The following is a 1,153,433-nucleotide window of genomic DNA, read 5'->3' on the forward strand; positions in this document are numbered from 1 at the left end:
GTCAAACCTTAAAATCACTAAGACCAATGTCAAAAAGCTTATTCTCTGTGTCTTCTTCTAGGGGTTTTATGGTTTCAAGTCTTACATTCAAGTCTTTAATCCATTTGGAGTTAATTTTTGTGAATGGTGTAAAATAGAGGTCCAGAAACTCCCAAGACTATTTCTTGGCAGCACTGCAAAGAGATTTGCAAGGACTGATCAAAGTTTTCCAGGAAGAGCGGTTCAGACTAGCATGTAAGAGCTTGGGAATTTTACTTGAGAAGTAACGCCTGGTGGTCCCAAGCCCCCTCTGTTAGACCTTAACATAATGTTGCAGATGAATCTAAGGTACCTTGAGCAGTCACAATGACTAAGTTCTTTGCTGACAAGTATTGGTGGTCTCTGCTTGTTAGATCTCCCCATACTCATTCCTGAGAACATTTGGTACAATGAAGCAAGCCTCAGATTGAATTCTCTCACATATACTTCTTCTTTTTGAATTGTTTATTGATTTTAAAGAGAGAGAAACATTGATTTACTATTCCACTTATTTATGCATTTGTATGGCCAATAGTCAGGGCCATTGCCATGATAGCCATTCACAGACAGGTTCTCATTAGATTCAGGCCAATGGTAAAGAAACAATGAGCCAAAAGATGGTGTGCCATTCCTTTATTCAAGACTCACTCCGGCTGATGAGCAAACACACAGGGCTCCCAAAGCCACTGACACGTTCTCCGTTTCCACAACCAGGAGAATCTTCTCCGGTTTCTCCTAGAATCAAAGGCCTCACCAGTCTCAGAGGAGCTCACAAAGCCCCTCACCTCTGGTTCCCATCTCCTTCTCTCTTTTCTCTCAAAACTTTTCTGGCACAAAACCCCTCTCCAGCAAACATTAGCAAGATAATGGCACTTCCCAAGCAGGAAGGTAATTTGCATTTTCACTGATCACGTACCTGGCGCTGCCCAGTGCCACTTTTTTTAATTTTATTGATTTTTTTTTTTTTAGAGAGAGAGGAGTGAGAGAGAGAGACAGAGAGAGAGAGAAGGGGGAGGAGCAGGAAGCATCAACTCCCATATGTGCCTTGACCAGGCAAGCCCAAGGTTTCGAACCGGCGACCTCAGTGTTCCAGGTCAACGCTTTATCCCACTGTGCCACCACAGGTCAGGCGCAGTGCCACTTTTTAACAGTAAAAGTGAGCAAACTCAAATAATACAAATCTTACCAACTCATTTGCCCAACAGCATTCATTAGCTGATTCTTTTATTTGCCTTTACTGGGATTGAACTCACAACCTTGGCTTGCTGGGATGATGCTCTAACCAACTGAGCTACCAGGCCAAGGCCTGCCACACATACTTCTATTAGTAAGCATAGAATAGTCATACGTCTGTTGTAGGGTTTGATGAAGTCTCAGCAGTTTTTCCTTTCGGTCTCCAAGGAGCATCTCACGTGCAGGTAGAGGATGGTGTCTGGCAGTAGCCTTCAACTCACCTTCTAGTGGCAGACAATCCCCTCGAAAGGACTCAACACAGGATGGATTCTTTAGGCCCCAACTGCCTCTTCAAAGCATAAAGGCTGCTGGGTTCACCTGCTCATGTTGGAAGGTAGCTGTACAACTGTCCTAGTTAACTCACATGTCTACTGTGTTCACTTCACCAGTGAAACATCTATACTAATATTCCTTATGACAGGCAGCAACCCTCTGCTGCTGACTAGAGAAGAGTAAGGTTTTGGCTTGCCTGAAACCTGTGGTAACAGCACCTCAAGAGTGGGAGTTTCTGATTAATTATTCAAATGCTAAGTAACCACCTACAGAGTTCTTCAAACATTAAACCACCACCCCTGCTGTGTAGCATATAATTATCCTGCAGACCACATGTTCCAACCAAATATTCCATATGAAGTCTTTGGGCCCGGTCTTTCCTGAAAGGCCATACTACCCAGCCCAGCCTCCCCATCCACTTTTCAGAAACCCTACTTCCTTCCCGGTAGTAGCTTGCCCCTCAGTCAAGGGTCAGTGCCGGAGCAACTTTTGGGCCGTCATTGAAGCCCCCTCTCGGGTGGTAGCTTGCTGCAGCCCACAGTTCCCTCTGTTCCAGCAGATGCTGGCTGCAGAGCTGGCTCAACTGTCTCAGACCCAAAAGGAAGCAGCGTGGCTCCCAGAGTTCTGTGTACCCCTGTGTCTGTCTTATTCCAGGGCTCTGCATAGCTTCCTGTCTGGTCAGCTGCAAATCTGACCAATTCGGGGGCGCTGCGGCTCCCAACCTACTCCCTGGGGCAGCTTGAGCCTATCTGGGCTGACAATACATCACTCACAGGGCCCAGCCACTCTGCAATCCAGGATGTAGTGGGTAGCCCTTGATCCTGCAGACTCACTGCGGACACCCTGCTTACCTCATGTGACTGAGGCCAGGAGGATGAGGAGCCACTTATTCCTTCATTCATTCGTTTGTTCCCTCTTTTACCAGACATTCAGTGGTAACAAGTGTGGCTGAGCTGGGTTGAACACTTAGTCCTGCCCGCCAGATGTCTGTCTAGAGGAAACAGACAGTGACTAGGAAATTGTATAATGATATGAGAACCGCTGCAGGGGCTATGGAAAGATGTAAAAGGGGTAATGACAAAGCCTGAGAACACTTCTTAGAAATACTGACCTCTAGGAAAAGCATGTTCAAAGGCCCAAAGGGGCGCCAGGCCTAGGGAGGCAGTATGGCCAGGCTGCAGGTTGGGACTGTCAAGAATGGGCAGGTCTTTGAAGGGTCTTGGTGTCAAGGTAGACAGTCTGGACTTGGTGATGAGCAGTGAGGAGCCATGAAGTACTCAGGGGAATGCTCTTCCTCTGAGTGGGCGGTCTAGGCTCTGAGCTGTCTCAGAAACTTTGCTTGGGCCCTAATGCAAAGAGAACACTATGATAGACCAAACCTGATATTTTAATTTGCTGCCAAGTGGTCAGGGTACCCTCTCTCACTTCCATTAGGACCGAGAGGGCCTGGTGCGGGCATCCCTATCCCTGGCATGGAAATAAATGAGCAATGTTCTATCGGACAGAGATAATCCCTTCCTGGAGTAGAAACTCAATTTAAATTTTAAAATTACTTTATTGTCATTTGTCTAAATACAATTGATTTCTTCTTGTTCTATTAAATCCAGGCCCAGACACTGGAAACAGAAACCCAAGCTGCCATTGCCTGTTCATATAAACAATTAGTGTTTTGGCCTTGGATGGAGACACACCAGCTCATGTTTACAGAGCTGTTTGCATTTGATGATGACAACATAACACAACTGAGAAAAGTCACCCTATGGAAAAATCTGTTTTCCTTCTGTTCCGAAAAGAAAACTCACACGACATTAGACAGAGGAAGCGTGTCCAGCATTCACATGTAGCGCAGTAGACTAATATCCTTAAGGAAAAAATTTGTTCCCCTCCTCCGTTTACCTATAGGCCACCTGGGGGTTGGAAATATTTCCAGACAAGAACTTTATACCTTACTCACTTACATTCCTGTTTCCCATAATTAGGCAAGTCCTAATTATTCCCTGTATTGTCTCTGCCACATTAGTTTTGTGAGACAATGGTGTGTAAGACAATGGTGCATAACTCAAATACAGGGCCAATCTAAATGAGAAACTGGCAGAGGGCTCACGGGACGATTGCATTATTCATGAAAAGACATCAGAACAATTGGATGATAACATTAGATTTTAAATCACAGTGGCAATTACAAGACAATTATCCAAAATGGTGTAATTGCCACAGCTACAGTGTGCGTGGCAGAACCCACAGAGTGTCTGTGCCACTTTCTCCTACTGCCACAAGGGAAGCAGGTCTGTATATTGTAAGAGGAAATTCTACAGAAGAAAACATTGGCATTTTTCTCCCCTTACCCCACACAGCTAGCAACAGAGCTGAAGTGGAAAATGGAGCCCGAGGCCATGCTTACGTCTTTCCTTGCCTTCATTATTCCAAACTGTGCTGCTCTCACATAGTTATTCCACCCTATCTTTGTGTGGATTTCAACCAGGCATAGAATCAGAATCACACCTTTTCTAGATGGTGGGATTCTTAGCCAAGGGTACCTCATAGGGTGCAATGGGGGGGGGGGCGCTTGTTTTGGAGGTAGCAAATTTGGGTTTGTGAACTGTTCTAATGCTGATAGTATAATTTAGTATTTGCTATTCCAACAGCAGCTACCCTGCCCCGAGTGCATATAACATGCAGGATACTTTTCATACCTTATCTTATTTAACTTCACCTCAATGAGTAGCGATTTTCATACTTTCATTTATTCAATAAATACCTATCCAATATCTCCTCTGTATCAGGCTCTGTTCTAAGAGCTGGCATTGCATCAGTGACCAAGCAGAGCACTGTCTTCCTGGAGCTTGCCCCATGGGAGTCATTTCGCACAACTCCAATGGGTACAATGGGCTGTCGATAGCACTGGCAGAGCCAAGTGCAAATTGGAAGCAAAACATTCTCCACTGCTTTCCTAATCTCTCTTTTCTGTTCCCTTTCTCTCTCCTTCTCTTCTGCCCTTGCTTTAGAACTCTGAGTATTTTCAAATCAATTCAACAAACACGACTTAAACAGCTATTGATATAACAATATCCAGCAATATTTAAACTGGGTATATCCTTGGATCAAACATTTTCAGTATTAAATCTTTACTATACAACATACTTGCACATCATGGCTTAGATATGCTCAATGATATACATTGCAGTGTTGCTTGTGACAGACCCAAACTGAAAACAATGCAAAATGTCCACCAGAAAGGGGACTAATAAATAAATCAGGGTGCATTCACAAGCAGAATACTATGTCAAAAAAATATGCTGGCTAAGGGAAATGTCCAGACACTCCCTTGAAGTGAAAAAAGGCAAGCCTCAGAACCGTGTGCACCCTTGGAGCCCATATTTGTAAATTTCACACACGCACAGAAGAAAGACTAGAAGGATATGCATCAAACTGTCGCCTTTGGGAGACTCTGGGAAGTAAATTGGGAATAGTGGTGACCAACTTTTTACAATGAAAAGGAGGACAAAAATAAATTGAAGAGAAAAATATCATAAATAAAAGAAACATTTTATTCATTGCAACAATAATATACTATAATATGATAAATGCATAATAAAAACATTTATAATATTTTATATTGTAATTATGTTTACGTGCCTATTAATTTTTAAATGATAATTATAAGAAAAAAGTACTCATTTAGATAATATTATCTAAATGAATGAATATTTCCATTGAATGAATATTTTTTGTCAATGTATCATCCTATAACAATATATTGGAAATATCTGAACAAGAAATATCCTTCATATTAAATTTTACTGCAATGCTGCGTCTCATAATCATGTCTCACTGCACTGTACTGATCCTTGACGAATTGTCATGTCAAATACAAATATGTCACATCACACGCAGTGGATCGACTCTGCATCGATCGAATATGGGCATTTACAGATTAATTTTTCAATATCAAAAAGGAGGACATGTAGGAGGACACTTTTCGAGGGAGGACAAAACTTACAAAAGAAGGACTGTCCTCCCTAAAGGAGGACAATTGGTCACCTTAGGAATAAGGAAGACTTTAGTTTTCTTCATTACTTATCTTCTGATTTAAATTGTGTACAGATTCCTTTTATAGTTAAAAATGTACAAAGAACATGGATCATCTCCCCCATCCCTGGGTGCTGGACGTTCAGAGATGACTAAGAGGGCATGACTTTCTGCCCTGGAGGAGGGGGATGGTTAACATTATGTGTCAACATGGCAGGGCTGTGGTCCCTAGATATTGGATCAAATGTTATTTTGGTCAAAAATTATTTTGTGAAAATGTCCTTTTGGTGAGATCAACACTGAAATTAGTGGAGCTAGAGAAAAAACAGTTTATCCTCTGTAATATAGATGAATCTAGTCAGTCAAAGGCTTCAGTAGAACAAAGACTAATTTTCCCAGAGCAAGAAGGAATTCTGTTACCAGACCATCTTTAGAGTTGAACTACAATTCTTCCTTGAATCTCAAGACTGCTGGCCTATCCCATCAAATGAAAACAATTTTTTTTTTAATTTATTTTTTTAGTGGGAGAGGAAGGGAAAGAGAGAGAAACATCAATCTGCCGTTCCACTTATTTATGCATTTATTGGTCGATTCTTGTATATGCCCTGACCGGGGATCAAACAGGCAACCTTGGTGTATAGGGACCATGCTCTAACCAACTAAGCTATCTAGCCAGGGCCCCCATCAGAGTTTAGTTCCACAAAGCCTCCACAATCAAGTGAGTCAATTCCTTAAAATAAATCCCTCTCTGTGGATATAGATATAGATATACATGATATAGATATAGGTATACACATAGATACAGACATAGATTTAGATATAGAGAGATGTCTTGTTGGTTCTGTTTCTCGGAATAACCCTGACTAATCTAAGAAGCATGTGGATTAGTGGTCTGCTGACGCTCTTAGGGGAGGGTGTTTCTCTGGAGCAGGCCCTCAGGTTAAACGTGTGATCACACCAAGTGGGCACACAAGCGGTGACATTGGGAGGCTTTGGAGCTCCATAATCTCCTTCAGATACCCCAAATTAACTTAAAATTTAAGAATACACTTGCCCTGAAAAAACAACATCAGGGAAATCCCGGTAGGACCTCCGGGAGCTTTCCTGTGGAGAACAAGGTATGGAGTTTGGAAAACACCCATTCCTGTGACTGGCAGGGCACTGGGCCAGGTCTCAAGGTCTCCCAAGGCCTCTGGGAGGCAGCCATGTCTTCAAGGGCTCTCATTCTTGAAACCAGACACTTGCCTCCCCACTGCTGTGGACAGGCCCATGATCCCGCCTGAAGGTTGAGGGTTCTTCTACGTCCTCCCTTCAGCTCTCCCAGCTTGGAAGCTCCATTTTCCATGGATTCTTCCATATCTCTCTAATATATGGAAGACAAATCATTAAAACTTATGTATGATGACTTCGTAAAAATAAGAAAAATATTATTTAAACAGAGTGAACAAATAGAATATAAAGTGATAATACTATTGTGATTACAACTGTGGAAAATTATGCAAATGAATAAAAGACTATAAAGTAACAATAGAGTAAAAACAGAAATTGTTAGGGTGGTAGAAGTGCGGTGAGTTCTCCCCTCCAGTGAAATCTGACTTAGTTCCGAGGGGCTGTGTGCAGCTGCCTACATTCTCTTGTGAGAGGAGCGTCCCTTAGAGTTTACTTAGGAGGAGTTAATTGTGGGTGTTAACTGAGTGCTTTTTTTAGTCTTCTTTTCGTGGGGCAAAGAGCAATAGAATTCTTAGACTCAACAAATAAAGAATAAAGAAGCTTAGAGAGGTTTTGCTTTTTAAAACAGAAAAAGAAAAAGCTTATTTAGTATTGCTATTGTTCCTTGTCAATCAAAATGAAAAACTGGATGAGGTTTTTTGCCTGAGGAGCACAGGTTTGGCTATTTCTACAGGGCTTATTTTTTCTCTCAGGGTCTCCTTGAATTAGAAACTAGAATCTTCACATGTACCAGAAACCTACAGTGTTCGCAGCTGTCGCAGCGTCTCATTTAACCACCACCCCAATTATGTGAGCTAGGTATGGTTTGTCAGCACCAGTTCTTGAAATCCAGGTGTCGGGAGGGTGGCTGAGGGAGCATCTGTTCCATGACTCTCTCCTAGTTTCTACTGTTTGGTAACAATCCTTGGTGCTCCTTGGCTTATTTCAATAAAGTGACTTCAAGACAAGTCACTTCGACCTCTGTCTCCATCTTCACATGGCATTCTCCTTTGTGTGTGCATGTTGTGTCTCTTCTCCTTTCCTTTTAAGGAAAACAGTCATGTTGGATTAGAGGCTACCTCTAATCTAGTGTGACCTCTTTTTAACTTGCTTATAATGGCTATGACTGCATTTCCAAATAAGGTCACTTTAACAGGCACTAGGGGCTAAGGTTTCAATATATCTTCTCAGGGAACACAACTGAAACCACAACAGAGGGAATCAAATCCAGGCTTCTCTGACACCTAGACTTGGTGTCAGAGTGATAGAGCATCAGCCTGGCATATGGAAGTTCCAGGTTGGATTCCCGGTCAGGGCACACAGGAGAAGCAACCATCTGCTTCTCCACCATTCTCTCTATCTCTGTCCCCCTCCCACAACCATGGCTCATTTGAGCAAGTTGGCCCTAGGTGCTGAGGATGGCACCATGGCACCATGGCCTCATCTCAGGCACTGAAATAGCTCAGTTGCTGAGCAATGGAGAAATGGCCTCAGATGGGCAGAGCATTGCCCCCTAGTGGGCTCGCCGGGTGAATCCCAGTCGGGGCACTTGTGGGAGTCTGTCTCTCTGCCTCCCTGCCTCTCACTTAATCATAAAAATAAAGAAGTTTATGCTCTTGGGTGGGGCCCTGGGAAATCTTGATAGCACAATGAAAATAGGGATTTTATAGGTACAAAATGAGGCAACAGTTACAATGGGATCATTCTAACAGTCTTGAAAATGTATGCTGAATAACTGATGCCATAATAAAAAGCTGTACAAGTACACCGGGAAATATTTAAATGATCACTGTTGAAATAATGTGAAAAACTCAAGCACAGTAGATTTCATCACACCTTCTGTGAATGCTGGGTCCATCAGAAAGTAAATTTAGTTCTTAATTTTTAATTCTATGAGTACTAATTGGAAACTAAAAAGTGTTGATAACCTCTTCCTACCCAAGAGAGTGTAATTCCTTGGTAACTTGAGTTTGCCTTCATTATATATAAGAATAATTTATTCATTCCCCTGACCCCAGTACATAACATCAGATAATGAAATAGATCAGCACACACACACACACACACACATTCACACATACACACAATAACAAAGGGAGCAAACACGGCAGCTTATTCTTAAGGAAAAGACAAGATTCACCTGCAATCTGCACATTTTTCTCTCAAGTATTTTTCAACTTTGACAATCATCTCCACGATTTAAATTCAATCATTTGATCCTGATTTTTATTAGAAAATCAAAATCAAAATAAATAATTTAATTTGCTGACTGTACTGTATGAACCTTGCTCTTCACATTATTCAAATTTAAAATCTATTCCAGAAGATGGGAAAATTAAACATTCTCATTGTTAAAAGTGATTGAAATAATTTAGTTGCATGCCTCCAGGTTACGGTTTCTCTAATTACCTTGCATCCTGAATTCTTAATTAATTGTATTCTGAAACATGAAAAAGTCTCTTTGTGCTCAGAGCCCGCCCTAAGCCTTTTCCTGTGCTCGGTGAATTATTTACCCAGTCAATCCTATCACTGCGTTTCAGTTCTGTCCTTGAAGTTGCTGCTCTTTTGGTCATTTTCATCTCATTCCTCTCAGAGTCAATTTCTTACCATTTGGAATAAGCATCTAGACCGTTAGCCTTCCCACACACCTAGATCTTGTCACCTGTCACTGACTCCTCTGTGACCTAGTTAAATGCCATTTCTTTCTGGGTCGCAGAAGTGATATAGCCTTAAAGTCTCCACCTCAGGAAGGAGCTCCTGAGATTGACCAGGGACAGCTTCATTAGAGGATGCCTAGATAACAGTGATGATGAGCCTCAATACGAATGTGCAATGGCATCAAAGCCCTGAACCTCCTATCTGTACAAAACACGTTTATTTTAATAAGATGCTTGCCAGTGCTCCAAAGAGTCTTCTCAACCACCTGACTCCAGAGACCACCTGAGCTTTACTTCAAAGGATTTTTTTCTATCTACTGAACTGTTTCTCCAGCAGCCCCACTTGATGGGAGCCCTGGACTTGATTAAATCTCCCTTTACACAGTGGGACTTAGCTGAAAATTAAGAAACTATATATGACTACCATCTGAATGCTTATTTGTCAGGTTCTGTACTAAGCTCTCTGCCTGCACAGCATCATTGTCTTCTTGAAACTGACCTGTATTGTAGATGAAGCAACCAAAGTACACAGTAACTCAGTAAGTCACCCAAGTTCACATGGCTGGTATGTCTTAGAGCCCAAGTCAAAAGCCCAGAGTGCTTCCCAAACATTCATGGGCATATGAATAACCTGGGGAACTTGTTAACAGGCTGGGTCTGACTCAGTGGGTCTGGGATTCTGTCTTTCTAGCAAGCTCCTGGTGAGGTCAATGCTGATGGTCCGTGGACCACAGTTTAAGGAGCAAAGCATAGCCTCTAAAGCAATATATTATGCTTCCTTTTCAGGTTCCCTTTTCCTTTTCAACAGACAAAGGCTCATATGGAAATTCATGGTTTTTGTCTGTTTCTTTGTGGTTTAGAGAGAAAGAGAGAAAGAGAGAGACAGGAAGGGAGAGAGATGAGAAGGATCAACTCATAATGGCATCACTTTATTTGTTCATTAATTGCTTTCCATATATACCTTGAACAGGGGACTCCAGCCAAGCCAGTTACCCCTTCCTCAAGCCAGAAACCTTGGGCTCAAGCCAGCCACCATGTGATCATGTCAGTGATCCCATGCTCAAGCCAGACACCCTGTGCTCAAGCTGGCAAGCCCACACTCAAGCCGGTGACTTCAGGATTTTGAACCTGGGACCTCAGTGTCCTAGGTCAATGCTCTATCCACTGCTCAACCACTAGTCAGGATAGAAATTCATGTTTTAAGGACTCCTTTGTGTTTTTCTACATTGCAGAGATGGACATTCTTAAGGTTAGAGGTTGTGTAATAATGATCATTAAGACACGCTTGATGTTATAAGAACCTCAGCATTTAATCTCTGTAGAATCTTTTTTGTTTTTCCTTGGTAAAATCCATCTTGCCTGGACCCTCCTGTCTAAATGTACGATCTGAGAGCCAGGCATTTAGTGTTTCAGAAAGAACAAGTTCTTGGTGGTTCTGCCAGCCAGCCATCTGGCCCTCTTCTGTGAGTGCTGCCCTGGACAGGCAGAGAAGAGTACTACAGGTGACCATGTTTATAGTAGTGGAGACTTAAAGTGGAAGTTCCCATGGTGAAGGTAACTTGCAATTGCACTTCCCAACTTAAGGTCTCTTGTGAATCTATACAGTATGGCTTCTGGAACATGGGGCCAGTTCCATGCACTTGGTAGAGTGAGCTGTATAGTTGCTACATACTGGGTAGAACTGTTGGTGGGGTTATTCTTTGATGAAGCCATTTTGAAGGCAGTTAACATGGGAGAAATGCTCTGATTTAAAAATGGACATATTCTTTGATCTAAAAATTCGGCTTCCAGAAATCTATTCTTCAGAAATCCTAAAACATATGCTCAACTGTTCATGGGAACATTGTCTATAATGTCCAAACATAAATACAGACCATCATTAAGAGCACAATTAAATAATTATGAAATGACCATAATATGGAAAGCAATGCAGTCATTAAGAAGATTACTTTGCCTAGCGTGTAGATGTCCCAGGTTCTAGTCCCAGTCAGGGCACACAGGAGAAGCCATCATCTGCCTCTCTCTCTCTTCCCCTCCTGCAGCCATGGCTTGATTGGTTTGAATGCATTGGCCCCAGGAACTGTGGAGTCTTCACCTCAGGTGTTAAAAATAGCTCGGTTGCCGGTAGAGCGTCAGCCTAGTGTGCGGAGGACCCGGGTTCAATTCCCGGCCAGGGCACACAGGAGAAGCGCCCATTTGCTTCTCCACCCCTCCGCCGCGCTTTCCTCTCTGTCTCTCTCTTCCCCTCCCGCAGCCAAGGCTCCATTGGAGCAAAGATGGCCTGGGTGCTGGGGATGGCTCTGTGGCCTCTGCCTCAGGTGCTAGAGTGGCTCTGGTCGCAACATGGCGACGCCCAGGATGGGCAGAGCATCGCCCCCTGGTGGGCAGAGCGTCGCCCCCTGGTGGGCGTGCCGGGTGGATCCCGGTCGGGCGCATGCGGGAGTCTGTCTGACTGTCTCTCCCTGTTTCCAGCTTCAGAAAAATGAAAAAAAAAAAAAAAACTAAAAAAAAAAATAATATCTCGGTTGCAGCATAGGCCCCAGGGTAGAGCATCAGTCCCAGATGGGGTTGGTGGGTGGGTCCTAGTCGGGGCACAAATGGGAGTCTGTCTATCTCCCTTCCTCTCACTTTGAAAAGAAGAAAAAAAATAAAAATAAAGAAGAAGGTTACAGCACTTGAAAAGATGTTTGAGATAGATTGTTAAGGAAACACAGAAAGTTTTAGGATGATATATGATGGGATTCGATTATATAACTCCCTCCCATCTGCATAGGTGTCTAGGCACATACACAGGTCAAGATGTTATCCAAACTCCTCATCATTAGGAGGTTGAATGAGGAAGCAAAGGTAGTCACACTTAGAAAATATTCACCAATGCACTGAAAACCTGTAAAATACTAATCTCTATTCCAGCACCTCTCCCTGCTTAGCACTGCAAACAAAGTCTGTGATGCTGAAGCTCTCGTTGATTATGAGCTCTGAAACAGCACATCTGGAAGAGGAAGTAGGATTTCTGATGCCAGAGAAAGCTACATGGGGGAGCTGTGGGAGTCTTGTGAAATTTTGTTGGCCAATGAGGGCTGATAGGTCAGAAAACATGTCAAAAAGGAAATCGTCACAGAAAATCACAAAAAGACACTTGATAGAAAATAAATTGATTATAAAAGGTTTAAAATTACCACCTATATTTCCATAAAGATTTTAGTTATTGATTTTAGAGAGCGGATAGAGAGAGAAAGGGAGAGGGAGGGATGGGAAGCATTACCTCATAGTAGTTGCTTATCGTATGTGCCTTGACCCAGCAAGCCCAGGGTTTCAAACTGGCGACCTCTCAGCATTCTAGGTTGACGCTCTATTCACTGTGCCACCACAGGTCAGACAAGCTCTTAAATTCTAAAAGAGATAATCCTGTTCATTTTAGAGGGAGGAGGTTGGCCTGGCACGTGGATGTCCCAGGTTTGATTCCTGGTCTGGGCACACAGGAGAAGTACTCATCTGCTTTTTCATCCCTTCCCCTCTTGCATCTCTCTCTTTCTTTCCTTCCCTTTTGCAGCCATGATTTGACTGGAGTGACTTGGCCCCGAGTGCTGAGGATGGCTCCATGGCCTCCACTTCAGGTGCTAAGAGTTTGGTTGCTGAACAACAGAGCAAGCCCCAGATAGGCAGAGCATTGCCCCCTGGTGGGCTTGCTGGGTGGATCTCAGTTGAGGCGCCTGTCAGAGTCCGTCTCTGCCTCCCCTCTTATCACTGAATTAAAAAAAAAAATTCAGAGGGACTGTGCAGGACTGTATAGCCTGATTACGGGGTTGGCCCTGGCTGGTGTCTGGGAACGTGAATTTTGAAAGTGTTCCTACCATTTTGATATGATTTATTCTGAACACCTGCATTCTTTCTGGAAGCCTGGGATTTTGGTACACCCCAGGCAAAGGGGTCTCATCCACAGATGAGACCAGACTCTAATAAAACCCTAGGTGCTGAAAGGCTAATGAGTGTCCCAGGTGAGCAACGGCCACGAACACAGCTACATGCTGGGTCTTGAACCCTCTTAGGGAATTGAACCTGAGATGCTCTCGGAGACCCCTCACCCAGGGCAGAAAAAGAAAGTGACTTTTCCACAGACACTTATTTTCCAAGCTTGGAAGAACCAGCCCTTTTATCTCAAAGAACCAGCAGAGAATGAAGATTGACATAAAAGATTTTTCCCCCCTTTCCCCAACATACTAATGCTAATTCTTTTTTTTTTTTTCCTTCATTTTTTCTGAAGCTGGAAACAGGGAGAGACAGTCAGACAGACTCTCGCATGCGCCCGACCGGGATCCACCCGGCACGCCCACCAGGGGGCGACGCTCTGCCCACCAGGGGGCGATGCTCTGCCCATCCTGGGCGTCGCCATGTTGCGACCAGAGCCACTGTAGCGCCTGAGGCAGAGGCCACAGAGCCATCCCCAGCACCCGGGCCATCTTTGCTCCAATGGAGCCTTGGCTGCGGGAGGGGAAGAGAGGAAAGCGCGGCGGAGGGGTGGAGAAGCAAATGGGCGCTTCTCCTGTGTGCCCTGGCCAGGAATCGAACCCGGGTCCTCCGCACGCTAGGCCGATGCTCTACCACTGAGCCAACCGGCCAGGGCCCTAATGCTAATTCTTAATTGACATCTGTGGGTTGCTCTGCCGTTTTTTTAAAAGTATCAATGAAGAGTTAAACAAATTCTCTCTCTGCTAAGGGTGGCCACAGAAAAGACACGGCATAAATATTTTCCTGGTGCTCTCTTCATGACCACAGCACGGTAGTGTTGGGCTGAAAGGCAGGAGACTTCCAGCATTTTCAATTCTTGCCTCTCTTGCAATCCTTCTCCCAGAAGTTAATAAATGCACCAAAATGAGGAAAGATTTGTGATGTCAAGGGGATTTAGCTGGAGATATCATCGATTAATTTTTCAATCAAAAACATTTAATGAGGGCCAGTACTGTACTGGGAACCTGGGAAACAAAGATAGTGAAGACACGACTCGGGATCTTGGTGGGGCGGGCAGTGGTACGCTGAAAATGGGTCAGACTGCCCTGTAAGAGCCCATTGTCAAACTCAGAAATTTTGTGAGCTGGGTCACATTACTTCGATAGCTTGAAATCAGCCATGATAGGAGTACTTACATCACAGAAATTGGCAAGTACAACAAATTGGTGCTCCCCCTTTTATATCTGCTCCTTAAGTGTTTACCTGCATACCACACGGGGAGGGACAGATGATCAGAGGAGTTCAGCACAGCGAGGAGTTCAAGGAAGGAGAAATCAAGTGCCTACCTACCCCAGGGGCCAGTCTTGCGGTAGTGGCTCCAGGATCCTGGTCAGGGTAGGGCAGGGGGGCGTTTTGCTGCCAGCGCTGATGGGGCTTCCCCTGGTGGCAGCTAGCGGGTTGATGTCACTTCCTCTTCAAAAGATCAATTTGTCCCTCCCCCAACTTCTCCTGTAATTATACTGCTCACAAAAATTAGAGGATATTTCAAAACAAATATGAAGTGATAGAATATAGAATATCCCCTATTTTTTGTGAGCAGTATATTTTGATTTCCACTCCATGTAGAAAGTTTTCTGGGGCTCTTTGGAGGAAAACTCTAGCGTTAACTGTTAGGTTATATTTCTATAACCCTGCCGGCACGAGTTTCATTTCAGGGCTTGCGGCAGGTGACCAACCACAAAGGAATGTCCGATGTCACAATTCCAATGAAGTCGTGGACAGTTAAAACTGCTGATAATTGAAAATGCACCAACATACATAACTGATGAAAAGCTGCCCCAGCGATAGCGACAGCCAATCAGCAAATGCCCCACTACCCTTCCTACTCCCCTAAACCTAGCCCTTAAAACATGGTCTGAGTCTGTAGCCGGGGCTGCTCTCCCTTACGAGACAGCCTGGCAGATTTCCTTTCATTAAAGCCTGTTACACTGGTCTTTTGGACTCTGATTGATTCTATCATTTGGTGCCGAAACCTGGGACAGGGTACTAACTGCCTGGACGATCCCTCTTTATCGTCCAAACTTAAAACCAGAGAAGCAGTGGGCAGCGGCAGCTCATCCCAGGCTTACTCCCTGATTCTGTTTGAACGTGTAATTGTAGGTTGATTGGCCGGCGATCTGACCCTGTCCCAAACCCCTGCCAGACCAGAGGTAGGAGATTTTTTGAGGCTTTCCCAATCTCTGGTAGGCTCCTCCCCTTCCCTCACCCTCACTCTACTCTCTGAGGTTCACAGTTTGGGAGGCTTCTATTCTGAGCGGCCTGCCTCTACGGACTTCCTCGAAAGTCTAGGCGCCTAGCCAGGTTGCTTTCTTCTTCTCTGGAACTGAGGTCTCCGGTGACGATCGGTTTCCTCACGTCCCACACACTCTACTCTACTCAGAATAATTGAAAGAGTTTGAGAATGCTCTTCTCTTTCTTTATTCTCAGCCTAACATGGGCTCCTCCCAATCTCAAGCCTCAGAGACTACTCCTTTGGGACGCTCCACCTTCCTCCCCAACTCCCGTCTACTTCCTTTACCTATTGTGGGGACCTACCGCGTGGCCCCAATATAAATTACTTTCAATTACAGTACACTCAAAGATCTCAATAATTTTTTCCAGAGAAGGCCTCAGAAATTCCCCATGTACAGGCTTTTCTTTTTCTCTAATCTCTATTCTCCCTCTGTTCCTCTTGCACGACCTACCAAAAACGTTTAGCAAAAACCCCTTCTCCCCCGTCCTCTCCAACTCTCCTCTAAGCTCTGATCTTTTTGACTCCTCTAACCACGTGGTGCCACCACCAGCACCTCAACCTCCTCCTCCTCCTCCTCCTCTTCCTCCTGCAGATTCTGACCCCCCTTCTTTCCATCCAGCTGTTCATGCTGTCCGTCCGTCTGCTTCCTCTCTTCCTCCCCTCTATGCTGACAACTCTCTACCATCTCAAGAAGCTTAAAAAGGCAGAGTTGTCTATTAAGCTGTGTGAGTAAGTAATCTGTTTTGTCTCTTTGTTTGTCAGAAAATATCTCTAATATAATTTTAAGTAAAACAAGTAAAGCGTGCTCATCTAAATTTTTTAATTTATAATTTATATGTGAAGTCTTTGTTTAATGTGTAACTGTGTCTGTTTCTAAGGCCTTAAACCAATAATTACCTCTTAAATCAAGGCTTACTCATCCCCATGGACTCTCCCTGCAATACCCCCATCCTTTCTGTTCAAAAACCTTCAGGGGCTTATTGCCTCGTACAAGACTTATGCCTAATCAATGAGGTGGTAATTACCCTCCATCCAGTAGTCCCTAATCTCTACACATTACTGCTACACATTCCCTCAAACACCACTCACTTCATGGTCCTAGACCTCAAGAATGCCTTCTTTACCATTCCTCTACACCAGGGGTCCCCAAACTACAGCCTGCGGGCCACATGCGGCCCCCTGAGGCCATCTATCCGGCCCCCACCGCACTTCTGGAAGGGGCACCTCTTTCATTGGTAGTCAGTGAGAGGAGCCTAGTTCCTATTGAAATACTGGTCAGTTTGTTGATTTAAATTTACTTGGTCTTTATTTTAAATATTGTATTTGTTCCCATTTTGTTTTTGCTTGTTTTTTTTTTTTTTACTTTAAAATAAGATATGTGCAGTGTGCATAGGGATTTATTTATAGTTTTTTTTATAGTCCGGCCCTCCAACGGTCTGAGGGACAGTGAACTGGCCCCCTGTGTAAAAAGTTTGGGGACCCCTGCTCTACACCCTGACTCTTACTTTCTGTTTGCCTTTACTTGGACTGACCCAGACATAATGTAGCCCAGCAACTTACGTGGATTGTCTTACCCCAGAGGTTCAGAGACAGCCCACACCTGTTTGAGCAGGCACTAGCTCAGGATTTAGCAATATGCAATCTCAAAACTAGTACTCTCTTACAATATGTAGATGACCTACTCCTCTGCAGCCCCTCCCTGCTTGCCTCAAGGAGACACAACACCACCCTTCTTAACTTCCTTGCCATGAAGGGATATCATGTCTTCTCTGCTAAGGCTCAACTTTACTCTCAGTCTATAATCTATCTGGGCATCGCCTTAACTCCCACCACCCAAGGTCTTACCCTAGATCAAACTCAGACCCTCTGCAGTCTCCAACCATCTACCACCGCAGATCAAATCCTTTCTTTCTTTGGCCTAATAGACTTCTTTAAACACTGAATTTCCAATTTTTCTCTCTTAGCCAAACCCCTCAATGAGATCTCCTGAGCATGGCTTTTAAGTTCTATACAGCCCAATAGAGATTAGGCAAAATACCAGCTCTTGGTAGCCACTCTTAAAGGCTCCAATGCCCCTAAGGGGCCTTGTCAGACTCCATTGGGGCCCAGCTTCAAATGTAAAAAGGAAAGTCATTGGGCAAAAGCTTTAAATGTAGAAAGGAAAGTCATTGGGCAAAAGCCTGTCCAGCTCCTCAGCCTCCACCAAGGCCTTGTCCTCACTATGGGAAAAAGGGACACTGGAAGGTAGATTGCCCCCTTGCTCCTCTAAGGGAGGGTTCAGTCTCTTCTAGCCCTACCCCAGCCACCTGTGACCTAACCCTGCCCAGCCTGCTGGCACTTGAAGGTACCCAGGGCTGTCGGCCCCATCTCACATCAGCATCAAAGAGCCTAGGGTGGCCATCCAAGTAACAGGTAAGCCGATCTCATTTGCCACTTACTCTGCTTTGCCCAAATATTCGGGTCCTGCTCATCCCTTAAAGATCTCTGTTGTGGGTGTGGATGGTCTTATTTCCTTCCTCTTGGCCACGGATCCACTGCCTTGTCTAATACATGGTGTCTTCTTTACACACTCTTTTTTTCCTCCTGTCTCAATGCCCTATACCTATTTTAGGCCAGGACCTACTCTCCAAATTTAGAGCCTCTCTCTTTCCTTTCACCTCCTGTCCTCAGAGTTGGCTCTGTTGCTGCTTCTCGGCCAGCTAGATTTGCCCAATTCTGTTATAAATTTACCTCTACCACCCAGCATAGTGAATCCCAAGGTTCTCCTCACTGCTCTCATGGCGGCAAAACTCCAGGGAAAGGCCCCCTAGTTTCATGTCTCCAGGTTAAAGAAAACGGAAGCTCTATCCCCAGACATGCCTACGAATGACCCTTCCAGTCAACCTGAATCATCACCTAGATACACCTGCTCCCCCTTAGGGCCCACCAAGGTCAGTCTGACTAAAATTCCAGAAGAAGAAAAATAGCCTGAACCATGAGTGACTATGATTATCCCCTGATAACAGACAGGATGGAGATTCCAGCTTGCTTTATTCTCTCTTATCTCCTTACCCTTAAGGCAATACTCTGCCCCCATACCCTCCCTCTTAGAATCCTCTCATCTAGAAAGCTCTCTTAATCTTATTTAAAATCTCATAATCAAGACTAACTCCTCCTATGCAGCCAACTGCTGGATATGTCTGTCCATGTCATCTTCAGCTTACTCGGCTCTCCCTATTCCTCTTAATAATACTCATCTCCTTCACACCACTCTCAAGTACAAGATTCAGGAAGGGGCCACCTTCTTTGAGAGAGGTAGCACTCTCATAGGAGATTACTCCACCTCAGCTGCAAACTGAGCAAACAAGCTATACTAAACCTACTGTTCCCAGTTTGACAAGCTCCTTCCACAGCCCTTTCCAACCACAGACTCACACCTATCAATCCTCCCTGGGACCAGGTCTACAAGAGGACATGGGGAAGAACCCCTCTCCAGCCTACCTGGACAGGGCCCCATACTGTTATCCTGTCCACCCCCACTGCCATCAAAGTGGAAGGAGACTCACTGGACTCACCTCTCCCACATTACGCCTTATCCCACCAATACCCCTAAAACTTACATCTCCACCCCCACAGGTCCTCTGTCTCTCAAAATCTCCACATGTTCCCCTATCCAGAAGAACCAGTTCAGTCCATCTCATAATGCTCCTCCAAGAGGCCATATCCCACCATCCTGCCCAGTCCAGCAGGCACTCACAACAGCCAACTGCCAATTACCACCTTGCCAGATTCTTCTACTTCCTTCTTTAGGCCTCTGAGGACCTCTCCTGGTTTAGGCCTCACTCCAGTGAAATTGATGGACTCCTCAATTGGATGCAGGACTTGGCCTGGCAAGGTTCTCTACTTGAATTTTCTCCAGAAGAATCAGCGGCTTTTCAATTTCTTCTTCTCTTCCTCTTAATCGCCCCTAAGCCCAACCACCATGCCCCCAGTTCTTGACCTCCTAACACCAGTTCTACTTTCTCTCTTACTGAGCGCCACATATGCCGCCCCATCTCCTCTCTCCTAGAGGCCACGTATACAGAACGCTCTCTTAACCTCACTCGAAGACTTTTAATTGAAGCTAATTCTTCCTATGCAGTTAATTGCTGGATGTGTACGTCTATGTCCTCCTCAGCCTACTCTGCCCTCCCTATCCCAAAAATAATACCCACCTTCTACGGACAGTTCTCATATACCAAACCCAAAAAGGGGCTTCCTTCTTTGAGAGAGCCGACACTCTTGTAGAAAATTATCCCACTTCAGCCGCCAACCAAGCAAATAGGCTCTATCAAACCTATTATTCCCAGCTCAAAAAATTAAAACCCCAAATCCCCCCTGCTTGGGGACCAGTCACCCTAAATACCCCTCTCCTTTCACCTGCTTCCCTATGCTTCAAGGCTCAGGGTAACATCCCAGCTGGTCACCTCCCCTCTAACCTCTGCAACATCACAATAACTATTCAATTTCCCAAAGACCATCAGAACCATCGAGTTAACTAGCAAGTCTCTCCAGAAGCAAACGTGTTATTTTCTAACCCCGTTTGATTCACAAGACCCCCTACCCTTACAGCTCAATCTCATAAATACTCCTATCCCATGAACCAACTCTATACCTGGCTTTCCTCAACAGCTTCGAACTACCTTAAAATGCTCAAAACAATACTCTACTCATATCTCTCCACTTATTGGGGTGGCTCTTTCCTCCACCCTGACCATCTGGAGTTCAGAAACAAAGAAATGACAACCACTTCTTGTCCATCTATTCTCTATTCACCTCTCAGCCTGCCTCACCCAATCAGGGGCTTTCTACTCATGTGGGACCAACACCTATATGTGTCTCCCTACTAACTGGATAGGAACCTGTATCCTAGTCTATCTCACCTCAAATATCAACCTAATCCCATCCCATGAGCCTCTTCCAGTTCCTAGTATACTACCCGTCAATCTAAGGACCGAACGAGCTATACAGGTAATCCCTCTTCTTGTTGCTTTAGGAATCTACAGGAGTGGGTCTAGGGGAAGGGGGGGGCAGGCCACTGCCCTGTCTTATTACCACTCTCTCTCTCTGAAGACCTCCAAAACTCCCGGAAGAAATTGCCTCCACCCTAGTACAGCTCCAGAATCCCTAGCCACTGTCACGCTACAAAATTGCCAAGGACTTGATCTCTTACTGGCAGACAAAGGAGGTATTTGTGTCTTTCTAGGAGAAGAGTGTTGCTTTTACCTTAATCAATCAGGACTAGTTAGAGACACGGCAATCAAATTAAAAGAACGAGCCCAGCGAATTTGTGAAAAACAAACCGAGTCATGGAATCAGTGGTTTTGCACAAACTGCCTTTCTTGGCTATTGCCTTTCATTGGTCTACTCACTTTCCTATTTATTATTCTAGCTTTTGGACCCTGCCTCTTACGTCTGTTCACTAGTTTCTTACAGAACCGCATGCAGACCCTTCGCCAATCAGAAAATTGGAGAAATCTACATAGCCCTACACACCAACCCTGAAACCTGCCTTCACGAAACAGAAAAATCTGAACCCCTGTAAATACACCCCTACCCAGCAGGAAGCCATCACTGCACCTCTGTACCCCTCACTGAGAGTAATCCTTAGGCCATAACCCCTCACCACCCCTACTCAGCAGGAAGAAGTTACAGAAGATGATGACCTCCGTCCCCTTTCCCTTGAGCCTCTCTAGGAATCATTCTCTTTCCTTTTTATATAAATATAATATATATCGAATAGTCGGGAATCTCAGGTTTCATTTCTTTAACCTGCCGGCAGAGTTTCGTTTCAGGGCTTGCGGCAGGTGACCACCCACAAAGGAATGTCCGATGTCACAATTCCAATGGAGTCATGGGCGGTTAAAACTGCTGACGATTGAAAATGCACCAACATCCATAATTGGTATAAAGCACCCCTGCGTCCAGCGATAGCAACAGCCAATCAGCAAATGCCCCGCTACCCTTCCTACTTCCCTAAACCTAGCCCTTAAAACATGGTCTGAGTCTGTAGCCGGGGCTGCTCTCCCTTACGAGACAGCCTGGCAGGTTTCCTTCCATTAAAGAAGGGGTCCCCAAACTACGGCCATTTATCCGGCCCCCGCCGCACACCCGGAAGGGGCACCTCTTTCATTGGTGGTCAGTGAGAGGAGCACAGTTCCCATTGAAATACTGGTCAGTTTGTTGATTTAAATTTACTTGTTCTCTATTTTAAATATTGTATTAGTTCCCGTTTTGTTTTTTTACTTTAAAATAAAATATGTGTAGTGTGCATAGGGATTTGTTCATAGTTTTTTTATAGTCCAGCCCTCCAACGGTCTGAGGGACAGTGAACTGGCCCCCTGTGTAAAATGTTTGGGGACCCCTGCATTAAAGCCTGTTACGCTGGTCTTTTGGACTCTGCTTGATTCTATCATTAACCATGTCCTGAACTTCGGATTTTTTTTTTTTTTTTTTTTTTTTTTTGAGGGGGAGGAGTAGTGGAGAGGCTGCGTTGAAAGTGTGGGGTTGTATTTAGGAGAGATGTCTGCAGAGGAGGAACTCAATGACCCTCATTTGCCCTCGTCCCCAGCACTGTTTTCATTTTCACCAGGGAAGACCCCCACAGCGCATGTGCCGCCCGCGATTCCAGCGCACACGCCCCAGCAGCAGCGGAAGTCTTTCTAGCGGTCACAGGTCTCTGAGAGAAACCACCGTGCCCTGCAGAGGACGACTGCCCAGGTGAGCAATGAACTGCGGACAAACGAAAGAAAACACTTAAGAAGAGTCAACACAATGACTAGTTTCATTTTTCCTTTTTACTTGAAAATTTGTTTTAACCATCAAATTTTGTAAGTTATAAACCTGTACACTGTTGGTTTTTTGTTTTTTGGCTGTCTTTTTATTTTTTTTCTTTCTATCTTTTTATTTCTTTATTTAAAAAAAAGAACACCAGACTAATACTGCCAACAGCAATATATGCAGAAACAACCCATTTCCATAAGGGACAAGGTTCACTTTTAGTGCTAGCTTTCCCCTTTGCATAAGGTTTGGAGTGTGATGTGTGTGCAAGTTCAGGTGATCCTGCGTGTGCGTGAGGAAAGGATGTATTTCATTTGGAACCTGAAATAGCGTAAGATATCAGGTACTTAGTAACTGGGCAAAACACACTCATTTAAAAAATGTCGATAAAACATTTTCTTGGAAACAGAGAAGGTTAAATGAAAACAGTAGAACCAAAGAAAGGTTACAGTACATTTTGAAATGATTTTTAAAAAACCCCACCATTTTCAAATCTAAAATCCCTTTTGGGTCTGGGTGTAGTTATCTCAAAAGTTTGCAGACCGACGGCATGGATGACTTAGAATTGTATTCGACCCCCCAAATTAAAGCATCCTGATCGGCATCAAATACAGTATCTACAAAAGCTTGGAAAATTGAGACCATTATATACAATTTTATAAACATTTTAAACACCAAAACATACATCTTTTACAAACAGCCTATTTGCAACAGGTAAATTTACAAGACAATCTCTCTGATACAGTGCTTAAAAAGAACTGCTCCATGTCCCTACACATTTGTCACTTTCCGAAATGCAGTAGTACGGGCTCATAAAATTGTTAAATAGTAACAATTCAGGTACTTGTTCGCTGGAAGGGTACTACGGTACATACTAGTGGGTCCAAACACACTCCAAATATGATTCTCTAGTGCATCCTAGAAATTGGAAGAGACTTATTATGGCCTTTGTGTAATATTACATACTTGTAATTATTGCTTTTCATTATTATATAAGAAACTCTTACTCTTTTCCTATCTCTTAGCCAGCTGGCTCCATATTAGCTGATGCCAAACCCACGAATGGTCACTTTAAACCTTAGAATATACAACCAGAAGCTTAAAGGCATTGTGGATTTTCACCAGAATGATGTGCAGTTGAATGTGGCAGGACAAAAACCAGGAAACACATAACCCCCTTCTCACAGACCACACAAAATAATGATGTTGAAGGAGCTCTTTTTCCAACCCCCGTGTCCCATTGAAGCTAAAAACATAAAACAGAAAAAAAGCCTGATCACTTTGTAAATATTTGTGCACTGCCAGGGCAGCAGAGTCAAGGGAACGGACAGTTACCTGTGCAGCCCCTGCAAAGTGAACACTAGACCTTCCTGAGTTCCCACATGATCATGCTTTCCAGCTGATGGGAAATATATATATGATATTATATATATACATACACATATATAATATATATATATAATATGTATGTGTGTGTTTGTGTGTGTAAACTTGTTTATTTCCAGGCCGTGCTAGTGATTCCTAAGGGACATCTCGGGGAAGTTCCAGGAAGGCGGCAGAAATTCCCTTTCCAGGCCTTCACACTGATTCTCCAGTCGGGCAAACCTCCAAGGCATGGACTTGACTCAGTCACATGACTAAGTCTTCTACAGCGTCGTTTCATGAAAGGTCAGGACAGGAGTGCATGGGAAGCTGGCATGGAATGGAACTCAGCAGCGAAGCACTTGTAAAAGAAACTGAATGAACACCTGTTTCATTCATCCTTTACAGGCCCAGAGCTTCTGCTCACTACACGACAAACAACAGCCCAGCCACGACCAACTGAACCAGCATGTGTGCAATACAAGTAAAGTGCCTACATCAGGCTGTGGAAATGGCTTCCAGGAGGTGGCACATATGTGTTAGAAAAAAAAAGGGAAAACACTAATTGGCTTAAATATTTTCCATCACAGTGGAAGGGTTAGGAACAAACACCAGAACTGGCAAGGGGCAGCAGAAGGGAAAATAAAAATGTAACCAGTCGGTAACATTATAAACAAAGTTTAACTGTAATTGATGACTAGTCTAGGTTCCATTCTGTAATTAGCATTCCATCCTCATTTTAGAAAACATTCATTAGGTAAAAGCAGCATTTTGATAAAGGTCCAAAGAAGTGTGTGAATTCTGTAATTGCACCCTTCCTAGCGGGGCTGCTAAGGAAATATGAGATCGTGAGGTTTCCAAGGAAATAAGCTCCATGATATGTAGCATACCCTAAAGCAAGGATGGAGGGAAGTCAGAAGGGCCAGCAGATAGCATCCCCCAGGCGATTAGTCCTGAATAGTGCCAGATAAGGAATATTGGCTGAATGGATGTTCAGCTACTTAACTTCCTGTGTGAGTTTGGGCAAGTGCTTCCCCCTCTCTGGGCATGTTTCCTCTTTTATAAAATAAGAGGGCTGGACAAACAGCCTTTAAGGGCCCCTTCAGATCTTCAAATCAGCAGACATTCCACCTAGTTCCATGTTGGACTGGCTGAAAACCATTCCATAATTGTCAAGGAAGTCTAGTTTTCAAAAGATGGCAACACATGCTTGTCTGATATGTATTTACTGGCAGAGCTATTCTGCAGAAAGTCTGGGAAGATATCTTGATGAAAGAGGTGTTTTAGATAGGTCAGAGCAAAGGGGGGGCACAATTTCCTTGGGTGACTTCACAACTGCATTAGGGTCTATTTATTCCTTCATTATGGGGTCAGTCAAGTATTCTCCCCGGAGGAGATGCTGTGTAAGCAATAGTGACTCACTGGCATTAATCTCATTCTAATATTTCCTGGGGGCAAGAAATGAATTGTTGGTTTTACTTTGATGGTTTTTATGACATCGCGTTATTAGAAGTGTGGCAGTGATTCTACTCTAGACCATTAGTTTATCATTTTCTCCATGAGTCTTGCAAATGTGCCTCTTACATAAGAAAAATACCAAAGGTTTTTATCTTCAAAAGCAGCCTTAGTGAAATTCATTTATTTCAAGACCACAGTGCAGATAATACTTCCATGATGAGGAAGAGGAGACAGGAAGAGGAGAAAAGCTGAAAAATCAGTGAAGTGTATCCGTGTACTTAAGAAGCTTGACAATGAAAATGAATTCTTTTACAATAAACTTCAGAAACACTGACTCCTACAGAGAAGTGGATTAAACACAACGGAAACAATTAAAAATATGTCTGAGTGGATGAGACACAGGACAGTACAATTACACACCAATGCCATATATCATCAGAAACTGTGGACACAGATTTGCTCATTAAGCAGATAGTGCAAATATGCATTTATTTACCATGGCCACTGCACACGTGGCCATAATCTGACTGAAGCAAAGGAGGAAAAGTCACTCAACTTGTCAACTTTAAGCTTCGAGTACTGAGTAATTGTGTTTCCAGTGGAATGATTCCCCTGTCAATTGTGGAAACTCATGGCCAAAGTCCACGTGTCAGACAGAGGAAAACCCCAGGGTGTAATTAAACATTATACATTTTGCAAATATGAGTTTTGTTCTGAAAAATTATAACAAAATACTGTTGTTGTTTTTTAAAAAGCACAGTTTTGCTTTAAGTTAATATAAATGGCAGTACCAAAATAAAATGAACTGAACCAGAGTAAAATATGGCATTTGGTGTTTCTCTAATGTCACAGAGATTAGAGAAATCGGAAGGTCTGCCTCGCAGGCAGGATTTTCAGCATAGTCCAGCGCCTCAAACTTTCACGTTCACGTTCCTCAAGAGCAGCCTTATTGAGTGCAAGCATATATTTGTACATAAGCCCAGACACACACTGGTATAATTTATACACAAGAACTAATCTACTTTCTTCTCTTTGAAAAAAATGTAATTGCATTTATAGTGATGATGCTACCAATTTAGAACAACACTCAAATTTTACTGGCATTATCAAGAATTGTGATTATCTGACCGAAAACCTTGCAAGTGTTCTATTTTATGTTTTTTAATTTATAAATTATTCTTGAACCTCTAAATCTCTCTCATTCTAGAAAACAAAATACCAAAATATTACCTTTTTGTTCTTTTTATTTCTTGATTCTCAGAACAAAGGCCAATTTCTTAGTAGTGTTAAAATTGTAGTTATAGCTGGAAATGTTTATTGGAAAACAGATAATCACATTCTTTCTAATGTCTGAACAACATTAATGCCCCAACCCACAAAATGTAACCCAAATATCCTCTTACTCTTCTTCATTATACCTTCCTCCAAGATCATAAAACCCAACGATATTGTATTGGATGCTTAACACAAACAAACAAAAATAACTAAGCATACTAAACATGTTACCTACACCTAATTTTATAGCTGAAAATTGGGCAGCTTATAAAAAAAAATAAAGTTGACTTTGAAAGGCTTCAGCCCATTTTCTTGTTTGTTTAATAATACTTGTTTTGCTTTCCTTTTGTCTACATGACTAACTTATCCAATAACGATAACTAGTATTTTCACTTCCCCTCACTGGCTCAAAATCACATGCCTCTTCGCCGGTCGCCAGTTATTAATACTGCAAGGACTGATGCCGTAACACTGCCCAGGGCACAGCACTGCACAGAGCCATACAAGACCGACAGTGTAACCGAGGAGGTGGCATTTGTGTCTCCTTTAAAATCCCAGTGAACGTTCTTGGTCATGGACACAGGTCCACACTGCAAGGGCTACCAGGCACCTGTCAGAGACAGTTTCTGAGGCTTTCCTTTCCCCAGCTGGAGTCACGCTGGCCTGACAAAGCTTGGCTTGTGAAGGAGTTCCTGGGGGAAACGCCTCTGTGCCTCCATGCTCAGCACGCCCCTCTCTGCCGGGCCGCGAGCCCCGCCAGTCTCCTTCTGGAAGCAGCAGTGCAAAGCCCCGGGCGCCCCTTAAACCTGGGTCTGGTGCTGAGTCTCCACAAAGGGGATGTGAAGGCTGGCGAGGCTGAGCTCACCCACGCTCTCGTAGTCATTCGTGGCCACTTCCACCTCGTCACAGCCGCAGCTGGCCGACACATCAGAGGACGAGGTGCCTCTGGAGTTCTGCAAGGATAGAGACACACTGTGTGCAGGCCCTGCTGTCTCTGTTCCCTGGGTCAAGTTCACGGCAAAAGTACTAAATTCACAGCTGGCAGGCGGGCCTACCAGCTCGGCTTCGTTGGGGAATGGGTGCGGGGGGAGGTACTGGCTGGGATGGAACTGTGGCCTTCTCCTGCAGTCTGGGCTCAGGGTGCTGGCCAGCGACACAGGCTGGGACGGCGGCATGGACTCGTACTGGTCCGGGAAGTCCTCTGGCAGGGGCGGGGGCAGCTGGTCCTGACTCAGGAACTCCTCTTCGTGAGGGGGCGGGTACTCGCTGTCAATGTCATAGCCGCCCAGGTAGTAATCGCTCTCCAGCTCCCGGGTGCTGCCCTGGTGCGCAGACCCTCCCTCCTGGTTCTCAAAGTGGGGCACCTCCTCTATATCCGACAGGCGGGCTGGTGGCATCCAGTCCGAGGTGTCCCAGTGGTAGGCTGTGAGTGAAAAAGCCATGGCAGTTAATTTCCTCCAGGCTGGAGTTGGGGCAGGGTTTGGAATGCAGATAAGGGACCTGGCATGCAATTAACATCCAAGAGACCCTAAGAAGCCAAGCCCTGTGCATGCTCCTTACAAGGGTCGATCAGGGGCCAGCCATGCTCTGGCCCTGGGAGAACAAGGCGACAGCAGCTCTGAGACATGGTGCCTGGGTGCTGTTGAGCCTTACACACGGCCATTCCATAAGGGCTGGCCAGCGAGGGCATGCTGAGGTCACGCTGAGGAAACGGTTCTAGGACCCCTCCCCCACTCTCCCTTCCTCTCCCTATGCTAAGTGCAGAGTCAGGCTGGCAACATGCTAGCGGGGAGAGAGATGCATCAGCTGCACTGTGGACCACAGGAGGCAGGGGGAGTGCATGAGAATGCTTGAGCTGCACCGCAGGGGAGTGGCTGGGGGGAGGGACGTGGGCGGGGCTTTCACCTCCAATACCAAGCTCACGAGACACCTGGAACATGCAAAATTCAGATCAAAGAAATGCAGAACAAATGGAGGGAGGACAGGGTAAGAAGCAACTCAGCAATTCAAAACATAGGTAAAACATTATGCCGGGGTCATGGCAGAGTCACCTCGGTTGTAATTCTGTCCTTGATCCATGACAGACACTGTTTAAATACAAAGTGAGAGTTAAAACTGACAGTCCAAGAGGGAAAAAGAGAACATTATAGATGACTTCAAAAACATGCTACTATTTCTCCCCATTGTTAGAAAATAAAAAAGTACATCCCATCTACACCATGAACTAATTGTATTATGTAACTAATTTAAGTTATCTGACTGAAATCTATTCCCACTATAGTATGTATAGCTTTGAACAGTTTCTTAAGCAGTCTCAGGTCATAATAGATGCTCGATAAATACATGTTGAATGTAAGAATGAATTTAGTACCAATCAAAATTCCTAGTAATTGGGTACTCTTCTCTTGGGATAAATTTCATAAAAAGAGCATTTCACATATCTAAAAAAAATTATGAACTAGATTTTTTTTTCCCCAAATTTTTAAATTCATCCCAATACCTACAGAAATTTCCAGGGTCTCCTTTGAAACCACCTATTTACTGCCCCTCTGTTGCCGGCTGATTAAAATCACCCCTAGTTTAAAGTACCAAGGAAGCAATATTTCCAAAAGGATAACTACCCAAAGAAATTCTATGGAAGAAAAAAGTAAATACCTTCATTCTCTATAGTGTCAACTACATTGTTGACAAGCTGAATGACAGTCACTATGGATGCTTGTGGTCAGGAAAAGAAGACAGGGGGGAAGGGAAGGACAGCCTCAGGTTAGTTATGTATTTAAAACATATGTTAATGTTTCTTAACAACAACAATGGCAACAACACAGGTGCAGCATGCATACCCCCAGAGCCTCCCCACAGTCTGTCCAGGGGGCAGTGCTCCCGTGAACACTCTTCCTAGGGACCCGGGACTCTGGGATCAGAAGGGGAATGACAGCAAATCCAGGGCCAGTTCTCCTGATAGGTGTGATCAACAGGGATTGTTAGGTCATAAATTCACGTTTCACAGCTCAGTGAAATCAATCTGGAAGGCAGTGGGTCGTCAAGTCCATGCCAATTCCTCATTAGTAAATCCCAAAGGCTCTACAGGAAGACCTCACTATTCCTGAAGAGAATTTTTTGTGGGCCAGCCATGCTCCTCCTAACCAAGTGCCATGATGGAGGGTTAACTTTGCAGAACCAATGGCTTCACACTCACATGACACCACCCATAGCCTAGAATAACCCAAGGCCCAGCTTTCATCAGTAAAGTGAAGATAGACATCCGCATTTGGCCTCTGAAATGGTTACTATAATCTGGGAAGGCGATTTCTTTTAGGCTTTATATGAGTTGACTTAGTACCTGATACCACCAGCAGCTTGTAGAGAGGTGATCAGTTTAAAACTAATTTGCTGAAAATTCCTAATACTGCCTGCTTTTGTCAAGACCAATCCAGAATGGTAAGCATGAGGCCGAGTGTGTGACTTTAGGGTGCACAGTGAAGAACCCATGAGAATGGTCAACCAGGCGTTGTTGCCAGAGAGGCTGCCTGGAGTTTGGAAACTATCTGTTCTCAGTTGCTTCTCTACAAAACACAAACCAGTGGCAATTTTTCTTCCAGTTGGGGATGAGAAAAGGAGGGAGCACCAGGCAAATGGATCTGGAGGTGTGCCCTGACCCTCTGAAAATGGTTCTAGAAATCCACTGTTACGCGGTCTGTCACGCCCACAGTCAGATACATCGTGGCTTCTGCTCCTCTTAAGAGCAATTCTGATACCAAATGTCCACCATGGGGTTCAGCACACAGAAAAAATGTGACAAGGCTTTATGGGTTGAATGATTACACAAATTAATAAATATTCAATTTTTGCCAATTGCTTATCAACAGGCAAATAGCATTATTAAGGCTATCTTTGTGGATGACTAGTTGAAATTATACTTGGGGGCACTGGTCAGTTGGCTCAGTGATAGAGCATTGACCCAGTGTGTGGAAGTCCCAGATTCTATTCCAGGTCAGGGCACACAGGAGAAATGATCATCTGCTTCTCTACCCCTTCTCTTTCCCTTTCTCTATCTTTCCTTTCTCTTCTCACAGCCATGGTGCAAATGTTTTGAGCAAGTTGGCTCCATGGCTTCATATGCTGAGGTGGCTCAGTTGCTGAGCAATGGAGCAGCTGCCCCAGAGCATCGTCCTATAGGGCGCTTGCTGGGTGGATCCCAGTCAGGGCACATGTGGCAGTTTGTCTCTCTGCCTCCCTGCCTCCCAGCCTCTCACTAAATAAATAAATAAATAAATAAATAGAAATTATTCTCGGGGCCCTGGCTGGTTGGCTCAGTGGCAGAGCATAGGCCTGGCTGTGGACGTTCCAGGTTTGATTCTCAGTCAGGGCACACAGGAGAAGTGACCATCTGCTTCTTCACCCCTTGCCCCCTCTCTTTCTTTCTCTCTCTTCCACTCCCACAGCCATGGCTGGATTGGTTTGAGCGTATCAGCCCTGGGTGCTGAGGATGGCTCCATGGAGCCTCTGCCTCTGGTGCTAAAAAATAGCTTCCAAGCATGATCCCAGATGGGCAGAGCAGCATCCCGACAGGGGTTGCCAGGTGGATCCCAGTCGGGGTTCATGTGGGAGTCTGTCTCTCTATCTCCCCTCTTTTCTCTTGGAAAAGAAAAAGAAAAAAAAAAGGAGATTATTTTTGGTTCACCACTCCTGCTATCTTATAACCAGTTCTGCTATCCTCTCTGATCCTGAGGAGAACCACCCACCCTCCAAAGCTGGTGCCTCAGTTCTGGGAACCCAGTCCAGCAACCTCTTTATTAATTTCACAAGAGGTAGAGGTAGCTGCTTTTGAGTGTAGCAAGGTCCACGAACCATGTGGAATCAAATGCACCACTGTGGGCGTGTGTGCATTTTTCTAAGAGCCGCCCATATTCAATAGTATTCAATAGTATTCAATAGATTCTCCAGAAGCCCATGACCCCAAATGATCATAAAGGGGATTCAACTGAATGAAGATGTCACTTCTTTGGGAAGTGTTCTATGGGGAGGAGGTCTTGCCTCTGAACTAACTTCTAATGATATGGATATTGGGTGTGTGGTGAAGAGATAATCATTAGTTTAAAAATTAAAAAGAAAATAGCCCTGGCCGGTTGGCTCAGTGGTAGAGCGTCGGCCTGCCGTGCAGAAGTCCCGGGTTCGATTCCCGGCCAGGGCACACAGGAGAAGCGCCCATCTGCTTCTCCACCCCTCCCCCTCTCCTTCCTCTCTGTCTCTCTCTTCCCCTCCCGCAGCCGAGGCTCCATTGGAGCAAAGATGGCCCGGGCGCTGGGGATGGCTCCTTGGCCTCTGCCTCAGGCACTAGAGTGGCTCTGGTCGCAACAGAGGGATGCCCCGGAGGGGCAGAGCATCGCCCCCTGGTGGGCAGAGCATCGCCCCCTGGTGGGTGTGCCGGGTGGATCCCAGTTGGGTGCATGCGGGAGTCTGTCTGACTGTCTCTCCCCAGTTTCCAGCTTCAGAAAAATACAAAAAAAAAAAAAAAAATTAAAAAGAAAATAAAGAAAAGAAGCTATACTGTTTGCTAGAGAGTATCATCTGGGATGAGGCTGTTCCGTCATGAACCATATCAAAGAAGACACATTATGGAGGTCTGTGGAGACCTTGTCCACCTCCGACATGGATCCCTGGGCTTGCTCACAACTGCAGCTTGATCGATGCTCCTGTAGCCACGACACCCAACAATGGAGCCAACCCAAAGCCTGGTGAATATGCCCAAAAGCCTATGATCAGGTCAAGAAACATAAGTGGTCATGTCATCTTTCTCTCCACCACTGACTGGCAGCACAGGAAGCAGAAGCCACCCCAGGGGACACACCCGTGACTTCTTACCGTTGTCATCACCAGAATCTGACTGGAAGGAGCTCAGGGACTGAACCTCCGAGTTGCTGCCTTTATTGCTGCCTGCGAAGCAGGTCAAGTCTCCCGGGTCATCAGCTCCTTTGTCTTCGTGGACAGCCAGAGAACAAGCACAAACGACACTGGTTACCTTGTGCGGATTTCCAGCTCGGCCACCCCCAAAGTTCACTTCTCGGAGCTCTTTCATTTGCTCAGAGAAAATAATTTAACTCTACAACAGAGAATTGATTGTGCCATCGGGGCAAAGGTCCGTCTGTCAATCAAGTGATTTACATTATGGATTCAAAACCCTTAACCCGTGGTAAATGAGCTTCCAAATAGCTGACAGCTGAAAGTAGTTGTGCCCTCCTCAAAGTGAAGCCTAAGTGAGGAGTGGAACGAGGATGAAGTGTCTGGGTCGCTCCTTGCCATTCAGAGTTAATTTAAATCATTTACATGAACCTATGTGGTGTCAACACCAGGTTAAATGAGATTACTTTTAAAAAAGGGGTATAAATATTTTATAGGCAAGAATGCCATTACATTTATCCTAACTCCCTTCTCTGGGGAATGGGTGCAGTTCCCCACCCTTCTGGCTAGAGGGCAGTGTCACATCATTTTTGGGAATGACAGTGTTCTGCACTCAGGTAAGTGACGGCAATCAGCAGTGCAGACGTGCTCTTATCCACACACCTCCTCCCTCTTTGCTGTATACAAAGACAGACTGAACCTCTCTCTCTCTCTCTCTCCCTCTCTCGGGCTACCTTCTTATTTGATGGACTAAAGGAAGCAATAAAAACAACCCACGTCTTGAAACTGTCTAGTGAAAAAGGAATTAGCCACCTAGAGATTGTCTCACCGGCTAACTGCCTTGCTTAACAGAGAAGGAAAAGTATTCAATAAAAACTCAATAAGACTTTGTGGGGGAATGACAGGTTTGGCCTGAGGTGGATTCTGGAACTAAAGCTGTCACACTACGAAGTAGGTGGAGGGAAAGGATCACTAGGAAAAGCTTCGAATCATCATGTCACGTGACGGTACAACAAAGACAGTGACTTGTGATTAAGGGAAAAGTTGTTCCTGCTCGCAGCTGGAGAAGCCCATTTCTCCCACAGAGGGTGATGTTGGTAGCAGGCACCGTGACTCTGCATCTGCTGTCAGACGATGAGGACACAGCGAAATGATGAGTTGGATAAACAACTGATATAAGTGGAGAGAGGTGCCACAGAGGAATTCACCTCCCAGAAGCCGCATCATGGAAAATATGAAGAAGTGCTGCAGAAAAGCATAAAGCGGCCACCAGGCTTAGCCCTGAACAGAAGGGGGGGGAGGTGACAAACGATCCACGCTGGTGAATAGAATGTTGTGCATAAGACTGCTTCCTCCACTCCTCCATTTATTCAAACCCTGTTTCTTTCATTGTTAAATTAGAAAAAATAATAATAAACAAAACAAAAGAAAAAAAAAGAGCCTTCCCTTTAGCTATGGGATTGGCAAGGTTTTAGTAAAGTCTAACGTTACAGATGATTTGAGACAGAATATATTCATGAGAAAAGTCCAAAGGATTCTACTTAAATGTGTCTCCAGAAAAACAGTCAGCAGGCAGGGCATTTGGGGTGGAACTGGACTAGAAGAGAGCCTTCTCCATCAAGAGATGCTCTCCCCCTGATATCCCTTTCCCTCCTTCCTGCTAAAGCTTCCAAGGGACGTGTTGCAAGAGCACAGGCTCTGAACTCTGGGGTATCAGGTTGGAATCTTCACCCCGTTCTTACCAGTTACTTTCCCCTAGGTAAGTAATCTAAAGTTAAGATTCCCCACACTGCAGTGATGGCCTTTTGTGTTTATCTCGTGTCTCTGTTTCCTCAGAAAATCTCTTTGCCCTGAACTCTTGCATTCTGGATTCTGTCTTGGGAACTCCCTGAGACACTCTTGAGACCATTAACAACCTTTGCCAAGTGCAATACAGATCTTAGCCTGTGTCCTCCTTGGCAGTTTCACAGGGCTCAATCCTGCCGGCCTTGCTGATACTGTTGGCTTCTGCACAGCTGCCCTTTCCTCCTTCTCTGCACTCCTTGTTGGCAGCTGTTTGTCTTCCTCTATCCATTTCCTACATGGAGGTATCACCAAGGTTCTTTTGGAAGCCCAGTTTGACCATCCTCTCTGCTCCTGCTCCCTCGGGGAGCTCACTCTCCTAGAGAGTCACCCATCCTGCATGCAGGTGTCCTCACTTTCACCTCTAGCCTCACCTGTCTCCTAAACCACAGAGCCAGACACCCTTCCTGTGTCCCCTCCACTGATCCAGATGCTTTTTGCTTCTCAAAGGCCCTCTCCAATAGCTTGTCACCCAAATCTTACTCATGCTTAAAGACACCAGCAGGGATGCCCCTTTCCTCCTGGAAGGCACCCATGATCTCTTCAGGGTATGTTCTCTAGATTCATTTGAAACCTGCCTCTCCCCCTACCCTGTACCCCAACATATGTTATAGTATACTCAGGGCGTCCCTGCTACTCAAACAGAAGGCTCTTTGGCCTGATGAAAAGCCATAGGTTATAGCAGAGCTCGTCTATAGTTTCATCCTGACTGATGTTAGGGCAGGGGAAACAGTCACCATCTCTCACCTAGATGTTCATAGATACCAGCTAATTAGTCTCTCTGTTTTCTTCTTTCCTTAGTCCTGTTTAGTCTCTTCTCCAAGGAACAGAGCCATTTTAAATATATATATATATAAATTAGGTTATAACACTCACTTGCTTAAAAACCTATCCTAGTCTTGCTGTTAAGATGCCCCCAATCTCCCCTGATACTTATCAAGTTCCAACTACATTGATATCCTCCACATTCTCCAACATGCAAAGGCCTTCCCCACCACAGGGCCTTTGCACCTGTGGCTCTTCCCTTCGTCTAGAATACAGCTGCATGAGGCCAAGGGAGTGGGAAACACCACCATCTGGTCCAGACCCTTTTCTCTCCTGTGGTTCACCCTCTTGTTTCATGGACCCTGCATTGTAGCCAAACAGAATGACTTGCTTTTCTTCTGATCATGTCGGTCCCTCTACGCCGAAAGCCCTCCTTTCCCCAGGTCTATAATCCACCATGACCCAACTCAAATGTCCTTCTATTCTCAAGGCTTCACTCCAGAAAACTGGAAGTACTCTCTTCCTGACCTGCCCCGAGCAGTTTCTGCGTATAACTCATGTAGCTACCGCTTGCTTCACGGCCAATGGTGTGCTATTGTGAAAGAGTGTGGGTTTTAGGGTTTGGAAGCCCTGGATTGGGGTATTGCTTATTAGCTTCTACTGCAGACTCTTTGTGACCATGGCACCTTACGCTCTTGGAGCCTCATTTTCCCCATCTGTAAGTGGAGATAAGAAACAGAGCAAATTTTCATGGCTGACGTGAACACCCAATGCCAGATGGTATCATAATGAACGCTCTGTCCCTGCGGGTTCTCTCTCCCTTCCCCGGACTCCCTTCTCAAGTGCGCACACAGGGGCGGCTTCTCCATGAACGCTGGTGGAACAGAGAAGGACGCATCTCCTCCTACTCACTCTCGGTTCCCGCATCCCAGCCGTTCTTCCGGATGGAGTCGCAGTCGGAGCGGCAAGGGGACACGGCGGGGAGGTTGGGGGCCACACTGCACACGACCACACCCCGCCTGGCTGTCAGGATGCGTGGGGACTCCGGGTGGAAGGTGGTCATCTCCTGGTGCTCGCCCCCCAGCCCGTCCACGATCTTGTCCAGGTTGCTCCGGGAGTCGCTCTGGAAGCACGGGGTGTAGGCCATGGGGCGCACGGGGACCTGCGGGGGCCCCACCTCCTGGTAGACGTTGCGGCCGTCCCCGCCGCCCCGCAGGTTCCGGAAGGGGATGCCGTTGCTCTTATTGAGCAGGGCGGCCGTGGCGGGGTCCTGCACCAGCGTGATGTTGTTGCGGGAGTAGTTCTTGCGGAAGACCTTTTTGCGGAAGACGATGAAGATGACCACTAAGAGGAAGATGATGAAGAGGACGACGGCGATGCCGATGAGCTCCTCCTTCCCCACGTAGGAGTGGCCGGCCTGGATGTTGGGCACCACCACGGGCCGCAGCCCGCAGTACTGGCCCACGAAGCCCGGCGTGCAGTTACACAGGAAGGAGCCGAACACGTTGACGCAGGAGCCCCCGTTCTCACACTCCTCCCGCTCGCACTCGTTGATGTCCTCTTCACACCTGCAGGATCCAACACACACGAGCCCCCTCTCAAACGTCAGACCTGGCTATGGAGTCTGGGATGCTCCAGCTCGGTTCAAAACTGACTTCTTTAAAAGAGAACAATGCACCTAAAGGGTACGTGAAGCACCCCGAAAATGGTGATGGTGTGTGTGCGTGGGGGCGGGAGGGGGTGCTGAGCTGAGTCAAGAGCATGCATTAGGTATTTCTCCCATCCAGCCTCTCTCAGAGAATCTGACACCCCCCCCCCCCCCCCCCCCCCCGGGCAGGGCTAGGAAAAGGCTGTCTTGGGACAGAAGAAAGGCGTAGAGAAAGAAAGAACAGATGCTGCTGAAGAGGTATGGGTTTCCAAATCCTTAGGGCCAGACACATTTCAGAATTTAAAATATTGCAATTTTGGAAATGACTTAGACTACTATCTTTTTCTTTTCTTCTTCTTTTCCAAGTGAGAGAAGGGGAGATAAAGAGACAGACTCCCACATGCACTCTGACCGGGATCCACCTGGCAACCCTGTCTGGGGTTGATGCTTGGCCCATCTGGGGTCATGCATGCAACAGAGCTATTTTTAGCATCTGAGGTGGAGGCTCCATGGAGCCATCCTCAGTGCCCCAGCCCATGCACTCGAACCAATCAAGCCATGGCTGCTGGAGGGGAAGAGAGAAAGAGGGAGAGAAGGGGGACTAGGAGGGGTGGAGAAGCAGATGGTTGCTTTTCCTGTGGGCCCTGATCAGGAATCGAACCTGGGACATTCATGTGCCAGGCCAACCAGCCTAGGCCTACTAGCTTTCATATTATGTAAAATATTCACTCCATCCCACCCTAGGAACTGGTGCTGGCATAGGACCATAATCAACTACACCAGTGTTCTGGCAGTAAAGCATATGGATGTTCACACTAAATGAGAGAGATAAAGAGTAAAAATTGCCTCAGAGTGGTTTTGGTTGTTTTGGGCACCAATTCATTTTGCCACCAATTTATCCTCAATCCAGTCAGTCCTCGAAGCTTCCGGTTTTATACAATTGCAGATAAACATCTGTGGTTTTATATACCCTATATAGAGTTTCCCCAGAGGAGGAAGTCTTTAGTTTTGACATTTTCCTGTAATGGTTATAGTAATAACCAGTAAAAACCAGGTTTGGCCTTTCTGGGAAATTTGGGGTAACAGGGTACATAGGGGTGGGCAGGTGCAGGGAGGACTACATATCTATGTATCTTCCAGAGTCTGTACTTACTTTAAAAGCTTATCTTCCAAATTCTGTGCTTATTTTAAAAGCTAATGCTAATAAAGATTACTAGGGAAAAAATGACTGAAACATTTGAGTGAAATGTAATCAAATTAATTTTGTTCTTATTAAAGCAATCCATGACTTGCTTTGGGTATAATTATAAGGCAAATATTTAAGTCTTACTATTTCTTAGTTTAAAATTATTTGAGAACACAGACTGTTTTTCCTTCACTTATCTCTACTTCGGCAATTGTTCCTCTATGTTCATTTAAAAGGCCCCATCACCTATATTTTTGGTAATCTACTTCTCTAAATGTAGTCAAATGTTCCTAATTTGAACAGACTGAAGCCAGGTCAACTGGAAATTAGTCAGAATCGCAGAGTATTTAAAAACAAATGCAGCTTTATTACTTTAAATTGCATCCAACGATTCAAAGTCGGTTAAGTATTTCCTGGTAAAGTCCTCAGGAGATTTGCTTTAACGAATACATAAGTCTGATCTGTAATTAGAATATCACTTGCTTGTGATTACACATATATATATATATACATACATACATACATACATACATACACACATATACTTTTAAAGCCATCAAGGATGGATGAAAGTGGCATTTTACTAAAAACTTAAAATATTCCGTTTCTATTTGGCTAACACTTTAACTTCCCTACTTCTTGGTGAGGGAGGGTGAAGGTTTGCAAAGGGAAGGTGATTTTTGGTTTCTCAGAATGATCATAAAATGTTACACAGTAGAGTCCAGTTAATGAGTTCTGGGGAAATGGATATTATGTCTGCCTCAGAATTACACTGGAAAAATTAGGGGTCAGAGATGACCTTCTTTAAAAGAATTGTTTTAAAGAAACTCAATAAATATATAAAATTTATATATTTCATATAATATTTTTTATTTTATAAAAATATGATTTATATATATTTAATATAAAGTTATATAAATACACATAGTAAATATATAAAAATTTGAAACTGTAAAGGAGTAAAAAGTAAAATATATAAATTACCCATAACCTCATTACCCAGAGATAAACCCTGTTAAGATTTTACGCACTCTATATAAAGATATTACCCCTTTGCCTGTCCTATCACTGGTAAATATTTTACCCCAGTTAGTTTTTTATTCAGCAGAAATAAGGAGCATAAAGACTTGAACAATCTCACTTACGTAACTCCAGTGAGCCCAGCTTTGCAACTGCAGATGAAAGTGTTTCCTATTGGGTCACAGGAACCCCCATTCCGGCAAGGGTTTGGGAAGCAGGCTGTGATCTCGGATTCACAGTTCCTCCCGGTGAACTGTGAGAGACAGGTACACTGATAGCCTGGGGAAACAGAGGCCCTCATGAGCTGAATGCACGGACTCAGTTACAACGTGTCCTCCTAATTCCCTCTGAACGGAATCGAAGGCAGATTCCAGGTTCCAAAGATGAATAGTGAATTGGTTATTTTGAACTTAGAACATAGGTTTTCACAAAAATGCCAATTAATGGTTTGAATTTCCCACTAGTCCACAAAAATTCACCTTATGAATTACATACATGAATGCTAGTGAGAATGCTAAGAGATAGCCAATGAACATCTAAGATTCTAAGAGCAAAGCCCAGGACAGGGAGGGGGATGCTTTTCCTACCACAGCACTGTTGTAAAAGACAGGATGCTTTCAGATAGAAGTTTACATGAGTACCATGCTCATGTCATTAGAACACATTCAACAGCAGCTTTCTGAGCAGAGGTTTATAAAAGTTAAATGTTGTGAGACCTTGCATTGCTGAACATATCTTTATCTACCTTTACACTTCTTGGATAGTTAGGTTTGTATGGAATTCTAAGCAGTTCCCTTCAGGCCACTTCTGAGAAATCCAAGGTTGTTTTCGTTCCTCAAGTTTATGTGACCTGTCCCCCACCCCCACCCCCGCCGCCGACCCCCAACAGCTTGGAGTAGCTTCTCTTGTCCCCAGTTTTCTAAGATTTCACACTGATGTACTTTAGTTTGGGTTTATTTCCATCTGTACTGGGTACTCAGTGGGCCACTGCAATCTGGAAATTCTTCTCTTTTAACTTTGGGAAAACATAACTATTTCATTGGTGGTTTTATTTTGTTGTTTTTTTTTTTTATTCTGTCTTATGGGACTTTTATGGTTTGGATCTCAGAGCTTTTGGATCTTCCTTGAATTTTGTCTTTCTTTTATTACAAGTCTGTGGGGTTTTGCTTTACTTTCTGAAAGTTTTTTGACTTTTAAAACCTTTGTGAGATATTCACTTATGTTGTCATTTTCCAAGGTTTCATTTGATGAGTTGTTTATTTTTAAATAATTACACCTTGCTCCTGTTTTGTGGCTGCAATATTTTCTCTTATCTGTCTGAAGTTATTAATAATATTTTAATGAAGTTTCCTCCCTGCATCATTTCCTCCAAGTTGCTTCTGTGTGTTGATCTCTGTGATGGTAAATTTTATGTCTCAGACTTACTAGGCTGTGGTTCCCGGTTGTTTGTCAAACACTATTGTTGCTGTGACAGTATCTGTGCATGTGATTAACATTTATATCAGTTGATTTTAAGTAAAGCAAGTTACCCCCCATAATGTGGCTGGGTCTTGTCCATTCACTTGAAGGTTTTAAGAAGGAATTCTTTTTCAAAAGTGCAGCATAGATACTTTGCCTGAGTTTTCAGCTGAGAATTTCAAATTCAAGACTGCAGAATCAATTCTTACATAAATTTGTGGCCTGCTGACCTGCCCTAAATGTTTCAGAAGTGTCAGCCCTTACAATCCTATGAGCCACTTTCTTAAAAATCCATCCATGCATCCATCCATCCATCCATCTAATTGGTTTTGTTCCTCTGGAGAACCTTATATATTCTCTGTCTTCCAAATTAGAGGATTTCTTTCCTTGTCTGGTTATCCTGGCTTATCGGCTCATGTTAAAGAGTAGGGTGTTAAAAAGTAGAAATCTGATGGGAAGTTCTAAGCCTTTGAGTGGGGCTTGTTAACTATGATACTGTGTTAGTACCTCTGAGTAGGTCAGCTTCTCCCGTAATTACTTTTATTCTCTTCCAAGGGGGAGTGCAAAGGCCTAGTTTCTAACATTCAGGGGACTGGGTGGTGAAAGAGGAAAGGTGGTGTGGGTCTCAGCATCCAGTAAGCACGTCATAGTCATACATACTTACTCCATAGACACTGTAAACAACCGTCCTCACTCTTACTTGAAAGGCCCTTGGGCTAATCTCTGCTCCCCAAGTGGTTAGTGACTGATGTTGGGATTTTGTAGATTGACCTCTACAGGTATAAGATAGTTAACAATCTATAGACTGAAATAGCGTGTGCTTTCACAAACATGTTACTGAGTCCATACAACAGGGAACTCTCCTGTACAGAAGGATACTATGATTGTGGGGAAGTGTTCCTGGGCTCAGAGAGAAAAGGACTTATCTTCAGGAGGCAGGTGCAATTGGCAGGACAGAACTCAACATTCTTAAAAGGAGGGAACTGTGTCGTCTCAGCCCCTCTGGCACCAAGAAACACAGAGGGCCAGAGACAGAGGCTGACAGGGACACTCTTCAATGCAACACCAATGAAATTTGAGAGAGCTATCTTATGAGGAAAGACATTAGCCCTGGCCCAGGAGTTCAGTTGGTCAGAGTGTTGTCTTGACACACCAGGGTTGCGGGTTCGATCCTCAGTCAGGGCACATACAAGAATCAAGCAATGAATGCATAAATAAGTAGAACAACAAATCAGTGTTGTTCCTTTCCTCTCTCTCTAAAATCAATCAACAAATAAAACTTTTTAAAAAAGGAAAGACCATAATTAATGCAAACTGTGTCCAGCGATGGCCAGCCTGAAGTGTGTAGGCAGGTGCAGTGGTCTGAGATTTGCTTGCTTCAAATTAGGCTGATTTGGGATTCTTTTCTAATTTGGAAAGTTGTTCACTTAAATAGTATTGAGGGTTTCTGAAAATGGATGGGATTGGGAAGAATGCTTCTTAGTGTCACCAGGCTACTCCTTAGCCGGATAGCATGCCATTTAGAGGTAGAGTAACTTGTGAGAATGAATCAAATTCCTTTTCTGGACTGACAGGAAGGGTGGGACAGCTGCAATACAGGACTCTGGAAAGCACGTCAGTGACGAGGAAGGGAAGTCGGGGAGGGGGAACCTAAGGCAAGGCGGGTCAGCTCAGGTACAGCTCCTACCTCTCTAGCTCTTGTTTGGCACGATTCTTGCAACTGCTCAAATACAACTACAGCAGAATTAGAAAGGGGCGAGGCAGGGGCATGCAGGGACTGTCTGGGAATAAAGGACATTTGAAGCTCTATCATGGAAACTGGCTCCTAGCAAGGGTCGGGGTTTGATTTCTCTGATTTGATGCCTCTTGTGTCCTGGAAAATCAGAATTTCAAACAGGGTGCTACCTCGAGTGCACTATTTTATGCCTACACATATCTTTCTGCGTTTTGTCATTTTCATTCTATTTTGTGGGATATCTAGTCCTACCTGGTGCGGCTGCCAGCCTGACTGATTCACCCTATTCAACGACGGAGGGCCTGAGCAAGAGGCAGTGGTGTGCTGAGCCAGCTCAGGCAGGGCGCGGGAGCGGGCTAACATTCGGGAGTTTGGCAGGCCAGTTACCAAACCACTGGGAGCCTGACCTCAGCCATGGTGGGAGTATTTACACCACAGAAATCAGTAAATGCTACTTTTTAGAAAGCTGGCTTACCAACACACCTTTGGAATAGGGACTATGGCAGGCACTGGGCATGCAAAGACAGAAAAAACACCGAGACAATGAGCACAAAGATAGCGGGTACAGGGCACAGTGGGAGCACTGAATGTGGACACCGGCCCCATGCTAAATAAAACCATGCATGACTGCAGAGCTCTGTTCTACATCTTTTTATTTTTAGAGAGAGTTGGGGGAAGGACAGACAGACAGGAAGGGAGAAAGATGAGAAGCATCAATTCTTCGTTGCAGCTCCTTAGTTGTTCATTGATTGCTTTCTCATATATGCCTTAATCATGGGGCTCCAGCAGAGCTAATGATCTTTTGCTCAAGCCAGTGACCTTGGGCTTCAAGCCAGTGGCCTTTGGGTTCAAGACAATGACCTTGGGGCTACGTCTACGATCCTACCCTCAAGGCAGTGAGCCGTGCTCAAGCCAGATGAGCCTGCACTCAATCCAGTGACCTTGGGGTTTTGAACTTGAGTCCTCAGCTTCCCAGGCCAATGCTCTATTCACTGCCCTACCACCTGGTCAGGCTGTTCTACATCTGAGAAAACTTGCTGTCTATTTTGAAGATAATGATGATGACGATAATTAACATTTATATGATGTTTATTATGTGCTAAACAGTTCTAAGCACTTTGCATATATTAGCTCATTTAATTCTCCAAAAAAGTCTATGACAAAATAATTATTATCATCCCCATTTTATAGATGAGGAAACTGGGCCCTGAGCAGTTGATTACTTATTCACAGCCATGAACCTAGTGTAGAATCAAACAGCAGCCGTCTGACACCAGAGTCCTGAGCGGTTCAGTATTACCTTGAACTGTATTTGCAACAACCACACTTCATTACACTCACTGTCTGGATTTTTCTGTTTGTCTTAAAGCAAACTGTGTAGATCTCCTCTCTTGATCTCGAACTCATGGCACAAAGGAAGTAGAGAGAGACCCCTTTGGAAGAAATCTTGCTTTTTAGAATCTTAAATTTGGAGTTTTTATGTGAACATGATGAGAAAAAAAAAGCAATTGAAAAAATTTTAAAATAATCAGTTTTTGTTGTTTTTTTTGAGAGAGAGAGAGGTAGGAACATAAGCTGCTTCTGTATGTGCTCTGACCGGGGAATCCAAGTGACAACCTCTGCACTCCAGACAGCACTCCAACCAACTGAGCTATCTGGCCAGAGCTTAATTTTTATTGATTTTTAAAGAGACAGATAGAGTGGAGGGGGAAGGGAAGCATTTGTTGTCCCACTCAGTTGTGCATTTTTTTTGGTTGCTTCCCGTGTATGCCCTGATCAGGGATTGAGCCTGTAGCCTTGTTGTTTTGGGACGATGCTCTTAATTGACTGCGCTAACTGGCCAGGGCCGATTTATTTATTTATTAATGAAAGAAGAGTGATATCTATTGTTTGGCTCTGTGGAAAAGGCTTGTTGATCAGAATTAACCTGTTTTCACAAACTATTATTTATGATCTTATTATTCCAACTTGGGCCCTATTATTAATAATTTTTATAATATCAGTAATTCCCCCATAGTGATACTAAGTGATCTAATGCTTTAGTGGTTTAAAATCACTTTTCATCATTCTGTGGAGGATGATAAAATCCTAGGAAGGAAATAAGAGGCCCATTAACGTCCCAACTCCGTGGAGTGTTAGAGAGGTTAGTGGCTTATTCAAGGACATACAGCTAGGAAATGATTGAATTTGAACTTGAATCCAGGCTTTCAGATTCTCAAATCTTTCTACAAGAGTGCATTGGCATTGGAACTTGTCAGTGAGCCAGAACTCATTACTTGCTAGAATAAGGAGGGGCTTGTAGTCACTACCCACAACTCTCCAGGGAGCTGATGAGACACGCTGAGATGAACAGTATCAGACACCCTTTCTGAGAGCCAAATAATCATTAAATAATAAAGATAATAGCATAATAAAGTTTATCCTCTTCCCAAGCATTACCATATGTTGACATCAAACACAAATAAGAGGAACAGAATTTCAAGAGCTATCCAGGCATTATTTGATCACACGTAACTCTAGTTTTTGTACATGTAAAAGAAAAATAAAATTCAGTGGATAATCTCAAAATCTTATTAAAAAGAGTAGTTGTTTTTTTTCTCAGTTGGGGAATAATGTCAAATAAGGAAATCATTAGCAAGAACAACAGCTTATTAGGTGCTAGGAAAAATGCTAAGAACTTCCTATGCATTAGTCTCATTTAATCCTTGATAACAACCTTATGGTGTGAGTACTATTATTAGAGTTAGTTTACAGATGAGGGAACTACAGCTTAAGTAAATTGGTTTTCCCAAAGTTACATAGCCAATAAGTGGCTGGTGCTACTTACTTTATACCAGCTCCTAGGTTTAAAAAAGACAGTCGTCCCACATGTATTCAGATATGAGTTAAAAAACAAAACATAACAAACCAAAAAAAAAACCCCACCAAAACAAATCCAAAACAATGTCATAGCTTCTCTCCTCTCAAATCTGGCAGAATGAGAAGTGTATTTTTAAGCCTTGCCTCAAAGCTGTGCTCTTGTTTACCATCTTTCTTGTTACAGTGGGCGCAGATGGTTTTGAAATCTGCACCCAGACAAATGTAAAATGCTCCCTCCATTCCTTTGTCAAAGAAGAACAGGGCAAAACCTATTAAATGCAAAAATAGAAGTGGTTTGAGCGATTACAGGGTGAATTTGGGCTGGATAGGCACATCATCAAGATAATTTCTAACTTACTTCTTTGACTTGTTAGTCGTTTTCCGACCTGATTCATTGAGGTAATGGCCTCCACCCTTAGCCCCGCTCCCAGCTTAGGTGAACATCGCTCTGACGGGGTTTGGTTGCCTTGATAAGGAAACATCTGCCTGCTGCACAAAGGTGGAAATAATGACAAATGTGCAACTAGCACTTGGGGTCTGAAGTCAGCATCAACTGCCGTGCTTGCTGAATTACGAATTTCATTTAGAAACTCCAAGAACTGAGATGATTTGGGGAGGCAGCTGTGATTGGGTGGTGAGTCCCCGGATGCAAGTGTACATACATTCTGGCTGTTACTCAGCCGCTGGGCAGGATCACTGCCGAGCAGTCTGACCTCTAGGGACCCCCTTATTTTTTATCTGATAATTGAACCTCACTATTACCCATTTCATAGAGGATAATAAGGTTTCTGGATTCATGGACCACAATGCAGCACACGAACATTAGATACTTTATTGTTGTAGCAATTATAATCACTATGGATTCTAAAATTTCTCTGTTGCTCATAAACCAAACAATTGAAAGCTATGGGAGTTTTTAGTCTTTCAGGCTGAACTCTGGAAGATATGGAAACCTCTAGTCTGCGTGAATCTCAGTATGAGAAAACCAGCCATGCATTTTATCACATGAGATGCTAAGGGCGTGAGCTCTGCTACAGACCATGGCCTCTGCCACGCCTGCACCACTGCCACATGCAGTCACCCAACTTTTCCCTTTCTCCAAGCACAGCACACACATGTTGAGATCCTGTAAAATGAAGACCTCTGAAGACTGACTTGCAACTTTCCCTAGGAAAGCTGGCTTACATTTCATACAGCGTATCATTGATTGAGATAACAACACTAGGCACATGGTAAATCTTCACCTTCTAGCATGTTCTTTTGTGTCTGCATATAACCTGGCTGCTTTAGGGTCTTGAGTTTCTCTATTAGTATTGATATTATATATATTATTAATGCTGTTGCTGTGAAAAGTTTAACTCTATTTAAAAGGCAGCCAGAAAAAAGAACCTGCACCCCTGCATAAGCTGCCAAGCTCAGTGAAATTATGTCCACCATAGATTCACCGGGAGCTTGGGTCTTCTTCCTCTGCCTCTGCGCTCAGGGGCCAGTGGACTGAGCACACACAAAGGAACACCATTCAAACCCCTTAAGTCAGCTGCAAGGGCAGGAGGACATATGTCAAATCCATTGGTCACAGAAACAGCAACAGGTCTCCAGAATTTAACACAGAGCTCAGCACAAATCAGCACTTCATTCAAGTTTGATGGACTGAATTTACCTAGACCCTTACAAGTTAGGGGCACAGAATACTCAGTAAAACATCACCCAAAGTAGCATGGTTAGCTTTGTTTGTTGAAAACACTTCTATGCCCAACTTTTCGTAACATCTAAGAACTTGTTTTGTTCACTTAGAGACAGTAGGTAGATACTATTACTTTTATCTTTGAAAGGAGGCTCAGAGTGACCCCAGCCTCTTGACTGGGGAACAAAGTTCAATCTTTTTTTTTTTTTTTTTTTTTTGTTTAAGCTGGAAACAGGGAGAAACAGTCAGACAGACTCCCGCATGCGCCCGACCGGGATCCACCTGGCACGCCCACGAGGGGCGACGCTCTGCCCACCAGGGGGCGATGCTCTGCCCCTCCGGGGGGAGGGGGTCGCTCTGCCGCGACCAGAGCCACTCTAGCGCCTGGGGCAAAGGCCAAAGAGCCATCCCCAGCGCCCGGGCCATCTTTGCTCCAATGGAGCCTTGGCTGTGGGAGGGGAAGAGAGAGACAGAGAGGAAGGAGGGGGGGTGGAGAAGCAGATGGGCGCCTCTCCTGTGTGCCCTGGCTGGGAATCGAACCCGGGTCCCCCATATGCCAGGCCGACACTCTACCGCTGAGCCAACCGGCCAGGGCCACAAAGTTCAATCTTAAGACAAAAACATGAGCCCTGGCTGGTTGGCTCAGTGGTAGAGCGTCGGCCTGGCGTGCAGAGGTCCCGGGTTCGATTCCCAGCCAGGGGGAGAAGCGCCCATCTGCTTCTCCACCCCTTCCCCTCTCCTTCCTCTCTGTCTCTCTCTTCCCCTCCCGCAGCCGAGGCTCCATTGGAGCAAAGATGGCCTGGGCACTGGGGATGGCTCCTTGGCCTCTGCCTCAGGCCCTAGAGTGGCTCTGGTCACAGCAAAGCAATGCCTCAGAGGGGCAGAGCATCGCCCCCTGGTGGGCAGAGTGTCGCCCCCTGGTAGGTGTGCCGGTGGATCCCGGTCGGGCGCATGCGGGAGTCTATCTGACTGTCTCTCCCCGTTTCCGGCTTCAGAAAGATACAAAAAAAACACACAAAAAAAACATGGCCCTGGCCGGTTGGCTCAGTGGTAGAGCATCGGCCCAGCATATGGAAGTCTTGGGTTCAATTCCCAGCCAGGGCACACAGAAGAAGTGTGCATCTGCTTCTCTACTCTTCCCCCTCTCCTTTCTTTCTATCTCTCTCTTCCTCTCCTGCAGCCAAGGCTCCATTGGAGCAAAGTTGGCCTGGGTGCTGAGGATGGCTCCATGGCCTCTGCCTCAGGCACTAGAATGGCTCTGTTGCAATGGAGCAACTCCCCAGATGGGCAGAGCATCGCCCCCTAGTGAGCATGTTGGGTGGATCCCAGTCGGGCGCATATGGGAGTCTCTCTTTCTCCCTGCTTCTTACTTCAGAAAAATACAAAAACAAAACAAAAAACAGTTATCAAAATGCAGGATGAGCTCCTGACATTCAATTCCTAAATGTCCTATGATTATTTAGCTCTTCTGGAATCCACTGATTCTCGTTCTCAGAAATACAGAGTATACTGAGATTTCTAAACATCAGTGGTTCTCAAACTCAGGTGTGCATCGTATCTTGTTAAAAACAGAGATGCCTGGATTCCACCTGTACAGATTCTGAGATTCAGCCTTGAACGCTGAGTCCCCCTCCCCCTGCTTTTCACTGAGAAATTGTTCTCGGTAGGAAGTCCAGGAATTTGCAAATACAATTCAGAGACCTAGCAGAAGGTCCTCTGTTGTGGACAGTAAATGAAATGCTAGAGGCAAGGAAACAGATTTCCCCTTAATGATCAAGAGACTCTTCTGTAACAAAATCTTATTTTAATAGGGTCCTCAGGTGACGAAGATGCACCTCGGAGTTTGAGAACCTCTGTGTGCAATATGTATACACGACAACAGCAAAAAGCACCTAGTTTTCTTAGGTTTCAGGTCAGTTAAGAGAGAAATCAGTATATCCCCTAGAGATCTTGTTAAAATTCAGATTTTGACTCAGGTGGTCTGGGGCGTGTCTGAGAAGCCGCATTTCTAACATTCCCAGTGGTGGCGCTGCTGCTGGTCCCTAGAATACACTTTGAGAAACGGGTTAAGAGCATAGGTGGGGAGGTTCCACACACTCGGATCCACTTGACTGGCTGTGTGTTGCTGGGATAGTTACTTAACCTCTCTGGCCTGTTTCTTTATCTAAAGTGGGGGTGGGGGAGTATAGTCTTGAACCCAGAGTTTTGCTGCGAGAATTTTGTCACCATGCCTCTGTGCTTGCAAGGTAAGCACCCAGCACAGGACCAAGCTCATGGAAAGAGACTAGCAAGCAGTGGCTCTTACCATTTCAAAACTTAGCAACTTTTCATGTTAGGATTTAAACTTCTAGTCTCATGCAAAGCTGTCGAAGTGACTATTTTGTTTTGCCAAATTATAGTTTAGCCTCAACTAGGTCTTCTAGTTAGGGGCGTAGGCTGAGCAGGAGAAGGCACAGGGGACTGAGGACGCCTCATTCAGATGGTGGGTGCTCACTGGGCTGCTCTCCGCCCACTGGGTCTGGAAATGGAGGGGTAAGGATGGGACCAGAACATTTCTTCTCCACAGGGGTTGCTATTTCCAGTTCATGGTTATGAAATACATATAATTTGAAAGCTTTACCAAAAGAGAGCTTTCTTCTGTGGTTGATTTACAGAGTAATCATTGCACTCTTATTAAAAGTCAAATGTTCTGGGCTCTGAAGCCCTTGGGGTCCCCATGGCTTGCTCCTGGGACAGGCAGAGTCACAGCACTGGTCAACCTGCTGACCGTGTCATCCCGAGCTAACAGCCGTGGCTCCCTTGCCTTTCATGCCATGAGTTTGATTGTGTTTGGAGGTGGTTAGAGCAGAATCCTTTTTTTCTCTGAAAGAAAATGCTTCTTGCTTTGGGTTGCCTGCTTTAAAAACTCTGAGTGTTCTTGAATGCTGTGCTAGGATAGCCACAGTTTGAGAGCAGGCCTGCCACCAGGAGAGTCAATGAGCAATAATACTCCAGCATTCTTCAGTGGCTAAGGGAATGATTATGTTAAGTATGTGTCCTGGAATGTCAGAGTACCACACAGCACAGGGTTCTAGCAACAGATGTTCAAACAATTAACTTCTGCTATCAAAGTCCTCATGTGCGTGAAGTCACATTTTAAGTACTTCACTCTCTATATAGCTCCTTTCTGCTTTGAATCTGTTTGCATTCTAGCCTTTGATCTGGGGAAGCAAGACTCCCTGCGATTAGATAACCCTGGTAGCCAGAGGGAATTCTTCAAGGTATGAATAATTTTTCATTAATAACTCGGTCTTATTGTTCTTTTTAAACTGTCACTCATAACTAAGATGATTCTTATTTTAAATAACTTTATTATGAGCTACATAGTCTCAGAGATGTGAATTAAAAGCCAGATTGTTGGTTCTTTCTTTTCTTGTCCCTGCCTCCTACTGTTTGGCACCAACTGAGGGAGTTTGCAGATAGGATACAGGGACGTATAAAAAAATACTCTAACAGGAACAGATAATGGGGGCAAGAAAATATTCTTTCTCCTCTTTCCTTAGAAGCCAAGGCCTTACCCGGAAAGCCAAGAAGCAAGGGGAGCAGGTAGGTCCTTCCTCATTCATCAGAAGAGGACGCTTGTGCCTTTAGTTCCCCAGGGTAACAACAGAAGCTCTCTTCCTGGATTTCCTGTTGGGCATCAGGGAGTGTGCCTGCTCTGGGCTCATGCTGCACATGAAAGACCCAGATTGCCTAATCTGGACCAGGCCCTGGGGGCTGCTGAGATAGGAACCACCGGGCTCCCTCAATTAAACAGAGATAGAGGTTTGAGAGAAGTAGGTTGGGATGATGGAGGTGAGGAAAGATGCTTTCTTTGCTTTAGGAAAATGTAAGTCCCCAGGTACAAAGGAGAGACTTGAACAGGTATGAGGCTCTATCACTTTGGAAGAAAAAGCACCTGTTGTGGATCCCAATCCCAGTCATTGGTGGAAGCAGAGAGAGGGCGAGGGGGACAAAAAGGAGGATGAGAGAGCATGCAGGCTAGGTCGACTTGACTACTCTAGACAAGGCTGGGCCCCTGGGGAGGAGAAAGCAAGTTCTTTAGGCCACATGTGAAGTGTACGACTGGCAGGGCCTCAGGGCTGGAATCTAGTTAGACCAAAGGGGGCTTTAAAAAACATAAAGGAAATTTGCTGTTTCTGATGTGAGCTACAGTCATTTCATTAACAAACCTGCACTAAATACTTAGCTCCAGGATTCCATAGCAATTAAAAATAATTTTAAATGCACTCTGAAAAGCAAGATTCCGTAGTCTTTCCTCTTAATACAGTGATTATTATTCTTAAAGATAAACCATTGTGGAAGCCCATAGCTTCGCCAAAAGAAACAATGTCCTGCCATCGTTAAAAGTATGTTACAATTTGTGGCTGTGTACCTAGCATTTGATATGGAGTGGTGTTCTATTTCAACGCAATTTAATTATATGCTCCTTTTATATATTGTAGATGGCTCACACTAGCAGAATTGTTTTGCCTGGTGAAAAACTGGCCATGACTTGTCATAATGAGCTGGTTTATAGAACCACTGAAGTATAGTTACTGCCCATCACTGGGGAATTATGGCACCATAACAACCCTTTATTTACATATACTGCTGAGATAGTAAAAACAGCAAATAGATTTCTTAAATCGAGACGGCAGAAATTTCCCCCCAGGGCTCTCGGCCCTCACTGTGGCAGTAACATATGTAAGTCTAAATAACTTTGGTGTCTGTATTTCAGCAGTGCATCATCCTGTGGACAGTTTATAACATTCTAATAATAAAATGGACTCTAAATTTGGAGTTGGGCTTCACGAACATTAGATGGTAATGTGCACAGCAGAATCTCTAAGTGATTTGTGAGGAAGGTTTAAATTCGCTAATCACACTGCTTCTGAGAGTCTCTGAGAAGGGGCTGGAGCGGAAGCAGTGGCTGGGTCCCCGGGAGGAGGCAGAGCTTCGACCAGGAGCGGGCCTGGCCCAGTTCGCATTAACACACACAGCGTCTGGGTGAAGCCAGGATTCTTTCATCTTCAGACTCCTAGGACTTCAGTATGGTTGACATTTTCCTCAAACTATAGAGACCCTCTATAAACCCTCCCATGCCTTTGGGGGGGGCACCTGATTGGTTCTCTCTTTCATCTTCATGATGTACCTTTGGGGAAAAAATTTATTGGGGTAAAGCATCAAACCCTCATTGACTGGTTGGAGATTTCCTGTCAATTGCCTTCTCCTTATTCTTGACTTTCCATTCCTTTATAGTGTGGTCATTAGACTTATTATTATTATTATTATTATTTTAATATACATTTTAAAAGCATGCTTCAAAACATGTCAACTGTATTTCTATCCCTGGGGTAGTGAGTTCACTGCCCATCCCACCCCTCTAGCTTCTAGTAAAGTTATATGTCCACATGTGAAAGGCTTCATAACTTGAACTGCTACCAATCATTCTGCAGTGATATGTAGGTGACTCAAGAGGGCAAAAACTTAAAAGTGGGTCCTATTCCTCCAAGCTGCTGAGGCCTGGAAGAGTGTGGAGGGGGAAGGGAGTGGGCAGCTGTGATAGCATCTCTGGGGTCCTGTGGTCCTGGGCCTTGGGCCTGTGGGATGTTGGGCCTATGGGATGTTGGGCCTATGGGATGTTGGGCCTGTGGGATGTTGGGCCTGTGGGATGTTGGGCCTATGGGATGTTGGGCCTATGGGATGTTGGGCCTGTGGGATGTTGGGCCTATGGGATGTTGGGCCTATGGGATGTTGGGCCTATGGGATGTTGCAAATGGACTGGCTAAACTGGACACTCCTGCAATTGCCAAGTTCTCAATTCTCTCAAGGGGACTAAGAAGCTTTGCTAGCATCTTGGATGAATACCAGTCTCTGGGAGAGATCTTGGGTTGGTATGAATGTGAGCTCAAGGTCCCCTGCAGGTCTGTGCCCCCACCCCTGCCCATGCAGGGTGCCCAGGGCCCAGCGCACTCACCCCCGGAGGGCAGGCCGGCACAGCTGCCCCCGTGCTGGCAGGGGCTGCGCTCACAGGCGTCGGGGTAGAGCACGCAGCCCAGCTTCAGCTCGGTCAGGCCCACCACCTCGGCGAAGCTGCTGCGCTTGTTCTGCAGGGGCAGCTCATTGTCGTTCAGCACCACCGAGTCCAGGCAGCCCTGGAAGCCGCTCAGCACCTGCGTGACCCGCGTGTCGGTCAGGCTGCGGATGTTATCCGCCTGCACCAGGGCCCCGAAGTAGATGGTGCTCTCCGTGCTCAGCGTCTGGAAGTAGAGGGGCGCCCGGCGCCGCTCCACGTAGCTGTCGTCCAGGGACAGGCTGGTGAAATTGCGGTTGAGCTCCAGGAAGACCGAGTGCCAGCTCCCATCGCTGACCGCGCGGCCGGAGATGCCCAAGAGTCCGGGGCCACTGCCGCAGTCCAGCTGGAACCACAGCTTGCTGTCCACAATCTGTGCGGGCAATGACACCAAAGGGCTTTTTAGCATGCATCGGCAATCCATTCCTGTATACCCTGTTCCCAGACAATGAAGGGGAAGCAGACAGACCTTCCAGCTCACTAAGAGCTAAGGAAGCCTATCTATCTATCTATCTATCTATCTATCTATCTATCTATCTATCTATCATCTATCTATCTATCATCTATCTATCTATCATCTATCTATCTATCTATCATCTATCATCTATCTATCTATCTGTCATCTATCTGTCATCTATCTATCTACCTACCTATCACATGAATTCATAGAAACAGACTGAACCAGTCTTTCCAAAATACTCCACTCACAAAACACCCACAGGGATTATCACAGCATCACTTATTCTCAAGATAAGACAATATTTCTACTTATGCTTCAGTATGTTCCACAGATACGCCATTCTTAGGGACTCTCACTTCTGCTGCTAGGGCTCCATGGACTCCCTGACGCCCTCCCTTTCTGCATAAAGTTCATGGGCTCACGCCACACAAACACGCATGCTGTATGGAAGGTAGGAGGCCTTGTGAAGCAGGCAGAGCCTTGGGAGTTCAGGATTGAGGAATCTAATTGGGGTTTTGTCCTTTGTCACCCAGGTCACCTGAAGAGAGTCACCTGGTTGGCTTCTCTGGGTTTGGGACCCCGTATCTCTAGAGCAGAGATAGCTGCTGTGTCTTGTTTTACCATGTCCACTGCAGGTTAGCCACATGCACAGCACACACACACACACACACACACACACAGCACACACACACACACAGCACACACACACACACACAGCACACACACACACACAGCACACACACACACAGCACACACACACACACACAGCACACACACACACACACACACACACACTCTCTGTTCTGTAATGTACAAAGACTGGAGACAAATAGTTATTTTCTTTTCAGAGAGCTTTCACAAGTAATCTATGCTGTTGCCTTTGTCATTTTTTTTTTTTTGGTCCAACAAAATGGACTGAATGAATATTGTAAATCATATCAAAATTCTTGCTCAGTGACAACTCCTGGATAAATATCTATATTTTTATTTGAATGTGAGTAATAAAATGATCAAATGTGACTTTGGGGACTACCTTCTTCTGCACAGTCCATCTGCTGCTATGCTCTATGGCTACAAAGTGGTGTCCCTCATCTATCATGGAAAATCTGGTGCTGAGGGTGCAGTTCATACAAGGTTTTGTAAAAGGAAGTATTCAATTAATATATTTACTTAATCCATTCCCCTCCCAACCTGACGTTCTAACTACTGGGATAATAACCAAGTTACAAATTTACCCCAGAGAACGGATGTGGCCCTGATGTACTCACATGCACTGACTGAAGCTGTATAACTAAGACACATGAAATTACCCCATACTAATGCTGAGCACTGTGAAGTTTACCCTTTCTTTTTCCTGTTGAAAATAAAACAACAGTAGCAACATCACTGAATGAAGAGGAAGCCAGAGGCCTACATGATCCTCAGCATGTTTTGAAAATAAAAACTAGGAGTTTTGAATTATAAGCCTTGTTAAGATGACTAACGAGAATGCTGGTGCCAAAAGCTGCCTTACAAAAAGTTAATCTTTTGCTATTTCATGAGTATATGATGCCAGGGAGAGAAAAGGACATTTTCTCATGTTCTCATACCGGAAAATCATATTCTGATCATATTTAGTTTTTCTCTGTCTTCAGAATAGTGTTTACCCAGTTTTAAAGGATCTCTCTTTTAAGAGAACAAAGCTTTCTCAAATCAGAGGGCAAACTATTTCAATAGACACTGTGATGTGCATGAAACTTCAAGAAAAAACTATAGCAATGATCTGAAATGCTGTGCCCGGTGGGGGGAAGGAGGCAATATCTTCGGTGAAATGCATAATTCAGAAAGTGCGGCCCTAATATTACAAAGTACGTGGGTCCTTGGGGTAGTTTCAAATCAGTGAAGTGCTTTAACTCAGATCTTCAGTGGGCTGGGATTTGGGAGGCAATATATCAGAACTGTAAGAAGTCTTATTATAAGAAAGTAAGATTTTGAGTAAAAATGTTTAAGTTATGCTACTGAGTTTTACTCCTTCAGATCCTCAATGTGTGGCTCGAGGAAATGCACCTTTATCATAAAACTTGTAAGACAATCACATATTCTTTGAAAAAGGGGCCTTTATGTATTTTTTTATTTTTAAATCTTTTTATTTTTCAATTACAGTTGACATACATTACTATAATAGTTTCAGGTGTACACCCCAGTGATTGGACATTATATAACTTACTAAGTGATTAGCCTGATAAATCTTGCACCATCTGACACCACACATAGTTATTAAAATATTACTGACTATATTCCCTCTGCTGTACTTACATCCCTGAAACTATTCTGGAACAACCAATGTGTACTGCCCAATCCCTTCACCTTTTTCACCCATCCACAAACCCCTTCCCATCTAACAACTATCAAAATGTTCTCTGGGTCCTGGCCAGATGGCTAAGTGGTAGAGCGTAACCAGGGTACAGAGGTCGTGGGTTCAGTCCCTGGTCAGGGCACATACAAGAGGCTATCAACGAGTGCCACAACTAAATGGAACAACTAAGTGGAGCAATGAGTTGGTGCTTCTCTCTCTGTCTCTCTTTCCCTTCCCTTCTTTCCTTCTCTCTCAAATCAATAAGAAAAAATTTTAAATGTTCTATGAGTCTGTTTCTGTTCTGCTTGTTTATTTTGCTTGTTAGATTTGATTGTTGATAGATATGTATTTACCGGCATTTTATTGTTCATATCTCTTTCTTCTTCTTCCTCCTTCTTCCTCTTCTTTCTTCTCCTCCTCCTCCTCCTCCTCTACTTCATCTTCCTCCTCTTCCTCTTCCTCCTCCTCTTTCTTTTCCCCTTCTTCTCCTCCTCCTCCTCCTCTTCCTTCTTCTTCTTCTTCTTCTTCTTCTTCTTCTTCTTCTTCTTCTTCTTCTTCTTCTTCTTCTTCTTCTTTTTCTTCTTCTTCTTCCACTTTAATATTTCATTTAAACTGATTTGGTGGTCATGAACTCCTTTAGCTTTTTTTTTTTTGTCTTAGAAGTTCTTTACCCATCTTTTGATTCTAAATTATATCTTTGCTGAGTAATCTTGGTTATAGATTCCTTCTTTTCATCACTTTGACTATTGCTTGTCAATCCCTTTTGGCCTGGAATGTTTCTGTTGAGAAATCAGCTGACAGTCTTATGGGGGCTTCCTTGAAGGTAACTGCTTTTCTCTTGCTGCTTTTAAGACTCTCACTTTGTCTTTAACCTTTTGCATATTTTAATTATGATGTACCATGTTGAGGGCCTATTTGGGTTCATCCTGTTTGGGACTTTTAGTGCTTCCTGGATTTGTATGTCTATTTCCTTCACCAGGTTAGGGAAGTTTTCTGTTATTATTTTTTTCAAATAGGATTTTAATTTCTTGCTCTCTCTTTTCTCCTTCTGGCATGGCTATGTGAATATTGGTGCTCTTGAGTTGTCCCAGAGGCTCCTTACAGTATCCTCATTTTTGGGGATTCTTTTCTATTTCTGCTGTTGTGATTGGATGTGTTTTGCTTCCTTATATTCCAAATCACTGATTTGATTCTCCACTTGACCTACTGTACTGTTGATTCCTTATATATTATTCTTCATTTCAGTTAATGTATCCTTCATTTATGACTGGTCCTTTTAAATGCTGTTGAGGTTCTCACTAAGTTCCTTGAGCATCCTTATAACCAGTGGTTTGAACTCTGCATCTAGCAGTTTGTCTCCATTTCGTTTAGTTCTTTTTCTGAAGACTGTCCTTTCATTTGGGACATGTTTCTTAGTTCCTTATTTTGGCCACTTCCCTGTGTTTGTTTTTATGTATTCGAAACTCCCTGTGGGCCCTTGCCAGTTGGCTCAGTGGATAGGGCATTGGCCTGGCATGCGGATGTCCTGAGTTTAATCCTCAGTCAGGGTACACATGAGAAGTGACTATCTGCTTCTCTTTCCCTCCCTCTTCCCCTTCTTTCTTTCTTCCCCTCTCTCAGCCAGTGGCTCGATTAGTTTGACCATCAGCCTCAGGCATTGAGGATAGCTCAGTTGATTTCAGCATCAGCCCCAGACAGGGGTTGCCAGGTGGATCCTGGTCAGGATGCATATGGGTGTCTGTCTCTCTATCTACCCTCCTCTCACTTATGAAAAAAAAAAAAAGAACAAAAGAACTGTTTGTGCTTCCTGGGCTTATATGTCTATTTCCTTCACAAAGTTAGGGAAGTTTTCTGTCATTATTTTTTCAAATAGGTTTTTAATTTCTTGCTCTCTCTCTTCTCCTTCTGCTACCATCATGATGTAAATGTTGATAGAATATTTATGTCTCTCAGGCTTGGTAGAGTAGCCTAATAGAGTAGCTGTCCTGTAGGGTCTAGTGGCATAGCCTCCCTGATGGCCCAAGCTCGGTACTTGGAGTATGCCCTCTGTGTGGGCTGTGTACACCCTCTTCTTGTAGTTGAGACTTGAATGCTATTGGCATGTTAATGAGAGGTATTTATGTCCTGGCTGATCAACTGCAAGGGCTGGCTTGGCAGTGACCACTGACCACGGTGGAGGATCAGCTGTGAAGGTCTCACAACATAGAGCAAGAATTACTTCAGTGGGGTTCTGGTGCTGGCTGAGTTAGCTGAAAAGGGGACTTTTAATGAACCTATTTTCAAGGCTGCCATTAATAGCTATCTGACACTCAGTAAGTACTCAAAAATATGTTTTGAATAAATAAATGAATAAATAATCATCCCAGCCCTCCAAAACCTTCTTTTTTATAGAGACTTGTAGTGTTCTCAACCTGTTTGCCTTTCAGAGGCCCAGATCTACTCCTGATTAGCTACTACTTTGGCCAAATCATCGACTTTCCTTGAGCCTCAGTTTCCTCACAGACAAAAAAAGTGTCATCATATCTATGCACAAGTGAGTGAGCATAATATACACACACACACATATACACACACATACTCTATTAACTTTTAGGTATGTTATTATGATAACATGTTAACTTACTTCTCAGTAATACTCTTATACAGACCCTTGAAACTCTGGAATCTTGTGGGGAGCTAACTTGTTATTCTGCTGATCTATATTGGAAAGATCTGGACACTCCAAGTGGCCAAATGAACTTTCCTTATCTTACCTTCAGCCCTGGGGTGTTAAGCTAGCAATGTTTGAGAATCGTGAAAATGAACCAATGTATCATCTATAAATTCTCCAAAAGATAAACATAGAAGACTGGCACAGGGGAAAAGCTATAGTGGTACCTTGAGAAACAAATTTAATTCGTTCTGTAACTGAGCTCGTAAGTCAGTCAACTCATATATCAAACTGCCGATACTGGACCCGTGCGCCAATGTGCCAACTAGCAGCAGCTTCCCAAATCACGACTCGTATCTTGGAATTTCACTTGGATCTTGAACAAAAATACGGACCAAGTCGCAGCTCCTATCTTAAAAAATTCATATGTTGGTCTGTTTGTATCTCAAGGTACCACTGTACTTGTGTCTGGCAAATCTCTTCTGGAGATCTGACATGTTTTTATCATAGCTTCGAGGAGAGCCACAGAACCTATCCCATGATTCTCACTCTGGCTCTGGCTGCCAGGAAACTCAGTTATGGTATGTGTTCAACTGAAGTAGCAACCCTTGATCTAGAGTTTTTTAATGGTGATATTCTGCTCTTCCCCACTTCATTGGCTGGCTCTTAATCTTTTGTTTTTATCTTAATGGTGCTTTGATTTTGATTGCATTTGGGTGTTATGGTAAGCCTGGAATCACTTTTGGAAGTCAACAGGTTGCCCATGGCCAACAGATGAATGAGCAACTTTACTGCTGCCTAGAGATAGCAGTGCCCCCTGTCCATGAGCATTTCCACTTCTTGGGGTCTCCATGCAATTCTTTAGCTGTGTTCAAGGGGGTGCCCTCCAACCCACTGATTGTCTTAAGCACTTTTTAGAGAATGTGCTCTAACTGGGAAAATATAAACAACCAAGAGTGCAATTTAAACAAAGCATTTCAATGTAGTCATTGAACCAAAGTACAAGCCACACACTGTACCTAAAGCCAATGAAATTAAATCTTGCATGAGGCTGAAAAATGTTAAGCAAACAGATTAAAATCCCTTAAGTGGATATTCCTGGAGACTGCAGGAGAATATCTGCAATAGTTCAGTACAGCTGTGTCCTGCTGTGGGCAAACCCACCATCTGAAAAGCAAACTTGGAGAACAGACAGATTGAGGGTGATTATTCACATCACAAAGGGATTAATGGGAGAGTCCCTTCAAACAGCAACCGTCCCGAGTTTATTAGAATTCCATTTATAGAGATTCAATTTACACAACTTTCAGAAACACGCTTGTTTCATGAAATACAATCCATCTTTGGAGCTAAAGCTGCTTAAAATGTTTAATTATTCTCCTTTTCCATCTCCAGGGACCTGCACATTTTAGACATTTGCCAGTGAAGTGTCAAATGACAAGCTCCACTTTTGGGTCAAGCCTTCCAGGTCCAATGTATTTTTTCTTCTTAAATTTAAAGTGATAGAAAAGGTTTGCTCATGGAAAACAGCGTAAGGATGCTCAGCATCTGCCAGCCTTTCTGAAAGAGGAACGAGGAAGGTCAGCAGCACCTACCTAAGCAGAACCCCTAGGAGCTAGTTCCTCTGACGGGGCAGAGACTTTCCAAGCAGTGAGACCACCCCACCACTCGGCTGTTTAGGAAGTGATCTGACTGAAGGCAGATGATTTGGGGCCATCAAAGAATAAAGACAGGACTTAAGTCTTTGAATTTTTCTTCTCCTACCATGAATATCTGATCTGAATTCATTGTTCTCTAAAACTGCATATCAAGAATGGATCTTTAAAAAACACTGCTTTCCTTTCCAGAGCTGAAATTCCCTTGAGTTGAGTGAGTAAGGATAGTGGGAGATTCCCCACCAAAATAGCCAACATTTAAACTCCAAGTTCCTGATCACTCACTCTTGGCCACCAATTAAAACCTGGCAATACCAAAGGTAGGTAAGTAAAAGTCTATGTGATAGGGAAGCCACTGGCATCCAATTCTCTCCCTCTAGAATTAAAGTCTGGGCTACCTAATTGACTTGGATGTGACCTATGAACGATCAAAGGATAGAAGCTAGAAAGGTCCAGCATGATTCCAGCTTGATGTAGTGATAGAATTCTAAGAAGGAAACACTGTCAGCCATTTTTACTTGGATGGACCTTTCCTGCTGGACAGCTTCTCTATGAACACACTTACAATGGGCGGGTATAGCATCCTGGAAAGAGCAGCATTAGATTAAGCACGTCTCTCTCCTCATTTCTTCTCCTCCCAATGCGGAGGACTGAATCCATCCTGCAATACTCAGAATGTGATTCTTGATAAAAATGGGTTCTAGTGGCCACTCTGAGAGCTGGGAGAGCATGGATGTTGAGTCTGGAGTGAGAGAGACTGGAGTGCAGGTCCAGGCTTTGTCACCTACCAGTGGTACCACCTTAGGTAACTCACTGAACCTCTCTCTGTCTCTGTCTGCTGCTTGGAGCCTTTGTCTGCTCCATCAAGTGGGGAGGATCATGTATACCAAATTTATCTAAATTTTACATTAAAAATCAAATGATGTAAGTAGAGCTTTTAGTATTAATGCTGCTGTCATTTTCATGAAGGCACCAGAAGCTCTGAATGGAATACAAATGCCAGACCTGCTCTCAAGGAAATCTGGCTGCCTTTGGAGGATTTCTCAGGCTGGGAATTATTTAAAAAAACTAGGCTACTTATATCATGATGGGACATATGGAACCTCCTATGCCCCAGATCTCCGACTTCTCCCTGAGCAAGAACAGAAGTTGCTTTTAGAGGTCAGTGGGGCTGCAAGAGTATTCAGCCAATCTTTCTGAAGGACTACCCCTGGCATGGAATTGATTAGGAGATACATTCTAATGAACTGTTGAGTGATTACAGCTCAAAGGAGGCCGGCCCTTGAACCCACTCTAGAGGGAGATGCCCCACTCTGCCAAGAGCCAGTGTGGAAGCTGACTGTACAAAAGGAAACAGGGTGTTGGCACGCTTCCCAGTCAGGCTGCTGCCGCGTCTGCCCTGAAGTCTGCTGCCGGTCTTCTGAATTTAAAAGACAAAATGATTTCAGCCGTCCCTAACCCAAGAGCCAAAATACTACCACGAGAACTGACTGCAGGAAAAGATAACCCATTTTAATTACCTTCAGAATTATGCAAGGATTGGCTCTGGTGTACATGATAATCCCGTTGCTCTGTAGCGTTCGCAGACGGAGAGCGAGTTTAAAGTCCTCTTCTTTGCTATTTTCAGAAAGCCGGTATTTGATGTAACTGTTTCCAGCAAAGCTGAGAGAAGTGTGCCCTGAAAAGACCATAATGACAAGACACATATGCTTTTAACTTCCAGAAATGAGCAGGGACACATGAAATCGCCCAACAGCTACCAAGCAAGTTCATTAAAGACCATGGGAAGTTAATAAAGGCATGGAGGAGAAACCATTTTTGATTAAAAACTGGTTCTCCATTTCAAGTCACTCTGTAATTTCAAAGTGAAAAAAAAAAGATTAACTAGTCAGATGCCAAAAAAAGTCTTAGTTGGCTAATAATGACAAGGGCAACTTGATAAATTTATGAGCTGAATTTTCTTAGTGTCACTAGATTCCCAATTCTGATGTTCTAAAATTAGCTCTATTAATGGATACCCCATCATGCCCACGGCCAGTACTTAGGCACTTAGGAACTTTCAATTCCATGTAACAAAGAAAAGACACAACCATTTTCAAAGAATATCTATATTTCCCACATATCCTAACGCCAAATAGCCGACTTATGACACTTACACTACTGTTAAAATAAAAGGAAACTGATATAAAGGAAGTTCATGTCATGTAAAGTCACAATTCTACCTTCTGACCATTGATTCCAAGGCCCTCCTTCCCAAAATTTTCAGCCCTACTCACATTGCCCAATTCGGAACGCGTCCTCTTTTCTTTATTTTTTTTTAAACTGCCTCCAACTTGATGCTTTAATAAGCAAGGTAACAGTTGAAAAGCTGTCTTGTTGAGTGAAAGGTACAAAGTGTAGAAATATATCAAATGGACAGTAATTACAGATAACCAAGGTTTTCTATATAAAGAAGTAGAAGGGAGATGGGCAGAAAGTGACCTCTGAAGTTAGGAGGCTTGACTTGATTGTCACCCTACATTCCCGCCTGCTATGTGCACAGTGTGTGTGGGGGTGAGGACAGCATAAATATCTTTTAAGTGTAAGCCTTAGATGACTTCAAAAGCAAGTATTTCTGGTGACCCCTTCACTGCACAGGCAGCTCCGTTCTTGAAATCAACTATAAAAGAGCGCTGGCTTCTGTTTTTAAGAACAGTGCTTCCTTTTGCAAAGGCTGAATTTCTATAACCCAAGGCTTAACTAAGTGCCTTGTACACACTAGTCATAATCATTTTTTCTTCCCACTATAATTACTATTATAATCATTATTCAATAAACAACTCTTTGATTCCAAAATTGGTTTCAACGCACCTATATTTTAAATATATCCTCTACCAAAGAGAGGGTTCTATTGATACCAGAAATCAATAATACTCTTTAAAATAAAAGAGTGGTAGAAAACACACAAATCAAATGAAGTATTGAAATTGAATGAAGATCAGAAATGGAGGATCATTTAGATGGAAATAACAAATACTGATTTTTTTCTTTCTTTCTTTAAGACACAGAGGGGAGCACATGCAGTTTGGGGGCATGCAGTTAGTCGGCACTTCCGGTGGAGAGTCTGCTTACTTGGTGCTCTAGGCTGGATGTACCCCATGGACGGTCAGCTGGCCTGGCTCAGCCCTATCTTCTGTTGGTGTCTGGTTTGGGGCTATGGGTGTGTGCAGCCCTCTGGACATCAAAGGCATTGCCACAGATCCTCTGACTCCTCTGTCTAATGAGCAGCCTTCTGTGTTCCCTCATTTTACACCCTCACCATCCATGCAGCATGACTAAAAACACATGTTGTGGTCTCCTCATTATCTCAGGGTCCCCAGTCACTGCAGGGGTCCTCAGCACAGGCTGCAGCTGCAATAAATGCCAAGTACACTTGAGGGTGGATGTTAACCACGGTCCACTCTGACAGATAATGTTGCATGCAGAGAGAAAGGCCTTGTGGAAGGGCTAAGGCAGTGTGATTCACTCAAGGGCAAGTGCTGTAGGAATATGGATTTAGACCTTTGTCGTTCCAGCCCACTCCGCACCTGAGCACTCTCCGAGCTTCCCCGGTGGACACTGGCAGAGGAACGGTCTCCTGCTGGCTTCATAACCAACACACTGCATGTCCCCTGGACACGGCTTCTCCACGCAAGGATCACTGGACCCTGGGCACAGTCCTCCTGCGACAGAGGGGGAACACGCATGATCAGTACAAAGGGAATCACTCTATACTCCAGGAAGCAAAGGAATGGTTCAAGAGCAGGACTCTCTAGGCTCAGAGCTGAGAGACAAGGAGGCTGCCCAGAAGCAGGAGCACCTGAATGGGCTTCCCCTGGTGTGGGTGCCCTGTCCAATGTCCCTGTATCTGCCAAAGGCTCGCTGCCAGACTCAAGCCAGTTCGGTGCAAAGAGTAAATGGGGTTCCTTCTCCGAGGCTAAAAGATGCTAAGGTGGTGACCGGACCAGCTTCAGCAGAAAGAAAATCACACTGCATGGGTTCTGGTAGCAGTTCCTGGAGTGGGGTTCCGGCATACTAGTGGCCAAGTAAGGCCTCACGTGAGTTTAGATTTCTTCTACATCCCTCTCCTGCCCTGGAAAACTAGTGGTAGACATCAGATGTCAGTTATTGTTCTCAGCGGGGGGGTCAGGGGAGGAAACTTTTCTAAAGAAAAGTATAAATTGTGAAAGCACAACTCCCATTGTTTCCTAATCCTTTCTGCTACATGCTATTGTATTGATTAACTGTAAATGTGCCCTACCAGCTATCAAAAATAGTAGAATTATCCTTGGCAAAGGAAGGCTTCCTCTCTGCTGGTGCGATGTTCACAGCACAGTAAGATGAAAGGTTAATGCCCCACAGGGGAAATCCCAGAAAGCAGATTAACTGATTAGGGCAGAATCCGGGACCCAGGTGAGTCATTTCAGAACCGCAGTAAAGGCAAACGCAATTCCACTGAAGGAAGTGCTCTTTTCAAAGGCCTTGGATTCTTCAGATGTAATTAGGCCACTTTCAAGCTGGTGAGGGTTGGAGAGGTGAAATGGCTATAGAAAAGGAGGCATTAAAAATAACCCACAACTAGGTTAGCAGTGGCCTAAAGGAGCGCCCCTCGTCTGTGAGCGGAGAAGAGGCGGATGCCAGCAGCTTCCTTCCTCAGCGCGATGGGGCCCCTCCATCACCACACTCCTTTTCATCCAAGCTCTTCCCTCAGCGTTCAGCATGTTGTCCCACAGTGCCGTTATTTCTTTGTCCAGGAGGAAGCAAAAAAAAATGTAATGCTAACTACATATCAACATTTTCAAAACTGTAATCCTTGAGAGGAGCAATATAAGTAGCACCAGCAAACTCAGAATCCATAAATCCGATTTTCCACTGGTTTAGAGCTCGGCCAAAAATGATACTCTTGGCAACGGTCCAGCTTACAAAGTCTTAGAAGATGAAGGGATTTTTAAACTGAAAATTTAGAATGATCTCTACGAATGGTTCTAAAGAGACATAATTGCTCTGAAATGCATCTTCTTGTTTTTGTTCCGAGAAATCTTTATTCCTGCCACGTATTTATCAATATTTACGGAATGTAAAAAAAAAAAAAAAAAAAAAAAGGCTGTTCAACCACCTTATGATCTGTTTCAAGAGGATTTTGATAACCAGTTTTTAAATAACTTCTGGTGCATTCATTCAAACAAATAATTTTTTGTGGCCAGTGAGCTGATAGGCCTGGATATGTAAAGAGGAAAGGAAGCGATCCTGCCTCTTCCTCTCCCAGGTAACAAGGTGCAAGCACATGGTTACAGCACGACGGGAACCTGCCTTCCCGGAGAGACGTGAGTGCAGTGGAAGTGCCACAGAGAGAAGAGCTGTGTTTCCTGGGAGAATGTCAGGAGCCACACCTAGGAAGGGGCATTTTAAACTTGGGCTTCAGGGATGAGATCCTCTGAGTAACAAGGAACGGTGTTTCGTGGGAGTGAACCAGCCACAGTCAGTGGCTTCACTGCATTCCCGTGTCTCAGTTTACTCGTGGTGAGTTCACAACTCTGCCAGGTGACTCTTGGCTGTATCCATGCGCGGCTTCCTTTCCGTTTCTGACAGCCTCCACACTTCCATGTTGCTCCTAAATGTTGACGAGTTAGTAGGTGCTCAAAAGGTACAAAGAGCCCAGTGCTAACCTCTGCCACATAGAGGTGGCCATGTGCATAAATACATTAAAAAATGCATCTCATGAAAGAGTTGTAACTCTGGATTACTTAGACATCGCCTTCCAATTAGACACAGAAAGAGTAATGTCGGTAGTTAAGAAATCTGTTATGTCCCATGCCATGGGCATACCCCTTTCCATGCCAGCCAAAGGATATCCTCTCTATCAAATTACATCTGTGAGATCTGAGCTATATCTATTACATTCGTAATATTTTTTGCTCTAACTCAATGGCTATGTTGCTAAGAAACTTTACCTGATCAAAAATTCAGTTTAAAAGTCACTGTTTCAAAGGGGAAGAGAGGGCTAGATAATTTCAGACCCATGATAGCAAAGCTATTATCTCCTATAGGAGCAATTTTCAATTTTTTTCATCTCATGGCATGCATAAACTAATTAGTTAAATTCCTTAGTACACCAAAAAATATACTTTTTGCTGATCTGACCAAAAAAGAGGTATAATTTTGATTCGGTCACACTGGAAGGCTGTTGTTGTGTTGGCTGTTGTCATTTCTTTTAATTTGACAATCTAAAGGAAAAGAGGTCAGTGCCCTAACTAAATAGTCAAGTATTGCATATTTTAAAAATTCTGCTACACACCAGTTGAATGAAAATCACTGTCCTATAGGACTATAGTAACATTTTTTTAAAAAAAGTTATAAATGTATAAAATAAAAACTAGACACTTTTTCAGAATGATTATAGCATTTGAGCACTTCTCCCTTTTATTTACGTGCTTGACCTTTTCTTTGACCATCAGTGTAGCCCTGGTAATTAGCACAGGGCTTTCCACTTTATCACCCATGTCTCTTACAATGGGTTAAAGCACAAAGCCACTTAGGCCCATGACTGAAGTTCAAACTCACAGCTCTTTTTCTTCTTTTTTCCTTATGTCAGAACCATAGAACCCATATAATTGAATCCAGTAAATTAATGGGTTACATTAGAGCCAATCCCTATTATGAAAATTCTAGCTGGAGGATATATAAAAATATATGAATAGAAATATTAGGACACATGCATTTGAAAATTAATAATATATTAGATATATAACAATGTGTACCTCTATTTATTCCAGCAATTGACTGTGTTATTTTTCTTTTCTTTCTCTCTTTTTATTTTTTTCAAATAGGATTTTTTAAGGTAAAGGGGGACAGTTCTTGGCAAGGGTTCTGTCTCTTGATGCTTTAAAAATCCCCCAGGCCTCGTCCCCAGTCCCGGCTGAGATGGGAGGAGCCGTGAACATTGGGTCTCCAGCTGCAGCTGTCAATTTGCTCGAGAGTGAACCAGTCCACTCTCGTGTGGTTCAAGGAAGTATGAGGGCAGGTTAGAGCCCGGAGGTCTAACTGCAACAGCCCTCTTAGATGGGGGCAATGTAAGCTGCACATAAAATGCAGTCTATTCCGAGTAGAGCAATACTTCCAGTTACTGAAAAACAGGTTTCCCAAAACTAAAGACTCCCCATAGGCAATGTTGTAGTTCTTCCCTCTCTTTGGACTGTGATAACAAATAAGGTTCTTTCTGAAATACATATGGTCAAGGGACTTGATCTTTCTATGCCAACCCTGAACAATGTCACATGTCCTTCAGCCTCAGATGTGCCAAGGTCTGGTTCCGGGGGATAACAACCATCTTTCTGGTCAAAGACGTAATTCCTTGGCAAACATAAAATCCAATATACTTTTTTCCCCCTCTTATTCTGGTCGTTATTTTCTCTTTTTTTAAACTGAATTTATTGGGGTACAGGTTTCCAGTGTTCAGCTCAATAAAACATCATCTGCACACTGCCTTGTGCTCCCACCACTCCAAGCAAAGCCTCTTTCATTTGCATCTCCACCACTTTTAATTGTTGCTGAGCGAGTAACTTGTTATTTAGAAATCATGTTTATGTCACGTTTTCCAGGAAGTTGTGTCTACCTACCATTGCAAAGAGCCTTACAGACCCTCTCTTTGGTGTCAGAAAGTGCCTCATCAACTTTTGAGTCCCGGGGAAGAGACAACAGTATCAGCTCCTGTTGGCTTCTGAGAGGAAGTTATCTTATTAACTATCATTAAATAATCCAGGTTTAATTAATTTGTGCTCTGATCAGTGACAGCTTGGAGGGTGGGAGATTTACGTGCTCTGCATCTCCAGGCACCCATCAATTTGTTGCCAGAGTGAGCATGAAGGGAGAAGGGTCCCACTTTATCAAACCAACAGACACCAGTTGTTGTATATCAGGGCAGAACAGAAGGAGCAGACATTTTTAGCAACTGTCAGAACATAAAGCAGGCAGAGAGAGCTCTGTTCCCCATTCCCAGGGCCCCTCAGGAAGGCAAGGCAGTGTAATTGAAAATGGTGCTGGGTTGACAAGCAGCAGACCTGGATTTTGGCTCTGACTAGTATTCAATTCATTTACTCTATGACTCTGAACCAGTCACTGGATGTTTTTGAGTCTCAATTAATTTTTCTGAAAAATAAGGATAATGATTCTTTTTTAAATTTATTTTTTATTTTATTTATTTTATTAATTTGAGAGAGAAAGGAAGGAAGGGGGAGAGAGAGAGAGAGAGAGAGAGAGAGAGAGAGAGAGAGAGAAATATAGATCTGTTCCTGTATGTGCTCTGACCAGCAACCTCTGCACTTTGGGACAATGCTCTAACCAGCTGAGCTATCCGGCCAGGGAAGATAATGATTCTTCATAATAGTGGTAAGAATGAAATGTGCTGTTAGTGAAAGTAATTTGCAAAGAAAAAATTACTACAAGGTCCCCAAACTGAGAACACTAGCTTGACTCAGCAACATGGCAGAGAAGCATTATCTTTTTCTTGCTGTCCTTTTTTTTGGGTCCAATTCATGATTTGTATATTGATAGATCATATAAAGTGCTATGTGCATGGGAACACAGAATCAGACCTAGAGCTGTGCATTAATCAGGGTCCCGGGCCACGTGCAGGTGTGGGGGCTTCTTCACCACCTTGTAGGCAGTCTTCCTACAGTCTCTCCATGAGCAGAAACATGTATACATGTAGCCATTCTCCGAAAGGAGGTTTTCCACCTTCTGAAGTTTGGCTCAGAAGGAAATTTAGTTCATTCTCTACCGAGTTAACAACATACAGTTCACTTGAGCAGATGCTTCAGAGCTCTGGAAACTGTAGGGTAATCCTCCAGAGGTTTTAGAAGGTTCTCGCTGCCATAGTTAATGACTCTCCTGTCCATCTCCCCAGCATTCCTGCAGCCCCTTGGATTAAGTCAATGCCTTTAGCTAACACATCAGTATCTAGCTGTGATTATTATTGCTGCCACTCTGAGCTGATTCAACCTCTTGATTTATGTCTCTGCCTCATTATACCCAGAATCCAATAACTAATGGTTAACAATATACTGAGAATCCAATAACTAAATGGTAAACACCTTGAATTCATGTGCTTTGCCAAGATGTCATGTATTGGCTAATGCCACAGAAGTCAGTGATCTTCCCTTTGGGGGAGGGGGAATGTGGGGGGTGAAGGGGGGTATGGGGAGATAAATGGTGATGCAAGGAGACTTGACTTGGGGTGGTGAACACACAGTACAGAGTACAGAGATGTGTTGTAGAATTGTGCACCTGAAACCTGTATAATTTTATTAACCAATGTCACCCCAATAAATTCAATTAAAAAAATCTTTCCTCTTAACCCCCAGCCTGAATGAAATTTTTAAACACCTTCTCCTAAGGTTTCTTGGCTTTAAAATGGTTTCTCGTGGTTCTCCCAGGAACACAGAGTCATCTGTGATGGCATTTTCTTGGCTCAGCCATATTTTCTGAATGATTCTGTGAAAGGCTAAGTGTCGTTTCATTAAAGACAACCTCTCTGGGGCAGTTGTGTGTGATCCGAACACGAGGGAATATGTACATACTAAGAAGCTGGGGTCAACACCAGGGTGGACACCTCCAATCCTCTCCTGGCAATCTGGGACTCATGTGTGCTGGAGATGAGGGCTCTCAGAGACCTATCTGTTATGAATGAAAAATGGAAAACTTCTAGTTTGCAGGAGGTTAAGACTCAGAGACAATACTGAAGGTTATTCAAAACGCTGAGATGGGGACTGTTAGCTCTCCTCCAAGAATTAGCGTTGACAATCCACAGCTCAAGTGCAAAATCAATTTCAGATTTTTCTGCTTTTTTTTTTTTTTGTTTTTTAAATCAAAGCTAACCTTTAAGTGTCTCACTGCCTCAAAGAAGCCTTTGTCATTTTATTTCATTGTGCTTCTTAGAAGCATATTACTATGGCTTCCCATCACACATTCCACTTACTTGTCCTATCGTATTCCTTCCCGCCTGTCCTGACTCCCCACCATCCAGTCTGACTGAGCTCCTTATCGCCTGCTCACTGCAGGTGCATGTCCAGTGAGGATGGGGAACATGTTAGTCTCCCTCACCATTGTATCTCACCAGTACCCTGATCGAAGGAATGAGCAAATGAAAGGATGCCCAGATTCCTGGACCTTTCTCTTTACTGCTCCCTGTGCTTAAACTGCATTCCCTACCTGGCAAAACCCCAACAAGACTAGTTGCATTTCTTCCAATACCTTTTGTAAACTCCCCCAAGTAGGGTGAGGACACCCTCTTTGTGCTGCCCGTGTGCCCACCTACAACTCTTCATAGTGCCTTTTTGTTTATCAGACAGGTTAGGTTCTGAGTGGCTCTAAAGCGATGGTCCCCAACCCCCGGACCGCAGACTGGTACCAGTCCATGGGCCATTTGGTACTGGTCCACAGAGAAAGAAGAAGTAACTTACGTTATTTCTGTTTTATTTATATTTAAGTCTGAACAATGTTTTATTTTTAAAAAATGACCAGATTCCCTCTGTTACATCCATCTAAGACTCACTCTTGACGCTTATCTCGGTCACGTGATGCATTTATCCGTTCCCCCCTAAAGGCTGGTCCATGAAAATATTTTCTGACATTAAACCGGTCCGTGGCCCAAAAAAGGTTGGGACCACTTCTCTAAAGGACGGAGTTGGGTGACATTACAAAGAGGCGGACTTCGGCGCTCTGTATGGGAGAAGGCTGTCTCAGGTCCATTCTGTGAGGTGGTGAGCACCTGGCACTGGTGTTTGGACTCGGGCTGAGTTACTGTGGCAGGAGTATAGGAAACAGGATGCCGAGAGTAGGTGGCAGTTTGCATTCGGTGACTTTCAAGTTCTTTCTAAATCTGTGCAGAGGTAGTAGGGTAGAGTGGTTAAGACTGCCAGGTGGGAAGCCTGGCTTGGCCATTCACTAGCTCTGTGAGCAGGTCAATTGATCTTTCTGAGTCTTAGTTTCCTTAACTTCTGAAGAAAGTTAACGATACATACCCTTTAGAGCTTTTGTAAGGGTGAAATGCAATTCTATATATTTATAAAAACAGGACGGTAACTGGTCATGGCTCAATAAGTGTTAGTTGTCATGCCTGTCTCAGCCTTCATCTGCACTGAATCACACTGCTTCTCATCTCCATTCTTTTGCTCTGCTGCTCCTTGGCCAGGAACCTCCTTCTCCATCACCTGCTTACATCTCGGCATCCTTGCAGATCTAGCTCAGGTGGCATCACCGTCAGTGCTGCACTTCGGGGCTCCTTCTTCCTCCCCGAGCAAACCTTTGTGGCAACGCCATACCCATGGTTGAAGGCGTGACTGCTGCCATGTCACCTCTGCCTGGGACAGTGCTTCACCCAGACACTCCATTCATTTTGTTTAGAGCTCTGGGTTCCATTCTGGGTTCCATATCCGAACTAGGACTTGACAAATGAGGCTTCTACTTCCACTATCAGTCATAAACACATTGGTCTTAAGCTCCGATCGTCTTTCCATTCTTCTGGACAAATGTCTCCTTTTTTATTTATTTCTATATCAGACTTTTGAAAAATCTGTGAACACGTTTCAATACAGACAGTCAGCCCAGCCCCATGGACTGCCCTGTTGTGGTGTCTGCTTCCCCTCAGGGGCCTCAAGGGCCTGTCGTACTGTATTTACTTGTGTTGGAGTCTGGCTTTCTCAGTGTAGTGCCAGTGTTCATTGAACATCTAAAGTTTACCAGGCACAATCTCATGATGTCAGAACTTTGTATCTCTTGAACTTCTGTTCAAATGTGATGCTTGACGGTGGCTGGAATTTAATAAACCTATTTGGCACTAAATTCAAGTTTGCTCTCATGTTTTTCAAACCAACACAGCACTTTGGTTCAAGATGCTAATGGCGTTAATTGAACCCAAAAAAACTGCATGAGAAAAAAGAGTTAGGAGAGGGATAGTGAGGCTAAATCTGTAGAAATATTACTATACAGCCCTTATCATCTTAATTATTCCACCATGTGGTGGGTAAGTCCATTGATCAAATCTGCCAATTTTTCAGGGTAAACCAATACTAGTTGTGTGTGTGTGTGTGTTTTGTGGGGACACATTTAAGGAATTCAATTATGTCTCCTTTCCAATAAATAAGAAGATGTCTAAAATGCCTAATGCTTTCCTTAATAGTTCTTCACTGTATTTTCCTTTAAGAGGACACTTTACAAGTAGTGAGAGAGCTATTACTATTATAACTAAAAGCTTGCCCCTGAACCTGGAGGAAATTTTTCAACTTTACTTGCTATGAGATGTCTCAAAGTTTGATTTTCTGACCACTAGCACCAGAATCATCCAGGCTACATATACAGATCCTAGGCTCCACCAGGCACCTCCAGTTATACCTAAGAGTGGGGCCCAGCCATGGGCATTTCTAGTAAGCCCCATACACACCGCAGTCAAAGACCCTCTGCCACCCTGAGATGTGTTGAGAGTCTGGAGATTAGTCTGCTGGGAAAAATGGGCTTGTTTGAGTATTTCTACAGAGTACACAGCACTGGGGTTATGACTCACATAAAAAATGGAAGAGACTGTTTTTAAGATGCAGATAATAACATAAGGGCCCTAGATGAGCCTTGATCTAATCAGCCATACCACTCTCACCGGCCCTACGGCCCTGGGCAATCCACAGAGCTATCACATTTATAAAGCAAAATTTATATATCACCTGCTGAGACAAGACTGGGCCAGATGACCTTTTGGGGTCCTTTTACTATTAAAATCCAGTCTTCTATTTTATGGCTTAATTAAAGAGTGACTTGAAGGTGAGAGGAGGCTCTGAGGTGGACCAGAGTCTGCACAGAGCTCCCGCTGAGGAAATGTTTGCGTTTCAAACCAATGGCTCCTCATAGGATGTCTGGGGGCCAAATCACAAAACATTCCAGTGCTCTGCATTTCCTGGGAGTGAAAAGGTTTACAGGGACTAGAGGACAGGAGCCCTGGGCAAGGACACCACCTTGAAAAGTACTGCATTTAACATTTGTGTCTCATGCAAAACGCAGAGCAAGGTTCCCCTCTCTCCAGCAAAAGTCAACCTCTAAATCCCTCTTTTAAAGCAATTCTGACACGTCTGCCCTAACCCTGTCTCTTCTTGATGAACTCATACTCATCCCTCAAAGCCCAGTATCTGGGTGACCTCTGGTATACAAATGTCACAGAAAGCTTTCCTCTGGCCACAACAGGGACTCTGTCTTTTCTACTCCCTAGCATTTATTGTAACATTTTTACTGCAAACAGGTACCTGCAAGCTGACTTCATAGTAGCCAGATCCTGAGGGCAGGGCTGTGCCTCTCACTTTGAATCTTCAGTGCCTAGGACATGGCTGCCTTCTTAGATGCTGAATGATACAAGTTCTCAGAGTGCAAGGATTAAGTTGCTCGTTTAGTGTCTCCTGGAGGGTCAGCCCTATCCTGTGGTGAATGCCTCTGAAGCCCTGCTGTGAGTCACTGTATCAAGACCCTTGCAGAGCTTTGGCACATAAATCAGACTGCCTACAGAGGAACCCCAGGTGAGGCCGGACAGCTGACGTTCATAAATTCTACACGTGGGTGGCATCTGCCAGAAAGGCATTGCACTCAGCGTTGAGTGCTCTGAGTTATTTTGGAGTTGATTTACATATTCAACAGGTCAGATATCACTCCATCTACCTGTTGGAGACAAACAGAATCCACTGGGTGCTGCCGAGGAAGTGACTGGGACTCCTCCCAGCTGCGCGAATGCTGTCACATGCCTCTCGTAGGGAGCTACAGTCTCTGCGCTCTTCCTGCAATGAGCTTATTTTCGAAGCTGTGGACAAGAACTTTCTACAAGGGAAGAGGCCAGGGGGCCCTGCCTGGTCCCAATTACCCAAGGGCAATGCTTTACAAATGGCCTTTCTTCTGGCTACAGCTCCTTTGCGCCAAGTTCAGATTGGCTAGAAAGACTCTGGGTGCTATTTTCTTAGAAGAGGGCAGTGGATTTATTTCTCCACATGTCAGAGAGAGGAGAAGGAGGGAGCAACGCTTCTCACCAACCACTGTAGGCATGTGACTCTGAGCAGTGATGATCTCTGACCCGGGAAGGTCAAGGCTCAGTGCTCCAGTCACAGCAACAGACACAAAGCATCCGTCTCTGCTGCTCTTCGGGCCGACTCCATCCTTGACGGTGCGCCCCGACATCTGGCCCCAGTTTTTCACTGAAGCAGATGTAACGGACTTTCCCCCTGCGACGGCTTCCTAACTTGTTTCTCTGCTGCCGGCCTGACCCGTCTGCTCCACCCCCGTCTGCAGCTGCCATGCTCTCTGTGCAAGACAGAGACGAGCCTGCCACGTCTCCACTGCACATCAGCCAGTGGTTCCCCACTGCCCTGGGGTCCTTCCTACAGTCCTCATCCTGCTAACCCTGGTGTGGTCCCCGGGCTTGCTCACAGGGCTCCTGTGTCATCATTCCCTGCTCCTTCCAGTGGCAGGAAATCCTTCCAATCCCCTCAGTATAGGTTCCTCTCTTGCCCTTTAGCCTTCCTCATACAAGGTGCCCCGCTACCTGGAATGCTCTGCTTTTACTTCCTGTTTGCACATGTCTAATTCCAACTTATCTCGGCCTGGAGAGACTCCCTTTAGGAAACCTGCCTTGTGGATTGGGTCCTCCCGAAGGACCAAATTTCCCCTGGCAACACTTAGTGCGTGTGCTAACCTGGTTGTATGTCTGTGCTGCTCAAAGCCATATGCTCCGTGGCAGTAGGGCTGTGCTCGGCATGTTACCCATAGCTCCAGCATCTCTCATGGTTGCCAGATACATCGGAGGTGGCCAGTAAGTATTTTGTTCAGTAAGTGAATAAACGAATGCACGCTCATCCCGTCAACGCAAACCTCAGGCGGTGAGGTGGTAGGGAACTCTAGCCCACACTCACCGTTACAGGTGCAGCGCACGTTCCTGTAGAAGCGTGGACACACAAAGCTGATGCGCGCCGTGCTGTAGGTCATGAGCGCATGGGAATCCAGCGACAGGCCCTGCTCGCAGTGCTGCTCCTGGCAGTCCAGCCCCGAGCAGTTCTTCTCCAGGATGGCTGAGATGCGCATGACGTTCTCCAGATGTCTCCTGGCGTTGGACAGCTTCTGGATCAGGTAGGCCGGCTTGTAGAACTCGCCACTGTGCATCTCCACCGCAAACAGCATGTCCAGCTGGTTGGTGCCCGCCACGGGCTGGATGCTGATGATGTGCAGGCTGTCCTGCTTCTGGGTGAGGACCGCGTTCCTCAGGCTGCGCCGGAACCCGTGCATGTGCAGCCCCACGAAGTCCTCGGGGGACACGTTCTCAAAGCGGATGGTGACCGTGTTCTGCAGCATCTCGTGCTCCAGCTGCTCCACGTGCACGACCACATCCACGGGCACCTGGAAGCGCCCGTCACTCACGGACACGTTCAGGACGTACTTGCCGCTGTCCAGGCCTCCCAGGGCGATGATCTTCCCGTCGTGACTGTTCACCTTAAACAAGCTCTTCTGCTCCGATTTCAAGGCAAACGTGAGCACGTCATACATGTCCTGGTCTGTGGCGTGGATCTTCCCAATGACTCCGCCAGGAAAGTCGTCTTCCATGGTTACAATGAAGATTTCCAGAGGGATGGCCGTGGGCTTGTGGGTACTTTCCTCAATGACCCTCACATGGATGTAGGAGCGAGACACTTGCTGGGGTTTGCCTGAGTCTTTCGCCTAAAACAACCAAGAGGGAGAAAGGCAAGGAACTAAGAAAAAAAATCATAATTATTAAAAACAAATTCAGAAGAGATCAGCTCCTTTAACCACATTCACTTCTCCCCCCATCCCCTGCCACTACTCCGGGAAAGGCCGAAGATGTGTATTCAATTAAGAGTGATAATGTATCACCTTCCGTGTGCACCTGCTGTTGTGGACTATGAAATGTATCAGCATAACAAAGCCCGTGGGGGTGAGGAGGGAAGGAGGCTAGAGGGTGCTATGAGGTCCAACACGCCCACACCAGGCTGGCCTTGCTTTAATTTTGGGCAGAAGCCACAAGGAAACTTCAAAAACTGGCATTCACTCTTGGAAGAATTTTTGTCGTCTTTGGATTCTTTCCTTTCGACTGGACCAGATGGCAACTTTCTGTACACTTAAGCAACAACACTATTTAAGGAGGAATTCACAATATTGAGGTTTAGAAAAAACAATGGTACACTAAAGGGAAAAATAGGTAGCCTGAATAGAACCTTTTAGTCTTTCTTTTTTATATCAAGGTTGAAGGACAAACCACTCTGACAGCAGATCTTGACTGCGTGCCTGTCCCAGGCAACATAAAGGTAGTCAGTGCTGCAGGGAGCCAGTGAAGGGCACATTCCCACAGGTTGGGTCCCCAGCGCAGGTATCTGAGGATGCACGGCTGATGTGGACCTTGCAGGCCAGATGGAGTCTGGGCAGGTATGTCCTTGTATGTGAAAGGCAGTGTAAAGTCAAGGTCTTGGACATCCCACGGACTTGTGTTCCAATCTTGGTCCTGCCACGCACTCACTACCTGTCTGGCTTTGAGTTAGTTATTTATCCTCTCTGAGCTTCAATTCTTGTATCTTTAATGTGAGCAAAATAGTAGTTACTTCACAGGATTCTTGTATTGAAAAGATGAAAAGACATGATAATTGCAAAGTACCTAGCACAGGCCTGACCCAAAGAAGTATTTAGTGTATCAGAGTTAATGTGATTGCTATTATAATATTATAATATTGTTATTTTTATTATTACCCTCACCACATGTGTCTTTGATGGAGTATATCAGTGGTAGTCAGCTTGGTCCCTACCGCCCACTAGTGGGCATTCCAGCTTTCATGGTGGGAGGTAGTGGAGCAACCAAAGTATAAATAAAAAGATAGATTTAACTATAGTAAGTTATTTTTTAAAGATTTATTCTGCCAAACTTAGTGAAAATCCAACATAAAGTATTTGGTAAGTAATTATTATTATATGCTTTAACTTGCTGTAACTCTGCTTTATAAATTTTATAAAGTAAAGTTACTTCCCTACTTTATAAATCACCACTACTGTAGAACTGGTGGGCGGTTAGAAAATTTTACTACTAACAGAGATACAAAAGTGGGTGGTAGGTATAAAAAGGTTGGCTACCCCTGGACTATATGAACCAGAGATGCGGACATGGAAAATTCATGTAGAAAAGGATACAACTAGCAAATTAGGTTGAACCTAAAGTCAAACTGCAGAAGGTCCCTAAGGATAGTGACATGTTTAGACTTCAAGAGCCAGAAGTAGCCCACTCAGATGGCAGAAGCCAGAAAAATGACAGAGAGGCATGAAGCTACAGGGTGTAAGGTGACAGACTAGTGGGCCTGTGGCCTGAGAAGGCCTGGAGAATCATATTTGCCTGAAGACCTGAAATTCAGAATCTGAAAGAGTGTGGGCCAGGATTGCACCTGCAGGTCACCAACTTCAGGCACTAGGAAGCAACAGATGGTGTTAGTTTAGGGCAGAGTTTGACACTTGTTCTGTAAAGAACAGGATAAGACATAGAAGTGTAGGCTTTGGGGGTTATACAATCTGTATCACCTACTCAGGTGTGATTCCAGCATGGAGGCAGCACAAAGTGTATGTAAACGAATGGGCGAGGCTGTGTTCCAATAAAAAATTATTTATAAATATAGGCTGAGGGTATGATGTGGTCTAGGGGCTGTACTGTGTTTAGAGGAATGATATAATCAAAGTGGAACGATTAGTTTGGAAGGGAGTATACAAAAACACTAACCAATGGACAGATCAGGAAGGAATGAGGCTGAAGCCAGAGGAAACACTCACGAGGCTTCTGCAATAGCAGGAGGATGGGGCCATCTAAAATAAAGTGGGCGGTGGCAAAGGGAATGCCATTGATGCACAGAGGGACCTCAGGAAGGCAAAAACGCAGGACTCGGAGGTAGTTTAAATTAAGGAACTAGGAGGAGAAAGCTTTCTATGGTGTTTTCAAAGTCTGAGAAGTGAATCTGCTAACAATCAGAGTGGGTAGGTAAAAAATTACACTCACTTCTGTGAGAACGCATTAAAAATCTCTCCTTCACCTTGAACATAGATACTGTGATATACAATTATTTACATAATATTGTTGGAGGAATGGGTGGCAACTAAAGCACTTATTGACATGCTTAGAGCCGAAAGGAAGGTTTCAGCGAGCACAGAAAGCCATAACTTATCAAAAGAAATAATATACACAATTAAATTGTATACAAACATAAAAAATTACTATGGCTATTGTTGCCACCATTACTAATGACTTTATGTTGCCCTCTGTGGCAGTTATGTATAAACACAGTCACACAGTTTCACGGATGGAACCCAACTCCCAGTACTGGCCAAATTCATACACAGGAGGTGTGTGTTGTGCTCTACTTCCCTGCTCCTATGCGCACCCTTTCCAGAACTGCCACTTTTGCGTCTTTGTTCCATTTCATTGTACACAGGTCAGGGACCTTGAAGCAGGAATGTTGGAAGACCATGGCCATCTGAGTACTTAGTCCCCTCTTGTCTCACTGAGAAAACTTACCAAGCAGAGGTCTCTTTCAAAGCAGAGGCCATGATTTGGCTCAATCACATCGGGACCAAGATTGGTAGCTTCCTCAAGCTGGGTGGTGTGGCAAATACTACTCAGGACAAAGCAGCAAGCCTTGACCCAATGGTTGTCCTTGTGGGTCAATTAGAATCCCAGGAATTTACGGAATGCAGATTTAGGCCCTGTGACTGTCTGCCTGGCACACCCCGCAAGACTGTCCCTCCTGAACTACAGATGCTTCCCTTCCTTCCTGTTCAATTTCACACACAGAGGCCGCTTTTATTGGTGTGAAATTGAATTTGAGATTAAAAGGGGAGTATTCCTGCATGGTAATGAATTATGTTGACTTGTGCAGCAAAGAAAAACCGACCAACGGGCAGAGAAACAAGCCTGCTTAGAAAGCCGGCTGACGAGACAGAGAACGAGGCGGTACCTGGACACACAGCACATATTCCGGAGACTCCGTGTGTCGGAAGACCACGGCCGACCGCAGGATCCCGTGTGGGTCTAGCACGAACTCCTCCTCCTCGTTTCCCGACAGAATGGAGAACGAGAAGGGAGGCCCATTGTGAAAGGAGTCTCTGTCTGTCACCACCAGCTGTAAAATGCTGGTGCCTACTGGCTTATTTTCCTGAATAAAAGAGTAGATTAAAAAGGAAGATAAAATTACACCTCTCTTCACATTTTAAGAAACCCCATCATTACCGGCTGAGAGTGCTGCGCTAGAAAATAGGGCTGGAGAGGAAAGGATTCCCTGTGATATTATCCCGTCTTCTGAAAATATGCTGGCGTCTATGAGCATCAGGCTTCCTGTCCTTGGCTGCCTCCCCACAGCTGCCCCATGAGACAATGAGCTGCAGGGGAGAACACGGGCTTCACTTTGAATGGGTTGATAGGCTCCAAAGACGGTATTGCTACCCTTGTCCTTGGCTAGACTGGAAGTGTGCTGAGTTCACCTGTACAGCTCTGGAAATACATGGTGTTCACATGATTTCATGATTACACAAAAAATCCTCTCAGGCCAAGAAAACATCAACCTTGTGGGATGGGAAGGCACTTCCTCATACTTGTCACGACATGATTATGCTGAGGCCCAATGCAGTAACAGCAGTGTCACAGCATCAGACTTTTGGGGAGGGCATTTTGGCAACTTCCCAGTAAATATACAAAGACATATGCCAGGAAAAAGGTGGGCTTTACTCCCTGTCCCTCAGAACAGAATATAGTTTTGCCATGTTTCTTGATGAAAAGGAAGGGGGTAGAATGAACTTGAGAACAAAAAGAAAGAAAATGCATAACTCAGAATTTCCACAGAATTTTTGGAAGTCATGATGTTATTATGCAAGTAGTGTTTCTCAGAACCTCTCTGCCTTCCTCCCCAAATAGAAACACAGAGGATCCCAGTCATTCTCTCTTGGTTCAAAGGTTATTCTACATTGAAAATGCCAAATTAACTTCCTCTGTAGCTCAGGCACCGGTCCCCTTGCCCCCTCTGTTTAGTAATGCCCAGCATTACCACAGTGTGGGCTGAAGGCAGTGCCATTAATTCAGGCCTTCTGACGACATCAATTTAGGATTAAATGAATTCAGGTCACAGAGATGAAGACAGCGGTGTACTGCAGTTTGGAGGGACGTCATGCATGGGGCAGGGATACTTTTATCTGCTGAATAATCTATGTGTTGAAATAAGAAAATTATTCTGGGTTGAAAAAAAAGAGAGTAACACTTTACGGAGGAGGAAGAGAGAAGGACCTCAAAGACCTCTTATTTTGCTCCTTCTCTCAGGTGGCCTTTGGTGGTCAAGAACTAGACACGGCTCCCTGTGGCCTCAGTCACAGAACTGCCTTCACCCACAGTGCACTTCCTGTTCCACACTGACAGCACACTCAGCACCACACAAACCAGAAGATTTATTAATTTGTTTGCCCGGCCTATGGAGGCCATTTCCTCCACAGACGAGAGAGGGAGGGAGGGAGGAAAGAAAGGAGGGACAGACGGAGGGAGGAAAAAAGAGAAAGAATGCACACCCTTGGGTCACCATCAGAGTTGGAAGGGTGATATAACCAGACCCCTGCACTGCAGATACAAGCCACTGTCACTGCTCTGGGGTGGAGGGTCTTGTTTTTTTCACTGCTGACTTCCTGTAGTGCATGTGAAAACAGTCTGTCACATTGATAGATGTGTGTCACAATACTGAATGCTGAGTAGGCAAAGCCCATTTTGTTTGGGTGCAAGCACACGGAGTTGGGGCTAGGCAGGGAGTGCACGTGGTGACAGTCATGGAGGAGAGCGGTCTGAGGGGGAGGGATGGAGGAAGGCGAAGACCCTGCTGGGCCAGCTATGGCAAAAGCAGCTGCTGGGAACAGCCGCAGAGAGGAGAGGCCAGGTGAAGGAATCGAGTTTCCCTGACACAGGGCCAGGATGACACAGGAGCTGCTGGCTTGATGACTGCCTCTCAGCCTGCCTCAGGGACAAGTCAGACTAAAGACTTGAATGTTATGCCAAAGGGGCCCCTGCAAGACCTGGCTCACTCTCATCTTACCTTCTACCCACAAAGCCCTGGGCCCCACGGGGGGTGATTCTGAGGCCAAACTGGATCAGGCTAGAACTGGTTTTCTACACTATCTGTGGCCCCTGACATGTCTGTCAGCCCTGTCTCCTCTAGGTCCTCCACACCAACAGTATTCCCAGACTGGGTTTTCCGATCATCCTGAGTTGGGTTTCCAGCTTCTAGAAAGACTGGGAAGTGGGAGTAGCTCGTTGCTTAGTACTGAGCTCAAGAAATATCTTCTGAGTAAGAAAAAAGTAGATAGAGCCCTGGCCAATTGGCTCAGTGATAGAGCATCTGCCCGGCATGTGGAAGTCCCGGGTTCGATTCCCGGTCAGGGCACACAGGAGAAGCGCCCATCTGCTTCTCCATCCCTCCCCCTTTCCTTCCTCTCTGTCTCTCTCTTCCCCTCCCGCAGCCAAGGCTCCATTGGAGCAAAGTTGGCCCGGGGGGCCAAGGATGGCACCATGGCCTCTGCCTCAGGCACTAGAATGGCTCTGGTTGCAACACGGCATGCTCTAGATAGTCAGAGCATTGCCCCCTGGTGGGTTTGCCGGGTGGACCCTGGTCGGGCACATGTGGGAGTCTGTCTCTCTGCCTCCCCGCTTCCTACTTCACTAAAAAAAAGTAGATAAGAAAGAGAGTCATTCTGATTGCAGAATACCAGCAGTAAGTTATGGAAGAGTGATTTTAGTGTGTAGCGACTCTAAACTGATGCCCCATCTCCCTTTGACTGATAGCTAGTATCAATCTCCTCCCCATGCCAGAATAGCACCAGGTGGCTTAAAGGGCACCTGCACTGTGGAAAGAAAATAGTTTTTGCCAAAGACAGATCTGAAATCTAGTTGTGACTCTAGCACTTTGTTGCATGATCTTGGGGGAGCTTCTTGCCTCCTCAGATACTTAGCTCCTTCGCTGTAAGTGGGGGCTGATCCACTACCCCACTTCGCGGGGCTATGGTGGAAACAGGGTATGCCAAGCACCTGTCATTTTAAAGAACCCCATTGGTGGCAGCACTTACCAACGTTTATTAATCAGTTGCAGTGGAAGAATCAGGCTCTTTTCATACCAGCCCAATGACTGGATGAGTTGATACTGGGTAAAAACACTAATAAACTATGACGAGTAAACTAGAGCAGAGAAAGGAAGCTGAATGCATAGAGATAAGTACCTAGCAGGCCAGGTTTGCTCACCTGAATCACAGCAGTAGAGTTGGCAGGTGTAAAGACCGGGCTGTTGTCGTTCACGTCAGAAATGTCGATGTTGATGGTGGCAGTTGATGACATCACAGGAATGCCACTGTCCTCTGCTTGGACAAGCAGGGAGTACCCAGACACCTGTCAAAGCACAAGGGCTGACAGGGAGGAGGTGCAGCGCCACCTCCCTCCTGTGCACACTCAGGGGCGCTGCAGGCTCCACTTTGCTTGGCAGGAGTTCAGCCTTCTTCAAGTTGATTGTAAACCAGGGATTCTCAACCTGGGCACCACTGGCATTGGGGGCCAGCTAATTCTTTGTCATTGGAGGCTGACCTGTGCATTGTAGGATGTTTAACAGTGTCCCTGGTTTCAACCTACTAGAAGCTAGTATCCCCTCCTGCCAATTTGTGACAACCTCAAAAATACCTCAAAACATATGAGGGGGGGGGCAAAACTGTATGTTCCTTGGGGGGGCATCCCTGGTTAGCATCACAGCTCTCGGCCTTTGTTCAAACACAACCAGTGTCAACATGGGTCTATCTTACCAGTTTTGATACTTCAGGAGTTACAGAACTAAGCGAAGCCTTTCTGTTTTAGTCTCATTATTGGAACATTGTTTTCCATATTTAATCTCTCTTTGAAAACACATATATATATATATATTTTTATTTTTTTTTTGGTCAAAAAAGACAATGCTTAGAAACTTAGTTTATCCTTGGACAGAGGAATTCTCTGAATCACTCTTTCTGACTTAGGTACCTGCAGATCGACCTCTGTACCTGCTCATGAAACCAGGACCACAGGGTCCCAAAGCTCAAGATGCTTTTCTGCCTCCTTGCTCTAGGAAGGACCAAAATTCAAACCATCCAGAAAGATACAGATTTGCTTTTTCTTTAAAAGATCCATAAGTAAGAAACTGCCAGCATCTACTGACAGCAAATTCTTTCAAAGGGCTAGCCCAAGTCCACTGTGCTGATCAGCCCGTCCCTATTTACTGTCAGTATTTAAAATCGAGACTCTTCCTGCTTGTACTCACTGAGCTTCCACCTGATTCCAGGGAAGGGATGGGTGTGGAAAGGGGGGAGAGGAAGAGAGCTGACCTAATTAGCTTACCCTTTCCCGGTCCAATTTCTTCTTAACCTTCACAAGTCCCAGTACAGGGTCCACAGCAAATTCATTGTCCCGATCTCCACTCACAATGGAAAAGTGAATCTGTCCGTTGGGTTGGCTATCTGCGTCTTCTGCTATTAGCTTCATGAGTCACAAGCAAAACAAGAAAAGACATGCCACATGAGAAAAGGTTTATTCTTAGGGTTCCAGGTCTGTACAAATGGGCACGGCTCTGACAGTTTTCTACGCACTATGCTCAGCAGTGACAGGGATCACAACCCCAGTGGAAGAGACGATAGGATTGGCTCAAGGAAGAAACCACCATTACTGGAGCTACCATTTAATTTTGATTAATTTTTACCTCCTACAGCCTGATGCTTGCTAGACCTGATTTTCCTCAGGCCTTAGCTGGTATCAGGATAGAGCCCGAGCTAATGGATAGGATACTCCTGTGATTCTTTCCAGTTCTGTAAAACAATGGTCTCTGCCATCGAGCTGGGCATTCTCTCAACCTATGCATTTCCACGTTACAGAAACCCAAGGAGATTCCCATCCTCACCTGGCCAACATACTCCCCACTGTCTGTTGCTCATGTTGGTGATGCTGGGGTTTACATGTGTGGAAATAGTTTCATAATGTTCAGGAAGGAGAGGGGGCCTGGGAAGTCCACCTCTGATGTATAAAGAATGCCCATTACCTGTGCTGTGGGAACAGAGCTAAGGATGAACAGAGGTACCTGTCCACCCTAGGGAGCATGAGGAGGGTGAGGATGAGGTTCACTGTTTCCTGTGTGGATCTAAGACAGCCTGTGTTCTCCCAGCACATGGTTTGTTTTGGCTGGTACTATAAAAAAAAATACAGTTGGAAACAGCTCCTTAAGAGTGGCCAGTTCATCTTAAACTTGCTCGCATTTGTAGCTGCCTTATTCTCTCTCTCTCTCTCTCTCTCTCTCTCTCTCTCTCTCTGTGTGTGTGTGTGTGTGTGTGTAGGGGCTGGGAGGGATTTTATTCCATCCTCAGTTATCTAATAACTTATCATCTAAAGTCACAGCTAGTTGGAGCCATCATTACAAATTCATTCCACGGTGTGCTGTTTTCTCAAAAAACAGACATTCCTGGGAGGACAGTGATTATCAGTCACTTATATCTTGATATAAATGCATTTTTTTCTAACAAACTAGAGAAGGAGCGGTTGAAAGACTCACGCCTGACCAGAGTTCCCAGGGACAGAAGGTCACGGAAAAGAAAACGTGTGAGGAGAATCCAAGATAGACTTCGCTCACCTTTCATTCTATTGAGAATTATTAGTCCCAGACATCTGGACCACCCACAGGCACCTACCAAAGTGACAGAGTCCCCAACTAAGGCATCTTCACTTATGACAGCACTGTAGACATCTTGGCTGAACTTGGGAGGATTGTCATTCACATCTGTGAGGTTGATGTTGACGGTGGCCACAGCACTGAGAGCTGGGGTTCCCCCATCTTTAGCTTCCACGACCAGATAAAACTTTTTGCATAATTCATAGTCCAGGACTTCAGAGACTGAAATACCTCCTTGGAAAAAAAAATGGAGAGCTTTAGATTTGATTAAGAAAACACACTGGTTGGTCAGTAGTTCCATAATCCTGGAAACCTGTATACCAGGGGTCCCTAAACTATGGCCCGCGGGCTGCATGCGGCCCCCTGAAGCCATTTATCCAGCCCCCGCCGAACTTCTAGAAGGGGCACCTCTTTCATTGATAGTCAGTGAGAGGAGCATAGTTCCCATTGAAATACTGGTTACTTTGTTGATTTAAATTTACAAATTCTTTATTTTAAATACTGTATTTGTTCCTGTTTTGTTTTTTTACTTTAAAATAAGATATGTGCAGTGTGCATAGGGATTTGTTCATAGTTTTTTTTATATTCCAGCCCTCCAACGGTCTGAGGAACGGTGAACTGGTCCCCTGAGTAAAAAGTTTGGGGACCCCTGCTGTATTCCATTGATGCCAGTATTCAGGAATTTGTTTATTTACTGCTCTGCTGAAAGCCAGCAGAGTCTGGTTAACTCTGTCAGTTAAAGTAAAGCTATCCATTGGATACAACACTGAAGAAATGAAGTCTCTGCATGTTGCTGTCATAGTTCCTAAACTTCTCTCGAACAGCTTGAAGGTCTGTGGCATTATTCACCCTCATGCAGCTAGGGAGTAGGGACAGGAACAGCATCCCTGATATGTGTCTCCTGATGATTCCTCAAGTGGACCTGGGTTGCCTGAGAGTTAGCCAAGATGTGCGGGTGTGAGGGCATGACCCCGTCCTCTATCAGCAAGTAAATACTTTCAGATAGCTGAAATCTCTTTAAAAATATCTCCTATGTTCCCAATCTTCCACTTTCTGTGCGTATCTAAAACTATTATGGTACAAAGAGGGCAAAGATCTCATATCCATTCACATTTCCAAACAGGCAACTTCTCTAAGGTGAGAAACAGAAGTCCTACCTATAACAAGAGCCTTTTTCTCCCCATAATTAAGTTTTCTTAGCAATTATCACCTTTAGCATTTTATGTTGCGCCCCAATCTTGTTATCCAGTGCCAAATTTAAACAGCACTTAACCATTTCCCCATGGTGTTCATATACAATGGCTCTAATGAGACAGGCTAAGGTTAACAGATATTTAAATGAAGGAAACCCCCATACATTTTAATTTAAAGTAATGAGCTTAATAAACAGAGTTGTGCTGGGAGTAGCTGCTGATGTAATTCCTCCATCAATATTTCCACCTCCCTATACTAGTGCAGGGACTGTATCTCCTTCATTTTTTGCACCTCTGCAGCACAGGAGTGTAACTTAGGTATGTAGCATGTATTCCAAAGAAGGAAGATCTGGGCCCTGGTTGGTTGGCTCAGTGATAGAGCATTGACCTGTTATGTGGAAGTCCTGGGTTTGATTCTCGGTCAGGGCACACAGGAGAAGTGATCATCTGCTTTTCCTCACCTCCTCTTCCCCCTTTTCTCTCTCTTCCCCTCCTGTAGCCATAGCTGGATTGGTTCCAGCATATCAGCCCCAGACACTGAGGATGGCACTGTAGAGCTCCTGACTCAGGCACTAAAAATAGCTCGGTTGCGAGCATGGCCTTAGATGGGCAGAGCATCAGCTCTAGACAGGGGCTGCCTGGTGAATCCTGGTTGGGGCGCATGTAGGCATCTATCACCCCGCCTCTCATAAAAAAAAAAAAAAAAAGAAGATCTGAGTTCAAATCCTAGATCCTCTACTTCCTCACAGTGGACATTGCGCAAATTATTTAACCTCTTTGGAGCACTGTATTTCTCATATGGAAAATGTGAGAAATAACTACTTATTTAATAGGAATCTGGGGCATTTTCTATGTGCAATGAGGATTGCTAATTATGTTAATTATCATAGTTTCTTGTTTGCATTCACTGGACTATACAAATTTAGCCCCCTTGTTCAACAAGTGCACATTCATTGAGTAATGAGGGAATTAATATGTCCAACGGCCAGAAGGTGTGACTCACCTTTCTCATCTGCAAAATACAACTGCCTTGCTCATTCAGAAGGAATAATCAAATGAAAGTGCTTTGAAAATATTAAAAGAAACACTATATGAAAATACAAGGGTGAATATGTTTACTCTTCATATAACACCTAAGCTTATATTCTAAATCACCACCTTATTTACCCAAATGACCCCAATAGTGATTAACTCTGATGAAGAGAAGCCCTAGGGATTTCTCTTGGTTTCTTTCTAAGCACCTTTCCCCTAGATGATGCCACATCTTCTCCCAGGCTTTGAAAAGCATGTCGTGAGAAATGACAATGTTGTGACCAGTAGCAGTGAACAGGGCTCAAATATAGTGCCAATTCCAGCTGACTGGAGTGCCAGGTTGGGATGCCTGCAGGTCACTGTCATGTCACTTATGAATGTCTGGCCTTGGTAGGTGACCAGAGGGTGGCAGCCTGAGTGTGGATTGACAGCAAGTGAATGTGAATCTCCAGGAGCACTTCCAACCACACAAACATATGGCCCTGTGGCCGAAGTTAGAAAACAAAGAAACAAACAAAAAGGAGACAGAAACAAACCCTTGTGCTCCGTGTGCAAAGAATACTTCCTTTCTCCATCTAGGAAGCACATTACTGCTCCCCAACCTTCCTCTGGGAAATCCTAGGGATAGCTTGGGGGTCAAATACCTGCCAGATGAGCGCACAAACTCAGCAGGGGAGGGGACGTTCTTAGAAGCAGAGTGCCAGAGGGCACTGAGGGGTCTGCCTGCAGGCCTTGCTAAGAGCAGACTTGTTTCTGCTGCACCAGAAGTACAAAGGGAGAAGAGCCCACCAAGAAGAGTGGTTACGGGGTTGAGAGTGGACGCAGGGCAGAATGAATTCTGTATGACTTCTAAGTAGGTTGCTGCTTACCCACCTGTCTTTGGGTCAATCCTAAATTTCCCTTGTTCATTCCCAGATCGAATGAGATACGTAATCTCAGCATTTGTACCGATATCTTTGCTTGTGGCAAAAACAGCAAGGACTTGGGTGCCGGGGGAGGTGTCTTCAGGCACTGTCACCAGGTAGTCCCTCCTCTCAAACACAGGGGGGTTGTCATTAATGTCCAGTACGGTGATGGTGACAGTGGTGAGAGAGGACAGGGCCTGTCCAGGGCTTTGGTCTGTGGCCTGCACACTGATGTTGTAGGAGGGCTGCTGCTCCCGGTCCAGCGGCTGCTCCAGGATGATGATGCCAGACGACTCATCAATGGAGAAGAACCCATCGGCCGAGCTGGCCAGAGAGTACACAACCTTCCTATTGATGCCTGTGGAAGATGCAAGAATGTGAGCACAAAAAACCCCCAAGACACCCCCCCCCAAAACAAAACAAGAACAACAAAACAGCAATTATAGAAACCCGCAGCTTTGGTCCTACAAAGATGTCAAGTTCCGTTTGTAAAATATATACAAACTAAATTAAATAATAAAGAAATAAAAATATTAGCAACAAGATATCAGAGATCATTGGATATTCCTAATATGTTGAAAAAAAATCTAAGATGCTGATAGATACATGGGTGGAAATTACTTAACCAATGTTTATCTAGACTCTACCAGGCACTATTTATTCTAGATGCTAGAGATTCTAGCAATGGACAAAAGCCAAACATTTCCCGTGGAAATTTTTACATCCTGGTGGGAATAAGTAAGAAATGAACAACAACAAAGAATCAAAATGAATGGCATGTTAGCGAGTCAGAAGGGAGAAAAAAATAAGCCTTAAGTAAGGGGTGAAGAGTGTTGGGGGACAATATTCGGGAGATGGAGGGAGGGTGGTAATTTTCAATGAGGTGGTCGGGGGAGGCCTTGACATTTGAGTAAAAACCCGGAGGCACGTAAGGTAATAACAGGGCAACCACCTGGGGAAGAACTCCCTGGGGTAGAAACACATCAGTGCAGAAGTCCTGGGGTGGGAGCCAGAGGCAAGTATGGCAATAACAGGGCAACCACCCGGGGAAGAACTCCCTGGGCGTAGAAACACATCGGTGCAGAAGTCCTGGGGTGGGAGCCAGAGGCAAGTAAGGCATTAACAGGGCAACCACCTGGGGAAGAACTCCCTGGGGTAGAAACACATCGGTGCAGAAGTCCTGTGGTGGGAGCCAGGGGCGGATTTAATGGCGCGCGCGGCGGCTGCGTTCCCTGGGCTCCGGCTTCTGAAGGGCCCTGCAAAACCCCAACTGGATACTTTTTTTCTAATGATACCAGGTTTGGTTTCATATGTGCAATTTTGACATTAATAGTACATGATATTTTTTATTTATTTAAAAATATGGTTAACACGTATTTTTATTTTCCCTATGTCTTTCTTTCTTTTAAGGGCCCAGTATTTACTTCTGCACCTGGGGTCTCAACCGACCTTCCTCTGCCTCAGGCGGGAGCCCCTCTGGCGTGTTTGAGGAGCACTGTCGAGAAGACCAGTGTGACTGGAGTCAAGAAGAGAGAAACAGAAGATGAGATCAGGAAGCAGACCCTGCGGGGTTGTGGCGGTGAGGCGGGAGGCCCCTGGAGGGCTCAGGAAGGGAGTCATGCAGTGTGACTTAGATTTCATCAGGATCATGCACGATACTGGTGCTGAACAAAATGAAGAGCAGCTAAGAGAGAGAGAGAGCAGGGAGAGCAGCTAGAGAGGCCGCCAGGAGTGCAGGTATGGGCTATGGCAGCCCGAAGGCAGCCGTGTGGAAGGGGGGAGGAGGGAGAAATGGTCCGGCTCTAGATCTATTCTGAACAGGGAGGTGGGGAGAAAACGACTGTCTTCTGCTTGTGGAGCTGGCAACATGTGGGATGTGGCAGAAAAAGAAGATTCCGGGATGACGCTTAGGTTTTGGGCTCAGCAAGTAGAAAGAGGGAGTCACCATTGGCTGAGACAGAGAGGATGCAGAAAGGATGAGGATTTGGACGGAAGATGAGGAGCCCCGTTTTGGACAAATTAAATTTGGGATGGGAGTTTATATTTAAGTGGAAATTCCGGTAGGAAGTTAGTACAGGTCCAAATTGGAGCTATAAATCTGAGGGTCATCAGCATTCAGATGGCCTGCAGAGCCAGGAGAATGGATGAGGTCATAAGGGAATGTAAATCAAACCCAATGGCCACTGAGCCTGGAACACCCCATCAAAGAAGGGAGATGATCTAGTCAGAGGATGATCTCCAGCTCTATGATTTTTTATTTTCCCCTGAAGTTGGAAACGGGGAGGCAGTCAGACAGACTCCCGCATGTGCCCAACCGGGATCCACCTGGCATGCCCACCAGGGGGTGATGCTCTGCCCATCTGGGGCATTGCTCTGTTGCAACCAGAGCCATTCTAGCGCCCAAGGCAGAGGCCACGGAGCCATCCTCAGCGCCCGGGCAAACTTTGCTCTAATCGAGCCTCGGCTGCAGGAGGGGAAGAGAGAGACAGAGAGGAAGGAGAGGGGGAGGGGTGGAGAAGCAGATGGGCGCTTCTCCTGTGTGCCCTGGCCGGGAATCGAACCCAGGACTCCTGCACGCCAGGCCAACGCTGTACCACTGAGCCAACCAGCCAGGGCCTTCCAGCTCTATGATTTGAAGAAATGTACTTAGTTACCAAAATACAATTTTATCTTAGTATAGGCCAAAGCTAAATCATACCAACTGGGAAATGTCCATTAACAACCAGCAAGTTAGTGACTGATGATTGGGTTTACTTCTGTTTCTGAAAACTGATTTAACTGTTTTCATAGAGGATCTCAATACTTCAAAATGCTTGATAAACCTCAAATTCACTAGAAGTTAAGATTTATAAGAAGCAAAATGTAATGTCTTTGCAGGCTAAAAAAGCACCCTTTTGATCCTAAATGCTCTTAATGAGGATAGTCATCAGCTATGATGTTAGCTATGACAACCACCTGAAAACGTCTTTAGCGAATCAAATCATAGACCCCTAGAATATAAGCACTTAGAGGGGAGAGCCTAAGCCTGTGTTGTTTTCTATTGTAACAACTCACCATGGAGACATTTAGCAGTAACTCCCCCAATGGACAATTTCCCTTAAGCCAAAATTCCCAGCAAACCAATAAAATCATATATCTAGAGGGGATGACGTAAATTGCATTATGTGGCTTTAACCAAAAGGTCAATACTAAGAGCTTATTCTTGGTTCCATTCCAGAGAGTCCATTTTTTCCCCCCTAAAGTTTCGTCATTTACTTTATCTCTCAAAACAACCATCCTTTGATACATAAACTTCAACCTCTGATGTTATTTGTGGTAGGATTAAAAAAAAAGAAGGCTTTCCTCTTCTCTTGCTGCCCCTAGAAATAAGGCCCCAAAGCAGAGGTTTTAAGGCTGGGTTTTGGCTATTTCTAGACTGTCTGGAAGATTAAATTCTTCAACGTAAATTCCTGGGGTCAATAAATATGAAGGGTTATGGAAGTGATCAAGGTAGCACCTGCAAAACAATACCACTGCCTGGTGTCAGCACTGGTGGCATGCCCCAGACATTGCGGTGACTAATTGGATTGTCTCAGGATACCTCTCAAAGTCACAAAAATGAATTTCTGGAAACATATCAGGGATTGACATACATGTACAATGTAGGTTTTCAAATCACACACATTCCGTGTGGATTTGACTTTCACCCCCAGCATATGGAACACCATTCTTTATATATATATAATATTATATATATATATATATATATATATATATATATTTTTTTTTTTTTTTTTTTTTTTTGCATTTTTTCTGAAGCTGGAAATGGGGAGAGACAGACAGACTCCTGCATGCGCCTGACCGGGATCCACCCGGCACGCCCACCAGGGGCTACACTCTGCCCACCGGGGGGCGATGCTCTGCCCCCCCCCCCCCCCCGGGGCGTCGCTCTGCCCCGACTAGAGCCATTCTAGCACCTGGGGCAGAGGCCAAGGAGCCATCCCCAGCGCCTGGGCCATCTTTGCTCCAATGGAACCTTGGCTGTGGGAGGGGAAGAGACAGAGAGGAAGGAGAGGGGGAGTGGTGGAGAAGCAGATGGGCGCTTCTCCTGTGTGCCCTGGCCGGGAATCGAACCCGGGACCCCTGCACGCCAGGCTGACGCTCTACCACTGAGCCAATAGGCCAGGGCCTATGGAACACCATTCTTACCAACAATAAGATGGGGCAAGAAATTCATGCAGGGGCTTTCCTCTGAGCATCTAACTACTATAAACCCCACTTCACTGATGCATAAACCAAAAGCTGGTGGATTTGCCTGGTGCAACTAGCATGTTTAGGTGAGCACCAGCCTTGTTTTCCCCAGGCTCCTAGCTCAGTCCTCTTTAAGGATTTAAGGTCTGCTCCAGGAGACTCCTCCTCTTCAGGCCTACAGATCATTTAGGAAGAAGGTACTTTCTGACTCCCCGTCCTGAAATACACAATGCTCAGAGCAAGCAGAGTTGGGAGAGAGAGGGGTTGGAGTTGCACAGTGCCGCTCCCTGTGGCAGCAAGGCCCAAAGGGGAGGCGCCTTTAACGGCTGCCTGCACTTCCTTTATTGGGACAGATAGCGACATCTCATTAAAAATATCTCCTATGTTCCCTCTCTTCAGCCTTCTCGTTCAGGCACTATTCAGAGGCACTGGGCTCTGCTCAGATCCCAGAGCAGGGGACGCTGTCTTCTCCCAGCGTCTGCTCAGCGGGCTAGCCCTGTTGTTGGAACACTGTGTCTACAAGGCTGACATTAATCAGCCACACAAAGACCACAGCTCCCCTCCGGGCAGATTCTGTTAATTTAAACTCGGTGACAGGGTTTTTCTGCTTTACCGTGGCAGAAAACCATCTCTGTCCCCTCCAAGTTGCTGACCCGCACTGCCCCTACCTCCCAATACATTGTTTCTGACAGTATCTCGGGCATTCACACCAGGAGGAACTGGGAGATTTATTGTTTACCTCTCCTTTCTGTTACCAATCAGACTGATATGGAAATAAGACCTGAAAAGGTGGGGGTGGTGGAGGATCCCAAACCAACGAACCTGCTAAATTGTATCACTTATGATTCGGTAGCTCTCAGGAAAAGAGCAGGATATGTTACTGGAACAGATTAACTCCCACTGAGACACGGTTGTGATAGATTTCAATGATTTTTAGAAATAAAGTCAGACGTGTAAACGCCAATTCGGAGGCAGTTCTTTTGGTGCAGCACTTTCTTTGCTGTTTCCAGGCAGTGGGGTGCTGTCTTTGTTAAAGGAATGCAGGTCTTGTCACTAAAGCGGAAACTTTCTATCCAAGGGCGTTTGATAAATGCCATCCTTCAAATCACCATCCCTTTGCTACATCCCCAGCAGAAAAGATGAACCCGAGCAGGAGAGTCGCTAGCTAATTGGTCTAATGCTCTCACTGCATGTCATGATGTGTTACATTAAGGTATAACATTAATCCATCATTGCACGTCTGTGTTTTTGAGTATGTAATTCTGTTCTCCAATTTGAGCCTAATTAAATGAGGACAGAGCTACTTAGCTTCTTAAAATGCTTAAATGCCAGGCTTCCAAGAGAAGTACGACTTTCATTGCAAGTGAAGTTTCTGCACCTTATCTGTGGCAAAGGGGACAGGCCTTCAGAGGATTAAAATCAAGGAAAAAGAGAATGATTAAAATCCCTATTTGTTCAAAGGGAATAATAGATAGTGGCATTTAGTAAAATGGGGTTGGAGGAAAAAATAGCACATAAAAATTCCCAGTAGGAAAGGCCGTGAAGTGCTGGGGTGGCTTGCTTGCCAAGGGCATCATATTCTCTCCCTTGAAAGGTTTCTAAGTGGAAGTGAAGTTCCTTTCAATTTGGCCACATGGGAATATAGATGTTTTGGACATGGGACTCTCAATGTAGTCCAGTCCTGGAAGCCAGCTCATGATCTTCCCAAACTACACAAGTAAACTTGGGCAAGTCACTTTTCTTCACTGGGTCTCAGTTGTTTTCATCTTTAAAATGACAGAACCGGCCCCCTGCGTGTGGAAGTCCCAGGGTCCATTCCCAGTCAGGGCACACAGGAGAAGCTACCATCTGCTTTTCCAGCCCTCCTCTCCCCCTTCTCTCTTTCTCTCTCTTCCTCTTCCACAGCCACGGCTGGAATGGTTCAAGCAAGTTGGCCCTGGGTGCTGAGGATGGCTCCATGGCCTCGCCTCAGGCTTGGTTGCTGAGCAACAAAGCAGTGGTACAGACAGGCAGAGCATTGCCTGGGGCTTGCCGGGTGGATCCCAGTTGGGGTATATGTGGGAGTCTGTTTCTGCTCCCCTGCCTCTCACTTAAAAAAAAAGAAGACATAACCTAGATCAGTTGAGGTCTAAAATGATCTTCCAGCACTATGATTCATTTCCAAGTTAAACTATATGACTCTGGTTTTAGTTTCATTTCCCAACAAAGGCCCATCTCCCCCAACTGCCCATTAAGTTGCTAGACCTGGGCATAAATGGACCATATCACCAAAGGAAAAGTCCACCATAAGCTTGATCATGATGAACGATTGGATTTTCTGGATAGAAAACTTAGCATGGCAGATTGTACCATTCAGTTAAATATTCAGAGTTCACACATATAGCTTATAGCAAGGCTCTTACACATCAGTGAGAAATAACACCCACTGCTAGGATCATCCCCAAGGATCTAACCCAGTGTCAGAATAACTCAGCTTTATATTTGAGGTTGCTAAAGGTGTTAAAATCAGCACCAAATCCAAATGGCGAGAGTGGCCAACACAAGAAAGGGCACTGAGATTTTTTTCAATCTGACCTTTAAAAAATGTTTTCTCCTGTCCCCCAAAGATCAAGCTTCCTAAACTTAAGGAAACTAACAAGAGCCCTGTCCTGCTTACTTATGTGGGCAGCTGTTTGGACTGTCAGGGCAGAGCCTTGTCTGTGATATTCACTGCTACACCCTCCAGCGGCTGTGCAGGGTCTGGCCAGTAAGTGACACACACTAAATGTGGGCTGTGCTAAAGTGCTATAAACTGGCTTTTATAAAAGGGTTTGAATATATATGGAGCATATACCTGAGGAAGAAATAATCTGAAATAATTTCAATAATCAGACTCTAGTAACACTTTACATTTTGGTTCCAATCATTTTTATATCAACTCCATTGAGGTATCATAATTTACATACAATAACATGAACATGTTTTAAGTGTCCTGCTCATAAATTCTGACAAATGTATACTGCCATGAAATCATGTCTGTCGTTTGAGTATAGAACATTTTAATCACTCTTTAAAGTTCTTCGTGTCCCATTGCACAGGTTTTTAGTAGGTCATCTTAGAGCTTGGGGCATCTGACTGGTCAAAAATGAACCCAGTCTGGCTGAGATCTGGGTGGCCAGGCCATCTAATAACTTGTTTTTGAACCACTATTTTCTCCTGCCTTCATGAATACCTATTCATTAGCACTTAAGATCTCACAAGAATATTTAGATTTCACGGCTTTTATGGCCCAGGCATGGTGATTAAGGCATGCTTTTATTTAAACTATAAGGATTAGCCTCCAAAGAAAAATGATAAACAAAGCTTTGGTTTTTGAATATGTCATTGCATTCTTTTGCTAAGGCCTTATCCTTAGAAGACAATAGTTATTTCTGAGAGACGAAGTCTCACAGGACAGGCTGGCTATGACCCTTCCATCTGCTAAGGATTTGCAAAGCACCACCTGTGTGCTTGCTGTAGGCACCACAGCCATCGAGGGAAGGCGGAACCCAAAAGACATCAGCTGCCTCAAGCAGCTTAGCAACATGAGGGGAATTACTTAAACCAGGTAGTTTCCTGCATGTCTTCCCCCACCTCCTCTCTCCCATCTGAACAAGAATGCTGGGTTCTCCTGATTCTGCACCCTGTCTGGAGGCCAGGTCTCATGGCCGAGTGAGGCCCCCCTTCCCTTCCACCTAACCACTGCAAGACTCCCTATTTCAAACCACTCAGACTCTGTCTCCTTCTGGCTACACTTAACCAGAGTTCAGTTCCCAAAACTGGATCCAGACTTGCTCCAGCTGCTCAGGATAGGTAGTGGCTTCTTACTCCTGTCAGTCAGAACTAAACATTTTTGAGAATGCTTTCAGTTCTTTGTGGTCTGGTCCCAGCCCATTCTCTCAGGGTCATTTCCTGCTCCATTCCCATCACGTACTGTCTACTCCCCTTGCTCCCCAAGGTATCACACACAGTCTCTCCTGAGGCCTTTGCTCAGGTTCATTCTTCTACTCAGAACATTCTCTCCCCATCCTTCCCTTGTCAAAACCCTACGTATCTTCAGGGTCTCCTCTGGCACAGTTTCCTTAATTCCCAGGTTAGTTCCCTTTCTTTGCTCCCTTAACATTACTTTTCATTATCATTAGTTATATTTATGTCCTCTCCCCTACTCAAATAAGGTATCTTTTTGGCAGAGGGATCATGAATGTGTACCTTGTACTAAGCGCAGGGCCTTGCAAAGAATAAGAGAGCAAAGCATGCTGAACAACCAGGGACCAAAGCAAGGGTATGAGCATGGCAATGCAATGAACAAAGTGGCAAGCATACTGCATGTACGTGCCCACTGCAAATGCATGTGATAAGAGGATGGAAGAAACTCAAAAGGGTGCAACACAGACAAACCAGGATTATTTAATATTAAAATGTACATAAAACCTTCACAGCTGCATCTGTGAAAAAACCTGAATGCAGATGTCCAAGAATGAGGGCTGGTTGAATAAATTCTAGCATATTCATATCACAGAACACTATATATATATATATATATATATATATATATATATATATATATACACACACATATATATTTATATGGCATATGAAAGTGTGCAAGAGACAGAATATGACACAGAAGTACAGGGGTGGGGTGGGCTCAAGAAGGTTTACAGTTGTGAGTATGCGAAACAGTTTATTCTTGTGTTACTACTTATTAGCTATTGTAATATTTATTATGAAAAGTTGTAAACTACTTTCCACCTCTGTATGTTGCAAGCTGGTGAAAAAAGCAGGTTTTAAAACCTGCTCGTTTATGAGCTCATTTTTGTAAAGAAAAAAAAGACAGAAAAGACTTTTATCAAAATGGCAGCAGTGGTTAGAGTTGATTTGTTTTTCCTTTTTGCCTGTCCTCCTAGGTTTTATACAATGGACAGAGATCATCATGTTTGCAACAAGTAAAAGAACTATTATAAAAATCACGTACATGGAAAATAATTCTTTAATACCAAGTTTGGAGACAGGTAAAAATGTTAAGGTATTTTCAAGGCCAGTTTGATGCTCACCATAAATACCATTTGAAATATTTGCAGGGGCTCTGGCCAATTGGCTCAGTGGTAGAGAATCGGCCTGGTGTGTGGATATCCCGGGTTTGATTCTCAGTCAGGGAGAAGTGACCATCTGCTTCTCCACCCCTCCCCCTTTTTTCTCCCCCCTCCCACTCTTCTCCAGCCATGGCTTGATTGATTCTAGTGAGTGAGTTGGCCCTAGGCACTGAGGATGTCTTTGTGGCCTTTGCCTCAGGCACTAAAAAATAGCTCAGTTGCCAAGCAGCAGAGAAACATCCCAGATGGGCAGAGTATCTCCTCATAGGGGGCTTGCCAGGTGGATACCAGTTGGGGCACATGTGGGAGTATGTTTCTCTGCCTCCCTTGCTCTCAATTAAAAAAAAAAAGAAATATTTGCAGGAAAAGATACTTATATATTGTCTAAGAATTCTTTTTTTTTTTTTAATATTTACATTCCTCTTTTTAGTTTGTGCTTAGAAAGACACGAATTTACTTAGAAAATCATTTTTGTTAAAGGTCTCATTATAAAGTTATTTCAAGGGACAGACTTTGGTAACATTTTTTTTTCCCCTTAAATTAAGCCATAGAAGAAAATAGCCGGCCTAAAATCCTTTTCTTCTTGTCTGCGGGAGGGAAGTAAAATTCCATTACAGCGAAAGCGCTCAACCTGACTGTTCTTTCCTATCTCCAAACTATGCCAGCAGATGATACAAAATGAAACAGAAAGTTGCCATGAGGAGGTCCATGGAATTGCAATTACTTTTCAAGTTAGAAATGACTTTTAAATAGACTCACTAATTAGTTCTGTTTTAAGTGCCTTTTAAAAGTTTTTCATTGGGTGATGACTAACCCTGGCACTTTCCCATGGGCAAAATACCAATGCTGGGGTCAGGAGTTCCTTGGATCTTTGAAGAGTCAAAAAGGGGAAAAAAAAGCCAGAAGGCAGCAGTAGTCACAGAGCCAGGGAGGTCCTGACTGAACCATAAACCTCTTGAGGATGTGCCAGTGGGCTGGCACCAGCTCTGCCGGGTAGGACTGGCAACATGATTATCAGGTCTCATGCAATATAAAAATATTTTTAAAATGTTAAGGAGTTTAGTACAGCCACAGCAGAGCACTGAACCAAGCAAGGGGCCCTTCTCAGCAAGACGCTGTGTTCCGACACAATGTCCGCACACCCAGAAAGCCGGCCCGCTGTTGAGCGAGGCTACCTTCTGTGACACCTGAAAGGCGCTAGCTCACCCAGGTATCAACTCTTTCAACTTTGTTAGGCCTGGGATAGCTGAGTGTAAGTAAACTAATTCATCAACAAAGGACTCAAAACACCATCTCTGGTGGTGCACAGAACTTCTATGCTGGACTGCTACCTACCAATAATACTCAAAATGTTTCCTAAGTGGTTTTAAGTAAGCATGACTATTGAATCGATTCAGCTATCCTTTCGATAAAGACTAGCAGGACTTGGGCATACAGCAGGCATGCGGGGTGCAAAGAAGAATAGGTCACATTTTGACTCTCAATGGCTCTTATTTGAGGAGACAAGCATGCATATGGTTGATCATTGCAAAGAGGGGTGGCCAAAGGGAGCTTCACAGAGAAGAAAAGAACTGAATTGAGTCATGAAGGAAAGACAGGAGCTGTCAGGAATACCAAAGTGGGAAAGGGACAAACAAAAGGAGCATTTCAGGTGATGTGAACACAAGTGGAAGTAAGAACGATGCAACTGCAAGTGCACCCAGAGAAGAATAAAGAATTCAGTATTGCTAAATTTAAAGTTTAGAGTGGCAGGAGCTGAAGCTGTCCGTTTTCAGATCCACTAGCCAATTATCAGAGCTGTTATAAACAATTACAGCTAGAGTAATCTAAAACCTTGGCTTAAGTTAATGGATACATTCGCAGAGAGAGAAGAAGGATGACTGGAAGGAGTTGGAGAGGGTGGGAACCGGTTTTTACCATGTGAGAAGCTATTCAAAGAGCTCCCAGCAGATGACGGACAACATAATTGTGCCTGTCAAGGAGGTTGCACAAGGTGAAGTGAGAGCGTATATCCTGCAGCAAAGCAGATAAACACACTCCACTGAGCCTCTACAGGCCCTGCAAAGGCAGGAAGCCAAGGCTGGGAGGGGCGGTCCCTGGATACTGCATAAAATGGCCAGGGGGAGGTAGAAATTCCCCCAGACATCTGAGCGCTCCGTTAAATCCATCCTCTGCATTGTTGCATGTTGGATCAGGATTGAGCAGCTCAGAGGCGCTACCAACTGGTGGCATGTATGAATGAGGTTGTGTGTGAGTGGGTCAGCTCATGGGAATAAATCACTGTGATCAACTGTTAGAAATCAGAATTCCCTGCCCATGGGTAAATGTTTAACTAAGATCCTTTTCTGAAAGGAATTAGCTATTTCATTTAACAACTAGTGTTTTTTACCCCCTGCTCAGACGACATTACTTTTAAAAAGAATAATAACTACAATTTGTATGTGTCAAATGCAAAGACTCCTAAACCAGGCAGGCATCACAATCAACTAGAGAAAAAAAAAAAATACATGCAGAGCCCTGCCCCAGCCTTTCTGAACCAGGGTTTGGAGATGGAACCCTTGCCTGGTGGTTTATATTTGTCTGTATATTTTTAAAAGCTCCGAAGGGAATTCTGATGCACAGACAGGGCTGATAACCAATTTGTCTGATTTTTGCACATTATTTTATCTGCTGCTGGATTCTGGAATTTGGGATAAGGTGGTTTGTAAGGCCCTAATCAACTGATGGGATCCTGGGGGGTTTTGTGCCTTGAGGGGGAGGAGGGAGGGGTCACTTCGTATTCCCAAATTAAACTGTGAATGATAGAAGACATTCACATTATCTCCAGTGGAACTAGAGAGGGAAATGTCCAGCCTTGGAGGATTCCTGCAGCAGGGGCCCCAGGCTGTATGTGTGAAAGCCCCTGGACCAAAGAATTCACAGAAGCACTAGATATGGCATTAGGGAACTGAGGTGGGCTGTCTGACTCAGGTCTCCCAACAACTTGGCGGTTCAATAGACACGTATTGTGTGTGCATGTACTTGGTGGCTGGTGCCACGCCGGTGCTAGTGACATAGGCATTCGGGCTGGTACACTAGCTTTCCAGGAGCTCATGACTTGGTGGGAAAACATAACAAAAAATTAAAACCTCCAATTTTTCCACAGAAGAGGAGTGATGTTCAAAGGGCTGGGGAACTTACTTAAGGTCAGACAGATAGGAAAGTTTGGAACTGGGATATTTAGAGAGGTCTCATCCTAAAGACACTATATGATGTAGCTTCCCCAAATGATAGGCAAATGTGACACAGAAGTAATGGGATGTCATGCACTGCAGAAGGTGTCCTGATGCTGCTGGGAGGTTACTGGGCAAACAAGTGCATTAGGCTTGCTCACTTGCACTTTGCCTGATTGGTGCATGAGCACAAGGCAGCACCACGTGTGTGTATATATAGTCTATGTAAGGCTCAGGTGTTGGCCCTTAGGGCAGCAGATTGTAGACTGTGGATTGCCTGCTGCTATTGGGAGGGTCCATTTCTTGCTATTGTTTGCCTGAGAAGGGTTTTTTTCCCCTGGCCTGTTTGCTCTTGAGCCCTGAGAGAGAGAGAAGTGGTTTTCCCTGCCTGCTTGCTCATCCGCTGTTGCGAGACACTAATAAATGGAATGGCTCACCATTTTCTGGCTCCATAGTTCCTTTACTGTCAGCCCAAATTCAATGCAAATCTGCATGGCCATGACCACGGACAATACAGAGGTAAAGAATTCAGGGAGGGGTTTCGAGGGCCTCAGAGTCCTTTACTTAGGACCACTATACATTTAACATGCCTTGGGAAGAACCACAAACATTTTGAATCTCTGTTTCTCCATCTGCAGGTAGGAGCGTCAAGTTCTATTCTTGCCACAATAAGCTTACATGTGTCAGTGTTTGGGCTTCTCTGGAGAAAGGCTTCAAATGTAAAATTATATATTTTTGGATATCTACAACAAAGAGCTTTGACCTCAACATGCTTGAGAGGATGGCTCATGTCTCTCAGTCTTTGGTGGGATTATTTAATTTTTATGGCATTTTAATAGTCCCTCGATTGTCTTCAAAGATTTAATACTTCAGAGAATAACAGAGCTTTGGGAGGAAAAAAAAAATTAAATCCCTGACTTATTCAGCTTAGAGGTAATGATTTCTAAGGTGTTAAGAAAGATATAGAATATATGATATTTAAGAGCAGATGGGCTGAATTCAGAATTGAATCCTTCTTGTAACATCTTCTGGCAGAAATTAGTAGAGTACAGAAAAGAGCACTGGACTGAACGTCCAGACACCCTTCTTTCAGATACAACTCTGTCACTGACAAAGTCATCGTGCATAAATCTCTGTCCTTGGACCTGAGTTTCTTCTTCAGAAAAAGAACAAACAGATGAGTGACAGAGCTGAGGCGGGTTTGGGGGACTGGGTGAAAAAGGTGAAGGGATTAAGAAGTACACATGGGCAGTTACAGAAGAGGCACAGGGTTGTGAAGTTCAGCGTAGGGAATACAGGCAATAATACTGTAATAACTATCTCTGGTGCCAGATGGGTACTTGAATTATCTGGGGATCACTCTGTAAGTTCTACAATTGCTCTGTACACCTGAAACTAATATATAATTATAATGAATGTCAAGTGTAACTAGAAAATAAAATTTTTAAAAAGAAAAAGAAGTATTGAAAAGATAATTTATTTTTCAATGACAGTGCAATATTAGATTAGTTTCAGGTGTACAATATAATGATTAGACATTTATATAACTTACAAAGTGATCACCCTGATAAATCTAGTATCCATCTGACACCATACATATGGTATTATTGACTATATTCCCTATGCTGTACTTTATATCTATACCATGACTACTTTGTAACAACCAATTTGTACTTCCTAATCTCTTCATCTTTTTTGCCCAGTCCCCCAAGCCCCCTCACCTCTGGCAAGCATCATTTTGTTCTCTATATCTATGAGTCTGTTTATGTTATACTTTTTTGTTTCTTTTTTTAGATTTCACCAGTAAGTGAAATCATATGGCATTTGTCTTTCTCTGTCTCACTTACTTCACTCAGCACAAGACCCTCTAGGTCATTCCCTATTGAGTATCAGATGAAACAGCAGCCCTGCCCAACAGCTTGACTGAAATTCTTGCACATGGCAGATTTCATCCTTTTTTTTATAGCCGACTCATATTCCATTATATATGTGCACCACTTCTTTATTCACCCATTCATCTATTGATGGACACTGACTTTGCTTCCATATCATGGCTATTGTAAATAATGCTGCATTGGGCACATGGGTGTCTAGATCTTTACAATGTACTGTTTTGGGCTTCTCTGAATAAATACCCAGAAATGGAATTGCTGGGTCTTTCTTTGTCTCTTGTTATAGTCTTTAGGTCTATTTTGTCTATTATAAGTATTGCTATCCCATTTTTTTTTTCCTTTCCATAAAATATTTTTTTCCATTCCTTTACTTGAAGTCTGTGTGTATTTCAATCTGAAGTGAGTTTGTTGTAGACAATATATGTACGGGTCTTGTTTTGTTATCCATTCAGCCACTGTATGTCTTTTGATTGGAGCATTTAATTCATTTGCATTTAAAGAAATTATTGATAAATATGTACCTATTGCCATTTTATTGTTCATATTTTTTATCTTTCTTTTTCTTCTTCTTAAAGAAGACCCTTTAACATTTCTTGCAATATTGGTTTAGTGATGAGAAACTTCTTTAGCTTTATCTTGTCTGGGAAGTTCTTTATCTATCTTTCATTTCTAAATGATAGCTTTGCTGGGTAGAGTAATCTTGGTTGTATGTCCTTACTTTTCATTACTTTGAATATTTTGTGTCAAGCTCAAAGGTTCTGTTAAAAAATCAGCTGACAGTCTTATAGGAGTTCCCTTGTAGGTAACTCACTGTTCTTCTCTTGCTTCCTTTAGAATTCTCTCGTCATTAATCTTTTGCATTTTAATTATGATGTGTATTGGTGTGACCCTCAGTGGGTTAATTTTGTTTGGAATTTTCTGTACTTCCTAGATGCCTATGTCTATTTTCTTTACCAGGTTAGGGAAGTTTTTCATCAATATTTTCTCAAATAGGTTTTCAATTAATTGCTCTCTCTCTTTTCCTTCTGACACCCCATAATATGATTATGATGTGGTATACCTGAAGTTGTCCCAGAGGCTCCTTACACTATCATCATTTTTTCTTTTCTTTTTTCTTTTTGGACTGTTTTATCTTTTTGTTCTTCTGACTTGATATTTACTGCTTCCTTATCTTCCAAATTGCTGATTTGATCTTCTACTTCATCTTCTCTACTGTGGATTCTGTGTAATAATAATTTTCATTTCTATGAGTGTAGTCTTCATTTCTCACTAGTAATGTTTTGTTTTGTTGTTTTTATTTTATTATATTTATTTATTTATTTATTTTTTAGGCACACTCTTAGGTAAGAGGTGCTTTTTTTTATTATTCATTTTAGAGAGGATAGGGAGAGACAGAGAGAGGAGAGACAGAGAGAGAGAGAAGGCGGGGAGGAGCTGGAAGCATCAACTCCCATATGTGCCTTGACCAGGCAAGCCCAGGGTTTCGAACCAGTGACCTCAGCATTTCCAGGTCGACACTTTATCCACTGCGCCACCACAGGTCAGGCTTATTATATTTATTTTTAAAATATTTTTCTTTTTTTTTTTTTGTTTTCTCTCTCTCCATTTTATGCTTCCTATCACTTTGCTGAAGTTCTCACTGAATATGCTTATAACCATTGTTTTGAATTCTGCACCTGGTTAGATTCTTATCTTCATTTTGTTTAGTTCTTTTTCTGGAGTTTTGTTCTGTTCTTTCATGTGGGACTTGCTTCCTCATTTTGGTTGCCTTCACATGTTTGTTTCTATGTATTAGGTAGACCTGTTATGTCTCCTGGTCTTTGTAGGGTAGCCTTTATATATAGTAGAAGCTTTGTATGGCTCACTGGCATGACTACACAGGTCACCCAAGCTGGGCTCTCCAGGAGTTCACCCACTGTGGGCTGTGTGTACCTTCCTTGATTGCTGTTGGCACATCAATGGGTGAGGTTTGCCCCCAGGCCAATCTGCTTTAGAGACTAGCTGAGACCCCCATGGAGGATCTGCTCTGCAGGGGCAGACCCCTCAAAGCAGGGCTCACTCAGCAGGGCTCTGGTGCCCAGATTGAGTCTTCCCTTGACTGTGTTGTATGTGGTGGTGGTGGTTGGGTGGTGTTTAGATGTGGTCTGAAGCTGTATACCAGGTGTGCTGGCTCTGGGGCTACCCAGGAGACACAGGCCAAGGTCGGCTGCAGCCTGTGTCTTGCCCAGGGTTCCAGCAGCTCCCTGTCTCACTCAGTTACAGTCCCTGCTAGTTTTTACAGTGGCAAGTTATGGAGACTTCTTTTCCTGACACTGGAACCCTGGTATGGGGGCCTGGTGTGGGGCTGGGACCCCTCACCCTCAGTGGGGACCTCTATAGCTAAAATATTTCTCCTGATTCTTAACCTCCGCAGGTGGGTGTGGGACCAGTCTTTCCCACATCTCTGAGTCTCCTACCAGTTTTGATGTGTTTTTATTCTGTATATCCTTAGTTATAGAACTTTTTTTCAGGTACACTGTAAGTGGTTCTGAGTAATGGCTGTTCCATAATTTAGTTGTAATTTTAATGTGGCTGTAGGAGTATGCAAGTGCTGTGTTTACATATACCACCATTTTGACTGGAAGCTGAAAAAGAAGTATTTGTCTGGATTTTGTCTCAGGGCTTTCCTTGTAATAACACCCTAACAAGACTATGCCTCCTAGAGGAAGTGAGCCTAATGCCCCAGGGAGACTCTATGAATCAATGAGAGAAACAGCCAGGAGTGACTAACAGCCATTACACTGTCCTTCACCCCTGCCCATGTTGAAGCCGCTATGCTCCCAACTTGGCTGAATTGCTCCCCATCCAGGATGGGCCCTGTTTGGATCGCCACTGACCTGCACAAGAACCTTTCTTCCTCAGAGACTGGAGTCTGTGGAAAGATAATTGCTATAGTAGGATATCCGTTAGAACACATGGGCAAAATTCAGGGTATCTGCGAAATTGAATGTTCCATTGCTTCATGCCAAGTTAACTCAGAATTTAGAAGCATAAGACAAATATAATCTCATGGTTTCAGTGAGGCAGGAATCCAGGTGTGGCTTAGCTGTCTGTCTGTAGGTCAAGGTTTCTCAAGAGTTTTAGTCAAGCTGTGAGGCAGGGCTCTAGTTTCACCTGAAGGCTCAAATGGAGGTGGGGTGTAGGTCCACTTTCAAGCTGTAGTTGTTGGTAGGCCTTGGTGCCTCGTCATGTGGGCCTTTCACAGGGCTGCCTTACAGCATCACAGTTCTCTTCCCCCAGGTAGATGATCCAGGAGAGAATGTAAAAGAGTACTATTCACCAAGCTGTATCCCTCCCAAATTCTGTTGTTGAAATCCTACACTCCTGCCCCTCCAACATGACTATATTTAGAGATAGGGCTTTTGGAAGATAACTGAGGTTAAATAAGATCATAAGGATGGGATCCCAATCCAAGATGATTGGTGGCCTTATAAGAAGAGTAAGACAAAGAGAACTTGTTCTCTCCATGTGCACATGATGTAGGAAAGGCTATTTGAGCACACATAGCAATGATGGCCACCTGCAAACCAGGAATTTGATCTCACCGAAACGACCATTCTGGCTCCCTGAGTTTAAGATACCCAGCTTCCAGAACTGTGAGAAAATTAATTTCTGTTGTTTAGGCTGTTCAGTTTATGGTATTTTTTTATGGCAGCCTGAGCAGATTAATATAGAGAATCCAAGATGGAAGTCACAATCTTTTTGTAACCTAATCGCAGAAATGACATCAACTGCCATATTCTATTAATCAGAATTAAGTCAGTAAGTCTCAAGGAAAGACCTGTGAATAACAAGATGTGGGGATCATTGGGGACATCATACAGGCTTCCTACTACAGTAGGGGGAAATTTTACATCTTTATTTTCATTAACCTTTAACTGGATTTCACTTACCATTCATGTATAAATGTAGGTAACAGATCACTGTATTTTGAGGTGTTCCTGTGATTTTGTAACCAATAGAATTTACAGCTATTTTCATATTATTTTATAGCTGATACACATACCTCTGCTTACCACTATTCCAAAATATGGAAGTTATTAGATCTACTGTGATAGATCTTATATTTAATATAGTAAAACAGAAACTCATATCATTATGTAAATACTTTTAAAATATATATTTGAATACATCTATTTCACTTGTAACCTTTAGCATTTTATTTATGAATCATAAAATATCATCCTGAGAAGTGATCTGTAGTTGTCACCAAATTGGCATAAAGAGGTTAAGAATTCCTAAGCAAGAACCTCTAAAGCAGTGGTCCCCAACCCCTGGGCTGCGGGCCTGTACCGATCTGTGGGCCATTTGGTACCGGTCCTCAGAGAAAGAATAAATAACTTACATTACTTCTGTTTTATTTATCTTTAAGTCTGAACAATGTTTTATTTTTAAAAAATGACCAGACTCCCTCTGTTACATCTGTCTAAGACTCACTCTTGATGCTTGTCTTGGTCACGTGATACATTTATCCGTCCCACCCTAAAAACCTGTCCGTGGCCCAAAAAAGGTTGAGGAAAACTGCTCTAAAGCATGGGCCTGCAGATACAGCATTAACATCTTCTGGGAATTGCTCTCAAATACAAATGGTAAGGTTTCCTCCTAGACCCATCAAATCAGAATCTGGGGTAAGGTCTAGCAACCTTGCTTTAACTAGTCCTCTTGGTGATTGTGCTACTCACTGAAGCTTGAGAACAACTTGTCTGGAGTCCTTTTTCAGAGTTTGCATTTCCAACAAGCTCCTAGGTGATACTTACACTGCTGGTCCAGGGAACACTTTTTGAGGAGCAGTGCCCTTGACTAAACATAATTATTATTAGCTGGATGTCTATTAACTAATCCTCCTTTGGACCTGCCACTAATCAGCTGGTAGCTCAGGGCATGTTGACCCCTCAGAGTGTATTTACATGTTAAATAGAACAGCAACAAAACTATATGTCCGCTTGCAGGGTTGTTGCGAGGAGTGGAAATAACCAATCTGTAGTACTTGGTGTGGCATGTAGTAGAAGCTGAAAGAGTAAACGTTGTTAGCCACATGATTCTCCCTAAGCACCAATCTTGCCTTGGAGGGTTTAAGAGTAGGAGAGGAGACATGCAGGCAGTTCCACAACAGGATAATACCGAGATGCTGCGCGGAGCTCAGAGCAGAGAGATCTTACTGCAAAGACGGCAAATGTGGCCTCATGGAGCTCACTCTTTTTCTTTTACTCTTGGGTGAGCCCTATACCGACCCTTTGTGGTTGGCAAAACAAGAATTGCTACTATCATTCTGACAGTCTGAGGGGGGCCAATGACTGGATCAAGGGCACACAACTTGCACATAGCACAGCGTACTAATCATCCAGGGCTTCCCCACACCCATGTGGCCTCTTGATAAATCTGGTTAGCCGGGAATGTGTCCCTTAGGAATGTCGGGGGATATACCCATTCCTGATTTGGAGGATTGAGAGGAGGCCAGAGGAGCTGGCTCAAACTGTCTTACCTCGCTGTTCACATACCCAAGTGCTGAAGACAGTGGAAAAGAAATCCTTCAGAATTTACTTCCTCTGTCAGGTATGACCTTGTTTTTTTTTTTTTTTTCTTTTGATTTTGGGGTCCAGTGTCTAAAATAATATATAGCTAAGTCCTTCGGACAGTACATGCTGAACATATATTTGTTTTCCTCCATGAGACGAAAGGTAATGCTGAAAGATTTAAGATCAAAAGCCATTACAGGGATCCGCATGAGACCATAAAGGTGACAAGGGAAGATTTAAAACCTAACATCATCACAGGACTGAAACTCTGGCCATCACATTTGAAGTTGAGAGCGCCAGGTGTAGACAAGTGTTTCGGATTCTGATAGATTGGTGTGAATAACATTCCCCCAGACCTCGTCCCAGGAAGATGTAGGAAACCGCTAACCCACAGCACCGGGAGTGCTTCTCTGCCACAGCTCCAGCCCCTGTCAATCACACTTTGCTGTGGACTTATCCCATCTCTTAGCTTTTCTTCCCAAGTCTCTTTTCCTGGCTCTCCCCAAGTGGCAGACACACAGGCTAGGACGCATCAGAAGAGGCAAGAAACAGCTGGAGAGATTCATCTAAAGTGGTCTGGTCAGAAATATTTCCATTTAACAACCCTCTGTGGTTATTTTCATGAACATTCCTTTCAGATAAATAATTTCCTGGTCCTTTATAAGGAGCTACGCTCTCAGAGCAAGTGGTGGTGCAAGAGAACGGGCCAGTACAGTTCCTCTGACAAGATCCCTGCACTGGAAACCAAGTTCATTCCAGCTGATGCCGGAGGAGAGCACAGCCCAGGGGGTGTGACCCCACCTCCCTCATGAAATACACAGAAAACAAATCCCTACTGGGGTCAGCAAGCTTACCTTAGTACAGTGAACAATGGTGTGAAATGAAGGCGGCTTATGGCAGCTGAAAATCAAACACTTGGGTAAAAATGGAAAAAATTCTGTCAGGAGATGTTTTCTCTGTCCCTTTCCTGTTCTCTCTTAATGTGAAGATTTAACTACTAACTTTAGCCTGACCTGTGGTGGCGCAGTGGATAAAGCGTTGACCTGGAATGCTAAGGTCGCCGGTTCGAAACCCTGGGCTTGCCCAGTCAAGGCACATATGGGAGTTGATGCTTCCTGCTCTTCTCCCCCTCCCCTCTTCTCTAAAATGAATAAATAAATTTAAAAAAACAACAACAACAAAAAAACACTACTAACTTTAAAGGGAATGATATCATTCTGGAAGACTCCAAGAGAATGTCTCCTATTTCCTGTTAATATAATCCACTCTACTGATTGGGTCCACTCATTATTGGACCCCAGCACCTACAGAGCCCTCAGGGAGGGGGGCATTTCTTACCCTCACTTCTTGGTGATTCCCTCTTACTCTCCTCTAGTCCCTGAAACACACTCCCCTCATTCACCTCAGAGCACCCCGCCCAGCTGCGGCTCTGTTGGTCCCCTGAGACGACAGAACCTCTTCCCACATGGAGATCGACGTCTGAGGGCAGATGTGTGCCTCCCACTGGCTTATCCTATCCTCAGCATCTTCCTCTTGGTTTCTTCCTCTAAGTATCAGGTCTTGTCTTTCTGCTTCTCTCTTTTTCATTTCTGAGGTCCAGTGGTCTCTCTGTGTTGCTGAGGCAAATATATTAGTACTGTCACCCTCTCCTACCCCTTTGGGACCTGCTTAGCCAGTTGTCCTTTCCTGCTTTCACCATTGTGGCAGAGACACGTGCTCACCAAATGCCCACGGCCGCCCCTACACTTCCTCGCCTCCTCAGACTAGCACTGGGCAATGGGCAGTGACAGAGCGATGTGGTTCTCTCTGGGCTGGAGCAGCTAAGAGCTGCTGTGCCTCCTTCTTCCCTCTCTTGCAGTGATGACTTTGGGAACCAAAGATCAAGAAAGTGGTGTCAATAAGACAGGGGCCAGATCTCCATGTCACCTGTACTTCACGTGAGAAAGAATGAAACTTGCTGTGCTAACCATTGAGACTTTAGAAAATTACCCAGCCCTGGCCAGATAGCTTGGTTGATTAAAGCATCATCCCGATATACAAAGGTTGTCGGTTTGATCCCTGGTCAGGGCACATACAGGAAGAAATCAATGTTTACGTCTATCTGTCTATCTCTGTCTCTTTCTTTCACTTCCTCTCTCTCTCTAACTCAATAAATAAATTAAAATATATATATTTAAAATTTATCCCAGTGTAGTCAAACCTATCTTTGCTGATATAATCCTCATCCTCTCTCTCTCTCTCTCTCGCATTTGGATCTTCCTCTTCTTCTTGCCTATCCAGTCAGCCCCATCCCTTACGACCCAACTTAAACGCTAATGCCAATTTGTGGATCCTTCCTGAGTTGTCCCAGCTGAAAATTCCTTGCTCAAATTTTAATGTTCCCAAAGAGACCTGTGCTAACATTTTATATGTGCTGATTAATCCTTGTAAAACTCCTCCTTTTACAGAGGCAACTCTATTATAACACTTATTACATTATTCTTTGAATGTTCAAATGTGCTTTCCCATTACTATGACCTCAAACCCCTTAGAGGCAAGATTTCCCCACTTCATTATGAATAGCAAACTTATCCTAACCCTTTTATTTTTCTGAAGGACTGTACTTTTAATTCTCAACGTGCCTCCAATGTTTTTCTCTTTCTTTCCTTTTCCATAGGCCACCGGTGCTATGTCTGCTCAGGCAGCACCTTCACCTGGCACCCATGTTTGACACCTCGCCTAGCCTATCTTGCTAAAAGTCAGAGTACACATCTAAATGCTCTCACCTGCTCCTTCCTTTTAAATCCCAGAGCCACCGCCACTCTAATTTGGGCCCTTGTGGCCTTGCTCAGTCCTTTCCTAGAAGCCTTTCTTACCCCCCATCCTAAAGGCTTCTATTAGATTCGCACTTCAAAAACCCAGAGCGGATGATTTCCGTTCTCAAAAGCGCTACACGGCTCTGCTCCATCTATTGGTTTAAGTACACAATTCCCTCCACGAACCACCATAATCAGGATCCAGACTATTTTTCTCACCTCATTTACCTCTTTCATCCTGCACTGCTTAGTTGGGTCCAGCATGCCCAGCCTGACGGCTTGATCCTCATGTTCCGGTCTCCCTGAAGGCCTTCCTCCAGAAAGCCAATTCAACCTGGAGCTCTGCCTTTGAGTCAAGCACGTGTGCTCCTGACTCGTGCCCTCACTACTGTGCCACTGCACATTCTGTGCCTGTGAGAATCTTGTAGCGCTTCCTGTAGTGCCTACTACCCAGTTACTCATTAAATATGTGTTAAATTGAATGGAAAATAGCTGTAAAGCATGTTATGAGCCTCCAAGTTCCTCTGAAGTCCCCCCAAAGAATTTCCAAACCTTGTAGGAAACATTTTACAGGAAAGCACTGAGCTGCTCATTAGAACATTTCTTTGCTTTGTGTCCCTCACCCATAAGAGGAAAACCGTGTCTCTGCATTTCAAATATCTGGAAATTGGCTTCTCGATAAGTCATGGGCCATACAACATATATTCCAGTGCAGGTTTATATTTTATTTTCATGTCATTTTTCTTAAAATGATCACAGATTTTAGCTACTTCACCACTTTATACTCTGTTTACTAGAGAAAAAAAACTTTCAAAATTTGGAAACTGCCCATCAGTGGTACCCCTAAGAGGTAGAATAAATAGTAAGCTATTAACCTAAAGAGGTAATGCCAGCAAACATCATCTAACCTGTACTGAAAGGATTACATTTTTCTAAATGTTAGGTTCGTGCCATTTGTTCATGGGATTGAGGGTATTTCTATTTTATGGGAAAACTAAGAATGTAATCTTCAACGATTGCCATGTTAATTCTTAGAACTCATAAAATGAGATTAAAATTATCCTGTCCACTTCTGGTTTTATTTTTTTCCTAACCTAGGTAGTTACTTTTGGGCGAAGAAATATACTTAACAAAAGAAGTTGCACAAACTAAATAGCCCTTTCATTTACACAAGTGGAGCCGATGTTTTTCACTAGAATCAAAACCAATTGAACAATTTGGATGAATCTCAAGGGAATTATGCTGAATGAAAAAAAGCCAATTTCAAAAGGTTGCAAATTATATGAGTCCGTTTAAATACAATTTGTCAAGTAAAAAAATTAGACAGAGATGAGCGCTTGCCAGGGGTTAGAGTCTGGGCAGGAATGGCTGTGAAGGGGGACAGGAGAGAGCCTCGTGGTGGATGAATGTGGTGGTGGATGAATGTGGTGGTGGATGAATGTGGTGGTGGATGAATGTGGTGGTTGTGTGAAGCTGCACAGGTGGTAGAATTACATAGAACCATTCACACACACATACACACACACACACACACACGTGCATGCTCACACATGCCAAAATCTGGTAGTTCACTATGGTTCTGCAGGATGTCATCACTGGAGCAGAGTGCTGTACAACCTTCTGTACATTTTTGTTTTTTAGTTTCCTACGAACCTATAATTACTTCAGAATAAAAAATTTTTAAAAAGCTAGATATAGTCGCTGGCTGGTTGGTTCAGTGGAAGAGCGTTGGCCAGCATGTGGACGTCCTGGGTTCAATTCCTGGTCAGGGCACACAGGAGAAGTGACCATCTGCTTCTCCACGGCTCCCCTCCTCTCTCAATTTCTCTTTCTTTCTCTTCCCTTCCTGCAGCCATGGCTTTAGTTTGAGCGCACTGGCTCAGGGCACTGAGGATGGCTCCATGGAGCCTCTGCCTCAGGTGCTAAAAATAGCTCCCAAGCATGGCCCTGGATGGGCAGAGCATCAGACCCAGACCATGGTTTCTGGGTGGATCCTGGTCCAGGCTCATCCAGGAGTCTGTTTCTCTGTCTCCTCTCTTCTCACTTGGAAAAGAAGAGGAAAAAAAGCAAGATATATTTCCTTGTCACTTCAGAGAACAGGCGTCTGAGGTCAGGCAGGAACATAAGTTAGCGAGGTGTGTGAGAACAGGGAGGGAGTGGACTACTGAAGAGCAAGGGGGCAGTGTTCATTTAGCTCCTACCACTGCGGACAGAGCACCGAGCATCGCTGAGTCTTCTGAGTGCTGCTGCTGTTTTATGTAAGATGCCAGAAACTGAAGTTTTGCATAAAAATTTACTGACTTTTATTGAGAACTAATTCAACCTTTCTAAAACAGTGTAGACAGGCCAAACTAAATATATTAGAGGGATGGATTCAGCCTAATGATTCATATGCAAATTTAGCTTAGGCCCAGAGGTTCAGTTTGACCCCAAGATGAACAGCCCACGTCATAACCTGGTAATCTCAGTACATAGCTCATGCTCCCCTGTAGCTCCTTACGAAAGACCAAGAAATGGGTATCCCTGACAAAGTATGGGTTCTTCCAGGCCGCTACTGAAAATGGCATAAGCCACCAGTCATTGAAATTCTGGAGAATGTCGGTTGGATTACAGCTCAGGGTGATGCCACTGCTACTGGGCCTCTCCTGCAAGCTCTGACCAAGGCCACACCGCTTCCTCCGCATGGTGCCTCGGGCAGAGTAGGGGCTCAGTTTGTGTTTTTAGAAGTGTTCATTTGCTCTTCTCCAGCTATCTTATTTCTTTTATTTTTAAAAGCTACTTGAGTTCTAAAAAAAACTGAAAGAGGAAACCAGAATCTGGTCCTATGCTAGAGTCGTCCTCCAGAGACGAAGGCCTGGTGAATGCAACTAATATATAGGTGTCAGCAGCACTGCAACTTCTGTGTCTACCTGAAGCCCTGAACATAAGCATTTTGCTAATTAGTGCTAATGAGCAGCAGGATAAGATCATTATTCCGGTCTTGGTCTTTTAAAGGTTATCTCATCTCTGCACTGCTGAAGGCCCAGAGTCTAGTCACACTTTCCTCTCCAATTCCCAACCAGGGCAGTGGATTCAGAAGGAGTAAAAAGGAGGACAGGGTGACAGCACGTGCTTCACCACACCACACCTGTAAGTCAGTGATCTCACCCCACCCTGCTCTGTCTGAAACACGCGCACTAATCAGACGCCTCTGTCTTCAGTCTCTAGTGGAGCGCACCCAATATCTTCATGAAGAAAATGAGTAGAAAAATTCCAATATTTTAAAATTGGAATTTTAATTCAATTTCATTTTAATTAAAATAATTATTAAATCTTAAAATTTTATTTGTGGACCAATTACACATTCTCAAAGTCAAATTTAAATTATTAAAAGATTCATTTGCATTATTTCTATCTTTCCCCCAAAAGTCTGCTAATAAGAGTCCAAAGAATGTTTTTCTAATCTTCCTTTTAAAAAGGGCATTTGTGGGCCCTGGCCGGTTGGCTCAGTGGTGGAGCGTCGGCCTGGTGTGCAGGGGTCCCGGGTTCAATTCCCTGCCGGGGCACATAGGGGGGGTGCCCATCTGCTTCTTCACCCCTCCCCGCCTCCTTCCTCTCTGTCTCTCTCTTCCCCTCCTGCAGCCGAGGCTCCATTGGAGCAAAGATGGCCCGGGCGCTGGGGATGGCTCCTTGGCCTCTGCCCCAGGCGCTAGAGTGGCTCTGGTCACAATGGAGCAATGCCCCGGAGGGGCAGAGCGTCGCCCCCTGGTGGGCATGCCGGGTGGATCCCGGTCGGGCGCATGCGGGAGTCTGTCTGTCTCTCCCCGTTTCTAGCTATGGAGGGGTACAAAAAAAAAAGGGCATTTGTGGGTACTGCATAATTATAAATCAATAAGAATCTTTCCCTGCTTATCACTTTTTATCAAGCTTTATACCATGCAATTTTTAAAGGGTTGGTTCACAGCCTAGAAAATTATGCTAATGAGGTTAGAATAATAATTCTAAATGTAACCACTAATTTCTCTAAGGGGACAGATACAAAGATTCTAGACTTTACATTTGTTTTCTACTAATTATCATGTATTTACCTTTCCATTAGTCCAATAATTTTTCTTTTAATTCTGAATTAAGTAATAGGACACTGAATTACATAAAGGCCTATTTAGCATAGCAGACACACCCCATTATTCCCTAGTACTCTGAATTACAGCTCTGAAAATGCACAACCAAGGGGCTGTCTAGATGCCCTTTCGTATTTATCTTCCATCATGCAGTCACCTCAATAACTTATGCATTCTCAGAAGGACCACCTAGCAATCAGCTCCAGTATTTTCTAACTCACTATCTCATTATGTAAAGTGGTTTGGAACACAAACTTTATTAGCAACTTTCATTCTAATTTCTTCTCATCTCACCTACCCTCAGCCTGCGGAGAAGTGTCAGTTTATATGGAACCAAAATGCTCTGGGAAATGGCAGTTTAAAAAAAGCCCCATTGGATTGGTAGCACATTTAGTAATTGGTCTTTGCACTATGGGGCGCTACCATAAATCAAGATTGTCATATTTCAGCTGAAGCATGTGAGACAATTCTTTCTAGAAATGGAAATGAATTCTCTCTGCCACATACACGGCATCTTAACTACATACATTCGGGAGGAACGAGCAAGTAAGGAAGCTGTTATTTTTATTCTAAAGATTAAAAGGAAAAAAAACCCAAAATTCTTGTTAAAAAGTAAAGGAATTCACATTATCAAAAAGAGCTGAAATGTGGTTCAATGTACATGTTCTTGGTAAGGAACCAAGGTGGGCTGATGACACTAAAGGAGGAGCAGCCCCTGAAGGAGTGTCAAATGCAGGACCAGGGGAACGGCCCATCGGGGCAGCTGACTTACCAACGTCGGGGTCCACGGCTTGAACTCTGGTCAACAGAGCCTTGGTGGCCGTGTTCTCATAGACGCAGGCATTGTAGTGGTCAGAGGAAAACACAGGCGGGTTATCATTCACGTCTTCCAGGATCAAGTGGATGTCGGATTGGCAGAACCTGCCACCCCCATCGGTGGCCCTAGCAACCAGGTTGTAGGCAGGGACTCTCTCCCGGTCCAACAGGGACAAGGTTTTTAACTCACCTGTGAAAATAAAATAGCCTGGCTTTTTAACAACTGTCTTCCTTGGAGAAGCAGAGAATCAATTATATAAAGAATCCCAATACAGGAAGGACCAATGACATTTGGCTCATGTGTTTTATATGTTGAAAAAAATAGAACAAATTCAATTTTAAACATCAGGGGGAAATTTATGTGATTTTGGTTTGATAACAAACCAACTGCAAGACCTTTAAATTAGTGGATTCCACTGTGAAACCTCTGGTATCAGGGGTTCCTCCTTTTGAATGCATGCAGAAGCTCCATGCCTCCTTAAACCTCCCGCGACCTTCTAGATCTCGGGATTTCTGTTCTATTTCCAGAAAAAAAAAGCATAGGGAATGGACCAGTGTCCCAAGTTTTCTGAGAGTCAGTCATGTCACTAATCTGTAGACCCAGAAGGGGTAGGCAGTCCCTCTGCTTCCAGGTACTCAACACCTTTTTACCCCATATTTCAGAGGAAAACAAACAATAAAAACAGAGGCTGGTTATAGCATAAGGAGGTCTTGTAGGAGCCCTGCTGTGCCCGGTGAACCCTGGCAAAGGGTATGGACTGTGGAAGAGCCTGTGGTTGCTGTGGGAATAGTTGAGAGTCTTTGAGAAGCAGTTACTAGCAACCAACATGGAGGAAGGTTATGCATTTTAACCACTGGAACAGTGGTGCTGGTGCAGCGTGTCAGCCCCCGTAGAGATTTTCTTGTGGTTGGTTTTGCTCAGTATTTAATCGTTAAACGTCAAGTACAGTGACAGACTTGAATAAATGTTATTTGGTGAAAAGTATGACTAATGAAATATTATTACACTTAAATAAAGTTAGTGGACGTATTTGGACCATGCCAGGACGACTGATAGAGCAGTTCCTCCCGTGGCTTCCTTGTTACAGCCAGTTCTCAGACACAGGTTAGACCATTTTCCTCTCCTGCTGAGAAACAGCCAGCGTGTGTCAGTTGGACATTCAAGGCCCTCCGTGATGTGGCCTGAAGTGGTTCTTCCAACTGCTTTTGTCACAAACCATTCTATAGCTCCTCTTCCCAGTGACGGTGTTGTATGTGGCATTCCCTGGGTGTGCCGGGTCCTCTGCTCATGCTGCCCCCGCAGTGTCCTGCTTTGGTCACCAGGATCCTGGCTCAATTCAAATGCCAGCTCTTCATTATAACAGTTTCCTCTTCCCTCTCACCCATCAGAATATTAGCTACTTCTTCCTTTGTGCCCAGATATAACTCCCTGATATCTCTTTTGGGCACTTACTTCATTCAGCCTTTCATTATTATTATTATTATTGACTTATTGGTCTTTTTTACTTGAGCATTGTTTGTTTTGTTCATCTTGGAGTCTTACACAAATATCCCATAAAGTTATTTTATATTGACTGACTACCCAATAAATATTAGCTATTGAATAAATAAACACCTGGCACATATAGCCAAGTAGTTTATTCCTATGTAGCTCAGTGCTTCCAATTAGAATAAAGAGGCCGTGGGAGCAGGGCAGGAAGGAGCCACTACCTTTTGGAGTCCCAGTATTTTGTTGTTCAATGGGACCAAGACAACACTGGAAATAGGCAAGATGCTCAATCTGTGCACTTCATTTAAAAATTGACGGTGAATGAACCATCTAATACACAGCACTGAAATAATTTCCCTCCATAGAAAATGACTTCTCCATTAGCTCTGGCCTTCAATGCAGGCATCTGCTTTGGTGTTCATGACCTTTCACTTTATAAATTTTACCTGAATATGTAGGCAAATCTGAGGGCTCATAACTAAGGGAGAAACTAAGCAGGAATGTTTAATAGAAACCAGACAAGTGTGTTAATAAGCAGCAGGAAGGGACCCAAAAGGGATTTCAACGGGGAAAATCTCCCCTACTATGCCTTGCTGTCTGGTGTGCATGGCAACCTGTGGATGTGACGTAATTCTATTTATACTCTTTATAGGGCAGATGCTTTCACTCACGAATATAAGCAACAGGAAACACCAGTAGACATGTCTGATTACTCGATGTTAATAAATGTAAGTAAGTCAGGGCACATTTTATAAGGCAAATAAAGTTTGTGTGCTCCAGAGCACCCATCTCCAGACACCATGCCCAATTAGTATTTCTGAGAGTCCAAGATAGCCAGCCATCATATATCAAGGCCTTTGTATGCTAGCTAGCTACCCACTATTGATAAAACCATATGACAGCTTAACTTCTCTCATGCACTAACAATGGCATTTACCCCAGGAATAAATTTCACCTTACCACTTTCTGGATCTAGAAAAAATTCACTGTGTCCAAATCCATAGAGTGAGTATCGTATATCTCCATTGGATCCAATATCGGCATCCTTGGCACTGACCTTCAGGATGATTTTATTTGATGGAATGTCTTCAGGAAATAATGCTGTATATGCAACCTAGGCAAAGGTAAAGGAAGGTAATGACATCATTAGTATTCGTGGGGCAACCGCCATAGTTAGCACGGTGCATGATTTCTTTACAAATGCATTCATAATATTTAGCTTCAGCTATTTTTTCCTAAACCATAGAACCATCTTACAATATATGATGAAATATGGTATGTCTCTTGCCCCGCCCTTCCCATGCTCACTCATTCAACAAATACTAATTGAGCACCTACTATTATTGTCAGGTACTCCTTAGATTTTAGGAGTACCATGGTGAAGAAAACAGACAAAAATCCCTGCCCCAGTGCAACCATGACACAGATCACATATTGATCATGACCCTCTCTTCTGTTAAGCCCCAGTGAATCCTTGGAACTCTTCAATTCTTTAAAGAGCTGCTACTAACATTAGGCATTAATCTAAGAGATTAAATCTCTTTGCAACACATTTCTAAGCTACAGAACACCAATGCTGTCTCTTAGTCCAGAAGGTGATTAAAAGAGGTAAGAGTGCTTTAACTTCAGTAAGAAAGAAAACAAAATGTAGTCCCGGCACCTTGCATTGGCTGTCACGTTTTGTACCGTGATAGAAAGCCTACCTCATTCAGAGCTTGGAGAGCTGGGTTCATTGCCAACATTGCCACTAACCAGCTGTGTAAACTTACACACAAAAAAGTAATTTATGCTTTCTAGTGGTCCATTTCTCTTTTAGGAAATCAGTGATTTAGGCAGAATAAGTCATAAGGTCCTTTATGATTCATTTAACATTATTTAATATTAAGACCATGGTTTTGTTTTGTTTGTTTTTGTTTTTTTGTGGACAAAATCAGACACCTGATTGTGCTAAGCATAATTTTTCCATGTTTATAATATTTCATCCTAGATTACATCTCTTACTCTCTTCTATCCAATGGCAGCTCACTAATTAAGCAGATAAGAGCAGACATCAGCTTTAAGCAGAAAAAAGAAATGGGTTTTGATTCAATTTTAGAGAAGCAGAGAAAAAAGGAGCAATATATCCAATATCTCCACAAATCTTACCTGATCACACACTGGGCTATTGTCATTCACATCACTAACAGTCACTTCCACCATGGCCTGTGTGACAAAGAGCCCGTCGGTGGCGGTGATATTGAGGAAGTAAACGTCTTGTTCTTCCCTATCTAGAGGTCTCTTCACATAGACCTTCCACTCACTCTGCACCAGCCCCAGGGCAAACCTTCCACGGGGGTTTCCTCCTGCAGTGACAAGAAGAGTTCTTGAAGCTGTGCAATGAAAAGCTTTGGTGTACACTTCCAGTGAGAGGCCCATGTGGGGTCATCCAGGTGCCCTGCAAACTATATCGTTTACGATTCTGAACAACAATGGATTCTCACTTCCTTCTGATTCTTGTGCAAGAAAGCCTGATATTTATATGCTTAGCTGTGTGGAAAGTAAAACAGTCACTTTCTCAGAGAATAGAATGCACTCAGAGAAGCTGGTTTGATCTCTTGATTAGCTCCCTGTAAGAACAATCAAACCCAAACTGTAAACAATCCCCTTCTCAGGATGATACAATTGCCTTGCCACTTTGTCTCAAGGGAGGAATTTCATTAGCTATTGATGGTGCAATCAAGGAAAGACAGTCAGTTCTATTAAGGAATTTTAAAAAATTTATTGGGGTGACATTGGTTAATAAAATTATATAGGTTTCAGGTGTACAATTCTATAATATATCATCTGTATATTATATGTTCACCACCCCAAGTCAAGTTTCCTTCTATCACTTTCTATCCCTTCTTTACCCTCTTCTACCTCTCTCCACCCCCCTTTTCCTCTCGTAATCACCATACTGTTGTCTGTGTCTATGAGGTTTTTTTAATCACTTCACCTTTTTAACCCAGCCCCCCAACCCATTCCCTTCTAATAGCTATCAGTTTGTATTCTGTATCTACGAGTCTATTTCTATTTTGTTTATTTTATTCATTAGATTCCACATATAAGTGAAATCATATGGTACTTGTCTTTCTCTGACCGGCTTATTTTATTTAGCATAATGCTCCCATGCTGTTGCAAAAGGTAAGGTTTCTTTCTTTTTTACAGTAGAGTAGTATTCCATTGTGTAAATGTACCACAGCTTTTTTATTTACTCATCTACTGATGTGCACTTGGGCTGCTTACGAACCTTGTCTCTTGTAAATAACACTGCAGTGACCACAGGGGTGCATATATTCTTCTGAGTCAGTGTTTTGGGATTCTACTATTAAGGAATCTCTTAATGAAGGCTTTACCATACAGCTGCACTCCTCTTAGAAGGAACGCAGTTTGGGGGAGAAAAGTTTGTGTGACAAAGGAAGACCTATTAGTATTAAAGAGCCCTAACAGGAGTTATTGAAGGAGCAGCTCAGAGATAAGCACTCCAGTGAGATCAACTTTGTCAGAGTGAAGCTGGTGAAAGCGGAAGAAAAGGAGACGTGAAGTGGAACGAACGGCTTTGATGATGCTGAAACACAGACCGTGGTCCCAGCAGTAGTACTTTCCCACATCATTGAATTACATGGTGACAAAAGTGGCTTGCAGAAGACAGGAAGAGGAGTGAAGAAAGCCACTTTGACCTTCCAATCCCAAAGAGGAAAATAATGTCACTTCAAACATGGAGGAAGGCTGGACAGGACAACTATCTAGTTAAATCATCTCTGTTTCACTTGTTTGGCCATTTCACAAGTATTTATCCCCTGCGCTGGGCCAGGCTCTACCCCAGGCGGTAGCACTACAGTGGTGCACAAACACCTCTGCCCTCTCGGGGGAGCTCACATCCCAGTGGGGAGGAGGGACAATAAACAGTAAGGAAGGAAGCATACTGCATCCTGGCTGCTACTTCACTGAAAAAGTGGAGCTAACTCACCTTCATACAATGAATCTCTAAAAGAACAGAGGGCAGAGATTATGGTCCTGCTGGAGGGATGGAGTAGGAATGGGATTTTGAGTGCCAACTGCACTTGGGGTGTGGCAGTCAGCCCAGGGCCCTCAGCAGTGGGGGGCAAGCACGGGATCAGTGGGCCGTGCTGGGCCAACAGTGCGAAAGGAGAGGGCGCACATTCCTCCAGGGCAGTGGCTCTCAGTTGGGAGTGACTATGCTGGTAGGGACCCCTTCTACCAGGGGGCTTTGTCAATGTTTGAAACATTTTTGAATGTCACATCAGGGGCCTGGACGGTGGTGCTACTGGAATTCATTGGGTAGAGGCCAGCGATGCTGTTAATCATACTACAAGGCACAGAATGGCCACCTACAACACAGACTTATCTACCTAGAATGTCAATAGTGCTGAGGTTGAGAAACCTGCTCTGGTGAGGCTTAGGGTCCTCCCTGGGAGACCACTTTTCTACATTGCTGGCTCAGATTCAATTAGGCTGCAGTTGAATATTATTTCAGCATGCACAAATGTACCCTATCAAATGTTTTTGGTGCAAGCCCACACCACTCTTTTGTTAAATAAAATGATTAATGGTCCTTTGTTAATCTGTGGCAGCACAGCCAAGTTGTGCTACATCAAGAGCAAAAGTTAAATCTCATTAAAATCAGTTGGTGGTTTGGCACTGCTAACGGTAACAGTAGCGTAAGCCACTCTGTTCTCATTACTTTGGTAAAGTTGATAGGATGGTCCCTTTAAAATAGCCATTTGGAGACAATGTATAAATAATTAAAGTTGAGTAACAACGCTTCCAAATAGAAAAGTATCCCTCAGAACGCCTAAGAAGCTTTTTATCTGAAACCTTTGCTCACCTTTCTTTCCTTACCACCATTGCTCAGGTCTTTATTGCATAAATATATTTTTTAATAAAAATAGAAGTTATCAGATAAAGCGTGAAATGCATAAAAAGCTTGAAACAGAAAACGTTAAGAAAGCAGCTCCCTAACGACGAGGAGCACCGTGGAGAAGGGTGGCAGTCGCCAGTGCTGACACGTGGGCCCTCCTGTGGATCTCACTCTGCGGTGATTGATTAACTTTCCCACTGACACACTGAGGCAGAGCCTGTGTCCTGAGGGCGCTCTAATTAATTCATTTTTCACATTGAATAATGTAGTTTTTCTAAAGGGAAGCCACCTGACTATAAGTATTGATGAATTCTTTAAAATTTTTTGGCACTTTGCTTATGTTCTGCCTTTGAATGTCACAATATCAAAATGTTAGTTTAAGTCCCCCCCAAAAATAGTTTTTAGGGAGACTGCCCACACCCCCCTCTCCTCTTTGTAGTTGAAGGCCAGTCACCCCCGGGAAAGCTACCCCCAATCAAGACACCCCGTCTTCACTCTGACATGAAACCCTCTGGCCCTCAGAACAATGGTGACATACTCCATGCCCTCTGGGTGACCTCATTTGTCTGTCTTGGCTTTCCCATTGAACTGCTACTTACTATTTAGAAAGACAGAAAAGGGATCAAAGAAAAATGAGTTGTCAGAAGAAATATCTTTGGCTTTGAGTTATAACAGGATTTTTAAGCAAAAAATCAAACCAGGCTCTTGAATTTGTACATGTGCACACAGGAGGTTTTATTATCAGAAGAAACATGTAAGAGATAGATGCTCACGTGGGTCAGGCTATTTGCTTGTTTTACCCCTAAAAAAAAAAAATAGGAAAAAGGAATAGTTGAAAATATATCTCCTCTAGCTCCCCAGCAAAAATAGCTGCTATTTTCATATCTTCAGCTAAGATATTTGGCTGGACTCCTTTTGAAATGATATAAAGTGACTTGAGGACTGGGTACTGACCTGAGTAATCTGTCACCGGCAAACCAATGACCACACTAAGGCTGAGTTAGTAACAACCAACACTATGTCTACTCAGAGACCTCTTCCTCTGCCCCAGAGCACTAACCCTCATCGCATCTGCCTTCTTCTCTCCTGCTCTGAACGCCCGCTCTGACCTTCTCTCCTTCTCTGACCTTCCATCTTTAGAAATCCAAGCACACAGCGAAAACCCAGGGTGGCACACTGACCTGTAATATGGTAGCTCACTTGGCGATTAATGTCGGAAGTGTCTCTGTCCCAGGTGCTGAGGACTGCCACCACCTCACCCGGAGGGTCGCTCTCCTTCACGTTCCCTTGGTACACCTCATGGGCAAAGACTGGAGCGTTGTCATTTATGTCTGTCACTTTGACAGAGACCAAAGCAGTGGAAGAAAGAGAGAAGGCCTCTCCAAGGTCGGACGCCACCACCGAGAAGGTGAATGAGGGGTCTGTCTCGTGATCCAGGTCTTTCAAGGTACTGATCCAGCCTGTGTTGCTGTCGATACTGAATGCTTCCATTACCTTTTCGGGCTGAGAATCTGAGTGGAGGGAGTAGGTGACCTGGCCATTAGCTCCCCAATCCATATCGATGGCTTTCACCTGTGTGAGTTTGGTGCCGATAGGCATCCCTTCCATTATGATGGTCTCGTAGCTTGAAGTTTCAAAGACTGGCTTGTTGTCATTCAAATCCAACACCTTGATATCTACATCCACAGTAAACACAATGTCTACCTTGTCCAGGGGTATCGTGGCTGCTACTTTAAAGTGGAAAGCTGGGCTGATTTCATGATCAAGGCGCTTGTCCAGCTTGATGGTGCCTGTGTCCTGCTCTATGATGAAGACACCCCCTTTGTTATTTTCCGGAAGTTCCCCATTTACTGTGCTAAATCTGACAATCTGACTGGGCAAAATCCTCAGGGTGTCCACTGTGCTGCCAATGGCTGTATCTTCTGGAACGGTAAAAGAATACTGGGGCTGAGTAAATGAAGGCAAGACTATGTCAGGGGGCAGGACGTGGATGTAGACTGGAATGAGGGAGTGCCTGACTGGGATGCCCCCATCCACTGCTTTGACAAAGAACGAAAGCACTGTGTTTCTCAGCTGGTTAAAACTGCCCTTTGTGACCATCCAGCCATTGTCAGGGTCGATCTCCAGGAGGTCAGCCACCGAGACTGAGGCCTCGCTATAGAGGGAATAAGTGATCCTTGAATTTGCTCCATCATCTGGATCCACGGCTTGAACCTGAGTGACCAGGTGGCCCCGCCCAACGTCTGCCCTGACACTGGCCCTGTATTCCACTGTCATAAACTGAGGAGCATTGTCATTTTCATCCATGACAATCACCCTGACGGTGCAGAACGTCGTTCTCCCTCCACCATCAAGGGCCCTCAAGAAAATACTAATGTCTCCTTCCAGAGGGTTTTCCCGGTCGAGCCTTTCTGTTGTAAGGACCTGTCCATTGCTGTCTATGAGGAATCGATCTTTGGCAAAGTCATTGACGATGGCATAGCTGATCTGCCCGTATGTCCCTGGATCCCTGTCTGTGGCTCGAACGTGAATAACCTTGGTCCCAGAAGCCGCATTCTCTCTAACCTCAGCTACGTAGGTGTTCTGTGAGAAGGCGGGACTGTACAGGTTAGCCCCGAGTACCCTAATGTGCACCTGTGCGGTGCTAGTGAACAACCCATCAGAGACTGACACATTGAGACTGTACAGAGGCTCCATCCGCTGCTTCCGGTGGTTGGACAGCGTGATGACGCCACTCCTGCTGTCCATCAGAAAGCTTGTTCGGTCATTCCCAGATAAAATGTTATACTCCAACCTGTCGAAATCAGAGCTGTCTGCATCAGAGGCTTGCACGCAGGTGACAAAATGGCCCCGGGGGGCTAATTCGCTCACATATGACTCATAAATGAGCTGATTAAAAACTGGAGGGTTGTCATTTATGTCTGAGATATAGATATGAACCAGGACCTCACTGCTCAGTGATGGGAAGCCATTATCAGTGGCTCTGACTTTCAAAGTACAGTGCTGCACTGACTCGTGGTCCAGCATCCTGGCTGTCAGGATTAAGCCACTTGTGCTGTCAATGTGAAAATAATCTGTGCTGTTGTAAGTATCCTGGACAATCTGATAATGCGCCATTTTATTGTTTTCTGAGTCTGCATCAGTAGAAACAACTTGCAAAACGGGTGTCCCAATGAGAGATGCTTCCGACAGTGTTGTATTGTATATAAGCTGATCAAAAATAGGAGGGTTGTCATTTATATCATTAACTAGCAAATCGACAGTGACTTCAGCCCTGGCACCAGTAAGGGCATCACTGGCTCTTACTGTCAACCTGTAAGCAGATATAACTTCATAATCCAAAGGGCCAATGACTTTAAGGACCCCAGTGTCAAAGTCAATGTTAAATTGTTTATAAAGATCCCCATCAATAATGATATATATGATGCCTTGGCCTTCTGGACTGGTGGCATTGATGCTTAGAATGGGGGTGTCCATTCTGATGTCTTCATTGATGGATGCTGTATAAAAGGGCTTATCAAACACAGGCATGGCTTTGTTAACAATAGTGATGGGAAGTTCCACAGATGTGGACAAAGAGGGTTTTCCACCATCTTTGGCTAGGATGGTGACACCATACTCAATGTTGGACAAGTCAGAGTTGAATGCTTCTTTCAAGATAACATTCCCTGAATTAGGGTTAATTTCAAAGTGGCCATAGTCATCCTGTAGGACATAGCTCACTTCTCCATTTGCACCTTTATCTTTGTCAATGGCTGTCACCCGGTAGATCAGAGTCCCAGGCTCAGCATCAACTTGCACAGCAGCATAGTAAGGGAGGCCCACGAAGACTGGGGAATTGTCGTTTATGTCTTCGATGTTAACTCTGACCACCACCCTAGCCACACGCAGATGGTCCATCTCACGGCTGGCTTCCACTACCAGCTCGTATAACTCCTGTTCCTCACGGTCAAAGGGGACTCCGGTGGTCTGAATGACCCCTGAGGTAGATTTTATCTTGAACTTATTTCCTGGGTTTAAGATGCTATATTTTAAGGGCTCATTAAGGCGATTTCCAACTGCATTGACAATAGCAACTTTGGTGATATTAGTGTTATTCTCTGAGATTGAAGTGGAGTAAAAGCTTTGGGTAAACTGGAGGCCACTGTCCATGGCTTCTTTAACCAAGATGGTGGCCATGGATGTACTGTAGAACTTCCCATCAGAAACTTTGACTATCAGTGCATAGTGATCTTTGGAGAGGTTGTTGTTTTTTATGGTGAGCACTCCGGTATTTGAGTCCATTAAAAAATGATCCAAGCTGCCTTCCATTAGGCTGTACGTCAGCTCAGGCGGCACCTCAGAGTCAGGATCTGTGGCGCTAACTTTCAGAACCTCTACGCCAACGTAGGTAGGTAGAAGTAAGATAGTCTCAAACACAGCCTGAGTGAAAACAGGTGGGTTGTCATTCACATCTGTCACCTCGATGTTGACTTCAACAGGACTCTCTGCAGTCAGCTGAGGGCTACCACTGTCTCTCACGTGCACATGAAAATGGAAATGGGAGATGGTTTCGTGGTCCAGGGTGGCAATTGTTCTGATTGCTCCTGTACTGGAGTCCACCGTGAAGAACTTCTTGGCTGTGGACTCCACAATCTGATACACAAGCAGAGCGTTCCGGTTGCTGTCAGCATCGGTGGCTCGGATCACCAGTGGGCTGTTATCTAAGCTCCTGACAATGCTATTAACTGGGGCTGCCTCACTCAGGCTGCCCGAATATTGAGAAAAGAGAAAAACTGGGGCATTATCATTTTCATCAATAATCTGAATGTTGGCTGTGACATTGGAAGCCATTCCTGCCATGTTGGTGGCCTGAATGATGAGTTGATAAGAGGAAGTGTGCTCGTAATCCAGTGCCTTCCGAGTGGTGATGACTCCAGAATATGGATTTATGGTAAAAGTCCCATCAATGTTTCCATCTTTGACTTCATAAATGAGGGTAGACTGACTGATGGCAGAGATTAGAATGACTGATGTTCCAATATCAACGTTTTCATTTACTTCTGCTTGGTAGTCTCTTTGAGTGAATTTGGGATGAGAATTATCAGACATGGTGACAGAAATGCGTACAATCGCGGTGGCAGACATTGGCGGGGAACCCTGATCTGTGACTTTGACTGACAGGACAAACTGACCCATAGTCGTCATGTCTGGTTCTTTGGAAACAGTGATGATGCCCAGGACTGGTTCGATCTTAAACGTATTCCCAGTGTTCCCTACAGTGAGGAAATCAATGGGGGAAATGAGTTATAATTAGGTCATTTTTTTTATGATGAACTTTTCATCTAAAGGCTACTTTAGTGCAACATGACAAGTAGAAAGCTACTTTTTGTATTCATTCTAACTCATTCTGAAACAAAACAAGAGACTTTTCATTCAGAAGCAACTGAAATGAGTTTTTGGGGTAAATTTTTGAATTTCAGATCACTATCTCTTTAGTCCAGGTTAATAACAACAGACATAGCACTGTGTACCTTAAAACTGGTAAACAAAAAAGCTTGTAGGAGAGACTTTTCTGTTAAGAATATCTAGGACTTCTTATCCCCAGCCTTGTGAGAAGAGAAACAGATTGGATTGGCACATGCCAAAGGGTATTTTAACTGAAACTATATTCTGTGTTCTCTGTTAAAGAAAGAAGATTGTAGAAGTTGTTTCAGAATGCTATCAGGTAGTCATTGGTTTCAAATGATCCTAAAGGTAAATGTTATTATATGAGATTGGTATTGTTTCACACCATCAAGACCAGCTTCATCCTAAACACTATGCTGGTGAGGTGGCTTTTGCTCAGGCAGGGAGAATTCTTCTCACGTTACCGTCTGCTTTGTGAGGCATGAGGATTTTTCTGACTAACCAATTCTTCATTACCCCACATCCCCAAAACACACTTGTGCACACACAGAAACAAAACTAGACAAGTAATTATGAGGCAGTTGCTCCAATCTGTAACCATTCTATTTAACAAATGTTTCAGAGGTTTCTGGTGAAGTAGGAAACTGTTGATAATCTGAACCAGCATCCAAACCAAGAACTTGAGACATAACCCTTAGGAAACTGAGAAACTGGTGCCCACTTTGACATGGAAATGGGGAGGGCTGGGCACCATGAAAGTATACAAGTGCAGAGCTCTGCCTGTGAAACATGTGATGGCATGAAGTCGGGGCTGTGGGAGATGAGGAAAATTAAAGAGGAGAAAAGAATGGGCAACACACAACTGGAAGATGTAAAGAACGTAGTTCAAAGGCAGTGGATGGTGGGAAGCAGAGCCCTTCCCTGAGCTGCTTTTTGAGTCTCCCATCAGGTTTTCTAATCGTTCTTAAAGAACACACACGCCGTGTGCCTCGGTTCTTTCAATCAGAAGTTCATAATCTTGATTATTCAATTGTATTGGATTTTTCTTTCTTTCTGAAGTACTATATAATATGGCAGACACATGGACAGTTTAAAAGCCATTATCATTAAAAAAGGCTCCAGGATTGAGAAGGCAGGGAGAGAAGGTGCCCATTGAAACATACAGCAGCTGTATACATACTTCTTACTATGTGCTTATTTTTTTTACTCATTTTAGAAAGGAGAGAGAGAGAGAGAGGGAGAGAGAGAGAAAAGGGGGGAGGAGCAGGAAGTTTCAACTCCCATATGTGTCTTAGACCAGACAAGTGCAGGGTTTTGAACCGGCGACCTCAGCATTCCAGGTCGACTCTATCCACTGTGCCAGCACAGGTCAGGCTTACTATGTACTTATTAAGGAGACTTTCCATGTCTGGAAATAAAAAAAGTCACATTCATATAAATCTGTTTCTATGAGATACTTGCTTATTTTTAAAGAGGAAGCAAATCTAACAGAGAGGTAAAGGATTTGATTCTAGCCCCCAAATGTGAATATTAAACAATCTCATCTTTAATGTTGGTATGATTCCTTTTCTTTGTCCCGTAAACATGACCATTCTGTGATGACAACAACAACAAGAAGTTCAATGATCTCATAAGCAGGCCTGCAAATTTTCAGTAAATAGCTCTGTAGAATTGAGTGGAAGTCCCACATTAGACCCTCACAAGGAGGCAGCAATCACTGTATTTCAGCATCTCCAAGGAGCAAAAGAGCTATCTGAGTACTGGTCACCAACATGCCATCCTGAATTATGAATGCAACAGAACACACGGTGTCCCACTGTGGAGTATTCGGGTAAGTCCTTCCTCACTCTGAGCACAACAGATTTCTACATACCCAGCAAGATATGCAAGGCAGGGACAAAGAACAGCCAGCCTCTGACCTAGAGTAGAGCTTCAGAACCCTGCTGTTACATGGCCGCTGACCTGCTTGTTACAGTCTGTGGGATGCTGTGCTCATATGTCAGGCCCAAAGTGGGCTGTCTGCCTCTTTCCTCTTCAACACACTATCCTATCTGCTTAGAATCCACATCCTGCTCATTCTCTCCTGCTATACATGAATCCTGAGAAACCTCTGCTCATTTTCCTGGATTCTATGGCTTCTTGTAGAACTTCGGCAACTAGGCAAAAGCTGTGTTTATCTTACTTATCATTATTCATCTAGTACACAGCATAATACCTGGCACAAAGAAGGTGCTTGATAAATATTTGTTGAATGACTGAGAGGAGAGATTTAAAAAGATTTTTAATTCTCTATTTATATGTATCTTGTGATCTACTATGTCCTCAATCCTAACTCAGCTCTTAGCCCTGGTCTCTCTGGTACTTCCTGGTCTCAGAGCCATACATACATCACTATTGGCAGCAGACATAAAACCTAAATTAAATATGAGACCTGATGCTTGCACTTGAATTCTGCCTCAGTCCTTCAGACCAAAAGAAAAAGCTGCAGTAGTTAAACAGTGGCCAGACAGGGGAGGAAATGTATGGTCCACCAGTTCGCAGAGTTAAATCTTGCCCATTGGAGGTTGGTGAGGGAACTTAAAATGTACACATCACACAACCACTTGTCATTTGCTTCAAAATGCGAAGCATCTGAGATCTGCCTCTCCCCTCCCTGATCTGAGAAGCAACTGGCTCTGTAATACCAGATCAGGTCCCGTGTGGGTCTGTCTGTCCACAAAGGGGCCAGTGACCACTTGAAATGTATTGTACATACTGTAATTTTCATTAGTTTTGCACACATACCATTGAAGGCCCTTTTTTAGAGATACCAATCATTCCTGTGGATTTCTGGAAATTCAAGTTTTCTGTATAAAAGTTGTTTTAAGGAGAGAACTTTTCTTTCTAGTTTTTTTCAACTGTAGAAGCCATGAGCGAGGTTTTTCTCTGTGCAAGCCTCAGGCTGGAGGCTGTGGATGTGAACTATAAGGAAGGCAATCCTTGCGGCCAGTGGTAACTTACCTTTAAATTTCTCTCTGAGAACCTCCAAATTGGTTTAAACATGATCTGGCTATCTAAGAGGAGTATAGCAGCAGCCTTCATAACATATAAAAGGCTAGTAGGCACACAGATAAATGCTTAGAAAAAGTTAAGTAAAGCCCTGGGCAGTGGGCTCAGTGGTAGAGTGTCAGCCCAGTGTGTGTATGTCCTAGGTTTGATTCCTGGTCAGAGCACACAGGAGAAACAAACATCTGCTTCTCCACCCTTCCCCCCTCCCCTTTCTCTCTCTCTCTCTCTCTCTTTCTTCTCCTGCAGCCATGGCTTGATTCATTTGAGCGCACTAGCCCTGGGCACTGAAGATGGCTCCATGGAGCCTCCACCTCAGAATCTAAAAATGGCTTAGTTGCAAGCATGGTCCCAGATGAGCAGACCGTCAGCCCCACATGAGGTTTGCTGGGTGGATCGGGTCAGGGTGCATGCGGGAGTCTATCTATCTCTCCTCTTCTCACTTGGAAAAGAAAAAGAGTTAAGTAAATAAAGTGAAATAAAACCCTATATCTAAATGATTACAGTGTCAAGTGTCACAGAACAATGTATAGGCATGAATGAATATTGGAGAAAACATATATTAGGGAAAAATTATAGAAAGAATACAAAGAGTTATAGGATTAGGTGACATTTGTTATGGTGTTATTTAAATTTTGGTTTTCTAATGAGTTTCTTTCTATATTGCTTGTGGAACAAAAGAATAAGAATTATATAATGAAATAATAAAAGGCCCTGAGATAAACAAGATATGTAAAACAGCATTTAAATAATTATTGGTCGGGCTTTAGATTGAAAGGAAATTCCATGGAAATCTAGAAAAGAAATGGGTGACTTTGCTGAGGGCACCTGGTAATATGAACCATGTCTTTTTTTATTTTTTTACAGAGACAGAGAGAGAGTCAGAGAGAGGGATAGATAGGGACAGACAGCAGACAGGAACAGAGAGAGATGAGAAGCATCAATCATTAGTTTTTTGTTGTGACACCTTAGTTGTTCATTGATTGCTTTCTCATATGTGCCTTGACCGTGGGCCTTTAGCAGACCTGAGTAACCCCTTGCTCAAGCCAGCGACCTTGGGCTCAAGCTGGTAAGCTTTGCTCAAACCAGATGAGTTCACGCTCAAGCTGATGACCTCGGAGTCTTGAACCTGGGTCCTCAGCATCCCAGTCCAACGTTCTATCCACTGCACCACTGCACCACTGCCTGGTCAAGCTCTTTGTTTGTTTGTTTTTTATAGAGTTTAGCATAGACTTACGAAAAATGTGGATGCCCAACACAGGAAATAATTTTAGATTATCATTCAGTACAGGGTTATTTTTATTTATTTATTTTTTAAAGAAAGTTGTTGGCTTTTCATTTTCAATATTTTTTAGGCCAAAGCTGTCATTCTAGCATTCATATTTTAATTCTACCACTCACAGAAATGTTCCACATTTAAAGCAAGGGAAAGAAGGCTGTCCAGGGCTGGCAGGAAAGGAGACAGCATTTGGCAGGAGGCGTGACAGACATAATGTTGCAGAACATTTTGGAAATATGTGGCTTGAATATTCAAAAGAAGAAGGAAGAGGAAAAAGAAAAATAGAGTAGATAAAAGATATTTGCAATTAGTAGGTTCACAGTCTCACAGTCCTCTCTCTCGATTGGACATCTCTTTGGTCATAAATATTTTCTAGTGGTCTCTCTTTGCATCACCAGTAAACTATGGTACTCCTGCCTTATAAACATAAAAATTGATTTTTTTTTTTAAATACTCAAAGTTAACAAGAGTCTGTATTTACTTCTCTGTTGGGTAAGCAGGAAGTTGAGTACCTACCAATACTCTGCCACTCAGATCACCTACCATGAAGTGAATATGTGTCAATTCACATGAATTTCTGAAGCCCACAGCCCACCTACTGACAAGTAAACAAAGACATGTAAGCTTCAATTCACAGAACTGACTGGCAGCCCTCACATGATGGGAGGCTTTGGTTAATAGTCTGAGACCATGGCTTGTTGACCCGTAAGTAAAAGACACTGAGTTTACTATATATTTCTTCTCTCTTTTCCAGTCAAAAAAAAAAATCTGAGGTTGAACATAATAATAGGAAACTCTTTCCTTGCTGTCAGTGATGGAAAACATATTACTGAAATGCCAAGAACTTTATACACCATCATCACACAAATAGGGCAGTTGTATGGCCAAAAATTCATTTGGAGATGTTCTAGGGGGAACGATATGAATTTTACAAGGTGATGAATGCTGCTGAGGGCCCAATGCCATGCATTATGCTGCAATCAGTGCAGCAGCTCTCACCTGCTTCTATGGTATATATGAGTTCTGCATTTTCCCCTTTGTCTTTGTCCAGAGCCGTCACTTGCAGAACAGCTGATCCCAGAGCAGCCGATTCAAACACAGATGCTTCATACAGTGGGTTGGTAAAATAAGGACTGTGATCATTAGCATCTTCCACATTCACAATGACTCGGGCCAAGTTTCTTCGATAAGGAAACTCCTGATCTCTGACCTTTAGGCAAAATACAAGAAGCAGTAGGACTAAAATCTTAAGTTGTAAAGAACTCACACGGCTATGCTTATAGTGAAAACAAAATGACATAATGCACACAGAGTGCTTGACCCAGTCCCAGGCTCATCGTATGTGCTCAATAAATGGTGGGGTTATCAAGTCAGGACAGTGTGAATAAAATGGAAGCAGGAACCACATCATCATTATTGTTCAGTATTATGCCTGGCGTATGGGCTGTACTCAGTCTGTGCTTGTGGGACTGAGACCTAGGTATGACAGACACAGTAGTTTTCTCTGGCCCCCCTCACGCAATCACTGACTCTTATACGTGTATACAGACACTAGTCAAATGGTGGATGAAGGCTCTTCTAAAGAGGAAACTAAAAAGTGGAATTAATAAATGCAAGGTAGGCATTCTCATTCATTCATTCAACAAACATTTATTGTCATCTATGATTTGCCAAGTTTCAAGACTGACCCTGGTGGTTCAGCAATGAATTAGATATAGTCCCTGCCCTCAAGACCTTTCTAGTTGACTGGGTAATACAAATAAGTAAATAGACAGGTATAAAGCCAGTGGCTAAGTGACAGGACCGGAGTGATCAATTAGGAAGAACTTTGCTTTGCATGCAGCTTCTTGGAAGAGGTAACAACATTAAGCAGAAGTGGTAAAATGGTGTTGGTGGTTGTGTGGTCTACGCATTTCAGGCAAAACAAAACAAACACACACAAAGGCCCAGGGCTGAGAGAGAACCCTGAATACTGGGAAGATGAACTGAATCTTAAGTTCCAAAATGTGAGACTCTGTGGTGACTACACCAAAGAATCTGCCTGACCTGACTGCTCTAAAGGCTCCCCTTGTACATAGGGTACAAGCTGAACAATCAATTCTGTAACTCTAACCACACGATTTTGTTGTAATTACATGGAGCACTATTCAAATGTGCACTTTCCATTTATTAGAGAGATGTGAAAAAAATTAGAAAATACACTGAGAAGATCCACCAAAGGGAAAGGGGATTCCAGAGATGATACCTAGAAGGAATGAGCACACTGACTGATGCTTAGCTCGGGGAAAGGCAAAATACGGGACATGTTCGCTCTAAATATTCAATCACATAGATGATAATGGTACAGGGTAACCAAACTGAATTTTGAGTTTGTTAAAGAAAGAATGAACAAAAGTGACTTGAATGACCATGAGAATGGAGTTAGTCACCGGCATAAGGTTTCTGGCCCTGAAGAAATACACGCAGAAGCAGCCCAGTGTGTGTGCTGAATTTCCTAGTCTGCAGGTTGGCCTGTCACACCCAAGGGCCAAGCTGGACTCTGCGTTTTGGCCTTATTGAAATCTAGGTCTGTTCCAGATGAATGCCCAGTGGTGCAGGGGCTTTGTCTACTTTATACCTTTAGTGCCTAGAACAGTGTTTGGTACACAGTAGGCGCTGGAGAAATATCTGTTGAATGAATGAATGGTGGTCAGAGGGATGCACTGTTGATTCCTGAGTCCCTCTGCTGTTCCCTGGAGTCTCAGCTGGAAACCACAGCTGAGGACGTGGCACTCAGGTTTCCTCTTGTCCAGGAAGGTTTCTAGACGTGGGAAGGAACAGTAGCACTTGGTGGAACATTAGTTTCAGCTGCTTGGGAATTGGTAGTGTCTTGGTGTATTTTAAAGCCAATCAGTACAAGATTAAGTCTCTGTTATCCCACCTGGTCTGTAGAAAGGCTCTGTATACAGAGGCTGTGCAATTGCCACCAGGGTTCTTGGGTGGTGAAAGGGGTAGATTTTAGGTCCATAAACTAATCAAGGATGCTTCTTATTAATCTCTACTTCCCAATTATGGGGACTAGGCAAACTCCACTTTAAAATTAAAGCAAATTCTACATAATTTGGAGGCCCCATGAACCCAAATTCAGATTTAACATTCTTTGTGGGCTTTAGTATGTTTTGAGTTCTCCTAAGTGCACTAGTATTTATGATACTACAAGGTTCAATGCCGGTGTAGTAACTAATACACGAATTCTTTAAATACTTCCAAGGATTGAGCATTGCATAGGCCGAGTAAATGATTACTGCTGCGATTAACTGCTCAAGGAACTTCTTTTAAAGTTCTCCACAAAACCTCCTGGACGTGAACCAATATGACACCCTGGGGGAATCTACAGACACAGGCCTGTTCCTCCCCCTCAACTCAATCTGTCAGCAGCACTGACTGAGCAGCCACTGTCCATAGAAATTCACCTAATATTTCAGTTTGGCAAAAATAGGGAGTCACTGCCTAACAACTGTAATTCCTCACTGAAATAACAAGGCAGATAGATATGAATGCAACCCTGCTGTAAAAAGACCAAATTTAGCACTACTTACAACATGGAAGGGCCTCGTGTGTCTGGAGACTAAGGCGCATGCCTTGAAGGGTTAGTGGTTCTGCTAGGGCAGCAATGAAGCCGTCTGACCTACCATGACGTTGAGAATGTGCTTGTCCTGGGCCTCATGGTCCAGTCTCTCGGCAGTGTAGAGCACGCCGGTGCTGGGGTCGATCCGGAACTTTCTCATGCTGACGGAGTCGATGCTGCTGTGGATGGTGTAGCTCAGTTTGTGCTTCTCGTCTCTGTCCGTGGCTTCAATCTGCAATATCTCTGTATCCGGGAGCACGTCCTCGGAAATCGTCACGTCGTAACTTGGCTGGGAGAATTCCGGGCCATTGTCATTATTATCCAGCACTTTGATAAAAACCTACAGTTAAGAGAAGACAAGAGTGATTACTGACACCAACTCACTCCTTGCTAATGTCAGATGCCCTGGCCCCCTTTCTTCCCTCCGTGCCCCTGGGTCCCAGCATGTAGCAGCTATCTCAATATATAGGAAGTCCTTGTATGAAAACCCTCTGTAATTAGAGGCCGACAATGGACTCGCAGTTCCTGGGAGTGGGGACATGAACTATGAGCTGATCAATATTCTCACTATTAATTGAACAGGTGAGACAGCCCCCGGGGGGGGTGTAATAATTCCTCACGATCACTTGAAGCAAAATGTAAAATATGTAAGGGATCACAAGGTGACCTTAGTGTGTTTCCTTCTTCTATCTTAACTTCTTGTTATGTGCGCCTCATGAGTGGCCTTCATGTGGAGGCGGTGACAGATAGCCACAGTAACCATGAAGGGGCTGAGGAACGGGAGGAGTGGGCTCGGGTGTGGCGATCTCAGAGCGGTCAGAGCTGCTCAACTGCAGCGTCCACACGCCACAGCTCTCCTTCAGACGGTACATGGCGAGCAAAGAACACGGTAGCTGAACCTGATGTCTCTAACTTGTTTCCCTTTATAAGTCGTTATGTATACATATTTCCAGGCAGATATAAAGGTCATAGCTTAATGAACCCTCTTGTAGTCATCACTCAGCTTTGACACTAACAAATTCGCGGCTAACCTTGTTTCATTCTCACCTGCTCCCCCATATTGTTTTGAAGCAAATCACAGCCTTCAGGTAATTTCAGCGTATGTCTCTAAACAATCGGGACTCTTAAATACACACAATACCATTATTGCATCTAAACAGAGAAAGCAAATTACTTATTATTATTAACTATTCAATTGGTGTTTATCTTTGTATAATTGTTTTTTTAATGTGTTATGCATGTTTGTATGCATACATATGTATTTTTTTTTCAGTTTTTTTGAATCAGGATATGCAAATAAGAGCCAAACATTGCATTTGGTTGACATGTCTTTTAATTTATAGATTTCCCTTGTATTTCCATTTCCTTGCTAGTTCTACGTTGCTATGTTGGCATTGAATCATCTTGTCTTTCGTTTCCACAGTCTGAATTTTACTCATTGCATCCTCGTGGTTTTGTTCTACATGTCACTCTTTCCCCTGTATTTCTGATAAGTTGGTAGTTTGATGTAGGAGACGTGAGCAGATTTAAGCTTAATTTCCTCCCACTCCTCTTCCTTTTTTTGACAAGAATCCTTTCATGGATGATAGCATACTTTCATCTGGAGATACAATTCTTGGTTCTCTCTATTGTTATGTGATATTAGCAGCAATTGATGATCATTACATACATAACATTAATTCATTAAAAATGCAAAGTGGGCCTGACCTGTGGTGGGGCAGTGGATAAAGCATCAACCTGGAATGCTGAGGTGGCTGGTTCGAAACCCTGGGCTTGCCCGGTCAAGGCACATAGGTCAAGTAACCAATGAACAACTAAAGAGAAGCAACTATGAGTTGATACTTCTTGTTTCCCCTACCTTAACCCCCTGTAAAATCAATAATTAAAATCTCAAAAAACTGCAAAGTGATCATGTTTTAATTCTATAATTCCTTTCTCACTTTTAGCTAGAATATAGTCCTTAAAAAACTTATTATGATTATTTGGTTACTCTGAAGAACACTTCCTGTAAGAACAGCAGGATAAATACTTAATTCTTTTCCTTCATTTTAAAATAATGAGTGGGTTCTTCAGTTCCTCCCAAAGTGACCAAGGAAGTATTATTTTTCAAGCATCTTTATGAACGCCTGAATTGAATCACATCTGATGTGTTTCTGTCCACTGAAGTTACTACACTTCCTGATGCCCTTCCTTTGTCAGTGAGAGCTTCTTCAAGTTGGCTCTTACAATCTTCTGACTCACTCTAGTGTTCTTTGATAGCTTATTTGCTTTCCAGTAACTCCTATAGATAATTTTTTTCCAGGGTTGTCTTGTGCATTTTCTAACCCCAGTCCTGAATTATCCATTTCTCAAAAAAAAAAAAATGTTGGTTACTTTTTAGTTAGAAATGGCATTTAAAGACCATGATCTGGTACTACAGAATGCTTACTGCTGCTTGATTTATGATGGTGTCTAGCTTTTTTCCAGTGGACAAAATCAGCAAAGTTGTTTTTAATAATTATTTCATGAGTTGGTATCAATACTTCCAATTTAAAATTAGGGCATCAAAGTTTTTACTTAATCTCATTCTTTTTACATTTGTATCTCCTTTCTCCCACACTGAAATTTCTTATGCTCAATGACATCATTATAATCATTCATTGTTTTCTTTGAAACACATGAACTAAGTCTTAGAATGGCAACATCAAAATCATTATTATAATTACAATTATGGTCATTCAAAACAATTTGATATTATTTTGCAGTTCTTTTTGTCCTTAGGATTTATCTCTCTAGAGATATACAGTCAAATTAGTATGTTTAAAGTCACTTAGAATGGTTCTTTTCTGAGTAGATGTCCGACCAAATGAATACACACATAAATTCATTTGCTTCCATTTACTTTCAATTTTTAGACTTTTTTTTAACAAAAACATTTAACTTTGTTATATATGTAAAAGTACCAAAGTCAGATTTACAAAAAAGGTATAGTCAAAAAAATTTAGCGTCTCTATTTCCCTTTCATCTTATTCCTTTCTTCTATAGGTAATCAGTTTTAAAAATTAATGTTATGTTCTGTCTATCTATTTGTATTATATAACAAAATAGTTACTATAAACATATTATATACATTTTTCTCCAAAGTGTTATTTCACTTAACACATCATGGTTCTCCATTGGTGATCACTTTGTCCCCCAGGGATATTTTGCAGTATCTGGAGACATTTTTGGTTGTAACAGCTGAGGGAGAGGGATGTTTCTAGAATATAGTGGATAGAGGCCAGGGATGCTGCTAAATAGCTTACAGTGCATAGGACAGTCCTCCACGGCAAAGAACTATCTGACCCAAAATGTCAACAGCATCACTGCATTATAGCCTGAAGGTCAGTCCACAGCAGTTGAGAAATATTCTTCCAGTGGGTAGATATATTATAATTAATTCAATCAGTCCTCTACTGATATATGTTTAAAATGTTTCCTATTTTTGCTCTGAGAATGTGTAATGAAGAGCTTTGTGTCCATCTCTCGTTATAGTTTTTCTACATACATTTGGGACCTTAGATTTGGGATTGCTGGGTCAAAGAAGTGCTTATACAGTTTTGGTAGATATTTTCACATTACCCTACCCAAAAGCTTTTGTATCATTTTGTATTCCCATGGCAACACAGGGTTGCATAAAAGCAGGTTTACAGTTGTTCAGGTGGAAAAATAATACCAAAATTAATAAATAATACAAAAATAAACTGTGTTTTACGTGTTTACAGCATAAACCTACTTTGCCCCACTTTGCATATAAGAATACTGTCTTCCACAGCCTTGCTAACAGAATACGTATGTAGTAAAACTTCTGGATTTTTGGCCAATCTGATAGATGAGAAGTGGCATTTGAGTGTAGCTTTCATTTGCTTTTCTATTATTATGATTAAGGTAGAGCAACTTTTCCTTTCCAAGTGTTTGAGTCATTTGCATTCCTTTTTCTGTTAAAACTATATCAAAACATTCTTCGTTGGGTGAAATGGCCTTTTCCTTTATTTTCTGGAAGTATAACAATATAAATTGCAAATGTTTTTGATTTTGTCATTTATCTTTATTTTGTGCATGCTGATTTTTTTTGCCATGCAAAGTTTTTATTTTTATGTTCATGTAATTGAGCACATCAATCTTTTCCCTTGTTTTTTTTTTCTGAACTTTAAGTTATAGTTTAGAACATTTTCAACATTTCTAGGTTATAGGTGAACACACTCATTTTTTATAAATAGCATCTACATGTTTCCTGTACTTCCATTTCAATCTCAAATCCATTTGGAATTTTTCCTGTTATATTATGTGAGGGAGGAATCTAGCTTTCTTTTCCACATGGCTCTCCATTTATTTTAATGCCGCTTTTTATTTTTTTTAGATTATCACTTCCCCATCCATTTAAGACGCCACTTTTACTGTATACTAAATTTATGCATGCAAACGGTGTACATCGGGCCTTTTTACTTTGTTCCATTGGTTTACCAGTCTTTTCATGCGTCGATATCACATGTTTTAATTACCAAGGCTTTTCAGCACATTTTGATTATTTGGAAAAGCAAAGCTTTCTCTTCATTCTTTTTTAGGGTTTTTCCTGGCTATTCTTGCTTGTTGTTCTTCCAAATGAACTTGATAATCAACCTGTGTAGCACAGGATAAAACTTGAAGCATTTAAAATTGGGATGGTGCTAAGGGAGAACTGGTTTCTTTATGATGGAGTCTTCCCATCCAAAAAAACATAGTTTGTCTCTTTTCATTTGTTCAAATGTACTGTTTTGCTTTTCAGAGGCATTTTAATTTTCCTCAGATAGGTTTTGAACATTTTTTAAAGTTCATACATGTGCTGTCTTAAGTGGAGTCTTCTTTTTCATTATATCTTTCCACCATTTGGGGGGGTGTCTATAAATGTAGGCTATTGATTTTTGTAAGTTAAATTTAGAACCTGTTCCTTTATTAAATTTTCTTATCATTTGCAGTAATTTTTCCACCCATTCTTTTGAGCTTTTCAGATACATAATTATTCTATATGCAAAGAGATAGTTTTACTGTTTTCTTTATAACTCATACATCACAAATTGCTCTATCTACTTGCATGTCTAATACAGCACCATGTTGAATAGTAGTGAAAAGAGTGATAGTTTTGTCTTTTCCTGATTAATAGAAATGCCTTTTGTGATCACCATTAAATGATATGCAGGCATTTGAATGCATTCTAGAAAATATTTACTTTAAAAAATAAATTTAATCAGACCATGGTTATTCTTATAACTGTACTTTGGTACAGATGTGCTTTTTTGAGTGAGGTTAAAAGGGCAGTGCTCTGACCCCTATGTCAGGTCAAATTGCCCATGGGAGGGAGCCCGGTGTGAGGATAGGCTTTGCCTATAGTTTAAGGCAGAGAAAGGCTTGAGAAGTACGCTTAGAGAGTTGTGGGTAATGTTTTTATCTCCACTGTATTTGGAAAGTCCACTCCATTCTTTGAATGTCAATTCTTTCCTTTAAAAAGTTCAAGTTCACTTAGTCAAGATGCTAAAATATTTGTGTTCGCAGAAGCAGTTATATTGATGGGGTAAAACAGTCTTGGCAGCCAGGAAGCCTGCCCTGACCTTCGTTGAAGTTTCAAAGTTGATGTGCTCTTGAAAAGCTTGCCTCTTTCTGCTCGCTTTGTCCTGATCCTAATCTACAGTCAGAACAAGTGTTTCTCTGTAAAAGACTTCCTTTTCCTCATTTGCTTTTTATTTCCCACAGTTGGAGCCGTTTGTTGAGTTCCTGAACGAGCAAACAAAGCAAAATAACTCTCAAAGATGTTGTGTTCCAAATGGCAATTGAAAGGCCTCGGGAAGTACAATGGAATCAAAGCAGGAGGGAACCTGACCGTAGGAAGTTTCTTCAGAGCTCATTTCAATGATGCCCACCGCAAACGCTTTGGGTTTTTCAGGCTCCTCTAAGCTAAGTCTGGGCAGATGCCAAGCCTGGCTTTACAAAGGCTCATGATGCAAAGCGTCCGTGGGGCGAGGTGCAGGGGTAGGTAAGGCTTCTGTCTTTTATTAGAACCAATTAAGTGCCAAATTACTGAAATTCTGTTCTGCCTCTGTTGGCATTTCAAAACCATATTTAAAACATTCTCTCGTTGTGATTTCTAGGGTCATGCTCCTTGTGTTTTCCCCCAAGCTAACAAGTTTTGTTTTTGAATGTGTAAATATAAAAATTATGTCAGTTTTGTTCCGGTTTTACAATTTGTAAATTGTATCATCTTTGTTTCTTTAAATGTATTATCTCTAACTGACCAGGACTATGAGAATCAGAGAAGTTCAGGGATGTGCTCAAAGCCACAATGGCAGGGTCAGACTCAAACCTAGGTCCTAGGGAGCCCCATTTGGCATCCATTCCATCCTTCCATTTCGTGTGCACTTAAATTGTATGAGCATTCACTATAAAATACGTGTGAATAAATATGTGTGCAAATATTAGGTACCTTTCCATACAGAAATCCTAATTTATAAAATAGATAACTGACACAACCATTCTCATTTTAGGAATATCAATCACTATAAATGGAAAGTCCCCCACTGCCCTTAAAATTGGAATCCATTTTCAACAACTGATTGACTCATAAATTGTCAGGCACAGATCCATTATATGTAGTGAAATTTTGCTATTTATTTATTTTTTTAACAGAAAGTCTGTCATTAGAGTTGGCTTGCTGCCTAATTTTTTTTCTATATAATTGCACTTGTTCCAGCATTTTCCTAACCTAAACATACAAGCAAGTTTGGGCCACTGTCCTTTTTACCTGCTAAGCAGGACATGACACTAAAAGAGAAGAGGTTTTTAGCTGGTACGAGGTAGAAAGAAAGGATATGACAAAGTCCAAATTTCCAAGATAAAGAGTGCTTTTAGAGAAAGAAGGCTAGTAAGGAGATCCTAACACATCACGAAAGAGGCGTGGAATCCTCTGGACTGTGGAAGGCGTGGGATCCTCACGACTGTGGAGGGCGTGGAATCCTCACGACTGTGGAGGGCAAGGCCAACTTTAGGAGTGCAGGTTGCAGACCTCCCAGCCCCAGGAGACACAGACCCTTTGGTAGAAAGCCTTTGTGGCCAATCTCAACTGCCTTTCAGAAGCTTAAGAATTCTGAAAATTTTCTGAAAGAGATTTTTAATCTCAGGTTGGGCTGTGGGGCATAAAAACACAAGCTGACTTTCATATCTTTGTAAATCAAATGAGGACAAACAAGAAAAGTACATTAAAATCACCAGAAGCACATAGCATGAGTTCCTGAATCAAATCAATGTAATTTTTTAGAATACTCTTTGGGCATGACTATCTCTGCTGTCTTTCATAAACAACAATAAAAACCACACACATCGTTTTTATAGCTACTAGTCATATTATTTCAATTTTTAAGTTGAAAGGGAGACTGTAATAATAAAACCTACATGTGCCTAACACATCACATCTCAAGAATCTTTTCATAATATTTTCTTCTTATGACAACCCATGAGGCGTGCCAGGTCTTGCCTGCATTGTACAGAAGAAGCGGGATCTCGCAGAGACAGAGCTTCTGTCTGTGGTAGCACAGATAGCAAGTGCTTCAGGGCTGACTTGAACCTTGAGTCACCTGCTTCAGGGTCAGTGTTCCTTCCACTGTACCAAAGGCTTCCCCAAATGAATTAAATTGTGTATTTTGTATGTATAGGCATGCCGTGGAAAGTTCCTGAGACAGGGTGTCTGACATTGAGAAGGAAGGAGTGGGTTTGTATCTCTTGACCTGTGTACACCTAGGGTGGCCACCTACCCAGCCTGTGCCTCAGTTTCTTACCAGAAAATGAGTAATAATGGTAACACTTGAGTTACCCACCTCCAGGGTGACAGGGAAATGCAACTTAAGAATGATGCTTGTTAAGTCTTTTCATGCAAATATCAAGAGTTTTATAACACTGTATTTCCATCCATGGACCTTTTGAAAGAGTCACACTCTAGATTTGCTTAAATTTGCTATGAAGCTGCAGTACCTCAATTGGTCTGGCCGATGTCTGAGGAGTTGTTAAAATTCATAATTTCTCATCCTTGATAATGTGTCTTTGTGGCCCAAAGCTCGAGTGGGTTGAGAGAGGGCTGTGAGGAGGGTGGGGTATCTTGCTCTCTGCCAGCATGTGAGGTTGGCTATAAGGCATCTTAATGGCCATAGGTGGTGCCATGTTCCCCATGTAGCCCCCTTAATATGGGTCCCCTGGTACTTAGTTGGGCCAGGTGAGTTGTACTTCCTGCCTTAGGATTTAATTGTGCCTTTGAAAGGCTGCACAGTGTGCAGTTCAGACAGCAGGCTCTGGAACCAACTGCCTATGTCTAAGCCCTGGTCTACTCAAGTTACTTAATCTTGCTTTGCATTAATTTCCTTATCTATAAAATGAACATAAAAATAGGGGATTCGTTTTATGAACAAAAAGTGGCTATGCAATAAACCTGACACACTCAAGGGGGTAGCATGGCAGGCCTGACTAGCTCACTGACCAAAAGTTGTTATGATCGTAAGTTCCTAACTGGGCAGGTCATAGCAGGTAGCCACGTTCCAGGCCTACAGCTTCCTCAGCGAAGGGCAACCTTTACCTGAAGTGAGCTCTGTCCACTGTTCCTATGCATCAAAGATAACATGCCTTTGAAATGGCAGAGCAATCTTTTCTAGACCCCCCACCAGCACCGGAGCACTAGACCACAGAGGCCTTGTTATCCCGTCCCCTGAACACCACCACTATGTGCTGTAGGGGTTGATTATTATCCTGTATCCCCCAATGTAAAAGCAGTGTGTGTTTCTCCCCTCTGCCTTTTAACCCGTCCTAGAGATCCTCCCACTCTCATTTATTTCTCACAACAACCTGGGAAACAGCCTCCATGACTAGAATGCTCACAGAAGCAAAGTGATGACGGTGACACGGTAACAGCAGTCGAAGCTAATATTTATGGAGGACTCACTACACTTAGACCTACCTCATGTTAACAAGCTGTATCCATAGATTCATGTAATCTATAGCAGGTATTAATATGCCCATTTAATAGATGCAAGTATTCACGCCCATTTTATAAAGAAAGGGATGACAGCACACAGAAATTAAGCAATCTTCCCCTGCAGGAGGGGATGCAGTTACTAAGTAGCAGAGTTGGGACTGGATCATGGGCTTATTGCTAAAAAGCCCATGCTGACAAATACTCAGCTATATTTTATAAACTATAATAATGTCCTTCATAAAGTCAACAATCATTTTAGAAAGAGTCCCTTGTCCATCTTGCCAGGAGGTTTTTATATATGTTGAGATGGGCCGTTCTTCCAGTTAGTACATCTGCATCTTTATAACTTGAACTCCACAGATCCTTTTTACATTCTACACTCACACTAGGGAATCTCAGTAAGGAAAAGGATGTTTATTCATCACCACATATTGTAGCTCTGAGACATGAGAGTCCTATGAGTTGGGAGAACAGGCAAAACTGAAGATGAAGAAAGAGTTTTCATGGAGACAGAGAGCCCCATGGCTCAGATTTATTTGACATTTGTGAAGTAAACTTCCACATGTTGTTTATGGTTGATTGAAACTTGTGTCATACCATGTTTTATGATTCTAAATGAACAAAGTAGAGAAAAGTTCCCAAAGGAAAACCGAACAGGTGTTTTGGGGCTACAGGACATTGATTTAGTTACACAGCGAAGGGTATCTGTTTGATGGTGAAATCATTAGGGTCATGAGCTGGAGCATGCTTTCATGATTTCTAAAAGAAACGTAGAATGCTTTTCTTTCCCCAAACACCCTCTTGTAACAATGTCCTTGACACTGAGGGCACTGCTTGATATGGAGAACCATTGCCATCACCACTGCCTGAGAAATGGGCGAATGTGAGCAGAGGCCTGGACTGGCAGAGGCTGGCGGCGTAGCCGGGCCCAATGCAGCCCTAGAGACAGCGTAATGTTTTTTTCTTTTCTTTTCTTTTCTTTTCTTTTCTTTTCTTTTCTTTTCTTTTCTTTTCTTTTCTTTTCTTTTCTTTTCTTTTCTTTTCTTTTCTTTTTTTTTTCATTTTTCTGAAGCTGGAAACAGGGAGAGACAGCCAGACAGACTCCTGCATGCGCCCGACCGGGATCCACCCGGCACGCCCACCAGGGGCGACGCTCTGCCCACCAGGGGGCGATGCTCTGCCCATCCTGGGCATCGCCATGTTGCGACCAGAGCCACTCTAGCGCCTGGGGCAGAGGCCACAGAGCCATCCCCAGCGCCTGGGCCATCTTTGCTCCAACGGAGCCTTGGCTGCGGGAGGGGAAGAGAGAGACAGAGAGGGAAAGCGTGGCGGAGGGGTGGAGAAGCAAATGGGCGCTTCTCCTGTGTGCCCTGGCCGGAATCGAACCCGGGTCCTCCGCACGCTAGGCCGACACTCTACCGCTGAGCCAACCGGCCAGGGCCGCGTAATGTTTTTTTAATGGTAATAATAATAACATACAAGTTTATACTTTGGAAACTGTTAGTTCTCACCTCTTGAGAGAGTCATGGCCCTGGAAACATAGAGTGACTTGGAAGCTCTTGACAAGAAAATTTCTTGATACCCTTTACTAACCTACTTAGCTTGGCTTTGCCAAGGGGAAGCCTCAAGTTTTCCCCAATTCTCTAACTCCTTCCCAACTTCTCTGGAGGTCAGGCTAACCATATATTAGTCTGAAATAAAATCAATGAATGTGGGACTCAAAACAATGTGTACATTTAAATTTTTGTGGCCCTGTCCAGTTGGCTCAGTAGAAAAGCATGGGTTGGCATGTGGATGTCCTGGGTTCGATTCCTGGTCTGGGCACACAGGAGAAGTGACCATCTGCTTTTCTATCCTTCCCCCATTCTCTTTCTTTCTTTCTTCCCCTCCTGCAGCCATGGCTCAATTGGATGGAACAAGCTGGCCTTAGGTGCTGAGAATGGCTCCATGAAGCCTCCACCTCAGGTGCTAACAATAGCTTGGTAGTTGAGCAATGGGGCAATGGCCTCAGATGGGCAGAGCATTGCTCCATTGGAGCTTGCTGACCGGGTGGATCCCGGTCAGGGCTCATGTGGGAGTGTCTTTCTGCCTCCCCTCTTCTCATTTAATAAAAACAAAACAACAAAACCCCCGAATTCTTGTAACATGCTTCCACATTAATTTTTAAAATGTGGGTGTACATTAGTCATCTGGTTGTGACCTCAGGCATCTAGTGCAACTCCTCGCATGTGGTATAAACTCAAGAAACGTTTGTGAAATAAATGCTGGTAAATAATTTCTTATTGAATCCTAGTGAAATTCTAAAATAATAGTTTCACTGATAATTATTTTTTGTTTGTTTAACATGAATCAGTTATGTGTTTTGGATCCAGCACACCTGCTATACAGACCCTGTCATATACATAGTATCAGCTATTTATTTGCTTATTCTAAAAATATTTAATGTATCTCCATAATATTCTGGGCACACTGAATTATCATTTAATTCAATTTTTCCAAAACCCTGGAGAAAAGTATGGAAACAGATATAGTTCTGTGCTTTATTTGTATTTTACTTAACTGTGTCTTGTGTTTTTAAGTGGTGCTAAAAGTTGAGGTTGAGTGTGTTAAGATGTGGCTAATTTAAAAGCCTACTTTAAATTCTCATTTAAAGCAAATTAACACTAAAGACATAGCAATACTACAAGTGGGTTATTTTATATTAGGCTTGGGGCTTCCTTTCAGAGTGTATGATTCCTTTAAGATCTCCACCATGGTATCCTTCCTTGGTGTCTTGACAATAACTCTGAAACAGTACAGATTTAAGTAAGGTGACCATATCATTTACTGTCTCAACTGGGGCAATTTTAAGAGTTAACAGAATACTTTTAATTACATCTGTGCAGCAGGAGTGAATGGGACTCTCGCAGGCAGAGGGTCGGGCTGTCACTCTCGGAAGGGATCAGGAGTAGTCACACGCAGGCTGCCTGGTCACGTGCATGCCACTGCCTTTCTGGGTTTCAGTTTATTCAGATGAAAAGTACTGTAATAATCCTTATTGTTTCCTTAAAATTCTACCATTTTATGATTATGAAGAGAGTCAAATGAAGAGGCAGCTACGTAGACAAACCCAGGAAACATTCCTCTTCTTCTCCCTTCTCTAAAACTATATAGTTACAAAAGCTTACATCATATTTTAAATAAATCAACACTTGCTTACTTCAGGGTTCGCAACAACTTCATCTTCACTACCTAAAGCATTGTGTTGACAAGTATTCTGAGGACCCATCTGGGCTCAGCAGGAAAAAGGATCGTGATCAACAGTGTTGGCTTCTGGGGTCATGGGAACAGGAGAGAGAAGTGGGAAGGACGAGAGGGGTTACAGGACATGTGTGTGCCAATCCTCTGCCATAACAGGGCTAAGGTTTATGGCCTAAGCTCTCTGATGCTAAAATACAAAGTAAGAGTATTTTCTCGCATTTGGGATAAATCTGTCCAATATTGACATCTACCACTGTGTTCATTTCACCTAGAGATTTTCTCCTCCTCCTCTTTCCAATGTTTTTTTTATGAACACTCAAGTAGCAGCAGTCCTCAGCTCTGGCTGCATCTTAGAATCTTGGGGTCCAGGCTTCAGTGGTTTCTAACCTCACTCCTCCAACCAGAAAAAACCCACTGGCATACAGGCAAAAACGGGAGATGGGAGTCAGGGCACCTAGATCTCATCCTTGTTTTGTGTTAATACTGTGTGATCTTAGCTAGATCACTCATCTGATCCTAATCTGTAAAATGAATTTGGACTCGTAAGTATTTTCTAGTGCTAACTTACTGTGACCAACAAATGAGGAGGTGAAGGCTTTCATGCTATATTAACTCAGACAATATAGATGTTCTCCTCTTTGTAAATTCAAGGAAAGTCGGCTGTGTTGTCAAAGAGATAAAGCTACAATAAATGATCAGGAAACACACATATCTCACTCTTCCATACATGAACAATCATGATTTCTTGAAAAGAAGCATCTTAGTTATATACAATACCCTTGATAGGATCCTTTTTCTAGCTTATTCTTTCAAGTGATTTCTTTAAACCAGGGGTTCCCAAACTTTTTACACAGGGGGCCAGTTCACTGTCCCTCAGACCGTTGGAGGGCCGGATTATAAAAAAAAAAATATGAACAAATCCCTATGCACACTGCACATATTTTAAAGTAAAAAAAGCAAAACGGGAACAAATACAATATTTAAAATAAAGAACAAGTAAATTTAAATCAACAAACTGACCAGTATTTCAATGGGAACTATGCTCCTCTCACTGACCACCAATGAAAGAGGTGCCCCTTCTGGAAGTGCGTCGGGGCCGGATAAATGGCCTCAGGGGGCCGCATGCTGCCCGCGGGCCGTAGTTTGGGGACCCCTGCTTTAAACAATAGAAATCCATGGACCTCATTTTGTAATTGCTTACAACTCTGACTTCAGCAGACATTACGGCAATCCATAATTTAGTAATTTGACATCTTACCTGAGTGACAGCAACATTTGTCCCATCGGTGACTTCCACACTCATGTTATAAATGGACCTCTGCTCTGCATCCAAAGGTTTGGCAATGACAATGGTCCCAACACCCTTCTCTGCGTCAAAAGAGCTGTCAAAATTCCCCCCTGATGATTTCACAAAAACAACATGAAATTAGCATATCTGGATTGAAGCAGATAGCTTTAAAGGGAGCTCTGATATAGCAATGTTTTTGACAGGTATCTTTATGTTTCAATTTTGTACACATTAAATAGGACCTCTTTATTTCTAACTTAATTCATATTTTAAAACACAGCCTCTACAATACGTAACAAATGTCACCTCAAAATAATGTACTGCAAAGAAAACCTCAGTATCAATGTTAGAGTAGCAAAGCATAAACTGATTCTATAAAATATTTAGAAAGTCAAAGACCCATCAACTTCTTGTGACTTCTGTGCCTAAAATTTGTATATCCTTTTGCTTTTTCAAAGTAGATTACATTCTAACTAAACAAATAGCCCAGTTATAATTAACAAAAGTAAGTAGACACACTCTTAAACTTGTTCTAGGATTGATGGTAAACATTTGGTTGGTAGAGTTCAGAGTCCCTCAGACGTCAAAAGTAAAATGATAAATATTGGAAAATAAGAAGAAGCAAAAAGAAATGAATTTCATATTAAAATTTTAATATCTGTAAGTTGGGATATTTATAGAAATGTTTCTATGCCATTTTGATAATGTGTATTACTTTTCTCCCCCCAAAATAGAAAGTCTATGGGAGATTTACAAAATGAAATCTGGAAAGAAGTTGAGGAAAACATCAGATTATGTACATCAACTGATAAAACAATTATTGGTAATATTAAAGTTTAGAAAATATTTTATTCTCCCCCCCCCAAACCAGGTATAATCCACAATCTGCAAATAATATGCTGCAACACAGGCCTTGTTGAAATTATTGTAGATGTTTTCCATCTCTGTGAACCAAAGGTGGTTTGTGATTGTTCCAAAATAAAAGATTTTTTTTTTTTTTTTAGGAAAAAGAGAAGAAAATGATCTGTACTTTCTATATGTTGGAACAATTTTACTTAAATATCAGTATATGCTCACATGCTTTATTTATTTCTGTCTGAAATTTCATGACATCAACTAATTTTGTTTTTGGACAGTAATTTTATTTAGCTACAGCCCATAGAGTGATGCATTTCCTGAACTTCCTGTTTTAGAAAAGAAACCTCGCTTCTTTTACCGTCAACCTTCTTTCCATTTCATTTTACTGATCAATGAACAATACTGCGCACAATTTCTACGCTACTGCAATTACAAAAGAGTGGATGGGTTAAGAGAAAGGAGAATTTTATTTGAATTACTGGAATCTGATACACAGTGATACAAAATAAATACTGCAGTCTCCGCTTCCCCCTGCCTCTATCCACGAGGAATAAGGGACAACTCCTATTAGATGCCTGAAACCCAGGATAGTACTGTACTCTGAATACACTATGTTTCTCCTGCATGTACATACCTATAATAAGCTTTCATTTATAAATTAGGCACAGTTAGAGATTAACAACATTTAGCTAATAGTAAAATAGAATAATTATAGCAATACATATTTTGTAATAAAAGTTATATGTATGTGGTCTTTTAAAATATCTCGTACTGCACTCACCCTTCTCCTTGTGATGCCCGAGACAGTGCAACGCCTGAGTGAATGATACAGGCACTTTTGTACTGACAAGTTGACCGCAGGTAACTGACTCCGCAGAAAGCGAAATCGTGGCTAGGACGGGACTATTGTAATAGGGTTAATTTAAAAATAACCTGGTCCTACATATTTCAAATACTTATTGCTTGCAGCTGTCATAGACACTTAAGATTATTTAATTGCTAGAGAGAACATAATTGCCCTTGACATTTAATTAAAGTTATAGAGATACAGGGGTATCAGAGAATTGCTTAGAGATGATATATTTTTCAAAAATTTCATCTAAAAAGAGACTCATCTTCCAATTAATATCTTTAACTGATTTACTGAGAACTAAATGTTAATTCTAAAAAAAAAGAATCTTTTGAAGAACATGATAAGGAGAAAGGGGAGGAAATCTAGGCTGAAAAGGGAAGCAAGCCTTGGGCTCCCGTGTCTTTTTTAAGGGGAATGTTTCCTGCTGGGAACCTCCATGAAATAAGACGCAAGCGTAATTCAAATGTCTTGAATAATCATCTTAATGAGCAAGGAAAAATCATTTGCTATCAAGTGGTATCTTTTGAAAAAAAGTTTGCCACGGAGACTTTCAGTGAAAGAACATAACATCTCCTCAGACCTGTGCATAAAGAAAGATAAGAATGCAACCTCTCAAGACGTTTTTGGTGGGTATGAAATCATATTTTAAGTCACATTTAAAATCAGTTTTAGCATGTTTTCCTAATCAAGATGTTTATAGTAGCTCCCTTTTATCTCCAGTTTAACTTTCAACTGCAGCCCGAAAACATTAAACGGAATATTTCAGAAATAAACAATTCATAAGTGTTAAGGTGCATGTCATAGACAACCTCATGGAAAGGGGGTGTGGGAGGTAGAGGAGGATAAGGGGGCTATAAGGTGATGGAGGTAGATTTTACTTGGGGGAGTGAACACTCAATACAATATACGAATGATGTATTATAGGATTGCACAGCTGAAGCCCCTATAATTTTACTAACCAATGTCATCTCAATAAATTCAATCAAAATATTAAAAAATATATAAACTGCTTGTCGTTTGCATGTGATGAAGTCTTGGGCTGCCCAGCCCCGCCCCCTTCCGGGGTGTGAGCCGCCCACTGCCCTGCATGTGTGCTGCATATGTCTCCTGCCTCTTCATCACTTGGTAGCCAGCTTGGTTATCTCAGGAATTGCCATGACTTGCATTTAAGTAACCCTTATTTGACTTAATAATGGACCCAAAACACAAGGCTAGTGAGTTGGCAATTGGGATATACCAAACAGAAGGTGAAAATGATTCATTTTAGTGAAAAGGTAAAAAGTTCTCGACTTGAGGGAAAAAAAACAATCTTGTGCTGAGCCTGCTAAGATCCATGATAAGAATGAATTTTCTTTTTGTGGAATTGTGAAGAAGGAAAAGGGAGCTTGTTCTAGCTTTGCTGTTTCACCTCAAACTACAAAAATCACAGTCACAATGCATGGTAAGTGCTTAGTTTAGATCAGGGGTAGTCAACCTTTTTATACCTACTGCCCACTTTTATATCTCTCTTAGTAGTAAAATTTTCTAACTACCCACCGGTTCCACAGTAATGGTGATTTATAAAGTAGGGAAGTAACTTTACTTTATAAAATTTATAAAGCACAGTTACAGCAAGTTAAAGCATATAATAATAATTACTTACCAAGCACTTTATGTCAGATTTTTGCTAAGTTTGGCAGAATAAATCTTTATAAAACAACTTACTATAGTTAAATCTATCTTTTTATTTATACTTTGGTTGCTCTGCTACTGCCCACCATGAAAGCTGGAACGCCCACTAGTGGGCGGTAGAGACTAGGTTGACTACCACTGGGTTAGATGGAAAAGGCATTACATTTGTGGGTGGAAGACATGAACAGAGAATATGCTCCAATTGATGGCTTTGTTTTGTGCCAGGAAGCACTGAGCCTGTATGAAGATGTCAGCAAGGGACCCCTATAACTAGGGACACCAAACCATTATTGCAAGTAAGGCAAAGTTGCATAGATTCAGGATGAAGTTTGGACTGAAAAACAAAAACTACTAGAGAAAGACCACATTCACATAACATTTATTACAATATATTGTTATAATTGTTCTATTTTTTTTTTTATGTGCAAGGTGGAGAGGCAGAAAGACAAACTCCCACATGATCTCCAACCAGGATCCATCTGGCACGCCCTTTATGGGGTGAAGCTCTGCTCATCTAAGGCTGTTGCTCCATTGCTCAGTAACCAAGCTATTTTAGCACCAGAAGTGAGGCCATGATGCCATCTTCAGCACCTGGGGCCAACTTGCTCGAATGAGCCATACTGTGGGGGGGAGGGGTTGGAGATGGAGGTAGAGATAGGAGAGAGAGAGAGAGAGAGAGAGAGAGAGAGAGAGAGAGAGAGAGAGAGAGAGAAAGAAGGGAGAGGGGGAGAGGTGGATAAACAGATAGTTACTTTTCCTGTGTGCCCTGACCAGAAATTGAACCCAGGACTTCCACACACCAGGCCAATGCTCTACTGCTGAGCCAGCAGGCCAGGGCTAATTGTTCTACTTTATTATTAATTATTGTTATAAATCTCTTACTGTGCCTTATTTATAAATTAAGCATTCTCATAGTTATGTATGTAAAAGAAAAAGACGGTCCATACAGAGTCCAGTGCAATCCACAGTTTCTGTATCCACTGGGTCTCTCGGAACATATCTCCCCAAGGATACGGGAACCACCCAGACGTTCTTAAATCTAAGGACATTAATTATTTTGGAGGGGGTGAAGGTGGGAAACAAGGTCACCTTTCAAAAATCAATTATTTTAAAAGGTGAAAATCTGTAGATCAAGACAAAATAGAAATTATGCAAATTATAGGACTTTGGCTCAGAGAACATGCAAGCAAAGGTTTCTGGTTTCAGTTACTGTTAAAATGGGGCAATACAGTATATGTTCTCCCTCAACTGCCTGAGGCTCACATCTTCCTTGGGGCCCTAGGCAGGAATACATAATCATTTCATGGGCTTATTGGCATCAAACTGACATATTTTACATATGGCATAAAGATTGTGTGCTTTGTTATTAGTTATTTTTCAGAGCAAATAATATTTCTGGCTACTTTTAGGGCTGTGATCTTTTTATAGTTCTTTCTCTTCCTGTGTGTGTGCATGTGTGTGTGTCTCCCTCATTCACCTTCATGGTTTCAAATACTCTAGAGTAGAAACCTCTGAAGGGGGTCGGGGAGACAGACAAACAGAAAGCAGATCCGGGAGCATCAGAGGGAGCCTGGGGAATCTCCCTCATTCCCCCAGTACGGCGAACAGCCACTGCTCCTCGCTTCCGGGGCATTTGCTCCTCATTAAACCAAGATTCCACGTGAAATAAGGTTCCCAAAATCTTCCCTATGTTTTGAAATGAATTTCTGAGAGGAGACTCAGAATCTAGACCAGCAGTTCACCATCAACCCTCACACAATTTAAAAACCTACCACTTAAGCATCCCATTTCATAAACGACTCCATCTCTCTCCCCCAGGGCTCATTTTTCAGGCTCCCTTTTAGCCTGAAAGGTGATTTTATTTCATAGGAAACCATGTCCAATTCATCTGGGGTGAGAATGTCAAACGGAAGGAGTCTATTTTCACTAGCAGCATTCCGTTTAAACAAGATGTGCTTCCTCAGAGCCAGTAACACAACATGCAAAGCCAGAGCGCGCTGCTGCAGCAGCGTTAGGCTAAACAGAAGGGGGAGGGGAGGACACGGCCGAGCTGGTCTGAGTGTCCACCGAGTGGGGGATTAGAAAAGCCACAGCCTGAGCGTTGCTGCAGGGGTGTGCGGCAGAGATGGCTAAAAGCGAGGTTGTGAACAGCCCACGTAACACATAATTCAGGTGGGGGACATTTCTCTGTGACGATTTTCCGTCAAGACAGGTGTAATAGGGTAAAACAAAGCGCAGAAGAGGCATCTTGGATTTCTATTGGATTCTAAAGTTAAACATTGCAAGTTGGAATGTCCTAACAAGCTCTCAAAAATGGGACAAGAATAAAAATACTTTGAGCCAGCAGCGACTGCTTGAATGTACTGGGCAGCAGGGTGTTTGTTGGGCCACAATTTGGTCCGGTTTTTTCTCTGAGGAAGGGCACAAAGCATCACCATTTCTCCATGATGAGCTCCTTTGGTGAACATTGTGCCACTTCCCTTTGAGAGAAGCTGCCCGGTCCCTCCCCTGGCATATGATTCTATTCTACTCTGTTGTAATTGTGAAAATATCAAACAAAAATCTAGTTGTCAACAAGGGGGAAGTGTTGTGTGAGAAGCTTTCAAATCACTGACCTGCTGAATCTCAGTGAATTAAGGGAGTGGTCCACAAACTGTCTGTCCAAGTTCTGCGTGTACACAGAACTTAAGAAAAAATGCGAAACACCAGCCACAGTTTGATCATGACTGATTTTCTGCCTTGGAATGAAGCAAGCACAGCACGGGGCTGAAAAGGATATCTACATGGGAGGCAGGAGACGTGGGGTGGAGGTCAGGAAACAGTGGTGGGAAGGAAAACCTCTTCTAGAATCTGATTTAAAATTTGTTTTCTTAAAGCAATGAATATAGGAAGTACTGTTTAGGCTTTTTTATTGTTTTCCTAAAATCTCTGCAGGTGTGCTCCATGGCCTGTATTGTTGCTATGGAGAAAAGAGATACCTGTTTGAGATCGAATTCTGTGAGAGTGAAGACTAGGAGAAATGAAGTGTTTGAGGTTAACTGAACAACTTTGAGCAAGCGTCAATCTGACAGAGAGATAGCTATTGATATATTAGAAATGGTACCCAGACACGGCTTCTTTCAGGGGGCGTGGGTCAGAGTTTTGTGATGAAGAAATACGACGGTTTGGTTAAAGAAGACTCAGAGATGTCCAAGCTCTAGTCAGAGAACAGGGCTGCTACCAGGGCTACCAAAGAGTTTAACTTGTCCACTCGATCCAACCCTAACAAGGGAGGGCTCCATTGAGGACAAGGTTCAAGAAGGACAGGTGGTAGCTTATGAGACAGAAGCATCCAAGAACCCACAGTCTGCAGAATCCTATGACAGTAAGCATCCAGGCAGTCTTTATTACTTGCAATACGGAAAAGTATTTCCCCTAGAGTTGGATGTATGTGTGAGCTCATACCATCAGAGAATTCTTTTCAAAGAACAGCTTTTCTCCTCTCCATACACTGGATGAGAAAAATAAACAAAGACACTGTCATGGTTTACCAGGTACAAGAAAAACTTTTTTCTAGCCTAAGTCAGGGATGACACTAGCAAAGTGGGTGGCAACTCCCCCATCAAGCTGTGGGTGTTGAGGGATTATATGAAGTATGTAATAATGGTGGCCTTTACAAACATTTGCCATTCAGATGAAGATATGGGGACAGGGCAATGAACCACAGTGTGTGCACATTAGAGAGTATGTAAATCACGGAGCTACTAACTTGAAGTCACAGTCTCCTGAGAAGTGTGAAGATATGTGATAAAGCCACAAAGGATTGTGGGTTAATTTTGTTCTCTTCATTTTTTTTTCCCTTTTAACACACAGAAGGAACATGCTGTGCATCGGGCTGTTTAAACACAGAACAGCTGAACTTTATTACGTTTCCTGTTAATAACTGCTTTCTTAACTAAGTTACAAGTTGGGCTTCTGTTTCTGAGAGCTAAGGATAGTCTAGCTGTATAATTTCTTGTAAGCAATAGTCTCTTTGGAGGCACAAGAAAGTGACTGGTAGGTTTTTGGTACAGGAAGTCCAGGCTTGGGAACAAAAGCATGCTAGCTGCAGTTTTGGGGAATTCATATTCTGGTGAGAGGAAAGAAATGCAGTTAAACAAGAATCAAGTAGATGTATAGATATGGAAATGAGGAGACTGTAGTCTCAGGAGGAAAAGCATGCCGAAACATTGTTTGTGCTCACGGCGAGACTTCATCTGTTTCAGCATTTGTAAACTGTGAATGCTAGCTAGGTCAGGATGTTATACTCTCTGTAATCCTCAGTGTCAGTACAGTTGTCTGAATGCACGAGGTTTATAATGGAAGAAAGTCTTGACTCCCCTTGGAAGAGTCATAGAGTATTTACCAAGGCAAGACCTACACTTTACCTGAGACCTTGTTTCAGATTCATGCCAACAGTGCATGTCTTGTGTCTGTTCTCAGCATTTAACTATCGTGCCCTGCTAAGTTTCTTAACCACTGAGAAGCATCGTTCCCTCTCTTTCCCCTTTATTGTTAATTTGGCCAGGGAAGATGCTTAGGTAAGGATGAAGGGAAGAGAGAGGAGAAATTCAATGGCTAAGGATAAATAAGCAAGAGACCTTGAAAGTGAGAATGAAACATCTGAATATAATAAAGAAAACAACAGATCTATAGAGAAAGGGAAAGATGTTGTCAGCAGATTGAAAAAAAGAATAACTCTGTTAGATTAGAAAAAATTTTCAAAAGGGGGATTTGGTGGAAGAGGAACCATATCTATACTGAAAGCAACCAGCACCTGGGGAAAAGATTTTATGTTTGCAGTGAAATAGAGAGTTTATGTTTCAAGATGTCGTTGGCTAGATGTGGGGGTAGAAATAAATCATGTCTGTTTAGGCCTCCGGGTGATTAAGTTCGATTTGTAGGAGAAGCTTGGCGGGATGTTAGCAGATCTCCAGTGCAATCTTTGTGTTCGAAACATCACAGACCAGAGGAACAACCCTGTGGTCCTCATTAAAAGAGCTACTTAGTACACTAGAACCAAGAGGATTCTATAGGATGAGTAGAACATTTAGAAATGCAAAGATGAAGCAGAAAACCAATAGCATGTTTCTGATAATGATTCCCAGATATCTATTTGGAGCAGCCTAAGGAGACTCCTTCCAGGGAGGGATCTCATTAGTAAACCGCCCCTGTCATCTTGGAGCCCTCTCATTTTGTCGAAGGTGTGGTTCTTGATATGGCTAGAAATACAATGGAATGTCACACTGTCTTGATCTCACGTGGCATCAGTAAGGTTAATGCATTGGCTACCTGGGCTGTCTCCATTGGTCACCATTGTTTATTCCACGCACCCTTGGTGAACAACCCCAGAAGCAGTGGCAGAAGGAAGGAATGGGAGACAAAGGTCTTGGCCTTAAGGTCTAAGAATGGAGACAGAATAAACACGAATGAAGATATACAATAGCACTACTAATGCTGATATAAAAACATAAAAATATAGTCACATGCAGCACTACCAAGCATGCTTACCTATATGTAGTCATGCACACACACACACGCAGGCAGGAATGCTGAGGAAATGCAAAATTGACTTGGTTAACTGGGGTCAGAGAGCTGGTCAGACCGAGCATCAGAGGAAGTTGTACTTGCAGCGTTTTTGAAGAGGAGAACAAGCAAGGGCATCCTGGGGTAGGCACGGGAGGTGGGATGTGCTACGGGTCAGGAGGCTGCGTGCATGGATCACACAAGGCAGAGAAGCAGTGCTGCCAGGATGTCAAGGTGCTTACAAACTGGAGTATCAGGGGAGATGGGAAATAAACGGGGGGCTGAAGACAGAGGGCAGCTCCTCCCACAGCTCAGCTCAGCATGCCAGGCGCCCTGTTTCCCACTGGGTTTTGACTATACTCTCCTTTGGGTTATTGAAAAGAAGTCACTATCACACATGCCCCTGGAGGCCCAGTCCCAAGGACATGTGTTGAGACTGAAATGTACTTTCTGAGACTCCGACTGGGGGTGGTGATGAAGGAATCACCAAAGGTGACAGCACGGACAACCAGGTGATGCATCTAGTCAACCCTTCGCTTCATCAGGAAAGAAGAAGCTGCATCACATAATAGCATAATGAGCTGAAAATTACTGAGACGATACGAAAGTAGAGACATCTTTCATGGATCAGAGGAGGTTCCATTTCAAATGCATTAAGTGAAGATGAAGAAGGAGTTGAAAGCTTGGAATGAGGTTGGTCTCATCCAGGGACGTTGTGATTAGTGCCAATTAAGCAAAACAAAGACATTCTACCATCATTCCATAAAATGAAATGTATAGAAAGCAAGCCCTTTCTTTCTGAGAGTTCAGAGGGGCCCTCTGCTGAGGTTTGATTGGGGGTCATGGGGCATTCTTTTTCTGTGCCTCATTAAAACAGATGTGAAATGTTCTGAATGCTTTCCCCAGATCCAGCCATTCCTGGGAAGAGAGGCAGGTTCCTGCCCATCCTTCCCAGGCAGTGGTATGTGGAAGGAAATGATTCCCCCAGACCAGCAATCTGGATCCCCGCCTCCCACAGAGAACCGTGGGAAGTCTGCTCCGGGGCCTCAGAGTCGTATCCAGGGCTGGCACTCATTCGCCCCTCTCTCCTCTTAGCAACAGCCCGTTGTTCCTGGTCCTCAGCACTCATTTCCTCTCCACCGCCTCTCCCCGCCCGGTGGTGGCCGAGGGCAGCAGAGCTGTCTTGCCCTCTCCTTTTGCAGCCTGGCGTGCTTGCTTGCTTGCTTTCAAGGAATTCAAAGGTTGGCTCCTAAGGTCTATCCTGCATGCTTCCATCTGCTTTTTCTATTCGGCTCTTGAGGGAAGCTCTCACTGGCTATATATCTAGGCTCTATTTCCTGCCCTTCCTTTGTGGAGAGCAGCCAGGAAACTCTTCCTGGTGGTGTTTTTGTGTGTGTGTGTGTGTGTGTGTGTGTGTGTGTGTGTCTACAAATGGCATTACTGCTACAAAACAGATGAATTGGGATATATTTTAATTTGCTTCTCAATTGGAAAGGGCCCAGTTAATAGACCAACCTACAAAAAGAAAAAGATGAAAACAAAACAACAAAAAACCCACATACCTCAAAAGCAAAGAAAGAACTTAAAAATAAATCAAAACAACCCTCAACCGAAATCCAAACCCCATCAAACCTCAAACAAAAGAGTCACTGGATACGAGTAATGCAATAGCTGTTAGAGGCATGTATGAAGTCTGTGGGCTGCACTTCAGCCTGTCACAGGCACTTATGAAAGATGTGATTTAATTTGCTTAAAAAAAAAAACTGTAAAAGGCAGATTGGATAGCTGTATTTTAGCAAATGTGTTTGCACTAAGGGTACCTTCTGTTGAACAGTTCTGCCCACAAGCTGTCTGTAGAATATAGAACATCTCTCGAGCATGCTTGCCACCTTGAAGCAGGGCAGTCGGGAGCAGAAAAAAAAAAAAGAACAGAATGCAGAAAAAAGGTGAAGAAAAAGAGAGAAATGAAGGACAGCAAGTCTAGTACCATCAATACATTTAGAAATGAGATTAGCCAAGTGTGACAATAGAATTTAAATGACACACAGAAAGACATTAAGATTGCAAGTAAGTAACGTACTATGGAAAATCCAGCCAGAGAGCACTTTCTGTTCAGCTTAGCTACAGAGTCGGAACGAAAGCACACGTCTATTATTCATTTTACTGGCTCTTTTGCATTCCAGCACTGTACGTTGTTACGTTGTTTTAATCTTAGCACTAATCATTAGTAGTTTTTGTTTTGTTTTAGTTTTTTTTTTTTTAGTTTTTTTTTTTCTAGTTGCTCTAAACAGTCAATGATTAACTACATTGCCCCATGCAGCTCTGGAGGACTCAAACTTACCAACTATGTCAAACCACAGAGGGGTGTTAGCTGGCTCCACAGACACCACCCCCACAATCTCGGTGACTTTATCGCTTTCCATGACTGTGAAGTTATAAAATGGCTCGTCAAAGGTTAGCGGTATAGGTGAAGGGGGTGGTTTCTTAATCCATTCAATGTGGAGGCGTGCCGTGGAGGATTTCTGTGGGCGCCCGTTGTCCACTGCCTTTATCTACTCACACGGGGAGAGAACAGAGAAAAGGTCTTAAAGCTCAGGGCCTTGTGCAAGTTTGGATCTGTCTCTCATACATTGTTGAGCTGAGCGTCCATACTCATCATGGTGTCAGCAAAGCGAAGAGGAAGGTGGGGTTCTGGGGAGAATGACCTCAGGAACTAGAGGGGAGGATAAAACACCTTGGTCACATGAGGGGCTCATGCCACATTAGCCAGAAGCTGGTCTGGACCACAGTCAACTTTACAGATGTGGAAAAACTTGAAAAAAAGTCACACTTATAATTTTTAGCATTTTTATGGTCATGAATGATAGTTATATGAGTAGAAATAGCTCATTGATTCTTTATACCTTTGAGGGTGATGCTTAAAAGGGAATAAAGTGCATTGTGAATCCCCACATAAGTGTGAATAAAGTGTGTGTGCACAAAAATGTGCATGTGGTCAAATTTCATGGCTCCTGTCTTCTGCTTTACTTGGGGGAAGGACTCCACTCCCACAGAAGCCCAGATGAGTGATGGGGTAGGTGTGGGCAGCCTCGCTCCAGCCACCTTAGAGGCCCTTCAGTTATGCTCACTGGGTGGTGAGACTCTCGTGGTGGAAGCCTGGGCTCCTGAAGGCAGTGATTGGGAAAGAGGCTATTAATCATTCTTAGGCATGATCTGATGCAAAGGCTGAGGAAAGCCTGTCTTCTCACCCAGATGGGCAGGGTTAACTGCTGTGGCATCCTAGACTTAGAGTGGGGGTAGGTGGCAGTTAAGTCCAACAAGCAGACACCACTGAGAGAAAATGGAAAGAAAGGATTTAGAAATATTATATTAAAAATAACATGTATAGATGAATGGCTAATAATTATAGTCTTTAGAAACAGAGGCAACTCATAGCTTCCTAATGCTATCTGTTAATGGATGATCACATTGTCTGGGCAAGCCCTGTGAAATGGAGGACCCTTGAAGACAGATGTCTTAGGTCAGGTTCCCTGAGAACAGAGGCTGAGACAGAAACTTGAGTACAAGTGATTTTTTTGGTGAGGGGACGTGTTCTCAGGAGAAGGAAAGTAAAGAAAGCAGGATGGGCCCTGGCCAGTTGGCTCAGTGGTAGAGCGTAGGCCTGGCATGTGGAAGTCTCAGGTTTGATTCCCAGCCAGGGCACACAGGCAAAGCGCCCATCTGCTTCTTCACCCTTCCCCTTCTCCTTTTTCTCTATCTCTCTCTTCTCCTGCAGCCAAGGCTCCATGGGAGCAAAGTTGACCCGGGTGCTGAGGATGGCTCCATGGCCTCCACCTCAGGTGCTAGAATGGCTCTGGTTGCAACAGAGCAGCGCCCCAGATGGGCAGAGCATCGCCCCCTAGTGGGCTTGCCTGGTGGATCCTGGTCAGGCTCATGAGGGAGTCTGTCTCTGCCTCATTTCTCACTTCAGAAAAATACAAAAAAAAAAAAAAAAAAGCAGGATGGACATGGGATGATGCTAAGCAAGGATGTGGTCTCAGCTAAAGTCTAATCTCAGCCTTATCCCATAGAGAGCTTGGAATCATTAACTGCACTATAGAGTTGAATTCACCTGGAAGATAGGGGGTTGGGCTTCTGTATCAGGTGTCAGTCAGTCATTGGCTGTGGGCTGCTGGGCTAGGGTGGAAATGTGGAAGCTCTCAGGGCAAGAAGTTCAGGCGAAGAGGACTCCCTGGAGAAGAGGCCAGCTATGATCCCTCAGCAGCCAACATTCAGTCACAGGAGTTGGAGGATAGCTGCATCAGCTTGGCAAAGGGAATCTGGGTGGGGACCAACAGTATCCACTACAGTGCACTCAGTCCTCTAAAATTTCCATTGGCAAGTCCCACACACCTGCAACAGCACTTATTACATCAGAGCTGTACGTGGTAGAAACAGGGCTAGTTTTATATTATCTTCTTTTCTCTGCCCACTCTTCTGAATGTATTACTGATAAGGGAAAGAAGCTAAGTCCAGACCATAGGAGTGGAAAGATGAATTAAGGGATTCAGATCATCCTTTAAAGTAATGACGAGCTGACTGTAAATTAGCAGAGAAAGTTAAGGACTGAAAGAAGGATGGCAGATGGCACTAACTCGACATCTGTTGCGACCCTGAAAAGTGCCCATCATCTGTAGGATGACCAGTCCCCTTTCTGTTGTAGACACTACATGTCTAATGTGGTTGGGGATAGGGGGAACAGGCTGGCACCTTAGGCACAGAAGTTTAAGTCTCTATTTGAGATGATGCTCATTTTTGTTTTTATTTTTAATTTTCTAACACTCAAAAATTGTCACTTTTTACTTTAGTTTTTTTCTCACATTTTGGAGAATTTACATAGCTATGAATTTTCCCCCTCACAATTCACAAAGCTAAATTCATGTTCTATCACACTGTCAACAATTGCAACAGTTGTATCCTTTGGGAATTCTTGGAGACACATTGAGTGGTGTTGAGTAGCTGTAGGATATGTCACTTGGCTATTCCCCTATCCTCATTTTACATCTATGCTCAGTACTTTGAAACAATTTAGGATCACAGGAAGTGTGTTGAGTATGTGATGGAGCAGTTTGTGAACTGGGGATGGGGGAGGTTTACTGATAGTACCCAACCAAAAAATGGGACCATTATGTAAGAATATCCCTGAAACAGAGGTAGCTTTCCACTGCTATGTGGCTACTCTAAAGACTTCCTGTTCAAAGGAATATACATGAATAAGAAAGTGATGCCCTCTCCCCATTAATGTTATTGAGGTGCAGAAAAATCTTACCGTTAGGATGTCATAACTCCCTGCTGTAAATTGCTTTCTGGAAGAAACCATGCCAGTTTTAGGGTCAATAAAAAACTTTCCATCATCATTCCCATCCACTATACTGTAGGAGATTTCTGCGTTGGGGCCCTCATCTCTATCAAATGCAAAAGCCCTGTAAATGGGTTCTCCCCTCTTCTTCCGGTCACGCTCCGGTAGCTTGATCTGGTAGACCTTCTCTGGGAACTGGGGCTTGTTGTCATTTTCATCCAGAACCTGAACCACCACCCAAATGGTTGACTGTTTCGGGGAGGAACCACCATCTGTCACAGTCACCTGAGATTCAAAAGAGAAAGCATTTTACAATCAGAAAGGAGAATATCTTTGCTTGCCATTCCTCTTCTTGTCACCCACAAAAGATCTATTCTCTGCCCAAGAACATCTCAACTTTTCCTATTCCTGCGGTACATGTCACATGTATGACTCTTCATAGTTCATCCATGAAAACAGGGGAATGCCCTAAATGCAGTAATGGAAATCACTGCTGAAAGGATAGGAGAGAGGTAAGGCTCTCATAAAATAGAGTAAAGAGAGAAAAGAAATAGGACTTCTTTACGAAATGTGCCAGCTTCTGTAGACTTGGACCTAAAACTACTCCCTTCAACAGACACAATTATAATTTATAACCCCTGAGTATTTCTTCTAATCCTTGAACAATGCTGTCACCATTCAAATTTTTTCACTATTCATTTTCTTTTCTTTCTCTTTCATGTTCATGTAAAATTAGTTATTTTTACATTGTTAATGAACTAAAGGGAAACTGTGATATATACTTCACAATATAATGGCTGGTTATAATTACATTTGACAGTTAAAATATGTTCTTTACAGTCATAAAATGATGTTTTTTTGCTCCCTGGAAAATGAGAAGGGGGTGGACACCCCTTTCCATATCTCTGAGACTCTAGTCTTACATATGACTGTGAAAATTGAGAGAAATAAAGATCATGCATATAAAAATCTGCATTGCAGATATAAAAAGTCTTTGAGTCTTACTGTGAATTATCTTCTTAGTCATAGTGATAAGAATTAATATCATATTAATACTTAACATGTGGATAGTGACACAGTATCTAAAGTACTCTCCCATGCATTATCTCATTCACTTTCCAGAACAACATTTTCAGTAAGTAGAAAAGGTTGATTTATTCCCATTTTACAGATGAGAAAATAGAGGCACAGAGATCCCATTGCTACCAAGTGCTAAAGCCAAGTATTAAATTTTTGGCAATTCTGCTTTACCACCAAACGTGGAAGAACCTATATTTAATCTTTGAATCATTACCATGAATATGACAGCTTATTACCTCAAACTATGTCTTTGGAGACTTGGAAGGAAGATGAAGATGCACTCATCATAAATAGGAGAAAAACACAGTGAACTACCATACCCAATCATCTAATTTTTCACCTAATAAACCAACTTGACAGCAATAATGGGAAATAAAGGCCAAAAATTTGGCAAAACAAATTAAAGACTTCTTTGCAAAATGGAACTGCAATCTAGTTTAGTTTCTCTTACAAGCAGTCTAGGAGAATGGCTTTAACAGACTTAAGGTAAAATTTCAGAGGCATTCTTGCTTTCTCTGAAAAAATCAGGTTTCCTTCCAAGATTATTTTCCCAATTGGTTTATGTTTCACAAAAGAAACACGTCAGGGCCAATATGTGCCAAGGGTGGATTTGACTCGAGCTAATTCCTGGTCACGCTGTGTTCTGAAGAGGTGCATTCTGCTACTGCTGAACTAAAATGTTATACTCCCAGTTGAGCTGTGTTGACCAAAACACATTGATTTCTTGGCTGCTCAACTCCTCTGCCTCTCTTTTCTGCTTGCACAGCCACTTTCCAACTCAGAGAACCCTCACAGTCTTTCCCATGCATAAAATCACCTCCTCCTTGCTTGTCAATGAATATCCCCGGTGAGCTCTTAGATGGAGCTCTGGTATTTGTTCAAAGCTAGGTGGCGGCCAAGGAAAAGAGCCACTCTCTGGCTGTGGTTCACTGCTTACTCGAGGATCCTGCTATTGTATAAATGTTTCATTTGGAGTGGACCTGAATGGATAAAGCCAGGTCCTTGAGGTTTGTGCAAGCAGGAGAGGGGTGGCAGCCGCGCAGGCTTATGCATCAGCTCCCAGGTGTGCTACAGGGAGCTAGGTCATCTATGTCACCACCTCATTTAAGCACCCAGCTGTCTTGCTGCCCCAGGCTATGCAGGCATCCTTAGTTCCTTGAACATGTTCTTCCATATCAGGTCTTTTGCACATGACATCTTCTCTCCCTGGACTGCTCTCCCCATCTCTTCATCCTCAGCTAGGATGTAACTGACCCCACAGATCAAGTGCCAGCCCCCTCCTCTATTCCACTCCCAAATTATGTACTATTAAATCTCCCTAAGTACTTTTCTTTGGTATTACTTACTGTTGTGTAAATTAACATATACATGATTCTCTAATCTAAACGAATAGGTTGCATAAAGGCAGGACAGACTTGACCTTTTTGTTCACTGCTTTCACCCGTGTCAAGCCACACAGCACATCCTGCACACTAGCTTATTTAATGAATTAGATGTTAATTCAGTTCTTACTTGGTCAATCTCTTTAGCCAAAGCAGTCTCACCTTGTGAAACCTTCATAGATCATTCAAGGCTCTTTATAACATCATTATAAGCTGCCTTTCCTGCCTTTGGCCCATAACTCTTACACCTTCTTACCCATGGCTTTAATCACCACCTATATGCTGAAAACTTTCCAGTGTATATACTCTTGTGCCTAAGCCTTGTTCCCATCTCCAAACCAACATGTTTAACCATTTAATAAGAATCTAGACGTCATGGAAATGGCGCCGTGAGCAGCGCGTCCGACAGCTCTCCCCTAAATCACAACAAATTTATCAACTAGAAACAGAAAAATTTATCCTCGGAGCATTCCGGAGTTCCACACAAACTGATAGCGAAAGGACAGTTATCACTTGAATCTGAGAGACGAGGGTGTGGAGGAAGCTACCACAGGGACGTTCTTTCAAACCGCAAGGAAGTGCGCCTGTGGTGAGTCAGCCCATATACTTGGGAACCGCGAGCCGCCTTGAGCGGCCGCCGCGAGCCGCTGCCACGAGCCGCTGCGAGCAGCCGCGCGCGCCCGGTCCGGTTGAGCACTGCTGACATTCCCAGCGGCCCGCACACTGCGAGTGGGGGTCGCTGGCCACCGGTGCCCGGAGCGCCCCATTCGCGCGCGTGCCTTGGGCATTCCACGCGCCCAGGGCGCCCTGCTGGCCCGCACACCCAGGGGGCTCCATTATCCTGCGCCTGGTGCGGTACAGCTGCCAGCGGCGGGGCGAGCGGGAGAGGCTTGGGAGATTCTCTCCGTGGGCGCGGCACCTCACCCAGCCATTCAAGCTAACAATCAAGCGTTGGGGGAGGGGCGCGCGCAGGCAGCCTAAAATACCTTCGGAAGCACAGCTGCGACCCAATCACTGAAATTAGCTTAACCCATGAAATCTGCGCACCCTCGGTTCTAATTGATAAGATCTCTCTCAGTTCAGCGATCCAAGACAAGAGGCGTGATATTTTTTAGTGCCTCTCGCTAAAGGGGCGGGGGCAACTTCTGATTGATAGAGCCTCCATATTCAGGGATAAACGCTAACAAGAAGGACTTGGCAGATAATAAGGTCTATACTACACTAGTCGTAAGCGGAGACTAGTGCCTCTTCTTCCCTGCAAAAACAGGCTACAAAGTGTGGAAAGCCTGGGTTGAGAGGTCCAACTAAATGATAGGCGCTGAACAGTCACCTTGACAACAATTGACTCCCACCCCAGCCTGATTACACTGGAGGCCCTGACTGTCAGAGCCTTTCCCAAAGCCTTGCACTGAGTGGGGATAGAGTGGGGATTTCCCAGCTCTTTGAGCCTCTTACTCCCCAGGCAGAAGCAGTTGCAGCCTTATAGCTGGATCACCAGGCTGCTAATTCAGAAAGGGGGGACTAGGAGAGGGAATCCAGGAAAGCAAACTCTCTCATCGTTGGACCCTGCAAATGCCAACAAGCCTTTACTTCCAGCAAGACTAAAGCCAAATATATGACATTGCCATAGAATCCCATCAACTGCAAATCCCTACCTAAGAGTGACACAGGGGCAGAGCCTGGGGTACAGAGTCACCGACCAGGAAGAGGGAGAGAAAAGAAAAAGGAAGAAGTTAACCTCTCAAAATCAAGAAAAACCCACAGACTTTACAACTTGATCCACTAATTTTTTGTTGTTGTTGTTGTTGTTTGTTTCTTCTATCTTTTTGCCTTTATTTCCTCCACCTCGGTCCTTCTATTCTCTGCCCATCTTATGCTTCCCCTTTCTTGAACTACACTACCCATGAGTGTTGCATTTTATTTTTCTTCTTCATCCTCACCCTCCTTTAAGGTTATACTCCAAAACACTTAACTCTCACTCTCTCCTCTTTTGTTTTTTTTTTTTTTGTTTTTTTTTGTCTTGCTTTATTTTGTTTTTTTCTCCTCCTATTTTATTTCTTCCTTCGTTTTTCTCTTTTTCTTATTTTTTCCTTTCTATTCGTTTTTTCTTTTCTCATTTTACTTTCCTCCCATATAATCCTCAATCACGAACAAATTAGTTAATTTGGGACTCAAGGCTTTTTTTTGGCTTTATTTCTCTTTTTTGCTTTTGTTTTTATTTTTTTTTTCTTGTTTGTTTATTTTTGTGGCATTTTGGGTCCTCCCAACCCAAGGTTTCCATTGTATTTAGTCTTCGCTCCACTTAATATAACAGATTTTTACTTATTATTTTTATTTTTTCTTCTTTATTATTCATTTTTGGTCCTTTTTTCTGGTTCCCTCTTATCCCTCTCATTATATCTCTTAGTTGACCATCACTTACAAGCAAATCATCTTATGCTTGTCTAAGATTTTCTAAGATTTTCTTCCTTTTTTTTTTTTTTTTTGCATTTAGTAGGTCCCTACTCCCTTTTTTTTGCCCCTTGAACTCTTCACCCCAAATCAGGCCCTCCATTATAAGCACGATATTTCCCTGAGGAGGGGAGAGGAGGGAAAGAGAAGAGAGAAAAAAAGGGGGAAATAATAAATTATTACTGTTTTTTTTTGTGGGGTATTTTACCCTTTTTTTTTTTTTTTTTACTTTTTATTCTTTATTAATTCTAATTAGTGCTATCAATAAGACCACCCTCAGATGCCGATAAGAAAGAGGAAATCGAATATTATGGATACAAAAGAAAGAGAGGTAACACAAATAGATGGGGAAAAATCTATGGAGAAAAGACTTAACATATTGGAAGCCTTGGAGCTAAATGACAGAGAATTTAAAATAGAAATCTTAAAAATACTCAGAGATATACAAGAAAACACAGAAAGGCAATATAGGGAGATCAGAAAACAACTCAATGAACACAAAGAATATATTACCAAGGAAATTGAAAGTATAAAAACAAATCAAACAGAAATGAAAAACTCAATTCACGAGCTGAAAAACGAGGTAACAAGCTTAGCTAACAGAACAGCCCAGATTGAAGATAGGATTAGTGAAATAGAAGACAAACAACTTGAGGCACAACAGAGAGAAGAAGAAAGAGACTCAAAAATAATAAAAAACGAGAAAGCCCTACAGGAATTGTCTGACTCCATCAGAAAGAATAACATAAGAATAATAGGTATATCAGAGGGAGAAGAGAAAGAAAATGGAATGGAGAATATACTCAAACAAATAATAGATGAGAACTTCCCAAGCCTGTGGAAGGAACTAAAGCCTCAAATTCAAGAAGCAAACAGAACACCAAGTTTTCTTAACCCCAACAAACCCACTCCAAGGCACATCATAATAAAGATGACACAAACCAATGACAAAGAAAAAATTCTCAAGGCAGCCAGGGAAAAGAAGAGTACAACATATAAAGGAAGGCCTATTAGATTATCATCAGATTTCTCAGCAGAAACTATACAAGCTAGAAGAGAGTGGACCCCAATATTTAAAGCCCTGAAACAGAGGAACTTTCAGCCAAGAATACTATACCCATCAAAGCTATCCTTCAAGTATGAAGGAGATATAAAAACATTCACAAATACAGAAAAGATGAGAGAATTTATCAACAGAAAGCCCCCACTCCAGGAAATACTAAAGGGGGTTTTCCAACCAGATTCAAAGAACAAAAGAAAACAACACCACAAGTAACAGCTCCACCAAGAACACAATAAAACCAAACTTAAACTGTGACAACAAAGGAAAAAAAGGGGGGAGAGGATGGAGATTAACAGTAGCAAAGGATGATGAAGTGCAGAAATACTCATAAGATAGGGTACTACAATGAATATGGTAGGTACCCTTTTCATTACTTAATGGTAACCACCCTTAAAAAAACCACCACAAAAACACTTGACTTAAAAAAGGTAGCAACAGAGGAAAGAAGTATGGAACACAAACAAACAAAAACAAATGATAGAAAAACAAAAGAGAAGAATCAAACTAGATACAAAACTAACAGAAAGCAATTTATAAAATGGCAGTAGGGAACCCACAAGTGTCAATAATTACACTAAATGTAAATGGATTAAACTTACCAATAAAAAGACACAGAGTAGCAGAATGGATTAAAAAAGAAAATCCAACTATATGCTGCCTACAAGAAACACATCTAAGCAACAAGGATAAAAACAAATTCAAAGTGAAAGGCTGGAAAACGATACTCCAAGCAAACAACACCGAATAAAAAGCAGGAGTAGCAATACTCATATCTAATAATGCTGACTACAAGACAGAAAAAGTACTCAGAGACAAAAATGGTCATTTTATAATGATTAAGGGAAAGTTGAATCAAGAAGACATAACAATCCTTAATATATATGCACCAAACCAAGGAGCACCAAAATATATAAGACAGCTACTTATTGACCTTAAAACAAAAACTAACAAAAATACAGTCATACTTGGAGACCTCAATACACCGCTGACGGCTCTAGATCGGTCATCCAAACAGAGAATCAATAAAGATATAGTGGCCTTAAACGAAATACTAGAACACCTGGATATGATAGACATCTACAGGACACTTCATCCCAAAGCGACAGAGTATACATTTTTCTCTAGTGTACATGGAACATTCTCAAGAATTGACCATATGTTGGGCCACAAAGACAATATCAGCAAATTTAGAAAAATTGAAATTGTACCAAGCATATTTTCTGATCATAAAGCCTTGAAACTAGAATTCAACTCCAAAAAAGAGGGGGAAAAACCCACAAAAATGTGGAAACTAAACAACATACTTCTAAAAAATGAATGGGTCAAAGAAGAAATAAGCGCAGAAATCAAAAGATATATACAGACAAATGAAAATGAAAATACGACATATCAGAATCTCTGGGATGCAGCAAAAGCAGTAATAAGAGGAAAGTTCATATCACTTCAGGCCTATATGAACAAACAAGAGAGAACCAAAGTAAACCACTTAACTTCACACCTTAAGGAACTAGAAAAAGAAGAACAAAGACAACCCAAAAGCAGCCGAAGAAAGGAGATAATAAAAATCAGAGCAGAAATAAATGAAATAGAGAACAGAAAAACTATAGAAAAAATCAATAAAACAAGGAGCTGGTTCTTTGAAAAGATCAACAAAATTGACAAACCCTTGGCAAGACTCACCAAGGAAAAAAGACACAGGACTCAAATAAATAAAATCCAAAATGAAAGAGGAGAGATCACCACAGACATCATAGATATACAAAGAATTATTGTAGAATACTATGAAAAATTATATGCCACCAAATACAACAATCTAGAAGAAATGGATAAATTCCTAGAACAATACAACCTTCCTAGACTGAGTCATGAAGAAGCAGAAAGCCTAAACAGACCAATCAGCAGGGAGGAAGTAGAAAAAACTATTAAAAATCTCCCCAAAAATAAAAGTCCAGGCCCAGACGGTTATACTAGTGAATTCTATCAAACATTCAAAGAAGACTTGGTTCCTATTCTACTCAAAGTCTTCCAAAAAATTGAAGAAGAAGCAATACTTCCAAACACATTTTATGAGGCCAACATAACCCTCATACCAAAACCTGGCAAGGATGGCACAAAGAAAGAAAACTACAGACCAATATCTCTAATGAATACAGATGCTAAAATACTAAACAAAATACTGGCAAACCGAATACAAGAACATATTAAAAAAATAATACATCATGATCAAGTGGGATTCATCCCAGAATCTCAAGGATGGTTCAACATACGCAAAACGGTTAACGTAATACACCATATCAACAAAACAAAGAACAAAAACCACATGATCTTATCAATAGATGCAGAAAAGGCTTTTGATAAAATACAACACAATTTTATGTTTAAGACTCTCAACAAAATGGGTATAGAAGGAAAATATCTCAACATGATAAAGGCCATATATGATAAACCATCAGCCAACATCCTATTAAACGGCATAAAACTGAGGACTTTCTACCTTAAATCAGGAACAAGACAGGGTTGTCCACTCTCTCTACTCTTATTCAACGTGGTGCTAGAAGTTCTGGCCAGAGCAATCAGACAAGACAAAGAAATAAAAGGCATCCATATCGGAAAAGAAGAAGTAAAGCTATCACTTTTTGCTGATGATATGATCCTATACATCGAAAACCCGAAGGATTCCACAAAAAGATTATTAGAAACAATAAACCAATACAGTAAGGTCGCAGGATACAAAATTAACATACAAAAGTCCATAGCCTTTCTATATGCCAACAATGAAATATTAGAAAACGAACTCAAAAAAATAATCCCCTTCACGATTGCAACAAAAAAAATAAAATACCTAGGAATAAACATAACAAAGAATGTAAAGGACCTATATAATGAAAATTACAAAGCATTGTTAAGGGAAATCGAAAAAGATACAATGAGATGGAAAAATATTCCTTGTTCTTGGATAGGAAGAATAAATATAATCAAAATGGCCATATTACCCAAAGCAATATACAAATTTAATGCAATTCCCATCAAAATCCCTATGAGATTTTTTAAAGAAATGGAACAAAAAATCATCAGATTTATATGGAACTATAAAAAACCCCGAATAGCCAAAACAATCCTAAGGAAAAAGAATGAAGCTGGGGGCATTACAATACCTGACTTTAAACTATATTATAGGGCCACGATAATCAAAACAGCATGGTATTGGCAGAAAAATAGACACTCAGACCAATGGAACAGAATAGAAAGCCCAGAAATAAAACCACATAATATGGTCAAATAATCTTTGATAAAGGGGCCAACAACACACAATGGAGAAAAGAAAGCCTCTTCAACAAATGGTGTTGGGAAAACTGGAAAGCCACATGCAAAAGAATGAAACTCGACTACAGCCTGTCCCCGTGTACTAAAATTAATTCAAAATGGATCAAAGACCTAAATATAAGACCTGAAACAATAAAGTACATAGAAGAAGACATAGGTACTAAAATCATGGACCTGGGTTTTAAAGAACATTTTATGAACTTGACTCCAATGGCAAGAGAAGTGAAGGCAAAGATAAATGAATGGGACTACATCAGAATTAAAAGTTTTTGCTCAGCAAGAGAAACTGATATCAAAATAAACAGACAGCCAACTATATGGGAACTGATATTTTCAAACGACAGCTCAGATAAGGGCCTAATATCCAAAATTTACAAAGAACTCATAAAACTCAACAACAAACAAACAAACAATCCAATAAAAAAATGGGAAGAGGACATGAACAGACACTTCTCCCAGGAAGAGATACAAATGGCCAACAGATATATGAAAAGATGCTCAGCTTCATTAGTTATTAGAGAAATGCAAATCAAAACTACAATGAGATACCACCTCACTCCTGTTAGATTAGCTATTATCAACAAGACGGGTAATAGCAAATGTTGGAGAGGCTGTGGAGAAAAAGGAACCCTCATTCACTGTTGGTGGGACTGTAAAGTAGTACAACCATTATGGAGGAAAGTATGGTGGTTCCTCAAAAAACTGCAAATAGAACTACCTTATGACCCAGCAATCCCTCTACTGGGTATATACCCCAAAACCTCAGAAACATTGATATGTGAAGACACATGTAGCCCCATGTTCATTGCAGCACTGTTCACAGTGGCCAAGACATGGAAACAACCAAAAGCCCTTCAATAGAAGACTGGATAAAGAAGATGTGGCACATATACACTATGGAATACTACTCAGCCATAAGAAATGATGACATCAGATCATTTACAGCAAAATGGTGGGATCTTGATAACATTATAAGGAGTGAAATAAGTAAATCAGAAAAAAACAAGAACTACATGATTCCATACATTGGTGGAACATAAAAATGAGACTAAGAGACATGGACAAGAGTGTGGTGGTTACCAAGGGTGGGGGGGGGAGGGAGGACATGGGAGGGAGGGAGTGAGAGAGTTAGGGGGAGGGGGAGGGGCACAGAGAACTAGATAGAGGGTGGCGGAGGACAATCTGACTTTGGGCGAGGGGTTTGCAACATAATTTGATGACAAAATAACCTAGACATGTTTTCTTTGAATATATGTACCCTGATTTATTAATGTCATCCCATTACCATTAATAAAAATTTATTAAAAAAAAAAAAAAAAAAAAGAATCTACTCTCTGGCTCTCACATGTACCACAATACCTCCAAATCAGACTGAAATCATTACCCTCAAATCTCTTCCTTCTCCTGTTCTCATTGTCTTAACAAATAATACCCCCATCTACTCTCACATTGGTCGACACCAGAATCCTGGGCATTTATCTAGAATTCTTGCTCTAACTACCCACATTCAACCAAACTTGGTAGCCTTTAGGTATGTCTCATGTGCACCCCAATGCCAGTATCTTCTGCCACAGTGTCCTATGAATAGGCCTCATTTGCATCTTGTTTGGACTATAACATTAGTCTCTTGGTCTCCCTGCCTCTAACCTTCACTCAAAAATCTGACCTGTATACCATTCTTCAGGGGCTCCCTGAGGACAAGGAACTGACCGGGCTTGATTACCACATTATCACAATGTGTTCCTTTCCCTCTCTGCTCAGCTACACTGTGGCCTAGGGGGTCCTGAGTATGCCGTGCTCTTATACCTTCATTCCATTGCACAGCTGTTTGTTTCCATGGAGTACCTTCTTTTGGAAATATACCTGACTCATTCTAGAAGCTTCAGTTCTAACACTCCTTCTTCTGAAAAGCCATTTCTTCCTCCTGCACATCGAGGAAGGCACCATCACCATGTTCCCACTCCACTGTGGGCATAACTCCAAGGCACTAATTATCATCTTGCATTTTTAAGTGTCTGTCTCTTTGTTGGTCTTCACTAATCATTTCATACCTTGAGCAACTTGAAATGAGGGACTGTCTTTTACTTACTCTTATGTTCTGGTAGCCAGTATAGCTCTAAATGCCAAATAAATATTGTTAAATAAAATTAAGAATTACTTTATTTCCCCAAGATAATACATCTAAATATGAAAGTACATTCAGATACCAAAGGGTCTCTGTTTCTTTAACTGTAACAAATAATGATATTGGTATTTTATTATCTTCCCATGTCTTTTCACTCTGTGATTCTATGAATGGGGGCCAGTAGAGACAGACCAAATTTCAATCATACACTCTGGCATTCATATTTAACTTATATCACTGAGAACACTACTAATTCCATGATTACTCATAATGATTTCTAGCCAATTCTAAAACTGTGCTGGTCACTTATCTACAATCTACTGAAGTGATTTATTCATGTGTCTGGCTCCTTCAGTTCACTGTGAGCTATTCAAAGGCAGGGACCTTGTCTTTTGTATCTCTTTCCTGGAATGTGGTATGCTCCTAATAAATGTTTGCTGAACTGTACTACACCATAACTAACCTCAAAGTCTTAATTTCCATTATTATTTCTGTGCAAATTAATAAACATTAAGCTCATTTAAGATGGAGTTGGGAGGTTAGAAACAGACAACTCTCACACATGTGTTACTCAACGCATACTACTGACCCCAGTAGAAAGAGATATGTACCTTGCATCTCCAATAGGAAGTGGTACCACATTACTACCTCAGCAGGAGGAAGATTCCTCCTTGCCCAGTTACAGCTCAGCCAATGAGTGACTACTATTACTCAGCCAATGAAAAATCATGTATATGTATACTACACACTTCCAGTCTCTTCCAATGGACTCCTCATTTGCCATAGTACCTCCCAAGTCCGCAAAAAAAAACAAACATTTCCCTCCTTTGTTTCTCTGGACTTGTGTGTGGCTTTTGCCTGTAGACAACATGCTCCAAATTACAATTCTTGGTTGTTTTCAAATAAACCCATTTTGCTGGAGAAATAGCTGGCAGTCTATTTGTTTAAGGTCAACATTTTTTCTAGACCCACTCATGTGTCCCACCATAATTGCACCTAAATTAATCTTTAATGTTTCCATCAGATTCTTAGACTTCATACTTAATACCACCAAAGGTCTCATGAGGAGTTAATCCATATGAGAGAAGTAGCAGCACTGGTGATGGAAACAAAATCAAGTCTCCATGCTCCCTTTCTCTGCATCATTTTTCATTAATGATGCAAAGAATTAGCCATTGTTTAGAAACTATCCATTGTCTTCCTGCTCAACCACAACCTGAAATACCAAGCCAGTCTAACTTAGATTTTCTGTTCTCATCATTGATCAATAATCAGTGGTTTGGCAATCAATCAAAAGCATGAAAGATGAGTTTCTTCAGTTGTTCACAGCTAACAAAAGGAACCACAGAGTTGAGAACCACTGAAAGAATAACACAATCTGGTTCAATTTTCTGTGGTGCTCTGAGGTCTGTGAAGCCCAGGCAGAGCCAGAAGGTAATGAACGTGGCCCACTGGATTAGGACAAAATTACAAAGAACATGTTTTTAAGTCTATCCCTGAAAGATGCAAAAGCTTTATTAGACCAAAAGTGGATAAACATTGAGAATTCTGAAGTTATGGCGTGTGGTGGAAGGTCACACTTCTCACTCACTGAAAGTGCCTGATGTATTTCTGTTGTCTCTCCCTGCAACAGATACCATCTGTAAACTGCCCCAGCACTGAGACCTGGGGTCTTGTCTGCTGCTTGTCTCCAGTGATTACAAGAGTGGCTGAGAATATATTCAATTATTTCTAAGATGGAGAGTTCAGTTCAGTCATACTCCTCAACCATTAATTTATCAAAAATGGCTATTTACAAGCTATTATATTTAAAGTAGTAAACTTCTCTTCGGGGATTACATATATTCCCCCACTGCTCTTTATTTGTCCTTGAACCTTTATCCTTATGTGATTTCATTAAAAAATGTGTGTGTGTGTGTGTGTGTGTGTGTGTGTGTGTGTGTGTGTATATGTTTATTTATTGCATGTCTGCCCCGCTTAGGATATGAGCTCCATAAAGCATAGATTTTCACCTGTTTTGTTCACAGATGCATCCCTAGCATCTACAACAGTGGATGTAGTAAGCATTTATTAAATATTTGTTACACTAATTAATGAAATATACATCCAGTGCCCCTAGTTACAACACTCTTTCCAAGACAAACCAAAATAAATATACATGGCTCCCAATCAAATGCACCCCTCCCCCATGCCTCAATCCTCTGTCATATTACAGATCTGTAAGCATCTGTCACAGATTAGATGTTCTCAATAACACTCAATAACAGCTCAATGTCTGTGACACAGCCCATTTATTAATTGATAGGTTTAATTTTTAAAAAGCACTTTCTAATATTGAGCCTGAATGTATCTGCCTATATTTATTTCAGACTGTTGTAGCTTGATGAGACTACTTTCACTCTTTATAACTGTACAGAAAAAGTATAATTCCTCTTTGATGTTGTTGCAGTTACCTACTTAAAATAACTACAATTCTTTTTTGTCTCTCCCAGTTCTAGGATAGTGATTTTCAACCTTTTTCATCTCATGGCACATAACTAATTACTAATATTCTGCAGCACACCAAAAAAAGTAATATTTTTTGCCAATCTGACAAAAATAGGTAATTTTATTGATTTCCAAAGAAAATAATAATAGCAATTACGTACCCTTTTTGCTCCAAGGTGATTTTTTAAATTTAGAAATAAGGTGTCTATACTTGTATATAAGCATTTCTGGTACCAAGAATTAACCAATCATATGCAACTTTATTATGTGATGCAACCAATAAGAGGCAATTCTATTACATGACCTATCTATTATGGTTCAAGACAGGGCAGTCACACCAGCTATTGTTGGATTGGCTGTTGTCATATTTTTTTTTTTATTTGCCAGTCTGAGGGAAAAGAGGTCAGTGCCCCTGACTAAATGGTATTGCATGTTTTAAATATTCTCGTGGCACACCGGTTGAAAATTGCTATTCTAGGGGTTGACTGAGGCAGTTCTTACTTAGAGTCTCTTGTGTAATTGCAGCTGGGCCTGCAGTCATTGAATATTCCTGTCATCGAATATACACCATCAACCAATGGTGGCCACAGGCTGGGACCTCAGGTAAAACTGAGGTAAAAGCCCCAATATTTACAAGTGCCTCATTGCGTGACTGTGCTCCCTCACAGCATAGTGGCTGGGTTCTAACAGCAACAGGCCTGAAGTACAGAAAGCAGCAGGTGACAATTTCTTAAAGCTGAGCCCAGAAACGGGCACATCATCACCTGATTCAGATGCTACTCACTAACAGTTTCAGAGTTCAGATTTAAGGAGAGGGGGTCATGAATCCCACCTCCATGAGAGGAGAATTAAGTAGGTTAGAAAGCCATATTTTAAAATTGTCACACTCGCCCTGGCCAGTTGGCTCAGCGGTAGAGCGTTGGCCTGGTGTGCGGAGGTCCCGGGTTCGATTCCCGGCCGGGGCACATAGGAGAAGTGCCCATTTGCTTCTCCACCCCCACCCCCTCCTTCCTCTCTATCTATCTCTTCCCCTCCCGCAGCCAAGGCTCCATTGGAGCAAAAGATGGCCCAGGCGCTGGGGATGGCTCCTTGGCCTCTGCCCCAGGCGCTAGAGTGGCTCTGGTCGCGGCAGAGTGACGCCCCAGAGGGGCAGAGCATCGCCCCCTGGTGGGCAGAACGTCGCCCCTGGTGGGCGTGCCGGTGGATCCCGGTCGGGCGCATGCAGGAGTCTGTTTGACTGTCTCTCCCTGTTTCCAGCTTCAGAAAAATACAAAAAAAAAAAAATTGTCACACTCATAAAATCTTTAAGTATATTTAAGTATATTTGGAAATCCTCACCCAAGACTGAAACACTCTAATTCCCATAATCATCTCGCAGGTCATTCATTATAGATAATCAGTTGCTATTCATTATACTGGTGACTTGTTTCAGGTGTTTTCTTATATAACAGCTTCCTTCTTAAAGTACCATGGCTAGGACAAAACAATAGCATATTAATCTTATTCAGAGCTGTGCAAACTACCTCTGTAGCCCTAAACACAATCTCATACATGTCCATTCAGTTTGTGACTCGACTTATTCTGGGTGGCAGCCCTGTCACACAGCTCTGTTAGATGGGTGAATTAAACCATTTTGGTTTTTCTTCTGTGAGTAGCAATAAATTATAAGTGTGTGGTTTCTTTTGGAGGCATGTTGCAGGGTTTCACACTGGTTCTTATTAACTTTCACCTTACTGGAGATTTTGACTCCCTATCCTAGATTGTTGGGATAATCATAATGAAGATAGGTGACAGGTGACAAAGGCTTACTCTGTATCAGGGATTCACTGTGAGAGCCAAGCTCATGCTCTTTTAATTGTTTAATTCCTTTCTTTGCTAAAAACAATCCTGTGCTTGTCCAAGGTCACACTGCTCTGAAGTGGCAGAGCCTTGTTTTAATCCTGGCAACCTGGCTCTGAACCACGGATCAGCAAATTACAACCAAACCTGCTCATTTGTTCTTGTATATAGAGTTCTGTTGGGATGCAGCCCTGCCCCTTCATATTATTATTGAACACGTCATCTATGGCTGCTTTGCTGCTATAAAGGCATACTTGAGTAGCTAAAGCAGAGATTGTATGGGCCACAAAACCTATGTTTGTCCTTTTAAAGAAATATTTGCAGATCTCTGTCCTCAACCTTATGTTCCGCTGCCTTTTTTTTTTTTTTTTTTTTTTTTTTTTTGTATTTTTGTAAAGTTAGAAGCTGAGAGGCAGTCAGACAGACTCCCACATGCACCTGACTGGGATCCACCTGGCATGTCCACCAAGGGGCGATGCTCTGCCCATCTGGGGCATTGCTCTGGTTGCAACAGAGGCAGAGGCCACAGAGCCATCCCCAGCGCCCAGGCCATCTTTGCTCCAATGGAGCCCTGACTGTGGGAAGGGAAGAGAGAGATAAAGAGGAAGGAGAGGGGGAAGAGTGGGGAAGTAGGTGAGAGTTTCTCCTGTGTGTCCTGACTGGGAATCGAACCCGGGACTTTCACACGCTGGGCTGACGCTCTACCGCTGAGCCAACCAGCCAGGACCCTGCTGCCTTTTTTATTATATTGATTATCACTTACAGCACACCTGCTTTGCTCAGTCCTTGTTATAATCATTTACATTGTCACTACTTTTCACAGGACCCTGTAAGGCATTGCCATTTCTATTCTTCAAGTGAAGACGGTGAGGCTCTGGACTTAAGTAACTTTTGCAAGGCCACTCAGCCAGTAAGTGACAAAACGTGGGTCTGCCCCCAAGTCCGTTTGGCGTCCTGTCCTGCTCTCTTCCTCACCCTGAACAGCCTGGGAGAAGCATCTGTTAACCATGTGTTTAAAACTCCCTCCTCAAGTGTGGCTTTGGAACAAAATCAAGCTTGGAGTTGTGCTTCTAGAATCAAGCTTTTCCTTTCTCTGATGACCGGGTCTGTCTCTGACTGTCTCTGTCTCCAGTCCTTGCACACCCTTCCTGCTTTCTTCAATTTCTTCAAAGCTGCCACCAGGTGTGGGTCACGACCGCAACTTCTCTCAACACTTCAAGTCTTGAGACCCAACTTTATTTAGTGCTGTACCTCTTCTTCTGCTATCTTGTTACACTTCCACACCTTCCGCTCCCTCTCACACAACCTGCTCTATCCTGCTCCCCAATGAAGGCAATGGGGGGAAGGAGGGGCTGGGTGGTCCCCAGTTTCTGTTATCTCTTATTATTTTTTTTTTTGTATTTTTCTGAAGCTGGAAACGGGGAGAGACAGTCAGACAGACTCCCGCATGTGCCCAACTGGAATCCACCCAGCACGCCCACCAGGGGGCGATGCTCTGCCCATCCAGGGTGTAGCTATGTTGTGACCAGAGCCACTCTAGCGCCTGGGGCAGAGGCCACAGAGCCATCCCCAGCGCCCGGGCCATCTTTGCTCCAATGAAGCCTTGGCTGCAGGAGGGGGAGAGACAGAGAGGAAGGAGAGGGGGAGGGTTGGAGAAGCAGATGGGCGCTTCTCCTGTGTGCCCTGGCCGGGAATTGAACCCAGGACTTCTGCATGCCAGGCCGATGCTCTACCACTGAGCCAACTGGCCAGGGCCCTGTTATCTCTTATTTATTAGGCACTTAGTGGTTATTCTGTGTCGGCCTTCTTCCATGTGCTTCCCAAATGTAAACTCATTCATCCCCTGGTCAGGCCCGGGAGAAGGTGGAATGAATGTCTCCAATCTACAGATTAGAAACAGGCCCTGAAAGATGCTGTAAGTTAGACTCAACCTGGTCCAGGGGCTGTGCCCCTAACCTAGGAGTGGCCAACACTTTTTGCCTCCCGGGCCAGATTAGAAAGAAAACTTTTTTCACGGGCCAGATGAAATATTAAAGTTAAAAAATGTTAAATACAAAAATGATTTGTTTAAGTAAACAAAATTTTATTATGTAATTTGTTTATGAATAAATGAGTGAAAAATTTAATATACAATATTATTTTAATAAAAATATATTTTAATAAAAATATAATTACATACTATATAAATATACAAACTGTATCACATTCAATCGAAACAATATTTAATTGATAGAAGGAGCTTGAAGGGGTTATATCGCAAATAAAATAATTATTTCATTTTACAAACAGCCTGGACACGTTTTCAGTTATCCACTGCAGTTATTGTCTATGCTATAATGCCACTTGAATCATTTCACTTGACCACAAAAATAACGAATTGTTTGACCGTGGGTGCGCACTGGCAAACTCTGCCTAAAAGAATGTGGGTTTCACATCCCTGCTAAACATCAAACAGTTCATATTGAATACAAACGAGTACAAAAGTTGTAAATCTTTAAAATGGAATTTTTTTTTCTTCTAAGTATCGTGAATCCATTTGACCAATTATTGGAAGTTAACCCTAGATTAGTCACATGTGGAATTCTTTTCCGCATATCACTATCTTCTTAAATATCTTGATTTCCAATAAGCAAAGATGTTTCTGCTTCTGAGTAGCTGAGATTTTCAAGTAGCGGAGAATATTAAAAATTTAACCGTGGGCTGCATAAACTCATTACGCGGGCCAGATCCAGCCCACGGGCCATATGTTGGCCATGCCTGCCCTAACCACTACCTCTCAACAACACGCTCGCTGTAAATAGTGAGCGTGGCCACATTCTCCCTCCTCTGAACACAGTTTAAACACGCCCTTTCATTGGCCTCAGCACCACAGTTTAAGTAAGGATGGCAAGTCGGTGGCACGTGGCTGTGGCTGCTCCGTTCTGCCAGCTGCAGCCTGAGGCCACGGAAGACAGACAGCTTGCTCTTCACACTGCAGGTGGGCTGCAGCCCCAGCGCCTCCCAGATAGAGCTCCTCAGAGCACTGTGGTCCAGCTGCCACTGTCTAGGCCGAACACATCCCAAGTGCCCGGTATCCCCACACTCATCCTGGGCTGCTGCTTTGCTCCTCTTGATTCTGGCAATACTCCTCCTTCTTCTCAAGTACTTTGTGCCCTTCTTTGAGTCTCCTGATTGTTATAAGCTATTTTAACACCTGAAACTCTTCTAAAATAGAAGACGAAGATCAAAAGAAATTTGTTTTTTCTCCTCTCTCTCATTACTAAGGTCTCAGGGTACAGCTAATAGATTCTCTGCAAGGAAGAAATCTAAAGATAAAGCTATTTTAGCTAAGGCTTCCAACTACACATGTCAAATAGGTTACAGATATGCAGCAGTATTGACCCTCCTCTCTCTTAGGTAAATAGTATAACCTCACACAGCTGGACCCCAGGGCTAGCCACCTCTGGATGCAGTTAGCTTTTCTTTTTACCTAAAAACAAATGTTACCATATTATCATATTTTATGTACACCATAATGGGAACAATATTAGAAAGCCCAGTAATGAATTACTAATAAGTCTTGGATCTGACTGTATGTTGAAACAATATGTCTAGGAAAATCCTTGGATCCAAAGGACATACTAAGAGTAGGACTTTAGATGCTGTGACTATTGAAAATTAATTCCGGCGAGGAAGCCTATTTTCACTCATTTCTTCCCAGACCCGTTACGACTGCACACCTTTCACCATTCACGTGTCGTGGCTGTCTCCATTCCTGGCCACCACACAGGCAGGGCCCCAGATGACGAGGCCCACTGTTGAGTCTTTTCTTACCCTGATTGTGTTTTCACGTGTACTGAAGAACTTCAGAGTAAAGCGAGCTGCCTTTGCTCACCTCTATTAGACTCAGGAAGGCATAAAGTCTCTAGATATTAAGAGAACTCAAGAGTAAGTGAGCGTTTAGACATCATTCTGGTTCAATTCACTGGTTTTACAGATGAGAAAACAGGTCTAGACAGATGAGCTTCACAGCCTAACACTATATTGCTAGCAATAATCCCAGTCTTCCAAGACACCGGTTCCCCAACTCCAAGCTGTCCTTCAGTACTGCATTCATGAGACCAGCACTCACAAATTCTCAATGGTGTGACTGCAGTATTGCAGAGGTTTGATTTAGGCATTTTTCAGAATGTTGAACTCTTTTTTAAAAAAAATGTGCTTAGAGTAGACATTGTGTTTATTTTTAACCTTTAAAATGTTTCACAAACATTAAATACTTAATCCTTCCAAGATAGAAGAGAAGTTGAAAACAAGACAACTTTGTCTCCTTTTTGCGAGTGGAGAAATGGAGACCACCCAGGGGTGGATGTCAAGCTGGGGTGGGGAGTCAGACCTGTGTGCTGACGGACTCACACAGCAGAGTTGGGCAGAAAAGTGTTTTCAGCCTTTTCTGAATAGAAAACTATGTGCAAACAGTAAATTAAAGGGGAGGTCTTTAAGGAGGAACAATTCTTGAAGATAAACTTTCTGAAATGTGAAATCATTGAGCTAAAGTTTACCTGAACTATATAACCCATACTTTCCGTGGAAAGAAACAAGCCAGTCTCAAATCATCGGCTCTGGGTTTTATTCCATGTGATTTATTTGACCTATAATCTGGCATTAAGGATGAGTTAGATGTAGATTGGTAGGTCTCCTGGTCACTTAACATCCTGCTTTCCTGGCCACCCCCGCCACCCCCACCTTGTGTTGTTTCTATGAGGTGCAGTCAAGGGACATACTCTCTGGACTGGGAATCCTCATGTTCCTGTGATGTTTTTTAGTAAGCCAGGTGCTTCAGGAGATGATATTTCTTAGGTTGAGTAAATTTATAGAATGGTTTATTTTGCAAGGAAAACATTTTCATCTGAAATAAAAAGAAGGGGATAAGGAATTAAAAGGAAAGAAAGGAAGAAAAGAAGGATGAGACTAGAGGAAGGAAAAAGGAAAGGAGGAAGAAGAGACTCAGTCTGGAGTGAGGTAGGGAAGAAAAGAAACGGAGGAAGGAAACGAGGCAGGCAGGTCGGGAGCCTTCGGGGGAGAGGGAACCGAGGAGGCACAGAGAGGCTTTGCAAGAGAAAGGGTGTATTCCCTTCATACAGGGAAAGCCATTTACAAAGAAGACAAGAAAATCCATGGGAATACATAAGTCAGGTGAGAGTTTACCCTGAAGTGTCTTTCAGAAAGATTTTGCTAAAATGGTTTAAAAAAAAATCATTGATTTGGGAGAGAGAGAGGAAGGAAGAGAAAGATAGAGGGAGAGGGAGAAACATTGATTTATTGCTCCATTTTATCCATGCATTTGTTGGGTGAGTCTTGTATGTTTGTGCCCTGATGGGATTGAACCCACAACCTCGGTGCATTAGGATGATGCTGTAACCAACCGAGTGAGCTACCTAGCCAGGGCCTAAAATACTTTTTTTAAGGTACAGACTAAAGGCACTACATGACTGATGGAACCTAGCTGTTGGGGCCACAATATTCATTTTTGTAATCTTCCTCTTTGACCAAAGAGGCCACGACACTGTGGACCCCCAATACGAAACCTAATGATAACCTGGTGAGAGACACTTTCTGTGCACCTGTGGCCTGTCTCCTGTAGGGCGTCATCTCCCACAGGTCTGTGAGCCACTCCAGGGGCGAGCACATTGTGGCACGTAGTTGGTCCTCAATTAATATTTATTGGTTGAATGCACTGTGAAACTTGCATGTCAGGACAGTGAAGGTATCTTTTCCTGACCATGGTTAGACCCAGCAACTGCTAAATGGCAGCTTTTCAGAAAGATCCTTGACCAATTCACTTTGGCAGCGACTGCTAAGATTATAGCTTTGTCCAAATCTCTTCTTTGCACTTCAGGATATAAAGTACTTCCCAGCCTGATATCTCTTAGAGCATTTTTTTCCCTGCAGAGAGGTATACATCAGCTACTAATCTCATCACATTTCCATTTCCTTCCAGGCTCATCTGCTCATCATTTTCTATTCATAAAACTTGCTTGACTCTAATCTTCCCTATCAGCAGGAACTAAACACCTCCTCAAAGTTTCTTGCCAATGATGGCGATTACCACACATGTGCTAACTCCCCTTTTCAAACAGATGGGTCCAATCTATGGGCTCACATGTGAGCCATTAGGAAAATTCTGCCATGAACCACGATGTGACATCATATTAGCCCCAAGACTAAATCCCCCTTCACTATTGCCCAGTTCCCCTGACATCAAGGCCTTAGTCAATATACGATTCCACATTCCCCTCTCTGAGAAACAGAATCCACCAGGTAGGAATTACAATGGAAAACGCACATTTGTAGCTTCAACCCCACCCCACCCCCACCCCCACCCAGTTACAGCACCAGATCTTACGCTTTATGTAACTTTTATCCTGGCAGACTCTCAGTCTTACCTCCAGTGATGAAGTTATCTGGATTTAAGCACTACACTTCCACCAGGCACCAGATTTTGGGCCTTTCTTCTCACAATAAAGATTTAATACAAACATCAAGACACATTCTAATTATTAGCCCAGGAAACACAGCTTTTCTCCTCTGAACAATGCAACATGGGTTTGCAGAACAACTGAGCCAATCATTTAACACTCTGTCTACCTAAAAAATATGAACTTTAAATCTATCAACTTAAAAAAAATTAGGCCCTTATGGACTAAAGTAGAAATCACCAACTGGTGGCACTGACATATGCTTTCTTTTTTGCTTTTGGCCCATACAGTATATTGTAAAAATTTCTGCCCACATTTATAACTAGAGAAATTTCACATAAAAATTCAAATCACCAGCTTCTCCTGCAAAACTCAGGATAGCTGGCCCACCACTGTCTGTTGTGTCCCTAATAATGCAGCCATGTGACTTGTCATCCATCATCAATGCTGTTCAGAAAATTTTCTTGGAATAGAGAAATATTTCTCATACTCCACATTCCTATCAAAACTGGTTATAAAAAATAGATGGGGAAGACTGCATATTCAAAGACAAATGGAAGAGAACATATTTCTTTTTGTGAGTAAAGTACCTTTCTGGAATTTAATGTGTGAACACTCAGCCTGCTATCTACTTCGCCTATTTATGATGTCTGAGTGGGCTGTGAAGACATTTGAGTTTGTAACTCAAAGCCTTGTAAAAATCTCTGTGTAATGGTAGGATGTATATTTTAATGTGTTTGATATAAACCATAGCTTTTGGTGGACAGAGACTGTTCATAGCAGTAGGGTTGCACATTCATTTTCCTTCAGATACTGTGATTTTTAGAAGAACTAGATAAAAGTTTGAAAAATATTGAGGCACTATTAGCCATACAATCACTTAAACAAGAAATATGAGTCACATCAAATGCTTCTCTTGTTGTCTTCTCACATCTCATCAGTCACTAACTTGGGACACTCCTGGCTGTGAACTAGAAAGAGGTGGCCTTCCTCAGGGTGAATGCAGCCTGGAGCCTGGATGTGCAGCTTCCTGGCAAAGAGTGTGGCCAGATTTAGGACCCTGTGACCTATTCAACCAGGCTTCCCCCATTAGGGTACAATCTGTATCTCCCTAATGACATCCCTGATAAGCTCTACCTCCGAAATGCCAATTGTATTTCTTGGTTCTTTGTTCTCTGTTCTTGGGGTCAAGCTCTCATTATCTGTTGCACCTGTCTTTAACCTGGTCTTCTTGCCTCTGGTTTTGCCTCACCTCAGTTCATTCTAGGAGACCAGAGAATCTTTTAAAATGAAATTTAGATGATATCAATTACCTGCTGAAAGGTCTTTAATGCCTTCCAATAATTGCTTTAAGCAGGTTTCATAAATATATGTCAGGGAGAACACCAGGCTTGCAAGGTGCCTGCCTTAAAAGAGGTGGTCAAGGATCCTGAAGTTTGAAGAACACTACAGACCTTTCTTGGAGCTCTACAGTGCATATATTCAGAGTAAAGGCTCAAGGAAAGTCTAAGCAAAGATGCTGGTTTAACTTGGTTTAAACCAGTATTTCCTAAACTTATTTGAAAACAGAACACATTTGTTGATTGACGGTTATTAACACCTTCAGATTTGATATTTCGATACTTTGGAAAGTGCTAAATTACAGAATGAAGTCCACATGCTCTACATTCACCTATAAGATTCTTTAGTATTGATATAGCCTGTCCACTGGGCTATTGAGTTTCTATCTACTCTACACCTAAAGTTTTGACCGGTCACTTAGATTACTTGGTGCAACTCACAGTGTGCAGTGTTTTAAACACTGGGCATACAGTGTGAGCAAGATGGGCTTCCTTCTCTAAGGGCGCTCACCATGTGCTTGTTCTTCCAACATGGAGCGTGAACTTCAATGTCTGTTCCTTAGAATGTCTTCTCAGAGACCTCGTTCAGGTGGAATTACTCCTTTTCATGATTCACTTGCCTTTATTCACATACTAGCACATGACTTACCACATACTGAATTATAATATCTGTTCTCTTTAACACCTTGCACTGAACTAAGCTTGTAAGCTCCCTGTGGGTGAAGACAATGCCACATTAATTACAATATTGGCAGCCTCCAGCACGATGTTTTGATACATGATAAATGCTAAACCGATATCAGTTCCTTTTGCTTTTCATAAGCAGAATCAGAATAAGGTGCTGCCTTGGTGCTTTGTTTTCCTACTTCTAATGGCATGTTATTTTAATTTTGAAGCAGAGCAAGGATTTTAGATTGCTAATGAATTAGAATAAATTAGGTAGATAACCCGTTGGTTAGAAGCAGACATCATTCATTATCCCATTAACAGAGCTATTAAATATTCTGTATACTCCTGTATTCATCACACAACAGGTAGCATTTGTTCCCTACACATAATAAAATTGAGATCCCTGGGGAAACGTGCCTCTGGATACAGCTTCTAAAAGAGAAAGATGGTTCATCTTAGATATTCAAAGTACCTTATTACTTTCACAAGACAAAAGGAAATATAAGTTTTAAATAAAGATCCATTCAGTAGACCTAATAGGAAGATAAACTTGGGGGTGAACATTATGATCTATAGGCAATACTTAGGAAGTGGTTACCATGTATCTGTATTCAGTAGATTTATTAGATGTGTTATTTGTATTCATGTGCTCTTGCCTTACATGAGGATGTGAGACACACACACACCCAGGCCCAGGTCTACACTCTGTTCTTCTTTTGGGTGCCTTCAGAATTTATGTTCACGTCTATCACACCACCTCTAAAGCCTGTATTAAAACCACGAGTGCCCACGGGGCAGGCCCCCGTGCCTTCCATCTCTTCAGTCCTGGTGCCTAGACCAGGAAGAATGAAAGCAGCGTATGGAAAAGCAAACTGCCAAGGATACGGAAACTCAGACATGACAAATATTAGCGATAAAATAATGCCACACCACATCTAGAAAATGAAAACAATCACAAATATAAAACATAAAACACATCCATCAGATGAAAAGCCTGGAAATTTGAATGCTGTAATAAAGAATGTAAGAAAAGAAAACACACGGGAGCTCCAGCACCTTTGTTATACATTCTTGAAAATTTGAATGTCTTTTGCAAAATCAAGAATGCCAGTTTTCTTAAGCATGTACAGTTTTTAAAAATCGCTTCTCCCAGAGGTAAGGGGGGAAAAAGCCAAATTACAGTGGTACCTTGAGATACAAGCAGATCAACATACGAATTTTTTTAAGATAAGAGCCGAGACTCGGTCTGTATTTTTGTTCGAGATCCAAGTGAAATTCTGAGATACCAGTCGTGATTCCGGAAGCTGCCGCTAGTTGGCGCATTGGCACCCGGGTCCAGTATCGGCAGCACAACACCAGCATCTCTTTCTTTCTCACCTGTTACCCGCAGAATCAAGTTGAATCTTGTGCGCTGTACTCGTTCTTGCATCATTTTTGCCTTTTTTACTAACTTTTTTTGTGTGCTATCATGGGGTTGAAGAAAGTGAGTGTAAAGAACAGTGGTGAGAAGAAAAAGAGAATGATGTGGTTTCATTTTAAGTAAAGAAAGTGCAGTTTTAGTTTTGTTTAAAGTAAAAAAAATGCAGTTTTAGTTTACATTTAGTGTTAAGAAAGTGCAGTTTTAGTTTACATGTCTACAGTACCTGCATCCCTTCCTCCCACCCTCTTCCTCCACCATTCACCTCCATTAGCCACACTCGTCTGTCTCCAAGGTAAGAATACAGTACTAAATAACATTTCTTTCTTTCTTTCTTTCTTTCTTTCTTTCTTTCTTTCTTTCTTTCTTTCTTTCTTTCTTTCTTTCTTTCTTTCTTTCTTTCTTTCTTTCTTTCTTTCCGGAGACAGAGAGAGAGAGTCAGAGAGAGAAATATATAGGGACACACAGACAGGAATGAAGAGAGATGAGAAGCATCAATCATCAGTTTTTCGTTGCGACACCTTAGTTGTTCATTGATTGCTTTCCCATATGTGCCTTGACTGTGGGGCTACAGCAAACCGAGTAACCCCTTGCTCAAGCCAGCGACCTTGGGTCCAAGCTGGTGAGCTTTGCTCAAACCAGATGAGTCCGTGTTCAAGCTGGCGACCTCAGGGTCTCGAAACCTGGGTTCTCTGCATCCCAGTCCAATGCTCTATCCACTGTGCCACCGCCTGGTCAGGCTCACACTTTTTTCTTTTATTTCATATATTTTGTTATGCATTGGTAAAGTATACATATGTGTTTTTTAATTAAAAACATGTCTTTTTTCATAATCTAGGATGGTTTGGGGATGTTTCACAGGGCTGGAATGGATTAAATCTATGTCAGTTATTTTAAATGGGAGAAATTTGTTTGATATATGAGTTGACTGACTTACGAGCTTGGTTACAGAATGAATTAAACTCATATCTCAAAATACCACTGTAACTTGTGGCCATGAAATCAAATAGATTCAGAAATCCAATAACTTAAGTGAATGAATAAATAATCACCTGAACCTGGCCCTGGCCAGTTGGCTCAGTGGTAGAGTGTCGGCCTGGCGTGTGGAAGTACCGGGTTCGATTCCCGGCCAGGGTACACAGGAGAAGTGCCCATCTGCTTCTCCACCCCTCCCCCTCTCCTTCCTCTCTGTCTCTCTCTTCCCCTCCCGCAACCAAGGCTCCATTGGAGCAAAGTTAGCCCTGGGCATTGAGGATGGCTCTATGGCTCCCACCTCAGGTGCTGGAATGGCTCTGTCCAAGATAAAGCAATGTCCCAGGTGGACAGAGCATCACCCCCTGGTAGGCATGCCGGATGGATCTCTGTTGGGCACATGCAGGAGTCTGACAGCCTCCCAGCTTCTGACTTCAGAAAAATATTAAAAGAAAATAAATAAAATCACCTGGAGGAATAATTAAAAAAAAAAGAAAGAAAGCTTAAACTATCCACCCTATTCCCAGTAAACATTCCATCTGTTTAAATCCCATTTAAAGCCTCGAATGATTCTCTGCTTTTTGCTGTTTTAACAGTGGCGGTGAGAGCTAAGTATGAACGTTCTTATTATCACGCCCTAGGCGGCCGGTATCTCCAGGCCTAAGTAATATAAAAACAGTGGCTGGTGAACTTTCTGTCCTGTCAAAAGGAAAGTAGATTCAATGTGTTATATCATGGAAGATAAATGAGAGTCACACTGCCCCAGGAGTCAATTAAATATGTATAACCCAGTTGTGCATCTGTAAACTCTAGAAATAATCTTTGGCTCAGTTGAAAATAACTGAAAAGGCCTCTGAAACAAAAAAACATCCAGTATGGACTCAGTTTCTTTGCTGGGTGGAAATATAATGCGGCAGTTTTTACAGATGATACTTCACAATCCTGAATTTTATTTACAGAGTATTCTGATGACGCTATATGATGTCCCACTATGTGCTAGATTCACACATGCCGGAGTCATTACTATGCTTAACTGAGAGCCCTTCCCCATTCCCTTTGTGAAACAGGGCATGACATTGCCAGAGAAGTTCAGCTACTCTATTTTCTCTCAAAACTTTCTTCTCACAAGATCAGGCCCACAAATACCAATGTGTGAAAACTTCGGAGATCCCTGGCGGGCAGCATGGGAGAAAAGTGAGTAATGAATAATGAACGTCTTTTTGTAAGAACTCTACTTAGCAGGCAGCTGAAACTATTTTTACTTTATGGCAAAAGTACTCTGGGAGAAAGAGTCCCAAACCACCTTTCAGAATGTGTGAGAGGCAGCGGAGGTTGCCAAGTGTTTGGAGAGATTTAACACCAGGGCGCACACACCCGGAAAGTTGAGTTATTTGCTCCAGTGGCCGTGAAAAATCTCATTCTTGACTTAAACATGTAACTTTGTGAATGAGCGTCTCTCTTTACCTTCTGGCTTTTTCAAAGGAGAATGTCACGGATTCCAATATTCAACCAATGTTAAGAAAAAATAATTCACTGATATATATGGAGGATGTCCTAGGAAGCATGTATTATGACAGTAACAGGGACCAGCTCGGAAAACTCCCAAACTGATTAGATTTTTACTAGAATAAAAAAAAAACACACAAAAAAAAAACAAAAACTCAGCAGAAAGCTTATGATAAAAATGATTCTTGAACAGGCTTACCAGTGATGGGGACAGCTATTGATCATAAAGAGTTATCCGTCTCTAGGCCCCAACAAATAGGCCCGTTACCATAACATATTGGCTCACAACCTTCCCTGGAAAACTCCAGAAAGTTCACAAACAGAAAAATTACATGAAGCATCAGGACAGTGCGTCCGCGGCAGCAGAAGGCTCCCTGGCAATGATGTATGCCTGCTATCCAGATGCTGGTGCTTTCAGTTCAGAAACGTGGTGGTCAGGGGCCCGGGACGTTGCGGCAGCCCCGGGCAGGCTGAGCGTGAGAGGGCCTGCCCTCCTGCTGCCCCGACACACTTCGGAGCCTCAAGCCAGCTCAAGTCCTAGTGCTGTCTCTCGGTGTTTTTGAGTCTGGCAAGTCTGCCGCCAGGGTGATTTATTATCGAAAACCAACAGAGTGACGGCGGCCCTTCATGTTCTGGGTCCTTAACCCACTACAGTAATAATATTGAGGCCATCTCACTCATGCCACCCCATTCAAAGCGATCTCATTCAATTCTCCGCACAGATGAACTTGGGAAAGTGGTCTGGAAACATTAATCCCATTAGACAGTGGATGGAAGACTCAGCGAGGTCGGAAGCTGTGCCCGAAGTCGTTCAGTTTGCGGGTGACCGCCTGGTCTTACAAGACACAGCACTGTGTGAAATCCAGACTGATGCTCTGACTCCCACACAGACTCACAGGGCACTGGCTCAAATTCACATACCTTCCTAGGAAAAACCAACACGAGTGGGCAAGGGGTATCAAGTCTTCATATGTGAGAGTATTGTATTGTTTCTATCAGAATACTCTGAGTTCATGACACTCCATCTGAAGTATGGATTGCACGTTCAATATTACTTCTTGGGGACCTGCAATGAAAAAGGACTGTGGGGGGGGCCTGGGGGGGATGAAATATGGTCTCCACTCCCACCTGGGCTTACCACCTAGAGGAGAAAGCGGGCATGTTTACACATAATGCGGGGTGACAGGGAAGGGTGAAGCTCCATGTGTGGGCTGTGTATGGAAGTGGTCAGTCCCAAAGTTCCTAATGGCATCAGCAATGTTACAGTGCCACTTTAAATGCCACCCTAGTGTTCTGGGGAAACTGATGTTTGAAAGGATTGTCCTTTACTTGTGGAAGACTTTTACTTCTCAAAGTCTGGAAAAGAATTCTGTATTATTTCTCTTTTTATAAGTTGATTATAGAACTTTTCCTCCTAAAACGGGATGTTTTCAAATCTGTCTGGAGTGACATGTTTGTGTTGTTTCGGAGGGCTGCCCAGAGGACTTCTCCAGGCCCTGCTTATCCGTAAAATCCGCACTTCTCACCAAGTGCTACACAGAACAAAAGGTGGTCGAGTTGACACATTTTTTAAATGGATTTATAGGACATCAAGGTTATTTGCCATCGACTCTTGGCAACCCTTCCTCCACCTCGATTTCTGTGCCAATGTGAACAAGGAAATAGTTAGTTCTAGTTGTTTCTGGTGGCCTTCCTAGAACCAAGAGGGATGTCAGCTCTGGACAACCTGGCACGGAGGACAGCAGGGCAGAACTAGGCTTCTCAGCATTTGACACGCTGAGCAATGCCTAACACAGCGTGGCCCTGGCCCTTGGCCTCTGTTAGGTGAGTGGTACATTTTCTGATTTAAAACTTTGTTTTAAATTTCAGGAACTAATTTCACTGAATTTTAAGAAGCTGACTGAAATATACTAGAATTCTATGTAAACATCAGTTTTAGCAATTCTATGTAAACATCAAATTAACCAGGTAAATTCTATCTAATGGCTGGGTATTCAGTGTTTATTATTCGCATGACTTAATCATGTGTTCTTTTATGAATAAACTTTCTCACACACACACACACAAACACACGGTGGTGTAGACATACAAAAACCCTTTAACCACAGGCAGATTAGGTCAGTTGAGACCCTGGGCACAGAGGAAAATATTGGGCCTTTTAAAAAAGGAGAGAGATGCCTGACCAGGTGGTGGCGCAGTGGATAGAGCATTGGACTGGGATGCTGAGGACCCAGGTTCAAGACCCCAAGGTTGCCAGCTTGACCGTGGGCTCATCTGGCTTGAGCAAAATAAAAAAAAAAATGCTTACCAGCTTGGACCCAAGGTCGCTGGCTCGAGCAAGGGGTTACTCGGTCTGCTGAAGGCCCACAGTCAAGGCACATATGAGAGAGCAATAAATGAACAACTAAGGTGTTGCAATGAAAAACTGATGATTGATGCTTCTCATCTCTCTTCATTCCTATCTGTCTGTCCCTATTTATCCCTCTCTCTGACTCTCTCTCTCTGTCCCTGAAAAGAAAAAAAAAAAAAAGGAGACAAGGAAAACAAAAATACATGTTATCCATACTTTTAAATAAATAAAAGATATTATGTACTATTAATGTTAAAATTGCACATATGAAACCAAACTTGGTATCATTAGAAAAATGTGTCAAGTTGGGGTTTTGCGGGACCCCTCAGAAGTCAGGGCCCAGGGCGCACGCCCAGTGCACCCACCGGTCAATCTGCCTTTGCCTTTATCTGTGCATTAGGAAGATCCTCTGAGCAGACTTTAACATGCCTTTGGATTGCTGTAGGTAGGGATGAGGATCCAATTACTTGCATCTGACATCACCACATTATAATAGAACAAAATGCTCTTTGCTATTCTTTAGATCTTAAGTGCTGTGGCTATCCAGAGAGAAACCCTGTCGTAATGAAAGGACCCCGGATGAATGGAAATCAGAAACTAAAATCAAGGGCTGGTATACCCTCTTTGTTACAGAGTATAATCAGTAGGCCAGGAAGAATACTCGAAATTCCCATTCCTTCCCCCCTCTGCTGACAATATACTTTATCTTCTGCTTTTCCAAACATTCTGAATGGTGACTGAGGATTCTCTGAGGCATTTTTGCTTTAGACTTCAGAGAGTGGCAATTAAAGACAGTTTAAGTAGATGTAGCTTTGCCACCTTTTGGGAAAGGTATAAGAGAGAAAAAAAAAATAGCCATCAGGAGGAAAAGAATTCCTACTTAAGGCTCTTTCTTCTTCCTTAACCACAATCTATTTTCTTTTTACGGCAGCAAATGTCTGTAATCAGAGTCTGGTCCCAGCTTTCTAAAGACACCAGTGAGATGGGAACAGGGTGGGAGGGCCGTATCTCTTTCTTACATATATAAAAGGAGGAAAAAAATAAAAGACCACCCTAGAAGTAACTGAAATTGCATCTGAGTGACAGATCTTTTAAATAATGGCTCAGATTTTGAATTTATAACTCAACTACTAGGAACCTTTCATTTCAAAAGGGTATAGGTATTACTCCACTGATGATTTTCTTCATCAAGATGAAATTTCTACCATATTTATAGCTAAGTGAGATCTGGGAACTTTCTAGAGTGTGGTAGGATAATGCTAATGGCCTCTGGGCAGGGTCTTAGGGTGAAGGTGTCTTGAAATGTGTTTGTTCTTCCAGCAGTCTTATGTGGGTCTGGCTCAACACATAAAGAGTCAATTGGTATTATTTACTTTTTATTACTTAACAATTTTGCCTCCAAATGCCATTATTTTACTCCATTTCACTCATTTGCAGTGTAATTGGGTTCTACTGAATCAATGGTAATCATTTTCATGGTTATCTGAACTCAGCCTGGTGGCCCGTGGGTGAGGAATTACCGTGTGCTCTGTAGAGGGTGTACATCTGGGTTTAGGGAGCATCTTGCAATGCTGGGAGCATCAAAGTCATTTTCTGGTTCATTTCATGAAGCTGTGGGGCCAGGGCCACTTCAGCTCATGCTCTTTGCTGGTGCTTCATACAGCGGCACCACATGGAGACATGAAATATCTGAGTCAGCACAAAAAAGTCGGCTGCTAACAATGACACGACTTCTCCCATGACCTGAAAGGGCAACTGGGGAACGTACAGAAGCTGAGGTGGGCCACACAGTGCCTTCAAAGAACCACCTCCAGGGCAGTGGAAAGAGAAGACAATGCTTCCAATCACATAAACTTGTGTTCGGTTTCCAGTTTCTCCACGGCTTCTGAATTGTACCATTTTTGGGCAAGTTATTCCAATTATGCCTCATTGTCCATGTCTGATATGAAAATAGTGATAAATATCTCACGGAGATTTTACTAGACTTGAATAAGATATTATGTTAATTATTCAACAAACGTTTTCAGAATACCAACTACCTGCCGGGTAGACACTACAGACACAAAAAGCACCCACCCCACTGTCTTCCAAGAGCACCTCTTCCCCATTGCAGATGACTGCCACCATAGCTTCATGCCCCCACCATGTCACAGAATAGCCATTTCTTTTTTGTGGTGAGATCATTTACGATTTACTCTATTAGCAACTTTCAAGTCTATAATACAGTATTTCCAAAAAAAAAAAAAGAAAAGACATACAAATGACCAAAAAGTAAATGAGAAGGTATATACTAATCATCAAGGAAATGTAAATGAAAATCACATGAGCTATATCACCTTGCACCTGCTAAAATGGCCCCCATCAATAAAACAGGAGATAACAAGTGTTGGTGAGGACGTGGGGAAAAGGAAACCCTTGTGACCTGTTATTGGTAGGCGTGCATGGTGCAACCAAGACCTTTGAAACTATTAGTGCATGTGAGTGATAAAAACAGTGCCTTGAATGTAGCTGTTTAATAAATATAAGTTCTCTTATTACTAAATCATTTTCCTTTAAAAATTTAAAATTATTTAAAATTTGTTTCTAAATTTTATTATTTTTATAATTTTCTTTCAAAATTGTTAACCTGTTCATGGAAATTGAACACTATTTGTCCATCCATTGTATCTCCATCCATTGTATCTCCATCCATCCATCCCTTTAATCATTTGTTCATGTACCATCTGTGTCCATCAGTTTAACACATGCATGCACACACACAGACAGAATGAACGAAGGATTTAATATTCAGTGGACCTCTGTAGTAGTTAAGATTTTGGGAGCAAAAGCTGTTTAAATAGTTATTTTCATGAGACACTGATCTCATGGAATGGTTTTAATGCAAATGACTTTGTCCTAAGACAGTGAAACCTTCGTCCTGTGTGAACTGCAATGATTATGCTCTCAGAACTGCAATTCAGTTATACAATTGTGAAAATGGCTACAATTAGTCCCCTAGTGCCCTGAAAGTGTTAATGCTACAAAGTGTCAAGCAAACAATTAAGCAGAACACTGGAGTTGGAGAGGTCAGACTTATCCATCAGCGCAAGGTGGGGTCAGATATGCATGCTCCTAGTCAGATGTGACTTGCTCTGACTCCCTTGGGCATCACTAAGTGGTAGCATTCTAGAATCCTTGCCTGTTTATTCACACATTCGATCAGCCACCCAATTCTGTTCATTCTACCATCCAAATCTAAAATCCACCTCATTTCCCTCCATACCTTAGTTCAGACCCGGTCATTCTTCTCTAGACCAGGGCAATGACCTCCTGACTTGTCTCTTTGACTCTGGTCTTGCTCCTGCTGTAATCCATACTCCCCACTGCATGCTCAGGCATTGCTTTGTAAAGTAAATATATATTTACTTACTAACATTTCAGCACGATCTTCCAACAGACTTGCAGACCATGCCCACTCTTCCCTTCTCTGTGTTTTGGACACATGCCTTATTCCTTCCAGCTGAAATAAACACACCTCATTCTTTAATTTCCTTACCTCCCTGGAAAACATTTTATTTTTATTTTTGAAAACTTTTAATATTACAAGGAAAGAAGGGTGTTGCTTTTATTAAAAACCAAATAATAAACGTCCCAGTTTCTCCCTATTATTTGTACCTTGCATCGGTGCGGTGCATTGGCTACAATTGATGAGCTGGTATTGGTATATTATTATTAACTAAAGTGCCTCATTTACTCTTTGTGGTGTACATGCTATGGGTTGACAAATGAATAATCACGTGTCCACCATTACAGTATTGTATACAGTTTAACTGTCTTTTTGTTTTTAAGTGAGAGAAAGAGAGAGAGAAAGAGCGAGACAGAGGGACAGACAGACAGAGAGATAGAAGCATCAACTTGTAGTTGCAGCACTTTAGTTGTTCATTGATTGCCTCTTATATGTGCCTTGATGAGGGGCGGGGGCTCCAGCTGAACCGGTAACCACTTGCTCGAGTCAGTGACCTTGGGCTTCAAGCCAGCCACCATGGGGTCATGTCTATGATCCCACACTCAAGCTGGTGAGGTCATGCTCAAGTCAGCAACCTTGGGGTTTCAAACCTGGGTCCTCAGTGTCCCAGGCCGATTCTCTATCCATTGCGCCACTGCCTGGTCAGGCCAGTTTTACTGTCTTAAAAGTCCCCTATGCTCTACCTATTTATCCCTCTCTCTTCCCCTGCAAAATCCTAGCAGCCACTGAACTTTTTACTGTCTCCAAAGTTTTGCCTTTTCTAAAATGCCATATAGCTGAAATCATACAGTATACAGTCTTTCTAGATTGGCTTCTTTCATTAAGCAATGTGCTTTCAAGATTTCGTCATGACTTTTGAGGGGTTGATAGTTTATTTCTTTTTATAATTGAGTAATATTCTATTCTCTGGATGTACCACAGTTCATTTATTGCCTATTGAAGGACACATTGATTGCTTCAAAGTTTTGGTAATTATGATTAAGGCTTCTATAAACATCAGTGTGAAGGCTTTTGTGTAGACATAAGTTTCAACTCATTTCGGTAAATGCTAAGAAGCATAATTGCTGAGTCCCATGTTTCATTTTGTAAGAGTTTTCAAACTGTCTTCCAAAGTGTCTGTATCTTTTTGCATTCCCACCAGCAACAAATGGAAGTTCCTGTGGTTCCAAATCCTCACCAGCAAACACCTGTTATTTTTGTTTTGGATTTTAGTCATACTGGTAGGTGTGTATCATGTATCTTGTTGTTGTTTACCTCAGGTTACCGCCTTGTTTTTCAAGCTCAAGTATTCTAGCTTTGTAATACTCTCAGAACTTTCTTATACCAAGTGTTGCTCTTAAACTAGAGAAGCTGTATGATCACTGTGATTTCAGAAATCTGCATACAATGCCACGATCATATGTGCCTAATAAATATTTTATTAATAATAACATTGTCAGTTAAATTAGATAAAGAAGTTTATGACATAAACTTAATGTGGTCTAGATATTACTTATAACAGATATATCCTAGATTTGACATCACTAATAATTGCAACAGCCCCAAATGTCCATATCAAACATAACCCCCTGTGATCCTCACCCCCTACCCTCTACCCTGTCTCCTCTAGTATTCCTGCCCAAACAGCACAGTTACAAGATCCCGAACCCACTGGATTTCCCACATGCTCGTTGTCCACTGTGCCCTCATTCACCTCCCTCCTACTCAGCATGGATCCCCTCGAGCCTACTCAAGGGCTTTGCTCCTGCAATTTTCCTTCTTTCTCCCAGATCACCATGTTCTACTCCTTCAATACTGGATCATTCACTTAGGAACAAAAACATGTCTTGATAGTCACCTTAAAAAAAGCACAATGAAACAAAAACCTTCCTTAACTCAAATCCAGTTGCTGTTATTGCCTCATTTCTTTACTCTCCCTCACAGCAACACCCCTCAAAAGAGTTGGTGTTAATGGTATCTCTACTTCCTAACTTCCCACTCCCACTTTACTGAGCTTTTGCTGCCACAGTTCCATCAAAACAGATCCTATCAACATCACCAGTGTCTTAGACTAGCCAGAGCCAATGTTCCATTCTGTCTTCATCGTACCTGGCTTCTCACTACTTCTGATACCTCCAACCACAGCCACTTTGAACCACTGACTTCTCTGAGTTTCCAAGGCACCACTGCTTCTTGGCTCTCCTCCTGCCATCACCACCTCTACCTTTCCAGTCTTAGAAAGATGTTGGACAGCCCAAACCTCTTAGTCCTTTCCTCTATTCTAGCAGACATTTTCTGTCTGATGGGTTCAAAAACTATTCATATGACCATGACTTCCAGCTTTAGATCTGCAGCCTGGGATCTTTCCCTAGAACTCCACTTCCCAGTGCAAAATCCTTTAATGTCTTCCCATGACATCTGGAGTAAAATAAAGTTGTTTTAACAGAGAGTTTTTCTTAACCATGGTTTTTAAGGCACCTACATAAACTGCCCGTCCTCCAATTACTTCCCCAACTCCATCACTTGCTGCTCTTACTGATGTACTTGCTTCCAGCCACTCACAACGGCCTTCCTTCAGCCCCCAAACATACCAATTCACTTGTTTGGGGCCTTTGTACTTGGTGTTGCTTCAGCTTGTAAATCATAGCTCCCACCCATCCCCTTCTTTTCATTTAAATCTTAAATAAGAATCCCTCATTGGGGCCGTTTGCTGAAGCAACTCCCCTAGGTATGGGACTACATTATTCTACCTCTTTTGTGTGTGTGTCTGACAGAGACAAAGAGAGGGACAGGTAGGTACAGACAGACAGGAAGGGAGAGAGATGAGAAGTATCAATTCTTCATTGGGGCTCCTTAGTCTCCTTAGTTGTTCATTGATTGCTTTCTCATATGTGCCTTGACTGGGAGACTACAGCAGAGCAAATGACCCTTGCTCAAGCCAGCAACCTTGGGCTCAAGCCAGTGACCATAGGGTCATGTCTATGATCTCATGCTCAAGTCAGTGACCCCACGCTCAAGCCGGATGAGTCCATGCTCAAGCTGGTGACCTCAGGGTTTTGAACCTTGATCTTCTGCATCCCAGTCTGATGCTGTATCCACTGTGCCACCATCTGGTCAGGTGTACTTCTTAACATGTTTGTTGTTCAGCTAGTCCCACTTTAATACAAGACAGGCACTGTGACTGTCTCATGTCTGCTACATCCTCAGTGCCCTAATGGTGCCTGGCACAGACTAGCTACTTAATATATACATTTGGTGCCAGCTGGCATCATCTCATTTAACTGCTAAGGCAAATGTTACTTAGCCTTTAGGGTTCAGTTCAAATGACTTGTTTTTCTACCTACTTCCCTAGGCAAGGTCAGTCTCTGCTTCCACTCGTTTATTTTATAGTTTTTGGTGCAGACCTCTGTGTTAGCCCTTATCTACTCTTATTGTGATTCTTTGCTTGATCTGACCCAATAAGAACTTGTTGTATCCCTGGTATTTAACCCAGTACTTGTTATATACAGTGTTCCCTTGTCTATTGTGGGGGTTATGTTCTAGAACCCCCCATGATAGGTGAAAATCCACGAAGTAGCGACCTTATATTTATTTTATTATTTATATATATATATCTCTTAAGGATTTATGAACCCTCCTTTTACTCTTATAAACTTTTCCCACACTGTTATTAACCTTTCTCACACCCTTATAAACACTTCTTTTGCTTATTTTACCACAAAAATAATTAAAATAATAAATAGATAAAAATACTGATATACCGCAAAATCCTGCGATATAGCAAAAAATCTGATACAAAATTAGATCTATACAATTTAAAAATCCGCAATACTGTGAGACCGCTAACAGTGAACCACAATATGGCAAGAGACGACTGCATGAGGCCCTCAGATATGTTGGGGTCCAGCTGACTGACATAAGTGACACCAAACTAAACCTAAGCTTGCTTCTCTCTCTCCACCAGAGACTATCCCCACCAGAAGAAATGGTAGACTCCCATACACAGGTGCGGTTATTATGAACGCTCACCATAATTAAACTAGTGACGTCCGCCTATGTATTATAATATCAGACACTCCTAGAGAGCTTTGGAAGCCAGAAGTGTTCACACTGCTTCAAAAGGTGTCAGTTTCTCTCACGGGAGCTACAGAACATGCTGCCTTAGGAGGGAGTAGCACATATTAAACAGATGCTTTCCGGAAAAGAAAGTGTATTTCCAAGCACTGCTCTATTCATCAAATGTCAAACTAAATCAAGTATTTAACACCAGGAAAACTTCTTTCAAAACAAACATGAAGAACATAAAGAAGCATTTGCTTACTCCTAAAACAATCATCTGTGCTTTGATGAGCCCCAACTCTGTACCTTCAGCTTCAATTTCTTGCACATGCTTTTTACCAGATCTATCCAAGATCCAAACGGGAAGTTCCACTTCTCTGGCTCCCCTACATCTGAAACAAAATGTACCAAACTCAACTCACTGTCTCTCTCACAAACCACATCTGCTTATGGCACCCAGGGACCACCATGAGCTCACTCATCTAAGCTTGTAGGTAGTTGCAGGTTCTCCCCTCTCCTTCCCATACTGATGCTTCTTCCTTACAGCAAACCAGAATCCATCTCTTCACTTCTGTTTTGATTGCTCTCCCCTATATTAGTCTATAGTTTGATAACTAAATAATAATCACATTATCTGGTGTGCAGATCTTTTCCTGATCTAGGACTTTTGCATCTGGTGCTAAGACACTGTCACTTTGCAGATAACAGACCAAGATTACCAAATTGCATCACTGTCTTGCCTCATCCTACTTATTCAAATTGGACTCCTAAACTTTCAGACGCGAACCTTAGGCTAGTAACTCCAGGACATGCCAAAATTACTTGAATCTTCACTTTAAAATTTCTGGAACACAGAATTATTTTATTCATTTATTAAGTGGTTACCAAGAACTCTGTATCTGCCCTGGCTGGTTGGCTCAGTGGTAGAGCATCAGCCCGGCATGTGGATATTCTGGGTTTGATTCTGGGTCAGGGCACAAAGGAGAAGCAACCATCTGCTTCTCCACCCCCCCTTCTCTCCCTCTCTCTCTCTCTTCCCTCCTGCAGCCAGGCTCAACTGGCTCAAGCGAGTTGGCCTTGGTGCTGAGGATGGCTCCATGGCCTCCACCTCAGGTGCTAAAAAACGGCTCCAGTTGCAATGGAACAATGGCCCCAGGTGGGCGGAGCATTGTCCCCTAGTGGGGTGCTGGGTGGATCCTGGTCAGGGTGCATGCAGGAGTCTGTCTCTCTGCCTCACCTCCTCTCATTAAAATATAAAAAATAATAATTTAAAAAAAAAGAACTCTATTTGTTCCAGTGGTTCCCAGTTGTATCCCAATTGCAATAAGGAATAAAGCCTGCTAGGATCCAGCTTTGCTCCCCAGTCTTCACTACTCTTGTGTTCCCACTGTCCCTTTGTGTCTCACCTTCCTTTAGGTTCCAGTCAACCCCTTACCCCTCAACAACCTGTTGTTTTCAATGTCTGGAACACCCTGCTCAGTTTCTTCCTGAGAGTAACTTCATGTCATTCTTAACATTAAATTAGCTGGTCTTTCTCTTCTCCACCCTTCAAGTTAAGTAAACGTGCTCTGTGATCTCTTGGATGGATTTGTTTGCTGTCTATTTTTCCTTATCAAATCATGAACTATTTGACCAAAGAAACAATACTTGATTCATCTTTATATCTCTAACAGACACTCAAAATATGCTTACTGAATCAGTGAGTGAGTGATGGACAAAAAAAGACCTGCTCAAATTCCATCTTACTTTCAGAAGCATAGTTTTAGTCATTTCACTTCCACAAGCTTCTCTATGATTAAAATTCTATTTCTGGCCCTGGTTAATGGCTCAGCAGTAAAGAATCAGCCCAGTGTGTGAATATCCTGGGTTCAATTCCCATTTGGGGTGCACAGAAGAAGTAACCATCTGCTTCTCTCCCCTTTCTCGTCCTCTTCCACTATCATAGCCAATGACTCGATTGGTTTGAGCATGGCCCCTAGTGCTGAGGCTAGCTCAGTTGGTCTGAGTGTGTCAGCCTCAGGTGCTAAAAATAGCTCCATACTCGAGCATCATCCCCAAGTGGAGTTGCTGGGTGGCTCCTGGTCAGGGTGCATTCGGAAGCCTGTCTATCTCCCCTCCTCACCTAAGAAAAAGTTCTATTTTGATCTTTCAATAAATAGATGCTTATAACATTCAGCCAGTATCTGATTATAATGAAATTATATATTGCCTTATCCCAAGTCTTGTTTCCTAATTCCTAAGAGACAGGTCCCTTATACCTTTCTGGAAATGCTACATCGATCAGAAGGAATAATTAGTAAATTAATGAGTTAACCAATAGAATAAAAAATGGAACCCCAGATGACGAAAGTAAAATCAATGGAAATAGCAGCACTGAATTCAGAAGGCACAGTGATGTTGAGGAAGGTGACAAGAAATACAAGCTACTGGAATTTATGATCTGTAACTTTAATATGAAACTATAAACAATACAATTAAAACCATTCATTCAATGGACATTTATTAGGTGATTTTATGTGCTGCCATTATGATAGGTACTAGCATTTTTCCCTAATTTAATTTATTAAGACCAAAACAATATCCTTAAATAGTAAACAAAAAAAAAAAAAAAACACAAAACACAAAAAATGCCCTATTCTACTAGAGATATAAAGGGAAGATACAGACAAAGGAGCAAGCAACTGTACTATTGGGTATCTTTGTACTATTCTAAATGCTATTTTTTTTTTTTATCTAAAAGAATGAGCCTGGTGGTGGTGCAGTGGATACAGCGATGACCTAGAATGCTGAGGTTGCCGTTTCAAAACCCTGCACTTGTCTGGTCAAGGCACATATGGGAGCTGAAGATTCTTGCTCCTCCCCTCTTCTTTCTTTCTTCCTTCCTTCCTTCCTTCCTTCCTTCCTTCCTTCCTTCCTTCCTTCCTTCCTTCCTTCCTTCCTTCCTTTCTCTCTCTCTCTCTCTCTTTCACTCTCTCTTCTCTTTAAAATAAATTTTAAAAAAATTAAAAAATAAAGAATGAGTCTGAGGCCTCACAGAAATCCTTAGGCCACCAGTGAGCTAGCCACTATCATTACCCTAGATTTGAGGTGATGTGAAAGCCATTTGCTTTGCAAGGTTACCAAGCAGAAAAAAGAGTGAACCCGGATTACTTGAATGATGCTGGACCTCCTGGTTTAAAAGCACATGTTGTAAAGCCTGCAGCCCTGTGTTCTTCAGTGGGGAAGGAGATGGGAACATTTGGGAGACGGAGACGAAAGATGGGTGCTGTTGATCTGTGCCGGTTTCTTACCATGAGCAGTACTTGGGGGCATATAATTCTTCATTGTAGGGGTGGATCCTGTACATTTGCAGATGTTTAGCACTATTCCTGGCCTCTACCCACTAGATACCCAACCCCTTGGGGCTCCCCTCACCTCTCATTGTTTTTTCATACACATTTCCATATTCAATAAAAATGTCTAACCAGTATGCCGTACACCATAATAAAATAAAATTGAATGCCAACTGTAATTGAAAAATAAAAAATATTTCCTCTCTTAATGATTTTGACTAGTGCTTTTTTGACATAGCTATTTACAAATTACATATGGACAGATATGTCTTAATCACATTGTACATGCAGCTTCATTTCTGGTCTTTCATTTATCTTCTTTTTTTTTTTTTTTAGACAAATTCTAAATAGTCACTCTCTTAATAATATAGATAACTTGTGTTCTGGTATTACTTAAGATAAAACATGGGTGATCTCAAACCTAAACTGATAATGCTTCAATTTCTACAAACAACCCCTAGGTGTTAAAGCTCTGGAACAATGTAGCCACATCAAAACACTCAAAGGCAACAACAGCTAACGACATTGAGGCGCTCAATGCCCCTGTGCAGAAAGAAGCAGAGTGATGCCAGCTTTCTCAACGGCCATGGACCTCGAGATGTATAGCAGGTGACAGGGAACTGCAGGAACAAAGATAAAGAGAAGAGAAGGAAATGGAGCTGGGGAGACCAGCCTCAGTGGGGGCAATGCTGAACAGTGACAGAACAAGCGGCAGGCAGAGAGAAGCTAGGAGCCTAAAGCTGAGGCAGAGGCCAGAAATGTGTGAAAATGTGGCTTTAAGACAAAGAGCGTCTCTAGTGCATGCAAGAGCAACAGGAAGGGGCCGTACACACGATGAATGCTAGAGACTTGAAAGAAAGTCAGCCCCTGCTCCTCCATCAGGGCCCAAGTGGCCCTTGGTGTGCACGCACCTGCCCCTGCAACACCTGATATGGGGTGGCACTCAACTCTCTCCTCCCAGTCTGCTGTGGCAGGCTGAAACTGCTCTTTCTATTTTGCATACTTTATAATTACAAAGCAATGAAACATAAAAAGTTCCAGCTACCAGGTCCTTCTCTCATTTCACATCATGCCCTTTTTAAAGCAGTGTTACACCTGGCCTTTTTTCTTTTTTAAAGTACTATTTCTATGCTAGCTAAATAACTATTTGTTTGATTTTTATTTAATGTTTGTGCTCCCTGATATACTGTAACTCCCATAAATTTAGGGGCAATATTTGTCTCAGTCACCACTTATTCCCAATTTCCTAGCCAGTGACTTTAGGCACTCAATATATATATATATATATATATATATATATATATATATATATATATATATATATATTTAAATGAGTCTTTGATTATCCACTTTGTTCTTTCTCTGAGGGCACCAGATATCAGAACAATAAATTGCTAAAAATCAATATGCTGAAACAAACGATGTACAGAGTGACTGGTTTGCCAAAGCACATGTGCTTAATAATCAATGTGTTAAATTTACCAAAACATTGTTTTCTTGTAACTGTTTTAAATTTAGTAAAAATTCATTTACATTAGGTGGTTTTAATAGTTTTTAAAGATTATAGGGATGTGTGAGAGAACTATTTTTCCATTTTGTTTTAAGAGTAGCATTTTAGCGAACATTTGTTTTACTGAGAGTTAAGATTGAGAGTGTTAGACTTCTACTGAATGGATTTAATAAGAAGGTAAATTTCTTAGTGTCCTAAACTTTTGGGTAATTCCATCCTATTTCCTTTCTACTGAATTGGACTGTTCTCACTTTTCATGTTGGATCTGGCTGCCCATTGCTACCAGCTTGACATGTCCTATTTATATATATCTTAGTTGCTAGGTATTGATAATAACAAATGAGCTTATCATTTGAGAGGAAATGATTTTAGACATTCTAGATTTCTTTAGTTGTTTTTGAATGTCACTTTCTATTATTTTAGAGTTGAACCATTCTGGTATTTTTAATCAGAATGACTTAGTCTTAATTTGGCTTCTGGCAACTCATTAGATTTTATTATATCATACGTGAAGATGTTGTTCTGGGCTTCTCAACGTCTACCATCTTCTGTCATTTCACATTTTAGGCATTTTATCATTCTTTTACCAATGAGTCAAAAGGTGTATCAGCCTAAGATTTGTATTTATAACAACAAGTAGCCACAATTTCCTATTGTTTGCCCTAGATCTTTTCAGCAAATTCATATGTATGATAAACATATGGGAAACTACTGTCATCCTCCATTGTGGTTGTTGACTATAAAATACACATTTCTGAACATTAAACATATTGATAAAAATTATGCCAACTGTGACCCTTAGTTTTCAAAAGATTAAATATACTTAGGATGCTGGATACAGAAGAGAAAAACAAAAACCCTGAACTAGAACGTCTAAGAAATTTTAACAGCTGTTAAAACAACTTTATCCAATGTGAAGTTCTATAGATTGTAAAGTTGGTTTTTTAATAAATTTGGTAAAATTATTAGAGCTCTAGATAGAGTTATTTTGGTAAGTGAATAATTTAAAAATTATATATTTTTAGAAATTAAAAAATATATATTAACTAGATACTTGTAGAGCAATAATAAAGAGCTGACAAGTTTTTCTAGTGTAGCACCCTGGCAAAGCTTTTACCACTATTCCACTCTCGACTCAGCAGACATAAATGGTGGAAAGGGATCTATATATAAATGCATCAACCTGAGCAGAATAACAAATAAAAGATCTGTGCTCTGAAGAAAAATATAAAATCTCTTTATAATCCTAAATTTACATGTTACTAAGAAACTTGCCTAGTACTTTTATTTAAAAATCTCAACTGTTTCTCAGGCAACAGATTATATAGAGTAAAGAGTCATTTAAGATAACTTTAAGATGTTAGACTTCTGCCTGACCAGGCAATGGATAGAGTGTCAGCCTGGGATGCTGAGGACCCAGGTTCAAAACCCTAAGGTCACTGGCTTGAGTGCAGGCTCATCTGGCTTGAGCACAGTTTCACCAGCTTGAATGCAGGATTGCTGGCCTGAGCATGGGATCATAGATTCACATTGTATATTGTGGTGGATTGCAAAAATGGGCACAAAATCTCATAGCTCCCTGTAGCAATGAGATTAGGCTCCCTATATCCCTACTTTTTGAATCTGGTCTGACTTGATATTCTGGACTGAAATATTGTGTCCCCCATCTCGCAAATCATATGTTGAAATATAATCTTCAATATGATGATATTAGGGAGTAGGGCATGATGATATTTGGAAGTTATTAGGTCCTGGGGACGGAACCCTAGTAAATGGGATAAGTGGCCTTATAAATAGGGACCAGAGAGCTAGTTGGATCTTTTTTCTTTCTGAGGATACAACGAGAAATTGGCAACTGCAACCCAGAAGAGGGAGCTCCCTTGATCCCAACCATGCTGCCACCCTGATCTTGGACTTTATAGACAGTCTGTAGAACTCTGATGTAGCAACCTAGGAATTTGGTGACTTGCTTTGCGCAATAAAATGCAGTGAAAGTGATATTGTGTAAGTAGTAATTCTGAGTCTCAAGAGGCTTCCTGGTTTCTGCTTTTGCTACCCTTAAATCCTAAGATCACGATGTGATCAAGTTAGAAAATGAGAGGCCATGTGGAGGAGAACCAAGCACCTTAGATCCCAGCCTGCCAACTGCTAGACATATGGGTGGTTCTATCATTGATCCACCAACCTGCTCATCAGCTGACTACAATCTCTTTAAAAATTCCAGCAGAGATCAGCCAAGCCAGGCCAGAAAGAACCTAGCAAGTCACAATATTGTGAACTTAATAAAATAATGAGTGTTTTAAGCCACAGAGTATTGGTACATGGCAATAGGTAACTGACACAGTTGTGTTTTATAACTTTGGCTCTTCAGAAGCAGTCCCTTCCAAAACTGAACTTAATAAACACCTGCCATTGACAGGAACATTAAGGATACTACATTTGTATGTCATAAGATGGAGCCATAGCCACAGACAAGACCCAACTTTCAAAAAATTCCTTGGACAGTTGATGTTTATACCTTTAATGTTGCAATTATATACTATTTGTTTCAACTGAAGGTTTATTAGAATTACTGATGCCTTTAGAAGTATATGCCTATCATACCATTATTTCATTCCTTCACCAGGACAGAGCTTTTAAAAAATCAGCTTTGTTGAGTTATAATTAATATAACATAAAGTTCACCTGTTTAAAGTGTGCCATTACATGGTTTTTTTATGTTTATGCCATATTTTTTATGTTTAAGATTTATTTGTTATTTTTACAAGTAGCAAAGTTCCTCTGTTTTTCCCCCCAGGTTAATACATATGAATATTAAAAGCTATTGATCTCCACATTGTCCATCTCACCCTCATCCAACTGGGTTAATAGGAAGTTGTGAACCATAAACAGCTTCCTGAAATAGCAGAGATTTCCTCCTTAACTGCGTCTTGAACTCTAGCACTCCAGTCAGTCATCCTCTTGCTGATTCAAGAAAATCGATGAGTGTGTGAGCATCTTCCTCAGTAGATAGGTCTACATAGTCAGCTAGAGACTGGGCTGTACTTCACTGTTTGTGCAACAGAAAGCTGTAGAATCCTGCTCCAGAACATCTACTTTACCACAATCACTTTTTAATTTTCTTTCAGATATCAATTCTTCCCAGTAAATAGCAGTGAATCTGTAACTTCACCAAGTGGATTAAAATCTATTAGCCACACATTCCCCCTACTGTCTCTCTCTATATACAATACAAAGTCTTCATCAAAGAATTTATACTGTATGTTTGAGGAAATCTTGTATATATCTGAAAATCTCTTTCCTTTGTTTAGAAATGCTTGTAGTACTGTGTGTAGTCCCTTTGAGCAATACCAATAAGTGTATTTTCCTTAATAAAACATTAGAACTAACCCTCCCAGTAATTAATTCATATCATTTTCAGAAAACAAGCTCATAAACATCTGGGGAACCATCCGTGCAATGGATCAATGTCTGACTGAAGTCACAAGTGATGAAATCAGAACTCTTGAACAGTAGAAAGATGTCCCTGAGGGTTTTACACTTCAGAGACCTTCTCATTGCTATCCAGTTCTCATCCTTTGGGGTACTTCAGTTAAGCTAAGGAAATACACTGCTCCCCTGGGAATTGATAGCTTCTTGGACTGTTGTGGGGAGCTCAGAAAGTTTCAGTGTTGTTAAGTGTGACTGTGCTCTCGTGGTCTAACCACTGCATTTCTTCTACTTCATCTTCACTGTCTGGCTGAGAACATGTTGGAGGATCTTCTCTTCCTTAAAACACCAGAGTTCCATCATTGAGAAAATAATCCTTCTCATTCTGAGAAAGCAGAAGAATGGCACTCTTGATGGTAAGAGTGGATCAGTGTGTAACATAAAGGGATCTGACAGTGCAGCACCTGTTCCTTCTTCATCCTCCAGCTGCCGCTGCCATAGTCTCCCTCTCTCTCCTTGCAGCACCCTCCTGGAACCCATTTCTCCAGTGCTGTAAGTGCCCACCGAATGATTTTGGCTCAAGGACTCTTCAGGTCCACAAAGCAAGGAGGAAGTGACAGAAAAGGAAGCAGAGGCAGAGACTCGTGGGGTGTACTTTTAGAGTACACTCACACACGGGCACACACAGAGTTTGGGTCCCCGAAGAGGAATTCTGGAAACACGGAATGGGACTGCTAGAAGTGCAAGGCTCTGCCACCTTGTCTCCTGGAGGCACTCACTTCCCTGGAAAGTAATCTCCTAAAGCTGGGCCCTGGAGGGGCTCTACGGGGTGCCGGGAGAGGGCACTTAAGCATCCTCTCTAACTGCGAGGCGGGGGTTCTCTGGAGATTGCTCCTCAGCACTCGGGCTTTCTTCTTCCATCCCTCTTTCCAAAGAAGTCTTAATGTTTTTTTAGTATATTGCTAGAGTTGCACAATAACCAAAATCTAATTTTCAAACATTTTCATCACCCCAACAGGGACACAGCTTTTTACTCCATATTTTTTTTCTTTTTTTGTGTGTATTTTTCTGAAGTTGGAAACGGGGAGGCAGTCAGACAGACTCCCACATGCGCCAGGATCCACCTGGCATGCTCACTGGGCGATGCTCTGCCCATCTGGGGTGTCGCTCTGTTGCAACCAGAGCCATTCTGGCGCCTGAGGCAGAGGCCACAGAGCCATCCTCAGCGCCCGGGCCAACTTTGCTCCAATGGAGCCTTGGCTGTGGGAGGGGAAGAGAGAGACAGAGAGGAAGGAGAGGGGGAGGGGTGGAGAAGCAGATGGGCGCTTCTCCTGTGTGCCCTGGCCGGGAATCGAACCCAGGACTCCTGCATGCCAGGCCAATGCTCTACCACTGAGCCAACCAGCCAGGGCCTCCATATTTTTCTTTTAATGATGGCTGATAAGACCTTTACTATCCCATTTAATTTGTAATACTATATTTCCCATATTTGTCCAATTAACCCATATTACAGGTTGCCTTGTTACTAAAAATGGCATTCACAGTCCTGGACTATCACACAGATATCCTAAGAGGACAACAAATGCTGAGTTTAAATACTATTTGCATTAAAGGAGCTATTTTGATTTTGAAGTCCTGGTGTAGTTTAATAATAATTCATTTTTTAAATGCAAAAAAAAAAACTTAAGCAAAATTTGATAGCTATTAAGATACTTAAAATTAAAATTACTGTTAACAATATGGAGGAGTGTTAAGTTCCAGAAGCTGGAACATGGACTCTAGAAATGGTGATAAAGCCAATGGGACAAATCAATGGAGTTAGGATATGTTGCAGACTGCTAAAAGTATTAGGAAATGCATTTACCACGTTCTCACCCAGTGCGCAACACTGTCAGATTAAAAGTCCTTCCTTACCAGATGCTTCACAGTTCAGTATCTCGAGACATGTTTTCTTTTTAATTTTTTATTCTTTTCCAAATGAGAGGAGGAGAAATAGCGAGATGGATTCCCGCATGCACACCCAGACCTGGATCCATCAGGTGTTGGGGCTTTCTTGCAATCCAGCTAATTTTAGGGTTTATGGTGCAGGCTCCAGGGAGCCATCCTCAGCATGGGTGGGTGCACTGGAACCAATTAAGCCATGGCTTCAGTGGGGAAGAGAGGGAGAGCCCTAGAGAGGGGGAGGGGAAAGGGTGGAGAAACAGATGGTCACTTCTCCTGTGTGCCCTGACTGAGAATCAACACAGGACACCCACAAGCCCAGCAGATGCTCTACGATTGAGAGAACCAGCCAGGGCAAAACATGTTTTTAATGAAATTGTATCTCTAGTTGTATGGCAAATAAATGATGGGAGAAAAGATCCATTTTATAGAAACTAACTCTACTGCTCACCTTATGTAGTATACCCACCTATTTCTTAAAAAAAAAAAAGGTTAATTTGATTACATTTTAAAGCATTTCCAATTATAGGTTAAAGCAATTATATTAGCAGTGGCTTCTTTGATTTTCAGTGTATTAGGCTTTAGATAGAAGATAATCAATCCCATAGTTTCAGAGATATCAAAGCGCTACTGGAGATCAATCAGTAAATATTCCACAATTTTTACAGCCTAGGATTTAGGCATTATGTTAACCTCTTATTCTACTTAAATGATACACCCTGAAATATCTCTGGAAAGTGGGTTTCAAATTCCACATACTTATATTTTACAAGTTCTGGTCATAAGTAATATTAATTAAGCTCATAGATAATTTTAAAAAATCCTCAAGGGAGACTAATGCAACAAATATTTACTGAAAACTTAAAAGGTGATCAGGGAGACATAAGGGTGAATAACACTCTACTTCTGATGGAGTAACCCCATAGTATTCCTCTCAGCTTTTCCCAAGCGCCATGTTTCTCTTAAACAGAAGAAAAACTATGGAAAGCTGTCTTACTCAGACTTTTCACAGTGTCTCAGGAGTCAGATCCATTTATTAATTATTAATATCATACTTACTTCCATGAAAAGTTTGAGGAGACTTACTAGGAAAAGTGCATATGTACACATATATCATTAAAATTATATATATAATTTTATATGTATATATATGAAAAAGTCAAGAGCTGGGAGCGTGGTAGGGATAATATGAGAAAATCTAGGATATGGGAAGCTAACTAGTGTTTGGCACAACAGTTTGCTATATAATAGATGGTTAAGTTCTTCATCTAATAAAGGAGGAAATTCCCAGTAGCCCCAGCTCTGAACTCTGAGAGCCTGCTGCATGTCTCTTTTTCAGGAAACAGTGAATAACCTAGAGGACAGTGTTCTGAGCAGCACTTTTAAAAAATATTTAGAGACAGGTGGACACGGCTGTGTAGTATAACAACATCAATAAAACTCAAAAATATTTCCATGTGAAGGCAGAGTGACTTGATCTAGATACATGGTGTTCTGGCAATGTCACTTGATACAAAGATACGGCTCAAAGCATAGAGAAGTACCAAAGGCTGACATTTCCCAGCCATTCTTTTGGGGATATCAACTTATAGGAGATGCAGAGCAAGTTACTCAAACCTAAGATCATTAGAATTATCTGCAGTGCACCTGTTCTCTGATGGGTCACTAAGCATCAGGACTAAGCTCAGACAGACTAATGTTCACTTGTAGAAGTTCAGTCATACACAAAGTTTACTGAGCACCTACTGTGTGTCAAGTACTAAGTTGGAGACTGGAAACCATTACTCAGTTTATATAATCTGGAGATGATAGAGAAACAATAAATAACTAAAAATTGTTGAAAAGATAATTTCAGGTGCTAAGTGCTATGAAGACACTTACAATAAAGAGTAATAGAGTCCGACTCCATTTTTCTGACCGTTGACAGCTTCCAGTGCCCACTACACTCTGTTCTCCCTTTGCCATACATCTGCACAAGCAGGTAAGAAAGCTCAGGTACTCCCACCTTTCATGCTGGAAAGAAGTGCAAACCATGTTAGCACCAGCTGGAAAACTCACTTCAGCCCTAGCCCCAAGTACTTATAAACCCAAGCCAGTCTCCTCTCCCTACTTTTCAAGCTGGGCCTGGACCAGATCGAGAGTTTAAATCTGCTCTCTCCAGAAATTGTATTATTTGAGTAATAAACCCTTCACAACCTCTTAGTGAATGTGTGGTATCATGTCTAGACATTCAAACCAACACTTGGATATAAGGTCCAACTCGCCTCTGGGGGTGACTACATCATGGAAACAAGGCAAAGTCTCAGTAGAAGCACAGTAAGGAGGGAAGCAAGGTCTTCTGGGGCTTAGCCACAGAAATTGCATGCATTCACATTACTTCTGCTGGATGCTACTGGTCACAGCAAGTCACCAAGCCAAGGCTCTACCTCTTGGTGAGAGAAGCTGCAAACTTTGTGGTCATTTTTACAATCCATCTGGAGTATCTAGCTGAATCTTCCATTTATGTTTATACATCATCTACCGTTCATACTTTTCAGTAATTTTGAACACAGCAGTATCAAGCAAAGGTCTGTTGTCAAGTGGGTGAATAAGCCATTCCAGATAATTCCACATTCTAATAACATAACTAGCCACCTGATCTGTAGGGCGGTGAGTCATCTGAGCCACCTGAAAGGCCTATGAGATGGTATAAAACGGTTCACCTCTGGAAGTACAAGTACAGTGTACACACTTGCATGTTAGCATGGATGTGTATTAGCTGAAGTGCTGAATAGGTTCCCCCAATGGAAGGCAAACAGGTCTATTTAACTATGGATTTTGTCACTTTCTCTAGTCCTTAAAATGCACTTTGGATTTTGCATCCATTGAGCAAAATATTCACTGACTATGTTAAGACTTTGTTTGGTACTAGGGACAATGAAACATGCACAGTGTTTACCTTGAAGGAGAAAGAAATTGACAATAGTTGATATATTGCTGATTGCAAGACAATCTGCTAGTCTCGCTACATGTGTCCTTTACACAGCACTTATAAGCACCCGATGAGGTGCTATTATGATCCCCACTTAACAGCTGAGGATATTGAAAAATATCAGATTATGAATTTGCTCTAGATCTTTCAGAAAAGAAATGGCAGACTCTTGATTCAAACCCTGGTCAGCCTGAGCCCAGGCTCTTTCCTGGCTGTAACAACAGGTTTCTTCCAGTTGTGCAAATGTTCCATGAGTTTCTATTTTACTTTAGAACATTTCACCATCACTACAGATATAAAAGGGAAACCTCCCTCCTTTCCAGCAACGGATCTCTCTCTAGAGTCCAACTATACACAACTGTGATTCAGTTAGGATGATGGATTCATCAGACAAAGAGGCCCTAGTCAGTGAAACACCTGTTCCTCATGGTCAAATCGCAAGTACGCATTCAGTGAAGAAGAAAATTAAAGTACACAGACTCTAAGTCAAACTCACCTGTGTTGGAAACACTACAATTGCCAGAATGATTGCACAATGCAGAGTCAAGAACTTTATGGAAATGAGTAAAACTAAAATACATGTCAATTTACAACAGAAAAGAAGAAAAATTACCTTTCTATATTTTTTTTTCAGAAAATGCTCTAAAATCCTTTATTTATTTATTTATTTATTTATTATTTATTTATTGCACAAGACAAGAGCAAACCAATCCTGAGATGATATTCTGATGGTGAGTGAGAAGGGCTAATTAAACAGGCAGCAGCTGGTATGATGACCACATCACCTCATCTAAAAGGGAAGAATCACAGATAAAGCCAAGCACACATGCACGGGCTTCATAGGTCTGCTACCAAATATTAGCTTCTGACAGCCATGGGAAATAACCACCCTTGTTCCTCCCTTCGCCCAGTCCCCAAGTTGTGTCCATTTTCCCATGTCTCTTTCATTTTACTGATACGCCCACCTGTGGGCGCCTGGGTAGCAATCCCCGTATAGCTGGATCTGCCTCCTTCTAACTAACTGGCTGGCTTGCTCTTTAGTCCCTTTCCTACTCTACAGTCCCCTTTCACTTGGTAGTATACATAACTCCCATCATATCACCATTCTGCTTTAAAACCTTTCATTGCTCTGGATTTCCTCATGTTTCCAGTCAAAACTACCTCCTCAGTCTCTCCAGCGATGCCCCGCCCCGATCTCCAGATCCTATTTCCCTTGGCAGTTAGGCTACTCTAGTCACAGTCTCACAAAGGTGCCGTGTCCACCCCTCCATACTCGCATCATACACGTTCTCTTCTTCGCAAGACTCCTCTTCGTATCCAAGGCCCAGGTCAAGTCTCTCATCTTCCATGAAGTCCCCCCAATAAGTCTGTTAACTCTCATAGGATGTACAAGATGTTTCTCACAATTGGACACCAGTTTCTCACAATTGGACTCATCATTTTATTACATACTGTCCTACAGTTAATCATTACATCATTTATGTTATTTTGGTGACCCCCAACTGTTTTAGGGTAACTCTGAGTGTAATCACCATGTTTTATGTGTTGGAAGTACACATGTGTATGTATGTATGTGTGTGAACACATAGCTATAGTTATTTATTGTATTAACCATGGGCTGTTAACCAAATATCATACTGAATATTTGCATATTCTCCCAACTAATAATTTACATAGTTTTAATATCAATTTAAATATTCCCAGAAGATTTTATTACATTTATTGATATACTAGATTTTTTAAAAGTAGGCTCACTGCCCTATAAATCCTAAATGAGTTGCCCCAAATTTAAGGATTCTGTCAGGTAACCCCAACAATTTTCTCCTTTTATAAAAGCAATAAGATAATCAAGGCCATGGTTTTTAGAACAGTTAGGAATTTCCCTTCATGATTCATTCAACTAAATAGTTCCAGAATGCATTTAGGATACAAGGTGATATGTCAGGTATCAAGGATATTACTCTGTAGATTGTTTGTTTTGTTTTTAGGTGAGAGGAGGGGAGATAGACAGACTCCCACATGTGCCCCGCTGGGATCTACCTGGCAACCCCATCTAGCACCAATGATTGGTAGAGCTATCCTCAGCGTTTGAGGCAGATGTGCTCCAGTGGAACTATCTTCAGTGTCTGGGGCTACACTCGAACCAACTGAGCCACTGGCTATGGGAGGCAAAGAGGGAAGGGAGGATAAGCAGATGGTGGTGTCTCCTGTGGGCCTTCACTGGGAATTGAACTGGGGGCGTCCATATATTGGGATGACGCTCTATCCACTGAGCCACCAGCCAGGGCCAGATAGTTTTCATTAAACCAAAAAGAAAATTAAATTTCATGGAAGAAATATATATGCAAACTGACATATATGGTATTCCAAAGTCCAGTGATAGCTGAATTAGGCTGAAGGACAAATTTGGTTTTTACTGATTTAAAATAAACAAAGTAAAAAAAAATAAAATAAACAAAGTCAGAAAACTTGTTCCAACTCTGTCTGATTTCTATTTTAGCCTCTACCATGGACAGAGTTGATTGAGCTTTTCTCTATTTCTCTCTTTCTCTCTCTCTCTCTCTTTTATTTGTATTGATTGGTTTTAGACAAAGAGGAAAGGGGTGAGGGACCAATTCGTTATTCCTCTTAAATATGCACTAACTGGTTGATTTCTGTATGCTCTCCAACTGGGGAATGAACTCGCAACCTTGGCCTATAGGGATGACACTGCAACCAACTGAGCAATTCAGCCAGGGCCTCCCTTTTGGTGTGTTAGGTGGGGATTATGATGTGGGTGGTTTGGAGGACAGAGATTAAAAAAAACCAAAAAACAGTACACTGAGCCCCTTAATTTCAATGTAGGAAATAAAGTTTCTCTGTTTTTAAATGAATTCTTGGAGAACCCCATGGCTTTGCTCCAAAAATGTCCTGCTGGAGTGAAGGATTATCTTACATGGGTCATTACACTTCCAAGCTTTAAGTCTCAGAATAAGTATTAAATTAAAATTCCCTGCACCTTGTAAGCAGAACATTGTGACACTCAAAAGATGTGAAAGTGCTAAATGAATTCTGAGCAATAATATTATCACCACTGCATATTTATTGAGTTCAACAGGGTGCTAAGTACTGTACAGACAGATAATATAAGCAGCCTGTACAAAAAAAGCAATAGCAATAGTCTTACAAGAATTCTCCCATTCATTGACTTTAGGAATAGACACTATAACTAGACTTAGAAATAGTTTCCTCTTTTCAAAAGTATTCTTAAGGCTCTCTATGCTATTGTTTGATTTAAAAGTGGCCGATTTTCTACAGTTACCATTTATGAATGTGGTCAAGTTTCCCCATTTCAAAATTACCATAAGAATGCTGTATATGGGCATTAAAGTGAAGAACTTCATCCCCTTGCAAGTGGAAATTATGAATGGAGTTTCCTGGGAAATCTTAAATAAATCACTTGTACATACATACATACATACATACATACATACCATTATGTGTTTTATTCAACTGGGCTGGAATGTGCTTTCAAAATTGATTACTATTATTTTTTTTTCAACTAGCCTTCAATTTTCTGAAAAAAATTGCATACATTTGAATGTCAAAAGAACTTATATCTTAGTCTAAAATTAAAAAGTGCAAATATTCAAAGTTAAAGTAGTTAAAACATGAAGCAAATTTCCTTTTTTAACAAATCTAGACCTAAATAGAGGAAAAGTTAAAGTATGGTAGACCCAAGATGGGTATAGAAGAACCAATATGCATGTGTATGAGCCAAAGAATAACTTTGCATATAGAAAAGCAATTGAATTTCAGAATCCCAACTTTCTTTATTTAAATGCCAGCCCATCGGGGTTATAAGAAAAAAAAATTAAGTACTTTAGAAAAAACGGGTTATAAACTGTCATGGTTGAGCTTAGTGTTCTGACAACTTTGAAAGTAACTATAATGCAATTTCCCAAGTTGGTAGCTAAAATAATGGAACATCTGGATGCCATTAAAATGTATGACAATCAAGAAGAGAACAGAAAAGCAGTGGAAACAATGCTTTTTCTTTGCTTATAATTCTTTGTGGTTTTAAACTTTTACTCCAAACCTTGGTTGTGGCAGTCAAGGGCAATGCCCTTCTCAAAGATTCACCTATCACCCCTAATCATGAGTCCACCTCTGGGCTTACTTATTGCTTCCAGCAGCTGTTCTTTCCATTGGCTTGTTTTTTTAATCTGCTGTCAGACCTCATGGCTAACCACCTGTGAGAAGTGGTAAGCAGTGTGAAGTGTCAAATGTAAACTGGTCAGCGTGCTGATTTCAGCCTCATATGCTGGGTCTGGCCTTTGTAAATGCAAACATCTCCAGGTGATGCCATTTATTAGGCAACCACAGAGTCCAGTGCATTATATTCATCTGGGAACAAGTGACCCCATCATGGATGACATAATAAGTTGAACTATAGAGACAAATGATTCAGATAGATTTGTCTTACCAACTGGCAACCTCATAGATGGTGCTTCCTTCTATGCATTCTAGACTGGCTTTGCCATTTGTCAGATGTCTAAAGTTATACATTTTGTTGTTAGAAATATGTGGGCACAGGCTCACAGTGCTCAAGCTCCTTCCAGATAAGAACTAATTGTAATTGAGTTGAGATTCATTTTTCTCCTTCCTGTATCTAACCACAACAGGGAAGAGGGGGAAACATTTTTCAATCCAATCCAGCTAACACCGACTTGGAGTCTAATACGTATAACCCGAGTGCCCGGAAGAAAACAAAAGTAATCATTATGAACCTTGTAACCTACCATCTCACAATAGACACATATTCATGAACTGTATATTTCTTTGCATTTTTACTCTCAGAAAAGACATTCCATAGAAGCATATTATTTTTCTTGCCCTTCCTTACTAAAAACCACGTTTCAAGGTTGTCTGAAAGTGGAGCCTCTCTGAGTGCGAAGATGACTTATTCTTGGAGTGCACGCTAGAGTCTTTCCGGAGTCTCTTTTACTGAACAGTTTCAAGTTGGCACTGTCGGGGCATATATAAGGGCTGTCCTGCCTTCTAATCGTTCGACTCGCATCATCTAATGGATTCTGCTTTTCCACACGGGCAGGCATATGTGCCCCTCCAAGACATGTCAAGCCTTAACTACAGCTTGGTTTGGATCTCTTCCCTCTTTTTATACCACAATTCATCACTGGTACAGAATGCAGACAGCAACGCCAAATGTGAATGTCACTTGCATGCCCACATTTGGCAAATGTTTACCCAGATCTTTAATTTGGGATTTAATAGTCTATCATCTAGTAGATGATTTCTAAGGTACTGTTTAGTGCTGAAATTTTTTTAATTCTGTGGGATATATTTGCACTTTTGTGAAAAGATGCTTACAATGAGTCATTCTGCTTTCAATGAGAAAATGTTATAAGGTAGAATATTAATATCCACCAGAATACTGTAATATTTTACAGTGGAAAAGACAGGAATAGTTCATATTTGCATGAAAATGATTTAGCTAAGTTTCCATATTTAGGTTACACTGTTCAGGTTTCTGATACAATTTTCCAAATGACAGGAGTTAATATGCAGTAGTCTTTTTCTTTTCAAGTGTTTCAGAGATATTTATGTAAAATTTTCTTATTCAGTATATTTTTTCTCCCAGTAAGTGAATGCTATAAGAGTATCACCACTCCAGTGAAGGGGAGGATTTCTGCTCATATTTGTGTGCAGTCTGTGAAGTGCCTGATACAATTTGCTCAATGACTCTGTCATGTCCAGGGGCTGGCTTTCAGCTGAATCACAGGCAGGAAAGAGGGTAAGTCAACACCTGCCTGACAGAGGGCACCACACCAGTGCCACACAAATGCTAATAGGGAACTGGGCTGTATCCAGGCAATCTCCCAGAATCAGTGACAGACAGTCCGTTACTTAGGGTCATTAACAACCCTGCTATATGCAATCTCATGCAACTGAAAAAAAATAACAAATCGAATGGGAATTTGTTAATATCAATATAAGAAAATGTCACAAAATAAATTGATACATGCAAAGGGGGGGTTCAAAACAATATGTCTAGTATTATTTCAATCCTTTGGACAAATTTTATGCAGGATTATATGCAATATGTGAGCTTATTAAATATATACAGATGCAAAAAGAAGTTCTGAAAATATGTATTCTAAAATGTAAAAAGTGATCATTACTATGTGGGAAATGGTGAATGCTACATTTTTCTTCATATTTGCTTATCTCTCTCTCCTTTTTATTTTTACTTTTTGCAATGAACATGTATTTGATATTATATATTTTTGGTGTATCATAGTTGCATATTTCTAATTATAGAATAATTTTTAAAATCCTACTGTAAGCAGTATGCAATTTCTAAAAGAAGAGGTTTGAAATAGACTCTAATTTTCTCTTTTTCACTAGGGTATATACACACATGCTTTAAACCAGTAGAAACTGAGTTCTCTCTTTATTACATATCGATGTCCTTGTGCTATGACAGGAACTTTTAAATGAGTTGCTCCTGGAAACATCATTTTGAACATGGGTAAATGGTTTTGTGCATGTATCAAAACACACATCATAGGTCTGTCACGGCCTTGCACAGAGAGATTTGTCATCCTTCATTCCGAAGGAGCAAGCATGTTCTGGCTGCTGCTGATAGAGACAGAACAACCTCGACTGTTGTAAAATGCTAAATAAAAATCCCGTCATATTCTCTAGCTGAAACCAGACAAGCCTGTCTCTAATCCCTGCATCCCACAAGACTCTGTTTACTGAAGTCCTGCTGGAAAGGTTGTACGTTGCTTTAAATTGAACTGCAGACATTCCGACTGCTCCCTTACCAAATGAGAAGAAGGCTATACCCTTCAATAGTAATGATGAAACATGTAAAGATGAGACATTGCCAAACTTATTCTCAGGTGGCCAAGAGGCTTTCCCCATACTATGAAGAGAAAAAGTCAGTGATTTTGTAACTTCCAGGATGTCAAAAGTTGTTTTCACAGCATTCAACTTAAAAACAAGACAAAAAACAAATTAAGTCTCTCTCTATATAGAGAAAATTGGAAGGCATTCTGCTCTGTTAGAACATGGGCTTTGCTGGTTAGAAGCCCCCTGTGCTGTAGGTACTGGTCGTCTAATTTAAAGTGTTTGCATGAAGCTTCTTAAGAGGGCTATTAATGAGTACTCATTTATTTTTTAAAAAATATAGAGCTTTTTGGTCCTGGCCAGTTGCCTCAGCAGTAGAGCATCAGCCTGGCATGTGGATGTCCTGGTTTTGATTCCTGGTCAGGGCACATAGGAGAGGTGCCCATCTGCTTCTCCACCCTTCCCCTTCTCACTTCTCTCTCTTCCCCACCAAGAGCCCTGGCTCGATTGGAATGAGTTGGCTCCTGGTGCTCAGGATGGCTCCATGGCTTCTGCCTCAGGTGCTAAGAAGAGCTCAGTTGCTGAGCAATGGAGCAACGCCCCAGATGGGCAGAGCATTGCTCCTCAGTGGGCTTGCTGGGTGGATCCCAGTTGGGACGCACACAGGAGGCTGTCTCTGTCTTCCCTCTTCTCACTAAATAAAAAATAATTGAAAACAAGACAATAATTTTATATATTTTTTGAAAGTAGTATTCTAAAAGTAGATTTTTATCTAACCTACATAATAGCAAAGTATACATTAGCACAGAGCTTAGCCCTACATCCAAGTTTAAGATTTATCAGTATATTTAAAAGTGTATTGTGGCATGCCAGGAATTACAGCAGAGTACCTCATGAAAAATCTACTATCTTCTTTCTGAATTATATATTTATGGCCTCCTGAGGATGATAGGTAAATAAATGTGATTTAGGAACTGCTTTCGGCTGCAAGTACACGCTGGGGCGGGTTGGCCAACAGCTTCTATACTGACTGGAGTGCAGCGAGGTGAAGCCTTCTCCTTCCTGGCCTGTCAGCAGGCACTGTGGGACACCTGCAGACATCTTGACCAGCTACCAATTTCCTGTGGAATTCTGGTCAGTACAGAGTAATGTAACCTGGGAAACATGGACTATCTGGCTTGTGGTTTACCTGGGACCCTAAATTTAAAGTCCAACCAACATTCACTAAGTGTCTACGATGTCCCAGGCATTGGTCTAGGTGCTGGGAGTACTCCTCAGTACTGGCCTCCAATCCTACTGTTGACCTTGACCAAAGGTAGGGCCAGGAAGGGAGAGGACGTAGAATCTCTGGGGAGCTCATCCTGCAGCTTGCTAATATTCTGAGAATCATCCGCAGGAGAGGTAGCGCTTGAAACCAGTAAAGCAATGAGTTCTGAATCACAGTGTTTGTCGCTGGATATTAATCATGCTGTGGGTGAACTGCACTGAGAACCTCCTGACTACTGGTGACTGGTTCATGATCTTCACACAGTAGAAGTCCTGACATCTGAATGAAACAGAAAAAAGTTACCAATTTTGTGTTTAAATATGAAACACACTACATTAACAACTAAACACAATTTAGGAACTTAAAGTGGTTATAATTTGGGGAAAAGCGTGATAGCGATGAGCCAAGGTAGGCTTAACAATGGTCAACCTGGAAAAACTAGGTATCTATCCCAGGCTAATGTCAAGGATACCTATTTTATCGAGATCTCAGATGCCTGGGAATGCTACAGCTCTGCCACGGAGCTTGGATGCCTTTGTCTCCATCTCGGATTCTGACTTAGAGCGCCAGGGAAGGGCAGGTCCTCCAGGACAGACCCAGTGGCCTTCTTCACCGCCAGGCCAGACACCTCGTGAGCTCCCCATTCAGCCTGTCTTCGGAAAATGAGCTGTTCCAACCTACACAGTCACGATCCATTAGAATGGAGGTTGGCAAATGAAAGACGATAAATTTCTGAAACTTTGGGCTCTTCTTCAGAAAACAAAGAAAGGAATGAATACTTTCTGAGTGCATACCATATGGCAGGAACTATTCTAGGTACATTCATAGATGCTATCTCATTAAAGCACCATAAGTATATTCAACAGCTATGAGCCAAACTATAAATACAATGCATAACAAAAGACACTAAATGTTCTGAATTCTGCCACAGGAAGACTGTTTCCGGGATCACAAGGAAAAATTTCAAGCTTCTAATCATGATGGCTAACATATATTAAACACTTAATGGGTGCAATGTCTATGCAACATGCCAATCCTCGGAAGATCCCATGAAGAAGCTATTATTATTAGTATCCTAATAACAGGAGAGGAAACTGAGGCTAGATGAAAAAATGCTGCATAGCTAGTGAGTTGGGGGATTTACCTGCCTGTCTCCAAAGCCTATACTTTAACCATCTCTGTCTGCATTTGTGGTACAAGGTTAGCTTGATATAAATTTTAGATCAAAATAAACTCTAAAAGGACTACTATAATTTTGGGCATTGTTTTATAACATGTTTTATTTCTTACTAAGTCAGACTGAATAATTGTGTAGAATACACACAGTGTTGCACTTTAAAAAAAATAAAAATGGTAAAATAATCAAACTTATTGCAGGTTTTCTCCATTTGAAAGAACGGATAGTATTGCCCCCACATACCAGCCTATTTTCCTTGGCTCTGACATTGAGGCTCTCCTGACTCCCCTTCCTTACAGTGACCCACATTCCCCTGACAACCCTCTCAGCATTTCACTAAACCAGTCTTGCCAGGAAATAGATGAGGCCGGTAGCCCCTGATTTGCCACAAAAGCACATCACTTGAAAGGTCCTGAAACAACAGCTCATGTGAACAAAGCTGTCTGCCGCAAGCAGGAGGTGAGCCAGCGACGCTCTTCCTTTGCATTAGCAGAGGCACCGGAGCTGGAATCTCCTGTTCTGACCTTGCTGCCATTACATTTTTTATTTTCTCACAGCCGATTTAAAGTGCTCAGCTGGGCTTGGATGGCTTCTGAAGGGCCCGAAGGAAATCGGACCAGACAGATCATTCCGGAGCTCAGAGGGTCTGTGGCACAAAATAAACAAGGAAAGCAACATGATGGGAAAAAGACGGAGCAGGAGCTTCAGAAGCACGGGACAGAGGGTCAATTGAGCATCACCACCCCGTGAGGAGGAGAAGCCAGCCTGGCTTCCAGGATGCGTGACTGGCAGTGGGGAGTTCTCGTGATTGTCAGAGCCATGCAGGGAAGGGATTTCTGAGAAGGGAGAAGCCATTTCTGTGATCAGACCTGCAGGGTAAGAGTTTCTCCCCCACTCTTGCCCTCCCCACGGGATCCAACCAGCACTTGCCCAGGAAGGCCTGAAGGAAGCAGCAGCATTACACCACATTCCCAAACCCAGAGTAGAGCCTGGCTTCCTGCGGCCTGTGCACCCAGCTCAACAAGCTGTGACCTGCCTGGAGCAATCACCGCCCTGGCAGCAGCCCTGAGCAGAGCGTAAGAGCTCACTCATTCCCATTTCCACGCTGAGCCACTGGGTGGAAGGACCTTCCTGGGTCTGGTCTGACGAAGCAGGTTTCATGTACTGTTGCCCTACTAATTAGGATTCGGATCCAAGGGGGAGCTAATCAAATGCAACCTTTCACTAACCAGGTAAATTAGAGGCAGTTAATTGTGGAGTCAAGGATTTACGCCAGACAACTCTCCTACTGTATGTGTTTGCCTGCAGGTTGTTAACTTGGAGGCTAACCAGGGACACAGATGAGCACAGCTAAGTGAGGAGCTGGCAACTGGAGACGAGGCAGACATAAGGCTCAAGAAATTCAGTGTAATCTGGGGACCCAAAGCACCACCTCCCTTTCTTGGTTCACACCTGGGGGGGGGGAGGATGGGAAGATGCCCTCAGCTGAGGTCCTAACCAGGTCCTCACATGCTGTCATTCCCAACCTCAATAGGGTCTCGTCTCTTAAGAGACCCTGGGCTCATTTCTTATATGTCTACGGGTCCAAAGGGGCACATTGTGAAAAGATGTGGGTCTAAGAGATGCTAAGAAACTAATTGTATTCTATAATACCTGTGAATTATTTTATTGTGAGAGGATTACAGATTATGAGGCAGGTAAGGAATCTTCTATTACAGCAAATGTTGCAAAACAGGGGCTCATTGGTGTATAATGTTCAAAGAAATGGTGTCAATATTTAATAAAGGGAGATATGAACATGTAAATCCAACTTTGTTGTTTCGGGGGAAATAGGGCTTTCTGATGAAACTGGGCCCACCTGTTTCCACACCTGCCCCTGGCTGGGCCTATTTACAAGGGGCAGGTGAGACCCACCGTACTTACTCCCCTCCAGCCCCACTGCCCACTTGCTGCTCCTCTGAATCACCTGCCCAGCCCCATGGGCATCTCACAATCTCTGTTTTGAACGAACAATCCTTGAGAATTAATATTTGCTTAGAAAAGTTTGTTTGCGTGTCTGATTCAATATTTACTCTTTGACCAGTTGGGAAATACATCTGCCATTTACACTGCTGGGAAGATCTCACACCAGATCATTCTTTAGGGCCTGTGCCAACCTGAACCATTCTGCAGGAATCAGATGGCAACTCTTGCTCCTACCTCACACGCATGTGCGGGCACATGTCACCACCAACACCACCACTTCTCCTTGTTTAACTGGACTAGGGGTGCCAATGGCCACCTCTAAAAGCCCTGCAGAAATCCTCTTGGGGCATTATTTCAGACTTGAGAATGATATCATTTTAGAAAAATCTGTTGCTGAAAAGGGGTGTGTTTCTGAGCAAGAGCAATACCCACGGGTAAAGCTAGCAGGTTTCTGGGGCCCCTGCCTGCGGAGTGTGCAGGAGGCAGGCGCCTGAGGGGAGCTTAGCGGACAGAAGCCAAGGGGTGTCCTGAGAGGGCCTCCCGTGAAGATTTTAACTCCAGCATGGGGCCTGGAACGTGGAAATAACGATATTTAGATAGAGGTTTTATCCTTTTATCCCCCTAGACGGTAATTATAGTTACCCCAGTCCCTTAGTAAAGCCTGTGATGTTTAGACAGTCCTCGGAGGGTTGAGGGATAAAGGACGGGCAGGACAGGCCGGGAAATCAAGTCTGGCCTGTGGTATAAGTTTGCTTCGAGTTGCCATCACAAACGATAAAGAATGGGTGACTTACACGAGAGAAATTTATTTTCTGACAATTCTGGAGGCTAGCAGCCTAAAGTCAAGGTGTCCACAGGACTGGTCTCTCATGTGGCCTCTCTCCCTGCTTACAGTTGGCTGTCTTCTCCCTGTGGCTTCACATGGCCTTCCGTCTGCACAAGTCTGGTCCCCATTTCCTTCACTCATAAGGATACCAATCATATTGAACTAGGGCCCATCCTAAAGACTTCATTTTAATTCAATTACCTCTTTAAAAACTCCAAATAAGATCACATTCCAAAGTACCAGGGATAAAGACTTCAATATATGGCTTTTGGGGGAGAGTACAATTCAGCCCATAACACCTGGTCTATAGTTACTATTCCATTGGAGTCCAACCTGGTACTCACAACGTGGGCACAGTGTCCTCGCAGGTGGACTTTGTCCTGGGGCTCGAGAAAGTGCCCAGTAGCAGAGAGAGCCCCAGTCCAGAGCTGGGTGGGCAGTGAAGGGCAGTGGTAGGTGCTGAGGAGCAGCTGAGGGAGTAGACAGCCACAGAGAGTAAGAGAAGACTGCCTCTTTTCACACAAGTATGTGCTGGCCCTTCAGCGTGGGCTCACTTGACACCAGCTAAATATGATAGCAAATGAGGCTGGAAAAGGACAATTCAATCTGCCACATTTCAATATGCTGATGGAGATTTAGGGCCAAATCTGTTCTATAAAGGGACAAAGACCGGTACTGGACACGACTGTGAAGTGATTGTGTGACTGTGGATCACTCTCCTCTTTTCTCAGCCCCAGTTTCTGCATCTATATAATGGGAGAGAGGTGGTTTGGATAATAGGTCAGCAGCTAGCTGTAATAGCTCATGAACATGCAGCAGTTTTGTCTCTAATAAACTTCAGTGTGAAAAATGCAAAAAAAACAAAACAAAACAAAACCCCAAAACAAAACTATAACATCATAACCTTGGTGCCTACCCCTCTGCCAGGCCCAGAATAAGCATCTGATGAAGCTTTTAAGATAGAAGGAGGCCCTGACCAGTTGGCACAGTGGTAGAGCATTAGCCCGGTATGTGGATGTCCCAGGTTTGATTCCTAGTCAAGGCACACAAGAGAAGCGACCATCTGCTTCTCCACCCCCACCTTCCTTCTCTCTCTCTTTCTCTCTCCCCCTCTCATAGACATGGCTCGATTGTTTTGAGTAATTTGGACCCAGGCACTAAGGATGCCTCCATGCAGCCTTGCCTCAGGTGCTAAAAATAGCTTAAATGCTGAGCAACATCCCTAGATGGGCAGGGCATTGCTTTGTAGGGGGCTTGGCAGATGGATCCTGGTTGGGGCACATGTGGGAGTCTGTCTCTCTGCCTCCCTTCCAATCATTTACAAAAAAAAAAAAAAAAAAGAAAGGACAGGAGGAAATAAGAGTGCATTTCCATGAACTTCATTAAACTCAATATAACATGAATATGAACAATTAAGGCTTGAAAAGATATGGTCCTAGCAGTGGAGAACTGGAAGAAAGGATGCCATGCTCTCTTGGGAGCTCTGGAAAACAGAACTCATGCCCCATTCTCCTTCAAAGGCTGAGGCTCGAGCCTGCTCCAGGTCCTGCTTATGTGCACATATATTCCATCTATTTGAGGGCTTCCTGGTACTTCTTGCAACGTTTTTTGAGGGTGGCAGAAAGAGAGACTTATGAAAGAAACTTCCATTTCTCTTGGAGTTAAATTATCAAAATATGGACTTCTTAATGGGTTGAAATAGGCCTGCTGTTCTTCACCACCAGAAATTATCGTTTCCAAAGCAGACGCTTATCAAAGTAAGAAACCACTAAGGAGTGCACTCACTGAAAAAAATCAATTTGCATCCTAAGGCAAGGAGGAAATGTTATAAAAACTTACCAAACAGCATTATTTCTTCCCTCAGAAAATAAAACTATAAAAAGAGATGAGATTTTTACACAGAAAGAAAAAAAACCAGTGACATGAGGAGCACCTTATGGAGGACAATAGATATAAATGACTATGCTAAAGGAACAGATACTAAATAATTTACATTCCTATAGATCTAGTGTATTCCTCTGTAATGTGTTTTGCTATGTATACCAACTGTGCTATAAAATATCACTACATTCTCTTGGCTGCTTCAGGTTATACACACACACAACAGCATTTCTCATCCTCTGTCTTTATACTGGTTATGGGGTCTTATCACCTTTTTTGACTCGCAAAGAAAATATTACTCTCTGTTCTCTTTTGGAGACTTTTATCAGAACCATCCAGCCCTGAACAGAGAAACATTTCAAGATCAAAAGGGAGTCAAACGAATACTCTTTCAGCAAGCAAGAAAAAGATTTACACACAATTAAGCCAGGACTATAGAGTTATCTAGGTGGATGTATCTTTTAAGAATAGTCAAACTGGCTATAAACTACTCAAAATACTGGGGTCAGTATGAAAAAGACAGGGAACTGACAAGGTGTTGCTGAGGACAAGGGTGAAAGGGAGAGGACAGAAAGGAGGGAGGGACCAACGAGGGTTTGGTTGTGTTTCTGAGCGGTAGGCCCTTTGTGCAGTTCACCTACCAGGTAGGGAGTGTTAAGGCCACTTCACAGCTGAGGAAGTGGAGGATCATGGAAGCCAATGCGAAGAGGCAGTGTGTTCCATCCTTTCTGTCTCTGAGCTCATGCACTCTCCAGGGTAGCTAATACCCTCTCCAGGATCTCAGCGAGGGATGAAATAAAGGTCTCTTAGAGTAATCGGTCATTCACAGACATTTATTGAATGCCTCCTCTTTTACAGGGTTGGGGCTAGATGCTCTGGGCACAGAGAAGACAGTTGGTGCTGACAACAGCCACCACCATTCATGGAACACTTACTGTCTAACAGGACGTGTCCTGAGCACTTTTTACCTGGTATTTCCTATCCTCTTTATATCAACCCTATGTTAGGAATTGTTATCTCCACTTTACAGATGAGGGAAAGGCAGTCCAGAGAGGTCCAATAGCCAGTCTGAGCTCTGTGAGCAGTCCCAAAGTAGCACGGCAAGCCTGCCTGAATTCAACATTCATGCTTTCCCACACTACCTCCATTCACTAGCGTGATAAATCAAGTTTCAAGCGCACAAGGAGTTTAAGTTCAGAAGGGAACGAAACAATCTGTACAGGTGACTAATATAGGAAAAAAATTACTGCCTTTGTTCCCTTATTTCACATCTTCCTTCTCTGAAAATGAGGTAATCAAGGCTGAACTCACAACCACTAAGCTAAAATGTTAATTCACTATTTAGTTTAGACATCCATTATCAACTTTCTGCATCTATTTGCTGGAATTAGGTTTCTACCTCCGCTACAATCATAATTGGCTATCACGAAATGTATATGCCTTTGAATAAGTGAGTTGAAAATTCTATATTTTTGCATTTTATGGAAATGAGAGTAAATCAGACCAATATTTTCACATAACAGGTTTCCACATTAGGCACGAGTTTAACACTTAGAATTCACCTAAGAAGGATAAGCTATACTTGTGAATTTTTTACAGTTCTTTGCTGCTCTTGTTTCTTTAGAAAGTCCCTTGGATTCTGGTAATAAATTTCCTCTAATAAAGATTTGAAGTGAATGTTTATAGATTCAAACACCCTTACAGTCCACACATGGTCAAGCTAAATATCTTAAATCAACGTACAGGCAGACACCCAGCAGTGTACGATTAAAGTGCCTTCTATCACAAGAATAGCAAACTATAAACAAATCATTGATGTCCTCCTGGTTACCTATTCATAAGTGTACCTGTCCAGTCAGTTTCTAAATGAATCCTTTCAAGAAGAGAAACTTGATTTCATTGTGATGGGGAGATATAAAATAGAGCAGAAAGTTAATATGAGATTGAGAGCAGCACAGGGTCATCTTACAAATTAAAGGCTTGCCAGGAGGTCAATCACTCATGCCCAGCACTTAAAAATGAAGAATATATCAGCGGTTACAAAAATGTGTGTACAGCACAGTACAGAACTCTAGTTTGCACTATCTATCTACTCTACCCATCCATCCATACGTCCATCCGTCCATCCATCCATCCATCCATCCATCCATCCATCCATCCATCCATCTGTCCATCCATACGTCCATCCATCTATCCATTTTGCGGGGCTGAGTTAAAACAATATTCTTTCCGTGATCCATTTAGAAAAAAAGAAGTGAATGTCATTCAAACTGTCACAGCAATGTTATATGTAAAAAACAAAGTGATCAGAAATTATACAATTTAGAGAAAAAGAGAGAGAGAGAGAGAGAGAGAGAGAGAGAGAGAGAGAGAGAAAGAGAGCTATTTAACTGGTTTCCTTAGCAGGAGAGTTTACTAAATTAACGAGTGTATGTAATGAGGGGTCCCTGGAAGCATGCAGAGGGCAAGCTGGTATGGTTCAAATGACCTGCAGCTTTAAAGATCTCCATTTTGAAAACTCAGAAAAGCCAGTGTGCTGCTTTTTGGCCAGAACCATGTGGGATTTGTATTAAATAGCAATCCCCTTTGACCCACTGTCTTCACTCTGTTGAAATAACTTCCTATGTCTAAAACTGCTCCTGTCCAGGGTGCCATGTCAGCAAACTGAAACTTAGGTACGTTTCCTCACCCTATCAATGTTTGTGTGACCAGAAATGCAGCTTACCCAGTCAGCCAATCCTAACGCCAAACCAATCCTGGGCCTTCTCACCCCAAACAGGGTTGACTATGTGGCCCCAGACAATCAGATAGTTTACGTTTTTCTCTTCCATGATCTTTAACCTTCATCCTAAAAAAGCTTCTCTCTTTCTGGTCACTTTTTAGTTCTCTGAAGGGAGATGATTCACTTCATGAAATGTTAAATAAAGCTTATTCCCATCACCTACATAGTCTTCTTTAATCATTTTTCAACGGCACTCATCCAAACCACCTGGTTCCTTCCAAAAGACCCCAATGTCTCTCCACTATTTTTTTTTTGTATTTTTCCAAAGTTAGAAGCAGGAAGGCAGTCAGACAGACTTCTGCATGAGCCCAACTGGGATCCACCCAGCATGCCCACCAGGGGGCAATGCTCTGCCCATCTGGGGCGTTGCTCTGTTGCAACCAGAGCCATTCTAGCACCTGAGGTGGAGGCCATGGAGCCATCCTCAGCGCCCAGGCCAACCTTGCTCCGATGGAGCCTTGGCTGTGGGAGGGGAAGAGAGAGACAGAGAGGAAGGAGAGGGGGAAGGGTGGAGAAGCAGATGGGCACTTCTCCTGTGTGCCCTGACAGGAAATCGAACCTAGAACTTCCACAAAATAGGCCGATGCTCTACTGCTGAGCCAACAGGCCAGGGCCTCTCTCCACTATTTGAGCCCTGCCTCAGCTTGTCTCTGCCCAGTGGAGCAGCCATCAGCCTCTTACACTGGTAACTGCAGCACATCACCTGGCTTAATGGCTTTCCACCGCACTCACAAACCAATTCAGAGCCATTCCCATGAAACTGTTTGCTTCTTCTAACTTGATATACTACCACATTACCCTCCTCCACCTTTCTGCCTTTGATCACACTGGTTGGTGGTCACACTTGCCTTCTTGACCACACTGACCTTGAATACAATCTTGGCTTCATGTCACCAAGATTCACCTCCTTAAAGAGGCCCTCCTAACCAGTCTATTGAATGCTGCCCACTGCCACCCACTTTCAGGCACTACCATGAAACCTTGCTTGAGTGGTCACAGAGAGTCTGTGTCTGAAGTCATAGCACTTAGTTGTTTATCATGTGTCTTCCCATCCTTCCTGTTCACTCTGTATCCCCAGCATGTAGGGTAGTCCCAGGGACGTGGCCAAGTCCAGTGGTGGCTGCCTATGACTCCTGCATGTAGTGCTTAGAGCTACTATCATCTTGGAATGTGGAGCTGAAGTCAGATCTTCAGTAGGGTCCGGGTATTATGACACCATATGATAATAATTAAAACCACAGAAATTATGACGACACTTGACTGAGCACCTACTTAGTACCAGATGTTGGACTGGATGCTTTACTCATATTTCATATTTGAACCTTCCAGCTGCCCTATAAGGCTGTTAATTGCGATGCTACACTATTGCCTTAGGTAGATTATACCCGATACTAAGAAATGGTGTTCCAGATCTATCTGTGTCAGCCTAAGAATCAACATGTTTGTCAGTCTTGCTGTTTAGTTTGTAAAGGATGTGCAACCATTAAGGATTCTTTTGAGAAGTAAAATCACGTGCCTGGAAAACACTCTTGTGCTTTTCCTCTACTGTCACACTCTGCACCAGCACACACCCTGAGGACGCCACCTGTCCAGGGACAAGTCAGTAAGAGATCTCAGGTGGATTCTCCAGCTAACACACACCCTCTTTTTCCCTGCTGGGAGGTAATGGGCTCAACTACCTGAGAACACAGTCTCTCTAGGAGCGATGGACTCTTTGCTGCATAGGAAAAGAGCACATAAATATACTAGAAAGTGTTCTATTTCTGGCAAACATATTCCAATTCTGGACCAGGTACATTCTACAGCCCATTAGTATAATTTTGAAAAAAAAATTATAATAATTATTTTTTGGCAGCCTGGAGTCTTTCATCTTTATAAAATGATAGCAATGTTTTCAAAGGGTTATCCTAATGCTACATGATAATCATCCTTTATTATGTGTAATACCTTAAGAATTTTAAAAATACTTTGATATAAAAAGATAAGATTTGATCCTAATAGTGATCCTTTGAGGTATATGGAATAGTAATTATTTACTGCTTTTCACAACAGGGGAAACTGAGGTTCAGGGCAATTAAATAGCTTTGGAAGCTTCACAGCAATCAGGGCAGGGCAGCTCCAGGACCCAGGGGCACCGATTCCGAGTTCATTGTTTGTTATGTAAGTCATTGCTGGTGAACTGATTTAAAGAACACAAGATTTGAGGGGTGTGTGCGTGCATGCGTGTGTGTGTGTACGTGCACCAGGGGGATCTGTGAATTCCAGCGTGTTTCCGAGGGCCTAACAGATCATCCTAGAAGCATGGACATATTGTAAAACCTTAACAAAGCCGTAACTTCCAAGCACTGTCATCTGTTCCATACCAGACTATCACACTTAAATCACAATGTCACACACACTACTCAGATTTCAAGTTTCCCAATAAAGATACTTGATAAGTATAGAAAGAATGTTCTGCAAAGCTCTTTCATATCTATTTTTTTTTTCATCCTTTGCCTTATGGTGTTTTTTTCTCCTTCCAGAAATAATGCTCTTATAGTTTATAATGTTGCTGTTTCTGTCTTAATGAATTATAGAAGCACATTTTATAGTTTCAGAAACAGTCATCTCAGGCAGTGAATCAACCAGCAGCCTTCTCTTCTTCAACCCTCTCCCAGAAAAAAAATGAGGAACAAAGCAAGACACCTCCCAATGATGCACCTCACTGTAACCACTGCACAGAGATCTCTACATCTAATACCGAGGGCTTTGACCCTGATCTTTTTTTTCCTATTACTGACCAAGGGGCCTGAAGTCAAGGCAGGGATGTGCATGCGCCTGCTTCTTTTCAGCAAAATGCAAAGGCTGCTTTGCCCCCCACCCCCTTTGCTCGGCACACAGGAGTGCATGCCGAGGAAGGGACCAGAAAAGTCCAGATGCAGAAGCGGTCAACTCTAGAGAGACATCTTCATCATGTAAGCCAGTGTTCAAATATGTTAATGTTCTACTTAATGTTGATGGTTAAGGAAGTAGATTGAGAGTCCGTTTTAAGGACTGCTGGTTCCCTCTGTGCGCTTACCTCCAGAAAATGTTCTGCCTGCTGTTCTCGGTCCAATTTCCTTGAAGTTGTTGTAATCAGACCTGTGTAGAAATGAAAATATTTGACTTTTAAATATCTGGGGCAAGTAGATTACTGAGCGTGGGAAACAAGTCCAGTTAAAGGAAAAGCGGAAGTGATAGGCACCAGTAACATTCCAGTTCCCAGCAGCAATCGGATGGTCTCAGAATTATTCTTTTTATTTTATTTTATTTTTTTAAGGATAAGCCATTTAAGAATCTTCAGAATTATTCTTAAAACAAAATAGAATTTACAAAGAAAGCCTGAAAAATTTGTTCGGGTTTTGCTTACCTAAGGTATTGTAATCACTCTGGGGATAGAAAAACTCTCTAAAGAACCATTGTTTTTGTGATAATGAGGTATCAAAATGATTTACTTGCATATGACTAAAATTCTACAGTAGGAACCTCATTAGAGAGTTCAGAGTTCTTGAACAATTAATATGTTGTTGATGCTGATTAGATTCAGGCTATGAAACAGCACTTTCTTATTAACATTCTTTTGTGCTTATAATTATTTTTTGTTATACTAGACAACGATGGTTATTTCTGTAATAACTAGTGTATACAAAAATATTTCAAATCCAATAAGTCACATACCTAAGATTTGATATTGTAATTTTATTATGTTTTTAAATCTTCACACAACAAATAAGTTCCACATGGGAAATATCCATCCCATGATACTGAATGGTGAAAGGTAGTTCTCACAGATGAATCACCCGTTTGTGGATGGAAACAAAGGAAAGGGAACGAGAAGACAAAACCTTCAAGGCCACCAGCTTATTGCACCAATTTGTCTCAGCGGGTTTTATTATTATTATCGTCAAATGGCAATTAGGAGGTCAAACTTACATTCCATTTCTTGATTCTACAATGTCCCTAAAGAGAAGAGACTATGGTTTGGGTTGTTTTCATGACATACGCTGATTGACAGGAAATTGCAGAGAGAAAATCACATAAAAAATCTCACTCTCAAGGCTGGCGGGGTACATGAAATAAGGAAAAGGTATTTTACTAAGGTTTGCTGAGGAACCCATGACCTCCAGCTTCTATTTCACACAGAAGTGGTGGGTGGAAGGACATGGTGGGCTGGAGAGAAAACCTTCAAAATGAAACCCCAGGGGGAGTAGCAGGGCTCTACCCAGCCAGCCCCTCCCTCCACTCTCTGCCGTCCGCACTCCCGCGGAAGGATTTTCTATGCTCCTACTGTACGAATGACCTGCCTTTCTAGGAATTCTTTCTGGAATATGTTCCACTCACTGTTTCACCTAGATATTTCAAGCTTAGGTCAGGTGTTAGTAAAGGTGTCAGAAAGGGGACCTCTCCACCAGGGTTAGGCGCCCATTTGACATGTCCCAACAGAACTGGTACACTCCGCTATCATTGCTCCTTGCCCTATATGACAATCCTTTGCTCGGGTGTCTGCAGCATTTTCCTCCTCGACAGGGTGACAGAGATCCTTCAGAAGGAGGACCTGCCTTTTCATTCTGAAGTTCCGGTGCCCAACTAGCTCCTAGGCTAAAACAGAGAATAGGAACTTCATTTAAGCTCAGCTGATGACATTGCAATAGAAGAGATAGATTATTTATATTCTGATCTTCCGTTTTGCTACAGACTGAAGATGTGTTATTTTTTGTTGTTGTTTTTTGTTTTTTTGAGAGAGATAGAAGAGAGACAGGAAGGGAGAGAGATGAGCAGCATCAACTCATAGTTGTGGCACTTCAGTTGCTCATTGATTGCTTTCTCATATGTGCCTTGACTGGGGTGCTCCAGCCGATCCAGTGACCCCTTGCCCAAGCCAGCAACTATGGGATCATGCTGATGACCCCACACTCAAGTTGGGGGCCCTGCACTCAAGCTGGTGAGCCTCAGCTCAAGCCAGATGAGCCCCATGTTAAAGCCAGAAATCTCGGAGTTTCAAACCTGGGACAGTCAGCATTTCAGGTTGACGCTCTATCTACTGCACCACTACCGGTCAGACTAGGAGAGTCTTGGATGGTGGGCAGATTGTACGTGCCTTTAGAACTCATTTGAAACCACTGATTGAGGTCCTCCATGTGAATGGTGCAGTGCTCTGCACTCTTGGATATAAAGATGAGCTATTGTCCAAGGTTATAGGGAGAAAACTCTTCTCAGAATTTTAAGTGAGAAATCTAGTAACTTCTCTTCTCCAGCTGCCCATCACAACCTCCTGAGAAACAGACTGTGTGTCCACTCCATCCCTCATTTACTGTATCTGGATCTTTTAGAGTGATGCCTGAGACCAATTCTAAGAGAAGGTTCTACTAATTCCACTATTCTTTGCCGAATCTCACTGACTTTTTCCCCTTTTTTGCAGATAACTGTATTTTAATGTAAATTAGATTCACATATTCAAAGATTCCATTTTCTGCAGTAAAAATCACATATTCTTCATAATGGAAATGACTTGAAGCTTTTAGCATATTTTTGTGAAGAAGAAACGACCAATTTTATGATAGTTAAAATTTCTTTTACTCAAACCTCTGGAAACATAAGTGCTATATATGGTATATACGTATCTTAACATTAAATAACTTGACAGCTTCCAACTATTCAATCTTGCCATATACATTTCTTAATTTTTGTCTCCACATTGACAGCATGTAAAAAATTACATTTCTAATTTTATGTTTACCCCATATAACCAACCACAGCATGCCAGCTTCAACATAAAACAGTATTTAACATTGAAGCACTTCACACTCCATCTTACTAAGTAATTTCACAAAATTGTTCTAAAAGCATCATATAAATTTGGATATGACATATTTATATGTATATATACAAATTTTCTCTATACTTTCCAGGTTTTCAGAGCATTTTTAAGTTTTTCTTTTTATTTGTTTTGTTTTCCTTTTTATTGAATTTATTGGGGTGACTCTGGTTAACAAAATTATAGAGGTTTCAGGTGCACAATTCTACAACACATCTCTGTGCCTTGTACTTTGTGTTCATTGCCCCCTCCCCCAGTCAGGTCTCAGTCCATCACCATGTATCCCCTCTACCCTCCACCACCTCCTCACTGTGACTTTTTATGGATATTAATTTTTCTGCTTAGGTACATCCAGGAGAGAGATCACTGAGCTGCTGGAGCATCTGGGTCCGGCCACTGGGCTCAGTGCACCGGTATTGGGAGAACCAAGGGGAGTCGGAGACGATGTGTGGGTGCACAGTGGGCGGGGTGACAGAGGAGGAATAAAGAGGAACACAGCTCTCTAATCCACACTGACTTTGGGTCAGTGTGGTCACACCAGTGGGCGTCTCACATACCGATCTGATGCCTTCATTTTCAGGCTCTTCTATTTTACAAGGTCACATGTCACAGAGGCTCTTCCCAAGTGAGAAGTAAGTGTCATTTCAAAAGGAGGTGGGAGGCTTTCACCTCTTCAGGGGCATGCCCTGTGAGAGGTCACAATGGGAATGAGAAATGTTTGCTATAGAGGCAATGAGTGGGTGGAGGGCTGTCAGCCTCCACTCCACTGTTTGCCTGCTGCTCTTCCAGACATAAAAGACCAGGAGACCTTTGACCTCTGTTCTCCTGAGGACACTTGTGTTGTTAAGGGCCCTACTTGCCCAGGTCATGCAACCACAGCCCGTTGTAGTGTGACAGTACATGGTAAAGAGGTCAGCTTCCTCTCCTGATCATTCTTAGGGTAATCTTTTAGGAAAAGCACACACTTTCACAAAGCACATGTGTAACTGGGAGATCAGCGTGACTCCCCTTCCATTTGCATACCTTCTGCAGGATGAGGTTTTCACATATTTATCAGCCAACAGGGAAAGCTACAGGCTTCCTGAAAAGTCTGAAGTAACACACACAACAGAGGACCTGGCGCTGTGAGAAAGCCAAGGAGTTTCTCTTCCTGGAATAAAGCCCAGATCACCTCTGCAAGCTTCAGCTCTTTCGCTCTGTGTCGCCTGTATTTTCACACAAATTAGGTAAAAGTGTCCAATTCAAAAGTGAAAATTGGTAGGAAATCAGATGAGGTAGGGTTGGGAATAGGGAATGATTGCTAATGGGTACAATGTTTCTTTGAGGGGGTGATGAAAGTACTCTGAAATTATAGATTATGGTGATGGTCACTCAGTTCCATAAGTATTTTGAAACACATTGAATTGTATACTTTAAATGGATAAATGGTATTTTATGTATATTATACATCAATAAAGCTGTTTAAAAAAACTGTAGGAAACCATAACTCTTCCTTTTTAAAAAAATATTTATTGATTTAGTGAGAGAGGGAGGGAGAAAGAGAAAGAGAGAGAGAGAGAGAGAGAGAGAGAGAGAGAGGAACATCAATCTGTTCCTGTATGTGCTCTGACCAAGGATCAAACTGACAAACTCTGTGTTTCGGGACAATGCCGTATCCACCCAGGGCCATAACTCTGCCTTTTAGATTTTAACAAGTTTTTCTACTCAGGGAAGACAGACATTTCAAAATGCTTGAATGAATATATGAATGAATGAATGAATGAATGAATGATGGGGTGAATGAATTAAGTTTACGAATCTAGCATGAAGAGGGATTGGAATGAATAGAGTGATCAGGTTTGTCCATGGAGTTCTGAAACACAAAAATAATGAGCCAAACATTTTGGGTTGAAACCACAACTGGTAGCTATTTGCACTGAAAAAAACTAAAGTTTATCAAGCCAGGCCCAGCTACACAAAAAAGGGGCAAAAGCTTTCTACCTTCTAAAGCAGAGATTTTTTAGCTTTTCCATCTCATGGCATACTTACACTAATTACTAAAATTCTGCAGCACCCCCCCCCCCAATACATATATATGTTGCTAATGACAAAAAAAAGAATTGATTTATATATATATATATACATATATGTGTGTGTGTGTGTGTATACTTATCTATTCTTTGTTGCTCCCAAGTGACGTTTTAAAAGATCTACTTGTATATAAGTGCCTCTACTTGTATATAAGGATTTCTAGTAAAATGAATTAACCGATCAGATGCAACCTCATTATACAACATGAGCAGTAAGATGCAATGCGATTAAATGACCTATATATTTATGGTTCAAGACAGGGCATTTGCACTAGATGGCCATCGTTGCATTGGCTGTTGTCACTTTTATATTTGACAATCGAAGGGAAAAGTGGTGAGAGGCCCTGATTAAACAGTCAGGGATTGCATGTCTCAAAAATTTCTTCGACACACCAGCGTGCCTGCCATGGCACACGAGCGTGCATGCCGCAGCACACCGGCTGGAAACCGCTGCACTGAAGGAACGGGCTTCAGATGAGCTACGGCGCTTCGGCACCGCTGTGCTTTGTACAGTCAGAAAGGAATGCAGCGAGCCATCCCTCACAGTCCAGAGGAATTAGTTGAAATTGCCAGAGCTGTGTCCTCATTTTTAACAACTTTGTTGTAGCAGAATGCAGTCGGGCTTTAGAAAAGGAAAAAGAATAAAACAGAGCAACCTCCCTCTTCAACTGCTGTGATTCATCACCGTGGAAGGCAACCTCATTGTAATCTCTGCAGGAGAGAGGCATGTACATCACACGTGTAACCGTAGACCCATCGGGCACTGTAAATTGGGGACTGACATGATGAAATTGAATTTCAAAGATAAATCATAGGCAAGCTTTTGAATGTGGTTCAGAGATATAAACAAACACATCATTTGATATAATTACATACACAAACCTCCAATTTAGGAGGGGAGTTATGCCAGTCCTAAGTGATTGATACTCCGTAAAGAAGGCGGAAGGGCACATGGCTGGGACTGTGCAATTACTTTAAAAATGGCTACTTTCGACTTTTTGTTGTGGAGACGGCGGAACCTAATGATCTCTCTGAGAAACAGCCTGAGCATGAAAATGCAGCTGCCTGTTCGAAAGAAAACTCAGCTGCTCTCAGTCGTTACAGTCAGAGAAGTGATACTTGTAAGGATGACATCTTTTCCTTGCTCTTTCCCCCTGTGGGTGTCCTGGGTCACAGCTGTGTAATCTCCGGCCATTACATTCACATTTTCTTCAAGTGATACCTGGAACAGTGTAGTTCCTAGCTGTTTCAGCATAATTTTCAAAACTCTTAGAAGCTGAGTTTATCTTAAAAACAACACTAAGATTATCAGCCCTGTGAACCAAAATTAAGGCTTACTCCTTTTCATATCCTGTTTCTCCACGCTTACCCCCAGCTATATCTAGTAGACCCCTCACCATCCTAATGGACAGTTCAATTGTCACCTTCTCTGGAAATCTTTTGACCCTTCCTCCTTTAGCATGGTGCATGTTACTCAACCATTGGCTCACAGTTTCAGGAAGGCAGAGACTTCGGGTAGTTCACGAGTTGAGCTCAAGGAGCTTAGATCAGTGTCTGTCTCTTCATTTGCTGAACATATTAATACTGTTCTCATAGCACCCAACATTTGGCTTTAGCTATTTGTTAAAGAGTTAATCTTTCCAAATAGTGCACAAACGAAAAGGTAGTGACTAGGTCTTATTCATCATGTGCTTTAGTATTTAACGTAGAACCTGGCACACTGTAGGTATCAAGCAAAACTTGTTTGAATGTTGGGGATGTGGGTGCCGTCTTTCAGAACTCTCAATATTGTTTTATCAAGAGGCCATAATGGCCCCAATGCATAGGAGTTAAAGTTATCTAAATGCTCTCTTCCGTTCTTCAAATGATTTTAATATTTTCCCAAGTTTTGGGCATCCTCTTCCATGCTGATAATGGGAGGTCATAAGAACAGTTCCTGATAGCCTTTAAAAATTTGTTTTCAGCTGCTGAATAAAAAGTCTGATCTTTAATGCGATGCACAGGGGCTTTGTGGCTATCCCACTCTTCTTCCCCATCCTGGTTTCTGTCTAATTTACAGGGGAAGGTGGACAGATAACACTACAGTAGTGTCTAGCATCTGGGTACTGTGTGCCAGGCTCAATACTAAACTGCTTACGTACATGCTCTCATTTAATCTTGCAAGAGTTCAGAGAAATAGAAACTATTTTGTCTCTGTTTATAGGAAGAAACTGAGTTAAATAACTTGCTTAAGGTCACCAATGACTGAGCAAAGGTTCAAACCCAGAAACTCTGAACATTCTTCCGTGTCTCCCCAGCAGATGAGGATGCAGAGTGCCTCAGCTGGAGGCCAGGAGACCTGGGCCCCAGCCTCAGCTCTGCCGGTAAGCTGGTTCCAAGGCTACAGCAATTACCCTTCTTCCACCCCCACCCCGTTCTCTCGCCTGTCCCCAGTTTCCTCCAGATGGGTCCAAGTCCAGCAGTGCGGGGCCCATTGGCAAGAAGGGCAGCCGTATTCCAGTTTTTATTTATCCACAAAGTCAACGTTAAACACTCAGGTATGTCCTTCTGAAAAGGGAAGAAGTGAAAACATTGCTTAACTGTGAATGTACTTCATTCCCATGTTCGTCTTTTCCCCAAGATTATAACTTCTAGAACCTCCATTTCCACCTCTCATTTTAGTTCATTAGGAAGCCTGAAAATGTTCCCTGCAGTATTACATATGGATATAGGGCTCTGCAATGAATTTAGAGAGAACAAAAGGGAGACAGTAAATGCAAATTCAGGACTGTAGGAAAACTTAAAATGGAAGTGAACACATGTATTATTAGGTTTACTTTTTTTTTTTTTTTTTTTTGTATTTTTCTGAAGCTGGAAACAGGGAGACAGTCAGACAGACTCCCGCATGCGCCCGACCGGGATCCACCCGGCACGCCCACCAGGGGCTACGCTCTGCCCACCAGGGGGCAATGATCTGCCCCTCCGGGGTGTCGCTCTGCCGGGAGCAGAGCCACTCTAGCGCCTGGGGCAGAGGCCAAGGAGCCATTCCCAGCGCCCGGGCCATCTTTGTTCCAATGGAGCCTTGGCTGCGGGAGGGGAAGAGAGAAACAGAGAGGAAGGAGGGGGGGATGGAGAAGCAGAGGGGCGCTTCTCCTATGTGCCCTGGCCGGGAATCAAACCCGGGTTCCCCTCACGCCAGGCTGACGCTCTACCGCTGAGCCAACCGGCCAGGGCCTATTAGGTTTACTTTTAAAAAATACTAATGAGTGGTCTTACACTATATGATGTTTATTTGAAAAAAATAACCAGAAAAGAAAAAAATACAAAAGATTTACAATATCAGGTATAGGGGGTTACAAACAGGATTCTAGAATCTGGCCCCATTAGGCATGCTTCTTAAGCAAGTGCTGTTTTATCAAGTGTGAAGATTTGGAGCTGCTCAATTCAATAGGCTCAGCTGCTATTAAATTTACTTAATTATATCTGACAGGAGAAATCACAAATGGAGCTTCAGCCTGCAACTTAGAAACTTTTCTTTATATATATATTATAGTTACTTCTAACGTGCTCACAAAACAGTTTAAAACTCTGTGTGTGCATCTTGGTTTTTTTAAATTATTGATTGATTTTTAGAGAGAGGAAGGAAGAAAGAGACAGAAACATTGATCTGTTTCTGTATGTGCCCTGACCAGGATCGAACCACAACTCCTAACCGACCAAGAGGCTACATCTTAAGCCAAAGTATGAAGACCCTATGGGCCTATGGGTCAAACATGGTTGAGAGCTGTTGGTCTTTTGTAACAGGTTAAGTTTCATGTTCTTTTCCTGCAAGCCAGTGGATGGCATTTGCTGCATTAGCAGCAAGGAAATCACAGGCAGCAAGAAACGCTTTCCCCTTTGGAGACAGGATCTGGTAGCTACTCCACGCAGCAAAGGGGAAGAGCCAGCTTGTGAAGGAAAGGGTCGATACCAGCATGCACCCTGCACCTTCCCTTCGGGCCCAGCTGACAGATGGACTTGCCCACAGCCCCGAGGGAAAGCTCCGAGGTTCAGACAAGCCCTGCTCCCTCACTGTGGCGCTCATTACAGACAAAAGCCATTAGGGACAGCAGGGTCAAGGCAGCTTGTCATCAAGGTGAAGGATAAGATAACAGACAATAAAGAAGGAGCAATAAAGAAGATATATGGAGCCTGACCTGTGGTGGCGCAGTGGATAAAGCGTCGACATGGAAATGCTGAGGTCGCCGGTTCGAAACCCTGGGCTTGCCTGGTCAAGGCACATATGGGAGTTGATGCTTCCAGCTCCTCCCCCCCTTCTCTCTCTCTGTCTCTCCTCTCTCTCTGTCTCTCTCTCTGTCTCTCCCTGTCCTCTCTAAAATGAATAAATAAATAAAATTCAAATAAATAAATAAATAAATTTACTTGTAAAAAAAAAAAAAAGAAAAGGAGATTTGTTAAAAAAAAAAAAAAAAAAAGATATATGGAGCAGGATATTTCCAAAGGCCTTTTCCTCTGAATATTCTCTCCTGTAGCAGGTGGTCCTGCCAGCCCCCCACCCTGACACACACACACACACACACATACACACACACACACACACAAGATGAGAGATGTTGCGGGTGAGTTAAATTTTGCCTGGGTACCTGGATACGTCCCAGCCCCATCTGCTTCCCCTCCACCCCTCTCCTCATCACCATCCCTCCCCTCATCACCATTCCTGCTGGCTCTCCTCCCAACCTCCCGCGGGCCTCCGGCTCTGCCTTTTCATTTGGCCGAGATGAAGAAGTATTGATGCACCTGAGGAAGTCTCCAGGCCTTTCTAGCTGAACTTTGAATGCCATATTGGGTTTCTTCAGAGAAATCCAGCTCCATATGGTGAACCAATATTAAGGATGTCATATGAAATGATGCCATCTTTTAGGTGCCATTAACATACCTTGGATGTGTGTGCTCAGATGTGCAATATGGGGCATACACCCCCCCCCTTTCTCTCTCTGCCAAGGTGGTTTTTTTTTTTTTTTTTTTTTTTGCACAATTCTAAATGTTGGTTGATCAAAATAAGGAACACTGAGTAGCTGGCAACCTAAGGTACCCTGTATGGAGGGGCCTTGGAGACTACCTGGTCTGAGAAGCCTCCTGGTATACTAGGCAGCAGTACCCTGACCTGGACTCAGGCTCTGCCATCAGACAGCCTGGCTCTGCAGCCCACCCCACCCCCATGGCGGCGGCCTATGCTTCTGCAACTCACTTAGCTTCTCTAAATATCAGCCTCCCCCTCTGTAAAAAGGAGGCTTATTATAATTAAATAACTGATTTAAAATGCTTAGTGTGATTCCTGGCACATAGTAAATGCTCACAGAATGTTACTCTTACTACGAGCTCCAAGGATGCCTGGAGCATCATATGTGTTCAAGGGTCGAATCTTGCCTGCTTTCCATCTTTAGACTGCCTTCAAATGTGTCTAGACATTTGGGTAGCAAAAATTGTAAAATGTCTACTTCTTACCCTGTCATCTGGCAGATAAGGAAACTGATGCTCGCAGCTTAAGTAATTTGCTCAAAGACTTAACTCGTAAGAAATCCTTCACATATTGTTAAACATTATTGAGAGGATAGTAAATATGCCCTGGATCCTCAATGTATGGCACAGTGGGACCCTGGCATCAGCATCACCTGAGAGCAGGTGAGAAAGGCAGAACTGCAGGTTCCCCACAGTACGTGGCATTCTGAGGAGCCTGGGTTGCTGTTTTTCAAACTTAGCTGTGCACTGGAATCACGTGGGGAACTTTACAATATGCACATGCCAAGGTCCCATGTCCAGAGGTTCTGAATGATTTGGTATGGGGGTGGGTCTAGACATAGGGCTTTTTAAAAGCTCCATATGATTCTAATATCCAGTCAAGGGTGAGAATCACTGTCTATACAGTTGTTATCCTGGGGTGATGGGGTGACGATACTTAATATTTTTGGCTTATCTAAATGGTCTAGTTTTCCCACAATATACAGCACTCAATTATATAATCCAATAGAATTATAAGGTCAATAAAAGGGCACATAGTCTCCCGCATGTCTTCACTGAACTCCACAAAGTTCTATCTGAATGCTCCCAGCAAAGGCCTCGACTCAACTATGTGGTTGCCAGGTTCCTTCCTACTTTAGATCTGACACAAGCTTTGTGTCTTCTCTAATACACTGGCTTGTGTCAGCTACAGCTTGGCCATTTCATCTCGGCACTCCTTCCTGAGCTGCCAAAGGGTTACTCCTCTCCAACTCCATCTGGGCCCCAGGATTCTCATAGCAGAGGTAACACACCACCACTGTAGTGATTCTCCATATTCCCCACCTAAGCCTGTTGGACACAAGGCACAGGAGCAAGAGCCCAGAGGATATAACAGAAGGTCCCCATGTTGCCTCAGGCAGCAACATGGAGACAGATACCTAGGAAAGCTATTCCAGAAGGTGTGACCTAATATGTGTCCTTGATAACTCTGGCTGTCCCAGAGTAGGAGAACAATGCTGAGCTGTGCCACTGGAAAGATAAGACAGTGTGTTGTATTTGTACTGGGCCTTTAATGGCGAGTAAGTCTAAAACACAGAGAAGTTGGAAAAAGTTACAATGTCTAATTTGTAGCTGAGAATAATGAGACAGAGGACTTAAAAAGAAATTATTAAAAGGGAAGAAAGAAAAAGAAAAAGAAAAAAAGGTAAATCTGGGTTTAAACCTTGGCTTTGTTTTTTCTTAGCTGTGCAACCAAGGACAAAGTTACCTAACTTCTCTGATCTCAGTCTTGTCACCTCTGGAATAAGGGTAGTGATAAGTCCCTCAAAGGCTTTTGGTAACAAGTGATACAGATGAAGTACCTGGCATCATGCTTTGTACTCAGCAGATGCTATTCGGAAACAGAAACAGTGCTTATAAAGAGCAGTGACCCATCTTTTATTTTTATTTTTTATTAAAAATCCATAAGAGCACTGAGATGCTATTTCTAATTATATTAAAAAGGGAAATTTTATTGGCCCCTGGCTAGCTGGCTCAGTGGTAGAGCGTTGGCCCAGTGTGTGGAAATCTCGGGTTTGATTCCCGGCCAGGGCACACAGGGGAAGCACCCATCTGCTTCTCCACCCCTCCCCCTCTCCTTCCTCTCTGTCTCTCTCTTCCCCTCCCGTCAGCCAAGGCTCCATTGGAGCAAAGATGGCCCGGGTGCTGGGGATGGCTCCATAGCTTCCACCTTAGGCACTAGAATGGCTTTGGTTGCAATGGAGCAGAGCATTGCCCCCTAGTGGGCATTCTGGGTGGATCCCGGTCTGGCACACGCAAGAGTCTTTCTGCCTCCTTGTTTCTCACTTCAGAAAAGAAAAAAAAAAGTGGGGGAAATCTTATTGTCTCTAGACTGGTCACCTCTGACAATGTCTGAAAATTTAATAACCAGGCAACTGAAAGTTTAAATTTCCTTCTAAAGAAAATTTCTTCCAAAGAAAATACTATAAAGTTGTTTAATTCCTACACACTCTGGAGGTGTGAAAACAACCACTGCATTCCTCTTAGAAATGATATCACTGGAAATAATTTGTTTCTACATCTGTTTTCACCTGACAGATAAAACCAGGAGGATGAATAAAGTGCAAATGACTCAGGAGGATGTGCAAAGTCTTGAAAATGCATGTGTGCTTTGTAGGCACCTGGCTCTTTAAGACTATCCTTCTTCCATGATTGATATAAGGTCTTAGGTAGGAGGTATGTTTTAAAACCTAATCTTAAAAATTCTGGGGAAAATATCACTTGTTATAGTGAGCTCTGAATGTTATCAGAAAACTGACAACACTTTTTCTTTCAATATCACACATTTTCAAGTTAATCTTCACATAATTCAATGATTCTTTATGTCCTAAATTTATATATATATATAATATAATATAATATAATATAATATAATATAATATAATATAATATAATATATATTACATATATATATATATACTACTGTAAATCCTCATCTTCCATTTCACGTATCTGAAAATTTGTAATAGTCATGTGGCTGGTTGAAGTTTACCTTTGCCCTACCTAGATAAATTAATAGGGTAGAAAGTTCTCAGGGGAATTTTAATGTACTGGAAACAAGCCATTTGCAAAGCACTTTCATTTTAACAACCACCATTCTGATGTTTTAATTGCAAACAATCTATGTAACTATTCATTAGAGACTGTCCAAGCAGGTTTTTTGTTTGGCAACACTTTGTTAATAGTAACATTAACCTTATGTGTTTATTTGCAAGTAGTAAACATGTGTCCCTGGACTATTCCAGAACCTATATTTTCAACTGCTATAAAATCCTCCTCAGACAGTCCAAATTAATGAAATTTCATGGTCTTTCTGTTCTTTGGGAAGAAGGACCTTCAGTTGCAAGAATGATGAAATCTATGCTTAACCATTTTTCAACGCAGCAACTTTGTGAAAGCCTTTATAATTGTTACATGCCTCAGGTTTTTTTAAATCAGAGCAATGATTTAATGGGGAGCAATTAACCTCTTCCTCACTAGGGGTGACACAGAATTTTTTCTTTATAAGTAGAAATAAAGAAGTTAGAGTCCTTTACAATTTCTTGTTGGGGGGGGCGGACACTGGGGATGCTGTCAGTTCTGTGAAAAGGATATAACTCCATCTATGTTTTTGTAAAGAACTTGAAAAACTATCAGGTTGTAGCTTTATCACACTTTACTCTGTTTGCACATTTGTTTCCTTCAGTGGACTGGGCTCTCCAGGACAACAGTGTTGTTATTCACTGAATGTTCATTAGGGGAATACCTTTGAAACTTTGAATCCTTCATGCTTAGCACAGTGTCTGGTATATGGAAGTGATCAATACATATTAGTTTATCGGACAGAATGAACTATACTATTGAAATATGTATGGAAGTGTGTGTGCATACACGTGCATGTACACCACCCAGAGCAGATCATGATCCATACAGGTGAGAGTGGTCACCTGGCTTACAAAGGCTTCATGCCTTTCTGGAAAGGCTCCCAAAATAAATGCAAAATGGAATTATGTGCTATGATAATTATTATTTTGTGACTTTAACATAAAACCTTGCAAGTTCATAAAGCCATGTTTTATTTATTTATTTTAACATTTAACTGTATGTCAGAATCTGCCTTCTATGTGGTTAATTGAGGTTAACAGAGGGAAACGGCAAATTGCCAATGTTCATGAGTTGTTTCTTTTTTGACTCTTTCTAATGTGTATTTAGTTTCTCTTTTGCCTTTACTTTTTGTTTAACTAAATTGTTATTTATCCAAGACTCTGTTAGATAAGTAAGGATTGCTAAACTGACAGAGAAGGTTCAGCCCATGTTTCATTTCCCAAAGAACACGAAAACACTGGTGGGGCAGAGGCAGTGGGCAGTGAAGGGGAGGGCTGCAAGAAGCAGCCGGCCTGAGGCTTCTCTGGAGCATCAAGCATTCTGGTGAATAGCAACGTGGAAGGCGAGTCCAAGGGTCTAGTGCGGTCACACTCCTGGCTGGGGTCTAATGAACGAATCCACCCAAAACGCAAGCACTAATCTAGTAAGGTGTGTGCTAAGGGGTAGTTCAACCATCTAATAGCTAAAGGGAAACAGGTGACATTTTTGTTTCCATTCAGAAAACGAAAGCAAAAAACTAGTGAGAAAATGAGAGACTCGTGGAGAGAGTAAAGCTGGGGAGAAACTGGAAAGCATCACATGCAGTTCTGTGAGATGGGGCTGGGTGAGGGCCCGGGTGGCCTCGAAAACCACCAGTGCACCTGCCTCCAGACCTTTTTTATTCCCTATATATCCACAAAAGCAACATACATGCATATTTATGGAGAGTTACTCGGTGTGATTCCTGAATTTGTGCCCTCAGCTAGCAGACAGGTGTGTGTGTGTGTGTGTGTGTGTGTGTGTGTGGTTTTCCTTTACTGGTTCCCTTGGTAGAGGTGGCAGGATCTTGTTCAGGGTTTCTTCATATTTCAGGGATGCCATCAACAATGGCAGACCCAAAACAGGGACACGTGTCCCAGCAAATCGCAAATTAAGGGCTACAGGTGTTGGCACATCTGCGCGGCACACGTGCTCAGGTTTCTGTCTCCCTTACACCTTTTCTTGTCATCCCAAGGTTGACCTCCGTACCCTCCCACGCAGTCCAGCAAAGGCACCAGGAGCTGCAAAACGTTGCTTTCAAATTTTCATCAGTTTAGCATTCCCTCTTTGGAGCTAACAATTCTTATAAGAGATGCCCATTTAAAAAACCAACTAGCCAACTAAACATGCTATCCATGTTAAAAGAAATGTCATCTTTGTGGGCATTCTCTATGGTGCATACAGTCTCAGCATGGATTTTTAGACCACTCACAAAACTGTGTCAGTCCTTTCTTGGTGAAAATGAGCTCAGTTCTTCTCTGGTTGTAATTGGTGGCTGATTAGTACTTGTACATGTCATGCTACATGCCATGGAGCTGGCGCCCGGTTTAGCATCCAGTCAACAAGATTATTTTATCTTGCTGCAATTTTAATTCTGTTGCGTCACACTGGTGCCCTGGCACTCGAAAACCAGGGACCCAAGCTAAACAGACTAAGGTTTGTAATTATATTAATAAGTTTCATTTTTTTTCCCATGGAAAGGAAGAGTGTTGGGAGGTTCTGCATTAATAAACCAAAGCAGCAGACAGGGCAGAGGGCATGATGCATGCCCCAGTTTCAGCGGCCATTCTGGGCACTGGGGTATTAACATAACACAAACTAGAGTTCCTGACCCACCACTGGCCTGACACCAGGGTACTTGTGTTCAGAGTACTCCGACAGTAATGGGGAGTGAGCAGTGCATAAATCACTGGAGCCCAGCTGTTAAAGGCTCAGGTGGAATTAGGCAAAAAAGTAACATGGGGCACAGAGGAGTTAGCCTTGAACTCCACCTACTGGACAAGGAAATGCCTCTCACAGGGGGTCCCTTGGGTGGAATGAATAGAGGTTGGTCAGGTAGACCTGGAGGAGAGGCCCTTTTGCCACATTCTGACGGGACAGAGAAGCACACAGGCCAGAAGTACTCCCAGTCCTGCCCCAAAGTTACTTCAAGAGAACTTAGGGGGAATCTTGGAATTTTTAACATTTACTGTTGGGAATGGAAGGAGAATAATACCTTTGCCCTTATAAGCACTTAGTCAGTCAGCTCTGGGCGGTGACGTCTTTCTTCTAACACGGGGGCGCTTTATGTTTTTACATGTCGTGAAATGGCATTGTGGGTGACAAGGGGAAAAGTCCTCTTTGCATGCCTGTGACACTCGGAATAAAGGGACCAAGACCACATGACAAGCAGAGCCCTGACCCTAACAGGTAGGGGATGCTGGAAGAAGGCCAGGCAGACCATTCAGACAGAGCTTCCTGCCGCTCCCTTGGGCTCCTCTTGGGAGCAGCACATAGGTAGGGTAGCAACCATCCTGGTGTGCCCAAGACAATGGTAGTTTTAGCATTGAAAATGCCAATTTTACATCCCAAGAAACTCCTCAGCCTTGGGCAAACCGGGATGGTTGGGCTTCCGAAATTTAGATCACAACTGAATGCCAGGTCTCTGTGACTAACTCATCAAACAGTACATTTTCAAGCTTCTACCATTTTGCCCTGGCATCCGCTTCCACTCGCAGGTGGGGACACAAAGGCCCCACAAGGAGCAGCACTTCGCCAGAGCCCACTTGCCGAGCTCCAGTTGGGCCAGGCCCCTGCTCACAAACAGGACTGCTATAGTACGTCTTTTTGTCTTTCTCACGTAATCACACCTTTCTAAAATCTCCACACAGCTTCTCCCTAATATAGCTGACACCTGATACCATTTTTCTGATTGTTCTCCATAAGGTCAAAGTTATGCTGAGCATCTCATATGCAACGATTCATTGAATCCTCATAACAACTCCAAATTACTGTTACTAAATTGCTAACTACTATTAGATCCACATATTGCAGATGAGGAGACTGAGCCTTCTCAAGACTGAGTGGCTTGCAGAGGTAACACAGTCAGTAAGAGAGACCTCAAACTTGATCACGTTGTTTGACTCCAGAATCCTTATTCTTTATCATGAGGACATAAGACTCCATTTCCTATTCTATATTTTTCTGTCACCATTTTATGTAAAATTACTCTAGCATTTAACCAAAATATATAACATACACACACACACACACAATCTTCCCATCTCTACACTTTATCTCTCATTCATTATTTCATTCATGGTAAAGCATCTTCAGATAAGAGTCCACGCTTGCTTTTCGGGTTCCAGTGGGATTGGGGCTACATCAAACCTTCCCGAGTATGATTCTTCTGAAAAGTCGAGATTTGAAGTGTGGACAGTGTTTTTGTCTTAAGCCACTGAGTGGTTATAGGATCAATACAATTAAATGGCATTGGACCCCCCCCCCCACCAAAGGAGACCCGAATGGGATCCAAACACCATGCTTCTCTTGAGAATTCTGCTAAAATCGTCACCATTTGGATTTCTGCTAGAACTTCTCTCAGGTTTTCTCTCCTTTCCCTCATCCAGCTCCTCTGCTTGCTAATCTCTATTTTGAAAGCAGTCTTCGTACTTAAAAATTCAACTCAATTCTCCCAAGTATTGATAATTTATAACCAAGTTCCAGCTACTCTGCAATTCTTCCTGTTTCTTAAACATGTAAAGCTTATCTCCGCTGTCAGCCTTTGTCCTTGCCCTTCCCTCGGCCAGTATCCTTCCCTGACCCCCCTTTACCCCTGAATCTGCGTGGATGATTCCTTCCTTATCACACAGACCTCAGCTCAAATATCACCTTGCAAGAGGACACTTCCCTTCTCTCACCGCCCGACTTGTGTTATGTTCTTCTGGCCCAGTCTGTGTGACGTTACCCTGTTTGCACACTTGTTCATTTAACTATGGTTTGTCTCCTCCTCCAGAGTGTAAGCCTTACAGGAGCAGGAGCTCCGCCTTTGCCTCACGCACTGCCATGTCTGCAGCACTGGAGGGTGCCTGGCGCCCAGCAGGCCCTCGATAAGTGACTGCTGAAGGAAAAGAAGAAATGCTTATATGCAAAACCCCTCCTGTCCTTGCATTTCAATATTATGCACATTTTTGTTCTCTTTTCATTTTCACAGTGAGTATTTTCAGCATTGGTTTTGACTCTAGGACTGGAAGTTTCTGCAGGCTCTCCATCTGAGAACAAGCCTGAACAGGGACCAGAGGCAAGAGAGATCTAGGTTGGGCCCTTAGTCTAACCACTTCCCAGCTAAAAGATCTTGAGCAAGTGACTCAAACTCTTTGAGCTCCAGTCTTCTCACCCACGAATGGGAACGCCTGCATCTCCCTCACAGGGCCTCTGAGAACCTGCAATGATTTGACATGTGCAAAAGCACCTGCAAGGCAACAGCACTTGATGTGGTCCTTACTCTGTCCTGATACATTATTAAGGATAGCGAACTTTTAGAGTTTACCCAACTATCTGTGACTACTAAACAATTCAATTATTAATTTGAAAAACACAGAGCTTGGAATATGTAGAAGTTCAGGAGAGCCTTGGAATTCTCCAGTGTTTTTCAAAAATCCAGGAGCCTTTAGGGCCAACTGTCAGGACCAGTCAGTTCGAAGTTTGGTTCCCTAGCAATGCTTGGAGGTCAGCACCATCTCAGCGGGAAATTCCAGAGAGATAGATGTAACTTTGACCACCAGACCAAAGAGGTCAGGGTGAAGGTTAAGAGATCTAACCTCATTAGAGTCAAAGGAACAGATACAAATCTCCGTGTTGATTTTATCTCCTGCAAATGAGATCATCAGAACAGCTCTGTGCCTCTGGTCAAGCAGCTCCTACTTCTGTATCCCCTTTGCTCAGATGTGTGTAAATGGGACTTTTATGTGGCAAGTCCATAGGTAGACACTTCTAGCTATCACTTTTTTTGTATTTTTCGGTAACAATTTTAAGAAAGATTGTGGCAAAAAACCTCTATCTTTTATAAAAAAAAAAAAAAAAAAGATAGCGGAAAGAGCTGAGAATCCATAGAACAAGGTTCTACATCACTTTCTCCCCTTAGATATTCTCTGACCTTATGCAAGTCATGTAACCACTCTGTAGGCAGCGTCTGCACCTATCAAGGGATAATGATAGCTATTCTAACCACACAGGCCACCCATTCTCATCACCCGTGACTTCCCCACCTCCCCACCTCAGCAGCCCACGGAGGAAAGTACCGACTCAACCTGGTGTTCACGGACTTCCGTGATCAGATCCAAGCCTTCTTCCAGCCCCAATTCTCTGTACCTTGATAGTGCTTTAACTAATACCAGTTGAGAGAATGAGTGAAAACGAGAGGATACAAGTAAGAAAACTTAAAAAGTGCTACTTCAAGTAAAAGTAGGACAGTGATTAGAGTCTTTAATATTTTAGGCCTCGGTATAGAGATGTGAATAAAAAAGGGATGTAAAATGATAAACTTTCTAGCCTTCCACAATGAAACAATCATATTTTGACTAAGATCTACTTCTTCCTAACCATTCTTATTTCAAAACCAAGTTTAAATTTCATCCCATTCATTGATTCATTCAACAAGAATATACTAAATGTTTTCAGGCTTGGCACCAGGAATTCTTACCTCCTTCAGGAATTTTTCATGTCTGACCCTTTGGGGACAATGCTGCCATTTCACGGGCCCATGGGTGAAATGCCTGACAATCATGCTGACCTCAGCCATAGCTCAGTTAAGATGACCAGAACAAAACAGACTGGGTTCTAGCTCCCGCTTTGCCATTTACTGTGCATGTGAGATTGGGTTGACTCTCTTCGTTCATCTGCTAGGTAGGAAATAATAGAACCCAAGATTATGTGCTTGTTGAAAATATCAATTGTGATCATACATATAAAAGCATGTAGCATGAGGGTTGGAGCATATTAAGTGATGAGCACATGGGAACCCTGCCTTATGCTGACCGGGTTATCATCACCCATGACTGCCCCACCACCATGTCTTAGTAACCTATTGAGTAAAATCCCGACGGAAACTGATGCTCAGGGCCTGTTGCGATCACATATCAGCCTTACCCTGGTCTCGGTTGGACCATCCCCATTTGCAGAGGAGTCTTTATCTTTGGTGAAATGCAGTGTATTATGGCAAAGGTAACAGTAATTCTGGAGAGCCAGAACAGATATTTGCTGCTTACTGCTTTAGAGCTGTTCCCTATTTCTTTTTTTCTGGCCCCCGTGGCCTCATCCTCAACACTCATTCCCCCCTCACCTCGCGATACTCCACCCTGGAAGGGATCCCACAACGGCTGCTCTGGTCAAGTGGTGTCTGCACGCAGACAGGAAAGACGAGAGCTTGCAGACAGCAGCATGCTCTGCAGCTTTCTCACCTGTGAAAGTGAGCGGCTGGAGGCATCACCCTAAATTCCCTAATTGACCTAAGAGTGAAGACCATTTGTTTTTCTTCTGTGCAAATTTTCAACAAGGAATAGGAAAGGAACGAATCTTGTGTTTCACTCTTCTAGGAACGATTCTTAGCGGAGAATGAGATCAAGTGAAATTTAAGTTCGATTGGACTCAAGTTCTCTTAAGACAACACACTTCAAATGGAGGGTGATGGGAACCTCATTAGTTAGAATTGGACAAATAACCGAAGGCAGTAAGACTATAAGGTGGCAGCAGCAATGGTTTGCTCAGCAAACTACTTGAACCTCTACTGGGAACATTTAACACCACTTGTATTTTGAAATCAGAGGCTACATCTACAAGCAATAAAGACTGTTATCTCTCCAATTCATTGCAGTTGCACAAACACCCAGTTAATTCAGCTATAACACATCTGCCCAGAGAAATATTTACTTTTGGAGCCTCCCGGGTATGCTTTAAATTTCTCCTAATTGCTACCCATTGAGTTCTAAGTTTAAGTACTTGTGAGATGGACTTTGGGTCCTACTTCTAACCCGTAAAGTGTACCATTATCAAACAGAAAGAGAAGATTCTTAAATGGCTTAGCTGCCCATTTAGAAACAGTTTTCCTTCTCCAATTGCACAGAAGAGATTCTCTCTCAACCTAAAAAGACAAGTTGGTGTTTTTGGTTTTTTTTCCTCACTGCTCATTTGGCTTCTCAGTAGAGCAAACAGACCATAAATGTTTCTTAAGGATCACAAAGAAAGCAACATTCATGCTTCCTTTTTAAGAATTAGATTTCTCAACTACTCAAGCTGTAGGAAATGAAGTCTCAGGACACCTCTTTAAATTGTGAGGGTAACAAGGATTCTTAGCCCATTAAAATGCTAAGAAAATAGAGTCAGAGGAAGATCGATTTCAGAGGAGGAACAGGGAATAAAACCTAGCAGATCTAATTCTCAGAGAAGGTGCTAATTATGAAAACATCTTAATGAACATATCTTATTTATCTCGTTCTTTCCAAAAGCCTAATTACATATCTATTTTCTAGATCATTTTGCGCCTTTAAGAAGGCAAACACAAGAGATTCCCTCTCAACCTAAAAAGACAAGTTGTGTGTGTGTGTGTGTGTGTGTAAAGCAACACAATTTACAAGCAAAAGTGGGTAGAGAAGAAAGAGAGAGTCCTGACATATTGGCCGCAGGTTCTCGATGTTTTTGCACCAAGATCTATGTATTTCTGTGTACCACCGCACACACCTAAGAGTCCTTTCCTTTCTCTCCTTGTCGTAAACCTCAGGGGATCACAGTCCTTGAAAGCACTAATGTCACAGTGCCCTGTCCTTTACATCCCTAAATTCCTCATTGCTTCCCACGTCACGCCCAGCATCTTGCCTGGACCACAAGTGTTTCTATTGGTAAGTACAGAAGAAGCCAGGAGATGTCAAGGAGAAATCCTCACTCACCTGGTTTTATACTAGTATTCAGATTTTGCACCACTTCCACTCCAGACCCCTAAGAATTTTTTTTACTGCACGATTGGAGTCCACACTAGATTGAAAAATAATATACAGTGATCCTGTCATAGTTAAGAATCAGGTAACAGTCTAACATATAAAGAACACAGCACCTCTGAACCTGTAGGCATTTTCTGATGTCAAAATACCAATTTAACTGCAAACTCCCAGAGAAAACATGTCTCATCCTTCTTTGCATCTGGGTGTCTTGTAGTTAACCTCCACTTGGAAGGCTCCCTAACCACTTATCCTCCCTGAGGATGACTTAGATAGTCTTCTTTACACTCATAGTGCCATATAGTACTGTCTATCATGGCACACTCACCACCATGACTGTTATAGCTGATGGACTTGCCTGAACTTGAGCGCAAGTTCCCTAATTACAAAGTCTGTGTTCTTGGTGTTTAAAACCGTGTGGCCCATAGTAAATATGCAATACAGATTTGTTGGGTGAATACATACAACAAGCATTTAATAATGTTTATTGAATCGAGTATAATTGGATACTTAACAGTAAAAAAAAAATGACACTTGGAAACAACTTTTTAGTTTTTGACTTCTTTGCAGAGCACTGAGTATGTGTTCATCATGTAAAATGGAGAAAATAATCTAATTTCACTTTAATTCTCCTTTTCAGTCGATTTAGAAAATCGTCTGAACTTCAGATCCAGAGGCCTGAAGTAAATTAGCTTAAATCCAAATCCAAATCAAACTAACACATGGATTTTAATAATAATCTCAAACAGAATAATCAGAATTCCTAACTCCTAGTGTGGAAAGAGCTTCCTAGTACATCTGAGAATCAATACAAATGCTTTGTGCAATTTCCCTGCCACATGGTCAACCAACCTCTGTCTGAATTCTCCTCATGACAGGTCATCCTTCACTTCACTTACGAATCCAAAAGGAGGTCACAAATCCTCCTTGCAGTGAGTGAAATGCCTGTCCCTATAATGTCCACCTAAGTCTGCTTCTCCAGAGAAACGCAGGAAAACCTGCCCCTGTGCTACATGGCACTCTATTAATGACACACATCGAATTTCTCTTTGTCTTTGAGGATGATCTCTATGTCCCAGGGCCCCCACTATGATTCAGGAATTTCAGATCATGTCCCTCAGGGTCATCCCCCTCTATACAAACTCCCCAGTCTGGACATCTGGTTAGATCACAAAGGAGTGGGAACAATGGGCCTGGCTGGTACTTTGGAGGGTGATTCTAATTGCTACTGAGACATGTCCTGATTCTGCCAGGCATGTCTGTCCCCAGGGAATGAACGGCACTATGGTTGCCAGAGACTTTCCATCATAAAATGCAACCATTCAAAACAAGGGGCAGAATCACTGGCAGGATTTACTCGGAGGTTTCCAATGTTTGGAAACATTGCAGAGTCTGTTTCTGTTCTAACGATGCTTCTATTAGATTTTCCTGGCCATCCAACAACGAGCAGACTTCAGATTCTATAGGTGAAGAGCCCGACTCTAAAGGTATTTCAAGGTGCTAATGATGTAGGGTGTCCGGTGAAGAGCACCAGGATCGGATGGATGGATGGATGGATGGATGGATGGATGGATGGATGGATGGATGGATGGATGGATGACTCTAAGGATAAGAGGGTGCCCACTGCGAATTTTGTCCCATTTGCTCAGCAGTTACCCATTAAACACCTTATTCATTCATTCATCCTAGAATTCATCTAATAAGCCTCTAGTATTGTCTAAGCTCTTCACTCAGATCTAAAAAGGATTTAATGAAGAAGCAAAACAGATTCAATACCCGCCTTCATGGAATTTACAATTCAGTAGAAAGGACACACATTAAACACATAAGCACACCGATTCAGGACTGGAAACAAGAGGAAGTGCTTTGAAGCAGAACCAGTGAATGCAGTAAAAGGGATACAAGGGACCAAATTTAGATTGGTGTCTACAGGTAAGGCCAGTTTAGGTGAGGGACCTTAAAGGTGAAACCTGGAGGATGGGCACCATGCAGTAAACCTGAATAGGGGGAAACATCCCAGGCAGTAACCAGCGTGTGGTAACACTCTGGGGTGGGACGGAGCCTGGAGAAAGAAGGCTAGTGTGACAGCAGAAGAGTGATCAAGGAGTAAGGGGTGAAATGAAGCAGGGGCTTTGTTACTTAGGGTTTAGGAATTTTTTAAAAATTTATTTTTATAGCAATGGAAAGCTACTTAAGGGTTTTGAGGAAGGGAGTAACATGATTGATTGTCGGCATGGGATCTCGAGGCTTCCTGAGCCTTCTTCTTGTCCTATGAGTAAGCTCTGGCTAGACATGGAGCGTTTTGTGTCCAGACAATTTGTCCACGCTAACCTGTCTGCTTCCCTGCCACAGGTGTGACCCATTTATAAAATGCCTTTTCTCTTTTGAAATCCAAGCTGTTTCTTCTGCAGATGTTATCACAGTGTAAATAATCTAGCATCCCCTTTGCTACAGAAAATTTCAGGCAGTGGAATTCAGGAAACTGTCTGGCCCCAATTCCCAGGCGCTCGCATGTTTGCTCAAAAGGATACCTGATATGTCAACACATCTCATCCCCCTAAACAAGGCAGTTCTACTCATTAACAAAGTACTTCCTCCTGGTGGTAATTTGAGTGTCCTCTAAACCAGCGATTTTCAACCTATTTCATCTCATGGCATCCATAAACTAATGACTAAAAATCTGTGGCACACCAAAATATATATATATTTTTTGCCTGTGTGACAAAAATAAAAAAAAATAGCTATGATTTTGATTCATTTACAAAAGAAAGAAATAATATTAGTAACTACCTACCATTTTTGCTCCAAAGTGACTTTTTAAAAAAATCAGGGGCTGGCCCTAGCTGGGTGGCACAATTGATAAAGCCTCCACCCAGCATGTCAGGGGTTGCGGCTTCTAGCCCTGGTCAGGGCACCTTTGAGAAGCAATCGACGAGTATAGAACTAAACCAAAATACTAAGTGAAACAAGAAGTTGATGTTTCTGTCTCTCTCCCTTCCACTCCCTCTTTCTCTCTCAAATCAATGGTAAAAAGTTCTTTTTTTAAAAAAAGGTGCCTATACTTGTAAATAAGAATTAATCAATCAGACTCGACCTGATTATGTAATGTGTAAAATGCAACTCTATCATATGACCAATATATTTATAGTTCAAGATAGGGTATTCACAATGGGTGGCTATTGTTGTATTGGCTGTTGTCATTCTTTTTATTTGACAACCTAAGGGGAAAGAAGTCAGTGCTCTTGACTAAATAGTCAGGTATTGCATGTTTTAATAATGCTTGCAGCACACTAGTTGAAAATCGCTGCTTTAAAATAATGCAATTTGCTATGTTTCATTGGTAAAAAAAAATGCAATGCAGTTGTAGATACATATCTATAAAAGACTGCACAGTGGTTTCGTCTAACTGGGCAGGGTGAGACACTGGTTTTTGTGCTGAACAGCACTGAGTTAACTAAAGTTTGTAAATGAGAACTCAGCTTTTAAGGAATGTTCCAGAATGGAAAACAGTTATTTCACCCAAAGTAATGAAAAAATCCCTATGACAAGCATATTCATTGAAGATAAATGATTAGAGACTGCCCATGCCTCAAAAGCATGTTTAGAAATCAGATGCCAAGTCATCAGAATGAACGCCATCTTCCAGTAGCACCACAAAGAATAATTAGAGCATTAATAAAAATAATAAGGACACCATTTTTATGTTATCTCTGTTTAGCCAGAGAACAACCCTGTGGTAATCCATATGAGAAGAATTATTACGCCTTTTGACAGCTTAAGAAAACAAACACAGGGAGTGTTAAATGGCTCCTCTGTAGTCATGTTGCTAGTTGTTGGGAAAACTCAGACTTTGGCTTCTGATCCATCTTCTTTGTATAGCTCATGCTGCCTATTTTTATGACAGCAGTGCTAGCTGCCTTGTGATTCATTTACATGCACTCATGTAATCTCCACAATCACACTGTGAGGTTGGCATGATTATTCCCATTTTATAAATCAGGAACAGAGGTTCAGACATTAAATGATTTGCCCTAGGGCCTGTAGCCAGTAAGTGATTGAGCTGGAATTGAAATCTGGGGGTTGCCTATCCCTGAAGCACATGCTCTTAACACCGTCATTGCCACCCAGCCCCTAAATTAGAAGGCTAACCATCTTATCCGAACTCAGAATGGACAAAAGGACTTCTTGCTCAGAGGACATTACAAAGACAGGCAAAGTACTGAGGAACTAGTTAGTAATCGATGTGTCCAAAGTGAGAATTCTGTGTAAGACAGACCAGGTCTGGGAACCATACGCACAAAGAGAGAAACAGTCAAATTCTGTATGTTCAGAGGCATGGACACAATAAGCATTAGCTTGCCCGTGAAATTCAGAAGGAGCCTCTTGCATGGTGAGCTCTACCCCTACTGCCAAAAATGTCAGAACACAAGTTATTCCCTTTATTTTTCACATTAGCTGTGTACTACTATTGATTTTTTAAAATCATGATCATTCCATATTGTTATTCTTTTTTTAAAATTTTTTATTAATTTTAATTTATTGTGTTAACATGGATTCAAGTGTTCCACTCAATATAACTCCCTCACTCCCACCCCCTTGCCCCCCATTACTCCCCTTTGGCCCCCTCTCCCTAACTCCCTCCCCCTTCCTTCTGGGGTTTGCTATCCTGTTATCTGTATCTATGTGTTATGTATATATAATTTCACTAATCCTTTCACCTTCTCTGATCCCATCCCCTTATCCCCCTTCCCTCTGACAGCTGTCCCTCTGCTCCCTGTGACCCTGCCTCTGTCTCTATTCCGTTCCTCAGTTCACTTTGTTCATTAGATTCCACATATAAGTGAGATCATATGATATTTGTCTTTCTCTGCCTGACTTATTTCGCTTAGCATAATAGTCTCCAGGTCCATCTATGGCTGCCACCACAAAAGGTAAGATTTCCTTCTTTTTTATGGCCCCATAGTATTCTGTTGTGTATATGTACCATAGCTTTTTAATCCACTTGTCCACTGACGGACACTTGGGCTGTTTCCAGATCTTGGCTATTGTAAACAATGCTGCAATAAACATGGGGGTGCATTTCTTCTTTTGAATCAGTGATTTGGTTATTCTTGGGATATATTCCTAAAAGTGGGATAGCTGGGTGAAAAGGCTGTTCCATTTTTAATTTTTTGAGGACAATCCATACTGTTTTCCACAGTGGCTGCACAAGTCTGCATTCCAACCAGCAGTGCAGGAGGGTTCCCTTTTCTCCACATCCTCATCAGCACTTATTGTGTATTGATTTGGTAATGAGCGCCATTTTGACAGGTGTGAGGTAGTATCTCATTGTAGTTTTAACTTGCATTTCTCTGGTAATTAACGAAGTTGAACATTTTTTCATATGCCTATTGACCATCTGTATGTCCTCTTTGGAGAAGTGTCTATTCATTTCTTTTGCCCATTTTTAATTGGATTGTTTACATTCCTGATGTTGAGTTTTAGAAGTTCTTTATAAATTTTGGTTATTAACCCCTTATCAGACATCTTGGCTAATATGTTCTCCCATTGTGTGGGTTGTCTTTTTATTTTGTTCATGGTGTCTTTTGCTGTGCAAAAGCTTTTTAGTTTAATATAGTGGCATTTGTTTATTTTGTCCTTTATTTCACTTGCCTGTGGAGATATATCTGCAAAAATATTGCTACGAGAGATATCGGAGAGTTTATTGCCTATGTTTTCTTCCCAGATGTTTATGGCTTCATGACTTACATTTAAGTCATTTATCCATTTTTTTTTTTAATTTTTCTGAGGTTGGAAATGGGGAGGCAGTCAGACAGATTCCCGCATGCACCTGACCGGGATCCACCCGGCACGCCCACCAGGGGGCGATGCTCTGCCCATCTGGGGCGTCGCTCTGCCACAATCAGAGCCATTCTAGCCCCTGAGGCAGAGGCCACAGAGCCGGCCACAGAGCCATCCTCAGCGCCCAGGCAAACTTTGCTCCAATGGAGCCTTGGCTGCGGGAGAGGAAGAGAGAGACAAAGAGGAAGGAGGGGGGAGGGGTGGAGAAGCAGATGGGCGCTTCTCTTGTATGCCCTGGCCAGGCATCGAACTCGGGACTCCCGCACGCCAGGCTGACGCTCTACCACTGAGCCAACCGGCCAGGGCCCATTTATCCATTTTGAGTTTATTTTGTAGTCATCGTTCTAGACATTCAGGAGTGGCTGTGTAAGATCACAAAGCTAGAAAGTTTTGGAGCTGGGATCTGTCTGTCCAATCTCTGCAGGGTGAAATAATGAGTTCTACAAGTTTTATAGTTCTAAGTTCTACAGGAGTCAACTTAGATTTTTTATTGCAGGGCACAGAAGAGGGTGAAACCATAAAAAAGCTGAAAAGTTGTCCAGATTAATCACAGCTGTTGGCAGGTAAAGGTGTCTTGGAAAGCCAGACATGTTTTACAGAAGCCCCTGTGATCTTGTAAATCAGTGATTTTCAAACCTTTCACACTTGGGTACCAGTGAAAAAAGAATTATTTAGGGGACAGCTAAGACAAAGATCACCCTGAGTATAAACGAATTTAACCAAGATCATCGGGTATATAATCTCCACACAACGTCAGGGTGGTGAGCTCTTTCACAGACCAGCATACAGCTTCTGGCAAACTGGCAAGACATTTCTGGTGGGCCAGCAGCGGTCCTCGAACCAGCAGTTGAAAACACCGTTGTAAATTAAAATAATTGAAGACAGTGATGTCCTCACAGTGGCAACCTTTGTCCCTGTTGCCCCAGTACCCTGCTTGGTTCAATACTCCCCCATTTCATCCAGTCGAGGGATGCCTTCTCCGTATGGAGAACTTTTCATGCTGCTCAGACACGGTCCACTCTGAAGGCTGACCCCAAAACCAGCATCACACCTAGGAGTGCTCACGCTGAGGAGCTTAGAAGTCACTGGTCCAACCCTCATGTTTTACAGGTAAGAGACTGAGAAACAGGCCTGGTGTAAAGACAGACCCTTCTGCTAAATAATTTACAGAATGTTAGGCATGGTGCTAGGGCAGCAATTTTCAACAATTTTTATCTCATGGCACATATAAACTATAATTACTAAAATATTGTAGCACACCAAAAAAAAAGGTTTTTTTGCTGATCTGTCCATTAAAAAAATGGTATAATTTTGATTCATTCCCACCAGATGTTATTGTTGTTGACCGTTGTCACTGTTTTATTTGACAATCTAAGGGAAAAGAGGTCAGTGTCCCCAGAGTCAGGATTGCACGTTTCAAAACTTTTTGTGGCACAAGGCTTGAAAACCGCTGTGTTAGAAGCTTGACACCTACTTATTCTAAACCTTGCACTGATCCTCCAGGAAGATATTGTTTTCCAGATTTTGGAAAGCCAGGTTTAGAAAAGTTAAATGACTATATCAAGGTGACACCACTTGCAGGCAGTAGAATCCAGTTTCCAGTATGTGAGTCCAAAGCTCATGCTGATTCTCCATCCCTCCTGTAATCTCTGTTTCTACACTGGAGGCCCCAACCACTGCCTGAGGCCAGTGTGCATCATATCATCTGGGTCACTATCAGAATAGAAATTCCCCGTCCCACCCAGACACACCAAACTTCCCATGGGCAAGACTCATACCTCCTTTTATTGATCTCCCATTTTACGTGCCGAGTGCACAGGAGGTACTGTGGCGATGCATTCGTAAAAGGCTCCCTTATTGGTGTAGCAGGACTGAGAGCTTTGATCAAGGTCACATTCAGCCAACCTCAATCCTGAGCCAGGTTACTAGGAGGAGATTCCACTTGGCATTTTCTGTAAGAACTCCTCGTGAGTTCTTTTAACTTTGTTGTCCTGTCACCCAGTCATGAAGACATGCTGGGCTCCAAACAGGAGACAAAAAGGCAAAATATCAACCCAACAGTCAATGCAGGCCTCCTGCTGCTCTGAGGTGTCTTTCTGAATGGGAGCCCAAGGCAGGCTCACGTCCCACCACCATTCCCTAAAGCAGGTTCACTTCTATTTGCACAAGGAAAGCATACACCTCACTATACTGTTATTGAAAAGGCCTTGGTGGCAAAAGTTGCTCATCATCCACTTTTATGTGAGAGTCTGACATTTGGGCAACAGAAAAAAGAAATCAGTTCAAGCCAATGACATTTCTATGGGAAAGGCCTCAGCGCCACAAAAGAGTGAGGGAAAGTGGCAGTTAACCCTGTGGTGGCTTTATTGTTCCTCATTCATGCCTGGGAACACTAGGACCTCTGAGAGGAGGGTTCAGAGAAAGAGGGCTGCCCCCTGTTGCTAGGGATGACATCACCACCCCGGCCAGAGCAGCTTGTGTGTCTGCCGTTAATCAGCCCGGCCTCTCTGCAGGCCCATTCACTAAGACCTCAACTGTCAGCGCTCCGGCTCCAGAACTCCAAAGGGATCTGTCAAAACGCCTGGCCTCCATCCTAAGGAAAGTAGGCCTGTATTCAAAGTTACTATGGAGGGGAGGGGTGATGATGGTGTGGTCTCTTGTTTTGGGACCGTTGTGTTTGTTTACAAGCCTACTGGCGAAAGGGCAGAAGGATTAGGGAGAAGACCAAGGGGAAGGCCACCTCGTCCCAAGAGAGGGGAACAGGAAACAGGTCAGACAGAACACTTCCTTTTAACACAAGTGCTGTAGCCCACTTTCCACTTGTCTTCATGTGTTAACGTTCAAAAATTCCTCTAAGGATGACCTGCAAATGATGCAGCAGAATCAGATCTGCTACCAAGTTGGAATCACAGGTGTTAAAGTTATTAGTGAAAGCTTAGGTGTCACCCTTTCATCTTGCAGGTAGGTAAAATGAGTCTCAGAGACAAAGCATGATGGCCCCAGGCCTTTACTGATGAGAGTTTGCTGCTCGCCATAGCCCGTTTCTTCTTCCTGGGAACACCACAGGACTAGAATCTCCAGCTTCCCTTGCAGCTGGGTGTGGCCATGTGACTGAATTGAAGCAATGAGATGCATGTCACTTTCAGGCTGGCCCTGGACAACTTTCCATGCACGTTTCCTGCTCTTTTCCCTCTGCTGGCTTACTGCAGTCAGTGTTCAGGCTGGACTGTAGCTCAGCTCTCCTACCTGCCTGTCTGCCCCTCAGTGCCTGGTCATGCTGTTACCTCTCATAGCAGAGCAATTTACACCTGAAACTTGCCCCTTCAGGATGTTTTTATATTTTCATAACTATTTTTTTTATTAAGTGAGAGGCAGGAAGGCAGGCAGACAGACTCTCACATGTGCCCTGACTGATCCACCTGCCAAGCACCCTACGGGCTATTGCTCTGCCCATCTGGGATCACTGCTCTGTTGCTCGGGGAACCAAGGAATTTTAGCACCTGAGGCGAGGTCATGGAGCCTTCCACATTGCCTGCGGCCAACTTGCTCCAACTGAGCCATGGCTGTGGGAGAGGAAGAGAGAGATAAAGGGAGAGGGGGACGGGTAGAGAAGCAGATGGGTGATTCTCCTGTGTGCCCTCACTGGGAATCAAACCTGGGACTTCCACACGCTGGGCCGATGCTCTACTACTGAGCCAACCAGTCAGGACCTTCTGGATATTATTTTAAATGCCTTTCAAATTCATCCTTAATTATACATTAGAAATAAAATTGGGATAAATTTTTCTATCAAGTATTTTCTGACCCCTTGACAAAGTAATATCTTTATTAGTTAAATCATGAAACACAAACTCCTCTCAACCCTGATGTTTCTAGTTTACTACTTTTATAACTCAACCTTTTTTTGCTTTTTGAATCTCTTTTTTTAGTAGAAAGTTGCCTATAGCCAATGCCATAAAATTTGCAATGCATGAAGCAGAGAAACTGTTTTAGAATAGAGTATATGGTCCCTGAGAAAGACTACATCCGTTAAGAAGGGCTCCTTGTGGTTAAATGGGCTCAAAAATTCAAAACCAGAGTTTAGCAGCCATTGCTGATAGTGGCCTCTCACAAGCACTGCATTTCAGGAAAAGCCACAGGCCGAGCTGCCAGTTTTCTGCACTGTATTCCTGTCATCCTAGCCAACCCTTAAAGGCAGGTCCTGGCATTGTCTTTCTACCAATGGGCTGAGACCTGCCCTGTCCAATCAAAACTACACAGCTATATCCTCATTGGCATCTTCACTGATCAATCAGAGCTGCTCCATATGACCAATCAGAATGTGTGATTCTGACCAATCAGGATAATGCTATCTGCACCAAGGAGACTGTGCAACTTTGAATGCCTCATTTGCATCAAAATGGACAGGGACCAGAAAAGAGACTTTCTCTATAAAAAGTCATCTGCCCTTTGTTTCTACAGAGCACATTTTTGGTTTCCACCAGAGGCTGTGTCTCCCTGGTTTATAAACAGTTTACCTGAATCGAGTTTTTCGTTTTACTACACCCCAGACTGGGGACTCCTCTTGGCATTAGATGGGTGGCAGCAAACTTTTGGGGATGAGTGTTAAATGAAAATATCTTGGAGTACAAGACAGTTAATAGAAGAAAAAATGCAACTTGCATTTCTCTAACACAGAAAGAGTCAGCATCCCAAGCGAGCATGGCTATACAATAGTATGAATGGATGGTTCTTTAGGTGGCCTGGTGGAGAAGTGAGAAGGGGAGAACCATAACGAGTTAAAAGGAGACTGTGCACATACTCTGCCCGCCCCCAGGGGGGGACTTGGAGCTGAGATCAAGACCTGAGGAAGACTGAGTCCACACTTGACAGATCTCTGGTCGTTCTTTTAATTTTTAAGGTTTCAATGATCAGCAACTAAGGTGGCAAAACTTGGTTTACAATTCAATTCATAGAAGTTACAAAAACCCTGGGAAAACTCTCTTGGGGGCTCTTTGACTAATGTATATACTATTTCTCTCATATCTTTCCTATTTTGAGTATTTTATTATTTCTCCTTTTTATTAATTAGAAAAAAACCCTGCTGTCAGTACAACTAGATGAACATAACTACAGTTGGTACTTATTAAATTTTCAAAAATCTGTTATTTTTACTGGAGTCATTCTTCCATACTTGACAACATCATGTTGTGAGATGCATCTGGTCAACCATTCATCCCTGGCAAGAGCACAACAGAGATGATGAGAGGTCAGTATGGTAGGGCCATGGTATTCAAACCAAATGTCAACAGGAATTTGTAGGGAGGTTCTAGAGGAATCTTAACTTTCTTTTTAGGCAAACAGATACTCTTCTAACCTTTCCATATGACAGTATTAAAATGATTTTGATTGCAGAACATAACTGGATAAACATAACCTAACAAGCTCTTGCAAGAGTTTGAGCACAAATCAGCACAGCAACTGTCATAGATGACAAATGAGACAAATACAACTCCTTGCTCAAGATTTGTAGGGTAGGAATTCTAGACGAAACATATGACCAAATTAAAACTGTTTCTTCTTCATTAAATCTAGTACAGCAGACAAAATCCAAAACAACCAATCTGCTTTTGTTGGGAATAAGATGTGGGCTGGGGGAATGAGGAGGAAAGACTAAATAGAGGAGAAGAATTCATAAAAGTACCCACTTCAAATGGCAAACAAGTAAATACTCTAATATTTGAATATTGTATATAACAAAAATATTTTCCTAAAGGATCCAAAATTAATCTAACATTTAAAATTCTGGTACAGTGGCTTCATTGGTGAATTTTACCAAGCATTTTAAAAAGAATTAACACCCAATCATTCTCAAACTCTTTCTAAAGAACTCCCCAAAGTCAAGGAAACACTCCCAAGTTCATTTTATAATGCTAGCATTATCTTGATTCCAAAACCTGAAAAGGACACTAATAGAAAAGAAAGTTATAGGCCAACATCCCTGATGAATATAGACACAAAAATTCTCAATAAAATACTAGCAAACCAAATTCAGGAGCACAATGAAAAGATTTTTACCATGATCAAGTGAAATTTATCCCTAGGATGCAAGAATGGTTCAACATATGCAAGTTGATCAAGATGATACTCCACATTAATGGAACAAAAGAAAATAATCATATGTTCATCTCAATAGATACAGAAAAAGCATTGAACAAAATTTAACATACATTCATGATAAAAACTCTTAATGAATTAGACATAGAAGGAATATATCTCAACATAATAAAGGCCGTATATGACAAACCTGCAGTAAAATCATACTCAATGGTGAAGGTTTGAAATCTCTTCCTCTAAGATCAAGAACAAAATTAGACCCATTCTCACCACTAGAAGTTTTAGCTAGAGTAATCAGACAAGAAAAACAAATAAAAGGTCTCAGAATTGGAAAGAAGTTAAATTGTCTTTATTTGCAGATAAAATTATTTTATATACAAAATAAATTCAAAATACTCAGTTAAAAAGCTGTTAGTTCTAATCAATAAATTAACTAAAGTTGCAGGATACAAAATTAACATACAAAAATTAATAATATTTCTAAACACTAACAATAAATTTTACAAAACAAACAAGGAAATCAATCCTATTTACAATAGCTTCAAAAACTAAAATATTTAGAAATAAATTTAACTAAGATGGTAAAGATCTCTACTCTGAAAACTAAAAGACATTGATAAAAGAAATCAAAGAAGTCACAAGTAAGTGGAAAGGTATCCTGTGTTCATGGATTGAAAGAATATCATTACTAGAATTTGTCCTCTTATACCCTTATACTAAAATTAATTCAAAATGGATCAAAGACCTAAATATAAGACCTGAAAAAATAAAGAACATAGAAGAAGACATAAGTTCTAAACTCATGAACCTTGGTTTTAAAGAGCATTTTATGAATTTGACTCCAAAGGCAAGGGAAGTGAAGGCAAAAATAAATGAATGGGACTACATCAGACTAAAATGTTTTTGCTCAGCAAGAGAAACTGACAACAAAATAAACAGACAGCCAACTAAATGGGAAATGATATTTTCAAACAATAGCTCAGATAAGGGCCTAATATCCAAAATATACAAAGAACTCATAAAACTCAACAACAAACAATCCAATAAAAAAATGGGAAGAGGACATGAACAGACACTTCTCCCAGGAAGAAATACAAATGGCCAGCAGATATATGAAAAGATGTTCATCTTCATTAGTTATTAGAGAAATGCAAATCAAAACTGCAATGAGATACCACCTCACCTTAGATTAGCTATTATTAACAAGACAGGTAATAGCAAGTGTTGGAGAGGCTGTGGAGAAAAAGGAACCCTCATACACTGTTGGTGGGAATGTAAAGTAGTACAGCCATTATGGAAGAAAGTATGGTAGTTACTCAAAAAACTGAAAATAGAACTACCTTATGACTCAGCAATCCCTCTACTGGGTATATACCCCCAAAACTCAGAAACATTGATACGTAAAGACACATGTAGCCCCATGTTCATTGCAGCATTGTTCCTAGTGGCCAAGACATGGAAACAACCAAAAAGCCCTTCAATAGAAGCCTGGATAAAGAAGATGTGGCACATATACACTATGGAATACTACTCAGCCATAAGAAATGATGACATCGGATCATTTACAACAAAATGGGATCTTGATAACATTATACGAAGTGAAATAAGTAAATCAGAAAAAAACAAGAACTGCATTATTCCATACATAGGTGGGACATAAAAACGAGACTAAGAGACATTGATAAGAGTGTAGTGGTTACGGGGGGGGGGGGGAAGAAGAAAAGAGGGAATGGGAGGGGCACAAAGAAAACTAGATAGAAGGTGACAGAGGACAATCTGACTTTGGGTGATGGGTATGCAACCTAATTGAATGACAAGATAACCTGGACATGTTTTCTTTGAACATATGTGCCCTGATTTATTGATGTCACCCTAGTAAAATTAATTTAAAAAATTAAATATAAAAAAGAAAAAATATCATTAAAATGTCAATATTACCAAGAGGTACCTATAGATTCAATGTAATCCTTATTAAGATTCCAATGGCATTTTTTACAGAAATAGGAAAAACACACCTAAAACTTATATGAAACCATAACAGACCCTGAATAACCAAGAAAAGTCTTGAGTAAAAAGGACAAAACAGGTCCTGGCCAGTGGCTCAGTGGATAGAGCTCTGGTCCAGCATACGAACATCCCAGGTTCAATTCCTGGTCAAGGCACACAGGAGAAGGGACCATCTACTTCTCTTTCCCTCTTTCCCACTTCTCTTCCTCTTCCCCTTCCTGAGCCAGTGTCTCGATTGGTTCAAGTATGGCTCCAGGCGCTGAGAATAGCTCAGTTCTTCTGAGCATGACAGCCCCAGGTGCTAAAAATAGCTTAGTACTTGATCATGGGCCCCAGATAGGGTTGCTGGGTGGATCTCATTTGGGATGCAAGTAGGAGGCCATCTCTCTATCTCCTTTCTCTCACATAAAAAATAAAATAAAGAACAAAACAGAAAGCATTATACTTCTTGGTTTCAAGATATACAATAAAACTATAGTCTATCCAAAATAGTGTGGTACTGGCATAAAAACAGACAAACAAACCTACTGAGCAGAATTGAGAGCCCAGAAATAAACCCAAACACATACAGTCAACTAACATTTGTAAAGAGAGCCAAAAATACTCAATGGAGAAAAGACAGTCTCTTTAATAAATAGTGCTGGAATAATTGTATATTCACATTTAAAAGAATGAAACTGTATGTCCTCTTTGGAGAAGTGTCTATTCATTTCTTTTGCCCATTTTTTGATTGGATTGTTCACCTTCCTGGTGTTGAGTTTTACAAGTTCTTTATAAATTTTGGATATTAACCCCTTATCAGATGTATTGTCAAATATGTTCTCCCATTGTATGGTTTGTCTTTTTATTTTGTTCATATTGTCTTTAGCTGTGCAAAAGCTTTTTAGTTTGATATAGTCCCATTTGTTCATCCTGTCCTTTATTTCACTTGACCATGGAGATAGATCAGCAATATATTGCTGGGAGATATGTCAGAGAGCTTACTGCCTATGTTTTTTTCCAAGATGATTATGGTTTCACAACTTACATTTAACTTTTTTATCTATTTTAAGTTTATTTTTGTGAATGGTGTAAGTTGGTGGTCTAGTTTCATTTTTTTTGCAAGTACCTGTCTAGTTTTCCTAACACTATTTGTTAAGTGAATAAACCAGGCAGAGAAAGAAAAATATCATATGACCTCACTCATTTGAGGAAGCTAATGAACAATGTGAACTGAGGATTGGAATAGGGGCAGAGGCGGGATCAAAGGGACTAGAAGGAAAGCAGTCAGAGGGAAAGGGGATGAGAGGATGGGATCAGAGAAAGAAAAGAGATTAGTGAAATTATATATACATAACACAGCGTTATAGAGAGCAGGACAGCAAATCCTGGAGGGAAAGGGGGAAGGCCTTGGGGGGAGGGATTAAGGGGGGTTTTGAGGGGAACATGGGGGTAGGGGGAGATATATTCGGTGGGTCACTTGAATCTATGTAAACATAATAAATTAAAATCAATAAAAATTAAAAAAAATTAATGAAATTAGGCCCTGGCCGGTTGGCTCAGCGGTAGAGCATTGGCCTGGCGTGTGGGGGACCCGGGTTCGATTCCCAGCCAGGGCACATAAGAGAAGTGCACATTTGCTTCTCCCCCCCCTCCTTCCTCTCTGTCTCTCTCTTCCCCTCCCGCAGCCAAGGCTCCATTGGAGCAAAGATGGCCTGGGCGCTGGGGATGGCTCCTTGGCCTCTGCCCCAGGTGCTAGAGTGGCTCTGGTCGGGGCAGAGCATCGCCCCCTGGTGGGCAGAGCGTCGCCCCTGGTGGGCGTGCCGGGTAGATCCCGGTCGGGCGCATGCGGGAGTCTGTCTGTCTCTCCCCGTTTCCAGCTTCAGAAAAAAAAACACATCAAACAAAAAAAAAATTAACGAAATTGGATCCATATCTTAACACCAGTCACAAAAATTAATGTAAAATGAATTAAAGACTTAAGTGTAAGACCTGAAACTGTGAAACTCCTAGAACTAAACACAGGAATAGAGCTCTTTGGCATGGGTCTTAGTAATGAATTTTTGGATACAACATTAAAATACAAGCAATGACAACAAAAGAAATAAATAAACCAGTAGGACTACAGACTGTATCAAACTAAAAAACTTCTGCACAGCAAAATAACAACAACCAAGTGGCCCTGGCTGGTTTGTGCAGTTGGTTAGAGCATCACCCCAAAACATTAGGTTTGTGGGTTCAGTCCCCAGTCAGAGCACATATGGGAAGTAACCAGTGACTGCACAACTACTAAAAGTGGAGCAACAAGTGAATGCTTCCCTCTCCCTCTCTTTTTCTCTCTCACCCATCCTTTCTCTGTCTTTCTAAAATCAATCAATCAATCAATCAATTTTACAAAGAGAACAACAACAGAGTAAAATCTGCAGAATAGGAAAAAAATATTAGAAACTACGTATCTGTTAAGCGGTTAATATCTAAAATAAATAAAGGACTCATACAACTCAATAGCAAACAAACAAACAAACAACCCAAATAAAAAATGGGCCAAGGACCTAAGTAGAAATTTCTTCAAAAAATATATGAAAGGCCAACAGGTACATGAAAAGATGCTCAACATCACTAGTCATTAGGAAAATGCCAATTACCAACATAATGTGATAACACCTCATGCCTGTTAGAATGGCCATGATCAAAAAACAAGAGATAACAAATGCTGGTATGAATTTGGACATAAAGGAAGGCTTGTACACTGTTGGTGGGATTGTAAATTGTGTAGCCACTATGAAAAACAACATGGAATTTTCTTAAACATTTAAAAATAGAACTAAAAAAAATAAAAAGAACAAGAACTCTATAATGACCTAGTAATTCCATTTCTGGGTATATATCCAAAGGTAATGAAAATGATAATTTGAAAAAAACATGTGCACTCCCATATTTATAGCAGCATTATTTACAATTGTTAAGACAAGGAAACAATCTAAGTGTCCTGATGAATGAATGGATTTTTTAAAAAAAACTATGCTATAATGAAATATTACTAAGCCATTAAAAGTGAGTATGAAAATCCTACCATTTTCATCAACATGGATGAAATGTGAAGGGATCATGGGATCACGCTAAATGAGTAAGTTTGAAAAAGACAAATATTACATGATCTTCCTTATATATGTGGTCTAAACAAAAACAAAACAAAACAAAAACAAACTAATAGAAAAGTGATCAGAGCTGAGGCTACCAGAGGCAGAAGATGGGGAAAGGAAGGTTAGAGGAAGTTGGTCAAAAGCACAATCTTACAGTTATAATGTAAAATAATTAGGAATATAATGCACGTGATGACAACAGGTAACACCACTAAATGACAGACAGGAAAGTTGTCAAGAGAGCTAATTCTAATAGTTCTGATCACAATTTTTCTCCCCCTTTTTCCCTTGCTTTTCATTGCATCTATATAAAAAGATGGATATTAGCTGAACCTATCATAGTAATCGTTTCTCAGTATATGTAAATCAAACCACCATGCCAAACAACTTAAACTTATATAGGCATGTATGTCAATTATGTTTCAATAAAACTGAAAAAATTCTGGGACAAAACTATATATCAAATTCATTATGTTTCATATTCTACTTCACAAGCTACATTGGTAATTATTATTCTTTAAAGAGATATAAATTATATCTTAAAAAGTGTGTGCTTATGCTAATAGAATAACACATTTGTCAAGTCCAAACAATGTGTTAGATGTTTTATCTCTACTAATTCATTTTACAGAAGAATAAAAAGTAAACTTAAAGGATACTTTAGAACCTAGTTAAAAAATAGGGTATCAATAAACAATTAATCACCAAGATTCTGACTGTGCTGATCTCTGGCCATTTATTCCAGACACTTATTAATATCTCCTGTGTATCACGTAGCAGAAGGAAAATTAGTATCAATCAAACCAAGTCACTATATTCAAGAAGTTCACAGCTCAGTGGGAGAGGCAGATATGGGAAAATAGCTTGTTAAAATATAACAGATTAAAAAGGCTAAACTATTCACTCTGTGTACTATGCACTTCAGGAGCATACAGTAGTGAATTGATCATTGTGAAGAGGGAACAAAGGGAATAATCCAGTTGGGTTTTGAAGAATGAGTAGGAGATTGCCAAGCAGGGAAAGGACATGCTATGCTGGACATGCATTATCTATAAAACCATGGAGATAAGAACAAGCTTATGTATCTAGGCAACATAATCCCAGAAAGGTGTGTGTGTGTGTGTGTGTGTGTGTGTGTGTGTGTGTGTAGGTCGGGGTGGGATGGGTGGTATGGGGTGGGGTATAGGTGTCAGGATTAAAAGGAGAACAAGTAGAGGTGGTAAAATCGTGATATTTTAAGACAACCATAGTTTTTTCCTTTGGTAATGGAGAACCATTGGTGGTTTTCTAATATCCAAGTTACATGGGTTCATCTGTTTTCAAACAGTAACCCACAGCCACATGAAGCCCAGACTGAGAAGGAGAACAATAGGACTGAATTGGTTGATGTAGAACTGTTTTAAGACAGTGGACAAAAATGAGAACTAGGAAATAAACAGATTCATAATGTAGAAGTGAGAATCTATCAGATGTGATGACTGGTCTGATGCAGGAAGTGGGAAACTGCACTTAAGAATATATATATATTTTTAAGTTTGAGCAGGTAGATTTGCAGTTTCTCAGAAAAGGAAGAATGAATTTAGATTGGTAGAACTTTTGTACATGCTGGATTTGATGAGAACCCCAGCTAGAGCTACTCAAGAGGCAGTTAGATATTCAGGTCTGAAGCTCAGGCGAGAAGACAAGGCAGAGTGGTGGAGGGGTATTGGGCGTCAGTCAGCAGCTACCCTCTGCCTGAACTGCAAGTCTGTCACTCAGTGCAGCAACTTCCTTCAGCTCCTCCACTGCGCATAGAATCGGGCACAGACTCCTCATCTGGACTTTCAAAGACCACTGTGAGCTCGTCTCATCCTCTCTTCTCAGCCTTATCTCCCCAACCTGGATGCTCAAGCCACATCAACCACTGTCACTTCCTGAACAAGACTGTAGGCATTTGCTGCTCTTTCCTCAGTTCTGCATTCCTGTCCTGCCCATATTCACTCCACTGGTGGAGAGCTGACTCATTTCAGGTTTCATCCCAAATCTCATCTTGACCTTCAGGTGTTCCCCCAGCAGTACCACTCAATGATGAACAACCCCTTCTTCTTGACTGGTTTCCCAGGACACGCAGTTCACACCTCTGCCGGAGGTCTTAGTTCCTCCAGCCTGGCCCAACCTGTCTCTATAAGTCAGTCTCCCGCATTAGACTGGGAGTTTATCTGGAGCAGGGCCATTCCCACTGGACAAGCTAAATAAAGGAGTGCTGAACAGAAATGGCTCCTTGGGCTTAAACCGTATAACATCCTTTGCTCTGCTCCAGGGAACACAGAGTCTTGCCATCACATCGAAGGCAAAAAGCTTCAGGGCTGATCACTCGGTCCCCAGTGGGGAACAGAGAACTCAGGATGATGTGATGAAACATGACAAATGACTTAGTGAACTGACAAAATTGCAAAGATTAGACCTTCCTTTTTTCCTGGTGTTCATTGGGCTTCTCTACTTGTCACGACCCTTCCTGCCAAGCCCGAGCAACAAGACTTCCCTGTGCAGAGCCCAAGAAGAGGGGATGTGTGAATTCTTTGACAATTTAATTGTGAGGTTTTCGTGTTTGTGTACTCATCAGATTTTTAAAAATGATTATTGTCACTTATATGAAAACACAAGCAACTGTGACCCTGACTATGGATGAATGTAGGTTGTAATCTCAGCTGTCAACAGTTAATATCTTTCCAGGAAAACAACATAACCTCCAATTATACAGGAATTGCACTAGAAAGGAATTAGGTGAATGAGGGGTGGACCTCAGAGTAGAGGCAGGCTCTTCTTCCTTGTAAACTCTCATCACCGAAGAGTTAGGGATGCAGAGACAAGCAAAAGAAGCTCTCCACCTACCCCCAGATGCTGCCTCTAGTTTCTACTATTTGAAAGGCTGGTACCCCACTTGTGCCTGTTCCTGATAATGGCTCCTGGCATCCGATGCCACATTAGTTGACAAGACACCAGCAACTTGGATTCTGAATGCCAACATGAATGCATATATCTGTAGATTCTGCTCATAAAAGATAGCTCCTTCTATATTTATACAGGTCATGCATGTTAATGTCATCCTAATAATTATAGTAACAGCAGTAATAACATTAATATAGAGATAGAAAAAAAAACAGATAATCTTTTTGGCTACCAAAAGAACCACTTTTCTGTATAATAATCACCCACATTCACAGATGTGTAAGGCATGCATCTTACATCTGCTTAAAGATCCTCTGGCTGTCAAACAAAAAACAAAGATTCTTTGTATTGCTCTGTCTTATAATTCCTCTCTTACAATCTCTGCCTGGACTATATAAATAGACAACATTTATTTTAGGAAAAAATTAGATGCTGATTTATTGATCATTTGTAAAATGGCTCTCGCCTCTCTCCAGTTCTTTCTGAAATGTTCTCAAAATATTTCTAAAGACAAAACAGTCCCTCCCACCAAATAAATTTCTTGATGCTCCCAAACAGATCAGTGGAGATGGAAACATCTATATATCTGAGTGGACATGTGTCAACATGCTCTAAAAGAAAAAACAAAACAAAACACCAGTGCATCTTAGGAGCCCTGCCAACCACACACTTTAATGCCCATCCATTATGCCTTGGAATCCATGTGCGAAACTGTCTTCATGACTCTAGGGGGTCCTTGAAGGCAGGATGTGGATCTTGAAATTGAATTAATTTCAAGATTTCACCGCATATGGTAACAGCATCTCTCCTCAGAGCTATGGGGCAGTTCCGGACACCTCATGGACCATGGCCAGGGTTCGAAAGACCACACACCTTTCTGTCTGCTTCATGTGACCACATTTGATCAAGTGTATCCCATGAATATTTCTGTATGCCGTTGACTCACATAGAATTATGCATTGGATGTGAACTCAGACAATCTACACCTGAACAGCTTACCACATAGTCACCCACCTCCTGTCCCAACTCCACAGGGTCCCTTGGGTTCTGAACCATATCCAAACCACTCAGCACATGTCTTTGCCTCAGTCTCACAGCTATTTCTGCTTCATTATCAGGTACTTACATAATGAAGTACCCAGATTAAAAAATATATATGTGTAGGCCCTGGCCGGTTGGCTCAGCGGTAGAGCGTCGACCTGGTGTGCGGAGGACCCAGGTTTGATTCCCGGCCAGGGCACATAGGAGAAGCGCCCATTTGCTTCTCCACTCCCCCCCCTCCTTCCTCTCTGTCTCTCTCTTCCCCTCCCGCAGCCAAGGCTCCATTGGAGCAAAGATAGCCCGGGCGCTGGGGATGGCTCCTTAGCCTCTGCCCCAGTCACTAGAGTGGCTCTGGTCCCGGCAGAGCGATGCCCCAGAGGGGCAGAGCATCGCCCCCTGGTGGGCAGAGCGTCGCCCCTGGTGGGTGTGCCGGGTGGATCCCGGTCTGGCGCATGCAGGAGTCTGTCTGACTGTCTCTCCTCGTTTCCAGCTTCAGGAAAAAAAAATTAAAATAAAATATATATATGTGTGTAGCTAGACAGAGAAGTAGAATAATGTTTTCTAAAGATTAATTTACCAGGTTTGTTGATACTACTGTTATTGCCATTGGACTTGAATGTTGAAGAAGCCCCACTGTGAAGACAGCTGTTGCTCTTTGAGTCATAATCTAGAACATCTAGATGCATTTTTATGTGCTTATGATTTTGGAGAAGATTTTAGGTGAAAGCTATGTGAAGAAAGCCTTTCAGCCCATGAAGTCAGTGACAGCCTGACTCTGTTATTTGCCTTTGTCTCCAAGCCATAAAATTCAGAGCAAGAAAAGGCTAAATCCACAGTTTAAGACCACAGTTCAGATCACTGCACAAGAGACCCAGACTTTTCATTCCCTGTTCTCCTCTTTGCATAACACTAACCCTCCTAATAATCACCACCACTCTCAAAAAGAACCACCATGAGATACCACTCCATCATGCTTAGAACAAGACCTTGTTAGCATATAGGATGCAGTCTAGGGCAAGCATGACTGTTTCTTAGTGTAGGACTTTGTGGATTTTGGACATTTTAGTGGACAGATCTCTGCTCTGAACCTCAAAAGGATAAAGCTTGCTAATCTCATTATCTAACCCAGCTGTCTTCTGCCATACTTATCCCAGCCCCAGCCCCCACCACTTAGTAAGATGTCAAAGAAAATGAAATGCTCTTGATATAGGGATGCTGATTGTTAATTTAGGACCTCATCTCTTTCATAGATTTAAAGATACCTTAATAAACCTTGTCCCTCTCATGCCGTACCGCCATCCCCAGCACAAATGTTCATGTATTTCAAAACAGCAATTCACTCTTAGGTTAGACTTTGCAATAAATAAATGAGTAAATGAATAAAAAAAATTACTAGTAGAAATCCAAAGAGTTATTTGGTTTCTTATTATATAATATTATCCTCATTCTTATGTAAAGTCCCTATAGTTTATCAGACCAGGAAAAAAGAATAATTAAGTGGTGCCTAATATGGCTACACTAAGACTTCCCTACTTCTCCTTTCATGTTTTTCTACATGTCACCTGAAAAGGACAACCATATTCTCAACATGTGGCTAAGTGACGGCCCAAGAAAGAGCTCAAAATCTTGCCTTTTGTGTCCCCCCCCCGCAACCCAGTACCTTTCAAGTGTTCCTCAAAGAGTTACTGTGCAAAGCAGCATATGCATAAAGCAGCATACGCACGGGGTTGGTGTCCACACACAGGAGGTCCGGTCTCAGTTCCCTGAGACGTGCTTGGCAGGCTCTCCATTGTCCCTCTCGCTTGGCTACTCCCTGCGATGTGTCTTCATCACTGTCAGTCATCACCCGTCACTCATGTTTTGGGAACGATGCCAACTTCCACCATCAGCTTCGTACTTCTTTTTATTTTCTCTTTGTTATGCTCCTGAATACAATAGGGAGTCTGAACCTAGGCAGCAGCCCTCCCTGAGATATTATTTCTCCAGAAACCAATGTTCCTTTACTAACACCTGACTATTTTTCATTTCAAAAGTTTCCCAAATTTTTCATTGGCAAAATTAGAAATAATTAGGAAGAATCTGTGAGGAAAATCAGAACTTAATATTTGTGAGCATTCTTAGAAAGAGAAGGTAAGAGGAGAACCCTCGCTTGATACTCATGGGTGTGACTTTATAAGGAAGAGGTAGGAAGGCAGTCAACTTTCAAGTCTGAACACCCTTGTATGGGAGTTCAGACTCAACATACAACATAATTGTGTAATAATGAGGACTTGCTGTACTCTTACATTCCCTGAGTGCTATTCTCCAATAAGGGTGAATAGCAGAAATAGCATGGACTTGGGAGTCAGGTCCCACCTGGATTTGCATCTGAGCTCTGCCACATTATCTTGGGCAAGATTGTTAACCTCTGTGAATTTTAGTATTCTGCACTGTTATAAAAGGAGGGGATAGCTGATCAGCCTTCTCTCTGTGAGGGTTATGTAAGAACATATAGCACATTTTAATTTTTTCTCTTATCCATAAACTCCATAGTTAGATACACAGTATGATGATCTAACCACTCCTATCCCCAAACAGGAGCTTCAATTGGACAATGAGGGTTTGATGGACTGAAATGGGGAAAAGAGGACAGTACATAATGATGATGATGATGATGATGATGATGGCAGCAATGGCCAAGAGAATGAGGACAACTACATTTTCGATCCTTTTCCCATAAGGCAGTTACAACTCCTGCAACCAGGCAAAGCCGATGGAGCAGGCTGAGCCAGCTGTCTCTCCATAAGGGAAGTTATCTATTCAGAAAGTGAAATGGGTCCTTGAGGAGCTTACAAGCATGTCAACCTTTAGAGAAGATCTTGAGAAAACAGGTGACATAGTAACTATAAAAAGACTAAAAATGTTCAGGCCTTGTCTTCTTAAGTCAGCGCTGAGTGAAGAGCCTCTGGGAAAACAGCAAGGCAACTGGCAATCACTGGGCTGGGGCTCAGCATCACTGGATGAATGGAGATCCAAGTAGATGCCGTTCAGTCTGGCTTCCTTCCACAGTGTCCCTGATGGATGCAAAGCAACTCCTCTTTTGCCCCTGTTCCTGACTGAGACACTACCTCATCCTGATGCCCACACTGGAAATGATTCTGAATCTATCCTGCACTGTCCAGGATGCCGGTCCCGATATAACATGGCTACGGAGCACATGAAATGTGGCCTGTGAAACTGAAGGAGCTGGTTTTGAAGTTTCACTTAATTTTAAGTCATTCAAATTTAAATAAAAAAATATTGATAATTTGATTTTATTTCTGGGAAACTTTTTAAATCTATTTGGAACAATCTGGATATGGAAATCTATTTTTTTCAACACTAAATTATAGGAAATCTACATACAGATGAATTATTTTTTATGAAAACAGCATTCAAATTGAGATGTGTCATTAGTATAAAATGTATATCAGATTTTGAAGATCTAGTATAAAAAAGAATGTAAATATCTCATTAATATTCATATATTCATTACCAATCAAAATTATGTTTTATGAATATTAAGTTGAATAAAATATATTATGAAAATTACTTTTGTCTGTTTACTTTTTAAGTTTTTAATGTGGCTAGAATATTTTAAATTACATGCATGGCTCCAATCATAGTTATATTGCACAGACTGGTCTATAAAATCTGGAAATAGAAATACAGTTTCAGATATTGTCTGACCACTGAAAATGTGCTGGGAATATCATATCCTTTGCAATGGATTTGTTGGGTCTGACAGGGCACAAAATTTGGAGCCAACAGCTGAATCGGAATCTAGCTTCTGCTAATTGAGATATCATCAACCTACTATTGCTGTCTGGGGTCTCTCTGATCCCTGATGCAATATTTAAAGGTATTTGCTTTCCCTTTTATCTTTATGTCCTCTGAAAATCTGATAAATATGCCTTCTACTATTTGGTCAAATGGCAGAAAGCTGTGGAATTCATCAGAGAGGGCTTCAAAGATGTGTGAATTCCTCAGCACATCTCAACTTCCTGACATCATTTGTAACAGGAAAGATGTCACCTCTCACAGTCCTTTCAAAGGGGCTCTTCTGTTCTCTATGTGTTGATTTCACAGTCCTCATCATAGCTATAAACACTACTTCTTTTCTGTGTGCCCACAGTAAAAATAATCAAATGATACCTGCTGAACTTCTGCCGTCAAAATTTTTACCCCAGAAAGAGCAGATGAACATATTTACCCTTCAGTGATTTGCTCACTCTAAGTCTGTTGGGCACACTACTGGATGCACTGCCATAGATGTGTCTGAGGGATGGCCAACCGTTCAGTATAGTGGATCAGCATGATCCCTATTCTTGGGGTAGGGTAGGTCTTTGGTGATGCCACTGCAAAACAGGCATGCCTTATACAAACAGATCTGATAAATGCTAAACAATGTGTTTTCTATGTGGAAATATATGCTCTTGTTTCAACCCAATCCTTTCCTCTTCTAGGACAAAGTCTCCTTTGGATTAATGTTTGGTGGTAGTCACTAAGTTTTCTTTTTTTTGCTGTAGCTATCACCCACTTCTCCCCTCACCCCCAGAATAATCTGTAATGCAGGTTTTTGAAGGAGGAAACATGTGGTAATAATGAACAGTAGAGGAACAGGCAGAGAAATTAATGGAAAAGGCAAGTCTGAGTCAATCTGTTTTTGTTGCTCCATCTATAAAATGGAATCCAGGCTGACAAAATCTTCCACTCAGGAATGCTATATTAATTGGATAATTAATGACTGTAACTCTCTCTTAAAAATCCAAAGAATGTCATTAATGCTAAGTATTTTTTACAGAGAAATCATTTAAGTAATTAGCAAAACTAAGGTTGCTCTGAATTAGAAACTACCTTTCAACTTGAGAATCCATTATTAGAATAGTTAAAAAAAAGCAGAACTAATTGTGGTCTAAGCCATCATAATAAGAATTTTATGTCTCTGTCTGGTGGTTTGATTGTATCATTACATCAGAATTATGAGCTATATTCAATGGACCAGGTGGCTTGGGTTCTAAAAACAAATATGTAAAAAAAAATGCATGCATGCAATTGCAAAAGATGAAGTAGAAAAGAATACATTTATATGCTGAAGGCGGATGGACCTAGCCTAGGACAAAGAATCACTTCCCAGCCCCGGTGAGGCAACACCAGCACTGGGGTGGAGTTGAATGGAACAAAGCAAATTCACCAGCAGTTATCTATCTGTATTCTACAGTTGAGACAATGGGAAGTTTAACAACCAAGCCCCATCTTCATATCACTGAAGATTATGTTATTTTATGTCTCTTACCAAGAGGACTTGGTAGTCATTTGTCACAAGAAGCAGAGCCAATGGCTTGAATCAAATGTGGAGTTAAGCAACCCAATTCCAGGTGCTCATAAACTTGAGGGTCAGTGGGCCTTAGCCACTGTGTAGGCAAAGATTTCGAACATCTCATAGCCCAGTCCCTCCTGTGTCCCCAAAAAATGCAGGATGGAAAGGATTTAGTATATTTAGTTGCTTAAGATTTAGTTAGGGTTATTGACTCAACCATTCATTCATTTGTTCATTCATTCAATATATGTTAAAGAAAGACTAAATGTAAGGTGTAATTCTGGATGGACAATATAAGGTTACAAAGCTAAATCAGACATAGGCCTACTCTTCTCCATTGAGTTGAGAAAGAGAGAGAGAGAGAAAGACAGAGACAGAGGATGGGGGCGAGCAGGGGAAAGGAGAGAGACAGAGAGAAAGAGAGAGGAAGCATCAGCTTGTTGTTTCACATGGTTGTTCCATTTAGTTGTGTACTCATTGATTGCTTCTCCTATGTTGCCTAACTGGGGATCGAACCTGCAACCTTGGTTTGCCAGGACAATGCTTTATTTACTAAACAAGCTGGCCAGGGCCCACAGACCTCTTATGGAGCTTCCAGTCAAGCTTACAAAATAAACCAGTAATAATTAGCAAAAATAAATGTTTATATCCAGCACAATGCTCAGTACCTTGTGGGTACCAAAAGAATGTTGAAGAGCTGAACACAAGGCAGAGAGGGGTAAATGCCATGTTCAAGGCAAACACTCTGAAAGGTCAGAGTCAGGGGAGGGCAGTTCCCCTCAAGGAAGGCTGGTGGAATACCTTCTGTGGGAGCTGAGCCTGAAGGATCTGGGGGAGACAGCTGGAGCCATGAGGCAAAAATGTAGAGAGAAATAACAACAGTGATAACAAATATTTATGATGGTTTATTTTACTAAGAGGACTATATAGCTTGACCAGGCAGTGGTGCAATGGATAGAGCATTGGACTGGGAGGACCCAGGTTCAAAACCTCAAGGTTGCTCACTTGAGCACAGGCTCATCCAGCTTGAGTGCGGGCTCACCAGCTTGAGAGCGGGGTCACTGTCTTGAACATAGGATCATAGACTTGACCCCATGGTCACTGGCTTGAGCCCAGAGGTCTCTGACTTGAAGCCCAAGGTCACTGGCTTGAGCCCAAGGTCTCTGGCTTGAGCAAGGGGTCACTAGATCTGCTGTAGCCCCCTCCCCCAGTCAAGGCACATATGAGAAAGCAATCAATCAACAACTAAGGAGATCAAGGAGCTGAAATGAAGAATTGATGCTTCTCATCTCTCTCCCTTCCTGTTTGTCCCTCTCTGTCCCTCTTTCTCTCTCTCTCTGTCACAAGAGAGAGAGAGAGAGAGAGAGAGAGAGACTATATAGTAATACCTTGGTTTTCATTGACTTTGGTTGTCGTCGGTTTCAGTTTTCATCAAATTTTTTTCAGCGAAAAATTTGTCTTGGTTTTCGTTGGTTGCCTTGGATCTCATTAGTGTGCACATGTGACCTCGCTGCTAATTTAGCAAAAACAAAGGGCAACCCATGTGTTCTGCTCAGTGTGACGTTGTTTCTGGTTGTGCGAGCATCACCCCATGCATCTAGTCAGACAATTACATTGCTTTTCAGTGTTTTTGTGCTTTTTTTTATTGATTGTGAGTAGTAATACTACAATTACATGTAAGTGATTACTGCATATAGTACTCGGTGTAATGTGTTTACTTTGAGTTTTTCAGTTTCAAAATGTATGTAATGCATGTAAGAGAAAATCGCATATGTTCAAATCTCATTGTCCCTGTTAAGTGTTTCCCTTGTTAATAATGCCATGTTAAATGTTCGTTTATTCTTCACATTAGTCTTTTATATTCATTTTATATTAATTTCTTATTTTTTCTAGTATTAAATGCTACATTTATTTTCTATAAAATGTGTTTTTGGTATGTATTTTGGAGTGTCTAGAATGAATTAATTGGATTTTCACTGATTCATATGGAAATAATTGCCTCGGTTTTTGTCAGTTTTGTATTTTGCCAATTGTTTTCAGACAGATTATTGATGAAAACTGAGGCATCACTGTATAACTAGAAATATTATACTTTATCCTGATGACAAACCTAGTTGATAGATAAAGAAACAAGTGCAAAAGAATTAAGCAATATATCTATGGACATAAAGTGATAGAGCCACATGCCTTCATTCATTCAATCAGTTATTTATTCATCCAATGTTTAGTAAGTGTTTACAAAGTGCCAGAAATAGTTCTAGGTGCCGGGGATAAAGAGTTTGGGGTGCCGGGTACTGTTGCTCCCCTCCCAGTGGGCTGAAGGAAAAGTATAGTAAATTTGTCTCTGATCAATTAATCTCCTGAACACTGCAGAGAGTGTGATATCTAAAGTTCCTTAAGTAAGTGGATTTCTGCCATCACTGGCAAAAAAAAGACATTCAAAGTAATTTAAACAACATGCCACAGGAAAAGAAAGAAACGATGGCTTAAAATGGAGTGATTTAGTAATTTACAAGTAAAATTTAAAACAAAATATCATAGGCTTAGAAATATGCAATATGTCCAGAAGATTTATGGAGAGCTTTGAAAAATGGTGAGCAATACATGTAGGAGTCGTTTTTCTAGAAGCACGAAGAGGCCTTGTTTCAGAGGCGGCACAGTCTATTCTAGTGAAAAATAAAAAAGAAATGGGGATATATTTAAAATACACAGAAGAATTCATGTTAATTAGGGCCATACTTAGGCAGCCAATATGATGAGATGTAATTTTTAGTTTCACAGTAGGGAAGAATAACAAGGAATTGGACCTTCCAACTGCAAAATTTGGAAATACTGAACAATGTAATGATTTAAGATTTATTGTGAACCAGACCTCATTATTGCTTAATATTGCCAGAGCAACCAATTGCTTTAGAAAAGGGAGTTCTGGAAACTTCCCAATGCATTTATATTTTAATAAATTTTTGGAACTCAGAGATCTGATTTGATAGCCTTTACCAAAGCATAGTACTAATAAATGCAAAGCATTATATTGGTGGGAAGGTGGGATGGAAAGATGAGTTGGGACCACTGTCTCCTAAGAGCTTAGAGTGGGGTTCAGGAAGGCAGGTACACCCCCAATTTTAATGGCACAAGGCAGCAAGTCCAGAGGGACACAGAAGCAGTTTCAGTGAATTCTGGGTAAAGGTTCAAAATAAGCTTCATGGAGGAGGAATATTTTAGTTGGATATTGAAGGATGCACACATGTACACATACACACTTTTTTGGGAGGGGCAGTTATTTATTTATTTATTTTTTACTTTTTGTTTTTTCTTTAAGTAGGAAGAGGGGTAATAGTGAGACAGACTCTTGCCATGTGCCTCGACTGAATTCCACCTGGTAACCCCTGTCTGGGGCCAATGCTTAAATCAGCCAAGCTATCATCAGTGCCTGAGGTCGACACTTGGACCAACAGTCCAAGTGAAATTTATTGGGTGACATCGGTTAATGCAATTATATAGGTTTCAAGTGTACAATTCTATGATACATCATCTGTATAATCACACTGTGTGCCCAACACCCCAAATCAACTCTTCTTCCAGCACCATATGTTTGACCCCCTTGACCTTTTACTCCTGCCTACCCCCTTCCCTCTGATAACTACCATACTGTTGTCTGTCTGTGAGTTCTTGTTTGTTTTTCTTGTTTGTTCATTTGTTGCTTACAGTTTTATATCCCACAGATGAGTGAGATCCCTATGGTGCAGTGCTTGACTTTTTCTGTCTGACTTACTTCACTTATATATGCATGCTATTTGACTGGCAGAGAAAGGGATTTTAAACAGCATGTGAGCCCAAATGCAGGACATAAGAGAAGGAAATGAGGCAGGAGCTGGGGCCAGAAGAGGTGGTAGCACTTCAGGAAGCATTTTCCAACTTCTATATTTAAATAGGAGATGCAAAATCGTTACACTAGTACACAGAATGGCTATTGTTTCCCAGTCGAACACTTTTAGGCATTTTCTTTTTAAAATCTATTTCCGAGGAGCAATTAATGCAAAGGGAAACATCCATGTGAAGGAGCCAGAGAGAGCAGGAGAGCCCAGCATTCCCAGGTTCTTTATCTCAGGGAGGCCTTGTTTCTGAGTTTAATGCAAAGCCTTGTGTGTGGCTCTAAGAACACAGGGCCAGTTTTATGGGAAAATGAGGGCCAGACTATTGCATAAGTTTCTCTCTTCAAAGTGGCTTAATAAATTCTCTTTTTTTTAAGGTGAGAGGATGGGAGACCGTGAGGCAGACTCTCACATGTGCCTTGACCAGGATCCACCTTGACAACTCCATCGGGGGCCGATGCTAGAGTACAGAGCTATTTTTTGCACCTGACGCTGACCACTTGGAGCAAGCTGAGCTATCGTCAGTGTCTGTGGCCATGCTTGAACCAGTTAAGACACTGGCTATGGGAGGAAAAGAGGGAGAGAGGAGAGAGGGAAGGGGGAATAAGCAGATGGTCACTTTTCCTGTGTACCCTGACCAGGAGTTGACCCTGAATGTCCATACACCAGGCTGATGCTCTATCCACTGAGCCACCAGCAGGAACAATAAGTTCTTGAAAGTAAAATCAGTTTGATGATCTTAAAATCATAGTGAAATTAAATATTTAAAATTCTGTTAATTGTAGTGTCCGATGTCCTTAACTAGACAGGCAAATATCTGTATATAGCTCACTGCTTTGGTGAGAACCCAGATCCTTTGTGGCTAGACTGGAGTGGAAGAGGCTGTGCATTGCTGTAGAGCCAAAGAGTGGGAGAGGATGTGTGCATAGTCTGTGGAAGAGGACTTTGGAGTCAGACTGCCCTAACAGCACCTTCCCCACAGCACTGCTGGTGTGGTTACCATGGGTTGATATGTTCAATAACTGGCAGCTTTCATTGGGGTCTAGGCATTCAAGAGCAAGTCCTTACTCTCAAAGTGTTTACTATCCAGACAGAGAAACATAAAATTAAAATAAATATAGTATGCAAATTTTCAAATCAATTTTCATTTCTCTATTTTATTTTTGTATTTTTTAAGTGGGGAGGGGTGAATAGAGAGTTGAACTGCCACATGTGCTCTGACCAGGATCCTCCTGCAACCCCCATTTGGGGCCAATGCTCTGCCTATCTGGGGCTGATGCTTGCAAAGGAGCTATTTTTAGCACCTGAGGCAGAGGCTCCACTGAGCCATCCTCAACACCTGGGCCAATGCACTCAAATTAATTGAGCCATGGCTGTGGGAGGAGAAAAGAGAGAGAGAAAGGGGGAGGGGAGGGGAGGAGAAGCAGATGGTCACTTTTCCTGTGTGCTCTGACTGGGAATCGAACTTGGGACTTCCAGACACTAGGTCAATACTCAATCTACCATTGAGCCAACCAGTCTGTGCCCAATTTTCATTTCTCTAAAGCAAAGCATCCCTTAGACGTCAGTGACAATGTTCAGACTCTCAGCAATTCAGGAACTGGATAGGAAAGCTTGACAAGGACAGCATTGGCATAGCCTGACCCACTGGATACTCATTCCCCAATCCAGAAAACAGGAATAACAGGAATAGAATGGAAGAAAAATGGGGAGGCCTGTAAGGGTGCAGTGAGCCCCCCACTCTTTGGGCGGAGGCATGTACTATCATCAACAACATTTCAAAATACTTAGCATGCACCTCTTGACCCCAGTCGGCTCAGATGGAATTCTGTGAAGGTGAAGGCATGTGGTTTTATTCTGAGGGTTAAAAAATTGTGTCTTAGCTCATTAAGAGATAGAGATTTCCCCTACTGAGACTCTAGTCTAAAGCAGCATACAGTCCCAGCATGTGATTAGCACAGGAACTTGGCCTTTACTTCGCCATCCTGAGGCAGATTTCCATACCAGAAAAGCAAATCGCACATTCTGCCTGTGTCTGTGGCTGTGTGCGCTAAGCCCAGCAGTCCTCCTGCCTGCAGCGACCTCAGCCCCTCTGGTTTCACAAGTTTCATGTCACCTATACAGGCCTGTCTCTCTCCACTAGAGACCGCTTGTGGCCTAGACCTGCTCAGACATTTCCCCGCACAATATCTAGCACAGCAGACTCTTTTGTAAACAGCAGGCACTTAATGACCAATACATGAGTTATCAAGTAAATATGAAAATAGAGGAGTCACAGTATATGATGAGCAGGGTTGCCAGCCCCACTTTTCATGTTAAGTGTATTCCAGAAGCCAAAGAGGTCAGTCTCTCTCCCCAACTGAAACCAATATCTGGAGCTGGGTGGGTTTGTACTGGAAACTGTCCCAGAAGTACAGCTGCTGTAGAAAGAGAGCTGACCAACTGATGAGATGAGGGTGCCGGCTGTACCTAGCTAACTGGAACCCTTCACTGAGTGGTAACTGTGTTCCTCCCGCTACTTTAAGATTTATACATGAAACATCATCTAATCCTCACAATAACCCTTTAGAGAAATTATTTCCATATTAACCTCATTTCATACCCGAGGAAGCCGAGACAGAAGTAATGCTTGCGAGGCTGCCGAAGGCTGGACCAGTGCTCAGTCCTGGGGTGGACGGTGTCACCGACCCTCACAAGAACCACTTGTACTCTCATTTTTTTCTAACTAATTCAGTGGTCAGTGATTTTATTCTGGTAGCTTGAGCCTGGCCACCGTGGGAGTATTCAGACCAAGGAAATCAGAGAGGACTGCAAATCAAGGCCAGGTATGTGTGTGTTGTTTGTGTGTGGGGGCCAGTTCTTAACAGCATGTCCCCTGCCTAGAGCTGTCTGATCCTCAAGTCTCTGTGCTAGTGAACCATTACACTGTACATAATCAATGAATAATAGTCCATGAATAAGGCACTAGCTGCATGTGGAAATGAGAAGGGCGATGTGTGACGATGAGAGCTAACGGAAGGACAGAGATATGTAGGGAGACTAAAAAAGAAAAAACAAAACCGAATATCAAGTTTGTTAGGAAGTCCCAGCACACAGCAAACACTATATTTGAAAGACCCAAGCCACCAAGAAGTTAATTTCATGTAAAGCAAAAGGAAGAGCTTATTGGTTTCCACCACAAGCTGGAACAAACATCTCTCAAGATATCTGGTGCCCGTCCCCGATTCCTAGCCGCTCCGCTCCCGGAGAGGAAGAGCAGACACAGCACCCGTGCTCATTAGAAAGGCACGCTCTCAATTGTAACAACAGAAAACGACATTTCTATCAGCTCTTTGTGGACCTGCATGATAGTTCTCTAGTGTTTGATCCCTCCTAGGTGAGCTGGTGAAGCCAATCTTCTCTATACACAAAAATAAGAACCCAGTAGTTCCCTTGGAAGGGCCAGACTTCCTCTTCTTGTATTTGCTGCAGAAATAAAGCTAAAAGGGAGAAAGAAAAGGAAATGAAAGGAAAGGAAGGGACATATATAACACGGTGCAGCGTGGGTGTTTGATGAACGGCTTGTCACGAGGCAATGAAGAAAGGGGAACCCACTTACGATTTCAATTTGATCTCTAACCATCTACTATCTCACTCTCTGACATCAGGACTCATCTAAGACGGAGCGGCTGGCCTCCCTGGGACACAGGCCCGCTTCCCTCCCTTTGATACCCCTCGCATTGTGTGGCGCTCCAGGTAGCCCTCTGAGATGAGGTCTGAGTAACAGCACTTAGCCAGGATGTCAGCGCCTGCTCTGTTGCTTTGGAAAGGACTTTTCCAAACCCTGGGTAATGGATGTTCAGAACAGGTGACAAGGAGGTAAGTCCTCAACAGTGGGTAAAAGAAAAGGGAAAGGAAGAAAGACAACAGCCAGTTTTAGGGGAGTTCTAGAGCTCTGCAGGGAACACAACAGCAGCACGTGCCTCAGCCAGGCCCAGACCATAAAGGGCGGCAGGGAGACGTTTGCAGACAAAGCACAAGCAATTGTGTTAAGTCCTCAACCCTCAGACGAGCATCAAAAGGCTGATTTTTATGGTCCTGTCCAGAGTCCTGCTTGCTATAAAACATTATCCTAAGGTATCTCTCGCTGTGGGCTTCCATTTCAAGATGCATCACTCCACACAAGTTAAAGGAAATCAATAGATCCCTCGATCCCATATTCTTTATAATTAGTGAGAAATGCTGGTCATCACAATCCAGAGTGAGGCCTGTTTCATCAGGTGCCCAGACACTTTGCACACACTAGATATGAAAGACAAATATCACCCTTTATGCCTCGCTGGGCCGGTACAGGAAGCTGAGTTATAAAGACAAACAGACATGGGTGGACTTCGAACAGGGCAGAGGAGAAAAGGGGCGGGCAACAGAAGGAAGGGAGAGCCACTGCTCAGTCCCGGAGGAGGAAGTTATCCCGAGACAACTGCAGCGTTCTCGGGCGAGCCCTGCTGCTTCTCAGCAGCTTCAGATTGTGAGGTTGCCACGTGCTTATTTAAATGTGCATCTTCAAGCCTGTCGTGAGTCCCTGGCTTTACAAGTGTTTGCTGGATCCTGGTATTGGGACACAATTTTGAAGACAGTCCATGTTGGGCTCAGGTTCCCCAGGAAGCAGACCAAGACACAGATGAGTGTGTAGGAAGTCTGCTAGGTGGATCATGGGATCCATAGTCGGGGCCTGTGACAGGAGCCAGATTAGGTACATGGAGGGACTGCAATGAGAGACAGGACCCAGCTGATCCAGGGAGAGCTCTGGAGCTGAGATGACCCTGCCGAGTTGCTTGATCTTGAGCAAAGCAGGCGTTTGTGTACCGCTGGGTGTGACTGTCCCTGGGGAGGGTGAGGGGGCTCTGTTCAGCTGAAGGTTGACTCAGAGATGGACTCAGGACTTCCCAGAGATGGGCTCAGCCCTGAAGGGGTCAGATGGCACACCACACATCTCTACCCCAAGCCACAGTTCAGAGCAGTCATTAGTGCTGCTCACCTACAAAGCTATTAGAGTGCCTGGTTTCCAGTGGTGTCAATGACTACCCCATAGTTATTCTTCAAGCAACCACCTCAACGTGCCTTCTTTGCATAAAGTCTCGTTCCTTCAAACTAAAATATGGCAACATGATTCATCTGCTACTTACGCTACAATCCAGAGAGACCTTTACCGTTTTTCCTGTCCCTCGCATCACCACACTCACCAGAACAGAATATGACAGATCAAGTAATCAGAATGAAGAGAAAAACACCTTCTCTACCTCCAATGTCCCTCGTCTCCAATGTCCCTCTACTTTTCTCTTTCTGAGACACGGCTAGGTGAATTTCTACTGAAATCTCCATTCAGGTCATTCTGTCCCAAGGAGGTGAACACAAGCTCCTGAAATCCAGGTCTCCCAGTGAAATAAAACTATGCACCCTCTCTCACAGGCTGAATGTCCATCATGGGAAACAGGCATATTGTCATTTCTTTTAGCCATTTTCTGTTTCTGTACATTAAAACTCTGGTCATAAGGAGGGAGCAGTTTATTTCCCTCATTAAACATGAGACAAATGTCTACTATTTCCTGTGTCCCTGTTCAGAAGTCCAGAAGAATTAAGATCCAGAAATATGAAAGAGGAAATACAGTGTATTTGATAAGATGCTGACTACTAATAAACCAAAGTGTTGTCTTCCCACCACTACCATAAGCTTGCTAGTACACATGTATTTTACAAGTCCTGAGATTTCCCCGAGTCCTAATGAGCTTGCTGTTCATGTTGGGCCCTCAGTGATGATGAACTAAAAAATGTTGTAAGAATTCTGACCTACTCTCTTAATGAGGAAACAAGATAGAAATATCTGCATAAAAGTCATCTCCTTGAGAAAAGTACATGTTGTATCAGTTTGAAATACTCTGCCATATCAATGTCAGACTTTCCCAAGCTTGCAATTAAGACAGGCTCCTGGCATTCAAGAGCTCAAGTCAGCTCTTGAACTTGTTCATCTTATTTCTAGTAGTTACCTCATTTGAAGTCCGTTCCACATGTTTGCTCTTGTTCTTAACATTCTCCTGTTCAGGAATTCTAAGTTAAACTATATATGATTTTTAAAACTTATGTATTAATTTTTAGAGAGTGAGAGAGAGAGAGAGAGGAAGAGAGAGAAAAAGAGAGAAACATTGATTTATTGTTCTACTCATTTATGCAGTCATTGGTTGAGTCTCATATGTGCCTTGACAGTGGACTGAACCCACAAGCTTGGCGCACAGGGCTGATGCTCTAATCACTGAACTACCCTGCCAGGGACAAACTATATATTCTTTTTAAATATGGATTTATGTGACTTGTTCATAATTACTCATATGCCTTTTTTAAATTCTGAGGATTACCATAATCAGTATATGCTTGAATAAATTATTTTGTGGACACTTTTTGAGGTAGATTAAAGCAAAAAGTTCATACAATAAGCTAGCAAAGGGGAAGGAGAATTGAGATATTAGGATCCAAGAAAAGGAGACGCTGCAGAAATACCACATGGAAGGTTCAACATAATTGCCTGAGTCTCACTTTGGGTCTGAGCCTCTGTTGGGCAGATAAAATATATTATGCTCACTTTGTTAAAAATGGCACTGCCCACGTGGAGGCCATTGCCCAGGTGATATTAATGTGTGTTGGGGGCTGGCTGTGGGCAAGCAGAATCTTTGTAGCCTGGGGCTTGGTTTTGGGATTAAGCCTTTCCCACCCTTTTTGCTGTGGGTTGGTACAATCCCATCATGCCCCAGATAAGTGACTTTGACTTCCCTATTTTGTATATTGGATTAAAGGTTTTGAATCTACACTATAAAATGGGGCAGAACGAGAGCTGGCTCTCTAGGTTCCTGGGATTATTAGCATTAGAGGAGAGAGCAGAGCAGAAAGCAGAGAAAGGCCAAATGGAGGAGGCCAGGAGAGGCAGCCAAGATGGCGGAGTGTTGAGTGAGAAGCCAGTTAGTGCAGTTTGTGCAGGGAGAAGGAAGGAGATGGGGAACAGAGGTGAATAAGTCTGGTGAGCTAGAAACCTTTGATTCTAGGAAACTCGGATAAGTCAGTAGCTTTGTGAGCACTGAATGTGAGTGGGGGTTTTGGAGCCCAGTGTGTGTTTTACTTGCCCGCCGGGTGCAAGCTAGAATTAAAGATGACAGCCCATGAGTTTTTGGCTCCGTTGTTTCTTTACCGACTGTCCGAATCCAATGAGAACCTGCATGGGCCGGACTGTCGTGATAGTAGTGGCCGTGGCTTCTGGCTTTACAGCCTCCAACAAGCCAACAAAATAAATACAATAGGAACTGTCCTAGTTCTTATCAGAAAGAAGAAAGTAGAACAGGTTTCACAAAGCCTATTTCTGGCATGATTTGGAAAAGTAAATTTCAGCAAGGGATTCTATAAGGAGAAATGCAATCAGCATTTCACAGAAAATGCAGTTGTAAATTGCATATGTTATTTCCTGTATACCTTTTCATAAATGGTGATGGTCATGTCTTTTTATCTCTAATTTACTGCAAAGTACTAATAGCTGCCAAATAAAGAGATGTTGTCAATGTTGCCAGTCCTGGTTCTTTACCCATATTAAAGTTAGTATTATGCTTAGGGTTGAGATTAGAAATAAGTTAAATTCAGAAGAGAGTTGAAGTTAAACATGGAGTTAGGGTAGGGTTACTATTAGAGTTGAGGTTAGTATTTGGTATTAACACCTTATCCTTCCTTCCAGGCTCAGATGAAAGCTCATGCCTGGCTTCCACAAAGCCTGCCTGCATCATGCTAATTTCCTTACTCTGAACTCATGTCATTGTTACACATATGGAACTTACCATTTTTATCTAAATATTGTTTTAAAGTTGTTCAATAAGCATTCCTTTCCCTTCCGTTAGATGGTGTGGTAAATTAAAGATGCTGCAATTATTTTTGTGACTTCTCCCATTAAGAGGAGGTATCTAATTACCCCACCATTGAGTCTGGGTTGGCCTTGGTGACTTGCTTAAACAGTAAAACATGGTAGAAGTGATATTATGCCTATTCCATGCCTATCCTCTCAGATGATGGGCACCTTCAGCCTTGCCCTCTTGGAACCCAGTGTGGCCATGCTATGGAAAGCCTACGCCACGTGGAAAGGCCACATAGGTGCTCTGGTCAATAGTCCCAATTCAGCCCCTCTTTCCATTCATTCCCATTAAGGGCTAGGCATATGATGAAGCTGTCTCGTACCCTTTATGCCAGTTCATCTGCCAGCTGGACACCACCAAGTGACCAAGCAGAACAGAAGAACTCCCAGTTGAGTCCTGCCCCAGTTCCTAGACAACAAAATCTTGAGGTAGAACAAAATGTTAATTGTTTTAAGCTACTTAGTTTTAGGGGCAGTGGTTTATTATGTAACAATTGATAGCAAATCAACAGTATCCTCAGGCCCTGGCCAGTTGGCTCAGTGGTAGAGCATTGGCCTGGTGTGTGGATGTCCCGGCTTTGGTTCCTGGTCAAGACTCAAATGAGAAGCAACCATCTGCTTCTCCACCCATCCCCCTTCTCTCTCTCTCCTTCTCTTTTCCTCTTGCAGACATAGCTTGATTGGTTTGAGCATACTGGCCCTGGGTGCTGAGGCACAAAAAAATAGCTCAGTTGCGAGAATTGGCCCCAGATGGGCAGAGCATTGACCTCAGTGGTTTGGGCGCATGCAGAAGCCTGTCTCTCTATCTCTCCTCCTCTCACTTGGAAAAGAAGAGAAAATAAAAGCATCCTGAGGCTAAAATCATACAGGTATTTCATTTACTCACTCACTTCAACAAATACCCACAGAATATGCACCACACACTGGAAACTATTGTAGAGCTGGAGATCCCATAAAATGAATAAGGCCAAATCTCCACCCTTTTTTAAGCTGATGTTTCCGTGGGAGAGTCAAATGATCAACATGAAAACAAACAATGTTACTTCTGTACTATCCAAATTGACAGGCACAGTGTTAACTATAGAAAGTGACTAACAATGCTCTGCACTTCTAGGCACAACACAGTTAAATATGTCATTCTCAATTTAACTTAAAAAAAACCCAACTTAACTGAATTCGAGTATTTGGAAGACTAAGTTATTAACAAGACAAGTCAGATAAGCCAGAGAAGTTTATAAACAACACATTTCTAGAACAATGTGCATAATGAAAGGATATTTACCTGCTTCTCTAAGGCAGGGTGTCTTTTACCTATGAGGTCCTAAAACTTTTATTAGGGAAAGGGGGTAAACCCCCAGGTTTTCAGAAGTGCAGGTTATTACCTAACCCAGGTAGACCGTAGTGCGCCATAAAATGTCAACATCAAAACAATACAGAAAAAATAATTACAGACAGTGTTAGTGTTGTGAGCTGATAAGGACCAGATGGTCTTTTGTATTTATGGTTTTCCCTGTGCATACAAATGCTTTGGGGATCTAATTAGCCTTCTACAAAACTCAAACTGGGTAATTACTATCATTATCCCCTTTTCAAATAAATCTGAAGTCTAAACTGCAATTACGTTTTTTTATCTTACATTTGGTGTTCACACATTTTAGGAATTGTTCTTTGCCATCTACTCAGAAAACTTCTTAGCGTGGACTGAAGTAAATACAGCGCAGGAGGAGTATAAAAAAACCATTTTTTAAAAATGGATCGCTCTGTTCGGGGAAAGTGCTGACAGCCAGCAAAGCACTTTCTCCACGGCAGTCCTGTTTCTGTCACATTTTCACTCCAATCAAGAATATAGTCCCTGTTCTCTGAGACTTCATATCTCCACTTATGCTGTGCACCGCAAAAGAGAAGAATTTCTACATGGAGACATAAGCAGTCACGCATGTTAGAGAAAGGACTCCCCGCGAGATGCGATGTGGCAGCCATTTCAATTAACTTCAGACTCTGCCCCCGAAGTGTAATGCCTGGGCCTGGCGATGAGCGAGGGAGAAGCAGCAGTACACATAACAAGGCTGGGATGTCATCTTTATTGGATTTTTGGCCTCAGGACAGTCAAGTCACATGGTCACAACACCTCTGTACTTTGAGGCAAAGGAGATGTAATTGTGTGCGCCAGTGACTCCTAATCGAGGATTCATCAGAATCTATCTGCCACGAGAACTACGAGCGAAGGGGGTTGAGGGGGCAATCATTTTATTTCAGGCACTTGGCCAAGGTTTAGAGGTTATCAGGGGACACGTGGGTCTTCCTTGACAGGAAGAAACATGGACAGTGACAGGTATTGGGAACTGTCTCCTCTGCAACAGCTCCCAGTGAGGAGGGTCAAAAATATTCAAGAATGCCTCAAAATTTAGTGTCATGATTATTGGTCCAGAGGGCAAAATCCTGAAATAGTTGACAGAGGGAAAAATGCAGGCAGTGCACTGAAACTGAGGTGGGTGCTTGGCAGGGGAGGCGTTCCTACTGAAGAGAGGGATGCGATGTGTCAACGCAGCTTCAGAGGTGGCCCCGTGGCCTGCCTGACTGAAGGACGCTCTGGGCTGCCACCTGGCCCGCCACCCCGGGGGCCACCCTGGGCTGCCCTGGCAGGCAGCAGCTCGGGCGCCCAGGCGCTGACAAGCAGGGCTGCCAGGCCAGCACTTACGCTCCCTGACAGGCTGGCAGTAGCCTCACAGCCCACTGAAAAGAATCTTGAAGGCATGCAGTGCACTCATTCTTCCATTCATTCAGCATCTCCTTAGTGTCCTGCACTGTGTGAAGCAGCTTGTGCAAGTGCAGGTGTCGACAGAACATTGGCTTAACAGATATTATGGTCAGGTTCCCACCATAAAAGGTGTTAAGAGGCAGGCCAACGCTGTGCCTGAGTCAAAGGGCAGAGAGCAGCGTGGGCGGCCTGGAGGGCGTGTGCCAAGCTGGGACGCACTCTTTGTCTCGGGCTCCTGTGCAGCCTGGCGAGTTCACAGCTGTGATTGTGGCTGGGGATCTGTGATGCAAGGAACTCTCTGTGAGTTCACGCATCTCCTGGTACTACTACTGTAACATCTGTACAGCTATTTGCACAATGTATTTCTGCTTACCACCATCATCCCTCTTGTTGGAAGCTTGACATGACAGGTGGCATTATTTTAATTTTACTGATTCACAAGACAGATCAGAGGCATGAAGGGACTTAGCCAAGGCTATAAAGCAAATAGGAAGCCTAGCAGAACTCACACGCAGGTCTTGTCACCGCCAACTCAAGACTTTCCAGATGCTACACTGTCTGGTAGGGACTTTTGCTGAAGCCCCAAACAGAAGTTCGGGTGCCAGGGCACCGCACTTTTGGGCTGTCTGAGCAGTGTGTTTGGCTTCCATAGGCTGCTTGGCATCTCAAATGTCTTGGTTCCAAGGTTGCAGAGCCCAGAGGAATTTGCATCAGTACAGGACTATGGTATGTGCAACCTGATGTAGCAGGAAAAACACAATTTTTCAGTGAGCAAGCAGAAGATCAAGGCTCAGCTCAGCCCAGATGAGCGTCATCAAGTAACTTAACTTCCTCACAAGTATGGGTGAGCTGTGGGTAGGCAGCAACTGACAGTAAATCATAGCATCCTGAGGCTGACATCACGTATTCTACCCCATTCATTCATTCATACCTCCTCTGAGAGAGACTCTGAGGCTGGAGTGAGATGGTGTGGCTAACACACAGGTGCAAAGCCTGGCACCGAGTCCGGGTAAGGGTTAGCTTTGTTCCTCTCTCCACCAGCCGCCCCCCCCATGTGGGTTTTGCTCTATGCTGTAAAGGGGAAGAGAGTCTTCTTAGTTTCCATCATGGGGTTGCCCCAGAACTGTAGGCATCTAGAGAAAGCTTTGTTGTGGCTAACTGTCAAGGAAGAAATCAGAGGGAAGTGCCAGGCCTGACAGGGTCTGCTGTCTCCCAGGGAGGGAGGGAGGGAGGGAGGGAGGGGAGCCCTGAGCTGGTGCCGTCCAGGTGAGCTCAGCAAATCCTTCCCTAGTCAGTAATGCTTCACTGTGTGACATTGTTTAAGAATGTGAATTAAAGAGGAAAATAATAGCAATTGTGTCTGTGATATCATAAGCATTTCTTGCTGATTTAAATATAGTTCAAATTTTTGGTTAGGATAAAATCCAGAAAGCCTTCTAATATTCACTGAACAGAGTAGGCTTCCTGCCAGTCAAATAGATATTGAGAAGACAGTATTTGCACCGGCGGTTAAAATACCACATTGTTTCAGCTCTGTATCCTGATGGCTATTCTTCCTGTCAACTTGCTGGGCTCTGCTACGGACATAAAGGGGCAGGCTGGCCATTCTCCTGTATGGGCATCTTTGAGTTATGGTACTCAGTATCCCGAATGTAATTTGGGCAGGATGAAGATGGGAAAGAAGATGAGGCTTAAATTTTAAGGCCAAGGCAGATCTGTCAGGAACTTTTCCTCCGCCCTCCATCTGTGGCCATCTTGAATCAGTTCCGCCGGTTTCACAAAGGACGTTCCACAGGCCCTGTTTCTGATATATGCATTTCATGACTTGCCACAGATGCTCCTGTTTGGGGGATAGATAGGTGGTCCAGGTGGACCAGTGCTTTTCGTAACAATTCAATCTTCCTGAACAGACTCCTACAGTGTATTTTGTTATCTCCTTCGAACCATGTTCTATAGATTTCAGCATCTTAGTGGTAGTCAGTGTGTTGAATTAATTTTTCAGTTAGCCTAACAGCTATTGTTTTTGTTTATATTTTAAAGTTATAGCAATAAACTTCACTTGGAAACTTAGCATAAATGATAGAGTTATAGAATGGTTATAACAGGTATGCAGAATGGTTGTAATATTTGTGGAGTGGGTTGAATGGTGGTTGTCCAGAAAACAGGTTAATATCTACTCTTCAGCCTGACCAGGTAGTGGTGTAGTGAATAGAGCATTGGTCTGGGATGCTGAGGACCTAGGTTCAAAACCCCGATGTCATTGGCTTGGCTGAGGGCTTATCGGGCTCGAAACTGGGCTCACTAGCTTGAGCGCAGGATCACTGGCTTGAGCATAGGATCATAGACATGACCCCATGGTCTCTGGGTTAGGTCCAAAGGTCACTCACTGGCTTGAAGCCTAAGGTTGCTGGCTTGAGCAAGGGGTCACTGGCTCAGCTGGAGCCCCATGTTAAAGGCACATATGAGAAAGCAATCAATGAACAACTAAGGTGCTACAATGAAGAGTTGATGCATCCTCCCTCCTTTCTCCCTTCCTGTCTGTCTGTCCCCTATATCTCTCTCTTTAGCCAAAAAACCCAAAAAACAAAAAGTGACCTCTTTTAGAAAAAAAGGCTCTTTGCAGATAGATAGGTTAAGGATCTTGAGATGAGATTATCCTGAATTATCTGGATGGTGCCTAAATCCAGTAACAAGTGTCCTTATAAGAAAAGGCAGAGGGAGATCTGAAACACAGAGGGGAAAGTCATGTGCAGATAAGGCAGAGAGGAGAGCTCTGCAGGCACAAGCTAAGGAGTGCCTGGAGCCAGAAATGGAAGGAAGTGAGGAGGCATGTTCCCAGAGCCTTCAGAAAGAGCATGGCCCTGCCACGCTTTCATTTTGAACTTCTGGCCTCTTAAAACTGCAAGAAAATAAATTAAGCCATCAAGTTTGTGTTATTTTTTTGCATCAACCCTTGGAAACGAATACAGTATATTTATAACATGTCCATGTGTAATATATATATATATTACATAAATATATATATATTTCTACCTATCATCTACCTATCCATCTGTCCATTCATGTCCATTCATCTAGTGTGTGTATATTATATGGTCAATGTGTTGCTTCATCACATGGATATCAATTCATCATCCCAGGTTGCATAATGTGACACAAAACAAGAGGTGCTGACCCCACAGACCAACCACATTCAACAACTGTAGCTTACCTGGGGGGAAGAAGAAATGGCATTGGGACCCATGAAAGGGGAACTGAGCAGAAAGAAGGTATTACAAGGTTATCTTCTACCTAAAAAGACTCATTAAATACTAAGTAAAGTTAGACTATCTGAAAGAAATCAAGCTAACTGCATTAAAAGAATATATATTCAAATGCAAAGGTATAGTATGCTCAATATTCAAAGGGATAATGGTTATGAAACGTAGAGTAATGACTCATATAAACTATTTTGCAATTCTATGTCCTTATTTTTATATCTATGGATTTAGAGAAAACCTTTCTTAGATGCTTCTAATCTGTTCTATAATAACTATAAAATAATAATGGTCATAATTAGTGAGTACTTAGTATGATTCAGGCACCAGGTTAAACCATTTATATACATTATCTTGTTTAAGAAGTCCAGATAAAATTGCCCTGAAAAATTCATCATCATATCTGTTTTCCAGACAAAGATGCAAATGTCATTTTCATCAAGATGCGGTGCCTTGCCCAAGCTGGTGGCTTTTATAACAGGCAGGAGCGACGAGCCTCCACAACCCTGCTCTTGGGCCCCAAAGCTCCTGACCCTAACAAGGACAGGGCAGGCCTGGGGGCATGCAGGCTCTAAACTCTGTTGTGGGGTCCTCTCGTTTACTCATAACAGTGACAGGATCCTGATATGACCTCTCCAAATTCAGTGCCCCAATGTATTTGAAGATAGAAAAAGAAAAAAGAAAGTCATAATTCTAAAATGAAGACTTCCAGGAACTGGGAGTTATTAAAACACTGAGTAGGGTTTAGACAGGAAGGTTTAGGGAAACGGACACTCCAAGGAGGAGAGATAGGGAGGTGCCACCACGTGTAGGCGTCTTTGGGAACCTGTCCCCGCAGTGACAACGGGAGCCTCCAGTGTCAAGCACAGGAGTCTGAATGTAGCTCAGGTCCTTTCTTAAAACGCAGCGATTTTCTGTTTTCTTTTTTTATATATATATAATTTTTTTTTCCAGAGAGAGGGACAGATAGGGACAGACAGACAGGAAGGGAGAAAGGTGAGAAACATCAATTCTTCGTAGTGGTTCCTCGGTTGTTCATTGATTGATTTCTCTTTTGTGCCTTGACCGGGGGGCTACAGCAGACTGAGTGACCCCTTGCTTGAGCCAGTAACCTTGGGCTCAAGTTGGTGAGCCTTGCTCAAACCAGATGAGCCCACGCTCCAGCTGGCGACCTCGGGGTCTCAGACCTGGGTCCTCCACATCCCAGTCCAACGCTCTATCCACTGCGCCACTGCCTCATCAGGCCAAAAGGCAGCGATTTTCAACTGGCATGCCACAAGAATTTTTAAAACATGCAATACCTGACCATTTAGTCAGGGACACTGATCCCTTCTCCCTTAGATTGTCAAATTAAAAAAAAAATGACAACAATCAACACAGTAGCCCTCCAGTGTGAATTAATCAAAATTATACCAAATTGTTTTTGTCAGATTAGCGAAATATATTTTTTGGTGTGCTGCATAATTATAGTAATGAATTTATGTGTGCCATGAGATGAAAAAGGTTGAATATCACTTCCGTAAAGCAACTAATAAATTTCCACTACAGAAAGATACTTGTAAAGTGGTTAAGTGTGAGTAAACCCATGTAGTTCATAAGACAAAATGGTCATTCTCAGCAGCGAAAGAATCTACCTGGAAACAAACACTTTTTTACTGGCTGGTAAAAAAGTGAAGAGTACACTACATTCAGAAAAGGAAAGCCTGGCTGTGTAGCTCAGCTGTTTAGAGTTTCGTCCCCACATGTGGAGGTTGTGGGATGGATCCTGGTAAGGACACATACAAGAATCAACCAATAAATGCACAGAACAACAAGTTGATGTCTGTCTGTCTCTTTCCCCCTTCCTCTCTCACTAAAATCAATATATTCTTTTAACTTAGAACAAAAAAAGAAGAGGATTTACCACAGAGGCCCTCAAATTCATACTCTTCACTGGTTGAACAGATTCACACAACTCAGACATTTCTGCTACAGGGGTACTTCTAAACTCAGGTATATTGTCAAGCATCATCCTCAGACTTTAAATGGCTCCCAGCAGATTAGGTAGGCCATGTGGGTAAGGGGTAGAGAGAGGGGGAGAGTGAGAGAGAGAAAGAGAGAGAGAGAGAGCGAGAGAGAGAGACAAAGGGAGAGGGAGGAGCTGATTTCTTCACAACCACACTGCAGTGCTATTTGCTGAGAACTATAGGCGAGGCATCTGGCCTTCTGGGTAGTCATGATCCTTAGAGTATAATCCATTAGGTTAGAGAAATAAGACTCATTTCCTCCCCAACATAAGGAGAATGAGGAAAACATTAAAACAGTGTCAGAGAGTCTTTCTCTAGAGTGGCAGATACTAAACCTGAAGTCCCCAAGATCCCACCATGGCTTCTTGTTATTATTTTTCCCCCCTCACATGGGTATAGTGAAATACATATTGGGGAAGGGCTGGAGGGTGGATTCAGGACAAGAGGGGATTTGGTCTGGAAGGCAGCCTGGCTTAATTATCTGTGTCTGTGCCTTCAGCTATTAGCATCAGTATACTTATCATATTATAATTACTAATTAATGTATCAATCTGGAGAAATGTGGGTACATGGGGAATGAACCATGCTAATTGTGCTTGGGGATATGAGATCAGCACCTTCTCAGACATGCTCTAAGAGGTTAATAATAAATCAATGAACACTGTAATCTGAAACACAACTAATATTACCCAAATCATCAAGTTCCTTTATTGTATCAGGTTGAACTTTTGGAGGAAGGGATTAATGACTATTGGAAACCACGTATGCTGCATACAATTGGTCAAGTTTCACTTACTCCTTAATGAATGGAATCCAGAAAAGCAAAATTCACAGTGGAATGTCTTCATGACATTTGAAAACTTACTGACATCACCATTTGCTGTGATGCATGCTAATAAGTTTTCCATTCAACTGCAAAATTCACAGTGGTACCAAATGTGTAGAAAAAAGTGGAAGGACCCACACTTCAGAACTCATTTCATTTAGATTTAAGTACCACAGTGCCAAACATTTCTCCCCCCATTTATAAAATCTGGGCTCCATAAGTCCACATTTATGATATAGGATAGCTTACTCAATTTCCTTAGAGGTAAAGGGAGAATCAGAGAGATGCTATCAAGGATGACAATCATTATGGAATACACCTGAGATCTTGGCTAAGGCAAACTGACATAAAAGCAAGAGTGAAATATGCCCAGGAAAAAAAAGTACTAAAGTAGAAGTCTGACTACTTTCTAGTATTTGGGTCAAGATCGTGTTCAAAGGAGTTCAGGGTTATGTATGTACTTACATATGCATGCTTACTTGCTGTCCACACTATCTAATGTAGCTTTAATATGCAAATAGTCACCCTATCACCCATTCCAATGAGTCCCTGTCAAACTTTTTGAAAGGCATTTTACTGACTTCTACTTATTGAAAACTGAAGTCAATTAAATCCATGTAATGAGACTCGCATTTCCACGTGTGACCCAGGCCAGTGGATGCACCACACAACATGTGGCTTTCCCAAACCTCAATAGTCCCTGTCACCTGAAGGAAGATGGTCCACTGTATTCATGTAAAAAAGGTGATACCCATACAACATGCTGTGTTTGCTGAGAGCCAAATTTATTTCCAGGAGCTTCATATGTCTGACATGTTAGCTTATTTATTTTCAAAACAAAAGCCTCATGTATAATGAGGAAATATCATTATCACATATGATAGAATCAGATTTCCACAGTACAGACAATATTCGGAAGCGCAGCAAGGTAAGATAAATCCCATTATTCAGTTACCTTGCTCCTGTTTTCTTGGGAGATTTTCGTAGCCACATGGAGGTGAACACTTATGAAGTCCCTACAGCTCTTAACACCACATGCTGATGTCAGACCTCAGGTTACTTGGCTACTCAGTGAAAATGAAAATTGCATTGCTATTTGTCAAGACTTACTGTGAGGAAGGCATTCCTGACTTTGGTACCATTAATGATGAAGATATCCTTTGGTTATTGTTATTCTTTGTAATGATTCATGGCAAAAGTAAGAGAAATTAATAATATTTTCATCAAGATAAGAGGCAGGTCATACTATATTTTGTTGTTACTGAAACAAATGGTGTAAAAATGGGATTCACCCTCCCTGACTCCATTAACCATTTTCTCTGAAAAGCAAGCAAACAAACAAAAAACAATAGATTTGAATGCAGTCTGAGAAGAAAAGGTATGCAAGAAGTTTGGTACTTAAAAAAAATGTTTATTAATTTTAGTGAGAGAGGAAGGGAGAGAGAGACACACACAGGAACATCTATCTGTTCCTGTATGTGCCCTGATTGAGGATCAAACGGGCAACCACTGTGCTTCAGGGCAATGCTCTAACCCAGTGGTCCCCAACCTTTTTTGGGCCATGGACTGGTTTAATGTCAGAAAATATTTTCACGGACCAGCCTTTAGGGTGGGACGGATAAATGTATCACATGACCGAGACAAGCGTCAAGAGTGAGTCATAGATGGATGTAACAGAAGGAATCTGGTCATTTTTAAAAAAATGAAACATCATTCAGACTTAAATATAAATAAAATGGAAATATGTAATGTAAGTTATTTATTCTTTCTCTGCGGACCGGTACTGGTCCGCAGCCCTGGGGGTTGGAGACCACTGCTCTAACCAACCAAGCTATTCAGCCAGGGCCAACTTTAGAACTTTTACTGGGACATTAGTTTTTCAATAACTCGTTCCATCCCTTACACTGCCTTCTCACCAAGGTGCCCTCTTTATGAGGGTAGGGACTGTCTTTTCTTTTTCATGTATCTCTGTACCTCCCTTTCTCACTTTGGTTCTGACTCTCTCAACATTAACACCTAGCCCTGAAACAGTCAAGGTTTGCAATCCTTCAGTGTGTGTGTGTGGGGGGGGGGGGAGGTCCTCTGAATGTTGACAGAAATAGGCTCACTGGAGGAGGGTGGAGAAACTATTCCGATAAGGAAGTGAGAATGGTTGGGCACACATTGAGTTTGCAGTGATAGCCAGATGTCCACCTAGAGAGGAAATACAGGACCCATGCTGATGTCCTTGGTCATCCTGATATTTGTAGCCAAGGCTACTTAATTTTACTAGGGCTGGTCAGTAAGTAATCTGGAGAATGAAAGGGCTGAGGATAACAATGAAGAAGATACAGCTGAAGATACAGCTGCATTGTTGCCATGGGTTTTTTGACAGAACAAACTCACCAAGCAATCTAGTTTTCACCCCTCATCTAAACAAAAGAAAGAATTCTGAAGCCTGAAGTCCAGGTCAAGCCTGGTCTTCAGTAAATGCCAAACTGTGCTACCGTTATCAATAGAAAGCCCAACAGCTATTGTGAGATTCACAACACATTGATTTCTCCTTTATTGTTGAATTTTTGTTTCTTAGAGAGTAGTCAATGACCAAGAATGGTTTTTTTTGTTTTGTTTTGTTTTTGCGGCAGAGACAGAGAGAGTCAGAGAGAGGGACAGATAGGAACAGACAGAAACAGAGAGAGATGAGAAACATCAATTCTTTGTTGCAGCTCCTTAGTTATTCATTGATTGATTTCTCATATGTGCCTTGACCAGGGGGCTTCAGCAGACCAAGTGACCCCTTGCTTGAACCAGCAACCTTGGGCTCAAGCTGGCAACCTCAGGGTCTCGAACCTGGGTCCTCCGCATCCCAGTCTGACGTTCTATCCACTGTGCCACTGCCTGGTCAGGCAAGAATGTTTTTTTTAGAGTTGCTAAAATTCACTGCCCAATAGTTAGAATGATCTAATTTGTTTAATTCTACTTAAACCTCTCAAGCCATACTTGTCCCTGCTGCAGTCTAAGTCCTTTAAGAAGATGTAATGACTGAAAGGAATTGTAATTTCTGAAGAACTCTGACAGGAATATGGATTATGAATAAGGTAATGACAAGTCTCTAATTTACAACAAGATGAGACCCTAGTATGACTTAGCCTCACCTTCTTCTGCTCAATCACACATCATAACCAAGGTCAAAGGGCACCTTTGTATCTTTTAAGAATAAAGCTCTATAGGAACCAAGTACATCTATCTGAGGCTTTGTAACTGAATTGTTACCCAGTGACCCAGTACATGTTTTCTAAAGAAATTATAGCCATTTTATGTTGAAATATTTATTTTGAATTGTAAGACAGAACATTTTTCTCCTGTGCTTTAATCTTCTCTTAACACAAAAGACTATATTTAAGTCACTCCAGTTATATCAAAAGAGAATAATCAGTTTCTGTTCTGTACTAGCTGAGTTAAATAGTAGCTATGTTTCCAGAAAAATAATAATGTAAAAAAATTAGAGAGAAGCCTTGGCTGGGTGGCTCAGTGGATAAAGCATGTTCCAGTGCTCAGAGGTTGTGGGTTTGACCCCCTAGTCAGGGCACATATGAGAAGCAATCAATAAGTACACAACTAAATGGAACAACTAAATGAATCAATGAGTTGATACTTCTCTCTTTCTCTCCCTTTCCCCCTCTTTTAAACATAAAATACTACTATACTATTAATAATAATAATTTTTAAAATTAGAAAAAAGACACAGGCATTCTCTGAAATTTAACTGTTGAACAAATGGCTGGAAGGTGCTTGAAAGTCAATTTAAATAATTTTTTTTAAAATTACACCCTCACTTGAAGCCTAAGAATCTTTTTTCTTCCTATGTAACTAAAACATAATGCTGAAGGCCTCATTAGACAGTGATTCCTGATATTTTAATAATAAAGTAGAATGCCCTCATGATATGGCTTATTATTAAATATATTTGAATGTACCAAAGATTAAATCAATTCCAGTGGAAAACTAACTACAGCATACAGTAAAAGCTTGGTTCAACAAACTCTTCTAGATAATGGATTTCTCAATGTCAGTAACATGAAAATGTCTTACTAAAGTTTTTCTCTTAAGCATTCTTCTGGAGAAGTAGGTCAGAATGACAGCAGTGGGCTGGGGGTGGGGGAGATCTATGCATCATTGTAGGCTCCTGCAGGCAAAAATCCTGTGAAGACAGAGGCACAGAGGAGCAATACAAAAATCGCACAAGACCCACTTGTATTTGTATGCTCAGGTTGCCCTAACAAAACACCACGGACAGGAGGGCTTAAACAACATTTATTTCCTCACAGTTCTGGAGCCTGGAAGTTCAAGATCAGTTGCTGGCGTGGTTGGTTTCTGAGTAGGTCTTTCTTCCTGGCTTGTAGTGGTAGTCCTCCTGCTATGTCCTTGCCTAGTCTTTCCGCAGTGCATAGGAGTAGAGAGAGAAAGAGCAAGCTCTGTGTTGTCTTGTTCTTATAAGGACATTAGTCCTACCAGATCAAGGCCATACCATTAGGCCTTTTTAACTTATTACTTACTTACTCAGAGGCCCCATCTCTAAATATAGTCACACTGGAGATTAGGGCTTCAACATATGAATTGTGAGGGGACACAAACACTTGGAACATGACATTGTTCTTCTCCTTCCCATTCTTCAGGGAGTGTCAGGTCCTCGGAGTGTGTGTGACTGGCCTGCAAAGGAAAGCCTGGGAAGGATCTCACCACCTCCTCTGGCTGAGGCCCTACAGAAAGCTGGCACTCTACTCCATGGGGTAGATGAGCAGTACATGACTCAAGAAGATGAAATTTATGAGGAAAGGTCAAAGGAACAAGAATTGCATAGTGGTGAGAAGATGGAGGTAACTTAACAATACTCACTATAAGAAGAGATATTATGCATAGAATTCTGACCAGCTCTTGTTCCCTGTTGCTACTAAGAGCCAGTTGGGAGAACATAGGATTAAGCTACAACACTGGAGAAATTTAAAAGAGATAGAATGAATAGATATTTTGAAGGTACAAGTTAGTTTGAGAACTGAGATAAAGGAAAGTGAATTACCATGGGGGAAATTGGGGCTTCCAGGAGCAGTAAGAAATAGGCAGGGGTCCCGAATGATGGGAAGAAGTAGTGGTAGGTCAGAAACAAAGTTGGAGCCTGTTATGACAGTCCTCGTGTAGGGCTCTGTTGGGTTTGAAACGTTAAGACCTCACTGTTGGAATCTCTGTGTTTCCAAATCTGCCCTGGGCTGTGGAGGGTTTCTGTGGTCAAGAAGGTACCTGTTATAACTCAATGTTCTACCAAGCAGGGGCCAGATGGCTTTTTAATACCTTGCCATAAGAATGAAAACTTATGGGTTTATCATGATCACTACATGCTCATGTATCTGTCTCTGCTTTAGGCTGAGCTCCCTGAGAGAAGAAACATGCATTTAATGCCTCTGTCTTTGATACTTAGCACAGTACTCAGTACATGTAGGCAAGGATAAATAAATCTGTCCTTCCTGAAGTAAAAATAGTAACACCTATAGGTAGATAATGAAACCACCAATGGAACCTGGACATGTTCAATTTTACTTTATCTTTAACCTCGTCCATGAAGCTTTCTTTGAAAAAAAATCATTGGAAAGGTGATCAACCATGATGATATTCACACTCATCAAGCGGTGTATTTCCTTCCAAACTTTCTCTCTGAAGCTCACAAGCAGCAGGATGAGCAAGTCTCTGCCATGGTTTGCTGGCCATTACTGGTCGTATACATGGTGTGTTGATCAGTTATATTTGAAAGGAGAAGTTCATTGCCTTTCATTCTATGCCTTAATTTTTTTTATTCTCCTTTCCTCATATCAGTTTCCAGACTTTGAGAACACAGAGAATGAATGACCTACTGTGGAATTATTCAGCAGTCTACTGACTACCCTGATCTCCCACTCAAACATCTCATTGGCAGAGTTCACAGGAGCATTATCCCAATTTTTAGGATGTTGGCAAGCAAAGAGCGATATTCAAGTTACTTTCTGATAACATATTTGGCTTATTTTGGCCTGGAAATTTACTCTTATATAGGAATACCCATCAGATAAGAAATGGCTGTCCGAGTCCACAGAAGCCAGGATTCCCTTATATCAAACCTGGGAGGTTCTCTCTTTTAAAAACTATTAACCCACAAGGTATTAAAAGCCCCTTAATTGTAGACTTCTTGCGAGTGAAAAGCTCCTTTTGTTCACGATGCTACTCATGCATAAGTAGAATTGGTGTAAGTTAGTCAATCCACTATGGTGTCATCAAGTATCAGAGAATGAAAGAAAATAACCAGGGTCATACAACTCGCTTATTGATAAGTACAGTAAATTTTTTGTTTGTTATTAAGTGAGAGGAGAGGCGATAGTGAGACAGACTCCCACATATATCCCGACCGGGATCTGCCCAGCAACTCGTGTCTGGGACCGACATTTGAGTACCAAGCTGTCTTCAGTGCTTGAGGCAGATGATCGAACCAGTGGAGCCATTGGCTGTGAGAGAGGAAGAGAGTGAGAATGGGAAGAGGGAAGAGAGAGAAGCAGATGTTCGCTTCTCATGTGTGCTCTGACTGGGGATGAAACCCAGGACATTCGCACACTGGTCCGTTACTCTATCCACTGAGAAAACTGGCCAGGGCCCAGTACACCAATTTTAAAACAACTATTTCAGTTCATTATTATCAATGAAGGTAGCAGGTGTAAAGGCAAGAGAAATGTGTAGAGAATGACCATAAGTGGTACTGTCCCTACAACATGAGACACTTTTTCAGAGGCAGTAGAAATAACTACATCCCCACTGCTCCATGTGCTCAAGACATGTGTCTCTCCGAAGGCTGAGGAATAAAGAGAGACGCTTCCTTTCTGACCTTAGGCTCAGAATAAGAATTAACCACTGAATAAGCACACACAATGAAATTCAGAAAAATAAAATCTCAGGCCAGAAGGTGAAATCCCATCAATGCCTCTCTGCCCCCTGCCTTTGTACTGTAGCACACGGAACTTCCCCGTGACACTGATCAAGGCTGTGTTCTGTTATAGGAATTTGGGTACAACTATGTCTTGTTTACCTCTTGACTCCTCTCCTCACACATTCCCCTGAACACACCCTGGCTCTGAGGAGGCCTGCCAAACAGAAGTGACTGTCTAGCCTCAGGAGCAGTCAGAATGAGTTTAATAATGCTTTTTGAAGCTGATTTTCGGGAGCTGATTATCCAGTTGCTGCCTCTGCTGGTCCCCTAGCTACAGCTCCTTCCCCAGTAACCTGCCTGCCTCTTGGCCATTTTGCCTTTCATTAGCGCCTTTCATGAAAGTGTACTAGGAAGGAAAAGGATGTAAAATTCAAATGACTCCCATTATGACAGCAGGAAAAGACAGCTAATACTGAGTGACTCAAGATTTTTTTTTTAATCATCTGCAGATTTAAATTATCCATACTGTGGCTAGTCCTCATGACCATGGGCAGTCAAGTTCTTGCTAGAATGGCTATATTTACTACACGGCAGATTATCCAGCAAACTACCCTACAATTTTTCACATATGTTCTATGCTGATGATGCTTCTGGTGGCTGAAGCCCTCCCCCCCTCCTAAAAAAAACCCCCAGCAAATATAATCCAAAACCAGTAACAGTTAACATGGGTTTTCAAATATTAACTATCTATCACCCATGGCTACATTAATAACTACTTATATAACTTGACATATTTCCTCCAAGAAGCTACAAATGTTCTTTACACATATTATGTAATGCAGCTCTCCAGTGGAGGGCCAGAAAAACCAGCAAGTGTGACAGAGGGAGACGGGGGTGTCAGAGGGAAGCTGAGTGGCTTCCACAATGTCAAGGAAGATGGACATTTCAATTCTCCCAGGTAGTCAGCTGACTGGACAAGTACTTGCTGCCTGAGCTCTGCTCTCTGCCTGTGTATGATGTGCGGGGGTGGGGGAGAATGACAGTTTTTCACTTTTCGGTGTTAATTTATAGCAGCAGGTACTCCCATGTGGTGAAAAACCCAACAAGGGAATCAGACTCAGCGACGAAACCGCCATGGAGACATTTGTGACAGAGGAGACCTAAGACACACTGACCATGCCTATAATTCACTGCTAATCTGAATAGGTCACAAGAGAGAATATACAAGTTTGAGTGACTCACTGTAAAGTTGAGATTCATGGCAATGAAACTAGAAAAGGTCACTTTAAAAACAAAATAGCTGTCTCTTTCAGTGCAGGGAGGAAAAATTCAAGCTGACCCAGTTTGGTGCTGAGGACCTGAGGGAGGGAAATAAATTGCAAAATTCTCAACTTAATGCCAATAGGAATCGGGCTGCTGGCAATTTAGGCTTTAAACACTCTAGCCCTCAAGCTCATTGCTTTGTATGTTTGATCCGTAAGTGTGAATTTCCAAAGAAGCTGTGTACTAGACTGCTTGTGCTTTCATTTATCTAACGCTATTGATCACCTGCCAGGCATTCAGCAAGAGGCTGAGAATACAGCATGAAGAAGCCATATTTTCCAACTTCATGGAGCTAACCATTCAAGAGGGCCAAGGAGAACATAAATAACGGCTAGATACCTAGGGCACTTGTTAGAAGACTGTCACAAGGGGTAATGAAGGTCTGAAGCTGGGAGAGGAGAAAGCATAGTAAGAAATATTTAGGAGACAAATTGGAAGGATTTGGTCATATTTAATGTTGGAGGTAAGACAAATTATAAGAAGATTTCAAGGTTTTAGCTTGTTTGACAGTGGGTTCTCTCCTAGGAGAGAACATGCTATGGAAAGTTTAGTGAGGAAGACAACGGGTTCAAGTTCAGATATGCTGAGCCTAAGGACCTTACAGGCATGGCGACGTGTGTCCAGCACAGGGAGATACCTTTGAATCTAACGCTTGAGTAAGAGATGGCCAGGGCTGTAGGTGCCTGTGAGTTTCACCAGCATGTCTGTGGTCGATACTGTAAAGGTGGATAAAATTCCTCAGTGTCTATAGGGAAATAAGATGAAAAGGCTGAGCACGGTATTTGGGGGGGAAACCAACATCTTAAGGATAGGATAAAAAATTAAAATCCACAAAGTATACCAAAAAGGAACTGTCCAAAAAGCCAGAGGGAGGACTGAGAGAGCCCAGTATCTCAGGCACCACATGGGGAAATAGTTCCAAAGTGGGAGTGACCCACCCTGATCAGCACTCTTCATGGGCCAACAGGCCACTGTATTTGGTGGCCAGGAAGGATCAGGGTGACCTTGGTAAATTCACTTTCATGTAAGAGTGATAAAGTCAGACTGAGCAGGACTAACAGGAATGAACAGAAAGAGAAGAAATAAAATGCGGTGAATATAAGATTAGCGTTCCAATACCTGACAGCTCACCAGAATCACCCAGGGAGCTTGCTAGAGAAACAGATAACACAGCCTGGGACTCTGTATTTTCTCAGGCTCCCTGGTGATTCTGATGGACAGGTTGGTTAGGCACAGTAGACTGTTTTTTTCAAGATACCTGGCACAAAATGGGACAGGAGTCCAATTTAGAAGGGAGTGGGAAGCTGGGATCAATTGGAAGGAAGAGCATACATATAATGTGATGTCAGGGAGAGAAAAATGAAAGGTCATGGTGCCAGAAGAGAAAAGGCACAAGATCAAGAAACCAATAAAATGTTAGTCATCTCTCCTTTCATTTTCCCTTGAACAGAATAAAATTTCTAGCATAATCATGAGTAATTGAATTTTCTCACTCCACTATATCTTGATCCACTTTGGGTTACACTGGGTAATAAAGGACGATCAGCTTGTAGGAAAAGATTTGGGTGCTCCCTATAAAGTTAATTGGCTCTGCTATAAAGGGCTATAGTTTTAGGTAGTATCTTACCAAAGAAAAGTTGCACATCTTCCCTTGTCAGCATTTTAATGCTGAATGACTGAGGATCCAGGCTGTCTGAGAGAGAAATATAAGTTCAACTAAACTATGAAAAAAAGATTGGATGCACTTTTCCCTTCAAAAAGTCTGTGATAGGATCACTGCAAGAATTCTTGCAGTGTGTGTGTGTGTGTGTGTGTGTATGAGAGAGAGAGAGAGAGAGAGAGAGAGAGAGAAGGGGGTATGGAAGAGAGAGGGAGGGAGGGAGGGAGGGAGAGAGTGTGTGCATCTATCCTTCTTGTTTTAACAGACCTGGCTGCCAAGTCACCAACTTAAAATAATAGCTCTACACACATGACATAATAATAGTCTCCACAGCAACTGTGAGTGATATTACAAACCTGTCTGTGACTAAATGGGAAAGATAAGCAAGAAGACAAGAGTGGACAATCTCCTAAGCAACAAATGTGCCTTTTCCATGGAAACACCGCCTTGTGGAAAAGAAAAGGAAACACAGATAATAGACATAGGTACACAATAGTTCCTAAATATAGCATTTTACTAAGCACTCTGTCAATTGCAATTTAAAGACCATTCCACCTATGCGAATAATGGCTGGAAGAAACGTTTCACTCAGTTTAACACTTCAGGAGAGGAGGGCAGAGGCATTTTTCTTGAAGTCAGTCATCACATACCATCACAGCTGTTCACAAAAGAGGGCAAATGTGAATGGGGTAAATTACAAGTAATCTTTTAGGTCTGCCGCACTTTCAGGAAACATCAAAGAACAGAAGCCAAACTTAACAAGCCAGATAAATTATGAGTAGGAAATTAACATTATTAAAATCCCTTTATGAAGAGAACCAAGATAGATTCCTTTGGAATAGCAAGTCCGTTCATGAATATACATTAAAATTTATATTCTAAGAATTATTTTTTTTAAATTAGGGAATATTTGCTAAACATGTCAATAAGTCAGGGCAAATACACTTTACTCAAAATTCAAGGCCCCAGCGCTGATGGTCCACTATCTGCAGACCCCATAATATGCTCTGAGCATCTAATATCTGAACTATCTTATTCAATAACCCAGTGAGGAAGATGGTGTCATCCCATGTGTCAAATGAGGAAACGGTAGCTTGTGGGAGTGAACACTCCCAGTACACACAGTAGATGCCAAGTTCTAATTCAGACCTGTTTCCCGACTCCAAAGCCTCTCGCTCTGTTTGCTGGCTTCCATCACCTCCCAGCACAGGTTTGCTCCCTTAGAAAGTTGTTCATCCTCTCCCTTTTCCTCTAATCCTTTCATGATTGATGTCAACTCATCCTCATAATGCCATCAACCTGTTTACCAGTGGCATGCACGTTTTGCTCTCTGCATTATAATCATTAGGTGTTAGTAGGAAGGGGAGACTTCAAGAAAATACCTACAACTATCTCATTTTATTGTTAAGAAAATCAAAGTTCAAAGAATAAATTGTTCCAGAGAATTGAGAGTTGAATCATAGCCTCACCTGGCTCTCGAACCACAGCTTCTCACCACCCCACACCTCCATGACCTAATCCTTGTTATTTATTATTAAGTTATTTTCCTAAGTGAGCACCTCTTTCTCTTTTTCCTTTCTGTCTCTTTGCCCCTTCCAACTGTAAATTCCTGCAGATTTAGAAGCCATCTTATAGGATAAAAGTTTAAAACCCAGGGAACGGTTCACAAAGGACTTCTTTCCACTCTGTTAACTGTTTTAAAGGAGATTTTCAGAGGCTGCCTTTTTCCGTCCCTCCTCAGCCCATCATAAAGTGATACTTCCTTAGGTTGCATTATCTTTCCTGAATTAACACAACCTTCACCTAAGAATCAAGCCATTGACCTTATTTGCTCCTGGAGGGGCACTGAAACCACTGCCTGTGCCTTCCTTGCTAACCTTTATACGAAGAGTTCTTTCTCATTAATCTGTGATGATTACTGATTAATGTTAACATGACTTACATGCATATCAAAGAAGACCTCGATGATTCCACAACATTCAATTTTCTCTGAAGGCCATTAAAGAGTAAGACATCTGCAGACTTCCCTTCACTAATAAATGGGGATTTGCAGGCTGATTAGAATTCAGAGGATAAAGAAGTCTATGCCTATTCCAACAGTGTTGCAGCTTCATTAGTAAAATTCACTCCTTTTTTTCTCCAGTGTATGTCACTGGGTGAATTAAAAGTGTAGTTGTATCAAATGGCTCTTACTGAGATGAAGAGCATTAGTGACAGGGCTCCTTCCATACCAGGACGAGTTCCATGCACAGTTCATACGGGTTGAAATAAGTGACTTTCATAGCTGGCAGTACCAATGGAGTGGAGAATATTTCCCTTGACAGCCCTGTGACAGCCATCCCATTTACACCATATCCTCCTTAACTCTTTGTTGGATTGAGGAGAAATCCAAACCTCTTCACGATCATCCCATTTCAACGTGAAAACACACTTCATTTATCCATCAAAACAAAGTTCTAGAAAATACTCCCCATTCATTCTGGAGCTGGCATGTTTGGAAAACTTTAGTTTCTTATGAGTTATAATAACTAGTCCCCAAAAGGACCTATGAAATGTCAACTGCTGGTCATTGGCACCAATTCCAGGCCAACAGGAATCTCCAACTTGGGGTGGTGAAGGGGGAGACTTTATTCAGTGTAACCAGTTCAATTGTGTCACAGCACAGCTGTGGAACAGCATGACTATGAAACAGCTCAATAGTGTTACAGCTCAATTATGATTAGGCACTTGACTATGAGGTAGTCTGGGGACTAGGGGTCCCTAGTTTGCAGCTCCACTCAGTTCCGCATCAGTAAGACAGCTGCTCTTGTCTGGTGTTGCAGCTTAGCCCCTCTGCCACAGCTCAGCTCTACTCCACTCTGGTCTGGCAAGACAGGTTCCATGTTACAGATTCAGCCATGGAAACAGACTCTTTGGTGGAAAGTGAAAGTACACTCCTTGAACCAGAGGGGAGTTGAGTCATATAGAGAGAAGTCCTTGCCCCTGGTCCCTGATTGGTCTATCTTCATGCAAATAAGAATTCCAGATCCTTCCAGTTTGGTCCAAAAAGCATTGCCTTGATTGGTCAGAATGGTTGGTGCTACTATGATTGGTCAGTGAAGAAGTTAATGAGGATACAGCTGCACAGCTCCTACTGAATAGGGAAAGTCTAATTCTTATTGGCTGAACTACGATCCCAGAAACTCCTTTATAAGGGCTGGCTCAGATGGCAGGAACACATGCAGGCAGGCAGTCCAATGCAGGGTTCTCCCTGAAGCATGGATTGTGTAAGGGGTTCCTGTTTTAACACTGACTGTTAGGCTGTGTTTTTTGTTGTTTTTGTTTTTGAGCTCAGTCAGTCCCCAGGAACCTTTCTTGGTAGGAATTTTCTTTATTTCTCAGGTCAATAGTAAGTACTAAAAACAGAAGCCATCAAGTAATTTGACAACTTAACTCATTTAAAAAACAAAGCAGTTCCTTTCTGAACAACAACAACAAAGAATATATTATGTCATGCTAATGTGAAACTCCCTTTTCCTCAATCTAAAATATCTTTGTGCTTAGCTATCAAAATGATGTATACAAATTCCTTTATGTACCTCTCTAATCTAAAGAGTCACAGAATATTTCTCTAAATTTTCTCATTAAATCAGACTACCAAATTATATACCAATTTCTGAAACTATTATCTCAGTTGTCTTTCTTAAAATTAACTCTCAATAAAAATAATTTAGGCATATATAATTTTCAGCTGGGGAGAAAAACAGCCTTGGATAAATTTAAAGTTAAGTTTTGGGACCGTTCCAAGGGCTATAATAAAAGGTGTTTTCCACAGAAAGACTTGGTCATTTTCCAAACGTCAGGTATCTTCCAGCTAATCCTCCATTAGGATATCATTTGTTTGGTTCCCTTCAAAGCCCTGGCTACTTTCTAGCATATTTCTGCAAACAAAGAGTCACCCGTAGAAATCATTGTGTCAGGCAATTTGGCAAGTCACTTATGATGCTCATCAATTTCAGTATTTTAATTAAACCCAGGAAGTCCCTTTGCTCAATATGATTCTCCTCTCTGAGTCACAATTCATTCCTGCCTTCAACAGAACCCAATGTTTCAAAGTGACAAAGGAGAGGAATCTCAGGCTTGGGGTTTAGCTAAGTGTGATTCAGGGTTGGGGCAATACTGATTACCCTGCTTTAAAAAAGAATTGAAGGACAGATACTTGGTTTACTGATTTAGTGGCTGACAATCTACCCACCTTACTGCACCTCACAGAGCATCAAATGACCATAGCCAATGACAATTTTGGGCAAAATAGAGTCAGAGTAGAGTCCTAATATATTTAGCTGCTAAATTTGACAGCAACATCTTTGTTCTCTGGGCTGTTGGTCTGAACTTTGTTGGGGGCTCCAACTGACAAGAGGATTGTGGAGAGCTTTTAGAGGCTGGCTTTGCTGGCCAAAGGTGCCATTTTCAGCAATGACAGCTACTATCTTGACGAGGGGGGAGTTGAAACACGGATTAATGTCATCCACAAAGAATATCTTACATGCTATAGAATCTGACAGCCTGTATATAAACTGGACAGACCATGGCTTCTCCACAGCACCATTCCCTGAGGCACTGTCAGAGGAGGGAATCAATAAAGCCAGAAACAAAGGTGCTGCATAAGCATAAAGTAAGTCACACAAGCAAGCATAATACCATATTTAAGCCAAATGTGGCATGGGCAACATAGCAGAAGACAAAATCATCCTGTTGCCCCTCCACCCACCAGATCTCCTCCTGAGTCTCCAGTGAGCAGCCCCACACTCACTGTTAGGGGTTGAATCCTGTCCCTCCAAAGATACGTTGAGATTCTAATCCCTGATACCTCAGAATTAGAGATTTAGAGATAGGGTCTTTCAGGGGTTACCAAGCTAAAATGAGGTCATTATGGTGGTTCCAATCTAGTAAGATTGGTATTTTTAAAACGGGTGAGGAATTTAGATACAGGGTCATACATATAGAAAGGAGAGATTATGTGAACAGATAACAGGAGAAGATGGAGATCTACAAGCCAAGGAGAGAGGCTTTGGACAGATCTTTTCCTAATAGCCCTAATGCTGACTCCTTAATTTCAGACTTCTAGCTTTCAAAACTCCCGGGAAATAAATTTCTGTTTAACTCATCCAGGCTGTTGTACTTTTTATAGCAGCCCAAGCAAACTACAACAGATGTCAAAGCAGACATGGATATTTCATTTTTCTCTCTCTCTTGACCTATAACTAAGAGTAATTTGGGTCCCACTGACTATGTCTACTTAGTAGTTTTAGAATCCATTCACTTTTCTCAATCTCATTGTTAGACTTTGATTCAGAGCACCATCTTTTTTTTTTTTTTGTGACAGAGAAAGAGAGAGTCAGAGAGAGGGACAGATAGGGACAGATAGACAGGAAGAGAAAGAGATAAGAAACATCAATTCTTTGTTGTGGCTCCTTTAGTTGTTCATTGATTGATTTCTCATATGTGCCTTGACTAGGGGGCTGCAGCAAACCGAGTGACCCCTTGCTTGAGCCAGTGACCTTGGGCTCAAGCTGGTGAGCCTTGCTCAAACCAGATGAGCCTGAGCTCAAGCTGGTGACCTTGGGGTCTCGAAACCGGATACTCCACGTCCCAGTCCAATGCTCTATCCACTGTGCCACCGCCTGGTCAGGCACCATCATCTTTCACGTGGATCATCATCAGTGGCCTCTGCCGCTAGCTGGACTGCTAGTCTCGAATCTTGCCATCTTCCAATTCTCACTGTTGCCAAAGTAGTCCTTCTATAATGCAAATCTGTTTCTAAAATTTTAATGCATACCTCCTGGCATCAGTGTAAAGAAAGTATACTTAGCCTATATATCCCAGACTCTTTGGGATCTGACTCTGTGAAATTCTCCCAGATTTTAGCTTGTTAATTTTCTCTCCCTCAAATCCATGGTTCCAGCCTTATTTGGTTTCTAAAACCTGCCAGGCTCACCTATCTCTACTCTCTCTGTGGGGAATATCCTGCCCTTGCACTTTACCTGGCAAAATACCACCCAGCCACTGCCGGGGGTATCAGTCCCAGGAGCACCTTTGGGAAGGGCTTAGTCCCTTGCCTGAATTGCTCCCATAGTACATGTGCATGTGGCTCTGTGAAAAGACTTATAGTAGCTCCCTTACCTGAAGTTTCACCTTCTGTGGTTTCAGTTACTCCCAGTTAATCATGGTCCAAAAATATTAAATAGAAAATTCCAGAAATACATAATTCATAAATTTTAAATTCTCTGTTTTGAGTAGTGTGATGAAATCTCACACCATCCTGCCCTGTATCGCCCCATCCTGCCCCACTCCACCCCCGTCCCACCCAGGACATGAATCATCTATTCGTCCAGCTTCTCTATGGAGCTATATATGCTCCATCCTGGTTAGGCACTTAGTAGCGTATGGATGACCAGGTCAACTGCCACAGTATCACAGGGCTTGTGTTCAGGTACCCCTGCTTTTCCTTACGATGTCTCATTCACCTCACTTTATCTTATCGTGTAGGCACTGTATCATCTCATAGCATCACAAAAAAGGTGAATATAGTACAACAATATATTTTGAGAGAGAGATACTACATTCACATAATATTTATTATACTATATTGTTACAATTCTATTATATTATTAGTTATCTTTGTTAATCTCTTACTGTGCCTAATTTATAAATTAAACTTTTTCATAGGTATGCACATATGTAGAAAAAAATATACATATGTAAGGTTTGGTAGTATCTGTGGTTCCAGGCACCCACAGGGGGTCCTGGAACACACCCCCTTTGGATAAGGGAGACTACTGCACTATATTGTACCATAATAGCTTCTTGCCTGTGAGCAGCTTAGGAATAAGGCCATATCCTGTTTGACTTTCTATCCTTGTGTGCTTTTGTATCTAGTATGGTTCTGGGCATATAAGTGAGAGCTTCCTATATATCTGTTGCATGAGATAAAACTTTTTAATATTTAAAAGAAGGTGAGACTGCCTGACCATGTGGTGGTGCAGTGGATAGAGAACTGGACTGGGACACAGAGGACCCAAGTTTGAAACCCCAAGGTCATTGGCTTGAGCATGAGCTCACCAGCTTGAGCACGTGGTTACCAGCTTGAATGTGGGATCATAGACATGACCCCATGGTCACTGGCTTAAGCCCAAAGATTGCTGGCTTGAAGCTCAATGTCACTGGCTTGAGCCTAAGGTTGCTGGATTGAGCAAGGGGTCACTTGCTCTGCTGTAGCCTCCTGGTCAAGGCACATATAAGAAGGCAATCAATGAACAACTAAAGTGCCACAATGAAGACTTGACACTTCTCATCTCTCTCCTTTCCTGTGCCTATCTATTCCTCTCTCTCTGTCGCAAGAGAGAGAGAGAGAAAAAAAAAGAGGTGATACTAATTCTACAATATTTTGAATGTTATATTTAAAAATCATAGCATCTCTTTTTTCCCACTATTTACTATTCTTTATAAAGCTATAAACAAGTAACAAATTATCTTGCATTAAATAACATTGATATGGCATATTCCTATTCACCTTTAGGTATACATGATAAAAAACATGAGTTCACATATTCTCTGCTAATTCATCTGATTTAAGACTAATTAAGCCCCTGGCCAGTTGGCTCAACAGTAGAGTGTTGGCCTGGCATGTGGAAGTCCCAGGTTCAATTCCCAGTCAGGGCACACAGGAGAAGTGAACATCTGCTTCTCTATCTCTCCTCCCCGTCTCCTCCCACAGCCATGGATAGAATGATTTGAGCAAGCTGACTCTGGGTGCTGACGATGGCTCCATGGCCTTGCCTTAGGCACTAAAATACTTGGTTGCCTGAGCAATGGAACAGTGGCCCCAGGTAGGCAAACCATTGCCTTGTAGGGGGCTTGCCAGGTGGACCCTGCTCAGGGCGCATACAGGAGCCTGTCTGTCTGCCTCCTTGCCTCTCATTTAATAATAATAAAAAAATTAATTAAAAAAAGACTAATTAAAACCAATCTGTTTTAAGTCAAGTCAATGCTCTTCTAACAAGCACATATGTACTATATTTCTGTATGTCACACATTTAACAAGACATTTGAGGGCAAAGGCATGAGGAAGGTAGGTGGTATGGGAAAGACTGAAAATACCAAAAGGAATTATAAGGTCCCTATCTTTAGTAAACTCATAGATCATTAGAGGAAGCTACCTCCTTCTCTCTGCAATATTTAATTAGCCTGCTACCTGTAACTATGGAGGATCAACATTACAGAAATGTTTTCTGTTTAGGTTCTTTTTTAAGATGTCAAGGTTGAACACCAAGAGCTTTCAAGAGCAAGGAGTGAAAGACACTCAAAGACATCCCAGGGGTCAGACTCATTATGCGAGGAGCCTTAAAACCAAACTTGCTGGGAGGCCGCTCTGGGGGAGCTCTCAGTCGATGACTGATATATCTCTTGGAACCACTCAGGAACACAGCCGTAATTCTTTAGGAGGAAGCTTGTTCACACAGCAGAGGCAGACATGAGGTTGCTTTTATAGCCAAGTCTCTTACAGGGAGTGAACGCCACTTCAGGCAGAAGATTTAAACTCCTTTTTATTAACCTCTGTGGCTTCACTATGAGACTAGTAGGGCTCCAATGAGAACGCTACATGACCCTGCACTTGAGAAGCCGTCCTTCTTCTTCTTTTAGCAGATTTTCCACTACTCTTCCTAAAGTCCCATGAAAACAGGTCATGCATGACTTCTGATGTGCAATGATTTCGCTTGAGGGTTGATATAAATACACACTGCACACTAGTTTTTCATCACAAGGGAAAAGCTCAAATGCTCCCGGGGAGTCAAGGCTGAGGAAGAGGCAAGGATGGATGCACAATTAAATCTTATTCAACAAGGATCTTACTCTCTGTCTCTCTACCTATCTGCTTGTGTAAATACTTGGTATTGCATGTACTCTACAGCCTAAAGAACTGCTCAGCAAAGGATTGGGAATACTGTCAATGATCAATAAGTAATATTTAGTACATAAAATAACTATTAATAAGAGCATCTGATCTCAGGAACTCTTTAATAATTATGTTCTCCCAAATTTTTTAAGGTGCTGGAGGAAAATTTACTAGAGGCCAATAATGTGAACAGAATTCTTACCTACAATGGAGGATTTACTCAGCATACTCCTAAGTCAATGGATCTAAAACTTCAATACATTAGAATATTGTGAGTTGTTTAAAATGCAGATTCCTAGTCCATAAACAAAGCTACCGTGCCAAAATCTGATTTTTAAACAAGCATGCTGGGGGTTCTGATATAGATGGTACTGCTGACCAAGTCATGAGAGACAACAGTGAGAAGAATCACTCACGTTGGCTTTTATTATAGACTTAAACAACTTGAATGCCAATCTTACCATAGAAACTCAAGCAACTCAAAGAACAAATTTTAGGAATCACAAACAACCAAAGAACAGCATGGATTCCAAAGATAAAATAATAGGACAAGGAGTAGAACAATCATGATCATCGATGACAAAAGAATAGGCATGAGCTACACGGGCCGTGGAAACAACGATGTCACAGTGGCGTCTGGCAGACTGAGCCATGTCACCCAGTGAAGCTTTGCCAAGTGTCTTTGTTAGACATTTGATTCTCTCCATTGCCCTCAAAGAATTTATCTGGTTGAATGGACTTCAACATCTCAAGGAGGAGGATTTTAGAATGAAAGATAAGTCTTAAGGATAAGAAAAAGTGCTGGTGATTTAAGCCACTAGGAAGCAGTGTTTTCCAAAGATCTTAGGAGTAAGTTTACTGACTTCTTACACAAGGCAAAGAATTCTTCTGCTTCCCCCATTTCCCTTTGTTTGGACACTTTTGATTCCCTAATGAACTTAGAGCACATGTAACCTGGCTGACTCGAAAGATGATGTCTGATGGGAATAAATGGCAAAGTTAAACTTTGGAGGCAAATCAGGAGGCAGTTTTCAAGATCAAGCATTGATATAAGAAGGTAGTTGCCATGAACTGCATGTTTGTGTCCCACTAAATTCATATGTTGCCTAATGCCTAATATGATATGTGGAGATGGGGCTTTTGGGAGGTGATTTAGTCATGAGGATGGAGCCATCATGATGGGAATGGCCTTATGAAAAGAGACACAATGGACGCTGCTTTCTCTTTCTCTGCTCTCCAATTTGTGAGAACACAATGAGAAGATGGCCACCTGAAAACCAAGAGCAGGACATCCACCAGACACTGGATTTCACAGCACATTGATTCCAAATACCTCAGCCTCTAGAACTTTGAAAAATAAATGTTTCAGCCATCTAATGTATGGTATTCTTTTTTTTTTTTTTTTTTTTTAAAGAACTGTTTCAGCTGTATTTTTTTTTAATTTTTATTTATTTATTCATTTTAGAGAGGAGAGCGGGGGGAGAGAGAGAGAGAGAGAGAGAGAGAGGAGAGACAGAGAGAGAGAAGGGGGGAGGAGCTGGAAGCATCAACTCCCATATGTGCCTTGACCAGGCAAGCCCAGGGTTTCGAACCGGCGACCTCAGCATTTCCAGGTCGACACTTTATCCACTGCGCCACCACAGGTCAGGCTATTGTATGGTATTCTTTAGCAGTATACCACAATGGTTGAGGCAGGGATAGAGGGAACAACCCATTAAAGACAATCAAATAAAAGAGATTTTGATGCTAATAAACCCAGTGAACTCCATCTTCAATTACACCAGTAAATTGCACAATGGACTGTAATAAACAGTGAGGGAATAAAGGTATATCAAGTGTACGAAATAAAAGAAACCAATTAAATTGTTTCCTCATTAGCTTAAGAGATGGTATGTTTGAAATTTGGTTTAAGAAAAAAAGATTTGTGCTGTAGTTAACCACTGGAGAGAAAGGTGAAAATCTCTATGGAGATTTCTATGTCAAAGCCATACACCATAAAAAAAACTAGCAAAAAGATCAACAAAGAAATGAAGACTTGAAGAACACTATAAATCAACTAGACCAAAGAGACATTTGTATAACTCAACAAGAGATTACATATTCTTCTCAAGAACACAAAGAACAGTCTTTAGAACGGGTCATGAAATAAGATCCAATAACTTTCAGAAGACTAGAATCATGCAAAATATATTCTTTGACCACAATGGAATGAAATTAGAAGACAATAATAGAAGGAAATTGGGGACTACTTATATATGTGAAATTAAACAACATACTCCTAAATAACCAATGGGTCAATGTAGAAATCACAGGAAATTAAAAATACTTTGAGATCAATGAAAACAAAAGAATATAGGCATCCTCGGGTTACGACACAGTTCTGTTCCTATGACAGAGACATACCCCAATTTTTGGTGTATTAGTGATCGGTAAACTCATTAGTCAACAGAGCCAAATATCAACAGTACAACAATTGAAATTTCTTTTGAGAGCCAAATTTTTTAAACTTAAACTATATAGGTAGGTGCATTCCTTATTGAGGTAGCGCCTGCACGTGGTATTTTGTGATAGAGCTAGCTGCATTTGGCTCGCGAATCACAGTATGCCGACCACTGGTGTAAATAAAAGCAAACCCTAGCCTAAGTCACTTACCTATCCTAACACAGTTGTAAAATCATAATCTAGAACATAAAAACACAACTAAGCCAGAGAAAAAGAAGTACATAAATATACTATACTGTGCCCTGTACTGTAGTAACAGAAAAAAATGACAAAAAATGAGTGTAAAAAAATATCTTATCTATATTCCTGTGGCTGGCTTGCACACTGGAGGGGGCATTGCAAGGTGGGAGAGAGTGACCTCTTAGGAGGAGGAAGCTGGAGAGGCAGGAGAACCTGCAGAAGGTGCTGGAGATACTGGGTCATAGGGGCTGATCCCTTTACATGCTACACATTACTGTGTATTCTTCAGCTGTATGCAACCAAACTAGTTCACCCATGCAGTCTGTAAGTACAACACTAACGGTGTAAACTGAAACACTCACGTCTCAAGTATTTTAAGTTTTTATGGGAGTGAGCATCGTACACTTGAAACATCGTATGTAGAGACTGTTGTAGCCCAAAGACCCTCTGCATCATCTCATGTGAGGAAGGCAAGAGGTCTGAAGCCTGCTGCAGTCTTGGTACATTCACTCATTCCCTCCACAAATATCTATTAAGTACCTACCACATGCCAGATACTGTCCTTGAGCTGGACAAACTTGTTCTTTATTCAATGAAGCTTTTAGAATAAGCGGAGAGAAAACAACTAAAGAGATATCTTTAATTATGAAATTTCAATTTTAAGTTTTGTAACAAAACGTAGATGCTTTGAGATCATAAAGAAGGGAATCCAACCTGATTGAAGATGCCAAAAAAGTGTCCCTGAGGACAAGTTATTTAAACCTAGGTTTCATGGGTAAATACAAGCAGATCTAAAATGAAAAAGACACCAAAAAGTCTGAAAAAGAGAAGTTGGACCTAAACACGGTCTGGAATATAGAAATGATTGAACTTTAGAATATCTTTAAAGAATTGTAGCTTAATACTTTTCAAATATAAAACATAAGTCAATGTTATCAAAATGTTTTCAAAGGTAACACAAATTTATTGTTGAGGACTAAAGTCAATAGACTTAATCTAGAGTCTATTAGTATCTAAAGATAATGTCCTTAAGAAAATTCTGTCTGATAATAAGCTAGAAATGACCAATACATATTTCCTGAAAGGGTGACAGAAATACTCATTCGCATATGGTTTTTTACTACTAATTTAGTGTAAATTTACTATAATTTAGTTAGCAATTCTTTATACCGGTGCAATAGTAAGTGTCAGCTCTATCAAAATTAAAGTACCTCAAGTTTTCACTTAATATGAACTTACTAAAATTTATATTAAATAAAGAAAAAATTTTAAAATAATCTTCTTAAAAATGCTTTGTGCACTATTAATGTGAAAAAAGAAATGAGGACCCTGAATGGGAATTTATTTCTAAAATTATTGACAAAGTTGCCAAGTTATTAAGTAACTCATTTCAATTATTAATAAAAAAAGACAACTTTAATCTGCCAGTTTTAAGTAGATCAGTGCCAATTATTCAATGTTCGAATCCACAAATCGCACAAGTTGATAATAAAAAATATAGCTTGCGCCCCTTTTGTAGAGTGCACCTGGAATGGTATCAATAGGAGATAATATGATCAAATTGTAGACACACACACACACACACACACATTTACACACATGCAAAACCTCCTCCCAGTCTGCTCCTTTATTCACAAGATGAACAGTCTTTGATTTTTCAACTCTGATAATCGTTGGTTTTCACTTGTGTATCTGATCTCTAATTTTTATCAAAATCCCCAAACAAGGTTTGATACAGTAGTATATATATATTTTGCCAGCCAATTAGGTCAGATTAGCCAGTGCTTGAGATACAATGAGCTTTGGGTCCACTTGTTTTTATAAATTCATAAAGTAAAACTACATTCAGAATCCAGGTTAACATGAAAACTCATGTGCATTACACCACACAGACACACTCTCACAAGCACAAAGCAAATACATTTTGCTACCTGCAAGTTCCCAAGAGGTTTTAACCTACCTATACACTAATTATTAACTAGAAACTATCTCACTCCCGTTTTGTGCTTCTGTAAGTGCTTTGCTATTATCAAGGAATTGCTTAGTCGTCCACTTCTGCTATGGGAGTGGCAGAGCAACGCCATGGAGCAAAAGGTGTACATATGCATTAGAGCTCTGAGAACCGCATGGTTAATAATTAAGCAATCACAAATAAATATCAATGGGAAGGAAAGGGCCTCTTTGTTCATAAGTGCTCAAGGACAAAGTGATCAAAATGTATGCAAAACAAAATAGCTGTATCCATCAACGGTGATTTTCAAAAACTACAGCCACAAAAATGAAAAATTAGGAAGTATTTTTGGGAAAGGTTCCCAAGCATCTTCACATTCTTTTTCCCCTGTTTTGTGCCACAAAGCTGAGCTTCGGGAAGCCCTGGGCCATGGCAACAGTTTGCTTCCCATCTTTCTTTTTTTATTTCTCTTTCTTTCCTTTTTTTTAAAGTGAGAAGAGGAGATAGAGAGACAGACTTCCACAAGCATCCCGACCACCCAGCAACCTTTGTTTGGGGTTGATGTTCAAATCAACCAAGCTATCCTCAGCACCTGAGGCTGATGCGCTCAGACCAACCAAGCTACCCTTAGCGCCTAGGGCTGACTCTCGAACCAATCAAGCCACTGGCTGCAGGAAGGGAAGAGGAAGAGAAGGGGGAGGGGGAGAGAAGCAGATGGTCATTTCTCTTGTGTGCCCTGACAGGGAATCGAACTCAGGACATACATACGCTGGGTCAACACTCTATCCACTGAACCACCTGGCCAGGGCCTGCTTCTCCTCTTTCAAGCAGTTCCTGCAAAGGAGAGGTTCTCCAAGTGTTCTCTGGCTGGCTGCCTCTCTAAGGTTACTCCCACGCTCCCTGGTGGAGGTGCTACTCTAGGTGTTGATTGTTGCACTAAAACACTGCCTCTTTTTTTTATTGCTGAAGTCAGGACTATTATTTTCATGAAGAACATTATCTCACTATCAGGTTTTTTGTACTTCTGATTCTTATAGGCATAATTACCTAGGAATACTACCATGCAATCAGCTAGATCATTCTGAAAGCTATATTCTATTTACATTATGCTATCAGGAGAGAGGAGATAGGCTGGAGAAGTTTGGAGGTATGATGCAAGAAGAGGGAACAGGCAGAAAATAGGTAACCTGCAAATTCACATATTTCACACCCAAGCAGGATTTTTCCATTTAGTTTTCTATTAAAAGCTGAGTAATTGCAATATGAAAGCGTGAACACAAGATTGAAAAGTAACAACTAACAGCACATCATTCCACAAGGAGTTGAAAATGAAAAGTAAATTAACTGAGCATTGGGAAGTATCAATATCCTGGTAATATAAAACCCATCAGAACTCATGTGTGTAATACTGCCTCCAACAACCCACAGGAAATGGAAATAAAATGCATTAACTTAACGTTTGAAGATTTTTAAGGTCAGGGAATTGGTATTTGTTCACAGCAAAAAGGCAGTGATGACTCAGCTTTCAGATATGTGAAATGTGTTACACTTACCATCCATGTATCATTATCTTATGGTTCCTGCAGGGATCCCAGTTTTTATTTTCCTGAACACACTTTAAACTTCAACCACATGTTAGATATCATGGTATTTCATTTTAAGGTAAAAGAAACAAATGTTCAAAAACCGAACACACGCTGTTCACTTGACCACTTATCTTAGGAAATTTAGGTAAATATTAGAGATGTTGTTCCAAAGTCTTATTAGTATAAAGGAAATCGGACAGGGTGATGCAAAGTGGAAATCAGTAATATTAAGGGTGACCAAACCCAGACTGGTATTTACTCATAGAGTATAGAACACATGCCTCAAAAATGTATCAGCAAGAAAAGTAAATTGTTGCCTTTTCTATTTTAATGAGAAATTGGTAATAAATTTTGACTAAAAATGTGACTCCTGTGTAAGAAAAGATACTAATAATGAGTATATGAAATATAAGGACATTTTTAATCATGTGATATTCAAGAGATTGCTCAACATTTGAATTGTTTATCTTACAGTTAAATACACATTCAAAATATAGTTCGGCTTGGTTAATTTGTTTCAAGGCTAAAAAGCAAAACAATAATTATGCCTTCTTATATGCAAGAAATTCCTAAACATTTGCTTCAAATCTGGCTTGAAAAAAAATGGAGGAAAAACAGATGAAGTTCCCTAAGGAGACAAAATATTCTGTTATTAAACAAATGTTATATTACAATATCTCTAGAAGTAAATTTAAAAAAATCTGTGTAATTGCTGCCATGTTTCTTTGAGCAAGTGGATGACAGAAGAGTCAGTTAGTTGCATGACTGAGGACAAGCCATTTTTCCTCTCTTTCTTAGTATCCTCTGAGGCAGGCACCCTACCCTTCTTACCATGGTGGAGCATGAAGAGGTGAGAGTGCAAGAGAAATGATGGAAAAACATCATGGGGTAAAGCCCACCGAGTATTTTCACTGATCAACTAAAAGTTCTCAGCATCACAGAAAATTCACATCTACTCCAAATACATAGTAACTGGGCTTCCAGCTGAAATCTTTCCCCAAGAGATCCAAACATTAAGTTAAAGTACTCAGGTGAAAACTAAGGACCTCATCTGGATGTGATGGCTAGATTACACCTGCTTCATTGCTCATGGCAGCTGACTTGGAACAGAGAGGATGAAGACGCAGGAAGTTGTTAAAGCAGTTCTATTAATGTAACAGCGTGTTAAGCTCACTGTAACACCTTCCATTTCCCCCACTTCACTGTCTTCGTTGGGAAGGAGTCCCCACAGGGAACCAAATGATCATAGTTAAAATAAGATGGGGTACACCCCCCACATCTGCTCCAAAGTCCACACAAACTCCTCAAGAACTATGTCTGGGGTTCAGACAGCCAGATTTGAGCCATGAGCAAGTCAACTCACCATCTTGCGTCTTAGTTTCTTCAACTCTACAAGGTGATTCAATAGCGACCACAGAAAATCATAGTGAGGATTAAAAGAAAGCTATGCATCTATTAATAAAACAGTGGGATGACTGGCATGGAGAAAGCGCTCGACAAATGAAAGTGCTTTCATTATTGCTATTATTACCTTCAGCAAACAGAGAGGTCTGCTCCTCAGCGAGCTGGAACGAAGAGGTAGGAGGGCAGAAGGAGCCCACGCAGACCCTCTCTCCAGCACTCCGGAGTTCCGGGCAATGACCAGGGGCCTCGTCTACGGGGCGCCTGGCCCTTGGCCTGGAGAAGGGTCATTTTTCAGGCAAGAACATGCACTGCCGTCAGGTGGGAGGAGGGCTGGCTGCAAACTGGATGGAGCCGGAAGGGATGATGTGGCTTCATCCCAAATGAGAACAGAAATGTTCTGCTTAGCAATTTTTTTAAAAAAAATAAAACCATATTGGGAATCTCCTGGGACAGAATTATGCAGAAACAGAAACCTCCTCACTCGTGTGACTGAGTGAACATTGTGATGCTTTCTTGACTTTACAGAAATAAGTGGGAAGCAGGAGGCAGCTGAGGACTGGGAATCAGTCACCAGTTGTTGACGGCCTAATGAGGGGAAAACAGACGCTTTATCACAGGACTAACTCATTCAGCTTGTAAATGAGGAGAGAACAGGGGTTTCTGGTTAAAGGATAACATCCTGTGTTCGTTGAATTTGCCGTCTGGCCAGCTCCAGCACGCGTCCCTGGCCGGTCACCCATTCTGAAAACGGATGGCTGCAGGAGACCTGGCGAAGGGGCATGCTGGCAGGGGGGTTACAAATGGGTCACTGAACTAAGTGCCCGGCACCGTGGACACCCCTGGAGGCAGTCCAGGCTCTGCCACTTTACGGGGGTTGATTTGGGTGGGAATTACACTCCCCAAGTTTCAGTTTTCTTATTTATAAATGGAGGCTAACAGTAGCTATTTTATTGTAATATTTTGAAGTTTAATTTGGGAGGAGGCCTAATTTTTAGGATATATATAGAATACACAAAGTAAACTTAGCATCATTCCAATTATTGCTATACCATTTGTACCATTCAGAAGGAATTTCCCTGACTTTTCCAAATCGATTGGTTCCCTCTCTCCTTATTCCTTCTCACACCACCCTCTTCTTTCCCACTGTGTTTATGGAGCACCTTTTCCCCCAGATGGTAACATGTGTGAGGGCAGACAGCATGCCCGTTTCGTTCCTCACTGCTCTGCAGGGCCGTGCTCACAGTGACAGCACCTGGTAAGTACCGGGGGAGGGGGTGGGGTGGGGGGTGAGGCCCACTGAGCCAGTCACAGCACAGACCCCCTGGGAGGCAGAGAAGCACTGCCGGAGTAGATGCTCCGAGATAGCCACCTGCCCTTGGTACACACGCTGCAGTTCATTCCCTCAGCAGGAGGAGGCAGGATTGCTTTCATCAGCCAGACACGAATGAGTATGTATTTGCCAAGCCTGTCTTGTCTGTCCAGCTAGGTGGCATGTGAGAATTCAAAAGAAGACAGAACCTAGGCTTCTGCCTCAGAGGAAGACTGGTACTGTGATTCTGAGCACAGGAGGCTGCCAGAGGGGTGACCGGAATAATGCTGGAGGCACTTGTGGGGGTGATTCACAAGGGTGTGACCCTGTGGGGGTTTCTGCATCAAGCACCTACCGTGGGCCAAGCACTGTTTGTCTCTTCACACACTCACCTCACTTCTATCTTCACCAACATCTCACGGGAGGCACTACATTTCTAGATGTGGAAAGGCAGGTTCAAAATGCTTAAATACACTTGCTCAGAAGCAGTCAGCTAATAGATACCAGAACCCAAATTTGAACCCAGGCTTGCCTGACCCTGAATCCTCTGCTCCAAACGTCACTGCACATCCCCTCTTCCCCAGATTGTCTGAAGGGCAGGAGTGGAGACCAGCGCCCCCCGCCCCCACGTCCAGTGCTGCAGCCGGGAGCAGAACACGAGGGTGTAGGATGGGTGTATGCACTGTGGTCAGTTACCAAAGAGCACTGAATGCCAAGACCCCCACATCAGTTAAGTAGTGAAAGAGAAGTCCCTTCTTAGAACAGTGACGTAGTCATAAAGTATAGCACAGAATGACTTGGGAAAAGACTGTGGGACAGGAGACCCCCCCAGGGAAGATAATAAACAAATTACCCGCAAAAAGGACAACTCTTGTGCCATTTATTTCTTCATGATTCCCAGCCTTGTGTGGTAGATATAGAAGATATTAAAGTATAATTAAATATAATTGTTTATAACATTATTTCTCACTCCTCAAGCATAAATCTGTAATAAAAAAGAAAATAGTCCTTATCCAGAAAATTGGTCCATATATATTAACATATGCTTTTTTTTTTTTACAAAGCATCTTTTGACCATTTTGCTATCTGTGCAGCTGTGTTAGTGTGGGAGATAGGTTTCCAGGGAGCTCCCCCTCTCGGTGGGAGTATGGGGCACACTCAGAGAACAAAACAACCCTTGGACGCATATAAATACCGAGGAGACCTCAAGGAAACAGGTAGGTGACATGCACGTTCCTGTCCAGGAAACTGTGCTGGCTTCCTGCACACAGGGCCCTTCTGATGCCCTTCACAGCACGTTAAATACAAGATGTTGGGAGGGTATTTTAAAGTGAACCTTAAGGGCCTGATAAAATACGTGTCTCAGTTTGTTTTCAAGGTGCAGAATATAAGAATCTAGTGCATGAAAGAATGGAGATCTTGGATTGGCTAAAAGTTAGGAAGAAAAACCTATTTTAAAAGCAGAAATTGTGTTTCTTTTTGGTGCCGTATGTCCAGTGCTCATTACTGAAGTGCAGCCTGATGAACTGCTCAGAGCCGCAACATCTCACAAACCTGTTGTAGACACGCACTATGTACAAAGCTTGGCATGAGTTGGGGTGAAAATCCACAGTTGCGGCAACACCCAGGGGCCTGGAGGAAGCGGCAGGGCAGAAGCAGACCCTGGTGAGGGCTCAAGGGAAAAATAAAATAAGCCCAAACCAAATAGCTAATGATTTAAATCGAATCTATTCCTTTACAAGAAATGTAAAACTTCTGAGATTCTAACTCCTTGTTGAAATTGAGGCAGAGTTTTATTTAATGGGGCTCCAATAAAAAGCAAAAACCTTTTACTGAAATGACCAAGCGATTAGCCTTGAGAATTGCAGATGAACAAACACAGTTCATTATTCTCCCATCATTGAGACGGTGAGTTCTGAGCTTTTGGCCTCGTTCAGATACAGTCTGGTCATTCAGAAGGAAGCAGAAGTGATTGTGGAATTGCATGGTCTTGGAAATGCTTTTCCCAGGATGGTGCGTGACAGGCGCAGCCACCACAGGGGTGACTGGGCGGAGCAGAGTGCGGGAGAGAGCCTGCAGCTCTCACTGAAAACTTGGAAGTCCTGTGAAGCTTCCCAACCTTCAGAAATTCCTGAGACCTCAGAAGCCTTCACAACATGACTTCTGTACGTTTATTCTGATTAGTAAAGTTTGGGTCAAATGATTTATCACCCTGTCTCACAAAATGCATACTAAAAGTAATAAAGCCTTTGCAATATGCAACTTCCTTATACTGCCGGGTGATATTAAATCTTTGTTGAAAAGCGCATAGCAGCTGCCGGGATAATTACTTCTATTTTTTTGGCTGATATCTGGCAGAGCCAACAAATAAATGAAAGAATATTCACCAACCCTGAGTCCACTAAATCTTTTATTCAAGGGCTCAGAAAGCTTACTCCATATTATTTATTATTATTATTGTTGTGACTAATCAATATCTACCATCCTTCTATCAAAGAGAAGTCACTTTGGGGCTAGAATTGAAATCGGGCAGATGGGCATGGGGCAGAATAATAAGCTCTTCTCAGGAGCACTAAGCAGCAGCTCATCTGAGCCTCTCTGGCCACATGTTTCAGTCACATTTGTTTCGCTAAGCATTCTTGCAGGAACACTAGTGAATTGCATGGGCTCAGAAGTCACACTGACTGGGTTCAAATCCAGATACCCCCTCTCATTATCTGTCACCTTGAACAAGCTAATTGGCCAATTGTACCTGTCTCTGTGTCAGCAAAGTTGGGGTAAAAAGGGATGTGAACATTAAGTAAGGTAATACACAGAAGCACGGAGGACCGTGCCTTGCACACCCTATGGACTCAGTGACTGTCAGCTATTATTATTCTTACCCAGGAAGCAGCAGCATCAAGGGTGCTCTAAGTACCTGGCTGGAATCACCCCAGATTCATCTTCCAAAGCCCCAGATTCACTCAGGGCACATGTCAGCAGAGTTCAAGGATCAGCTATTTTGAAATGAGAAACTGCAGTGTCATTGCTTTTATGCGAACTTTAAGTCTTGGCACTAATGGTGTGAATGCCCACGTTAAGCTGTTTCACTGAAGGATAGGCAGGATGTAGCCCTCCCAGGTGCAAATGTTTATTCTGTATGTAATAATAGGTTACATGACAGCTATGCCCCTCCCTCCAACTCTCTGTGTTTCTGTCTCTCTCTCTCGCTCTCTTAGACACACAGACACCCACCCCTCACATTCTATGCTTTTTTTTTCTTTAAAGTTGCCTGCTGGAATGGCTTTGCCTATCTTTACAATCATTTCCATTCCTGCCCCTACCTCCACCTTCTCCTCACCAGGTAACCTTTTCAAAAACAGTTGGTTCACATCACTCCCTCCTTAAAACTTTCTCTGACTTCTTGCACCTGTAGTAAGACCAAAGTCCTATGTGCTGCTGCCCTTCCTCCCTCTCTGGTGGCATCCCCTACTCTCCCTCGCTCCTGCCTCAGCAGCCTGTCCTCTGGGCCTCGACGTTGCTAAGCTTGCTCTCGCCTGGCGGCGGCCTCCTCATTCCCATTCCCTTCCCTGGCATTCTGTTTCTCTGCTCTTCCCACGGCCCGGTCCTTCTCACGTTACAGCTAAAACGTCACCTCTTCTGTCCGGCCCTGAAGTGGTCCCTGAAGCACCCCTCAATCATTCTTTACCATTTGTTTTCCTATTTTTCTATATTATTTGTTTCCAGCAATTATTGCCCTTTGATCGACTCTTGTTCTTTTTGTTTACTTGTCTATTGTCTTTCTACTCTCACATGTATACTCCAGAAGAACAGAAACCTTTCTTGGCTTACTTATCTTTCCCACTGACAACACAACCTTGTCCATAATAGGCACTGAATAAATAATTACTGAAAATGGATGAATGAGAGATTGAATGTACACTTCCAAGTAAGTAGTTCCTGAAGGTCTGGCTGAAGCTGTTCTCCTACGGAGCCTTGTCTAATGGCTTCACCTAATCTCAACTCCTGATATTCTTACTATCAAGACTAAGCACTTTCTTTTTTTTTTTTTTTTTCATTTTTCCGAAGCTGGAAACGGGGAGGCAGTCAGACAGACTCCCGCATGCGCCCGACAGGAATCCACCCGGCATGCCCACCAGGGGACGATGTTCTGACCCTCTGGGGCGTTGCTCTGTTGCATCCAGAGCCAATCTAGCGCCTGAGACAGAGGCCACAGAGCCATCCCCAGTGCCCGGGCCATCTTTGCTCCAATGGAGCCTCGGCTGCGGGAGGGGAAGAGAGAGACAGAGAGGAAGAAGAGGGGAGAGGTGGAGAAGCAGATGGGCGCTTCTCCTGTGTGCCCTGGCCGGGAATCGAACCTGGGACTCCTGCACGCCAGGCCGACGCTCTACCGCTGAGCCAACCGGCCAGGGCCAAGACTAAGCACTTTCTTAATAAACATACTTGTTCTGATTCATCTGTAAAAGCATGTCTTCTCTCCCCAAATGGGTTTTAACTCACCATAAGAGCAGTGACCTTGGCCACCAAAAATGCAGTGCAAATGAGGAGTAATGGGAAGTTCATGCACTTAACTTGGGAGGGAGACTGCCTGGCCTTAGTAAGGGTCTACACACTCTTATTTTAGGTAGTAACTAAGCAGATTCTCACAAAAAAGGGATAGCTAAGAATAAGAGGTAAGGACAGGTAGCAGAAATCAAAAGGCACAGCTATAGAGAGGGGAATGGCATTTCATGGCGAGAGCCAACCCCACCCACCTCAGCAGTGCCGCCCTGAGGTGTCATGGAAGCAACTCCATTGCAGCACAGTGGGGTCACGGGTCTGCTTAACAATCACTACCGATTTTAAAAAGACACGGGAAAACATCACATATCTTAGAAAAGTTTACAGTCAGAAGAAGTTCTTTGAGAGATAAGCACTGAAAGGTATAGTTTTCAGTTGTCTAGGTTTCTCCCTTCTGTGTGGGGCTCCTCTTTTCTGGTGAAGTCAGATAAATAAGGCATCCTTGTTGTATGCTGACCCAGGGATGGGCACATAGTTTTTAGTGATGGAATTATTTCCTTGGGGAACCAGCCTGGAATGTGAAATTTAACCTCCGCAATCACTAATTCACATGCTAAGTGACAGCGGTCTGATCTGAGGTTTGCTGGGGTCGTGGAGGGGCTTGGTGATTGAAACTGCTGAACCTTCTATTCATGTTTCTTCCTGAGATGTTCAGATCATTCCCTTGGGCAAGAAATAACCATCTTAGAGAGCAGAGAGGGGAGAAGTGGCAGAGGACTGTTCTCATCTCCAGATCTGAAGCAGTCCAGAGGAGATGTCTTCTCGAAAGCTTCTTCGTGGCCAGCAGGTACGAGACAGCACGGAGGAAGGAGCACGGGCTGGGAGAGAAAACCACGGCAAGGGGAGCTGACATTTATTATTTAGTTGGTGCTAGAAATTCTAGTGAGTACTTTTGACCATCATTTAATCTAAAGAATACTTCTATTAGTTCTTCAATAGCATCATTATCACGTAGAAGAGGAAATGGAGGAATACAGACCTTAGTCCCTAAGGGTCACCAGGTGGTAAACGGGGGAGCCAGGCCTCAGCTCCAGACCATGTGATCCCAAAGTCCTTCAACTTACTATTTACACCACAACCCCTCACAAGATCCAGCTTCTGTTGTTCCTTGTGCTTTCTAGCTGGATGTCTTAAACATCACATAAGTTTTCTGGCCTCAGTTTTCTCATCTATGAAATGAGAAGACTTATAGCCATATTTTCCCCCTCACAGTGCTGCATGTCGCTCAAATGACTCCCTCAAATCCCTGGGAGAACTTTTATGTGCTATACAAAAATAAATTCTATATAACATATGTGACTATTTCTATGTGAACACCCAGATAGAGCACAGGAAATATGTTTTTCTCAATCCTAAGAAATCCATTTGAAAAAAGAATGCTATCTCACCTTTTTACTCTAAATTCACATGTTGGATTATTCTCCCCACCCTCCAATCAAATTCTTCAATATGGAGTTCAAATTGTTATCCTGCGGAAATTGTTCTCTTAGGAAACTCCAAACAAAATACAGATCTTTAAAATGAACCAGGCCATTTGTATTCCCATGGATTACTGATGCATTTTGATGCTTTAATATTTCAAACATTTTCCCAGAGGCTTTTTTCTCTTTTGATTCATATCGGTCTGGCGTGTTGAACTTCGTTATACACTTTGGACTAGTCATTCATCTCTGGGTCATTTATTTTGGTATCCTGTTATCAATTATGTATGATAGAAGCTACTTCAGAAGAAATGCCTACATTTCTCAGAATGTACTCTGGGTGGCCTTGGCCAGGTAGCTCAGTTGGTTAGAGCATTGTCCTGATATGCCAAAGTTGTGAGTTTGATCCCCAGTTAAGGAACACACAAGAATCAACCAGTGAATGCATACCTAAGTGGAACAAATCGATGTTTCTCTCTCTTTTTCTAAAATCAATAAATAAAAACTTCAAAAATTTTTTTTAGCAATCTCCCAAGAAGGAAACGAACATTTCAAACCTTTACTCCTATTCTGCATGCAAATAAGCAGCTATGGAAGACATGCTTGAGACATCGTCAAAGGGGCTTCCAATAACCAAGAAACTCTCCATCCATGGAGGGGCCTCCACTGCACAAATGGCAGGGTTTCGTTCAAGTCACAGAGACCAGTTTAGATCGTGACTCTGTCTCTTCACCAGCAATGCAGATATAGGGAAAAGACTTAAACTCTGTAAAATGGGAATAGCAATATCCTATAAATTGCATGCCACTTGCATGTTAACAAAAAAGGCCGAGTGTATCCCCATTTATTTTGGGAAAATTTGAGATATCACTATGTGAAGGCTCTCGATTAAGCTCTAGCTTTAATGCAGTGATATCAAGAACCCCTAGAGTCATTTCTAACCATAATCTATCCATAACTGACCCAGTTATATGTGATATCAGACACGTTTTTCACAATTGAGCTAATTTATGAAAATGCTCGGTAAACCATTAGTATATCCAAGAAGAAATGAGTCAGGCTGAAGGAAAAAGAATATTGAGGGGGTGTGGAAGGTGATAAAATGAACAGAAAAGTCAGAGAAGAAGAGTTAAATTAAAAACTGAAGGGGGGAAATCCACACAGATGTCAAGGCTGGTCATTCAAGTGTCAAAGGGGATCAGTAGGAAGACAGAAGCTCACAAACTCTCGGTAATACAGGTGGGCACACTGGGAGGAACTGCATAGTAGCTGCAGTGAAGCCCACGGGGACTCAGTGGGCCCATTGGGGGGAACAGAACTCCAGCAGCTGGGGACCCTGTGGCAGCCTGGATGTGTGAGAGCACTGAAGCCTGATGTAGGTTGTTCAGTCAAGACTTCTTGATAATCATGGCCACTAGGAAGCTGGAGGAAACCAAGTTTGCTGTTCTCATGATTGGATACCGAAGAACCTGATATCAACAGGAAAGAGAAAGAAACTCATTCTCACTGAACTCACGGCTCACTCCCTTACACTGTGCACGAGAGAGTCATTGTTAGCAAGATGGCTGCCTCTCATCAGACAGAGCATGGGTGGCCTTGTGTGCTGGAGCGTGATGCCTGCTGGCCACCCAGTTCAGATGAGCACTTCACCAGGCATGGTGCCTACAACCTCCATCAGCCCACGAGTCGCCTTGAACACACACACAATCCAAACAACAGCAGCAAAGATGTGCTGTTCCTAAAAATGTGGCCCAACGCAAGTCCCTAAAGTCCCTATCAACCCAACTGCTCCCAAAACCCCATCCAGTATAAAAACTCGAGAGCTGCTGCTGGTATTTCTCAGAAAGTGAGATTTGGAGGCCGAGGGCAGGGAGGGGGAGAGGTGGCAGTTCGATTCCACAGGCTGCTCACTGGGGAAGGCCTCACACACTGAGTACTGAACCAACATGGCTAGGGCCTCCCCAGGAGTTTAAAAACAAGCACATACATTAACATATAGTATATTTCTTATAAACAAAACTGGTTTCCTGTGGAACTTGGGTGTTGATAAGAATGACCTGGGAAGCATCACTCTCACAGGCCTTCTCACACCAACGAGCCCTCCACCTTTCCAATCCCTCCAATCTTTCCCGGGCCACACACACACATTGCCTAATGTTCTCTCTTGTTTTAAGGTAACCAATAAAAAGTTGGCATTGGTTACTCTTCCAGGAGCCAGGACTGGGATCTCAAGCATGAGAACATGAACATGATAGTAGGGTTGGGGACGCTGCCCTAGAGTCTGGTCAGCACTGCGGCTGTGTGAGAGTTACAGTACATGGGAACATGTCTGTATGTGCATAAGGTGTCTGTCTTGGGGTGATGCTCTACATAAATAAGGTCATATTTATTTATTCTGTCAAATGCCTAGTACACTGCCAGAGTACTTAAAATGCTTCCTAATGAGCAAGTATGTCCTGTACCTTGGAATAAGATGTGGGAATAAGCTTGCCTTTAGAAAGAACTTAATTATTACTTCATTATTAGGATTACAAAGGTCTTGTTCTTTTCTCTCATAGTTCAAAAACCAACAAAAGAGAGACCAAATTCAACCACTATGGAAATCCTGGGCCAGGAAGTACCACCGTCATGTTCGGGAAGAAAAGCAATTTGTGTTGTAGATAGAATGCATTTCTCTCCCACAATAACCAGCGTCTGTTAAAAGCCTGTCAGGAAATAAATAAAACACTATTTGTTCGGTTGCCCACTTCCATGTTCTCAATGCAGCCGATTCTAGGCTTCTCAGAAACCCAGCCCAAGGTGAAGCCAACAAGGGCACATAGCCTGGGGAGTGTGAGCATCCCAGCGGAGCTCTGCTCAGCGGGCGGGGATGCTGGCTCAAGAGGGCACTTGCATCATCAGTGACTCTGCCTCTGCCACCTTCTTCTGAAAGCACGTGCTGTTAAATTCAGAGTCAACCAAGAGATCCACATCCCTGTCAATCCCAATCCTCCTGCAAAGAGAAGCATTCATCTTAAGAAGGAAAAGGGGGAATGTAATTAAAGAACCCACCAGGTTTATGGGGAGTACATGTAGAATCCAAGATGATCCTTATTCCTAGCTCCAAAGGAATAACAGACATATGAGTGAATGTTTTAATATGTATGCTTTTTCTAACACTATTTTAAGTGAACCCTACCATATATATGTATGTATGTATGTATATATATATAATACATATATTATATATATACATATATTATATATATATATACGGTATATTTTCCTACTGTAAGCAATCCACCTCACACCCATTTAGAAGCAGTACCAAAATAGAAAGCAATTTGAGCATAATGTGGATTTTGGCAGCAAATATCAAGGATGGGGAAGGGGGGAGCTGGTTTTATGGCAAAGCCATATGGGGTATATTGCAAAATGTATAGGCAGTCTTTCAACTACAAAGAGCCTCTGCCTTATGAATAATCCATAAAAACCAACAGACCTAAGTGTAATCCCTTAGTTCAGAGGCTAAGTTATCCTTTTTACCATATGTTTCCCATGCCCAGCACAGTGCCTGACCCACAGCAAGTACTGAAAGGGTGTGTTCAGCACAGTCTGGCACCCTAAGTGAAGGATACCTAAGGTATGGGTGGATTTCACATGATGAGGTGATAAATGGCCTTGGCTTCATGGTTCTGAACATCTAGGGAACCAGGACGACTATATTCAGTCATTCTCTTATGCACAGGTGCAAGTCAAATGATTGATATCCAAAAATTTCTGCGGTGCCCACCGACCCCCAGCTCCTTGGATCCTGCTTCGACATTCTCTCTGGCTCTAGTGCTGAGCACTCACTGGTGCTGAGTGACACATGCCTCTGCTTATGAATGGGGAAAAGGAGGGTCAGGGGGAGGGGTCTCTGCTCCCCCTGTGTTTGTTCAGGGAGTGCATACAATGTAGAGCAAGGATGTGTTTCTGACCTCATGACCAGGAGGTGGAAATATATGCGACTGAAATAATGCTTTATAACCAAAAGCTCTCATACCTAGTATCTTTTCTTGCTTCAATAGCCTTTCCTGGCCTAGCCAGGGAATCCAATCCCATGTCATAGTGGCATGTGTTCCAATAAAAGATTAGTAAATGCATTTTAAATACAATCTGCTCATGATCTTGGGATGCCTTCCATCTGAAGTCTTGCGAGTGCTGCATCTTGCAACTGAGTCAGTGTTGCAGGCTCTCAACCTTATGACAGTTACCCGTTAGAACGTGGAAGCCATATAGATGCAGCTGGCTGTTAGCTGATGCCACTAGGTAACTGTTGCTCAGTCCACCGACTGTAAGAAAACACTCTCAGAGCTTGGCACAACCTAGCCCAGGGTCTTTTACCCAGTAGGCCTTCCATGAACACTTGTTAAATGGCTAATTAAAACTAAATTAGAACACCTCACACCCATTAGGATGGTTACTATGAAAAATACACATAATAACTGTTAGTGAGGATGTGGAGAAACTTGTGTGCTGTCAGTGGAAAAGTAAAGTGGTGCGGCTGCTAGAGCAAACAGTGTGGTGGTTGCTCAAGACATTGACAACAGGAGTATCACATGATGCTGCAGTCCACTTCCGATTATATATCGACAATAGTTGAAAGCCAGGTCTTGAAGAGGCAGTTGTCACACCCATATTCACAGCAGCGTTACCTACCACAGCCGAAAGGGAGACGCCGCCCAAGTGCCCAGTCACGGATGAATGCATAAACAAAAAGTGATCTATACACACAATTAAATGTGTTCAGCCTTAAAAAGGAAAGGGAATTCTGACACATACTACACATGGATAAATTTTGAGGACATTTTGCCATGTGAAATGAGCTAGTCACAGAAAGACAAATACTAAATGATTCCACTTGCATGAGGCTCCTGGAACGGACAAATTCCTTGAGACTGAAAGTAGTATAGTGGTTGCCAAGGGCGTGTGGGGGAGGGGAATAGGGAGTTTTAGTAGTTTCAGTTTTTCAAGACGAAAAGTTCTGGAGATTGGCTGCCAAGCAATTGAATGTATTTGACACTACTGAACTGTACACTTAAGTATATTTAAAAATGGTTAAGATGGTAACATTTATGTTATTTTATTTTCCCACAGCCAAAAAATAAGTCCATAGAAACAAACAAAAAAAGACACCACAATACCTAAAGAGCCCTGGTCAGTTGGTTCAGTGGTAGAGCGTCGGCCTGGCGTGCAGAGGTCCCGGGTTCGATTCCCAGCCAGGGCACACAGGAGAAGCGCCCATCTGCTTCTCCACCCCTCCCCCTCTCCTTCCTCTCTGTCTCTCTCTTCCCTCCCGCAGCCGAGGCTCCACTGGAGCAAAGATGGCCCGGGCGCTGGGGATGGCTCCTCGGCCCCTGCCCCAGGCGCTAGAGTGGCTCTGGTCGCAACAGAGCGACTCCCTGAAGGGGCAGAGCATCGCCCCCTGGTGGGCAGAGCGTCGCCTCCTGGCGGGCGAGCCGGGTGGATCCCGGTCGGGCGCATGCGGGAGTCTGTCTGACTGTCTCTCCCCGTTTCCGGCTTCAGAAAAATACAGAAAAATAAATAAATAAATAAATACCTAAAGAAATACAATTCCTTAAAATCATAAAATATCCATCAATAGTCAAATGTCCAATTGTCCCATAAATGTAATGAATGTTTTCAATATATCTTGCTTAAAGCAGTACCAAAAATGTTTCTACTCTTTAAAAAAAATTAGAATATTCCAGATCTATTGTTGGGCAATATTGTCATCTACAAAAAGTTACACTACCTAGACAAGTGTGAAAACGATACCTGTATCTTACCCCGAGACTACAAAGGATTTGAGGACAGAGTCTGTGTCTTATTTAATCCAGTTCCTAATCCCTAGGAACAAACACTGACTAAATGTCCAGTAGTACACCCTTTCAGTTTAAGTACTTTTGAAAGAGATCAGGTCCAAAGAAACACAGAAAATGGTCATTTTTTTTTTTTAACAATTCATATATCAGAATTTGGTTCTTTGCTATTCTACCCGCAGCTAAAATGCTTAAATTCTATGCCTTTTTAGGAGTAAAATATTTTGAGCCTCTGTCATGAGCTTTTTAAAAATATCTGGTATGCTTATAGTTCAGCAAAATTGAACTTTTCTACTAGTTTCTACACTAGTGAAACTGTATTAGACATTAAACAGTACTTTCTGAGGAGATAATGCTATGGGTTAAGTAAGGAGGTTAAGAGTGATGTAATTAATAGACTAAATGTCCTAGCTACTATGCTTCTGTTGTGATGTGGCTATGATAAAATATTGCATTCTTTGGACTGATAGAAATAGATGAATATATTCCATAGTACTCTTAAATACTTCCAAAATCATCTCTCCTAAAATGATCCTCTTTTTTCCCCCCATTGATTTGAGAGAGAGAGAGAGAGAGAGAATGAGAAAGAGAGAGAAGCATCAACTCCAGTTCCACTTAACTGTGTACTCATTCAATGTTTCTCATACATGCCCTAACCGGGGCTCAAACCCGTGACCTTGGTATGCTGGGGCGATACTTTATCTACTGAGCCACTCAGCTAGAGCTAAATGTTCTTTTATAATGCTTCATATATGTAAGGTCTTATGTAAGGTCTGTACTGTGGAAACCAACCTGTCACAGAAACCCATTTGGGGCAAGGACAAGGGTGCATTAGGAACCATAAGCTATTGTGACACATACTGCAGAAATGAGAGACATTAAACTTTGGTCTAAGAGGATGAAGTCATCAAGGCCACATTTTCAAAGCCAGAAAGCCATTCTATGTACTTTAAATGGGTTTTATTGTTTTGTTCCTAGGACAGGTAAATTTATGTTTGGCTTGGTAATAGAATTCTTTCAAAGGGTCCTGAATCTGAATTAGCCTTTTGGAGGCTCTAGCATTAAACGTCCAGGCCAACACACACAGAAGTCAGCCTAGGTAAGCTCACGGTTGAATTAGCTGCCCAGTAGTGGAAATGGGTTCTGTTGACTCCTTCCTAATTTCTAGTCTATTTTCCCTGGTAACCAGCTTAGCACAGCTTAAGTTCTGTGTCAAAATCCTAGCTCCTCTGACCACATAAACAGAGATAGAGAGAGGGATGGTTATCAAAAGGTGAAGAAAAAGAAATCATGTAGGAAAATGTAAAAATATCACCTTTTTTATTTTAACTTCTATATCAGCACACAATATACGTCAAGTATATAATAAGTGCTAATGAAACTATTATTACAGTGAATGCTCTACTAAGCAAAGGCTTCTGAAATATTTGTACCTGACCAAACAAGATTATTGTAAATAACATAGGACCATTCTATGGATAAAGAAGCATTAATTTTCAAGCATTATTTTCTTTAATCTTTTTATATATGTATAGTTAGCTATTTTTAGGGCATAACAGAAGTAATGATAACTAGTTAAAATGAGAGTTTGATTTTATTATGAGAAACGATACTTTTGTGAGCCTGACCACTTTCTGTCGCACAACCTCTCAGTGACTTATCTGTTCACAGTTTGGCCTCTATGTACCTCTATTCACTGCGCAGCCCCCTCCGAACACGCTAGTGCACTCTTGTTCTGAACTTGTTCATCTCGGAAGCTCGGCTCTGCTTCCTGCCTGGCAAAGCCTTCCTAATATATATGTTCTTCTAAGGTTTAACAGTCAAGTTCAAATCTTCCCAAGGAAATCTGTCAGACTTTCTCATTGTGAATTAATGTGCCCCCCCATATGCACTTACAGTATATTGTTTATACCTTTATTATACCACTGATGAGTAAGCTCCCTGAAGAACAAAAACAAAAAAGGTTCTATGTGTGTCAGCCTTCACATACGAAGCATCTGAATTGTACACAGTGCTTCAATTAGAGCAGCTGCTTAAAAAATATTTATTGAAATGACATTAAGTAACACCAAAATAAACAATGAGGACAAAAGATTCTACTGGGAGAGAAGTTTGTTCCAACTTAAAAACCTATGAAATTTAATTTGGGATAAACACGGGCATCTAAGCATCCATTTACATTGGTCTAATGTAGCAGGCTGGTATTCCATGTGTTTGCTGATGCTACAAGATTGATTTCCTGTATTTAAGCATCCTTTTATGACAAACGGTGCTGGATATGAAAGTCGACAGCAGCCTCACAATATGAATAGCCTCAATTAAGTTTCAGTTACATGTGTCACATGTCTGTTATTGAGATCTGAGGGGAAGTAATACTGTTTCTATGGCCAGAGAGAGAAACACCATCAAAAGTCTTTCAAAAAGAAAAGCTTACTCAAGTAAAGCAAATATGATACAACCACTTTGATGAGCAAGTGAGCAAGTTTAGGCTTAAGGGGGCAGCACAATTAAATTAGGAGAAAACTGTGCTTAGATAGTGTGTGTGAACCCATCGTGAGAGGGTCAGGACTTGGTATCTGTAGATTGGAACTGGCCATACTTCTTCACACCCGAATCAACTCATTCAATAAATATATGAATACCTATAAGAGGTAATTGTGTGCTGTTTGACAGAAATTTCAATAGTAAAGGAGAAGTGCTATGGCAAATGAGTCTGCCATAGAGACTGCCACTTGTCCACCACTAAATGTTCTCTTCTTACACAGTATAGGGCACATGGCCACTTGGCTGGAAATCATACACATTTCTCAGTCTCCTTACAGCTGGATATGGCCAGTTAAGGCCAATGGGATGCAATTCCCAGGTCATCTTCAATGTAAAAGTCAAGCCATATGCCCTAGAGTTCCTTTCTTTCGTTTCTCTGTGAGCTGGAACATGAATGTGCCTATGGATCAGCTTCAACCACAGAGACAAGGATAATATCCAAGGAGCTGGGATAGAAAATTCCTGGTCCTTGAGTGATTACATGGAATAGAACCAACCCATCCACTTGGACTGTCACCTCCTATCTGTTAGACATAAATAAACGCTTTGTCTTATACCACTTTCTTTTGGAGTTTCTTTGATGTAACTTAATTTTTATCCTCATATAATTCCTCATAGTTCCCTAATATCAATCTCCCAGAACCATTGGAAAGTAGCTGCAGAACGAGGCCAGGCTATGCCGATCATTTTTGTGGGAAATGTGCCACACACTATCTATCTACCTTCAATCCACCCATACTCATCTGGCTGATGTCTAAAAAAAAAAAAAAAGAAAAGAAAAGAAAAGAAAAGAATGGCTTATTTCTTTCTCATCCTGTCTGATAAGTACCAGTAACTTGTTGAATGGTCTGGATCAAGTCTCTGAACCCTTTTCATCTGTGACAAAATAAATACCCATTTTCCTTCATGGAGTGTTTTGTTAATTAGTGTCAGTGGAACAGAGAGTGTTCCAAAGCAGGACTATTATTGCAAGCCTCCTTTAATCCAACTGCATAAATAACATTGGAACTAATCACTCAAGAAATAAAATCAGTAGGAAGTTGTCAAGAGGGTCAGCCTGTAATTAATCAATGAGGTCACTGCCAATAACAATAATACATTCTGTTACATGTGTAACTGAATTTAATGAATGTACAACACTAGCAAGTTACTGGGGGGAAAATTCCATCCCATCTCTGCCCTGGAACGGCATCTTATTGCAAAAAGCAAATGAAAAGTCAGTGAGCCATGCCAAAATGATATAAAAAAGGAATAGCAACAGAGGCTATCTGCTGGAAACAGTTGTTCTAAATATGGAGCAAGGTAAATGGTGGAGAAAGGAACCACTATGCATGCTCTTTCACATCTCATGCATAAATCTACTGGAAAATGTCAGAACGAGATCCTTAGACCTGTGCGGTCATCCTCTCAAGGGTGAGGCCGAGTCGGAGGCCAGTTGCTCAAAGTCTAGGAAGTTTGCAGGTAACTCAGGAAATGAGAAATTTTACAGCAGACTTTGAGTCAATGGAGGGTTCTTGGGGCTGCTAGCCAATCTTGCTCTAATTCCACTGCTGAGGAAAAATGAACAAATTTGTTCCTTGTTGAGAGTTGGCTTTAGATAAAGCTGGGTAGAGACTTAAAATGGAAAGAGAGAGATTTTGCTTCCAATTTTAGTTCTGTCCCCCCCCCAAGAAAGCGAAGAATTGGAAAGAACTGCCAAGCGTTCCTTGAAGGAGGATCAAATTCCACGTTAGCCCTCCAGGGCAGTCTTCTGGGGTCAGAGCTTGCAAGCTCATCTTCTCTGAACCTCCCCAGGAATAAAACGCCTGTGTTGCTTAGTACCGTGATGAGGTCTGAGTCAACAGACTCACCATTCTTAGGAACAGTGAAACATTCAAAATCAAGGCTTTGTTTTGGTAAGTTAAATATGCTATGCTTTAGTATTTTTAACATTAAAAATAACTTAAATAGTCAAAATAAGTGGGAGGCATTTTAGTTTGTGAGACTACAAATGATTGGGCAACATTTACCTAAAGCCTGAAAAATGTGCATTACTTTGACATGAAAGTCTGCCTCTAGGAATTTATTCTAAGGGGAAAATAAAAGCAGATTGGTTTACAAAGATGTTGATCATAGCACTTTTTTAATATTAGTAAAAATTTTAGAACAGTCTCACCTTGGCTCTTGGAGAGAACAGATAAGGCGGTCACTGTGATCTACTATAATGAAATTATACTAATAACAAATTTAGTATAATTGGATATCCCACTTTCTATATAGATCAAGGTTCCTGTCTTGAGTATCCTAAATATATTTTAATGAATTCATTTGTATTTAAGAGGATTGTGAAAGCGGGGCCAATTTACCATCAAATAAAAAAAAACCTTAGAAAATGTCATATTGATAGTTTCCTATCTCCGGAAGAAGAAAGTAAAGGGAAGAAAATCTGCCACAAATATAAGAAGATTCTCACAGCTACTAAGTAGACAAACGTATCCTAACAGGAAAACAGTTGTGGAGCTTTGTACATCTCATCTCTGCCATGCCTCCTACATTTGAAATTCTTCCAAGACAAGAAAAACACCTTTTCCATAATTACCTGGAACCTATCTTCTAAACACTCTCCAGTTAATATTCAGAAATGTGATTTCATAAAAAGCTATCCAGGAGAAAAGTTTGCTGAAATGCAGCCCATTTCTTAAAAGCATGGTATTTCAGTGAACCAAAGTAACTTTCCAAAAGAAAGCACATACAAATATTGCCATTATTTGCAATGAACATAAACTCATTTTAATCCACAATCAGTGGAATTTAATAATCCCAGATTTTGGCATCTTGGTTGAATTCCAGAATTTTCCATTTACTGACAAAAAGAACTAGAAAGTAACAAGACAATGATTTTCCTGGCCATTATTATTATTCATTTATTTCAAAATAATTTTAAATTTACCAAAAAGCTGCAAGAAGAAAATAAAGAACTCTCACAAATCCTCAGAGACCCCATTCAAATTTGACAAGTAGTTTTAATCATTTCCTTTACAGTTAAAGACTCCAATTCAGTATTACATGTGGCACTTAGTGGCCATGACTCTTTAGTCTCCTTCAATCAGGAAGACATTCTTCAATCCTTCTTGATCTTCAAAATCTGCTCACTGTTGACAGCAAGGCTGGGCTCAGGCATGCTTCAGACGATCAAGGTGTGCTTTCTTCCATATATTTTTATTGGGCAGAATTCAGATATATTTGTATATAGATACACATACATATAGCCTTGCATCTATATGTACTTCTATAGCTAACTATACGATATATACCTTAAAATGTGTCAATACCTCTAATTCTACTCCAACATCACAGAACCAGTCTAGCCTTCCTCCTTTCCTGTTTACAGCACTCTCTCTTCTGTAGAAGGAAAACGGGCTTCCATTATCCACTTACATATTGGCTCAGAACCCCAATATTTCACCCTCTCAGCTACTGACACAACCAGCCTCTGGTCTTCTCAGCACCCTCTTCTCTCCACTTCTGACCCCAGAGTGTCATGCTGCTCAGAAACTTTTCTTGAGTGATGGGCCCAACCCACCCAGGCTCACCCTTCACTCAGACGTTTTTATTTATTTTTTAACTGAAAGAGAAAGAAGGAGAAAAAGGAAAAAAAGGAAAGAAAAAAATTGTAGCAATAAGTATGGTACATTTAATGAGAGAAAGCGGGAGAGGGAAAGAGGAGGCAGAGAAGGAAGAGAAAAGCAGCAGCAGAGAATAATGATCAAAGAACATGGTCTCTGTAATGGAAGTTCCTGGGTCTGAGTCTTCACTGATACTTACTAGCTGTGAAAATTTGGGCAATTTGCTGTTTTGTGCCTCTGTTTTCCCCATCTTTCAAACAGAAATCAGGTACCTATCTTGCTATGCAAATGTGTTCATTACTATATAGGTAAAGCATTTAGAACAGCACCTGGTACTCTGTAAGAACATAAGAACAACTGTATCCTAACTATATTTTATTATGTAACTATAGAAGTGTATAACTTCTCTCTTTGGGTAGTCCTATAAAAGATGTCACTGTGAGACAACCATTTCAAGACACAAATAAGCTCAACCAAGATTTTTATCTAAAGATGTCCTAGCAAGAATGCTGATAATATAGAAAGACAGTCTAAAAATAAATTTATAATCACCAGAATTTGAAACACTGAAAATGATCATTATCGTATTTATCCCAAACTCCTTCCTTTTTTCCAGTCCTTTATTTGTACAGAATGTCGACATCATAAGAACAGTCTAGGTTATCTTGGCATTCAAAGATTTGCAAATACTAATTACTCTCCCAATAACTTCATTGTCAATTACTGATATTATCATTCCTATCATTTTTCTTCCCACAGGATACTAGGTAAGGTATTTCTTATAGACATTTCTAAAATGAAAGCGTGTGCATTAATAACAAAGAGGTCCCATTTTAAATTAATATATCTAACTCAAATCATCTAAGAAAATTCCACAGGCTATTCAAAACAAGCTCAAGGCAAAAATACTATCTTCCAGCTGAGATAATGACTTTATTTTCTGATCAGTCTATTTTTTTTGCATTTTTTTCAATCCACTGGAAATATTCCTCAGCATGTTTAGAAAATGAAGCAGTCTGTAAAGAAACATTCTAATTTATAAATGGTTACTATACACCCCTCTGTGAGGATCATAGGCTATCAGAGAATTAAAATGTATGCATTTCCACTTTTGTATCTTTGGTTATACTTCCCTTTTTACTATCCTTACCACTGTAACAGCAGCCTATTGAAGACCTTTTCCAACTTCTATGTCATATTCCTGGACACAACTGTTTCACAGATCACTGACAGTAACAGAGCTACAAAGTGAAATGATAATTCAGCATGCTCTCACCTTTGGGTCCACAAACAGGTACAGGGGCTGACATTGGCTGAATAGATAAGTCCCCCCCCCCAATTCATATGTAGAAACCTAACCCCCATCATATAGTAGGGATTAGGTCATGAAGGCGGATGTGTCACAAATGGGATTAGAGACCTAATAAGAAGAAATGTGAGAGAGATAAGAGATACTTCGCCCTTTCCACTATGCGAGGTTACAAGAAAAGATTGCTGTCTATAAGAAAATGGACCCTCACAAGCCACGTGTCTATCAGCACCAGGATCTTGGACTTCCATATTTATTTTCTCTAAACTGTGAGAGATAAATATCTGTTGTTTAGAACAGTGTTTTTCAACAGCTAGTGTGCAGACTGGTCTACCAGAAATTTTGTGCTGGATTGCCAAAGAGTTAACCACCCTGATATTGTATTAAGAGTATAGATGCAGCCCTGGCTGGTTGGCTCAGCGGTAGAGTGTTGGCTCAGTGTGTGGAAGTTCCCAGGTTCAATTCCCGGTCAGGGCACATAGGAGAGGCACTCATCTGCTTCTTCACCATTCCCCCTCTCCTTTCTCTTTATTTCTCTCTTCTCCTCTAGCAGCCAAGGCTCCACTGGAGCAAAGGTGGCCTGGGTGCTGAGGATGACTCCATGGCCTCCGCCTCAGGTGCTACAATGGCTCCAATTGCAGCAGAGCAATGTCCCAGATGGACCGAGCATCACACCCTGGTGGGCATGCTGGGTGGATCCCGGTCAGGTACATGTGGGAGTCTGTCTGTCTGCCTCCCCCCCTTCCTGCTTCTCACTTCAGAAAAGTACAAAAAAAAAAGTATAGACCCAATGATCTTAGTTGACTTCACCTATGCTCAGGGTGATTTCTGCCTTAGTGGTCCCTGAAATTATTTTCCTATTTTCACTAGCCCCCAAAGTAAAAAAGTTGAAAATCATTTGTTTAGAAGTCACCCAGTCTGTGGTATGTTGTTACGGCAGCCTCTAAGAAGGTGCATCTGGCCAGTAAGATGATAAAGTGAAAAACTGCCCCAAGTGTGTTGCTTAGCCGGCAGGAGCAGACTTGACTTAATATCAAGTGTCAAAAAAAAAAAAAAAAAAAAAGAAAGAAGCTTTTTGTACCATGAAATACACTTTAATAAACTCCATGAATAACAGGTAAATTATTATTATTTTTACTTAGAATTTTAAGCTTAATGGGGTGACAGTGATCAATAAGAGTGTGTAGGTTTCAGGTAAACATCTCTATAGCTTTGAGCTGTTGATTGTGTTGTGTGTCCATCATCCAAAGTCAAATCACTCTCTGTCACCGCATACCTGTCCCTCTTTACTCCCCTCCTCCACCACTCCTCCACATCCCCCTCTCCCATTGCCGCATCCCCCTGAAAATCACTTCACTTTTATCTATGTCCATGAGTCTCAGTTTTATATCCCACCTATGTGTGAAATCACATAGTTCTTAGCTTTTTCTGATCTACTTATTTCACTCAATATGATGTTTTCAAGGTTCATCCATGTTGTCGTAAATGGCAATATGTTGTCATTTCTTATGGTTGAGTAGTATTCCATTGTCTATATGCACCACATCTTCTTTATCCAGTAAAGACTGGGTCTTTGGAGAATCTGAGGACTGACCACCAGTATGACCGCTGATGTCACTATGAAAGGGAAGCCGTGTGCCCTGCAAGGGAGTGGATGAAGTTGTGGGCAAATGGCCACTGAAGTGATTGGAACACCGATCCCAACCATCATGCACAACAAACATGATGAGAGTGCCTATTATTTATGAAAATTCAAAACTAGCCTTCACTCAACAGAAAGGAAGAAAAAATAAAGAAAGGAGAAGATTATCTCGTAATGCTCTCTAGGTTTTTCCCCTGCTCTTCTTCATTAATACGGAAATGAGTTTCTATTCAAGGGGAATATTCCAAGTCCCCTCCCTTAATACGAAAAGTCTGTATAATGCTAATTAGATCCAGTAAATGCAAAGATATTTCCTTTTAGACAAGGAAGACTGAATTAAATTTAATTTAATGTAATTGTAGGAGATGGGTGGTTTTAAAAAAAATATTCTGCAAAGTGCTAATGTGATTTCACTATAATAACAGTCTAATAAAGGAAACCAATATTTACAGGAAAGTATATTAAGTAAAACAAAATTATTAAAGAGTATTTAAAAGGTGCCTCATAATGTACAATATATTTTATCTACACCGTTCCCTACAATATCGGTTCTGCCTAAGTTTGGATGTAGCTTTTGCTTTCATGCTCAGAACCGGTCCAGTCCTAACATCTCGATTTTCATCGATAATCTGTCTGAAAACAATCGGCAAAATCCAGATTCGACAAAAACCAAGGCAATTATTTCCATGTTAATCAATGTAAATCCAATTAATTCATCTAGACACTCCAAAATACATACCAAAAACATATTACACTGAATACTGTATACGCTGTAATCATTTACATGTAATTGTAGTCGCAATCAATAAAAAAAAAGCACAAAAGCACTGGAAAGCAATGGCATTGTTTGGCTAGAAGCGCAGGGTGATGCTCACACAAGGAGAAGCAACACTACACTGAGCAGGAGAACGCGTGGGTGGTCCTTTGTTTTCGCAAAATTAGCAAGGAGGTCACATGGGCATACCGACGAAATCTGAGGCAACCAAAGAAAACCGAGACAAAATTTTCACAGAAAAGAATTGATGAAAACCAAAACCAATGATAACCAAAGTCAACGAAAATAGAGGTGTTACTGTATAATATGTAGAGAAATGCACTTTCCAACTATTGAATAGATCTTTTATCTTTGCAACAGAAGATCTGAAGATGATCCACAGTTTATATATTTCTTTGAGACAAACTGGAATTTAGGCTACCTTGGAGGATGTTTTGTCATTTTATGTACCATCATATAGTATAATTTCACATTTACTAAGTTAACAATAGTGTCTAAAGAACATATACTTTTGTAACCAACAGGTTTCATCTGAAATCTAGCTCTGAGCAAATTACTGAATGTCACCGAGCCTCAGTTTCCTCATTTATAAAATAATGGATGGAATAAGTACTTTTCTGTTAGGTATTTTCTGTAAAGGGTTGCTAGATTTAGCAAATTAAAATACGGGGTGCTCAGTTAAATCTGAGTATCGGATAAACAACAATTACGTTTAGAGTAATTATTTATTATATTACAGGATTTGATATTTGCATCCTTTATTTTTTCTAGCCTAATTGTGTAGATTAAGTTAAATAATTCATGTAGGTAGAGATTCTAGCATCATGCCTGGTACATATCAATATGTGTATCTGAGTGCGTGTTCACACACATAATTACAGTCATATTTTATGAGGCAGGTTTAATGGCAAATGAGTTTATGGGGTCATTTCCCCCTTGGGATACTTTACAAGCTGGCTGGTAAGATGAGCTACCCATTCCTGGAACAATCATAAGATGACAATTCAGTGAAGGCCAAAATCATAAATGTAACGTGTGGTTAAGGACGGGGAAAAATGAGATGGCTTGAATTGTTGGAAAAAAAAAAAGTCATAGACAAAATAGATCTTGAATTGGGTCCTAAAGGAATTGTTACAAAAAAGAGAGTAAGGAGAAAGGTGTTCTAAATGAGGGACCACTCTGTGTAAGCAAACACCTCAGGGGGGTATGAGCCTACCACCCTCTCAAGCCACCGAGAACAGCCTAGCCTAGGGGAAGGGGGCTGTGAGACCGTACAGGAAAAAGAAGCTTGCTCAGACAGGATGAGGGTAAATCAGAGTTGTGGAGGCTGGTATAAGAAATTAACTTAAAGACCATAATCTCCTCCCTACAAGGAGAACAGCAAATCTCTATGCCCCTTCTAGGACCTGGGGAATGCTAGATGGAGACTTGCATTGGGATGAAGAAAAAAATCCAGAGAAAGTAGAGCCAAGGGAAAGTTCCTGGACAAAACTGAAATAGAAAACAAAGCCAAGAGTTGTTCAACGAGGGCAATGCTATGATGAAATTGGCCAGAGAGGCCAAACACAAGCATGTGGAAACACGTTAGAAACCAAGACCCTAAAAGCAAACATGGGAAGACGAAATGGAACGATGAAGGCAATTGTTGGAAAATATCCCTGAGCTACTAAATTGTAGCTGTGGGGTTCTGATGAGCCCCCAACGCTTGGCAGGTGAGGGTGAGATCACTAGGAAATCCAAATATGCTCAGATGAGGTACCTGGGACAGGAATTAATTCAGCTATAGATCCCCAAGAGCATGGCAGCTAAGTGAAAATGGCCAGAAGACATTCTGGTTGAAGGCAGAAAGAACAGGACTATGGAGACAGTGGGCAAACAGGAGACAGGAGGGGAAGTAGCTTCAACAGATATTTAGCATCTTAGGCTTTGCAAATAAGACAAGTTAAGACATCGATGCCTTCAAATGGCTCCTGACCAAAAAGACAAAGATTGAAGACAGAAAACAATAAACAGGCAGATTCTGATGTAGGCCAGGTGAAGGAGTGAGCTAGGCACCATGAATGTGCTCAAGGCAGGAAACTCTTACCAAATGAGGGGTGAGCAGGGAATTGGAGAAAATTTTGTTGGGTTGGATCTTTAAGAATGGCAGGCCCTGGCTGGTTTGCTCAGTGGTAGAGCGTTGGCCTGGCGTGCAGAAGTCCCTGTTTCGATTCCTGGCCAGGGCACACAGGAGAAGCACCCATCTGCTTCTCCACCCCTCCCCCTCTCCTTCCTCTCTGTCTCTCTCTTCCCCTCCCGCAGCCAGAGCTCTATTAGAGCAAAGTTTGCCCAGGCGCTGGGGATGGCTCTGTGGCCTCTGCCTCAGGCACTAGAATGGCTCTGGTTGCAACAGAGCAACGGCCCAGATGGGCAGAGCATCATGCCCTGGTGGGCATGCCGGGTGGATCCTGGTCAGGCGCATGTGGGAGTCTGTCTACTGCCTCCCCATTTCCAACTTCGGAAAAATACAGAAAAAAAAAAAAAAGAATGGGTAGGATTTTCACACGTGCAGCTAGTGCTAGGGGAACATTTCAAGCAAAGGAGACATCAAAAATTCAGGGTCGTATCACTGGATTCAACTCCACCTAGAGTCCAGGGCATACTGAGGTATCCAAGTAAGATTGCTCTGGAATCTGCTGGGAAAACAAAATTCGAGTTAAGGTGAAAAGTACAAACATCAATCAGAGATAGAAGTCATTATTCATCCCAACCTAATCTTTTATTTTTTTTTTGTAACACCAGCAAAAAGCTTACATTTAATTTTTTTTCTATTCTAGCTTAAAAATAATAAAAACAAGATCAAACCCAGGCTGCTTTACATGCCTTAAGCAATTCATGTACCTTTTAGGCATACAAGGTGCCCTGAATAACTATGCTTATTCTAGTTTATGCCAAATTGTTTACCCTAACCACTGGTGTGTTGAAAGTGTATTAATTATATTGAAATTTTCAGGGATTATATAATTACTGCTTTTTATAAACCTTTTATAATTTAAAAAAAATGCATCCAATACACTTTGCCAGTGGCTAGTTCCATGCCTCCGCTATCCGTCCATATCAGGTACTGATTACGGGAAGATTTTTCTGATGCCATTGCTCAAGTAGTCAGAATTCTGTAACTGCATTACAGTTTCTTAAACATAGAACATAGGTCTTTACTAAGTAATCTGCATAGCATTCGGTTTGGGGTCCTGAAATATTGCAGTTCTTCTGGTGATAGACTCCATACACTGAAGGACTCTGTCCCCAGATTTAATCATCTTAGGGCATAACCACACTTTATGATAGAATGTACCCTTTTATCCACAGCCTCTAGCAATTCGCTGAGATGGAAAGGTGGCCTATTATTAAATATATCTCCAGAAAAAAAGAGATTCCCTAAATTCAATCAATAGTACATTTCAGTGGCTTACAACCTTCAGATGCATCATAGCCTCCCTTGGGCACTACCTGTAACCCTCCGGTCATAAATGAAACCACTTTCTTTCCATTCTGTCCTCCAGTCACCATGCACCTTCCATATTTCTATCATTCGTCAGCCTTGTCTTGATTTTTATTCCCTCCCTCCAATCTTTCCCGAACACGTTTTGCTTCCTAATTCTTGAATCATTTTCACTGATCCATTCCTGACCTTTTCCAAATATTTTATTTGTTGTACTTTCCTGACATAGCAATTTAAGAAGAACAGACCAACTGATATTATTTTTTGTTAAAAATTTTATGTTAGAAATTTTACTCCCAGATTAGCTTGGCTTTTAGCTTACAACACAATTAATGGAGCTATAGATACTTATCTGGTTTTTAATAAAGAACTGTCTTCGTGAACCAGGGGCTCAGAAATGCCTTTATAAGGTAATACCATTCCAGACACAAAGATACCTATTTTTATTTTCATCAGTTTTTCATTCTTTTCAACTCCTCTGTCAAAGCCACATACTTAATTACCTTTCCAGCGTTGGTTTTTATGACATATTAGACGATTATAGTAAAAAATGTTACTTTGCCATGTGCTTTTCTTCTAAAGAACATAAAGCTTTTCTCTTAAGTGTTCTAATGTATCCTTAAAACACTCATCCCTGAGAGATGGAAGGTTTTATTACTCCTTATCTTACAAACAGGGAAGTGAGGCCTTGGAAGATTACATGATGAAGGCTCTAGAGACTGCTAAAACAGGGGACAGAGCAGGGGTTGGCACTGGGCTGCGTTTCCCAGGCTCTCTGCTGCCTAAAGCAGCCGGACGATAGCACTATGTAATAACGCTCTCAAATTTGCAGTCCATTATCAAAATAGGTAATATCCCAAATGCAGTGTGACTCTGCAGCAGGCTGTACGGCCTGGTGGAAATCCAACCTGGTCTGCAGTGTGAAGGCACCAGACCACCATTTCTTAGTTGTGTGACTTTAACAGACCACTTAAATTCTTTAGATTTTTGTTTTGTAAAATGGTCTTGAAAACAGGGCCTCCAAACTGGGTAGGGAAGTTACCACCATAATAAACCCCTGCATTTTTTTTTTTTTTTACAGAGACAGAGACAGAGTCAGAGAGAGGGATAGACAGGGACAGACAGACAGGAACAGAGAGATGAGAAGCATCAATCATTAGTTTTTCTTTTTTTTTTTTTTTTTGTATTTTTTTTTTTCTGAAGCTGGAAACGGGGAGAGATAGTCAGACTCCTGCATGCGCCCGACCAGGATCCACCCGGCACGCCCACCAGGGGGCGACGCTCTGCCCACCAGGGGGCGATGCTCTGCCCCTCCGGGGCGTGGCTCTGTTGCGACCAGAGCCACTCTAGTGCCTGGGGCAGAGGCCAAGGAGCCATCCCCAGCGTCCGGGCCATCTTTGCTCCAATGGAGCCTCAGCTGCGGGAGGGGAAGAGAGAGACAGAGAGGAAGGGGGGAGGGTGGAGAAGCAGATGGGCGCTTCTCCTGTGTGCCCTGGCTGGGAATCGAACCCGGAACTTCTGCACGACAGGCCGACGCTCTACCACTGAGCCAACCAGCCAGGGCCTCAATCATTAGTTTTTCATTGATTGCTTTCTCATATGTGCCTTGACTGCGGGCCTTCAGCAGACTGAGTAACCCCTTGCTCGAGCCAGCGACCTTGGGTCCAAGCTGGTGAGCTTTTGCTCAAACCAGGTGAGCGCATGCTCAAGCTGGCGACCTTGGGGTCTTTCTTGAACCTGGGTCCTTGGCATCCCATTCTGACGCTCTATCCACTGCGCTACCACCTGATCAGGCTAAACCCCTGCATTTTAAATGCATTGAATAATTATTTAAAATTCCTTAGCACATCCACAATTTGTTAATTAGGAGAACCAAGTTACCCTGTGAACACTGCTAGTCAGTGCTGGTTAAGAAAACTTGTGAACCCTACCTGTTCATGTTGGTCAACAGGCTATTCTTTTCTTACCCTTAGCAGTTAAAAATCAAATAGTGATTTTTCTGGCCACAATTTCAGTATCTCTTTAAGTCATTAATTTTGTAGCCTGAAAATAATTTTAATCTTTTTTTGTTCCAGTTTTATTAAGATATATTTGACATACATCTCTGTGTAAGTTTAAGGTGTACCACATAATGGTTTGATTTCCATATATTATGAAATGATTACAGTTATAAGTTTAGTTAGCATCCATTATCTCACATAGAGACAATGAAAAGAGAGAGCAAAAAAGAAAAATGTTTTCCCTTGTGATGAGAATTCTTAATAATTGTCCTGTATGTCATATAGCAGAGCCTGCACATTATTTTACATACTAGCAAAATATCCCATCATACTATCCATACCATAACTATACCATAACTATCTGTTGACTTTTTTCTAATATTTTATTACTTTCAATTGATTTACTTTTCAGCATATATATTCTCTAGTTCAGTGTTCTCTCTGTTTCTCACTTTTTCTCCCTAAATCTCCATTTTTTCCCCCCTGGTGCTCCATAAGACACAGGTGAAAGAAATAATACAATAAAAAAGTAGTATATTGGCCCTGGTCGATTGATTCAATTTATGGCCCAATGTGTGGATGTCCCAGGTTCTATTTCTGGTCAGGGCACATAGAAATTACCATCTGCTTCCTCTCCCTACTCCCTCTTTTCTCCTCCCACAGCCATGGCTCAATTGGTCCAGCACATTGGCCCTGGGTGCTGAACATGGCTCTGCAGAGCCTCTGTCTCAGTTACTAAAAATAGCTCGGTTGCGAGCATGGCCCCAGATAGGCAAAGCATCAACCCCAAATGGGGGATGCTGGGTGGATACCAGTCGGGGCACATGTGGGAGTCTGTCTCTCTATTTCCCCTTCTCTCACTCGGAAAAGAAGAAAAAAAATTGTGTAGCACACACACAAAAAAAGTGCATCACAAATAAACCTCCATGTTTCTTCAGAAGTGGTGAGATATCTCCCAATCTTCTGATGCCCACGATGGCCTTACTGAGCTGCTTCAGTCAGCCTGCCTATGGAAACTCAGAGCTGTACTATACTGATTCTGGTTCTTTATAAAAAATTCTCTAATTTTAGAGAGACAGAGAGAAAAAAGTGGTGAGGAAGAGGGGGAGAGAGAGAGAGAGAGAGAGAGAGAGAGAGAGAGAGAGAAGCATCTATTTGTTGTTCCACTTGGTTGTACATTTATTGGTTGCTTCCCATATGCGCCCTGACCTGGGATCGAACCCGCAACCTTGGGGCTGCGGAACAACACTCTAACCATCTGAACTGAGAGCCTACTATTAGTTTCTGTTAAAGCTTCTCTACTTTTTTGAGGCAGCTAAAACTTTTACTGTAACTAGTGTAGTGCTTCTTTCTCCTCTTGGGCATTATCAAAAGCAAAATCTAAGTTAAAGAAGGAAGTTGCACTTTTTTAAAAAGAGCTGATTACTTACCAGGTGGAGTGGTAAAGGTGTAGCAGCTCTTCCTGCCTTGCTCTCTCCCCCATGTGACAAAGGCGCACTGGGAAACTTTGCTTCAAGGTTACTGCCAACTTTCAGAGGGGGTACTCCTGAGAGTGTGCCAACTTAGTGGGCTTCGCCCAACTCTACAATTTTTAGCATCTGAACACTGAGGCTAACTTGGAATAGGTTATCCCCATGGCCTTAAAGTGTTTCACAGGCTGTACTTAATGAAATAAGAATAGCGTATACATCCTGCTTGGGAATGAACACGAGATCTATAACACAGAAATATGAACCCCTCTCTCAGGCTAAAGATTTATAAATTTACTTGTGATATAATCCACCTGTTTGTAAAAATGTCCCAAAGACCTCACCCCAAGACGCTAATTTAATGACACGGGCAAGGTCATGTTTAGGTTCAGAGCAACAGGTAATTGAAGCCAAACCAAGTAATTAATTATTCTCTGGGAATTAACTCAGGGAGGTCCCTCATCACCAGAGAAAATGGATGCAGCTCTGTGATGCAGCTGGTTCCCAGGAACATTGCCACTTCTTCTGGCTCACCTCATGAGGACCCCAAGTCCTTCCCTTCGAGACTACTGTGACAATTTGTATAGGCTGCTGAATCCAGTCCCTGTCCTAAGCAATTACCTACATCAGAGAAGATGATACTTAGGATCAACGCACATTTTAAAACTCCTAATTTATAATTCATTTCATTACAGCTAATTATTAAAGTAATTAGCATGTAAAACTCAAACTAAGAATGGGACATTCTAGTGCAACCTAAAGAGCAAGATCTCTGGTACTTTTTCGTGTCTTTCTTTTATTTCAAACTCTAACTTGTCATTTCTAGTCTCAAACAAAACCTTAAAAATGGGCCTGAAGAGAAGGCTTCTTCCTTCTGTCTATTAATTCATTTGGGTTAAAAAAAAATTGAAATAATAATAATAAGATATTTTCAGGGAAAAAGAGAGAAGAGAGGCAGATAATGTTAACTCGTGTTTTTATGACACTGTATCATTTAAAAGTGCCAAATTATTATGAAAGCTCTGTGCAGTAACTATTATCAACCCTATTCTACAGATGAGGAAACTGAGGCATAAAAAGGAAGAGAAATGTGAATGTTGTCAAAGAAAGAACCCCTCCACCCCAACCTCCCTCCTACATTTTTTATAAGGTCTTTAGAAGGGCCTTAGATACTTGATACTTAGATAGTTAAGTTGAAAACATGAGAGACAAAATACAGAAATAGTGTTTAAATGTCAATGATTCATTTTAGGATATCTAATTATAGACTCACACTGGACTATTATTACTGTTTCTGCCCCTTCATCTGCAATCAATTTATTGTGTGGCTTGAAAAGTAGGAAGAAGTAGAGGAAGCTGGATGGGGGGCGGTGGTGATGGTGGCATCGCCACCACGAGAGGGACTGTATGGAGTGTATGCTTTCAATGTGCCAGAAATGGGGCCGTGTTTACCTCTGTAACCTCAGCAGTCCTTACGTTGCATGTTTAAGTTTTACATATTGTCCCTTGAAGTTCATAAAGTAGCTAAAAGATACACGTGAAAAACAAGAGCCCCAATAACTAATAAATGAGAAAATCGGGGTAATGGGACAACAGTTTTTACAAAGCAAGGCTCAGGCGTAATACTAATGTTTTCTGGACTTGGAAGCTTGAGCTCTGAAGCCACCAGCTGTACATTCAAGCGCAGGCTGGCAGCTCCATTCCTGATAGAGGTGGAGCCTCGGATTAATGACAGAATCACAGACTCGGTTTCCTTTTATGCAGTGGAACAATCCATACAGGGTTGCTAATAAGATTTTAAAAGTCAAGAAAATATAGTCAATACTTAGCATAGTGCCTAAAATGGACCAATGCTCCACAGATTTTAGTCATCAATACTAAAAACAGTGCATAATCCATAGTACACAGGGGACATACCACAGCCCCAGGGCATTTGCTAGAAGCTCACCAGGATCTGGCTCCATGTCAAACCCATTAAAGTAAAAGGAAAAAAAAAAGATCTGCTTTAAGATTTACAGGTTGTATTAGAAGAAAATAAATCAACTACTGAGGAGAAATGTCGTTGCTTTTCTCTCCACTTATGGAGGCTGGTGAGCAGTGTTTTCGGTCGTGGGCATAATCACCCCCAATTTATCGAAGAAATGAAGCCCTGCAAAGTTAAATGTTTGGAGGCGCAAGTCAGAGGCTGGGCAGGATGCAGGGCTCATGCCACGTGAGCCTTTCCCCAGGTTAAGGCAATTGGGCTCCACTGAGGGATTGCTGGGGACGCCCTCTTGGGAGCAGATCTTCAGTCATCTCTGGCACGTGTCATGAAGGCAATTCAAATTCTCTTCTACGCTGAATGTGGGAATGGGGAGTCTAGGGTGGGATTTTATTTCCTGTCACTGTGTTGATACAGTATCATCTCAGACACTGGTGTTTTTTAACTTTGGCCACCTGAGACCATAACACTTCTAAACAGGTGTGTGGTGCGGCTCTGTGACAACCAGCCTCGTGCCCTGCTACACCGCTTCCAACCAGCCTGGAGAATAAATCAAATTTCTCTTTCCTCTGAAAGCCCTTGAGATGTTTCAAGGCATGTCGGCCTTGTGAAAATAAACATTTGCTCTTTTATTAAACTTGTCTTGAGAGGAATGTGCCAGTTTTAAGTTGTGGCTGGATGGAAAACTTTCATTGTAGGTGATTACAATTTTCTTTATTAGTTTTTTTTTTTAATTGACTAGTGTGTTCACTTCCTAGAGCTGCTGTAACAAATTACTAGTGACTTGGAGGCTTAAAGCAACAGAAATTTATTCTCTCACATTTCTGGAGGCTAGAATTCTAAAATCAAGGTGTGGGCAGGTTGACCTCCCTCCTCTGAGGAATAATTAATTCTATGTTTTTTCTCTCTCCCAGCTTCTGGTGGCTGCTGGCAACCTTGGATCATAGGATTGGAGCTGCAGTAACTTCAAGTTTTGCTTCTGCTGTCAGATGCCTTTCTCTTCTCTGGGCGTCGCTATGTCTTCTATTGTGTCTCCTACAGGAAGACTCACAGTTGGACTTAGAGTCTGCCCTACATGATAATTATCTCATTTTGAAATCCTTGATGTATTTACATCTTCAAAAGCCCTATTCTCAAATAAGGTCATATTCACAGGTACTAGGATTAGGATTTGAACATATATTTTGGGGCCCGCTATACAACCCACTACAACCGATAATGGCTGTGGTTTGTGTTCACTTGCAACAAAATATAATAGAATGCAGAAGGACGTTTCTAGGAGTCCCAGAGAGCCTTCCTGCTGGGATAAGGTGTGATCTCTCTGGGGAAATTTCTATTCCCTCCCAGCACAGACACCCCTAGGAAGCCAGAAAGGGGAGGCAGAGTTAGCTACTCCTTCACGGTCCTCCCAGATGGTATTTATTTAACTTTTATGACCCAAGATAGTAATTTGGCTGATGCTTCCCAACTAGTCTGTTGGCTTATGAGAAACAGAGACAGCTTTTTCATATCTGTACCATTAGTGCCTGCATAGGTCTCAGAACATAATAACTAACATAGTCAAGCTATAGGGAAGGTAGGGGGAAATAACAGTAATTGGAGTATGAGAGAAGATAAAAGAACTTCAGTTTTTTACAATTCATTATCATTGACTAAATCAAATCAAGGCATTTTTCAATTTCTTTTTTTTTTAAGTGAGAGGAGGGGAGATAGACTCCCGCATGCACCGTGACCAGGATCCACCCGGCAACCCCCATCCGGGACTGATGCTCTGACCAACCAAGCCACTGGCTGCGAGAGAGGAAAAGAGAAAGAAGGGGGAGAGGAAGGGGAAGAGCAGCAGATGGGTGCTTCTTGTGTGTGGCCTGACTGGGAATCGAACTGGGATGTAGATATCCAGGCCGACGCTCAATGCCCTGAGCCAACCAGGCAGGGTGGCACTTCTCAATTTTGACACAAATCTATTTCTAACAACATGTCTTCTCTTTTCCACTTGCATTCTAGGCACCACCTACACATGGCATCGGTTTCCTAATTGGGTTAGCAAGATTCTGCATGTTTATCAGCTAACTCATGAGGAAATCAAATGCTTCAATTGTAAGTACTGAAAATTCAATGTATATTAAGGAAGATGAAGGGTTCTGTTGTCATAGTAACAGTCTAGTCTGAATAAGGACAACTCACCCATGCAGCAATTAGCTACTTCAATTACTAGTTACCTAGTTAAAAGCAACTCAACATACTCATTTTAATTCTTTTTTGATTCCCTGGGAGCATCTTAATCTTTACACTCCTCCTGACACGTTAGTGGCTACGATGCTGCATTGCCAGGTGCTGTCTCTCATGTCACTCAATTATTAAGGGTGCAATACTGACAGATTTTTAAAAATCCATGGTCAGATATTACTCTCCTCAAGTAGCTCAGAGAGCAGCATCCTTTAAAATATCCCTTGGCACTTAGTGCGTGGTTCAGAATATACTGAACTACCTGCAGTGTTTATTTCATTGTATCTTCACTGCCAGATACTCAGTTGTCATTTCACCCTGAATGGCTTCAGGATGAATCTCATTTCAGAATCTGTCAGCTTCTAAGCATAAAAAATTACCAATGAAACTTCTTGATAGAATAAGATAGTAACTTAAATAATGCCTTTACAATTGTAGGCCTTCAATAAGATCATTCCATTTAAAGTATACAGTAAATGATGTCTTTTGGGATTATGATTTTTCACCATAAGAAATCCTGGATGGTGAGCTCCATGCAGGCAGGGGCTGTGCCTCCTTCCTGCCCAGGTGAATCTCCATGCCAGTGACAGAGGAGATGCTCAGATCACACTGTGGGAATGAGTAGGAAAGTCATGGCCTTTATCCAACACTATTCAATAGAGAACAGGCGTTTTCATCCTCAGAGAATGAATGAATGAACGAACAAATTAAACAGCTCCTAGGCTTTGACACTAAAAGTGTCCTTGTTGCTGGTTTAGTTCCACTAGCTATTAAACAATGAAAAATCCCAGAAAAGACCGGTTCTGTGTGGTCTAAAAAGGGTCCAGGCCCTGGCCAGTTGGCTCAGTGGTAGAGTGTCGGCCTGGCGCACAGGAGTCCCGGGTTCGATTCCCGGCCAGGGCACACAGGAGAAGCGCCCATCTGCTTCTCCACCCATCCCCCTCTCCTTCCTCTCTGTCTCTCTCTTCCCCTCCCGCAGCCAAGGCTCCACTAGAGCAAAGTTTGCCTGGGCGCTGAGGATGGCTCTGTGGCCTCTGCCTCAAGTGCTAGAATGGCTCTGGTGGCAACAAAGCAACACCCCGGATGGGCAGAGCATCGCCCCCTGGTGCGCATGCCCAGTGGATCCTGGTTGGGCGCATGCGGGAGTCTGTCTGACTGCCTCCCCATTTCCAACTTCAGAAAAATACAAAAAAAAAAAAAAATTAAAAAATTAAAAGGGTCCAAATAGCCTGAACAGGCAGTGGCGCAGTGGATAGAGCATCAGACTAGGATGCAGAGGACCCAGGTTCGAAACCCCGAGGTTACCAGCTTGAGTGTGGGCTCATCTGGTTTGAGCAAGGCTCACCAGTTTGGACCCAAGGTCGCTGGCTTAAGCAAGCGGTTACTCGGTCTGTTGTAGCCCCACGGTCAAGGCACATATGCAAAAGCAATCAATGAACAACTAAAGTGCCACAACAAAAAACTGATAATTGATGCTTCTCATCTCTCTCCGTTCCTGTCTCTCTGTCCCTATCTATCCCTCTCTCTGACTCTCTCTGTCTCTGTAAAAAAAAAAAAAAAAAAAAAAAGGGGGTCCAAATAAATAGGGATTGTGCCTCTTTCAATCAGCTACATTAAAATGCCATGTACAGTTTGCTGTTAGCAAGTATCATGTCAAGGCTGACAATGTAAAATAAGATGTGTGTTTATTTAAGTTACTGAATTACCTGCATATATGCATCAAAATCTTTCCTATATGTTTTCTTCAACATATAGGTCTGATGAGTGAAAGACATGCTAGAATTATAGATGAGACATGATTGGCCAAGGGTTGAGATGGTGGCTATTCAGGGATTTGTTTACACTATTTCCTTTCCTTTTGTCTGTTTATGAATCTTCAAAATCAAAACTGTATGACAGTCCCAAGGTAACATCACTAACAATTATCTGACACCGTGCTTGAAGTCACTCACGCACCCTTCATCTGCCGTTACTGAGAAGTTGTATGTGCTGAAACTGCTCTATGTGCAAGCACAAGGCTGACTGAGGACTGGATCAGTCTAGGGAGCCTACAGTCTAGGGGAGACACAACACGGGCGTCCACAATTGTCATTACATGGCAGAAGCTGAGAAACATCGACAGTGACTACAGAGCTAGCGAGTATATTCAACTGAAAGCAATTATAGCTTTTCATTTAGCCAACTAGTGCGTCTTCACTCTATCTTTGACTCAACAGCCCAGACCCAGCTTTATTACATGGTTCCAAAACAGTTGTTAAGGACACCTTGACCACAATTCTCAACACCAACCAAAATTGTGGATTTCAGATCCTTGCTGTCAGAGACTTTAGAGGATCTTACTTAGACAAAAGAGAGAAATAACACATCACAGGCTGACAAGGAGGCCTGTGGTGAGATGAAACATTCACTCGGAGCTCCAGATAGCATGAGCTGTTGGAAATCACTTTTCCGACCAATTACTGTGATGAGCCACTGAGATAGTAAAGGCTTGTAAGTCCCACAGTATACACCGGGCTCCTAATGAGACAGTGAGCATCCAAGCTTTATTAAACATGCAATATGATCAAATTAACAGGGGCTTTAATTAAGTAGGGATGTGTCCGCTAAATTTATCATGAAAACAATGGGATATATAGCACAGTTAACCATTTCTCTGTTGAGGTAAACAAGAACAACAACTACAAGAATTACATGGGCAGCAGCGTTTCTGCTAAATTTTCCACCAGTACAATAGGAAATCTTTCGAACTTACCGATTTCTCTTGGGAAAATGGGATTGATAGCATTTTTGGTGTCCTAGTCTCAGCTTTCTTCACTCTTTTTCCTGGGGTGACATTCCCTCCATTTACCACATCAAACATTCAAAACAAGCAACAACATAATGACATACATATACCACATATACTTTGACTGAAGGCTACGTATGTGTATGCGTTCTTGCCTAGACTTTGCATTTTAACAGCAATAGCTACATTTATTAAATGTTCTGAGAGCTTCACCTTTATTATCACATTCCTCCTACCTCATGCCAATGCTATAAAATTGGTATGCTTGTTATCTTCCTTTTACAGAAAAGGAAACTGAGGCACATAGAGGTTAAGTGACATAAGTCCATGGAGCTAAGTATGTGGTAGATAGGGACTGTCTCCGGCTGACTGACACCCACACTCAGCCACTGCGCCATCCTGCAGCCATCAGAAGCTTGTACTTTATTTGCAAACAGAGGGCTTAGCTATTTGCTCAGCCAGATTTAGTCTGTGAAAGCTGGTGGGGTAGACACACTGCGGGAAAAGAAGACGTTTAAACTAAAATGAAACTATCTCCAGCATGCCTCCAGAAGCAAAAGTACTTTAGTTTCCAGAAGGACAGGTGTGGTGCCACTTGTTCACATTTTAGCAAGGAAAAGAGGAAGGTAGAAATAATTAAAATATGGTGACCTCAGGGTTGACAGGCATCCAGGTGGAGATGCCCCGGGAGGGCAGAACACAGTGTGAGTAAGTGTCTGGAAACGTCCGGGATGACTTCACAGAGGGGAAGATCTTTCAGCAGAGTTTTGAAGGACGAGTGGGAAACAGTTAGGTAAACAGGCTGAGATGACATTCAAGGCATGTATAAATGTAAAAAAAAAACAAAAAAAAAACCCCCACCAGAGTTAACATGACTAGAAGGCAGGCAGGAGCCAGAGAAGGATGATATTTGCAAGCCAGGTCAAGGAGTACAGTTCTTATTCTATTACAATGGAGAAATAGACAAGGGTTTTAAGGACTGTCTTATAATCTGTCTAGTCACAGTGACCTAACTGCTACCCGAGGTTTTATTCCAATTTTGCACATCTAGGTCTAACAGGGACACCTTTTCTGTTCTTTGCATTGCTGGCATTAATCACAACAAAACATCATCCCATACGACTTTGGGCTCACTCTAAAGCAGATACAAAATATAAAAATTGTTTAATAGTTCATTTCCCTGGGTTCTGAAGATTGATGCCCTCAAGATACTGTAAACACAACCCCTGGCAGGTTACTGCCTAACTCATGGGGTGGTGACAATGTTAATCTGCATATTAAGTATCAGTAAAATTTCAATTCTTCCGATCGTGGTGGAGGTTAAAATAAATGTATTTACAAATTACAATATGCATTTTGCTTGTCTCCCCTCTGCTGCTCCATTTGGCAGGATGACTTGCCTAACTAAGCACAGAGACAGACTGCATTTATTATTCCTTTCTGTACTGTCAGTGCCTAAAGTTGTGCCAGGTGGTTGAGTAGACAGACATTCAATAATATTTTGTATGGACTACATAGGTTGAAATTTAAAGTGGGTTTTAAAGCACATTAGGTTGAAGAAAGTCAGTCTCAAGAATTTCTCAGCTAAAATGAGTAATTTATCAAGATGCCTATCTTTGTTCATATCTCACGCTGAAACATAAAGAACCCTGAGATTTTTTATTGCTTTTAATAGAAATAACAATATATTTGAGTAACCATTTAGCTTGAAATTGGTATATATACATCTACTTTTCAGTGAATCATAAGATATTGGGGTGCTTGCTCAGATGTGTTTTACATATAGGAGTGCATGTTCAAAAAGTTGGGAGACCATAATTCTTACCACCCCTCCCTCTCTCTCACATTATATCACTTTCATATAATCCACATTATATCCAGAGACTCTCTTTTATATTCAGAGAATTAAGCAGCTACCCAGAAAACCAATTAGAAAATATTTTCTGAGCAATTACTCCGCAGATGACACTGGACTTGGGGCAGAAGAATCTATGGGGAGAAGATAGCAAAGAAACAAGAAAGAAACAAGAGAAAGAAGCCTCATTCTCTCCCTCTTCCCAAATCCAGTGCAAACAGCAAAGCTGTTTACAAAAATTATCTCAATTCATATGCACTGTATAGTGCTATTAGATATTACATCCATTATATAGGTGAGATGACAGAGGCTCAACATATATATTTAGGAATTTATATCAGAGTAATTGGGGAACATAAATTAAAATAATAAATTATATGAATGCAGAAGAGAGAGAGAATGAGAAAGGGTCATTTCTATAAGGAGTTTCCCATTTCACACCTCATATAGAAGGCAGCCACATATATACATCACATGTGGATATAAATATCCAGCTGACACATATATGTAAAATCTCCAGCTGAGAGGCTGAAAAGTGATACTCAGAGTTAAAGAGAGCCAGGTACGGGGTCAGTTAATACTGCCAGCGGGAGGGGAGAGCATGCAGGTAACAGGACTGACGGAGGAAGGAAAAATTACCCGGGGCGGGGTATTCATTACCCTGTTTAGTGAAAGAATTCAATACTATTAAAATCAATATCCCCAAACACTCCTTCTTAATAGGCAAGAGACATTTCTATTTATTGTTTAAGTTTTTCAAATGGTTGAGGCCAATTGAAAAGAAACTTTACCACTCCCTCTGCGGAAAAAAGAAAAAGAATATGGTGGAAACAATGAAACACAAGACCTTTCATGTTGCATAAAGTCCTACTTAAAGAAATATTTTTCAACACTCGAAGATACTTTTTAACTGCATGAATTTTGGTGAAAATTTTATGAATATTAAACAAATAGATATTTGACTTTTCTTTGTGTAAAGGTCATATTTTCCTTTAAAGAGCTCTCAGAACATTATTAATACATAAATAAGATAACACTATTAATGCATAAGGCAGATACAAGTGTCATAAAGGAACTATTGTGGGTAAACACACACACGCATGAAGTAGAAGGATCTGAAAGGCTGTCAGTACAGAAGAGCAGCTGTAATAAGTATCAGCCATGCTGTATACACTGGGGTACTGTAGCAACAAAAACATCTCCAAAATTTGAGGAATTTTCCTTGCATATGCCTCAGATAGGCTATTAAGTAACTGAAAGAGAAATTTTCTTCCCTACTGATAAGTGCTGCCGAACCAGTCTTAAATCACCTTTTAAATATTCTGTCAAAAAATTTTATAACATAAGAGTGTAGTACACTGACAGGTGTTCTTTCTTTTTTAAAAGCTTCTTTCAAATTTTTAAAGCTTTTTCAGTAAATAGTCCATTATTTCTGCAAAAGTGTGTCTAAGGCCAATCTGGGAGAGCAATAGAAAATAGTAAAGAAATATAAACAGCAGCTAGAACACGGGAGCGGAAACATGTCACTCACTGACAGACACAGCGGCCAATAAACAACAGCAAAGCCCCAACCAGAGGCTGCCGTGCCCTTACCAGGAACAGAAATGATATCTACTGGGAGAAGGAACCTTTAGATAACCTAAAAGATGAATGACAGCAGTTTCTATGATTGTACATATCAGAAACAGGACTTTTCAACAAATTTCTGTATTCTAGAATTACAAACAAAAGAAAAAAATAGCTAAGCTGGACTTCAAAATGAACAATGGTTGTTCATCAAAGGGCACTATTAAGAAAGTTAAAGACAATCCACAGAATGGAAAAAAATATTTGCACATCATATATCTGATAAGAGACTTATATCTAGAATATATGTATAAATAACTCTTACAACTCAGAAATAAAACTAAAAATAACCCAATAAAAAAGTGGGCAAAGGACTTAACTAAGACATTTCTCCAGAGAAGATATACAAATAAGGAAGAAGCATATGAAAAGATACTTAACATCATTAACAATTAAGGAAATATAACTCAAAACCACAGTAAGATACTACTCAGCACCCAGCTGGATCGCTAAAAACAAAAGTGAGGTAACAACAAATATTAGAGAAGATGTGGAGAAGGTGAACCCTCACACACTTCTGGAAAGAATGTAAAATGGTTCAGGCACTTTGGACACATTAGAAGACTCCTTAAAAATTAAACATACAGTAACCATGTAACCTAGAAATTCTACTCTTAGGTATATTCCTAAGAGAGTGAAAATATACATCCACACAAAAACTTGAACATGGATAATCGTAGTAGCACTGTTCATAATAACCCAAACAACTCAACTGTCTAGAAACTGATGAATGGATAGACAAAATATGGTATATGCATATAATATTCAGCCATAAAAAGAAATAATGCACTGATACACATGGCAACATGAATGAACCTTGAAAACATGATCAGGGAAATAAGTTAGTCACAAAAGACCACATATGACACAATTTAACTTATATGAAATATCCAGGAAAGTCAAATATATAGACACAGAAAGTGGGTTAGTTGTCCCTTAGGACTGGGGCACAAGGGGACAGGAGGGTGATAGTTATAAAGTATAAAAAACTTTATAACTTTTTGTAAAGCTATAAAGTTTATGAAGTGATGTTAATAGTCTGAAATTGATTGTGGTGATGGTTGCACAATTCCATGAATATATGTAAAAATATTGATTAAGTGCTTAAATAGGTATATTGTATAGTATGCAAATTATATCTCAATAAAGCTGTTACCCAAAAATAAGTAAGTTGGCAGTTGCCAGGGGCTTACAGGTGAGGGTAAAAATTTACATGCTGTCACAGAAAGGACATAATGAGATTTTGAGGTTGACAAACATAGGTTGAATTCCAATTATAATGCTTATTAAATGAATGATATTAGGAAAGTTACTCATTCTTTCTAAGCCTCAGTTACCTCTTCTGAAAGAAGGAAGTAACAATTATACCACATATGGAAATTCAATGAAAAGCACCACTTTGTACTAAACACTAAGAATTTTAATTTGTAATGATTCTGAGAATCATCTTTCAGCGGCCCACATTGTCCCTAGGCAACCACAGCAAGTGTAGAACACTAACAGCTCACTTAAGCAGGGCAGGGGCTCGCCAATCAGCTGCAAGCCCTGTAGGTCCAGGCCTGATGACCATTGAGTTTGCCACTCCTGGAATAATAATTAACATCTTAGGGTTGAGAAAAATTACTCTTAAAATGCAAAAGTAGGTTTAACTTCTATGTTCCTAAATATTGACTTGCTCACTTCTGGAATGGGGAACAAAAGTAGTGACCTCATTGGTTGTTATGAAGACAAAATAAAATGTGTAAAAAGAAGTCAGCACAACACCTAGCATATAATAGCATTTGAAAGGACTTCTTTAAATCACTGGTAAAAGCCAGCAAATTGTTCTGGAAAATAAAGGCTCCAGCTTAGTGTTCATATGCATCAAAGACTAATCACTGATGTGTATTTTCATACCCTTCTTAAGTCCTCCTTGACCCACAATAATGGAGCTTCAAGGTACGTGAAGGTGAAGGAACGGACCCCTGGAAGTTTTTCAAAAGTTAGCTCTTTGTCATCAGGAGAGAAACTTGCCAGCCAGGTGCAAAGCAGCTACTTAAAAAGGCTCCTGAAAAATTCTTCTTCGGGTAATCAAAAATATAAAAAACACCACACAAACTATATTACCCCTCTATTATTAATTACCTTTCCAGACAGATACAAAACAAAACAAATTACCCCTGCTGAGTAGCGTGATAACCAGACACGGCACCAGATGAGCTAAGCCTGTTTCTTGCCAGAGACAAATAGGGCTTGCTCAGTGCCAGAGATAAATTGGACAGGCTCATCTCTTATTAGAAATAACCCTCAAAATGCAAAAGCAGGTTGAGACACTCAGGAGCTTACACATGCGGGCATGCACATGCGTGCGCGCGTGCGCGCACACACACACACACACACTACATACCACTTGCATACACAAAGAGATCACACACTACACTCACGCTTTGGCTTCTAAGACTCCATTTAAAGAATAATTTAATGCTGGTTAGACAAGAGCTTGTCTTCAGGAAAAGGGAATGTCCTCTTACCTAAGCAAACATTTTATGGAGTTATTAAAATCAATCCCTACCAGTGTTTAGTAACTATGCTCCCTGGAATAAACACCTTGACAAGCAAAGGCCTGTGAGAGGACAGAACATGTCCACATGTCTTCTGGACATCAAGTCTCATGCATACCCAGCAGGCCAGCGCCCATCCCAGAGAACGGTAGCATGTCATGGGAGCATTCATCGCTCAAAGCATTTCTCACACATCAGACGCCAGCAGCAAAGGCTTGATATGATAGCATGAGACACCTACCCTGGCCACATAAAAGAAGTCTAAAATAAGGCCCATAAAATACATGGCAAGAGCCTTCAGGCCCGTGAAAGTTTCACATTTTGTCAAAAGCAATCTTGGCAAATGTTCACCCTAAAATAAGTCATCCCTCAGGAATATAGGATGAGCTCTTTTACTTTCCTTATTAAATTTAAAACATTTTTAGGCTTCTAGCACTCCAGCGACCGAGATTTTAAGGCATTTTAAGTCATCATATGATTCAATTTTCCTTGCTTCCAAACCAAGACAACCTTACTACAGCACAAGTTTTAGCACCCCATCCACTGTTTGGGGATTTAAAGAGGCTCCCTACAGTCTCACTGGGGCAGAGAGCGGCAGACTGTCACCATGGCTAGATTCAGGGTAGGCCCAGCACTGACACTATAGTTGATCAAAAATGAACCAATCCCATCCTGGCAAGGTCAGGGCTGCTCAGAGAGGGAGGCTGGAGTTAAACAGGAGAGGGTTGAGATTTGACTTCTGGTTTGAGGCTTAGCACATTCCACAAAGCCAAAAGGAGGCAATAAAGTCACCAAGGTTGGAAGTGTAGACCCACAGAACCAAGGAGAACTTTAGTTGGTATGAGGTCAGCCCTCTGGAGAGATCCTTTGAAGGGAATTTGACAATCAAATTAAACAAACTTTCTTTGAGCTTTGCTATATTGCAGGTGACTGCCCTAAGCACAGTAGAAAACACAGGTAGAGGAGAGTTCTGGAGGAAGAGGGGCCCTGTGGTCCTTCCTGCTGCCCCCCACAATGGGTGGTAGTGAGATACAGTGACAGCTGAAGCAACTTAAAAGGAACTTGAGGAAACTCACATGAAAAGGTATTGACAACTTTGATAAAACATGAGCCAAATTCTCATGTTTGTGAAGATGGAGATGTGGAGGGTGGAGGGCAGTGGAGAGGTTTGAAAGAGAAGCTGGGAGGACTGTTATAGAATGTAAAAAAATTATGAAAAATAGATTTGCCGATCAGCAGTTAGAGCAGTTAGAGTTGAAAATGAGAAACACATTAATTGACATAAATTCAACAAATATTAACTGAATCTGTATTGTAATGAGGGTTTGAATTGAATACAAACACATAGTAAACAGTGTATGGATCTCCAAGTTTATTGGGTGAGTATGGCAATCGTGTTAAGGAGCAGGTATTTATAAATAGTGATCTGTAATGGAGATGATTAGCAACTCTTACATGTTTTTCTTCCACTAGTGGGACTTGACAGTCTAAAACTACCAGATATAACCAAAGACTCCCGTGACCCAGAGTTATAGATTGATAAATTCGATGTGGAAACATTGTGTTTATGAAACACAGTATTGTTCCTACTTGCGTTTCAGCACCTTGGAGAGTACTCGGGTCAGCAGAAGGCCTCAGTAAAACAATTATAAATTAGAAGAACACATTAATTAAGTAATAAATTACAATGGCTCTTCAGTGAGAAGGGAGGCTATGAGCAGATAAAGAGACCAAGGGATTGCTAAATTCAGTTTCAGAAGGAAGACTTTGACACACCAGCTTTGCCATGTAAATGAACTGAAGAGATGAGAGAAGATGGTCTTGGTTCAAATAATGAACTTTTGGTAATCATCCATGAAGGTGCTGTAGGCACTGAAAATAACAGTGAGGGTGAAGAGAGATAAGGTGATCGTAAATGAAGAATGGAACACACGATTTGTGAAAAACCATCTGTAAGGCTAATACATAGATAACAGCTACAAGAATAAGGTGAATTTAGAGCAAGAGACTAGATATGTTGTTACCTTACTACCTTTTCCTACATGTTATACAGAATGGAAGAATAATCTCTACTTGACAGAATGTCTCTATAGAGGACTTAAAGTTCTATATACTGAGCTCAACTGGCTATGGGTAACTCCTAAAAACTACATAACCATAGCTAACGTTTGTTGAACACTTATTATGTCCTGGGTGCTGAACTAATCACTGTGCATATATTACCCAAGTTAATCTTCACCAAAACCAAACATGGACAGTACTATTATTAGTCTCATTTTTAAAATGAGCAGACTGCAACTTTTACAGTTTCCATTTAACTAGTCTGGTTAAAAGCCAACAGTAGCAGAACTAGGATGTAAATACAAAGTGTGCACTTTTAACTAACAGGCTACAGAAGAGATGACAAAATGTAGAGTTTTGGGGTAAGTGTGGTAATTGTATTGTGTGTGGTTCACTAAAGATATAAAACTACATAAACTTCTGAAAACGAGTCCACGAACACTGCTGATCCTGCCCCTTACTGGGCCGAGTGCTGCTCCGAATCCACCTGGGAAGGCGTGAGCCTCCGGGATTAGAGCGCACAGGCCAGTGCTCCCCCTCTGCCCACACATGGCACAGAGGGACAGCGATAAGGGAGCGGCCTCTGCTAGGCTCCGCTCTGGGTGTTAGCTGGAAAAGGACTGACCAGAAGGTGGCCTAGACATGGCTGAGTGAGCAAAGCAATACAAGCTTTAACAAAAAACCAAATTTGTCCCAGGAGTTAAAGGTACACAAACTGTTATCCCAGAGTCACTTGGGCTTATTAAAAAAAGAAAGAAAGAAAGAAAAACCCTTCAAACAACCACAGCTTTCCATTTCCACATAAAACTAATTTTAGGGCATGCCATTCAAGTGATTTCCAATGTAAAGTTATGTAAGAATATTATTCCTAACTACAGCCAAAGGGAAAATATTTTTCATTTTGCACTTAGGTACTTAAATCGTTAATTCTGCAGTACAAGCTCTATTACATCATGACAGAGACAACCGCAGAATCTCAGAATCACCTCATCAAGTCGTCACATTCTCCAGAAAGAGGAAACGTAGTGTCTCTGCAAATTTTCAGTCTAATGCACCAACTAATCCTAGATATCAAGGGAAAAAAATTAAAATCAGAATTCTTCTGTCTCAAAATTTTTGTTGTGACCATAGGAATGAAAGCATGCCTCTCTGTTAATAGATAGTCTCTTTCTGGGAGCCTAGAAATTAGCACAGGGAGACAAATGAATTAAACAGAGCCACCAGCTCTCTAACCCCCAGCATCATCATTCTCCCAAAGCATGAGCTTCTGTGCAGCACACACATTAGAACCAGAAGCGGCAGAGATGTTTCACACTTTCTCCCATGACGGTCACGGATGTGCACAAAGCCAGCAAAGATACGAGCTGCAACACACCATGACATGTATAGCACGTGGTTCTTTTTAAGGAGAGGACACTTTTTTGCCCTGCTACCAGCATTCGTGAGCCATAAGGAATATAAGGCCTGGCACAAACGCAGGGTCTAGGAAAACATACTTCTTGATTTCCATGTTTAGAGGAAATGGTTCAAAGAGCGGGGTTCAAGTTAGATTGTCTCTGTACAAGCATTGATCTCATCCATGTGGTGGCTTCCTTCTGCTTCTACTGTGTCTCCTCTAGTTAGGGGTTTGAAATAGATGATTCATGCTGACAAGTCCTACATTTTCTTTCTTTCCTCAACCAAATCCTGTCCCACCCTGCTTCTCAAAATGATGGAAAACTAGTAGGTTCTACAATTTATGTCTTCAATTTCCCGTCAGTGCCCCTCTAGGGATTAGATCTGCTCCTGGTATGGCAAAAAGCCCAACTTCATTCCTTGTTTTGCACATAAACGTCTGTTTTTCATGTGGGATATCAGCCTTCGCACATTCTGCAGCTGAACAGATGCCTGGTAACTCCAGTGACGAAGTATTCCCGCTGTAAATGCCTTCTTTCTGGAAGAAGGAACCTCTCTAAATGCTAAGTTCTTTGAAGCCAGTACTTGTGTCTCATTCATCTTTTGTGTCTCACAAAGTTCTTGGCACAGAGAAGAAACTCCACAAACACTATTACTAATTTAACATTAAAGGTGGAAAATACCTGGTACGTGGACAAGACCTAGCCAAACTGTAAGCATGGAAAGGTGATGCTTACAGTTACAGAACTACAACTGGAATATTCATCTATAACCACAGTACTATACATTGCCATAAGATGGTGATATTATTCCTTGAAGACTGAGGATTTTTTTTTTTGGTGGTTGTTTCTCCTGTTTCTAACTTCTTTTATGCCTCCTCAGCATTTCTAATGCCTTTTTTTCCCCTTTTAATTCTCAATAATTTTTTATTAAGATGTTATCAGGGTGTTAAGGACCATATTATTTACTGTTAAAAGAAAACAGTAGCTGCTACAGCAAAGACACCACCAAATCCTTAAGGGAATTGCTTCAAGTTATTTATCTTGTCAATAGCAAGCAGACCATGGACTTGAATCCAGAACCCATCAATCTAAAACCAGACTCATTTCACCATATGATTCTCTCACTCAGTAGGATTTGAAGTGCATTCCTAGTATTTATTGATAATAGTAAGAGTTCTAGCCTTGATTTTTAAAAAAACAGAAAATAGAATATTTTTCTCTGAAAAAACCTTAAAGTGAGTTGGTGTTCACTAATCTGATACTGAAAGTTGATTTTTTCAATTTGAGTGTGCAATTTGTTATAAAAGGAGATGCTAAAATCTAAATAATTTGAAATGTAATTATTTAAGTTATAATTCGTTACAAACACAATACAAACACATCTTATTTTTATGTTAACAAAAGATAGAGTACCTAACCCTTAAAGTGATTTTCTACTGTAACTCAATAACTACTTAGTGCTGAGGAGGCTGAAATTTTCATTCAAATTCTCATATTTAAATTTTTAGATCACTGGCTGCAACCCTATGGTAGCAGCAATTTGTAATGTTAGCATTTCTTTAGATGTTGAATATTAAAATCTACTTTTGTATTTCAAGGGTTATTTCTAATTACATGCACAATTGCTGATCCATCTGCCTTCTACATAGATGTCTATAGTTATATATGCTTGAATAATTATTGAAAATTAACATTGTAAACAGACAAATTAATTTCTTTGAGCATACCAAAGGCAGGGAGGCTGCACTAAGACAAAATGTGATTTGCCCAGAGAAACATGAGGGCAGCTTATCCTGTACTCCACTGAATTTGTCACATTCTATTCTTACTTGATAAGAGTTTCTTTTTAATTCCTAAAATTTGAAACAAGTAATACCTAAAAAGTATTACTGAATAGCAACAAACCTTAGCTGGATAAGTAATTTAAAATTTTAGACAAAAGATGTTTCACCGTCAAAACTATAAGCCCATAATGTGTGCCTATGATAACATGGCCAAATATAGCAGTTTCAGAAAGAAATGATTTCCTTGAATGTCTAACAAAATGCAGAATTAGAAAGAGAGAGATAAAGAGAGGGATTCCTGGCTTGTTCTCTGTTTCCGCAAGAGCGGACGGTCACTGTGAAATATGGAAAGAATGGAGGGCTGAACTTGTAGGGTCTATGAAAATTCTGTTCCCACAAAAGAGGCTGAGGAAAAATGTGTTGTTGAGAAAACACACACACATGAGATAGATAGAGAGAGAGAGAGAAAGAGAGATAAAGATCATTTAGGCCCAAGTTGCAATTGTGAAACAGGTCCGGTCTGGTGGGAGGTGATCAAAGGAATAGGTCTCCCTGTTATAAATATGGTTAACCAGGGAGAATTCGACCTTATGTTTGAAAATTAGATGAGAGGATTAAACTGACAGAAAAGTTTTCCTAGAGTAGAGAGATTTGGGAATTCCTAAGGAATGAAAATTTCGATCTTGTATTTCCACTACATGTTCTTTCAGAGGGTGACGCCCAGACTGGACCAAGGCATCTGCTGAAGTTGAGGGTATTTGCTGGCCTCCAATATGCCTGTAGTAACCATCTGGGGCCTGGCCCTGCTAAAGAGAGATCTGACTGTAGATACAGACAGAGGATGGATACACAGGTAAAAGGACTTTGAGGGCAGCCTCACTTAGTCCAAAGAATACAGAATCTGGAGGCTGGGGCATGCCCAAAAGCTGAGGCTGGTACAATTTCTGAAGAGGGCCTGAGGGCAGATCAAACTGGTAGCTCACTGACCAGAGAAGGGCATAACACATGTGCTGTTTCCTGGACCAGGTGGCAAGCAATAAGCAAGGATGGATAAGGACCTCAGAGCCACAGAAAAAGTGTGGCTGAGAACCTACTGAGGGAGGTTAGAAGGATAAGCAAGGGGCCTGCTGGGTACAAGGAGACCTGTGAGGAGCTGCCAGTAGGCCAAGAGCACTCTCCAGCTGGGGCCAAAAGGACAGTGTCTCTTGGATCCCCGGGAGTCCTTACTACCTCAGGGGCCCATTGTCTATAGATACAATATAATAAAGAAGCAGCCATGTTATTGTTAAGCCTAATTCGGAGGGACCCAAAACATGGAAGACACGAACAAGGTCCGTGGATTACACATCAAAGCTTTATTGTCTAGCTTGGCCAAGCGGCGGGAACTCCGACAGAAATCTGAGGGAGAGCGCGCCAGCCCTTTGTTCTACCTAGTTTTTATAGTTTTGTAAGTGGGAAGTACAGAAGCAAAAATTGTAATTAGGAGCCCTTTACCACTATTGGTTATAGTCATATATCCTTTAACATGATAGGACCATGTTCAATTTGCAAGCCATACATCCTTTTGGGGAAAACAAAGTTTACAAGCCAACACAATGGTAGAAAGATGTCTCTTTACATATTAAAAGGCATTCCTATATTATCTAGTGTTCATCTGCTATCTCTCTGTCCAGAGTCACACGTGTTAACCACACGCATTTACATAGGAGAGGTAGTTTCCGTGGGGACAAATACCCACAAATGGCTCATTGCTATGAGAAAAGGTTTATTTTGGTTTTTCTCTCCCTGCACCTGGCTAGCCATTCACCCTTTTCCCCACAGGCGTGGTGGAATGTCTGGGGATCCATGTTTCCCTCCCCTTTGCATTTACAATACAATGCCAAGGGCCATCCTGACTATGCCAATCACACAGTACAGAGACCATTCTCACAATTTCTCTGCACACCTTAACCCAAATCAACAAAATGTTTCTCAAGCCTTCCAAAATATTAATACTAATTCTGTAGCTTTTGGTACTTTACACCACCTGCGGGTGAAGTGGCTCAGTGGCTCCTCAGTCGTAACTGTAAACTAAAATCACTGTCCCATAAGTGGTTTCTTAAAAGCATAGCTCAACTTGGTACAGATCTAAATTAGAATTCTACTCTTCCATCTGCTGGCTGCATGACCTTGGGCAAGTCCACTGACCACAGTTCATAATAAACATACAACTTAACACTGTTATGAGACTCAGAACAGATATGCATGGAAAGTGTCCAGCACATGGCTCTTCCCCAAACATTCTATGTTTCCTTCTTCTCTGTGTGGGCTCTTTCCCAGAATACTCTCCATCATGCCTCCATGGGTGCACACACAACCAATTCCAGTGTCCCCCAACCCTGCATTTCCACCAAACGCTCTTATCAGAGTCCTCACCACACTGTGCTCTTCCTCCCCATCTGTCCATGTGCCCCACTGGACCTCCAGCTCCATGATGACAGCAACATAATGATTTGCACCTTATTTGCTGGTCTATCCCTAAAGTCTCGGAAGTACCTGGCACATAGCAAGGATTCAGTACATTCTTTCTGAGTTAATACAATTGAGTGAATAAATTCAGGTTCTAGGTCCTCTGTGGTCTCCCAGACCACGTTGAGCTCTTCTTTTCTCAACTAAAGTAACTGTTACCAGTGATAACATTTATTTCTTAATTACAACCAGAATTAAGCTGCTGTTTAATTCCTGCATGGATATAGGTATTCCCCCTGTTAAGCCTAATCCGGAGGGACTGGAAACATTGAAGACACGAACAAAGTCCGTGGATTACACATCAAAGCTTTATTGTCTGGCTTGGCCAAGCGGCGGGAACTCCGACAGAAATCTGAGGGAGAGCGTGCCGGCCCTTTGTTCTACTTAGTTTTTATAGTTTTGTAAGCAGGAAGTACAGAAGCAAAAATTGCAATTAGGTGCCCTTTACCACTATTGGTTATAGTCATATGACCTTTAACATGATAGGACCATGTTCTATTTGCAAGCCATACATCATTTTGGAGAAAACAAAAGTTATAAGTCAACATAATGATAGAAAGATGTCTCTTTACATATTAAGAGACATTCCTATATTTTCTAATGTTTATCCGCCATCTTTTTGCCCAGAGTCACATACATTAACTATATGCATCTATATGGGAGAGGTAGTTTCCGTGGGGACAAATGCCCGCAAATGGCTTATTACTATAAGAAAAGGTTTATTTTGGCTTTTCTCTTCCTGCACTTGGCTAGCCATTCACCCCTTTCCCCACAGGTGTGGTGGAATGTCAGGGAATCCATGTTTTCCTTCCCTTTGCATTTACAATACAATGCCAAGGGCCATCCTGGTTTTATGCCAATCACATAGTACAGAGATTATTCACAAAATTTCTCTGTACACCTTAACCTAAATTAATAAAATGTTCTTTAAGCCTCTTAAAATATTAATATTGATTCTGTAGCTTTTGCTACTTTACAACACCTGCAGGTGAGGTGGCACAGTGGCTCCTCAGGGCTCCTCACCCCACAAAATATGTTTTAATTTTTGATTACCTTGATGTCACCCCCTTCACACATAGCAAGGGGTCAATGAACATCCAGTTAATTAAAATTAGGTTCATGATCGGCAAAGCAAGTAAAATTTGAGCATCTCAGTTTCTCTTTCTGTATAAAGGGGAGGCTAGATTACATAAACTCTGAATGCCTTTAATCCCATGCTTGTATTGAAAGGAAAAATCAAGATAACAACTACTCAACACACTGATGTACAGCAGAGATCATCATATACAATCTATCCTCTTATAGTTTTCAGTTAAGGTGCCAATAAGATGTCAAGAAGCAGAGGACTTCCAAATCAAATCCCATACCCAATAAAGAATAGCATTTCAATATGGAAGGTCATTCATTTTGCTAAGCACTTGTAAAGACCCAAATACACTCATGCCAAGGACCGTTTCAACAAAACAGCTATAAAGTAACATACTTGCACAGACAAAGCCTATTTTTTAAAAAAGAGAAAAATGAGGCAACCAGGTGAAAGGAACAAGGTAATTTCAAAAGTCCTAGCTATCTCTTGGCAGGAGATTTGGGTAATAGCTTGCCAATTGCTGGTTACTGCTGCCAAGTACCAGGACTGCTGTGCTCAAATTGCTGGCAATGGCCACCTATTGTTTGTGAATTTCTATCTCAGCAGGGACTCTGCAAAGACGCTACTCAGGTCAGCAGGGAACTGGATTTGACCAACACTCCCAGGGGTCATTACTGCCTGATGCAGAGAAGTCACAAAAACAACTTGAGAAGGAAGATACCTACGAAAATTTCCCTGGAAAGTTTCCTGAATAAGCTCGATTCAGGAAGCTTTCCAGGGAAATTATATATTATACATAATTTCTCTCTGTGTGTATATATATATAGCTCTCTCTCTCTCTCTCTTTCTCTCTCTCTCTATAAATATATGCAAAATAAATTATAAAATGATATTAGTAATCATCCACTCTGATCACTAAACATTTACAAAACCACAGCTTGGATCCTGTTGGCTCTCTAGATTGGCTGGTGGTTTATTCATTTATTCTGGGTGGTAATACACCACACAATAGCTCACACAGATAAAAGTATTCATTTAGAAATTTTTGTTTGGTCAACTCCAATACAAACACTCTGGCATCCTTTTTATGGCTTAACTCCTTAGGATTATCTCCTAAATGTCATAGAAAGTGATTTAAAACAAAAATTGACTTTAACTCTCAAAGGTTCTCCCCCTTCCTGGTCAGAAGGAAAGCAGTACTCTGGAAGCTCAGGAGCGAATCTCCAGTCCTTCTTTCACAAGCTGTGTGATTGGGGCTGCATTGCAAAGCTCTCTGAGCCTCAGTGTCCTCATCTATAAAGGGCGGCTAATCCTAGTATCCTCCTCTGGCTGGTTGGAATGAAGTGAAACGAGAGCAGATGTGTAAAGCATTTTCTATTACTAAACAATGTTGGTTATCCTTTATCTCTCAGACAAAAACACAGGCTCCCACATAAGTGAATATGGCCTTGAGTTTAGATCTTGCTATTTACTTAGTTGAGTGACTTGGGCAAGTTAGATCCCTAAAACTTCATTTTCTTCAGTGATAAATTGGGAAGGATCATTCTGTTACCGCCAACTTTGGTGTGTTATTGTGAGTATAAAGTCACTGATGTTAAGAATGCTTGGCAAAATATATCAATATATATAAGCTACCATCATCATCATCATCATCATCATCATCATCATCATCAATCTATACCCTCACTCAATGCCAAAATCATAGTGACATTCATTTACATATATTTTCTTCTACCATTATCCGAGATCCATTACATAATGCATTGTTGGACAAATGAGTTTGTAAAATTTGTATTTTTTGAGTTTGCTCACTTTTAGTGTTAAAAAAATGGCACTGGCAGCACCAGGTATGTGATCTGTAAAATTTCAAATTACCTTCCTGCTTGGGAAAGGCCATTGTCTTGCTAATGTTTGCTGGAGGAGAGGTTTTCCAGCCAGAAAGTTTTGAAAAAGAAAAAAAGGAGGAGGAAGAGAGAAGCCATGTTTTGCAGGGAGAGCAGAGATAATGCGGAGTGCTGAAGAAAAAGTCAGTTTGCGCAGAGAGAGAGAAGGTATGCAGATGGGTAACCAGAGGTGAGGGGCTTTTGCGAGACCTACTGAGGTTTTGGGAGCCTTTGATTCTAGTAGAAACCGGAGAAGATTATCCTGGTTGTGGAACCAGAGGGAAGTGTTTTCCCTGTGTGTTTGCTCATTGACCAGTGCGAGACTTTACTAAAGGAATGGCCCACCATTTTGGGGTTCCACCGTTTCTTTACTGTCTTCCCGAGTCCAGTGAGAACCTGCACCTTGAATGGCCATGATGGCCGCGACTGCTGGCCATACATCCATCTTTCAACTCATTGGGGCCATTTAAGAGATGAGGAAATAAAAGTACTACAATGATAGGCTGATGGTGAGTGGAAAAGAAAGCCTAAAAATCCCCAACGTACTAGAACTAAATTGCTCCTTTATTATTAAAGCGGCAAAAAACATTAAAAAATATTTTATTTATTGAATTTTAGATAGAGAGGAAAGGAGAGAGCCAGAGAAAAAGAGAGAAAAATATCAATTTGTTGTTCCACTCACTTATTTTGTCATCAGTTGATTCTTGTATGTGCTCTGACTGGGGATCAAACCTGCAACCTCGGCATGTCGAGATGATTCTCTAACCAACTGGGCCACCTAACCAGGGCCAGCAGAAGACATTTTAAGTGGGCTCAGGATTGGAATATTTTTATATACAACAAGAATTTCTGCTTTTACCAAAATATAGTTATTGCATGTCCTATATGAAAATGTTCTAATAGTAGGGGCAATAAATAAGGTAAGAGAAATGTTAATGAGTCTGTGAGAAAGTGAGTATCCAATAATATCTATTACATCTATGAAGAAGTCAAAATAACAGTTTTTAGTCATTTGGAACTATTCTGCACGTTAAAAAAAAGTATTCTATGATGAGCCCTGCCCGGTTGGCACAGTGGTAGAGTGTCGGCCTGCTGTGTGAAAGTCCTGGGTTCTATTTCTGGCCAGGGGACACAGGAGAATCACCCATCTGCTTCTCCATCCTTTCTCCTTTCCTTTCTCTCTTTCCCTCCCACAGCCAAGGCTTCATTGGAGCAAAGTTGGCCCAGACACTGAGGGTGGTTCCATGGCCTCCACCTCAGGCGCTAGAATGGCTCCAGTTACAATGGAGCAATGCCCTACCTAGATGGGCAGAGCATCACCCCCTAGTGGGCTTGCCAAGTGGATTCCAGTTGGGCACATGTAAGAGTCTGTCTCTCTGCCTCCCTGCTTTTCACTTCAAAAAAATACAAACACACACACAAAAGTATTCTATGATTAGCTTACACAGCCTTACAAACTGAGCAGTTAACATTATGGTCTCAGCAAACTAATTAGCTAGACTTAAAAAAAAAACTATCAATATACTAAATAAAAAAATATATACGCTTGATGCCAAGACTTAATGGCCATCATTAGCCAATGAAAGCTGTAAATGCCAATTCTCTCAATTTGCTATTAAATTCCAAATTCCAGACCAAATAGCCAGTCTTATAATTTAAGAAAAGTTTTAGGTTACTTTGTATTTAATATATGTTCCTCTTAGTAAGAAAACCATCTCTCTTCTTCCTTACTACAACAAAAACAGAAGGCTGTCTTTGAAAAGAGTTAATGAGGTGATTCATAAAAGTGACACAGGTATTAGTTTCCAGGTAAACTTAGGCAAGAATCTCTGCACCATGTCTGGCAAAAAAATAATAATAAAATAACTTTAAAATTACACATAGCTTTGAAAATAGGTATAAGGACCTTAAAAATCGAAAAGTTATCACCATCACATTCAGAGAAAAGATAAGAACTTTTCATGTTTAGACAACATCTTGCTAATTTCTTCTTATTCAGTTATTCTTTTTTTCATGAAGAACGTGAAAGATAATTCAAGGACTGAAAAGGCAAGCTAAGACTGCCCTGACATTTATTTATTTATTTATTTATTTATTTATTTATAAATCTTTTATTTTAATGGGGTGACATCAATAAATCAGGGTACATATATTCAAAGAAAACATTTCCAGGTTATCTTGTCATTTAGTTCTGTTGCATACCCATCACCCAAAGAGAGATCGTCCTCCGTCACCCTCTATCCAGTTCTCTCTGTACCCCTCCCCCTCCCCTTCCCCCTCTCCCTCCTCCCTTCCTCCCACCCCCTGTAACCACCCCATGCCTGTCCATGTCTCTTAGTCTCATTTTTATGTCCCACCAATGTATAGAATCCTGCAGTTCTTGTTTTTTTCTGATTCACTTATTTCACTCCGCATAATGTTATCAAGATTCCACCATTCTGCTGCAAGTGATCCGATGTCAACCAGAAGAGCGGGGGCAGACAACTGGGCTGAGCGAGTCCCATGCAATAGACACTACCCAGGGCAGATGTTCTGTTAGGATGAACCAGTACCCAAATGTCTCAACCATAATTGGTCAAGAAAGCCCTTCGTATGCCAAAATAAAATTTACTTCATACCCATTTTCCAGAGGAGCAAACCAAGTCTCAAGGAAGCTAAGTCACATGTCACTGGCCTAACAAGTGTCCAATAGGTCTGACTAAAATGGCTGTGATTCTACAAGAATATGTAACACCTCTCCTAAACAGGATCTTCCTTTGTAAACTGAGGCTTTGGGACTAATAAGATGATTTCTAAGAACTCACTGGGAACAAATTTCTCCAAATCAAGGGCTCAAACACTGCCTTTTAGCTCTGAGGCACCGAGGCCTCTCCCTCTCAATGCGGAAGGCACTCCCCGCCCTCAGCCACACCTCTTCCCACAAGGCCGGCAGTGCAGAGTCAGAGGGATATGCCCGCTTGCTCTCTGTGCATGTGCTCTCCCACACACACATCTAGATTCTAGGCCGAGCTCTGGTTCTAGGCATCCTGGGATTCTCTGCCCAGATGACTACCTAGGATACTTCCAAGGCCTAGGTGGGTCTCTTCATGGACCCATTCTCCTTAGGGCAGGCCATGTTTCCTGAGTGCCCAGGATTGAGGATTGGTTAAGGGGAAACTTACCACTTACCGGGGGTGGTGGGGTGAGGGGTGGGAGACCAGAGCTTGAACACGTGGATGAGGTGTCTACACACATGCACATGGGACAGAGCTGGGGGTGAGAAGAGCCACTGGGCAGGGCTGGGGGGGGTGCTAGGCAGAGCCTGTGCTGCCCATTCTCATAGGACTTTGAGCACATTAGTTTCAAATCTAGCCTTTCAGATTTGAATATTTGTCAGAGGATGGCATATATTTCATTAATAACTTTGTTGGCTTGACTTTCTTACTTTTAAATATCTTTACTTTCAGTATGCAGGCCTCTATTTGTTCTCATTTTCATCTGGGACCTATGAAAGTGTTTAGACTAGGATATTTTATTATACTGGTAGGACTGATTGCTTCTTTGAGATCTGAACTAACATTGTATAACAATCATGGGATTTGGCATGTAAACAGCAATTTGTAGCTGCTTTTGAAGGAAGAGATCTGACCATTAAGAAGGAACATTCTGGATTTAGTCATCATTACACAGCAGCAGCCCCCTTTAGACAGGTTGGGACTATCCATCTGGTCACTGTCAGAGATGTGAGTAACGCTTCAGGCTGGACCGGGACGGCCAATGCCCACTTCTCCATGGAGACCTCTGCCCAGGCCAGTTCACTCTCTCCCCTTACTTACCTGCCTAGGTCGGCATCTGAGCACAAGACCCTGATCTGAAGACACCCTCAGGTATCAGCTGAATGCCCTCACCTAAGAGGATCATCCAGGGAGATTAATCTAATTGAGCTTGTTTTGTGAGCAATAAGTGTCACTTGGTGTAATTGATGATATAAGCCCTGCCCTCATGACTCACTTAAGACAAGAACATGCAGTAATCACTTGAAGTGGGAGAGATGTCCCTTCAACTATGTACTTGTCCCTCTGTACATCAGGGCCTGGCAGAAAAGCAGGTAGTTAAGGGGATCCTTCCTGACTGTGTTGAAAAAAAAAAAAAACAAACAAACAAAAAAAACCCTTAAAATATCTTGTTGAAAGATAATAAAATCCAAAGAATGAGACTATCATTTGTATCTTTCTATCGGAACCCTGATCTTTAAAAGAGGGGCAATGGTATTTGTGCTTCACAGGGTGCAAAAAAATTTTTTTTCTAAAAATCAAAAACTCAACGGTGAGTCTAATTTCAGTTACTATCAGAAAATAACAGCATATGGCGTATGGAAGCACAGTTAATCATGGCCTCATCTTCCCTCCTTAGTTCTTCTCCTGCATCATGCATTAATCTTCTGGGTGCTGTTCTCCGTGTTAAAAGTAAGAAGTCTGAATTGCTGTTCCTGTGCTGTTGCCAGGGTCGAGTTCTAGGGAATGTGAAAAACGTCAGGAAACAAACCCCAGCGAGAAATGAAACACTGTTTTCCTTAGCTTGTGATTACCATACAAACAGACTCCTTAATTTAAATTACAATGACAAAAAGTCCTTTACATTCACTGAGGCGCACAGACGGGAGAGAGGGCAGAGGCCCTGCACACTGGCTGGGCTACCGCCACCACTTGCACAGCTCTGCGGCACAAACACAACCAGACAGCACTCTTGCGCTCTGGGACTTGGAAAGTAGCTTGTTGCAAAACATTACAGCAGACGACATTTCTTGAATTAAAAGCAAAAATCTGTTATCTTCAACCACAGGGAAAAGTTATTATAAACAACGTATGGGAAAAAAATCTAACAAGCAAGTGGAAAGAGGAGTGAGAAAAAAAGAAATTCCGATTTCTTTAATTAGAGTTGTGAATTTTCCCAGGATCAAAAGCTTCATGTTAGGAATGCTATTCACATATCAGTTATCACCTCAAGGTGGAAAGGTTATTTGCTAAGTAACAACATGTCCAGAGGTGGCATGCATATATAGCATGAAACCCCCGGGGACTGAACGAGGGAAACTGCTGTCCTTAAACAGAAGCTTGGCGAGCAAATTCCCAGACAAATCCAGGACAGTGGAGGCAGGATGTGCTGCTGCCTCTGTTTCTACACCTTCATGCCTTTTCTCTCCTTGACCAACCTGCCCACACCTACATGTTTTTTAAAAATCAATTTCCCATCTTGCCTACTCCTTGGCGTCTTGGTTTGGAAGATTAATGCATGGCCTCTGTACGGAGTACAAATTTGGACCTCACTACTTGTAATCTCTCAGTGTGACAATTTTGGCCAATTTATTCTTTCACGAATTCACCCATTCATTCAATACATATTTGCTAAATACTTACACCTTGCCAGTTGATGTTCAAGGCAAAATTTACAATGGTCAACAAACAGACAAATGCCCTGTCTTTGTGGAGATTCCATTCAAGTGGGGGAATTAAGATCAGCAAAATACAGAGGTTACATATAAACTTTATTCAATAGTGATGCTAAGGAGAGAAATAAAGCAGGGAGGGGCAAAGAAAGAATTGGGAATTGCAGTATTAGATGGGTAACTGAGAAAGGCCATGTCAGAGGATGACGCACAAAGAAACCCCAGTGGGACTCAGCAAGCCAGTCATGTGGGGACCAAGGGGAAGAGCATCCCAGGCAGCAGAACCAGCAAGGGCCACAGTCAGGAGCGTGCCTGAGAGCTCAAGTGAGGCATGAGGCGTGGAGCAGGCAGAGATGGGCAGATCAGACCTGTAATTAGCAGCCAATGAAAGAACTCGGGGTTTGAGGGAGACCAAACTTCTTTGAGCATTTATACAATGGTGAATATTAATAACCGTTGTGCAGATTCAATAATACATTGGCACAGTGTCTGACACACCACAGTCTCAAAATTCACTAGGAGAACATTAGCACTCCCACTGCTTCAGTGCCTAACCACAGGATGGCCGTTCGTCCGTCCTTGACCAGGAGCTCCCTGAGAGCAGAGGCAGCCCGTTGTCCTCCCTGTCACCAGAGGAGGGCATGGCTTGCGGGAAGCACCAAGAGTCTTTGTCAACCCTAAGAGCTTTCCTAGTTAGGGACAGGGCACCTCTACTAAAGAGGACCCTGTGAAAAGTCCAGCTTCCCCATTGTGATTTACTTCCTAGGTGAGGAAAGACGGGTAGGTCAGGTAATGATGGACACCGTTTGTCCTTGCCATGTTTGATTGGTGGTTATAACAGACTGACAGTTCTACATTTATTTTTTAAAATAAGCCAGCCTTTTCCTGCCGACTTCCTTTTAGACCTGTGCACGATTTAATGTCTAACTGGGTAGTGTGTGCCCTGAAGCAGGACCATCTGAGATTCTTCTCCACACAAAAGGGCTGACGATGAAGTTCACACATAGGGTCGCTCCCCTAGTGCATCCAAGTGCTGGTTTATGATCATGCTCGCTTCAGCAAAGAACCTAGGATGCAGGGGAAATTAAAGCTATAAAGGGTAAGAAGTCATTTGTTCAACAGGGATCAATAAAAATGAGAGGAAGTACCACAAGAATAGGAACAGATGCCCAAGGGAAGTGGGCTGTGACTGGCAGAAACTGCCCATCTTGGGTGTTTACCCTTTGGTACGTCCAGGGCCTAGCACAGGGCCTGACACAGGGACGATTTTGCATACAGGCCTATGAGATTAACCAATTCAAACTGAGTACCTAGGCCAAGGCACAATAGTGTCATCAACTCATTAGAGGCCAGGGAATGATGAATTTATTTACGATGAGTTCATAACACAGGCCAGAGCCATAAGCACGTAGTCCACTGGTTTCAGTATTTTGTTGTTAATAAAATTTATAGACAGCTGGCCCTGCTTTTGTCACCACCTCTCCCTTCCACTATCAATACACTGGTTGACCTTCCTCACAACGGAAGGATCTAATTAGGGTGGTCTGGTAACCTAGGTTTAGCTGTTGCTTTTGATTCTAACATAGAAATTTCTAATTCTACAAAACTTTCCTATAGGTTCCCTAGGTGAACTTTCATCTTGTGAAAGAGGTTATTCTTAATCTATCAAAGATAAAATAGGTGAGAGTTTTAATGCTGGGAAGCATCATATAAATTACATTTATGACAGCAATTACTATTATGATATCTATTAGCAGAGAACAACTCCCATATTTTTCTTGTTTATGAGAAAGTAAAAGGCATTTCCCAAATGATTATCTGCTTTCTCCCCCCCACACATCAAATCCCATTAAAACCAAACAGTGAAATGAGGGTGTCATGGAGGTAGAAAGTCATGGAGATACCGTCTTAGCTGTGCCCATACCTTTAATTGGTTGATGTTAAGACCCGGCATAAAACAGATGCTGCAGTTCCTGAAGAGCTTTAATAAACTGATATGCAAAGCAACCAATGACCCTTTAATTTTCCTTTTTGAACACTTATGAAATTTCCAGTATTGTGTACATTCTGATGACTAGCAAACCCTGTCAATATAAAATCACTTTTCATTCCTCAGAGGCAAGAGAATCCAGAGATGACATTTTGAAAATAGTTCAAATGTCAAGTGGAAGTTTAAACAAACCAATTAGAAGAATTTCAGCCATGGTTAGCTTTCAGAAAGGTGTGAGCACTTCTTGTTACAAAATCCCTATGCAGTATTGATAAATGATACATATCATTCAAAGCATTCATTTACTCACTCTTCATTCATTCATTTAACATTTCCTTGGAGCATTTTTTTGTGTATAAAGCACTGACCTTGGAATGGATAACAATTGTCTTGCTTCCCACTGTACACTGAAACATACCATACTGCTTAACATACAGGAGCTGCTCAATAAGCAACACTGAATGTTGAGTAAATAAATGAGTAGGAAACAATACTGTCCCCAATCTAAAAATCTTATTTTCTTGCACTATAAATGCCAGCACATTTCCTATATTATAAATGACCTAAAAAAATAGGAACAACATATTTATTTGGCTTTGGCTTGCTTTGGATGTTGAAAACCAGAAAAATACACCAGAAGAAAACTGGGAATCACTGCAGAGAGAACACTTCTGCTTTATTTAGCTGTTAAGAGTCTAAGTAGACAATGACAAATGAAGTTGTACAATTGTAGGGAAAACCTTGCAACCGTGAGCTGAGTCCAAAAGGTCTGCCATGGTTTACTTCAGGACAAGAAGACACCAAGGAAGAACACTGCTTTGAAGGCACATGGACAACTGAAGGGACAGAAATTACAGGAATCCACAAAGTCCTCTCATGGTCAACAGGGAAAACTTCACTGTTCATAAGATTTAGGTAACAGAGGTCCCATGAAAAGGAACCTCACTTTATCATCCATAATGATTTTGCACAAACTAAGCTTTTTAAATAGACTGTTTACAACAGTTTTCCTTTAATGGCAATGGGCCAGGACTGCATGGCCCCACCCGGCGTTTATACGGAGACAGCCTCCCCACCAGTGCAGTCAGTCCGGGAGAGGAACAAAACGCCTGTGATCACTGGACGCACATGGCAAAGCCCGGCTGTGGATGCTCTGGCACTCTCGCTCTGTGGGAGGAGTCTTCAAGGTCACTCTTCAGAGCCTAGTGATTCTCAGCCTACTTACTATTCTAATGCCTTATTTATATAATGTCTCAGCAGATGAGAAGCAGCAAATTAGAAGGCAGAGACCCGGAAGAGAGAGGCACGCTGATAATAGAAGTGAGAGTGGCAAGCTGAGCTCCAGAGAGAGAATCTGAATAGGACTGCATTTGATGGCCGCAGACAATTATTACCAGTCCGATGGAAACCTTGTATCCATGACGGGCTACATAATTTGCAGGACCCCGCGCAAAACAAAAATGCCAAGCGCCTTGTTCAAAAAGTGTTAAGAATTTCCAGACAATGACAGCGGAGGATTAAACCAAGCATGTGGCCCTTCTGAGCCTGTCTAGGTTGCAAGTCCATGCAGTCAGACCTGCTTGCACCATTATATTCAGCTTCCTACACTTGAAAATGAAAAGACGCGTTTAATACATGGTGGAAAGTGGTTCAGAAGTATAAATTCTGGTGTGTTTGTTTTGGTACTTGAGGAGTTAAACTTCAGTTATCTGGGAAAATCATTTATGTGCATCTGAAGATATTAGATGGGGCTAAAATTCCAACATCCAACTTCAGTAACAAGCTCAGGATTCACCCTAAAGCACAGGTTCTCCCTTGTTGGTAAAGTGTTTTGCCCTGTAAACAGCCTGTTTGTTCTAACAGGAAATTAGCCTGACAAACTTCCTGTTTCTTTGGGCTCCTCCCCGACCTATGCACAAAATCCAAATCCAAAAAGGCTTATTAAATCAGGGAAGGATAAAAGCACAAAAATACTTCATGTCATTTACTAGTCATTAAAACTCAGCAAAGCACCGATGGAGACCTACTGAAAACACCTCTAATATTCCCACACGTACGCATGTAAATATAGACCCACTGCATACATTGGATTAGGTGGAAAAGGAGACTTTGGGGACTTGGATCATCAAAGTCCACTTCACACCGAAAGTCATTTCATTGGGCACTGAAATACTTGAATACTAAAATTATAGAAATATGTCTACATCTAGTTTCGTAATAACCGTTTTAATAAATACCCCCATTTCCCATGCACGAACATCATTTCTTCAGAGGAGAACATTTCTCACCATGACAGAAAACAATTTAACTAAGTAAAAAATGAACAATTTAGTATGTACATAGCTAAGATGAAGTATGTCTTTGTAAAATAGGAAATTTTACAGAGAAGAGAAATTAACTTAAGTGGTAGGAAGTAAAATTGGATTTGTCTTCCTTAACTAAAGTATCTGCAATGGCAACATATTTAAAAATGGTGCACTGGCAAAGGCTAACATTTTCTGCCTTAATAGTCTGTTTCTAATGTAATAGATTTATTTTACATGTCCTCATGCAATGTCTTGAATGTTTCCTTCCTAATACAACCAATATATATTATAACCATTTATTATTGCCAGAAAAAGTCCCAGAAAATCCTTAATCTTATTTACTTAATTTTTTCATTTCATTTATTTACTGATTGATTTCAGAGAGAGGGGAAGGGAGGAGGAAGGGGGACATCGATTTGTTATTCCAATTATTTATGTATTTATTGGTTGATTCTTTTATGTACCCTGACCAGTGGTTACATCCACAATCTTGGTGTTTCCAGATGATGCTATAACTGACTAGGTTAAACAGTCAGGGCCTTAATTTTTTTCATTTCTAAGCTGTGTGACAGTAGCAATCAATGACAGTTTATGGTATAAGGATTCTGGCCTATGAATTAGGGATGGAGTCCTTGTTTTACCATCCCTAGGCACTCCATGCCTAGCACAGTACCTGGTACAAAATATGTATTCATAAAACATAAACATGTGTTATACATTTTAGGTCTTCAATGCATTTAATCAGACTGATTCTTCATCAATTTCCAAGAAAGGATTCTTTATAAGCAATTTATTTTGAAAGGCAAGAATGTGAAACACAATTAATAACTACATTGTAATAGTAAATATTTATTGAGTACTTCGTATGTACAAGGCTAAGTGTTCTATAAAATACATTAGACCTTTTACCCTCATAACAACTCAATTATTATCCCCGTTTTACAGATGGGAAACTTGAGCCATAAAGGTTAAAATCTTGTCCACTGTCATGTGGCTGGTATGTGAATGAGATGGGGCCCCAACCAAGGAGGAATGCATGCTTCTAATGGATGTGCTGGGTGAACTTCACGGGTGAAATTCTTAAAAGACTGGTAGTTTTTGTGTACATCCTGTTCAACAGATAAAGGATAAGCAGAGTTGTCTAAAATAAGATAATTCACTTTTAACAAATTGTTGGCAAGTTTTCCCATGGAACACTACAGATAACATTTCAAGTAGTAAATATCCAAAAACTATTAATAAAGAGAGGTAGGGCTTAATCCTAGCACATGCCAGAGACCACAAATACTTTATATCATGACGCACAGAATTTCACAAATGAAAGATAAATGGCGGTCTATATTCAGGCTGATGCAGATGTAATATATTGTAACTTACAAAGATGAATACCTTTAACTGATCTCTCTCCAGCTACCAAATCTTAAGGCTCTTTCCAGTCCAAATCTTTGTTCAGCCTCACTCCTGATTGGTTTTTACAGGAACAGTCCATCATGGTCCTTACACTTACATAAAGAGAAACCCATTTCAAACTTTGGCAAAATTATGTATTATTACTACAGAGTATATGCCCTCATGACATAATTCCTTCCCAAAGGCCCCACCTTCAAATACTATCATATTGGAGATTAAGTTTTGACATACAAATTTTGGCGGAACACAGACATTCACCTATAGTCCCACTAACGAACTCGTGGAAGACAGGATTTCGGTCTCAATGTCCAGCCCCATCTAACTGGCAGGGGCAGGGAGGGAAGGATTGGGGACCCGCTGAAAAAGGGGATGATATTGTGGGCTGGGAAAATAGGTCCAAAGTTATGGACAACAAGGTACCTTCTCTGTGAGATTTCAAGCCTGGTGTCCCTCTTCATGACACCCTGCAGACAGTCTTCTCCTCTCAAGTTCACCTCTTTTCTGTCACCAAGTCCAAGGTAACTGTATTTCTATACTGTCTCTGCCTTTGGTTCCCTTCTTTCCTTCCCTTCAATCCCACTGTCATTTAGAGACTCAAAGACTATCAAAGGTAGAAACAGTCTCAGGGCCTTGAATGGAAAATAAATATAACCTCTCACACCAACTCCCTGTCAGCGTTAGATTAAACTGGACACCAGGTGTGGGCACAACGTGAAAGTGAGTAATGATGTCAGCACGGGAGCAGGACAGAGAGGCAGCCCGTATCAGACAATGATGTTTCAGATTCTTGTTCAAATTCACTGATTTGCAGGGGAGGGTTCTGAGGCCTATGGAAATGAGGTAAACGGGTCCCACTGTTACAAGAGTACTTAATTTAGGGACTGGAGAACCCAATTACTTTTACTAGTGCTTTCCCCAAAGAATCTTACTGCTCACAAAAATTAGGGGATCAGGGAACATGCAGATACTCCAGTACTTTCAGCCTTTTGTACAGTGCATTTTCACCAATGAAATAAAAATTGGTTTTGCATCTCATTTGCATAATCAAACAACTTCCTTTGATTAGTCATTTGCTTTTCTGATGCTCTTGTTTAATAAAAAAAAATATCAAATGCTTCTTTTTTTAATCACTTTGTATTCATTTTGAAATATCCCCTAATTTTTGTGAGCAATACAGAACAGGGAGAGAGGTTTTCAGAGGCCCAAGAGAGGGCTCTCTAGTGCCACCACAGTCCACTTTTCAGCCAGTATAACAGAGATGATCATATGCAGAAGTCAACATGGCAGACAGACAGTCTTCCAAGAGACTCAATAAACCTATAAGTAAATTGTTATTTGTAGTTTGAAAACACCAACAGCCTAAGAACTTAATCATATAATGTGGATGCCAAATTAACTGATATAAACTCTGTACATGTGAAGACAACAGCATTTTACATTTACAGAGAGTTTACTACTGAGAATACTATTTAAAGTACTTTATATATATTTCGTCCTGGTGGCAAGCAAACTCATTAGTTACTATAATTTTCCCCATTTGCACAGAGAATAAAACTGAAGCTCAGAGAGATTAAGAAATGTGCCCAACATCACACAGCTAAGAAGTCATAGAGCTCAAATTCAAATGCAAAAGCATCTGATTCAAATGTCCAAGCTCTTAAACATGATTCCATGTGGCGCCTCCCACTGCCAGTGTCGTGATGAGGCCTGACTGTGACCATGCATGGCAAAATGCTAAACAAACACTTTGTCCTTTTGCTATAAAGTAATAAGACTGCTATCTATAACTCACCACGTGTTGATTTTTTTTCTTTTCTTTTTTTAAATTAATTTATTGTGTTTACATAGATTCCAGTGCTGCCCCGAATGCATCCCCCCATTCCCCTCAGCATCTCCCTGGCCCCCCTCCCCATAGCACCCTCCCCCTCCCCTTCAGGTTTATCCCCTCCTATCATCCCCTTTCCCTCTGTCCTCTTTTCCTCTGATTTTATGCTTTTATTGTTAGATTGTCATCCACTTTCCTAGAGTAATCTACTTCAATGTGAATAAAATTTATAGATTTTTCAAACGCTTGTACATCTTTATAAGAATGCCAAGAAGGGAGAGACAAAGTCACTCGGACATGACAGAAAAATGACAGACCAGAATATAAAGCGGTAACATTACTAAAACTGGGTTTTACATTCCAGGGTCAGTGGTGAAACTACACTTCATCCTGCAGAAAGTTTTCAGGTAGAAAGTTCCCGCGACTGGACAGAAAAGTACTTTCAGAGAATCTACTGTAAAAGAATAAGAATTGACAAGATAAAGGAGCGACCGATGAGAATCTGATTGATAAAGCACAACAAATGCCAGACAATAGCAATTTCCAAGTGATCTGCTTTACAAGAAACACTCCCAGGGTCAGCCCTGTGCAGGGAGACAGGACCACCCATCACTCATCTTTCACAAATCCTGAGCCCATGTTAGTGACTCAGGGCCACACAGGTCTCTCTTGAAAACCTCCACTGCTTCTAGATGAAATAATTAAACTCAACTAGGTCAAAAGTACTACAAAACAAACAAACAAAATAACTAAAGCCAGGCTTGACTACTGTAAAAAACTGCTGGAAGTCCAAACATGTGGCCTAGTAAAAAAAGCACTGGACTAGGAATCTGGGCCCTCCAGCTCACTTTACTCCCTTAGGAGGGCTCCACTTCCCCACTTCTTCCCCGAGACCGCGCCTTTCATGCTTCCTAGGGCTGCCCTAACAAAGTACCACAAACTGTTAGCTTAAAACATCAGAAATGTATTACTTCAGAGTTCTGGAGGCTAGAAGTCTGACATCAGGGTGTTAGCAGGGCTGTGCTCTATTTGAAGGCTCAAGGGGGAGAACCTTTCCTTGTCTTCTGGTTTCTGCTGGTTGCTGGTCCTTGGTGTTCCTTGGTATATGGCAGCAGAACTCCAGTCTCTCCCCCATCTCCACAGGCTGTGTTCCTTTCTCTCTCTCTCTCTTTCTCTCTCTCTCTCTCTCTCTCTCTCAATTTCCCTCTTCTATTAAGGATGCCAGTCACTGATGTAGTGTACACCTGAATCCAATATGACCTCATTTATGCGTAATTACTTCTGCAAAGACCCTTTGACCAAATAAGGTCACACTCATGTACAGGAGTGTGGGTCCTTCAAACATGTCATTTTGGGGGACACAATTCAACCCCTAATATCCTTATAACACAGAAAGATTTCTCTGATGTCCAAAGTTCTAGAACCAGTAATGTGTTTACTGAGTTTGCTCATATTTTTCAAATTCAATAGCATTTGTCTTTAGCATTATGGACCATTAATCAGAACAACCGTAGCTCTGTGCTCACTAGCTGGGTGACCTTGGTCCAGTCACTTAGGTTTCCAGAGTCCCAGTTCCTTCCCAGAATAGTGGGGAGAGCTAAGAAGCTAATACATGAAAACACCAGCATGGCTCAGGGCACAGAGTTGACCTGAGCTCTCCCCACCTCCCCTGCCCTCCTGGGAGGGAGGGGTGCACTCCCAGGGAGAGCCAGCACACTCCCCAACAATGGCCTGGAAGAATGAAGAAAGGTAAGGCAGTGGTTTCGATTAAAATTGACAGTTACTCTCGGAACAGAAGAAAATAATAAACCGATGAAGTCAATTATTGCAGTGGAATTAATGGCCAGATAGAAGAAATAGAAGAGAAATTTATAACCTTAATCAATCAGTATTTCTCCCCCCACCCCTACACACACATCCCTCCATCATCAGCTTTATTTACACGACTATCATCTCTTAACTAATTCTCAGCAACCCTAAATAATTCTCAGTAGCTTTCAACAGCTGAGCTCCAAAGGCAGGCTGGATCTCTAGGAAGATTGCTGCCTCCCCCGCCCCCAGGTGGAACAGCAGACACAGGAGCAGCATGGAAGACATGCAACAGCCCTCGCATGCAGAGCCAGCAGCCTGCCCCTCCGCAGGCGCCTCCCTGTCAGCGCCCAGCCCAGGGGAGGTTCCCTGCCACACAGCAGCACCATTTCTCTTCTCCCCAGCCTGCACCTGCTTTGTCTTCACTCCCTTTTACCAAGTTCCTCATCCTGTCTGTAATTCAGTTTTTATGAAATCAGTCCCCGAAAATCCTTTTTCCCAAGCAACAGCCATGTTAAATCAAAGATCTAAATCTCATAAATGGGATAAAACACCTGACATTGCCTAATGAGCGGCCAGGTCCATCGGCACTTGACTCCAATTTGGGGGAAAAGGTTTCCTTCCTATTAGTGATGATGGCGCTATCAGTAACCCAGTGTTCTGAGACATTGATTTAAGTCCCCATGAGTCTCCCACTTCCTGGGGTGTGTGAGTGCTGCATAGTTACAAAGGATGCCAAAGAGCTCAGAAAGCCTTAACCTAGCCACATGGCTACACAATGCCCAACCAAGGTCAAGAGGATTTTTTTTTTCTTTTTCATCACCTTTATTACAGAGAAGAAACAAGCCACATGTTTATCTGTCAGAAGGCTGACGTTAAGCAGCCACAGGATTTGGGGCTGCTTAAGCATTTCAAGGGAATAAACTCAGGAACCCTCAAAATAATCTCTGCGTGCCGACTTCTGAGAATGCTATTCAAAACTGACTCTGATGAGAATTTTGTTACCAGCCAAATCCTCTCCAAATACTAAGAGCTGAGAAAATGATAACTTCATCCATATGCATTCTCTTTGAAGTTTTGTTATTGTTTTGACCTTCTTTTTCTAATCGAGTTGATTTCGAGTATTCCCAGGGCCTCCCAAATACAAACAGCCCAGAGTCAGAGTCTGGAGGAAGAGGCGCTGTGCATTTCTCCCCTTTCCTTTGTTGTCATTTTATTATTAATGATACATATGTACGCATGTATAGAGATATAGAGATATGCGCACACACATTTTTTTAGTAACAATACCATCACACCTCCATAACCAATAAATCATTCTGCACAGGCTGCTTTGCTTAGGGCTATGTGTAACAGAGTCCTACAAAATATTAGGCATTAGCTCAGTGATTCTCAATGGGGCAATTCTACTCCCGGAGAACATTTGATAATGCCTGGATATTCTGGCTGTCATGACTCAGGGAGGGGTGCTACTGACATCTAGTAGAAGCCAGAGATGCTGCTAAACATCTTATAATGCATAGGACAGTCCCCTACAACAAAGACTTTTCGAGTCCAAACTGTTAACAACACTGAGATTAAGAGACTCTGAAATTGGTACTTACATTCACAACCAGCGTTCAAACAAAATCAAGCCACAGGGGGGCAGAGCCAGAGTTCACACCAGGAGTCAGCATTCTCCCTTGCAGTGGCCACCTTCTCCAAGACATCCGTACCCTAGGAACCTCCTACTTCCATCCCCACAGCCCACGGTGAAGAGCTGATCAAACAGGAAACACACAGCCTCCTAAGGGACGTAATGGTAGTGCAGAAAAATTCCCTTTGTCCGTGTTCATTTGGAGCACATGTCCAGGGATGCAAAGGTCACCGCTGAATTTAAATAACCCCCTGTGATAAATCTGCACAAGCCCGATCTGTTCTAGGGGACTTGTTGGATTAAATGAACACATGTAATGTTCTGCAGGACAAGGCGTCCTTTCATGGCTGAAGGAAGGACTGAGGGTGGGTGATTTACAGTTTCCTACGTACTCATTCGCAACATTATCCACTTCGCGCCTGGACTTTTGAATATCTAGTGGCCATTTCTACCCATTCAGGAGAAGCTAGCTTTCAGTTAGGAAGGAGTGAGGAATAAGAGATGGTAACAGGAGATGTCTACAATATTCACTATTTAGAAAAAGCACCAATATTTTTATGTACCCGTATCCCTCACCTTTGTTGACTATTTTTTTCTTTTTAATCTCTGGTTTTATACATGACCTACTATATCCTTCTCTTTTCCAGGAAAAGGTGGTTTTCTAAACAGATTACCACCAAACAGGGCTGTGCATAAACCTAAGGCTTAGCTTACTTAAGATACCAGATTATTTTTGAGCACCACTGTCTTATGAGCAAATACATTTTTATTAATGACACCCTAATACCAAATGTTTATTCATTAAAGTAAGTCTGAATTCCACTTCAGTAACAAATTTTGCTTAATTCTATAAATTTTGAAATAATACAAGTGTCTGTAAATATTATATAACACACATTTGTTATTAACCACAAGTCCTGGGTCTAATGTTTTGCTCACGGACAATTAAAGTGACAAGATTTTCCTTTTCTTTCACTTCATGAAACAGGAACTATAAGCTAGGATATGAGAGTTGATTGGGGGTTATGGTAGAGTAAGCACTTTGAATTCACAGTCAAATCTCAGAACTCTAGAACTACAAGGCAAGAGTATATGGCTGGATTAGAAAGTTAGCTCCCTTGTCCACGGATGCATCTCTCAGCACCTTGTGGCCTCCCTTTTTTGTTTTTCTTTGGACGAAAGTCTCTAGCCTTCCTGACCAGGTTCTCAGGGTAGCATCATCTGGGAAATTGTTAGAAAAGCAGATCATGGGGTTTTACCCCAGATATCTGTCATCTGACAAGCCTGCCTTGTGACTGTTTTCATGCTGACGTGTGGTCTAGAATACATCTCTCTTTCTGTTACCTCTTCTGTTATTGCTTACCCACTATGTCTTATACCATATACCAAAGGCAAGCTGATATCATTTAAAGTTTTTTGTTTTTTTTTAAATAAGGATGTCTAATATTTTAATAAAGTACTCTCCTGTTTTCATTGGGAAAGGTGTCAACCCCCAAGGGAACCAATTATTAAGGGTAGAATTCATGGTATCCCTGCAGCAGACACACTCTGGAAGAGGATCTCTTCCTCTCAACTCACCTGGTGGAAGGACAACGAGTTTACCGACACAGACAGTCGACATGGGTCAGGTTTGCCCCATGATGGGCACAGAAAGTAAAAGGAAGCGGAGCTTCACCTCCACTCAAATACAGGTGAAGATGCCAACGACAGGGCCAAAGGGAGATACAGCCAGTGCAGGAAGGAGTTTAGAAAGCCCGTGCCCTGGATTACACCAATCATCAGAGGACGTGGAGTACGCAAGGATTTCTTTCATAGACACAGACTCTCAAAACAGCATATGCTGATCTTGTATTTACGTTTAACAGGGACAAAGGCAAGAATAAAGAGATCTCTCTTATGTATGTTTTTCCCTCTAAAATAATTATTTCAAGTAGGCCTCTCACCGGGAAAATAAAAAAAAATACATATTTTAAAAACACACAAAGAAAGATATCATCCAACCAAAAAACAAAGGCATTTGCTACCTCCAATATCTCACAGCACTCGGACAGTTAAGAGTCTTCTAAAATTCGTTTTCTAATGATATAATGCCTTTCAAACTAGCTGCAGTAGCGGCAGATGGGTTTCAAAGTCAGCTTAACTTGTTTATATTCCCTGGGTAGTGTTCTGGCTTTTCTCTCTGCAGATGGACCCACGCTGCAGGGCCCGTGTCAGGTCTGTGCAATCCTTGCCCCAGCCCTTCCACCTCCCGCTGGCACTGACCCATCCCTTACTCTGACATGGTACCTTGTTCAGAGCTTCTTTCTAAGCCACAGAATTTGACCGTTTATTGATAACCTGCCTGACACTCTTCCTAAAGTAAACTGCACGTGCGATTCCTATTTTTTCCCCCTTGAGATTAAATTCCCTGAGTGCAGAAACTATCTTCTACTCTGTTATAGCCACCATGCTGCCAACATCTGGGCTCTAGAACAGCAGCACTACAAAGTAGTGCACAGATATACTTTATCAAACTGCATGGAAGAGTCCAGTGCTACATACTCACTAGTAAAAAGAGATGTTGCTGCTTTTCAAGTACCCCTTCCTCAAAAGACAGAGGAGTTGTATGCTTGCAACGTACACAAATTTGATTTCAGTGGGGAATACAGGATGGCTAACAATATCAACGACTAACATTCACTGAGTGTTTTACTAAACGCTGGCACTGTGCTAAGTGGATTCCATGGTGTAGACATGACTAAAATAAACATTCTGAAACCCTAAAGGAACTTCCTACACCTGTTTCCCAATTCAGCCTGGATGGCCAATCAGTGGGCAGCGTGTATTTTGTTACAAGTGCTGAAAGGAAGCCTTTGAGTCCTTGCTCACCCTAAGAGGCAACTGAACACCAGCCTGTTGGGTGTCTTCTGTTCCGAACTCATGAGTAGGGCTTTGGTTACTGACTAGCGAAGGCATGCATGTGCAAGGAGGCCGTATTTGATTTAATTCAACTGCTCAGCCTGGAATTAATCAAACTTTCACTGTACAGGCCAGAAAGGACCTCATAGCATTATAGCTTTTGTTTTTCTTCTTAAGCCGGAGGAATTACTGGAGAAGGTCCACAGACTACTGATTCTACATGATTTTAAATCTGGTAGGAGAAAATAAAGAAACCAAACAGTTCTTTGGGTAGAGAACAGAGTGTTCAATACTGAAAATTCTCTCCCTTCCTAGGTCCAGGACATCTGTTATCTGCTGCAAGCTGTGAATCCTAAGTATTGATATTATTTGACTTTGCATTAATCATTTTAATCTTTATTTATTATATAGTACATTGCCAAAACAAAACTCTATAAATTTCAGCTTTACCACCAAGGAAGGTATGATAGTTCACTTTAAAAGAGTCTATAACCAATTTTTAGTGGGAAATAAATCTAAAGCACAGATCTTTCCTAAGTATATGGGTATGTACATCTCCAGCTTTGTTACTAAAAAATGTTACATTAACATAACTATTTCAAGCAAATGACTTTAGAGAGACAGGGAGAAATGCCAAAAATTAAAGTGTCTTTTTAGAAACTTGGTTGAGCTGGCTGAACGTTGATCCATAGGCACTGTAATACTTAGAGTAACAAGCTTAACAAAATTACACCAGGCTTGTGGTTTCACCAATCGCAACAGAAATAGACATAGTGGAAACTCTGATTATTACAGATCTTTGTAGTTTACCGACAGCTTTCAAGCATATCATGGCGTTCAGTATTTCATGAGCGTCCCGTTAAGTAAGTAAGGTCATTCTCATTTTGCAGATAAGAATCCGAGGTTCAACCTGCACTGCAGAGCTTCAATGTACCAGGCACTGTGCAAAGCATTTCACAAGAGGATTTCTATATTCCTTGCAATAATCCTTTCTAGCTGAACACTAAAGTTCAGAGAGGTTCAATAACTTTCCTAAACTCACCAAGCTGGTGAAGCTGTTTGATACAGTCTATGTTTTCGTGCTTTTCAGTTAAGAAGTGCAGCATAAAGATCTGAACACAGGACCTCTAATCTCAAATGTTACCTCCTCCATGAAGCTCTCCCTGACCATCATTCTGGCCAACATTATAATGAGTAAAACTTCTCTAACATAATCACATATGGCATTCTTTTGTTGTATTATATATATTTGTTAATTATTTTAATTTCCTTTTCCCTTGAGTCTGAAAAAAAATGTGCCATAACTTAAGTTTAAACTTTATTTATTAGATATTGCTTATAAACTAGTAGGCACAATATATGCTTGGTGAGTGAACAAATGAATAAACAATATCCAATGTCTTGTTATCTTGTGTCTCAAAATTACAAATATGATATTTATTTATTGTAGGCAATTCACAAAGTTACTCTAAAATGTCATATGTAGCACAAATGCTTTTAAAAATGTATGGCAAGAACAGAGAAATTATAGATATGATTAAGGCTCTTATTAGGCAAGATAGGCCAAATTGTAATAATGCAATACTTTCTTAACATCCATGTGCAAACTTTAAAAAGCTATATAAAAGATAGCTTTGGTTACATGAGTCTATATGGTCTTCTCTGCACATGATATACCATCTATGTTCTTCTTGTCCAACCTCAATTCTCCCCTATGACATTTATGCTTTCTTTATTTCAGTTGAATGTGCCTGTATGTCTTTTAACTTACTTTAGAGAAGGTACTGGACTCACTGTTAATGAGCAGGGGCAATAAAATCAGGAAGGAAGATGCAGAGTCTGACTTGGGGTGTCTCACACCCCAAAGGGGCTGTGAAATATAATTTCTGTGTCCTCAAATTCTCTACTGTGACTCTATTTTCTTGTCATTGTTCTCTCCTTCAACTTTCTAGAGTACCTGAATTCATTTCTCTGTTACCATGTTACAAGGAGCTTTTTGTTATAGTAAGAAAGTGATTCAGGAGGGAATTCCCAGCCAGCTCAGGGGTTCCTCATATGCATGAGCAGTTTTCACTACTTAACCGGGCTTCGAAAAGTTGGGCTAGCCTCCAAATCTCTGAGACTTCTACTTCAAGTCCAACCAGGCCTCCATCAGACACAGAGAGCTAATGACCACTTTTGGTCTTATAGTGAAACGTACTTCAAATCCTGATTCAATACTGTTAGAATGCTAAACTCTACTTAATGAAATGATTGACTCATTCATTAGAGAAAATCAATAGTTTCCAAAATCCTGGCATTCTCTTCAAATTATGTTAATGGGAACCTCACATTTATAAAATGCTTGGGGTCAGCTGTGCATTTCTACTCTTAACAAACACAGACAAGAGAAATAGCTATCAACTGGAGCAGCAGTTTGTTTGGAAACCAGAGCATGTCCACACCAACAAACATCAACCTTCCCTAACTTGTGACCAGTATCTACTCACTTGCCTAGGTGAGATAACAATAGTACCTTTTTTTTTTTTAACATTCAATTACTTAAAACATTATCCACCACAACTCTCACTGAGTGGTTTTCTTTTTTTTTTACTCCTTTCATTAAGATTTAGAATTTAGAAGAAGCAAATCACAAGAAAGCAATAAACTGACATTTACTCTACAAAGTGTTTTTCCAGTGCACGTACTTGTCTCAGAATGCATTCAACCAAAATCCGTACCTGCCCTTTCTGATCCTTATTCAAAAGATTAAGTTTTCATTAGAATCTTTTGAAAATTTTTTAAGCAAAATGCCAGAAAATTCAAATTTTATATACTTTGTGCAAATGTGAGCATAGGCAGGTAGGAGTTAACAAAAGGAAGGGAGCTAGTCTGGCTAAGCTTGATTGAGTTAGGGATTAGGAAGTCTACTCCACCTCATGCCCCCCCTAGAAGGGAGGAAGGACCAACTTCTCAATCTCCCCAGGAAACCACCCAGCTGGTCCATTCCCTACAATAATGGGGGTGTGGGTAGGGGGGTGGGATCAGCAAAGGGAAAATGCCTCTGCTGGGCGCATGCCCAGTAGAAGCCAAGATGGCTCAGGGGGAGGCCCTTCTACTTTGAGGCACGTGCAGGAGAAACTAAGATGGCGACCATGAGGGGAGGTGCCTAGCCTGGGGAAAAGATCAGATTGGATGAGGCATGGAACGCCCTCACCCCACTGAAAATCTAAGAAAGAAACTGGATAGGGAGAAGACCCAACAGAACCCACCAAAAGCCAAGAAAAAGATTGTGGTTAGTTTAAAATAAAGTTTACCGCTTTTTTAAGTCTGGGGTAATATAATCCAAGTTAACAAAGGTCCCTCTCGGTGGCATATGTTTGCACGTTTTTTGCCTATTCATGTGTTCTCTCTCCACTCCCCATTGCAGCCACATGGGTCTAAGCCTGGGAGGATGCTGACGCGGGCCTGGATGCCAAAGCACAGCTGGGAAAAGAGACTAAACTAGCCAGATGGGGACAGAGACTGGGCTGGACTAGGCTTTCGCATGGACTAAACTGGATTCCGGCAGCGCTGGATGTCCCGCGCACACCAGGTAAAATAGCACATCTCTGTACGCTGGCCCTTCTGGGCTTGGTGAAGATGACGGTGGACTTCTTCCATAGCAGAACAGAGTTAGGCCGCCTGGTCATACATGAGACACTGGGCACCTGGGGACAGTCATTTATTTCTACTCCAATAAATCATACACTACATCTCATCCTCCTATACATGGGTACCTGAAATGCTTTTCTTGCAACTCCATGGAAAGACCCCATTTCCACCAGCAACATAAATATTGAGACACCAGAAGTTCTTCTAAACACTGATTCTTCATTGATGGGTAGGCATAGGAATCATAAAAAATTGGGGACTTAAAGTTAAGGCATTAAGGAGATCATTTACAGCAAGCTGGACTAAGAACTAGAAAGGGAGTTCTGAGAAGGTGGGGGGACACAAAGCCAGCTTACCCATAGCCAGGTTACTCTCTCCCAAGAAACAGAAAGGCAGTGGTCGGCCCTCTCAGTATCCTGGGAACCACTCTTTACTATTTTGAGTAAAGCAAATCTAAGGCTTTCTATGAAAGTCTCTAATTTTTATTAGATGACTTCACCTTGATATCCGTTAAAATTCAAGTATACCAACCAGACAAGTAAAACACTCAGCTTTTCAGACATTACCTTAGAAAGGAGGATGTTGTTCTCCAAACAATAAAACAAATAAGGGATAAATAAAATAAGCAAGCGTCAGAATTTCAAATTGGACTTCCAATTTCAAAACATTGTATGAGCATTCCCTTACCTGTTTTGATATTGATGGCAAAAAAATTTTGAGGATTCCCACTTGTAATCCGGTATGTCAGTTTTTCATTGGAACTAGAGTCGGGATCCTCAGCCTGAATCTGAATGACAGATACATCCTTTGGAGAGTTTTCCATGACAACAGGATAATAAATAGGTTCCGAGGTCAGTGGAGCATTGTCATTCACATCCTCAATTTCAATGTAGACCTCAATAGTGGAATACAGTGGAACAACACCTCGATCAGTGGCATACACTGTCAGCCAGTAGGACCCTGTTGTCTCTCGATCAAGAATGTCTGCAGTACAGATGATTCCTAAGAGAAAACAGAGAGAGCATGATTGCTACCATAAAACCGAAAAACATTATGTGAATTATCCCAAATTCAAGAGGGCTGTGCTATGTAATCTTGGCATATATAAAAAAAAAATCCACAATACAAGATTACATTACAATGTTTCTCCTTACATAAGAAAATTATCATCTGCAAAACCATATAAACAGTATTTCTACTGTTTGAGAATTATGATTACATTAAAAAATATTGTGTGGGCCCTGGCCAGTTGGCTCAGTGGTAGAGCGTCAGCCTGGCATGCAGGAGTCCCGGGTTCGATTCCCGGCCAGGGCACACAAGAGAAGCGCCCATCTGTTTCTCCACCCCTCCCCCTCTCCTTCTTCTCTGTCTCTCTCTTCCCCTCCCGCAGCCGAGGCTCCATTGGAGCAAAGTTGGCCCAGGCACTGAGGATGGCTCTATGGCCTCTGCCTCAGGCACTAGAATGGCTCTGGTTGCAATAGAGCAATGCCCCAGATGGGCAGAGCATCGCCCCCTGGTGGGCATGCCTGGTGGAGCCCGGTCGGGTGCATGCGGGAGTCTGTCTGACTGCCTCCCCGTTTCCAACTTCAGAAAAAATACAAAAAAAAAATTGTGTGAATTTTAGGAGTAGACAGACTTTCAATACATGCATACACAACACAGACGGAGCAACAGGAAGCAATGGGGAGAGAGTAGGGCAGAAGTCAAAACACTTGCCATGTTGCATTGGAAATTAGACCAATAGCAGGTCAGTGTCTCCATTTGACCAGATATTGAGTTGATTTTCTATGTAACAAAAAGCTCTCTTAGGGTAAATTATTTTGTGTTCATTCACCAAAAAAAAGGAAAAGAAAACAGAATTTCAAATGCTCTTTTGCCTGTTAGAATAAAAAATACTTTGCATGCACAGATATAAGCCTTTTTTAGTGTCCCTGAAAATCAAATGTCACAGTTATTCCAAACAATTTGAGAAGAAGCCATACTAACATACCTTCTGAATGAGCTGTAGCCCCTGAAGGACTCTACAGAGAGCCGTAAAGAAACTCTGAGCCACTTTGAGACATAGTCATGAACAATCATTCAAAATTAGGAGCAGAAAAATACCCAACCTCCTTCCACCTTTCCCTTTTCAGGGTTGAAACAGGGCTGCCCAGAGATGAGAAGTCTGCCAGAAAAGCCAGAGGACAGTGCTCCTCAGTGTCTTTACAGCCCTCACCCAAACGCCAGCTGCAGAAACTCCCCACAGGAGCATGGCATTCCCGCTGTGATGGGGAAACCCTGGGGCTCAGTTTGTAAAAAAAAAACCTCTACAGTAGTCAGGATGCTCCCAGAAGGCATAGAGTTCACATTAAACCCTAAAAGACACCCACGGAAGGAGTCGGAAAACAGTTCTTCAGTTCTGACCTGAGTCCTCTATTTGGGTATTCCTGTCAGACTTCTGACTATATTAGGCACACGATTTGGCCTACAGACCCTGCTATGAGTAAATTACCAAGTATAGCACTTGTGCAGGAGGAGATCTGTCCAGAAACAACTAGGCTGAAATACTCAGAAAAGCTCAACTCTACAAAGGAAATGACCCTACTGATACAGACCTCTCAGCTTAAAAGCGACCCACCAAAGAACCCTGAACAGGGTTATGCCATGCAACAAAAGATCACCTTAAATATTCTCAAAGGAAATATTTTAAACACAGTGGGTTCGTGTAGATTCGTAGCTGATACCTGGAAGTCAGAAATGCTAACAAGGCATTAGAAGGGTAGATACTAGATACTAGATTAATAAGAAAAATAAGAAAGATTTAAAAATTAGTGATTACAAACATGATACTATGTATCAACTGACTGAATGAATAACAGGCAACCTTACAATCTGGATTGAGGCAGAATAGAATGTCAACAGGACATGAACCCTTTGAGCAGTACAAACATTCATGTACGTCCTCGTGCCTCCTGACCATCCAGAGTATGACTGTACAAAAATTTTTATTTTAAAACTGTGGAAGGCAACATTAAAAAAGGCAAATGTATGTTCTTGTTTCCATAAATTGTTTATCAAGCAAACATGATTTTAAGTTAATAAAACTGTAACTGGAACTAATTTCAATTTTTGAAAAACAAAAACTCACTCCTGGGGGTCAGCAAGCATAAAATAAAACCCACTCCTCAAAGGGTTAAGGCTCAGAGAAGGCTTTGAGAGCAGTACACCTGCCCAGGTGTGAGAACATCTGCAAGTATAGGGCCCAGGCCCATCAGAAATCATGGCCAGCATAGAGGAGCAGTTGCAGCTGTCCCAGCCATGCGCCACCATACAGACATGGGTTGTGCTACGAGCCAGGGGAACTGGAGCTTTTCAAGTCAGAGAGTGTTCAAGTGATGGGGACTCAAGTGGTCTCTGGAATGAAGACGAAGAGTAGGCAGGCAGGATCTGGTACACAGGATATAGGTCACAAAAATGCTTTAAAAGTGCTGGGATGTCTCTTGAATGACACTTGTCAATTTAATTCATAAGCATCTACTGCGCTGGACATTGGAGGAACAGAGATAAGTGAGAAAGGATCTCTGTCTTCAACAAACTCACAATCTTTCTGAATAGGTGGATTTTGAATGAAGAGAGGGGCACGGAGTGGATACCTACACAGCCAACAGCCAGGAGGACTCACGTGGTTGAGACTGATATCTGGGAAGGCAAAGGATCCAGAACCAGAAGGGTATGGGAGGTAAGTGAAATAGCATTCACTGAGCATCTATCGTGTGCCATGAGACTCGCAATACAACTTCCCTTCAATGTATATATAATAACTATCTCTTGTAGATGAGGGCATCAAGTCTCAAATGTAAGCAGGTAAACTGCCCCAAACTGCACAGCTATTGGTAGAAGAACACAAGTCTGTCTGCCTCAAATGCTCGGGTTTCAAATCCAGACTTCATTACTTCCTACTTTTTTCACCCTGGCCAAGTTATTTATTATAAACAAGCCTAATTTTACTACCCATATCTCAGTTGTAGTGATCATGTAATTAAATGTATGATAAGAGTTTGGCAAAATGCTTGCAACATAGTGCTGAGTATAAGATAAATCAATGTAAATCAAATTTGGGGGGACACCAGAATCTATGTAAACACAATAAATTAAAATCAATTAAAAAAAGCAGACCAAAAAAACAAACAAAACAAAACAAAACAAAAACAAAAACAAAACAGTCATCGGATGTAAAGTACAGCATAGGGAATATAACTTTGTGTGGTGCCAGGTGGGTACCAGAAATATTGGGGGAAACATTTTGTAAAGTATATGATCATCTAACCACTATGCTCTACACCTGGACTACTACAAAATAAAATCTAGTGTAAACAGTAATTGAAAAAATAAAAAAGAAATTAAATGGAAAAAAAAAACTAACCAAAATCTTGTAAATAATAACCAAAATCCAAGGCAAGGGATAATCTTGAGGGGAGAGAAATTTGGGATAGACTACCTCGTCAGATGTTTATTTCTTCTCTGGTCAGGAGGCATTCTTGCACAGTCCTCGTGATGTGCCCTTTCGTTAAAATATCTGGCCTACTTGGGGGACAGGAAAGTAAGGCCACTAGAAGGAGAACATACCTCAATAAGCCACAATATGAAAGAAGTTGGTGTTGTCTGTACCTTTGTACCCTGTCAGTCCACCTACCCCACAAGCATATGGATTAGCAGTCACAGAATTACTTTGTATTCCCTGAAAGTCACTTAAAATTCTCTCTTCTTGCACCTGACAGACTAGAAGATGGTATATCACAGACTTTGGACTTTAAATGATTTTGAGAAATTCTTGGATAAAAGGCATCCACTAATGCAAATTAAATTATATGGGTAGAATTTTAATGAAAGATCAGAGACATCCTCTGGAAATCAGGATTTTCCCTCATTAAGATAAACTATGTCTTTGGCTATATTTACTCATTAACTAGAAGTGTGAATGAGTATCGTGGAACACAATGTTCAGGCATCCGTCTCATGATCCCAGAGTTTGAGGACAAATTTAAAAGAGTGATTCTGAAATATGTTAACAGTCATTATAAGATTCATCTAAGGCTCCATATTAATACAACAAATATCCTATGATAGCATTTCCTTCCTTTCTTCTATGCTTCCACAGCTAATTCTGAGCTACATGATCAAAACTGTAAAGGTAAATCCACGTGACCTTTACCATCAAGCAAAAACTCACTTTTGAGGTTGCCTAAGGGTTATCAAAAGCATGTCATAAGCCCTTAGCTTTGTGACAACCACCATGCATTCTTTATCACTTTTTAAAAACTTGAGATATACTTGACATACAATAAACTGTACATGTTTAATAATTTGGTAAGTTCTGATACCCATGAAATCATTAATATAATCAATATAACAAACATAACCATCATCCCTAAAAGTATCCTCTTTCTCATTTTTAATTATTTTTTTTAGAGAAAGAGAAAGAAAGTGGGTAAAGGGAGAAAGGGGGAGGAGAGAGAAACATCAATTTTGTTGTTCCACTTGCCTGACCAGGCGGTGGCGCAGTAGATAGAGCGTTGGACTGGGATGTGGAGGACCCAGGTTCAAGACCCCGACGTCGCCAGCTTAAGCGCGGGCTCATCTGGTTTGAGCAAAGCTCACCAGCTTGGACCCAAGGTGGCTGGCTCGAGCAAGGGGTTACTCAGTCTGCTGAAGGCCCACAGTCAAGGCACATATGAGAAAGCAATCAATGAACAACTAAGGTGTTGCAACAAAAAACTGATGATTGATGCTTCTCATCTCTCTCCGTTCCTGTCTGTCTGTTCCTATCTATCCCTCTCTCTGACTCTATCTCTTTAAAAAAATTTTTTGTTGTTGTTCCACTTATTTATGTATTCATTGGTTGACTCTTGCATGTGTCCTGAATGGGGACTGAACCCATAACATTGGAGTATTGTGATGCTCTAACCAACTGAGCTACCTGGACAGGGCCTCGTTCTCATTTTTAATAGCAATTATAAATGTTCTCAATTATCTCTACTGCCAGGCATCAGAGTAGATTTCTTTCACTACAGAATAATTTGCATTACCTACAATTTTATAGAAATGGAATCATACCGATGAACTCTTTTTGTTTGGCTTCTTTTTTTATTGGATTATTTTTTTCTATTTTCTTTTAATTTTGAAATTAAGTTTAACAGGGTGACATTGATCAATAAGTGTACATAGGTTCCAAGTTAACATTTATTTTTATTTTTTTGTGTGAAGTGAGAGGCAGGGAGGCAGAGAGACAGACTCTCGCAGGTGTCCTGACAGGGATCCACCCAGTAAGCCCACCAGGGGACAATGCTCTGCCCATCTGTGGCCACTGCTCCATTGCTTGGCAACCGAACCACCTCAGTGCCTGAGGCCAGGCCATGGAGCCATCCTCAGTGCCCAGAGCCAACTTGCCCTAACTATTTGAGCCATGGCTGCAGGAGGGAAAGAGGAAGAGAAAAAGAGAGAGAGAGAGAGAGAGAAGAAGGAGGAGGGGTAAGAGTGGAGAAGCAGCTGCTTTCTGTTTCTCCACTTTTAGATGTTACAAACAAATATCTAAAAACATTTTTAGATGTTACAAACCAAGCTGCTAAGAACATCCACTATTCTATACAAGTTTTGTATAGAAATACTTTCATTACTCCTGAGTAATTACCTAGGAGTAGAATGGCTAGTGTAGGTGGCAGGTCCATGTCTGCCATTTTACATTCCCACTAGCACTAAATGTGGAGCTTTCTAGGTGCTCCACATCCTCACTTGTGGCATACTTGGCATGATTATTTGCCTTAATTTTAGACATTCATATATACATATATATTGATAGGTGGGGAGGTAGGGAGGCAGAGAGACAGAATCCCGCATGCGCCCCAGCCAGGACCTACCCAGAAAACCCTCTTTGGGCCAGTGCTCTTCACATCTGGGGCCCCTGCTCTGTTGCTCAGAAACTGAGCTATTTCAGCATCTGAGGTGAGGTATGGAGCCATCCTCAGAGCCCAGGGCTAAATTGCTCTAACCTTTAGAGCCATGGTTGTGTGAGGGGAGGTAGAACAGAGAGAGAGAAGGTGGAAGGAGAGGTGGGGGAGAAACAGATGGTCAATTCTCCTGTGTGCCCTGATGGGAATCAAATCCAGGATTTCCACACACTGGGCCGAAGCTCTACCACTGAGCCAACCAGTCAGAGAAATTTTAGACATTCTGATGATATGTAGTAACATCTAGAAGTTTTAATTTGCATATTCCTGACAATATTGAACATCCTTAAAAGTGCTTATTAGCATCTGAATATCTTATTTGGTTAAATGTTCAAGTTGTTTATCCATTTTAATAATTGAGTTGTTTTCTTATCAAGTTTTGGGAATTCTTTACATACATGAATAAAACTCCTTTACCAGATAAGTGATTTGCAAGTATTTGCTTCCATTGTGGGGCTTCTTTTTTCATTCTCTTTTTATTTCTGTTCTGAAGAACAGAAACTTTTCATTTTGATGATATTCTAGTTAATTTTTCTTTTGTAAATCATGCTTTTGGTGTATATATAAAAATCTTTGTCTATTCCAAGGTCACACAGATTTCCTCCTACATTTTCTTCTAGAATATAATAATCTTAGGGTTTAAATTTATATCTATGATCAATTTTCAGTTAATGCTTATATATTGTTCAAGAGATATGGGTCGAAGCTCAACTTTTTTTGTATTTTCATTGTTCCAGCCCCACTTGTGGAAAAGAATACTGTTTTTCTCCACTGAATTGTCTTTGTATTTCTGTCAAAAATCAATTGATCATAGATGTATGAGTCCATTTCTGATCTCTCCATTATGTTCCATTGATCTATATGTCTTTCTTTACACTGATATCACGCTATGTCATGTAGCTTCATAGAAAGTCTTGAAATCAGGAAGTCTAAGTATTGTTATTATGCTCTTCTTTTTTCAAAGTTGTTTGGGTTATTCTAGATCCTCTGGGTTTCCATATAAATTATGGAATCACCTTTAGAATCCATATTAAATTTAGAAAAAATCTATGATTTTGACTGGGACTGCATTGATTCTATAGATCATTTTGGACAGAATTGACATCTTAACAACTTTGAGTCTATGGATCCTTAGATCTATTTATTTATGTTTGATATCTCTAAGCAATGCTTTATCGTTCTAGTATACCGATATTGTACATCTTTTGCAAATTCATTCCTATGTATTTCATTTTTCTCGTGGTGTGTAATGGCATTATTATTTTAATTTCAATTGTCTGTTGTAAGTATATAAAATATGATTGATTTTCATATGTTGATCTTATATCTTATAAACTTGTTAAACTCACTTCTTAGTTGAAACAAAGTTTTTACAAATATCATAGAGTATTCTACATAGAAGACTATATATTCTCCAAATAGGATCAGTTTTACAACCACTATTATCTCTACCATTATCTCACACCCATTCATTATGTATCTGGTACTACAGTAGGTGCAATACATGCATTCTTCATTATAATATTTTCTAAACACCTCACTTTTTCAGCAAGTATTTATTAATGCCAAGCACTCATGGAGTAGTTACTGTTTTTATTCCCATATTACAAATATAAAAACAGAGATTAGGTTAAGTAATTTGCCAATGACCACTCACTCAGCCAGTAAATAGAAGATGTAGTCTATTAAACATAAGACCAGTTATTAACTAAAACACTATTAATCCATATAGATATCAAACTTGCATAGTATTTTATGCCCAAAGAAGTTTTTCCTCCTCTGATAGAGAAGTGTCATTTATTGGGCAAACAAATTAAGTTAATATTATATTTTCCTATATGAGTTCTCCATATTGACTACAGAAATCACAGTAAGGTACTTCTTGGTATATCTTTATAGAATATAAAAAGAAAAATAAACAAAATGGTGCTGATCCTTTGCAAAGAGAGTCTGTTTTGATTTATTAAGATATACAGAATATATTTTTGACATAGGCTTGGCCCACTAACCAACTCAGTGCTGGAGCACTGATCTCCAGAAAGGAGCTTCCTTCCATGTACCTGTCACAGAAAGTAGGCTCTCTAAGGAGAGTCTCTGTTTGCTTAATCAGTATAGTCTCACCACCAACAATGGTGCCTGGCATACAGCTGGCACTCAGTAAACCTGTGTTCACGAATGAAGTAAGTCCTGACACTGAATCAGCAATATGTCACTTGACATCAAGGATAAGTCAGCTTCACTCAAGTCAGACCTGGAAGGGATTTCAAAGACCACTAAATATAGCTAACCCCCTAATGAAAGCATCCCTCCCATAGCCTCCTTGATCAGGCACCCAACCTTTGCTCTGATTCTGGTCATGGAACCCTCTCTATTTAATAGAGTGTTTCAGGTAATGTGAAGTTCTTCACACAGAGGCAAACTTTTGGTTGAATTTGAAAGCTATCTCTACCTGCAACCCTGTCACATTGCAGAATAAAATAGAACAAGTCTGCAAATCACTGTTCACTATGAGTGTGATAAATATCAGAAGATGATTTTCTCTTTCCAGGGTTTTTCTTCTCCAGTCTGAAAATTCCATCCTCGTGTGCTATGTAGGCTTCTAGTCCTTTCTTCCTCCTCATCTCTGTACCTGAACCAACAGGGTATGACCTCTGTCCATTCACAAATGTGTACTGAGTTGGGGTGGAAATGGCTGAGTAATAGCTAATTAAAAAAATAAAACCACTCACAGTGAGTCTGCAGCATGTTCCAGGGAGTGCTGCTTAGTGAAAAATATATCCAGATGTGAACTTCTCCCACCCTTCACATTTCGTCTGTCATAGAAATGCTCAAAGTGGATTCAATTGAGATACTCAAGTTTTATGCTGATAGTTATGGTAATGTCATTTAAAAATTCTTCAGAAATACATTTGAGATTTCTTATACTCTTTATTTTTGAGATGTTTATGTTTATAAAATTTTTCTTTTCCTGTTTCATCTATATTTGCTGTATGATAAAGCAGACCAGAATTCTTTGGGCATCTTAATATTTAATGGTATAAGCAGATACACAAACAGTATCTATGTAAGTAGGTATGCAAGTACACATGTGTTTATTAGAGCTTTGCATCAATCAGCTGGTATTAATTGATCCCAGCATGAAACATGTTAGCTATAATTGTCATTCTTTATTTAAAAAAAAGTATTTAGAAAAAAATATGTATATTGTTCTCATCAATTAGTCTCTAAATATTTAAAATGAAAGAGAAAAATGTATGGACCTGTTCACAAGCAGATGACTAGTATATGTTGGGCCACTCACTTTATCTATTTTCCAGCCATAACTCCAGGTCTCAATGACATCTTTCCCCATAACAGTGACACGCAAACACCCTCCACTATGTTAAAACAACCTGTCAACAACAGTCAAGGAATCCTTTGGGGATCATGGGCTTACAACATAATAACAATCACCCTGCAGAGATAAGTATTATGGATTTGGAAGCTGTTAAAAAAAATATATATAACAACTTTAAAAACACCCTGATAGCATTTTCTTTGTAGATGCTCTTAATAGAGTCTATTTTCTTGTGCATATATATTTAATTCTTATTTCTTGTCAACCAAAACATTAACTTCTAACTCTCAGTGCATTTAGAATACTTATTAACTTTTTAGTTTGACATCATTATAAATTCACCAGAAAATGCAAAGAAATGTACAGGGAGTTCCCATGCACCCCTCACGCAACACCCCCCAATGTTAACAACATCCAGGTGCATTTCTAAATTGACAAAAGCACATGGGGTTCCTTCACAGGCTCTGTAACCAATCTTAGACATCCCTTGCTTGTCTTCAGTGGGATCACACAAGTACTAGTTTTATTTCTTTGCCTAGTAATCCCTGGACTTGTATTAGCCTCTTAATGCCTTAAAAAGGATCACTGTTGTGACCAGAGTGGTCATAAAAAGAAAGAATGGGAATGCTTTTCATCCTCATAAACCCAACCAGAGTTCCTCCACACAGTCCCATGGTCACATCTGTAACAGCTGCCAGTATGAAATGCATGACATAACAGTAATGAGCTGAAACGGGATGAACCAGGATGAGTTGAGAAACTGTGGATACTAGGATCTTAGAGGTTTAAAATTATTCAAATATATTTTAGTGTATATGTATGCTATACTTTTATATACTTTTTATATCACACATGTGATATATATTTAAATATATACTTTAATGTCCTTTTTTAAATTGGCAATTTTAAGTGAATCACCCAGCTAATTGGGTGATAAAATCAAGCTTGGGATTTGGAGCAGTGACTAGGAGTCACAGGTTTTTTTTCATTACAGGAGTTGCCTGCTGATCTATCCACATGTGTCCATTATCATGAAAAAGAAGGCAATTCCTTGCCCAGGAGCTCCTCACAGTGGGTTGGCATCAGCTCTTTGGTAATAGGAAATTCAATAGTTTTATTACTTTCCTCCATTTCTAAAAATTGCTGCAATTTTTTATTTGAATCCACTTTTATATCTTCTCAGAAGATTCTCAGGTGTTGGACTGGTTTCAGACCAGGTGATTTGGTGGACCAAGTCTTCCCTAAATATCTATCACTTCTTTACTTTTGTGCAAAGAAGCCCGCACATGCTGCTTCTGCAGTCCCTGCCTCCCAAGCTGCCTTCTGTGTTCCTCCAGCTTCCAGGTTTCAGACTCAGAGAGGGAATTACCCAGCCAGGAGGGGCTGGGAGCTTTCCCTTCTGCCTTTGTCTCTGCACTTTATTGTTGTCCCTCTACTGTTATGACTAAGAGCTTCCTATGAAAAGGGACCACTCTGTCTTGTTTTTCTCTATCCTAGGATGGTGGCTAAAAATTTGGAACACTATAAATCTTGAATAAAGAAATGAATAATAACATAACATTTAGTAAATTAAAGCAAGTTGGGATGTCTGGATCTTTACAGACTATGTATCCTGATGAGTAGCTACGCTAACAAAACAAACAAAACACTTGAGTCAACTCGATATTTTGCTATCCTGTGATCACTAGACAAAATTAAATGATGGACTCAGCTTGTCATTTATTTTAGACTTCTCTAATGTATATGCAGAATTAATAGTTAAATGGTCCTGAAATATAACTATCTGTGAATTATCTTATTTGATAAGACAATTTTCTTTTTTTAATTTAGGAAATTAAATTTAACAGGGTAACATTGATCAATAAGAGTACATAGGTTTCAGGTAAACATTTCTATAGCATTTGAACTGTTAAATATGTTGTACACCCATCACCCAAAGTCAAATCACTGCCCCTCTTTACACCCTTCTCCTCCTCCCTCCTCCACACCCCCACATTCCCATCCCCCTGGTAACCACTTTACTTTTATCTATGTTCATGAGTCTCAGTTTTATATCCCACCTATGTGTGGAATCATACAGTTCCTAGCTTTTTTCTGATGTACTTATTTCACTCAGTATAATGTTCTCAAGGTCCATCCACGTTGTTGTAAATGTCACTATGTCATCATTTCTTATGGTTGAGTAGTATTCCATTGTATAGATGTACCACATCTTATTTTCTTAAAATTCACGTCCAGGTTTGGGTTGTCCCTTAGCTACCAAAGACAGTGTCATGGTACCATCCTGCAGGCTTGAAGCCATGTTGCAGTCTGATGGAGACATCAGTTGATTTTATCATGCACATGGATGCTGCACTGCTCACAGGTGCACATGCCGGGCAGTCGAATCCATGCCTCTGGGCCCCCAGATAAAGCACCAGCGGGGTGCCTTCTCTTTGCGGGCTCTCATCCACTGATTCACATCCACCCTGTGACGCGGCTGTGCTGCTGTGTTCCCTCCCCTGCATGCCTACTCCTATTGATGAGACAGCTTTCATCTTTGCAGAAGAAGAAAAACCCACAGCACTGTTGCGGGGGACAATAATGTACTGGAATGCAAGCCACCTTCATTCTGTATTATTTCACAAAGCTCAAAGCTGTAGAGCTGCCCCTAAGATTAAGACAAAGGACTGTGGGCTGAATTCAAGCTCTTATTTTGAGTTAATGAAAATGGACAGCTCTCCTTATCTTTTTAGGATGCAGACATTCTAAACTTTGCTGCATAGTCTAAAGCCTCCCTGGAAGTGAAGATTTGTAGGACCAGCAAACATATACTTGAGGTTTGATTTTTTTTTTTTTGTATTTTTCTGAAGCTGGAAATGGGGATAGACAGTCAGACAGACTCCCGCATGCGCCCTACCGGGATCCACCCGGCACGCCCACCAGGGGGCGATGCTCTGCCCCTCCGGGGCGTCGCTCTGTCGTGACCAGAGCCACTCTAGCGCCTGGGGCAGAGGACAAGGAGCCATCCCCAGCGCCCGGGCCATCTTTGCTCCAATGGAGCCTCGCTGCGGGAGGGGAAGAGAGAGACAGAGAGGAAGGAGAGGGGGAGGGGTGGAGAAGCAGATGGGCGCTTCTCCTGTGTGCCCTGGCCGGGAATCGAACCCGGGACTTCTGCACGCCAGGCCGACGCTCTACCACTGAGCCAACCAGCCAGGGCGAGGTTTGATATTTTTTTGAAGACACTTTTCAGTAACAGTTTTCAGTGGATTCAACTGCATACCTGTTCTCTCTCTACAGTAATTCCAGTTTGCATAGCTGGCACTGGGCACCAACAGCCTGAAAACAGGAAGCAGACTGAGAACACCAGGCGGAGAGCAACACATCCAACTTACATTCAGTTTCTTTTCTTTCCTGTAACCCAGACTCAAATATCTTCTGAGGTCTGTGCTAATTAGCATATCCACCATACCCATTACAACGCCCATGCCCAGTACAACGCTACGTATCCACACAACCAAATGGAAAGGAAGGTTGAAATCTAAAGCAATGGAAAATATTCAGTCATACAATATAGGAAATAAAGTCTAGAAGTGGTTTTGCCAAATGGTTGAAAACATTGAGGTTATCACATGAAGGGCACTAACTACCTCAATTATATTTCTTTAGAAGTGAAAATGTGCACAAGCTTGAGCACATAGGATTTTGGCTGGATATCTATACATAGATTCTGATAGCAATGGTAGACAAAGGAATAAGTATATAAGGGAAGCTTTTTTGTATCCTGTGTTTCTGTGATCTATAGATGAGAGGGGGGAGGAAAAGGGAACAAAAGGGGAGAGGAAGGCAGAAATTTTTAAACCAGTCAAACTGGTTACTAAGTAGTCTTTGTGGTTTAAAAAATTAAGATTCCATTGTAGGGAAAAAAAACCATGCAATATAAATAGGTATAAAAACAAACCCTCATTATCTCATGGGCGTTCCAGCTTTCATGGTGGGCCAATCGCTGTGCTGTTTGGTTGCTCTGCTACCACCCACCATGAAAGCTGGAACGCCCACTAATGGGCAGGAGGAACCAGGTTGACCAGCACTGCAAAAGTGGGTGGTCTTTATAAAAAGGTACAGCATCAGGGCCCTAGAGGAATCACTAATGTGCACTAGATGCTCAATACATACTTGTTAAAACACTCATATTTATCATTTATTTATTGAAGCCCCTCTTGCTAGGTCATTTGTTAGGTCGTATTTTATTTTTCCCTGTTGTTACAATCGAGTTGATGAATAACCTTATATCTATGCCTTTTCCAATTCCTAGAAGTTGAATTGATGGGTCAAAGGATATATACATTTTTAAATGCATTTGAACTTTTCCTTCCAAAAAGTTGCATCAATTATCATCCACCAGCCGTTTCTGATTACATTTTTGAATAAATCTTTGTAAGAGTTGTATTATTGTTGGAAAACAAAAAACAAAAATAAAAAACAATACTACAATTTCCAGATATATAGAGATAACAGCTGACAACATAAATAAAAATCTTTAAACCATTCCCCACTGTATTTTAACCATTTGACTAAGCAACAACTTTGTTGACAAAGACATGATACTAAAAATTTTATTGAAAAGAAAATCTTTACACAAGGCACAACTTGTATTAAAGTAAAATTTGTCTGTAAAGCTAAACTCTTCAACCATGAAAAGCACACAGAATTTTTAACTAAAATGTCAGAACATAACTTTTTGCTCTTTGAGTAAGAACATTTTCAGGTGGATATGCTGTCAATATTAGTCATACTTTAATCCAATATTCAGACTTACTTACTAGCAATCTATCAGCACAAAGAGCATCTGGGGTCTCTGAACACACCAGCTTTCCACAAGTCTTCACTTGGACTGGGACTTTGAGTTTTGCTTAGGAAAGCCTTTTCACATTGTAGAAGTCAGCCTTGAAGAAAGATTCTCTAAAGCGAAGTGACTGGGGCAAATACTCTGGGGTGTGTGCTCACACACACACACTTTCAACAGCCTAGGTGTTTACTCGGTAAGCAATATTGGGTGGTATGGAGTCTAATTCTTAATCTGGGACAGACTCCTGTGAACTTCTCCCCTTTAATGCTGAAATTTGTGAATTTTGGAGAATTAAGGGAACCATTTATTTTATTTTATTTTATTTCATTGTACTTTTATATCTTTCATATCAGAATAGTAAAACTAAGTAGAGCCACACCCACCCAGATACAAATCCCCGACCTGCCCCTCCACACAGAGCACCGGCCTCGGTAACTGCCTAATAAAATAATAAAGGCACGCAGCTCACTTGCTTTCTCTCACGCGAGCGCACTCAGACTTCCACAACTGAGCCGATGTTTACCAAGAAAATATTTTTACTGAGTTTGCAAATAAGTACACATACGACACCAAAATAGTTAGATGTATTCCCTTGGCAAAACACATTCTAGGGATGGAAACAAAACAGACTAAACAAAGGAAGATGGATCAGGGTCTACATTTGTATTGTTGTGTTTCCTAAAGGTGACCTATAAACTTTTAACTATATCCATTATGACAAGTTTATAAAAGCTTACCATGGGAAAGGCTCCCTATAGAACTTCTGTTTTCTTTCATCCTTTCAGATTAAATCCCACTAAAATTCTTTTCCCTTTGACCAGCATGGTGGTCAAAATCACACTATGCCATACTTGAGTAATTAAATTAGGATGATTAGGTTATTGGGACTCTACATAAGCATTAGAGCCCATGAATGAAATCCCAGAAACCACCTTACCTTTCTTCACAATGGAGACAATAAACTCTTCGCTTTACCATTTATAACCGAATAAGCAACAACAATAGTGCAAAGAAACCAGGGCCCAGACAGAGGAAAGTGCATGGTTTTCTCTAATTGAGTTTCTCCCGTTCTCATCTTCTATAGATTTCCTGGATTGTTTTCCAATTTTCATTCACATTTCATCCCATTAAATGGTTCTAACCTCTGACACAGGCACATCGCCCTGGATTCATCTTCTATTCGTAATTGATATGAAATGTGCCCACTTGTTCTGTGGCAATGCCAGAGCACTGGGAAGACACGGCTGATACTAACTCACTCCAGGCTTACACACACACACACACACACACACACACACGAACAAAGACTCTCTATCTAGTTACTGTCATTAAAATCAGCATGCATGTGCACAAGGCTGGCATTTTGGGTAAATACTTAGCTGCTGACTGGTAGGGAGAAGGAAAAAGAAGGGGGAAAACGCTGTTATAAGACCAGTTTGCTGTTACCATGCTGCTTTTATGCTGCAGATAAAATAGCTTTCAGAATTTCTATGTAAATGTGCTTAGCATTTCTAAGCTGTGTAAATAGCAGTACAGGTAAACCTTTGTTTTAGAACAAATTATTGAGATTAGTGAACAAAATGCTATGCAGTTTCCTCAAAACAGAGATGAAAAATCATGTTGATTTTCTCCCCTCTGTAAAAACATTAATTTAGACCTTGCCTATAACGTAAAGCAAATATGCACAGAATCAGAAACAATTATTTTATTAGAAACTAAAAAAAAAAAACAAAACCCGACAGTAATAATGTGATGTCTGGAGTACTGTGAAAATTCAAGATAATATGAAACATGTTCTGACTTTATCTTAACAGACTATTAAAAAAAACATGCCTGCATGGCTCAAGGATTCTGATGCTAACTGTAGACAGTATATGTGCATTACTGAGAAATAAATATCCAATCTCCAAAAGAAAGTTGGTTCACTGAAATAAAAATGCATGAGACTGGTACTTGGCAGGTATCACTCAACATATGCAGCTCTAGGTTAAAACTTTAGGATAGTTCCTTTGTCAAACAAGAGAAACAAGCTAGAATCAAAGAGGAAAAAATGGACAGTATTCAAAAAGGAGGGCTTCCTGGATTGTGGGCCATCACCACCTCCTCTATCCCTCTGTTACCTTATCCACATATCAGAGTCCAACACAGGTGAAATTCCAGGTACCTGTGGAAGGTTGCAACAGATAGGAAAAAACATGGGAGCTGTGGTTAAAAGAGGATTAGTCCTGGAGTTTCAAGAGGTTGTTCTGGACGGCAGGTTGCATGCAGGGATTTTTGGTTTGGGGGTCAGTTCTGACCAGCTGCCTGAAAAATTTTAGGCAGGTTCTAGATCAGGGTTCCCCAAACTACGGCCCGCAGGCCACATGCGGCCCCCTGAGGCAATTTATCCGGCCCCCGCCGCACTTCCAGAAGGGTACCTCTTTCATTGGTGGTCAGTGAGAGGAGCATAGTTCCCATTGAAATACTGGTCAGTTGGTTGATTTAAATTTACTTGTTCTTTATTTTAAATATTGTATTTGTTCCCGTTTTGTTTTTTTTACTTTAAAATAAGATATGTGCAGTGTGCATAGGGATTTGTTCATAGTTTTTTTTATAGTCTGGCCCTTCAATGGTCTGAGTGACTGAACTGGCCCCCTGTGTAAAAAGTTTGGGGACCCCTGTTCTAGATCTACAGATGTAGATCCTTTTCTGAGGCGTGGGATCTATCACATGTGACTGCAATGATAAGATTCATGTTTATCTTCCCCAGTAGACTGTAGTGTCCCCCAGGGCAGAGAGGATCCTGCCTATCCTACTCAACACGGGCCCCCTGCACCTGGGGTTACAGAGCACCCGGCAGTTACTGCACGGAGGACCTGAACGATAAATAAGTTTTTGTTGCGTGAGTAAATGGCTTTTCTACTTCCAATGGAGCTTTGATGACTGTACAGGAAGAGCCCAGCAGAGGATTATTATAATTTGTTACATCCATTAACAGTGTCCAACATGTGGCAATGAATTGAAAAGCAACAAGAATATACCTAGTTAGCCCCAGGACAGTGGAAACAAGAAGAGCTGCTAAAATCAAAGTTTAATTAAAATAGCAGGAAGCCCGGTTGAGAAAATCTAAGCCTTTCGCCACTTGGCACGGTATTCCCATAACCTGTGCAAAGCAGTCGTAGATGTAACTCTGCGCCCTTGTCCCACTGCAGACAGCCAGAGAGGACAGTGACGGCCACCAGCAGCACACTGGCAATCCAGTTCTGGCTCCTCCAAAATGCATCTGCCGCACAACTAGGAACTGGGGCCACACATGTAAACAGACACCAGAAGTCATGAATCCAGTCTAACATCCATCAGTCTCCAGTAAAACATCTCATCAAGCCCAAGAATAACTGCAAAGGGAGCATGAGACAGAACCATCCTCCCCTGAGAGCTTCATTTCTCAGAAAAACCCAACCTGCAGGTAATCAGATGGGAGCAGTAGCACACACAGTTGGTTCAAAGGAGGTAGCAAGTGTAACTGGACAATCTCTAGCAGGCCCACATGGTCATCTCAATGCTCTTTCCACTCCTCCATCCAGCCTTGTCCACTTCCACCCCTGCCCCATCCCTTAGGGTACCCCACACACCCTTGAACTGTGTCATGTCGTTCCCTCTGCCTGGGATAGCCACTATGCCCCCACTGTAAGACACAAATCTGCACTTCCTGGATGTGATGCCACCAGCCTCCAAACGGGCTGGATACTATTTCACCACCCTATTTATAATCTACCATTATTAGGGCACTTACCGCTCTATTTTGCAATTTCCTTCATATTTGACATTCAATGAGTATCTTAACGGGGACCAATGTCTTATCTATCTTCTGGGCTCTTGGTCCCTGGAAGTAATAATCACTCAAGAAATGTGTACTTGGTGAAAGGGAAACATTCCTGAACTGAAGACATTTGCAGTAATGTCCTGCCAGGGAACATGCCAAAAGGTAAATCTTGTTGGAAAGATTGTAAAATTCACCAGGAAACTGTGCTTGCAGAAAAAACATATAGTAAGGAAGGGGAGGAAAAGGGCAATATATTAATTCATAACCAGTTAAAGGAATGCTTCAAAGACATAGCCCAACATAGAATTTTAAAATCAGCTATAAAAATGCTTCATTTTTAGTAGGTAGAGCTTATCAGCCAATTGCATGGTTTCCTGCAGAGAACCAATATTAAATTCATAATAACCAAAGAACCTTTGGAATACCTTACTTCAGTTTCTGCTATTAAACCTGAGCCCCGAGCAGAGAACAGAGAAGTTTCAAATGGCTCTTAAACAAATAGGCATCATCGCTGGGAAGCACCCAAAAGAGATGGGTGGAAAAAATCACCAAAATAAGTTAGACCCACTCCCTCCATGCCCCAGTCTGAGCACTGACCTCCCAGGAAGTCTGGCTCCTTCACAGAACCTGTGCCATATTCTGGTTCTCACATCACATGGTTTATGGCACAACTCAGCTTTTGTGTGTAATCTGGGCCTGACAGCTACGGCTGTTCTGAAATGAAAAACTACAACTATTTAGCTTCCATTACATAATAATTCACAATCTCTGATGAAAATGTTTGAGTCACTTAGGACTCTGATTTGGCACATCTATCTGTTTTAATTCGGGTGACAGCAGTAATTCATTTGGACAAAATGATTCATATAATGGGCTTCTCCTTCACCATAACCTCCGCCATTACGAAAATGACATTGTTTCATGGGACCATGGCAAAAGAGTAAGAAACAAATCCTTTTACATATATGAGTACTATAATTCATCCAATGTAGACAATTTGTATTCCTACAGGAAGAGTAAGTCTGCATTATTTTTTAAATTTTAATTAGCAGTGATCGCTTCTTTGTAAGATCACTTAATACATTTGACCTGTTTATTTTTAAAAATGAAATTCAATATAATGAAAAAATCAGAATATGTTGTATGTAATCAGGATAATAACAAACTATAGAAATGATCCCTGAAAGTATAGTCTTTGTAATCAGGATAAATAATGCTTTGTAAAACTTATGTGTATGAGAATAAAAGGGAGGAGGAGGGAGGGGGAATTTGAGAGATAGAGAGTGAGAGCGATTTGTAGGTATAGTGGGTAAGTGTATTTATTTCTTTTCTTTTTCCTCTACAACAAAACGTTGTTTACTGCAAAATGTTTCATCAATTCTTTTTTTGTTTCTTTTTCAATTCCAGTTGACATACAATATTATATTAGTTTCAGGTCTACTACAAAGTGATTAAACATTTAAATATCTCATGAAGTAATCATCCCATTAATTCTAGTATCATCTAACACCATATACACTTATTATAATCTTATTGACTATATCCACTATGTTGTACTTTCCACCCCCATGATTATTTTCATAACTAGAAATTTGTACTTTTTCATCTCTGTCTTTTTCACCCATTTTCCCAAACCTCATCCCGTCTGATGAGCAGCAGTTTGTTCTCTGTGTCTCTGAGTGTGCTTCCATTTTGTTTGTTCATATATTTTGTTTCTTAGATTCAGCCTATAAGGAAAATCATGTGGTGTTTGTCTTTCTCTGTCTGAGTTATTTCACTTAGCATAACACCCTGTAGGTCTATCCATGCTGTCACAACAGTTAACATCCTGTTTATGGCTGAGCAATACACTCTTGTATACATGGACCACTGCTTCTTTATCTAGTCCTCTATCCATGGTATCTTGCCTATCGTAAATAACACTTCAATGTATTTCCACCAAAAATGGTGGAAAACAGCTGATTAACTGAAAATTACTAATTCTGGACAAGGCCGCACTATGAAAATTCAGATGAAAAATCCTATTTTAAACCATTAGTGATGTGCCCTGTGTAAGCAGTAACTTCTCTGAGTCCCTATTTCCTCACTGATAAAACAGGGATAGCATCTCATAACATTACTTGATGTTTAAAGAATACAATGTGTTCAATTCATCTATTAGGATAATGGTAGAAAAGAGCTGTTGTTTACATTTAAAATGCCTACGACTTAAAATGTTTATTTTTATATAAAGTACTGTGCATATAAGTACTCTTTACATGTTAGCAATTACTGCCGTTACTATTATTACTTTTAAATCATTACTTTTGTTTTATAAGGCAATATGCATATTATAATAGAATATTTCCCTAAAATGCAAGAATTAAATATTACTCTCCAAGTTCTATGGACATAATTAAGCAGAGTAGATTGGGACTCTTTTTTGGTTGCTACACTTTCTGGTTTAAACTGCTTGACATTCTGCTGAAAATGTAAAACCCTGGCTAATGTTACCAAGGACCTACAGACTGAGCACTACATCAGAAGCTCAGAGCTCATCTGTTCCCGGTGATCCTCACCAGCTCACTTCTCAGGCTAAGAGTAGGTGTCAACGATTAGAACAATAATTAATTGCCTTTTACTGAGTTCTTACTATACTGTATTCAATCCATTTTAGAGAGGAGGAAACAGGTTTAAAAGTTTTTCAAAGTCACATTATTAGTAAGTGACAAAATCAGGCTTGGTTTTCATGTCCACATCCATTTACAGCGGGTCTCAAATTTTAGCATCGTTTTCATCTGGGTTAGAAGGCCCAATATTTATGAGCTCCCTACTTCCCCAGCCATTCTGCTCATGCGTAGGCATGTGTGACTGTTAGAAAGTTCCTTCTCGTATCCTGCCCACAGATTTGCTTGTCTATATTTTCCACCCATTGAAACAGCACAGAATATATATTTAGCCTCTTCTACACCATTTATCTTAAAACAGTGAATGAATCTACCTTTTCTTTGTTTTTTCTTCTCTGCAGTTAACCTTCTTGGTGCTTCTGAACTTCACACTATGAGAGGTTCTTACCCATTTCTTCCATGCTTCTTATCTTCTCCTTGACGATATTCAGTCTGAAAATATCCCCTAATGCAATCCTGCCCACGCGTGTGGCCTGCCCTGACAGAGCGCTGGAGCCCGTTAATAGTCCACAGTTGTCTGTCACTCTCGCTGGAGGCTGCAGTTTGCGTCTTGGAAACAAACTACTTCCTACTCTGTTTCATCTCCAGCTTTTGGTCACCCAAAACATCACGGTATCTTTCAAATGAACTGCTGGGCTATCTTTTCACCCTGCATTTCCACAACCTCATTTTTGAACCTCAATTAAAGTTTTATTTTGATCCCTTACTTTGCTTTTGGGCCAGCTTTCCAGCCTAGGGAGGTCATTTCAATTCTTAATTCTGTCTTTCATAAAATTAACTATTATCCTCAGGAGTATATCACATGCAGATGTAAAAAGCATGTGGTTACATTAAACTATAATGAATTGACAGACTATTAGAGACAGATGGAAATACACCCTCAAAAGCATACATTTTTGCTTCTCTCATTAAATTCTAAACTCCATGAGTTCATGAGCACAGCATCCTTATTTGAGTCCATCGTGTGGGCACAAAGGTCACCATATTAATTTTGACTGAATGATTACTAATTTGCACATGTCAAAATTCACTGCTAGAATTGATGGTAAGCCAAGAGGCAGGAGAGAAAATAAAACACCACACATCTGAAGTGCAGGTTCAAAGGCAACGACTGGTACATGTTGCTTCCCTGAACCCAATCTATCATGGAGTTGACAGCAAATGGAAATTCATACTAGAAAGGAGCCCAGCAGACAGACAGAGGAGGGAAAGAGACAAAAAAAAAACACACGTGCACACACACACACACACATACACACACATACACACACACATACACACACTCTCACACCTCTGACTGATGATATTATGATATTCTTTAAAGTAGTTATGAGAAGGCTTTCACACATGAATAGCACCTTTTAATGGCATTAGGTCCTTGGCTCTGTATTACTATTAATAGACAGCCTGTTAGGGCATTGCTATTTGCAGGCTTCCACGGCCAACATGATTTCCCAGTAGTATATTGCCATTAATTGGTAAAAGGCACTCTAGGAATACTGGTCTAAGACAATAGCTCAGCCACAATTAAAACAGAATTGCATCTGCTGACCTAGACGGCAAAGCAAAGTGTGCCTGGGAAATTCTCTGCAATATTTTACAACCTGAACTAATTAAAGATCACATTCCCTATGCAGCCAAAAGCAAACATGAGAAATACCTCCAGCTAAAGACTTTCTAGTTTGATGGTTACTATAATAAGTTCAGCCTCAAAGGTTCAAGACAATAGAAAGTGCTTCCATTTGAAGGTTGTGCAATGAAACTCTGACTTCCCTTCATTTTGGAGCAAGTCCTCCTCGTGCAGCCCCATCCAAAGGCTGCAGTCCAATTTTTCTGCAGTGAACATAGGGAATGTAGGGGGGAACAATTGATCTCATTGTAGCCTGCTAAATTTCTTAAACAGATTTAATGTTGACAAAGATTAAGAATAGCATATCATCATTGCCAGACTGTATGCTGCATGAATTTCATTTATTAACATAGGCGAGTCTTCCCTCATCTAAAGTAGGCAGCAGACTAAAAATGTTTTTACTGTATGATTAAAGTATCTTTACACAGGCAGCCCTAGGCAGCCCAAGTTATTGCTCTATCGCCTGGAGGTAAATTAAGGTTATACTTTTCCTTTTTCCCATCTCTAATAGGATTGTACATTCTGCTGCTGGCAAAACCGATTGCACCATTACCTATTGCTAAAACCTCATTCCTGAATGCTGATGTGTGTTCTGTCACATTTTGCTTGAAAAAATTACCTCTTACTAACTTTGTTCTTCTGATAAGGGGAAAACTTGCAGGAAGAATGCTTCCACGGGGAGAGACAGACACATAAAGGGAAAATGCACATTAGGCAATGAATGTGAATTAATAGATGTCATTATTTTAAAACATTTCATCTTATTTTTCCTCCTTCAGATTTCTTTTATAATCAGCTTCATCATGTTCACCAGCATTTTAGAAAGAAGAATGCTTTCCTAATAGGGACAGGTAGTTTTAATCTTGACACAAATCTGTTCTTATAAGGAAACAAATACCTTACAGATAATAAGATATTTAAAATTAAATTAAATGTTTTAATAAGTTAATCTAAACTAATACTGTATGACCCAATACAAATCTTTGGGAATTGATCCTTAATGGTAAAAAAAAAATAAAAAAAAATGTGTATGTGATAAGTCTGAGCATTTTAATATTAATGAGACTTTTAAAATCCAGTCAGGACTGACCAGGTGGTGGCGCAGTAGATAGAGCATCGGACTGAGATGCGGAAACCCAGGTTCGAGACCCTGAGGTCGCCAGCTTGAGCGCTGGCACATCTGGCTTGAGCAAAAAAAAAAAAAGCTCACCAGCTTGGTACCAAGGTTGCTGGCTCGAGCAAGGGGTTACTCTGTCTGCTAAAGGCCTGTAGTCAAGGCACATAAGAGAAAGTTATCAATGAACAACTAAGGTGTCGCAACGAAAAACTGATAATTGATGCTTCTCATCTCTCTCCCTTCCTGTCTGTTTGTCCCTATCTATCCCTCTCTCTGACTCTCTGTCCCTGTAAAAAAATAAAAATAAAATAAAAAATAAAATAAAATCCAGTCAGTAAATATTTATTAAGCATCTACTATATTTACAGGCATTTTCTCAGTCTGTGGCTGTAGTGTGGAGAGTAAAATCCCAAGGAAGCTTAAAAGCATTTTGAAATTTACAACATTATTTACCCTTACTATTACTAATATATTGCTTAGGTCTCCATTATAGTCCCAATCTGAACATCAAAAATTTTTACATCCTGACATTTGTAAAGGGAATGGATATTCTGCATTAATTCTCCTAGTCTCAGATGTCATTATAGGTTCTTCTAGTTTTATGCCATCACTTTTCTGGAAAATGTCACATTTATTGGGCATCCTCTTCCAACACAAGTTACCTAACGCAGTGGTCCCCAACCCCCAGGTTGGACCGGTACTGGTCCATGGGCCATTTGGTACCGGTCTTCAGAGAAAGAATAAATAACCTACATTGTTTCCGTTTTATTTATATTTAAGTCTGAATGATGTTTTATTTTTTAAAAATGACCAGATTCCCTCTGTAACATCCATCTAAGACTCACTCTTGACGCTTGTCTCGGTCACGTGATACATTTATCCGTCCCACCCTAAAGGCCAGTCTGTGAAAATATTTTCTGACATTAAACCAGTCCGTGGCCCAAAAAAGGTTGGGGACCACTGACTTAACTGACTTCCTTTGTTTTCCAAGGTTTACTATTTCAAACAATGGTCATTTCCAAGAGAGCAATCAAGGTTCTGCTCATACACAGGATAACTCAAGGTGACATAGAGAACAACAAAGCCAAGCTGGGACGTGAAAGCTTGGAAGGCAGCTAGGCTCACCCACTCCACGAAGCCTTTGCTTCCATGCAGCAGTCCAGGTGATTTAAAAAAACAGGTGATTAAAGCTGGGTTCTCTGGATTTGCTCATATTAGTCACCCTCGAAGTGGTTTTTGAATAATCAACACCACTGTTAGCTAAATCCATCAATAATAAAGGTATACTCTTTTGGGTACTATTTAGCAAGATTTCATTTGGTTATCTCTTATAATTAACATTAAAAGACTAAATGACAGTTGAACTTTATATAATGTGATAAAAATGTATGGTCCCGAGCTACCACTCAGAAAATGAAGTTGAATGACTGGGTCAGCTCACACCATGCAGAGACTTCCCCACTTCCTCTCCTGCCTCCCTCAGCAGAATAGTTACTCCACCCACTAGATTTCCAAAAGCAATTTTGCATACCTCCCATAAAGCACTCAGAACACTATAAGCAATTTTCCCTTTTAACACATCTATCCATGGTCACAGATTAGATATGGTCACATACAGTAACCACCTCTGTATCAAGAAGAGAGACAGTAGGTCTTCAAGGACTGTTTGCTAAAGGAATGACACCGCCATGCCACACAACAGCAAAATACAATATAAATATAAAAGGAATAGCACCGGTGGCAACTCTACAAACACAGGGGGTTTAAAGTTATTTTTCAAGAGCAAGATATTTTGGTCCACTGAGTAAAGTGCTAGAAGAGGGTAAGTTCCCTGAGGACAAGAGCAAGTCTGTGCTTCTCCAAGGCACAGCAGTCCTCCGGGGTTTCCCATCCTGCCCCTTTCACAAGGCAGATGCTCCGTCAACAGCTGGGCAATGAAATTAAAAGTGTTACAAGGGGTCTCAAAACCAGATTCTCTATGTTTTTGTGTGTTTTATCTGTAGAACAGTCTCCTTTATGAGTACATTACCTGTATGAAAGATTACAGACCATGCAATGCATCATCGAATGGCAGACCAGTAGGGAGAAAGGAAAGCCGGAAAAGCCATTTAGTCCACATTGGGCTTATAAGAAAGACCTTACAAAAATGATCACAGCCTGGATTCCTTTATATATATATATAGTCTCTGTCCTATTGAATGATGGTTTCAGAACAACTGAAGCTGTGCCACCTCCATAATTACCAGATGATGTCATATTACAAAGTCTGGAGACAGACCTGGGTCAAGGTCTGACTCCATCATAAACTAGCTGTGTGACCTCCAGCCAATGATTACATTTCTCAAGAGCCTCGGTTTCCTCCTTCATAAAATCGAGATGAGATGGCACCTACACCACAGGGGAGTTAAGAGAGAAATGTATATTCGAGAGCTGCCATTGACTTTTGTGTTTATTTGTATAACATGTTACATTCTAAAATAACATCTTTCCAACCAAAAGCTCCGCAGTAGGTACCTACTGAAGGTATTTAAAATGCATAGACATTGACTTTGATTTGAATCCTCTCTGTGAAAATAATCTTCCTGGTACAAACTCACGTATCTAATAAAAATGGATTTAGAATGTAAATGCCAGGCAGCAGAGAACCAGTGGTGGTCCCTTCTCGGTGCAGTGAAAAGGCCAGGGGGAGACAGAAGCTGAGCCCACCACTGTGGCAAAGTGTGTGGAATGTGACTAGATCACACAAAATACATTATGTAAGGGGAAGTCCAGGGAACTATAGAAATAGTGCCAGAGAGCCAAACTAGGCTACAGATTTCCAGATAAACTAGACAAACACGCTGAACTCCATGAACAAAGTCAGATTCAGTGCAAAATTCACTCAACCCAAGTGGGGTGGTAAGCAAATGCCAGTGTGTGGCATGTGAAGTGTTAAAGCAATCCTTGCAAAGGGTAGGCAGTATGGAGTGCATGTGAATCATTTCTATGATTATTGCTGTGAGTGCTAGGTTGAATTGTTAGTGCTCCCAGCTCTGGAGTGTTCCTGCAGTGCTCTCTGATGGCTCTTGCCAGCCACACTGGAGGATCTCAGAATTGAAAATTTAATCCCCTTTCTCTTTGTTAAATGGTTTGCAAGTCTAATACCTTTGGACTGCACTTAGCATTTCTTCCTTCCTTCAGCCCAACAAGAAATTAGCAAGTGTCTACTGTGTGCCCAACACTACCTGCTGTGAGTAAAACAGGCTTTAAACTCATGGTTACAGCTCAGAATTTAGGAATCCCCAGATATGTGACAATGAAGAGTGCCAGAGATGGTCACAGAAGGGTGTGCAATGGAAAGTGAGGCACAAACACAGACTTGCTGTGCACTCTGTGGCCTGAGCTCAGACAAGGTCCCACAGAGCAAGAGAATGTTATCTACGTTCACAAAATGAGTAAGATTGCTAGGCAGGAGATGGGTTACGGGAGAAAAGGTTTTTTCAAGATGCAATAGAAAATATGGCATGCTTGTGATGGAGAGCACCATGGTTAGAAGTGTGTGTGGGGGAAGGGGGGCAGAGGTGAAGCAGAAAGTCAAGGGAAGAACAGATGGCAAAGGTTGAATGCATGATGCCACACTCATGCCAAAAATAATTACTGACTGCACTGTATCAGCCACTGGGGCAGAATCATGGGCAAAATCTCCAGGCAGACTAAATATTCTTTAAGAAAAAGACTGCATATGCTATAAAGCTCACTGGCTTTTGTTAAATGTCCATCCTGTAGGTGGGACAGCCGATGGGTGATTATTTGCTGGCAGAGTGATCCTAATCCAAGCCTTCTATCAAAGGCTACACAACAGATTTAATCCATCAACAGTCCCCAAATTTTGCACAGAAAATTCTCAGCCCTCATCTTTTGGATGGATCCACACCAGGGCAAATGCACATCTAACAAAGATTTTACAGATTACCAAAAAATAAATACCTAAAACTTGGAAATGTCTCTTTAACTCTGATTTAAACCAGCTGATTTGGGTTCAAATAGCTAAGTGTTAATGACCAACATCATCCCCAGCCCATGTGGCTCACACTACAAAGAACTCTGTTAAAACATTCTATCAAGGATCTGAAAAAAAGTTTACAGTGTACATAGCTTTATTACTCTCTTGGGACCTTCTGATAGATGTTATGTCCCAGAAGTCATTGGAATTGGATGGGTGTCCTCTCCAACATGAAGCTGGACTCCCTTTAATCAGCTCCAGAGAGATTATTCCCAGTAATGACTGAAGAGAGGAGAGTCAGCCATTGACTGAAACAGCAAATTTTCCTGTTCTGAAATCATTTCGGCGCCTGAGAAAACCACTTGAAAAATTGATCCATAGTTTGCTTTCTGCTTCTTTCCTACACATCAGCAAACTGGAGATAATGTGCTCATAACCAGTGGTTTTCAACCTTTTTACACTTGGGGACTGGTGACCTAGCCATCCAGAAACAGAAATACACAACAAATAAAGCTTTATCTTACTGCGCATAACAGTGCAACACGGTACAAGCTGGTGCTTGCTTTTGGAACTCTGTATGTATGATGCATCGAATACTACATAAGTTTGTCTGAATCCTTTTTGTCTATGGTGCATGATTTACAAATGCTCTGCATGGTACAAAAGGTTGTTCCAACAATCCTACAAGTTCCAAAGATATCTAAGACAACCTCAACAGTATTTTCATCAATGATACAGGCTGGTAAGTGGCCATCACCCTGAGCATAAGTGAATTTGACTAAGATCAGCGGGCCTGTCATCTTCATACAACATCAGGGTGATTAACTCTTCCGTGGAGTGGCCCTAAATTTCCAGTGGACAAGTAGTGGTCCACAAACTAGTGGTTGAAAAGCACTGCTCTAAACCACTGTAGAGGAACAAAGGAAATCATAGTGAAAATATATTCAATTATCTATTTTGAGCCAAATCAGCCAGTCAACATTTGTTGAACATGGCGTTGTGTACAAATTGTAGCAGCCATTGAAAATAATGAAATAAGCATTGGGAGAAGATGCACACAGAGCCAAGATCCTTGAATTCTAGCCTCCGCTGTTACTAATTACTTGTGTGACCTTGGATAACTCACCCTCCCTCAGAGTCCCAACCACTTCATCTATTCATAAAGAAGAATGTCTTGGTCCTGGTCAGTTGGCCCAGTGGTAGATCACTGGCCCAGTGTGTGGAAGTCCCGGGTTTGATTCCTGGTCAGGACACACAAGAGAAATGACCATTTGCTTCTCCACCCCTTCCTCTTCTCTCTTTCTCTTTCTCCTCTCTCTCTCTTCCCCTCCTGCAGCTATGGCTCAAATGGTTAGAGTAAGCTGGCCCCAGTTGCTGAGGGTGGCTCAGTGGCCTGCCTCAAGCACTAAAAGAGCTCAGTTGCCGTGGAACGAAGCAGCAGCCCCAGATGGGCAGAGCACCACCCCATAGTGGGATTGCCAGGTGAATCCGGTTGGCATGCATGCAGGAGTCTGTCACTGCCTCCCTGCCACTCAATTAAAAAAAAGAAATAAAAGAATAATGTCCTTTGCCCTGCCTACCTCTCCCGGTGCTATGAAGGATGAAATGAGACAGGTTTACAAAAGCATTTAGGAAAATATAATTTGCTGGACAAGTACAATTCTTATTTAGCAAAAAGTGCTACCTATCCTTGAAGAAATAAGAAGGGGAAAAAAGCATACTGGATTGTTGATTTTTTTTTTCAGGGAAAATCAGCATATATATTTGTTAACCTGAGAACTTTAAAGAAAGACATCAAAAATTCATCTCCAAAAACCACTTTTCATGCTGCTCCTAAATTATGCTTAGTGGTCTCATCATTTAAGCACATAGTACATATGTTAGGACTGCCTGATCCTTTGGTTCATTCCTGAGTAAATTGAGGACTTGAAATACAGTATTTTTTTAATGGCAAAAATTGCTTTTGCACATGTTCTATTGGGAGTGCTAGAGACAGCACTCAGGACAGCTTCACACAGGTGCTTCCTGACAACTCTGAAAGAAGGGTTGTAGGGTAGTGGTGAGGAGTGCTGCGACTACTGTAGGACTGGCTGGCTTTGTATCCAAATTACTACGGGAAACACTGGGCAGGTCACCTCCATTCTCTAAACCCCAGTATCCTCACCTGTATAACATGAATATAAAAAGACTCCCTTATCTTACAGAATTATTAGAGAAAAAAATTAAAATAAGAAAATGTATAGAAACTGCCCACCATAGTATTTGGCATACTAAATGTTTGTTAATAATCATGATGACAGGGGCCCTGTCCGGTTGGCTCAGTGGTAGAACGTCGGCCTGGTGTGCAGAAGTCCCAGGTTCGATTCCCAGCCAGGGCACACAGGAGAAGCGTCCATTTGCTTCTCACCCCTCCCCCTCTCCTTCCTCTCTGTCTCTCTCTTCCCCTCCCGTAGCGAGGCTCCATTGGAGCAAAGATGGCCCGGGCACTGGGGATGGCTCCTTGGCCTCTGCCCCAGGCACTAGAGTGGCTCTGGTAGCAACAGAGCAACGCCCTGGAGGGGCAGAGCATCGCCCCCTGATAGGCAGAGTGTCGCCCCCTGGTGGGCGTGCCGGGTGGATCCCGGTCGGGCGCATGCAGGAGTCTGTCAGACTGTCTCTCCCCGTTTCCAGCTTCAGAAAAAAAAAATCATGATGACAGGAACAATAGAATAGATGTCAAATACTCAGACAATATGAAAGATCCATGCAAGGGACACCTTGAGTCTTTATCATCTTCAGTCCTGAACTTAACGACAGGGTATCTTACTGAGTGCCTACCATGGGCCAAATGGATTACCTCTATGTAGGTGATACTACCCACATTTTTACCAAAAGTGAAATTTAGCATCAGAGCACTGAATTGAATGAGATCTAGAGCTCCTAAGTGATGGAATGAAGATTTGCCTTCAGGCCCCTGGGAGTCCTGCTCATCCCACCAGACCATTCACCCATCCCACTGATAATGGTGGCTCAACCATGGAAACTCCTAGACGTCCTGGTATCTTCACTTTCCAAAGGGTTAGTTCACAGTGGCATGGAAAGAATGAAGCCAAGGACGTACTCGTCGTCCTATTCCTGCCATTTCCTTCAGCATGTCTGTAGCTCCTTTTTGCTTCTCTCTTTGTATCCTTAATTATATGCACTAAGGCCCATTTACTGTATGCTTATATTGTACCAGGGACTGTAGACACAATGAAGATTCCTTTCTCACAGCCCCTGTATCTTGAGAACTCACAATCTTGTTGGGGCATGTGAAACTAACAATGCAGATAGGTATTATAATATGGTAATCACAAATGTTATGTGCTTAGGAGGTAGTAAAATAGTCTCGGTTGAAGAGTGGAAGTGATAGTTACCCCCATCCTTGAAGATGGAAGCACAAGTCAATCAGAAGGAAAGAAAGCACCAGCATATTCAAGAACCAGCAAGCAGTATAAGGTATCAGAAGAAATAACAAATGAGTGGGGATGGGGAGTTAACTTAAGATACCTGAACTGCAAGCCCTGGCCAGTTGCTCAATGAATAGAGTGTCGGCCTGGCATATGGACATCCTGGGTTCAATTCATGGTCAGGGCATACAGGAGAAGTGACCATCTGCTTTTTACCACTCTTTCTCCCCCTTCTCTCCCTCTTCCCCTCCTGCAGCTAGTGGCTTAGTTGGTTCTAGTGTGGTCCCAGGAGTTGAGGATACCTCTGTTGGAGCATATCAGCCTCAGGTGCTAAAAATAGCTCAGTTACTCGAGCATTGGCCTCAGATAGGGTTGCTGGGTAGTTACTGGTCAGAGCACATGATGGATTCTACCTCCCTGTTATCTCCTTTCCTATCACCTAAAAAAAAAAAAAGCTTGAACTACAGTTGGAGCTCCATCTGGGTCAGGGAAAGTTGAAGAGCCTGAGGCAGGGAGCTATACCCTTTCAGTAAAGCATAGAGCATCCAGACACTCTCTGCAGCTGGGGAAAGGACAGGATCCAAAGGGCAGGAGCTCTAGGAGTAAATAGAAAAATTCTATTTCCTGGGGTTTTTAGTGCAAGCAGAAGTGACTGAGCCAGAGAAGAAAGTTTGGGAATTCAAACTGCAATAGGAAGGGGTGTAACCAGTTGAAGGGTGCAGACAGGGTTGAGATATCTCCATCCAAGGTCAAAACCAGCTATGAGAAATGTCTGGAGATGTCCAGTAATCAAATCAGAAAGCAAATTTCACCTTGGAGAATAACAAGTCATCTAAAGTCCACTCATCTTTGAGGGAGAGAAAAACTCTGCATATTTTGTAAAAACTTAACAAAAACAAAGCCAAACAAAACAAAACCTCTGTGAGTCCCCTTATTTTCACCCCTGACTTTTATTTAACCTCATTTGTTTTTGCCAGCAGTAACATCCACAAAACATCTTGATGATGACTGCCTCAGGGAAAATGGAACCAGCATTTGTTCAGTATCTACTACGTGCCAAGAATTTTCAATGCTTTTTGTTCATTTGGTTCTTGCTATCACCTGGTCATGCTCAAAGAAGTTAAATAACTTACCCACGGTCACAAAGCTCAAGTTTATGGCTGCTGGGCAGGTGATTGGTACCAAATTGAGGTGGTGGAACTAAGTAATACAACTGCCATGGTGGGCGGGAGGGTGGGCGCTCTCAGTGTGGGCTCCAAATCATAGGGATGCATCTCATCACCCTGCACAGCCTCCAAACCGCAGAACAAAATGCTTTGCACACTATCATCATCATCATTGTCATAATAGCAGCAATAATAAAGCTAATATTGATTTGCCATACCTATTATTACTGTTTTAGACTCTCTGAATACTATCTCTAATCCTGAATACAACCTTGCTAAGTGTTATGATCTCCATTTCCGAGAGGAAGGCATTTGCCAGAAGTCCCACAGCAAGCCAAAGCCAAAGCCAGAACTCAAACCGAGGTTTCCCAGCACACACACAGGCATATTAGGGCTGCAGGATACATGGAATAGAACTGGTTTTCACCAAATGGAAGCTGTCATAAAAAGCAGGAAACATTCTGCATGATTGGTCCAACAGCATGGAAAGCTAGAAGATTGCGTTGGCTAGAGGTCCAGAGCCCCATGTTACCACATAAACGCACTCTGAGCACTACTCCCATATGCTGCCTTATCTAATGTCTCTGGGGCTCAGATCACACTGGAGACATTATACCACTGGCTGCAGATACTAAAGTCAGGAAAGAAGTGTGTAGCGCGGGTGTTCAAGTATTCACCTACATGTGATAAATTCTTGCGGACACTCACCCAGGGGAAACAGCAAGGTCTGTAAGGACCTGTGGTTGGGCTTGGCTACCTGCTGTAGGTTGTCTTCACTTGGTCTTTATAAGAATTGATGAGACAGTCATTGGCTATCTGGCAGAAAGAATTATCACCAAAAACAACGTGAGTTCAAAACCCAACTCATTATAAATTATTGTTAGAAAAAAAAAAAAAAACACTCCAGCGTCAGCACACTACTTCTCCCAGAAATGCTAAAACAATGCCACAGAGTTCAAAACTTCCATTTCATCCCTCTTTATTTTCGTAAATGCCACAGTTTTTTGGGTTTTTGTGTTGTGGGTTTTTGTGTTTTTTGTTTTGTTTTTTTTTTTTGGTCTGGAATACCCTTTCCATCTCTTGTCTGCTTGAGGAATTTTTAAATTTCTTTTCAACGCCAGTTCTGCTGTCACCTCCTTCAGGAAACTTTCCGTGATTCCCTCAGCTACAGTAAGCTTTCTTGGCCTCAGCACTATTGATATTTTGGGCCATAAAGTTCTTGGCTGTGAGAGGTATGGCTGTTCTGCACATTGCAGAATGTCTGGCAGCATCTCTGTTCACTAACCCCTTACATGTCAATAGCATCTGGCCGGCTGCAACAATCAAAGGTGTCTGTAGATATAGTCAACTGTGGGGATGGGGGCAAGGACAATGTCACCCATTGAGAAGCACTGCACTAGGGTATTTTGGTACTAGATCTATATATAGTGCTTATACTGGCCCAATCTTAGATCTAAGTAGAGGAATAAGTCCTTGAGGGTCCCTTCCAGTTCCATGTTTCTCTGCTAACATAAATGGAGGTTAAGTTTTAAAGACAAGAATTTGTGCAGCAGTTTGCTCTGACAGGGGCAAACTCAAGGCCCCTTGTTATATTATTTATAACTTTCTTCACAGAAAATACTATGCCACCAAGGACAAGAGAACAATGAATTATAAAGACCTAAGTTCAAGCTGTATAACCTTCAACCTGATCCTAAATTTTCTTATCTAAAAATTGGAGCTAATTTTAGCTTTTTCACAAGGTTTCTGGGTTAATTAAAACATATACATCAAGCTGCCTTGCAAGATCACCTTTCCCCTTTTATCAGAAGGTTAGAAATGGGTTAATATGTGAGAAAATATTTTATAAATTATAAGTGCTAAACAATGATAAGGTGTTATCTGATTTTTAAAAATAATTAGTAATAAGAACCGAGTGTACTTTTCTGAATGCAGCATTCAAAGAAACTTAAAAATTAAATCACTGTGCAGATGACATGAATTAAAAATAATAATCACTTACAGCAGTGGTGGTCAACCTGGTCCCTACCACCCACTAGTGGGCGTTCCAGCTTTCATGGTGGGCGGTAGCGGAGCAACCAAAGTATAAATAAAAAGACATTTAACTATAATAAGTTGTTTTATAAAGATTTATTCTGCCAAACTTAGCGAAAATCCGACATAAAGTACTTGGTAAATAATTGTTATTATATGCTTTAACTTGCTGTAACTCTGCTTTATAAATTTTATAAAGTAAAGTTACTTCCCTACTTTATAAATCACCATTACTGTGGAACCGGTGGGCGGTTAGAAAATTTTACTACTAACAGAGATACAAAAGTGGGTGATAGGTATAAAAAGGTTGACTACTCCTGACTTACAGGTACAGAGCACTACAGTTTATAAAGTTCTTTCACACACAGAATCCTTTGATGGTCTCTGTTGCTCAGGATGGCGTTAGTGGAATGGTGCGGAGAAGATAAGAGAACGAAGAATCTCCACATGTTCAGTGCTGGAAAGCAGAGACTCAAATCCAGTTTGCAATAATGGACTTCTTTCCATATTTTAAACACAGAACAAAGAGCAATTCAGTCCAACTTTATGGAAATTGGAATGAAATTCCGATATGCAAAACTAGGTAGACAGTAGAGATCGTTAGAACTGATTGTGTTGATGGCTATCATCATTAGTTGCATATAAGCCAGTACTAAGGATTTGCAGACATAAAAAAGAGCTATTATTGTATAATTGTCCAACGCAATTATAATTAATTCTCAAAAAAGTATATGTTCAACCCAAATCAGATGAAGGAATAAACCTAAGGGAGAGATGGGCTCCTTCCATAATTGCATGCAAAAACTCTTAATTAAACCCAGACATTCAAAAGTAGTTTCAGAAGAAAGGTTAATGAAATAAGGTAGGGAGGGAGAGCATCTCCAGAGAATCTTGCAGACTATAGTTTTCTGGGCCAGCTCTCAAGATAAAGTAAAAAAATAAAATCTACAAAATGCACTTCTCTTTTGGAAATCAAGAATGAAGGTGAGCTACCCTCCAGGATAGCTCAAAGAGAGCCGTGTTGTAATATATTTTGCAGCACTCTGACTAGCCCTGATGAGAAGTAGCTGAGTTTTGAACATACAGTACTTGAGCTCAGACAGAAGCTAATACAATTCGGTTTTGAGCAATAATATTCTATTAGCATCTGGTAGATGTACAACTTTGAAACAACATTGAACTAAGATGGAAAATTTTAAGATGCAAAAATGCTCAAGTGTTTGACTCAAGTACAATTGTTGAAGACTCACTCTATGCTCCATGGCAAAAACAAATTATACCTGATGGTGTAGAGTCCACTGGAACCCAAGATCCAAGACAGCCTAACAGACTCACCACAACCCAGAGGATGAAGGGTGGAGCTCCAGGACTGATACAATTAGGGACAGAAATACAGAGCAAACTGCAGTCCACCCAACTGGAAAGAAAACAGATTGAACTGGGAATAGGCTTTACCAAATATGCACCGTATTTTTGTCTGTCTAGTTTGTGCCCAGTACTGCTGCAAACACAGGCTAAGAACAGAAGCAAGAATGGCCATGGCTCCCACTCTCCTGGGGCTTATAATTAGAAGGGGAGATGGAAGTTCACACTAACAAATACAAAATGTCAAGCAGTGAAGTAAAGAAACGTGTGTCTATGGGAGATCAGAGCAGTAGCAACAATACAAAAAGCAGGTACCACCACTTAACTGAAAACACACCAAGTTCCAGGCACGCTTCCATGTATTTAACTCATTTGATTTTATCTAACTCGATAAAATAACCTACTACCATCATTCAGTCCCATTTTAATGTGGGAGATGTTAATTTTCCTAATTTCATTAAGCAACTAAGTATATACTTTAGTGTTGAGGAAATGGAGAAACAGAAAGGTTGATTAATTTGTCCAAGTTTCCATAGCTAGTAATATGGTGGAACAGAGATTCGAACCCAGACAGTTGGAGTTCAGAGCTCATATTGTTCACCCCCAAGTCAATGTACAACAAGGACTCCTCATCCAGGCTGAGAGCTCAGAGAAGGCTTTGCTGAGGAGGGAACACCTGAGCTGCAAGGTGAGTACAAGACCATCCAAAGAGAACAGAAGTTAATCTGTGGGGAACTCTAGGCAGAGGAGGGAAACTGGGCAAAGGAAATCAGTGCCTGGTACTGCTGCAAACAGTACTGTGTGCCTGGAGGTGGAGTGAGGGGCTACAGCAGCAGAGCATGCACACTCATGGGCAATGTAGGGGCCTGGTACTTAATCTTAGAGCAGTGGGAAGGTACAAGAAGGATTTTAGGAAGCAGTAATATGACTTCTGTTTTAAGACATTTGCTGGCTGCAGTGTGGAAAATGGGGCAGAGAGGATCCGAGGGCATATAAAGAGAACAACAGGATATAATGCAGGTGTCTAGGGTCTAGGCCAGTGGTCCTCAAAGTGAGGTCCCTGGAAGAGCAGCAGTACTATCACCAGAATTGGAAGCTATGGGAATGTCTGTGATCTCTTGGTATATAAAAAATGAACATAGCCCTGGCCAGTTGGCTCAGCCGTAAAGTGTCGGCCTGGCGTGCAGTAGTCCAGGGTTCGATTCCCGGCCAGAGCACACAGGAGAAGTGCCCATCTGCTTCTCCACCCCTCCCCCTCTCCTTCTTCTCTGTCTCTCTCTTCCCCTCCCGCAGCCAAGGCTCCATTGGAGCAAAGTTGGCCCGGGCTCTGAGGATGACTCTGTGGCCTCTGCCTCAGGCACTAGAATGGCTCTGGTTGCAACAGAGCAATGCCCCAGATGGGCAGAGTGTCACCCCTGGTGGGCATGCCGGGTGGATCCCGGTCGGGCGCATGCGGGAGTCTGTCTGTCTCCCGGTTTCCAACTTCAGAAAAATACAAAAAAAAAAAAAAAAGACCACAAATTTAGCAGCTTAGAACAATTTATATTTATTATTTCATAGCTCCCATGGACCAGGAGTCTGGGCACTGCTTAGGTAGGTCCTCTGTTCAGGGTCTCATATGCTTGCAATCAAGATGTTAACCAGGCTGTGATCTCATCTGGAGGCTTGACTGAGGAATATCTATATAATAATATATAGTAATATAATAATATATATTAATATTATATATTATATATTATAATATATTATAATATAATATATATAATTATATATAATATATATTATAATATATAATTATTATATATTATTAATATATATAATATAATATATATTATAATATATATTAATATTATAATTATATATACTAACATATATTAATAATATATAGTAATATATAATAATATATAGATTATTCAGATCGGTGGCAGCACTAATTTACTTGTGATTGTGGCACTGCGGGTACCCAGTTCTTTTTTTTTTTTTTTTTTTGTATTTTTCTGAAGCTGGAAACGGGGAGGCAGTCAGACAGACTCCCGCATGCGCCAGACCGGGATCCACCCGCACGCCCGCCAGGGGGCGATGCTTTGCCCATCCGGGGCGTGGCTCTGTTGCAACTAGAGCCAGTCTAGAGCCTGAGGCAGAGGCCACAGAGCCATCCTCAGCACCTGGGCCATCTTTGCTCCAATGGAGCCTCGGCTGCGGGAGGGGAAGAGAGAGACAGAGAGGAAGGAGAGGGGGAGGGGTGGAGAAGCAGATGGGCGCTTCTCCTGTGTGCCCTGGCCGGGAATCGAACCCAGGACTTCTGCACGCCAGACCGATGCTCTACCACTGAGCCAACTGGCCAGGGCCAATGGGTACCCAGTTCTTTTTTTTTTTTTTTTTGTATTTTTCTGAAGCTGGAAACGGGGAGAGACAGTCAGACAGACTCCCGCATGCACCTGACTGGGATCCACCGGCATGCCCACCAGGGGGCGATGCTTTGCCCATCCGGGGCATTGCTCTGTAGCAACCAGAGCCACTCTAGCGCCTGGGGCAGAGGCCAAGGAGCCATCCCCAGCACCCGGGCCATCTTTGCTCCAGCGGAGCCTTGGCATCGGGAGGGGAAGAGAGAGACAGAGAGGAAGGAGAGTGGGAGGGGTGGAGAAGCAAATGGGTGCTTCTCCTGTGTACCCTGGCCGGGAATCGAACCCGGGACTTCTGCACGCCAGGCCGACGCTCTACCACTGAGCCAACCGTCCAGGGCCGGTACCCAGTTCTTGTTCGCTGTCATCTGGAGGAGGCTATCTTCAGGTACTGGAGGCTGCCAGCAATTCCCTGCCACGTGAGCTTGCTTAGATGGCTGCAGACAGCATCAAACCTGCATTGTGGGTCCAGCCAATCTGTCAGCAAGACAGTATTTGTACATAGTGGGCCAAAAGTAGGTTTACAGTAGTTTGTATGGAAAATAATACAATGGTTAATAAATATAATACAAAATAAATCTGTTTCATGTACTCACAACTGTAAACTTCCTTTTGCTCCACCCTGGATAACATACCATAATCATGGGAGTGACACCTATCACATTGGCATATTTTTCTGGTTAGAAGCAAGTCATAAATCCCTTGCCCAAAGAGAGAGGATTGTATCAAGACAGGAACACTAGGAAGTGGAGTTTGTACAGGTCACCTTAGTATCTGTCCACCACAGCCCCCGTACTCTGGGTTTTAGCAGGTTTTCTAGACAGCTGATATACACTCAAGTTTCAGAATCACTAGTCTTGCAGCACACACACTATACTAACATTAGAACCATACAGAGAACCACTAGTCCAGAGTATAGATTTAGAAGGAAAGAGCAAAAGAACTAGGAGCTGCAGCAGCACTGTTAGATTCTGTACTTTAGCACTGTGGTCATGAGCACTGGCTTTGGAGCCATGAAGATCTAGGTTCGAGTTCTGCCACTTTCTAAACTCAGTACCTTGAGCAAGTTCCTTATCTCATATAGCTTCAGTTTCTTTATCTATATCATGACATTCCCATGGGATCTATTTCTTAGAGTTTAGGACTGTCATGATAGTTTAATAATCATCTACGAAAACTATGTCTGGATGTCAGTCTGACACAAAGACCATGACAGGTAAATGTAGGCTAACAATGTAATATTCAATTCTTCTGTGAAATGTGATTAAACCCTAAGATGTAAGGTTCCTCATTCTAGAAATCAAATATTATAGGTGAAAAATCTTACTTTTGAGAAGGGTTTATTTTTTCTCTGCTACCTTTAATAATAATATCCAGAGGATGAAGTTTTTCTTCTTTTTTAATGTCCTGTGTAGCTGGAAATGAACCACTTCCAGCTTCCTTTGTTTGCCAGAAAAACATCTTCTGTTTAGCCCTCCTGAATGCTTCATACACCCTCCAGAGACCCAGTTCTATACTTGCCTTCTTTGAAAGAAATAATATGAAACAGATTACAAAAAGCTTTGCAAACACCTTCAAGGAGGCATCTCCACAAATATTACGTCGGAATCTCATTCTATGGGAACCCTTGCTTTTGGCACTTATCATACACTATTGAATTGTGTACAGGCAGTCCCGGGTTACGAACAAGCTTGGTTCTGTACGTGTGTTCTTAAGTTGAATTTGTATGTAAGTTGGAAAAGGTACATTTACCTAGGTAAATGTACTACTCAATTAAAGTAGTATTGAGTTTTACCTTTCTATGCATATAAATATTTAAATGTTTTCAAATACAGCCTTAAACAGCCTTGGATGATGCAGAAGATGATGGACTTGTTGAAGAGAATGGGGCTGATGTTAAAGAGTCAGGTTTGATTCTTCTGCTGGAGTCAACTTCTCGAAGTCGGCATCAAGGAAGGTTCGCACAGAGCTTTTCTTCTCATAATGAATGGCCCTGTAGCATCTCAGGCCTTTGGTAACTGTACAGTAAACTCTGGTGAACCTCTCTGTGTCAGGACCTTACTCCTCTAACTTTGCCATTCCTGCTTCAATGAGATGAAAATCATCAGCTAACTCTTTTGTAGAAAATTTCTTAGGTTCTGAAATTTCTAAGTCCCTGTTTTTTTCTCTAAATTCTTTCATCTGCTGCTCTAGTTCCATAAAGTCTTCATTGGTTAGTTCTTTGCCATGAGAGTTGAGTAGCTAGCTCTATGATATAATTTTCACTGGTGTCCAACTCCAGTTGATTACCAATAATAGGGTGCTCCATGCATAAGTACGAGTTGTACATAAGTCAAATGTTTGTAACTCCGAGACTTACTGTATCGACTTTTCTATCTTACTTACCCCTGGTCAGCAAACTGTGGCTCATGAGCCACATGCAGCTCTTTGGCCCCTTGAGTGTGGCTCTTCCACAAAATACCATGTTCTGGAGCTACCTCAATAAGGAATGAACCTACCTATATAGTTTAAGTTTAAAAAATTTGGCTCTCAAAAGAAATTTCAATTGTTGTACTGTTGATATTTGGCTCTGTTGACTAATGAGTTTGCCAACCCCTGTACTAGATTAAAAACTCCTTGGAGGTAGGAACCATATCTTACTGTCCTGGATGAAGAGGAGGAAAAGCTGTTTCTGGAAAGAAGCAATGACTCTTTTATATCTCAACCTTCTCTCCCCTGTTCTTCAGCATCCTCTCCCTCTTCTCCAATCCCAATCACCCTCCCCAGTTTTTGGTAAAAGCTTTTCACTTATGAGAATGCCTGTTACTAGAGATCAGAAGGGAGTCAGACATTAAGGAAAGATCTTGGTAGAAATAAGGGACAACTAATTTCCTCTATGCCCCATAAAGGTAAACATCAAAGTTTATCTCTGTGAGGTGTTTTATTTAGGAAAATCACTTGAGCGGGCTTTTAGCCTTGCAAAGATAAAACAAAAAATAGAGATGGGATACAACAGAGGAAGACATCAGGAAACATCTGGAGAATACCAAACTTATAGTTATCGGTTGTAGAGTTCTGGATCATGTTATTTGGGCAGATCAAAGAGGAAGGATAAAAAATCTGGGATTTTAAAAATTGCACTTGATTACAGTATCTGGCACAAACTAAGCGCTTAATAAATGCTTATAGAATAAACAAAGAATGAATGAATAAAATAAAATCCTATAATCTGTTCCCTGTACTTTGCAATTGACCTCTCGTTACTGACTACTGAAATAAGAGACTAACAATGCCCCAACAAATAGCATGTGTTAAAAACACACACACACACACACACACACACACACACACACACACAAAATATCCCTCCGCCATCTGCCTATATCGGAAAGTATAATTTAGTGAAGAAACAGGCAGAACATGTAGTTCAGAAACTGTTAATACACAGTCAATAAAGTAACTAACCAATCCATAGTAACAGCCCCCCAAAGGACAATTCTGGAGTGTTTTATTCTGAAAGCAAATTAAAGAAAAACAAAGATGAGTCTACCAAAAAAAAAAAAAAAATAGCGGATTCTCCTCTATTTCACATATGAGTCCTTAGAGGAATTCATGGAAATTACTCATATCTTCCCCGTATCTCGTACTTACAGTGTGAGCGTCAAGGCCCCTTTGTTCAAGTACTGCTACACTGTACAGAATGTGGGCTCAAGGTTTTACCTCTTCCTATTCCCTGCATGCAAAATATTTTCAGAATTCACTATCCATGAGCAGTTTTAATCTAGGAAGAGATTCACAGTTTCGACAGGGTTGCAATTAGCCAGTTAACCAATCAGAAATCCCTTGTCAAATCACTAATGATTAGCTTAAATAGTACAATTCTTTGGGTACATAAAAGCTGGTATTTTATTCTTTGCAATTGAGAACTATTTCCATGCATTTTTGGTTTCCCCGGCAGCTGCCAAGGATTCCCACGGGACCTATGGTTGTTTAGTACAAATAAATTTGTGTGCTTATGTGTGCAGGGAGGCAGGATGAAGACAAATGTTGTCATTCACATAATATATGCATGACCATAAAATTAGCTGTTTAGACGCTAATTTGGTGTCCGGGCCCTTTCATTCCTCTGCCATCTATTGGATTTGGTGCCCTCATTAAGATGATTAAAATAAGCCAGTCTATCAATATGTGGTCCAATTATTTCAATTGTCTAAACACAGCTTTGGTCTGGTCCTTTTCTGTCTCTAGAGAAGCATGGCTTTGGCGATTGCTTTTCTGGACCTTTCTCAGGAAGCCTGGGACACTCCAATCTCCTTTTTGTCCTCCAAATGGAATCTATCAAAGAGCAGATGGGATAGAGGGCAGACAAATTCCTTCAGTCTCAACGTTTATTTATACCTGTTATAAGCCACTGTTTCTAGACAGTACATAGTGGACACACATACAACCCAACACTAGGATTCCAAGAAGTTAAAATGTCATGTTTCCATTTACTTATGGGCTACCACGATACACAGATGCTTTTTTAAAATCTGAATTATATTTTATTTGAAGTCAATTGAGATAAAAATGACCTGTTTTCTTCTTTCCGACAGAGAAGTCAACTATAAACTTAGTCTTTCCTATATTCTTTTTTTAAACTCTTTCTATTTTTCTTCCTTTTCCAAGTGAGAGGAAGGGAGACAGAGAGACAGACTCTGCATGCATCCCAGCTGGGATCTACCCAGTGACCCCCATCTTGGGCCAATGCTCTGCCCATCTGGGGCTGTGCTTGCAACTGGGCTATTTTTAGCACCTAAGGCGAAGGCTCCACGGAGCCATCCTCAGTACGCAGAGCCAATGTGTTTGAATCAATTGAGCTATGGCTGTGGAGAGGAAGAGAGAGAGAGAGAGAAAGGGGAGGTGCGGAGAAGCAGAGGTCGCTTCTCCTGGGTGCCTTGACCAGGAATCAAGTCCAGGACATTCACACGCAGGGCTGATGCTCTATCCACTGAGCCAACAGGCCAGGGCCCTTACATTCTTTAACTTGTAAATTTTGTTTCCCAAAACTTGTATACTCTGTAAACTGTTAGTTGTATAAACATATACATGAGCACTCACGTTCACCACATACATTCTTTCAAAGACATTTTTCAAAAATTACTTGTCCAATTAACTTCTTTATGAAGAAATAAATCCTGTTCATCTGCAGCCGCGCTACAGTTACAGTCTGGCAACCACGTGTCCGATTTCAGAACATTATTAATGGTGGTTATTAGCTGAAGATGCAGGGTGGCAGTGAACGTATATGGCGAAATTTATAGTTATGGCTCTGTGGAGAACAGCAAGAATGACTCAGTCATTCTAATTTCACTTACATACAATCAGGCGTGGCTTTCAGATGAAATGAATTTCCTTTTTTTACTGTAGTTCAATACCTTCCATAAGATAAAACTGATGCATTGTTATCAGCTTCCTCATCCAACATTTTAGTTTTATTTTTTGCATTTTTCTGAAGTGAGAAGCAGGGGTGGCAGACAGACAGACTCCCACATGCGCCAGACTGGGACCCACCCGGCATGCCCACCAGGGGGCGATGCTCTGCCCATCTGGGCCGTTTTCAGCTGCAACCAGAACCATTCTAGTGCATGAGGCAGCAGCCATGAAGCCATCCTCAGCACCCAGGCCACTTTGCTCCCATGGAGCCTTGGCTACAGTGGGAGAAGAAAGAGATAGAAAGAAAGGAGAGGGGGAAGGGTGGAGAAACAGAGGGGTGCTTCTCCTGTGTGCCCTAGCTGAGATTCAAACCTGGAACTGCCACACATCGGGCCAATGCTCTACCACTAAGCCAACTGGTCAGGGCCTCATCCAACATTTTAAATCTTTGTTTTCCTTTATCTGAGGAGGACATGCACCATTGGTCTAAAGTACTTTTCATTTCCTCACTTTCCCACGTCTATTTAATTTTGAGTTGCATACAAGTCCTATATCTATCCATCCAAGTGAAAACAGGCACTCTAATAAAAAATGGTCTTGAAGCAGTTTCTTCCAAAAGTTTTTCTCTTTCTTATATTAGTCAAACACTGTACTATCTTATATTAGTGAAAATTCTAAATATGGGTAAAATATGCCCAATCTGAGAATCTATTTTATGGTCATAGTTCTAGCATAAAAAAGTAAATAAAATATAAAATTGCTAAGCCCAACTTGTGTTGGTACAGTGGATAAAGTATTGACCTGGAATGCTGAGGTTGCCGGTTCAAAACCCTGGTCTTGCCTGGTCGAAGCACATATGGACAGCAACTACTATGAGTTAACGTTTCCTGACCCACCACACATTTCTCTTTCTCCTTTATCTAAAAATAAAGAAATAAATAATGAAATGTGTGTGTGTGTGTGTGTGTGTGTATATACTATATAATACTGCTAAGGGGAAAATATCACAATAGAACTTTTGAAGTAACAAGAATTTATTTTTATAATTTATATAGTAGAAACATGCGTCCATCTGGGGGCTCTATACAAAAAAGATATAGCTTGGGACAAAAGATGATCTTTTATCAAATTCTTGGTCACATTGAAAAAGTGAAAGGAATATAGCTCTTGACCACCTATCTGTCTCACATGCTAATTCTTAAAAAATTAACACGGATTATGACCCTTGACATATCACCCTCATCTTAGTGTGTATCACAATAATAATAACTATTCTAACTGGGAAGACAAGGTAGGAATTGCATCATGGCAACAGGCATTCACAACTTGAGCTGTATATGTGAGCAGACAAGTCAGTTAGTAACCCTGAGAATCAGTTTCCACATCTGTAAGGTCTTAACAAATAAATGTAATAGAGTAAATGTATTTGTTGAGTGCCTTCCCTGTGTCAGATACAATGCAAGAGTCTAGGTTTTCCAGCACTTTCTATTAGATTATGAGCTGGTGAAAGGAGAGGCTGTGTCTTTTGCTCTTTTGCACACATCATTCCCCTCTAGAGATAGGATATGCCTTGTGTGCTTGGCATAGAAGAGGTGGTTAATAAACTTGGGTAGGAGGAAGGAAGCAAAACACACACATACACACACAAAACAAACAAAGTAGAGGAAAATATGGGGTGAGGATGAAAGATTAGTGAGATATGACCCACACTTATACAGATCTCACAATCTAAAGTCAGAGGGCCACATAAATAAATGTCAGAGAACAACTTTGTTTAGAAATAACAAAAGAAAAAAAAAGAGAGATAAAGAAGTGTTTGATGGTGGCACTGGGGTTAGGTTTAAAAAGGAGTTGAGTTATGATGGACACAGAACATTTCCAGACAAATGCACTCCTCCCACACAATACCCAGAGGTCATTCTAATACTGTATAATCCGTATAGCATCAGCACTGGATGGTGATTATTTTTGCAATAAGAGCTTTACCGAATGACATGCCAATATCTTCCAGTTCATTTATTGGCTGCTCCCAATGCCTGGTTGTGCCAATGCAATTCAAAGCACCAAAGAGCATTATGCCTTTCCATTTTAGCCATGCAGTAATTTTTCTTTCCTTTCGTCCACCCACCGATTTAGGATGACAACCGTTCTTTGTGATGGCTTCTGAGACTGCTGGCCAGCTGGAATCTGCTGGCTGATAGCAAAGGCATGATAAATCCAGGAAACCTAGGGGGGCTTTCTCTCTCCCTCTCTCAGACTTAGGTAGGCAGCACCTTCTAACAAGAACGTAACCTCACCCAGGGAGGTCAATATGGGCTTGAGAAAGGGTACAGGCACAAACGAGGCAGGGGCCAGGAAGTTCTGGCCTGTCTCCAGATATAAGAGAGAAAGGAGAGGTCTTGGTGGTATCTATACCAGGTTGCTGGGATAGCAAAGGGGAGAGGAATCTGGGGCAGCAGTTCAATCTGAGAAAAGAGCATGACTTTTGATGGGGAAACTCAAACAGTGATGTAGTCACGGTGATAACAGCAAGAGGACAGCAATGGCCTAAAATCAGGAAGACCTGGGTTTTCTGATGCTGTTTCTTATTTGCTAGGTGACTCCAGAGAATTATTTACTCTTTAAGATTAGGTAATTTACTCAGCTCTAAATGAGGAAATGTAAAAGAACCTGCCTACTAGGGTTGTCGTAAGGATTAGAATGGAATACTGCATATTCTCAGCAGAAGATCTGGCATACCGTAAAGACCAAAAAGTTACCAATGGCTACTGCTATTATTATTAAATCTGTAATATCTACTATAAGAACATTAATTCGCAGAAATACTCTCATAAGTGAAAATGTCTATTCACGATGAGAATGTTGGAACTGATTTTAAAAAAAGGAAGACAATCCCAATGTTCACTAACAAAAGCAGGATTTATGGCACAGTACCTTCTTGCTATATTAAAATGAATGAGACACATTTATGTGAACTGACATGCAGATGTCCAAATATATAATTAAGTAAAAAAGACCAAATTCAACAGTATATAATCATCCCATTTCTCTAAGTAAGTAAAATGCATATTTTAAAATTTGAAAACTATAAACATCAAGTTATTAAAGTGGTTTTTCTCTATGGAGTGACATGAAAGACGACTTTAATTTTTTAATGATACTTTGCATGCTTGTGTGTTTTAATAAACATGTATGCATTTTGTAATAATTTCAACTATCATTTTCAAATAGTAGATATTAAGATGGCCAAGGGTTTTCTTTATAGTCTAATTCCCAATAGTCCATTTGCTACATGGAGTCCACTGGCCACTAGAATCAAATATCTGGTGTTTTTCTACTTCCTCATCTGCAATTTAAATCGCCCCTCCTCTGAACTCTCACAAAGGAGAGAATTCAAAAAGGTGCGGCAATTAGAGGACAGAGCTGCAAGCACAAAGCACTCGAGTTTAGAGCAGGGGTCCCCAAACTACGGCCCGCGGGCCGCATGTGACCCCCTGAGGCCATTCATCTGGCCCCCGCTGCACTTCCGGAAGAGGCACCTCTTTCATTGGTGGTCAGTGAGAGGAGCATATTGACCATCTCATTAGTCAAAAGCAGGCCCATAGTTCCCATTGAAATACTGGTCAGTTTGTTTATTTAAATTTACTTGTTCTTTATTTTAAATATTGTATTTGTTACCGTTTTGTTTTTTTTTTACTTTAAAATAAGATATGTGCAGTGTGCATAGGGATTTTTTTATAGTTTTTTTTTTTATAGTCCGGCCTTCCAACGGTCTGAGGAACAGTGAACTGGCCCCCTGTGTAAAAAGTTTGGGGACCCCTGGTTTAGAGGTTGACTCAATTCTTATTATTAGTCTATTTGCTTTTTAAAATCCTGAGAAATTATTAGAACCAATGAATCATTACTCTATAATTTTCCTTGAATAACACTAACAAATCCAAATCCACCTTCAATTAGAAACACTTCAAAAAAAAATGTCTAAACAAAATAAACTCGATTAAGCACAAATGCACCAAAATGGGTAAGATACTATTTTCTTGAATTTGTTAGTTTCATAATAACCTCACAGTTTATGTTCTGTTTGCTTTTTGTTTCTTCAAAAGTTTGGGATTAGATCTATGAAGAAATAACACAAAGCTAAAAACATTAGTAGGATCCTAATATAAAATATGAAGAGGTAAACAGTCCACACAAATGCAATATTTCAAAGTACTTATAATTTTAATATCATTGCTCATACTTTTATTTAGACAAACAAGGAGTGGAGACAGCAGGATTCCAGTTTAACCAATTAGAATTATTTAGTACTGCCCTTGCGATGCATATTCACAATTCAACAAATGCTGGAATGAAGCAAAGATTACAATGACAATCCAAGTCTTCCTTCCTGATCATCAGCTCAGTTTCTCATAAGTGAAGCATTCTAACTCCTAACGTCTCAGCCGTGTCTTATCACTTATATGAATGCATAACAGCGGCTGGACATAGCAGTTTAGTAGCATTAGTTACTAAGCTTCATTCACAGAACAAAGGTTTGCCAGGAATTCTCCTAATATCTCCTCTTGCTGCTTCCTCCATAAAGTCATAATTTCACTTTCCATGATTTATTAATTCATATGTTTTGCTGCACTTAATGAAAGTATTTCATTAAAGTCAAAACCAGCCACTGGTCAACTCCCCTGTGCTTATTATAACTGAGTGCTTACTTTTCTTATGGTTACAATAATATGTGCATTGCTTCCATGTACATGACTCCAGAGCCTTTCTGATCTCCCAGGAACACCCACATGCATCATGCACAAAGCTACTGAAAGGGAACATATGGAGGACGAGGTACCTTTTGCAGATAATCTTAGCAGAAAACCTGTTTTATGTAAACTTAACAGGAAAACAGAACATAAAGTCAGTTGTTCCTCTCTTCTTTCACCCCTTCTGTTGCACCTCCCTCAAAAAACTCACCATTGCAGTTTTGGTATTGAGAGCCCTTTTATGAAAATTCTTTATTTAATTCTAGAGCAAAGTTCTAGTATTAGTTAATTCTGTAATTCAAGGTACACAGAGGTAGTTGACCATGAAATACATCAAGTCCTTGAATTTACCCCATTGGAAATGTGCACTTCTAGCACTGTTTGAATAGCCTGTTTACTCTATTGTTTAGGGAAGGATTCCCGATATAGGGTCATGGGAATGGCTGAATACACAACACTCAACATTGGACAGATGAGATGAATAGCAGTTTGTTAGTCACGTGCACTGGTGTTGCAGGGGAGGAGGATAATGCATGCCATGCGGTATCACAGGAGGGTTGCACTCGGGAACAAAGTGAAGGACCAGAGGCTGTGGGAGGCAGCCTTTGTGGTACCAGGAGGAAAAAGAGCCCCCTGGTTCTCATGGGATGCTGTGATTGCCTTGTGTGAATAATTCTGCAGGCTGGCAGGGAAGAGTAGGAATTGTGCCTGGTCCCTTCGATAAGGGGGAGTATTTGACCAGGGGATCTTATCTGCAGGACCAGAGTAGGGAGGAAAACTTGCAGTTAGGCTACTCAAGGTCTTCCTGATTTTACTAGCTGTTAAGGCTGCATATAACACTGAGCCTTAATTTGGGGCCTTACTGTAGTAAATACTCACAAAGATTGCCAAATAAAAGTGAGTGAATGAATGAATGTGTTTGAAAGTGGCAGAATTCTAAAACTATTCCCTGACCTTGGGCAAGACGCTGAGCATCTTAGCTGCATTTCAGTCACTTATAAAATGGGAATTGTAGTATCTTTTCTATTTATCTCAGGAGGTTGTTGGAGGAAATAACATCTTTAACGAATGTGGACAAGTTCTCTAATCTTTCAATAGGCCTAAAAGGCCCTTCACAGACTACCTGTCACACACCCTACAGGGGACAGGGGTGTCCCTCATGCTCCGGGCACACTGGCCTTTCAATAGAGGCCACACAGTCCTTCATGCACGAACAACAGAAAGTAAAGCATTCTCTTCATATGCTTTCAAAGCACCCACAAATCGGGTTGACATTTTTTTGTTTGATGGTTGTCGTCTCTTTGATCTCTGGCACATAGTAAGGGCTTCACAAATGTGTGTTGGTGGAATAAATGAACAGAATGTGATAGCATATATAAAAGCACACTAAGCAGTTATAAACACCACACATGATTAAAAGGGCAAAATTGTTATGACTTTTGCCTCCCCATTCAATTGTGAGGAGAGTACACAATACCCTCCTCCATGCTGTCTCCCCTCTCCTGGCCATGTCTGTCTTGCAGCGTAGGAAGTCTTGATCTCCGCTAGAGGATCACAGAGCTCAGTCCCTTCTACCCTACGCTGCCCCAGAGCTGACTTCCACCAGAGCAGACATACTGATCACTCACACAGCAAGAGAAGAATTTTCAGCATTAATTGGCAATTATGCTTTTACAATGAAAAAGGAATTTAGCACAACTGGCAAAGTCTAAAAGAAACTAGTTCTTTGAACTGTTATAAGTAACAGATTATCAGGAAAATTCCTCAATTTTTTTTAGAGATTTCTACACAACTTGGAGAATCTTATTGGTTGTGAGAGGCTGTGGGAGCCATTTGGCCTAAGCATTTTGTTTCTAAGATGAAGAAATCAAGGCCCAGACGAAGCTGGAGTGTTATCCAGGTCTCTAGCCACACATATTCTTTCTTCTGTTTTTACCAGTGTTATTTTACTTCCTGTGTGCACAGACATTGTGCGTGTGTCACAGTACTGAAGATGGCAGGTTCCCCAAACTGACACACAAGGAAATGAATAGAAGCAAATCAACATAGCTTTTCAAACTCAACTGATGTGGGTTAAGAACCATATAAACTCCTGTAAATATTTTCAGAGGTTTTTTTTTTGTTTGTTTGGTTGGTTTTTATTTTTGCCACTAAAGTGGGTAAAGCATTTTTCTCAAGGAAAGTTCTTCTCAATAAAAGTAAATGACTGGGAAAGACAGATATACAACAGATAGTTCTTTTGATGAATGTAGTGACCAGCATACATTGATGTCTATTATTAGTTTGAACCACAGAAACTGGCATTTTGGGAGGTCAAAAACCATGCAATAAAGTTCCACTGGTTTGTGTGCTATACATGAATGAAATGTGCAGTTTCTGCCTTCAAGAAGTTTACATCTAGGCCCTGGCCAGTTGGCTCAGTGGCAGAGCATTGACCTGGCATCTGCAAGTCCTGGAGTTCGATTCCTGGCCAGTGCACACAGGAGAAGCACCCATCTGCTTCTCCACTCTTCCCCCTCTCCTTCCTCTCTGTCTCTCTCTTCCCCTCCTGCAGCCAAGGTTCTATTGAAGCAAAGACAGCCAGGCACTGAGGATGGCTCTGTGGCCTCTGCCTCAGGTGCTAGAATGGCTCCGGTTGCAACGAAGCGACACCCCAGATGGACAGAGCATCACCTCCTGGTGGGCATGCCGGGTGGATCCCGGTCAGGAGCATGCAGGAGTCTGTCTTTCTGTCTCCCCGCTTCTTACTCAGAAAAAGAAAAAAAACCTTTTTTTAAAGTTTACATCTTTTTGAGAAAAACAGAAAAAAGCTCTTAAATAAGACAAACAAACCATCACAGAAGAAGTGGGGTCGGTTAGAATGTGCATCATTGTTTTAAAAGTAATGCTATTATTTATACTTCGGTAGGGTATAAATAGAATAGTTTATTTTTTAATAAATAGTTTCAACTAGGTCCTATCAAATCACAATTTTCTGATCTTTAATGACACGGTTCAATCAATTCTAGTGACTTTTAATTATTCAATTTGGGTCAGTCCTGTTGCAATTGTTTTTTTCCAACACTATCTCATCTAAAACTCCCAATATTTCCATGAAGAAGATACTACTATTGAATTTATTTTCCTTTTGAAAAAATCTGAGATTCAGAGAAAGTAAGAGACATCTCCATGAGCATTCAGCTAATATATGGGAAAATTCCAGCTTTATAGTCTGCCTCCTATGCAAGGAGGTTGGGATTCCTAGTGTAAGCGATACTCACTGTCACCAACTGAGCTGGAGAACAATGGTTAAGTTGGAAGAAACAGATAGGGACCAAGCAGCATGATGAGGTTATACCTACAGAATTTGGCACTAAATAAGAAAATCCAAAAAGAAAAAAAAATTTTCCAGCTGAAGTAGTTATTTACTTTTCATTATTTCACTTTAATAAGTTGTATTTTTAAGTTACAGTTGATATACAATATTGTATTAGATTCAAGTGTACAACCCAGAGATTGCACATTTATATAACTTAAGTGAACCACTGATACAGTCCCCATCTGACAGCACACAGTTATTACCATATTACTGATTATATTCCCTATGCTGTACTTTACATCCTCATGACTATCCTGTGATTACCAGTTTGTACTTCTTAATTCCTTTGCCTTTTTCACCCATACCCTCAGCCCCCAACCCACTTGGCAGCTATCAAAATGTTCTCTGAGTCAGTTTGTGGTCTGCTTGTTTGTTTATTTTGTTCTTCAGATTTCACATGATAGTGAAATCACATGGTATTTGTCTTTCTGTCTGACTACTTCACTCAGTGCAATAATTTCAAGGTCCTTCCATGTGTGGCAGATGGTAAGAGTTCATTTTTTTTCTTATGGCTGAGTCATATTTGCTTGGATAAGTACACCACTTCTCCTTTACCCATTTATCTATTGATGGACAGTTAGGTTGCTTCTATGTCTTGACTAGTGCAAAAAATGTTGCAATGAAAAAATAGATACATATGTCTTTTTCATTTAGAGTTTTTGTTTTCCTCAGATAAATATCCAGAAGTGGAACTGCTGGGTCCTTCACTGTCTCCTGTTATAGCCTTAGTTTTATTTTGTTTTGTTTGTTTGTTTGTTTTTACAGAGACAGAGAGTGAGTCAGAGAGAGGGATAGATATTGACAGACAGGAACAGAGAGAGATGAGAAGCATCAATCATTAGTTTTTCATTGCGACACCTTAGTTGTTCATTGATTGCTTTCTCATATGTGCCTTGACCGTGGGGCTACAGCAGACTGAGTAACCCCTTGCGCAAGCCAGCGACCTTGGGTCCAAGCTGGTGAGCTTTGCTCAAACCAGATGAGCCTGTGCTCAAGCTGGCAACCTCAGAGTCTCCAACCTGGATCCTCCACATCTCAGTCTGACGCCTATCCACTGCACCACCACCTGGTCAGGCTAGACTTAGTTTTAAAGTCTATTTTGTCTGGTAAGTATGGCTACCCCAGCTTTTATTGTTTTTGTTTTGTCTTTTTCTATTTCCAGTTTCATGAAATATCTTATTCCATCCCTCTACTTTCAGTCTCTGTGTGTTTTTTGATCTAAAGTGAGTCTCTGTAGACAGCATATGTAAAGGTCTTGTTTTGTTATCCCTTCATATAACTTTGAATTGGAGCATTTAATCCATTTGCATTTAAAGTAATTATTGATAGCTATTTCTTTATTGTCATTTTACTATTAAATATATTTTTCAATTCTTATTTTTATTTTTTATTTAGAAAATTAAGTTTAATGGAGTGATATTGATCAGTAAGAATACATAGATTTCAGGTAAATATTTCTATAGCATTTGAACTGTTTATTGTGTTAGGTGCCCATCACCCAAATTCAAATCATTTCCATCATCATTATTTTTCCTTTATGCCCCTCCTCCCTACCTTCCTCTTCTCCTTTTTTTTTTTTTGCTAAAAGAAGATTCTTTACCATTTCTTGTAATACTGTTTTTGTGGTGATGAACTCCTTTAGCATCTTCTTACCTGAGAAGCTCTTTATTTGTCCTTAGATTCTAAATGATAGCTTTGCTGAGTAGAGTATTCTTGGTTGTGGGTCCTTGTTTTTCATCACTTAGAATATTTCTTGCCAATCCCTTCTGGCCTGTAGTTGAGAAATTAGCTGATGGTCTTACGAGAGCTCCCTTGTAGGTATCCCACTGCTTTTCTCTTGCTGCTTTTAAGATTCTCTCTTAGTCTTTAATCTTTGGCATATTAATTATGAAGTGTCTTAGTGTGGGCTTCTTTGGGCTTATCTTGTTTGGGACTCTCTGCACTTCCTGGATGGACCTGTATGTCTGTCTACTTCACCAGGTTAAGGAAGTTTCTTGTCATTGTTTTTCAAATAGGTTTTCAATTTATTGCTCTCTCTCGTCTTCTTCTGGCACCCCCATCCATAATGCAAACATTGTCCCAAAGGCTTCTTATACTATCATTGGTGGGGAGTGAGGTGATTTTTGTTTTCTTTTTGCTATCCTAACTGGGTGCTTTCTGCTTCCTTCTTTCCAAATTGCTGATTTGATCCTCTTCTTTGTCTACTCCACTGTTGATTCCCTATAATGTATTTTTCATTTTAGCTAATGTATTCTTTATTTCCGACTAGTTCTTTTTATATTTTTTAGTTCTGTTTTTATGCTTCCTATCTTTCTTGAAATTATCACTTAGTATATCTACTCTTCCCCTCAGTTCACTGAGTATCCTTATAACCAGTGTTTTGAACTCTGCATCACATTGATTGTCCCCATTTTACTTAGTTTGTTGTTGTTGTTGTTCTGGAGTTTGGTTCTGCTCTTTCATTTGGTACACGTGTCTTTTCTCCTCATTTTGGCTGCCTCCTTGTGTCTATTCCTATATATTAGGTAGAGCTGCTACATCTCCTGAGCTTGGTAGAGTGGCCGTATACAGTAGGTGCCCTGTAAGGCCCAGTGGCAACGCCTCCTTGGTCACCCAGCTGGGCTCTCCAGGTATGCCCATGTGGGTTATGTGTACCTCCCTACTGTAGTTGAGTCTTGATTGCTATTGGAATGTCAATGAGAGGGATTCACTCACTGATCAACAATTGGCTTTGAGGACTGACTGAGACTAGCCTAGAGGACCTGCTGAGAAGGAGCTGGACTCACTTTGGCAAGGCTCTGTTGTCTCACTGAGTTCACCCCTTGGCTGTTTCTTATGGACGTGGTTGGTTGGTGCTTCACTGTGGTCTGAAGCTATATACCGTATGTGCTGGCGGTGGGCCTCCCAGGAGGTGCCTGTCAAGGTCAGCCACAGCCTGTGCCCTACCCAGGGCCACCTTTAATTAGCTACAGAGAGTTCTTCAGATGACTGCTACTTGTGCTGGACTTAGAGGTGCCTGGAAAAGGCCAAGCTGCAAACCAAGGCAGCTGCCACTAGTGCCAGGCCTGTGGGCACTTAGCAAGACATACAGGGCACACTGAGGCCAGTTGCTGCTTATTTGAGATTTGTGAACCTTTGATTTTAAGAAAGTCTGAAGCATGAGCCAACACAAGCCATTTGTATGGGGAAAGAGTGTGTATTGGGCGGAGTCTTGGAGAATCACCAGGGTGGACAAATATTGTGAGCCAGGTTGATGGAGACTCAGACATGGTGCCCACCTGCCAGTTCTGTGTGGGAAGGCTCAGAAAAGGAACAATGGCCTCTGCCAGCCCTTCTCTCCAGGAGAAAGCTGCTCCCCCAGCGCTTGGATGCCAGACAATTCAGTTTCTTGTGTGTGTCCCTGCTACCTTTAAAGTCACTGTCTCAGTGCTAGAGTTCTGAGGTAGTGAGTCAGAGTAAGTCAGTGCATGGGCCCTTTATGAGGAATTGCCTGGGACTCCAGCTGACCTCTGACTCACTCAGCCATGATCCTTGCTTGTGTTCACAGCCAGAAATGATGGGGGCTTCTCTTCCAGGCACAGGAACCCTAGAGTGAGGAGCCTAGTGTGGGGATAGGACCCCTCACTCCTCACAGGAGGCCTTCACAGCTGAGACACCCTTCTTCATTTTTAACTGCTGCACATGGTGTGGGACCAGCCTGTTTCAAACCTCCACCCCTCCTACCAGTCTCAGTGTGGCTTCTTCTTTCTATCCCTAGGTATAAGACTACCCTTTAGCTCAATTTCAGACAGTCCTGAGTGATGGTTATCTGTAGTTTAGTTGTAATTTTGATGGGATTATGTGAGAATGTGAGTACCATCTGGACCGTCTACATTGCTATCTTGACCAGAACTGGAAAGATATTTTTTTAAACAGACAAAAAGTAAAATGAAATAAAGACTCCAAGGTATCAGGGCTGGGTGACTGGGAAAATCATGTTGTCGTCTGAGGAAACTTTAGAGTAAGAGTAATGCTGGCAGAAGAATGAGAGCTGAGGATCCAGTTATCTGCTCAAGCTCTCCCCGTAGTATCTATACTGAATCCTGAAATGAGTATTTTCCAGGGATGGGAAAGCATTTTGTTTTGAAAATGTTGACCTGGCCTCACATAGCTGGTGTTTAGCTCATAGCTAGTTGCCTTAATAGACTTTTCCACACTATAATTTTCACCCCAAGGACACTTTAGAAATATAATGTGCCTGGCTAGCTTACTTACAGGTATAGAAATCCTTCTGAGTTCTACACTGAAGGCTATTACTATGGACACTATTATTGACTTCTAATGAGCCCCACGGTTTCACAGACCCGTGCCATGCTGCCATTATGACAGACCTCCCAGAGCATGCTCTTGTAAGTTAACCAAGGTCAAGGCTGACTATGACTTGCATACCCTGAGCTGTCTATCTAATCTCATGTTTTAATACAGACATGGAAAAATTCAGTGAACCTTGAACGAATTCAACCCTACACACTGACTGGGCATCTGCTCTGGGGTCAGACACCAGCTGTGTTAAACGTAAGAGCTACGAAGCTGAGTACCACATTACCTGCCTTCGGGAAGCTCACAACCAAGCCTGAACATAGACAATAAAATAAATAAGCACTCTAACACACATTAAGTACTTGAGAAGATGTAGCTGTAAGGAGTGACAGAGCTGCTGGTTTCCAGTGAGATGATAGAAAAGGTTAGGGAAAGAACAGCACGTTAGAATATTTAAAGTAAAGACTGGTCTATAAGGACAAGCATTACAAAAGGGTAGGCATGAGAATTACCCAGAAAAGAGGGAAGAGACCCACTCAAATTTGGGTGTTAGATTACCTATCTCATTTTATTTATTTACTTTTATGCAATCACTTTTTTCCTTTTTATTGAATTTATTGGGGTGACACTGGTTAACAAAATTATACATATTTCAGGTGCGCAATTATCAACACAACATCTGCACACTGTATTGTGTGCCCCCCCCGAGTCAAGTCTCTGTCACCATTTATCACCCCCACACCCTCCTCCACCTTTTCCACCCTCACCCCCAGCAATCAGCACACTGAGCCCAGGAGCTTTTTCTTTTTTCTCCTTTTATGCTCCATCCTTCCACCCCCCTTACCCAGGGTATCTCATTTTATACCTATTTATTCAATTCCTTAAACTAGGAGTCTGACAGCTTGTATTTTTAGGATGCTGTATTTGCAACCTACTTAAGCATGGGGCCATGGACAAAAATACACTTCACACCACAAACCCACAAACAGTGAAATTGACAGTGTCATCTGCTATAAAGAACAAATAGTCTCATGTTACCATAGAAATCCCCACTCTCTTCTGTGGGAAAATACTTTAAATAAAGATGTCAGACAATCTCAATTAAGAATAATAAACAAAAGAGTAATTATGGTCCCTCTGGATTTACTAACAAAGTTCATCAATGAACTTTCCATCAGGTATTTGGAAACCAAAACGATGGCATATGGAGGAATTTTCCATGCAATTAGAGTAGATCATTTACATTTTATATTACCACCTTTGGCTGCTGGCCGTCTGAGCAGAATTCAATAACTGGTTATATGAAACAAGGCCTTCCGTGGTGGTCAAGGTGGCAGGAGAAATAAACGAGTACAAAGACACAGCAAACATACTTGCTATAGGCAATTTCCTACAATTTTCTAGAACAAATGAATTTAAAGCCTCTCTGTACTTTCTTCAACTTGATCCTCCAAAGCACTGTAGTAGTCATACATAGCTCATTTTTAGTAAATGCCAGTTTCGTTTTCCCATCCATGTTCCTCCCACCCCAAGCCCTTTGGGTACCCTGGTATTTAAAGTTGATGGGCTTCGTGAGGGCAGTGGTCAGCCTTACATCTCCCAGGGCTCACTGTGAACATATAGCCCGCTTACTATGTTTTGATAGAGTCAGCGCATTTAAATCTGTTTTATGCCACTATATGTAAACTGGTTAATCTTTTGCTCTCCACTTTCTTCAGTACTGTATCTCGTGTTATTGTCTTGTTTTGTGTGTTTTGGCATGCTTATATGCATGGACTGTGTAGTATGTATGCTGTTCTGCCGGTGAGTCCCATAAAACTCCCAACCCTCTGTCTACCCCCACAGTAAGATAGTAGCCTACAGAGGACAGAAGCAAAGTTGACTTCGATGTAATTTTTCCTATGACCCAAATGTACTTAGATGGCTTCAGTGAATGGTTTTGAAACTGGACTACACAAATGAGAGCTATCATCAAGTGTATTATTTACATCTGGTCAACTGATTTCAACTGACCTGATCAGGTGGCTTCTAGCCAAAGCCAAAACAAGTTAAACGCTCCCCTCTTGATATGTGTCTAAGTCTTATTTTCAGTGTTTTACAGCTATTTCTTTATCGCATACTCACCCCATTCTGAGACCATCTCCAATCCCCTCTCTAGGCTCACACCCACTTTTATACGCACACATACTAACTCACTCTGGCCAGACTGGTGCCTCCATTAGACATGTGAACCTTGAAAGGGAGCTGACCTCTCACTTGAGTTGTCTCATGAATCACTTAACCTTTCTCCTTTGGTCTGCATTAACCTTTGGGTCTTTAATGTCTTCCTCTTCACTTGATTTTATGACCTGCTCTCTCTCAATAAAGACTTTTCATGAAGATTTGTTTGGAGATGGCTCCTGAAAAATAAATTTATATTTGACTATGATGATTCTAGTTACAACTTTAGATTTAAAATATCATACTTCAAATACATGCACATAAATAAGTGAACTAAGGGTAATCAAACTTTTAAAATTTAGGATGTTCTCATATATTTTGTTGTGCTAAGGTTTTTTGGGGTTTGTTTTTTGTTTTGCTTTCCTCTGATCAATAAGTAATTGCTGAAAAACTAATAGAGAATGTTAGCATTCTGAAAAGTGAGGACTGACAATTCCCACCCATAGGAGTGGAAATTGTGAGGTTTGTCTTTGTGGGGGGACATACATTTAGCTTTTCACATGCATATGCTGATCCTTTCTGCACTGTTTCACTGTCCCCCTGACCCTGAGCTCCCCACAATGAATAACAGCAGTCTGCAGCGACATCCCGGGGTATGTCCATGTCTATTCTTCATCAGTGACCCAGAGACAAAAAATAGACAGCCTGGACAAAAGCAAGCCGAGAGTTGCTAGTCCTGGAGTTCTCTGCCAGGAGATGAGCAGCATGACTTCAAAACAGTCACTAAAAACAGCACAAGAATTTTAAAAACTGCAGAGAATCACAGACTCTGAAGAGACAGGAGAACTAAGGAAGAGTGGCACCCTAGAAACTACAGGAGACACAATAACGATCTTGCCATGAAAACCAGAGACATAAATGAACAAAAATAACCTTTAATCAAGACTGCAATGATAAAAAAAAACACCCATGCACATCAAGTGGGGTTCAGAGGAGGGAATTATCTAAGAACAGTGAACATAAAGGAAAGGCAATGTTCCCATTAGGACTACCCCATGCAATTCATCATGACGACATCACTGCTTATATTTTTCTAAACAGAGAAGACAATAAATAGAATCAGTGAGGGATAACAGGCTACAAAGATAGCAAAACATATTCTGAGGTATCTCCAGGATTTCCCCACCTTCCAACTTCTTCATTCTTTTTTGTCACCAGCTTAGGAGCAGTCTGGTATCAGTCTTTACCTTTGCACTAACTTAACATGAAAGAAACACCCTTCTTTCCATCTTTTCACTTGATGACTCATAATCAAACTCAGGTTTTGGCTTTGATTTCTGCCTCAGAAAGCCCTCCCAAGGGCCCTACTTGACAGTAGTCAACACTGCAGGAGGTTCTGAATGTCCCCTCTTCTGCCTGAGATCTCACCTCTCCCTGGTCTGCTATCTCAGGCCCCTTGCCCCTGCCCCCTGCCCCTGCCCCCTAGGCACCTGGAGCGCAGTGATGATCTCTATTTGACTCATCCTTGTATTCCAGCATAGAAGACCACATTCAATACGTGAATTCTGAACAACTGAGGTAGACCTTGTGCCCACCCTACTATTCCTCAGCCCATAATTATTGGACTGTAGTGGCTCAAGGATTTTATAGGCATTAATCTATTCTTCATGATTCTTTATATTTTACATATGTACCTTATAAGGAATATGTTTGTATACCTCTTTTGCTGTCTCTCTTCCTGGTAATAAACCTCTGATAAAGAAATGTGACATTGGCACAACCACTCCTCATTAGCAGAGAAATTAAGATAGTCTATTAGCATGCCTAGGGGCCCCCATCATGCAAAATGACACCACACTTATTTTGGGAACAACAAAAGGAGTGAGCCTCATGCAAGGTTTATAAGAGACCATTGGAACAGTCCAACTGAAAACTTTCATTCCAAAGAAAACAAAGGCAGCCCCTTTATCTTTTGACAGCCAAACGTTACACTCATTCATTTTAACATTACCTAATGATAAACGTCTGTGTGGTGTATGTGGTTCTCTGCCTCACAAGCACACTGGCCAATGTGTCTTGACAAGAAGCCTCAAATGACAGCAGATCCAAAAGTTCCCCTGGATGACTGAGGAGGTCACTTTAATAGTATTTCTACACATAAGACCCATGAAAATCTCAAATCATTCTGAACTAGAGCTGCAGGAATGGCATTTTGTTCTATCTATGTGAATGAAAACATTCTGAGTTCCTCACCAGTCCCTACATTCACACAGTGTTTGCTCTGTGAGCGGGTTTGCTGACCAAAGTCCTCACTTCCTGTATGAGGCACAAAATACATGATTACCGGGACCCCTGCTTTAGAAAACAGTATTTAACGTCAATGCAAAACCAAAGAAAGCAAATGTCCTAGAAGGCCTTGGAGAGAGCCATCATGTTTTCTCACAGGAATAAGTCCTAAAATGCAATTCAGTTCTGTCTGTATTGATGCCTAGGATGAAGTAATCACAGATGCGCTTACTGAATTTGCAGGTACCGTTGGCTTTGCTGGTGTGCCAATACTGTAAATGACTGGATGAATTTCAAAACTGTAATCAACTAAAAATGCATCCCAAAGGAAAAAGATGAAATGCAAAAGATAGAAGGATTGAATATAATAAGAGAGTGGCTGACTTACTCATGTTCTCTCTCTAGCTCTCTCTCGTGGGGAGGGCTGCGTGCCCTCCTCCTTCTCACACACAAACTGAGATTATGTCTAATTCCAATTAAGTGAACAAACATTTACTGAGTACCTGCTCTAGTACTGTGCCAATTAAGTATATAAACATGAAGAATATAGTCTCTGACTATAAGAAGCTTATACGCCCTATTAAGTAGATACACAAACCAAGAGTCACAAGTGAGGGTCAAGGTGTGCAGATGTTCATAGGGACAGAGCTCAAGAGTACATGGGAGAGACTGAGGCTTAGGGAAGACTTTCAGCAGGAATTTACATTTAAGCTTAGTGGGGTTTGCCAGGCAGGTGAAGGGCAGATGAAAATTCTATATAAAAATGCCTAAGAACAAACCGCAAACCAAAGGTGAGAGGAAGAGCAAGCAGTCCTCTACGAACCGCGATGAGGCCTGTAGACTGTGGACTCCAGGTAGAAGAGGGGGAAGCGCTTAGACCAGGGGTCTCAAACTCGCGGCCCGCGGGCCGCATGCGAACAATTTTGTGCAGCCCGCAGACTAATCCACGAAGTTCAAAATATTTTGGATAAAATTAAGTAAGCCTAGAGGCCTACTTGTATTTTTCATTTCTCTAGCATCCTAGCTAGATATTAGCTTAGTTAACAGCAGTTGTGATGCGAACTACAGTTTCTGGTCGTTTTGTGACACTGAGTAAACTGCATGTACGATTGTGCTTGTTGTACTGATTTTTTTTTGTTTTCAACTGCAGTGAGAAAAGTGTTGCGTAACAGTTGCCTTTTGTAGACCTAGTGCAGCCCGCGGAACGGCTGTGATCTTGCTCTGCGGCCCACATGCTGAGTTGAGTTTGAGACCCCTGGCTTAGACGATGAAAGGCCCCAAATACTCAGCTAGGAAGCTAGGTATCATGCAGCATCTTTGGAAGGGTTTACTTGTAGCAGCGGCAGCGATGACTAAGCTTTCCAATGGTCGACCCCTCTGGCCGACAGATGAAGGAGAATCAAACTGGTGCCATGAAAATTATCCTGAAGAGTAGATTCAGAATCTGAAAAGGTGTTAGTAACTCAGCTTTTATGTAGAAAATTCAGCTGCACTGAGGGCTCAAAACACTGTTATGTTGCACATAGGAGACACTTAGAAACATGCATTAGCTTAGCTGGAAACAACTGGGAAGTCTGAAAGGGTTAGGAAGTTCTTTTACAAAGAAAAATCTGTTTCACACATTGGAAAAATACATTTGACTCTTGCCAGTATCTTCAAATAATTTTTGTTTTACACAGGCAGACTGAACTAGAGAGTGTGGATCTTCCAGGCAGATCAAACCTAGCATGAGTGGTAGAAAAAAAAATTCAAAATTAAGAAATGTAGACCTGGTTACGGAATTGCCATTAGAAATGGGGAGGTCCGGGCTGGGAACAGTAGGAGGAATGGATAATCACTCAGAGTGCTGGCAGAAGTAAAATTTGTTATTTTATATTTCAGAACACTAAAAAGAATAGAGGATAAATATAATATACATTATTTACCGCTCTATTTATCTTAAAAGCTAAAACTTTACAAATATAATTGAAACCCTGTGTAGACTTTCCACTCCATTTCCCTCCATATATCACTACCCAGAATTTCTCATTTTCTTGCATGCTTTTCAATATATTTACTCCATGAGACTCTCTCCAAAAATAATACATAATAATGTTTGGTGTTTTGAATATTATTTAAATGATCTACATAATATAAAGAAGCTGGCTTTTCTGAAGCCTCCATTTCCCTTCAACAGTATGTTTTCTGAAAGTTATTTCTACTGATAAATGTCGTTCTGGTGTGTTTGTTTCACAGATATACAGAATTCAGATGCATGAATATATTTCACTATGTTTACTCATTCTTCCAGAGGTAGACTTTTACACTGTTCCCAGTTTAATAGAAGCAACATTGTGACAAACTTTTGTGCACTTACAGGAGAGTTTTCTCTGGTATTGATTTCTGTTAAGTGCATTTTCAACTCTCCTTTACCAAATCTGGTTGAATTGTTTTCCAAAGGTGTTGAAATAATTTACACCCTTCCCAGCAGTGCTGAGTTTGTATTGCTTCACAGCCTCAAAACTACTTGGTAAGAGCCAAATTTAATTTTTGCCAAATTGATAGGTGTGAAGTGGTTCTTATAGTTTTAATTTGTTTCCCTGATTGCTAGTGAAGGTGAGCATCTTTTTTTTTTTAAATTTAACTTATTGGGGACACTGGTTAACAAAATTATGCAGGTTTTTGGTGCCCAATTCTACGACACATCTTTGTACACCATACTGTGTGTTCACCCCCCCCCCCCAGTCAAGTTGTCGTCCATCAGCATTTATCTCCTCTCTATTCTCCTCCACCTACCACTACTCACTGCCCTTCCGGCACTCACCACACTGTTGTCCATATCCATGAGGTATTTTTTTCTTTTTTGTCCTTTTTGCTCAATTCCTCCACCCCCCTCACCAGCTGCCACCCTCCTCACTGACAGCTGTCAGCCCGCTCTATATGTACAAGTTTGTCTCTATTTTGCTTGTTAGTTCATTTTGTTCAATAGATTCCAGTTACAAGTGAAATTATGTGGTACTTGTCTTTCTCTGATTGACTTATTTCACTTAGAATAATGCTTTCCAGGTACAACCATGTTATCATAAAACGTAAGATTTCCTTCTTTTTTACGGCAGTGTTGTATTCCATTGTATAAATGTACCACAGCTTTTTTATCCACTCATCTATTGATGGATAGTTGAACACCTTCCAAATCTTGGCTATTGCAAACAATGCTGCAATAACATAGGAGTGTATATATTCTTTAGAATTAGTGTTTCAGTATTCTTCAGATAAACTCCCAGAAGTAGAATCACTGGGTCATAGGCAGTTCTACTTTTAATTTTTTGAGGAAATTCCACACTGCTTCCCACAGTGACTGTAACAGTCTGCATTTCCACCAACAGAGCACAAGGGTTCCCTTTTCTCCACAGCCTCACCAACACTTGTTTGTTGATTTATTGATGACAGCCATTCTGACAGGTGTGAGGTGGTATCTCGTTGTGGTTTTAAATTTGCATTTCTATGATAATTAGTAATGCTCAGCATCTTTTCACATGTCAATTGGCCACCTGTGCATCTTTTCATGTTTACTGACCCCTTTGGTTTACTCTTCTGTAGTATTCTTAGTCCATTTGGGGGAGGGGGGTTATATCATGTTTTATAGAATTTCTTTTTATATGTCAATACTAAACCTTTGTTTTGAAACTATAGAAAACAAATTATTGTTATGTATTCCAGCCTTTAAAAATGCTCATACTCTTTGACACAATAATTATACTTCAGTGAATTAAAGCTAAGATAAATAAAAGTGTGTTACAGATAGATTTAAGGTTACAAAGATGCTCACCAAAGTATTGTTTACCATAACAAGTATTACAAACAATATACTTAAATAATACTCATAAAAAGAAAAAAATATTAATTTCTCCAACAGAAACATTTTGGTATAGCCATAAAATAGACATAATATAGACATTAGAATTGACATTTATAGAAGAATATTTAATGTATAGGAAAATGCCAAAAATATATTAACTGGAAAGAGCAGACTGCAAAAACTTCTCAAGGAAAAATATGACACTAAATACAATTATTGGTAATATATGGAATTATATTTTCTTTGTTTTATTCCTATATTTTTTCTAAAATTTCTATAAAGGATATTAAATGCTTTTTTTTAAAGCTATGCATATAAATATAAAGGGAAGACTCTTTCAGAACTGGACTATAAAGAGAAAAATTAATCTAAAAAACAGAATTTTGAAAAGCACCAGATTGAGAGGAACGTTAAAAGCTACAAATAAGACCAGTGCACACACGTATGTGGGTTTTCCATTCCCAAAGCCAGATATTTCAGCCAAACCCACAGAAAATGATCACCCTTGGATCACTGCTGTCTCACCTAATGGAAAATAATAACCCCCAAAGTTCTGTGGGTTCCACATACAGCAGGGCTCAGTGTTTCCCAAAGGACTTACGATCTAAGTAAGACAGATGAGACAATTAAGACAAACAGACAAGGGATGAGAAAGGCAATTTGTACCCTAGTTGTAGACTGGGCATATGGTTTCTATGTCTACGCTTACATTTCAGGACAGTTCAGGGAGAGTCAAGCCATATCTAAGTAGAAAATATAGCTAAAACTAGATTCTGAGGGTTTTAAAATGAGAAGTAGATTTTGGATAGCCGATATAAAAGGTATCAACTTGGAATGAGAAGACTGATTTTAAAACATTTTGACCCCAAAATCTGATGGTCTGAACCACTGGTAACTGTTTTTAGTTTATGAAACATTTGGTTTTAATTTTCAAGAATTTGAATGAATCAGGTCAAATGTGGACTAGTCGACTACAAACATCCATCACAGTCATACCTATATGAAACTTTGGGCACATTTCTCAACCTCTTCAGCCTTAATTTCCTTATCATAAGAATAGAAATAGTCTGACCTGGTGGTGGTGCAGTGGATAGAGTGACAGACTGAAATGCGGAGGACCCAGGTTTGAAACACCAAGGTCGCCAACTTGAGCATGGGCTCATCCAGCTTGAGCACAGGCTCAACAGCTTGAGTGCAGGATTGCTGGCTTGAGCATGGGATCATAGACATGACCCCATGGTCACTGGCTTGAGTCCAAAGGTCGCTGTGTTGCAGCCCAAGTTTGCTGGCTTGCATCCCATGGTTGCTGGCTTGAGCAAGGGGTCACTCGCTCTGCTATAGTTCCCCAGTCCAGGCACATATGAGAATACAATCAATGAACAACTAAGGTGCCACAACAATGAACTGATGTTTCTTATCTCTCTCCCTTCCTGTTTGTCAGTCTCTATCTGACCCTTTCTCTGACTCTCTGTCTCTGTCAGGAAAAAAAAAAAAAAAGAATGGGAATAATCAAGTATCAACCTTGCATGGCTATTGGACTTTTAGAGATAATAAAAATAAACACTATGTGTGGCATGTTGAAGACATTCAATAAATGAAAAATAGTAATCCCAGGAATATGATGGTTTATTCCCCAGTTCGAATTAGAGCATCATGGGATAACACAGCCCAGATATTTAATTGCTACTATAGGTAAACTAAACAAAAGTCAAAGGGCTTTGATTAGAAGCTGATTAGCAACACCATTTGATTTCAAGCTTTATTTTTTTCTATTTAGAGTATATTTTAAATAACCACAAAGTAGAACAATTTCAAAGATACTATATAAAAAGGAATCATGCATCGTCAAAGGCAAAATACTAGCAATCCCTGTTTCTTGCCCATGTAAAATATACAATTAATATTTTAATCTAGCTCCTAAAATAGTATTCAACCATGTCTCCTTTGTCTTGCCAAGAAGAGGCAGATGGTGAATCAGCTTATAAATCAGCCCCCAAAATTCTTGAAGGCAAATAAGTGCTTTATAAATCAGGGTTTTAAAAAGGTCTCATTTTTATAACAGTTATTACTTTGAAGCAATATTTCCCTAATTATATTCATAAACATTAAACAGGGCTAATTTATGAGTTTCTGAACAATTTTGGGGTTTTGAATGAAACAATCAAAATCCCACATGCCTGTCTTTTCTCTTTTAATCATTGCTAACATATACAATGACCTTGAACGGCCCTATGGTTCGTTAAGCTATGACCCTCATAGAAAATGAAGCCATGCTGAGAAATTACTATTCAGCTCTAAAACTCAGAATACATTTGAAAATGACTTTAGGATGACAAGACACCTTGGTGGTTTGGCTATGTCCTCACGGCCAAAAAAAAAAATTATTAAAGGGGAGAATGACTTATAAAGGTTGCCGCAAAGCCTCTAAACACCCCTCCCTCCCTCCCTCCCTCCCTCCCTCTCTCTCTCTCTCTCTCTCACACACACACACACACACACACACACACCTCTTCCAAATGCTGTTTACCTTTTTGCTGACCCCACCTCAGGGTCTTAGAGAAAAAGGGGGGAATTAAGCTACACCTCTTTTTGGAATATAGGGAGGCAATGTATTAAGAGTGCTTTAAGAAGGGGTATATACAACAGAACCTTCTAAGGCTTATATCAAGTTTATAAAGTACCATGTTAGGCCAACGACATTCAAATCTATTTCATCGTATTATACAAAAATGTGTACTGTTTTCTAACCAGAGAATGGAAAGTTAAATTTCTATAACAAGGCACGTGGCACAGAGTTACTTCAGGTAGTGACTCTTGTGTTATTACAGGGCTACAGTTCGTGATCTATGCACAGCTCTAAAATCCCAAAAGCTCTGAAAACTCATTTAACTAAAAAACCTAATCTAATGAGAAATCATTTAATGATTAAACCCAACCTGGCCCAATTTGAGGTTATTATACTCAGCCCACCACTGTGACATTCCATATGTTTTGCCACTGAAATACCCAAGTATTTGATTACAAGCAACTGTCCTAGACCCTGTTGAGGATGTCGCGCACACCTTACAGTACATGCCCCCTCTCTATTGCCTTTCAAAAATCCTAGGGAATTCTAAATTCTGAAACACATCTGGCCCCAAGGGTTTTGATACAGGACAATGGACTGGTGTTAACATTTGTGTTTTCCTTCCTTCTACTAGCAAAGGAGAAGGAAGTTAATGCTGCAGCCCTAGGTGAGAAACAGTGACATTCCAAGCAAATACAGGCAGTGCCCAGGTTACAAACGTGGTAGGTTCTGCAGGTGTGTTCTTAAGTTGAATTTGTATGTAAGTTGAAACAGGTACATTTACCTGTTAAATGCAAAGATAGGCACATGTTTATCTTAACATAGTATTGATTTTTACCTTTCTGTACATATAAATACTTAACATTTTCAAATACAACATTAAACAATCTTGGATGATGCAGAAGGTGACGGACTTGTTGGAGAGGATAGGACTGGTATTAAAGAGCGGGGTTTGATTCTGCTGCTGGAGTCAGTTTCTTGAAGTAGGCATCAAGAGAGGTTTGCACAGAGCTTTTTTTCCCCTCATCATAAATGTCCCTATAGCATCTCAGGCCTTCGGTAACTGTACGATAAACTTTAGTGAACCTCTCTGTGTCAGGATCTTGCTCATCTAAACTGCCATTCCTGCCTCAATGAGATGAAAGGCATCAGCTAACTCATTTGCAGAAAATTTTTTAGGTGCTGAAGTTTCTAGGTCCTTGTGTTCCTCCCTAAAGGCTATCATCTGCTTCTCTAGTTCCATAAGGTTTTCATTGGTTAGTTCTTTGCCACGGGAGTCAAGTAACTCTATGATATAATTTTCACTGATGTCCAACTGCAGTTGATCAATAGCCCTTATGGTGCTCTGTTCTTAAATACAAGTTATATGTAAGTTGGATGTTTGTAACTTGGAGACCTACAGTATTGAAACATAGCAATGCTACTGTTTCCAGATTACAGGGCACTGTGGTCTGGTTTGCCCTTAAGAACATTTAGTGATTCAAATGAGTGGTTTGTTCTGGGCAGGTGATGCAAGCACAGCCCGAAAGAACTGGAAATGGGCTACAAAACAACACCAAGGAACATAGGTGGGATTCAAATGAAATCCATACATACACAGACATGATTAACTAAACTATACTTAGGGTAAAAGATATGGCATTGAGGACCAGTGAGTAAGGTCCTGATGGGTTTGCGTCTTCACTCAGAGTAAGAATGGAAGCTGGGATTTTAACTCTGCTGATTAACCCAAGAAAGGGAAGTTTGCACAGAAGAATCAAGACGGTAACTAAAGGGCACCTAATGTATGTGAGCATGCGAGTGTGTGTGTGTGTGTTCACAAAAGAGAAGAGGAAAATTACATGTCAAAAGACATCAGTAAAGGAGGCAAAGACATGACACCTTTGGCAGGCCAATTGAACAGGGACAATGGGGACACACTGAAGATGCTGAGTGCAGAAATGATAGATTAAATCCTGGTCTCAGAACCAAGAGATAAAACTCTAACAATCCAAGATCTGAACAACATTTTTTTCTTATCTACATACCCACCTCAATTTTAAGTTTTTAAGTGCTTGTTTTCCATTTTCCTTTCCCATCCTCTGGTTTCACTACATAACTGATAACAGTAATAACCACCCTGTACATCCATATAGACAGTACTTTACAATTTAATAAATATTTCATAACATGACTTTTTTTTTTTGAGACAATAGTGTTCCAAGGACAAGTGTTATTATCCCTAAAAATAAAATAAGTGTCAGAGTTCAAATCACAATTGGTTTGATCATTTCTACCTTGGATAAATTAGTTAAGCTATTAAAGCCTCAGGGTTTTTTTTTGTGTCTGGAAGACAAGAAAAGTACTACCTACTGTACAGAATTTTAACAGAATTAAATGAGGCGATATACATGAAAGTGCTCTTCAACATTTATTAACACCACAGCCCTGTAACCAGTGTCTGTGACTATGGTGATTACTAAGTCTGTGACTTTGTTCACATTTCACTCTTAGGCATCACCTCCCAGCTTTTCTCTCCTCTTCCACCAACAACAATGTATTTTTGAAGGTGGTACTTTATAACCTAGTCAAAATCAGTACCTAGGAAGCCTCAATTCAATTTTCACTTTAAAATAATTCTGATAATTGCATTGGCTTAATATGAACTTTCTGGCATAAAGCAAAACTGTAGCCTAGCAAGACACTCAAAATTTAAAATGCAATTCCATTAGCTTGCAATTAGTAGTTTTCACACGTACAGGAAGAATAAATTGATTTAGCACTTTTCTCCTGTCCACAGTAATACTGAAGATTTTTTTCCCTTGGTGTTATTGTACCCTGGCTGCAAATATTAGTCACCCTAAGTGCATATCACATAAATCAAATAAGCATTCCCCCCCCACCCTACTCCCCCCATAATCACGTTGGCAGCTGCTCCAGCATGTTTCAATGGCCATCCACTGGAACTCATTAAGAAAGCATTATGTATAGTAAATTAAAATGCAAGGTCTATGATCTGCAGACAAAAAGATGACAAAGCTTATCTCATGTATGCTTTGGCCTCCTCATTAGCTCTCAGAGTTTAAATGGCATTGTCCTCTCAAACAGGTCCCAGAACGTATTTATTTATTACGAACTGAGCGAAGTCAGATGACGTTTATATGCTACAGACATTTTAACATTCCAAAGAAATAATTTTAAGCGGAAATTGAAGCCTTACATTACGGCCCGGGGACATTCTAAGAACTATTCAGAAGCACTTATTTTTCCTGTTCAGCTTTTCAATGTTCTTCCACAACAATCAAATCCATCCACTTAAGCATTACCTGCTCGTCCATGACTATTAGTTGCAACGCTATTATTTCAAATGAGAAATAGATGTCTCATAGGCCTTTCAAGGGGCTCTACATTTCCTTCTGCTGAGGCATCCATGCCATGATAGCGGTTCCTTTCGTGTCCCTATGGCCGAAGGCATCCCTGCTGAGGGGAGCAGAATGTAAACCTGTGGTAAAGCCCAACGGTTCCCATCTGAGAAACAACTGAAGAGTGGGGGGGTGCTGATTTGGGAAACTAAAGTGATTGGAAATGGGCTCTGTACCTTCAGATATGTCAAGACGGCAACCTCAATCAAGGATGAGACCTCCCCTGCAGAAACCCAGAGGGACCTAGACACAAGGGCTAATAATTAGAATGTGCAATTGGCACGCTATAAGAGAGAGCACTGTGACAGAGTTGTGTATCGTTCAGATGACCGTCACTTACAGGGAATGTTAAAGGAGTAATTCCTCTCCCAGGTGGGACTAGTTGATTGAAAATGCCTTTCCAGTGACTGGACCCTTCAAGGTGCTGAGTGCTAGTCTTCCTGAAAGCACCAGGTGTCCTTTACACTGCTGAGAGCAGACCTGAAGACGACTGCCGTCGCTGGGTCCCCAGCCTCTAACACATGGGGTGGCACACATTTATGAAACCGGCCTCCAAGCTTTACTGAGCACTTATATGCTAAGTTTATGTGTCGTCACATTCATGTGGTTGCACCAGAACCTTGACAGTATTATTTCTATTTGACAAGTGGGGAAACAGAAGATCAGAGTGTTTAGGTAAATGCTCGAAGTTACACAGTCAGGAAGGGGCTGAGAAATGAAAATCATGTTTTTCTACCTGTAAAGTCCAGGCACGTACCCTCTGCAGTCCTGCAGTCAACAAGCCCCGGCACAGATCTGGGTGCCAGAGGACCTGTGTAAGGATAACCTGGGGCGTATGTTAGAAAAACAGATTCCGGCAGTTTCCTACACAAGCTGATTGAGTGAGTCTCAATGGGAACCAAGAGCTGGTATTTTTAACAAACTTCTCAAGTCAATTTGGATGCTAATAGAAATAGTTACCATTTATTGAACACTTACTAATTGCCAGTGACTATATTAAGTGCTTTACATGAAACATCTCTTTTCATAGGCACTCAGTAAGGTGGCTTATAGTATTATCCTCATTTTACAGGTGAGGAACCTGAACTTCGGAGGCCTGCAGAGTCCTCCCAAGGTTCCACATGCTGTCACCTCGCAGAGCTGGGATTTGTACACAGGCTGCTCTGTTCTGGAAGTGGCCCCTTAACCACTATGCTATATTAGCTCCCCAATGACTCGATAATTTGCAAAAGAATTTTGCCACTCACTTGTTCAGAAAGGCTGGTGTAAACTGAGAGCATCCCAGAGACAATATTTCACAGAGTATCTAAATATAGTCAGTCTTACACGTTTGGTAGGCATCTCTTAAGTGCTGGCACAAATATTTGCTTCTCTATGAAGCTTCCCAAAATATCCATGAAAAATAAACCTCTCACTCTACCACGCTTCCCAAGTACAGCAACCCCCTTCCATCACACACAGACCAGCAGGAGTGAAGCATCTCTGTGCCGGCCGAGGGACACGTGGGTCTTGGTGTTCAGAACTGTTCTCGGCGCACAGCAGACACCAGCACGGGCTTGTGAAGGAGAAAATAAGGGCACAATAGGTGCCAAATGGGCAACAGGTTTGGCTGTAGAAGAATAGTGTTTCTTTCTGAGACAAAAAAGAAATGAGAAGTTGAAAGTTCTGCTGGCCAGAGAATACGACTCTTCTATCCTTTTATATTTTATTTGATTTTCAACTGCTAAAACAATTAATTTTCCCCCAGCTTTACTGAGGTGTCATTGACATATAATGTATAAGTTTAAAGTGTATTTAACATGATGATTTGATATATGTATATATTGTGAAATGATTACAATAAGGTCAGTTAACACATTCATCAGCTCATATAGTATAATTTCGTGTGTGTGTGTTGAGAATTTTTAAGATCTACTCTCTTAGTAACTTTCAAGTATACTGCATAGTTAACCATAGTCACCATGCTGTTTATTAAGTGTATATTAAGTCCTCAGAACTTACTCATTTTTGTAACTGGAAGGTTGTACTCTTTGACCAACATCTCCCCAATTCCCCCACAACCCAGCACCTTGGAAACCAGCAATCTACTATCTGTTTCTATGAGTTCGGACTTTTTTTAGGTTCCACATATAAATAAGATCATACAACATTTGTCCTTCTCTGTCTCACTCATTTCACTTAGATAAAGCCCTTGAGGATCATCCAGGTTTTTATAAATGGCACAATCTTGTTCTTTTATATGGATGAATAATATTTCAGTATAGGTTATATGTATTTCACATTTTCTTTATCCATTGCCTTTGTCCATCATGTATAGACACTTAGGTTGTTCCCACATCTTGGTTATAAAACACAATTCTTAATGAAAAGCATGAACAATGGAGAATCAGTCACTGCATCAGGATGTTAAAGCCTGAAAGCTAATTAATGATTTAGATTCTGAAGTCTCCAGCATGAGCAAAGACATGACTCTGGGTAAAACACGCACACAGCCTCCCGAGTTTTCTTGAAAATAAAAAGGGAGGAGATGGCACTTCATAGAGGTTCTCTATATAGTCCTCCACTTTCCCCTGGGTTCTCTCTTCCCCTTGGGGTTTGCTCACTTTGTTTCTGCCTTCCTCTGCTATTTCTAAACACGGGGGATGACGACTGTACCTTAACACTTCAGATAAAATCTTAAAGCTAAGATGAGCTGGCATTTTCTTTATGAGCCGAGGGAAAGTAAACTAAAGAAAACATAAGTAATATAAATCCACTCACATATTCAGAGTATGAGATTCTGGTCCTTAGACTCCCAGTGGATACAGCAAAGAGCTTTTCTGAGTCTTTGCGGGTAGACCAGTACTCTCAGTCCCCCAGAGGGCGTATCATCATGGCATTACCTGCCTTTTCCTCAGCCAGATTGGTTTCTGCTACCAGCACATCTTCTTGGACACTAAAGATTAGTTTATTTCACAGTATTTATTGACACAAGGAATACAAATGAACATGCAGGACACAGTCCTTATCCTTGTGGCATTTTCAGACTCCAAAACTAGAGACAAGCATTTCCTACAGAATGAGGGAAGAAGCTGGGGGTGCAACATGGTGGACGAGAGGGAGAGAGAAAGTTTCTCCGAACAGATTACTTCTCAACTCCATCCTGTTTTGGCCTCTGACCTTAACCTTCATGGGCCTCCCTATTCTGGCCCCTGCCTCCCATGCCCTCTCTTGTACCTTTCCTCCTTCACCACCTCCCTGCCCCATTAGTCACTCCATTGCTGAAACAGACAACCTTTTCTTTCTGACTTCGGCTCTTCACATCTGCATCAAGTCCTCTCCCATCGCACCCTGTGGCCCAACACTTCTCACCCGGTGTCACCATGAACGTAGGCTCTGCATGTGGCTACTACTGACTGCTCTGAGGCAGGCTCTCCATCACCACACCTCCTATTTTCTTTCAAAAGCACAATGTTCTTTTTTAACAAGGTGCTTTGCATTTTGTAAAAAAAAAAAAAAAAAAAAAAAAAATCTGTCCTAATTTTTAATAATGTGTCTACACTGATTTTGTAAGTGTTTTTCATCTGATTTTGTCTGTCATTACTTCCAGACCATCAGCTCAATGATTGTGGTGACTATGTCTGGTTCAGTTATACCACATAACCAGGCAGAGTGGGGAGGAGGGGGCAGCATGGACGGCACGAGAAGCACTCCTGTTCCCGACCTCTTATCTCAAAGACAAATGCAAAGCACATTCTAGGACTAGGATGAGACAAGAGAACTTGCCTGTCTCACATGCAAGTTCTCCACAATCTAGAGAGATAAAATCCTAATGCAACATTTTAAAATATATAAAATTAATGCAACCTATAATTCACAAAATAATGAACATGTTAAATAAAGACAGAATCGGCATGCTGATTTTTCCTCGAGTCCTAGGTTCCAATATGGTTAGGCATGGCACACCCCTTCAATATTCCCCTGCTTCATACCGCTCAAAACAGAGAGGACCTCCTATTTGGTTTCTGGATGATTTCACAACTCATCTGTAGGGCAGTGGTATATGGTGCATCTCGAGAGGAGTCTCCACCCACTGATAGAGAACGATCCTGTAACATTAAGCTTCCTCTTTTATGTCTACAACATAATTATACTTTAGCTATAGGACATCCATAGCATAGATCTAGTGAGAGTAGAGACACTGGGTACAGGTGTTTTGTGTGCAGCTGAGCATGTCTTTGAGTATAAAGATCACTGCCTTGCTGCGTGATTCTAAGTTTCATCTATTTGTTCTATAAGCAATGGTGGCTTTGGGCTGATAGCAAGCTCTCTATCACTGTGCCACAAGCAAGGACGCCTACTTTCTAATACTCTTTTTAGAAAGTTTTCAATTTTCATACAAATGCTCTCTTGCCTATAAATATACCACTCTTGAATAAGTGAAATCCAACCAACACTCACTGTCACAGATAAGAAAGCAGCACTCCCAGTCCATTCATTTGCGTGATTCTGACAGCTGCGTAATTAGTCCAGCCCTGCTCCGTGCCTGTGGTTTCGAGCTGGACCTGCGCAGAACATGACAATGCAGGGATCGCCGCTATGCTTCAGCAGAGATCTGATTTCCCAAACGGCACCTCCCTCTGGAAAACATCACTCATTTACCAGAAAATAAAAACACAACAACAAGCTGCCAGAGACCAGACAAGAGCTTAATTATCTACCCTCCCTTTCATATGTGAACTCAGTATGTATGCCTCCCTTCCTCTTACCTCTGAAAAAGATACAAAATCCATTTCCCAAGACTCACTTCACAGAGTATTTCTAAAATTAAGTTGTGCCCAAACATTGAACGGCAGCATCATTGGAGGTAAAAAGAAGACAGAGAACAGCCATTTTTTAAAGCTGGCTAATAAATAGGTCTCTGGCAGCAAGAAACACTGGACTAAAGACGAAACAAAGGAAAACATATTTTTTTTCTTTCCCCTGCACTAACTACAGCTCCTGCTGCTGGATATGACATTTTGAAAGAGCTCCAGGCATGCAGACAAGGCAGGCAAAGTTAGATCAACGAGCATTTGAAGCAATGGGAAGAACGCTTCATTTCCTCCAACAGTTGGATTCCCTCTCTTGGTCCCCGAGGAAATGTGGGTTTGATGTTTGGCCAGATAGATGCCTAGTGACATCAAACCCTTCGTGGCTGTTCCCCTTATTAAGCAAGTAAGCCAACCCCTGTACCTCCAGATGAGCAGGAAGTGAATGAGATGCCCCCACCCCCTGCTTGGACTGGGAAAGGTTTGACCAAAATTATCTATATAGCACTTCACATTCATTCTATCAAGTACTCTGTCCACCTCCTCGGCTCCAGGCACAGAAGTGAAGTTAGAGTTTCAAGGAACGTAATGGAATGTGACAACAAGCCCAGAAGATAGGACACACGGAGTATTAGGACAGTAATATGGAAGAGAACTCTGCCGCTCTGGGATTCACCCGTGCTGCAAAGCCAGCGAGGAGCAGAACCAGGCTCAGAAAGCTGCTCCTTCACCTCCTGTCATTCATTCTCTTTTGCCTCCAGAGCACCACGGTACCGGCTTTCAGAGTGAAGTGGAACACCCTAAAGGTGAGTGGATACACCAAACCCTCCCCTGAGCCTGAAGCCAAGGGCTGTGAAAGCTGATTCATACTACTGCACTCGCACACACCAATGCCGCCTTGTTCAGACACGTAACCTTCCTGAGCTGTGCTCTAACGGTCATCCTACTGCTAACGGACAGGTGGTCCCACACTCTCAGCAGACCATGCTGCCGTAAAGTTCGCAAGACTGTAACACAGGGCTGTCTGCAATTCAAAGTTATCAGCAGACGCCTTTTTGACACAGAGATATATAATCAACTTTTTTTTAAATTTCTATTTTTAATTTATTGTATTGACATAGTTTCAGGGTCCCACTCACTACAATACTCTCTACACACCACATCGGGCCCTGCCATGACTCACACAAAGTCTCATATTACACATGATTCCCGGGTTACAAACAAGATAGGTTCTGTAGCTTCAAAAATGTTTAGGTATTTATATGCATAGAAAGGAAAAATAAATAATATGTTAAGACAAACATCTGAGTTGCATTTAATAGGTAAATAGACCCGTTCCACCTTACATACAAATTCAGCTTAAGAACAAACCTACAGAACCTAGCTCATTGTAACCCAGGGACTGCTTGTATGGTAAATAGCTGCAAATGTGCCTAAAATCCAGTTTAGCAAGTTATCAAGTGCCTGTGCTTGGCCTGTGGAGGGCACATACAGTGTTGGCTGATGAATTTTGTTGAATGAAGGCAATGGGCCAAGCACTGACGGACCCACCGCAAGAACTCCAGTGTTCTCTGTGGAGCTGATACCGGCTCCGCCTCCCAGCCTGCTCAGACCCAACACCATGCAAAGTGCTGCTGCTGCTTCTCATTTCTCTCACTGGCATATCACACACCATAAACCCACCATGTAAAACATCTCTGGAGAAGCCAATAAAAAGGTCATATATATCCTGAAAACCACAGTCACAATGGCCCACACCATTTTGGAAACTGAGCCAGGAAAGGACAGAAAGGAAGGTGACTGCTATGGCCGAGGAGGGGATGGCAGAAATAAGGGGGTGCAGGTAAGAGCACTGGGCTTCTCAGTGTCATGGCAAATGACAGAGAACAAGCTGGCTCTTGCTGTCACACGAACCCTCTTCCCTACTGAGCAAGTGGTGGAGAAAAGTATGTGCTACCGGTCCTGGAAACGTAAAGAAAATGATTCTGTGGCAAGTGGAGCTATCTAACCTACATACACAGGGGGAAAGAGTACGAGTAAATGTCAAAACCCGCAAGAAGCCAGGGAAGTGCTGCTTCCAAATATAGATTAATGGACATTATGTTATTTATTATTCATCAGGTAGGCCTGTATGGTGCTACTCACTGCTTTAAGTCCCCAGGACAAAATACAGTAGAATTCCATTAGTTAAAATACTTAAAGGAACCAAGCTGGCATACTATGGTCTCATCATAACACTGTTTTATATAAAAGGAAAAAAAAAACAGAAACAATCCCAAAATAAATGATATCTTGGGAGAAAACTAGAGATTTTTGTCTGGTCATGCGTAGCAGGCTTTGAAGAGAAAGGTGGTGCTTTCTCTCAGCCATTGGCCAGGCGAGAGACAGGTAGACTGCAGGCTTAATTTTGATCCAGTGGTGTAAGATATTCCAGTTTGTTTATTTTAATGTCTAATTATATTAAATGTAATCTTAAACCTGTATTAGATTGATTTGGGTAAGTAATTGTCAATGGATTTTTAAGGTCAGTCTATCCACTGATTTCATTGATTAGCATTTCTTCCCCCTTTTTCTGGGCAACCAAAGTGGGACCAGGGTCCTTTCTGCAAAGCAGCTCACAGGCAGTAAGCATAGGCTCCCCAGAGTGATCCCAGCCACGAAGCATTACAGCTAGCCTCTCAGAGCCCATGGGAGCAAGCCTCACCAGGCCACATGGGGTATCTCCCATCTGAAGCATGCTTGCGTATCCTCTTGACCTGTTTATTTGTATTTATTATCCAAAACATCTGTTTCAAGGTTTCTACCTAGCCTAACTCACAGAGCTTTAGGCCCTTCTCTGACCTCTTAGGACAGAGGTTCATGGAACCAAAGGGAAATGGGCTTAGGGGACCAGCACTGCAGAGAAGACCTCACCTGTTAACGAAGGTCCTTCTTTGCCTTCCTCTGCAGGACCCATGCACTCAGCTTTGCTTGCCTTGTCTGTCCTCTCTTATATCTGTTGTTGTTAAGTGACAGGAGGGAAGACGGAGACACAGGCTCCCACATGCTCCCCAACTGGAATTCACCTGGCAACCACCATCTGAGGCCAACGTTCGAACCAACTGAGCTATCCTCAGTGCCTGGGGCCAATGCTTGAACCAATTGAGCCACTGGCTACAAGAGGGGAAGAGAGAAAGAAGGGGAGTGGAGAGAAGAGAAGCAGCTGGTCGTTTCTCATGTGTGCCCTGACCAGGATCAAATCCGGAACGTCAACACACCGGGCTGATGCTCTTTTCACTGAGCCAACCTGCCAGGGCCCTCTCTTATATTTTAATTATAATCCATTTTCCCTCCACTCTGAGATATGCCTGGGATTGCATTACTCTTCTGTCTTTCTCTGCCAGGAAATAGGAAACAGTTCCCCCTCCACCCTTACCTCCTAGCTACAGACCATGACTATCCTCTTTACTCAGGAGTTCAGATCAGACAGATCACCTCTGCAGGACACACACCATTTCTCAGTAAAAGGTAGTCTCATCACAGTGATGTTTGCCACGACATGCACACACATACAACAGAAGCTCAGAAATGTCCAGCAGTGGGGACTGGCTGAATGAATTAGAGCACAATCATACAACAGAGTAGTACTTAGTCATTAAAAATTGTTGCTGAGAAACATTTATTAATGAATAAAAATATTCACTATTAAGTAAAAAAAAATAGGTTGCAAACAATATGGGTAGTATGGTTCTACTTTTAGAACACTTATATATGCGTAATAATAACAAATAGGAGAGGTTATATTCATTAAGGTATTGATCATATTTATTTCTGAGTGGTATGATTATAGCTTTTATTTGCCCCCAACTTTGCTTATCTTTATTTTATAATTTGTCTACAATGTTCATTCATTACTTTTACAACAAGAAAAAATATGTAAAATTTTTTGTGTTGTTGTTTTATTTTTTAAGTCATTAGAGCAGAGAATGTTAAGGAAGTACTTGTGGATGAACAGATTGGAAATTCCTGTTAACTGCAGGTTATACCACACATGTGGCAATGAATCATAGGTTACTTGTTTCATGTGCAAAGTCTGTCTCCCCAAGGAACCTATAATCTCCAAAAATAATATTATTGTAAACAAGAGCTAATTGCTCCTGAGTATTTACCATGAGCCAGCCACTGTTTTAAGTGCTTGATATGTTTTACTTATTTAATTCTCACTGTGACCCTATGAAGTAGGTACTACTATTATCTGCACCTCTAGAGATGAAGAAACCAGAGGCCCTGGCCCGTTGGCTCAGTGGTAGAGCGTCGGCCTGGCGTGCAGAAGTCCTGGGTTCGATTCCCCGGCCAGGGCACACAGGAGAGGCGCCCATCTGCTTCCCCACCCCTCCCCCTCTCCTTCCTCTCTGTCTCTCTCTTCCCCTCCCACAGCGAGGCTCCATTGGAGCAAAGATGGCCCGGGCGCTGGGGATGGCTCCTTGGCCTCTGCCCCAGGTGCTAGAGTGGCTCTGGTTGCAACAGAGCGACGCCCCGGAGGGGCAGAGCATCGCCCCCTGGTGGGCAGAGCGCCGCCCCTGGTGGGCGTGCCGGGTGGATCCCGGCCGGGCGCATGCGGGAGTCTGTCTGACTGTCTCTCCCCGTTTCCAGCTTCAGAAAAATACAAAAAAAAAAAAAAAAGAAAAGAAAAGAAACCACATAGTTGAGTAGTTTGCCCAGGGTCACTCAGTTAAGCAATAATAAAGCCAAGGCCTTGGCCGGTTGGCTCAGCGGTAGAGCGTCAGCCTGGCGTGTGGGGGACCCGGGTTCGATTCCGGCCAGGGCACATAGGAGAAGCGCCCATTTGCTTCTCCACCCCCGCCCCCTCCTTCTTCTCTGTCTCTCTCTTCCCCTCCCGCAGCCAAGGCTCCATTGGAGCAAAGATGGCCCGGGCGCTGGGGATGGCTCCTTGGCCTCTGCCCCAGGCGCTAGAGTGGCTCTGGTCACAGCAGAACGACGCCCCGGAGGGGCAGAGCATCGCCCCCTGGTGGGCAGAGCGTCGCCCCTGGTGGGCGTGCCGGGTGGATCCCGGTCGGGCACATGCGGGAGTCTGTCTGACTGTCTCCCTGTTTCCAGCTTCAGAAAAATACAAAAAATAATAATAATAATAATAATAAAGTCAAGATTCTTGTCCAAGAATTCTTAAATCACATTACATAGAACAGAATGTAAAAAATCTCATTTGCAGATTCTCAGAGCTCAAGGATCCAAACTCTATCAGACCACACATGCAGCTTGCTCCCCCATCTGTAACATCCTTCTATCTCATTTCTACTGGTTTACTTACATTACTCAAAGCTAACAAGAGTACTATTTTCAAGAAGCTTTTCCATATTGCTAAGTTAACACTGTCTATACATAGTTGCTAAAGAAGTTAACATATTGAGTGTCTGTTAATTGGGCAAAGAGTTTGTGTCATATAATGTAGGCTCTATTATTATTCCATCATGTAGGTGAGGGCTCTGAGAGGTTAAGTAACATAAAGATCTCAAGTAAGGAGTGGAGACTTAAGTCTAATGAAGTCTTACTAAGAGTTCATGTTTTACCCCACCCTTCAATTAACAGAAGTTCTGCTCAGTAATGGTCCAATGAAAAAGATTATATTCATCAAATGGCATTCTTTCCACCCAAAATTATATCATATACCCAAGCTACTAGAGAAGCAGACAACTGTCAATGTTTTCCTTGCCTCCTTGATTTGATTTCCCAGATCACTACCTACAGGAAGCCATGCTTTAGCCTGGAAAACATCAGCCCATGAATTAACAACATAATTACCATATGATATCAGCCGACACAGCACAGTAGTGAACAGGTGTCCTGGTAGAGTAAGATTAATGAAGTGACTGCAGCAGGAGCTTGTCAGAGCCACAATTTCTGGGAATAGAGAGACTCATCATGTTGAAATTGCAAGGTGCAGATAAATTGAAGCTATACCCAGAGCATAATCTTGACTCTCCAGGACTATGTTTAAACTATCCCCCAAGTTCTAAAACAGAAATATTACAATCTTCACATTAACTGGAGTGAAGATAGTATTTGAACACTAGGTGTCAAAGATATTCAGAGACCTTCCCCTGGAGGACATATTTACCTGCGTGGTTCTACTATAGCCACACCACCCTGCCTGCGCCCAGTGTTGATCCCAGAAGGTTGAGGATTTGCTGATGGAGAGAAAGCACATAGGAATCCAATGTTCTATAACAGCATGGGCTCTGGCATTAAACAGAACTGACAACTGTGGAAACTTAGCCAAATTTTTCTATACTGCCTAAGACTTCTTTTCCTCATCTACATAATGAAGCAATTCATGGAATTGTAAGGATGAGAGATGATGCATATTAAATAGGGGTTGGTACATGGAAACACTACGGAGATGTTACATGTTACTATTATATTCTATTTCCTAATCAACACATGCACACTTATTTAATTTACTTACACTGCATTTGAAATTTGGCCCTCAAAGACCAGTTCAATGTTCTAATAAATCTCAAAACCTTTCTTCTACTGCATCCACATGCCTATCAGGGTTTCAAGGTTATCAAAAGTCAACTCAAGAACTCCCCTAGCCTGACCAGGCAATAGCACAGTAGATAGAGCATCGGACTGGGATGCGGGGGACTCAGGTTCAAAATCCCAAGGTCACCAGCTAGAGCGTGGGCCATTCAGCTTGAGCGCGGCTCACCAACTTGAGCATATCATAAACATGACCCCCGTGGTTGATGGCTTGAGCCTAAGGTTGCTGTCTTGAAGCAAGGTGTCTCTGGCTCAGATGTAGCCCCTCAGTCAAGGCACATATGACAAAGCAATCAGTGAATAATTAAGGTGCTACAACAAAGAATTGATGCTTCGCATCTCTCTCTTTTTCTGTCTCTCTATCCCTCTCCCTTGTGTAAAACAAAACAAACACACACACAAAAAAAATACCCTAAGTTAAATTAAATTTTATCCTGACAAGGTACAATGAGGTTTCCAGAATAATTACCCACGAAACATATGCGGCTACTGAGTTCTTCAAATAAAGCTAGTCTGAATTGAGTTGTGTCACAAGTAAAAAAGATGCCCAGGATTTTGAAGCATTAAGGAGGAAAAAATGTAAATTACCTTAATAACTTTTATTGTTTGGACGTAGTGGGTTAATAAAATATTATTATTAAAATTATTTTTACTTTTTTCTTGCCCTTTCTACTAGAACATTTAAAATTACATATGTGGTTGGCAAGATTTCTATTGGACAGTGCTGATCTAGTCCATGAGATCCACATATACATGGATGTACATCATCTTGTTTTCCTTAGGTGACTATTTATTTGAGGGTTTCACATGTCACCTAGGCAGTTAATAGATATTATATTAAAACAATAACAGGGTAGGCAATAAAATAATGCCCAGGACAATAGAGTTCCTCAATAAATGTTAGCTAGTTGGAATAGTTCTTATCACGTTGAATACAGTTTGTTAAAGCTTGAGTTTAAATAAAGTAAGATTTTTAGTCCAGGACTTCTTATAATACTACTCTATTTGGAATCTGGTATGTGGCAAGTGTTCCTTAGATTCATTTGATCACACTTTAGTTGTATTTCTTTTTTTCTTTTTTTTTTTTTTTGAGAACTTTATGGAACTAAATTTTTTCCCCAAATTTTTGGAAAATAACTCATCTTTTTAATTATTTTAAATTAATTTTAGAGAGAAAAAAAAGGAAATAGAGAAATATGTTATTCCACTTATTTACACACTATTGGTTGATTCTTGTATGTGCTCTGCCAGAGGATTGAACCAGCAACCTTGGCATATGGGATGATGCCCTAACCAACAGAGCTACCTGGCCAGGGCTATAGCTCTAGTCTTCATTTGACATATGAAGAGATACCAAAAAATGTCTTCTACTTGGGACCAGAGATTTTGGAGTGTGACTAGCACAATACAAAGACCCTAAGAAAGAGGTAAAGCCCATTCAGCCTGACCTAAAATACAGACCACATTATGTGTAATAATACATAATGAATATTTACTGTAACTTATAGCATTCAGCTTTATTAATGAACAGTATGAAAGCAGCATTTGAGCAATAATTTTTCATATCAAAACCATTCACTGAATCCAGGCCCCCAAAATATCTTTTGGTTAACTTCTTAACACTATGAGCCTGTCAATACTGGCTTATTATGGAAGAGGAGCTAATAATCGGCAATAATGCGAGTGATTATTAGTAGAGACCAAGAACAAAAACACAGATCCATGTACAATTGTCATGTTGGATGTTTATAACGCATTTAATTCCATGGCCCTCTTTTTAGTGATTTCTATCAAAGAAGGAATGTGTGCTTGTTTCACTTAATACTAACAGGATTGCCGTATTCAGTTCATTCAAGCACCAACCCTATGTGTGTGTTGCCATCAAATAACTCTGGCAATCCTCTGAGCTTTCCAGAAAATCTCTTCTCTGCCATATTTCTTACCAACTAAGTTATTGATCAACCCCTCCTCAGTGGCAAAGATGTTTTTAATGCTCTTCACAGTAACAAAGGGCTTCCACTAATTTCTAATGCTCTGTTGGTCTCTCCTACTAGATGTCTGAATCATTTTCTTGAAGGTGTCCATTTGAAGTCACTGTAAAATCCATATTTTTATAGCTAGAATGATACTCTTGCTTTACCTTTGTGGACAATCAGATACTATCACTTGCAAATTTTATGGCAATAATTCCAAGAACATGAATTAAATGCCAAAATGAGTCCAGAGGACAAACACACCATGATGAAAATTTGACAGCAAGAGAGCATTTACAGATGGAATGCTAACATTCATTTGTTGAGAGTGTATCTACTTACAGCTCTTCAAACTCCCATTGGCTGAAAGCATATACCCATACTCAGAGCAATCAATAGACCAAATTAATTCTTAAGGAACTGTTCTCATTTATCCCCCTCCCTTTTTTCCTCTCTCTCTTTCTCTGTTATCTGTCTTATCAGCCTATTTATCTATGTGCACTTAACAAACATTTCAGACAAAAGAAGTGCTATAAAGAATCAAAGATGTTTAGAGAAGTGTTCAAAGACATGCACACAAAATTATATGTTGCACAATATTTTAGGCATCTACTTGTGACCAACATATGCTAAGTACTGTCACAGCTTAGAAACATATAATAAAAATGCACAATATTGTGGTCTGAAGTTGTTGTTTTCTTTTCTAGCAAAGTTAATGTATCCTGAAACTAACTTTTATGTCTCTCATAAAGGAGTTTTTCAGTTCTCATCTTTGTTGATTAATTCAGCTGCCAAGTATTCACTTTCCTCTCTTTCATGTGGCTGATGCTACCAAGAAAAATAAAGGGTAAATGCAACATTAAAGTTCAGAAAAATATCTATATACGCATGTATGATAAGGAACATCCAAAACCTGCCATGCTCACATAACTAATATTCACTTCCCCTCATTCAAAAGGTTTGCTTCTTTCTTCCTTTAATGTCTTTCATAAATTCGGTCTTCAGGGAATGAAGGCTGCTGTTAATTACGCATATCAAGTCCCACTGTGCCAGAGGAAACTTAATTATTCTAATTTTCAAGGTCATAGAAGCATCTAAAGGTGCCAGTTTGACAGTCCAAAGAATAACGCAAACTCAAGGGAATCAGACAGGACTTGTTATGGAAGGCTGGTTACAACCTTATTATGGAGCTGTGCTGCAGGTTCACCAGCTTCACAACCAGAATTAAACTGCTTAAGACAAGCTCCCCTTCAGTGACCGCCATTTGACCTGGCCGTAAATAGCAAAGGCTTCTTCTACATAAGAGGGAAGGGCAATTCTCTGTCTGGGGTATCTCAAAGCTCCAGCTTCCTTCAGACAGGTAAGCGCTTGTAAAGTCACTCTGCAAAACCACTTAAACCTTCCTGCTTACACGTTGAGGTTTCAGCCATGACAAGAACAGGAAAAAAAACCCCAGTAAATAAAAAAGTGCTTTGAATAATTTTATCTTTTTTTTAAACTCTTTTTTAAAGATTTTATTCATTGAGATTAGACAGAACAAAAAAAAGGAGTGGGGGGAGAAGCAGGAAGCATCAACTCGTAGTCGTTGTTTCTCGCACATGCCTTGACTGGGCAAGCCCAGGGTTTCCAACTGGTGACCTCAGCATCCAGGTCAACTCTCCATCCACTGCGCCAGCACAGGGCAGGCTGAATAATTTATTTTTATTTTTTTTTATTTTAGAGAGGAGGGGCGAGATAGAGAGAGAGAGCTAGAGAGAGAGAGAAGGGGGAGGAGCAGGAAGCATCAACTCCCATATGTGCCTTGACCAGGCAAGCCAGGGTTTTAAACCGGCAACCTCAGTGTTTCCAGGTTGACACCTTATCCACTGCGCCACCACAGGTCGGCGAGGCTGAATAATTTTAAATAAAATCTATTCTACTGTTTCAAGGAAAAGTATCTCCAGGATATATTAAGAGACTGACCAGCAAGGATCAATATTTATTTTTAAGTTTCTTGATTTCTTGTAGAGCCCAAGTCTGGAAGCCCAAGTGTACAGAATTTCAGTATTTTCAACTAAAATTGACCAAATGGGAAAACTAGTTTCAAAACAATGCCACTCTATTCTGTTAATATTTCAAGAGAACACAACCTATAAAATGAACAAATTATCAGTTTATTATAGCCACAAAGGCAAAGGATAGTTCTGCTCCTAAAATCACTATAGAAAAGTAAGTAGACTTCGGGATTTCATGGCTTCTGAAATATAACTTCTCACTCACCCAAAGGAGATACAATTCTAAATTCCTGTGTCTAACTCTTGGTACAAGATTTACCTTTCTCCTCCTACTTCCCAAATCTTGCTGCTACTAATTAGTTCCAGCCCTGTGTGGTTCATAGGTCTTGTAGGAACCAGACACTGTGATACTGTGTCTCCCTCAGGCTCTTTATCTAGCTCATTCATAAGGATCTTCCAGGAAGCCTCCGAGTGGGAAATGTGCCCATAAATCCCTCCATATACACAGCCACAAGGAAGCCAAGCTCTGAACATGAATACAGTTTGATAGCAGGGTCACCTCATCCAATGGCAAAAGCTAAAAAACTGTAATTAAAAATTGTAAATATTAAAAATCAGAATAATCACTTTTTTAAAGAAGGGGATTGTTTTAAAAAAAACAAGGCCGTGAGACAGATAATAGGCTCTCAGCTGGCCTGCCAAAGCTGAGAACATCAGGCCAGGCAGGTGGGGTAGAGATGGTGGTCACAGTCTATCGGTACTGGACAGCCTTCCCCTCTGGCTAAGCAGGTGATTGCAGATGGGCAGGACAAAACAAGACAAGGGTAAGGAAGCTGGTTCCAGCCTGTGGTCTGAAAGCAGGTTCCTCAGGTGTGGCTTTCATGTACCAGGTCAGAGTCAATGTGGAAGGAAAAGGTCAGTAGCCAGGATAACTTGACCAAAAAGTAGTGATCTATATTGTGAAAGATAAGGTCTCTAGAACTTTTAACAGCTTGTTAACAGCAAAAGCTCAGAGTTAGCAAACCTACGGAAGAAAATACCTGCGTATCCTTCTTGGGTAGTTTATGTAAAATCTTGTTCTGGATCCCAGAGGATGAATGATCTTCCACAGTTCTTTCCTACATCAAAATTCCAATTTTTCCATTTGGAGAAAAGCTCAAACTCAGCCTAAGATGGAAGAGTGGAAAAAGACTGTATTCAAATTTCAGCTCCACTGCCAAGGAGCTGTTGAAGACTTCTGCGAGTTGTTTCTCTGTGCCTCTATTTCCTCATCTGAACTTGACCCTACACTCCTTTCATGAGGACATATTTTCCCTAAACAAACTTCTGGCCTCTCTCCAAGACTTGACTCATTCCAGTCATCGCTAGGAGGGAGGCCCGTTGGTTTAGGACATTTGGGAAGAATAATGAGGCACACTCCACTCAGCTCTATACTTCTCCCTCCCAGGGCTCCGATGCTGCTGGGGTCCAGGGTCTAGGTAAGGAAGCTTCCACTGCTGTTGTAACTGGTGTGCACATCTGCCTCATTCCAGGATTCAGTGTTTGCAGACTCCTCTGGCTAGGTGAACAACCTACAGCTGACAACTCAGCATCTCTACAATAAAGATGATTTTTGGCCTCCCTCATTGCTCCTTTGCTTTATACTGCTCACAAAAATTAGGGGATATTTCTAAATGAATATGAAGCGATAAAAAAGAAGCATTTATCTTTTCTTTATTAAACAAGAACAAAAGAAAAGCAAATGACAAGTCAAAGAATGTTGTCCAATTATGCAAATGAGATGCAAAACCAACTTTTATTTCATTGGTGAAAATGCACTGTACAAAAGGCTGAAAGTACTGGAGCAAGTTCCCTAATTTTTGTGAGCAGTTTATTTCTCAAACTGTTCAGAATTCAGGCTGAGAGGAATGATCTCCTCAGGCACTTCCCAATGTCTGCAAAATTGAGATTCAGGATGATGTGAGGAGTGAATGAAGATTTATCTGAAGCCCCCTAGTATTGAGCCCAGTACAGTGCAAGATTTCACTAAGTCAGAATCTCGCACCCCTGCAAATTGTTGACCCAAGTTGGTCCAGTGCCAAGGCGCCAGCTGGCCACGTGTGTCTCCAAACACAAGTCAGAGGCTGGCACCTGAGCAGCCATGTGCTGCCCTTGGGAACTACCTGGTTAGCAACATCTGGGAGCCTTGTAGTACATTTTGTCCTAACAGCATGAAAATCTTAGCAGAATTCAGAGATCAGTGGCTCTAAACTGGGCTTAGTGACAAGTGAAATCCCTGAGACTCTGTATGCAAAGGAGCGAGAGAAGGAAGCGTGAAAGCAGAGGCCTGTTTCCTAGCACACTTTCAGCAGGCAACAGGACAATAAATTAATGAACATGGGAGGGAGTCCAGACTTACCAAAAGCTCCAGCTGTGGTTAGAGGAATTTATCACAGAGAACAAGAAACACTATTTAAACCCGAAGCAAACACCTTTGCTAAAAACTAATTCATGTTCTAACTTCAGAAATATGTGGACTATTTATAGAGTTTTTGTTCCGCCTACAAATGTGTTCTGTACTGCCCATGCCTATCAGAATGTAGAGTTTGCATTTTACAGATTATTAAAGATGATAAACAAGTCTTTTTTTTTTTTTTCATTTTTCCGAAACTGGAAAAGGGGAGGCAGTCAGACAGACTCCCGCATGCACCCAACCGGGATCCACCCGGCATGCCCACCAGGGGGCAATGTTCTGCCCCTCTGGGGTGTCGCTCTGTTGCATCCAGAGCCATTCTAGCACCTGAGGCAGAGGCCACAGAGCCATCCCCAGCACCCGGGCCATCTTTGCTCCAATGGAGCCTCTGCTGCGGGAGGGGAAGAGAGAGACAGAGAGGAAGGAGGGGGTGGGGGTGGAGAAGCAAATGGGCGCTTCTCCTATGTGCCCTGGCCGGGAATCGAACCCGGGTCCCCCGCACGCCAGGCAGATGCTCTACCGCTGAGCCAACTGGCAGGGCCGATAAACAAGTCTTAATACAAAAAGTAACTGTTTCCAAGACTTGACTAACAGAACAGGCTCAGGATTTATAATTCATAATGCATATGTTTACCTGCCCCCAGAAAACCAGAAACCTTAAAGAGTTACCTTTGAAATGGAAAAGCACATAAATCTAGGTACAATCATGAAAAAAAGATGGGAATAAACCTTAGTAAAAGCAAACTTGACCATTCAGCCTCCAGGGTTAGACAGATTATGAAAACTAACATTTCCTGAATGCTTACTTTTTGCCATATATTGTTCTAAACACTTTCATAAATTAATTTCCTCAATGTCTACAACCCCAGAAGGTAAGTACTATTTTTACCCCCATTTTATAATTAAGGGGACTCACCACAGAAAAGCAAAAAGACTTGTCCAAGTTCACAGAACTAGGGAGTGGCTGACTTCGGTCAGCTGAGTGCATGCAATCTGGCCCCAGAGTGACTTTTCCTGGCCATCACCCCTAGCTCTAGAATGAGCTTTTGAACTTCAAGTCAGTGTGAACCTCATTCCCTCATTCTTGATCTTGCCTACCTGTCACTGTGTTTGAAAGACTTTATTCAGCATCTATCCTCTGCTAAGGTCTAAGTGTGCTGGATGGGCCAGTCTACATCCTCCCTCCCACTGTTCACAGGATTAGCTTTGACTAAATGCAGCCATTCTGGTTCTGTTCTTTCCACTTCTCCTTCCAGAAATGTTTCTACATCCGATTCCTAGTCCTGGATCCCTGCAGTAGTTCTGGAAATATACACAGGATATCCTTGTCCAGATTCAGCAAAATTAGTGGGGTTTTATCTAGTTCCAAAAACAACTAGGGAAAATTCACTGTGTCTTATCCTCATTGTACCTATAAGAACAGGTGTTCCTTGCTTTGTGCATTACTGTATTTCAGATTGGGGTAAATAGAATTTCCATTGTAATACTATTTAGCTGCCGTTGGGCATTTAATGGGTCATATTAGCACATCTTCAAGAATCCCACCTTTAGCCTGACCAGGCAGTGGCACAGTGGATAGAGTGTCGGACTGGGATGCGGAAGGATCCAGGTTCGAGACCCCAAGGTCGCCAGCTTGAGTGTGGGCTCATCTGCCTTGAGCAAAAAGCTCACCAGCTTGGACTCAAGGTCGCTGGCTTGAGCAAGGGGTTACTCGGTCTGCTGAAGGCCTGTGGTCAAGGCACATATGAGAAAGCAATCAATGAACAAGTAAGGGGTTTAAATGAAAAACTGATGATTGATGATTCTCATCTCTCTCTGTTCCTGTCTGTCTGTCCCTATCTATCCCTCTCTCTGTCCCTGTAAAAATAATAATAATAATCCCACCTTTATTTGTCATTTAATCTCCACCTACTAGTAGATGTTATTGTCCTCCCTTTACAGAGAAAAAAGAAAGAAAGAAAAGAAATGAGACTAGAAGAGGTCAATTAACTTCCCCAATGTGACTTAGGGAGTGGGGAGTACAGCAAGGGAATTAGTTCAAGTCACCTTTACTCTGAAATTTGTGCTTGTAACCAGTACACATATATGTGTATGTATGCATATATATATATATATATCATATTGTATTATATGCGTTATATGTGCATATAGCATTTCCAGTTAGACTATATGTTAATAACAACTATTATGCTACACTGAACCAGTATTTATTGGCTACCTAATTTGTCCTGCAGTTTGCCAAGCTTTAGGTGAGTTATAGACCAAGTTGTCAACTCCCCAAAACCTACAATCTGTATGATATTAAGAGATAGAAAGTGTTGAAAGTGCTAAGACATATGACTGCAGACCCAGACATATCAACTCAAAGAACTATTGGCAGATATTCCACTTGCAATGACAGGAAAATACCAAGAGGTTGAAGACTAGAAGATAGTATGTAAAATGAAATCGTTTTTGTATGAAGATGAGGTTATATATACAGGTGATGGGCATATGGGTATTTTTACAATTTAATACATGAGAATATTACTACAGAAATTCCAATATTCAAGGAAATCACAGTAAATTACTATGGAAATAAGAGCAGTGTGTGAAGGGACCAATCACCCTAAAATGTCTATTTCATAGTTTCTGACCTTGGTTTTTTGATTGGAAAGCCTGTTCTAACCTAAACTGCTTAGGAAACCTAAAAGTCAAGCTTGCTAGAATTAGGCCTAAAGAGAAAAGAAGAGGAGAAAGGGAGGAAAGGGAGGAGTTGACAGGTAGGTTCAGGATTGGGAGAGAATAATAACTGTTAAGAATATGAGCTCTGGAATCAAACTGCCTCTGCTATTTCTTAGCTCAGGATTTTAGATGAGTTTCCTGACCTCTCGGCCCTTGCCTCAATTATTTTCTTCTGTACAATGGGGATATCAGCATTATTACACAGGGCTGTTTTAATATTATGAATATATAGGCATTTATTTATGACATGTCAGTTATTATTTTGACATTTACTCTGAATTTCCATTGGCCTTTTTAAAATGTTTAACCTAATCTTTGTATCTTTTTTATTTAAAAATTTCATTTAGAAAAGTAACTTTAACAGGGTGACATTGATCAATAAAAGTACAAAGCTTTCAGGTAAACATTTCTACAGCATTTGAACTGTTGATTACATTGAACTATTGATTGTGTTGTGTGCCCATTACCCAAAGTCAAATCATTTCCTATCACCTTATATTTGTCCCTCTTTACACTCTTTCCCCTACTCTTCCTCTAACCCCTACTCAACCTCCCCTTCCCCGGTAATCATTGCACTTTCTCTATGTTCATGAGTCTCAGTTTTATATCCCACCTATGTGTGAAATTATACAGTTCTTAGCTTTTTCTGGTCTACTTATTGCTCTTAGTATAATGTTCTCAAAGTCCATCCATGCTGTCGTAAATGTCACTAAGCCATTTATTGTGGCTGAGTAGTACTCCATTGTATGTATGTACTATATTATCTTTATCCAATCCTCTATCGAGGGATACTTCGGTTGTTTCCATGTCTTGGACACTGTGAATAATACTGCAATGAACATGGGGCTGCAGTGTCTTTATATACCAATGTTTTTGAGTTTTGGGGGTATATACCCAGAGGAGGGTTTGCTGGGTCATATGGTAGTTCTACTCCTAATTTTCTGAGGAACCACCATACTTTCTTCCATAATGGTTGTACTAATTTGCATTCCCACCAGCAGTGAATTAGGGCTCTTTTCTATAGCCTCTCCAACACCTGTCTTATTGATAATAGCCAATCTAACAGGTGTGAGGTGGTATCTCATTGTAGTTCTGATTTGTATTTCCTGAATAGCTAGTGAAGAAGAGCATCTTTTCATGTATCTGTTGGCCATTTGTATGTCCTCTTGGGAGAAGTGTCTGTTCAGGTCCTCTCCCATTTTTTTAATTGGATTGTGTGCTTATTTGTTGCTGAGCTTTGTGAGTTCTTTATGTCTAACCTGATCTTAACTTGTTTAGCTGAGAATCTCATTGACTTAAGTCAATGAGATGTTAGATATCTATATAACTGTACAGGACAGGTAAATTCCCCAAAGAGGCTGATTTGTATATTCATAAGGAGGGATGATTAGCAAACAAATTATTTAGGAGTTCAGTTTATACTTTAATTGTTAATGACATAATTTGTTTAGCATCAGACCTTTTGCCCTAATAGCAGGTTTTAGAAAAGAGAAAATACTCATTAAACCGAGGTCATTACTACAAGACACCAAACTGTGAAATTCTACATCTACCTGCAAAAATCACTCCCAGTGTCTTTACCACTCTCATCACTGATTGGTCTAATAAAAGGAAAAGTCCCATCTGATCAGGTGGATAGAGCGTCGGACTGGGATGCAGAGGACCCAGGTTCGAGACCCCGAGGTCGCCAGCTAGAGCACGGGCTCATCTGGTTTGAGCAAAGCTCACCAGCTTGGACCCAAGGTCTCTGGTTTGAGCAAGGGGTTACTTGGTCTGCTGAAGGCCCAAGGTCAAGGCACATATGAGAAAGCAATCAATGAACAACTAAGGTGTTGTAACAAAAAACTAATGATTGATGCTTCTCATCTTTCTTGTTCCTGTCTGTCCCTATCTATCCCTCTCTCTGTCTCTGTAAAAAAAAATAACAATAAAAGGAAAAGTTCCCAGGAAACAATCACAGACCAGAAGCTTGAACAGACTCCTAGTTGGTGCAATTATAGGTAATCTTTCCTTATTAAAGACAATACTTATACCTACACACACACACACACACACACACACACGCGCGCGCGCGCGCGCGCATTAAGACATTCTGAATCTAATATATCATCAGAATCACTTACAGACTTTCTTATCCTTTTAAACTCCTGGCCCCACTCCAGAACTCCAAAGACTCACGAACCAGAATTTCCATGAACCTGCATTTTTAAATAGATACTCAGACAATTCTAAGGATCAGCCAGGTTGGACCATTCCTGGTCCCTTAGCATGTCTTCCCTGGCTCTGTAAATAACAAGCCCCAACAACCCAGTGGGTGAAAGATTTGTCTTCTCTCCTTAAAAGGAACCATTGGGAACTCTTCTGGAAGACAATGTAAATCAGTAGTTCTCAACTTAAACTGTACCAGGATTTCCTGGACAGTTTTAAAAAACACAGTCATGCAGACCCCATCCTCAGCGATTCTGACTCCACTGCTCCAGGATGGAGCACTGTGCATTGATATTTTTGAAAAGAAACAAAAAGCTAAAGTGATTCTAAAATGCAGCCAGATTTCAGAGCTACCAACCTAAAATATTATATTACTTTATAGGGCTGCGGATGGCTTAAACCACACATTTACTTTCTCACATTGAGTTCTGGAGGCTGGGAAGTCTAAGATCAAAGTGTCAGCAGAGTTGCTTTCATTTTTTTTATGTTGCTTTCTTCTGAGGCCTCTGTCCTTGGCTGGTCTTCTCCCTGTGTCACCACACTGTCATCCCTCTGTATGTAACTGTGTCTAAATTTCCCCTTTTAATAAAGACACCAGTCAGATTGAATTAGGGTCAATACTAATGGCCTGGTTTTAACTTAATTATTTTTAAAGACCATATCTCCAAATAGTCACATTCTGAAATTACAGGAGGTTAGGGCTTCAACATATGAATTTGGGGGTGGGGACACGAAATTCAGCCCATAAGCGTTTGTGGCTATTGAATTTTATGTTCTATCACAACAACAGAGTGTTTTCTAAGGCAGATGCCACTCAAAGGATGTAGTCATTATATTTCAATTATGCAGTTTCTGCTAATTTCCTGTTGATGTATCTTTGTCAGAGACTTGTCCACTGACAGCTGCTATAATTAGATGTACTGAGCATTCTTTCTGACTTCTGTAAAGCTGAGTCACCCATTCTTACAAATCTCTCTGCTTCTAAAAAAATAATATAAACTTATTTTGCATTACTTTATACCCGCAGTATCCATTAACATTATTAAAATACTGTAGTTTTCTTTTTGGGAAATTGGTGGACATTTCCATCTGTATCAAAGATGAATTCTAACAATTATCTATGTTTCATTCTTTTTTCTCATAATGCTATTTTTATTTAATTTATTTACCAAATTTCAATATAGCGCTCACTCTGGTCAGCATCCTGAGATTCAAGTGTTTTTAGGAATAGATTAGCTCACATGGTAAACTCTACATTATACATGTACAGCCATAAATACAATATGGGATACATTGTTTGATAGGAAATCTGTCAGCCTTTGAATCAGAAGGTCAAGTTCTGGCCCTATCATTTTTTTTTTTAATATTCTTTTTTTTTTTAACTTTTTTTAAATTTTATTTTATTTATTCATTTTAGAGAGGAGAGAGAGAGAGAGGAGAGAGACAGAAGTGGGGAGGAGCTGGAAGCATCAACTCCCATATGTGCCTTGACCAGGCAAGCCCAGGGTTTCGAACCGGTGACCTCAGCATTTCCAGGTCAACGCTTTATCCACTGCGCCACCACAGGTCAGGCAGGCTCTATCATTTTTTAAAGTTGTATGACACATAGGAAATAATATCTAAAAATATCCGCTTCTTTACCTTTGATATCAACTATCTCACTGGGGCATTTTACAGGTTAAATTAGATAGATACTAACACCTAAAATCGCTTTGTAAATTATAAAGGAATAAACAATTTGAAGGGCATCGTTATGATCTCTTCTTCCTCCTCCTCTTCCTAATTCCTCCTTTTTCTCCTTCGCCTCCTCCTCCTCCCACCACCAGCAATAGCATGACACGTTGGATCAAGTGATTAAAAGTAAAGAGCTCATTGAGAAACAGTCATCATCCCACATACAATGGATTGATTTCTTGCAAAGCCCTTCAGGAAATATCTCAAAATATAATGTTTCAGAACAAAAATAAAAGACATGCTTCCTGCGAGGCTGGCCTTGGCAACTTGAAATATTAACTGGACAATTCTCATGTGTAAGAGAGCACATGGCTATTCATCTCTGGTTTTCAACTTCTGCTCTCGGGGGCCAAGTCAAGGGCTTAAATCACCCACTGGCAATCGTTCCAAAGAGTGCAGGAGAACCTGAATATTCTATAAAAACAAAATTTAAAAACTCATGCTGTAAGCAATGTTGCTAAAACAAAACACATATGCCAGAAATTTTCTCAGTAGCTCTGCAAGCATCTGATGATACAGTACATTCAGGGACTTTTGGCTACTGACATGCATCCTTGCTCCCCAACAGCTGGGCCAAATTAAGAAAGACTATTTTTAGAAACAATAAGCTAGGAAGAGCCTCTCCTTTCTCAAAAGACTGGTTTGCTGACTTGATGTTTTTCTCACTGTTTTAAGAGATGGCAAACTTACATCTCTAGGTTTAAAAAACAAAAACTTGTGCAAATGTACAAGACATGAACATTTCCTCGACTAAACCTATTAAATAGTTAGGTTCACAGTTAATCATAGCATCAAAACAGACATAAAAGAGTAATCAACTTTTGGCAGGTCAATCAACAGATAGCCCCTTATTGGTGTTTGTATATCACTATAGAGTTTTCAAGGGATACATAATATATATATATATATATATTTATTACACACACACACACACACACACATACACACACCTTACATTTATTATTAGAAACAGTTTTTTAATAGAAAAGGGAAGTTTTAGCTGAATTTTAGAGGATACTGAGGCTCAAGTGAGGTCAAGCACCTCAGCTCAAGTATCTCAGCTAATAGGTAGCGTGGAAAAACCTACACTTCAATTCTTTAAAGCAGGGGTCCCCAAACTACGGCCTGCGGGCCACATGCAGCCCCCTGAGGCCATTTATCCGGCCCCCACCGCACTTCCGGAAGGGGCACCTCTTTCATTGGTGGTCAGTGAGAGGAGCATAGTTCCCATTGAAATACTGGTCAGTTTGTTGATTTAAATTTACTTGTTCTTTATTTTAAATGTTATATTTGTTCCCGTTTTGTTTTTTTACTTTAAAATAAGATATGTGCAGTGTGCATAGGGATTTGTTCATAGTTTTTTTTTATAGTCCAGCCCTCCAATGGTCTGAGGGACAGTGAACTGGCCCCCTGTGTAAAAAGTTTGGGGACCCCTGCTTTAAAGGTATGGTTTGGGGTTCTTTTTACTATACAAGCCAGGGACAATTCCCCGTCAAGCTTTATCCGAGAAGGCAGACGCATCCGCGTTTCGGTTCAGTGTGTGAACATAGGTCCTCCCTGAGTACCAGAGCAACGTCAGCTTTGCAGGGAAGCTTGGGTGTCTGTGCCTGGCCGCTGCTCTGTAAAGTGCATTAAGTCAATAACTGTCAAGTAATTTTTCAGTTTCTCCAAGACAAAGAGAGTATAAACGTATTTGTTGTATTTCTTTATTTCTAGTGGCATGACACATAGCAATCTAAATACCACAGTTGCACAAATATAATTCCTAAGTTTTGTATCCAAACAAAATTATTTCAGGACTTCAAATTCTCACTTAATGCCTGATTGAAGAGATGTTATAAATTTCGAAACATCATTTCTAAAATAATCCCTGAGACATGAATGTGCCTGCAAGTAGGTTAGTAATTTGAAGTAAGACTAAGTTTCTAAGAGATCTTTGTAGAATTTATTTAAACAGCATCCATAGCAAGGAAATTAATGAGAATCTGGATAAAATACACCCCTAAGAATTTCCCCATTTATTGTGGCTGGATCTAAAATTAATTTGGTTGTTACTATTTATATTTCAAATCCTGACCCAGGACCACTTGAGTCTATGTTTTGGTGAACAGACAGGAGACAAAGTCTGTTATGGTGGTTTAAACATGGACTCTCCTAATTGGCATGAGGCGCCCTTTTTAGTTCTAAATCACTGAGACAGACAGCAGATTCCCCGGGTTCTGATAGGGAGCAATGAACTGAATCAAGCAGCTGAAGACCGATAGTAAAGGCCGGCACCCACTGTGGCGTTCCAATTGGTCACACTCACCCTCCCGGTTTGGGGGTCAGCTATAATTCACAGGCAGTGCTAAAACGCTCTCAGAAGTATTTATTATCTTCCAGACACGATTTACTGCTTTTGATTATTCATTTTTCATTACTCTGGAAAGCAAGATTAAATTGTTGCAGAAGCAACTGCTTACATTAATCTTTCAAACACATGCTCCACGTAAAATTCTCTGTGAGGCAAATGGATATAATTCTGGCTCCAAAACAGCCATAGATAGAAAGAAACCAACACTAAATAAAAATAGTTCCAGAGTCCACGATGAGGTGGAAGAACACCAGCAGACAGAGGGGAAAGATACAGAAGGGGAGGGTTCAAAACACGGGTTGGGGGTGGGGAGGAACGCTTGAGAGTTCATTTATTAGCCCCACCAAATTTACTCTATGAACATTTAATTTCCAAAGTAATTTGAATTAGCTCTTTATTTAAGTGTGAAATTAGATTACTTCTCTGCTTAACACGCCATACGCTTATGAGCTTAATAAACAACAAGTTGTGAGGCAGAGTCAGACCACATCTTTGAATCCATATAAATTGCATTTTAGCACTGGGAGAGATTGGAAACAACAGCTCCATTGTACACACAGGGCCTGAGGCCCAGAAAGGTGAACGCAGGTACGTGAGGTCACACAACTAGTGAATAGCAGAGCCAGCCTCTCCATTACACCTCCTGGGTCAATGCATATTTGGTTAGTTCAGGATTTGAAAGCACAATTACTACTCACCTTTTAGCAAAATATTCTTTTCCCACCTACTGAAACTCTCACTCTCACTGACTCCCAGGATACTGCATGGCTTTCTATACGTTGTCGCTATCTCAGTTTCTTTTTCTCCTCTATCTCAGTGCGGACCACTCATCTAAGGAAGTACCTCAGCATTCTTGTCTCATCCTTCTCTGCATGCTAAAGCTCTACCTGCAAATACCACTGAAATCACTGCCTGAGTTTCTGTTCTAGCATCAGAAGCACTCTGCAGCTGTACCTGGCCAGCTGGAAGGGCCAGTGCGCATGCCCCTGAACGCCGTCCTCAACCAATGACAGTCTGAGAGCTGTGGACGGGGCTTCCTTGGCCTGCAGTTTCTCAGAGCACCCCCGTGGGGCTGAGCTTCCTAACACACCCTTTACTGATTTCTTTCCCTTCCCACCTCCTTTCTTTCCCACCCCACTACTAATGTTAGGCCATCCTCGGGTAAATGACTCCAATTCTGCTTTCGGAAGGACCCAAGATAAGACATTAACCAAACACAATGCTGTACATCTCTAATTCTGCACTTTGACTTGGGCCTTCCTTCCATCCAAAACACCTCTTCTGTGCAGATCCACCTTGTCAAAGTCTCCCAGCCTTCAAGGCTCAAGGTCAACCGCCTCCCTCCCGAAGCTCCTTAACCATCACTGGCCCAAGAACTGTGTGCTTCTCAATGCCACGCTTCAGCCAGTCGTGCATGAGGACATATACATGTGCATTTACTCCAACCACAATCCTAGCACCGAATGAGGAGCTCCCGGAGGAAGGCAGACACCCTGTCATAGTCATTCTCACCTCCAAGGAGCAACTGCACTCCCAGGTGGTAGGCATTCATTAAATGTCTGCTGAAAGGGGATGAGCCTAAGAAAGGTCCATAAATACAACCATGTGTTTCCTATGGAAGGATGCTTCATTTTGGAATTTTTTTTCCTTATCTCACAGGAAGAGCTGACTTTCACACTATGGAATACATATGCCTAATAAGGCAGAGTATATGATCAGAAAAAAATGCTCAAATATTCTTGATTCTCTGTTTTAGATCAGTGGTACTGGAGCCTGCCTGTTGCAGAGAATTTTTTAAAAATAGTTGTATGTTTCGTTACTTTGAGATCTTTGGTTAAAGTTTTCCAACAAAGGCTTCAGAAAATTAAGAAATTTGGAAATCAGAGAATCCAAATACACACACCATGCAATTGAGTCTGAGTTTCTTGACGCCGAAACAAAGCAAGACCCGCGACAGTCAGCCATACGCTGATGTGAGGATTTCTGCCTCTGTGTTCTTCTCACATAGGTAGTAGCCTCAACCAGTTTTGAGAATCTTGGTTTCCTGAGGTTGCTATGATGTTGTAAACGCCATCCTGGTATGGGGGTCTGCTGGTTTAGCCTGCTTTTCATGCACACCAGAAGCACACAGGTCCCCATGTCCTCACTGCAGCTACTAACCACTTGGCATGCCAGTTTTATCTTGGGGAAAAAGCGCCTCCAACCCAAGGGGATAAAACGCCATAAATAAAAATATTAGACAACTTGGCCTTCTCTCTAGGTTTCTGTACTTCCTCTTCATGCCAACCGTCATGATCATGAGTGAGGATATAATTTCCCACACCACAGCAATTATCCTGCATTAGTTTCCAACCCTTATGTTGTGTTTTTAAACTAAATTGGTGTTATGTTTATACAATTTAAAAATTCAAATAATACATAAAAGTATGAAGAATAAAGGGAAAAACACCCAAATTTTAGGTATGGATAATGGTGATGGCTGCACAACCATGTGACATGTACTTAATAACACAAAGCTGAACACTTAAAAATGGTTCAAACGGGCAGTTTTAAGTTACGTATATCTTACTACAATAAAAAATCATCTATGACACAACCTCACAAAGATAACTATTGCTAATGTTTTGGTTCTAAGTCTTTGAGCTTTTATGAATGAATACATAGGTTTTCACACGTATAAAAGTTTAAAAAGTGACATCATACTAACATAATATTTTATACTTTAAAAATCAGTTTAGCACAATCTTGGTGATCTGTGTTGAAGTGTGTAAGTTTTAAACCAGTCCCTCAACACTTTTCTAAAATCAGGATTGCCAGGCCAGAGGGAAGCGCATTTGTACAGAATTGCTAATGACCTCCCACACCTCCACTTTATATAGAGAGGCCTCCTCCTTCGATATCATCATTCACTTCCTCTCTCTTAGCACAGGTCTAATCACCTCTCTGTCTTCCTGTCCTTCTCTTTCAAACACACACACACACACACACACACACACACACACACACCAACTAAACCCATCTATCTACTGACCTCCCTTCTCCTCTCAGACTAATAACTGAAGTTTAAGTTCCATGTCCTCACAGTCAAGAGCATCCATGATCCGGCTTCAACTATTTTTTCAGAGCTTCGCTTTCCCTGCTGAATTACTCCTACTGTCACCATTATGACCCTAAACTCCCTGTCCCTGTTTGCATTCTTTTTCCCTGGAATACCCTCACCTTCCACAGACACCTGTTGAAACTGTCTTCTTTTCTTGCAGGCCAGCTCAGAGTACCTCTTTTTCTACCCTTCTCTGTGTTCCACCACAATAGCTAATATTTACTGAAGTGCATTAACCAATGACAAGCTTACCTCATGTAACTTATCACAGTTCTATAAGCTTGACTGAGATAATTACCCCCTGACATTAGAGATGAGGACCCTGAAGCTTAAAGGGTGAAATGAGCTGCTTCCAGCTCACATACTTAATAAGAGGGTGAGCTTAATTCAAAACCAATTCCCCTGCCTCCAGTTAATCTCACCCAACATCGAGTGAAAGTTTAACTTGGCTTTAAGTTTTCTCATTGTGAAAATAAGTGAAGCTAGGTTAAATAACCGTGAAAGTATTTTCAACGCTGATATGCTGAGATTTTAAGAGTTTCTTACGTATTTCATGTCTTATTTTTAAGCCCTTTGCCTCCTTCAAAGTGAGCATGGGAGTTTATTTGCTGTCTATTCAGAACATTACTTAGGTAAATAAGATTTTGTTCTCTAAGTTCACTAGAGACAGGAAAAAAATGATAATGCATTGCATAAATGTCACTGCTATTGCTACTTCCCAGTGGCTGATCCATTCCTGAGAATGGCAATGTAAGTATTAGCCAAAAGTGCAATGACAGGGCTCAAGATAGCACTGAGAATCCAGTGTCATAAAATTACTTTTCATGCAAGACTGAAATTTCCAGAGGCTTCCATGCAAGGGAAAAAAACGCATCTTGTCTTGCTTTTTTCATTTAAGAACTGCTGTGTGACATATTATCCTGGTTACTCTCTGGAAACGAAATAACACAGAATAGGAACCAGAATATCAAAAATGACCTGTCAGAAACTGGAAACTCAGAGACCAAAATGAGACAGATGGACCTCAAAGCTGGCTCAGGGCATTGAGCCAGAGGCTTGTCTTGAGGGGTCCTGTCTCCAGGATCTGGGAGGCAGATTTTCATCTCTGTCCCTAGGAAGAGCAGCGCCTGATGCCAGCCCAGCCCCTGAAGGAACTAGGAACTGGCCTAGGAAGAACCAGGTCCCGGAAGCTCTGTTGAGCTGACAGTCTCTGAATGCTGAAGGTGTAACCTGTTCTTTCAAAATGAATTCCTTCCAAAGCAGAGGTAATTTGGGGGGGGGTCAAACCAAAAGGAGAATAAAGAGACGTTCAGGCCTATGAATTGTTAGTGTGTCACAGGTTAATTAGATGCATTGTCAGATGTGCTTTAATTCATATGTTTGTATGTTTGTAATCTGGGAACAACTGGACCACAAAGCTAACACAGGTCAGAAATAATGAAATGGTGTTTTATTCAGTTCAAATCCCTACCACTTACAGTATTAGATACAAAGCAGGTATTTAAAATAAAGAGAAAATAAGAAACGAGAGAAAGTCCTAAAGAATAAAATCTTTAAAATTCTTAAGAGCAGTGGTGTCACCTTGGGCCATTTCTAACTGATGTACTAATGCAGTTAGTACTGGTCACAGAATAGACACTGAGGAAGAGCCAGATATTTCATGTATGAGGACATTGATTTAGATACAACTTGGGTCATCCATTTATAGAAAGAAAAAAATGTCATTTAATGTATCCTGGTCATATACCAAGTAATGGGTGACCTGTTAGAAGTAACTTATCCAATCTTCAAAACAATTCTGAGAAGTAGATGTTATATACCCATGCTATAGAGAAGCAAACAGGCATAGATGGTGAAACAGCTACTGTTACACAGCAAATCAGTTGTGGAGATGGATTTTTAAGTTGAAATCTATGTGGCTCTAGAACCAGAGCTAGAAACCAGTATCAAGTCTCTAGAATGACAGAAACAGGAGAGATTCCGAATCTCTACGTACTACTCAGGTTCTCTCCACATTGCATTGTGATCAAGGGTTCCAGAGTGATGATACCTCCCTTCCAGGCCAGCACAAGCTTTCATGACCACAGAAATAAGGCAATCTGAAGGCTTTTCAGACTCCACCGATGAAGATCATATTCAGTACCGATGTTGTTTTCAAGAATAAAAAGAACTACTTATGACATGAACCCTTACTATGTCTTAGATATCAGCAGAAATGAGGTAAATAGACCTGGACATGAGATTCTAAGAGAGCTATAGTTGCCCTTCATCCTCCTTTCTAAAAATCCACTGATGAAGCACTACTAGTGAGAAGCATGACCATCCCAGCAAGGCACTACAATCCCCCTTTCCCAGACCATGAGTTCTTTATATGTGCTGGACTCACCAGCCTCCATTAACCCATTGTGACATGAGACATACTAACAGTGGGAGCACATCTCCACTGATGAGTATCCCCTGAACTTCACCATTCTCAAACCCAATTAATAGCTCCTGTGAAGAAGTAGCTTTTTGTTACTACTTACCAGGTAGCTCAGCCCAAATGAAGGTCTCCAAAAATGCTAAAGTTTGGGTCCTGCCCATCTGCCCACCCAATCTCAAGACCCAAATGAGGCAGGGCCCAGTAGAAATGCTATAATCCTAATGTACAAAGCCAGCTAAGAGTCTCTTTCTAAAAAAATTTTTTTTAAAAAAACAATAGGGAAGCTTCACTCATAAAATTGTTCACTTATTATATTTACAAAAATGGTAAAGAATTGGAAACCAACTTGAAGGTCCAAAAGAGAAGAACTTTAACCAATGTCAATGTGACATGCCCACATGATGAGATTACAGATTATAAACCTAACACTTATAAAGAATACTTATTGTCATTGCAAAATATTCTCTTATTAAGTCACTTGATGAAAACATGAGACTTGGAAGTGTATAACTAATGCAATCTTAATTTTTAAAAATTAACAGAAAAGGAAGTCAGAGTAATGGTGAGTAATGAGAGAAAACTTTGATCTCTCCCCTTGAAATGTCAACAAATTAAACAGCTATAATGCAGTGAAGAAACCCCAGCTGGACTCTCAGGCATGCCTAAAAGATCTGTATAACAAATGGAATAAAGGTGGGAAGGGTTGAGGAGGGGCTGGAAGATAAGACGCACTCGCAGTTACACCAGTTGACTCCAAGGAAGAGAGAAACCTGAACTGTCTGGGTTTCTGTCTGCTGGAAGAAGTGGAGAGGAGAAAAATCCAAGTGACTCCTCTGTCAGGAGGAGTGGAGAGACTGGGGGAATTTGGAGAGATACTGAACCAAAGTGGCAGAGAACGGGGTCACCACTAGTGTTTCCACGGTCTGCTGGCAGTGAGCACTGGGGAAGAGACACAAAAATACAAAGTGTACCCCCCCCAGCCTCCCAGATCCTGCCTTTCTTACCTGGCAGATATGGAGAGGGGCAAAGATATACCCCACAGCTAGCTCTCCAGAGCCACTCTCTCCCCTGAAGATCAGAGGTGCTCTGTGTCTGATCCCCAGGTCTGTTGAGACACAGAAAGGGGCACCTGGAGGTCTGAAATCACCATTGCTAAAGCTGTAAACCACGCAGCATGCCCCACCCTTCAGCACGACTGCAGCCTCACCTCCACAGTAGCATTCCAGCAGAAGCCAGGCTGGAACTTTTATAGAGCTAAAACTTATAATATAGTGAGACATACTGGGAAAGATAAGAAAAACCTATTTTATGTCAGCTTGGGTGTTTAGGATTTTTCTTTTCTTCTGTGTTTTTACTTTAGTTTATTTTTTTGTTTTCAATTATTTTTGTTTTTGTTCTTTTGTAGTTTTTCTCCTTTCATTTTTATTTTATTCTCATTTTATTCTTTAAATTTATTGGTTTTTTATTGTTTTTTGCTTGATTTCTTAATACTACTCTCAAATACCCTCAAAGCAGAAAAAAAAAATGAATACTATGGCTACTCAAGAAAGAGACACAGTTCAGAAAAAAAATGAAAAATCTCCAGAAAGCAATACCAATTACATGGAAAATTTGGAATTAAAAAATGAAGTTCTGAAAATACTGAACAATTTGCGAGAAAACACTGATTGGCAACTTAATGAGTTCAGAAAACAAAATTAATATCTCACCATAGAGACTGAGACTTTAAAAACAGAGATAAAGAACTCAATACACAAATTAAAAAAATGAGGTAGCGAGTTTAAATGCTAGAACAGGCTAGCTTGACCAGGCAGTGCCACAGTGGAAAGAGCATCAAACTGAGACACAGAGGACCTAGGTTTGAAACCCAGAGGTCGCTGACTTGAGCACATGCTCATCTGCGTTGAGCAAGGCTCATCAGCTTGAGCCCAAGATCACTGGCTTGAGCAAGGGGTCACTCAGTCTGCTGTAGCCCCCCAGTCAAGGCACATATGAGAAAGCAATCAGTGAACTAAGATGCCACAATGAAGAAGTGATGTTTCTTATCTCTCGCCCTTCTTGTCTATCTGTCCCTTCTGTCCCTATCTGTCCCTTTCTCTGTCTCTGTCACACACACACACACACACACACACACACACACAACAGGCCAGATAGAGGAGAGAATCAGTGACTCTGAAGACAGGCAACTAAAGATGATACAGAGAGAAAAAGAGAGAACCTCAAAATTAAAAAAAAATGAGTGAGCTCTACAAGAACTGTCTGACTCTATCATAAAGAGTAATGTAAGAATGATGAATTTCAGACCTGACCTGTGGTGGCACAGTGGATAAAGCATCAATCTAAAATGCTAAGGTTGCCAGTTCGAAACCCTGGGCTTGCCTGGTCAAGGCACATATGGGAGTTGATGCTTTCTGCTCCTTCTCCCTTCTCTCTCCCTTTCTCTCTTTTTCTCTCTCTCTTTAAAAATGAATAAATGAAATCCAAAAAGAAAAAAAAAGAATAATGAATTTCAGAAGAAGGAGAGAGGGATAAAAAAAGACAGCCTGTTCAAACAATTAAGGAAAACTTCCCAAACCTATATAAAAAAAGTTAGAGCTTTGAATCCAAGAAGCAAACCAAATGCCAAGTTACCTCAACCCAAACAAACCTACTCCAAGGCACATTGTAATAAAACTGTTAAAAATCATGATAAGGAAAGAATCCTCAAGGCAGCTAAGAAAAAGAAGAACATAATATATAAAGTAAGACTGATCAGGTTATCATCAGACTTCTCAGCAGAAACTTTACAAGCCAGAAGACAATGGACCCAAACATTCAAGGTACTGAAAGAAATTACCAGCCCAGGATACCATCTCCATCAAAGTGTTTCTTCAAACATGAAGGAGAAATAAAAACTTTTCCAAACCTACAGAAGCTGAGGGCATTTGCCACCAGAAAACCCCCAGTGCAGGAAATATTCAAGGGGGTTATTCTACCAGATACAAAAAATAAAACAAGTAAAGCCTCCAACAACATTTCCATATAAACAAGGATAATCTGTGACAACAAAAACACAAAAGAGTAGAAGATAAAGGTCGGAAGTAGTAAAGGTGGATGGAGTGCAGAAGCACTCATAAGACTAAGGACTATTGTGTATATGAAATATTTTTTTCTCAATAATCTAACAGCAACCACCCATGGAAAAACCAAAACTGAAATATATAGCTTAAAAAAAGAAGAAATAGAGGAAAGAAGCATGGAATACCACGAAACAAAAACATGGAAAGAAACACAAAAGAAAATAACCAAAGGAGACACAGAGTTCCCAGAGAACAAAACATAAAATGGCTATAGGAAATCCTCATGCCATATGCTGCCTTCAAGAGATATATCTAAGCTGCAGGGACAAAAGTAGACTCAAAGTGAAGGGTTGGAAAACAGTTTCCCAAGCAAATAATATCCTAAGAAAAGAAGATGTAGCTATAGTTATGTCTGATAATATGGATTTCAAGACAACAAAGGTCAACAAGAAACAAAAATAGAAATTTCATAATGAGAAAGTGAACACTATATCAAGAAGACATCACACTTCTTAATATATACACATTGAATCAAGAGGCAACAAAATATATAAGATACATACTAAAAGAACAAAAAAGAGAGACAGACAAAAACAAAATCATATTTGGAGATCTCAACACAACACTGACAACTTCAGATAGATCATCCAAAAAGAAAATCGATAAATAAATACCGGCCTTAAACGCAACACTAGAGCAAATGGACATAATAGACATTTACAGAGCATTTCATCTCAGATCAAATTAAACATTTTTCTTTCCAGTGTGTATGGAACATTCTCAAGAATAGAACATATATTGTGCCACAAAACTAACCTCAACAAATTCAAAAAGATTGAAATTATACTAAGAATATTTTCTGACAATAACACTTTGAAATTAAAATTCAACTGCAAAAAGGAAGTAGAGAAACTCACAAAAATGTGGAAATTAAACAACACACTTCTAAAAAATAACTGGGTCAAAGAAAAAATAAAAGAGATCAAAAGATATATAGAGACAAATGAGGATGACAACATGACATATCAAAACTTCTGGGATGCAGGGAAAGCAGTAATAAGAGGGAAGTTTATATCATTACAGGCTTATATCAAGAAACAAGAGAGGGTTCTGGCCAGTGGCTCCATGGATAGAATGTTGGCCTGGCATATGGACATCCTGGGTTTGATTCCCAGTGTGGGCAGACAGGAGAAGTGACCATCTGCTTCTACCTTCCTACTGCTTCCCTATCTCTTCCTCTTCCTCTCCAGCAGCCAGTGGCTCAATTGGTTTGAGTATGGCCCAGGTGCTAAGGATGGCTCAGTTGGTCCACACAGTAAGCCTCAGGCACTAAAAATAGCTTGGTAGTCAAGCATCAACCCCAGACAGAGTTGCAGGGTAGATCCTAATTGGGGTGCATGCAGGAGTCTGTCTCAATATCTCCCCTCCTGTCACATAAAAAAAGAAAAAAGAAAATGAAAGAAACAAGAGAGATCCCAAATAAACAACCTAATATCACACCTTAAAAACTAGAAAAAGAAGAACAAAAACAACCCAAAGTCAGAAGAAAGGAAATAGTAAAAATTAGAGCAGAACTAAATGAAATAGAGAACAAAAAATAAAACCTATAGAAAAAAATTAATACAACAAAGAGCTGTTTCTTTGCAAAGATCAATAAAATTGACAAAGCCCTGGCTAGATGCACTAAGGAAAAAAAGAGAAATGACCCAAAATGAAAAAGGAAAAATTACCACAGACATCATATACAGAAATGATCATACTGGAATACTATGAAAGATTATATGCCACCAATTTCAACAATCTAGAAGAAATGAATAAGTCCCAAGTACAATATAATCTTCCTAGCCTGAGTCACAAAAAAGTGGAAAACCTAAATAGACCTATAAGCAGAAAGGAAATAGAAACAACTATCAAAAAGCTCCCAAAAAATAAAACTCCAGGACCCGATGGCTACATTAATGAATTGTACCAAACATTCTAAGAGGATTTAGTACCTGTCATTCTCAAAGTCTTCCAAAATATAGAAGAAGCAATACTCCCTAATACGTATATTTTATGAGGCCAACATAACTATGATACCAAAACCTGGCAAGGATAACACAAAAAAAGAAAACTATAGACCAGTATCTCTAATAAATACAGATGCAAAAAATCCTAAACAAAATACTAGCAAATCAAATACAACAATACATCAAAAAATAATACTTCACAATCAGGTGGGAGTCACTCCAGAAGCACAGGGATGTTTCAACATATGGAAATCAATCAATGTAATACACCATATCAACAAAACGAAGGACAAAACTCTCATGATCCTATCAATAGATGCAGAAAAGGCATTTGATAAGATACAACATTCATTTATTTTTAAAGCACCCCATGTTTATCAAACCATTATTCATGGTGGCCAAGGCATGAAAACAACCAAAGTGTCCTTGATAGAGGATTGGATAAGGAAGATGTGGTACATATACACAATAGAATACTACGCAGCCATAAGAAATAATGATATATTGTCATTTACAACAACAAGGATTGACCTTGCGAACATTAATACCAAGTGAAATTGGCCCTGGCTGGTTGGTTCAGTAGTAGAACATCGGCCCAGCATGTGTATGTCCCGGATTAGATTTTCAGTCAGGGAACACAGGAGAAGTGCCCATCTGCTTCTCCACCCCTCCCCCTCTTGCTTCTCTCTCTCTTCCCCTCCTGCAACCATGGCTCATTTGAAGCAAGTTGGCTCCAGGCGTTGAGGATGGCTTCATGGCCTCCACCTCAGGTACTAGGAAGAGCTCGGTTGCTGAACACCTGAGCAACACCCCAAATGAGCAGAGCATCACTCCCTAGTGAGCTTGCCAGGTGGATCCCAGTCAGGGCACATACGGGAGTCTGTCTCTGCCTCCACTCCTCCCATTGAATAAAAAATATATATATATTTTACACACACACACAGTGAAATAGATAAATAAGAAAAAGCTAAGAACTATATAATTTCACACATAAGTGGGAATAAAACTGAGACTCATGGACATAGATAAAAGTGAAGCGTTTACCAGGGGGAAGGGGAGAAAAGAGGGACAAATATAAGGTGATGGAAAATGATTTGACTTTGGGTGATGGGTATACAACACAATCAACAGTTCAAAAGCTATAGAGATGTTCACCTGAAACCTATGTACTCTTATTGATCAGTGTCACCCCATTAAATTTAATTTCTAAAATATATATATATATTAACAGAAAGAAAAATAATCATAAGTTAATGGTCATACAATAATATGATCAGAGCTATCATTTTTAATTTCTTCTGTTTCTTCATACTTCAATCATTTCCAAATGTTCTATAAACAATTCTTCTAAAACTAAAGAATAAAAAGACAAAAACAAAAAAACAAAAACAACTTAAAGAAGCAAAAATTAAGGATTTCAGCACTCGATCAGCAAAGATGAAGGGGTGAGTTTCACTTTGACATTTTTCAGGATGGAACTTTGCAGAATTCTTTCTCCTGCTTCAAAAATGCTCGCAAGGCCTGGTTTCCCTGAGGATTTATCAGCTACTCTGTTGCAGTCTACCATAGGGAAGTGTTGCTTAGTGGTTAGTTCTGGCCACTTTGTGAGAATCGAAGCTATCAGAGAATCCCTGGCACTTCAGAGCCTTCTCTGTTTATCTTGGAGCAAGAGAAATGCAAGTCGTTGAAGACTCATAAAGATATTTTTGTGGCAGTTTTTATAGGATAAACAGTGTGTCCCAAGAAGATAAGCCAATTAAGAACATTCTTCTCCAAACATTTCACAAAATATTTCATAAAATATTAAAACATCTTTAAATAGAAACAGTTCCATACAACTCATATCTAGTTAAAAATCTGCCTAAATTGCCAAAGTAAGAGGTTAAACCTTTTTTTAAAACAATTATTTTAAGAAGACACAAGGTCAAATGACAATATTCAGTAAGTTCTTTGCTAATAACTACGAATGAAAATAAACAGTGCAACAAAAATCTTGACACACTGTCCAGCATCCGCACAGCCCTGGGATGCTAAAGAAAACTTTGTAGCCATGTTCATCCACTATCTGTCTTCCTTAAGCAGTGTGCTGGTATATGTGTGTATGTATACATGTATCTTCTAGATAGATAAAGTTCTCCCTTCGGTTGAATTTCTCTGGAGATCTCTAATACAGACAGAGTGGAGGGACCCTATTTCTTAATTAGCTTGAGGTAGTCCCTGTTTATGACCATTTCTGTGGTGGAATTAAGAGTCACCCCTTTCCCTTTGAAATGTATCCTGGTTGGGATGATAAATCATATGACCTCTTTACATGCAGAGCTGAAGACAGATTTACGGTATTCCTAAGTAATGAGCTCCTTTCACATACGATGTTGTTTTTCAATCTTCTTGGTGACTCACAATAAGAAATATATCTTCCTTCATAAAACAGAACTGACCCTTAGGATGAGCAATGCAATGAGCTATTTTATATTTTATAATATGTGTCATTTCAAATGCTTTCTGCAACCCACTAACTTCATTGCATGATCTGTGGAGGGGATCATAACTCAGTTTGAAAAGCACTGACTTAGAGGAATACAGGGCTGACTGGCATGCAGTGTTCATTAATGCCGCAGGACACCAAGACACACTGGTGACAGCAAGGGGGGGAGAGAGGCACACGTATCAGAGATTTTACTTTGTCTATAGTCCACATAGTCTTTGGTGTCATTTCTCTTAAATATAAATGAAGCAATAGTAAATGTAAATATATTAACTAGAAACAGGATTCCAGATCATTTTCCTTTAGTGCATCTCTAGTTTTCTATAAATCCTACATACAGAGAAGAGGGAGAATGAACAACAGCAGCATCCTAGTGGGTTCTGCTGCCTCTACTTTCACTCTCCTCCACTCCAATTAATTTCCCTTCCAGGAGAACCTGTAAAGTCCAGATCCATGCACTGGCCATTCTATAAATAATCGCTGACTGTCTGTGCTGGGCACAGGGTAAGGCACAGTTTTTCCTGATACTATGATATGTCCCAACAGCCCTCAACTGCAAAACGGAATAAACTCCAAATCCCATGTTTGCATTCCATCACCTAGCTTCAGCCTCCCTTTCAGCCTTTGTCTCTCTCACCACACACTCTTCCATGCCCGCTGCAAGCGTTCTATGCACATACTGCCATGTGCCAATTCCTCCTGCAGCCTCTGGTCAAGCTCCCTCCTCTCACACTCCATCTGCCCTGTCAGGCTTCTTTCTCCTCTTCAAGGTCCCCTTCAAACTTTATCTTCTTCACAGGGCCTTCCACATGCTGCCAGTGATCGAACAGGTCCCACAGCTTCATGAAGAGATTTGGCTCAAGCAAGAGGAGTACAAGTTTAACAGAAGCACTTTCTCATCAAAGGTTGCCTTTAGGAATTGAAAAAGTGGACGGTCATGGAGGCACAAGCAAGAGATGAGGGCTGGAAATGTACTGGAAATGGTGGGCAAAGGGGGCAAGAGACAGCACCGTCCTGGTCAGGAATGAATGGGTCGGAACTCAAGACTGAGGAAATGTTGTGGGTAGAGGCTACAAAAGAGAATTAGGTTTCTCTTTTGATAGTGCAGAAAATTAATTATGATCAGAGAGCCCAAGAAAAATGTGGCATAAGGTTTGCTACAGGTGGGCAAAGGGCACAAGGAGCAGCTCATGGCCTTTAGCACCTGTCAGGTCTGCACTGGAAACTTCATTTTGTCACTTGCTGGGTCATTCAGACAGAGGTTAGTTACCTCACCTTCTAGACCCCAGTGTCTTCCTTAATCAAACCAGGAGAAAAAGAGCAACCGATGGACAAGGGAGGCTATGATGATGCTGGTGAGGGCTTAGCCAGCTTAAGGCATTCTCTCTGGGGTTCAGTCCACTTCTTCCTCCTTCTTCGGCATCTCACTCACTTCCTTTACAGACAGGAAGTTGTCTCAGTCTTCAAGAGACCAAAAACACAAGATAAAGCCAAGAGACAAGGGAAATATATCTTCAGTGTTTTGAGGTAGATTGCCATTCAATAAAATGCAAACAATATTTTTAATCAAAAGATAATATTTTAACAAGCTTCCTCTTCAAATCTGTTTAGAGACAAAAATGTAAGCTGTCCAAAAGTTGCTCATGCAAATTTCATAAACTCATGTAAGCACACAATTGCTCAATTACCATACTCATAGTCATTTGCCAATAAAAGAAGAGGAAACTAAAAAAAAAAATTATTCAGATATCTTCTGCAGACTTAGATCCCGTCAGCAACACTCTGAGAGATGCAACAGAGAGTTAAACATCGAACTAAAACATTAATACAGGACCAGATAGTTTTTCTAGTTACTTTTATAGACAACAAGAGCTGATCAAATGAAAACTTAATCATATCTTATTTAAAAAAAATATATATTTTTTTTAAATGTCCAGGCTTTCTTCAATAAGAAACTAATAAATAGCAAACCACAAAATTAAAACAATGAAATTCAAAGTGATGCAAAGTGATATTCAAGTTACAACATTAAAAGTGAAAGTTGACAAACAAAAGCAAAAATTATTCTTTGAGATGTATTCAGATATATTCATCTTATCCGAACTTCAAAGAATGTGTCGTTTGTTCTTTTGAAAGGCACATTTCCATTGAGCTATGCAATATCAACAGGCAGGAGAATTATCTGAGACAGGAAAACACTGGCTAATGGAAAATTAGAAAGTTAATAAATGAAGTCAAACTGGGTATTTTATGAGCCCTGCTGAAAATACAATTGATAGAAGTAAAATGCCATCGTTATGACTGAGCATAATAAAACGATTACTTGTCTTAAAGGCTATGTGTGATAGAAATCATTTAAATCAATTGAGTTACTGTTTCTTAGCAATTTGATAAAAAGGAAAAATAGTGTAATTGAGAAAAGTGCTCCTTCGGGAGCTTAAAAACAAGCCAGCAGGTCTGTAAGTGCACTTTAATCTATTTGTGTATTTTTTCCTCTGTTTAAAAAGGAAAGGGCAGGAAATAGTTTTTCCTTTCCTGAATCATGCTGCCAAAGTCCTGGAATTTGTAGAATTTAAATTATTAGCAAGAATTTAGTTATGACAGTTCTCTCTGCTCCCTGGGGTCTGTCGAAGAGTTAAACACTGATCAGAGCTTATTCTAGCCGTGTCTTTCGAACTGTCAAATCCTTTGGGACTAAAACTTGAATGTGAAGTCCTACTCATGAAATTAGGGGGAAGATGAGAACAGGGGCCAGGGGGTGTCTCCCTGAACTGACCATTGTTATCTACACGTGCTCTTGGTTCAGCCTTTCCTACCGCCTCCTTTTTAAGTGGTCAACAAAAAAGGTCAGGCGCTTTTAGGAAAGCAGAAACCATAATGCCCAGATGTACCAACAAGACCCCTTCTTTCTACAACTTAAATTTGTCAGCTAAATTGTCCTAACACATATTAAGCTCCAGTAATACTCTAAAGTAAGGTTCGGCAAACTTTCTCCGTATAAAGGGTCAGATTTCGGTTTTGTGACTCAGAGAGTGTGGCAACTACTCAGCTCTGCCTCTGCATGCCAAAAGCTGTGTCCCACTAAAGCTTTATTCACAAATTCAGGCAGCTCGTCTGCAGGCTGGGTTCTGTTGGCCTCTGCTTTTACAATCAACTATGGAAATCAGAATGGGCTTGAAATCTAAATGAACTTTCCATGTTTTGCCTGCGTTGGACATCCTTGAGGAAATGATCTTTCATATAAAGTAAGTTTCCCACTTTCCTTAAAGACTCTAAGCAGTTATCCTGGAAATATGATCAAGTATTCCTTGAACCAACTTGTGTTTTCTGTCATTTAGCCAGAAGGAGTCACAAAGTCTTCCAAATAAATGGACTCACTAGCTCCTGATTGGCACCTATCTCATTTGAAAGTGGCCCTGGGTTTAGTGACAGGTACACAGCTGAAGATGAACAAATATACAACAGCTACACCAAGCACAAATACAGAGTATTAAAAAGGCAGAATGAGGAAATCCAAAATCCCACTCTTACCTGAAGATAAAGCATTATCGCAACACTCCTAGGGATTAAGGAAATCCGAGCTCTAAAAGGAATGTAATATTCTCCTCCTATCTCTGCTTTATATCTTATAAATAATCTTCATGGGGGTCTTCAGCTTTTTTCAGCCCCCAAACACACTGCTTCAAGCACCCTTATAATAAGGTTAACAAAAAGTGGGGCCCCGTGAATTTCTTGGATCTTTGTAGGTCAATGCCCACCACCTGCATTTTATTACAATGTTTTCCTAGATATCATATATCTCCTTAGAAACATGAAAGTGCCTTAAACAACTTTTAAAAATGCCACATAGAAGGCCCTGGCTGGGTTGCTCAGTGGGTAAGAGCGTCGCCCCAACACACCAAGATTGCAGGTTCAATTCCCAGTCAGGGGATACAAGGATCAATCAATGACAGCATAAATAAGTGTAACAGCAAATCGATGTTTTTGTCTACCTCCTTTCCTCTCTCTCGAAAAATCAATCAGTCAATAAATGTTGTAAAAAAGAATGTCACAGAGAGACGAAAATAGCATTGAAGCACAACCCTATGAAACAAAGTTTAACACAACAGAAACGTTAAGCTGTTTTGTAATAAGAATGTTTACATAAGAAAAATAAAATTCAGAGGTCATAATAATGGTTCTGGTCTCTAAAGGAGTTTCCACACAGAGCACTGATCATTTAAGATGGAATGATCTTAACTGGGGTCAGAGGAACAGAAAGCCACACTCGAGGGCTTTCCCTCAGTGCATCCAAGTCAGGAGTCTGGTGGGGGTGGGGCCCGGGAAAGGCCAATGCCTCTTCTGAAAAATCCTTTGCTTTGTTGGTAATTTTAAAAAACGACATAAATAGTTGTCCCAGAGGTCTGGATATTATAAAAACATTCTTCTCTTCTGGAGCAGGGATTTTCTAAAAGCTACAACAGGGACATTGCTGTTGTGCAAAGCCTGAAGGCACTGTAAAGGTAGGACTCTTAACTTCGCTAGTCACCTGTACCACTGAGCCAATTCCCAGAAAAGTTATGTCCATTTTTAAAGAAATCGTTTTTTGAAACAGAACTCTGACTCAAAAAAGAATCCAAACCAATTCCCTAAGCTAACTATGGACAGCATATGCTTCCTCTGTCCCTGCAGACAGGCACGAGCACCCCTGGCTGCAGTGGTTCCGGGAGCGGTGGGGATGACACACTGCGGAGGGGCCTTGAGCCTCCAGGCACAGTGAGTGTCTCTGCAGACGGGCACGAGCACCCCTGGCTGCAGTGGTTCCGGGAGCGGGGCGGGGGGACACACTGCGGAGGGGCCTTGGACCCCCAGGCACAGTGAGTGTCTCTGCAGACGGGCACGAGCACCCCTGGCTGCAGTGGTTCCGGGAGCGGGGGGGGGGGACACACTGCGGAGGGGCCTTGGACCCCCAGGCACAGTGAGTGTCTCTGCAGACGAGCAGGAGCACCCCTGGCTGCAGTGGTTCCGGGAGCGATGGGGATGACACACTGCGGATGGGCCTTGGACCTCCAGGCACAGTGAGTGTCTCTGCAGACGAGCACGAGCACCCCTGGCTGCAGTGGTTCCGGGAGCGGGGGGGGGGACACACTGCGGAGGGGCCTTGGACCTCCAGGCACAGTGAGTGTCTCTGCAGACGGGCACGAGCACCCCTGGCTGCAGTGGTTCCGGGAGCGATGGGAATGACACACTGCGGATGGGCCTGGGACCTCCAGGCACAGTGAGTGTCTCTGCAGACGGGCACGAGCACCCCTGGCTGCAGTGGTTCCGGGAGCGGTGGGGAGGACACACTGCGGATGGGCCTTGGACCTCCAGGCACAGTGAGTGTCTCTGCAGACGGGCACGAGCACCCCTGGCTGCAGTGGTTCCGGGAGCGGGGGGGGGGGGGGGGGGGGAGGACACACTGCGGAGGGGCCTTGGACCTCCAGGCACAGTGAGTGTCTCTGCAGATGGGCAGGAGCACCCCTGGCGGCGGTGGTCCCGGGAACGGTGGGGAGGACACACTGCGGAGGGGCCTTGGACCTCCAGGCACAGTGAGGCAGACATGCCCGAAGGAGTGTCTCTGCAGAGGTGTACATCGCCTCCGGACGACTGGGCACGCAGGAGCACACGTGCAGGGGGACCCAGGGTTGATGATGGAAATGTTTTCTTTCTCCTTTGGGGGCTGAAGAAAGTTGTTTAACTCTTTCACTACAGTTTGTTGTTTTAATTATTCCTAAATGTTATTTTTTAAAATAATTTCTTCTCTAACCTAGTAAAAGCTGGCTTCTTCAGGGTATGAGGTCACCATTCCATAACTACATATACTTAGTGATATGGAATAATACCTCGGTTATCCAGTATGAGGGAATTTTCCAGACACTATTTGATGTGTAAAAATGTATTAAAAGGTGTTTTGGTAAGTGATGGAATCAGATTTGGAAGAAAACTTAGAAACTGTACATATAAACAGCTTATTTTAATCAAGAGGCGAATGAGACTTCTCAGAGCTCCACTGGCTTAAGCGAAAAGCACCTTCTAAAGCAGCTGCCGTTGCCTCCTCTCCTAAAACTAAGGAGGATGGTTCTTGCCTAAGTTAAAGGCAGCTCTCTCTCTTAAAGCTCAACAGAGAGCACCAAAGGTGAGGTGTTATTTTTAGTAAGGCTAGACTCTATTAATTTAGTTGTTTTTATTTAATTTTAAGTTTTAAAGATCTGCAAGTCTATTCCTTCCCATCCAGAGTGGTTGAAGACTAAGGTACATAGAAACCCCATCTATGCAACTTCACCTGTGCTGTGACTCTGCCCAGGAAGTTCCCCTGGTAACATGTTGCCCTTCTGGTGAACTCCTACCCATCGATACCACTCCCCTCTGAAGGCAGCCCTGATCCACACACCCCTCCAGAAGAGGTAATAATGCTAATTTTTTCCCTTATGCATTTCTGTGGCTACCCTCACTCACTGCACTACTTGGTCGTTACTGATCGACACATCTGTCTTCCTTTGATAAGGCACATACTAAGAGAACAGAGTCCATTTCTTCTCATTTTCATATCCCCAGAATCCAACATAGAACCTAAGAGGTGCCCAACGTATTTTTTATGCTAATTTGAGTGTGCAATTCAAAATTGAGCCCCTGGAAGCAGTTTAATTATCTAATGAGATACATACCCTGTTACCAGCTGACAGTGAAGTGTTCCCCACAGCTGTGATTTAGAAATAACTTGCATAATATGTTAGAATTTTTAAAGTAGGACTTAAACAACAACATATCACCATGGATTCTTAAGAACTCTCAAGATAGCAGGTAATGCAAAAGCAATGATGACTAAAAGTTAACTTTTAAACCCAAAAAGAGCCCACAATACCAAACAACCGACTCAATACTTTATTTATCCTGTGTTCCCTTACTACAGCCCCAAGATCGTTCTGCGTGGCTGGTATTTTCCAAGGCACACATCCAGGTTACCTTAGCCAAATTCCCTAGGACACTGCCGAACTTCCAGCATCTGTTGTGGTACCCAGCTTCTGCTCCAGCCAAAGGTCAGATTCATCAATCTTTCTCAGCGGGAAGTAGACAGATTGCACCTGTGAAGGATGCTAGAGGAGCCACCAAGAGAGGGTTTTTCTGTGTGTTTGTCCTCTAAACTGGGGCCTAATAAACAAGGCATCTCAAAAGTGACCTCACACCCCAATAAAATCTCAGGCATTGGGCAAAGTTTCTGGGGGTGGGCTGCTAAGATATTAAGTGCTTTCGAGGGACATTTTATGTGAACTGCTTATGTCTCCAGTCAAGGTCCTGCAGGATAGTGGGAAAAGCGCTGGCAGAGTTTAGAGACAATCTGCTCTGCCAGTAGCTTCCTACTTACACTTAAGAGAACACAGTATATCCTTTTCCCAATCACAGAAAAATACATAAGATACACGAAGGCTAGTCTCACGTAAATTATCTTTAATGTTAACACGGGAAATGTTTTTTGTTGTTGTTGTTGTTGTTTGTTTTTTAAGGCTGCAAGGAGTCCTATGTAATTGTGTGAAGATGGCTTACTCTGAATTGTAATTAACAGGGTTCAAAACAAAGCAAAAATTCTTATATACTGGGAGATGGGTAAATTTCCCAGTATGGTTATTCATATCATTTCTTACCACCAAAGTAGTAGAGACTATAACAAAACATAATTCAGAGGCCAATTTGGACCTTGAAAAGTCTATAGTACCAGGGGAACCCCCAAAGTTAGTCCTCAACCTCAGCTACTTTGAACCATCTGAAGGTACATGGGGTGTGCCTATCTGTATTTTTGTATCTTTCTGACACTACAGATGTTCTTTGTTTAACCATGACACTCTAGCATCTTCTTAAACCACAGCTGCTGATATCTGAAGCATGGAGGCAGAGGATAGGCCAGTGAGGCTTCTCATTTCTGAAACTGGCCAACATTAGGTGAAAAAAAGAAAAAAGCAATTCTGCTGCTCCAATGATGCAGGAGGACAGATTAGCTAATGACCTGGGGCATCTGTTCCCACTCCAAGGAATCTGACGCCATGCCCATGCTGACTCAGACATGCCAAGAACACACCAACCGCTAGGAACGCACACCACGGCACGTGACAAACCCAGAGGCTGCTCGGTCTGGGACATGCCATCCGCACTCATGGCTGAATACGTCAGATCAAACGAGAACACATCTGACATTGTGAAATGGCAGGAATATTCTAGGCTTGTAACTTACAAAGAGAACAAGTTAAACAGGCACCACAGTTCTTCATGCTGAAATTGGCAGGAGAATCTATTTTCCCCCCCAGCACATCAGGAAAAGAAAGTTTAGTACTTTTCAACTGGGAATGTTCTGAAGCAGAGATGTCAGTGCAAAAATATTAAAATATGAGCCAAATGTATCTCAGTGAGTGTATTCTTCAGATTTTTTTAAAGCCCAGTTGCGAGAGGGTAGTATGTTTTGCTCTCCTGCTATGAAAATTATGCTTTTATTATGTACAGCTTTGTCAAGCATGTTTCCAAGAAAGAAAATCGTCCAAGCCCATGTGTTGTTTCTGGTAGGCTAAGGAGTAGCAGGGAAATACAAAACTGATGCAATGATTTAGAAAAGTAAAATAAGAAAAGGCAGGCTAAATTTAAAATTAAATTCTGTGAAAATAACTGCATTTTATTTTGCAATGGCGAGCCACCAGTGTCAGGGCTTGACAAAAGGGGTATCTTAGGACATCTCATTTTCTTTCTATTTTTTTAATCTAAAGATGACCATTTTTATAATTATTTTAACTTTTTAAAAATTTATTTATTTAAGCCCTGGCCGGTTGGCTCAGTGGTAGAGCATCAGCCTGGCGTGCAGGAGTCCCAAGTTTGATTCTCGGCCAGGGCACACAGGAGAGGTGCCCATCAGCTTCTCCACCCCTCCCCTTCTCTTTCCTCTCTGTCTCTCTCTTCCCCTCCTACAGCCAAGGCTCCATTGGAGCAAAGTTGGCCCAGGTGCTGAGGATGGCTCCATGGCCTCTGCCTCAAGCACTAGAATGGCCCTGGTTGCAACAGAGCATCGCCCCCTTATGGGCATGCCGGGTGGATCCCGGTCAGGCACATGCGGGAGTCTGTCTGACTGCCTCCCCATTTCCAACTTCAGAAAAATAAAAAATAAAAAAATTATTTATTTAGAGAGGAAAGGAGAAAGAAAATGAGACATAAATTTGTTGTTCCACTTATTTATGTATTCATTGGTTGATTCTTGTGTGTGCCCTGACCAGGGGTTGAACCTACAACCTTAGTGTATCGGGACAATGCTCCAATCACCTGAGCTACCCACCAAGGGCAAGGACATCTAATTTTCTAATCTATTTCAAATATGCCATACTGACCAGATCACTTAATCCACTGAGCATTTTGCCTGATTCCTTAAATGCCGAACTCTCAGTTGTTCACTGGCGTCTGTTCCCTGCTCATGAATTGGGGCCATAGGGGATTAGAATCACTCCCAACTAGTTTTAAGATAGGCGAATTTTGTTGTAAGCAAGATAACTCAAAGTAAAGTCTAAGGATAGAAGACAAATGGAGATGACAAAGAGGAAACAAAAGTCTAGCTGACAGAACAAGAAGAAACCATATGAACTGAGCCTTGCTAACTGAGTAGTAAGGCATCAAAAAAAGCACTCATTTAAGGACACTCTCAAATCCCCTCAAACAACATGCAAAGCAGACACAGAAGGTAGGTGTAGTGTTATCTGTTTCTATAGCAACAAAGGCAACCTATGCCAGCATCACCAACACACATCACAGGTCGCAGAGTTAGACAGAGACTGGGTCAAGAAAACGATACCCCCTTCATGAGAAGCCCCACTGAGACCAGCCACACCTTCATCTCGGCTCTGCTAAGAACATTTATTTAGTCTTCAACACACTGCAGACTCCTAGGTCAGAAATTTTCCTCTTCTGCCTGTCAAAGTATATTGAAATAATGTTCTTGGTGAAAACTTAAGTGAGTATATAGAAAAGTGACTTGAATTTCCAACGTGGTGCTGTTCAGCAAACCCACTCATCACTTTGTACTCTTTAACTGTCTTGAGTTCAAGCCAATATTCTAGTCTATCAGCAGAGTATGAAGGGGTCTGTTATGGCAAAATACACAACAGAGAAGGCCAACTCAGAGGAAACTCTCAAAATGGAACCTTTCCTCCATCCCCTACTCACAGAAACTTAAAAACAAGAAAGTGATAAGAACACAGGGGTGTAGTTGAAGATAAACATGGTCCCATTTGACAGATACTGTCTGAACACTCTAGGGCTAGCTAAACAAATAACCATGGGGGATTAAAAGGCACATGTGAAACATAAGAGTCCATACATATAAAACATTATCATTTGCTAAACACCGACTATGTTCTTTAACATACTGTAATAATCACTTCAGCATCACAATCAGTATCATAATAGATGGATAGTTTTCTACCTATTGTACAGACCACCATGCCTAATTTGTCTGACCCATTGTCCCAATAAATGTGTTTTCAACCACAGGACTCATTTTTTGACATTAAAAACTGCAAATTCCCAACTTGATAGTTGGACTGTTAGTCTAAGAAAACACAAGAAAATAACAGATTTTGAATTTTGCTAATCCCCATTACAGCTACATAAGTCGGGAGAAAAATGAGATGTATTTATATGGGAATCATGACAGTTCTTGAGAGTCTACGGACAATGCCTGATACTTATGTGAACCTAAGAATCCCAAACAAGCATCTTTAGATTCTGAGAGGCTAAAGAAAACTCATTAAAAATACTACGCTACACTCTGCTACTTCTTCAGATAAATTCTCATAAAGAAAAGTAACATGTGGGGCTAAGATATTAATCCACTAAGCCTGCAAGAGGCAAAGCCCTCTGTGCAGTACTGCATTTAGTATGGGTCTTTGTACCTTTGGAGAAATCTGGAAAATTAAGGGAAGGCCCAGACAAGAGCAGTGAAAATGATGCGAGGATTGGAAGGAAGAGAAAAGGTTGATGAATGAGGATTAATTAGCCTGGGGAAGAAGAGACGGTGGAGTACTTAATATTTTCATTGAAATATAGCAAAAGCTATTATGTAAAATATAATCACCGTGATTCTCAATCCCAGTGAGAATGAAAACAGAGGAAATAGCCTCATGAAAAAGCATGACGAACGTAGATTAACTGTAAAATATGTCTTTCGTTCGAAGAGATGGAGGCACTAAAAGAGGCAGCAGATAAAGAACTCGAGGAACTCACTTCCCTGCAGTGTCCACTCAAATTCGAATCCTACCATCAACCCTTCCAATTTAAACTGCACCACCCCACGAGCCCCTAGATTCTCTTCATGTAATGATCAAAGGAAGTATTTCTCAAAGTTTAGTGAACATCACTGTCCACACATAGAGTCCCAGGCCCCATGCCCAGCAGAGGTTCAGGTGGGGCCCAGAAAACTGCATTTCCAATAAGCGGCAGCTCTGCAGACACACTTTCTGGAGCAATGGCCTCGACAGGAGCTTTCCCCACTTCACCTCTCACAGGAACCCGTCGGGACTTCTCTGGGAATTTGTCATTGTTCTTCTACTTCTTTCCTACTAGACTTTGTTCTGAATCGACTTTGAAATTTCTACAGTGCTTCACACAAGGCGAGTAACATGCCAGTCTAAGAAACACCCTTCTCGACTTGTTCCCTTAAAGAGCGGGTCATTCTAAACTTGTCTTGAGGTTTTCACTGGCTTTACTATTTCTCGTGTGTTTCTTTATCCTGTTCCCTGGTCTAAGTAACTCCATAGCTTTAAGACTTTCCAGTCTTTGAAAATGAATTTGTCACATATGTTAACTGCATCTAACATTCAAAATGAACAAAATAAAATCGAGTGTGATATATGAAAATTTCCTTCCCATAAGGTTTATTTTTCCTCATTAGAGCAGAGTTTTGGCTTATGCCCCAAGACTATATTCCAAGAAAATGGCAGGAAAGGAGCCATATATATTTTTTTATTTATTGTTTATTTTGCCTGGTTTTTGGCAGGGAGGCCAAGGGAGGTCAATGAGTAAATAAAGACTTGGCACGTCTGAAATCATGCTGGTTGCAGCTGAAGTCTGGGCAAGATCTGGAAAATTGTTCAGTAAACTCACCCCCTCCTTCCATTCAACTACCAAGCTTATTTACTGGCTTAGAACTAAAAGCAAAAAAAAAAAAAAAAAAAAAAAAAAAAAGACACAAGAATTTACACAACACCAAAACTCAGGGCCCCCTAATGGAAAAATTGAAGAACTGTCTCTTGGGCTTCGAGTTAACTGAAGTCAACTTAACAAAGCTATTTGCCAGATTGTGTGCCCAGCACTGGGACATCATATCATAATCTCTCAAACATTTCAAAGCATGGTTAAAGCTCCACTATCACCCCAAATTAGTCCCAGAGTGATTATTCACATGCGTGCACGCACACACGTACATATTCAGGTACAGTGAACTGGTATATGACCACAGAGTACAATTAGCATGCATGACAAAAAAGCCAGGCAGAAAACAGTACAAAGGATTTCTGGATTTGTGGAATCCCAGTAATACATCTGATAATAAAAAAAGGAAAAGAAAAGAAATTCATAAACCACCTTACACACAACAGGTATAATCATAATCCTAAAAAGACCCTTTGGTAAAAGAAATCTAAAAAGTGGACTTATTTTTACACTTTCATCTTGACCTTTGTTTATTCTGTGCATTTTTTTTCTTTTCCTAGAATCAAACAATGCATGCTCCTTGTTACCTCCTTTTACAAAGCAGATAAACCAACACACCAGCACAAGTTAGTAGTCAAAAAGGTCATGTCCATTTTGTGACACTCTCTTTGGGATCATTAAACCACCAGTACCAAACGCTGTCCATGGCTGGCAAAACACAAAGGAACATACAAAACACAACAAGTCCACTTCCTCGCGGAGTCACTCTAAGCTGTAAGCACTACCCTGCAATCACACTGGCTCATAACTGTGATATATGGTCATTATCTTATGAAACTGATCTAATTTTGTACTCAATGCCCTAAAATAAAGGGTTTCTTTTGAATACTAAATACAAGAACTGGGACCAAAAAAAAAAAAAAAAGAAAAAGAAAAAGAAAAAAAAGATAATAATTTGACAGCATTTTACAGCACAGTTCATTTTCCTCCCTCCTGTCACACTAAATAGCACCAACTGACAACTACCTCACAGGGTGAATGAATGAAAGAAGGTGCATTTGCTGAGCTGAGGACATGCCACAGATAGATCCGCACGCTGCGGCAGAGGGCTGATATTAGCTCGTTAGAGTCACACACAGCCACAAACAGCATATTTAACGAAAATCTACAAAGGTACTGAAATGCAGCTGGAATAACATACAATGATTTTTTTTTCCAGTACAAAAGGAGAAAAATATATGCTTCTCTCTTTAAAAGTGCCAATATACAGGGTGTACTGATGCGTTTTTATATATTTTTAAATTATAATATATATATATAAAAACTTCATTTTATATATAATGAAAATATATATAAAATGGATATATAAAGAAATAGATAATAAAGAAAGCATATATACTGAGGTGACATTCATTAACATCTGTGCTAAAAATGACAAATAGGAATTACATATAACACTTGGTCAGATGAATTTAATTTGAAATACCATGAGAAGAAAGCCCAGCAAAGATGTAAAGTCTTCTCTCATGAGACTTATTTGCAGCGCAGGAAATAAAAACAACACTTCTATACATAATGTTTAATTCATTAACAGTTGACAGGATTATTAAAGAAAAATATTTAAAGATGAGCATAATTTAAAAATATAATTCTGCTGAAAATTATTCCATTCTATTTTCTCATCAAAGAAAGCCCTTCGCCTAATCCCATAAATTAAAAGAATAGAATTAAGGTCACTCTCTCATTTACTCAAAAAAAATTAAAAAGTCTTCCTTAACATCACTATTCCATAATTTTCATGGAAGTTAATGTGCTTGTTAATCCTCTCATTTTCTCAACATCACCACTTATTCAGAGAGGCACACATTCCACATTTGATCCAGGCTTCTGAAGACTTTCATGCCCTCCTGGAATAAGATCCACTTTTCACTAAGAGAGGCATCAACACCAATAATGTGCCTGCAAACCTGGTGCCCAGCCTGCCCAGGCAAGGAAGGACAAAATTCAAGTGGCCAGAATGTGCTGAGAGAGAAGGCGGAGGGCTGGCATTTGCTGAGCCTCTGCTCTGTGCCCTGCCCGGGGGGAGTGCTTTCACACACTTACTTAACTCACTGTAATCTCTCCATTTGGGCTGTGATTATCACTCGCATGGTGTGTTATAGTTAGGGGAACTAAGACTCAGAGAGCCTAAGCAACTGGCCACAGCCGAACAGCTAAACCGAGAAAAAGCTGGCATTCCAACCTGACGTGGCCCCTGTTATAAAGTGAACTGTGTTCCCCAAACTTCATATATTGAAGCCTTAACCCGCAACGTGACTCTATTAAGAGATGGGGCCAATAAGGAGGCAATTAAGTTTAAATGAAGCCATGAGGGTGGGCCCTGCTCTGGTAGGACCGGTGTCCTTATAAGCTTCTCTCCTTTCCTCCCTCTCTTTCTCTCTCTCTCCCCCTCTCTCTGCATGCTCCCTGAGGAAAGCCCTAGTGAGGACCCAGCAGCCATCTACAAGCCAAGAAGAGAGGTCTCACAAGAAACTGAACTCTGCTGGCACCTTGATCTGAGACTTCTCAGCCTCCAGAACTGTGAGAAAATAAGCACCCATTGTTGAAGTACCACCAGTCTGTGGTGTCTCACTACAGCAGCCGGAGCTGAAGGAGACAGCGCTCTAAAGCTCTTCCCTGCCACTTTGCCTTATGGGCTGGGAAGGTTCATTCCCTCTCAATTTCTGCAGCAAACGCTCCACTCTGATTCTCCTGGTTCTCCTCTGTCCCCTTATTAGCTGTATACATATGAATGAAATGTCTGATTCTGCAGGAGGCTCGTCATAATTTAACAGGAATTAATGTCCTCTTATTATAAAGGACCCTACAAGCTGCTGCTTAACAGCCAGCAACAACTAGAATTAATTCGTGTCAAATGAACATAGAGAAAAATCCATTTATGACCCTTGAAGTCATGAAATTTAGCATAATTACACATGCTCTTATTTGGGTAATTTTTTCTCTGCTCATTAAATTAGGTGCCTACATTAGATTTCAATCTGATCAGTCCTGACTACTTATATGTCTGTAATCAAGGGCATTTCCTTTCAAACCAACCAGAGTTTCTTAGGGAAACCACACTAAATGCATGAAGCTAAGCTGAGGTACAAGAGGTGACAAACTTTGAAAATAACACATTTCCAATATCACAGAAATTGACTCATAATATTTATTCATGTTTTCTTTCAAATATTATTGAGTACCTACTATGTGCTAGGCAGTATTTTAGCAATTTGGGAGATGTATGAAGTAATAATGTATGAGAATAATGCTAAGAAGCTCTTAATAACCGCACCTGCCTTTTGTCTCACTACTGTATCTCTACTTCTTAGCATAGCATCAGGGACTTGGTATTTGTTCCATCACCAATGGAGAATGAAAACTCTCAAAAAAATATTCCCTTAGTATTACAGTCAATCTGTATCTGCCTATCCTTCTCTATTGAAAACAGTCTGCCCCTCCTACTTTTTTGCAGTATCTCTTAAGTTTTCTATCAAATAAAATCACCTGTTTAAGCCTGAGGAGAGACAGTACTCAGGAGGCTGGTTTCTGGCAGCCAGAATGATTTTCAGTAGCCAAATAGTGTGACCTTCCAGAGCCCCTTCTTCGGTTGTCTCCAGGAGTAAAGCCTTTAGAACAGTAAGAGAAACTTTTAAAAACAGACGACTTGGCAATGTGATGAAACAGAGGCCTCTGAAGGCTCTGTGGGGCAGATTCCTTGATGGTCAGGAAAAAGGCACAAACCTAGAGCAGATTGCTCTTGCCTACAAGGATGTGGCTATTCAGTCCACGTCGGAAATCTCAGGCAACTGGACTCCACAGGCACCTGGAATCTGCACGCTGGGAACTACTTCCGTGCGCTGTTTCCGGTTCCTGGGCAGGGGCTGAAATCAGTGTTCCTCAGGCCAGGCTCAGGTGGAGCCAATGACTGAAGGATGCCACATAAGTGGTCTTTCCCTTTCAAAAACAACTCTGGAAGTCCACTGCGGTCTGTACAGCTTTCAGCCCAGCAAATTCATTCTATTTATCCAGCAAAGAAGTCCTATGTTTGGGGAAATAAGATGCTGTTCCCTTGGTTACTCTCATTTAGCAGGCACCAGGTAGTTATCTAAGAGAGGGAATAGTTAGTTATGAAGGAATTTTTAAGGATCCCTCATGAGCTAAAAATACAATTAGAAAGGAAGTGTATAAATTGCTACTACGATGCAGTTTTATCAGGGGTTGGGGTAACACAAGGAACCAAAAATAAAACAGCTCAGTTTTCCACACTACTAACTCCTAAAACAGTTTATTTCTCAGAGACAAGACAATCTCCATAGAAACACCAACACAAAGTCATAGGAGGTAGGGCTCAAATGGTAAAAGAGAATCCTTTTAAAAATTTTACTGCTGTCAGGCTGAAAACCAAAAATGGAACTCTTAGTGGAGACGAAGAAGGATATATAAGCAGCACTATATAAATCAAGCAACATGTACTCATAAACCAAGGAATGAAGCAGGCATTTTTTTTCGGTTTTGCAATAACAAAGCGTATTTCAAATTTCAAAAATATGTCCTGAAATAGTCAAAGCTTCGAAAATGTTTGTGGGTTTAATTAGGAAACTGGAAAAAGTCCAAACAATTTTGCTAAAAAAAGAAAATCAAAATATCACTGGTCATAAAGAGTTTTAAAGTTCTCCAAATTGCCTAAGAATAAAAAATTTCTAGTCATTCCCATTCCCCACTTTTTCTACCCCTCACATACACGCTTTTCCAAAAGTTCTCCAATTGATTAAAGAATCTTAACGTATGAACGCCATCTTTAGATACCACTCAAAAGAGTAGTTGATGAGATTATGTTATACAGCAAGTTCTTGACAAGTAACACACCTTTCTGGTTGGGACCGGGCTTGAAAATGGCTGTGCCACAGTGAACTTCACGTTACAGCAGGTACTGTACTAACGATGCTCCCGGCTGCACCCGTTCTGATCCCTTTGCTTCTAGAGCATCCTGGGAAGGCATCAGGAAGGCATCCACCATGACCAGAGTGATATATAGACACATGGGGAAAGTAGAAGCAACCTCTACACTCGGAAGTAGAAATATCTGTCAAACATGACAGCTCTGCATGGGGAGAAATGGCCATGAAGAGGAGCACAGGAAGAGCCAGTAAATAAGAGGTGTTCTGGAGCAACTGCCAGCCAGCCGGCTTCATCCACCTGCCACACTAGGCTCTGAAGCCGTGACCCACACACACACAGGGTCAGGCTGTGACCAAACACAGTGAGAAATAGTGTCAAGGACCTGACAAAGATGGATCATCTACACTAAATCGTCCAGGGTAGTTTAGTTGAGATTACACCCTGCCAGCTCGTTGTTATTCTTCCCCCTGCCTGACAAAATTAATCACTCCTTCTTCTGGGCCTCCCATACCCAGTCATACATCCCACCATTATAGCACCTGTCGCAGTTTCTTTCAGTTATAGACACATCTGTCTTTTCAGGTGCAAAGCTCCTTGAAAACAGGAATCATGTCCTTTTAATGCTTGCACTCTGGATGGTACCATAGAGACTCGGTATTTGTTGCATGTGGGAATAAATTCAGAGATGAAAGGTCCAAAACCTCTATCTGTTTTTCATTATAGTATAGAATCTCCAAACAGGCTTTTCCCATATTTATTTTCCACAACTCCTCAAGGCAAACTTTCCCTCCACCAGCAGCAGTGTGATCAGGGCATGGCCCTACATGATTCCACCTGCAGGCCTTTAACAGTGCCCTGGCCTACAACACCCTTGCAAATCTGCAAATAGCAATCCCAAATTTTAGGACCTATTTCAAATCTAATCCCTTTATCTTGTCTTCCTGGATCATGTCCACAGCTCTCATCTCTAAATTCCTACTGTATTTGCATTCTGGAATATCCACATGAAACTTAAGCCTATGTTGCAAGATTTATATTTAACTTGCTTTTTCTGGGAGCCTTCTCTAATGTTCCAAAAAGTAACCCTCCCTCCCTCCTTTTTATGAAATAAGAGGGAGTAAGACTGGACATGGCAAGTCAGTGAAAAACCTAGGAATGGAACAATATAAGATGACACCAAGGGTGGGAACTTAGGAGACGGGAGGGAAATAAAGAAGAAACTAAACCCCAACAGAAGGTCAATGCAATGAGACCTCTCGCCCAGCCACCACAGTCTTTCTACTTGATGCCATGACAGCTTCGTTGGTTGGTACCCTCCATCCTCACCTCTTTTTTTTTTTTTTTTGTCTTTCTTCAGAGACAGAATAGCTGATAAGAGCTTAGGCTCTGGACTCTGCAGGCTGAAATCACAGTACCAGGAGCAACAGCTATATAAATAAGCAAATTACTTAGCGAAACAATTTTCTGTAATCTGTTAATCAGCTTTTTTAATCGACACAGTTCATAATGTTAGGCTATCTCCTAGGAGAAATACCACTTAGACATAATGCAATTATTAGATTATACTGTTGGATTCAGTTGCTAATATTTTATTTAGGACTTTCACATTTATGTCTGTGAGCTGGGAAATGCCCATAGTCATCTTATCCTGAGCATATCCAGTTTGGGTAAGAAGGTTAGCTGCATAAAACAATTTGTCTTGTTTCCTTCATTCCCTATCCCCCCCCTTTTTTTTTTAGCTTTCAAAAAGACTGTATACAATAGAGATTAAAGTTAGGTAAATTTGCTATTAAAATGTATGGACTGGTTATCTTGTTAGAGAAGAAGACAAGAATGAGTAGAGGTGGAAAAGGAGAGTGGAAGAGTTTTGACTTAGGATTCCACTTCCTCATGTTTCTGACACTGCCTTGTTTTCCCTCATCTGTGGTTTCCCATGGGCAGGTTTATGTGGTTTTTGGTGGGGTTTTTTTTTTTTTTTTTTTGGTCTTTACATGGCTTGGTATCCTGTGAGCATCTTGTATCTGTGGTTTTGTGTCTGCCATCAATTTTGGCAATTTCTCAACCATTATTACTTCAAATATTTCTTCTGCCCTTGTTCTCTCTCTTTCTTCTTCTAATAAGAAATGTTACATCTTTTGGATGTTTTGTCTATTTTCCCCCATTCTTTTTCCTCTTTACATTTTAGTTTAGGAAGTTTTAGTGGCTTACTTTCAAGTTCACTGATTTTATTTTGGGGCAGGGCTATGTTAAATCTACCGATGAGCATATCAAAAAGTACTCTTTATTTCTGTTACTGGTTTGTTTGGTTTTTTAAACTTCTATCATTTCCTTTTGATTCTTTTTTAAGAGTTTCCATCTCTCTGCTTATATTACCCATATTGGTTTGCATGTTCTCTACTTTTTTCATCAAAGCCTTTAACATATTAACCACAATTACTTTAAATTCTCTGATAACTGCAGAAACTGTGTCAGATCCAAGTCTGGTTCTGATGATTATTTTTTTGTCTCTTCAGACTGTGTGTGCACATATGTGGTTTTTCTTTTTTCTTGCCTTTTGGCATGCCTTGGAATTTCTTACAGAAAGCAGGCCAGGAAATCTGTGAATAGATAATGACATGAACAGGCCTTTCGTGTTAGAATTTATATTCACCCGGCTAACAGACAACCTGTGTTGCACATCTGTTGCAGCTGTAGGTACCTGAGCCTGCAGATTCCCATGGTGGCCTTCTCAGTTCCTCCCTCTTGGCTCTGGAGCTTCCCTGTTTATTGCTTCTCAGTGTTTTCCTGTTTCTTCTGCTGTACTCCATTGCTGCTGTGACTGATGCACGTTAGTGTAGAGGTGAGGTGTAGGGGAGACAGTTGCTCTTAGCTCTTCTAATTAAGTCTTGGGGGTATGACTGCCCTGTCTCCTGGTCACTTCCCTCAGTATCACATTTCCAGTCTGTTTCCTTGAAGCTCTCTCCTCTGCTGTGTGTGGATTTTGTCTATCTATTAATTTATTCTCCTCAGGTGAACCAGGAAGGTTTCAGGCAGCTGGAGAGGGGAACATCTTTCTTCCCTCAACTGGGATATGGATGTAGAATTGCCCTCTGGGGAAGCCCTTCCCCCTGGAGACTCACCTACGTCAGGGTTGAAGAGTTGAAAAGGGTTCAGGATGGCTACACTACCCCCCCATTTTCCCAGCAGTATGAGAGGAGCTTTCTTGAATTCTCCCCCTGAGCACCTAGTAGGGTTCCAGAGGGTCAAGCCTATGAAGCGTGGAAACCCAGGAGCTTTTCAATCTCTCACTTCTCTGCATTCAGCCTCCAGCAATTCATCAACATTGCTACAAAAATATTCTTAGTGGGGCCTGACCAGACGGTTGCACAGTGGATAGAGTGTCGGACTGGGATGCGGAGGACCCAGGTTCCAGACCATGAGGTCGCCAGCTTGAGTGCGGGCTCATCTGGTTTAAGCAAAGCTCACCAGCTTGGACCCAAGGTTGCTGGCTTGAGCAAGGGCTTACTCGGTCTGCTGAAGGCCCATGGTCAAGGCACATATGAGAAAGCAGTCAATGAACAACTAAGATGTCGCAATGAAAAACTAATGATTGATGCTTCTCATCTCTCTCCATTCTTGTCTGTCTGTCCCTACTTATCCCTGTCTCTGTAAAAAGAAAGAAAAGAAAATATTCTTACCAGTTTATGGCATCTAGTGGTTTCTGCTCCAGGTAACCAAGTCTCCAGAAACGTCCATTTGTCCAGTATCTTTGTTGTGGTGGTATGTTAGGGGTAACAACTTCTAAACCCTTTACAATTCACAGCTGAAGCCAGAAGTCTCCTTTTTATGGTTTTAATCTTTTCAGGTTTTCTATTTCTTCTTGGATTAATTTTAGTAATCTACATATTTTACAGAATGTTCATTTTATTTAGATATTCCAAAATTACTGGTATAATTAGTTATTCTTATCATTCTCTTTATGAGTGTGTGTACATATTCATATAAATATTTTAGGTTCTACTAAACTTATAATTATGTATTTTTGAATGTTTCTGATCTGTGTTTTCTCTCATTTGTTGATCATGTCGATTTTTTCATTATTTTATCATGTTATACTTATTTCTACTTTTACTTTCCCTCTGTTTGTTTAGCTTATTGTTGTTTATCTAGCAGTTAAATGTCCCAGGATCACGTTTCTTTGGGAAGAACACTGCATAGACAGAACCTTTCTCAGAGAGCTGGCTGTAAGAAAATGCACATCTGACAAAGAATAAATAATGCACAAATATAAGACGATATGACCACTTACTGCCAACCAAGAATACTTTTCATATCAGACACCTTTATCTTAGATTGTTTCATAATCTGACTCATGTACTATACTTGCCATTTCTCAACAATCTTACCCTCTGAGCATTAGGCCGGTTTGCTAAGGGCAGTGGTCTGCAGAGAGAACACTTAAAAATGAACAAATTCAAAGCATGTTCCTTTCATGAATAAGTGATCCAAGGCTAAGCCATTTACAAAGAAAACGTCTTGCAATTGTTTCAAGCCTGACTGCAGACCTCCTATGGATTTCTTTGGCATTAACTTACCAAGTTAATGAAACACCACTTGACATTTTCTAATAAAGACCTAGTGAAGATAAACATCTGCTTTTTTCAAAATTCAGCTTAAACCTATTTTCCTATTTTTGCTATCCAAAAAGAAGGACAATCAAAATAGTAACCTACATCGGCAGAGAATGCTCTTCCACTGTGATGTGTGGATTCTCTTCCTAACAATCCCAGAGATGCTGGAAAGGAGCCTGGGGGAGCCAATAATGGCTGATGCTAGAGAACAGCTTATGTCACAAATCCATTTCAAGCACACCCTCTAAGTACAGCAGCACAAAAAAACATACTACGAAAGTTCACTTCTTTCTCCATAGGGTTTCAGTCTTAGTGATGGCTGGATCTGCTTTCCCAATCACAATCTAAACCCTAACTCAGTGGCGGATGGACAGGAGGGAAGGGCTGCGGAAGGTTTAGACCAGAGTCTTCTAACCATCTAGAACAGTGATTTTTAACCTTTTTCATATCATCTCACACATAAACTAATTACTAAAATTCTGTGGCACACCAAATATATATATTGCTAGTCTGACAGAAAAAGTAGGTATAATTTTAATTCGTTCACACCAGAAGGCTGTTGTTGTATTGGCTGTTGTCAATTTTTTTTTTATTTGACAATCTAAAGGAAGAGAGATCAGTGCCCCTGACTAAATAGGCAGGTATTGCATATTTTAAAAATTTGTGTGCTACAGTGGTTGAAAATACCTGATCTAAACTATCTGGGGGTGAGAACTGATTCACATAAATAGTTATCAAAATGCAGAAACTCTGTTAATCTACCACTTAACCAGGGGTCCCCAAACTTTTTACACAGGGGGCCAGTTCACTGTCCCTCAAACCACTGGAGGGCCGGACTATAAAAAAACTATGAACAAATCCCTATGCACACTGCACATATCTTATTTTAAAGTTAAAAAAAAAAACCAAAATGGGAACAAATACAATATTTAAAACAAAGAACAAGTAAATTTAAATCAACAAACTGACCAGTATTTCAATGGGAACTATGGGCCTGCTTTTGGCTAATGAGATGGTCAATGTGCTCCTCTCATTGACCACCAGTGAAAGAAGTGCCACTTCCGGAAGTGTGACGGGGGGGCCAGAAAAATGGCCTCAGGGAGCCGCATGCGGCCTGCGGGCCATAGTTTGGGGACGCCTGAACCAGTTCACCAAATGAGTCATTGCTCTAGATTTCCTCTGACAAATATGAGCCAATGTCCATGTCAGACAGAAGGGTGTTGGCCAGGCCAGTAGGTAATTCCACAGGTAATTCCATACTTATTCTCCCACTAACGCAGCCAGATGGTCATCAAGAATCAGCTGGAGGCCCTGGCTAGTTGGCTCAGTGGTAGACCATCGGCCTGGGGTGTGGAAGTCCCAGGTTTAATTCTCAGCCAGGGCACACAGAAGAAACACCCATCTGCTTCTCCACCCTTCCCCCTCTCCTTTCTCTCTATCTCTCTCTTTTCCTCCTGCAGGATAGGCTCCACTGGAAGAAAGTTTGCCTGGGCACTGAGGATGGCTCCATGGCCTCTGCCTCAGGCACTAGAATGGCTAAACTGCAGCAGAACAACATTCCAGATGGGCAGAGCATTGCCCCCTGGTGGGCATGCCGAGTGGATCCTGGTCGGGCGCATGCAGGAGTCTGTCTGTCTGCATACCCCCAACTCTCACTTTGAAAAAATACAAAAAAAAAGTAAAAAGAAAAAAAGAATCAGCTGGTTTGTGCCAGAAATGGTGTATGCCAATTTTACTTGTTAGCAATATTGTATAATTTAGTTAAATAGTATAGAAGCTAAAAATATAAGTATGAACAAAAAAGACAATTAAATCGAATGAAAGTCCATTTTTATAAAGCAGCCATCACATTAGATGTGACCAAGACAATTATGAAACATACCAGGAAAATAGTTAACAACTTTTTTACATCAGCAGAGAAAGCTCTACAGAGAATTCTAAACTCGGTTACTTACTTTGTGTTTTTAATTCACTCCATTATAATAATTTTAAAAACCTCTAAAAGGAAACTATAAATGATAATGGGCTTTATACAAGAAAAATGATGTGAAATGTCAACCATGGGACTCTTAATGTCAGCAAACAAATTCTTGATCCAACATTAAAAGACTAGAGAATAAACAAATAATATATATCTTATACAGTACATGTATATATGCATATAATTGTTCACAGTCCCATGTTTTCATTGAATTTTCTGATTAACAACTACAGATCCTTATCATATCAGACATAAAAAATTCTATGTAGTTTTGCTGAGCAAATTAAAAGGTACTGCTCACAATTTCCTATTCACTTTTATTTTGCTTTCATTGTATCTAACTCAAGTACCTTCTCATATTTTCTTGTTAATTTTCACCAAAGACTTGTAAAGTAGAGATTATAACTACATTTTTAATGGAAGAATCTAAAATCAAAGCCAGCACTCAAATGTAGAATCATTAGCCTAAACAGTATTTTCAAACTGACATGAAATCAATTCAGTGAGAAGTGAGTTACCTTTTTAAAAAACAATTTTTCAGGGTCAGCAAGATGGTGATGGAGTAGACAGACGTACCAACTGCCACCTCCCAGAACCAAAGTGGATTACAACTTAATTTTAAAAACCATCATCTGGAAAAAGCAACTTTGGACTAAACTCAGAGGACTCTTTAACCAAGGAACACTGAAGAAGTCACACTGAGACTGGTAGAAAAAGCGGAAATGCGGAGAGGGCTGTCCAGCTCCCGGGAGCAAGCAGCCCGGAGAAACTCATGTGACGGGAAGAGAGTTTAGCGGAGAAGGGAGGGTCCTGGGCCCCTGGAACAAAGCCCTATCCTGCAGCCCCAGAGCCTAGAAGAAGTGAATGGACAGTATTTAGCTGCAAAACAAATCAGGATACCATTTGTGAGAAAGAGACAGATTTCCTAGACCCAGAATTCTTCTTAAAGGGACTGCGCAGAAAACCTCTTACACAACTACTCACCCAAAGCTCCGGGGGCCAGGGAGAGATGAGAGAACCAGACTAGCAGGAAGAGAGTGTAATCTAGGAGGCACAGGGAGAAACACTTTGAGGTACAGACACCCTAACCCCTGGGCTGAGTCACCCCCCAAAGCTAAAGTGAATATTTCACCTGGAACCAGCAATGCCAGCAAAGGGAAGCAGGACACCAGCCAAACAAACTCCCATGACAGTCAGAGCAGAGTAGCTTAGAAGGAGTGAGCCTTTAGGAATACAGTATTGAGTGCTAGGGCCTGAGCTGCAGCGCCCCCAGCCACACTGCTGAGGGCTTGCCAGAGGGCAGGTGGTGGTGGGATGCGGAAGTGTGGTCCCATCAGTGGGGGCAGAAGCTGGCTGGCCACAACTGAGGCTGGAGTGAGCTCATTCTTGCCTGGTGGGGGCAGTGGGACACATGTGGGCTGGGCGAGCAAGAGCAAGAGCAGGTCCACCTGCAATCTCACTTGCAGGGGAAAGGCGAAAGCCTGGGAAATGCAGAGACCTGTGGCTGAGCACCGGCATGAAGCCCCGTCCAGCCCACAGAGCCTGGACTCGAGGCCCAAAACACGAGCACAACTCTACGCGTGGGGGCGGGGTGAAAACCCAGGAACAGGCGGAGACCCGTGGCTGAGCAAAGGTGCTCAACCCTACCCACTATGCCGATGCTTGTGGCTCCGGCATGCTGCACGGCCCCACCAGTGGCGGTGTGGTGAAGGCCAAGGCTGGGGGAGGAATATAGACCTGGGCACATGAACACAGCCCCTCCCGAGGAAGAGAAGCAGAAACTGCAATGATAGCCGCAGCAGGACGGCACCAGCAATGCCTATACCCCAATGCCCTAAGCAGCAGCGACAGGGGGGTGGCGGGCCTGCAGACAGATCACACCTAGGGAACACAGAGGCCACACACATTAGACTCCAGTGGCCACACACTTCTTATACACAGACAAAATGGTAAGGTAGAGATATGCAACCCAAATGAATCAAGAGAAATACTCAGGAAAGGATTTGAACAAGTCAGATATAACCAAACTACTGGATGCAGAGTTTAAAATAATGATTGTTAGGATGCTCAAGGATCTTAGAACAACAATAGATGGTCAAAACGAACAACTAAATAAAGAGATAGCAAGTATAAAAAAGGACATTGAAACAATAAAAAGGAATCAATTAGAAATGACCAATACAATATCAGAAATGAAGACCACAATGGAAGGATTTACAAGCAGGATAGATGAAGCTGAGGATTGAATCAGCAAGCTAGAGGACAAAATAAACGAAAGCAAGAAAGCAGAGAAGCAAAAAGAAAAGAGACTCAAAAAGTCTGAGGAACCTCTATCAGAGCTCTGTGACAACATGAAGAGAAATAACATCCGCATCATAGGGTTCCTGAAGATGAAGAGAAAGAACAAGGGATAGAGACTTTGTTCAATCAAATCATAGCTGAAAAAATCCGTATATTGATGCAGGAAAAAGTCACACAAGTTCAAGAAGCACAGAGAATTCCATAAAAGAGAAACCCAAAGAAATCTACACCAAGACACATTATAATTAAAATACCAAAGCTAAGAGGCCCTGGCCGGTTGGCTCAGCGGTAGAGTGTCGGCCTGGCGTGCGGGAGACCCGGGTTCGATTCCTGGCCAGGGCACATAGGAGAAGCACCCATTTGCTTCTCCACCCCCCCCCTCCTTCCTCTCTGTCTCTCTCTTCCCCTCCCGCAGCCAAGGCTCCATTGGAGCAAAGATGGCCCGGGCGCTGGGGATGGCTCCTTGGCCTCTGCCCCAGGCGCTAGAGTGGCTCTGGTTGCAGCAGAGCGACGCCCCGGAGGGGCAGAGCATCGCCCCCTGGTGGGCAGAGCGTCGCCCCTGGTGGGCATGCCGGGTGGATCCCGGTCGGGCGCATGCGGGAGTCTGTCTGACTGTCTCTCCCCGTTTCCAGCTTCAGAAAAATACAAAAAAAAAAGAAAAAAGAAAAAAAATACCAAAGCTAAGAGATAAAGAGAAAATATTAAAAGCTGCTACAGAAAAAAAGATTATCACCTACAAAGTATCCCCAACAAGGATGACATCCAACTTCTTAACAGAAACACTTGAGGCCAGAAAAGAATGGCAAGAAATATTCAAAGTAATGCAGAACAAGAGCCTAGAACCAAGACTACTTTATCCAGCAAGGCTATCGTTTAACATTGAAGGAGAAATAAAAAGAACTCAAGGAATTCATTACAACCAAACCAATGCTTCATGAAATCGTAAGGGGCCTGTTGTAAACAGATCAAAGGGGGAAAAGAATGTAGCAAAAGAGGAATTCAGCTTTAATGAATAAAATGGCAATAAACAACTACATATCAATAATAACCATAAATGTAAATGGATTAAATGATCCGATCAAATGACATAGAGTAGCTATGTGGATAAGAAAACAAGACCCATACATATGCTGCCTACAAGATATACATTTCAAAATAAAAGATGCACGTAGACTGAAGCTAAAAGAATAAAAAACAATATTTCATGCAAATGGAAATGAAAATAAGCTGGGGTAGCAATACTTATATCAGACAAAATGGACTTAAAAAAAGGATATAGTAAGAGATAAAGAAGGTCACTACATAATGATAAAGGGAGAAATCCAACAGGAAGATATAATGATTATAAATATCTACGCACCTAATATAGAAGCAAATAAATATATATAAAGCAGACTTCGATGGATATAAAGGGTGAGATCAACAGCAATACTATAATAGTAGGGGATTTCAATACCCCACTAACATCACAAACTAGATCCTCAAGAAAGAAAATTAACAAAGAAATAGCAGACTTAAAAGACACACTAGATCAACTGGATTTAATAGATATCTTCAGATCCTTTCACCCTCGAGCAGCAGAAAATACATTGTTTTCAAGTGCTCATGGTACATTCTCTAGGATAGACCACATGGTAGGGCACAAAAGTGATCTCAACAAATTTAAGAAGATTGAAATCATATCATACATTTGCTCTGATCACAAGGCATGAAACTAGAAATCAACCACAACAGAAAAACTAAAAAATACTCACTTGAAAACTAAATAGCATGTTATTAAATAATGAATGAGTTAATACTGAGATCAAAGAAGAAATAAAAGAATTCCTAAAAATGAATGATAATGAGCATACAACTCAAAATTTAAAAGACACAGCAAAAGCAGTACTGAGAGGGAAGTTTATAGCATTACAGGCATACCTTAAGAAATTAGAAAAAGCTCAACTAAACAACCCTGCATCTAAAATAACTAGAAAAAGAACAGCAAGTAAAGCCCAGAGGTAGTAGAAAGAAGGAAATAATAAAGATCAGAGTGGAAATAAATGACATAGAGCCTAAAGAAACAATATGGAGGATCAATGAAACCAAGAGCTGGTTCTTTGAAAAGGTAAACAAGATCGATGAACCTTTAACCAGACTCACCAAGAAAAAAAGAGAGACAATTCAAATAAATAAAATTAGAAATGAGAGTGAAGAAATAACAACTGACACAACAGAAATACAAAATATTGTAAGAAAATACTATGAAGAACTGTATGCCAAAAAACCAGACAACCTAAATTAAATGGACAAATTCCTTGAAACATACAATCTCTTAAAAATCAATCTGGAAGAATCAGAAAACCTACAGACTGATTACAACAAATGAGATTGAAACAGTTATCAAAAAACTCCCAACAAACAAAAGTCCTGGGCCGGATGGCTTTACAAGTGAATTCTACCAAATATTCAAAGGAGAACTAACTCCTATCGTCCTCAAGCTATTTCAAAAAATTCAAGAGGAAGGAAAACTTTCAAGTTCCTTTTATGAGGGAGCATAATTCTGATTCCAAAACCAGGCAAGGACAACACAAAGAAAGAAAAGTATAGGCCAATATCCCTGATGAATTTAGATGCTAAAATCCTCAACAAAATATTAGCCAACTATTGGTATTTAATTGAAAAAATCATACATCATGCATGATCAACTGGGATTTATTCTGGGGAGGCAAAGCTGGTACAATATTTGCAAAGCAATCAATGTGAGTCATCACATAAACAAAAGGAAGGAGAAAAACCACATGATAATTTCAATAGATGCAGAAAAAGCATTTGATAAAATCTAGCACCCATTCATGATCAAAACTCTCAGCAAAGTGGGAATACAGGGAACATACCTCAACATGATAAAGGCCATCTATGACAAACCCACAGCCAAGATCATACTCAATGGGCAAAAATTAAAAGCTATCCCCTTAGATCAGGAACAAGGCAGGGGTGCCCCCTTTCACCACTCTTATTCAACATAGTTCTAGAAGTCCTAGCCACAGCAATCAGACAAGAAGAAGAAATAAAAGGCATCTAAATTGGAAAAAAGGAAAAAAACTATCATTATTTGCAGATGATATGATATTGTATATAGAAAACCCTAAAGTCTCAGTCAAAAAACTACTAGACCTGATAAATAAATTCAGCAAAGTGGCAGGATATAAAATTAATAGTCCAATATCAGAAGCATTTTTATACACCAACAATGAACTGTCAGAAAGAGAAATTAAGGAAACAATCCCCTTCACTATTGCAACCAAAAAAGTAAAGTACCTAGGAGTACATTTATCCAAGGAGACTAAAGACTTGTACTCAGAAAATTATAAAACATTGATAAAAGAAATCAAGGACGATACAAACAAGTGGAAGCATATACCATGCTCATGGTTAGGAAGAATAAACATCATTAAAATGTCTATATTACCTGAAGCCATTTATAAATTCAATGCAATATCAATTAAAATACCAATGACATACTTCAAAGATATAGACTACATATTTCAAAAATTTATTTGGAACCAAAAAAGAACACAAATAGCCTCAGCAATCTTTAAAAGGAAGAATAAAGTGGGAGGTATCACACTTCCTGATATCAAGTTATACTATAAGGCCATTGTACTCAAAACAGCTTGGTACTGGCATAAGAACAGGCATATAGATCAATGAAACAGAATAGAGAACACAGAAATAAACAGTTTTATGGACAACTGATATTTGACAAAGGAGGTAAGAGCACACAATGGAGTAAAGACAGCCTCTTCAACAAATGGTACTGGGAAAATTAGACAGCTACCTGCAAAAAAATGAAACTAGACCATCAACTTACACCATTCACAAAAATAAACTCAAAATGGATAAAAGACTTAAATGTAAACCGTGAAACCATAAGCATCTTAGAAGAAAACATAGGCAGTAAGCTCTCCGACATCTCTCGCAGCAATATATTTGCTGATTTATCTCCACTGGCACGTGAAATAAAAGACAGCATAAACAAATGGGACTATATCAAACTAAAAAGCTTTTGCACAGCTAAAGACAATAAGAACAGAATAAAAAGACAAACCACACAATGGGAGAACATATTCGGCAATATATCTGATAAGGGGTTAATAACCAAAATTTATAAAGAACTTCTAAAACTCAACACCAGGAAGACAAACAATACAATTAAAAAATGGGCAAAAGAAATGAATAGACATTTCTCCAAAGAGGACATATAGATGGCCAATAGGCATATGAAAAAATGCTCAACATCACTAATCATTAGAGAAATGCAAATTAAAACCACAATGAGATACCACCTCACACCAGTCAGAATGCTGTTCATTGACACAACAACACATAATATGTGCTGGTGAGGATGTGGAGAATGGGGAACCCTCCTGCACTGCTGGTGGGAATGCAGACTGGTGCAGCCTCTGTGGAAAACTGTATGGAGATTCCTCAAGAAATTGAAAATCGAACTGCCTTTTGACCCAGCCATCCCACTTATAGGAATATGTCCCAAGGAAACCATATCACCAACTGAAAAAAAGAAATGCACCTCCATGTTTATTGCAGCATTGTTCACAATAGTGAAGATCTGGAAACAACCCAAGTGTCCATCAGTGGACAAGTGGATTAAAAAGCAGTGGTACATATATACAATGAATACTATGGGGCTATGAAAAAGAAGGAAATCTTACCTTTTGCAACAACATGGATAGACATGGAAACTATTATGTTAAATGAAATAAGCTAGGCAGAGAAAGAAAAAAATCATAGGAATGATTTGAGGAATCAAAGGAGCAATGTGAGGAATCCAAGGAGCAATGTGAATTGAGAAACAGAATTGAGACAGAGGAGAGATCAAAGGGACCAGAGGAAAAGAGGACAGAGGGAAAGGGGATGATAAGATGAGATAAACCTGAAGGGATGGGGGGAGGGCAGTATAGGGAGAGGGACAGGGAGATTTCAAGGGAACGGGGGATGCACTCGGGGCAACACTAGAATCTATGTAAACACAATAAATTAAAATCAATAATAATAATACTAAAATTTTTTTCCATTGATTTGATTCAGAGAAAGAGGAAGGAAGGTGTAGGGTGAGAGAGAGAGAGAGAGAAAAGCATCAACTCATTCCAAATCATTGTTCCATTTAGTTGTGCACTCATTGGTTGCTTCTTATATGTGTCCTGATGGGGGATGGAACCCGTGACCTCAGTGCACTGAGAAGACACTTTCTAGACCAAGCCACCAGGCTAGGGCCACAAGGCACATTTTAAAATAAGAGAATAGAATAGACAGTAAGGCATTATCTAAGAGTTAGTTTTTGTCAGGAGTTGAGTTGTGTCCTTCCAAAAAGACACAGTTGAATCCTAACTGGGGATGTCCCCTACCACTCTAGTACCTCAGAGAATGTGACCTTATTTGAAAGCAGTGTCATACAGAGGTAATCAAGTTGAAATAAAGTTGGTAAGGTGAGCCCTACTCCAATATGACAGTGTCCTTATAAAATGGGGAAATCAGACACAGGGACAGATATTTATGCGGTGACGTGAAGACAGGGAGACAGGGAGAAAATAGCCATGTGCCTACAGTGATGCATCTTCCAGCCGAGGAACACTAGAGCTGGCCAAAAGGCATCACAAGCTAGGGAGAGGCATGGACAAGTTCTTCCCTAGAGTTACCAGAGAGAATTCAGTCAGTCTGACCTGGATTTCAGACTCCGGCCTCCAGGGCTGTGAGACAGTAAATTTCTGTAGTTGTAAGTCAACCAGCTTTTGGTACACTGTTACAGTAGCCCCAGGAAACGAATACAAGGCTGTTTCCTGAAAGCTTCTGCACAGAGGGTGTGGGTGTGGGTGTGGGTGTGTGTTGTGGGTCACAATATAAATTTAATTCCTACTATGAACTGCATGCGGTCAAAGGAAGTTGGTAAAACAATGCTCCATAACACAGGCAAATCTGTTACTGTAATCTATCTGGGCAATCCCCTAAAGGCAGAAAGCAGGTAAAATAATAATAATAACAATAATAATTCTGGAAAAAGATAAGTGTAGCTTTTCTGGGAAGATGGGTCAAAAGAGCAGCACAGTCAGACTAGCAGGTGATTGGGTAACATACTGTGTGGGACTAACCATGTGTCACTTACAAGAGAACACAAAAATAGCCATTTTTGGCAGGTATTTGGAAAAAGGTTTTAACCAATCCACTTTGCATAAGTAGAAGTGATTTAACCCACACAAAGCTTCAAAAGAAACTATGTGAGGCATGTTAATGATATTGGGAACTCTATACAGACAGGTAGAAAAGCAGAGTAATGGAAAAGCAGACCTTAAGGGACCCATGTGCTGCTGACAGCAGACGGCAGAAGACTGCTTAATATTCTTATACAATTACACTAATTCCCTTTAAGCTTCCTTCACATACCATAAACAAGATCTCCCCATCCCTCAGAAGTTAACTTTTAACAACTGAGCAAATGTATTGCTTAATGCCTAAATCCCCAAAATCCCAGTTTTTGTTTTCTACTTTACATATGCCTTATCAAAAAGCACTTTGTAAACAGTTTTAGCCTTGCTCTGGTAATGCACATTGTGACACCTGCTTAGTGGCACAAAATTTCTATAACATAGAATCATAGAATCATTAGCTGAGAAAGATAGCATTACTACCAAATCTCATTTTTGATGTGTGTGTAGCCAACAAAGGTGTGAAAGGGACAAGATGAAACCGACTGGCTCATTCTGGTACTACTAGGAATGAAAATGGAGAGACAGGGATACCTGGCTTGACTGACTCAGGAGCTGCAGGTTCTCATGTGTTCACAGCACTTTTCATAGGGTCCCCTGGCTATTCACATGGAGCTAGGAGCCGCGGCTGATTCAGACCACACTTCAATATCCAATGCCCACCAGCAAGAAACCAACTCACGGTACTATCCTATATATGAGCTGGATCTCCCATTGCCAGGTCAGATGAGAGCAAGCAGGTGGGTTTTTAAATTCTGCCCCTCTGGCCCACAGAATACACTGGGATAGAAGACAGTGAGGTCACAGAGCAAGGAGGGAGGCAAAGCTTTAAATGAACAAACCAAGTGTGCGCTCACTGCAACACTAACACCACACTCAGCAGCTCCACGCTTCTGGTTTCTTGGGAATAAAGTGGAGTAATGATCATAATCATTTCAAAGAATTTCTGAGGATTTAATGAGGTAGATGGTAACTGTAAAATGCCTGGCTTACAGACGTCCTCCAGTTACCTCAGATTTCAACCTACACTCGTACCTGAGGGAAGCTATCATCACCCCTTCCTCCTATTAACATTTATAGTATCTCAAGATGCTGGGACTGAGTGGGTGTTGGGGTACAATGGCTGTGAGGGAAGGAAACAGGGAAGGATGTGAGGGTCAAAAAGCTGTTTCCCTAAGGTGGACAGGCTCAGTACCTAAAGGGAGAGCCGTGAGATGCCCAGACAAGTGTCTACTACAGTTAACCCTTCGAGCAGTACGAACATTCATGTACGTCCTCGTGCCTCCTGACCATCCAGGTAACAAAAATCTTTATTTTAAAAATAAAAAAGGCAAATATATGTTCTTCTTGTTTCCATAAATTAGTTATCAAACATGATTTTAAGTTAATAAAACTATAACTGGAACTAATTTCATTTTTTGAAAAAAAAAAAAAACCCAAGGTTCAGTGAGCATGAAAAAAACTCAATATTCAAAGGGTTAAACAGGTTAAATATCACCACAGGAGTAGAAACAAGCAGCCAAGAATTCCTAAGGATAAGACCAAAGAATGTGACACTGAATCTGGGTCATATGGATACAAAAGCAGGAGAGAAAAAGAAGGCATGGGGGAAAAAAATCTTGGTAGAAAAAAGAGAAATGTGGTGAAATGTAGTGAGGTCAAAATTCAGGGCTCTTGGTAGTCCATGGTCAAAGATAAATATGATATGAAAGACCTGGCATGAATTGCATATAGTTTTGTCTTAGAAATTTTCATGAGCAAAACGGTGCCCCCACACAGAGGGATCTGATAGTCAATAAGATGGAAAGCGATATTCGCACAAATGCGGACTGAGTACCTACTGTGTGACAGGTGCAGCGCCAAGTACTGAATAGTGTCAATACCATCCAAAATTCAAGTGTGTATTTGCACTCTGTTTTTGTTTTATAGGAAGACAAAATAAGAAATTGAGAAAGGACTAAAAGAATACACTTAGGGACACTGTAGAAAAAAGTATTTAGTACTCCTGAAAATATTTTAACTGGTAGTATTCAGTTGTAAAAAACAATTATGTATCCCACTCCCAACTAGGTCAGAAAGGATGTAGAGTTCATTCACTCATTCATCAAATATTCAACACCCACTGCGTGTCAGCTTTTTGTAACCGATGGGCATGGCAGAAACACAACAAACAGACATCCCTGCTTTACCCGGAGCTGAATTCTAGGCACATATCTAATGTGTTTTAATTTAAAAAGTTAGGGAGAAGTAGGAAAAATGTTAAAAACCTTTACTCCTTTAAAAGATCACAAAAGCCTTTCTCTCTATAGATATGTAAAAATACTCTGTGGCATATATATTAAGGAAAATAAAAAAAATTCCCCATTAATTGTTAACTATCCAAGAAAGTGTGGAAAGATAGTATTATATTTCCCCCTGTATAAGATGCTTCCGTGTACAAGACGCACATTAATTTGGAGGCCTAAAATTTGAAAAAAAAAAATGTATTACATAAGGTTACTGAACTCAAGTTTTACTTATCATAAAATTCATACAACTCCTCATCACTGTCAAGACTTGCATCCATTAGTTTGTCCTCATTTGTGTCTGATGACGAAGCAGTCTTCATATATTGCCTTAGCCTCAGTTCCATCTATAGCATTTGAAATGCCACACTTCTTAAATGCAAGTAAAAAAACAAAACAAAACTACAACCACTGTATAAGATGCACCCAGTTTTTAAACCCAAAATTTTTCAGAAAAGGGTGCATCTTATACATGGGGAAATACATAAATCTAATTTAAAAATAAGAGTCTGCTGCTTTAATTTTTGTTATACACAAGTCATTTGTTAAAAGTTTAAACTTTTATAATATCTTGTTGAATTAACTATACTGTAATGCCCCTTAAATAAACCTTATTTGTCAATGTCATTCTTTCATTGAGTGATTTATTGAGCATGTCGTAAGAGTGCAATGCTATAGTGTGCTGCTAGGAATGGAAAGAAATAGAATCTGGACTCTTCAAGGTTTACTACTTGTCATGGGGATGAGGGCATAAAGAATAAACCATACACATCTAAAGGACTAGAAAGCATTCAAGAGGAAATCTTGAGTTATTGCAAGATAACAAGTCAGAAGCACATAAAATCGTGCATTAATGACAACCGAAAGAGTACTCCTCGCCACCCAGAAGTCAAGAAGCTCTCTTCTGCCATGTAGGGGAACACCCACTTCCAAGTGAAGCTCATGCTATTCTGTCTAATGATGCTTCTCACTAACATGGAATCAGTAAATTAGGCCTTGGAAAAATACCGCTCTCTATAATTAATTAATTCATTAATTACACTGTCAATTATTGTGACTAAGAAGTAAATTCAACCTTATTTTTAATACCTATTGTTTCAAAAATCAAAATTGCAAAACATCCCCACCTCTCCCCTCAGTTATCAAAGGCAAGCACAAGCTGTGCTTATTCCAAACGAGATGTCGACTGTTGATCTATGATGCCTCACCCTTGAAAGGCTGGGCTGCGGGTATTACTGCTGATGAGAACATATGGTTTGGGTGGTTTGGCAGGCAAAACCCTGGCGGAAGAGTCTCAGAGCATCAGCAGATGCTGCCCTAGCAGAGACATCCAAACGGCGGCATCATTGCTGCCACTGCTTTGATGCCACTGTTTCACTGTGATGACAGCAATGCCTTTCCCCACGAGGCTGGGGGCAAAACAGAACCCCTGCTCGCTCCCCACAGACAGACAGCCAGGAGCGTGAACACACACACACACACCCACACACACACACAGGCGTATGTGCGTGTACATGCACACACGTACACACAAATCCAGTGCAGTCTGCCTCCCACAGGTCTCTCGCCTGTCTCTAATGGCATCAGCCAGCTGCAAAGGGAACAGCAACAGGAGAACTATTTTGTTCTTTGCTTATGTAACTGCTGTTTAGGATCTAATCACAAAATAGGAAGTTGTGAACTATCCAAGAAATTCATAATCAAATGAATTTCCTTCCACCGAATTCATAATCAAAGAAAAGATAGCCTGTTAGCAACTCAGAGGTAGAATCTGAGTCCCCAGGTCCCCCTGCAAGCCTGAGTACTGACAGATCCCAAATTTCTCAGATTCATCTGCACCAGAGTCATCCAATCAACATTTACCTACTGATCACCTGCTATGGACTAGCAGTGGAGGGGGCTTCGAGAGCCACAATCTCAACAGAGATAAGGGGTTGCTGGGGGGAACTCTGCTCCCCTACCTGCCATGTGATTTTGAAGTCATTCATTCCACCTTTACTGAGCAGTGACAGTCTGACACTGTACTCAGCCTGGAAACACAGCACCAAACCAGACAGATGTGGTGCCTGGCCCTAGGGAAGGAGTAGCCAGCTAGATCAGTGAGTGCAGCGTGCACCACACTACGGTAGGGATGGGCTGGCTTAGAGACCAGCGAGTGGGGCAGCACAGTAAGTCCCACAGATGGACTGTTGTTTACCAGGTGACCTAGGAAGAGTGTAGCCGAGGCAAAGGGAACAGAGTTAATGTCAGACAGAAGTTTGTTCCAGGTCTGTGGGTGCTCCAAACCTCAGCATTTCAGCTGTGAAATGGGAATTTAGTATTAATAAATGATGAATGTGAGTCAAGAACTTAGGACTCAAAAGTTGATTGGCATCATTGTCATTACGACTGTCATTATTATTATTATTGATAACAGCAACATCTACATCTGCTTGGAGGTAAGAAAACCTATAGAACATTCTGGAAAATTACCATGGTTCGATTTGGCTGGAATATAATGTGTATTGGGGGGGTAATGGGAGGTAGGGAGGAAGAGAGGGGGGATTATCTGATGGTAGATGTCTGAGTTACTTCTAACTTGAGCATGATGCTGAAGGCTAATGGAATGGACACGACTGAGAGTTCCCATCAACCATCATCCCTCCACTGGACAGCGATGTGACTTTCGTATATTGTGGATTACTCATCTGTGAAAAGAGCATTAGGACACCTGTCCTATCTATCTCCAAGAATTGTTGCTGTTAAGGGATCCTATTCTGAACACTGAGGTGCCAAGTAAAACTCAGAAAGGACAGGTACAAGGATAAGGAAACAGACCCACTGTCACACTAATTTAGATAAATCTCCAAGTTGGAGTGACTAACTGAACTAAAAGCACAAAACTGCCAAGCTGTCTGTTTTGAATGTCAAACATTTGCATGGTCCACATTTGTCATTCACTGAAGGAGAGGTAGACAAATTAATGAGCTGACAGGATACAGATCTAAGCCACATATACATAATAAGAACTCACAGTAAAGCATACGAAAAGTCCACCCTCAACACCGTAACTAAGTTACTCAGAAGTGATGGGGAAAAAAAATTACACACCTGTATCTTTTACAAAGCACAGATCCAGGAACTAAGATAAAAGCTATTTGCCTACAACCTTGGGGCCAAAGCTTGTGGGTGATTGACACTGATTTCACTTTTCAGTCAAAACAGAAATTAGGAGACTGAGGGACCACACAATAACTGGGCTACAAAACCTTTTAGAGGGAGAGGTGCTAGAGACTTACATTCATTTGCAAGGCTGCAGGAACATATTGGGATCTCCAGCGGTCTGTCCCCTTGGAGGGACAGTCTGGAGTCTGATTCTTCTGTGTCCGGGTGGGGGGAAGGGCTGAGGGGCAGCATGGCAGAGTTGGAAGAACGTGTAAGACTTTGTCTCACACAGACCCTGAATTGAAACGTGCTGAGTTCTACCTCTTCTCATTTATGTAGACTTAGGTGAATTGCTTAGCCTCACTGGTGTTGTTTCTGAATATTAAGTGAGTCAGCCATATGTCTGTATAAAATGTACAGCAGAGGATTTCATCAACCCATTAGAAAACTCAATGGACAAACATAAGATAGCTTCAATTGCTACCCACTAAACAGGGGCTGAACTCTAAACTACTATTTCTCATTAGACCCACTGTGCCGGTGACCTGGAACTACAGGCTGGAAGTCCTTCCACCACACTAACACTAACACTAACACTTTTCATGGCCATGGCTCTGCTCACTCTGCCCCCCACCCTGAAGGTTCTCCTACCCCATCTGTCCTCCAGGCACCTCCCCAACCCTCAAGGTCCCGTGCTGGTCCCACCTGCTCCTGTGAGCCACCGTAAAGGACTCTTCACTTCTCCTTTTGAAATATAGTCAGTCCTACCCAGGTAAGAACTAGGTTTCCTGCATCACAAAAAGAGGACTGCCCATAAACTGGGTGGTTCACATCAGGGCTCAGCAGAGTCTCAGGGGGCGGGGAGGAAGCAGTGGATCCCATTCCAAAGGTGAAGGAGAACGAGCCGAGACCAGGCTCCCGCAGACAGCTATGGACGGTGCTTGCATATCCTCCACACTTGGCTTTGCTCTTCTTATTTGAGGTGCAGCCCAGGCCCCACCAAATCACTGCAGACCCAGACCCTCCTCCTCCCAGATCAAGTCCTATCTCTCTCTCTCTCCTAGCCCAAGGACCCTCAACTAGCCTGGGGAACTCCGGGTGGGAACAAGACAGCCTCTTCATCTTCCTCTAGTCTGTTTGTGACTCATCATTACGGTGCACACTCTATGCCCAGCTCTACCAGAGACCTTCATTTGTTCTTCTCAGGAGACTTTTCTTCTCCTAACAAAACTTAGCTCTTTAGATCAAGAGCTTTGCTTTTAAAACTGCTATTTTTTTTATGTTATCTTCAAAAGCATATTTGGAAGTAAAAGAAGCAGCCATTTTTCTTCTTTGCTTTTCTGTGGACATGCCTCCTGCTTCCCCTGTTCCCTGCCTAGAATGCCCCTAATTCTCCACAAGGCCAGAGGAAGACCCCAGCTGATTAGAAAGCCAGCCATAAGACAGTGTGGAGAAGAAAACCTCAAAGGTCTCTTGGCATGACACTGCTGGAATTCCATTGTATTTAAGTGAATGAGCACTGGAAACAAGCAGACCTGACATTCACTGACACTCACTAATACCTGGTAGGGTAGAGTAGTTCACAGCTGTTCATAAGAAAAATAATAAGTAACAATACAGGAATACATTGTTTCACGTGCTCACAACTATAAAGCTTCTTTTGCCCCACCCTGTATGCCATTTTAGGTAATTAACTTCCCTGTGCTGATTTTATCATCAATAACAAAGTAATAGCACTCACTCCTAACTGCTACTATGAAGTTTAAATTATTGTAAAGTGCTTCACCCACAATATGTTATATACGTACTACTCAATAAAAGTGTAGTTTTAATACGCACCAGACATTTGATAATTGAGTATGTTCTGCCTTCCAGTATATCTAATATCATTAGTCTTTACTATGTAAATCTATTTTTATTTCACTTTCCCTGCATGCAAGCCTTCTCTCCCTAACTAGATTTTCTAAGTTCATCCACTATTTTCTCAACCAGAAAACGAGAATAAGAATACTTTGCCTTGTGAAATTGTAAGCATTAATAGGGGTGGCTATACGTTCTTAGCTTGACTCTAGGACAGAGAACAGTAGTCATGATGGTTAGATCCCTTATGGGCAAAAACCATGTACCCAAGAAACTCATCTATGAGCCTGGGTCCACACAGGAAAGACAGGCGGTACAGGAGACGCTGCCGGTGACACCACCGACGTCCCAGGGACTCTGCCACTTCAGGATGCTTTGGATGGTTTCTCACTGCACCTCGTGGTCTGAGGCTTTTCCTCAGCTAAGGCCATTCTGCCCACCTCAAAGTAGGCTGAATGTGCCAGGAAGTTAACCTGTCCCACCCCTCGGCCACCCCCAACCAATGACCAAATGTACATGGCACCTCAATAGCTAAGGGATTGCTCCCTTGCACGGAATTATTCGGAAATGTCTTTGATACCATTTTCCAGAGCTTCTCCTTGGAATTACTGTGATTGGCTAATAACATGTCTTTTACTGGCTGCCTTTCTTGAATTTCTTCCTCCCCCCCACCCAGCAGCACTCTTTGCTCACCCTTAAACAACCTTCCTAAATTCAAATTCTAGGAAACCCAAGCTAAGATAGTAGAATCATGTGCCCATCAATAGGCAAGTGGATAAAAAAGTTGTGGTACATACATGCAATGGAATCCTACTTGACCATAAAAAAGAATGAAATCTTACCTTTTGTGACAGCATGGATAGACATGGAGGTTAATAAGCTTCCCAGGTCAGTATTACTAGGCCCTGTAGTTTTATATACAAAAACTACATCTCCCGTCATCTCCCACCAAGAACTTAACCACAATATCCGGTACACAACAGTACTTCCTAAATAAATGCTGTTGAAACATAACCCAACTTTCTATCTTGCCATGTCTGAAATATGTCATTTCGGAATGACTAAGAAATAAATTATAGCGACGTCTTCATTTTTTTCTGAATATCTCTTCCCTATCATTTCTCTTCCATGAAATATCTTGACCTGAGGCACTAAGCACCATAAAGTGAGTAAAAAAAAGGGCACTAAGAACTACCCCCTGCCCTCTCAGTGACGGTCAGGAGATGAGAGCCGTCTGCCCGGAAGAGTGTGTTAAAATCAGCCGACCAGGTGTTGAGAGGGGAAAGGGCACCAGTGAGCCCAGGCTCGGCCAGGAGGTGAGGGCACAGTTTCCTCTAAGAACTGGCATTTCCTTCACTTTCAATAAAACCGATCAATAGTTGTAAAACGTCCACAGAATCACGCTGAAATCATAAAAACTTCATTAGTTCATCAGCTGGGAGCCAAAACATCAAAAACTAGTCGGTGCTGATCTACTTCTCCCTGCTTCTACGCGCTGCCTCCAGTAGCCTGACAAAGAGCCCCCACATGAACAGTTGTTCAGACTAATTCCCTTCTCCAGAAAATATCCTTGTACTGTATTTAAAACAAGGACAGCATCCCATGGCTCTTTATTGACTGGACAATTACTCTAAGAAGACAAAATTTAATATAAGCTAATAACTCTCAGAGATACTTCATAGGAAACATCACGCGCTACACAGCAGCCCCAGGGGGAGGAGCTGACCACGCGCTACACAGCAGCCCCGGGGGGGAGGAGCAGACCTGGCGAGCAAGCCCAGGCCGTCCAGCGTCAGCTCCCCAGCAGCGCCTCCTCCGTGCCACCCCCATCCAGAAGCTGCGTCCGCCCTGTCAGAGGTGCATCGGAGTCCACTGTACATCATCTCTCCGCCTCCATCTTGTTCCTTCTCTTGTATTTTTAATCTACATAAAAGGCCTCATTATTCCAGGCACATCATGACCAGCCAGAAACTAGAGAACTATCATTAACTTCCTCTTAACCACCCCACCACCACCCTTTTCTTCAACACAGATGCTAAATTCAGTGAATCCTCCCTCATTATTATCTTTTTTTCAAGTGAGAAGAGGGGAGACAGAGAGACAGACGGCATGTGCCCTGATCAGTATCCACCTGGCAAGCCCCCTACCAGGGGATGCTCTGCCCAGCTGGGGCTGTTGCTTATTACTTGGCAGCTGAGATATTTTTAACTCCTGAGGTGGAGGCCCCACTGAGCTATCATCCTCAGTGCCCTGGGGCCAACTTGCCTCAACCAATAGAGCCAAGGTTGCCGGAGTAGAAGAGAGAGGCAGAGAAAGAAGGGGGAGGGGAAGGGGTGGAAAAGCAAATGGACGCTTCTCCTGTGTGCCCTGACTAGGAATCAAACCTGGGACTTCCACACACCAGGCTGATGCTCTACCACTGAGCTAACCAGCCAGGACCCCTCCTTAATATCTTGACTCAGTTCTTTCACTTCATCCCTGCTGTCCTACTCTTACTCCGGTGCCTATTTCTGGATTTCCTACAGTGAGTCTTCCTGGCCCCAGTCCATCCCCCCACACTATACCAGGGGTCCCCAAACTTTTTACACAGGGCGCCAGTTCACTGTCCCTCAGACCGTTGGAGGGCCAGACTATAAAAAAAAAACTATGAACAAAACCCTATGCACACTGCACATATCTTATTTTAAAATAAAAAAACAAAACGGGAACAAATACAATATTTAAAATAAAAAACAAGTAAATTTAAATCAAGAAACTGACCAGTATTTCAATGGGAACTATGGGCCTGCTTTTGGCTAATGAGATGGTCAATGTGCTCCTTTCATTGACCACCAATGAAAGAGGTGCCCCTTCCAGAAGTGCAGCAGGGGCTGGATAAATGGCCTCAGGGGGCTGCATGTGGCCCGCGGGCCGTAGTTTGGGGACCCCTGCTATACACAGAGCTTTGGGTTAGCTTTCCCAAATGCAGCTCTATTCATGTCTTTCCCTGCTTTAACAATCATTCAAAGGCAAACTATCCCATTATGCTTTCAACTTAAAGACACATACCCCTCCTCACCCTAGACTTCTAGCCATGCTAAACTAAGAATGATTACTAACCTTATAGGCTTTCTCACTCTCCTCAATCTTTGTGAATGCTACAATTATGACCTCAGTTTGAAATAAGTTCCACCTACCATGTGAAGCAAATACATAGGTCCTTAGTGGGACTATGTTCCAACTGGAACACCTTGGAAAAGGATGTTCTGACACTTCCTCTCTCCAAAACATACATGCCCTTGCACGTGCATACATGCACATTGGCTCCCACAGACCTGGGCATTGTTGGCTCAACAGCATATATCACAGTATGCTTTAATTCCCTTGTACATCACATGTCTCTCTAATAAGACTCTGACCTCTGCAATTGTCTTTGGATCTCCAGAATCTGACATAGTTTCTACCACTCAGTAAGCACTCAGGAAATGCTTATTGAAAATGAAAATGAAAAAGGTGAATAGCCTGTTTAAGTGGTGGTGCAATAGATAGACCGTTGGACTGGGATGCAGAGGACCCAGGTTTGAAATCCCAAGGTCGCCAGCTTGAGCATGGGCTCATCTGGTTTGAGCAGGGCTCACCAACTTGAGCCCAAGGTCGCTGGCTTGAGCAAGGGGTCACTTGGTCTGCTGTAGCCCTTCAGTCAAAGCACATGTGAGAGAGCAGTCAATGAACAACTAAGGTGCTGCAACAAAGAACTGATGCTTTTCATCTCTCTTCCTTCCTGTCTGTCCCTATCTGTCCCTCTCTGTCTCTCTCTGTCCCTGTCACACATACATAAAAAAGGTAGATAAATGAATCCATAGCATATTTTCCATTCTATGATGAGATGATCTATTACCCAGTAACAATCATACTGTAATAGGAGCAGATTAAACAACTGAACACACCAAGGACACTTCCCAAACAAAACAGCCCCTAGGGAGCTCTCCATTTAAACTGGGTACCAAGTGGCTCACCATTTATTATTTCATGAATCACCTCTTATCTTCTCTCTCAAGTTCAAACTACCCAAAGGCAGTAACTGACACCCATTCATTCAACAAACACTTGACGAATAGTAATAATGTACCAGGCAATAATAATAACTAACACATATACATTACTTACTGTGCCACACTGGGTTAAGCAAGCTCTATTATGTTTTTAGTGTTGCTGTGGGCAATGGACTAGGGACCAGATATATGGACAATCTCATACAACATGGGAAACATTTCACTAAGCATTCAATGTCTTTCCCAACAAATATTTATTGAACGTTCACTATGTTCAAAGCCTTTTAAGTGTATCAAGTCATTTTCTTGAAGTAGGCATCCCTACTTTATCATAGAAGAAACTGAGATACAGAGAGATAACTCATTTTCCCTAAGCCCCACTGATGAGAAGTGGCAGAGCTGGGATTTCAATCTAGGTAGCTAGTTTCAGAGTCCTCCATTTTATTTTATTCAGTGAGAGGAGGGGAGGTAGAGAGACAGACTCCCATATGTGCCCTGAATAGGATCCACCCAGCAAGTGCACTAGGGGGCGATGCTCTGCCCATCTGGGTATTGCTCTATTGCTCAGCAACTGAGCTCTTCTTAGTGCCTGAAGCAGAGGCCATGGAGCCATCCTCAGTGCCGAGGGTCAACTAGATCCTATCGAGCCATGACTGCAGGAGTTGGGGGCAGATAGAGAGAAAAGAGAAGCAAAGGGGTGGAGAAGCAAATGGGCTCTGCTCCTGTGTGCCCTGACCAGGAATCGAACCAAGGACATCCACAGGCTGGGCCAAGGCTCTACCACTGCACCAACTGGCCAGGGCCCAGAGCCCCCCATTTGTACCACTAAGGAAAACCACCTTATACTCATTGTTTCAAAAATAAGAATGTTATCTGTGAGTATGAGAGTATTTTTTTATCATTTCCTAAATTTCCTTTTTTTATTTTGCTTATCTACGTTTTCTGTGTTGAATGATGTATTCTTAAACCTGATTTATAACAGAAAATAAAAATAGATGACCATGCAGTGAAAACAGCTAACTGCTACATGATAGAGAAAATGAGAAGAGAAATAAGAAGATGCTAATGGGCCTGACCAGGTGGTGGTGCAGTGGATAGAGTGTCGAACTGAGAAACGGAGGATACAGGTTCAAAACCCCGAGGTCACCAGCCTCAGCACGGGCTCACCAGCTTGAGCACGTGGTCGCTGGCTTGAGCGTGGGGTCATAGACATGACCCCATGGTCACTGGCTTGAAGCCTGAGGTTGCTGGCTTAAGCAAGGAGTCACTCGCTCTGCTGTAGCCCCCAGTCAAGGCACATATGATAAAGCAATCAATGAACAAGCAATCAATGTACTAAGATGCCGTAACGAAGAATTGATGCTTCTCATCTTTCTCCCTTCCTCTCTGTCCCTCTCTTTCTGATTCTCTCTGTCTCTGTCAAATATAAAGAAAGAAAGAAAGAAAATGCTAACGGGATAAGCTGTCTAAAGGCAGTGTGCGTCTACCACCAAACTCTTACCTGATGGACACTTTGGGACACCAGCCCACTACCTGCAATAATACAGTTGCTACTGTAATTTAAATGCTTAAAACATCTCTTCATGAATTTACAAAGAGACGTGATCATGAATAAACAGGAAAACCTGGTTTTAGGTGGTATTTTCTTAGGAGGAAACTGCAACTGAATGATTTCCAAATAAAAACACTGAAGTTCAAGGTGCTTGGTGCACCCACCCCACACTGTGCCGTGCAGCCTGGAACTGGCAGATCCTTTCTCTGCTCCGTCTTCTGGGTGTCTGCAGAAATCTGGGTCACTCCATCACGTGGCTGACCCACATTTACAGAAACCCAGCCTTCCCATCCTATTAGAAAAATAGAGCTCTGTGGAAGCAAGTTTTATGAATAAGTAAATTTACAGATAAGCCGTTTTAATTAGCTAGGAAAGAGGAACCCCATTCCTTCTTCCAGAAAAAGCCAATACTGATTTTTCTCCACTGGCACATCAGTAAACAGCTCCTGGTTTCTTCCACTGCATTCATCAGTCTACTTTAAATTCCTTTTGCATTCCATTAATTTTGCTTCGCCTACTTTTTAAATCTGTACCTCAGAAGGGCAGTGCTTTGAACCATCACTTTTTGAGGGATGATAGCAGTGCATGATCTCCCAGATGCCTGGCCCTCTAGTTTGTGTCTGCTTCAGGTTTTCACAATGAATTACACATCATGGGCAGGAGTTTGGGGGGAGGAATGAGCTTAAATACGCTGTAAGTCAAAGCTCTCTGTGGTTTCACGGCCAGAGTTCTGAGTTTCACACATATTCTTGCTACTCTCCTTTTTCTAGAAGTAAAAGTAAACCCTTGTAGAAGGATAGTTGTGTCAGTCAAACTGGCAACAGAGCTTCCCCTTTCTATTTCGGGTAGCAACCCTATACCTGCTTCTCCCCTGATACACAAGAGAAACCCACGAAGGGATCAGGGCCACTTAGCAATAATGGGGTAGGGGCTTGAAGCTGAGAAAGTGAGGGATGACCAGTGTAAAGCCTCCGGAGAATTTTACAAGGAAATGCCCATCCCTGTGCCCTTTCCTAAAATCACAGCTTGAGGGTTAAAGGAGGCCCCCTGCCCCCACTTTCCCATCGCACAAAGCGGGAGGTTGGTCTTCACTGTTTAAGTCTGCACATGCTCCCGTGGGGAGGGGAAACCTTTTTGTAAAATGCATGTGGATTTCTTTGTTAGGCTACAGTGACTCCTGGGAGGTATATTTTATAATCTGTGCGTTCCAGATGAAATAACCAAAGAAATTTGTTGATTCAAATTTATATCTTCGGGATCAGCAGGCAAGGGGATAACATGCCAGACTAATCTCACTTTTGTCTTCCTATGCTCAAATTTTTATTTTCCCTTCTCTTTTCTTCTTTCCTCTTTAAAAATGTGTTTGCTAAACTGGTGGATCAGAGAAATTCTGTAGATCTAGCGTAGCTGGATGTCAGCAAGGCATCTGACAAAATCTCTCATGAGATCCCAAAGGACAAGCCAAAGAAAATGTGGGCCGAATGACAAGCCAGAGAGAGGGGTTTAAAACGGATTGAATTTCAGGACGCACAAGGCAGCGTGAACCTGGAGGGGGAGTCTCCGGGGGCTGGCCTCAGGCCTCTGAATGCAGGCTCCTTTCTGTCAACATTTTTCCTAATGACTGGGATTAGGTTACAAACATCTCCCCAAATTTTCACAGGATTCAAAACTAGGAAAAAAACAACAAACATGCTGGATGACAGAGCAAGGCCGAAAATGACTTCAACAGGCTAGGAAGGTGTTTCTCAAAGTTATCATCTGCATATCACCTATACAAGATTCACCTGGTTTAAAATATCACCTAGTTTAAAATGCAGGTGCCTGGCCCACACCGCATCTGCTGGCTCGTGACAGACACAGTCACTTGAAACAGCCACCCAATAAATTCAATTTAAAAAAAATAAGGAAAGAAACAATAGATCCGAACCTGTAATTCAGTGTATCTAAGAACATCCTTTCTGATATATATACATGAAAAGGGCTTAAAACTATTGTTACCTCAAGATTAGCAAAATCTGAAGAAGGAAAAAAAACCTCCACAAAGTTTGGGATTTTTTTTTTTTGTTTGTTTGTTTGTTTTTAATTCGGGGGAGACCAAAGAGTATCTTTTAAAATGAATTCAAGCTGGAGGCTGACAGGCATTTATTTTAAAGCCAAACTACACTCAGGTAGAACGGAGGAGTGCTCCAGTTCAATCCCCAGGGGTCCCCGCAGCATGGCGGGACCTCAGAATGGTCAGTCCCCAGTAAATGAAAGGTTTTGTTCCCAGTGCCTTCCTGGGACTGAGAACCTCAGCAGGTCATTCCATTAGCTTTGTCACTCTAATAGCGACCAGATTTACCAAAGGAAATAGTGAAGAAAATATTGAACAAAGGATAATGTAAATATTGCTTGTTCCTAAAAATGACACTCCAACTTAGCCCTGGCACTGAGAGTTTCTGTGATTTTTATATATTTTAAATAACAACTCCGAAACCCACGTCTAAGGGCCGGTTTAAGACTCATGCAACTTTCAAACTTGAGGAAATTAAAAATACATGTGAAGCCATGTCTTTTTACTATTAAACACTGGAAGCCGATATAAAACCGGGATTCAAAGGAAAACACAGCTCTCGCCTCTTAACATAAGGCCTCTGTCTCCTAACATAATATGCAATTGATTTGAGCCCAAAAGTTCAATTTTCTCCTTGATATTCTGGCATTTTATGAGATTTGGACTGCTGAAAGTAACTAAGTGCAATGAGGAAGCCACAGAACTTCACGGAGCAAAAATCCTGCTGAATGAACACAAACTGAGAAAAATGCAGCATTGCATGTTTCTTTCATTCCCTTTTAAACAAAGAGAAAGATAACCATCTTTCTGTATATTTCCCTTTAAGAAAAAGAATGGAACAGGATACTTAAAAAGGGGGAATTAATTCATAAGTTTTCCAGACTGCTACTAGAATTTGCTGGGAGGAAAATACAATTTTAAAATGGAAAATACAATAATTCATCAATGAATAGCCTTTCAGCTAACGGCCTGTCTTCTTGAACAAAAGTATATGGCTTTACTTCTTGAAAGTCAGATCAAAGGTGCTTTACGAAATTAACATCTTTCTTTTATTACTAAAGGGAAGATAGAGAAAGACGTGGTTTTATTCTTGAAGCTCACCTCCTGGATTTATGACAACATAAAAGAAATGCCAATTCCCAAGATCTCGCCCTCTCTTTTAACACTGGGGCAACTGAATCGCATTGCATCCCACATGGCTACACTCTATGCTTATAAAAAACAAAAGCAGGAGACAGGCAACAAACTGGGGCCACCAGGTGCCCGGGAGAGAGGGGAATGGGCATGAGGTTTGGAACTAGACAGAGGCAATAGTTGTACAACACTGTGAATTCTCTAAATGCCACTGATTTAAACACTTTGAAATGGTTAATTTTGTGTTATGCGACTTCATCTCAATAAAACAAAAACAGGCAAATTCCATGGTTTCCCTGAGGACATCATCCCATCGGCAGCTCACGGACAGAGAGAGGTCAGCAGGGAGTCTAAGGGCATTGAGTGGGAGCATATATTCCAGCACCTACTCATGGAAACGGGACCCTGTACCTTTCTCAGCTTGTAAACTAAAAATCAAAGTATCACAAGAAGCTAGCTCTCAAAAGAGAGTTGGCCTAAGGGTGAAGGGATCTATTGTCTCTGCTCTAGGAAGAGTTAAGTGATGCTATTTGTGTATCCTCGTCTCTGAAGTGTAGATATTTATGCCTTACATTGTGGCTGTGAAGGTCATGTGGGCACCGCCTAGCATAACGGAGCACAGTAAGCATGCTTTCTTAGGGAGGGTGTTCAAAAAAGAAGAAACAACTGTATAAACTACAGTTGGCAGATCAAGCAGACACCAGGTCTGTCTGGAAGACGATGGGGAAAGCAGAACCCACTCAGGACCACAAATCCTGAAGGCCAAAGAGCAAATGGAATATTCAGGTATGAGATCCAATCTGTCCACTCCAGGCATTAGCAAGAGGCACAGTAAGTGTCAAAGATCAGCTGCAAATGGGAATTTTGAAGATAAGAGATGCTTTGTGACTAGGTGCATTCATGTTAGTTTTCAAAATTAATCTTCCCCATACCTACTCCGTTATTAAATTTAACAATTATCTTTACAACAGAACATGTTCATCTGTAACATTTTGTTCCTAGTTTCCTTAAATACACCTCCCCACATACATATTCACATACATATAAACAAGAATCTGATTACAAGATGACAATCCAACCCAACAATGTCATCAAGAAGTAGCACAATCCAACCTGCCACTCAAGGTTATTTCTTCCAAATGTTTTTCCAGGGAATGATCTAACAGCACCTCTAAGCTGGCCTTTGACCTCACCTAACCACAGAGCCCCATTCTGGGACATCTACCAATATCTTCCACAGCCTAGGATGATTCCTGACTGAGCCTTTTCTGTCTGCGTATGGTTAGAACTAAAAAACCCATATCCTTTTACTCCAAGGACCCTATGCTGACCATTTTAGCAATTCCAAAACAACTAATGTAAAATACAAACCCAGTTAAAAAGTTTGATTTTTTCCTATTACTTACGATGTTTCTGATCACACTGGTGAAGGTGCTCGCCCTGAAAATGAACAGAGGAGGAAACCCAACCAAGACCTGACCTGCAATCCTTGTTCTCATTCATTCACAAGAGCCTCTCAGCCATAAGAAAACGAATGGTCCCAGTTCAAAGTTTCAGACTTTCTTCTCATCTATAGTCTGGCAAAGCGACTTTGGCAGAGACGAAGACAGAATAATCTACCTTGGTCTGAATTACACTAAGCAGCCTTGGAACCGCCTGGTATGTATAAAAAAGATGACTTCCTGCTCACGGGGACCGTTTTCCTGGCCCCATCAAACCAAGTAACTCCAGCAAAAAATGTAACCTGTCAGGAGAAAAAAAAATGAATCTATGGCTTGGCCAATGCAGAATGCTGGCATGTTTGATTACTGAATGCTTTTGCGTTTAAAATTTGCGTGTCTGACAGCATGGAAACAGGTGCTACTAGGCACCGTGGTGCTCTATGCTGCATGCAAAGGAACTCAGTTAGTGTATAACACAAACTCAGCTGTGGAGTAAGTTTAAAACTACTCCATCTAAAGGGGAAGACAATACTTCTTTCTGAAGAGGAGGGAACAAAGGAGCAGACAGAGTGCTTTTAAAGCAGTCAGAAACATGTCGCCTACAGAAAGCATATGAATGGGAGGGAGAAAGGGCAGTGACAAGACCAAAGACCTAACTTGGAAAAACATAAATGTTCTTTTGCAAAGAAATACCAAAAGAAGTTGATGTATATAAAATAGAAATTGAGGGAACTGAGGATGAAGATATTCAAAACTCTTTCAAAAATAGTGAAATCTGAGGTCTTTGGTACAGTTAAAATAATATATAATGTCTTATATATAGAAAACTATTGCCTAAAATGAGCCCAAGGTTCCAACCAGAATATGAGAGGCAGCACCTGCCTGAGGGAGGCAGAGAGCAGAGGGGCTCGGTGGCTGAAGCGACCCACAATAGGTTTTCGGGGTCTTAGTTAAAGAGGGAGAGAAGAAAGAACATAGAAGAATTATGTTGAAGATCAAGTCCACAGATAACTGAAATACAAAGAGCCAACCTAAGAACTGAGCACGAGAGCATTAAACACATTGTAAGAGACGAACGAACCAGTGACATGAAAGCCCAGGAAATCTGAGATGACTGAATTTATAAGAAAGTGATGGGTAGGTTTGTAGACATTTTCTTGGCTCTGTTAGGGCAGGGAGAAAGAAGCCATAAATATAAGCTAAAAACCCTACTGGGGTCAATAAAATGTAGTGAAAATTACTGAAAAGTCAAAAAATTTTTTTCAATGTAAGTTATTATCATTACTTTTGTCACTACCTTAAATGGCTGGGAAAATATAAGCCACAAACCCCCATATTTACAGTTAAGCTCCCCGTCGATCATCCATGTCTCAATGTTCTTGGTCTACACATACATTATTCAAAGCTTTGAACCACAAAAGAACAAAGACGGTACTGGAACGAATCTGCAGCATGCTCAGAGGTGAAGCTGATGGCCAGAAAACATCTCTCCCTCATCTAATCCAGCCTTTGGGAAGAAATGACACAGACACAGAGCTGCTGGTGGAGAAGCACAGCCAGCCCTTCCTACTCTTCCTTTCCTTCCAAAAAATACCCACTGAGCAGTGATCATATGCTGAGCTCTGGCTGGCTGAGACACAAGATGCAATGGTGCTTGGAAATAAATCCTGCCTTCAAGGAACATACGATCAAGTAGAAGTAGTAAGACAAACACAAAACTGATGCTGAAATAAGGCGAAGTATTGCCAATGGGTGTGAATTCAAGATGGGTCTATATGCCCGAATCTTGGGCATGCTCAGTAATTCTAACAAAACCAGCTGAATCTCACAGTGCTAGCTGGAAATAGCCAGATAGATTTTGACAGTATGACTATCAGCTAGAAAATTTTAATCACTTGTTCTCTAGGCAGCTGAACAGAATCTTAATACAGACAGAATAGTCTAAGTATGATTCAGAATAACTGGACAACAGTTTTTATTTCACTTCCTAGGGATATGTAGAGCACCATTGCCTTTTTAAAAAGTATCCGGTATAAACAATTAAGTTTAACCACCGGCAATAACTCCTGTCCCTGGTTGAATGTTCCTGGAAGAAAAATGTAATCAAACTTTGAAGATAGATTGTTCAAACTGTTAGTACTAAAAATTCTACATTCATAAACACAAAAAGAAACAGTGGATATGCTGGAAAGATGAAGAATTTGGGTGAGTCACCAAACCTTATTGTGCCTCATTTTCCGCTGGTGGTTTTTTTTTTTTTTTTTTTTATTGTTTTTTTTTTATTAAATTTAATGCAGTGACATTGATACATCAGGGTACATATGTTGAGAGAAAATATCTCTAGATTATTTTGACATTTGATTGTGCTGTATACCCCTCCCCCAAAGTTAAATTGTCTTCTGTTACCTTCTATCTGGTTTTCTTTGTGCCCCTCCCCTCCCCTAACCCCTCTCTCCTTCTTCACCCCCTCCCCCCTCCCCCAACCTCCCGCCCCTGTTGCCATCACATTCTTGTTCATGTCTCTGAGTCTCATTTTTATGCCCCTTCTATGTATGGATTCATCTTAGTTTTTTGTTTTTTTTTTCTGATTTACTTATTTCACTCCGTATAATGTTGTCAAGTTCCATCCATGTTACTGTAAATGATCCGATGTCATCATTTCTTATAGCTGAGTAGTATTCCATAGTATATATGTACCAAAGCTTTTTAATCCACTTGTCCTCTGACGCACACTTGGGCTGTTTCCAGATCTTCGCTATTGTGAACAATGCTGCCACAAACATGCGGGTGCATTTCTCCTTTTCGAGCCGTTCTATGGTGTCCTTGGGGTATATTCCTAAAAGTGGGATAGCTGGGTCAAAAGGCAGTTCGATTTTCAGATTTTTGAGGAATCTCCATACTGTTTTCCACAGTGGCTGCACCAGTCTGCATTCCCACCAGCAGTGCAGGAGGGTTCCCTTTTCTCCACATCCTCGTCAGCACTTATTCTGTGTTGTTTTGTTGATAAGCGCCATTCTGACTGGTGTGAGGTGATATCTCATTGTGGTTTTAATTTGCATTTCTCTAATGATTAGTGATGTTGAGCATTTTTTCATATGCCTATTGGCCATCTGTATGTCCTCTTTGGAGAAGTGTCTATTCATCTCTTTTGCCCATTTTTGGATTGGGTTGTTTGTCTTCCTGGTGTTGAGTTTTAGAAGTTCTTTATAAATTTTGGTTATTAACCCCTTATCAGATGTATTGTCAAATATGTTCTCCCATTGTGTAGTTTATCTTTTTATTCTGTTCTTGTTCTCTTCGGCTGTGCAAAAGCTTTCTAGTTTGATATAGTCCCATTTGTTTATGCTGTCTTTTATTTCACGTGCCAGTGGAGATAAATCAGCAAATATATTGCTGCGAGAGATGTCAGAGAGCTTACTGCCTATGTTTTCTTCTAAGATGCTTATGGTTTCATGGTTTACATTTAAGTCTTTTATCCATTTTGAGTTTATTTTTGTGAGTGGTGTAAGCTGGTGATCTAGTTTCATTTTTTTGCAGGTAGCTGTCCAATTTTCCCAACACCATTTGTTAAAGAGGCTGTCTTTACTCCATTGTATTTCCTTACCTCCTTTGTCAAATATCAGTTGTCCATAGAACTGTGGGTTTATTTCTGGGTTCTCTGTTCTGTTCCATTGATCTATATGCCTGTTCTTATGCCAGTACCAGGCTGTTTTGAGTACAACGGCCTTGTAGTATAACTTGATATCAGGAAGTGTGATACCTCCCACTTTATTCTTCTTTTTTAAGATTGCTGAGGATAGTTGTGTCCTCTTTTGGTTCCATATAAATTTTTGGAATATGTGTTCTATATCTTTGAAGTATGTCATTGGTATTTTAATTGGTATTGCATTGAATTTATAGATTGCTTTGGGTAATATAGACATTTTAATGATGTTTATTCTTCCTAACCATGAGCACGGTATATGCTTCCACTTGTTTGTATCTTCCTTGATTTCTTTTATCAATGCTTTGTAATTTTCCGAGTACAAGTCTTTAGTCTCCTTGGTTAAGTTTACTCCTAGGTACTTTATTTTTTTTATTGTAATTGTGAAGGGGATTGTTTCCTTAATTTCTCTTTCTGACTGTTCATTGTTGGTGTATAAAAATGCTTCTGATTTCTGAGTATTGATTTTATATCCTGCCACTATGCTGAATTTATTTATCAGGTCCAGTAGTTTTTTGACTGAGACTTTAGGGTTTTCTATATACAATATCATATCATCTGCAAATAATGATAGTTTTACTTCTCCTTTTCCAACTTGAATGCCTTTTATTTCTTCTTCTTGTCTGATTGCTGTGGCTAGGACTTCCAGGACTATGTTAAATAAGAGTGGTGAAAGGGGGTACCCCTGCCTTGTTCCTGATCTGAAGGGTATTGCTTTTAATTTTTTCCGATTGAGTATGATGTTGGCTGTGGGTTTCTCGTAGATGGCTTTTATCATGTTGAGGTATGTTCCCTGTATTCCCACTTTGCTGAGAGTTTTGATCATGAATGGGTGCTGGATTTTATCAAATGCATCTATTGAAATTATCATATGGTTTTTCTCCTTCTTTTTGTTTATGTGATGAATCACATTGATTGATTTACGAATATTGTACCAGCCTTGCCTCCCCAGAATATATCCCACTTGATCATGGTGTATGATTTCTCCATATATTGTTGGATCCGGTTTGCTAATATTTTGTTGAGGATTTTAGCATCTATATTCATCAGAGATATTGGCCTATAATTTTCTTTCTTTGTGTTGTCTTTGCCTGGTTTTGGAATCAGAATTATGCTCGCCTCATAAAAGGAGCTTGGAAGTCTTCCTTCCTCTTGAATTTTTTGAAATAGTTTGAGAAGGATAGGAGTTAGTTCTTCTTTGAATATTTGGTAGAATTCCGTTGTGAAGCCATCGGGCCCTGGACTTTTCTTTGTTGGGAGTTTTTTGATAACTGTTTCGATCTCATTTGGTGTAATTGGTCTGTTTAGGTTTTCTGATTCTTCCAGATTGATTTTTGGAAGATTGTATGTTTCAAGGAATTTGTCCATTTCATCTAGGTTGTCTAGTTTTTTGGCATACAGTTCTTCATAGTATTTTCTTACAATATTTTGTATTTCTGTTGTGTCAGTTGTTATTTCTCCTCTCTCATTTCTAATTTTATTTATTTGAGTCCTCTCTCTTTTTCTTGGTGAGTCTACTTAAAGGTTCATCAATCTTGTTTACCTTTTCAAAGAACCAGCTCCTAGTTTCATTGATCCTCTGTATTGTTTCTTTAGCCTCTATGTCATTTATTTCTGCTCTGATCTTTATTATTTCCTTCCTTCTACTACATTTGGGCTTTACTTGCTGTTCTTTTTCTAATTCTTTTAGATGCAGGGTTAAGTTGTTTATTTGAGCTTTTTCTAGCTTCTGAAAGTGTGCCTGTAGTGCTATGAACTTCCCTCTCAGCACTGCTTTTGCTGTGTCCCATAAATTTTGAGTTGTTGTATGCTCATTGTCATTCGTTTCTAGGAATTTTTTTTTCTTCTTTGATCTCATTCTTAATCCATTCATTATTTAACACCCTACTATTTAGTGTCCATGTGTTTGAGAATTTTTGAGCTTTTCTGCTGTGATTCATTTCTAGTTTCATGCCGTTGTGATCGGAGAAAGTGCTTGATATGATTTCAGTCTTCTTAAATTTGTTGAGAGCACTTTTGTGCCCTAACATGTGGTCTATCCTAGAGAATGTACCATGAGCACTTGAAAAGAATGTATATTCTGCTCCTTTAGGGTGAAAGGATCTGAAGATATCTATTAAATCAAGTTGATCTAGTGTTTCCAATAAGTCTGCTGTTTCTTTGTTAATTTTCTTTCTTGAGGATCTATCTAGTGATGTTAGTGGGGTATTGAAATCCCCTACTATTATAGTATTGCTGTTGATCTCGCCCTTTAAATCCATCAAAGTCTGCTTTATATATTTGGGTGCTCCTATATTAGGTGCATAGATATTTATAATAGTTATATCTTTCTGTTGGATTACTCCCTTTATCATTATGTAGTGGCCTTCTTTATCTCTTACTATATCCTTTGTTTTAAAGTCCAATTTGTCTGATATAAGTATTGCTACCCCAGCTTTTTTTTCATTTCCGTTTGCATGAAATGTTTTTTCCATCCTTTTACCTTCAATCTGTGTGTCTTTTGTTCTAAGGTGTGTCTCTTGTAGACAACATATGTATGGGTCCTGTTTTCTTATCCACGCAGCTACCCTATGTCTTTTGATTGGATCATTTAATCCATTTACATTTAAGGTTATTATTGATATGTAGTTGTTTATAGCCATTTTCTTCTTTAAAGGTGTATTCCTTTTTTTGCTATATTCTTTTCCAACTTTGATCTGTTTACAACAGGCCCCTTAACATTTCTTGCAGCGTTGGTTTGGTTGTAATGAATTCCTTGAGTTGTTTTTTGTCTGGGAAGCTTTTTATTTCTCCTTCGATTTTAAACGATAGCCTTGCTGGATAAAGTAGTCTTGGTTCTGCATTACTTTGAATATTTCTTGCCATTCCCTTCTGGCCTCAAGTGTTTCTGTTGAGAAGTCAGATGTCATCCTTATGGGGGCTCCTTTGTAGGTAATAACTTTTTTTTCTCTTGCAGCTTTTAATATTTTCTCTTTATCGCTTAGCTTTGGTATTTTAATTATGATGTGTCTTGGTGTAGGTTTCTTTGGGTTTCTCTTTAATGGAGTTCTCTGTGCTTCTTGGACTTGTGAGAGTTTCTCTTGCATTAATTTAGGGAAGTTTTCAGTTATGATATGATTGAACAAAGTCTCTATCCCTTGTTCTTTTTCTTCTTCTTCAGGAACCCCTATGATGCGGATGTTATTTCTCTTCATGTTGTCACAGAGCTCTCTAAGTGTTTCCTCTGACTTTCTGAGTCTCTTTTCTCTTTTCTTCTCTGCTTTCATGCCTTCAATCCAGTTGTCCTCCAACTCGCTGATTCAATCCTCAGCTGTATCCATCCTGTTTTTAATTCCTTCCATTGTGGTCTTCATTTCTGATATTGTATTTGTCATCTCTGACTGATTCTTTTTTAATATTTCAATATCCTTTTTTATACTTGCTATTTCTTTATTTAGGTTTTCAAACTGCCCCTCCATTGTTGTTCTAAGATCCCTAAGCATCCTTACAATCATTATTTTGAACTCCGCATCTGGAAGTTTGATTATTTCCATATCACTCAGCTCATCTCTCAAAGATGTCTCTTGTGGTTTCATTTGGGTTGCACTCCTTTGTCTTCTCATAATGGTGTTTTATTTATAGAGTTAGTTGAGTCTAGGCTTGGTGTTGTCTGCCTCAAGTTTTCAGTTGTGTTATTTCTAGGTCTTCTTGGGTTGGTATCAGCTATTATTTGTAATCCACTTTCGGATTTGGGCAGCTTTGAAGTCTTGATTTGTTTGTTTTCTTAACAGGTGATAGTCTTGTTAACTGATCTCAGCAGGGGGCTTCCTTGAAACTGTAACCAGGAATGCTGTGGGTGTAACCCGAGACACTGAAGGTCTCTTCCACCAACTAATCTCACTGGGGGCAGGGTTTTTTCTCAGCTTCAGTAGGAGGAGGTGTATCTCAGATCTCCATGGAGACCTGAGTTACTGCCCCTCCTCCCCACTTCTTGTTTTCAGCTGTGTCTTTTTGCGCTGATTGGAGCTGGATAGATGTCCGGAGATCTCTGATCTGGAAGCACTTCAGCTCTGTTTTGTGAAAGGTTCAGTCCCTCCCCCAGCTATGGCCGCCTCCAGCACGAATGAGTCAGCTTTTTTATTTCGTTTCTTGCATACCTTAGCCCCTCACAGTCTGTCCCTCTTCTTGTCCTTTCCACTTCGGAGATAAGATGGTCTTTTCAACCCACCTTGTTCCCTGGTCACCAGGTAAGTGGCTGTGAGCAGTAGTTTCTGCTCTTTTTCCTCTGTGAAATTCTCTCTGGGCTCTCAGCCTCACTCCCCCCCCCCTTCCGTTCCTGTAAGCAGAGGAGATTCAGGCACTCCTTACCAGGATTATTGTGGCTTCCTCTTTGCTCCTTGGTTTTTGAGAGCTGTTCTTGCAGTTCAGTGTTGGTTTTTCATGCTGATTTTTTCTAAATTGATTTGTATTCCAGTTTGGTGTTGAGAGCTGGGCGTCTATGCATCCGCCTACTCCGCTGCCATCTTCAAAAGCCTCTGCTGGTGTTAAATAAGAGGGTAGATAACGCCCACAGGGGACGTAACAATAAATGACCCATGCAGTGATATTTTTAAAGCTTTTTACCATTATGCTTCTATATGTTGTCCTTCAACTTGCTATGTGCAATGGCATACAGATGAAGGTCATAAACATTTACTCCCACACATGAGCTCTGGTTGCTATTCACTCATTTCTTCATATTTGTATATGCAAAAATTGCACAGGTTTGAAAATGAGTACCTGAATATTCTGAAGCTCCTAAAGCTGCTTCTGATTGAAAGTCATCTTCTTAATGTATAACAGAGGAAATGCACAGCCCATTTATGGCCTGGACATAATCATTACACTCCAATAAAAATGACTCATTAAATAAAAAGCAATTTTCACCCATGAGCTCTTAGGATATATTTGCTTACTTACAGCTTCTTGTTCAATATTTTCTGTATTTCTCAGTACAATTATTTACGGTTCATATGTCAGCTCAAAATTTGCCAAATCAAAGCGACTCAGACACAATAAAAGATAAAAAAAAATGGTAACAACAAACATCCAAGCCAAAAAAAAAACCAAACACACTCACTATCCAAAGTTTAAGATTCTAGGATCCGTTTGAGAGACACAGAGAACTTCCCATCTTTATTCAGCTTCTGGTTAGAAACCCAAACACAGCAATTTGCTGTTTCCAACATCTTTATTAAGAACCCCATGCGCCGACTATAAAATATTCCCTTGCAAAAGAGAGGAACCTTGAGAGTGACAGGCCATCTACTCAAGCCAGGGTACAGAGCTCTGCATGTTAAGTGAGCACCTGAGGTCCCCAGAATGATTGACTAGTTGCCAACTGCACATATTGCCCCCTTCATAGCTCTCCCCTTGCAGCTCCACCTCCCTGAAAGATCACTGGTACTAGAAAAAGCAGACCATTTACTTTGACTAAAAGGCTGGAAATCTGACCTTACGGCTGGAGAAACTGCATTGGTTTGATCAGGACATAAAGAATGCAGAGCCTCTCTTCCCTACCTACCCCCAGCTAAAAGTGGCAGTCAGAGCCAGAAGAGGATTTTCAAAACCCCGTGTTCAACCAGGGAAGCTAGAGTATCCAAGGGCATCCCTTGGTTTAACAGACACTGCTAGGAGCCACAGGGGAAGCACTGGGTTCTGTGTTTTTCATAGCTCCCTAATATTTTATAATTAACAATATGTTGTTTCTCAGATTAATGTCTAGTATCTTAACATTGGTTTTATTTGTTATCTTAACCCAAAACAACATAATTGTAGGGCAGAAAACCACTTTGGGAAAAGAAATGTTTACATATGCTAATGATTTAATTTAAAGAGTTCTGAGACAAAAACTGAGGATGTGTGATTAAAAAATGTGCTCTCATCTGTGCTCCAAATGTTCCGTATGATGTTTTCAGGTCAGTAAACAACAGAATGTGAAAGACTCAGTTGTAAAATACCATAACAGAGGGTCAACCAAAAATGTCACAATGCACAGTCAACTCTAGCATTAGCCATTCTAGTAAAAGGTGATGTCTACTTACAGCTAGGCTAGTAACTCCACAGCCCAGTAATAAATAGTTAGTAACTGCAATCTAAGATATATTTTTTTTAAAAGCATCTTTTGAATCATCAAGACATCTCTGAGCAAACTCTGCTCATGCTTAGAAGTCCTGGGTTCAACGTTCAGTTGTATCAAGGACCAGCTCTGGGGCCATCAAAACATCACATCACCTCAACAAGTCTCATCTTCCTTAAATGTCAATGTGGGCACTGGATTAAATGTACTGCAAAGAACCATCAAAGAGTTGTTGTTTTTTAATTTCAGTTATTTTACTTTAAGCAGGAAGCGTACTAAATTACTCTAATTCTTTGAAAATTAGTAATTTAAGTATAGGGTGTGCATTTATTTTATTAAACAAGGCAATAACTTCCATTTTCCTGCACGCATGCCTTATCTTCCGCTAAGAATGGAAGTCCCCCTAAGCAAGAGACCAAGCTCCATGCCCACCAGTTCACACCTCACCTCTGACACAACAGCTGCTCACTCTGACAGGATGAAAGACAATACATTTGATAATAATAAAAGTACAACTGCTGTTTAACAGTATTTAGAAAATCAGAATCCAGTAGGAAGATGGGACATGTGTATATACTTAGCAAGGGAGGGGATAGTGAGAATATTTTTCCTCTTATGGTGCAGATCCGGTGAAGTTAAAGGAAATTCGAGATCGGGCAGTTACATCAAGACTTCGGATGCACTGGAAAATGCTTTTCAACAGGATACTTCTGTGTTGAACAAATCTGCATTTACAGTGGGTCCTTACACATTACATTATTCCTGTAGCTCAGTGTAGTTTTTTTTTTTTTATCACAAAGAGTAGTTATCTGAGTTTGTATGTGGCAATCAACTGACTTCGCTCCTCAACTTTTTTGTCTCCCTCCAGGTTGAAATAACAAGCTCACAATCTACCATCCCTCAGGACTTCATCCAGAGACCTTCTCTGGGACCCACCACCACCTGTCCACTTTTTTTCTCCCTTACTTGCATTATTTTTCTGCTTAGCACTTGAACACATCAAACATACAACACATTATACTAATCCTGATTATTATTTATTTCTATTAATTTCATTAAACTTATTTCTTTCTTTTTAATTTTAATTTTTATTTATTTATTCATTCATTTTTAGAGAGGAGAGAGAGGCAGAGAAAGAGAAGGGGGGAGGAGCTGGAAGCATCAACTCCCATATGTGCCTTGACTAGGCAAGCCCAGGGTTTTGAACCGGCGACCTCAGCACTTCCAGGTTGACGCTTTATCCACTGCGCCACCACAGGTCAGGCATAAACTTATTTCTTGATCATTTTTAGAATGTTATGAGAATAAGGATTTTTACTCATTTGGTTCACTGGTCTTAGTGCCTTGACACAATGCCTAGTACATGGTCAGTATTCAATACATATAACATACAATGACACATATAATATTGTTATAACAAATATAACATATAGGGTGTAGCAGAGGTTTACAGTTATACATGTGGAAAATAATACAGTAATTAATAAATAATACAAGAATAAACATTCATGTGCTCACAACTATAAATCTATTTTTGCCCCACCCTGTATTTTATCATTATTTATTCTATAATTTATTGCATTTATCACATTTAACACACATTATATTTTGCTTATATGTTTACAATGCTAGATGCTACATGTTATATAATATGTAATGTACATTATAATGAATAACTGAATAGTGCAGATACTGCCTTTACGTTCCTATCAACAAAGGCACAAATGGAATGTACATAGTGGGTTGGTGGGGTGGCAAATTTCTAGAAAGACTCAAACAAGTGGGCCCCAGAAGCAATGTGTGGTCAGGCAAAAGCCGGGGCTGTGGAATTAGGTGATGTGAGTTGAAGCCTTGGCTCTGTTACCAGTTTTGTGAAAATTATTTAACCTCTCTAAATGTCAATGACCATACCCACAAACCTAGGGTTATAAGAGTACCTGCCTCAGAAGTGGAGTGTGAGGACTGACTGAGCTCAAGTATGCAAAACCTGAGCTCAGCATACACCCTGCAAAGTATAGACAGTAAGCCCTCCCTGAGTGCTAGCTGACACTGGGATGGGCTAACTGTGGAGATGGTGCTAATGATGGGAGTACTGTGGTAAACAATGAAGATGGGAAAGTAAGTTCAACAGACAAAATTCTCACAGAATCCTTCATCTCTAGGTCCTCTTCTACCTCCCTCTGCATTTCTAGCCCATAAATTTATACACATACTTTTAATAAAATAGCACTCCATGTCAGGTGCTCACAAGAATGGAGAGATATTAAAAAGATGCTTTGCCCACAGCAGTCACAGAATCAGAAATGCTGACACTGTTTCGCTTGTAGCTCTAAGCAATCCAAGACCCAGAGAAACAGGAATCATAACACCTTGACCAATCAGAGCCGTTAGGAAACGTGTTTCTTGTGCAGCTGAGTTTTATGAGCATGTAGTTGAGCACCGGCCCAGGCAGTCATCACAATTTTATGGGTTGTGTTTTGCTTTGATTCAGTTTTGTTTTTTTTAATGAAAAATCTTTCCCAAATACATTGCAATTCTTTGCCCAGACCTAGTTTGTGCAACCAACATCCACTCAGCCAAACAGCTGAACTACTTCCTAGGCTGCAACTGTGCACCAGCTTCCTGACAGGCACTCTCGCTGGTGCCAAGGAGCAAGGAACTCCCCCCAGCGGATGGGAGAGCCTGCAGCGGAGGAACAATGACCACACTGTACCGTAAACACGAGGTATGGCTTCCACACCAGGTGCCCAGGCACACCAAACACAATCCAGAAGAGTTGGGAAGTTAATGTCCTGGGTGGCAGATCTCACCAATAAGAGGTCAAAATTGGGAAGAGCCAAGAAAGTTGCTTGTCCTTCTCTTCAACTCCAGGCCTAATGATCCAAGGTGCAGCGGTTCCGTGTGACCTCCCAGGAGACATGCAGAGTTACTGAGAAACAAGTTGAAGCTATGACCAATTTAATAACACACCAATTTATATTTGGTCTCTTTTCCTGACTCCTCCCCCCACACACACACACTTGCTCCCCTGAAATCAGCAGCCTTAATAAAACATGAGTATGTATTGTCACTTTTGCCTCGGGCTCTGTTTTCTAGGGAACCAGAGCCTCCACAATGGCTGGGAGTTTTCATTATAATGATCTAATGATCAACTATTACTCTGTGTAGTAATGATGTAATGGGCTCCCTTTGGGGCTCTGTCCTTAAGGAGACACCTAGGGCTATTTTTCCCAATAGTGTCTGAAGTGCAGTGATTAAGAGCTCAGACTCTGGTGCTGGACCTGCTCATTTAAATCCCAGCTCCATCACAAGCTGTGAAACCTCACCTTGAACAAGTCATCTAAAATCAAGCTTTTGTTTCCTCATCAGTCAGATGTGGATAATAAGTACCTACCTCACAGCATCTTTGTGAAAAACAAATTAATAACTTTTCAAGTCTGGTACACAATAATGCAGGTTAGCTATTTGTTTCTCTTGCTGCCCACGTAATGGATTTATTTCTCATTGATGTTAATATGCCTACCTATGGAAAGATCTAAAATATTTCTACCTTGCAATTTCTAAACTACCATAAAACTATATATCGACAAGCTTAGCTTATTAGAATTGTGTGCCAAGTAAAAGTAAATACGGTCTACGGAAACACACAAGTTCATGTATATCCATGCAAATTCTTTCTACAAACTATTTAGAAGACTCCTCAAAAGCAATTTTTGCTTATATCCTGTTTCTTGAGCATATCCTACTAAATGATCAAATTCTAAATTAGCTTAAGTTTTACTACACATTTTCAAATCATGCTGTGTGACTGGAATACAGAATTCTGATTTAATGTTAACACCCTCGAGTGTTATCCTCACTGGATAACACAAGAATTTACTGACCAGAAAGGGACCTCTCACCTAGTCTGATTCTGATTATTTGCCTTGTAGGCTAAAACTATCAGACAGACAGAAAAAGGACTAAAACCTGCACTTTTAGCAACTACAACAATGTATTATGAAATTGTTATCCATAACGTAATCACTCTTTTCATTGCAAGGCTCAACCAGTTTAACCATGTAGCAAAAATTCTTGTAGACATACCCTCATGGTGTGAGAAAGAAATTCGTAACTCTAGCCGGGTTTGGGAAGAGATGTGTGACCTGCACCAGGGCAGGGCATTCACACACACTTGGAGGACTTGAATCTTGCTTTCTATCTCCAAGCTTCCTTGAAGATCTAAGGGCCTCACAGGAGCTTAAGTATGACATGCTATCCCAAGTCCGTAACTCCATCTCAAAGTGGACCGCAAGTCCATGTTTATTTTTAATAATCACAGGGTTTTAACAAGGTAAGAGTCAATGAAATCAGAAACATCCTATCGATGTCAGCAGCCCATGGGGATGAAAATTACTGATGGTGAGATGTGCTACTGATGTGTACATTATAATAGTGATAAATTAGAACATCCATGATAAAATTTAATAATAATATGGAAATTATGGTTAAGTGAAACACACACAATTTCAGGAACCCCCAAGTCATGCTTTTAGGATACTGATAATGAGTCCAAGTGAGAGAACTCTGTGACAGTCATTAAGGCAGCTCTCAATGGCCCTTTTTATCTGCTTCCAGATCCCAGTGTATTCTTATTAGTGAATTGGCAAGTAGGTGCTATAAAAAAGAGTGGGCCCACTGAACAAGGAAACTCTCTCACCAGCCATCTGCTCTGAAAGGGCAGAGCTCCAGGTCCTGTATTTCTGGAACCTGCAGATTTTCTTATTCTTCCAGCTTTGGCCACAGAACTCCCAGGGCGCCTCCTTGGGGACACCTAGGAGCCAGATACACTCACATGCAACCTTGATCTTATGTCCTTCGCCCTGTTTTGTTTGCTGCTTTAATAATACATGAGAATGACAAAAACCCTAAACCGGTAGAGTTGTCACCAATTTTCAAATCAGGAAGAGCCTCTGCAGCCTGGCCCAGCGCAGTCACTCTTTCTGATGACCTTCAAGACTTACTTCTTCCAGAAAAATGTTCACTTACTAACATTGCTAGGCAGATGCAGATTTAACACAAAGCTATCAAAGTCAAAGCTTCCAAGCCTCAGGGGGGACCCTAGCAATGGCTCACATGGTTAAACACCATTGCAAAAGTAATATACATATTTCAACCACCAATGTCCCTCCAGTGATAACTTTCTTCTTCTATGACATTTTGCATCATCAGGTAGAGTGGCTGCAAGCATTTGGGCCATCTGTCCAAGGGACAACTGAGTCGAGGCTACATTTAGTGCTGTGCAGTTAGTAGCACATATTTATGTAGTTCACCACCAATTCCATGTATCAAGCTGTTGTGAGTCGTCCCAGTGTAGAAATGGATTCCAAAATCACTCCTACTACATACTGCACTGAGATATCACCACTGTAGCACGGAAATGAATGACCAGTACTAGCATCACTATATGATTGCATCACTATATGAACACATCCTGTGCTGGCCAGCGGTGGCCAGCGGAGAAATCACAGCAGCGGGGGAAGAGCTGGTTGGCTCCAAGTACAGAGCCAGCAGCTGGGCTGAGGAAAACTCCCCAGTCATTCTAGACCTCTAATTGTAAGGTTTGGTTCTTGCCTACAGAGTCAAAATGAAAGTTCTCTCCTAGAATTCAGCATACAAATTGTAAATGCACCACAATCTTTTTTCTGTTGTTGATGAGATTCTCTGAAACAAAACTTACTAGAGTTTTTTGTTTATAGAGCACAGACCCATAGCAGCATTAACAGCAAATACATCTGTGATAGCTCATAGGAGAAAGAAGTTTGACAGAGGTTTTCTTTTCAAAAATGACACTAATGTATAAAATTAAGATAGCATTACCAACAAGTTGTGACTACAGAAAAACACTTCTAACCCCTCAAATAAATAAAACACAAATTTCAACATTGAGGAAAACAAAATAATCTTTCTGTACTTTTTTTATTACAATTTACATTCAATATTATTTTGTATTAGCTTTGAGTGTGTATTTTCTTTAGAAACAATTACAAAGTGTTGATCCTAAAAAGAGGCCATCAAACCAAAAAATGCAACCAAAAAACTGTAAGGAAAAAAAGTATTAGAGAGGTATGTTAGGCATTTAATAAAAATATGATATTACTTTTCTGAGTTTTGTGATATGTGCAGTGTACGGTGACTTTTAAACTGATGAGCTGCTGTCATTTGTTTCCTCACTCCAAACAAATGTAATAATTTTATAGCCAAAACTTCTCATACTTTCCCCTCAAAGCAGGCTCTCAAACTTCTTTGAGGTATAAGCTCCAAGCCTCAGAAACCACAGATCCTTTCTGGGGTGAGGTATGCCTTGATAATTGAGCCTTGCTTATACAAAAGCAACTCACTTGAGTGCTCCAGTTACCTCTCCTACTGTCTTGTCTCCAACTGGAATTTGTCAAATCATCCCACAACGCACAAGGGTGATGAGAGCTAAGGCCACAGTGAACATCACGAATGTCTAGCACAGGCACTCAGGCATCGCAGTTTGGAATTCCACGATTTTCCACTAGTCCTTGACTTAATCTTCCATGCATCCTTTCCAATGTAAAGCAGGGAATGGGTGCACTACAAATGTGGGAATAAGGGAAGAGGAGGTGGAGGGTAAGAGAAAGGAAAAGGGGAAACAGGGAAGAGGAGGCTGACTATAACAGAAGCAAGTGGAGAAAAACCTATGAAAAATGGTTGGAGCTCTATTTTATAGATTTTGGGGTTAAACCACAAAACCTTTCTGTTTTTACCATAATATCTTTTAGTGTGTATGTGTGCGCGTGCGTGTGTGTGTGTGCACGCACCTCAAATTTTTAGCTTAATTCCTTCAACTTTTATTCACTTTTTGACTCAAGGCATTTCATATTCAGTGTTATTCTAACACAGGATTATTCTCCCCAGCATACTGCTTTTTAAAAGCAACTAGAATATTACCTATGTTATGCAAATGAAAATCTGTGAATTTAATCACAAAGAGTGGCCTTAGAGGAGCCACTAAATCCTCCACTGTCCAACGGGAAAATCTGGAGAGTCCTATTATATTCAATAATTCATACACCAGTGCCCAGAATTTAATATAAATTGAATTGAATGCTATACACAACTCTGTGTATATTCTGTTGATAAGACAAGCTTTCATAAAAACAGGAAAGCTAAAAATACAGACTACAGCCCATTTTAATTTTCATTTCATTTTCTTTTGAATGAAATATTGTGAATGTACCAACATCACATAAATATTTATCAAACTCTGTAATTCCTCCAAATGTCATGATAAATAAAAGTATCTTCAAAACACCTGCAAAAACATTTTTAGGAGACTGAAATGAGATGCAAGCTATCCAGAGTCATGGAAGGCGATATATCTATCCTGCACCTTCTAAAGAACTAACACACGAAGTTATCATTTGATAGTTTTTTGAAACCCCTGCTTACTAGACCTCTGAAATTTCATTCTTGTTAATTGAAGAAATAAAAAACATTTCGGTATCACTTGGCACTGCAGAAATAATGACCTTGACATGAAGGGCCAAGCAAGCTGTTAATACGTTCCATTGTTAATATAAAAGAAAACCCCATTTCAGAGCAAAGACCACACAAGTTTCCAGGTTGTTGGCCTGCCTGCCACCATATTTGGATTTCCTCTCTATGGTGGTCATTATCTTTATCATTTTCTAGTTACGCAGGAACAATAGCAGTTCACACTTGCTCCATGATGCAGACATAATTACAAATTTGAACCAACAATCCTCTATTAAAACCTAAATTGCCTTCAGCCAACAGTTACGAAAAGGTCAAGAAGAAGGCACCTGCTGAAAAAAGAGCAATAAAAACATGCTGTTCATTACTTTCCAGAAGCTTCTAATCCTTTCTCCCACCAGGCTTATATGACAACCACTGAGTTCATCTGAATGCTGTGTAGTATTCAGGGCTCCTCTGGGAAACATTATTTTTCTCTCAAATAATTATGTTCAAAGAGTCTAGAGCTAAGTTTAAAAATCAAGATCCAAGAAAAGTTTCTGCTGTCACCTGATCATGACTTCCTTTCTCTCATTTGCCTGCTCTAGTTTGTCCCAAGGGGAAATTGTAAGGTTAAGTTTAGGCCAAAATGCACCGAGTCTCTTTTGACTGAGATGAGTGGAGGTAAAAATACCATCTCAAATAACGAATGAGGATGGGGAATGCCATTTACTCGGGAATTGTCATGAATTGCACCACAGCCACCAAATAAGGTCTGTCTTACTCCTCAACTTGTCAAGAAGTTACAAGCAAGTTAGAGGAAAAGAAGCTGAAAAGATTAACAATCATCATATGGATAAAATATGATTCCCAGGGCCTCCGAACAGAAGAGCAAGGAAGCTTATTTATTATGACATTATGCAAGAGGCATGCTACTCTGGGAATTACCCACTGCTTTCAATGTCTGGATGGGACTAACAGTTTGGGCCATGATAAGAAGCTCCTTATATTTCTAATACACATTTTCTCTTCCTTGGTTTTCATTTACTCACTCTTAACTAGCCAATGATTAGAGATTACAGCTAGAATATTAGACTCAGCACTGGCAACTACATAGTAACCAGTTCTTCAGACCAATGAAAAGCTACTCAGTTTCATGTCGGAATTTTTCTCTTGGCCACCAGTTTAAATAAATTCTCCATGCAGAAAACGAAAGCACAGTATCACAACATTTGTGAGCAAGAGAGATCCTAATACCACAGCATCCAGCCAAACTCCTCTTTTTTTTTTTTTTTTTTCATTTTTCTGAAGCTGGAAACAGGGAAAGACAGTCAGACAGACTCCCACATGCGCCCGACCGGGATCCACCCGGCACGCCCACCAGGGGCGACGCTCTGCCCACCAGGGGGCGATGCTCTGCCCATCCTGGGCGTCGCCATGTTGCGACCAGAGCCACTCTAGCGCCTGAGGCAGAGGCCACAGAGCCATCCCCAGCGCCCGGGCCATCTTTGCTCCAATGGAGCCTTGGCTGCGGGAGGGGAAGAGAGAGACAGAAAGGAAAGCGCGGCGGAGGGGTGGAGAAGCAAATGGGCGGTTCTCCTGTGTGCCCTGGCCGGGAATCGAACCCGGGTCCTCCACACGCTAGGCCACAAACTCCTCTTTTTCCTGAGTCTGGTGGGTCAAGGTTTTCAGCAAAGCCTTTTTTTTTTTTTTTTTTTTTTTGCATTGTAGAAAAGAAGTGGAAATCAAAAGCTAAATGGGGAGACAAAGTCCTCTGGTTCACTTTCTTTGTAAAATGAAACCACTAAATTATTATTCTGTTGTTTCTCCAGGTCTTCAGTGGAATGTGCTAACACAGAGAGCGGCATTACAGAGATTAGAGTGAGTAGGAACTGCTAGACAGCATCAGTTTTATAAATATTTTTAAACTTAATATTTGTTTTAGAATATTTACATAAGGAAAATATTTTATCAGTCAGGGTCCTGTCAGAAGACAGATGGTACCCTCAAACTGAGTAATTGAAAAGCATTTAATAAATACACTCTTTACAGAGGTGTGGGCAGGGTGCAGAAAAAGTAATAATAATAATAATAGTAATAATAATAATAATAGGAGATGCAGTGCTCCAGGGTCGGTAGCAGCAGGGAGCGGTTTCCACCATCAGCAGAGGGATGCAGCCAGTCCGCAGTAGCCAGTGCAGAATGAGTGGGAGATGAATAAGCTGAACCAGCTCTCTTTCATCCCCTCTGTTCCCACTGGCAGAACCACAGATGACAGGGAGCAAAGGAGCCCACCGGCCAATGAACTCAGGTGCACGGGCACAAAGCAGAAAGAAAGTTGGAAAGTGAATCTGGAAAGGCAAATGGAAGAAAGCCAGTGCGGACACTAAAAACAGTTATAAAGTTATAGTTACTGTTGGAATCGTCTGTTCACCAAAAAGAAGTGATTAGTTTTACAGTGCTTAATGATGGTGAGAAATTTCTTTTGAGTGTCTATCTGAACCAAAGAACACGACAGACCCCCTAACCGTCCATGGATTCTATCAGAACACTTGCAATAAACAGAACAGTCTATGCTCACATAGTAGGAGAAATGCTGGCTAGAGCCTCAATATAAAAAAAAAATGTAAATATAAATGCATATGTGTGGTGCACGTGAGTTTCCCTTCTTAAAATACCAGATGTGTAAAAATAAGAAAACAACTGTCCCCACCTCATGGGATGACTGAATGAGACCAGCTGTGTAAAGCATCTGCATGGAACTTGTCACATAGATGGTGCTCAGACACCACGTGAACTGCGGCTGCCATCCCCACCAGCATCATCGGCAGCAGCTGCATTCTGACCTCTAGAACAGACTGGGAAATTTCCCACCATGGAAGCCCCAGCATCGCACCTGTAGCTGTGTGTCACTAGTGCTTGGCCAGGTGCCTTACATAGAGGTAGCACCCAATTAATTTCAGGTTATAAAGACCGTAGTGAGAGTTGGCATAGGCTGTGTCATTAGTCAGTAATTATTCATTCCTCTCCCTCCTTCCTTCTGTAAGAGAAGTATTCTTCCCTGCCCCACATCAATACTGGACCAATTTGGTTTTGGGGTTTATTTATTTTTTGTATTTTTCTGAAATGAAAAGTGGGAGAGGCAGACAGACTCTCACATGCGCCCGACTGGGATCCACCTGGCATCTCCACCAGGGGCCAATAGTCTGCCCATCTGGGGCATTGCTCCATTGCAACCAGAGCCATTCTAGTGCCTAAGGCAGAGGCCATGGAGCCATCTCAGTGCCTGGGACAACTTTGTTCCAATGGAGCCTTGGCTGCAGGAAGGAAAGAGAGAGATAGAAAGAAAGGAGGGGGAAGGGTGGAAAAGCAGATGTGTGCTTCTCCTGTGTGCCGTATCCGGGAATCGAACCTGGGACTTACACACGCCTGGCCAACGCTCTGCCACTGAGCCAACCAGCCAGGGCTGGACCAGTTTTGAGCAGTGGCTTTAAGAGGCACTGCAAGCTTCCAACAGCCTCTTCTTAACTTTGTATTTATTGATTGATTTTAGAGATAGAGGAAGAGAGACAGAGAAGGAGAAATGGAGGGAGGGAGGGAGGGAGGGAGGGAGGGAGGGAGGGAGGGAGGGAGGGAGGGAGAGAGAGAGAGAGAGAGAGAGAACCACTGACTTGTTGTTACACTTACTTATGCATGTATTGGTTGATTCTTATATGTGCCCTGACCAGGGATTGAACCAACAGTCTTGGCTTAGCAGGAAAACACCCTAACAAACTGGGCTACCCAGCAAGGACCCCAATAGCCCTCTTGCACTTCTGACCTCTACTTTGTAAATCTCATATCCCAGCTAGTGTGTGTGCTCCATCAGCCTGTATCCTGCAATGAGAAGACATGTGGGACATACTGTAACACAACTCAGTCTGCAACAATGCTGCTTCAACTATTCCCCTGGATGGAGGAGCAAAAAAAAAAAAAAAAGGTATTTTTCAATAAGCCACTGAAATTTTGTGACTGTTGGAGAGCAGTAATACAGAAAAATGTGACTACTACATTCACTTAACAAGGTTATTATGGCATGCTAGAGTGGAAAGAAGGGGACTAACATGATAACTGCAGTCCATTTCTGGAGTTCCAATCCCAGCTTGGATAACTCCCAGGTTCATGACCCTAACTGGGGAAGCATCATTAAAGTCTACCTTGCTGAATTACTGCAAAAATTTGAAATAGTATTTACAAAGCACCTAGCTCAGTGCCTGGTGCATGCGAGGTACATGATAAATGGAAAAATAATATAATTAGCAATAATGGATGGCAAAAATATCTTCCCAATTATCCATGATTAATGTCCTAAACTAGAAATTGCTTACAACAATTAAGCATTTTTTTAACCTCAAGTAAATAAAATGGTAAAACCATTGCTTAAGTTTGCAGCTTGCAAAACAATCTAATAGAAAAGAATAGTTTCAGACAGACAATGTGCTTTTCAACCCTCAAAAATGTGACTATTTAAGAATATGAATTCCCATTGTGTCAAAGAATCGGAACACATTCTCAGTAAAGAAAACAATGATGGCATTGCATCTTCCAGACTAGTAATTTAAATTGTGATTAAGCCCACTGTGGTTGGGCCTCACAGTTAATCCATTTATTATGAACATTATTAAACATGTATTAAACGCCTGTGCATGGTAAAGAATTTCAAAGGTATGGTCTTATTCACTGAGTTCCAAAGAAGTCAAGAACACTAAAGTACTAAATGGATCAACTAATCCCAGCATCTGCAATTTCACAAAGCGGGAGCACACAATTATTGAAGCACAGAAATAGAGTTTTGATCCACTGGGAAGGCATTCAGAAAACTATCACCGCTAATGAATTATATAAGATTTATATGGATTGTAAAACTTAACTAACACAGAAAGTTATCTAAAATATGAGCTCAATTCCTTGCCTTTCAGAAGAATAAGGAAAAGGACTTTACAGAAAAGATATTATTTGGTAGACACTCTCTGAAGAACCCAACTAAATTTAAGGTGGTGTTTCTGAACCACATGCAAAAGGAATACTTGGAGCGCTTAAATGCAGATCCCTGGGCTCCAGCCCCAGACATACTGAATGCAATCTTTGGTACGGGGTCTTGGGAATCTGTAAACAAACTCTGCAGCTGATGCATATGCACTCCTAAATTTGAGAACCACTAAACACTGTGAGCTATTCAGTAACCTTTGGCAGCTGACTTCAAGTTTCTGGAAAGACAAAAATCCAAACAAGGTTAGGCCATTCTATGCCCAAGGGTCAAATGAAGACAATAGAGTCTGAACTTGAGACTCAGTAACAGCTGCAGGGCTAAATAGCTGTTCAATCTGCCAGCAGCTCAAGCCATGACTTTTAATCACACTGGGAAGCCAAGAGCTGATGGATCATTCAACAGCAGTGCAACCCCAACAGCACCATGGTGATGACTTCTCTTGCTGAGCATAAATTTGCCAAAATTCCCCTTAACCCTACATCTCCCTGGCACAAGTCCAGGCAATCATTCCTCATCCGCTTCTTGGGCTTGGCTGTTAAAATCTCTAAGAGGTGAAAGGGGAGGAAGATTATTAAGAATATTATTTTATGGAAATTCAAATTTTCAACATCAAGTCTAACCCCCCCATCATATAGGAAAAAATATAGTTTTACTTTTTAAGAGATGGAAACAAAATGAACAGTGAAAAAAAAACACTGCTATTAGTTTTGAAACTTAAAAATCCTCTGGGAAAGTAAATCAGAAGCATATATAATAAATGTAAAAATAATAAAGAGCCCTGAATTAGAACTGAGGGAAGTGGAGAGTGCTAGATCATCTATAGCCTCTTGTGGGCATGCAGACACAAGTCCCGAAGCTTCTCTCTGACCCAAAGAAGTCTGTGTTTTCATTCAATCTTTTAAAGTCACATAGCAATGTTAAAATGTGTCATTATTATCATCTACAGCAAGGTTTATTTAATGCACTCCAGAATCTAAAAGAACACATGCAGAACAGTGGGTTGTTTTATCAACAGAGGCACAGGATATCAAACTCTGGGAGTCAAGAATTATAAGGGCAGCTACATCATCAGATGAAACCATACCCACATTTTTCTGAAATAACATGTAAGATGAGAACAAAGTAACATGGTATAAATAGAGAAAATCTAGGCCACTCTCACCAAATTGCTCGTCTTTAGCTGCATCAAACTGTACCAAGCAGAAACTTCCTAATAAAACAACTCCATGTGGTTTAAAGTAGTTATCTAGGTAGCAATTGTTAATAATTCACTCCAACATCTTCCTGCTGGCCTACCTACCCACATCCACCTGAGTCTCAAAAGTAAGCTTCTCTAACTGGAGATCTACACAAACAATAGGACTCTAAGGGAAAAGGAGGAGTGGTTAATAACCTGTCTCATCAGCCAATGAACCCAGGTCTAAGGACTTTAAAACCTGTTTATTACTTTATTGCCTTACAGATTTTAGGTCAATACCAAATTCGACTCTATCTAGGACCATGCAAGGAAGCCCATACTTGTCCACAGATGGCAGACAGCGCAGAATACTGCAGTACTCAGAGCTAAGTTTGAAACTAGGCTCCAAGTGATATACCTTCTCGGAACGTCAGTTCAGACTGTCCTGCCCACTGGAAGTACTCAAAGCTTTAAGTCATTATGATTAGTAGTAGACTTTCAGCACAGAGTAGACACTGCCTTTCTCATATTGTACTTCAAAGGTGAAAATAGATTCTAATCGAATAGCAATTTAGATATAATAGAGTAGGTGGCTGAATCAGAACCCAAATTTTGACATCTAACTTTTCCTTTATTAAATGGCTATAAAGACAAATTTTATACTTCACACTGCCCATAATTAGAGTCCACGTATATACAAAAATTACAGTTTAAATTTGTGAGGATACATATTTTGTAACTCCTACCTGATATTTAATAAAATTTCTCAAATCCTTTCTTTCCAGTATTATTGATGTAGAGTTAGTATCCCTATAATGGACCTTCCCACTACCTATTTTAATTATCATCATCATTACTGGTAACAAAGCACCCTGTGAGTGTTGTTGAAAATGATTTAATATCTATAAATGTGTCCCGATAACTGTAGAGTGCTAATATGACCACTTACACAAGAATGAAGAAGACACAGCCCATCTTGAGATATCTGTGATCTAAAGTAGACTAGAAAAACGCATAGTGCTAATTGAGAAACACATACATGCACCTGTCCAAACACAAATAATAACAAGAATATAAAAAATATACATTTGTGCATCTATGATGAAGAGTAAATATGTAAATAGGTAGGGGACAATCATAATATTGGGTAAATTTTTCACCATATTAAAAAATATAAAAATCAATTCTTACAAATAAAATCTTAATATCAATTTTCTAATCAATAACATGCACCACATTCTTGCTCTAGTCTATCCTGGGAACATTTCTAGAAGCATACCTCCATGTATTCATGGAGCATATACAGTGCAAATGCCTCTCGTTCAAGAGCCAGGTATGCCCGTAAAACATGAAAGACCAAGAAAGTGATGCAGTATCGCTTCAGCAAAGCATTATTGTAATGGGAAAGACTGGTATACACGATCCATTTGAAAATCCATTTCACACTTCTAATTTAAAACCAATTCAAATGTAATTTACTTTATCGGGGTCCTTATTTTGTGAAAGTCAAAAGTGCAATCATCAGAGGTGACAATTATTTACACTTACCAGAAGATAACCTGGTCATAGCGCTAAACAAGAAAAACAAAAATACAGGGACTCCTACTGAAAATGGCAACTATGACTGTATAAACAGGCTGTATAAACCAACACATTCTTAAAAAAAAAACAAAAAACCTTCTACTGTCCTGTCATCTCTGCACCAAACACAACCTCATTTGTCATTCTATTTTAGTGTACGAGAGTATCCGCTTACTTTTTCAACATGATGCTTTGTGAGAGGTTAAACTACATTTCTGACACAAAGTAGTAAACTTACCACTCTCATCATCTATATTAAACCTTCCGAGACCGCTGCCATCCCTGATGGAGTACTGGATCTCTCCATCCCTCCCAGAGTCCTCATCTCGGGCAGTCACCTGCAGCACACTTGTTCCAACCCGTGAGTTTTCCTTTACAGATCCAACAGCAGCAAAGTCTGGGAAATAGGGGGTGTGTAGGTTTTCATTGACATCCACCACTTCCACCTCAACAAAGGAAACAGACGAAAGAGAGACTGGCCGCCCTTTGTCTTTAGCCCGGACCGTGAGGTTGTAGAACTGCTGCTTTTCATAGTCCAGCTCTTTGCTCAAGCGAATGGCACCACTTGCTTTATCTATTTCAAATCTCCCATTATAGTCATTGACCAAAGAATAGCGCACTTGACCCCCCAGTCCAAGATCTGGATCGTGGGTCTCCAGCCAGGCGATGACAGTGCCAACAGGGAGATCTTCAAGGACCTTCACACTATAGCTGCTGGGAATGAAAGCTGGGGAACAGTCATTGACATCATCCAAAAAGACCTTAAGAGTGACCACTGAAAAGAGTTGCTGGCCGCTGTCTGCCTTGTCTCTGGCTTCTATTTTTAATGAGTAGTTTGCCTTGGATTCCCGGTCTAATTGGTCAGCTACGTAAACGATTCCAGTTGAGCTATTGATGGCAAACTGCCGTGTATCTGTCAAGACTGAGTAAGTCACCTCGCCATTAGAACCCAAGTCTTTGTCTCTGGCTTCCACTTGAATAATCTCAGTGCCCATACTTGAACTTTCAAGAATGTTGACTGTGTAACTGTCTTGAAGAAAAATGGGGCTATTGTCATTAGCATCCTCCACATTGACGGTCAGCAACCTCCACGAAGATTTCTGTGGATTACCTAAGTCATAGATGGTGATATTGAGGAGATAGAGGTCTGTATGCTCTCGGTCCATGGGCATAAGGACTTTAAGTTGCCCAGTCTCCATATCAATATTAAAGCAACTATCCGTATTGCCATCAGATATCGTAAATAGCACCTTTCCGTTGAAGCCAGAGTCGGCGTCAGAGGCTTTAATCTTCAGGATGTTAGCACCAACTGGCAGGTTCTCCTTTACAGCCACGTCAGAAGGAAATGACTTGTCAAAATGTGGTCCTTGCCTATTAACTGAGTAAAAGTCAAGAAATCCATCTTCCAGGTTCAGTTTCCCATTTGCTTTTGCCTTAATGAGGAGCTTCTCTGCCAGCTTTTGAGCCACACGAGTTTCTCTGCAACTGAAGCTCTTTGAAGACACCTTTCCATGCAGGACTGAAATGTTGACAGACATGGGATCCGCAAAATTCTCTCCATCGGTGGCTGTAATCCTGAGGGCAAACTGGCCATTTTTAATGCCAGAATTCATCAGGGACTTTTTAAGCTGTAAAACACCAGAGTCTGGGTTTAAATAAAAGAAACCAAGTTCATTTCCGGAGATAATTTTGTACTTTACAAGTTCAAGTTCATCAATATCGATTGCTGAGACAGCTGTGATGTGACCCCCAACTGGAAAGTCATATGAAATAACTCCCTGGCAAGCCACTTTTTCAAAGAGAGGGGTGTTGTCATTGACATTTCCTATTCGAATGGTCACATTTACCTCACTTTCATGGCGGTATGGGGAACCCCAGTCAGAGGCTCTGACAACGAACCTGTAAATTTCCGGAGAGGATTCAAAATCCAGTTCTTCAGTTGTGCTAATAACACCTGTAAACTGGTTAATGGCAAATGGCAACAAATTCAGGCTGGCAATACTATAGGTGATGTACCCATTTTCTCCCTTGTCCTTATCCGAGGCTGAAACCATGAGCACGCTCGTTCCCACTGGAATACTTTCATTCACAAAAGCATCATACAGTGGCTGCTGGAACTCGGGGGTGTGGTCATTTGCATCTTCTATGCTGATGGTGACTTGTGCTTCTAAATCCCCTTCCTTGTTTGTCACCACCAGTTTATAAACCTCCTTCTTTACAGTGTTCAGTGGCTGTGCTGTGACAATCAGACCTGACCGAGGATTAATTTTGAAGTACTGTGCATCCTCACCAGGAGATAACTTATATTCCACATCAAGCAGTTCGGGACTTACTTTTACTATAGCAACTACAACACCCGGAGGGGAAAATTCACTAATGCTCACGTCGTACATTTCTTTTTCAAATCTAACCGGGATGGTGTCTCTTTTGGGGTTGGCAATGTGGACTGTCTTAATGGCAGAATATTTCTGAGGTGACCCCTTGTCTTTCGCTTGAAGAGTGAGGTTGTAGCCATAGGGAAAGCTCCCCCAGTCGACCTGCTTTCTCTCCTTGATCTTATATTCGTTTATCCACTTTCCTTCCTTGGCCAGGAAGAACTGATCTAAAGGATCCCCAGCCACAATGGAAACAGATTCGATCTCCCCATTGGCCCCCTCATCTAGGTCATCAGCTGTCACCACTGCATATGTCGGCTCTTTGTCCAGGGAGAAAGGAACATGAGTGACCACATGGAGAGTTGGCGCATGCTCATTTATTCGTTCAACGTGAACATAAAGCTTTGCAGTACTGCTCACTCCGTTGTTTCCATAGAGTTTCATCCCTCGGTCCACAGCCAAAATCTCCAGATCATACCTACTCTTTTCATCATAATTTAATCGTCCACTTAAAGAGATGACACCACTCGTGGGGTGAACTGAAAAGAGATCAACTTTGTTTTTAAAGTAGTAGTAGAATTCTCCATTGGAACCAATATCTGCATCTGTTGCTGTCACCTGGGCGACACTAGTCCTTAAAGGTGTGCTTTCTGCTATTGTAACAGAGTATGTTGTGGGTGAAAATAAGGGTCTCAGATCATTCATATCTAATACCTGAATGCTCACTTTGGTCCATGCTTCCAAATCCTCTCCTCTGACGGAACCTTTTACTATCAATAAATAGTTGTCCTGAATTTCCCTATTCAATATGGCAGAATTGCCACCTTTAGTTCTTATTCTGAGAAAACAGAAATCAGCGATGATGACCTCCTCTGCTTTGAAAAAGCCTTCCTCATCTCCAGACACTATTCTGTATTTGATGTCCCAGGACAGATCGATTAAGGTGATGCCCATTCTACTCTGACTGCCGACGTAGGTCCTGGCTGCTGAGTTCTCATACACTGTGGCATTATAAACGGAATGTGTGAAGTGAAAGCCCAGGGGCCCAGTTCCCGGCAGCCCCTGGGAGGCAGTGGCCAAGAGCGTGAGCAGCAGGAGGATGAGGCAAGAAGGGGGTGGCCGTGTCCCCACACAGTATCCCATAGTTATATCCATCAAATCATACTTCCATCCTGGAGGGGGGAAAGAGAAAGAGAAAAAATTAACTTAGTGAAAAGTGGGCAAAGCAATAGAAAATAACTGCTATGGAACAGTACTGTTAAAACTTTTTATTATAAAATCTTTTTATGAAAACTGAACAAAAGGATAAAGTAGAAACCTTACCACTACAAGATGACAGCAATTCAAAATGACTAGGATTTAACCTCAACTTGTTTTTATTTTTCAAGTGACATTTTATGCTGTTGGTGGAATTATTCTGTGGTAAAAGGTTGCCTGCATTCTGCAGGTCAGTTTAGAAATTTGTTCTGGAAGCCTTAAAAAGTGCATTTACCGGCCCTGGCTGGTTGGCTCAGTGGTAGAGCATTGGCCCAGTATGTGGAAATCCCAGGTGGATTCCCGGTCAGGGCACACAAGAGAAGCTCCCATCTGTTTCTCCACCCCTACCTCTCACTTCTCTCTCTCTCTCTCTCTCTCTCTCTCTCTCTCTCTCTTCCCCTCTTGCAGCCAAGTCTCCATTGGAGCAAAGCTGGCCTGGGCACTGAGAATGGCTCCATGGCCTCGGCCTCAGAATGGCTAGATTCTGGCTAGAATGGCTCCGATTGCAGTGGAGCAATGCCACAGATGGGCTGAGCATCACCCCCTGGTGGGCATGCCGGGTGGATCCTGGTCAGGCGCATGTGAGAGTCTGTCTCTCTGTCTCCCTGCTTCTCACTTCAGAAAAATACAAAAAAAAAAAAAGGTACATTTAGCTTTGCCTTAGAATGATCTAGGCAGCTATCCTATGGAAATAATTAAACAAGTATGTATTTACAGTTCAATTTAAAATACAAAAGAATTTTTAAAGGTACTATTTGTTTAACAATAGAGAAGATCAAATAATTTTTGGCACATTCATAAAGTGATATGCTACATAGCCACTAAACAATTATTTTTAAAAATATGTATATTCAGATGTGATAAGATGTAATGCTAAGTGGAAAAAAGATCATAAAACAGTAAATGTGGTATGATTCCATTATTATTTAAACATCTAATGTACAACTACATTTTTCTATTTAAAAAGGGGTAACTGTTTACTGGGAGTTTGGAGCATATGTTCATTTTCTAATACTTTTTCAATTAATATTATTGATTAATGGTTACATAATTACTTTACAATTATTATCTTTTAAAGAAATGCATCCAAGATACTACCATCTCTTCTTGTGCTGACTTTTAAATCAATCAAGATTTATGCATAATCCAACACATTGAGAATGAACAAAGAATCCTGTAACAAATGAAGCAGAAAGGACCATCCCTACGAAGTTGCACCATATAAGTGATATCCATGAGAGGACTGTGCTATTCAGGAAAAAAAAAAAAGGAGGGGGAGATTTTTTTGAAAAAAAAAAAAGAATTCTAAGAAATTTAATTTCTTAAGAGTAATTTAATAAATTACTTCCAATTCTTTTGACCAGCCTATTAAATTGCTACAGTCACCATAATTCTATGACTATGAATTAACAGATAAAAACATTTTCTTATTTTGAGATCTGTCAAGTATTTAAAATAGCATATTTAATTTAACCGAAATTTAATGTAAACTGATCAAGGAACAGCTAAGTCTATTTATACCCTGACGGCTCAGATGGTTAGGACCCCCAGTTTATGAGTTCTTCCACGAAGGCTTCCTCTGCAGGACCTCGCATCTCCTTTCTCGTCTATGGGGAATGAGGAGGAAATTAGAAGTGGGAAATGAATCCTTTTGCACAGTGTGAGTTAAGCACTGTGTCAGGAATTTCCCTACTTTGTTATATTCAATCCTTACAACAATCCGAACCAATAGGTACTATTTTACCAAACTGTATGTTAGAAAACTGAAAGTTAGAGAAGTTAATCTACTTGGTTGGAACACTGTCCCACTCAACAGATACATGTATCCCTATTGGTAAGTTTCAGAGGACCTCACACCTTGGTCTTTCTTACTGTAAAAGCCATGCTTTTCCCCATCATACCGTTTTTTTTCTTTATTTGTAACAAGAATAAAATCATTACAACCCCCTAGAAGCATATATGTCATAATTTCATAATTCTATTAAATTAATCAATATTTATCATTGATGGAAAAGCATAAAACCCATTCAGCTTTCTCTATTTGCTTATCTCCTTTCTGGTTTTAAACTAGCTCTAATTATTGGCTGTAAGCTGAAAAATATCCTTCAGAATTTAAACATTACAAAATATTATAAATTTGCCTGACCAGGTGGTGGTGCAGTAGATAGAGTGATGGCCTAGAATGCAAAGGACCCAGGTTCAAAACCCCAAGGTCACTAGCTAGAGTGCAGGCTCACCAGCTTGAACACGGGGTCGCTAGCTTGAGCGTGGGATCACAGACATTACTCCATGGTCGCTGGCTTGAGCCCAAGGTCGCTGGCTTGAGCAAGGGGTCACTGGCTCAGCTGTAGCCCCCAGGTTAAGGCACATATGAGAAAACAATCAATGAACAACTAAGATGCCACAACAAAGAACTGATGCTTCTCATCTCTCTCCCTTCCTGTTTGTCCCTCTGTCTGTCTGTCTCTCTGTCTCCCATAAAAATACTAAAAATTAAAATATATATATATTATAAATTATTTTGTACTTTGCAGTAATCTCCCCTTATCCAAGGGGGATTCTTTCCAAGACCTTCCAGTGAATGTCTAAAAGCACAAACAGTACAGAATCCTATATATACAATATTTGTTCCTATACATACATACCTTTTCAGTATAAGGAAGTACTTTATGGCTTCCCTTTGGCATATTTGAACTGCCAGCATCACTACTCGTGTGCTTTTGGGGCCATTGTTAAGTAAAATAAGGATGACTTGAACATGGAGAGACCATGTTAGGGATCTGTTCATCAGGAAGGTGGCCACTTTGTGACCCATGGTCAGGAGCATATAAAGTGTGGATATGCTGGACAAAGAGGTGAGACACATCCAGGGCCAGAAGGCATGAGATTACACCACACTACTCAGAACAGTGCCCAATTTAAAACTTATAACTTTCTTACTTCTGTAATTTTCCATATTTTTGAACTGAGGGTGACTATGGATAACTAGACCCTTGGAACGTGAAACCATGGATAAGAGGGGAACTCCTGTATAAAATGCTTTCATATCCACAGTTGGCAAGGCTCATGCTATGATATCTTTTCTGTAGAGGAACCCATCAGACCTTGTTTCCTCGTAGCAGAGGCTCAACTAGAACTCAGGCTCTCTCCACACCACACAAGGCTATCTCTATTTTTCTGACCAACTCTGCCCTTCAGGAGACTCTCGCAAAGCACAACTCCAGGTCTGCATTTGCTTGGTGCCAGCTGGGGATGAGGTATGTCATGCTGTTTTCACCGGCTTTAGTATCTAGGAAACAGGGTCGGCAGGTAGAAACAGAGTAGTCTAATATAGGGATTTCATAGACAGAACAGACGATAAAAATGAAAGCAGAAAGTTGAGATATAAAAGAAGTTAAGCTCACATGCAACTCCTTTGCTGCCTGTCCTTAGGAAAAGCTCAGGTGCTGAGTATGTGAAGCAGGAGCTTGGAAACGGTAGGCTCAAATATCCTGCCCAGGAGGATGGAGCCAATGCAACTGGGGGGGCCTCTCTGCGGAGCAAGCACACAGCTGAGAAATGGAAGTGAGAGAGCCCTCCTTAGACATCACGGATGTAAACTGGCAGATGCTTTAATAATACTCCCTATGCCTCAACAGGCTCCGTTATTTCATCTTCTGAGAATGTGCCAGAATAGGGAGGCATTTTTAGGTTCACTATGAACATAGTGGAATGAGATACGGCTCTCACAAGGAATGACCAGAGGTCGTGTATACTCTCGCAAAGTAGAAAATGGGGGTCACTCTCAGCATCTCCAGGGAAACACAAGTTCAGCTTCTGCCTCGTTTCCCACTCACTACTCTACACCAAGGGTACTCCCTATGAGAGTAGTGTTGCTGACAGTTTGCTCAAAGAGTCTGGGCTCCATAGTCACCAGGGAAGATGATGACCCCAATGGTAAATTCAGTTTAAGTGAACTTTTTTCAGTCTGTCCAGCCCCATCACCACCGCAAACCCCGACTGAAGGAAACCTGATGCCAGGAGCAGCATGTGTGTCTCAGGCCAGGCTACTCCCAGCACCTGGGACGGCACAGGCCACAGAGGAGGCGCAGAGCGCTGTTCGCTGAACAGAGTATAAAGGTTCAGATGTAGCCAGAGGTCCAAAGCCTTCACTATATTCAGTTTCCAAATCCCAAAATATAAGCACATCTTACTTCAGGAAACAGAATCAAGAACTTATACAGACTCAAAAGAACCTTAAACACCAGCTGGCCCCATCTCCTGAGTGTACAGATGAGTAAACTGAGGCCCATAAAGATGAAATGATTTCCCTAATATCAGGTCTCAGATCTCTTGGGATCAGAGCTGGTACCAAACAGAAATGTGTGTTAACCGAGTTGCTTATTCTTTGAGTTATTAACAATTTGAGAACTGTGGTTTGTCATCATTCTGCAGTGATCGTCATTTTTCTAACACCTTAATACTCTAGTTCATTGTTTATAAGTAAACGTTTAAGTGCCCAACGGGGACAGTTACTTTTACAAGCCCTTCTGGTGAATCCTTCAAAGCACAGAATGCTGTCATAATATGAAAAAACACCATTCAATTTAACTGTTCCAAAATTGGTATTTTGCATGCTAAGTTTTTCTTTCAGCAAGATATACTGCTGGAATATTTTTTCTTATAAAGCAGAATCAATAATCTTAAATGCAAATAGAAACTACTTCAGACCAAACTGATGGGCAATAGTATTACTGTGTACTGAAATTTGGATTTAAAAATAAAAAAAAAAATTGAGCAGGACTAAGCTAGTTGGCCTCAGTTCTTAAAATCAAAACATCCCATAAGGTTTTTGTATCTTTATTTGGGAGCAGGTGGGGAGCCTGTCTGGCACAATTCATTTAAAAGCCTTGCAGTTTTTCTCATTGATTTAGAAAAATAAATGAGTGTTAAAAGTTAGGAATTCTGTAAAATTCTGCCAAGTAAATACTAGAATAAAGATTCTAGTATGTGTATATATGCTAGAATACACACACACACATATACATACTATGGACTACTATTAAGTCATAAGAAAAGATGAAATTCTGTCATTTGAGACAACATGGATGGACCTTGAGAATATTATGCTAAGCAAAATAAGTCAGTCAGGAAAAGCTAAGACCTATATAATTTCACTCATATGTAGGATACAAAACTGAAATTGTGGTTACCAGAGGGAAAGGGGTGGAAGAGTGATGGAGGGGTAACGAGGGCCAAATATATGGTGATGGAGGATAGTTTGACTTTGTGTGAGGGGCACACAATGCAATAGACAGATCATGTATCATAGAATTGTACACTTTAAACCTATGTGATCCTATTAACTTATGTCACTCCAATGAATTTAATTTAAAAAAAACACTTTTGGCTTCCTTTTTCTTTAGAATGCCAAAACAACTGTTAAAATGTAAAACAAACAAACAAACAAACAAAAAAAACCAGTATTACTTTCTCCACACTGAAACCAAGCTATTTGTAAAGCCAACACGATGATTATGGTGTTTTAGATGCTCCGCACACTGCTTTATTCTACTACTTCTGGATTATGTTAAAGAAAGCACTTAGTTCCCCACCTCAGAGCCTATTTTCTATGACTTAGTAACATAATCAATAATTTTTTATATGCTTTCCAAAGAGATCTTCAAGCTATCCATCAACCTTGGAGACAGTAATTTTTCGGAGGCAGTCCAACATGCCCCCTCCGATCCTGCCCTACCCACTCAGCATGGCGCTCAGAATGGCAAGCAGCTCTTCCTGTCCAGGGATGAACATGCATCAGTGGCCTCAGGGGCAGGGCACAGCCCTCACAAAGGTCACCTCTCTGGGATTGCTTTGACTCAGCAGGGTAATCTGCCTGCTTTGGTAACCTAGTGAAGCTGTTTTCTGCCATTATTGAACTAGCTTCCTTAAATAGCTGAGATTTCAGTTTCCCTGGCTGTTTGGCTCAGTGGTAGAGCATCAGCCTGGCTTGTGGATGTCCCGGGTTCAGTTCTCAGTCAGGGCACACAGGAGAAGTGACCATCTGCTTCTCCCTTCCTCCCCACTCTTCCTCTCCTTCAGCTATGGCTCAATTGGTTCAAATGTGGCCCCTAGCACTAATGATGGCTCCATGGAACCTCTGCCTCAGGTGCTAAAAATAGCTTGGTTGCAAGCAAGGCCCCAGATGGGCAGAGCATCGGCTCCAGATGAAAGTTGTCAAATGGATCCCAGTTGGGGTGCATATGGGAGTCTGTTTATCTCCCCTCCTTTCACTTGAGGGAAAAGAAAAACACATCTTAAGAAAACATTCTATTTTCACTCCATTTCTTCCTATCTTATATATTTAAATTTTTTGTTGTTGTTGGGCAGACAGACATGGTACTGGGGAAATGTTTGATAGGCTGTATAATAATAAACAAAGTCAATATATAATGGTCTTGGCTTTAAAGACATCCTTAATGTGGATACTTGTGTTAGACCTGCAAATGGAGTAGTTAGCTACTACTCAGGTGAGTCCTACATCTATACAAAAGCTGCATGTGTAGTGGGTCCGGAATACATACTTTGATGCCCGACTGCCTGGGTTTGCATCCCAGCTCTGCCATTAATTTGTGGTGTAACTTTGGGCAAGTTATTTAATCTCTCTGTGCCTCAGCTCATTATTCTGCCAAATGGGAACCAGGATCTGAGCTAATAAATATGAAGTGCCTAAAACAGTCCATGGCATGTGAACAACTGTTAGCAATTAATATAGACTTAGCGAAGACAAAATCTGCAAGTCACATAATAGGGAAGGAAATTTACAACCTTCCCAGACATTTCTTTTCCAATAGGAAAGACATATCAAAGGTGAAGGAAAAGATGCTTTTTCTTTACTAAAAGCAAAGGAATACTACATTATAGCCCAAAGTCAGAGAAACCTAACTCAAATCCAGGCTTTGGCACTTATTGGTTGTGTGACCTTGGGATAATACTTAAGGCTGTTTAAATCTCAGTTTCCTTTTCTATAAAATAAGGATTATAAGAGTTCCCACTACCACGTAAAAGGCTTAGAATCATGTCTGGCACACAGTACAAGATCCATAAATATTAATTGGTATTTAATTAATCTGGTGTTAAGAAGAGATACAAAATGGAAAGCAAGTGAAATCTGGGTTAAGAATGAAGGGTTGAGGCCCTGGCTGGCTGGCTCAGTGGTAGAGCATTGGCCTAGCATGTGGAAGTCCTGGGGTTGATTCCCAGCCAGGGCACACAGGAGAAGCATCAATCTGCTTCTCTACCCCTCCCCTTCCCCTTTCTCTCTGTCTTTCTCTTCCCCTCCCACAGCCAAAGCTCCATTGGAGCAAAGTTGGCCTGGGTGCTGAGAATGGCTCCATGGCCTCCACCTCAGGCGCTAGAATGCCTCTGGTTGCAATGGAGCTACACCCCAGATGGGCAGAGCATCACCTTCTGGTGGGCTTGCTGGGTGGATCCCAGTCAGGCGTATGCTGGAATCTGTCTCTGCCTCCCTGCTTTGCACTTAAAGAAAAATACAAAAAAGATCAATGGTTGAGAGTGATATGATCACAGGGTAGCCCATCTTTAATATAAAAGCCACCCTCCTTCCCCAGACCCCATGCCATGGGTCAGGGTCAGTGCCAGAGAGGCATCTGTTGATGGTGACACAGGCTACTGCCACAGCTCTGCAACTCATTCCAACCCCCAAATGTACACTTTCAAACTTAGGTAACTATAGCTGCATTAGGGAGCTAGTCCACAGCTCTGGCATTTAATTCCAGAGGAGTTCCAGCAGGGCTTCTCCTTGTGGTGATGAGTCCCAGAACAGCCAGATACTGCTAAGCCCTATCTTCCAGAGCAGCTTATCTTGATACTGCTCAGATTACCATCCTCATGACACTACTTTATGTTCCAGGTCCTTGCTCCGGAAATCAGTTATACACTGTCTGTATGACACACTAGGGAATAAAGTTTTACTCTCTGGCTGATGCTAACGGCTGCCTGAAAAGAAGAAAAAATATTTACTGTGTCTTTTTTTTCTTAATACAAACCACTGTAGCTAGAGCATGTACATGAAAATATACTAGGCATTTGGGTCACAAATAATTCACGTCATGCTGTTACTCAGCTTCTATCATGATATACTGTACCAGAGCCATGTAAACTAATTGAGTTTTACAGTCAAAAGGATCATAAAATTGTCTAGTCCAACACTCTCGTTTTAAAGTTAAGGAAACAGATTGAGAGAGGTTAAGTGATTTGGACAAGGTCACATAGCTTGCTAGTAAAAAAGCCAAAATTGGCCCTCAGATCCCTACTGTAATTTTCACTCATACTGCTATTGTCTCCTTTAAGAATGTAGGTCTAGATGTGGCCACACCGCTCTGTTGATTCATGTGTCATCTAGAAGCACAGAGGCTATTGGTTTGATCTCCAGTCACGGCACACACAGGAACAGATTGATGTTCCTGTCTGTCTCTCTGTCTCTGTGTCTCTAGCACTCAAATCAATAATAAAGAATCAACCAATGAATGTGTAAATAGGTAGAACAACAAATGCCTCTCTTCCTCTCTCTCTAAAATCAATAATTAAAAAAATTCTTTTCATAATACAGGTCTACGGTTCATGTCTACAAATTTTTCTTCTCTTTTAAAATTTAAAATTGATTCCACCTAGTCCATGAAGTGATCCACAAGATTAACCATTCAACTGTGCGCTCTGCTTCTAACGCTGTGATTCTCAAACTTTAGTGAGAGTCAGAATCACGGAGAGCTTGAAAAAAAGCTCATGTGGCTGGGCTCTATCTCAGAGGTTTTAGATCTGACGGTCAGGAATGGGGTCAAGAATTTGTAACTCCTATAAATTCCCAGGAGATGCTGGTCTTGGAGGGACTGTACTCTGAGAACCACTGATCTAAACTTTGTCTGTTTGCTCTCTATATGTACCTCTCTAATAGGACTTTCTTCCTCGTATTAAAGTTAATTATTTGTGCTTTTAAATTATATAATGAGGGGAGTAAGCTCCCTTATATCTTTTTCTTACAGTATTTTTGAAAGGCCAAAACTCAGTCAATTTTTATTGAGTGAGACTTATCTCATCAGCATACACCTTCACTCTATAACATGCTCTATGGTGAAGGCAAAAATGAGCATCAGACAAATCAGAAATTAAATCGTAAAACTTTGAAACCATGAGGAAATAGATCATCCATCATTTCCCATTAACACACAATTTCCCATCTCCATGACACACTATTTTATGAAATGTGAATAGGTATACGACTAAAAAATAACATTTTAGGAAACACTGGTTAAATAAAGGTAAACAGATTACATAATTTAGAACTTCCTGGAGCCTTTAGCATGCTATAAAATAAATGTTCCCCATTTCCCATCCTTAGCTCTAAGAATTTAGCCTACTTTGTTATCTCCTTCTGAACGCATACTCTATATTTCTTGTCTATTTCCACTAGTAACAGCAAAAGTTTCTGGTACATAGTCAGGACTCGGTAAACACTGTGCCATGTACATACTATGAAAATTGTGATTTCAAGGGATATAATACGTACAGTTTCTAAAATCTATCTGATCATTAATCTCTCCCCCAACCCCCCACCCCCAGTATACATAGCCACTTGCAGGGTAGGAAGGCATATTCTGGGAAATACAGTTGGGAGGCACCAAGAGTGCTTCAGACAGCTCAAAGAATTGCCTACAAAGCTTTGGGTGTGGGGTGTAATCCAAGGATTCTTGCAATCCTTTCATTATTCCTCCTCCTACACTATATCACAGGATAGAAATTCTCATCTCAACCAAGCCAAGAGTTATTCCTGAAGACATAGCTTCAGTATTTATCATATAAACCCATCTCCACACTCCAACTGAAGAATGAGATGACTGTCCCATAGATTGTTGTGCTATTTCCTTCTCTCATAAAAAAAAAGCAAGTAAAGAATTTTCACAGTTCTATGAGCTATAAAGACTGGCATGAAAGGAAGAAGATTATTAATGTTGAATAATCATCCATATATAGTCAGTCTTTTTAATCTGTTTTGCTTAGTCAATGGCCAAAATCAGGTAGCCAATTCAACAACAGTCGGAGATGCAAAACATAAAGCTAAGTTCATGTTTCTCTGTTCCCTGGAAAATTCAGCTTACCTACTTGAGCTCCAAATCTAAGCAGGGCTCTATAAGCAAGAAGAGTATTTCATTTACAAGGATATAATATCACCTTCTGTCATTCTGAACAAGGGACGAAATCCCACACCAAAGCCTCCAGTTAGTTCTGCCAACCAGTCAAGCAGACTGTTACCCAAACCCAATCTTTCTCATGGTAATAGTACTATAAACTCTAACTTTTTCCAGTGGTGCAAATCTTTCTATTGTTTAAAAGTGGTCTCTGAGGAGAAAAGCCAGTCAGCATGAAGCAAGTGTAATTCAAGTTGGTTCTGAGAAAAACTGAAGAACCAGCCACACAGCGGCAGTGTTATGAATACCCCCCTATACTTTCTCCCCAGGTGCTAGAAGTATTTCCATACAACACTGGTTAATGTCAAGTATCATTTCATCAGCAAATGCTTTAAATTCAGGGGTAATTCAACCAGGGGCTATCAGGAGGAAAGATTAGCATGTTGTTCAAGCCTTTTGAAAAATCATTTCTCCCTCTGGAAAAAGAAATTCATCATGGGGTAAGAAAAAAAAATGGATGGAGAGGATATAATTTGCTCTTATGCTTGGCTGTCTGAGAAAATGTTCCAAAGAAATGCATGATTTTAATTTTACTCTGGTGGGCCTCACTGACAGAAACCAAGGATAAACGCATTGGTAAATGCTTATGCTTAAGATTTAAAAAACAAAACATTCAACAAAAAACAACAACAACAAAAAGCCTTTTCCAAGTAACGGCATTTACTGTGACAAAACTGCCTGCAAGAGAGAAGATCCCGAATAGGTTCAAATGGAACAAACGTCTTCCACAGTGTTCACTGCAATAGGTACGGGCACCAGGCACCGAGGGGAAGTGCGCTCTGTTTCTGTTTGCTGCACTAACACAGTCCATGTTTACCACTGTGTTACATCCCTACAGTCTGCTCCGTTTCCAGAAGTTAACATCCTTCTGGCCATTCCAACTGTCATTCTCCTTTATAAAGGAGCTGCCTTCAAGAAAAAGAGCTTCCTCACTCAGCACCTCCCTTTCCGACAGTGTTCAGCAGTGGCGATGTCAGGGCAAGGGGAGAGTGAGGGTGTCCATGGGAGGGCTCAGGGGACACAGAGCTCTAGGACCTAAATGACATGAAGAGTCTGCCAGGTTTCCTTTTTCTGAAAGAGCTGAACCACCAAAGAAAAACGTAATAAATGACAGAACATCTTAAAGATTGTAGAGGACTTCTGGAAGAATAGAATTCAGTTCCAAATTTTTCCAAGGTTGCTCCTGGGATCAGGTCTTACTCTGGATAAAGCAGAGCACAGGCTCCAGAGGGAAGTCCTGGAATTGCCTGTTTTGACTAAATGTTACCAAGACAGCAGCACTGAGCCCGCACATGTCCAGGGCACAATCTAGAATTGCTAAATAAATCTAACAAGAAGGGAGATATACACTCAGCTTGACAGCAGTGTAGTAATACTAGACGTTCATCTCATGAAGGCCAGGGAATGGGCAAATGAAGATGGGGGGAAAAAATACTTGTCCAGGAAGTGAAGAAATAGTATGTCCCAAAAGGTATCTTAAGCAAGAATCATAACAAACTCCAAAAGGAGAAAAAGATGATATAACATACTGTGGAGAAAGGTTAAAATTATAATACAGGAGGAGATAAAGACTATTTGGGAATAGGCAATGAAAACAGTTGCCAGGATTTGAAACAACTGTTGTGTGGGTCAAGAAATACAGTCTAGAGGTTTGCTGACAATCCAGAAAACCTGTCAGTCATGTCTCCTCACACTCACATTGCCATCACTGACAACTGTGTCTTAGTAAACATGGCAAATAATGTAAATCTAGTTTTTTCAGCTTCCCAATACTTCCCTCTTTGAGATTATTTATTATGGATTGAGATGGGTTTATGCCAACATCGCCTGGATTAGTGCTCAGTACTAATGAGACTAAGTCACAGGTTCAATTCCCACGTGGGACTACTCAACACAGTCTTCCTAACAACAGTTCAATGAGGATATGTGAGCATCAACTACCTTCCATCTCAAAAAGCTCAAGGCTACAAAATCATGTGTCAGTGTGGTCCTCATGTTCACTGAAGATAACTTATTTTCTTAGAGGGACAAGACATTGTTAAACTTTTCTGTAGACACAAGTTGAAGGAATTGTCAAAGAACCTACCAAACACATATTAGCAATATTCAGCATCAACAACCTAACAGGAAAGGGTCACTGTCTGAAAGCAGCCAAGCATAAACTAGGAGAACACTCAGAGCCTCGGAGATGACCTGACAAGAACTCTGCCCCTGAGAGGTGCTGCCACAAAAGGGAGGTGAAAGTCCAAGGGCTGATCCCCTCCTTGCAGAGTAACTATTAAGCCCACCTGGACAAGACTGGTCAGCTGAGCTCCCTCTGAGAGACGCTGAACTACTGTCTGCACCTCAGTAAATCCCACCGCACACAGCAATTCTGGAAGAATGAAGACTCAGGATGGTGAAGTGCTGAATGAAGTGGCTTCCTGGGACACTCCCTTACCTCCTTCTTAGGACCCGGGCTGGCATCATTTTTGTAAATGAAAGCCAGAAGTGAGAAAACAGACAAATGTATTAGGTTCAAAAAGAAAATGAACATATGAGTACTCAATGAGTACAAATCCAGGGTTTTGGAGGCAGAGCAGATTAAATTCACACATGGCTGATAGAAAAAATGAGGGTATCCCGAAGGGCCAAGTGCTGGCTGCCTGTGTAAGAGACAACAGTGCCCTGCAGTCTCAAACCCCTGACCAGCCTGATGCATCTCTCCTGCCTCCTGCACAACGTTACTGCTACAACCAGCCAGTCACGTGCTTAAACTTGAGCAAATCCTACCCCCACTGAAACACTTCGATACCTTCCCCGGGCTTTCGGGATAATAATGAGCCAAACTGTCAACATGGCTGAAAAGGTTCTACCAAATTTAGCCCTGAATTCTTTTCCGGACTCTTATTTAACCACTCAGAGTTCCAGCTACAGTGGTTTCCCCCCACCCCTGGTTCTTGGTAGATCACCTCCTGCCTCAGGTATTTTGCACACGCTACTGCTCCCAAGTCTAACTCTCTTCCCAATCACAGAATCATAGCCACCTCAGCTCTGTTTCCCTCGGGGCACATTTCTCTCATCCTCCAAGACTACCTGTGGCCCCTTGTTCTGTGTTCTCAGAGCATCTCCTTCTTAACACTTATTACCATTTTAATTATATTTTGGCAAGATTCTTTGATTAGTAGATGCTATCTCAACTTGACTGTAAATTATATGAAGGAAGGTACTGTCTCTTATGGTCATCATTGTTGCCCATACCAAATGTATTCTTTGGCATATAGTAAATGCTCTATAAATATCACTGTCAGATAAAATACTAATGTCTTATAAAACCCCAAGAAAATATAGGATTAGAGCAGTGCTTCCTAACTAGGGACTCTTTTGCGCTCAGAGGACATTTGGCAGTGACTACAGACATTATTCTCTGTCACAATGAGGAGAGAAGTACTGGCATCTAGGGGGAACAGGGCAGGGATGCCGCCAGATGTTCTCTAAGGCAGTGGTCCCCAACCCCTGGGCCATGGACTGGTACTGGTCTGTGGGCCGTTTGGTACTGGAAAGCAGAGAAAGAATAAATAACTTACATTATTTCTGTTTTATTTATATATATTTAAGTCTAAATGATGTTTTATTTTTAAAAAATGACCAGATTCCCTCTGTTACATCTAAGACTCACTCTTGACGCTTGTCTTGGTCACGTGATACATTTATCCGTCCCACCCTAAAGGCTGGTCCTTGAAAATATTTTCTGACATTAAACCAGTCCGTGGCCCAAAAAAGGTTAGGGACCATTGCTCTAAGGCACAGGACAGCCTCCCAAGCAAAGCATTTTCTTGTCTAAAATGGCAAAAATGTTGAGGTCAAAACTGAATTAAAGAAACTAGGGCAGCCTGACCTGTGGTGGCGCAGTGGGATAAGGCATCAACCTGGAACACTGAAGTTGCTGGTTCGAAACCTTGGGCTTGCCTGGTTAAGGCACATATGGGAGTTGATGCTTCCTGCTCCTCCCCCTTCTCTCTCTCCCCTCTCTCTAAAAATCAATAAATAAAATATTAAAAAAATATATGGCCATTCATCAGAAATATAAGAAAAAAAAAGAAAAAAGAAACTAGGGCAATTATATTGAGAAGGGTAGACCTGTGTGTGTGTGTGTGTGTGTGTGTGTGTGTGTGTGTAAATATATAAATTACCAAGAAGAATGGTTCACAGAAGAGATGCTGGAACTATTCCAGTGCCATTGAACTGTTTCCAGGATAATGTCGCAGGGAGATCAGTTCTGGATACCTGGTGCTAAGAATTGGACTCCCCCTTTCTGGGCTGAAATGACTTCTGCACTCAAAGTATGAACCCAGCTGGGTTTTGAGCTCCCTGCCCAGAACAGAGAATGAAGGGACTGTCACCTTTCAGGGTAGAAGCATTTGGCTTGTCTCCTTGAGGAAGTACTCACATGGGGCAAAAGCCATCAGTCACCCAGACAGCTAGCATCCCCATTTGCTCCTAAGCAACTAACATTCTCCAGTTTTTCACCAACCCGACTCAGATCTCACTCTTTACAAAAGCATTTATTCTGCCAACAAAACCAAAGCCCTGAATGATTGATCTTTCTAGGTCAATAGAGGACCCTCTCTCTAAAAGTTTACATAATTTTCTCTGCATGACAACTAAGATCACAGCCTCCCAGGCATTTGAGTGGCCCTACTCTTCCACGGTTTGGGGGAATCATTTCACTCCCAGCATGGTGTACAGAACAGGAAGACCAAACCCCGCCCTGGATTGAGAGAGTACATACAACTCCCACAATTCTACCTTAGGCTATAAGAACCGAAACAGATTTTTAAACACTCTGTAATAGCAACAGCTGCTGGGAAGCAAATGGGTTGTTACTCTGACAAGACTTAAACCAAGTACACGCATTCCATGTAGTTAAATTGGGTTTTCTTTAAGTCCACCCCTGAGTACATGCAGTTAAAAACCAAGTACTATACACTTTGCCACTAATTACGTACTACAAATAAATAGTTTACAGAAGCATGTGTAAACTGTGAAGGGAGAGAGCAGCAACTTGGAGCATCCAGAGCAGATGTTTGGGGACAGCTGTACAGTGAAGCTGACAAGAATTTAGATGAAATTTATCTTAAAGTCCCACTAGAGTGAGAACATGTTTGTTTAACCTTTATCAAACCATTCCATGTAGGTGGTTCAGATATGAATTTTCCTTTAGAACAGATTTCTCTTGTTGTGTTTAACAGGACTTTCCCACTTCTTCTTTTGTATATACAATATATTATATACAATATATATTATATATAGTATATAATATATATTAAACTAAAGCGAGAAGCCCTAGTGATTTGACCATTGTGCGCAAACCATTAAACCATCACAAATGTAAGCGCAGAGGCTTGTTTCTCTAGCTCCGCGTCCGATTGGTAAATGCAAACAGGCAAGAGGGTATATTGTTAATGAAGAATTTAGCAAGAGCAAAGTCTCTACACCAAGTGGCTCATGTTCTGAGCTGCAAGAATCCACTAGATTTCACTATTGTTTTCAAGAACTTTTTATCTTCCACATCAAAAGAAAAATGTTCACTCTCAGCCTCACGTGGATTAACAATACCATCCTGCCATTACTTATGGTTTTTTAGGAGAAAGAACAAACAGTATGATTGCTGAAAAGTTTACTTAGATAAAACCTCCTTAACCAGAATTTTTGGCAGCAACTACCCTTAGCCTCACATATGTTCTTCAAAATCAAATACCAGTTATTGAATAAATATTAGTTGAATTGGGGAATAGTAATACTAGATAACACAGAATGAGCACTGACTATCAATACATTGGCAGACTTTGTACATTGCTGTGTTATCTAAGATATCTTGAAGGCTGGTGCTTCCAAAGTCAATGAGCTTAAGAGGAAGAAATTTCAGACTCTGGCTGGTTGGGTTGGCTCAGTGGTAGAACATTGGCCAGTTGTGTGGATGTCCCAGGTTTGATTCCTGGTCAGGGCACAAAGGAAAAGCGACCATCTGTTTCTTCACCCCTCCTCCTCTTGCTTCTCTCACTCTCTCTCTCTTTCCCTCCTGCAGCCATGGCTCAACTGGAGGGAGTTGGCCCTGGACATTGAGGATGGCTCCGTGGCCTCCACCTCAGGCGCTAAAAAATGGCTTTGGTTGAAACAAAGCAAGGGCCCCAGATGGGCAGAGCATTGCCCCCTATGTGCGCTTTCCAGGTGGACATCAGTTGGGGCGCATGCAGGAGTCTGTCTCTGCCTCCGCTCCTCTCACTGAATAAAAAATAAATAAATAAAAGGAAAACATTTCAGAGGTAGTTCAGTTCAGCATCTTCACCTGCAGTTGAAATGTCGGTGCTAGGAATTCAGCACTTGTCACACAGGCTCGCTGAAGGCAGGACCAGGAGAAGAATGAAGTTCCAGACCAAAAATAAACAGATATACTACTATTATATTTTAAAATAATATTCTAGCTACACAAAGAGAATACTTCTTTACCATACTCTCACAGACTCTCCGATGAAAGCCAGAGACTTTGTGACCCTCCTCTCCCATATTTGAATTTAACATGTCATAAGAAACAGTCAGAAAACATAATCTGGTAGTTTGAGATTATTTGGTTTTAATCGAATAGTTACTAGTTATTTGATTTTTAAAAATCAGTTCTGTTCTAGAGCATCATACTGCTGATCTTTCCACTACGTAAAAGTGAAACAAATGAATAAATTATTTGTATAATTTTGCCTTTCACAGTTCCTGTACACGTGATATAGAATATATATCCAGATGATTCAACACATATTAATCTACTTTTGAAACTTGAGGCTTTGCAGTGTCTATCCAATCGGAGGGGCAATTCTGGAATGACCCTCATACTCTAGATTCTTCTTCTATCTCCATTGAGTCAACTTTATAATATGTCCTCAATTTATATGACACAGTATATCCACTTGATTCTCCACTAGTACCACCATAAAACTACTAGCCTAGAGTTGGAAAACCATGCAAATATAGTTAACACTACTAAACTATACACTTATATGTAGATAAAATGATACATTTTATGTTATAAATTTTATTACAACTTAAAATATTCTTTTTAAAATATCTTCAAGGCCTGTGCTTTCGGAATTTTTACATCATATTTATATGCTGACATATGATGTAGAACATCTGAGATTTTCAGCAGTCACAATTTTTTGGAAGCCAGGTGGGCAGGAGTTGTTACTACAGACTACATAATTACAAACAATTACCTCACTCAGACCCAAGGGAGTTCACAATACCTAATACATCACCTTCTGTCCATCATCCCATGGACTGCAAAACTCCACTACCTGTCAACAAAGCCCTAATCAACCACTTAATCTAAATTTAAAAATCAAAGGAGTAAAACCTTCAAATTCAAGTTATATGGGAATTTTATATACAGTCTGTTTCAGGGAGGAGGGGTGGGGGAAAAAGGAGACATTTGGGGAATTTTCCTTATTTTTTTAACAAAAACAAACATGCAGGTTCCCCACATAGATGAGGAGAAGATGGATCCAACACACAGGATGGGAAGAAATGGGCGAAAGGTAACTGCTGGGGATATTCAAAGGTGTCAGGTGATAGAGATGGCTTTGTGCCTAATGTTCCCACTGTGCCATCATCATTTAATGGGGTAAGCCCTTCTCCTTTCTAATATATGCAGAGTCATCAAAATCTTGGCACACAGACCCTTCAGGATAAGAATTTCCACCGGTCTAATCAATGGTGAACACACAGGGTAGTCCCCCCAGCCTGACATTCCCTCACAGAAGCCTAATTTAATTGTGACCAATTCTTATCCGAGTCAGCTCTTCACTGACAGAAGAGAGGAGCTGGGGACAGCTTTCCCCAATGCTGGCCTGAGGCTGTTTCAAAGCCTCCCCATAATTGAAGCGGCTATCTTTCCTCCTCAAGGTGGTGTTTTTCTATGCTACCCAGGAGAGAATTATAGCTCGACCTGAATGGCATTACTGGCACGTAGGATGTGCCCTCCTAACTGATAGAGAGAATCCTTCCTTTACCAACGGGGGCACTCTCTGGACTCCCTCTATAGATAATTGGAATTAAAAAAGGAAGACAGAAAGATAATCCTAGGCCATAGATTAGCTTTGTATGTGGGAGTGTAAAATAAATCCTGATGAAAGTGGATCCTGACAAAAGTCACAAGGCAGTAGTAAGAGATTTTTCTAAGTCTACCACCTAGAATGGTGCTACCCCCTTGAAGTTATTACACTCCTTCCTTCATGATATCACTCTAAATGTGAAGGAAAAGCACCCTGGCCGATTGGCTCAGTGGTAGAGCATTGGCCTGGCGTGCAGGAGTCCCGGGTTCGATTCCCGGCCAGGGCACACAGGAGAAGCGCCCATCTGCTTCTCTACCCCTCCCCCTCTCCTTCCTCTCTGTCTCTCTCTTCCCCTCCCGCAGCCAAGGCTCCACTGGAGCAAAGTTTGCCTAGGCGCTGAGGATGGCTCTGTGGCCTCTGCCTCAGGTGCTAGAATGGCTCTGATTGTGGTAGAGCGACGCCCCAAGATGGGCAGAGCACCGCCCCCTGGTGGGCATGCCGGGTGGATCCAGGTCAGGCGCATGCGGGAGTCTGTCTGACTGCCTCCCATTTCCAGCTTCAGAAAAATACCAAAAAAAAAAAAAAATGTGAAGGAAAAGCAAATACGGGAGTACTGGTCAACTGCTCTGCTTCATGATGCAGTATGCACGCTCAATCCCTTACCGATTGTCATCTATTACACTGGGAGCAAAATGAAAGTTTTTCTCCCCTTTGGCTTTTGGGGGGCAGGTAGAAGAATGAGGGGAGGAAAGAGATGCCTTAGGAAGAGCATTAATGCTCTGTATCCAATGTGTAGGATATAACTGGGGAGAGTTCCTAACACTTTCTTCAAATACGTCTTGCTGCTGCCTTCATGGGGAATAAAATTATTTTTAATTAAGAGATATTGATGAGGCAGACATCGGGAGAATATAATTTGAACATGATTAAAGGTTCAAAGAAACTTTCACGGTTTTTCCTGTCTTTGAAGCTTCAAGACGAGAATCTGAAGAATTCTGATTAGGGTCCAGGACTTGCTGCTCCAAACTCCCCACCAGAAAGGGGGATTCGTAGAGAAGAGACTTGCAGAGGGAGAGGCTAAAAAGGTGTACAGTTGAGTACACAGAACACAGACTTTATTCTTATATTATTATGTATTAGTTATTGTAGTATTATCCATAGGGACAAATGTAGCCCTACTGTTGTGCCAGCCTCGTATGTAGAGAAGAGGAGGGGGAGAGCTGCCAGGGCCTGCCAAACTCTGGGCATCCAGGCCACTTCCCTCCCAGGCACAGGCCACTGGCCCCAGCAGCTGCTCTACTTGGTATCTTGACTCTCTTATTCTATAATTTCAGTGATTTGAGTAAGTCAGTTGCTATGATTACTAATAGAGGGTTAGCATTGCTAATATAATTTAATGAGAATCTAAAACACACAGAGATCACTCCCGCAATAAATATTTGTAACTTTATAAAGGGCGTAGATGAAACCAGAAGTATCAAAGTCCCTATATCCTGCATGTGTTTCCATGTCGAATGACCTTCAATCAGCTATATGACTGCTTCTGTCCTTCTCAGCTATTTACAATTGAAACATTTGGCCTTCAACTCTATTCATTTTCTGCTCGATTTCAGTTATTTTATTATAAAAATATGATGCTTGGGCTTCAGGCATGATCTAGAAACCAGATTATTTAAAACTCCGTTTTATGGTGAACTCATTTAAACTCTACTGTTACTAAGTACACTAGTTCAAAAACTCAATTCAACCAACAATTTTGAAACACCTAGCACGGATAAACTTCAAGGAGCTGAAGGAAAGGGAAATGCTGACAGAACTTGGCAACACTGTAAGGTAAGGTTGGGAGGGGAGGCTAATTGCTGTGTGAGGCAGGAGAACAAAGGAAGTCCATGGAGGAGGAAGAGTTGTATAATATTTTACCAAGTGCCTACCAAACGCCAGGATTTTGATCATATATGCCACACATATCTAACTCTCACAATAAATGCATGAGATATTATTATAATCTATTTTATAGATGATGAAACTGCGGTTTAAAGAAGATAAGGTTCTTTTTTTAATGTTTATTTTATTGATTTTAGAGAGAGAGGAAGGGAGAGAGACAGGAGCATTGATCCATTCCTGTATGTGCCGTGACCAGGGATTGAACTGGTAACCTACGTTCATCAGGACGATGCTCCTTCTCACTCATATACGACAGAGCTACACTTCTAATTTGGGTGTGTCTGACTTCAGTATTATGTTCTCAGGCACCACAGTATGACAGCCTTATCTGGGATGGGTCACAGAGGGCAGAAAGAATGCTGATGATGGACAGAACTCTTTTAGGTCCCAGTTTCAGAAGAAGGAAATGAAGGAAAACATGCAAGGCCACTGAAGGGATGGATCGATGGCCTGGTTCAGGGGACCACGAGAAGCTAGAGGACAAAAAATAAAAATCGGTACATAAAGCTCAAGAGGTGGGCTTCCGGCCTGACCTGTGGTGGCGCAGTGGATAAAGCGTCGACCTGGAAAGCTGAGGTTGCCGGTTCAAAACCCTGGGCTTGCCTGGTCAAGGCACATATGTGAGTTGATGCTTCTTGCTCCTCCCTCCCCCTTCTCTCTCTCTCTCTCTTTCTCTCTCTCTCTCTCTCTCTCTCTCTCTCTCTCTCTCTCTCATTCTCTCTCCTCTCTAAAAATTAATAAAAAGGTTAAAAAAAACAAAAACAAACAAAAAAAAGAGGTGGGCTTCCAAGCCTTCAATTTCAAAGTAAAGACCTTGAACTTTCATTTAGAGATTCCAGAGCCCCCTGCCCACCCCATTTTTACTGGCCAAAGGGGTGCCATGAAGGAAGAGCTGCCCCAGGGAAATCACAGCTCTGTAGCTAAGGAGTGTGGGATCTAACTGAGGGAATAGAGAGACAGGAGGCAGGGAGGGCGGATAAGGAACACTAAGCTAGGACAGGCTATCTTAAGAACACGTATGCCTATTGTTCAAGTTAATTCATCTTAGCTTTAGTACTTTGTACATATGCATTATTGTTTAACGTATTATTTTATATAGGTCAATACTATCTTGACTCAACCAAAAAAAATGATTGAGCCACAAGAAATAATATTACAAAACTCCATATTTTTAAAGCAAAGTTCAAATTCAGTTTTGGATTAAAGTGAGGTTTCACCATTCTATGAATTTTACAGAGCCAAAGCCAAGAGAGTTAGTAGCTGGTTCCTGGAGTTATCTCAGTCCACAATCAAAGCAGAGAGGTGTGAATGTGGTTTTATAGCCACTTTGGTTCAAAAGAACATCAGCTGCCTCTGAAGCGCTGTGACAGCAACTTTAATAAGGAGGGTTTTACTGCTAAAATAACACTCCACACCTGCCCTGGGCAGCCATGTCCAGGGCTATTTTGCCATTCTGCGCATTTCAAGTGCCTTTGCTATAAGCCTTTATTTCATTTAAACAAACTATAATATATGACCTGCCTGAAGAGAAAATATTTATTCAGATCAGAGAAGGACTTTTAATATCTTAGAGAGGTTTTGATAAAACTCTCATTTAGGAAACAAACAAACAAACAAAAACAGAACATACCTCATGTGCCCTGTGGTTCATTATCCATTCAACCACAGATAATGTTTAACTGTGCAATAGCAGTGCTAAGTAACCTTAACTTACCCTTGATCTACTCTATCTAGAGATAGGCGAAAAACTTATCTGAAACAGCATTGCTAAGTGTATGTTTTATTTTACATGACAAAGTATTTTATGACAGGTTTTATTTTCTTAACATTTAGTTACACAACTGAGTATAGCATTCAGTATCAACATCTGTAAAGCTGTAAAAGTATAGATATTTTACAAATACACATACACACACACACACACACACTCCTGTCAGTTTCTTAAGAAATCCCTTCCTTTACTTCATTACCATAATTTGCAAACTAAAGTCAATGAAAACTCATTAAAATACTTCACACTGTTCAATATTTGCTATGTTTATCAGATATTTAAAGCTTTTTCTTCCAAAGTGCTAATGTTCTCAATAATAAAACAATTACACATTGTGGAGGCTTAATAGCAACATTCAAGTGAATATTTACTCAAATAAATAACAATGAAGCAATAAAGTACACCATTTAATTGCATATTTTTGTCCATTACCCGCTGTCAAGTCCTTTCAATTTATAGTAAACCCCAGCCAGGCAGCGGTGCTAACAAAAATGAATTTGAAAGTGCTCACCGGTGGTTCTCCTGCTTGTCTAGCGACCCTGCGCAAAACACGCCAACTCCCTGACCGCCCCCCTTCTCACCTATCTCACAGAGCTATCAGATTTGAAAGCACCCTGAAATTTAATGCAGAAACCCTCTCTCACTGCACTGGTGAAGAAGCCAAGGATAAGAGAAAATGTCTGGCCCAGAGTCAAAGCCAGACAGCCACAGAAGCTGTGCTAGGTTCCCCAACAGGCAGACCATTAATTAAGAGGACTTCAGCAGAGCAGAACAGGGGAGAGGCCAGCTTCCATGACTTCATGCCAAATTCTGCAAGCATACAATCTAGAAACGTAGTAGGCAGTTAGACAGGCAAGAGCAGAGCCAGAATGGCAGGCCACATATGGAAGGTCACCAGGGAGGAAAGTACCAGGGCCCCAGCAACGGGAAAACTGGAAAAATGAGAACCTCATCCCCAGGGTGACCTTTCCTCCCCTAGGATATCACTGGCCATACTGTTTAGACTCCCTGACCTTTCATATCTCTGGTCATGTGGTTCAGACACTCCCCTGACCTTTCCTTCCCTGGCATGTTGCTAGTCGTGAGGTAGATGCCCTTAGTTAGGAGGCCAGAGAACAGGCTCATATGGTTCCCATACAAGCCCTTGCACAAGCACTCCCTGAAGCAGTATGCCCTCAAGACAGTGATGCTCTGACCAGCATCAATCAACCTTCGGAACAAAGCCTCGGGTCTGTTAACCACAGAGACAGTTTCGGTCCAACCAGAGGTAACCTGTAGGCCTCAGTTCTGTTTCAGCTCCAGACCCAGAAAAGCAGCAAGGTATTTTTAATTAACAGTCACATTCTGGTGTCATTTCACCACCAACAGAAATACGATATTTTAATTTCAACATACACAATGTCTTATGTCATTTCAAAAAAAACTAAAAAACAAAACCCAGCACTTTATTTCAATTTACATATGGGAAGTACAGTACACTCATCTTTCCATGTTTGAGTCATAGGAAGGTCTGAAATGGTCTCTAGGAAAATAACTCGGGTCTTCTACTTTCTCAGTTCTTTTTCCGCTACATTACAACTAGTTTTACGTTTGTCTCTTAGTCTTCTCAAGCTACAAATTTGTATCTTTCAGTGAAAACTTTAAAAATACAAGCCGTTTTAATGTTTGACTTTAAGATCTTGCCCAATCTCTAGCAACTATGAAAAATCTGTTCAGATGAGGTTGAAGTTTATTAAGAACAGGTAAGAACTTGCTAATTTATCACCAAGAGCGTAAGTTTCAAACCTAGCCAATAGTTTATTAGGGAAGAAACTCAAGATTCTGACTCTGATAGGTAAGGCTCACACAAGACTTGGAAAAAGCTAACAAGCTAGAACTAGATCGAGAGGGGGCTTTGTTGTTGTTGTTTTTCCATTCAGCAGTCCTTTTTGCAACCTGTTCAGAACTCCTTGCATGAAGCTGCCAGACGATCACAAAAGAACTGGATGCTTGTGCAACCATTGCCCTCTGTTTGCTGTCTGAGACAAGAAACAAAGGAAGATAGGTGCCCAGCAACGGAAGCTCTGCAGGAAGAATTTCAGTTGGACTCCAACTTTCAGAAGCTGAAGTTAAAGCAAGTTAGCAAACAGGCAGTTCCCCACCCCCAGCAATTCCTTGAATCCTCAGGGCTCCCTTGGCTGGAGATTTTAACTGTCAAGAATGCCTGAGATGCAAACAACTCCTAAGGATGCATGAAAGCAGAAAGCCCAGTGTCTGTTCAGCAATTTCCTGCCAAGATTCATTTCCCATAGAGTCCTCCAAGGTCTAGTTTTAGGGAAAGTAAGCTCTGGAGCATGGGACTAGCCACAGGTCTCGGCGGCAGGTAAATGAGAATGCAGCTGAGGGCCAATGGATGCTGCCTGTCTCTAAACAGGCCTTCATCTCCCCAAAACGTGAGGTGGGGGTCTTTTGGACAATCCATCTGTACTTACAGCATTTGAGCTGGAACAGCAGCAATATAGAGCATTATGAGATTCAAAGAGAGACACTGAGACCTCAACCTCCTACACTGCAGGTAAATTTGGAGCATAGTTCAGTGACATCTGTGATCATCACCAAAGCGCATTCTATGTGCACAGACTTGACAGCTGAACAGCAACAGATAAACAAAAGTAGACAATGTGCTCTTTGCCCAGAAAGCTTAATTTACCACACCCTCCTTTACAATGCTGAAAATACAATTCAAATTTCCTTCCTCGTGTCTTCTTTAAAATGTATGTATAAAGCCAAATACTTCAGGACGACAATAAGTCAAGATAAAAATTTTACTGGCTTCAGAAGAACCTTGACTTATCTCAGAAAGAAATCCAAGAAATGTTCAAAACCACTTACAGCACTAGTTCATTTTTAATCTCTCCCTCTGCCCAGGGTTTTCCAAATTACTCAGGTAATTTTTATGTCGACCTGCTTTTTCTCCACAGCAACCCTTGGAAACAGTCATTAGATCTCATTTTACAGGTGGGGACGCGGAGGCTCAGGCAAGCTAACTGACTTGCGTACATCAATCACATCATAGTACCCAGAGCAAGGGTCTTGGTTCACAGGGTTTTGATAATCCTAAGATCTGGTTTCTACTTTTCTAAAAAAGACTTACTGAGAATAAATTCCTTCTGCATGCATTTGTTTTCCTGACCTCATGACCTCAACAAGCAACCCTCTAAGCCAATTTTCTATGTATGTTCCCTAAGCCATCGGCACTCTGCATTATTCAAACACACTTCTCATGAATGCTGCTGGCTTTCCATTCTGTATCACCCACAATGCACATGCTTGTGGGTGGGATTCTCTTCCAGACGAAATGAAATATAAATTATGCAACCCACACAATACAGTGTACAGAAGACGTGTTGTAAAATTGTGCATCTGAAACCTATATAATTTTAACCAATGTTACCCCAATAAATTCAAAAAATAAATAAAAATCCTGCAGCCTAGCATACATGTGGGTCTTTGCTACACTCCATCCACTAAACCCTCCCCTTCATCTCCAAAAGCTTCCCTTGCAAGAATCTTCTTGGCAATCAAGCTGGTTCTTTTGCACTACCTACTAAGAAACCGATTCAAATGGCTGACTCATTTTCTCTCATTAGCCACCAAGCCCCGTGGACTGGTCCTGAAACACGCCTTGATGGATTTAAAATAGGAGCATGTGGCCCTGGCCAGTTGGCTCAGTGGTAGAGCATCGGCCTGGTGTGCAGAAGTCCCGGGTTTGATTCCCAGCCAGGGCACACAGGAGAAGCGCCCATCTGCTTCTCCACCCCTCCCCCTCTCCTTCCTCTCTGTCTCTCTCTTCCCCTCCCGCAGCCAAGGCTCCATTGGAGCAAAGTTGGCCCAGGTGCTGAGGATGGCTCCATGGCCTCTGCCTCAGGTGCTAGAATGGCCCTGGTTGCAACAGAGCAACGCCCCAGATGGGCAGAGCATCGCCCCCTGGTGGGCATGCTGGGTGGATCCCGGTCGGGTGCATGCGAGAGTCTGTCTGACTGCCTCCCCATTTCCAGCTTCGGAAAAATGCAAAAATTAAATAAATAAATAAATAATAAAATAAAATAGGAGCACGTAATAGTTTATAACCTCTAAGATCTGGGTTAGAAATTGCTTTAAGAGACTCCAGCCCCTTGTGGGTGATGCTGATTGCCAACTCCACCCCGAACACTTTTCCAGATCCCAGCCCCACCTGGAGTTCATTTTGTTTTCTCGTGTAAGTTTGTATCTTATTTTCTTTCCTAAAATAACTGTCACTTTTAGGACATTACAGTATAAGCCATCCATAAGTCAGGAATCTATATTCTAAAAGAACCAAACAAAAGCAAAAGAAAAAACTTAAAGGTACTAAAAAATATTTTATGCTATTCCTAAAATCTTGGCAGGAAGAAACCATCCTTAAATATGACACAATGTTTATAAGCCATAAGAAAACAGATTTGACCACTTATAAATTAAAAACCTCTGAGAGTAATAATAATAATAACAACAGCAGCAATAAAACAAGAAACACTACAAAGAAAATTAAAAGAATAACAACAGAACAGAAAGAGCTTTTACTTACCACTAAGAGGAAAATAAATACTTCAAAAGAAATTTGGAACATGGATTGCACTAGCCCTTCACATCAGAGGATATACAAATAGCAAACAAACACACAAAGAACTCTAAAAAAAATGTACAACCTTCACATCCTTCAAATGACCAGGGAAATAAAAATTCAAATGAAAGTCCATTTTTGTTTATCAAATTGGCAAAATCAAACAGATTTATATTACCTACTGTTGGTGACAATGTGGGGACTTACTTGGGCATGCTCCAACACTGCTAGTAAAACAGTAATTTGGGGTGACCATTTTGGAGGACAGCAGTGCATCCCTTACTAAATTTTTAATGGCACATATTCTTTGACTCTGCAGTTTCGTTTCTGTAAATCTCTCTGTGGAAATAGTCATAATACTTTTTACAAGATTGCTTGAAACAGTGGTGACCTGCAGGCAGCCTGAGAGCCCCTCAGCCAGGGCAGGCGAATACTTCCAGGGGTCTCCTCAGTAGAGTACCAGGCACCCATGATGAAGAATCAAGCCAGTCTCTTTCTACTAACAGAAAAAAACAACAACTACGATTTATTTAAAATAGATATGTTTTAAATTAATATAAAATACACACACATATATTTGTATAGTATAAAAAATGTCTGGAAGATTACATATTCAAAAGTAGCCCAAAAGAAGGATTAGAATGGCGCAGGAGAAGAATTTACACTTTATTTTATATTCCCCTTTATTGTTTGAAGACTGAAGAATTGTTCGGAGAATATTACTTGGAGAATGAAAAATTGTTATTATTATTTTGTGATTGAAACACAATCTTCTAAAGCCTCAAAGCAGATGGTGGCCCTGTAGCTCCCCACTGCACTGTCCTTGCCATGTCACATTCAGTACTGTCACCAGGTAGGCCATAGTTAATGTGACAAGTCATGGTATAAAATATCCCCACTTCTCTATGCCATACAATCCAACACCTGTCTGCACTGAGTCCCCTTTTAAAAGATGGAGAAAGCCAAAAAGCAACAGCTGGTAGTAAATGTCTTACAGCTGCAAAAAAAAAAAAAAAATCAGAGCCCACAAACAGCTGTGCTCCATCTCACTTAGCAGTCATCATCTACATCAGCATGACCCTTAAACATGTGGCCGTCCTGTGGCCAGTACACCTGAACAGAGAGAAGGAAGCGGAGAAGTAGGAAGTGGAACTTCTGAAGAGGTGGCTTTTACAGAAGCCTGAGCACAAGATGAGAAGATTTGGGTACAAGTTCTCGGTTTTTCACGTTTTAGCCAGATGACCTTGAGCAGTATCTGTTCAACCTGTCTGAGTCTCCGCTGTTACAATGAAATACATAAAGCCCCAGAGAAAGGTCACTATTTAGTTCATGTGTCTAGTATGAAGATTATGGTAAATGGGATATTTAATGTAAAAAAGCCTTTTGCAGAGGGTTTACCCCTGTACTATATAGGGTGTTATTCTTATGTCCTCCACCTAGTCCACCAATTAGAGAGCCTTTTCAGGAGGATACGATGCTATTTAGAAATGCAAATACCCAACCCTGGCCGGTTGGCTCTGCGGTAGAGCATCGGCCTGGTGTGTGTAAGTCCCGGGTTCGATTCCTGACCAGGGCACACAGGAGAAGCGCCCATCTGCTTCTCCACCTTTCCCCCTCTCCTTTCACTCTCTCTCTTCCCCTCCCGTAGCCAAGGCTCAACTGGAGCAAAGTGTGCCCAAGTGCTGAGGATGGCTCCATGGCCTCGGCCTCAGGTGCTAGAATGGCTCCGCAGCTAAGGAGCAATGGCACAGATGGGCAGAGCATCGCCCCATGGTGGGCATGTGTGGTGGATCCTGATTGGACGCATGTGGGAGTCTGTCTGCCTCCCCACTTCTAACTTCGGGAAAATAATAAATAAATAAATAAATAAATAAATAAATAAATAAAATGCAAATACCCTGCAGAAGTTCAGCATCATTTGACAAAACGAATTACCAGCACTTCAATCAAATAATCTGGCAATTAGCTGAGTTCGGTTTTGTGTTCAGAGAGTAGAGATGTTGACAGGACCAGGGACTGACATTTGAAGCGGGAGGGCCAGTCTGGGTTGGGTATGAGAGTCCAAAGCACTTAATTTCTGGGCAGAACTACAATGAAAATGAGAAGGGCAATGTCCCCAAATCCATGGAGGGGCAGCTAGAACAAGATAAGAACAAGAACTCACCCAGCAGAAAGAGTTCATCTGTACACTGAACATCAGTCTTCCCAGGTACAGGGACTCACGAAAGCTTCGACCTCTTCTTTCCCCACTATTAGTAATTGTTTAGGCTCAGAGCAATTATCCAAGAATTCCCAGATTACATTAAAACTGCACAGTTCAAAGTGAGAGCAACACCTTGACTTTAGAAGTTAAAGAAACCAAATAGTCCTATTATTTTATTAGTGAGAAGTCTCTCAAGTTAAGTGATTTCCTCAAAGTCACTGCTAAATGGCTAGTTACTGGCAAAGCTGGTGTTAGGATTCGTACTGGCCCTGAGCTCAGGGGACTGTTGCTATCTCCATTATTAGCTACATCTTAGCCACATGGAGAGTTGGTAATGTCTGAAATCATTAAAGGGTTACATGCAACAGGAGAGACATTTTAACCCATCTTCTGAGAATCTTGGGAAAAGAAAAGTGCCAAACAATATCCTTTAACTTGAAGGAAGCAAGCAGACAAGTAAGTGTTATTTAAATGTTTTGCAGGCTGCCATACTATAAATCTTGGCTGCTGACTTCTCTGAACACTGTGTGAAAATAAGAACCCATCAGAGTCTGAACACTCCAAGAAATTCCTCATTGTCCTGGTCTTTCAACACAATGTGACCTATTTTTGTCCATTCCCTGCTTTGCTCTGCTTGAACTATAAAGAAATCTGAATTCTCTGATTCCATGGTTCTGACTCCTGGCTTTGCAAGTGGAAAAAAAAAATTATAAAAAGGAAATCTACCATTCTGCCTAGGTGCCTTTTAATAGGAAGCTTATAGATGTATTTATTTCCTTTTTATTCAGAAAAGAAAGTCAATAACAAGTTGCATGATAAGCAGAAGCAACTCCATATCTTTTTATAAATATTATTGAAAAGCTATCTCTACTGCATAAGAAATATCTTCAAGTTCTTATTGTGCCTATTTCACATTGAAAAATGACTGAGTAAAGGAAAGGGAACTTCCAAGTTTGCTTTGCACATGCAATAGTAGGATAAGGAAGCAGCTAATTTGTACTGGACCCGTGGATGCTGATTCTAGAAAAGATTTAGTTCCTAAAATTATTACAGAAGTATTCCACTGTGACTCACTAATCTAGATAATAATGTAGTCAATATAGGTCCCTATTTCTAAGTGAGTCTTGAGAGTAAATAAGCAGATAGGAAGTAAGCCCCCAGTTTTGGATGAAGTAGGCGTACGGGTACGGGTTCGGGTACTGGTGTGGGTGGAGAGGACAGGCTCCTGCTTTGATGAATGTAGACTGTGTAAGGAGAACACACCAGGTGGCTGTGCCTGGTCCCAGAACGGTGTCTGTTAGGGGCATCAGGCTTCATGCTTATTTGTTCAGATGCCTAATAGGTGGGCACCCAGCCATGGTCAAACATGGTCCAACACCATATCCATTTTATCCACCATAAACTACTAGCGTCCTGACGAGTGTAATGAAGGGAAGAGAAGCTGTCAGGAAGCAAAGAATGGAGATTTTGGCAGGCAACTGGCTAGGTCAAATGCTTTCCCTTCTGTCCACTGCACCTAATAAATAATACTACATTGGGCATGTTCAAGTCAAATGGGGAAGGACTAGAAGTATTAGAGTCAATTGTTTCCCCCTGGAGTTTAATTCCTCTAATTCAGAAGACAGCTTGCACAAAAACTAAGCTGAAGTGTACAATATTGCAGGAGACTCCTTTTGTCTACACAACAGTCATCATCCTGCTGTTGCTTAAACAGCATTATATTTAATTGTAGAGCAAATACGTCCAACTCCAGGTGATGATCATAGATGATCTCCTTGGCAGCTAAGATATGATTCAGTTTAGACAATGAGACTAGCATAAATGACAAATATTAAGTGACAAAGAGGATGACCTTTCCTTCTTCTTTTCTTCTTCCTGCCTGGAGGTGTGATGTCTAGAATTCAGTAGCCATTTTACAACCACATGGAAAACTTAAAGACAGAAATCGATGAGAATCACGAAAACACTATCCTAATATTGCTGAAGTCCTAAACCAAAGCTAGCAATCACCCATCTTTGGACTACTTGTTAGATTAGCAACACAAACCTCTATTTCTTTAAGCTGCTGTGTAGTTAAGTTTTCTATTACTTGCTGTCAGATGCATTTCAAATAATACAAACAATGCAAATTTTCTACCTTCTAACAAAATTAGAAAAAATATATTTATATATAACTAAGGGGGAAGAAGACTCTAAAAATAAACAAAATAAAAAAGAAAAGTTAAGGAACACCAAAGGGCCCTCCCCTAATCTAAAGCTCACTGATGCGACAAGTGTCAATCTCTTTATTCTGTTTTCAACCATAGCCACCAACATAAGATAATTTCCTGAGAGCAGAGATGCATTAATTCAGAAATTCTATTCCATATTCATATCAGTATCATTTATCACTAAGACTGTCAAAAGAAAGACCCCTGTTCTCCAAGGAGCAAAAAGATACATATGTTTTATGTTAGTGCAGTGACTCCAAGCAGTAATTATAGTACCATTTATAAAGTACTTACTATATACCTGACATTGGTGTTTTACATACACTATCACATTTTACCTTAAGACAACCCTAGAAGGTAAATTTAATTAGACATTTTTCAGAGATGAGCAGATGGGGACACTGGGCTCAGAAACTAGTGAGGACATTATGAAGCCCATGTGTACCCAGAGGTCAGTGTTCTTAGTAATGTTATTTATACTGCAAACCATTTTTCCAACATGAATATGGCTTGGGAGCCAGACCCTAAGTCACAAGGGCTTAGGCATGCATGAAATGCACACATCCTCACAAACAAAAGAATGGCCCCTCACCTATGCCACTCAAGGTGCTGCAGACAGTCCTGCATTCCAAAATCACAGACACATGTCAAATGACAGCTCAGGTAAGGAGTTACTGTCAGAATGAGACAATGTCTGTCTTCAATTAAAGCACAAGTAAAAAACTGAAGAGGAAGAATTATACCCATTCTGTACACCGACAGAGTCACCAATAACAGGGCCCCAGTTTCTAACTTAATAGCAACCATCAACCTGAAGGCCGTCTACCTTTTCTCAGCAAAAATTCTTTCATGCAGCTGTAGCCACAGGGAGCAGACTTCTCTCACTGTTTGTACTACAAGGAACAAGAGAAGTGTCTTCGGTCCCGCCAACTGCTTGGAGCTGTCAGGGCTGGCAGGCAAATCACAAAGGATCTGGTCAAGCTTGTCATAATTGCACCTTAATGACTTCACAAGCTGTAAGACTCTCACCTGCTCCAAATGTCACAACGCAATCTACAGAGAGTATCCAGATTCCAGAGATCTCTCCCCAGAGCACTGACATAATTTACCTAACGTGCTTGAAATGGATCTTCAGTGTTGTCAGATTAAAGGTCCTGGTTCCTAGAATACCTCTGCAAGATTCATCTTCAAATTCCTGGTGGCAGTCTTCATTTAGGAACTACAGAGAGTTCCAGCATGCAGCAACGTCAGAGATAATTGGCCTTTCCTTCCAAGCCTCTTTAGATCAATTATAATTGTCAGGAAATGGGTTACAGGCTACCATTCATGTACTGCTATGCTTTGTTATCTTACGTTAACTTGGTTTCCTTGGACTGTAAGACAAGGCCTACGTTTAACCTGAGTCTGCATTTCAGCAATTAAGGTTTTTGATGATGACTGCACAGAAATTTTCAAAGCCCTTTCATCTACCTAGAATCTCAAAGGTCCTGTCCCTTGAACAAAAGCAGTGATCTGCTTTACACAGTGTTGAAATGAAGTAAGGCAGCAGAAACTCACACAGGAGTTTACACGAAAGTCGTCTACACAGAACAATATTCAGAATGAAAAGATTGTATTTAAACTTAATCTGATGCTAATGCCCATGACACCATGAGAGCTATCATCTCCACTCGAGATGCAGCCACACCACACAGAACCTGGAAGTCCGAACGGACAGAGTGTCTCCACTTGTTTGGCTCTGAAAACTGGCATCAGAAATGTTTCCGAAAAAAAAAAGTTAAACCTATTTGTTGGATTTTCCCCTATTTTTTTTTCCTCAGAAGAATCATAATCTTTTCAGAAGCAGTATTTTTTGTATTCTATTTATTTAATTATATCACTTTAATGATGCTGCCGTAACCCCCTCAGTATAATAAATTAATAATCTAAACACACCAGTCCTGAAAACACTCAAGAAGATTCTTTGTAAGACGTTCTATTCTCTCCTCTCTTTGAACAATTATCTATTTCATGCCAAGACCTTATCAAATTTGCTTTAATTGCAAAACGTTCTATCCCTAAGGATTTGGGTTTTATATCAAACAAGTTTAATAAGCATTATTCCCTAGCAAAGTGAGAGGATAAAACGAAGTTCGCTTCCTATTACATTAAATCTCTGTAGGGAATGTCTGCTGCAAAGAAGAAAAACACTTGTCTAAGGATAATATAAATGAAGCATCACTTTAAAAATAATAACTCATCCACGTGGTCTCAAAAGATAGGCTGGATCTTTACTGCTACCTGAACAATCCCCACACAGAAAACATACAACTCAAAGAAAAGTCCCAGCCAATAAACTGGCTAACAATCGTTTTCTTTTATTTAAAGCTTTAGTGAGAGAATGTGTGAGCCAACATTTTCTAAACTGTTAGTTCCATAAATGTCAACATGCATTTCTTAGGTCAATGAATTTTTGCTCTTCAATAAATTGGAGAGGGCTGCATTTGTCATGTCATGTCACGGCATGTCTATGGTACCTTGGACCAGTGCTGAAATAGACTAACTCACTGCCTAAACGTAGACTCCCAAACATCTTTTCAGTAAAAAAGCCCCAGTTCTCACCCTCCACAACTATGATTCAGTAAGTCTATGGATGGTAGGAATCTGTGATTATGATGCCAGATTTAAGAACTACTGCTATAACTTATGTTGGAGAGTCATGGTACTCATCAGCAAATTAAAGGTTATGAAAAACATAAGTAAGAAAAACCTGCTTTCTTCCTTTAGCCCAATGTTTGCCAAAATCATTTGGCCATGGAAACTCCTTCTGTTCCCTGCCTTCCCAGCCCTCTCCCATAACGGTTACATTTTTTCATCAAATTAATTTTGGGAGACACTAATACAAGTAAGGCCAATATTTTCATAAACCTCATATTCTCCGACTCTCATTTTTATATGCACTAGATCAGAAATGGTAAATACACAGATGTGGTTATTTAGAAACTTATTACAGGACTCCCTGGAGATCTAGACCAAGTGGTTCCTATTCAGAGCTCAGTGTCCCTATCTCCTACACACAAACCTACAAAACTATATAAGAAGAAATGATTTTCAGAAGCAGATTTCCATAAGACCTTCAAATCTCTGATTTGTAAGCCCTTGAGGGTGGGGATCACTTCTTACTCACTTTTGTTTCAGCAACACTTCACACAGGGTATTAAGTGAGTCAATGCTTGCTGCTGGAGCTGTTAAAGGGAAGACTCACATTATTATATTTACTAAATACAAGGAGGGTTTAAAAGAGTTTATGAAGTTGTTTTTGTTTTTTTTTTTTAAAACAACTTGAATTGCCCTGACTGGGTAACTCAGTTGGTATAGTGTTGGCTGGATACAACAAGGTTGCAGGTTCTATCCCTGTCAGAGCACAGATAAAAATCAACTAATGAATGCAAATGCATAAATAAGTAAAACAATAAATAAAAATTCCTCTTCCTCCCTCCCTCCCTCTCCCCCCCCCTCTCCTTTCCTCTCTCTAAAATCTATAAAACTTTTAAATAAATAAAAAACATGAATTGCGGAAAAATGATTTATTATTGCCTAAATTCTCAGACATCCAATGTATGAAGTCTAGTACTTTGCATTTTCTGGTCATTTCATGTCACCTGTTGAACATGTATTGCTCACTATCTGTCACCTTCACTCATTCCAGACTGTCAATCAAAGACACCCCAATCAATTTGAGCAAGGATGGAAAACTGTAACAGACACTGGGAGGAAGGCTTTTGTGAAAACACAAATTACACAGGGGCAGAGATCCTATTCTCCCCGGCTCATGCCTTTCAGAGAGGTGTCTAATAATCATTTGGAGTGTATCTTTTTTTATATTTATGTGTAGAAGCAAGGGATCCAAGCTCTCCCATTGGAATAAAGGGCTCATGATGTTTTATTTACTGATGTAACCCCAGTTCTAGGACAGTACCAAGCATGCTGCTCCAAAACTAGTTGTGAATAGATGAGGGAATTAATGAATTCCACACTAAGCACATGCACTTCTTAAAATGTGCACTGTCCTCACCTTCCCTCCTTTCATTCCTTCCCATTTCCCATCCTTACTCTTTCTCTCCCTCCCCCCATTCTTCTTCCCTTTTTTCCTTTCTTTCGTGGGACTGAACCGTCTACCCTCAGAACCATGACTACTTAAGTCTCAGTTCCTCATGTGCCACCTCCCTGTTGGCACAGCCAATATGCTCCATATATTTCAGGATTACCTAGGAGGGTGACTGGTTAATTCCTTCTTTGTTCAAATTAAACCATGAATCTTGATTTTCCCAAGGAGCCTGGGCCTAGAATGGAGAACACTGGGATGTGGGAACATCATTCTCTGAAAGCTACAATAAGGCTAATAGTTCCTCAGCTTAGCACACAGCAGCAGAGAGGTCCCACAGACCCTCCTGAACCCAGACTGAGGGTCAGAGGGTTGGTTGAAATAGGATGATTCCAAAATGTGATTTAGTCATCTTTTCCCTCATCATAAAAGTGGGAAATCATGCAATTCCAACCACAATTTACTTTGTATGCAATTTTTTTTCAGCTTAATTTTACGGAGACATTAGAAAATAGGTCTACAATTTGGTTGTGTAATTTGCCAAGACTAACTGAAGCAGTTAATAGTGATGAAGTGATGAGCTCAAGAGGTAAACCATCTCCAACTGAACTTGGGTAAGCATGGCTAGCTAGGGGCATATTTTTGGCATGTGATTAAGAGGACCATTATGAATAGAAAAACAGACATATATATTAGTTTTTTTTAATCAAAGCAACTAATAAATATGTATTTTGTATATAGTTCTTCAACAACCAACAGTTACACTGTTGCCAACAAGCATGTTATCTTAGGGTGCAGACTGTGGCTGAGAACTGAAACCTCACACTTTCCAGCTAAAGGAGACCTTCTCTACCTGCTATGCTCCAGGCGCAGTGTCTTCTTTATAATCCCTGGGTAGTTGCTTCTCCCTACCCTGCTCTGTATCCCTCATTCTGCTTTGTTCCAGGCATAGCAGGCACCACACTCTCCAGAGGCCTGTGGGGATCTTTCAGCCTAGCACTGTCTATTCATTTTTAACTTGGGAACCCCTTTTTTCACCATAATGTATCATCACTGGAAACCCCTTAGGAAATCTTTTAATCATTTCATCCTTTTTGCATAGTATATAAGGGATTTAAAATAAAGCATTTCAGCTGAGATCAATACATTATTAAAGATTTTATCATAAAGTTCATTTAAAACAATTTTAATAACATTCATTATGCATGAAGACAAATTTCAACCTTTCATTATTTAATAATGTATGCTGCTTAATTTACTTTAAATTTATAAGAAAAATAATGATTTGTTTACAAATAAAGTTTTAAATAACATTACGTCAGGCTTTATTTTATTTAGTTCTGAACATGATCACCTGACTGTCCCTAACTATCACAGAGACTCACCCAGGAAGGTTTCACATGGTTGCTCTTTAGAATAAAAAGTTCTAGGAAGGAGCAGGAGAGGAACTTCATTTACAACTAAAGGCAGAAGATCCTGAGTATACAGCCTGACAGATAACAGAGCTAGAAATCAGTGGGGACCCCAGGACAACTCAAGTACCCCAACTGTAGCTCTACATACACTCTGACTCAGTCGCGTTCAATTACCTAGAGAAGTTCTGCAAAGCTCTAAAGAGCAAGTTCAGTGGTGAAACAAACATCAAGCCAGCAAGAAGTGGCAAGATGATACCCAGAGCACAACAGGCTATACCTGCTTGCGGCCAAAAGTCAGGATCCTGAGCGGAATCAGACACAAAAGCCCAAACTCCTATTCCCAGGCCCACAATAAGAAAACACTAGACGCAAACCAGAAGCTGGCACTGGTTACTACTTCTCTATCCCTTCTGAAGATGAAAGCATCCTTTCCCTTCTGCCAAGCCAGACCAGCATTCTTCCTTGTTTTAGACAATGAATAGCTTAGCAATTTTTTAGTAAATATAAATAAAATGATCAAATTTGGATTCATTTGATAAAGCTTCATATCAAAAGTATGATGTACCCTTGATGTTTTAATCTGAACCTTAGAATCTGTTCAAAAGTACCATATATGATCCAATGACCTTAATTATTAACTACCTAAGACCACAAAACTCTTCTTATTTCTAGGACCGGACCAAGTATCTAATCATCTTTCAATGAGTTTCACTTTTGAGAATCCCACACAACATTCCCTGACAGATGGAGGTTTGAAAAATTATTATTCTGAGGCAATCCTATAGAGTCACTGGAAAAAAAAAAGCAAAGTAGATAAAAGGCATGTTAAGTTGAGCACATTTGCAGAAAATAATGTTAGGACATGCTAGATATCCCCAGCATTTAGCCTCTAAAAGTTTTAACACACCAAAATCCATTACAGTCAGTTCTGCTGCAACAAAACATATGCGTTCCTAAAAAGCTCCATGCTTTGCAAATGGTGCAATAAAAACCACAGGACTTATGAGGAACACACAGTCAGGAGTACAAGACTGAAAGAGGGTATCAGTAACATTAAATCAAAAGCAGAAGCTTAATAAAAAAGGTAGCACAGTTTTACATGTGTAAAATTATTAAGCAACACATAAATACTACAATACTAATGGCACTCCGGCTCATAAAAAGGCTTAGCATTTGCCTCAAGTTTTGTGTGGGATAGGATGCAGTTTGTGAGTGACTGACTGTGAAGCAGGGCAGGAAGGGCGAGCAGACATCAAGTGGAAAGCTGCAGCACCAAATGTGGATGGGTGGGACTCACAGCACATGGATAAAGCAAGGCTGTCAATGACTGGGTGTGTATGTCCATGCATTTGGGGTAGTCCTAAATGGCATTCAGCTGGCTGGAGTCTATAGTTTCTGTAGTTTGGAGCTTTCTGCATTCACCTAGTGTTTCTCTGGGAGGAAATGGCCCAGAAGCAAATGCAACATCTGTGTTATGTTTGTTCTCTAACGTATCAATTGCTTTGTAACACATTCTCATTTTCAAAACAAGTGTTACAGGAGAACTGACTCTACTGAGAATTGATTAAACTTATAAAGGAAATAAAGACTAAAATTCAGAGATTAGAAAGATGAGAATGATTTAAGGATCATTTAAGATATTGTATCATAGTAATATTAAGATATTAGCTAATCTGAACCTTCTTTTTAAGGGTCTTGCCCTTAACCTTTAGGGTCCTCCTATTATTTTTCAGACTCAGTCTAAATTAGAGAAGACACTGGAGGAAAGAAGTTTTATTAGGAAAAACAAATGCTTAGGTCAGGACCACAATATGGTGCCTCATCTCGTCTGTAATGTCTACTTACGTGCCTTGAGAGTTGTTTGGGAAATATTTAACTATTATCCAGAAGCGTACTCCTACTGGTCCAAGTGAGAGGACACATATAACCAAAACACATAGTTGAAAAAAGAGAGTGTTTTCAATTTGCTGGGTTCTATCATATTACACTGCTCACAACAATTAGGGGATCAAGGAATGTGCTGATATTCCAGTACTTTCAGCCTTTTGTACAGTGCATTTTCACCAATGAAATAAAAATTGGTTTTGCATCTCATTTGCATAATCAAACCACTTTCTTTAACTTGTCATTTGCTTTTCTAATGTTCTTGTTTAATTAAAAAAAATCAAATGTGCCTGACCTGTGGTGGCGCAGTGGATAAAGCGTCGACCTGGAAATGCTGAGGTTGCCGGTTCGAAACCCTGGGCTTGCCTGGTCAAGGCACATGTGGGAGTTGATGCTTCCAGCTCCTCCCCCCTTCTCTCTCTCTGTTTCTCTCTCTCCCTCTCTCCTCTCTAAAAATGAATAAATAAAATTTTAAAAAAATCAAATGATTCTTTTTTTAATCGCTTCATATTCATTTTGAAATATCCCCTCATTTTTGTGTGCAGTATATTTTGGGGTTCATGAGAGACATGGAACTGGGATACACAGTAATTTCTAAGAGGACTGTTATTAGTATCAGCACTACAGAACTACAGGGATGGGTAGAAGGAGACTGAACAGTTTTGAGAGATGAAAAATTAATAATAAACTGTTTTGCTAACTCACAACCATAAACAGACTTTTGCCCACTCCTGTATTTGTTTCATGTGGTGGAAAGATGATTAAAGGACCTATTCACCTATTTTCAGAGGTTTGAACACGTCTGCAAGAGAAACTCATCCTTTCAAAAGAAGCCCTATTTTTCTCAGTATGGAAGCACAAAAGTGCCCTTTTGCAAACTCACCTAAAGAGGAAAAGGAAAAGGTCTGTGGTACCACAATCAATATGGCATGTTAGAATCTACTCTGAAAACATTTCACCACTTAACATTCAGTGAATATTACAGAACACCTACCGTGGATGAGGCACAATGCCACCTTCCAGAACAAACTCCCTGATAGTGGCAGCTGAAACCTGCATAATTTAAACACCTCCCAGATGAGCCCCGTGAATACCTCCAGGTTAGAGTCACTGACTTAGTCCATGAAATGTTATCGCATTTTATATAAGGGATAAATCCAGTTGAAATTTTAGGAAATAAAGTTTAAACACTTGGAACAGAAGAAAAGTTGTATATAAAGAAGTATCTGGAGTTGTTTTCCTCGTTTATTTTTTTCTTTGTACTAAGAAGATGTCTGGGATACCACATGGGAGGGGAAACTTAAGGTCTTCCTGAGTATGTGACGATCTGAGCCATTCTTACTGATTGTTAATTGGAAGGCAGAGCCATCCTACTGACACAGTAAAGGAACCAGAGGACTTAATGATAAAGACACTCCACTATGGGAAATGGAGGTGAGAGAGAGCTGTGTGAGAGAAGGGAGCTCTAAAGTCTGGGTCCCAGGCCACCCACTCAATCTCCAGCTGTCCCAGTAGGAACCTCTGAGTCCGAGTCTAAGAAATAAACTCTTTCTCCCCTTTACCGATAGTACCTTCTCTTCAGCATCTGCACTACTTCTTGTCTCTTGTCAAAGGCTAAATCACTAAAGACATCTAGTTTGTTTTGCTATTATCACTAGGTAGTGTAAGTAGATGCATCAATATGCCCTTTTGGCGAGAACATTTCCTACATGTGCTTTAGACCAAATTTTATAAAGTAATAAATAAAATAAGTTGACGGCCCTGGCCGGTTGGCTCAGTGGTAGAGCATCAGCCTGGCGTGCGGGAGTCCCGGGTTCGATTCCCAGCCAGGGCACATCAGAGAAGCGCCTATCTGCTTCTCCACCCCTCCCCCTCTCCTTCCTCTCCGTCTCTCTCTTCCCCTCCCGCAGCTAAGGCTCCATTGGAGCAAAGTTGGCCCAGGTGCTGAGGATGGCTCTGTGGTCTCTGCCTCAGGTGCTAGAATGACTCTGATTGCGGCAGAGCAATGCCCCAGATGGGCAGAGCATTGTCCCCTGGTGGGCATGCCGGGTGGATCCCGGTCGGGCGCATGCGGGAGTCTGTCTGACTGCCTCCCCGTTTCCAACTTAAGAAAAATACAAAAAAAATAATAATAAGTTGACTTAAATTGGGTTTCCAAACATACACCTTTCTTCATTTATGGCCCATGAGACAAATGGATAAATATGCTAGACTGCAATGCACATCACATGCCCGAGTACCATCCATAAAAAGAAAATATGGGGTCCTCAGGTTACAACACAGTTCTGATCTTATGACAGTGACGTAACCCAAACTTTGGTGTAAGTCGAAACACACCCTAGCTAGTCACATACCTATCCTAACACAGTTCTAAGATCATAATCTAGAACATAAAAACACAACTAAGACACAGAAAAGGGAAAGGACATAAATATACTGTACTGTACCCTGTATACTTGCACTTTGAACAGTCCAAAATGGCGTAGGTGAGCGTACTGGGGACATCAACTCCCTCACTCATATGCTGCGTTACTGTGTATTCTTCTCCCGTGCACAACCAAGCTACATAGTTCGCCCACGTAGTCCGTAAGTACAACGCTAACAGCGTACGCCTAAACACTCATGTCTCACTTTTTTTTAAGTTTTTATGGGAGTGAGTGTTGTAAACTCAAAATGTCGTAATCCAGACTGCAGTAACCCGAGGACTCCCTCTACCATTAAAGGGATCTCCATTGCCAATAAAATACAGCCTACACTACTACCAAACCGACATCATACATCAATCACCAATGCTTAAAAAAATAAGGAGTAATAATTTTTTTTCAATAAAGCTCAATTGGCTTCAAACTGTATAAATTTCATAGTAATGTACGTTTTTGAAATTATGTTTCTTAACCAAAGGTTTTTGTGAGAGGTTACCTACAAATGATATTCTGGTTTCAATTACTCTAAGAAGGAAGTTTAAAAACATAACTGTACGATTTACACTTTTCTAAGATTTCTTATTACTAAGATTCTTTTTGCCTGTGCTTCAATTCTGATATCTGAATTGTGAACACAGAAAATTTCTTCTAAACATATATAAAACAAAAGAAAAATGGGTGCTTTATATTTACCATACATGTATTTATCCACACTAAAGTGAATAATCAGTGTAAATCTTACTATTCATTTAAATAGTTTCTAACTTTCTTCACTCTGATTACTCAAATGCACTGTAATTTTTCATTGATAAAAATGTAATCTGTTGAACTAAATATTCTCATCTTGGGACAGGATCACAACACCTATTCCCAAAGTTGACAGGAACTATTGAAAATGTTGAATACACACGCACCTCATCTCTTCATTGGTAAGTGGAAGGTTTTCAATGAAAAGAAACATAAAATCAAAAGGTTTGTTTTTCCCTTGAATACATGTAAATAGGCATTCCATCAATAGCCACAGATTATCAAAATTATTTTTCCTTCAGATATTAAAAAAAATCAAGGAGATCTAACAGGAAAAGCTACAGAAGTCAAGCAAAAGCTCTCAGTCCAATCTTCCCTCAAGAGCCAATTAATTGAAGGCCTTAGAAATAGAACAATGCACCAATTCTTTGTAGCAGCAAATTACAGGAGCCCTTACCTTTCAGTCAGAATAAGTGACAGATAAACAGCATAATAAACTCAGCAGGCATGCCTGCAATGCACATTTCTCAGTGGACTCCTTCCGCAGCCCCCGAAGACCTGTGCATAAACACTCCGGCCCGCCTGCTCTACCCCTCACTGTCTGAGATGCCCGCTACCAGGGTAACGAAGAAAGGGCTGAAAGGAGCAGCCAGCGATCTTAGTGCCTTAAAAACCTTTGTCCAGGAAAATGAGAGGGAAAAAGAGCAAGGGGTGGGAAGAGGGAAAAGGAGAGAAGAGAATAATTACTTTCACTAAGGTGATGTGGTGTTTGCAATAAACTGAATGCATAGCAACCAGCTTTTTAAATTTGAGTGACTCTGCTTGCAAGCTCCTGAAAGAATCTGCCCCTACTTGTGCCACTTGAGGGGAGAAACATGTGGGGGGCGCAAAGTATTGACAGCGAAGGAGAGATGGCAAGAGGAAGGGGAGGCCAGTGGAGAGGTGTGGCGAGAGCTGCGAGGATGTGACCCACATATGGAATGAACATTAGAACAATGAGGACAGGGCAGCCAAACCAGTGCACTCTGGGGCAGCAGTTTTCAAAACAAGGCTTCACAGCTTTGCAGGAAAGCGGGTGTGGGGAAACCATAATACAAAACACATTAATTGAAATAAGCAACTGGATACAAAACAAGTTGGCCGAATCACCGGCAACTGGGACACTGTGGGCTCCTGGAGTTCATTTCTATGCAGCCTGTGGGTGTTTTTCTCTCCTCACTAGAAAGCTTGGTGTCCCGGGGGTCTAGAATTCCAGAGGACCCAATTAACACCATACTTGGCTAGCTCCCTGGTATGATCAATATGAAATAAGCTGCCTTTTAGCATCTCCATAAAGTAAAACAGTCAGGAAACTGGGTCTGCTGCTTTTTCACTTGCTCTGCAGAGTGACAGCCAGATTGGGGGGTGTGGGGCAGGGGGAGCCACACACATACCGAACATGAAGTGAGGATAGAAAGAGCACGATGACTTGGCTGAGTACAGCCGAGAATCTTCGGTCTAATAGAGTTGTGAAGTCAGTGCAATCATCTCTCCTGTACCGCAGGCTTGGATGGCCAGCAGGCAGTTTCCCACGTGAGGCTTTTGAGCGTAAACTCACAGGAGATGCTAACTATTGCTGTGTTCTCCGTAACATGACGTGCTTTTACACATTTTAGAAACACTTCTCTCATCAGCCTGACAAAGTTCCAATAGCCCTCACAGCAAGGCTTCCTTAGAAATGGTATTCTCTCTGGTTCTGGTCTTGTTTCACTATCAAACAATTGATGTTTCTCAAAGCCCAGAGATAAAACAACATCAAAAATAACATTGCTAGATTTAAGTATTTTATTTAAAAACAGAAAAAGAGGAATGATTCTCAAGTGGGGTTTCTATCCCAGCAGCTTTTAGTTAACAATATTTTATTTCTAGTGCAAATAGTTTTATACGGTAGTACATTTCTACATTCCGTACATGGCTTTCTCTGGAAACACAGTCAACCAACCTGGGAAAAATACACACACACACACACACACACACACACCTATAGTGTCAGTTTTAAAATGAGTGTCATGTTTCTTTCACTGTAATTCTAATCTTCAGATTTCAGAAGTGTGGAACCAGGAAAAAAATCTATGGTAAGTTCAAGGCTAGAATAGCTAGGTTCACAGTTAATAAAATAGATAGACAGATAGATAGACAGATAGGTGATAGATACATAGAGAGCTACATAGATAGATAGATGGACCTAAAGGTCAAATTTCCGTAAGAATAAATTCAAGTTAAAATGTTCATAGAGAAAGAGATCATTAATTCCCATGTGTTACAAAGGGCTTCCGAGTTAAATCACAGAATTATGAAAACCTGTGTTTAAATAATTTTTAGGCAATGACACAAGCTGAGGAGGGAAATAAAATTAGTAAGTGACAAAAGAGAGGGGCTGTCAACACCAACTCCAAATTTCATGCTCCCTGGGCTTAATCCTGTATTTTATAAAACACAGACTTCTACATCTGAATAATGTGCTTCATCTTGTGAGGTCTTGTCTGGAAAAATATAAGAAACTTGGGCTGTGATTTATCTGAGAGATAAAACCAAGTGGGTCGAGCTGGGCTGGGGCTGGAGGCTGTAATTGTAAGCTGGTGTTTATAGCCATAAGTTCAAGTCACAACATAAGCAATGCTGCCGCTAAGGGTCCAAAGTGCGCTGCCCTGGGCCGTGATCACTTGGATGTGGCAAAGCAGATCTTTGGACCGAAAGTGCTCAATTTCAGATAGCTGTCAAGGACACTTTCCATTTACTTTTGTTTTACTTCATTGCAATTTTGCCTAGCCAGGTCGTGAATCCATGCAAACAAAGGAAAACTTTCAAAATATTCTATTCCGGCTTCAACTTGATGTTGTTTTCATCTGTGCAGTTTGGAAATATGAGCCAGGGTATAAATGGGCTGTGTTGTCTCGTATGGAGGGTGCCTCAGGCAGAATATTCCTATTACGTAGGAGCGTTCCAGGTATTGTGAGGCCTGAAGCAAAGGAGAGGAGGTCCCTTGTTAAGAAAAGTGTATAAGAATTCTGAATTGAAAATTAAGTAGAGGGCTTAGGAGGAGGAGGCTGTTATAGTGAAGGGTTCTGAAGCTTAAGCCCCAACACATACACTGGAGGTATGCCACTACTTTCCACGGGATGGGCCCTCCCGTAAGAGCACCACAAGGAGAGGAAGCTCCAAGCGCTGGGAAAAGCCGGAACTCCACCTGCAGTAGAACTCTGAATATCTTTTCTTACTGGCGGTAAGAGGAGAGAGGAGCCTGGAGAAGCTAAAAAATTTAGTCTGAATATTCAAGTAAAATGATAACACCAAAGGGAAGTCTCCAAATGCTTTTCTATTCTTAGATGTCTAGGTAGAGACAGGATATGAGGGAGCTAATGAATCCACTGGTTCAATAAAGCCTAATGTCTCTTAGAGAAAAGAGTTGTCCTTTGTTGTTTTTTGCTTGTTTGTTTGTTTTCATTCTAAATTTACAAACAAGTTGAAAAACTAGTACATATTTTCCATTTACCTGTCACTCAGCTTTCCCAGATTATATCACAATATGATAATTATAAAAAAAAATAACATTGATGCTATGCTATAAACTCATCAACAGACTATTCAGTTTTTGCCAACAGTCACGGGTATGTTCTTCTGCAGGTTCAGAACCCAACTCAGGAACCCACACTGCATTGAATTGTCGTGTCTCCTCTAATCTCTGACGGCTCCTCAACCTTTCTTTGTCTTCCAAGACCTTGACATTTCAGCAGTATTGGCTAGTTGTTTTGTAGAGTGTTTTTCAACTTGGGTTTATATGACATATCCTCATGATTAATTCAATGTGTGCATTTTTGGAAATACTATCATAGAAGTGTTTTCCTTTCTTCTGTATCATATAAAGAAGAATATGACATTGATTTTTCTCATTGGTGATATTAACTTTGATCATTTAGTTACAGTAGTGGTTGCTAGGTTTCTCCACTGACGAATTACTTTTTTCCCTTTTTTACTTGTAAATTTCTTACGGCGAGATACTTTGGGACCCTTTCCTCATCATACTTTCACCCACTGATTTCAGTGTTGATGCTTCGGCCTGCAACAATTATTGCTGTGGTGTTTGCCAAATGATTTTTTAAAATTTCTATTATTCCTTCAACACCTATTAATTAGAATTCTACTGTAAGAAGGACCTGTCCCTTCTAGAATAGGAACTTTTAAAAGAAAAATATAAAAAACGAATTATCCCCCCAACCAACATTGTTGGTTTATCCATAAAATAGCACTTCTCTGTGCCACCCAGATGGTGATGACATGAAAATTCTGCAGCCTTCCCTTTCAAGCTTCTGCGGCAGCTCCACTGCAGGGAAGGCGAGGGCAGAGGCACGCGGGCACAGAGACGGGCCGTCAGTTTCCCATTACCAACTACGGCTTATAATGAGAAAAGTTTAAAACAAATGGATAACTTTTCTTATAAATGTCTATTAAGCAAACTTAGCCGATATGTCCCACTTATGTCATTTTTCTGGTCCAGAACTGAAATCAGAAACTCATAGTTCACTCAGTTGTCATGCCTGGGTGGGTCTGGCTCATTTAAAGGATCATTTAAAGGCTCGCCCGCCCAGCATGAGATACCTGCCCTGCCAGAACAGCCCGTGAAGGGCCGACACTTCTCACCTCCCATCTGCTGACCACAGCCTGTCCCCTCTCCCTGTCTGTGCTGCCTTGGAGGCCTGCCTGGCCAGGCCCCCTCCCAGTCTATGGAAAAGCTAGTTTCTCTGAGTCCCAGACTGAAGCTGTCTCCTTAACTCTCACTCTTCAAATAATGCAATGTTCTCCCAGTTAGACACAGGACGGACTTCAGCTCACCCTAGTGTGTCCTGATCAAAGACAGGGCCCAGATACTAACCAGCTTTGCCCCTCTACATCTATGAACAACTACAATTTGAATCATGCTAATTATACAAACAAAAATAAACTTAGCCAAGAGGCAATTCTGTGAGAGCAGAGGCAGACAGTCCAGAGAGAGCTGACCACACTGTGACCAAGACTGTGGCACACCCTTACCCATGGGTCCCCAAACTTTTTACACAGGGGGCCAGTTCACTGTCCCTCAGACTGTTGGAGGGCCGGACTATAAAAAAACTATGAACAAATCCCTATGCACACTGCACATATCTTATTTTAAAGTAAAAAAACAAAACGGGAACAAATACAATATTTAAAATAAAGAATAAGTAAATTTAAATCAACAAACTGACCAGTATTTTAATGGGAACTATGCTCCTCTCACTGACCACAAATGAAAGAAGTGCTCCTTCTGGAAGTGCGGCGGGGGCCGGATAAATGGCCTCAGGGGGCCGCATGCGGCCCGCAGGCCGTAGTTTGGGGACCCCTGCCCTTACCAGTTCTTCCTCCTGGCATCTGTAAGGTAGAGGAACCGGCTCTGGGGTGTGGGTTTGTGTCAGACTCTGCCAGGAGAAGCAAGGAGAGAACCGAGACACAAAACACTTGCTCAGTCATGCCTGGAATTGCCCTGAAATTGCCACTCAGACCCAGGAGGAACCCTGATGGGTTTTGCAGGAGGGACGCTGGAGGCAGCAAAGGAGCGAGACCTAGACCACTGAGCCACCAGGGGAGAGGCACCGAGTCACCCTTCTCCAGCCAGCGCGCCTCAGAGGACCAGCAAACCACCTGGTGAGGATTAGGAGGGGAGAAGACTTAGGATGAAAAGGTTAGTTACTTGGAAACCACATTAAATAGCTCCCTTACTCTCCAGGTATACAATCTACAAACACCCTTTAAAATCACTAAAACACAAAACAGACTGTGTCTGCAAATCCCACGGCTTTCCATCAAAATCTGTACATAGTCATATAATTGCTAAAACAGAGTGCTATATATATATGAATGATTTGTTATTAGTATCTAAAACTGTCTGAATTGCATTTTAATAGGCTGTCCACACTTTCTCAAGGTTTGCAACACGAGGTAATACAGTTTCATCCCAAATAAATGATGATGTAATCAGGTGAATCCAATTCACTCCCTGTTATGATACAATTGTTTCTTGGCCTTCCCATCTCAAGCTAGAAATATTTCATAAAGAAAAAAAATTTAAAAGCTAGTTCAGCAGCTAAGCTGTTACTGGAACTCTGAGCTAAACAATAAATTTATTCCTCTTATATTTATTTTTATGGCCAAAATTTCAAAGACCATCAAGTTTCTTTTTTTTTTTTTTTTCTTTTGTACTTTTCTGAAGCTGGAAACGGGGAGAGACAGTCAGACAGACTCCCGCATGCGCCCGACCGGGATCCACCCGGCACGCCCACCAGGGGCGATGCTCTGCCCACCAGGGGGCGATGCTCTGCCCCTCCGGGGCGTCGCTCTGCCGCGACCAGAGCCACTCTAGTGCCTGGGGCAGAGGCCAAGGAGCCATCCCCAGTGCCCGGGCCATCTTTGCTCCAATGGAGCCTTGGCTGCGGGAGGGGAAGAGAGAGACAGAGAGGAAGGAGGGGGTGGGGGTGGAGAAGCAAATGGGCGCTTCTCCTATGTGCCCTGGCCAGGAATCGAACCCGGGACCCCTGCACGCCAGGCCGACGCTCTACCGCTAAGCCAACCAGCCAAGGTGACCATCAAGTTTCTTTAAGAGCAAAATACAGAAGCAATGCTTCCACTGGGTTTAAAGTGTAGGACTCAATTCTTCAAATCTTAGGGTAATCAAAACTATTAGTCTCTCAAATTGTTAAATATCCAGATGGTACTTTTAAGAGTTAGAAAACCAGGCCCTGGCCAGTTTGCTCATTGGATAGAGTGTCAGTCCAGTACATAGATGTCCCTGGGTTCAATCTCCAGTCAGGGCACATAAGAGAAGCGACCATCTGCTTATCCCTCACTCTCCTCCCCCTTCTTTTCCTCAACTGGTTCGAGTATCAACAGGATGCTGAGGACAGCTCAGCTGGTCCAAGCAGGTCAGCATCAGGCACTAAAAATAGATTTGCTGATTCAAGCATCTTCTCAGACAGGGGTTGCCGGGTGGATCCTGGTCAGGGTACATACAGGAGTCTGTCTGTTTCTATCTCCCCTCCTCTCACTTAAAAAATAACTTAGAAAACTGAATACTCTCAGATGTAAAACTTAGATAAATATCTTACAAGACCCACACAAGGGATGATATATAAGAGATGGAAATCTCCATTCTGTCAAATGGGTAAAGAACCATCACCATTCAATAAAGAGGAAAAATGGAAGAAAAACAATGTAACAGAATTTAAAAATTTGCATACACAAACCAACCCTAATTTAAGAAATAAAGCTTTACCTCCAAATTTATAAATAAATTCCTTGGAAAACTGACTTCCACTTAAATGAGTTTCCTTATCTGTGCATTAAAAATCAGCACAGCCTGACCAGGCAGTGGCGCAGTGGATAGAGCGTTAGACTGGGATGCGGAGGACCCAGGTTTGAGACCCCGAGGTCGCCAGCTTGAGCACGGGCTCATCTGGTTTGAGCAAAGCTCACCAGCTTGGACCCAAGGTCACTGGCTTGAGCAAGGAGTTACTTGGTCTGCTGAAGGCTCGCAGTCAAGGAACATATGAGAAAGCAATCAATGAACAACTAAGGTGCCGCAACAAAAAACTGATGATTGATGCTTCTCATCTATCTCCGTTCCTGTCTGTCTGTCCCTATCTATCCTTCTCTCTGACTTTTTCTCTGTCTCTGTAAAAAAAAAAAAAAAAAAAAAAGAATCAGCACAAATTTGCTTGACCTGTGGTTGCTTGACAGTGGATGGAGCATTGACCTGGAGTGTGAGGTTGCTGGTTTGAAATTCCAGGCTTGCCAGGTCAAGGCACTTATGAGAAACAAATATAAGTTGATGCTTCCTGCTTCTCTCCTCTCTCTCTCTCTCTCTCTCTCTCTTTCTCAAGTCAATAAATAAAATCAAAAGCACAAATTTAAAATGATAACAGGGTCCCTCAATCTTCCTTATTAATTCACATGGACCAAGCACCCATGGACAGACCACACTACAACAGAAGCTGAACATCTTTGATCAAAAGTAGAAAACCTCTAATGATCTGGGTGTCCGCCCCCATGACTCACACCCTGAATAGATCTACCAACCTATTTTTCCTCCAACACTGGCTCTGCTCATTAGCTATGCACTACAATGGAAGATGACAAAGCCTAGCTCTGTGCTATTTCCATAGTTGTTATTTAGTAAATACCGTTTTGGTGAATAAAATTAAACTGAACCCACATACACGAAATGATTTCTTTCACTTCCTTGAAATCTTATTAACAGAACACTGCCAGAAAATTAATCAACACCATACATTTGTTAAATGATTAATAAAAACAGTGATTATAATAATTATAAATTCCAACTTGAGACTATTTCTCATTCAAAATAGGTCTGAGTTCTGTTTGGATTTTTCTGCAAGTGTGGAAAAGAAATGTTTATAAATGTAGAGACTGTAAATGCAGCACCTTCCACGCTACTTATGAGGTTAGATAATATTCCACAAAGGGGTGATTTCTATCAATAGGTTTTAGCAAATTTTTTCTTCCTTTCCCTAAATTAAACTTAATATACACATAAATGTTGCCAAGCCTGAAAGGAAAGAAAAAAAAAAACCACTTAGGAAATAAAACAACCTTTTCAGTAACATGCTTAACATGAGAAAAGGTTAGGTAGATAATTACCATTTACATTTACACAATAAACTGCCAGATTTTTTTTAGCTGACTAAATGCTACTTTAGTTCATTATGTAGCCATGCTACAAAGGCCATTTTTTCTTTAGAATTTCAGTTTCCCTGACATAAAACCACCAGGAGATTTGAATATTATCCAAGAGTACTTTAAAACTTCACAGAGACATTTTTTCATGTTTTGTTAGGTAGTTTCAACCACTTATGCTATTAATCAATAAAAAAACAAGGCAACCATGTTCTAGTCTGGTGGAGGGCGTTATGGTATGTACGCATGTCTGTATCTTCTATCCCCAAAGCAGAGACTAGCTGAGTTAACACCCTGACATTTCATTAGGACGTGTCAGTGGAGCTCTCCCAGGTTCAGCAGAGTTAAGCTGTATCCTGAATGATCCGGGCTTCTGTGGGCCCTTTGGGAAGAGTAGGAATTTTGCAGAGGCTTGCGCTTGCAGCTTAACCTAAAGAGGATGCATGTATACTCACTCATGTGTAAGACCTAATAAGAGCCTTACACAGACGCTCCAGTTATGTCATCTAACATTTCCATAAATGTGATCCTCTGCTCCCCTGGAATGACTGGAAAACAAATTAAGCTCACTTGGAATAGAGAAACAAGAAAACAGCTTACCTGGATATTGTGGGCAACAAAGCCGAGAACAGACGGTATAACTGTCCCCACAGCAGAGTGAGGGATGCTGGAGCGGCCATCCAGGAAAGCTAGTTCTGCAGCCTCACCCCGTCGGCCACCTTTCGACTAATTGGAAGGGAGCGGTCAAAAGGATGACTGGTCGGCTAGAGTTGTGGGCCCAGAATTGGGACATTCTGTGCCTATTCTGCTCCCACTCTACGGGAGGGGAAACCATTTCCACAGGGGAAGGAGACAGGTGCTCACCCAATCACTGGTCACTTCCAGCCATAAGTGACCAGCACCTTCTGCACTCAGACACTCAAGTGTTTGCAACTCCTGGTTGTCTCAGTCCCAGCTTATTTTCTGTAGTATTCTCTTCTGTCATCTACCTATCCTCTTCCTTCAGCTCTGTGACCTATCCCCTATGGAACAGTCAGCAGCCACTAGGTAAAGAAGAAAAAATAAAACAACTTGCTTTTGTCCCTCCCAAATGGAACCTGCGTGTCAGGGCTGGCCAGCTGTTTTGATGGAGCCAGCAGCTGAGAAAGAAGGGAGATCAGGAGACCACCGCTGACACCGCTCTGTCAGTCACCTAAAGCACAGGAGCGGAGGGTCTGGGCTGCCATGCTCCAGAAATAACTCATTTTCGGTGCAGCATCTGCTGAAAGTCCAGGAGATGCTAGCAGCAAGGAGCCAGTGGCAAAAGAGGAAGAGCCATCCTGCTGCCATTATCTTCAAAGTACCAGGGAAATTCACTCCCAGAGACAGAAGAAAACACAATGAAAAAAAAATTGTAAAAAGCCTTTTTTTAAAAATATAATAAATGGTTTGTTAGACCAGAAACAAAACAAAACAAAATGTAGAAAGGGAACCAAATACCATTCATAGATTACCAATTCACACTGAAGGCTTCCCATGGGTCAGGTTCTGTTCCAGGTGAACAAGACAAACATCTCCCTTCTGACGGAACTAGCATTTGCTAGCAACAGACAACAGTAATTAAGAAATAATTCCACACAGTGGTGTAGGCTATGAAGACAATACACCTTGACTTCATAGTGAGAAAAAGAACGTGGATAAAGAGAACGGTCTGTGTTAGAAATGGTGGCAGGGAAGGCCGCTCGAGGCCGAGTCATCAATTCAAAGATCTGTGGAAAACGTATTCTAGACAGAGGGAACAGCAACTGCAAAGTCTCTGTCTTAACAGCCTTCCTGCTCTCCTGCACACTTTCATTAAGCTCCTATTTTTTCACAAAAGTGAACAAGACAAAGCCTCTGCCTTTAAGGTCCCCATGCATAGTGACATGATAAAGGCACACCCAAGCTCCCACACGATACCAATGGGAAGAGTCCGTGACAATTTCTAAGAGTCGCCTTGAAGCATGAACTTGATTAAAGAGTATTAAAGAGTTGGATGTCACTCAAGACCTGTTTAAAACAACATTGTGGGCATAAGAAACACAATAAGCAAAGGAACAGGGGCATGAAAGTTCATGACATGTCAATGAACTCCATCTGTACCCTATAGAAATGACTCATAATGTTTCAGCCTTTAGTAGTATGAATTTGTTTCATGTTTTCCTCCACTGTTAGAATGTGCATTCTCTAACAAAAGGGAACTTACTCATTTTGAATCTTGAGCTTCTGGGAACAATGCCTGGCACACAGAGCCAGATAATGTCTGTCGACTATACGAGATGAGGAGTAAAAAGACAAGTTAATGGTACTTTGTAAAGGTTGGAATATGCATGGTTATAGAGTTGGATTTCTTTCTGCAGGTATGGGAGCCAAAGGTTTTCTAATTCACAAACTTTAAGAATGACAAAAGTGAGCTTAACCTACCACTGAACCCGGAAGCCTTCCAATATGAAGCCTATAGTGGTAGTGCTGACAGCTGCAGATGATATTGTTTAAATGAAGATGTGGCTTTTTGTTTCCTTCACCAAAGCGACATATATTAATTACAGTGCTTTTTAAGATGTGAAACATAGTTTTAAAAGCTTGATAATCACTTCTACTAAGGGCTTCCTGCTGTGATTGTCAAATATAAGTCTTCACCCATTCCCTGTGACCCACCTCCCTGCCAGTACCTTGCTCCACATTGAATCAGCCAATGCATATGTACTTATTGTCTTCCTCCTCAGTGCACAGCAAGGAGCACTGTGTGAGATAATATGCCCTTCTCACATCAGAATAATTAAGTAGCCTAAATGGCCCTGGGAAAGGTTAAGAAAGTTTATGGCATTTTTGCACCTACTGTATTTTATTATCTAGTTCAGCCCTTTCGTTTTCAAGATCTAGTGCAACTCGGGGAACTAGGTGGGCTCCCAGAAGAGCTCGGATGATGACAAGCATTTCCTGGCTGCAGGTCACCAGGAACCACACTTCTTTCATCTTTGGTATTTCCAAGGATGACCAACACAGTGCTTGGCACTTCCAAAGCTCAGTGCATTCCTGCATATAAATTAACCCATCCTGTGCCACCTTTCTAACTGCTCTCCCTTCTGTCTTTGTAACCTAGTGGCTCTCTCCAATTTCTACTCCCTTTTCAGACCTCAGCCAGATGTCAGGGCATTACGCTCCCGGAAGCCATAGAGAGCCGGCCACCTACGGTGTAGCTCTGTTCACCAGCAGGAACTCTGGAATGGAAACAGATGCAACACTTTGCCAGCTAGAAATAACACAGATGTGGCTACAAGTCTCTGTGTATACACGGCACTAAGAATAGATAAGTGTGTTCATTTCAATAAAAGTGAAGCAGAGACATTCTGGAAGCCCAGCTGATAAAACAGGTCCATTCCTTTTAGAGACCCATCCCTCTCATAAAAAGGAGCCAGGCAGCTCCTTAAGACAGGTTCAGATGCAGACTAGAAACTCAGAGCTTCCCAATCCCACTCATACCCTGACAAGTTCAAAACATTCAACTTTGCACCTTAGAGAAGAAAAAATGTTACAAGTAACTTAAGAATGTCTTCAATAGTATGAGGAGTTATCATAAGGAAAATAATGAAAGGTAGTTGTCCAGCTCAAAGATATTGAACCAAAAATCAAATCATCAGCATGAGACCTCAACAAGCATGACAAATGTCTCTTCCAATAGCTACTATTTTTAATTCATGTAACTTGCTAATGCCTAATACCATCCCATCATATAAAACACTAGATTAGAAAAGAAAAAGCTAAGACACATGAAGGAGACCTCACTGTACAGAGAGAAACCAGAAAGCCAACAAGAGAGAGAAAAAAACTGCTCTCTAAAGTAATGGGCGGAATGGGACCCATGGGGAAGGATTGTATATTCTAAGTAAGCTAACAAATGAAGAGCTTCCACAACAGTTTTGGGGATTTCCATTTACTATGCACAGAGTTATTTCCTTAAGCAGAAAGCATTTATCTCTCCAAGACAGAAAACCATAATTTAATTAAAGTTAAAATGAAGAACTTAACGATTTGCTACATTATTAGATCCCTTTGAAAGAGTTAAATGTTCCCGTGCTCAGATCTCCTCTCTTCCTGTGCTTCAAGATAAGTACTGGGAGATTTATGTGCCATGAATTTCCAATTACCCATCTCTACCAGCTGGGCTGTCAATCACCACTTGTCTCATCCTGGATGTCTTCACCACCCCCACTTCCTTGTTGTGCATTCAGAAATAAGCTTATTCTTCCAAAAAGAGCTTGCCACCAGACAAACAAATGCCAGTTTTTATGTCCAGCTTCTGCTGGACAGAATTTCTAACTCAAATTACTGCCATCCCATCATTCCAACATATTCATATAAAGCAAGAGTTGCCACAGATTGTGGGCAATTTAAGATTTCAAATGAGAATTTTCATCATGCATCTTCCCAGTGTCCACTGAAGCAGAATTGATGAGCTCTCAAGGGCAATCCACCTCCCCTCTTTGACATCTGGAAGCAGGTGGGAGAATTCTAACAATAACTACACTCACTTAGACACCAGCTGAACATGGAAACAGTATGTTTGCAAACGCATGCTTATATACTAGTTGTAATTTTGGAGGGAAAAAAATAATGGTGGAAGCTCTTCACTGGTCTTGGTGCTGGGTTTTGTCTGGAGAAAGGACATTAAAAAATTAAGGCATCAAAAGATCCTTAAAAGAAGTCTAAAAGGTCTGAATATTGGTACTGCAATTAAGGACCTGAAAAATAAATAGGTTGTCATTCCATGTTCTGGGTTATAGAGCTGAGTCTTAATGGCAGATTCATTTCTTATGATTGTGCCCAAAGCATGTATCACCTCAGCTGACAAATACTGAGTACTTACTATGTTAAAGGCTCTGTGTTAAATCTAAAGGGAGATACAAAAATAACTAATACAACAGTCCCTGTAAGAAACCTGTAAAGGTATGTGCATAAATAATAATATTAGCAACAGAAAAATTGACATTAAATTGTCTGTGGAACACTATGTGAATTCAGAGCAGACCAGATTCTGCATCTGGCTGGAGGAAGACAGGAATTCAAGGAGTACATCGTGAAAGAAGACTTTACCAGTGATGAATTAACCCAGTCAACTACTGTAACATTCCAGGGCTGGGGACCATCTAATTCTTTGATTGTTCCTCTTCCTCCTGTCCTTTGTTGCTTTGCTTATTTCTAGAGAACAGGTAGAAGCAAGGTAACTAGAACTCAAGCTCCACTTTTATTTTATATGAAGTTTGGGTAATTTTGATGCATACAGTGTCTTCAATTACTAAAATAAAATCTAGGGATCACTTAATATTCACTGCTCTGGATCAGTGAGTAGTATAAATAGCAAGAACGGCATATTCAAATCCAGAGAAGCCAGTCCTTCTTTGTAGGTTCTGAGCCTGGAGGATGTAGCATTGGGACTGTCATGATTCAGGGAAGCATGTGAAATGGAGCTATCCCTTCATGCACCATCCTGACAAACAGGGAGGCAGTGATGAGGCAGGCTAGGCAGATTAACCACTGAGATCAGCTCCATTCCATCCAGGGGTTTGAAAGAGCTATTACATATTTCATCCATTTATTCCCGATTGTTAAAAATGCACAAAACAAATGGGGCATGACAAGTTGGACCTGATGAGTACGCAGCCACTAGTGCTTCCTGAACTTGTTTACCACTTCTACATCATTAGGTAGATGGTGGCATCCCGACATTGCTAATGCTATTGTGGTCCAAGATCTATTGCTGACCCTCACACTAGATATGCAGCTACCATGATAGCCAATGTGTACTGAGCCAATCCTCTGTACCCAGTCCACTGAAGTGTTTTAGGAAGTCTCATTTACCCATTAAACAATCGTTAAATTCATATTATTCCACCCTTTTGTAGAGGTGGAAACTAAACCATGATAACATTAAGTAACTTATTTAAAGCTACACACCTTGTAAGTGGAAAAACCAGGATTTGAATCCAGCTCTTTCCAACTCTAAAGCCTATATGCTCTTACCCACAATTCTGTACTGCTTCCCAGAGACTGGCTGGAAACTGGAGGTAGAATTCTTGAGTTTTTAGATGAGGTATGCTGTTAAGAATATGGGTCAAATGCTGAACAAAAATATTTCAACCTTATGTATGCACTCTGACTTTGGCCATGAACACCGAACCAAAAGAAGCTACTATAACATGGCCTCCTTCCTCTACTCTTCATGTTCTATCCCCCCAATTTACCAGGAGCAGCTGTACCAGACCAACTACCTCACCTACCAAAACCTGTGGAGGCTGAACTTGATCTGCTGATATGATGGTTCTGGTTCTCAACCTTGGTTGCACATTAGGAATTTCATGCCTGGGTGTCAACAGAGATTCTTCTGGCCTGACATGGGACCTGGGTATTTTGTTTTTATAATATCCAAGGTGATTCTCTTGTGGATGGATCCAAGATGAGAATTATTTTGTGAAGAGAAAATAATCAATGGTTTGAGGTCCTTCTTTGAACATCAGCAGAGTGGCGGGCATCATCTCACGCTTTTGTGGAAGCACATTAATATAACCCTGCCGATGACAGAACACTTTCTCCAGAAGAGAGCAATTTCCCAATGGTAACCTAAAATTTAAATAAGACGAGGAAGAAACGTAATAGGGGAAAAGCTTTTCAAGAGTTGAATGTATTTCTAAACATAAAATAGCTGATGATAATAGAATGGGAGACAAGATTCTTCCTATTTCTGATCTTGCATCCACTATTCAGTGAAGGAATTGTATTCAGACATCTCGTGGCCCATGACACAAATATGCAGTTTGCAAACCACAACTTATTTGTCCACCAACTCCCTGAACACGAATCACGGTGGCCCCCACTAGCCCAGCACCGCTTCCTGGCCCAGTCTAAATGCAGCTTCAGAAACACTTAACAAAGGTGCCCCAGCAGCCTCTGCGAACCACATCTGTGCATGAGCTGAATAGTATTTTCCATGCCTGTGCCAGCCTCCCCACAGCTCCAGGTGAAGAATTCTCTCACTCTGCTTGTATGCACTAGTTCCATCTAGAAGAGTTTAAGGCAAGTAGTAAATACTCCGTAAATATGAGTTGAATGAGTAAATAAGACAAGATGAAAACTGCATTTGACAGAAAAACTCCAGCTCCCCAATGTCCTTTTCTTAGCAAACTGAGATTTGAGGTTTGTTCCTGACAAGGTGATCAGAAAGACCTTGGGAGAAGAAACCATGTCCGTGATCACTGAATAAAGCAAGCACATTGCACTGGGAGGGAGCAAGAGGGATTGATAGAGATTACATGGCTCTGCTAAATCTTTCAACTATCTCTTTAAAAAGACAAGACTTAGAGGGAAGCAGAGAGTACTACATGCCTGGAATTAATATCATGACAACTGCCTGAATCCAGGCTCTGCATTTTAAAAAGGGGAGAAAATAAGGTAGAGGATCTGCACGGCTTCAAAATTTCATATAATCTAGCAAGATGAGGCTAAATAGAACAAAGCAAGAATGAAAAGACAAAAATAAGTTCTGCTTATTTCTTTGTGTTAGAGGTAGAGAGCAGCAGTACAGTCTACCCTTGACTACCTTCCCCTTTGCTGCCTGACACCTACTTATCTCTGAAGGCTTGACCTACCTGTCACTTCCTAATGAGTGACCTCTCTAACTTACAGTTCTCTATGAGTGTTCACACTTAATTCCATTCTAGCAGGATACAGCAATTGTTTTTGGATATGTCACCCTGCCCTAGACTCCTTAGCAGTACAACAGCAGTAGGGACCTAATAATGTTTGTTGGACAAGTGTGATGTACCAAATATTGTATCCCTTCAAATTCACAGGCTGAAGCCTTAACCCCTAGCATGTTCGCTATACTTGTAGATGGAACCTCCAAGGAACTAACTGAGAATGAGGCCCTGATCCTTTACCCTCTGATGGAAATAGTGTTCTTATAAGAAGAGACACCAGGGATATCTATCTATCCATCATCTATCTATCTATCTATCTATCTATCTATCATCTATCATCTCTCCCTTTCTTTCCCCTGTCACTAGGGTCCATTCACCAAAGAAAGGCCATGTGAGAATAAAGCAAAAAGACAGCTAATCTATAAGCCAGGGAGATGGCCCTCACCAGAAACTCAATCAGCTGAAAACTTGATCTTGGATGTCCAGCCTTCAGAACTGTCAGCAAACAAACGTCTGCTGTTTACACCACCCAGCCCCTGGTATTCTGTTACAGCAGCTCCAGCTGACCAAGGCAACAAGAAATTGATGAACTTAATAATGTGGTGGAAAAGTCACTTCATTAGAAAACTTGATCTCTCTCCAACTATGTATTTGTAAGAAAGCAACTTAAGCCAATACTTCATTTCCTCATCTCTAATATGGATGAGATAACCTCCTTTATCCACCCTTAGTGACACTGTACGGATCACAGAAGCTCTGAATAATTAAAGAGCTTTATGAACTCAGGCTCTGGAGCATTATTATAACAAACAAAGCGGGGTCCTTTCCTATGTACCTTGGCAATCAGTCTCTGCTGGCCATGAGTGCTATGAGGCCTCCCGATCCTCCCCTTGAGGCCTCTCTCTCCCACACAGCCATTATTTTCTAATTGCTCAATTAAGAAAACCAAGGGCTAATACATTAAGTATAAGGGTATATTCTCTGTATTCAAATGAAATAAGAAAAAAAAATTATGTGCTATTTGAGGCTCCGCTTCAAAAATATATCTGGTTATATCAGGGTCAGGTAGTTACGGCACAATTGTAATTTTCTCCTTTATATTCATGTGTATCTAAATTTTCAACAAACAATTTAGTTAGTTTTGAATGAAGAGAAAGAAGAAAAACACACACAGGGTCAAGGCTACAGAAAAGACTGACATCCCACCCAACAACCTCATAAATGTTCCTCTCTCTCTTCGCAAGAACAAAGAAGAGAGGGGCTGTTTGCAGGTGGAAGACCTCACCCCTCCGCCACAGCCTCACCCATGTCTCTGCTTTCCACCCCTACCCTCGCAAAACCAAACCTGTAGTTGAGGATGTATGTCCTAGGAGGTCACCTGTCACAGTTCCCAAACTCTGCTTCTCCTCCAGCATTTCAGGTCACTAGGAGCTGACTTTATTCCAAAGTGTTCAGGATGATCCAACCCCCATCAGTCTGCCTTCTTAAAATACCCCTAATTTCAGAGTTCAGTGTGTGCACAAAGCATAGACCTAGCCCAAAGCCAGGCACATAAAAGGCTCTCGATAAATGTCAGTTCCCTTCCTTCATACTGGACCCCCACTTAAACCCCTCTTTTAAGTAAAAGTGTCATTTCAGGTGGGCAGAATTGGAAACATGCAGTATTGTCTAAAACTTCTATACATAGTCACAGAGATATGCAGGGACATAAAATGAATTTGCTTAATAAACTCTGTGGCACCTCCATTCTGTGTTTTAAAACTACGCATGCTAATTTTGTGTAAGACAGAAGGAGAGTGTCACACAAATTGTTTCCTCATAGACAAAAGCAGCTGTCTCACCTCACCATCCCCACGGTCATGTTCAATAGCTCTAGCTTTCAAACTACTGCTGGAAGTATATTTAAATTTGAGAAAAATACAGTTCTGAACATCTGGATTCATTTTTAAAATAACTAGCCACTTCTCTCCCTAAGGATAATAATGATAAACACATAATCCATAAACTCATGCACTTATGCTAAAGATACACACTTAGCATATATTTTTAAATATTCTTCTCCTTATCATGAATCTAAGAATATGTCTGACCAATAGGCTGTGCCTTGATTACAAGGCCATAGATATCTGTTAATAAATACACCTGTTTGGATTTTGCATTCATTGTTGTATTTGTCTTGTAACAAAAAAGAAAGAGATTAAAAGGTTGACCAAAATTTCCTATGCTAGCATCCTCATCTATTACTTACACAAATGAGTATTTTCTTTTAGCAAATAAACTGAAAACATAAAAGAAAACCATGATACAGTTGACTATCCTTACTTTCTCTAGAAAACAAAATAATTGCAAATTTTCTATTACATTTTCTCTCCTAGGCTGGATCCTCAAATGCAAGCAGAGTTCATGAAAGGAATGTGGAAGGAGAGGTTAGCAGGAGGGGGAGCAGAACATGCAGAGGTCCAGTGGAGAAGGAGAGTAGGGGCCAGAGGGCTTCTGGAGAAAGAACTGCTGCCCAAGCTCCAAAACTCATTTCAGCTCTGAAATCAACCCACTGATGCGGGCCATCAGAGTACATCGAGATGTTCTCTGTGGCTCAGACCTAGCAAAGCAAAACTATTGAGCAAGTTAGACATTTGGATATAAATTTAGACCAAATCTCATTGTCCAGAGAGAGGTAGGAGGTACACCCTGTATATGTCCAGCCAAGTTGGAGACCCTGAGCTCCTCTTCCCAGCAGAGTTTCTCATGTACTAACGGTCCTCTCATCCCTAGCTGAAGCACAGCACTGAAGGTCAGCAGTGGACACTGTCCCAGTCTGTGAGGAAGGAGCAGGTACTATACTATTCTCACCCTAACCTTGCTCTATTCCCCTGGCAAAGCCTGCATTCATGAGTGGAGTGTCAGGCTCCCACCAAAGGTAGGAAAAGGAAAGATCTCAGTGACCACTTGAGGGGTCAATCCCTCCAACAGAATAGAGTGGTTAGACACCTCCTGACATGACTACCTAAACACCTTTAAACTTGACAGGTTACTTAAGCTCTTTAAACCTTATGGTTCTCATTTAAAGAATAGAAAAAATACCTGCCTACTTCACAGGGTACAGTGCATGCATGTGTGCATGTGCGTGTGTTTATATGAGAGAGAGAAAGAGACAGAGAGAGAGAGAGAGACAGAGAGAAAAGCATTTAGCAGGGTATAACTGAAACAAAGGCTCAGTACGTGTTAGATATTTAGATATTCTGACTTCCCATGTACCTTTGAAAGCCTATGCCTTCCAAGTTAGTATTTATAATATTGCTATAATTAAAGGGACCTTCCTGGATTAGTTAAGACAAGAGGGTCACACCAGTGTCCTAAGGTGGCTGTACACATCTGAAGAAAGCTGTATAAACTAAACCTGTTCCTTCCACTAGTGGGCTTGGAATGTGTCCTATTAAATATTGACATCACAGAAAGCAGAACCTCTAGGCCATGAAAAGGCAGAATTCACCATGAACATTCATTCACTTATTCGTGGTACTAACAGCTTATTATGGGTCAGGCCCCATTAAGGAGCTAGTGATTTAGACCCAGAAAAAAAAATTTAAAGGACGATAATCTTTGCCCAGTGGGGTTTACATTCCAGTGGAGGGAGACTGGGAAGAAATGAAGACAATAACTAAAATATATGAGCATCGGGGCGGTGCGGGGAAAGAAGGCAGCAACAGAGGGCAGGCGGCATGGTGGGCAGGGCCCTCAGGGAAGGTGCCACAGGGGAAGCAACACTCAATAAACGTGAACAAGGTAAACAAATGAGCTGTGCAGATGTGTGAGGATGAGCACTCCAGGCAGAAGGAGCAGCAACGGCAAGGGCCGGGAAGGAGCAGGCCTGGTGTGCGCAGGCGCAGGCCCGCAAGCAGTGAGGCAGGGGTCAGAGAGCCTGAGAGTGGACAAGACCAAGCCCAAGAGTCAGGGCACCGGGTTCCACAGTCTCAGCGCAGTTTACTCTGAGCCAGGAAGCCACCAGTGTGTTGAGCAAGGGAGAGATGATTAGACTAATGATTAGCCATTTTATTGAGCCAAAATGTTGACAATAGACCACAGCAAAGAAGCATAGGAATATCACAATAATACTAGAGAGAGACAGTGGTAGCTTGAACTGAGCTGATAGCAAAGAAAAACGGTCAGATTCCATAAATACTTCTATATATAAGTATAATTTATATGACTCATAATTTTATAAATATATGACAAATATATAATCAATGTAATTTATAAATTTATAATATATACATTTATATACACACACATACACACACACACACACATACATATATTTATCATGGGGACTCCAAGCTGGAGTTCAATGAAGCTACCATTATGGAGATGGACAAGGAAAGTAAAAAAAGCAAGTATGTAAATAAAAATGTAGAGATTTATATTGGACATGTTAGGTTCCAGAGCCCTTTTAAAGAACCCACTTAAATGTTGCGTGAACTCCTGAATATATGATTCTGGAGTCTAAGAGGGAGTAAGGCTGGAGCTCTACATTTAGGATGTAGAGATGGCATTAGGTGCCATGAGCCTGGCGGAAACCACTAAGGGAGTGAATTTCATTCCAGAAGAGAAAGGGTCTGTGAACTGAGCCCGAGGCACTGCAGTGTTTGGGGATAAGGGAGACCAGGAGTCGCCAGCAAAGGAGGCTGAGGAGGCACTGGCAGAGTGGTGGGAGGAAAGCCAGGGTCTCCTCCGGTGAAGAATCTGTGTCAAGCTAGAGCGAAGGAATGCTCAATTGTGTCAAATGTTGCTATGTGAAATAAGAGGGCTGAGCGCTGCCCACTGGATACAGCAACACAGGTCTCTGGGACACTGACAAGGACAGATATCTGACTGGGTCGGAGCTAAGGGAGTAAGTATGGATGGAAAGTGAAAGAAGTAAAAATAAGCAACTTGTTAAGGTGTTTTACTGAAAAGGGGAGCTTAAGGCTGTATCTGCAGGGAGATGTGAAATTAAATAAAGATGTGAGGGATCACAATTTATATGCATGTCATTAAGAAGTAATCAGAAGCAGAGAGTGATGCAGGATAAACAGTACAACAGGGATGTCCGTTCAGAATCAAGGGAACCAGAAATGGTACCCCAACCTCAAGCCTGGAGCAAAACAAGGTAAGAGGCAAAGACTGAAAAACTGCCCCCAAATAGACAAGCACTGGAGTGGGGCCTGGGTTTTCACCCTTCAAACCTGGATGTTTCCACACTCTAGTCAACATGTTTGACTAGAACTACCCAAGGTGATTCAGAGAACATGTGCTCTTGGAGGGACAGCAAAAGGGTTATCTGTGATTGTTTCCACAGCCCTGCACCTCTCTGCCTGAAGCCTGACCTAGCCCTCCAGCTCCCGAGCCCTCCGACTCCCGCGGGCAGGGCCCGAGGCTCAGGGCACAGCATCACTGCCCCAACTCCCACAGGCAGGGCCGGAAGCTCAGGGCACAGCATCACTGCCCCAACTCCCGCGGGCAGGGCCGGAAGCCCAGGGCACAGCATCACTGCTTGTGCATCACTGCTCGGACTCCCGCAGGCAAGGCCGGAAGCTCAGGGCACAGTGTTAAGATTCAGGGAGTACTGGGGCTGCCAAAGAGTGTAACTATTGAAGGAACAGGGAGTGCTGCAAAGAGTGTAACTATTGAAGGAACAGTAAGTGTTGATATGGCTCCTGTGAGGCTGGGAACAAAGAAGGTCAGATACCCTTATCAGAAGTTTAGGTTTGAAATTTGCCACTAAGCTAAAACCGGCCCCTGTTGCTATGCTGTGTGTGACCTCCCTAGCCAATAGTAAACTGCCACATCTGCTTCTGTACTATGCTTGCTCACTTAAGATATATAAGGGCCTGGCTGTAAGCTCCAGGTGCGGCTTCCGTTTGCAGCTCCTTGTGGGCACGGTATCTCCGGACATCTTGGGAGTTCGCCCCTGCGCAGGTTAAACTGGCCAATAAAGTAACATCTTAACTCCTGAAAGTCTCCAACGTTTGTTCTTATACGCGGTGGATGCTACACACAGCATCACTGCCCCGACTCCCGTGGGCGGGGCCGGAAGCTCACGGCACAGCATCACTGCTTGTGCATCACTGCTCGGACTCCCGCGGGCAGGGCCGGAAGCTCACGGCACAGCATCACTGCTTGTGCATCACTGCCCCGACTCCCGCGGGCAGGGCCGGAAGCTCACGGCACAGCATCACTGCTCCGACTCCCGCGGGCAGGGCCGGAAGCTCACGGCACAGCATCACTGCCCCGACTCCCGCGGGCAGGGCCGGAAGCCCAGGGCACAGCATCACTGCCCCGACTCCCGCGGGCAGGGCCGGAAGCCCAGGGCACAGCATCACTGCCCCGACTCCCGCGGGCAGGGCCGGAAGCCCAGGGCACAGCATCACTGCCCCGACTCCCGCGGGCAGGGCCGGAAGCCCAGGGCACAGCATCACTGCTCTGACTCCAGCAGTTCTGAGGCGCAGTTGTCAGCACATCCACTAAGGACTGGAAAGGGAGGCAATGATACGGGAAACCTTTCTTTTTCTAGGTCAGATTTACTTGCCCTTCACCAAAGAGCTTAACCAAGTGATGCTCGGCAAACCCATGAGATAAAAACAGTCTCATTCTCTAGCAGCCTTGTTCAGATACTCATAAGCACATCTGAAATTTTAGGTGCTGTAGGTTTGTTTCAGCTTAAACAAGGTCCTTGTCTTTATACAACTCCAAATTTGAGGGGTGGGGGAGAGAGAAAGTAAGTTAGGCGAATGTGAAGATTTATAATACGGATAAACAAACACTGATAAGAACGAACATGTTAAAACACAGAGGGTAAACATCCATTCACTTATTTGTTCCAGGCAAGATTTAATATGACAAAAAATAAAAAGGCATAAATAAATCAGCATCACAGATGAAGGATAGGAGACGCTGGAAGACAATTCAGGTACCAATGGGCTTTAAGGCTTCAGGGAGGTCCTTTAATCACTCTGAGCCAGTGTCCTCATCTCTAAAGCAGGGGACAGACCAGATGACCTCAGTGCCTCCTTTGCCTCAACACTTTTTTGACCTCACATTTCATCTTACTATCCAAAAGACATTTCTCAGCCCAGTTGTGACTTCCATTTTACAAACACATCCTCCATACTTATAACTATCGCAGACAACCCATTGCTCAGCATTTTTTCTGGCTTCAAACTCAGGTCTCATGAATGCTCCGGCCCCCAATTCCACAGCCATTCTGACACAGTTCACAGCGGACATGTTCTAGAAGAGCTGCCCTGTGGCACAGGTCGCACCCATGAGCAGACTGGCTCTTTCCAGGACAGCACTGCCATGTTGAGGCTGGGAGGGCAGGGCAGCGGTCCCAAAAATCAGCAGCTTAAAATTCCAACTCAACAAAAGCAACCCATGGAGAGCAGAGCTTGCTTCTTCAATAAAATTCCACACCTGCCATTTGAAGATTAAAAGAAAGATACCATGAGGTCACTTAGAAGAGAACACAAGTATATTTGGAAGGGTGAGAGGGAGATCTTAACCAAGCAGGAAAAATGTAAAATAGAAGATTTAAAAGGTTTGAGTTTTGCTTATTATTTCAGCACACAATTCTGCTTCTTGACAGCAGCATTTCTGATGCAAACAGCAAGACAGGAAAGCCAGGTCCAAAATAAGAGCTAAATATGACTATAATACAAAATAGTATACTGTGCACTAGCTGGAAATAGAACAGTGATAAAGGACCCACAGTGCTTCTGAACAAGTTACTCAACTGCACTGTACATTTATTACCTTAGATATCACAGCAGGTTTTCAATCTAAACTACCCAAGTATGTAGATTTTTAAACACCACTTAAACGATCTTCTCCCCAAGGAATTAAATTGCCATGTATAGCCTATTCCTCTATTAAAAATTAATGAATTTACCAGCTTCTAAGATGAAGGCCTTCATTTCTTTCATAATGAAAAAAAAAAAAAAGCTTTGATCTGCAATTCTCCAAGACTGTGATTGTTTTTATTCTTCAGTTCTCCTCATTAAAAATAAATACCTCCATTCTCTAAGATACACCTGCAAAGCACTTAAAACACCCATCTGAACAAAAGGAAACCTATTTTCATCTCCCTGCAAAAGAATCCACTATTGAAAGTGCTCCAGCAGTGGGGAAAGCACTTCTTTGCAGTACCCAGGCACTGTTCTGGATGGCGAAGGACCCAAATTGAAGGTTTGCCACTCATCAGTATTTACAGAGCAAGTGCAAGGGGCAACTTCTTAACACCGAAGCTCTGAGCTGTAATCAGAATCGTTCACATATCGTTTTTTGCTCCAGAGGGAGTAACGAGCCAACCTGAAGTCACAGTTCGATTCATGGAATAGTCCAGGCTGCACCCCAAATGCCGTCCCAACTAAAGGAGCACCTTTCTCCAGCAGGTGCCACACCCTAACAGCAAAAAGTAAATGAGTTCTTAGTATTTAACCAAACCACAGCCAGCAACAGCTAGTGTTTTTTCTCCTATGCCATCACTGTAATAAAATGCTCATAACCAGGCCCTACATGTTTTATGTATCTTTAAAACAAAAGAATTGTGGCCTTGGCCAACTGACTCAGTGGCAGAGCACTGGCCTGGTGTGGATGTCCTGGGTTTGATTCTAGGTCAGGGCACGCAGGAGAAGCCACCATCTACTTCTCCATTCCTTCCCCTCCCCTTTCTCTCTTTTTCTCTCTTCCCCTCCCATAGCCATGGCTCAACTGGTTCGAATACATCAGCCCTGAGCTCTGTGGATGACTCCATGGAGCCTCTCCCTCAGGTGCTAAAAATAGCTCAGTTGTGAGCATGGCTCCAGATGGGCAGAGCATAAACCCCAAACAGGGGTTGCTGAGTGATCCCGGTTGGGATGCATGTGGGAGTCTGTTTATCTCCTGTCCTCTCACTTGGAAAAAGAAGGAAAAAACAAACAAACAAGGGAATTGTAAGACCTTTCCAAGTGAACTAGTTATTAGAGAGTGACTATAGCTAATTCAAGTGTAGCCATTCAGAAAAACAGCTATCCCCAAAGTCACATTCTGTATTTGAATACCAGGACCCATACCACTCCAGTAACTAGGTATGGATTATGTAAAGGATGACTGAATGAACACACAGAATAAGTTCCCTCACTGTTTGAGGGAAGGCTTCTCAATGCTATTTCCAGAATCCACACCTTCATATCCATTACTCACCACTAGACTCTCCAGGCTTCTGCAACACAAAATTTAAAATAATCACAAATCCTGGGCTGATCCTGTCTCTGGCAGTGATTGCTTGCCTAGCAGTCGATAAAATAGACTTGATCCCTGAGTTGTTCCAATCCACAGACATCGCTTACGGAATCTCTGCAATAAATCGGCTGCTAAAATGACAAAGAGTCACCAGCAATGTGTCTCCCTCCTGCCAAAACTGGGGAGAATTTCTCATTAGGATCTGTCTCTGATCTAAAACCTCGGGCCAACAGCAGAGGGGAGCAGTCAGTCTCCAAGAAGAGGAGGGGAGCCACACTGCTGTTAGGCAGCAGCTTTTGCCAACACTCTCTTCTTGGGGAAGAGCATCAGCAGTGTTACCCAAGAGCACTGCCAAGCTGTTCCCCCACTGCCTGCCATCCTGCCCACTGCACCCCATCATTGTCTGAAGTGGGGCAGGGGAAGCAGGGTGGGACATTCTAGAAAACAGAACAGAGAATCCTCCAAATGAGCTACACTGCCATTTCTACCCCCTACTGCCTCAATTAAACACGTACAACAAAAACACGTAAGTGACAAAAGATTTTTCTTAATTTTGGCGCTGAATTAAAAATATATTCATGCCTCCTCTTAGGAGACAAAACATTGACATGCACAACAGAACCAGATACACAGTTCTTCTGCCAAGAGGACCGCCTTTCTCTAAGTATAAAGAAGATAACTTCAAATCTGGCTGAGGTAAGATTGTTTTATAAAAACAGAGGACTATCTCAGATGTCACGCAGACAACCAAACAGCCACTTGAATGGACTCCTCAAACGAGCTGCAAGAAGGGGTGACCGTCTGAACAGGACACGCTCAGCACCTCCCAGTCTGTAAGGCGTGTTGCTTCTGCCCAGCCTCCTAACCCTTCCACACCTGCACACACAGAAACACTGGGATGGCAGGGTCAGCTTACCTCCATTCCAGAAAGCCTAACCATTTGGAAAAACAATAATAACAGTATTAATTATAATAATAATAATAATACCATGTTAACAGATGACAGATTGTCCTTGGTGAAAATTGGAGGTACATATAAATGTGTGTCTAACTGGACAGAGACTGGGATTCTTTTCAGAAGTTGTGATCTTAGCTGTGCACACACAACTCGTATGCAGACCCCAATAGTTGTCTTAGAAGATCTGCACTCTCTCGTCCCTCCCTTGTTAAAAATAGAAGACATCAGTCTCTGATTTCATCATGCACCCTCAACTTTCCTGAACACCCCCCAATCCCTGTCCCAGAGACAACCACAAATTTGACGCCAGTCTGCTGCCCTCCTCTGTTTCTGCTCCCTCCCATTCCCACTCCCTAAAGAAACCAGGAAAATAATACCTGTAATGTCATTTTCCTAATAGAAAAGTTCTATCACCAATGAGCTACGAGCATCTAACTTCAATCTAGATGAAAACCCTGTTTCTGATGTCCCCGAGGTAATACCATGCTTGGCTATATTTCAACAATTCAATTCCACTCAGATGATATTTATAGAGGATCTGCCATGTGCCAACACTGCACTCTATCTGGAGAAACAAAGAAGCATCGGCCAGCCGCAGCCATGGGTGCAGGAGCCTCCCCGGAAAGCATCCCTAGGACAATGTCTGAGGCACTATGCCGGGGACATGTATAAAGAGCTAGGGGGCAGAGAAATAAAGTCCTCCTAGTATTCAGTCCCTGCAAAGTTCATATTAAAAAAATCCAACACAGGTCTGTTCAAACACAGCACACCCCAAGACTAACAAATGAAAACATAAAAACACCCTAGGGTGGGATGGGCCCATTCCAAGAGCTCCAGATGCCTTCCCATCTTACTCCCACCCAACCTGGGCTCCATGAGGAGTAATCCTGCTAATGTGACATTCTCAATCTGACCCCGCTTTGAACTGCGTTCTTTCCTTAAAACCTAATAGATGGAGTTGTTGAAACTCATGTAAAGGCCAGTAAGTGGAAACATTATTGACTCCGCCTCCTCTGCAAAACCATGTAGAACCCTCAGCTCCTTTTCCAACACTATTTCCATTTTGTACCTATGTGAATCTCACACTCCATCCAAAAGGAATCACTTCTGCAATCCCAGACTATATGACTCCCCGTTTTCCTATCTGATATGGGCACCCATTGCTATCATGCCTTCCCTCCCATGGCATGCCCACCCTTCAGAGCCGGCTCAAATGCCACCTCCTCTGCCATCCTGCCAATGGAAGTGTACTTGATTCTGTACCCGACTTTCCATTTGTTTATTTATTCACCACACATCTATTAAAAACCTATTCTCTGCTATGTCTGGTACTAGGAAGGTAGAGACGACGAATGAAGAGAATTTGCTCCAAGCCCTCAGGAGATTCAGAGACATGTACACATAAAAATGCAATACAACAGGATAAGAGATTCAAGAGAGTTCCAAGGAAACTTTTGTGTCCCAAGACCCAAAAGAAAGAATAATCATCTGCTTGGGTAGGTCAGGGAGGACTTCAAGGATCTTATTGCCCCTTTAGGACAAGGTCAATGTCTGGTTCATATCTCTCAAGGTGCACTAGCTCAATAAACAGTCTGCAAAATGAAGGTATAAATGCATGGATGCGTGAATGTCACATCAAATTCACCTTTTGGATTTCACTTTTATGCAAGGCCATTTTAACAAATACTTCCAGAAAGCACCAGAGTTCCAATATCACTGAGAAGGCATAGGAGCCTTGTATCACTTAACTGTTCCTGAATCAAAGGGGAGTCCAGAAACTTATTCCAGTGAATAGGCCATGGTTAATTGTAAAAGCTGTAAAAGAAAACTGGAGTGAACTCTCTGGAGCATTCACTAAACTGCTGGCTTAAAAGTCTCGGAAACCCAAACCATGAGAACTAACGAGCAGAAAACCTGGGTGGTGTTTCAGAAGCAGGGCCCTGATAGAACCAGGCTCACCTGACTGTCACAGCACCTCGGATACTTCAGAACATGATTTAAGGTTTAGTTCTTGAGGTGGCAGATTGGTATCAAAATGTGACTGATGAACTTTATAATACTCCAATCCACATGTCAAGTTAAAAAACCTGAATGTCTCTCAACTCAGGGCCAAAGCTTGCCCCAATGAATCTCAGACTTGATTTTGCTTTAATGAGAATAAAATAGGTGGTGATATAATTGTTTCTGAGGAGGTCACACCTAGATGATGGATAAAGACTGCCCAGAGAATGGGCCTGAGTTGTTGGAAAGAGCACTAGGATTTGCAAAGCAGTAGGAATCTGCAGATCACGTTCCAGGACCAGCCCCATAACCTAACTGTTATGTTTTCTCATCTATAAAACAAGATAGCGTGCTTACTTCTAAGACTTATTTTTAAAAGTTAAACCAAATTGTAAACTTCAGGTAAATGAAACCAGTAAAAAATAGAGCTGATAGTTACTGAAGTCTCATCCACTGCTGAGCTTCCCAGTGTTCATAGCAAAAGTCAATGTTAAATACAGATTAATTTCTATTTTCTAACCGGCCTAATTATGGTAAGCCAGAGTATTATATTCTTCTTCTACAAGTGAAAGAACAGGGTAAAAATTGGGTTCTACTGACTTTACATCCAAAATGTCTCTTTTCCACGTTATTTTCTAAACTCTTAAGCTCCATAGATACAGTACCCACCACCATTGAAACCCAGGCCTCTTTACCCGTTCTCATTAGGTGGATTTCTGTAGATTCCCAACCTATCTCTATGCTTGCTGTACCTCCACCCCACCAACACCAGTTCCCCCTCACTAGAAGGTACCTTTCCCAAGACTTTATAGCATCACTTACTCATTACCCCTGGGGACGTTCATGTCTATAAGTAAAATTCCAAACAAGGTCCTTTCCCATGCTCTCTATCCCCCTTTTAAACTAAAACTTATAACCTATCTATGTCCTCAAAATTCAGTTTGCCATCTCTCTCTTTTATTTCCCAGTCTGGCCGTCCCAACGGTCTAACTCCTCTACTGATCTCCAGCTCTTACCCCGTTTCGAGGTTCGGCTCCTATTTCCCCTCCTCCAAGAAGCCTCTGTACGGACACCTGGCGGAAGGCAATTCTTCCATTCTTCACGCTCGCCCTGAACACGGTATTTTTTTTTTTTTTTACTGCACTTACCAGACTTTGTGCTGCATCATGTCAATATGTAGCATCTCTTATTTGAGGCTGAGAAATAATTCTGTGTAGCAGAAGCCCTGTTTTGTCATCTTTAATTTATCTGCAGTTCTTCTCACAGCACTCTACAAATAAGAAGCATTTAGTACCTGCTTGTTAACGTGAATGGAAGTGAATGTATTTGTCCTGCATTGTTTATTCCACAAATACTGATTGAACACCATCCATGTGTCAGGCACAGTTATAGGCTGTGGGAACACAGCTGTGAACAAAACTAACACTGAACTTGAGTACTATTGGAGGTTACAGATAAATTAGTAAACCACTGAGTATGTCTGAGGGTGCTGGTTACTATAGAAAATGAAATAAAGTAAAAACTAGACTAGAGACAAATTCCAGGGGAGGGGGGGTTCTCAGTTTTAAATTAACTGGGCAGGGAAGGCCCAAATGAGAAAAATTCATAAAGCAGAACTGATGATAGAATGAAAAAATTATTTATAGAGTGCCAACCAGGTACAAAAATATCCTTAGGCAGTGCTAAGGAGTGAAATCTGAACCAGAATTGCTGCATACTCTGAGGACCCTGAGAGTCTCATAGCAGAGTAAAATGCAGACAAAAATAACTCATATGAGGCAGTAGGATAGAAGTCCTAATAAAGAGACTTAAACCTCTCTGATCAGACTAGAGACATCAGGAAGAGCTTCAAGGAGCTGAAGGTATTTGAAACAGACCTTGAATATGAATATGTTCTAGGAGAAGGAGTAATCCAAACATGCAATCATTTCTTCCAGGTCTCAACGCTCTCCAGGTCTACCATTATCACCTATAGAGTAAGGAATGATTAAGGGTGATTCTTCTACTCTAGAAGAATCTTCCTTTCTACTTTATAAATTCATTACCTTTGAGCACTCACCACAGGGCAGTTACCGTACTAGGCTCCATGGAAAAGTCATGTAAGACTCATGGCTGCCCTGAAGAATGCCATAGTCTAGGACTGCAGAGAGATGAATACATCAGCAATTAGCATTCAGTGCCCCAGAGGCACAAATCAAGTGAAGCACAGGGACCATCAGAAATGCAGCAGAGGCATCCTGATCAGTAGGGGGGCTCCTGGAAGGTTTCTCAGGCTGGTGGAGCCTTGAGCTCATTTGCATGTGTTTAATTAGAATGTTGTCTTAATTACAGAGCACACTTATACTTCCAGAATCTTGAAAAACCTAAGAAATTATAATATAAGAAAAAATAAAGATCATCTGTAATTTTTTCATCCAAAGAGCTTCTACCAATTTTAAGATATTTCCTTCCCATGATATTTGCACAATCTCTCTCTTCCCTCCTCACTAAATAGAGCAACAAGCACCAAAACATATAAATGAGAGTACATACACATGTGTTTGTATTTCATACTTTTTAATTTATCTTACAGATCTCTACTGTTACCAAAAATCTATAAATATATTGAATGGCTATGTATATACTATTGCAGGGCATTTATTAAACCATTTCCCTAGTATTAGATGTTTAAGTTACTTCAACTATAGTATTTTGGCTATTATAAATAGTGGCAGTAAATATATTTTCACATAAATATTTGTCCCAAAGAAGTGGAATTATTAAGTCAAAAAGAACATACATATTTTAAATAGGCTTGAGTTTTGAAGAATAGAAGCGATACGAAAAGGAAAAACAGTGTTGGCACATGAAATAGTATTTATGAAGTCACATGGTCATGAAACAGCCTGACAACTTCCAGGAACTCAAGTAATTTGGAAAGCTGTATCAAAGGGGTGTGGGGTTGGGGGCAGGGAGTGGCTGAATGGAGATGAAGCTGAAGAGATAAACAAGAACCTAAGCATAAATAGTCTTAGGACCTGAGTTATAGCCGTTTAACTCCATCATAGAGTTATGAGAAACTGAAATATTCTCAGGAAAAAAGGAACATGGTGATATGTGTGATTTAGAGAGGCTACACTTGTGGCATTGACAGATGGGGAGGTCACCGAAGGAGAAACGACACCCTTGAGAACTACTGTAATCATCCAGGAGAATACTATGAATGGCCTGAAGCAAGGCAACAGTAATGTATAAAAAGGAATACACACGAAGGCTATGAAGCTGCTGGAATCTACAAAATGTGGTAACTGGTATCAGAGACAGTAAAGCACCCCTGTCAAAGAGAACTGTAGTTGACCCTTCTCATTTAGGGAGAGGGTGGCATGGACGGGTGAGAATTCTAGAGGTGACCTACAGGTTCTTCATGTCAAATACGCCCTGAGTTTCCTCCCCAAACCTTCACATGTCAACACTTATTCAATGTTCCTGCTGATGCCTGACAGATGATATGCCCTCAGTACCTGAGAGCTTTGTCTCCGAAGTGACCCACACTCGTCCCCTGTACCTAAGGGACGATGGGCTCCGCAAGTCGAACCCCACATGGAGCAGATCACACCAAGGGTGGGAGGGAGGTGGGCTCTGATGGGTATTCAGACAAACCTGCATACCCTAAAGTCCTCTTAAGTACAGTATACACCATTTATAATGTCTTATGTAAAAGGAACAGTACTGGGATTTTAAATGATTTTGGACCCACCTTTACACTACTTGTGCAAGAATTTCATCCTCTTGATACAAGTGTTTCCTAATTCAGACCTATTGATTTTCGTTTCCTTTTCTCTTGGCATACTTGTGGCCCTTAGAATCCAGGCATACTCACCACAGAGGGCAGAACGTAAACACACAGGAGTAAACAGAGCACACCACCACCAGCACTATGATTATAACTTGAGACAGACTGTCTCCTGAGATGAGCTGGTCTCCAGGAAAATGTCCTTCAGTCTATCACCAATCTTTTCTAATTGGCACTTGGGGTGCCAATTAGACCTAGCATGCACGAAGTACCTTTGTGAAAATGGAATTCAACACTAAGGAGCTGAATCACAACTTGCTTTTATTCTTCCATGTATTTTGATAGTTGCTTATAGTTTGTTTCTATATGAATAGCGTGTATATCTATATCTCTGTCTATAAGTAGATAGAGATATAGATAAACATACAATTATATAGATAAATAGATATACAAGATAAATATCTATATCTATATAGATATATAAATATACAATTTATGAAATACATGTTTGTGTATATATGTACTATGTATTTCATAAAGAACATATCTATTTATAATTATATATAATAGCCGAACCACCACAGCTTCCAGCTTCCATTAGTATATACTATTTAAGAATATTCATAGATTTAACAACCAAAAACAATGTGGTCTTTAAAATTACACATGGAAAATACAAAGAAACCAAAAAATTCTAAATATGTAGAACATCCAATTACATGTCTATCTATGAGAAGAACTAGTACAATGAAGCACAAACTTAAGGAAATGTTCATTCCAATAGCCAAAACTCACCACCAATATCCCAAAATGTTTTTTTATTTTATTTTTTTTTAGCACGTGCGAGAGAGAAACAGGGACAGACAGACAGGAGAGAGATTTGAAGCATCAACTCATAGTTGTCGCACCTTAGTTGTTCTTTGATTGCTTTCTCATATGTGCTTTGATTGTGGGGCTCCAGCCGAGCAGTGACCCCTTGCTTAAGCCAATGACCTTAGGCTCAAGCCACCAATCATGGAGTCATGTCTATGATCCCACGTTCAAGCTGGTGACCCCCGCTCAAGTTGGCTACCTCAGGGTTTCAAACCTGAGTCTTCAGCATCTCAGGCCAACACTGCCTGGTCAGGCTCCCAAAACTTTTTTTATAAGGACTAAATTCCAGCGAAATAACCCTAACAAAGCTGTTCTCTAATCCAGTGGTTTTCAGCATTTTTCCACTAGTGACCTATGAAAATAGGAGAATTATTCTGCGTATTGCTAAGGTAGAAATAAAAACCATTATTAATATTTTGTGCATTATCCTTTAACTATAGCACTATAAAATGAAAATTATCTAAAATAACAATACAAACTGTAAAGAAAGATATTTTAATAGAATATAACTGAAATATCTAGAGAACTATATTTAATTCAATTTCAGGTAGGATGAAATCTGCTGTTGCTTCTTGGTAGGATACTTGAAACCCGAGGCTGCAGTGGTTTCCGAGAGAGGAAGGGTTGCACTGATATCCATTCGGTTTCCGTTTGGTTTTTATTAGTGACGGAGCCGAGAACTACTCACACAAGCAGGCAGGAGAAAATATGTACAATAAAAAAATGTAATAGCTTTGTAACTCAAAGATGGATATTCTTCTTCCAGTGATATCCAAATTGTGACAATGACTGTATTTTATGTTTGGACACCAGAGTGACATCAGAAAATAAATCTATCAGTTTTTCTTTTTCACTATGATTAAGGGGGCAGGAATTGATATCTTCCATGAATGGGTTATTGATTCAGAGGTTACATTTATGGGGATCCTCATTTTCAGGGTAATAATAGTCAAAGTTTTGAACTAATGCTCTTAAGTGTTGACTTATTCTGGTTGATTCTGCAGCAATCAAAAAATCTTGGAAAAATAGAAACATTTCTGCATCTTCTTCCTGTGTGCGACTTTCCCAAAGAAGTTTCTTTTTGACTGGATCTGTCTTATTTCTTAATGTATAAATGTTTTTGGTAAACTCATGAAGAAAGATATTTAGTCCACTGAAGAGGCTAAATATATCCACCATATATACAAGCTTAGCCATCCATTCTTCATCCAACAAAAGCTCTACTAATGCAGAGTTTCACTCTTGAGGAAACTGTTTCACTACTCTCAACTCAAAAAGGTATGAAAAAACCTTTCCTCTTGAAAGCCACTCACTTATGCGAAGGAGATGTTTGTGTTGTGAATCCATGCTTTCACCTAGTGTTGTGAACAGTCTGGAGTTCTAACATCAACTATGAATATCATTAACAATCTTCACTGGGTCATTCATCACTGTATTCAATTCAGGGGAAAGTTCCTTGCAACTAAATGCTGTGGGTGAATCATACAGCAACTAAATGCTGCGGATGAATCATACAGTGTGTAGACAATATTTCTGGGTGTGCAACATCTTTTATTTTCACAACTATCGAGTGATGTCCAACCATGGTTGCAGCACCATCCATACACACTCCAACAACTTCTGCCAGTCTAAGATCTCTGCTTCAAAGTACTCGTTGACGGTCTAGCGTGCGGAGGACCCGGGTTCGATTCCTGGCCAGGGCACACAGGAGAAGCGCCCATTTGCTTCTCCAGCCCTCCGCCGCGCTTTCCTCTCTGTCTCTCTCTTCCCCTCCCGCAGCCAAGGCTCCATTGGAGCAAAGATGGCCCGGGCGCTGGGGATGGCTCTGTGGCCTCTGCCTCAGGCGCTAGAGTGGCTCTGGTCGCAACATGGCGACGCCCAGGATGGGCAGAGCATCGCCCCCTGGTGGGCAGAGCATGGCCCCATGGAGGGCATGCCGGGTGGATCCGTTGGGTGCATGTGGGAGTCTGTCTGACTGTCTCTCCCTGTTTCCAGCTTCAGAAAAATGCAAAAGAAAATGCAAAAAAAAAACAACAACAACAAAGTACTCGTTGAGAGCATTGAATATCTCTGAACTAGCGGTCTAACCAGGTAGATCAAGACAACAGAGTAATTCTTCCCTAGTAAAGTCTTTATCATCAGTATACTTCATGAAACAAAGTAGAATAGCATGGTTACTCATGTCAGTTGATTCAAGTTAAATGGCAAAACATTTTGATTTCTTTATCCTCTCTATACTTTTCTCTTCAATATCATGGTCATATCAACAATTCTCTTCTAAATGGTATTGTCAAAAAGTGCCATAGCCTCAAGTTTTTGTGAGGTTTGAGGACCCAAAATTTCCTGAATGACATTTAAATTGCAAGGTGTTCCTAATTCTTAACCAAAATAAATGTTATTTTCGATTTCGATATTTGAAGGGCAGCTAAATAAGACGCTTGAGGCAGCAATTAGTCATTTCTTCACTTGAATTTTCTGACTTTTCACTGGGTTGTGTAATCTTTCCCCAAATCCAGTGGCTTCTCAATAAGATTGCTATGTTTCAAATGCAAATGACGAGTAATTTTGGAAGGCTTCATTTTATCATTTGACAGAATTTCAGACCATACAACACACAAAGGCCATTGCGAAAATTCACTCCCAGATGCTAGTGAAACCAAGTCTTAAATACTCCTTATCATACTGCCTAACAAAGTTTTCCTGTTTTTGGTTTCTGTTGCATCTTTAAAACCATCAACACATTTCTTTTTCACTGTTGCTTTTAAACTTGAAGTACTAGTACTTGGCTTACTTTCAGCACCATCACTACTTTATTTGACTATTGTTTTTGCTTTTGAAGAAGGTTAAAATGGCCTGACCAGGAGTTGGTGCAGTGGATAGAGCATCGGACTGGGATGCGGAGGAACCAGATTCGAGACCCCGAGGTCACCAGCTTGAGCATGGGCTCATCTGGTTTGAGCAAAGCTCACCATCTTGGACCCAAGGTCACTGGCTTGAGCAAGGGGTTACTCGGTCTGCTGTAGCCCACAGTCAAGGAACATATGAGAAAGCAATCAATGAACAACTAAGCTGTCACAACAAAAAACTATTGATTGATGCTTTTCATCTCTCTCCATTCCTGTCTGTCCCTGTCCATCCCTCTCTCTGTAAAAAAAAAAAAAAAAAAAAAAAAAGGTTAAAATGTTTTTTCTTTCTTTCCATTTTGTAGGATTTAAAATTTACAGAACTACCTGACCAGGCAGTGGCACAGCGGATAGGACATCAGCCTGGGATGCTGAAGACCTACGTTCAAAATCCCAAGGTCATCGGCTTGAGTGTGGGATCACAGACATGACCCCATAGTTGCTGATTTGACCCAAAAGGTCACTGGCTTGAGTCTAAGATCACCGGCTAGAGCAAGGGGTCACTTGCTCTGTAATAGCTCCCTCTGCACCCGTCAAGGCACATCTGAGAAAGCAATGAACAACTATGGTGCCACAACAAAGACTTGATGCTTCTCATCTCTATCTCTTCCTATCTGTTTTTCCCTCTCTCTGTCATTCTTGCTAAAAAAATAATAAAGTAAAATAAAATTTACAGCACAATGACACTTAAATACACAATAATTTATTTATAAATAATATGGACACGTTCTGCACAGGCAAGTATATGTACAACTATGTGCACAAGTGTGAAAAACTTATATAATATTAAAAGAGGGAGGGGACCGGAAACGGAAACATGCAACAGATTAAGTTTTGTCACACTGTGCACAATGTGCAGTATGGTACAAGCTTATACTTGGGTTTGAACACCACTTGTATGATGCATTGAACACTGCAAAAGTTTGTCTGAACACTACTGGTACAAGCATGAGAATATGAGCTAGAGAGAGAGGGTGGGAGTTAGAGCCTACACAAAACCTAGCCAGCCAGAAATGGAAACATGCAATGAATAAAGTTTTATCTTAATGCACTTAACAATACAACACAGCACAAGCTGGTGCTTGATTTCTGAACTCCACATGTACGATGCCTTGACTACTATGTAAGTTTGTCTAAATGTTTTTTGTCTATTGTGCATAATTTGTGAATGCAGTGCACACAATTCAAAACATTGTTTGAGCCCACAAGTTCTAAAGATACCTAAGACAACTGCAATGGTATTTTCATTGATGACATAGGCTGGTAAGTGGCAATCACTCTGAACACAAGCAAATTAGACTAAGATCATTGGGTCTATAATTCTTCATACAACATCAGAGTGGTTAACTCATTTGCGGACCAGCACCAGTCTGTACTGGTGGTTAAAAAACACTGCTCTAATCCAATTATTGGTCAATTAATCCATGAAGGTGATTAAAGTAAAAAAAATCACACCTTAAACATGCAATTTTAACATAAAATACATAAATGTAAGCTCACTCTCTAATTGTCAGATAAGGGCCAAGGCCTCTTTCAGCCCTATCATGTAAATGTGACACACAGAACATTGCCTGTGATTTCAGGTTAGGCATTCTTAAAATAACAGCTTAGGAATACTTACAAAGGAATTTCTGGATGTCACATGCCTAATTTGACAGAAACTTTTTGGAAACTAGCTTTTTCTCAGCATTTAACTTGTTTCCCAGAAGCAACTATCTTGACACAGGTATGTTTCATTATACTACATAATATTTTTTTTTTTTTCATTTTTCTGAAGCTGGAAACAGGGAGAGACAGTCAGACAGACTCCCGCATGCGCCCGACCGGGATCCACCCGGCACGCCCACCAGGGGCGATGCTCTGCCCACCAGGGGGCGATGCTCTGCCCATCCTGGGCGTCGCCATGTTGCGACCAGAGCCACTCTAGCGCCTGGGGCAGAGGCCACAGAGCCATCCCCAGCGCCCGGGCCATCTTTGCTCCAATGGAGCCTTGGCTGCGGGAGGGGACGAGAGAGACAGAGAGGAAAGCGCGGCGGAGGGGTGGAGAAGCAAATGGGCGCTTCTCCTGTGTGCCCTGGCCGGGAATCGAACCCGGGTCCTCCGCACGCTAGGCCAACGCTCTACCGCTGAGCCAACCGGCCAGGGCCACTACATAATATTTAATTGAAAGATATTAGTACACCTGGTATCAGTTTGAGCACAACTGAAACTTACTCTCATAAGCACCTAACAGCCCCTGGGAGTAGAAGCATGTGGGCACACAAAAGAGAAAGCTGCCAGCTGCAAGCCCTCAACGGGTCACAGGCAGCAGTCAGACTGTCAGAGCGGGAAGGGAGTGTCTGTGCACCCAGGAGGAACTTACTAAGTGGGCTAGTTAGGAAAGTTTCTACCAGAAACAAAAAGCATTTAATAACAAATATGGTTGTCCTATGAGACTGTATCAATTAGTTATTGCAGCAATAATGCTGCATAACAAAGTAGACCCAAGGCAATGGCATACAATAGTAAGTAATTTGTTCTCGTGCTCATAGGTCCCAAGTCAACTGTGATTTAGGCAGGTCAGCACCTCTCTTCCAAGCTGCAGGTTAGATGAGCTTGGTTCCTCGTGGCAGATGGGACTAAGTGGCTCCATACACAAGCATTCAAGAACTCAGACTGGCCCTGGCCGGTTGGCTCAGTGGTAGAGCGTCGGCCTGGCGTGCGGGGGACCCGGGTTCGATTCCTGGCCAGGGCATATAGGAGAACTGCCCATTTGCTTCTCCACGCCCCCCTCCTTCCTCTCTGTCTCTCTCTTCCCCTCCCGCAGCCAAGGCTCCATTGGAGCAAAGATGGCCCGGGCGCTGGGGATGGCTCCTTGGCCTCTGCCCCAGGCGCTAGAGTGGCTCTGGTCGCAGCAGAGTGATGCCCCGGAGGGGCAGAGCATCGCCCCCTGGTGGGCAGAGCATCGCCCCTGGTGGGCGTGCCGGGTGGATCCCGGTCGGGCGCATGCGGGAGTCTGTCTGACTGTCTCTCCCCGTTTCCAGCTTCAGAAAAAAAAAATACAAAAAAAAAAGAAAAAGAAAAAAAAAAAAGAACTCAGACAGAAAGGGCAGTAGCTACTTAAAGCAAGTTCTGCTCTGGCAATGACAAAGCACAAGATACCGTTCAAGCTTTTTTTTGTATTATGAATGCTAATATCCCGTTGGCCAAAAGGAGGCACATGACCATACAAGTCATCAAGAGACAGGTAGCTGATGCCTCCAGTCCTAACATGAAAATGAGTCATGGGCCAAGTCTAAAATCCCAGAGTGAGAAATACACTTCTCCCACAGAGATGGGTGAAGAGAATGAGTATTTTCGGCAACAATCTAACAGACAAAATAAAATGCTTATCCTGGAGTCTTGAATAGTTGAAAATTCTGGACAGCATTCTACCATGTCACAATTTTATGACTACTTTGATAGTACTGCATTACTATTGATAATGTTAATAGAAATAGAATTAGTGTTTAGACATTATTTTGTTACACAGTTGGGGATAAAGAAAACATTTTTGTTTAAGGCTAGTTGCCCACAGAGTCACACAGAGAGCTGCAAGTGAGTTTAAAATATATTCTATCATATGACAGCAAATAGCCTCCTTTTCACATTCAAAACTTGATTTAATGAGATACAGTGTCCTTTAAAAAAAATTCTCACTTTATATGTATCACATATGTATGATATCATAAAAATGTTAACCATGTACTCTTAAATTTGATTCAAATTTTAATGATGAGAATATCCTAAAGATGAGAAACCTAATCCAACTCCTTTATTTTATAGATTAGGGAAGTTGCTGAGCAATGGAATTACTGAATATAAAAGGCTGTGATTAATAAACATAAATGTATACAAGTCTCAAATATGAGAATCGTTATCATCAAAATGAACATTTAGAGGTGCTTCTTATTTTACAAAGCATATGTGCTCCTGAAAAGTAAACCAATAGATTGGTAGTTAAGTGTTAAACTGGTGCTAGAGACTTGCGTGCCGTCTTCGAAGTGAGAACGAGTAGTGATTTGGGGTGCACGATGAAGGTTAAGAATCAAACTGGACTTCAAGGATAGAAAGGTTTCAATGAAAATGAAGTAAAGAAATACATTTCACAAGAGATGGGAGAGGGAGTAATAACATGCCACGGAAATAAGAAGCATGGTATGTCTGCCAATCAATGGAAACAGATGAACAGAGGGGCTTGTTGACCTTTAGAGAAAAAATAAGTTTGAATCCAGAGCTTGAGGCCTATTATGGCAGCGTTTGAAATTAAGACAAAGGACTTTGGATTTGATGTGGTAAGGAAATTAAATGCTGGAGGTGGCTGACAATGGGAAGTTACAGTGAAGGACTGATTGCTAGGGTTTGGCCTAGGATTATAACACCCCTGGTGGAGAGATGTGTTTGGTGAGGTGCCTGGGGAGACTGGAGAACCAGGGGCTCAGAAATCATGGCTCACCCGACAGCACAAGTTCCCTATTACTGTTGCTATGTTTACACATACTGCATTAAATACCTGACATACACAACTAAAATATGGAAGTAACCATTATGTATGTGTGTAAATGGGTTCTTGTTTGAAAAATATCTCCTAACGATCCCCATTTACAAAGTCACTGTTCTTTCATATGGATCTAAGTGTTTCTAACATCTGTGAAAAGCTCTTTATGTTAACATTCACAAAAGCAAATAGCACAGCAAAATAAACATCTAAAAAAGGCTAGACAAATGTGGGTGCCCACAGAGTCATAAAAAAAGGTCAAGAATTCCGTGTTCTATTTTTCTCTGTGTAAAAAATGGGTAAAATGAGACTACTAAGATAATACTAAGATCAATACGCTATAGTTTTGTCCTTAAACAGGTAACCACAGAAATATGTATATAATAAAATAATATAAAGATTTCATTAAGTGTAAAGAATTTTTAAAGGTTTTAAAAGTATACGTATAATCTTGGCCAAAATATTTTCTATAACATGAGGTCCCATTTGGTTTAATTACTTAAGAAAACTTTATAACTGGCATATCACATTCACAGAGATGATATTTGAAAATAAACCTTTAAAGTAGTCAAGTAAATGAAATGCTTCTCAAGGGCTCAAAAATTTGAGTCTCTATATTTAAGCCTAACATTTGCATTTAAGTACACTATATAATTTCTTAGAAAACACCCTTTTAGCAGTAATTCAAAACCAAACATTAGTGACCCTCCAAGTTATTAGAAAATTTTAATTGAAAACCAAATCAAAAAGGCTTTTTACAGCATCATTATAGTCATAACAGAAGAGCTGCTTTATGAAGTAATAGAAAATATATATGTATATATTGTTCTCTGGCCCTGGTCCCGCCACAGAGCTCCTAAAACCCCTGTGATTGCCTGGGTGTTAAGGATGGTGGTGTCCTTTGTTTTGAGGTGACTGTAAGGTATTTTTCCCCGCCGAGAAGGAAGGAAGGGGCCGGAGCCACGAAGTGTGGAATAGTAAAAAGGCTTTATTAAGTACAGAGCGTACATCCCACCCGGCAAGGTTCCCTGGCCCCGAGGTAAGATGGAGGCCAGGGAAGTTGCAAGGATTAAACCACGGGGGAGATATTTAAAGGGGTCCCTCTAGGGAAGTGGAGCTAACATGACGTGGTGAAATCTCACTGGCTGGCAGGCGGTCGCTTTTTTTTCCAAAGGGTTCCTGTGAAGCCTCCTTTGGCACACTTGGTTGTGGGCGGTCCTAGCCAAAGTTCGCGGGCCTAGGTTCCCCACATGACCATCCCTCATTATCCACCAACCTTACAGTGGCTTCTGGTGAGCTCCCACATGACTGTGGAATGGGGGCTAGTCACCACAAAGACTAAACCATGCTTAGAATCTTGGTCCTTTCTCTCTACCATCCCCTGCCTCCCAATCCTATGAAGAAGGGACATGGACTGGTGACTGAGTTAATGGTTGATTACGCCTTCATGATGAAACCTCCAAAAAAACCCCAAAGTACAAGGTTTAGAGAGCTCTGGTTTTGGTGAACACGTGGATGCTCTGGGAGAGTGGCTCACCTTGAGAGGCATGGGAGCTCCGTGCCCTTCCCCGCATACCTTGCCTTATATCTCTCTTCTATCTTGATGTATATCTGGATCCTTTACGGTATTTTACTACACAATATACCGGTAAGTGTAAGCAAATGTTTCCCTCAGTTCTGTGAGTTGTTATCGAACCCAAGAAGGGGGTCATGGGAACCCTGATTTCCAGCCAGTCTCTCAGGAGTCCATGCGACAACCTGAGACTTGCAATCGGTGTCTGAAGTGGGAGCAGTCATGTGGGACAGAACCCTTAACCTATGGCGTCTGATGCTAACTCCAGACAGTGTCAGAGCTGAACTGAATTGCAGGACACCCAGCTGGTGTGGAAGAATTGAGTAAGGTGTGCAAAACCCACACATGTGGTGTCAGAAGCAGAGCCAAATGTGGCCGTGGTGTGAGAGTGAAGAAAAATTCACAGGACTGTGCTTTTCCAACTTATACTCATTTTCCAAAAATAGGAAGACAAATCTCCCTTAATTATGCTCATTTTTCTATAATCATGTTCTATATTCCGCATGTAAAGAAGACAGTGAAGAAAGAATGCTGACGGAAATTTGAAATTTCAAGAACCTTAGCAAGCCCTGACCGGTTAGCTCAGCTGGTTAGAGTGTCATCCTGATATGCCAAGGGTGTGTGTTCGATTCCCGGTCAAGGCACATACAAGAATCAACCAATGAATGCAAAAATAAATGGAACAAAAAATAATCAATGTTTCTCTCTCACTCTTTCTATCTCCCCTCAAAATAAATATTTAAAAAAAAAAGTTTAAAAAAAAACCTTAAGTGCCCAAGAAAGATAAGGAGAGTACAAACTGATTAAATAATGAAAGTTTTAGAAATAATGAGGTCTGATTTTTTTTTTAATAAGGAAGCTAAGGAAAACTGTCATAATTTTCATTAAACTTTTGATAACAGAAGACATTTCATTATGGGCCATTAAAACCAATGTGGTGGGCTATGCACTGAACTTGGAACCTGCTGATAGCAGACCCCTCATAGAGTTAGTTTATTGTACCAGAACTGTTCTAATAAACATAATCATATTCTACAAATCAAGCAACTCTGCGTGCTGACATCATATTAGAAGAATAACAGTTGAAGCAAATGAGTGGATGAGGACCTCGTTCTTTATTCTCTGTAAAATAACAAGGTCCATGAGACCCAGAACCCTACACAGATATTAACTGAATCCTCGCATATCTATTCTGGCTACAGGGTTTTATCGTCTTCCCCTAATTTAGGCCTACAGGCTTTGCTGTTTTCCTCTGTCACCATCTTCTAGCCCCTCTGACTTCCATTTCATTTTACACAGAGGCACCATAACAACTTCATTTGCTGGCTTTTAAATTATTTTGATAAAATGTGTGATATTATACAGTTATTACAACTAGGACTGCAGGAAACATTACCAGATCAATATCACCATTGCCCATTAAACGGCGATTGAGTGTGTCGGTAATTTCCTTTCATTGCACTTCAAATCCTAAAATACCAAAGTTCTTTTTTATTATGTCCTCTACAATCCCTGCAGGTTCAGAATGTTAGAGACTCTGAGAGGGGGTGCGGTGGCTGGAGGGGGGATGAAGATGAAAGAGAAGGGCTTAATAGGACTGCTACAAAGATGCTGAAGAAGTAATTTTATTTTTCTCCAAAGCTGAAATGACTTTAAAGGCAGAAGATACAAGTTCTCTATAAACAGATTCGACATCATTTATAGAAAATATATGAGATGAATGGTATACAATTTGGAAAAACCTATCACTGGTAAACCTATAAGCAGATTCATGATTTCAGATACTGTTGTTGAGGATGGAATTCGATTTATTCAAGTAAAATAGAGGATGGATTTAAAGCAAATAACGAGGTAAGGAGTGGTCCAGGCGGTACCCGGCGACTGTCAGTAGAAGGTGATGTAGGAAAATCTGACTTAGAGGAAACCTGGCCCCCCAGAGCAGGCGGAGCAGGCTTCCTCCAGGGTCACTGCTGGCAGACACACCACGGTACAGGGGTAGGGTCTGATCTAACAGCTGGACGGCAGGTTTGCAACTAGTTTACTTGACTCAAAAGATCTTACTTTTGTAAAATATCTAGCAGGGTTCCTTGGCAATCCTTTCCTTAACAAAGCTGTCCAAGGTCAGGGACATAAGAGGCCCGAAGATAAGAGGCCTCAACCACTCAGTCATCTGGGTGCATTTTTCCTGGATTGCCCCACCCCACACTACACGTGCTCCCCAAGGACCCCTTCCATGTACCTTTCCATCTGCGTTCTCTTCCAGCCTTCCTGCAACCTACAGGTGACTCTCCCCCTTTAACCAGCCACACATTTTGCTTCTTTCTTTCTTGTGGCTCAAATCATATCCTGCGTTTTACATTAGTAATTTTGTATTAATTAAGAGCTTTTTTAAACACACGATTCATCTCTCATTCATCTTCCCAACCACTATTACCAACACTGCTTGGTAACTCTAAAAATGTCTTAGATTTACTAGGAACTCGGGAAGTATTTTTATGGAGCCATAGGAACGCAAAGTTTATGCCAGAACAGAGAATCCTTAACCAGAAAGGTGGCATAGCCCATTCAGCCCTAGATTTCTGTCTTGCTTGGTGATCAGCAACCAGGTGGGATCCCCACAGAAGCAGGGTAAAATGAACAATGGAAAGCCCTCCTCAGTTTCCCCTCTAATGCCTTTCAGTGGCTTCCCTGCTCCTTCCCACCTCTACATAGAATGTGTGTAGGAATTTAGAGTGACATCAATAAATGAGCTCTCTTTCATGAATAATCCAAGAAATCTTTTTTTCTGCAACCCCAGAGAATTAAGGTGGTGGGCAATGACTCCTTGGGAGAATTGATCTCAATTCTTATATAGCCATATAATGACAAAGATACAATCTGATGGTAAACCACTCACAATTTAAGGCAGAAGTGAAAAAAAATCAGTGTAATGTTCTTCCAGGAGATGTCATGCACAAGTTAAAAAAATGAAATGATAGTTTTGCAAAATAGAATAAATCCACTTCCAAAATGGGTACCTAGAGGCAGACAGAAAAAGCAAAGTTACATTAAAAAGATGAGTGGAATCTAGAAGGATAGTTTATTCAGATGAATGTGGCAAATCCAATTTACTCAGTCCAGCATATCAAAGGGAAGTGTTACCTCTCTCTTTAAAAGATAAATCAAAAGAGATACAGAAACAAAGAGGAAAAATATAGTCAACCAATGTTTATTGAGCAGCTACTATGTGCCAAGCACTGGTCTGGTCACTGAGAATATATACTGGAAGGCTAAGATAGTATATGGCCTGGCCAATAGTGGCCCAGTGACTAGAGTGTCAACCTGGAGCACCAACGTCTCTGGTTCAAAATGCAGGGTCGCCGGCTCTAGCCCAAGTCAAGGCGCATATAAGAAGTAATCAATGTTCACACAACTAAAGTGGAACAATGGATTGATGCCTCTCCCCCTCTCTCAAAAATAATAGTAATATAGCCTAATAAACACTTTGGCTCAGTGTGGCTCTTGTACTTTAACAGTACTAGAATGGAGGCAAGGAGTTCACCCCAGGACGAGAACTACTGTGATAGTCCAGGGAGACGCTGGTGGACTAAAAAAGGGTTGTACGATGATAATGGTGAGAAGTGGTTAGGTTTGGTAAATATGTTGAAAGTAAAAGAGACAGTATTTGCTAATGAATAGGAATGAGAAATGAAAGAATGAAAGAAATCAATGATGACTCCCAGGTTTTTAGCTTGAGAAATTGGGTGCATTGTGGTGCCGTTTATAGAGACAGGAAAGACTGGGGTAAGAGTGATTTTTAGAATGGAGATGGTAGAATAGTAAGTTCTTTCTAGCCATGCAGGTATATCATACCCCTTAAACATCCAAGTGGAAGTTCAACTGGATATATAAATTTAAAAGTCATTAATCTATAGATGGTATTAATATCAATGGACTAAATAGTATCACTTGACATAAGAAAGGATAATGTATATTAAGAGAAAAGAGGATCTAAGTTCAAGCCCTGAGACTCTCTCAGCACTTACAGAGGTTGATCAGAAAGTCAATAAAGAAATCCAAGAAGAAATGGGTAAGCAAGGTGAGGTGGGAGGGAAATCAGGGCAGGGCAATATAACTGAAGACCAGAAACAAAAGTGTTTCAAGATGAAGAAAGTGGTCATCTGTACCAAATGAGGCTGAGAAATCTCACCTCCTCTGGCAGCTTAGAATCCTAAAATACTGATCAACAAGATGTCATCAATCAAATAGAAATAAAGTGCCTTAATGGGGAAGAGCATGGCCACAGCCAAAGTAGGAAGTGAACATCTTATTCCTCACCATCAATTATTTCTGAAGTGTCCAAACTAATAACTTAATGCATGTTAAAGGAAGTGAGCTTCAACAGACAGCAAGAAAAGAATTCTTGGGTGGCACTAGAGAATGTATGGGGAACACCTCCCAAAGCCCGACTTTCTAGGTGGGCTGTCAAATGGGCAGAGGAAGTGGGGCATCATGGGTAGACTCGCATCAAGTAAAGGGAGTACTCAAATTTTATTCTGAAATTCATCTCCTCCATTTCCAAAATGGTAATACAGCTAGTGCTCGACTTATGACCACGATGGGTTCCAACAGACTGGTAGTAACACAATTTGGTCGTAAGTTGAGTAGGCTATATGTTCAGTACTGTGAAATGATGTTATAAAAATCTTTAAGTCATATTTTATCATAATTTTCTTTCATTATTGTTATATATCATAATTTTCTTTGTTTATTTTATGCCATTTGTATCATCTCTACACCGTTTTGTTTCTTATTTTTACATTCATCAGGTTTAAGTAAAACACTGCATTACCAGTACTACTGGTTTAATATTTGCAAAGACAATTTCCTCTTGGTAGACATCTTGGGAGGGGTTTGATGAAAAATATCCAAGAGACAAAACACAAATTGCTGTACTGAGTCTGGGATAACAGTTGAAATGGTGCACGTGGAGACGGTAGTGCTGCTGGAAGCTGGTCCACGCTGTCATTCGCCCAGTTGGGCAACGCTTGTGCTGCCAGACGCAGAGCAGTCATGGCTAGCAATTGTGGTCATAAAGTCGAATGGTTGTAAGTTGCATAGGTTGTAAATCGATCAATATTTGTGCTGAACATTTAGTATCCTCTACATACAAGTAAGTTAAGAAGAAGGCAGGTAAATATTTTATTGCTATTATCCTCTTTTTCCGTAGCATCTAATGAGAAATTCATCCTAAGACTTCAAGCCATAGGCTCTTCCAACAAATAAAGATAAATTGAAGAGCAAGAAGTTCTGTTTGTTCAAATTATATGACCCAGATTCATTTTTTCATGGGATATGGAAAAAGCCAGAAAAATGAAAATAAATCAATAAGATAATCTTCACTCTTATCCACATATTTTGCAAAAACAGTGCATGTCTTGCCTAGTACATTCTTGCTCACAGGTCTGAAAACACATCTAAATGATTTGAATTGAGGGCACCTGTGGTGGGGGGAGGGGCTAAGTGGCTGGGCAAAAGTGAGTGTTTCTAACTCATTAAGACCACACATCTCTCCACTCCTGCAGCCTTTCTGGAATCTGTCAACATTGTGAGTCATACCGTAACTATAAGGAAATGCTTTTAACTTAACTTTTGACCTTCAGTATAATGAATCCTCTAATTCTACTAGTTCAAACTGTTGAATAATTCAACAAACAGTGTTCTGACCCAAGGCAATTTAAGATGTGGTGATATTTTTGCTCTGAGATTAAGAGGAGAAAAGCGCTGATTCGGCATTCCATTCCAGCTCATCATGTTAAAAACACCTGAATACATTCATTTTTAAAATTTTTCCTATGCAGAGTAAAAGGTTGAAATGCTACAAAATAATGGTTTCAAATCATAGTCTGTCTTTACGGTAACCAAAATCTCCCTTGAAAATGTCTCTTCTCCCCCTCCCCTTCCTTAAAAGGAAGAAAATTGTAAGTTGGAACACTGCTTACCAAGGGGTATATTTTGTGCATGTTTATAAATACCAGGAGTCTTCTGAAGCCAAGGGTAACTTATATTTTAGCCAATTCTCTATGAATGCCTGGGGAAATATGTACAACATTAATCAGGGTAACCGCAATTGCATACTATCATCTGAATGGAAAAGAAATACATACAGAACAGTGACCAGAAATTTAAAATTAAGTTAGTGATGTATTGTAGAGCTCTATGCAGAGAACTAAGCTTTAACCAAAAAAGGGAGGGGAAATTTTAGGATTACAGTTTCAAGGAAAATTATTTATACTTTAAATAACTTTTTTAAATTTTATATGGATCTGTTTTATGATTGCCATACATGTTAAAAAATTTCCAACTTAAGTAGCATAATATATTGGATAGGTTATTGTTAGGGGAGTAAGATACTTAGTTTCTCATCCATTCTCTTTATCACTAACTAGTTGGAAGGCTCTAACTTTGGGTAGTATAAAAGCATGGGCACTGACATGAGACAGATCTAAAATATCTAAATACTCATTTCTGTCTCTGCTGTGCTTCTCTGGGCAAGCTCCTTAACCTCTCTGAGTACAGCTTCCTCACAAGAGAGATGGCGACAACAGCAGTCAGTCAGGCCTTGGATTAAATGAGACAATGATTTGAAAGTGATTCATTGCCTGACCTGTGGTGGCGCAGTGGATAAAGCGTCGACCTGGAAATGCTGAGGTCGCCGGTTCGAAACCTGGGCTTGCCTGGTCAAGGCACATATGGGAGTTGATGCTTCCAGCTCCTCCCCCCTGTCTCTCTCGCCTCTTTCTCTCTCTCTCTCTCTCTCTCTCTCTCTCTCTGTCTTTCTCTCTCCCTCTCTAAAATGAATAAATAAAATAAAATAAAATAAAAAATTAAAAAAAAAAAAAAAAGTGATTCACACAGAGCTGGTACCAGGGTTTGTCCTCCTGCCTGAGGAACTTCAGGCAGGTAACTAAATTTTTTTTATACACTAAAAACCTATGATGTTTGTGCTGTACACTGAAGGAAGAAGAATCTCAATTTTCAGTAATCTAGGCACCCATGTGAGGAAGAGCCATGTCATTCAATCTGGAATACCAGCACCGCAGATTCTAACCAATAAGTAAAGGACAGACCTTATGCAGTTCCATAAAAGATTTTCACAGATTCAGATTACTGAAAAATTTCAACATATTAGCCTTAAAAAGGAGCATCTACAAATACACCACATTAACGGCTTCTGTTGAGAACTGTCAGAATTCAACGTTCCTTTTTTATTTTTCTTTAAGATGCTTCCGGGTAAACTACATGTCAGCCACTTAATCAGAGGATATGAAAAATCGACAGGAGGTGAGAGGTCTAATTGGTAGATCTATTTCTTTAGGATCACTTCCCACCTCTATTACTGCTTTTGTCCATAATTCCAACCCCATTAACTGTTCCTTCATAAAAACAATTGTTCCCCAGCTGCCACTCATGGCCTGAAGACCCTCTACAAACTCTGTGCGACTACCTTCCAGGCTGTGGAAGGGACCGACAGTTTCTGTGTTCTTGTTCCTCTGTCCCCATTCAAAACCTATGCATCATTTCTTCTTACAGGTAAGGTTTAGAACTAATTAACTAATTGGATTTCTGGTAGGAGGTTTCAGCATTTACTTAAACATTCTTTGCGAACATGAAAGAATGTTCCTACACTGAAGAATCTGTACACTATTTTCATCTTTAAGAAGTGCATGTGTATCCAAAAAAGAGAGAGAAAATTTGTTTTCTGTCTCATTTCTTCTATCCTGAATAACAAGTAATAGGATAAACTCATGAATACCAAGTAGGTTTCTCTTCCAGTAAACATTTTCAATAAATGAGTCAGTAGGACTTTGGGGAGCAGTGGCTGGCGAGAGGCAAGACAATGTCAGGCAGCAGCCTTTCGACGCCCTTCTGCACCACTGAGGAGCACCACAGAGGAGCAGAGGCAAAGCCCAAACTCTTCTAGAAGACTGCTATCTGCACAGGGAAGCACACAGACACGTGCTCAGGGGCCACTGCTCAGAGACTGTAACGGTGGCTAGTACTCCAGAGTTCACAGAGAGTTGTGGAGAATGACTCCCAAAAAAGAAAAACCACTGAGTAAAACCAGGAAGAGGCATCAAAAAGCACACTGAAATCTTCAGATGGTGTCTCCATAAAACTTCTGTCAAGGAGTCACCCTACAAAGAGAAGGCACGCTCTCCCTGCAAAATAGAACTACAAATGAGTGAGTCTCAGAACAGTCCCTGCGACCCCCGAGCAGAGGACTTTTGGTCAGAGGTTGGGCAAAAGGCTTCTTCAGCCACAACCATGTCAAACACAGCAAGCCATTAGAGAGGAAAGGGACACATGCATTTATTTCCCCAAGGGAGAATGTGGTACTGAATTCCCTAATATAAAATACACCCACTCAAGTTAATAAAGAAATGAAAGCACCCTAGATTACGCTTAATTTCCTGACAGAGGCAGTGATAAAAGCTGAAAAGTACCTATCAGCCGAGGCCACACAGCTCAATATGCCTCCCTAATGACATTTTATTAAGGAGGATTTGTACGTGTCGAACACGGAATAAATAACACTTTGGTCCTGAAGACACTTCTTCGGCTCCTGCCCATACTAAACAGAAAATACAGTTTCAAGGGTATCAGGACATAATTTTTCATTGTGAGGATAGGTTCTCAAACTAGAGAATGAAATAAATAGCAAGAATTGCTCAGAGAGGTACTTTGATGAATTTTGAAAAGAAATGTAGCTTATTTATTACCCCTTTCTCTTAATGAAAAACTAGCCGGTATTTCTTTAAAAGAGGCATTTAGAATCTGAGACAAATTTCTTTCCAAGTTAAAGACTTGGAAGAAAATGTTACAAATCGCGTCTTATGTTTAATAATAAAGGGTAGTTATTGAAACCATAATTTCATTTAGGACAGATGGTAAAATTAATATCAAAAGACAGGAAAAAATGATGGTGGGGAAAGGGGTAAAGAGAAGGGAGGGGAGAAGGAGAAAGAAGCCTGAAACCTCCTGCCCTTCTCCCAGCCTTAGCCGTTCTCTGGGAAGGGTCCCCCAGCTCTAGAGGCCTTGGGGTTCCCCTTGCCCACTATAATTTCCTGTTTACACATCTGTTTTCTCCATGAGGCTGGGCCTCTATGAAGACAGATAAAGCACTCTGCCCTATTCACCATTTAATCTGCAGCTCCCAACACAGTGCCTGGCACTCACTCAATGCCAGAGGGTGACAAGAAAAAGAAGGGGGAAGGAATGAAAGTACAAACTGGAGGTGCTGTTTCCTTTTAATCTTCTTAACGGTTGTTGTCTCTTAGCCTAGTGCACGGGAAGGCAGCGAGTTTCCCACCTTTCAAATAAAGACAGAGTTTCAGCTTATGGATAACTCGAGCATTGCTAAACCATCATCTATTCTACAGCTATGTGATTCTAATGATCCTTTAAACTCACACTGTGGGTCCCAAAGAAGGAGCCCCAAAACGAAAAATTCCAGGGAGCAAGTGGTAATTTCTAGACTCTTGGTTTAGCAATCATTTTGTGTTTTTCTCCTCTCTTCTATTTTTTTTTTTTGAATGCTAAGGAAAACTCCAGAGAGCATTCGCAGAATTAAGTCCTTACTATCTAGAAAGGCGGGCATAAAATATCTCTGACTCTGAGCCCTCTTTTTACCCAAGGAGATTTAAATTTTAAATCCCAGTTGAAATAAATAAATATGTATTAATTTTTGAATGATAACAGTAAGGAAAGGTATCTGATCTCTTGGCACAGCTGCTGTAAGAAAGGATTGTCAGTGTAGTCTAGTGACAGCCATGCTGAGTTCCAGGACCCTCAGTAAGAGCTGGGAATGAAAGGAAAAATAAAAGCTCACAGAAACAAACAACAGTGTGGCGATGACCAGAGGGAAAGTGGGGGGTAGAAGAGGGTAAATGGTGATGGAAGGAGACCTGGCTTGGGGTGGTGACCACACAATGCAATATACAGATGATGTATTAGAGAACTGTACACCTGAAATCTATATAATTTTACTAACCAATGTCACCCCAATAAATCCAAGTAAAAAAAAAAAAGAAGAAATAACTGCCTAACTCTGAAGAAGCAAGGCTAGTATCTTCCTTACTTCCTTTCCTTTGTAACATGAAGTCAGAAAAGATAATTATGAAATGCAAACATAAGTAATATTCAAGCTTCCTGTGTTTACACTCTAAAAAGAAGAAAATGAAAACATTTCCATTGTCATAGCAACCCGAATTCACCCACACTAAGTGTATGCTATGTGATAGTGGTCATTCTGAATTACTGGTTAAGCTTCCTCTAAATGCATAGTTTGTTCTACAAGGCAGGGGACAGAGATGACTTCAATGTCCTTAAAACAACTTTTGTTTCTGTGATTTAACCATTTCAACACACAGCTCCCTCGCACTACAGATAACCATTTTCACATTCTGTTCTCCATCTGTGCGAAACGATGCGGAAAACCCCACTACCCTGAAACAAGCACAAGAAGACAAGGCTCAAACTTTGAGTCTCAAGGTGTCCTATATTCCGCTATGAAGTAAATGTCAGCATTAATGTAATGCCCCGTGGTTTGTCATGAGAAAAAAATGTCACATACCCTGGTTTCTATTATTTATCATCTCTATCATTAGTCAAAAGTCAACAAAGTGATGCCTAGAATATACAAAGTAGAAGAGTTATAACAATAGAGGCATAATGAGACTTGGGGCGTGGCACTGATTGGTCAGTACCTCAAACATAACTATGTACCTACAGTTCTTAGCTACTTTGCAACTCAGTTTCTCAACCTGTAAAACAGAGGTAATGACACCTACCTGGTAGCACCTCTCAGCACTGCCTGTCTAGCACAACGCTTAGAGCACAGTGGTTGTTCAGTATGCGTCAGCGTTCATTCATTCTAAGAGCTGATATCAAATGCAGATCCCTGCTCTTGAGGGTGCCTTAGAAATGTAACTACAAAAGTAAGTCAAGTCCAAAAAGAAAAAGAAGATTAGAAGCAATACAAAGTCAGATACAATCAATGCTGACAGATGATACACCAGGGAAATGTTTCATCATTTGTTCATTTTTAAGCATTTATAATTAAAAACTGAAGTTATAGCATACACATATACTTATATTTGAATACCACATTATCACATGACATTTTAGACTAAACAGAATTTTACTTTGAAATTCCAATTCCAATCTTCCTATCTTCTGCAGACATGAGGAAAGAAATTTTTGAAGGATAAACAGGTTTTTACAAACCCTTCAAATATGTATAAAGCACCGACCAATATGGTTATTATTCTCACAATTTTGATGCTAAAAAATCTTTCAAAAAATAAATTTTCTATTTACAACTATCTAATGTGAAATAAGGGCTAATTATAACATACACACTGTTCCAGATTGTGATATGACACAAATCTCTGAGGAAACCACGTTCATTTTGGCTGCCCTTCCGACCGAGTAACTCCCTGTATTTCTTCTCTACGCCTCTGCATTCTGTCCTTCACGCACAGAGCTGGCAATCATCCTGCAGCGGCATCCACAGTCACCTATATTCTGGCCAGGAGCCGCAGACTCAGAAACACAGACAATGCCACCCTGCCTCTTTTTCTGTGAATGTTTCCTAACCCTGATCTTATCACAGTCCCATGTGGAATCTTCTAGTATTCTTCCAGAAGGGTATGTACTAAATTCCTAAGTAATTAACAAAATGAAACTTGTTTCAATTCTTTCATTAAATTATTGAAACTATATCATGCTCATGTTCTGCCTTATTCAAAAACGACCAGCAAAAAATTCCAATGGATGGGAAAGGGATTTGTCTAATTCCCTTAGCCTCCTGATGTATCTATCATTAAAGGAACTTTTCTGACTTCTGACAAAAAGGATCAGGCCAAGGATCCCTTCAAAGTATTTCATAACAGTTCAGGGATTAGATTCTCAAAATTCTGAGCTAAAGTTTCCTCAGCTGATGGAAAGAGCTTGATATATCAAGTGACTCCTTTGAACTCAGTAAAAGTGGGAATACGCTTGCTCTTTCTATCCAGTCCTCAAAAGATTCATTGAAAGTACTCTTGGCAAGAGAGATCTACTTGCAAGAAAACATAGGAAAAGGCCAGATGAAGAACTCCGAAGTTTTTTAAAACTATGAACAGTAATTGCCAATCAGGGCAGCTAAAACGGTCTCCTTGCTTTTCATTATCTGCTCAATGGTAGAATTTCCAATCAAATTCTTCCTGGGGGTTCCTATCACTATTGCATCATTCCAGATTCTAATGGTAAGCAAAAGGGAAACCAACTTGGGAGACTTTTGCAATTGTTTCTAGGTAATAAGAAACAAAAACAATGCCCGAGTCCATTTACTGTTCTAGAGATTTAAGCATTAAAATGAAAAGAAAAAATGTATGTATATAAAAAGCAAAATAGGAATAAGAAAGCCTAGAATTCAGAGGAAGCAGGGGTCGTCAAACTTTTTACAAAAACCGCCCACTTTTGCAGTGCTGGTCAACCTGGTCCCTACCGTGCAACCAAACAGTGCCTCGATTGGCCCATCATGAAAGCTGGAACGCCTACTAGTGGGCGGTAGGGACCAGGTCTACCAGCACTGCAAAAGTGGGCGGTTTTTATAAAAAGTTTGACTACCCCTGGGAGAAAATACATTTTAATTGGATAATTAAGTAGAAGGCTTAATCTGGTGATTCCTTAATAAAGGGAAGGACTAAAATGTCCTGGCATCCAATACATAATTTGGTCAAAGAACCAGTGACTTAGAATTATACTGCACTTAACTCTTGGTTGTGGTGTTATGCTGCTGTTAGTAAGAAATCTCTTGAGACATCAACTATTAATAAATAAGCTATGTAGCCATCCATAGGTAAAAATAATAAAAGGTTTTGAAAGCAACGAGACCCTAAGAGTAGATGTTGCACTGAACAGGGCCCAAGTGGTGACTGCAATTTTGTGATGCAAGTCTGAGCTGAGCTAAAATGTCAGACAACGAGATTTGGGGATAGAAAACAGCCAAATGAAAATGCAAAAACAGAGAGTAAAAAAAAAGTATTATTCTTAAAATATCCCACCTTAGAGTATATATAATGCTCAGGCCTTGTAGATATAAGGCCTTTTAATAATATCCAGAAAATAGAAAGGCACCTGGTTTTTATTCATTCAGTCTACAGGCAATGTGGGTCTGCCATTCAATCTAATTACTCAGAGGGCAAAGGCCAGAGGCTGGGAGAGGGGCTTTATGACACCTTTAAACAGGGCATAAGCTTCCCCACCTTTCCTATTTAGTGCTATCAATATAAACTCAGTAAATGACTTTCTGGGTTGAATGAATCCTTCCTTTCATTCTAAAAGTTCTCCCATGAAGACATTAAAATAATATTCCCTCTGAAAATACTATACGTATTTTTATTTTTTATTTTTTTGCATTTTTCTGAAGTTGGAAACGGGGAGGCAGTCAGACAGACTCCTGCATGCGCCCGATCGGGATCCACCTGGCATGCCCACCAGGGGGTGATGCTCTGCCCATCTGGGGCGTTGCTCTGTTGCAACCAGGGCCATTCCAGCGCCTGAGGCAGAGGCCATGGAGCCATTCTCAGCGCCTGGGCCAACTTTGCTCCAATGGAGCCTTAGCTGCAGGAAGGGAAGAGAGAGACAGAGAGGAAGGAGAGGGGGAAGGGGTAGAGAAGCAGATGGGCACTTCTTCTGTGTGCCCTGGCTGGGAATCGAACCCAGGACTCCTGCACGCCAGGCCGACGCTCTACCACTGAGCCAACCGGCCAGGGCCACTATATGTATTTTTAAAAATCCCAAATTCAGGGATTTGGGATGATTTATGGGAACAACACTCATCTGAAGAAGTAGATTGTCACAGCATTTTTTAATACAAATAATGATATAGCTCTCTTTCAGTAACTCTGCCCTATAATAAACTATCGCCACACTACCCACAGATAATGATATGACATTTTCCCCCCAGCTACTCAAATTGTTTAATATCTGCAGACAAAAAGCGAATCAGTTACCCACTACTTAAGTATTGTGCTGTCTATCTGACATCCTGCATGTCGGCCTACTCAGTCACCTTGCAATCCTCAAAATCTTCTCCCCTCTTATACTAAAGTATGCTCTAGCTCTGGTCAGATAGCTCAGTTGGTCAGAGCATCATCCCGAAGTGCAGAGGTTGCCAGTTTGATCTCCGGTCAGGGCACAGACAGAACAGATGTTCCTGTCTCTTTCCTGCTCTCTCCCTTCCTCTCTCTAAAATCAATAAAATAAACACTAAAAAAAAGTATCTTCTAACGTCCACTTTAACTTATCAAAGACAGGCACACATCCCCTCAGGTACAACCCAAGTGATAATGACACTGGTTCAACTTCAGGACAGAGAACAGACCAGGTGGTATCAAAACTTTAAGCTCTATTTATTACAGACACATAAAATAGGTTTCCTGGTCTAGATGGTGAGTCTGGAATTCGCTTATGGCCTATTTCCTATAACATACCTGACCGAGAGCTCGTTACACTGATACATTTACCCACAAGGCTTTAAAAAACTATTAGAAGTGGAAGCTTACAAAGATTTTAAAGAAATTGTCAGCAAAATTCAACTAAAGGAGAAAAGTGTAGCTATTTTTATGCCATCTGTTCCAATTTCATGCCTTACCACTTTTATAACCAAATAAGAAAGCTGATGAGGATATCTACTCTTCTTTTTCCCTATAGGGCAAAATTTCCAGTGTCCTGAGTCAATTTCTTTTTCTTCGTGACTCCTAGAAGACAAATAAGAGTCTGAGTTCAAGAACTCTTAACACATACACACACATACACACACACACACACAACACGACTAAGCTGCTAAATCTGGAACATTCCTCATAGGATACAAAAACAAAACTGATGAAAGAAGAGGGTTAGAAGGGGAAGGGGGGACAGTCAAAGGCTGCATTGCCCAAGACACCAAGTCACACCGACAGGTTTTACCAGAGGGGTGCTCAGAATTCTGCATGACAGCTGTGCAAAGCCCTACAGACTTACTTTCCTGCCTCAAAAACAGCAGCTGTTTGGGGTGTAACAGATCCTATCCCTGGGAAGTAAAACCATCTTATCCTTGGAAGACTTGAGGACAAACTCCAGTCCCATCTTAAAAACACCCCAACCACATCTTCTGCTCTCCATCCCTTATGGAAAAAATACCCAAAGGAAGAGGAGATGAAAACTTTCTCCTTTAAAAGTTGGGGAGGTCATTTCAGTTCCCTCCAGCATTGAGGGAAGCTCAATCCTTCAGTTTTCAATGCATTTCAACAAAATTTCAATTAACTCAGAGGCCTAAAATTATTTACAAGTTGTTACCTATAGAGAAAAAGCCCAGTTCTTTCTTAAGTGTTGAGTTTTGCGCACTCAATACACCTGTATCACCACTCAAAGGTGGGAAGACTCATGTCATCTAGCATATTGAAAGGTAGGACAGGAACCGAGAGGTACAGTTTCTTTAACCTTATAATATTCATCACTTGTCCATTGGTGTGGTCTCTTTGGAAATTCAATCCATTTCCTATGTAGTAGCCATTGCACAATTAGTCTTGATTATAAATGTGGCCAGTAAAGGTGCTGCCTGAAATTATTGCCATTCTTACTCTCAAAGGGAAAAATTTCTTCACTAATTAACATACCCTTCAGTCTTTCAAATTGTATTTTTCCACCTTAAATGTCAAGAGTCTAAATCTTATACAGCAGCAAAAAATTCAGAAAATTTCTATATTGTATTTCCTGTTCTTCTCTTTTCTTACTTTCTGAGAACTACTCAAACCATTCCATTCTCTATTATTCTTAAATAAATACCATTTGGAATACTGAACCTTAAGAACTAAAGAGGTATTTTACAAGCGCAGAAACATGCTGAGAGGTAAAGGCCCTTGCCCAAGATTACAAGGCGAAGAAAGGTGAGGCCGGCAGAGCTCTCACCTGACCAACCCCTGGACACGCACACGTGCAAACTAAAGGATTACAGCAGTGATTTTCAACCAGTGTGCCACAGGAATTTTTAAGAGATGCAATACCTGACTATTTAGTAAGGGGCACTGAATTCTTTTCACTTAGATTGTCAAATTTAAAAAATGACAACTGCCACCTGACCAGGTGATAGAGCATTGGACGCAGACACGGAGGACCCAGGTTTGAAACCCGAGGTAGCAGGCTTGAGCGCAGGCTCATCTGGCTTGAGTACGGGCTCACCAGTTTGAGCGCTGGGTTGCTGGCTTGAGCATGGGATCATACACATGACCCTATGGATGCTGGCTTGAGCGTGGGATCATACACATGACCCAATGGGTGCTGGCTTGAGTGTAGGATCATACACATGACCCCATGGATGCTGGCTTGAGTGTGGGATCATACACATGACCCCATGGGTGCTGGCTTGAGTGTGAGATCATACACATGACCCCAGTGTCCCGTGGCTTGAGCCCAAAGGTTGCTGGCTTAAAGCCCAAGGTCCCTGGCTTGAGCAAGGGATCACTCACTCTACTGTAGCCCCCCTCCCCAGGTCAAGGTACATGAGAAACCAATCAATGAACAAATAAGATGCCGCAACAAAGAACTGATGCTTCTCCTCTCTCTCCCTTCCTGTCTGTCTGTCCCTATCTGTCCCCTCCTTCTCTTTCTCTCTGTCACACACACACACACACACACACACACACACACAAATGACAACTACCAACACAATTAAAGCTGTCCAGTGTGAATGAATCAAAATTATACATATTTTTTGTCTGATCAGGAAAAACATATTCCTTGGTGTGCCAAATAATTTTAGTAATTAGGTGTGCCATGAGATGAAAAAGATGGAAAATTGGTTAATGTCAACAACTTTCGGTAATCCAGTGTGTTAACACAATCACCTTTCTCTCTGTCATCCAACTCTAATCATTCAGCTTTCCCTCCCGCACTAAATCAGTAGTTCAACTATTTGTTCTCCTTCCACACTATTCTTGGCCTCTGGTCCCCATCTCCATCCTCACCTGCTCCAGGTCCATTCCTTATTACCATTCATCCTAAATCACCTGCCTCTTTAGTGTCTGTGTCTCTCTCTGCCCATTCCTTCCAAAATCTGGCCCCAACTTTCTCTCTCGCCACCACTCTCTACACAAACATTACTCCAATCAAATAAAACACATAGTCTTCTGCCAGTCACCTCTGTGCTCATGTTGCTCCATCTAGCTGGAATGTCCCTTTTTGGCACAATCAACACAAAGCTAATTCTAATGATCTCTGCCATGACCCCTTAAGCAAGGTGAAATCTCCGGTCTGAATTTCAAAGCACATCGATCCTTTACAGCTTTTTCTATACATACTAGGTATTTTCATTTCTCCTATAAATGACTTAGCTTCTCCCAATCCAGAAAGCAAGGACTCGGTGTTTCTTTCACTTGTGGGTCCACCTCAGCCTTAACACAGCATTAGGCACATAGCAAGAACTCACATTTACTGTTCCAATGACTGTATTTGGGACCACAGATGCTGGCTCCACCTATGGGAGCATATTTATTCCCAGAGCCACACACAGTTTTACAGTCAATCATAAAGGTTAGAAAAGTAGGAAAGCAAGCAGACACATTGTTATTCTGGGACAACCTGAAACAGTAAAACACATGAAAATAGGAAAGGTATTGGGATAGATCCAGAGGGGAAAAAACTGGCTTCATGTTCCTGGTTCCAGAGTCAATGTCCAAGGAAGATGGGGATACAGTGTGGGGAGTATTCTGGGTGAAAACTGATTATATAATGGGCCCCTTTGACTGGGAAACCCTGGTATGCAAACAGAAAGCCACTCAATGAATACCTTTAGAGTCTATGGAAAAATAAAATACCTAATTATAATTAGGTTATATTGTTCATTAAAATATAGTTCCAGCTGCACCCAAAGCAATCTTGAATGGGGCTGGATCTCGGTATTCAGCAATGATTTCAAAGGGGACATGGAGCCCGGTAATTTGTGATTTCAATCACACATCAATCTGATTTCTCTTCCACATGTCTTCCCTTGCCTGTCTCTCTTCCAGTACACACCCCTTCTTCAAAGGCTAGAACAGGAGGACAGGAGTTTATAGTCCTAAAGAAAAAATAGAAGGGGTTTACCGGTTTCACTTTCTGTTATTTTTTTTAAGGCAATTTTTTCCTTCCTAAAATTTTGAGAGATGGAAAATCCATTAGGTAATTATGTCCAACCCAAGAGACCAATTCAAGATTGTTCCCTACAGTTCAGTCTACAGCAATTTTCCAGTCCGCTTCCCTGGGGAAATGTTAAAGTTGTCTCCCCTACAGCTCCTTTCAAATTGAGCCCGAACCTGGTACCACTCACTGCAAAGCTTTAAATGTAAACTTTATAACAAGACTTGAGCTGAAATTGCAAACAGCTATGAAAACTAGGATCTGTGCTTTTTACAAAGGGGCAAAACAATCCTAGGCACAACTGAAAAAGAACATATCAGGTTTTTATGCATTTCTGACTTAATTTCACCATAGCTGTTCTCCCTAGCAAGTCTCAACTACTGAGAATTAAATTTTTGGTGCTGTCATTCTCAGAAAAAATGACAACTTCTGAGGTAGAGCACAGGCTTTGGGGGGGAATTTTTCTGCAACACTATAATGGTCAAAACCAGGCTGCCAACTTCTAGAATTTTCAAAATATTAGTAACACAGAGAGCAAGGTTTGCTCAGAAACCCAGGACATGTTAGCGTTACAGGTATGCAAGTGTCCCAAGGGTTGAAGTCATATGACTTATACCTTAACTGGAGTCAAGAGTATAGTGCTGGGATCAGGGAAGATCCAGGCTCCAGCCCTGGCTTCACATTTTATTAGCTATAAGTAATCTCAGACCAATTAAGTGACATCTCTAAACTTCTGTTTCTCAAAAATAAATTCGGCATAATAATACCTATCTCATATAACTGAGATGATCTTGCCCTCAGATCCTGCCCTGCTCCAGGGATCTGTTTGCTATGACAACACATGGATGCGAAATCCTTTCAAAGAGAGATGATCTTAACACAACACATATAAAATGTTTAGCACAAAACATCCTATAGTCCAGAGTAAATCCACAGTAAGTGATAATGGTAATAAAAGCACTTAATTTACTGTTAAACCTACTAGAACCATAGTACCTTATATTTAGAAAAGGCCTGATCCCTGGCCGGATAGCTTGGTTGGTTCGTTAGAGCATCATCCCCATATGCAAAGGTTGCTGGTTTGATCCCTAGTCAGGGCACATACAAAAAGAGATTGATGTCTCTCTCTCTCTAAAAATCAATAAATAAAAATTAAAAAAAGAAAAGGCTTGATTCACACATGTCAAATGAAGCCTGGATTTTCTTCTGTTTTATACTTTGAATTTATAATTCTCTACCTCCTTTTTATTTATTTATGGCCTTGTTTGTTTATAATATTAACAATATTAAATTTGGAGGACAACTTTTATCCATGACTTACAGTGTTTTATAAACTTTACAAATGCGTCCCGTATAAACTTGCTCACTTGGAAACTCCTTGACTATAAATTCCAAACATGTGAAGCATTCCCTCTGTCACTGAGGGCAACCACGCGCGTTTTCACAGTGCGTGTGAACTACGTGTGCACTCTCTCGCGTTTTCACAGTGCATGTGAACTACGTGTGCACTCTCCTGCGTTTTCACAGTGCGTGTGAACTACGTGTGCACTCTCCTGCGTTTTCACAGTGCGTGTGAACTACGTGTGCACTCTCCCGCGTTTTCACAGTGCGTGTGAACTACGTGTGCACTCTCCCGGGCGTGGTGTCCACCACACGCCCATCCTCCTCCTGGAGCAGCCTGCCCTGCTCCAGGGATCTGTTTGCTATGCCAACACATGGATGCCAAATCCTTTCAAAGAGCAACCAGAAAAAGGTGAAGCAAAATAGCCCAAAATATTCAGTGTCATTTAGGCTCAATAACAATGATCTTTTTATTTGTTATCACACTTGCAATATCCAGAAAAAAAAATAGAGGTTTTTTATTATTAATTTGTAGATCAGTTTTTCACAAAACTTAAGGGTATGTTATGCATCAGACTCGACATTCAAGTGCTATTTGATTTTCTCTGTTATAATGGGGTATATGTCGCCTCCACATTTCAGGTACTTGAGCAATGCTTTTTCTGGTTATCATCAACTCCTGACATCTTTGTAACAGTAATGGCTGTTTTTAACTAGTACAGTCTGATAAATATACGGAAGTGGCATTACTCCTCTTAGTTTAAAAAAAAAAATCCTAAAATTAAAAGTTATCCAAACACATAAATAAAAGTTACCAAAGAAAACCCTACAATTAAAAATCATGCACCCTGGCTGGATAGCTCAGTTGGTTAGAGCATTGTCCAGAAGTGTAGAAGTTGCTGGTTTGATCCTTGGTCAAGACACATACAGGGAACAAAGTTATTTCCTATCTCTCTCTCTTTCCCTCCCTCTCTCTCTAAAATCAATCAATTAAAAGTTTATTTTTAAAAATCATGTAAGTATTTAATTAAGTCAGAATCATTGCTACAAGACCAGGGAAGGACCCTGTGCATGTTTATAGCAGAGGGACCCCTCCCGGTCTGGAAGAACAGGGAACCCAGATCTCTGATGTTGCTGATGGGGCCATTAAGCTAGGATTAACTTTTGCAACTTCTACAAAGGAAAAAGGCCAATGAATGTGTGTCAGTAACATCTGGATTCCCGATTCCTGCCCAGTGGAATTGTTCAGCCAACTGCTAATTTTCAAAAATAATACAGCACATGGCTGCCAATAAAGTTTCAGAATGTCAACTTTCCTTCCAACTACCGTTGTCCATGTACTCCTAGGAATTAGCTAAGTTCATATAAAGGCTCAATAGAATCACAGATTCATAAAATGCTTTCCCACTACTGAAGCCGCAAATAGTCCTCTATCCTTTATCCTGGCATCCAACATTAGTTTGGAGTTTATCTAAGTCTCTTCCCTGGTTAATGATTTGATGCATATAGAAAAGTTTTAATATTCAGCAATGCCCTTTCTTCTCAAATGTATACTGAAAAAAAATTAATAGTTCCAGCCAGGAAGATCTTAATTATTTGAAACTTTTTTATACCGTGTCCTTTAAAAATCTTTCTAAAGTGCATTAATGCAAGGTTTCATCTGGGTAACCTTCTGGGGAATAAAATAAAACTGCTCTATAAATTAAGACAGGATCTTGGATCATTCTGTGAGATTTCTCAAGATATCAACGTTTCTAAAATCTTGACGCACTGACCATATTTGGATGTGGGGAACAGGACCCTTGGTGGAAGAGGCAGTATAATGTCTATAGACAACAAAGAAAAGGCAGAATGGCTATATTTCTCCTTTGCCTCGACCTTCCATCTCTCAGTATAGCACACACACCACGTAGAAAAGAGGAGGAGATAACGTAAGAATACTTAATCCCGAGCCCACCAAGAGAAACTTCATTTTCATCTATTTCTAACCTGGAGCTTCCATAAGGGATTTCAATGTCAGGAAAGGGCGCTACAGCTTTAAGAGGTTAGAGAACTACTGATACCTGATTTGCATTAGTTCAAGTATCCAAACCCAAATGAGAGAAATCTCAGAGTAATTCAGGAATTTGCAATGGGATCTGTTCAATCCAGAATTCCTCACTGGAAGACTGGGAACTTTGTATAAATACCTTCTCATTTGAGATTCCAGAATTTCATGAATCTGCTGTCAGCCTAGAATTCAGGGGTCTCCAAACTACAGCCCGCGGGCCACATGCGGCCCACTGAGGCCATTTATCTGGCCCCGCGCATTTACGGAAGGGGTACCTCTTTCACTGGTGGTCAGTGAGAGGAGCACTGTATGTGGCGGCCCTCCAATGGTCTGAGGGACAGTGAACTGGCCCCCTGTGTAAAAAGTTTGGGAACCCCTGGCCTAGATCATTTACTTTGAGTTTTTCTGAAGTAAATAGATTCCTCACAAAGGCTGTCTTTCTTAAAACTTGCCTATTATAAAAGCACTGGGAATAGAAAAAAATGGCTAAATCATGGCCATAGTTTTGTCTAAGAAGGTAGGGTGTTTCTTCACATTAAAAGAAACCCAAGTTACTGTGAAGAAATGCTCTCTATAAATCCCAAGTACTGAATAATCATTCCTTAAGCTTTCCAGTTGGTTTACTATAAGAAGAGCCAATAAAAATGTCCTAGGTGCTCTTGGCAAACAAAAGCACCAGGTCCCATTCTCTGGGGGGAATACTCAGAGCAAAAAGAATGCTTAAGAACAAAGGGCAATACTATTAAATGGGAAGTCATAGTTTTAAATGACATGTTGAAATATAGGGTGGGACAAAAGTAGGTTTATAGTTGTTTGTATGGAAAATAATACAATAACAAATAATAGTACAAGAATAAACTGTATTTTGTGAATTTACAACCATAAACCTACTTTTGCCCCACCCTGTCTACCAAGGACAGGACAGATCAACTGAAGAAAGAGAACCCCCCCAAAAGAGGAGGGACCAAATGTGAAATGCACTGGTTAAAAGTAGGGAGGCTGAAGCCATCCAGGAGTTGGGGATGGGAAGAATGGTTACACAGCCCTATAATGGTGTGCTAGATCAATGTTGCTCCCTCTGAGTGGACCTAGTATCCAGATCCACTCGGGACATGAGACAGGGGCAACCAGCTTCAGCATTACACCAGGGAACTGGCCAAACCTGTATAGTTTCTGCCCAGGGCCTCCCACCACTGCTCAAAGGGAATAAAATATAAGCCACAAGGTTGCTCCCAGGCAATAGAGAAGAGATAAGTGAGTCTACCTGATATGCCTAAACTCCTACAAAACACGGCTTCATTCAGGCAAAAAGGCAGCAGGTAGCAAAGAACAGCAGTAAGTACAGAAAGGGCAGGAGGTACTTAGGCTTGACCGCTGATCTCAGAGTGACAGTCAAGCACCCTGGGAAAAACACCAAGGAATAATTCCAAATTACTCCACAGTTCTAGAGGGTAGGAGGAAAGGGGGAAGGGGGCTGATGAAACAATGCTTTTGAGAGTTCAGAGAAATAAGGACTTACTGCTATTGGAGGAAGGTTTACCAGCTCTTACTTGTTTATGGTTTGCCAATTAAGGGGCCTCAGTCAGTGGAACATGGGAATCTGTATTTTAAAATTAACCTGATTAAGATGCACAATCAGGTTTGGGAACCACAGTTTAGGAAAAAGCATTCAAATTAGCAATGATTGTTAAGAAATCCAGGTGGAGAGAGCCCAGCAACATCAGTAGAAAGGGAAGGAGACGGCCCACGGTTCCAACGCAGTGCTTGCAGCCAGGTCAATTCTTTGAGGTTCTCAGTCAACATGATTTAAAGGAAGGCTGTTCTCTCCTTGCAGTCACCTAAAAGGAGAACCATGAGCGCAGGATTTCTAAGAAAGGATCAAAAGTTCTAGTGCTAGCCCTGCCGCCATTTAACCATGTCACTGGGGGGGGGGCAATAGAGGTGGCTCGTGAGGCTGAGGTGGTCACAAAGGGCTGATGAGCCTACAGGACTTCATTTGATTCCGTGTCACTGACCCAGGTACACAACTTAGTAGAAAAAGCTCTCAATTCCAAAGATTGTGTAAAAATCTGGTCTCGGGCAAAGCTGCTAAATTTCTTTTCCACATTCTTCCCTCTGGCACGTCATTCCTCTCACACTTCCGAGATGTGTGGTCTGGATGCCCTGGGACCTCTCCAGAAAGTCCAAACAGCCAAGTGGCTTCGGATCCCTTGACACATTTCCGACCACGTCAACTGGCTCATAAAGTGGTAACTTGAAAATGGGGTACTTTTACAACCCTAAATACTTAACTGCATTTTCAAAAGTAACCAGTGAGTTATGATATGTGTGGCACTATCTAGTCTGTTAAGGCAAAAGAGTATATAGGGCCTTCACATCCTTTATTAAGTTTGTTCCCAGGCATTTTATTTTTTTTGTTGCAATGTTAAAAGGAATTTCTTTTTTTAGTTCATTTTCTGAAATTTCATTGTTGGCATATAGAAAAGCAATAGAGTTTTGTATATTGATGTTGTATCCTGAGACTTTATTATATTGGTTTACTATATACTGAAAACTACAAAACATTATTGAAGGAAATTGAAAAAGACACAGTGAAATGAAAAAATATTCCACGTTCAAGGACTGGAAGAATTAACATAGTTAAAATGGCCCTATTACCCAAAGCAATATACAAATTTAATGCAACTCTCATCAGAATCCCAATGTCATTTTTTTTAAAGAAATAGAACAAAAAATTACTAGGGTTGTATGGAACCATAAGAAGCCCTGAATAGCCAAAGCAATCCTGAGGGAAAAAAATAAAACTGGACATATCTCACTACCTGACTTCATATTATACTATAGAGGCACGATAATCAAAACTGCATGGTATCGGCAGAAAAACAGACACACAGACCAATGGAAGAGAATCAAGAGCCCAGAAATAAAACCACATATATATGGGCAAATCATCTTTGACAAAAGAGCCAAAAACATACAATGGTGAAAAGAAAGCCTCTTCAATAAACAGTGCTGGGAAAATTTGAAAGCCACATGCAAAAGAATAAAATTTGACTACAGTTTGTCCCCATGCACAAAAATTAATTCAAAATGGATCAAAGACCTATATAGAAGATCTAAAACAATAAATAACATAAAAGAAAACATAGGTACTAAGCTCATGGACCTTGGCCATAAAGAACAATTTATGAATTTGACCCAAAAAGTGAGAAAGTAAAGGCAAAAAATAAATGAATGGGACTATATCAAACTAAGAGGCTTCTGCACAGCAAAAGAAACTGACAACAAAACAAATAGCCAACTAAATGGGAGATAATATTTGCAAACAACAGCTCCAATAAGGGGTTAATATACAAAATATATAAAGAACTCACAAAACTCAGCAACGAACAAGCAACCAATCCAATTAAAAAATGGGGAGAGGACCTGAACAGACACTTCTCCCAAGAGGACATACAAATGGCCAACAGATACATGAAAAGATGCTCTTCTTTACTAGCTATTTGAAAAATGAAAATCAAAACTACAATAAGATACCAACTCACACCTGTTAGATTGGCTATTATCAACAAGACAGGTCATAACAAGTGTTGGAAAGGCTGTGGAGAAAAAGGAACCCTTATTCACTGCTAGTCAAAATGCAAATTAGTACAACAATTATGGAAGAAAGTATAGTGGTTCCTCAAAAAATTAAGTATAGAATTACCATATGACCCAGTAATCTCTCCACTGGGTATTTACCCCCAAAACTCAAAAACACTGGTATGTAAAGACACATGCACCCTAATGTTCATCACAGCACTATTCACAGTGGCCAAGTCACGGAAACAAAAACAACCAAAGTGTCACTAAATAGAGGACTGGATAATGAAGACGTGGTCCATATATACAATGGAATACTATTCAGCCATAAGAAATGATAACATAGTGACATTTACAACAACATGGATGGACCTTGAGAACATTATACTGAGTGAAATAAGTAAATCAGAAAAAGCTAAGAACTGTATAATTTCACACATAGCTGGGATATAAACCTGAGACGCATGGACATAGATAAAAGTGAAGTGGTTCCCAGGGGAAGGGAACGTGGGGGAGAAGGATGAGGGAGGCATGGGGGGAAGGGAGTAAAGAGGGACAAATATACGGTGACAGAAAACGATTTGACTTTGGGTTATGGGTATACAACATAACCAACAGTTCAAATGCTATAGAAATGCGTACCTGAAACCTATGCACTCTTATTAATTAATGTCACCTTGTTAAAGTTACTTTTCTAAATAAAATTTTTTTAAAAAGGCAAAACAGAAGGGAAGATACAGTTTGCCAAAGAAACTGACTGTACTTTCAACACATGCATTTGTTCACTGAATCTTTTCAAAAGTGGATAAAAGCAAATCAGGTTTTATTTACGATCTTTCTTCAAAAATCCACAAGTTTTATGAGGGTAGGGCCCTGCCTGTTGTGTCCCCCATGTGACACTGGTGGCTTCAGAAAGCTGACACAAGGTACGCATTCAAATTTCTGATTTTTTTCAATGAATTAATGAAAAAGTAATTTGTAATTATGAAATATAATTTCTGGGCCTTTACTCAGCAGAGTTATCTTTTTAAAATTAAATTTCTACTTCAATGAATACTATAATAAATAGGAATTCCTTAAGTACATTTCTGAAGAAATGAGAGGTAAGGAGGCTGGGGTAGAAAAAAAGATGTTAGCTGTGGAAAATCTAAAATCATCATGAGGTAACTTTATTTCAATAATGTCATCAATTATTTTCCATTGTTTTAAATTAAGTATCTGCTTTTTTGTCCAAATAGAACATTCTAAATGTTTTGAAAGAAATTAAGACAAATAATTGAATTTAATTAGTATAACATGGTATTTACCATAGTTTTCAAAGAAAAACTGTGATCTCTAACATATTTGGGCTCCATTTCTTAGCAGGTGTGGAACCACCAGCAAGTTAACTAGCCTCCCGTAGGCTCGGGTTCCTCGTATCATATAAAGGTGAAGGCAGTACCTCCTTCAGAGGCAGCGGAGCTTATGTGAGACAATCTGTACAGTATTCAGCACAGCGCTGGCTTTCAACAGTGATGCTTATTATTACTAAGGTGCTTAAAATTTATTCCCTTAAGATTTTTTGGATTCTCGTTCAAAGGGAATTTCCCTGGATTTGTCTGTTTACTAAAACTATCTCAAGAAAACACATGTACTACAGAAACTGAGCCACAGTAAACATGGCGGTCTTTATAGCACATCCCTTCATTGATGTGACTTTTTGAAGCAACACTCTGAGAGTCAATGTCACTCCACTAAACCAGTGCAAAATACACACTTATGCATATAAATTCTGTTGGCAGACTCTCTTCAGAAATGACAGCTCTTCCCAGAACACGTCCTGTCTTCCTCCTGCCTCATTCTCACAGAGAAAATGTTAGCGACGGCTCTGAACCACTAACATGGAAATTGGTTTGAAGACCCTCCTCTCAAGCCCCAATTGTTTTGCTCTCTCTAGGCACTGTCCCTTCAGAATAAGGCACTTCTCACAGGTAAGGGTTTAGAGTCAGTTCTTCAGAACTCAGTTCAACTAACTATAGGCGTCCTCAAATTCAGTTTTGTTTCTTTCTCCCTTTTGATGTATTAAACTGGCTGTCAGAAATTAAATTAATTCAGACAGGAATGACTATCTCCAAATTAAATCAGTTGTTAAAGACTGCCTAGACTATGATTTTTTTTGTTGCTAATACTGGATTAGCAACCTACAGGGTTGACTGACTTGTTACTTAAGAGGACAACAGGCATTAATATTGCACAACTTCACAAGCCTTTCCATAAAAAGTCCTGTGTAACTGGTTTATATTCTAATAAAAATCACTTAGATGCCAGAAATAGAAAACTGTATCTTCAGTGTTTGCATACCAGTTTGTAAACAGGAAAAAAATGTTTTAGAATTCAGCTATAAAACAAGAATTTAAAATGTCATAAAACCGGTTTATCTTATCATCAAAAACACTGAGATACTAGATACAAAAAAAAATATTTGCAAAATTTATGTGTCAGTTTGTATACAGAAATGATAAAAAGATTAACATTTTAGGATTCATCCATAAAACAGGTATTAAAAATGTCCACAGCAGAAAGAACAATGAATACTTTTTTCTAAAAAAATAGTAAGAAAATTTCAATTTCTAAGGTTTATGCATTCAGAAAATTTTAGAAGCAGAAATGATCACAGCTATCAACTCATCTAATACTCCAATGTAGGCATTATAAAATGTAACCCTCCAAGATAGATAAAACCCTATCCTGCACCAAGATTACAAATTTGCAATCCTGTAATAATATGTCATTATTGGCAAAGGTGGCATCTCATTATGTAATTAATATTAAATCCTTGTCTTGGTTGTAAAGTCTGCCCAGCTCTCTCCAATGATTTCCATGTGTGCCAGGCAAGAGCTTCCATCAAACCGAGGAGGGCTGGCCGCTAGTGCCATGAGTTTTTATTAGGTGTTTGCACTGCTTTTACATCTGTTTCCTCATAATGACACTCCCTCTTGATGCTTCATTCTTGCATATGAAGCTGAAGGAAGGAAGATGAATTTCTTTGTTGCTATGATTCGCGTATCAATCTTTTCCAGTACTCTCAGTCTACATACAGAAAAGCCAAGAAGCCTCTTAAAAGAAGGTGATTTATGAACTTGTAAAACCCAAGAAGTCAATCAATATGTAATGAAGTAAAGAGAAAAGAAAGAAAAGCAGGCAGGTGTGACAGAATACTCGGTCGATGGCAATTACTGACATGCCTGGATTGAAAGCATTCATTCAGTTCACTTACTGAGACCTCCAATTCTGATAAACACTGATTGACGAGTGAGAGACACACTTTAGATTGCATGTGCCCCTGCATTTTCACTCCTCGGCTGTCAACAGGTGGCGGGGCTGTACTTACAAACACAGGCTGCCTGACTAGTTTCCCAGTCCTCCTTCTCATCCTCATGTTCATCTCAATTACTCCCTGCAAGTTCACCTTGAGGGGATAATGTTTGTTTCCAGAGTGAAGCAGCTGTCAAAATGTTCCCATATTTCGTGAGCAAAATGCAGGTAGTACATTAACTTACTTTCAAACCACAAATAAGTCTTTCAAAAGACCCACTACAACCTTGAAATTGAGCTTTAAGTGCTAAAAATGCAAGTGCTTATAGTAGATGGACAATTTGTGATGGAGGGCAAAATTCTGATTTTAAATACTGAATTCTAACCCCTCACCATGTCCCTAATTAGCTATGTGATCCTTGGTAATTCATTAGCCCTCTCTGAATTTCAGTTTAAAAAAAAGAAAAGATGAAATCAAATTTACTCTAACGTTTCTTCCAGTCTTAACAGTCCATGATCCTTATGCCTTCGGGGTTCATGAAGCTATGTTGTTGCAATTTATTCTGCCCCTCAGGAAACGTCTATATGTACAGCTCACTTAAACACCAAACTATACTGCTCACAAAAACTAGGGGATATTTTGTAGCTTCATATGCATTTTAAAATATCCCCTAACTTTTGTGAGCAGTATATAGACGGCTTTCCCAAACGGACGTAGAAATATCATTGTCAAGCAACGGTTTCTGAGATCCCATGCTTGCCTTCCAAGTTCTGTCCCCATCACTTGTTTCTCTTTGTCCAATACATATTATTTTCCACAATGGCAATAAGACATCAACTACCTTAGAGTTTTTAAAAAATGTTTTTAATTTGTTTTTAATGTTTTAGCTCTCAATATACTTATCAAAGCCAAACAGGGTAAACTTTTCAGCACCGATTTAGTGGAAGGGTAAACTTTTATACATTCCAGCAAACAGATCAAGTACTTAGTCCCAACATCAGACAGCTATTTTAATCCTCGTTCTGCAACGTTCATTGCCTTTCGTATTGACATCTTTCCTTTGGCAATTCCAAACTGGAGACAATGTGCAGGGGGTAATGCCACCTATATGAGATGTGAAATCTAGTGTGAGATCTTGGTTTAAACACTAAAATACTCTTCCAATACATTTTCTCTGATTTCTCAACTGATAACATGACAACATGAGATAGAAATCAAGCCATTCCTGTATTTTTTTTTAAAAAAAGCTTCAAAGACAAAGACAAATTTAAAACATAGTCCTTTTTTCCAGAGATGAAAGATAATGGTTATATCCTAAGAAAAAGAAGATAAAAAGCAAGGATTGGAGCAACAGGGAGATATTGCTTTTGAAGCATGGATTCTCTATGGTGAAACCATTTCACTCATTTGTTTTAGACCCTTCTTAAATTTCATTTAAATGTTATTCTCATTCAACTTATTGAATTTGTTATGTATGTGACTTTGCATTTATTAATATAAAACAATCCAGTTCGTTTTAGGTAATCTTACATCAGAAGCTTGAATAGGAAAAACAAGCCCAAATATCAGGCTTCCTCAAAGAAGTCAGCTGTAATACAGACTTGAAGCTACCAGCCAATGGTCAGCAGTGCCTAACGACTAGTAGTGTTTGGTAGGGTGGAAGACTCAATCTCTGTTTTATAGAAAAAATTGGGAAAGGACAACCATCTGATTTGGAAAGGATGATCATAGGGTTCAGGTAACCAACAGGGAGATCCCCTACATGTCGGTAATCTTTCTTCATGCTTCTGAGAGGTGGAAAAATGGGAGGAAGAATGTGTGGTGAACGACCTCAGTGGTCAGGGAAGAGGTATGCCACACTTGACAAGGGCAGAAGCAGACAAACGAGAGCATGGGCTGGGGGAGGGGAATGATGCAAATGAAAGGAGAGGACAGAGTTTGAAGTCTTAGCCAGGTACAAGGGGTAAGGCAGGCACAGGATCAGACCCCCCTGCTGTAGCAAGAGCTTTCCCCTCTCCTGCTATCACCTCCTATGACTTCAACATCCCCCCTGCTAACCTACGCAGCACACGTACCTCAGTTTCTGCCAACACTCCTCTCAGCTGTACTTCAGAGCCTAACTCCACAGCTACGCCCCAGGCCTTTGCCATCCCTTGGAAGTGCTGCACCTCTGAAATCACTAAGAAATTCCAACCCTCCCCAACTCCTTCTGTCTCCATCTAAACCTGTTCGTTTTCAGCTTGTGACAAGTATGCCAGTCTTGGTTTCATTTCCTTCTCCTCTTAGTTTTCTGTAATATCTCCATCCACAGGCATCTGAAAATCCCTTGACATCCTGCCTTTCTGAATATCTCCTCCATCTATTTTATTCTTTTACAGTTGCCAGGCTGCTAAGAACTACAGCACAGTGCATACAACAGGGCAATACAGGTGCACTAATAAGTGAGCTCAAACTTCAGCAGAACCTTCCATGCTGCCTGATAAACTTGGTACTTACTTATCTTTGGTGTATTCTCTGTCTCATTGCCCATTTCAAACCTTCAACAAATTCCTTAAAATCCCTATTGCTTCTCCACAATCTCTCCACTCTAGCCTAGCTTCCAACTCTTCCAAGGAAACAGGCATTCAGCTGGGAACTCCCTGATCTGCCTTCCTCTGCATGGAGTGATCTGACTCTCACCCACTCTTGTCTTAGAGAAAATACTTCCTCTTCCCCAGTCCAAAGTGCAGTCCCTGCAGGCTCTCTTAAGTCCTGCCCATTCTGTTTCTTCTGAGAACTTGCTCTATTCCTCCTTTCCACTGTCCCTTATTTTCATCCACTCCCTTTATCATACATGCTGCACAACTTGTGGGGCACAACTTTCTTAGGAAACGATGTGTTTGCAACCCAGACTCCTTTTTCTACTGGTCTTTTCCTCTTATCCTCATGAAAAAAAAAAAAAAAAGGAAACCTTCCTGAACCCAACTTTTTCTTTACGCTTCAGCCTCAACCCCCTCGTTTCCCTCACTGCCAAACTTCTTGAAAGAGTATTCAAAATTTGCTGCCTCCACCTCTTCCTTTACTTCAGCCTCTTGCCATCTGGCCGGCATCCCTCCCCACCACTCTATTCAAACTGCTCAGTCAACAGTTAGTCATTACAACCTCACTGCCAAATCTAAGGGCTTCTTTCAGCATTCATCCACTCCTGCATCCTTAATCGCCCTGTGACAGTGGATGAGAGTGACTCGTGCTTTCATTCTTGAGGACCTCTGACTCCTTGGCATGGGGGACACTCTCCCCACCCCCCATTGCTCAGATTGCTCTTTTCTGGTTCTTGTTTCTCTGCCCAACTCTTTAACCTGCCTATCCTTATTTCTCATTAATAATTTTTTTTTTAATTTTTATTGATTTTAAGGAGAGAAGAAGGGGAAGAGAAATAGAGAGAAAACCACCATCAATTTATTGTTTTACTTATTTATGCATTCATTGGTTGATTCTTCAATGTGCCCTGATCGGGGATTGAACCCACAGTGTTGGTGTATTGTGATGACACTCTAACCAACAAAGCTATGTGGCCAGGGCCTTAACTACCATTTTTCACTCTAGAGCAGGGGTGGCAAGCTATGGAAGCTATCATGGGCTGAGATAAGCACGTCGCCTACTTTTGTAAATAAAGTTTTACTGAGATATAGCCAAGCTCTTTTGTTTATATATCATCTATGGCTGCTCTCCAGCTATAAAGGCAGAGCAGAGTAACTGCAACAGAGACATTCTAAAGCCTAAAATATTTACTATCTGACTCTTTAGAGAAAACATTTGCTGATCCCTTCCAGAGTATCTACTACACCGTGGCTCCTAATGTCTGGTCTCACACCAGCAGCATTGACATTACCTAGGAACTTAAGAAATGTAGTTCTTGAGCCCAATCTAAAGTTTACTAAATCAGACATTATGGAGCGGAGCACAGATACCTATATGTATCTGTATTTTATAACCACCCCCCCACCCTTGTGATTCTGATGCTCACTACAGTTAGTCTACACAATGGCCCTGGACAATCTCCAGGTCTCCAAGTACCTCCTATGCATGTATTGGTGACTCTTGAATCCAACTCTACGTGCTCTAAATTAGTATTTTCAATGAACTACCAGATAGTTTCATCTATAAGCTCATTCAGTCATTCAACAAACCCTCTCTCAACATCTTCTACAGGATAAACTGTGATCTGTGCAAAAGCCGGGCTACAGATAAAAATATATTTCATGCAACACTAGTGACATAGTTTACTAAAGAACCGTTTGTTGTTTATCTGAAACTCAAATTTAACTGGAAATCTGTTTTATTTTTATTTACTTGATCTAGCAATTCTTAGCACAGCTAGCAGCAAAGTGAACATGAAAGGGTCTTTACCTCAAAGTAGCATGGATTCAATCAGGGAGCCCATGATATAAACATGTACAAAACAATACGATAACCTCAAAATCTCATATTTGAAAAATCTCCCACCCCTCTTCCTAAGTCAGTGAATAAATGCAAGGTCTTATTGGGTGAAGTTACTTCTAAGGCCTCTTTAAAACACCCAAAAAAGGACTTCTAACCCTGGCCTTGAGGGAAAAGTGGTAAGGCATCATGAAGCATTCTAATCAAGTGTGAGCATAAGGAAAGGATAGTGCTATAAATTTATAAGAAAGACATTAAATATACTTGGATGCTCATTTCCTTAAACTTTGATCTTTATCAATCATTATATATATAATGAGCAGTAACATATTTAAAGCTTACCATTTTAAAGTATTTTAATAAAGATTGGTTCTATTGTTTAGAATTAACATCCAGTGAAAAACTCATGGTCTGAAATCTGGATCTAAAATTAAATCCTTGACTTATGGGTCAGCCTCCAGTCCACAAACCAAAGCGCTATGGCTCATCTGGTAGCATTTTACCCTATTAGTCGGTCACGGATCCAGGTAGAACTCTGTAACACTGGGTTTGCAATGATGGCTACAATGAGCATCAAATGTCTTATTAACTAGCATCCTTGCAACAAGAAGGCAGATTTCTAAAACAATGGGTACAGTGCAAAGTATTGGAACTAATAATTTTTAAAAATTTTTCAAACAGTTTTGTATTTAGGGAGAAAAAGGGTAATTTCCTAAAACATAGACCAAGGCCATTTTTTTTTTATCAAGGCTTCCAGCAAAAAACATTTCCATCTAACTCTGAACAAACTCATTTTTAAAACTTCCCCACAAGCCCCCAAAGAAAACTTACTGCTGTTATAACTCACCCACGCCTGAACACAATGCATTGAATCATCTGGGGTAATGGAAACAATGACAGCAGAGACAAATGAAATTCAGACTTTATCTCATTTTGGCTAATACGTAGTCTTTAACTTTTTCTCCTCTTTTCATTTTAATCAATAGTGGTCGATTTCAATTCAACAGGACTGGCACTCAACATCTGGTTGAGCTGGAAAAAGGAAGGCAGTGGAGAAGAGGCAGCTGCCAGGCACCAAGATAATCTACAAACTTAATCAACTACACCCTGATTTTAACTTTTGAACATTGGTTTAGTAAACCCAAATTCACAACTCATAAAGTGTGTTTCTTTTTTTTATTTTTAATATTTTATTTATTGATTTTTTTTAAAGAGAGAGAGAGAGAGAGAGAGAGAGAGAGAGAAGGGGGAGGAGTAGGAAGCATCAACTCCCATATGTGCCTTGACCAGGCAAGCCCAGGGTTTCGAACCGGCAACCTCAGTGTCCCAGGTCGACGCTTTATCCCACTGCGTCACAACAGGTCAGGCAAGTGTGTTTCTTTTTTAAGTTACTAGATTTCACCACAATTTAAAAAATACAAACCTTCAAAGATTATGTAATCTGTTTCCTGCAGACCTCCGAAATAAAATTTTCTTCTAATCCTTCCTTGAAAAATAAATAAATAACAGTCAGAATAGATCAGGAGCATCATGTTAAGAAACCTGACTCTCCTCGTGGTAATTATTAGGTAATAAGCCAGCCTGAGCTACTGTATCAGGATGTGACTGCATTGAAGGGAGAGTCCTGCTTAGAGGTGACCAGCCATAAGGTCCAGATGGGAAACCACTTCCCTGGCGAGTTCAGAGAGGACACTTCCGTGTCAGAACCAGCAGCACACAACCACTGCAGCAAAGCCACTTTTCAGTCCTTGGAATAAGGCCTAGAAGCCTTATCTCATCGCCAAGCCTCAAATCCCTTTAGGTCAAGAACAGTGTTGTTTTTATCCCCATGACCCTTCCAGCATCCAGCAAGATGCCACAGCATAACAGAGACCCCTGAGTATTTATGAACCAGTAAAGAACAGGATAGGAGTTGGGGAGCCACACAAAAGATGGGTGCTATGCTTTCATTATCATTGCACTGAACTGGCCCTTCAAATATTGTTCCACTGTTCTAACTACTATGAGTTTTCCACTGTCCTTGATAAAAAGTCCTGAAGGGAGGATGCCTCTCTCAACAGAATTAAAGATAACCTGTCATTATCAGATGTCTGAGCAGTTCCTCATGCCAGCAGGCAGTTGGCTAAGACACTGTTAGAAAGGTACCAGTTTATAACAAAATACTATTTTTTAAAAAAATTGTATTTGATTCAATGCCTAATTCACAGATACTGTCTTAATCCTTGAGAAGAGTCAAATCCTCATTCCAACATTCTCCATGTTAAACTTAAAGTTGTTCAAATCACCCCTCCTATCAGTGTCAGCATTCTAATTCTTAATGTGTAGGAGACGGTGGTGTAAGATGAACGTTTTCTCCAAAGTTCCTACCTATGTCTTCTCATACCAAGTGTGGGTACACATTGAGTTAGCGGTTATTTCAGCCAAAATCTCAGAACAAACTCAGTGTCTAGGCAACTCTGAATCTATGTGTTTGTAAAGAAAACCCACTGTACTGAAATAATCACTAAGAGAGTAATTTCTTAATAAATTAACCATTTAAAACAAGTAAAACTAAATCACGGGAGTGACGTCACGGAAATGGCGCCGTGAGCAGCGCGTCCGACAGATCTCCCCAAAATCACAACAAATTTATCAACTAGAAACAGAAAAATTTATCCTCGGAGCATTCCGGAGTTCCACACAAACTGAAAGCAAAAGGACTGTTATCACTTGAATCTGAGAGACGAGGGTGTGGAGGAAGCTACCACAGGGACGTTCATTCAAGCCTCGGAGGGAGTGCACCTGTGGTGAGTCAGCCCACACTCGGGAGCGGCGAGCAGCCGCCTGCGCGCCCGGTCCGGTTGCAGAGTGAGCACCGCTAATGTTCCCAGTGGCCCACGCACTGCGAGTGAGAGTCCCCAGCCACCGGTGCCCGGAGCACCCCATTCGAGCGCGTGCCCTGGGCATTCCATGCGCCCAGAGCGCCCTACTGGCCCGCACACCCAGGGTGCCCCATTATCCTGAGCCCGGTGCGCCCCAGCCGCCAGCAGCGGGGGGAGCGGGAGAGGCACCAGGGCGGTCTTCCCTACTTGGGAGATTCTCTCCGTGGGTGGGGCACCTCACCCAGCCATTCAAGCTAACAATCAAGCGTTGGGGGAGGGGCGCGTAGGCAGCCTGAAATACCTTCAGGAGCACAGCTGCGGACCCAATCACTGAAATTAGCTTAACCCATGAAATCTGCACACCCACGGGTTCTAATTGATAAGATCTCTCTCAGTTCAGCGATCCAAGACAAGAGGCGTGATATTTTTTAGTGCCTCTCGCTAAAGGGGCGGGGGCAACTTCTGACTGATAGAGCCTCCATATTCAGGGATAAACGCTAACAAGAGGGACTTGGCAGATAATAAGATCTATACTACACTAGTCGCAGGCAGAGACTAGTGCCTCTTCTTCCCAGCAAAAACAGGCTACAAAGTGTGGAAAGCCTGGGTTGAGTGGTCCAACTGAATGCTAGGCGCTGAACAGTCACCTTGACAACAATTGACTCCCACCCCCGCCTGATTACACTGGAGGCTCTGACTGCCAGAGCCTTTCCCAAAGCCTTGCACTGAGTGGGGATAGAGTGGGGATTTCCCAGCTCTTTGAGCCTCTTACTCCCCAGGCAGAAGCAGTTGCAGCCTTATAGCTGGATCACCAGGCTGCTAATTCAGGAAGGGGGGACTAGGAGAGAGACTCCAGGAAAGCAAACTCTCTCATCATTGGACCCTGCAAATGCCAACAAGCCTTGACTACCAGCAAGACTAAAGCCAATTATATGACATTGCCATAGAATCCCATCAACTGCAAATCCCTACCTAAGAGTGACACAGGGGCAGAGCCTGGGGTACAGAGTCACTGACCAGGAAGAGGGAGAGAAAAGAAAAAGGAAGAAGTTAACCTCTCAAAATCAAGAAAAATCCACAGACTTTACAACTTGTTCCACTAATTTTTTTGTTGTTGTTGTTTGTTTCTTCTATCTTATTGCCTTTATTATTATTATTTCTATTTCCTCCACCTTGGTAGTTCTATTCTCTGCCCATCTTATGCTTCCCTTTTCTTGAACTACACTACCCATGAGTGTTACATTTTATTTCTCTTCTTCATCCTCACCCTCCTTTAAGGTTATACTCCAAAACACTTAACTCTCACTCTCTCCTCTTTTGTTTTTTTGTTTTGCTTTATTTTGTTTTTTTCTCTTCCTTTTTTTTTTCTTCCTTTGTTTTTCTCTTTTTCTTATTTTTTCCTTTCTATTCGTTGTTTCTTTTCTCATTTTACTTTCCTCCCATTTAATCCTCAATCACGAACAAATTAGTTAATTTGGGACTCAAGGTATTTTTTTTTGGCTTTATTTTTCCTTTTTGCTTTTGTTTTTGTTTTTTTTGTTTGTTTATTTTTGTGGCATTTTGGGTACTTTTTACGTTGCTTTTTAACTCACTAGCATTTCTCCCAACCCAAGGTCTCCATTGTATTTAGTCTTCGCTCCACTTAATACAACAGATTTTTATTATTATTTTTATTTTTTTCTTCTTTATTACTCATTTTTTTCCTCCTTTTTTCTGGTTCCCTCTTATCCCTTTCATTATATCTCTTAGTCCACCATCACTTACAAGCAAATCATCTTATGCTTGTCTAAGATTTTCTTCCTTTTTTTTTTTTTTGCATTTAGTAGGTCCCTACTCCCTTATTTTGCCCCTTGAACTCTTGACCCCAAATCAGGCCCTCCATTATAGACAGTTTTTGTTCCATTTAGCATAATATAATTCACAGGTCATCACAATATTTCCCTGAGGAGGGGAGAGGAGGGAAAGAGAAGAAAGAAAAAAGGGGGAAATAATAAATTATTACTGTTTTATTTTTGGGGGGTGTTTTACTTTTTTTTTTCCCCTTTTACTCTTTATTAATTCTAATTGGTGCTATCAACAAGACCACCCTCAGATGCCAATAAGAAAGAGGAAATCGAATATTATGGATACAAAAGAAAGAGAGGTAACACAAATAGATGTGGAAAAATCTATGGAAAAAAGACTTAACATATTGGAAGACTTGGAGCTAAATGACAGAGAATTTAAAATAGAAATCTTAAAAATACTCAGAGATATACAAGAAAACACAGAAAGGCAATTTAGGGAGATCAGAAAACAACTCAATGAACACAAAGAATATATTACCAAGGAAATTGAAACTATAAAAACAAATCAAACAGAAATGAAAAACTCAATTCACGAGCTGAAAAACGAGGTAACAAGCTTAGCTAACAGAACAGCCCAGATAGAAGATAGGATTAGTGAAATAGAAGACAAACAACTTGAGGCACAACAGAGAGAAGAAGAAAGAGACTCAAAAATAATAAAAAACAAGAAAGCCCTACAGGAATTGTCTGACTCCATCAGAAAGAATAACATAAGAATAATAGGTATATCAGAGGGAGAAGAGAAAGAAAATGGAATGGAGAATATACTCAAACAAATAATAGACGAGAACTTCCCAAGCCTGTGGAAAGAACTAAAGCCTCAAATTCAAGAAGCAAACAGAACACCGAGTTTTCTTAACCCCAACAAACCCACTCCAAGGCACATCATAATAAAGATGACACAAACCAATGACAAAGAAAAAATTCTCAAGGCAGCCAGGGAAAAGAAGAGTACAACATATAAAGGAAGGCCTATTAGATTATCATCAGATTTCTCAGCAGAAACTCTACAAGCTAGAAGAGAGTGGACCCCAATATTTAAAGCCCTGAAACAGAGCAACTTTCAGCCAAGAATACTATACCCATCAAAGCTATCCTTCAAGTACGAAGGAGATTTAAAAACATTCACAAATACAGAAAAGATGAGAGAATTTATCAGCAGAAAGCCCCCACTCCAGGAAATACTAAAGGGGGTTTTCCAACCAGATTCAAAGAACAAAAGAAAACAACACCACAAGTAACAGCTCACCAAGAACACAATAAAACCAAACTTAAACTGTGACAACAAAGGAAAAAAAGGGGGGAGAGGATAGAGATTAACAGTAGCAAAGGACAATGAAGTGCAGAAATACTCATAAGATAGGGTACTACAATGAATATGGTAGGTACCCTTTTCATTACTTAATGGTAACCACCCTTGAAAAAACCACCACAAAAACACTTGACTTAAAAAAGGTAGCAACAGAGGAAAGACGTATGGAACACAAACAAACAAAAACAAATGATAGAAAAACAAAAGAGAAGAATCAAACTAGATACAAAACTAACAGAAAGCAATTTATAAAATGGCAGTAGGGAACCCACAAGTGTCAATAATTACACTAAATGTAAATGGACTAAACTTACCAATAAAAAGACACAGAGTACCAGAATGGATTAAAAAAGAAAATCCAACTATATGCTGCCTATAAGAAACACATCTAAGCAACAAGGATAAAAACAAATTCAAAGTGAAAGGCTGGAAAACAATACTCCAAGCAAACAACACCCAAAAAAAAGCAGGTGTAGCAATACTCATATCTAATAATGCTGACTACAAGACAGAAAAAGTACTCAGAGACAAAAATGGTCATTTCATAATGATTAAGGGGAAGTTGAATCAAGAAGACATAACAATCCTTAATATATATGCACCAAACCAAGGAGCACCAAAATATATAAGACAGCTACTTATTGACCTTAAAAAAAAAACTGACAAAAATACAATCATACTTGGAGACCTCAATACACCGCTGACGGCTCTAGATCGGTCATTCAAACAGAGAATCAATAAAGATATAGTGGCCTTAAATGAAATACTAGAACACCTGGATATGCTAGACATCTACAGGACACTTCATCCCAAAGCGACAGAGTATACATTTTTCTCTAGTGTACATGGAACATTCTCAAGAATTGACCATATGTTGGGCCACAAAGACAATATCAGCAAATTTAGAAAAATTGAAATTGTACCAAGCATATTTTCTGATCATAAAGCCTTGAAACTAGAATTCAACTGCAAAAAACAGGGGGGAAAACCCACAAAAATGTGGAAACTAAACAACATACTTCTAAAAAATGAATGGGTCAAAGAAGAAATAAGTGCAGAGATCAAAAGATATATACAGACAAATGAAAATGAAAATACGACATAGCAGAATCTCTGGGATGCAGTAAAAGCAGTAATAAGAGGAAAGTTCATATCACTTCAGGCCTATATGAACAAACAAGAGAGAGCCGAAGTAAACCACTTAACTTCTCACCTTAAGGAACTAGAAAAAGAAGAACAAAGACAACCCAAAACCAGCCGAAGAAAGGAGATAATAAAAATCAGAACAGAAATAAATGAAATAGAGAACAGAAAAACTATAGAAAAAAATCAATAAAACAAGGAGCTGGTTCTTTGAAAAGATCAACAAAATTGACAAACCCTTAGCAAGACTCACCAAGGAAAAAAGGCACAGGACTCAAATAAACAAAATCCAAAATGAAAGAGGAGAGATCACCACAGACATCATAGATATACAAAGAATTATTGTAGAATACTATGAAAAATTATATGCCACCAAATACAACAATCTAGAAGAAATGGATAAATTCCTAGAAGAATACAACCTTCCTAGACTGAGTCATGAAGAAGCAGAAAGCCTAAACAGACCAATCAGCAGGGAGGAAATAGAAAAAACTATTAAAAACCTCCCCAAAAATAAAAGTCCAGGCCCAGACGGTTATACTAGTGAATTCTATCAAACATTCAAAGAAGACTTGGTTCCTATTCTACTCAAAGTCTTCCAAAAAATTGAAGAAGAAGCAATACTTCCAAACACATTTTATGAGGCCAACATAACCCTCATACCAAAACCTGGCAAGGATGGCACAAAGAAAGAAAACTACAGACAAATATCTCTAATGAATACAGATGCTAAAATACTAAACAAAATACTGGCAAACCGAATACAACAACATATTAAAAAAATAATACATCATGATCAAGTGGGATTCATCCCAGAATCTCAAGGATAGTTCAACATACGCAAAACGGTTAACGTAATACACCATATCAACAAAACAAAAAACAAAAACCACATGATCTTATCAATAGATGCAGAAAAGGCTTTTGATAAAATACAACACAATTTTATGTTTAAGACTCTCAACAAAATGGGTATAGAAGGAAAATATCTCAACATGATAAAGGCCATATATGATAAACCATCAGCCAACATCATATTAAACGGCATAAAACTGAGGACTTTCTACCTTAAATCAGGAACAAGACAGGGTTGTCCACTCTCTCCACTCTTATTTAACGTGGTGCTAGAAGTTCTGGCCAGAGCAATCAGACAAGACAAAGAAATAAAAGGCATCCATATCTGAAAAGAAGAAGTAAAGGTATCACTTTTTGCTGATGATATGATCCTATACATCGAAAACCCGAAGGACTCCACAAAAAGATTATTAGAAACAATAAACCAATACAGTAAGGTCGCAGGATACAAAATTAACATACAAAAGTCCATAGCCTTTCTATATGCCAACAATGAAATATTAGAAAACGAACTCAAAAAAATAATCCCCTTCACGATTGCAACAAAAAAAATAAAATACCTAGGAATAAACATAATAAAGAATGTAAAGGACCTATATAATGAAAATTACAAAGCATTGTTAAGGGAAATCGAAAAAGATACAATGAGATGGAAAAATATTCCTTGTTCTTGGATAGGAAGAATAAATATAATCAAAATGGCCATATTACCCAAAGCAATATACAAATTTAATGCAATTCCCATCAAAATTCCTATGAGATTTTTTTAAAGAAATGGAACAAAAAATCATCAGATTTATATGGAACTATAAAAAACCCCGAATAGCCAAAACAATCCTAAGGAAAAAGAATGAAGCTGGGGGCATTACAATACCTGACTTTAAACTATATTATAGGGCCACGATAATCAGAACAGCATGGTATTGGCAGAAAAATAGACACTCAGACCAATGGAACAGAATAGAAAGCCCAGAAATAAAACCACATATATTGACCACATATGGTCAAATAATCTTTGATAAAGGGGCCAACAACACACAATGGAGAAAAGAAAGCCTCTTCAACAAATGGTGTTGGGAAAACTGGAAAGCCACATGCAAAAGAATGAAACTCGACTACAGCCTGTCCCTGTGTACTAAAATTAATTCAAAATGGATCAAAGACCTGAAACAATAAAGTACATAGAAGAAGGCATAGGTACTAAACTCATGGACCTGGGTTTTAAAGAACATTTTATGAACTTGACTCCAATGGCAAGAGAAGTGAAGGCAAAGATAAATGAATGGGACTACATCAGAATAAAAAGTTTTTGCTCAGCAAGAGAAACTGATATCAAAATAAACAGACAGCCAACTAAATGGGAAATGATATTTTCAAACAACAGCTCAGATAAGGGCCTAATATCCAAAATTTACAAAGAACTCATAAAACTCAACAACAAACAAACAAACAACCCAATAAAAAAATGGGAAGAGGACATGAACAGACACTTCTCCCAGGAAGAGATACAAATGGCCAACAGATATATGAAAAGATGCTCAGCTTCATTAGTTATTAGAGAAATGCAAATCAAAACTACAATGAGATACCACCTCACCCCTGTTAGATTAGCTATTATCAACAAGACGGGTAATAGCAAATGTTGGAGAGGCTGTGGAGAAAAAGGAACCCTCATTCACTGTTGGTGGGACTGTAAAGTAGTACAACCATTATGGAGGAAAGTATGGTGGTTCCTCAAAAAACTGCAAATAGAACTACCTTATGACCCAGCAATCCCTCTACTGGGTATATACCCCAAAACCTCAGAAACATTGATACGTGAAGACACATGTAGCCCCATGTTCATTGCAGCACTGTTCACAGTGGCCGAGACATGGAAAGAACCAAAAAGCCCTTCGATAGAAGACTGGATAAAGAAGATGTGGCACATATACACTATGGAATACTACTCAGCCATAAGAAATGATGACATCAGATCATTTACAGCAAAATGGTGGGATCTTGATAACATTATAAGGAGTGAAATAAGTAAATCAGAAAAAAACAAGAACTACATGATTCCATACATTGGTGGAACATAAAAACGAGACTAAGAAAAATGGACAAGAGTGTGGTGGTTACCAGGGGTGGGTGGAGGGAGGACATGGGAGGGAGGGAGGGAGGGAGTTAGGGGGAGGGGGAGGGGCACAGAGAACTAGATAGAGGGTGGCGGAGGACAATCTGACTTTGGGCGATGGGTATGCAACATAATTTAATGACAAAATAACCTAGACATGTTTTCTTTGAATATATGTACCCTGATTTATTAATGTCATCCCATTACCATTAATAAAAATTTATTAAAAAAAAAACAAGTAAAACTGTAAAAGATTCATTCAAATCTGAAGTTAATAAAGAAAAATAATCATACTTTTATAATTAATTAAAAAGAAACACAACCTATCATACTACAGAATTAAGAACACCCTTTCACCAAGCAAATAAAACACCAGCAAAATCAGGACTTATCCAAGCTGGCGGCTTTTACTGCATTAATATTAGATTTCACCACCTTCGGTTACTATTCACTATTAACATATCTGTTAAATCAGATCAAATCAAATTTGAACTGAATACAATTAATTTTAAAATAAGTATTACATGAACAGAAACACATAGTTTTCTATAAAACCATTTGCAAGAACTTGTCACAGATGCAAGTGAATGAAACATCTATCTAAAAATACAGTATTTAGCCATAATAAAAATACTTGAGACGCCAAAGGAAACAAATCCCAAATGGGCTTTCCCAATACTGGCTTGGCATACAAACAAGTTCACCTTGCAAATATGAGTACTGGGTTTCCTGAGATACCCTCTGCACTGAGAAGCAGAGGACAGATACAAGGAGGTTCCTGAAATGAAAACGTCCCCTAAAGACGGAGAATAAGCTCAGCAGCCCGGAATAGCAGGTTCAAAGCTAGCAAAGAGTTAAACACCTAAGCTAGCTCAGTAATGAATGCTTAGCAAGTTTGGCCAAAGAATATCAAGTAGATACCAGGGCTAAAGCAACTGCTAAAGGGATGACCTTCTTGAATCTCATTTGCATAGCAATGAGATGTCACAAAGGCATTAAGTCTGAAACTACAATGCTGTTTCTAATCCATGCTTTATTTTGTTGTGACATTAAGCAAACGGCTTTTTAAAGTAAAACAGAAATGAATCCAGCAATGTGGGGCTTGGGGCTGCTGAGGAAGGTGGGACAAGTATGGATTATAAGATAAACTGGAAAACAGTTAGGCAAAGATCTACTGAGTTACTCTGGGAACAAGACCAGCTGAGAAGGAGAATAGAATAATAACTTTCAAGGATATTTCCAAAGTGAGACCAGGTAAGTCACTGGCTTTTGTTAACTGATATGTTAGTTGGTCTAAGAATAATTCATGTCTACTCACAACAGACAAAACAGTATGTCAATAAAATGAGCCCAACTCTCTCAAACTGTCTCTGTTACTGCCTTAGGCTATATTGCCAGTCATGATGCAAAATCCTTCGATTACAGCTTGGGGTGTGTTTTCATTTTGTCTTATTTTGTTTTAAGAAATTGTACTTGCAAATATTATTATCATTAGTTACTACTAAGGGAGATGGAGGGCTTTTTCTCTACCACTGAGGAAAGAAACTTCTTTTTAATGCACTGGATTAAATTACACTTACAGCCACCACCCTGCAAAAGAACAATGGAAAAAACAGCACTGAAGTCAAGCTTTTGTATTCAGCAGTTACAAACTGAAAAGGCATTCAATAAAACCTTGAATACTCAAGCTCTACCTATATTAAAAAAAAAAGGCAAGAAAAACAGTTCCAAGCTTCAAATGTCACAAGTTCATTTCTCTCCCAGAGTCTTATGCATCAAATTCAAACTCAGTCACAGTGCAATTAAATGAAAACTAAACCAAAAAAAAAAACCCTGCTCCATGATTCCTTACTTACCCAGTTATAGTTAGTTCACTACACTAATCACCAAAGAACATAGAGATTTTTACTCATTTCTGTCATAAAGACAGGCAAAATAAGAGAAAATTTTAGCTGCCTATTACTCAAATTCCTGACCACCTTTCCAAAGGCATAAAAAAAAATAACTCTATTGCTTTGTGATTTTGACAGAACTTCAAGTATTCACCAGACCATATGAATCTACTTCAGGCAATGAAAATAATATTTCAGTAAGTCGTCTTCCATGAAACAGGAAACCTTTAAATAATGACCTTGGACCTGACAGTAGAAAAAGCAAGAAAGCAGGGTCCAAAGCCTGAGGATGGTAATTGCAATTCAAAGACTTTTTTATGCAAATAACCCCTAATCAAGCTAATGTAGTTTTCTACATTGTATCTTCCATCTTTTTATTTATATTCAGCTGAGAAGCCCAATCAGAAAATAGCAGATTTCCAGCGTCTCTCTCCAACCTGTTTTGTGCAAGCACAGCCATGAAAAATGCATGCCTGTCACTCAGGATCTAGAGGCCACACCCAGGAGTAACATGACAGGAACTCAGAACATGCCAGCAATTCTGAAGTTAGTAGAGCAAGTGGTAAACGACTCGGGCAAGGGCTATCACCTGCATTTGCTGGGCATTGGTTAACTTTTCCCTTTCCTTTTGTTATCAAATTAGTTTGGAAGTGAAAAGTCGATTCCAAGAGGGAGCTTCTGCGTTGTGGCCAGGACTCTCCAAAGGCACTGAAAACTGCTGACCTGGGTGCACACGGAAGTTTTAGAAAATCAAGCCGAATGTGTGAAATGCGCTGGCAGGTGTTTTTAGGGACAGTGTGGGTCTGGACAAGCCTGGATGCTTTCACAGGATCACTTCAGAGTCACTGTAACTATGAATAAGGCCCTTGGGGACAAGCCAGAAACTCAGAACTTCATTAAGGAGAAAAACACATGTTGGGCCAAGAAAGGGGTAAAGAGCACAGGTTGCGAAGTTAGATGAAGCCAAGTTAGGATTCTAACTCTGACAAGTCACTTGGCAATGTGCCTCAGTTTCTTCATCAATGAAATAGAGATAGTAACAGTACCTGCTCCAAAGAACTGAGGGGTAATTAAGATAATATATGTAAACCTTGTATCAATGTTAACTGTCATTAAATACAAAAATGAAGGAAAAAATTGTAAATGGTAATGTTCTAAACAAATGCAAGTTCAGTACATGTTGCCTAACTGTTATTAACATGATCAAGAATTCCTTTTTAATAGTCTCCTATCAATTCAACACTTGCTGACCATAAGGAAATTCAGGAGTGTTCTGTTTTTCATGATTCTTTATCCATAATCTCTTTTTCTTGCTTATTCCATAAACTTTATCATCCATACAGTAAAATCAGGATAATAAAACAGCCCTTTGTAATTAACTCTGTGTATAGTATTTGTCTTTGCCAGCATTATTATTATTCAAATAATGCAGGGCAATACAATTCTTTGCCTGCTTCTCAAACTTCCATTAACAGCAGTCGTATCAATGGTGATTAAAGCATAAAACCAGGGGGAGTTTGAGCACCTTCCCTGTCTCTGATAGTCCCAGGCCACTGAAAATAAGCATGCAATCTAAGTAAAATTACACTAGCTATGGGAACAAAATTTCAAGATAAGCTCCCCCGCCCCATCTCTCTTTCCACCAAATCACTACCTCTGATTCTCTCCATGTGGAAATTCCAGATATGTCCCAGAGGATATGTGTGGAGCAACTTTTAGGGGGGTCAATTTTAATGAAAGATTCTGGAGAAACACTTTAATTACCTTGATAAGTAATTTAAAATCTTATTTCATTTTTAGACAAACACATAACAGACTGTAAAACTCATATAAATTTTTGGAGCAAAATACTCGGCCATCAAAGAAAGCTGACTGATGCTCATGCCCTATCTCTGGACTCCGCCACCAAGCTCTGGGAATATGAGTTCATGCTCCTCTTCCCAAACAGGGATCTGTGTGGCTACATTTGAAAAGTCCTGATTGTCGGCAAGAACTATGAGTTTAGATCCCAGCTGTGCCAGGTAAGGTCTATGACCTTGTTTCAATTCCTATTCATATCTCTGTCATTTGTGAAAAATGATGCTCACATCCACCTCTTAGAACACAGATGATGCCAGAACAAGTGTACAGATGCAAATAGCCTGATGCAGCATGTGCTCAGTAAATCTTAGCCATTTTCTTCGCCCAACCCCACTTCCCTTTCTCTACTTGTTCTTCAGGATCTCAGGTCATAAAATGATGCTTGGAACTCCATCAAACATCATCTACAACTTCTCTAGAGGTTAAATCATTCTAGCATCCAATACCTATGTAACAGCTCATTCATTCATCCATTTGGCAAATATTCACTGATCATTTCTTTTTTGGCAGACACTGTCTAAGAATGAAAGGGTCCAGGAGGTAAGAAGAAAGAGTGTGCAAATAGGCTACTCAAGGTCACCATTCTATGGATGAGTATTTTCTGTGACGTCAAATGACTACAAAGCTTTCTCAGTTTGGGAAAGGAGAGAAGCAATGACAATTTCAGATAATTCCAATGTAGTTTAATGTTCTCACCAGTGTTCTCTAAGATACTGGGGTTCCCATTCACTTCTCATCAGGGATAATAATGACCAAAAGCTATTAGTGAAGCCAAGAGAAATAAATGAACAGTCCCCAGCCCCCAAAAAAGGTTTCCAGCAGCAAAGAACCACTAAAATAACCTGCTGGAACTTGATCATCAGCGCTTCATCTACACAGCCTTCCCATTTACTCTCTTTCCGGTTCAGTGGCGACAGCGATCACTCTATTTAGACTCAGTACTCACAGACTGCTCTTGCCTGCCCAGAAATCTGCATGGAAGCAAAGGGTCAAAGTGCCCTTTTATCTAAATAACTGTGAACTAACTCTCTGCCTTTTTAATTACTCTCAATTATTTTCCCACTATTTATAAGGATTTTTTTTTTTTTGCATAACAAAATCCAACTTTAATCAATATATGCAGTATATCCCAGCTGATTAGTGTAATCCTTACTTCACCATGATGCTGGAGTTGTGCCAGCCTTACCTAGCACACAATTAAATGTCTGGTAATGCCTGCTGTTACCCAGCAGGTCTCATGAGTTAATAAGGGAAAAACGGGATTCACATTTGCCTCCTCCAGCCCCTAAGTGCCCTTGCGTTTCTCTCATCTGCTTGTAGACATGTACAAAGTGTCACTGGAGAAATAAAGGCCTGGAATAATCACACAAACCTAAAAGGCACAGGATCTCTAATCTAACTCATCATCTCGTCTTTTCAATAAATCCTTCCAGAACTAAGACATCACTCTCCCCAACACCCATTCCAGTACGGAACTGTGAGCATGTTCTCAGTACAGAAAAGACTCAGGTATCTAGATCCACCTAAATCCCGTATTATGAATTATGTTCAGTGTTCCTTTCAGCCAATTTTCAATAAACAGAAATCACTTAATGAGAAATTAAGAGCATTACACATTTCTCATGCTCCCGTGGATTTGGTATTAATGAGATTTTGTCTGTTAAGCTCGAAGAGTGACAAAATGTCTAAAAGACAGACACAGCCTTTTCCAATGTCCTTCATTCAAAAAAAGTTATTGAACACTTTATAATTTAATATTCCCAAGATACATACACACCTGTTTGCATATTGATTTTATACACCTGCCCCTCAAATAGTGCTTCAGAGTGCAGTGTGATTGAAAAGACATGGTTATTTGGAATTATACAATTCTTAGTCTATTCTATAACTAACTACTAGATAACTACATGAATTCCTTTACACATATAGGAGCTTTACTATGTGCCAGGCACTGTAAATTTGACCCTTAAAACAAGAGTCTTTGGCCCATACCGGTAAGCAGCACCCCCGTGTACCTCCAGCTTTCAGTATATACTGCAATGGCATGATAGTACTTTAGTGTAACAATAGTTACATCACAGGGTGTATTTAAATAATTTCATTTTAAATATAAATTAGGCTTCAGAATTCCTCCACTGGTGTACATAGTCTAAACTTTCCTGAATCAGAAAAGACTTAGCACTGAGATGACTCCCACCTCCCAGTATATTTTACCATTGTGAACATCAACCTCCATGGGTATGTGCATAACTCTGTCAGGACCTCCTCAAAGAAGTGATGCTATTGGAAGGTAACCAAACCATCCAACATGACACATCCAACAGGACTTCTTGGTATCTTCATCACACTCACTGCCAGCTTATAGGAAAGATCTGTAGCTTTGACAGAACCTGGGTATCAGAACCTGGATTTAAAGAACTATCAAGAACTTGGGTGGCCCGGGACAGTTGGTTCAGTGGTAGAGCATTGGCCCAGCATGTGAATGTCCTGGTTTCGATTCCTAGTCAGAGCACCCAGGAGAAGGGACCATCTGCTTCTTCATTTCTCTACCCCTCCCTTCTCTCTCTCTTTCTGTCTTTCTTCTCCTCCCAACAGCCATGGCTCGACTGGTTCAAGTGGTTGGCTCCAGATGCTGTGGATGGCTCCATGGCCTCTGTGTCAGCTGCTAAAAATAGCTCAGTTGTGGAGCAATGGAGTAATGCCCCAGATGAGCAGAGTATCGCTCCCTATGCGTTTGCCAGGTGGATCCTGGGAGGGTGCATGCAGGAGTCTCTCTGCCTCCCTGCTTCTTACTTCAGAAAAATACCAAAAAAAAAAAAAGAAAGAAACAAGAAACACAGGAGGCAAGCTTTAAGCAAACCTTTAGGATGGCATAGAGCTTCAAGTAGTGACTACAGGAATTGGAGAGAGTGGGAGATATAAAGAGGCCAACTAGCAACAAGGAGGAAAAAAGGTAGGAGGGGGGACTACAGAAGATGAGAACCCCTTGTGTTATGGGACACCTCTCTAGATGTCCCAAGTCTGGGAATGGGGATGATCTTATTCAGTATATTCACAAAAGAGCTGATGCTGTCAGCGGTGTAACTCTGAGTGAGACTAGCCTGAACCTACTGCCCAAAACTCTTAAGCTTTAACATTTCCCCATGGTCTTCATAACTGAGGTGGACATTTGTATCTAACTCCATCTTCTCTTTAGCATCCCTTCTGATTCTTCTCAGAGCCGTACATTTCCCTATGTATACACTCTTGCTTCTCTTTAAGAAATTTGATATACAAAAATATTCTTTTTTTTTATTTATTTATCAATTTTAGAGAGAGGGGAAAGGTGGGGAGAAAGAGACAGGAACAATGATCTGTTCCTGTATGTGCCCTGATGGGGCATCAAACCTGAAACGTTTGTGCCGGTGCTGACACTCTATTAACTGAGCTACCTGGCCGTGATGTGATACACAAAAATTTAAAGTTAAAAAACCGGTAAGTTATAGAGAAACAAAATATTTTTCGCTTTATAAGAGAATGGGCTAAGGATCTGTTTCAACAGTGATTCTTTCCTAATTAAAAGCATTTTAAATGATTTGCTTTGAAAATTGTGATTTACCCTCACGTTTAAAAACATAACTATTGTGTAAACATAATCTAAGCTTGACCCTGGCCGGTTGACTCAGTGGTAGTGTCCACCTAGCATGTGGAAGTCCCGAGTTTGATTCCCGGCCAGGGCACACAGGAGAAGCACCCATCTGCTTCTCCACCCTTCCCCCTCTCCTTTCTCTCTGTCTCTCTCTTCCCCTCCTGCAGCTAAGGTTCCACTGGAGCAAAGTTGGCCCAGGCGCTGAGGATGGCTCCATGACCTCCCCTCAGGCTCTAGAATGGCTCCAGTTGTAACAGAGCAATGCCCCAGATGGGTAGAGCATCGCCCCCTAGTGGGCATGCAGGGTGAATCCTGAGCACTTGGGGGAATCTGTCTCTCTGCCTCCCCGCTTCTTACTTCAGAAAAATACAAAAAAATAAAAAGCAATCTAGGCTTATTTGCTTTGATTAGCATAACAAGCATCGATGAGCCATATGAAAGTAGCAAATGTCATAAAATACCTGGATCTCTTTCTCTCTCTCTTTGGAGAGGAGGTATGTTATTAATCCTACCTATTTAACAGAAATATAAAAAGCACAAATTGAACAAAGTGTATGCACAACTGAGTAAAATTTGGAAATAAAGTAACAAATAATTACACATACAAAATCTATATTTCTAAAGTAAAAGATTATCTAATTATTGGAGAATTTGAGATCTAGGAAGTCGATTTATCAGTATAGTAAGTTTTTGTCTTACCTTTCTTAGTCAGTTGTGTAGATCCCATAGCTCCCTCATTATAGCAGTTATCTCCTGAATATATGAAAGGCATTATGGTCCCATTGTTAATCCAGGCACTTCCCAGTAAATGGTATCCCCTAAACTCAATAAAAGATGCTGATGCCATCTTTCTGACTTGGGGTCACACACGCCATATGTCCTTTTCTGGGCCTACAGAAGTATCATCATCCAGATGAGAAAGCTAACTTTAGAAGGGTCAGACACCACCTTTGTTTAGTATGCTCCATGCAAAACCAGTCCAAGGTACTAAGAGCACACAATACAGTTTTGCCAACAGGACATGGATTTGAAGAATCTAGCACAGCCCCATTAGAAAGACTAACAATACAATGTGTACTTGGTTCACCCAGATTGTGAATGATCTGCTACATCTACAGGAAAGATGGAATGCTAGACTGCTTTAAAACAGCTCCTAATTAGAGAACATACCTATGAAGATGAGGAATTAAGAAATCTTATAAAACTAGCTGTTCATATTAATGCCAGTACAGGAGGCAGTTAAAATTTAAATTGTAAAACAGGTCGTGGCAAATCCTCAAGGATTCAGTGAACCGTGTTTCTCCCTCCCTCCACTCATTGTCAACATCACCAAGTTATTTCTTTACTAATTGCAGTACTTTCAAGCATTCATAATCATCAAATGCAATTCAAAAAGACATATATCCCACAACAAGGATATTAAAAGAAACTTTCCCAGTCTCCTGTATGATTCAAAACTTACACGCCAACCATGTGGAGTAAGAAGTATCTATACCACTAAACCATCAACCATAAAACTGAAAAGGGCACAAAGAAATGCAGAGTCCAATGTAAACTATGCTATTAGATATATATAATAGCCAAAAGTTATAAAGAAAAAAATTAATCATACAAATTAATGTTAAAATGCTAGAGCAAAAATTCCACAATTAATACCTTTACTACCCAAGCCTTGTTTTTCAGTGACACAAAGTCCTGCCTGATGTTTTGGTGACACTTCACAATATAAGAAAATATGTGCTCAGTTCATGGAAATGACCATCAGTATGAGATGCACCATCATAATGAATTGCAAAGTAAAAAACAACAACAACAAAAAACACAGAATAGAGACAGAGAGAAAGTACACACAAATCACTGAAATCAAGAAGCACAAAATGGCAATGGTCAAGTACCAACAGATATAAAAGATCCAAGACATTATAAGCTTTTAATGAGTGAAAAATGCCGTGAGAAAGAGACGTTCTGTCAATAAATCTAAATCCTGGTTCACTAATTAAACCATTTAATACAGTGTCTGAATATGTGGACACTAGACTTCAACATTTCTTAATTATATTCAATCTCAGGCATAGTTTTCCATTAATTGACATTCTGAGATGCCTTTACAATTCTATCGGATAGGTACCAAAGTCTCAAGGAACATTGCTACACATGTCTGAATTCTGACTCAACTGGTTGAGACTGTTATCATGAAACTTTTTCTGAAAGATGGGGAAGATTCACACCCCATTTTCTCCATAACTCTAACGATGTTAAATTCATCTGCATTTGGCTCACTTTCAGTGTGTACATTTCTTTACGGTGAGGTTCTCTCCCTACAACCAGGCCGATGTGCTGAAACTGTAAGTACAAATTCCAGCCTGGCATTGGAGCATGCCCCATGAATCACACGACACCCTCCTCAACCAGTCACAGCACCAACTGCCATCATTCAGCCACCACTTAGAGCCAAAGAGTTTCAAACCACAGTCTTAGAAACAGACGTCAGATGCCCGAAATATTAATCACATAGTTCAGGCTTTAAAAAATCAACAAAATGCCATTTGCAATAGATGTTTTAGGTTTCAAAAAAGACCAAAATACCCCTCCTCGAAGATACAGCCTCATTCTGCTTTGGAAACACGCACACGCGCGTGCGCACACACACACAGTGTTTATCCGATAGAAAAAAAATGATATTAATTCTGTCATTAAAGCACATTTGTCACTAGATTTAATCTGCATTATCTGGCATGATTTCAGATGTTTACAAGTGTTAAATAATGTTCAATGATATTTAGCGGCATTAATAATTTGGAGTTTATTTCAAAATTTAAGACACGATAGCTGCTCCAGCATGCTTACTTTTTAACCTTCTATGGTACTGAAAAGGCTACACTTTTTATCCCATTGTTTGGAATTTAATTTAGTGGATGTCCTGAAGTTACAATTAAACCTCCAGTTAACTTTTCATATCTGTGCCTCAGTCAACAGCTGGGCTTATCTCTGACAATTCAAAAATAAAATAAATAACTGAAATATTGTTTGTAACTGCTTTGCACAGCACAAATATCAGCAAGTCATAGTGAAATGTCCAAGGTAAGAGTTCTAGCTTTTCTACCCACATCTGGAAGTTGGTGTTATTTGGTGTACCTTTTACTTGACCATGTTTTTTATGTTAAAAAGCAAGCAACAGACCTGAATGGTGAATTCCTAAAGGACAGAACACCTCAACGTTCTTCGTGCCAAAGCTAACTAAGCCTCAGAGGAGAACGGGGAACTCAGAACACGCCAAGGACCTTACTCTGCAGGAATGAAGTTTCTTCCAAGCGCGTGCCAGAAGCATCCCTGCCAACTTAGTAGGCTCCTTCCGCCTCCATATTCAACAGTGCTGCGAATTTTTCCTTAAGCAGACACATCCTTAGTCATAACTAGACTGTAAGCTCCCTCAGGACATGATTCATTGTTTCTATGCAACACATCTCTCGTAATCCCTACGAACGAAAAGAGAACCGAGCGAATTTTGATGGATTACTTTGAATTGATTCCCTGAATTCTGTGTATCAAAAAGACCCCAGCTCAAGAGTCCCATATGAGAAGAGGAGAAGCGGCTGTTCCTGGAGATGTCTGAACCCTTCCAAATTCCACTGCTCAGCTCCTGGACCCGCTGATCACTCTCTGCAGAGGAACTCAGGCAAACCCGAGTGAAACTAAGGGCAGGTCCACATTACACATCAGAAGGAATGTAAACCACTACTGAGAACCAAGAAATGCAAGAGGAAGGAAGCCACGAACCTTCCTAGCCACCTCCATCAGGGTCAGTCCCACACAAGGTCGCCTCGGTTTAGTGTCCCAGAGGTTCCCTTCAGAGCAGGACAATGAAGAGCATGTATGTGGCCTTGATTTTCAGGAGTGACTCTTGTTTCACATCTGATTAACAAACTTTGTAGCACTGTTCCTCAACCCAATAAAATCATCTGCAAGGCTTTAAAATTTACTGATGCCTAGGTCTTACCCCCAGAGATTCTGATGTAAATGGTCTGGATACAACTTGTGCATCAGTTATTTTAAAAGCATTTGGGTGATTCTAAAGTGCAGTCAAGGTTGAGAACTCCTACTTTAGGGTCACTTGTGGGAGTTCTGGGTAGTGTGAGAAACCTCACAGAGCTAACTGCTCAAAAATAATAGGTAGAGGCCCTGGCCGGTTAGCTCAGTGGTAGAGTGTCAGCCTGGCGTGTGGAAGTCCCGGGTTTCATTCCCAGCCAGGGCACACAGGAGAAGCACCCATCTGCTTCTCCACCCTTCTCCCTTGCCTTACTCTCTATCTCTGATCCCCTCCCGCAGCCAAGGCTCCATTGGAGCAAAGTTGGCCGAGGCACTGGGAATGGCTCCATCGCCTCTGCCTCAGGCACCAGAATGGCTCTGGTTGCAACAGAGCAACGCCCTAGATGGGCAGAACATTGCCCCCTGGTGGGCATGCTGAGTAGATCCCAGTTGGGCACATGCCAGAGTCTGTCTCTCTGCCTCACTGTTCCTCACTTCCAAAAAATACCAAAAAAAAAAAGAAAAAAAAGAAATTGGTAGTGCCATAAACAACCCATTAAATTTTATGTGAAAATAGCAAAAATGGATGATTCCCTGAAAGTCAGCCTATCTGTACCAATACTTTGTCCATACTACCAATAGTCAACTAAAAAACTCAGAATTGGTCATGTTAGCACCAGGAAGCCAGTGTGTTGGGGAGAAAGTGGGGCCACATGTATGTTCCTGCATGCAGGTCCACAGACACATTTAGAACATCTACAGGTCCTCTTTGAGGTTGGGGGAGGGGTCCACAAAAGGATAATAGAGAAAACAGCTTGAATAAATTCTGGTGTCTTCACAAAACACTGACGAGCATTCCAACAGCCTATGTGGCCTATTCTGCAAGTATCTTCTTTCAAAAAGGAACCCTCTCCTACAGAAATGAAAGAATTGATTTTAGAGTTCCTTGCATACATTAGAGTTACACTGTGAATTATTAAATTGGATTCTATTTACCTAAAAGTTTACTTCAGCTCATGCTTATCTTTCACTCCCCCTCCAGGACCCTGTTCGGTGACACTCTTTTGGCTGGGTAACAAATATGGCCACGTGTGGATTTCTAGTTTGCACACATCTTCCCGTCTTCCCAACAGAACAGTTAGTACACAGAGAAGCAAGGAATGTATTTTACTTTTACAAAGGATGTATTTGAATCCTGTCCACTGCCTTAAAAGGAAGGTGGGTTCAATATGTATTACTGAAAATAAACTGAAGAGAAATGAATTTTGTAAAGAAATAAAAGAAACAAAGGAAAATAAAATAGGAAAACATCAAAGTAAAACTTTTTAAAGAAAAATAAATGACTTTATATTGTGTGACTTTACAGAATAAAAGAGATAAATTTAAGACATACTAGGGCAGAGATAATTAAACAAATCTCCTGTATGAAATAGAGGCTATAATACACAGTACTGGAACCCTGAAAGATCAGAAAGGTGAAATGCTTTTTTTTATTATTCAAGGAGAGGAGCAGAGGCAAAGAGACAGACTCCTGCATACGCCCTGACTGTATCCACCTAGCAAGCCCACTGGGGGCAATGCTCTGCCCATCTGGGGCTTTACTCCATTGCTCAGCAACAGAGCTCTTCTTAGCATCCCAGGCAGAGGCCAAGGAGCCATTCTCAGTGCCCAGGGCCAACATGCTCCAACCAAGCCATGGCTGTGGCAAGGGAAGAGAGAGAGAAGGGAGAGGGGAAGGGGTGGAGAAGCAGATGGGCACCTCTCCTGTGTGCCCTGACTGGGAATTGAACTGGGACATCAACATGCCAGGCAGATGCTCTACCACTGAGCCAACTGGCCAGGCCAGAAAGGTGAAGTACTAAAATCAGCGTAAAGAGCCCTCTGTCTAGGCAAAGGGATGATCTCATAAAGCCATGACTAAGGAAGGAGAGTCATACTACCCTCCCCAAACACCACCTGGGCCTCCACATTCATACACACCTATCCAGTGAAGGAAAAACAACTCTGATTATTTGAAGAGCTTGATTATTAAGTTTTGAAATCTTTTCTCTATTTTTCTCTTACCATCAGCATGCCAGTAAATTCACTCTCAAATTGTCATCCCTTGTGCTTTAAACAAAAGTTCTAGGATAGGCTAAAATTAAGGCTAACTTGGGAGTTCCCTTCTATTTCACAACTACTAGAATAGGTCATTTGTCACTATTACACATAACTGATAACCTATCCTGGAAGACCACAAACTGGCTTAAAGCCACCAGACAAGTATCAAATGTGTTCTCAATATATTCAGTCTGTGGCCTTAAAGCTGAATTTTTATTATTTTCTTTAAGATAAGGCAAGCTTTCTTAGAATTATTCTTGGAAAGGAATTTGGGGGGAAAGAAGCAATATAAACAACAAAAAAGAAAAAACTAACTAGCTCTGGCCAGTTGGCTCAGTGGTAGTGTCGGCCTGGGCTGTGGAAGTCCTAGGTTTGATTCCTAGTCACAAAGGAGAAGTGCCCATCTTCTTCTCCACCCCTCCCCCTCTTCCCCCCCCCCCCCCCTGCAGCCATGGCTCAACTGGAGCAAGTTGGCCCCAGATGCTGAGAATGGCTCCGTGGCCTTGCCTCAGGTGCTAAGGAGAGTTCAGTTGCTGAGTAATGGAGCAACATCCCAGATGGGCAGAGCATCGCCCTCTAGTGGGCTTGCCAGGTGGATCCTGGTCAGGGCACATGTGGGAGTCTGTCTCTGCCTCCCCTCCTCTCACTGAATAAAAATATAAATAAATAAAAAGTTTTAAAAAAGAAAAAAGCTGATTAAAGGAGTAGATACTCTACAACTGACAAAAAACAAACAATAAAAACAGTAAGTTTAGGAAGCTTGCAGAATCAAACTGCTATAAACACAGAAAAGACATTTACCCTCAGGATCTTTCCAGAGTAAGTTATCTAAACTGCAAGTATTTATTTTGTGCCTATTAGGCTATAAGCTGACACTAGAGCTGTCCTCAAGAGGACAGGCTATAAAACAGACCCAACCCTTACAAGTGGGAAGAAAAATGTTCATAATGACTAGTTAACAATGAGAGATTTAATAGGATTTCAGAAAATTTTGTCAATAAGCCAAGCAATATGCGGGAGTTGAGTTTCCTCCTACAATTTTTTTTAAAACTATGAATATCTGTGGAAGTCAGGACTCCCTTATTTGCAGGAAGACATTGGGCAGGAGATGCCTCCTTCCCTCCAGGTCTGTGGGATCCCCTTCTTTATTTCTATTTTATTTTTTTTATTAATTTTAATGAGGTGACATTGATCAAACAGGATACATAGTTTCAGAGAAAACATCTCCAGATTATTTTGACATCTGTTTATGTTGCATACCCATCATCCAAAGTCAAATTGTTTTCCGTCACCTTCTATCTGGTTTTAAGATCCCCTTCTTTTAAAATGTCCACTCCTCACTGGTTTTGTCACAATCAGCAAAGACAATGGTTTCATCAATAATCCTTCTTCAGCAACTAAAGGAAATCAACCCAAATGAACTTGCCCACCTGATCCCATCAGATGATCCCCACTCAATGCTGCTGCAGAAGGTAAAAACTAGGAATGACCCACAACGGGGGTGGGGGGTTGACATCCTCAATAGTATCCTTTGCCTCTTGCGTCAGAGGAAAAAGCCAACCCACCAGCTACTGGACAGATGCGCGGTATCACGGAATGCCATACCCAATTCCACAAATGATAAGGTAAAGCACCTTGGTCCTATTTGCATTATGAGCTATTAATACAGCATAACGACACAACAGCCACAGGGAGCACACTTCAGACCAGCTGGTAATGACTAAATATCCTCTTCCCTGGCAACTGCCTACATCTTTCTATTTGGCATAATTCACCAGTCAAATTAGAGCAGGTCATTCTGCAGGAATGAAGAAAGCAAGGATAACATAACCTGACACATCAAAATGTTCTTATGTGAGCAGCCTGAAGAGGGCTGCTGCTTTACAAAAAGCTATGAGCTGGCAAAATCACCATACAGCATACAGGTCAGTGGGCACATTCTCTTTATGACTACTCATTTCATTTTTGAGTAGCTCAGCACAACTGTAATTGCCAGTTAAGAGATAGACTGGGGCCTAACTATTTTTAAAACTCCCCAAAATGACTGTGCCAGAAACCAGAATAAATAAAATTTGGAACAAGCAAAGGGGGTGGGGTGGGGTGGGAGCTGGATAGCCAGTCACACTGGGCAACAAACACTGGCTTGAAGATCCTGCAGCTACAAGAGATGAAGCCAGCCCAGCAGCTGACCAATTTCTGATCTCCCAGCCAGCTGCCTTTCATGTGGAGTTCTCTGTGTGGTTCAGATATGAAGACGTTACAACTGGACAGTTCTGGGAACTTTCTCATCCCAGCGCACTGTGCATGGAAATTGGCCCCAACACCGTTCATTGTCCGGGTTCCAAAAAGGCAACTAGGAATCATGATTAAACATCAGCATTGCTTTTCATTCTAAGAGACAACTTTTCTCGCTGTAAAATGTTGTAAACCCTTCCCCCACTCCAATCCTACTAGGAAAAAAAAAAGCACATCAAAGCGCTAAGTTATTATGCATTTTTTGTCTTTGTCTCTTGGCGCCCTGGTTTTCTTGGCTGTTCTTTATCCTCTCACCACTCCGATTTAGAAATAAGAACTCAAAAAAAAAAAAAAAAAAAAAAGGACCGGTTGTCTATGTGTAATTTCCAGCATTCTGCAGAATTTCAATCTCTCAATCGCTTTTCCCTCATTCTCTTTATCTCCTTCCTTCTTTTCTTCTCAGATTCAAATCTCACAAACCCAGAATATCATTCAAGCATTCGATAAACGTTAAAAGAAGTTCAGTGCCTGTAGGTGGAAGCGAAATCTGGGCTTTCTCTGAGCGACACGGTAAAGTGGGCACCTCAATTCCTAGATGGCGGGCTTACGGTTTTTCCACCACCTGAACTTGCCTCCTGAATCAGAGGCAAAGTCGTCTGCAGTCTTTCGGGTCGGTTCCCAATCTTTGCATTTATTTTAACTTCGGCCCGGCGCAATAGAGAATCTAATCCTAGCAACAAAGCCAGGAGCACAAATCCACCGTGATGAACTGGTTAGCCTGCTCCTCCTCCCCCACCCGTTCCTCACACCGCCCCCGACTCGCCTTTGAAAAGACAAGCGTTGGGGCCAGAAAATTAATACGTCCGAAGCAAGGAGAAGAAAAGCGGTGGATTATAAGTGGCCAGGAGTGCTTTGAATTTCGTTGTTTGGTTGTGTATTTTTAAAGCATCAAAGACCCACAAGTGTGAAACCAAGCTAGACAAGCCCCCAAGGTTGCGTCGCACAACCCTAGGCGCTGTCCAGATAGCTCTCCCCCGCCCCCTCTCCGTCTGGCTAGGGCCCCGGTGAGTGGGGAGGGGGGGGGGATTTGCGCGGGTTTGTCTGACACTTGTAAATGGAAGTGGGATCCAACTTGGAAAACAAACGAGCCGGAGTCTGGGGCGTGGAGAAAGGGGTAGGAGAGGAGGAGAAAAGGCTCTTCCATCATTAGCGTGTTCGTGCTTCCCTTCCTCCCTCCTGCCGCGGCTGCAGCAGGTTCGCCCAAACCAAAAGCGGAGTCAGCCCGCGCGCAGCGGCGGCGGCGAGAGGAAGCTCCCGTCCGAGGCTGGGGAGTCAGCTAGTACGCCGCGGGCCGCTGCTACCGACCGCCCACGCTCCGGAAAGCAAGCGTCCTTCACTCCCAGGAACCTTTTCTAGATCCCATGACGACCTCGCCAGGTCTCTGCATCCTCCTTCCTCTCATTCATTCGGGGACCCCTCCTACTGCCTGGTTTGCCCACGTTACTATACGGAGCTGCAGAATGCCACCAACACACACACACACACACACACACACACACACACACACACACACACCCGAGAGCACCACCCTTTCGTCGTAGGCTACTTACTCAAGAGGTTCCCCTAGTTCACTGCCAAAATTCCTAACACCCCCATATCCTCGCCCCAAGCGCGCGCACGCACGCCCAGGAGAGTGGGGCAGGGAAAAGTGAACAATAAAAGTTGCTTTCCGCAAAGCCCAGTCGTGGTCAATGTTTAATCATCTCGGAAAGCACACGCGACAAAAGTCAGTGGGATAGAGGAGGAAGGAATACAGACCACAGTACTGCTAAAAATACGCAGGCTCGCCACCTCGCACAAGCCCAGGGGCCAGATGCACTTTAGCTCAGCGACCCCCACTGGCGGAATCCTGGCGCGCACTGCACGCCGCGCAAGACAGCACGCCGGGCCACCACGCTGCCTCCTTGTCCGAGCCCCTCAGACCCCACTAACACCACATCGGCCCTGCACCTAGTGGTCTGGGTGAGGGGACCTATCCGGAACCTCCCATGAAGGGGCACAGAATGCGAACCCGGCATGCCCTCGCGTTCCTTCCTCACAGAAAAGGCTGCAATGCACCCCTGAGATGGTCAGGTCCGCTCAGCTTTTCAAAGACAAGCTACCTTCACTCACGCCCGCCAAAAACACAACCATGCACTCTACCACCACACTCCTTTTCCCTCTCCCTGTCAAGTCATCAGGAAAAGTCCCTCCTCCCGCCATTCCGTAAAAGGCTGTCGCTCCAGTCCCGGAGCCGCTGCTATTCAGTAAATCTCACCCTGCCCATGACCCCCACAAGCCGGAATCAAGCGCTGGAGCAGAGCCGCAGAATGCCCAGTAATCCCTTCCCCTTTCAGACCAAAGTGTAGCTGAGCTCCCTGCTCCGTCCGAAGCCTCGTCAAGCGACGATTCAACTTGTGCCTCCGGGTCCCTCGAGTGCATTCATTGGCCTCTAAACATCACCACTGAGCCTGACGGGTACGGGCTACCAGCAGGCTTACCGCCTGTATCCGCTCATCCACCTGCACCGGAGGCCGGGGCGGGGGATGGGTGCACCGATCTGCAAGCCCCTCGCGCCTCCTCTCCAAATTCTCAGTCCCAAACTTGGCCAACTCTCTATGCCAATCCCCGGCTGCTGCCGCAGAACCGAGCCTCCCTACCCTCCTTGCGGCGGCAGCGACCGAGACTCGGAGACGTGCCGAGGCAGGAACTTTACAAGGTGAAAAGTTTCCCCCACGCGCTCTACCGGCTCTCCTCTACCCTAGCCCACCTCGCAGCCCATTTCACTCGGCTGCTGAAGCTGCGGTCCGGGTGACGCGCTCCAGTCGGTGCAACGGGCCACCAAAATAGCACGTTAAAAATCCCGACGCACCCTTGCCTCCGCCGGCGATCCACGGCTCCACCAGGCGCTTTCCCCGTGGTCTTCCTCAACGGGCGCTCCTGTCCAGGGCGAGCTGGCCACCCAGACGCTGCCGCAGCAGAGCTCGCCGTGCGCTCGCGGGGATCAGAGTCGCGAGCAGAGGCGCTCCGCGCTCGGGACGTCGCAGCCGCCGCCGCCGCCGCCACGGGGTCTCGCGGGCGAAGGAGGGAAGCCGGGAGAAGGAGAACGGCAGCGGGAGGAGGGGGACGGGGGCGCGAGATCCCAATCCGCAGCTCAGATCACAGCGCAGCCTGCTGGGAGGAGCGCCGACTCTCGTGTCGGCTCCGAGCTGCCGCCGCCGCTACTGCCGGCCGCCTCGCTGCTCCCAGCTCCCCATCACAGCCGACGCCGACGCACGGCCAACCCCCCAGCCACCCACGTCTCCCCCTCTAGCTTCTCTCTCGCTGTCTCCTCCTCCCAAACCGCGAGAGAAAGGAGCGAGGGGTAGAGAAGCCTCGCTGACTGGGAGGACTAGCGATCTCTGAGCGAGGCGCAGTGGAGAGGGGGCGGGCGGGGTGGGGGGGGGGCAGTGGGGGAGGCGCGGCGAGCTGGAGGGCGCTCCCGTAGCTGGGCCTGCAAGCTGGACTAATTTTAGAGCCGAGTCTTCCTCCACCAGTCCCTCGGGGCGCGAGGATAACACCAACGTGCTTTCCTGGGCACGCAGAGTGAAGTGCTGGCTTGCGCACACACCGCTTGCAGTTTCGGCCGCACCACAGCTCCGCGGGGGGCGAGCACGTGTTAACTCTCCCGGGACAGATGAGGAAACTGAGGCTCATCGAGCTGAAAAGACAGAAAAATGGCTTCTCTAAGAGCCCACGGTTAGTTTGTAGTGTGAAGATAAAATCATCAAATGTGTAACTCTTAATTCCAAATGTACTACTCAGACGGGGTTCCTACTACTTTCCCACTCATTTTTGGACCCTGAGGTAATCTGACAACCTTATGGAGAAGGGACGGATATTAAACTAAAAAGGTAACATGGCACATTCTCTTCCCTCCTTCCCTGCCCGCAAATCGCTTTAAACATTTTTGTCGAGATGGAAAAGAGGTCCTCTGAAGGGAATAAGTGATTGATTTGGGACTTGATGATTTGCAGATCCAACCTGCCAGTTTGCCTGTTCCAGTAACTTCTACACCCACATTCCTCCAAAGACTCCAATACCACCCCAACACACTCTCCAGCGCAAAGCCCACACTCTTCCCCCGCCCCCCCACCGCAGTCTCCCATTCTTTGTATCCTCACTCTTCTGCTTTACTTTGTCTTCCCCTCAAAGCAGAGGCAGTCTTAACAGGACACCCACACACACACAACAGCCTCCATCCTCACTCCCACCCCACCTCCTCCCCCTCACCCCCTCAGACAGAGCCATGCTCAGCTGTCCCTAAAGCAGACTCACAAGCATGTGTATGTGTGTTGCCTCCAGCGCTCTTTCCTAGGCTCTTTCTCCCCAGCTCAGTTCTCAGTACATGGGCTGGGGCATACCAGGCCTCCCGATCTATTCTCCAGAACAAATTGTTACTTTTCTGAACTACTCAATTCTCTTTAGGGAGGTAGCTGGGTCACTACTAGGGGGCTTTGTGCTCAGCCGCTAAAGTGATCCTTTGAAGAGCCAATTCAGTTTACCTTTCTGTCTTTCCAGCTCTCAGTCTGGGCCCTCCTCCCTGTCACAGCTACACAATGGCCCACCACTCCACACAGGTGGAAAGTTTCCCTTGAAAGCTTCCGATATCCTTGCTGCCTTGACTGCCCCATAAAGCATGGCATGCTCTGGTCACTCTACCCTGAGAGTTTAATGTGGATACTAAAGAACAGTGACGGTTTCCTATATGTCAGTTAATTCAGAGGTAATCAGCATGATGTTACCTAGGGCCTCATTGTCACATATGGGCCAGTGGCTGGATCTGGAGTAAGGAAAACCACCAACAGGTCTAGGAAGACTTACTTGCCTTTCAAAATCTTATCATTTGAATAATTTTATTCTTATTTAATTTTTGTATTGATTTATTTTAGAGAGAGAGGAAAGGAGGGAGAGAGACAGAGAGAGAAACATCTATCTGCTGTTCTACTCATTTATGTTTGCATTCATTGGCTGACTCCTGTGTGTGCCCTGACCTGGGATCGAACCTGCGACCCTAGGTTATTGGGAAGACACTCCAGTCAAGTGGCTATGTGGCCAGGGCATTTTATTCTTATTTTTATGTCAGCAGGTTTCTAGGGTGTTGAAAATTTTACTAGCATATAAATATGTCCCTAGTATGGCATTTTTCTTGTGATCAATGGACTACAGCTAACTGTACATCAAAGATTTTAATGAAACAATATATTTCCCACCTGAGTAGCTTTTGTGAATGTAGTAAAATAAGTTGGTTCCTGAAACCAAGTACTTTAGATTGAGTCCTCTGATGATTGTTTGTCCAATGAGTTGCTCAAGAAAGAGTGTTGGCAATGAAATAAGGCATCTCCCCCCTTTTGCCTGGGCAGACTGCCAGATGAGTGTGGGTGTGGTCATTGCTGCTACTACTGCGGGTGACCCTTCTGATTCCAGCTCCTAAAATGTTCTCTTATGCCTCAGAGGTACCGTACAGATAAGTATAAAAATCTCTCTAAATTTCAGCCTCCCTGTTCCCCTAGGCAGTACGTAAATAGTAATCAGTCTTTACTCCCGGGACAGGCACAAACCATTCCAGCTTACCGTTGCAAGGTGAGAGACTCCCTGCAAGAATCACAGAGTGGTTTAGTGGGATATGCTTCTGGTAGTTTAAGATTTGCATAGCACTTAATCCTCATTTAATACTGATGGTGTTAGAAGACCATTTTATTTCTTTAAAAGGTTCCCACTGTGTGCTACTACTGTAGTAGGCACAGAGTTGATAACACAGTAGGTTTTATGACAGCAGATAATCTGTTTCTCATACAAGGTGGGGCAAAAATAGGCCTACAGGTGTTCGTATGGAACATAATACAATGATTAATAAATAATAACACAAGAGTAAACTTGGTGTTTCCCATACTCACAACTGTAAACCTATTTTTGCCACAACCTGTGTAATGCTGGTGGTTGAGGTGAGGCAGGTTCCCATTGAATTTGGGCAAATGGTAGAGGAACTGCGGAGCTGAAAAGCATGGGGCCATACCCGTTTATTGGAGGCTTGCAAAGACAGGCGAGCAAATTGAAGGGCAAGGGAGCAAGAAAAACTGCACCTCACAGTGGCGGGAGAGCGATCCGGAGAACGGCCGCCCAGGGAAAGCACCTGCAGCCTTACATACAGGTGGTGCTGCCCCGCGCCAACGCACCAATCAGGCGCAGTGCTTGCAGCCAGGAAACTTGTGAGCAAGCCTTACAGCCATTTGCCCTACACCCTGTATTTACATTTCTACCCACACTTCCATACACAGGGCCTGATACATTCAGTGAATGTTAGTAAGTGCTCAATACATATTCAAAGAATGAAAAAATAATGAAAGCTTAGGAATATTCTATTAGACCCAATGAATATGATGCATAGGACATTGAAGTCCTTACAGGAATGAAGGCCAAAAAACTGAAAAATTGTGAACCTATAGGAAAATAATATTGCTCTATTACACCTCCTGTGTAACACTTCAAATCCTTTGGGCCTCAGCTGTGTCTTTTAGCCTCTGGAGGGACAAGCAGTCCTAAATGGCTCCAGCTAACTTCACACAGGTGCAGTCTGACAGTGCTTTGCCCTAGGCCTCTCTTACATCTCTCCTCCCACCCAGAGGCTTCTTAGTTCAAGTCTCAGTGTAGACTAAAATCCAGAAAGAAACGTAAGAGATTAGACACCCTGTGGTTAATCTTTGACCAATGAGAGACGGAGTCCACTGATAAATACTCCCCTGTCTGTCCTCCAACAAAGGATCCTGAAGTGTGTTATATAGTGCTCCTCAGGTGGGCCTACTGAATGAAGCAGCCAGTAGCCCGAAGCAGTGGCCAACTTTATAACATATCCTTGTACAGTACTGACTTTCCTACCTCTGTTGGGCCTCTCCTTCTTTCACTCACATGTTTCCTAGAATCACACGCCCCCAAAAAGTACTTTCAGCAAGTCCTTATATCAGGCTATATTTTCTGGTAAATCCTGGTTAAATACCTACAATTAATCCTAAATATTTAGATCAAAGAACAGTCAAATTCTATACATATCTACACACAGTCACACACACACACAGGCTCCTCTTTATGATCAATTATACCCCACCCAGACCTGTTATCATTAATCCCATTCAGTTTATTTGTGTTTATGAAATTGATGATCAGGAAGGAACGTGACTAGTGTGACATTTGAGTCAGTGCCAGCCTTATTGTTAAGCCTTCCATCAAACATTCAATAATGGTTTTCCTTAAAGAATAATTTGTTACTATAACAAACCATTGAGAAGAGTGGTGGGATTTCCTTTCCTGGAAGTATTTAATCAATAGATAGGTGTTTATCAACTTGTGATGGGAGTGGATCTGTCAAGAAACTATGGTAATCGGGCTTTATGGGAGACAGATGAAATCTAGCTGTATTATAACAGTCAGTTTAGGGTGCTGGTTAAGTGACCTGGCCCTGGAAGGAGGCAAACTGACTTCAGTTAGAATCCTGACTTTCCTCCCGCAAGCTGTATTGTCTTGGATAAGTTTCTTAGTTTCCCTAGGTCTTAGTTGCTTCATATGTAATATAGGACCTATAATAGTATGTATCTTACAAGATTATAAAAGTAAATGAAATAATTCATAAAACAGGTGCTCAACATATAGTAAGAATCCAATACAACTTACCTATTATTACTTTAGAAACAAATTATTAAGCAATTATTTTATATCATCTCAACTTTAAGTCAATGTCAGGTACCAGAACAAAGTTCAGACTCTACTATTGTAGGCAATTAGGGGGGCATGAGCAGAGAGGAACCAAGAAGGAGAGGCCAGGTGCAGAGGGTCACCAGGACAGAGCACAGAATCTGTTTCTCATGGGGGGGGGGGGGATAGGTTGCCTAGCAACGGGCAAACCTGCAAGCCCTCACACCACTACTCCCTTAAGCATCAACCCTTGGAGTTGACATATAAAACTCAGCTGTGTTTCAGTCCCAGGCCCAGAAGACAAGCGAAACCAGAAGAAGCAATGCCATGGCTGACATTAGGACCAGCTGCAATGACTAATGACCCTCTGGTGCTGACCAATCAGTGGAGACTAGGAGGGGGGCACACCTGGAAAACTGATGAATGTTCTATTGAGATCTTCCCCTGAGATGCCAGATAAAACCCTCAGGATGGAGGACCCAGCCCTGCTCTTTTTTCCCCAGTGCTTGTTCTCTAGCTCTTTCCCTGAGCATGCCTACTCTCCCTCTTACTTCTACACTTACTTCTTTGGCTCTGAATTCTTCTCTTAGCCAGAACTCAAGTACCAAGGTTACTGAACTCAGGTTAGGCCTAACTTGTCTCTAATGCCTGGTGCCATTTTAGGAGGTCTTTTGTTGTTGTTGTTGCTAATACTATTATTTCTCCTATGCTAAAATTCTGATTTTGACTCCTGGTCTAGAATAACATCTTGTTATCCACACAGCTATTAAGGGCAAAACATTTATTCAAGTACAGAAAAATGATGTTATAGATATACATAAAATATATATGTAATATATGTAAAGGGATCACTTATGGATAGGAACATTTATTTATATCCTTTTTGTTCTTCATTAATAAATAAAGCTCCTTAGATTTCAAATTCACCTTTTGAAAAACTACATTTTATAATTAAGAATGCCATACATCAGGCCCTGGTGGGTTGGCTCAGCGGTAGAGTGTCAGCCCAGCATTTGAAAGTCCCAGGTTTGATTTCCAGCCAGGGCACAGAGGAGAGGTACCCATTTCTGCTCTCCACCCTTCCCCCTCGCCTTTCTCTCTATCTCTTTCTTCCCCTCCTGCAGCCAAGGCTCCATTGGAGCAAAGGTGGCCCAGGCATTGAAAATGGCTTCATGGCCTCTGCCTCAGGTGCTAGAATGGCTCAGACTGCAACGGAGCAATGCCCAGAGAGGCAGAGCATCGCCCCCTGGTGGAGATGCTGGGTGGATCCCGGCCCAACGCATTCAGGAGTCAGTCTGCCTCCCTGCTTCTTGCTTCAGAAAAATACCCCCCTAAAAAGAAAAAAAGAATGCCATACATCATATACTTCATATATGACTAATTTTCACTCAAATGTTTTTTTATTTAACTGAGTGTCATAAAATATTGAAGAATATACAAGAAGCATTGAATACACTTTATCCCAGTGGCTTTTTCTGTTTTTTGCTTCACGGACCTCTTTGATTAAACTTATGGAACCTCTCTTTAAAAAACACATATATACACTCACATTCTTTTTGCATTCTATTTCAGGATTTTCAGAGTTCCTCTGAGGTCCCTCCATAGAATACAGAGAATGTTGTAAATGGAAAAATACAGTCCAGACCTCAAGTTCTGTTTCTTCAAGTTTTTAGTTACTGTGCTAGTATTGCTTACTTTAATCTGTGTAAAGGAAGGCGTATATAGGACCTCAGGGGTTGAAGATATAAACTGTGCCTGAAATGAACTTGCATCATTCCAAACTGTTAAGAATTTACTCTTAAAACAAACATGTATAGCCAAGGCCGCCTTTGTTGGGGACCCACTATACAACGAGATGTTCTCTGCATTTAATTTCTACTTAGACTACGAAGCTTATAAAAAGACAAGTAATTAAAATGTGCTAATTTGGAATACACGAACTCCAAATTAAAACTCAACAGTAACTTAATTAAGATATCAGTAACTGCAGCAACTTTTTAGGACTTAGACCAAAAATATCTTGTTACAGAGGGATATTTTATCACTGAATTTTTTTTAATTGCAGGTATACAGTATGATAAAAAGCAGACTGACTTTTTAAATTCTCTGCAGATAATGCTTCCACACACTCCATTACCTGCACGCGGTGCGGACCCCAGCTGCCCCACCCTTGGTATGCATGCCACTGATTAGACTTGCACAGGACCTTGTTTGACACTTAGCTATCCTGAGGCAGATCAAGTCAATCCCCCTTACTTTGTTTTTTTTTTTTTTTTAATTTTTCTTTTATTAATTTTTTTTAGAGAGGAGAGAGAGAGAGAGAGAGAGAGAGAGAGAGAAGGGGGAGGGAGGAGCAGGAAGCATCAACTCCCATATATGCCTTGACCAGGCAAGCCCAGGGTTTTGAACCTGCGACCTCAGCATTCCAGGTTGATGCTTTATCCACTGCGCCACCACAGGTCAGGCCAATCCCCCTTACTTTGAAACAACAACCAAACAAGACTGACTGAACTACTTGGCTTATACGAAGTATTGATAAATTGTCTTGCTGACGACTATCCTTATCCTTAAAAAAATGTTATTCCTTTGTTGTTGTCTGTTTGTATATACTCCTCTTTGGCTATGATTCTCCCTTTATGGGTTACACATAGACTCATAATAAACCCAATTTCCGATAGTCATTCTAGATGCATCTACAATTCTGTATTCTTTAAAATATTTCTCTTTTTCTAATTCATTTTTTCAAAAACTGCTTTTCAGCAACTACATACTTGGCTATCTGCTAAGTGCTAGGGATATAATGGTTGCAAAAACTTCTTTTTTTAACAGACACAGAGAGTGGGGTAGATAGGGACAGACAGACAGGAAGAGAGAGAGAGATGAAAAGCATCATCCATTTTTCATTGAGGCACCTTAATTGTTCATTGATTGCTTTCTCATATGTGCCTTGACCAGGAGGTTACAGTACAGCAAGTGACCCCTTGCTCAAGCCAGTGACCATGGGGTCATGTCTATGATCCCACACTCAAGCCAGTGACCCACACTCAAGCTGGTGAGCCCACACTCAAGCCAGCAACCTTAGGGTTTCAAACCTGGGTCCTCTGCTTCCCAGTCCGATGCTCTATCCACTGCGCCACTGCCTGGTCAGGCTAGGAAAAACTTCTAAGATATCTGCCTTCTTGATTCTTTAGGCCACAGGAGAAGTCACCGTTTGTTGGTGACAATGAAAATGGTACCAGGTATTAAGACAGGTGAGGTCAGACTGACCTTGGTTTAACAACACTGGTACTTGAGTTCTGGCTAAGAAAGAATGCAGAGCCAGAACGCAAACTATAAGGAAAGGTTTATTTGGAGTCACGGGGGTAGAAGAAGTGAGTGGTGTAAGAAATTACAGAGACAAAGGAAGGGCCCGTGAAGCTTAGGAGAGAGCAAGGTAAAGATAACATGCCTCTGGGGTGGGGAGTAAAGGAGGAAGAGAAAGATGCCGTTGTGCTTCAGGGAAGGAGAGCCACAGGGTCCTCCCTCCAAAGGTCTTTTAAGGGCTGGAATTTTAGGGGAGGATCACAATAGAATATTTATGTACTTTCAGGGTCGTGGTCTTCACTGATTGGTTGGTGCCAGGGTCATTAGTCCATGGTGCTAGTCCTGCGGTCAGCTATGGCATTGCCTGTCTGGTTTTGCTGCTTTTCTTGGGCTGGAGTTGAAACACAGCTGAGTCTTTGATGTTATCCCTGGGGGTGAATGCTTAAGAGGTGTGGTCATGCAAGGGCCACGTGGGAGTTGCATGAGGCCACTCTTCGCCCCTTGTCCTGCTCCAAGCGGGGTGGGGAGTATGGTGTGACTAGTGACATCCAGAAGAGGAATGGTCAAAGGAGGGTCTGAGCCATGTGACCTGTGATATGAAAGGTGAAGGAGGAGGGTCAAAACTCCATGACCAGCCATATGCTGGGGGAGGTAAGGTCACCCTGGGGTTGAGGTCCTTGTTTTCCCAGTTTTGCTCATTGCTAGGCACCTGGGGCTTTCCACCTGGTGACCTTCTGTACCTGGCCCATTGTCCTTGTTCTGCTAATGTCTGTCTATCTACCTACCACAAAAAAACCACATAAAGAAAAGTAGTAGTGACAAGGAATACGAACCAATGCCTCAAGTTGTTTGATCATGCTCACCAACACCCCGGAGAGCAGAACTTTTCCTCTCTCTACCATATTAATATACTAAAATTCAACACTAACCATGGATGATAAACAACACAGAACATTTAGTGCTATACCTGATACATGTTTTGACATAATATTGTAAGTGACAAATGTCATCAAAGACTAAGGTATTAATACATAGTTTCAGGATTGCACTTCAACATCTTCACCAAAAGTTTTTGTCCACCATATTGACATCTAATTAAACCTTCTTTTCCTTAACTATTCTGAGATGAAATTTTAGGGTTTCCTTCCAAATCACTGCTTTTAATTATTTATGAGTTATGGGTACTTATTATCTGCTCCTCTATTTCAATACAGTAGTTAAGTTATATTAGGAATGAAATATGCTTATGTGAGCTAATCTACTTAGACCACAGTTTATAACATCTTTCCGTGGGGAAGGCATTCCAAGTTTAAAACAACTGGCTTACAAACTTTTTGAACATGACTGGTTTGTAAATTAAGGCTTTCTTTTACCAACCAAAGGGAAAGTTGCTATATATAATTTAAAAGTGAGGTAATCATTTATTGTAAGTTCTACAAACTCTTAGCTTTAGAAAAGAAGTTCAAGTTTATCGACCTCACTGTCTTTATATTTGCCAACAGTTCACAGCTGCTTATACATTCAGCCTTAACTGTATTCTCTCATGCATCTCCAAAAAAATAGTCTAGGCCCATAATGAAGACTTCTGTCTACTTGCTAAAAGGAGTAAATAGGTGCTTTTCCCACCGTATTCATAGAGTAATGCAGAAAGGAAAGTTATAAAGAAATCCATCTAAACCTAGGAGCTCCAAACCCAAAGAAAAGGGGGAAAAAATTTTCTAAGAGTTTGGTGAATAAACTATAGCAATTGATTTTTTCCCCCTCCAGATCTTAATTGGATCAGCAAAGTATTATTAAAAATAAATGCAGGCATATTGCCTTAAATTAAGAACTATAGACCCCTTTTTCACTTTGAACTCATGAAAAGGTCTATTTACCTTTATTTTTGGAATAATTGAACTAAGTGAATTAATGCCTATTTCATTTCAGCAGGCCAAATGTTAGCCATGAATGTCAGGGTCATTTTTCAAAAGTGAACTGCCTTGAACTATTTGCATAACAAAAATGTCACTGTGAGCCAGCACCTTGCTGCCCCTGGCTGCTGGAAGCTGGAAGAACATCATCCATTTTCCTATCTGACAATTTTGCTCCCCTGAAAATAGCTGCTACTTACCAAAGGCAATTGATTTTCAGTAAAGTGAAAAAACTACGGATTATGAGGGAGTAGCAGGTTCAAGGAGTTGATAATATGATTCAGGGTTTTTTTTGTCATTTCAGAATCTGCCAGTCCTAATTCAAGCCAGACTTGTGGTAATTAAAAGTTCTTTCCTCTGACTCTGATTCTGGCATCAATTGAAACAAGTTATTTCTCTCAGTACATTTTCTATTGGGCAGATCAGATCATTAACCAGTATTTATTACTTATTGATAGCAATCCATTCATACACTGGAAACTTACTACGTACAGAGAAGCAGATGTTGTAGATCGTTGCAGCGTAAGTGGTCCCTGATTGAATAGGAAGCTTACCCATGACGGCCACCAAAATTGATCTTTGCCCCTGGACTAAGTAACATTGACTCTTATGAATAGAAACAGAACTCTTAACCTTGAGAACTTTATTTTCAGTTCTTTGCTCCTGCACCAAGCCCGGGACTTTTCCTGGTGACCTCCAGTCCCGGTGAAGTTTCTGTGTTCCCACCGACACCTCTGCAATATCAGTTCGCACACTGTCTTATCATCATCTTCATCTGATTTTGTGTCTGCCTCTCTACCAGACTGGGAGCCTCTTGAAGATAAAGGCTGCTCTTTCTTTCACCCAGGTGAGCATCATATGACAGCTGCTTGACATGTTTGCTTGTTGAATGAATACATACCTTCTTTGTTTGGGTGTTTGAGATATGGGAGAGTATAGAATGGCCCATAGGAAGCCTCACACCATTTTCATTTTTTCTTGGGCCTAAATCAGTGATTCTTAAAATATGGTGACTAGACTAATGACATTCCCATCAATTGGGAACTTGTTAGAAATGCACATTTTCAGGTCCTATGCCAGACCTAGTGAACCAGAAAAGTTGGAAGCGGAGCACAGTAATGTGAGTTTTAACCAATCATTCTGGTGATTCTGATGCTTGTTACAATTTCCGAACCACTAGCCTAGGTCTTCCTACTCTTAACATACACATATGTAGCCACAGTTCAGAGTAAACCTATGTAAAACCTGATCTTGTATCTTTGAGGATAGTAGTGCCACACCCCTTTAACTCAGACTTTAAATCTATGCACAGGATGTAGTCAATTAGTCTGACTAATTTGGCAAAAACTCCAAATTATCCGGCCTCTTTGCTCCTCAAGGGGAGGTGTTTGGGCTTGAAATACCAGTTAATTGCTTCAATTAGCCGATTCATTTTGCTTAGGTAGACACAGCAGGTGAGGAGCCATCCACAGTCTCCTAAAGGTGTTCTAGCTTCTTCCCCCCAGGTTGAGGCCAACCACAGACCTGCCAGGGAGGGGAAATTAACAGCGGGGAGAGAGCAAGGCCAGCGTCTGTATAAACCCAGCCTTCTTCACCCGTTTCTGGTTTTTATATCCTGTTCCATAGGATTTTATGCTAGCAAGCTCTGGCACCTGAGTGATAGAAGGACATCTTTTTCACCCAGTATCAAGTGCACTCTGGGTGTCTCTCCCCCATCTTTAGAATCATAACAGAAGAAATAAATTAGACGGGGAGGGGGTATCTTGCCAGCTGCCTCAACAGCATTGGTTTTCCTGTCAATGATTTTGCATGGATGTGAACTGGAATTTAAGTCTGCGCAACTGATGAACATTGTTGTCATCATAGTCACAGGGGAACACAATTTCTGAAAACCTGAGACAGGGATTTTCAGGAAAAATACTAATTGCAAGCAGTTCTTGTTAGTTTTAAGAAGTAATCAGGTTACTTACCGGAGTAGGTACCTCGAAAGATGAAAGAGTGCTTAAAGAGTTACATGAAATGTATGCAACCTAAAATCAGTATTTTTTTTTCTTAGCCCTGCTGCAAGTATTACTTTCCCTGAGATACTTGAAACCTGCTGCCAATCACTTTTTATTTCCCTTTAAGACAAAATTGATTTGCTTGATAGAGCCTTCTATCTTTCTGAGTTAGAAGGCTTAGGTGAAGAAATGTCTAAAGAAAATTTCATTTCTCAGTACATATTTCTGAGCTTGTTTGGGAGTGACAATAACAGCATTACAAGGTATTGAAGTGCTGCTCCAGGAAGCTGGTGAGAGGCCAGCGCCGTGCGAAAACCTCCTGCAGATCTGTAGAGAGTCCTCCGGCTCCTGAAGGTAAGTGTTCTCGTTGGTGCTCACAGTCCAGGAAGCTGGCCTGGCCTTGATATTGACAAGTAACATTTAGAGATCACATCATAATTTTTTGTTTAGATTTTTTAGTGGGGGTAGAGGAATTAAAAAAAAAACAACTTTGAGTAAACATACATGCTTTTTGCTCCTTATGGTTAGAATATTTGGAAGCTGTATGTAGAGGATTTAGGAAATAAAATTTTATTTACTGTAAATTTGTGTGGTACTTACAATAAAGGGTTGGTAACAATATTCTGACAACCTTGGACTAATGTACTCAATAAGAACCAAGATAGAAAAAGACCAGTACTTTTATTCATTTATTAGCTCACTTATTTACCTGTGCAAGCATGAATGCACTCCATAAGCACTCCTGAGCGTGTGCTATGTTCCAGAAGCCGAGGGCCTAGAGGTTAACACGACACAGTTCCTGCCTCGAAGAGCTTGCGTCGTACTCCACTGGTAACTATTCACCTTTACAGCGTCCTAGAACGCAAGTCAGCAGCAATTTTAACTCAGCGTAATACTTGTTATACTTGTAAAAGGAAACCTTGGTTTTTTTTCTTTTAAGTGGACATCTATTTGAAAATTATTTCCAGAGCAGCTGCCCTGTGCTTTACATGATGTAGAGACTTCAGTTTGGTTCCTGGGCCGTTTTCAGGGGATTGTTCCCAGTATATTTTCTCTTGGAACAACTGAGTTCTTCTGTGAATAGAACAGCTACTGATGGGAGTCTGCTTAGCACAAATTATTCTTTTATCCCAAAAAAGGTTCAGAAACTGCCCTTGAGAACAAACTTAGGCAGCTTTTCGTTTATTGCAGTGACACATGCGAGTGCGCAGAGGTGGCAGCTCTTCCTTGCCTCCGCGCTAACAAGGCGCACTTCGTCAGAGGCGTTAACATTTCCACGCCACTTGGTCAACTTGGAAGGAACAATAAGATTCATTCTGAGTGATCCGTCCATCCTAAGTATAACAAGTGTTTCATTGTGGTTTGGCATTAACGGGGGTTGATAAATTCCAATCTATCCTGGTTTCCACTGTTTGCCCTGCCACGCCCTAACTTTTCCTGGTATCTTGGGTGGTTATCCCATCGTATCCCTGTTGAAGTCATTGAGAAACCATATTAGCTGTCATATCACAGCATAGGTTGCCAATCAAGAGTCCATAGTTCTTGAATGGAGCCTGTTTGCAGTCTTGGCTGGGAACTCCCGCCCCGCCTCCAGGCTGATGTGACCTGTCTCATAGTGGACTGTCTCCCAGCCGTCTCTGCCCTCCAGCAGAGACTCAGGAATACGTGTCTTCCACCACAAAAGGGTGAAGAGGCAAAGAAAGAAGAAAGGGAGGGAACATTTTATAGTATTCAATATAAAGATATGAAAGCCCTTTTTTTTCCCTAAATCAATATTTTCATGTAAATATGTTTAATATATATCATCTGGCTAGCTTAACCTAAAATACTTAGTTGCATTAACCATTCAACCAATAACTCTTATATGCTAGATATAGTGTTTGTTTGATTTGCTTCTGGCCATGGTCGTTGCTCTTGATATGCTTACATTGTAACCAAGACCAGTAATCATAGGAACATTATCGAACTGCCTAGAGAGATTTGTAATTTCTAGAAAATGAGAAGTTATTGCATGCTGAGACATTCAGAAAAAGAGCATTGAAGAGGTGCAACTTGAACTGAATCCTAAAGGGTGGGAGGGGACTCAGAGAGATGGGCAGAATGAATTGGTAATTTCAAATGACATATAGAAAGGAAGCAATGTGGAAGGCAGAAATGCATAACAGCTCTTCTGGGGGCAGTGAGGTGCTGGGCTAGAGTGTTTCTGTGAGCTTTAGTGGAAAATAATAATGTGAAGACCAGCTTTAAAAGGTTTTGGAATGCTAGGTAAGGGAGTCTGAACGTCATCTTAGGCTACAGAGAGACATGGATGATTTTTAGCTGATAAATGACCAGATGAAGACTGTTTTAGGGCACTGATGGTGGTGATGTGTGATCTGCTTCGGAAAGGGAAGAGCCTAGCGGCAGAGGGACTCGTGGGAACGACTGGGCAGCGGCAGAGAGCTCAGGCCTTGGGGTTCCGTGGAGCTGGGTTCCCGACTTAACTCCTCCATTGCCTAGTTTGAGTATAGCACTTAACTTTCTGAGCTTTGGGTTTGGATAATAGTCTCTATCTCAGGGGTCCCCAAACTTTTTACACAGGGGGCCAATTCACTGTCCCTCAGACCGCTGGAGGGCCGGACTATAAAAAACAAACAAACTATGACCAAATCCCTATGCACACTGCACATGTCTTATTTTAAAGTAAAAAAAGAAAACAGGAACAAATACAATATTTAAAATAAAGAACAAGTAAATTTAAGTCAACAAACTGACCAGTATTTCAATGGGAACTATGGGCCTACTTTTGGCTAATGAGATGGTCAATGTGCTCCTCTCACTGACCGCCAATGAAAGAAGTGCGGCGTGGGCCAGACAAATGGCCTCAGGGGGCCGCGGCCCGCGGGCCGTAGTTTGGGGACCCCTGCTCTATCTTCTTCATACATTCAGCAAAAACTACTGAGAACCTACTCTGCCGGACACTGTTTTAGGCCCTGGGGGTGGGGTGGGGGGCTGCAGTGGTGAGCAAAGTGAACAATATAGCTACCCTGTGTTGCAATTTGTTATGAATATAAGGAAGTGGGAGGATTAAATGAGGTAATACACACACACACACACACACATCCATGACATACAATTGATACTCAAAAAAATGGTGACTAGCATGTTCATTTTAGTAATAATCTGGTAACAATAAAGACACACGCAGCGGTACCATCAGTGGCTGGAGAACAGCACCAGGCACACACTCCAGGGCCTGGGTTCCATCCCACGGCCCCTTCTCAAGGTGGTCTCTGTCCCTTGGTTCCACATTGGCTGGACCTCAGTCACTTAAACTTGCATTTCCTGTGAACTTGTCACAGACCCACTGGGTCAGAGTCCAGTGACCCAGGGACTAGATCCCCTTCTCAGATGCCTGGGCCGTGGAGGCTGCCCAGGCCTCTCCTCCACTGGAAGGTTCTGGCTTCCAGCCTTTCGTCCTTCCACCAATCCACTCACCAGCGCCTTCGCCCAACGCTGCAGTGAGAGCTGGAGTTACCACTTCGATGTTTCTGTGCTCAGGTCAACTCTGCTGAAGCAAAATGGCCCCTTGAAGGATTTGTTCATGATCTGAGCACCTAAATTTTTTATCACCAGATGTTTGGCCCCCAAAACAAATGATGTTTGATATCTTTAATATTCTCTGAAACAATACCAAGCAAAGCTCTGAAACATTTTATTTTTGATATATGTTAGCAACTCTGTAATTTGACTTGGAGTCTGCTGCTTTTTGGTTATTCAACAAGATCTACTATCTGTCATTTGCAGAATGTGGTTCTAGGTGTCAGGGCTCAAAGACTGCAGCTTGCAACCATCTCCTCATTGCTACCTTCACAGGAAATACACTAGAGTGGGAAGCAGAAAACAAGAGAGGGTTCTAGTTTTGGCTGTGCCATGTGATTTTAAATAATGCTTTTAAAAGTCACTGAAATTGCCCTGGTTGGATAGCTTGGTTGGTTAGTGGTTGGCCTGAGCACAGAGGTTGCTAGTTTGATCCCTGGTAAGGGCACAGACAGGAACAGATTGATGTTCCTGTCTTTCTTTCTCTCCCCCTTCCTCTCTCTCTAAAATAATAAATTAATTAATTTAAGAAATAAAAAAATAAAGTCACTGAAATCAGAACGATATAAAAACAGGTAACATTCATTGAACTACTGAATACATGGCAACGTCTTAAGGGCTTTCCGCATGTTGTTTTACTTTCACAACAACCCAGTGAAGTTTTTATTATCAGTCTTCTTTAGTACATGAGAAAAGCAAGGCTTGCAATGGATGCCCCACCCCACTACCACTAGTGGAAAAACCGAAGGTGAAACTTCATCTCTCTTAATATCCATTCTTCAGGGTTATTATAAGCACCTGATTAGTTAATATATATAAAAGTATGCTTTGAACTTATAACAAATGTACAGAATGCTCTTTAGTCAACTGTAAAACCTTTGGAATAAAGGGTTGCGGCTGATTCTTGTGTGTATCTTCTTGCTCAGCATGCATGAGCGATCAAGCGGCATGTGTTGGACAGAAACGTTTGTACACTTGTGCTGTCTTATTCCCAGCCCCACTGCCGCATCAGATTAATCTCCATGTCCCCTGAACTGCCCCAGGCGTCGCTATTTACAAAACGGGGAGTTGATATTATTTATGTATCGAAATGAAGTGCCCCTAACTCTATAATTCTGTCTTAAATGACTTCAGAATTTTGAGGAAATATCTACATAAAGGGCTAAACGGTCATACTGAGGACATTCTCCCCTGTTAACCTGAGGATCCGTCCTACCGCGCTGGATGATTGCAATGTGAAGGGAGCGCAGGAACATCAAGGGTGCGCCAGACACACAGTGCTCGTTCGGGGGGAATAAATAGAGAAAGGCATCCCAGAGCTATTATTTTCAGGAGGATTTTAAAGGGAAGGAATGGCAAGTGGCTGTGACAGTCCTACTGGGATATGACACACCAAGCCCTCTCTCCTGGTTTTCTTTCCTCTTATCTCTCTTAACTCTCCTGTTTCTTTTGAACACTTAATGTTGTTTGTTTTTTTGTCTTGCTTGGGGTTTTACTCAGCTGGAAGGTGCCCTCGCAGAGCAGACAAGGCATTATGTCAGATGCCTGTTTTACACTGCTGCAAATCTGCCTGTCTCTTCTCCCTGCTACTCAACAGTCCCACAACATCATGCCGACCCTGCTGGACCATGCTTTGCCTCCGGCCAATGTCAAGGGACTCCACCTGATGTCCCTGCACGGGCAATCCCTAAGTGCAAGAGAATTAACATTCTGTGTGGTGAACCTTTGTCCAGTTGGAGGGGAGTGCATGTGGATGAAGTGTCTCTCTTCCATCCTCCTGTGAGTGATCTAGAGATTCTGGTAATATAGCTTCCTGGACAGTCCTGTGGTGGCCAGCTTACTAATGCATTTTTTAATTGATTGTGGAGAGGGAGAGGAAGGGAGAGAGTAAAATCGATTTGTTGTTTCACTAATTTATACATTCATTGATAGATTCTTGTATGTGTCCTGACCAGAGATTGAACCTGCAACCTTGGTGCAGCGAAGGTGATGCTCTAACCACTGAGGTACCAGGCAGGGCGCTAATGAATTTTTGTATAAGCTCTCCTTTCTTCCCTGCATTTCTCCTCTTTGCTTCCCACCCCTGCTTCCTAGAACTGTACTTTCTAGAGAATTCAGGTTATGATAGCCATTGAGAATGAAAAGTCAGTATCTTGACAATGAATATTCTTAAAATGAGGCCATTATTGTTTGACTCATAAATACAAAATGTGACAATGAGAAATGTAAAAGTGAAAAGGTATCAAACTATGGGTTGGACTATCCTAAAGGTATAAAAATCATGTTTCTCAAGAATATTTAGTGATGGTGACCTGGGTTAATACTGGCATTTTGAAAATGAATAAAAAGGGGTTATCTATTCTCTGTATTATAATTGTATGTAAAACATACATATATGTAGGAGTTCTATGAAGAAAAACACTAACATGTTAACTGATTATCTCTGGGTGGCTTTTCTTTAGGGATGGTCTTTATTTTGTTTTTTTATAATTTTTCCTATTGTCTATAACCATGTTCTTCCTTTAAAGTTAGAGAAAGAAAATGTAGTTATTAGAAGTTAACCTAAAGAGTCACTTACGGCCCTGGCCGGTTGGCTCAGCGGTAGAGCGTCGGCCTGGCATGCAGGGGACCCGGGTTTGATTCCCGGCCAGGGCACATAGGAGAAGCGCCCACTTGCTTCTCCCCCCCCCCACCCCCCTCCTTCCTCTCTGTCTCTCTCTTCCCCTCCCCCAGCCGAGGCTCCATTGGAGCAAAGATGGCCTGGGCGCTGGGGATGGCTCCTTGGCCTCTGCCCCAGGCGCTAGAGTGGCTCTGGTCATGGCAGAGTGACGCCCCAGAGGGGCAGAGCATCGCCCCCTGGTGGGCAGAGCGTCGCCCCTGGTGGGCATGCCGGGTGGATCCCGGTTGGGCGCATGCGAGAGTCTGTCTGACTGTCTCTCCCCGTTTCCAGCTTCAGAAAAATACAACAAACAAACAAAAACAAAACAAAAAAGAGTCACTTACTCCTTTTTTAAAGTTTATTTTCTTCATGAAAGTAAGTGTGTTTCTGATTCGTGAAGCACTGGCATCCTAGCCCCTTCTATTTCCCACACATCAAGAGCTGGTATGGTTTAGGCTGTAATTCAGTTGCCAATAGAAGCCCAGAGATGGCCTCAAACTTCAGGTCTGTGGGAGTTCCCACCGCTGAGAGGCGGAGCACACGGTTACTGGTGGGAGGATGATATTGATGACAATAGTGATGAGGGAACAGCACTGAGTGAGTACTGACAGCATAAAGATGTTGTCAGAGCACGCAGATGGACACGGTCCCAAAGTCTAGATTTAATCTACATTTCTATGAGGTATCCTGACAGCCCATAAGCATCACCTTCAATTTACGATGATTGATAAGGAGAAATAGGTACAGAGACTTTTCTGGTGTCCTTTAGCATCATAATAGCTTTACATATGAGTAAAATAGGTGGCTGCCTATGTGAGGTAGTGGGAAGATTGTGCCTAATCCCAAAGTTTGTCCTAATGCCTGAAATCCCATCATTATTACCTCATCATGATGGATTAGGCAACATCTACCACCAAGTTAGGCAGAGTCTTTCAGTGTATTCTTGGGAAGATAATAAATTATATTATTATCAATTCTTATCATTTTATATTGAATATCAGATTTCTTGTCCTTGACAACAAATTAAAAATAGATTAAAAGGATACAAAGTACAGAAAGGAGAGAATTTCAGACACACTATAGCAGCAAGGTATTGCCTACTGTGAAGACAGCCAGGTGACTATATGCTACCAAAATAATAATTTTATACCTGTCATCTATCACACTTAACCTCAGGCTTATGTGTTTGCAAAGTCCAATTTGACTGCAAAGTCTATATGTAGACTTCCCCCAGTTTTTCACCCTTCCTACATATGCTTCCCAACTTCACAGTTGCTCCCTCTAACCTTTGAGCTCAGCCATAAATCTTGCTCTGACCACTGATGTGTGAACAGAAGTGATAGTGTTTGCTTATTTCTACTTGATGTCCTTCTGTTCTTTTGAAATAGTTATGAGAAGAACATGCCCAAGTAGCCCACTGGTCCAAGGAGTATGAGATAATGAAGAAGAGTGTCCTCAGATAAGTGCAGAGAAGATCAGCTGGGCCCCCAGCCGGCCACAGATGAATGGTCAGTAGTTAATGATTGGTATTTTTTTAAGCCACGAAGTTTGGAATGATTCATTTAGATCAATAGCTGAGTCATACAGTGTTTCTTCTGTTACAATGTTCCTTCAGTTGCTATGTCCTAAATGCATTGTATTATAGCTCAAAACACTTTGAGCAACTGTAGACAAGTTTGTTGAATGAATGATTCTTTGCAATAATACCCAACCTACATTTTCAGTCTTAACTTTGTTATGGGTTAAATTGGATCCCCCCACAAAGATATGTTAAGTTCTAAAACCCAGTACCTCTGAATGTAAACTTTTTTGGAAATAGGGTCTTCACAGTAGTAACCAAGTTAAAATGAGACCATTAGGGTGGACCCCTAACCCAATATGACTGATGTGCTTATAAAAAAGGGAAATTTGGACACAGTGACAGACACACATAGAAGAAAGATGAAGTAAAGACACACAGGGAAAGATGGCCACGTGCCTGGATTGATGTATCTCCAAGCTAAGGAACACGTAAGAGTACCAGAAACCATTGGACACTAGGAGAACCCAAGGAGAGAGTGTGGTCCTGCCGATACCTTGCTTTTATACTGCCACCTCTGGAATGCTGAGTTGATACATTCCTGTTGTTTAAAGCACCCAGTTTTATTACAGCAACCACGGGGAAACAGTACAGGCCAATACGCTTGTTCTCTGCTCCTGTCTTGTCGAACCATGCCCGTGCACATCTCTTCCTCTCTGCCCTTAGATATACAATTCCTTTTTCTGAAATTCTTTTTTCCCTCTTCCTCAGCTTTTAACCTTTCTATTCAACTTTCAAATCCCAGCATAAAGCTCACCTCCTCTGAGAAGCCTAATCCAAATAGCACAGGGAGAGTTCATGTCACTCTACTGGGTTCTTATTTTCCTTGCTTTATAACTGTCCTGTAGTATTTGTCACACTGTAGTTGATGACCTGTTTGGACACTCCCCTTTCCCCACTGCAATACTGTAGGGCTGAAACTGTGTGTTATTTTTCTGTCTTTACATCTTCCATTTCTACCAGTTATCTGTCTGATAACTGGTCCTTGATGAACACTTGCTGACTGGCCACAGAGGCCTAACGAATGAGGTTTTCCTTTGGGAATAAAAGTTTGAAAGGTGTCCCTGGGACACCTGGTTGATGGCAAAGGTATCTGGTGTCTCTGTGGGAGAGAGGGCATTGCGGGAGCTAGTGAGCTGGACTGCAAGGAGGGTCCGGCGTGGCTGCTTTGGCTCCTTGTCCGAGGAAGGTCCAACTCTCCCCACAGGAGAGATGCGAGTTCAAGTCTCCTGTGGTTCTGGTCCACACACTTAGCATCTGCTTTTCCACTGTTGGGATTCCATAACAGAAAGGAAAAGATAAAAGAGCTGAAAGCCTCTTTCTACCCCCCTCTTGGGCACCCTTATGTTAGAGAATAAAGATATTGTAGAAGAATGTAAAACACACAGGGCCTCTGAAGTCAGGAAGACTTGGGCTGCAAACATTCTACCACTTTACTGCTGTGTGACCTTGGGCAAGTTCTTTTACTTCTCTGAGCCTTTGGTTCTTCATTTGAGAAATGGAAATGGTGATTTCTGCTTCATGAGGCTGTTGTAAAGATCAAACGATACCTACTATGTGAAAGAGATTGGAGCATAGTAGGTGTTCTTAAATGCCAGCTTTCCTGCTTTGTGCCTACTTAACTAATAATTTAACCCAGAATGGGAACATTGCCTCTTTTGCAACATAGGCAAGTGATGAGAACATTCTAATCTTCAAACCACACTATTTTATCCTGCAATGATCACAGTGAAATATATAGAAGTGATTAAAGGGCAGAAAACATTGGTGCAATCCCTATAGCTCTGAAGCATTTATGTCAAGTTCAACCTTTTATACAGTATAATAGATGAGAAATTTGTAGAAATCAGGATTAAAATGAAAATGGACAGACTTTTAACTCAAGCAATAAAACAGGTCTCCTTTTATAATGATACAGTAACTCTCGATTAAATTTTATCAGGGTTCACAGCTTACCTGTTGGATAAAAATTACTCCAGGACACCTGGATACAGGAAAGAATATAAATAATATATGTATAAATGCCAACAATTTTGTGATCTCGTTTCATACCTATCACTTCACATTAGGAATTACATCTTTCTGTGGGTATTCAAACATACCAGTCTTACTTTAGTCTTTAGAACTGTTTCAATTTCCATTATTAAAGCCTGTCCAGAGGCAAATTTTTGTTCTTGAAAATTACAGTTCATAAAAACCATCTTCAGCCTGACCAGGCGGTGGCACAGTGGATAGAGCGTTGGACTGTTATTACAGAGGACCCAGGTTCGAGACCCTGAGGTTGCCAGCTTGAGCGCGGGCTCATCTGGTTTGAGCAAGAGCCCACCAGCTTGAACCCAAGGTCGCTGGCTCCAGCAAGGGGTTACTCAGTCTGCTGAAGGCCCACAGTCAAGGCATGTATGAGAAAGCAATCAATGAACAACTAAGGTGTTGCAAGGCGCAATGAAAAACTAATGATTGATGCTTCTCATCTCTCTCAGTTCCTGTCTGTCCCTGTCTATCCCTCTCTCTGACTCACTCTCTGTCTCTGTAAAAAAAAAATAAAAAAATTAAAAAAAAAATCTTCAAACTGAACTGAGCAAAAAGTATTTTCATAGCATCTGGTTCCTTTACATATGCATTCATTTTTATTTATTAGAAGAGACCTTCTGGCAGCCAAATATAGATTCAGCAACAGGTTGGCAGGTATACCAGATGCTGGACACAGCTGTTCTTTACAGCGTTGGGTCAACCTCTTCTCTGATGGGCCACCCGAAGGTACCTCCTAGATGGGGATTCTTTTCAGACTCAAAGAGGGAGAAAGGATAGATAAAGCTTTGCCTTACAGTGAATACAAATATCTTTAAAATATATTTACCCCTGGAGGTTTAAGTTTTATTGTGTGTGAAAAGGAGAATGTGAGTTTTAGTGCCTTTTCTAACCAAGTTCTCCTATTAAATTATTTAAATTACATGTGAGAAAAATAAAAGAAAGCAATATAGATAACCAAATTGTAATGCATGTATAATAAACACCTCTAAATCAGAAGAGCTCATAAAAATAATATTTTGAAGATTTTACTAAATAGTATTAACACAGAGACACGTAAAAAATGAATAGACACAGTGCAGCCCTTTTTCCCTCCAGGAAGCTGACAGAGCTGCACTGGTACTCCCAGCCAGCCTTTAACACACTCAATGGGATGTGGGAGCTCAGAATCTATTTCCCCTGGTCTGCGTTTGAGGACACCAGATCATAGAGAGATTAAGTAAATTTTCTGATTGCTAAACCCCACGTTACAGGATTAAGATTATACTATTTTGAAATCTTTTACACAGTGCACCTCATTTTATTCTAGCCTCAAATGACGTCAGCCTTCCCACACTGCCTTCTCCCATCCCGGGGCCAAGTTAGGTTTTCATCTTAAGTCTAGTGTTCATGCCTCTCGTCCACTTACAAAGTCACTTGACTCCTCTCCCAAATATGCCCTTCAGGCCGACTCCAGTTCAGATTAGGAAGGTTTTGTGCAATCTTGTTCCTCCCATAAACTGCTGTCTAACAGCCACATTCCTCAGGGCACTAACTCAGAGAGTATAAAGTAGCTGAAAAATACAGAAGGAAAGGCAGGAGTCAGACCCGACTACTTTAATCAGTCCCAGGACAGACCTGTAGGCATTACTTTCTCCTTGAACAGAGTTGTGCATGTGTTCATTGATTCATCAGTGTTTGTGGATAAGCGGTGCTCATTACTGGGAGTACAAAGATAAGAGACCTTACTTGGAGATAATGTTGTAAATTTTGCACTTAAGTACTATCCTCTCCCCACAGACAGGAGAGAAAAACATATAGTGAGAAATTTAAAACAAGATTCTTGTGCTTTAAATCAAGACAAGCATCTTCATGGACCAGAAATAAAATAGAAATGCAGAGTAGGGAGCAAAGCTGAGAAGGTGCTCTGCTGGCCTCCTGGCTTCCTGTTCAGTAACGAGTCAGCCAGGCTTCCAGTTTACACAGGACAGAGGACTGAAAGCCTTTCCCCGTGAGTTGGGGGCCTGAACCAGCTGCTTGAAACCAGTGGCACGGGTGCACCTTCCACTGGTGAAACGCTGTGGGAAAAGTACTGTGACTACTTTCTAGGCTAGAGTTTCCATGTGGCTGTAGTGATAGAAGCTGGAGGACAGAGTCCCTACCTCACCACCAAGAACAGAGCCAAGTGGCTACCAAAAAAGCAAATTCAAAGATTTGACAGGGATAGGTGGGAAGAGGAGGAGGAAGAGGAAAAAGGAGAGGGAACAAGAAAGGGAATGAAAGAAGGGAGGAAAAAGAGGAGAGAGGAAGAGAAACCTCACCATCAAGATAAATCTGCAATCCAACAATCTAAAACTCACTTAAGATAAAAGAAACTAGTAACAAGGAAATCCAAAAAGTCCACAAAAGGAGGAATTTACCACAGAATCAATGAAAATAATAAAAGAATTTTTAAAAAGGGTTATATGTCCCTATTAAAAAAGAAATATCAAAAAGATATTTTTAAAAGAAAGTGGACATAAATCAAAAGTAGAGACTATGAAAAATATTTTGCAAATATATTTTATTGTAAAATATAAAAGCATAATTTATAAAACATCAAATAATAATAGCTTCTTAGCCTTTTGGCTAACATAAAGTATAAAACATAAAAAATAGAAAAAAGAGGCCCTGGCTAGTTGGCTCAGCGGTAGAACATTGGCCCCATGTGTGGAAATCCTGGGTTCGATTCCTGGCCAGGGCACACAGGAGAAGCACCCATCTGCTTCTCCACCACTCCCCCTCTCCTTTCTCTCTATCTCTCTCTTCCCCTCCTGCAGCCAAGGTTCCATTGGAGCAAAGTTGACCCAGGCGCTGAGGGAGGCTCCAAGGCCTCTGCCTCAGGCACTAGAATTGCTCCAGCTGCAACGGAGCAACACCCCAGATGGGCTGAGCATTGCCCCTTGGTGGGCTTGCCGGGTGGATCCCAGTCAGGTGCATGCAGGAGTCTGTCTGTCTGCCTTCCCACTTCTAGCTTCAGGAAAATACAAAAAAATACAAAAAGAAAAAAGAAAAACAATTTTACTACTATGAATTCTCTCCAATATAATATTGGAGAGAGTAGCCAGAAAATATGATTTGGAAAAAAAAATATTAGAAATAATATATTTTTAAACATTTTTAATAAATGTTTAAATAATAATGAATAAAACATTTTTAAAATTCAAAGACAGCATTTAAAAAGTAAAAACACAAACTATGCAGCAGGAGAAAATATTTGCAACAGTACACACACAAAGTACAAATGAGGCGGAATAAAATTATTAGTAATAATATGGGCGTAGAAACCCTAGAACCTGGCTTCCAATCCCAGCTCTATCACTTACTAGCTGTGTGACTTTCAGCAATTTCATTAACCTCTCAATACCTTAGTTCCTTCATTTATAAACTGGGGATAATAATAAGTCACCTTTAGGTTTTTTGTGAAGATTAAGTGATGAGAGTAAACCACTTAAAACAGTGATTTGGTTGTTTGATATTACTAAAAGAGAGACTTTCTCACTGAATTGTAAGAAAAAAAAGATGAAGAAAATATGGTTTTGCCCTCCTGGAACTTGTTCAGAGCAGGGGTCCTCTGCAGCTGAGTGCTCGTACCCTCAGGTTGGGCAAGATCATCAAACAAGATCAGAAATCTCATTTATAGTGTTTTTTATTTATTTATTTATTTATTTTTATTTATTTATTTTTGTATTTTTCTGAAGCTGGAAACGGGGAGAGACAGTCAGACAGACTCCCGCATGCTCCCAAGATCCACCCGGCACGCCCACCAGGGGCAACGCTCTGCCCACCAGGGGGCGATGCTCTGCCCCGCTGGGGCGTCGCTCTGCCGCAACCAGAGCCACTCTAGCACCTGGGGCAGAGGCCAAGGAGCCATCCCCAGTGCCCGGGCCATCTTTGCTCCAATGGAGCCTTGGCTGCGGGAGGGGAAGAGAGAGACAGAGAGGAAGGAGGGGGTGGTGGAGAAGCAAATGGGTGCTTCTCCTATGTGCCCTGGCCGGGAATCGAACCCGGGTCCCCCACACGCCAGGCCGACGCTCTACCGCTGAGCCAACCTGCCAGGGCCTATAGTGTTTTTAAATCTAAAAATGGAAATAGATCTGGCCAGATAGCTCAATTAGAGCATCATCCCCGTGTGCCAACAGTGGTGGGCTCAGTCCCTGGTCAGGGCACATACAGGAACAGATTGATGTTTCTGTATGCCTCGCTCTTCCTTCCTCTGTTTCTAAAATCAATAAATAAATTTTTTAAAAGTGGAAATAAATCAGGCTGTCATAATACTGCTGTGGATTCTCCCTAAGACCCTGGACGGTCACTTAAGAGACAGAGGAAGATACTTTGGAAAAAGCAGCAGTTCTATATAACACACAAAGGGCCAGGAGGGTTTTCTTATTTACTTATTTACTCTCCCTTAGATTTACTGTGTCATATGGGTTTCTATGAAGCTGCTTTATGAATATTAACCCTCACAAAATGGAGAAATGGCTTAAAAAGTTTATTTCAAGGAAAGAATAGATTAAAGATAATACTCATAATACAAACACAAGGAAACAGTACAAAATGGCAAGGCAGAGTTTTTTTTTTAATTTTTAATTTTTATTTTTTACTTTTCAACCACATCAGGCAGATCTACTGACAAGTCACTGAAAAGTATAATACCAAGATGACTGCCTGAAACATTGATTGATTTCCACTCTCTTAATGGCAGACCTTAGCTTACATATAAAGTATGTCCTAAACTATTAGCAATATGATAGTCTGAAGCCATTATAATTATTAAGATATTGAAAATGTTATATTTTTTAACTTATATTAAATTTTTAAATTTTTGTCTGATTTATAATACGTACTATATAGATCAGAAAGATAGTACCATAAGTGACTTAAAAATAAATATACAGATGCTGAGACTCTCTATCGCACATGGTTCATGGATAGGATACTGGTGTCAACTGAACGTAGAGACAAGCAACAGAGGAGCTGCTTACAGTGCATTCAGATGGGTGAGGGCAGAGGCTTATGGGAGCTCATGTGAAGGGAGACAGTCCAACCTAGAGGAAATCAGGGCTGAAGGCCCAAGGGAAGATAGTCCTTAGCCCAGCATGGAGTGGGTGGGCATGGCAAACTTCAAAGAACTGCAGGTTTTATAGAAGCAGGAAATAGGAACTCTGGGTGACATCCACATCCTCAGAGTAAGTCTGTAAACCAAGGTTTTAATTCAGGACTTCTAATGTCAGATTTCCTGTATTTCCCTTGGTAAGCAATATGATACATGGGTTAAATAAAGAAATTAAAAAATAAAAAACCCTGGCCAGTTGGTTCAGTGGTAGAGTGTCAGCCTGGTGTATGGATGTTTGATTCCCAGTCAGGGCACACAGGAGAAGCAACCATCTGCTTCTCCACCCCTCCCCCTCTCCCTTCTCTCTGTTTGTCTCTCTTTTCCCCTCTCGCAGCCATGACTCAGTTGGAACAAGTTGGCCTCAGGCACTGATAATGGCTCTATGACCTCACCTCAGGTGCTAAAGTAGCTTGTTTGTCCAGCAACAGAGCAACAGCTCCAGATGGGCAGAGCATCACCCCATAGTGGGCTTGCTGAGTCTGGGCACATGCAGAAGTCTCTCTGCCTCCTTGCTTCTCACTTAATAAAACACACAAACACGCACACATAAACACACACACAAACACACACACACACACACACACACACACGTGCTTTAGAATCAGACAAACTAAAAAGTTTGAGTCAAAGCAATGTCTTTTGCTCTACGACCTTGCTAAGATCCATCTCTGTTATAACCATGGATGACCTAATCTGCAAATAATATATAATAATACCTAGGCAATAGGATCACTTGAGCATCCTGGGAGATAGTGTGCTCTACTCAGCACAGTGGCTGGCTTGCGGGGCATGCTCAGAGATTGCTGTAGGTGGTCAGTTTTATAGGAAAGATTAGTACTGGGGAGCAGCACAGAGCTGCCATGGGCAGCCTGCATTGTACATTGTAAGTAAGGACATGTTTTGCTTGCACTTTATACACTGACCCTCAATACTGTGAGGTTACAGATTAAGGAAATGAGAGGTAAGGAGGAGACCTTCAGAATGAGTCCTGTTGGAATAAGACAAAGACTTGAAGGAAGTAAGAAAAAGCTTAGAGAAAGTCCCTATGGAAATTGCTTTGAAAAGGTTCTGCGCAGGGAAAAAGAAACGACCCTTCTCTTTGAGATTGAAAACCTGACGAGAAAGGCTGCCATGCTCCCCAGTCAGGGCTTGCCTGGGGCTGCAGACAGGGGCTGCAGACAGGGCCTGGACAGACTCCTGCGGGCTTACCCCACTCACATGACAGCAGCAATGCTTCGAGGAAGGCAGGGGCCACATGAAGTACACAGTCTTATACAACCAATATCTGAGAAGAATTGCTTTCACTAAGAGAAAAAAAGGGAACAAAAGACAGGAGAAATATAGTTGTGATTGTTATTGTTGGTAGTGATGGTGTGTGTGTGTTTAGAGAGGAAGATGTTTTGTTTTTATATTTGTTAAGTGGAAGAGAATTAAGTCATTTTATATCAAGAAAAATAACTCAAAGAGAATAACATTAAAAAGCAGAATAGGAGTCAGAGTTCTTCTCACCTTCAGGGGAAAACCCCCATAGCGCACTATAACTCAATCACAGCACCTGTGTCAGTTTCCTTGTATTACTGTTTTATATGTAAAAGACTGTCTTGACTAATGGACTGGCAGTTTCCAGAGGAAGCAGGCTGAAAGACACAAAGAATACTCAGCAGCTTGAATTTGTTTAAAATAACTTCTATGCACCATTTAAGCTCTCTTTCCCCTATGCATGTACAAGGTCACAGAGCCTAGCAATTAGACACAGCCACGGAGTAGGCACAGTTCAAGGCAGTAGTGTATCTCTTCTAGGGAACAACAAGGCTAGACTTGGCCTTCTTCCCACCTGGCTTTCTCTGCAGGAATACCTGACATCTTTGTTGGGGAAAGAAGGCTGCTCCAACCACTAGACAGTTTTCACTTCCATGGAAATTGTCATCATGCAATGTGAGGGAAAGAGGGCTTTTGTTGTTATTTGTCTTTTATTTTTATCTGCTTTTCCAATTACTGGAGATTAGGGCAACTTATTTAACTTCTTTGAGCCTCAAATTTCTCATCTGGAAATGGGAAGACAATATTAATCTCAAAAAATCTGTTGGAAAGATTGAATAAGAGAATATGTTTGAGAGGGCTGGGACAGTCTGTAGCATATACTACAAATGCAACAAATGCTAATTACTCCAAACTATTGAGTTCTCTGGCAAGGCTTCCTCCACATGGCGAGAGAGATGATTCTAGGCCTGAGCTGTTGTCATTGTTAATGATCCCATAGACGAGAGGGTGACCTCTCTTTTGGTATCACTATCAATATTCAAAGAACGCGGGTCACAATATTGGTCTCATATCCACCCTCAGACCATGACAGTGTCCAGAGTGATGGGATACTTTAACCTAACTAAGTGCCTTGGCCACTCCCATAGTAAGGAGATTAGACAGTTAAAAACAGCAATAGCACAACGTGCCCATTTACTCGAGTGTAGTTGATGGTGAAGTTGTGGAGAGATGAGAGAGATTTATAGTGGAAGCTTTGCAAAGCTTTCAGCGAGAGCTTTGACTTCTTAATCTGCAAGATTCTTTTCATTCTTATAATTCCATAATCCTGAAACAATGGGCTATTTGTTTAAAAAACAACAAGTAGTAAAAATATTGTATATTTAGCATTAAAAAGAATGACTAAAGAAACAACATAAGGAAAGGTAAATCATCAGGAGTAATATTCTCTAGTCTAGGTGACCATGAAATAAGAACCTGAAAAACAGTCACAATCTACTTATTGGGCTTTGTAAAAATCAAAATGCTAAAAATCCTCAGAGATCTGCTACCTGGATACCTCTAGTGCACACAATATCTATCTCTAATTTCCGTGAAGTGGCCGAGAATCCTGAGTACTCTGGATGAAGAACAAGAAAGAAGTCAGAGAAGAAAACAGAGCTAAGGGAGATGGCCTGACACTTATGAAACAAAGTGAAAATGTACACTGGGAATACCCTGCCAGGCAGGCAGAGCTGACACTGTATTTTCATAGCTAACGTACAATAGTGATAATAACAATAATATAGAAACATGTCTATATTGTGTATTGTGTACCTGTTCTAAGCATTCCATATATCATTTAATCCTTACAAGACTGCTATGAGGTAAGGCTGTGGTATTGATCACATTTTGACACCAATTAGAGGTAACAAAAATAATGAGAGGGTAAAAGGCCACTTATTAAAAGAAATAACTTTTTCCCTAGCGACTGCAACCTTTTTACCTATAGCAGTGTCAATTTGACACTATCTTTATCCACCACAGCAATTATCTTTTAAATATTGGCATTGATTTATTTTATGTAAAATTGTGAGAACTCAAATGTCACTACAATAGGAGAAATCTTCCAGATGATTAGGGGAGCACCCAAATCACCTGAACGACATTTCTGGAAATTTTGCTTTGTTACTTTGGCCTTGTAAAATGAATAACTTTGCATCACTTTTGCTATAAGGGTGCAACACATTTGATTTATAAGGTTGTCAAGTTAGGAAATAAAGCACTTTCTATAATTAACACTCATTAAAATGTATTTTTTAGTTTTCCAAGTTAATGACAAAGATGACACTTAAGAGAATTAGTAAGAATTATCCAGAGGTAGATCATAGATATTCCAAAGCCTCAGATTTGATAGAGGACATCAGCTGACCACCATCAAAATATAAAATATTTAAGTACAGTTAAGCTTTATCTCTAGTGTATCTGTAAAGTACAGTGTTCTTTGTTCCATTTATCACTCTTTTAGGACACTGGTGAAAAGCTACTGTATTGCTTATTCCTCATGGATGAAAACCAGTCAGTGAGGCAAAAATGTTTACCCATATTCATTAGACTTCAAATCTGAGCTAGACTTCAAATCTAAACTTGCATATTTCTTAATTCTTTGAGCCAACTGATTCTCTTTGAAATCATGTATTTATTATGGTTTATATATTTTCAAGGTATTAAAAAATCATTATAAGAAAAGAGACTCACATACCTTCCATTCTATATTTCATGATATTGTCATTTCCCAGTCCACATCTACATGTATGTATATGTTGTGTATGCATAACACAGATGTACCTGACAGTCCTAGGATTCAGTCATTACTCTCACTTTTAATTCTCAAATACCAATAGTTGGAGTCATCTTCCTATTTTGTTATAGGAAGGACAGAGTGTTACTAGGTTCTCCTTCTCAAAGGTTCTGTGTATCTTTCAAAATTCTCAGTGTTTCGCAAACTATATTCTGTTACAGGAGAGGCCTAGACCCAGTGATGTGCTGGCTCTCCAGAAAAATGTGTTCATTTATATATGTACATACGTGTATTGTCATTTTTTGTTATAAAGGATGTGTAACACAATTTACAATAATAATAAAATGTATTTTCATTACAGTACACTTTATAGCAAATTGCATACAGCAATGGATTCTGACAGAATGATTTCATTGATTTTTTTTGTGTGTGTGTGTAGAACTTTTGTGCCCATAGACAACATATGGTTGCAGTTGACAAACGGGTGTGGTTCTGACATAAATGCTGGTTGATATTTTGGTTTATATATATTAAGGAACACAGCAAAAGTTAAACAATGAGGACATGTCACTCATTGGGTTTTGGGCAATGTTTTGTGCTATTCACAATGAAATGGCTATAGACATGACACAATTGAACTTTAATCGGGAATTTTTAAAACATTTTCTGTAGCACTTTCTTAGTCTAGAAAGTCAACAATGAATCAACTCCTGTTTTTTAGTAGTTGATGATTTCCATGGTAAATACAGCCAATATGGAATAATTTCAAGCTATCTGTATGACACCATCAGACATGGAGTTGGGGAGAGCTGTGCAGTAGTATTCCAGTATATAATATTTTCACCATACAGATTCAAGAGGTATATGTGACTTCAAAGAACAGGTGATAGGGGCCCTGGCCGGTTGGCTCAGTGGTAGAGCGTCGGCCTGGCGTGCAGAGGTCCCGGGTTTGTTTCCCGGCCAGGGCACACAGGAGAGGCGCCCATCTGCTTCCCCACCCCTCCCCCTCTCCTTCCTCTCTGTCTCTCTCTTCCCCTCCCGCAGCGAGGCTCCACTGGAGCAAAGATGGCCCGGGCGCTGGGGATGGCTCCTTGGCCTCTGCCCCCGGTGCTAGAGTGGCTCTGGTCGCGGCAGAGCGACGCCCCAGAGGGGCAGAGCATCGCCCCCTGATGGGCAGAGCCTCCCCCTGGTGGGCGTGCTGGGTGGATCCCGGTCGGGCGCATGCGGGAGTCTGTCTGACCGTCTCTCCCCGTTTCCAGCTTCAGAAAAATACAAAAAAAAAAAAAAAAAGAACAGGTGATAGGAAAATATAATAAAATACTTAGGAAGTAATGAGTTTTAAATATGTTACCTTTATTTTTAATAAAATATATTTAATTATATAATTAATTTTAATAAAGTCTGCATTTAGCAATGATCTCATAAAATTCCTGTTATAATCTGCTTTCAACACATGATTCTACACAGGGTTCAAGTACCATTCTCTTTGAATGACCCTCCCCACCACTGCTATACAGAGGGGAGGAAGGGAAGCTGTGTCCTGCAGGTTTTTCAGAAAATCAACACAGATGCACCTCCACTTACACTGAAGATGAACTCATTATTATACAGAACAGTTGAGCTCAATATATCTTCCCAGTTAAGAGAAGGTATTTTGGCTTCACTGTGTAACCAACTGGCCCACCAAAACTTCATTCCCTTTCAGACTAAGGACTTGTGTGCTCTGAAGACAAACTCTAGTTTCCACCTCAGAACACAGACCCTGTTTATAACATTTCAAATAGATTTCTCTCTCTTTATAATCAGGATTGGTTTAAAAAAATATGTAAGTCTACTCTATATTTTAATGGGCTCAGTAGTATTGTGAATGTTAGGTGTATTTAAGATATAAACATATTATAAATATTATGTTAATCATATTTAAATACTATGCACAATTGTATTTTACATAATGTTTCTTATTTTGCTTTTCCCACATAATATACTATTAACATTTTCCTATTTTGTTTCCAATTTCCATTTTACTGGCTGCATATAACATAGAATATTTCCTACTGATTATAGTAATTTTTACTTAGGTTCATTTATTCATTTAACAAAAACTTAGGAGAACCTACAAGCCAGATGTTTTCATACAGGGAAATGATGGGTGATGTATAAAACTACTGTGGTCCTCCTTCACGTAACTGACTCTAGTTGGGGAGAGAAACATTTCACCAGATACACAAATCCTTACATACTGGGATAAAAACTGGGTGGAAAGGTCAGTATATGTTTGGGGGTGTGTGTTAGCAGAGACTATATAGGTTTTGTAAGCCTTTTAAGAAGATTAGATTTTATTCTATGTGTTGACAGTTTTAAAGAGGGGTGCATGGAATGCAATTTACATTTTTAATGGCTCTCTGTGGCTTTTATTTGTAGAATGGATTGGGATGGGGACAAACGTGAATACAGGACTTTGAGGAGATGCTGGTGGGTTGGACCACTGCTCTGTGGTTTCTGTGATGAAAGAATTAAGTGGAGATATCTGCAATACCCTTTGGTGTGGGAACTGGCAAGATATGGAGGCAGTAGGATGGAGGGGTTTGAACAACTAGGTAGATGGAGACATTCGTAGTACAGAGAGGAGGGGAGAGCAGGAGCAGGCTTCCGGGATGGGTGGGTACTTGGCAGTGAAAGGTCAAGGGCTCAGGGCGTTTTGTTTGTTTTTAATTTAAACATAGTATTTCAAAGTGTGGTGAGATAAGGTTAATCTCACAATTTATTTTCTGATGACTGACATAAAAAGTAAATTTAAAGCCTCAGTGAGCAAATTAAAGGCTATATCTGGTAGGCAACAAGATACACAAGAAACAAAAGATCTTAAAAACTATTATAGGTAAGAAAGAAGAAAAAATTTTTAAAGATTTTTTACATCACAAAGAACCATTGGAAATATACCACATTATGAAATTCTACAAAGACTATCTAGTTACTGGCATAAAATGATTAGAAGCTTATAAGTTTCATATATGTAATTTTCTCCTACTTATTAAAAATGGTTTTTGCTTAAACCATATAAGAGGCTATGGTTTAGATAATGTCATAAATGGGTAAAAAAACTGGTCACAAATGATTTAGCTTATACTGAAGTTATATCTTACATAATCTGAATTGAGGCCTCTGAATAAATTGCCAACATACTTTTATGTTTAGTTTCTTTTCTAAAAATAAAAGTCCTTCCCCTATGTGACACCACAAATATGGATAGACCTGATTTAGTCACTTTCTGGTTACTGTTACTTCTAACCTGACTTGTGCACTCTGGGCTCCAGACCCTTTGTTGTGATTGTCAGTGGAGTCCCTTCAACTCAGTCTTCCTTTTAATACTATCTTAAAATGTTCTTTATGGGGAATTTTATGAGTAGACCCAATACATATGCTTAAATATATAGGTATTCAGCAGATGATGCATAAGTGCACAGAAAGCCATAGAGGAATGTCCTCAGAAAAGTTTCTTAGCTTCTCCTAGCCTTGCTTTCCTTATATGAATTATAGGGACAATAATATGATATGCTACATAGAGTTGCTCAAGAATTAAAAGATTCACACTGTGCTTGGCATAGACTGAACCTTTAATAACTAGTAGCTATCATTACTAAGGTCCGTGTTATCATTCTGTTGTTTTTCTCGTTTTCCTCAACAGAGATTTGTTGAAATCTTTATTTTATGTGCCTTAATAGATTTTTACATTTTTGTCACTTTATTCCATAGTGTCTGCTTATCTTGTGTTAGGAATTTCTCCCACACAATTTGCTGCCAGAAACTTATTTATTAAGTCTCTACTATGGGTCACAAAATGTTTAAAAGAAGGCCCCAAATCATCAGGTGCATGTGCTCTTCTGTAATGGAGTGAGGTACCAAGCCACCTATGCAGGATTTGCAAAAACAGTTTTCAAACACATTTTGTAACCCTTCAATCAATAGCCATCATTAACAGAATTATAAAGTGGTAATCAGAGGCTGTATGTGGAAAGGTTGTTTGAGCGCTGAGGCATTTTCTCTTCTATCACCCCCCCCCAGTTCGTTCACACTCACCCCCAACTGAGTGAGAGTTGCTTCAGGGAAACCACTCTGAGAGACTGACCTGTGTTTTCTGTAACCCAGGCGGAGCCGAGGAAGGCCTCAGGTTAGGCGGCTAGCAGTGTCTGTAGCAGAGTGAGAGGCTGTGGTAGTGTTAGAGAAACCTGAACCCAGAGACTGAGCAGAGGATGGAAGTTTGCCTGACCAGTAGATGTAGAACAAGAAGAGACAATCTACCCAGAGATGTTTTAAAATAGCTTTCTCTAAGAAGAAAGAGTAATGGGTTCTCAAAAGGGAGAGTTTGTGCAGAGTAGGTCACTCAAGTGTGGGGATTTTAAGTGAACAGGCAGATGCGGCATTGCTTCCGTTATGGGAATTCAAGTGAAAGATCCTAGTAATGACGATATCTACGACGAATCCAAGAAAAAAAGAGTCTAAATCTCTGTTACTCTCAAAGAAACTTAGTCTTTGTGGACATAGAGAAGGAATACATCTGCCAAGAAAGACTCCTCATGGTTAACTGGGAAAAAATGTACAACTAGAGTCTAGCAGTCATTGCTGATAAAGAAAAATCTGTTATGAAAAAGGTACGACTGAGCTGCCCATCTGCTGTACTGTGTTTCTGCAGTATATGAACTGATCCTTAAAAATCAGTTCCTGGATCATCTTTTCACCAACGGGCTGAGATCTTCACCACCCAATCAGAACTGTGCAGCTATATCCTCATTTGCATCTTTACTGACCAATCACAGTGACTCAGTAACAACCAATCAGATCCTGTGATTCTGACCAATCAGGACAGTACTAAGTGGACCAATCAAAGTGTGAAAGTTTGTATTCCTCGATTGGACATAAAAATGGTCCAATCACGGACTAGGGCGGGACCTTACTTTATTACAAGAGGCCTTCCTTTTGTCTCCATGAGAGCACATTCAGTTTCCTCCGGAAGCTGTATTTTTCTGGTTTACAAAGTGTTTACCTGCATAACGTTTTTCCTTTTGCCATGCCCCAGATTGGGAACTCTTCTTGGCATTAGATTGGTGGCAGATACCTTTTGCTGAGATTTAAACGTGCAACAAGTCCACAGGAAACCAAAGCTACATTACTAATATCAGGTAAGTAACACTTTCTACCTCTTGTCTCTTTTCTCTCCGTTGGCTTCTATCCTAGAAAAGCCTGTGCCACTGGTGCCAGCAGAAATGAGGTTAAAGAGTTAGAAATAGCTTCCCCATTGTTGAAAGAAGTCATTGAGAAGACTTGACCACTGATTGACCTGAGAGCTGGACCTGGGCACTCAGAGGCTTTTCTCTTCTTCTCCTGTCCCTGAAATATACATTCTGTCCCCCATTCCCACAGCAGGAACCATTTTCAAGGACACAGCCTGAGAGAGTAAGGTTTTGCTAAGATTATATGGATGGTATGTGACTGATCTTTGTATATATTCTTGTGGGTAGATACGGAATTGATCGCCTTGCAACCGCAGAAGACAGGCAAGTCTCTTTTAAGTTCCCTTGTTGACTAAACCTGCCACCTACCTGTGTGGACCTCTCTGCCTTCTTTTTAGCTTTCTCATTGCCCTTCTTTTTTTTTTTTTGTATTTTTCCGAAGCTGGAAACGGGGAGAGACAGTCAGACAGACTCCCGCATGCGCCCGACGGGGATCCACCCGGCACGCCCACCAGGGGGCGACGCTCTGCCCACGAGGGGGCGATGCTCTGCCCCTCCGGGGCGTCGCTCTATTGCGACCAGAGCCACTCTAGCGCCTGGGGCAGAGGCCAAGGAGCCGTCCCCAGTGCCTGGGCCATCTTTGCTCCAATGGAGCCTCGGCTGGGGGAGGGGAAGAGAGAGACAGAGAGGAAGGAGAGAGGGAGGCTCCGGTGGAGAAGCAGATGGGCGCTTCTCCTGTGTGCCCTGGCCGGGAATCGAACCCGGGACCCCTTGCACGCCAGGCCGACGCTCTACCACTGAGCCAACCGGCCAGGGCCTCTCGTTGCCCTTCTTATAAATGCAAGGGCCAGTTTGAAATTCATGCCAGCATCTCCCGAGTTTGCAAATCAACACCCACCCTCCTTGTGGAGGAAGAGAGAGAGGCTTTTGAATAATGTTATACTGCAATACACATTAGTTACTGAAATAAGACTATTTTTGGACTGGTATTAGCCAATATATGTATATATGTGTATATGTATGTATATATGTGCACATATCATCTGAGAGGGAGTAGGCAAGTTATGGAAACTTCTTGAGATATCCTCTAATAGCTGAGGGAAAACAAACCCCACAAAATGAATTCAAATGCACAATGGGAGTGCAGGGGCTCCTCCTTGCCACTATGAGGCCCATTGAGTCAGCATACTGGTTACAGTTGTACCTGGCACTGTACTGGGTGTTTGAGTAATATTTGCTAGTATTTTTGAGCACTAATCACATGACAGCCATATATGTTTCAACATACTTTTTTGATCTATTCTACTTGTATTCATTATCACATACCTGTTCCCTATCAAAATAAGATTTTCTTATTTTTTTTGTCCCATAAGTTCCTGACATCCCCCAATTTAACACCTACACTTTTTTTAGTTTAAATAATTTCTTGTTCAGTTTTCCATCTTCTCCAATAGACTATAAATGAGTGAGAATAGGTCTTCCTGGTGTGGTGACTGACAATCAGATATTTTCAGAATTATCTCAATTATAATCTAATGTGTTATTTTGTAGATAAGAAATGTGAAGTTCAGAAATAATGTGTCTAAATTAAATTAGCTGGTTGGTGGTGGAGTTAGAATGCAATCCTTGGATTGGAATTGATGTCCCTAAGTCTAAGGAGTTTGGGAATTTATATGGTCCGCTCTCTCCTGATAGAAACAACTTGACCGCTGTCTACATATCTCTTGGCATTAAAAAAACTCAAGATTTTAAACAATAACAAAAAGTGATGATGAAGGATCCTATTCATGCATGAATCATATTATCTTATATTATAACACAGAATCCCAGTAGGGTCTTTTTAAAAATTCCAGTGTATTTCAAATTAAGTGTAAATTCAATAATTTGTTGTTCATTACTATTAGTTTCTTGCCTCTTTATTGAAGAACTAAATGTTTTAATGGCCTGTGCATTTTAAGTCAATAAATATAATTGCATTTATTCCTCACCTTAATTCAAAAATTTAAATTTAACAAAATCACTTGTGGTTTTTTGTTTGTATGTATAGTTTGGATTGTATCAGTGTGGGATAACAAAGCAAAATTATGATCACTATCTTCTCTTTGTCTCTCTACATTCAATCTCCATCATCTACCAATTTCTAACATAGATAATGTCTACTGGTCCCAATCTCCTGAGCCTATCAGTGAGTTTGCCCAATAGGAGTCCTAGTTAGAAGTGGGAGCAATCTGGTGGGCTCAGGGTGTTGATTCCCCTGGGTCCTTCTTTGTGGAGTCTCTTCAGGCTGATTGTGCCTCTCAAGCACAGGTTACCAGCTGCTCTCCAGATAGTCTTCTGTATATGACTCTGGTGATATTGTTTTATACCTCACCTGTAGAGCTTAGGAGTAGTAATAGTTCTGCATAAATCCTGATTCATGGCATTATCCCTTGTGGTTCTTTTACACTTCCCAACCCCAACACCCTTTTAAATATACTCCATATTAAATCCTCCTCAACACTTTTGTTAATTTGAATGTCATCTGAAGGACCTGAATACCAGTTGACCCAGGAGCTAGCGGACCAGGGAAATTGGGAGTCCCCTTACCGTTCTCTTGCAGACTTTCCTTGGAATGTACACTTTGTCCATTATTCCCATAGCCAGAGCCTTTTATAAGAACACAGTCTTGAGAGAGCAATGTGTTGAGATTCTCTGGACAGTATACATGACAACACAGTTAAAGCTTCTATATAAACTTTTAAGATCACAGTAGGCAGGTGCTTAGAGCATCTCATCTTGCAGCCTCCCAAGAGAAGCCTTGTATGTAAGTTCTCTTGCTTATTAAACCTACTGCCTACCAATCTGGAGTGACCTGCCTCTTTCTCAATCTCTCTTTGCCCTTCATGTATGGGAGTCGGTGAAAATTTTGCCTGGAGAACTCCCGAGTTTGCAAACTGATAGCCATCTATTCTTTTTTTTTTTTTTTATAAATTTTTATTAATGTTAATGGGATGACATTAATAATTCAGGGTACATATATTCAAAGAAAACATGTCTAGGTTATCTTGTCATTAAATTATGTTGCATACCCCTCACCCAGAGTCAGATTGTCCTCCGTCACCCTCTGTCTAGTTTTCTCTGTGCCCCTCCCCCTCCCCCTAACTCTCTCCCTCCCTCCCTCCTGCATCCTCCCTCCCCCCACCCCTGGTAACCACCACTCTCTTGTCCATGTCTCTTAGTCTCGTTTTTATGTTCCACCAATGTATGGAATCATGTAGTTCTTGTTTTTTTCTGATTTACTTATTTCACTCCGTATAATGTTATCAAGATCCCACCATTTTGCTGTAAATGATCTGATGTCATCATTTCTTATGGCTGAGTAGTATTCCATAGTGTATATGTGCCACATCTTCTTTATCCAGTCTTCTATTGAAGGGTTTTTTGGTTGTTTCCATGTCTTGATAGCCATCTATTCTTATGGGGACCCTGATGGATTAAAAAAAGGTAAATCTTTTTGAAATTTTAAAATATCAAAGAACAGGATAAGCACTTTAAAGCTCCTGAAGAGGAAAAGAAAACAAAACAAGAAATGAGAGCTAAATTAGCAGAATTTCTCTTCAACAACCCTTGCTGACAGATGACAACAGAACAATGGCTTAAAAATTCTAAGGGAAAATTATTTTGAATCTAGAATTCCATTTCCAGCCAAGTTATTTTGAGGACAAAATGAAAACATTTCATACATTCAAGGATTGTACCATTCTTGTCATAGATCTATGCAACATTTCTAATAATGCATCTCATGAAATTTTGGTGGAAAGCAAGAAAAAATAAAGATTTTTTAAAAATTTGGTTTTAAGAGTATGATTAAAATACATACTGTAATGACAGTTTGTGCAGTGGTCCAAAGTCATAACCATTGTGAATTGCAAAAGACAGAAGGCTTTGCAAAGACACTCCTCATGAAAAAAATAAATTATAAGCAGAAGAGAGAATATTCAGAGGGATGAATATTGGCAATATTAGAGAAATAGTATTTTGTGAAGAAGAAAATAAACATGACAATTAGAAACATTTGAAAAAATTAAAGTTTTATGAGTTTTAGTTCAAATATGAAGGAAATGAAGGTATTACATGAATTAACTGTATATAGGGTAAAACATTAGTGACTCAATTAGATTTTTTTTTTCAATTTTTTTTTCTTTTTTTTGTATTTTTCTGAAGCTGGAAACGGGGAGAGACAGTCAGACACACTCCCGCATGCGCCCGACCGGGATCCACCTGGCACGCCCACCAGGGGCAACGCTCTGCCCACCAGGGGGCTATGCTCTGCCCATCCTGGGCGTCATTCTGCCGCGACCAGAGCCACTCTAGCACCTGGGGGGCAGAGGCCAAGGAGCCATCCCCAGCGCCCGGGCCATCTTTGCTCCAATGGAGCCTTGGCTGCGGGAGGGGAAGAGAGGGACAGAGAGTAAGGGGGGGGGTAGAGAAGCAAATGGGCGCTTCTCCTATGTGCCCTGGCCGGGAATCGAACCCGGGTCCCCCGCACGCCAGGCCGACGCTCTACCACTGAGCCAACCGGCCAGGGCCTAGATATTTTTAAAATTGGTTATTTATTGGTTTTAGAGAGAGATGAAGGGGGAGAGAGAGAGAGAGAGAGAGATGATTGAACCAGCAACCTCTGCACTTAGACACGAAGCTCTAACTAAACTGATCTATCCTGCTAGGGGTCAACTTGATCTTGATAGTAGAAGCATTCTCTTTTGGAGGGAGGAGAGATAGAATTAAAGGTAAGAGCAGTAATATCTTCATGTATATAGCTGAGAGTCAAGGTGTACTTCCCAAAGCTGATGAAACAAGTTTAGTAAAAAAAAAAAAAAAAAAAAATTAAAAAGGGGTGAGACTAATAATACAGAAAATGGCAAAATAAGTTGAAATTTCTTTCATAGCAGAAATCAAACTATAATAGCTTACATTTATAATTCAAGAAGTAAAATAGTTCATATCTAGAAGTGCTAATATCTATAAATTTTTAAAAGCAATTACTTTTAGAGACTAAGACAGTTTAGAAGGATGCCTATCAAGATAACAAGGAGCCTGACTGGGTGGTGGCACAGTGGATACAGCGTCGGACTGGAATGCGAAGGACCCAGGTTCAAGACCCCGAGGTCACCAGCTTGAGTGCAGGCTCATCAGGTTTGAGCAATGCTCACCAGCTTGGACCCAAGGTCACTAGCTTGAGCAAGAGGTTATTCGGTCTGCTGAAGGCCCATGGTCAAGGCACATATGAGAAAGTAATCAATGAACAACTAAGGCAGCGGTAGTCAATCTGGTCCCTACTGCCCACTAGTGGGCATTCCAGCTTTCATGGAGGGCAGTAGTGGAGCAACCAAAGTATAAATAAAAAGATAGATTTAACTATAGTAAGTTGTTTTATAAGGATTTATTCTGCCAAACTTAGTGAAAATTCGACAAAGTACTTAGTAATTATTATTATATGCTTTAACTTGCTGTAACTCTGCTTTATAAATTTTATAAAGTAATGTTACTTCCCTACTTTATAAATCACCATTACTGTGGAACCGGTGGGCGGTTAGAAAATTTTATTACTAACAGAAATACAAAAGTGGGCAGTAGGTATAAAAAGGTTGACTACCCCTGAACTAAGGTGTTGCAACAAAAAAACTGATGATTGATGCTTCTCATCTCTCTCCGTTCCTGTCTGTCCCTCTCTCTGACTTTCTCTCTGTGTCTGTAAAAAACAACAACAAAAGAAACAAGAACAAACTGTTGCTTTCCACAAGGACTTCTTTTGTATAATATATCATTATTATACACTTATTATCAGATAGTTAAATTACCTTGATACTTAATAAAATAAAAATCTTCTAAAGGTACATACAAAGAAATACAATGTGTTGGTATTATAAAATGTTACAAATGAAAGACAAATGGTAAAATATGTTTAGGGAATACAGGAGGGAGAGGCTATTCTGGGCCAAGAAAATTAGAGAAAACTTCATGAAGGAGGTGCTTTTAAATCAAAGTATATTTTTGACAGGAAAATAGGATCAAGTCATTTTAGTTGTGTGTGTGTGTGTTTGTGTGTTACACTAACAAAAACTAGTGGTGTAAGAAAGAAGTCAACAATCATTTCTCCTATGGTCAGAGATTGTTATAAAAGCAAAATGAAATTAAATTGTAGTGAAATAATAATAGATAATCATGTTTGTACCTCTAACATCAAGCAGGTTGAGTGACTAACAAGCAGACACTTGATACTTGAAGTGATTAGTTGATAAATGAGGGAATGAATTTCAAGTGATGAAGAAATTACTTAAAGAATTCACATATATAAAAAAGAAATTGATGGTTTGATATGTAAAATATATCAACATACAGCTTGACAAATGAGTCATAGATTGGAAGAGTCTCCCATAGAGAGTGTCAAAGGTGTAGGTCAAGGCCATTATCAGCTATATGTTCTGCAAACCTAGTGTATATGAGGACAGTGAAAACAGGTATGTGAAGAATTGCTAGTCTCTGGTCTTTGCACTTAAATCACTTCAGATACTAATTGGAGAAAATTTAAGGTAAGATAACAAGCAACCATGTTGAGCAAGTCCAGATATAGTAGCTAAGCTACAAAAACAAAACAGAACAGAACAGACCTGAATTCTAGGCATAGGCGGTCAATTAGAATTTGGCTGACTTCTCATGTTCATGGCTATCTGAGTGTTTCCTGGACATAATGAAAGTAAAACAGGAAGTGTTTCTCTCTGCATATCTTCTTTCTCAACTGTGAATTTTGTAGTTTGGTAAAAAAAAAAGTGCTTAATTTTATAACTTTAAACCAGGTCATTGCTAGGCCAGAAACACATCTACTAATTCATATTATATTCCTGTCTGTATGGTTGGTGGCCCAGAGTAGTTGTTTTATTGGTATTTTTCAGGAAGGAAAGAAGCAGTTCTTAAAGTTCTCACTTATTAAGTCACTTCAAAAAGGATCTCAGTATTCCCTGCTTGAACAACTTTAGTGGTGGTGAATTCACACAAGCTGGAAAAAGGCTCTTCCATTTGTAAGTAGGGGTCCATGGTCCATATTCCTCCTACCTGCTGATGCCAGATCCAGATTACAGTCCTAGATGTGACCTCCACTGTACAGAATAACAGGGTATTACTCCCTGCCTTATTTTGAATTCTGTATATTGAGTGAATACATTGCCTTTTTGGGCAACCATGCCAAGGAGTTTACTCATATTAAATTTATAGTTATTTTTATACTTTTTATGCATGGATACATATTAAATCATACCTTTCTCATTTTGTATTTATGTATTTTGTGAAAGAAATAAAACATTTTAAAGTTACCCCTATTATATCTTGGGGGGATTTAATTTTTTAAAAGTGGATATAATTTGCTTGCAGTAGAATTTGTTTATTAACTGTTCTGTTAGTTTTACTAAATTTATATAGCATGTAACCACTACTGCAATCACAACGACAGTTTTATTGCTCAAAAATATTCTCTGGTGCAGTTTTGTAACCAAACAGTCTCCTGTTCCCAAGTCTGGCAACCACAGATGTATTTTCTTTTTTTTAAATTTTATTTTATTGACTGATTGATTGATTAATGAGAGAATTATTTCACTTTGTTGGGCATTTGTTGGTTGCTTCTTGTGTGTGCCCTGCCCAGGGATGGAACATGCAACCTTGGCATATTGGGAGGACACACTAATCAACTAAGCTATTTGGCCAGGGGTGATGTGTTTTCTATATATATGATTTTGCGTTTTCAAGAATGTCATTTCAATGAAATCATACAGTATGTAGGTTTTTGACAATGACTTCTTTCATTTAGTACAATGCATTAGAGATTCAATTTTATTGTTGTGTAGATCAAGTGTTCCTTTTTATTGCTAAATAGTATTCTTTTGTGCAGTAATACTATAATCAGGTTTATTCGTTCCCCAATTGACACTTGTGCTGCTTTTAGAAATGTAATTTGCAAATATATTCTCCATGTCTTTGGCTTGTCTTCTCAGTCTCCTGATACTGTATCTTTTTGAACCATAGTTTTATTAAATTAATTGGGGTGACACTGGTTAATAAAATTATATAGTTTTAAGTGTACAGTTCTATAACACATCATCTGTATGTTACACTGTGTGTTTGCCTCCTGAAATCAAATCTGCTGTCACCATATATTTGAACCATTTACCTTTCTCTACCTCCCACCCACCTTTCCTCTGGTAACCACTGTGCTGTTCTCTCTGTGTATGAGTTTTTGTTTGCCTTGTTTGTTGCTTTTGGTTTATATCCCAGAGATGAGTTAAATCATATGGTTTTTAACTTTTCTGTATGACTTATTTTGCTTAGAATGATATTCTCAAAATCCATCCATGTTGTCACAAATGGCAGCATTTCATCATTTCTTATGGCTTAGTATTCAGTGTACATACGTACCATATCTTCTTTATACAATCATCTGTTTAAGGACACTTCGGTTGCTCCCATGTCTTGTGGCCACTGTGAATAAACATAGGAGTACATATATCTTTATAAATAAAGGTTTTCAGATTGTTCAAGTAGATACCCAGAAAAGAGATCATTGGATCATATGATAAATCTATTCTTAATTTTTTGAGGGACCTCCATACTGTTTTCCACGGTGGCTGCACCAGTTTACATTATCACCAGCAGTGAATGAGTTTTCCCTTTTCTTCTTAACATCTCTTAACACTTGGACATTGTCATTTGAAGAGTAGCTGTTCTTAATTTTGATGAAGTCTAATTTTTCAATTGTTTTTTTTTTTAATGGACTATGCTTTGGCTGTGGTATATAAGAAATCATTGTTTAACACAAAGATTTTCTTTTATGTTTTAGAGGGTTTATAGTTTTAGGTTTTACATTTAGGTCTGTGATTGATTTTCAGCTAAGTTTGTATAGAGTGAGAAGTGTGGGTTAAGGTTCATTTAAAAATATTTTTACCCATTGTTATCTAATTCTCTCAGCACCATTTTTTGAAATGACTTCCCTTTCCTCATTGAATTGCCTTTGCACCTTCATTAAAAAATTGATACTATATGTGCTCATCTATTTCTAAGACTGCTATTCTGTTCCATTTATTTATATGTCTATCCTCTCTTCCACATCAGTTTTACAGTAAGTTTGGAAATCAGGTAATGTGAAACTTCCAACTTTGTTCTCCTTTTCCAAATGTTTTGACTATTTATTTGCCTATCTATATGAATTTTAGAATGAGTCTGTTGATTTATTATTTTTTTTTAAAGTTTTTCCAGGATTTTAATTAGGATTATGTTGACTCTACCGATCAGTTTGGTTTAATTGACATACTAACAATTTTGAACCTTCTATTCTGTGAACTTGTAGATCACTCCATTTATTTAGGTCCTCTGATTTAGCTCATTATTTTTTTTAACTTTTTACAAATCTTGCACTTATTTATTTTGTAAAATATTACAGAGATATTTTTGTGTGCTATTGAAACAGTGCTTCAAAAAAATTTAAGTTTATGATTATTCACTATTAGTATATACAAATATGACTAAATATTTATATTGACATTGTATTCTTCAACCTTGATACTAGTTTTAATAAATTTTCTGATGTTTCTTTGAGAGATTTTTTGTAGACAATCATGTCATTTGCAAGTAGAGACAGTTATGTCTTCCTTTTCAATGCCTATACCTTTTATTTCTTTCTCTTGCATCTTCACTGTATTATTTAGCCCATTGATCCAGCCTGTCAAGAACTTTAGAGTTGTGAAATTGTCACCTAATATTTTTACTGCTGATCATCAAGTTCATCAGTTCCTCATCTCATTATCTTCTTAAATTTAAAATTAATGAACCAGATAGTTTTTGAACCAAAAAACCAACAAATGCACTTCTCATTAAGAGAAATTTCAAATATAGATATGGAAAAATAGTATCATGAGCACCTTTTACTAATCACAGAGCTTCAAAAGTTAACACATAGTCAATCTTGTTTCATCTGTACCTCCATTTAATCCCTATTTGTGCCCCCACAATTGTGTTGTTTTTAAAACATGCAAGCAACATAATTACATTCAGATAAAGATTTGACAGTGAACTCCTCCACTTTCTTGAAAGTATTTTATTTAACACATATCACAAAAGTAATAATGTATATGAGAATGACAAAGCATAGTACTGCAGCATATAGTCAACAACTAACTCAAGAACCAGAATTTTACTTGATATCTGAGGCTCTTATGCCCCCTTCAAATTCTGTGCTCTCTCTTTCTAGAAGCTGTCTTATAAATTTTATTATTTAAAATTTAAATAGTTATAGAAATATGCGGACATATATCCTTAGAAAAGATGTTGCTTAGTTTTACTAATTTTGAGGCTTATAAAAATGCTATGTTGTTGTAGTTCAGTTTCTATGAATTATCACTATTTAAATTATAGAGATTTCAGACAATTTACATTTTATGGATGGTTCAACTTAAATATACCATCTTACTTTGTATATGTCTAATGTAGTTTTTGTTCCTTTTTCCTGCTTATCTTGACTTTTTTTTTTTTAATTGAACATTTTTGGATTCTACTTCACCTCCACTTGCTTTTGTAGGTAAATCTCTTGTAGTTTTTTTGGTGATTGCTTTAAGGTTTACATGTCTAACTCATTATAGTCTATCTATTTTTTTTTTTTTTGTATTTTTCTGAAGCTGGAAGCGGGGAGAGACAGACAGACTCCCGCATGCGCCCGACCGGGATCCACCCGGCACGCCCACCAGGGGCGACGCTCTGCCCACCAGGGGGCGATGCTCTGCCCCTCTGGGGCGTCGCTCTGCCGCAACCAGAGCCACTCTAGCGCCTGGGGCAGAGGCCAAGGAGCTGTCCCCAGCACCCGGGCCATCTTTGCTCCAATGGAGCCTTGGCTGTGGGAGGGGAAGAGAGAGACAGAGAGGAAGGAGGGGGGGGGTGTGGAGAAGCAAATGGGCGCTTCTCCTATGTGCCCTGGCAGGGAATCAAACCCGGGTCCCCCGCACGCCAGACCGACGCTCTACCACTGGCCAGGGTAGTCTATCTTTACATTGTACCACTTCACATGAAATGTATGGACCTTAGAACACTTTCATTTCTTTCCCTTATTGTCAAACATTGTATTCCTCTTATATGATGAACCCTGTAATACATTCTTACTATATACACTTTTTTGAAAGAGTTAATAAGAAAAAATAATAAAAAACCTTTTATTTACTCTAATTTCTACCATTTCTAATGGTTTACATTTCTTCATGCAGATCCATATTTGCATTTGATACCATCCTCTTTCTGCCTGATGAACTTTGTTTAAAATTTATTGCAGTCCAGATCTGCTGGCATTATATTGTCTTATTTTGTTTGTATGAAAAATGTGTGTGTGTGTGTGTGTGTATGTGTATGTGTGTGTGTGTGTGAGAGAGAGAGAGAGAGAGAGAGAGAGAGAGAGAGAGAGAGAAGGACAAACAGGAAGGGAGAGAGGTGAGAAGCACCAACTCATAGTTGTGGCGCTTTAGTTGTTTATTGATTGCTTTCTCATATGTGCCTTGACCAGGGGGCTCCAGCTGAGCCAGTGACCCCTTGCTCAAACCAATGACCTTAGACTCGAGCCAATGACCTTGAGCTTCAAGCCAGCAACCTTTGGGTTCAAGGCAGCTACCATGGGTCCATATTTATGATCCCATGCTCAAGCCAGCGACTCCATGCTCAAGCTGGTGAGCCTGTACTGAAGCTGGCAACCTCCGGGTTTCAAACCTGGGTTCTCAGCATCCCAGGCTGATGCTCTATCCACTGCGCCACTACCTAAGCAGACTGGAAAAAGTCTCTGTTTTACCTTCTTCTTTGATGTAAAACTTTGCTAAATATAGAATTCTGAGTTAAAAGTGTTTCTTCTCTGAGCACCTTAATTAGGATGTTTTATTGCCTTCTAATGCACAACATGTCTGGTAAGAAGTCTGTTCTTATTCTAGAACTCCAACTAGGTGTGTTACATTAATTGCTACTGTATCACAGCTCTTAGATACTCTGTTCTGGTTCATTCTCTCTTTCTTTCTCTTTCTCTCTGTCTCTCTTTCCTTTGTTCTTAAGTTTGGATAATTTCCATTAACTATCCCAAAGTTCACGATTCTTCCCTCAGCTATGTGCAGTCTACTGATATGTCTGTTGAAAGAATTATCTCTGATATCAAGTTATTATTTATAGCTTTCTATTTGACATTTTTAATAGTTTCCATCTCTCTGCTAAAATGCCTCATTTTTTTTCTGTATGTCATAAAACTTTTCCATTAGATCCTTTAGCATATTAATCATAATTATTTTAAAGTCTTTTTCTGATGGTTCTAACACCCGAATTATCTCTGAATCTGATTCTAATTATTGCTTTATCCCTTGACAATATTTTTTTCCAGCTTTTTTTGTCTCATATTTTTGTATTGAATATGGGTCATTAATTATAGACAGTAGGGAATGGAGTAGGTAGCATTTATGTCTGGTAAATGGGCATTTCTCTTTGCTCAGACTTACTGTGGGAGTTTAAATCAGTCTAGTCACTGGTTCAACCGAGTTTCTGTTTCGTTTTTGCTATAGCTTCTCTTAGTAAACCATAGGCTTCAAGTTCCTCCATTAATAAACAGCTGTTACACGATTTTCCTGAGGAGTCAGCAGCGCTGGGGATTTATTCACTGTGCTCCTGCTCCACCTTTAGCTCTCAGGAATCCCAGTATGTCTGTTACAAGGGTCTCTCTTCTCACTCTTTCTCCTTCCTCAGGGATATACTGTTATTGCTTGTTACTTGCTGCTAGGTTTGTTTTGGGACCAGGAGATATTTTGTTTCTTCTGGGCCAGTCTTATATTTAGCCAGAACCTACTTACCTGGGTCTTGTACATAGAGCATTTCAGTGTTCCTGCCAATTCCACTTAGATCAAGCAAACTTCACCTTGTATCTGTGGCAAGTGCTAGGTGTAAGCTTTTCCTGACCCTCCCATAGAGTAGCAGACTTCAGCTCTGTATTGGTGCAGCACACTGGGAAAATTAAGATTTTTCTTTCTCTGTTATGGAAAAGACAAGTTTGTCTCGACCCCTTCCCAACAAAGCTTGCAGTGGCAGGAGGGAAGTGTCATAATCTTTCTTCAGAGGTAGACAGATTTTATTTCATCTCTTCTGTGACCTTAGGTAATAGAGGTTTGCTGTCATTCCCTCAGTGGCTTAAACTTTTGTTTTCTTTTTGTTTTTTAGTGAGAGACAGAGAGAGGGACAGACATACAGGAAGGGAGAGAGATGAGAAAGATCAACTCATAATTGCAACACTTTAGTTGTTCATTGATTGCTTTCTCATATATACTTTGGCAGGGGGGCTGTAGCTGAGCCAGTGACCCCTTGCTCAAGACATTGGGCTTCAAGCCAGCCACCTTTGGGCTTTAAGCCAGCGGCCTTTGGGTTTAAGCCAGTGATCTTTGGACTCAAACCAGAAACTATGGGTTCATGTCTATGATCCCATACGTAAGCCAGTGACATTGGGGTTTCTAACCTACATCCTCAATGTCCTAGGTCAGTTGTTGCGTGAAGAAATAACTGACCGTGGCTCGCGAGCCACATGCGTCTCTTTGGCCCCTTGAGTGCAGCTTTTTGGCCAGCTTAGAAGTACCCTAATTAAGTTAATAACAATGTACCTACCTATATAGTTTAAGTTTAAAAAATTTGGCTCTCAAAAAAATTTCAATTGTTGTATTGTTGATATTTGGCTCTGTTGACTAATGAGTTTGCCAACCACTGTCCTAGGTTGATGCTCTATCCACTATGCCACCACCTGGTCAGGCTAAAGTTTGTGCTTTTTGTGAGAGATGTTCCAGGGAAGTGTATTAGTGTTTTGTGCCTGAATTCAGGTAGAAGGTATTCACTTTCTGCATACCTGCACCAGTGAAGGGAGATCTCTCTTATTTCCTGTTTTGTCCCTAATCTTCCTTGAGAGCCCTAGTTGGAGCCATGGAAAAGAGCTGGTGTATGAATATAAACCACCTGTATTTGAGACTCCTAGTTATTCTAAATTTACATACCTAGCCCATATTTGGCCTCTGGGAATTTGTTAAAATTTTAGTGGATTAATTACCTTTTTCTGGAATGGTCCCCTATTTTTCTTGCTCTCTAGAGAAGGGAAAATAATGTTCATGTCTTGTCTCTCCTTGGAGGGGTTTGTCTCTTATGGAAATTCAGCTCTTGTGGTTGCCTTATGACCTCAGCTCCCTGACGAGTTCAATAAAAGTTAAGATCTTGTATATAATCTGGTTTTTGTCCTTGTCATTGGGATGGAAACAACATTTTCTTGCAGCTTTCTATAGCTTAAGTGGAAGCGGGATTTATATGGCTCAATTTCTTCACGCAGCATTATATTTTTAAGATTCATTTATGTTATTACATGTAGCTAGAGTTCATTTATTTTCCCTGACGTACAGTATTCTATTATGTGTATATAATACATATCCATTCTCCTGTAAATAGGTATTTGGTTTGTTTCTAGTTATTTATTTTTATGGACAGCATTGCTTTGAACACTCTTAGTCATATCTGTGAGTATACATTTGTAAGTTTCTCTAGCTTATATATCTGAGAGGTTTAGTTTGATTGTAAGACATGTATGTGGAAGTTCAGTCTTACAAAATAATGCCTTTTATTTTTAATTCATGCCTCTACATCTTCTGAGAAATAAAATCTGCATACATCACTTATATTTATTCTCTTCCCTTTTTGTCATTACCTGTGTCTATCCTTCCTTTATTTTCATGACCTCTTAAATACTAATTCCTCTATTTAAAATTTTTTAAAGTTATTTATTTATTTTTTAAGTGAGAGGAGGGGAGATAGTCTGGGGCTGGTGTTTGAATCAGCTGAGCCATCCTCAGTGCCTGGGGCTGACACTTGAACCAGTCAAGCCACCAGCTATGAGAGGGGAAGAGGGAGAGAAGGGGGAGAGGGAGGGGAAAAGAGGCAGATGGTCACTTCTCATGTGTGCCCTGACCAGATATTGAACCTGGGATGTCCACATGCTGGGCCAATGCTCTATGCACTGAGTCAACCAACCAGGGCTCCTTCTTTTTTAAAATTTGAATCTTGACTTTCCTGTGGTCTTATGAATCAGCTCTTGTCTTGCTGTTATGCCTTTGTTTGATATTTGATGCTTAGTGCTTCCTAAAATATTTTAGATGAAACTTACTATGTATGGTAGCTTGTATTGTGTTGATCTATATCATATAATCTTTCTCATTTTATTCAGCCCTTCAATCCTCCATCAGCTTGGGCTAATTGAACCAGCATCTTAACTAACTATTTACTCCTTGACCTACTGTGTGTGTTTGTGTGTGTGTGTGCACGCTGTTACTAAACACTTGAGGTTGAAATAATTCTATCATTCATTACCCTTCAGGTAGACTTAATTTCACTCTAGAAACTGGTGTAAGTACTTAAGTTGTCAAAACCCCAAACCATATTTCTCTGCTTAAGTCAAAATTTAGATATAGATACACAGTTCAGGACAGAATGATCTATATTTTCCCCTCAAACTGTAGACAGCTCAGCAAACTGGCTTTATAAGGAACAAATTAAGACTTTTGTTTCTGCTTTGCTCTCCTTACAATGAATCTATGAATCAGAATTAGAGTGCACATGGGAAGAAATTAATACTTGGGGCATAATACTTATGAGGACAAATTTAGTGAGATTCAGTGTTTTTGCTCTTAATGTCCGTTGTCTGGGAATATATTTTATGTTAACAGAAGTATAGATAAAAGCAAGATAAAATTCATAGGAGGAACTAAAAGAAATTCTTATTTTCTATATCAGGGGTCAGGAACCTATGGCTCGCGAGCCAGATGTGGCTCTTTTGATGGCTGCATCTGGCTTGCAGACAAATCTTTAATAAAAAGAAAATAACGTTAAAAATATAAAACATTTTCATGTATTACAATCCATTCACTTCCTACCACTCATGTTTATGGTTGCGGGTGGCTGGAGCCAATCACAGCTGTCCTCTGGGGCAACACCAAATTTTTATTGGATAATGTGTAAGGTACACGGGTCCTTGTATGGCTCTCATGGAATTACATTTTAAAATATGTGGCGTTCATGGCTCTCTCAGCCAAAAAGATTCATGACCCCTGTTCTATATACTATGATTTTCATTTTCCTGGAGAAGTATTCATTCAAAGTAGCTATGAAGTGATAGAATTCTCTTCCCTTGATAGTTGTAAAATTAGGAGAAAATGTGTTCTGTGCTGTCAAGGAGATTAGAATTTAACAAAGACTAGTATGCTAACCGTTAGTGATGGATGCATCAACGTGCACATAGTAAGAAACAAATATGAATAAGTAAAGATATTCAGAAGGTTGTAACTCAGTGTTAAGAAATAGTTGGATCAGAATAGGCAAGGCAATAAACAGTATTTCAAGAATGATCAGCTTCATCAAAAAGAGAATGTGACATTAATACACATTTATTCAGAGGTGTGTGTGTGTGTGTGTGTGTGTGTGTGTGTGTGTGTGTATGGTCTACCGGAAAGTTCTGTCTGTTTCTATCACAAGTTTTGACACGTAAGCACGTTTATTTGGCACATGTGTGCCTATTTTTATCACTTAATGTATACATACTGACATAGCAAATTAACTAAAACAAAGTTGATTCACGTTAGTCTTATGTGTGAAGCGATAGTGTACCCGTGGCTACTGATAAAGTTCATTTACGCCACTGTAATTTTTACAAATTTCAATAAGGAAGAAATGCTACAGAAGCATGTCTGTCACATCCACCATATTCCCCGGACTTAGCACCCTCCGACTATCACTTGTTTTTGTCCTTACAAAATTTTTTGAGGGCAAAAAATTCAAAAATGAAGAAGATATCAAACAAGCACTGCATGAAAAGATAAAACATTTTTCAAAAATGGGATATACAAATTGCCCTCATGCTGGCAAGAAATCATTAATAATAAATAATGACAATTATATTATTTAATAAAGTTTATTGACGGTAAGAAAAATTTGTATTTTGTTTTAATTCCAAAAATGGACAGAACTTTCCGGTAGACCACATGTATATATATATATTTTTTAAATATGTCTTTTCATACTTCAAACTTGTGGAAGTATTATACTGGACACTGTTGGTGCCCTGCTGGAATACTTTTTACCAGGCAAGTACATTGGGCCTCTAGCTGCTGTGTCGATAGGCTGCAAAGTGCTCACAGAGGTCCCTTTTCCCATCAATCATCTGAGCTCAGTGATCAAAAAAGAGGTTCCCAAAAAAGTAGCATTAATTTCACCTGAAAACTTGTTACTAAGGCAAATTCTCAGACTCTACTTCAGAACTACTGAATCAGACACTCTAAGAGTGAGGCCCAGAAGTCGGTGTTTTGTAGAGCCCCTTGTGATTCTGGTTCACAGTGAAGTTTGAGAACTACTCTCCTTGTTGATGGGAACCACCTAGTCTTGGAGGGTAGGCAACAGCCCCACCCTAGCTCCACAGGTGACAGATTGATATGCAATAAAACAGGCCCAACTCCTTGCCTCTGGGGTGGGACACACTACAGTGTGGTGTAATTTATTAGAGTCACCAAACCATGATCCTTAGTCTAAATCTGCCCCACTTACTTTTTTTGTAAAAAAAATGTATTGGAACAAAGCCAGACTCATTCATTATACTGACTACGGTTGCTCGCATGATACAATGGCAGGGCTGAGTAGTTGCAAGAGACTGTCAGGTCCTTTACAGAAAAAGCCCATTAACTCTTGTTCTTGAATCTTGCTTGTCCCCAATGAATCAGGCCAATACTAGAGTTCATATGACACCACATCCTTGTTCAGTTCTCTGTCCTTCTCCATTCTGCTTTCTTCTCTCCCTAACAGATTGCATCCTAATCTCTGTCTCAGGCTCTGCTTCCTGACAAGTATGCACATTGACAAATACACTCACCTGCTTCTTTATTTTTCTACTTTTTCTGTGTTTGCATTGGCTTTAAGGAAGCTCAGAAATTTCCCAGATGTGCTGAACTTGCTCAGTATGCAGTTCCCTCCTGATTGGTCTTTTGGATCAAATATACTCTTCTTAGAAAGGGATGGCATTTCTCATCTCTGCAACCCCAGCTTTCCTTTCTACCTCTTCTCTAATGGAGTGTCAGTGACTGCCTGTCTTGACTACCATGGTATAAGGGTCACATGTTAGTATTATCTTATTTGTATTTACAATTTGTAAAGCATGAGGAGCTTCCTTGAAATTTCTCATCATATGGTATCTGATTTGGCCAGTGGCCAAGGACCTCTGAAAATACGATTAAAAGTAAAATAAAATACTCATCCCAAACACCAGTATGTAGTATGGGCAGGGATTGAGCTAGGATATTATTGCAACTCATTAAGTTAAAAATAAAATAGAAAGAATAGTTTTTCTATAGTTAGCTAAATGTCCTGCTGGAAGAATTAAGCTTTAAGTAGCCCCCAGACCTACAATGTACATCATAATTTGTATACCTCCCTAATAATGAAGCAGAACTGAAATTTTTCATCTTACTGATGTTTTCATTGCACGATACTTGAAGTTCATGCTTAGAAAAATACTCATACTTTCTAATGCAGTATGTTTTCAAATATTTTCTTACAAGGTAAGAGAAATAGGGCTAACACACAAAATGAAAAAATGTAATTAGTATGAAGAGTTGAAATATCAAAAGTCATTTTCTGGAAGGATAAAGAGCTGGAATGAGAAAGAGAGATGTTAATGAAATAGGATCAAGCATGATGAGGTTGCACTTTAATATTGGCTGAGGATTCAGTCTGGGATAAAGAGTGAAGGGACTGTTCTTGTCTGTATTTAGAGATGGTAGATCACTTTATAGTCTATGGCTGTTCTTCAGGACACAGAAAAGGAACAGTTTCTCTATCCATCTTGGAAATACCTGTTTGCAGGTCCGATTTCACTGCCTGTAGGATTTCCAAATCCATAGTTTCATATGGCTTGCAAGAGGCTGTTATATGTATGGTTGAAGAATGATTTATCAGGATATGAATTTTATGAACTGAAGTTTAATTTATAATGTCATTTGTTGATGAACTTCAGTAAAATATTTCACAGTTGAGGGGCTTTTACCAAAGCCCTTTTCAGCTTCCCAGTTGATTAAAAATCATGGTCTTGTATTAATAGCGTGAAGAGTAGAGCACTCAAGGTTTATAATTACATACTCACATACAACTATTAGATTTTAATATATTAATTAAAATCTTACAATAATCAATATAATGGAGTAATAGATAATAAAATAATACATTTGTATACCATTTTAAAATTCTTTCACAGTATTTTAAAATTCATGTCTTATTTTACCCACACAATAATACGGCAAAGATGAACAGTTATTTACTTAATTAATTGACTTAATAATCAAGTTCCAAATAAGTTTAATATAAAAATTAATGTTTATCCCTTCCTCAAGATGTCAGCAGCCGAAGAAGATGAGTTACTGCTGCCCGGGCTCCCTGAGTTGTTCAGAACCAGCAAGCAGCTTCTGGATGAAGTGGAAGTAGCAGTTGAACCCACCACTTCCCAGATTACCCAAGAGAAGGTGTTGAAAGGAATAGACCTCCTTCAGAAGGCTGCTAAAATGTTATCACAGCTCAACTTGCTTAGCCAAAATGAAGATTTGGATGACATTGCTTCCATTGACCTACAATACCTAATGATACCAGCATTTCAAGGAGCGCTCATCATGAAGCTAGTCAGCCCCCGTCAGCGTCTACAGCATCTACAGTGGGCCCGAGAACACTTTTTAAACTACCTAACTCAGTGCCAGCACTATCATGTGGCAGAGTTTGAGTTGCCCCAAACCAAGAACAACTCGGCTGAAAATAATACTGCTAGTTTCCCCATGGATTATCCTACTCTCGTTCCTATGGTGTCTCAAAGACAGGCTAAAATAGAGAGATACAGGCAGAAGAGGGAGGTGGAGCGTAGATTGGCTGTACTGAAACCTGCAGTGGAAAGTGGTCAAGTAGATGATGAGTATGTTCGTGAATATTACCTCCTCCACCTCCAAAGGTGGATCGGTATCAGCTTAGAAGAGGTTGAAAGCATTGATCTAGAGATAAAGCTCCTGAGAGAAAAAGACACTTCAAAAGAGGCATTGACTTCTCACTCATCTCTCCAGGACAGGCCTCAAATGAAACCCTTTATTCTCACTCGGAAGGTGGCCCAAGACGAAGTATTTGGAGCTGGTTATCCAAGCCTGGCATCTATGACGGTGAATGACTGGTATGATCAGCATTGGAAATTTGGAGGATTACCAGATCAGGGAATAGCCAAGACAAAATCAGAGGTCAAAAGAGCAGTTCAGGAAAAGGAAGATCAGGAACAAAAGGAGGAAGAGGATGATGAGCAAACACTCCACCAAGCTCAGGAGTTGGACGACTGGAAGGACACCCATCCTAGGGGGTACGGCAACCGACAGAACATGGGTTAGTCTTCCCACAAGACAGGACTAGGAGACTATGGGAGGGTATTTCCCCATGAGGGAAAGCTATGCTGTGTCTCCCTCCCTGGGTTCCTGCTTCAGCTTTGCACCATGAAAACAAGGTCACTCTATCTTGCTTTGCTTTCAATAAAGTGTTAAACAATTAAGTGTGTATTTGTACCCTAGATGATGAATCAATAATCTTGTGGCATTATCCTGCTCATCATGATGTATTCCAGTTTCTTAACTGGAATGAAAAGAGGACTGAGAAATGGCTATGTATCATCAATGGCTGTATGGATTCTCCTTAAGAAATAATAAAAATCCCTTCTATTACATGATTAGTCTGTACAGAAAAATATAAAAATAAAATAAAAATTAATGTTTAAAAGATAAAGAATAGAATCATAGATAAGAGTATGTGCTTTGGACAAAACCAAAAAAGATCTGGGTTCAAATATCAAATATATGACTCTTACTATATTTGCAGCATAGATTATGTTATTTGACATACCCGAACCTCATGTTTAAAACAGAAGATGGTGTTACTAAATTACACTAAAGTTATACATGTAAACTACTTGGCACAAAGTAATATTCAGTGAATTTTGACTCCTTTTCTACTGTCAGCTATGTGCCTCTAAAATTTGAAACATTAAAATTAGCTTCCAACCTAAACATCAAGAAAAATGAGTGGTTGATGGCTAGTAAAGAAGACATGCTATCTAAAAAGACCAAAACAGAACAACAGGAAAAAAAATACCCACCAAAAATGGTGCCATAAACGTAGGTGAGTTAATTTTTAAGGGAAATAGAATTTAGCTCAGAGTTTCCTGACATCTAAAAGGAAACCTGACCTAATGTTCACTGCAGACAAAAGAAAGCATGCACGTTTATGACTGAAACAAACCTTTACTTGGAATCAAATGAGATGAATTTCTATGGACCCTTTAAAAACTTACATTTCCAAGTATAGCAGACACTGTGTGGCTACAGCTTTACAAAAACAACAGAAATACTTATGAGACAATTTTCTTATCGACCCTCAGTTTTGCTCAGGGCAAAACTGTATCATCAATCAATGAAGGCATTTCTATGGAGAACTGAGATAATTTGGTCCAAGTACATTGTTCTTAATGATCTAACTTAAAATGTGGCAAGCTTTGAGAATCCAGGAGTAAGGACATTTGGCATGTCCATTAGACTGTCTTTTTCAAATATCAGATGTCTTAAGCCCGCCCATGGCAGGTGCTGGCTCACAGACAGTTTATGATTGCACTCTCTAACAACTACCCATGATACAGCTATTCTGTGCTACTGGTTAATGTGAAAGCCATATGCTTTAGACATTAGACATGAAGGAGGCAGAGTTCTCCTTATGTCATGAAAGTCAAGAGGTTTACTTGCATTTTTGCCAACTCAGAGGGCCAACCCATTTCAGTAGAGGCTTTCAAAGCAGGGGTATTTGTAGCTAAAGTCACTATTTTTCCTCCAGAAAAGGTTTGACTTTTCCCAAGTGCTTGCAGGAAATCCTTGGTTACATTCTTCAAGTTCTGTCCTTTATAACACACAAAGGACAAATATCTTCATATTACAGAAGTGAAGTGTCTTTCCTAAATGCTGCAGTTAGCAGCATATTTACTAGAACTTGCAGTCTTTTGATTTCCTGGACCAGAATGGTTTACAGTAAGTAGTGTGCATAGCCCAAGCTACTAATACAACCCAATCACGATTCTACTTTAGCATATTGCTTCTGCTATTCCTTCTGGTTCAATCCACTTCAAATTAAATTGTCAATCTCATTTCATGTAGTAAAATCCTGCTTTGGATGTATGTTTCCAAAGATGGGATTTTTCATAGTCAGCTGCTTGCCCTGATGCTAATATATGTTTTCAAAGACTTTGGCTCAGTCATATAGAGTGGACCTGATTTTAAAAAATAAAATCTATTTTACATTATTTATGTAGCTCTTGCAAATATTTTCATGAGTCTTCTTTTAAGAGGCCATAATTCCAAGATTTAAAGAACAGAATGTGGTTTGCAAATTGAAGACAACCACCCTGTTCACATATTTGATTCATAAATGGAGTTGTGTCAATGCAGGTGACATATGTTTGAGAGATGAAACTGATAGTTGTGGAATATCTGCTCACTTATTTCTAATCTTTTACTGATGTAGTTGCATCTTCCATATGCTATACCTCTGACACCCCTAGCAAAGGGGGATTATGGCAATAATGCATGAGTTTAATTTTCAATCCAATATTGCACCTGGTTTCTTAATGTAATATTTCTTTTATCATTATCTGTCTTTTGTAAGAGAAAAATTTCCAGGCATGAGAAATACATCACATTCTCCTGGGTCTCATCAAAAAATTAAAATTTGGCAGTTCTAGCCTTCATCTTCTTAATATTTTTATTACAGAAAAAGAAAGTCTAAGTTCTTAAATGTTTAAAATGAAATATGGAGGCTGCTCTTACAACACTGTTCCCTTGGGGGTAACCCAAATAAACACTTTAATATTCACTCTTTTTGAAAAATTTTGATTAATGTTTAGTCTCAACAATTTAAGGGTTGATCACAAAAAGAATATGTTCATAAATATATTGACTAATAAGTTACAGAAAAAAGGTTTTGTGTTGGGAACAATGAAAGCTGTTTAGGGAGGTATTTTTAAATGTGCATGTCTGACATTTAAGCTATGATAAAAACCAATAAAAAAATTAAACATAACATTAAAATCCTCCTATGGAAAAACATGCAGTACTCTATTCCAACAGCTCTCCATTGCAGAACCAGTCAGTGAAGTTATTGATAAGTAATTTTATTCTTTGTTCCAGGTCCAATCAATCAGGCACACAGATACAGATTTACAGGAGTGAAACAAACACTTGAGTCTCAAAGTTTAGAGAAGAGGTTTATGGTCTTTAAGAAGACTATCTTCCATGAATGAAGTATTTGCATATATTTATCTACACTTTAAACACTTCAATCAGCCAGACTGTTCATTTTGCAAGACAGTGCCACACACACGAGCCAACAACATCTAGCTGTTTTGTGTCTCTGCAACACATCTCCATATATCTCAGGCGAGGATCACCAGGGCCTCGGCAGTACAAAATGAATGCACGATGTATGTTATGCATTAACCAAAGGCAAATACAAGGTAGGGTTCCTAAATCCTTTTGTGATTTCTTCAAGGTTGAGTATAGAAGTCGTCTTGACTGAGGAACTTTCTATGATCACTCAGGCCTGGGTTAACCGCCCCTCCTAGGTTCCCACGGTATCTGTGTACATGAAGTATTCTATGATAATTACAGGTTGCTTGAAGTTCTAAATGGTAATCCATTTGAGGGTAGAGGTCATGTCTTATTCATGATTATCTTCCTAATGTCCCAGCACATTTCCTAACACACAGCAGTTTCTCCATAAGTGTCTATCAAATGTGTATATACACAAACACATTTAGACTAAATTTTTCATCCCCATCGATGGCTTCCAAGCGCCAGCTCCAGAGTTTCATTAACTGTTCATGCTAGTCAGTTAACACACTCAAGAAGGCTAGCTTGCTTTTTTCTGAGGCATAACTCAGCTGTCACTACTTTTATGATTCTTAAAGAGAGGAACTATTTTTCTGAGATAGGGACTGAGTTGAAACTAGGTCTGATATGTATGTAGCACACTTATAAATAAGCACATGAGAAATTATAAAAGGTGCCTCTCATTTGAATCGCCTAAGATTCTATCCCAATAACTAAATACTCCATTAACAGGCAATCCTGTTAAGGCAGTACAAACACTTCACTTGTATTGCTCTGTGGTTGAAGAGCTGAGACATATTTCTTGGTCACTACCAGACTGCGGCGGGCGTTCCTTGTACTGGAAACAGTGTAGAACACAGCCTTAGAGTCGGAGGGGTGCTGCTTCCGGGGTGGCTGGCAGCTCTCTGCACTTTAGCTCCTGACCTTGGGATCCCATCCCCAAAAGTAACAACGGTGAGAGTTGTAACATTTTCCGTAACTGAAATGTAGTTGTCTGGTTTCTTGTCTTACTACTTCACAAATCTATAAACCCCTTGAAGGCAGAACTATATCCTGTTCAGTGTTGTGTTTCAACTCCTCATACATTAATGTAATACTAAAAGTAATGTAAGAATAATTATTTCTGCTCAGTATGGGAGATTTCTCAGGGTGTTTTAAAGTTGGAAATTACATTGGGAAGATCAAGAAGCCAAAAATGTGTTTTTTGTCCTTTTTTTCCCCCATAACTAAGCAGAGAGAGAAAATTAAACAGTTTCACCAGGTATGTGTTGGAGAGGTTCTTGCATTGCACAGACATTCAGTAGAAAATTAAGTGGCAATCATGTTTAGATCTATAGAACTAGAGACAATAGAGACCTTTCCAATTGTTAATTTCAGGAATTAGTTTAAAATCATAAAGAAATGAGAGGAGAAAAGTTTAATTTTGAGAATTGGTAAAATAAGTGAGTAGTGCAAAAAAGAATGAAGCGAGGCTAGGTCACAGAACTTTAGCTAAGTTACTCCTGCTAAAATTGAATGGATTTCTTTCTTTTTTTTTTTTTTTTTTTTTTTTTAATTTTTTTTTTTTAATTTATTTATTCATTTTAGAGCGGGGAGAGAGAGAGAGAGAGAGAGAGAGAGAGAGGGAGGGAGGGGAGACAGAGAGAGAGAAGGGGGGAGGAGCTGGAAGCATCAACTCCCATATGTGCCTTGACCAGGCAAGCCCAGGGTTTCGAACCGGCGACCTCAGCATTTCCAGGTCGACGCTTTATCCACTGCGCCACCACAGGTCAAGCCATATTTTTTTTTTTTTTTAATTTTTTTTTTTATTTATTTATTCATTTTAGAGCGGGGAGAGAGAGAGAGAGAGAGAGAGAGAGAGTAATTTCTTTCTTAACAGAAGTTAAAGTGAACAAGAATATCTTCATTTAGCCTGACCAGGCAGTGGCGCAGTGGATGGAGCATTAGACTGGGACATGGAGGACCCAGGTTCAAAACCTCAAGGTTGCCGGCTCATCCAGCTTGAGCATGGGGTCACTGGCTGGAGAATGGGGTCATAGACATGATCCCATGGTCCCTAGCTTGAGCCCATAGGTCTCTAGCTTAAAGCCCAAGGTTGCTGGCTTGAGCCCAGGGTTGCTGGCTTGAGCAGGGGTCACTCACTCTGCTGTAGCCCCCCTAGTCATGGCACATGTGAAAGATCAATCAGTGAACAACTAGGGTGCTGCAACGAAGAATTGATGCTTCTCATCTCTCTCCTTTCCTGTCTGTCCCTATCTGTGCCTCTCTCTGACTCTCTCTCTCTGTTCCTGTCAAAAAAAAGGGGTATCTTCATTTATTTATTCACTCATTCATTCAGCTAACTGCCAGGCAATGTATTAGGTTTGGGGAATTACACACACACACACACACACACACACACACACACACACACACACAGTTTAAGCCTTCATGGAGCTCACTAGAAGTAGAAAAAACCAAAAAATAATAAAGTAGCAAGATAATATTTTGTACTGGATATAAGTACAAAGTATTAATGATTGCATGGATGAGGAGCTTAATACATCTTGAGAGATCAGAGAAGGCTTTATAAGAAGGTAATATCTGAGCTTAGTCTTGAAATCTTAAAGGCTAGGATGAGGAAAGGATTCTGAATAAAGGCCCTAGAAGTTTAGGAAAAATTCAAAAAACAAAACAAAATAAATAACTCAACATACTCTATGCTCTATATAAAAGAGTAAAGATACTTAAGTGTTTGGGGTTGCAAAAAGCAACACAAGATGTTATTGGAGATGACAATGAAAGGTAAGCAGGGTCACCTTTTTATTTCTGTGTCTGGGAGCTTGCCCTTGTAGCATAAGTGACATGGAGTCATTGAATGGTTTTAAACCAAGAAAACACTGGGATTTGAGGTAAACCATGTTGGGGACTGCTTGGAGAATGAATTCCTGGGAGACACCAATGAAGTTAAGGGTTGTGTGAGTGGTCCAGAAAAAAGAGGGTGTAACCAGGGGAGTAGTTGTAGGAATAGAACCAAGGCACATCTTCTGGGAAATATTGATATTTAGGAGATCAAGTTGGAATTATTTAGTAATTCAGTGTAATGTGAGGATGAGAGACAAAGATAGAAATATGTGTGACTTTTGCTGGTTCAATGAGGAGATGTTGACATGAACTAAGACAAAGCATTAGGAGGAGAAAGAAGGTAAGTGCAGCTCTGGGGCTGTTGAGTTGATAACTTTGAAGTTTCAGCTAAATATATGGGTGCAATACTAGCAGAGAAGAAAACTACACAGATATGAATTTGTATATGTCATCAGCATATAGTTGGAAATCACCAGGTAAACCTCATTATACATTGTCCCACATATGTATATATTACATATTTATATTATAAATATTTATATATAAATTATATACTAAATGAATATAAATTCATATTATATATTAACATTAAATATGTATATTACAATAAAATACAGATTTATATAATATATGTTAAATTAATATAAATATGTGTATATTTGTATTTATACATAACCTACTTTGCTGATGGAGCATATTTTAGAAGGTAATTACTTTATATTCCAAAAACTGTATGCAGTGTGGTCATTGAAACTTATGCCTTACTTCCAGTACTTCTGTCCTGAAGAGTAAATGGTTGCATTTACTGACTTTGGTCTAGAGATTATTAACTGTTTATATAGTACACAAAACCTCAAATCTTCAGGATTAAAAAGTTGTTTGTAAAATTCCAGACTACCCAAACTTTTATTTTCTGAATATAATGAAGAAGTACATTATGATAGAAAATTAAAATTGTAAGCATTCCAGAGTAATCAAATGAATCTTATTTTAATTTACTAGACTACTTTGTATGAAGATTCTCCAAAGGAGAATTAATTATCTTAACAGGCATTTTAGCTCTATAATATAACCAGTATTTAACATTCATGCAGTTCTATTTTAACACTTTCTTTTAATTTAAGTCAAAGGAGGGGAGATAGACAGACTTCCAGATGTGTCCTGACTGGGACCCACCCAGCAACCCTTATCTAGGGCCGATGCTCTGCTTATCTAAGACCATGCTCACAACTGAGCAATTTTTAGTGCCTGAGTTAGAGGCTCCACAGATCCATCCTCAACGTCCAGAGCCAACACTCTTGAATCAATCAAGCTAGGTTGCGGAAAAGGAAGAAAGAGAGAGTGAAGGAGGAGGGGAGGAGAAGAGGATGGTCGTTTCTCCTGTGTACCCTGAATGGGAATCGAACCTGGGATGTCCACATACCAGGTTGATGTTCTACCACTGAGCCAACTGGCCATGGCCTATTTTAACACTGTTAACCAAGAAATATGCAGATCACCAGGGGTCTGGTCTATGCTGGCACTTTGCTAACTTTTCATTAAGGAGAGTCAGCTCTTGGCACTTCAGGGTGGGTCAAGAGATGGAATATTTCTTTATTTTTGTTTCTTTGTATTTTCTGGAGTGAGAAGCAGGAAGGCAGAGAGACAGACTTCCGCATGCACCTGACCGGGATCCACCCGGCATGCCCACCAGGGGGCGATGCTCTGCCCATCTGGGAAGTTGCTCTGTTGCAACCAGAGTCATTCTAGCACCTGAGGTGGAGCCATCATAAGTGCCAGAGCCAACTTTGCTCCAATAGAGTCTTGGCTGCAGGAGGAGAAGAGAGAGATAGAGAGGGGGAGGGGTAGAGAAGCATATGGGTGCCTCTCCTGTTGTCCTGACTGGGACTTCCACATGCCAGGCTGACGCTCTACTGCTGAGACAACTGGCCAGGGATGGAATATTCCTTTTCATTGATATCCTCATATTTCCCCCCCCTCAAAGCTCCTGAGCTTCCTGGAATATCTATATCTATCTATATATCTATCTTTATATCTATATCTATCTATCACTATTTTTTTATCTATAATTCACAGAAATGTAACTACTCCAGCTAATATTCTTATCCTTCACAAAGAGATAGAAATTTATAGAAGTCACTCTAAGAATTAACTTTAGATCCAAAGTGAACCTGGCTTCACTTGAGAATGGTTATGCTAACAGGTGACCCTTGTGATGGTAGGTTATGAAATAATCTAAGATAGGATAGATTTGTTACATTTAATCATGATTTTATTCATCTATTATACTGGGGAACAAAATTTTTGTTGCATCCACAAAAACACTTGTTTATACTTAATTAGAGTGTGCTGATCTCAAATATGACATTAGTTTTTCTCTGTAAGCTACAGTTTTTTTTGCAATTCAAGATTTTAGGTTTTCATCTTACTGTAAAATTTTCAACATTTAGTTTAACATAATGAAGTAGAATGTCTTTTTGGGCATCATCTTTGTGAAAATATTTATATAATGCAGTAAATACACTAATACACTGAAAGATATGATTGCATCAGAATTTGTCTACAATTTTGAAATAGAACATATTGAAACACTTATTTTAATCATAAAATTTGCACAAAACTTATTTAAATTCTATTTAGGCAAAAATTTGCATTTGTAGCTCTTGCGTTTGTGTACTTGTTGAGGACAACCTTGTTTGATGCTCTAGCAGTAGTCTGCTCATCACTAACAGCTCCAAGATTTTCGGGAAACTTATCAAGGTGACTGTTCAGGAAGTGAATCTTAATGCTCATGTTCTATCCAATGTTGCAGAAAGCCAACAGCATCCTTTGAACCAGAAGTTCATAGTTTTCTGCTTTTTTGTTGCCAAGGAAGTTCTTTGTAACTTCCACAAAAGGTTGCCATGCTGCTTTCTCCTCCTTATTCATCTTCCTGGCAAATTCTTTGTCACGTATGAGGGTTTGAATCTGAGGTCCATCGAATACACCTGCCTTTATCTTCTCGAAAGACAAGGCAGGAAAAGCAGAAATAGTATGTTGAAAGCATTCACTTTCTCTATTCAAAGCCTGAACAAACTGCTTCATTAAGCCAAGTTGGATGTGAAGTGGGGGAAAAATGATCCTGTCTCTATTAACTACAGGTTCATTCACAATATTTTGCATCCCTACTTCCAGAGCTTCACGTTTTGGCCACTCCTTCTGTGTCCAGCGTTTCTCCCGAGCTCGGCTGTCCCACAAACACAGAAAGCAAGGATACTTCATGAAGCCTCTCTGTTGTCCTAGCAGGAAATTTACCATTTTAAGATCCACACAAATGATCCAGTTATGCTCCTCATACTTCAGAAAGTCGAGGACAATTTTTATGTCATTCTTACTAAGACATTCAATTCGGGTTGGCTAAACTGCCGAGAGGTTAATGACTGCTTGGCATCAGAAGAAGACCTTTCAGATTCTACAACCATTTTCTCATGCATCTTATCAAAATACACTTGATCACCATGTTCACTTTCTTCATCCTTAGAAGAAATAAAACCATTGAAAACTGGAACTGAGAGTGTCTCAGAGTGTGAAATAGGTCGTATTGCTGAAGGAATATTAGGATATGCAATCATATGCTGGGTTTTTTTGCCGGCGCCCTTTGTATGGATCAGATAGAAATAACAGTCACAGCTGTGGTCCTTAGGTTCACACCAAACCATGGGGATACCAAAAAGCAGTCCCTTGCGTTTTCCTTTTGTCCAGTCACGAAGCATTTCCTCACAATTATGACACACAATATGAGGAGCCATATTCTTGTCTTGATCGCCAAGGGGAACTTGAAAATAGGCAATATATGCATGTGTCACAAATGATGAAATATTGCGCCTTTGACGTTGAAGTGTGTAACAGCCACATATATAACAGAAGGTGTCAGGACTATTCTTACATTTACACCTACCTGAAGAAGCCATGATTCAATCTTAAAATAAGAGGGTGTTTTTATCAGGTAATAATTTTTTACATTTAAAAACAGCTACAATTATGTAAAAGTAATGTTTGTAAAACATTAATTGCCTTGTGGTTATGTTCAATTCAAGATTCACTGCCCTTTAACTCCAATTTAAAAACTAATGCATGCCATTAACTGTAACAAAAAGAAATTAAAATTGCATAAAATCTAGAGCATGCACCAAAAAACGGATTTCAGATTTAGAATCAGTTATGCAGAAATATATAGAAACAGTTCTAAAACCTCATGCAACAGAAAATGAAAAAAAAAATTGTTCCCCAGTATTGTTAAGCACTGTGTTCCAAGCATACTATGAGTCTTTATGATATATCCTTAGCCTTGATGAATTTATTGATTATTTAAGGAACCTGGATGTAAAAGCATGCTTTACAATACTGAGTATTAAATTTCAAAGTAGAATTGTGATCAGCAAGGTTGTGGGAACCTTGCTTCTAGAAGACTGAGAAATGGATATGTAGTCTGATCACTTAAGGATAATTTAGAATTTTCCTTATGAAAAAAAGTATATCCCTGGCCGGTTGGCTCAGTGGTAGAGCATTGGCCTGGCGTGAAGGAGTCCTGGGTTCAATTCCCGGCCAGGGTACACAGGAGAAGCGCTCATTTGCTTCTCCACCCCTAACCCTCTCCTTCCTCTCTGTCTCTCTCTTCCCCTCCCGCAGCCAAGGCTCCATTGGAGCAAAGTTGGCCCGGGCACTGAGGATGGCTCCATGGCCTCTGCCTCAGGTGCTAGAATGGCTCTGGTTACAGCAGAGCGATGCCCCAGATGGGCAGAGCATTGCTCCCTGGTGGGCATGCTGGGTGGATCCCGGGCAGGCGCATGCGAGAGTCTGTCTGACTGCCTCCCCGTTTCCAACTTCAGAAAATACAAAATATATGTGTGTGTGTGTGTGTGTGTGTGTGTGTGTGTGTGTTCATGGTGGTGGGAATGGAATGCAATTTGACCAGCCTCAGCTGTGTTTTGAAATACAAGGGGAATGGAACGTGGAGAAGATTAGTGCTATTGAAGCAGAGTATTTGGACTTAGAAAAGAGCCAACCCTAGTCATTTTAACTGGACAGTTAGAATTCAACCAATTTCAACTTCTGTAGCCCTATTGGAAGGCCTATGGAAATTTCTAGTACATAAGTTTATAAATAATTGAGCACTATATTAAGCTTTAATAGACATCTGACTCTAAAATAACTGGGACCTGTGACTTTGAAGAGCCCCTACACTGAAGCCCAGCAGAGACCCCAGATTTTACTTAAGTAATTTCAAGTCCTAGGATTAGTGATAGACGAATGATCAATTGCTCGTGAATTTTAGGCCTAGTTTGTCTGCAGTACAACCCAGACTTCTTTGTTTCTCCTTGTTTGTGGGACTGTCATGCTGCTCTGAAAGGAAAGGCAAAACAAATGTCAGCATCTGCAGCCCTGGCGTGTGGAACGGTGCACATGGACACTGTCAGTAGTGTGCTCGTGCACACCTGGCAGCCAGTGTGCTGAGACAGTGTCAGTGGGACAAGGAGTGGTGGAAAAATGTAGGCCACATTTAAAAATATTTATTGATTTTAGAGAGAGAGGAAAGATGAGAAAGAGAAAGCAACAGCCACATCCATCTGTTCCTGGATGTGCCCTGACCAGGGATCAAACCAGCAACTTCTGCACTTCCATATGACGCTCTAGCCAACTAAGTAAGCTATCTGGGCAGGGCTGTAGGCTGCATTGAAACAGTGACATTTCTGGAGTACTGAGTCAGCTTCAGGAGGGATTGATTGTTCTTCATCAACACTTAACTACTACTGACCTCCTGCTATGGGATTAACATGACTGAAATAGCTTTTCTTTACACAAGACATTCAGGTTGCCAAAATCTTTTAGTTTTTTTTTTGAGATCCTGGGGACAGACTCCTTGAGGCCAGTGGCTGTGTCTGTCTTGTCCATCACCATTTCCCTGGCACTTATAAAAAGTGTTCATTATTTATTGAATAAGCCTATGTTTCCTGTATAGTCTCATATAAAATATTTCTTAGGTATTTTTAAGTTCTATTTGGAAGTATATATTTAAACTTGGAGGGTGGAAAAAAAACAATTGGGTATGCATCTGTGTATTGGGAACTTTGTTATAAAGTATTCTTATGATGTTCCCTTGGAAACGAACATTAACAGAAGTCATAAAGACTATATATAAGATTCAGATAATGAGTATATCTTGACTTAAAATGAATAGAACAAAAACAGGAAAAAAAACATAAAAAACCCCTGGACACATTCATATTGGTCAGCTTGACCCAGACAAAAAATGTTTTAGCTTACTGTATTTCTTTTGTTAAGTAAGACAGAGCAGCTGAGCCAATAGTAGTAAGACCTTAACCCCTTGCCCTAGGTTTCAGAGGAGATGTCGGTAAGGGAAAATCCTCATGACAGGTAATAGCTCTGGAGGAGAGGGACCAGCTATGTCAGGAGGTGGGGCAGGAGGTGGTGACGGAGCTCCCTATGAAGCTCCAAGTCCTATCTCACCCTGAGATTGACAACTACAGTTGTCATAACATTCATTCAAATGATCCCTTGAGACTCAACACTACATCTCCATTTGTCATCAGGACAGGAAAAGCCAGACACCATGGCTGGAACCCTAGTCCAGAAAGAGTCATCTAGGTTACATCAACTTTCAGCCACGTCTACCCTGAGGGCTTCATGCTTGATAGGAAAGATTTACAGGATTAGCATGTGGCAAGCCTGACGGAAGGGCCATCCCCACTGCTGACCATTGGAGGGTTCCCTGGAGCCAGAAGTGAGCAGTGTCGCCGTGGGCTGCCCCTGATCATCTACCGGGAAAGGCCAGGGTAATGTGGCATGGAGCTAGTGCAACTCCTTTCTTAGTTTTAAACCCCAAAAAGCAAACTTATGTGTTTAAAAATATGCCTGATACATAGCTAACATTGTTTGAAACAATTAGAGATAACAGAAATAGTCTGTAAGTAGCTCAATTTGGTACAATAGCCTTTCTGTGATTCTACTAGAAATAACCATTTTAAGGGCAAGAAGAATAAACATCAATCTCACATAAGCCAAATGCTAATCAGAAGAGGGGTTAATTGACTTTTTCATTTTCATTTTAATTATCTATCAATTATTTAACACTGTCTCTAAGCTGTGCATTATGTTAGAAGCTGTAGGAAGGTGCTCACCATCATGGCGAGATATACCCAAAACAAAGCTGCTGGCTTTTCTTCTCTCTTTCAATATTTTGCATTTAAAGGAACTAAGGGATTGACATTTCAAAAGAAAAAAAAATAACTCAGTAGTTCTGCTTTTAGCATTAGGAGCTTCATTAGGAATATGCAGTTGATAAAGATCTCCATTTGAAAATTGCACTGATGTATTACCTGTCAGAGACATATACGTGGCTGGTGGCTGTGTCGTGATATATGGGCAGGACAGTTGGTTTCATAGCGAGGATGCCCCTTATTCTTGGCAAAACAAGGTTTCTGTCATACATGACTGCAGATGTCATACTTCCTAGAACAAAACCCAGCATTTCCAAGGAAGTTTCTGGCAACTGCTTGGAGAAGATTAAATTAAGTCTGGGTATAAGGCTAATATCTTTTCCTTTGATAAAATTACAAAGAAAATTAGGTTGCAGACTCATGGGATTACCTTTAAGGATATTTGCAGAAAAAATCATTATCCAAATAATTGGTGGAATTATTTTGTGCTTTCATCTGCAGAGTGTTTTAGAATGTTGATGTGTGACTTAAAAAATTATGAATTCTCGTTTATGTTAAGTAAAAGAATTTTAGAAAAGGCAGTTTACGTATTTGCTTGAGGTCTTTGTTTTACTCTTAATCAAATCAGAATATAACTTACCTCATCAGGGGTTGAGGAGCAGCTTATAGATAGAATGATTGTAAAGAGTCCTGTGCATATTTTGGTGGCACAAAAATGCTTATTATCAATAATAATAGTAATAAGCAGTGAAGGATTCAGCTGAAGAAGTCAAAGGGAAGACACTGTCACATTGTTTTGCTGGGATTTAAAAAAACTTTGGCTTTCTTCTGCATGTGACACTTTCAATTGTGTTGGAGAGAATACAAGTTCTAAATGTGGTATTTGGTTGTCTAAGGAATTTTTGATGGAGACATACTTCATGTGAAGTCTAAATTATGTCACTCACTGTCTGAGTTTTAGCATTAAAAACTTTAGGATGTAATTTGTTTATTCTTAATGTAACCCGAGGTTGAATTCTCTTCAGTTATCATAGAAGAAATGTCACTTGTAAGTAAAAAAATATCCCCAAGATTGCTTCAGGCTTTAGTACAATTTTTCTTGTTGAAAAATTAAGTCTAGTCTTGAAGGTTATCAGTATTTGCATATCTATATTCCTATTTTTTTCTGATTGCTAGGGACTAAAGTGTAAAGTGCCTAGAAGTGGGAGAAAAGGAGATTATTCTTACACTGAAAAATACTAAATACATTTGATAGTATTTTCAAGACATGGTGCACTAATGATCTGTGTGTACCTGATTGACATACCCCCGAGTCTCTGCAAAGAAAGGTCATAAGTAGTTAGCTGTATGGACAAGATTCAAAACAATTGCATGTATTCAAATTATTTTACCATTTCCTTCTCCAGTATTTTAATGAATAGATCCTTTTTAATTATACATGAAATTATTCTTAAAAATAAAATGTGAAACTATTATGAAGGATATATTAACAATATTTTATATATATTGTGTGTTTTTGTGTGTGTGTTTTCTATTTGGAAATTAGAAAGGCAACATCCACTGTAAATTTATCTGATTTAGCAACATTCTTTCACACATGAAAAGCAACCTTGGGGAAGCAGAGTACATACTTTGGATAATTAGAAAGAAAAAAGCAAGGATCCCGAGCCTAGTGAGCTGCTGGGAGGGCCTGTGACTCAAAGCCCACCCCTGACTCCTAAACAGAGGGAAAAGAACAGCTTTGCATTCTGTAGTGACAGCGTGGGACTCCCTAACGCTCTATGAGTGCTAGAGTCCAAGACATTTCTTGATGAAGATCAGAAATCAAGTTTCTCTAGAGGAATTTTGTTTTTGTTTTTAAGCAGATGTTCACAGAACTGCAATCATTATTAAACACCAGCACCAGGGAAACGTTACAGACAGGAATGCATCCTGTCCATCACAGTTTACATTGGTTTGGCAGAGGATTAGTAATGATTTGGAAAATTCCAGAACTAGTTTAATGTCAGGATGTTAGGAACACTTTATGGAGAGATCAGAAAGGTGACTTTGAACCTCTGGGGATCGTCAATTACCCGACCAAAGCACAGATGTTTTATTCAAGACAATATCTAGGCCTTTAGAGGGGCACATATTTTTAGCCACAGTCTCTGTTTTAAAAGAGGTTGCATTTAGTTGTGGAAAAATTCAGACGTGTATGAAAAATTAATGGGATAAGGCAGTATATGGGAAGTGCCCAGTGGAAGGTAGGGAAGGGAAAGGCTAAAGGGAAGCATGTGTATGAGTTAACATTCCTTGATTCAGGTCAACAATATTGTTCTTGAAAACTTGGGCAAAAGAGAGTTTATGTGAAGATTTTTAGAAATTCACAGACTAGCCAGAAAAATGTGAGAGTCTGGCTTAAGAGCCGGAGGACACCAAGCTTTGGAGGGCTTAAAAAGCAGGCTTGTAAGAGCTGTCCAGGAGTCTGAATTGCCACCAGTCCTGTGTTTAAAGAAATTATAAGTGTTGTTAGATTACTCCAAGTTTTTGAAAAATTTTTCATTCCACCATAGATGTAGAGATGAAGTTTATAGTATACTTGGAATAATGCATAAATCTGTATGCTTGAAATGAAGAATTAACACACGAGGAAAGAGATCAGATTGGCAAAGTAAGTGGGAAGCAGACTATGGAACCTTGCTAAAGTTATCTTACTGGCAGTGGGGAGCTATTTGTAATATTTAGCAAGAGTGTAGCATGGTGATAACAACGTTTTAAACTGTGCTTTACAGTGGTAAGATTTCAAAGAAAACAGCTACTCCCTTCCTTATCCCCCGAGGTTTCTGAATTCCGCCATCCCATGGTCTGTTTCCTGCTGCTGTCTTTATATTAGGCAACCATTTCCAAGAGAGCTGCAAGAGAGAGGTTATCTGTATCAGGGGTGGTGGGACAGATTTGTTAAAACACATCTTCTTAGGACACTACTGAATTAATGACTATTTGAGAGTGAGGGTAAGAATCTGCATTTTCAAGTTCCCTGAGTGGTTCTTTTGTGACTTGATATTCAAGAACCACTGCTCTGAATACTTAAGCTAGGCACAGGGCGAGGGTAGGATCCTTTCCTTCTACCTTTCTTCCTTCATCATCTCTGCCTCCTCTTCCTTTCATTCTCCATCTATTTTGCTCCTCCTCCTTGTCTTCTCTCTCTCACCCAATAAGCGCTCTACCCACTGCGCACCCATTGTGTGCAGAGCACTGCTAAGTGCGTTTATGGACATTGGAGAGTTAAAGGAATACCTAAGGAGCTTAAATATATGTCTGTTCATGACAGAAAATCGGTTATTTCACGGTGAGCCTTTTACAGGAAAGACATTTAGTATTAGCTTTAAATAAGGCCCACTTTGACTCACAAACTTGGTAGGGCTTCAGGAAGATCTATAGATGTTTAGCTGTTGATAAAGGGACAGCAGCTGGTGAAATCAAATTGCAGGGATTGGGGTTAGATTAGAACCTTCTCTAGGTCAACCCGGAACATCCATGAATGTGTATGGCCAGCATGTAAGGCTTGGTTTGATTCTTTCTTCCCTTGTCCACTGATTGTGTTTGAGATATCAAAAAGAAAAACAACATTTACTTAACATACCTAGAGCTTTATAGATGTCATCTCATTTATTACTTAAATGAATCCAGTTAATAGAACAATATTTAGCACAGGTGAGCTTTGAGTGAACAATATTGTCACGTCATTCATTCAGTAAATGCTAGGCAATGTTCCAGACACAAGAGATGAATCACTGAAAGAAAATCTCTGCCCTCATGTAACTTAGAGCCTGCTGTTGCATAATTTTTAACATCAACCAATAAGGTAAATAAAGTAATTCCTGTTCTACAGATGAGAAACTGGAGCTTAAACAAGTTGACTTGCTAGGGGTCTGATAACTAGGAATTTGTGAAGTTTAGCTGTAGGAAACAGACTCCTACATCTTTGAGTTTCCAAACTCATATATTTTCCATTACATCATTATAGCTTCAGGCAGACTTTTTGATAAAAAGCTATTTTCCTTCCTCTGGAAATGTGGGTTACTCTCTGGAACTGAAGTGTATTTCCGGGAGTCAGCCTTCATGCAGTAAGATGCTAAGGAGAGCTGAGAAGACCCCAGTCTACTGCATCAGTTTCTTGCACCCTGTGCAGAAATCAAAGGCTCCAGTTAAATTTATGTAAACTGACTCTGGGACTGAAAACTTACCTGCTTTTCGAAATAGATTGTCACGTATCTAAAGTATACGCCTGCTTCTGATATAGTATTGCAGCCCATTACTTTTGGGATGGACATTGTGCTCCTGCTGATAAGTCAGCTGCTCCATGTTAACAGTCTGCACTATTCAGCTGAAAAGGTTGATGGCTGCTCTCCACGCCTCTCACCCAGTGTGTGCTTTCCTGTTTCTTCCCATCCTATTGCTTCTCTTTACTGACGGCCCAGAGTACTGGCATTTCCAGTCTGCCATAAACAGCTAAAAATGGTCTAAACAAATGACTGCATAAGAGATGTAATACCTTCCTCTTCCAAGAAGAATGTTTGCATTTCAAAAGAGAGTCCTGCTTAGCCCCAAGGAGTGGCTACCCGCAGAGATGGCTTAGGCTCTGAGGCTCAGTCAAATGCCCTTCCCACTCGGGAGATCGCCCTCTCCTCCCACATAGAACTAATGACTCTTTTCCTTTGAGTCCACAAGTTTGCTCATACTGTATTTGTTGTAGTGCTTATCATAGTCTATCTAGTTTGTTAATTAGCTATAATTGTGGCCTAATGTTAAGTCAAATTCGGAGGGACCCAAAACATGAAAGACAGGAACAAGGTCCGTCGTTTACACATCAAAGCTTTATTGTCTAGCTTGGCCAAGCGGCAGCAGCTCCGACAGAAATCTGAGGGAGAGCCCGTCGGCCCTTTGTTCTACCTAGTTTTTATAGTTTTGTAAGTGGGAAGTACAGAAGCAAAAATTGTAATTAGGAGCCCTTTACCACTATTGGTTATAATCATATGTCCTTTAATATGATAGGACCATGTTCAATTTTGCAAGCCATACGTCATATTGGAGAAAACAAAATTTAGAAATCAACACAATGGTAGAAAGGTGTCTCTTTACATATTAAAAGGCCTTCCTATTCTAGTGTTCATCCGCCATCTCTCTGTCCAGAGTCAGACGTATTAACCACATGCATTTACATAGGAGAGGTAGTTTCCGTGGGGACAAATGCCTGCAAATGGCTCATTGCTATAAGAAAAGGTAATTATTTTGGCTTTTCTCTTCCTGCACTTGGCTAGCCATTCACCCCTTTCCCCACAGGTGTGGTGGAATGTCTGGGAATCCATGTTTTCCTCCCCTTGCATTTACAATACTGTTGGGCAGATAAAATGTATTATGCTCACTTTGTTAAAGATAACAGGAGGAGGCCGTGGCCCAGGTGATATTAATGTGTGTTGGGGTGGGCTAAAGGCAGGCAGAATCCTTTAGCCTGGGGTTTGGTTTTGGGATTAAGCCTTTCCTACCCTTTTTGATGTAGGGCGGTACAATCCTATCATGCCTCAGAGGGTGACTTTGTATTAGAGACTTCCCTGTTTTGTATATTGGATTAAGGGTTTGGATTTCTACACTATAAAATGGGGACAGAATGAGAGTTTGGTCTCTTGGTTCCTGAGGTTAGCATGAGAGAGCAGAGAAAGTAGAGCCAGCAGCGGAAGGAGGCCATGTGGAGGAGGCCAGGAAAAGCAGCCAAAATGGCGGAGTGCTGAGTGAGATGCCAGTTTGTGTAGAGTTTGTATTTGGGATAAGGAAGGAGACGGGGAACAGAGGTGAATAAGTCTGGTGAGCTAGAAACCTTTGATTCTAGGAAACTCGGATAAGTCAGTGGCTTTGTGAGCATTGAATGTGACTGGGTTTTGGAGCCCAGTGTGTATTTTTACTTGCCCGCCGGGTGCAAGCTAAATTAAAGACTATGGCCCACCAGTTTTTGGCTCCGCTGTTTCTTTACCGACTGTCCGAATCCAATGCGAACCTGCATGGGTCTGGCTGCTATGATGGTAGCTCTGGCCATGGCTTCTGGCTTTACAAATACAATGCCAAGGGCCATCCTGGTTATGCCAATCACACAGTACAGAGACTGTTCTCACAATTTCTCTGCACACCTTAACCCAAATTAATAAAATGTTCTCCAAGCCTCTTAAAATATTAATATTAATTCTGCAGCTTTTGGTACTTTACAACACATACGGGTGAAATGGCTCAGTGGCTCCTCATAGTTATAAGACAAAACTGGACTTACATCTCAAAAACATTTGTATGCCTGCAGTGCCTAGAACAGTCTTGTACTCTGCAGGTGCTCATAATGGTTTGGTGCATTGAAGGGAGCTGAAGGAGTTATTCTAGGAGATGGTAAACTAAAAGAGTAGCATGTGTACTTTCACTTTCAGTTCTTTCATGATAATTGCCAAAGATATAAGTAGGTGAGGAGAGATGAGATGGCCATTCCAAGTCATTCCCTAAAGAGATCAACTAACTACCATTTGTTTGGTTCCTATTATACATTTAAATATAACAGTTGTGGGTATCATCTGTCACATATTAACTGATTGGCCCCTAATGCACAGTTCATGTTAGATGCTATTAAACTTTTCATTGGTTATGGACCAGTTCTGAAGAGATGGGGTAGATCTCAGTCCATTGGTCGAAAGATAAAACCAGGAACTCCTTTATAATTAGTAGTTGACTTGAACAGCGTTAAGTGAGCATGGCATGGTGTGAGAACCAAGAGTTCAGTGAGAGATTCTTCCCAGTATACAGAGTACGAGAGAAGCCCCTGCCAGCAGATGGCTGCTAGACTCTCATTATTTATAAATTTGAGTCCTCGGTTGATCAGAGGGAGCCCATCTCAAAAGGTAAATTTTTTCTCAGAGATCGTTTCAAATTATTCTCTCTCCTTGGGGTCCATAATCATGAGGATTTAGTGAGATAATACATGTAGAGCACTGACAACAGAGTAACTCATCACTAAATGTCCTTTATGTTATTATTTATTCACACAACACTTTGAGATTCAGGATGCCTCTATTTTATAGATAAAGTAGTAACAACAACTATGATGTGTTGGGTGCAATCTTTTTTTTTTTTTTTCTGAAGCTGGAAACGGGGAGAGACAGCCAGACAGACTCCCGCATGCGCCCGACCGGGATCCACCCGGCACACCCACCAGGGGCGACGCTCTGCCCACCAGGGGGCGATGCTCTGCCCCTCCAGGGCATCGCTCTGCCGCGACCAGAGCCACTCTAGTGCCTGGGGCAGAGGCCAAGGAGTCATCCCCAGCGCCATCTTTGCTCCAATGGAGCCTCCGCTGCGGGAGGGGAAGAGAGAGACAGAGAGGAAGGGGGGGTGTGGAGAAGCAAATGGGCGCTTCTCCTATGTGCCCTGGCCGGGAATCGAACCCAGGTCCCCCGCACGCCAGGCCGATGCTCTACCGCTGAGCCAACTGGCCAGGGCCTGGGTGCAATCTTATGTTGAATTTTTACAGCAAACTTGTGGGAAAGTATTGTTATTATTTCCACATTTACAAATAGGAGCCAGGTGGTGTTTGCAGCCATCCAGCTGGATAGGCAGTGGGACTGGGATTCAAACTCAGCTCTGACCAACTCCCATGGCTTCATTCTCTCAACTATGACAAGCTGCCTGTAAGGAATGATTGCCACTCCGAAATGGCACTCAGCCTTCTTAAAATATTTGTTCTTCGAACGAAATACCTCAAGTCAATTCTAGATCTGTAATACTCAGGGAATTAGAGCCTCATCCAGGGTAATGCTGCGGAGTGCTCTCTGCACTGCAGAAACCCCAGATGTGCAGGCTTGCGCTCCGAGGCGTCTGCCTTGTGCTGAGGGCTGAGGGCACGCTGGATGAAGGATCTTGTAAAAGTAAGCCACTGTTTCTGCTCGAGACATTATTTATTGTCACTATTGAATATATTAGTTCATTATACCTCTCCAAATAATTAAAAGGCTTGTACAGCAAGCATTATAGAACGCATACATTTCAAACCCTGCACTGACATTTTATAAGCTTTTAGCTATTAACATGTGCGTTTTAACTATTGTTCCCTGCCTGAGGTATCTGATCTTAAATGTAACTTCAACTTTCAAATGTGAATAGATAGGGCCAAAGCAGAATCTGATTCGAAGCTGGACCCCTGCCAGCTCTGGAGTCCTGAGAGAGATCTGAGACCTGAGGAAAATAGCCAACTTATAAAATACGATTTCCTTTTGCTTTCACTTTGTTTCTTTAAATGTAACATTCCCATGTTGTCCTTAGTGATGTTTGATTACATCAAAGCTAACTCGCATACATCTTCAGAAACACTCAAAATATTTTGCTAAAAAACCTAGAAAGGTCATTTATATTTTAGTGTGAATAAAATCCAGTTTGGCCCTGGCCGGTTGGCTCAGCAGTAGAGCGTTGGCCTGGCGTGCGGGGGACCCAGGTTCGATTCCCGGCCAGGGCACATAGGAGAAGCGCCCATTTGCTTCTCCACTCCCCCCCTCCTTTCTCTCTGTCTCTCTCTTCCCCTTCTGCAGCCAAGGCTCCACTGGAGCAAAGATGGCCCGGGCACTGGGGATGGCTCCTTGGCCTCTGCCCCAGGCGCAAGAGTGGCTCTGGTCGCGGCAGAGTGATGCCCCGGAGGGGCAGAGCATCGCCCCCTGGTGGGCAGAGCATCGCCCCTGGTGGGCGTGCCGGGTGGATCCTGGTCGGGCGCATGCAGGAGTGTGTCTGACTGTCTCTCCCCGTTTCCAGCTTCAGAAAAATACAAAAAAAAAAAAAAAATCCAGTTTGATCAGAGGTGATTCCAAGCTTATTGTCCCTGTGGCCAAGATTTATACCAGTTCTTAAAAAAATTTTCACAAATCTCTGGGGAAATGCAGGGTAAATTGGCATATTTTTCATTCAAGTAGAAGTGCTAATCCTCTATTTTAAGATTCAATCTTTTCAAAACTTCCTGTGTTGAAATATCTCTTTTTATTATGATAAAAGTAGAGTGAAGTTTTTACTTTTTAATGTTTTTAGACTTATCCAAAACATCTACTTCTGTTTGCCATTTTGTTCCTTTTTAATTTACTATCCTGTGTAATATAAGTCTGGGAACCGCTGGTGTGGTAGAAAGAGGCTTTGCAATCAGCACCCCTCCGTTTCCCTGTGCGCTGAATCTGCTCCCAGCCAGGTGAACTGGGACCGGCTTAGTCCCCTTAGGATCTCAGTTTCTCTATTATAATATAAAGGCAATAATATTGTTGAGATAATCAAATGTGATCACACTTGCAAAACGCCTAACTCACAATTCTATTTAATAAACAATAATATTTCCTCTTTACTTTTTTTCTTCTAAGGGAAGAGAAAGAGTATGATCTATGACTGAGAGTTCAGGGAGGAGCAGATAATGGAGGCAGGTCGCAAGATAGCCAGTGAAGATCTGAAAGGCAAGCTGTAGTGGAGGTAAGCTCTTCTTTCTGATATGGAGGCAGTCCTGGTGGCTGGAATGTTTCGTTGCCTGTGATTCTATAGCACTGCCTGGCATGAAGCAGGCAGAGAAGCACCACTACCAGTAATATGATGTGGGAAGCAGACTCTGGGTTGGCTATTTGCATGCAGCAAGTTCATTGTGGTATGTTTCTCAGTTGAACACCTGTATGGGGTATGAAAGAAGAAAGGTCAGGCCGAGGTCGTGGCCGACACTGCAGCGAGTTTTGGAGCTGGGATAACCCTTACCCGATCAATCATAGGATGTGGGTTGATACAAGAAAAAGGACATGAATTGGGAGCGGTGGCTCTCTTCAGTCGAGGGCAACGTCAGGAAGGGTTTTAGCCATAAAGTCTCCGTTGCTGTTCTGAGTTGAATTATATCCCTCCAAAAGATGGTGAAGTCCTAACCCTCATTACCTGTGAATGTGACCTTATTTGGAAATACGGTCTTTGTAGGTGATCCAGTTAAGATGAAGTCATTGGATTAGGCCCTAATACAACATGACTGCGACCTTATAAAAGGAGGGAAATTTGGACACAGAGGCAGATATGTATAGAGGGAAGCCAATGTAAAGACACAGGGAGAACACCATTTCCAAGCCAAGGGAGACCCAGTGCTTCCAGAAGCCAGGAGAGAGGCGCAGGGCAGATTTTCCCTCACGGCCCTCAGAAGCAATCAAGCCTGTCAAAAGCTTGATTTTGGATGTTTGGCCTCCAGAACTTGAGACAATGCATTTCTTTTGGTTAAGCCACCCAGTCTGTGCTACTTTGTTACAGCAGCCCTGGGAAATTCACAGTTACTAACCCTCTGAGCAGCTGTGTAACATGTACCTGATTCCCGAAGTAGGGGCAGCTGGTGGGGATGCTGGTCGGATGAAGGAGGTTTTCATGCTCCAGTTTTGATCAGTGTTGGGTCATTTTTCCTTCTGAAAGAGTTGGACTAACTGGGCATTGGGTGCATCTGTCCATCTAACATTGTCCTCACACCTCACTGCAATGAAACACCCAGTCCTGTAAGAGTGCCTTGAGGCTACCTGGGTCCAGACACTGACACACGAGGAGCTAGCTGCACATGCTTAGAGACAGGCGTAAACTGAGGTGCCCTAGAAACCACTTCTGTATATTTAGGGACTGGGGTCTCAAGGTAGGCTAGGATTATTCTGGGGTTTATTACCACTCTTGGATTATCAGTTTAAAGAGCTTGTTCAAGGAAATTAGATACTTAAAATATATCAATAGTCCTGGCAGTGGAGAAAGAAGGAGGCTTCAAAAAGTGAGAATAAGAGATCTTTATGTCACAATACTGCTTAAACACTAATGAGCAATTCTCTCAGGAACAAGAGAAATGGGAATAGATCCACGTTATTCGATTGATACTTGCTGGTACTCCATGTTTCTCTATTATCTTTGGATTTTGTCCAGCCTGTAAGAGACAGGGAATGCATCTCATTCACCTCCATAGTCTGAGCACCAAGTAGGATGAACATTGCTCAGGATGGAAACTGTGCTTGGAGCTGGGGAGGGTATGAAATTGGCCTGTGTAATGCCCTTTCTTCTTCCTGTAAGTTGTGGGTGTTAGCTATATTCTTCTATCAATAGAACAGTAGGAGAAGAGGAATCCATTATCTCACTCATACCAACAACTAAATTGTCATCCGAGTTTAAATTGCAGTGCTTTTTTTCTTTTTCATCAAAGGCAGGAAGAAAACAACTTGCTCTCTACTGAGCTCCAGATAAGCACTCAGGGCTTGAGGTTGAAAAAGGTAATTCTTTTTTTTTTTTTTTAATTTTTTTTTTTAAGATACATTTATTTATTTATTCATTCATTTTTAGAGAGGAGAGAGAGAGAGAGAGAGAGAGGAGAGAGAGACAGAGAGAGAGAGAGAAAGGGGAGGAGCTGGAAGCATCAACTCCCATATGTGCCTTGACCAGGCAAGCCCAGGGTTTCAAACCAGCGACCTCAGCATTTCCAGGTCGACGCTTTATCCACTGCGCCACCACAGGTCAGGCAAAAAGGTAATTCTTGAATGGATATTGAAGACATGATTAAAGCCCTTCAGTACTTGCAAGTTTTCATCTTTGCACTGTACGTAAGTTTATGGCCATTAAGGAAACCATACAGCTTAGTGCAGAAAGACCCAAACTTCCTTTCCTTGCTTGAAAATCACACTATATAGACTGAGGATTCACATAGTAGGTGCTTTTGAATGACACGCCATGTTGCATGATAGAAACAAGTGCCCCAAAGGGCATTTACTAGCTCTCCATTGAAAGTTCTTTCAGAAGAGTCAGCTCTTAGATGGTGCTCTTCTTGGTTCTCCTTCCATCCCTTTTTAATGTTTATTGTGAGCTCTCTACTCACTTCCCTAGTCTGCAGCTCCCGCACCAGGAAGAAGGTGCAGTGATGGGGACTCTGGACACCTCTGTCTGCTAGGTTCAGTGATGGTGAAGACTGGGAGTCCTAGTAGCAAAGGCTACACAAGCCCACAGTGGTGGTGAGGTATGCTGGGTTCTCCTGCTTTCCTTTTCCCTGGAGGGTGAGGGGATCCGTCTTGGTGGCCAGCTGCTCTAGACTGAGGACTGGAGTGATGCAGACGCAGTGTTCCTTATGTTTTGCACTGTGGCCATCCTGAGCTTTGGAGCTCAGCAAGAATTTTGCTGCTTCTTCCTTGTAGTCCAGAGTGTTCACAGAACTATTTCCATCAGTTTGTATTTATTTATTGATTTTGCTATTTTTGTAAGGGAGGCGAGCATTGGGATCTTGTAGCTCAGCTTCTTGTTGACATTTGCTCTAGTTCTTTTCATGACTGACCCCACTATCTGTGGGAAGGATTCACCCTGGGAAAACCCCTATAGGGTGAGGGAAACTGGGTAACATGTCAACCCTGAATCTGAACAACTTACATCAACAGTCTAAAAAGTTGAGAGCCATTCCAGCTGACCTAGAATAAACTCTAGTTCCTACTTTGATTCAGAAACTCAGAGACTGTTTTGTATTGTATGGACTTCTCCAGAAGCCCTGCCAAGTCCCTAAAGTCAGGCTCCCACCCATTTTCAGGTGTATCTATTATAATTTCCTGTGAGGTTCGGGAGATCAGAGACCACCCTCCTTCCTAGAACATAGCACAGGCCACCTCTTCATAAGGTACTCAGCAAATATTTCCTTCATGATGTGATGTAATGTCCACTGAGGATTGGATTCTGCTATGAGCTTTGAAATTTAGGCAATTTTCAAATCACTCTGAGCTTAGCTTTCTCTATACTTTACCATATAGGACTGTGCTGAAGATGAAATAAGGGAGTGGATAACAAGCCCCCAATCCGTGCCTGGCACATAGTAGACAGTACAGATATCCTTATTTGTCTCTTCTTCCATCTCTCTTTTTTAAATTCCTCCTCCCTTCTGTAGATTTACGTATCATTGCACAGGACCTACATTCTCCTTTCTTCAGTTCTCTCTCAAATGCTTCCCTCTTTCTCAGTGGTCTCTCCTTTAGTCTTTATTACCTTCTTTTATCCTTCTCTACTCTTCCCTGTACCCAACACTCAGTCCAACCTATACTTTCTCCTCTGGATTTCCTAAAATTCCTCTAGCTTATCCTCTCTTTCCCCCAAAATAGTAATGGTGACTGTGTTCTTTAGAATCTAAATCTAAATATTAGTTCTCAAACAGTCTATAGAGAAAAAGACTATGAAGCCAATCTGCTTCTGCTTCCTACAGAGACAAAAGCCCATGCAGCCCAACTCCTGAAATATTAATAATAATAAAAAAAAAAAGCCAACCGCAAGGCGAGGGCCCACAACAGTCTGGGTGCGAGACCAGCAGGTCTTCTGGAGCTCTCCTCTGTGTGGAGCCCACAGGAGGGCTGACATTCAGGCTGCCTCCACGCGGAGGTGCAGATGGCTGCTAAGCCTATTTCAGTGAGCAGACCAGGAAGGGGGTGGGAGAGGCGGCAGAGCAGAGCCACAGTCCCTATGCAGGGCATCAAGTTGCCAAGAATTGCAGACAATTAAAAATGGATAACTTCAGGGAAGGCACACAGGGTGACAGTTTGAGACTTATTAAAATGCATTGAAAAACTTTTTTTTTTTTTTGGAAAAAGGAGGAAAAAGTATACTGATTTATTTTCAAGTTTTGAAAAAGAACTATCCCTCAAGAGTGGCCTCTTCTAAATAGGGTCGGTAGGAACATGGAGATGTAAAAATAAATTCAATCAGACTTCCCACAGTATTTTTCCTTAAAAAAGATGCCACTAAATTTGTAATACTGCCAAACTCCAAAAGAACAGATTGAAATATCCAAGATTATAAATTCAAATTTTTTCCCATTGAAATGACACTTTAATTTCCTTCCCTAGAATACCCTGGGTTGGGAGGGGGGTCACTTTCTTTAAATGCTTTCTAATTTTCTCTCTCTTTCTTTTTCAAATGGTGGGTTTAGGTAGATTTGATTAGAAATCACTTTGGGTTTCCCCATAAATCTACCAAATAAAGATGATGTCCATATGTGAAGCTGACAAAACGGTAAGCTAAAGGTAAAAGTTTGCTATTTCTGATAATTCCTGCATGATCAATCAAAACCCATCTACTCCATTTCATTCATATGTTATAAATGAGCCTTGCATTTATAAAAGTATGCTACTTTTTATTTTTGGCTCTTTCTTTATTACTATAAAGTTTATAGTTCACCTTTAGAGGACAGTGTTGAAGAACTTAAACTCAAGACCTGAATTTTATTTTGAGCCCTATTTCATCCATCATTTACTGTAGAGTGACTTTGGGCAACATACTTCACTGCTTTGAGCCTGGGTGTATGCACTCATAGAATGGGGATGTTAATCCCTGCCTCTGAAGGTCTTTGTAAAGATGTAATGAGATTCAGCACGTAAAGCACTGAGCACACTATCTGCCATGTGTGTAAGACATTAGTATTATGTTAACTAGTATTATTTCTGCTGGCTGCAAAGTTTGTATTACATTGACATAATAACTTCTGATATTTTCATAGCACTTGGCAAATTTCAGAGTGTTTTCACTTACGTTATGTCATACATTCTGTGAGGATGGTAGGACAAGAATGACCTCTTCCCATTTGACATAATCTATACACTTAACCAAACTCATTCAGTTAGAAAGTATTGGGTCAGGGCTTGGACCTTGGTGTTTTTTAGTCCATTGCTATATCTATGAAATATTAATAGTACATTCAACATTTAGGAAGTTCTTACAAAGTAATGGCACCGTTCCAAGTGATTTGCATGTGTCAGCTCTTTTCATCCTCACAGTATTATGAGGTAGGTACTATTATTCTCTATTTTACAGTTGAGAAAACTGAGATTTAAACATGTTAAACACTTTACTCAAAGGCATACAACTTTTACATGGGAGCTAGAATTGGACTCAGTTTCATGTGCCCCAGCATCTGGCTTCTTAGCAAGGCAGTTAGCCTTTGGGTAAAAATATTCAGGACTACCTTAAGCGAGTCTGCACTTTCAGCACTGAAAGCTTGGATAAAATCACTGAGTTTTTCTCATCTATAAACTGGGAATACTAATTCCAGTCCACTTTCCAGAGTTGTGAGGATAAAAGAAGACATTTAACTGTCCTTTGGAAGAATAACATGCAAATGTTATTATTAATATGGTAATAAGCCAGTTTTGTGGATGTGTGTAGCTAAAATAATCACCAATGATTTGAATATAATTTTTCTTTTTACTTTTTAAGCTGCAATCTGGCAATATGTCGACACAGGCATGGCAGGAGCTCAGCAGGTGTGCCTTTACTGTGGTGTCTTTAAGATATGGCGATGTTAGCAACAGATAAGTTGACTTCCTAAATCCAAATTGTCCACAGCAAGGTCTGTGTTGGTGCTGGTGCTTCCAGCTCGGGTTTCTGGACCAGCAGCCAATGAATTCTGGACACCACTCTTTATTGGATTAGAAGTAAGTCTAAATTCATGCAAAATGTTTTAGTATTTGTGTAGATAACCCATACGGACTCTGCAACTGCAATTGATTTTGGCTGTTCTTTCCCAACTCGAAGTTCACTTAATGCCAATGTTTGAGGAACAGAGTCTGAGTAAATATCTGTGTAGACAGACCTGGGAGCCTCTTCATCAGTGTTGCTTACCTTGGTATTAAAAAGAAAAAAAAATCAAACAGTGCTGACTTGAAAGACAAGACAATAAGACACATACTGTCTTCTCCAAGCTGGTTTTCAGGCTCACAAGACGTCATGTCCTCCTAATGTGATATCATTGGGGAAGCCTGAACATGGCACTTCTCCTCTGTTATCAGTATTGCCCATAGAGGCTGGCCTGGGACATTACATATGGGAGGGGCATTAGAGGGAGATGTTAGCTCCCTCTCCAAGCAGAGGAGCAGAATGGCGAGAACTCTGCCACCTGGCGCCTTGGTCAGACTCCAGGCTCTGGCTTGTATGAACCCTGCAGACTTGAGTAACATGGGCTAATTGTAATCACAGTTTTAGATGGAAGATAATGAAGATAATATAGGAAAAGTACACACACTTTTATAAAAATATGATTGTTAATTTTTGTGTGTTCTCCACTATTTACCCTCTTCTCTCACAAGCTTAAGTTCTAATTAAAGACCTTCAGGGATAGGGTCATAGAAAGTAGGACATTTCTTAAATGTGAGGTATTTTACACTTATTATTTTGTCTTATCCTCACACGGTTTAACAAAGTAGGTACTATTATCTTCACCTTCTGGCTAAAAAAAGTTAGGCCATAAAGAGTATAAATCACCTATCCAAAGTGTCCTATCTAGTGGTTGAAAGATGCAGAATTTGAGCCTTTTGTTCCTTATTGAACAAGATACTGGATTTGGAGTCAGGTGGCTTTGTCCAAATAACAATAATAGAGTTCGTGTTAACTGAGACTTCACCATATACCAGACCTATGTTAAGCAATTCCAAGCACTAACTCAGTTATGTCTGTTACAACATTATGCCCATTTTACATGCGTGTACACTGTGAGGTTTCCTGGATTGCTGCAGGTCAGCAAGCATCGAGAGTCAAGATTTGGCCCCATGCAATCTAGTTCCAGAATGCTTGCTTTCAGTTCTGTACAATATTCTCTAAGGGTGGGTCACTTCTGCCACTGTCAAGCATGACATTTCTCTGCCTTAGGCCTCAGCTTGTTAATTGGTAAAATGAGCAAGTCATTTAGATAAACCATAAAATCCCTTCCATGAGTCTATTCCACAGAACGAATCGATGATCTCATAATATAGATCACATAAGGGCACATCCTGCAGGTCAGACCCATACTCACCGCTGGCTCAGGAAGTGGGGCTGCTCAAGGGCTGTCAGGACTGTGTGCCTTGTCCTCTTCCCATGAGCTGTGGACATGGAGCTGCGATGTACAGGGTTACAGAGGAGCATGCTATCTGTACAGCGGGACTTTCTGTCCTTGGAGGTGATTCCTCTTTGTTCTCCTTGCAATTTTCCTCCCAGTTTTGAACTTCCTCTCACTGCAGAGTCAAAATATATGTAGCAAAGGCATTGCAGGGTTTGTGACAGTCACCATGAAGCCCTCATTTTAGATTTAGCACAAATGAAATCTCTTCAGTTACTTTGATCTCCTTCTATTAGAGGACTAGTCCTGAAAAATTGCAGCCTTAAACTTGTAAGCTATACTGCTCACAAAAATTAGGGGATATTTTATCGCTTCCTAATCATTTGAAATATCCCCTAATTTTTTTGAGCAGCATATATAGCAGAATATTATAGTCTTTATTCTCTGACATTTTAATTTCAGTATCCTCTTATAGAAATTCAGTCAACATATCCTTTTTAAAAATGTATTGTGTTGACATGGTTTCAAGTGTTCCACTCAGTATAACACCCTCTATGCACCGTATCGTGCCCCTCATGCCCCATGCAAAGTCTCTTTCCACCCTCAAGTACCCCCTTTGTCCCCCTCCCCCTCCCTCCATCCACCCTTTCCTTCTGGTCATTCCTACCCTGTTGTCTGTATATATGTGTTATATGTATATGATTTTGGCTAATCCCTTCACCTTCTCTGATCCCATTCCCTCTTCTCTCTTCCCTCTTCCCTCTGACAGCTTTCCATCTGTACCCTGTGACCCTGCCTCTGTTTCTATTTTATTCTCCAGTTTATTGTGTTTATTAGATTCCACATATAAGTGAGATCATACGGTATTTGTCTTTCTTTGTAGTGAGAGGACCCCTCACTCTCATTTAACTCTTTTCATATCATAAACCCTTTTAAGAATATGAAGAAAGCTATGGACTAGTTTGTTAGCAAAAAGCATACTCTCTGTCACAGTTTTGCATACAATTTCAAAGGTTCATAAGCACTCCCAAACCTGTCCATGATTGATGACTCTGGCTAAACACCCTTTTCTCTAGGGCTTTGATTTTTTTTTTCTGGCCCATTCATTTTCCTAATTCCTTTCTCTTCATGAAGTATATGAATAGCCTCTTGGATGCAAAAGGGACTGAAAAGCCCAGTGGACCTATTCTTTGTCAGATCCACATGGCCAGCTGGCATAGGCTATACCTGTCTAGGTAAAAGGAATTTGCCTACACTGGTGACTCCTCATTTAATTTTAAAAAAAATTAAGTTAGAGCAGGAGAGGCAGAGAGACAGACTCCTGCATGCACCCCAGCTGGGATCCACCTGGCCAGCCCTCTATGTGCAATGCTCTGCTCATGTGGGGCATTGCTCTGTTGCTTGGCAACTGAGCTATTTTTAGCACCTGATACAGAGGCTATGGGGGCCATCCTCAGTTCTGTGTGCCAACTTAGTCGAGCCAATTGAGCCATGGCTGTGGGAGGGGAGAGAGGGAAGGAAACTGGAAAGGAGGGGTGGGGTAGAGAAGCATATGATCGCTTCTCCTATGTGCCCTGATTGGTAATCAAACCTGGGACATTCACCTGTCAGGTTGACACTCTACCACTGAACCAACCACCCAGGGCCACCTCCTCATTTAATTTTTAAAAATTGATTAATTTTTACTAATTTTCCATTTCACTAGAAGCTTTGAAATTTTGTTGAGCAGAAACCTACTTTCTGCTGTATGGTGGATGCTATTGAGCCCAACCCATGTCATCTCCTTTACCTGCTGGAACAACCCCGAGTCACCATGAGGGTTGGCTGGTTGCAATTTTCAGCTGTTCTTTCCCTAGAGCATTGCCATTGGCTGAATGTAAGCTGCAATTGCTTTCCCCATTCCTCCTCCACTGCAGTTTTCAGACAATGACACTTCCCTAAAGGTAGGACTAACGTGGTGCAGTTTGAGTCTGAAAGTATGCCTGTAGGATCAGATCTAAGCTTGTCTTCCCTTGAGATCACACTCTTGTTTAGTATGTGTCCTATCCCCGACCATGTGACCTTTGCTTTCCTTCTCAAGAGCATGCCCATTTCCTCTCTTGGGCCCTGCTGCTAGACCTAAGGCACTTGGTATCACACACAGTCCTGGGGTGTAATTCTGGAATTGAATTACTCACTGGAGAGAGGGAAGTGAGACCCTCATCACTGATAGTAATTGAGTCTTGGTAGTCTCTGGCATGCAGTGGCAGTGCAATTGCTAAGCCATTCACCTGAGGCAAGCTGGGATGGATACATGTGGGAGGGACACACTAGTTCATGCAGTCTTGAGTACTTGAGATGTGTGGAGAAATAGCAACTCTAAGGACTATGGAATTATGCAGATCTTCTAAACAACATCTGTCCATTCAAGAGAAAATATGACATTTTCAGACCTAGCTATCAACCAGTTAAAATAAGAAGCAAAGAACTTGCTTAAAAGTTTTTAAAAAGAGCCTGTATCTCCTCCAGCTAGAGGGGAAGTTCATCTGAGGATCCCAGAGAAACCTAAAATCTCAGCTTAGATGCATCTTCTCTGCCAAAATCAAGGCCCTCCTAAGGAAGGAGGAAGACTCTGAAACTTAAGATGGGGGTAGTTGGTAGATGCATTGAGAACTTTGAATCTCCGAGTTCCCTGGAACTCTCTGGAAGGATGAAATAGCCTCCTTTACTTTGTTGAAGATAAAGGACTGTCACTCCGGTCCCTTGTTTGAAGACTCAGAGGCTCCAAATGAGGCAGGAGCCCTACAAGACACCTCAGAACTTGTCCTAGCTTCTCTAGTTCACATCTGCATAATTAAGGCCAAATTACAATATAACCTAGCCACCTTACTAAGATAGGACAGGGACTCTGTGCTGCAGTAGCTATAGGACTAGGCTAACACCTATGGAAAGAACTGGATAGTATATCTGGAAGTGGATCCTAGTGATGCTATATCAGCAGAAGTAGAATAGATAAGCCAGATAAGGTAATCTCCTATTACATAAGATTTAGCACCTGGGCAAGGACCCTGAGTGCTGGGATGGCTCTTGAAAGCTTAAATATAAGCAATGGTCCATACTAGAGAAAACAGAGATGTCAGAAGTGCTGTGGAAAACTGATGAAGGAGGAATAAAAATGCTCAGAGAAGCAGACATGCTAGAATAGGAAGAGTGCAGCAGACTGTAAAACCGACCAGCTGACCTCATTCCTCACAAAAGCTTGGAAGACACGGATTATCAGGTGATAAAAAATGTGCTGGGAGGGAGCACCAGTATCACTGATAAGCTCCTACTGGCTGTCCCTATAGACTGGGACTGGCAGTAGAAGCGCCTGTTACAGAACTGGGCTCCACCGTAATATAAGGGATGGGAGGATCATGGTAAAACAGAGGACAAGTGGCAGCACGTAACCATCAGAAGTGATGTAGGTGCAATTCCCACCAAGTGGAATGGCAGCCAGGGAGACTGACTCAGAGGCATATGTGGAGATGGTTATAGAACACAGTGTTCCTAAAGGCATGGTAGAAGGGCAGCCAACAAATGTATTACTTAATATATATAATTAAGAGATCACACATAGATGAACAAAAGGCTGAGGACAGCTGCCTTAATGGAAAGTCATAATACCTTACTCAGTTTCTATGTCTGATAATAGTTCTCAGACTCAGAAGACATCAATTGAAGGAGAGAGGGACTCAAAGGACACTGAAATATCATGACAAGTGTATACAGTAATAACTAATTTAGTCCTTTCCCAAAAGCTATTTATTTGATTTGCGTTTGTATACATTAGGGAAGGGAAACACCTAGATCCTCTAGAACTTTTGGATAGAGAATCTAAGTTAACACTGATGTCTGCTGTCGTGGCCTCCCTGAGAATGGGGATGTAGTGGGTAACAAATAGGTCCAGTGGGGCCACAGACATACCATATCAGTTTTTTGGTTCCCAAATGCATAACTGGAATAAACATTTCTGGCAGTCAACAGAACCCTTACACTGGTTCTTAGTTCTATACAGTAAGAAATATTGTAACGCAGGTCAAGTTAAATCTCCCCAAATCACCCCCTCAGGTGATGTATAAGGCTTCTAAATAAAAATAAGAACACATCTGGAATGTCAACAAGAAATGCCACAATAAGGTTTGGTGGTTCCTGTCATATTCCTATTTGCTTCCTTAGTTAAACCCTGCAAAATTCAAATGGACCCTGGTGGCTGAAGTGGACCACCCAAACACAACCCATACTAGTACCAATTGCAGCTGTATACTGATGTGGTAAGGCTTACTCTAGTAAGGCTAGAGAAGATTAACACACAGATTTAGGTACATGGTATGAAGCTATTAAATAAAGCAGATAGGTTGATTATCATTGTCATGAAGGATGGTTAAAACAGTTCACATTCACAAGCAGTACACATTCATGGTCTAGTGCCAGTACTATGATTTCTCATCTCTTCTGTCATAATATATTCTGAAGGGACTTAGACTGTTTGGATAATTTAGAACATCACATTAGTGCACAAAATTAATATGTTAACTTGACCTGATAGACATTAAGTAACAAGTACATTGGATGCCTTAGAAAGACACATGCACTACAGAAGATAGGTGATAAAACTTATAAAGATTCAAAGCCTGCCACATTGGCGATTTTATGGACCTAGTGGTCTGGGGTATGCCTGGACATCTCTTACAAAGTAAAGGAAAAATGACTTCACCATGCTCCTTTTACCACTAAGAAAGAATTACAGCACTTAATAGCACTCTTTTGATTTAGAAGCCAGAATTTTCCATCCATGATATTTTTGCAACACATTTATCAGGTGATGTATAAAGCTTCTAGCTTGGTGGGGGCTAAAGTTGAGAAAGGCATGCCTGTCCACGTGGTGGCGAAAGGGATAGAGCATCAGACTGGGATGCGGAGAACCCATGTTTGAAACCCTGAGGTCCCGGCTTGAGCACAGGCTCACTAGCTTGAGCGCCTGGTTGCTGGCTTGAGCATGGGATCATAAACATAACCCCATGGTCACTGACTTGTGCCCAAAGGTTTCTGGCTTGAGCCCAAGGTCGCTGGCTCGAGCAAGAGGTCGTTCGCTCTGCTGTAGCCCCCTGGTCAAGGCACATATGAAAAAGCAATCAATGAACAACTAAAGTGCCGCAACGAAGACTTGCTTCTTATGTCTTTCCTTCTGCCCCTATCTGTCCCTCTCTCTGTCTCTGTCACACACACACACACACACACACACACACACATGCACACACACACAAAAAAAATGTTGAGAAAGACACCATGGGAAGTCTCAGGCAGGACCCAATAGAAGAGTCATAGAGCAGAATCTCGTGGTTCTGAAACAAGGTCTTGCTATTTGCGGCAGAGTACTTACCCACCATTCTAAAATCTTTTTTGACATGCTTTTGGGCTCTGATTGAAATTGATCTCTGAGTGGGTTATTAAATGATAATGTAGGCAGAACTGTCAATCAAATGATATGTTCTGTCAAACCCACCAAGACATGAAGATAAGAAAGCTTAGCAGCACGTCATCATTAAATAGAAGTGGGACATCTAGGGTCAAGACTGAGGAGGCCTAGAGGGATCCAATGAACTACAGACCAGGAAACCCAGACCCAATGTCACTTCTTGTACTACTGCCTTTTCCTCAGCTCGTACCTAAGCTCTCATGGTGGGGATTCCACATGACCAGCTGATGAAAGAAGGAAAAACTGAGTTTGGTTCATGAATGGCCTGGTTTTGTTTGTAGGTACAAGCCATGCATAGATTGTTACTGAACTACAATCTCACTCAGGAGTGTCTCTTAAAGACAGTGGTGCCTGGAAATTGTTCCAATTTACTATACTTGAAAGAAGAGAGAGAGAGAGAGAGAGAGAGAGAGAGAGAGAGAGAGAAAGGGAGTGAGAAAAAAAATTCATGAAAACTCTAAAATGTTACTGAAAATTTAGACAAACCTCCCTGTTGTTTTATATCACCTATGCATGCAACAATAATATTATTGTTCCATAAGGACAATGGGCAGAGTTTTTGTTTCATAAGGACAATGGGCAGAGTTTTGGGCACTGAATCTGGTCTTCCATTTCATGTGGAGAAAGAAGTGGTTTGGAGAAAAGGTATACATAGAATTATGAGCAGCAGTGAATAGTTATTTGTTCAGTGATAAACTTTGGAAGGAGCAAGATTGGACACCTGGGGAAAAGGAGTCCTAGGAAAGAGCTGTGTGGATATTCTCATGGAAGTAGGACAAATGTGTATCTTATATCAAATGTCATTGTCCATTAAAAAAACAGTCATGGTAGAAAATGATTAAACATCACAATGTACATGCTAATATACCAAGTAGATGTAAACCAGCCTGTGTCATCAGCCACCCCGGTAAACAGATTAGTCATGATGGCAGAGATGGAGGCTATGCATGGACTCCATCACCAAGGGTGATCTAGCTAATACTACTGCTGAATATTCAACCTGTCAGCAACAGAGACCCTTGATACTGACTCATCCTTAAAAGAGACCAAGTGGCAAGTTGGCAGATTGGACCTCTTCTATCTTGGAAAGGCCACAATTTCTGTATACTGGAATTGGCACATAATCTAGATATAGATTTGATTTTGCCTATCTGCAGTGCCCTGGCCAGTTCCAGTGTCCAAGACATCATAGAGTATCTGATTTACCAACATGGAATTCTGTGTAACATTGCTTGGATCCACTTTCTAGTAAAGGAGATGGGGCTGTGAGCATATAGCTTTGGCATCCGCTGGTCCTTCCTCACACTACATCATCCAGAGAGCTAGCAGAGCAATGAAAATAAACTTTGATGCCACCACTGAAGCACCAGCTTTGAGAAGACAACATGCAAAGATGGAGTGTTATCAGTATACACTTTAAACCATTCAGCATTATATGCTATTATGCTCCCAATAGGTAGTATACATGGATCTGAGAACCAAGGAGTGGCAGTAGAAGTAGACCTAATAATTTTGACTCTGTGTTACCCACTTATGACATTTTTGCAACCCTTTTCTGTAAATTTTGGTTCTGTGCCTTTAGAAATCTTAGGGTCCAGAGAGGGACAGAGGTAGAGTACTCTTAATCTAAAGCTATGGCTGCCATTTGGTCACTTAACTATTAGCCAAAGAGAGAAGTTACTATAGAGGTCGAGGTATTTAACCCTGATTATTATCATGTGGTGGTAGGCTTGTTTATACATAATGAAGGCAAGGAGGAATATGTCTAACATAGAGATGATCCACTTAGGTGTCTCTTGGTGCTTTCATGCCCACCTGTGATTTCAAATTGACAAATAGAACAACCATGGTCCATAAGAGCATAGACACCAGAGTTTTAGAAACCCTAGGCATAAGAATTTGTGATAGATTATAAGACAAGACATCTGGACTAGTAGTAGTGCTGGCCCAGGGCGAGGGAAAGCTAACAAGGACATTAAGAGCTATGGATGATGAGTATCAATCATGCTATTGTAGCAGCAGCAGCAGCAGCAGCAGCAGCAGTTGTAGTTTATTCCAGTTAACCACCCTATGAGTTCTCCAAGAAATTGAGACCAATCAGAATTCTGAGAAGCTACACTCAGAAGGAGTGAACTTACTGTAAGAATCAAATGGATCTAAGTGTTGCAAGGGGTAGACTGTAGTGGCTGCTGTTGATGCTTTGCACAGATTAGATAGATAGATGGATATATAGATAGATGGATATATATATTTAGTGAGAGGAGGGGAAGTAGAGAGAAAGACTCCTGCATGCGTTCCAGTGGGGCTCCACCAGGCAATCCCCATCTGGGACCAATGCTTAAATCAACCAAGCTATCCTCAGCCCCTGAGGCCAACACTTGAACCAATCGAGCCACTGGCTGTGGGAGGGAAAGAGAGGGAGAGAAGGGGCAGAGGGAGAGGGAGGGGAAGAGAAGCAGATGGTGACTTCTCATGTGTTCCCTGAGCAGGGGTTGAACCTGGGATGCCCACCTACGGGAAAAACACTCTATCCACTGAGCCAATTAACCAGGACCATGGAGTGATATTTTAATCAAACAGTGCATGCATAGCCCATTTGCTGAGAGTGTTGGTTTAAATAGTTCACAGCTTTCCTCTTCTTTGGAGAATTGCCTTAGACTAAAAAGGAGCACCTCCCCTTGGAAGTTATCTCCGTTTTAGGGGCAGAAGTCTCACAAACATAGTTCTATGAAAGGCTAGCCCACTTGCCTCAAGGTGGGAATAACTTTGTTCTCCAGAGCGTCCCTTTGACATCAGAATGAAGCTAGTCTCTAGAAGACTAGTTTGTTTGTCTCACTTCACTCACTCCCTTCTCCCAAGAAAGTATACTGACTAAACCACTTGAATAAATTTTTAGGAAACCCTACCTAACACACCCTATAACTTTCACTCCTGAGTTCTTTTGTAGCCATGGCTATTCGTACAATGCAGTGGTTACAAGATAGGGGAAAGGATAAAGCATGATATGGTAATAATAAATTGTCTAAGTTTTGTCTTTTCACTTTTATAAACTCTACAGCTGAGGTCTTTTGATGCCTACCTGTAAGCTCATTTCCTCACTAGTCTCTGAGAACAATCCTGGTTTAATTTCAGGATGGTTTAAGGGGCACTTATCTATTTTGAGGGTTTTCTACTTTCCACTAGCTGTTTCCACTAACCACTTCAAATTACTCATCCTAGTCATATTGCCCATACTTGACATTCAGCTTTGCTATCTTTCCTGGTACTTAAGTTCCCTCGGGACTGAGACTTGGCATAGTTTAGAGGAGCCCTGCCAGGGTCTGCAGTCCTGGCCCAGTCCTATTGAGCAGTTGGTGTCTTGCTTCATGCTGCTCAACCTCACTGATGTTAACTACATGATTGTCTCTCTGGCTCTTCTATTTCACCTACTTTGAAAATGGCCCTTGTACCTCTCTTCCTGGACCATCCAATCACTATATTATACTTTTCTGGATCCTGGTCCTACCTTGCCTGCTTGGACTTGCTCCAGGTCCCTTCTGTAAGGGACGGCACCTCCCCACTGGCTCTGCTTAGATTTCAGAAACCTTTTGCTTCTCCTCAGTTTTTCCACTTGGTTTATATATAACTTTGTGGAAGTGACTTAATATCTCTGTTTCCAATTTCCTCATCTAATAAATGGAACTAATGATTTCTTATAAGGATTAAATAAGGAAATACTCATAAAGCACTTAGAAGAGTGCCTGGCAAATAGGATGGTTTGACAAGTGAGTTATTTAGTGAGTAGTTGCCACAGCCTAGCATGCAGATTTGTCAGAAAAGCAGAAACCACTCTAAGAATGTCAGGCAGGAATTTAACACAGAGAGAGGCTTATACAAAGTGGAAGAACCAGGGGCAAGATGATTAGGAAGGCTGCAGCTATTTTTTAGAACACACTGATATTCTGGACTGAAAGGGAAGCCCCTGCCTATGGTCTCAGCTGCTGGCCTCACAGAAGTGGGTGATTACAAGCTGTCTGCCAGAACTCTTATGGGGAAAAAGCTCTACCTGTCAATGCTCATATGCCTGTACATAGCTGAAACTAATCGCTGTCTTTTTCTTTTATGTTTTACAGATCTTGTGCAGATACTTTATTGGTTAAATATATACTGTGGAGGAAGTACACTATTGAAAATACAGCAACTAGACTTCCAGTTCTTGCACTAGAGGGGAGAGATAAGAAATGTAGGAATGGTGCTGAGTATCAGTAGACAATATTTGCCACAGACATTGTTATTGCTATTATTATGAGTGCTGTTCCCGTTCTGTTCTGTTAGGGATCATGTAATGGGCAATGTGCTAAGAGGGTAGTCACAGGGGATGATAATTGAAAATGGGCACCATAGTCTTCCTGAAGTTGGATGCTTGCTTAGATGGTCTGTCGGAAGGAATGGACGAGTTCCAAAATAGAGTGCAAATGATTGACTTGAATAAAGACACTACAAAGCTTGGTCTTAGGCATTCTTGGGCAGTTTATTGCTAAGCCTCTCAAAGCAACTAAAAAAATGTCAGAAATAGATATGTACCTGGTGGAAGGGACATTATCTCGTGTGCTCGTACTGCTGACACTGCATCTCATTCCATCTCATCACACTTGGCTTCAGTAGTGATGCTTCTCTCTGTCACATTCAGGAATGACCTCTCAGTCATGCCACTGCCTGCACAGAGATCCAGACACCAGGTATTATCAATCACAACACTAATTCTGGGAACTAGGGTTCGGAAGGGCCAATTTCAAAGAGCTCCTGTATTCCCAGTCATTTGCAGAGTACCTGTCATGTAGAAAGTGCAACTGTATGGTTTATTAAATGAATGAAAGAATATTTACTCTAACTACTCACTTTAATGACAAGGGCCCACACCTTGTGAAAGCAGCTCATTCCACTGAGCGTTCTGATTACTCAGAAGAAAATTCCAAATGGCAATGCAAGGCTTTCTGAACTGTGACCATGAAGTTAGGGAACATTGAGTTGGGAACTTCATGGAGCCACCTGGGCAGCTCTCAGGCCTCCGCTTACCTGAAAAACAAAACAAAACAGTGAATTCAAGGTCAGTGCTCACAAGCTGAGCAAATAAATGACTGGATAGGGCTGTCTCGGCTCCAAGGAAGGAAGAAAATGCCCTTAGGAATGCTGAAAGACTACTGCTAAATGCTCTTTATAATATTACAAGAGTGTAGGAGCTAAACCCATAGGATCCATACCCTTGACAGACAATAAGCATCCTGTTGGGTAAACAAGCGTGTTTAGGTTTGCTCCCTTGTATTTTGCATTGGCCTGGGCATCGCCATGTGTATGTAGTCTGTGAAAATCTACAGGTGCTTGCCATCAGGGCGGCAGATTGCAAATTGTGGATTTCCTTCCTGCTTGGGAGGTGCCATTGTTTTCTATTGTTTGCTGGAAAAGGGGTTTTGTCCTCCAGCTTGTTTTTGCTAGAGTAGAGAGAGAGAGAGAGAGAGAAAGAGAGAGAGAGCTCGCTGAAGGGTTTAGGAGCCCTGAGATTTCGGCCCTGCCTGTTTGGCTGGGGAGTGCTGAGGCTGGTGGGTGCTTGTGAGTTCAGTGAGTCTGGAATGAGAAAGGGAAGTGGTCTTCCCTGTCTGTTTGTTCATCCACCTTTATGAGACTTTAATTCTTTTGTGACAGAGACAGAAGGAGTCAGAGAGAGAGACAGGGACAGACAGACTTAAAGGGAAAGAGATGATGAGAAGCATCAACTCTTCGTTGCGGCACCTTAGTTGTTCATTGATTGATTTCTCATATGTGCCTTGACCCGGGAGCCACAGCAGACTGAGTGACCCCTTGCTTGAGCCAATGACCTTGGGCTCAAGCTGGCAAGCCCTGCCCAAACCAGATGAGCCCTCACTCAAGCTGGCGACCTCAAGGTCTTGAAACTGGGTCCTCCGCGTCCCAGTCTGACGCTCCATCCACTGCGCCACCGCCTGGTCAGGCTATGAGACTTTAATAAATGGTGGGCCCACCATTTTCTGGCTCTCAATACTTTTACCATCTTGCCCAAATCCAGTGGAAACCTTCATGGCCATGGTAGTGGCCACTGGCCTTACACAAACCAATCCTCTTCAGACCTCTTAGAGTCACAGAATTTCAGGCAGAAGAGACTCTGACCATACTCTATCCTTGTACCTGAATTTTATTTTTATAATTTTCAGAAAGTTGTTGTCTGACTGCCCTTCAAATCCCTCCCTGGACAGGGAGCTCAATGCTTTCTTATTCATTTCATTTCCTTTTTTTAATTTATTGGGATCTGACATCTTCCTCAGAGTCACTAGTGTTTCAATTTATTATTTCATGGAGCCTTCAATGTTCTCACCTCTATTTCTCTCCCTTTTTATATCTTAGCTAGAGACCTGTTGTTCAGATCACTATAACCTTCTATTTGCAAGGGGCCATGCAGTTAACAAGTGGTAAAATCCTGATAAAATACCAGGGCTGTTTGACACCAAAGCCTGAAATTGTAACCATTTCATTACACAGTCAAACACCTTATAAAGATATTTCCTTCAGTGCGGAATATGATGGAGGTCCCATAAAATTATAATGGTGTTGAAAAATTCCTGTTGCACAGAGTTGTCATAAAGTTGAAGTGCAATGCATTATGCAAATACTGCCATTGTGTTACAGTTGTCTACATATTCAGTATTAAAACATGCTGTACAAGTTTGTATCCTAGAGGCTATAGGGAAACAGAATTTGTGACCCCAAAGTATTTTTAATTGTCATAATAATTATTTTTGGCTGGTTAATTTTAAGAAACAGCAAACAAGGGAAAAGCTCTGAAAACCAAGTAGAAATTACCATTTGTAAAATACACATACATTTGTAAGGAAATCTAATTTGTAAAGGTGTCTCCCTCATTGTATCAGAAAGAGAGGGATACCCTTAGCTCTAGAGAGTTTTACCAAAGCAGACAAGAATGACTTAAATCTACATAATAACCTTACCCTTGTTTACTGTGCTTTTCCTGGTGACTTCCCATAACTGTCTCCTCCCATTTGTCTTCAGCTGAAGATGGATTTATGGTGATAACTTTAACTGTTTTTGGTGAGTTGCTCAGTTGTCTTGGGTCTCTCCTATGTATGTATACAGGCACTATACATATTATTGAGCTTTTATTGGTTTTCTCCTATTAACATAGGTTTTCTCCTATGTCTTTTACTACAGTGAAGTCTCAGCCAAGAATCCAGAAGGGTGGAGAGACAATTATTTTTCCCTCCCTACAGAGCAACAGGCTAGCCCATATAGCTTAGTTGTGTAGAAGTCGATACCATCTAGGTTTGAGTAAGCCAACTGTGATGTTTGCTCAAGGATGAAGTCCTATTTCTCAGAACAAATCTCCTTCATTAATCAGCACACTGTAGTGTTGGACAAACTCACAAAAATGTGTGCTCACACACATGCAGTTGCACATTTTTGCATCAAAGTCAGGTCCTCCTTATTAAATTTTGGTCCCCATAAGCACCCTTTAAAAGAACCTTATGAAGCAGAGGTAGTTTTTAAAGAACTTTCAAACCTCAGAAGTGCTGCCCAGTGGCACTCTACCTTTCTTGCAGACTCATTAACTAGACCATCTGAGCCAGAAGGGGTTTTGGTGAGTGTTAACTAAAACTCACTTTATTAGAGGGGAATGAAAGGACAACAGTGTGAGGTATTGGCACAGGTTCTCTTAGCTAAGATGCAGAGTTAGCCCTCAATCTCAGGACCTTCTATAAACCTTGCTGTGTGAGCAGTAATGCCTGGCACTGTGCTGGTCAGAGTGAATGGGTAAATCACACATATTGAAAGACTGGAAGGCTGATATATATATAATTTGGCATTTAATCTCCTTTGGAAACCTAGACTAATATATCACTGTAATTTCATTTTTTTATTTTAATGGGGTGACATCAATAAATCAGGGTACATATGTTCAAAGAAAACATGTCCAGGTTATCTTGTCACTCAATTATGTTGCATACCCATCACCCAAAGTCAGATTGCCCTCTGTCACCTTCTATCTAGTTTTCTTTGTGCCCCTTCCCCTCCCCCTTTCCCTCTCCCTCACTCGTCTCCCCCCCACCCCATAACCACCACCACACTCTTGTACATGTCTCTTAGTCTCGTTTTTATGTCCCACCTATGTATGGAATCATGCAGTTCTTAGTTTTTTCTGATTTATATATTTCATTTTGTATAATGTTATCAAGATCCATCCATTTTGTTGTAAAAATCCGATGTCATTATTTCTTATGGCTGAGTAGTATTCCATAGTGTATATGTACCATTTCTTCTTTATCCAGTCGTCTATTGAAGGGCTTTTTGGTTGTTTCCATGTCTTGGCCACTGTGAACAATGCTACAATGAACATTGGGGCTACATGTATCTTCACGTATCAATGTTTCTGAGTTTTTGGGGTATATACCCAGTAGAGGGATTGCTGGGTCATAAGGTAGTTCTATTTTCAGTTTTTTGAGGAACCACCATACTTTCTTCCATAATGGTTGTACTACTTTACATTCCCACCAACAGTGAATGAGGGTTCCTTTTTCTCCACAGCCTCTCCAACATTTGCTATTACCTGTCTTGTTGATAATAGCTAATCTAACAGGTGTGAGGTGGTATCTCATTGCAGTTTTGATTTGCATTTCTCTAATAAATAATGAAGATGAGCATCTTTTCATATATCTGTTGGCCATTTGTATTTCTTCCTGGGAGAAATGTCTGTTCATGTCCTCTTCCCATTTTTTATTGGATTATTTGTTTGTTTGTTGTTGAGTTTTATGAGTTCTTTGTATATTTTGGATATTAGGCCCTTATCTGAGCTGTTGTTTGAAAATATTTCCCATTTAGTTGGCTGTCTGTTTATTTTGTTGTCAGTTTCTCTTGCTGAGCAAAAACTTCTTAGTCTGATGTAGTCCCATTCATTTTATCTTTGCCTTCACTTCCCTTGCCTTTGGAGTCAAATTCATAAAATGCTCTTTAAAACCAAGGTCCATGAGTTTAGTATCTATGTCTTCTTCTATGTACTTTATTGTTTCAGGTCTTATATTTAGGTCTTTGATCCATTTTGAATTAATTTTAGTACAAGGGGACAAACTGTAGTCGAGTTTCATTCTTTTGCATGTGGCTTTCCAGTTTTTCCAGCACCATTTGTTGAAGAGGCTTTCTTTTCTCCATTGTGTGTTGTTGGCCCCTTTATCAAAAATTATTTGACCATATATATGTGGTTTTATTTCTGGAATTTCTATTCTGTTCCATTGGTCTGAGTGTCTGTTTTTCTGCCAATACCATGCTGTTTTGATTGTCGTGGCCCTATAATATAGTTTGAAGTCAGATATTGTAATGCCCCCAGCTTCATTCTTTTTCTTTAGGATTGCTTTGGCTATTCGGGGTTTTTTATACTTCCATATAGATCTGATGGTTTTTTTGTTCCATTTCTTTAAAAAATGTCATTGGAATTTTGATGAGAATTGCAATAAATTTGTATATTGCTTTGGGTAATATGGCCATTTTGATTATATTGATATTTATTTTTCCTATCCGAGAACAAGGAATATTTTTCCATCACATTGTATCTTTTTTTATTTCTCTTAACAATGCTTTGTAGTTTTTGTTATATAGGTCCTTTACATTCTTTGTTATGTTTATTCCTAGGTATTTTATTATTTTTGTTGCAATCGTGAAGATGATTATTTTTTTGAGTTCGTTTTCTAATGTTTCATTGTTGGCATATAGAAAGGCTATGGACTTTTGTATATTAATTTTGTATCCTGCAACCTTACTGTATTGGCTTATTTTTTCTAGTAATCTTTTTGTGGAGTCTTTGGGGTTTTTGATGTATAGGATCATATCATCTGCAAAAAGTGATACCTTTACTTCTTCCTTTCTGATATGGATGTCTTTAATTTCTTTATCTTGTCTAACTGCTCTGGCAAGAACTTCTAGCACCACGTTAAATAAGAGTGGAGAGAATGGACAACCCTGTCTTCTTCCTGATTTAAGGGGGGAAGCCTTCAGTTTTATGCCATTTAATATGATGTTAGATGATGGTTTATCATATATGGCCTTTATCATGTTGAGATAGTTTCCTTCTATACCCATTTTGTTGAGTGTCTTAAACATAAAGTTGTGTTGTATTTTATTGAATGCTTTTTCTGCATCTATTGATAAGATCATGTGGTTTTTGTTCTTTGTTTTGTTGATATGGTGTATTACGTGAACCGTTTTACGTATGTTGAACCATCCTTGAGATTCTGGGATGAATCCCACTTGATCATGATGTATTATTTTTTTAATATGTTGTTGTATTCGATTTGCTAGTATTTTGTTTAATATTTTAGCTTCTGTATTCATTAGAAATATTGTCTGTAGTTTTCTTTTTTTGTGCCGTCTTTGCCAGGTTTCGGTATGAGGGTTATGTTGGCCTCATTAAATATGTTAGGAAGTATTGCTTCTTCTTCAATTTTTTGGAAGACTTTGAGTAGAATAGGAACCAAGTCTTCTTTGAATGTTTGATAAAATTCGCTGGTATAGCTGTCAGGGCCTGGACTTTTATTTTTGGGGAGGTTTTTAATGGTTTTTTCTATTTCTTCTCTACTGATAGGTCTGTTTAGGCTTTCTGCTTCTTCTTGACTCAGTCTAGGAAGGTTGTATTGTTCTAGGAATTTATCCATTTCTTCTAGATTGTTGAATTTAGTGGCATATAGTTTTTCATAGTATTCTACAATAATTCTTTGTATATCTATGATATCTGTGGTGCTTTCTCCTCTTTCATTTTGGATTTTGTTTATATGAGTCCTTTCTCTTTTTTCCTTGGTGAGTCTTGCCAAGGGTTTGTCAATTTTAGTGATCTTTTTAAAGAACCAGCTCCTTGTTCTATTAATTTTTTCTATAGTTTTTCTGTTCTCTATTTCATTTATTTCTGCTCTGATTTTTATTATCTCCTTTCTTTGGCTGGTTTTGGGTTGTCTTTGTTCTTCTTTTTCTAGTTCCTTAAGGTGTGAAGTTAAGTGGTTTACTTGGGCTCTCTCTTGTTTGTTCATATAGGCCTGAAGTGATATGAACTTCTCTCTTATTACTGCTTTTGCTGCATCCTAGAGATTCTGACATGTCGTATTGTCATTTTCATTTGTCTTTATATATATCTTTTGATCTCTGCACTTATTTCTTCTTTGACCCATTAATTTTTTAAAAGTATGTTGTTTAGTTTTCACATTTTTGTGGGGTTTTTTTCCTCTTTTTTGCAGTTGAATTCTAGTTTCAAGGCTTTATGTTCAGAAAATATGCTTGGTACAGTATCAATTTTTCTGAATTTGCTGATATTGTCTTTGTGGCCCAACATATGGTCAATTCTTGAGAATGTTCCATGTACACTAGAGAAAAATGTATACTCTGTCACTTTGGGATGAAGTGTCCTGTAGATGTCTATCATATCCAGGTGTTCTAGTATTTCGTTTAAGGCCACTATATCTTTATTGATTCTCTGTTTGGATGACCGATCTAGAGCCGTCAGCGGTGTATTGAGGTCTCCAAGTATGATTGTATTTTTGTTAGTTTTTGTTTTAAGGTCAATAAGTAGCTGTCTTATATATTTTGGTGCTCCTTGGTTTGGTGCATATATATTAAGGATTGTTATGTCTTCTTGATTTAGTGTCCCCTTAATCATTATGAAATGACCATTTTTGTCTCTGAGTACTTTTTCTGTGTTGTAGTCAGCATTATTAGATATGAGTATTGCTACACCTGCTTTTTTTTTTTTGGATGTTATTTGCTTGGAGTATTGTTTTCCAGCCTTTCACTTTGAATTTGTTTTTATCCTTGTTGCTTAGATGTGTTACTTGCAGGCAGCATACAGTTGGATTTTCTTTTTAAATCCATTCTGCTACTCTGTGTCTTTTTATTGGTGAGTTTAATGCATTTACATTTAGTGTAATTATTGACACTTGTGAGTTACCTATTGCCATTTTATAAATTGCTTTCTGTTAGTTTTGTATCTTGTTTGATTCTTCTCTTTTGTTTTTCTATGATTTGTTTGGTTGTATTCCATACTTCTTTCCTCTGTTGCTATCTTTTTTAAGTCATGTGCTTCTTTGGTGGTTTTTCAAGGGTGGTTACCATTAAGTAATGAAAAGGGTACCTACCATATTCATTGTAGTACGCTCTTTATGAGTGCTTCTGCACTCCATTGTCCTTTGCTACTGTTAATCTCCATCCTCTCCCCCCATTTTTTTTTGTTTTTGTTGTCACAGTTTAAATTTGGTTATTGTGTTCTTGGTGGAGGTTTTACTTGTGGTTTTGTTTTGTTTTGTTCTTTGTATCTGGTTGGAAAACTCTCTTTAGTAATTCCTGGAGTAGGGGTTTCTGATGATAAATTTCCTCATCTTCTCTGTATTTGTGAATGTTTTTATTTCTCCTTCATATTTGAAGGATACCTTTGATGGGTAGTATAGTATTCTTGGCTGAAAGTTCCTCTCTTTCAGGCCTATAAATATCGGGGTCCACTCTCTTCTAGCTTGTAGAGTTTCTGCTGAGAAATCTGATGATAATCTAATAGACCTTCCTTTATATGTTGTATTCTTTTTTCTGGCTGCCTTCAGAATTTTTTCTTTGTCATTGGTTTGTGCCATTTTCATTATGATGTGCCTTGGAATAGGTTTGTTGGGGTTCAGAAAACTCGGAGTTCTGTTTGCTTCTTGAATTTGAGGCTTTAGTTCTTTCCACAGGCTTGGGCAGTTCTCATCTATTATTTGTTTGAATATGTTCTCCATACCATTTTCTCTCTCTTCTCCCTCTGATATACCTATTATTCTTATGTTATTCTTTTTGATGGAGTCAGACAATTCCTGTAGGGCTTTCTCATTTTTTTAAAATTTTTGAGTCTTTTACTTCTTCTCTCTGTTGTGCCTCAAGTTGCTTGTCTTCTATTTCACTCATTCTACCCTCTATCTGGCCTGCTCTATTAGGTAAGCTTGTTACCTCATTTTTCAGTTCATGAATTGAGTTTTTCATCTCTGTTTGATTTGTTTGTGTAGTTTCAATTTCCTTGGTAATATATTCTTTGTGTTCATTGAGTTGGTTTCTTAGCTCCCTAAATTTCCTTTGTGTGTTTTCTTGTATATCTCTTGAGTATTTTTAGGATTTCTATTTTTTAAATTCTCTGTCATTTAGCTCCAAGGTTTCCAATATATTAAAATTTTTCTCCATAGATTTTTCCTCATCTGTCTGTGCTACATCTCTGTCTTTTTTATCTATGATATTCAATTTCCTTTTCCTTAATGGCGTCTGAGGGTGGTTTTGTTGATAGTACTACTGTGAATTAATAAAGAATAAAAAGTAAAAAAAAGAAAAAACAGAAAATTTATTATTTCCCTTTGTTTTCTCCTTTCCTCTCCCCTCCAACTTGAGAAAAAATTGTGATGAACTGTGAATTATATTGTGCTAATTGCAACAAAAACTACCTATAACAGAGGGCCTGAGTTGGGGAGAAGTGATAAAGGGGAAAAAAAGGAGGTAGGGACCCACAAAATGCAAAAAGGAAAATTTTGGGTCAAGAATGAAATGATTTGCTTGCAAGTGATGATCAAATAAGAGATATAATGAGAGGGATAAGAGGGAAACAGGAAAAAGGAAAAAAATTTAAAAATTACTATTGTATTAAGTGGAGCAAAAACTAGATAGAATGGAGAGCCAGTGTTTGGAGGAATGCTAATGAGTTAAAAGGCGAAGTAAAAAGCACCCAAGTGCCACAAACAAAAAATTTGAGTCCCAAATAAAATAATTTGTTCGTGATTGAGTATTGAATGAGAGGAAAAGTAAAGGAGAAAAGAAGAAACTAATATAGAGGGAGAAAAAAAGAAAGTGGAAAAAACGAAAAGAAGAAAAAAGGACAAAAAGAGGGAGAGAGAGTTAAGGGTTTTGGAGTACAACCCTCATAGACAGAAATGAAGAAGAAAGAAAATGGGAAATGTAACACTTATGGGTAGTGTAGTTCAAGAAGAGGAAAGAATAAGACGGGCAGAGAATAAAACGACCAAAGTGGAACAAGAAGAAAATAATCAAGACAAGAAGATGAAAAAAAGAAACAAAGAAAAATAATGGGAAAGATTATAAAATCTGTGGATTTTTCTTGATTTTGAGAGGCTATCTTCTTCCTTTTTTTTTCTTCTCCCTCTTCCTGGTCAGTGACTCTGTACCCCAGGCTCTGCCCTGTAGCATGCTTAGGTAGAGATTTGCAGTTGGTAAGTTCTATGGCGATGTCATATATTAGGCTTCAGTCTTATTGGCAGTCCAGGCTTGTTAGTATTTGCAGGCTCTGACAATGAGAGAGTCCGTTTTCCCGGAGCCTCTCTCCTAGTTTTTCCTTCCTGGATTAGCAGCCTAATGATCCAGCTACGGGGTTGCTGCTGCCTCTGCCTGGAGAGCAAGAGGCTCAAAGAGCTGGCAAATCCTCACTCTATCCCTGCTCAGCACAGGGTTCTGGATAAGGCTCTGTCAGTCAGAGCTGACAGCATAATCAGGTGGGGCTGGGAGCCAATTGCTCTCAAGGAGCCTTTCTATGAGCCTCCAGGCATGTCCAGTATGCCTCAGCACTCTGTGGGACCACTCTCCCCAGGCTTTTTGCACTTTGTAACCTGTTTTGGCTGGGTAGAAGATGCCCTAGTCACTGTTTGCAAAACAGGAGGTCTTACAAGCCACCAAATCCCTCTTTTTAACGTATAGCTCTGAGTATGAAAGCTCTGCCAATCAGAATTTGTCCCCACCCCTACGTGCATAGCAAGAGGCACTAAAAAATATCACGCCTCTTGTCTTAGATTGCTGAACTGAGAGAGATCTTGTCAGTTAGAGCTGCATAGGTCAGTTGGGAGGTGAGCAGACTGTGGGTTAAGCTAATTTTAGTGATTGGATCTGCAGATCTGCTCCCGAGTCAGACTGTAAGCTGCTTGCACGCCCCTCCTCCCAACGCTTTCGTATTTTTTTTTCTTTCCCTGTTAGCTTGAATGGCTGGGTTAGGCGCCTGGCCTGCATGGAGAAGTTCGGGCCTAGGGAAATTCGCTTTTACGCACTCCCCGTGCACTGCTGTTCAGGGTGCAGGAACCACACCGAGACTCTGGTCACAGCCTACGCAAAGGCCTCTGACTCTGTCCCTCTGTCCAGGAACACGGGTGCCCACTCCCCAGGCTCTAGGAGGAACCTCTCGCACACTATCCGCGCTCGCCGACCAGGATATCAGGGGTAATGGCGGCCGCCATTCGCTCGTCTTTGTCAGGGTCCAGTGCGGGAGTTAACTCATGTTGGCTGAGTCGCCGCAGGCACATTCTTTCCTCGGCTTGGACATCTGTGCTGCAGCCTGGCTCGGACGTCTGTGTTGCCACCCGGCTCCCTCCACACCCTTAGCCCTCTATTTTAGTTCCAAGTGAAAGCAGCCCTTGCTTAAGTTAGTGAGGAAGGCGGAGTGTTTCTTTTTCCATCTTATTTTCTTCAGGGTTGGTTATATATTTAGTCAATTTTTTGCTCGATCACACCTTTATGTTCAGCGTGTGGGACTTCTAAACACTCCAAGGATAGATTTTTCTGTCTCTGGTTGAAGAACTTGTTGATATTTGGGGGATATTATTGGTATAGCTCCTCACGACGCCATTTCTCTGACGTCACCAATGTAATTTCTTATTGTTCATTTGATTCAGCAATTTATATCATTCATAAGTTGTCTTTGTGCACACAAATTTTTGCCAGGCAAGAAGTATAGGAATGGGATGAATGAAGAAATTCCTAGTACTAACTGAAGACAACATGGATTCAGGATTAGAGTGATGGTTCCTTTATAACAAGAGACCAGCCTCCTCATGATCTCAGAACCTCAGTAGGTGACAGTGATAAGACCGATATAAGTCTGAATTCAAATCCTACTTCTAGATCTGTCTAGCTGACTGCTCTTGACTAAGTTTTCTACTCCTGCTGAGCCTTATTCTTCTTAGCAGTAAAATGGGATTGTGTAAGGATAATGAGACGCATGTAAATAAAAGTATTTTGTCTGGGCCCTGGCTGGTAGGCTCAGTGGTAGAGCGTCGGCCCGGGGTGTGTATGTCCCAGATTTGATTCCCAGTCAGGCCACACAGGAAAAGCAACCATCCGCTTCTCCACCCCTCCTTCTCCACTTTCTCTCTCTTTCTCTCTCTTTCTCTCACTCTCTCTCTTCCCCTCCTGCAGCCATGGCTTGAGTGGTTGAGCACATTAGCCCTGGGTGCTGAGGATGGCTCTGTGGAGCCTCCCCCGAGGTGCTAAAAATAGCTCAGTTGTGAACAAGGCCCCAGATGGTAGAAAATCAGCCCCAAACAGGGGTTGCCAGGTAGATCCTGGTAGGGGTGCATGTGGGAATCTGCGTCTTCACCTCTCCCCTCCTCTCATTTGGAAAAGAAGAAAAAAATTTTTTTTAAATGTATATTGTCTGGTAACTGAGACATAGTAAGTGCTCAGTAGAAAGCAGACCTTTTTATTATTACAGCTTATTTTACCCCTTGCTCCTTTTCCATAAAGTAGGTATTTATCAGATTTCTGTTGAATGAATGCATAAAATTCACAAGATGTTGTTGTTACAGTAAGGAAAGAAAAAATGGTATATCTTTCTCAGACCTAACAGAGGAAATCATGTTCTAGGATGATGAGTAGTGAAGACAGATATAGACCAGGATTTGGCAAACTACATCCCACTGGCCACTGCCTGTTTTTGTAAATAAAGCATTATTGAAACACTGGCACTCTTATTTGTTTACATACTGTCTATGGCTGCTTTTGTATCATAGTGACAGTTGAGTAGTTACCACAAAGAACAATGGACCTCAAAGACTAAAGTATTTGCTATCTGGCTTTTTTATAGAAAAAAGTTTTCTGACCCATGATTTACACAGATATGAACCAGTTGGATACATGATGATGATCTCAGATTGCCCCCATCTGTGAGGGAAGATGTGTGAAGAACAAAAAAGGAACAGGGCAATTGGGATGCATGGTTTAGTTGGGCAATAGTCTCAACCATACTAGTAGTTAGCTCATTGACCTTTGGTCATTGCTTCATTCCTGGAGGCCTTCTTCCTTATCTGCAAAATGAAGGAGTTGAATTAAATTAGCCCTGTGGTCATTTTATCACTAATATTCTATCCTTCCTTGAAAATAAGTCTAGGGCAGAAAGGAGGCACAATTTAAATGGACACTTCCTTTATACATTTAAACTTCATTTATTTTTTTACAATGTAGGCTGGGAAGGTATCCTGGAATGATAAACAGAGATAGACTTGAATTCAGGAAGAATTATAAAACACACACACATTTCCCTAAAGTAGGAATTAAAGTATGAACTTTATTAAGACTTTCCAAATTCTAAGGGGAATAAAGAGGGTATATTTTCTAAAGCTATTTTGGGCTTTTGTCAACTACAATAACCACATGGGTCAGCTAGAAGAGCCAAGCACTAAAAGCATTAGAGGGAATTCCTTTTCTCAGAGCACTGCTAACATGAGATTATGGCAACAGAGCACTTGGGTTTAAAAGTTTAAAGAGCCTTTTAGAGAGTTGCTTGGGATAAATTGATTTTAGTGTTTAAAAAAAATAAAATATATATATATGTATATATATATATACATATTTTTTGGATACATATAAATACATCAGTACCTGGCCCTTAGGCTGACACTTAGAGGTAGGTGAATAAACACTTTTGAATGAACAAATAAAATCCACTACAGCCTCTACATGAGACTACTTACCCCTTGAATTCAGCAAATGTTTCCTGACTATTATTTGGTTATTGGGTCCCTTTTCAGAGTTACCCTCCTACCCCCTTACAGAAAGTAATGGGTTGCTTTTAGCACTCCAGATGTTATTAATAATGTTCCTTATATGAAATGCAAGGAGGGAATCCCAGAATCATAGTTTTAGAGCTGACAGGAGCTAGATGAACCCTTTTACTTTCAGATGTATTTTTCCCTCAGCCTTTTACCCAAGGTCCCAGGGCTAGTTAAGGCAGTTCTAAATAAAATCTGTTCTTTAGATTCATAGTTCAATGATTTTTGTTACAAAGTACCTCAGCTTACATGTTAGATTTTTATAATGAACTTCCAACATAGAGCATCCTTGAATATGATAAGGAATTTGGGCGTTCTCCTCAATGGTAATATGGTCCATTTGTTTATTTATTTCTTCAACAAGTATTTATTAAACATCAGCCATTGCTGTTCTCTCTCATAGATGGAATAAGTACAGCCCCTTCCCTTAAATCAGGATTCTCCTGAAAGAAGATTTCTCTGGACCTGTTTTGATATGCCCCTTCCCCCCACCTTGGCTTATCTCCACTCAGCACCATATTATATTGGAATGTTCTCTTAACAACCTACCTCCTCCACTAGTCTGCGAGATGCTTGAGAACAGAGACCATGTCTTACTAAGCACTGGGCATATCTTGTCCCCTCTTGCCCCAAAAGTTATTTGAACTGCGCTAATCTGATATCTTGGTATATTTGGGAAAGAAAGTGAATAATAAATAGCTTTACAGTGTAAGACATATGTAGTAGACTAAATGTATCTCTCCCAAATTTCTATGTTGAAACCTTAATTCCCAATGTCATGGTATTTGGAAACGGGAACTTTGGGAGGTGGTTAGGATTAGATGAGGTCATGAAGATGAAGCCTTGGTTTTATAAGAAGAGACACCAACATGCTCTCTGTCTCTCTCCATCCCTCTTTGTCTCTATATCTCTGTGTCACTCTTAGTCTTTCAGTCTCTTTCTCTCTCAGTTCTAAAGACCTTCTGGGGACACAGCAATAAGGTAGACAGTTGCAAGCTAAGAGTAGAGTCTTCACCGGAACCTGATCATATTGGCACATTGATATCAGACTTCCAGCTTTCGGAACTATGACAAAATAAATTTCTGTTGTGCAAGCCACAGAAAAACCAATCTCTGGTATTTTGTTTGGCAGTCTGAGTTAACACAATATACCATACAAAATTTTTTACATTATAACTATATTGAAAGAAAAAGTCTCACAAAAGTATAACATTCAAAATTTTGTAGTTTTTCTGGATTTTTGTAAACTTTTCTAGTGAACCAAAGCACCTCTAGTTGATTAAGACTGACAGTTAATAAAATGCTAGCTAAGAGAGACTCCTTGGGCAAGAATCATGAATGTATTTGTTTCCTGTGGCTGCTATAACAAAATACCACAAAATAGGTAACTTAAAATAACAATTATTGTCTCTTCTAGTTCTAGAGGCCAAAAGTCCTGAGTCAAGTTGCTAACTGCATTATGCTGCCTCTGAAGCTTTTATGAGGTGATTCCTCTTTGCTTGTTCCAGCTTATGGCATCCCAGGCCATTATAACTCCAGTCTCCACTGCCAGTGCCCCATGGTCATTCTCTCCCTCTGTGCCTCTATGTCATCTTCCCTCTGTGCATTTCCGTCTCTGTATCTCTTCTCTCCTTACAAGGACTTCAGTTATTTTGAATTAGGGCTCACCCTGATGAGCTCACATTAACTTGATTATATCTGCAATGACTCTATTTCCAAATGAGACCACACCACACCACACTCACAAATACCAGGGTTTAGGACTTCAACATATATTTGGAGAGGGGCACAATTCAACTCATATAATGACCTAGTCCAAAATCTTATATATATTTTTTTCACAATAGTAACATCAACTTCTATTTGGAACCATGTATTACATGCCAGTTGTGGTGCTAAACATTTAATTATTTCATTTTATCTTAACAAGCTTGAGAGGTGGGAAGTGTTAGCATTGTTAACAGCTGTGAAAATGAGACTCAGGGCGACTGAGTCTCTCACACCAGGACCTGCACTAAATGGTGGGGCCAGGATTTAACTGAGATGTCATTAATATGAAGGTTGATGTTCTTAACTACAGTAAAATATTAGTATTTTACCCATGAGCTTATTAGTTGGTTTCATATTCCCTATGTCTTAAAACTTCAGGAACTCTTTTCCTATTGTCTGCATAGAGCACTGGCCTATCATACATTCAACGACTGCCTAGCTAAGGTAGACACATAGGTCTACATATGCTATTACTTGGTTAGGTTCTCTAAAACTTTACTTCACCCTTTCTTTAGAACATATCATCTGTTACCATCCCATCTCATCTTCCCCCTTGCCCTGGTATCCATATCATTTCTTGAAACCATTTCTAGGTGCTAGGACAGATACCAGGAAGAAGAGACTCAATGACTCTTATATAGGCTGTCTTATTCCAACCTTAGCCCAAAGTCAGTTTCTGTATTGAGAGAGCCTAGCCCTCAGACTTCTGTGTTCAGTCACTGCATTTTCAAAGCTGACCTAAGACACGAGTTTAGTCAATTTGCCCTGGATTTGGAACTCCACCGTGTACTTTGCTTCCTCATCTTCTGTTCTTGCCCCTGAGACCCAGGCAGAGACATAATCATGTACTAGCCTCACTTAGCTCTGCATGGATTTCCCCAAGGGACTTGGAAAGATCGTCAAATTATTTTCAATTGCATTTTTGCAGTTTGCAGCTGTTTGAAAAATTCCAGATTGATTTTCAGCTGAGCAATGCAGCCTCAATCCTAATAAGGTTCAAGCACTGAAAATGTACAGCGATGAACCATTGATTAAGTTGACACTGCAATCTATTTTCCTTGCCCCTGGTTGGCTGAACTGGCTGCTTGCACTTGCATTTGTTAAATGTTCCAGGTTTTGTCTTTGTGAATAATCTTTTCTGTAACCAGAGCTGGTCCTGTGTTTGGTTGCTCTGTCTGGGTATCTGTCAGTGCCTCTTTTCAGGATTGTGAAAATGAAAGCTGAGGAAATTGAAGGAAGTATACAGGGAATTCACCAGTCTAAAATCCTACTGTCCTTCTTTGCTACTGTGCACAGTTCCAGCTTTTGAGCTGAGAAGGAAGACTGTGGTTGGAAAATGAGCATGTCCATAGGGAAATAACACAGCCAGAGAACACACAACCGAGTGAGTGTCAAATTTAGGGCACGAATGGCCTATCTACGTTACAAAAGTGTCCCCAGAGAGTAGCAGATTGGTTGCAAACATAAATCACTAAGATATACAACATTAGATTGTCTTCCCTTCATCCTAATTCATCCACTTTCACAGCTTCTTTAAAATATGGGCTTCAATTTAAATCAGAGTCTTGAAAACTGCTGTGTGATCTTGGGAATAATGTTATCTCAGCTTCAGTATCTTCATCTCTGAAATGGGTGTATTACTGGTATTACCTCATAGAGTGTTGTTATGATCAAATAAGCTTATGGACATAGTGAGCCTGGCAGAGTAAGCATTCAGTAGATTAACAATAATGGAGCAAGGTTTCAATCTTAGACAGATAAAATCATGTTGAAAATCAAGTAGTGTTAACCAAGATGTTTTTCAAATTATACTGGTGTGTAAATGGATGGTTAAGAATAAGTGTCTTGGTCCATTCCTACAGTGGGGATGTGAGGGAGCAGCCTGACAATCAGAGAAACCCCCCGATGGAGAAGACAGCCACGCTCAATGTCACAGTGACAGGTCTCTTCCTCATCAGTGGAGGGATGGAAAAAAATGACTGGGGAAAGGTGTATTTGTTGTTCACAAGCTGCCCACCCTGGCTGCTCTGCCTCAGCACAGGCATCCTCCCTGCCCTCCTCCCTCAGATGTCTAGTCACATAACAGTGGTCTTGATATGGCAAATACTAGGGGAAATCTAAGGTAGGTGAACTTTAACCATTTGCAGAGAGTAAACATATACATATAGCTGTACATCTATATGTTGTATGAATATGTATGAAGAGAATATAAATGATTCAGACACAATCCCTCACATCCTAGGAGAAGAATGGTGAAATGCACTGTTCTTTGACCTAATCTCTCAACCCCATCAGAATGCAAATTAACTAACCCTGGACATGTAATTGCTCAACGCAGGTCCTAGAGAGCTGATTCTCATGTGGAGCACAGCCATCGCCCAGACACTGCCATCAGTCCACTCCTTCAATAATTGTCCCCTGGACATTTCCTACCGCTCTGCGTCTGCCTCCAGATCCTTCTGAAAAACTGCAGCAGCCGTGTTTGTGCATTCTAAAACACAGATGTATGCTGGGGAAGCTTTGATCAGACTTTTGATGAAGTTCTCTTAAAAGGTGGGGGCAGGAGTTCCTTCAAACAGCACTGTCCAAGAGCACTTCCTTTCAGGATAGAAATGTTCTCTGTGTTTGTGTCTCCCAGAAGAGTAGTGGGCACTTAAAATGTGGCAAGTGGAAATGAGGTTTTGAAGTTTTAATTTAATGTTAACTAGTTCAAATGTAAATAGACATTTGTGACCAGAGGTTATTCAGTTACTATTTAGAAAATGGCAGCCAGTCTCCTGCTTTTAAGAAGATGAACAGGAAGTAGAGAAGATACAGGATGGATTAGGGTTGACATTGACAGCTAGTTGAATCCTTTTTCTGTTCTGACTAATATATTCAATGTCTGGATACACAAGGTTTGGCAGCATGAGGAAAAACTAAAACTTTGAAAATGACATCAATTCTTCAGTCGTTTACTGAGAGCTTTAATTTGTCATTTTATATCATTATGCAAGGAAGTGGGGATGAAGAAATAAATAAAATAACAGCACAGCCTTTGCCCATAGAGTGTGTATATTCAGAACATTAAATAGTAAAATATCAGAATAATTTTATATAGTAGAAGAAAGGCCATGAAAAACAACAAAAGTATTATTACATTTTTGAAATCTATAGTTAATTCTGATTTGTGTTAACAGTTCAAATTCATTATAGCCTTCATGAAATATAGTAAATGACTCCATGGAGTTAATGCACTTTAAAACCTTTTGAGTACTACGAACGTTCATGTTCTTGTACGTCCTTACTCAAAGGGTTAACAAAAAACTCACTACTCAAAGAGTTAAAAAAATGATAAGCATTGATTGTGGTTTCTATTTTCCAATCATTTGATCATTCCTCTGACACATATCTATGTTGCCCAGATTTATCTTACTGGATCAGTTAGAATAAAAGGGACTTGCTTCGTGATACTAACCTGTATCTCAGAAGCCTGGAATGTTTGAGGGTGAGGTAAGTAACCCAGGAGTGATTTCCCTGCGTACTCTGGACTGTCACCACACTGCTTTTATTTACAGGCCAAACAAATATCCAAAAGTGGATATAATTGTATATTCCTCCTGCCATATTCAAGATAAGTCAGAGAACTCTAAATATTTACAAATGTATTGCCCCTGAGTGACTGCTTCCTGGTGACAACAGACCTATCACTACCACAAACTACATGAATATATCATTCTGCTTTTCTGGCTGATGATTTTTTTTTCTAAGAGCCTCCTTCCCCTCCCACCTTTCCTGTCTTGCCTCCTACCTTTATTTATCCCATTGTAGTTATTGAGTACTCAGTGTTTGTCATGCATGCGGTAAATTACTAGGGATGCAAAAATAAATACAATTATGCCTCAATCTCTTCATTTGCAGAATGGGCTGTGGTGCCTATTAGTTAAGATTATATCCTTTGAAGTAAGTAGCTGTATCATCATTAACTACTTATGTGATACTGAGAAAGCTAGTTACCCCTTTATGCTTTAGTTTCTTTTACCATAAAATGAGAGTAAGAAAGTATGTACTTTAAAGAGTTACAGTAGATAATGCATGTAAAGAACTTAGCACTTTACCATGGAATGTGACCAGTACATATTAGTCTGTACTGTTGTGGTTATTAATATAATTAACTTCCCAGGACTTTTTTTTTCAGGTATTATGTTGAACTAAATAATGTTTATAAAAGCTTAGTGTGCTCCATACTTTTGTTTCAAGTCACCATGTTTTTCATATTTTTGTTATGGCAAAATATTTTAAGTGTTATTTGCATGTTAGTATTTATATATATTTAATTTTTTTCCCCCTGAAGCTGGAAACGGGGAGGCAGTCAGACAGACTCCTGCATGTGCCTGACCGGGATCCACCCGGCACGCCCACCAGGGGGCGATGCTCTGTCCATCCGGGGCATCACTCTGTTGCTACCAGAGCCACTCTAGTGCCTGGGGCAGAGGCCAAGGAGCCATCCCCAGTGCCCGGGCCATCTTTGCTCCAATGGAGCCTCGGCTGAGGGAGGGGAAGAGAGAGACAGAGAGGAAGGGGGAGGGAGAAGCAGATGGGCACTTCTCCTGTGTGCCCTGGCCGGGAATCGAACCCGGGACTTCCGCACGCCAGGCCGATGCTCTACCACTGAGCCAATTGGCCAGGGAAGTATTTATATTTTTTGACAGACAATGTGCTACTTGAAGTCAGAGACCTTAAGTAATTCATCTTTGACAACAAAATATCTGACACTTGGTCTACAAGACGTATTTATTGAATTTTTCTTTTTTCTTTTTCATTTTTTATTTATTGATTTGAGAAAGACAGAGGGAGAGAGAAAGAAGGGAGAGAGAAAGAGAAATTTCAATTTGTTGTTTCATTTATTTATGCATTTATTGGTAAATTCTTATATGTGCCCTGACTGGGGATCTAATTGACAACCTTGGTGTATCAAGATAACACTCTAACCAACTGAGCTACCTGGCCAAGGCCTGGATTTTTCTTTGCTAGTTTTGAGAAGCTTACAGTGAATTAAGAGAGACAGAAGTGCTGCCGTCACCTGTGTAAATCAGTTGAAACAATTCAGAAGTTCAGTATACATACTTGGTCTCTCCTTCCTAACTTACCAATCAGGTGGGTCACCCCATTGGCCTGGGGTAGAGAAAAATAATTAGGGAAAATAGCCAGGATTAACATGTTAATGGAACTACTTTTCTTTTTCTTTACTGATTTTAGAGATAAAGAAGAAGGGAGAGAGATAGAGAGAAACTTTAATTTGTTGTTCCACTTAATTATGCATTCATTGGTTGATTCTTTTATGTGCCCTGACTGGGGATCAAACCTGCAATCTTGGTGTATTAGGATTGTGTTCAAACCAAGTGTGCCATCCAGCCAGCGCCTAATGGAGCCACATTTACATGGAAAGAATAATCAGGATTGGGAGGACAAATTACTCCCAACAGGAATAATTAGAATACTCATTTTATAAATAATAAATCTTAAAGAATTTAAGACCTTACCCAAGTTGATAGGTTGCAGAGCTAAGATGTGAATTTGGGAATGAGAGAATTCAGATCTGAAATATTACAGGGAGGGCCTATACTATTTCCATTTTCGCATTAGTAATGTATACCAAAAAAGACACCTGTTATAAAGTGCTCCTGGTGGCTAACTGGGATCAAATAAAAAGAAGCACAGCCTAGCAGCCCTTTCTGTACAGGGGCCACTCATGCAAAATATGCTTCATGAGGATGTCTCTGCTTAAACTTGAGGATAGATCAATAAAATTTACCCAATAAAATTTACCCAATCTGAAATGAGAGAAAATGGACTAAACAAAAAATGAACAATCTCAGGTACCTGTAAGACAATAAAAAACAAACAAATAAACCAAAATCTGCTAACATTCCTATTATTGCAGTTCCAGAAGAAGAGGAAAGAGTGGTAGCAAAGAAGTAATAAGAGAAATAATGCCTAAACTTCCCAAGTTTGGCAAAAGACAAATACCTGTAGATTCAAGATGAGCAGACCTCAAAGAAGATAAACCCAAAGAAATCCATGCAAAGGCACAACATAATTCAACTTCTTAAATTAAAGAAAAAATATGGAAGACAGTTATAGAGAAACAATGCATCACTTACCAGGGAACAGCAGTTGGAATAGCAGAGGGCCCTCGTCTGGAACCATGGAGGGTGCAACAGCTTCGAGTGCGGAGAGACGCGTGAGCTCTTCATCCAGTGAGCATGTCCTTCAGGAATAAGAAAAGAAAGACATTTTCAGAATGAAAACAAGGAGGACTTATGAGAAACCATTTTTTTGTAGAATGGTTACATAGGAGGGTTGAAAGTGAAAGAATGGGAAAAACTTCACCATGGAAGCACTCATTTTAAAACATGGTATTAATATCAGATAAAGTAGACTGGCAAAAAACAGGCATTGCCCTATTGAAGAGAGTTTTACACTTTACATGTTAATTCAATGTTATCGAATGTCATATTTTCAATTTTTAGAAAAAAACTATAGTTACGAAAGCCAGATCATGGGCTTAGAGATACAAGTAAGCAAGAATTAAAAAGTAAGTTCCACTTTAAATATAATCAGCTCACTACATTTATTTCTAATGTGTATTTAGCTTTGTATATGTGTTCTTGGATGATGCAGCTGATAAGAAAATTCCATGTAAAATGCAGTGTAATGGGATTTTGACCTACTTCTAAAATATAAGGAAGGGATCTTTTGGGTGTCAGACACTTTCATCTAATTTATTAAAGCATAGATCATAGAAATTGGGGTGAGGCTGAGTGGGCAGTGATGGATTTGTGGGGTTGGGGAAACAGGATAATGGTGAGGTCAGATTAAGGGAAGTTAGTGAAGGGATTGGTGAAGGATTACCCATTGCCTTGATTTTGTTGGTTGCCAAGGTCACAGTGAAAACCTACTATATTTAATGATGGAATCTTTTTCTAGTAATTGCTCAATTGGCAACAGTGATTCTTTAGAAATACATAACAATTATTCTATAAGATTAAATGAAATAACACAATTCTTTTTTCTGCACTGTAGGTACAACTCTGTGAAAATATTCATGTATAAGGACAAAGGCTGAAAGGTACATTAGGCCTATGAAAATAACTAACTCCTGGTTTGATGGGATTGAGGGTGATTTGTGATTCCAAATAACCTTTATTGATATAATGCAATCTTTAGAATAAGTAGAAATTGTTAGGAAATGGGTATGCAGATCCCAAAGAAGGAAGTTCTGCTGTCCATGTGTGTAGATGAGATCTGAAATCAGGAGGGAGAGTAGTGGACCTTACCTCACCATGACCATAGACACCAGACCAAAGCCTGCTTAGGGATGTGGCTCTAATTGGTAGGGCCTGTCATTATCTGAGTGAGGCTCACACTTGAGCACTTACCTTCTCATGTGACATGTGAATTGGTCTATCTTCCACTTCATTTATCTATATACAAAACGGGATACTATGGGGCCATGAAAAAGAAGGAAATCTTACCTTTTGCGACAACATGGATGGACCTGGAAACTATTATGTTAAGTGAAATAAGCCAGGCAGAGAAAGAAAAATATCATATGACCTCACTCATTTGAGGAATCCAATGAACAATTTGAACTGAGGAACAGAATAGAGACAGAGGCGTGATCAAAGGGACCAGAGGGAAAGTGGACAGAGGGAAAGGGGATAATAGGATGGGATCAGAAAAGGGAAAGAGATTGGTGAAATTACATACACATAATACAGTGTTATAGAGAGCAGAAAAGCAAATCCTGGAGGGGAAGGGGGGCATAAGAGGGTGGAGAACAAAGGGGATATTGAGGGGAACACAGGAGGAGGGGATGCATTTGGGGGGACACTAGAATCTATGTAAACACAATAAATTAAAATCAATTTTAAAAAAGTAAAAAAAAAAAAAAAAAAGGAACACCTCTAACTCTAGGTCTCCCAGGAGGAGCGCAGCACAGGTTCATGCTGGTGCAGCCAGCTGACCCCACTGCAGAAGCCCTCAAGCACTGCTGGTGGGAATGGGGATTGGTGCGGGCCCTGTAGAAAAGAGTAGGGAGCTTCCTCAAAAAGTTAAAAATGGAACTTTATTTTGATCCAGTGATCCCACCCCTGGGACTATATCTGAAGAAATCCAAAACACCAGCTGAAACAAACACATGTGTCCCCATGTTCATTGCAGTATTATTTACAATAGCCAAGATCTGCAAACAGCCCGAGTGCGCATCAGTAGATGAGTGGATAAAAAAGCTTTGGTTGATTTACACAATGGAATACACTTCTGCTGTAAAAAGAAGAAGAAGAAGAAAAAGAAATCTTTTGTGATAGCATAGGTAGACTTAGAGATTATTATGCTAACTGAAATAAACCAGTGGGAGAAAGACACATACCATATGATCTCACTTATATGTGGAATCTAATGAACAAAATAAACTGACAGACAAAATAGAAACAGTGGCATGGATGCATGGATATGTGGAACAGACTGACGATTGTCAAACGGGAAGGGGGATGGGGAACTGGATGAAAGAAGGGGAAGAAACTAAAAAAAGAAAAGAAAATATGTATGACAAGAGTGTGGTGATAGCCAGAGGGAAAAGGGGGGGCAAGTGGAGGTGGGCAAAAGGGAGGAAAATGGGGACAGAAAGAGTCTTTGCTTGGGGTGATGGGAGCATGATACAGTGCGTAGATTTTGTTTTATTTAGTTGTAGACTTGAAACCTGTATCCCAATAAATTCTATAAAAAACAGGACTAATATTGAAAATGTTTCATATTTGCACTTTTTCAAACATTTATATGTTCTTATTAATCTTTATGAGAATGCTGTGAGGTAGGCATGAAAAGCGTTATGTCCACACTTAGCAACAAGGAAACTGAGGCATACAAAGACCCTACATCTTGGCTCCTGTGGAACTTTTGGTAGTAAATCTGTGCCTTAGTTTCCTCATCTATAAAGTAATGATGATGATACCATTTGAATTGTAAGGAAATTTGTATAATTAAAGAAATCACATATAAAGTACTTTCAGCAGAGCCTGGCACATTGTAAGGACTCAACAAACTTTAGCTATTATTATTTAGTAATTATTACTATATTTATATTACTTAACTCCCAGTGTTTATTTAATCCACTGGTGCAGTCAGGATGCTAGCCCTGTATTTCTTGAGAATGTGGCATGGTGGAGAAAGAAAATGTGGGCTTTGTAGCTAACAAAAATCCTTATTTTCAATCTTAAATTTTTCACTAAGCAATGAGATGTTGGAAAATTCTAAGAACCTTAGTATCCTTATGTGTGAAACGAAGACAGTGATAAGAGTTTCAATGGCTTGGGCCTCAGCCTAGATTTTCTAAAATACAGAGCCTGAGTAAAAGATGAATCCCCAGTGCTTTGTCTGGGAGATGCTTTCCCAGGGTACTGAGAGTGAAACAGGAAGAGTAGCAGGTGAGAAAGGGATATTAAGTGACAAGATGCAATACTGTGTAGGCCACTGTGGTATGATTTACAGAGACAGTCACTTGGCAGGTGCACTGGTTTGGCCTTACAGGATATTTCCAGACAAATAATACTGTGCTTCCAGCCTGACCATCAGTGGGAGGAAGGGAGAGGGAATTCATCTGCTGGCTTCCTCCTGTATCTTCTTTGCAATTGGTCACAATTTGTCCCACAGGGGACACTTTAGCAGCTGCTCAGAAAGTCAAATCCCATATCCTATTGCATGGAAGTTTATCGGAATGTGGAAGTAGGGATGGTGGGAGGAGTTAACAACTATAAGAATTAGGCTAGGTAGCTTGTGGAAGCAGAGCCTCCCAGATCTGCAAGGTTTTTTTTTTGTTTGTTTGTTTATTTCTCCCTTATGACAGTGCCAAATGTGGACAAAGTAGCCAGGGGTCCAGGAATCTCAGGATGCCCATAAGATGTGCCTTTTATATATATCCACAGTTGGTGAAGTAAGATCTAGGAATTGTCTAAGTTTGGGCTGCTATAACAAGATACTAAAAGACTGGGTGGCTTATAAACAACAGACTTATTTTTCACAGTTCTGGAGGCTGAGAAGTTCAAGGTCAAGGCTATAGTAGGTTCAGTGTCTGGGCCCATTTTCTAGTTAATAGATGGTCATCTCACTGTGTGGGCACACAGTAGGAAAGGAAAGGGAGCTCTCTGGGATCTCTATTTTGGCACTGATCCAATTCATAAGGGCTCTATCCTTATGACCTAATTACCTTCCAATGTCCTCACCTACTAATATGATCACACTGGAGACTAAATTGCAATATATGAATTTGGGGTAAATACAGTTTATAGCTGGTCCGTACTAATATTAGTTATTGAATTCTGACCCCTCTGTTTTGAATAATAGTGGCAACAGGGAGATGACACTGCTGCATGGAACTCTAGAAAACACTTCTAAACCACAGCAGACCACATGTAGCAGATATTCTGAGAAATAACATCATCTACCAACCTGTACACTGAGAACAAGGTCTTTGCAAGTTCATTTGCAATGCTTTATTCCCTTAGCAGAAGCTAGTGGTCTAGCATAAGAACAGCAGCTAGAAGCTATTAGCAGAGCATTAAGAAAAAAACAAAACTATCAAGTAAAAAATGCTTATAAATTTAGAAACTTCTATCTCTTGTAGTACAGATCATACTTTCCTAAAATGGGCACACCAACATGTTTATCCCAGACGATTTGCTGATTATGTGACATTGACATTCCTCTCTGTGGAGCTGAAGTCTGTATTCCTAACCCTTAAAACTGGGGAGAACACTGTAACTGCCTTAGCTAGTAGAATGCACCGGAAGTGATGCTGCATGTTTTCTAAGACTCCATTGTGATAGGCGTAATAGCTTGCCCCGGCTCTTACTTTTGAGACAGGCCTCTGGATATCTTGAGTGCAAAATAAGAAGTCCATCTCCTCAGAAGCTGCTTAGTGGAGAGATTATGTGGAGAAACCAAACCACAGAGAAAGTGATTGTGTGTGTGAGAGAGAGAGAGAAAGAGAGGGAGAGAGAAAGATGCTTGAGTTACTGCTTCAGCCTCAGCTGAAGCTGTTGGGATTTTCCAAGCTCGTCACCAGACATATGAGTGAGGAAGTCTTTGAGATGAACCCCACCCAAGCCACCATCTGCCTGCAATCTCACGAGAGAACAGAAACACACAGCTGAGCTGCACCAGATTCCCAGGCCATAAAAACTGTGAGTCAAAACTCAATGATTATTGTTGTTTTAAGTTGCTGAGTTTTGGGGTAATTTGTTTGCATTATAAAAACTGTTAACACCAGTGGAGCCCCAGGTGCTTTGATTAGAAGGCTGTCACTGCAGCTGTTTTAAAAGGCGTCCATTTCTTTTAAATTTAAAATGTTGAACCTTAGACATTTTGTTAATAATAAAATATTCATTGAGCACCCACACATTGCTCAAGCGCTCTAGCTGCAAGGGCGGCGAAATGAGCAGCAGCAACCCCTGATGTCTGGTATCTTGAGAGCACGATGGGAAGGGCAGGTCTGCACAGGCGCAGTCATGCGCGCAGGCGTGGGGGCAATGCCAGGGAACCTGTGATGCAGAGACGCTAGTCTCTTTTCTAAACCTCTTCCACTTCATCTTTTGGTGAAAAACAAAACATTTCTTGCACTAAGCTGAGGCTGATTTTCATCCAACTGATGAAGCTTCAGTTTCAGAGCTCTTGAATTTCTTAAGTCTTTTCAAAGCCCTGGCTGTATAATCATTTGGTTTTATACATTTTTAGCTATATATTATATTTACAAAAGTAAGATATTTTAACTAAAAGCTTTGGCAACCTGTGTATGTCTTCCCACTATGCCTTTTCTTGCATTGTTCTCTTCCTGTTGAGTTGTGTTGAAAGGGTTATAACATTTTTGATAAGGGCTAAGAGCTGGTTGAGTTCAGGATACTTTGGATTTGAATTTAGTGGGTCTTTCTTACATGATTCTTGGTTAATTCTCTGTGAAGTTAAGTTATTGCTAGTCACTTGATGTGGGACAGTTTCCAAGAATCCTTCAGCCACTGTGCTGATTGAACTGGTGTCATGACACAGATGTTCAGAACTAGAAGTTTGATAAAAACCTGCCCCATAGAGCTTGCACCCATGGGTAGGTAGTGTACCTGGGTAGTGTTAGGGAAGGAAGGTCTAATGTATATGGAGTTAGACGCTGGTCTGTAGAAAATTCTTGTAAACATGAGACATATAAAATTGTATCCAAAGGATAGTTCTCATTGATATCTGCTAAAAATAAATTCTCTCCTATCAATAAGATTCTCAATAATGGAGTGTGTGCAACTTTAAAGACAAATGATTAAAGCTGATAAATAATCAAACATTACAAAAGCCAGAGACATAATATGATACTTATATTATTTAGGTATCAAATCAACAAGAAATTAAAGCCTTTGCCAATATCATCATATTATTCATTCCTTCCATTAATTGGATTATCAAACAGCCTAGAAGTCTAGTTATTACTGCTATTCAACATTTATCTCTTCTTCTTAATAATTTATCACCTTGGATATGAGCTGAACAAATTATTTTTATAATTTTCCTCTCGATGTCAAAACAGTTCCTATTGATTCCAGTGCTTGTCTTGTTTTCTCTCATATTTCATTAACTTTTAATTTGATTTTTCTTCATTCTTTAAAAAGTCATAAGACAGCAAAAAGGGCTGCTTCTATGTGGACCAAATTGTGTGTAACTTCTCATTCTCTGTAAATTTGTAATGATAGTAATATTTTTTATCATTGTAAATAAATATTCATTTTTATGCCTAATTTAAAAATGCTTTTTATTAAAAAAAAAAAAGGGCATCCAAATTGTAGAAGCTTTAGGCTTCATACACCTGGATCTATTCTTGACTGAACATTGAAGCATATCTTCTTCTGGGTATTCTGTCCTGATACCTGAAGCCTGAGTTAAGCACCCCTTTACTCCCCAAACTGTCCTGTGCTGATCTCTAAATATCACCACTTTGAACCAGATGCATAATTTTTCTTTTAGAGTTTACAAGATAACATGATGGTCAATTTAATGTGTCAACTTGGCTAGAATACAGTTGTTGGGTCAAATACTAGTCTAAATGTTGCTGTGAGGGTTTTTTTTGTTTTGTTTTGTTTTTTTGTAGATGTGATTAACATCTGTAACCAGTGACTTTAAGTAAAGGAGATAATGTGAGGGGGCTAATTTGATCATTCGAATACCTTAAGAGCTAAACAGAGGTTTCCTGGATATTAAGGAATTCTTCCTCAAAAGTGTAACATAGAAATTCTACCTGAGTTTCCAGCTCTCTGAACTGCCCTAGGTGTAAGGATTTTGCACTCCCCCATAGTCCTGTGAGCTAATTCAGAAAGTAGATGTCTCAGGATACACAGTTATATGGGCAGAACAGGTCTATAGACAGGTCTTGCTCTTTCTGCTCTGCAGCATTGACTCTGTCTGGAGTCAGAAAACTTTCTTCAGCTTTGTCTCATTGGATTGAGTGATCTTGGAAGTTTGGTAACCATCCTCCCTCAATCTCTCCCCATTTGTCAAGTATGGTAACAATGGTTCTTGACCTACATTGATTACAGGACTGTTTTGTGATACAATGAGAGGTACAGGTGAAAGCAAAACAATGCAAATATAATTTTATTCTGTAAGACATGAACTTCATGACTCTTCCCAAAGAAAAGCACTGGTTTCCCCCTTCCCGAGTACTAATTTCTTCTTCCTCCTTTTGCCACCTCTCTCCTCCACCTCATGGACTCTTTTCTTTTCAGTAGCAAATAGACTAAAACATTTGTGCCCTCATGTACTTTGTTTAATCATCAGAGCACACACGGTTAGATAAATATTATACCCATTTCTCATAGATTAGGAATAGACATGCAGAGATGCTCAAAATAATATAACAGATAACAAGAACTGGAGCATTCTTCTTTTATATCACAGTAGAAGAAAAAAATACTATAAAATTTTAATAATTTGAACCCTGAAACCATTGCCATAAAAAAATCCCTTACATTGCAGGAAGAAATGTCTTGAATTCAGGTCCCGTTTCTTCCCTAAAGGGAGCAAATTATAATTTCAGTGATTAAGCTTTTAGAGTCAATATTTCCATTGGAAAACTCTGTGTCTGATTCACCTGCTACCACAAAGCTGAAGCTATCAAGCATTTGATGCACAGCTAGCTGAAGAAGATTAAACTCCAGAAAGGTATTTTAGTAAAATTTAAATAATTCATTATTCGCCTCTCTCTCAATAGCAAGGCCTCTCTAGTGCAAGCAGAAGAACTAGCAGTGAAGTCTCCAATAGAAGGCTGAGTTGTGAAGGGAGTTATCTGGAGTTATCTGATTTTCTATGTAGATTGTGGCCAACAAAGGGAGTTAATGTCCTTTCTTTACAAATCTCTAAACTAACTACTCTTATACATTACTTTAAAATGCAAGAGCACAGAGAACATAGTTCGTATTAAGAGTAGAATTAGGTTACCATATTTTCAGGGGGATAGTGATGAAACAGCCAGTTTTAGCATTGTGAAGACTCTGTTGTAAGTGAAACAGTTGAGGAGCTGCATGTGCTCAACCTGATGAAGGTTTAGAGTAAAGGAAAAAAGTGTTTTTCTACCTGTAAGGTAAATGTTTAGCTCCAGAGGGCCCATGGGGGGTGGGGTATAAAAGGAAGTAGATTAGAATCCTTGGAAACAAAGAACACTGCCCAAACATGGAGCAAACTAGTTTGTGAGGCAAGCTTCCTTGGTGCTGAAGGTGGTGTTCAGAGTGGTGAACAGGGATGCTGGTGTCCGAGTTCTTACTTCGGGATATGCAGTGTTGTACTGCACAAGATTTAAGGTCTTTTCTGTTGTTATTATTCGAAGATAAAATGTTGGTTGTAACTGTCTTTCTACTAAAAATATGCTCTAGCTTGAATCTGTATAAGTAGAAAACAATGACTTGCTCATTTGATTTGTCTTAAGGGGAATTGGTAGGCACTAAAGACCTTTTACAAATGTATTAATCTTATTTATAAGTCTCAAAATCTTTATACATCCAATAGAATAAATATGGTGCCTACCTCATGTGGCTATTGTGAAGACTGGTTTGAGATACTTATAAAGTGTTGAGTGCCTTGCATATAATATTTTCCCAATAAGTTTTAATTATATTTGTTGTTCTTGCTGGTGTATGTAAATTTATTTTGATTTATAATCTTGAGAGATTGATGATGTCGTTCTTATCTTAGAAATGAAACATTATAGAGGCCTAGGTCAAGTAAACTGCTTGAGTTTCTGTAGTTGGGAAGATATGGAAATGGAAGTCAAATCTATGTCTTGGTCACACCACAATAACAACATTTTCTTTATTTTATTTTATTTATTTTTTTGTATTTTTCTGAAGTTGGAAACGGGGAAGCAGTCAGACAGACTCCTGCATGCACCTGACGGGGATCCACCCGGCACGCCCACCAGGGGGCGATGCTCTGCCCATTCAGGGCATTGCTCTGTTGCAACCAGAGCCATTCTAATGCCTGAGGCAGAGGCCACAGAGCCATTCCCAGCACCCCAGCCAACTTTGCTCCAGTGGAGCCTGGGCTGCGGGAGGGGAAGAGAGAGACATTGAGGAAGGAGAGGGGGAGGGGTGGAGAAGCAGATGGGTGCTTCTCCTGTGTGCCCTGGCTGGGAATCGAACCTGGGACTCTTGCACGCCAGGCCGACACTCTACCACTGAGCCAACCGGCCAGGGCCAACAACAGTTTCTTTAGTACTCTATATGGCTGCAGTGGCCTTTCTTATTTTCTCAGACATTTGCTGTAAAAATGACCCTGTTGTTTCATTTTGATGTTTAATTATCCCTAGTTTCAACAGAAGCAAAACTGTTTGTGTTACATACATACACACTCACACACACACACACAGCCTCAGTGACTAGAGTAGAAACTGTAGGCATCAACGTGATTCTTTTATTTGAAACATCACTTACTGATGGATCCAGCAAAGCTTTTGGTCATGCCAAGCTGTGTGGCTCAATGAAATCCATGTATAGAATCCTATCTAGCTGCAGAAAGATTGCATCAGAGAAGGCTGAATGGTTCAATTGCTGTTATTCTAAAGCCAGCATTCTGGGGAGAGCATTAGTATTCACAAACATCAAAAGAGTCGCTAGAATGGAAATTGACCCTGTCTTGTAATATAAACAGGTCAGCTGTTTGAGACTTTTCAAAGACAGTTATGATGTAATAGCCTATATACAGTACTCACAGTCTAATCTGTCTTAAGCTTCTCCTCTGGCATTTCTCTTTCCCAGGAATGAAATAAAAGGAAAAGTGAATACAGATAAAGAAGAGGGCTCATCCCTTTTGCCACTTAAGAAATGGCCTATTGTCCAGGCTCCATAGCGATATGGTAGTGCTGGTAAATTCAATATTTACATCACCAGAGATGTTTTCTCACAGACTTTCTTTTCATGTGAGATATTATCATCTCGTGATTTATGATCTATGCATCTCTGCTGACATTTTTTTCTAAAGTTTCATTGTTCCTAAGTGTACATGACACTAGGCAAATAGCTAATACTGATCGAGTTGGCTGCAGGTGCAGCAGACATTTTAAATAAGCACACAATTAAATGGAAATCTGAGTTGTAGCCAGCAGGATGTTAACAATAATGCAGTACACTGGGGTGCCCTGCAATATTGATTCTGTGGTGTCTCTATAAGCAATGACACACCGTGCATTTGCCACAAAAAGATATATGTGTTCCAGCGGAGCCATCTCCCACTCAGCGGGGTAGGTGATAGGAGGAATTGGGTCAAGGCAATCCATTCAAATGTAAAATATAAGTCAGAGATGAAACTATACTTTGTTTTATTTAGGTTCTCCTTTCCTTTTAAATGTGCTGATTTTACTAGGCTCTTGACAATCACCCCCTCAAAAAAAAATCTTGCAACATTTATCGGTAAGCCTAAAAATTAAGAGGGAAGAATTAATTTACACTGAAAATTATAACACCACAGTTTTTCCCAAAATGACTTTTTCTGAAATCAAAGGTGAAAAGCTGCCAAGAATCTGCAATTGGCGGAAGTGTGGACTGATTTAACTCATCACCATGAAGGCGTTAGGTTTGAACATTTAGCTGTAACATCATGGGTGTTTTACCCAGGCCACTATTTTGGGGGGTATGTTTGATCTATAAGACTCCGACCAAATGTCACATACCATTCAGAAACAGGATAATTAGTCCATAATTTCAAGTCAGGTCAAAAGGCTGGTGAATTTTTCATATGACTGAAGATTTCTCAATCCTGCCACACTGTAGCTCTCTAAAGATTTTCCCCATAAACACTTACTTTATAATGGATGTTGTGCAAACATGTGAACTTTTTTGGAAAAATTTCTCAATATATGGTTTGAAAACTAGAGTTAAGTGGAAAGAAACTAGTACTTTATTATATGTACCATATTTTCTCATGTATGATATGCACCCTTTTTTGAAAAATTGAGGTCTAAAAACTGGGGGCGTCTTATACAGTGGTTGTAGGTTTTAGTTGTTTTTTTTTTTTTTACAAGTTTTGACAGTGATGAGGAGTTGTATGAATTTTATGATGAATCAAACTTGAGTTCAGTAACTTTATGTAATACTTTTTTTTTCAAACTTTGGGCCCCAAAATTAAGGTGCGTTTTATACATGGAAGCGTCTTATACATGGGGGAAATATGGTATTTTCAATTTATGATTTAATGAATGTATAGGAACAGGCATTTATTTGCAAGCATTATCTTTGAAATTAACTATCATCTATCAGCTATCCAGTAAGTTCAGTTGGACTAGGGTATTCTATGACAATAAACCCTGTTACTGTTCTCTTTTCTCTTAGAATCCGCTCAATCCCCGACTGCCCACTGGCAGTTCAGAATCTGCCAGCATTGCTCCCGACACACACTGTGGTGTGCCATGTGGTTCCTGTATTCCAATGTTAGGCACCCCTCCTCCTCTCAAAACTCTACTTTCTGGAAGACAGGCAGCATTAAAAAGTACAAAGAGCCCCAGAGAAACCAACCCAGAATTCCAGATCTACTGTTCCTGTTTGATTTTCCTCAGTTATCTACTTTGAGTTTTGGGATTCTTATCTATAAAGAAATACTTCACAGACATGTGAATATTAAGTGAGATAATGTATTTTAAAGTGTTTAAAGAATGCCTGGTGTATAGATGTTGCTCAATAAATATTGCCTTGTGCTTTTCCTGCACACACACACACACAAAGATGAAAGAGATGTAATGAATCATTTAATGTTTTGCTTCCCCTGCCATGACATACTTGCATTGTAAAAGAGATTCCTTGTTGACCCAAAGAAAATACAGATGCTGGAATTTTAGAGAGTGGGGCAGGCTGGTGTGAGAAATAATTTTAAGTAAGGAAACTTTCCAATTCCACTAATGCTTGCAGTGAGGACACTGAGTCCATCCATGTATCTGTTAGCAGAGAAATAAGAACATCGTTATAAAATTGCATCAAATAATGTCTCTTATATGCTTAGTAATCCTGATTTTAGGACATTAAATATCATTATTACTTGGTCAAATTTAATTAAACATTACCCACCAGGTGCTCTAATTATAGAGCCCCTGGACGTCTATAAAGAGAATATAAATGCAATGATAAAATTAAATTTCAACCAATAAAGATTTTCATCAGAAAAGAAAATGGAAGGAATTACCTGATTGTGAACCCTGAGTCAATTATATGCCTTGGATGTTTCATGAAAAGGTATTGAAATTTACCTGTGCTGAAATGGAAAAGAGACAACTTAGCAAAGCTATTCATTTATTCATACATTCATTCATTTATCCCATATTCATCAGACCTCTTCTGTGGTAGACACTGTGCTGGACATACTGTTAAGAAATACATGGTTGAACAACATACATTTTCTGCCTCTTCTCCATAAACCTGAAGGATTATGCACTCCCAAATGAATATATTCAATAGAACTTGGGCCGCAGAAAAATATATCAATTTTGACCTAAAAACATCAGGAAAATATTGTTTGACTAGGTAGTATTGAATCTAGGCCTCCAAGTTAAAATAGTTCAACAAAAGTTGTTTAAACGTTTTTCATTGGCTACTTACTGTTTTCCAGGAGTTAGCCTAAGTACTGGCAGAAGTTTCAGATGCAATGGGATTGTGTCATTCCTCTGTGCTCTTTTGGCTGTGAGCTATAGTAAAAGTTGTATAATTGTTCAAATGCTAAATTTCCTTAACTTGGTTAAAATAAGCTTTGACCTTACAGGTGAATATTGAGTGAAATAATGCACATAAAAGTAATTGTGTGCTTGATAAAAGTTAACTATTTTTATTATGACATTTATTTAATTTCCTCTCATGTATTGTCTTTCTCTACACACTCTTATCTCTGGCTATTAGTTTCAACTGCATTATGTAAAACTTGAACCAACACAATTTAAGCAAAAACTTTGGTAGTTCTTCAGTGTCTCTTGAGAAATTCTGAATAAACCCATTGTTATTGTATTTAAGGTGTTTCATAATCTGCTTCTAAACCTCCTATTATATATACGGTTTAATTTCTGGATAAACCAGATTCCAAGTTGTAATTATTGACATGAGTTCTGCTGTTGTTGAAATGGGCTCTGCTGCCTTTGTACTTTAGTTATCTGGGAGCAAAAACATTTTGCCTTTATTCTGAATCTTATTTTCTGAAATAGTATACAAGACATAACTGAAATGTCACCTTATTCATTAATGTCACCTTCTTCTGGTTCTCCTGGCTTATTATCTTTCTTTGAATATAGTGTTGATCATGTTAGGACACTTTGTTGGCTTTTAATTCTATAATGAATCAAGTCCAAACATTTTATCATGATATGTCTTTTATAATGAAGTCATTACCATAATACATAGGATATTATCCTATGTACTTTTGTGCCTTTCTTGTGTTGTGTTCTCTGTATGACATGTCATATACTAGTTTAAAACCCTTGGCCTTTTTAGTGGCCAGATCTGGGAAGCATTTCTGGGCTGCTTCAGTAGGGAGTAGTTTCTCCATCCTTTTAGGTAGCCTTACCACTCTGTTTACATTCTATTGTAGCATTTAGTGACATTTCAACCCACCAGCTGGCTATATGTTCTTACCTCTTTTAAAAGAGGATGCATTCCTTAAAATATAGACTAATTTTTATGTATTATTAAATGCTCCATTTGTATCACAAAGCCTGACACAAAGTAGGGAGCAATAAATGTTAACCATTTGACGTAGAGTATATAAACTGTCCCAGGGAAAGAGTAGAGACTTTCAATATGGTGCTCATTTTGCTGGATTCAAGGAGTGAAGTTTTGTGCTTTATTTTGGTGTTGTAAGCATGAAGAGGGAATTCCTCTTGAATTTCTTCATCTCAGAATTAGGGCTGTTGTTAGGATGCTTATGTAAGTCATTTTGTTTGCAATGGGCTTTGAAACAGAGATTTTCAGCGGACCATCAGGTAGCTGACACCAGTCGGTCTGACTGGGCACACTGAGGAACATGAGCACTGGAGAGCAGTAACGAGGCAGACTGGATTTTGGCTGAATGTCCAGGCTTTGGTTTTTTTTCCCTTGGGTCTAGTCATAGCCTTTGTGAGGACTGAATGGTACCAGGCCTGGCATATTATAGTTTCTCAGTAAAAATAAGATTGATTTATCTTTTATTTCCCTTTACTCAATTAGCTTAGGACCATTTAATATAACACATAATTAAAGAAATATTCTCCCTCTCCCAAAATCTAAGTGAAATCTTGAAATGCAGTGTAGTGTGTCTTTCCTTTGTGCTCATGTGTGCCCTGCTCCATATCCACTTAGGTTCCCTTCTCAAGGACAATGGCTCGACTGCACAGGGACTTCTGAGTAGTGGTACTCAAATGATCAGTCAATCACAGCCTTTTGCCTTCTCTTTCTTAGATAAGTGTTAGATGGGAGCAAGCTGCCTGCTTGGTTTTCTTAAAGAGGTATGTGTTCTGTAGTGTCTGCTAATCAGCTTCCTTGCTCTATTGGTTGGGCCTTTCAGTTCAGGACTTGAGGTGGGAAGAGAGTCTAATACAGCATTTCTATTTTTTCTTTCTGTTCTGTGACTCTTTGCTGAGAAGGAAGATGGGAATAATGATGGAAAAGGAGAATGGGGAATAATGACAATGGTGATATTAATGATAAAATTGGCAAGAGATAAAACTACAATTAAAATCTAGACCAAAACATGCTCTGCATTTTAGTTTCATTAATCCTGAAGTTCAAGTCATTATTTTCCATGTAGTGAGTGTCTCATTAACGGTGGTATGCAAATGAGGGCTAGATAATTATTTTCGGAAGACAGGCATGAAACTTCATGTTTAGTATTCTCTCAACTATGAGATTCTGTATTTTCCTGAATAGTTGACCGCCTGTCCCGAGAGCCTCCACATGTCTAGACATCACTGAGCCTATATATGATAAGGACTCCGAGCTCCAGGTAGCATCGTGGACACGCCTAATGTCTACAAAATCTATTGCCCTTTGTCTATCCGCAGTTGTTATTTTGGCTATACACGTTAATTAGAAGAATCTCAGAACTTACTTATCTTCTCTATGCTAGTTTTTCCTTTTTCTGTTGAATTGATAAAAAGGACTGAACATTCTGGGCCCAAAAAAGGACCTTGGGGAAAATCAAAGCATCTATTTCTTCTTTCTCCTCTCTCTGGCAGGTTTTGACTGATAAGGGTGTGAGGTGAAGGATGAAGGGAGGGCTCTGGTTCCTGAAAAAGAGTGAAGGTTGGAAGAATCCTAGTGACCTTTAAATTTTAATCTTTAAAGATCTCCCCACCAATGTATTTAATAAAAACTAAGATGAAAACGTCAGGAGATTAGTTTGAAATTGATACTAGATGTAATTTTTTCAAAATATATATATTTTCTAGTAACTCTGAAAGGATTTGAGCAATGGTGTCACAAGAAAATAAAACAGGTACTTGCCCAGTAAACAAATGATTTCAAACACTGTAAGCAAAAGTTAAAAATATTTGATCAAATGACGTAAGGTCCTCCATTGTTAACATTCAGTTCTCTCTGATTTTATCCCGTGACATGTCAAGCCAGCCCGCAGTGGGTGATAGCACTGATGATGTGGCCTCTAGTGGAAAGCAAAGAAATACCCAATTCTATAGACAGCAGTGGGAGGCCTTGAAGAACCTGCGATCTCAAGAGGGTAGGCAGTCACCTTCAGCAATAATGCATTTTACTCAAGAAATTTCCAAACAAATTTGTAATTATTCAGTTACCTATTCAAAGATAAACAATACTTTTAAGATATAGTACCAACAATGATGTGAATAATGTTAGTGAATCCCATTACTGAAGGAAATAAAATGTTTAATGTGCCTGATCTGTGGTGGCGCAGTGGATAAAGTGTTGACCTGGAATGCTGAGGTCGCTGGTTCGAAACCCTGGGTTTCCCTGGTCAAGGCACATATGGGAGTTGATGCTTCCTGCTCCTTCCTTCTTCTCTCTCTCTCTCCTTCTCTCTCTCTCTCTCTCTTTCTCTCTCTCTCCAATAAAAATGAATAAATAAAATCTAAAAAGAAAATTTAAAAAAATGTTAAATGTCTTTTTTTTTTTTTACAACTTCACTGAGCTATATAATTCACATGCTATAAAATTCAGCCCTTTAAGGTAAATATTTTCGTGGTTTTGGTATATTGACAAAGTTGTGCAACCACCTGCACTAATTTTAGAGCACTTTCATCACCCCCACAAGGAAAACATACCCATGTGCTGTCACCCCCATTTCCTCTGCCCCCAGCTCCTAGCAACCAGGAATATACTTTCTGTCTTTAGGGAATCTACCCATTTTGGACATGGTATATAAATGGAATCATATAAATATATGGCCTTCTGTGTTTAGCTTTTTTCAATTAGCATAATGTTTTCAAGGTTCAACAATGTTGTAGCCTATATGGTATATTCCTCTTTTATATTGCTGAAAAATATTTTATTATATGAATATATCACATTTTTATTTATTTATTTATTTATTTATTTATTTTTATTTTTTTGTATTTTTCTGAAGCTGGAAATGGGGAGAGACAGTCAGACAGATTCCAACATGCGCCCGACCGGGATCCACCCGGCACGCCCACCAGGGGCAACGCTCTGCCCACCAGGGGGTGATGCTCTGCCCCTCCGGGGCATCGCTCTGTCGCGACCAGAGCCACTCCAGCACCTGGGGCAGAGGCCAAGGAGCCATCCCCAGCGCCCGGGCCATCTTTGCTCCAATGGAGCCTCGGCTGCGGGAGAGGAAGGGAGAGACAGAGAGGAAGGAGAGGGGGAGGGGTGGAGAAGCAGATGGGCGCTTCTCCTGTGTGCCCTGGCTGGGAATCGAACCCGGGACTTCTGCACGCCAGGCCGATGCTCTACCATTGAGCCAACCGGCCAGGGCCTATATCACATTTTTAATATCAGTTGTTGGACTCCCTTCCCCACCACCACCACCACAGTCACACAAACATTTTGGCTATTTAAATAATGCTGCTAGGATATGCATAAGGTAACTAAAACTTTTTGTTTCTTTTCTTCAAAACTAGGAATAACAACAGCTTATTTATAGGGTTGTTGTACAGATTAAGTCATATAATGTATATAGTATTCCCTAACAAAGCACCTGGCACTCTTCTATTGTGTGATGGTGGCAATTCAGGAAGGATTGGATCTCAGTTAGAAGATATTGGAGAAGACGGCTCTATTGCTCTTTTTTTTTTTCTCCCAATTTTTTTACTTTCCTTAAACTTGGATTTTAAAGGTAAACTAGGAGAAAACAAAAGGTATGAACATGTGGGATTTTACTGAGTATCCTTGTGTGAATGAATGGCTGGAATGTGGATGATTGTGCCATTCGACATCTGTTCATTCACATGTTCACTCATCCGTTACTTGTTCTTTGGAAATATTGACCGGGTGTCTGTGCTGGATTCCCTTCTGCATTTCTGTTCTCCAGTCACTGGGGTCAGTTCTTTGACTGTCCCACACTCTCTTCAGTCCCTAAGCTTTCCATATTCATTTTCCTCTGTCTGGGACTCTCAACTGGGACACTCATATTCGTTGTTGAGATCTCAGTTCAAATTTAGCCTTTTCAGAGCTATGTTTGCTGACACCTCCTGAATTCACTCCATCCCGGAGTAAAGCAGAACCATAGACTTGAGCTCTCAAAGCCTCTGGATTATTTTATTAGATCAGTTCCTACCTATTGATTCCACTAAACTGTAAACCTTAAAAGGGTGGCAGTTGTGTCCATTTTTCTGACCACTTTATAGCACAGTGCCAAGCACATAAGTATGTGGTAAATGTTTTCAGACTAATTGCCTGCTGACTGGCTGATGGAATGAATGAACAAGTTTAGGCACTGTTTAGGTTTCTTGTTGAACTGATGGTGATTCTGACCTGTCTCAGCACTTGCTGGGCAGGTTGTCTAAGGTTCATGAGTGAGTGTCCCCTGCTCATAGGAGTGAGGGTCCTCTATCATAGGAGTGAGGGTGAAATAATACTGGGAGAGAATGAACAGTAGGGCCTATTTTTCTACTAAAGAGGGTCCTAAAAGCATCTTAGAACGATGATGCTACCATCTTTATATTTACAGAGCTGCCATCTTTATATTTACCACAAGGCATTTTGTTGGCTTTGCTCCTTTGCTTCCTATTTCACACACGCACTCCCTTTCTCTCTCTTTTCACCATTTGAAGCTGAAATCCTTCTTCACTGCCTTTCTTCTTCTTTTTTTGCTTTAGGGAACAATGATTTTTAATTCTGAACATATTTTCTCTACAAACAACTTTCCTGGTCTGATCAGGAGTTGGGTTTGCCTATGTGTTTCTTTTAGCTTATTAATAATAAGCATGATCAGTAGGAAGGAGTGGGAAATGATGGTCAAATATGTTTTTTTTAATATTTTATTTATTCATTATAGAGAGGAGAGATAGAGAAAGAGAGAGAGAGAGAGAGAGAGAGAGAGAGAGAGAGAGGGAAGGGGGGGAGGAGCAGGAAGCATCAACTCCCATATGTGCCTTGATCAGGTAAGCCCAGGGTTTTGAACCGGCAACCTCAGCGTTTCCAGGTTGACACTTTATCCACTGCGCCACCACAGGTCAGGCCCAAATATGTTTTTAATACACATAGAATTCATTCTCTAAGCCTATGAGAAGCAAATTTAAAGTATTCATGTTTGTTAATAGTCCTTGGACTGCTGAGAAGACTGGCTTTTGTTGTTGTTAATATATTAATATGAAAGCAAGCAGCATTTATGTGAGCTTGCATTGTGTACCGTGAGATATTAACCACTTGTCTCATATTAATGCTTGACTTTCTCCACATGGGCTTAGAGTTTGCTGATTTGTGTCTGGGGCACCTTTGGGTTCACTGAAGAGAGAAGTCTTGCTTGTTTCTCTGGTGAATGTAAAGCAAGGCCTTTTTCACAATATCGCCACTGCCCACCAACTCTGAAAATCATCTCGTCACACCAGCCTGGAGACCAGTGGGGCAACACAGCGTAGCATGGGCAAAGCTAAAAACAGAAACTCCAGTTTGAATATTTCTCACTTTGAAAAGCTACTTCTTTTTCCTGTGTCTGAAGCTGACAAAAGAAGGACAGATGACCTTTCTAGAGTGGGACAGTGAGGAGGGAGAGGAGATGTGGAAAGAGGGGTGATATGTGTATGTCTCCGTCCATTTCTTGGATTGCAGATGAAATTCGGACAAATGGGTTTATTTCCTGGAGGCTGTGAGTCTATGAGGTGAAGACAACTCTAAGGGAATCACTGCTAACCAATTTAATTTGAAATCTGCGAAGGCCACTTTCAGTATTATGTATTAGAGGTATCATCTGTGGATGGGATTTATTATTTCTCTGTTTACAGCAACCTGGAATTTGACTTGTTGTGATATTCACAATACTTGTTTGTACAGTGGTCTCAATAATTAAACCAAAATGTCACTACACTCATATGCCTTTCTATATCCATTTTCTTGTTGAAAGGTTTATCCCATAGAAAGTAACCCAGTTTCAGTCAGGTTCTGCTTTGCCTTAGGGAAAAGAAGACACAGAAACCAACTCATCTTTTCATTTTACTTAAACTATAGGGCAATTAAAATTACTTATATGCATGATTAAAATATACTTAATGAGTTTGCATTTTCCAATTGTTTGACTTGATGTAGCAATACATATTTATTATTTTAATTATTATTTTGACCTTAGAAAATGTATACTTTTAAAAAATCAGCAGGGTTCATAAGAGAGTTGATATGATGACCTGTTGACTTCTTCTTTCCTTAGACTATTAGCAATTAGAATAATATGCGCTGTTGAGGAAATAATTTAACAAATTTATTTAAACATGTTACGGGCTTCAAAAATTATAATGCCAAAGTCTCTCTCTCTCTTCCTCTCTCTCTCTTTTTAAGTAATTTTTATACCCACAGTAGCATAGCATAATCCATATAGGACTTAGAGGCAATTACCTTGCATAATGGGGGAAGAGACCTATCTGCCACCTCCTCTTTCTTTATCTTATTCTCGGGTCCATGCTCTGGCACCTGATTCCTGCCAGGGACTCAACTTGGCAGTTACTCCTCTGTCCTGTTTCCTTAATCTCTACCACTGTTTGCTCTGAGCCTAAAATATACCCTTGTCCGTCCATGAGTATACAGCAAAACTTATTCTTACCATATGATCCAACAATTGCACTTCTTTACTTAAATGAGTTGAAAACTTATGTCCATACAAAAACCTGCTCATGAATGTTAACGGCAGTTTTATTCATAATTACCAAAACTTGGATGCAACCAAGCTATCCTATAGAAGGTGAATGGATATATAAACTGTGATACATTCGGACAATGGAATTTTACTCATCACTAAAAAGAAATGAGTATCAATCCATGAAAAGATATGGAAGAAATTTAAATGCATATTACTAAGAAAAGTCTGTGTACTTTATGAGTCCAACTGTATGACCTTCTGGGAAAGGCAGAGCTATGGAGACAGTAAAAAGATCAGTGGTTACAAGGTGTTTGGGGGGAGGAGTGATAAATAGAGGGAGTATTGAGGATTTTTAAGGCAGTGAAACTACTGTTTATGATATTATAATTGTGGATACATGTCTCTATACATTGTCAAAGCCCATAAAATGAACAACACCAAGAGTGAATCCTAACATTAATAGTGGACTTTGGATAATAATGATACACAGTATAGGATTATCAGTTGTAATAAATGTACCACTCTGGTTCACAATTTTGATAGTGAGGAAGGCTTTGTATATCATGGAGAGCAGGAAGTATTTGTTAAATCTCTGTACCTTCTGCTCAATATTGCTGTGGAGCTAAACTGCTCTAAAAAATAGTCCCTTAAAAATATATCCTTCTTTCGGCCTCTACCCTATGCCTTTATACTATCTCCTTCTCTCCAACTAGAGCCTCCTTAGTTTTCTGCCTGCACAATGAAACAAAGCTGCAAAAACTTGCTGTTACTACTCTCCTTTTTTTTTTACTGGTTTATCTCATCCACCTATTACTTTTTTTTTAAACTGAATTTATTGGGGTGATATTGGTTAATAAAATGACAAGATTTGGGGTGTACCATTTCATAAATACCATCTGTACTCTTCCCTGTGCATTCACGACCTCAATTCAAGTTTCTTTCCATCACCATTTATTCCCCTTTCTCCTTCTCTAAGGCCCCCCAACCGCCCTTCTCTCTGGTAGTCACCACGCTGTTGTTTGTGTCTATGGACTATTTTCCTTGCTTAATCCCTTCACCTCTTTCATCCAGCCCCTAACCCCCTTCCCCTCTGACAGCTGTCAGTCTGTTATCTGTATCTATGAGTCTATTTCTATTTTGTTTGTTAGTTTATTTTATTCATTATATTCTACATATAAGTGAAATCATATATGATACTTGCCTTTTCTTGACTGGCTTATTTTATTCACCTATTTCTTAGGCAGGTATCTTAGAAGTGTCTTTATGCCTAATGATTTCACTTTTTCCTTTCCATTTGAATCCTTGGTCATCAACAATGTGACTTCTTCCATTCTTACCTGCATTGATAATGCAGTCAACAATAACTTCATGTTGTTGAATTTAGTGGGTGTATTTTGTTCCTTATCTTATTTGTTCTGCCAGTATTGGCACTTCGTACTAATCTTCTTAGGACTCTTTTTGCCTTGGTTTTTTGTGGTTCTTACTCTCCCTGAACACATTGACCCTTTCTTGGTAGTGTCCTTCAGGTATATGGTTCTGCTTCTGTCTAATGTTGTTGTTCCACCCTCCAAGTAACCCAGCTTTTTTCACACTACATATTTTGCTTGAACTAGCAAATAACATGGTTTTTAAGGAATTCTTATATACAAACTATTCTCAAATTGACACCTCTGCCTCTAATTTCTCCTCTTGACATTAGGATCCAGCTTCTTCCTGGATGAAGAACCTCTCCATCTGGAGACTATGTATTTACTTCAACATGTTTAAAGTTTATTTCAATCTGTTTTTCTCACACAGCCTGTTCCCCTTCCTCTATTCAATATCTCCTAACATCTCCTCCTCACTCTGGCTTATGGGCTTGTTGTAAGAGTTAAATCAGTCAATATGTAAACATGCTTAGCACAGGGCCTGGCAAATAATTAGATTTCAATAAATGTTTGCCATGATTGCTATTGTTATTCTTATCCTATCTAATGGTATCGCCGAACCAGGCACCCAAACCCAAACAATGAAAGTCATCAACAAATGCTATCTGCCATAAACCCCACTTGCCTCCCCTCCCCCACAACCAAATAACTACAAGATCTGGCCTTTGCCTACTTGTCCAGCTTTCTCTCCCACCATTACCTGTATCATGAGTTTTGTTCTAGCAGGATTCAAATATTTTAGTCTTTTAAAAATCTCTCTCTTTTTCTTTTCTTGTGGAGTCCCTTCTGCCTCCAGTGATCTTGTCTCTCTCCTTACCTGCTTTGTTTTCTATTGCTTCTTCACACTCTGTTCAGCATCCTCTCCTCCAGGGAATTTTCATTAGCTCTCAAGCCTTACTATGATTTAGATGTCTGTTCTCAGATTTAACATAGGATCCTGTGCTTTCCTGCATTACACACAGCCTTTCATATTGGACTCTGAGTTCCAAGGACTCTGTCTCGTTTGTCTTTGTTTTCCTTTCATCCAGCAGAGTGCCTGGCATATATTGCGTACTTAATAAATATTGGTTGAACTAAACTGTTGGTTTAGCTTAGACAGTAAGCATTGAGCTTAGAGAACCTTAAAACTTTATGCTGTGTCTTCTCTATGTTTTGGAACCCAACTGTTTTAACTTATAAATCTCTATATAAATGCCAATTAAATTGTCTTCATGTTAGATCCCATGTGTATTTTGAAAATTAGGGATGGCCTGACCTGTGGTGGCGCAGTGGAATAAAGCGTCAACCTGGAACACTGAGGTCACCAGTTCGAAACCTTGGGCTTGCCTGGTCAAGGCACATATGGGAGTTGATGCTTCCTGCTCCTCCCCCTTCTCTCTCTCTGTCTCTCTCTCACACTCTTCTCTCTCTAAAAAAAATCAATAAATAAAATATTTAAAAAAAAAAAAGAAAGAAAATTAGGGAGAAGGTTTTTCCAGATGCTCATCTTCCTCTTTTTAACTTGATGATCAAGGCATCAAAGTCCATGTTTAACCTGGTGTAATATTTGATGGGTTCTAAAATGCAGTCCCCAGAATCCATATATTCATTTAATCAGTAAGTACTACTGGATGTGGCCTCTTTATAAAGTTGTTTTTAAATTTTTACTTTAAAAAAGGGTTTTGCAATTTTTCTTAATTACAACTATAGTAAAGCCCAATATAGTAATATTAGAAAGCATGGGAATTTACAGAGAAAGAAAACAAATATTAGCTATGATTCTACCACCAAAGATAATTACTGTTAAAATTTGGTACGTGACATGCCAGGATTTTCCACAGTTTTTCTTTACAGAAATACCACAATTTCAGTAGTATTTTGAAGTCTGTTTTATTTTTCTCTTAGAAATATAAGAAAAATATTTTTTCCACATCAATAAAGGCTTGCCGCCAGTGCAATTTTAATTTCTGCTTGGTGTTTTATGGTATAAATATCATCTCTTCTTATGTAAACATTACAATTGATAAGGGATTATTTTCTAAAATATATAAGAATTTATATAACTCAACACCAGGAAGACAACCCAATTAAAAAATGGGCAAAGGACTTGAATAGACACTTCAAAGAGAATATATAGAAACTAATATACATATAGGAAAAATGCTCAATGTCACTAATCATCAGAGAGATGCAAATTAAAACCAGAATATCATCTCATACTTGTCACAATGGTTATCATCAACCAAACAACAAACAACAAATGCTGGTGAGAAGATAGAGAAAAGGCAACCCTTGTATATTGTTGTTGGAATGCTGACTTGTGCAGCCACTGTGGAAACAGTATGGCGTTTCCTCAAAAAATTAATAATGAAACTGCCTTTTGACTCAGCCATCGAAATTTTGGGAATAAATCCTAAGAATCTTAAAACATTAATTTAAAAAATATATATATGCACCCCTATGTTCATTGCAGCATTATTTATAATAGTGAAGATCTAGAAACAGCCCAGCTGCTCATCAGTAGATAAGTGGATTAAAAAGATGTGATACATTTACACAATGGAATACTATTCAGCCATAAAAAAGAAATCATATTTTCTTTGTAACAGCATGAATGGACCTGGAAGTTATTAGTCTAAATAAACTAGTCAGAGGAAGATAAACACCTTGATACTATAATGTTGGATACATGTCATTATACAATTGTCAGAGCCCATAAAATGTATAGCACCAAGAGTGAATCCTAATGTCATCTATGGACTTTGGGTAATAATGATTCACCAGGGTAGGTTGTACCAAATATACCACTCTGGTTCAGGATTTTGATATTGGGGAAGGCTTTGTATATGTGGGGAACATTAAGTATTTGGTAAATCTCTGCATCTTCTGCTCAATATTGCTGTGTAGCTGAACTGCTCCAAAAATAGTCTTCTAAAAATTATTTCCTTCCTTCAGCCTCTACCATATGATCTCACTTACATATAGAATCTAATGAACAAAATAGACTGATGGACAAAACAGAATCAGAGGTATGGATACACTGAACAGACTGACAGCTGTCAAAAGAAGGAGGGTTTGGGGGGATGGATGAAAGAAGGTAAGGTATTAAGCAAAAAACATGCATTATAAATATAAAATACATAGACACAGACAACACTGTGGTGATAGTGAGAGGGCAAAAGGTTGTGTGGTAGGTAGAGGTGGGCAAAGACAGGGAAATGGGGGTGGAATGAGACTATGTTTACAGTGATAGTTGTATGATGCAGTGTGCAGATGAAGTTTTATTGAGTTGTACACTTGAAACCTGTATCATTTTGTGAACCAATGTCACTTCAGTAAATTCAATAAAAAATTGTTTGAAAAATTGTAATGAAATATTTTATGCACACACCTTGGCTGTATTATCTATTTAGATATTACAGTTTTTGTGAGATAGAATGCTTATATACCTGTGTATGTAAGAGTTTAACCTTACAAATACATTTTCTAGTGTTCTCGTTTATGTGGCTGTCTTTTGGAACACTGATAAAAAATGCTGCAGTGATTCATGTCTTTGAACTCTATAGCTAAAAATAATATTGTCTTATAGACTGGTGGTGCTATTTTGCAAGTGACTCATTTATGTAGGGTTGTTAAGACATGTAACTTTATGTTCTTCAGTGTTTTAATGGAACATAAAATAATAAAATGGAAAATGGAGTTAATAATATATATTTGCCCCTATCCTTTGCGGAAAGTAGGGGACTGTATTAACAGTGAAGCTGCATATGGTTTTCATGGTCACTGTTTTCTAATTTTTCTTATTGATCTGCCTTATTGTGGTTTTGTTTGTTGTTTTTACTCCCCCCCCCACCCATCTTATCATGAATTAATGATGACCTTTAGGTAATATTTCCTTTTCACATATGTGCTGTGTGGGTTTCTTTTTTATAAAGCAATACTTTGTGCTATACAGAAACACATAATAAGTATATTTCTCAATTACATTTCAAAATGAACTATTGTTTAAAATGAACTTTGAAATATGGAAAGTCTCCAAAGTGTAGGAAAAGATGAAGCAGATGGATTAAATGAGATGTGGCTACCTCAGGGGACATTCTGCTTCATAGAAATCCCAGAAATCTCAATGAAATCACTACATAATTTACACATATTTATAAATAATTAATCACAATCTTTTTCAGGACCCAGTTTTCAAGTGCATAAACTAACCAATGCTGGTCCAGCATGAGATGGCTAAATATATTTCAAGTTAAAAAATGACTTCATGGGTTGTGGTTAATGGAATATTTGCCAGTTTCTTTAACAAGGCAAAGGGACATTAGAAAATGCACACCCTTTGATCATTTATTAATGCACTATGCTCTGAACCTGTTAAAATAATTTTAGCACTCAGGAATTGGCTTATGAGAATGACAGAAGCTTGAGAGGGTGGCTGAACTATATTTTGAAAAGTGCTTTTACCATCCTGGCTGAACTGTGCTACATAATCCTTTCCCTTGCTATAATTAGACACAGCTATCACTGTACAACTCCTGTTTTCTTAGTGGGATAAAAAGTAGCAAAGGAGATAAAGGGCAGTGTTTTGCTGCTTGGATGATTCCGAATCAGTGGAGGGAACACTAGGATCTGGTGCAGAATTCTAGGCATTTCACCTTTCTGCATTCCCAGAACCAGAAGTAACTTCAGGTATTAAAGAATACAGATTTCCCTCCATTGATGGATGAAGGTCTCGCCCTAGCCAGGATAGGAGCCTCATGTGAGCCTAGAAACTGGGGATTAGCCTTGTGGTGACCAGACATGCTCATCCCTATCTTCCCTGGGAGTTATTTTGTGGGTGAAGAGATCATTCATCATCAGAGAAAACACAACTCACTTGTCTTCTAACACACAGGATTGCGCTCCCAAATGTGCACATCTGGAAATCTTATCTCGGCCTGCATAATGACCAGTGTTTAAGCATAATCTATGTGTAAGTGAATTCAGCTGAGAAGAACTTTGTCTTTCAGCTTTTGCTGTCTGAAGCCTTGGCACTACTGAGCTCTTTTCTAAGTTTTATCATCTGCACAAGAAAATTAATAGGAGCTGGACAAGAGGCTTCTAAACCGATGAATTTATAAAGAATATGGCTGCGCTTCTTGCCATAAAATCATATAGACTGTATAGCACCACTGGGTAGCTCAGCAGCTTTCAAAGCTGGGAGTCGGCCTTTTGGATTAGAATGTCTTCTGATTTCAGGGGTGTGTGTCCGTGAGGAAAGGTGGGTACTGCACGAGGGCCCAGGATTTATGCTCTTTGTGTGTTATGGGTGAAGAGTGTTCCAGTTGACTTGTGTAGATTATCTCAATCTCTACAGAGTCTTCAGAAGGGCATTATTACCTACATTTGTAGATGATAAACTTGATATTCAAAGGGTGAAGTGACATACGTACTAATTAATAGAGGTTGAAGCCTACCTTCATTACTTCATGAGGTTTTCTTACAATTTCTTTCACAAGTATTTTCAGTGGAGCTCCAGAATTTACCAATGATCGTTTGTTGACTTTTGCTTAGCAGAGAAAATGGAAGCCCATTTACACCCATAGAGAGAAGTGGGATACATGGCAAGACTATATGGAAATCCATGGGGGGACAGCTGCTGGCTTCCTGGTGGCAGATGATATCATTGAAGCTCCAGTGTGAAGGCAACACACCTTTCTCTGCCTTCCTCTTGGTTTCTGAGGGATTCCCATGGGAATGGTCATTGCTGGCTTCGTCAGTGGTTGGAGTAGTGCCGTGGGTGGTTTTCTTACAAGCCTCTTATCCACCTCAGGTGCTTTTGATCTCATCCATGGTTTTGCAGAGGTCCAGGCCTTCATTGAAAGCCCCGAGCCCCTGATTAATGATATGTAAAAGTGAAAAGAAATACCACTTCTAAGGTGAATCTTGCTACAGCTTGCTGTCTCTGCGTCTTTTAGAAAACTGAGAATGTGTCAGTTTTATCCGGAGGTTATTCAGTGTATTACTTTAGTATAGAGTATGGGATCTCTCATCAGGCAGATCTGAGCTTAAATTTTGCCTCTGCCATGGCTAAGCTTTGTGACTATGGCATGTTGTTTAACTTTCTGGAAGTTGCATCTTTATCTGTAAAATGGAGGCATAATTCCATAATTCTTAGGACTATTTTGAAGGTCAAATAAAAGAGTGATGGTAAAGGACTTAGAACAGTGCCTGGCGATGTTGATGTTGATTGTTTTTTTTTATTCTTAACTATTATTGCAAGTCATTCCATAAACTATTTATGAAAATATTAAGCAGGAACAGCAGAGCATGATGTCCACTATTGTCAAAACTATATAAAAATATGAAGGACTACCAATGGAGGCAGAGCAGCTTAGTCACTTAGATCTTGAACTTTAAAACTTAGTCTGACAGGTCTGCGTTAAAAACTTGGCCCAACTTATCTCTGTGTGATCTTAGGGATTTTTTTTCTTAATCATTCTCTGCCTGATTTCCCACTTGTAAAATGGAGTTAATTATACTTCTAGCATCCTTAGGTGGTCCAAGGATTAAATGAGATAGTTCCTAGAATGTTCTTAGCACAGTGCCTGACACACAGTATGAGATCAGTGTACATTAAATATTGCAAGGCAATAAATATAGCTGTGCTAGTGTGATGAGATGACCAACATTTTAATTTAAACAAAATTCCTCTAACACAGCTTATTACCCTTATTATCTCAATGTAAATGAGGGATCTCCCCACCCAGCATTATGTGATCCAAGTCTGTCCTCAGAATTGGGATTCAAAATGATATTGATAACTTCAATATTTACATGCCTGACTCTGTGATCCTTTTTAGTGGATGTGACCTGGAAATACCCAAGGAAGTCTGTCTTGTGACAAGCCAGACTGAAGATGACAAATCAAAGGAAACAAAAAGAGGAAACGAATTGTTCTTTGTACATATGGAAATATGATTGGTGTTTGGAAATATTCTTTTCCAGATGAGGAAGTTGAATTATAATGAGAACCTCATTCAGTTCCCTGTGGTAAGAGGGATGACAGGACCATCCTTGTGAATGGAAAAGTGAAGGAAGCAGGGTGATGATCCCAGTAATGTCATCACCATCAATTAGGCCCATTGAGGTCCCATGAGATATGTACTTCTCTAAGTCTGCCAGCCCCTCATAGAATCTGTGTCAGAGCCAGGAGTGACCTTAGCAAACACCTTGTCAAACCCTCTCACTTACAGAGTGAAGTGAATTGCCCCTTTATTCTGCTGGCAATGGAATAACCACTGCTTCAGCTTTCTCTGCTACCTTGTACAATAGTATAGCTCAGTTTCCACTATCCAGGGGCTTCCCTACTTTAGGCAGCTTTGAAAAAATTACCTTACACAGAGAGACACAATCAAAAAAGAAATCAAGATAGTGTAGGAACCTAGGAAAGTTTCTATACTTCTCTGAATTTCAGTTGTCTCAATTACAATGAGATGAGAGGATTAAATTAGAAAGGTCTCCATAGCATCAACTATATGACAATAAAAATTAAACAAATGTTGAGGTACTTACATGAGCCAGGTATTACTCTAACTTCTTACATAAATACCTCATTTAATCTTCATAAAACCCCTAAAAGTTATCTACTATCTTTATTCTCATATTATAGATATTACAACCAAAGCTTAAAGAGGTAAAATCAATGCCCAGATTCATACAGTTAGAAGGTGGTGCAGTGAAATTTTATGGGGGTTCTGACTCAAAAATGCACATTCTCAATTATAGATGACCTTTGAACAACACAGAGGTTAGAGATGCCAATTACCCATAGAACTGAAAATTTGCAAGTAAGTTTTGACTCCCCTAAACCTAACTACAGTTAGCCCTTGGTATCCATGGAGGGTTGGTTCCAGGAACCTACCCCTCTCCCCATGGATACCAAAATCTGAGGGTGCTTAAGTCCCTTATAGAAAATGGCATAGAACAATGCATACAATACACCTTCTGTATCCAAGGATTCCTAGTATGAATTGAAAATGCTGTTATTATTAAGTGAGAGGTGGGGAGGCAGGGAAGCAGAGAGACAGACTCTCATATGCACCCTGACTGGGATCCACCTGGCAAGCCCCCTACAAGGCGATGATCTGCCATCTGGGGCATTGGAACCCCAGTAGCCAATGGGATTGCTGCTCTATTGCTTGGCAACTGAGTTATTTCAGCACATTGGCCATGGAGTCATCCTCAGTGCTTAGGGCCAACTTGTTCAAACCATTTGTTTTGTTTTGTTTTGTTTTGTTTTTGTATTTCTCCGAAGCTGGAAATGGAGAGAGACAGTCAGACAGACTCCCGCATGCGCCCGACCGGGATCCACCTGGCACTCCCACCAGGGGGCGATGCTCTGTCCCTCCAGAGCGTCGCTCTGTCGCAACCAGAGCCACTCTAGCGCCTGGGGCAGAGGCCAAGGAACCATCCCCAGCGCCCGGGCCATCTTTGCTCCAATGGAGCCTCGGCTGCGGGAGGGGAAGAGAGAGACAGAGAGGAAGGAGAGAGGGAGGGGTGGAGAAGCAGATGGGCGCTTCTGCTGTGTGCCCTGGCCAGGAATTGAACCGGGGACCTCTGCACGCCAGGCCGACGCTCTACCACTGAGCCAACCGGCCACGGCTGTTCAAACCATTTGTATCATGGCTATGGGAGGAGAAAAAGAGGGTGGCGGGGTGGGGGGAGAAGAAGCAGATGGTTGCCTCTCCTGTGTGCCCTGACCAGGAATCGAACCTGGGACTTCCACATGCCGGGCCAGCACTCTACCACTGAGCCGACCAGCCAGGGCCTGAAAATGTGTTTTGAATGTGAAACCTAGGCATATTGAGGGCCACTGTGTATTTACTGAAAAAGATCTTCATATAAGTGAACCCATGCAGTTCAAGCTTGTATTGTTCAAAAGTCAACCGTGCTATGAAATTATGCCTCCGTAGTTGGTACTCCATACATGAAAGCCACCACTACCATGACAAATTTGCACAAATGTATTTTGACAACCTAAATGATAATGGCATTATGTTATGGTAGGGGCTTTTAGTATCTCTTATACAGTCAGGACAGGATGAGTGATGTTTCTAATAGCCAACTAGAATAGTCCCCCTGGTTGTTTAGGTCATTAGCATAGTTCTTAGTGACCAGGTAATGGAAAAATGGCTGAGAAGAGGGCCCTCAAATATAGGAGTGTACTTGCAAGGGATGCTTTCCCGTTCAGAAGTAAAAAAAGAAAAGACACTAATATTTGTGAAGTGCCAGCTATACGCCAAGTACTTTTCCATTTGACTTGCTTAGTCCTATCAATTAAGTCTTACCAGAACCCATCAAGATATATTCAATTGTTCTGTTTCACGGATAAGTTCACTTCAACCCAGAGAAGTGACCCGTCTAAGGTCATATGACAAAGTAAGTATAGAGGTAAGGTTTAACTTGAATTTTTTGGCTACTAAGGTTCATGATCTTCCCATATCACGCTACTTTCCCGACATGTTTATTTTTATCTTTTTACAGTGAGATGAACACACATTCCCCAATGCACACACACACACACATCTCGCCTCACAAATACACACCCTGTCTGTGGACTCTCCCTTACTTTCTCGCCTTTCCCCATTCTATCATACCTGGTGGGTCCTATGATGAGTCCTTTGTTTCTTCACCATGATAATTGGATTTATTCTTAGGATTGATGAGAGTGGAGAGACAACGTATAGTGATAAAGGTTCTAAATCACTGTGCTAATGCATTACATAATTTATTCATCCACACTGATTTGTGGACTAGATACGCATAGAGAGAAAGTGGTGAGTCCTTATAATGAAGCCAAATGAGCTTGCAAAGCATACTCAGGTCTCTGGGCATTTAAATTCTGAGACAAGCTCAAGGCAGCCCTTTGAACAGGTGCTGCAGCTGAGCGCTGGAGAAATTACATAAATATTTTGAATTTACCAGGAATACTGTAGGTATACTCAGGAGGTAAATAGGAGCTTCCTCCTCTGATACCAGGGCTGCTCTCAGACCTACCCTCTGGCCTTAGATCATCAGATCAAGAAAACAAAAACAAACAAACCTGGCTTGTAACTTGCATTGAGAAATATGTATTTTTATATACTGCTGTCATTCATTTATCTCTTCAACAAGTATTAAAACTCTATTGTGGGCCCTGGCCGGTTGGCTCAGCGATAGAGCGTTGGCCTGGAGTGCGGGGGACCTGGGTTCGATTCCCGGCCAGGGCACATAGGAGAAGCACCCATTTGCTTCTCCACCCCCTCCACTTCCTCTCTGTCTCTCTCTTCCCCTCCCGCAGCCAAGGCTCCATTGGAGCAAAGATGGCCCGGGCGCTGGGGATGGCTCCTTGGCCTCTGCCCCAGGCACTAGAGTGGCTCTGGTCACAGCAGAGCAACGCCCCGGAGGGGCAGAGCATCACCCCCTGGTGGGCAGAGCGTCGCCCCTGGTGGGCGTGCTGGGTGGATCCCGGTCGGGCGCATGCAGGAGTCTGTCTGACTGTCTCTCCCCATTTCCAGCTTCATAAAAATACAAAAAAAAAAACACACAAAAAAAACTCTATTGTGTAAAGACAGTGCTAGGTGCTAAGCTTACAACAGTGAACCAGACACAGCCCCAGAGCTTGTATACAGAGCAAACAGTTGAGATGCACTGTTTTCCTATCTTTTGATCTGTTGTGACTCATGTGATGGACAATCTTATGCATAACTGTGATTGCCATTGCTCTATCCGTTTGCATAATTAGTTACTCTACTTTTCTGCAACAGCCTGGGCAAGGAGGGATGGCAAATTAGTACACATGGACCATCTGTTACCAGCCAAACTCATTCCTACACTTTGTAATACAGGGTCCTATATTAAACTTTTAAGTCACTCAAAGCCACTTGGCTGTCTTTTCAGCTGTTGCCAATTTAATCAACTTACCATAGCTATTTTCTGAAGCAGGAGTCAGTTCCCCTTCCCAGAAGCTCAGACTCTCTTCAGACACAGCTTGATATTCACATCTTTAATGCAACAGAAGGAAGAACCAAGCTCTGAAATCAGATGTATCTGGGTATATGCATCCTGGGCCTGCCACATGTTAGCAGGTGATGAGGGACAGAGCTTCTATTTCTTCCTCTCTAAAAGGGGGTAACAATATCTGACTCTGAGGTCTGCTGGCACTATTAAGTCAGATAAATGACATAAACATTCATTCTTCACACCTTCAGCAGTCACTCAGTTTCACATCAGTTCATTTACTACCAAAACACATTTGGAAATATGTGACGCATGGTATAAAAATTCTTCTGAAATGGGCCCAGTTTACTCTCCAGACTCAAATATGCAGTGGATTGCATACACGTGCAATCACATTGTATTCTACAGATTCACCTCTGTCACCAGAGTGGAAATCGGGAAAGCTGGAGTCACGGCCAATTTATTCCTGTACCTCTGAGTCTAGCTCAGTTCTGGTCTACCATGTTGTAGGCATTTAATAAATGCTTGTTAAATTAATGACATCTCAATCTCAGAACACTACTGCTGTATGCCAAACACCTCGACAATATTTCTTTATGATGACATTTGAGTCTCTTCACCATCAGATTAGATCTTATCTCCTGAGTCTCTTTAATTTCCAGGGCTGTTAACTTTTTCAAAAATAATAATTTAGAAAGACTTCATATTAAGAAAGCCTTTTAAAGCCACTTGGCTCTCTTGGGTGATAGCCATTTGATTATATTGCTAAGAAGTGATGCTATGATATCTTGCAGCTTGCTGAGGAAAACCATGAGGTCCATACTTGGTTATAAAATCAAGTTTGCAACAATTGGAGCAGAACTTGTATCAATAGAGTTTCTTTAATGAGAAGGTAACTTTAACTGGAATGGCTGCATTGTTTTGTTTACTCACGCTCTAAGTGTGTACCTGCTTCTTCATGTTTTATTCAGTCACATTGATCCCTTACTGTAAAGCATCTTATTCAAACACAGCATTTTAAAATTTTTGGTGAATTACAAGTACTGGGAAATAAATATTGTTCTATTATTGTTATTCTAGGGATAAAAAAACTGAGGCTGAAATTAAAATGGGTACAGGTCACAAAAAGCCCAAGTCCACCCAATACTATTTAGGGTTAACTAGGAGATAGGTCCATGTAAATTACTGAAGGTTGGAATATGTATTATAAAATGCTGCATTGTTGGCCCTGGCCAGTTGGCTCAGTGGTAGAGCGTCGGCCTGGCGTGCAGAAGTCCCAGGTTCGATTCCCGGCCAGGGCACACAGGAGAAGTGCCCATCTGCTTCTTCACTCCTCCCCTTCTCCTTCCTCTCTGTCTCTCTCTTCCCCTCCCGCAGCAAGGCTCCATTGGAGCAAAGATGGCCCGGGAGCTGGGGATGGCTCCTTGGCCTCTGCCCCAGGCGCTAGAGTGGCTCTGGTCACAGCAGAGTGACGCCCCAGAGGGGCAGAGCCTCGCCCCCTGGTGGGCAGAGCGTCGCCCCCTGGTTGGTGTGCCGGGTGGATCCCGGTCGGGCACATGCAGGAGTCTGTCTGACTGTCTCTCCCCGTTTCCAGCTTCAGAAAAATACAAAAAAAAAATGCTGCATTATTATTTTCAATGACATATGTTCTACATTACAAATTATTTTATAGTATGAAAGAATGATTTGGTTTTATGCAACATTGATCCTATAAATGAGAGCAGTCATTAAAATCACAAAATATATAGATAAGCTAAAGTTCTGAGTTCCTACCATATCATAGAAATTAAGAATAGGGACAAATAATTAATAATTATAACAGATATTAATGAAATAATAGAAAGTCATTATGGTGATCTTAAGCCAAGCACCAAGAATCACATGACTTCAGCTTTGGTCCAACCTTGCTTCTTGTGAAGTCTCTGAGGGAAGTCAATGCAAAAAGAACTCAAAGCAGGAGTCCAAGATGGTGACAGAGTAGGCAGACATTTCAACTGCCACCTCCCAGAACTAAATTGGATTACAACTTAATTTAAGAACAATCATCTTGGAAAACCAACTTTGGACTAAATAAAGAGGAGTCTGTAACCAAGGACCACAGAAGAAGCCACACCAAGACTGGTAGGAAGGGCGGAGATGTAGAAAGGGATGCTCTGCCCCCAGGAGCGAGCAGTGGCTGAGTCTGGAGGGACTTTCATTGTGGGGAGGGTCACCTAAGAAGTGTGGGTCCTCAACCCCAGGCCAGAAGCCCCAGCCTAGAGGCCCAGAGCCTAGAAGAAGCACCTACACAGCATTTGGCAGTGAAAAGAGCTGAGATTTCTGTCTGTGAGAAAGAGATGGAGCTCTTGGAGATGCAGGCTTTCTTAAAGAGCCAGTGTGGAAAATCTTGTTCACAGACACTTACCCAGGGCTCTGGGCTCTGGTGGGTGAGAGCTGAGAAGACTAGAGTTGCGTGAGGAGAATGTAAAGTTGGTGGCCCAGGGAAAGACACTGTGGGGGACAGCCACTGGAACCCTGTGCTGAGTCATTCTCCAGTACTACAGTCGCCATCTTTCTTGGATGGAGCTGCCCCTCTGAGTAGCATCAGCAGAGGCAGATTTAATGGCAGGCACACCAAGCTTGTGCTCTGGACCCTGACTTCTGAAGGGTCCTGAAAAACCCCAACTTCACACTTTTTTCTAATGTAAGGGGCCCAATATTTTCTTCTGCACCCAGGGCCTCAACCGATCTTAATCTACCTCTGGGCATCAGCATGTGGAAAAACAATTACTGAACCCTCAGGAGTTTCTACTGCTCCAATCATGGAGATTGGGTCATTCTGAGAAGCCAGGAAGTAGGGGGCATGTGAGTGACTCAGTTTTCTGGTGTTGAGGCTGGATATTTCCCCCACACACTCTCGAGTCTTAGACTGGTGCTTCCCCATCACGGGAAACTCAGTAGAAACTGTCCGGACTGTGGGAACACCACAGCTCTGGCAATCAGAAGCCACATCTACCAGACTCCTGGGGCCATACCTTACTGAGGTCTGTGAAAAAAGTCTAGACAGACTGACACCTGGGGCTGAGGGGTAGAGCCACAACCACTATCCTTCCTAATCCCTGAATTACTGCAGGCTCTAGACTCCACCAGAAGTTTCTTCAGTGGCTGACCACAATAAGCAGCCAGCAGACAGAGGCTGCAGAAGGCAGGACTCAGGAAACCTTGGCTTTTTAAACAGAACTTCCCCCAGGATCAGAGTGGGTAAAAGCCAGCCTAGGTGTGTAGCTTGGTATTTCCATGAACACCTGGACCCAGCAGAGGCAGCCACAAACTCTGGATTGCTTGTAGCTTCAAGAAGATTGCTGAGGACCCGTCACAAGCAGGGTCTCCCACTGGTCTGCTGTGCTGGGTTCCTGCCAGGAAATCCCAGGGCTGGCACATTCAGTGGCCAGCTGCAGAGAGCATTGGTTCAGGACCTAACAACCTTTGCTAGAGTGGTATACTAAGAAAGAACTCCTCACACCCGAGGTCCACTCTCTGTGATCAGCACTAGCACAGTAGCTCATGTGCATTGGATAGAGTGGAGCTTCACAGTTAGCTGGCCTGGGTGCTGGATATTCCATCTAGCAAGGCTAGACTCCACAGGGGGAAGAGAAAGAGAGAGGCTTTGAACATGGACATTTAAAGTGTGGGTCCCTGTGAGCCTATTGTTTGGTCTGGTTGAGGGGCTTAGCCACTTTCTTGGGGGACAGTCAGCCCCAAGAGAGGACTCTCTCAGTTTTCTTCCCTGAGACCAAGGCCTCACCAGCTATAAGAACTTCTGCAGAGGGGACTGTCAGCCCCACTCGATCTGAACCGGCTGCCCACCTTGTTGGGGGAAAATAAAATTTGAATATCCAGTAGTAGCTGTGGGATTAGGCTCTAGAGAAGGGGCCATATTCCCCATACTGAGCTTCTGACCAAGAGACTCCTGAAGTAGGGGGGTCCCACTAACGTTGTATTCCTAACCTCAGCTGCAACATTGAAATCACAAAAAAGAACCAGTCAGAAATGACAAATACAATATTAGAAATGAAGATTGCACTAGAATGAATCAACAGACTGGATAAAGCAGAGGATCAAAACTGTGATTTAGAAGACAAGATAAACAGAAGCACAGAAGCAGAGCAGCAAAACAAAAAGAGGCACAAAAAGGTTTGAGGAAACTAAGAGACATTCAAAGAAGAATTAACACCTATCCATCTCAAGCTATATAAAAAAATTCAAGAGGAGGGAAGACTTCCAAACTCTTCTTAGGAGGCGATCATTATCCTCATTCTAAAATCAGGTAAAGATACTACAAAGAAAGAAAACTACAGGCAAATATCCCTGATGAACATAGATGCTAAAATTCTCAACAAAATATTAGCAAACCAGATCCAGCAGTACATCCAAAGGATTATACATCATGATAAAGTGGGATTTATTCTGGAGAGGCAAGGCTGGTACAACATTTACAAATCAGTGTAAATATGATTCATTGCATAAACAAAAAGGATAAAAATCTCATGATTATATCAATAGATACATAAAAGTCATTTGATAAAATCCAGCACCCATTTATGATCAAAACCCTCAGCAAAGTAGGAATACAGTGGTCCCTCGTCTATCACAGGGGTTAGGTTCCAGAACCCCCAGTATTAGACGAAAATCTGTGAAGTAGCAACCTTATATTTATTTTATTATTTATATATATTTTAAGGCTTTATAATCCATCCCCACAATAAACCTTTCCCACACTGTTATTAACCTTTCCCACACTCTTATAAATACTGTCTATGCTCTTAAACACTTTCTACACTCTTAAACCTGTGTAATTTTAACAGCATATACAATTCTATATGGGTACTCACCAGTGAATATACTACAACTTGAATGATGAAGATGATGATGAATTAGCTGTGCAGTACTGATGACAGTGAAGGTGATGACAATGAGATGAATGTACTGCACCACCAAGAAGACCATTACAGCTCTTCTGAAGGCGCCACTTCATCAGGCGCTTCATCAGATGGTGCAGTATCCATATGTGTGAGTCTTTCTCTACTCATCTGCTATATACTATGTATTTTATTTTGATTTAATTTTCTTTTAATAAATCTTAATATTTTTATATTGTTTTAATTTTTAAGCTAGAAAATGCTTATTTTATGAAAAAATAATTAAAATAAATATATAAAAATATCTATGTATCATACAACCTCACAATATAGCAAAAAATCTGTGATACAAAATTAGATATATACAATTTAAAAATCTGTGATATAGTGAGAACATGAAAAGTGAACCATGATATGGTGAGGGACGACTGTACAGGGAACATATCTCAACATAATAAAGGCCATCTATGACAAACCCACAGCCAACATTATACTCAATGGGCAAAAATTAAAAGCAATCCCATCAAAATCAAAGCATAGGTGCTTACTTTCATCACTCTTATTCAACATAGTCCTGGAAGTCTTAGCCACAGCAATCAGACAAGAAGAAGAAATAAAAGGCATCCAAATTGGAAAAGAAGAAGTACAACTATCATTATTTTCTGATAACTTGATCCTGTACATAGAAAACCCTAATGTCTCAGTCAAAAAACTACAAAACCTGATAATGAATTTGGCAAAGTGACAGGATATAAAAATAATATTCAGAAATCAGTGGCATTTCTATACACCAACAATAAACTGTCTAAGAGAGAAATTAAGGAAACAATCTCCTTTACTATTGCAACAAAAAAAAGAATAAAGTACCTAGGAATAAATTTAACCATGGAGGTAAAAACTTGTACTCAAAAAATTATAAGCCTGACCAAGTGGCGGCGCAGTGGATAGATTGTTGGACTGGGATGCTCAGGATCCAGGTTTGAGACCCTGAGGTCACCAGCTTGAGCACAGGCTCATCTGGTTTGAGGAAAAAAAAAAAAAAAAGCTCACCAGCTTGAGCCCAAGGTTGCTGGCTTGAGCAAGGGGTTACTCAGTTAGCATAAGCCTCACAGTCAAGGCACATATGAGAACGCAATCAATGAACAACTAAGGTGTAGCAACAAAAAACTGAAAATTGATGCTTCTCATCTCTCTTTGTTCCTTTCTATCTGTCCCTATCTATCCCTCTCTCTCTCGGGCTCACTCTCTGTAAAAAACTAATAATAATAAGACACTGAAAAAAAATCAAGGAAGATATAAACAAGTGGAAGTATATACTGTGTTCATGGATAGGAAGAATAAACATCTTTAAAATGTCTATATTACCCAAAGCAATCTATAGATTAAATGTAATTCCCATTAAAATACCAATGGCATACTTCAAAGATATAGGACAAATATTCCAAAAATTTATATGGAACCAAAAAGAACATGAATAGCCTCAGAAATCTTGAAAATGAAAAACAAAGTGGGAGATATCACACTTCCTGATATCAAGTTATATTATAAGGCCATAGTGATCAAAACAGCTTGGTACTGGCATAAGAACAGGTAGACAGATCAATGGAATAGAACAGAGAACCCAGAAATAAACCCACACCTTTATGATCAATTGATATTTGACAAACAGGTAAGAGCATACAATAGAGTAAAGACAGTCTCTTTAATAAATGGTGTTGAAAACACTGGACAGGTACATGCAAAAAAATGAAACTAGGCCACCAACTTACACCATTAACAAAAATAAACTCAAAATGGATAAAAGGCCTGACCAGGCAGTGGCGCAGTGGATAGAGCGTCAGACAGGGATGCGGAGGACCCAAGTTTGAGACCCCGAGGTCACCAGCTTGAGCGCGGGCTCATCTGGTTTGAGCAAGGCTCACCAGCTTGAATCCAAGGTCGCTGGCTTGAACAAGGGGTTACTCGGTCTGCTGTAGCAACCACGGTCAAGGCACATATGAGAAAGCAATCAATGAACAACAAAGGTGTCGAAACAAGAAACAGATGATTGATGCTTCTGATCTCTCACCATTCCTGTCTGTCTGTCCCTATCTATCCCTCTCTCTGACTCTCTCTCTCTGTCTCTGTAAAAAAAAAAGAAGTTCCTTTAAAAAATATATCTTAGAAGAAAACATAGACAGTAAACTCTCTAATATCTCTTGTAACAATATTTTTGACAATTTATCTTCATGGACAAATTAAATAAAGGACATAAACAAATGAGACTATATCAAAATAAAAACTTTTGTGTGGCAAAAGACACCATGAACAAAATAAAAAGATAACTCACACAATGGGAGAACATATTTGCCAATATATCTGATAAGGGTTTAATAAAACTTATAAAGAACTTCTAAAACTCAACACCAGGAAGGTATACAATTTAATTTAAAAATGGGCAAAGGAACTGAATAGAAAGTTCTATAAAGAGGGCATACAAATGGCCAATAGGCATATGAAAAAATATTCAACATCACTAATCAGAGAAATGCAAATTAAAACCACAATGAGATACCACCTCACACCTGTCAGAATAGTGCTCATTAACAAATCAACACACAATAAGTGCTGGGGAGGGTGTGGAGAAAAGGGAACCCTAATGCAGACTTTTGCAGCCACTGTGGAGAACTGTATGACATTATCCTCAAAAAATTAAAAATGGAACTGTCTTTTGATCCAGCTATCCCACTTTTAGTAATACATCTTAATAATAACAAATCACTGATTCAAAAAGGAAATGCACCCCCATGTTTACTGTAGCATTGCTTACAATAGCCAAGATCTGGAAACAGCCCAAGTGTCCATCAGTGGATGAGTGGATTAAAAAGCGATGGTACATATACACAATGGAATACTATGGGGCCATGAAAAAGAAGGAGAAATCTTACTTTTTGCGATGGCATGGATGGAGATTGTTATGCTAAGTGAAATATACAGGCAGAGAAAGAAAAATATCATATGATCTCACATATATGTGGAATCTAATGAACAAAGTGAACTGAGAAATGGAATAGAGGCAGAGGTGGGGTCACAGGGAGCAGAAGGACAGCTGTCAGAGGGAAGGGACGAGGGGATGTGATCAGAGAAGGTGAAGGGATTAGTGAAATTATGTATACATAACACAGAGATACAGATAACAGGACAGGAAATTCCAGAGTGAAGAGGGGAAGGAGTTAGAAGAACAAAGAGGGTGTAATGGGGGATATGGGGTGGGAGGTGAGAGAGTTATATTTTATGGGCCACTTGAATCTATGTTAACACAATAAATTAAAATTAATAAAAATTTTTAAAGAAATTAAAGCAGAGCACTCTAACTCATTATGGCATAGGACTTTGGTCTAATAAATTAAACTGGGCCCTAAGGAGGGTTGATTCTTTGCTGAATTATTTAAAATCAAATAACCTGGAAAGAAAAAAATGTAAGATCTGTTTTGGCTGATTTCCTCAAGCCCAACCTAGAGTTTTCTATCTTTTTTTTTTGTTGTTGTTGTTAGAGTACAGGGCATCCAAAACAAATCAGGCAGGCCCAGGATGTGCTCCTAGAGACATACAGAAATTTGTTTTCCCTGGTACCAAGTGCTAAATTACCCTAGCTAGGCCAATTCTCTTGCCCTTGCCATGCATTCAAGAAAATTTGTGAGATCGGCCAGATAGCGATAGAGTAGGCAAATGTACCAACTTCCACCTTCCAGAACCAAAGTGGATTACAACTTAATTTTAAGAACCATCATTTGGAAAAACCAACCTTGGACTAAACTAAGAGGACTCTTTAGCCAAGGAACACTAAAGAAGCCACACTGAGATTGGTAGGAAAAGTGGAAATGGCTGCCCAGCTCCTACTAGCGAACAGCAGTCCTGAAAGACTTGCATGTTGGGAAGTGAGTTTAGTGGAGAAGGGAGGGTCCTGAGACCCAGGAACAAAGCCCAGTCTGCAGCCCCAGAGCCTAGAAGAGGTATATGGACAGTTAAATACTGTGAAACAAGTCAGGATATTGTTTGTGAGAAAGAGACAGTTTTCTCAGACCCAGGATTCTTCTTAAAGGTACCACACAGAAAACCTCTTTCACAACCACCCACCCAGGGCTCTGAAAAATGGGAAAGAGGAGAGGACCAGAACAGCAGGAAGAGAGTATAATCTAAGAGGCACAGGGAGAAACACTTTGAGAAACAGCCACCCTAACCCCTGGGCTGAGTCACTTCCCAAATTTGAAGTGAATACTTTCCCTGGAAACAGCAATACCGGCAAAGGGAAGCAGGACACCAGCCAAACAAGCTCTCCTGTGGCACTCAGAGCAGAGTTGCTTAGAAGGAGGGAGCTTTTGGGACTACAGTATGGAGTGTTAGGGTCTGAGCTGCAGCGCCCCCACCCACACGGCTGAGGGCTCCCTGGAGGGAGGGCAGTGACAGGACACAGAAGCGTGGTTTTGTTAGCAAGGGCAGAAGCCGGCCAGCCACAACTGAGGCCTTGGTGTGTGCTCAGTCTTGCTCGGCAGGGGTGGAGGGTACACATGAAAGTGGTCAGGCCCAGCTGCAGGCCCACCTGCAATCCCACCTGCAGGGCAAGGGAAGGAGCCCTGGAAGAGGCAGAGACCCACCAGTGAGCAAAGGCACACAGTCGCACAACCCAGCCTGGCCCACAGAGCCAAGGCTTGCAGCCGACCCGCAAGTGGGCTCGTCCTGTGGGAGAGGACCAAAAGCCTGGAAACAGGTGGAGACCCGCAGCTGAGCAAAGGTGCTCACCCCTGCCTGCAGTACCAAGGCTTGCAGCCAAGCATGGTGCATAACCCCACCCATGAGGGCGGGGTGAAGGCCGAGGCTGCTGACGCTTGTAGACCTGGGCACGTGATCACAGCCCGGTCCATGGAAGAGAGGCAGAAACTGCAGCGACAGCCCCAGTGGACTGGCACTGGCAACTCCCATACCTAAACACCCTAGGCAACAGCAGCAGAGGGGATGGCAGGCCTGCAGACAAACCAAACCGAGGAAACACAGAGGCCAAACCCATTGGACTCCAAGGGCCAAAATCTTCCTATACACAGACAAAATGGGAAGACAGAGAAATGCAACAGAAATGAATCAAGAAAAATCCCCAGAAAAGGACCTGAATGAGTCAGATATAACCAAATTACCGGTTGCAGAGTTTAAAATAACGATTCTTAGGATGATCAACGATCGTAGAACAACAATAGATGGTTATTATGAACACCTAAATAAAGACATAGCAAATATAAAAAAGGACATTGAAATAAAAAAGAATCAGTCAGAAATGACAAATACAATATCAGAAATGAAGAACACAATGGAAGGAATTAAAAGCAGGATGGCTGAAGCTGCGGATTGAATCAGCAAGTTAGAGGACAAGAAAAAAAGAGACTCAAAAAGTCTGAGGAAACTCTAAGAAAGCTCTGTGACAACATGAAGAGAAATAACATTTGAATTATAGGGGTTCCTGAGGAAGAAGAGAAAGAACAAGGGATAGAGACTTTGTTCAATCATATCATAGCAGAAATCTTTCCTAAATTAATGCAGGAAAAAGTCTCACAAGTTCAAGAAGCACAGAGAACTTCATTAAAGAGAAACCAAAAGAAATCTACACCAAGACACACCATAATTAAAATACCAATGATAAATGATAAAGAGAAAATATTAAAAGCTGCTAGAGAAAAAAAGACTATCACCTACAAAGGAGCCCCCATAAAGATGACATCTGACTTCTCAACAGAAATACTTGAGGCCAGAAGGAAATGGCAAGAAATATTCAAAGTAATGCAGAACAAGGGCCTACAACCAAGACTACTTTATCCAGCAAGGCTATCGTTTAAAGTTGAAGGAGAAATAAAAAGCTTCCCAGAGAAAAAATACTCAAGGAATTCACTACAACCAAACCAATGCAGCAAGAAATGCTAAGGAGCCTATTGTAAACAGATCAAAGGGGAAAAAGAATATAGGAAAAGAGGAATACAACTTTAAAGAATAAAATGGCAATAAACAACTACATATCAATAATAACCTTAAATGTAAATGGATTAAATGATCCAAACAAAAGACATAGGATAGCTGCGTGGATAAGAAAACAGGATCCATACATATGCTGTCTACAAGAGACACACCTTAAAACAAAAGATGCACATAGACTGAAGGTAAAAGGTTGGAAAAAAATATTTCATGCAAATGGAAATGAAAAAAAAGCTGGGATAGCAATACTTACATCAGACAAAATGAACTTTAAAACAAAGGCTATAGTAAGAGATAAAGAAGGTAACTACATAATGTTAAAGGGAGCAATCCAACAGGAAGATATAACCATTATAAATATATATGCACTTAATATAGGAGCACCTAAATATATAAAGTAGACTTTGATGGATATAAAGGGCAAGATCAAGAGCAATGCTATAATAGTAGAGGATTTCTATACCCCACTAACATCACTAGATTGATCCTCAAGAAAGAAAATTTACTAAGAAACAGCAGACTTAAAGGATACACTCGATCAACTGGATTTAATAGATATCTTCAGAATCTTTCAGCCAAAAGCAGCAGAATATACATTCTTTTCAAGTGCTCATGGTACATTTTCTAGGATAGACCACAGGTTAGGGCACAAAAGAGGTCTCAATGAATTAAGAAGATTGAAATTATTTCAAGCATTTGCTCTGATCACAATGGCATGAAACTAGAAATCAACCACAACAGAAAAACTGAAAAATATTCAAACAATTGGAAACTAAATAGCATGTTATTAAATAAGAAATGGGTTAACAATGAGATCAAAGAAGAAATAAAAAAAATTCCTAGAAAGGAATGATAATGAGCATACATCAACTCAAAATTTATGGTACACAGCAAAAGCAATACTGAGAGGGAAGTTTATAACATTATAGCCATACCTTAAGAAGATAGAAAAAGCTCAAATAAAAAAGTTGACCCTACATCTAAAAGAACTAGAAAAAGAACAGCAAGTTATGCCCAAAGGTAGTAGATGAGAGGAAATAATAAAGATCAGAGTGGAAATAAATGACATAGAGGCTAAAGAAACAATAGAAAGGATCAATGACCTGAAGTTGGTTCTTTGAAAAGGTAAACAAGATCGATGAACCTTTAACCAGACTCACCAAGAAAAAAGAAAGATGATGCAAATAAATAAAATTAGAAATGAGAATGGAGAAATAACAACTGACACAACAGAAATACAAAATATTGTAAGAAAATACTATGAATAACTGTATGCCAAAAAACTAGACAACCTAGATGAAATGGACAAATTCCATTAAACATATAATCTTCCAAAAGAATCAATCTAGAAGAATCAGAAAACCTAAACAGACCGATTACACCAAATGAGATCAAAACAGTTATCAAAAAACTTCCAATGAAGAAAAGTCCTGGGCCTGATGGCTTCACAAGTGAATTCTACCAAATATTCAAAAAAGAACTAACTCCTATCCTCCTCAAGCTATTTCAAAAAATTCAAGAGGAAGGAAGACTTCCGAGCTTCTTTTATGAGGCGAGTGTAATTCTGATTCTAAAACAAGGCAAAGACAACACAAAGAAAGAAAATTATAGGCCAATATTTTTGATGAATTTAGATACTAAAATCCTCAACAAAATATTAGCCAACCAGATGCAGCAATATATGAAAAAAATCATACATCATGATCAAGTGGGATTTATTCTGGGGAGGCAAGGCTGGTACAACATTTGCCAATCAATCAATGTTGTTCATCACATAAACAAAAGAAAGGAGAAAAACCATATGATAATTTCAATAGATGCAGAAAAAGCATTTGATAAAATCCAGCACCCATTCATGATCAAAACTCATAGCAAAGTGGGAATACAGGGAACATACCTCAATATGATTAAAGCCATTTATGACAAACCCACAGCCAACATCATACTCAATGGGCAAAAATTAAAAGCAATCCCCTTAAGATCAGGAACAAGGCAAGGGTGCCCCTTTCACCACTCTTATTCAACACTTTTCTGGAAGTCCTAGTCACAACAATCAGAGAAGAAGAAGAAATAAAAGGCATCCAAATTGCAAAAGAAGAAGTAAAACTATCATTATCTGTAGATGATATGGTATTGTATTTAGAAAACCCTAAAGTCTCAGTCAAAATACTACGGGACCTCATAAATGAATTCAGCAAGGTGGCAGGATATAAAATTAATACTCAGAAATCAGAGGCATTTTTATATACCAACAATGAACTGTCAGAAAATGAAATTAAGGAAATGATCCCCTTCACTATTACAACCAAAAAAATTAAGTACCTAGGAGTAAATTTAAGCAAGGAGATTAAAGACTTGTACTTGGAAAATTATAAAACATTGATAAAAGAAATCAAGGAAGATACGAACAAGTGGAAGCATATACTGTTCTCATGGTTAGGAAGAATAAACTTCATTAAAATGTCTATATTACCCAAAGCAATTTATAAAATCAATGCAATACCAATTAAAATACCAATGACATACTTTAAAGATATAGAACACATATTCCAAAAATTTATGTGGAACCAGAAAAGAACTCAAATAACCTCAGCAATCTTGAAAAGGAGGAATAAATTGGAAGGTATCACACGTTTTGATATGAAGTAATATTACAAGGCCATTTTACTCAAAACAGCATGGTACTGGCATAAGAACAGGCATATAGATTAATGGAACAGAACAGAGAACCCAGAAATAAACCCACAGCTTTATGGACAACTGATATTTGACAGAGGAGGTAAGAGCATACAATGGAGTAAAGACAGTCTCTTCAACAAATGGTGTTGGAAAAATTGGACAGCTCCCTAAAAAAAAAATGAATCTAGACCACCAAGTTATACCATTCACAAAAATACACTCAAAATGGATAGAAGACTTGATTGTAAGCCATGAAACCATAAGCATCTTAGAGGAAAATATAGGCAGTAAGCTCTCCAACATCTCTTGCAGCAATATATTTGCCGATTTATCTCCACGGGCAAGTGAAATAAAAAACAGGATAAACAAATGGGACTATATCAAACTAAAAAGCTTTTGCACAGCTAAAGACAATAAGAACAGAATAAAAAGACAAACTACACAATGAGAGAATATATTCGACAATACGTCTGATAAGGGGTTAATAACCAATATTTATAAAGAACTTGTAAAACTCAACACCAGGAAGACAAACAATCCAATCAACAAATGGGCAAAAGAAATTAATAGACAATTCTCCAAAGAGGACATACAGATGGGCAATAGGCATATGAAAAAATGCTCAACATCACTAATCATTAGAGAAATGCAAATTAAAACCACAATGAGATATCACCTCACACCAGTCAGAATGGCGCTCATCAACAAAACAACACAGAATAAGTGCTGGCGAGGATGTGGAGAAAGGGAACCCTCCTGCATTGCTGGTGGGAATGCAGCCTGGTGCAGCCACTATGGAAAACTGTATGAAGATTTCTAAAAAAATTAAAAATCAAACTGCCTTTTGACCCAGCTATCCCACTTTTAAGATTATACCCCAAGAACACCATAGCACTGTTTCAAAAGGAGTAATACACCCCCATGTTTATGGCAGCATTGTTCACAATAGCGAAGATCTGGAAACAGCCCAAGTGTCCGTCAGTGGACGAGTGGATTAAAAAGCTTTGGTACATATATACTATGGAATACTACTCAGCCATAAGAAATGATGACATTGGATCATTTACAATAACATGGATGGACCTTGATAACATTGTACTGAGTGAAATAAGTAAATCAGAAAAAACTAAGAACTATATAATTCCATACATAGGTGGGACATAAAAATGAGACTCAGAAACATGGACAAGAGGGTGGTGGTTACGGGGTGGGAGAATGAGGGGAGAGTTAGAGGGGCACAAAGAAAACCAGATAGAAGGTGACAGAAAACAATTTGACTTTGGGTGTTGGGTATGTAACATAATCAAATATCAAAATAACCTGGAGATGTTTTCTCTGAACATATGTACCCTGACTATCAATGTCACCCCATTAAAATTAATAATAAATGAAAAAAAGAAAAGAAAAATGGTGTGGAGGGAGTAGGGAGACAGAGATTTGGGGTTGGGGAAAGAAGATAGAGAGAGAAATAAGATGCAAATGTACCTTGGCTAGTCTTTCCACTCACACAATAAAGAAAAAATTGAAGATAATGAAGTCAAAGTACAAACTGGGGTTATTTAATAATACTCTGTGACTCCACATAATAGTAGAGCGCCAAGAAACAAAAAGTAAAACTTGAACTAACGAGAGTGGGGCTCCTTCCTTTTGGGATGCAGTAAAGAAAAGTTCTCATAGAATTCCCCTTAAAGGTCATACTATAATGATTTTCATTCATTTTCTCACCAGGCCTGAAGTGGGTACTCTTATTAGACCAATTTTATACCTGATTAAACAAAGTCTCAAAGAATTTAGAAAATTTTTCCAATTCACAGAGGTAGTAAACCACAGAGATTCTAACATAGCCTGTGTGACTCAAAAAATTTAATACCATATCTGGCAACAATGCCAATGTCACCAATTACTTATTGTGTAATCTCCAACAAACCAAACAAATGCATAATTGTTGAGTAAATAAACTCTCAGATGAAGCTATCCTGTTTCTCAGACTGAGGATAATTAATCCCCATTTCTTAGGGTTGCTATACAAATTAAGTAAAATAGTTAAATGTTGAATTATAAATGAAAATCTACTATGACTCTTAAAGTGCTGAAATATCTTCTTTCTGAAATAAAGAGAAGTGTTAGGGCTAATTTTTTTTAATCCATAACCCTGAGGTAGATGTCAGAAAGAGCAATTGTTCTTTTACTGTCTATTTTTAGGAATCTAATGCGGAGTAAGACTGGGCATTCCTCTTTGAGTTTTTGTGAGGAGCCTGATATTCTCATGTTAATGTATAAATGGATACTTTTAAGATGCTTGCAAGCACTTAGTTCTCCAAAGAAATATAAAAATTTTTCTTGTTATCTTATGTACAGGACTGTTTTACATGCATAATTCTTTTCTTTACTAAGTACAAAGATATCATTCTCAAATGAATAATCACACGTTCAATATAGATACAGAATTGGTGAATTTTTTGCTTCCTCTGTAATTTCAAATCTACCTAGCACTTACTTGTAAACAAAAGAAAGTGACTTCCAGATGATACACTGCAGACCCTCTCACTGCTCTGGTCAGGCTGATCTCAAGTGAACTTTGTGCTGAAACCTCGGTCCTGTAGTTGGCAAGGGTCAGGCAGTGTCTGCTTGCTTTGAACCCTTTTGGTAAGACTTGATGCCTTTTGAAATTTCTAGCTTTTCTGTCTTGTTTAAATTATGACTGAATTTGGAGAGATTTGGCAGAACTAGTCAAAAATATCTATGGCTTTATCAAGGCTTACCTAGATAATTCAACCCAGAAGTCTAAACATATATTCTATATGTTAAACTTGATGTCAGTATTCCCATTTTTTTACAGGGCAATATTCCACTTTTTCCTACATATATACATGCACAATTCACCCATACATAATCCTAGCAAATTACCTTATATATTTTTTGTGCCTCTCTAAGCAAACTACTATAAATATATATCTTGAAGAATTTGATTTTAACAAAAATATTCTCTCTTTTCATTTGCAATACTTTTATTTTCTCTTTTTTTATTTAATTGTGTTTACATAGATTCTAATGTTGCCCCGAATACATCCCCATGCCATCTTATTCTTTTCAACATCTATCTCCCTTGCCCCTTCCCTACAATGCCCTCCCCCCTTCCCTTCAGGTTTATCTCATCCTAGCATCCCCTTCCCCTCTGTCCTCTTTTCCTCTTGAAAGGACCTATTTCATTTCACTTTTTTCTCTTTGCTCCACAAGACACCTCCATTTCACAGTTAAACTCTGAGAAAACACAGAAAAATTAACACATTTTATTTGGATCCACTTGATAACAAGGCCCACAGAAACATAAGGTGCTAATCTGCTCTCCTCTCCTTTTTTAATCAGCACCATCATTTATCTATGTCGCCCAAGGTGGGAGCACTACCTTTGAAAGCACATTTAGTCTTCAGACTTGATAAGAGAACTTTATAACTTGCAATGCAGATTCCCATATTTTATTCATGATTTTGATACTCCAGGTCATTATTTCAGTAACCCTCCATTCAAGGCAGCAAGTTAATGTACATGATAAATTTGTTTGCTAATGGCTTTCACAATGGACTGACATGGCTGAAGGTAGTCTCTGGTAAATAGTATTAGTTTTTTGGTTGAAGATGCAATCAAGTGTTCAGACTAATTCAAAGAGACTTAAACTATTTGAGGGAAAGTAGTCAATCAAATTACATTTCTAAAATGTGAATTAAAAGGATCAGAATTAAGCTTACCCTAACAAATTATAGTTAATAACTTTACTTTTGTAGCATTTTAGATTGATGGATATAAATTCATCTATTGAGATAACTAGAGCATTCTTAAATATAAATCACTGTACTATAATTACTGGACTAGAAAAACTATATTAGGCTCAGTTGTGTCAGTAACTGTCTATGTGACCTTAATGAAGTTAATTAATTTCTTTGAGTTTTAGATTACAAATGATGGTTTGCATGCTTTGATAATAGGTGCTCAGCAAGTACTGTTGAATAAATGTGTTAGAATTTAAAATCCCCTGTAAAGCCAAAATTCTATTTGGCAATGATTCAAACTTATAGAATCTCTTTTGTCTGTTTTCTCTATTCCTATTCTCATTCTTTTAGTTCAGATCACCACCTTTTCTATGATTAGGTCAACTGTTGCCTGTTTTTCTACTTCTGATCTTGATGCTTTGTTACTGTCTTCTTTACAAGGCAAGGAGAGTGATCTTTCTGAAGCACATGTTTCATTTTTCACTTTCATGCTTAAGGTTTCTGCCATAGATTTAGAAGGTTTGCTTCCCCATCAATTCATGTTAAAATCTTAACCCCAGTGTGATGGTATTTGGAGGTAGGACCTTTAGGAGGTGAGGAGGTCATGTGGGTGGAGCCCTCATGAATGGAATGAATGCCCTTATAATAAAGATTCCAAATGCTATACTTTACATCTTTGGGACTATTTTGTAACTACCAATTTTACATAATATTGTAACTCTTTATGGCTCTAGCTGGGTACTAGACTTATCAAAGGGATCAGTTCTTTAATTATGTAAATGTCTAACTACTGTGTGGTACAACTGAGCCTAATATAAAATAATATTGAACATCAAGTGTAATTGAAACACATTTTAAAAGTTTGAAATACAGTGGTACCTTGAGATACGAGCAGACCAACATACAAATTTTTTTTAAGATACAAGCTGCGATTTGGTCTGTATTGGCGCGTTGGCACACGGGTCAAATATCGGCAGAACACCAGCATTTTGTTCTTTCTCATGTGTTACCCGCAGAATCAAGTGAATCTCGTGCACTGTACTCGTTCTTGCATCATTTCTGCATTTTTTACTAACTTTTTTTGTGTGCTATCATGGGGCTGAAGAAAGTGAGTGTAAAGGACAGCAGTGAGAAGAAGAGAATGATGTCCATAGAAGTAAAGCAAGAAATAATAGAAAAACATGAGTGTGGTGTGTGAGTGATTGACCTGGCAAGGCTGTACAACTGCAATACATCTACAATTTGTACCATCCTTAAACAAAAGGATGCCATCAAAAGCTCAAATCCAGCAAAAGGAACTACAATTCTGTCCCAGTTAAGAGCAAATATCCATAAAGAAATGGAAAAGCTTCTGCTGGTGTGGGTGAAAGAGAAAGAGCTAGCAGGAGATACAGTGACAGAGACTGTAATATGCGAAAAGGCATGTATTATTTATAGCGACTTGAAGAAGAAAGAACCATCAACCTCAAAAGAGGCAGCAGAAGAGATGTTTAAGGCAAGTCACGGCTGGTTTGAAAATTTCAAGAAGAGATCTGGCATCCACTCGGTGGTGAGGCATGGTGAAGCTGAGAATGATGATGTTAAGACAGCTGAGAAGTACATCACACGTTTTCTGTGCTTATTGCAAAGGAAGGCTACATCCTCCAACAAGTGTACAACTTTGACAAAACAGGATTGTTTTGGAAAAAAATGCCCCAGAGGACTTTCATCACCACAAAGGAGAAGAAGCTGCCAGGCCATAAACCCATGAAGAACCATCTGACCCTTGCATTGTGTGCAAATGCTAGTGGTGACTGTTAAGTAAAGCCACTGCTAGTGTATCATTTCGAAAATCCTTGAGCCTTTAAGACACACAAGATTCTTAAAAAAAAACTACAGGTTATGTGACATCCCAATACTAGAGCATGGGTTACATGGCAGTTTTTTATTGAATGGGTAAATCTCGTCTTTGGTCTTGCAGTGAAGAAATATATTCAAGAAAATAAACTCCTGATTAAAGCATTACTAATCCTTGATAATGCTCCAGCCCACCCACCTGGTCTTGAAGATGACATCCTTGATCAGTTCAAATTCGTGAAAGTCCTCTTCCTCCCACCCAACACAACTTCAATCTTGCAGCCTATGGATTAGCAGGCCATTTCCAACTTTAAAAAGCTTTACACAAAGCACTTGTTCCGCCGCTGCTTTGAGGTGACTGAGAATACATTCTAACCCTTCAAGAGTTTTGTAAAGATCAGTACAACATTGTGATATGTCTATGCATTATTGACTTGGCATGGCAAGAGGTTACAAGAAGAACCTAGAACTCGGCATGGAAAAAGTTATGGCCTGATGTTGTTGCAGACAGGGACTCTGAAGGATTCAAACCAGAGACCGAGACTGAGGTAGAAGTGTTGGAGGAGATTGTGTCCCTCAGAAAGTCAATGGGTGTGGAGTAGATGAAAGTTATGTAAACAAGCTCGTCAAGGAACATGAGGAGGAACTCTCAACTGAGGTACAGATGATGCAACATTGGAGCTTTTGCAAGAGATTAGTAGTGAGGAGGAGGTAGAGTCAGAGGAAGTGATTTCTACAAGTGAAATTAAAGACATACTGGCAATGTGGGAGAAGCTTTCAAGTTTCATTGAAAAGAAACACCCAGAAAAAGTTTCAACTGGTTGTGCTTCAGCAGTTTTTAATGACACTTGTTTGTCACATTTCTGTAACATTTTAAAAGGCAGGCAAAAGCAAACCTCTTTGGATAGATTTTTATTCAAAAGTCCTGCAAGTGAAAGTGCTGAAAGTGCAGCCGAAAAGGCAAAAACAGGTGATGATTAAATGAAAAATACATAATGTTAAGCTTAGGTTAAGTTTAAAGTTAAGAAAGTGCATATTTTTTTACAATTAAGTTTTTGTGGTTTCATTTTAAGTAAAGAAAGTGCAGTTTTAGTTTTGTTTAAAGTAAAGAAAATGCAGTTTTAGTTTACATTTAGTGTTAAAAAAGTGCAGTTTTGCCTGACCAGGTGGTGGTGCAGTGGATAGAACATCAGACTGGGATGCGGACAACCCAGGTTCGAGACGCTGAGGTTGCCAGCTTGAGTGCGAGCTCATCTGGTTTGAGCAAAGCTCACCAGCTTGGACCCAAGATCACTGGCTTGAGCAAGGGGTTACTCGTTCTGCTGAAGGCCCGAGGTCAAGGCACATATGAGAAAGCAATCAATGAACAACTAAATGCCACAATGAAAAACTGATGATTGGTGCTTCTGATCTCTCTCTGTTCCTGTCTGTCTGTCCCTATCTATCCTTCTCTCTGACCTTCTCTATCTCTGTAAAAAAAAAAAAAGTGCAGTTTTAGTTTACATTTAGTGTTAAGAAAGTGCAGTTTTAGTTTACATGTCTACAGTGCCTGCATCCCTTCCTCGCTCCCTTCTCCTACGCCATTCACCTCCGTTAGCCATACTCGTCTCTCTCCAAGGTAAGAATACAGTACTAAATAACACTTTTTTTCTTTTATTTCATATATTTTGTTATGCATTGGTAAAGTATACATGTGTGTTTCTTAATTAAAAACATGTCTTTTTTCATAATTGAGGATGTTTTGGGGATGTTTCATAGGGCTGGAATGGATTAAATTTATTTCAGTTATTTTAAATGGAAGAAATTTGTTTGATATACAAGTTGACTGACTTACAAGCTTGGTTACAGAACAAATTAAACTCGTATCTCAAGGTACCACTGTACTCTCTGAAGGGAGGACCCTAGAGAGATTCCTTGTCCCTTATGCCACATGAGGACGCAGTGAGGAGATGGTCATGTATGAAACACAAAGCAGGCCCTCACCAACACCTAATCTGTAGGGGCCTTGATCTTTTACTTCCCAGCCTCTAGAACTGTGAGAAATAAATGTTTGTTGTTTAAGCCCCTGGTCTATGGTATTTTTTGTTACAGCAACTCAAGCAGATGAAGACAGTTTCTCTGTTGTCCTTACTACAAAGTATAAATTCCGCACCATGGTTTAGGATTGGCTCTAGTTTGCTTTTTTGGCTTTATTTTGTCACTACGCCTTTCCTTTGAATTCTTTGAAATTCTAGAGTTTTCTAGGTGTTCTGTCACCTCAGGGTCTTTTCAAATGGCATTCCCTCTGCTTAAAACACTAGTCTTTTTTCTTTGACAAGCTGGCTCTTCCTACTCATTTTTCAGATTATAACTTGCAAGTTATTTTCTCTATGAGGCCTTTGCTGATGTTTTGAATTTGGTCTTCTATGATACTCTTTTCCTCATTTAACTTAGCAGGTTAAATTGTAGTATAATAGCCTGTTTCTTTGTCTGTGGTTGTCCCTAGACTGCAAGTTATACTTGGGGAGAGAACTACCTCTCCCTTGACCAGTCTTTCATCTCCAGTGCCTAGCAAAGTGTTTTGTACATTAGATATGTTGTTTAAATGGATTAATAAATGCAATAAATGAAAGGATTCTGCTAATATTGTTCACTTTTTTCCTATAGAACACAGAGGCAAATTTGTTATTATGCACTCACTGTTCTCAATTTGTACCCTACCTGATGTAAAATGTGTTTTATATGTACAGAGAAAATAGGATGTTTACTCTAGTGCATAAATATGCATCTTATCGCTTAATAGAAAGAGAGAAAAGAGAAATGTTAAGAATTAAGAGATGATAACAAGTGAATTATTTTTTCTTACTAATTACCATACAGGCATACTAAGGTAAAAATTGTATGTCTTTGGTTATCCTTACAGACCTTAAATTGTATTATTAGGTTCTCTGGAGTGCCAAATGAATAGTATTTAAGCTCTTTTGTGGAAAAAAAATAGTCACTTTCTAATAATGAACTAGCTGTGAGACATTAGCATCTGTGGAGAAGGATATTAATAAAGAAGTAGAAATTAAACCAAAATTAAATTTTCTTTTGTTCATATGTTCAGAAAAAGAAACTTAAAAATAATGATTTCAGATGGCAGATGCAAATTGTTTTATAAGTTTATCCCATGGTCAGAAATCCATGTGAGGATGGGCATGAAACAATACTGAAGTTATATTTCAGTAGAGTAAGTTGGGGTTTTCCCCATAGATATTTCTGGAATGTTTGATTTTCTAGATTAATTTTTGAGGGCAGAACAAAAAGAATTGGCTGATTAATTGGATGTGAGAGTCATTGATATCAATAGTCAAAGACGCCTGTAATTTCTGGCCTAAGCAAATGGGCAGATATCATTGTTAACAGCAGGGAGAGAGGGGGCTAAAATTAAAATAGATTTTGGGGAGAAGGTCAGAAATTCAGCTGAAGACATGTTAACTTTGACATTTTTATCAGACACAAGTAAATGGAAATGGTGCTTGGGCAGGGGTTTAGCTGAGCCTACATTTGGGGGGAAAAAGTCTCTACCAGGAATACAATACTTATATATGTTTGAAACTCATTGGCATGCGGATGATACTTAAAGCTCTGTGACTAGGTAAGATCACCAGGAGAGTGAGTGTAGATAGAGAAGGGAAGAGAAGCAAGGACTGAGCCCTGGGGCACTCTCATTTTAAGGGATGGGAAGAAGAGGAGCCAGTAAGGGAGAATGAGGAGAAGAGGGACAGTTAGGGGGAAGGAGCACCAGGAGAGCAGGGTGTCCAGGAAGCCCAGTGAAGAAAGTATATCAAGGAGGAGAAAGTGCTTATCAGTGCTTAATGTTATTGGTAGATCAACAAAATGAAGCCTGAGAATTGACCATTCGGTATAGCAGCATGAAGGACACCAGTGATTTTGAGAAGTGGGTGAAGCCAGAACAAGATTTTGAGTGGAATGGGTTTAAGAGAGATTGAGAGGAAAAGAATAGTAGCCTGCAAGTGTAAACAAATTTTTATAATTTATATATTGTCCATTTAAAAGAATTTTGCTCTGTCCAGGTAGCTTGGTTAGTTAGAGCTTCATCCCAAAGCTCAGAGGTTGCCAGTTCGGCTCTCAGTCAGAGCACAAACAGAAACAGATCAGTTTTCCTGTTTCTCTCTCTCTCCCCTTCCTCTCTTCCTCAAATCAATAAATGAAAATTAAAACTAAAAAGAAGAAAGTATTTCCCTAGTTTGATCTTGGGGAAACTCCTCAGTAACATTTACTTAAAAAAAATGTTTTGACCCAATTATGAATGATCCTTTAGTGAGTTTTTACATGTTACAAAATTCTGTAGAACCAAAGTCACTACTCTTTCAATGAAAAAAAAAAATTCCCTAGTAACAAAAATCCAAGTACATGAGAAGCAGTGAGGAAATATATGGACTTTAATGATTGGTAAGAATACTACATCTTACTGACAAGCTTGCTGGTTACGGGGTTCTTATTTTAAATGGGGTTTTCCATGAGTGTATAGACAGAAAAAATGTCAAGTGTCTCCATGAAGATGTAAGCCATTTACTCTCTCTAGTCTATTTCCATTGAAATCTGGTAACTAACTGCTTTGCTCTGTGTCAGTTCAGCTCTTTTAATGCCTTATACACCACAAAAAAATTAAAAAGGCTCTTTTCTGTTTTTTGGGCTTAAAAAGGACAATATGTCCTCTTTAAAAAATGGAAAAATGCTTGAATTTTTATTTCTTGTTATAGTAGTTCTGTAATGTATGTAATAAGCACACATTTTTATTAGCTAGTTCTGTGTGCCATGGTTACCAAATTTAAAGATTCTGTTTGATCCAGGACTGGGAGTTTATCCCTAGATTATTGTTATAGATATCAATCCCTATCTTACATAGCTTCAATTAGCTTCCCAGAGGGAATGGTTTGGAATTAGTCTATAGCCCTCATTTCCACTGTACAGGCTCCTTAGTAGTGTACTAAACCCATGAGTACCTCTGTGGGCAGTAATTGTGGTATCTCCACTGTATGTGTCCAGTCTGTTGAGTAGCATATCCTGGTACTCAATCGCATTCTGTGTTAGAATGAGAGGCTGTTCTACTTATTCTCAAGAAAAGATCTCAGCAAGAAAGTTGAAATAAATCCTTTTTCTTCCTCCAGGTATTTCTACTCTGATGAAAGACCAGAGTAATTAAAGATAACTTCTACTGAGAACCTAACTACATGAATTGATTCATTTTTTGTATCTAGGTCTCTTTTGTCATTGAGTTAATAATCAAAAGAGAACAGGAATACATACATAAGTCAGAATACAGTATGCTGTGATAGAGTTTGTGTGTGAAAATACTCTGGGAGCACAGACGAAACAGTAATCTGCTGTTAGAGATTTGAACTAGATATTGAAGCGGGCCTAGGAGTTGACCATGTGGACAGGAGGTAATGACATACACCTGGCTTTAGGACTAGCAGTCTGCATGAGCAAAGGTTGAAGGTGGAGGCAAGCTCACGGCTGACTTGGGCAATGTAAAATGTTCAGTGTGGTTTGAGTACTGGGAGCATAGGATGAATGTGCAGAGCAGTGAAACTCATGGTCTTATTACTATTGTAGATTAATACTAAATAGGACTCGTACCTGGTTGAGACATGTTGTCACTTCATAAACTCTTCTGTCTTCAGTTAACTATTTTAGCCATTTGTTTGGTAAGAAACTATAATTTTGAGCATCAATCAGTAAAAAAGACAGAATTCATAGGTACTATGGGTCAGGGAGGATGAGAGCACACCATGCCTGAGACTTGGTAGGGTATATTCAATGAGGATGGCAGCTGGCCTCTGTCTTGCTGTTAGAATTCTACCTTCCAGGGTTTGTCCATGACTGTACCATGACTACATGTATAATTTAAATAGGAAAAGTGTCAGATGACCTCCCTTTAACATTCTTAGCTTGATTCCAATTGGAGAAACTTCCAATATGGTAGCAAGACTTCCCACTGACTGTCTAGCTTTAGCTCTGCATGAATATTTTTCCTCATGTGAGAACCTACTGTTTCTCTGACCTGGCACTGTTCTTTGCACCCACATAGCCTAACTCCTCTCTTATGCAGTCAGAGATCCAGTAGGAATAAAGTTCCAAGGCTGTGAGATTTTTGATTCATTGTCTTCTATATTTCCCAGAGCAGAACTAGAGAAACTTTTGCCCTGTCTTCCGATTTAATCTCCTGTCTCTTATTCTGACATCTGCTCTTCTTTTACTAAAACTTCTATTTTTATTATTAACTTGTATTTTAGAAGGATCTGAAAAACACTAGTAATAAGTGCAAGACTCTCTTTTGCCTATATTTCCGGAGAATGTCTGATTTTAAAAATTATTGTTAGCTTTCTGGGAAATGAGTCAGTCAATGTGACTAATTTGGAATGGAGCTTTTATCTCCGGTTTAAAAGTCATAATATAATTAGGTCATGGTTTCCTATGTTGATGTTTGCTCCACAGTAATTCTGATAGCTGATAGTGTAATTCAATGTTCATGTGTGTGAAATAGATGCTATAAGCTAACTCACTCCTCAAACTGGAAAAATTAGTCACACAAATATAGAAGCCAGTGCTCCCTTTATTGTTCATGTCCACATTGCAGAGCTATAGCTGATTCAACAATTGACTCATTTTACCACAAACATTGACATTAATCATAGGAATTGTGTGTTTAATTTTTAATGTCCACTAAAAGAGACATTTCGGAAAAAGATTCAAGCCAAGACTGTGATTTAACTACTTTTAAAAATTGTTTTACATATGCAAAGGATAGACTATAAAAGTAACTGTGCTTTTCATTATTCTATGCTCTTTTTCTAAAAAAAAGTTCAGTATGCCAAAAATTATTTTTCTTTCTCTTGATTAATGTCAGAGCATATTGTGTGTATTTTTGGTTTAATGACTGAAATTTTTTGGAAAACAGATGCACACATCATGAGGACCTAAAATAACATTGCCATGATGAGTTCTGTTATAACACATAAAACACCTAGGATTTATATTAAATACTTACAAACTTATAAATAATAGAAGAGATTTAATCATGTTGACCTTGCTCAATCACAAATAACAAGACTGCCATATACTGACTGTAATTGCCCCCTCATTATACAGAAACTTTCCTAATTCTTTCCAGTCGTGGGAATCTGTGGAACAAACAACAGTGTTCCTTTGGGTTGTGGGATTTCTTGTTGAGTATTCTTCTGTTCTACCTTTTCCCTCTGAGCTCCTCCTGTTCTTTGCGCATTAGCTCCCACTGCAATCTCTGCCTTGTTGATACACATGATTTTCCAAAACATTCTTCACAGAAGCTCTGAGCTCTGTGGGTCTTGAGAATGCCTACCTGTGCAGAGATTGGATCAGCACTCTCCTGCTTTAAACAACGGCACACACAGAAGTGCATACTTTCAGTATTGAAATTCCCACTGCTGTATAAGCAATTATGTGAATGGTCTCCCCGCAATGTTGTTAAATAATGCCCTTTGAGAAACAGGATATATAAATGATGTGAGAATAACTACTTAAAAAAATAAAACTTTCTGTGTTCAGGGACATAGTACAATATTAAAAGGGCATTGGTAAAATTCTATTTATATAATAAGAAGAATAAACATATGATGAAATAGAAAAAAATTAAAATACTGGCCCTGGCCGGTTGGCTCAGCGGTAGAGCGTCGGCCTGGCGTGCGGGGGACCCGGGTTCGATTCCCGGCCAGGGCACATAGGAGAAGCGCCCATTTGCTTCTCCACCCCCCCCCCCCCTCCTTCCTCTCTGTCTCTCTCTTCCCCTCCTGCAGCCAAGGCTCCATTGGAGCAAAGATGGCCTGGGCGCTGGGGATGGCCCCTTGGCCTCTGCCCCAGGCGCTAGAGTGGCTCTGGTCGCGGTAGAGCGACGACCCGGAGGGGCAGAGCATCGTCCCCTGGTGGGCAGAGCGTCGCCCCTGGTGGCCGTGTCGGGTGGATCCCGGTCGGGCGCATGCGGGAGTCTGTCTGACTGTCTCTCCCCGTTTCCAGCTTCAGAAAAAATACAAAAAAAAAATACTTAGAACAAGGGTATTCCTCAAGTTTCCAGTAAAAAATTAGACAAATATGAGCAGAGTATGCTAGAGGGAGAATAGATGGAGAACATTACTTAAAGTTTCTGTGATGTGACTACAAATACACACATGCACGTGCGTGCGCACACGCGCGTGCGCGCACGCACACACACACACACACACACACATATAGTTGTTCCTCCATATGTGAGGGGCATTGGTTTCAGGACCCCCCTGGGGTATCTAAGCCAGGTGATGATCAAGTTTCTTATGTAAAAGTAGTGTAGTATTTGCCTATAGGCTACAGCAGAGTGTGCCCACCTATTATTTCATTTATATGGATTCAGTATAGTGTTTGACACATGGCAAATTCAAGTTTTGCTTTTTGGAACTTTCGGGAATTATTTTTTCTGAATATTTTCTATACATAGTTAATTGAATCTGCAATATGAAACTCATGGGTACAGAGGCCAACTGTATATATAATGGCATATTTATAAAATAAACCCTGAGCATTAAAAAAACTTAAACACATTAAATATTAATAGCAAGCATTCATTGTAGAGATATAAACCAATAGAAATATTAATATTTTTCTATTTTTAATAAAATCTTTAAAATGATTAAAAAATTATTTTATTGATTTGAGATGAAAAGAGAGAGAGAGAGAGAGAAGAAAGAGGAGAAAGAGAAGCATCAACTCATTGTTCCATTTAGTTATTCTATTTAGTGGTGCCTTCATTGGTTGCTTCTCGTATGTGTCCTGATCAGGGATTGAACCCACGACCTCAGGGTACCTGGATGATGCTCTCTATCCTCTGAACCTGGTCAGAGCCTAAAAAATTTTATTGATTGATTTTTTTTAAGAGAGAGGAAAAGAGAGAGTGAGAGAGAAACATTGCTTTGTTGTCCACTTATTTATGCATTCATTGGTTGATTCTTACATGTGCCCTGACTAGGGATCAAACCAGCAACCTTGGCATATCGGGAGGGCACTCTAACCAACTCAGCTATCCAGCTAGAGCTAATTTTCTATGTTAAGTATTTCTTCAGTATGGTTAAAATACATTAGAATGATAAATAAACTTTAAAAACCTAGGCTATACACCCTAGCATATAGTTTGAACTGAGTTTCACTAAATGTATGTTTGATTCCAACAATATGGACATGAGAAGTCAGAAAATATTTGCTCTGATCTAATTTCCAAATTACCCTCTGTTTGCTGCATGTAACACACTACTGGGGTGAATGGTAAAGAAAGCAATGGCTCAATTAACATAAATGATTGCTGTTCTAGTGTTAATGGTTAGTATTTTTCATTCATGTGACTTAGGCATGAATAAATAATGGACACAGATAAATTGTTTTTCACTCTCCATGTCTTTATTGTAAGCTTGCCATTCTTATCAGTGGAATAAATTGATAAGTGGCTGGTACACAGGCTGCAGAATGAATGATATGAGCTGGATCCACATTACTTGTACCTGTTATTCCTACCAGCTTGCAAGGTTTGTCCTGTAACGATTCCCTGGGCTTGCTACTAGCCACTGAACAAATATTTCTGGTTAACAGCAAAATTCATCAATAAGCAAATGGAAAACAAATCAGGTTAGCAATAAAGTTGAAAAATAATCACAGCCTTGTAGAGGAAGCCTGCAAGGTGACTTTAGAGTAAGAGCGATAGCAAAATTACTGGGATGTGACTTGAATTTACACTGCAGATGACTGTCACAGGGCCATACCACAGAATGCCAAATGATGGTGATATGATTGCTGTGCAGAAACATATTTGTGCTTTCCATTTATAGATAAGAATGCCAAGTACTTTCTGAAAGTAGAATCTCTGAGTACTTTGTCATGTGCTCTTTCAGTATATAAGGAGTATTCTTGTCCTTCATGGACTACACTGTATAAACAGAGAGCTAACATCATCTTATACCCAAGTAGCATTTGATTAAGGTGATGAAAACAAATAACTAAATTTTTGCATGCTTTCTATGCACCAAGCATTGTGTTAATGCTTTTAACTTGCCTTATTTACTGACCACAAATGCCTAGGAATTCTGTGACCCCTCGCCAGTTGTCTCATTATCTAAGGACTGACTTTCTGTCATAGACACATAACGTTATTCTTATTATTTGATTGATAGACCTGACCTTCTGGGTCTCCTTTGTGGTTCTCTTATTTCACATGATTTCCCTGTCCTGTACTTAATACTCTCAAGGTATGTACGGTGGTAATGATGAGAAAGACTTATTTTCATTATTTTTTATTAATGGGGTGACATTGATAAATCAGGGTACATATGTTCAGAGAAAACATCTCCAGGTTATTTTGACATTTGAATTATGTTGCATACCTCTCACCCAAAGTCAAATTGTCTTCCGTCACCTTCTATCTGGTTTTCTTTGTGCCCCTCCGCTCCCCTCACCCTCTCCCTCTTTTTCTTTGCCCCCCACCCCCTGGTAACCATCACACTCTTGTCCATGTCTCTGAGTCTCATTTTTAAGTCCCATCTATGTATGGAATCATATAGTTCTTAGTTTTTTCTGATTTACTTATTTCACTCAGTACAATGTTATCAAGGTCCATCCATGTTGTTGTAAATGATCCGATATCATTTTTTATGGCTGAGTAGTATTCCATAGTATATATGTACCAAAGCTTTTTAATACATCCGTCCATTGACGGACACTTGGGCTGTTTCCAGATCTTCGCTACTGTGAACAATGCTGCCATAAACATGGCGGAGCATTTCTCAGTTTGGAACAGTGCTATGCTGTTCTTAGGGTATATTCCTAAAAGTGGGATAGCTGGGTCAAAAGGCAGTTTGATTTTTAAATTTTTGAGGAATTTCCATACCGTTTTTCACAGTGGCTGCCCCAGTCTGCATTCCCACCAGCAGTGCAGGAGGGTTCCTTTTTCTCCACATCCTCGCCAGCACTTATTCTGTGTTGTTTTGTTGATGAGCGCCATTCTGACTGGTGTGAGGTGATATCTCATTGTGGTTATCATTTGCATTTCTCTAATGATTACTGATGTTGAACATTTTTTCATATGCCTATTGGCTTTCTGTATGTCCTCTTTGGAGAAGTGTCTATTAATTTCATTTGCCCATTTTTGGATTGGATTGTTTGTCTTCCTGGTGTTGAGTTTTACAAGTTCTTTATAAATTTTAGTTATTAACCCCTTATCAGACATATTGTCGAATATGTTCTTCCATTGTGTAGTTTGTCTTTTTATTCTGATCTTATTGTCTTTAGCTGGGCAAAAGCTTTTTAGTTTGATATAGTCCCATTTGTTTATCCTGTCTTTTATTTCACTTGCCCATGATAAATCAGCAAATATATTGCTGCAAGAGATGTCAGAGAGCTTACTGCCCATGTTTTCTTCTAAGATGCTTATGGTTTCATGGCTTATATTTAAGTCTTTTATGTCTTTTGAGTTTATTTTTGTGAATGGTGTAAGTTGGTGGTTTAGTTTCATTTTTTGCAGGTAGATGTCCAAATTTCCCAACACCATTTATTAAGGAGGCTGTCTTTACTCCATTGTATGCTCTTACCTCCTTTGTCAAATATCAGTTTCCATAAAGCTGTGGGTTTATTTCTGGGTTCTCTGTTCTGTTCCATTGATCTATATGCTTGTTCTTATGCCAGTACCAGGCTGTTTTCAGAACAATGGCCTTGTAGTATAACTTGATATCAGGAACTGTGATACCTCCTGCTTTATTTTACCTTTTCAAGATTACTGAGGCTATTCGTGTTCTTTTTTGGTTCCATATAATTTTTTGGAATATGTGTTCTATAACTTTGAAGTATGTCATTGGTATTTTAATTGGTATTGCATTGATTTTATAAATTTCTTTGGGTAATATAGACATTTTAATGATGTTTATTCTTTCTAACCATGAGCACGGTATATGCTTCCACTTGTTTGTATCTTCCCTGATTACTTTTATCAATATTTTTAATTCTCCGAGTACAAGTCTTTAACCTCCTTGGTTAAATTTACTCCTAGGTATTTTATTTTTTTGGTTGCAATAGTAAAGGGGATTGTTTCCTTAATTTCTCTTTCTGGCAGATCATTGTTGGTATATAAAAATGCCTCTGATTTCTGAATATTAATTTTATACCCTGCCTTCTTGCTGAATTCATTTATCAGGTCCAGTGGTTTTTTGACTGAGACTTTAGGGTTTTCTATGTACTATACCATATCATCTGCAAATAATGATAGTTTTACTTCTTCTGCAATTTGGAAACCTTTTATTTCTTTTTCTTGTCTGATTGCTGTGGCTAGGACTTCCAGAATGATGTTGAATAAGAATGGTGAAGGGGCACCCTTGCCTTGTTCTTGATCTTAAGGGGATTGCTTTTAATTTTTGCCCATTGAGTATGATGTTGGCTGTGTATTTGTCATAGATGGCCTTTATCATGTTGAGGTATGTACCCTTTATTCCCACTTTGCTGTGAGTTTTGATCATGAATGGGTGCTGGATTTTATCAAATGATTTTTCTGCATCTATTGAAATTATCATTCTCCTTCCTTTTGTTTATATGATGAATCACATTGATTGATTTGCAAATATTGTACCAGCCTTGCCTCCCCAGAATAAATCCCACTTGATCATGATGTATGATTTTTTTCATATATTGCTGCATCCGGTTTGCTAATATTTTGTTGAGGATTTTAGCATCTATATTCATAAGCAATATTGGCCTATAATTTTCTTTCTTTGTGTTTGCCTGGATTTGGAATCAGAATTATGCTTGCCTCATAAAAGGAGCTTGGAAGTCTTCCTTCCTCTTGAATTTTTAAAAATAGCTTGAGAAGGATAGGAGTTAGTTCTTTTTTGAATATTTGGTAGAATTCACTTGTGAAGCCATCAGGTCCAGGACTTTTTCTTATTGGAAGTTTTTTTGATAACTCTTTTGATCTCATTTGTTGTAATTGGTCTCTTTAGGTTTTCTGATTCTTCCAGATTGATTTTTGGAAGATTGTATCTTTAAAGGAATTCATCCATTTCATCTAGGTTGTCTAGTTTTTTGGCATACAGTTCTTCATAGTATTTTTTACAATTCTTTGTATTTATGTTGTGTCAGTTGTTATTTCTCCACTCTCATTTCTAATTTTATTTATTTGAGTCCTCTCTCTTTTTTTCTTGGTGATTCTAGTTAAAGGTTCATCGATCTTGTTTACCTTTTCAAAGAATTAGCTCGTAGTTTCATTGATCGTCTGTATTGTTTCTTTAGCCTCTTTGCCATTTATTTCCGCTCTGATCTTTATTATTTTCTTTCTTTTACTACCTCTGGGCTTTTACTTGCTATTCTTTTTCTAGTCTTTTAGATGCAAGGTTAAGTTGTTTATTGAGCTTTTTCTAGATTCTTAAGGTATGCCTGTAGTGCTATGAACTTCCCTCTCAGTACTGCTTTCTCTGTGTCCTATAAATTTTGAGTTGTATGCTCATTATCATTCATTTCTAGAAATTTTTTTATTTCTTCTTTGATCTCATTTTAAATCCATTCGTTATTTAACAACCTGCTATTTAGTTTCCATGTGTTTGAGAATTTTTGAGTTTTTCTGTTGTGGTTGATTTCTAGTTTCATGCCATTGTGATCAGAGAAAATGCTTGATATGATTTCAATCTTTTTAAATTTGTTGGGACCACTTTTGTGCCTAACATGTGGTCTATCCTAGAGAAGCAGCCAGAAAGACTTTTTAAACACCATGTGCCAGCAGGCATGCATACTCTCTCTCTCTCTCTCTCTCATTCTCTTTCCTATTATCTGTCTGTCATCAATGCCCTTTATCCAAAGACTACAGGAACACCAGAAGTTGAACAAGTTTAGTTTATTACTAATTGTCAAGTGGGAGAACACACAAGAACACGAGAAGGAAACTGTGGAGTGTTTCAATAATAGGGTGTTAAAAATAACTTAATTGATTTAAGATCTAATTGAGGGAGCTGGGGAAGATCTACGAAAGCAGGGATTTCTTCTAATTTGGATGCTGTCAAAAAGCAGGGACATTTTATGATCTTATTAAATCTTATCTACAAGAGCAAAAATTAGAGCCAGAATAAACTTGTTATTGGTAAAGAAGTAGCAGTCACTCATTTTAACTAAGAGAGGGGGGTAATTTGGAATTTTTCAGCAGCATGGTGACCTTACTTTTGTCTATTCTTAGACAAATTTATGAATTAGCTTGCTTTGTCTTACTTTATCATGGCTTCAGAGTTACTTTGTCTGAGGTTGGTATTCTATGGTATTTTTTATGTCCAACAGGAGAATAACATAAATTATCTGTGAGTGCCAGGCTAGCTTCCTAATGTTAAGGCCTGTTGTTTTTATTCTATCCAGCTAGCTATCCTCTATTATGTATCTATGCTCATTTAATAATCAGAACTACTCTATGGGATAAGTATTATAGTTGTCTCCACTTTACTGATGATGAAACTGAAGAACAGCGAGAAGTAACATGCTCAGAGTCTTATTGCTAATAAATAAAGACCTATGATAACCTGGGATTCAAACTCAGATAGTCTGACTTTATTATTCATACTCTTACTCCTTATACTATACTATTTGACAAAGAAGCAATATAAGTAGCCATCCTTTCATCACAGATATAGCATAGATCTTTTTATAATGATTTTGTATATTGTTGCTTCAGTGAAATAATGATAGAATGTTGAACTATTTAGGAGGAGAGCATGCTGCTGTCATGGAAACATGATAGAGCTTTTTGTGAAGGAATGGTTTAAGGGAATCTAAATCTCATCTTGTGAATAGCTACTTAATTCATTCATGCTTAGATATTAATGGGCTGATCAACCTAGGTCAGTGGTCAGCAAGCCGCGCATGCAGCTCTTTAACCCCTTGAGTGTGGCTCTTCCACAAAACACCATGTGCGGGCGTGCAGGTTATAATAACAGTATACCCTCCTATATAGTTTAAGTTTAAAAAATTTGGCTCTCAAAAGAAATTTCAATCAATGTACTGTTAATGTTTGGCTCTGTTAACTAATGAGTTTGCCGACTACTGACCTAGGTGATGTAGGCAACAGAGATCTGGAAAGGGAACAGCACCAGTCTGGACTTTCTTGCCTCTTGGAATGAGAAGAGTGTTGGAGAACAGGAAGATGTGTACAATGACTCTAGCCAGGATGAAGAAATAAAGTTTAGACAGCATGAAAAATTGGATCAGAAAGGGGTGGGGTAGCAGACATGGAGTGAGAAAGAAGAGAGGCAGACTCTGGTATTGTCATATTCTCCTGGGTTTGCAGAGTAGACGAGCCCCCTAAGTGCAGAAACAAGAGCAGAGAGAGATGACCAGAACAACCCTTGTATTCTGTAACTGCTTTGACTCATGGAGGTTTTGCCCAAAAGGGGCCAACTGATGTGCTCCTACATAAAGTTTCTCCCCCTGGAAACACGGGCCTGTTCACATTTTGGGGCAGATAAAGGAGAGATATGAGTAGAGAAATAGAGAAATGCCTCCAATCCTCCTGGAAGCTAACAGCAGGAAGGACAAAATATCACATTCATGATGTTTGCCCTAAGCCTTAATCTAAAAGAAGAGAGAAGGAGAAATCTCTTATCTGAACTTCAAGTTTAGCAGATTAGACAACATGTAAAGTCAGAACAGGAGGAAATGACTAGAATCCTAATTAGATAGAAATAAGTGACATATAGTAGATATTGATAATAATTTTGTGCTTATTTTATTTTATTTGCTCATCACATATTTATTAAGAGTCTACTGTGTTTTTGGCACTGTGCCAGGTATGGGAACAATGATTTATGAGACAGCCAGTGTCTCTGCCGGTCACAAAGTAGGTCCCAGACACTAGGTCATACTGCTGATTCAAAGACAAGAAACCTCAGAATCTTAAATGTATTCTGAGAGCATACATAAATTTGAGTATTAATGTGTGAGATTTCCACAAATCAGGCTGTTGCATGGTAGTCAGCTTATCTACTTGGCAGGAAAGTAATTTGAATTTTGATCATGTGTTTCCACACTGGGCCACTTATGCTCCTTGCTTCTTCAGTAAATGAAACAAAAGCCTGGCTCTCCATGGGTCACCCAGGATTCCTGGGCAATTAGGTAGATTGGACTCGTAAGTTCTTATCTTTCCCTGCCTCTGCTTTCTGCATCTATTTATGATTTAGGAGCTGAAATCTCAATTGGATCAATGCTTGATCAGGTGCCTAGTAAAGTGCAATTGCTCAATAAATGAAAATAAGATATGATCAAGGTAAAGCAACCTCTGAACCCATGTGAATAGCACTTCCTAAGAGTTGTGTATCAGTGTTCTCTCTCTTCTTCCTTTTGAACTCTCCCCAAGGGAGGATGGGTTAGCTGACAGGTCCCAAATTTCCCACCTGAATTGAGTCTTCTAAATAGCCACATAAAGAAATTCCTCCAAGCCTCCAGAAATGGTCAATAAGTCCAGTCACAAAAGAGCATTCAGGGATTTTGTTTCTCAATCTAAAGAAAGTAGGGGAAAATCTCTCTGATACTACCACTCTTCTAGCTTTAATTTCTCATTAGAGAGATATTTCAAAAAGTCTGAAGAAAGCTTTCAATAGCCTGACATCTTGTGAATACAAACTATTGTGCTGCTAAAGTGTCTGTTTTTGTTAGAAAACACGAGGTCTGGGTGTGTTTGTCCTGTTGATCCACTTTAGATATCTTTCCATTGTCTCTAAGAAACCTTTCATCAGAGACCTTTTACCTTCCCCTCAGTTAGGCTTAGAGTGTAGCTCATATTCTGATAAAAATGAGTCATCGGGTTCAGTTTTAATTTTCTGCTTTTTCTAAGTTGACAGTAGCCTACAAGATTGGTCTGTGGGAAAGGCAGAAGGCACCGCTCCCTGGACTTGGAATGCGGTACTTCTCAGAAAAACACCTACACCCTTAGCAAACCAAAACCAAAAACTCATTACAACAAATGAGAGAAACAAGAACAAAAACAAATTCCAATTAAAAAGAAAAGTAAAACCTTTATAAGGGACAATTTCCATCTTTTAGTTCAGACAAAAGTCTTCACTAATGTATATGTAATCTACAATGTTAACTTACGCCTCTTAAAATATGGGAATCAGGACAGGCTCTTATAATGCCTGGGATCACAACTAAAAAGTGCGTGGACAAAGTTTGAGTGACAGAATTGTGGGAAATCAGCAACTTGTTAGCCATTCATTCAAGTAATATCTCTGTGGAGTTAGCAAAGGAAGGACTTCTGTTTGTTTATTGGGTTTTAATGGCAGTCATCTTTTGATGAGGAAGAGAGGGTGAGAATAAGATACTACTGAATTTTCACTGGATATCACAGGAAACAATATGATGTCATGCCTTCTACCTATTCTTACACCATCTGCTCAATCATCTAATCAAAATTCCAAATACTTTTGTCTTCAGATCTGATTATAGCTGTTATAAGTGATCTAAGCAGAATATGAGCTCACTTCGTGAATAGGAGGATTCTATGAGGTAGGGACCAAGATGCTCTGGCCAAAGATTTGCTTGTCTCAAATACCAAACTGGGAACCTACCATTCTCAATGATTTCTTTGGAATTTTTTAATAAATCACTTACATTATCTCTACCTTTCACATTAGATATTCAGCTCTTTATGGGCTTGTTAATAGCTGTAGTTCTAGATCTTAGCATGGTGCCTGGTACATAGTTGGTGCTCAAGAATTATTTGTCAAAAAAAGGAAAATAAACAAATGAGTGAGGAAATAAATGTATTTGAAATAAATTTAGTTTAAGTTCCTCATTTAAATGCAGGTGGATTCAGAGCTTGAGCAGATAGTGCAAAAATCTTTTTCAATAATGGGAAATGAGATAATATAGTAGTTTTTGGCACTCAGCAGGTGCTCCACAAAGGCCAACTCTCTCTCCCAGAACATACCTTGGTTAGTGATTTTTGAATGCGAGAGTAGAATCTTGACAGATGTGGAGGGTGAGACTTGAGTGCTGGAGGGCAAAGAGGGATCTTATAAAGGAAGTGGGAAGGTACTGAAACCACACTTTACCAGACCCACAGTTTTCCTTACACTGTGCCTGGAAGGACTACCTGAATTGCCAATACTTCCTCGGGGATTATGACTTAATAAACTATCTTTGTTAGAACTTCTACAAAGCGATGTCAGGGTTTCTTGGATAACAATAATATTTGAATTTCTATTTCTGACCTTACATCATGTACAAAAATTAAATTAAAATGGTTCAAAGACCTAAATGTAAAACCAAACACTACAAAAATCTTAGAAGAAAATGGGAAAAGCTTGTTGGGATTTGGCAATGATTTCTTGGATATGACATCAAAAGCACAGGCAACAAAACAGAAATATAAGGTGAATTGGAGTACATCAAAATTGCTTTCTGGAGCAGGTCTAAATGCCACAAGGGGTGCTCTTTCATACGTGAAACTGAAGAACAGCTGGGATTTGTGTCTTATAATGATGGGTAGATTTCTTTACAGATTGTCTCCTATGTTAATGGCACTATTCTCTTTCAGCACTATAAAGTTGGGTAAATCATTCCATTTTTATTTTTAGTTATTTGTTGTGGTTTAGGTTTCTGGCAACTCAAAAATTTACTATTCTGGCTAAATGAAAAAAAAAGGTGGTTTAATGAAGGTTGTATGAGTTGACTCACAGAATGCAAGGAACATTTGAAGAACCACAGTCAGAAAGGTATGGAAACAGGGAGCTCTTAGAAAATCAGGTAGGAAGAGTTAACCATAGCTCACAGATAGTGTTACAGATCGAGTTCCAGCCACCTGCCTTTTCAAGTCCTTTGTCTTTACATTTAATGTCCATAGACCAAGCTTGAGTCATGAACACACTAGCCTTCCCTTAAGAAAGAAATAATTTCTTTGTTTAGGATCCACCAAGACTGCACAAAATTAAAGGGCAAATTCTACCAAAGGAAGTAGGGCTATTTTTTCAGAGAAAGAAAGTGTGCTAAGTAGCAAACAAACAAACCAACCCAAGATTCCATATGTCATTTATTTGCAGTTATCACCCATTTCTGGAGCGGGAAACTGAAGTCCCAAAATTAGATTCAGAAGAAACCTAATGAGTGGAAAAGCTACAATTGAAGTTACCATTTCTCTACCTGAATTGGATTCCTATGTTAATCTCCTTGGGCCATACTGTAACACTCCAAGCTGTTGGAATTACAAAAGAAAAAAAAAACTTGTTTCTCATTATAGCACAGTCATTTGGTCTTTAATTATGTTTGACTGTCTTGTTTCAGGTTTATGGCCATATTTGTCAAATAGAGATGATGAATACCAAGTGTATATTAGGAATCTGAGACTTTGGTTTTGTTTTTTGTTTTTTTTTTCTGAAGCTGGAAACAGGGAGAGACAGTCAGACAGACTCCCGCATGCGCCCGACCGGGATCCACCCGGCACGCCCACCAGGGGGCGACGCTCTGCCCACCAGGGGGGGCTGCTCTGCCCATCCTGGGCGTCGCCATGTTGCGACCAGAGCCACTCTAGCGCCTGGGGCCGAGGCCAAGGAGCCAACCCCAGCGCCCGGGCCATCTTTGCTCCAATGGAGCCTCGGCTGCGGGAGGGGAAGAGAGAGACAGAGAGGAAAGCGCGGCGGAGGGGTGGAGAAGCAAATGGGCGCTTCTCCTGTGTGCCCTGGCCGGGAATCGAACCCGGGTCCTCCGCACGCTAGGCCGACGCTCTACCGCTGAGCCAACCGGCCAGGGCAGGAATCTGAGACTTTGGAACCTAGCCTGATGGCTGGCATCTGATCCTCTCTCCTTCAGCTCAAGTTTACATTGTAGTTTCTATAGAAAAATAAATATGATTTCCCAAAGATTTTTTTTTTTTTTTTTTTATAAATTTTTATTAATGTTGATGGGATGACATTAATAATTCAGGGTACATATATTCAAAGAAAACATGTCTAGGTTATCTTGTCATTAAATTATGTTGCATACCCCTCACCCAGAGTCAGATTGTCCTCCGTCACCCTCTGTCTAGTTTTCTCTGTGCCCCTCCCCCTCCCCCTAACTCTCTCCCTCCCTCCCTCCTGCATCCTCCCTCCCCCCACCCCTGGTAACCACCACTCTCTTGTCCATGTCTCTTAGTCTCGTTTTTATGTTCCACCAATGTATGGAATCATGTAGTTCTTGTTTTTTTCTGATTTACTTATTTCACTCCGTATAATGTTATCAAGATCCCACCATTTTGCTGTAAATGATCTGATGTCATCATTTCTTATGGCTGAGTAGTATTCCATAGTGTATATGTGCCACATATTCTTTATCCAGTCTTCTATTGAAGGGCTTTTTGGTTGTTTCCATGTCTTGGCCACTGTGAACAGTGCTGCAATGAACATGGGGCTACATGTGTCTTTACGTATCAATGATTCTGAGGTTTTGGGGTATATACCCAGTAGAGGGATTGCTGGGTCATAAGGTAGTTCTATTTGCAGTTTTTTGAGGAACCACCATACTTTCCTCCATAATGGTTGTACTACTTTACATTCCCACCAACAGTGTATGAGGGTTCCTTTTTCTCCACAGCCTCTCCAACATTTGCTATTACCCGTCTTGTTGATAATAGCTAATCTAACAGGGGTGAGGTGGTATCTCATTGAAGTTTTGATTTGCATTTCTCTAATAACTAATGAAGATGAGCATCTTTTCATATATCTGTTGGCCATTTGTATTTCTTCCTGGGAGAAGTGTCTGTTCATGTCCTCTTCCCATTTTTTTATTGGATTGTTTGTTTGTTTGTTGTTGAGTTTTATGAGTTCTTTGTAAATTTTGGATATTAGGCCCTTATCTGAGCTGTTGTTTGAAAATATCAGTTCCCATTTAGTTGGCTGTCTGTTTATTTTGATATCAGTTTCTCTTGCTGAGCAAAAACTTTTTATTCTGATGTAGTCCCATTCATTTATCTTTGCCTTCACTTCTCTTGCCATTGGGGTCAAGTTCATAAAATGTTCTTTAAAACCCAGGTCCATGAGTTTAGTGCCTATGTCTTCTTCTATGTACTTAATTGTTTCAGATCTTATATTTAGGTCTTTGATCCATTTTGAATTAATTTTAGTACACGGGGACAGGCTGTAGTCAAGTTTCATTCTTTTGCATGTGGCTTTCCAGTTTTCCCAACACCATTTGTTGAAGAGGCTTTCTTTTCTCCATTTTGTGTTGTTGGCCCCTTTATCAAAGATTATTTGACCATATATATGTGGTTTTATTTCTGGGCTTTCTATTCTGTTCCATTGGTCTGAGTGTCTATTTTTCTGCCAATACCATACAGTTTTGATTATTGTGGCCCTATAATATAGTTTAAAGTCAGGTATTGTAATGCCCCAGCTTCATTCTTTTTCCTCAGGATTGCTTTGGCTATTCGGGGTTTTTTTTTTGTTTTTTTTTTAATTTTTTTTTCTTTTTTCTTAGTTTTATTCTGAAGCTAGAAACGGGGAGAGACAGTCAGACAGACTCCCGCATGCGCCCGACCGGGATCCACCCGGCACGCCCACCAGGGGCGACGCTCTGCCCACCAGGGGGCGATGCTCTGCCCCTCCGGGGGGGTCGCTCTGCCGCGACCAGAGCCACTCTAGCACCTGGGGCAGAGGCCAAGGAGCCATCCCCAGCGCCCGGGCCATCCTTGCTCCAATGGAGCCCTGGCTGCGGGAGGGGAAGAGAGAGACAGAGAGGAAGGAGGGGGTGGGGGGTGGGGGGTGGAGAAGCAAATGGGCGCTTCTCCTATGTGCCCTGGCCGGGAATTGAACCCGGGTCCCCCGCACGCCAGGCCGACGCTCTACCGCTGAGCCAACCGGCCAGGGCCTATTCGGGGTTTTTTATAGTTCCATATAAATCTTATGATTTTTTGTTCCATTTCTTTAAAAAATGTCATAGGAATTTTGATATTTCCCAAAGATTCTTAATCCTGATTATTGCTCTGCTGCTCCCTGGCTTATACTTCAAATATCATTAAGTAGTAGCACAGCTTTTCAGCCCCTCACAGAGTCTACTAAATTTATTAACCTATCAATATTTGTACCAGCCCATCTGTGCTTATGAACAGAATCACACTAATAGTTCATACATTCACAGTGTATCTTCACAGGTGCTTTCTCCATTCATTCTCATCAGCAGTCTGGGCAGATATTTATTATTCCCATTTTACAGATTGGGAAAATGAGACTCAAATTGGCCATATCCTCAACCAAAATCACAGATCAAGCCCAATTATGATAAGGCTAGGTCTTCTGCCTCCAAACTGTAACCTAAGAAGCACTTGAGGTGAAGATCATCTTTTCTACTTCTTTTTTAAAAAAATTCTGATAACAGCACAATATTGAATATAAAATGTTCTCTCATAAAAGCAAAGGGCTGAACAGTTTTTTTTCAGTACTTGTTTTCCTCCATTCACTGTTTTCTTCATTCTTCTTTTGTCTTGCTGTGCTTTTAGTCAATTTCTCTATCCTTTTCAGCTTATTTTTGCATTCATTCATTCATTCATTCATTCACTTAAAGCACAGGAGGGCATAATGCCATCTCTATTTGTGCAGCACCTTTTATTTATAAAGAACATTTACCTGTGTCAGCTCATAGAGCTCAATGGATTCTCTTAACAGTCTTTTATGATCTCAGTTTCCAGATGAGCAAACAGAGACTCAGATAGTTAAGTTTCTGTTTTAACTTCATATCGCTAGAGAGACCCAAGCACAAGTTGTAAAACTAAGATTTGAATTCAGATGTTTTCTTAAACCTCTGCACTCTGTTCTTTTTCTATTTCACACATTGTCTCTCACCAGCCCATCAAAATGCAAGACATGACATGCCAAAGACTAAAGTCTTTGCAGACTTGTTCACCTGTCTCCAGCTGGCCTGCTAGGCATGCTCTTTTCTCATTGAGAAATTAAGTTGTATATCAGTAATAATGATAGAAGAAAAATTTTTTATGCCCCCAAACAATATTATTATATAAATGTTTCTTTAAAAATAGTATTCCCTTACTCTAATTTTATTTTGGAATAGTGCTTTATGCTTTGAAAATGTGCAGGCTTAACATATTATAGCACTTGATTTGATGCAGATTTGCTTTGCTGAGACCTTTTTGCAAATGGAATGCCAACCTGAGAATAAATGGGCTCTCCAACACTTGGAATAATCAAACAATGGATAAATAGCCACTAAGTGATATTATAGAAAGGAGACATATTTCATATCTGGAGTTAGTTTTAATCAGACCAATGGTCCCTCCATATAAGCTCTACTGAGGCTGACTTTGACTGGCTGCATACAGATTAGTGGAAAAATATTCAAATGGAGAATGAGTATGTTGTAGATAGTAAAAAATATTTTTTTAAAATGATTTTAATTTATTACTCGTCATCTATATGGAGTTGAGTAGATATATCAGAGTAAGATCAAGGGTTTTGGAGTGAAATAGGCATTGCTTTCATGGCCCTGGGAAAGCACTTAACCTCTATAACCACAGTTTCTCATCTATAAGTTGGGAATGATAATGATATCTTTTCCAGTGTAATTGTGCAAGTTAGAGATAATTCCTGCAAAGGTCTGATAACTGGCATATCTTAGGCATATATATTGGTGTATGACTACCATAATTGTACATGACAAATAATAAAACATAGAAACCATACTGTTTACCCACCTTGATTTTTTCAAGCATTAACTCTTTCACAAAACCACATTCTTCTTAACTTTTATCTGGGTGCAAAGTTAGACAGGGCTGGTTTAATGAGTGTGTGACCTGTACAGTTTCACTGGGCACCATGCTCAAAGGACCCTGTGCTTTGTCTAATGCTCCATTGTCACTGACCTAAATTTTTTTGATAATTTTATTTTTGACCTATGTTTTGTAAGTGAAGTTAAATGGGACAATAAAGCATGCACATTAGCAAGAGAGCTTCACACAATATGCATATCTACTGTTTCTTGCTGGCTTATTTGCAAATAGCATTTACAGTGCCTCAAGAGCACAGAATTTGGGTGCAGCCATCATTTGTGGGGAGTTTAGTGAGACTCAAAATGAGTACAAGGTCATTCTGTTACATCTATGACTAAAGAAATGATGTCATTTACAACCTTGAAAGTCCCATTGAACTTAAACTCACTTTGAAGGCAGAAGCAATCATGTTCTAAAAAATACGAATGACCAAGAAATGCTATCATATCCTATCTTACTCATGCTACTTTCCTGTGTTAACCAACCACTTACACTGAAATTGATGATGTAGAAAGAAAGCAAGAAATAGGGTAATTCATAGTTCTTTTTCCCTTCAGTCTTCCTTGCCGAAGCTGACGAGTGTTAACAGAATGTATCAAAATGGAAACCAAAAGAGTTAAATTTATTTTGTGCACTGTTTTCTGGTGAGAACAAAACATGCATACTATTACACAAAAAAATGTTGTGAATTTTAGTGATTCCACATATGAATTACTCATACCTGTATCAAAAGCTGGCATTACACATATAATGATAATTGACAAAATTCTTGCAAATAATGTAAAATTTGGATTCTTTACATAGAAAAATGTTAAACAAAAATGTACCATGACAAATTGAGAGAGAGAGAAGGATCATAGAAGAAAGGTAAAAGCTTTCTAATTTAGATTCTTTAACAACATTTTTTGTTCAGTTTGAGCAAATGTTCCTACATTTTCATTTTCATTTGGGTCTTGTTTGTTATTTGATGAATACTATGGCTAGAATACATTCTTCATACTTGTTTATAGTTAGCTTATTGAGTTCTGGCTAATAGAATATGATATTTTCCATTTCCAGATTCATAAAACTATTGCATACCTGAAACTCTTTTCTTTCCACTAATGGCATATCAAAGTCTGAGATGATCTAGGCAAGTGTGTATTGAAGGTGACAAAACCTCTCTGTGCCTGGATTCTTAAATAGCTGCATGGTAATGGACCCTCCAACTGATCTGGGAACTCTTTGGACTATACACACAGTCTAGATGAATAATAAATACATTCATTTCCGTTTCAACCCATGTACAATTTTAGGTCTATATGTTAGCTCATAGCAACTCTGGCTTACAATGCTCTTGCCTTTCCTTTAACTCTTATACCGTTTTTGCCCATACCATCAAGTTGATAAGTAATACTTAAAATTTTTATTGTTATTTGATTTTTATATGTATTTTCTCCCATGTTAAAGTAGCTTAGGACCAGAAACTATATTTTTTAGGCACCCACCATCCCTGTTCACCTCAACCCATCATCATGTGGTCTGCTATGTTGATGACATCAAGTCAAACTGACCTCGAGAGTAGGAAGTAGCAAGCAGTATGAATTCCCATGTAAGGCAGAAAGTATGGAAGATTCCTTATAATGTTTCAGGGGCCTGCACATTGGTGAAGTAGTCTGGGGCAAATCAGTGGATCTTTTCAAAATAAAATTATTTGTCCTATACCTAGAGTTTGTTATTTAAGTGAAATAAGTCAGTCAGAGAGAGAAAAATACATTATGATTTCACTTATGTTTTATCTAAAAACCAAAATAACTGAACAAAGCAGAAACAAACTTAGAGAACAAATTGATGATCACCAGATGGGAGGTGAGTTAAGGGTATGGGTGAAAAAGGTGAAAGGAATTAAGAATTACAAATAATTAATTATAAAAATAGTCTTGGGGTTGTAAAGTACAGCATAAGGAATATAGTCAGTAATATTGTAATAATAATTATGTATGTTTATTAGACTTATTAGAGTGATTGCTTTATAAGTTATAAAAATGTGTAATCACTGTTGTATACCTGAAGCCAATATAATACTGTATGGCAACTCTAATTGTAAAATAAAATTAAAAATATTTTATATTTGGATGCTAAGCAAAGTTATCAGTTTTGTACCTTCAACCATTAGGAACAAGGTATATATAGAAGCTTATAACATTTTTGGATTTTAAGTAGAGAAACATATGCCACTCTTGAAAATACTGTTCCAACCCAATTATAAAGTGAATCAGAAGCTGCCAGGTTTGAGTCAGACCCAGAGCAAGGGATACTATCACAATAGAGTAAGGCTGTGGTAAGTGAGGTGCTGCCTCTTAGACCATAAGACTTAGTAGAACCAGTGGAGCTGAGTGGAATCTCTGCAAGGCCTGAATGGAAATCACTGTACAGGCTACTGATAGTATAGTGCAAAGGCATGTCATCTATGGCAAGAGCTAATCACTGTTCAAAAGGTGCTTTCTGCTGTGTAGTTGGGTGTTAATGGAGACTAAGTGTGTAAACATGGGACACTAATGTGATGATGTAGCTAGAGTTGTTGCCTGTTAAGGGTATTGTCAGATTCAACAAGTCATAAGTTTGGGAAGGCAAGGTAGTAATTAATCTATTATATAATGGAATGGTCAAAGCAGACCTGAGTAGGCCTGGAGGGCATAATAGTTTACTCAAGTAAGTAGCACAGAATCCCAAACAAACTACATTTGTTGCTCTGACATCTCTCCCTGAGCTCACACCTTTATCCTGGTGGCAGGCTTTCTATGGGATGGTGGAAAAGTATAAAACCTGGGGTTTCCACATTATTGCCCTAGAACTTGGGAGCAAGGGGAAATGATACAAATATGTTGATGCTCATGCTTCTTGCTGTGCTTTGACTAATAAAGTAATAAAGTTCTTTGTCTCTGGTCTAGGAGTTTCATCTCTTCTTCCTATATATATGAAACAACAGCAGTGGTCAGATCAAATTCCTGACCCAAATATATATATGTAATGTAAGTATGTATATTCAGATACTAGCATATATGTGGAATATGTATTCATATATTTGTATGTATTGAATTCCAGTGCAAGGGTGTGCCATCTATGGCAAGAACTAATTACTGTTTAGATGGTACTGTCATAAGTAATGATTTCTTTTAAGGTTATTTTCCATAGTTTACAATTGACATATTATTTGCAATCAAAACTAAAACAATAAATATACTTTTAAACAAAAACAAAAAACAAAAAAACAAAACAAAACCTGAACATGGTTCTTGAATAGATTAACATAATTTGATAGTATGAGTTAATAATAGAATGTTCTGCACTACAACTCTACTCAGAGGTAGAAGACAATAGTGAAGGGAAATTCTCCTAGGGGGTAGAGGTTTAAAGAGTTCCTGGTTATCAACTTTCTGTTTAGGGTGGTCAGAGGTAAAGATAATGATATACATATTCCTGGAATGTGGCAGATGTCTCAGCTGGTTGGTCAGGAGACTAGAAGGAACTGAAATATTTGGAATATTGGAAAACAGGAGTCAAGCAGGTCTGGGGAAGAGGCAAGTGAGTAGAACTAGAAGAGTGGGTACAACAAAGTGTGGATTTTTATATTTCATAACAGTATCAGCAGGAGATTGTAGTAGATACACACTTAGATGGCTCCAATGGTCCTTGTCTCCTGTTACCCATTTCCTCTGTGTGATCTGCTACTCTTTATTGTGGACTATACTAGATGCTATATCCAGCCGGTATGTTGTGTCAAAGATAATACAATGTCGCCTGACCAGATGATGGCTCAGTGAATAGAGCATTGGACCGGGAAGCTAAGGACCAAGGTTGGAAACCTTGAGGTCATTAGCTTGAGCACAGCCTCACCCAGCTTGAGCATGGGGTCAATGTCTCGAGTGTGGGATCATAAACATGACCCCATGGTTGCTGGCTTGAGCTCAAGGTCTCTGACTTGAGCAAGGGCTCACTGGCTCAGCTGTAGACCCCCGGCCAAGGCACATATGAGAAAGCAATTAATGAGCAACTAAGGTACTACAACTATGAATTGATGCTTCTCATCTCTCTCCCTTCCTGTATGTCTGTCCCTGTCTGTCTCTCTCTCTCTCTTGCTTAAAAAAAAAAAAAGGTGAAATGTCACTTCCAGATGATGTCATATAAGAATTAATTCTATCTTGACAGAAGTTTTTCTCCTTCTTTCTATCTTGCTGTCTTTGATGAAGCAAACTACTATATCAGAGTGGCTATGTGTCAAGAAACTGAAGGCAGTTTCTAACCAATAGCCATAAAAAAAACTGAGTCCAATGACCACTTGTACTTGGAAGCAAATTCCCCAGTTGAGCCTTTAGATGAGATTCCAGCCCTAGCAGAAACCTTGTTGAAGTCTGAGATACTGGAAGCTGAGGACCCATATATAAGCATTACCCAGATATATAACATACAGAAGTTAAAATAATAAATGTGTATCATTTTAAATTACTAAAGTTTTGGGGGCAATTTGTTATGCAGCAATCAATACTAATACAGAGAGCATACATAATAGAAGAATTGACAAAACTAGGTGAATAAGATGACTTATCCAGGTAATTCCAGACAGCCAGCTTCTGTCCTCAGCCATCCCAGAATTGCGCAGTGGGTTAATGACAGGGTAGTCAGTGTTGTAGACAGATGGAGAATATGCATGAGCTCAGTAGTATGGGCTTCCTCTCACCACAGTTGTCCCCAGTATTGCTGGTGCTGCATGTCTGACCTGTCACAGCAGAGGCAATGTTGAACCTTTAATATGATATTGTCCATAAAGGAGACCAAATAGCCACTCCAGCCATATGAGCTCAAAGTGCTGAATTATATACTCATGCCTTGCATTCAAGGTTTTTAAGTCAAAGACTATGAGCAATTTTTATAAACCTTGGCCCAGGCCAGTTAGACTAGTTGTAGAGTGTCGACCTGGCATGTGGGAGTCCTGGCTTTGATTCCTGGTCAGGGCACACAGGGGAAGTGACCATCTGCTTCTCCACCTCTCCCCCTTCTCTCTCTCCCCCCCCCTCTGTTTTCCCCTTCCATAGCCATGGCTCAATTGATTTGAGCATATAGGTCCTGGGCACTGAGGGTGGTTCTGTGGAGCCTCCACCTCAGGCAATAAAAATAGCTAATTTGTGAGCATGGCTCCTGATGGGCAGAGCATCAGCCCCAGATGGACATGGCCAGTGGAGCCTGGTCAGGACACACGTGGAAGTCTGTATCTCTATCTTCTCTACTCTCACTTAAAAAAAAAAACTCTATAAAACTTAGCTATTAGCGAGACTAATTACGAAGAATGTCTTCTATTTGTTATATTCGTATTTTGTTCACTGTATCTTTCCTATTAAAATGTTTTGGCCTCTTAAGTTTTAATGACAGATCTGTCATATAATTACAGTTACTCTCCTGAAGGCATTACAAAATTGTTATTGCCCCAAATTAATTAAGCAACTATGAAAACCCAGTAGCTCTAATTAAGGAGGAATAGAAATACAGCTATTTGGAAGGAAAGAACATAGGAGAATGGAAAGAATGCAATTTTGTCATATTTGGACAGTCCTCTCTGGAATTCTGGGCTATTGAATTCTTCTGCTCAGTAAAGAGTGATACTTTGTTCTTTGGTGGCCATTACCCTAAGCAAAACCCTTTTGAAACCAGCTAGATGTGCATTTATTATTTCTGATCTTGAAGCCGAGGGATTTAACGTTTGAAGCCCCATGTAAGAGGCCAAAGGCTATCTATGTAATGGTAGGGCTGAAAATGAATGATAGAAGTCTCATTCCTCATTGTATCTATAAACATATTGCTTTTCCCCTCAATTTGTTAACCACAAATTCCTATTGACATAGGCACTGTACAAAACTTGTGTCAAAATGGGATTCTGCTCTCAAAGATCCCCCTTGTCATCAGTCGAATCTATATTATATAAGTTTTAAGGGTAATTTTCCACATCATCTAAGTCTCAGGCTATGTTCACCGTTTTCATTTCTTTGTACTTCCTAACAAGGGAAATAGCAGCTCACATACTTTTAGGAATAGAGTATTATAAATTATTTTTAAAAACCAAACATTAATGTGAGCCTGGAACAAAGTTATTCATGACTTGTTCTTTCAAAGCCGATTAATACCTATTATTCAGAAAACACTACATTCGGGGCAAATATAACATGAAATCTTCCCTCAAGGGAAGTTTAGACAAGTCGACAAGCTAGTAGAGTAGGAGGTCGGGTGAGGTTGCTCTGAAACAGAGTAGCTCTCCAGAAGCTTGGGAAGACAGAGAAGTGGCAGGTGAATTAAGAGAACATGAAAACCGAGATGGAGCTAGGGAGCCTCTTGACAAGCAATGCCCATATTTCTACTGCCAGTGATGTGCTTTATTAGTGTATTTTTTCTTTGCCTCAGCTCATGTTTTGAATAAAAAAAATTGCCTATCAAACAGAATCATTTACGAATGATTAATGAATGCAGCATCATTTTTTTGTCTGGCAGTCAGAATTACATTTAAGCAAAGCTCGCTTGTAAGATGGGAAAATGTTTGCAGGCCTAGGAGTAGAGAACATGGAAGACTGAAACCATGAGAGAGGAAAAGAGAAAGGACAATTCAGGAAGCAAGTCCCCTTAGGAAATGGGAAGGGAAACCATTGGTTAGGGGCCCTGGCTGGTTGGTTCAATGGTAGAGTGTTGGCCCGTGTGTGGAAGTCCCGGGTTTGATTCCAGGCCTGTCAGGGCACATAGAAGAGGCGACCATCTGCTTTCCCTCCCCCCACTCTCTATCTCTTTCTCTCTCTTCTCTTCCTGCAGCCATGGCTTGAATGGTTCAGTTAGAGCAAAGTTGGCCCCTGGAGCTGAGGATGGCTTCATGGCCTCACCTCAGGTGTTAAAATAGCTCACTTGCCAAGCAATGGAGCAGTGACCTAGACGGGCAGAGCATTGCCTCATAGGGGACTTGCTGGGTGGATCCCAATTGGCCACATGTGGGAGCATGTCTCTGCCTCCATGCCTCTCAATTAAAAAAACAAACAAAACAAAACAGTGGTTAGTGGGACAGTAAAGATCTCTTGACAGTTTTTCCTTTGGGAAAGATGAAGAGATGGTGAAAAGAGGAAAGATGAAAAGATGTCAGGGTAAAGGTTACAAGGTGGTAAAATGGGAATTAGGCAGGGTGTTGCTGTCAGAGCAGGCAGAGAGGGACACTGAGGAAGTTAGAGTTTGGAGAGTTGGATGGTCACAATCTTTTCAAACAAGAGATAATTCTATTTGAGAGAATAAAGGAGAAAGCATATAAGCTTGAGACTCAAGCCTGACAACAAACAGAAAGGCAGCCAACCAAAAGGGAGATGATATTTACAAACAACTCCAATAAGGGGTTAATATCCAAAATATATAAGGAACTCACAAAACTCAGTGACAAATGAAAAAATCCAATTTAAAAGGGAGAAAAGGCCTCAACAGACACTTCTCACAAGAAATACAAATGGCCAACAGATATATGAAAAGATGCTCATCTTTGCTAACAAATCAAAACTATGATGAGATACCACCTCACACCTGTTAGATTGGCCATCATCAACAAGACAGGTAATAGCAAGTGCTGGAGAGGCTATGGAGAAAAAGAAACCCTCATTCACTGCTGGTGGGAATATAAACTGGTATAGCTATTATGGAAGAAAGTATGATAGTTCCTCAAATAATTACAAATAGAGCTACCATATGACCCAGTATTCCTTTACTGGGTGTCTACTCGAAAACATTGCTATGCAAAGACACATATACCACCATGTTTATTGCAGCATTATTCACAGTAGACAAAATATGAAAACAATCAAAGTGTCCTTTAATAGAAGATTGGATAAAGAAGATGTGGTACATATAATTGAATACTACTCGACCATAAGAAATGATGACATATTGCTGTTTATGATATGGATGGACCTTGAGAACATTATACTAGGTGAAATAAGTAAATCACAAGTATATGATTTCACACATAGGTGGGATATAAAAATGAGACTCATGGACATAGATAAAAGTGAAATGTTTACTATGAGGAGGAGTTTGTGGGGTATTCTATTAGAAGTCCAGCAAAGATGGGATATTATAATCTGAAGCCAATCAACTGAGTATACTTTGATTTTTGCCAATAGTCCTGAACATTCTGGAAGCAGGAACAGAATATCAGTTTACTGGGGCTTCAAGTAGCAACAGGTGTTGAGTGCTAAGGACTTAAGAAAATTTTAGGTGATGTTGTATGTATATAGGAAATAGTGAGTCTTGGGGCCCAGGCAAGTTCTGGAGAGAGGCCAGTATAAGAAGAGAGTTTATAGATTGGGATGACAGGAAAGTGACAATGAAGAGGAATTGACCAGGATGACACAGGTTGGTTTCAGAGTAGAAGTAGGAGAATAAGACTTGGGGGTATTTGCAGTAAACATTTCCTGTCTGATACTGCCATGTGTGGGTGGCCAGCATGAAATAATTGGGAGGGGATGGAGTTCTCTGAAGTCCAGTACATTTATAATTGTGAGACTGTATGCCTTAGGAACATTATTTACAAGAATGCCGATGGGTCTGGCACTGGCAAGACAGAAGAACAAATGGACATCTCCTTTTACTGCTGATTGAGCTGGTAAATACTCTTAAACCAGAGTTCTACAAACTCAGTGTTATTCCCGATTCTACCCTAGACCAGGCCTGTGACTTCAGATAAAGGTCTTTTTAAAATTCTCTTTTCATTTTAGAAATATTTTATTTCAGAATAGTTTTAAATATTTAGCAAAATGGAAAAAAACATAAAGTTCCCATATATCCCACATCATATTTCCCCTATTATTAAAATCTTACATTAGTATAATGCATTTGTCACAATTATAGAATGAATCTTGATACATTATTATTAACTAAACTCCATACTTATTCAAATTCTCTTAGTCTGTACCTTACATCATTTACTTCTGTTCTAGGATACTATGTAGAATACCACAGTACGTCTACTCATCTCATCTCCTCAAGCTCCTCTTGGGTGTGACAGTTTCTTGGGCTTTCCTTGTTTTTAATGACCCTGACATTTTTGAGGGCTACCGGTCAGGTATTTTGTAACTGTCTCTCTATTGCAGAGGTCGGGAAACTTTTTGGCTGAGAGAGCCATAAACGCCACATATTTTAAAATGTAATTCCGTGAGAGCCATACAACGACCCATGTATGTTATGCATTATCCAATAAAAATTTGGTGTTGTCCTGGAGGACAGCTGTGATTGGCTCCAGCCATCTGCAACCATGAACATGAGTGGTAGGAAATGAATGGATTTTAATACATGAGAATGTTTTATATTTTTAACGTTATTATTTTTTTATATTAAAGATTTGTCTGTGAGCCAGATGCAGCCATCAAAAGAGCCACATCTGGCTCATGAGCCATAGGTTCCCGACCCCTGTTCTATTGGGATTTGTCTGATTTAAAAAAAAAAAAAATGATTAAAGTGGGGATATGGGTCTTTGCACAGAATAAAAGTGCCATTCTCATCACATCATATCAAAGTCATGTACTGTTGATGTGACTTCTCTCTCTCAACGTTGACCTTGATCACCTTGCTAAGGCAGTGTAAGTCAGGTTTCTACTATGTAAAATTCTTCTTTTCCCCTTTCTATACCACACTTTTAGGAAAAAGTCACTGTGTGAAGCTCAATGATCCACCTTAATTAGGTAAGAATATCTACATAAATTATTTGGAATTCTCTTGAGATTTGTCTCATCACACCCATTTATTTACTTATTAATTGACTTAGATCAATATGAACTCGTGAAATTTTCTTCTATACTTTGGGTTATAATTTAATGACATTTTATTGGTTTGCTCAGATTGTTCCAACATTGGTTATTGGGAGCTCTTTCAATTGACTCCCAGGCTACTCTGACATTCTTCCATCATAGGTGGATTTGTCTGAGCACTTCCTTACTTTCCGATACTACCACAGATTTAGATTGTATCCTCTATTCTACTCCTTTCTCCAAGTATCCCTAGTTTCTTTTATTGGAAAATAGTATTAGAAACCAAGATCTGTATGCTAACAGATAATTGCAATTGAAAATCAAAATTATGACCATGGTGTGCATAGACTTTCATTTAGGAGCTGGAGGCTGTATTTTCATGTGTTGTTTCATCAACCATCAGTCTTCTTAGTTGCTTCTTGAGTTTATCCTCACTGGCCTTCCTGTCACTGCTGGAAAGCCCAATGCTTCCTCCTGCCTCAGAAACACTCACACTGTTATTCATACTAAATTATTATTACCATTGCCTTTGCTTCATTTATTCTTGCTTATTCTTTTTTAAAAAATTTTTTAGAGAATTAATTTTAATGGGGTGACATTGATTAATAATAGTGCATAGGTTTCAGGTAAATATTTCTATAGCATTTGAACTGTTGTGTTCTTAGCCCATCAGCCAAAATCAAAGCATTTTCTGTCACTGTGTATTTGTCCCTCTTTACTCCCCTCTCCTACCCTGTCTTCCACACTCCCCTCCTCCTGGTAACCACTTTACTTTTATCTATGTCCATGAGTCTCATTATTATATTCCACTTATGTATGAAATCCTGTAGTTGTTAACTTTTTCAGATTTACTAATTTCACTTAGTATAATGTTCTCAAGGTCCATCCATGTTGTCACAAATGGCAATATTTCATCATTTCTTATGGCTGAGTAGGATTTCATTGTATATATGTACCACATCTTCTTTATCCAATTTTCTATAGAAAGACATTTTGGTTGTTTCCATGTATTGTCCACTGTGAATAATGCTGCAATGAACATGGTGGTATATATGTCTCTGTGTACCAGTGTTTTCAAGTTTTTTGTGCAGATACCCAGTACAGGGATTGCTGAATCATATGGTAGTTTTATTCTTAATTTTCTGAGGAATTGCCATTCTTTCTTCCATCATTTTTGTGCTAATTTGCATTCCCGCAAGTGAATGAGGGTTCCTTTTTCTCCACAGCCTCCCACACTTGTTATTACCTGTCTTGTTGATAATAGTCAGTCTAACAGGTGTGAGGTGGTATCTCATTGTAGTTTTGATCTGCATTTCTCATAAATTTTGTGCTGTCTCATAAAATTTGTTAGGGTGTATTGCTTCTTCTGTTTTTCAGAAGACTTGAAAGGATATGCACCAATTTTAAGGGAAGACTTTCAGAACAACCTTCTCAACCCAAATTAGACCACTCTGTCTGAAATTTTGGCATTTTTATAAACCCTTGTATTGTCACTCAATGCTATTTATCACACTTCTCAGTTTTATATCAATATGTATACTTATTTGATTAGTGTCTGTCATAGCAATAATGAACTACCTGGAAACCAAATGACATGCTCTGAGAGGAGTCAATAGCCCCAGTCAGCAGACTTAAGGACTTAAGTCCTGTCCCCAGCCTTACTCAGATATTTATTAGAAAATACAAATAAACTCAAGGAAGCAGACAGAAAATGTTTTCAGGGGGTAAAGTAAAGGACAAGGAACATGCTGACTTCTAATCTCTGTTATAAGAACCTAAACATTTCTGTTGCTGAATCTTATCCTACTGTTTCGCTGTTTCCTACAGGGTCAGAGACCCCTGGATTCATCTGCTCAGGGCTTTCACCCTAGGGCACCTTGCTGTCTTTGTTTTCCTAACTCTGCATGTCTTCATAGCATATTACTACATATCCCCCTTTTTTTTGTTTTAGTAAAGATTAACAGAGAATAAGTGGTTAGGTGGTTGCAATGGAAGGGAAGGTCAAGCATACATAGAAACAGGTTTTTAGGGGTTACAGGCATGTCTTCATTCTGCAAAACTTCTTCAGCACACCTGGTCAGATGTTTTAAATTTTCCCAGGTGATGTCAGGCACTCCCTGAGTGCATGGGAGTCAGCTAGGTGTCCTCCTCTTTTTTAGGGTTCATTTCTGGAGATGGATTCACTATCAGCTTCTGGATCTCTAGAACTGGATTGCTTTTTAGGGGCTGATGCCAACTCATGATAGGGCTTCGCATTCCTCACTGGTATTCAAAGAAGACCTGTTAATGACAAAATTGCTATATACCTTTGCTTCCAGTTTAGCAATTTGATTTCACTCTGCCACTCAGGGCCAGCTAATATATCCTGGTAAAAAATGAGTCTTAGGCCATTGCTCAGCTGGTATAAAATGCCTTTTGAATGCTGTAAGTCCAGATGAGGAAATGTTAAAAAAAATTAAGATGAAGAAAGAGCCTTATACAATCGTTCTTGTAGGGTGAGTCTCTCCTCCTGACTCCCCCTTTTTTGTTTGTGTATTTGGGGCTTAAAAAGACCATTGGCTCCTCCTGTAATACCTGTAATTTTGGGTAAATTTCTCAAGCTTGAGGCCCCAAAGACTATCCTAATTGTTCCTTTTTATTTTCCTTTCAGAACAATCCTTCTTCTAAAGTCGTTCCTTTTTTCCTTTTCTCGCCTTTGTTCACTTTCTTAGTTCCTTCTCTTTTTTTTTCTCTGCACAAACCTTCTACAACCTGCACAAACCTTCTGCAACTTTCATAAACTTTCTTATCTATTCAGAAATAACTAGCTTTCAGAAGTTATTTACTTTCTTCCTTTTCCTTTCAAAAATATCTCTATACCTTATACCTTTTATTATTAAAACCATACAATTTCTTTCTAATTAATTTCTAATTCTCAGCTTCACAAAACCTTAACTTTCAATGAGGACTAAGTTAGTAATTAGCAATTTTAGATTGATACTTTTATGAACATATTTCATGACCTTTAGAAACAAGTTTTTTCATTAGCAAACTAACTTATATTTTAGAACACATAACAGAGATAATAGAAACCTTTTGCAAACCTAGGCAAAACAAACATATTTTTTGTTTAGAACTTCAAAAGACATTAATCAGATTTAAACTAGTAGTAATATCAAATGTATTTCTAATAGCAGCTGGTTAAAAAAATTGGCATAACTATATTTTACAGTATTATTAATAATTGCAGAGAAGGCAAAACTATTTATTTATCCTTGGCAGCCCAGGATGACTGAAAAGAAGGGAGGCGAAGGGTTACTGAGCCACTTGGATTTTAAAAGTGTCCCCTCTGATGGGCAGATAAAGTTATTTTTTCTCATCCTTATTGTTAAAGATGGCACTACCCATGTGGATGACCATTGCCTAGGTAATAATATTAATTGGCTTCCTGCTTGGGAAGAGGTGTGGTTATGCTAATGTGTGTTGGGGGAGGGCTTTTGCACTAAAAGGTTTTAAAAGAAGGAACTAGGAGGCAATTGGGGAAGAGTGGCCATGTTCTTGTCAGGAGGAGGAGCCCAGGCTGGAGCAGGTCAGGGAAGCCACATGGAGGAGGCAACCAAAAATGGCAGAATGAGGGAAGGAGAAGCCAGTTCGTGGAGGAGAAGGAGACGGGGAACAAAGATGAATAAGACTGGTGAGGTGGAAGCATTTGATTCTAGGAAAACTTGAATGAGTCAGTAGTTTTGTGAGCGCTGAATGAGTGCGTTTTGGAGCCCACTGTGATTGTATTTACTTGCTTGCTAGGTGCAAGCTAGAATAAAGGAAAATGGATCACCAGTTTTCGGCTCTGTGGATTCCTTACCATCTGTCTGGATCAAAATCGAGCCTGCGTTGGTCAGGTGGCTTTGATGGTGACCACAGTTACTGGCCATATACCACCTCTCCTTTTTTTTCCTCCAAAAAGCCAAATTAACCCTTTGAGTAGTCTAAATGTTCATGTACATCCTTTTTCCTCCTGACCATCCAGAGTAACTGAAACTAATTTCTTTTTTTTTTTTTTTAAGAAAAACCTCACTCCCAGGAGTCAGTGAGCATGAAAAAAACTCACTACTCAAAGGGTTAAGATTATCCTATAGTATTAAGTCTAGTTTTAACTTGGCCTGGTAATTTGTATAAACACAACAAGAATAGTAATTGATCGTATTGGCTTTTTATATCTGCTTTGCTGGAACGTTATAAGGAATTTTAGATTGAGTTTTAATTAGCCTCTTAGCATACACACAAAAGCCAAGCTACATAATTGATATTAGGCTCTGCCTGCAATCTTTCTGAAAATGTCCTTCATTCCCACAGTTGTAACAGGTTTGTGGCCTTGGTCACAGACTCTCTCCCTTTCTCAACCCTCAGGTCACTCATGAAGGCTTTCTCCCAAGGACACTTCCAAGAACCTTCCCAGGGTGGGAGGAGATGCTTAAGGGCAAACTCTGGATTTAAAGGAGCCCTGGATAAAGTCTAACATTCCAGCCTCTTGTTGTTTAAGGAAAAGGGCAAAGGTCTCTTCTTTTGTAGCTACTTCTTTCTGGTTAGGGTTGGTGAAATATCTAGGAGGAGGGGATGTCTGAGGTTCAGGCTAGGTGGTGAGAACAGTTTTTACAATGACCCCAATCCCAAGGGTCATTTCATAACCAATCCCGATAAACCATCCCCTTGGAAAAAGTGCTTTTCCAATCTTCTAAGTCTAAATCTCCTTCCTTCAGATGCCAAGAGCATTATTGTCAGATCATGAGCAAGAGGATAGTTAAATTCCAGTCTGACACTCTGCCCCTCAAGCTGTAACTTGAGACTGTGCTGCTCAGGAGAAAGGAAATTCCCCATGATGAAGGTAAGATGAAGAAAAAGGGAAATCCCCTGGCCTGATCCCTAAAATGACCTCACTGCAACCATTCATGGGCTATTCTCTTGCTGCTTGTGTTCCTTACCAAATGGGATCAGTAGACATCCTTTTCCTTTGCCAGGCTTTGGGAGGTTGTTTTCTCTAGTTCCTCACATGGGGAAACACTTGTCACTGTGACAATGAACGGCTCGAAGTAACAAACCTTCCATTTGGTTCCCTATCCTCACACAGGGCACCACATGTCACAGTGACAAGGAACTATCCAGAGACCAGATGACATAGTACAAGGGGCCAAGGAGAGGCAACATTCCTAGTCAGCAGACCAAAGGACTAAAACCCTGTCCCCAGCCTTACTGAGATATTTATTAGCAAGTAAATACAATCCAAGGAAGCAGGCAGAAAAAGATTTCAAGGTGTAAAGGAAAAGGAACATTCTGACTTCTAATCTCTGTTTTGAAAGCCTAAACAATTTTCTGTTGCTGAATCTTAACCTGCTGTTTTGCTGTTTCCAGTACAATTACAAGGTCAGAGAGGGCCCCCAGACTCTCATCTGCTCAAGGATTTTTCCCTAAGGTGTCTCTCTGTCTCTAATTGTCTTCCTGACTCTGCATGTATTCATAGCATATTCTTACAAGTGTATCTCTCAACCAGTTAGCTGTAAGAGTATGTGTCTTTAGTCTCGTCATTATATATTCAACATCCAGCACATTTCATAGTATATAATTAGTATAGTCTAACCATTGAAAATGAATTAAATACTTGAAAAGCTAGGCTGTGGAAAACATTCTTTTTCTTTTTAGGATAGAACAGTATAATCTATAAGATAAGTGTAAAGGAGGATAGCTTTTGATTCAGAACAAATACATTTCCTATTACTAGATTATCTGGTATGGAAATGGTCCAGATCATGGTGTTTTGAAAACTTTGTCATTGAAAATGTTTAAATAGAGAATAGAAAGCCATATTTCATTAATGACTGCAAAGAAACTTGTTATAGTGATGTAGAATGTTGGATTGGGGTACCAATTTGTTTCTCTTCAACAATATGATATGGTAGAAAGTAACAGACAGAGGAGCCAAATGGATCTGTCTTCCCTCTTTCTAATAATTTCTTGCTCTGTGAACTTTGGCAAATTTCTTATCTTTGCAGACCCTTAGATTTCTCATTTGTAAATAGGGATAACAATATTACTCATAGTTAAGTCACAGTGGGCAACAAATGTCATGATATGTGTGAAATGCATAGCATAATGCCTCACATGGGCAAGTGTTCAATTAAGAGCAGCTGTTATTATAAAGCAGATAGAACCTAGTAAATAGCACAGTATTTGAAAACAGGCACATCTGGTTTTGAAATCTTACTGCTATTTTCCAGCTGTACCACTTTGGCTAAGTTATCTATGCTCTCTGAGCTTCAGTTTCCTTAAGTATAAAGATAATATTATTTATTATTTTGCAAGGTTTAAAAGAAGAAGTATAAAAACAGATGTATAAAACCTGGCCATAATAGGCACTCACTGAATGCATGTGGGGCTGAATGACTTAGATGTCCTCTAAGGACCTACTCAGAGGGCATAGATGTTTGTGGGTGGCTTCTGCATCATTTATTGGGGCATGCAAATTGCAGGTGAGAAATGAATGACTTGGGGCAATGTAACGGATATATTCTAGAGACTGAAGAAGAGAAGGAAAAGAGCAAGGGCCGGGAATGAATATCTTGGATAAGGAAATATTTTAGGAGAAGGAAGAGGTATTAAATGGTAATAATAGTGAAGTTTTGCTGTACAATGAATTTTGATGAAGAAATAGACCATAACATCTATAATTATTCACCACTTGTTTTGGATTTAGATTTTCTTTTTAGGAGCTCCCTGATGAGTCTGGAGTAAGAACAGATTATCCAGAGGCTTAGTACCATCCAGCTAGCACTAAATTCTTTACTCTCTTTTTAATTCTTACATTTTAAGATTTTAATGTCTATTCTGTCATATATACTGCTATGAAAGTGAAGGAAATAAATAGATGTGGAAAACCACTAAAATATACATTATTAAATATATATGAATAATTCTTTTTAATACTGACATAATGAACCAGACAATTTATACTTACATAGTACAGCTAAGTCATAGTAAAAATGTTCCAAAAATTGCCAACTACTTCCTTTGAAATGTGTTTTTTGCTACCAACGTTCCCAACCATTTTTTTAACATCACACTTTCATGAGGGTAGGGAAGTAACATGCATTCAATCAAACAACAAATATTGATTGAATGATTACTATGTGGAAAGCAACCAATACAGTGGCTAGTGATAGAATGATGAATAAGACATATGGGGTATTGATGGGGTTTGCATTTCAGTGTTTGCTGGTGGTAAGTGGGAAGAGCAAGCAATAACTAAATAGAAAAATGGGCAAGATAATACAGATTCCTAATCATAACTATGACTCAGGCTTTAATGTATTCCTTAGCACAATGTCTAACATGTAGTAAACAGTCAATGATTCTTTGCTGACTAAAATTTATAAATCATATCTGGAAACTCCATCTGAATGTAACACTCTCCTATTTCTAACTGCTAACTCACTTACACTGCTGTGTTTTGTCTCAGACATGCATTTTGACAAAAGTTTTTTGGTTAGTGCTAGACCAAAGGGAGTCACTGCAATGTGACATTGGCAAAGCCAGTGAGAAAATGTTTGGGGCTCAGAAACTTTAGCTTTCAGTTACTATAGCCTCTCTTCTCTTTGAACTCAAGGCCCATTTTTTCAAGCAGGTGAGGTAATACAGTGTTAATAATAAGTGAAGGGAATTATAAGCTTCTTTTATGTTAGCTAATTTTGAATTGTTTGAACATCTTTCAGGTCATTATGTAATCTCTAACACAAGCTTGCTGAAGATTCAGTTCAACTAAGTAGATAACTTAGATGAATTATTTGCTTAAGTGCATGCTAAGGAAGATTGTAAATATAAAACCTTAAGAAAGCTCTTGAGAGGATCAGATATTTTATAAGAACTTAATATTCTTGATAAAGAATGTAATTCTTTATAAAATCTCCATGGGCTTTAATAATAACTATTTTCTAAGACTTTAACTCTGTATAATACTGCAAAGTGTTAAAGAGTTGACAGCTGAAAGAGATTATATTAAAAAGCAAGATATATTTTCCTTTTCTTCTATGTACCATAATTTGGCTGCTTGATTTTTATAAAAGCAATAATTGGCTATAAAGTTTGATATATATAATTTAATCTACTGTTGGCTCAATTAAGAATTTAAAGATAATATAGAATGAGAATAATTGAAAGATAATTTTAACTTTTAGAAAGATAACATGCCATTTGCTTATATTGATCAGTTTTACAGCATTGTATATTTCAGGAGACTCTGAATTCTGAGGGAGGGAGGAATAGTCTATGGCACACAGAACTGGGATTAGGTACTACCAGTTCTTCCAACAGTGAGCATTAACCTTGAGTAAATGAAGAAGTTGCTTAGATTGTCTGCTTCTCCTTCCCAAAGCTATAAGTGTGAGGGTTGGAAATGGTGATGCATACTTTTTTCCAGTTCTAACATTGGATGATCTTTCTGATGCCTGGTTTTAGTGTTTTATTTTCGGAGACTAGACAAGAAACATTTCTTTAACATCCAAGTAAGAATTGCCGATAAATTAAACACAATATATTACTCACTGTGTGTCCTATATTAACTGTACTTAAAGTATTCTTACTTAATTTAATCTTTTTTCTCCTCAAATAATATGCATGCAATTAAATAATATACTTCTAAAAAAATGACTGGGTCAAATCCAAAATAAAAACAGAGATCAAAAGATATGTACAGACAAATTTATAATGTAAGTGAAAATGAATTTTATGGTAATAATAACACAAAGAAAAGGAAGAGAGGGAAATTAACATTTTACATTATATTTGTGAAGTGGTATAATATTTGATAAGTTTAAGATAAAAATGTAAACCCTATAATATTTGTTTTTAAAAAGTGACATGTCACCTGACCTGTGGTGGCGCAGTGGGATAAAGCGTCAACCTGGAACACTGAGGTCGCCGGTTCAAAACCTTGGGCTTGCCTGGTCAAGGCACATATGGGAGTTGATGCTTCCTGCTCCTCCCCCTTCTCTCTCTCTCTCTGTCTCCCTCTCTCACTCCTCTCTCTCTAAAAAATCAATAAATAAAATATTTTTTAAAAAAAGTGACATGTCAAATAAACAAATAACAAAGATTAAATGGAATAGATGACATGAGAGTAGTGGTGGCATGAGAAATACTCCTGATTTCTCCCCTTGAAATTTCAACAAATTGAACAACTATAACACAGTGAAGGAACTGCAGCTGGGCTCACAGTTATGTTTGAAAGATCTGCACATTGAATGGAATAAAGGTAGGATGGGATAAAAAGGGGGCAGAAAATAAAATGCATTTGCAATGGGCTTTGGATAGGAGAGGAGACAAAGCTGGAATGACTGAGTTTTGTGGGGGTTTTTTTCTCTGCTGGGTGCTGGGAGAGAGGAAAGCACAAACTCTCTGGATTTTGTCTAAAGGGTACAGAGAGGGGAACTTAGAGTGACTGGGTCTCCTTTTGCAAGGAGGAGTGGTGAGACAGTGGGGTATAAGGGGAGATAAATCAAAGTGGTCAGAGCACAGGTTACCACCAGTGTTCCTATGGTCTGCATGCAGCCCACACTGGGCAGAGATGTAGAAAGCAAAAATGTACCACCCCCATACTCCCAGATCCCACCTTCCTCACCTCGCAATATGGAGAGTGGCAGAGACAAACCTCACAGCTAGCTATCCAGAGCCACTCTCTCCCCTGAAGAACAGAAGTTCTCTATGTCTGGTCCCCAGGTCTGTTGAGACATGGGAAGGAGCACCCAGAAGCCTGAGTTTGCCATTGCTAGAGCCATAAGGCTAGAAAGCTGCAGCCATAAAACTGAAGCTGGAAAGCACTCACAACCCGCCCTATCCACCAACGTGACTGCTCTCTTGCCTACATTATTGCAACAGCATCTCAACAGACAGCCCAGGAACTTAGTAGAGCTAAAAGTTGTAATATAATGACACCTACTGGAAGAAACCTCTCAAAAGCAAAATTTATTTTTTCTTCTCCCTTTTTTGCCTTTTTAGTCTTTTTTCTTTTGAGTTTTATTTTTTTAATTTTTATATTTTTATTATTTTTTGTGGGTGCTTTATATTTATTTTTTGTTTGCTTTTGATCTTTGTTTCAATGTTTTTTCTTTACTTGTGTTGAGTTTTAAAATTTTTATTGTATTTTTTTAATTTTTCAATTTTTTTGTTTTTTCTGTAAGGGTTTTTAGCAATACTACTCTCAAATGCCATCCAGGAAGAAGAAATTGAATACCATGGCTACACAAAACAGAAACATAGTTCAAAAATAAAATGAAAAATCAGAAATGTATCTCAATTACAGAGAAACCTTGGAGCTAAATGATAGTGAATTCAAAGTTCAACTTCTGAAAATACTCAATGAGATGTGAGAAGACACCAATAAGCAACTTAATGAGCTCAGAAGACAAATTAATGAATACCTTACTAAAGAGATTGAAACTTTAGAAACGGAGATGAAGACTGCAATACATGAATTGTAGCCTGAGGTGGCAAGTTTAGCTAATAGAACAAACCAGATAATGGAAAGAATCAGAGACATCAAAAACAGGCAACTAGATGCTACAGAGAGAGGAGAAAAGAGACTTATGAATTAAAACAAACAAACAAACAAAGAGCTCTACAAGAATTGTCTGACTTCATCAGAAAGAGCAGTATAAGAATAATGGGTATAGGCCTGACCTGTGGTGGTGCAGTGGATAAAGCGTCAACCTGGAAATGCTGAGGTTGCTGGTTCGAAACCCTGGGCTTGCCTGGTCAAGGCACATATGGGAGTTGATGCTTCCAGCTCCTCCCCCTTCTCTCTCTCTGTCTCCCTCTCCTTTCTCTTCCTCTCTCTCTCTCCTCTCTAAAAATGAATAAATAAAAAAAATAAAAATAAAAATTTAAAAAGAAAAAGAATAATGGGTATATCAGAAGAAGAAAAGAGAGAGAAGGGAGTGGAGAGCCTATTCAAACAAATAATTGATGAGAATTTCCTAAGCATATGAAAAGAATTAGAGCCTTGAATCAAGAAGCAAACAGAACACCAGTTACCAAACAGACCTACTCCAAGGTCTGTCATAATAAAACTGTCAAAAATTAATGACAAAGAAAGAATCCTCAAGGTAGCAAAGAAAAAGAATATAACATATAAAGAAAAGTCCATTAGCTTATCATCAGACTTCTCAGCAGAAACTCTACAAGCCAGAAGAGAGAGACCCAAACATTCAAAATACGGAAAGAGAGGAATTACCAGCCAAGAATACTATCTCCATCAGTTATCCTTTAAATATGAAGGAGAAATAAAAACTTTTACAGACATAAAGAAGCTGAGTAAATTTATCACCAGAAAACATGCACTGCAGGAAATACTCAAAGGGGTTATTCAACCAGGTACAAAGAACAAAACAAATCAGAACTACAAGTAAAAGCTCTAACAAGAGTAAATAAAACAAGAATAATCTGTGACAACAATAACATAAAAGGGGAGAGGATAAAGATCTGCAGTATCAAAGGAGGATGGAGTGCAGAAGCACTTATAAGACAAAGGACTCTTGTACATATGAACATTTTTCTCTTAACAACTTAATGGTAACCACCCACAAAAAAGCCACCACTGAAACACACAGCTTAATAAAAGAAGAAACTGGGAAAAGTACTGTATAGAAAACAACCAAACAAAAACACCTGACAGAAAAAAAAAGAGAGAAGAACCAAACAAGTCACAGAGCTACCAGAAAACAAAACATAAAATAGCTATAGGAAATCCTCAAGTGTCAATAATTACACTAACTGTAAATGGACTGAACTCACCAATAAAGAGGCACAGAGTAACAGACTGGATCAAAAAGCAAAACCTGACTATATAAGGCCTTCAAGAGACACATCTAAGCTGCAAGAACAAAAGTAGACTCAAAGTGAAAAGTTGGAAAACAATTCTCCAAGCAAATTATATCCAAAGAAAAGCAGTTGTAGCCATACTTGCACCTGACAATGCGAACTTCAAGACAACAAAGGTAACCAAAGACAAAAATGGACATTCATAATGATAAAGGGGACATTGTATCAAGATGTCATAACACTTCTTAATATATATGCACTGAACTAGGAAGTACCAAAATACATAAGACATCTACTAACTGATCTAAAAATAGAAGCAGACAAAAAACAGGATCAAACTTGGAGATTTTAACACACCATTGACGGCTTTAGATATATCATTCAAACAGAGAGTCAGTAAAAAATTATTAGCTTTAAACGACACTCTGGACCAAATGGACAGAATAGACATTTACAGGATATTTCATCTCAAAAATGTCAGATTATACATTCTTCTCCAGTGTGCATGGAACATTCTCAAGGATAGACTAACTATATGCTGGGCCACAAAAGTAACATTAACAAATTCAGGAATATCAAAATTTTACCAAGCATATTTTCTGGTTATATGGCTTTGATATTAGAATTTAACTGTAAAAAGGAAATAAAGAAACCCACAAAAAAGTAGAAATTAAATAATATACTTCTAAAAAAATGACTGGGTCAAATCCAAAATAAAAGTAGAGATCAAAAGATATGTACAGACAAATGAAAATGACAACACAAAATATCAAAATTTCTAGGAGGCAGCAAAAGCAGAAGATAAGGAAAGTTTACAATGATACACTGGTCACCAACTAGGAAGAGGGAGAGAAAAGAAAAAGCAAGAATATAACCTCTCAAAATCAAGAAAAATCCACAGACTTTATAACCTATCCCATTTTATTATATTTGTTTGTTTGTTTCTCTTATTTTCATGTCTTGATTATTTTTTTCCTCTTCCAATTTGGTCATTTAATTCTCTGCCGGTCTTACTCTCTCCTCTCCTTGAACTACACTATTCGTAAGTGTTACATCTCCCATTATCTTTTCTTTCCTCTTCCTTTCTCTCTATGAGGGTTGCACTCCAAAACCCTTAATTCTCTCTCTCTCTCTCTCTCTCTCTCTCTCCTTTTTTTCTTTTTTCTTCTTTTAGTGGTTCCCTCTTTTTTTCTCTCTCTCTTTCTTTTCTTCCTCTATATTAGTTTCTTCCTTTCTCCTTTATGTCTCCTCTCATTCAATTCTCAATAATGAACAAATTATTTTATCTGGGACTCAAACTTATGTTTGTGGCATTTTGGGTTTTTTTTACTTCACTTTTTTAAGTCACTAGCAGTGCTCCCAACCCTAGCTCTGCATTTTATCTAGTTCTTGTTCCACTAAATACAATAGTAATTTTTTTAATTTGTCCCCCCATTTTCCTGTTTCCCTCTTATTCCTCTAATCATATCTCTTAGTCAACCAACACCTAAAAGCAAATCATTTTATTCTGTTTTCTTTTTGTATTTTTCCCAAAGCTGGAAATGGGGAGAGACAGCCAGACAGACTCCTGCATGCGCCCGACCGGGATCCACCCAGCACGCCCACCAGGGGTGATGCTCTGCACACCAGGGGGCAATGCTCTGCCCCTCCAGGGCATCGCTCTGCCACGACCAGAGCCACTCTAGCACCTGGGGCAGAGGCCAAGGAGCCATTCCCAGTGCCCAGGCCATCTTTGCTCCAATGGAGCCTCACTGAGGGAGGGGAAGAGAGAAACAGAGGAAGGAGGGGGGTAGAGAAGCAGATGGGCGCTTCTCCTATGTGCCCTGGTCAGGAATCAAACCCGGGTCCCCCGCACGCCAGGCCGATGCTCTACCACTGAGCTAACCGGCCAGGGCATCATTTTATTCTTGACCCACATTTTTTCCTTATTTGCATTTTGTGGATCCATACCCCCTTTTCTTTGCCCCCTTATTACTTCTCCCCAACTCAGGACCTCCATTATAGGTATGGGTTGTTCTATTAAGCACATTATAATTCACAGTCCACCACAAGATTTTCTCAAGAAGGAGGGGAGAGGAGAGGAGAGGATAAAAAGAGGGAGGAATAATTGTTTTTTTAATTTTTAATTTTTTTAAAAATTTTTTATTTTTGTTTTTTAACTTTTTATTCTTTATTAATTCTCATTAATACTATCAACAAAACCACCCTCAGGTGCCATTAAGGAAGAGGAAATCAAATATCATGGATACAGAAGAAAGAAAGGTAAAACAGATAGATGAGGAAAAATCTATGGAGAAAAAATTTAATATATTGGAAACCCTGGAGCTAAATGACAGAGAATTTGAAATAGAAATCCTAAAAATACTCAGAGATATACAATAAACATAGAAAGGCAATTTAGGGAGCTCAGAAAACAACTCAGGGAACACAAAGAATATATTACCAAGGAAATTGAAACTATAAAAACAAATCAAACAGAGATGAAAAACTCAATTCACGAGCTGAAAAACAAGGTAACAAGCTTAGCTAATAGAACAGGCCAGATAGAAGGTAGGATTAGTGAAATAGAAGACAAGCAACTTGAGGCACAACAGAGAGAAGAAGAAAAAGACTCAACAATTTAAAAAAATGAAATAGCCCTACAGGAATTGTCTGACTCCATCAAAAAGAATAACATAAGAATAATAGGTATATCAGAGGGAGAAGAGAGAGAAAATGGAATGGAGAACATATTCAAACAAATAATATATGAGACCTTCCCAAGCCTGTGGAAAGAATTAAAGCCTCAAATTCAGGAAGCAAAGAGAACTCCGAGTTTTCTTAACCCCAACAAACCTACTCCAAGGCACATCATAATGCAATTGGCACAAACCAACGACAAAGAAAAAATTCTCAAGGCAGCCAGGGAAAAGAAGAATACAACCTATAAAGAAAGGCCCATTAGATTATCATCAGATTTCTCAACAGAAACTCTACAAGCTAGAAGAGAGTGGACCCCAATATTTAACATCCTGAAAGAGAGGAACTTTAAGCCACGAATACTATATCCATTAAAGCTATCCTTCAAATATGAAGGAGAAATAGAAACATCCACAGATACAGAAAAGATGAGGGAATTTATCATCAGAAAATCCCCAGTCCAGGAATTACTAAACGGGGTTCTCCAACCAGATACAAAGAACAAAAAAAAAAAAACAACAACACACAAAACCACAAGTAAAAGCTCCACCAAGTACACAATAAAACCAAATTTAAACTGTGACAAAAACAAAAAATGGGGGGTGAGTAATGATGGAGATTAAACAGTAGCAAAGGACGATGGAGTGCAAAAGTACTCACAAGATAGTACACTACAATGAACATGGTAGGAACCCCTTTATTACTTAATGGTAACCACCCACCATTGAAAAAACCACCACAGAAGCACATGATTTAAAAAAGATAGCAACAGAGGAAAGATGTATGGAATATAACAAAATAAAAACAAAAGATAGAAAAATGAAAGAGAAGGATCAAACAAGATAAAAAACTAAGAGAAAGCAATGTATAAAATGGCAATAGGGAACTCACAAGTGTCAATAATTACACTAAATATAAATGTATTAAACTCACCAATAAAAATGCACAGAATAGAAGAATAGATTAAAAAAGAAAATCCAACTGTATGCTGCCTACAAAAAACTCATCTAAGCAACAAGGATAGAAACAAATTCAAAGTGAAAGGCTGGAAAACAATACTCCAAGCAAATAACATCCAAAAAAAAGCAGGCGTAGCAATACTCATATCTGATAATGCTGACTACAAGACAGCAAAAGTACTTAGACACAAAAATGATCATTTCAAAATGATTCAGGGGACACTGAATCAAGAAGATATAACAATTCTTAATATATGTGCACCAAACCAAGGAGCACCAAAATATAAAAGACAGCTACTTATTGACTTTAAAACAAAAACTGACAAAAATACAATCATACTTGGAGACCTCAATACACCGCTGATGGCTCTAGATTGGTCATTCAAACAGAGAATCAATAAAGATATATTGGCCTTAAACAAAACACTAGAGCACCTGGATATGATAGACATCTACAGGACATTTCATCCCAAAGTTACAGAGTATACATTTTTCTCCAGTGTACATGGATCATTCTCAAGAATTGACCATATGATGGGCCAAAAAAACAACATCAGCAAATTCAGAAAAATCGAAGTTATACCAGCATATTTTCTGATCATAAAGCCTTGAAACTAGAATTCAACTGCAAAAAAGAGGAAAAAAACCCCACAAAAATGTGGAAACTAAACAACATACTTTTAAAAAATGAATGGGTCAAAGAAGAAATAAGCGCAGAGATCAAAAGACATATACAGACAAATGAAAATGACAATAAGACATATCAGAATCTGTGGGATGCAGCAAAAGCAGTGATAAGAGGGAAGTTCATATTACTTCAGGCCTATATGAACAAACAAGAGAGAGCCCAAGTGAACCACTTATTTTCACACCTTAAGGAACTAGAAAAAGAAGAACAAAGACAACCCGAAACCAGCCAAAGAATGGAGATAATAAAAATCAGAGCAGAAATAAATGAAATAGAGAACAGAAAAACTATAGAAAAAATTAATAGAACAAGGAGCTGGTTCTTTGAAAAGATCAACAAAATTGACAAACCCTTGGCAAGACTTACCAAGGAAAAAAGAGAAAGAACTCATATAAACAAAATCCAAAATGAAAGAGGAGAAATCACCACGGACATTGTAGATATACAAAGAATTATTGTAGAATACTATGAAAAACTTTATGCCACTAAATTCAACAACCTAGAAGAAATGGATAAATTCCTAGAAAAATATAACCTTCCTAGACTGAGTCAAGAAGAAGCAGAAAGCCTAAACAGACCTATTAGTAGAGAAGAAATAGAAAAAACTATTAAAAACCTCCCCAAAATAAAAGTCCAGACCCAGACGGTTATACTAGTGAATTTTATCAAACATTTAAAGAAGACTTGGTTCCTATTCTACTGAGAGTCTTCCAAAAAATTGAAAAAGAAGCAATACTTCCAAACACATTTTATGAGGCCAACATAACCCTCATACCGAAACCAGGCAAGGATGGCACAAAAAAAGAAAACTACTGACCAATATCTCTAATGAATACAGATGCTAAAATACTAAACAAAATACTAGCAAATCGAATACAACAACATATTAAAAAAAATAATACATAATGATCAAGTGGGATTCATCCCAGAATCTCAAGGATGGTTCAACATACGTAAAACGGTTAACATAATACACCATATCAACAAAACAAAGAACAAAAACCACATGATCTTATCAATAGATGCAGAAAGGCATTCAATAAAATACAACACAATTTTATGTTTAAGACTCTCAACAAAATGGGTATAGAAGGAAAATATCTCAACATGATAAAGGCCATATATGATAAACCATCAGCTAACATATTAACTGGCACAAAACTGAAGGCTTTCGCCCTTAAATCAGAAACAAGACAGGATTGTTCACTCTCTCCACTCTTATTTAATGTGGTACTAGAGGTTCTAGCCAGAGCAATCAGACAAGAGAAAGAAATAAAAGGCATCTGTATCGGAAAAGAAGAAGTAAAGGTATCACTTTTTGCAGATGACATGATCCTATACATCGAAAACCCCAAAGAATCCACAAAAAGACTACTAGAAACAATAAGCCAATACAGTAAGGTCGCAGAATACAAAATTAACATACAAAAGTCCATAGTCTTTCTATATGCCAACAATGAAACATTTGAGAATGAACTAAAAAAAATAATCCCCTTCATGATTTCAACAACAAAAATACCTAGGAATAAACATAACAAAGAATGTAAAGGTCTTATATAATGAAAACTACAAACCATTGTTAAGGGAAATCGAAAAAGATACAATGAGATGAAAGAATATTCCTTGTTCTTGGTTAGGAAGAATAAATATAATCAAGATGGCCATATTACCCAAAGCAATATACAAATTTAATGCAATTCCCATCAAAATTCCAATGACATTTTTTAAAGAAATGGAACAAAAAAATTATCAGATTTATATGGAACTATAAAAAAAACCCAAATAGCCAAAGCAATCCTAAAGAAAAAGAATGAAGCTGGGGGTATTACAATACCTGACTTCAAACTATATTATAGGGCCACAGCAATTTAAACAGCATGGTATTGGCAGAAAAATAGACACTCAGACCAATGGAAAAGAATAGAAAGCCCAGAAATAAAACCACATATATGTGGTAAAATAATTTTTGATAAAGGGACCAACAACACACAATGCAGAAAAGAAAGCCTCTTTAACAAATGATGCTGGGAAAACTGGAAAGCCACATGCAAAAGAATGAAACTGGACTACAGTTTGTCCCTTGTACTAAAATTAATTCAAAATGGATCAAAGACCTAAATATAAGACCTGAAACAAAGGCAAGAGAAGTGAAGGCAAAAATTAATGAATGGGACTACATCAGACTAAGATGTTTTTCTTCAGCAAGAGAAACTGATAACAAAATAAACAGACAGCCAACAAAATGGGAAATGATATTTTCAAACAACTGCTCAGATAAAGGCCTAATATCCAAAATATACAAAGAACTCATAAAACTCAACAACAAACAAACAAACAATGCAATAAAAAAATGGGAAGAGGACATGAACAGACACTTCTCCCAGAAAGAAATACAAATGGCCAACAGATATATAAAAAGATGCTCATCTTCTTTAGTTATTAGAGAAATGCAAATCAAAACTGCAATGAGGTACCACCTCACACCTGTTAGAATAGCTATTATTAACAAGACATGTAATAGCAAATGTTGGAGAGGCTGTAGAGAAAAAGGTACCCTCGTTCATTGTTTGTGGGAATGTAAAGTAGTATAACCATTATGGAAGAAAGTATTTGTATGGTGGTTCCTCAAAAAACTGCAAATAGAACTACCTTATGACCCAGCAATCCCTCTACTGGGTATATATCCCAGAAACTCAGAAACATTGGTACATAAAAATACATGCAGCCCCATGTTCATTGCAGCATTGTTCACAGTGGCCAGGACATGGAAACACCAAAAATCCCTTCAATAGGTGACTGGATAAAGAAGATGTGGCACATATACACTATGGAATACTACTCAGCCATAAGAAATGATGACATCGGATCATTTACAGCAAAATGGTGGGATCTTGATAACATCATATGAAGTGAAATAAGTAAATCAGAAAAAACCAGGAACTGCATTATTCCATACGTAGGTGGGATATAAAAGCGAGACTAAGAAACATTGATAAGAGTGTGGTGGTTCTGGGGGGTGGGGGGAGAGGGAGAAGGAAAGAGGAGGGGGGGCACAAAGAAAACTAGATAGAAGGGGACAGAGGACAATCTTGCTTTGGGTGATGGGTAAGCAACATAGTTGATTGACAAGATAACCTGGACATGTTTTCTTTGAACATATGTACCCTGATATATTGATGTCATCCTAGTAAAATTAATTTTAAAAAAAGGAAAAAAGGCCCTGGCCGGTTGGCTCAGCGATAGAGTGTTGGCCTAGCATGCGGAGGACCTGGGTTCGATTCCCGGCCAGGGCACACAGGAGAAGCGCTCATTTGCTTCTCCACCCCTCTGCCGCGCTTTCCTCTCTGTCTCTCTCTTCCCCTCCCACAGCAGAGGCTCCATTGGAGCAAAGATGGCCCGGGCACTGGGGATGGCACTGTGGCCTCTGCCTCAGGCGCTAGAGTAGCTCTGGTCGCAACATGGCGACGCCCAGGATGGGCAGAGCATCGCCCCCCTGGTGGGCAGAGTGTCGCCCCATGGTGGGCGTGCCGGGTGGATCCTGGTCGGGCGCATGGGGGAGTCTGTCTGACTGTCTCTCCCTGTTTCCAGCTTCAGAAAAATGAAAAAAATAAAAAATAAAAATAAAAAATAAAAAAAAGGAAAAAAAAAACCCACTTATCTTAATCATAAAATTTGTGCAAAACTTATTTAAATCTATTCAGGCAAAAATTTGCATTTGTAGCTCTTGCGTTTGTGTACTTATTGAGGACAATCTCGTTAGATTCTCCAGCAGTAGTCTGCTCTTCACTAATAGCTCCAAGATTTTCAGGAAACTTATCAAGGTGACTGACTGTTCAGGAAGTGAATCTTAACGCTCATGTTACATCCAATGTTGCGGAAAGCCAACAGCATCCTTTGAACCAGAAGTTCATAGTTTTCTGCTTTTTTGTTGGCAAGGAAGTTTTTTGTAACTGCCACAAAAGATTCCCATGCTGCTTTCTCCTCCTTATTCATTTCCTGGCAAATTCTTCTTCACATATGAGGGTTCAAATTTGAAGTGCATCGAATACACCTGCTTTTATCTTCTCGAAAGACAAGGCAGGAAAAGCAGAAATAATATGTTGTAAGCATTCCCTTTCTCTATTCAAAGCCTGAACAAACTGCTTCATTAAGCCAAGTTTGATATGAAGTGGGGGAAAAATGATCCTGTGTCAATTAACTACAGGATCATTCACAATATTTTGCATCCCTACTTCCAGAGCTTCATGTTTTGGCCACTCCTTCTGTGTCCAGTGTTTCTCTAAAGCTTGGCTGTCCCACAAACACAAAAGCATGGATAGTTCGTGAAACCTTTCTGTTGTCCTAGCAGGAGATTTACCATTTTAGGATCCACGCACGTGATCCAGTTATGCTCCTCATACTTTAGAAAGTCAAGGACAATTTTTATGTCATTCTTACTAAGTCATTCAATTTGGGTTGGCTAAACTGCTGAGGGGTTAATGACTGCTTGGCATCAGAGAAAGACCCTTCAGATTCCACAGCCATTTCCTCATGCATCTTATCAAAATATACTTGATCACCATGTTCACTTTCTTCATCCTTAGAAGAAATAAAACCTTTGAAAACTGGAACTGGGAGTGTCTCAGAGTGTGGGATAGGTCATATTGCTGAAGGAATATTAGGATATGCGATCATATGCTGTTTTTGTTTTTTTGTGTGTGTGTGTGTTTTTTTTTTTTTTTTTTTTGCTGATGCCCTTTGTATGGATCAGACAGAAATAACAGTCACTGCTGTGGTCCTTAGGTTCACACCAAACCATGGGAATACCAAAAGGCATTCCTTTGTGTTTTCTTTTTGTCCAGTCATGAAGTATTTCCTCACAATTATGACACACACTATGAGGAGCCCAATTCTTGTCTTGATCACCAAGGGGAACTTGAAAATAGGTAATATATGCACATGTCACAAAAGATGAAATATTGCGCCTTTGACATTGAAGTGTGTAACAGCCAGCTATATAACAGAAGGTGTCAGGAGTATTCTTACATTTACACGTACTTGAAGAAGCCATGATTCAATCTTAAAACAAAATAAGAGGGTGTTTTTATCAGATAATAATTTTTTTACATTTAAAAACAATTACAATTATGTATCAGTAATGTTTATAAAACATTAAGTGCCTTGTGGTTATGTTCAATCCAAGAGTCGTTGCCCTTTAACTCCAATTTAAAAACTAATGCATGCCAATAATGTAACAAAAAGAAATTAAAATTTCATAAAAACTGAAGCATGCACCGAAAAACGGATTTCAGGTTTGGAATCAGCTGTGCAGACATATATAGAAACAGTTCTAAAACCTCATGCAACAAATAATAATAAAAAAATTTGTTCCCCAGTGTTATAGGCTTTTATATCAAGAAACAAGAGAGATCCCGAATAAACAACCTAACATCACACCTTAAGGAACTAGAAAAAGAAGAACAAAGACAACCCAAAGTCAGTAGAAGAAAAGGAATAGTAAAAATTAGAACAGAACTAAATGAAATAGTGGGGAAAAAAGTATAGAAAAACTTAATACAACAAAGAGCTGGTTCTTTGAAAATATCAATAAAATTGACAAACCACTGTCCAGACTCACTATTGAAAAAAGAAGGATTCATATAAACAAAATCAGAAATGAAAGATGAGAAATTACCACAGACATCATAGATATACAGAGGATCACAGTAGAATATTATGAAAGATTATATGCCACCAAATTCAACAACCTAGAGGAAATGGATAAATTCCTAGAACTATACCATCTTCCTAGATATAGTCATGAATAAATGGAAACCCTAAATAGACCTATAAGCAGGGAAAAAATAGAAACAACTATCAAACCCCCCCCCCAAAAAAAAGTCCAGGACCAAATGGCTACACTAGTGAATTCTACCAAACATTCAAAGAAAGTTTGGTACCTATCCTTCAAAAAATAGTCTTCCAAGATATAGACGAAGCAATACTCCCCAACATATTTTATGAGGCCAACATGACTCTCATACCAAAATCTGGAAAGGACAATACAAAATAAGAAAACTACAGACCAATATCTCTAATGAATACATATGAAAAATCCTAAACAAAATACTAGCAAATGAAATACAACAACACATTAAAAAAATAATAATACACCATGACCAAATGGGATTTATTCCAGGAGCACAAGGATGGTTCACAATATGGAAATTGATCAACAAAATACACCGCATCAACAAAACAAAGGACAAAAACCATATGATACAATCAATAGGTACAGAAAAGGCATTTAATAAGATACAAAATTCCTTTATGTTTAAAATACTCAATAAAATCAGAATAGAAGGGAAGTACTCAGCATTAATAAAGGTCATATGTGATAAACCATCAGCTAATATCATACTAAATGGTGAAAAAGTGAAAGCTTTGCCTCTATAATCAGGAATAAGGCAAGGCTGCTCATTCTCTCCACTTTTATTCAACATAGTTCTGAAAGTTTTAGCCAGAGTGATCAGGCAGGAGAAAGAAATAAGAAGTGTTCAAATCAGGAAAGAGGAAGTAAAATCAGAGGTGCATTAAGGTTGGTTGAAACCCCGGCACAGAAGAAAATATTGAGCCCTTTAGAAAAAGAGAGACAGGGAAAATAAAAACACATGTTAACCATATTTCTAAATAAATAAAAAATATTATGTACTATTAGTGTTAAAATTATGAAACAAAACGGTGTAATTAGAAAAAAGTGTAAAGTTGAGCATTTGCAATGACCTTCAGAAGTCAGGGCTCAGCGTGTGCACTCAGTGTGCCCACTGTTAAATTCACCTCTGAGTAAAGGTAGCAATTTTTACAGATTACATGATCCTATATATAGAAAATCCCAAAGACTCCACCAAAAAAACTGTTAGAAACAGTACAGTACAGTAAAATTGCAGGATACAAAATCAATATACAGAACTCTACTGCTTTTTTTCATGCCAATGATGAAACTTTGGAAAATGAACTAAAAAAAATCAATTCTTTTTACAATTGCAATAATGAAAAAAAAACCTATGAATGGACTTAACAAATAATATGAAGAACCTATAAACTGAAAACTATGAAGCATTATTGAAAGAAATTGAAGAGGACACAATGAAAGGGAAAAATATTCCATGTTCATAGATTGGAAATATCAACATAGTTAAAATGGCCATATTACCCAAAGCAATATACAAATTTAATGCAATCCGCATCAAAATCCCAACATCATTTTTTAAAGAAATGATAAAGAAATTACCAGGTTTGTATGAAAACCATATGAATCCCATACTAGCCAAAGCAATCAAGAGGAAAAAGAATGAAGCTAGAAGTATCACACTACCTGACTTCAAATTATACTATAGAGCCACAATAATCAAAACTGTATGGTATTGGCAAAAAAATAGACATACAGACCAATGGATCAGAAGCGAGAGCCCAGAATTGAAATCGCATATATATATGAACCAATATCTTTGGCAAAGGAGCCAAAAACACAATGGAGAATAGAGAAAGCCTCTTCAATAAATGGTGCTGGGAAAATTGGAAAGCCCCATGCAAAAGAATAAAACTTGACTACAGTTTGTCCCCATGCAAAAAAAAAAAAAAAATCAAAATAGGTCAAAGACCTAAATAGAAGACCTGAAACTATAAATTACATAGAAAAAAACAGATGCTAAACTCATGGACCTTGGCCATGGAGAACAATTTATGAATTTGACCCCAAAAGCAAGGGAACTAAAGGCAAAAATAAATAAATGGGCCCTGGCTGGTTGGCTCAGTGGTAGAGCGTCGGCCTAGCGTGTGGAGGACCCGGGTTCGATTCCCGGCCAGGGCACACAGGAGAAGCGCCCATTTGCTTCTCCACCCCTCCGCCGCGCTTTCCTCTCTGTCTCTCTCTTCCCCTCCCGCAGCCAAGGCTCCATTGGAGCAAAAGATGGCCCGGGCGCTGGGGATGGCTTTGTGGCCTCTGCCTCAGGTGCTAAAGTGGCTCTGGTCACAACATGGCGATGCCCAGGATGGGCAGAGCATCGCCCCCTGGTGGGCAGAGCATCGCCCCTGGTGGGCGTGCCGGGTGGATCCCGGTCGGGCCATGCGGGAGTCTGTCTGACTGTCTCTCCCTGTTTCCAGCTTCAGAAAAATGAAAATAAATAAATAAATAAATAAATAAATAAATAAATAAATAAATGGGACTAAACTATCTAAAGAGTTTCTGCCCAGCAAAAGAAACTAACAACAAAACAAATAGGCAGCCAACTAAATGGGAGATGATATTTGCAAACAATAGCTCCAATAAGGGGTTAATATCCAAAATATATAAAGAACTCAAATAGCTCAGCAAAAAGGAGCAAACAATCCAATTAAAAAATGGAGAGAGGACCTGAACAGACATTTCTCCTAAAAGGACATACAAATGGCCAAACAGATACATAAAAAGATGCTCGTCTTCACTAGCTACTTGAGAAATGCAAATCAAAACTACAATGAGATACCACCTCACATCTGTTAGATTGGCCATTATCAACAAGATAGGTAATAACAAGTGTTGGAGAGGCTGTTGAGAAAAGGGAATCCTCTTCACTGCTGGTGGGAATGTAAATTTGCACAATAATTATGGAAGAAAGAATGGTGGTTTCCCAGAATATTAAGAATAGAACTATCATATGGCCCAGCAATTCCTTTACTGGATATCTACCCCCCAAACTCAAAAACATTAGTATGTAAAGACACATGCATTTTCATGTTCATTGCAGTATTATTCAGTTGCCAAAAGATGGAAACAACCAAAGTGTCTTTTGACAGGCAATTGGATAAGGAAGATATAGTACATGTATACAATGGAATACTACTCAGCCATAATAAATGATATAGTGACATTTACAACAACATAGATGGACCTTGAGAACATTATACTGAATGAAATAATAAATCAGAAAAAGGTAAGAACTGTATGATTTCACACATAAGTGGGATATAAAACTGAGACAGACATAGATAAAGGTGAAGTGGTTACCCAGGGGAAAGGGAACATGAGGGAGGGGGAAGAGGATGTAGAAGAATGGAAAGGGGGAAGGCAGTGGGAGGGAGGGTGTTAAAAGGGAGAAATATAAGGTGATGGAAAATAATTTGACTTTAGGTGATGGGTATACAACATAATCAACAGTTCAAATGCTATAGAAATGTTCTTCTGAAACCTATATACACTTATTGATCAATGTCACCCTGTTAAAGTTAATTTTATAAATAAAAAAATTAAAAACAGATAAAATAGAATAAAAAAGCTTACCTAATCCAAAAAAAAGACAGATAACAGAAGATACAATACAAATATAAAGGATAATGAAAAACAAATAACAGAATTATAAATAAAATCAACCATATTAATTATGTATTTTGTCTAAGCATAACATTTAAAAACATATTTTATCAAACCTATAAAAAATCCTATTACCTACTATAATACCCAATTAAATAAGAATTCTGAGATAATTGAGAATTAAATTAATGCAAAAACAAACATGAATCAAAAAAAGAGTAACAATAGCTATATTAGTATCAGACCAAGTGTTTTCCAAAATTAGAAATATTGTTCATAATAATGAGGAAATTTTGCTAATGATTAAGTGGTTAAATCATCATGAAGACTTAACAAGTCTTAATGTATATAATAATAGAGATTCAAAATGCATGATGCAAAAGTTGACAGAGCTGAAAAAAATAAAGCCAACTTATTTAAATATTTCAAATTCTTTTTCAGTAATTGATAAATCAAAAGTAGAAAGACAATCAGGAAGACTATAGAAGACTTGAACTATTAACAACTTAACTTTACATTTACTGAACACTTAACTCTATGTGAACAGAAAACATCTTCTAAGCAATTGTTGAAGAATAATCACCAAGGTTGACTATATGCTGTTCATAGAACAAGTCTCAAGTAATATGAAAGGTTTAAAATCATAGTCTGCTTTCTTACCAATGCAATTAAATTAGAAATCAATAATAGAACAATGTGTGAAAAACTTTAAATATTTAGAAATTATACTACACATAAATTTAAAGTTTAAAAGAGCTGTCTATGCCAACTGTTGATGAAGATGGGAGAAACTAGAACATTTATGCATGTAAAATGCAAAGGAGTGTAAAATGGTTTAACACATTCTGGATAACAATTTGACAGTTTCTTATGAAAGTAAACACACCTAACATAAGATGCAGTAATTCTACTCATAAGTATTTACTTAATAAAGTAAAAACATGTGGCCTGATCAGGTGGTGGCACAGTGGATAGAGCATTGACCTGGGATGCTGAGGACAGAGGTTCAAAACCTTGAGGTCGCCAGCTTGAGCAAGGGCTCACCATCTTGAGCATGGGCTCACCAGCTCAAGCACAAGGTCATTAGCTTGAGCGTGGGATCATAGACATGAGCCCATGTTCACTGACTAGAGCCCACTGGCTTGAAGCCCAAGGTCTCTGGCGAAAACCTCAGTCAAAGCACATATCAGAAGCAATCAATGAATAACTGAAGTGATGTAACTATGAGTTGATGCTTCTCATCTCTCTCCCTTCCTTTCTGTTTCTGTTGTTCTTGTTATAAAAAAAAGGAAAAACGTGTCCATAGAAGCTCTTATACACAAATACATAGAACAGCTTTATTAATAACTTCAGACAGAAAACAACACAAGTATCTATCAAGATGTGAATGAACAAACAAATCTGGTATGTCCATATGATGAAATACTATTTAGCAATAAAGGAAGGAATAAAATATATTTTAATAAAAATATATATATAAAATAATAAATGATATATTTATTATACATACAATAATATATGAATCTCAAAAACATTATCCTGAGTAAAAAATACCATAAGCAAAAAGTACACATGAAATTCTCTAAAAGGGTAATGTGATCAAATGTATGGATTTATGGGTCTTTAGATAATGAGAATAAAGAGGTACAACCATTTTGGGTGGTAGAAAGATTTGCTGTCTTTTTTGTGGTGATAGTTACACACAAGTTTATAAGTAAACTGTACTTTAAAATTTATTTTATTTTTTAATTAAAGTTGATGTACATTATTATATTACTTTCAGGTATACAATCCAGTGTTTAGGCATTTATGTATGTTACAAACTGATTACCCAAATAAATTTATTACCCATTTGACATAGTACATAGTTATTACAATATTATTGACTATATTCCCTATGCTGTACTTTACATTCTCATGACTATTCTGTAACCACCAATTTGTACTTCTTATTCCCTTTACCTCTTTCATATATCCTCTCAACCACATGTCCATTTGGCAACCATCAAAATTTTTTGGCTCCATGAGTCTGCTTTTTTTCTGCTTGTTTATTTTGTTTTTTAGATTCCATGTATAAGTGAAAACATCTGGCATTCATCTTTCTCTGTCTGACTTATTTCACTAAGTGCAAAACCCTCTAGGTCAGCGGTTCTCAACCTGTGGGTCGCGACCCCGGTGGGGGTCAAACAACCAAAACACAGGGATCGGGGATCAAACGACCAAAACACAGGGGTCGCCTAAAGCCATCGGCGACCCCTGTGTTTTGGTCATTTGACCCCCACCGGGGTCGCGACCCACAGGTTGAGAACCGCTGCTCTAGGTGCATCCATGTTGTTATAGATGGCAAAATTTTATTCTTTTTTATGGCTGAATTATATTCCATTGTATATCTGTGCCATTTCCTTTTTATCTATTCATTTATTGATGGACACTTAGGTTGTTCCCATATCTTTTTTTTTTTTTTTTTTTTTTTTCATTTTTCTGAAGCTAGAAACAGGGAGAGACAGTCAGACAGACTCCCGCATGCGCCCGACCGGGATCCACCCGGCACGCCCACCAGGGGCGACGCTCTGCCCACCAGGGGGCGATGCTCTGCCCCTCTGGGGCGTCGCTCTGCCGCAACCAGAGCCACTCTAGCGCCTGGGGCAGAGGCCAAGGAGCTGTCCCCAGCACCCGGGCCATCTTTGCTCCAATGGAGCCTTGGCTGTGGGAGGGGAAGAGAGAGACAGAGAGGAAGGAGGGGGGTGTGTGGAGAAGCAAATGGGCGCTTCTCCTGTGTGCCCTGGCCAGGAATCAAACCCGGGTCCTCCGCACGCTAGGCCGACGCTCTACCGCTGAGCCAACAGGCCAGGGCTGTTCCCATATCTTAGCTACTGTAAATAATGCTGTAAAAACATATGAAATATATTTATTTTTTGGGTTTTTTAAAATATATACACAGATGTGGAGTTTCTGGGTCTCTCAATGTTACTTCATATAGCCTTTATTTTAAAGTCTTTTTTGTCGGGTATAAGTATTGCTACTACAGCTTATTTATTTTTGTATTTATTTATTATTTATTTATTTTTAAACGATAAATTTAAAAATTATCCATTGATTTCATAGAGAGGGGAAGAGAGAGACAGACAGAAAGAGCAATCTGTTTTCATATGTTTCCTGACTGGGGATCAAACCAGAACCCTTGCATATCGGGACAATGCTCTGACCAACTGAGCCAGCAGCCAGCTTTTTTATTTGTTTCCATTTTTATAAAATATATTTTTCATCTGTTTACATTCAGTCTGTGTGTCTTTCAATCTGAAGTGAATCTTTGGTAGACAGCATATGTAAGGGTCTTGTTATGTTATCCATTCAGGCAAAGTATATTCTTTGATTGGAGTATTTAATCCATATGTATTTAAAGTAATTGTTGATAGATATATATTTATTGCCATTTTATTATTCACATTTTTTATCTTTTTTCCTTCTACTTAAAGAAAATACTTCAGCATTTCTTGTAATACTGTTTTGATGATGATGATGAAGTTCTTTATCTGTCTTTTGATTCTGAATGATAGCTTGGCTGGGTAGAGTAATCTTGGTTGTTGGTTTTTGCTTTTCATCACTTTGAATATTTCTTGGCAATCCCATCTGGCTCCTAAACTTTCTGTTGAGAAATCAACTGGCAGTATTATGGAAGCTCTCTTGTATGTAATTAACTACTTATCTCTTCTTGCTTTTAGAATTCTCTCTTAATATTTAACCTTAGGCATTTGAATTACAATGTATCTTGGTGTGGGCCTCTTAGGGTTCATTTTATTTGCAACACTCTGTGCTTCCTGGATTTATATGTCTATTTCCTTATCCAGGTGAGAGAAGTTTTCTATCATTATCTTTTCAAATAGGGTTTCAGTTTCTTGCTCTCTTTCTTCTCTTTCTGGAACCCCCATGATGCAAATATTGGTACATTTGAAGTTATTACAGAGACTCTTTACACTATCTTCATTTTTTAAATAATTTTTTTCTTCTTGCTGTTATCATTGGATGTTTACTGCTTTCTTGTCTTTCAAATCTCTGATTTGACCCTCTGCTTCATCTACTCTATTGTTGATTCCCTGTAATGTATATTTTTAAGATTTTATTTATTGATTTTACAGAAAGGGAGGAGGGCAAGAAGTATCAACTCACAATTGCTTCACTTTTATTGTTCATTGGTTGCTTGTCATATGTGCCTTAATTGAGCAAGCCCATGATACCCTCAACACTCCAGTTTGATTATCCATCTACTGTACTACCACAAGTCAGGCCTTATAATGTATTCTTATATCAATTGTTGTATTTTTCATTTCTGACTGTTTCTATTTTATGTTTTCATTTATATGTTTCCTATTTCTTTGTTGAAGTTTTCTTTAAGTTCATATACTGTTCCCCTAAGTTTGTTGAGCATCTTCATAACCAGTGTTTTGAATGCTGTACCTGGTAGAGTGCTTGTCTCCATTTTGTTTAGTTCCTTTTTTGAAGTTTCATTTTGTTCTCTTATTTGGGACATGTTTCTTTGTCTCCTCATTCTGGCTGTCTCCCTATTTTTATTTTTATACATTAGATAGAGCTGTTATGTCTCCTGTTCTTGGTAGAGTAGCCTTACATAATAGGTGTCTTGTAGGACCCAGTAACACAGCCTTCTCAGTCATCCAAACTGGGCACTCCAGGTTCATCCCCCCTCCCCCATGTGGGCTGTCTGTATCCTCCTGTTATAGTTGAGTCTTGCTTGCTGTTGGCACATCAACAAGAGGAATTTACCATTAGGCAAACTGACTACACGACTGGCCATGACCACTGTGGAGAATCTGCCTTTTAGGGGCTGACCTTACAGAACAGAACTCACTTTAGTGATGCTCTGGTGCCTGCTGAGTCCACCTCATGAGTGTATTGTTCATGGAAATGGTTGGGTGGTACTTAGTCATGATCTGAAGCTGTCTTTTGGGAACACTGGCTTTGGGGCCTTCCAGGAGGTACTGGACAAAGTCAGCAGCCAATTGTGCCCTTTCCAGAACCTCAAAGGATGAGCTACAAAGCAATTTTCAGATAATTGCTACTTGTACTAAGTTTGGACATGCCTCAGAAAGGCCAAACTGCAAACCAAGGCTGAGTGTCTTTAATGCTGGGCCTACAGCCACTTAGCAAGGGTACAAGGCATGCGAAGGCCAGATGCTTTTTGTTTGAAAATTTTAGGGAAGTCTACTGTATCAGCTTTGTATGGAAAAGGCACTAGAAATGGCTAGGTTGGGCCTGAAATTTGGATAGGGCTGTATTTCATTGAATTCCCCAGGCTGGGTGAACAGTGTTAACCAGGTCAATGGAGACTCAGATGTGGTACCCAGCTCCCTGCTCTGTGGAGGCAGGGCTCAGCAAATGAACAATGGACTCTGTCAGCCTTTCTGTCTGGGAGAAAGCTGCACCTCCAGCCCTTGGACTCAAGTCAGACCATTCAATTTTTTTCCCCATTTTCCCTGGTGTCTTTGGAATTGCTGCCCAAGTGCTGGAGCTCAGTGCAAAAATCTTTGAGTAAGTCTGTTCACAGGCTCTTTAAGAAGAACACCTGGGTCTCCTGTAGCACTCTGTCTCACTCAGCCACAAATTTGCTGGTTTTCATAGCTGGAAATTATGGGGACTTCTCTACCTCGCACTGGAACCCTGGGCTGGGAGGCCTGATGTGGGGCTGGGACCCCTTGCTCCTCAGGGAAGATCTCTGCAGCTGAGGTATCCATCCTGATTTTTAATGGCCACACATGGGTGTAGAACCAGTTCATTGTATATCTCTGCTCCTCTTGCCAGTCTTGATGTGGCTTCTGCATATCTTTGATTATACGTCTTCTGTTCAGCTAGATATCAGGAGGTTCTGAATGATGGCTGTTCTGTATTTAAGTTGCAATTTTGATGTGGTTGTGGGATAATACAAGTACCACAATTGCCTGTGTCACTATATTTACCGAATGAATTAGATTCTATACTTTAAATGACTAATTGTATAAGGGAGGTTTATTTCTTATTTTTTTATTGAAGAAGAGATTTTAAATATTTATGTAGGATGTTTTCATGTGTGATATATAAAAAATAAAATTGTGACCAAATATATTGAGGAACTTATCATTTCAACAAACTAAAAGAATTTTAGAGAAATTCTTAATATCTTTAGTCGCTTATTTTAAAATTTAAATTTGTAAGACATTCTCATATTTTTTTTGCCATATGCAAATTTTTAAATGGCACATCTTCCTGGAATAGTTTTCTCTGTAGCATATGTTTGAAAAATATTCCCATATTCTAAGTAGACATTTATTAAAGGGGTATGCAAAATAATATTTCTCATCATTTCACAGTAGTTTTACATTAGTGACAGACATTTGTTATAATAACCAAGAATTCAAAATAGATTATTAAGAAATGTTGTAGGAGCAAAAAAAAAATCAACAAAATGCAAGGACAACTCACTGAATGAGAGACCATATTTGCCAATGCTACATCTTATAAGGGATTAATATCCAAAATTTATAAAGAATTCATACAATTCAACACACACACACACACACACACACACACACACACACACACACACCAATCCGACTAAAAATTGGCAAAGGACCTAAATAGATACTTCTTCAAGAAGGACATACAGATGGCCAATAGACATATAAAAACATATTCAATGTCACTAATTATCAGAACTGCAAATTAAAACCACAATGAGATATCACATCACACCTATCAGAATGGCTATTATCAATAAAACAACAAACAAGTATTGGCAAAGATATGGAGGATGAGGTACCTTTGTGAAATATTGGTGGGAGTGCAGATTGATACACCCACTATGGAAAACAGTATGAAACTTTCTCCAAGAATTAAAAATGGAACTACCTTATGACCCAGTGATTTCACTTCTGGGTATATATCTAAAGAAATCAAAGACACTAATTTAAAGAATATATGCATCTTATTTTCACTGCGGCATTATTTACAATAGACAAGCTATGGAAGCAACCCAAGTGCCTAGCAACAAATAAGTAGATAAAAAAGTTGTGCTTCCTATATACAATGGAATATTACTGAGTCATATACAAAGGAAAAAGTCTTACCATTTCGACTGCATGGATGGACCAGGAAAGTATTTTGCTTAGTGAAATAAGTCAGTCAGAGAAAGACAAAATCATTTGATTTCACTTATATGTGGAATTTAAGAACAATATAGATGAACAAACAAAACAGAATCAGACTCATAGTTACAAGAATAGACTGATGGTTGACAGAGGGGAGAGCAGTTGGGTGACTGGGCATAAATGGTGAAGGGATTGAAAAGCACAGATTGGTAGTTACAAAATAGTCATGGGAATACAGACTTCTTACAGCATAAGAAATATAGTCAATAATTTTGTAATAACTATGTATGGTGCTAATTGGGTACTAGAAATATCAGGGAAATACTTTGTAAAGTATGTGATTGTAAAACCACCATGCTGTACACTGAAACTAATACAAAATAATGTTAAATGCAAACTGACAAATATATATCCCACATAGGTGGGATAGAAAACTGAGACACATGGACATAGATAAAAGTGAAATGATTACTGCAGGAAGGGGGTGAGAGAGGAGTAAAGAGGGACAAATATATGGTGACAGGAAAAAAAGTTTAAAATAAAAAGGAATGACAAAAGAAAAGAAATGTTATAGATGAATGAATAATATACTTTAGTTCATCTAGATAATGGATTATTACTCAGTCCTAAAAAAGAAATGAGCTATTAAGCCAGGAAAAGCTATGGAGGAAACTTAAATGCATATTACTAAGTGAAACTAGCCAATCTGAAGAGGCTATATACCTATGATGCCAACTATATGTCTTTCTGCAAAAGTCAAAACTATTGAGACAGCAAAAAGATCAGTGTTTGCCAAGGACTGGGAAAGGGAAAAGAATAACTGGAACAGAGAAGATGTTTTTATGGCAGTTCAAATACTTTGTATAATACTATAATGATTAATACATGTCATGATATATTTGTCCAAACCCATAGAATGTACAATACAAAGTGTGAACCCTAATGTAAACTACGGACTCTGGCTGGTCATAATGAGAAAATGTAGGTTGTAATGAATCTATTACCCTGGTGGGGAAAATTGATAATGGGGAAAAGTAAGCATGTGTGGGGCAAAAGTATATAGGAAATCTCTGCACTTTCCTCTTAATTTTGCTGTGAACCTAAATGATTAATAGAAAAGTAAAATTTGGGCCTGACCTGTGGTGGCGTAGTGGATAAAGCGTCGACCTGGGAACGCTGGTTCAAAACCCTGCACTTGTCTGGTCCAGACACATATGGGAGCTGATGCTTCCTGCTCCTACCCCCCTTTTCTCTCTCTCTCTCTCTCTCTCTCTCTCTCTCTCTCATTCTCTCTCTCTAAAATGAATAAATAAATAAATAAAATATTAAGAAAAAAAGTAAAATCTTGATGAGATGCAGTAGGCCCTTAGGCCGTGTTTGTATCAATAAGTCTATAGTAAAATTTGCTTTTGTTATATGTAGTTTTGCTTATTGCAAACCTATTGAAGACTATCAGTGAGGACTTTCTGTGCTTGGATTTCAACATGATGTCAGAGCTGCCTATGACATCATGGGACAGTATAAGGATAATTTGCTATAGTAAGAGTAATTCATGGGATGTCCAAGTGCTGGATTCAAAAGGTTAATGCTGATCTGAATGTTGTTATTTCTAAAGGCATGGGACTCATTGTTTGACCTTGCGTGTATAGGTATGTGTATATGTTTGTGTGAAGTTTTTGATTGTTTCTTATTTTAAAATGTATTTTTTTTAGTTTTTACATTTTTAAAAAACATTTAAAATAATGACATACTGTTCAAGCATGATATATTAAATATCACGCTGATCAGAATTTTATATGGTTCTTTTTTGTCAACTTTTTTTTTCCTTCATTTATTGATGAGAGAGAGAGAGAGAGAGAGAGAGAGAGAGAGCGCAACATTGCCTTTACTGAACCCATCTATACATTCATTGATTGACTCCTGCATATGCCCAGACCAGGGATCAACCCAGCAACCTCAGTGCATCAGGACAATTCTCCGACCAGCCGAGCTACCTGGCCAGGGCTATATGGTTCAGAGAACACCTGGGGCTCATTCATTCTATCTCACACATATCATACAAGAGAAAAGTTGAGTACTTTTAGAGTATTCCAATTAATTGATGAAGAGATTTGAATTCATTTTATATGAGGGACAGTCCAGAGAAGTAAAGACTTTTGACCTGGACAACTGGGAGATGTCTTCAGAAGTTTAAGAACTATTATTTGAAAGATGGGTTACATTTTTTTTTCTTTGTGACTCAGTATAGTGGAACTAGTGCATATAAATGAAAGTCATGAAACCAGCTTGGGATAATGTAAGTTAGTTATCTGAATGTGTACTGAAATCTCTGTGTAATGGTGAGCTGACCAGCACTGGTATTCTAACAGAAGGCAGTTAGTCACTTAGTTGAATATTCAGCATAGGATCATTGGTAATCTCAACTGAGTTTTAAGGTTTCTTTGAATATAGTACTTGGAATCTTTATTGTTATAGAAACAACAATATATTTAGGGTGTAGAAGTTAGCATGCATTCTATAAAAAGTATTTTATTGAATAACTTCATTATGACACCAGATTAAAACAGAAAACGACTCACCTAAAAGTTAGAGCAGGCAATGAGATTTAGGTATTGTTCCATCCATTGTTCTAAAGACTTGCCAAAGAATAATTATTTACTTTCGAACAAAGTTCCCTGGTGTATATCTAACATTCTTTAAGGGAGCTGATTGCTAAATGTTTTCATCTCCAATCTCCAGTCTTTGAGTCTTGGCAAAGGAAGAAGCCAAGGTGACCTTTACAGGAGGTGAGCATTCCTGGCTGTGATGGAAGTAACTCTGCAGTTACACAGGCTCATTCTTTCCATCTCATACGCTGAAAAGACCTCCCAGGAAGAGCTGCGAAGACATCCAAGGTCCACATTTTCTCCATAAGCAACTCTCATTCCACTTTGTGGAAGGTATGGCTGGCTTTCATGTAGCACTCTCAAAAGATAAGACATATTCTGTCTCTTTCTTCCTGCCCTCATACTCCCAAGTCCTCCATTGCCAGTTTTCTTTATTGATTTATTTAATAGTTGCCATCTGCCTAAAAGCATTTTGAAGATCTTTTTTATTTTTTTTACCCTTGCTACTCAAAGTATTGTCTGTGGGCCAGCATTAGTAACACTGAGAGCTTGTGAAAAATACATGGTCTTTGCCCTCACTCCAGGACTATTCAACCAGATCCCCCTTTAAATAAAATTCCCAAGTAATTCATATGAACATTAAAATTTGAGAAGCGAAATTTTAAATGACCTGTTCATGAGTTCATATATTTTATAAGCTACTATGTGGTTTAGTCCTTTCTCACATTGTTCTAATTTTACTTTTTTTTTTTTCATTTTTCTGAAGCTGGAAACAAGGAGAGACAGTCAGACAGACTCTCGCATGCGCCCGACCGGAATCCACCCGGCACGCCCACCAGGGGCGATGCTCTGCCCACCAGGGGGCGATGCTCTGCCCATCAGGGGGCGATGCTCTGCCAATCCTGGGCGTCGCCATGTTGTGACCAGAGCCACTCTAGTGCCTGAGGCAGAGGCCACAGAGCCATGCCCAGCGCCCGGGCCATCTTTGCTCCAATGGAGCCTTGGCTGCGGGAGGGGAAGAGAGAGACAGAGAGGAAAGCGCGGCGGAGGGATGGAGAAGCAAATGGGCGCTTCTCCTGTGTGCCCTGGCTGGGAATCGAACCCGGGTCCTCCGCACGCTAGGCCGACGCTCTACCGCTGAGCCAACTGGCCAGGGCTAATTTTACTTTTTAATGCTTCATGATGTATCCCTTAAATTGGCATTAGTGAGCTTTCTGGAACTATTGTCTAAACTGAAATCTTCAACTAATCCTTTACTCTTAAATCTTGTAATCCAATCGCCCACCAAATATAGAACTTTAAACCCTATCTTCAAATTGTCCTGCTTCCACTTGCCACAACAGAGCTGGATTTAGACTATAAGCATAACCTCGCTCCTGACTTCTTTCTGCTCTCATTCATTCTCCAAACTGTGGGCATAAGTAATATTTATTTAAACAGTCCTTGTCTTAGGACAGAACCTAACTAACTATTTAGTTTGCATAAACATTATTCTCCAATCAGTCTCTACTTTCTTCTCTTGCCACATAGGAATGTGCCGAACACCTATATTCTAAATATAAGCTACTGCTGGCCATTACACATTTCCATTTCCCTGAAAGCTCATTCTCAAACTTCCCTCTCCTCTTCTTTCTAGGCTCATTGTGAAAATAAAGCCATCTACACTCTTCCCAGGAAGAATGACTTGCTTTTTCCTCTACTAATGTGACACGGTTCGCATGCTTGCATTGTCATATTGCAGTGTTATTATGTTCCTGTCTTCATACAGTGCTAGATTATGTGTGCCTGAAAAACAGGAATAAGGGAGGCACGATAGTGTTTCATTAAAGAAATAGGTTCTAGAGTGAAAAAAAAGTGCAATTTTATTCTCGCCACACTATTGCATGATCTTAGGTGACTTACCTCACTAAGCCTCAGTTTCTTTATCCATAATATGGAAATAATTATACTTATCTTGAATGGATTTTATGAGGATTAAAATAAAATATGAGGCTTTGGTTCCATGATGTTTAGTTGATAGTAAGAAGCTCAATTTTTTCCTAGAAGGAAATGTTATGTTGGGTGATAATCAAGCCAGCAGCGGGGACTTAACTATGGAAAAGTTCTGAGAATTGTAATTTTGGAGCTAGAAGGCTAGGGTGGGGCTTCATCATTGGAAGAAGAAAGAAGCTTAATACTTAGAAATAAGATATAGAATTAGAGGATTCACAGTGATCTGGCTTCATTCTGCGTTCCCTGAACTGGTGTTTTTGAAGATTCACTCTATTGCTGAGACTGTGTTGGATTGTAGCCCCAAGAAGGTAGGCACAAGTGATGCAGAGCTAGAGAACAAACCATATCCCTAAAAAGTGACCTGTAGTCACCTGTATAAATAGTGGGGTCATACTTTCATTTTGTTTCTACTGTCGTTCCTGATGCCATCCAGCACTTTATATGTCTGGACGTGAGATTCTTCTTTCCTTCTTCCCTCCCTTTCTCCCATTTTCTTCTCTTTCTTTCTCTTTCTCTTCTTCCTTCCTTCCTTCCTTCCTTCCTTCCTTCCTTCCTTCCTTCCTTCCTTCTTTCCTTCCTTCCTTCCTTCCTTCCTTCTTTCTTCCTTCATTTCTTTCTTTTCTCTCTTTCTTTTTTTCTTCATTTTCTTTCTCTCTCTCTCTTTCATTCTTCCTGCTAAAAATGTCAGAAAGATAGGACAGAGTTAGTTTAGTGACAGTGAAGATTTGTTCAATATATACTCAATTAAAACCAACAGAAAGAACACACAAGAGACAATCACCTATCATGATCAGCATTGATAGATTTTAACTAATGTCCTAGAATGGAAAGAGTGACCTACCACATTCTACGAGTCAAATGCAGTGATTCTGATTGAAGAAGACAGTGTTAAATTAGAGACAACCATAAAATAAAAAACTTAAATCTTAATTCCTATTATATCCTAAAAAGACGTTGTACTTGGAGTACTTATATAACATACAACAAGTTTTAATTCACTTTGAAAAGAAGTAGGAAGTGAGAAAGAGATTTATTTTCTAGATTGCTGCTTCACTACCTAGGGCTCCAACAGAGTTCAGGATTTTAGGGTCAAAGAGCAGAGATCTAGACATAGACTTTTGATCTATTTGTAACCTAGTAGCAGACTGCCCAATAGCAGACTAGTCATAGCTGTTATAAGGTTGCTTCCATCAGTGTACTGCCACATTTTGATTAACGTACATTAATATTTGATACAACTGAGTATACATATACTGTTTTAGGAAGTCAGAAAATTTAACTGTGGAATGCAATTTTTTTTTTTTTTTTTTTTTTGCATTTTTCTGAAGCTGGAAACAGGGAGAGACAGTCAGACAGACTCCCGCATGCGCCCGACCGGGATCCACCCGGCACGCCCACCAGGGGCGACGCTCTGCCCACCAGGGGGCGATGCTCTGCCCATCCTGGGCGTCGCCATGTTGCGACCCTCCTGGGTGTCGCCATGTTGCGACCAGAGCCACTCTAGCGCCTGGGGCAGAGGCCACAGAGCCATCCCCAGCGCCCGGGCCATCTTTGCTCCAATGGAGCCTTGGCTGCGGGAGGAGAAGAGAGAGACAGAGAGGAAGGCGCGGCGGAGGGGTGGAGAAGCAAATGGGCGCTTCTCCTATGTGCCCTGGCCGGGAATCGAACCCGGGTCCTCCGCACGCTAGGCCGACGCTCTACCGCTGAGCCAACCAGCCAGGGCCTGCAATGCAATTTGTTCAAGAAAACTGAGAGGGAATATAAGGTCAAACTGGAGCCAAAGGAAGAAGGATGCTGATTGGATCATGTGAGAACATGACCTTGTGAGTATGACATGAGCACAGTTAGAGCAGTAAATCGTTTCATTCATAGGGGGGCATGATCCTGATGAGCAGATGATAACATGAATAAATTATATAATAAATGTGGATGTTTTTAAGAGAACAATTTTATGCTAGTGGTTGGGTAGTATGTTTTGTTTACAGGTCTAAAGTTTTGAGTTTTTGTTTCTTTCAAGTTTAACCTGCATGCAATTCTGGGATATAAGTGTGCTGTTAAAAAATTAAACTAATAAACATTATAATCACTGCAACAGTGCTGTTACTACCTTTTCTTTTCTTTTTCCCCTCCAAATTTGTAAGAGTTTTGGGGAAAAATATCTCATCGCATGACGACTATATGCCAGGCTGTACCAAGATATTTAACCCATGTTGTTTTGTTAAATAAATAAGTTAGGGATTGACATTCCATTTTATAGAGAAGAAAATCAAAGTTTTAAGGGGTTGAATAAGACTTTCAGGATCATAAAAAAAGCCAAGATAATATTTAAATCTAGATAACTTGGCTTTAAATTCTAGGCCTTTCCCCATTATTATACATGTTTCCTTAATCTTGTCACCCTTTTAGATGAAAACAATAAATGTGATGTTGTCTGGTTGAGATCTATCTATCTATCTATTATCTATCTATCTATCTATCAATCATCTATCTATCTATCTATCATCTATCTATTTTCTATTTGTTTCTATGGCTCTTAGATTATACTACCAACTGCCTGACCTTTAGAGTCAGTTTCTGACTCTAAAATTTGAGAATTTAGATCATCTGCTTTCAGTAAGCACTAATTTCTGTGTCCACACAAAGCATATGTAGAAGAACTTCCACTTAAAATCTATTTGGGTGCAAAAAATATACATAGTAAATAAAAACTTGAGTAGCACTTGAGAAAACCTTTAAGGAGCAGAGTTCATGGTTTAGTTGGGTTCAAACCAGCTAGGTCTAGTAGGAGTATTGTGTACTCATGGTGGATGAGTAGGGATGGGGACAATTCAGTCAGGTCTACTGCTGAGACTGTGTTGGATTGTGGTAAAGTAGAAAGAGTGTATGTTTTGGAATAACAGATACTTGAATTTCAATCCTGATTTGATCAGTTACTACTTATGTAAGCTGAGCAAAATTTTGAGTCTCAGTTTTCCCCTCTGTAAATTGGGAGTAATTGTCTGGATCTTGTAAAAATGAAATGAGATAATATGAACCAACCACCTAGTACAGGACACAGAACATGGTTGCTATTCAATAACTACCAATCCCCCCACCCCTTTCTCCTGTATATGTGACAAGGCACAAAATTTCAAAATTAAAATTTGAACTATTTCAGTATAGAGTTCCACAGATGACACCTCTGAACCATCAAATAATGACGGAAAGATCAGAATTGCCAAAACAGAATTTCCACTTCCTGTTCCAGAAGAAACACACTATCTCTGTTCCTATTCTTTCTATTTTCTAGCAGTCCCTGAGTAATCCTTTTGCATTTCTGAGAAAAGTTTGTGTGTGCAGACACGAGGCCTGGCCACACACCATGGATGTTTGATTTTCCTTCTCCTTCCTTCTCCTGCCATCTCTCACGAGGAAGCCTTAATCAGGGCTGTTGCCAGGTAATGAGGTCTCCACATTCCTTCCAGCAGCTGCGATTTATGTACAATGTCTGGTGGTGTTTTAGCACCTGGTTCAATATTTACCTGTGAGGGCTTCACTTTACCCTGTGACCTTATTCACAGAAAGGGACTGTCCAGGAAATGATACGTTGGGACTGCTATTAAGTATCCCCAAATCTGACCGCTTAGTTTTCACCTATCTTTCCAGAAATGTTCTTCCAGTTAGCAGGTTCTGAAATAAAGTCTGCTGCCATCTTTTCTGGACTCTTGAAACTGTGAGCACTAGGAACATGATGGATTCATTAAAGGAAGCACATCCTGAGTTTGTGGGTAACCAAAAGTTAGAAACAAGAGAATGAAGTGTTTTATTTGCTATCACAATACCCTCTTATGAGTGAAAAGAAGAAATAAAACTCTCTATTTTTAAAACGCTTTTCAGCTGAATGTTCACCTGAGAAGTCATGTTGGGACAGCACCTAGCAGTTAATATGTGCTTTCAGCTCCATTGTTTCATTCCAGCTCCCTCATGGCTCAGCACATGGTAGGAGTATTATCTCCATTTGTAGATGGTGAATAGAGGTCTAAAGCAGTTAGGTAACTTATCAAGCCATTTCAAATCCTCTGTGAAATAAAATGGGAATAAAGTAATTAAGCAAAATAAAATGTGTATGAAGAAACACATACAACCACTTAAAACCAGATGTTATGATGGGACTGTTACCATTAACCCACTCTACAGATGAGAAAACATGGCTAACAGTCATGTTTTTATTTGCTCAAGTATATCAAATACTTGGCAGATGGATCGAGAGGATGCATTTGTACATTGTTAAAATAAAATATATTGTGGTAGGAAGTGTGTTATGGAGTCGGGAGCATGGACCTGGGTTCCGATAAGCCTGTCTTTGAATGCTTGTTTCACTATGGGCAAGTGACTTAACTCTTCTGGCTTTCATCCTAGTTGTGAATCCCGGCATAGCTCAGTTTCCTAATTTTTAAAATGGGAATGAATAAGTTCTAATTAGCTCTGTTGTGTGAGCTGAAGTCAATAGCGTGCCTGGCATATGGTAGACTTAGTGCTGCTGGCTCACACACCAGAGAGTTTGTTGTCATTGTTTACAATTCTAGAAAGGTGCTCACACCATTTTGGTTTGTCTCTATTTTTGGCTGGGCCTCTGGGAGTTGAAGAGAGAAAGGAACTGGCTTGAAGCAAACCACCCCTGCATGTACATAGTTCAGGCTTGCTGGCTAGGTCTGAATCCTATGTAATTACAATGACATCTCAATGTGTTCTTCTGTCTCAAGTAGTCTTGCTTGTATCACATTTGCATTTGAAAGTTACAGCTCCAGAACCATAAATGCTGAATGGTCTCCAGGTAACTTGATGCCATGCGGAGCAAAGAGCTCACCTTTATGATGCTGCCAGGAAGATTCACTTTTTATAGCACTTTTATAGAAATTCCCATGGAAGAGAATTCTCAGGAGAAGAATTTGGCCTCTTGGTTTAAAGCACATCTGGTTCTTTGAGTTGTCAGAGTAAGTAGTCCATAACCATTGAGAGAATGAGGTAAATGTGAAATTGGAGCTGGACAAAGGAAAAATTCAAATTGCAGACAGCTTTGTTTATCTTTCAAAACATCCTGCTGGCTCATAAATTAGATTGAGATTCTTTAAATTAATCAAAAATGAAAAACCAGTAAAGTCCCAATGGAGCTGTGATGACATAATTAATTTTTCTTATTCGGAAGCTATTTATTAATTTGTGGGTTTTCCAGAGTCGTTGCTTTCCCCTCTCAAACCCAGTTGTCTACATTTTGGTTAGTTCTCTTTTACATTACATTCTGTAATGTGTGGGTAGAGAAGGCAAAAGGGACCCAGTAAGTTAACTATTTGTGTCATCTACTAATGCATCTTAGTCTGAGCTTTAGGTACACACTGAGGAATTGTTTACTAGATGAAGGAAATATGCTACTTATTAGGAGTTTGAGCTCATTAGGTTCTGGAGTTGCCATGAATTTTGTCAATGCATTTTATTGTCACTAAACAGGTAGATGACTGAACCATCAACAGTCATGATTAGAGGTTTTCCTTTGGGCTTCAGGGGTTCTTCATATTTCTGTGATAACCTGTCAGTTAGAAAACATATTCAGATTTGGAATTTTGTGAACAATCTATTGTAAACAAACCAGTGGCAATATACAACTATCCTCATCAGAAGAAATTTCCTGTGAACTCTTAAGTAATGGTATTTGTGTGTCCCCATTGGCATCGTGGCATACCTTGCATTGTACACAGTGCCAACCCTCCCCCCTCACCTGCGATGTGATCACTTTGAGGCCATCTCTGTATGCGTCTTTGTAGTCCCCGGAGCAGTCCAGTGAAACTGTGTCAGCCATATTTGTAATTTATAATTTTATAGTGGCCACATTAATGAAAACAAAAACAGAAAAACAGATGAAATTTTTAAAATAATATTTTTACTTAAGCCAATACACTCAAGTTGTTATCATTTTAATATATGTGATTAAAAAATCATTAGAGTTATTTTAAATTTTAACAATACACAAAAGTGTTCAACATTTTCTCTGTTCTCTCACAGAATTTCATTCATCCTTTAAAAACTTTAAGTATTTGTGCATTTTAATTTTTCTGTAGATTGTAAGCCCTCACATACAGAGGCATTGTCTATTTCTCTAGGTAACATTTATTGGGATCACACATTAACTGGCATGTGGTAAGTGCTCAGTACATTTTTAATACAGATGTAATGAACAAATACCCTTTTATTGCAGCATGAGAGGTTGAGAGCTCTTCCAAATGAAAGCTTATTAGATTGTTTTTCTGGTCTGAACTGTTCTTAGAAATAAATAAATATGATGTCAGCTTTGAGTTTCCTCTCATTTATTGATCTAATGGAGATTTCTGAAAGATCATAATTGGTTTTAATAGGATAGTTATGAGCCCCGAGGAGAGGATAAAGTGTTCATGATTGCTAAGTGATAGAAATTCTGTAAAAAGTTACTTAAACTATTATACCAACACATCTAAACTGAGGAGAATATATTCTTTTTTCATTATGGGTCACAGCTGTGTAGGGCATCAGCTAATTTATGAAGGGTATATCATTACTCAGGATTTAAACTTAGATAAACACGTCTGCAGCTGCCAATCATGGAATATTCCCAGTACCAGGCCAAAGCAAAGCTGTCACAACATGAGGTCTTCTTTTGCTCCTAGAGTTTGGCCCTGAGGGGCATATCTGTATTGGTTTTCAGAACCTTCTCTCTGCCTGGGACTAATGTTCATTCCTTAACTTCCATCAGACAATGTGGAAGTGGTGCTGGGGTAAGAATTGCTGGAGTTAGGACAGTCAAGTCTATGTATGGTAAGGTTGTGTAGAAGATATTATTTGTTCTTATTGTCCATTATGTTTGCCCTTGACTTCTATTCCCATCTTCTCACCTTCTGGTACAGCTTAAGCAAAGGTAAACAGTTAATCTAATCAACAGGTGCTTACTGATTACATTGGGGCACAGATATGAATAAAAAGTGACCTGTCGGCCCTGGACGGTTGGCTCAGTGGTAGAGCGTTGGCCTGGCATGCAGGAGTCCTGGGTTCGATTCCCGGCCAGGGCACACAGGAGAAGCGCCCATCTGCTTCTCCACCCCTCCCCCTCTCCTTCCTCTCTGTCTCTCTCTTCCCCTCCCGCAGCCAAGGCTCCATTGGAGCAAAAGTTTGCCCGGGTGCTGAGGATGGCTCTATGGCCTCTGCCTCAGGTGCTAGAATGGCTCTGATTGTGGCAGAGCGATGCCCCAGAGGGGCAGAGCATCGCACCCTGGTGGGCATGCCGGGTGGATCCCGGTCGGGCACTTGCGGGAGTCTGTCTGACTGCCTCTCCATTTCCAACTTCAGAAAAATACCAAAAAAAAAAAAAAAAAAAAAAAAGGGACCTGTCCTCCTGGGTGGCAGAGGGCATGGATAGACATACAATTGTAAGAGAGTAGTATAAGGACAGTTGGTGAAGTTTGTACAGATTTTTATAGGAGTAGAGAGTAAGGACAATTAATAGTTGTTATACATTAGATAAATGTTAAAACAGAAAAATCATCTGGCTCTCTCTATTCTTGGCCAGGTGACCATAATTAGGAGAATTGACATATCTAAGGCTTGGTTTCTTCAACTACAGAATGGGGATAACTAAAGTACTTGCCTTTGTGGATAGAGTTGACTGGGACCCTATGAAAGATTGCCAACCAGCAAGAGCACTGGCTACATTAGTTGATGCATAGAGAGCACTTGGAAAAGTACTAAGTGTTGATAAGTGTTTGCTCTTACTGTAATTATCTAGACATAAGATGACTCTTTGAAGTGTATTGGTCCCTACATTTCTGTAATTGAAAAGATTGTAACAAAATGTCATTTTATATTTAGGTTCAAGTTCTTCTGGTGATTGTATGAAAATTTATATATATATTTTTTTCAAATCAGGATTTTCTAATTCAATTCAAAACTGTATAGAAGAGTAATTAAGGGGAACTTGCTAGTCAGTAATCAGGGAAGGCATGTTCTGTCAATATGAAGAGATATTTTAAAGTCAAAATGATTTAAACCTTGTGATATTGGTGAAATAATATTTTGATAGATCAATTAGTAGAATAGATAATGCACAGTCAACTATAGGTTATATAACTACTTTATATATAATAAATAAAGCATCACAAATTAATAAAGAATGGACTATGTATTAAATTGTGTTGGGGAATTTGATATTTTAAAAATCAATGTATATCCTCTTTTGAAAACCTATAAAAAATGCCATCACTGTGGATTAATACTTAAATATTAAAGACACACACAATACACCACATATGACCAAATACCCAATCTTTGGTTTGAGACATGACTTCCCTTATTGCCCTTATACCAACATCCAAAATGTTTAATGTAACTTGAGAGACTTTTTGTTTTCTTCCTAGTTCTTTATTCTTATCCTGAATCACTCCTTATGCCCACCCATCGGTGTTCCTTCCCTAGGGGCACTTGTCTCAGGTCCTGGAAGATGCTGTACTCTGTCCTGTCTTCTGGACTTGACTTGATTATCACTTTGTCTGGATGGTTCCTTTTTTCCTCTACACACTCCAATTCCACAATCCCTAAACATTACTTGCTAAGCCAGCTTAACCATCACTTCTTTTACTTCATATAACATTAAATACCTTTTTGGTATGATCACACAGGACACAAAGTTTTCCTTTCATAACATCCTTATGTGTGTTACAAGCTGGTCCCTCCTCACCACACTGAAACTTACAGGAGAGCAGAGCATGTCCATCTGGCTTACTGCTATTATCACCCTAGTACTACCCTAGCTCTTAGCAACGATTATACCAAGTGACAAAATTAAGGAAACTAGAGATTTGCTTAGGAAAAAAAAAACACAAACAAACACCACTTTTGTGCCATTATAAGTTATTGTGGAAGATATAAAGGCCTTTTTACTTTTTACCTCTACTCCTAAATCAACCCTTAAAACAAGGAGAACTTAAGGCAAAACACAAACCATCTTCAATGTAACTTCATGATAAATGGAAGAATAGTAAATGAGTCAATGGCCCAGAAGAAAATTGAAGTTAAATGCCTATAGTTTGTGGTTGGCACCAATGAAAAACATTCTTTTTCACTCTATAAATTTCAGTAAGACCAAGAAATGAAGGTTCCAAGCATAAGTTAAGGATAAAGTATGAGTGTGTGTATTTTGGGGGGACTTCTTGAAAATAGGAGATTTGCTTGAAAGTCTTTTTAAGGAGCAATTATATCCCTAGCTGTTCCTTCCCTACCCTGAATATGCTAGTGTTGACTCTGGTGGGATAGAGGCAGAGAAGCTGGAGGGGTGGCCGGTGTGGGGAAGTGAGAGGCTGAGGACTGAGACAGCAAATAACAGGCTAAGTACAAACCTTCTTGTTCAGCAGTGCCCAGGTCCAGAACTTAGCAGCCACGCTGACACTTCTCAGGAAAAGGTTGAGAGGTTCCTTCTCTGTAAATCTAATACCACCACAGACAAAAGACTAGCATGGCCAAAAGTCATTTTGGCCATCCCCCCCTGAGGAGGGCAGCTGGCCACCAGGTCTGGATGACAAGTGCTTTGGAGAAGGAAGATAAGGTGAGGGAGAAAGTACCTGGAGGAAGTAGTTGCTCTTTTATAAACAGCAGTCAAGGAAGTCCTCAGTGCTCAGGTGACATTTGTACAGAGATCTGAAGTAGCTCAGATGAAGAGCCATGTGTCTATCTGAGGGGACTGCCTTTCAGGCAGAAGGAAAATTCAGTGCTAAGGCCCTGAGAAGAGACTGTGTGTGTGGATTGCTAGGCAGGAAGGCTAGTAGAGGTGGAGGCGATGGGGCCTTGAAGACCTCAGAGGTGACATAAGCCAGAACATGTAAGTGGGGGCTACAGACCCAATGGCCCACAGCAATTGCTTTGTAATACCTTCTATACTTTCCGGAAACTAAATTCACAGATAATATAACCTACTTACACACATAATTTCAAAAATGTCATAGTAAATATTTGAGATACACATAATTTCAAAAAATTCATAATAAAATATTTGAGAAATTTCTAAAACTATATGTGAATCCTAGTGTATGATTACACCAGAAGGCATAATGAAGTCATCAAATGCTTCACCTTTTAGTCAGAATGACTGTAACATGACATAGAAAATGCAGATTGATGTAATGGTGACTCAAAGATCATGAGTGACATTGTCATTATGACATGGCCTTGTGAAAAGAGCAGCTCTTGATAAAGTTTCAAATGAAGACATATAATGTCGAGAGAGGATACCAGAAAGTCTACAGGTGGCAAGGGGGTTCCTCACTGTGTGGGTTTTCCACGTACTGCGGAAATCTCGCAGCCGTGCCCTGCTTACTGGGCAGATAAGAGCACCAGTGCCATTCCCGGTAACACAACCTCTCCCCCGCCCCCAGAGAATATTATAAAGGTCCTGTTGTTGTTACCACCTCCACTGAGAAACACTGACTGAAAGCTTGAAAGCCATCTTCCGGGTTTTAGCATTTATTAGGGAGTGACGTGGAATGCCAGAGCAGCTTTTCATTAGAGGAGTGTTGTGATCTGACTCACATTTTAAAAGCAGACCTGTGTTGAAAACAGGCTATTTCCCCAGTGAAGAAGGGCAGAAGCCAGAGCTGTGTTGTGAAGCCCTGCAATTATGGAGTTGGTGAGAAGTGGCCAGATTCCGGATGCATTTCTTTGTGTAGAGGTTGCCGGATGGCTGATGAATTGCATGAGGAAATGATACAGAGGAAAAAGTCAAGAATGGCAAAATTAGGCACCAGGCTTCTTTGAGGCAGTGTTCTAACACATTGTCTATGATGTTTTTGTAACGCTCTCTTGGCATGGAGGCCAATCCCAGGTTGTCAGGTTTTGCAAGTTAGGCCATTTGTTTGTCACTGGTCTTCTAGGGTGTAAGTCCTTCACTGTTGCCTTTCATTTGTCACTCAAGAGCCATCCGTGGAGACCAGATTTATGACTATATTATTAGAAGGAGAACTCTTTAAGAATTTCTTTAATGAGGGCATGTGCCTGGTCTAATACTGCAAATGTCATTAACCTGATCAACATAACGTCATTTCGCTACCTGATCATCTTACCACTGCACAGCTGGTAAACTGGAGAAAGAGGTGGAATGAGTTTTCTAACCTCCAAGGGAATAGGGTCAAAGAAACACAGAATCTCTGCTTTTCATGGGTAATATTCTTCAAACCTAGAGGCTAATCACTAAAAACAGAAATCAATTAAAAAAATTAAGGTAAGCTATTGTGTGGTAGTGAGTGTTTCTAAAACATTTACATCTTGCAGCAGTGAAGAATCAACCTGTTCCAGTGGTGGATGAAAACAATCAGGGAGTGAAGCTAAAAATGACCTTCAATGAATAATAAACTTCCTTCAAAGCAGATGTTTTGTCTATAAAATTCATGTGAATTTTGCATTCTATTTCACATTATTTTGTTTTTTAAGAATCTTTAATATTTTTTATACATTGATTTTAAGGAGATAAAAAGAGAGAGAAAGACAGAGAGAAATATTAATGTGTTGTTCCACTACTTTATGCATTCATTGGTTGATTCTTATGTGTGCACTTACTGGGGATCAAACCCACGACCTTGGTGTATGGGAACAACACTCTAATCAACTCAGCTACCCAACCAAAGTTTTATAATAGAATAATAGAATAATATTATAAATTATTTTCTATTAAATAAAATTGATACATTATTTTTGTCTTCTGCTTTCCAATACCCATATTTTCATATATGCTACAAGGGTAACCAAAGGACATTTGTATTAGATTGGATTCGGACAAGTAGAGTCCAATAAAGGCATTATTTTAACAGGGATGGGCAAAATTAAGGAAGACCAATAGAATAATGAGGCACTGTTAAGAGTTGAATAGTAATCTCCCCAAATCTTGTCCACATCCTAACCTGTGAAACTGTGAATATTGCCTTATACAGCAAAAGAACAAATATTTATAAGGTGATAGATGTATTTAATATAAGGACATTTTTTGTTTTGTTTTGTGACGGAGACAGAGAGAAGGACAGACAGGGACAGGCAGACAGGAAAGGAGAGAGATGAGAAGCATCAATTCTTTATTGCAGCACCTTAGCTGTTCATTGATTGCTTTCTCATATGTGCCTTGACCGGGGGGCTACAGCAGACCCAGTGACCCCTTGATCAAGCCAGCGACCTTGGGCTGAAGCTGGTGAGCCTTGCTCAAACAAGATGAGCTCATGCTCAAGGCAGTGACCTCGGGGTTTTGAACCTGAATCCTCAGCATCCCAGTCCGATGCTCTATCCACTGTGCCACCGCCTGGGCAGATATATATATGTTAAGGACATTAAGATGAGGATATTTTCTGGCATTATTCAGGTGTGCCTTAAATGCCTCCACAAGTGTCCTTATAAGAAAGAGACAAAAAAAAAGATAATACAAACTGAAGAGGAGGAGGCAATGTGAAGATGAAGGAGAGGTTGGAATGATGAGGCTTCAAGCCAAGGAATGTGAACAGCCCCCAATTTCAAAAAGGCACAGACTGGATTTCCCCCTACAGCCTCTGCCCTGTGATCCTGCTGAGGCCATGATTTCAGACTCTGGGCACTGAAATTGTGAGAGAATAAATTTCTGTTGTTGTAAGCCACCCAGTTTTGTGATACTCAGTAATGCAACAAGCAAAGTAACACAGGCACCTTTGCGCTAGCAATCACATGGATCCTTTAGCACTACTAGGGCTAAAGGGAAGGGGAGAGAGTGGCCACCAGCCCTTGGAGAGAGCTGAGCTGAAAGTCTAGGTGTAGCTTTAAGAGAAGGCCATTGACAAGTGTGGCCTTTGGTACAGGAATGTTCCCAAATGAAGAGATCCAGAGGCAGAAATACCCTGGCTTCTACCTTTCTCCATCTTCTGATCTTTTCACCAAGACTTGCGTTGAATCCAATCAGAAGCCTGACATCAGGGGAGCCTGGTTGATACAGTCACAGAGAACAGCCTTCCTGGAGAGAGCAGAGCAGAGCAGAGCAGAGCAGGAGGGATGGGGTGAAACAGAGATTATCCAGCATATTTATACTTCAGTCTGGAGAAAAGATCATTGGCTAAAAGTCAGAAGACTTGGATTCTAGTCATTCTGTCACTTACTCTCTGTGTACTTCGTCATCTCTGTTTCATTCTTCAATCTATTAAAAATTAAATTTATTTTAAAACTTTAGGAGTTGGAGATGGGTTAGGGATCATAACCACTAAGCGTTAGCAGGAGAAAGAGACTTACATGTCACACATGAGCGACCAGGTCAAAGCAGGGAAGCCGTCCCACAAGTTGAAGCACTCACTGTGGTTTTCTAGGCTTTGTGAGGGAATCTACTGTTACATGTGGAGAGAAGTGAAAAGTGAAGGTAACCATGAGGTGAGTAAAGAAAATTTCTTTGTTGGAGTGGGGCCTTTCGTTTTCTGGGTAATCCTGTGTGACTTTGATTCTGTGTCTTTGCACATTTGCACATACTGTTCCCTATACCTCCTGCCCTTATCCTATATCTCACCTTACCTCAGGCCTCGGGAGAATCAATTGAAATGTTTGTTTCTCAGGGATGCCTTTTCTGATCAAATTATGTAGATCTGGATATCTACATAATTTAAATTAATTTTATTATATCTGGAAAATTTGGGGACTGCCTATGAGCTTTATACAATTTTCTATTATTCACTTAGCCTGCCTTTCGCTTATTATACTACATGTTTAACTCCATCCTTTGATAGAAAACCCCTTGAGGGCAAGGAAAGTATCAAATTTCTCTTTATTTTCATTTGTTAGCACAGTGCATGACATCTAGTGGAGCTTTAATATTGCTTCTTAAATGAATCAATAAAATAGCAGAGAGATACTTGAAGTTTTGTAAGGGTATGACTTCCTCAGAATCGAGATGTATCCAACGACTTGTACTAAGTATGTGTCTAGAGTCGCTCCAGGATTCAAAAATAGGTCAGTCAAAACCTGTTAATTCAGGTTGGCTCCTTGAGTGTACTAATGTTTTTCACCCACCAAAGTCTTCCGATTGCATCCTGGACAAATATCAACCCAAAATATGCCACAGTGCATTAAATTATTTTTTGTATACGTGTCCCCCACTATATTTGGAGCCCTTGAGAATAGAAACTATGTCTTGTTATTTTCCTAGCACATACCACACTGTCTGATAGAGACTAGATAATTGATTAAAGTTTATTAAAATTAACTGAATATCTACATAATTTAAATTAATTTTATCATATCTTTGACAATTTCCACGTATGTAAGAACTAGCTGGATGATTTTTACCATTTTTTAATTTTTGCTGATATATTTGGAATTGCATGATGTAAACTTTTAAAAATATGTATAGCATGTGAAAGATTTATTTTTAGAGATGTCCCAGGGAGCAACTCAACGAGTCAATCTCTGGAATGGCTGAAATTGAAGAACAATCAAGAGCTTGTGGGACTTTGGGCCCAGATAGACATGGCATATATATGAGAAAACATACAGTGCTTTCAAACAGAGCAAAAGTCACTGGGGTAGGTGCTTAAAGAGTCAGCATTGATTTGTGTCAAGGCTGCTTCTCAATCGGCCATCTCTGTGTTGCCTGATCCAGGGTGACTAGCAGCAGGCTTTTCATTTTAACTACAGGTAATTATTCTCTCCAGCCACAGGAGACAGCCAGCTAATCTCTATGATGGCAAGTGCTGTGCAAGGAACTTCTTATGCATCAGTTCATTTGCTCCTCCCAATAACTCTGTGCAGAAATTGTCTTCCTCTCCATTTATGTGAGGAAGCCGAGGCTCAGAAATTTGAGAGGCACAGGCTCACAGGACTAACAGTCAGGTGGAATGCACACCACATTTTTTTCTGATGACAGAGATAATGACTATTTTACTAAATTATACTCCCTACTCAATAAAAGTTGCTAAAGAATGTCAGTCTGCCACTGGATTTAGTACTCTAATGGATTAGGCCTTCCTTCTACTTCCCATTGATGGAAACAAGTGTTAATGAGAAGGAAGCCTGGGCTTAATCTCCTGCACAACTGCTTTCAATTCTCGGATCTAAGTCTTTGTGTTTTAGCAAGTTTTTAATCTAGTCTTATCATGGGGACCAAGGACACAGAAATTTGAAGAGAACCTTCCGAGAGAAGGGTTAGCAAGAAATTATTTGGATTTTGGCAGAGTCCTTAAAATTTTTCCCTGACTGTATCTTTGCTAGACAACAAACAGTAATGAGAGTGAACTTGCGAGTGACTCAGATGCTTACTGGCAGGTGAGGGCAGTAATGGGGACCTATCGCACACTGTCAGGCAATGCATCTTCTACCCTCGGCTTCTTGCCAGGGCTGAGCATTAATCACCTTCTGGTTCTGATCTCTCTGACAAAGCTACTGTCTGTCATTCAATTTCATTTGCCACCAATTCCTTTCCCCCTATCCTCCTTCCTGCCAAGTACATTTGGAGTGACACTGAGTGATTTCAAATGGTAATTTTTCATTGATCCATTTGGCAATGTGGTTGAAGGAAGAATGAGGTGGCAGGCAAAGGTGATCAACAAGGGAGTCTGAGAAGACTGGGAGGGGACTTGCTCTGTTTGGGTCTCTACTAGTGAAATAGCTGGGAATTTGGCCACCTCCAACTCTTCACTGGGCTGGAATTTTGATCTCTGTTATTTGACTGAGCATCTTTTAGTAACAGAGTGGGATGACTGTTGAAGCTGCAATATGACTGTGATGCCAAGAGTTCAGCGAGGCAGTGGGTGCAAGGAAGTGCTGTATAGTGTAGCAAAACAGGCCCACAGAGCCTGTGTGTGTTCATGGCATTAGCCTTTGGCTACTAGCTTGGTCTTCAAAGGCAGAGACCCAAATTCAAATCTATATTCCCATTTTATAGCTGTATGACTTTGGAAAAATTACTTACTCTTTGAGTCTCAATTTCTTCTTGAGCAAAATAATAGTTCTTGTTGAGAAGAATTGTGAGGATGAAATGTACAATGTGGCAATGCTTAGCATCTGCAAGTGATCACTGATACTAGAATTTAACATACTATAGTCAGTACATTGCTTGCATGTTGGAATTACTAGGGGAGCTTTTAAAAATCTCAATATCCAGCCTGACCAGGCAGTGGTGCAGTGGATAGAGCATTGACCTGGGATGTGGAGGACCCAGGTTCGAGACCCCAAGGTCGCCAGCTTCAGCATGGGCACATCTGGTTAGAGCAAAGCTCACCAGCTTGGACCCAAGGTCGCTGGCTTGAGCAAGGGGTTACTTGGTCTGCTATAGCCCCATGGTCAAGGCACATATGAGAAAGCAATCAAAAAACAACTAATGTGTCACAACGAAAAACTAATGGTTGATGTTTCTCATCTCTCTTTGTTCCTGGCTGTCTGTCCCTGTCTATCCCTCTCTCTGACTCACTCTCTGTCTCTGTAAAAAAAAAAAAAAAAAAAAAAAAAAAAAAAAAAAGAGATCTCAATACCCAGGCCTCACCCCAAATCAATCAAATCTGACTCTCTGGTGTGTCTCAGTACATTTTGTAAACTCCCTTGGTAATTCTAATGTGTGGCCAATGATAAGAACTACTATTTTTTTAATCTTCTTTTTATTAATTTTAATGCAGTGACATTGATAAATCAGGGTACATATGTTCCGAGAAAACATCTCCAGATTATTTTGACCTTTGATTATGCTGCATACCCCTCACTCAAAGTCAAATTGCCCTCCATCACCTTCTATCTGGATTTCTTTGTGCCCCTACCCTCCCCCCACTCCCTCCCTCTCCTTCCTCGCCCCCTCCCCACCCCTCCACCCCAACTCTCTGTTACCATCAAATTCTTGTCCATGTCTCTAAGTATCATTTTTATGTCCCATCTATGCATGGGTTCATATAGTTCTTAGTGTTTTTTCTGATTTACTTATTTCACTCCGTATAATGTTATCAAGGTCCATCCATGTTATTATAAATGATCCAATGTCATCATTTCTTATAGCTGAGTAGTATTCCATAGTATATATGTACCAAAGCTTTTTAATCCACTCGTCCTCTGACGGACACTTGGGCTGTTTCCAGATCTTCGCTATTGTGAACAATGCTGCCATAAACATGGGGGTGCATTTCTCCTTCTGGAACCGTTCTATAGTGTCCTTGGGGTATATTCCTAAAAGTGGGATGGCTGGGTCAAAAGGCAGTTCGATTTTCAATTTTTTGAGGAATCTCCATACTGTTTTCCACAGAGGCTGCACCAGTCTGCATTCCCACCAGCAATGCAGGAGGGTTCCCTTTTCTCCACATCCTCGCCAGCACTTATTCTATGTTGTTTTGTTGATGAGCGCCATTCTAACCGGTGTGAGGTGATATCTCATTGTGGTTTTAATTTGCATTTCTCTAATGATTACTGATGTTGAGCATTTTTTCATATGTCTATTGGCCATTGGATATCCTCTTTGGAGAAATGTCTATTCATTTCTTTTGCCCATTTTTTGATTGGATTGTTTGTCTTTCTGGTGTTGAGATTTACAAGTTCTTTATAAATTTTGGTTATTAACCCCTTATCAGACATACCGTCAAATATGTTCTCCCATTGTGTAGTTTGTCTTTTTATTCTGTTCTTATTGTCTTTGGCTGTGCAAAAGCTTTTTAGTTTGAAATAGTCCCATTTGTTTATCCTGTCTTTTATTTCCCTTGCCTGTGGAGATAAATCAGCAAATATATTGCTGCGAGAGATGTCAGAGAGCTTACTGCCTATGTTTTCTTCTAAGATGCTTATGGTTTCATGCCTTACATTTAAGTCTTTTATCCATTTTGAGTTTATTTTTGTGAATGGTGTAAGTTGGTGGTCTAGTTTCATTTTTTTGCAGGTTGCTGTCCAGTTTTCCCAACACCATTTGTTGAAGAGGCTGTCTTTACTCCATTGTATTTCCTTACCTCCTTTGTCAAATATCAGCTGTCCATAGAGCTGTGGGTTTATTTCTGGGTTCTCTGTTCTGTTCCATTGATCTATATGCCTACTCTTATGCCAGTACCAGGCTGTTTTGTGTACAATGGCCTTGTAGTATAGCTTGATATCTGGAAGTGTGATACCTCCCCCTTTATTCTTCTTTTTTTAAGATTGCTGAGGCTATTCGTGTTCTCTTTTGGTTCCATATAAATTTTTGGAATATGTGATCTATCTTTAAAGTATGTCATTGGTATTTTAATTGGTATTGCATTGAATTTATAAATTGCTTTGGGTAATATGGACATTTTAATGTTGTTTATTCTTCCTAACCATGAGCATGGTATATGCTTCCACTTGTTTGTATCTTCCTTGATTTCTTTTATCAATATTTTATAATTTTCTGAGTACAAGTCTTTAGTCTCCTTGGTTAACTGTACTCCTAGGTACTTTATTTTTTTGGTTGTAATAGTGAAGGGGATTGTTTCCTTAATTTCTCTTTCTGACTGTTCATTGTTGGTGTATAAAAATGTCTCTGATTTCTGAGTATTAATTTTATATCCTGCCACCTTGCTGAATTCATTTATCGGGTCCACTAGCTTTTCACTGAGACTTTAGGATTTTCTATATACAATATAATATCATCTGCAAATAATGAGCTTTACTTCTTCTTTTCCAACTTGAATGCCTCTTATTTCTTCTTCTTGTCTGATTGCTGTGGCTAGGACTTCCAGGACTATGTTGAATAAGAGTGGTGAAAGGGGGCACCCCTGCCTTGTTCCTGATCTTAAGGGGATTGCTTTTAATTTTTGCCCATTGAGTGTGATGTTGGCTGTGGGTTTGTCATAGATGGCTTTTATCATGTTGAGGTATGTTCCCTGTATTCCTACTTTGCTGAGTGTTTTGATCATGAATGGGTGCTGGATTTTGTCAAATGCTTTTTCTGCATCTATTGAAATTATCATGTGGTTTTTCTCCTTCCTTTCGTTTATGAGATGAATAACATTGATAGATTTGTGAATATTGTACCAGACTTGCCTCCCCAGAATACATCCCACTTGATCATGGTGTATGATTTTTTCCATATATTGTTGGATCCAGTTTGCTAATATTTTGTTGAGGATTTTAGCATCTATATTCATCAAGGATATTGGCGTATAATTTTCTTTCTTTGTGTTGTCTTTGCCTGGTTTTGGAATCAGAATTATGCTTGCCTCATAAAAGGATTTGGAAGTCTTCCTTCCTCTTGAATTTTTTGAAATAGCTTGAGGAGGAAAGGAGTTAGTTCTTCTTTGAATATTTGGTAGAATTCACTTGTGAAGTCATCAGGCCCAGGACTTTTCTTTGTTGGGAGATTTTATAACTATTTTGATCTCATTTGGTGTAATCGGTCTGTTTAGGTTTTCTGATTCTTCCAGACTGATTTTTGGAAGATTGTATGTTTCAAGGAATTTGTCCATTTCATCTAGGTTGTCTAGTTTTTTGGCATACAGTTCTTCATAGTATTTTCTTACAATCCTTTGTATTTCTGTTGTGTCAGTAGTTATTTCTCCCCTCTCATTTCTAATTTTATTTATTTGAGTCCTCTCTCTCTTTTTCTTGGTGAATCTAGTTAAAGGTTCATCAATCTTGTTTACCTTTTCAAAAAACCAGCTCCTAGTTTCATTGATCCTCTGTATTGTTTCTTTAGTCTCTATGTCATTTATTTCTACTCTGATCTTTATTATTTCCTTCCTTCTACTACATTTAGGCTTTACTTGCTGTTCTTTTTCTAGTTCTTTTAGATGCAGGGTTAAGTTGTTTATTTGAGCTTTTTCTAGCTTCTTAAAGTGTGCCTGTAGTGCTGTGAACTTCCCTCTCAGTACTGCTTTTGCTGTGTCCCATAAATTTTGAGTTGTTGTATGCTCGTTATCATTCATTTCTAGGAATTTTTTAATTTCTTCTTTGATCTCATTCTTGATCCATTTGTTATTTAACAACCTGCTATTTAGTTTCCATGTGTTTGAGAATTTTTGATCTTTTCTATTGTGGTTGATTTCTAGTTTCATGCTATTGTGATCAAAGAAAGTGTTTGATATGATTTCAATCTTCTTAAATTTGTTGAGACCACTTTTGTGCCCTAACATGTGGTTTATCCTAGAGAATATACCATGAGCACTTGAAAAAAATGTATATTCTACTGCTTTAGGCTGAAAGGTTCTGTAGATATCTATTAAATCGAGTTGATCTAGTGTGTCCTTTAAGTCTGCTGTTTCTTTGTTAATTTTCTTTCTTGAGGATCTATCTAATGATGTTAGTGGGGTATTAAAATCCCCTACTATTATAGTATTGCTGTTGATCTCGCTCTTTATATCCATCAAAGTCTGCTTTATATATTTATGTGCTCCTATATTAGGTGCATAGATATTTATAATAGTTATATCTTCCTGTTGGATTGCTCCCTTTATCATTATGTAGTGGCCTTCTTTATCTCTTACTATATTCTTTGTTTTAAAGTCCATTTTGTCTGATATAAGTATTGCTACCCCAGTTTTTTTTTTCATTTCCATTTTCATGAAATGTTTTTTTCCATCCTTTTATACTCAACCTATATGCATCTTTTGTTTTAAGGTGTGTCTCTTGTGAACAGCATATGTATGGGTCCTGTTTTCTTATCCACACAGCTACCCTATGTCTTTTGATTGGATCATTTAGTCCATTTACATTTAAGGTTATTATTGACACGTAGTTGTTTATTGCCATTTTATTCTTTAAAGCTGTATTCCTCTTTTGCTATATTCTTTTCCCACTTTGATCTGTTTACACCATGCCCCTTAACATTTCCTGCAGCATTGGTTTGGTTGTAATGAATTCCTTGAGGTTTTTTTGTCTGGGAAACTTTTTATTTCTCATTCAATTTTAAATGATAGCCTTGCTGGATAAAGTAGTCTTGGTTGTAGGTTCTTGTTCTGCATTACTTTGAATATTTCTTGCCATTCCCTTCTGGCTTCAAGTGTTTCTGTTTGGAAGTCTGATGTCATCCTTATGGGGGCTCCTTTGTAGGTGATAGCCTTTTTTTCTCTTACAGCTTTTAATATTTTCTCTTTATCACTTAGCTTTGGTATTTTAATTATGATGTGTGTTGGTGTAGTTTTCTTTGGGTTTCTTTTTAGTGGAGTTCTCTGTGCTTCTTGAATTTGTGAGAGTTTCTCTTGCATTAATTTAGGGAAGTTTTCAGCTATGATATGATTGAATAAAGCCTCCATTCCTTGTTCTTTCTCTTCTTCTTCAGGAACCCCTATGATGTGGATGTTATTTCTCTTTATGTTGTCACAGAGCTCTCTAAGAGTTTTTTCAGACTTTTTGGTCTCTTTTCTTTTTTCTTCTCTGCTTTCATTCCTTTATTCCAGTTGTCCTCCAACTCGCTGATGCGATCCTCAGCTCCATCCATCCTGTTTTTAATTCCTTCCATTGTAGTCTTCATTTCTGATATTGTATTTGTCATCTCCAACTGATTCTTTTTTAATATTTTAATATCCTTTTTTATACTTGCTATTTCTTTATTTAGGTGTTCGTGATGACCATCCATTGTTGTTCTAAGATTCCTAAGCATCCTTACAATCATTATTTTAAACTTCGCATCCGGAAGTTTGATTATTTCCAAATCACTCAGTTCATCTCCTGAAGGTCTCTCTTGTGGTTTCATTTGGATTACACTTCTTTGTCTTCTCATTGTGCCTAGGTGTCTGGGTGTTTTCTTTGTAGAACTGGTTGAGTCTAGGCTTGGTGTTGTCTACCTCTAGTTTTTATTTGTGTTGTTTCTAAATCTTCTTGGGTTGGCATCAGCTATTATTTGTAATCCACTTTAGGATTTGGGCCGCTTTGAAGTCTTGATTTTTTTGTTTTCTTAACAGGTGATTGTTTTGTTTGCTGATCTCAGCAGGGGGCTTATTTGAAACTGTATCCAGGAATGCAGTGGGTGTGACATGAGGCTCTGAAGTCCTCTTCTGCCAGTTAATCTCTCTGGGGGCGGGTTGCTTTCTTAGCTTCAGTAAGGGGAGGTGTATCTCAGATCTCCATGGAGACCTGAGTTACTGCCCCTCCTCCCCGCTTCTTGTTTTCAGCTGTGTCTTGTTGCGCTGATTGGAGCTGGAGAGATGTCTGTATCTCTGTGACCTGGAAGTACTTTTGTATTTTGCTTTGTGGAAGGATCAGCCCCTCCCCAGTTATGGCCACATCCAGCACTGAATGAGTCAGCTTTTTATGTCATCACCTATATTCCTCTCCCCCTCACCATCCGTCTCTCTCTCTCTCTCCTTTCTTTTTGGAAGACAAGCGGGCCCTTTCAACACACCTCGTTCCCTGGTCGTCAGGCAAGTGGCTGTGAGCAGTATTTACTGCTCTTTTCCTTGAAGTGAGAGCCCAGCCTCACCCCCCCCCCCTTATCCTGTAAGCAGGGGAGATTCAGGCACTCTCTACCAGGTTTGTTGTGGCTTCTTCTTTGCTCCTTGATTTTTGAAAGCTGTTCTTGTAGTCCAGATTTGGTTTTTCATGCTGATTGTTCATAAATTAGTTTATAATCCAGTTCGGTTGCTTGAGCTGGGAGTCTGTGCGTCTGCCTACTCCGCTGCCATCTTCAGGTCTCCTCCATAAGAAATACTATTAAAAAGTATTTTTTAGCCTATAACATTTGATCTAAAGTAGATCCTATCAGGATAAAAATGTATGATAGAATGAATTTAAATTCTGTTTAAGACCAATCATATGCTTGGTGCTTTGTACAATATTCCTACATTACAGGTGAGCAAATTGAGCAACTCAGGGGGATTAAAGTATTACATGATGGAACTGCAATTCCATTGCAAGGACTCTACATTTCAATCAAAAAGTTTATGCTACACTAGGGCCCTATACTTTCTAGGCTAGTCTGGTGGCCCAGTGCTTGGATTTAGTTCAGAATTTGTTCTTCTTGATAAGTTCTAGAATAAATCCTGCAGGAAGCAATCTGATGAACATTATAAATAAAGTATTTGGTGTCCTTTGCCCATTATAACACAGCTAATAGGAGATTATACCTGATAGTGGGTGGTTATTTGAGTAGAAACTTAAGAGTCAGATATAAGTACAAGTTCTGTTCCTGCTATTATCCAGTTGGTCTTAGGCAAACCATTTACCATCTCTGAACTTTTACCTCCTTATCTAAAAAAAGACAATGGACTATGTCCACATGGAAATCTGGACACAGATGCTTATTGAAGCTTAATTCATGATCTTCAAAACTTGAAAGCAATAAAAATGTCCTTCAATAGGCAAATGAATAAATGGTGGTACATCTAGAAAATGGAATATTATCCCACATGAAAAATAAATGAGCTATCAAGCCATAAAAATACATGGAAGAAACTTAAATGCATGTTACTAAATGAAAGATGCCAATCTGAAAAGGCTATATACTGTATGATTTTAACTATATTATATTCTAGAAAAGACAAAATTATGGGCCAATGGAAAGATCAGTGGTTGCCAAGGGTTGGGGGGTAGGAAGGGATGAGTAAGCAGAGTAAAGTATATTTTTTAGGGAGTGAAACTACTCTGTATGATACTATAATGGTGGGTACATGTCACAATATGTTTATTTCAACCCATAGAATGTACACCAAGAGTAAACTCTGAAGTAACTATGGAGTCTGCCTGATTATGATGTGTCAATGTAGGCTCATGAGTTGTAACAAATGTACCACTCTGGTGGGGGCTGCTGATAAAAGCAGAGGCTATCTATGTGTGGGTGCAGTAGGTATATGGGAAATCACCTTACCTTCTGCTCAGTGTTGCTATGAATCTGAATTTTTTCTAAAAAATAAAGACTATTAAAGAAAAAGGACTAGAAAATTCTGATTATTTCTTCCTTAGCATTTTAAAAGTGAAATTAGTAAAGTGAGTTGAAACCTCATGCAGAACTCTTCACAAGCCCTCTCACACTCTTCCTCAAACAAATTGAAAGCAAAGCAAGATACAAAACAAGCGGAGCATGGAGAGCGGTCTCCTCTGATCCTCATTGTCTAGGTTAGATCTCTAAAGCCATAGAATAAAAAGTTTTTTGAAGTCTTTCTATACCAGTTACTAATTAATCTAAGTAATTCATCCAGTAACCTAGATTAGTTACAGATATGGAAAGACATTTACCTTCTCTGTTTTCAAAGCAGCAACCATGGGCCACTCCTCTGGCCCACAAAGCTTAGTTCATACTCAGGGTCATGGGATAAGATCCTTGTTTTTGTGGGTCAAGATATGAAGAAGATATGACAGACACTCTTTTTGGTTTTTTTCTGTCTTCTTGCTTATCTACACTGAGTTTTGTCCTGAATTCTAGGAACTAAAGAATATTTCTGGGAAGAATATTCACCATTGTACTCTGTTGTCTATTATAGTCACAGGATCCTGGAATTATCAGATAAAAGTCAGTAGTGGCCCTGTGGGCCAGTAAAAGTTCATTGAGGGCTGAGATGTTTTGAATGGTGTTGAGTGTGTAGGCTCTGTGCCAGGGGGTAAAGCACTGTCAAGGTAGCTTAGACCAGGAAGATGGTGACTTTAAAAGTCATAGTGGGAGTTTTAGTGCTTAAAACTTTTACTAGTTTGTGAGGAGAAACAAACAATTGGTCACTGGAATCTCTGCATTTGTAAAGGAAAAACATGGAATTGTGGCAGGTTTAACCACATTGAAAGAGAATTTGGGGACCTTAAATCAACTGTACTAGAAGTTAGACTGAGAATAAACTATCAGACCTAGCAAACATAAAGACCAGAATAAAGAGCTTGAAAGTTAACCTCTTTCTTTGTCTTAAAATACATTCCTTTAGCCCTGGTCAGGAAGATCAGTTGGGTAGAGCATTATCCTAATACACTAAGTTTGCAGGTTCAATCCCCAGTCAGTGCACATACAAGAATCAACCAATAAATGCATAAGTAGGTGGAATTACAAATCTATGTTTCTCTCCCTCTTTCTCCCATCCTTTCTCTCTCCAAATCAATAAATAAATTTAAATATATAAAAATAAATTCTTATAGAAAATCACAGAAAGAAGAGAAATCTAATGTTCACAACTTTGGCTGGTGACCAAAGGGTGGTGAGAGTCATCCCTTAAGGACTCAACACAGCAAATCCAACAGCAAATATTCACAGCTACATATCCTGTAAGACCCATCAGAAGAATGAGAACTGGTTTTGGACAGCAATAGCAGAAGCTTTGGAAGAATTTTCCATCTTCAGGGAAACATAAAAGTGCTTTCATATGGATCTCAAAAAAGAAGGAAAGAGTGTCAAATTTATTGAAGGGGAAAAAGCTTCTGAAAACCCCAAACTGCCTAAGAAACAAGTTCCTAATAATAAAGAATTTTGGATTAAGTGTCTAGGTGAACTTTGTTAAAGATGAGCAATTGGCTTCTCCCTGGAGTCCCTGAAGCCTGACCAAGTCCATGCTAAGTCACTAAGTCAGCAGGCTTTCCAAGAGCAGGACAGAGTTTATCTTGGTGCTCCTCATGCAGAGAGTAGCTCAGCAGCCTGTTCTGATTCAACCCTACCATATGAGAGTGGAGCAGCCAGTATAGGCTCTTGCCCTACGCAGTGTCCTCCAGTCAGGTCAGATGCTGAAGAGGGTTCCAGGAGAAAGGTCCAAGAAGAGAATACCCTACCATTCCCCCATTCTAGAAATCGAGGATGAAACTCTACAAAAGACTCCTTCCAAGGGTCATCCTGGTCCAGCAGTATCCCCCACTGGCAATGAGGACTGACTCAACATGAACCATCAGATTTGTTCCTCTGTCTACACAACCAGGAAACACAAGTAGATCACATTCTAGTCCATCTGTCTTCCATTGAGTCTACTTTGAAGAACCAGAATAACTATTTTTAAGGTGTTTTTGCATCTCTCTATGAAATATTTTTTATCCTTTTTATTATTATTCTAGTAAAGAGTGAGACAATGGCTCAATTCAAAATATGCTATTGTTAGTATAATATATGAGAACTGCAGCACAAATATGAATCTTATAGGTTAACTCATTATATTTTATTCAATTTACAGATAGTATAATTAGAGACTTTTTGTTGTCATTAACTGCAATAAACAAGACACAGCTTATTCTTATTTAACATGCTACTCATAAGATCAACAGTAGTAAGAGTTTTATATGAAGAGTTTTATCAGTGGAAACATTTCAAACTGAAGGTTTATTTCCATATCATAGGGCTCATTACCTTCTGGTTATAAAATTAATATTATTTACCATTATAAAATTTGATTTAAAAAAAGCCAAAAGTTTTTTTTTAAAAAAAGAAAGTAGACTTACTTTTTTTTAAAAAAAGAAATAATAGACATATTTCTGAAGTTATTTTAGTTTCTCAATAGTACTTATATGAACAGTTAATTATTCAGTATTACTGAGTTAGTGTAGAAATCAGTAGATTGAGAATACATTGTAAAATGCCACACTATTGTCTATTTTAAGGATGATCTAGTTCCACTCTGTAGTTGCTAGTGAAAATAAAGGCCAGAGATATGTTAACATGCCCAGCAAGATAGTAGGTTCAAGATGGTAAAAGTGGGAATGTGTCCCCGATTTCTTAAATCCTAGTAGTATTCTTTTTCATATAAATTATAGTCTCTAGTCTCTAGCTAATGAAAGAACCTGCTAATCATGAAATGCCCTATATGTGATGTCATGATAAAACTTTGTTTCAATTGCAGTGTTCAAGATACTCATAGAGTAGCAGCCTGTCTGATCACTTGAATCATTCTATTATGCTTAAAAATTATTGTAGTCAATATATCATTTGGTTTATATGGTGTTTAGATAGTTAACATTAGGTTGGGAAGAAAATGTTTAAGTTAATGCTTATTTATACCCAAATTTTGACTGATACTTTAGAACTGAATTGGAAGGTTTATAGAATATTTAATTTTAGGATTTGAAAACTTATAATAAAGTCATTTTGTTTTTCAGCTTACTGTGTTGGCAAGGTCAGTAATTGTTACTGAGCACTGCAATTTCTGATAATTCCTATTATTTGGCAGAGATTTCAACCCAGGTGCATACTCATGCATACCTTCAGAAGGATATAGCCTGGCATAAATGTCTGTATGTGTGATGTGTGCCCAGGGACCTGGATTACTTTCAGTATATGTATGGAGGCTGAATGCCTCTCATATAAGGCTCCTGTTCATCAAACACGTTGCAGTGTTTCACAAAGGACAGGGGCTCTGTGCTGAAGTGCAGTGAGGGCTTTCTGGGAAGTCATGGGAACAAATCTGAAAAGGGCAATCACAGGAGTAGGAACTGATAGAATGGGATTGCTTTGGGGCAAATGCAACTTGATAGTTATGGAGCAAAATAATGTGAAATACAGATATTAAATGGATTAGGAAAATCCTGGAAAACACTAATAGTGGAAATGACCTTGGAATCTTGATACTAGATGATAAATTAGATTTGGACTTGTAATGGGCAAGTGAAATAAGCACATACTACCTTTGGCTATGGAGACTAAGTCAAGTCCCACATTATTTGAGTTATAAATCTAATAACTTAAAAAAGAACTATAATTCTTATCTTACTATTCCCCTTTCCCCAATATAGTTGCCCACATTTCCTAGATTTTTCTGTAGTGTTGAAAAGGTGGCTAGTTTGGTGGGAGACAGGCCCATAGACTGTGGGATTTTATTTCGAGGACATTTCGTCCACAGCCACATAAATCATTTAATGTGATAGGCATGCCTTAATGTTAACAAAAATGAAAGAAACCAGATTTATCATTTCTAGAGTAAGTAATTTTCATTTCCCTACTGATTCAATGTGAAGAAATAACCTAATTCTGGGTAAGGAAAGATCATTTTCCATAGGAGAAAACTCAGTGTAAGCCCACCAGCGTTGCACATATATCTGAGTTCCAGTTGGTGGTTAAAGTATATTTAGGATTTTGTGTATGTGGCTAAGACCCAAGGGTCTGAAAATTATTGATATAGTGCTCGTTTGTCTTAAGGAATTGATGACTGGATTTAAGGATTTATAAAGTTGAGAGCCCAGATTCTGATTTAACTAAAAATGTCCAGGTAATTCATTTGTCAGCTGTATCCTGACATCCATAGACTGGTTTTGATAATTGGTTACTTATAAATGCTTCTTTTGGGGGTCTTTCTAGTGTGTATATGTGTAATAATCAATGTAGAAATTGTTTTCCAGAGTCTGAAGGATTGACTCATGTATCTAAGCATAAAAATTTTGAGCAGTTTCCATAATAAGGTAAGCAATAATGAAGCAGTTATACACTGACTCTGTCTGAGGATTTCCATCTATTCAAGAAAAGTGATCGCAGAGATCAAGTTTTAGATGATTTAAAACAAAACAGAGCCCCTGAAAAACACGTGGATAGAAGAATCACCACAGCAGTAAAATAACTTTCCTTCCCCTTCACTATTGTATTTTATGGCTTACTTACAGCACAATCATTTATCACTCCATTTGTTGGGTGTCTTTCACACACGCAATGTTGCATTTGACACTATGGTGGATATAGAAAAGGAGAAGACCTGGTTTTGTACTCTGGGAGAAAACAGAAAGAGTGAGAAATTGATGTACTGGTCTCTGGAAACTGCTGGTGTTTATTAACACTCTGACCTTAGCAAGTTATTTGACCTCTCCAAGATTCAGTTTCTTCATCTGTAAATGGATTAGTGGTGTCTGCCAAATAATATTTTTGTTAGAATTAATTTAATGATGTGTCCATATGCCCAGACAGTCCCTAATACCTAGTAAGCACTCAATAAATTTAAAATCTCCTCTTTAAAGTGACAATGTGTAACATTATGTGGTAATTGATGAAAGTGTGTAAAAAGGAAAGGTTGTATGTGGTGAAGTAGAGGGAATAGCTTTGCTAAAAATATAGAACTTTACAAAGAAAAAAAATGAGTACACTATCATTACATTTTTTTTATAAATTTTTATTAATGGTAATGGGATGACATTAATAAATCAGGGTACATATATTCAAAGAAAACATGTCTAGGTTATTTTGTCATCAAATTATGTTGCAAACCCCTCGCCCAAAGTCAGATTGTCCTCCGTCACCCTCCATCTAGTTCTCTGTGCCCCTCCCCCTCCCCCTAACTCTCTCCCTCCCTCCCTCCCATGTCCTCCCTCCCCCCCCACCCTTGGTAACCACCACACTCTTGTCCATGTCTCTTAGTCTCATTTTTATGTTCCACCAATGTATGGAATCATGTAGTTCTTGTTTTTTTCTGATTTGCTTATTTCACTCCTTATAATGTTATCAAGATCCCACCATTTTGCTGTAAATGATCTGATGTCATCATTTCTTATGGCTGAGTAGTATTCCATAGTGTATATGTGCCACATCTTCTTTATCCAGTCTTCTATTGAAGGGCTTTTTGGTTGTTTCCATGTCTTGGCCACTGTGAACAGTGCTGCAATGAACATGGGGCTACATGTGTCTTCACGTATCAATGTTTCTGAGGTTTTGGGGTATATACCCAGTAGAGGGATTGCTGGGTCATAAGGTAGTTCTATTTGCAATTTTTTGAGGAACCACCATACTTTCCTCCATAATGGTTGTACTACTTTACATTCCCACCAACAGTGAATGAGGGTTCCTTTTTCTCCACAGCCTCTCCAACATTTGCTATTACCCGTCTTGTTGATAATAGCTAATCTAACAGGAGTGAGGTGGTATCTCATTGTAGTTTTGATTTGCATTTCTCTAATAACTAATGAAGCTGAGCATCTTTTCATATATCTGTTGGCCATTTGTATTTCTTCCTGGGAGAAGTGTCTGTTCATGTCCTCTTCCCATTTTTTTATTGGATTGTTTGTTTGTTTGTTGTTGAGTTTTATGAGTTCTTTGTAAATTTTGGATATTAGGCCCTGAGCCGTCGTTTGAAAATATCAGTTCCCATATAGTTGGCTGTCTGTTTATTTTGATATCAGTTTCTCTTGCTGAGCAAAAACTTTTAATTCTGATGTAGTCCCATTCATTTATCTTTGCCTTTACTTCTCTTGCCATTGGAGTCAAATTCATAAAATGTTCTTTAAAACCCAGGTCCATGATTTTAGTACCTATGCCTTCTTCTATGTACTTTATTGTTTCAGGTCTTATATTTAGGTCTTTGATCCATTTTGAATTAATTTTAGTACACGGGGACAGGCTGTAGTCGAGTTTCATTCTTTTGCATGTGGCTTTCCAGTTTTCCCAACATCATTTGTTGAAGAGGCTTTCTTTTCTCCATTGTGTGTTGTTGGCCCCTTTATCAAAGATTATTTGACCATATATATGTGGTTTTATTTCTGGGCTTTCTATTCTGTTCCATTGGTCTGAGTGTCTATTTTTTTGCCAATACCATGCTGTTTTGATTATCGTGGCCCTATAATATAGTTTAAAGTCAGGTATTGTAATGCCCCCAGCTTCATTCTTTTTCCTTAGGATTGTTTTGGCTATTCGGGGTTTTTTATAGTTCCATATAAATCTGATGATTTTTTGTTCCATTTCTTTAAAAAATCTCATAGGGATTTTGATGGGAATTGCATTAAATTTGTATATTGCTTTGGGTAATATGGCCATTTTGATTATATTTATTCTTCCTATCCAAGAACAAGGAATATTTTTCCATCTCATTGTATCTTTTTCGATTTCCCTTAACAATGCTTTGTAATTTTCATTATATAGGTCCTTTACGTTCTTTGTTATGTTTATTCCTAGGTATTTTATTTTCTTTGTTGCAATCGTGAAGGGGATTATTTTTTTGAGTTCGTTTTCTAATATTTCATTGTTGGCATATAGAAAGGCTATGGACTTTTGTATGTTAATTTTGTATCCTGCGACCTTACTGTATTGGTTTATTGTTTCTAATAATCTTTTTGTGGAATCCTTTGGGTTTTCGATGTATAGGATCATATCATCAGCAAAAAGTGATAGCTTTACTTCTTCTTTTCCGATATGGATACCTTTTATTTCTTTGTCTTGTCTGATTGCTCTGGCCAGAACTTCTAGCACCACGTTGAATAAGAGTGGAGAGATTGGACAACCCTGTCTTGTTCCTGATTTAAGGTAGAAAGTCCTCAGTTTTATGCCGTTTAATAGGATGTTGGCTGATGGTTTATCATATATGGCCTTTATCATGTTGAGATATTTTCCTTCTATACCCATTTTGTTGAGAGTCTTAAACATAAAATTGTGTTGTATTTTATCAAAAGCCTTTTCTGCATCTATTGATAAGATCATGTGGTTTTTGTTCTTTGTTTTGTTGATATGGTGTATTACGTTAACCGTTTTGCGTATGTTGAACCATCCTTGAGATTCTGGGATGAATCCCACTTGATCATGATGTATTATTTTTTTAATATGTTGTTGTCTTCGGTTTGCCAGTATTTTGTTTAGTATTTTAGCATCTGTATTCATTAGAGATATTGGTCTGTAGTTTTCTTTCTTTGTGCCATCCTTGCCAGGTTTTGGTATGAGGGTTATGTTGGCCTCATAAAATGTGTTTGGAAGTATTGCTTCTTCTTCAATTTTTTGGAAGACTTTGAGTAGAATAGGAACCAAGTCTTCTTTGAATGTTTGATAGAATTCACTAGTATAACCGTCTGGGCCTGGACTTTTATTTTTGGGGAGATTTTTAATAGTTTTTTCTATTTTCTCCCTGCTGATTGGTCTGTTTAGGCTTTCTGCTTCTTCATGACTCAGTCTAGGAAGGTTGTATTGTTCTAGGAATTTATCCATTTCTTCTAGATTGTTGTATTTGGTGGCATATAATTTTTCATAGTATTCTACAATAATTCTTTGTATTTCTATGATGTCTGTGGTGATCTCTCCTCTTTCATTTTGGATTTTATTTATTTGAGTCCTGTGTCTTTTTTCCTTGGTGAGTCTTGCCAAGGGTTTGTCAATTTTGTTGATCTTTTCAAAGAACCAGCTCCTTGTTTTATTGATTTTTTCTATAGTTTTTCTGTTCTCTATTTCATTTATTTCTGCTCTGATTTTTATTATCTCCTTTCTTCGGCTGGTTTTGGGTTGTCTTTGTTCTTCTTTTTCTAGTTCCTTAAGGTGTGAAGTTAAGTGGTTTACTTCGGCTCTCTCTTGTTTGTTCATATAGGCCTGAAGTGATATGAACTTTCCTCTTATTACTGCTTTTGCTGCATCCCAGAGATTCTGATATGTCGTATTTTCATTTTCATTAGTCTGTATATATCTTTTGATTTCTGCGCTTATTTCTTCTTTGACCCATTCATTTTTTAGAAGTATGTTGTTTAGTTTCCACATTTTTGTGGGTTTTTCCCCCTCTTTTTTGCAGTTGAATTCTATTTTCAAGGCTTTATGATCAGAAAATATGCTTGGTACAATTTCAATTTTTCTAAATTTGCTGATATTGTCTTTGTGGCCCAACATATGGTCAATTCTTGAGAATGTTCCATGTACACAAGAGAAAAATGTATACTCTGTCGCTTTGGGATGAAGTGTCCTGTAGATGTCTAGCATATCCAGGTGTTCTAGTATTTCGTTTAAGGCCACTATATCTTTATTGATTCTCTGTTTGGATGACCGATCTAGAGCCGTCAGCGGTGTATTGAGGTCTCCAAGTATGATTGTATTTTTGTTAGTTTTTGTTTTAAGGTCAATAAGTAGCTGTCTTATATATTTTGGTGCTCCTTGGTTTGGTGCATATATATTAAGGATTGTTATGTCTTCTTGATTCAACTTCCCCTTAATCATTATGAAATGACCATTTTTGTCTCTGAGTACTTTTTCTGTCTTGTAGTCAGCATTATTAGATATGAGTATTGCTACACCTGCTTTTTGTGGGGTGTTGTTTGCTTGGAGTATTGTTTTCCAGCCTTTCACTTTGAATTTGTTTTTATCCTTGTTGCTTAGATGTGTTTCTTGTAGGCAGCATATAGTTGGATTTTCTTTTTTAATCCATTCTGCTACTCTGTGTCTTTTTATTGGTAAGTTTAATCCATTTACATTTAGTGTAATTATTGACACTTGTGGGTTCCCTACTGCCATTTTATAAATTGCTTTCTGTTAGTTTTGTATCTAGTTTGATTCTTCTCTTTTGTTTTTCTATCATTTGTTTTTGTTTGTTTGTGTTCCATACTTCTTTCCTCTGTTGCTACCTTTTTTAAGTCAAGTGTTTTTGTGGTGGTTTTTTTAAGGGTGGTTACCATTAAGTAATGAAAAGGGTACCTACCATATTCATTGTAGTACCCTATCTTATAAGTATTTCTGCACTTCATCATCCTTTGCTACTTTTAATCTCCATCCTCTCCCCCCTTTTTTTCCTTTGTTGTCACAGTTTAAGTTTGGTTTTATTGTGTTCTTGGTGGAGCTGTTACTTGTGGTGTTGTTTTCTTTTGTTCTTTGAATCTGGTTGGAAAACCCCCCTTAGTATTTCCTGGAGTGGGGGCTTTCTGTTGATAAATTCTCTCATCTTTTCTGTATTTGTGAATGTTTTTATATCTCCTTCATACTTGAAGGATAGCTTTGATGGTTATAGTATTCTTGGCTGAAAGTTCCTCTCTTTCAGGGCTTTAAATATTGGGGTCCACTCTCTTCTAGCTTGTAGAGTTTCTGCTGAGAAATCTGATGATAATCTAATAGGCCTTCCTTTATATGTTGTACTCTTCTTTTCCCTGGCTGCCTTGAGAATTTTTTCTTTGTCATTGGTTTGTGTCATCTTTATTATGATGTGCCTTGGAGTGGGTTTGTTGGGGTTAAGAAAACTTGGTGTTCTGTTTGCTTCTTGAATTTGAGGCTTTAGTTCCTTCCACAGGCTTGGGAAGTTCTCATCTATTATTTGTTTGAGTATATTCTCCATTCCATTTTCTTTCTCTTCTCCCTCTGATATACCTATTATTCTTATGTTATTCTTTCTGATGGAGTCAGACAATTCCTGTAGGGCTTTCTCATTTTTTATTATTTTTGAGTCTCTTTCTTCTTCTCTCTGTTGTGCCTCAAGTTGTTTGTCTTCTATTTCACTAATCCTATCTTCAATCTGGGCTGTTCTGTTAGCTAAGCTTGTTACCTCGTTTTTCAGCTCGTGAATTGAGTTTTTCATTTCTGTTTGATTTGTTTTTATAGTTTCAATTTCCTTGGTAATATATTCTTTGTGTTCATTGAGTTGTTTTCTGATCTCCCTATATTGCCTTTCTGTGTTTTCTTGTATATCTCTGAGTATTTTTAAGATTTCTATTTTAAATTCTCTGTCATTTAGCTCCAAGGCTTCCAATATGTTAAGTCTTTTCTCCATAGATTTTTCCACATCTCTTTGTGTTACCTCTCTTTCTTTTGTATCCATAATATTCGATTTCCTCTTTCTTATCGGCATCTGAGGGTCTTATTGATAGCACGCAGGTGCACTCCCTCGCGGCTTGAATGAGCGTCGCTGCGGTAGCTTCCTCCACACCCTCGTCTCTCAGATTCAAGTGATAACAGTCCTTTTGCTTTCAGTTTGTGTGGAACTCCGGAATGCTCCGAGGATAAATTTTTCTGTTTCTAGTTGATAAATTTGTTGTGATTTAGGGGAGAGCTGTCGGACGCGCTTCTCACGGCGCCATTTCCGTGACTTCACTCTCATTACATTTTTAAAATAGATCTTTAAAACAAGTGAGGGACCCGGAGACTAGACACTGACACTTTGTCCAGTAGATAAGCCAATGAAACTTTGTGGAAGAAAAAGCAGAGAGTACACTGTAGAGACTAAAAATCTGTGCTTTGGACTAAAAAAAATACTGGATTTCTGTCTTGCTCCATCAATTACTGACTGATCTTAAGAAAGTTACATGAACTTTAAGCATCAGTTGCCTGTCCTATAAAATGGGATGATGGTACCTACCTCACAAAAAACGGTTGTGACAAATAAAGCAATTAATGTTATACAAGGTGCTCAGAACAGTACTTGGCCTTAGCTATATAAGCATGAGTGCATGTTAATGCTTCTGAATTCAGAATTAACATCATAATCAATTACATGTTTGCCTTTGGGCCAGGAAGAGGTGTGTGAGGTGGAGATGGCTATCTTAGAGACTGATAGAAAAAGGGAAGTGGGTCAGGAAAGGAGAGACACAAAAGCAAAAGTGGCAGCGGTGTTACCAAGATGGCCATAGCTGCCAAAATCACCCAGCCAGGCCTCTGTCAGATAGGATGTGCCTGGAAAAGCCATATGAAATCAGTGTGTGTCAGAACACTTTGATGTGTGGGGGGAAATGGTGAACAATTTCCCTCCTTCCTCTATCACTCTGTAACAGGAATAAATATCCTATAGTATTGATGTACTGATCTTAGCCTGACTAGTCCTAAAAGAAAGCTAAATAAGAATGACTAACAAAGTAAGCTTATAAAAGAATTCCTGTAAAATGTTAAATCCCATTTTTTGCTCTGATAACCATGATTCAATATCATCAGATTAGTGATCATGGTTATGTATTGTGTAACAAAGCAAAAGTATATAATCAATCCTTGGCTTTTACCTCTACCCAAGTTCTTTTTACAGCTAAAAGGTCGGTTACCCTCTGGCTGACGCACATCAGGAGTTAATAATTGAGGTAAAAGAATAAATATAAACAGAATCTACATGCACCTTGCCACACCCCCTCATTTTCCTCACTCACCATGCTGAGGCTTATAGTACTGATTTTCGCTCAAGGCCAAGAGGACAACCTGACTGTGGAATGTGTAAGAACCTGTTACATAGGACAAAAAGTCCTGGTTTAGAAGTTATGTGCTAGCTTAAGTTCCTGTAACAACCAAAGAAGCAAACTCAGACCTTCAGCTCTGCTGGCTCCTGGAGCTCTGCTGACCTTCATCCAGTTCTCTGAATAAACTGTGCTGAGTCCCCTCAGCAAAGAACTCTCGACTCCTGCCTTTTGATTTCTTTGTTCCGTTTTTTGTTTCGCTCTCCTTCTCCCTCCTATAAAAACCCGGACCTACACCCAAAGAGGAAAAATCCCCCATCTTCTCAGATGGCCAGCACTTGAATAAACCTGTTTTCTTTCCATCAGCACCTGTGTCATGTGTTTGGCTTTCATTGGTGACAAGCAGGGGAAGCTGCAGGTCATGTTTTTGGTTACAGCTCATTGGTCAAAGTTTGATTTAATTCTCCCTGCGTCTGGTATATGCCATATAACCTCTCCACTGGGGTAGCGGGAGCCTGCGAAATCTGGTTGTATTGGACTTGAATGGTGGAGCTGCAGAGGCCACACCAGAGTGAACATGATGGAGATCTCACTGAAGCTTGTGTTTGCACATCTGAAAGCCAATCCATTTGGATTGCCTGCCACTCTAGGCCTAGGTGGCCATGTCTTTATAACCAGGGAACTGCTGGGGATGTCACTAGAGCCGGAAGCAGGACAAGTAGCCTAGTCTTGGGAAGCAGGTGAGACTCCATTGAACTGATGAATACAACTGGTCCAGTATAGAGGCACATAGATTAATTGAAGATTGTTTCTTAGAGTCAGTTAAATGTCAATATATATATCAACACCAACTTTTTAGGGTAGTCTTACAGACAAAATGAGCTTAGCTGAGTTGTTACACAGCAAGTCTCATTGTTACTTATATTGTGACAAAAAAAAAAATGATTAAGACATGGTGATAGAAAAAAAGAAGCTCTAAACTGATGAAAGACCCTGACAAGAAAATAAAAGCAGGCCTGCTTGTTCTTGAACTTGCACTGTTCTTATCACCTTTTCTGAGTATAGTCACAGTCCTTCAGGCATGTCACAGCAGATTTCTTGTTTTTTAAACCAATGTTACATTCACTTTAACTTTGGGGGGGAGGACAAGGCAATTCTGCAGTATGTACATTTCAATTTAATTATGTGTACACATTTAAAAATCAACCATCTGCATACATAGTCTATTTCAGCAAACTATATTTGCTCAATGTACTCAGTTGTGTAGATAGTATGGAAAAATGGTGCAAGAGACTAGCAATTTTTCACAAAAAATACCAAGATTGTCCACATGCCAATTGATTTTGAGTTCATGCTACTCAGTTTGGGAGCATGCTTTATTGAAACACAGCATGTACCTCAAGAACTTCTTCTTGGAAAAAGAATATTCTTTGATGAATCACTCACTTGCAGCATTTAGAGGTAAAATCTTGTTTGGATTTTTTTGTAGTTCTATGGGTTGTGTTCCAGTTTTCAATGCAGTCCTGCATGCCAGAGCTCATTAATGTCTTTCATTGCTTCTTCTTTACAACTGAATTGAATTTACATAAATTAGATGTTCATAATCCTGTCCAACGATGTGATTTCTTTTCTCAGCTAGCACTGACCCATAATCATGGTACATCAAAGAAATCTGTGATCTATGAAGACTAGTTTGAGTTTGGAAATGCCTGATATTAAAGACCTTTCTGTATATAGATTTTTTCCAGATTCTTTTCAAACCATTTTCTGGATAATATGATATTTCTTTAATTTGGAGGGCATAAAACATATGCTAATCAGATACTTCTTATTTAGATTGAATATTAAGAACTAGGAATAAGCACTTCAAAGTTTTTCTATTTATACAAGCTCAAATATCTGTCAATTATTTGCAAAAGACATGTAATTCTTTATGTACACAGATTTCAAAATTTCATTTCATGTCTATCATGCAAAAATTCTGAATCAACTCATTTGGAAAAGCCAACCCCCAATATCTGCCTTACTGTACAAGTGCCAGGTGATTTGTAATGGTAGCTTTACCTTCATTATCAGTAGTCAGGTTTTTTTTGTGTGTGTGAAATGATATTTAATTAAAGATTAATGCTCAAATGCCACATGGATTCCAGTTAGGAGGAGGGTACGATAAAAAATTTATAGAAGAGCCAAAGCAGAATCCAAGTGACTGAAGGTACTGCTGACAGGTGCCATGGAGGGAAGCTGGTGTCACACTCCATTTGCATAAGAGTGTCCCCAATTGCATTGCTGACTGATCTTTTCTCTGGTATTAAACTTAACCCTTCTTTAAAATATGTAAGGTCATATCCTTGGTTGGAAGGAATAAGAACTGTTAGTCACTGTCCTTTTATTAAAATCTTTCAGCAATTTCTTATTTTCTTTAGGATAAAAGATAACCATTGTAGCAAGGTGCTACGGGCCAAATTGTGTTCCTACCCACCACATATTGAATCCTAATTCCCAGTGTGAACACATTTGGAGATAGGATCTTTGGGTGTAATTAAAATTATGTGAGGTCCTATGGTGAGACTGTTATGTAGTAGGATTGATGTCTTTTAAGAGGAAACACCAGAGCTTGCTCAAAGTGAATCCTACTTGGCCAGCACGTTGATCTTGGACTTTCCAGCCTCCAGAACTCTGAGACATATTTTGGGTTGTTTCAGCCAGAAAGTCTGTGGTTTTATATTATGGCTGCCTTTGCAGACTCAGCTTGATTTGGGTATAAAGAAATGGGGTGCTGCTGTAACAAAATAACTAAAAATGTAGGAAGGGTTTTGGAACTGGGTAATGGGCAGAGTTTTGAGGCATATTACTAGAGAAAGCTTAAATTGCAATGAACAGAATATTGGTATAAAAATGGATGTTAAAGGCCAATCTGATGAGACCTCAGATGGAAACAAGGAACAAATTATTGGAAACTAAAAGAAAGGTAATTTTTGTTATAAAGTGGCAAAGAACTTGGTGGAATTGTGCTCCAGTGTTTTGTGGAAGGTAGAATTTGCAAGCAATGAAATTGATTATTTAGATGAGCAGAATGTTGAAAGAGTGGCTTGTTTCCTTCTGATAGTTTAGACTCTAACCTATAGAGTAAAATGTGGGAGAAGAGAGATGAATCAAAGAAGTAATTGTTAAGCAAAAAGGAGAAATAAAAATTTACAAAATTATCCACTTATCCATATTGCAAAAAAAAAAATGTGTTCTGTAGAGAACACTAAAATTGTGGCTCGATAATCATTCCTTAAAGAAGTTTCCCATAATGTTAATCAGCCATCCCAGCAGAAGTCATGGATAAAAATAGGATTGTATCAGCAGAAACACGGTCAGTTTGGACTAAAGGGTAGAGCACATGTGAAGCAGAATGAAGGAAAGCTGTAAGATTGGATTGCCTAGGACCAGATCATAGAGCTATTCTTCTGTAACATGCAGTATTATTTAAGGAAAGGGAAGAATTAGCCCAAATTTCATTCATATATCATCAGGGCTTCCAATTCCACCACAAGCCCACTGAACAGAGAGCTGAGGTGGTAATGATGCCACCCCAGTAGACATAGAATGAGAGACATTGAGCCAAAGAGCATTAGTCTTTAACCTTCAGATTTGATAGAATTTACTTGCTAGACTTTGGACTTCCTTGGGACCTGCCACCACTTTATCTTTTCTATTTCTCTCTTTCAGAATGGGATGTCTATCCTATGCCATCATTGTATTTTGGAAGTATGTAACTTATCTAGTTTCACAAGTTCAAAAATGGAGGAGAATTTTGTTTTAGAATTAATTGTAGCTCCCATCTCATCCATACCTGCTTCAGAATGATATTTAGATGATGAGACTTTGAACTTTACACTAGAGTTGATGCTGGAATGATTTAAGACTTTGGAGTCTGTAGAGATAAGCTAAATGTATTTTGCATGCAGTAAGGACATGAATTTCGGGGTCCTTGGAGAAATTGCTATGGATGGAAATGTGCACAACACAAATTCATATGTTGAAGCTGTAAATTGCATTGAGTGGAACTCTGATCTGATAGAATTATTGTCCTTGTAAAAAGAGGAAGAAAGAGATCAGAGGACTCTCTCTCTCTCCCTGCCCCCATCTCCATGCTCATGCATAAGGAAAGGTCATATGAATACCTGATGAGAAGATAACCATCTATAAGCCAAGAAGATGTCTTCATCAGAGCCTGATCATGGTGTCACCCTAATCTCAGACTTCTAGCCTTAATGACTGTGAGAAAATAAATGTTTGTTCTTTAAGCCACCAACTCTATGATATTTTGTATGGCAGGCTGAGTTGATTAATACAGATTGGAACCATTCAAGATCTGGCCACCTCTGTAGTCTTTCAAACTTATCCTGTTACCATTGACCCCAGACCTCATTTCCAGGGAGCTGAATTCAACTATGTTGTTCCTTTCCTGTTTATCTCATTCTCACCAGTTAGTAAAAGCACACCTGAAATGGAACTTAGATTAGAAGCTTTTCCTGTCACTCAAGAGAGCATTATTGTGTCTTGCTTCTGTGTTCCTTTAGACCCTTATATGCAACTCAAGAGCCATTTTTACAAAATTTTACAATTATTCCTTCAAATATTTGACTGATTATACTGACCCTGAAGGCAGAGAGTTCATCCTATTGAAATTTAAATCTCTGGACTCTAGGGAAGCATGGTTCATTAGTTAAATTTTAGGACTATAGTATTAGCACCTTGATCTATCACTTATTAACTTGAAGAAATTACTCAACATGTCTAGTTTCTTTATCTGAAATATGGGGAGGATAAAATGATTAACTTTGATGGGAAGACTTGCTAAAACACAAATGTTCAGGCCACACTTGAGTTTTGGATTTAGTAGGGTTGGGTGAGGTCGGGTACAGAGATTTTGTTTCTAATATATTCCCAGGCAATGCTGATGCTACTGGTCAAGAGGCCCACCATAAGAATCATGGCACTTGGATATTCACAACAAAATAATTCAAATAATTATTTAACATATATTTGTTATATATCTTTATATGTCAAGTTCTGGATAAGCATTAGGTATATAAGTGTGAATAAGTCAAAGTTCATTTCCTCAGAGACCTTATTAATCTCTGTTGGCAACAGTGTAAACCAATAAATAAATAAAACCAACAAAAATAAGATGATAGTCAATGTGAAGATGAGAAGATAGAGAGCTTATTGAGGAGTCTTCTATTAGATTGATGAGGAATAGCCTCTCTTAAAGGAGGCGATATTTGATTTGAGACCTGAGGATAGAAAAAAGCCTTCTATGCTGAGAATATTGAAAAGAGGTTTCTAGCCTGACCAGGTGGTGGCGCAGTAGATGGAACATTGGACTGGGATGCAGAGGACCCAGGTTCGAGATCCCAAGGTCGCCAGCTTGAGCACGGGCTCATCTGGTTTGAGCAAGGCTCGCCAGCTTGAGCCTAAGGTTGCTGGCTCGAGCAAGGGGTCATTCAGTCTGCTGTAGCTCCTGGTCAAGGCACATGTGAGAAATCAATCAATGAACAACTAAGGAGCTGCAATAAAGAATTGATATGTCTCATCTCTCTCCCTTCCTGTCTGTCTGTCCCTATCTGTCCCTCTCTCTGACTCTCTCTGTCTCTACCACAAAGGGGGAAAAAAGAGGTTTCTAGGCAGAGGGGAAAGCAATTAAAAGTCTCTGGGGCAGTGAAGAGCCTGGTTTTTTTGAGGAACAGAAAGAAACTTTTGGGCTTGAGGATAGTATGTGCAAAAAAAAAAAAAAAAAAAAAGATTATGAAATGAGATGGGCAGGAACCAGATCACCTACATCTTAAACTGCAAACTGCTTATATTTTATTCAGAATACAATAGATTTAAGTGGAGAGCAGTGTCACCTCCCTTTTGTGTTAAAAAGATGGTTGGGGTCCTGACCAGGTGGCTCAGTGTATACAGCGTCATCCTGGTGCACCACAGGACATGGATTCCATCCGCAGATAAGGCACCTAGGAGAACAATCAATGAGTACAGAACTCAATGGAACAAAGAAGTGAAACAATGAGTTGATGCTTCTCTCTCTCTCTCTCTCTCTTTCTCTCTCTCTGTCTCCCTTCCTCCCCCACCCTCTCAAATCAGTGGGGAATAAATGTGATTGGCTACAATGTGAAAAGTTGTATAGGGGGTAAGAATGAAAGCTTTCACTGGGCTTCACAAAAGTTCAGGGAAGAAGCAGATAGAGCTCATATTATCATAATGAAACTGTGTATGAAGAGTAATAGACAAGATTTGAGAAGAAGTTTGAAAGTAGAGCATATGGGACTTAGTGACGGAGTAGGTGTGGTAATTAGGGGAAGAGCATGTTCAATAGAAATTAGGTTTTCAATAAAAGCAGTGTAAATGATTGTAATCCCTTCAAAAATGTCCATTGGTTTCATGCCTGACATTTAGTTTATTAAAAATAGTAAGTCATCGGTCAGAGTAATGGCGGGGTAGGAAGCGATACCGATAAATCTCCCCCAAAACTCAACAAGATCTTCAACCAGAAACAGAAAAACCTATACTTAGAGCTTCCAGATGCTTCGCAATACACCCAAAGGTATGATTGAGTGAAAAATTGGCTAAATATATAACCAAACCCCAAAGGAAATAGGGAGTAAGAAATGCTCCGCCTTCCTCACTAACCTAAACAGGGCGGCTTTCTCTGGTAACTGTGAATATAGAAACTGAGGCGGGCAAAGGGGGTGAATAGATCCAGGCCACGACACAAACGGCCGAACCAGGTTGTGGCACGGAGATCCAAACCGAGGAAAATCTGATCCTGTGGCAATCCGGGCAAAACAAGCTAACACTCGCGCCAAACCCAAACGAAGAAAGACAAGTGGAGCGGCCATTTTACCCGGTCTCCTGGTCAGTGCGCAGTTAGTGGGCGAGAATTTCTTCCTAGGCCCTGAGAGTGGGTGCCCGTGTTGCCCCATGAGAGGCAGGGTCAGAGGCCTTCCTGTGGGCTGAGGGCAGAGTCTCTGGGCAGCCCCAGCGCCCTGGGAAAGCCACGCATGGGAGGGAGTGAGAACTAATTCCAACGGTGGAGATTTTCCGTGCTGGAGGGTGTTTCACTCAGAGGGAAACACGGCCGGCCTCATATCCTGGTTTGCGCGCAGATAAGGAGTGAGCGATTCCTCCGAGTGCCTCGGCAGTGCGCGCCCGTGTTATCGCACAGAGGGGCAGAGTCAGGGGCCTTTGTGTGGGCCAAAGCGGAATCTCGGGCCGCCCCAGCGCCTTGCAAAAGCCACGCACAGGGATGGAGCGAGACTCAATACCAACGCTGCAACTTTTCCCTGCGGTTGGGGGTTTCACTCAGAGCGTGAGACTGCTGGCCGGATATCCTGGTCGCAGACAGTGAGTGAGAGTTTCCTCCAAGCGCCCTGGAAGTGGGCGCCCGCTTGTATTACCAGACAGAGTGACAGAGCCAGAGGTCTTTGAGTGGGTGGAAAGCCCACCTGATTATGCTAGCAGCTCTGACTGACTGAGCCTTACCCAGAGCCCTGTGCTGAGTGGAAATAGAGTGGGGAGTTGCCAGCTCTTTGAGCCTCTTACTATCCAGGCAAAGGCAGCAGCAACCCCATAGCTGGATTATCAGGCTACTAATTGAGGAAGGAAAGACTAGGAGAAAGGCTCCAGGAACACAGACTCTCTCACTGTCGGAGCCTATAAATGCTAATGAGCCTCAACTGCCAACGAGACTAAAGCACAATACATGACATTGCCATAGAGACTTATCAACTGCAAACCTCTACCTGAGCATGCCAAAGGGGCAGAACCCGGGGTACAGAGTCACCGACCAGGAAGAGGGAGAGAAAAGAAAAAGCAAGAAGATAACCTCTCAAAATCAAGAATAATCTACAGACTTTATAACCTAACCCATTTTATTATATTTGTTCATTTGTTTCTCTTATCTTCATTCTTGATACTTTTTTTCCTCCTCCAATTTGGCCGATTAACTCTCTGCCGGTCTTACTCTCTCCTCTCCTTGAACTACACTACCCATAAGTGTTACATATCCCATTATCTTTTCTCTTCTCTTCCTTTCTCTCTATGAGGGTTGCACTCTAAAACCCTTAACTCTCTCTCCTTTCTTTTTTCTTCTTTTAGTGGTTCCTTCTTTTTTTCTCTCTCTCTCTTTCTTTTCTCCCTCTATATTAGTTTCTTCCTTTCTCCTTTACATCTCCTCTCATTCAAACCTCAATAACAAACAAATTATCTTATCTGGAACTCAAACTTATGTTTGTGGCATTTTGGGGGGTTTTTACTTCACCTTTTTAACTCACTAGCAGTGCTCCCATCCCTGGCTCTCCATATTATCTAGTTCTTGTTCCACTAAATACAATAGTAATTTTTTAATTTGTCCCCCCATTTTTCCATTTTCCTCTTATTCCTCTCATAACTCTTAGACAACCAACACCTAAAAGCAAATCATTTTATTCTTGACCCAAATTTTTTCCTTATTTGCTTTTTGTGGGTCCATACACTCGTTTTTTTTCCTTTTTCTTTTTTTTTTTTACCCCTTTATTACTTTTCCCCAATTCAGGCCCTCCATCACAGGCATTGTTTGTTATAATTCACAGTCCACCACAAGATTTTCTCAAGAAAGAGGGGAGAGGAGAGGAGAAGAAAAAAGGAGGGGGGGAATAATTTCCTTTTTTAAAAAAATTTTATTTTATTTTATTTTTCTTTATTTCATTATTAATTTTTTTAAAAAAAACAACTCTTTTTGATTTTTTATATTTTTTATTATTATTTTTTCAACTTTTTATTCTTTATTAAATCTCATTAATACTATCAACAAAACCACCCTCAGATGCCATTAAGGAAGAGAAAATCGAATATCATGGATACAAAAGAAAGAGAGGTAACACAGCTAGATGAGGAAAAATCTATGGAGAAAAAATTTAATATATTGGAAACCTTGGAGCTAAATGACAGAGAATTCAAGATAGAAATCCTAAAAATCCTCCGAGATATACAAGAAAACACAGAAAGGCAATTTAGGGAGCTCAGAAAACAACTCAATGAACACAAAGAATATATGTCCAAAGAAATTGAAACTATAAAAACAAATCAAACAGAGATGAAAAACTCAATTCACGAGCTGAAAAACGAAGTAACAAGCTTAGCTAATAGAACAGGTCAGATAGAAGAGAGGATTAGTGAAATAGAAGACAAGCAACTTGAGGCACAACAGAGAGAAGAAGAAAGAGACTCAAAAATTGAAAAAAATGAGATAGCCTTACAAGAATTATCTGACTCCATCAAAAAGAATAACATAAGAATAATAGGTATATCAGAGGGAGAAGAGAGAGAAAATGGAATGGAGAACATACTCAAACAAATAATAGATGAGAACTTCCCAAGCCTGTGGAAAGAACTAAAGCCTCAAGTTCAAGAAGCAAACAGAACTCCGAGTTTTCTTAACCCCAACAAACCTACTCCAAGGCACATCATAATGAAATTGACACAAACCAACAGCAAAGAAAAAATTCTCAAGGCAGCCAGGGAAAAGAAGAACACAACATATAAAGGAAGGCCCATTAGATTATCATCAGATTTCTCAGCAGAAACTCTACAAGCTAGAAGAGAGTGGACCCCAATATTTAAAGTCCTGAAAGAGAGGAACTTTCAACCATGAATACTATACCCATCAAAGCTATCCTTCAAATATGAAGGAGAAATAAAAACATTCACAGATACAGAAAAGATGAGGGAATTTATCATCAGAAAACCCCCACTCCAGGAATTACTAAAGGGGGTTCTCCAATCAGATACAAAGAACAAAAGAGAACAGAGCCACAAGTAAAAGCTCCAAGAAGAACACAATAAAACCAAATTTAAACTATGACAACAACAAAAAGAAAGAGGGAGAGAAGATGGAGATTAACAGTAGCAAAGGACGATGGAGTGCAAAAGTACGCACAAAATAGTTCGCTAAAATGAACAGGGTAGGGACCCTTTTCATTACTCAAAGGTAACCACCATTGAAAAAACCACCACAGAAGCACATGAGATAAAAAAGATAGCAACAGAGGAAAGATGTATGGAATACAACCAAATAAAAACAAAAGATAGAAAAACGAAAGAGAAGGATCAAACAAGACACAAAACTAACAGAAAGCAAGATATAAAATGGCAATAGGGAACTCACAAGTATCAATAATTACACTAAATGTAAACGGATTAAACTCACCAATAAAAAGGCACAGAGTAGCAGAATGGATTAAAAAAGAAAATCCAACTGTATGCTGCCTACAGGAAACTCATCTAAGTAACAAGGATAAAAACAAATTCAAAGTGAAAGGCTGGAAAATAATACTCCAAGCAAACAACACCCCAAAAAAAGCAGGTGTAGCAATACTCATATCGGATAATGCTGACTACAAGACAGGAAAAGTACTCAGAGACAAAAATGGCCATTTCATAATGGCTAAGGGGACACTGAATCAAGAAGACATAACAATTCTTAATATATATGCACCAAACCAAGGAGAACCAAAATATATAAGACAGCTACTTATCGATCTTAAAACAAAAACTAACAAAAATACAATCATACTTGGAGACCTCAATACACCGCTGACGGCTCTAGATCAGTCATCCAAACAGAGAATCAACAAAGACATAGTGGCCTTAAACAAAACACTAGAGCACCTGGATATGATAGACATCTACAGGACATTTCATCCCAAAGTGACTGAGTATACATTTTTCTCCAGTGTACATGGATCATTCTCAAGAATTGACCATATGTTGGGCCACAAAAACAACATCAGCAAATTCAGAAAAATTGAAGTTGTACCAAGCATATTTTCTGATCATAACGCCTTGAAACTAGAATTCAACTGCAAAAAAGAGGAAAAAAAATCCCACAAAAATGTGGAAACTAAACAACATACTTTTAAAAAATGAATGGGTCAAAGAAGAAATAAGTGCAGAGATCAAAAGATATATACAGACAAATGAAAATGACAATACGACATATCAGAATCTATGGGATGCAGCAAAAGCAGTGATAAGAGGGAAGTTCATATCACTTCAGGCATATATGAACAAACAAGAGAGAGCCCAAGTGAACCACTTAACTTCACACCTTAAGGAACTAGAAAAAGAAGAACAAAGACAACCCAAAAGCAGCCGAAGAAAGGAGATAATAAAAATCAGAGCAGAAATAAATGAATTAGAGAACAGAAAAACTATAGAAAAAATTAATAGAACAAGGAGCTGGTTCTTTGAAAAGATCAACAAAATTGACAAACCCTTGGCAAGACTTACCAAGGAAAAAAGAGAAAGCACTCATATAAACAAAATCCAAAATGAAAGAGGAGAAATCACCACGGACACCGTAGATATACAAAGAATTATTGTAGAATACTATGAAAAACTTTATTCCGCTAAATTCAACAACCTAGAAGAAATGGATAAATTCCTAGAAAAATACAACCTTCCTAGACTGAGTCAAGAAGAAGCAGAAAGCCTAAACAGACCTATTAGTAGAGAAGAAATAGAAAAAACCATTAAAAACCTCCCCAAAAATAAAAGTCCAGGCCCTGACAGCTATACCAGCGAATTTTATCAAACATTCAAAGAAGACTTGGTTCCTATTCTACTCAAAGTCTTCCAAAAAATTGAAGAAGAAGCAATACTTCCAAACACATTTTATGAGGCCAACATAACCCTCATACCAAAACCAGGCAAGGACGGCACAAAAAAAGAAAACTACAGACCAATATCTCTAATGAATACAGATGCTAAAATACTAAACAAAACACTAGCAAATCGAATACAACAACATATTAAAAAAATAATACATCATGATCAAGTGGGATTCATCCCAGAATCTCAAGGATGGTTCAACATTCGTAAAACGGTTAACGTAATACACCATATCAACAAAACAAAGAACAAAAACCACATGATCTTATCAATAGACGCTGAAAAGGCTTTCGATAAAATACAACACAATTTTACGTTTAAGACTCTCAACAAAATGGGTATAGAAGGAAAATATCTCAACATGATAAAGGCCATATATGATAAACCATCAGCTAACATCATATTAAATGGCACTAAACTGAAGGCTTTCCCCCTTAAATCAGGAACAAGACAGGGTTGTCCACTCTCTCCACTCTTATTTAATGTGGTACTAGAGGTTCTAGCCAGAGCAATCAGACAATACAAAGAAATAAAAGGCATCTATATCGAAAAAGAAGAAGTAAAGGTATCACTTTTTGCAGATGATATGATCCTATACATCGAAAACCCCAAAGAATCCACACAAAGACTACTAGAAAAAATAAGCCAATACAGTAAGGTCGCAGGATATAAAATTAACATACAGAAGTCAATAGCCTTTCTATATGCCAACAATGAAACAACTGAGAAGGAACTCAAAAGAATAATCCCCTTCACGATTGCAACAAAAAAAATAAAATACTTAGGAATAAACATAACAAAGAATGTAAAGGACTTATATAATGAAAACTATAAACCATTGTTAAGGGAAATCGAAAAAGATATAATGAGATGGAAGAATATACCTTGTTCTTGGCTAGGAAGAATAAATATAATCAAGATGGCTATATTACCCAAAGCAATATACAAATTTAATGCAATTCCCGTCAAACTTCCAATGACATTTTTTAAAGAAATAGAGCAAAAAATCATCAGATTTATATGGAACTATAAAAAACCCCACATAGCCAAAGCAATCCTAAAGAAAAAGAATGAAGCTGGGGGCATTACAATACCTGACTTCAAACTATTATAGGGCCACGACAATCAAAACAGCATGGTATTGGCAGAAAAATAGACACTCAGACCAATGGAACAGAATAGAAAGTCCAGAAATAAAACCACATATATATAGTCAAATAATTTTTGATAAAGGGGCCAACAACACACAATGGAGAAAAGAAAGCCTCTTCAATAAATGGTGCTGGGAAAACTGGAAAGCCACATGCAAAAGAATGAAACTGGACTACAGTCTCTCCCCCTGTACAAAAATTAACTCAAAATGGATCAAAGATCTAAACATAAGACCTGAAACAATTAAGTACATAGAAGAAGACATAGGTACTCAACTCATGGACCTGGGTTTTAAAGAGCATTTTATGAATTTGACTCCAATGGCAAGAGAAGTGAAGGCAAAAATTAATGAATGGGACTACATCAGACTAAGAAGTTTTTGCTCAGCAAGAGAAACTGATAACAAAATAAACAGAAAGCCAACTAAATGGGAAATGATTTTTTCAAACAACAGCTCAGATAAGGGCCTAATATCCAAAATATACAAAGAACTCATAAAACTCAACAACAAACAAAGAATCCAATAAAAAAATGGGAAGAGGATATGAACAGACACTTCTCCCAGGAAGAAATACAAATGGCCAACAGATATATGAAAAGATGCTCATCTTCTTTAGCTATTAGAGAAATGCAAATCAAAACGGCAATGAGATACCACCTCACACCTGTTTGATTAGCTGTTATTAGCAAGTCAGGTAATAGCAAATGTTGGAGAGGCTGTGGAGAAAAAGGAACCCTTATCCACTGTTGGTGGGAATGTAAAGTAGTACAACCATTATGGAAGAAAGTATGGTGGTTCCTCAAAAACACTGAAAATAGAACTACCTTATGACCCAGCAATCCCTCTACTGGGTATATATCCCAAAAACTCAGAAACATTGATACGTAATGACACACGCAGCCCCATGTTTATTGCAGCATTGTTTACAGTGGCCAGGACATGGAAACAACCAAAAAGCCCATCAATAGATGACTGGATAAAGAAGATGTGGCACATATACACTATAGAATACTACTCAGCCATAAGAAATGATGACATCGGAACATTTACAGCAAAATGGTGGGATCTTGATAACATAATACAAAGCGAAATAAGTAAATCAGAAAAATACAGGAACTGCATTATTCCATACGTAGGTGGGACATAATAGTGAAACTAAGAGACATTGATAAGAGTGTGGTGGTTACGGGGGGGAGGGGGGAATGGGAGAGGGATAGGGGGTGGGGAGGGGCACAAAGAAAACAAGATAGAAGGTGACAGAGGACCATCTGACTTTGGGTGGTGGGTATGCAACATAATTGAACGACAAGATAACCTGGACTTGTTATTTTTGACTATATGTATCCTGATTTATTGATGTCACCCCATTAAAAAAAATAAAATTATTAATAAAAACAAACATACATATATATAAAAAAAATAGTAAGTCATCATGGATAGAAAATATATTTTTTTTTCCTAGATAGAAAACTGCTGACTTAACCCACAAAGATATTTCAGGCATTGTATCTGAGGAAGCGAGCACACACATCAGGAACACTGATGAGCTCTTTAGAGGAGGTTATAATGGAATCCAGATGAACACATGTCTACCTTGAATTCTTTATTGTGCAGCAAATCAAGGCTCCAAGAGTAAGGACAGAGTGATCAGGAGGAGAAAGGGGGCTGAGCAGTGGCATAGCGCTTCTTCTCGTATTGTTGTATTTTCCTTCTGTAATCCTTGGTTTTTAGTCCTTTTAAAATTCTTTCATTTAACTTAAAATATAATGAAAAAATGAACTGCCTAAAATTTCAAAAATAGAAGATAGGTTAAACATATTTTGATACATGCATACAATGGAATACTATCGAAAATTGATGGTGTTTGACATATGACAAAATGTATTTTCTCATCTTGGCTGTTTCTCCTCTCTTTTTCCTTTATTACTAGGCCTTCAGGTTGAGCTTATGGTCTCTGGAAAGAAAATAGAGACATAAGTTGTCATTGCTTTGAGTTTCAATTATATTTCAAAATTAGTAGCTAGACTTTCAACTTGTATAGGCAGGATTTTATATGTAAAGAACCAATGCATAGAGGATTGGCCAGAGAAGAAACTAAAGAAAAATCAAGAGGAAAAATGTGATATAAAGGAAATTTTTTCCACTTATTAAAGGAAAATTCCATCCCAGAATAGAGATGGGTGGGATAAAAGCAAGAGAGAGAAGAAGGAAAGGTCAAAAACAGAGAAGAAAATGTCATTGCTTCTTTTATGTAGTTAAGTCTTTTAGTGGAAGAAGAAATACTAAATTGTAGAAATCAAAGAATATCAGACTGGTGCCCTAAATTCCCAGGCATAGTCTGGGGAGAATGTAAACTTCTCAGAAGCATTCTCAATTCAGTATAGTCTTTTATAAACAAATGATTGTAATGATGAAACAGTAATGCCTATGGAAGGAGCCTGGACATGTGGGACTGAGGATATTTCATGGTGTCTTGAACACTCCAGCATAGAGTAGAATAAACAGCTGAGAATAACCAGGCTCCCTAAGCAAGATGCAGATATTCTAACAAAACCAATGGAATAGAAGAATTTGGAACGCAAGACTAAGGCATAATAATGTTTCTGAAAATAACTAAGACCAAGGTCCACAGTCAGCAGCAGCGAATTTTAGCATGACTCCCAAAGGCCAGATGATACCAGTCATAGCCAAGCAGATCCTGGTGAAGAATAACCAGTGAAAAGTTAGGCCCAGCTGCATTCTAGTGAATATTACAGGGACCCAAAAGACATTATGAGGCCCAGATGCCCCTCATGTAATGCTACAAGGATGCCATCATTGCCCTGAGACACCGTCTTGGGAAGGGAATCCAAGAACGCAGTTTAGGAGAAACCCTGAGAGACAGGGAAATTACCCTCAAGTGAGTGTTTTAAGCAGGAATATAGCAATACTTCCACTTGGCAAATTTAATTCTCAGTAGAAATCAGAGGTCAAAAAAATAAAGAAATTTGCAATGAAAAAAAATTAGTCTTTTTGATATTTACTGCTGTATTTAATATTTTTGTACATCTCTGTGAATGTTTAATCCAGCTACATTTACAATATGCAATTATTTAAAAAATGCTGGAACAGAGTTTTTTTTTTTTTTTTTTTTTTTTTTTTTTCCATTTTTCTGAAGCTGGAAACAGGGAGAGACAGTCAGACAGACTCCCGCATGCGCCCGACCGGGATCCACCCGGCACGCCCACCAGGGGCGGTGCTCTGCCCCCCAGGGGGCGATGCTCTGCCCATCCTGGGCGTCGCCATATTGCGACCAGAGCCACTCTAGCACCTGAGGCAGAGGCCACAGAGCCATGCCCAGCGCCCGGGCCATCTTTGCTCCAATGGAGCCTTGGCTGCGGGAGGGGAAGAGAGAGACAGAGAGGAAAGCGCGGCGGAGGGGTGGAGAAGCAAATGGGCACTTCTCCTATGTGCCCTGGCCGGGAATCGAACCCGGGTCCTCCGCACGCTAGGCCGACGCTCTACCGCTGAGCCAACCGGCCAGGGCTGGAACAGAGTTTTTATCGATATGAAATGCTTTCACCACTGCTAACATTTAAAATGAAAAGAAGGCCACAGAATGTTAATTATAGTGTGAAAAATTGGTGAAAAGAAAGGTAAAATATATATAGATTATAGATACACCAAAATTTAAATTATCACCTGTGATTGATGGTATTATGTGTAATGTTTCCTTTTCCTTTGTGATTTTCTGAAGTTTCCTTTACATTTAAAAATGTAATTTTAAAAAACCAACTTTATTGAAATATAATTTACATATAATTAAGTGCAGAAATTTTAGGTGAGTAGTTCAATCAATTTGACAAAGTATAAACCACTGAAAACATCATTTCTATACATATCTGAGAATATTCATTTGTGTGTAATTGGAGTCAAAACATTCTCTCTGCCCCAAATAAACACAGATCTGATTTCTGTCACCATAGACATTACAGAGTTTATGTTTGGTTTCTTTAGGTCAAAATAATGTTTAGGAAATTTATTAATTTTGTTTTGTGTATCAGAAATTTATTTATTTTTAATTTATAACTAGTACTCAATTATATGAATATACCATAGGATTTTTTTAATGTGTTCACATATGAAAGGATATTTGGCTTGTTTCTAGCTTTTAAATTCATTTTTAATTAGTTTCTCTAGAGATTACAATATGAAATCTTAAATTATCACAGTATTCTTAAAAAATTATGTTTAAATACTTTACACTTCACTGATCAAAAATAATATTTTATGAATATATATGTCTTCTAATAGTTTCATTCCATTTACCTCATCCTTTGTGCTATTGTTTCCATATACAGTGGTCCCTTGTCTATCGGGGGGGTTAGGCTCCAGAACCCCCTGCCAAAGGTGAAAATCTGTGAAGTAGCGACCTTATATTTATTTTATTATTTGTATATTTTTAAGCTTTATAATCCCTCCCCACACTCTTATAAACTTTTCACACACTGTTATTAACCTTTCCCACACTCTTATAAACAGTTCCTATGCTCTTAAACACTTTCCATAATCTTAAACCTACCTAATTTTAACAACATATAAAATATTATGCTATGTATTTTATTTCAATTTAATATTCTTTTAATATGTTTTAACTAATATTTTTATATTGTTTTCAAATTTTAGGCAAGAAAATGTTTATTTTACTGCAAAAGTAATTAAAATAATAAATACGTAAAAATACTTATATACCGCAAAATCAAGTGATATAGCGAAAAATCTGGTATACAAAATTAGATATATACGATTTAAAAATCCACAATACAGTGAGACCTCGAAAAGTGAACCGCAATATGGTGAGGGATGACTGTATTTTAATTCTTTATGCATAATAGATACATATTACAATACTATTATTGTTGTGTCAAACAGTCATTTACCTTTTAAAGATATTAAAATGAAAAAAAAATGCTAGTTTTTCTCTTTTTTTATTTGGGCCTAAGTTACTCTTTTCTGAGCTATTTTTCTTTTCTTTTTTTTTTTTTTTTAGAGACAGAGAGAATGAGAGTAAGGGAAGGGGAAAGAGAGAGGGAAGGAGAGAGAGTTAAGCATCAACTCACTCATTGCTCCACTTCGTTGTGTACTGATTGCTTTTCACATGTGCCTTGACCAGGATTCGGGCTGGCAACCTTGAACTCAATCCAAGCCAGCAACCCCTTGCTCAAGCCAGTGACCTCCGGTTTCAAACCTGCAACTTCAGCATTCCAGGTCAACCCTCTATCCACTGCACCACCACCGATCAGGTTGAACTCTTCTTTTTGTGTAAATCTGTCTCCATTCTATATCATTTTCCTTCCGCCTGGAAAAACTTTCTTTAGTATTTCTTATGGTACAGATATGGTGGCAAGAGATTCTTTCAGCCTTCATTCATCTGAAAAATGTACTTTATTTCCACTTTTGTAGGATGTGTTTGTTCACTAGACATATACTTCTGGGTGGACAATCACTTCCTGTTCCTCTCTTCTTTCCCAAATTCCAGTTTTTTAAAGATAGCTTTCCTTTTTTTTCTGACCTCCATTGTTTCTAATGAGGAGTCATTTGTCACGATTGTTTTTTCTTTGATAGAATGAGACATTTTCCTTTGGAGCTTTCAAATATTTTCTCTTTATTTTTTATTTTTAACAGTATAACTGCAATGTGAATAAGTTTGGTTTCATTGTTGTTTATCTTACTGGGAGTGAGGTAAACTTTTTAGGTGTATACATTGATTTTTTAAAAGTCAAATTTGGGAAAAATTTCACAATTTCTCTAAATATTTTTTCTGCCCCATTTCCTTTCTTTTCTTATTATGAGACTAATTACATATATATTAAACTTCATGATATCTTCCACACAACTTTATCTTTTTTATTTTGATTCTGTTTTTCAATGAGTGGTTAATTTCTATGAATACGTCTTAAAGTTTATTGATTCTTCCTATTGTTATTTCTAATCTTATATTAATGCCAAGCAGTGAGGATTTTAAAATTTTAGATTTTCAGAGTTAGAATTCCTATTGGCTTTAAAATATAATTTTCATTTCTTGGTTGAGATTTCTAAACAGGACTTAATAAGTCCACCTTTTTGTTTAACTCTTTCATACCTATTTAATAGCTACTTTCAAGTCATTGTGTGATAATTATAATATCTTGGGGCATTTTACAGTCTTTTTCCTTTTATTGACATGTTTCTTGGTTATGAACCATATTTTCCTGCATCTTTGCATGTATATAATTTTTAAAAATTACAAATTAGACATTGTGGATAATATATTGTACAGAGTTTAGAATATATTGTCTTTCTTAAAGTATCACTGAGCTTTTTTTCTGACAGGTAATTGATTCTTAGAAGATTTTCTTCATTCTATTGAAGTGTTGTTTAGGGTTTGTAAGGGCAGGTCCAGAGTACTTTTACACTAAGACATGATTCTTATTCTGGAGTCATGACCACTCTGGTGTTTCAGCTGCATCATGAAAAGGACATTAACAATGTCTTTTTACTCTGACTGAGCCAGTATTTCAAACTCTCATAAAATATCTCCATACCATCTATCAACTTTGTAGGTCTCACACCAAACACGTACAGCCTACTCCTTGTCCAGGGATATGTCACAATTCTCTGTCTCCCATTGATCCATCCATGGTATTTTGTTGTCTCCTACCTACCAGTTTCTTCCTCTCTGCTAATCTGTGCTACAACTTCCAGGGCTTCTGGAGCTCTGCTCTCTGATCTTGGCTTCCTCAGCTTAGAGAGGCCACGAGGCAACATTTGGGCCGTTCTTTTCTGTGCTGCAGTTGGGAAATTGTATCCACCCTGGCAGAGAACAAGGTAGATCACAGGGCTTATCCCCAGTTTCAGTTCTCTCAAGAACTTCAGTACTGTGTTGTCCATTATCCAATGCCTGAAAGTGGTAGCCTTACATATTCTGTCTAATTTTATTTATTTATGGCAGGGAGGTAAATCTGATACTAGTTAATCCAATATAGAAGGAAGGGGAAATCCTTCAAGTAAGTACTATTTTTTTTTTTTTGCATTTTTCTGAAGCTGGAAACGGGGAGGCAGTCAGACGGACTCCCGCATGTGCCCGACTGGGATCCACCCGGCATGCCCACCAGGGGGCAATGCTCTGCCCATCCGAGGCATCGCTCTGTTGTGACCAGAGCCACTCTAGCGCCTGGGGCAGAGGCCAAGGAGCCATCCCCAGCACCCAGGCCATCTTTTGCTCCAATGGAGCCTCGGCTGCGGGAGGGGAAGAGAGAGACAGAGAGGAAGGAGAGGGGGAGGGGTGGAGAAGCAGATGGGTGCTTCTCCTGTGTGCCCTGGCCAGGAATCGAACCCGGGACTTCCTCATGCCAGGCCGACGCTCTACCACTGAGCCAACCGGCCAGGGCCGTAAGTACTATTTTTGATGACAACACTATACATAAACATTATTAAAATTCACTTCATGTGCCACTTTGTTATATGCGAGCCTCGATTTGTGAGATAACAAATTCAATGTTGGTTCAAAGATGTAGGTCTATGGCACATAGTCAATACCCGAAAATAACTGTGACTGACTGAATTTTTCAAAGTTGATATGAATTTTGTTACCAAATTCAGATACTTTCTTTTTTATCTGCATATTACACATTCATCTTTATTCTCTGATGCATTGCACATGAACAATTCAGGATCAAGCCAAGAAATGGCCAGTTATGTGTTATCACCTGTTATAGGAAAAGGTATTTTATTTTGTTTACTGTGAATGGTTAAGGAAACAAATAAAAGAGAAAAAAGAAATGTGGTTGTAAACTTTTTAAACTGCTATCCTTTATGAACTAATTTTTTTCTTACCCCTCTGACTCTTTCCCTTTAATTCTTTTCTCTATTGTGTGAGTGTGTGTGAGTATAATTTTGATCTGTTTCTAATATAAATTATTGAATACACACTGGTTTAAAATTTGTTTTATTTCTGTTTGCTTTATATACTTTATTCTTCTTTTATCACTAAACCAAGGATATAACTAAAGAAATTTTAAAACATTGAATTTAGTCTTTAAATCAACTGGAAAATGGTCTTCCTACTGACAAACTATTTGAACAGTCTCTTTAAACCTCTAAGTCAGATATAAAAGGGCAATGCCTGAAAAAGGAAAAATACCTGTTTATTTTTAAATATTAAGTCAAACATAGTTTAACTCTACAGTTCACTTTCAAGGCGTAGAAGAGTACACTTATTTGTTGTTGTTAGTTTGTTCCTTTTGGAAATTTATAGATAAGTTTGTTCTTTTTTAATTTTGTAGTTATTGTTTTATATTACAGTGCTTTGTATGCTTGCCCATAAGTCTCTGGGCAAAGGGGCATTTAAAAACAAAAGTTATGAATTACTGACTTTTTTTTTTTCATTTTTAATGTAACTCTTTTGGTTTCAGTTTCTCAACATCCTATCAATCAGGCACTCCCCCCTCTTTCCTCCACCAACTGACACCCCAGCGAACCTTTTATCTGTTCACAATGTACGGACTCCACACTATGCCGCTGATCATCTGCTCATGACTAAGTGTTTCTCTCAGATGCACATTTCCACAGTGCCTGCTCTCAGCCAGACCCAATTTTAAGTGATGTCTGAAATTTCTGATTCTGTAAGATACGCCAGAAAGTGGGCTAAACGTGGAATCAGATAAACCTAGATTTGATTCTTGGCTTCATTGCTTACGAGCTGTGTGACTGCTCTGAGCCACAGATTTCTCACCTGTAAAAGACAAAGCATAAATATCACTCATATGCACCTCACCAGCAGGTTCTTGCGGGATTTATAAGCTAACGTAGGATCTGTTAGCAAGTGGACAATCTTTATAATTCTTTAGTCCCAGGTCAGGAAACCTGGAAGCAACAGTTTCTTTATTTTCACCAGGGTTGATTCATCAAACAATTTTTAAAAAATCATTCTTTTTTTTGCAGTTAACTCAGTTTGTCATTAGTGGAGAGCCTACCCTATAGGCAGCTGACCAAGTGGTTATCCCATGTTGACCACGTCATAAGTTATTTGTGCCTTACCTGACAGTGGATGCTTCTCAAAGAAAGAAAAATGTTTGTTTTATGAAAGTTTAAACTAGTTATCCTCTTGTGTAGGTATCATTTAAGGTTACTAGGTTTTTGTTAAGCCATTTTAAAAGATAGACCACTGGCCCTACAGCCAAAGAGAACAGAATACAAATATCAGTTTTTCTACTTACTAGCTGCATGACATTGCTCAAGTTCATATCCCATCTTTCTTACTCATTAAAGGAAAATAACAATACCTACCTTTCAGGGTGTTTGTCATGATTAAATGAGACAAACACCCTATGTAAAAATGTTTACCCTTGACTGTCATTAAATATTAACTCCCTTTCTACTTTCCCATTTTAGTTCTGATATATGCTATTAAATAATGGCTTTAAAAATCTGCTGGGTGTTAAAAGTCAACTTGTTCAGTTCTGTGACAAAAAAAAAAAAAAAAAAAAGTTGTCTTATATATTGCCTACTTATGTTGGTCTAACAATCCATACAATTTCTGAATCTCAATTTTTTAAAGTTTTAGAATGAAAACATATTGGTGCTGTCCAGACAGAATAATTTTAAACCACTGGGCATTTCTCGCTACATTATTAAAAGGAATACTTTCTTTGGCAGGATTGTGAAACTCAATATGATTTCTCTACTCAGCATGGTTACAAACCTGAGATAACCCATATCATACCGAGATCTTTACTCATGTAGCAAGACAGCCCTGTGTAATACATATGAGTCAGGGGTCCCAAGTCTTCGAATTAGTAATGAGGAGAGAATGAAAACAACTTGATTGATATGAAAACAGCCTCCACACCCTCACTCCCCAAATTAGACTTCATTATTTAAAGCATGGTGACAAATACCTTGGTAAATGTACGGATTTGAGATTATCATGGGACTATCTTTGAGGTTCCAAAGAACTAAACTCTATTATTAATAATTCTATAAGAAAGTAAATCTTAGCAGGGGAAGACTTAAGATACATGTACTGTGATGAAATAAGGTAAGGGCTTTCCCTTCTCTTGAGGCTGAGAGACAGTTTGGTCTAGACATTGAGCCACAGAGATGACCCAGGCTATTCTGGCAGTGGGGTTGGGAACATGCCCTTGCCACCAGGAGTCAACCATGGTGGGGAATGAAGATGGCTTTTTAAGAAACACTGAGAATTGTCTGGGCTTGTACAATTTGCTATAAATCATTCTGTGTCTTGTTTGTTGCCTTTCCATTATACCTGGGCCTCCTATTAACCCTCATCAAGAATAATAGAATAATCTTTTCCCTAAAAAAGATTAAGGAGAAGGGCATGTTCTAAACTTGGAACAACATTAAAAAGAAATAGCTATAACATCTCTCTAGAAGCTATCGTGATGATCACAGATATGGTAACCAGCAAAGAAGTCATGTACATCAAAGCAGTGAACCCTCAGTAGTTGCTGGCAGTAAATCAATGGTGGTCCCTCAAGAAGGAGAGAAGATTTGAGTTCAAAGAACAGTAGGAAATTATTCTTAAGATGGAGCCTTGGAAATCACTGACAAAACTGTAGACATACTCAAGGGTCTAATTACCAACAAGGCAATGGAACCTGTTATTTTTGGGAACTTGAATTACACATTGACTAAATATAATTTATTCATAGACTGCTTTGAATTAACATTTTAACATTTAAAGAGAGAATTAAGAAAAACTCAAGCTCTGGCTGGTGACTCAGTGGATAAAGTGTTGTCTCAGCGTACAGAAGTTGCGGGTTCTATCATCAATCAGGGCATGTACAAGAAGTAATCAATGAGTGCACAACTAAATGGAACAACTAAATTGATCAATGAGTTGGTGCTTCTCTCATTGTGTCTCTCTTCTTCCTCCCACTCTTTCTCTCCCCTTCTTACTCAATCAATGCAAAAGAATTTTTTTAAGAAGAAAAAACTCAAATAATTCAGTTATAGGTATTTTTATATTAATCTTAAATATGAGGTATTTTAAGCAGGTCACAAGATTTTAATACCTGGCCACTAGGAAAAAGAAATTATTTTGCACATGGTGAAACTGAATAAAAGGTTAGAACGAGGAGAACAGACTGAAGAATGCTCTAAGACTTTTATTTCTAAACAGAGAGCAGGGGCAGTGTTGGGAGAGAAGAGCACATGTTGTGAAGGTTATAGAAGTCAGTCTGTAAAGATATTTTATCTAAAGAGAAGGTACACACTTGAAGCATTTGAGCTGCTTAATTTAATATCACTTTAAAAACAACAACAACATGCCTGACCAGGCGGTGGCACAGTAGATAGAGCGTTGGACTGGGATGCAAAAGACCCAGGTTTGAGACCCTGAGGTCGCCAGCTTGAGTGCAGGGGTTGCTCAATCTGCTGAAGGCCCACGGTCAAGGTACATATGAGAAAGCAACCAATGAACGACTAAGGTATCATAACAAAAAAACTAATGATTGATGCTTGTCATCTCTCTTCGTTCCTTCTGTCTGTGCCTATCTATCCCTCTCTTTGACTCTGTCTCTGTAAAAAAAAAACAAGCAAACAAAAGAAAAACAACAACAAAACTTGTTTATTCTCCCTTAAACATTTTTCATCCTCTGTGATGGTATTTCTTTAGTAATTATGCATTGCTTTGTTTAGCCAATATTGATTATTTTCCTCCTTTTCCAACAGAGCTTAAAATAATCATTTTTTGATAAGGCTCTCGAATGCACCACAGCAGTGGGAATTTAACCACCTTTTACTTTTAGGATTACAGTAAACTAGCAGGGGAGTACAAAGACTACTTAAAGTTCCATTTGTGTTCTTAAGAAAATATCTCATTAGGTTAAACCTTTGATTTATATTAGCTTTCTTCTAGGTAGAGAATCTTAAATGGCTGAAGATACATTAAAGGTAATATAATATTAGGTTTGGAAGTTATCACAGATATCATCTTGTCTGATCCTCTTAACCACTCAAGAATATTTTCTGCCTCATTTTTAATGTTTTCCTGCTTAAATGTTTCACTTCTTATTCCTTATCTGTAATCCATTCCATTTGGAAAAAACTCTAGTAAAATTTGACTTTCATATGCACCTGAAAATTATGAACTTTCTAAGGTTCAACTTTTAACCTTTAAATTACTTATATAGATGCCCTAATACTTTGCCACTTTAGAGAGTCATCAGTGTTCCTTGAAAAACAATGAGCCTCCCTGATTTTTCATGGGAGGTTAAACCTAGTGACCTCTAAGATCTTTGCCAGTTCAAAAGGTCTCGGTTAGTTTGAATGCTGTGAGCATGCTCAAGTTTTGATGTCAACAAATCCCTGCTTTTGCTATGCAATCTGATCAAGCAATGTTGAGAGATCCGTAAGGGGTTATTAAGAGACCCAGAGCTCTTCCTTTGCTATGGATTCTCTGTTTGGAATGCTGCCTCAATTGCATCTTCATGGTTGATCAGAATTAATGTGATACAGAGTGGTGACCACGGATAGACAGAACACCCCAGGGCCTTTACTCAAATGAAGAAAGCTACAACAAGCTTTAATCAGGCAGGATGTTGAAGTATTATCTCCATTGGGTTTATGGTAGGGTCATCTTCTCCCATCCTTGAGTTATCTCCACATCTCTGCTGCCTACTTGGACCTGGTGGGGTCCTTAGACTACCAGCAAGATGTTGTATTAAACCCCTTGATGACTTGGTAGAGATGATTCTCAGAGCTCTGTGCCTACAGCACGTTCAGCAACTATTCTGAATAGCCATGCCTTCCGGCATGGTGCCAGAGGCTTCACCTCTTTGTTTTTCTCATCATTAACCTGTGAGGAGATATTCTTATCTTCTATTTCAGATAAAGAAAGTGAGACATGGAGAAGGGCAAGCAACAAGGATAAATCGCACAGCTAAAAAAGTAAAACAATTTTACTTGAACACAAACTCTTGTATTAGTTTCTAGTGCTGCCATAAGAAATTACACAAACTTAGTGACTTAAAACTATAAAGTTTATCACCTTGCAGTACTATAGGTCAGAAATGCAATTTGGGTCCTGCTGGGCTAAGAATCCAGGCACCCACAGAGCGTCCTTCCTTTCTGGAGGCTCCATGGGTGAAGCGTCCTTGCCTTTTCCTGCTTCTGGAGACCACCTGCACTCCTTGGCTGTGGCTTCCCTTTGCTGTCTTCAAAGCCAGCACACCTCTCTGACCCTGCTCCGTTTTCACATCTCTCTGTTCATGGCTGAAGAGGTCTCAGCTTTGAGGCCCATGAGAATCTCTACATCTTGAGGTTCTTCACTTAATTGCATCTGCAAAATCCCTTCTGCCATGTAAGAAAACATACTCACTGGTTCTTGGGATTAGGACATCTAGTTTGGGGGGTGGGGTCATTCCTTTTGATTCTGTTTTCCTAACCTTATAGCTCTAGACCAAATGCTAGCCTTGCTTCAAACATTTTATGATATTTTCAACACCTATTCCATTTCTTGACTCAATAGTTTTTTTTAACAAATTAATAAATACACTAAAGTAGAAGAATTTGGAAGTGGTTGCTGTATTGCACATAAATGGGCTAATAATAATTGATTCAAGGGGTAATTGTTTGTAACATCATTCTAGACGTGCACATTGGGAGCTAAAGGTTAACCAGTTTTCTCACAGGAGCAGAGATGCCTTTTCTGCGTGCAGTTGGAGCAATAAGATGTGCCCTTGTTGTACAGCCCTGGCTAATTAGCTGACAGCGTTGTTAATGCATGTGTTATTGGGAATATCACGGGTGCGGCTGATCTCTGCTTTAAGGGTTATCCCTTTGGTCTGGAATCCTTCTGGGAAAAGAGCATTCAGAAGCTTCAAGTATGATAAAAAAAATAAAAAAATTAAAAAACAAAGCATTGATGAAGTTTTCCTTATGATGAGTTTTTTTTCCTCATTTTTCTTTTTTTGACCTGGTTCAAGTGCAGACTGGGTATAAGCAATTAGTCAGGATGCCAGAATGTAAGGCCCTTATGGATGCACATTAATTGGAGTCGGTGGGAATACTGCAGGAATGCTTCCCTGAATTAAACTCTTGGTGTTATCTAGCAAAAGAGGGGGGAAATTAAAGGCTGTTTGGTAAACAGTGATCGTTTCTGGTATCAGGCCTAGCTGGGCCGGGAGTGCTGGAGGAAACCTGGAGGAGGAAATGGCTGGACAAGGTCCGCCTCCTGATGGAGTGCTCGCCAGGCGGAGTGTTGAGCCGCGAGGGCGCGTTGGAGCCAGCAGGCTCCATTGACAGTGCCACGGCAACTGCAGTCGGTACTAAACCGATTTCAGACAAAGAGCAAAATTAGATCAAGGGTCATTCGGGGTATATAACAAAATAATACCTCGACTAGGACTTGGCATCTTTATGCGATTAAGAAATCTGTTCGAACGCGGAGTAAAATATGGCACAGTGCTTTTGGCAGGATTTCAGAAGTGCCCAGTGTTTCAATTTGACTTCCCTAGAGTCTCCCCAGCGACAGGTTACCGCAGACGTTACAAAAACCAAAAAAAGGCAGCTGGGAAAGCAGGCACACTACAAAGGGAGACATGTGCCTTTAACAAAAAACTGAAGGTGTAAATTTGGGCTTCCCAAAACAGGGATAAATATATGCATTTCCCGGCGGTCCTGAAAAAGAACTGTGAACATAACAGCAATGTCACTTCAAATTACGTACTGCTTGAGTTAGGGGAGGCAAATGTTTTATTAATAAACAGGCAGTTGGAACACTATCTGTTCCCAACTCTAAGAGTATGGGAGGGCAGGGGAGGCCAAACTGAAACCTCCAACAAGAGAAATGATTTACCAATTTAGTGTGACTGACGGACCTCATGATGAAAAGGGATTTGACTGTGTAGCATAGGCAGCCGCTGAAGGGAGGTGGTCAGAGGTTTTAAGAGCTCTAACCTTGTGGGATGGAGAGTTCCTCTCAGACCCTGGCCAGGTTGATTAGGGCGGGCCTGGGAAGGGAGGGGGGAGGGAGAGAGGAAGAAAGAGGGAAGAAGAGAGAGAAAGAAAGAGAGGAGGAAGGAGGAGGGGGGGAGGAAAAGAGATATATACTGCTTTATTTGGTGCAGAGTGTAATTTAGGAACTGCACACTCATTCATCACAAGTTGGCTAATAACTAATCAATGATTGCAAAGTACTTGGAAGGTAGTAAGTTTTATATATGTGCTAAATAACAAAAGTGCTAGAATTTGGTACAGAAATGCAGCCAAATCTAGCCTGCTAGTGAGAACCTGGGAAGGTTAATTTTTTTTAGAGAGGGGTTGGGAGTGACTCTAAGAACCTCATTGAAAACCACAATAGATTTCCCCATGTATGTGTCTAGGGTTGATGTTGAGGATCCACAGGTGCACTTTAAATGTGCTGTTATTAGAGGTATAGCACTCCAGATGGCACTCTTGGGCCCTCTGGATTTTTTGCCAAAGCATTAATAGAGGCCTGCTGCAGGGACAAGGTCACATGACTCATTGGTATGAATGCAACTTCCTGATTAGGGTTGCTCTGGTTGTGATTTATCAGTGTAGAGCTGTCATAACAAAGTCACTGTAAAGACATCCAGCATTTACCACCAACACAAGTGCAGCCTCCTGCAAAAGTCTGCTTTTCCATAGACACCTGCCTTACCTTCTCCTAAGAACAAGACCTCACATTCTGGTAATTCTTCACCTGTGACAGCTCATTGACTAGAAAAACTTAGCACACTTTCTGATTTCCAAAACTCCTTTTCTCCATTTTAGAATCTAGGGTAGTTCTCTACCTACAGTTGATGCTAGATATGTTTTTTGGTTTGTTTGTTTTTTGTTCTTTGTTTAAGGAAAGAAATAGCTCCTCCCCTTCAGGAAATTTAATTACCAAGGTATTAATCTGTCAACTTTAGGCTGTACAATGAGTTCTTACTGGGAAACCAGCTGTAGCCAATAATATTGCAATAGTGTATTCTTAAACTAACAGCAATGTTTCTGGAATGTATGCACATAAATATTAATTAGGAAGAGAAACAAGACAGCAGTGAAACAATTTCTATTAATTATTTTGGCTCCTTTCCAAATTTGTTACAGTTTATCTGACTTTCTTTTTCGGAAGCTCAGAACAATCTATCTTAGCCCACTTATGCACTGGCACTGACGGTGTCCGAAAGTCAGTGCCTAAATTTAGTGGTAAATCCTCCTGAGGAGGAAATTTTTTCTTCTTTGCTAGCTGGGTCCATGATGAAGCAGGGAGGAGCTATTTTGACTTTCCTGGTTTGTCCAGATGGTTCTTGTGGACAAGCTGTCAGGGGATTCCCAGGCCTTCGTGACTCTGGTAGGGCCTATTTCCCAACAACTGTGGACTCTAAATTTCCCAGAGTCTCGTAGTGCTTAACTCAGATAGTTCCCAATGGAAAGGAAAAGTAATACTGAAGTGCAAATGAAGAAGTTTGGTAGTGGTTTAGATAAACGTACCTGGGACTATCCGTTAACCACTGCACAGTCAATACCCAGAAGCAGAACACGAAGCTCTCCGCGCAGCCAAATGGGTGCCCTGAGAAAGTTCAGGGTTAATCTTACATTTTGTTTGGCAAAGTTCTAACAAGTGTGATTATCTTTCTATTGTTATTATTTGTTTATTTACTTATTTATACCCATGAAAGGTTAAAAGTAAGATTTGAAGAGATAAGTAAGGGCAAGTGGTGGCTGATACAAAGTTAAGAGAGATTGAAATGAACATAGAAAGTCTGAAAGCCAATGCTAAACTCTTGAGAACTCAGAAAAAAAAGACACCTCCATATCCCTTTCACCTTCAGAGGCCTCACCACAATATATTCCACATTTTTAGCCAAAACCTTGTAGCATCAACAACAGAATCAATTTGCCTGACTAGGCGGTGGTGCAGTGGATAGTGTTGACTTAGGGTGCTGAGGGCTCAGGTTTGATAAACCAAGGTCACCTGCTTGAGGATAGGCTCACCCACTTGAGTGCAGAGTCGCTGGCTTAAGCCCAAAGATTGCTGGTTTGAAGCCCAAGGTCATTGGCTTGAGCAAGGGGTCATTGGCTCAGCTGGAGCCCCCTCTCCCAATCAGGGCACATATGAGAAAGCAATCAATGAAAAACTAAAGTGTCACAACAATTAGTTGATGCTTCTTATCTCTTTCTCTTCCTATATGTTGGTCCCTGTCTATCCCTCTCTCTGTCTCTCTTGCAAAAAAAAAAAAAAAAAAAGAATCAATTTAATTCACAAAAGAAAATTGCAAATGGTCAATAAACAAATTTTAAAATGTTTAGCCACATGTAATCAAAGGAATACAAATTAAACACAAGGCAATGGTTATTTATCTGGCAAATACTTTTAAAAACAGATGATATCTGCTATTGTAGGAGTAAGGCACAGGCGTCCTCAGGTCTTTTGGACAGAGACATAAATTGGTACAACTTTTTAATGCGTACTTTGGCAGCAGGGGTAAAAAACTTTAAAAGTTTGTATAAACTTTGACCCAGTATTTCTAAATATTAGAATTTATTCCAAAGAAAACACTGTGTGTTTATTGTGCATTCATAAATTGTCAAGAGTTTAGCAAAGCTTCATAGTATTATTGTCTCAGCATTCATTTTGTTTGACCAAGTGGGCTACAGGGGCCTTAAATGGACAAACTAGCCCCTTTATGCTAATGCATGCCCTATGACAGCTCACAGGGTCACAAGCAAATGCAAGTTTCTGATATGCCTTCCCCAACAGCCTTTGTGATCAGCAGTCTCCTACTTTCCGGGGTCTTTCCCTTGTGCACCCCTTAGTTAGAACCCCTGTGGATCTTACCAAAACCCTGCTTTTCTAGATGGAATTAACCAGTCTGGCTTTAGCCTGGGGACCTCAAAATTCTCCATCCATAGACCCTAATAAAGGCATGTGCCCAGAGGTGGATTAAGGTTGGTTGAGGCTGTTGTAAAGTACTGTTTGTTCTGCTGGGTTTACATAGAGACACCAAGTCCAAATGAATTTATAAGAAATTTTATTAAAAGAAAGAGATTTATTAATAAGCCAGTTGCATATGACAAACATGAGGTATAGCTGACCCAAATCGTGCCGTCTTGAATATTGTCTTGAGGCAGGTTATATACCCTTGATCACACACAGGTTGGCGAGAAAATGTGGGGGGGGGCATGACATAATCATTATCAAGCTATAACATCTGTCTATAGGATTCATAAAAAACATTTCTACATATTAAAACTTATAAGGTAACACAATAGCGAAAAATGTTGTTTTATATATTAAAAGACATTCCCGGCCCTGGCTGGTTGGCTCAGCAGTAGAGCGTCGGCCTGGCGTGCAGGGGACCCGGGTTCGATTCCTGGCCAGGGCACATAGGAGAAGCGCCCATTTGCTTCTCCACCCCCCTCCCCTCCTTCCTCTCTGTCTCTCTCTTCCTCTCCTGCAGCCAAGGCTCCATTGGAGCAAAGATGGCCCGGGCGCTGGGGATGGCTCCTTGGCCTCTGCCCCAGGTGCTAGAGTGGCTCTGGTCGTGGCAGAGCGACACCCCGGAGGGGCAGAGCATCGCCCCCTGGTGGGCAGAGCGTCGCCCCTGGTGGGCGTGCCGGGTGGATCCCGGTCGGGCGCATGCAGGAGTCTGTCTGACTGTCTCTCCCCGTTTCCAGCTTCAGAAAAATACAAAAAAAAAAAAAAAAAAGACATTCCCAAATCTTTCAGTGTTCATCTGCCATCTCTTGGTTTAGAGGTATATACATTAATCATACGTTTTCAGGATGGGAGGGGGAGCTTACATGGTGTCAGGGAATAAGTGCTTGTAAATGGCCCATTAAAGAAAGAAGGGGAGAGGAAAGGGCCTGCTTAACTCTCCCTTTCCCCACATCAGGCTAGCTATTTACCTTCTTCGTCACAAGTGTGGGGGAAGGGAGGGAATCCAAGTCTCCTTTCCCCTCTTCATTTACAATACAATGCTATCAGCCACCCTGACCTGGTGTAAATCACATACAAGTATAAAAAATCATATTTACAAAATCTCTCTGTATGCTTAGCCTAAATTATAAAATGCCCTTTAAGCTTCCTTGTAAAATGGTGGAGTTTCCTATACAGTATGTCTCTGCAAGCCAGGAAACTCCCACATTCCTCTCCCCTCATTCTCTACAGAAAGGAGAGGGCAAGAAACTTGACTCTTTCTCCTAAAATATTAATATTAATTTTTCCAATCTTTGGTACCTGTGAGGTTGGTCAGCAATGGGGGAAGATCAAGTGAGGAGCCAGACCCAGGAACTTTGGCTAGAACTGCCCACACGCATGCGCACCAAAAGAAACTTCCCAGGAGTCCTTTGGAAAAGAGCGACCGTCTGTCAGCCAATGAAATTTTGCCATGTCATATTAGCTTGACCACCCTAACAACCCTTTAAATTTCCCCCACATGGTTTCTCCATGCGACTTCTCTGGCCCTTGTCCCCCAGACCAGAGAACCTCATTGGGTGGGATGCACTGTACTAAATAAAGCTTTTGCTATCCCAACTTTGTGGCTACGCCCTTCCTTCTCCCTTGGTGGGAAAAAATACTTTACATTTGGTGATGAAACCCGGGAGGAGCTAGAAGTCTGCAAGGACTGCTTCTCTACCTTCCCTTCTGAGGAAGAACCGGGACCTCTGACTTTCCACCCACTTTGGCACATGGTGCAGTAAGTCCCCTGCCTCCAGCCTCCCCTCAGTTTTTTCGGCTGAGACTCCCTGTTCATAATTGCAGCTGCATCAGGGACTTCTTATCCGTTCCAAGTGCGTATATGCCCGTGGAGACGTCCTGGTCACTCCCACTCTACCTAACTGTCCGGTGGCCAGAGATTGAGTGTCAGGATGCCAATTCTCATCTCTGATCACTCCAACGACTGAGGGCGGCCATAGAGGCACAGGAATCTAAAGTTAATCCAAAAACACTCCTGGAGTGCCTTATCTGAAATCTCTCCCTCCCTAAAGAAGAAACTGTTCTTCTCCACTGTGGCCAGGCCACAGAACCCACTGGATAACCAGACCAGGTGGCCTCCTGAAGGGACTTTCAATTTTAACACCCTCACCAATTTAACTATTGCCAAGGAACTGGGAAATGATTGGAGATCTCTTATATTCAGGGCTTCTAGTATTTGTGCTCCCGTCCTAATCTCTGTGCCACCTGCTACACGGCGTAGGCCCTTTTTGGCCAGAGAAACTTCAGCTAAACCCTCCACTCCTGATCTTTCCTCCTTTTCTGACCCCCAACTCTCTCCCCCTCCTGCCCGACCCCCGGGGGCACCCCTCTCTTGGGACCCCTCTCTGGTCACTCTGCAGACCTCTGCCACTCAGGTCTCTTCCCTCCAGGAAGCCCCCTTCCCTGCCAGCCAGGGTCCCTTCCTTCTCTGTTGTGTTCTTAAGCCCCTCCCCCATCAGGCCATCTTCCACCAGGCATTGGCCCTCACGTTGGTTTGCAGGGCTCCTTACCTCATGGTCCAACCCTGATCTTGCAGGAAGGCCTGGCCCTGTCCTACTTCTGGCTCCAGCGTTTCTGGCTGGATCTGGGTGCCGGGCTCCCCAGGAGCCGCCCTCCCCTTATTCTCAACCTCTAGTCCCCTATCTGAGACCTGTGAACATGGCATTTAAAGTTTTTAATGGTCAAGGCTAGTAGGAAAAAGGCCAAGGCTACTCGCCAGGCCCGCATGCAGCAGAAGGTAATGCTCTAAACCCAGACTCTTGTGGCGGCTTTTAGGCTGGCAGAGCAACAGGGGCAAGGCACAGGAGGTGCCCGACCCAAGTCCGGACTGTAAAAGGAACCCCATCACTGGGCCTGGCAGTGCCCCTGCCTGAGGCCACCCACTAAGCCCTGCCCTATTGCAAGCAGCCCAGTCACTGGCAGGGTGATTACCCTTTTGGGCAACAGACTTATCCTCAGTGCCTCTATGTGGAGAACAAGCCACCCAAATGGGAAGCCAAGCCAGCCAGGCGGGCTCATCGCTCAAACTCCTAGGCCTCATGGACAACTGACACGGCCCAGACTCGAAGACTCCCATCTCCCACGCCGAGCCCCGGATAATGCTGCAGGACCACATCTGTGAAGTTTCTTGAGTCATGGTCAAACAGATGTTCCTTGTGACTCCCCTCAAAGCCACCAACTTCCGATCTCCCCTCCCCACGGTGCCCCTAACCAGCAGGAAGTAGCCAGACAAACAGCGGCACCCCTATTTAACATCAAAGGTTGGAATGTGAGGTCGGTCAGCAATGGGGGAAGGTCACGTGAGGAGCCAGACCCACGAACTTCGGCTAGAACCGCCCACACCCATGCGCGCCAAAAGAAACTTCCTCGGAGTTCTTTGGAAAAGAGCGACCGTCTGTCAGCCAATGAAATTTCGCCACATCATATTAGCTTGACCACCCTAATGACCCTTTAAATTTCCCCCACGCGGTTTCCTCCATCTGACTTCTCTGGCCCCTGTCCCCCAGACCAGAGAACCTCATCGGACCAGAGAACCTCATTAGATGGGATGCGCTCTACTAAATAAAGCTTTTGCTATTCCACACTTGGTGGCTATGCCCTTCCTTATTCCTCGGCAGGGAAAAATACCTTACAGTACCTTACCATAAGGCCCTAGGCACGGAAGAAAATATTGGGCCCCTTAAAAAAAGAGAGAGACAGTGAAAATAAAATGACATGTTACCCATATTTTTAAATACATAAAAAATATTATGTACTATTAATATTAAAATTGCACATATGAAACCAAACTTGATGTCTTTAGAAAAAAGTGTAAAGTTGGGAGTTTACGGGGCCCCTCAGAATTTGGGGCCCAGGGCGCGCACCTGGTGCTCCTGCAGTTAAATCCGCCTCTGCATGTGCCCAGTTCCTGCCTCTCTTTCTCTGACTGCACCTGGTCCTGGCTTCCCCCTGTGGCCCAGGAAGTGTGTTGTATACCTCCTCCAAGTCCTGTGAGTCATAAATGTTTACATTTCAGTGTCTCCTGTGGTTTTTGTTGAATCACTCATGGCTCAACATCCACCACCCTCTGCTCCACTTAACAAACGTTAATTTAACAAATTCGTAAAAAGGATTTAGCTTCAATGATTGCTAGCAGAGAGAATTGACTTGAAAAGAAAAAAAATATTCTAATGTTCTAAAACCAAATTATGATCTAGCCAAGTACAATAATACAAAGGAGTCACTTAATATAATGTAGAAACTATTTATTGATAAGGAACGATATTCCTGATAAATTAAGTGGAAAAAACAAACAAGTTACAAAAAATTACTAGCATATCTTAATAGTTCTCTAAAAGCATATAGAAAACAAAAATATATTTCAAAATATACGATACTACTAATAATATTTGAGTACTGGATTGTGGTTGGCTTTTACATTTTTTATGCTCACCTTTATTCTTTTCCTTTTTAACAAAGACATATTATTTACCTGTTAACATGGAATAATGTTTAAAACTTATAAAGATTAAGAAATTATATATATTTATAAGTAAAAAAAGGAGAAAGGCAGACTCATTACATAAGCATATTCCAGTTTACAAAATAATAGAAAATGGTCAGTGATTTTAGAATTATCTTACTTTTATGATTTGCTCGTTTGTTTATTAATCTGTTTTTCTAGCAATACTTTCTGAGCATCTACTATGGATCAGCCATTTTCTGTATGTACAACTGTGAGCAAAAGAAGCATGTTCCTTTCTGGGAATCTAATGTACATAGTGATTATAATTAATACCATATTATATACCTGAAAGTTGCTAAGAGCATAGATCTTAAATGTTCTCATCACAAAAAAGAAATGAAAATTATGTGACATAATTAGGATGTGTAGCAGCCCTGGCCAGTTTGCTCAGTGGCTAGAGCACTGGCCTATCATATAGATGTTCTTGTTTCGATTCTTGGTCAGGGCACACAAAATAAGCAACCATCCTCTTCTCTCCTCTTTTCCCTCCCCCTTTTCTCCCTCTTAACCTTCTGCAGCCAGTGACTTGGTTGGTTTGAGTGTTGGCCTGGGCACCAACCAAGTACGGCTCAGTTGGTTCTAGTGCATCAGCCTCAGGCACTAAAAATAGCTCAGTTGATTCGAGCATTGGCCCAAGACAGGTTGCTGGGTGGATCCCAGTCAGGGTGCATGCAAAAGTCTGTCTCATTATCTCCTGTCCTCTCACTTAAAAAAAAATTAGAATGTGTAACTAACTCTGTGTTGGTAATAATTCTGCAATATGTAAGTACAACATGCTATATGCACTTTATACTTACTTATACAATGTCAATTATATCTCAAAAAAATTGGGAGGAAAGTGGATTCTTGCCTTAATAAAGTTCACAGTCTACTCAGGGAGATGAACATTGCTATAAGTACACATAAAAATTAAAAACTCAACTGTGACAAGTGTAAGCAAGAGAGCCACAGAGCCCGTCAGAGAGAATTAGGATAGCAGCAGTGTAGAGGGCCCTTGAAAGGGGAACCCAGGGAGGATGATGGGCCAGGGAAGTCCTCTGTGGATAGAGTGCAGCAAGTGAGGAAGCTGTTAAACAGGGCATGGTTCCAGGGGTAGATGTGGATGATGGATGGTCAGGGTCTTGAAATGTATTCTACATTTTGCTTTAATCCCTCTAAAGAGCAATAAGAAGTCTTTCCATGCTTTCAGGAATATCTATGAATGATTAGGCTTTTAAAATGGTAATTTTGACTCTCTCATGAAAGGTATATTAGAGAAAGAACTGAATGTATGCAGAAATACAAATTAGAATATTATATATATATAAAAAGAAGCAGAAACATAGGGAAGGAGGTTGCCTTGAAACCCAGGGTGATGGAAGTGGAGATCGACAAAGAGAAGCCTAGAGGATTTATTCAGTGAGGGAGTGGATGTGGGTGGGACTAGGGGAGAGGAGAATCAAAGCAGATCACAGCTTGGTTTGCATCATGACTGACAGGATGGTTGTACTATCTCTCAAGGTAGGAAACAGTAGCCAGCAGCCAAGGTTGAGGGCACGGTAGGATCTGGTAATGATCTGATTTTGGACATGTTCATCTGAAATACATTTGAGACACCCAAGAGGAAATGTCAAATGATAGGTGATAATCCTAGTGGGGAATTAAAAGAAAAGGAAGGCATTGTAGAACTTTCACAAGTCTGCCTCATTATTGTCACCTAAGCACGAGCCAAAAATCAGTGCTATTTTTTCCTTTATTTTCCTCAGAGTAACTCTTTCCATAAATTTCATAACCTTTGAGGAGGCCTTGGCAGAATATAATAAAATAAGATCATCACTCATGACCTATTTAGTTAGATGTTGGCCCTGGCTAGTTGGCTCAGTGATAGAGCGTCAACCCAGTATGTGGATGTCCCGAGTTCAATCTCTGGTCAGGGTACACAGGAGAAGCAACCATCTGCTTCTCTACCCCTCCCCCTCTCTTTCTCTCTCTCTTTCTCTCTTTCCATTCTTCAGCCATGGCTCAATTGGAGCAAGCTGGCCCCTGGCACTGAAGATGGCTCCATGGCCTCCATCTCAGTCGTTAAGAAGAGATCTGTTGCCATGCAATGGAGCAAGCCCCAGATGGGCAGAGCATTGCCATCTAGTGGGTTTGCTGTGTGGTTCCCAGTTGGGGCACATGCCAGTCTGTCTCCGCCTCCCCTTCTCTCACTGAGTAATTTAAAAAAACAAGAAAGAAAAGAAAAGAAAAAAATAAACTTTAGTTAGATTCAAGGGCTGGGATGTACAGTGGCTGCCATCCTGAGATGTAATAACGAGACCCATATTCTGGTTGTTTTCTTCTGTGTTGTTATTATAATCTCCTTTGGGAGCAGGTACTTTGTTTACATACTTCCTTCATTTCTTGAAGGAATCCCAAGCACTGTACTGCTATTTCAGTGAATAGCTGGCAAACACTCAATAAATCAATCAATAGATAACTGGCTGAATAAGCATGTAAACTCAATTTATTTCTTCAGAATGCATTGCTTAAGCACACATACCCAAATTTTTAGGTGTTACTGCTGTTTTTAAAGAAGATGACAAGGACCTGGACTTTTTGGCTGGTTCCAGTCACTACCTTGCTGCTTTGTTTGGTTCTCGTGCTCTGGTCTGGCAAATGCTCCATTGCCAGCTATAGTTCAGCCTCAACCCTTAGTTAGTCGGGGCCAGAGGACTTCTCTTGTCCCATCTGTGCAAAATTAGTCTGACGTATGCTCTGAGTGTCCTTTCATCATTTCCCTCAGCCCGCAGTGGTGGGAAAGGGCAGGAGAAGAGGAGTGGGCACTGCATCCACTTTTATGGAGTGAGAACAAGCAAAAGCAACAACGAGAAATGTGGTAAATATAAAAATAAGTAACTTGAGTGGTCAATTCACACCCACACAAAGAAACAGTTTTAAACATACAAAAATGCCTCACCTTAAGTAAGAATGACTAAAACAGTGTTATAATTTTTCTTATCAGATTTATAAATTTCAAAAAGTTGATAACACTTAGTACTGATGAGGGTCTGGGGAATGAAACACATATACCCATTGTTGATATAAATTGAAACAACTATTTTTTGGGACAACAATATAGCAACATGTATCGGAAGTTAAATGCACATGCTCTTGAATCCAACAGTATAACTTTTAGACATTTATCATCTTTCTTGTAATGTCCTTAATAGTTTTGAGATCTGATTATGTGCCAGGCACTAGGTTATGCTCTTTATAGGTACTAAGCAATTTATTTTTTATAAAATTCTATGAGACAGTTTCTATTGTTATCCAGGTTGTGGAGGTAAGGAAATTGAGTCACAACAAAAGTAAGTAATTGTCCAAGCCCACATTATTGAGATACAGAAGTCAGATTTTTCTCTAGGGCTGTTCATATTACCTGTCTTTATTAGTTTCTTGTACAGGTGGGCAGAACATATGGTATTAAAGAGTTCAGGATTAAAAAGAAAAGGAGTCCAGGCCCTCTGAAGGCTACCCTACCCCTCTTCTGATCAGTACCATCATCAGAATAGCACCAGCACCCTCATTTCACTGGACTGATACTTTGGGTTCAGACATAAGCAGATATTTCATGTCTGAGTGTTGAAATTTTAACACTTAAGCATCCTCCTTTCTGGTCTACCTGACACCCGACTCTTCGGTATGTGCTTCTAGGGTATCTTGGACACATCTGTATTAAATGCTGGTCCCAAGGGTGGGTGTGGGGAAGGTCCCTTCCTCCAGCTTCCTGGGTGAGAAGTAGACTGAAACTAGCCCTTGGAAGTGCATAAATAACAGGCTACATTATTTTACTCTTTGCTTTATAATAACAATCACAGTGACGATGGCCATGATGATGAGGATGATGGATGATGATACCAATAATAATAACAGAAATGAGAGCTAGAAGACTGTGACTCCTAACTAAGGTAGTCATTTAAGAACTTTTATATGTATTAATTAACCCTCCCCAAAAGCCATGATGTAGGCATTAATGTTATGTCCACTTTGCAGAAAACAGACACTGAGCAGCACAGTGTCATTATTTCACTATGCTTTTCAAAGATGTACTTGAGAACCCAAGAGCCAAGTCACAGTCAAGACAGAAGCCAATGTAAGCCTGAAGTAATGTGGAGGTAAGGGAAAGGGTATGGGGAGACATGTGGGATACACAGTGGAGGCAATGGGAGACTTAGTAACTAAAAAAAATATGGGTGACAAATAGGGGTAGTTACCATTTATCTTCTTTGGCTTTTAAAGCTAGGGGACTGGAAGAATAACAGTGGTTTATATTTATAAAGTGTTCTCTACCAGCTAGTCATGTTGGTGCCTCTGAGATTGTTGGGGTTGTGCCAAACTACTCATTCCAGCAGGGGAGTAATGTGCCAGTCATTTGATTACTGAAAGACTCAGAATGCACTTGTTCCTAGGCTAGGAGGAAATGAGTTCAAAATTAGTCAGAGGGGAAAACACCATGATATCTATTTGTATTAGGATCAAAGGGAAGAAATTTAATGCTTATTTAGAATCTATAATGTTAGACACATTTATAGTATTTATTTATCTGAGTAGGAATTATTTTCCTGTTGTCATATATAGATGATAAAAGTAATTTGCCCATGGTCACACAGATGGCAAATGACAGAACCATCTTTTAACTCTTATTTCAGTGAATTTCAGTCCACCAAAGAGCCTAACATTTATTTTTTTTTATTTTTTATTTCTATAAAAATTAGTTTTCATAAAAATTGAGCTCTTTCTCTGTTTCTTTAGCAATCCTGTTCTTGTCCAGTGGTCTCACTCTAACACAGACCAAACATCTATGAATTTTCTGGTCTGTGACTCACATAACCCTTATGGTTGGGTCCTGGCATAGCCCAGCAGTACTCGCCTCTGAGGCATTTCAGCTTATTTACTCCCCTCCGGCCTTGCTCTTGGACAAACAATATAAAATAGTTTCCCTCCAGTGTCCTTTTCATTCATCTCTTTCCTTTCACTGACCATGTCCATCATCTCCCTAATGCCCTTTAGATGTTCAAAGATCTGCACTAGGTGCATATTTGTTTTATTTTATTTTGTTGATTCTTTTTTATGTTTTCTCCATAATACATATTTATCTTGTTTACCATTTACCGTTCTTTCAGAGCCTAGAGAACTGATTACTTTTCTTTCTTTTCCTAATAAAATTTGCCCTATCAGTAATGGTTCTCAAGAGAAACCGAATATAAATGTATATATGGATTTGGCTGATGCAGCTGTGGAGCCTGTAAAGTCCATATCTGCACTGTGGGCTGGTGGCAGGCAGAGACCCAGGAGAGCCGGTGGTGCATTCCAGGCTGCAGGATGGCAGGCAGAGAACCCAGGAGAGCCGGTGGTGCATTCCAGGCTGCAGGATGGCAGGCAGAGAACCCAGGAGAGCCGGTGGTGCATTCCAGGCTGCAGGATGGCAGGCGGAGACCCAGGTGAGCCGGTGGTGCATTCCAGGCTGCAGGATGGCGGGCAGAGAACCCAGGAGAGCCGGTGGTGCATTCCAGGCTGCAGGATGGCAGGCAGAGAACCCAGGAGAGCCGGTGGTGCATTCCAGGCTGCAGGATGGCAGGCGGAGACCCAGCAGAGCCGGTGGTGCATTCCAGGCTGCAGGATGGCAGGCGGAGACCCAGGTGAGCCGGTGGTGCATTCCAGGCTGCAGGATGGCAGGCGGAGACCCAGGAGAGCCGGTGGTGCATTCCAGGCTGCAGGATGGCAGGCAGAGAACCCAGCAGAGCCGGTGGTGCATTCCAGGCTGCAGGATGGCAGGCGGAGACCCAGGAGAGCCGGTGGTGCATTCCAGGCTGCAGGATGGCAGGCGGAGACCCAGGAGAGCCGGTGGTGCATTCCAGGCTGCAGGATGGCAGGCGGAGACCCAGGAGAGCCAGTGGTGCCGAGGAAGTCGAAGGCAGTCTGCTGGAGAACCCCCTCTTACTCAAGAACCTTGTCTTTTTGTTCTCGTCAGGCCACCCACATTATGGAGAGCAGTCTGCTTACCCAAAGTTTACTGATTCAAATGCTAACATCCAAAAACACTCTCCAAGTTGATTCGAAATTAACTGTCTTATCTTCTTATCAGATATTTCTGGATAATGTATATCTAATGGTGTGATAGTTGACCTGTTGACAAATCAAGATATGGGATTTTTGAGTAAAGTGTTGTTCTAAAATTCTTTTCCAACCCATCTACTGAATAATTAACTGTTTTTGTTCCTATTGCATGATAATAAGACTATTTGGAGGCATCTTGCTAAAGCATCTGTAATCTAAGGGTGTAATAATTTTATTCTTAAAGTGGATATGTGTGCACCAGAGCCTAATTTACATAACTCTATTAGCCCAGCAAGTACACAAGGTACTGAGGGTGTTGATCTGAAGATAAAGGATAGTTTTCCATTTGCTTCCTCATTTATTTCCTCAATATGTGTAACTGATAGCTGATTATTACTGTGTAGGCCACAATCTAACTTTTTTTTAAATTTCTCTCTGGGTCCCCCTAAAACTTGTAAATGTTGGCCTACATTGAGCAGGCCACTGCTATGGCTGGATTGTTAAAGAATACATCATGGCAGCCCCTTCCGGATACTCACATAGGGGAAATAAAAACATTAAAGGAAAACATCACCACATTGCCTTTTCTCTCTAGTAGTATCCTTCATTTTATTCTGTAGAACCAAATTAGACACTTGCATTTTAGAGCAGCTTGACATTTTGGCTGCTGTGGACTCCTTTTCTTTGGTTCAGAAGTTGCTTAAGCCTTCGGCACCCACTGCTGTGTGAAAGCACGAGATATGACCTGGGACCTGAGGTGCTCTTCCCTGGATTTACAGCTGTTGTTGCTGCTTTTGCCAAAGGTTTTGACATTCTTACTAATATGGGTAAGATATTTAGAAAACAGGTGTTGGGAACGCTAAATGGAGATTTAATACAGTTATGAACCTTGAATACTAGGAGAGCATCCTAGGGCAGAATTTCAAATCCAAATGCCTACACTGACCCAGGGTGGTAACTAGATGCGTGCACCAGTGGAGGACTTGGCAAGCTGCAGAGCTGTTTCCTCTGGCAGAGCGGCCTGTATTCAGAGTTATGGAGGAATGTGACCTGGTTCTTCATGCTTTTTAAAAACTGCAAACTTACATGTGAACTGTTCAGATAGATGACACATAAAGAGTCAGTGCCATTTGAAAATTAATAAGGGTATATGGTTTTTGAGATGACTGGCTTTTTTCTAAAGAAAATCTGTGAGGATCCTTAGTTTATGCCACTCATCAAAATAAATTATAGATAACTAAATATTATTAGGTATTAAAATTCATAGAAAGACCAGAAATCATTATTTATGAAGATTTATATGACACAGCAGCAAAAAATTTTCCAAGAAGTATATCAAAGCCATAACTAGAAAGCATGAACAAAATGATGAATTTGACTATTAAAAGACTTAAGCTTAAAGACACCTCTATGGCATAAATATATCATTAATAAATTGATGAAATGATGGTAACTTATTCTTAACTTATAGGAGCTATGAAAGGCTAACATCCTTAGTACATCATGAAGTATTTACAAGTATTTGATCAAAAGAAAACCATTTTTAGAAAAATGGGCAAGGAATATAAATAAGCAGTTCACAAAAATGCAAAAATATTTAGGCTTACCAGTAATAAAAGCTGCAAATTAAAATGAGGTATAATTATTCACAAACCAAAATCAAAATACTTAATTATAGAAGGCTGAAGTAGTGGGAATTAGAAATCACATACATTATTGGTGTTAAATGAAATTGGACAAAAATTCTGGAAGGCAATGTGGCAACATATTGAAAGTCTTAAAAACCTGCTTACTGTTTCCTAAGAATGTGCTTTTAGGAATCTATCCTAAGATTATCTCTCTGTATCTCTATCATCTTTCTCTCTGTCTCTATATCTACCTCTAGCTAGCTCATCTAAATTGTGCTTTCATTTCTCTCTCCATCTCTCTCTTTACCCCACTAGAATATAAACTCCATCATGTCAAGAGACCTGTCCATTTAATTCTCTGTGCTTTTACCTGAATCTAGAAAATTGTCTGTCATGTAATACATTATCAATGCATGTTTGTTGAATGGATTATTTCTTAATGTTTACAAAGGACCTTAATGTCTTTTAGGGTGTCTAAAGGAGAACGACTAAAACACGGAGGAACTTTAAAACAGACCATGAAAAATAAGAGAAAGGAATTATTGGAAGAGAAGACATGACCTGACCTGTGGTGGCACAGTGGATAAAGTGTCGACCTAGAATGCCGAGGTTGCCGGTTCAAAACCCTGGGCTTACCTGGTCAACGCACATATAAGAGTTGATGCTTCCTGCTCCTCCACTAATTTCTCTCTCTCTCTCTCTCTCTCTCTGCCTCTAATCTCTAAAATAAATCAATTAATTAAAAAAAGTTAAAAAAAAAAGAGAAACTAGCAAGGATTTGATAATGGTCTTCAAACGCTGGAAGAAATAGTCTATGGAAGAGTGTTTTGACTCATTCAGTACAAGTTCTAAGTACAGGAATAGATCAATGAGTGGAATTTATAGAAAGGCAATGTGGGAACTCTATTTAAAGCAGTGCTCTCAAACTACTAGAGCTTAAATTAAATTGACTACCTTGGGAATGAGCAATTCCTGTGACTAAAGTGTTCAAGCATAAGTACTTATAGGAAGATTCATAAAACAGAAAAAGACTTTAACCAGATTGCTTTAAATTTCCATTGCTTAGAAGACTCCCCTCTTCTTCCTCCCTAATATCACTTTCCATATGCTCTTTCTTTTCAACTATTTACCCCAACTTATTTTTCTGATCTCATACTGATTGTTGTTTCTCTCTGGAACCCTTTTCCTACTACTCAATACGATGTAACATTGTATGGTTATGCCTCTTAGAGCCATCTCACTTTCCGTTTTATGTGAAAGTGTATTGTGATCCTCCTTTTACATGACTGTGCTTCACTGGTGCCAAATGTTATGGAGAAAGGAACTGGTTCTATCTTTCTATTACGTTTATCTTTTTATATCTTGTGTTTAGTATACAGTGCCTGGCCTATAATCAAATCAAGTTAATCTGCATGAGGTATGCACATAGGTTGAAAAACTTTAAATTTCATTTCTTGAGAAACTACAAGTCATTATATCAGGGATGCACATCTTTTTCCCTCATTTTCTTTTAGAGTTTCCAGTTCCTCACATGTTGTTTACCTGGTTGGTGCATTGGCATATGTGTGCACCCTAAGTGTTCTAAAGGGAGAACTTACAATGGTCTGTCTCGCTCCCTGCTCCTGCATACAGCCAGTCATCCAGATGGATCCACTTAGTCATCACTTGCAGACTCACTCCAGCCCTCATTGTTGGCCTACATCTTCGTTGGAGACATTATATAAAACTAGGTAAAATTCTCCAGAGGTTCAGCATACTCAGCTTTGAGGCAAGTATTTTTTAGATGATGACTAGAGTTCTAGCAAGTAGCTCTCTTGTTTTTTGAAACTGTAATTAATATTTTAAAAATTATAAATGTCAAGTTTAGTTTATATAAAATATTCAGATCAAAATGTAAAGGGTAAAGTAAAATCACCCATAATCTACCTTAAAATGAACTTTATCACTTTATGTATATCTTACCACTTAGATTTTTTAAAAACAAGAATTTTATAAATATTATCATAATATAGAAATTATTTTATAACATATTTTTTTCATTTGGTATATTGAGAACTCATCTCCAGGTAAAAAATATATATATTAAACTGTATAGCATTCCAGAATATGAATATACCACAGTTTATTTATATAATTTTCTCTTATGATATTACAGTTTTTTCAATGCTTCACATTCATGAGCTATGTTATAGTAAACATTTTCAATTGCCTGTCAAATTTCATGTAATTGATTATTGCATTACTCTAGAGCCTAAGATAAAAGTCCTAGAATTAACATTACTGGATCACAAAGTCTGCAGTATTTTGGCTTTTGGTAGGAATTGCCAAATGGCAGTCCAGAAAGTATAGTTATTTCCACAAAATACCATTGATGTGATTGACCTGCTTGATGTTCTGTGAGTTAATAATAAAGTTACCTTCAGCTTACAAAATGAAGAACTGGAAAGTTGATATAGCCCTGAGGCAAGATAGTAAATATGTACTATTATCTTTGCTATGAAAAGAAAAATTGATTCTGATTGTTTTATAAATCAGATGGGGATAAAGAAAAATGAATTAATGGTTGCATATCGAATTCCAAGGGCTTTGTTGATTTATTCACTAAAAATTCTACACTCAAAAATATACCTGTACTTGGCATTACCTCTTTAAAAAAGTAACCAGCTTTATCTTAGTTGAATGGATCAAGGTATATAAAGTGGCTTAAATCTATAAATTGTGTTATACAGTCTATGAATTCTTCCCTGCTAATACTAAATTAGATTTTTGTCTACCAGACCTCTATATGTCAAGCTATATTTTAGTGGACTGCTTATCTATTTTATTTCTAGGAAACCTGTGATCAGTAGTCACTGACACAAGTCTCTATGTGTCAAAACACTCTTATTACCACTTCTCCATGTCTTATTGTGACCATTACTCCCACCTTTACTCTGAAAGTCTAGGAACACTGTCGGGTATGCCGCTCTAGCATCCCATTATTCCCTTTGAAATCAAGAACCAGCCAATGTAGCAGTCTCCACCACCACCTCCAATCCAGATTCATAGAGCTTTTTAAAAAATATCTTCACCACCAGTAATCTTTTCCATAATAGGCAAGAAGTTTCTTTGGGGTCCTCCAGTGAGATACAGTTTGGAGGGTGAATGAGCACAAAAGCGATTCATTCATTCCATTGCTCCCTTTTTCATAAACTTCAATATTTGTTCTAATGTGTACTGGGTATTTTGTTTTAATTGGGTATAATGACAGACATGGAGACAACTGCTTTGAAGAGGGCCTTATCAGTAAGAGTTGCTCTGGGACCACATACAGGAGACAAGGTAATCCTTCTGTGCTGTCATAGGCTTTATGATTTTCCGCACTGTGTACTCAGTTGTATAGCTTTCAATTTCTTATTTTCCTTATGTATTCTTTGACTCTGTAAGGCCATAACAGGAAGACAGGTGACTTCATTATCTCTATGATCACCATAGCAACTCAGTGCTGAAGGCCACTTGATGTCCTAAACCCTTGCTCTCTACCTGAATTTTATCCCATGTCACCAACTGGAAATCATTTGAGTGATTTTGTTGCCATGAATGTTGCAGAGTAATCAGCTCCTAGTTGCCCCCAGCTGGAGGTTGTCTATGTATTCCTCAATTATGAAAGCAACTCAATCCCAAAATACCATATTTTGGGTTTGTTTCATGGGATCCTGATCCCAATTGCTATACCAGTGAAGATTCTAATAGAAAATAAGTGGCACCCTACAATTGCGTAATTTAAGGAGATTTTGATAAGGGACTATTAACAAACACATGGGCAGAGTGTGGGGAAATGACGAGGGATAAAGCAATTTACAGAACTAGTAATAATGGTGGCCATTACTCTCTCTAGACCTGAAGGGATGAGGGGAGAGAACAATTAGCCGAACCCTGAGGCAAAAAACTGTGTGGAGAGGACTGTTCTACAGAATCTGAGTCCTTTGGTTAAGGGGCATAGCTGACTACTATTGCCACTGGTAAGAGCAGTAATACAAACACCGTAGTCTCATTTCATCCCTTGCTTTGATCTCCTATAGGTGTTCCTCATGTACTGAACTTAACTAAAGACAAAGGGCTAGGAGTTCACTGATTTAGGCCACAAGTCAGCCTCCTGCAGCATAGGGGGGGGGGGTTTTCTTGGGTGGATTGAGGATAAGAAGAAGCTCAGCCTTGTGGTATATTCCAGCTTGATTTGGGCTGGACTTCCTCTCTAAAAAGCTGAAATTAAGGATCTGAGTCCAGTGACTAATCCTTTTAGCGTTGTCACCTGGAGAGAGGCTGGAGGAATAGGAAATGGGGACAGTTCCTGGCAGAGAATGTATAGAAGAGAACCCTACAGTGGGTTGGGGCATTTGTTCTATGTTCTGGGCTTTAGGATGGATTTTTAGTCACTGGCAGGGACCAGCAAACTTTTTGTGCAAAGGGCCAGAGAGTAAATAATTTAGATTTTGCAAGTCATTCAGTCTTCATCACAACTACTTAACTCCCAGTATAGCTCAAAAGCAGCTATAGACAATATGAATGCAAGTAGGTATGACTGAGTTCCTATAAAACCTTATTACAAAAGTAGGTTGAGGACAGGATTTGTCACAAGAGTCATAATTTGTAAACTCTTACTCTACAGGAAGCTGGAATCATAGCAGGAAATTGAATTAGAGGCCATTATGTAGTCTAGACCAACCCAGCAGTAACTGGTGAATGCTGTGAGTTGGTCAACAATTTCCTACTCAGGTTTTACCCTCAGACAAACTGATTTATCATGGTGAGATAATTTCTGAACCCCCTTGCTGAAGGATGTTGTTGCTAAAATACTGTTTCTCTGGTGAGCTTTGGTTCAGGAACCCAGAGGCACCAAGGCGACATGTAGTAGATACCCTTGACTTCTGAATGCAGATGTCAGCTGCCCTGTTCCACTGGACTCCTGAGGCACCAGCATGGGCCTCATTTTCCTAGCAGGCCTCACCCCATACTGTCTTGCTTTAAGGCCTCATCTGTCAGTCTGAATTTCATTTCCCTGACTGCTCCTGGGTCTCTGAACAGATCGTCATGAATCTTGCCCAATGGGCCTACTTTCCAGACTCTGCCTTTTCCTTATCTGGCCAATTCTGGTTAAACAGGACATAGATTAAGATTGCTTGCATTTCCAGCTAGTTTTTTTGTATATATTTCATTTACTTTGCTGCTAAAGCTTCGGTTGTGGGTTACTTTATAAAATTGACTTGGACTTGGTGCATGTAGTTTTAAGCCATTAAAAGGTTTAATTGGAGATTCAGGAATGGAATCCATTTGTATCTCCAGATTTATTAGCCCCTGAATCACATGCCGCAGGAACCAGAGCACTGGATTGCTCTCTTCCAGATTTTGTTACTTCGTTTGGTTTCGACATAGACAAGGCACAGTTCAGGGCTTTTAGCTCCAGATTCAAACACTTGACTGTAGCAAGCTTTGGATTCCTTCCAAAAGTTTTGATACTTTAAACAAATTATGCACATTTCTTTTATAGTGGTGGGAATGAATTTCTATGGACAGAAAACCTTTCCTGAGATCCTCCCCTATCAACCTTTCTTACTAAGGGTGTGCGTTTGAGTGACTAGGGGTGGCTTGAGACTGCGGCCGCAGGGTAGAGCTGTGATACTGGCACAGGCAATATTGTGTCAAAGAATTGAGCTTTGTTTTCACCTTGTTAATTGGACAAAGCATAACTGTGAGTTGGCCTGAAGTGATCTTAAAAACAGACCTGCTCACCACACGTCTAGTGTAGTGGCTGTTTGCCATCTGTAAGGCAGGATGTGAAAACCAGCAGCAGTGGCTGTTAACTCAACCTTTCTGGAGGGACTCCAGAGCAGCTGGGAGGGTAGGGAGCAGAGTGAGGAAGGCAGAGGTTCTGTTGGATTTCTCTCAAGACGCCAAGCAGGAGTTACATCTTCATATAATTCTGGCCACCACAGAACAGGGAGGAGAGTCACAGAAAGGGAAGTGCCTCTCCTTGGGGCCCAAGACAATCACAACTGAGCTTCTCAAGCTCAGTTCTGCTGAGCTTGTGAAGGCCTGGGGTTAGGCAAGATTGCAAATTAGAAAGTCTTTGATGTAGGAGCAAGAAATCAGGATTCCAGTCCTAGCTCTGCCTTTAATTGCTATGTAAGCAAGGTCTAATCACTCAGGCTTTTCTGGGAGTTGGTTTCCTTATCTGTAAAGTAGGATAATTAGTCCCTCCCTATCTCCCTCACAGAGATGATGAGTACCAAATGAGAACATGAATGAATGGGAAAGAATGTTGAAAAGAGTATAAAGCACAAGAGAAAGACATTGTTATCACTGCTAATGAAACCCACTGATTCCCTAGTTCCACAATGCTCTCTGCAGCAAACACCAACTCCTCACCCAGGCTTCCAAGTCCTCCTCTCAACTGGGCTCTGTGAGGTGCTATTACAAGTCCCTTACCTGGAATCTGCTCCAATTCAACTTTCCTTGCATCACATTTTGCTTATTCCTACCTTTATGTTTTCTTTATTTTGTTTCTGGTTTTCCTCCCAACTCTTTTCTTTCCAGCTCCCTTCCCAGCCCCATCTTGTCTTTCAAAGCTAGTTCTTTAAGAGCTCCTCACTCAAAATAGTCCTTAGAAGAGCCCATCCACTCCTGTGACATTAACTACCATCAACACCATGATAATAGATTACATATACACAATCTCAGGTCTCACTTCACGGTAATAAACACACTTTCTTCCCATTGGGATGTATGCTTTTTGCCTCCATCCTCCTTGCCTGGGTGTTCCATGTTTCCTTACCCATCAAGTCCTGTAGCAGCTCTCTCCCGAGTCATGGCAGCAATGTCATTGCTGTTTCTTTACTTCCGGTCCAAATCTCTGATAACTTGGATCATTGTCATAGTTTACCAATTATATCCCCTGTTTCCTGTCTGTTTTCCTGACAATATGTCTTGTACTCTTCTGCCAAACTGCTGTTTCTAAAACACAAATCTGATCATGACATTTCTCTGCTTCGACTGCTTCAGTAACACTCACGCTTTTCAGATTTGTTTAAAATTGACTCAGTAGCATGTTGAGTCCCATGATGGTCTGGCCCCACCTATCCCATTTTACACTGGGTATTGACTCTTCTTAGGTCTTGAACACACCTAAGAATCTGAGGAAACAGAAAGATTGTAGGTAAAGATTTGCAAACCAGTGGTCATTGGCTTCTGGCTCTCAACTCTACCACCCTGATAAATCACGTTTATAGTCCCCCATCTCCTATGCAGGCACTTGGTCCTTGCCATATAGAGGTTCTTGGAGTTCCCCAGTGATGTGCAGCTTTCATATACCTTGGTGCCTTCTACTGGGTGCCCCTTTGCCAGAATGCCTTTCTTGCTGTCTCAGTCCAGTGAAATACCACTTGTCCTTCAAATACAAGTTTAAGCATCACTCCCTCTAGGAAATGTTTTCTCATTGTCTATCTGGTGTACCTATTCTTTTTTTGAGGTTCCAGAATAGCCTCACTAGTCTTCCATTCCATCTTCTCTAATAAAATTTTGATGTCTTATGTGTTTACTTGCTAGATGATTTGAAGGTAGAGATCTTGTCTTAATTGGCTATGTGTTTCCAGTTGTAGCATATTACCTGGCATATAAGAACACTCAGAAAAAAGTGTTTGCTGAATGGAATTGAATTTTTCTTATCAAGAATACCTTTCTCGCCCTGGCCGGTTGGCTCAGCGGTAGAGCGTCGGCCTAGCGTGCGGAGGACCCGGGTTCGATTCCGGGCCAGGGCACACAGGAGAAGCGCCCATTTGCTTCTCCACCCTTCCACTGCGCTTTCCTCTCTGTCTCTCTCTTCCCCTCCCGCAGCCAAGGCTCCATTGGAGCAAAGATGGCCCGGGCGCTGGGGATGGCTCTGTGGCCTCTGCCCCAGGCGCTAGAGTAGCTCTGGTCGCAACATGGCGACACCCAGGATGGGCAGAGCATCGCCCCCTGGTGGGCAGAGCGTCGCCCCTGGTGGGCGTGCCGGGTGGATCCCAGTCGGGCGCATGCGGGAGTCTGTCTGACTGTCTCTCCCTGTTTCCAGCTTCAGAAAAAGGAAAAAAAAAAAAAAAAAAAAAAAGAATACGTTTCTCCCTCCTTTTACTGGTACATGCACCTTATAGATCTCTTAAGGTTAATCATGAAGATAATCTTTTTATATAATCTTGCTTCTTCAGCCCCATCATTGATAATCTTCTCTTTGAATTTCTTTCTTTCTAGTGTGTAGTTTTTAGCATGGTAGATTCATTTAGAAGCTGTTTGGAAATATATAATCCCCAAGCCATCACTATTCTTTAAGTATATGATACAATATGGGGGAAAGTATCGCGGAAAGGAGCCAGAAAATGCAGTTCTAACATTAGCTCTACTGTGAACTAAATGCGTGGTCCTAGGCAGAGAGTATTGATCCCCCCTCCTTCATTTAAGCTTTCTTATGTTTAAAGTGAGGGATATGTACAACATCTAAGATATTTCCTGCTAAAAACCTATGTGCCACTAATGTTTTTGACTCTTTCATATGTCATATGTGTACATTTCACTTTTTCAATTACCCTGTAGCTTCTGCGTGTCCCTTTTTGTCTACATGTCACTTGACTATACATCTAAGGATACATGAAATGAACACTTAGTAAACCTTGAGCAGCACCTTTGGGAGATTTAGTGCAAAAGAATGATGTTAAAAGGGGTTAATAAAATCATTTTTGCAACTTCATATCTCTAGATTACCTCATAAATAAACATGTTTAATATATATCATGTAATAGCTTCTTCATCAAAGCCTATCCTTTAGAAAGAGGACCAGATTCAAATCTTCAAATCTTTTTTGAAGAATTTTCTTCTACCTTGGGAAAAGATGTATTCTTATTCAAAGTGGGAAAAACGGCTTTCTTTTTTTTTTTTCATTTTTCTGAAGCTGGAAACAGGGAGAGACAGTCAGACTCCCGCATGCTCCCGACCGGGATCCACCCGGCACGCCCACCAGGGGCTACGCTCTGCCCACCAGGGGGCGATGCTCTGTCCATCCTGGGCATCGCCATGTTGCGACCAGAGCCACTCTAGCGCCTGGGGCAGAGGCCACAGAGCCATCCCCAGCGCCCGGGCCATCCTTTGCTCCAATGGAGCCTTGGCTGCGGGAGGGGAAGAGAGAGACAGAGAGGAAAGCGCAGCGGAGGGGTGGAGAAGCAAATGGGCGCTTCTCCTGTGTGCCCTGGCCCGGAATCGAACCCGGGTCCTCCGCACGCTAGGCCGACGCTCTACCGCTGAGCCAACCAGCCAGGGCTCGAAAAACGGCTTTCAAAGACTCTTAAAGTATATATGGAAATTTTTTAATCCAAATGATGCTAAGAAAATTAATCAAAAATATATTAGAAAAAAATAAAAAAAATTGTGTTAATCTAAGGGAAGATGTGCTGTTTTGCAGAGTATAATTCAGTGTTTTTGCAGATATGAATTTTTTACTGGGGCTCAGAGATATTTTTCTGATTCCAGAAATTTTTCTGGGTAAAGAATGATAACTTTTGTTGTACTCATACCAACATTAGGACAAAACAAAAACAAAACCTCTTTATTCAGCACAGGTGCTCTTCATCTTTCTTCCTAGCTATTGAATATCAACAGCATCCTCCCTCACAATGGCCATATGTATAGAGGATGCGGCCTTGGTTACGGAAGTCAAAGGTTGCAGTTGGAGCAGTTCTGTTGAGCTGAACACAGGGTTTTAAGCCCCAAACACTGTCTCCTAAAGCATAGAAACAGTTTTTCCTTGACCAAGTTAGATTGACTCTGTTGTTGAACTTACAATAATCACTAAATATGTAATTCACCTAAGTCAGCCATTTCTTTGCCATAGGTCAATTTAGGTAGAAGATAACCTTGATTTTTTTAATTTAAGGAGTCAAAATGACAGTAACTACATATTTATTGTAGGATTTGCAATTGCAATGATTTGTTTACTTTTATATCTCTGCCAGTATTTATCTAAAGAATTTGACACTGAGGACAGATCAATTTTAATCATTCTCTGCTCTATGCAACAAAATTATTTTCTGTAATAATTATTATTTTTTGTGGTACTTGGTATACTAGCTGTGAACTCCTTAAAGTCAGGAACCATGTTTAACTTATCTTTAGCTCTCCAGTGTCTAGTATTATAGTAGGTGCTCAGGAAATGCTTATGGATCGTACCCTGCAGTAGAGGTCTGCATTTGCCTTGGTATACCTGACAATGCTAACAAAAGTTTTCAAAGGAGCTACATAGGCTTCTACCAGGGGAAGCCTCTTGACTTGACAACAGGTTCATATATTCCACTGTCAAATCTGCTCTCTTCAACTCTTTCAAAACTATAGTTCCTGGAATTTCAGTGCTCCAGGCATAGGCCCATAGTGGGTCAGGTGCCTGAACTGTCATAGTAATTTTATCCTTACTACTGAGACTCTGTTCTGGATGTCAGAAATCACACAGTTGTGTCCCTTATTCTCTAATTCTTACTTTATATTCATTTTTATACTCATTTTGCAAGCATTGAAGTGCAAATTAAATAGTAATTAGGCCTGACCAGGTGGTGGCGCAGTGGATAGAGCATCGGACTGGAATGCAGAAAACCCAGGTTCGAGACCTTGAGGTCACCAGCTTGAGTGTGGGCTCATCTGGTTTGAGCAAAGCTCACCAGCTTGGACCCAAGGTCGCTGGCTCAAGCAAGGGGTTACTTGGTTTGCTGAAGGCCCACGGTCAAGTCACATATGAGAAAGCAATCAATGAGCAACTAAGGTGTTGCAACGAAAAACTGATGATTGATGCTTCTCATCTCTCTCCATCCCTGTCTGTCTGTCCCTATCTATCCCTCTCTCTGACTCTCTCTCTGTCTCTGTAAAAGAAAAAAAAAGTAATTGGGAGTAAAAATACACAACTATGTGATTCTTCAGCCTTCTGCACAATGCTTGCTGCTGCATTGAAAGTCTCAGTAAAGATGCCAAACCAAGCGTCACCATTTAAAGAATTTGAGTGTTCTGTCCCTCTGAGAATACAAGTGGTTTCAGATTATGAGCAAGATAGCTTTTGTAGGTTTGTTCTTAAAATTGAGTTTGTACATAAGTTGGAACAAGTACATTTACCTATTAAATTCAACTTAGATGTTATCTTAATATATTATTTATTTTTATCTTTCTGTGCACATAAATACTTAAATATTTTTAAAATCTACAGAATCTACCTTATTCATAATCCAGGGACTGCCTGTAATCCACTTTAAAGTAATCTTTTTGCTAGGACTTCTGTTTATCCGTAGCTACGGAAGCAAGCAAGAATGCAGGCAACCTTTTAAAAAGTAACTCCTTTGCCAGATTTAAACATTTAATTTTTTTTTCCAAGTTAGAGGAGATAAACAGACTCCCACATGCGCCCCAACCAGGATCCACTTGTCAACCCCTGTCTGGGGCCAATGCTCTGCCCATCTGGGGCCATGCTCACAACCAAGCTATTTTTAGCACCTGAGGGGAAGGCTCCATAGAGCTATCCTCAGTGCCTGGGCCTGTGTGTTCAAACAAATCATTCCAGTACTGTGGGAGGGGAAAACAGAGAGAGAGACAGAGAGAGAGACAGAGAGAGAGACAGAGAGAGACAGAGAGAGACAGAGAGACAGAGAGAAAAGAGGGAGGGGGAGAGGTCGAGAAGCAGATGGTTGCTTCTCCTGTGTGCCCTGACTGGAAATCGAACCTGGGACATCCACACACCAGGCTGATGCTCTACAACTGAGCCAACTGGCCAGGACTGACAGATTTATACTTTAGCCTGAGAAATAGAAGGTTTATAAAAATAACTAAGATCTTAATTTGCTTCCCAAGCCATAGAGAGTTTTTTCCACACCTCAAGGATAATAGTGTATTCATTTTTTTAAATTAGTAGTATCTTAAGTAATATCAGGCCTTAGGAGGCACATAATGTGTTGTTTTAAAAATGCTTTTTAAAGTATCCAAAGTGGAACTGGCTGGTGGTTGGAGATTGGATTGTCTAAGATTCCCCATGATGAGGGATGTGGAGGGCCATTCTCCCTCTTTATTAGTACCTTGGCCATTCTGAACCCTATATTTGAGGCTTTGTCAGATGAACATGTAGCAAAAAAAATTGAATGGTCTAGAATAATTTCTTTTTTTTTCTTTAGCATTTGTTTGGATGTACTGTTTGTATTTGCCTCATACTATGCTAGATACTTATGCATGAATATATAATTGATTTAATTCTCTCAGTCATGTGAGGTGGCTTTGATTTCTCTTCTTTTGCACATGAGATGCATATGTCATTGGCTGGTATTTAAAACTAGTTTTAATTATTATTTCTTTGGCAGGCAGTATTCTTTTTACAATATGATAGCAAGTCCAGTGGGAAGGTCAGTGGCCACTGGGTTACTTTTTTTCTTTCTACGCTCTTATTTTGTCCATCTTCTTTCAGACATACGTTTTAACCAAACCTAGAAATTTTCTGGGTTTTTTTGTTTGTCAAATTTAACATGCATTTTCTCACATGTCCTGATTTTGCACAAGTTATTTTCAGAGAGATCATTCGTTCCTTTCTCTGTGCCTGACAAAATTCTCCCTTCAATCTTTCTTTATTTCTTTTTACCACCTCTGTGAAGTCAATAATTTCCTTATCACCTGATGCTTCTATAATAGTAGCACTGATTACATAGCCACTGAGTCCCTACATAAGTACTGCCCCTAGATATAAACCTTGTGAAGCAGGGAGGGGCCCATCAGCGGCACCTGGAACAGTGCCTGCAGCCTAACAGGTGCTCAGTGCGTAACTGTTGATTGACTGTCCTTGAGTCTGATTGTAATTTCCCTGATTTCACTTTAAAATCCTTAGTTTAAAATGTTCAAAGAACACTAACAATGGCTGTTTCTGGGGTGTGCGGCTGGGAGCTAGGTGGGAGGGGAGCACACTTTTCTTATACGTCTTTGGTGCAAATAATTACCATGAGTTTGCATTAACTTGTAAATAAAAACAAAGTACATTTAAAAATAAGTCTGCCAATATGGTTTTGAAAGGCTGTACTTTCCCCCATGCAGTCTTTACTTAATCTCTCTCTATGGTAAACCTGGAGCTCTTAACAGAGGAAGCAAGCCATGGACCCTGTAAGGCCTAGATAAGCACCAGTGCAGGAGCAGGTACTTGCCGTTTGGCTCACATGGTCGTCCTAGCTGTGAACCACGATGGACCCTGTAAGGCCTAGATAAGCATCAGTGCAGGAGCAGGTACTTGCCATTTGGCTCACATGGTCGTCCTAGCTGTGAACCACGATGGACCCTGTAAGGCCTAGATAAGCATCAGTGCAGGAGCAGGTACTTGCCATTTGGCTCACATGGTCATCCTAGCTGTGAACCACAATGGACCCTGTAAGGCCTAGATAAGCATCAGTGCAGGAGCAGGTACTTGCCGTTTGGCTCACATGGTCATCCTAGCTGTGAACCAGAGTCTTGACGTGGCATAGAAAGCTGAAAATAGAGGAAAAAATAAAAAAATATATAAAATAAATTCTGGCATGCAAGACTTATGAAATAGTCATGCCCAATATATCTGATCTATAAAAACTTTAATTTCCCCAAATATACCTTATTAAACACCATAAATCACATGGGGCTTGAAGAAAACTAAGATATTTTGTTTGAAATGTAATAGGATATTCCTTTTGGATAAGAAACCAATATAAATGCAGTGGATATGAATCAGGTCCAATAAATAATCCAGAAAATATTTAAGGTAGAACAAAAGAAGTTTTTAAGGCTATAAGTCCATAAAGAAATGAACTTCTAGAGCATATATTGAACCAACTGGAAAGCAAACTCCATTAAGGGAAGATTAAATAAGAAGCTCAGAATGACTTCTAAGTTACCTTGTTTTGCAGAAAAATATGGAGACTCCTAAGTGGAAATGGAATGTATAGTAGTCTTTTAACCAAATTAAAGTTATTTTAAGTCAACAAATGCCCACTAAGTGCCCACTCTGGGAATGGAAGCCTCTCCTCGGTGCAGCAAGGAGTATGGAACATAAGGTCAAATCCTTCCCTTAAGGGAATTTACAGTCTAAAGCAGAGGGTAAAATAAGACAAATATTTAAATAACCACAATACCCAGAACATTAGAATGGTCATCTAATTCTAAGAGATACACAGAATGTGTAAAAAGTAGAAGAGGGACCCTCACATAGACAGGGTCAAGGAGAGACTTCGTTCATGACAAGTAGGATTTACAATCTGCAGGGGAGCAGGGAGACTCCTGGGAAGAAGGAAGAAGCAGGAGCATCAGCTCAGAGGTGGGAAGTAATGGAGAGAGGGAACGGAGAGGTCTACTCTTTGAAACTGAGGATATATGTAGGGAACTGTTGGGAGTAAAGCCTGAGAACCCAGACTCAGAGCCTATGTTGGATGAACTTGCTGACCAACTGGCACAGAAGTAGAACTTGAAAAGAGCGAAGTGCCAGGACTCCAAGGACCTGAGCTCAGGTTCTATGTCAACACTTTGGTTCGTATCTCAGTGCATTCTGGACAATAATCTTGTTTTTTGCAGAGCAGAGAGTTGGTGTGAGGAGACAATGATGTAAGATTTTGTAAAGTATGAGAAACACATAAATAAAAACTTCTTAGGATCTGTGGCTGGAAGAACAGGAAAGCACACACACAGCTGTAAAGGTAATTGTCTCTGGCCAGCACCTCTCTGTTGGCACTATGGCTGGGTTGTATGTTGCTTATATTTTCCTAAACTTGATCTTATGGGGCTTTAGTTTATGAACTTTAAATATAAATAAATTATATTCAATTTGAAAAAAACACACACAAAAAAAACTTCTTTCAGCTCCTGACTAGGTAGTTCAGTTGGTTAAAGTGTTGCCTCACTAACAGATTGTCGGTTCGTTTCCCAGTCAGGGCACATACAAGAATCAACCAATGAATGCATGGATAAGTGGAACAACAAATTGATGTTGACATTCGAGATGACGTCAGAGTAATTGCAGAGTAGGAAGCGATACCGATAAATCTCCCCCAAAACTCAACAAGATCTTCAACCAGAAACAGAAACACCTATACTTGGAGCCTCCAGATGCTTCGCAATACACCCGAAGGTATGGTCGAGTGAAAAATTGGCTAAATATATAACCAAACCCTGAAGGAAATAGGGAGTAAGAAATGCTCCGCCTTCCTCACTAACCTAAACAGGGCGGCTTTCTCTGGTAACTGTGAATATAGAAACTGAGGCGGGCAAAGGGGGTGATTAGATCCAGGCCGCGGCAAAAACGGCCGAACCAGACTGTGGCACGGAGATCCTAGCCGAGGAAAAACTGATCCTGTGGCAAGCCGGGCAATACAAGCTAACACTTGTGCCAAATCCAAACAAAGAAAGACAAGCAGAACGGCCATTTTACCCGATCCCTGGTCGGTGCGCAGTTAGTGGGCGAGAGATTTCTTCCTAAGCCCCGGAAGTGGGTGTCCGTGTTACCCCACAGAGAGGCAGGGTCAGAGGCCTTTCTGTGGGCCGAAAGCAGAATCTCTGGGCAGCCCCAGTGCCCTGGGAAAGCCGTGCACAGGAGGGAGCGAGAACTAACTCCAACGGTGGAAATTTTCCGTACTGGTGAGGGTTTCACTCAGAGGGAAACGCGGCCGGCCTCATATCCTGGTGTGCGCGCGCAGATAGGAAGTGAGCGATTCCTCCGAGTGCCTCGGCAGTGTGCGCCCGTGTTATCGCACAGAGGGGCAGAGTCAGGGGCCTTTGTGTGGGCCAAAGCGGAATCTCGGGCCACCCCAGCGCCTTGCAAAAGCTGCGCACGGGGACGGAGCGAGAGCGAATTCCAACGCTGCAACTTTTCCATGCGGTTGGGGGTTTCACTCAGAGCGTGAGACTGCTGGCCGGATATCCTGGTTTGCGCACGCAGATAGTGAATGAGAGTTTCCTCCAAGCGCCCTGGAAGTGGGCACCCGCCTGTGTTACTGGACAGAGTGGCAGAGCCAGAGGTCTTTGAGTGGGTGGAAAGCCCACCTGATTATGCTAGCAGCTCTGACTGACTGAGCCTTACCCAGAGCCCTGTGCTGAGTGGGAATAGAGTGGGGAGTTGCCAGCTCTTTGAGCCTCTTACTATCCAGGCAGAGGCAGCAGCAACCCCATAGCTGGATTATCAGGCTACTAATTGAGGAAGGAAAGACTAGGAGAAAGGCTCCAGGAACACGGACTCTCTCACTGTCGGAGCCTATAAATGCTAATGAGCCTTGACTGCCAACGAGACTAAAGCACAATACATGATATTGCCATAGAGACTTATCAACTGCAAACCTCTACCTGAGCATGCCAAAGGGGCAGAACCCGGGGTACAGAGTCACCGACCAGGAAGAGGGAGAGAAAAGAAAAAGCAAGAAGATAACCTCTCAAAATCAAGAATAATCTGCAGACTTTATAACCTATCCCATTTTATTATATTTGTTTGTTTGTTTCTCTTATCTTCATTCTTGATACTTTTTTTCCACCTCCAATTTGGTCGATTAACTCTCTGCCAGTCTTACTCTCTCCTCTCCTTGAACTACACTACTCATAAGTGTTACATCTCCCATTATCTTTTCTCTTCTCTTCCTTTCTCTCTATGAGGGTTGCACTCCAAAACCCTTAACTCTCTCTCTCTCTCCTTTCTTTTTTCTTCTTTTAGTGGTTCCCTCTTTTTTTCTCTCTCTCTCTTTCTTTTCTCCCTCTATATTAGTTTCTTCCTTTCTCCTTTACATCTCCTCTCATTCAAACCTCAATAACAAACAAATTATCTTATCTGGAACTCAAACTTAAGTTTGTGACATTTTGGGGGTTTTTTACTTCACCTTTTTAACTCACTAGCAGTGCTCCCATCTCTGGTTCTCCATTTTATCTAGTTCTTGTTCCACTAAATACAATAGTATTTTTTTAATTTGTGCCCCCATTTTTCTGTTTTCCTCTTATTCCTCTCATCATAACTCTTAGAAAACCAACACCTAAAAGCAAATCATTTTATTCTTGACCCAAGTTTTTTCCTAATTTGCTTTTTGTGGGTCCATACCCCCCCTTTTTTTTTCTTTTTTTTTTTTTTGCCCCTTTATTACTTTTCCCAAATTCAGGCCCTCCATCACAGGCATTGTTTGTTATAATTCACAGTTCACCACAAGATTTTCTCAAGAAAAAGGGGAGAGGAGAGGAAAAAAAGAGGGGGAAAATAATTTCCTTTTTTTTAATTTTTTATTTTATTTTATTTTTCTTTATTTCATTATTAATTTTTAAAAAAAAATCTTTTTGATTTTTTATAACTTTTTATTCTTTATTAAATCTCATTATACTATCAACAAAACCACCCTCAGATGCCATTAAGGAAGAGAAAATCGAATATCATGGATACAAAAGAAAGAGAGGTAACACAGCTAGATGAGGAAAAATCTATGGAGAAAAAATTTAATATATTGGAAACCTTGGAGCTAAATGACAGAGAATTCAAGATAGAAATCCTCAAAATCCTCCGAGATATACAAGAAAACACAGAAAGGCAATTTAGGGAGCTCAGAAAACAACTCAATGAACACAAAGAATATATGTCCAAAGAAATTGAAACTATAAAAACAAATCAAACAGAGATGAAAAACTCAATTCACAAGCTGAAAAACGAGGTAACAAGCTTAGCTAATAGAACAGGTCAGATAGAAGAGAGGATTAGTGAAATAGAAGACAAGCAACTTGAGGCACAACAGAGAGAAGAAGAAAGAGACTCAAAAATTTAAAAAAATGAGATAGCCCTACAAGAATCATCTGACTTCATCAAAAAGAATAACATAAGAATAATCGGTATATCAGAGGGAGAAGAGAGAGAAAATGGAATGGAGAACATACTCAAACAAATAATAGATGAGAACTTCCCAAGCCTGTGGAAAGAACTAAAGCCTCAAGTTCAAGAAGCAAACAGAACTCCGAGTTTTCTTAACCCCAACAAACCTACTCCAAGGCACATCATAATGAAATTGACACAAACCAACAGCAAAGAAAAAATTCTCAAGGCAGCCAGGGAAAAGAAGAATACAACATATAAAGGAAGGCCCATTAGATTATCATCAGATTTCTCAGCAGAAACTCTACAAGCTAGAAGAGAGTGGACCCCAATATTTAAAGTCCTGAAAGAGAGGAACTTTCAGCCACGAATACTATACCCATCAAAGCTATCCTTCAAGTATGAAGGAGAAATAAAAACATTCACAGATACAGAAAAGATGAGGGAATTTATCATCAGAAAACCCCCACTCCAGGAATTACTAAAGGGGGTTCTCCAATCAGATACAAAGAACAAAAAAAAAACAGAGCCACAAGTAAAAGCTCCAAGAAGAACACAATAAAACCAAATTTAAACTGTGACAACAACAAAAAGAAAGAGGGGGAGAAGATGGAGATTAACAGTAGCAAAGGACGATGGAGTACAAAAGTACTCACAAAATAGTTCGCTACAATGAACAGGGTAGGGACCCTTTTCATTACTCAAAGGTAACCACCATTGAAAAAACCACCACAGAAGCACATGAGATAAAACAGATAGCAACAGAGGAAAGATGTATGGAATACAACCAAATAAAAACAAAAGATAGAAAAACGAAAGAGAAGGATCAAACAAGACACAAAACTAACAGAAAGCAAGATATAAAATGGCAATAGGGAACTCACAAGTATCAATAATTACACTAAATGTAAACGGATTAAACTCACCAATAAAAAGGCACAGAGTAGCAGAATGGATTAAAAAAGAAAATCCAACTGTATGCTGCCTGCAGGAAACTCATCTAAGTAACAAGGATAAAAACAAATTCAAAGTGAAAGGCTGGAAAACAATACTCCAAGCAAATAACATCCAAAAAAAAGCAGGTGTAGCAATACTCATATCGGATAATGCTGACTACAAGACAGGAAAAGTACTCAGAGACAAAAATGGCCATTTTATAATGGCTAAGGGGACACTGAATCAAGAAGACATAACAATTCTTAATATATATGCACCAAACCAAGGAGCACCAAAATATATAAGACAGCTACTTATTGATCTTAAAACAAAAACTGACAAAAATACAATCATACTTGGAGACCTCAGTACACCGCTGACGGCTCTAGATCGGTCATCCAAACAGAGAATCAACAAAGACATAGTGGCCTTAAACAAAACACTAGAGCACCTGGATATGATAGACATCTACAGGACATTTCATCCCAAAGTGACTGAGTATACATTTTTCTCCAGTGTACATGGATCATTCTCAAGAATTGACCATATGTTGGGCCACAAAAACAACATCAGCAAATTCAGAAAAATTGAAGTTGTACCAAGCATATTTTCTGATCATAAAGCCTTGAAACTAGAATTCAACTGCAAAAAAGAGGAAAAAAATCCCACAAAAATGTGGAAACTAAACAACATACTTTTAAAAAATGAATGGGTCAAAGAAGAAATAAGTGCAGAGATCAAAAGATATATACAAACTAATGAAAATGACAATACGACATATCAGAATCTATGGGATGCAGCAAAAGCAGTGATAAGAGGGAAGTTCATATCACTTCAGGCATATATGAACAAACAAGAGAGAGCCCAAGTGAACCACTTAACTTCACACCTTAAGGAACTAGAAAAAGAAGAACAAAGACAACACAAAAGCAGCCGAAGAAAGGAGATAATAAAAATCAGAGCAGAAATAAATGAATTAGAGAACAGAAAAACTATAGAAAAAATTAATAGAACAAGGAGCTGGTTCTTTGAAAAGATCAACAAAATTGACAAACCCTTGGCAAGACTTACCAAGGAAAAAAGAGAAAGAACTCATATAAACAAAATCCAAAATGAAAGAGGAGAAATCACAACGGACACTGTAGATATACAAAGAATTATTGTAGAATACTATGAAAAACTTTATGCCACTAAATTCAACAACCTAGAAGAAATGGATAAATTCGTAGAACAATACAACCTTCCTATACTGAGTCAAGAAGAAGCAGAAAGCCTAAACAGACCTATCAGTAGAGAAGAAATAGAAAAAACCATTAAAAACCTCCCCAAAAATAAAAGTCCAGGCCCTGACGGTTATACCAGCGAATTTTATCAAACATTCAAAGAAGACTTGGTTCCTATTCTACTCAAAGTCTTCCAAAAAATTGAAGAAGAAGCAATACTTCCAAACACATTTTATGAGGCCAACATAACCCTCATACCAAAACGAGGCAAGGATGGCACAAAAAAAGAAAACTACAGACCAATATCTCTAATTAATACAGATGCTAAAATACTAAACAAAATACTAGCAAATCGAATACAACAACATATTAAAAAACTAAGACATCATGATCAAGTGGGATTCATCCCAGAATCTCAAGGATGGTTCAACATATGTAAAACGGTTAACGTAATACACCATATCAACAAAACAAAGAACAAAAACCACATGATCTTATCAATAGACGCTGAAAAGGCTTTCGATAAAATACAACACAATTTTACGTTTAAGACTCTCAACAAAATGGGTATAGAAGGAAAATATCTCAACATGATAAAGGCCATATATGATAAACCATCAGCTAACATCATATTAAATGGCACTAAACTGAAGGCTTTCCCCCTTAAATCAGGAACAAGACAGGGTTGTCCACTCTCTCCACTCTTATTTAATGTGGTACTAGAGGTTCTCGCCACAGCAATCAGACAAGACAAAGAAATAAAAGGCATCCATATCGGAAAAGAAGAAGTAAAGGTATCACTTTTTGCAGATGATATGATCCTATACATCGAAAACCCCAAAAAATCCACAAAAAGACTACTAGAAACAATAAGCCAATACAGTAAGGTCGCAGGATACAAAATTAACATACAGAAGTCAATAGCCTTTTTATATGCCAACAATGAAACAACTGAGAAGGAACTCAAAAGAATAATCCCCTTCACGATTGCAACAAAAAAAATAAAATACTTAGGAATAAACATAACAAAGAATGTAAAGGACTTATATAATGAAAACTATAAACCATTTTTAAGGGAAATTGAAAAAGATATAATGAGATGGAAGAATATACCTTGTTCTTGGCTAGGAATAATAAATATAATCAAGATGGCTATATTACCCAAAGCAATATACAAATTTAATGCAATTCCCATCAAACTTCCAATGACGTTTTTTAAAGAAATAGAGCAAAAAATCATCAGATTTATATGGAACTATAAAAAACCCCGAATAGCCAAAACAATCCTAAAGAAAAAGAATGAAGCTGGGGGCATTACAATACCTGACTTCAAACTCTATTATAGGGCCACGACAATCAAAACAGTATGGTATTGGCAGAAAAATAGACACTCAGACCAATGGAACAGAATAGAAAGTCCAGAAATAAAACCACATATATATAGTCAAATAATTTTTGATAAAGGGGCCAACAACACACAATGGAGAAAAGAAAGCCTCTTCAATAAATGGTGCTGGGAAAACTGGAAAGCCACATGCAAAAGAATGAAACTGGACTACAGTCTCTCCCCCTGTACAAAAATTAACTCAAAATGGATCAAAGATCTAAACATAAGACCTGAAACAATTAAGTACATAGAAGAAGACATAGGTACTCAACTCATGGACCTGGGTTTTAAAGAGCATTTTATGAATTTGACTCCACAGGCAAGAGAAGTGAAGGCAAAAATTAATGAATGGGACTACATCAGACTAAGAAGTTTTTGCTCAGCAAGAGAAACTGATAACAAAATAAACAGAAAGTCAACTAAATGGGAAATGATATTTTCAAACAACAGCTCAGATAAGGGCCTAATATCCAAAATATACAAAGAACTCATAAAACTCAACAACAAACAAACAATCCCATAAAAAAATGGGAAGAGGATATGAACAGACACTTCTCCCAGGAAGAAATACAAATGGCCAACAGATATATGAAAAGATGCTCATCTTCTTTAGCTATTAGAGAAATGCAAATCAAAACGGCAATGAGATACCACCTCACACCTGTTCGATTAGCTATTGTTAGCAAGACAGGTAATAGCAAATGTTGGAGAGGCTGTGGAGAAAAAGGAACCCTCATCCACTGTTGGTGGGAATGTAAAGTAGTACAACCATTATGGAAGAAAGTATGGTGGTTCCTCAAAAAACTGAAAATAGAACTACCTTATGACCCAGCAATCCCTCTACTGGGTATATACCCCAAAAACTCAGAAACATTGATACGTAAAGACACATGCAGCCCCATGTTTATTGCAGCATTGTTCACAGTGGCCAGGACATGGAAACAACCAAAAAGACCGTCAGTAGATGACTAGATAAAGAAGATGTGGCACATATACACTATGGAATACTACTCAGCCATAAGAAATGATGACATCGGAACATTTACAGCAAAATGGTGGGATCTTGATAACATGATACGAAGCGAAATAAGTAAATCAGAAAAAACCAGGAACTGCATTATTCCATACGTAGGTGGGACATAAAAGTGAAACTAAGAGACACTGATAAGAGTGTGGTGGTTACGGCGGGGAGAGGGGAATGGGAGAGGGAAAGGGGGAGGGGAGGGGCACAAAGAAAACAAGATAGAAGGTGACAGAGGACAATCTGAATTTGGGTGGTGGGTATGCAACATAATTGAACGACAAGATACCCTGGACTTGTTATCTTTGAATATATGTATCCTGATTTATTGATGTCACCCCATTAAAAAAATAAAATTATTTAAAAAAAAAGAAGAATCACAAAAGGCAGCATTTACAAATGATCAGATAAATTCAGTTATATCAATAAATTGTTCTCTTCTTCCAAAAACAAACAAACAAACAAAAAAAAACAAATTGATGTTTCCGTCTCTCTCCTTTTCTCTCTCTCTAACAATCTATTAAAAATGAATGTTAAAAAAAACCCACACAGTATTTCATTGTAGTGAGGGTCTGAACATGAGAAACGAAGCTGTGCAGCTCACTCAGAATTCAGTCATGCATTTCTTGCCGTATTTTGACATCTAAGATATATTTCCATGAATGTGTAAAGAAGGAGCTAAGAAATAAAAGTCAGTAAGTGTAATAAATAAGAGAACAAACTTCAAAGTCAGACCTGGAATTGAATCTTGACTTCTTAGCCCTCATAAGCTATGCGTGTCTCTTGAGATAATTTTCATAATATATGTAAAGCACTTAATAGGGTGCCTAACAAAAAACACAAACAAATTCAATAAACTATGACTATTATTATTTTTATTAATGATTTTATTATCATTACTTTTATTCTTGGTTTAAAAGCAGTGGGCCAGGGTCAGTGTGCAGATGTGTCAGTTAGTTGTGTATTCTGGTATTACAACACTACAGAGTCATGTCTGAGACCTAGGGAGAGATGTGACAAGAGTACAATGGGTAGAAATTAGAAGAGTGAATTCACAAGATGTGGGGAGCACAAGGAAGCACAGCGCTGTAGTCCATGGGACAGACTGATGGGACACTTGGGGGTGAGGACTATTGAGCCAATTGGACATGGCACTCACTGGTTAGAGCCACGGATGACTGATGCCACATTTGGAACAAGGAATATGAGATGATGCTGTCGCACCTTTCTCATGGACCTAGGTGGCTCTGACAGCACCCTCACTTCAGAGTTCCACAAGACAAGGGGTGGAAAGTGGTGGATGGCAGCAGGTTGCTGAGGAGAGAACTTGAGAACCCATGCAAGTCACCTTTTTGAAGAAATTTGGGAACTTTCGGAAGAATTTAAGGAAGTGGGGTAGAGGGTAGTGAAATACTATTTATTGTTTGTGCCCCCTTTCCCCTGCACCTCCCCTGCTCACGCCCAAGCTGGTGTGTGGTAGGGTAACACTGGTTACATTGAGATGGAGACAAATAATAATGCAGGGGGTTGTGCTGGGGGGGGGGGAGCTGGAGCAGAGGGAGCCCCTGAGACTGAGGCTGTGTTGTCCACCCAGAGCGGGTCAAGAGTGTTCTTTATCAAAAGGGAAAAACAAAGTTAAAATCATGCTATTTCCCTAACAAAGATAGTAAAAAAAACTCTTTTAAGCTTTGACACTGACTTCGGCTTCAAGGTTTCATTTCTCATATCAAAGGGCAAGTATCCTAATTAAGACTGACCACAATAACTCTTGATCACTTTTAACTGGGTTTGGGTACTACTACTTGTAGTTCAATTGCTATTTCAATATTTACTTTAATATTTAGTAGCACATACAGTATTTTTCCAATTCCTTCCTTCTTTGCCCCACCCCCCATTTTTCTGAGGTAGTTATAAAGTGGGTTTTTATTTCAACCTGCAGGTGACTTTGAATACATTGCCATATGGTACAAAAACATTATAATACATCACCTCTTGTTTGCCAGATGTTGTTCTGCTCGGCTAGGCAGTGATTCAGATGCTTTGTGATGATTTTGCAAAATGAATCTTGCTAAACCAGAGAGTTTTCATCGTCACATCCCATCTCATTATTATTGCCTGCGTATTTCAAACATATAAGAAAAACTAACAGTCTGAAACAAATCCGTTAGATATGCAAATAGCAGTGTTTCCCACTGCCAGGTGTCTGTAAGCCTTGCATGTGAAAGCATCCCCATTTCACAGAGTGGGAGGTAGAGTCCTAGAACACTCGCTCCCTGGAGTGAGTCAGAGGTAGATGAGCTGTACCAAGGGTTCATTCAGTGCAGTGGGACTTCAAGCTGCTTTCTGCATTGTGCAAGCTGAGACAGGTCCAGCCTCTCTCTAAGCTGATTAGCCAGCTGCTCCCGTGATGTAATTTGAGAAGTGTCAGGAAGATCCCTGAATATTTGCTTCTACAACAGTGCTTATTTCCCACCATTATTGAGTTAGTATTTAAAGTAAGACTTTTTTTTGCCCCAGAATTTCTCTTTTATTTTATTATTACTTTTAATTTTATTACATTTATTGGGATGACATTAGCTAGTAAAATTATATAGGTTTCGAGTGTACAGTTCTTTAATACATCATCTGTACAGGTTGGGAATAAATAGATTTACAATTGTATGTAAAACACAGAATTTATTCTTGTATTATTATTTATTAAATATTGGATTATTTTGCATATGAACCACTGTAAACCTGCTTTGTCCCACCCTATTTATTGCATGGTGTACTCACCACCCAGAATCAAATATCCTTTAGTCAGCATACATTTGGCCCCTTGACTCTTTACTTCCTCCTTCAACCCTTTTGTCTTTCTGGTAACCAGCATACTGTTGTCTGTATCTGTAAGGCTTTGTATATTTGTTTGAGTTTTATATCCCACGAGTGAGATCATATGGTTCTTGGTTTTTTCTGACTTACTTATTTTTCTTAGCTTGATATTCTAAAGATCCAACCATGTCATAAATGGCAAAATTTTGCCTGAGCAGGTGGTGGTACAGTGGATAGAGCATCAGACTGGGATGTGGAGGACCCAGGTTCGAGACCCGAGGTTGCCAGCTTGAGTGCAGGCTCATCTGGTTTGAGCAAAGCTCACTAGCTTGGACCGAAGGTTGCTGGCTCGAGCAAGGAGTTACTCGGTTTACTGAAGGCCACAGTCAAGGCACACATGAGAAAGCAATCAATGAACAACTAAGGTGCTGCAACGAAAAACTGATGGTTGATGCTTCTCATCTCTCTCTGTTCCTGTCTGTCTGTCCCTATCTATTCCTCTTTCTGACTCTCTCTCTCTGTCTCTGTAAAAAAAGAATAATAATAAAATAAATAAATAAATGGCAAAATTTTATCTTTCTTTATGACTAAGTACTATTCCATTGAATATATTGGGGTGGGAAAAAGCATGTTTACAGTTGTGAGTATGTGAAACAAAGTTTATTCTTATATTATTATTTATTAATTATTGTGTTATTTTCTATACAAACTACTATAAACCTTATAGGTACCACATTTTCTTTATTTAATCATCTATTGAGGGATTTTTTAAAATTTATTTTTAATTGACTTTAATTTATTGTGTTTAGATAAATTCTAGTGTCACCCTGAATGTATCCCCCTCCCCTGTATTCCCCTCAACATCTCCCTTGTCCCCATCCCCATAGTTCCCTTCCCCCTTCCCTTCAGGTTTATCCCATCCTATCATCTCCTTTCCCTCTGTCCTTTTTTCCTCTGGTCCCTTTGATCTCTCCTGTGTCTCAATTCCATTCCTCAGTTCACATTGTTCATTGGATTCCTCAAATGAATGAGGTCATATGATATTTTTCTTTTTCTGCCTGGCTTATTTCACTTAACATAATAGTTTCCAGGTCCATCCATGTTGTTGCAAAAGGTAAGATTTCCTTCTTTTTTATGGCGCCATAGTATTCCATTGTGTATGTGTACCACTGCTTTCTAATCCACTTGTCTACTGACAGGCACTTGGGCTGTTTCCAGATCTTCACTATTGTGAACAATGCTGCCATAAACATGGGGGTGTATTTCTCCTTTTGAATCAGTGATATGGTGTTCTTGGGATATATTCCTAAAAGTGGGATACTGGGTCAAAAGACAGTCGATTTTTAATTTTTTAAGGAATCTCCTCCATACTGTTTTCCACAGTGGCTGCATCAGTCTGCATTCCCACCAGCAGTGCAGGAGGGTTCCCTTTTCTCCACATTATTGAGGGACTCTTTGTACCCTGCTAGTGAGAATGTATACTGCTACAGCCACTGTGGAAAACATTATGGAGGTTCCTCAAAAAATTAAGAATAGAGTTATCATATGACCCAGCAATCCCACTTCTGGGTATCTATCTGAAACATTTGAAAACATTTATTTGTAAAGATATATGTACCTCTGTATTGCTGCATATATGTACCTCCTTTATTGCTGCATTATTCATATTGGCCAAGACATGAAAACAACCAAAGAGTCCTTCTATTTAAAATTGTCATATATTACAAGGGTGAGGCAGAGTTTATGGTGTGCCGGAACTAAACTCAGGTTACCGACCTCTGGTATCCTTTATCCTATATCCATTTTCTACCTGGTATACCTTGTGCCTATAAAGCACTCAATGCATATTTGTTGAATAACTACATAAATGAATGAATGAATGAATGAATGCATGAAAAACATGACTGGCCTCCAGAGGGAGAACACTAGTGAAGAATATACCATTTGGCATGCACATGTAGTAGAGAGATACTGGAGGTGGGATGATAGTAACATGGCAAGTTAATTCATTATCTAAAGCATCTTGGAGTGCCAGGACATGTTTTGACAAAAAGATCATCCTGCTACACCTCATCTCTGTGGAGTTACTGAGTTGAACCTTTGAGGATGGTATATGTATACCACCAATACTGTGCATAACACAGCTGTTTCCTCATTGGGATGGGCCTTTCTACACTTAGTGGATGAGAAGACTTTCTTTAGAGTGTCCTGTGCTAATCACAATATATCAACTGGCTGTTTTGTCCAGCTCAGGGTCAAGTTCCAATCTGTCCAGTTCCGCTGTCATTGATGGAGCTGCCAGTCTGGTAGCCAACAGATCCATCAATGCATTTCTGTCAGATGCTTGTTGTCATGTGTTTTGGCAGCTGGACCGCAGGCCTTTTCCTGGCAAAAATAACCCCCAAAACAGATTCTTATAAAAATGCCTTTAACAGGGATCACCTTAGAACCTGGAATACATTTGAAATCATTAATCAAGACATGAATTCATAGCCCTTTGGTATTTACCACCACAAAGGAAAAGGTTAGGCACTGATGGGATTTATGATAGTCCAGAATGAAAATCTCATTCAGATAGGACAGAAAGGCAAAGCTGAAAGAATGACTGTTCCTCTAGAGGGGATGGCTTCAGTGGCTGGCAAGAGCATTTTAGGACAAAATTCAAATTTTCACTGTGTGAAGTCAAACTATGTTGTGAAAATACTAACACGGGTCGGGAACCTTTTTGGCTGAGAGAGCCACGAACGCCACATATTTTAAAATGTAATTCCATGAGAGCCATACAATGACCCATGTATTTTACACATTATCCAATAAAAATTTTGTGTTGTCCCAGAGGACAGCTGTGATTGGCTCCAGCCACCCGCAACCATGAACTTGAGTGGTAGGAAATGAATGGATTGTAGTACATGAGAATGTTATATATTTTTAACGTTATTATTTTTTTCATTAAAGATTTGTCTGTGAGCCAGATGGAGCCATCAAAAGAGCCACATCTGGCTCGTTAGCCATAGGTTCCCAACCCCTGTACTAACACACTATATTAAAGTGGCTGGAAATTGTAAGATGTCTTCCTTTCTCCCTCCCTCCCTCCCTCCCTCCCTCCCTCCCTCCCTCCCTCCCTCCCTCCCTCCCTTTTCTTTCTTTCTTTCTTTCTTTCTTTCTTTCTTTCTTTCTTTCTTTCTTTCTTTCTTTCTTTCTTTCTTATTTCTTTTTTCCTTTCTTCCTTTCTTTCTTTCTCTTTTTTTCAACATTTTTTTGACAACTGAAATACCAAAGAAACAACTCATTAACTACAGAACACCTCCAGATTCTTTTGTTGTTGTTTATTTAACCAAAATAAACCAAATTTTTAAAAGAAACATCTGCAACAACAGAAGAATCCCAATCTATCAAGGTAGGCTTCACTGCTTCTTGTCTTTTCCTTATATGTATTCAACTTCTCCAACTTTAATTCTTCTTTCTCTTCATATTGGGTATATTCAGTATATTTTTCTGGGTGTGAAGTTGATTTCCCCTTTGGCAGAAAGAAATATTCAGCATTCAAAACTTTCTCAGCAGTCAGTGCACTTCTGTAATAGACCAAGGTACAGAGGCAGGATTTGACATTATCACCAAATGAAACTGATCTACTATTAGGATTCCACCTTCATTTGTCTCCAATTCCTGCTTTTGAACAGAAAGCCACAATAAATGCAGCTGTAAGCATGCAAGACAGAACTTGGAGAAGCAGGTTTTCCCATTTTTACTTGAGATGATATCAAAGTCAAATCACCAACCATCATGTTCACCAAGGCTTGCTGACTCACAGATTTAGTGAAGTCAGAATCTTCAACAATTCATTGTTCATGGTTTAAAGTAAACACCATGTGCCTGACCAGGCAGTGGCACTGTGGATAGAGTGTCAAATTGAAACACAGAGGACCCAGGTTTGAAACACCAATGTCACCGGCTTGACTGCGGGCTCATCCCACTCAAGCCCAGGCTCACCAGTTTGAGTACGGGGTCGCTGGCTTAAGCATGGAATCATAGACATGACCCCATGGTGGCTGGCTTGAGCCCAAAGATCACTGGCTTGAACAAAGGGTTACTTGCTCTGCTGTAGCCTTCCAGTCAAGGCACACATGAGAAAGCAATCGATGAACAAGTAAGGTGCTGCAACAAAGAATTGATGCTTCTCATCTCTCTCCTTGTCTGTCTGTTCTTATCTTTCCTTCTCTCTCTCTGTGACAAAATAAATAAGTAAATAAATAGAAATAAAGTAAATACCTTGACCTGATGAAATGATCCATTAATTATGTCAGCTTTATTGAATGTATGCAGGCTCTGGGCAACACTCTTTATGACCTTTAAAGATTCCTCTGAAGTTATAGGCATACTGGCTTGAATGAATAACATGCCCTGTCCAGGGCCATCAAGTAAGCCATAGGATTGGACTTACATGAAAATAAGAATATCAATGGTAGTAACCGAGACTCTTCTTTACTTTTCTCCAAGCTCTGCAATAGGAAGCTATTCTCTGAATCACCCTCACTTTCATGTCAACAACCATAGAATAGTCCTTTAAAAGAATTATCTGCCCATTAATCTTGGAACATACTAAAGAAGCTTGCTGCTAAGTTGTTCCATGGGCTCAGCTCAAGAAGATCTGTTCCAAGCTCATGGTAAGGAGACCACCAGAGTTGATGGACTTAAGTAATCCTATTTCAGGATGAAGCAGAGGCAGCTCAGGGAACCATTTCTGTACCAAACTACTCAGCTTCTCATGTTCTTCCCACTCACAATAAATTTACTGAACAGTAGTAGCTCATGAAATTGAGCTATTTCTTATTTCATTATTTTAATTTCAAATCTATCATGGTCATCAGATTTTGCCAAATTATTCTTTTCAACCATTGGAAGTTGTAAGTTTTGAAATCAGTGATGGGTTAAATCAGTAATTCAACATCTTCCACTTTACTCTGGAAGGAAATAAGTAAAATTTTATAACAACAAATATTTAATTTATACTTGCTATGGTAATATCTGCTTAAGCATTAATTACATGATTAGCACAACACTAAATGCATTTTGTTTATTATTTCTCTTGATTCTCATTATACCCCCATGCCTGTTTTACAGATAAAGAACCAGACTTAGAGATGGAAAGTGAATTGGCTTAGGTCACACAGCTAGTAGGTGGTAGAAAACAGGTTTAAGAGTTAATTTAGGTTTTAAACTGACTCTACTTGTGCACCCTGCCCTCAACAACTGTGTTCAATCTCTTTGTTAGGTAATGTGAGAAAGTAGGAGATGCTGTGTTGCCCACACAGATCCCTTTAACAGGCTTGTACACCCTACCCCTAGTTGATAGGTTAGCTGCTAATGGCTTGCAGCTGCCCATTTCCCTTCTCCTGGCTGCCTTGCCCAGACTTACTCATCCCTCCCACCACTGTGACTCATGACAGATTGATGCTTCAAAAGGTGGGCAACTCTGTGCTGTGGTTTATGCTCTAAAGAGCCTTACCCATGTATACAGAGCCAAGATTATACTTGACTGTGACCACATCCCTCCTGGGATATTTCTACTTCCCTATCCCGTTCTCTTTCCACCCTTATGGCTCATTAAGAGCACTCTGTCAATAAATCACATCTACCTAAATCCCCATCTCAGGTCCTGCTTGCAGGCAACCTGACCAATAAAGAAATTTATTTCTTTAAGAGGCATACAATCTTAATACAAGGAAGAACTTTCAAAATAGCCATCACCATTCAAAGATAGAATACATTGTTTGGGTCAATATTGAGTTTTCTCTTTCAGGAAGTATACAAAGTAGGCAGGGTACAAAGACCATTTGGGCAGGGTGGTATATAGGGACTTTAGGAATGAACTAGGAAGAGGCACTACATAAACTTTAACTCTAAGATTCAATGAGGCCCTGGCTAGTTGGCTCAGTGGTAGATCATCAGCCAAGCTTGTGGATGTCCCAGGTTCGATTCCCAATCAGAGCACACAGAAGAAGCAACCATCGGCTTCTCCAGCCCCCCTCTTCTCCTTCTCTCTCACTCTATCTTCCCCTCCTGCAGTACATGGCTCAAGTGGTTTGACTTGGCCCCAGGCACTGAGGATGGCTCTGTTCCTGAGCAAGGGAGCAATGCCCCAGATAGGTAGAGCATCGTCCCCTAGAGCTTGCTGGGTGGATTCTAGTTGGGGCGCATGTGAGAGTGTTTCTGCTTCCCCGCCTCCCCTATAATAATAAAAAAAATTCAATGATTCCATGAACTGAGACTTATGGAGATATTTTTATATGCATATTGTGTCTTACATTTTTTTTTAAAAAATGGTATTGCCTCATGATAAGAATATGAATGCTATAGCCTGACTGATTGGGCTCAAATCCTAGCTTTATTACTTATGTGTAATAAAAACTTGGGCAAGTTTCTTTACCATTCTGTGTTTAGTTTTTCTTTTCAGAAAAATGGAGATATAAAAGTACCTAGCTAAAAGATTAGTCACATGTATTAAATGAGTTAATGACATGTGAAATGCTTAGAACAATACCTAGCACATAGTGAGTGGTCAATAAATATTGCATTAGTTCTTGTTTCTTTTTTCTTTTTTCTTTTTTTGTATTTTTCTGAAGTGAGAAGCAGGGAGGCAGAGAGACAGACTCCCGCATGTTCCCGACCAGGATCTACCTGGCATGTCCACCGGGGGGCGATGCTCTGCTCATCTGGATTATTGCTCTGTAACAGCAAGAGTCATTCTAGCTCCTGAGGCAGAGGCCATGGAGCCATCCTCTGTGCCTGGGACAACTTTGCTCCAATGGAACGTTGGCTGCAGGAGGGGAAAAGAGAGACAGAGAGAAAGGAGAGGGGGAAGGGTGGAGAAGCAGATGGGCGCTTCTCCTGTGTGCCCTGGCCAGGAATCAAACCTGGGACATCCACATGCCAGGCCGAGGCTCTACAGCTGAGCCAGCCAGCCAGGGCCTATTTCTTGTTTCTTATCTCTCTATATGCATGACACAACTCACCAGTGCTTATTATATTGAACAATAAATGTTTGTTTTGCATTGTAAGTACTGGTTTCTTTTTTTCCCTTGCCATTGTGTTTTAAACTTCTTCATTAGAAGGAACTCTGTCTTTTCAAAAAATTGAGATATATATAATGCATATACCATATAATTTATCTTTTTAAAGTATACACTTTGGTAGCTTTTAATATATTTACAGGATTATATACCTACTGCTAATATACTATAATTCCAGAACATTTTCACCACCCCCTCTTTAAAGAATCTCATGTCTGTTAATAATCACTTCGCATTTGCTTCTCTTTCCAGCCATTGGCAACCACTAATCTACATTCTGTGTCTATGGATTTGACTATTCTGGATATTTTATATAAACTGAATCATACAATATGTGACCTTTTGTGACAATCTTCTTTCACTTCAAATAGTATTTTCAAAGTTCATCCATTGCAACATGTATCGGTATTTTATTCCTTTTAATGGCTGAATAATATTCTATATTTTATTTGTTCATCAATTATTAAGCATTTATTCCCCCCCCTACTTTATGGCTATGATAAATAATGGTCCTAAGATCATTCAAGTACATGTTTTTGTGTGAATATATGTTTTCAATTTAATTGGGTATAAACCCAGGATTGGAATTGCTAGGTCACATGATAATTCCATTTAGCTTTTGAGGAACTGCCAAACTGCTTTCCAAAATGGCTGTGCCATTTTATACTCCCACCATCGGTGTATAATGGTTTTAATTTCTCAGCGTCCTTGACAACAATATTTATTATCCTTCTCATTTGATATAGTCATCCTAGTGGGTATGAAGTATTATCTCATTGAGATTTGACCTGCATATTTGCATGATGAATAATAGTGTTGAGAATTTTATTATGTGTAATTGGCTATTTGTATATCTTCTATAGAGAAATGTCTATTCAAATCCTTTGCTCATTTTAATTTGGGTTACTTGTCATTTTATTGTTGAGTTATAATAGTTCATTATATATCATATTTAAATATTAGGCCTTATTAGATATATGATTTTAAAAATATATTCTTCCATTCTTTTGTTTATCTTTTTATTTTTCAGATAGTTTTCAAAAAAATTCTTTTTTTACTCTGATGAAGTCCACATTATTTATTTACATTGTACTTTATATTCATATCTTAGGTTTGTACTTTAGGTGTTATAGCTAAGAAATAATTGCCATCCAAGTCATGAATAATTAAAACTATGTTTTATTCTTTTTTAAAACATTTTTAAATATTGATTTTAGATATTATAGAGCAAGTAAGGGAACGAGAGAGAGAGAGAGAGAGAGAGAGAGAGAGAGAGGCATTAATTTGTTGTTCCACTTAGTTGTGCATTCATTGGCTGCTTCCTGTATGTGCCCTGATGGGGAATCAACTTGTAAATTTGGTGTTTCTAGAGGATGCTTTAACCAACTGAGCTCCCCTTTTAGGACTAACTTTTGGGGTGGGTTTTTTTTGTATTTTTCTGAAGTGAGAAGTGGTGGGGAGTCAGAGAGACAGACTCCTGCATGCGCCCAACTGAGATCCACCCAGCATGCCCAGCAGGGGGTGATACTTGGCCCCTCTGGGGCATTGCTCTACTGCAATTGGAGCCATTCTAGCACCTGAGGCAGAGACCATGGAGCCATCCTGAGCACCCAGGCTAACTTTGCTCCAATGGAACCTTGGCTGGAGCCTTGGCTGGAGAGAAAGGAAAGGAGGAAGGGTGGAGAAGCAGATGGGCACCTCTCCTGTGTGCACTGGCTGGGAATCAAACCCGGGACTTCCACACACTGGGCCGACGCTCTACTGCTGAGCCAACCGATCAGGGCTGGACTAACCTTTGTTTTATTCTAACTTTATCTCTTCTGCCTTAAGATCCCTGGTGTGAAGCACAATGTCTAGAATCTATTAGATTCTCACAAACTGTTAGCTGATTTCACAACTGAATGTAGTGCCACAATGCCACTGTGGGCATGGCATTGCATGGACAGTGCAGGTAGAGCTCCCAGTTTCTTTGGCACTTGGTTAATTATTAAGTGTCATGAGATTCTCACTACAAGCTTGAATTTGAGGCAGGGAAGGCAGTATTAGCTCCATTTAATAGATGATAAAACTGGGAACAAAATCAGGTTAGTTATCCAAAGCCACACAACTAGTGGTAGAGTTCTACCTTCTTTTAACAGCTTTTTCACTCAGCTCAAATGTGTGGACTCTTTTTTCTAGGATAGCAGTCACCATAGTTTCTTAGCTGTGTTTTCTTTAGCTACAGTTTTATGACTGTTTCTGAGACTTCTAAATGTATAGCTATCCCTGTATGCATTGAGTACCTTGAAACTAGATAAATATCCAAACAAATCACCCCTCCAGCATTGTAGCCCTTATCCTCACGATCTTTTCCCTTTGGCTTTGGTAACGATTGTTCCATGTCTTTTCTCTTGGTGAATAAACTTGGCTTAAGACCTGAAGAGCCTGTTCTCTGAGGACAATCTATACTCTCTTGCATCTGCCACACAATTCACCATTCAATGTGTATATGTGATGCCCTACATTATTCTTCAATTATTTTAAATGTGTAGTTTTTTTTCTACTCAGTTTAAGTGTAAGGTCCTTGAGCACAGGGATTATACTTTACGTTTCTTTAATCTCTCCATAGTAACAGGCAAAATGGTTTAATTCTTCTGAGATTTCGACTGCTTTGTTTTATGTTCTCTTCTTGTTTGTTTATGTACTTATTGGACATTGCTTGGTTTATCCATCACCTTCTCTAGGAAGGCTTTGCCAAGTTTTGCCTTCTTCTGAATCCACATGCCATTTGATCTGAATAGCTCATGAGTCATTTATTCACCATTGCCTACTGCCATGAGTATTTATGGACATGCTTTATTTCTCTTACTAGTCTTACTAAATTCTAAGATTCTTGAGAGGAGCCATTATTTATTATCCAATTTTATTCTTTCTGTTTCCAATAACAAGGTCAATAACTTGCTCATACAAAGCTAAAAACTAATATATGCCCCATTAGGCTCCTTAAAGTAGTAGAATGTGGATAGAAATTAAACTCATAAGGCCTACATTGAATTTCCATCTCTGTCATTGTGTGGACCCCAGTAAGTCACTTCTTAGAGAACTTACGATTCCTCACCTGTAATAATTCCTAGCTCAAATGAAAGTTAGGAAATTTATATAATATAATACATAGAAAAGCATAATGCAGTTTACTAATGGCAATAATGGTTGTTTTTGTTGCCATTCTGAAATAACAGATAAGACCTGAATTCATCATCAAGAAGCATATATTCCATTAAAACATTTAGTTCCTACAAAGCCAATAGCAGATGATGAAAATTAGAAAGAGAGAGAAAGAGAGGGAATGAAAAAATGAAGAAAGAAAGAAAGAAAGAAAGAAAGATGAAAGGAAAGAAGGAAGGAAGGAAGGGGGGAAGGGAGGAAGGAAGGAAGGAAGGAAGGAAGGAAGGAAGGAAGGAAGGAAGGAAGGAAGGAAGGAAGGAAGGAGGAAGGAAGGGAAAAAAAAGGAAGGAAAGTCTCAGATGTTTCCAGACATAGGTTCAGTGCTCAAATATGTGCATTTTGATGCTAGACAGCTTGCTTTTTCTTTACAATATTTTCAGGCTTAACCAGGTGTGTGTCTTTTTATATAATTTGGTCTGCAAGTCAGTCACTTGCTTAATTATTTCACTGTTGACCAATGTAGTGCAGAAACCTAGAAAGAGAATGTGTTTATATGCAGTACAGTTCTTAGCTCACTTTTGGTGCTCAGTGAATGTTAATATTAGATGCTTAAAATAGAGTAGCTCCTATTGTAAGGAGAAAAAGCATTTAAAAACTGTCAGCCATTCTCTCTCTTGTTAATCTACAGAAATCATTATTAAAGAATTGTTACTAAAATGAGTTCAACTGCCTTGAATGTTCTCTGGGAAAAAAGAAGCACACTTTAAAACATTGGATAGTGTACTTAGCACAGAGCTATGCTGATAACATTAAGGAGTCCATTTCCATTCAGTTTATCATCCACATTAAAAATGAAACTAATAGGTGCCCAGAAATCTCCTAGGTGCTGTAAGGGCAGGCCTAGTAATTGATCTTCCATTGAGCACATATATAAGAATAGAGAACCAAATTACTTTTCATTAGTATTATTGTTTAAACCATGAAATGAACAAGTGGAACAGATCCAGGGTAAATGTAAGGCCATCCTGGTCCTATCAGACATTTTGTGGTAAGATGATTTTGTTCTAGGACTGTGCCTACAGGATTTTCTGTGGTCTTGATGAATGATCATTATAAATCATTTTGTAACATCTTTGTACACTTTCATATCTGACCTCATTCACTGCAGTATGGGAGAGAGGCAGACATGTAACAATCAGAAGTAGATGGAAGACAATTCCTTGAAATAGGAAATTAACTGAATGCATTTACTTGTAGCATGGCGAAGAGTCTCAAACAGATCTATGGCAGACAAATTTGACAAAACATTATAAGATATTTATATATCTAAGCTGTATTGTCAAATTTGGCAAAACATTATATTTATATATCTCCAGGTCTAATTTAGAATAATCTGAGAAATATCAGAGATAATTGAAAGTTGCTATAGTAGGGGGCATGACACTCATTCCTGTACCCACAAACATTTCTAAAATACTTATGAGATAGCAGGTACTTGGGGTTAAGACATAATGCTATTCCTTCATAAACAAATTCACCACCTGTGGTTTGTAAGCATATGAAATGGTGTCTATCTTCAAGAGACTTACAATCTGAGAGTGAATATGAGTGGAAAAAAATTAAAAAGAACAGGGAAGTGATGAAAATTGAAGGATGAATAAAAATAGAAACAAATTTTTTTCTAACTTTTTTTGGGTACAAAGCACTAATAAAATATAAAGATAATTATATCCACTAGATAATAGTACATGAGCATTTGCACATAAAAATTTAAATATGATTTCAGGGAAACTGTTAAACTCATTGATATCACCAAGATTACAATTTTATGCAATAGATGTCTACATAAAACATATTTCAAAATAAAGTATTTTCTTCAAGGTAGGCTGTGTGGATGAATTAAGACTCAACTGAAGAGAAAGTGAGAGAATACAGAATGAGATAAATATACATGTTGGGACAGAAGTAAGGTTACAGTTGTTTGTATGGAAAAAATACAGTAATTAATAAAGAATAAACCTTGTATTTCACATTTCAAAACTGTAAACTTTCTTTTGCCCCAACCTGCATATTTTTGGTAAAAGCCTAAAGAAGTATTATATTGCTAAAGCAAGAAGATGATGTGATTGGGTTGACGGTTTAGAGCAGGGGTAGTCAACCTTTTTATATCTACTGCCCACTTTTGTATCTCTGTTAGTAGTAAAATTTTCTAACCGCCCACTGGTTCCACAGTAATGGTGATTTATAAAGTAGGGAAGTTACTTTACTTTATAAAATTTATAAAGCAGAGTTACAGCAAGTTAAAGCATATAATAATAATGAATTACCAAGTACTTTATGTCGAATTTTTGCTAAGTTTGGCAGAATAAATCTTTATAAAACAACTTACTATAGTTAAATCTATCTTTTTATTTATACATTGGTTGCTCCACTACCACCCACAATGAAAGCTGGAACGCCCACTAGTGGGCGGTAGGGACCAGGTTGACTACCGCTTGTATAGAGACCAAAATTCTGCCTAAGTCCACCTGCTTGAACAAATATAGAGTTAAGGAGTAAGCTTGGTGTATGACTACAAATTTACTAGTGTGGCATGGAGAGTCATGTGGGGAATTATGACATACAAAGTTAGATGGATAGTGAATATGAATTTGAAATCCAATGTATCATATCCCTTTAAATCTTCTTTTTAAAGGCTACACATCCTAAAACTTTTTTAAGAAACCATATGTTAAAACTTTTATCTGAAGGATACAATATTTTTAAAAAGATCTGTTTAGCAAATATACGTAAGCTAAATTAGAGCAGGGAAAAAAAACTAAAATTGGGGACACTTGTTGGAATACTATTGAGATAATGATGATGAGAGAGAAATGAGAAGAAAATGAGAAGTAAAATGAAATTTGGATGAAAGAATTGATAGTACAGTACTGGGTGACAGATGGCTATAAGGGGTGGAGAAGAGATGTGATTCAAAGATATCTCATAAAGAGTTCTGACCCAGGACAGTGGAAGAGTGATTTTATGATAGCCATTGATTTTTAGGGGGCAAGGTTTGGTGTCTTTTCACTTAATTTCAATGGTAGATATTAAGGTGTAGCTGTTAAGAGCATGAGTTGCAATAGCAGAATGTTGGGGAGGTTCAAATTTGGGATTTATCACTTAGGTTTACATTGAGAAAATTACTTAATACACTGGTATCTTGATTTTATCATTGATAAATAGTATATAGTATATAGTAAATATAATATAGTATATAGTAAATAGTAAATAGTATAATACATATGAATGTTTTAGCTAGACTGGCAGATAAGATGCCCTAAGGAACAATAGTTTACTTATACCCTAATAGGTCTAATTGGAGATAGCAGAAGGCCAAGTGAAGAACTTCAAAACAAAGTGTCTGGGTAGGAAACCATCAGGACCCAGGTCACCATGTTAGGGTAGATGCAGACACTGACGATAGAAATAAAGTCAGAACACACAAAAGAGCAGAGTCAGTTCTGAGGTCAGAAGTACTGGAGTTCAGAGTATAGAAACATAGGTCACTTGTCATTTTTCCAGGTACATGGTAGAAACAAAACAGGTTTGAAAAGGCACATCTCCAGCTGAGAAAAGGAGGTCTTATTATCTTAAATATCTGTCTCCCATGCACTTTTTCTTTACCAGATCCTAGCTCATGGGTTAATCCTTCATACACAGATTACCTATTTCCCCAGGATGAAGAGGTCAAGAAGGTCACCTGATTGAGGATGTCAAACTCCAGGCAATGGGCAAACACTCAAACAGAGGTGTTTTATGAGCAGTTAGAACTCAGCTGGAAATGTAGCTGGTGGCAAGTAAAGGTCAGTTTTTAGGTGTTTGTGCATGCTTGGGAACGGTTCAGTTTTCTCGGTATTAAGGCGTGCAGATATTGATATCCCAGGGATCCTCTCCCTGTTTTTGTGTCTGCCCATCCTGAAAGAATCTCTTTTTTATCCTTAGAAATTATAAAATAATATCCATGCAAAGTTAATGAAGTACTTGCAAGTTAGGACAGAGCAATACATACATTTTTAACCTTTTGAGTAGTGAGTTTTTTTCATGCTCACTGACTCCTGGGAGTGAGTTTTCTTTCAAAAAATGAAATTAGTTCCAGTTACAGTTTTATTAACTTAAAAGCATGTTTGTTTGATAACCAATTTACGGAAACAAGAAGAACATACATTTGCTTTTTTTTAATGTTGCCTTACACATTTTTAAAATAAATCAATCGCACTCTGGATGGTCAGGAGGCATGAGGACATACACGAACATTTGTACTACTCAAAGGGTTAATCACAGGTAAGTCAATTACCTTTCTGACCTTGTTTCTTCATTTTTAAACGGATAAAATACTAATAACACCTACTTGCATAGCACCTGGCACTTGGAAGTCACCAAATAAATGTTAGTTGAAATGGAGGGTAAATATCATTAATTATTTAGTGAAACCCATCTTGTGAAAAAATATGTGAAGTATTTTTTGGTGGAGAAGCTATTCGCTGTGTCTAATTTACTTATTTTTTAATATGATTTTTATTTAGTACATCTAATTCTCACCTCCGTGGTTCTTGAAACCAGACAAATGTCACCAGAGTTTTTAACTGCCCTTGGCTCCAATAGCTTGGCCAGAAACAATCATTTCATATGTTTATTCACCTTGAGAAGCTGAGTTTGCTGTTTGCTGTATCCAATTTCCCTGTGTGCTCTTTCCGTGCTAGTATGGCTGAGCGTGTACAAATATCAGTCTTTATCATTCCAAGTAGGTCTTGGGTTTAATTAAGGATTATGAGAAATGAGCTAAATGTTTGAGCACTTCGGAGCCTGGTGAGAACGATTTGTTCAGAGTGGTTAAAGACATTTTATTCCTTTGGAAAAAAAAATAAGCCTGGTGTAGCTCACTTGTGATCCATGAAAGATGAAGTGTGGCTGGAGTCAAATGATGGGACCCAGACCTATCTCACTCAAACTGATTCATTAGGACCCGTGTCAGCATCCCCCAAAAGGCACACAGGCATTCAGATGCTCAGAGAATAGAGAGGGCTAGTGTGGTCTCCCTGGAGGAGCAGCCAGCATGGGACGTTCTCCCCCAAGCCTGCAGTTTTATGAAATGATTAGCAGGCATTTCCTCGCTCCTTTCTGGGTGCCTCAGAGGCCGTGCCTGTGGGGAGCCCCTTTTCCCCACAGGGGCATCGTGGCACTGTGGAGAACTTGTACTTTGCAGACTAACAATAAATTGGCTTAAATTAATATCTAGCCTCCTTCCTGAATAAGAGAGCTAAGGAAAATTAAGCAGACTGGGAAAATATGGAAACATTTAAAGAAAACCAAATGTATGAATTAATTATAGGCATTCTAAATTTATGACATAAGAGGTCGGCATTCCAAAGGAACATAATTATAACAAGTTAAAATTCAAATTCATTCATTCATTTGTTCAATCTTTCACGTAACACATATTCCTTGAGCTCTTATATCTAGTAGGCAGCGTGCTGGCCACAGAGGATTAGATGATGAACCAGACGCAGTCTTTGCCAGGCCTCAAAGGCTCACAATCTATGCAGGAGACAGAATGGGAGGCCACTGATTACAACACAGGATGAAGGACGCTATGGCAGAAGGGGCCACGGGGGCATGGAATGCTGGAAAATAGGGAGAAAGAGTTAAGACATTCTGGGGATAGTATCAGGAGTCATTCATGAGAAAGTGGTAAAGAAACTAAGACTGGAAAGAGGAAGAGGAGGCAGCCAGCTACCGAAGGGAGAGGAAGGACTTTCAGATTCAGAGAACAGCGTGTGCAAGGGCTCGAGGATGTCAGGACCACTGAAGTGAAGAGAACTGCAGTGTTTCCGTCTGAGCGTGTGATGGGGAAACTGCAAGAGATGTCTGCAATGCATTAGAGTGACTGTGGCAAATGTCAGGTTACTGGTCACTTGGGATTTGCTCAGGAAATACTATATAGCAAGGGTTGAAACCCGTAATTGACAATAAAAGAGCATTGGCAGATCAATGTAAGGATAACTCTTCATTAGACTTGGAGAGATAACTGAGATAATTAATTGTTTTTTTGGTAATTCCAGGAATATCTGAGATACTGTCCTGTATTTGGCCCTACTCATTAGAAAGGTCAGTCACTTGAGAATGATGTGTCATGGTTAGGTAGGGTAAGGAGTGCTGAAAAGCTATTCCCCAAAATGTGAGGACTGTAGTCCTTCAGCCTGTAGACGTTTTCAAAGTGTTTTTGTGTATTGATTTTTACTTTTGCTTCAGTTCCACAGTACGCAGAATCCACCATCTTTGATATACTCAGTGTAAAAGTATATCACAGGCTCACAGAAGTGTAGAAATGCAGGGCCTGTGAGACCTATGCAGTAGATGTTCCAGAGGTGCAGCCTCAGTCCCACCTTTAACTTGACGTTGGCCTTGACTTCCTCAAAGAAGGGAGACTAAGTTGCCTCAGCAATCTCTTCAAGCTCCACTCTTCTGGCATTTTAAGGGAGTCCCAGACAGGTTAAAAAACCAATGTAATTTAGATATTTAGTATAGTCATAGGACTCACACCAATGCTAAGTTGATTGGCAAATACTCAGGGAAAGGAGTTCTTCTATACAAAATTAAGCATACTAAACAAACAAACAAACACCTTCAAATAATACAGAAAGCATCTAGTGACAGGATTACCTTGTCACTTGAATAGTTTCTATTTCTATTAAAGTCAAAAGGGAATTATTATAAACAAAATTATTCCTTTGGAAAAATTTGTCTTTTTTTCCATAGCCTTTTCTTTAAGTCTTTTGAAAGAACCATTGTGTAACAGAAAGTACATAGGGTTTGAAATAAATCAAACCTGAATTCAAATTTTGGTTTCTCCATCTTCCTATTTGTGTGACCTTGGTGAGAATTATGTATCTTCTTTGAGCATCAGTTTCCTTATGTTAAAATAGTGATAATATTTTCCCTTTAAGGAATTTTTATGAGATAACTTTACAAAAATATCTGTCAGCAGAGGTGTTCAAAAATGTTAATTTTCTGGCCCTGGCCGATTGGCTCAGTGGTAGTGTATGTCAGCCCAGCTTGTGGATGTCCCAGGTTTAACTCCTGATCAAGGCACACAAAGGTGCCCACCTGCTTCTCCACCCCTCCCTCTATCACTTCTCTCTCCCTGTCTCTTCCCTCCTGCAGCCATGGCTCGATTGGAGCGAGTTGGCCCTGGCACTGAGGATGATTCCATGGCCTCACTTCAGCTGCTAAGAAGGGTTCCACTGCTGAACATTGAAGAGACACCCCACATGGGCTGAGCATTGCTCTCTAGTGGGCTTGCAGGGTGGATCCCCATCAGGGCACATGTGAGAGTCTGTCTCTTTGCCCCCTCTTCTCTCACTGAATAAAAAATAAATATTATTTTTTCAGCCCATTATTAACCATTGTTTTCTAAAAGGACATAATGCAGGCCCTGGCCGGTTGGCTCAGCGGTAGAGCGTCGGCCTAGCGTGCGGAGGACCCGGGTTCGATTCCCGGCCAGGGCACATAGGAGAAGCACCCATTTGCTTCTCCACCCCTCCGCCGCGCTTTCCTCTCTGTCTCTCTCTTCCTCTCCTGCAGCCAAGGCTCCATTGGAGCAAAGATGGCCCGGGCGCTGGGCATGGCTCTGTGGCCTCTGCCTCAGGCGCTAGAGTGGCTCTGGTCGCAATATGGCGACACCCAGGATGGGCAGAGCATCGCCCCCTGGGGGGCAGAGCACCGCCCCTGGTGGGCGTGCCGGGTGGATCCCGGTCGGGCGCATGCGGGAGTCTGTCTGACTGTCTCTCCCTGTTTCCAGCTTCAGAAAAATGAAGGAAAAAAATAAATAAATAAATAAAAGGACATAATGCACTAGTTAAGAGCACAGTCTTTGGAGCTAAACTACCTTAGTTCACATCCTTGCTGTGCCTGTGCTGTTCACCAACTGGGTACTTTGGAGCAAGTTATTTAACCTCTTTGTGCCTCAGCTTCTTTCTTTGTAAAATTGGGATAATAATAATAGTACCTACACCACAGAGCTACTATATGGATGAAATCACAAATATATTTATATTTATAAGGTGCTTAGAACAGTATTGGGCAACATATTAGTGTTTGTTTTTATTATTTCTAAGAATAGCAAGAAATTCTATCTATGCTAATAAAAAGAGCAAAATTTTAGAGTAACAGAGAGTCCTGAATTGTATAGATTATGCATAAAACTAACTCTAAAGGTAAACTTGATTTGTCTTTTTAGACTAACCAAAGGAAGAAATGATCCTTTGTCATTGACAGTTTGATTGCAGTGTAATAAGCTATAATGTAATTGTTATACTTTAAAGCCTTCACCCATGACTTTAGACCTTGGAATGCATCCCTAGTTCTTCCATATTATGCATTCTCCTGGTATAGCTGTTGAAATGCGTACTTTTCATTCACAGTAATTGCTACTTTTATTGAGCAATTGCTAGGTGTCATGTCTAGGACTTAATACTACTTTTTAGCTGATTAAGTTAGTTTATTTTTTTGTTTTGTTTTTTTTTGATGCTGAAAGATACAAAGCTGCTGGCTCAGAGACAAAGGACATTCTGTTACTTATGGTGTAGCCAGCATCATGAATATCAGCATATGGGTGAGTTCTCCCCCGCCCCTACACACTCTTAATGTTAATAGTGTGTTAAGGGCCTCCATGGATGCTGAGCACACAGCCAGATTTCTTTGCAGCTAAGGAACATCAAATTGGGGAAATTCAACATTTTATGGCTATAAGTAATGCTGTGCACATAGATTTCTTTGCAGCTAAGGAACATCATAGTAGGGGAACTCACCCTTTTGTGGCTAAAAGTAAACAAGCGTGCTCTTAGAACTAGAGGGGGGACATTTCTTCACTCTTTGTCGTTGCTCACTACAAGCACAAGTCTGAGAAATGCTGGGGTAAAGAGCATTCTGGCTTTGCATTCTTGGTACACCCAGCAATAAGTGCAGCGCTCAGGGCTCAGGGCTCATGACAGATTTCCTCTCCCAACACAGGGTTCTAGGAACAATGCCAAACACGTTAACTAGGGCTATTTTTTTCTGGTAGCTCACTAGGTAACTAATATTGTACCCCTTCCAGCTTCGTAAGGTTTCATGGAGACTTCAGCAGGGTTACTTCTAGGCAATATTGCAAATTGGGTACGTTTTGTTTGTATACACCACCTTCCTATGGAAATCACTATTTAAGCAATCTCTCACATTTAAGACTTACATTTGTTAATGGTTCTAACCTGATCTTTCAACTTGAAGTTCTTGGCATACCCCCATGCCATGTTCCAGCTCATTTTTTCCTCTTCTTTGCCCTGAAACAAGATTTTCTTATTCTGTGTCTAATCTCTCAGAACCTCTCTTCTGTCTCCTAAGACAGTCACTGAGAAACAAATCAAAACTGAAATATGTAATATACAGAGGGGTGATTCAGCAGAGAAAACACAATTTTATTTTAAAAGAGACCATTTGAAGCCATACTGCTTTGACCAAGGAATAACTTGAATGGTGGGAATTTGGGATTTTGAGAATATTTGTATACAATTCAGTATGATTCCTCTGTGTAGGGTCAGCCCTCGATGTAAAGGATAAATTTAGTTCTGATTTTATCTGAATCATTGATTTTGTGTTTTCTAAAAAGAAAAAGGAATATTTTGAGGTATGGATTTAAATGCCATTTTCTTTTCACTCCATATTGCCCAAACATTTATGAGATATATTTTTTTATCTCAGTGAAAGCTAAGAGCAGTCGTGACTAACTCTTTATAAGTCTTCATAACATCAGGAGTTGCTTTCTTACTAATAAGCAAACCATTACCAAAACTATACTTTTTAATGGAGCTGCTGTTGAGGGAGTTCACTGCAACATATTAGAACGTGGAAAATGAAGCTATACATATTTAGGCTGCAAGGCAGCCGTTCTGTGACCTAACACTTCTATTTGGCACCTGAGCTCTCGGTCTGTAATGTTTTCCTAACTGTGCTTTCAAGACCCAAGTGATTTCAAAAGAAACTACTCTGTTCATAAAAACAAAGAACTGTAAACCAGCATAAATGTCAGTTTCTATGTTGATATTTACATTTATTCCATGGAGGGACTGAATTGTTTAGTATTGTGATTCAATACTTGGAGTCAAATATTTTGCTAACATTTACAGATCAATAAATTAGACACATTCCATCTTAAATGATCAGAAATAGCTTAGTTTCCCAAAGCGAATGTTTCAGCAGGGAATGTTCCCAGCACAATTGTTAATTGCACTGATGCTTTAGTAATATTACATTTTAACCTCATCTGTGTTAGATTTTCAAGCATCTCAGAGGTTATAAACTAGTCATTAAAATTCATTCCTGTTGGCAATTTGGTCTGCTGAGCCTGGACCCAGAAAAGCACGTGTCTAATATTTATGTGATTTCCATATTAACACAACTATTTGAGTTCCTTGCAGTACTGTCGCCTTTGTAAGGTGCTCCCTTTCTAATCCGTTTTGAACAAGCTTTCACTGTATTAAACTGTGAAGGGTAAAACTTCCTACATTAGAAAGCTGTCACCTCCACCCACGTGATTTCTGCTAGCAAGGGCCCATTGCAATGAAAGCATGTTGCTTAAAATGGTAGTGGGAACACCATTTTTCTACTACTCACATGAAGAAAACAAGGAGGGGAAGATATAAGCTGTGTGTTTGATGTAAATATTAGAAAAAATATTAAAAAGTAAATATTAGGTAGAAATCTGGTACTATTTATTCTCAGACCCTTAAAAAATAGTAGGCAGTCATCAGGGAGCTGGCTTAAAAAAAAAGTCAGATTGTACTTCCCAGCACACTGATTTATCTCTCTTTTCCAGTCCGTCTTGGTTTTCTTTCCTAGAGTATGTCTTTCCATTTCTGCCTTGTCCAGTAACCATCTGCTCACTCACTTCCCCATAGAGGGATGCCGCTGAGAGCAGGATCCACACATGCGCAGTCTCTCCCTCTTCTTCCTTAGCGCTAACTCAATGCCCCGCACGCAGTTAACGGACATGCAGTAATGTGTAGTGTGTTCGTCTTCTTACGGATTTGTTTTCTTTCACTTAAACGTGAGACATTAATACTAGGCAAGCCTTGACAATTTAATTACAACCTATTTGGTAGGTTGGACCCAGATGAAATAAGCATAGGAGTAGAGTAGGGATAAGAAAATTAAGATAAATAATATGTGCCACCTAAAAGTTATAAATGAACACTAATGAATTTAAAGGACCACACTCAACTTATATGACATGGAATGTATGTGTGGAAGACTTGATATATGGCTTCTGAAATGAGGTGGGATGCAGTGGAAATCACTCAGGATAATTTGGGATAAAAAGTTTTGATCAGGAGAGTGACAGGATGGCATGCTAGGAAGCTTCATTTAGATGTGGCATAAAGATAGATTTAGAAAGGATGAGTTAGAAAGCAATGTGACTAGAAAAAAAAGAGAGATTTGGAAGCCACTGTTCAGTATAAGCAGGAGGTGGGTGATGGTGTTCTACGCTAAATGTTGGCAGTTGGGATGTTTAGAATAGAACAACTTTTGAAGACGCTGTGGAAACTGAATTAGCAGGACTTGATGAGAAAGGGAACTGACCATGACTAAGATTTTGTGCCTGCGTGATTTGGGAAAAAAAGTTGGTGACATGAACAGAAATACGGAATGCAAGATGACGAATGTCATAGGAACGCAAGGAGAGAAAAAGGTGTCACTGGATGTCAGTGTTTTTTGGTATTTTGCACACTGTGAAACCGCCCGGGTGTAGTAAGCAGGAAGTTGTAATAAGGGTAGATATAGCCAACAAAGAAGTTGCCATTTGTCTGATAGACAAGGAATTCAGTGAGTTGCCAACTCTGTAACCTAGGGCAAGTTATTTTCTGACCTCTCATTTTCCTTTTCCCTGTCAGTATAAGAGAGAACTGGTTTTAGTACAAGCTAGCTGAATAGATTGATGCAGTCTGTGGTGGGTATAAAGTGATTTGGAACTTGTTGGGAGATTTCTATTGAGCCAAGGGAATTTGCCCTGGATTCTCTATTGACTGTGGATTAATCTTGTTATCTCATATGGACTTTCTCCAAAATTGGAAATTTGCTGTTACTGTGATCATCAAGGCTTCCCGAGTTGATGTTTCTAGATGCCAGCAGGGCCTTCACCTTGAGAATCATTAATACTCCAAGTGAAAAGAGGCCTCTATCAAATGTTGGTGGTCACCTTTCCAAAAGCCTACTTCTACTTAAAAAAAGGCAATACCTACTCTTCTTGTACCACTTTTCTACCTCCTGATTTGGAATGCACTCTTACAATTCTTATAGAGAAAGATGGAGGAAATCACAAATTACCTTTGATTTTGTGAGAAGTTCCTCATTTAGGATTTGAGCCTTCTGTTCCCCTTTTGGGCACCTGTATCATAATCCAGCAACATTTCATTGAGTAGAATGATGCTGACAATGTTCTCTATAAATTGTGACCCCAAAACAGAGACAGAAAATGCTTAAAATGTTCAGCTGATTCACCTGTGTCTGACAAAAATTTTGACTTTTGGCTTGGCATATTTTCTTATATAATTAGAGACGTATAAATTTGGCATTTACAGCTGAGACTACTTCCCTGTTGCTTTTCAGTTCCTCTTGCTTTTCGTTAACCTTTATAAATATTCTACTCAGAATACCCCTTTATTTAGGATACAGTGCTCTCTCGGCTAAAGAATGAAGTCTGCTTTGATATTGCTGTTAATTTCCTCTCTGTCACCCATCCTGAGAGAACCCACAGAGAAAGGCACTATGGTTGGTATTCTCTGGAAAAGATTTTGGAGTTAGAAAGACCTGGAACTCCATTCTGGTTCTGTGATTTGCTAGCTGTGTGACATGAGTCAAAGTATTAGCCAGTCTTTTCTTGGTTTTAGTTTCTCTTGGTATAATGAGAGAATACCTATGCATTTTAGCGTTGTTGAGAGATTATATAGGATAACGGTCGTATCTGTCTTTAGGTCTTTAAGCAAAGAGGTTCTAGATATATACTCCATGTGCCCAAATCCTGGTTATACTCTGGCCAAGATACTTTAGTTTCCTAAAATCCTTTCCTCATCCATCAAAAGAGGATTATAATAGCACTTACCTCTTAAGCTTCTTATAATGGTGAGAGAAAAATCTGTAAAACACACAGTGACTGGGTAATTGGAAGCTTCTCTCATTTTCTCCTTCACATGGGTACTTAAATAACTCTGCAGGGTTTCTCTTTTGTGTGTTAAGCAAAATGGGGGATGTCAGCAGCATGGTAGTGGAATGAGAAGACCCTTTTGTACCTCTCTTTAAAGTTAGAACAACTACAATTCAGCAAAAGATCCTCTGCTCAGCACACATATGTTAAGCCAAACAACTCAACATGAGAGAAAACAACCTTATATCTGTGCTGCTCGTCTGCACAACAGAGGGTCATTTGCTGGCGTTAGCTAGCACCTTCCTTCGCGTGGGAGGCTTGAGAACCCCAAGGCTGAAGGGAAGTTTCTTTTTCTATAGAGCAGTTATAAATGTGTATAGTCTCCTAGTTGCTGAAATTGTAAGCTACCCTTCCTACCCCCAATCTATTGTCCCAGCTTTAAACACACTATGAAATCCTTCTAGTGGCTGCCTTTCTTCTTGTTATTCTTGCCTTACTTCTCACTTTCTTATGAGAAAATTTCCAGTGTCCTCAAGGCACTGATTTCTCTTATGACAACTTTGAAACTTCCAGCTTGATGTAGAGCACATTTCCTTTGGGTTAAAAAAAACAAACAAAGCACTTTGGCTAATAATGTAGCAGAATTTAAAGTCAAATCGATAAATAACCAGTTCTGTTGTTTCCTAAATCCTCACTACATAAGATATGATATTGATTAGGTAAGAAATCACAAAATGATAAACAATTTTCAAGAATTCAGAACCTAGAAAATAGATGGACGCCCTAGCACAGCTCTAGAAAAGCTATTCCACATTTATTTATTTTCTAAATTGCTCACTGTGAAATTACTCAGTACCTAATGTAAGCAGGTTGTTATTTATTGTAGCAGTAATACAGTGCTGGCAATGCTAAGTGTAATGGGGTAGATTGTGTTTCTTCAGAATTCACACGTTCAAGCCCTAAAACCCTCAGTACTTCAGAAAGTGACTCGATTTAGAGATATAGCCTTTAAAGGGGTAGTTATATTAAAATAAGGATGTGGGCACTAAACCAGTCTAACTGGTATCCTTACAAGAAGAGAAAAATTAGATACAAAAAAGATACCAGAATGCACACACACAGAAGAATAATCATGTGAGGACACAGTAAGAAGGTGGCTTTCTGTAATCCAAAGAGAGAAGCCTCAGGAGAATCTGTACCTGTTGGTACATTGATCTTGGACTACTGGCCTCTAAAACTGTGAGAAAATAAATTTCTGTTGTCAAGCCAACCAGTGTATATAGTATTTTTGTTATACAAACCCTAGCAAACTGATACAGTAATATTTTTAATTTTATTGCATTTAATCTTTTGTAAATTCCATGTTGTTTTCCCATACATGATATAGTATAGTAGCCAAAAACAATGACTTCTAAGCCAGACCTCCTGGGTTCTGATCTACCACCTATGTGCCTATAGATAATTTATGTAAGCTCTCTGTTCTACTTCTTCTTCTGTGAATTGAGATGATTATTATATCATCTACTTCATAGAATTGTTATTTAGCATAAATGAGTCAATGTTTGTAAATCACTTTTAACAGTGCTTGACACATAGTAAGTTCTAAACACTGTATTCCTTAAATTAATGAAATGAAATGCATATGATAGTTTATATTACTCCTCTTACATCTTGTGATATGGAGGAAGAGAAGGCATGAGGTGTACCATTTACTGAGTCTTTATTGTGCACTACATAGTGCAGTGACAATTTCATTCACATTTGAACATAAGATGAGATTATTGGCCATGTTTCCATACTGGTAAAGGTGGCAGGCTGAGGACATTCTCCCATCTTGAATCTAAATTTATTTATTTTTCTTTTACTCAGCACTGTGCTTCTATACCAGGAATAGTAGTGGTGTTGAAATTAAAATGAAAAACATAGTCATTAAATCAGCTATCAGTCAAAGTAGTTCAACCAGAGAAACAGAACCAGTATTCAGTCTGTCTATCTATCATCTATCTATCTATCTATCTATCTATCTATCTATCTATCTATCATCTATCATCATCTATATATCTGCCAATACATTAGCCCTTGGCATATGCAACTAATTTTGGGGACTTACTGAGAAATTCAAAGTTCATAAGGTAGTTGGGAAGGGAAGATCATGAGTGGACTGGAACCCCATGAGCACAAGCTAAAGTTACCCATAGGTATGCTTCTCTTCCTCTCTCTCTTTCTCACTGCCCCTCTCATTTTCTCTCTATCTTTTTCTCTACTTCTCTTTCTTGGAGAGCTAAGTCAGGGCTTCCAACTAAGTCAGGCTCACCATGGTAATCTCTTTAATTTAAAGCTAACTGATTAGGGACTTTATATCAATAAAATACCTTCACAACATCACCTAAGTTATTGGAGAAAGTTTTCTTCTAACTGTTTAAAAAAATATCTCTTATAGCTTAAACTATTTGGGAACATACTAGAAGGGTGATTCTGAGGAATATAGTTCAGCTTAGGCAACTTGATATACCACAAAGCCATTGTAGGTATTAAAAAAATAAAGCTATAATTTACTGTGCCTGGAACTGGGGCACATTTTCCAATAAGCTACTTCTTATTTAACCTTTATTTAATCCTTAGGCCTGACCAGGTGGTGGTGCAGTAGATAGAACATCAGACTGGGACATGGAGGACACATGTTCAAAACCCCAAGGTCGCCTGCTTAAGCATGGGCTCAACTGGCTTGACTGTGGGCTCACCAGCTTGAGAAAAGGGTCACTGACTTGAGTGTGGGATCATACAGATGACCCATGGTCACTGGCTTGAGCCCAAAGGTCGCTGTATTGAGCAAGGGGTCAATTGGTCTACTGTAGCCACTCGGTCAAGGCACACATGAGAAAGCAGTCAATGAACAACTAAGGTGCCGCAACAAAGAATTGATGTTTCTCATCTCTCTCCCTTCCTGTTTGTCTGACCTTCTCTCTCTCTGTCCAATAAAAAAAAAAAAAAACATTCTTGTAGTATTATTACAGTTTTAAGAATGAGAAAACAGAAAAACAGAGGCTCTGATAGTTTGAATAAGTAGTCCAAGCCACAAATCAAACTAGTGTGGGAAGTGAAATTAGGATTTAGAGCTGATTCTGAAGACCATCATATTTAAGAACAATAAGAAATAACTTCATACAACCTTAATTTCTGGGGGTAGTTTAGAGTAGTGGACAAATCAGTGTTCATTGTACTATGTCCGCTGACCTGACTTTTGAACAAGTTATAAACATAAGTTATCAGGAGAGAGAATCTACAATTTTTAACCCTCTTACCAAGACTTGACTGTAGACTCTTAAGATTTTCCTCTGGGGATAGCTATGTGTTTACAGGAAATAAGGAATTATTTTTTGCAGGAGGGTGTGTGTATGTGTGTGTGTGTGAGTGTGTGTGTGTATAATATAGTGTTCTAAGAATGAAATCTCTTTTATATTTTGAGTAACTCCTCAAGGAGTCACACATCAACTATCATAGAGTCACACAGTTCTGTGATAGATAATGTGATACTTGAAATAATGATATTTATGAAATAAAATTAAAATGTCTATATTTAAATATGTTAATGATTGGGCCACTGGTAAATTGGTCAGCAGACTCCCTGCCATTATAGTAATTTTCATTACTTTGTATGTTACTATAGATTAAACTGCTATTTAGAGCCTTTACCATACTTCATTTAAGCTTCACAACAACTCTATGAAGTTTACTGAATTCTTATTTCACTAATGAAGAAATAAAGGTTTTGAAAAAAATAAACATCTTCCTTGTCCAAGTTTACTACCTCTTGCTACGAAGAGATCAAGTATGAACCAGGTCTGGGTAACTCCAAAGCCCAGACAGCTAGTAACTAAGCAATAAAAATACCCTCTAAATGTTTTAGTGATAATCAATTTATTAAAGTTATAGAGTTGTCTGAATCTTTCTAAACACATGATACAAGGATTTAAAAAGGCAATTTTTATAAAATGATTGTATTGATTATAAGTCAGTCAACTCAAGTGAAGTATTATAAATAAATGATTTCTAATATTTTGATATATTGTTTCAAAGTTCTAAATAATTTATCTTATGAATTTTGCTTTTACACTTCTTGGTGAGAATAGTGTAGTTCTGCAGTGACAAAGCCAGTCTATGTCAGTTGAAACTCTGCCATAGATTCTGAACCCATTTTCAACTGATCCTTCATGATTAATTCTAATTCTGTAAGAATCTCTTCAAATACCCATTTGTTGGCACACGATGCAGATGAGGGAGATAACATTTTTAATGGGAGAATATTTGAGTTATAATATCATTTTATTGCATTACAAATGCCAGTTTACTTTGGTGGTAATCATCTGACACCCTTTACCATCTGGGCAGACCGAGGCTGGTGTCTGCAAATGGAACCCATGTGTAGAGTCTTGTTTTACCTCTATAGTTAAAAAGTAACCATTTGTCAAATTTAGTATAATCCTATGCTTTCATAATAGCTGTATAAAAATATATGAAAATACGAAGGAAGACTGGCCTTCCTTGAGAAAATTTGGTATATACAGTTTATATGTACTTATAGAATTTCAGCATATCACAAAACCTAGGTATAAGCTGTAATGATTATAATAAGCCATGGAAAATTCAGTCCAAATTTCAAAATGGGGTTCTAGTTAACAATAGAAGTTTAAAGGTTATTCTAATTAATTATTGTGCTTGCAGTATTTTAAGTGTACTCATTTAAGTTCAGTCATATATTATGGGGCATGTAAATCATTTTAGACACACAATCAGAAACCACATCCATTGTACTTAATAGCTGAAGACTGTATTTTTACTTGGAGAGTACAATTTATATCAGAACTGCCTGTCACGAGTTCAACATGAGTCCTTTGGATATTAATAGTTTAAACACATAGTTCTAAAACTCTAAATCCCTTGGAAGAAAGACAGGGTTTCTTTTTTGTTTGTATGTTTTGTTTTGCTTTGTTTTGGTGTGAATAAGGTAACTCGATGGAAAAAAAAAATAAGAAGAAAGAAAACTTAAGCACACTGATCAATAAGGAATAATATGATACTGGACAACTGAGCCCAGCTTCCAGGTTTATATTTTCATGGAAATGTTCTTTTTTTCTTTATCAATGTGTTTTCATACACCAGAGTAATATAAATCAAAGATCTCTTTCAGAATGATTTTAAAGATAACATTATATATTTAAATACCACCTTCTAAAGTAAGAAAGAATAAAAAGATAACAACAATTAAACTTATTAACAAAATAGATACAAAATTTGGTGCAGTCACAAAAGAAACACACACACACACACATGCACATGTGTACACTATCTTGAGGCTGCCTCTGTGTTTAGTTACAAATGTTACTTTTCTGTGATAGGAACACAGATAAAGTGTATATTAACTCATCTTGAAGCCTTTGGTCATGGTAAACAGATTGATAAGAAAAGCACAGAGCAAGCACCCTGGATGAGATGGTTTTATTGTTCACAGGTGCTATCGGGAGAGAGAGGGAGAGGGAGGTAGAAGGATTAGGGAGGGAGGAAAGAGAAGGGAGTCACACCTTCATTTAAATTGCAATTTGCTAATTTTGTATCCTGCGACCTTACTGTATTGGTTTATTGTTTCTAATAATCTTTTTGTGGAGTCCTTCGGGTTTTCGATGTATAGGATCATATCATCAGCAAAAAGTGATAGCTTTACTTCTTCTTTTCCGATATGGATGCCTTTTATTTCTTTGTCTTGTCTGATTGCTCTGGCCAGAACTTCTAGCACCATGTTGAATAAGAGTGGAGAGAGTGGACAACCCTGTCTTGTTCCTGATTTAAGGTAGAAAGTCCTCAGTTTTATGCCGTTTAATAGGATGTTGGCTGATGGTTTATCATATATGGCCTTTATCATGTTGAGATATTTTCCTTCTATACCCATTTTGTTGAGAGTCTTAAACATAAAATAGTGTTGTATTTTATCAAAAGCCTTTTCTGCATCTATTGATAAGATCATGTGGTTTTTGTTCTTTGTTTTGTTGATATGGTGTATTACGTTAACCGTTTTGCGTATGTTGAACCATCCTTGAGATTCTGGGATGAATCCCACTTGATCATGATGTATTATTTTTTTAATATGTTGTTGTATTCGGTTTGCCAGTATTTTGTTTAGTATTTTAGCATCTGTATTCATTAGAGATATTGGTCTGTAGTTTTCTTTCTTTGTGCCATCCTTGCCAGGTTTTGGTATGAGGGTTATGTTGGCCTCATAAAATGTGTTTGGAAGTATTGCTTCTTCTTCAATTTTTTGGAAGACTTTGAGTAGAATAGGAACCAAGTCTTCTTTGAATGTTTGATAGAATTCACTAGTATAACCGTCTGGGCCTGGACTTTTATTTTTGGGGAGATTTTTAATAGTTTTTTCTATTTCCTCCCTGCTGATTGGTCTGTTTAGGCTTTCTGCTTCTTCATGACTCAGTCTAGGAAGGTTGTATTGTTCTAGGAATTTATCCATTTCTTCTAGATTGTTGTATTTGGTGGCATATAATTTTTCATAGTATTCTACAATAATTCTTTGTATATCTATGATGTCTGTGTCCATAGCCTTTCTATATGCCAACAATGAAATATTAGAAAACGAACTTAAAAAAATAATCCCCTTCACGATTGCAACAAAAAAAATAAAATACCTAGGAATAAACATAACAAAGAATGTAAAGGACCTATATAATGAAAATTACAAAGCATTGTTAAGGGAAATCGAAAAAGATACAATGAGATGGAAAAATATTCCTTGTTCTTGGATAGGAAGAATAAATATAATCAAAATGGCCATATTACCCAAAGCAATATACAAATTTAATGCAATTCCCATCAAAATCCCTATGAGATTTTTTAAAGAAATGGAACAAAAAATCATCAGATTTATATGGAACTATAAAAAACCCCGAATAGCCAAAACAATCCTAAGGAAAAAGAATGAAGCTGGGGGCATTACAGTACCTGACTTTAAACTATATTATAGGGCCACGATAATCAAAACAGCATGGTATTGGCAAAAAAATGGACAGTCCAATGGAACAGAATAGAAAGCCCAGAAATAAAACCACATATATATGGTCAAATAATCTTTGATAAAGGGGCCAACAACACACAATGGAGAAAAAAAGCCTCTTCAACAAATGGTGTTGGGAAAACTGGAAAGCCACATGCAAAAGAATGAAACTCGACTACAGCCTGTCCCCGTGTACTAAAATTAATTCAAAATGGATCAAAGACCTAAATATAAGACCTGAAACAATAAAGTACATAGAAGAAGGCATAGGTACTAAAATCATGGACCTGGGTTTTAAAGAACATTTTATGAACTTGACTCCAATGGCAAGAGAAGTGAAGGCAAAGATAAATGAATGGGACTACATCAGAATTAAAAGTTTTTGCTCAGCAAGAGAAACTGATATCAAAATAAACAGACAGCCAACTATATGGGAACTGATATTTTCAAACGACAGCTCAGATAAGGGCCTAATATCCAAAATTTACAAAGAACTCATAAAACTCAACAACAAACAAACAAATAATCCAATAAAAAAATGGGAAGAGGACATGAACAGACACTTCTCCCAGGAAGAGATACAAATGGCCAACAGATATATGAAAAGATGCTCAGCTTCATTAGTTATTAGAGAAATGGAAATCAAAACTACAATGAGATACCACCTCACTCCTGTTAGATTAGCTATTATCAACAAGACGGGTAATAGCAAATGTTGGAGAGGCTGTGGAGAAAAAGGAACCCTCATTCACTGTTGGTGGGACTGTAAAGTAGTACAACCATTATGGAGGAAAGTATGGTGGTTCCTCAAAAAACTGCAAATAGAACTACCTTATGACCCAGCAATCCCTCTACTGGGTATATACCCCAAAACCTCAGAAACATTGATACGTGAAGACACATGTAGCCCCATGTTCATTGCAGCACTGTTCACAGTGGCCAAGACATGGAAACAACCAAAAAGCCCTTCAATAGAAGACTGGATAAAGAAGATGTGGCACATATACACTATGGAATACTACTCAGCCATAAGAAATGATGACATCAGATCATTTACAGCAAAATGGTGGGATCTTGATAACATTATAAGGAGTGAAATAAGCAAATCAGAAAAAAACAAGAACTACATGATTCCATACATTGGTGGAACATAAAAATGAGACTAAGAGACATGGACAAGAGTGTGGTGGTTACCAAGGGTGGGGGGGGGGGAGGGAGGACATGGGAGGGAGGGAGGGAGAGAGTTAGGGGGAGGGGGAGGGGCACAGAGAACTAGATAGAGGGTGACGGAGGACAATCTGACTTTGGGTGAGGGGTTTGCAACATAATTTGATGACAAAATAACCTAGACATGTTTTCTTTGAATATATGTACCCTGATTTATTAATGTCATCCCATTACCATTAATAAAAATTTATTAAAAAAAAATAAAAATAAATAAATTGCAATTTGCCTATTAAAATAGAATACCCACCTAGCCCTCACATAACTTTCATGACATTATCTAGGAATCCAGCTTTAATTAATGGGCCTGGATATATCTGAACTGATGAAAGCAAGAACATTTGTCAGCTGTTTATTACCTAGTCTGTGATGCACTGAAGCAACAACATTCCGAAAGGAAAGGTCTGGCCAGGGATTTCTTGAGAAAATTATGCTGCCACAGCCCACCTTTCACTCTGATTGTTTAAATGATAATGTGCAGGGAGGCGAGGCAGGAAAGGGTATCAAGATGACCCTCATGCCTATAATAAATTACCCAGCGAATGCATAATATTCTCCACAAAACACACCATTTGTAAGGAAGAATAAAAAAGAAGATGAGAAAATGTGATTCTATTTGGGGTATCATTCTGGAATCTAGTTCCATGACTGCTCATTTGCTTCTTCTCTTTTGTTTGCTTGCTCAATATTCACGGAAGGAAGAATTGGAAGTAAAGCCACAAAAAAAGCTCCCTGAAAACCATTTTCTCTTTTCTCCTGCACTTGCAGTATAAGATTCATTTCATTTATAGTGGAACTAAAATACATTGAAGGTTTACTATTGGCATAGCTCTGTGTCACCTAAGGGACATGTCCAAAGATGACTGACACATAGTCAAGTCTTGGAAAGAGCATCAGGTACCAAATCAAGCCCAGGGTTTGAGTCTCAGGGCCTTTAATTAGCTGTCTGACTTTGAGTAAATTACTTGATTTCTTCAAGATTGAGCTTCAATATCCTCATCTGTAAAATAAGAATAGTAATTGTTGATATCATCATCACTTTTGTCATTGTCATTATTTCTTTAGAATTTTAAATATCCTAACAGTGAATATATGTTAAGGAATTTTGTAAACTTAAAATGGCTTTTTAAGGCTACTCATTATCATTATTATTTTTAAACTTTTTTTATTTCATCTCCTGATATTCTTCATGTTTATCCTCTATCGGTGGGCCCTTTCTGTGACATCATAACTCTGTAAACAGATGGTGATAAGTTAGAAATGCAAAATCTAAAAACTATCTTTTTGGAAGTCTTTCTGTCCTTCTGGGTAGCCAGCTTCCTCACCTGGGATGATTATACCCTGGTTAAGAAGTTTACCAGTTGGTGCTGCTTTTGGTCTAATAAGAGAAAATATGTTGATAAAAGAACCTTTCTATTGCCAGCCGGATCTCAACTCATAAGTCTGATCTAACTTAATGTATGACTTGGAATAATGACTTCCTCAAATAACAGCCCCGTAGTGACTGTGGAGTAAAAAAGTTATTGGGTAACCCACTATATAACACAGACCATATGAATTTTATGTTGGCTTTATAAGTACTTTTTCTTCTTCACAGTCGTTAATAAGCTAGTAAAAATCATAGGCAATCTTTGAAACACTGAACACTTTGCCTGAGAAGTTTTATTTCCTGGTATGGGAAACCCTTGTAGACCAATAGCTGGACTGATAAGAATCTGTTCTGGCAGAGTTACTTTGGTAATTTAACAAAAACAGGGCATTAAATGATTTAGTATAATAGTTAAGAAATTGGACTGGGAAGCAGACAGATCTGACTTCAAGGCCAACTCAGGTACCTCATAGCTATGTGATTACTCTTAGCCTTAACATACTATAGTAGTACTTTAATCAAAATTTTTTGGGGGGAACAAAATGTGATATCGGGTAAGAAAGGTATTGGCAAAATTAACCACCAGCACTAAAATTATGTAATAGTTATGGATTGCTGTGTAATAAAACTACCTCAAAATTTAGTAGCTTAAACCAATAACATTTACTATTGCATAATTTCTGTAGATCAGGAATTCAGAAGCAGTTTATCTGAGTAGTTCTGGCTTAGATCTCTAATGATGTTGTCTCTAAGATGTTGGCCAGGGTTGTAGACATCTAAAAATTTGTCTGGGGCTGGAAAATCCATTTTCAAGATGGTGAACTCACTTGGCTCTTGGCATGAGGCCTTAGTTCCTTGCTGGCTCTTGGTGGAGGTCTTACTTTCTTGCCACAGGGACCTCTTTATAGGACTACTTGAGTGTCCCAATTCCACTGGCTTCTGCCATAGCAAGTGATCCAAAAAAGAAAAAGATACTAGCTACAATGTCTTTTATGACCTTCCTTTTAGCCATGGAAGTCACACTCCACTATTTCTGTGGTAGCTTTTTGTTTACAAAACCCAGCTCTATTTAGTGCGGCAGAGAATGGTTACATAAGAGCATGCATACTATGAAGTAGGGAGCATTGACTATGAGGTAGGGAGCATTGAGGAACATCTTCAAGATAGGCTATCACATCTGGAAAAAGTGAGAACCTATCTTGTGTAGGGTATTCAGGATGTGTTAAAACAAAATATCCCTCAGCTCAAGACACTGAAAAGAAGTAAGAAGGCTATTTTGCATGATACTAATAGAGAGAAACTCAAAGAATGACGCAGGAATGAGAAAAAAAAGACACTGCTCATAAATACTGATGTAGTTGAACCTTCATAATCTTTTGTTCTGAGTTTAGCATTTAATTAAAAATTCCTAATCTCTTTGAGTAGCTAAGATCATGACCTAAATAATTAGGTTCTCCTGGCCTGAAAAGAAATTTTAAGAAATCCAAGAAGTCTTCCATCCATACTACTATACTTGAAACCCCTATGACCTTATTAACTAATGTCACCACAATAAATTTAGTTAAAAAAGAAAAGAAAAAAATTATCAAAGAGGAAGGCCTGATAATATTTTTTAAATTCCCTCCAACCTGAAAAAAAAATTATTACTTTTAAACAAATATCTTTATCAGTCAAGTAAGTGCAGTCATACTCTGTTGAAGTGCATGGTAGGGTCTAAGGCCAGTCCAAAAGTCTGTTTTACCTGCAGGCGTCTTGGAGTATCTTGTCAACTCTGCTTTTATTTTTCTGTAATACTATTATTACAAGAGGGGGCAAAAGTAGGTTTACAGCTATTTTTATGGAAAATAATACAATAATTAATAAGTAATAATATAAGAATAAACTGTGTTTTGTGTAGTTACAACTGTAAACCTACATTTGTCTCGACCTGCATAATGATTCTTGAAAAGTTTTATTTTGGGTGGTGGTGAATGATAGAGATTAGCAGAAGAGCAAGGGACTGCAAGCAAGTCTCCTGTGACAAGTATGGGAAATCAACGGTACTGTACATGGTGTTTCTCTTCTATTCATTAGTACATTAACCTAATGTACTAATACTGTACTAATAATGTACTAATACTTATTAACTGAGTGTTCTATGAATCAACAATGGCTGTCAGCCTGGTGGAGTATGGGCATACAGGCCTGACTCATTCCACTGTCTGACTTCGAGCTCTTGAATAAACTACTAACTTCTGTGAACTTGTCTTCTCATTTGAGCAGTACAAATAATAGTAGTATCTGTCTCTTAGAGTTTTGCAAAGATTAGTGAGTTAATATATGAAAAGCATATATATGTATTCATATAATATATAACATACTTGGAATATGCTAATCATTATGTATTAGTTGTTATTAACTGACTTAAGAAACATTATTTTTGAATGCGTACTTGAGATGAGATGCAATTTTTGGTCTTTAGCCAATTCTTTAGGTGAGATTTATTTTCTTAACCTTAATAAGAACCACTAATGATAAAATTGTATTCATGCAGCACATCTATTTCAATCCTCTACTTTGGGCTAGAAACTGTGTACAGGGAAGGTTCTGTCATAAAATCATTTATACACACACACATACAGAAATTTATATCAGTGGATTAAATCTAGTAAAAGAGATAGGAATGTTTATAAATAACTCTAAACCAGTACATATACCGCAGTGTTATATGCAATGGTTTTGTGAAGTAGAAAGTAATCAGTTCCAAAATGGGACTAATGGGATAGGCACCTAGAAAAAGGATAAATTTAAATTCAGCCTTAAAAGTGAGGTGGTTCAGGCAGACAGAATATTTCTGAAAAGGCATAAAGGTACTCCAGATAGAGAGCAGAGCAATAAAAATGTATGGAAGAGGAAGGTGCTCACTCTCTGAGGTGAGTGGGGTGTGTTGAGGGGGAAAGTGGCATTGGAGGGAAAAGACCAGATGGTAAGGACTTTGGGTATTAGTTTATAGACATGCAGAGCTATAAACATTTTTATTACCAGTGTTTGAACCTGTAGTTAGCTCTTTTATCTTTGAACTATTTATTTAGTTGAATAATTTGTGTTAGGTCTGGAAAACTTGGAAAACTCCATGTAGAAAGCCACATACATTCCCAAGTATGACCATCTACTTTGGAAATGGTTGGGAGCCAATTTTGTGCAAAGTAAATTTGTGCCTCCTATTGGGATTTGAGTTCATCAGAATTGGCTGTCATGAGGCTCAAAGTATTTACATTTGCGAGTATAATGTCTTCCTTGGAGTGAAAGCCTGGCGCCCATGCATGAAATTCTCAAACAAGGAATGCTGGGGTTGGCAGAAGGGAAAGGGGAGGAGTATATTAAGTGGTTATGAGTACAGGCTTTGGAGATGCACCTCATACTGCACCAAAGTTCTGCCACTTACTATATGTGTTACTAAAGCAACTTACTGTTATTTAAGATTCTTCATCCGTAAAATGACAATAACCAAACCTTCTTTATTGTATTGTTTGGGGGATTTATAGATATCATTCATATGAAGTGCTTGGTACTGGGCATACAGTAGGTACTTAATAAGTGAAGAATATAATTATTGATGTTGTATTGTCCTTTCTTTTTTCTTTTTTTTGTATTTTTCTGAAGCTGGAAATGGGGAGAGATAGTCAGACAAACTCCCGCATGCGCCCCACTGGGATCCACCTGGCACACCCACCAGGGGCGATGCTCTGCCCACCAGGGGGCGATGCTCTGCCCATCCAGGGAGTCACTATGTTGCAACCAGAGCCACTCTCGCGCCTGAGGCAGAGGCCACAGAGCCATCCCCAGCGCCCAGGCCATCTTTGCTCCAATGGAGCATTGGCTGCGGGAGGGGAAGAGAGAGGAAGGAGAGGGGGAGGGGTGGAGAAGCAGATGGGCGCTTCTCCTGTGTGCCTTGGCCGGGAATCAAACCCGGGACTTCTGCACGCCAGGCCGTCGCTCTACCACTGAGCCAACCGGCCAGGGCCTGTATTGTCCTTTTTTATTTAGAAAATTAACTTTAACATGGTGACATTGATCAATAAGAGTATATATTATAGGTTTCAGGTAAACATTTCTATAGCATTTGAACTGTTGATTATATTGTATACCCATCACCTAAAGTCAAATCAATTTCTATAACTTTATATGTGTCCCTCTTTACACCCTTTCCCCCACCCCTTCCCCTGTGCCCCTCTCCCACATCCCCTTCCCCCAATAATCACTTCACTTTTATTTACATATGTTCATGAGTCTCAGTTTTATATCTCACCTATGTGTGAAATCATACAGTTCTTAGCTTTCTCCGATTTACTTATTTCACTCAACATGATGTTCTCACGGTCTATCTCTGTTGTAAATGTCACTATGTCATCATTTCTTATGGTTGAGTAGTATATTGCATATGTGTACCACATCTTTTTTGTCCAGTCCTCTATTGGGTGACACTTTGATTGTGTCCATGTCTTGGCCTCTGTGAATAATGCTACAATGAATATGGGTATAAAGATGTTGTATTGTTCTTGATACTCTCATAGGTAACTAGCTAATGTTCAAGATGGAGAGCAAGCTATGTCCAGGTGCAATGCAGGAACTAATTGAGACTGAGGTATTTGAGCTGTTATCAGGTAGCATATCCCTCTATTAATATCTGTCCACTCTAATTTTTCTATATATGGAAAAGGAAGGCTAATTTGAGGGATCTGTGGGGTTATTTCACCATTGTGATATAAGAACAGCCTTTTTACCTAAGGGAAGATTATTTTCTTGCAGAGGGCATCAGTGGGAATAATAACTTACAGTAAGTAAGAAGAGAGGGAGAGGTCTCTGTCCAGCCAATCTGAAGAACCGAATATATGCTGATGTTTTATGGAATGAAAGATGCTGTTCAAATTCTGTGGCTTATATTTTCTTCTTCTGGAAGGAAGTCCAGCAATGAGTTAATGCACTCTTTTGTTCTTCCATAGCACTCACAGCAATATTGGGTGGTATGTAAGGGCAGAGACTCAGATTAGACCTTTCTATGCCTCAGTTTTCTCATCTATAAAATGATGTTTTATATAGCTTAACTGAATTAATGTATGTAAAGCACTTATGACAATGACTGGGTCATATGCTCTAGAAGAGTAGTTATTATTATTATTATTTTAATATTTTTTTGTGAGAGAGACAAGAACTGGCAGACAGGAAGGGAGAGAGATGAGAAGCATCAACTTGTTGCGGCACTTTTAGTTGTTCATTCATTGCTTTCTCATATGTGCTCTGACCCAGGCGCCAGCTGAACCAGTGACCCCTTGCTCAAGCCACCAACCTTGGGGTCAAGCCAGTGACCTTTGGGCTCAAGACAGAAACCATGGGGTCATATCAATGATCCTATGTTCAAGCCAGTGACCTTGGGGTTTCAAACCTGGATTCTCTGCATCCCAGGTTGATGCTCTAGCCACTGTGCCACCACATGGTTAGGCTAGCAGTGTTAGTTATTATTTTCAGTGTTTATCACAAGGTACTGTGATTGTGTGTTATATCATTTATAACACACAAGCTGTTAGACTCTATGCTTATTTATTTTGAAGAATGTATAACACACAAGCTGTTAGACTCCAAGCTTATTTATTTTGAAGAATGTATCAAAAACAAGAATTATACCCCTAGAGACACTGTGAGAAAGTAGAAATTCAAAATTCACTGCATCATGTAGTAAAGAAGGCCCACTGTCCTCTAAAAGGGAGAAACACTTTCTGTCTTGGAGCTGAACTGCAGTGCCCAAAAGAAGAACGGAGTTGGACATGCCCTAACTCAAAGTCATGCCCGAGGACAGATGTTAGCCTTGCCATTGCTGGGTCCATCCAAGAGCATCAGGACTAAACATGAGAGAGCCAGTAAGATCAGAAGTCTGTATTGAGTGATCCTTCTTGGACCCATGACCAGGGAAATGTGGACTGGGGCAGACAGTGAAGGAGAAAGCCTGAGAAATTAGGTTGCTTAGAAGGGAGGAATACTAAAGTCATTTCATGCACCCACTGTTTTTCATCTACCTAGTTCATAATGGCAGCAACAGATGCATGATGCCTTGAAAATTATTTTGCAGTAATGACTGTATGTATTCTAGATTACAGGAAGTCTGAGTCAAAGTAGCTCCTGAGAACTGTAGGGTATGAAATGTTATATCTTCTGGGAAAGGTTTCATTATTTAGCATCTGCCTCATCATAAGGTCCAGGGTCATCACAAAATTGCATTTCAATTTTGCCCTTTTAATACCTAGAACTGACATTTAACAAGGTCACTGTAGATATCCAAACAGTATTAAATTGGATTTAAATTTGGTCATTTTTATTACATTTCTACATATGATCAGAAAGCTAGAGAATAATAATATTGTCTGCATTGTGTCTTAAAGTGTTCATATCAAACACTCAGTCTAGCTCTTTATTCCATTTACCATTTTATTTCTAACCTCATGTTGTATTAGCCCTTATATTTTTATTTGTTCTGAAATCATAATAGTAAATTTTGGAAATAAATAACTATAAAAAGAAAATTACAAAGTCAATCACAATTCAATACACAGAGATAACGAAACAAATGTCAATTACCTTATTTCTAGTTTTTTTTAAACAAATTATGCAGCTAAAATCATTCTTGAGCATGTCCTCTGTTATAAGAATTTTCTAGAGTAGAGCAAGATGTTATAAAATTGCTGAATCTTAGTGTCATTCAGAATTATCTACTAAAGTTAAAATGGGTCATTAAACTAATTTAGTGAAGTGTGTTTTAAGTCTTTTATAGCCATGGCCCACATTAAAACTCACTTTGTCTCACAATTAAATATATACATATATCAAGAAGTTGAATAAGAAAGATGCATATATTTGTGCTGGATAGTAATGAAAATATTTATTATATTATGAATTACAGTAAAAAAAAACAATTGGAAAACATTGTCTGATCTATTTAACTTTTCTTTATAAGAAATAAGGAAGTTAACAACATATCCTATTCTTGGCACCATTCCCCTATCCACTTCTTAATTTTTATTACTAATAGCATGGAATTTTAGATACGACAATTATTAACTAATACATATTTGTATACAATACATCTTCAATTTTTCATCTATATTCTATTTGTAACCATATTTATATCAAATGTATGTCCTTGTTATTTTGAACTAGTTTAAATGCTTTCCAGCCATTCTTTGTTTCCATAATAACCCTGTTATTGCCTTATAATATTAGATTCTTCTTCAGGTTTGCTATAGAACTTTTCTGAGTAATTTATTAAGGAAAATATCATCTTAATATGATTGAACCTAGGAACTAGTGTATATGATTTGATCAACTGAGAAAAAATCCCCAATATCTTGTTTTTCACTAGGATGAATTTTAAAAATGTGCTATTATTTTTAATATATAAAAATACTTTTTAAAAACAACTCTTATGTTGTTTTAAGATATAAATCAACAAATATGTTAGGAATACCATTGTTTTCCAGATATTATTATTATAGACTCTCAGAATGCAAAAAGAATATGACATCATGACTGTAAGTGGTTCACAAAAATATATGCATGAACTCCAGATGCAAAACTTAATACAGTAATGATGAAGAGGAGGATATAGCAATGAAATCTCATCAAGCACTTAATGTGTTTCTGATGCTAAAGTCCTCGAGGAGTATCAGAGTTATTTAATGTTCAAAAAACCCTAAAATGTAGATGCTATTAATATACTTATTTTATATTTAATGAATTGGGGTCATAGATAGTTAAGTAGTTTACTCAAGTTGAGTAGCCAAGTAGGAGAATAGCTGAGATTGAATATCAGTAGTTTAGCTCCAGAACCTATATCTTAAACTGATGCTTATTTCAATATGATAAAGTTGTTTTCAAAAATCTTTTAGAGTTTATTTTAAATAATTTTATTAATAAGAGACTTTAAATGGATATTTTAAAAATCCAATATGATGAAATAAGCTCACAGAGACCCCCCCCTACTGAAATATATAGAAATGCTGAATACAACATGACCATTAAACAAAATATCTTAACTCAAAATAAAGAAGTGGAAATTCTCACATGCTAGAAACAAAGAGGGAATTTAAAACCAGACAAGACTAAGCTGGAAGTGTGGAGACTCTAGGGGAGCTTTGCAAAGGAGAAAGTGAGGCCCTGGAAGAAAAGCCCTTGTGTGAAAAGATGACAAGAAAAACAGCTCCTGTCAGCCAAAGTAAAGCTATTGAGATCGTGACTTTTTGGCTTTGTATTGGGGGGTGGGGGCAGTAGTTACCCATGAGCTCTCCTAAATTCCCTCGTCTGTGCATGTAGAATCTAATTCTTGTAGAACCAATGGAAAATTAATATATGCAGCATTGTTCAGAGTGGCCAGGACATGGAAACAACCAAAAAGCACATCAATAGATGACTGGATAAAGAAGATGTGGCACATATACACTATGGAATACTACTCAGCCATAAGAAATGATGACATCGGATCATTTATAGCAAAATGGTGGGATCTTGATAACATTATACGAAGTAAAATAAGAAAATCAGAAAAAAACGGGAACTGCATTATTCCATACGTAGGTGGGACATAAAAGTGAGACTAAGAGACATTGATAAGAGTGTGGTGGTTACAGGGGGAGGGGGAGAGAGAGAGGGAGAGGGAAAGGGGGAGGGGGAGGGACACAAAGAAAACTAGATAGAAGGTGACAGAGGACAATCTGACTTTGGGTGATGGGTATGCAACATAATTGAACAACAAGATAACCTGGACATGTTATCTTTGAATATATGTATCCTGATTTATTGATGTTGCCCATTAAAAAAATAAAATTATTAAAAAAAAAAAAAGTTCAGTCCAGGACTACTGAAAAAAAAAAAAAGAAAATTAATATAAGTCTGGTACTGAACCAAAGAAAGCATAAGAGCTTTTAGCAGATGAACACACAAAGCCCATTGTAGGGATTCTTCCAGTACACAGAACAAACGGGCTGTACCCAATGGAAGACCATGCAGTACAGATAAGCTCACAATAAAACTCACTGAGCACATACCACACAATGTCCTGGAGGACTAGCAACCTAAGAATTTCAGTTAAGAGGAAATTATGAAGAGCTACAAAAGCTTATATTTAAAATAATTTTTAAAAGAGTACAAAGAATATGTATGAATCAATGAAAAAAACAAGTTACTATAAACAATTTTATACATGGAGTGGAAAAATGTCAAAACTTGATCAAATAAAAAAACATAGGTAAATTTTATGCTATATTAATTATATGTCAATAATGCAGTTATTAAAAATATACAGATGAGGAACAAAATTGAAAAAGAACATGGAATGATTTAAACAGCATATTAAACACAACTAAAGAAAATGAATAGAATAAAAAGATTTAGAAGTAGAGATTAACCAGAATGGAGCACAAAGAGAAAAGGAAAAAATCTGGGAGGTACAAAACATGTAAAATGTATTTGTTATTCTGGAAAAAATACTATTAATTGATCACCTACTGTGTATATAGCATTTTTTTCTTATTTTTATTAATTTTAATGCAGTGACATTGATAAATTAAGGTACATATGTTCTGAGAAAATATCTCCAGATTATTTTGACATTTGATTATGCTGTATACCCCTCACCCAAAGTCAAATTGTCTTCTGTCACCTTCTATCTGGTTTTCTTTTGCCCCTCCCCTACCCCTACCCCCACCCTCTACTTCCTCGCCCCCTCCCCACCCTGCCGCCCCACCCTCTGTTACCATCACATTCTTGTCCATGTCTCTGAGTCTCATTTTTATGTCCCATCTATGTATGGGTTCATATAGTTCTTAGTTTTTTTCTCTGATTTCCTTATTTCACTCCGTATAATGTTATCAAGGTCCATCCATGTTACTGTAACTGATCCGATTTCATCATTTCTTATGGCTGAGTAGTATTCCATAGTATATATGTACCAAAGCTTTTTAATCCATTCATCCTCTGATGGACACTTGGGATGTTTCCAGATCTTTGCTATTGTGAACAATGCTGCTATAAACATGGGGGTGCATTTCTCCTTCTAGAATTGTTCTATGGTGTCCTTGGGTTATATTCCTAAAAGTGGGATGGCTGGGTCAAAAGGCAGTTCGATTTTTAATTTTTTGAGGAATCTCCATACTGTTTTCCACAAAGGCTGCACCAGTCTGCATTCCCACCAGCAGTGCAGGAGGGTTCCCTTTTCTCCACATCCTTGCCAGCACTTATTCTGTATTGTTTTGTTGATGAGTGCTATTCTGACAGGTGTGAGATGATATCTCATTGTGGTTTTAATTTGCATTTCTCTAATGATTAGTGATGTTGAGCATTTTTTCATATGCCTATTGGCTATCTGTATGTCCTCTTTGGAGAAGTGTCTATTCATTTTTTTTGCCCATTTTTTGATTGGATTGTTTGTCTTTCTGGTGTTGAGATTTACAAGTTCTTTATAATTTTTGGTTATTAACCCCTTATCAGATGTACTGTCAAATATGTTCTCCTATTGTATAGTTTGTCTTTTTATTCTGTTCTTATTGTCTTTGGCTGTGCAAAAGCTTTTTTGTTTGATATAGTCCCATTTGCTTATCCTGTCTTTTATTTCCCTTGCCTGTGGAGATAAATCAGCAAATATATCGCTGTGAGAGATGTCGGAGAGCTTACTGCCTATGTTTTCTTCTAAGATGCTTATGGTTTCACACCTTACATTTAAGTCTTTTATTCATTTCGAGTTTATTTTTGTGAATGGTGTAAGTTGGTGGTCTAGTTTCATTTTTTTGCAGGTTGCTGTCCAATTTTCCCAACACCATTTGTTGAAGAGGCAGTCTTTACTCCATTTTATGCCCTTACCGCCTTTGTCAAATATCAGTTGTCCATAGATCTGTGGCTTTAATTCTGGGTTCTCCATTCTGTTCCATTGATCTATGTGCCTATTCTTATGCCACTACCACGCTGTTTTGAGTACAATGGCCTTGTAGTATAGTTTGATATCAGGAATTGTGATACCTCCCCCTTTATTCTTCTTTTTTAAAATTGCTCAGGCTATTCGTGTTCTCTTTTGGTTCCATATACATTTTTGGAATATGTGATCTATATCTTTTTAATTGGTATTGCATTGAATGTAGAAATTGCTTTGGGTAATATAGACCTTTTAATGATGTTTATTCTTCCTAACCATGAGCACGGTATATGCTTCCACTTGTTTGTATCTTCCTTGATTTCTTTTATCAATGTTTTATAATTTTCCAAGTACAAGTCTTTAGTCTCCTTGGTTAAATGTACTCCTAGGTACTTTATTTTTTTTGGTTGTAATAGTGAAGGGGATTATTTCCTTAATTTTTCTTTCTGACTGTTCATTGTTGGTGTATAAAAATGCCTCTGATTTCTGAGTATTAATTTCATACCCTGCCACCTTGCTGAATTCATTTAGCAGGTCTAGTAGTTTTTTGACTGCGACTTTAGGGTTTTTTATATACAATATCATATCATCTGCAAATAATGATAGTTTTATTTCTTCTTTTCCAATTTGGAGGCCTTTTATTTCTTTTTCTTGTCTGATTGCTGTGGCTAGGACTTCCAGAACAATGTTGAATAGGAGTGGTGAAAGGGGGCACCCCTGCCTTGTTCCTGATCTTAAGGAGATTTCTTTTAATTTTTGCCCATTGAGTATGATATTGGCTGTGGGTTTGTCATAGATGGCTTTTATCATGTTGAGGTATGTTCCCTGTATTCCCACTTTGTTGAGAGTTTTGATCATAAATGGGTGCTGGATTTTATCAAATGCTTTTTCTGCATCTATTGAAATTATCATGTGGTTTTTCTCCTTCCTTTTGTCTATGTGATGAATCACATTGATTAATTTGCGAATATTGTACCAGCCTTGCATCCCAAGAATAAATCCCAATTGATCATGGTGTATGATTTTTTCCATATATTGCTGGATTCGGTTTGCTAATATTTTGTTGAGGATTTTAGCATCTATATTCATCAGAGATATTGGCCTATAATTTTCTTTCTTTGTGTTGTCTTTGCCTGGTTTTGTTATCAAAATTATACTCGCCTCATAAAAGGAACTCAGATGTCTTCCTTCCTCTTGAATTTTTTGAAATAGCTTGAGGAGGATAGGAGTTAGTTCTTCTTTGAATATTTGGTAGAATTCACTTGTGAAGCCATCAGGCCTAGGACTTTTGTTTGTTGGGAGTTTTTTGATAACTTTTTCCATCTCATTTGGTGTAATTGGTCTGTTTACATTTTCTGATTCTTCCAGATTGATTTTTGGAAGATTATATGTTTAAAGAAATTTGTCCATTTTATCTAGGTTGTCTAGCTTTTTGGCATACAGTTCTTCACAGTATTTTCTTACAATATTTTGTATTTCTGTTGTGTCAGTTGTTATTTCTCTCCTCTCATTTCTAATTTTATTTATTTGAGTCCTCTCTCTCTTTTTCTTGGTGAGTCTAGTTAAAGGTTCATCGATCTTGTTTACCTTTTCAAAGAACCAGCTCCTAGTTTCATTGATCCTCTGTATTGTTTCTTTAGCCTCTATGTCATTTATTTCTGCTCTGATCTTTTTTATTTCCTTCCTTCTACTACATTTGGGCTTTACTTGCTGTTCTTTTTCTAGTTCTTTTAGGTGCAGGGTTAAGTTGTTTATTGAGCTTTTTTTAGCTTCTTAAAGTGTGCCTATAGTCCTATGAACTTCCCTCTCAGTACTGCTTTTGCTGTGTCCCATAAATTTTGAGTTGTTGTATGCTCATTATTCATTTCTAGGATTTTTTTTATTCTTTTTTTATCTCATTCTTAATCCATTTGTTATTTCACAACCTGCTATTTAGTTTTCACGTGTTTGAGAACTTTTGAGCTTTTCTGTTGTGGTGGATTTCTAGTTTCATGCCATTGTCATCAGAGAAAGTGCTTGATATGATTTCAATCTTCTTAAACTTGTTGAGACCACTTTTGTGCCCTAACATGTGGTCTATCCTAGAGAATATAGCATGGGCACTTGAAAAGAATGTATATTCTGCTGCTTTAGGGTGAAAGGTTCTGAAGATATCTATTAAATCTAGTTGATCTAGTGTGTTTTTTAAGTCTGCAGTTTCTTTGTTAATTTTCTTTCTTGAGGATCTATCTAGTGATGTTAGTGGGGTATTAAAATTCTCTACTATTATAGTATTGCTGTTGATCTCACTCTTTATATCCATCAAAGTCTGCTTTATATATTTAGGTGCTCCTATATTAGGTCCATAGATATTAATAATAGTTATATCTTTTTGATGGATTGCTCCCTTTATCATTATGTAGTGGCCTTCTTTATCTCTTACTATATTCTTTGTTTTAAAGTCCATTTTGTCTGATATAAGTATTTCTACCCCAGTTTTCTTTTCATTTCCATTTGCATAAAATATTTTTTTCCATCCTTTTACCTTCAGCCTATGTGCATCTTTTGTTTTAAGGTGTGTCTCTTATAGACAGCATATGTACGGGTCCTGTTTTCTTATCCATGCAGCTACCCTAGGTCTTTTGATTGGATCATTTAATACATTTACATTTAAGGTTATTATTGATATGTAGTTGTTTATTGCCATTTTATTCTTTAAAACCATATTTCTCTTTGCTATAATCTTTTCCCACTTTGATCTGTTTACACCATGCCACTTAACATTTCCTGCAGCATTGGTTTGGTTGTAATGAATTCCTTGAGTTTTTTTTTTGTCTGGGAAACTTTTTATTTCTCCTTCAATTTTAAAAGATAGCCTTGCTGGATAAAGTAGTCTTGGTTGTAGGTTCTTGTTCTGCATTACTTTGTATATTTCCTGCCATTCCCTTCTGGCCTCAAGTATTTCTGTTTAGCAGTCTTATGTCATCCTTATGGGGGCTCCTTTGTAGGTGATAGCCTTTTTTCCTCTAGCAGCTTTTAGTATTTTCTCTTTATTACTTAGCTTTGGTATTTTAATTATGATGTGTCTTGGTAGGTTTCTTTGGGTTTCTCTTTAATGGAGTTCTCTGTGCTTCTTGAACTTGTGAGAGTTTCTCTTGCATTAAGTTAGGGAAGTTTTCAGCTATGACATGATTGAACAAAGTCTCTATCCCTTGTCCTTTCTCTTCTTCTTCAGGAACCCCTATAATGCGGATGTTATTTCTCTTCATGTCACAAAGCTCTCTAAGAGTGTCCTCAGACTTTTTGAGTCTCTTTTCTTTTTTCTTCTCTCCTTTCATGCCTTCATTCTCATTGTCCTCCAACTTGCTGATTTGATTCTCAGGTCTATCCATCCTGTTTTTAATTTCTTCCATTGTGGTCTTCATTTCTGATATTATGTTTGTCATCTCTGACTGATTCTTTTTTAATATTTCAATATCCTTTTTTATACTTGCTATTTCTTTATTTAGGTGTTCATAATGACCATTCATTGTTGTTCTAAGATCCCTAAGCATCTTTACAATCATTATTTTGAACTCCGCATCTGGAAGTTTGGTTATTTCCATATCACTCAGTTCATTCCAGGATGTTTCTCTTGTGGTTTCATTTGAATTGCACATCTCTTTCTTCTCATTGTATCTATTTGGGTGTTTTGTTTGTAGAGCTTGGTGAGTCTAGGCTGGGTGTTGTCTGCCTCCAGTTTTCAGTTGTGTTATTTCTAGGTCTTCTTGGGTTGGCATCAGCTATTATTTGTAATCCACTTTCAGATTTGGGTTGCTTTGAAGTCTTGGTTTGTTAGTTTTCTTAACAGGTGATTGTCTTGTTTGCTGATCTCAGCAGGGGGCTTATTTGAAACTGTATCCAGGAATGCAGTGGGTGTGACCTGAGGCTCTGAAGTCCTCTTCTGCTAGTTAATCTCTCTGGGGGAAGGTTGCTTTCTCAGCTTCAGTAGGGGGTGGTGTATCTCAGATCTCCGTGGAGACCTGAGTTACTGCCCCTCCTCCTCACTTCTTGTTTTCAGCTGTGTCTTGTTGTGCTGATTGGAGCTGGAGAGATGTCTGTATCTCTTTGACCCAGAAGTACTTTCTTATTTTGCTTTGTGGAAGGATCAACCCCTCTCCTAGTTATGGTTGCCTCCAGCACTGAATGAGTCAGCTTTTCAGATTTTCACCTGCATTCCTCTCCCCCTTCCCTCTGTCTGTCTCTCTCTCTCTCTCCTCTCTTTTTGGAAGACAAGTGGGCCCTTTCAACACACCTCATTCCCTGGTCGCCAGGCAAGAGGCTATGAGCAGAATTTACTGCTCTTTTCCTTGGAGTGAGAGTCCAGCATCACCGCCCTCTCCCCTCGTTCCTGTAAGCAGGGGAGATTCAGGCGCTCCCTACCAGGTTTGTTGTGGCTTCTTCTTTGCTCCTTGATTTTTGAGAGCTCTTCTTGTAGCCCAGATTTGGTTTTTCATGCTGATTGTTCATAAATTAGTTTATAATTCAGTTCGGTGGTGTGAACTGGGAGTCTGTGCATCTGCCTACTCCGCTGCCATCTTCAGGTCTCCGTATATAGCATTTTTTAGTATGCTGGAAAATATAACAGGAAGGGGAAACAAGAATATACTTTCTCTCATTGGAGTACACATTATGTGGGGAAAATGAGAGAAATAATAAAGAATTTTGGTAACTACAACACACAGTATTTCAGATAGTGGTAAGAGTCCTAGGTGGGCAGGAAGGCAGGAATAGATATGATAGCAAGTGTGAATGGGGCACCAGCACTGTGGGGTAATTTTAATAAAGTGGTCAAGAAGATCTTCTCTGAGAACTGACATTGGAGCAAATACCTGAGGAGGGAAGTGAGTAATGCAGAAACCTTGGTAAAGAGGTTTTTAGGTAAAGGGGAAGGTACAAGGGGAGATCATTGTCATGTTAGAGGAATAAGAAGGAAGTCAATGAACTCCAGTGGACTGTGGGGCAGAGCAGTGAGACATGAAGACATGGACATAGCTAGGTGTCAGATTGGAAATATTTTAGGACCTCAAATGTTTAAGAACTTTTGGGTTTACTTGTACTAAAATGGAGGCCCTGGCCCTGGCCTCCAAAGCTCAGTGACTAGAGCCTCAACCTAGCATATGGCTGTACTCGGTTTGATTCCTGGTCAGGGCACACAGAAGAAGTGACCATCTGCTTCTCCCTTCCTCTCCCTTCTCTCCATTTTCCCCTCCCACAGCCAGTGTCTCAACTGGTTAGAGCATGGGCCTACATGCTGAGGATGGCTTAGTTGGTCTGAGTTCATCAGCCTCAGGCACTAAAAATAGCTCAGTACTCTAGCATTGGCCCTAGACAGGGTTGCTGGGTAGATCTTAGTCAGGGCCTAGTAAGAATCTGCCTCACTATCTCCCCTTCTCTCACTTAAAATAAATTAGGTAAATAAATTAATTAATAAAATGGAAAGCCTTTGGATGGTATGAGTAGGTGTTACATCACATCATCAGGCTGATGATGATTATTCAAAGTAGAGGTAGCAGCAAAAGTCAAGATAAATAATCAGATTCTGAATATAACTTTCAAGTAAAACCAAATTTTGCATACAGAATTGATGTGGATGTTAGAGAAAGAGAGGGTGGGGTAAACATGCCTAATATAAATCTAATAATGGTCCTAGAAGGAGAGAATAGAAAGAGTGAAGAAAGATTTTGTCTAGGAATTTTCCAGGATAGATGACAGAAATATTAATCATCAGATTAAAGAAGTATTCAAAGCTGGACAGAAATAAATAAAACAAGGTGATACAACTGTAGAAGACCAAAACAAAAAGAATATGAGTTAAGCATTCTAGGAGAAAAGACTGTTAAGTAGCAAAGCAATGACAATTATGCTGAGAGCAGACCTCTAGCAGCAAAATAGATGTTTGAAGATCATGAAATTATATATATATATATATATATATATATATATATATATATATATATATATATATTTGTTTGTGACAGAGACAGAGAGAGGGACAGATAGGGACAGACAGGAAGAAAGAGAGGTGAGAAACATCAGTTCTTCGTGGAAGCTCCTTATTTGTTCATTGATTGCTTTCTTGTATGTGCTCTGAACTGGGACTCAAGCTGAGCCAGTGACCCCTTGCTCAAGCCAACGACTTTGAGCTTCAAGTCAGTGACCTTTGGGCTCAAGCCAGTGACCATGGGGCCATGTCTATGATCCCGTGCTCAAGCCAGTGACCCCATGCTCAAGCTGGTAAAAATGAGCTCAAGCCAGATAAACCTGAGCTCAAGCCAGCGACCTTGAGGTTTTTTTGTTTTGTTTTGTTTTGTTTTGTTTTTTGTATTTTTCTGAAGCTGGAAACGGGGAGAGACAGACAGACTCCCGCATGCGCCTGACCGGGATCCACCCGGCACGCCCACCAGGGGTGATGCTCTGCCCACCAGGGGCGATGCTCTGCCCCTCCGGGGGGTTGCTCTGCCGCGACCAGAGCCGCTCTAGCGCCTGAGGCAGAGGCCAAGGAGCCATCCCCAGCGCCCAGGCCATCTTTGCTCCAATGGAGCCTTGGCTGCGGGAGGGGAAGAGAGAGACAGAGAGGAAGGAGGGGGGTGGAGAAGCAAATGGACGCTTCTCTTATGTGCCCTGGCTGGGAATCGAACCTGGGTCCCCTGCACGCCAGGATGACACTCTACCGCTGAGCCAACCGGCCAGGGCCTACCTTGAGGTTTTGAACCTGCATCCCACTCCAGTGCTCTGTCCACTGCTCCACTGCCTGGTCCAGCTGGAATAGTATCTTTATGATACTGATGAAAAAATAACTGTCCACCTGGATTCAATGTACAAGCAAAGCAATAAAGGGTGAAATAAATATATTTCCAGATACAATCAATAGAAAAAATATACCACTCAGTGACCATCACTGAAAGAACTTAATGAAGGTTATACATCAGGAAAATATAAAAATCAGGGAAAACTTTACAATATTATAAGACAAAATTTTTTGATATCTATTAAAACTAAATAAACCCTAATTGAATTAACAATAAGAGCAACTAATGTGGGATAATTATAAATAAGATGGGTATACCATCTTAAGAAAAGGTTGTAAGGAAAATAATGGCAAATTATAATCTTTAAGTAGAAGAAAGGCAGAAATGAAAATATGAGCAAAGATTAATAGCATAGAAAAGAAAGATGATAAACAGGATCAACAAGCCAAAGCTGGTTCTTTGGGGGAAAAAAACTAATAAAATTGGTAAACTCTTGGTAAGATTTATTAAGGAATAAAGAAAAGGCCCAAATAATTAAATATCGGGAATTAAAGACATCATTATAAACTTACACCCTAAGAGGTTATTAGTGTGCCTCATTGAACAAGGGGTCAGCTGTCCAGAAGAACGTCTTTACCTGCTGTATGTGCACTCTTGGAACCATGTCTAAGGGACTTCAGTTGGCATTCATCTTGGCACCACCTACTCTTGTGTGGGTGTTTTCCAGCACGGAAAAGTGGAAATAGTAGCCAATGATCAAGGAAACCGAACCACCCCAAGTTATATCGCCTTTACTGACACTGAACGATTGATTGGTGATGCTGCAAAAAATCAAGTTGCAATGAATCCTATCAACACGGTTTTTGATGCCAAACACTTGATTGGATGTAGATTTGATGATGCTGTTGTCCAATATGATATGAAGCACTGGCCCTTCATTGTGGTAAATGATGCTGGCAGACCCAAGGTCCAAGTAGAATACAAGAGAGAGACAAAAAGTTTCTATCCAGAAGAGGTGTCATCAATGGTGTTGACAAAGAAGAAGGAAATTGCAGAGGCCTACCTTGGAAAGACTGTAACCAATGCTGTCGTCATAGTACCCGCTTACTTCAATGACTCTCAGCATAAGGCCACCAAAGATGCTGGAACCATTGCTGGTCTCAATGTACTTAGAATCATCAATGAGCCAACTGCTGCTGCTATTGCTTACGGCTTAGACAAAAAGGTGGGAGCTGAAAGGAATGTGCTGATCTTTGACTTAGAACATGGCACTTTCTTTTTTTTTTTTTTATAAATAATTTTATTTTTTTAATGGGGTGACATCAATAAATCAGGATACATATATTCAAAGATAACAAGTCCAGGTTATCTTGTCGTTCAATTATGTTACATACCCACCACCCAAAGTCAGATTGTCCTCTGTCACCTTCTATCTTGTTTTCTTTGTGCCCCTCCCCACCCCCTTTCCCTCTCCTATTCCCCCCTCCCCCCCGTAACCACCACACTCTTATCAATGTCTCTTAGTTTCACTATTATGTCCCACCTACATATGGAATAATACAGTTCCTGGTTTTTTCTGATTTACTTATTTCGCTTCGTATCATGTTATCAAGATCCCACCATTTTGCTGTAAATGTTCCGATGTCATCATTTCTTATGACTGAGTAGTATTCCATAGTGTATATGTGCCACATCTTCTTTATCCAGTCATCTATTGATGACATGGCACTTTCAATGTGTCAATTCTCACAATTGAAGATGGAATCTTTGAGGTCAAATCTACGGCTGGGGATACCCACTTAGGTGGAGAAGACTTTGACAACTGAATGGTCAACCATTTTATTGCAGAGTTCAAGAGCAAGCATAAGAAGGACATCAGCGAGAACAAGAGGACTGCCCGCCACCTTTGTACTGCCTGTGAACGTGCTAAGTACACTCTCTCTTCCAGCACCCAGGCTAGTATTGAGATTGATTCACTCTATGAAGGAATCAACTTCTATACCTCTATCACCCGTGCTTGATTTGAAGAATTAAATGCTGACCTTTTCCATGGCACCTTGGATCCTGTAGAGAAAGCACTTCGAGATGCCAAGCTTAACAAGTCCCAAATCCATGATATTGTCCTGGTGGGTGGATCTACCCATATCCCCAAGATTCAGAATCTCCTGCAGGACTTCTTCAATGGAAAAGAATTGAATAAGAGCATGAACCCTGATGAAGCTATTGCTTATGGTGCAGCTGTCCAAGCAGCCATTTTCTCTGGAGACAAATCTGAAAATGTTCAAGATTTGCTGCTGTTGGATGTCACTCCTCTTTCCCTTGGCATTGAGACTGCTGGTGGAGTCATGACTGTCCTCATCAAGCGCAATACTACCATTCCTACCAAGCAGACACAGACCTTCACTACCTATTCTGACAACTAGCCTGGTGTGCTCATTCAAGTTTACGAAGGTGAATGTGCCATGAGCAAGGATAACAACCTGCTTGGCAAGTTTGAACTCAAAGGCATACCTCCTGCACCTCGTGGCATTCCTCAGATTGAGGTCACTTTTGATATTGATGCCAATGGCATCTTCAATGTCTCTGCTGTGGATCAGAGTACAGGGAAAGAGAACAAGATTACCATCACTAACGACAAAGGCCGCCTGAGCAAGGAAGACATTGAGCGGATGGTCCACGGGGCTGAGAAGTACAAAGCTGAGGATGAGAAGCAGAGGGACAAGGTGTCTTCCAAGAATTCACTTGAATCATATGCATTCAACATGAAAGCAACTGTTGAAGGTGAAAAACTTCAAGGCAAGTCAATGACGATGACAAACAGAAGATTCTTGACAGGGGCAATAAAATAATCAATTGGCTTGATAAGAGCCAGACTTCAGGAAAGGAAGAATTTGAACATCAGCAGAAAGAGTTGGAAAAAGTCTGCAACCCGATCATTACCAAGCTGTACCAGAGTGCAGGAGGCATGCCAGGAGGAATGCCTGGGGGCTTCCCTGGTGGTGAAGCCCCTCCAGCTGGTGGTGCCTCCTCCGGGCCCACCATTGAAGAGGTTGATTAAGCCAACCTTGAGCATAGATTGGGCATTGTTCCACATAAAATATTTAAGGACCCAAATTTGTAGCAAATTCTATGGCCGTTTTAAAATGTTGAACTGCTGTATAGTTAAATAACTGGGCATTCTCAATACTTGAATACAGACTGTGTGCACAGGGAAAGGAAATAATGCACTTTATAAGCACTGTTATTGTAAAGTGGAAAATGCGATGTCTTAAATAAAACTATTTAAAATTGGCACCATTAAAAAAGAGAGGTTATTATGAACAAGTTATTCCAAAAATATTGAAGATATAGATAAAATGGATAAGTTATTAAGAAAACATACCTTTATAAACTTACAAATAAAGAAACAGATACTTGAAGAAGCTAATGATTATCAAAGACCTTGAATTCATAATTAAAATATTTTAAACAAACAATTCCATTTCCACTGTAGTTTCACTGGTGAATTCTAGCAAATAGGGAGAAAAACAATGCTGATTTTACACAAACTTTTCCACAGAACAGAAATGATAAAACATTTCAACAGGCTTTACAAGACCGGCATAATTTTGATAACTGCTTTATACCGTTTGGGCTGCTGTAACAAGACAAGCCAGTGTGAAGAGTGAAAGGGGTGCCTGACCTGTGGTGGTGCAGGGGATAAAGCATCAACCTGGAACGTTGAGGTTGCCAGTTCAAAACCCTGCACTTGTCTAGTCAAGGCACATATGAGAGTTGATGCTTCCTGCTCCTCCCCCCTTTCTTTCTCTCTCTCCCTCTCCCTCTCTCCTCTCTAAAATGGATAAATAAAAAAAATTTTTTAATGTTTTTTAAAAAAATAGTGAAGGGGTAAAATATATGGTGATGGAAGAAGTTTTGATTTTGCATGATGCACACATAATGCAGTATACGGATGACATAGTATAGAATTGTACACTTCAAACCTGTATAATTTTATTAACCAATGTCACCCCCATAAATTTAGTTTAAAAGACTAGAAAATATATTTCAGTATTATATAGAAGGTTGGATTGACTTATCTTTTACGTCACTTCCAATACTATAGTGTCATGATGATTATTTTACAACTACACCTTCTTCCCTTGGTCTGGAGAAATTGCCTCCGTATCCAGGGTCTGGAGCCCGAGAGCTTTGACAATGCTGAGAGAGGTCATGTCTCCACAGAGGGAACTCTGTGTGCACGCATGGAGGGGTAGCTTTGGGATGGGGTTAAACTGTGTCACAGGAGGAAGATTGAAAATGCCTGATTTAAGCTTTGTTTAAAATTCTATGAAGTGCACACATCAATTCTTACTTGATCAAAACTGGTTTGAGCATTCCCAAAATGGCACTCTGTGGCAGCATTTAATATTTTCAATGAAATATCCATCTAACAAATTATAGATGCATTTTGTATACAGTATATTAATAAATCACAGCCCTCTGTGACGTGCACAGAGAACAACCATGGACCTGAGCCTGTGCTTTTCATGCAACTATTCTATTTTTTTTCTTCTCCCAGGTACATGTCACCAAGAGAAATGATTTTTCATGTGAGAATGAATTTTTGTCATTCCACAGGCCATTAGTGTGATCAGAAATTAAAGTTAAATACAAATTCAAAGGGAAAAAAAGGTAACATTTAACTCTGGAAGGGTACATTTGCCCTTCAGCAATCTGCAAAATGGCAAAGGAGCATTGTGTCATTTCCTTTTTCACGGCATGTTGCTCCCCAGATGTAGGTGGGACACTGTTTTGTTTTTATAGATGTGGGCCAATTGTTTTCTTCTTTTGACCCCCGCCATGTTCCTTCTTGATTCATATGAATTCTGCAAGCTCCTATCTGAACACCGGGCTGTGTGATGAAACTTATGTATGTGTGTGTTTGAAGTCTTTCATACTAGAAACCTATGGGAGACATATATTGGAGAGGAAGATTAAAGTATTTCACTGCAGAAGTGAAACTCCTGGCAACCTAAAGGATATTTTCCAGATACTGTAGTGGAAACAGGGTCTTTTCTTCCTAGTGCATACTCCCCACCTCAAAAAAAATAAACACTTCTCTTTTGTTAGGCTCACAGTGTCAGTGACTCTCTGTCCACACAAATCTAGAACAACTCACTGATTCATATATTCGCTGACCAAATCTGTCAAGTTGCATTTTAAAGAATTCCGAGTGGTAAAACCTGATTGGATAACTTTGCAACATTGTAGTTTATCTCCACCAACTTCAGTTTTCAATACTTGACATTTTTCTAAGATAGCACTTGTTCATTCATCAAATTTACTAAGGCATTTGGGTGTCCCAATCACTGTGCTAGATAGACACTGTGGAAGATATAAAGAGGTATGAGACCTAATTCTGTCTCAGGAAGTTTATCTCAGTTAGACAAACAGATGCACAAACAATTATTGTGTACAACGAAGGCCAGGCGGTAGAGGCTGCTAGAAAGGCATACTTCAGACCCACTGAGACACACCTTACATGTTGTAAAGAAATCACATAATTGGTATAGGTCTAGACCACATGTTTGAGAAGTATAGCTTAACTTTTTCCTATAACTTGATGGGTTTTTTTTAATGTGCTATTCTGTTGGAGAGTGATGAAAAATTAATTTCACTCAATCTGGGAATGACATCCTAGCATTTTCCCTGAATTTCATTATACTCCAGGTAGTTTATGTTGTATCAAAGCATTAGAAGATGGGCCCACTGGGTCCTCTTTATCATGTAATTAACTATGTAAGCATGCCCTGAAACCCCTATTGTTCCATGCAGTGCTTGGGCAGAGTTATCTAGAAGAGTCCCTGGAGACATCACTTGTTTACATCAACATGGTCCTTCGGTTCTGGGCACATTCCAGCCCCTCTTGAGGGCAAGCATGTCATTCTCCTGCACCATGTTCTGGGTGTACAGCAGTCTGTGAGGTTCTCCAGGTCCCGTCCCTCAGAACCTATCTAAGCATTGTGGACTCATGCTTCCTTCCTGAAGATCACTCCAGGTCAGGGCTCGATGCTCTTCTGCTGCACGTGCCGCCTGAAAGGATGATGGTGACTGCCCTTTCACTCTGCCTTCTCTTTTCCTTCAGTAGAAAATTCTTGAGAGTGAAGATGGGCCAGGCCGACTTGTTCTTACTGATTTACTTATTTTTCCGAATTTGTTGTCTTAGTGTGTGCCCTTTGTATCTTCTCAAGTGCTTAAACTTTTAATGCATAAAAATAGAGGCCCTGGATGGTTGGCTCAGTGGTAGAGCATCTGCTCGGCATGTAGAGGGATGCTCTTAAGTAGCAGAGTCTGCGTTCGATTCCCACTCAGGGCACACAGGAGAGGTGACCATCTCCTTCTCTACCCCTCCCTCTCTTGCTTTCTCTCTTTCTCTCTCTCTCTCTCTCTCTCTTCTCCTTTCCTCCTGTAGCCATGGCTCAAATGGAGCAAGTTGGCCCCAGGCACTGAGGAAGCCTCCATGGCCTCCGCCTCAAGCACTAAAAAATGGCTCTGATTGCAATGGAGCAAGGGCCCAGATGAACAGAGCATTGCCCCCTAGTGGGCTTGCTGGGTGGATCCTGGTAGGGAGGCATATTGGAGTCTGTCTCTGCCTCCCCTCCTCTCACTAAATAAATAAATAAATAAATAAATAAATAAATAAAAATCAATGGAGGGTTTCTCTCTCACTGAACCTGAAGGTTGCCTCAGGATCCCTAACACAGGCCCCAACTATCTTTCTAGCTTGCCTTTCACACTTCCTTCCAGATACTCAACTTTTCACCCAAACGTAATCATTTACTATTTGGCATGCTTGTCCTGGGCTTTCCTATGCCCAGATAACTGTTCATCCTGTCTCTTCTCTATAGAACTCACCTAACGCTTATCAGTGAAAGAGTGAAGGGAGATGAATCACAAGATAACCTATTTCAAATCCTAGGTTGCTCTACATCCTTAGAGTATTGTATTTTGGTAGATTCTCTTACAGGCTTGCTGGTATCCAGAAATCAGTTTAAATATTAATTCAAGGTGCCCTAGTCAAGCTCCAAAACCTCTACCATTTTCTCCACAGCTTTTTGTATTCAAAGTATCTTCCTGCTTTCCTTGTCATACAGTTTGTCACCCAAATGAATGTGAATTCTGTCCCAGCAACAGTTGTTTTGTCCTTCAGATTAGCAAATGTCATTCTTCTGACATCATGAGGAATTTTGTCATCCTCATCTTATTATTTTTAAGTGCTAGAAGATTTTGATGATTTGAAGAAGAGGGTTAAAGTCTCATCTAGAAACCACTCTGGCTAAGCACATTTGAGCTTGTATATGCTATTCCCTTGGGCAACAAAATATATGTCAACTTCTCTGCATGGTATTTTTCTCATGAATAAAATTCTAAGTATTCCCCAGAGACAACCCTAAATAGTTGTTATTAAAATGTGCCTTTTTAGAAATGATATACAACTTTCTCTCATAGGAAATATCAGTTGTTGGTACAAGATACAATAACAACATATCAGAGGCAAACAAGTAAATAATTTATATTCTTAAGTAGCAGAGCCTGAAAATGTGCAGGTTTACTTTAGACATTCTTTAAGATCTTTAATATGGGAACTGCATAAATTATCAGCTGCTTTGTAGAAGTGGATGAGTCATGGCATTAGAGCACTAAAGACAAAAGTGGTCGGTTGGCCTCCATGGCTCAGGTCTGGGATAAAAGAGGGCTTCTCTCCTGTGGGTGCCTGCACTTTAGCTAATGCGTGAGCAGCTTTCCGTTGTTCAGGGTCAGCTTTTGTTTATCAACAGTAGTTCCAGTTCAGGTGAAATTTGGAAGCAATCAGGTAGAAAGAAATGCTTCTGGATTTAAGTGGCACTGCAAAGCCAAACAGGGATCTCAGAGGCCTGACCTTCAAATAAGAAGTATTTCACAATAAGAAGTATTTCAGTCTTTGCTCCCCTGGAGGGAATTTCTATGATATCCACTCTTCTTGCCCACTTGCATTACTTGGGAGGTAGACTCTCTTAGAAAAATCTCATTTCCTCCCTCAAATCTTCCCTAAAGATTTGAACTCTTTGTGGTAGTTTCAGAACTAGGAGTCAGAAAACCTAGTTTTCTTTTTCTTTCTTTCTTTTTTTTTTGTATACTGAGAGGTGGGGAGGTAGAGAGACAGACTCCCGCATGCACCCTGACCAGGAACCACCCAGTAAGTCTCCTGTGGGATGATGCTCTTTCCATCTGGAGCTGCTGCTCCATTGCTCAGCAACCGAGCTATTTCAGCACCTGAGGCGAGGCCATGGAGTCATCCCCAGCACAGGAGAAGAAAACAGAGAAAGAGAGAGAGAGAAAGGAGAGGGGTGGAGAAGCAGATGTTCACTTCTCCTGTGTGCCCTGACAGAGAATTGAACACAGGACTTCCACATGCTGGACTGATGCTCTACTGCTGGGCCAACTAGCCAGGGCCAGAAGACCTAGTTTTGAGACTTGACTCTCCTATTTTTAGCTATGTGACCTTAGGCAGGTAATTAAAATATGAATCCTCAGTGTCCCCATCTGTAAAATAGGTGAAAAAGACTTACCAGTCTGCCTCACAGAGCTGTTGTGAAGCAGCTGTAGCAATGGATCTCTAATACTCTTAGATGTTAAGCAATTGGTAAATACAAGGTCTGCCTTTTCTATTCTTTCTGTCTTTTCTATATATTATCAAATACCTTCATCACCACTCAATATGTACAATGGTGTATTCAGGGGCCACAATATGAGGGTGCTGTCTATATATTTTGCCATCTCTGCCGATCCATTAACCTGATCTGCTGGTGCTGCTTATAGACAAGTATTAGGCTGCTTTCACAAACCAGAGTTGGCCAAGCCTGGCCAATACCTTAGGGGGCTGGGAAAGGACTCTGAGTAACCTAGCCCATGGGATCCTAGTAGCATTTAACCTGGAGTTCTGAAAGTACGCTTCTCAGGAGCGTTTTACCTTTGTGGGCTCAACCTGATTATTTTTTTTCTATTTTTAGATTCTTCTTCCAAATGATTATTTTGAGAGGTCAAAGCAGGAGAGATACAGTAGCTCTGGGACTAAAGCAAAGACCACATTTTTGATTGGAGGTAGCACATACGTGAGGGAATATAAAGATGGAAAGACGGGGGCATTTCCTCCAAGTTTACAGTTGTTATGAAACACATGCAATTAAACATGGCAAATGAGTAATGACTATATAGGAGGCATCTGTACCATGTGCAGGGGAAGAATGGGGCTAGCGGAGGAGGTAGGTAGAAGAAAAACAAAATGAGTCTTGGTGTGGGTGTAGGGAAAAGAAACAGGAGAAGCTTTAAGGGGGCCTACCAGTTGGAACAGAGACGTACAGAAATATATCAATAGTCTGAAATATTAATACTTAGTGAGCCTGCAGGGGTCTGGAATTTCCCGGGATGAGAAGCCCTACTCCACCGAAAATGTGATGAAGCAGAAGTAGCTGTGAGAGAAGAGACTGAAATAAATGTCTTCTTTTATTGTGGAAAGGAAGCAAATAGTCAAGAACTCTCAGAACACAGACTCCCTGGATGGGCAGAGGCAGGGCTAGGGAGAGCTGGGGGGCTGTATTAATCTTGGGACCATCGCCAAGAAAAAGCTTTGGCATCTTGTCCTTCTAAAGAAATACTCTCTGCTTTCTTACAGTGATGAATCTCCCGGCGCCTTGAGTTAACATGACTTTAAGTAGCATCGAGAGTATCTCATAGATATGAATATGAAGAGTGTGTATGGATACGTGTGTGTGTGCACGTGCGCGCACATGTACTTACGGCACAGGCAGAAGAGGTGCTTAGAAAATGCCATTTGCAAAACCATTTGCTATTAAATATTTAGCAGGTATTTCTTAAGCACTAACTGTATACAAGATGTGCTAGGCTCTAGGATCTAGGGAGTACAGTTCAAGGCAAACATGATCTGTGTCTTCAGTGAGTTTATAGTCCACTGCCTAGATTGTAACAGCACTTTGTGGCATTTTGAATTTGTCTCGTACCTAAACTGAAAGTTACACTTCCCTTTTAAAAATCCCATCTCCTTGCACGGAAATGGAGCATTAAAAATTTAGGTTAAGTCATAAACGTGATCAGCACAACAAGATGTATAATAATTGAAGCCACGGGGAAAGCTTAAAATGCCATTGATTTATTGTGCACACAGGCATCCCGAGCCTCTGATATGATAAGAAAGCAAAGTGGAACAGGCTGCAAGATGAGATGAGAAGGCAAATCACATTCTGTGGGAAACCAGGAGCTCCTCAGAAGCTGTGACCCAAACTTGACAGCTGCTTAGTGTTTGGGTGGTCAGGTAAAATGTGGATTCAGATTGGATGTTGTGGAGATGGAGAGTCATGAAAACTCTTCGACCAGCCATTGTACAAAAGCCTCACCTGGTGGTTTTTCCAGCTCTTTGGTCAGGTGAAGTGGGATTGAATCAGAGAGATGGGGAGAGAGAACAAAAGGAAAAGACCTGTCAGCGGGCCTTCCATTTATAGTCTCAGTGTGATTTAGGTGCCACAGACCCAGAGCCATGACAGTTAGGATTGTGAGTTTTGTAACTTCCCTGTGCTAATTATTTTGTGTTAGATCCTGTAGTTTCTCCACAGTCATTGGCATCAAAACTCTTTTTATTTTTCTTAAGGGAGAAGTGGTGAGGCAGAGAGACAGACTCCCACACACAACCCGACCAGAATTCACCTGGCAAGCTCCCTATGGGATGGTACATCTGAGCCCTTGCTCTGTTGCTTGGCCACTGAGCTATTTTAGTGTCTGAGGCGAGGCCATGGAGCCATCCTCAGTGCCCAGGGTCAACTTGCTCCAACCAAAACATGGCTGCTGGCTTGGAAGGGAGAAATAGGGGAGAGAAGGGAGAGGAGGAGGGGTGGAGAAGCAGATGGTCTTTTCTCCTGTGTGCCCTGACTGGAATCAAACCTGGGGCATTCACATGCTGTGCTAATGCTCTACTGCTGAGCCAACATCAAAAGTCTTAAATAAAGAAGTGGTATGCATTTAACTTCAGAGGCAACAAAGATATCAAATCACCTTCTATACCTATGGCTTTCCCTTATGGCGGAAAAATAGAAAAGTGCATAGTATCTACTTTGAGAAGGAAAATCAGGGTGTACCCTTGGGTCTTCTGCATGAGAGAATTGGAATTGGACACTGGCTCTGGGCTAAGCCTTGAAAAAACTCTGAGACTTGTACTATAGTTGGTTCCAAATGCTACTTTTTCTCCTTTTACAATTTTATTTGTGTCTATGCTTTAATTTTATTTTGCCTTACTGTCTCAACATACCAAGATCTATCCTCTGCTTTTCTTGGTCCAAATTTGCACCCAAGTAGACTCACACTTGAGATCATCACGCAGACTCTTTTTGCTGTCTGAATTCAGTGGGGCGTGAGTTTTGGGAGGCAGTAGCTAGGGAATGGAGAGAGAGAGAGGAGGGAGAAGTCAAATCATTTACTCCCTGATTCTACTTCCTTTGTGCTCTGGGCCCTGCCTTGTGGCAAGGGCTGTCCCTCTGGGACTCGCCTATTCCGTGGTTCTAGCTTTCCCTGGGCTCCATTTCTCCCTCTTGCCTTTTCACACATATGGGGTGGCAGTGGCTTCTCACTCTTCATCATTTCCATGTTCTCCCCTCTTCCTGCTAGTTCCTTTAACTCTGTTCATGCCTGTATAGATTATCTCTTCATTCATCTCTGTGTGGGATTCTGTGGGAGTTATTTTATTTTCAACTTCCTCTCACATTCGCCCCATCAAAAAGTTCAGTTAGTTCTACTCTAAAACATAACCCATTATATTCTTTCTATCTCCAATGCTATACCAAGTAGGATTAGCTCCTAGTGGGATTTAGCAATAGGCAATAGCCTCTTATTGGTCCCTCTGCTTCTTCTTTTGGACCATATAGCTTACTCTTTACACAGAAGCCAGAGAGAACCTTTAAAAATTCCTAGTTAGAACATGTCATTCTTCTCAAAAGTTTTCATTAAAACAAAATCCAAAGTTATTATCTTTTATTATCTTTTGAGCAACACATCTCTACATGATCCGGCACTTGCCAGCCTCCTAGAGTTCATCTACCTCTGTCCTCGCTTGTCACAAGCATGTGTTGCTCTGTCTCCTTGAGCATGACAGACTGGTGCCACCTCAAGGCAACATCTACACAGGTTGCTCCCTCTGGCCAGACCCTCACATGGTTGGCTCCTTCTCATCATCCAGAGGTCAACTTAAGACTTTCTCATAGAGCCTGACCAGGCAGGCGCAGTGGATAGAGCGTCGGACTGAGATGTAGAGTACTCATGTTCGAAACCCTGAGGTCACCAGCTTGAACGCGGGCTCATCTGGTTTGAGCAAAGCTCACCAGCTTGAGCCCGAGGTTGCTGGCTTGAGCAAGGGGTCACTTGGTCTGTTGTAGCCCCCGGTCAAGGCACATATGAGAAAGCAATCAATGAACAACTAAGGAACCACAATGAAAAATTGATATTTTTCATCTCTGTCCCTTTCTGTCTGTCGGTCCCTCTCTCTGACTCTCTCTGTTTCTGCTAAAAAAAAATAATACTTTCTTATAGAGTCTTTCTGTGGCCACTCTAATATCACACCTTGGTCCTCCCCAAGTCATTCTCTAGTACATCATGTCATTTCATTTTTCCATGAAACTCATCTCCAGCTGACAATTTAGTCTTTATTTACTCTCTCTGTTACTTTGGGCCTGTCTCTCCAATGTGAGGCTGAAATCTAGTAGCTTTCCTGCCATGCCTACCACTATCTCCCCAGTGTATGTATAGGAGGGCCTCAATCATAGTAAGTGCTCAGCGCGCGTGCACACACACACACACACACACACACACACACACACACTCTCACACACACACTCACACACAGACACACGAAATATTTACTTATCAGTCTTTTCCTAAAAATTTTAAATGTATTATTTAACTTAATCCTCACAACCACCTCATTTATCGGGACTATTATTGTGCTTGTTTTACAAATAAAAAAACTGAACCACAGTTAGTTATCTAACTTGCCAAAAGATATATCCAATTTGGAAGTACCAGAAGCAAAATTTGAAATCTGGCCATCTGGCTCTTAAGCCTGTGCTCTTAACTGCTAAACTGTACAGCATTTAACATTTGTTTAATAAATTAATGAGCACCTCCCATCAGCTTCTTCCGTTTCACACTTGGACTTTGGAAAGAAGGAAGCTATTTAATTTTTAAATGTGGGAGTCTGCTTGACCCTATGCTGAGGGTTTTCCTACCACTGAAGAAGGATACTCTGAGCTCAGGACTGGCAGAGAGGCACCTCTTTCTTTCTTTTTTTTTTTTTTTTTTTTTTTTTAATTTTTTTTTTCTGAAGCTGGAAATGGGAAGAGACAGTCAGACAGACTCCCGCATGCACCCGACTGGGATCCACCCGGCATGCCCACCAGGGGCGATGCTCTGCCCACCAGGGGGCGATGCTCTGCCCATTCGGGGCGTTGCTATGTTGCGACCAGAGCCACTCTAGCACCTGGGGCAGAGGCCAAGGAGCCATCTTTGCTCCAATGGAGCCTTGGCTGCAGGAGGGGAAGAGAGAGACAGAGAGGAAGGAGAGGGGGAGGGGTGGAGAAGCAGATGGGCGCTTCTCCTGTGTGCCCTGGCCGGGAATCGAACCTGGGACTTCTGCACGCCAGGCCGACGCTCTACCACTGAGCCAACTGGCCAGGGCCCTGACCTCTTTCTTGAATTCACAAACCCTTTGGGGAAATTTCCCAAAGAGCCTCAGAGCAGTTAAACCTGATGACTACCAGAAATGTGTCTGGAACTTCACTGCAGGAATAATTGTTTTCCTAATTTTCTATCATTAATTAATTCAGAAAGCTTTTACTAAACCTATCTGTTGCACTAGGCATTTGGAATACAGAGATGAATAAGACCAGATCCTCGTCCTTTATGAGCTTACAGGCTAGTGAAATATCAGCTCCACATCTGGACACACATTCTATGTGTTCACCCATGTTTCTTGAACCAGTTCAAAATGAGAAAATAGACCAGATGTTATCTAAACTGATGGACTCTGTGCCTGGATTGATGGTGCAATCTTCCAGGCTGGGATTCACATGCCGCAAGTGATTCTCACAGACTTGTCTGCAGCTGCGCCTATGCTTCCTCTACAGCTCCGCTGCGTTGCCCGTGCCGGGGTTGCTGCCCATCTGGAAGGCTTTGCCAGCTTTTCAGAACTGTCTTTCCTTTTTCCAGACTCAGTTCCATTTTGACCAAGCTCTCCATCCTCAGAGCATGTGTTGCTTCCCTGCTTACCTTCATCTCCGCTCTCCTCTGTGGTGGCTGGGACTACCTACCTCCAGCCCATCTCTGCTTCTCCTAATTCAGCCGCTCCCATCCACTGATAGTTTTTGCCGCTGTCTTTCATTGCCCCCCATTTATCTATTCACACTATTACCCAAGCACCTGAAAACCAAACTCGGTCTACCACATGGCAGTTGCAGGTAAGGATCACCTTGCAGCCATGTGTGGAATTGAAACTTAAAGTGAAGCCAAGAAATGCACCTTGTTCTTTTTTTTTTTTTCTGCTTTACCATTCCAAATGTTTATGTTGAAGTGTCTAATATCACCTTTCTGTTCTTTTTTTCCTTTTTCTTGCCGGTCTTGTTGCTCTCCAGGCTTCTCCCTGGAAATGTAAATAGCTGTGTTTCAGGTTCCTTTCCTCCAGATGTATTAGTTTTCAGGTCTCCATGCTGAGGCTCATTTGGTAATTTCCTGCCCATATTTCTGAGCTGTGCAGCCCCTTTATGTTACTTGCCTGTCCTTAGTGGTTTTGCTATGCCTTTCACTTCAGCTTGATCTGCAGATTTAATTAGTGAGCTGCATGTCCTTCCATTTTAAATTGTACGTAAGGTAATGACAGTTTTCTGCAACAGCAGGTGCATAACAGAAACAAGGAAGGAGCGAGGTTGTACTGTAAACAGCTGTCTGCAAAATAAGGGGCGAAGGTGAAAGAAAATGTGGAAGATGTGACAAAACAGCTAGGAATGTGACCTTACTGTACCAAATTTGCCATGCTGCTCTGCACATATGGTGTGGCTGCACTTATGAGGGCGATTTCAGAAGCAGAAATGCATAGGGTGATTGGAGCAGGGAAACGAGATGTATGTTCAGAAAAGTGTCTAGGGAGCTGCAGCCTCAACTATGACTGATTTTTGCAGTATAATCTCTAGGAATAAACTGCACATCTGTCTTGGGTCAGGTTTCTGGGAAACCGACTGAGCTGACAGTTTACTAGGGAGTGCTCTCAGAAACAACACCTGGGAAGGAGTGAAGGCAGCAGGATCCGCAGAAGGAGGAGTCCAACTGTTAGCAGTTTCAACTGTTAGCTGATGCCATGGGGCTCTCTTGAGCTGGGCACCCTGCAGAGGAGTGCTTTGAGGCAAGGGTCTGAGCCTTTTTTTTTATTTTTATTTTTTATTCATTTTTGGAGAGGAGAGGGAGAGACAGAGGGAGAGAGAGAGAAGAGATACAGAGAGAGAAGGGGGGAAGGAGCTGGAAGCATCAACTCCCATATGTGCCTTGACCAGGCAAGCCCAGGGTTTCGAACCGGCGACCTCAGCATTTCCAGGTCGACACTTTATCCACTGTGCCACCACAGGTCAGGCCTGAGCCTTTATATATGTCTTGGGCAGCCTCTACACAGGGAGGATAAACTTGGATGAAGCTGCTCTTTTCTGAAGGAGCTCATTCTTGGGAAAAGACTTAGCTGAGGACCATTACAGTCAACTTTCCCACAGCTGGAAGACTGAATTCTTCAATCCTAAAAGGGTTGGGGCAGTAGCCTCATCATCCACTACATCTTATAGGACCATGAAAAATTTCAGTGCGTATGGCACTACTGAACACTGTTCAGCAAGAAACTTCTCTTTCTTGTCTTCTGTGATTCAGCCATGGTTTGGTCTTCTTGACTGCTCCAGCTCAGTCTCTGCTGTGGTTCTTCCTCCCTTTCTATCCTTTCCATTTTCTTTTTAAATATAAACACATTCATTTGTTCCATCAACAAGTAATTGTTGTGTTCTTATTGTTCCAGATCTCCTGTAATATACTGTTATTGACATTTTCCCCCATTCTTTCTCCCTGGGAAATTTTATCCACTTACTTTATTTCTTTTCTTTTTCCTCTTGTGATAGCCAACTATTTAAGTCAATCTTTAGTCTCTCTTCTAAAACAAAAATCCAGTTTCTTACTCTTGGCAGGAGACCTCACACTGAACGTCTCCAGTAACGGAGTCAGTATCTTCCCCTAATCCAAATACACCTCATTGAATGACAGAGCCAGCCACACAAAGATGGTATATCTGGAGTTGTCCCAAATTGTACTACTCAGTGTATCATTCATGCACCAGCAATGTTATAGAAATATAGACTCTTAGATAGGTGACGTCACAGAAATGGCGCCGTGAGCAGCGCGTCCGACAAATCTCCCCAAAATCACAACAAATTTATCAACTAGAAACAGAAAAATTTATCCTTGGAGCATTCCAGAGTTCCACACAAACTGAAAGCTAAAGGACTGTTATCACTTGAATCTGAGAGACGAGGGTGTGGAGGAAGCTAACTACTGCAGGGACGTTCATTCAAGCCGTGGAGAGAGTGCGCCTGTGGTGAGTCGGCCCACACTCAGGGAGCGGCAGCCTAAGCGCTGCGAGCAGCCGCTGGCGTGCGCCTGGTGCCACAGTCCGGTCACAGAGCAAGCACCGCTAGCGTTCCCAGCGGCCCATGCACTGCGAGTGAGAGTCCCCAGCCACCAGTGCCCGGAGCACCCCATTCGTGCGCGTGCCCTGGGCATTCCACGTGCCCAGAGCGCCCTACTGGCCCGCACACCCAGGGTGGCCCATTATCCTGCGCCAGGTGCGCCCCAGCCGCCAGCAGCGGAGCAAGCGGGAGAGGCACCAGGGCGGTCTTCCCTACTTGGGAGATTCTCTCCGTGGGCGGGGCACCTCACCCAGCCATTCAAGCTAACAATCAAGCGTTGGGGGAGGGGCGCGCAAGCAGCCTGAAATACCTTCGGGAGCACAGCTGCGACCCAATCACTGAAATTAGCTTAACCCATGAAATTTGTGCACCCACGGGACTCTAATTG

The 1,153,433-nt window shown here is 40.6% G+C and overlaps 3 protein-coding genes, 2 non-coding genes and 2 pseudogenes across 6 annotated transcripts; 3 read left to right on the forward strand and 4 right to left on the reverse strand.

Annotated features, from left to right (window-relative positions):
• Positions 1-23,211: 23,211 nt before the first annotated feature.
• Positions 23,212-740,603, reverse strand: FAT3 (FAT atypical cadherin 3). The gene is made up of 29 exons (XM_066248474.1): positions 740,498-740,603; positions 591,510-594,818; positions 406,468-406,782; positions 233,955-234,016; positions 162,928-163,242; positions 159,961-160,171; positions 159,440-159,508; positions 148,664-148,803; positions 135,226-135,501; positions 132,554-132,764; positions 123,024-127,097; positions 119,088-119,284; positions 117,903-118,056; positions 115,410-115,643; positions 87,711-88,100; positions 84,632-84,846; positions 83,295-83,432; positions 82,179-82,322; positions 78,871-79,068; positions 74,791-75,589; positions 63,409-63,543; positions 61,363-61,520; positions 52,647-53,115; positions 39,038-39,191; positions 35,971-36,626; positions 32,416-32,529; positions 29,209-29,268; positions 28,605-28,640; positions 23,212-27,976 (listed from the first exon to the last, which is right to left on the reverse strand). Exons 2-29 carry the CDS (start codon positions 594,799-594,801, stop codon positions 27,354-27,356), a joined length of 13,839 nt encoding a protein of 4,612 aa, XP_066104571.1. The 5' UTR covers positions 594,802-594,818; positions 740,498-740,603; the 3' UTR covers positions 23,212-27,353.
• TRNAG-GCC (transfer RNA glycine (anticodon GCC)) lies at positions 31,669-31,744 on the forward strand. The gene has a single exon. It is a non-coding gene; the product is annotated as a tRNA-Gly (tRNA).
• On the reverse strand, positions 208,752-209,710 carry LOC136320521 (translation initiation factor eIF2 assembly protein-like; annotated as a pseudogene).
• On the reverse strand, positions 357,135-357,210 carry TRNAD-GUC (transfer RNA aspartic acid (anticodon GUC)). The gene has a single exon. It is a non-coding gene; the product is annotated as a tRNA-Asp (tRNA).
• Positions 740,604-789,546: 48,943 nt separating the features above from the next.
• On the forward strand, positions 789,547-797,319 carry LOC136320522 (immunoglobulin-binding protein 1-like). Of its 2 annotated transcripts, XM_066253688.1 has the most exons (2): positions 789,547-789,592; positions 796,271-797,319. In XM_066253688.1, exons 1-2 carry the CDS (start codon positions 789,547-789,549, stop codon positions 797,317-797,319), a joined length of 1,095 nt encoding a protein of 364 aa, XP_066109785.1. The 2 variants fall into 2 exon arrangements, with proteins under 2 accessions (XP_066109785.1, XP_066109784.1); XM_066253687.1 differs by lacking the exon at positions 789,547-789,592 and having other exon boundaries at positions 796,297-797,319.
• A 291,511-nt stretch (positions 797,320-1,088,830) lies between these two features.
• On the reverse strand, positions 1,088,831-1,090,374 carry LOC136319562 (serine/threonine-protein kinase 31 pseudogene; annotated as a pseudogene).
• Positions 1,090,375-1,136,965: 46,591 nt separating this feature from the next.
• Positions 1,136,966-1,139,557, forward strand: LOC136316452 (heat shock cognate 71 kDa protein-like). Its single transcript, XM_066248487.1, is given in 3 exon segments — positions 1,136,966-1,137,523; positions 1,137,981-1,139,060; positions 1,139,063-1,139,557. Coding segments are annotated over 3 exon segments (1,758 nt in total). The 5' UTR covers positions 1,136,966-1,137,099; the 3' UTR covers positions 1,139,317-1,139,557.
• Positions 1,139,558-1,153,433: the final 13,876 nt, after the last annotated feature.

Source organism: Saccopteryx bilineata, chromosome 1 (assembly GCF_036850765.1).
Source record: "Saccopteryx bilineata isolate mSacBil1 chromosome 1, mSacBil1_pri_phased_curated, whole genome shotgun sequence".
NCBI lineage: Eukaryota > Metazoa > Chordata > Mammalia > Chiroptera > Emballonuridae > Saccopteryx > Saccopteryx bilineata.

Coding starts and splice junctions, on each gene's coding strand:
- FAT3 (XM_066248474.1), bottom strand. CDS start 594,801: ATGGATATAACTATGGGATACTGTGTGGGGACACGGCCACCCCCTTCT. Junction 127,098..132,553: donor CATATATACCATAGAAGCAG/GTGAGAGCTGCT, acceptor TCCTCACTGTAG/GGAACACTGGGAATACGTTT. Junction 36,627..39,037: donor GCTGGGCTCACTGGAGTTAC/GTAAGTGAGATT, acceptor TGGATCCTGCAG/GTGTGAAGAGGACATCAACG.
- LOC136320522 (XM_066253688.1), top strand. CDS start 789,547: ATGTCTGTTACAAGGGTCTCTCTTCTCACTCTTTCTCCTTCCTCAG. Junction 789,593..796,270: donor CACTCTTTCTCCTTCCTCAG/GGATATACTGTT, acceptor AGTTTAATATAA/AAATTAATGTTTATCCCTTC.